Below are 974224 nucleotides of genomic sequence, written 5' to 3'. Positions count from 1 at the left end.
AAGCAGAGTGCTTCAGGCTGGGAAAGCTGGAAGTTTTCTCCTTTATAGACCAAAAATGTGAAAATGAGACTGACAGTCTTCTTAGGACTGGAGGTTTCGAACATAATTCTCCCTCAGGAGCCGGTGTTGCTGGGATTTACAGCTGCCTGTTCCCATTCTCCCGCAATGGGGGCAGACATGCCTATTTCCATTCAGCAGTGCCAGACACAAATCTCTCTGATCCCCAAACAGGCTCTCAGCAAGCAGAAATAGGAAGGTTTCTTGGTTTCCTGCAGCACATTTGCCCCAAAGCAACAGCTCAGTGAGATCCCTGGTGATGCCTCTGCTGAAGAATGGACAGAGATATCAGTAGAAAGGAAAACTCACATTTCTGGTCACCTCGGCCACCCATCAGGGCAGTCATCCCAGTCCAGCTCAGCTCTGCAGCTCCTTGTGATGCAGCCCATACCTGAGACATGTCCCTCGCAGCCAGCAGGGAAGAGACCTGTCCCACCAAAACCAGTCAGATCTGTCTCCAGGGGACCTGCTGCCTGTACAGGGCAAGGGAATGGGTAATTTGCAATCTGGTGAGCTGCCTGTGCTCCCGCATCATTAGCTTGGTGGGGCAGGGGCCAGGCGTTCCCCTGTGCTGCAGGTATCAGCTGCTTCCTCACTTGCACGGTCTAGCTGATTAACAAGTCCAATTAAACTGCCAGCCTTGCTTTCCCATTTGCATCTCCCTTTGAAGTTTGCTCCTTGTATTTGAGAGCTGGAAAAGGCCAGGTGTGTCTCAAAACCAGTCGATTTTTTTCTGACTGTGCTAGTTAGTCTGATAGAAGATGTTATATTTCCCTTAAATTCTGTTTTTGCCCAGGTGCCTGGATTGTCACAGCAATGAAAACCACTGCTACCTTCTTCCTTCATATGTGGGTAGTTTGCTTGTTGCGTTATTCACAGTTACCTCCCAGTTACTTGTTTGTCTTCTGCCCCCATGCACTGTGTCTCATTCACCCCATGGTTTCAGTGGAGTCCTTCAGAGCAGATGCTCTCCCTGAGCCGCACTGTGCGGACATGGGGGCAACAATTTTAACCTTCTTGGTTTAGAAAGACATGGAGTTAACTGATGTCATTCCCCTTCTCCCAATAGCCCCTGTCCCAGCAAGGCTGTCTGCAACAGAGCAGAACAACAGGGGTTTCCTATCACCCCACAAGGCACCACTTGAGTTCCGCACCTTCATAGCTGCTAGATCTGCCCTGACACGTTAGGAGGGAGACTCGATGGAGAGGCATAGCACCCGGACACCAGCCTGGGGGTTGAACAGTCTTTTCCATGATGTGGTTTGTCCCAATAAGTGCAGTGTGGTTGCAGTGTGGATGCTGTGGAGCTGGAGGTGATGCCTGCTCCAAGGGAGCTCTGCCTGCTGCTGTGCTGGCAACACATCATCAAAGCATCCCTGCACACTTAAAGTCATTCTAGGTGAAGCTTTGATCACAGACAGTTTGATACCAGACCCTACAGTCCTCCTGCCTTTTTCTGTATGGTTACAAAAATGTTTTTTAAAAATTGAGAGTCTTATTCCCACAGAGCTGGGGCTCAGGTCCTGCCTCACTCAATTCTAGCTTTGTAGGGACATTTTACCTTGCCCCAGATTTAACCTGCCAAACTCGTGGTCTCTTTAGGGAGGCCAAAAAAGCAGGCTAAGGACAGAATTTCTCATGCAGCCTTTGACAGAGTGATTGTCACTAAAAAATACACCTCACCAAACCATCCCACGTCTACATACATAGTTGACCCTGCTTTCCTCCATTCATGTGGGACTTTGAAAAGACAACTAGGAACACTTGAATCCCTGCCTCATACGATGCCTGGGTTACCAGGAGGTTGATGGACAGGAGGGAGAGGTTTTTGGGAAGATGGAGGACTCCTTCCCGCATTGTGGCAGCTCTCGTGGAATCACGTCCCCCCACTCTCATCGATATGCAGGGAGAAGCGTGGTGCCAGCCTGGTGTGCTCAGGTTTGTGTATTACCTGAGCTTGGGGCAGATTCACAGCTGTTATGGTTGATCTCAGACACATAGTGTGAACTGTGGGGCTGTCATATGCAGGAACAGGAGTTGGACTCGATGATCCTTGTGGGTCCCTTCCAACTCAGAACATTCTATGATACTATGATCACACGTGCAATGTGAATATGAAGTCGCTTGTCCCATAGCAAGCTGCTTTTTCACAAGTGCTGGGAAAAGTATCACATGTGGAAACCTTAGAAGTCACTCCAGATCTACGCTCCTTCCCTCGTGACTGGCTCCAGGGCAATCAGCCCTTGCCTGTGTCCTGTTGATTTTCTACATGTACCAAGTCTAATTGCAGCCCCAGATGTCCCTATGGAGCAGACGCTTGCTGCGATAAGGCAGCAAGTGACACCAGCCCATGGTGTGCTGGTCCTGTGCTCATTGTGGTGCCACGCTGGGTGCAGGTAATGTTGGGAGCCAGTGGGGACACTGCTACATGTGCCACGGGGGACTGTGCCTGCCACTGGCCAGCTCTGCCCCAACACAGCATCAAGCATGACCTGCCAGTGTCTCGCAGGCCAGCCCTGAGTTTTACTTCTGTCGAGGGTTAAGATTGCGGGGTGACAATAAAACCCTGGCAGATGTATTGTTAACCCCCTCTCCCCCCCCACACTTCCCCCTCCCTCTCCCCCCTTTTCACTAAGGAGAGGCGATTGGGAGGAAAAGAAGCACAGAGTGAAGAGAGTTGGAAAAAATTAAAGATGTTTTACTAATGCTACTAATAAGAATAGAGAAAATAATACAAAATATACAAAACCAATCTTGAAAGTCTCAGCAACTGCAGAGCCGGCAACCAAAGTCCTGGATTAGACTCCGCAGCCAATAGGAGCTGGATTCAGTCTCTCACTAGGCCTCAGTTCGCAGGGACGACTAGCAAGGTCCTCTCCTAATGTCGGCCATAAGCAGAAGGGAAAAGGGCAAAAGGGGAAAAGCCACGAGATCCTCGTGATCTCCCACTTTTATATGAAGTATTCACGTGAATGGAATGTTATACACAGTTGGTCAGTTTCTTGCTCACTTGTTTCTCGTCGCCCCTCTCGCGAGATGTCCATCTGTGCTTATCAATAAGTTTGCATTCCATTGCTAGGTTTACCAAAACATGTGTCTGGTGCTCCAGGAAAATGCAGTTAATATGAAGGCTTTAGCTGACAGGCAAATTCACTAAAAGAGAAACTTGTTTTTAGCAAAACCAGGACAACTTCTCATTAAGGGCTCATCTAAAACCCATGGGAACAGATAGGGCTCTCCATGGTCCTCCTTAATCCAGAGCCATTCCTGAGCTAAGCTGGGGAAAAAAACACTTTCCAGCGATGCTCTGTCAGCAGTTCTCTGGAGGCTGTGTTGAGGCTCATGTTTTCCTCTGTCATCTCTCAGGTGTGGAGAAGCAAGGCGGGCAGGGGTAAGGGACATGTCTCGGACCACACTCAGTGGCACAGACACGAGCGAGAGCTGCGGAGCCCCAGCATGGTGTCAGCCCAACTTGATCCTTCCTAGACAGACCTGCAGAGCCCCTCTGGGCCACGTCCTTGTTCCCACACATGATCCCCCTCCAGTGCTGGCGAGGCATGCTGAGCTATGCCTGGGTTATATTTCTCCAGCCCAGGAGAGTGCACAAATGAAGTCTTTGCAGGCAGGTTCATCAACCTTTGTGGCTCACAGCCCAAACAAGCCCATATACTTTCCTGAAGGAAGAAGGGCAATTTTAGCATTTGGTTGGTTTTGTTTAGTTAGTTGGTTGATTGTGTTTTTAATGATGAAGGGCTTGTAGAAGCAAGACCCCCTGGCAAATTATGCTGAGATGATGCCTTATGCCCCAACCTCCTGGCACAGAACAAGGGCTCACTGTCTGCGGGGCTAGCCAGACCCCCACCTTGCTGAGTGTCTATCAGGCCATGTAATGAGCTGAATCAGCTCTTGCTAAGTCCACCAGGCTTCTACCAGCCTTTCCTGCACACTCAGTGACTGCCAGCACAGGCTTACCCTCCTTCCCCATCTGCCTCATCACCCAGGACACACTTTAGTACACACACTGAAGTAATATTTCTACTTGGGAAGGCTTAAATAAAGCTTCCGTGCATCACTCCTCAAATAGACAACAATACCAAAAGAAAAGAAAGACAAAAAAAAAAAACCCTAACAAACCCAGTTCTCTTACAGGACTGATCGTAAACATCTTACAGGGAAAAAAGGAGAACCTCTTCCAGGTCAGGACAGTTTTCTCCTGCCTCCTTCAGAAAGTGTGTGACAGGTGTCAACATGAATGCAGAGCCCAGCAGACCGGGTAAAAATCCAGCCCCTGCCTCTGCCTCCAGGAACCTTTTCCCAAATCCAAGCAGGGAGTGGTGGAAGGAACCCTTTCCTGCCAGAGGAGATGGTCCTGATGGAAAGATGGCCTTGAGGAAGGCAGGCTTGGCTTGGGATGATGCCTGCGGGTGGCTCATATTTGTTTGCAACAGGCAAGTTTTCCAAAATAAAAAGCAGAAGCAGGTCCCTGGGTAGAATCCAAACCTTTTGCCAGAAAGGTATCATTTTGGTGACGAATTTAGAGGAAACCATTCAATTTGGAGTTTAGATTCATACTTTATATTCTACTGTGATTCGCTCACAATATGTTATGTAATATATATCACACACCACATTTGCATGCTGAATTTTAATATAACAAAAATGCTGAGAAAGTGTCACTTCAATTTTCCAGAACAGCCCTGAGGAATGTTTGCTTGACCAGAAATTTACATTTTTCATTCCTATTTGGAACAACAACAACAAAGAGGTCAATATTTCCCACGAAATGTGACTCTGGGGCTCTGACCCGCTCTCCTAGACAGTCTGGGGAGAGCAACTTTAAAGGCAGAGCAGGCAAAATACTCTTGATGCTTTCTGTTCTCCATCCTGTCTCGCACCGTAACAGCCGATGCCTTCAAAAGAATCAGCTCCTCGAAGTCGCAGGAAGAGCGAAAACCCTGAAACAGACCCGTCGTGCCCCAAAACCATTCCTCTTCAGAGAGCACTCCCTCTGGGCAAATGAACTTCAAATAATTCCTCCCTCTCTCCCCCTCCAAAGAAGCCCTAATGACACCTTGTCCGTGAACTTAATGTGTTTTAAACTATCTCCATGCCTGGCCACATACTTGGAATGTCCCCTAAGGACTGCTAAAAAGTCACAAGCAGGAAAAAAAAGTCAAAAGCTTCAGTCTGGGTCCCTGTGTTCCCAGCCCATCAGAGGGGAGGGTTTACTGGCGCTTGGCATTACCTTTCGCAGACCTGGGCAAGGCTCCTGGTAGATGCAGCCGGGCACAAAAGCAGCTTTGGGACACCAGGCTGGGTTTGAACTTTTCACCATATTTTTTTTTTTCCCCCTTCACCATCTTGAGGGGGGATGATTTTTTTTTCTTTTTTGGTTTGAAAAAAGCCCTTCAGGAAATGATTTAGGAGCAGAGAGCATGGTCAGCTAATGGGCTGCAGCTGAGGCAATGCGGGGCTGCACTCCTGTCCCTGCAATGGCTTCCCGGCTCCCCGTGCACCGGGGCTCTCCTCTTGCACACGCGCGTGTGACTCCCCCCAACACGTGTTGCCCTCCCCAGAAAAGCAAGCCAGGCTTCCCACACGAGCAGTACAGCAGCAGCTTCTGCCGAGTGCCATCTGTCTGGGAAGCACCAAGACTTTTGGAATAACAGATTGCCCTGCAGTTGCACTCCCATCATCCATGCCTTGAATTATAGTCTTCATTTTCCTGCTGATTTAGAGAGGCAAACGGGACAGAGACGGCACAACACTCCAGAGTCCTGGTGGTGGAGATATTTTTTCTGTTCATCTTTTGGGGGCAAGAATTGTTCAGATACCCACTCCCAAGACACCACATTGCTCTGCCAGAGGCTCCCTCTGCCCGTTAGTTGCAAAAATGGCCCTGGTGCAGGTGATGGACAGAACACAGGGCAAAGGTATGTTGCCACTGCGAGGGTAACAGGGTAGGAGACACATAGTCAGGTCCCCATGGTCTCCACGATGCTTCAGCAGATGCAGGCATCTTCTTCAGGGAACAGAATATCTCTCCTGAATGTCTGCAGTAGTTTGACTCCAGCACACATGTAGACACCTAAATGTGTATGAAAACCAGTTGTACCTCACAGACGGCTTCTAGAAATTATTTCTTTTGAGCCTACCTAATAAAGAAAAGCCTGTGGTGAAGGGAAACCTATGTCATGTCTGGCCATTGCCCATCCTGGCATTTCCCACTTGGATCTCCCTAGATTTAGGCTCATCTTGGGTGAGAAGATGCGTAACTGCCCTTTGTCTTGGTAACAGCCAAGAAATTATGAGCCTGCTCTCAAAGATCAGTGCCACCACGGTGGATAAACCCCTTGGAAGCAAGCAACCCATAGGGTAGAGGAAAGCCTGGATGATGCAGAGACCACCTTCCCTAGTCAGCATCCTACAGTGCTCGGTGCTGTTACAGAGCCGCCCAAACCTCCCTGCAGGCCCCATCTCCCTGTCTCTCAGGCTTCCTGAGTTTACTGCAGACCTGGCCCTCCAGACAGAGATTTCTGCTTCAGCCACAATCATTCAGGTTCCTAATTAAAAACTGCAAAATTCTCAAGATTAAAGTGGGCAACCACACAAGCCTTAGGGTAATTTTACCATTCACTAAAAAAAAAAGCATAAAAATTATAAAATGTTCATGAGAAAAAAACAAACCAAATTCTTTTGTGTTTTAGAAAAGCCTTACCATTTCCCAGCTAGCTCAACCCAGATGCTGCAGGATCTGCAGAATGGGTCTGGGGCTGTCTCTGGGGCAGGTGACCTTCCCTGCCCAAAGCATGTGACTTCTGCCAGCAGGCAGTGAGTGCTGTAGGGCAGCATAGAGCAGAGCAAGGGCACACGCCTATTTGGGGAAGATGGGTGATGCTTCAGCAAGAGTTCAGCTTCTCTTTCCTGTTTTCCACTGCTCTGGAGGCTGTAGTCAATGCATGATGCCTTCTGAGACAGAGGCACTACTGGATGGTGGCTAAGGATCAGGCTCTGGGATTGCACTGGAATGTGGCGAAGGAGTGAGGGACCAGAAGGGAGCACCATGGTGCTGAGCTGGGGCCACCACAGCTGTGACCACCTGGGGAGCTCACATGGCACTTGCCCCTTGTGTGACTTCTGCTGTTTTCTTCTCTGCCTTCCCTGGTCTTTCCCACCAAACTGCATTAACATTGTCTCCCACTGGCTTGGCATGGGCATCTATGAGAAAGATGGGGGCAGCCCTTTGGCAAGGCCTGTTGTGATAGGACAAGGGGTGATGGTTTTAAACAAAAAGAGGGGAGGTTCAGGCTGGACATGAGGAAGAAACTTTTAACACTGAGGGTGGTGACACACTGGCCCAGGTTGCTTAGGGTGGTGGTCGATGTCCCATCCCTGGAGACATTCAAGGCCAGGCTGGATGGGGCCCTGAGCAACCTGATCTGGCTGAAGATGTCCCTGCTCATGGCAGGGAATGTTGGACTAGATGACATTTGGAGGTGCCTTCCAACCCAAACTATTCTATGATTTATTTTTTTACTTCCAATTTGCCATCAGGAAAGACTTCTTAAAGTTGCCCAATTTACTTCCCCCTGCCTCCATACAGACCTGTCCTAACCAGTGAAACACTGCTGTTGATGTGTATGACACCATGAGTGGAGAAGAGAGGCATAGACAGTCTTGTACCCAGACCCCATCTCCACTCAGCCATCCTTCCTTCCTGGGGGATCCAGCCAGGTTTCCACATGAAGGAATGGGAGTGCCACCCCTGTCCTCCCACACACGTGCTCCCTCCCCATGCTCAGCTCCTCAGCAGGTGCTCAGAGAGCTTCTCTGAGGCTGCACAGACAGCAATGGGGGAAAAAAAAAAAAAAGGTTAAAAAAAAAAAGTGTGTTTTTTTTTAATTTTAAAATTATGCTTTTAATTTTTTTTTTTTTGAAACTAAAAATACCCTCTCTTCTTAAAGTTTCCAAGCACGATGCCCTGAAGAAGCAAGAATGACAGATGCTGCCGAGTACAGATGTTTTGCTTTCCTTTTTTCAATTTTAATTAGTAATATTTTCCACAGCAAAACTCACAGATGGCTATTCATGTCCCTGCGACTGGGTCAGGCCAGGACCAGAATGACCTGTTAAGGGACATGGCCTAACCACCCTGCACGGTGGTTATATTTAATCAGGACTTTGTCACTGCCTTATTAACCTATTAGTTGCTATTGCCTCTCTGTTCACATCTAAACTGCCCTCATCCTCATTTCTGAGGCCTCCTGCTTCCTTTCATTACATGTTTTCTGGGCAGCCAGCTCCCCAGTGACTTCAGCAACCAAATTCCTGATCTGACCCTGTCGTATGGCTCTTCCCACATCCCTACATCCACCCTCTGGTGCACAACCATCCATGCCACGAGTATTTTTTTTTTGGTGGCTTCATAATTTCACATCAGCCCATTGCCTTTCACCCTTCAGGTGTCATGAGTTGTGCTCCTCTAACACAACTTTGCAACGTACAGCAAGGCAGCAAAAATTCAGAGATGGGCTCTGGACCACACATGATGAGATGTTACTACACGGATGGCTGGAGATAGCACTGGTGGGTGGATTTACCCACTTTTCTCTGGGCTTCGTGTGCCATGTCTGCCTTGCAGGCCAGTGGTGTCTCTGCCCTGCATGGATCTTGCTTCCCAGTGGGACTCTTTGCTCCCAGAAGCCCTGCTGGAAACCCACCTTCCTACAGCAAGCATCATGATTCCTGTTTCACTGCCTTCTTGCACACCCACATGTGTGCACTGACCCATGTGAAGGTCTCATTGCTCCCAGGGAGGAAAAAAAATGCAAGAACAACATAATCTTATTTCAAACTCTGTCCTGCTGGGAAGGTTTGTGCTAGCATCCTAGAGCGGTGATGAGTTTATAGAGACGCTGCTCCCCACGTGAAACCCGGCTGTGGGGAATGGAGAGACAGCAGGAAGAGAGGGCAGACTCTGCAGCATGTACTTATGTATATTATACAGCAGGTGTTAGGAATTTGTCTCACTACCCCATTAGCCTACTGGAAGAATTTTAAAAAGGCTTCTTTAAGTTTTCAAAGCACTTCCTTTGCTCTGATCAAGGCATTGCTGCACAGGAATAAAATCATGGAGCCTCTGTGAAATGTCAGCTTGGTGCACAGTGGCGATGAAAACTGCAAAGTGAGAGGCAGGAATTTTTAGGAAGGATCAGAGAGCAAATCTGCCGATGCCATTATGGTGAGAGATAGAGCTACATACACCTCTGCCTGAGGCGTGAGGTGCGGCTCTGTTCCTTGTCTTTCAGCAAGTTGAAGATGGAAAAGGTTTAGAAGCTGCTGGCAAAGATGAGCAGAGGGCTGTTTTTCAGGTGGGGAGCAGCTACCCAGGCTGGGGCTCTTCTGCGGCAGCAGGGTTGGTTGGAGGGGGAAGGAAGCAGCATGTGATTAACTGGGGATGGAAAGGGCATCTGAGCAGAGCACTGCTTCTGCATTGCTTGTGGATCCATGAGCAGGTCCCTGTAAAAAAGCAAACCCAGTTCCCTGGGACAGGTCACCTCTGCTCTGGCAGCTCATGTGCACGTGGAGACTTGTCTTCTCCTCCATCTTTGACGGAGATGTCAAGGTCCATTGGCAACCAAGCGTAGCCCAGAGCCCAGTGTTGGAGAAGCAATGGTCAGAAGAGGGGAAAGACTCACATGGTACTGGGAAAAGGAAAAAATAAAAATGTTTTGCCAATGGAGATGCTGAATAGCACAGTTTGAAAGAGCCCAGCGGTCCTGCAGCTCAGGAATGATGTATGCCTAATGAATGCTAACGAATCAGCCCTAATTGCTGAGTTCTGAATCTTTCTCTCTGAGGTGTGACATGCATTACAAGACATCAAAGCAGAGGACAAAAGACAACCCATTTTCTTGGCTTTGGGCATGGATGTTAGCCCTTAGTCTCCTCCCTGGGGCCACATGCTGGTTAACAAAGCTCATCCATCTTCTGAACCAGGCTGGCAAGAGGTCAAACCAAACAGAGTCATCAGCCATCAGAGCACACAGGCTTGGTTTCTACTGGCTGTCTGGGGAACCTTGAGCCGCTGTGGCTGAAATATAAGGGGGGGAATGTGATGTGCAGAAAGGGGAAGAGCATGAAAGACGTGCTGAAAAAATAACTGGCAGACAGACTGGGAAGGACTTGGCATGACCAGTGTGGCATCGACGGGACCATCCATCTCTCCCAGTTGGATATCCTGAGGTATCTCCACAGATATGTCAGGGAGAGCCAACTTGCAGGAGAGGCTGCCAGGTGAACTGGGTGAACCCGCGCTAACAGCAGCCCTGCTTAATGTCAGTAAATGGAGCTGAAATCCTTTGCCTTCCCTAGGCCATGGAGTTTCGTGTAATAGACCCCAAGTGCTCCAAAGCCCAGCCAGGTTTATGTTGCGGGGATATGGCTGTCTGCCTTTTATTGTGTTTTGCTCTGCTGTTCTATTATACTGCACAATAAAACGCCAGCTTCCTCCTCTCATTAGCCATTTGCTTGTGCTTGAAGCTCACTGAGCGTTTTCACGTGCCTGCACAGAGAGGTGTAATCTGCTCTTTGGGAGTCGCTCACCTCCCTGCAAACCCCAGGCGCACCACAAGCGTGGCCACAGCCTGTGTCTGTCTGTCTGTGTGTCTGTGTGTCCGTACATGCAGCTGCAGCAGCTTCACATAAAAACTGCTCTGAAAGTGCGTTCTGCAAGGCTGCAGGGTCAAGCGGGCAAAAACTGAGAAAAGGGGAATTCATGAATATCTGGGTAACTTTAATTTGTCCTCTTTATGCATCTACCTCCTGGATTAAGTGAGGTATGGGGACCTATAAACAACAGTAAATTTGAGTGCCATTAAAGACAGCACCATAATGCATAGGTGGAAAGGGACAGAAATAATGTGCCCCAGCAACAGCAAACCTAGTGGGTTTTTTTACTTTACTGCGTTAGGTATAGCTTTTCCCTCATATATTTGGGGTTTTTGTGGATTGATTTTTACTTTTAGCATTTTTATCATGTTTCTTAAACAAAAACATGGTTATATTGTGGGTGCAGCTGTCCAGCACCTTATGATGCCCCTTAGGTGGTGAGAGAAGAGCAGAGCTAACATGGGCTTTGGTCATCAGATGGCAAATCCAAGCAGGGTCTGTACAGACAGGAGGTTGTGCTGGCGGAAGAGATAGAACATCTGTTTCGCCTTTGCTTTCTTGTAGGGATGTGCAAGTAGAGAGGAGAAGAGAACCATCTTGGTGCAGGAGGTGGCTACCAGCACCCTACCCAAGTGTAGGCAGGGCTTGGCCTCTGCTGCATGGTCTCTAATCTGCAGGATGGAACAGGCCTGTGAGCTTCCAAACATCTCCTGCAACCTCAGAACATGAGCCAGCAGCCTCTGGCCCTCAGTGGAGACTGCAGCTGCCATTCTGTGTGCCCTGAAGATCTGCAAAACCTCCTGGCTTTGAAATGACCTGTCTTCAGCAAGGACCGATAGTTCCCTCTGCTGGGAAGATCGTGAAGAAATGCCTTTGAGCTCCTTTTCCCACCCGAGGAGGACACCAAAATCAGATGTCCCATTCCTGGAGCATCCTCCCCACAAGTATCTCCAGAAACAGCCTTCCCTAGCTGTCACTTCCCTCTCTCCTTGGTGTTCTGCAAGTTGTACAGATGGACAGACAATGCGCAGTTCCTGTCATTTAATCAGTTTATTTGGTGGTGCTCTTTTTTCTTAAGCCCTCTCCTGTGGTGAAAATGGGCTACTTCCAGGAAATTTCAGCTTTCCCTCCCCCCACCCCATGCCAGGTTCCTAGAGTCGAGTCTCTGCTCTCCTAGTTGCAGAGAAAATCTGGGCAATGTGTTCCTAAAATAGCGAAGAGCAAATGCTTCCCATTTTTTTAGATCTTGCAGTTCTTTTTTAAGCTGATCTACAGAATCTGATAACTAAGGGGTTTTAGAAGTTGAATTATATTAACAACCAAATAGAGCATCCTCTCCTTCATTTCTGGTTCTCAACAGGTAATTCTTCATTAGTCTGTGGCATGTGGCCATGCTTCTCAGTCTGATAAAATATTCTTTTCTGAGTCTTGTCATCCTGAAATTCCATTAATTTTATCTGGACTGACTGGTAAAATCATATGGGATGTTTCTCTTTCCTTTACCCAATAAATGAGGGACCAAGTTAAGAGCAGTGGGAGGAGAAAGAGGAAGAAAGGGTGTCCTGAGGAAGAAGGAGGAGGAAGAAAGTGTGTGCTGAGGAAGCAGAGGCTTTGTGTCTTCCAGGAGAAACAGTAGCAGGGCTGGGAAGAGGAAAGTATCTGAAGACATCCCTAAAAACCAGTTCAGGAACCAGGAGGGACATCGATGTTTTACCAACCTAAAGCAAGCCCTGTCCCACCTTCCCCTGCCTGATTCAGAGTGCAGAAACCCTGTGGCTGAATTAAGTTGTTGCTTCCATACTGTGGCTTGACTCAGTTACGAAGGTTGCAACGAGTAGCCTGTAGTTCTCCTGGCTCTGTGTGGCTCGTGCAAATGCAAAGTGATGCACCTGGGGAAAAAAACAAGATATGCACACAGCTGTACCCAATAGAGAACAAGCTATTATTCTCCTAAAGGTAGATTTTGGTGTGGACAGATTTACGAAAGCCTTCGACTCCTGTTCATTAGCAGTCAAAGAAGCAAACAGAAAGTTGTACCTTATTAGGAGAGAGATGGAGGAGATGGCTGTGCGATTGCATAGACCGCGGACAAGCTGCGTCTCAGATTCTGTGTGTGGCCTTGACCTCTGTCTCAGGCAAGACACAAAGCTGGAAACGGCAGAGGGAAAGGTGACAGGACTGATCAGAGGCGCAGAACAGCTCTGGACACAAAGTGACTAAATCGGTTAGGATTCTGCAGCAGAGAAAATAAAGCTGAATGGAGATGTTGGGAAAAACCTGACAGGTTAAAAGAAAGTAGCAAACGAAGTATTTCTCTTTGCTGCTGCTTACAATGCATGGGCAAAGAAGCACCCAGGGAATTCACCAGGCAATGGGCTTAAAATGAACACAAAAGGGTGCTTTTTATTTTTCTTCAATATGTGTTTAAATTGTGAAGTTTGTTGCCAGCAGATCTTCTAGACAACAACTGAACAACATTAGTGGGAAAAAAAAAATCCCATCGAGATCTATTAAGGGCAAAGATACCATTTTGAGCACTGCAGGATTGGAGAGGGGATGGCCATATGTGCTCTGTCTCTCACGCTTCTCTCCGAAGTTTTCACTAGTGGGAAGTGGTGGAGGGTATATTAGGAGGAGAAGAGTGGTTCTGGTCGTCACTGCATGTCCTCATGGTCTTTGGTAGAAGCTTGGGGTGGGCTGGGGACAGGTCACAGGCAGAAGCAGAGGTAAGATCCATTTAGGCTCCACTACCAAAAAGACTGGCAAGCAGTAAAAGTAACACAGATCCAGACTCACCCCTTTGACATTTCAGCTTGGCTTCTTAACAAGACGTGCCATCACTTTCAAATCTCTCTGTAGCCAACAGAGATAGAGGGTCTGTCAGAGGGCCTATGGTAAGGATGAGGGTCACCAGAAGGCTCTGACAGCAGCCAGCAGCATCCACCTCAAACAAATACCGTAGGAAAAGCATGCAGTGGTGTTCCCCCAACCCTCCTTGCTGCCAGCAGTCTGCTGCTCTGGGATGTCCTCAGCACCAAGCAGTTCTCTGTTCACCAGCTCCATCACTAGTTTTGTGACTGCGAAAGGTTACAATGCCATTAGCCAGTGACAGGCACATGCCCAGCTGCTTTGGTGAATCTCTGCCTGCTATGGATCTTAGGTGATTTGTTCCAGCTGAAAATCCAACTGGGCATGGAGTCAGGAGCAATGTGTTGCCTCATGTCCCGTTGCTCCACACGAACACCAAGCAAGGTGTTCTTCCCAGAGGGCTGCACCTCCCTGTCTAGTCCAGGTGACTGCTACAATTTCAGCCCACACACCTCATGGTGCTGAAGGTATGGATCAGTGCCCAGGAAGTCTCATACAGCAGCACAAGACCCACAACACCAGCCCAAGGTAGTGAAAACACTTCCAGTTTTTATTTTTGCTGAGAAATATAATTCTGGGAGCCCAGGAGAAAGCTCTAGTGTGCCAGATAAGCAGGGAATAGGCAGCCCTTGGCCAGAGGAACTTCCTGACTATGAAGCATCATCACTTTGCAACCTGAGAAACAAAAGAAATAAGAGAGTCCTCATGCCAAGTCCACACAAAGTGCCTGTGTCACAACCAGAACCTGATGCCTCCATCTGTGATTCTCAGCCTGCACAAAACCATTTGTGCTAAATACCATAGCCTCTTCATCAGAGGCAGCATTTGCATCTAGATGTGTTCAACCTATGTAGAGCGTGTTCATCCTCCTAAACCGAGCACAACACAGAGATCCAAGAGTCAAGGCAAACCCTAAACAGTAGGTCCATGTCACACAGTGGAGGACTCCAAAGCCTTGCTATCCCAGGTCTGGCACAGCTGGGTCTTGATAACCCAAGCAAACAAATCCTGACTTTTAGAAGGCTTGATTTGCTTGGAATGTGCCTAGACACAAGGAGCTTCACACTCTGTTGCTCAGCCTACACTGAGCTCACCAACCAGGCTGAAGTTTGCAAGTGCAGCTCTGTCAACGCAGACGTGGTCTTAAATTACATCAGCTGAAAGAGAGGGGAAGATGTGGGGAGATGTGGTTCCCCAGCACCCTGGAGAGAAGAGGCTCACCTACCCTCCCCAGTCTGGAGACCCCAGCCGTGGGCTGACTGCTTTCGAGCCCCCAGGATCACATGGACAGACCCAACAGCAAGCAATGCCACTAGCTGAAGAGAAAGCAAGGCCTGCGTCTCCCCCTCCCTGACCACATCCCCTGCAGTGTGATCAGACTCCATGGTTGGAGTCAGGAAAGCAGAGAGCACCCTGGGGCACCTGTGTTTGTACCAAGCAATGCCTGCACTGTGAAAGGCGATTATTAGGTTGTTTTCAGCTGTGGCGACAGCCTCGCCTCTCAGCTCTCACTTCTGCCTTCCCCATATTTCCAAGAGATAATGATCTCATCTCCTAGCTGTTGAAGATCGCTCCTTCTCCTCTCTTCCCCTCCCTGTCCCCCCTTCTCTGTTCATTATGGGATAGAAATGTTATCGACCAACAATCACTAGATGTCAAAAAACCTTATCGCAGAATCCAGCTGCCAACATAGCCTAAACGTGCTTAGGAAATGCCAGTAAATTACAGGAGAGAGAGAAAGTGAGTGAGGGAGGAAACATTAGGATGAGCAGTGAACTGCAATTAACTGCTCCACATTTGGAAGAAGCAGGAAATGTGTGGAGGAAAGCGGAGCTAAGGGGTCATTGATCTTGGTAATTGAGGGGAAACTAAGAAATTGATGGTTTAATGGGGTTCAGCTGTGAGGAGATTGTGTTTTGTGGGCCATACTGGGGCAGCGAGACCAATGCCTTTGGGCACAAAGATTAGGACTCATCCTAGTTAGGCTACAGCACTAGAGGTATGCCCAAGCCTTCCTTGGAAGCATCTTGCCTGTGTTGTTCAGCTTGACAACTCCCTGGAAAGAGCTTTTTATCTCATGGCCATGCCTAGACTGTGTTCTTGTCTTGGCACAGACCTGTTACCAACCTTCTTTCCAAACTGACTGGATATCAGGGCTTGGGTCTTGGCTTGTAAGCAAGGCAGATTGGGACCAGTCATCTCTAACAACATGTCCAAGAGTGACTCGGAGAGGGATCAAGCCAAACTTGTTCAGACTGAGTCTGATTCCATTTATACCATAATTCCTTCACACAACATCATGTGGCACAGCTGTCCCGCACTGCCCTGAGATTCACTGGGTGGCTGTTTAACAGCCTTGGGATTAGGATGTGAAAAATTCAATGAGGGGCTCCAAAAGTAACTGAGGGCTGCCTGTGCTTCTCCTACTGCCTGTCCCAAGAGCACAAGGGTTCAGCCCTGCAAAGCCCTGGCACAACCAGACCAGGGGTGGGAGCCAGCAGCTTAGAGGCACTGCCTCATTACAGCACAGTGTTCAAGGGATCCTGCCATGCTGTCTCCTGCTGTGGTAAGATGTGATTGCTCTCACCTCAGTGGCCCAAGATATTGGGTGGTCCCATGCAGTAGTGTTCAGTGATGAGTCCTGCTAAGAGAAGGATCACTTCTCTCTTTGAATGCAAATCTTTTCACAGAGATTGCATATAGTCTTCTCCTCTCCAAGCTGCCTGAAAGATTGGAATTAATGCCAAATATGTATGACCTGAGATCCCAAAGGTATCCCATGGATGAATCTTGTCTCTCCCTCTCTTCCTTCTTCTGAGGCAGGACCAAGCATCCCTGGATGAATCCTGAACTTTCATATTCTCTTTTTCCCATCCCCACTGCTCAATTGTTCCCCGTGCACTTGTCTTCAAATATTTTGATCCACAGGAGCAGACCTTCGATAATGCAAGCTGCCACAAAGATCTGGAGGCTATCCTATAGCCCCATCTACCCTCTCTCCCTTCATCTCCATCTCCATCATCTCCATCTCCTCCTCTATCTCCATCTCTCCTGTACTCATACATCTCTAAACTAAGCTTCTAGTCCCAGGGCCATTTCCATCCGTCAGGCTTCCCATGCATGCTCCACCTCCTGTAGTCCCTTCATTCCACCCTATCTCTGCTTTTCACTTTACATGCCAAATCCTCCTGATTTTCCATCCTGCACACACCCTCCTCATGCTGTGAAAGATGCTGCAGAGAACAGAACAGAGCTGGAATGGAAAACATGAAACACTACACAAACCCAGTGCCATGACCTGGCTGCTCCATGGGAACAGTCCAACCTTGGCTCTTATTCCATGGCAGAGACAAGATGTTTTAAGGCTGTTTGTACCCCTGAGAAAAAAACACCAACTAGTACACTTCCCAAGAACAACTACAGGTCCTCCGCTGTGACTTTCTTGTCATACTGTAGACATCAGGTTGCCATTTGGGAAATACAACATTGCCGTCCTGCAAGTGTGGATACCACTTACTCCATTAGAAAGATGTCCAGGTCAGTCTGCCCATTGCCTGATAGAATAAATAATCACTTGCAAAATTCACAGGCCTTTTAGAGATGTCAATGTCCACTAGTACAAGATCATTGCTTGTCATGGTGGCTCTGCTCAGTTCATGTTTTGCACAGCTGAGGAAGGCACCAAGAGGCACTGACCTGTGTTACTCCATATGCTTTCTGCCTTGCCTGCAGCTGCTGCCACAGCCGGGAGCTGCACAGCTTAGAGATGCTATGCCTCTAACTCTTCCCAAGGCTTTTCATGGCTGCAAAAACACAGTCAGGTCCAGGATTCCCTTTAAAACCTGCACAATCTAGGTAAAGATAGGACAGGTCAGTAATTTTCCCTAAATGGGCTAGAGGATGAGCAAAATTGCTCTTTTTTTCAGGGGGTCATTTCCCCACTCTTTACAATGAGACACTGTCATTTAAGAAATAGCTGATCACATTTATTTGTCCAGTGAGTGCATCCAAGAAAGATGCTCAGGGTTTGGAAAAAGATGCTCACCCTCCTCCTGGAGATGACATTTCAGTCTTTCTAATTAAGTTTGTGCCCCAGGCCAGCAGAATCTGGAAGATACAAATCTCATTTTTCCCTCTTTTGTATTGAATTGAATTTAATGTTTGTGTACGATCAGACCTTACAGCCCTGGATGTCTTGGTTCTAGCTTTCCATGGACACTCCTTAGAGCAGCATAGTTCTTTCCTCCCTGCTCCTTGGGGTCTCAGCTGCTGATAGCCCAGCTATGACATGTTCTCAGTGCAACCACCTCTCTCTGGGAATCATGAAGAGACTTAAGTCCTCTCAAGATGTTTCAGGCAGTGACACCCAGCAAAGGGAAGATGTTATAAGCACCATAGAAGATTGTCCTAGCCAGGGTGCCTAGCTAGGCAAAATGTCCCTTGTGGCTGTGACACCTGCACTGCTGTGTAAGGTTGGAGAGTAGTGACAGAAGACAAACTGAAACTCAAGAAATCAAAATCAGCCTCTCCTGAGACAGATTCTGTCTGCAAATGACCTGAAATAAGGCGAGTTTCTAGATACCAACTACTATTGTAAAGCTCTAAAACCCTGGAGAGAACACCATGTCCCACCATGAGAAAAGGTGAATCTTCAAAAACAACCATTGTGACACTACTTTCACAAGATTTCCAACAGTCCACTGAAAAAAATTATTTCACTGCATGTGGCTCTGATCCTCAGCGCTGGCAAATGCCATCATCCAGCTGACATGTGGATCATCGAGATCCTGCAAGGCTGTGCTGTTTTTTCTCTCTGTTCTCTGTCTGGACACAGCTGGAGCTATAGGCCTGCTCTTTCTTCTTCCTTACACACCTGTGAATGTCATGGAGCTAGTGGTGAGCCTAAAACGTCTTTGCTATAGAGCTGCAAAAAACAGAGGGGAAAATAATTTGTGGCAGCACTCCAGCAGTGGAAACTAGCTGTGCTCCCATGGAGACCTGCCATTGGATTGCGTTTGGTGTGCTGCATGAATGTGGGCAGTTTCAAGTGTAAAGAGGTTGGTGCTGTCCTTTCTCTGTGAGGAGAAGAAATTCAACACCCCGAATCTGGACAGCTTCATCCTTTTCTTCACTGTACCCTGGGGACTAAAGCCTGTGAATCTGCCTCCATCCACTTGAGGGACCAGCTGGGGCCCTTTCATTAACATTGCCCCGCGGAGTCAGAGAATCATATTATTATTTTGGTTGGAATAGACCTTCAAGATCATTGAGTCCAACCATTAACCTAACTCTGGCACTAAGCCCTAAGAACTTCAACTACGTGTTTTTTAAACACCTCCAGGGATGGTCACTCTACCACTTCCTTGGGAAGCCTTTTCCAATGCCTGGCAATCCTTTCCATCAAGAAATTTTCCTAATATCCAATCTAAACCTCCCCTGGCACAACTTGAGGCCATTTCTTCTCATCCTATCAATTATTACTTGGGAGAAGAGACCAACCCGCTCCATGCTACAACCTCCTTTCAGGTAGTTGCAGACAGTGATAAGGTCTCCCTTCAGCCTCCTTTTCTCCAGGATGAACAGCCCCAGTTCCCTCAGCTGCTCCTCATCACACTTGTGCCCCAAACCCCTCACCAGCTCCATTCTCTTCTCTGAACTCTCTCCAGCACCTCAATGTCTTTCCTGTAGTAAGGGGCCCAAAACTGAACACAGGATTCGAGGTGCAGCCTCACCAGTGCTGAGTACAGGGGGACGATCGCTGTCCTGGTCCTGCTGGCACCATTGCTGATACAAGCCAGGATGCTGTTGGCCTTTTTGGCCACCTGGTCTCATGTTCAGCCGTTGTCACCAACACTCCCAGGTTCTTTTCGCCCAGGCACTTTCCAACCACTCTTCCCTGAGCCTGTAGTGCTACCTGGGGTTGTTGTGACCCAACTGCTGGACCCAGCACTTGGCCTTGTTGAACCTCATGTGATTGGACGCAGCCCAACAATCCAACTGGTCTAGATCTCTCTATAGAGTCCTCCTACCCTCCAGCAGACCAACACTTCAACCCAACACTCCCATCTTCCCATCTGCACAGAAAGGCTTCATGAACACAACTTCTTTCAAACCCCATGAAGCTCCTGGTGTGTGATAGCTGAGCTTGAAACGCAGATGCTGCTTGGAAACTCCTCTCTCTGCTTTATCTCTCTGCTCCCTCTGCTCCTGTTTGACAGTGGAAGAGGCAGGGCATGGATCCCTGGGAACCTGCTGTCCGTTCCCTCTGCTCTCACCAAGCAGCTTCTGCTGCCCTGGGCAATTACAAAGGTGTCACTGTTCATTTGGATGGGTCTGCCATGCAACCAACTCACGTAGCTCTCGAGGGACTCAGAAGTCAAGACAATTTCAGAGGGAAAGCAGAAGCTTCCATGTGCAATTTTCTCACTCTTTCCCGTCTGCTTCACTGTAGTGATGGGAGGGTAGAAGGAGAAGGAGCACACAATGTGGCTGAAATACTTCAGACACAGAAGCTTCATTAACCGTGCTCAAGAGTTATTATTAAGATATTCCTGGTGCTCCAAGGCTGCTTTTAGTTGGCTGGAAGCTTTTAAGAGCAGAGCCACTGGATACGGGCCAAATTGTGTGACTGTGATGCTGTCCATGACTTCCATCAGGCTCCCTGGACTTTTTACCTCCAAGGTGTTCCAGTTGACCTGTAAAATCAATACACTGGGACTTCATATTTAACTGAGTGCTCGTCTTGCGCCAAGGCCTCCAAAACATAGATCTCTGCTAGGTATTTCTTGAAAAAGACAGCTGGGAGACAAGAATGAGGAAGGTGTGAACATCAGAAAAAGAAGGGAATAAGCTCATGCTGTTGAGTTCAAGTAACACACTCTCCCTTCTTGCTTCGAGAGCAATCATACACTAACAATGCATAGCCTGAACAATCCAATGAATGGCAGATGTTTTCGTGTGTTTCACAGCCATCATGATGTTTGGGCCATCTCCTGAGAGTGAGAGGTCCATCTGTCCTCTGATTCACTCCTATCCTGTGCAGGTACACATAAGACAGGGTCTTCAGCTGGTGTCCATTGCTGTTTCTATTCTGATGGCTGCTCTGCTTTGGATAAACCATTCGGTATTCATCAATATCCATCCTTCCTCCAAAGCTATCTGGACTTACCATAGAATCAAAGAAAAGTTTGGGTTGGAAGTGACCTTCAAAAGTCATCTAGTCCAACCCCCTGCAATGAGCAGGGACATCTTCCACTAGATCAGGTTGCTCAGAGCCCCATCCAGCCAGGCCTTGAATGTCTCCAGGGATGGGGCATCCACCACCTCTCTGGGCAACCTGGGCCAGTGTTTCACCACCCTCATGGTAAAAAATTTCTTCCTCATGTCTAGTCTGAATCTCCCCTCCTTTAGTTTAAAGCCATAACTCCTTGTTCTATTGCAACAGAACCTGCTGAAAAGTCTGTCCTAATATTTCTTATAGGCCGCTTTTAAGCACTGAAAGGCCACAATAAGGTCTCCCTGGACCCTTCTCTTCTCCAGGCTGAACAACCCCAACTTTCTCAGCCTGTCCTCATAGGAGAACTGTTCCAGCCCTCTGATCATCTTTGTGAATCTCCTCTGACTAATATCATGCTTGTATGGCTAGCAGGAGCCTGGTACTCCAATTTGTGACTCCAGCAAAAAAGGATATGTATTTATCTCCTTTACAAACCTGTAGTGACAGAGTGTGGATGGGGGAGAAGGCAGGTTTTGCCACCTTTTATGCTTAGAATCCGCTAGGCCTTCAAAACCCACTTGCTCTCTAAACTGATAAAGCTGCTGTGATCCCAGCTTAGCACAAACTGAGTCTGCTGTAGCCAAGAGTGCAGCTAGCAAGCAGCTGGGGAACATAACAGATAGCATCTCTGCAAAGACAACTTAAGGCAGCACAAGTATAGTGCCTACATGTGCCTGTTCTAATTTTGTATTCATTACTGCTGTTAAAGCAGTACCCAGATGAGACCAAGCCTTCTGAAAAACAAGGGATACTGCTTGCTCCAGGTCTCCATCTCCATCTGAGTGTCCAGACTTACAGTCTGCCTTGTGACAAAAGGTAATGAGGAGTAATAAGGCTGTGTTATAGAAGTGAGAGGGGCAGCTCAGCATGACCTCACGTGCCTTTGCTGAGGACATTTGAGAGTGAACTGTTTCAGAAGCCAGCCTGTGGGTTTGTGCCTCCACCCTGGTCCTTCCCCAGTGGAGAAAATCTCATTTCCCACTATTAATTGATGCACAGAGCCATTCAGCTCAATGAAATTACAGAGAAGAAAGGGGTTTGATTTTTTTTTATTAGCCATCTATTAGCATTTTTAATTTGCTACATGAGGTAAGTTTCAAAAGGTGCCAGAGAGCAGTTTAAGAAATTAGCTGTTCTTAGCATTTTCTCTTCTTTCTGCCTGACTTGGGTCTTCAAAGCCTTAATTAAAACTAGGGATTGCTTCCAATGTAAGACACTGCAGACAACACACGGCAAGGCAAGCAGGAGCCTTCCACAGAGCATCATGCTCCTCTGGGACATCTGATGGGAGTAGAGAGTATGAAAGAGCAGAGGGGAGATGGTCATCTCAGTCCTCCACAGGTTTAGGAGTCACATGGGCTGTGGAGTGTGACCACAACTCCAGGAGCTGCTGCGGGAAGAGCTGCTGGATCTAGGACTGGTTGAGAGAGGCAGGCAAGCATCTCAGCCTTGATGGGACACTGTTGAGGTCTCTCTCCCACTCTCTGACACCAGTGAGCAGATAGATCCATTTACTGGAGGAATTTTCCTATTCACCTGTCATTACCGGGAAAGGTTTTTTCCTGCTCCTGACCCTCCATTATATCTCTTGCTGTGAAGCAGCAGCATCACTGGACACTGTGGGGTGCCTGGAGGAACAAAAGGAGTTTGCACAGCTTTTCAGGCACACTATGTCATAATGTGGGAGAGAGTCTTGCTGTAGGTTGAGTCACTTAAGGACAAGAACTAGGTTAAAGCAAGAGCAAATACCAACTTGCAATGATTCATAAGTTGCTTGTTTTTTTTTTTTGTTTTTTTTTTTTTTTTTTAATGGGCATACTATCAAGGTTGTACATAAAGTTTAGGCTCCTCCTCGAGTGTTTCAGCTCCTCCTCAGCTTCCCTTCACATTCTAGTACGTAAAGTGGGACACCTTCTCCACCAACTCAGAATAGATTTTGTTTGTCTGGGCTAACCAATGCCTTCCTCTCCTTACTGCCCAGCCACACTGGGCGTCTCCAAACTTAAAGAGCTGCGAAGAGGCCACACTGCTGCCAACACATGTCCCAGTTGCAGCCTTGCTCTTATCACAGTATCACAGTATGTTTGGGATTGGAAGGGACCTCAAAAGATCTTCTAGTCCAATCCCCCTGCTGGAGCAGGAACGCCTAGGTGAGGTCACACAGAAACATGTCCAGGCGGGTTTTGAATGTCTCCAGAGAAGGAGACTCCACAACCTCCCTGGGCAGCCTGTTCCAATGCTCTGTCACCCTCACTGAGAAGAAGTTTCTTCTCAAATTTAAGTGGAACCTCTTGTGTTCCAGCTTGATCCCATTACCCCTTGTCCTATCATTGTTTGCCACCGAGAAGAGCCTGGCTCCATCCTCATGGCACTCACCCTTTATATATTTATAAACATTGATAAGGTCCCCCCTTAGTCTCCTCTCCTCCAAACTAAAGAGACCCAGCTCCCTCAGCCTTTCTTCATAAGGGAGGTGCTCCACTCCCTTAATCATCTTTGTTGCCCTACGCTGGACCCTCTCCAGCAGTTCCCTGTCCTTCTGGAACTGAGGGGTCCAGCACTGGACACAATATTCCAGATGTGGTCTCACCAGGGCGGAGTAGAGGGGAAGGAGGACCTCTCTCGATCTACTAACCACCCCCCTTCTAATACACCCCAGGATGCCATTGGCCTTCCTGGCCACAAGGCACAGTGCTGGCTCATGGTCATCCTGTTGTCCACCAGGACCCCCAGGTCTCTTTCCCCTACACTGCTCTCTAATACGTAATTTCCCAACCTATACTGGAACCTGGGGTTGTTCTTGCCCAGATGCAGGACTCTACACTTGCCCTTGTTAAATTTCATTAGGTTATTCCCTGCCCAACTCTCCAGCTTATCCTCTGGCATGTGATTAAAGACAGCAAGTACGTCTTCACCTGCTCACCATGGGCCTCAGCCCAGCACTACCATCTGTACCAAGGCAGAAAAAGGGTAGGAGGCTGGAGAAGAGAAGGGCATGTCCTCCTTGCAGCAGCAGCGAAGTGGCCAAGGGAGAAGTTTCAGGGAGCTGTAGCCCAGCTACAGAGTACAGCGACAGCTTTGCTCGATGCTTTTCTTGGGATTTATGTTAGAAAATAAACATGTATTTTGGAAGGCTGAGTGTGGAAGTAAATGTTGACTAAGCCAGGGACAGAAGAGAGACCACCTGCTTTCTGCAGCATAAGGCAGCCATGCACAAATGGGCTGCTGCCCTTTGAAGAGAGAAAGTGGTTGCCATGACCTTCCAGGAATGGCATATTTGGATCGCTTTGCTCCAGATGACTCCATCTGTTGAAATCCAAGGACAGAGCGTGGCTGTAGCTGCTCACAATGTGAATTTAAGGCTCTGGATGGAAGCTGTCCACAGCTGTCTGTTTGGCAATTGCTGTCTCAGCAAGCAATGTGAGCTGCGTCAAGGCCACTGAGGGCCACCACCCTTTAGGTGTGGCATCTTCAGCTGTAGCTGGAACAGCATCTTTAGATTTTCTGCAGTGAAATCCTCCAGGGTCAAGCTCTTCAGTTCTTGTCTTGTTCCTGTTACTGCTTCTCGACTACTACCATAGTGCAGGAACTTGACTAAGCAGTAGAGAGGGAATCCTTACTCCTTTCTCTCACTCTGTGGCTGGCAGGAGTCAGCAGTGACCATAGTAGATATGGCTGAAATTATGTGCTGAATCACACTGGGCTCTCCATCACCAAAGTTTTAAACTGAAAGAGGGTAGAAGACACAAGACTTCCTACAATGAGGGTTGTGAGACACTGGAACAGATTGCCCAGAGAAGTTGTGGATGACCCATCATTGGAAATGTTGAAAGTCAGGTTGGATGGGGCTTTGAGCAACCTGATCTAGTGAAAGGTGTCCTTGCCCATGGCAGAAGGGCTGAACTAGATGATCTTTGAAGGTCCCTCCAACCCAAATCATTCTATGATTCTATAAAGTGACCTGACTATTTCAGAATAACAGGTACATCTTCCAGTGTGGGCCAAAGGTTGTGCCTCTAGGCATCACAGTTCACAACTGTCTCCAGCTGGGGACTCCCCTTCTGTCTTGCTTCATAACACACTTTCATTCAGGCTTTTTCCTGCATCTGGGCATGGAATAACTGCACAGAGATGCCACTCTTACATGGGGTCTGCACAGGAACAGCCCTGAATCTTACCATCAAAAGGGGTCAATGACTTCTGGCTGGCTCCATGCCAGCATCACAAGAGGGCTGTAGCAGGAGAGATCCCCTCTGAGATATTGCCTTGCTCTGCCTACAGAACCAGGACAGCCTCTGCAGAGGCTGTGACTGGTGCTGTCATTAGGCATGAGGCAGCTTCTGCAGTGAGCAGGAGCTTTTGCGTCTCCTGCAGACCCCAGGAGCCATGCTGCGTGTAGATGGGTGCCATCTGTTCCTGTCTTCCCCACCGACTGTTCATCCCTCTCACATCCATAGGGCTCTTGTTAACACAGCTCTCTGCTGATCGAACCCTGCCATCGTGCTGGGCTCAGTTTTCCTTTTCCTCCTCCTTCTCCTCTGAGGAGTCTTCTGGGGGTTACTCCACCCCAGTTTAATTAACACTGGGGAGAAAGTGAAAACAGCCCTTAGCTGATCGTGGCAGGGGAAGAGGTGTAATAAACCCCAGGAGAGGAAGACTGACTGCAGAAATCAGAGTAGTAAAATCAGAAATCTCTGAAGCAAGGCTGGGCTCGGGCTCTGCAGCCAGTTAGTATTCAGCTGGAATGCCACACCGTTACAGACAAAGCATTAACATCAAAGCCGCTGGGTCAGCTGTTTTAGTTAAGTGATATATTTGGTATTATATTTTTATTGTATGGTTTTTACACCATGTTTTTGTTTTTATGTTTTCATGTTTGAGTTTTTGCAAGAATTTAGTGCTGCTGAAAAGCACTCTATGGACAGCCCTGGAAATTGAAGATTTTTGTCTATATCCAGAGAAGGCAGCGTGTTAGCAGCCTGCTGCCACCACGCTGGCTCTCTGCCTCAACCCCACTCACAGGCATCACCTTTAGAGATGAGGGAGCAGTACTGTTGGCACTGCCAGCAGAGAAGGACAAGGAGATCTATTTTTGAGGCCACAACCTAGGCTAAGACACTCTGAAGCCCAGTTTGCCAAAAGTCCTTATGCTCCTATACTCCACTGTTCCAGAGGGAGTCAGGCATGTTACTCTGGGATTTCAGGGTGTTGGGTCTCATGGATGCTTTCAGCCTCCGATCCAAACTCTCCTCTAATAGCAGGGTTCAGTAAATCCTATCCACTGCAGACAAGTGGAGACCTCAGTCCACCTTCTGTAAGACCAAAGTCTATGCAAGAAAAAGCTGAGATCACGCTTGGTTGGGTGATGGGACGGTGGCAGAGCAAAGTCCCCCATCACCTCTGGCATTGGTCAAGGATGCAGGGTGACACAAGTCACCGGTGCTGCTTAGTGGCTCTCCTCCCTCATTCCTCTCCTCCCCAGCACGTCGCTTTCCCCTCGCTCATGAAAAGCTGAATTGACAGGAGAGTGGAGGATTAACCTTTGCCACCCCTGTAGGCTGCTGCGTACAAATACTTCTCTCCAAAGCATCGAGTAATAAATGAGTCTTCATCTTTGTCAAACACCTTGGAGTCCATTTGCCATGTCTCCCCAAAGGCAGCACAGCAGGGCAAGGCAGTGTGTGAAATACAGGAGGACTATAAATCTCTTCAGCACTGTATGGGCATTTTACAGCTTGCAGTTTTCACTGAGAAGTGGCTGTAAATAATGGAGGGGGGAAATCTGCCACCTGTCTCCAGGAGAGGATTTATTTGGGTGTAAGTGCTATAGATCTTCATATGTATGCTGCTGCTGTAAATAAGCAAAGTTTAAGCAGTGACCGGGTTCTGTCTCTTTCTCTCCCCCGCACTCTTTCTCTGTTGTTTCACCTGTTTTTTCCCTCTGTTTCCCTGCTGTTACAGATTACAGCTTGCTCCTGAGGTGGGCATATGCCTGGAGAGTCACTTGAGGAGGGAGGAAGTGGGTTGCTGTGATTGAGTATACGTTTTGCTTTCACATTCAGCCCATGCAAAGGATTTGAGGGGAAGAGAAGCTGATAGTTAGGATTCAGGACCTGCTGCTACGTACTCTTCAAATGCTCCTTTGAGTTCTTACTTAGGGATTTTAATGATGCTGTTATTCTCGTGCAGAAGCATATGGTTTGCTCCAGCCTTTGCTGTGTTGCCGTACAGCCGGCCCCTGTTTCAAGTCACTGTGCTCAGGGAGCTGCTGAGACTATCTGGAGGGAAGTTAACTCTTTGAAGACCTCCACAGGCATCAAAGCTGCCAGCCCATGGAGCGTACTGGGGACACCCCTGGTTTGTGGCATGCATCCTGGCCACCATATCCAAAAGGCTGTGCAGAGGGCTGGCACTGTCAGGACACGCCAAGCTGGCTGAGAGGTAAGATATATCCCTCCAATCCAAGTTTCAAGGCAAGACCGGTCATGTGCAGTTTCACTTGTAGGGACAGGGAAAGACCTGAAGAAGTCATTGTTGATGGACATAGCGAAGCAGCCCTTGAGGGACCACAGGCACACCAGCAACCCACAATCCAGCTGGTTGTCCCCTGTAATCAAAGCCCAAGCAGAAGGTGACTGATTTCTTAGGCTACATTTGGGAGCAGAGAAGCAGATCTTTGACACATTTACAGACTGCCAAAGGCTGCCCTTGAGCTATGCATGCTGCATTGGAGAAGGAGCACAGCTCATGGGTTTAGCTAGTAGAAGGTGGTATCTGTTGCTGACAGTGTTGCAAGAAACACTCACCTTAAGCTACCAGCCACTGTCAATCCAGAATCATCTTCCTTCCATGACTGGCTCTACATATTCCTCCAGAAACTCCCTGAGCTCCTCTCAAGCTCTGGAAGAGGAAACACAGGTGAATGGCCAGAGCCTCCCAGGCAATCAGGGGCCCATCTGAACCATTTGCAGCTCTGGGCAAGCCAGAAAGAAACCAGGAATCATAACAGTAACAAAAGTAGTCACCTTACTGATATGGGGTGGGAGCAGATCCCTGTTCCCATCAGCTTGGCACTGCACACGTGTGCAATCAAAAGGCAGACCCAATTCAAAGTGGCTTATAGCAATTTCTGAAATGCAATATTAAGCATTGCCCTTCCCTTGCCCTTCAATATCTTTATAAATTCTACCCTCCCTTCCTGCCTGCACAGTGTCTTATAGAAATCAGAGGAGAAACAAAGAGCCAAGGACAACGAGACCCAGCGTCCCACAACAAAGAGCCCTGCGATTTCTTCAGGAGATCCCCATAGCACGATTAGCATCTCTTTACAGCAACATCATCTCTCCTTCTTTTGTGTCCCCAGAGGAAGATGAAATTGTCACCAAGTGCCAGAGAATGGAGCTTGATGAATACTGAATAGACACTCATCCCCAAACCTCATTGAACTTATCGCAGATGGGGACTGATGGGTGACCGCTCTTAATTAGTGTTTTCAGAAACAGCCTCAGCATGCTGGGTGAAGGCTCAGTTGAGAAGAGGAAGTATCACGGGAAATATCAGGGTTAGCATTAACGAGAAGGGACGAATGGCACTGTTTGAGGTGTGGACACAAGTCCTACCCCCAAGACACACATCCTACTCCCCTCTGCTCCCACAAACTCAAAGAAGAACTGGTCCCAGGGTGGTGGACATGGGTGATGGGACACAGCCCTGCCCCAAAACCACCACTCTGGCCTTCCACACCATGGGTTGCTCTAACCATTAGCTTGAGTGGGGAGCTGCGATTTCACCTTGTGCTTTGTTAGAGGCGAGGAACTTCTATTGACCTTTGGCTTCCTTATATTTCCTCTCCAATATCTCCATGAACCAGAAAACGCCTTTCGAGAGAAACAACAGAATTGCTATTGCAACTCTCAATAATGTGTTAAAGGAGGTTGATTTTATGAAATGCTGCTACTAAACTGAAATTTGCAGTCAATCTGTGGGCAGCTTGAACTCTGTCTTGTCCCTTCCCAGTGACTTCTCATATTGATGTTTTCTACAGTGACTCGTTGTCCTCTCTATAAGCATCTCTGAGCAACTGGAGTGAAAAGGCTCAATTAGAGAAGGGTTCCTCTATGGGTCCCCTGAAATTACAGTGGTTTAAATTGCTGCCCAGCAACCAGGAGCTAAATTACAGTGCTTCAGCACTCATGGCAATTGCTGTTTCTTCATTCACATGCCAGGAACTGATGGGTCCAAACAAAGAGAGCTTCACTCATAGAAGGAGAGCAGGACATGCGTAGGAGAGCCATGGACTACCTTGGTAACAGTTTCTAGTCCTCTCACCACAAAGAATGGCTGCTGGATCCTGATTACATCATGCTCAAAGTCTGTTAGAGATGAATTTGGACAGGTGCCCCTCTGGCCCCAAAGTGTCAGACAGTTTGATGGGGTTTGGGCATCTCTCATGTATGAGGAGATACAGCTTCAGGACTAGTTCAGGAGGATCATCTGGAGCCCCTCCATGAGGGTGATCCTCCTGACGGAACCAAGAAGAGTCAGCATCTCAAAGCTGTCTGTTGGTCCATCAGCTCACCAGTCAATACGGTTCCTGTCTGGTGTTCATGACCTCAGATTCATCCTCTGTATATGTCTGGAGCCTATAAATTTATCATATGTGTCTTATGCTTCTTGTGGGCTGGGACTTCCTTGTGCCAGGATGTTTCCTCAGTGTAAGTAGTTTTGGGAAAGAGGTGGAAAAGGGCGAAAATAGCAAGCGAAGCTTTAAAACTGCAGCTGTGTGAAGAACAATCAAACAAGCTAAGATAAAGATTTGGCAAACCAATAAACAAGGTGTAAGAAAGGTCTGCAAGATTGTGTGTGTGATCTGTTCCTTACAATGGAAGAATTAGCAGTCATCTGATGAAAACTGTAGGTGGCAGATTGGAAATAAAGTAGATATTTTTAAACAACACATCATTTGTCTGTGGAACTGCTTACACAGAACCAGAGGCTGGCTAAGTCTGGCAGGGACCTCTGAAGATCATCTTGTCCAACCTGTCTGCTCAAGCAGGACCACCTAGAACCTCTTGCCCAGGACTGTGCCCAGGCAGCTTTTGAATATCTCCAAAGGAGACGCCGCCACCTCTCTGGGAAACCTGTCTCAGTGCTCAGTCACCCCCACAGTAAAAACATGTTTCGTAATGTCCAGACAGAACCTCGTGTTTTGCTGTTTGTGCCCATTGCCTCTGATCTTGTCACCAGGCATCTCTGAAAAGAGCCTGGCTCTGTCCTTTTTATGCTCTCCCTTCAGGTGTATATGTACACTGATGAGATCCCCTCTCAGTCTTCTCCAGGCTGAACTGTCCCAGGTCTCTCAGCCTTTCCTCATAGGAGAGATAGATGCTCCAGTACTTCCATCATCCCCCTGTACCAAGCACTGGTGAGGCCGCACCTTGAACACTGTGTTCAGTTTTGGACCCCTCACTACAAGAAATTTCTTCATGGAAAGGGTTGTGAAGCAGTAGAACAGGCTGTCTGGAAGTGGTGGAGTCACCATCCCTGGAGGGGTTTAAAAGATGTACAGATGAGGTTCTTAGGGACATGGTTCAGTGCTAGAGTTAGGCTATGTTTGGACTCAACGATCTCGAGGGTTTCTTCTGAACAAAATGTTTCTGTGATTCTATGATCATCCTTGTGGTCCTTCATTGAACTCTTTCCAGTGTGTCCATGCCTCTCTTGTGCTGGAGAACACAGAACTGGGAACAGCAACCCAGATGTGGCCTCACCAGTGCTGAGCAGAAGGGCACGATCAGCTCCCTTGACCTGCTACCAATTCTTTGTCTAATTCAGCCCTGGATACTGTTGGCCTTCTTTGTGGCAGTGGCACATTGCTGGCTCATGTCTGTTCAGGTGTCCATCATCACCCCAAGGCCTCTTCTGCAAAGCTGCTTTCCAGCTGGGTGGTCCCGAACAGATATTGGTACAAGGGGTGGTTCATCTCCAAACTGCATGATATTGATAATGTGAAACATTTACACCAGTCCAAGAATAAATTATATGAAAGTTGTGTGGAGGTGGAATTATTGTGATATCTACAAGGATGCTAGCACTGGTTTGGGATGTCTGGGAGAGTTGTGTTCTCTTTTTGTCTTCCTTAGACTTTGCTGTTGGCCATGGTCCGGGCTATGAGGAACATCTCCACATCCCTGTACAGAAGCCACATCATACTCATAGCTGAGCTGGGCCACATCTTGGTGGGAACTAGCAAAAAATTAATGTGCTGGGGAAGGACAGCAGATAGGCTGCTGGTTTAGGACACGAATGAGAGTCCCTGATACGAGGGCTGTCAAAACACTGTTGAAGAGGTATTTCATACAGAAACAGCCCAATCCTTTGTATTAATACCATTGGGTAACCTGTGGTGGGGGTTACTCAATACTGGGTGCCTAATACTGGGTGACCCCTTTGTCACCTTGCACTGCCTAAAGATGCCTTGTCTCCATGCCTCCTTTGAGCCCACAGGCTGGTGGCATTTCAATAAGCCTTCATTTTTCAGCTGCTCCCATCTGGAAAGGACACCCCAGGCTGTCGCAGCACTGACAGGGAGGTGAGAGCTGGCTTTTCAACTTCTGTTTTCAACTCCTTCAGTCTTAAGAGTATCTTGAACAGTGCTCAGATAAATGTTTCCAGCAGAAGTTTATTTGCTTTTGCTCACAAAGCCATATTTATCTACAAAAAACAAGTCAAATCTCCCAAATGCTTGAAAATCAAGAACATGGGGCTGGCAGGGACTTCTAGACTTGCCAAATCCAATCCCTGCTGTTGCAGCAACACACCACAACGCCCTTTCGGAGCTGGAGTCTGTTCTCTCTTAAAAGCTATTTGGATTTCTGCCCCTGTGGCTCCTACTGGGTGTCTGCTCCAAACCTGCTTGCTCTAATGGTTTGAAGCCATTGACTAATATCCAGCCCAGTTTATTCATGGCCAGTTTATATCCATTTGTTCTCAAGCCAGCACTGTCCTTTGGCTGAAATAGCTCTCCTCCCTCCATGGTGCTTACTCTCCAGATGTATTTATAGAAAACCATCCCCAGCTTTTGTTAATATGCCACAATTTTTTCTGATCACCATTCTGAAGAGAATACAGTCTCCTGACATCTTCCCACAGTTTAACTCCTCTGGTCCTCATGCCACATTGCAATCTCACCTTCATCTTCCTCCCACTCTGGGTGGAAAGGAGCATGGAGTCTGCAAAAGACTGTGTTTTCCCTGGGAAATCGGATTTTGGTGTGGATTTTAGGAGAAATCCTATCCCCTTCCTGAGTCTTTACCCTCCTCCTGTGTTCTTGGGAGGAGCAACAGTGTCACAGCGAGCATCTCTTATAAAACCTTATACAAAAAGAGCTCCAAGATTAGCAGCAGCTTCCGGCAACAGCAACAGTATGAGAAGCAATGAAAGGGGAAACTGCAAATTATTTGAAAATATGCAAATCCACTCATTAAATAATTCACATGAATTGTCACACATGAAGGTGGAAAAAAAAAGCTTGGCAGCTGTGTATATTCTTTCTCCATCAAAGCCATGCTGTACCAGCAGCTGCCGTTCTCTTTCATCCTCAGATTTTTCTCTTTCTGCTCTCTATGTTTCAACCTTCCCTTTCTACTCTATCACCTGATACTGGGATTTCCATAGTGCTTATACCATCAGGCAACATCTTCCCCTCATTTCCCTCCTTTTTGTTCTGCAGCCTCCCTTAAATCATTTCCATCCTTGGTGGACCTTGTCTCAGGATCACCAGAAAATGAGTTTCCCACATAACTTAAGCAGGGAAAAGATAAAGACCCCGTGTCCTGAGGGTTATTTCTACAGGACTCAGCCCTCATTGGGTTAGGTGTCTGACAACTGCATCTGGACAAGGTTTGTTTCTGGTTGCAACTGAGGGGAAGACTCCCACAGGCTGCAGCTAAGGCTCAACCTGCATCCTACCTTATGGTGCCCCCAGCACTGTCAGGGCCGTGTCCTAATAGAAGTGCAGGGCAGGGAACTAAAAACAGATGCATGCTTTCCTCAATAAAAATAATTCCTTCTGAGAGATGGGGATGCAGGTCCTGAATCCCATCTTATGGGAGAGATGCTCAGGGAAAAGCGAAGCAAAAGAGCAGCAAGTATTGATTTGGGAAGCAAAGAGTTTAAGGAAAACAGAGGTATGAGAAGCCACTGAGCTCTCATTTCTTGGTGATGGACATTTGAAAGGGTTTCCCTGCAGACGCTCCACAGAAATGGATTTACCTATCTTCAAGTCACTAAGGTTTAGTCCAGTGATGGACCACTCAGAAGAAGATGCGCTTGGTTTAATGCATATGTTCATTTGCTTCAGTCAGAGGGTTCCCAAGTTTCACATCATTAGGGTGTGGGCAACTCCTCTCTAACAAGGCCAGTCTTTGTACCTTGATCACTCACCCTGATGGTTTCCTAATGGTAGCATATACATCCAGTCCCCACACAGATGATGGGATTCTGGCAGAACAGAAGCCTGGCCCAGAGCTGTTTTTCCATGCTATGAACAACCAACCAAACAAAAAAACTGTAAACAAGACGTCTATTCCAGATTGGAATAGAACAGGAATAATAATCCTTCAAGACTGGTTTGGCACAGTCAAAGGATTTCACTCCTGTCATTGCTCACTACCCTACTTTTGCCTCAAACATTTCTGTTACCCTGGGACTGCATTTCTAAGTGAGCACTGAAAGAAGTCAGAGACTCTTAGTTTTACAATTCCAAAAGGTATTGGGAACAATTGCTTGTAGAGTTGGGAAATCCATCACTCCCAACCATTTCCCAAGGCAAGTTTTGGTTTTAAGAAATCCGAATTTATCTATATTTTGGATGAGGCGAAAAATCATAAGATTTCCCAAACATCTCCAAGCCAAACCCCTTGTGCCAGAGGATTTCACGGTGCTGTTTCCTTGTCTTCTGGCAGTGAAAGGCAACCACAGATAATGAAATGGATAAGCAAAATAATAGACAGGTCTGGGATCAGATACCACTTGGCTAGGCCACTCTAAACACCCCAGATTTGTTTCTTATGAGTCCCTGTATAGCTGGGCTATACCTCTGCTGGCACCAGGCTCTGGCAATAGGTTATTTTCATACTCCAGTCACCAAGGCATTGATAACCTTATGGGGAACTGAGATAGATCTCTGTTTAGTACATCTTCCTTAATTCTCATCAGGTATTTTCCCATCTGCCCCTTTACCTGTCAGTTATGATGGCAGAGCCCATAGTGAAGAGACTCAGTCACTTTTCTTTCTGGTTTTTTTTTTGGTGCTGTTTATAATTTTTACTGAAAAAGCAAGACACGCTCCATAAATCAGCCTGCAAGTTACAGAGTCACGCTGCAGAGTATGCAGCAGGATGAGGCACCAGCTGCTCTTCGCAGATGATGAAGCTGTAAATATAATGCTGGTTTAAGGAGGCAGCCCGTAGGTTGTGACACCGCTTGCTGTCGCACACCCCCATCCTCCCCCCACTACCCGTGAGTATTTCACAAGAGGTTCTCCAAACTCTTTGACCAACCCCATCGGGATGGGCTGCCAGGTGTGCCAGCTGCAACCACAAAGCCGCTTTACCTGCCTGGGTGTGCAGGGGCTGGAAACACACTCAGACCTTCCCGAAGGTCACAGCACTCAAATATTGTGCCTGCGTTCATTCCATATGCAGCAGGGAGCAGGAACGGTCTCCGCTCCTCTTTCATAGGACCTTGAGTTGTTTGATGTGAGGCCACATGCAAATCACTGCCCAAGGATGTGTTTGTCATATAATTAATATCAGCTCCCACCCTGGAGCATGCTTCTGTCGACACAGAATAAATATTCCCATCAGGAGGAGGAGGGCTGGGGAGATCAGGACTCGAAGCTCATGGGTAGCTCTGTGCTGACCATCAAGGATTGCTTCCCTGGTGCTTCAAGGCAACCAGTGAGCTAGAACATTGCTCATTTATTTCCCCAAGAGTTTTTGGTTTAGGTTTTTGTTGTTGTTAATTATTTAACCCAATTTTCCCTTTGGGAGTAGCCTCTCCTTTCCCCAGGAGGTGATTGAAAGGCTGTTGTCCAGAGATTTCCAGCACACTTATGGATATGCAGGGGAGCGCACAGGCTCAGAGTAAGTCTGGCTTTGTACCCAAACCTGAGCACTGGTGTCTGGTGTTACAGCAAGAGAAAAATTTGTTGGGGCTTTTTTTTGCACTGGGGGGAGATAAATAGTTTATTCACTGGAAAATGTATGTGGGGAGAAGAGGTAATGAACTTTCAGATTAAACTTGGCAAGTGCTTCCAAGCTAAAGAGGTGATTTTTAATCACATTTTCTTGCACAGAATGCTGAATGTTGGGTTTCAGCAGAATTTCTAAATGAAATGTCTCCATTTTTTTTCAGAGATGCTTGTGTTTTTCAGCCTGATGACGTGCTGAACAGGCTTCACAAGGGAACTCAATAACTGGTTGAAACACTCTGGCAGAGCCTTCACTCACCGTTCCTCAGCTTTAGTACTTTCTGATCAGGAGAAACGCTGAATGAGCCAAAAACCCAGCAAGATTTGGCTCTGCCTAGCACATCTCCACCCTGAACCCAGAGCCATGGTCTGAGTGTGTTTCCAGCCAAAGGGACACACGATGACCCTGCAGGGATGAGATGGGCTGCGGACATGTGCATGCTGCTGCACTGGGTGCGGAGAGGATTTGCTCCATGGGGATGGTGGCTCCAGACAGAGCGGTGACCACCCTGTGCCCGGCTTCATCCCTCTTCCAAGACTTCAGTTGCAGTGACATTGTGAGGCTCTCAGGGACTGGTGTTTTCTGATGACAGTAAACACAGGATGTTTTGCTGGTGCTCAAAGAGAGGCTGCCAAGGTAGCACAAACAAAAAAGATTTCATAAAAAAAAACATCCCAAGCAAAAACACTAAAACAAAACAAAACAAAAAAACACCAAAAGAAAAATTATGCAAATGCTTCAGAGGGGATGAAAAATTAAGCATTCCAAACTAGCAAATAACTCAGTCTTCTCAGTCTCTTTTTTCTCTTCCCTTGCCTGCATGTGATCTGAAATTACATTTTACCACCTGCCTTGCTGAATTGTCCTTGTACATTTCCTGCCAAGTTTCTTCCTCTGAGGGGACCAGCTCCGTGGGCTGAGGAACACCATGCTCTCCTTGTCCAGTTTGCTCAGGGACAGGCATCAGCTTTAGCACTGCCTCTGTGCAGATGTTGATGGGTGGGCTGCTGTGTCTCCCCTCTCCATTTTGGAACATGCAGACCATTTTCAACCCACTTGACAGGAGAGAGGGAAGGTGAAGTGTAAGAAGCCTCTTGGATATTGGAATAGGAACCAGGTGGAGATGAGGAAATTCTGTTAATGTTCTGGCTGATAGAAAGGACCCATGATGTGGTGGTGGTGCTCACACCTTATGAGCCAGAGGAGAATCCACCCAGCTGGAGCTGCAAGCCTCTCTGCCTCCAGTGCAATGCAGGTACAGGAGGGTCACCCCACCGAAATGCAAGACCCCTGCCTGTATATGTATCATATACATAGCACTGACCTGGCAAAGGCTAGAGAGAAGGAAGTTCAACCACAAACTCCCATTTCGCGGAAGGGATATGGAGTCTCAGAGATAAGTTAAATGCCAAAAAGTAACATTCAGTGTTCCCTTTGCTTGCCCAGAGCAGTACAGGCAATTTTAGCATAAGCACCTCTGTCACAGGGTGGCTTTCACAGTGTGGACTGTCAGTGCCAGCAGGTAGGAGGATGCAGCTGTTTTGCTCTTGGCTGAGCTTTTTAAGCCCCTCACTTGCAGATGAACAGCCACTTCTGGCTCGGCCGCTACCTCCAGCAGCACCACACTGAGTTACCATAGCTCGGCTGGCACATGATATCTCAGTGAGTCAAAGCAACTTGCTTGAGGGGCTCACACTGATAAAATGGAGCAGCTAGTAGCAGAAACAAGAACACAACACCCCAGGATGCTCAACCAAAATGTTCACCCACACCTGTCTCTTAATAGTACTTGTGGCAATGGAAAAGAGAGCTTAAATTAGAGACCTTCAGCACCTCTTTGTGGTTCCCCATCACCTTCAGACTCACAGCATGAAACTCTGTTCTTTGCCATTAACGTCACTTTCCAGCCTCCCCATAGATCATTCAGCTGGTCTTTATCTCCTTGTACTCATTTGTCTCCATTCTTTGCACAGGAGACCTTGGGGATGCCAGGTTGCTGCTCTGCCCTGCACCGCTGGCTCCCACAGCTTGGCAACCCTGGTCTGCCATGGGAAGCCCACCCTGGGTTCCCCCTTTTCAGCCTCTGCCCCTGCAATAAGTTGCCTTTGCATAGCAACTGCTGTATTTAACTCCAGGAGGGTTTGTCTGTAAAGTCTGCCACAAATAGAATGCCCATTGTCGTACAACTGTCTTGCACAAAGTAGAGAAAAAAGGAAATTTATGCTTAAGTTTAGGAAGCAGTGCTCTCAGAGAGAGCTTGTTTTAGCTATTGAATCCTCTCCATAGGAAGGTGTCAGAAGATGTGCTACTTAAGTAATTTAAGGGCAGGCCAGACAGATCACAGTGGTTGTTCGGGACAGATGGTGGAAAAGATGGGAAAGCATCACCTTGTTTTGGAGCCACATGACAACTGCAGTCAGGGATCTGACAGAAAGCAAGCTGCCTGTATAGTTTTAAGTGTGGAAATATAGAAATATGCATGTGCTCCTATATTCAAGCTAGATCAGTTCCAGTTCATCCTCTGGCCTCAACCAGTTGTGCAAATGTGTCTGGGGAAATGGTGCAGAAAAGGGAGAAAGAGCCTCTGGAGACAGAGGAGATAGTGAAAGATGTGTTCACCCGTAGGGCTGATAAGAGAAGTGTTCATGAATGGCAGCCTGATTCACTTGGTGTACATCCTAGGGACTTTAGAGACTTCTTTGTACTTTGTTTTCTTAAAGCTGCTAGCGACTGGAGTCTTGTGAAAAATCTCAGCCTGTTTGTTTTATTTACAGCCCTTGTGATTTCATGGCTGAACTCGAAGATGCGAACCCGGCCAACTGAAAGGCCAGCAGACAAATCAATAGATCCAACACCTGCTTAAAGCCTCTTCATTTTGGGAGCTTTATCTCATTGTTTCCAAATGCGCAGGTCAGATTTACCAAAGGGCAGAGAGGAGTGTGGTGATGAGCAATGCCGAGGAGAGGTGGAGCAGGGGCTGCTGTGGGGCTACACAGATGCCAGCCCTGAGATGTCTGTGCTGCTGCTTTCAGGCTGATGCAGCAGTAATTAGCACCCAGCAGAGCTACCAGTCTCTAACAAACCTGCACCCAGGTTACAGCAGGGACATTTGCCTGCTGCTGGTCCTGTCCCAGGCTTTGTGCGATATGCTCTGTTCACCCTACCTGTAGCAGGTCTTGCCATTTCCTCAGCAAAGATGGGGTTCAGGGAAGAGTAAAAAGAGGAAAGGAGGAAGGATGGAGAAATCCCTCCTCATTGCATCCCCCTTTGATCACAAGCAAAGAGGTAACCCTTTAAATGCATCCTTGGTACCACCTTTGTGTCTACCTTAGCTGCAGAGGCTCAGTCTGGCTCCATGAAAAGGTTCACTAGCCTTTCCCTTTTTACACTGGCTTTCAGTCCTCTGTGCTGGTGTTCATGGGAGACCGGGCTTCTGAAAGTGTATATGGAGCCCAGCAACTAACCAGCCAGGCGAGGATGCAAGGGAACACTTACAGTTTGCAAGTTCTCCAGGTAAAGTGAGCTTCTGCATCTGTTTTATGTCAGCTCACACAGCCTCACAGGCTCCCCACAAAAGCATTACAGAGCCCTGCTTCACAGGCAGCCTTGTGAGCCAGAGGGGATAATGCAGTGGCTGAGGGCTGACTTAAATGCAACACTAAAGGGAATTCATGCCAGGGGCAGGTTCAGCTGCAGGATGCCTCAGGGGTGGAGCATTGCTTGCACACAGTGAGGCCAAGAGAACGCAGTGGCAGGGATTGTTCTGGAGCTGGAGGCTGTGTCCTTGCAGAACACACACCACAGAGCTAACCAGCTTTGTGCCATGGCAAGCTAGGGCAGGTTTCCTGCTTCCCAGTTGACCCTCCTGCACAATGCAATCAAGACTTCTGGGTTTTTTTTTGCTCTTGAATACATACAGACATGCCCTAAGTTGCTTACATTGCTAGGTAATCTAGCTAGCAACACTCTGCAGTAGCATGCAAAAGTGTAGTGATGCAGCAGTGACCGCAGCTTGTAGTTTTCAAACAGGGGGTCTGGGCTGTGTTAATGCCTCAGACTGGAGAAGAAACATGTTCTGCTACTGCAGCATCTCCCCAGACAGTGAATGTTTTATGGTGGCCACCAGTCTGCTGATTTCTGGCCCACAGACAGATCCAGCACCCTCCTGCAGGGACTGAGGCGGCTGCGTTAGCTCACACATCACAGCCGGTGGGATGCCTGCCCGGACGGCTCCTGCAGAAAGCTCAGTGGCACAGATATTGAGCAGACTCCTCACTGCGGTACACACACATCACGGGAGCAACATACCACGGCGCTGTCTGCCAAGCTGCCCATTCCCATTGTAGCCTAGATGCAAGTCTTCAGCCTTATTGTCCCAAGCTGGGGAAGGTAAAACATTGCACTGGCTTTGGCTGCGGTGATTAACAGGAAAGAAACCCCAGCGCGATGAATGAGAGGGATGGGAATGTTACAAGAGGCTTTGCCACGTAATTAAAACCAGAGCAGCAAAGATCAGAAATTGCAATGCTGCCTCCTGGTCTCAGCTGCTTCTGGTCTCCCCTATCTCAGCTTTAATTTTAACTAGCCTTCCAGCTCCAACACTCACTCCTCTGCTGTGCAAACACACTGCTGGTTTCTCTCCTCTCTAGCTGTACCGTCAGTCATTTCCACTCTTGATTACTTTCAGCCAAAGCCATGCAGGACCTGTGCTTGTGTAGGACAAGACTGGTCAACACCCTCAGACACATGGTGTGAACTGTGGGGTTGTCATATGCAGGGACAGGAGTTGGACTCAATGATTGGACAGGAGTTGGACTCAATGATCCTTGTGAGTCCATTCCAACTCAGGACATTCTATGATTCTATGATTCTAATTTTTCAAACCTCAGCAATGTGCACCACAAAACAGGGATGCAGAGGAAGGAAGGGAGGATGTTGCTATCCTGGGTGTGGGTGCCTTTGGGAGCAAGCAAAGCTGTGCAAGGCAGGTCTTCTTGCATCATGTGTGGTGGAGGACAAGAGGAAACATTGGAGAAGGGCATCCCAGAGTGGATGGGCTTTCTCCAGAGTCCTCCTGCAGCTGGTCTCCCCAGGCTCCATGTTGCTATTGAAGTCCTTAGCCTCTTTTCAAAGCTGTGTCTGGGGCTATCATCACTTTGGCCTGTTGAACCAGCTCCACAGGTGAAGTTAGTGGATACAGGTGAAGAGTTTATTCCAGCCAGGGAGTTGCAGAAAGCCCCTGGTGAGGCAGAGAATAAACTCACATCCCTCCCTGTGGTCCTTCCCTTATGGGAACAGCTACTGAGGACACTGGTGGGATTTGCAACACCTACCACTAGGTATTTTCTTTTTGAGGGTGCTTCTTGTCCTCCCTGTGTCAAGGACATGTTTCTGTCATTTCTCCCCAGAGCCTCTCTTGGTCTCCTCCTGGATCCCAGAGGAAGTGTCTCATTTCACCCCATGCAGACAGCTTTCCTTAACATGTTTCCCATTGCAAACTCCTTGGGGAACTAGCATAGGTAAGCTCACACTGCTTCATGCCACTTCACCAGCTGTTCTCCCAGGTTACACCAGCATATGGGTAGCGATCACTGAGTCATTTTGCCAGCCTGTTCCTGGGAAGCAAACGCATAGAGACAATTAATTATGAATTCAAGCCCCTAGGAAGGATTGTTTGGTGTTGTTTTTTATTTTCACAGCAGAATCCACCCACTTCTATCATTGTCAGCTTATTATGCAATGCTGCACATATGTAAAAATACAAATGCAGCTTTACATACAGGCATCAGAAGAATTCAAGACTATCAGAACAACCTTATTGAATCAGATCAAAGCCCAGATATCTCATCATACTCATAAAAGTGGATGTGTATAGAAGGCATAATATTGCAAGCAGATACGATGCTCCCCTTTTGCACTCTTCCCATGCTACAAATACTAGAGACTTAGAGGCTTGATCCTCAGTCGATCTCTGTTTCATGAGTTAATTTAATCTTCCCTTGGAGCAGGTAAACTTTTAGCAGCCACAGCATCCTCTGGCAAGGAGTTCCCCAGGTAAATAACCTAGACATAAGGAAGAAATTTTTTACAATGAGGATGGTGAAACACTGACACAGGTTGTCCAGGAAGGTGGTCGATGCCCCACACCTGTAGACATGGCCAGGCCAGGCTGGATGGAGCTCTGAGCAACCTGATCTAGTCAAAGATGTCCCTGCTCATTGAAGGGCATTGGACTAGATGAGCTTTGAAGGTGCCTTCCAGCCCAAACTATTCTACGATTGTATGATTCTGTGATTCTAAATGAAGACACATCACCTTTGATTTGTTTTGAATCTGTTCTGTGCCAGCTTCATTTAATACCCTGCAGTGCTTGAGTTGTAAGAGATCTGCAGGCAGAGCCCAGCTCCCAAGATTTTCTCTTACAGCCTCCTGCAAGGTTTGTCATTTCTGCTCTGTACAGAACCTAGCACTTTACAGACCTCAGGCCATTACCGTAACACAACCACCAAGCAAAATGTTCTGCCTTTGTTCCTGTTCACTGCAATAGACCCCATCTCTGCTGCTCATTGTTTTAAGACTCTTTTCTATTAATAGCAGAAACAGACATGCCATTTCAATAATTCTATTCAAATTAATGCCTTTCATTATACTCCAAACACAACATCAAAGGCTTAGATTGCACCCTGGCCCTTTGTGAGACAGAGAGAGTTCTGGTATAAAGATTTCCATCAGAATAGACTTTTGATGGGAGAAAGCTTTTTTATCCATCAGGAAAGATAAGTTTCTTAATGGGATTAGAGGCTTTGGTTCCTGAGGATGAGCGACTGCAGCATCCTAGGAGGTCCTTTCCAACGGCATATTTTGTCCCACAATCTACTGTGAAGGAAACATTTCACTGTTGGGCATATTTTATTTTTATTCTGTTCTGTTTGTGACAGTAAGTTCTCCTTTCCCAGGATTGTCAGGTTGGCTGGCATGCTATAGGGATTGTGCTGTGTCTTGGAAAGAGCTGGGATTGCGCATCTCCAATGGCTGGGAGAAGATAAACTGCAGAGACCACCACACCTGCAAGGATCCCTTTGCAGGCTTTGTCAGTCACCCTTCTCCACGAGCAGATGGAGCCAGTAAAGAAAGGTCAAGACCAAGCACAGTAGAGAGAATCTTCTCCTGGGGTGCAACAGGGCTGGGTCTAGGGCTATATTGGTCCCTTTTGCCTTCCAAGAACAGAAGCACTGGGGGATTTGGGTTCATAGTCATGGTCACTCCACCCCCTTGATTAGGTATGTAGAGGGAGGGGTGGCTTGGTAGCTGTGTACATATTTCCTTCTGAAGCACCTACGGCTGAGGAGACATTCACATCAGGCTCAGCTCTGGGAGCATCCAGGCACATAGCTGGTCCTGCAGAGAAGGCAAAATGTGCACAGTGAGCTCCTGGGAGCATGGCTAGGGATGGACCTTGTCCCTGTGCACCATCACACTGTAGTGCTCCATCACCAGCCAGGACTGGTCCCTGGGAATGTTGACACCTCCCTGGGTTTATGCCCCTATGTGCACATGTTTTTATTATGCCATTTAGTGCTAAATGTACTTGTAAGTCAAGGAAGAAACTACATCTCAGTTCACTGCAGGCTCACACATTCCTGGTATGTAGTAAATTCTGATTTTCCTACTTTGCTGTTTTCACTTCATCAGGAACCTTTGATTGGGTTACTCTTCCCCTTTTGGTCTATAAAGGCTCTTAATGAACCCTTATTAGTGAACTAAACAGAAACATTTACTCCTTAAAGGACTTCTTTATGCAATTGTAGCTAAGCAGAACCTGCTGAAATGCCTCTCTGCATGTTCCTAGTTAAAAACATCCAGTCTGTGTTCGAAGCAGCAAAGGGACCGTGTGATTACCCACTTGGACCTGTGGTAATGTGGAGGGCAGAGCTTCCCCTGGTTACCATCACCAGGAGATGTTGTCTCACGTCACGTAGCCAAATTCTACCTCATTTTGGATCCACATGGGGCTGCTTACAGTATCCCAGCCAGACCAGTATGTCAGCAGGGCTGAAAAAGAAACCACTGCTCCCTCCATTGTTCCTTCCATCCATTAATCAGCCTCACAGTGAAAAACGTGTGCTTTCCTTCTGAACTGAATTTTGCCGCCTGAATTGAATTCTAGCTGCTGGTTCTGGCTGATACCATCCTTTGCTAGATTAAAGAAGAAGTGTTTATTCCTCATGGAAGTATTTACACAATGTATTTGCCCCACCTCTCCATCTCTTTTTTGATCAGCTACCTTGAGTCAATCGCCTTCATGTAACAAGACTTTATGTATTCAGCCCTCCAGTCTTGCTGTTCTGAAGCCTTTTAAAAATGCATGTGGTGAGAGCACAACCAGGGTCCAGCCTTGTGCCGGGACCATCCTGGGAACCCCACTCACAACCATGGGTTTCAGCCTGCAGCCTCCTGCAGCTCTGCCATTAGCCAAGGAATTTTATAGAAAAAAATGCGCTTATTTGCCTTTTTTTTTTCCTTTTTTTCAGCCAGGGAACTATGCAACACCTTCACTAAAGCAGAGCTCACTAAAAGGCTAGTGAAATAATAGGAATCTTCTTTTAGTTTACATGGCCTTGAACATGGCCTTTACTACTAGATCCTGAAGAAACTGCCCTTTTTTTCTTCTCTTTTTCTTAATTTGAAAGGAAGCTGTTTCATGTCTGGTTTCTGGTCCATTTATTTAAATTTTTCTCCAGATGTCCTCCCATGGATCACCAAGAAACACTCAAGAAAACATGTAAGTGAAGTTTTGTCTTTTGAAGAACAGATATTAACCATGATGTCCGAATAGCAGATTATCTGCTATGTCGTTATCTCATACTGTGGTATGTGAGAAAGGCTTTGCGTCCAGTTTCATGGATGTAATGCAACAGTTTGTAGCCCTGGGAATCCAACTAAAGAATTCAACATAACAAACAGCAGTGAGGAGAGCAAAGATCCACCCCACTAATTTCTGCATCAGTCACATAATATTTGTGTGCACGAGAGAACATTCCCAGTATTGATGTTAAGATGACTGAGAAACACCCCATGAAGCCTCCCCCACCGACTGTTACCACTCTTTTCCCAGTGTGACTGTGTTTCTGCTTCCACCACTGGATTTTTATTTGCCTTTTTCCAATAGATCAAAATACCATTTATTTCCCTAGACCTTTTTTCAATGCCCAGACCCATCGGCCATGACCAAATTGCCTCTTAATCTTCCCTTGGATAAATAACATTGGCTTTAACATTGGTATTTCTCACCAGAAGACAACCTTTCCCAAAATCAAGTCATTATAGCCGCAATTTTCTCATCCTCTAATTAATTAAAGCTCTTTTTTGAAAGCAGAAACCCAGAACTGGACACAATATTAAGGAAGAAGATAGCAGCAATCTCCTATTTCCTGTCTACTGTCTTGCTGCTGAAAGATTCTGAGATATCATTCACTCTTTTCCTTATAGAAGTGAAAAGACAGCCCTCAGTGAACTGAATATCTATTATGAACCTTCAGTCATTTCAAGAGTGACTGCCTTCTGAGATATAGTTCCCTGCCTTCATTTTAAGGTTTGCTGGCCTGAATGTGAAATTCCTCAATAGAGCTTGCAGTAGAAGAGGTCTTATTAACAGGAGCAGCAGTGGTGCCCAAGGAAAGAACATCTCATTGTGAGAGATTAATGTTACATCCTGAATAAGGTGTAAGCCAGTTCTGAGCTGATGCAAATGGAAATGGCTAAATACTTCACGACGGACCTGTCCAACTGACACTCATTCTGGGTCTCAGAGCTGTCACTCAGGAAGATGACCTGGATACTGTGCATTCATTTACGCCAAAGCTGTGTGTTATTAGTGTCACTTGATAGTGTGAGATGAGAGGAAACTGTTGCTGGCTTTGCCCTTCATACGTTTATCTTGAATTGGTGGTTCCCAGACCCCTGAATTGATGGATCTCTCTCACATGTCAAGGTTTCTTATCATCAAACCTACAATTGAGAACATGGAGGGCAGGATTCATCTCCTCCCACTTTAGTCAGGTGTCTAGTCTAAAAGAACACTTTGGGCTTCTCTAAAATCAGTGGAGAAAAATAGTCATCTCCAGAGGTGAAGTGAGGCACTGATCAGACACAATTCCACAAGGATGAGATGAACTGCTCCTTAGCAGGGCCAGGCTTTCTTGGCGGGTTGTTAGACAACTACCGCAGCTCAGAGAAACAGCCTTTAGCTGCCTGAAGCTGAACAATGCATACTTCACCCTTCATATTAATCTGAGAAACCACTTGAACTGGTGTCCTGGACATTCTGGTTTGAATCATTCTAGCCCAGTTTAATGCAATCTTACTCCAGCCTGCAGTGTCTCCAGAAAATTAATGTTATGTCTGATCCACAGCACAAAGATCATGCTAAGCATCCATCTGCTTCTTTCTGAGTCTGTCAAGGAGACCTATGTCTGTGCTTTACCAGGCACCTGCCTCTGTGGTGTCTCAGGAGTTAAAGCAGATTCTGACCAGCAGCAGATGCTGCACCTCACTCTTGCTGTGATCAGCATCTGGCAGAGAGGAAAATGGCTTAAACTAGACTCTGGAAAAATTAATTGCTGAAATTTAAGTGACAGAATAATAATTATTATAATTGCAATAATTGCAATAATTGATAGTAACGATTCCTCTTAGCATGCCCTCAGGGAACTTGCACTGCAGGCCAGCTCTGCGAGGTGCTTTATAAACACACAACAAGGAGAGTTTCCTGGAAACGAGGGTACAAAAGCATGCCGAATTCCTGTTCTCACCCTTTGCATCATCTCTCAGCTACTGCTGGAGATGAGAAGGGGGAATAAGAGCACCTGTGGGCTGCCCAATTTGGGATTGTATAGAAATCTTACTTTCCTAACACAAGGTATAAAGCGCTAGGAAGTTGCAGACGTAGGGGAAATGAATGAAAGCCATGAGACCCATTTCAGGCAGTGGTCCTAGGGCACAGGCAGCTGTGGTTTGCCAGTATTGGGGTAGTCATCACAACAAAACCCAGCATGATGAAAGGAATTCAAAAACACAGGCTTCAGCGGGAGAAACACAGAAGGTGGTTGGTTTGGAAAAGCTTAGCTGGGGGATGCCATGACTGAGAAGTGGGAACCCTGTGCTCAGCTCTGCTGGTTAGGCTGAAAATTAGTTAATTTTCTTTGTGCAGTTGGAAAACTTTATTTTTCATAGCTAGCACAGTCATTATTTGGACTTAGCTTGAGAACAAGAGATAACACCCCAGCACAGAGTTAATGTTTTTAATTGCTCTGGTCTGAGAGCCAAGGACACTCTGAGCGCTCTGAGCACAGGTGTGAGGAAGTGAGGAAGGGAGGTATGGATGGGGCAGAGCTTGACTGACATCCAGACTGATCAATGACAGTGTTCTATCCATTAGAGTCATGGTTCAGATGTAAGGAGAATCAGGAGCTTCCTGTCTCTCCTATCTCTCTCTCTCTCTCTCTCTCTCTTTCTCTCTTTCTCTCTTTCTCTTCCTCTCTCTCTCTCTCTCTCTCTCTCCTATCTCTCTCCTATCTCTCTCCTATCTCCCTCTCTCTCTCTGTCTCTCTCTCTCGCCAGGGGAGTTTGGTTGGGATGTTTAGTTTGACCTTTTGCCATTTTGCAGAGGCCTGTGGGCTTTTCTGCATTTTCCTTCTTTGGAATCAGCTGTTCAGGATCAGGGACTGGGTTTGACTACTTAGTGTGGATGGAGTTTTGTGAAGAATTGCCTTGAGTATCTTTTATTTCTATTTTATAAATATATTTGCTAGTAATGTATTAGTATTTGGTTATTTTATTAAACTGTGTTTATATCAATACAAGTTTCTGCCTTCCCTTTTGATTCTCTCCCCTGTTATAGGGGGGAGGATGGGGTAAGTGAGTGGCTATCTTGGTGGTATTGCTAGCTCAGGTTAAACCCTGACATCAGCTCTGAGAGATGATGGGCAGGGAGGGATCAGCCTCAGGCGGCCTTTTCATAGTTGTGCAATGGGGAAAAGAACTGCGGGGAAAGGTGCTACAGGGTTCAGCGCTGCCTCTGCATTCCCAAAGGCCATCTGCAGAGGGCAAAGAGAAAGCACATCGTGGCAATTTTTCTTTTATACATATTTTCAACCTAAACAGAGGTTTCTGCTGTGCAGCTCTTAATGATACTGTCTTAGAAGCACAGTGGAGAAAGGGCCGTGGAAATTCAGGGAATTTAAGTCAGACAGTGCAATTACGGTAATTGGTTTTGACCTCTTGCAGGACCTGATCCGTGGAATTACAGTGGTCCCACATGGCACTCGTGACTGGGCACTGATGTGGGATGTGCACTTCAGAAAGCCATCCAGTCTTGACTTCAGGACCTCGAGTGATGGATAATCTTTTCCATTCTTGCAAATTGCTCCAGTGGTTAATTGCTCTGCCTATTAAAAAAAAAGAAGTTGCACCTTATTTCCACCTTTACTTTTTCCAGCTTCGGCTTCCAGCCATTGGACCTCATTTTGCTTGGTCTGCTCAATTAAAGAGCACTGTAATGTCAAATACCATTTTCCTGTGTAGATATCTACAGGTGAAATTACTTTTTACCCTTCATTCTGGCACGCTAAATAGAATAACTTCCTTCACACTCATTTCCATGTATTTTTTTTTCTCTAGGCCTCCCATCATTTTTACAGTTCTTTTGTTCTCTCATTCACTTTCTAAAGTCTTTCTAAAAGCTGAATACCATACTTAAAGATGATGTTCAAACAACGATCTTGCCAATGTCTTATACACCAAGAAATCACAATGTCTTGTTTCAGTTCTGGCTGCAACCCTGTCCTATGCAGACAAGCATAAAGAGCAGGTGGATTGCAAAATGATAATATATTTTTCCTTTTATTTTGAATTTAATTTATATCTGTTTTTAAAACTGTGATGTTGAAAAAGTATTTTTTTCTATTTGAAGGAGATTTAAAGTTGCCTAAAATTTCCCATACCAAAAACATGAACATAACAAACAAGGTTCTAAATACATGGGATCTTAAAAATAAAACAAAATCAGCAAATGAAAGATATAGAGAATGAGAATCTGAAAAAATGCAAAGACGTAATTTTTATGTTTTCAACACACTTTCCATACAGGAGATCAGGCTAATAATAGTGGGAACTTTCATCTAGGCTTCACAGTTTTGCCTTTATGATAAAATCCCTCCCTCTGTTAAAATGGAACCACCTTCAGTGGTCATTTGGGTCTTTGGTTTGACAGGATCTTGAGGGATCCAGCTCTGGGTGAGGCCCTTGGAGCATCCCAGCCCTAGAGAAATCTGCTCAGGTCTGAACACACAGCACATGGGGAAGAGCAAGAACATGGCAGACACAGAAAACTGCAATTCCTGAACCTACCAAAACCTGGGAAAGAGTTAATACAGCAAATAGGATAAAGGGCACTTCTGGACATAATTTACTTGGATTTTTCTAAGGGCTTTTTGATGGAGTCCCTCACAGGAGACTCTAAAGGAAAATAAATATCCACGGGGTAAGGGGCAGCATCCTGTTGTGGGTCAAAAGCTGCTCAAGCAACAGGATACAAAGGGTTGGAGTGAATGAATGGTCCTTTGAGCAGGGGGAGGTTAAATGGGAGGGACTTGAGGGACTAGCTTTGGGTGGGTGTGACTGAAAATATTTATTAATGGTTTGGAGAAGCAAGAGGACAGAGCAGGGGGTGAAATCTGTCCAGGTGGCATAAAACTATTTAGGGTTTTATTTGTTAACAGAAGAAGGAAAGAAACTGGTGAACGGCAGGAAGAAATATGAAGGATTGCAAGAAGCCCCAGAAAGATTTGATCAAACTGGTAGATGGAGCAGCAAGAGAGATAAATGCTAAACTGAGCAGCCATGGACGTCTGTCTGTGCTTCACATGGGTTCTGCAGGGATGGAATTGAACTAGCAGAGCCCTCTTAGGGGTGAACAAGCCTACTGCCACAGCACCCAGCAGAAGAAAGAGCTGGCAGCAACCAGCAGCTGCTAGAGCCAAGAAAAAGCAAATTAAAAGCAACCCCCCAAAATCTAATGTGCAAGCTGGGAGGTGAAGATCTCAACTCAGTTCCACGAATGAGACTCTCTCCTCATTCTGTCACCAGAGGTGGGAGGGGATAGAGGGAGTGAGACTCCTGGAGGCGTAAAAAAAAATTCCAGTTGTAAAAAATATCACTGCCATTTTGCACCCCTCACAAGGGTGTGAGGACCACACAGATGTTGTGTCTCTCATGCCACTGTAGGTGCAAGGAGAGCTTGCCAAAGAGCTTTGGGTTGAGGACAGTTCTGCCTCCAGCTTGTACAAGTTGTTGGCAAAGTGATCTGAGGCTGGGCTCCTAAAACCCTTACACATCTCAGAGCATGTGCTCTGGAGACAAAGGAGAGCTGTAACCCTTGTTTTGCTGGATGCCCAGAGATACCCGGTTATTTTTAGCAGTTTATTGTACAAAGGGCTTTGATAGAGCTGTGAAGACGACCACGCTGAGCATTGGTAATGCTCAGAACCTGAACCGCAGTCTTTTGGCCAGTGAGGAAGAAGATTGCAGAGTGATAAAATAATTACAAGGCCTAAAAGACTTGTCTTCAGGTGGTGTTATATGGTGTGTATACAGCTGTCTCCTGGCCATGGTGGGTTTCCTGGCCATGGCTTGTCTTCTGGAACTGTGGACATCTCCTGACCATGGTGTGTTCCTGGCTATGGTTTGCATGCTGGTCGTGGCACGTTGGCAGGCAACAGCCAAGGACCGAGAGCTGTCATTGCTGGGCTGGTGTTTGGCATGTCATATTGCTACGTGTTCTGTACTAATGCCAGGGGCCAGCCTGCTCTGTCAGCAAACTGGTAACACTTTGCTGAGATTAATTATTCCTGTGTTGACCGGAGGATATCCACAAAGCCTGGGTTCCCTTGACTGGGATGCACAGAGCAATAGTTTCGAAGCTTGCAACAGTGTGAAAACCAGGGCTTCACTGGTATTTTATACACAGCTAGGGCAAATTAAATAAAATAATTCTGAATTTATTTCCCTCACTCAACCTTTCTAAATTAAGTTTCTCAGTATTTAACATTTTGTGTTCTGCACTGGCTATGAAAGTAGACACATTTTTTTACGATGCCTGACTAGAAGGGAACGAGCATTTGCTTTTGAGTGTCCAAGGGTCTCTTGAGCACACAGTGCTTTTTCCCTAGTCTTCTGTAATCAGGCACGTTTTCTTCTGTTATGCATCATCCTTCAGATCTTGCAGTTATCTCAAATATGTATTGAGATAAAGCAGCAAAAATGTTCCTCATTGCCATCTAGGTTGAAGACATGCACTGCCCCATGGCCAGAGCCTGCTTTCCAATGAACACATCACAAACAGCAAAGAACAACCTCACCTTGGCCTTGAACGCTTCTCTCCATCCAACAGCATGACAACCAGGACTTGCTTCTTCAAAGGTGTTTCAAAGCCTGCTATTAGAGCTCCTCACAGCATGGCATCCCTCACCTCCAGACCCACTGGGATGTCATTCGCTCTTGTTGCTGAGTTTGCTTTGAAACGAAACCTCTTGATGCAGTGAGTCTCCAGCTGGCAAATGACTGCCTCTGAGCATCATGGAAACCATCTAATTCAAGTGCATGTGTGATTGCTATAGCATCTCAGCACTTGCTTGGTACTTATCCCTGCAATGCCCCTGCGAGGTAAACAAGTGCAACTGACCTCCTTTTATAGATGGGGAACTTAGGCCCCCTCAAAACCAAAGTGCTTTGCCCACAGGCATCAACAAAACTCCTGGCAAAGCAGGGACTTGAAATCAAACTTCATACTTTCTTACTTCTTGAACTCATATTCACCCAAGCTCTCCACAACATTTAAAGCATTTTAAATCTGCTGATAAAACAATATTCCAACTGTCTGATTGGAAAACATGTAAATAATCCCTGCGTTTTATTTCTCGCTGCTTTCGCTGTGACAAAGTCCAGCCAGGTTGGGGGATGAGAAACACTTTCACCCAGCCACAGCAGCAACGTGTTGGCAAGTCAGATTTAAGCAGTTAGTTTGCATCTCCAGCAATACACTTTCAACACTTTTCCTGCTGTGCTGCAGCTTCTTTAACAAGTTGTATGAGGCTTGTTCTTTATCCACAGAAAGCCTTCACAGTGTCCTCAGAAGAAATCATTTCTTCCATGACATCTAGCTGTCTGGAGTGGCCTTCCAGGTTTAGCTGCATGATGTGATAACTGAAAACAAGTAGAAACAAGATTATTTAAGCCATAGCACTCACTGTTCAGGTGTGCTGTCAGGGACTGGGGCTTTCCAAAAACCTTTCTCTCCCCAGTCTCCTGATTTCAAGACTGAGCAGAAATTCTGATTTTTATTTTTATTTTTTCTTGGACGTGACCTTTAACACCCAGGCTGGGTTCTTGCAGCCTCCCACATTGTACTGACCTTTTGGCCATGGCAGAGATGCTTTACAGCACTGACAGAAATTCTGAAATCTTACGGGCAGATGGGAACATTGGATCGGTTCTTCAAACCGGCAGTAAAACACGTACAACAGAGTTTCATCCAATTATGCCAGCACGGAGCCTAGGAACATGCGATCCTTGCAGCTGGTTGAAAAAATACTAATTACTTTTCAGAGGATATATATATTATATATCAAATACATATGCTAACATATGCAAATTTTCTTGTGTGCAAAAAATAAAGATGTAGGGGGGTTCAGGATGTTTTTGCTGTTAGTACATGTCAGTTTGGAGCATTAAGAAAAGGTACCTGAAATGAAAGGTGTCTTCTCTTTCACGATGAAATTCTTGAAAACACAATCTAGGATGTAATTCCTTAGGAAAATGCCTATTTTGCTTAAAAAAGAAAATGTGAACCAACTCCATCTGCTTTTCCACTCTGTGACCTTGAGGCAGCAGTTCATATTTTCTGGTGGAGGTTTCCAGCCTGTAGGGAGATGTCCAGGAGATCCCACCTGGACACCTTAAGGGTGCAAGGGGCTGGGTATCTATTGTATCTGTCAGTCCTGTGCAGATCTTTTGGGTCCTTGGAGGTGTCCCCAAGGGCACAAGAGGCCATCCCTTCCATATCAATTAGACATGTGTACACATTCTAGCAGAAAATGCAGAGCAGTTGGGGAACTGCATGCCACAGAGAGACTTGCTGATGGATGCCTCCATCCTTGGCTCACAAATAATCCGAAGACAGTCATTTTAATTCCTTTGACACCTTCTGCTCCGCACAAGTCATTCAGATGACAGTCTCTGCATGAGCCACATCAGCATTTATCTGGTCTCAGCCTACCGCTCCAAGGGAGCACATTTGTACAAAACCTGCTTTGTTTTCCTGGGCATCCAGGAGACAGGGTGCTGCAGCGTGCCACCTTCCCTTCCAAAACTGCTGCATGATGGAGCTCATGAGCAGCTGCAGATTCAAACACAGGCAGGGAAGCAGGCATCTCCAACATGCCCTACTCTTTGTGGTGCAGGTGGCTGTTTCATCTCCTTCCCTGAATGAGAAGCACCTAGTGGAGTCCTCACCTGCCTTAGCCATGTCTTTTTCCCCAAACTCTTGTAAGATGTGGGAGCCTCTGACCCTTTGTGGTGCCATCCCTTGACCTTAATGCAAATTGTTTGAGACTAAGGACAAAAATGGAAAGAAGCTGGGAACTGAGCCATGCTGTAAAGGTAAGTGACTTGCCAGGTTATTGCAGTTATATCTTGTCCTTTACACTGAGATGCCAATGTGTGCATAAGAGGGACACAGGAGAGGTGCTGGGAACAGGGTGGCCTGCCAACACCCTGGACAGAGGGCAAGAGAAAGTGTCATTCACCGTGGAGGACATGATAGGATGCCCAGAAGAAACGTGATCCATCTCCCAGACAGCGACCAGCCCCAGCAGGGATTGTGCCTCAGAAGTCTAATAAAGCACGTTGACGCAGTGCTGTATGGTTTCAGTTCTTGGCCCACTCATCAGAAACCAGGAGAAATGCCATGCTCACCATGCTAAGTTTACTCTGCGGTATGAAGCAGGATTTTTTTTTTTTTTTTGGCAGATTCTGCTGGTGGTGATCCATCAACCTGTCTTCATTATGAAAACCTATAGCATCATCTCAGGGGAGCAGCAGGTCAGTGCTCCTCAGCATAAATCTGTGGACACCTCTCCAAAGGCTGCAGTGGTATGTTGGCGTGTCCAGAAACGAGTCTGCTGAGCAACCAGTGCCCCTGGATGCCTGAATGAGAAGCCGGCGGCATTTTTGATGTAACTGAGGGGCTCAGCTCCATGCTTGGCACCATTTATGTCTCTTGACCTCAAGTCCAAAAAGCTGTGTGTCCCATGCACAAGGGTCACTCATTTCATTCTAACCTCCTCTCCCATTCAACTCAGCCAGATCTCCCCTGGACGTTCTCCCTGGCTGCACAGCTTTGGCACTTCTCATACTGATGCCACTGAGATTACTGGGATCTGATTTACAGCCAGTTATACTTGGGAGGGCCCTGGAGCAGGGGCGAGGTGTCCTCCAAAAATGTCCTCTACCAACTGCACACTGATGCAGCTCTTCATCCCCCAGGCAACCCAGTGAGATGTCTCCAGGGAGGATATACTTGCGATGTTTGCAAAGGGGCCAAGGTAATGGATGGACATGGTCATTTGCAGGAGCAGCAATGAGGCACATGACACCATTCAAACTCCTCTTGGCCTACCCCTAGCACCCAGCATGCCCCTTCACTTTCAGGACTGTTGGGATTTTTTGGGCGGGGGGGTAGTTTCTGGCTGCAGCTTAGATGTGCAACAATATGTTGGTGTAGGCTTTTTCCATCTCATGTTTTGTGAGTTTTAAATGCTTGGAGATGATTGTCTTCAGTGTTGCAGTGGTCATGTCTCAGGGAGTTCCACAGCCCACATGCTTCCCAAAACATGGGCTGCAGTGTGCATCACTGATTTTTTCCTAGGAAGTCTGGCCAGGAGCATGGCCACCTCAGACTGGCATGGACATGGTGGTTCCTCTCCTTGCAGATCACCAGTAACATCTCCACTAATGGGAAAAGTGAACATTAAATTATTTTTTTCCTGGCTCACAATGCTGTTGGATGACACTGTTTTTATATTCTACCATGCTGGGGCCCGTGGGTCACAGCCTACCCCAGCACAGAGAGGCTCAGAGCTGATGGCAGGGGTCAGCAGAGATGGAAGTGGTGTAAATGAAGTCATCAAAGATTAAGAAAGAGGAAAAGTAGGCACAATCAGGGCTGCAAGGGAAGGAAAGGTTATTTTAGCGGGTGGGTGGGAGGAGAGTGAAAGGAGAAGCAGGACAGACTCCACACTGAAGCACTAGAGCCCCTTTCCTCAGTACCCAGCTGCCACTTAGCTTCAGCCTCGCATGCTCACAGCTGAACAATTACCTCATATGCTGCTCCCATTTGGATTTACAGGGGTACGGCTTCCCCTCATTACTCCCTTTCACTCCTCTGATGCCCCTTGTCTATTAACCTTCTACCCTGCAATGCTCGGCTATGCCAGCCAGCAATATCTCACAAGAACCAATTTAAAACCCTTGTTGGGTCCTTTCCATGCTTCCCATGGTCACTTTCCCTCCCTGTAGGGGACAGAGATCTGGGCGAACTGGACTAAATCGTGCACTTCTCAACCATACCTAAGGAAGCTGCCCTTCTCTCTCTGTGCCTCAGCTTCCCCAGCAGCACAATGGCTGTGGCGCACCCTCACAGAGAGCTGGCAAAGCTGGCCTAACCAATCTTTGCAAATTGCTTTCTAATCCCCGGAGAGAACAGCAAAGTATGATTAATATGACTATTTATTTTGCAGGCATGCGGGAGGTAAAGGTGGAAGTGCTGAGACATATATTTGATTTGGCAAATTAACACATCATAAGACATAACCATAAAAAATGCACAGCCTCCTAAAATTGCTTCACTACCCCCCCCCATCCTTACTGTATGAGCTGTAATGAGAGAATAAGGTAAGAGGGCTGTCAAGCTAATCTTCCCTGTTATACTCCATGTAGTTGCAGGGATGGAAGTTGCAAAAATAACGTGTTTTGCATTCTTCAGGCCAAACCTCCCCATTAGTGAGCAAGGCTGCAGAGCCCCAGTGTTTCCAGGCGCTTGCTCCACGTAATGAGTGCCACTCGCTGTGGAGTGAACTGTTCTCCGATCCTCCACTTTCCGTGGGCAGATCACCCCATCCAACAGAGATGTACAGTGGGAGGGAGTCAGTGCAAGACATCAATTCCCTCCTGAGCAAGCCTAGTCCTCAAAGTTTTCCACCCCCCGGCATATGCATTGGGCTCAATCAGTTGCTCATGGAGATCCTGGGACACCTGCAGATTTGGGAGAATTCTTCTCTGCAGGGGTCTGATGCCCTCCTGCTTACCACTGTCATTTGGCAGAAAGCTGTTAAGAGGTTTCAATATTTGAGCCACTTGGCTGGTCATAGAAGTGGCCCTCAGAGGGGCAACTCCAGCTCAGCATTAAGACAAGCGTGTCCTCACATGCTGGCCAGGCAGCCGGGAGGTACCAGGGGTCAGTGGTCAGCAATGCTGGGGCAGGGCCCACCTCCCCAGAGCTGGACACTGGAAAAACAAGGCATTTAAGCCATAGCAAACCACCTCTGCCTCTTCTTCCCAGGAATGGAGACCAGGTTTTCCTTCAGCTCCCTGCCGCAGGGCAAGGCTGATCACAGGACATAAGAAGGTTATTTCTCTTCACAAATGAGGAGAAAAAACTGTGGTGAGAGACCATCATCAACACTTCCATGCTAGAATTGCAGCATGGGTGCCTAAAGAAGGGGGCATTGCCAAACACAGGGTGTTTGTCCAGCCTAATGTGACCATGCCTGAGACAGGCTGGCATCAGGTCTTTAGAGGCAGGAGGAGAATGCTGTAAGCTGGCAGGTGTGGTGACACCATGTCCTGATCTTAAGTTTTTAGTCTTAACACTAAGAAGATGGCTTATGCCCTGCATGACCAAGACTGACTTGGCTTTCTGGGCAAGACTTTAGCAAATATACATATCCTATCTAAAGCATCTCCTGCTTCCCACCTCGAGGTGGTCACCAGACAGCTGACCCTGGCAGTGAGGTCCTGGAGCAGGACAGAAGCCTGGCTGCAGTGGGCAAGGATGCATCTCTGGGCAAAGGGGTGAGCCTGCATAGGGCCAAACCTGACCAGTGGCTTCACACCATGGTTGTCACCATGCATGATATCCCTGCCCAGTTTCTCATGCATTTCAAGGCATGTTGCAGTTGTCCTTGGGCATTTGGAAGCTCAGCTGGCTCTCACACTTAACAGCTTCGCTTTTCACATCCACCTTGCAGCTAACAGCTGGTGAGAACTGCTTTCCGCCCCTGCCAATTTTCCAAGCCTGGTTAGGGCTGCATGAACAGTACTTTTCCTTAATGATAACAGACTATAGATTTGGAGTAAAATGTCAACTTAATTCTAAATCACTCGTTTTGCCATTCACAGGTTGCTGCAGCCCCACTAATAACCCTGACGCATTTCAGGGCAGAGCAGGATGCTTTTTCCCTCAGACACACTGTGCTCAAAGCTATCCTTCTAATGCTGGCAGGCAGGACTCAGCCACATATTCCTCCAAACCATGGGACCACACCGGTGCCCAAAGAGGCTGTGTGGCTTTGCCACTTATGCAGGATTTTGTAGTGAGAGGACTTCTCATCACCTGAGTGGGGCAATGAGGGACTTCATGTAGTGAATGCTGACTTTCTAACAGGAGATGTCCACAGCGGCTTCCCCGCCTGATCGATGGCATGGTCGGTGTTGCAGAGGATGAGGCTGGCTGGGATCTTGCCACCAGATCTAGATGCATTGATCTGAGAAGGTACAACTTTTTGTCCATCCAGACACACCAGACTGTGGCAATCCAAAAAACAGGGAGAGCTCCCATCCCTGTGCAAGCTGGGGACAGATTCTGGTGCATGCAAAAGGGAAACAGCATTAGGAAGAGTGAAATCTAGAGCCTATCTACAAATGCATGTGCTGCTGCCAATAAGAAGGGGAAGTATTTTGAATTCAGTTGAGGCTTTCTCTGGCTCAGGGTGACCTTTAGAGAGCCCACGTCCCAGTTTGCTGTTTCCAGCGGAGCTGGTATTGCAGTTGGCTCTCTGTTCTCATCATGATTTTCCTTTTCTTTTTCAGCTGAAATATTTATGCAGGTTTTTAGGGGTGTAGCTTTCATCACTCCAACCAAGAGGAAATGGTCACATCACAAAGCAGGCTACAGTATACGGCCCCGGGGATAGTATGGCCTTCGGTAACACTCCTTCCCATGGCCTTTCTCCTAGGAAACCTAAGAGCAGGAAGGTTTATGAAGCTGATCCCATCAGACCCCATAGAGAGACTTAGCCTAAACATCTGAAGGATGAGAGTTGCAGAGAAAAAGGAGAAGAGGGAGAGAGTTTGTCGCAACAGCTTGAAATAGGAGGGAAGATTAGGACAAGAATATAAAGGAAGTTGGAGAAATAACACCATCTCATTTACCACTCATGCATGCAATGTTTGTCATACTAAAGTAAAAACAGTGGGGAATGATTCCCCAAGGAGACCTCCTTATTTGACTGCATTAATGCAAGATAGACCCTTGTGTGCATACAGGCAGTAACAGAGACTCTCACATAGACACAGACACGCACACACAAAGGATTGCCTTGAGAATGGGAAGGGAACAAGGCAAGAAATCTTTAATCTACACTTGCAGAGCAATAACCAAGTGTGCCTACACCTCTAAGCTGCCCACAAACATGGACACTATCCATTTCGCTCCATCTTCCTCTTGTAAGAAAAGAGCGCTGGTAGGGAAGGGCTGCCTCACTACATATCCATATGGTAGCTTGAATTCAGCAGGGAAAGTACCTTTCATGGTGGTGGGAAGAGAAATCTCTTGCAGAACTGACCATCAGTTTGCCTGCCATCGTGGGAGAGCCCATAGGGATGCTATAGGCACACCAAGCCCCAGGATGCCAGAGCCACCCTCCTCTGAAATGCAGGGCTGAAAACCTGAGCAGGTAGAGTGGCTCCATCCCTCACTCAGCCAGCCGTGAAGCAGAACCCACAGCCTCCTGGAAACAAGCATTTCGCTGTACCATGGGTTTGGCTCTGAGCATCTTTTTTTTGCATCAGTCAATGCTCTGCTTTTCTGTGCCACCCCAAAATCCACTGTTTTACGCTAAACCTGCAGCTTTGTCTGCACTCCAGCTGGCTCAGCCTGTGGCTTTTCCAAGCTGCTGGCAATCCTGATCCATCTCACTCTCTGCGGAAAGCTGAGGAGAAGAACAAGGTGTTCTCCATTGCGTATGGTAATGGGACCCTACAAAACCCATTTGCCAAGGTCATCCCTGTACAGTTCCTAGTACAGAGTGGCTGAGATCAGTGCTGAGCCCTGCTGCCTATTTCACCTAATGCAAACACATAATTGCTGTCAACCTTGATGCTACAGTACTAGAAAATTATGTTTTAAACACAACTCTTTAAAAAGTAACAGAGACCAAGCAAACAGATGCCCTAAGAGCTTGACAAAAACTGAAATCCTCTTCTGGGAGAAATTAGCAAGCATTGCTGCTGGCTGGATCTAAGTTATTAAGGTCTCAGAGCAGGTAATCGTGAAGAAAAGAGATAAATAATCTTCAGAGAGAACAATAGCAGATCAGTTGTGACATAATCAGGAGACCAGTTTTTCAGGGCTGGGGAGAGGGGATGCCAAGGGCTTTCTCTCATTAATCAGAAATAAAAGCCAGAAATATGTGTCTATCTCTGCTCTACAGTGCTACTGCAATTGATTGTTAATTGTTCCCTTTGAAGATTATTTATCTCTTTCCCTAAGGATCATTCCCTCCTCCCTTCTCTGCTCCTTCTCATAGAAAAGAATGACCCTAATGTATCTTGAAAGGAGAATTTGCAGAGCAAGAGAAGCTTCACAGTGTCATTATGAGCTCCTAAGCTGCTGAATGGGGAAAGAAGTTACCCATTACAGTCACAGTTTTGTCTGTTTAGTGGGAAAGGGCAGATTGCAGCTTTAAGAGGGGCATCAGAGAGTTGATAGATGGGAAAATCAAGTTGTATTTTCTTCTCTCTGGCTCTCCGTGCTCTTGGGTTAGGCACCATGTGATGTATGAAGCAAGGTTTGGAGCCCTGAGAGCAGTAATCCGGTAATGCTGGTAACAGCAGGGGCCTGGCAAAGACCTCCCGAAACCTCTTGCTACTCAGCAAATTGAGCACAGTTGAGTCTAGGAGGGAGAGTGGAGTATCTGTATTTAAGGTTTATCTTATTTTTTAAAGACTTTATTTAGGAGTATTTATTTTTAGACCTTTATAGTATTCCAAAAATCTTATTTTGGCTGAAGTGCATTCTCAAAGATGCCAATCCAATAGCTAGAGATGTCAACCAGAAACTTTTGAACCCTGTTCAAACCCTTTGTCCAGCCAGCACTGGGAGCGGGAAGATGCCAGGGTTGAGATCGGTCATAACCAGTGCTTTTGGGAGGTAGCAAGAGATGTGTTCTACCTGGAAAGATAAATACCTGCCCATTAGCCTGGTCTCCACATGCTTGCTGCTGCATGGAGAAAGCAGGGTGACCGAGTGGCACACTGTGGTCCCCTGAGTCCCCTCTGGGATGATATTCACACCTGGACAAATGTGTGAGACATGGGACCAGACGGACAGGGAGGGTGAAGAATGCAGCTTGATGCTCCCCTTTCCTGCCTGGCTGGAGGGAGCAGGAGCAGCAGCTGCTCTGTCTGTTCTGGGTGAGGAGGGCTCAATTCCCCTGGCACAGCTCATTTCCCCACATGGGGCTGCCAAGTTGTTCCTCACTTGCTCTGCCTGTGACGTGCCCCGACATGCTGCAATGCACTGAGACACGATGTCTTACCCATTTATTTGTTTCCTCCTTTCTTTTATTTCTTTTTTTTGTTTGTTTGTTTTCTTGTCGTTTTTCTTTCTGGCAGGGTTTCTGTGTCTGGAATTGAGCATTTTTCCCCTTTCCTTTGCTAGACCGTGCTTGCTCATGCTGGCCAGTGGGGCTGGTGTGAGGACCAGCTGCAAATGAGTCTGTGGGGCAGAGCAGCACACTGCTGCCCTGGCAAGCAGCAGGGCCTCACATGCCACACAGCCAGTCCCAAGAGCAAGGGGTTTATTTCCCAGTGGGAAGGCTCAGCCTGATGGCTGGATGGCTGAAAATGTGCTATGAAACTCAGAAAACCGCACTGCAGGGGGGAATTAGCCTTGCGCACATCAGCCAACACTCGCCTTACCGTGAGCAAGTGAAAGGGAACAGCATCTGCCCCCATGGGACCCCAGTCTGTCATCAGAAGGACATGGGGAAGACAGCAGTGAGGAGAAGAAACATCCATATTTTTTTATCCAGGCTTGTTTCCTCTGTCTGTGAAATGGAGATCACCTGTCTGCCTGCTGAAGGGTTGGAAAGACAAGACCTATTAGTGGATGGAGGCACAGAGGTCTCGGACTAGAAGCAGCTAGAGAAGGGCAAAGGATGATAATTGTTATTACAGAAGAAATTCCCAACAGTGGAATCAGCATGTCTCCTTAGCATTTAAAAAATGAGCAGCCCAAAAAGCTCTGAGAGAAGGCAGCTGCAAGGACGGCCCTCCCCATTCCACCTGCTCCCAGCTGTGGATGACAGCTTTCCCCTGCCTCCAGCATCCACAGCCTTGGACAGATCTTCTGGGGAAAAAAAGAAATCTGTTCAGCTCTTGACATAAACACAACCTGTTGCCATGCTTTTGAAGAACTTAGTCCCCTGTTGGTGGCTAACTCGAGCCTGGAAAGTGTCCACACTCCAGTTCTCCCTCTCTGTGTGGTTACCAGCAGAAATGCTGTTTTGCAGGATGTGATGCTTTAGAAAAGGACCTTGATCCTTCACTCAAAGCTCAGAGCCCAGCTTGCTCAGAATGCAGTCACTGCAGCTGGAGAAGAATGCTAACCTGATTTTACCACTTGTTGTTTCCTGCCAAGATTTAAAAGAAGAGAAAACCCACTTAAAAATGCCTCTTCCACTTCTGTTTCTCAGCTTGAAATGGTCATTAATTTTCTTTCTACTTGCAAAAGACATTGTCCATCATTTTGAGGGGAAAAAAACCCTAACATTTTGAAACCCAAGCATGTGATGATAATGCACCCATTTTGATTAAATTCTTGATGGGAAAATTCAACAGGTCCTTAACCAGAGTTTTAATAAAAATCAAAAAGATGCAAAGTAGCCAACAGCACTCAGGGTGGGCAAGGGGGAATCAGCCTGGCGAAGACTCATTCCATCTCTTCCGCACCAAGAAGTGGTCTTTGGCTGTTGGCCAGTATCGAGCACTGCTCTTTCAATTTCATTTCCCACAACCTATAAATACATTAAAAATAAAATGAAGAACCTTGGTTTCATTCCAGTTCAGGAGAAGAAAAAAAAAAATGGGAAGAAAAAAAAAAAGAAAACAACAGACTTTTAACAAAATTATTTTCCCTGTAAAATACAACTACTATTTTCCAGGTTTTCTGACAGAGGATGTGTCAAGGTACTTGTGGCTTGATGAAAAGGCATGTCGACTTTCCCTCATGTCTGATTTGTGCAGAAATCTTCACTGTAAGATCACCCAAAATGTTCTGTACCAGCAAATATTTGTCTTCTGCACAGCAGTTAAAGGGATTCTTGCGTACTTCTCTGCACTGGGGTCATTCAAGTCCTGGTACAATAAATACTGCATCTAATGAGAGAGAGCAGCGCTTAATCTCCGGGTAAAGGCAGTCAAAATCCATTTGGCATGGTAAATCTAGAGAGGGAGGAGGATAACAAGCAGTGAGCAAACAAAAAGGAGCCCCAACAGCATGTGGATCCTGGAGAACAAAAGCAGGTGAGACATCAAAGAGCACTGTGAGGGAAGCACCAAAAACAACATGAAAATATACAAGGGCTTCTTAACTTGTGCTCCTGGCTCAGACTGAGTGATCTCCCACTGCCCGCGGGGGAACCAGAAGGGCAAGTTTTGCTCTGATATTTCTTTCCCGAGGTTAAAAGCATCCCCCTTCGCGTAACTGTTCCCCCAGAGCTGGTGGAGGTCACTCTGCATGGAGATACGAGCATTTGAACTGCACATAAACGTAATGCTGGAGGCTCCTGTTGGATCTGGGTGGCTGTGGGCACCCAAGCCCTCCTTCTTCAGGAGTATTTGTATTTTAAGGCATCGCTGGGATGATGCCTTAAAATACAAATGACTTGAGCCGGTGATTCTCTTACATGTCTATGTGTTACATTCACCCAACAGCCTCGCAGCAGCTGTGGAAGCTGGTGAGGGTGCTTCAGAAGTGCTTGGATGAGGATGATTAGTTTTGATCTCCCTTTAAACTTCATCAGGCTGAGCAACTAAATGAACAGAGGCAGAAAAGTGTTTGGCCTCTGCAGAACCAGGGAGACATGAGAACAGCAAGAGCCCTGATGAATGTGGAGGTACGGCACACCTTTGTCTGTGCAAGAGAGAGATCAATTGGGGAGGAGGCGTGGGGAAATGGCACCAAGCCATTAATCTCCATTTATGGTGGATGCATGGGAGCATGGGTTGGTGCTGCCCAGTTGCAGGACACATGCACAAAGCTCAGCTTTTGGCCACAAAAGCAGTTGCAGAGACCCTGATCCTAGCCAGTGCCATGCTGCTCCCTCTAACACTGCCAAGCTGCAAACCGGAGCCATGAACTCAGTGCTCTCCATTGACCACAGAGACAAGAGATGGGTTTTGTCACCGTCCTGTAACACACCTGCGACACTTCAGCTTTTACAATCTGCAGGGGAACCTGTGTTTTACACAACCTCCCTTATCCCTGGACACAGTGTCTGGCAGGTAGCAGATGTCCAGCTCACTTCTGTCACACAGGTTCCTCCAACAGACTCTTCCGTGTGGTACTGTGATTTTCTTCCTGGTGAGAAATCATCCCATACATGGAGCTCAGGTGGAGAAAAGTGACAGAAGCTGCCAAAGGGCAACAAAGGAAAAAAAGAGGCTGTCTCCATGCAGGTGCCCCTTGCACTACACTTAAAAGGGAAACAAAATCCCACATAAAAGAGAGGAAATAAATACAGCAAATATGTCCCTCCACTCTGCAGCTGTCACCTGGGAGTTTGCATAAAGTTTACAATAACCTTTAATTGCTAGAAACCTACAGTAAAGGAGCAAGGCGTTTATCTGGCAGCTCAGCTCTGCTCCTTGGGCAGTAAATGCTGCTGGGTCAAACACACAATGTGGAGCCAGGTCTGGGAGACACACTGTGCCTCTGCAGGAGCAAGGCCAAATGTTGCAAGGTGACCCTGGGGTGCTGATGCTCCCAAGTGCCTGGAAGTGTCCTGACAGATAGTGACAGGGAGAGCGAGACAAAATGAATGCAGCAATGCATGTCTGCAGTGATGGCAGGGTGTCTGTACCACAACGGCAACTGCTTTTTAAGGGGTTGAGGGATAAAATAGAGCTGTGATGATTTTATAGCTGAGGGTCAGTGGGGTCATTGAGGTGTGCACTTGTCCTATCTGTTTGTGGAGAAACCTGAGGCATGGACAGGGGACCCCCTACATCCACCAAGTATCCCATCTCAACCCCCACAGCCACTCTGGCCTCCAGCTGGGGGTCAGTCCCTGTGGAACAGAGTTAAGTAGCAACGCAGACCCTCAGCACACAGGGACATAGTAGACCTCATCAGGCTTTTGACTCTGCTCTTGGCATGTCACAACCCTTTGCAACTGTCCCATGGTGAGCTCTCCCATCAGGAGACTGACCCTCTCCCACCCAGGGGATGCCCTCAAGACTCCCAAGTGAACAGCAAAACCAGTCTGGTGGGATCTGTCCTTGTCAGTGTGGTGGCAGTGACACAGAGGGTCTCTGGAGAAGCTAGGGACACCCAGTACTCTCTGTGTTTGCTCAGGGCAGCTGAACATGAGCCAGCAGTGTGCCCAGGTGGCCAAAAAGGTCAACAGCATCCTGGCTTGTATCAGGAACAGTGTGGCCAGAAGGACCAGAGAAGTGATCATCCCCCTGTACTCAGCACTGGTGAGGCTGGACCTCGAATCCTGTGTTTAGTTTTGGGCCTCTCACTACAAGAAAGACATGGAGGTGCTGGAGAAAGTTCAGAGAAGGGAGAAAAGCTGGTGAAAGGTCTGGAATACAAGTGTGATGAGAAGCAGTTGAGGGAACTGGGGCTGTTTATCCTGGAGAAAAGGAGGCTGAGGGGAGACCTTATCACTGTCTGCAACTACCTGAAAGGAGGTTGTAGCGTGGAGGGCGTTGGTCTCTTCTCCCACTAACAAGTGATAGGATGAGAGGAAATTGCCTTAAGTTGTACCAGGGGCAGTTTAGATGACATATTAGGAAAAATTTCTTCACTGAAAGGGTTGTCAGGAATTGGAACAGACTACTCGGGGAAGTGGTGGAGTCATCATCCATGGAGGTGTTTGAAAGATGCATAAATGAGGTTCTTAGGGATGTGGTTTAGTGCCAGAATTAGGTTATGGTTGGACTCAATGATCTTGAGGGCCTCTTCCAACCAAAATCATTCTATGATTCTACCCTTCCATCAGGGACATGGCTGGGCAAAGTTGGCCATGGGGAGAGACCCCAGGCTGACCCAAGCCATATCACAAGACTCAAAATGGTATAGCCGCAGGCATCTGTTTATTCTCATTTCTCTTCCTGTAGTTACATGAAGGGCCCACTGCAAATTCTCCAAGATCTGCATACAAAAAACCAGCATCCATCTTAAAATGCTCACCTTTGTGAGAGAGATGGGATGGGATGGGATGGGATGGGATGGGATGGGATGGGATGGGATGGGATGGGATGGGATGGGATGGGATGGCATGGGATGGGATGGCATGGGATGGGAATGCCAGCCAGGTCTGAAGCTACCCAGAAGGTTGGGACAGAGGTGGGAAGGCAGCAGAGCCCTGGCAGCTATGTTAGACCACATCTTGCAGGGACGCCTTTGAAGAAGACGAGCCCTATGGATGGCTGTACTTACTTCTGACACAAGGGCTTTGATCACAGCTTGACAAAAAGACACCGTGGTTGTGCTGTTGCAAAGCAGAGCTGTAGGGAGAAAAAAAAAAATAAACAACATGACTCCCAAACCTCTCTCTTCAAGCAAATTGCCCCAGCATAAACTCTGACACCAGCCAGGCTGAGACTGCAACATCTTAGCACCCTGCAAGGGGTGGCTAGGGGGGAAATAAATTCCTCTTACAGTAAGGTGTGTGAGGCATAGCAGGATCACTTGGTCTTGAAATGCCTTGAAATTTCTTTTCACAGACTGCTCACTAAACTCATGCACCCAAGGCTTATTTGACTTGAATAAATCCTCTGGTGTGACTCCAGCCGGATTCTGCACCCTGGGCACTTTCCAGGTCATTAACTAACATCTGCATGACATGCTGTTTGTTTTCCCACCCTCTTGCAACAGTGAAAAGCCTGCTAAGGCAGGCTGTGTTTTGGTCGACTTTGTTTTGTTTTGAAGAGTGGAGCAGAAGGGTGCCAGGTCACTTTGTTTTTGCTGTGAGTTGCTGGCAGCCTCCCTGTTGGGATGCCCATGCTAGGGCAGCAGTCCCCGGAGAACAGCATGTGAGAGCTGTGGTTGTCACCCACAGGGCTACTCCATCAGCTCCAAGATACACCACAAAGCTGCATCCTCATCCATCCACATAGGTAGGCACTGCTTCACTCCAAAGGGCTTTGACGTCTCTACTGCTGCACCGCAAATGACATTTCTTTGTACAGTTTGAGAAAGCCACTTTCATGCCTCTCCCAGTTATTTGGGTCTTAGCTGAATCCTGGACCAAACTCCACCTGGTGACTCCAGTTACCAGGTGGCTGATTGCAGGGTACCAGCTTCCTATGGAACAGCTGGGCCTTGGTGAATGTTGGCACGTGTGCTTTCAGCCCAGCATGAACACATCGCAACGAGGTTTCATGCACGCTTCTGCCCACACAGACCAAGCTAACCTGTGTCACAGTCATCATGGCTCTGCTTGGAGTGGATATGGCAATGAGTTGGAGTTTGGCTCTGGTTGGAGCAGAGCTCCTATTCCCGTCCTTGCAGCCAAAAGCAAGCATCCAGGCTGCACGTCTGCAGACTGACAGCCCTCCCACCTGAGAGCTGTTTGCAACAGATACAGGCATTTTGGGTGCCCTGGCTGAGCTTGCTGCCTGTTCTCTCCTCTTCCTCACTGCGGGAGCTGCCCCTGACACATGGCATCTTGTTGCGTGCTCCCGACCTGTTTACATCACAACATGGCAGCATGGGTGTTGCATGTGAAGTAGCACCATCATCATCCTCCTCCCAACCTGCCTGGCAGGATGCGGAGCAAGGCAGAAGCCCAGGTGATAGCCTGGGGAACAGGCTGGGACTGAGGCACCATGGAGATAGTGATGGAGGTGACATATTCCAGGCTGGTTTGATTTTGAACCAAACCACCCAGCTCCTACCCCAACTCCAGAGGCATGTTTAGCATCTCCAGCTCTACACCCACCCTGCCTCTGCACCCAGTGGTACCTAAGTGAACTATACAAGAGCCACCTCACAGGTGCCTACCAGACCCTCCAACTAGCCACAAGAACCATGGCAAGTACTCAACACGGGCTTGTCTGGTGGAAACCTCAGAGAGCTCAGCAATCCCTGCAGTTCTCTCCTGCTTTGGTCCCCAGCTGGCATCTGCCCTGATTTGCACGCCCAAAAATTCACGGTACACTGATAACTCAATGTAAACAGAGAAATCCTGGTATGAAAGGTGACCCTGTGCTTATCGGGCATCTCTTTGGTGGTGTTTGTAATTACAGAAGCAAGCAAACCTGTAATCAATGCTGCCAAGAGCTCCCTGAAAGACCCCCACAGGTCCAGCATAGCCAACCCCTCCGTTGATGGAGCACAGAGGAGCAGAGAAGTGGCTCTTTCCTCCTATCCTCCTGATTCAATTAACATGTTTCTGATTTAGCAGGAAACAGTGCTGGGGAATATTCATGGCAGTCAGGTCTCTGTGTGCCTGGGAAGCCTTGCCATCAGTGCGGGACAAGCCCAGACATCTTCAGCTGTCTTTTGCTTTGAAAATTAATTCATCCGTGGTAGAAGGTGGGAAGCAGACCAAGTACAGATGGTTTGGTGTTGAAGTAGCAGGTACAACGTTGGCCTGAGATGCCTTTTTCTCTTCTGACCTGATGATGCCAAGCCGAGGGGCTGGAGGGGAGTGTTGGTCTGAGAATAATTTTGCATTAGATTCCTATATGCCCCCCAGCCTGCATTTTCCTACATCACACAAGTCCAGCTCCATTGGCATCAAAACATTTTGCTTCAGTCCAAATTTTCTGTTCTTTCTGATTTTGTTTGTTTGTTTGCTTAATTATTGCTCTGTGGAAAATTTCGAAATGGCAACTCTTTCATCCCTTTTGGGGAAAAACAAGCAGACACTAAAATGTTTGGATTCATTCCCCTTGGAGCAAAAATCCCACGTCTCAGTGGGAGAGGTCAGTGCCTTGATTTGGCTGAGGGAGGAGGGTGGCAGGGAATGGGGTCCTGCAATGATGTTGCTGGGCCTCTTGACAAAGGCGGAGAGGAGTCTTTCAATGCCCTGAGTATCTCATGCCCTTGTCCCTCATAGAACAGAGCCTTCAACTAGTCATCAGCTCCCACCACTGGCACTACAAGGCAATCGGGATGTTGGCTCCATGCAGGTCACTTGGAGAATGAGCCCCTTTTTCCAGACTGCTTCTCCAAGGCTCGGAATGATGTTCCTGCTTTCAGATGAAACTTTTCTCACATCTACCTTTTCCGTGTCCTCCTTTTGCTCTTGACTACACATGACTCCAAGTATGAAGACCTTCTCTTCCACCTCCATCCTTTCTGGGGTGCCATATCTCTTCTCTGTTTTCCTACCAGGGCTTTCTGCCCTTCCTTGCCCCCAGCATCTCCTTCATCGCACCGCTGCTGCTCAAGGTGGTGGTTGGGATGAAGCAGGGAGGGACAGGGGTGTCAAAGCACTATGCCTCTGGCAGTGCATTGTGTGGATTTTCTGTTCTGTCTTGCTCTCCATGTGTCTCCAATGAACAATGAAGGAACCACCAGTGCCCATTGCTGCTTGGTGTCAGGATTGGTGCAGTGCAGGATGAGTGCCCAGGTGCTGCTTGCAAACAAGAAAATGTGGCCACGGTCATGACTTCTTAAGGGAAATAGCACCATGACCCAACATCTCCACCAGACCTGCACTGCTGCCTTCAGTTCCCTCTAGCTTCAGTGGGTTTGCTTGGGTGCCTTGGGGTTCTCTTCCTCCAGACTTTCTCCATCCCTGGATGAGACTAGTAATTCTTCACCTTCTTCTGCCCCCCAGGGCCATTTTTTTACCCCCTCTTCTAATCAATGTCACTTAGGGCTGGCCCTGCTGTGGTTTCAGCACGCAGCTGCTGGCCTGTATCACTGTAACTAGCTGTCCCAGGACTCGGCAGCAGCTCCTTTGAGAAGACAAATCGGTCATTATGCATCCGAACAAATACATTTCATATTCCAAATGGAGAGATCTGTCAGCGGCTCCATTCCTCTGGGAAGCCATGAATGTCAAGTCATTTAAGAGCCCTTTCCTAATGATGCCCCTGGTGAGCAGCCGTGAAGACGTATAGCCCCAGAGCTCGGCAAGACTTTGCTGGAGACTATCAGGGTAGAGGGTAAGATTAGGAGGCATTAGCACAGCAGAATGGCTCGTTCCAGCACATCCTCTGGAGTCCTGCACAGCAGAAAAGGAACACAAGGCATGGGCTCAGATTAATGGCTTCTTCACAAGCTGGTTTTGCCTTCTGACAGAGGAGAAAAATGATTGCATGCACACACATACATACACACGCACACGAACGAGGAGAGATGGGCTGTTCTGCCTGACTTATACATTTTGTAATGGAAAGCCTTGCTAGAAGAAGGAGGAAAAGATGAACTAGGGCAATGGGAATGTGATCTGTCTCTGACCTGCTCTGGTGCTTATTGACTGCAGACCCTGCCTGCAGCACATCAAAGTTTGTCCTGGCACTAGTCCCTCTGTCACCCATATCTCCTGAAGGGCAGCTCTCTGCAGGGCTGGGGGAAGGTCACCAGGATTGGGAGACCCTTTCCCAGGTATGCAGGTTGCAAGAGCTGCCAGCATCCCCCTGGTAATACAGAGAGGGTTGGTGTGGGCTGGAAGCCAGCCCTTGCAGCCAAGACTGTATCCAGGGGAAGGAACCAGGGCTCACTGCTCCCTGACAAAGGGCATGGGGATACAGCAATGTCTCAAGCCTATCCATATGGCAAGTGCATTGCTTGGCTTTCTCCCACTGCCCACACAGGTAATCCAACTGGCAAATCAAACATTTCAGAATGAAAAGAGTCAGGATGTAACACTGCCCTGGACAGGCATGCCCTCTCATGCTCTTCTTTGCTATATTGGGTCCAAATTTGCGAGTGGTGTCAGCCACTGCAAACCAGAGCTTTTTGTCAAGTTGGAGTTTTCCAGGAAATACAGCCGTGCTGAGTGTTGCCGAGCAATTTGGAAACCTCTCCCATCAGATATGTGATGTTGCAAGCTCTTAAAAAATAGCAGTTGCATTTTGAACAAAACAAAAAGAAAAGATTCACACCACGTGAAGGTGACCAGAATCAAAACACCTGGCTGCAAGGAGCATGAGCAATTTTAATTAGCATTCCCTAATGCCCTGAACCTAAACACCTGCACTGATAACCACTGCCTGTATATGAAGCGTGGCTCTATCTTTCTCTAAATGTGTTTTCCAACCTGTGTGTTATCTCTTCAGATGGAGCCATTTGTATTAAGAGAAGAAAAATGCAAGTATCTAGAGGCCACCTTTAATAAAGTGTTTGATACAGTGCCTTGCAAAATTGTACCTGGCAAATGAATTCCAATTGGAGTGGATACAAGCTGAGACACCTGACGGAAAATTGGCTTAAGGTGTGTAAACACAGAGCCATGATAAACCACAGGGGACGGCGTGGGGAGAGAGGTGTCCAGAGATGCCACAGGGATCGATGTTAGAGCTGGTTTACCTTAACATCTTTATTAATGGCAGGGAGGGAGAAGTAAACAACACATTAATAACATCCCAAGATGATACTAAGCAGCACAACTCCCTAGACAGAGCTGAGAGAAGGAATTTGCAGAGCAAGGACTATCCCTGGAAAGCTGCTTGCTTTTTGTTATCAAGGTCAATGGATAAATTTTGGACCATGGGAGAAGGGCTATTGTGGGGGAAAGGGTCTAGAAGAGGAGCCCAGGCACAAAACATGAAATGAAAGCTGTGAGATACTGAAGGAAGGAAAGCTGGGAGCAAATCCTATGCCAAAGACCTCTGAGAGCCTCTGTTTTGCCCCATGAAGGGGCACTAGACGCTCATAAAAAGGGCTGTACAAATCAGCAACTATGCCTCCACAGCTGGATGCCCCCTTCCAGATGTCATGCTCCTCCAAGGAAGCCTCAGGCAAATGCTTAAAATTAGAGATGTTGTCTTTCCCAACTCCAGAGGTATTGCACCAGTGCTAAGGAACGCTGTGTCAGTAAGAGGGAGACATAAGTAAGCATGAAGTGATCAGTAAGATCACCGCTTTTGGAAACTGGTGATTGTTTGATACCAGCAATTGTCATTTTATTTCATTTATGTCATCTTTTGGAGGACGGCCCTGGCTGGTGAACACACATACACACGCACACTCAATGGCTCAGAAAGACTAATTTTCCACATCTCAAGGGAATTATCAGCAAAATGGATGGGGAGGAAGGTGAGGGCTAGTTGTTGAATGTTGAAGTGGAGATGGTGAAGCAAAGAGCTGCAAAAATGAATGTGGAACTGGAAGAAAAACAGCCTTGAAATGAGAGACTGAAAAATCTTGATCTGTTTAGCTCATCAAAAAGAAGATTGAGATTTAACTGACTGCAGTGTGTAAGTACCTTCCCAGGGAGAAAATACAAGATGCGAAAGGCTCTCAGTCACAAGGGGAAAGGAACAGAAGACCCAACAGCTGGAAATTAAGGTCAAATAAATTCCAGTAAGACTCAAGGCCCAGATTCGCAGCAGAAAATGTGACCAGACATTCAGTCAAAATCCCAGAGATGTGGTAACTTCTGGGACGTGGTAATTTCTTCACGTTTTTAAAGTAAGGGATGATTTTCTGTAAGATGCTCCGGTCAGATACATGTTGCTGGACACCATTCATTAGAAAACAGATGCAACTCTCTGCTCCACACAAGAGGGCTGTGCTGTAAAGGGGGTCGTGACAGATGACCTGTGGTTCTCTTCCAGAATTACTTGGCTGAAAGAGGATGTTTAAATACCTTATGCTGTATCTCATTCTTTTTCATTCCACAACTACTGGCATATCCACTGAGCAGCTTATTATATCCTCTTTGCAACCTTAATTCCAGATCTGCATTTTGTTTCTTTTGTCCTTTCTAGATACTGTGGAGTACTCGTTTTTGTCGTGTTTGCTATTTCAGTGTCTGCATTTATCCCACACTGCTGTCTGTCATTTCGAAGCACAGTCCGTCGCTCCCCACGCATTTTCCACACCAGTAGTTAAGATCTCTATAGGACAGCTCCTGTTTTATTCCCAGACCTGCAGGAGCCTGTTAAAGAAGGAAAGTTATGCTGTGCTCCGTTTTAGGAAAGCTTTATTCTTCTCTGTGCTTGCTAAATGTCTTTTCAGTTGTGAAGCTACCATCCTGCCTGACAGCACAGCCTCATCTTAAATTGAGACAACCTGATATCGGGTTCAGTGAAGGCAGCTCCTGAGAGATTCTTGCTGGTTCAACCTACATCTAAATGCACCTTGGCTTATAATTGCAAGAGGGGATTAGATGCTGTGGGAAGGCGAAGTAGTGGACGCTAGGGACTGGGACTCCGTGAGGAAGCCAAGGTGGAGCAGAAAGGCTGAAGGTGGTTTTTGCTGCTATTATTTAAGTTAACAACAAAGGTAAGACCAAGAGCATGGGTAGGCTTGACCTTGTCATTGCACTCCATGAGGGAGCTGACTGAATGCGCTTGCGCATGGGTCTTGTGCAAGGAGACATCTGGAGACAGGACCCATCTGGATCAGACCTCTCTCCTGAGGACAGTGTTAGTGTGACTTCCTGGACACTGTAAAGTTGCCAGAAACATGAAGGCACTTCAGAAACGGGCAGGAGTGATGAAAGGTCTGCAGGGAAAGGCCCTGAAGGAGGAGTAAAAGGGGTACTCGCCTGCATGCAAGAACTGGAGAGGAGAGACGAGGTTATTAAGGGTCCCCTCATGGTTTCATTGGGAGGAAGGGAATGAAATCGAGCAAGAAAAATTGCGTCTGAACATCAGGAAATGCTTTCCGTCACAGAGACGTATTACCCTGGGGAATTACCTCCTTAGGCATGGGGCAAGGACATGATTGCTCAAGACGTACACAGTGAATCTCCAAGCTCGAAGGGAAATGTGCTGCTGAGGAGTCAAAGTCTCACAGCTGTGCCAAACCAGGACTGTCCAGCACCTCTGTCACTCACCCACTGTGTTAGTGTCATTTGGAGGGTGCTGTGGGTGCTCTGTGCACCCCCAGAACCTCAAAGTGTCTGGTTCCACAGGCTAGGAGGGAGACAAAAACCCCTCATGATGTCCAATTTGAAGCTGCTGCATCCTCCTCCTATGGGTGGACCCCTGGATGCCTCTTGTTTTGCCTGCTCAGATACCAGTGATGAAGGAGATGAGCAAGAAGAAACTCCAGGGATTCTGGAGATCTTACACTGATATCCACACCAATGCCTCTGAATTGTGGTGGGTACAATGGATGGGAGGTCACAGCTAGCTGGTACACCTCCTTGGGTGTGAACCCACCTCCAGCAGTGGTCTCCAAGGTCTGGTGTGACCACCAGGACGCTCTGGGTTGCTCATCAGGTTTCTCCTGTGGAATATTGCCTGTAGGTCTTGCTGTCTTTCCTCTGCCTTCCCTCCCTCACCAACCCAGCCGCTTGGGCTTACTGTGACCAGGAGTGACTGTGTCCCTAGGGCAGACCACCCTTACCAAACAGGAGTCAGCAGTTCTTTTTCTCCGGTAGATATATCTGTTTCCCAAATAAGACTTTTTAGTGGCCTGTCTCTTAACTACCCTCCCCTCCTTTGCAGCTGCTCCTCTCTTCCCTGCTTCTTCCAGAGTTGTGTCGTTGCCATGGTTACCCCTTTATCTTCAAGAGATACATTTTCCCCCCCACCACAGTGAGGAGTGAAATTCCCGAGCGTCACTGTCCATCGAGAACAGCCTCCCTCTAAAGTGGCACTAATTGAGCATGAAATGCTATGCAGCTAAATTACACCATAATTTATTCGGCATTAAATGATTTAAGCAGTGGCTCAGGAGTGCTGGGAACGAGAATCACTCCCCTCTTCACCTTCTCACTCCGCTGCCAGCGCTGCAGACGGAGGTGGAGCTGGAGCATCTCATCCTCCGAAAAAGAGACCAGCCCAAACAGGGCAGCCACCGTTTCACAGTCTGATTATTTTGGGGAGAGACGACAGCTTGTTGGGCACCCACCAAGAAGCCTCTAATCACAACCTAAATGCTCCAAAAAGCACCAAGTTTCAACCAGGAACCCGCCTGAAAGCTGCAGTGTATGGGATGGCACCAGCACCCTGCTGGGAGCTCAGTGATTTTAGGCAGTCAGACTAAGGTTGAGGTGGGGCCGGAGGACTTACCTTCTTTGAAGAGTGAACTTTGGTGCAGACAGCTTGGCCAATTTGAAACTTGTTGCCAAATTATGTCACGTTGGCTATGTCTTCATTCTCAGACTACAGATCCTTCCCTCCAGCCTGACAAATGCCCTACAAGGCTGTAGAAGAACAGATCTCTTACTTTACTGCTTCTCTGTGGTAAGGAGATGCATGCTGTCCCTAAGAAAAGAGGATGTAACTTACTTCCCATTCTAAATTTCTTCAGCCAAATACCATTTTGAAGAAAAATCCAAAGGTTTCATATTGAAAATGCAAATCCAAGACATTCCAGCTCTTCTTTTTCAGTATCTTTTCAGACTGAAGCTATTTGGCCAAACTGATAAAAATATCAGAACTAACTCTATCAGTTCAAGGTGTATTTTTTGAAGGAAAAGAGTGAAAGTTTCACTCATTCAAAAAAATAAAGTCCCCTACTTCAATTCAGAATGGAGGTGATTCTGGCATTGTGCAAGAGACTCTGGGAGACATACGTTTTCCTAAATAAGGAAGGAAAAAGTACTGGCTTGATCAGAGGTACAGTGAAAATATGAGGACTACGGTTAATTGGGACTTCTTCAAACCATAATTGGAGACAAGGAGCAGCCACCCCGTAGAAGTGGAAGCAGGGCAGATTAGGACTCTTCAGTCTGTGTAATGTCTGTGGGATGATTAAGGAGGGGTAGGATAGGAGTCCAGCAAGCCTAAAATAGCTTGGAAAAGATGACTGGGGATAGACGCATTTCTGCCTTTTCTGAGTCAGCAGTGCATAAAACTAGAAGGAAGAAAGATCAAGAGAAGCAAAGGGATTTGGCTCTTCATATATGAAGGTTAACCTGTGTAACTTCTCTCCACAGGATGTTGTGGGTGGTAAAAGTTTATAAGCATTATAAAAAACACCTGGATTATTTTGCAGAGGGAGAATTCATGAAAAGCTGCTTAATCCTGGACCAGCGTTTCATTGTAAGCTCAAAGACAGTTCTCAGGAAGAATCATGATGCATTGATCCCGGTTTGATACACACCCTTGGGGACCTTGTCCTGCTAGGACAGATAATTTAGAGGGGTTTTTGATTTGACTCATTGTGGTCTTATGGTCCACTCTCAAATGATTCCCATCCAGTGGGAAGGGACTACGGAGTCCAATTTTCGTGGTGTTGCAGGCACTGAGACCATCCCAGACCTCCTCCCAAACTGTGCAACCTCCTTCCACTGGCATGATATTCCAGTGGAAAAGGTCGATTTATCCAAAGCAAAGTGTTTCATTTAGAAGTGTTGCCCTTGGGACAAATCTCATTTTGAGAAAAGAAGACCAAAAAAAAGAAAAAGAAAAAGAAAAAAAAAGATGAGCACTTTGATAAGGTTGAAACGCTTCATTTGGGTCTTTCTGGAGAACAGTGTTTCACGATTACTTCTTCCTCTGTTTCAAAAAGGGTAATGCATTGTAAAACCAAATGAAAAATGAAAAAGCAGAAACTGAAGCTAAACCATTTGAGTCATCCCCACATCTTTTCTTTTTCCCCTGCTGTTTTCCTTCAAGAAGACGGTTAAATCTTCCTGGCTTTTGTTCCATTCTGGAACGGAAAACCTCTTAAAATCACTGAACTTGCCTCAGCTTCTCACACAACCACTTCTCCGCTCTTTGGGATGACCTCTGTGGTGGGAAGCCAAGATATTGAATCAGGGTCACCTTCTGACTCTCCAGCTGCCCCAGATAATCCTCCTAGCCCACGCTGAGCTCTGCTAAAAGAGACAGAGAGCTGGTACAAAACTTGCCCATCCTTTACCAGGCAAAAAGAGAAAATGCTGGGTTCCACAGCTGCCAGTCGAATGCCTTCCACTGACATGAATTTCATAGATTTCATAGAAATTTCCCTGAAGACAAGGTTTTCCACGGGAGATGCAGTGGGCAATAGCACCTGTGCCAGCTCTGCATGCCCAGAAACAGCGCATGGACCAAGCAGGGAGCCCACAACACACGTGTTCACCCCAACAGGACAACGGCACCCACTAGGACCCACTCTCCATCACTCCTGGCTTGATCTCCAGACTTGTTTCTCCACCAACAGCCTGTGATTGATGGTGAAGCACTTTTCCAAGCCCCAGGTCAGACAGGTTGCCTCTGTGCTAGTGGCAGGAAAAGGACCACAATTTTTCTGCCACTTGGCTTTATGAACTGAAGGAAGGTGTTTGTTTGGTCTCCTCATCTTTTCAACAGCATTTGGGAGCCGTTCGAGGCAATGCTTTTCACACAGTCCTGCCTTGTTCCTGGAGGTGTTTCCCAGCATATAGAAGTTCACTTGCACCTCACCAGCAAGGCCACACTGCTGATTAACATGCAAAATCCCTGCCAGCAAATAAAAAATAACTTAGAGAAGCTAGAGTCAGAACTGGGCTTGAACAAACACAATATATTTTTTCTTCTTTTTTTTTTCTTTTTTTTTTTTTTTTTTTTTATGCTTTCTTTAATGATAGAGTTGAAAAATGTTTTTGCCCCAAAAGAAAAGCTTTGGGTGAACTTAAAAGGTGAAGAGCATTCTTCTGGCTCAAAGGAAGCCTCGTTTCCTTTTAGAGTTTCCCAATGTTTCCTAATGCAATCTCTGAAAGAAAAAAAAAATCAGTTTTCATGTGGAAAATGTCAAAATGCAACTTCAGTACCTGTAGAAGGGTCTATTTCTGACGGAAGCAGCATCTTCTCTCATGTGAATTAATTGCAAAAGTGACACAGCATTTCAAAATGTGCTACTCTCACCAAACTGCAGAAAGTTTCACCCAAAGTGTGTAATTTCCTTGCATTCCTGTGGCCACAGAGATGCCTTACAGGGGGTCATGGTGCTCCTATGAAAATGGAGAAAGAAGCACCGAGAGCTGCGAGTTGCAGTGCTTTGAGGCTTTTTTAAGCAAAATAACAATCTTTTGAGAGTGGAAGTCCAGCCCTGGCAGAACAGATGTTGTAACTTATCACATTTATGGTGGAAACTTGAGGGCCAAGAGGGAATTCAAAGAGCAAATAGTTAACAGCATAAACTCACATAATGAGAAATATATAACGTGTATCAGAAGACCGAAGGGAGTTGATTGGTCTGAGGGAGCAGCAGGGGGTAGAAAGGGGCAATTAAAGAGCAGGGGAAGGAAGAGGAGGCAAAGGAGGGCAGTGCTGAGGAGCCAAGTGATGCCTTTAAATTTACAGTGGTAAAAGTACAAAATCTCTCATTAAAATCAGCTGCTGTCCTGGAAGACCCCAGTGTAACACATGCTTTATCCATCATCTAGAAATGACACAACGAGCTGAGGGCAGGCTTACAGGGCACTGATCTCTGCTCTAATTAACTGCCCCAAACTTTGTTAACTCAGCGAGTGTGTTCTTGTGCCCTTCCACGACACCGAAAAAAAGCCAGAAGTCAGAGCTCTGAAGTGACACAGGTGTCCGGTCTGAGCTAATACTCCAGAAAACAGCCCAATGCCTGTGCTGCACAAGAGGATGGAGAGGAGAGGTGCAAACCCTTGCAAATTCTCCGTGTTGCCTTACTAACAGCTCACTGTGGCTAAACTGTCTCGAGCTTTGGCATGCCGGCTGCCTCTTTTTTCTCCCCCTTAAAAGCTTCTGTTGATGTGATGAATTGTTTGCCAGCTAAGTTATTACTTATCAGCTTGTTTGTTAGCCTCTTTATCAGCTGTGTGGTGCAAGGGCTTGTTTATGAGGCTGAAGTTGTGTGAGAGGCTGTGGATCGGACGGAGCTGTGCAGAAAAGGGCGGCTCCAGGAGGGTGTCGGAGTACGAAACTGCCTCTGGCAACCAAAATGCACAGTTTCCTAACCAAGGGAGCTGCTGGTTAAGCACCGGTACCATCCTGTCAGCCCCAGTCACGGGTTTGCTCAGATCTAGTGTTCTTTGCCTGTCAGTTTCTACAATAAGAGGAGAGTGCATTGTGGAGCTTTAATAAAGGCTGCTGCTCATAGCGCTGCTTGCTGAAGGCTTTCATCTTCACTCTAATTAATTCATGCTAATTTCCTTGCCAGTTGGATACATCAATTTGGAGTCTAAAATAGAATCCTAGTTTGTTTGAGGAGTTTAGCATGTTGCAATATATAGCTCTCCTATCAGAAAAAAAAAAAGAATTCAAAAGGGAAAGATCTGAACCGGGTCTTACGTATGTGAGGTGCAGTGCAGCATGGGTTGGAGAAACACCACGTGGCACTGGGGCCCCCCATCTGCCTCCCCTCTATAGGATCAGTCCCAAGCACTCAGGGACCCCAATGGAAACTCCCTCCAGTAACAACATCTTTCCACTCAGTGCTAATCTACCTTTACTTTTATCAACATGAAGATGGGAGACGATATGCTCCTTTACCCAAAGTCACTCCCGAGTTTCATGATTAATACAAACTGTATCAGAAGATGTCATTTCTTTGTGTTGGAATGTGGGGGGTTTGGAAGATCTCAGTTAAACAAGTTTTTGCCTAATCCAGCACAGGTCCTGGGGGGCTGGGGAAGGAGTACGGTAGGGATTGCCTTCAGCTTGCTGTCAGAGGCTTTTCTTCCCACCAGCACTACAACTCAGTTCCTGCTGTAGCTTATGGGATATGGGGTCACAGCTGAGAGGGCTGAAAAGGACATAGAGAGCCATCAGTCATCTTCCTCCCCAAATCTAGTCTTCCTCCAGCCCTTCCCGGCAGACATGTTATTCTTGAAGATTCCCCAAAATAGCAAGCCTACTTTTCTCCAGACAGTCAGCAAACACTTAATTCTTGTCACTCTGATTTACTTCTATCTTGCTCAAAATCCCCTTCCCGCAGTTTAAACCTGTTTCTTCTTTCCTGTCCAATGGCTATGGATCATTCCCACCCTCTCTGCAGACTCATGACTATTCTCCTGCCTCTATACAATCTGTTTTTGCTTGCAACGCCAAGCTCTCTTCTTCTCTCTACAGGTCATGTTGGAGTGACACAGGTAGACATTCAGACACAAACGTGATGAGAGAAGCAGACATCCAAGAGATATGCATGCACATGGGCTTGCACACCCACACGTGTGCTTCCAAGCGTGCACTCCATGTCCAGCCTTCTTCTCCATCAGCACCCTTTGCAAGCCACCAGCGCTCAAAGCAACACCAGTCTCTGAGCTGTCAGAGAAATAACCAGCTCTCCCAAAGTCCCCAGGTGCCATGGGCTGTGCAGCCCTTGTGGAAAATCCCCTTAGCATTCAAGAGGGGAAAAATGCCGTGAAGTCTCCCTGCTCCTTGCCTTCATATGTGGCTGGCTGACCAGCAGAGAGACAGCAAAGAGAAAGTCTGTGCATCCTCAGGCATGATAATGCATAGGGTAGGTGTCAGGGAACGGGAGAAAATTTTGTTAGAAATGTGACGTGCAAAGAGGTACTGCAAGTTCCAGCTGGTTTGAATTTTCTCTGTATTTATAAAAAATAAATTGATACTTTATTACCTAATCAAAGTAGCTACTCATGCATTTTTGCCTCCCCCTTCCTCCTTAAATTTAGCACGGGTGTGTCAGATGCTAATATAGAGCTTGCAAGAGAACAAGAGAGCCTTTCTGTAGGACTTTTTAAAGACGTCTTAGAGGATGTTTAATAAAGAGGCAGCATGGGGCGGTGTCTGGGTCAAAGGCTTGACAATCAGGATACTTGCATTCCTTCCTGGCTCTGGCACAGCTCCAGAGCAAACGCTCCATTGATCTGTGACTCAGTTTCCCTCTCTACAAAGCAAGATCCTAAGCCCACCCTTTCCTGTGCCTTGGCAAAGCACAAAGTGCTATCAGATAGCTGAAAATTGCCCCTGGTACCATCACTACTCCTGCATCCGCTGTCCTACCAACCACCACAACGTGTTCCCTGCAGCACTGACCACTGCTGCCCCAGCCCAAGGCTGGGACCAGGCTCTCTGGGCAGCTTGTGTTGTAGAAAACCTGTGCTTGAGGACCTACAGACGTTTTGGGCAGTACTGCACATAAACCCTAGGACTCTTTCTATGCAATTTGGGGCAGGGACAGAGACACAGGACTAGCTTTTCACACAGGTGAGCTGACACTGCACCATCTGCTTACAAGGCCAGGTCTACCCAAGATTTCAGCTAACTGGCAAAAAAAATATTTTAGCTTTATTGGTGTTGTCACTGTGAAAAAAAGGAAACGATTGTGTTTTTTACTTGCAGATTTCACTGGTGGCCAAGTACCACTGATGGAGGGGTAAAGAGTTGTGTTTTCTTTCCATGTGAGCAAGTATGGTAGAGAGTAAAATTTTTTCGCTTTTGGCAGACTTTTAAGCAGACAGTTCCTCACCCTATTTGGAGTAGCCACACATTTTAGGGAAAAGAAAACTTTGACAAAGTAGGATTTTTTTTTCCTAGCCAAAGTAATCATTTTGTCAAAAAAAAAAAAAGTTTGCAAAAAAGTACAGATAAACACTGTGTTTTGTCCGACTTCACATGTAAAACCAGCGTGAGAGGAGTCCCAGCACCAGGCATTTTTATTAACAGTTGTGTTCTCGGTACCACTTTCACAGGAGCAGATGGTGGCGTCAGCCCGGGACCAGAACCCTGAGTCACCAGCACGCACACTGTCCCACACACCCCCAACAAGCACAGCTGTGGACACAGTCTGGGCCAAACAAATGGCATTACCCAAAACACATTCTGGCAAATTATAATTTGGAGTTTATAATGAAAAAAAAAAAAAAAGAAAAAAGAGGATAACCCCTGCACAAAGGTAAAACTGCAGCAAATCCAAATGGAGCTTTGAGAAGAGCCATCATGTACCTTTGCAAGGAGGAGGAGGAGGGATTGGGAAGTGCCCTCAGTGGTCCCACTTTGGAGCAAAGTCCCATTCTGTAAAACAGAGCATGAAAGGGAAGTGTCCTTCAGCATACCTCTTCAACCACATACAGACCTGTTCCGGCCTCATGCGTTTCTCCCTTTGGCATGACTAGCTGATGTACTGGGTACCTCCTTGCCGCACACAGTGCTAGGTCCATGAGGACACATCCACCCCAGTGTTGTGCACAGGGCTACCACCAGCCTGCGCACACAGCTGTTCCAGCACAGAAACAGCCACAATCCGGCACAGGACTGCACTAATTGTGATGCATAATTAGGACAGAAACTCTGGACATCAGCTGGGCAGGAGGGAGTTGTCCTGCTTCAGAACACTTGTCTGGAAAAATTCTGATTTGCTTCCCTTGTCTTTGTATGCGTTATTTGATATAGGAGGACGTGCCAGGCAATGAAACAGGAGGGACTTTTTTTAAGCGTGCACCTTGGCATTATTACACTGATATCAGACTCCTGATCAGGAAGAAAACTCTTCCCGTGTTATATAGACAGGATCCTGCTAGACTTGCTGGCCAGGTCCTGGCCCAGACAGAAGACTGCAGCACCTCTTAATCCCCTGCCACAGCACAGCGTTCAGTCTGCTGGATACTCCACTGTCTGCAGAAATGCCTGTCAGCCAGGAAATTTGATGAAAAGGAGTAACTTATACAGCAGCCCGTGACGTTGCTCTGACAATGTTTCAGGATCTGCAAGGAGGTCAAAAGATACACCCCCAAGACAATACAAGTTGTCCTCATGGAATGCAGCAAGCTTAGGGGAAAGCTGACTTTCATATTCACAAAACTATGGAGGTCTTCATGTAGCCACCTATTTTCAGTCCTATTAAACACGTAGAATCAGGAGACACTGTCATGCCATTATACCTAAAGAAAGCCTAATGAGGACCATGCTCTTTGATTAAACTGCAGAAAACCTGTGCCTTAACTAGAGTTGTGTTCTGGTTGATGGACCTCATTCCCATCTGTGCCTTGAGTTTTCATGGCTCTGCCACGCAGACCAGAGATGTGTCTTGCTGGTGGGAAGGAGAGGACAGGAGACAGTCAGCAGGCACAGACAGACCCTTCCTTAAATAGACAGGAAAAGATCAGAGTCTGTATATTTAGCCAAACACCCCTTAATAATTCCAGGTTTCTTTCCCTATCTTGTCAGCTCATTAAGCACGTTGAACACTTTCCACACCCGAATGAGCTTTGCATTTCATCTCACGTCGAATTTGCTGTCTGGAGACATTTGTTTTGATTTCATTTATTCCAAAGTCCTGGTCTAAGCTACGGATGGGGATTTTTCCAGTAGGTGCCTGTGTGGCAGGGGAAGAGAAACTCAGTGACTCAGCTTCATACTAACAAGGAGAAATTAAAACCTAACGCAACTTCATGCAACCAAATGCAGTGAAACAGGCCCTTGATCTAATCAGTGCTTTCTAAAGGAATTAAATGCCAATCTATTTTAAAATGCATTTCACTGTCACTTAATGAGGGCAACGGGGAAAAATCAATTGGTCGTGTAATTTGGAGTTTCAATAATATAAACAATAAATGCTAATTAGGAACATTCTTATTAATGTCATAAAATTCTTGGACAGATTGTAGTCACGTAATTAAAGTTTGACGAAGCTGCTTGAAGAGTTTGACGCCTGACAGCAGTTGCTGGGGCATGGACAGGCAGTGGGATGAAGGGAGCCTGTGCTTGAGGCTCTATTGCTGTAGGGAGACGATGGGTTCTGGGATGGATGGAAAGCCCTGAAAAACAGAACCACCCCAGGGTAGCTCTGATCCTCCATAAATGTGCAAAGACAGGGGCATGGCATTGAGCATCCCTCATTTGTACAGACAGTGGTATCCAGAACTTATTCCACACCCCTTAGACTGTATGGCTGCCATTAACACAGGGTAGGAATCTTCTTTCCTGCCATGCATCTGAAAATTAGTGGTGTGAATGTGAGCTGTCACCCAGTTTTGGGGTCCAACAGCTGCTCCAAGTGCAGAGCCAACTCCTCCAAGGGTGGTGCGATGTCCTCTCAACAAACCAACATCTCTGATCTTGATGCACAAGAGTCATGAGCTCCAAGGAAGACAATTAACTTCTAGTGTCTAAATGGAGGTGAGGATATCTAGCACTGCTAAGGAATAACCGAATTCCTTCTGAAATCCCTGTGTAAAATGCCTCAAATAAATACAAACCTCTACACCAAAAAGGTGCACTCCTGTGGCAAAGCCCCTGTTGTAGCAGAAGAGGGATTGAGCTGATTTTCTCTCGACAGGTCTCAGCCCCTTGCCTGAAGGCATGGACATTTCTACATGAAGCATCAGAGGGCATGGCTCAGTTTGTGCGGCGGGAGAATAGCACAACCAGAACAGGATCCTCATGCAATTGACTTAGACAATGTCTGTACGTAGGTGTCTTAATCAAGGCGAGCAGTTCTCCAAAAATTCAGAGCTCTGACTCTCTCATCTCATCACGGAATTTTCTATAAACTATTATTTTCTAATGCTACTAGAACAGCAAAAATGAACAAAGTTTAAAAAAAAATACAGATGTTAGTATTTATTGTTTCAGAACTGTGAGCAAGAGATGTTCTTCCTACCCACTCCCCTAGTTTTGATGTTCCCTTGAAAATTGTGGTTTTCCAATTTGGGGGCATTAACATTAGTTTTTCTTGCATTATGCCCTCATATTATTACTCTTTCCCTCTTCCTACTTTTTGCTTCCACATGAAAGAAACGGGGATGAGGAAACTGAAAACATTTCAAGACCCACCGAACTGGGATTTACTTTATTAATGTGCACCACAAAGAATAAAAAAAAAAGTTGTAATATCTTTTGAAACCTTCCAGGCAATAATGTGTTGTTGAAAAGTTTGGATTTTTCTTCCACTGCCAAAATATTTTCTGTTCTCAGACGAGTCTCCCAATGCGATCACCGTTGCAGGTTCCCTCCTGACAGCAGGGACTTTTCTTCAGCCATCATCTAGCACAAGCAGTAATCAGCTGCTGCTGACACCTGCAGCACTGCGCCTGGCTCCCATGGGCCCAATCTGGCCCCCCTGAGGCTAAAAGGGCAGCTCTGATGGCAGGTGACCTGCTGCCCCAAAGTCAGACTTCTCCCTGCTAACCCGTTTGCATGCGCAATATATTTATTTAGCCATGCGGCTGGGTTTGCAGGACTCTGCTGCAAAAGAGCTATGGAGAGAGGTGGAAACTCATTCTGGGTTCAATTTGTCTTTTTGCTGTTGCCCCATAAAGTGGGAGGCAGCTGCGATTTCTGCATTTTCACCAGGAGCCATTCCTGTCCTGAGGCATCACTGCCTGTGATTAGTCCCCTCAAATTTCTCCCCTGCTATGGGAGCAAAGCACAACTGACCACCTGTGAGCAGACGGCACCTCTCTCTATAAATAAAATGTGTGACACCAGGCTTTTACCCCTGCCCCCATCTCAGCTCCCTGCCTTCAGGACTGAGTTAAGGGACCAAAGTGTGCAGGAATTGGTACCATGTGCTCACACCGCCTTCCCGGAGATTAGCCCCATATGGGGAGAGAGCCGCGTTCCCCTCCATTTGGGATGGGGTTTGATCTAAATGTATAGCAGGCATTCTTCGAATATATGTGACAGCCCAGGAGATAGACTTCAAACGTCACCAAAACTGGCCCCTTCTCATTGATCTTTGAAATATACAGCCTGGCTTATTATGTTGTAAATATACTTTTAATACACAGTGCTACAGTCTTAAAATATGTTCCTACCTGACTGTAGAGTCTACATTTCCTGACAACAGGTTTCTCTCACTGTATTTTAAATGTAAAGTGTATGGTCCCAGGCCAGTTCACTATTAAACCTCTGAATTGCCCCACAGATTTAGGGCTGGACACTGCATCATGGGCTGTAGGACAAGGGCATTAAGCTATGCAGTTCCCTGCCAACAGAAGACACTGAAAGTAGCAGCTCAGCAAGATCCAAAGTCTGGTTGATGGGCTTTTGGTCATGTCCAGCCTTATTTCTCCAGGTAATAAAGTACCAACAGTTCTCAAACTTAGGGATAAGAGATTTTAGGAAGGTCTTTGCTCTTCATGCTTTAGGAAATGGAGGTGGGTGGGGGGGTCATGGAACTGTAGGGCTTATCTGTCAACTACTATCTCATGATTTCCTCAAAAATGTCTGCTAATAACCACATAATCCCAGACTGCCCTCCAGTTTGAGCGGGTGTGAAATAGGGTCTGAAGGTTGGAAGGATCCAACTGACAGCCTGTGAGTAATGCATTGCTTAATCGTTTAATTTTCCCAGTCCAGTTATTGAAGTCAGTCAAGATTGTTGAGAACAGGCAGATGACAGATTTTTCTCCCAAATACTTTGAGATATTAGCGTTGTGATGCTGTTTGAGATTTGATTTTTGGTAACAAATTATTTCTTAAAAGAACATGTCGCAGAAAACAGGATGAGATCAAGCAATCGCTGGCAGCTTTGGTTTAAATTCAAATAACAAAAGGCAATAGCAACAGGTCTACAATTAAGATTTCTGAGGACAAATGTTATGATGTGAAGGGATCTCTGTGGTGTACTTCACTGAGTAGGGCAAGGCTTGGATTTAGTTACAATTACTTGCAAATGCCATGTAGAGTTTTCTTGTGTAGAAAGCAGGGTTCTCAGAGGAAAAGGCTCTGAGGTAGAAGGATAAATCCAGTCTCCAAATGGAAGTAGGGAATACATAGGAGATACATAAGAAATGAAAAAAAAAAAAAGCAAGATCAGCAGAACAACTCGCATTGCACAGGTCAGAAAGCAAGGCAGTAAGTTAAGCTTAAATTCTTGTGTGCTTTAAAAATTCCAGTGATGATGAAAAATTTGCTTTTCAGGTAAGTTTCCTGGAGTTTTGCTGCAAACCTGCTTGAATTAGCTGCCACACTCACCAGGACTTGAGGCAGACAGCGCAACAAATAGGGGCTACAATTTGATGTAGCTGAGATGGGCTCAACTTCTCAACTTCCTACCATCCTGCACTGAACGGATATATAATCCTATTGTCACATTAACAGAGTCATTTTGCAAGACATTTTTCCTGCATTTTGTTAGTAAGGGAAAATCAGAGTAGAAGAAAACACTGTGCAGCTGTTCGCATTTCTCTTGTGTTCTACCGCCCCTTGGAAATGAGCAAGCTCATGGAGCTGGCAATGTCTGGTGCTCAAACGCATCTCCCAGTCCTCAGGGGCAACATGACACTGGTTAAAAATAGTTCTTTATTGAAAAAGTGAGGTTCTTTCATTCACCTCATTTTTTTCCAGGTTTTGCAGCTGTTTTCTTCCCAGTATGCCCAGCTCCACGTAACCATTGCAGTGGGCCTGGGGCAAGAGCAGCATGCATTTTAAGCACCAGTAGACCTGTGATTTAGCAACCACTTGCCTTGGCCATGGGTGACCAGGAAAAGCCAAAGAGGAAGGTGGGAACCAGCCTTGGGATGTGAGGTTGGAGGAATCTTGGAGTCTTGCCAAGCTGTGCTTTCATTCTTTTCTGCATAAAGGTGAAGTTGAGAAAGCACTTTCTTTGCAATGATACATGAGATTCCCCAATGCAATTTGACTCTCAGAGCTGGATCCTTTCTAGAAGAAAAACAGCAAACGTGAATGTCTTCAGCATCCAAATCATGCAACCTGGCGAGACCGTGAGCGGAGATGCAGCTTTCTTCCACGTTTGATGTCACTCATCCACACATTCCTGTCCTTTATCCCAGTGACCAACCTAAATCAGCCCCAGGCTTGGCAGAAAATTCTGTACACAATGTTGTCTTGCAAGAAATAGACTAAACATTTCCCCCTCTCCCTAAAATCCCGGTATATCTCAGCTAAGTATGCTTAGAGGTGATCCTTCAATTGCTGTTTTTCTTGTGGATGATTTCTTCAGCCCACCCCCCCACCCCCGCCCCAGAAAACCTCAGTTTCTAAGGAAGCAAAATGCCAAGTAGCTTAGGAAAAGGGCTTTTCTAGCCTTGTTAGTTGCCAAGAAGAAAAATATGTTTTAAAAAGCCATAAAAGTGTAATTCTCCCCTACACACATTCCAATAAATCAAAGATAGCTAAAAGGATTTTCTTCAGTGAAAGAAAAATCATCATTTTTTGCCCTATACAAAGTGTGAAAGTTTTAGTCTGAACAGAGAATTTTTTCAGAGAATTATGTTCATATGAAACCAAAGGTTTAGAAAGAAAAGCTCAATGTAACCGAAGCACTGGCTTTTGCTATTATGAAAGCTATAATGTATGAAACACTACAGATCTATGGGAAATATATTCCTTTCCATGAGAGGAATTGTCAGAGCCCAATGTCTGTGAACCAAGATTGATTACACAGAAACTGTTTTTCCAGTTGACATTTATTTTGCAGAGATATTAATGAGGAAACAATTTCTTTTCCCCGTAGTTCAACCTGAGGTCATTCCCCAAGTCTGTTATCAGCCTAGACAGCTCGCCTGAATGTATCTAATACATGCATTTGAGACATGAACAATGATAGGTATATTCGGGGAATAACAGTGAACTAAGATTTCAACCTTATTTTAAACTGCTGTAATTGATTGAAAAAGTGTATCCCGGGCATTGACTTTATCAGCCTTTCCCTAATCTCTATGCAGTACCTGAAGAACCACTACACATCTGCACATGCACTGTCTATGCCTACAGCAACTCCTTTAATTGTTCTCAAGAATCAAGACTCGTATTAATAAGAAAGAAATATCTGGCAGATCTGATTGGGAAGAAGGTCACGAGCTTGGACAAGTGTACTCTACGCTGGGTTAAGAACTGGCTGGAGGGCCGGGCCCGGAGAGTGCTGGTGAATGGGGCTGCTTCCAGCTGGCGGCCAGTCACTAGTGGTGTTCCCCAGGGGTCAGTGTTGGGTCCAGTCCTGTTTAACATCTTTATTGATGATTTAGATGAGGGGATTGAGACCATCATCAGCAAATTTGCTGATGACACCAAGCTGGGAGGGAGTGTCGACCTGCTGGAAGGCAGGAGGGCTCTGCAGAGAGATCTGGATAGACTGGAAAAATGGGCTGATTCCAATGGGATGAAGTTCAATAAGGCCAAATGCCGGGTGCTGCACTTTGGTCACAACAACCCCCTGCAGCGCTACAGGCTGGGCGCAGAGTGGCTGGAGAGCAGTCAGACAGAAAGGGACCTGGGGGTGCTAATTGACAGGAAGCTCAATATGAGCCAACAGTGTGCCCAGGTGGCCAAGAAGGCCAACGGTATCCTGTCCTGTATCAAAAACAGCGTGGTTAGCAGGACAAGGGAAGTGATCCTTCCCCTGTACTCTGCATTGGTAAGGCCACACCTGGAGTATTGTGTTCAGTTCTGGGCCCCTCAGTTCAGGAAAGACATTGAAGTGCTGGAGCGGGTCCAGAGAAGAGCAACACGACTGGTGAAGGGACTTGAACATAAGACCTATGAGGAGAGGCTGAGGGAGCTGGGGTTGTTTAGTCTAGAGAAGAGGAGGCTTAGAGGTGACCTCATCACTGTCTATAACTACCTGAAGGGAAGTTATAGCCAGGTGGGGATTGGTCTCTTCTCCCAGGCAGTTAGCAATAGGACAAGGGGGCATGGGCTTAAACTCTGCCAGGGGAAATTTAGGCTGGATATTAGAAAGAAATTCTTTACAGAGAGAGTGGTCAGGCATTGGAATGGCCTGCTCAGGGAGGTAGTGGACTCGCCGTCCCTAGAGGTTTTTAAACTGAGATTGGACATGGCACTTAGTGCCATGATCTAGTAAATGGACTAGAGTTGGACCAAGGGTTGGACTCGATGATCTCTGAGGTCTTTTCCAACCCAGTCGATTCTGTGATTCTGTGTGATTCTGTGAGCATGAGTACCAACACTTTCGCTGCAGCTGCCTGTTTTGCAGGCAGCGTGAGCTCACCGTGCTGAGCTGGGCACCAGGACTTCTGTTGCAAAAGGTGTAAAGCACACACGACGGCTCCTTTAGACTGTCAGCAGATTTAACTTCAGTGGTGAAAGCATACTTTTTTCAAAGGCCTCCTCAGCCGTGGTAGGAAAGGCAAAATAGATTACTGTTAGCTGAAATTAGTCTGGTTGTACATTAATGAAATGGTGAGCTGCACACCAGAGTAGCTCAGGGGTGGCTGCCAGTCATATCTAGCTGTGTCTACAGTAGGAGGGATCATCAGGGCAGAGGTTGGGGATCTGGGTAACTCTGAGACCAGCCACAAATTTAATAATCTTATGTCCTGCAAAGTTTACTTGAGTTTTCGCTCCTCTTCCTCTATCATTTCAAGGCACCTGGGAGTTTATACTGGAAATGCACTCTTGTAACCCCTTAGATCTGAGTGTACCAGAAGCATCAGAAATTTATTTTTGTAGACAAACAGTGAGAAAGGTCATGTAGCATGACCTCACATCTGACACAGAGGGTAGGACTCATCCCACCTATTTTTGCCTGTGTCAGTGCAATGGTTCTGATCTACGACTGTAGCTGCTGTCTGTTCCTTTCACAGTTAGTGCAGAGAAACAGGTAGCTCCAGGGAACAAGGTAAATAATTCCTTTTTCATACAAGGGTGTTCAACAGAAAGGGTGAATTTGCATCAAAAGGTGTTCCACAAACAAGAGATATTCCAGATGACAAGTGCAAATTAGATGCTGAGTTTTCAGGTAGCTGCATCTGGTGGAGAAAAGTCACACATTAGTAGCTACTTGTTCTTGCAGCCCCCCAAGAGGGCTCTAGGAAAATGTGTCTGGCTTCCATGGCCAAAGCAGGATTTAGCTTCTGAGTCCTGGATGGTCTTTTTCTATCTTCAGTGTGTCCTGTGGTGACCACTCCCTGTGATGCAGCTATGAAGCAGTAGTTTGGAGTAAAGGAAGTAACCCAAACACCCAGAGCTGCATTTCCTCTGGTATCCCCTTTTCCCACAGATGAATTTTCAGGTAAGATGGCATTTATACCTCTACCCTGGTGAGGAATAACCAGCCACTGATGGGGAGAGCTGATGGGTCAGGAAGAAAATTCCCAAGGGATAAGTGTCCACAGTGTCCCAGTGCTGGGATTTCTTGCCCTGTGACTAACTCCTGTGAACTATCCTGGCAAACATGCTTCATGGTTAGAGGTGGAGAGTTTGGAGAGTTGTTGTAAGTAGCACCTGCTTTGAGGAGAGCTCTTGCTCTCTGCCATGAGTCCCCAGAGCAGCTGGAAGAGTGTGGTCATCTGGCAACTGGTGACAGATCCTGGTGGTTGGGATCTAGAAGAAAAGAGGTGGCCTGGGTTCCTCCACAGATGAACACCCATGTCTCTTAAATGGGAAGCGAAGAGAAGGAAAAAGCCCAGGATTGCCCTATTATGGGAAAAATGGAGGAGACGTATAAAACAATATCCCAGGGGAACCAAACAACGCCCATCTCTCTTCAGCCATAAGAAAGTATCTGGGGGCTGCTGTCCAGAAGACATGTGCTTGGAGGCAGGTTGTGGGGAGACCACAGAGTACCCAGGTCCCATCCAGGGTGCCCACAAGGCTTTCCTTGCTAGGAAGATAGGGTCAAAATCAGGAGTTGTTAATAGAGTTCAGACAGGGAGAGTTCAGGTCCAAAACATTCCAGAGAGAGGGGAGCTGATGTCTTGTGACAATCCCGTGATGCCTTGATTGCAGCCATTGCTTTGGGGGAAACGGGATGCAGAGCATTCTCTGCTGTCTGTACAGAGGAGGCTTGAGGACGTTCAGCTGCTTATTGCTGCTGCTAGGCTGGATGGATAAGCAGCAGCCTCCAGCCCCTAGAGAGGCTGAGCCAGCCCTAAATCCACTTCAAAGCAGAAAAGAACATTATGGCCTGTGCGTGAGGGTCTTAGCTTCTCACACTGCTCTTCCACTCTGGTTTTATGGTGTGAAGCACACAGCCCTTATGACAGCAGCTCAGCTGCATTTTTCTTGGCGAGCTCGTTCCCACCGGACATCATTCACACGCTCTTTGGAGTGGAAACGAAAGGGAGCGAGAAGTGGCCCCCTTGAAGTTCTGCTCAGCTGGGCTGCTCGTGTTCCTGAAAAACACATCTACCTTTTTATAACTCCCTGAGCTCGCATTTGGGGAGCCTGGCTGGCTGTTTTTGCACAGGGTGTGTGGAGGGGGTGTGTGTCCGCTTTTGATGATAGGAAAGGTGTGTTTGCAGTCTGCACTCCTGCAGGAGTATGGGGAAAGGAGAGGTGGGTGCAGGGGCTGCTTTATGATGTGCGTGCATGTGCTGGAAAGAGATGGAAAGCAGAGCTGCACAGAAGGAAGGAGGTCGACGAAGACAACACGTGAAGAGGAGGGTTATTCCAAAGCCAGATCCAGGGAGCACCCATTCTTGTCCCAGTCACCCTCGTTCTCTTCCAGCCAGTCCCACCACATGCAGCTTTTTCATGCAAGCAGGACTTTTCTTGCAGCACAGGACAGGACTGGGTGCTCACAGGGATGTGGCAGTGTCCATTCTCGCACGTAACGCACCTGTCTGTCTTCAGGAACTGGTGTTCTCCCTGCCCTGTGGGTGCACCCTGGAATATTGGTTGCAAATACTATTTGAGTGCAAATATTATTTGGTGCCAAATAATATTGTACTGAGAAATCAGACTCATGGTAATAATAAGTGTTAAACTATTCTATTATTATCCTATACTTTGGGCATCAATTGGTCATCAGGTTGATGCTTTATTCTAAGACATGTTCCAACCAGGCTGTCTCCCAGGCACCCAAGCCATGAACTCATCTATCCTCTCCTGTGGTGAGTGGTACTCTGGATTCTTGAAACTGGACAGGATGAAGCCTGGAGAAATGCTCCTGTAGGAAAACATCCTGCTCCAGTACTAGGACCACATGATGTAATACACCTTTGCCAGGCCTCTTTTCTATGATTCTAAGATGGTATCAATATCACCAGCAAATATTTGCCTTGCACTGAGGGGCTCAGGTGAGATGGATGCAAATGTCAACCCATTGCACTTCCCTGTTTGCATTTCAAGTTGACATCCCAGGGCAAAGCAATGTGGCTTCAGGGCTGCAACAGGGCAGCAGCACAGAGCAGAGCAATTCTGTGTCGTCTCAGAGTCCTTCTGCCCAGTAGCCCTCATATTCACATCCCTCCCTGCTGCAACCCTCCTAGTAATCTGATGAGCACAGAGATAATTTCCCTGCAACTGGAATGCGGCCACCTCTGGAGACAGCACAAAACAGCTGCTTCACCGCCTCAACCCGTTCCCCGCCATTGCTGAAGGGAGGCAGGGAGAGAAGATGCTGCATCCAAGTGGATTTCCAGGGAGAATTTATTGAGGCAGGATGCAATTATCCATCTGGAAGTTTTCCATGACAGAGACCAAGCCAGCAGTCTGTACTGAGACCCCATCACCCAGTCACCCCTTTTACTTCAACAAGGCTATTGGCATGAAAGTGGATGGCTGGGTTCTAATCCTTCCACCTTTATGATCATGTTCAAAGACAGCAATAAATAACTTGAAGCCTAGTGAGGTGTGCGGGAAAAGAGAACACAAACCATCCCACTTGCTTTTTGTGAAAGCTCCCTTTTGTGGAGAAAAGGATATCAAATCCATGTACAACATCAAATCTCTTTTACCTCCTTCTTTTCCAGCATTGATACCCTCCCCAGGCCCAAGGCCCCCTTCAGTTCACTGATCTACCATTTCCTGACAGAGATCCCACCAGTAGCAAGAATGTGGGAAACACAAGGTTGTGGGCTTGTGTATTGTAGTTTAATCAGCCTCTGCTCACCAGTCGAGAAAGTGGACACCAGTTTATCTTCCACATTCACAATGAGCCTGGGCATACTGCATATCCCTATACCACAACCCAGCCCCGAAGCCACCATGGTTTGATTTCTCTTCTACAGTTTGAGAACAGACTTAGACTAAACTGAAGCAAGACCTGATCTCCCCTGTGCCTTCTCACATGAAATGTGAACATAATTGGCCATAATCAAAAGAGATTTGCTCTGAGTTGCTAAGTGACCTGCTAAATCTGAATCACTGAGGTTGGAAGGGATCTCTGGAGATCACCTAGTCCAAACCTCAGGACCAAGGCAGGGTCAGCTAGAGCAGCACATCTCTGTATTGATGAATGAAATGTGAGAAACTGGAGTAAAGAAAATTATGTCCTGAATGGTCATTAATTAAAGGCAAAACATTTGACAGGGTAGTGATGTGGTGGTGCATTTGTCATTTTGAAGAAACATTGGGGAGGTAAAAGTCTGCATGGTCAAAACAGTTTTTTGCAACACCTCTTCAGAGCTAGGAGTTCTTTATTCTTCAAAATTAATTTGCAATCTAAGGCACTGAGCGAGCAAGAGGAGAATTTAAAAATACGAAATTGAAAACCTGAGTATTTCCTAAAATGTTGTAAAGGTCAGTACTAAATATTTACTTTGCTGCAAATCAATTTTTTCTAGGGTCATGATGTTGCTGCATTTATCAAGGTTTTGACATCTGCCCTCAGCTCAGACATGAGAGCAGGACAAAATCTCAAGGGTTTTCCCGAGACAAGGAAAATAGTTTGTATCCATTTGTATCTGAGCCTCTAAACCCCAGTTCCGGTGCCCACGTTTTAAAAAGAACATGGAAAATTTAAAAGAGAATAAAGAAGAGAGAAGAATAATTTAAGCAATGGACAAAGATGTCTTGGAATGAGAGATTTAAATCACCAAACCTATTCAGCAGATCAAAAATAAGATGAAGAGGTGACTGGATAATAGTGTCTAAGCTCTTTCAGAATAAGCTACGAGTACCAAAGAGATCTTTAATCTACCACTGAAAGCTACAAGAAAGCAGCTCTGTTGGAAGTTAAAACTAGGTGAATTAGTACAAGAAAGACAGTGATCTGTTAAATGCTGGTGAGGTGAAAGGTGGATCCTCCAGCCATGAGAGTCCCCATCACATGCCCAGGCAGATGTTTCCAGGATCATGTCAGGAGCAACAGGGTGCTTGTTTTGCAGAGGGCGCGCTGCATGGTGGAAGCCACTTGGATCCTAAATTTACCAGGCTTTGAGAGCCCTAATTAATGAACTGGGTGTCTGTAGATGTTGGGCAACTCAAATGGAGTAGGTAGTCATTCAAACAAGCTCCCCATATTCCTTCCTTGCTTTGCTTCAGCCTTCGCTTTTTTCAGCTCCTATTTGCACAACTGAATCACTGGCAAACCTGAAGCATGATAAAGGCTGACAACCTGCAAATGGGCTATGTGTATGAGGCAAGAGGGAACAATTCTTCAAAAAAGCATGTGTTTAGCATGGGGATTTTAGGCTGATTTCCTGAGAGAACAAAGCAGGGTCTGTTTGTCTGTCTTTCAAATGCTTTGGCTAATTTTATCCAAATTAGGCACAGGTATAAAGCCCTCTGTTGGATTCTTACAGGGTAAGTGGCAATAGGTGACTCCGTAAGGAGAAGGAGCGCATATTGCTGTCCCAGATGGGTGAGAAGTTGCTCCATGAACCACACCATAAGGCAGTGGAGAACCCTCACATGAAAGAACCACAGGGGACTTGGCACCGTGAGACCTGCATCCACAAACATGCTGGGGGTTTGATGGCTGCATGGCAACAAGACATTGCAGGCGCTTGCTATGATGTGTGATCAAGTCTAGAGTCTCTTCCGACGAGCAGTGTGAGCTGTTCTGTGGTGCAAACAATGCAAAGCACCCTCCAAAGATGTAAAAGCAAATCCCTCTGTCCTCCCTGTGCTAACCTTTGTTCTTTCCCGTTTCCAGAATCTGGCTTTCACCCATGCTGGTACAGTCGTGAAAGCCACGAAGCCAGTAGCTAGTGTGGGCAGAACGAATGCCTTCCTTGAGCTTGCACAGCATATGGGACAAGGCAGCCATGACCCTCATCAAACACATTTAGCATTAGGCACACACACCTAGGAAACACAAAATGAGAGCAGCACACCGTGATCCAAGAGATTTGTCTCTCCTTTGCTCTGCTGCTGATTTGTTGCACTGCGCTGAACAAAAGCTTTTCTTTCCCCCCTTGTGTCCTGTTTTCCTTACCTGTAAAACCAGGATAGTGGAATCAATGGTTCTTTTGCAAAAGAAGCTGGGGTTTAGGAATATTAAAAACACACAGTAAAAGACCTCGCTCTTGCAACACAGGTAATGGATTGTTACAGCATCTTTGGGCTTACACCGGAGACCCAGATTCCTACTCCTCCCAGAGGTCTTACTTAGAGAGTAAGGATGACATAAGGACTGCTCAGGTGAGCAGGATTAGGGGAATTGTTTCATGAGAGCAGGGAAAGAGGCAATTCACACCCTGCTATTTCAGTACATCCTTGCAGCACAGAGACTCCCACTTGCTCACATCTGAGACTCTTCTTGAAATGGAAGAGGTAGTTGATGAGGAACCAGGTAGCCTGCACACAGCTCTGAGCTGGCTTACCTACTCACAGAGAGAGACAGGAGCCAACTCAAGCTGTGCAGCACCTGCCTTAGTGGGAATCAGCAGGCAGAGGAGGTGATCAGGCAGCAGTGGTGTGGACAATGATGGGGATCCCGTCTCTGAGGGTTTCAGGTGCAGAAATTCAACTGGACTGAGGTACTTGCAGCCAGGCCCTCCATTACCTGCTTTGATGCACCTCTGCTACAAGCCAACCCAGAAAGCTGCTTCTTCAGCTGAGTTTGTCACTCTCCACAAGGATGTAGCCCTGCTAGGACCTGCTGCCCACGTGGATATGTTGTTTCCATTGCACTGGCAATTCTGCTCCCCATTTATCTGACTTCGTGAAGCCTCTACAGCTTAAGTGGGATAAATCTAAGCTAAAGCATCTCTCCAGTGCCTATCAGTAGATCATTAATCTGGCAGAGCATGGCACTTACTAATGAGGGAGCACAGGCAAGAAAGAGGAGTGCACACGGACAGAGTTACACAAACTCAGTCTGTCAGAGGACGTGTCTAATCAAACACACTTTAAAAACACAGTTCAGAGTGGTAACTGTGTTATTTTCCATGGGTTTCGCAGCAGGAACCTGGAGACACCATGGAAGATGTGTCTCAGGGCCATGCTGGTTCTTCTGCAGCTGTATGTCTCACTTCCCTCTGCAGGTACAGAGGACATGAGAGGCTTTACAACAGCAGCAAATAGTGCCCAGTGCTGAACTATTTGCAGCTGCCTGAAACCCATTACAATCAGTGGAATGCCTGGCACTGGCTAGTGTAGTCTTACTGCAATGGAGCTTTCTGACTCACCCCCTTTTGTCCTTTGATAAATCCCACCCTGCACACAGTGCTGCAGGAGAGTCTGCTCTTAGAGCATGGGGTGAGCACTGGCTCTGTCAGAAATAACTCTTTGCTTTTTAAGTATCAGATGTTTCATAGAATTATTTTTCTTTCCAGCTAGGCAATGTCCATTTAAGGCAGCTTAAATAAAACTTGACCTGACACTGACGCTGAGACCTGATGTCAGAGGGAGATTTAGCTCTTCAAATTACTGTTTAGAGGCAGAATGTTTTAAAAATAAGCTGAAATGCCCAACACAATTTTTCTGGTGGAGAAGATCAAATGTATCCAGAGGGATTTGATGCCATTCCTGTTTTCTGCTTTGACATCTCAACATCAGAACTTGGAAAGCTGGTTCCACCTGCGTTCTTTCCCTGTGAGTTTAGTGTAGACCTGTCTGTATACGTTTGCATGCATGAGCACACAGCATCCCAGGTCACACACACAGCCATTGCATGAATGCCCAACTTTGTTTGCATGAGTATCAAACAACATCTTCCTCTCACTTCATATTTGCATTCATGTTTGCTTGCTGCTTGCCTTGCTCATCAGTGCATGCACACACATTGCCTTGCCTAGGCATACATGGAGGGATTGTAGCACCGGTATTTACATATGAATTTGCAGCTAATGCATTTGTGGACAAGCCTGTGAACAAGTATTTCCCTGCTAGGGTATCTCTGAATAAGTGTTCACATGAGTATTCTTTTGCCAGCAAATTCTCAGATAAATCCTCATCAGTTCATATAAGTGCAAGTACTTGCTTTGGGATTTGCCTGCCAATATGTATCTGAAGATACACTTGCCTGAAAATTCATATCCACATGCAGCTCTGCATGCGAATGCAGGTTCAAAGAATCTAACCTCACGCTTTCCTTTTCTACCTATGCCTTTTCAGCCTGGATTCTGCGGCAATAAGCATTCACAAGAAAAGCAAGCAATGGGGGAGGCGAATGCCTTCAAAGAAAATCATGGCTCTTGTTCAGATGAATAGTGGAGGAGTCTTTTTTTTCTGATACTGTCCTTCCTGCTCTTGTGATATGCATATGACTCTATATGTTTCCATTTGAGGCCTGAGGAACTCTGCTAGTTCCCCCCCGCTGCCCACGAGCCAAAAAGACGATAAGGGAATATAATGAACACAAACAATGGTGGAGACTGAATTTGACTTTTTTTCTCCAGGGACAGGCAGGACTCACAGATGTAGGAATATTATTGAATTCCTTTGGATACATTTGATCTCTCAGCCAAAAAAAGTATGTGGGACATTTCCGCTTATTTTTAAAACATTCTGCCACAAAACAGTAATTCAATTAACGAAAGCTCCCACTGATGTCAGCCCTGAGCTTCAGCCTGGCCGAGCATTCCTCTCTGCTGTGAACACAAAAGCCACCTTAAAGGGGAGCAACCAATCTACATATGTTTGGAAAGGAAAAGCCTTCATGAAATCATTTATGATTTAAAATGAATGCATGTAATGAACAAAGTGTGTTGCTCATTAAACACACCCATATGCAAACAGGCTTTTGCCAGTGTGGTTGTGGCATTTCAGCCCAGCTTCAGGTGAGTCTGGAGCCACGAGCGATGTCTAAGCTCATGGTGAGGTACCGCACCATGCTCCTCTCCGATCAGCCTGCTTCCCTTCACTTGCTTCCCTCCTGGCAAAGAAAACAAGAGAGTCAACATCACTGCTCTGTGAAGTCAGCTTCATTTTCATGCATTAACTGAAGGCTCCAAATTCTCCAGGCCAGAGCTCGAAATGTTCGCTTTCCCTGGAATAACTCCCTCTCCCCTCCCCCTACTCCCGCCCCAAAACCCAAACAATTACCTTGCCATATGTTTTGTAAGAAGCAGTTTTCACAAAAACAACATCTTCTGTGAAATAGAACCTGACAGCTCTCTTTTAATGCAATGTTAAAAGTGAGGTTTTAATCTCATAAACCTCAGGAAAATCAGAAGTTGATCTTCCCCCAGAAGCTTTAACTCTGCCCCTTGTGCATATGCCCTCCAACAGGAGCGCTCACCAGATGAGCACGCAAAAATACTTTCCAACGAAGCACTACGTGTATAATTCTGATGCCTCTCAGGTTGCAGGGGAAAGTGCAATTTAAACACAAATCAAAATCAGACAATTAAGGTTACTTATAAAGTAATCTCAGAGACACATTATTCAACATCATTTGGGAATATGCAACAGCATCTGGAGATAAACTGAGACCGAGATGCTGTAGTGGCAATGTGTTTGAAATATCTAGGTAGATGGATTAGAAAGTAAATCAGGCCTCTAGGACACTTACTCATATTCAGCCAGGCTGAGAGCACTTGAAAGTTGTTTCTGTGTCACAGCTGTTGGGAGCCATCCATGAAATAGATTTCACGGATCTCTGTCCATCCTTGATGAGTGAATCTCTACATGGAAAAAAAAAGGCTGATCTTATCTAAAATACTTTTCCTGAGAGCACGAGACTGTACTGGATAAGCCTTCTCCTGCTCCGAAAGGTACCCCTTGCTCTGGGGTTGCTGGAGTTCACCATCTGGGTAGCAGGAGGGAAAGAAAATGGAGCTTCTCAGCCTGCACTGCTTGGTCTGGCTGAGATGACTCCCAGCATAAACAATGGATTTCCCCCTGTCCGCATACACACACATGTGGACACGCAGGGCAACCTCACCATGGCAGAGGAAAGGTCTCATGTCTCTGTGGTCACAAGCATGGTCTCTGCAGCCCCCTGCTCTGCCAGCACTGTGGTATGCTCAGCCAGGCTCAACCTGAGGGGATCAGTGGAAATGTGGAAATGCACAGTCAGATTTTCTAGGCAACAACACAGGTGGTGGAAGAGAGGGCTGGGACTTTAGCACTGACCCCTCTAATCCAGCATCCTTTCCCTCTAGCCCCCTTCCCTGGGAAAGTGTGCCTTGCCATGGGAAATTAGGAGTCTGCTCAGCTAGAGGAAAGCAGGTACAGACTTCCAGTGCTCTGCCATGTACAGGGGTGTACTGCCAGCCTGGGGGAATTTCAGAGTCTGAGTACACCTTGAGGGACTTTTGAGGGGTTACACAGGCTCATTACAGCTGTGCGAATAGAGGACAGAAGGACAAGAGGAGAAATAACAGGGAAGAACTTTTCTGGCTGTCTTACTAGGGACCCCAACGTCTCGTTCTTTCTGCAGGTTCAAGGCTCAGCTGCCCATCTGCTCTGCCATTCATGTGACCTGCAGGGCTGTGTGAGTGGCAGATCTGTGCACCCTTGTGTGCCACATCACGACGTCATGGTGAGGGACACCTGGGGAGAGGCACCTGGAGCTCTTCATGTTCAGTGACACCCCGGGACCCAAGGCTGCTGCTGTAAGCGACTTGTGGGAGACGCGTGTTTTTGTTGCGCCACTTTTCATTTCGTGCTGTGCCAGAGGGTGAGGACAGGAGCTCTGTTGAACTGGGAGCTGATTCCTAGTGTCACCCTGCCAGATAGCTCCCAGCCCTGTGGAAGGAGCACACAAATAGGTGGGTGGAAAACAAATAGGTGGGTGGGCAGAATTTACAGGTATGAGGTGCATGAGGTTCCTCAGCCTGCAAGTGTCAGCCCCCAGCATGAACAGGCCAGTCTCTGGACCTCCAGGAGGCTGCCAAGGGTTGCCCGACCACACCATGGAGCAGGAGTTTCTCCTCACCAAAGTGCTCGTCTCCTAGGGAAGGTTAGAAGGGATCGTGTGTCCGTCTTGAAATGTCCAGAAATCTTTGTGGTGGGCTTATCCTAATTGGGAGGGGTTTTATGGAGTCTTCCAGTGGGTACAGGAAGGTAAAGGAACAACAAAAAAAGGATCACAAAATTATCAGCTTTGAAGAGTGAGGTATTTCTGTGGCTGAGAAGAGGCTGGGAGTCCTTGGCTTAAGAAACAGGATGGAACAGCCATGCCGCCTGCTTTGCTGAAACCCAATCTCCCCCAGCTTCACATGTCCCCATTCTGAGGGCTCCTCTCCCTTTCCCCTTCTTTTTTTCATTTTTTAAATTTTTTTTCCTTCCTAAGGGAAGGAAAAAAAAAAAAAAAAAAAAAAAAAAAAAAGAAGAGAGGAAGGACAGAGCTGGTGCTGTTTTCCTGACGTGTTTCCCCCAGGGTCCTTGTTGCAGCATCAAATTTCCTTTGAAATGGCTATGTGGGAAATACAGTTTCTTGGGTCACTTCCCAAATGAAAAAGAAAAAAAAAAAGACAATAAAAATGAAATAGGAAAATAAAATTCAACATATGAAGAGCAGAAGCCAAATCACAGCAGCTCTCTATCCCATTTAATCCTTGGTCCTAGTGAGGAGACTAAAAGTGCTGTTGGGAAGAGTAATTTTGCATTAGCATGTTCCCTCTTCTAAATGTCTTCCTGGCCCCCTCCCTGGATTAGCCTTTTTGCCCTTTTTCCATTTAAATTCCACTAAGATTTGGGGCATCGTCTACTTGCAAGCTGAGCGTAGGAGCAGACGGCTGACTGGATACAGTTCCTGGAGTCTATTCCAGACCACCAAAGCAACCCAGAGAAGAGGACAAGCTCCTCTTTAAACACTTGTTTATGATTTGAAGGAAGACAAAGCTAATTATTATGGGAACAAAGATCAGCGTTTCTGTCCTGCCATCTGCCTCTGCTCCTAACCATCCCCTGGCTGTCATCCCTGCGTTGACACACCCCAGGAAAACCTGTGCACCATTGCTCAGCCCCGCATCCCACCCAGCTGCTTGCGCCCTGACTCCTCGGCAGCTGTGCTCAATGGTGCGGTGGGTGAACTCCTGAAAGCTGCAGCCTGGGATCTCCACAAAGACTTCGGCTGCCTGTAAACATCTCCTGAACTTCTCCCAGTGCCTGCTGATATGTGAGAAGCTTTTTGCCACCTGGCCTTCTTGGCAAGCAACAGAGAGTGTTTGTCCCGCTTTGATCTGCTGATCTGCTGTGCTCGGGTTTTGAACGGGAGGAGGCTGAAGTGCCTCAGACTGTCAGTTTCTGCCAAACCTGATACAAATAAAGCAAAGGATTGGGCTGGCTTGGGTCAACGCTCCAGATCTGTATGCATCCCTGCTTGAACTCTGCCGACAGGCCTGTAAAGTGTGCAAAGTCAGGGGCAAATAAAGCTTTTTCCTTCCCAGGTCATCCTTATATTTTCGACACAGAACCTGTATTTGGACTACTGCTGGTTAATACAACAAGAAGACATCAAAAAATATACCAGATGAACTATGCAGGACAGATTTCCTTGGGCTTTGTTCATATCACGCTCGAAAAATACATTTTCTTACTGATTACCCAGCCATGGAAATGTGCAAAACACCCAGCTTTTGTGAGAGTTCAAAGCTGATAGCTCTGCTAAGCCGGCTTTTCCATGCACACAGAAAGTCAGCTCCGCTTGCTGTGCCTCACAGTTTCTTTGAGTGACTTTGTCACATCTGGGAACCTCATGGCTACCCTGAAGCTTGATTTTCTGGTCCGACAGAGCCAGGGACCCCCCTGACCTTGTTCAATCTAGTGGTGGTTGTGTCAGAGTGAGTTTCCCAATCCTGATCCCAGATCACCTTGCGATCATGCAGTCTGATTTAATCAACAGGACATAACACACTCTGCTGTTTGGCATTTCTTCCTTGCAGTGCATCACCTCCGCATTTCACAAAAATCCCATCAGTACAGACACAGTTTGTCCAAAGGCGCTCGTTTTTTTGTAGATGCTGTTGGTGTTCTGGAAATAATTCGGTCACGTTGACCACATCTGTGTCAAGCAAGCTCAAGCGAACCTCTCCCCTCAACCTCTGAAAATACCTGGATGAAAGCTGCTTGGTACTTTAGTTCAGTTTTTTGCTATCTAAAGTGTCTGAATTTTGGAGCAAGCACCTCAGTTGAAATAACTTGCTGCTTTCTCCAGACTAGATTTCAATCCCCAGAGGAATACCTTAAAAAAAAGCCTAACAAAGAACTTCATTCACTCATATATCTCCCTCTGGTACCTCTGTCATGTTTGTTAAAAAAAGATGGCTATTTATGCCTTGTTGTTGACTGCATCAAATTGTGAAAAATAAATAATGATGAAAACCAAATGTCATATGTCTTTAATTAATGAACTGTTGAAAAGGACACAGAGTGCCAGGATGTTTGTGGAGTTGGGCTTAAATAGAACTTGCATCTTGGTGTGTATTTATGAAGGTGTTGACTAGAAGGTTTTGTCTATGTAGAACACATTTAATATTTAGCTACGCTGCTCAGCCTGTTCCCGTCGATGAGCTACATCAGTAATGTCTACATGGATGTATCAGGCTCAGTCCTGGCTGGCTGCAGGGACAGTGCTGGTCCTCTCTAGCTGGTGCTTGAGAAAACAGACGGTACATAAAACATGAAAAGTTCACTAAAGTGCAACTCCTTGGATACGTCATTTCCTCAGAGGCCATAACCATAAAACCAAAGCTTTTCTGCCATTGCTGGATGGGCTCCAAAAAAAGTTCATGAGCTTCACAGCACCTTTGGGTTCACCAGTTTTTACAGATATTTTACTGAGAACTTTTGCAAGAGTGATGTTTCTGATCATCCTTGGGGGGAAAAGCACATTTATGCAGACACAAGAAACCCAGCTGGCTGAACAGCTAAAAATACATTTGGCTTGGCATCTTTCCTTGTGCACCAAGACTTTGCATAAACCTTCATTCTTCAGAGTAATGCATGCAACTATGAAATCAGAGCTGCTCTTCTGTGTCACTGTGGGCCCCAAAATGAAATCCATCCCTGTATATGGTATTCTTGGAAGCTTGTGGGAATAAAATTATAGACCAGCAACCAGAAAGTTGCTTGTTATCAAAGTATTAATACCTTCTATCCATGGCATCATCATCTGGGAGGTACACAAGTTTCAGATCATTTGTTCAGAGACCATAAGAAACCTGCGTGTCCACACTCCATGGAAGCCACAAACCAGTGCTATATCCTTTAATTCTTGTTATTCTCCAGTTGCAGCTTCCTCCTGACATCTTGTCTGGGCTCTAAAAATGGCAAGTCCAATCAATAAGCCATCCTATAACAGTCAGTATCCTGACCCCAAAGGCAATATCAAAGAATGTGCCATTATTTTACTACTCTGTCATTTTGTCAATGTCAGCTTGAGTAATGGCTGCTATCTTGCATCAAATGCAGTCTACCCTGAAGTTCATTCACCATTAAGATCGTGTCTGCTGAGGAGAGTGCAAGCTCAGCTATGAAATCCCAGACCAAGAAGGACATTTGTTTTGTTGTTGATGTGGTACTGCACCAAGCTATACATCAGCTCTTGTGACATGCTCTTGGATGAAAAGCTGCCGTGACAAACTTTAGATACCCTCAGCCCATTCCCAAACCCTTTTTAATCATGATCGGGCATTTCCATTGGGTTTGATTAAGAATATAATGATGCGTGCACTCAGTCAGAAAAAAGGGTGCATCATAACACTGTCCTGTCGCTGGCAGTGGCCAGTAGCAGATGTTTACATGGAAAGTACAAAAACACGGCAAGGATTCAGTGATATTTCCCCTGAGTACTCTGCCAGTCTCCGGTTTCCACCACACAGACATCCCGAGGCAGGTAAGGTCGTGGTGCTTAGTAGCCAGCAGTAGCATACTCCTTCGTGAATTTGTCCAGTCAGCTTTTAAATTCACGTAAATCCTTATCATCCACAGAATCTTGAGGCAAAGAGTTGTTCAGCTTAATTATATGTTGTGAGAGGAATTGCTCCCTTCTGTTTGTTTTGAACAAGTGAAGCTTTTTGAATCTTCAGTGTGATTGACATGAGTCGGGTGCTATGGCTGGAACAAAATGGTTGTTGGAACAAAAATGTTCTACCTATGTGAAAAGCATGATTGCTTGGGAAGGAGTGCATTTGTGCTCCCGTCATTTATTTTCAAATGTCACAGGTCAACGTTCTGCATTATTACCAGTGGTGAAACTCAATTTGACGCATTATTGTGAGAACTATTTAAAATGTCGAAGGGGGATAGGCATATCTTACCTGTCTATCACACCAAGACGGAAAGCCAATTTGAATAAATTAACCATGACTTGAATCATCTATTTCAGACTCATTGACTACTGCTAAGCTGACTGGGTTTTATTCCTTCCATGTACTGAACTTTGCCTGTAACGATTTTAAGAGTGTGCCTGACAGTCACTACCTCCTTTATACACTAGTTATTTCACCTGCAATTTAATCTCCCATTTCCAGAGGTTTCTTATATTCCTTCAGCTTAAAGCCTGATAAAGCATCTTCTGGCACCCTTACAGACCTTAGAGAACATACAGAAATTACGAACAAACCAAACTGACTGTCATTAGTGAATAGTCCTCAGGCTCACAACCAAGGTAAAAGTCGCATTAGCTGTATGAAGTTTGAACTCACAGCAGATTTCACAAGAGCCAGGATTATGAACACCTAGGGTCATTTTGAATTATCCAACAAATTGGGTCAAGCAACCTTCAAGCAGGACTTAGATTAACAAAATCCATCTTGTGTTTCACGTGTTGCTAATGTAAAAGCTTTTCCCTACAGCTGCCTAGGCTGTCTCCTCTCCTTGCGATGACATTCAAACTTGTGGAGTTCCTGGTCACACAGATCTGAGTTCCAAATGAATCTTATGAAATGGATGTGTTCAGTCAACAGCAAATGTTATGTATCAGCAGAAGTGTCCTGAGAACCGCTATAAAATATCTATGACCCGGATAGGAGTGCCTTAGACTCAAGACTTATTTTAAGCCTGGAGGTCACTTAGAGGAAGGTGGGATAAGCAAGAAAACATGAGAATTTGCATGTCCAGTCATAATGTGTGGACATGTTCAGCCACATCCATCTTTACGAAGCATAAAAGCCCTTGGAGGGTACAGCAAAACACCTGCTTGGGTGCACCAGCTATCCAAGCGGTTCTGTTCCTTGGACTCTTGTCCATGACACCTAATAAAAACAATTTCTGTCTGAAAGATGTGTTCTGTGACTTCAGAAAACAATTTTGCAAAGCTGGGTGAATATACGATCTTAACTGAGCAGGGAAAAATGTATATACGTACATATATATATAGACATATGTATAGTACGTATGTGTATCAGGAGAGCTTTAATAGGGCTTTACAAGGGCCTAAAAGCAATGACTTCATAGGAAAGAAAAAGAAACGGACAATTTTGGCCAAACACACATTTCAGTTCAGCGTTGACATGGAGTTAGCAATTAGCCCTAGAATAGCTAAGTAAAACAAGGACATGAAATAGAAATGCAAATCAGTATAAATTTTAAGATAAGAAGTACAGAAAATGGAAAGGAAAAGATGAAAATGGCAAGGACAGATCCAAGTTATTGGACAGGAAAGAGCTTTCTAGGCTAATTAGGAAAAAGAGAAATGCCAGCGGTGTCATGGGCCAATCATGTGGAGACAGAAAAAATGTGAGTAATGATTTAGAGACGGCAGAAACGTTCAATAAATATGTTTGCTCCGAGTTTGGAAAGAAAGAAGAGGATGTGTTTATATCACACAATGATGTTGAAATACTTTCCACTCTACTAGCAAACAAGAAGGAAGTTAAGCAACTTTTTCTAGGGATAAACAGATTTTATACGAACAGGATCTGCAAACTTGCAGCCAAGAGTCTTCCTAGAACTGGCTGAGGAAATTTTTGACCTCTTGACATCAGTCTTGGATAACTCCTGGAGCACTAGGGAAATTCCAGAGGAGTCAGAGTGCTCTCATTATGTGCCAGTATTAGAAAAGAGAAAGTGGTCTAACCCAAGCAGCTCTTGGGTGGCAAGTCTGACGTTATCTCATCACAACAATGGAAAAACTAATATAGGAGTCAATCAATACAGAATTAACACTTAGGAACATAATTAGGGCCAGTTAACACAGACTAATAGAAAATAGGACTTGTCAAACACTTTTGATGAGATAAAGAGTTGGGATGATAAAGGTGACCACCCAGATATAATATATTTAGACTTTTATAAAGCTTTGACTTTGCAGCTCATGACAGTTTGATTAGAAAATTAGTGTGGTACAATGTCTGTGAAGCACTCCTTAAATGGATTAGGAACTGCTAAGCAATCTCCTAAAAAGTAGTAGTTTATGAGGCATCAAGGGCAGATGGGGGTGTTTCTGAGGAGACAAGGCCGGTAGGAGTTGTAAGGAAGTCTGGCATGACTGTGTCTTGTCATCCATAATCTGGGAGGAAAAACAAAATTGCTGTTAATGAAGCTATTGGTTGACACAAAGATCAGGCAGGTGGTCAGGACTTACAAGGACAGGACACCTATTCAGAGCTGAGGAACTGGGCCTGTCTTAGCAGAGAGTGTTCTCCTACAGGAAAAAGCAAAGTTGAGTATCTTGAGCCAGGCTCTGTAGGAAGTATTCACACTGTTAACGTTCTGCCTCTGGAAAGCAGAGAACAGAGAACTGGGGAAAATCTGAGAGTTAGTAATGGGCGACCAATTAGTCATCAACTCCCTCCTTTGGCATCAGATTTGTTGTGTGATATTTGGAGAGATAAACAAGATGAAAGGAATAATGAATAGAAGCAAGAATGGGCATAGGGAAGGTGTTTTAACTTCAGGAATGGTCAGTGTGATACTGCACACAAAAATAATCCCAGGGTGGAAGAGAGCAAATGCTCTTGTTTTAGGAGCTCTGGGCCAGGTATAGAAGGTAAGCTCTGAATGCCTCCTTTGGCACGTGGCTAGCTGAATTTCTCTCCAAGGGTGAGTGAAGCTGGAGTGCAAATTTTCTGAATTGCTGGCTGCAGTTCAATGGCATGAATTCTGTTTCCTTATTACTCGCTGAAGCAGGTGGTCTGAGTCTTGCCCTCACCCTCCTTAGATAACAAGATCATAAGGCATGCTGCACCAGCACATACACATCTTAGAGGGGATGATACGGCTGCTAGTAAAGATTTTCGGGAGCTGTTCAATACAATGAGAAAGGGACCAGTGGCAATAACTTGAAGTCAAATTCAAGTGTGGAAATACATCCAGATTTTTAATTCCAAATATGGTTAGAGAAAATACTGAATGGAAACATATAAGCTTCTGTCTTCTGATGTCCTCAGGTAACAGGATACCATCTCAGGGTATTTTAACCAAGCACAAGCTGTCAACATATACTCAGAATGAATATAAAAAATTAATTGTTCTTGAAAAAGAACTCTTTTAACACTATGCATTTCTGAGTCTGTTTGTGCAGCAGAAGATTCCTGGATTCTCATGATGGAGATCCAGCCAGCTCTTCAGTCCTTTTGCAGTGTCAGTTTTTCAGGTGACTGCATGTTTCAGCAAGTGAAAGAGGTTGCCTTCCTTCCCTTCCATGAGGGTGAACAGAGGGAAAAGAAAAAAGAAAAAAGAAAAAAGAAAAAAAAAGAAAAAAGAAAAAAGAAAAAAGAAAAAAGAAAAAAGAAAAAAGGAAAAAGGAAAAAGAAAAAAGAAAAAAGAAAAAAGAAAAAAGAAAAAAGAAAAAAGAAAAAAGAAAAAAGAAAAAAGAAAAAAGAAAAAAGAAAAAAGAAAAAAGAAAAAAGAAAAAAGAAAAAAAGAGAGAAGGCAGGACAAGTGGGAAGAGAGATTCAATTAATCAAAGAGCAGATTGTAAGTTTAAAATAAATTAAAAAAAAAAAAAAAGATCAGATGTGAGAATGAGCAACAGAGCAGTCAGTGTCCTTTTAGGTAGTCCGTGTTCAATTAGACCATATTCACTTGTGTTGTGTGTGGTGCAAGACACAGTTTACCATGTGTCTCACCTCCCCAGCTAAGAACTGTATCTTCCTTTTACAAAAGGGATGTAAAGTAAATAAATGTAAGATGCTCAGAGTTTGGGAAGTGCTTACAGTCTCACTGCTTCCCTTGAAGCTCTACTTCATAGTGATGTTTTGGCTGTTATTTTGTAGCCTATGTGTAATTTGCTGGTGGGTCTTGTTTTGGTCTTAAGGAGTTGTAAGTGTGCATTTCACTGATGAAGATCCACACCCAGAGTCCACAAAATGCAAGTTTTGTTGATAATGGCAAAACTGAACATACCAGAGAGTTTGAACTGCACTTTTGGGTCTTCATATGGAGATTCAGTCAGGGATGAAAAATACCTTTGGTGGTTATCAGTTACTTGGATTCAGGTGTCTGCATGCAGCCATACCTCGGAAATTTGAGCTCTGTGGGAACTACAGCTGAGTTCAGTTGCCTACCCATAGACATTTAGTGCCATCTAAGATATCGCAGGATGTCCAGGACAACCACGCAGGTCTCGCCAAGTCAGTGCAGGACCTATAGGATACCCTCCTTTCTGAGCCAGCAGGAAGCCTGAAGGGATCCCGCAGGTCCCAGATGGGTCTAGACTGCTATGAATCTGTAAACTGAGCCACAGCCAATACTGTAATTGTACAACTCAATCTAACTGGGCTACGATGGGAGCTTAAATCCCACAATAGATGTCATGCACCTAGCTTACATGCAGACACCCACACAGCAGACATTTACGTTCACTCAACTGAGAAGAGAGCAATTCAGCTGATCATATGTCAGTGTCTAAGTCAGGGTAGTCAAAATAGCTCTCTGGACACCCACAGGACCTTGGATACCCAGTTCCTCTGTATGTAAGAGACTTGGGCATCTCAAGTTGGAGTTTCACTTGCCCCTTATGTACTCACAGTTTATAGCCTCCCTGGATAACGCACTTCATGGACTGCTTATCTTTCACTTCACCTGCCTTGTTGCTGGCTCTTTATTCACATGTGCAAGCTACTGACCACACCAGTGACCACACCAGTCATCTCAAAGGCCTTCTGAAGCCAAGTATCGTTGCACCCACATTAGTATTCCCCAGGCAAACCCTCTCTCCTGCCCTGCAAGACCATCACCCCACCTCATGATGAAAGCCCACCACCATCCTTGTGACTGCGTGAGTGAAGAACTTGGGTGTGCAGAATGCTACTTTCTCACCAGGACATCGTGCCTCCCTGCTTGCTCAGACTGCTCCCTCCTGGCTCCTCAACTCTGGCCGATGTCCTTTTGTCACTGGGAATTCAACAGTCTGTACAGGGAGCCAAGAGGATGGAGTCAGTGCACGAGATTGTAGCACACAACAGGAATGAGGGAGAACAGCTGTCAGAGCCCGTCCATGCCACTTTCCTTTGTGATCCTGGGAAGGAGGCACTAAAGACTATTCCTTAAAGTTAAAATAAAAGGTGTGGGGGTGCCTGAAAGGATGAGCAACCATCAACAGAGATTCATCCCTCCCCAGCACAAGCCTTAAGTGCTTTATTTACCTCAGGTGCAGAGGCACAGGAGTCAGAGAGGTACTGTGCATCTTCAGGCTGGTACTGAGCATTTTAATGCATATGAACAGCACGCTGACTTCATTAAAGTGTTCGATTAACGCCAGAAAGGACCCACTCCAGCAGCTGCATTTATCACTAGGGCGACGGCATATTTAGAGAGAGTTATTTGGTAGGCCCTTAGCATAATCAGGATAGATGAACCTACCTTAGAGGAAAAGAACAAAGAAATAAAATTTAAAAAAAAAAAACAAAAAAACAAAAACAACAAAAAAAAAACCAAACCAAACCAAACCAAAACAAAACAAAAACAAAAAACAAAAAAAAGCAAAACAAAACAACAAAAAAACAAACAAAAAAAACCACAAACAAACAAAAAAAAAAACAAAACACAAGATGTAGCTTTTAATAGACCCATAACTACACTATGAATATGTATTGTGCCCATCCTTTGAGTGGGGACATGATAAGGTAACGAGCAGAAGCTGGACAAGGCAATGGGCAGGACCATTCAGTAATCATGCCCTTCTCCACAGGGTTATTGCTGTTGATGTCAGCAAGGGTGTCTGGCATGGTCTGGCTCTGCAGACCATCCTCAAAACAGTGACACATACTGCTTACTCCTAGGAAACCCACTGTCCTCCCTGCCCTCATGGGGGCAGTCAGCTTCAGCGCATGATTCAGACCCAGGAGAATGTGGATTCAGAGGTACCTCCCTAAGGTCATGCTGAGATCTAGCATGGTCCTGTTGTGGCCTCCTCAGCTAGGACCCCACAGGCAGATGCCATGATTCCAGGCACAAGCATCCCTACAGGGCTCAGTACCCTGGGTCTATCTTTCATCACACTTGGGTGAGAACAAAGACCCCATGTCCCATTCCTGAAGACGGCCAACAGCAGATACGTGGATGAGATTAGAAGAATAAGGCAATCATACTGTTCCAGTCACCAGCAATTTGTGAACCAGGGACATCCTGAGCCACTGATGATATATTGGCAGTTAATGATTCTCAACAGAACCATACTTCCACAAATTGGCTCCTTCCTTCTGTTTCATCCCCATTCTTCATGTCTCCCCAGGCTCATCACCACTCTCCAAAGCAATGAGTTTTCTTTTTTTACATTTATTTTTTATACCTTTGAGTTTTGAAACCTTCAAATTAACTGTCCTAAAAATAAGTGATTACTGAAAGGAGGCTTAGAGAAGGAGAGAAGGGGAGAAAGAAAGAGAAGGAAAGTTAGAGGTAAGAGGTTGCCCTTTGGGAACTGGAGAACTCAGTGCAGACGATCTGAGGACTAGCTTAACAGTTGAGACATTAGTGTATGCATTTGTGTGTGGTGACTTTACTGGGAATCAGGACAGTGGTGTTTTAACAAGGAAATCCCTAATAAAGGAGGAATGATGAGGACCATATTTACAAAAATGGTATTTAACAACTACTGTAGAGAAAGGGGGATGGAAGAATACTTCACTTGGAAAACAAACAAACAAACAAACATAAATCCTATATGGAAATTCTCATTAATCTCTGGAGGCTGTTAGGACAAATCAAGAGATGAAATCTGATCACTAAAGTGTGAAGCAGAGGGATTTTAGCCCATTTTAACAGCAAATCTCAGTGCAGCTCAAATACTGAAGCTTTCTGTCCGATGTTTCTGCATGTACATGCCACTATAACAAACAAAACCCCGCATAGGTCACTCTGCCTGTACACAGAAGCAAATGTGTAGATGAAAGCAAAGATCAATACTTTTTTATTTAGTTGCACTGCTAAAGATGTCAGTATCTTTAATTCTCTCTGTCTCATTCTCTAATATACATGACCTTTAACAAGCAGGACTTACAGTTTGACAGCAAGGACTATTGAAAAACGCGAGAAAATCCTAGCTGGATTAAATTTTTAGTCCATTTCATTTTCATCTGCTGCTTACAGCCAAGTTGTACGTGGATCTCAAACTAAAGATGGCAATTTGGGAGGCAATTTTCTTGAATTGCAGGTACAGCAGGATGTAGAGGAAAGTAATGGCAGGATCAGGCAGTTAGACATGGCATAAACATTTAAGTTGCCGGTTAGATTTAATAGATTTTCATTCATTCGCTTTCTCTCCCTCTCTCATTTTTTTTAAGAAATATCCATGAATCGAGGACAAAAAAATACAAACCAAACCAAACAAAAAAAATACAATAACAACAAAAAATCAACACCTTACTGGTAAAGGGCAAAATTATTGGCTTTGCAATTCCCAGTGGAGTTTGTTTTCTCCCATTGACAAAACATCTAATTGAAGCACCTGCTAGTGGGTGGGCAAGAGCTCCCAGAGATGCTGCAGCAAGGTCACCCTGCTTCCCACAGAGAAGGTGCAACCCATAGGTAAGTGATGCATCACTGATGTGGCTTTTCTGATCTGGCTGGTGTTTGTGAACCAGGGGCTTTTCTTGTTCTTCATACTCCAAAATAAAACAGTACAGGCAGCACTTCTTCATATTTAACCAGAATTTTGTGGATTCTGGATTCCTCTGCTGAGTATGCAGTATGAAAATGGGTCTTGCAAGCAACCATGAGTGTGCGTCCCTTGAAAATCACATCCATAACTCCTCATCGTGGCTTCTCAGATCCCTTACCCAGAGCAGGCAGGCAAAGGTTTCAGAATACCCACTGGATAATGGGGTATCACCCTCATGTGTGTTTGCTGACTGACTGGCAGCTTCGTCTTCAATGTTGGAGCATCCCAAGACCATGGGTGGCTACACCGTGCAGGTATCTGTAGATGGAGAAAGGCAGTGCCCCTCCATCTGCTGGAACATCCCAGACAGGATATCAAATGCACTGAGCTTGCCCTGGCCATGACAATGAATGGGGAATGAAATTCAGCAGTACTCAGAGCAGGTCTACAGGCTTGGGAACCAGCAGTGCACCCCATCAGTTGAGTTTTCATCCTGTACTGGGAGCAGAAAAGCACCCAGGTGCCACCGATTCAGGATTTCTCACAGGACATTTCTCTGCTCACTTCTACCAGTCATTTCTGCAAACCCCAACTGCCGTGAATGTGACTTGAATTCAAAACAGATGCAGTTGTCCAGAAACCTGGAATTTCAGATAAAGCCAATTATGTTCAAGGTGTGTGCGGTATTTCAGGAGACAGATGGACCTTTTGACAGCTGTCCAGAGGAAAGCGGTGAAAACAATGTAAGAAGAGATCAAAGACACTGGGGCTTTTTAGTCTTGAAAATAGAAGCCCAAGACATAAGCATAGCTTTTAAAATGTTCAAAAAGCTGTTTCAAATCAGAAAGGAATCCTCTACAGGCACTGGGGATGGGACAAGAAGTCCTGGCCTAGGAGGATGGTTCAGATTAGATGTTAGGAAACCTCTAACACTAGGAATAATGAAGTGCCAGGACAAGTTGTGTGGGGAAGAAGTAAAGTCTTCATTTCTTGAGGCATCTACAAAGAGGTTAAACACATACCTGTCTAGGAAGGAGACAATCCTGCCTCATGGCAAATAATGAACACTTGGTCTCTCCTAATTCTACCTCCTCTTGCCATATGATTTCTGCAACAGACTGAGAAAATGTACCTTGTTAAAAGAAGTGCCTGTGGCCAGGGAGTAGTATTATTATTGGTAGTCCTTTCCTTTGGATGATTTTGCCATAGGACTGACACATTTTGCAGAGGACTGGCTCCTTCCATCGGCTTACTTGGTCTGAACACCACTCCAAGAGCAGACACGGCACTGTGGCTTAGCTCATTGGCAGTAACTCCTGGACGCTTCAGGATCCTGATCGCTTGCAAATCACCTTGCTCCCATCTTGCACAAGGCACCAGCAACCTGTGATGGGTGTTATATCAGCAACAAGTGTGAGCAGAATCAGGTCTGTGAAGCACGCACAAAATCAGGTGTGTGTTTCCTTATGGAGGATGATTGATTAACCCAAAGCTGGGACATCACAGACACATGCCTGCCTGAGTCGCCTTTCCCCATTGCACACAGTAGGGACAGAAATCTTTGCGATGCAACTCTGGAGATGAGGTCAAGGGGTGCACTGGGTTATGGAGCCTCCAGCTGAGCCCCAAATGCTCTGGGTTGCATCCTGCACAGCAGGCAAATGTTGTCAATGCAGCCAGCACAAATACTGAAAGCCACACAGTGCTCTTTCAGAGACTGATAGGCTAGCAGACTGCTGGGTGCTTATACCGTTTATTCAGTGTTCTCCACTGCAGGCAGAGAGCAGCAGTATTTGGAAATTAGAGGGAAACTGGAGGAGGCATGAACAGCCCACAGGGAAACACAAGCAGTGCAGGGAAAGGGAGGTCGATTTGCTTGAGTGCAAAAACAGAGCATTACACATGCAAATACTATAATTTACCAAGGCAGCAGGCATACATGGGCAGGGTGCCTGTACACCCCGGGAATACACACAAACATACACACACAGTCACCCCAACCATAAAGAAACAGTCATTACACTTGTATACACAGATGCAGTGCCTGTGGGCTGACTCTGAACACACACAAGTTGTATTCACCATCACAGTTGGTATATTTGCAGGCAGACTGTGGCTGCACACACATACGCACACACTCTCATAAGCTGTATAGGCACATTCAATACATTGCAGACATACAATAAATAGACCATCACATTACACATGCAAGTACATACAAGCAAATGCACATATGCACTGTAACCATGTGTGTCCAATGGATGCACAAAACCTTCACTTTCCCTGTTTCAGATAGCACAGTCCCAGTGCATGGCATATTACTCTATTTGCGGACACCATTGTCGTGTACTCAAAGACATTTTCCACCTGCTCGACACTTGCTGGCCATCTCTGCAAGACCTTCACACACTACTGGCACCGAGAAACCTCTGCAGTGCTGGACAAAGGGAGCCCCAGTGATGTGTCCCGCTTGTCAAAATGTCATCCTGTGTGAGCCCAGCAAAATGCTCATGTGGATTTAGATTCTGCAGTTGGTGGCCTGCTATGGTAATATATTTCCTGTAGATTCAATAGCTTTTAAAAAATCCTAGCATGACATTCAGATAAAAGTTGCAGCTGAAGAGTCAGGAAATTCCCAGGTTAATGCTGCATGGGACAGCTTGAACTCTGCCTGCCTATGAATCCAATGCGAGAGGGCGAGCAGGATGGAAGTTGCCAAAGCTTTAACATTGCTGAGCAACTCGATTCCCTCCTGGGGCTCCTCGGCTCAGCTGGAAGGTTTTTTGTATTGACATGTGCACCATTTATTTTGGCTGCACAAACGCTGTCTCCAACAGCCCTGTGGATCCAGCTGCATCAGGAGAGGGACTGCACACACAGCCTTGTGTTCCAACTGGGTACCAGTGCCACAGCCTCTCCTGGCCATGCTGGGAGGGGACAGTTTGATGGATGGGGTCAGGCTGCCCCAGGGGTGCTGTAGAGGGGATGATTACTGCAAAATCAGATTTTATCCCCGCCGATGCAAGTCCTGCTTCATTAGCTGCACAACATCCAGCCTGCATGAGGCAGAACTGAATAGCAATTTGCCACCGCAGCTCCCCTTGGCTTCCAATCAGACCATTTACCTGGGGGCCAAAGCCTGCGTTTAAGTGGCTCACTTCAGAAACCCCTGCTCAAAATGCCCTGCTGAAGCATTTCCAACTCAGAAATCTCCACAACCTCCAGTCTCAGCAGCGAGGCCGAGAGCTGAATGAGTCACAAAGGCTCAATTTCCCTCCCGCACTCCTGGGGAATAACATTTGCTTATCGACCCCTACCTGGGGCTTTTCGAGGATTAGTCATTAATACAGCCTGGCTGGGGAAGAGATGCAGAGCTGGTGTAAGCCAGCCTGCTCCCTTGCTCTCAGGGAAGTTTGCTTTATGCTTTCACCATGTTTTGTTTGTTTGTTTTGTAATAGATTTGCTCTTTGCTGCGCTGTACAAGCACCAGGCACTGGCATTTTTCTTTCAAGAGGGAGCACCCAGACCCAGGTGTGACAGACTGTGTAGGGAAAAGGATTTGCCTTTGCTGCTTTGTCTTCTGCAGAGCAAGAGACTATGATTCCCTGGGGCTGCCTGTCAATCTGGTTTCTTTCACAGCTACTAAAGTCAATCACAAACATGTATGAGAAGTAAACCTGCCAAGACAGGAGAAAACCAATGAAAAACAATCAGTGTTTGCTGAAAGGGAGAAAAGCTGTGCAGCACAACATTAATTCCCACTTTCTAACATGGTGCCACAAGATACAGGAAGCTTTATGAAATATGGCCAAAGAATAATTATTCTTGAAAGGCTGGTATTTGGCAGACACGTCTCCTTTGCAAAATGTTCCCTTTGCTGGGACTCAGGTTAGGTCTGACATACAAGATTGGAGAATGATCAGCTGTACCATTAGTTACTGTCCTGGGAAGTAAAGACATGGAACGTTGCTCAAAAGGGAGGATACTAAAACAAGTTTCCCATTCTGTTTGGACTGGGATGAACACACCAGCACACACTAGTGCTCTCAGGGCTCAGACGGGCTGCAAGACGTCTCCTCCCTGACCAAGATACCCAAGGCACAGTTACCGAGGACACAGTTTGCCTTATATTTGCACTCACCTCTGTGTGCACCGTCGGTTTCAGTGGCCTAGTGGCTGCATGTCCCTCAGTGGAAACATCAGACGTAATGCCAAGGTTACACATTTACCCCAGAAGCATGCACTGAGTATTCTCAGTTGTGAGCCTCGGTAGGTCCCACCTAAGTTGTCTGGGGCTAGAAGGTTCCTTGGTGTGGCACTAAGCCATGCACAGCATCTGCCCTGTGCCACAGCTGACACCACCCATACTCCTGGAATATCCTGCTGCCTCATTATGCAGGTGATACAGTGCGTCCTTCTTTCAGAAGGGCATCGGAGATCTTGAGTGCCCTTGTATAGGCTGGGCTTTCACTTGAGGCCTTAAAACAAGCGGACATGATGATGAGGTTATGGTGAGGGGTGATCTCCAACCAGCGCTATCTAATGGGAAATTCCTTCTGCGCGTATGAAATCTGAGGAGCAATGCTGCACTCTGCATGCGGAACTAGCTTCCTAACAAAATCATCGTTATTCTAGCCCAAGCTGAAATCTTACTTGGGGTCAGCACTGCCTAAGGCTGGCCTGACTGTGAGCTCTTATTTTGCAGACATCGAGTTCCTGTACAGATCAGAGCTCCACTAGTAAACAGAGCCTCTGTTCCCTGTACCTTCTACTTGCTTTGGTACCTTTGCAGAAAGACCATTAAGCTATTGGAGATGAGCCAGCAATTCAGAGGCAAATCAAAGCCAACAGCCCCAGACTGCAGCCTTACCGTCTTCCAGCATAACAGGCTGCCTGCAGGCAAGTTGAAACAAATGCTGCTGCAGTGCCAATCTTTCAATACAGGTACAAAACAGACATCATGGTTCAATACAGCCGTATCGCACTCTGACATACAAATAACTGGTTTGCGACATGAAGGAACAAGCCTCAATAAATCTTCTGGAGAGAAAAATAAAGCTTATTTGGAGAAGGAAGCTGCTTCCAAGTTTCTGCACAACTTTGCAGGAAGGTGGGCTTGGCTCTGTGGGAAGGGAGGAACCATCAGATCAATTTGCATGGCTATCAACAGCAACAGGAGTGTGATGCGCCTGTCTACTGCTATTAAATAGTACAAGAGCTCAGAAGTGATGAGGCCGCTTAAATGTGTTCAGGTTGATCAAAGCTAAGTACATCCATGGAAGAAAAGGCAGAAACACCACGAGTTAGACTCAAATGCTGAATACACTTGGCTATCCTGGGGTGCACTAGAAGGGGGGTGGTTAGTAGGTCGAGAGAGGTCCTCTTTCCCCTCTACTCTGTCCTGGTGAGACCACATCTGGAATATTGTGTCCAGTTCCTGGCCCCTCAGTTCCAGAAAGACAGGGAACTGCTGGAGAGAGTCCAGCACAGCAGATGATGAGGGGAGTGGAGCATCTCCCTCCTGAGGAAAGGCTGAGGGAGCTGGGTCTCTTTGGCTTGGAGGAGACTGAGAGGTGACCTCGTTAATGTTTACAGATATATAAAGGGTGAGTGTCACGAGGATGGAGCCAGGCTCTTCTCGGTGACAACCAATGATAGGACAAGGGGTAATGGGTTCAAACCGGAACACAAGAGGTTCCGCTTAAATTTGAGAAGTAACTTCTTCTCAGTGAGGGTGACAGACACTGGAACAGGCTGCCCAGGGAGGTTGTGGAGTCTCCTTCTCTGGAGACATTCAAAACCCGCCTGGACGCTTTCCTGTGTAACCTCATCTGGGTGTTCCTGCTCCGGCAGGGGCATTGGACTGGATGATCTTTTGAGGTCCCTACCAATCCCTGACGTTCTGTGATTCTGTGATATTTTGCCAGTGAGGGTGAGCAGGTGCATCTCTGGGGGTAATCCAAGCCATTGCCTCCTCCTCTTCTGTTGGAGCACAATTGACAGCCACTGCTAGAGCTTACATTGCTTGGGATTGACCCTGGAGGAGCTTTGCAGAAGAAAGCTGCGGCTTTCCTCTGTGAGCTGCAATCCCATGCACAAGAGGCTACTCCTCAAGCAGTATCTGTTGGCTCTGCTAGCAGATGTATCCCAGGGCAGAGCATCTCATGGGCATGCATTAGAAAGAAGCACAATCTCACTGTTGTCTCATGGCTAAAGGGCACGTAGAGGACGCCACTGGCCTGGCAGATCCCTGATGCAAGGTTATTTCTTTCTCTGCTGTTTTCCTCCATGCTTTTTCTGTCTCACCTATATACTGTGGGAGTTGTGGAAGGCAAGAACTGTCAAAAATTGTGTATATCAACATCAGCCACAATGCAGGTTTGTATTTTAGTTGAGTGCTTTTGAGCCCACCAGTTTGTAATAAATAGATAAATAAATAAATAAATAAATAAATAAATGTTATTCACAATAAAACTCTACCATAACAGCAAGCTAAGCTTACAGGTGCGTATCTGAGCACTCCCAGCTGGCCTGATCAGTCCACATGCCAAGCACAAATAACTGAGACAGATAAGGAGCAGCCGCTGTGGAGCAGAGATTATATAGCCGACAGAGTACTCAGGAGACCTTTAACCTGCTGGAGAATCAGAGACTTCATGTTGTGTTTTACAGACATTGGTACCCAGGAAGGAAACCTGATGTGCTTAGAAGAGAAACCACAGTATCAAGAACAACACCAAAGCCTGCTGTGCCTAGAGCATTTACACTGCAACAGCAAACAGCCCAGAAGAGCTGGTTTCTGATGGAAAGCCACACTAGCAGTTGCTGGGGATGTCACAGATCCCAAAGATGGAATGTCATCCTCCTGAAAGATTTTGCTGCTCGAGCTGATGGGAGTCGATTTCCTAAACCCCCTTGAAGATGTGAGTGCATAGGTGTCCGGCCCTGGTATGGGCACAGCAGTCTCTTGGGAACATTGAAAGCTGCTTGTGAGAGCCCAGAGAAGAGTGCTGCATTTTGCCTCATGAGTCCAGCTCAGGACATGACTTAAATACTTGTCCTGCTCCTTCCTGCCATGTCCAAATTCTACCAGGGTATTACTTTCACAGCAGAGCTCTTCAAAGGGCAGGTTCGTCCAAGCTCAGCACTCATCTTTCCCAAAGCAGGAGCTGCCCTAATGCTTAATTGGTTCTGGGGATGACAGGTGAGGAAGGGTTTCTGAAGTGAGCTAACTTTTCTTGGGTCCGCATACCTGTCTCCCTTCCCATGGAGACTCTCAAGAGGCTGGTCAAGGTGACATGAAGCCGGACTGATGGCGAATGCTTTGTTAGCACCCCAGTACCTCTAAGGGACAATTTACACAGTCCTGATCACATTGCCATGCTCGGGGACCTGTCTGCTCACCCTATCATTGCTTCTACAGCCTTGGCTCCAGCACTGCCCTAATGAGCTGGAACAGTAGCTGCCATGCAAGGGCTGAGCAGATGCTTCTGTGTGGGCTTCTTCACCCATGTGGGAGCATTCATCTGCTCTGGGGAGTACGCTGGGTCAGTGGGCAGGTTGGCACAGGTTCACCTATCGTTGCAAGACTGTCAGTGGGGACAGACTGGGGCATTGAAGAGAGGTTTCAGCATTTTGAGGTGGCAGCTAAGCTACAGAGATGTTTTGTTTGCCTGAGACTGACAGGTCATTTGAGTCACACAGGTCATCCATCATTCTCCTGATATGGAGGTCAACTGCCAACTTCTTTGGTGGGTTATTTGTCCACCAAATACACATGCCTGTGGAAAGACAATTAGTCCAAATGGGCATCAACAGCTAAAGTTGGCACTGTGCCCCTTTCTTAATGCAAAGGACACTGGTCCCTGGATTTGCACTGGCTTCTATGACCATCCTGTGCATATGCTTGTCCTGCAGCAGCTGACATCAACCACCTGCCCTTGCACAGGGTGGGAGACAACTGACAGACAAAACTGCTCATCAACTAGGACCAAACAGTGCTCATGGATTGCATTTGGTTATCCCAGTTTTCCAGTGGGAGCAAAGAATCCCCTGAGGATGATCCCAGTCTGTGAAATCCAAGTAAAACCCTTTGGACAAGGCTGTTCCAGTGCAGAGTAAAGTTGTTTGCAGAGCCCACACACAATGCAGATCACACGGAATCACACAAAGAAAGTTGCAAAGCAGTGATACTGGTGGGGAATGATAAAGCTTTGCCGTCTTAGATGATAAACACCATCAGTGGCTGCTTAATAGGTAATGTGGGATTGGCACAGTCCCAGGGCAGATGTAACACGCCTGCGAGTATGTATATGTATGACTTCCCATAAATCCATGTCTGACACAAGGACCTCTGTGAACTGGGTTATAAATAATTAGCTGGACGTGTCTGTATTTCTTTTTGCAGCACCACTGCCACCAGGACAAAAGCTGAGGTCTCCTGCACACACAGTGTCTCAGATTGTGTGGCCCAAAGGGGCAGGTGATGGTTCAGGCAGTGTAACCCCTCACTGCAACCTCTCCAGACATCCTTAATGGGTCTGGCAGTTTGTGCTCAGCAGAGAAACCTACTCCACCCTATCTGAAGAAATCCCTAGAAGGTTAATGCAATATAACCCTTGGCAGCTTGTTCCTGGTATAAATGAGGTCTTATTTTGAGGAATTTATGATTAAAGTGATTCAAGAACAGTCATCTTTCCAAATATAAGATGAAGGTAGTCTCTGATTTATTTCTTATGATGCATTTGGTCATGTTCTGTTGTCTTTGCAAATCTGTATTTTTATTGCATTGACATGTTTCTCAGGTTTAGGTTACATTTCTAATAAATATCCAATGCCATGTTGATTTCCTGTATCGTATTTCATTAGTCTTAGAGAAGAATGGAGCACCATTTTTATAAAAAACAGCAGTCTTAAAAGGAGTTTCTAACATGGGCCTTGTCTGTGTTTAGCAAGTGATAGCCAGCTCTCTAACAGTGCTCTTATTGTTAAAAGTGGTACAACCTGCCTTTGCATGGACTTGGTTATCTCAGGATAAAGGTGCCTTATGCCTATATAACTATTTCCATGTGCGAAGAGGAATAACTCCAAAACTATAAATCAGGGCTTTTAGTGGTGTAGCTTTAACTGGTAAAAATCACACCACTAATGCAGCCATGGCTGGAATAGGGAGAGAAATCTTGGTCTAGAGAGCGAAATTCCTAGTGTGGAAGCCATGTCTGTAGGAAAAGAGTTTTAGGATCTCTGTCTGCAATCCTGCATCAATATTATACTGGAGCATACTGGTCTTCTTTGGTCATTGCAGTGAAATACGTGTGGAGAAGATATATTGCCCCAGGACTGGGTCATGGGGCAGCAAAGTAAAATGGACCCATTCACCCCCAGTTCTGGGGTGCCAGCATGCGCAGAGGAGAGCTCAGGACCAAGTTCCTCTTGTTTGGTTCAAGGTGAAGCTGCACGAAGCTGAATCCCAATGCATTTCCCACCCCACGTCCACTCCAGAAACCCTGCAAGATCTGAAGACTGCCTCTTGTGGCAAAACCCCCAAACAGAAGAGGAACCTTCCAGGGCTCATAAAAAGACCTCTGACATTGGAGGGACAATGCAGAGTATGACGGGAAAGAGGTGAAGGGAAATGGTGGTGGTTGCAGCCCCCACAGTGGAAAAATTCCCTGCAGAGTATCCTCAACTGGAGGCGTGAGCGTGGGTTTCTCACACTACTGTGCATCTCCACCATTGCACTACAATAAAGGACTGAAATCTTTATTATTCAAATATTCTCCCTGTGATAACCTACATTTTCCTCCATATTTTCGAAGATCCCTCTCATAGACATATCTCTTATTTCATTAACTCCATTGCTGGAGATGAAATCCCTTCTTCCTTAATTGCTCTGCTCCAACCATCCTTGTTACTCATCATAAAAGAGTTGGACGATAATCCTAATATCCTCCCTTTTTTGTCACTGTTGCTTAACAAGAAGAGTCTTGAAATCATTGCCCCTTATTTCCCAGACCTAGCTGGCCAATAGAAAATAATTAACTCCTATCTGTGCTGACGGAGTGGTGGCTGGTGTGTAGTCAGTTCCAGGTGGTTTGTTATTCCTGCTTTATCGCCTGCTGCAGAAGGGAGGCTGCAAGATTATTTAGCAAAGTTCTGCCTGAGTGTTTATCACTACAAGTTTGAAGAAACAGCGCTAGTGATGATTTCATTTTATTTTATTATTTTCTTAAATAAAGGGTATTGTTTAGTCTCAGTGATGCAAATGACAAATCTTCTTGGACTCATTTCATTTAACGAACAAGATTGTCTTTGTTGCAGTCTGTGCCACAGCAGATGATCACACAGAGACACCCAAGGGATGCAGAATGCTGGGACCTGCTTGGCGGCAGCATCAGAGCTGGAGCTGCGTGAGCTGCCTGCACAGCTCAGGTTGGGGAGAAGGCAAAAGGACACTTGGAATTTAACCAAGCTTGCAATCAACTGCTGCATGAAAGCAGCTTTGTCTGATCATCCCAAAGGTCCCCTTAGCTCAGCATCCAAAAGTAGCCAACAGCAGATGCCAAGAGAGGAGCAGGAGCATGAGCCAGCATAGCTAATCGATATTTCTCCCTGCCATATGACTTGCGTCTTGGGACATTCTGCCATAAATGTGGCTTCCATTTATGTTCCCAGAAGCTTTTTTGAACCGTTTAAGGACTTTAGCACCCACAACATCCTGCAACAAGGAGTCCACAACTGTGTTAGGTGCTTTTTTGAATCTGTCACCTGCTAATTTCACTCATTGCCCTCAGTACTTGTGTTGGAAAGGACAATGAACAACTCTTCCCTGTGCTCCCTCCCCTTGCCACTCAGGATTTATTATCTTACTTCCCTCCAGCTGTGACTGAAAAATAATGTTGCAAAATTTCAGCTGAGGTAAAAATGCATTAATCACTACCTTGATTAATTACTGAAGGATCATTTCCTCTCCATGATACATGGAAACCCCCAAACTTCTTGAAGCTGAAGTACACTCAAGGTGTTCAGTGTCACATTCATCATCTCCATGAACGTCACTGTTGACAGAGGCACATGTGGCTGCTCAGACATCGTCCTTGCAGTGCTTAAAGATGGATAGACAAACTTCTGTCTTGCTGGGCAGGGTGTGTTAGCAATCTGGCAGCAGTAAAATAACATCTCAGTTTTGAGAAGATGTCCCAATGGTGATCGTTTGGTTCCCTGTCCCATGGTGAGAGTCCCATCCCTGCTTCTTTATAGCATTGGCACTCCTGGCACCTCAGCTCTCACGGAGAACTGTGTTGCACACTAGAAACTGTCCTCAGACCTGTTGAAGAGGTCAGTTAGGGTTACGTTTGCTCCCACAGAAGACAAGACCACTTTGCAAAAAAAATCCAGCTTACAGTGGACCCTGCACATCCTCCCACCACCGAACACAGCATGGACTGTGATCCACAGCTCTCACATGCCTGTTTCCCCCTTCTGGGCACGGCTGAACAATCTCAGTATGGGAAGCTGTTGTCCATCCCACTCCACTACAGGGCAAGACAGAAGATTTCACTCACCAGGACTGTCAAAACTGAGACCATCCACTGACATAAAATTCACTCTGGTAGGGGGAGGAGGGTGATGATGGTAAAGCAGCTGTCAGCATGTTGCTTGAAGCCACAGAGAAAAAAATATGTCATGTCACAGGGACGATTCATCTTTTATCTCTGCTCTGACATCTTTACACAGCTTGTTTCTCCATCTCCCATAGTTTTCCAGCTTATCAGCTCCACTGCCTGGTGATCAGCCAAGTAGTGTTTAAGGAAGGGGAATGGAGACATGGTGCAACATGTAAGCAGCAGATCAGAAGGACACCTTTGGCCAGGAGCAGCTGACCTGGAGTAATTTCATTCCAGGCTCAGCTCAGAAGTGGATCTCCTCTACCCCATGCTGAGGTTACAGAGGGACCTTGGCTCTTCCTTTGTTTTGCCCTCTGGCTTCCAAGAAAACATAGACACTGATCATCAGGGCCTGTGAAGCACCAAAGCCAAGTCCTGGTGCAGCACTCAGGCTTCTTGTAGGCTTGTGAGATGCCTTTTGAAATATAAGGTCATGGGGTAATCTGAAGCTCGTAAAAGGTGACACAGGAGCTGTGTGGACTTTGATGGGACAAACGTCTCCTTTGTATTTATCTTGTCAGGTGCTGAACTCAGTGGAGCAGATCCTGGTGTCTCCTCTGGGCTGTGCTCCCTGTGTTTTCTCTATGCACAGCCACTGGGACTGATGCTGGTCATGCTGGTAAGAAGGAGGGAGAGGCTGAAGTGGTTTGGAAGGACTGCCTTGAAAGGCAAGGCCTGGCAAAGTTTACATTCACAAAAACACAGCGGGGAGCTTCAGGCTTCTGGTGAACTGTGCCCAACACTGTATGGGGCACGACCAGCAAAACCAGGCACAGCAGGGAGAGGAAATGAGTGAAGTCTTCAGAGATGGAGCCTGGCCAGTGCTAGTTTGATTTCCAAGAGGACAAGCAAGGAAAATATGAGAACTCCTCTTAGCTCAACCCCTAGAAAACAGACCACAACACTTTTGGGACAGAACCCCTTCCCTACTGGAGTAGCAGGGTCTTTCCTGCTGATTTCCAGCCCTGGGGTTCACAGGCTCGTGGCTGCTGGTGACCCATCAAGGTCTGCTCTGATGGCATACCCCAAAGGTGATGTCTGATTCTGCCAGATACAAGTTGGATGCAGCGAGCAGTCCGCTGTCCCTGGGGCCATTTGGAGATGCTCTGCCTCTCTGGCAGAGAGGAGAGAAGAGAAGAGCATTTCCAACTGGAGCCAAGAAAGCTAATGGATACAGTTCTTTTCCTAAGGCAGGCAAATTATTTCTGCTCCCAGCTGACCCCTCAACCACAAAAAACACCATAAAACAGCAAGAATGTGTAAAAAATAAACACAGGCACGCATCAGCCTTCCGGATTCCCGTCCCCTGAGCCAGAAGAGCTCTGGCCGCGGGCAGAAGGAATGTGGTGTTGCATTGGGAGCCATTGGGATGGGATCGGGGACAGGAACATTTTATAACTGGCCTCTGGACCCCGCTAAGGAGCAGAGGGAAAGAAGAAGAGTGTGAGTGATGACTACTTATACTGCAAAGGGGGGTAAATTTGAATCTCATCTGCGTGTTCTGCAAGGATTGGGATTTACAGTGTAAGCTGCTTGCTCTGCTCCTCCAAATCTTTCTGTCTTGGATCCTCTGGACAAAGTTGCATCAGGGCTGTCCTGACCAGTCAGGGGCTCTGCAGAGGAGGTGGAACATGTGGGGCAAGATTCATGATGCAGAGTCTCAAGGAGCTTTAGGGAAGCCTACAATAAATTGAAACAGCTTTTTGCTTCTCCCCATCACCTTGCAGCCTGGCAGAGCTGCAGAGAGAGGGAGACGGAGGCCAAATGGCTTGCCACCCTGCAAGAAGAGTCCGATGGGATGCCAGGGTCAGATTGTAGAAGTCTAATATAAGCTAAGAGACATTGCCATTCACACCAGATGAGACATCCTGCACTGAGACTGAAGACAAACAAAATTCATATCAAGAAATAGACACATAGTTGTTTAAGCTTACTGACAATGGGGCCTGGGATTTGTCATCCTCAGCAATGGACAATGATGGCCATTTTTGCTTTACGCAAAGGTTTTTCTTCATCAGATTGGGAGGAGGAGTTGACACATGGCTTTGACTTCCACTGGTACAAACCAATATGAATGTCAAACTAACCAACTTCAGTATGAGAAAGGGTTAAGTCTCCTTCGCTCTGCTCCCAGACTCCTAGAGAAATCCACCCCAGGAAACACACAGGGACCAAGATGACACAGGAACTGTCAGCATTTGCCCCCATGACACAGCATCTGCCCCCATTTAGTCTCCACCAACATCTGCAACTTGCTTGCTTCCCAAGGACGCATTTTAACATGGAGAACTGGAGCTGCTCAAATACAGAAAGTAATTTCACCCTGCAAACAGCATTGCTTCTATTTGAGAGGATGAGCATTGCAAGCTGCTTGTGCCAGGATCTCAGCCAGCAGCAGAGGGATATCTCCAGCAGAAGACCCCCACGGCTGCAGTAAGTGTCACTGTGTCCCTCCTGGTCTGGTGTGAGCTGCCTGGGCTCCTACCATTATAGAGAACTGACAAGCAGAGCTGCCAACTGTCTTCTGAGTATCTCAGCCTCACACTCTTACAGCCCGAGGACTAAATTGATCCTTCAATACCCAATTTTCGTATCCTGACAGTAAGTGTTTTTCTTAAAAAGCCATTTTAGGGAGAATGCTGTTGCTTGTGGATGATGGTGGTAAGGGACATCAGCAGCAACATGAAGGAAAACAAGTAGTTCTGAGAAATTCCCTGAAACAAGTAACCTATATTTTTTTCTCACCACTGCATTACTATTTGTAACTCTTTAATGCATTTATTTTTACAAAGATCAAAACCAGATAAACAAAAGCAACAGGTTCCTTTCAAAACCCAGTTCAGCTAGTAGCAATTAGGAATTAAACCCAGATGCAATGCAAATAAACATGGTGGTTTACTTGCTTTCCCTTTCCTGGGGCACAGCTCTCTCCAACAGCTGCAAGACGCAGACTCATCCCAGCAGCCAGGTCCCTTCTCAGGCTCCTACCCCTTCTGGGTACTACCAGATCCTCTGGCCAAGTGCAGCAGTAGTTGCAGTACCAGGGTGTATTTTGGTGCCTGTTCTGTCAGGCTGGCATCATGCCTACATTGTGCCCTCCTTCCCTCCTTTGCTGTTTGCAAGTCCTGAGTGAGCCCAGGTGGCTGTTCAGACTAGAAATGTCAGTTAGCAAATGCTGGTATAAAAGAGGTTATTTCCAATCCAAATGGGCTACTCCCATGGTGGTCAGCTTGTAGCAAGCTGTTCTGTGTGCTGTCATTCAATATCACTTTCCTCTTAAGCATTTAACTCCAAAACTCATATTGATTTAGACTGGAGTTTTCAAATCAGCTAAGGGTTTTAAAATCAGCTAGCCAGAGCTCTCACAAAGCTAAAGACTCTATGTCCCTGATCACCTACACTTGCTATGTGCAACGCCTTCTGAGAACATTTTGAAATGATTGGAACATTGCATTTCTTTGTTCAGAACGCAAAGTGCCAAAGGGTATGGGGCTGGCCACAGAATCCAAAGTACTCTGCATAAAATGCGCTCAGAGCAAGAAGCTAAACCCAGGTTCATGAAATGTACTTGGAAGGAGCTCAGAAGCCCAAATCCTAGTGCTAACAGAGCAGTTCTGAGTCAATTGCAAATAACAGGCTCTTACTGTCCAGCCGCAATGCAATTCCACTGAGCTTTGGCAGAGGGTAATTCTGGTGTCAGATATTTTCATGAGACCCTACTTGACATTTTGGCCGGAAATCCTGTGGCTTATTTTGATATTCCATGACACACCGCATTACCCGCATGGATTTCCTCCGTTGCTTTGATGGACGCTGTTACCCGCTCAGGCAGAAAGGAGAGTGTCTGGACAAGCCCTTCCCCCTGGTTCCCCTGACTAGCACACAAAGCATCAGGCTATTGAAAGTACATTGCTACATCCAAAATCCCCTGGGAGAAATAAGCACTGTTCTGGAGCCTGCATGGCTGTATCCTTCCAGACAGATGCATATGCAATTTCCCAAGGCAAGGCAGACATTGAATACAGTGCTTCTGATGATGCTTTTCCAGTGAGGGGAGACAGTTTTGCTCTGCTCTTTGGCACCACTTGACTTGCCACCATTTGGCTCAAGGTACCAGTGTTGCTGCAGGTTAACGTTGCACTGCCAGCCCAGGAAGTCTCAGGTGATGCCTCCTGCCTTGCTAGGGATTTCAGGCACCATCAGTGCAGCAAGGAAGCCTCTCTCCAGCAGTGGGTCCCCACAGGTGAGATGCAGTGGACAGCCTGACTGCCTCTCAGCTGGAGAAAGCATTCATGTGATGGGAGAGATCTCCCTGGAGGGCAGATCATGTCCAAGATGCAGCCCCTGTCCTGGGACCTGCCACACTTTGTCACCTGGCATGACACAAGGATGCAACATGTGAGTCAGAAAGAAACGGCTCTGCTTAGGAGCAGGAGGATGCTGAGGGAGATTCTTGAGTAAAAGATGAGCGTCGACCAAAAATCAAAAGGGATTTAGCTGAATGTCTAGATTCAAACCCTCTCTCCTTGTTATTGCCCCCTCTACCCTACACACCATGTGCTACCCACCAAATTTTACCCCTTGCATACACAACTCCATGTCCACCTAATCTACTCCATAAGAAGACTTGGGCCAAGTGAAGCTAAGATCACAGCAAAAGACGCACACAAGAGCCCAGGTCCTGCAGAAACAGCTGTTACCCTACTCCCCACACTGGGTAGGGTGAAGGAACAGCCCTCTTGATGTAGAGAGGTCACAGCTGACTGTCAATTTCAGCGCCAGCCACAGGCAGAGGAGATGGATGCATGAGCCAGGAGGGCACCAAATAAGCCTTGGACTTTGACAGCATCAGGGCTGCAGTTGTCCAGACAATTGCAGAGACATTTCCCAGTGGAGATTACAGTGAATCTCTTGGATTTATCACACGGGTATTGTTTTCAGTATGCTGGGGATGCTGAAGATATTCAGGAAGAGATACCTGAGATACATTCAAGGCATTGCTTTTCTGTGTACCTATGGAAAAGACTTTATAACCCAGAAGCATGCACATCATCTACCCACTCCTGCATCCCTTCCATAATCTTATGTGCTCTTTCATAATAGGCAGCTTCTTTGCCCTCTGGGCATAAGGCTGTTCCTCACGTGGTCTAAAACCATTTAAATGTCCCGATGACTGGTCCAGACCCATTTGTTTATGCACTGGGGCCTGAGAATCTCCAGAGAGAGAAGAGGCAGTGAAGGGAGGGAAAGCACGCGTTGTGCTCTGTGCTAATGTAATAAACCTTGGCAAATGAGTGAGGAAGGTGGACCAGGCAGCACCAGAGGCAGCACGGTGAGAGGCTGAGGGCAGAATCCCAGAGGCAAGTGACAGAGGATTTGTTGCCAGCGGTTGAATAGGGTAGCAGGGAGCAGACAGCCGCAAGGAGGCATGGAAAGACCAGACTGGGAGGCTGCCAAGGAAGAGAGAGAGTCGCATTAAATCTTATTTGTCTTTAAACAAAGTGTTCTAATTGCTAACAAAGGGATTTCAAGCAAATTGTAGTAAAACTGAGTTATTCTGATCAATTACACAGTCAAGCAAATTACAGAAGGAGTCTGAAATATTGCCAGATACAAAAGAGAGATGGAGAAAGAGGAGGAGAAGTTGCAGAGAGAGTGGGGGAGGCAGTAATTTAAGGGAGGAAAATTACTTGATGGCTTGATAAGGAGAATTATTAAGCATAAATTTGAGATGCAGGTTGCTAAATCTGAATACAAAATCAAGGGAAGAAATTGAAATTATCTTTTAAGGTTGGAGAAATCTGAGTGGGGGCAAAGAGAAAAAAAAATGCACAGGCAAGCATTAGAGACAGATGCTGTAGAGGTGTCTGTAAAGATCATTGCTAACCACAGCAAGCTGAAAGCAAGGCATGACCCAGAAAAGGATTGCTTTACAGTGAGGACACTGGACCAATGCTGAGCTGGCATCAAGCCATGTTCCTGCTACGGACCTCCTGCTTGACCCACAGCTTCTTCAAAGCACTTAGCAACGACGCAGTTTTGTTGCTGGAAGAGTCACAAAGGCCATGAACCCAACATGATCAGAGAGACACACCAAGGCTGACTCCTTACCCTTGTCACACCTTACCTGAAAACTGATGCTGACAGTTCTTCTGCTGTCTGTTTTGCAGATGTAAGCTGAAATCATTCCATTTGTTTCCGTACCACATTCAGAGCATCAGGCGGGGATGTTGTAGGGAATACAAGCCAAGCCAAACACCTGTCTTAAAGGAACAAGAGTGAAATCCCATTGCACCACACAACTCCATGGTTGGTGGCTCTGATTCAGGGACAATGTACCTTGGGATTAATGAAATAATTGGGCCCTGCCATGCTCAGTTCTTGAAGGTTCCCAGTCACCCTACCAGAGTCTTCATGGTGCTCATGAAACAGATGCTGAACTGCTGCAGTTTGCAGCCTGGCACATTTGGGCAAGTCACCTCCAACTTAATTTTTCTGTAATATGGGATGGGATCGCTCTGTATTGGCTCAGTCTTGCTTACCAAGCTGCTGCCTGCTCTATATGGTGTGCGTGGAGCAGGTAGCAGTGTGAGGGAGCATGTCCTCACTCTTTTGTAGGAGACGCACAAAGACAAGTTGCAGAGCCCAGGGTTGGAAAAGAAGCGCTTTCTGGCTCTCAGGCTCCAGCCTCCTGCTAGAGCTCAACTTAGCTCCACAGGTGGAATATCCAGTGCCTGCAGAGAGTTTCAGGATCACAAGGACGTGGTCCTTGTGTAGAGTACCTGCATAAAGCTGTTGTGAAGGTAGTCCAGAGGGGTCTAACCCAGAACTGCAGTACTCTTCAAGCCAATTACCACCCGCGGTTCATAACCCTGCAGCTGGCAAGGGTTAATGGATTATTGGCGTGAAAGGCTGCAAGATATGCTTTTAAAATAGGAAGAAGAGAAAGACCAGAGATTATTTTTAATGGTGTTTATTTGTCAGAGAACTCCAGAGCTTGTGGACTTCTGTCATGCTGGAAGTTCTGAGCCCAAAGAGGAGATAAGAGAAAGGATTAGAGTATTACTGTGGTGATGGAGTTCATGTGTGTTGTATTATTAATGTTTGTAAAGCACTTTGAAAATGAAAAGAACCATAAAAGCTCTAAGTGCTGTATTTAGTAGGAGCGGCAGAAGAGGAACTTAAGTCTGAAAGGACTCTTCTGAGTTATCCGTGCACAGAGAGCTTGCTTTTTTTGAGAGGATCCCGCAGTCAGATGCAGTCTGAAGTGGCAGATGAGTTGTTAAAAAGCCTGTAAAAGGAGGGCATAAGAAACCTGTGGGGTGCAAGGAAGGCTACTGTGTCATGCATCAAAAAAGAAGACACTTGGGATTTTGGCACAGGAAAAAGCCATCAGAACTGCCAGCCCATTTCTCCGAAGCTGGTACAGGAGTGTTCTCTGCAAAGCACATGATTTAGCTAACCTTTCCTCAAAAGACTCTTGGACAAGTGACTTCCCCTGCTCCATTTACAGAACTTCTGCAGTGTAGGCAAGATTCTGATCAGGGGAGGGTAAAGAAGGGAGCATTGGAGATTCTCCGGTAGATCCATCACTTCTGACTTGCACCACCCAAATTACGCAGTCTCAGGCTGTCAGTGAGCTACTCCCAGGGCTCAGAGTGAGGATTTTGGTTCCAGACATTTTATTTTTGATACAGATGCTTCAGCAAGGCAGTGAATCCCAAAGAGAGACAAGATAAAGCTCCTGCTCACGTCGCTACAATCCCCTGTCCAGAGCCCTCCTCCACCCATGCTGCTTGATGGACTACAGCCAAGAGCATTTTTTCCAATGAATCCACAAATAGATCTGCAGCATCCCCACAGACAACCCTGAGGAGCTTTCTGAGGCACCCTTGTCAAAGCAGAAAGACCTAATGGCCAGCTGAGACTGTGGACAGGACACATAACTGTGCCCCCCAATGACAAGCATGTTCTTGTTTCCCCATTCCTTGCCCCTCTCTCTTTGACGAAACAGGTTTGTGGTTTTGCACAGAACTTTCCTCACACACCAGTTCCTGTGTCATAGCTTTTCTTAATCCCAAGACTACACTTTTTAACCCAAACATTAAAAACCTATATTTGACCCACCAGCCAGATCTGTACAGCTGTTTCCTTGGTTCAGCCTGTGTTTGTAGTCATGCGTTGACCTTACCAATTTTACTTCCTTAAGGCATCATAGGCACATTCAGGCAGATGCCTGTCAGAGGTCCCAGCCTGCTGAGACCATCCAGGGCATCCCCCTTTTTCCCAGCTCCCTTAGCATGTCCCAGTAGCCAAAAGCAACTCAATAACTTTCCTGCCTCCTCAATACTTTACAAGCAGCTAGATCAGTTTCTGATAACGAGCAGGCTAGAGCCCCCCTGCTTACAATTACTGGAGCAGCTGGCTGTGCTGTTGCCTTAGAGTGGTAAGTCATAGTGATAAACGTGGATATTTCACCTTCTGCCCTTCCCTTCAGTATCTCAAATCCCGGTGCTGAGGCGCAGCCATACAGGTACTACTGCTTCCCCGACCTGCAATGTGACAGATGTTACATATACTCAAAACAACACCTGCACCCCACAAGAGCTCCTGTCTTGTATTTAGAGCCCACTGTCACTGCTAGATTTATGCCACTCAAATACTTGTCAGCTGTTATCCCACCTCCCCTGCACATCATTTAACTGAGCTTGACGTATGTAAGTGCTTTTAATCTTTCCTGATGAAGCAATTCCCCCCTCCCCAGGGCCTCTGATCATATTTGTAACTCTTCCTTGAGACAGCATCAGTTCGTCATTGCTGCTCTGATAACAGAGTGAGGAGCACGGCAGCCTGAGCACGCAGGCAGGGTGAGGGAGGAGGATCATTTCCCATTCTCATACTCAGCTCTCTCCTGTGCTGCCCCACCTAAGAGTGTTTGGCTGCTCTAAACCCCCTCTCTTCTTTGCTAGCCACTGGTCTTTTCCCAAAGTGGCTCACTGTTCCAGCTAAAAACCCCAGTCCTGGATTATTTTGCAATTTGCCTGAGCCCAAGAGAGATTTCATTTTCTCTCCTTCCTGTCTTTCTAGCACCTCTGGTGTCTCTTTTTATTATTACCCAATCTGCGTTGGCATTCACAATGCCTCCCAACTGAGGCAGGAGAATGTAATTAACAAGCTGTTTACCTCTCCTTCCAGATCATTAATAAATATGTTAAACAAAACTGCTACCTTGCCGAGTGATGCAAAAATCAGATGAGGCACGTACCTTGGTTTTCAACTTGGTACTGACTACAACCCTTGCTGATGCCAGTAAGACTCCAGCAGAGCAAACTCCCTTCCAGAACTGCAGCTGAACCGAACTTTGTTTCCCCTTAACCTGGTGTATGCTCATCTCTTCACATCTCCTGAACCCAGTGATGAGACACCAAAGCTGATGCCTGGAGGAGGTGTCATCAGCTGAGTCACCTCAGTGTGAGACGGGACCTGACACACTACAGAGCTAATTGCCCATTCGTGGAGTACCATTGTGACACTCCATCCACAGGACCTCAAATCACCACCAGTCCCTAGTACTGTTCTTGAACTATTTATGTCCCAAAGTTTATCATCACTAGTACAGGTGAGTATCTCCTTGGCAGTGAGCTGAGATACACATTTAGCACAGAAACAACCTCCTGCAGCAACCAGGAGTTCAAGGCAGACAGGTAAAAAAGAGAGTTCTTTGGTAAACTTAATTTTTTATCTGCCTTTAAATTTCTCTCTAACACTCACCTATGCCAGTAAAGGAGATTTTGGTAAGGCATAAATAAAGCTTTCTGTGGAGTTAAGACTCTTGCCTGAGGTCTGTAAGGATGGCAAGAAAAGCACATGCTTGGATTCACTATAGCTACTTCTCCCCCAAGGCATGAAACAGCCTGAAAAGCCCCTGAGGGTGCCTTCTAGTTCCCTGGTTACATGACGTCCACAAAACAGTCCTTCTAGGATCAGAGAAGAGAGCTGCCATCAGTGTCACTTGCTTTCATCCCAGCTGCATGACTTTGCATTTGCCTTTGCCTCCGCCTTCGCCATTGCCTCTCCTGCTGGAGGGACATCTCGGGGACTGGTCAGTGGGCCCCAAGGATGAAAACCCCCTGGTCTCTAGCCATGTTTCTTGGGGGCTGCCACCATAAGTTACAGACATATAATTAAATATAGTTACCACACTGATTTCTGCTTAACATAGTGCTTGCTTGGTGGAAGGTGACAACTGCTCAGTGACAGACTTGGATACCTGAACGTCGTTCAGAAGGAAAATAAACTATATGAGGATGCTCCAAGGGAGGTTATGCATCCTGCAGCAACCCATTTTGTGGTGTGTCCCGGCAGCCCACACGTCCCAAGCTGCTGTGGGGGTCTAAAGTGACATTATCTGCTTAGGCTGCATGTCCCTGGCCCATGACTGTCCAGTGAGAGGTGGGGGCAACTGTCTAGCACAGGTGACAGAATCATAGCAATCCTGGAAGACACAGACTGCCTCCTGCTGCTCTCTGCCACCGTGGAGGGTTCTCTGCAAAACGCTGCGACATCCACAAGGTGGCAAATACAGCTGAATGATGCTTTGTTAGCATCTTATTTTCCTTTCCATCTCTAAGAAGGGTGAGGATGGAGTGCAAGAAGACATAAACAAAGAGCAAAAGAAGGATCCAGGAAGGCTGAAAAGCCTCCAACCATCTCTACTTAAGCTACAATGTCAGCAGAGTTGACAAGTTCCTCCCTTGGATGGTTCTTGCTTATATAGTTGATTTTATTTTGCATTTGCTGTCAGCAGTGGCATGGATGTGGTTCAGGTTTGTGTCTTCTTCCCTCTGTCAGCAGAGCAGGGAGAAGGGCTGTCCTGACCTCTCTATACCCTCTGGAGTCACCTTGGGTGGGGAGATGGGTTTGCTTGTTTGTTTTCTTAATGGATAATTAACACCGCAGGCAGTAAGTGACCTGGGAAAGGAAAGAAAGTGTGCACACAGCTCAGCCTCCTAGATGGTCCCGGTGGGCAGTTTGCTGACCTTGCCAGATGGAGGGTCTTTCAGGTGACTTCTTGCCTTCTGGATGCTCAGCTTGCTGCTGGATGGTGCCCGATGAATGCCAGAGATGTGTCCCAGCATTTCCCCGCCACCCTTGTTTAAAGGCCAATTAGTGGGTGACGGTTTTGTTTTGCAGCCAGCAAGTTAGCCACCCCAGTGATTTAACAACTGCAATTTTCATTTACAGTTGACTTTGAACAGCCAGTTTTATACATGCACAGTGAAATAATGGTATAATCAACCTAGGAAAATCCATTAAAAGGGTGCGGATGTTCAAAATATGGAGAGCGCAATTAGGAAACCTCGTGAGTGAGGTTACTGCTAAGATCTAATTCCTTCTTACACGGCTCATCTCTACACAGATTTGAGATAGGAGCAATTTTCTCTCCAAGAGTCTCTCACTGAAAGTTTCACCAACTTTCTAAATTTTCCTTTTCTGAAGAAAAAAAAATCAAAACTGTGAATGGAAAATTAACAAAAAACTGTTCTGAGCTCATGGACATATTTGGAAACACCTCATGTTAACAATTTTGGAAACATAATATTTTAATAGGTTCAAAATGGCTTTAGTAATTTTGCACTTTTTCTTTTAACCTCCAAATAGTTCATTCTTCAAAATTAGGAGCCATTTTGAAACTTGTAATATTTTCTTTCTCTCTTGAAAAAGATCAAAAGCTTTCTCACAATTTTCAAACTGTTCTTTGCAGCCGTTTCTCATGTTAAGTAGTTTTTCAAGCTGGTCGTGCCCAGAAAAAATGAAACAAGCCGAACCAAAGCAAAACAAACCTTCTTACACAATTCTGCATTCCCTCCCACAAAAGTAATTAAAAAGACATTCTCAACCAGTTATCATAAACACTATTTAATCAGTTGTCCACAGACTGTTTGCTCCACAGGGCTGTTTGTACAGGATGGATAATATTCACTGAGTCAATAGCCAGTATTTCTTTTTATGGTCATCAGGTAGTTTTTTCAGGCTTCTCTTTTGGACCCTGTTCTTCCCTTAGATTAATATTTAAATTCATGAACTCAGCTTCTGCATGGCTCTCGAGTCCAGAGGGCTGTGGTCCTGCCTCGCTGGGGAGATAGAGATGCCACCCAGATTTCCAATATCATAGAATGGTTTGGTTTTGAAGGGACCTTGCAAGGTCACCTAGTCCAAACCTCCTGCCATGAGCAGGGACATCTTCACCCAGATGAGGTTGCTCAGAGCCCCATCCAGCCTGGCCTTGAATGTCTCCAGGGATGGGACACCCACCACCCGGAGAGGGAAACCTGTGTCAGTGTGTCACCATGCTCATTGTAAAACATTTCTTCCTCATGTCCAGACTGAATGTCCCCTCCTTTAGTTTAAAACCATCACCTCTTGTCCTATTGCAACAGGCCTTGCTAAATATTTTGTCCCCATCTTTCTTATAGGTTTCTTTTAATTACTGAAAGGCCACAATAAAGTCCTAACTCTCTCAGTTTGTTCTCACAGGAGAGGTGTTCCATCCCTCTAATTGTTCTTGTGCCACAAAAATTTTGGGGGCTAATTGCTGGCTCTTCGAAATACAACCTTTGGGGTACTTCTTCAGCTTATATAAATCAGTCCCATTGACATAAAGGGATTCCCGTTCACTCTGTCTCAGGGTAGTTACTACCTGAACCTTACCCCTGGCTCCTCTGGCAGAGCCCAGCGCCATGTCTTTCCTCACCCCTCAACACACCCCACAGGCAGGTACAACCCACAGGGGTTTCTCAGCTGCCGTGCAAGCCCTGACCACAGCCCTGGGTGCAGCATCACACACCGCTCACCTCATCCCACCCCACCACCAGACTCTGCTGCATCTCACCCCCATCCACCTTCTATTGGGACCTGCTGCAGCATCCCCCAGTGAGCTCCACAGCCATGATGTTCCCTTCCCCTCTGTGATGGTGTTAACAAATATATTCAACCACTCAGGGCCACAGTGACCTCAGGGCTCTCCACTATTAACCTTTCTGCCTGCTGAATTGGCCGTTTGCTTCTTCCCGTCCCTCCCTGTCTTATCTTGGTTTTAATCCATGCCTTGGCTTTTCCTCTCATCCTGTGGTTACCAAGTTTCCTTAATAGCCTCCTATGAGGGACTTTATCAAAAGCCTTTTGAAAGCTTAAATAAATTATAGGCATGGCTCTACCCCTCCCTGTTATCTTGTTAATCCTTCTGGAGGATTCCCAGGGAGGGTTAGAGAGGCAGAGCCCTGCCTGTCTACACAGGTGCATGGCCAGCTCTGCAGAAAGACACTGGGGCTCACCCAGGTGTCCCTCCTGGCCCACGAGGCCTTATTGAGATGATGGAGCATGTTCCTGTCCCACCTCAGGACAAAGAGCTACACCTGGGAACTCAAAAGCCACCCATCAATCCTCCTCACTGAAAAATATATCATGCTGCTTGGCAAATTTCAGAGTATTTTATGTGATTTCCCTTTTAATTTTGATTCATATTCATAACTATAACTTGACAAGTATTATACAGTGAAGGTATTACTAAGCAAAGGTCCTGTGTCATGTAGATATTGAAGGGGAACATTTCAACAATTTTTAAAGTATCTTTTTAGAAATAATTTTGAAGCAGAAGGAGTCCACATGGGGCGAATGCAAGTTTCTGGTTGAAGAGAACTTTCAGGAATCTGAAACATAATAATCTTCCCTCAGCTTCTTGGTGTGTTGCTGCTATTTGAGCTTCAGCTCAACACAAGTCACAGGTGAAGGGAACATCCCTGATACTAGAGGAGAACAGACAGTGAGCGATACTCTGAGGCAGTGACAACTACATGCTCCCAAGCTGGGGTACATTTGAGTGAGTCAGGTCCCCTTGTGTGGGCGGTAGGCAGATGGCAGGTCATTGCTATGTCCAACTTGAAGCTGGCCATCCCCAGCCTTGCCACCTCTTCCAGGTAGCCTCTTGGATGAGCCATGGTGAGAAACGCACCCACTCAACAAGTTTTGTCCCCACACTGTGCTTTTCCTGAAATTCAGTACCTTGTTTCAAAATGCCTCTTGCAGATGGATGACAGGTGCAGGCAGCTCCTGCAAGTCCCAGGCTCCCCTGGATATATATCCCTGTCTCTGCAGGAGGCTGCCTGCCCACTCGCTCATGTCTGCAAGGCTTTTGTAGAGGTCATGCATGGGGTATTTAGCACCCCAGGGAGCAGGATGCTCAGTCTCAGGCGTCTCCTCTTTTTACCTCTTGCTAGTTTCGGAGACATGCTCCGTCCTCCTAGATTTCTTTCCTTCTTCTTGTATGTCAAGCTGCATCTAAATCAGAGCAGCTCAATTACATTTTTGCTGAGATCTCCTGGGTAATTTGAGTGAGATTGGCTCAGCAGGAAGCAATATGCTGGCTTAGGCTCTGCCAGGCTGCTCAGACATCGCATGCCACCTCCACAGCCACATCAGGGCTCTGCAACTGCCCTTTGAGAGATCAGGAGAGCAAGAAAGAAAAGGTGTGATCACCTGCAAGAGTGTCAGGGGCCATGAAGTCCAGAAAATTCCCATTCAACACACCAGGACCTGACCTGATCTCCATCTTCTTTCGAACTGTCTCTCTACATCCACATTTTCTAGGAACTGTGTTGCGAAGTGAGGACACAACTACAAGCTTTTACACTGCAGTAAGTGTAGACAGCATAGATGTGCAAGACAAGAGGTCTACCTGGTGCTGGGTACCTCTACGGGGAAGGTTGTTCCCCCAGACGATTGTTGCAGGGTAGGTTCTCCATCAACCACATGTTGCCATGGGCAGGGTGACACTGATATCTACAGCTGATTTAGCAACTCATTGCTGGGCACAAGGCTAATGTCTCTCTCTATTTGCATACAGCTCTGTGTATCTTGATAGTTTGCTGTTAATAACAAACAATAAAAGGAGCTCTGCCATGTGTACGTACTTTCATGTCGCAGGTAGCCTGAGTATGAATGCCTAATGCCTGCCTGATTATTATTCACTTGGTATTCAGTAGTTTCAAAAAAAAAAAAAAGTCCTATAGTTAGAGAGTGAGATAGGACTGTTTAATTTCAGGCCATTATCTCCTGGTAATTGCTGGAAGAATTTCATTCTGTACCAGTGCAATGGAAAAAAATCAATCTTTTCCCCCTTTATGGAAAAAAAAAAAAAATAAAGCCTGTTTTTCTCCAAGGGGTTTGGGGCTTTCAGGCCACGGCTCGGAGCGAAAGCCATGGCTGCTTTATCAAATTCGCATTTCATTTCCAGCATGTACCCAAGCCACATGTAAATTATAATGAGAAAAGGGGAAAAAAACAAAGCGATAGAGCTCAAGAGATGGGAAGCGATAATGAAATCAAATGAACTCAGGGCCTTTGAAGACTAAAAGAGTCACAGACAGATATGTACACAGTGACAAAGACAGAGACAAGCAAGAGACACGCATGAGGAGACAGATGGAGTAGGAGGCAGATGGAGAGAGATTAAATTGGAGATTTGTACCCACAACATGTGCAAGGACACAACATGTGAGTGATCCTGGAGGGATCTCTGCTTTGTACAGACCCCTCAAACCACGTGCCTGGGGTGTGCAGCTTGCAGGAGTCTCCTGCTGTCGGTTTTCCCTGCATCTCCCAGTCCTGCCACGCTGCTTCGGACCTCCCAAGGGTGTGTGATGAAACATGGCAGCATCTTCTGTGTTGGAAAGGGAACCTCTCCCAATGTACAACATAGCACCTCCATCCTTCCCAGTGGAGCCAAGCCATGGAGCTCCGCACACTGGAAATGTGTGCCCACTGCATGAACTGGTTTAGGGGCCAGTCACCCTGCGGGAGAGGAAGGGGGAAAGGTCCCAGTAAATTCTGCTGCTTCCCAGTCACCTGCTTGAAGGGAAAAGTGTTCAGCCCTTCACTGAGGTCAAGACTGAGCCTGGAACATGAAAAACAACCAACCCCAGAGACCTCACCTGTCTGGCTGGGAATATGGACCTGGCATTGGGGAGTGGGAGCTGTTCTACGGCTGGGTGTGAGATAAACCTCAACAACTTTCCCCTTCTGGATGCTCAGATTTGTGTCACATCTTGTTAGCGAGAGCTCTGGCAAAGATTTCAGAGAGATCCAGGAAAAGGTTTGCTGCTCTGGCTGTCACTGATCAGCTTCTCCTCTAAATCCTGTGCTGTCTGGGGTGGCCAAGTTGCAAGCAGAGGGCTGAGCCCTGGGAAGCACCATTCTTCCAAGTCCATCTGGCCAGTGGTACATTAAAGTGCAGCTAAGACCCCACCACTATGAGCAAAATTTTGAGACCTTGCCACAGTAACTCCCACATAGTGATGGAGAGAACCCAACCCTTGCTGCATGTGAATTCTATCTGTACAACACAGGGACAGATTCTGTACCCCAGGAGAGTGAAGGCTGTCTGCCCTGGGTGCCTCGATCCAACAGGACCTGCAAGACACCATGAAGTCAGTTTTCTTGTGCATCAGAGAACATCGATTCATGGACAACCTCCTGGATCAGTTACACCAGCAGTGTATTGCTCTCATTCCTGGAAACCTGTGAGTTATTTCTAGGCGCAAAGGGAAGCAGAAGGAAAAAAGGAGAAGTCTGAGCCTTCAAACAGTCCCACTACTTAAACCAAAATATCTCAAGAATAGCCAGGCAAATGCCAGTGCAGTGACATCCAAGTCCCAGTGCTATGAGGAAGGTAATTTCCCAGCTACCTGTGAAAACAAGTGTGCTTGCCACAATAACTTCTGAATTACCCATGATGAACCACAACTCATCATAAATCGTTAAGCATTAGTATAGTCGTGGCTAATTGTTGTCTTTGTGACAACGGCAATGGCTACCAACAAGTGTCACTGGGCAAAGACTGGGGTTCTGGGAGAAGATGATACTCAAAACTCCTTCCAAAGATGCTACCTGGGGTACAAGGTGGGTGGCAGAGCCCTGCTGGAGGTCTGTGCTGGCCAGAACACCTGTTCCAGCTCCTCTCACAGAAAGCAGCAGCAGCATCACGTCAGCATTATAGAATGGGCTGAGATGCACATCACTGCTCAGGCTGCTGATCAGAGCCAGGCAGGGAGCAAGGCACAATGAGCTCTGCCTACCGGTGCAGGAGATCGTGATGCCAGCAACCACTCTTGCTGTCCTCACTGGGTGCTGCCTGGCCAAGGATCTTCATTACAGCAATGGGGGATTCCTTGGGGTTAGGGGCAGGTAAGAAACGTGCCCCTGGGAATGCTGGATGTGGTGTGGGTGTCTGGGAAGGTCAGTATGCCAGCTGCCAGGGGATGGAGAGCAGCACGTGGGCAGGAAGGTGGTCAGTCAGGCTGCATGTCCTGTCTGCTACAACAGGGATGAGCCAGAAAAGGGACATTTGTAGGTCCCAGCAAAACCCCAACCACACCAAGGGTGATGCCCTGCTGGAAGCCAGGAGTTTGTAACCTGAAGACTTCACACCCGTGCAAAACAAGTGCAAAATCTGCACTTTGCACTCTGGCATGAATGGCTTTGAGCCAGTGGGAAATGGTGTCTGTGGCAGTTTTCTGCAGTGTGCTGCCGAAATCCCAGGATGGGGCAGATTGTACCCTTCATCAGGCCTCTTGGTGCTCTGCGGACCCCGTGAGCTACAGGCTGGCACCAACAGGGTCTAAATTTGCACAAGGATAATTCGAAAATCCTTCAGAACTTGCTAAATTCTCTCTGCTCTAATGCAACAAATACAGGAAAAGCAGGATAAGGAAAAAAAAAAAAAAAAAAGGGAAGAAGAAGCCAGAGATTGATTCTTACCTCATATCATTAAAAAATAAATTGCTGTAGTGCTATAACATAAAGTAAGAATCAATCTTATTTTTTAACACCAGAAATAACCTAATGAAATACAAGATTGATTCTGAATATGGGCTTCTTGGTGGAGCCCCTGTGAGAATTGATTACAAAATTGAATGTCTCAGAGCTGATAAGATGAATTTGGAATAAATCTTACTTTTAACTACTCCCTTTTTATGCTCATAAAAAAAAAAAAAAAAAAGAAAAAAAAAAAAAAGAAAAAGAGAAAGATTGATTCCAATCAAAACTTCTTCTAGAAAGTGAGACAGTTTCGATTTGTCAAGGCAGTTTTTCAACAGAACAGCACTGAACTTCAGAGCCAATCTCACCCCTAGTTATGCGTTCCCCAGGGAGGAAAAATACGAGGCACAATATTTCTGATTTACAGCTCAAAATGAGACAGTAATGATCATAATAATCAGGACAAGAAGAAGGAGAGAGCCTCAAGTGGATGGCAGCTCTCTCAGCTGATGATGCCAAGGGAGGCAGTGGTTTGGAAAGCAAAGTTGGAGGAGCGGCTCCCCCTCCGCCGTGCTGCAGGGGACCTGCTGAGGACACCTCTCGCTTTGCAGACTCTGGGGTCTCACATAGGTCTAGTTATACTGCAAAAAAAGTCCACCTGGATTCTCACCAGCTTCCCAGGGCTGTGACTCCAGCCCTACCAGCATCTCCTGCCTGGCCCACGGTGCCAGCATCCCCTCAGAGCCTCCTGCCCTAGTGGGTAGGGAACAGCTTTGAGTTTCCATCCTCAGCTCGGTTATAGCCAGTTTAATCCCATCACACCACACTGTGCCCCAGGAAATGCTTGAATTCCCTACGGCTGACCTGCCAGCTCCTGAGGACGGAGGCTACACAGTCCCACCAAGCTCAGAGCATTGGGCTCTTCAGGCTTTGCTTCCAGGTTGGCTGTGATAATTTCCATACCCTCATTTCTAATTACACTTCATGCCTTTGCTCCCATGAGCAGCAGCACTGGTCTTATCAAAAAATGAGGCAAAGTGCTCATTCAGTCTTGGGGCCCTCTCTGTACTTTCTTTAATCTCTCCCTCTCCGTTGCTGCTTTGCAGGAGGCAGTTCCAGGGCTCTTTTTGGTTGGGTAGTTTCTTCTCATCTTCAGCTTATATTTATTCATGGCCCATTTGTGAATGTTTGTTCTAGTGCCAATATTTTATTTCAGCTTCAATCACTCTCCCTTCCACCTGGGCATCTCTGCAACGCAGTGGTTTTCTTCCATCTCTTCCATTGAGTGTTTCTACACCAGAGAGATCTTGTAAGGGATCTTTTTTCCCTCACTTTCTGGAAGAAACGTTATTCTAATACTCAGCTTGTGTCTGGTTTTGAGCTGATGAATAGAATTTAAAGACTATCCATCTTTTTTTCTCATTCCCTGTCTCCTTCCAATCCCTCAAAAAAAGAACATCATCCAAAGGACCTACTGCCCTGATAAGAATTATTTTTTTTTCAAAAAAACCTCATTTTAGGTGCACAGAGACTGCTCACACAAGCAGTCTGTGCCTGTCTCTCCCACAATTGCACAGCCAGGACCACTTGGACACGGCCTCGTCCCTGCAAAATGTGAATCTCAGACAACTCCCTCTCTCCTTCGCCTGCATCTCACACATTCCCAGTGAACGACTGTGACATCTCCCTCCTCCAGGACCCACATACCAGACCCATCTGGGTGGGGGATCTATGGTGAGTCGTGTTGCCTCTGACATATGGGGTCCTGGAGAGACAGAGGTCCTGGTGCTGCAGCTGGGGATGTACCACGTAGCAGGGCCGGGTGTTCAAAGGCTCCTGTGAGCAGACACACAGCCCCAGCTGTGCTGAGCATGGGGAATCCTTCCCTGTCACACACCCTAGCGTGACAGATGTGCTCCTGACGTCCTCAAGCGCTGTGACGCACGAGGAAGATGAGGGAGCTGCAGGCGCCCACTTGATGCTCACCCCAAACTCAGGAGAGCCTTTGCAGTGTTAGCATGGTCTGTGCAGTTCCTTGAGCCATGGTGCAGGTGGAAAGGGGGGTTTCACCCTCCCTTTCCCCTCCTTGGCAACCTAGCTGTGATTTCAAAGGGTCTCCAGGCTGAACTGGGCAGTGAGGACCCTCCTGGTTCCTGCAGCCAGTTGGTCTGTATGAAGAGCAATTTCATTCTCCTAACCCAGCAAAATCTGGTCTGCATTAAAAATAACAAAAACTCTGCCAAACCCACTGTGTTTAAATAATGTTAAATATCTGACTGAAAGCACTGAAGCAAATTCCAAGCTCTAATGAAGAAGGATTGTCTGGCATGGTAATAATAATAAACTCGGTGCACATATGTATGGATGCATGTATATATAGAAAGAGAATTTCATCTGAGGAGCTGCGAGCCCTGTAATTAGCTAGGTCATATGGCCACATCAGGAAGCGCAGCAGGTAAGTGCTCTTGATCTGTCGTTTTGAGCTCAGTAAAGGCAGGCACAGAGAAAACAGGTGGCCCACAGGAAAAGGGGAAAAGCAGGTTGCCTTCCACTCCATCCTTCCCCCTTCTGCAGCCCTGGGGTGGTTACTGGGCAAGGGCTCTGGTTTTCAGTGCCAGCTTTGTAGTGGAGCCAAGGAGACCTCCAGTAGCAAGATACTCCAAGGTCTGGTAGAGACATGATGTCCTGAGTCAAGAGGCTGTTTGCAGTTGTGAGACATACATGAGGTACTGAGATTTGCTGGTGTGGGTTAGAGGCCTTGATGTCAACCAGAAACAAAACGTGTATGTGAAGACATCGTGTCCATTAACCTCAGGAGAGGGCAGATAAGGAGGTGGCAGGAGACCATGTGGAGGGCCAACCCCACACAGGTCCCTAGGGCTGAGCATCCCAGCTCCCAGCCTTTGCAGTGAGGAGCCGTCCTTGTCCCACAGGGCATCTGTGAGATCGTCCTTCCAAGCTACAGTCTTGTTTGGCAACTTTTTCACTGACTCATGTGATAATGTTCCCAGCCCTCCTCAGGGAACTCTGTTCAGCAGTTTCTGTCATACTCCTACACTTCATTATGCTTGACAGATCCTCCTCTGCCTTCCTTTTCATGTCCTTCAGATACCTATGTGCTGATGAGAGAGGAAGGAAGGAAGAAAAGAGCATCTTCTAGTTCGTACCTGTGCAGGTAGTTGCATGGTGAGAGCTGGAACGGTGGTGCTGATGAACCACAAGCCATTGGATCATGTAAAGCTTATCAAGCATCCAGACAGCAGGATGAAGGGTGTGGGATGGGCACTGAAGTATCCAGGGATACTGGCTGGTGGGGGAACCCCTCACTCTGGGGCATTCATGTTCAGAGCAGTTCCTGAAGGTCAGCTGCAAGAAGTCAGACCCCAATTTGTCCCACATTGCACCTAGAGGTCTTCACAGCAGAGCCTGCCCTGGACCCACTGGCAGATAGCCGGTCAGCTTGTGGTCATGTATGTCTTGACCTCCCTGCCACAGTCCTTCCTCGCTTTTCTGAGCTGAGCTCACTTCACAGCCTCTGATCATACGAGGACTTCTACCAAGTGCAAATCTGGACAGATAACTGAGCAAGCAGAGAGGTATGTACTTGCAGTCACCTCAGTCTGCTCCCAAGGCCCCCATGGCCCTGTTAATCACCTGGGCTTGCCTACGCTGTGCAATTTGCATGGTAATTATATTTAACAAGAACAGCAATAAAGGAAATAGAAAGTGTAATGTTGTTATCAAGGCATAATTATTCCTCAACAATTCGGTGATTACAGTTTGCTATGGTTAGAACTAATTGTCACCAGCCCTCTTCGGTGTGACACACTCTCCCTCCTGAAGCATCAGCCCCATGATGTCTCCAGCCTCCAGCTCCTGGACCTATCCAGCCACAAAGAGGGTTTAGACACCCACATAAGATGTTTGAGGGCACCTTGACTTGTACCTCCCTGAGCAGGTCTGTAGAAACAAGCAGGGTGAGCACATCCTCCTAGCCTCTTTCCTTCTCTTCAGGGTCCCTGCCATAGGAATGGAGAGCTCAGGGCTGCACAGTGTGTTGGACACACTTGGGCAGAGCAGCAGGGGAGCCTGGGGAGAGGACGTGTCCCCTGAGGGCATCCCTACAGGAGGGATGCAGCTGGGCACTGAGTCATCTCAGCCTGGCGGTGGGAGGACAGAAGACAGCATTTCTCAGCATCTCCCTGGGAACCCCAGATGCCAAATCCTCAGCTCACCACCTGGAATAGTTACATTATGCTTCCCGCTGTGCAAGGCCTGGCTGGCTGAAATGTGAGGTACCTGCCTAGTTCTCTTTCTCAAGGCTTGGAGCGCATGTTGAGATTTCAGCCACTGGCAGTGGTCTGCCTTGTCCTACAGCCCACTTGCACCAGACAGCCTGGATGTCACCCCTGCACATGCATTTCACTCACAGCTGGCTCCAGGAAGAGCGTGTGAGGGAGGGCAGAGCTGTGGTGCAGAGCGAAAGATCTGTATTTCTAGTGCAAGACAAAGGCAGGGACGCACCTGTATAAAAGCCAGCCCTCTATGCAGCCCAATGCGCAGGCTTCTTGCATGGTAGACCCCTTCCCTAGACCCTGGGAAACCAGGAAAACACTGTCCCTGTCCTCCTCCAAGCTCAGGGAGAGGCCAGCAAGCCACCTGTCCTGGGGGATACAGGTAGACAAAGCCTGATGCTGAGACTCCCTCTGGGCTGCAGACTCTCTGACTGCTGGCTCTCCCTGCTGCCAGAGCACTGACTGTGCCATGAACAAAGCGACAGTGAGATGAAAACCCCCAAGAGCAGAAAGGCCAATGCTCAGTTGCTATTTTGCTGCTGTGCAGCACCATTCCCACCCCAACCACTGCCTGCAGGGACAGCAGCAGGTGAGCTGCTTGTGCTTCTTCTACTGAAAACAAGTGTGCCAGATCTCAGCCAAGGAGCTGTTGCAGCATGGGTGTCTGCATACAAACACCAAGTGCCTGCTTGCTCTAAGCCAGACATGCTACGGGAAGGGAGGGGAGAGGCTGTACAACTGCAGCTGGATCCTCACAAGCTAAGGAAGAACTCGACTCTTTCTTAGAGATTCCCAGGATGGTGTCTGCATGTTCCCTGTCTGTTTCTGGGAACATGTGGAGGGCAGCCTATTTTTCTCCAGCTCAGGGCATTAAATCCTGTTGTACTTCTGTATTAGCTCATTGCTTACAGTCCCAAGAGAGATGAGGAAGGCCTCTGGAGCTGGGGGTTTAACATCTCCTATGAATACGCAGAGACCTCATGTTCAGAGCTCTGAATCCAGCTCATCTTCTCAGCTCAAAACACTTGTAGCTTCTTTGAGGAAGTTGCAGAAATGCCTCAGTCCTCTGAAAACTAAAAAGGAGAAGACAAAAAGCAACTAGTCTGTGATGTACAGCTGCTTTGCTACCCTAACCGTCTGTGAAAACATCAGGCAAGGAATTCACTGGAGGCAGCATGCTTTGTAAATCACACAGCACAACAGTGTTTAACTGTTTGGTGCTGGCTAAACTGGATCATTCAAGAAGCAGGTAACGAAGGAAGGATATGGCTAGGGCTAGGGCTAGGGCTAGGGATAGGGACAGGGATAGGGATAGAGGTTGCTAGGTGCTATCTAGAAAGCACAAGAGTGAGGTGAAAGTGCTTCCAGGGAGAAGGTGTGGGAGGAGGTGATCTCAGGAGAGTCTGAGGTCCTATGAAAAAGTCATGGAAAAGTCATGTAGGAAACAGGCAGGTGGTATTGCCTCTCCTTCTCTCTCACTCACTCAAAATGCGTCTTCCAAAAACATCTGAGTGCCAGTCTACAGCCAATGATCAGCGCTCCATGGCAGATCCAAAGCAGATAGGCTCTGGTGGGAACAGATCCAGTTGCAACACTGAATCCACACCTGCGCAGGAGCCCACAGCAGACTTACACCCTCTGCCTGTGCTGGGACCCTCCAGACCCCATTTAGGACACCCTCCAGACCCCATTTAGAAGGCCCTGCATAAGGGAAGATCCTGCAGGGTCCTGTGCATTAGCAATGGTCTGGATCCTGTTCATGAAGCCTGAAGGGATCAGGCATTGGAGGGATCATGGTGCTGGAGCTCAGAATTGCCAGATATTCCAACCCAGTCCCCTTAAGTATGGCTCTCCTATGCAGCAGTGCACCCAGAAACAATCAGTGCTTGGTGGACTTCAGCTCAGCCTCAACTCTACCAAGTATCAACACTACCATGGCTCCAGCCAGCTGCTTCAGTAGAGGGGACGCAGCCTTAAAAAGATCAGGGGGGCCATGCTGGGTGGGACCAAACACCCATTTCACCAGTGTCACAGAAATCCTGTAAGATCAAAGCGAGTGTGTCATAATAAATCCATCCAGCTCACTCCCCACCCTACTTAGCCAGGAGCCATCCTGAGCTGCAGGTTGTTTCTGTGTATTTACTTACAGCCCCAAAGAGCTTCTCCTTCTTTGAATTTCTCTAGTCTCTACTTAAACCCATGCTAACTTTTATGATCCACATCATCATGCAGAAACCAGTTCCACAGATATGTCACACTTCACACCTTAATACCTGCTAGCAAACTCTTGTGTCCTCTGCTTCTCAAATTGCTTCCTGCCATCTTCCTGTACTTCTTCCACGTACTCTTCAGTCACCTCTTTTCTGACCCCTAAGCAAGAAAAATAACTCATGCATTCACCATGAGGGGACTATTCCACACCTTTGATCAGCCTTCATGAGTCTGCAACATCCCCTTGAGACGAAGGATCAGATCCACATGCGATACTGAAACGATGAATGAACAATGGGCCTCCACAGTGACTGCTCTTGAACTTGGAACTGAGCTCAGTGCACGCTCAGGAAGAGACCAGAGAGTGACCAGCAGGAAAGGGAACTGCAGATAGTTTCCAGTCAAAAACAAGACTTACTTCCATGGTGGGGCTCCTTGGAGATAGAAAAGCTTGGTGGGGGAACTGTCTTGGCATTGCAATATCTCTGTAACCTCTCCCTCTCTCTTCTGCTGGAGCACAGGAGATCCTGTATCACCCCTATCTGATAGGGATGCTGGGTTAACTTACCTGCTCCAACCCTGTCCTCTCTCAGTGGTTTGGTTTGGACTGGGGAAATTCAGGAACTGTCCAGATACGAAGGCATGACTCAGGAGCCACCCCTCCATCAATGCCCCTCTAACCCTCCTGCTGAAGCAGAACCACTTCGTTAATCATCTCCGTGGATTAGCACCGGTTTATGAGCTCCACAATGAAGCGTTTGGAATCATAAATTTCGTTTGCACCGCTTAGCCCAGGAGCATCGTTGGAGATTGGCAGACAGATGTAAAAGGAAACCTTTATAGAGAGTGAGGGGGATAACGAAGAGATTATCAGAACCAAGCCAGAAAATTAATAGACCACATCAAAATTAATTAATAGACTAAATTCAATTAATAGACTAAATCCTCGTTGAAAATGCGGTCACCTCAATCACTTATCATCTTTGCATACTGCTGCAAAGACAGTTAGGCTTCTTCAACAACCTGAGTTAAGAAAGTCCAGGCTGGAGTGGTGAGGGACAAAGATGAGGATTTTAAGGGTCAGAGCTATCCCTGAAAGGGGGAAGAAAGACTGGGGAGCCTAGGGTGAACCTGGCAGCAGATATGGGGAATTCTGAAGCAGTTTAGAAGATGATACCTTCTCTCTTCAGTGAAAACTATGACGCTAGAAACACGGTGAGTATTAAGAGCAGTAGTTGTCCTGCCGTTTGGCCTGTATCTGGATTAGATTTGTGTTAAGGATGGAATATGAGTCTGGCTAAGTATCACTTTCCACAAATATTTCGCTTTTTAAAAAAGCCCAAATGTGGAGTTTATCACATTCAGACCCAAATAAATCGCAGTGGATGTGAAGAGCAATAAAAAGTAACAAGAGAGCCAAATGAAGGGGCACTGGGGGTGGGCACTGCTGGTCATGGAGAGGGAAGCACAAGGTATGAATGGGGGGGGACTGGGGAGGTTGGGAAGGAGGGGACAGCCAGGACCAGCCCTGCCATTGTCCTGGGGGTGGCACCAGCTTGCTTCAAGTCCCCACTTTGTCCATGGCAGTCCTGCCAAGCTACACAGAGAGACCTGGGGTCGCTCTAGTTCCTCCTGGACCAGGCATTGACCGTGTATTTTGGAGATGGAGCAGGAGAGAAACACTACCCTGGAAAAAAATAGAATGTTGTCTCACCAGCAATAAGGGAAGTCCATAAACACCAGCTCAGGTGGAGACAGCTAGGCTGGAGACTTCTCTGTTTGGACACATGAATCCCATCCTCTCATCATCAGAGGAAAAGTGATCCAAACTGGCCTTGTAAGTGAAATCACAGATGGAGGAAGACTTGAAGACAGCATTTACTCAAAAGAGGGCTGGCACAGCGAGTACCAGTCAAACTCACTGCTTCCTCTGAAGGAGGGAACTTTGACCTCTTAAATGATTAGTTGCTGCAAATGAGATTGTGATTTTGAGAGTTTGCAGGTGTTTCCAACTACCTGATGAAGTGAAGGCTACCCTCTTTTCAGTAGCTGACGTGTCATTTTAGGATTCAAGGATCTCAAAGCTGCTCTTAAACTGGGTGGGAGAAGTCTTTTTCCAAAGTATAATAACAGGCCCCCTCGTGTCATCCAGTGTGTGACAACAAAATGACCACAGGCAGTACGATGTGAGGCCATGGCTGCGTCTTCCTGCACCCCATTCAGGAAGCAGCCCATGAGCATCAAGGTTTCCATGCGTGCATCCCTCTTCTTGATCTACCTGTTGCAGCACACCCTCAAGGCAACCAGCCCCAGGGCAGGTGACCTTATTTACAGGACCACGTGAAGTGAGTCTTTTAGACAGTTTACTGGACAAAAAATGCAGTTTTGAGACAACAGAAATTATTCATTAATTCACGTTGAGGGTGGCAAATAGTTTAGTCGGGGGTGAAGGGAAAGCCAGAAAAACCTCAAACAACTGAAATGAAAGTCACATTTACAAGGCTCAAATTTCTATTTCACAGTGACACTTTAAAACCCATTTGCCCAAATGTATTCAACAACAAACAGGAAAAAAAAAACAAAGCCCACAATGAGGAAATAGAAAGTTGTACTTCTTTTAATGTAAAATGAATTAATGAGTAATTAATCATAAAAAGCAGGCCTATGTTCCCTTGGCTGTGCTCAGAGAAAGATAGTCACTATCTCTGATTTACTCATGACTTGCCAGCAGCACATAAGACAGGAGGCTGTAGATGAACATGGCTTTAATTCCCCATCCTTGCTTGTGTATCCAGCACCGCAGGTTGTCTTTCCTTCCGTAGAACAGGAGGGGTGTGTGTGTAAATGGTGAGTCAGACCTGTGACCTCTGGACTAGCGACAGGCTGTCGATGGAGAGCAAAGCACCCGAGGAGCAGAGGCAACGCTCAGAAAAGCAGAATAAAAAGGTGGTTTTGCCCTGCTAGAAGACCCTGGCACATGTGTATGTCCCTGAACTTCACCTGTGCTTCCAAACAACTGCTTATGGAGATGTCACTGTCCCAGACAGCTCACACAGGTCCTAGGAGGTTACATTTTCAATGCACACCACTAAAAATCATCCCCAGAGCCCAGCTCCTCACCTTTCCCCAGGATGGATTTCTGCTGTGCTGCAGAACACCTGGTTTTCCTGCAGGAATTCGCTCCAGCTCCCTGGTTGGGACCCCCGTTCTTCTCCTCCATCAGACCATCTCAACGCCCCCAGCAGCTACTGCCGGGAGGAAATTCAGAGTTTGCTCCTGGGGAGAGTCCAGTGTTTCAAAACAGTCCTCATTCCAAAATGGAACAAAACAAAGGCAGAGTTTCCCCTGTGAACTGGAACTTAATCATTTCGAGTCACTCAACTCGGCGCAGTTGGATAAAATCAAAACGTTTTGTCCTGATTTTAATTACCCATTACTATTGAATTATTTTATATACATTACAGTGTGTTATGCACAAGCATTTTGATGTTTTGACCACTTCCTCCCTTTTTCTTTCTGTGAGAATGAAGTTTCCTCACAATCCATGCATTTTCACAAGCTGTTTTGCTTTCAACAGTTTGGCATTTTCAACACAAAGAAGAAAAAAATCTGTCTGAAAACCAGCTGCACTTGCAAATTTTGCGGGAGGAGCTTCATTCATTCAAAACGCGGTTTCCACTGGATCACTTTTCTTGGTTTTAGCTATTATGAGGTTGAAAATCCAGCCTTGCTTTGAAGCAATACCGTGGGGCTCCACATTAATTGCTTCCCCGTGATTTCAGATCAATTATAAAACCCTGCAAAGGAATTGTGTTTCTCTTCCAAGCCTCCCCTGCTGGTGGCTTGCCCATGGGTCTTGACAAGAGGTGATTTTCCTCCCCAGGTAACATTACAAATGTCAGGAGACAGAGCATCCTTCCTGATTTCCAGAGCATGAGTTTTGGGGGTGGTGGGGTGGGTTTGGATGATGCAGCCCAAGGTGCTGCCCTCCCTGCATCTCCTGAATTTCATCACACAGCCCCCAGCTTGGCCCCTTCTGCCCATTCTGATTAAAGGAGGTGACATGGCAGGTGCTGCATTTAAAACAAACAAAAAAAGGCATATCCCTTAGGATTTATCCTTGCAATTGTCTCCCTTACACTTCCTCAAGGGAAGATGCTCTTGTTGCTTCCCTCCCTTCACACGGCATTGACTGCGGAGGTTGAGATCCCTTACAACTCCACAAGATGTTTTTCATCCCAATATTATTTGTAGGGGTGGAGAGCATAAAATATGCCTTTATGGCAACCAAGAAAAAGGTATTATTTCCCAGGGAAAATTTTGTTTTGTTTAAAAATTTACATTGGAGGAGAACTAAATATAAAAATGCCTTATTTTTTAAATGGAACAAATAGATATTTTTAACAAACAGTGTTCTTTGAATGCCTGTCCCTCGTTTCTTTCTTTTTGATATTGAGGAAAAAAAATAAAATAAAATAAAATACATGATCTGGGAAAAGGGGGAAACGCCCTCCAAAAAAAAAAAAAAAGGAGAGACATGTTTCAACCAGCTGAGTTGTAAAAACCTCCTTCTAGCCAATAAAGTCAGCAGGTCTGTTGGGGGGCGGGCAGCAGAGGCGGTGGGAGAAGGTGGCTGGGTGTCCAGGGGCTTTCCAGGCTGGGCCGGAGATGGTTTTCGATGTGCAGTAGTTGCCTTCACCTCCGCACCAGCAATACTTGATGTATGGTTACGGCAGTGTTTGCTGTATTACTAATTTAGCACCTCATTCCCTTTGAGCACTGAACAAATTACTCTCATTGTTTATACATCGGTGTCACTCTTCACCTGCTAAAAGAACTTTATGGGTGGCAATTAATCCGCAGAAACTCTCTGTGAAGCTGATAGGCACCCACACAGCACTGCTCGGGGAAACTGAGGCACAGGATGGGTAAGGTGGGATGCCGAGGCTGCAGCAACAGCGCACTCTTCCACAACGGGCATCCCAAATTAGTGCCTCAATTTGAGGGTGACACGGTGCACCCACGAGGCTGACTGACCTTCGGGTGGTGGGACGGGGCTGGGGGAGGCAGGGACCGCGCTGTCGTGCGGCTCCGATTTCCGCAGCGACAACAGGGAACGGATTAAGCTTCCAGCTGGAGGGAATCGGCAGCGGGAGCTGGCAAAACCTTCAGAAACAAAGATCCTCTTTCTATGCAAATGTCCCTTAGAAATAAAACTCAGGGGGGGAAAGAGCAAAAGGCGGGAGGTGACGTCAGCGGCTTCGTCTCGGGTTTTTTTTTATTTCTTTGGGTTTTTTTTCCTCCCCCGTGTTTCCCGCGAGGCGTGAGCGGGTGGCTTAGGCAGATGTTTGCTGATCAGATATGCTGATGATCGTGCCCAGGGGGAGCGAAACTTGAAGCGATACAGTTTAACCCAAATGAAATAATAACACTTTCCAATTTCTTCCCCAGCTTTGGTTTCTAAAACAGCTAAAGGAATGTAGGAGATAATGATTAGAAACATCAAGAGGGTGAGCAACGGCTTTGGAGGCTTGTTCTGAAGAAAGCGGGGTTAGGCAGAGAATTTTTCGACCCATTAAAAATTAATAGACAGGAAACTCTCTGGTGGGGTTAATGAATAACAAGACTTTGAGATCCTCCACACAAAGGTAGCGTTACTCAGATGCCCAGGACCTGGAGAGTCCAAAGAGGAAGCAACTCTTGCCTTCTGCCAAAAAGCTTCTGAAAAGGGGGTGAGATGAAAAGGGCCCTGCTTACACCAATGCTAGCACCACCATCCCCCAGCAGGAACGGCCCTGTGAAGCTTATTACCAGGCAGTGATGAGGAGGATAGTGTCTTCAGCAGTGGATCCAGGGGGCTTTGTACCCTCAGACACCTCACCTGTGGCTCTGGGTGACACAGGGAAGGATGCTGCAAGACCCTCTGGAAGGGGACACTCTGTGGTTTGAGTCACACCCCAGGCAGTGAGCTGCAGTGATTTTTCTGACCACTTTTTGGGTGAGAGAGAATATGATAACAAGCCGTGCAATCCTCTCTCTCCCAGGACATGGAGCAGTTCCAAAGCCTCAGTGATTGTGAGGGGAAAGATGAAACATCACAGCGTGGAGGTCTCAAAGGCAACACATGGCCACATGAAGCCAAAATCCCTGCTCACAGGATAGGTTCGAGCTTAAAGCTGATGAGGGAACAGAAAGGCACGTGATTTTCAGTTCTGCATCCAAAATCCAAGGTTGCACTGGAGCCTCCAGACACCTAGGTTGCATGCAAGGAGGGTGTTACACACACCTGTGCAAGCATGTCTCTGCATTCATATATGAATGTGCATGCATATGCACAGGGGGCAGTGTGGGGACAGAGGGGTACCCACTAATCCATTGCCAGGCAACAGGTGGGGCAGGGGGAGGCTATGGGGCCGGGGGAAGGGGTGACACTTAAGCTAGTGGCAGGGGAAATGTGAGACGGGTTTGGTCTGGAAATAACACAGCTCCTGCCAAATTTACAGCCCTCCTGGGGCAGGCTGTAAGAGCAGGGGAAAGAAAGCTAGCAGCAGGCCTGGGGAATATCGCCAGGGCCTGGCTTTTTGAAGACATGTGCTCCCGTGTTACAAGTGTCAAGAGGGCATTGCATAAGCCTCTTTAATGAGCCCGAGGGGCATGGGCTGGGGGGGCCACCCCACCTCTCTGGGAAGCGCTGGAGGGAAATGCAGAGCCTGGGCAGACAAGGCCAAGGTGCACAGCAAGGGGCTCAGTGGGCCTCCCATCCCTCCTGGCTACCCCGCAAGAGTGAGAACAGCAGCCATCCAGCCTTGTTTTTCCCAAAAAATGGAGCTGAATAGCCCTTGCCTGGAGCTGAGGCTGTGGCAGGCAGGTGTCAATCTTACAACAAGTCATCAGGCTCACTGGCACCCAGGCCAGTGTCCCGGCCAGCCGTCCTCCCTGCCTTCAGCTACTGCATTCTGCAAGGGCCGTACCTTGGGACCTGACATCTCCAGCAACTGGTTTCATGATTTGGCTGCAAGATAGAGTAGGAGGAAAAGCAGGACTGAGAAAGGAGCAGTGAACTTGTCATTCAGCCACAATTACCTGCCGTAATGGCTGAGGGGAGGTAGGAAAATGATGTACCAAGGAAATTGCTTTGTGTAAAAATGATATGTTTCTTGCTCCTCACTTGCAGGAGCAAAACTCTGAATTTCAACCCCTTCCGAGGCACCATCTTGCAGGAGACACAGAAGCACCCATGTCTTGGGCCATTGCAGTATCTACCCATTCAGAGTATGTCTCCATGAAAAGTCTGTAAACCCTCTCCTGACTAACTCCTCGTGCCTGTGTGTTTTCAACTCCTCACTCGCAAACTGCTCTCAGATTGGAGGCAGAGTTGGTTCTTCAAGTCCCCCGAAGCCACAACTGCATGCCCTGGGCTGCAGCCACATGGGAGCTGCAGGACACCCATCCCAGGTCTGGGAGAGCACCCCATAGCCACCATCCTCCCACCTCTGGCCACAAGACCCACAAAGATACAGCAAGCTGGGAAACCGCACTGCTCTCCATCCTCTCAGAGCGGCATGCAAGCGAGCTCCATCTGCTCTGAACCACACTGCGTGATGCTCCCTTCTGCTGCAAGGAAACTCATTAAGCAGCAGCAGCGTGGGGCTAACGATCTGCAGATGAACACTTCCACCTCTGTCCACCAGAAGGCTGCGAGCCTGGGAAGTCAGGATGGCGGCACACTGCCTTTCCTGAAGAGGGTGTTGTGAGGATTAATTAGGAAATACTCACAATGTGCTTTGGAGCTGGAAAGTGCTAAATGTTATTAATCAGTGTCATAATTTACCTAGGAAAATTGCAGAAAATACAAGCGGGTGGTGAGTGGAAGGAAGAAATAAATCACCCCGTGGATTTGACGGGGACGGGGAGCACAGGAGGTTGGTAGAGGTCATCCTGACCCCACAACACTTACTGCTGACATTGACCGGGAGAACGAGGGGTCCATGCTTTTTGTATGCCAGGGTAAGTGGGCACACATCAATCCATCCTGCACAGTCACCTTGGGGACCCACTGAACTTGCTGTGCTGGTTGTCCCATACCCAGAGGTGATGGTCTCCGTTCCCTCTGGGCTCCCTTTGCTCTGGGGAGAGACCACAAAGCTGCTCAGCATCCTCTTTCCATCACAACACGGGGCTGCTCCAAGACAGCACCTCCCAGTACAGCCCCATCCACCCACAGCATCCCCCACCGCAGCAGGGCTGACCAGACAGACCAGATATCTTTGGTCTCTTCACAGACCTCAAAACCAGTGACTGAAAAAGGGACTGCGAAGTGTCGTGTCCTCTCCTCTGGACAGAAATCACTTGCTTCGAGAGGGTCTGCTCTGTCCCATTAGACCGGAGCTGGAGCAAAAGGAGACCTCTGCTCCCATCTACGGGGAACTGGGAGAAGTACGGCTGAGAGGGAGACCCTCCACTGCCCCCACAGACGTTCAGGGTCACCAGGAGCATGTTCCATGTCCCACGTCCCAGGAGAACAGTGCCAGCTGTGCAGGGCTGAATCATAGCTTCTTTTTTTGCCTGGCACCACAGTGTAACACCCGCATGAAGCCATCAGGCTAGGATTGAGACAGGAGACTGACTGGTCCAAATGGGCAGGAGTTTTAGAGAGTTAGGGGTGCAAAAACGGTCAGCAAGAGCATTTCAGGAGCAGAGCAGAAGGATTGAGCAGAAGCAGACAGCACCTGGCTCCCACACCTGGCCACATCTGGGCAAAGGTTTCCCTCTACAGCAGTCTGGAGAGATACAAAGGACCTTGTAAAATCATGCACCAGGTCATAGCTACACGTATGAGCCCTGCAAACACTCCTGCACACAAGCATACACCACCACATCAGCCACTTTTCACAGTCCTTTATGGAGAAGCAAAGTCAAATCTTCGCACAAAGGAAACTTATCCTTCCATTTTTCTGCCTAGGATATGTGTGGAAGAGGATTGCAAACTCCTCAGTTACCTCAAGTAAGTCACAATTATTTAAAGGCTGTCAAAATCCATGATTTTTTTCTAAAAACAGCCACTGTGAGGCTGATCCCCAGCAGCCCGTGGTGGCAGGACAGCTGTTGGGGGCAGTTTGCCTGGTCCTGCTCCCTGCCTGGTGTTTGGACACAGCCAATTCATCTCTGCACTAATTTGTGTGCACAAGACTGTGACTGGCTCTCCCCGAATGTCTGCACAGGTAAAACCCAAGGGCTGGATATTTGCAGAAAGCAAACACAGTAGAGGGCATAGCCCAGACCAAGCAAATTCATTCTTCTAGGCAAGCAAATATTCAGGCGACTTTTTTTTTCCACCTGTGTTTGCTCATTTCTATTTCAATGATTTAGATCACATGGGAGGTCAGACTAGCTCCACAGAAGATTTCCTTCTAGCCTGGGAAGGCTGCGTTTTCCTTCCTTATCTCTTTTTCCTTTCTCTCTCTTTTTCCTTTCTCTCTCTTCTCCTTCTCCTTCTCCCTCTCCCTCTCCCTCTCCCTCTCCTCTTTCTTCCCTGTTTTTCGCATTCTTTCTCTTCCTTGCCCTCTCTTCTCCTGTCTGTTCCAAGGTTTACAGGATGAGTTCCCTAGGGCCAGCTGGCACCTCAGCTCTGCCCCTTGCCCTTCTCCCTGCCTGCCCACATCTGTAGCTGCTTGCTCACCCCACCTGCCCCCAGGGCCTCACACGAAGCCATCTGAATTGGGAGTTAATTTGAATTTGAGCTGACAAACTCCAGGCATACCCCATCTGTGCAGGCAGGAAATGGCCAATGTGTTAACCTTCCAGCAGGGAGGGCAGGGCAGAGGGGAAATGCTTTTAACTTTCCCTCCATTTAGTTCAGCTCTTTTTTTAAAAAAAAAAAAAAAAAAAACAAAAAAAATAGGGTCAAATAAAATAACGCCCTGGGCTGACCTAGAGCTGAGGTGAAAATTCCCCACCAGCATCCAGAGGTGTTTGGGAAAGGGAGAAAAACCCTGTCTTGCTGCTGAGGATCAGGGGCTGAAGGCAAAGCTGCCAGGAGGGGAGCCCGGGCTCAGCAGGACCTGCACCACCGTGAATGCCATGGGCTCATTTCATGGAATCACAGAATCATTTTGGTTGGAAGAGACCTTCAGGATCATTGCGTCCAACCATTAACCTAACACTGTTGCTAAACCATGTCACTAAGAGCATCATCTACATGTCTTTTAAACACTCTCCAGGGATGGTGACTCCAGTACTTCCCTGGGCAGCCTGTTCCAATGCCTGACAACCCTTTCTGGGAAGAATTTTTCCCTGATGTCCAACCTAAACCTCCCCTGGTGCAACTCGAGGACATTTCCTCTCATCCTGTCACTTCTTACTTGGGAAAAGAGACTAACACCCTCCATGCTACAACCTCCTTTCAGGTAGTTGCAGACAGTGATAAGGTCTCCCCTCAGCCTCCTTTTCTCCAGGATGAACAGCCCCAGTTCCCTCAGCTGCTCCTCATCACACTTGTGCTCCACAAGTTTCACCACACCTTGTCCCCAGACAACCCTGTTTGTTTTCTTCCACCTCTACTGCAGCAGGAGAAGCTGCTGCCATGTCCCTTGGGAGAGCTTCCTGCTCCTCTCCTGTGCAAAGTCAGCCCAGTTTGCTCAAGCAGCCATTGTCCCTCTGAGCCTGCTCTTACCACTGCAGCAACACATCAAAAGTTTCTGTCCCTCAACAGGCAACAGCAGATCCTTGGATTTTTGGGCAGGGTGGAGGTGTCTAAAACCAGTTACGAAGCCAGGGAGCTGCCAGGGTCAATGCTCTGCAGTTTGCAAGAAGCTAGAGGTGCAGAGGGAACTCATGAAAGCGCTTGAGCATCTCTGAACAAAGAGGAAAAGCTTATAGGAGATCACCTGTTCACACTGTGAGGCCACAATAAGTGCCCTCCAGCTGGATTTTGTGGGTTGCCAAACCACAACCTTCCGTCACCGTAAACTTCACCAGGACTGGGAAGAAGCAGATTTTTTTCTTTGGTGGGAGATGCTGAGGGCTGGGTGGTGCAGAGGGTGTGAACCCCAACATTGTCTCTCCTCACCCAGCCTCACACAGACCCTTCTCAGTCTCTAACCCTCTTCAGCTTCTCAGTCCTGCCCCCCACTGCTTCTCTGACATTTCTCTCTCAAAGATCGCACTTCCAGGTGATGTTGATTTTTCTTTCTCTGCAACGGTGTTTTTAAGCACAAGCAAGGCTGCTGGAATAAAATTAGCATTATTTAACATTACCCAGCACCAAAGGCACTTGACAGATGCAGAAGAACAAAGGTTTGGGCTGGATGTTTGGAGAAAGCTTTTTAATATGTCCAACAGAGAAATGTGTGAAGAGACAAGTGGGAAGAGGCTGGTCTCTCCTTCCCTGAGGCACTACGTGGCCACAGCAGAGCTGTCCACATCTTCAGTCCCATATCTGTGCTGACCATTCCCTGGGGGACATTCACCAACCTTACCAAGAAAAGCAAATGGGTATTTCTTGTGTTGTCAGGAACTGTGGGTGAACTGTGGCTTGTACTGACAACATTACACCAGGATCTATCGTCCCATCCATTGCTGCACCACACAGCAGCCTGGAGCATCAGCAGCAGCATACAAACACCTCCATCTCCATGACAAAGCAGACACCACCAGTACCTCTGGGTTATTAGCTGCTGTTCCCAGTGATGAAGATGAGAGTAAGGGTGCAAAATACGATGGGAAGAGACTTAGGGGTAAAAGGGAGCGGTAGTCTGAGTATTTAGGATCAGATCCAATCCTCAGCCCAGAATTTACCCTGCCCCTATTGCCTTTTGCCCAGTTATTTTCCTCTCTGGCTGTTTCTCCCACCTGCTGGATATGAATGCGAACAGAGCCCTTGACGCTCCTGCTGTCACTAATGACTGTAACGAGGCTTCAGTCAGGTGCCATATTGCAAGAACCGCAGCTTGTCACCTTCCCCGTGGCTGCAGGCAATGTCAGGTTTTTCAGATGCTCTAATGGCAAACTGTCAAACAAACCCGTCCCCTTCGGAGACTCTCCGCTCAGCCTCATGTTTGCACATCCCCTTCCTAGCGAACACGTGGCACCGCCACGGATTTAGGAGCGGGATAAACAACATCTCTCTGAACCTGCTTCATTTGTGTGCTTGCTCTCCCGAGAACTTTAGTAATTGCATCCTTGCCTTTAAATACCACACTGCTCCTTTGGCATTTCACTGTTTAAATGTCTCCCGCTTGGAAGATGACATTGTCTGGAGGCGGATGGATCGGGGTGGTGCAGCACAGGAAAGCAATGGGCTGCTCTGCCTGTCTGACTTCTCCGGCTGTGCAGCCAGAGTTTGGGCTGGGAGGCTTTTGCTGCATGGCCGTAGAAAGGCGCACTCAGGCTTGGAGTGAGGATATCTCCCTTCCCCTGCCCTTGAAGCAATCCCTCCTGTACATTGCTGGTCATTGCGGATGCCTGGGCCGCATGTCTCTTCCCTAGAGAGGGGATAGGAAAGGGTAAGTCATGCTCTGATGATTGGAGCTGATGGCAAAAGCTGGAGCATTCCGTTAGAATCGGGTTGAGAGCTCAGCCGACAGCATCTCCAGGTCATACTCATGTTGTGGCCAGGTGAACAGCGGAGCTTCACAAGCCTCTGCGTCCACAAAGAGTGTTGGATCCATCCCACAGTGCCCTGACATGATCCCAAACATGCAACCTCCCCATTGTCTGTACATCCCCATGCGAACGGATCCAGGGTGTCTCATACCATACTGCAGCACACACTTGTCATGGCTCCAAGTCCACGGCGAAACATGTCAGTTCTTGCCTCCCAGGGTCCTGGATTTGGATGCCCTCATCCCTATGAACCTTAGAGCCACAAGAAGAATATTCTCAGGATTTTACACTTATGTGTTTTGTTTCCCATTTTGCAAACAAAGGGTGAGCTGAAATACTTTTGCAATTAGTATAACGTCAGTGACTGTGATTAGGAAATGTTCTTTCAGAGAAAGAGAGGCAGCAGGAAGAATGTCCTTCCTTATTATTTTGGGGAAAACTGTAATTATTACCCCTTTGGCCTGTCTACAAAAGGGATTAATAATGTCCAGCTTCACAGCTGTCAAAGCCCTGATTAATTGAGCTTGCTGTACTGAAACCTCATCTGTTTGTCTTGTTGTCGATGTGCAAATTGAAAACACAACACAATAAATCTTACCGGGCATCCTGTACCTCTCAGTTTAACAGCTGCCCCCTCCCACCTCTCTGTTTCCAAACTGCTTGGAAGGGTTGAGATGCTGCTTTGTAGAGGTGTTCAGCCTGGACCTGGGCAGTATCATCTCTGCCAGGGGCACGGCAGGGTTGAACTTCCTAGGGCTCTGCCAGGTCTGCAGCTTGGTGGGTGCTCATGCAATGCAGCACCTTGCCACCTCTCCCAAAGCAGAGACACACTGGGAGGACAAGCTGCAGGAACTAGGTTGCAACCGAAGTGTTTGCTTTTTTGGCAGGACTTGCTCCCACATCAGAGCCAGCCTGCCCTTGGGGGAGCATGTGTGTCCACCACCACCCCCAGGCATGGCTGCCTGCTCCTGTGCATGACAAGGGAAAGGATGTTTCAGGGCTTCAGGTGAATCACAGAATCACAAAATGGTTGGGATTGGAAGGGACCTCTGGAGATCATCCAGTCCAACCCACCTGCTAGAGCAGGTTCACCAGAGCAGATCACACAGGAACGTGTCCAGGTGTGTTTGAATGTCTCCAGAGAAGGAGACTCCACAGCCTCTCTGGGCAGCCTGTTTCAGGGCTCTGGCACCCTCAGAGTAAAGAAGTTTCTCCTCATATTCAGATGGAACCTCCTGTGCTTCAGTCTGTGCCTGTTACCCCTCATCTCTCTGGTCCCATCCTCTTCACACCCACCCTTCAGATATTTATAAATATTGATGAGATTCCCTCTCAGCTTCTCTTCTCCAGGCTGAACAGACCCAGATCTCTCAGTCTCTCTTCATAAGAAAGATGCTCCAGACCTTTAAGAATCTTTGTAGCCCACCACTGGACTCCCTCCAGTAATTCTTTGTCTTTCTCACACTGAGGAGCCCAGAACTGGACACAGAACTCCGAATGCAGCCTCATCAGGGCAGAGTAGAGGGGGAGGACAACCTCTCTCAACCTGCTGGTCACACATTTCCTAATGCACCCACAAAAGATGTCTTGCACAAACCTGTGGTTAGATTAACTTCAACTAATTTTTAGGCTATGATTCATCCATCCGAGAGGTGGGATGCACCTGAGCATCACTGGCTGCAGACCTGGGAGAAAGGCTGGGTCACACAGCCTTGGTCCCATCAGCCTGCAGGCTCCAGGCAGGAGTCCCAAGACATCCACGGCGGGTCCTGGCACAACCCACCTGAGCTAATGCAAAGCAGGGGCAGAGCAGCAGGTTGCAGATGGGCTTAGGAGCAACCCTGCTCAGTGTCGCACAGACTAGCTGCAGGAGGAGATCCCTGGCTGCAGCCTCAGTGCCAGCTGGTCTCCTTGCTTGGACTCTGGGCCATGGTTTTGGTTTAAAAGCAAGTCTTGCAATTTCAACCAGCACCCCTGAAAGGATGTGGGGTATTTTTGTCTGCAAAGCAGCATGCCTGCCCCTTGCTGCTGAATAAATAAATTACTGTGATGGTAAGGGAGATCGTTATTAATGAGTACATAAAGAGCCTGGGAACCCTCCAGGGGAAGATGCTGCAATGCACTGAGCACAAATCATAGGCATTTTTTTTCAGGGACATGATATTAAAGAGGAATTGAGTTATGTAGCAATATTGTCTCAGAGAGATAATCCACCGGGATCTGATGGACACCAGCAGGATCTGTCCTGGGATCTAAGTCCTGCCCAGAGGCAACCCCCGGACAGATTTAGATTTCCCTGTCCTCCACCTGGCATCCCTGCTGAATGATAACCCCAAGGCACAAGTTGTGCTAGGCAGGGTCTGACACTGTAAGGATGTGCCCCATCATTTCCCCAGGAAAGACATTCCTGAACCTCCCTGGAATGGGACGAGATCTTCCTGAAAACACACCTCAAAGCCTAAAGGCAGGTAAGAGACAATACTCTAATTAAATACCCATCCCCATGGCTTTAGCTGATGCTTACAGAATAAAAACAAGTAGAAAACTAGCAAGAAACCTGTGTTTACCATTTCTCATCCCATAATATGCAATGTTTTCTCAGAGTGCCTTTAGGAGACAAGCACTTGGGAGCCCAGAATGGATGAAAAGAAAGGCAGAACAAAGTGTTAGGCAAGAAATGCTGGAGAGGGGCAGGGAGTAAAGTGACACCCCACAGCCATCACATAGCACCCCGTGATGTTTACCCTAACTGGAGGAGAGGCTGTCCTCATATCCATCCTTAGACCGGCTGCTGTCAAGGGCACCAGGGCAGCTGGCAGTGGTGATATCTGCTGGTGAATGCAATTCATCTTCTACATCTCCCTTTCAGCAGGCACAGCAGGAGGGATGAGGTGGGATGGCCAGGTTGTTTGGTCTCCCTGCCCTCTGGAACTGTCTCTTGTTCCTTTACAGTTCCCTGGATAAGGTTTAGGCTTCCCTCACCTTGCTTCTGGTCTCCACGCAGGACCCTCCTGTGTCTTCCCCAAAGTAGGAATCACCAGCAAGAGGCTGAACCAGCTCCTCCAAATCATGTTTGCACCTTTGCATTCCCCCTCCACAAAGATTTTCATCCTTCCAGCAACCTGCACAGACTGGCTTAGCCCCAGAAAAGCCAGGACCCAGCTCCTGGCAGAACCAGTATTGCACTAGTGCTCACACTGCCTGCCCACCTGATGTCCACAGCCCTGGTCTCCAACTTCTCTTCATTTTGGTGGGGATGCTTGGCGCTTTTTCCCAGCAGTCTCATGACGAGCCTGGTGGAAGGGGGAATGCAGGCTGTCCTGGACCAGCTAATGCTTTTGGTGCTGGCTCAGGAGATGGAAAGCAGAGATCTTCCATCCACAGGCACCAGCAAGCTGGGAAAGATTGCAAGCACCAGGGAGGACAAGACTAGAATTTGAAACAATCTCAGCAAATTGGACAAATCGTTGGAAAAAATACAGGCTGCAATTCAGAAAGAAGAGAAGCAAGATATAGCCTGAGGCTGGAGTAACTAACCCCACAGACGGTGAGAGAGGCATTTACTCTGCAGGCAAAGAAGCCATGTGGCCTCCTGCACCTGCATAGCCTGACCATCGTGTGCTGAAGCCACCAGCTATGGAACAAATGTGCCTGGACCACCTCGGGGACAGTAGTTTGGCAGTCTGAGGGCTGCAGCAAGAAACTAGAGCATAGGCAGGACCTTGGAAGGAAGCCGCTCTTGCAAACAGGGAGGAAGGTGATTTCACAGTATCACAGAACGTTTGGGATTGGAAGGGACCTCAAAAGCTCATCCAGTCCAATCCCCCTGCTGGAGCAGGAACGCCTAGGTGAGGTCACACAGGAAGGTGTCCAGGCGGGTTTGAATGTCTCCAGAGAAGGAGACTCCACAACCTCCCTGGGCAGCCTGTTCAGTGCTCTGTCACCCTCACTGAGAAGTAGTTTTTTCTCAAATTTAAGTGGAACTTCTTGTGTTCCAGCTTGATCCCATTACCCCTTGTCCTATCATTGTTTGACACCGAGAAGAGCCTGGCTCCATCCTCATGGCACTTACCCTTTATATGTTTATAAACATTAATAACGTCCCGCCTTAGTCTCCTCTTCTCCAAACTAAAGAGTCCCAGCTCCCTCAGCCTTTCTTCATAAGGGAGGTGTTCCACTCCCTTAATCATCTTCGTTGCCCTACGCTGGACCCTCTCCAGCAGTTCCCTGTCCTTCTTGAACTGAGGGGCCCAGAACTGGACACAATATTCCAGATGTGGTCTCACCAGGGCGGAGTAGAGGGGAAGGAGGACATCTCTCGATCTACTAACCACCCCCCTTGTAATACACCCCAGGATGCCTTTGGTCTTCTGGGCCACAAGGGCACACTGCTGGCTCATGGTCATCCTGCTGTCCACCAGGACCCCCAGGTCCATTTCCCCTACACTGCTCTCTAATATGTAATTTCCCAACCTATACTGGAACCTGGGGTTGTTCCTGCCCAGATGCAGGACTCTACACTTTCCCTTGTTAAATTTCATCAGGTTATTCCCCGCCCAACTCTCCAGCCTGTCCAGATCCCTCTGGATGGCAGCACAGCCTTCTGGTGTGTCAGCCTCTCCTCCCAGCTTAGTGTCATCAGCAAACTTGCTGATAGTACACTCAATTCCCTCGTCCAAATCGTTAATGAATATATTGAATAATATTGGCCCCAGTACTGACCCCTGAGGCACTCCACTAGATACTGGCCTCCAACTAGACTCCGCACCATTGACTACCACTCTCTGGCTTCTCTCCTTAAGCCAGTTTGCAACCCACCTCACTACTCTATTGTCTAGACAACACCTCCTCAATTTAGCTGTGAGGATGCTGTGGGAGACTGTGTCAAAGGCTTTACTGAAGTCAAGGTAGACCACATCCACCGCTCTGCCATCATCCATCCACCTTGTTACGTTCACATAAAAGGCTATGAGGTTGGTCAAGCATGACTTACCCTTGGTAAAGCCATGCTGACTGCCCCTAATAGCCCTCTTATGCTTGATATGCCTTGAGATGGCACCAAGGATAAGCTGTTCCATTACTTTCCCAGGGACGGAGGTGAGGCTGACCAGTCTATAATTACCCGGGTCCTCCCTCCTGCCCTTTTTGAAGACTGGAGTGACATTTGCTTTCCTCCAATCCTCGGGCACCTCCCCCGTTTCCCAAGATTTGGCAAAGATGATGGAGAGCGGTCCAGCAATGATTTCAGCCAGCTCCCTCAGCACCCTCGGATGCATCCCATCTGGACCCATGGATTTTTGGATGTCGAGACAATTTAATTGCTCCCTAACCCAGTCCTCATCGACTAAAGCAAACTCGTCCATTGACCTGGCTTCATCCGGGGTCTCAGGGGTACAGGGCTCCCCAGGACAGCCTCCGGCAGAGTAGACAGAGACAAAGAAGGCATTCAGTAATTCTGCCTTCTCTGTATCTTCTGCCACCAGGGCACCCACCCCATTCATCAGTGGGCCTACATTGCCTCTGGTGTTAGTTTTATCTGCTATGTATTTGAAAAAGTTCTTTTTGCTGTCCTTGACCCCTCTCGCCAGCTGTAATTCTAAGGAGGCCTTGGCTATCCTAGCTGCCTTCCTACATCCTCTAACAGCAGCCTTATATTCTTCCCAAGTGGCCAGCCCCTGCTTCCATGACCTGTAAACTCTCCTCTTCTGCTTGAGCATACCCAACAGATCCCTATTCAACCACGCAGGCCTCCTGGCTCCCTTCCTTGACTTCCTACACGTGCTGCTTGTTCCCCATGCTGCGCGCATTGGTGTACAGGCATTTCAGGGAGCGAACAGAGCACACCAATTTCTACCTAGGGGCATAGGAGGCCACCCGGTCCTCATCAGTTTTAGAATGCTGCCCCACTGGGACAAGCCCAGCTACAACCCCATCCCCCTTCGAGCCTAGTTTAAAGCTCTCCAAATGAGCCCAGCTAATTCCTGCCCCAGCATCCTTTTGCCCCTGCGAGATAAACCTTTCCCGTGTGACACTGTCCGGACTGGTGTCTTATAAAACCAACCATTATCAAAAAATCCAAAGCGCTGCCTGTAGCACCAGTCTTGGAGCCAACCATATAGAGACTGAATTTTCCTATTCCATCCCACATGGTCCCTTGAAGATGGAAGGAGTGAAGAGAAGATCACTTGAGGCCCTGAGTCTTTCACCATCCTTCCCAAGACCTTGAAATCGTTCTTCATTCCCCTCAGACTACGGGAAGCAGCTTCCTCCCCATCTGTCTGGAAGACCAGCAGTGGGTAGTAGTCTGGTTGGGTGCACCAGTTTGGGGAGCTCTCTAGCGATATCCTTGATCTGGGCTCCAGGTAGACTACAAACTTCCCTAAGATGAGGGTCACCTCTGCATATTGGGCCCTCTGTTCCTTTCAGAAGGGAATTTACTATTACAATCACCCTTCCTGCTTTCTTATCAGAGGCAGTCATAAGTTGTGAAGTCAACCACCTCTTCCTTGTAGGCAGGCTTGGCACCACCTCCTCACCTACCTCTTCTTCAAGATCCAGGGCCTCAAACCTATTATGGAGGGGCACCTGGGGAGACAAAGCAGGCAGGGAGGGGGGCTGCCCATGACGCCGAACTGGAATACACTTCCAACCCTTGTCGTGTTTTAGGTCCCCTACCTCTGCCTGACAGCAACAAGGGCGGGGTCGTCTCAGGACTTCCGCCTCTGTCCGAGAGGGCAGGAGGTCCACCTCCTTTTGGGGGGTACCTCCCTGGGACCTTTCCCACTGGCCCGTCAGGGTGTTACTCCACCAGTCCATCTCCCTTTCGCACTCCCTGATGGTCCTCAGCGTCTCAACCTCCTCCTTAAGCTTCACAACCATGTCGAGCAGGTCTTGCACCTGCTCACACCTCACACAGGTGGAGTGCTGGCCTCCCTCCCCGGGCAGCAGCAGGCTCTGGCACTCCCTGCAGCCGGAGACCTGAACAGCCACCGTTCGGGACAGAACCTCCTCAGTCTGCGTTGCCACAGTCTGTTTCAGACAAGCTCTCCTCCTGGAGGCGACCATGGTCGTCAGCAGTCTGGGATGCTGGCAATAAGTTAGAGGGGCTGGCAAGCAACAAGTGCTCTCTGCACCCTGCTGCAGAAGCTACCACACCCGCTGCTGCAGCACAGTGCTGGTGGGACTCACCCGCTACACAAGCTGGTTGCTCCTCCCTACACCTGTTGGGCAGTGACTAGTCGCTGCCCTCCCAAAGGATTTTTCAAGGCAAGGGGAGGGGGTGTGGTCGCCGTCACCGTGGGAACGCCCCCCGCCTCTCTCGCAATGGCTGCCGGGCTGCGGGGATCGGGACTCGCCGGGAATCACGCTGTCCCTGTACGTTTCCCTCTGACCTTCCTAATCTCGGCTGAACCTCGTGGTCGGCTGAACCCCGCCGGCTCCGGCTCTCGCTGGGCTGGCTCCGATCAGCTGACTGAGATCCTGGGGGATTTGGGGCTCCTCTCTGTCCCTGGCACCTTTAAGGAAACTCCCCATCATGTGCTGTTTGTGCTGATCTACTGGGGAGCATATCACATTTAAGTCATTAGGTCTACTTTCCGTAGCTGAATAATTTTAATTTTCTAGTCAGTTACCTTTTAGGTCTCACTTTGTTTTTCCTTTGTGTCTTAATTGCCTTTTCCATGTATCAGTGCTCCCCGGCATTGTCTCGCCTCCCTGGTGTTCCCACTCTCCTTTCCCATTCCTATCCTCACCTGTCTCCCCCTGCCTAGCACCCCTGGGCTATTACAGCTGCCCCATAACCATTCTACTTCACCTCAGAAGTGGCTGTAACCAAATGAGATGTTGTAATGGGGAACTTAGTCTTTCCTGGCAGGAGTTGATAGTGCCTGTGCCCAGGATCAGGCCAGTATCAGGGCTTTTGTGCAGCTGAGCTACACCCCCCCATGTATTCAGGCTGAAGACCACTCATGTCAGGTCTCAGCATCTTGCCTCTGCCGTGGCAGCAATGGGCTTTGAGGACATCTTTTTGCAGTTCTCCATCCCTAGTCCTCCTCTCTTAGCAGCACTGTCATACCCCTGATGGGAGTGCAGGCATCCTGACACTGTTTCCTCTGCTTGCTGGTGGGAGAAGCAATGCCAAAATGGCATCAAAGCTGCTTTGTGCATCTAGGAACAGAAATAAGCCATTGTAAATTTATCTCCACTGCTGGAGAATACCTGTCTCATAGACGCATGACACTGTGGAAAACGGCATCTCGTGCACATGAGTGGGATAGTACGCAGCACATTAGACTGCCAGGATGTGTGTGAGGAGCTGGCTATGGTGTGTGCCTGTGCTTGGCATCAAATACCCCATCCCAGCCGGAGGAGAGCTGGGGGCTGAGAAGTCAAAGCACATTTAGTTCCCTTCTGGAGACAGGGAGTAGAGAGTGACTAGCTGCCCCTGCCAGGCTTGGGGAGGGCTCAGCACCACATTGCTTCCTCTTTCCCCTTCGGCTTGCCAGATTTGCCCATCCTGATCCCAGCTGGGGCTGCTGACACGGCACTCTGAAACCAGGGCTTGTACATGGTACTCACAGCAGTCCCTGCAACCTCTCCACCCCAAGAGCATTATATCATCCTTAGATCATGCCCAGGGCTCTGCCATAACAGGCAGGTTACACTGCACCCTGCACATCCTGCTCAGCCATCCCAGGGACAAGAGGAGCATCTTCAGGTTGGGACAGGAGTTACGGTTTCAATGCCTTGTGGTACACCCAGTCTTTTCCCATGCTAATTTCCCTGCCTTTAGGTCTATCTGTCGGAAACACAACAGGTCCTCATCTCTGCTCAAGGGCCCTGGGCATGGTCTGGTAGCACCAACTGAGGGGTGTGCAGGAGGCAGCTGGTTCATGAACTGAGTGACTTGTGCTGCCTGGGCAATGCGCTCTCTCCTTTTTCTTGAAGCATTCCTCACAGCACAGCTCAGGGTTTGGGTTTTTTCTTTTGTTTTTTTTTCTTTTTCTTTTTTTCTCTCCTTTTTTCTCTTTTTTTGCTGCAGCAGCACAAAGCAAAGAAGATCAAACTGTAAGTGCACACCATCCCAGAAAGCTGTCTGCTAGCAAACTGGGTGCACAGCTGACTGTGTCTCTGGTACACGGAATCAAAGCCAGAGGCTGATAAATAACATAGCATCAAGGTCAGGGGTCCCTTTGCTGGGAGAAAAACAGGGTACAAAAGGAAACACCAAGTATCAGATCACTCAGAAGCCCCATTTATGTTTCACCTGTTTTTAGGTCTCCCTTTCTTGCAGCACGTGTTTAATATTCTGCCGTCCCCGCTTCTGTACCTGTGGCCAGGAGCACAAGGGACAGGGGGCTGCAGGGAGACAGAAGTGCTGAAAGGTTTCAGCAGAGCTGAGAGGAGAGGGAATGAATCAGAGCTGCTGTAGGAGAGAGATGAGGTGCATTAGAAAAGCTGGTGAAGGAGATGGAGACATCAGCAATCCTTGGGGGCTGCTAGGGCTCGGGGGGGAGCACTGGTAACCCATGGCAGCAACCTGTTGACACTTCAATTGGTGTGTCAGAGCAGATAGGCTGGAGAAAGTTGATTGGAGTGTCTTTCAGAGGAAATCCTGTCCCCATAGTGCCAAATCAGCCACAGAAGGAGTCACAGCTGGATCCCTAGAGTCAGAGCCTGCCTCTCGGAGCTTACCCTCCCCAGGCAGGCTGGCCTGTACTCATTCACCAGGTCGGTTTTTTAGAGGAGGAGAGCAAAATCTACCATCTCTCTGTTAGTAAGTACACAGGGGGCTTATCTCTGTCTTGCACTTTGCTCCCATCCAGGTCTTTGGCAGCCTCACGTATGCAGCCTGCTGGACAAAATGAAACTTGGGTCTGCAGCAATTCTCATTGCAACTGTGAAAGTAGCACCCTGGGCCCCAGGAGACCTGGCTGTGTGCAGTGCTCAGGGTCTGCTGAGCCCTCCTGTTCTCCCAGGTGGGACATGTGGCAGCTGCTGATCCTGCTTGGCTTTGCTTTCCTTGCTAGTAAGGGACTGAGCAGTGATTTCTCACAGCAGCCCCAGAGTGGGCAGAGATGCTGTAGAGCAAACCACAGCCTGTGGACTGGACACATGAGCTCATTCGTGGGTCAGGGTGTGGGTGCAAAATGGGATGCAGAGTGGTACAGGCTGCATGGGCTGTGCTCGGATGGGAGGTTGTGATGGAGCAAGAGTGTCTGCGTGCACAGCAGCAGGTGTCTGTGGGACAGCGTTGGGGAGGATTATTGTGCCAAGGTAATGGCATACAGGATAGCATGCTTCTGCATGTGCTCTTCTGTTCGTTTGAAGAAATGTATGAAAGAGGTGATGCATGCGTGTGAGATGTCCAGCAAAACGTTCAAGCAACAGGTTCCATAGGCTGGAGATGTGTTTGGGTGCAAAGGGATGCTCTGGCAATGCACTCAGTCAGTAATGGCTATGTGACAGGGAATGTGGGTGACAGCTTTTGCATGCACATGTTGGTGTGGTAGATGGTGTACAAGGGTTTAGTCGGGTGCCTGTGCATGCCTCTGTATGCATGTGTGTGTGCAGCAGCTGTGCCTGTGCACCCTTCCAGCAACACATGGGGCTGACATCAGCCCCCACGGCCCTCTCTGGCAGGCAGAAATCATCACTGTTAAAATGCTGAATGAGACATCCTGTCTCATATTCCATAAAAGTAAGTGGCACGTTATATATCCCAGCACTGGCCTCATTTCTAAATCTCCATGAAAAAGAGACAGACAGACAGGAAAAAAGGCAAGGAAGAATGAAAAGACAAAGCCAACAAGGAAATGCAGACCTCTGAAGAGGACATGTCTCATCTGAACATGAGCACTTCAGATGCTGCTCGCAAGACCTGTTAAGCAGTGGGCATCTGAGTGCTTCAGCTTGTGTGAGAGCTGATTTGTATCATCTCCCATTGCAAGCTGGAGAGTAGGCTTTTCGCCCTGCAAGCCTGTTCATCTGCGGCTGGTAGGACAGAACAGATGTTAATGACTGGTCAGGGTTTATTTGCTCTGTAACCCCACACCAATCTCCTCTCCCCAGGCCAGCCAGGCAATTATCCTGATAAAAACTAGCTAAGCCCAAGACGCTGCTGGAAAGGCAGAGAAATAACACGCCTGCAGCCTGGGGCCCTGCACAGCTGAGCCCCAAGGGGGTGTCACCAAGCTGGTGGAGAACACAATGAATTATTCAGTATCCAGCCCCCAGGGCATAAGGTGAGGGCTGATGTCACACTGGAGGGCACAGAGATGCTTCAGTCCCCACAGTGCTTTGAAGGTATGGCCAGGAAGGCTGGCACAGCACCACAGCCAGGCTCTGAAGATGCAAACTGGGATGCAACTGGGACAGTGGGAGCACAGCCAGCCTCCTCAGTGGACCCCTAAGTCATATAGCCCAGCAGCACCCTGGATGCCAGGCAGTGTTAGTAGAGGGCTCCTAGGGAGTGAATTTACCTGCTTGGATACCCTCACAGGCCCCCAAATTGTCTGAGAGGAACCCATCTCCATACAGGACCCCTGCCCCAGCTATGCCCTGGGCAGGGATGGTGAGATGCCATATGCAGCATGCCATGTGTGACACAGGATGAGAGCAGATTGTTGTACCAGCCAGAGGCATGGTCAGGAGAGCTGAGATAGCAGTGCAAGGACATCAGCAAGGAGGAGGAGCAGTGGGGAGGACTTACCGAAGACAGAATGGTGTGCAGGGCTGTACCTGGGCTGCTGGGATCCCGGAGCAGAGCAGCAGGCATGGCTGCCCTCCATGCAGCAATGGGCACAATTAAGGGAAGGGGAAATTAAGGCTTCTGGGAAGATGGCTCGTCCAATCTATTTTAGCCACTGCTGATGGAGGTGAATCATGCTCTAGGCTGCTTTTTTCCCAAGGTGAGCATTCAGTCTCACACTGCCCTAACACCATGTTCCCATCCCACCCCACATAGTGGCACCACAGGGTCAGGGTGAGCAGAGGCACAAGGCGTCCTGACCAGCCTCCCTCCTTCTGCAGGACCAGATCCCCAGGCACTACCACAAACCCCGCAAAAATCTCTGCACACACCAGAGCCAGTCACATCCCTGACTGCACATCCCTGAAACTCATGCAGTCAGTGGTGTCATTTAAATATCCGGGGCAGGACAGCTTCTGATTGCTTTTATTATCAAGATAATCTGCCCCTCTGATTTCAAGAGACCTCCTGCAGGTTTATCCTAATATCACCAAAAGAAGAGTTTAATCCGTAGGCTGTATTGCTACTGTGGGATACGCTCAGCATTCTTGTATTCTACCGTCGTACACACACCCGCCTAAACGCTAATGTCACCCAGAAGCCAGCACGCACAGCGCATTGCAAAGAGGAAGGAGTCGGTGCAGAAAAGTCTACCTCTTGCTTTGCAGTGGATAATGAACCATTTGTGCAGCCTCCCAGTGACTTCATGGGTTTTTCTGCCACCAAGGAGCCAGTCCTTCTCCGATGGGAAAGGGTCAACTCCAAAGCAGCTCTATTTCCATATATAAATAGCTATTTGCTGGTTTATTGCTGTTTGTCCTTGGGATTCTGAACACAGGTCTCAGGGGAAGCAGGAGAGAGGTGATGTCTGGTGCTGGGGTTACCCTTTTCGCAAACATGGCTCAGACTTATAGTCTCAAAAACAAGCCATGCTGTTGGTTCAAAAGCCTCTTTTAAAGGTGTCTCAGTTTTTAAAGGGAATAAAGCCAAGGGGAAGCCCAGAGCGTGAATACTGAAGCCAGGCTCCCTATCCAGAATTCAATGAGAGAGATCATTTCTCACCGGGTTTCTGGGTGAACCCAAGGAATGCAAGTGGGAATGGAAATAACCTGCAAAAAAAGGAGGTGGGGATGGTTTTCTCTCCATCATAAGACACCCCTTAAAAACACCTGATATGTCAAAGGATGAGATCCCATGGGGGCACGGTCTAAGGATCAGAAAGAAGTGTCTGAGGGACAAAAATAGCAATAAGTGAGGGCCATTGTCCCACGAAGTCCAACTCAGAGGAGCCTGACGACCATTTTCAGAAGTGGGCTGAGCCCTTTAGAAACCAAAGCCCTTCATTTTCTCCCCTCAAAAAGCAGGTGTTTTCACAGGAAGGAGGCATTGATTTGTGGCCCACTTTAGCATGTCTTCATTCATCCACACTGCTCTTCTCCGGTTCGTCTGCAGGTGCCCTCAGCTCCAGTACCCAGTCCTGGACACAGCTCAAACAAAGCAGAACTGCAACTTTCCATGGCTTGCATCCAACATTAATGCAACCCAGGAGGTGAGCTACCCTTTTTGTTCAACCAGGGGTATCAAACTGGTTTTCACCGGAGACCGCATCAGCCTTCCAGTTGCTTTCAAAGGGCCGATGGTAATTTTAGGACTGCATAAGTGCTGGAGTAGTTACATTTATACAGTCCTAAAATTACCTTTGTCCCTTTGAAGGCAACTGTGAGGTTGATGTGGCCCCCGGTGAAAATGAGTTTGACATGCCTGTGCCAAACCATTCCATTATTGATTCATGCTAAGTTAGTGATCCATCTCAATGCCTTGATCCTTTCCTGGCATCCCACTGCCTGTCCAGCCTCTCCTGTCTACACATTCATGCATTTGTTTATCCCTCACAAATGTGGCAACGTGTGCTCTCAGTACTAAATTTCATCTGGCTGATTCCAGACACTCTCTCCCATCCATCCCCATCATTTTGAATTCTGAGACTGTCCTCTAAAGTTCTTGCAGCACCCTCATTAATACACATCCCTGGACTTATTTAGCAGATGCTGATATCAAAATGCATATGATTATTTCCAGTTAGCAAAGAAGTGTATCTCTTTAGCCAGCAGGAATGGGTTTTTTTAGAAATGCCTTGAAAAAACCTTCAATTGCTATCACTCGCACTGATAAAAATCCAGTGTAATAACTATTGACTCTACCACAGATACTTCAAATTTATTCTGGTAAATATCTAAGAGCAGAGTCAGGCCCATTCTTCTCATGCACTCAGCAGTCAGTCATAACATTGGTCTACGAAATGCCTGCAATAGATGCAGCTATTTTATCCTCTCTCTCCAACGAGGCGTAACTATTCTTGTGGTTTTTTTTCTTTTTCATTCCTGTCCAAGCTGTTTCCAGGAGAGCCCTCTGAAATGAAAAACAACAACAACAACAACAACAAAAAGGAGTATTAACAAAATATAAAAGAACCCAGAGGTTTGGAGATGTCACTTCGTAAATTACAATCAGCTTCTGCTCAGAAAAATGAGGCTGGTGAAAGAGCCGAGCTCAGTCTGGATGCACTCGATGAGATAACACACCCTCTAGGACATCTCTTGCTATGTTGCAGCAGCTTTTAAATGTATTTCTTTTAATACAGAGCTGTTCACGGCAAACACGCCAGCAGCTCTTGCACAATGACTGTCAGTTTTCAGTGCCGTGCCTTGAGCCCGCAGAACAGAAAGTTTTGCTAAAATAGTGGTAACTGAAGTCGGAGAGGAAGAGGGACCCACTGAGGAGCAGAACAGAGGGTTTGTGCTCAGGAGGAGTCCAGCTCAGCTCTGAGGTTTGCTGACACTGACCCTCTTTTGCCAGCGTTTGGGTGCCTGCCGAAGATCCAGCAGCCGCTCAGCCAGGAGCTGCTGCCCTCCCATGTAACAATGAACCTCCCTTTTCTAGAAAATAGTCCAGTCTTCCCCAAAGTCCAAGTGAGCTTTCAACGTTGATGACAAGGTTGCTGAACGTCTACTGCCTGTTGCTGGAAGGACTACTTTTTTACTTTGAAAACTGGCTCTGCCTAGCTTCATGTAGTGAACGCTGCTTATACCAGAAGAGACACCCTGCCCACCTGGTTCATGTCTTGAATTTATGAGGAATTCCCTTACCCCCCTCTTGCATCCTGTGAGTTTGGCCAAACCACAGGTAGGGACCAGTCCATCACACTTATCTCATAGGCTGGTTTTCCTGTAATTAGCAGCAGTAGAAAGGCTCTCACTGGGGGCAGCATTAATTAACCAGGTCGAGCGGGTTCAAGAAACAGCAGGCAGGAGCCAGGGAAACCAAGGGGAGCACATGCCCTGGGGCATGCGGTTGTGCGTGAGGGAGGCTGGAGCCTTTCTTGGCTGTCTGCGATGCTCTAGAGTATGGTTGGCACTGTCCAGGGAGCAGGACGTGTGACCCTCTTGCACTACACTGTCCCCAGCTCATACCCTCTGCCCATGTATAAGCAGATAATCAGTCCAGGGAGAGGAGGGCTGTCTCAGCTGAGCATCCCATGTAGTTCTGAAAGAAAATGAGGACAAGAAAAATGGAAAAGGAAAATCCATGTGGTAGTGGTGAAGTGTGGACATTACGACTGGAGCCGTGTCAGGCAAAGATCAGGGAAACTGGGTGAGCTGCCAAGTAGTGACCTGGAGTGCATCAGCACTCCCATCTTCACAGCACCAGCACAAGAGGATCCAGCTGAGAGTTGGTCCATGTGCCAGGCCAGCCAAGGAGCATTTATAATCACCTGTGCTTGAGGAAGGGAAAGGGAGGCAGGAAGGTCAGAGCTGCAGCTTTGCAAGGTGTCAGTGTCAAGCATCCTATTCCCATCGTGCCAAGTCACTCCCAGTGTAGACAAACCTATTCCAGATCCCGTTGCTCAGCCCCACACACCAGCCACCTCCCCTTATCCAATATTGGGGCAGGAGACCCACACTGTTCATCAGCCACAGGGATTTGCATGTTTCAGGGATGGAGAGAGATCCCTAAATCTGCAGGCTGGGACAGAAGGACACAAGCAGAGCTGTCACAACTTGCAGGGACAGGAACTGTATCCCCATAATCCTCTCCCATTTGCTGCACAGCCTTCCCCATCTCGCTTGCCTCCTTTTCTCCCTTTCTGACAGCGCCCAAGTGCAAGGGGGAGGGGGTCTCCCTCCAACACGCACTCCAGAGAGCTCTTTTCATTCTGCATTTAAAAGGGAAAGAAGAAAAGGCAGAGCGAACCTGTCTCGCACATAATCTGCTGCACAAATGCCAGCTCTCAGCGATCGATAGCAAACACTCCCGGAGGGCTGTTTTCATTTCATAATATTTATTGGGTTGCTTTATTGTCAGAATCATTACAGTTCAATGTACTGCATAGATTTTATGCCAGCTGCGCTTAGTTTGTCTTGTTTTTAGCACTCCACATGCCTTACATAGGGCCATGGTCACACCTGGGTTGGGAATGTTCCTCATGCAGGGTCGTCTGTGCAACATGGGGCAAACTACTACCTCTCTCTGGTTTCTGTTCCCCTCCACCCAAGGATAAATCATGGCTTGTCAAGCTAGCTGTAGGCTCGCAGGTCAAGACTGGTCTCTACATACACATCATCTCTCATAAATGAGTCCTGATCTTCGCTGACCCACTGGATGTAAAGCAATCAAAGCAACAGAGTCCAAAACATAAGGAAGCTGTGAAATGGGTGGTTGCATGGGAACTGTGGGGAAGGGAGTGATGGAGGAGGTGGCAATGCTGTTAGAGAAGGGATTACCAGCAGTGGCTGGGGTTAAACATAACCTCTCTTGTGGTCAGGAGACCTGACAAGAGAGGTTAGGATGGGAATTGGGCCAGGCTAGCCATTAAGTGAAGGAGCTTCCACACTCCATGTGATGCAGATGCTCTGCAGATACTGATGCAAACTCATGGCTTGACTACACGCTGATTGCCAATGTATAGACATGATCCAACCGAAGCAGTAAGATGGAAACACTCACAGGGTCTACTCCCTCCCCACCCTCCCTTGTTTCCCAAAGCTACCTGGAAATTAGGAAGTAAAGAGGAGACCAACAGGCTTCCCTGCATCCTCAGCCCTGCCACAGCAACAGCTGGGCATAGAATGTCCAGAGCTGGAAGGGACCCACAAGAGTCATCAAGTCTAACTCCTGTCCCTGCATATGACAACCCCATGGTTCACACTGTGTGTCTGAGGGTGTTGTCCAGTCTCTTCTTCAATACTGTCAGGCTTGGGGCCGTGACACCTCCCTGGGGAGCCTGTTCCAGTGCTCCACCACCTCCTGGGTGAAAGACCTTTCCCTAATGTCCAACCTAAATGCAGCACAGGCTCGACTCCACAGCAAGAGCCCTGCCTTCCCAGCAGCGGGCAAGCTGGTGTGCTCCACTCACAGAGAGGTACCCCACGGTATGAGGATATTCCCACAGAATCACAGAAAGATTTGGTTTGGAAGGGACCTCTGGAGATCACCCAGTCCAACCCACCTGCTAAAGCAGGTTCACCAGAGCAGATCACACAGGAAGGTGTCCAGGCGGGTTTGAATGTCTCCAGAGAAGGAGACTCCACAACCTCTCTGGGCAGCCTGTTCCAGGGCTCTGGCATCCTCAGAGTAAAGAACTTTTTCCTCATATTCAGATGGAACCTCCTGTGCTTCAGTCTGTGCCCATTGACCCTCATCCTGTCATTCAGCACCACTGAAAAGAGTCTGGTCCCATCCTTTTAACACCCACCCTTCAGATATTTAGAAGTATAAATAAGGCCCTTCTCAACCTTCTCATGTCCAGGCTGAACACATCCAGCTCTCTCGGCCTCTCCTCATAAGAGAGATGCTCCAGACTGCTCTTTGTAGTGCTCTGCTGAACTTCCTCCAGTAATTCTTTGTCCTTCTTAAGCTGGGGAGCCCAGAACTGCGCACAGAACTCCAGATGTGGCTGCACCAGGGCAGAGGGGGAGGACAACCTCCCACCACCTGCTGGTCACACTTTTCCTAATGCACCCCAGGATATCATTTGCCTTCTTGGCCACAAGGGTACATTCTTGGTTCATTATCAATCTGTTGTCCAGCTCATCACACTTCATGACCCCACACAGTAAAGAAATCCCTGACGCTAGAGGAGGAGAGCCCCTCAGCCATGACTGCCCAGGAAAAGGGCTGCATGCTTGCACACATCCAGTTCAGCTGCAAGCTAGGGTTGGTAGCCTTAAGAAAAGCCTTGGCAGAGGCTGCCCTCAAATCCAAGGTGGCCAGGGACAGCTCTGTGGCTTTTCCTCAGGACAAAGTCTCTCCTAGGCATTGTCTGAGGCTGGATCCAGGAGGGACGTTGGGAGAAACAGAGCAGGATGAGATGACAGGGCTTCCCCCAGGGTGGGAGCTGCAAAGAGAAGCAGCTGATTGCAAGGGACAACAGCATCCCTCCTGCAGCGAGTGTTTGATGCTCATGCTTTGCAATAACCCATAATTTGAGCTATAAAGGGAGCCCTAGCACTAACTTGCAGACGTTCAACAAACCCTGAGGGTAATCTGAGGTTCATCAGGGCCAGGAAAGGAGTACAGTGAAGAATCACCGCTGAGACGCCTGCCTCAGTGCCAGGCACACGGGGACCAGTGGTGACCCCAGGACACAGCTTCGGGCAGGTCCCATCCCCACTCTGGCCACCGCTGCCCGTTGTTAACTTCATGATTGCACATGTGTGTTGGGAGTTATTATGCTGGCGCATAAGCGTTTCGCTTGTGTCTCACTTTTTTCAATTACCGCCTGCATGCTGCCTTCCCAATTGCCTGGCGGGCCTTGGCTAACCTGCCTGCTGAGCATAATTTGTTTTTAATGCATGACTCTGGCAAATTTTCTCTCTCTTTCCTCTCCGCCCTTTTTTTCTTTTTTTATTAAACAAAATGATTATTTTTTTCCAGCTCACATTTATAATTAATTCCTAAACCGATGGTGTCTCAGAAGAGCAAGAGGGGCTGAACAAGGCATCCTCAGGGGGGCAGATACTTAGCACATACAATTAACTTTGTCTGCACACCCATCCCAGGAGACCAGTGGGACATCTAAGGATGAACTGCTCCAAGAATGTGTTCAGCCCTACCAGAGCAGGAATACCTACTGTGCCTGTATAAAACAGCTCAGCCCAGGGCTGCCAAATCTCTACAGGCAGAGCCAGTTGTCACAGCATCTCTGATGGGTTCCACTAAATACAGCCTCTCTTTTCCTTGCTTTCCCTGGAGTTTTGCATGCCCAGCAAGGTCTGGAGGCTGTTTCCTGTCATTCTTTCCATGGTTTAGCTGCTGCAGCAGGTCCCTGGCTCTATCTGTAAGGCTGGAACATGCTCTGGGGAGGTCACTGATGGCTGGAGACATAAGGGCTGCTCCCTCCACAACAGCAAGTCTAGGCACAAGGCAAAGCTTTTAGCCATGGGTGCTGCTGGCTCTGCTGAAGAAATCCTGCAAGGCTGAGGACAGCCACACTGGTAGTGACAACAGGGCTATGTCACCTCTCTGGGTGCACCTAGGCTTCCCAAGCCTCAGCTCAGAGGTCCAGAGGACGCCAGGGAATGTCAGCAAAAGACTGGCTAGGAACACATCCTGGGGTTTGTAACAAACTCACTAATTGCTGGCAGCAGCTCAGTTCCTCCAGGGGAAGGTGGTATTTATGACCCGTTGTGTTTATATTCTTTTTCATTGGTGGGTGGTAATTGCCATGACTTCCCTGTCCTGGAGGGGCCAAATTCTCATTCTGAAAACTACAGCTCTTCCTGGGGAAGGCAGGCGATGTGGCACGGCATCCCACCATGGCTGCACCAAGCAGGGTGGGGGCTGCCGTGGTACAGGCAGTCCCACACTCCCAAAACCCCCACTGATGCACACAAATGGGCTGCTACAGAGGAGCCCTTCGTGCCTTCAGCCCACCCAGCTAAGCAGGCAGAGATTGAGAGCCTTAATTCTTCACTGGAGACTGCCTTTAATCCCTCTGCACCCCACCTATGCCTCTGTCCTCACCAGGGGACCACAATGATAAAGATGCTCCGCTCGCAGCCAGGAGAGCTGTCTGAGCACTAGCAAGGCCAGCAGCTGATTTATGTGAAAATTACTATTCAAAGCCGCTGTTGTGCATGCTAGCCAGGACACAGCAGGACTATGCTGACCTCCCTCCTCATACCCACCAACATGCTTTTAAGATGGTGCGCAGCCAGGGACCCCTAAAATACCCTCACACAGCTTCCTAGAGGACCAAGGAAAAATAAAGTAAAATAAAATAAACCCACAACTTCCCTTTAAAAATCAAGTCAAGGAGGGAAACAGCTGTTCCTAATGACCCAATCCATCAAGCTAGCACTGGCCCTGTCACTTGCCTCCTAAAAGCTCCTGATCATCAGCGATTATCAAAGCTGGCCGTGTGCATTTTTATCAGGCACAATCAAAGCTGAGTGCAGGCGAAAGAGCCATAAAAGCCTGTGCTGAGCAATTGGTATGGAGCCCTGGCTGGAGGTCAGGCTGGGAGCTGGCTGTCCACAGGCTGGGTTCCTGCCCTTGCCAGCCTGCAAACAAACGGCTTGCTTTGGAGCTGAATGTAAAAAAGGAGAAATGTCACAGATGTCCATGGGACTTCATTGGCAAGAAACATAAAAAGGTCTTGGGAGATGGCCTTGGTCAGGCGGCTCCCCTGGCATGTGGGGGTATGTGACCTGCAGGATGGGATAAAATGCATCACAGGTGATGGGTCTGGCCCCACATCACACACACTAACAGGGTCAGGTGAGGCTCAGTATTTCCTTCTCATAACCCATCACGACACTGCAGGCAGCCCGCTTTTGCCTGGCCTGAACTGTAGCGTTTTGCTTCCAGTTGTTATTTTTCTGGTGAAAATGTTTTGGTTTTTCAGTCAGAAAGATTTTGCCGGAGAAATGTGAGGCCAGCTTCCAATCTAAACTTGCTGATGCTTTTCTTGAGGGTTAAAGCTGGGGGATGTGTGGAGAGATCCATGGGGTAGTCACTGAGAAACTACCCCACCCTCTTGATGGCTGTTGCTGCCAGTACAGTATGGGCTGGAAAACAGTCCATGAAACATGGTCTGTTTTGACCACTGGATTATTTGAGGCTAATGAGTTAATCTATTCCATACTCAAAACCTTGTCTGTAAAGCCAAGTTAATGCAAGAGATAATATTCACTTAGAAAAGGAGATAGGCAGCCATGGCTCAGTAAAAGGCCTGGCAAGTAGTGTGGTAGAATGATCATAATGCTGTCTGGGTATCTATTTAGTGCAAAGGCAAATAAGATCAGAGTAATTAGTGATTCATAAAGAGATGATTATCAGGCAATTAAATAAGTGGTTTAAGGCATGCTGGCTGAAATCAAGTCTATGTGGTAATGGTGAACTGTGAGCTGGGGTCAGTGGCTGCCCAGGAGCTGGGTGTCTGGTTGCAAAGATGAGACACACAGTTACTGCTTTGATGCACGATTTTGTATTTCTACTTTTAAACCCCAGCTTTGTGTGCCACGTTAGCCCCTCTTCTGCTGAAAGCCCAGGTTTGAAATGCAGACCTGTTCTGGTGCTGATGTGGAGCAGAGACCGTGGGGAAAATAATGGCAAAGATTTGCTTCACCTTACAGAGAGCTCTTTACATTTCAGGAGGTATTTGGTACAGCTCAAAGGTCTGATTTTCAGCATTTCATCTCATCTCGTTAGAGCTTTCAGTCTTTAACTGTCCTGTCATTTCAAGATTGCTCCACATCTGCTGCAGTGCTGAGTCCTGGGAGGAGACAGGCAGAGCTAAAATGGGCAGGTAGAAGAGAAATGCCAGCAGGATTCAAGCTTTACACACATTTCCACCACAGGGACATGCAATGCCATGTCAAATCAGAGCACCACAGGGTTGGCCCACAGCCTCCCCCTGCCCAGTGCTGGGATCTGGCCAAGCACCATCCTCCCTGCAAGGGGGGATTGAGAAAGTTGCCCAAGGTCATGGAAGGAGCCAGTGGGGAAACTAATTCAGCAATATTAGCTCATCCTTCCATTAGTGCATTGTGAATGTGTCTGGGAGGCTGCGAGTGCCCTAGAGCGAGGAAGTAGAGGGGTATCAGCAATGGGGTGAGGAGGTCGGCACATCACGCTCAGGGCTGTCACATCCTTTTCATGGTGCCAGGCTTTGGGCTGAGCCTGGTGGTGGGGACACAGAGTGCCTGCAGGGTCAGCAACGCCTGTAATTAGCACTTAATGCTTTTGACTCCCTGGGTTGGATTACTTCAGTGTGATTAACAGGACCCATAGGATACTCCTGCAGACACAACATCACCTGCTCCCTGCCCGCTCTGAACCACGGGTGCCAAAGCACGGCTGCCTCCACTTTGCTGTGCATTTGGGCATGTGTTGCTTGGTGGAGATCATCACACTGGAAGTGATCACAGGCAGCCAGCAACCCCACGCTCCTGCCCGGAGCTGAGCCCAGCACTGCCTAGCTGGGCATGGGGTAACTGCTCCTTTAAAATAGCTGATGAGAGCTCCTACCTCCTCCTTCTGGCAACTGATTCCTGTGCTACGCTGCCTGTATCATTGGAAAATGTCCCCTAATGTCTTAACTAAACCTTCCCTGCTGAGTGCCTGCAATTGTTTTTGTCTGTGCCTGGTGGAGGTGAGTTCTGCCTGTTCCAGTCCTCTTTGCAGCTCCCTTTTATGTGGCTGGAGACCGCTCCCATCTCCCCTCTGTCTCCCTCTCCTCTGGATTAAGTTTTTATTTTTGCAATCTTTTTTGCAAATTTTGTTCAAATCATGAAACCCCAAAGGAGCCTTCTGCAAGGTCCTGCTCCATGCACAGAGCCAGAGCAGGAAAAGTGACAGGAGGGAGCTGAGAGGACAACTGCCAGTGGGTGCCACTTCTCTGTCTCTGCAGGAGACGTTCCCAGCCCACTGGTGCAGAGCAGAGGGGACACCAGGACACTCGAGACTGGTGTCCGACTTCTGGCATCCTCTCCTTTGCAGTAAAATGCTCAGAGCTCAGCCGCTGATCCAGAGTCATCCTGAAATGTTACGACTGTCATTAACGTGATTAAAGCTCTAGCAAAATGAGATGAAACGGGATGAAATGCACAGACCTGGTCAGCATGCTGCACCAGGCACCTAGAGATATGTAAAGAGCTTTAAGCCTCTTCTGAAAGAAGTAAATCTTTTTCTTTCTCTCCACATAGCTCTATCCCCAGGAGGAAGTCGGAGTAGACTGAAATTTCAATCCTGTGTGCATTTACCTCCACTCAGAGCTTCCCAGAGCTGAGGAAACTGTGTCTACTTGGATAATGGCTGCATTTTTCAAGTTGGGTTCCTGTTTTTATCTGTGGAGATGGCTATCTCCTGTCTGAGGATATTAAAATCACAGCAGCACAATAATATCCCTGTGGGGGTCTCTAATGTACCGTGTCTGGCTCTCACCATTTCTCCTAGACCCATTTTGAGGGTGAAGGCTGTAAGTGCAGGTGAACATGGACGCCCATTCTCATAATTTGGCTCCAAGCTGTGGTCTCACTCCCATGTGTCACTTCAAACATCTCACGGGAAAATGTAGGTCAGTATTTTTCACCATGTTGTCCTGAAGATTTGGGAGATATGGGTGACTCATGATGTCTGCATCAAGAGACCAAGGTGATGGTCAGTGGGCTTTAATGCACCAGAGGCCTGTGCCTTTGCTGGATAATATGCTGGAAAATGTGTAGACATCCCCAAAACAAATTGGTTTGAAATGTGTTTTTTCAGGCTGTGTGGGAAATAAATTACTTGATCTGTTCAGGCTGGCTAACAACAGCGGCAGGATGCGGGACTTGAGCCACAAGCTTAGAGAGAAAAACCCTTGGAGGGAGCTTCCAGCAGATGTGGCTTTCCCAGGGGTATCCAGGCCCTGGCTATCCTGCTGTCCCATCTCCTCTGCCCGGCACCTCCTACACATGCTGCAATGCTGAAAATGGTGGAGACGTGAAACCAGCTCCAGCTGCAGAACAGCTGGGTACGGGCAGTGCCTGCAGCAGTGCAGGGGAGCATTTCCTCCCACAGGACGAGGAGGCTGTGCTGGGAAACATGCCTTGCCCCGTTGGTACCCACTGATGTGTTGTCAGACCACAGCCCCAGCTCAGCTACCCAAGGCCCTGTCCTGGTGCACACATCCACGTGAACACCCACAGACTCCAGACAGGGTCATCTGATGTGGCATTTGGCTTCAGACAAATCCCTCTGTTGGCATGAACTGGGTTAGTCCCAGCAGTGTCACGGATGGGACATGGCCTCTGATTTGGGCTGGTGAGACCACCAGAGAGGCAGACATCTGCCCCTGAGAGCTGTGATCTCCACCTGGTGTCCCCAGGCCACCCCAGAGGACATCTGGCTGGAGAGCCACAAACACAGACTTGGCCTGTGACAGAGATAACAACCCACAACCCCACATTCCTCTTCTCTCCCCATGCAGGGCAGTTTGGGGCAGACCCTCTCTAACACATTACAATCGATTTTCTGCTCCTTGAAACTGAGCTGGATTATTCCAAAGCCCATAGCTTAGTGGTGCATCCCCATAACAAAGGCTTTAATGATGCCCTGCTTAAGAGCTGACACTCTGAAAGTGGATGGCCAGAGTCTACACCTTTTGGTGCCAGGCTTTGCAATCTGACGAGCTGCCATTCCTAATTGCTAATTAATTAAGATTTGCATATACAATTTAAATCAGCTGGCTGCAGCCACTGGTGGGACCCAGAGAGCTGGCAAACCTTACTGACACACCACAAAAACATCTTGGTTCCTCTACTCTATCGAATATATTACAGAAGCACCGTGAGACACTTCAAATAAATAATAATTTTTAGGCACTCTGATTTATGTAAAAAAAATGAGATTTCAGGAATGTTTCCCATCTTGTGCAAAACAAAAATGTGAGATCTTTTATCTTCTTACAAGCTAGTACTTCCAGGTTGGAAGAAAGGCAACTGATGTAGATTGGTTTGATCATTTCAAGTAGTTTCATGCTAGTCTCAATTTATTTGTTTGTTTGTCTAAATTTACTCCAGTTTTGAGACAGGCCTATTTGGATTCATCTGCAGCTGTCTGGTTTGAAAATACCTTGGCAGACAGTCTCACTTTAATAGCCATTGTTGCTTTTGCCCCCAAAAATTTCTGAGCTGGGAAAGTTGGGGTTTTTTTTGTGACTGATTCTGTTCTGCAAATAGTTTTGGTTTTGCTGAAGCAGCATTCTGGGCAAACACAGCCTTTGAAACTCAAGATATGTGGCATGTAAGTGTAGTTCTGTCTGTGGATACAGGCATATTTTTATGTATTCGCTCAGTTATGTTTATTTTAGGCAAGAAAGTGAGGATTTAATATCAACTGGTTGCACAGAACAAGCTGGGAAGTTTCCATTTTGGATGCTACGGCCTGATGGTGCCGCTAAACATCCCACGCTGCTGTCGCTGTGGTTCAGCTTCTCCCCTGGTTCATAGTCATGGTGTGGGAGGTGCTGGAGCCCATGACCACCTCATTTTCCCAGAAGCATTCCACTGCTGGGGTCCCATCACCCAGCCCAAGTGTAGGCATGGCTGGCATGGGTCTCCTGGAGAACCAGCTCCTTAGCTAACCAGAAAAACAGCAAAACGGATGGAGGAAAGGAGCTGTGCTTGACATAGAGCAGCACCTGAGCAAACCCATCCGGAGATGTTCTTCACCCTGCTCTGGTGCATGGAAGGAAGATGGCCTGTGGATATAGAACAACATGTGTGTACCCTGGGTCCACCTCATGAGTCCACTCTGGGATGTCCATACTATCACACTGAGTCTCTCTGAGTTTATTGGGCTCCAGTGGCCCCTTGCCTTGTAGTTTCATGAAATTCAAGACTACATCCAGCTTGATTCCTTGGCCAACCATGCTTTTTCAGAGCTCAAATTTTTACCTTGTTAAGCAGGGAAAGCCCAGAGCTGACATGCACCTAAAAATGTGCTTTTGCCCAGGGACGTGGTTCCTGCAGCTGTGCAGAAGGTGCCCAATGACCAGCATAAGCCATGCCTGGGCTCGGTGAGCAACCTGGGAACAGCATGAGGGATTTACTTATCCAGCTGAGGATTTCAAAATCGCAACAGATTTAGAATATGCAACCCAGAGCTGAGACTGGGGTCTGTTCCACAACCTCCTCTTTAGGTTTGATGAGCTTGGGGCTTGTTGGCTGCTTGTCTTTGTTCATGTACTAGAGGACTGAATTAGCTAAATCTACTCAAAAACAGAGTCCTGGATGCTGGTGAGAAGAGACACAGGCTCAACACACATCTACTGGGAAAAAAAAAAAAAAAAGAAAAGAAAGAAAAGAGAAGAGAGAAGAGAGAAGAGAGAAGAGAGAAGAGAGAAGAAAAGAAAAGAGAAGAAAAGAAAAGAAAAGAGAAAAAAAGAAAAGAAGAGAAGAAAAGAGAAGAAAAGAGAAGAAAAGAGAAGAGAAGAGAAGAGAAGAGAAGAGAAGAGAAGAGAAGAGAAGAGAAGAGAAGAGAAGAAAAGAAAAGAAAAGAAAAGAAAAGAAAAGAAAAGAAAAGAAAAGAAAAGAAAAGAAAAGAAAAGAAAAGAAAAGAAAAGAAAAGAAAAGAAAAGAAAAGAAAAGAAAAGAAAAGAAAAGAAAAGAAAAGAAAAGAAAAGAAAAGAAAAGCCCCAGAACTGGTTGTAATGCACTTTAAGACTTTTACAATACTGAGATAGAAATTCATGTGGATACCAACCTTCTTCCAAAGGCCACTGTGGAGCTAGAGGTGACCTGAAGAAAGGAGAGAAGGACCATGGTACACAGACGAAACACAGAGGGATGGCCGGGGTTCTGTCTCATCAAGCCATACCAGGCTGCAGGCAGTTCTGGGGGGCAAGTGCAGCCCCTGGAGATACATGCAGAAGAGGTCTTCCTCCTCTGCGACACTCCACAGGCAGCTGCATTTCTGTGATGCCTCCAGCCTGCAAGGCCAAGAGACAAACACAACTCTGAACAAAAGAAAATCTTTATTTCAGCTCTATCCTGCTCCATTTCTAGCCTACAAAGTGAAAAAAATGCCTTTTTTCCTGGGAACTTTCTGACCGACTCCAGCTGCCTCCTCCGTTTGGCTGCAGCCAGCAGCAGACATAGAAATACCAGGTTTAATTAAAACAAGCTTTTATGTTCTGGTGCAAGCCTTATTTCCTCTACCTGGTGAGAAATGGCCCTCACCTCAATCAGCAATTGAAGTCTGAGATTGCTGCGCTGAGCAGAACGGCTGCCACTTTCTGTTAATTAAAGCTCAGCTCGGGGCTGTGCAGCCAGGCTGGCCAGAGAGCAGCTTCCAAAGTTCGTCTCCAGCCTCATACAAGCAGCAAAGGGATACAGACACTAATGGGATGCAGGAGAAAAACTACCAGCTTCCATTCTCTTCCGGTGATTTACAAAACAAGCTGAATAGTTTGTTTCGTTGTGGGTTTTTTGTGGGTTTTTGTTGTCGTTGTTTTGATTGGGGGTTTGTTTTGTTCTGGTTTTTGGTTTTTTTTTTTGTTTGTTTGTTTGTTTTTTCTAATAAGAGTGTTTTTGCAACTGTAGGGCAACTGTAGGACAACAAAGATGATGGAGGGAGTGGAGCATCTCCCTTATGAGGAAAGGCTGAGGGAGCTGGGGCTCTTGAGCTTGGAGGAGACTGAGGGGTGACCTCATTAATGTTTACAGGTATTTCAAGGATGAGTGTCATGAGGATGGAGCCAGGCTCTTCTCAGTGACAACCAATGATAGGACAAGGGGTAATGGGTATAAACTGGAACACAAGAGGTTCCACTTAAATATGAGAAGAAACTTCTTCACAGTGAGGGTGACAGACACTGAACAGGCTGCCCAGCAGAGTTGTGGAGTTTCCTTCTCTGCAGACATTCAAACCCACCTGAACGCCTTCCTGTGTAACCTCATCTGGGTGTTCCTGCTCCAGCAGGGGGATTGGACTGGATGAGCTTTCGAGGTCCCTTGCAATCTCTAACATTCTGTGATTCTGTGTTTGGAGAGCCTGTATGAAAGGGATGGCATCTCCAACTGCATACACTGACTTGGCATTATCAAGAGTTTTTGTCTTCTGCTGCTTCTCCATTCCCACCAGGACTTCTCCCGACCCCCATTTGTGCTCTCCCGCTGGATGCCAGAGAATTCTTCTCCCCATTGAAAGGCCTAGGAGGTGCTTATGCCCCAGATGGGCCATGAAGCTTCTGCTCTAGACACAGCGCTGCCCCCCAGGTATCTGGGAGCAGTATTTGTGTCAGCAGGGCATTTGCCAGTGTTTAGTGTGAGGAGAGGGAAGGAAGAGTTTCTCCTGGCTGGCAGACAGCTCCACCAGGCCAGCTCTAAGCAAGAGTTAAGGCTGAAATATTGCCATCAGTAAAAACAAATTTACAACAGTGGAATAAAGTTACCAAAAGACAAGAACAACACTGCATTGTTAAGACTCTGCTTAACAACAAAGATCACCCCTCATTGCATCAGCACCTCATTTAGCCTTTTTCTTCTGCTCACATTAAGCTGTAATCTCACTTTATTAATGTAAGACACAGTTTATTTCTATAAAATTATTGCGTCTCTTCTCCCCTCTCCAGCAGAAGGTGAAGGTGGAAAGAGTTTCCTCTGTGCTGTCCCAGATGAAAATGTTCTACTCCAGGGCCCAGGTATTTTCCAGGCCATGAGATGGCAGGAGAGTTGAGCCTGCCCATCCCAAAGGTCTATTGCACTCACCCTTACCAGACACCATCACCAAAGGGGCCCTGGCCCCTTCACTAGCATTTGTGATCAAGTGGTGGGGACAACTGAGAGCTTTAAAACATAACGTTTGGCTGCTAACAGGCACAGGGAGCTTTGGCTGGGGAGAGACAGGAATGCCCATGCAGGTAAGCCAGAAGGAATGTCTATCCCAGTGGTGGGCACCTGGATGGGCACCCACCTTGATGGATAATTCGGTCCCAAAGATACTCACTCTGAGCAGCTGTGAGAATTGACATGAGTGATGTTTTGGTGCCCAATTTGTCTTCTGACAAAGGCATGGCTTTCTGCCTGCTGGCATCAGGACCTCAGGGTTTCATTTCCAGTTTCCCACCCCAGAGCAGGAGAGGTCAGAGCAGAGGAGCCAGCGTCCGGCTCTGGGGCACACCAAATAACCTATGCCCAGGTGATAAGGACAGGCAGAGCTGCAGCCAGTGCCAGCCATGGGAATGATGTCTGAAGAGTCTTGTGGGGTGCTCCAGTGTCACCCTGAGAGCAGAGTTCTGTCTCCTGACACCCTCATCTCTTCTTACCATGGGCGTTCAGGCCATGCAAACTGCAGGAGAAGGGGTAAGGAGCTGTTTTACCAGAAATGTTTGCAACATGTGGGCTGTTGCTCCTCTCCAGCATGAGCAGAGAGCAGCTTTTATAGCAGCCAACGACAGACCCACCAGCAGGTTTGAATCAGCTGGAGTGTCCCGTAAATGAGGAGCCGGCAGGATCCCACACCACCCTCCTACCAGCTCTTCATAACTGTTCACCTCTTCCCTCCCAGCCATGGGCTTGGCAGCATCATCTCCTTTTGCTTCATCCCCCACTGCCCCATAGCTGTGGCCCTGCAAAGCTGCTGTCACGTAGCACGAACTACCCGCTTCAATCCTGCAAGGAACTGAGCTGCAATAAGATCCCCAGGCCATGCCACCCTCTCCTCGTGCCCTCAAAAGAGGTGAGGTGATAGTGCGGGGCTGAGGTTTCAGATGCTGCAGCATGGCCCCAAGGGAGCATAGTGATATGACCAGACCCGAGAAGCAGTCTCAGGGAAGGAAGGCTAAAAATGTATCTTGGGAAGAAAATGGGGTGGTCTGTCCACCGCAGCAGCCACTTGCATTGCTCGCCATTGTGTTTGGGGCATAAAGATCCTCTCCTATCACTGGAGTACAGCACAGAGCAGAGGGAGGGCTTGGCACCATTAGCAGCAGTTGTTAGCAGCCAGCTGCAAGGAACATGTCTTCATCCACAGGACCTTGCTTTAGTTGATGAGGACTGGGTTAGGGAGCAATTAAATTGTCTGGACATCCATAAATCCATGGGTCCAGATGGGATGCACCCGCGGGTGCTGAGGTTGCTGGCTGAAGTCATTGCTGGACCACTCTCCATCATCTTTGCCAAGTCTTGGGAAACGGGGGAGGTGCCCGAGGATTGGAGGAAAGCAAATGTCACTCCAGTCTTCAAAAAGGGCAGGAGGGAGGACCCGGGTAATTATAGACCGGTCAGCCTCACCTCTGTCCCTGGGAAAGTAATGGAACAGCTTATCCTTGGTGTCATCTCAAGGCATATCAAGGATAAGAGGGTTATTAGGGATAGTCAGCATGGCTTTACCAAGGGTAGGTCATGCTTGACCAACCTCATAGCCTTTTATGTGAACGTAACAAGGTGGATGGATGATGGCAGAGTGGTGGATGTGGTCTGCCTTGACTTCAGTAAAGCCTTTGACACAGTCTCCCACAGCATCCTCACAGCTAAGTTGAGGAGGTGTGGTCTAGACAATAGAGTAGTGAGGTGGGTTGCAAACTGGCTTAAGGAGAGAAGCCAGAGAGTGGTAGTCAATGGTGTGGAGTCTAGTTGGAGGCCAGTATCTAGTGGAGTGCCTCAGGGGTCAGTACTGGGGCCTATGTTATTCAATATATTCATTAACAATTTGGACGAGGGAATTGAGTGTACTATCAGCAAGTTTGCTGATGACACTAAGCTGGGAGGAGTGGCTGACACACCAGAAGGCTGTGCTGCCATCCAGCGGGACCTGGACAGGCTGGAGAGTTGGGCGGGGAATAACCTGATGAAATTTAACAAGGGAAAGTGTAGAGTCCTGCATCTGGGCAGGAACAACCCCAGGTTCCAGTATAGGTTGGGAAATTACATATTAGAGAGCAGTGTAGGGGAAAGGGACCTGGGGGTCCTGGTGGACAAGAGAATGACCATGAGCCAGCACTGTGCCCTTGTGGCCAGGAAGGCCAATGGCATCCTGGGGTGTATTAGAAGGGGGGTGGTTAGTAGATCGAGAGAGGTTCTCCTTCCCCCTCTACTCCGCCCTGGTGAGACCCCATCTGGAATATTGTGTCCAGTTCTGGGCCCCTCAGTTCAAGAAGGACAGGGAACTGCTGGAGAGGGTCCAGCGTAGGGCAACAAAGATGATGAAGGGAGTGGAGCACCTCCCTTATGAGGAAAGGCTGAAGGAGCTGGGTGGGGCTCTTTAGCTTGGAGAAGAGGAGACTGAGGGGTGACCTTATTAATGTCTATAAATATATAAAAGGTGAGTGCCATGAGGATGGAACCAGGCTCTTCTCGGTGTCAAACAATGATAGGACAAGGGGTAATGGGATCAAGCTGGAACACAAGAAGTTCCACTTAAATTTGAGAAAAAACTTCTTCTTAGTGAGGGTGACAGACACTGGAACAGGCTGCCCAGGGAGGTTGTGGAGTCTCCTTCTCTGGAGACATTCAAAACCCGCCTGGTCGCCTGTGCGACCTCACCTAGGCGTTCCTGCTCCAGCAGGGGGATTGGACTGGATGAGCTTTTGAGGTCCCTTCCAATCCCAAACATACTGTGATACTGTGATACCTTGCAGTGTGGAAGTATCGAGAAGATGCCTGCCTTGCCTTGCTCCAGGGATGGACCAACTCCCACATTTCAGATGGAAGAGGAGGTTTGGAGGTCACCGAGGAGGGTGGTGTCACCTCCACAGTTCTGGAGATGATCTGCTTGCAAGGTCATTTCACATCTTAAATCCCTTGCTCTAGTGGGACTCTGGATGGGCCAGAACATCCTGCATTTGTCTACCCTGCCCTCCTCTAGAAGTATGTGGAAATTTTAAAGGTTTCTGGCCTTTGTCACCGAAGAAGCTAGACGCCTTCAAGCTGGCTTTGGGAAGAGCAGGCAGGAGCAGTGCTTTGCAGCTGCAGAGAGGGAAAGGGTTTCAACAATGTCCTTTGCTATGTGTATGGGCAGGCAAGGAGCGCACAGCAGCCCTGTTACCACTACCCAGGTGCCTTGCCATTCCTTCAAGCCTCCATAACTCACCTTTGGGCTGAATTTGTTTCTAACAAGCCTGGCCTTACCATTAACTACTCATCTGTTCTTGCTGTGGTGGCCCTTAGCTTTCTAAGCCCATCGAAATCCATGCATATGTCCACGAAACACAGGATAATTCAGGGTACCTCCATGCTTCTCCACCTCTTCAGGGGTTAAGGGAAGCTTTTGTCTAGATAAAACAGAACTTTCTAAGCAGAACTTTTCCTACTGGATTTTTCCAAGGACAGCCCTGTCAGCTGCACGTGCACAACTCAATGACCTTAAAGGTGTTTTCCAATCAAAACAATTCTATGATTGTATCACGTTCCCTGCAGCACCAGAGCAGCTCTGCACTGCAGACTCTGCAGGGAGCCTCGAGCTGGCTCTTCCGCATCAAACTCCATCTGTGACAGGGAGAAGCTGCAGCAGCACCCAGATGCTGTGCTACCAACCCCTACAGCTGCAGGACCAACTAGAAAAAGCCAAGCCAGACACATCTGCAAGAGAGGCAGTTGCAGAGACACCTTCCAATCCCAAATACACCTGGGAGGTGTGTGCTTGCCCCTACGTTCTCACACAAGTCCTTGAAGGGCTTCTCTATCCCTAAATATTCCTCAGAGGTCCCCTTGCCAAACATAGGCCAAGTCTATCCTACTTAGTGAGCCGGAGCTGTTGTCAGAACTGACACCGCTCAAGATTTACTCCATCCTGCGTGGAAGGAAAGTCCAAACCCTCACATCTGAGTTAATGAAACAGTCTGAGGAGACAATAGTTCCTGGCGCTGCGAGAGCTTGCATTAGTGAGCTGGGGTTACGGAGAGCTCTGATCAATAAATATGTTGCCACAGCTTTTCGGAGCATCCATCACTTGTCAGGAAATGCATTTAGGCTAATACCTGCAGAGGGCATAAACCAGCCATAGGAATTAAAACCTGCCACATGCCAAATGGTAATGCACAATTTAATGATCACAGGATCTGATAAATAAGCAAAACTGTGAAATGAATAAATACACTCTGGCATCAACATCTGCAACTCAACCTGGCCACATTTAGAGTCTTGATATTAACCTGCAAGGAGCTCTTCTGGGCTCATCTGTTTGCAGTATGTGGGCAGCAAAGGCAGCAGCCTCCATCCCTTTCCTGGGAGAGCCCAAAAGACTTCCAGACCCAGCACCTCTTGTCACCTCAAGCACTGATATAGGTAGGAACATAGAAGGCTTATGTACAGGTCAAGGCAACGAGCTCTTCTCTACAGCCAAGCTGGGAAAAGCAAAACAGGGACAGCCTGAAACTACAACAAAGAAAATTTAGGCTGGACACAAGAAAACAGGAGAGTGAAGCATTGTTCCTGACTGACTGAGGTGATGAGTGAGGGGGATTTTAGGAGGAGGTTAGATGAAGGGCAGCTTAAAGATCCTGGGACCAGAATCCCCAGAGAGCCTCTCCAAGCCCTCTGCCTCTCCATCAGTTTCATCCTACGCTTCTCCCACCGCAATCAGCAGAGCCCAGAGCTCTCACTGCATTTCCTCTGAGCAGGTGGGAGCAGGCAGGAGGCAGGGAGCTAGCACTGAGTGAGAAATAACCCCTTAAGAGAGCTGAATGAGAGAGAGATGCTGCTGACAGCGTTGCTCCTGTTGCGCTCCAGCACCTACCCAGGGGATGGCTCAGCACAGAGGACGGAGGATAAGCAGCATGAAATTAAGAAAGGGAAATTTTCAGGTCCATAGCAAGAAAAAAGTATCCTGACAAGAAGATTTATGAGACTATAGAGAAGTTTCTCCTAAGGAAAGCCTGGGACATTTGAAACTAGATTAAACAGCGAATCCTGAGATGCAGACGGGGAACACATCTGCACTGCAGGAGAGCTGGACCAGAGGGAGCCAACTGAGGCACTGCCCATTGCTAATTTATTCCTGATATGTTGTCTTATCTATTCATGCTCTCCTGCCACATCCATCATCTGACTCTCTCTGGTCCTTGAGAACATGGAAGAGGGCCTCTGTGGCTAGCGTGGATCAGGGATCATTAAACACCCGTCTCTGCTGGCTTCACAACCAGCTAAATCTCCTTGGCAGCTTCAGGCAGCTCAGCCACAGCCCTGTGCTTCCCATGTCAAAGCACGGCAAGTGCTGCTAACCTCCATGAGACAGCCAGCAGCACTTTAGGCAGACCTATGACAACACATGCGAGGAGAAGAGCCGGAGGACAGCTGTTATTTAGGCAACACACACACTCCTAAACCACGATCAATAAAGGGCTGTAAAGATGAACAGCTACAGCAAGCACTCAGCCTTCACAGGGGCAAGAAGAACAGGACCATATACACTTTGGGATTGGGGTTGGGCACCTGTTCCTCAAAATCAGGCTGAAGGCACCACCTCACTTCACCTTGCTGAGTAGACACTGGTGGCTGTCACTCACCACGATCTGGACCACCTCCTTCTCCTGGGACTCTCCGTGTCAAGTCCTGACCTACAGCTGTTCTAGGCACAGTCTGGGGCTGGACATGGCCAGCACATGGACCTTTGCTCAGTGTGCCTCAGCTCTCTGCAGACCCAAAGCAAGCAGTTCACATCAAGGTCTCCACAGCCAACCTCTGCTTTGTGCTCAGTCAGGGAAACCCATGCACAAGAGATGGAGGAGGCTAATCCAAGCCTACAAGAGCTCAAATGCTTGAGCCAAGCTCTTCATGTAGGGAAAGTATGGGTTCAGCAGCTCATGCTCTTTACTGCTTGTGCTGCTCCGGATAACAGCTCACTGCTAGAGAGCTGAGACCCTGGGGGTGATTCAGGGACGCAGAAGGTCTCAAGTTTGGCTTTGCTGCCCACCCAAGAGCTGAAGCTATTCCCTGAGCAGCAGCCCAGGCCCAGCTGCAGTTCTGTCCCACATCCTTCACCTGTCCCTGCTTGGGCACCACTTGTCATATCACAGCACAGCAAGCCCATTCACGGGGCTGATCCAGCTGAAATGAACCTAGCATGAGCCACACCCCCCAAAATATGTTTTTGCAGACAGATCAGTGCCATTAGTTGGCTCACCATGCAGTCACAAGAGCAGCAGTGATGGAGGATGCAATGGAGTGGGATTGTGTTTGGCAGGAGGGCAGTCCATGACAATGCTTTCTCAGTTTATGCTGCTGTGTTTTTGCTTCCTACAGCTGGTGTCATCATAGTCTTTTAATGAATCTGTGTACCCTCACTGCCACTGCATGACACTCCATCATTAAAGATATCTAAGGAACACAAACCTGCTTATCCCAAAGAGCCCCTGAAAACATTTACTAAGGTAGAAAAGCACTGGAAGAAAAATCTTGAAACCCACCCATGACACGTCTCAGAGCTGGTCTGTGTTAGCCAGGCTCACCGTCCCTCTTTGGCCGCTTACTTGCCTTCCTTCAGGGAGCCCATGCCTCGTTTTGCAAACATCCTCCCCCTTTGCAATGGCACCTCCAATTCTCACAGCAGCTTCTCCCTGATTTGATTATATTACAAGCAGTTTTCTCTCTGATTAGCCCTCCAGTTACCTGGTGCAATCCCCAGGACAATCCTGTTGCAGAATTGCAGGTGGTTAACAGCTCTCCAGACTGACCTCTCTCAGTGCCACAGTCTACTTCATAACCTCCCTACCCAATCTGGGGGAGAAAGGGGGCAGAAACATACCTTGCTGATTGGCCATGTCATCAGGCTGAAAGCCACACTCAGATTTCCAGGACAGATAGGCACCTAAAGTTGATTTTTGACACCTGGGAGTGTCAGGCTACCCAAAGGAGCAGGATCTCTGCTTTCTGGCCTCCTCAGCATCACTCAACACTGGGAGAGCTGCAAAGGCTGCAGCCCCTCTGCACGTGTCTCTGCCAAGTCCCCTTCCAGAGTATGTCACTTACGTGGAATAAGTGTTTGGAAGCCTCTTCTGACACCATGTAATCAGGCAACGATATGTAAGATAGAGTTCTCATTCCTAGCTCCTGTGTCATGACAGGTGAAGAATTAGGAAAAATTATAACCCTGCACAGATTCAAATGAGAAAATTGCCCTCTGTCTCTCAGGACCCTCATCACTGCAAAGGCAGGAGTGCTGCCAGCCACGGTGTGTAACAGCAGAAAGGAGATGGTTCTGCAAACATCACCAACACAGCCCCCAGGCACATAGACCTGCCACACGATATAAGCTCAGGATTGAGCATGTGTGTGCTAAAAACATGTGGCACGGCCATCCCTGATGCACAGCAGTGGGGTGGGAAGGGGTCAGCCCCAGTTCCTGGCACAGTCTGTGGTGCACGAGAGGGCAGCGAAACATCCTACTGATGTGCCTCCCATCATGCCCTTGCCTCCAGAGGAGTGCTGCCCAGGTACACGTGTATGGTGGTGTGTGCACCCCTCTCACCATGCAACCCCAGTGTCCCAACAGCGAAGGAATGAACAAATCTAGAGATATTAATGTGTCTTGCACAAATGCAAAACAGATGTTCCAGCAAGGATCTGAAAAAAATACATAATTAAGAAATAGATAGAGAAATCCTGTTCCTTTTTACTTTGTTGTTTTTTTTCTTTTTTCCCTGGAAAGCACTGTCATGAGCCTGAAGGCCAGGCTAGTGGCTCCCTGCAATGTCTCAGCATGGGATGGGTGAGATATCCAGGATGCACCAAACCCCTTTTGGGATGAGTTATCCGAAAGTCGGACTCTTTCATTTGACATCTGCTGCAAGGGAAGCCAACCCAAGGAAAGGAGGAGCTCTTCTGCTTCACCATATGCAGTAATTCAGGATAATCGAGGGAAAAAAAGAAAAAAAAAAACAAACACACACAGAACAATCTCAAAACCCGAAGGAGCCGGGGAAGAGAGACCAACTTGCAAGAAGAAAAAGAATCAGCCATTCCTAAACACAGCATGCCGATGCAGCCAAACCAAACAGCAATGATTCATTGACCTGTCTTCACCCTTCATTTTTCCTATAATGAGCAAAGAAACCACAGAAATGTGGACCCAAAGACTCACTCCTCTCCCAAGGAACAGGGAGGAGGATGTATAAGCCTCTGATGCCCTTTGTTGGCTTTAACTGTGGTCCAGCTCCAGCGTGCTCCATCCAGTCCCACCACCAGTCTCCTTGCCCATCTCACCTCAATTAATCCATTGTCCTTGCTGCCCTGCTGGGCAAGGCTTGCTTTCCCCCACTGACTGCACTGGGAAGGTGGAAACAGGTATCGCAGCCAGATCTTTGGCAGGGCCATCTGGACAACAAATACATGTTCTCCCCAGCCAGCTCCACTCCTAGCTCAGCCTGCTGTCACCAAAGCCAGTGCTGGAACCATCTCTGTGCCAGGCTTGATCAATGTTGGCTTGGGAGCAGATGCACACCCCATTTGGACGTCCCAGCTGAGCACGGACCACTGGGCAGCACCCTTCATCTGAAAGCCAAAGAGACACAGCTGGGGCCCCCCAGAGAGAAAGGGAGCTGAAGACCACAGCTCAGCTGGCTTGTTGAACATGACAGAGAGCCCAAAAGCTGTGGGCAAGCTTATGTTCTGCAAACAGCTGCAAAAGCTCACAGTGATTCTTTCACCATCCCAAAGGTTCAGGAGCCCTTGTGCTTCCTGCCTGCAGTGCAGCCAGGGAAGGGGTTGTGCTTTTGATTTGTAAGTTGCACTGCTCCAAGCCCACTGGGCTAGGCTGAGCAGCTTGAAGAGGTGGCAGAGTACACCCTGAAAATCAGTGCTGATTCCCCTGCCAAACCTCCTCCTTAGCAATAGTACAAGACAACAGCTTCTAACATGGGAAAGGGGAGAGCAACAGCATCTTCATCCTCACCTCCTGGACCCCAGCATAGCCTTGAGTCCCCAGAAGAGCTTCCCAAGCCAGCATGGTGGCCATCTGTGTCCTGGGGCTTTCAGGAAAAGGGTGCCCCTAAAGGCTTTGGGATGTCACCCTCCTCATTTCACTACTGTGTGACAGAGCTTGCAAGGGCTGTCCACCACATTCCCTCACTGTAGCCTGCAGTGGAAGGACAATACAGCACCTGTTAAGCTGTCTGTGAGTCCATGCTCACTCACTGATTTGCTGTGGAACTTGAGGGGCTCAGAACCCTCCTTAAAGCCATGAGTTACTTCTCTCTTTCCCCCAGGGTGACTGGTAGCCCCTCAGGGCTTGCCAGTAGACGTGAAGTTCAGAGCCAACTCAAAGCCCAGGGAGTTCCAAGACACACATTCAATCCAGGGATGGGAAGGTTCATTTCCCACACAGTTTAATCCCAAGGGTGCATGTGTAGCCCACTAAATCCCAGCAGGGAGATCTCAGCAATGCGGCAGTAGAGAGCTTCTCTCCACAGAGACCTTGTGGGGGATATGACTATTACTGAGTGCATTATCAAGGCAGATTTAATCTAAGCCTCCATCCTTGCTCTGAATATCTGCGTCATTTCCCACATGGCAGCAGAGAGCTGGCCTTGCTACCTGGTCATTCAGCAGCCCAGGCCAGGCATTGCATGGGTCTCATGAGAACTGGTTCTGCCAACTGGATAATGATGTCCTTTCTTGTTCAAAGCAGCACTCTAGCCACTGTGACCCATTGGGGATATGAAAAAAAATTAAATCAGATGCAGCAGCTCAATAATACTTTGCCTTCAACTTCTGCAGAAAAGCAGCAGGGACCAGAGGGAACAGTAAGAAATGCAGGAGAGCTGAAATGGGGTATTCTTCCCGGTTATATTTCATTTTCACGCTGTCTCTGCAGCTTCTCATTCAAACCAGGGAGAACAAAGACAAATCGTTGAAGACAAGCTGCTTCACGAGAGTTTTCATTCCCATTTTGTGTCCCTTGGGGGTTCTTCCCACACTGCCCCAAAGCCTCATAGTGAATGGCTTGACGTTTGCAGAGGTTGCTCACCTCCTCCGAGTGGAAATACAACTGTTAGTTCAGCTTCTCGGGGGGCTGGTTATCTTGTTAGATTTGCAAGAGCATTTAACAGGTTGCTTAGCCGTGTGCCCTTGAAATATCTCAGGCAGCATCTTCCAAAAGTACTATCAGCATCATGCTGGGCTCGAGCTAATTATCTCCATCTCCTAGCAGGACAATTGGCTCAGTCTGGCACAGTGCTGACCCAGCCACACGGCTGCCTCCACAGGCACATCTGTGTCTGTCTGTCTCAAAGCCTGGGCAGACACCAACCACGCATTGCCCGCTTCCCTCCCCGGCTCAGTTCCTTGCTGTGCAAGGATGAGGGGGTGGCAAAACAACCGCTGCAGCGGTGGGCGCCTGGCCAGGCCAAGACTTCACCTCTCCTGGCACAGAGGCTGTAAAGCTGAGGCAGAGCCCTGCAACATCCCAAGTTTTCAAAGGCATTCTAGGTATCTCTTGGCCTTCCCCTCTGTCTAGAACAGCAGTAACATATCAGAATGTCCCTCAGAGCCTTGAGAGAGCTCACAGCTTCACTGTCCCACAGGCTCCCTCTTGCAAGCTCCCCATGGGTCACCACAAAAGTTTTCCTTCCCCTCTGCCTTCCTTTGGCCCCAGATTGGTGTTTTTCAGCCTCTTCTTAACACCACCCACCAGAGTACTTGCTTAGCCCTCATTAGGCCATTACTTGGTCTGCAAAGCCACTTGTACCTGACAAGGCTCAAGCAAATCCTGCCAGACTTCCTCATCCCTGCCATGCTGAGGGCCATGTCCCCCAGCACCTCCCCTGCACTGTGACTGCTCCCTGTCAAGCAGAGGAGAGGACAGGAGAGTGGTCTTGCCAAGCTGAGCATGAGCGTCCAGGAGAACCCCAAAATCATGGGGCCATCACCAAGCTGAGCCCTCCACTTTGTCTCCCCATAGGTTCAAGGCCAGCAGAGAGCAGCTGGGAAAAGGGAGAAGCTGGGAGATGCGATAACCATGTGGAATGTGGGCAGTCACCCTGGGAGCAGTAAACGTTACCGGTGCAAGCCACATGTCATTGCACCCTTGTTAGCAAGTTCCAGATCGTTGTGCCTCCTGTGTAATACATAACCACTGAACAAAGCCGCTGATGGCAAATTAGCCAAACATCAGTAAGCAGGGAATGTGGTCGTCACATTAATCCTGTTAACTGGTGGCTAATTATCTATTTGTGCCTCCCATGTGCTTATTGCAAGCTAACTGTTTCCCATAGCCTACCAGTACCATTTAAACTTTAGCAAGGATCCAGCCAGCAGATGGTTTTTTTCCAGTGCTTTTCACACTTCTGTACATACCCTCAGAGTTGCAATTGCAGTATTGGGGAGCTGGCTTTCCCCTTTTTTTGTTAACGGCACTAGAGGTTCAGAGATGAGCTTGCTGCATTCATCCCACGGCCCCTTCCCCCTCTCAGCTTCACCAGAGGTTTAGGGGATGCTGCCCGAGTCCTTCAGCATGATGGAGGAGCTGAGGGCAGAGCTAAGTGTCTCCAGGCTAGAAGGAGCCATCAAGCAGCCAGTGCGGGCAGTAAGGACCTTCTTGCCCAATGGGTCACAGGTAGCTGCGGTTACAGGGAAGGACCAAGCGTTTGAACTCCCTTCCCTGTGCAGAGCTGTTTGCTGAGGGTTTGGGTGCAGCCTGGGACACAGGGCTACTCACAGCAGAGAAAACAGCCATTTTCTGAGCCTGGGAGGTGGTAGAAGGTAAATCCTTGAGATACTTCACCCAGCTGCAAGTGCTGTGCCACTCACCAGGGGAAACAACACTGCAAACACTGCATTTAGACAGAGACATGCAACTTGCCTCTGGACCACTCCAAAATGCAGCTCCAGGCAATGTAGCTGGGTTCCACAAGAAGGACAATGCCCCTCAGCCTGCCTTTCATGCCACATCTTGTCCCCCCCACCACTTTGTAGTGCCCATTTTGTGTCAGGTGATTGAAGAACACTCCCGAGCCTCTACAGTTTGGAAGAGTTTTTTCCCCATCTGGACCAAGAGTCAGGGTCTCTTCAGAGTGTACAAATGGTGACATGCTGTAAGAAAGGAGTTCTGAGAGGAGAGACAGGAGGGGAAGGTCTCCTGAAAACATCCTTGAGCACCAGGGATAATGAAGTGGGCTTCCCGCCAGATTCTGCAGATGTTTAATTAATACTGTAAGACCCCTGCTCATCTGGCTGTTCCCAGTGCAAAAGGCTCCCCAACTTGACCTCGGCTTGGCTGTGCAACAGGAGAGGCAGACAGTGAGCTGATGGGCTTGGAGCTCTCGCTTCTGGCCTTTCTGCTCCTGCCTGATCTGGGTGCCCCTTGTCTCTGCAGTAGTGAGACATAAATCCAGACATGCAGATCCAAAGGGAGCCACAGCAAAGCTGGACTCAGTGCTCAGGAGTCTTGCATTCCTGTTCACCATGCGTGATTCGATTTCCAAAGGAACCTTGAGGACCAACAGAACGTAGGAAACATCCCCATAGAGCAAACCAATGCTAGGCTGCAGAACAGCCTTTCAAACCCTGCCAGCCATGGTGCAGCTTGCCATGAAAACATCTTCCCTTTGTGCTCTGAGTCTGCTAAAAGTGTAGGAGAACACATCGGTGTTGGGAGACAGCTCCTGGCACAGTATGGCTGGTTATGGGGGGCTGCCCAGAGCAGGCAAATAGGCTCAAGTGTTGCAAGCCAGTTGACAGAAAGAAAATTAAAAGAAGAGCCAACACATGTTTTCTCCTGAGGTCACTACCCATTTTTGCCAGTTGGAAAGCCATTTCTCTCCAAAATGACAGTAGAAATGGATCTCACAGATCCAGCTAGATAGCAATACCTCATCTTTCTGTGAATGGAAGAGGCATTGCAAGACAGGCAATGTTTCTGCTGTGCTCCTCTGCAGTGTGGGACCAGCCAACCCTCAGAGCTGTGGATTTGGAAAGGAGAGCAAGAGATCTCTCCTGGGCAAGGAGGAGGGGTGGGAGGTGGTGAGGACAACACTGCTGACAATTTACAACTTGAAGGACACCTCCCAGGCTCCCTTCCTACCATGGCTCCAAGGGCTCTTTGAAACAAAACTAGCATTTACAGAGCATTTCCCTGTGCGATGCTGAGATGGGGGTTTTGGCGCCAGAGAGGATTTTGCATGAAAAACTTGGTCCCTGAGCCTGCAGAAGGAGCCATAACACTTTGCTCTGTCCTCTGAACCAATGGTACCCAAAACCCATGTGTAACGTGACCGTCACATACATGCAGGTATGGCAAAAGCCCACCTTGCCAGTGTTTACTTGAGAAAAGGGAATGACATTGCAACAAGGACACTCATTAAAAAGAATCTAAACAAGATAAAGAGCCAAAGAGATGAAACGTGTGCAAGCAGCTTGGGCACTGTTTAAAGATGCCCTTTTGGAGGCTCAGCACAGGCACATTCTGCTTACAGAAAAAGGCATTTGAAAGGCCATCCAGGTTAAACAGCAGGGCAAGGGAGGAAAGAGGACAGTCTTAGCATATTGAAAGCTTGTCCAGCTGAGGAATTAAAAAAGACCATAGTGTCTGGCAGATTAAATGTAAATACACAATAAAACAGGTAGAGTATGAAGATTAATTTGCCATGGCCATAAAAATGTGCAGTCCTTCTTTCAGCCACAGCAGCAGCAGAGTCTGCAGGACCATGAGAAAATCAGAGGAGGACAAGACCACAGCAGGACGAAGCAGAGGACCGTTTTTATTTCAACACACGGTATCAGGTTTGGAAAGATTTCCACACTGAATGCTTTCTTATGGCCTGTCTCAAAACAAACATAAAGATAAGCAGCGAGAAGACCCTTAAAAGGAACTGAGACAGCAGCAGAAGATCAGGGACGTTTTCCCTCTGGTTAGAAATGGGTAAAAAGGCTGGGACACATGGCAGGTTCCTCAGTGGAGGGGCAGAACCCTGCAAGAAGGGAGCACGGGGACCTGCACTGCTTGGTCTGGCCATGAATGAGCCAGGGAAGGAGGCAGACACTGAGGTGACAGCATCCCATGTTTAGGGTGACCTGATTTTTAAGAGCTGCCAAAAAATGTGACAAAACTGCTCAGCAATGAAATGACAAATTAAATATGAGGTTAATGAACATAATGAAAATAAACTGTGTGGGACACTGACGAGCTTGTGAGCTGGGTGCTGCTGCTTCGTGTAATGGAGAGTAGCACAGAAGTGGTAATAGTTTTCAGGAAATGACAGCAAAACAGCAAATATCATCATGCTGCAGTGTAAATCTGCACCCCTTGGACAGTGTGTGTGTTTCTCCTATGCCAGCTCAGAAATAGAGACAATCCAAAGTCTGCAGCATCTTCTGCATGAGGAGGAATGGAGTCAGGTGCCTGGAAAAGACTGTGCAGGGCCAGAGAGAATAACAGTCCATAAAGGCATGGATAAGGCATGGAGAAAATAAATATACTCTTCACTGTCTCATAGTACAAGAAGGAGAGGTCAGCATGTGAACTTGTCATTGTCCAGCAAGCCCATTGACCATGGCAGGCTGCAATATTATTTGGGAGGGGAAGCAGGCTTAGCTGGGCATGTGCTAGGCATGGGCTACTGGAGGAGCTCAGGCTGTGAGTTTGTCTCCACTCCTAGCAGGATCTCTGGTCCATCTTGGCTCTGACATGTTCAAAATGAGTGCCAGTCAGCCTACAGCACTGTCTTTCCTTGCTTTGCAAGAATAACTGTATCCTGAAGATGATGGGCTGCAGAAGGTTGGAGCAGGACTGGTGACTCCAGCAGTCACATTCCTGCCTTCAGATCAAAGCGGACATCTCACTTCCCCAGGGCTCACAATCCTCCTGCTCGCCTAGGGCAAGCAGAGTGATAATATCCTGGAAACTAAGAATCCATCCCCTTCTTTGCAGGGATTTCATCCCACACTTCTCATGGGTGTCCAGCAGCCTCCATAAATCCCCCACTGGCTCCATCCCAGCCAAACTGGACACCCCCTCCCTCCCAGTATCAGCCCATGCCATCATTCAATGCACCACAACCAAGACCTGCTACAAGCACCTGGCAAGTGCCTCATTTTTTCCATCTCCCATTTGCGAGGCAGGAGACCCTTCAAGTTTTGGTGGTAACAAGCTCATCGTGACAAGATGGAACAAGATTGCTGGCTGGCGTGGCTAACCCAAACACTCAATTAAAATGAACGATGATGCAGCGACTCTCAGTCCCAAAGCTGTGCAGCTCACAGCAGCACATTTGGTGATGTCTGCAATTAAATTTGTGCCAGTTTTGCCTGGACAGTAATACCTGGATCAAAGGAACTTGTGAAAGAAATTAAATGTAGTAAGAGTAGTTTCCCTGTGCTGGCCTGTCATAAATACACACCACAAATATTAGCTTTTAGGCTTAAATTCCATCTCCTGAATGAGATATTATTTCAGCACATCCAAGCAGCCAGATGAGATTCTTCCTTTTGTACTTGGATGAATAAGGAGGATCTGGCACCTTGGATGCCTCTGATCCAACCTAGAGCTTTCTACTGCACCTCATCGGCTACGGTCCTTGTACTGCAGCCCTGATGTGAAGCAGTGGGAGGCTTCAGGTATTGATCAGGGAATGCAAAACCTTTACCAAAAAGTGCCCCACATCCTCACAAAGCAGCTAGGGCTTTGTTAGGACATCTGTGGTGCTGGACAAAGTGGAAAGAGTTGTTTGCAATGTGACCAGGCACAGCATTCACGCACTTTCCAGGGCAAAACATCATTCTCCAAAGGGTTCTCCTCTCTCAGATTAGGTGGTTGTAGAAAACCAGCAGCCACCCTTGAGATGCTGCTTCGCAGAGAAGCAGGATGCTGCTGATGGGCACTGTCTTGGGTCCAGGATGAGGCATTTCTGGAATATACCTACCTGCTTTTCAGGGCAGAGCGTCCTGGGGAAGCAGGAGTGAGAAGATGTTGCCTCCACCAGGCATCTCTCCAGACGTTGCAGCTCCTGACCTTGTTGAGCCCCATTGCTATCCTGCTGCTCAGGTTCAGCCCTGTGCATTGCTGAGCTCCTTCCTTAGCCTCAGCTTGGATACCCTGCGAGCAGATGCCAGTAGCTGTTACGATCTGTAGATAAATCATCTGTTTTAAGGAGAGCAGTAACAAACTGTAGCCCTAAGAAACCAGCTTTCCATATTGCTCAAGCTCCAGCTTTTTCACCAGGAGCCAAATCCAACTTTTGACACAGAGCAGAAATCACAGCTGGCAGAATCAGACCTTGACAGCAGCCCATGTCCACATCAGGTTTGCAGAAGGTTTCATCTGAACACAAGCTCTCGATCCCATGCTCCAAGGTCACTGGCAGGGCACAGAGCTATTCACCAGTTCCTTTGCAGCTGAAATGATAAAAAGGATCATGGCATGCCCCAACAGCCCATATGCTGCTGAAAAGCATCCTCCAAACCTGTCCCTGCACACGGGGTGCTGTGGGAGGCTGATCAACAGCTGCCAAGGTTGAGAGAAGGGCTAAGATTGAACAGGACTGCAGGATCCCACTGGGAAATGGTTTTGCCCAGGAAATCCATGAGACCAGCTGCCATGGGCCACTCTGGGTCTCTTTGAGGGTCAGCCATGGAGAGTGCTAGAAAATCACCATCACATCAGAAGCCGAGCCAAAGACACATGGGGAGGCTGCAGTGAAACTCAAGTGGCTTTTCAATCCAATTATCAGGGCAGCGGCAGGCGTGCGTTACAGGTAGACACAGCAGCAACCAGGAAGGAGAAATATTCCCAGAGCAGCACCACAGCAGGCAGGTTGCAAAAGCATCTGTTACTAATCTCATGAACAGCAAAGTGCCACAAAAAGGGAAAAGCCCTTTTCTCAAAACTTCAGGTTACCAGGTGCTGCCCAGGGTACAGAGGAGCTCCTCTCCCCGCCTCGGGGACCACTGCTTCGCTCCAGAAGCGAGAGCAGGATCCAACCCTGCAGCCCTTTTAATATCAAAAGGAACATCTGTTTCTTTGATTTCTTTTAAAAAAACAAGCCTCAGACAGCCTGAGTGGCTTCTTGAAGATTTGGATTTCATTCCCCTTTTTTACAAATGGTAATTTCAGGCTGATGAAAGGGGAGCAACGCAACACATTGCCTACATGAGCTGTCTACACAGCAGGAAAGTGGCCGATGTTCAGGAATGCAGGGTGCCGCTCCAAGACTCCCCCACCTACTGATGCCACGTCATTGCCCTGTGCCTCAGTTTCCCTCTGTGACAAGGGGTGCTTGTTTCTGAAAAAGCAGGATCAGGCAAGAAGGTGACTGGCTGTCACTTCTCCGTGCCCCTGCAGCTCTCCAGGGACATTTCACAAGGCAAAGCTTCTTTCTTGGCACTTCCTTAGCTGCAGGAAAAACCTCCGGCCTCACCCCTTGGCAGGGAGATTTCTCCCTTATCCTGCCCATCAAGTCTGGCAGCCAATTTTAGCAGAGACCGTGGTCATTGGGAACCAGAGGGTAGCCCAAAAATTCGCTTTGGCTACCCCACCACGCAGATATTGGTAACAGCCCTACATGGCAGACGCTGCCATCCCCATGTCCCCGTCCTGGTCCCACGAGTCACCCACCCTCTGCCACCAAAACCGAACATCAGAAATGCTGCAGCTTGTTTTCACGTCCTTGGGTTGGTTTGTTTTTCCACGGGCTATTTTTATTCTTGCCCTGATCCCAGTCATACTGGGGATTTAATGTTTCAGCCAAAGCAATAAGAAATAAAGAGCAAAGAAAGTGAATTGTGATCCAGAGCATTTCAATAAATTAAAAGGGAAAAAAAAATTAAAGAAGAAAAAAAAAAATACTTAGCCCGGCACTGAGGAAGCAAAGCAATCAGAGCAAAAGCTGTCAGCTTTGCCAGTTCCTGTTTGTTCGCAGATCAAATTCGCTGCCTGTCTCGTCCAAAAGTAACAACTCCTAAGTCTCCCTCATACTCCCAGTGGAGGTGTTTTCCATATTGGAAACAAATCTGCTTTGATACTCCTGATGCTGTTTTTCCCAAATTGCCCTCTATCAAGCCACCCCTCTTTCCCATTTTCACCACGCTGGGTACACAGGACAAGACTGGAGCCAAGGTGACCACGGGCAGTGCTGGCACCAGCCTGGGCTCACACTTGCCTAGCCAGTAAGCTCCTCTAAAGCCCAGGCTCCCTGCCACTGTGTGTCTCTCCTGCCAGTCCCCCCCGGCCTTGGGGAAAATCTGGCCCAAGCCAAAGCCCATTTGGCAACTGAGTTGAGGGCCATGCGTGTGGGAAGGGTCTTGGTGCTGGCTTCCAGCTAGCAAAGTCAGCTCAAACGTCCTTTGCCTACAGTACCCTGAAGCTCCAAGTCTCCAGAAAAAAAAAACTACCTCTCTCCTGCTGGAGTCTGGTTACCAGACAGGGGAAAGAAAAGAAAGAGAGAAGAAAGAGAGAAGAAGGAAGGAAGAAGTTTTGCAAGGAAAAGAATGGAGAAAATCCCTACAACCCATGCTGGCTGCAAATGCCCCCACTGCAGATTGACAATTAAATATCGGACTAATTGTTAGAGGACCCCTACAGCTGGAAATTTCTGATGATCCTGTCCTATCTGTGTTGCTGAATGTGCTGATCTCCATCCTGGGTGGCAAGTCTCAAAGTGTCCCTGCTGCAGCGCTGACTGCCATGTTCAGAGACATTGGTAAGTCATCAGTAGTGATGGTTGTATGGGATGGTCTTCTGAGTATAGGCAAAATATTTAAGAGATGTTTTCCACACACCTGAGGTATCAGTGGCACTGCAGTATGCACGTGCTGGGTGCTCAGATGGGACTGGGGCCAGCCAGATAGTAAGAACTGAGCAAGACAGCATTTTGCAGAGCCTCTGCTGGCCCAGCTGAACACACAACACCCAGAACCCTTGTGATGGAGACTTCCGTCACCACCAGACAGTAACCAGCTCTCCTGCCCAGTGGACTGATTTCCCCACATGAGTTTTATCCTATGCCAATAGGATCCAAGTAAATTATTTGTTGGGTTGTTTTTTCTCTGAGTATCTGTGCAATGTTTGAGAGACACAGCGCCAACAGGGCTTTTCTCCTGTACACACCTGTGGTCTCACACAGCCTCTCTGGCTGGTTGCCTTTTGCAAAGGCTGAACTTGTAACCCAGAGCCTTTTCCCTAATTTTCCTGGCCCATTGCAGACCCAACCTTGCTAACCCATTTCCTAGCCTAGTCCTTGTGGAAGCCTCAAATGCTTCCACAGCAATTGGATTTTGATCCAGTCTGACCAGGTGTGGTTTGCATTCAGTCTGGTTCCACCAGTGACATGTGGAGGTGTGGATAATCAACCCCCCCCACCATCCCCCAAGGTGTTTGCAGAGATGCATTTAGCCATGCGGAGGCTGAGGTCAAGAGTGTAATGAGAAGAAAATTAAATCATGAAACACTAATAATCATCAGCATCCCAATTAGCCAGCAGCAGTGGCAGCCAGCCACCAGGAGCTGGGAGAGGAGAGCCAGCATCCCCACAGAATCAGCGCCTCGTCTTTACCCACCCTTACCTGCCCACTGCTGAGGGCAGCTCTGAGGACACACAGGGGGACACTTTCCACTCCTCACTTGGCTCTGAGGTGGCATTTCATTGCCACAGTCGCTGGCTCAGAGCTGCAGATCTCCATCCTGTCCTGTCTGCTTGAGAGCTGCGCCCTCCTGATGAGTTACTAACGGCCAAGGGATGAGGAGGAAGCAGAGAAGTCAGCTTAATACAATTTGCCTTGTTATTATCTCTCAGCTTCTCTCCAGCAATTTGCTGGAACTTCTGTAAAACTACTTGCCGAACAAGCCCCTGCCCAAATAGGCCTCTGTGTCCACAAGACTCCATTTATAACTGAGATCCCATTTAGCAGATAAGCCAAGAGAATTCAAGCAGGATTTAAGCTAAGCAGTTATCTGTGACTGTCGGCCATGGTGTGCATCATGTTAGATTTACTGGGGACGTGGAAGGCAGAAGGACAGGAGAGCAACGAGCCTGCAGAGCAGCCGGCCAGAAACCTGAGGGTTGCAATCACTGCTGGCACAGACTCTGAGATATTCATGGCTCTGGGAAACTTTGGGAGCAGGCAAAGAACAGTGGGGAAACCCCTTTCCTTGGGACATGAGGAGCCTCCTGCACAACCCAGAATCCTGCAGGTATCAGCATCACTTGTCCTCTCCTCCTGGAGCTTTACACCACCATCCCAGGCATGTCTTGCTTGCAAGGGCGTCACTTGTCTTCCCAGATAGATATTACAGTCTAAGATGATACACTTAACAGGGTTGTGAAATCTGCCGTAAAGTTTACAGCCCTACATCAATATAATGCCCTGCAAAGTTAATACAGAGATACCTATTTTATAGCAAGGACAAATAAAAACATATGTCATTAGTACCTAGCATTATGACTTGCATTTCGGACTGCCAGATGCTGCAATGAAATGGGTGGAGAATATTAATATGTGTATATATAAAGCTACGCACATGTACATTCCCATATATATACCTACACAAAAACGAGAGACTATGGGATTTGTTCAGATATTCTGCAGTGTTCAGGGGGCTTTATTTCTGTGCCGCAGGAGAGATTGGCTGCAGATCCAGAGGCACTTCTCTGCTATTACACCATGTCAATTTTTCATCATCTCAGAGGCCCTTGTCATGGAAAAATGGATAACTTTAAATTGATCGAAGGTCAGAGTTAAACAACTGGACGTAAATGCAGCAAGGAGTAAAACGTGGAGAGGAAGCAGTCACTTCCTATGCAAAGCAATGGCATTGGGGTGGGTCATTCAGGACACTGGATTTGGGAACTCCTCTGGCCTCTCTGTGGAAGCTCCTAGAAAAGCTCCTAGAAAATATCTGGAGGCATTTCCACATCAAACTGGCAGTGAGACAAAGCACTGTGCCCCACAGCTGTGTCCGCACTGATGGCCATGGCGTGCAGCTGGGAGGTTGAGCATCCCCGGGATGAAATGGGGCTGCGAACCCAGCAGTGCTGAGCTGATCCCAGCCCTTGCAGTCCCAGCCCTTCACTTATACCCAGCTGGGCTGCAGACACATGCTGGCTTCAGCCGAGCACAGCCAGCACACATGTCCTCAGCTCCCCTCTGCTCCTTCTCTGGCCACCCTGGCTACTTGAAGATGAAGATTTTGGCAGCCATGCTCCTGATTTCTCCACTTCCAGCTCCACCATGTCCCTCTAGTTTCTTTGTTGTCCAGCTCAGCCATAGATCTTGTGTGGAGAAACAATGAGTTTTCACACAGTCTGTCCCAGCCTCCGCCCAGAGGCCAACAGCTGCCCCAGTAGCCACCTGGAAAGTGCTGGGTAAAAGCTATGGGGCTGTTTGTCACCCCCAGAGGGTGAACATGGACACCCCAGATTCCCAGTCCACCCATGCTCCTGTCTGCACATGTGAGCCCACAACATCACTCCCACCAGCTAAGCTTTCCAGTCTCCCAGCATCAGGTGCACTCCAAAGCTGAACCACCAGCTAGCAGAGGAGATTTCATCTATTAATAAATCCTCCTCTCCACTCATTCTCACCTCTTCTTCACCCCCTCGCTGTCTCCATCCATGTCCCCAGGTGCCGGGTCAGCAGTGAGGATGCACTAAGCCACCTCAGCTGCATCAGTGTCCCAGAGGGTTGCATCAATGTCTTGAAGAGAGACGTTTCAGCTGAAGCTCAACTCTCTCTTGCCCAGGGGTGGCAGCCCCAGGCGGGGACAAGCCAACCCACCCCACACAGCGAGGCCTCTGCCACCGTCTTCTTCCCTGGCAACCCCTGTGCCCCATGTCTAGTCTCCTTCTGCCTTGTCTCTCCCTGCCCTCTCCTTTCAGATACCATCACCTCAGCTTGGCCCTTCAAAACAAGCATTATTATAGATATTATCTTTTAGTCCTATTATGACATGCTGAGAGATGTGAAATAGAAGGTATTAAATACAATCAAAGAGTGGAATGACCGTGTCAACTAGACTTGCAGGAGTGATAAGAGGTTTTTGCCTGTTTTCCTTCCATATGACCATTTGGACATGGCACAGCCTGCAGAGCATGGGAGGGAAAATGAGCACAAAATGGTGTCAGCCCTGCCTGTGTCCAGCTCGGCAAACGCAAAAAGGTCTTACAATGGAATGAGCCACCACCAAAAGCCCAATCGATGGATAATGCCAACCTGCAGCCCAATAAAACATTTAAAATCCTCCGATAAGAAAAGGGCAGGAGGAATTAGTTATACATCACCACCACCTGCTGGGTACCACAGGAAGGATCACCAGACACAGCCATCCTGCCAGTCAGGGTCACCCCAAAAAATGTGCAGGAACCCCCAAAAAGCAGCTGTCTGCCTCTCCTGCAGGTATTGCAATGCAAGGAGAGTGGTGCCCCATCGGCAGCCTGCAAACATCAGGATTTTAAAAGCATGTGTGAAGCCAACCTTTTTTGTTACCACATCAATCCCTGGTAAAAAATAACAGACAGCTGGTGGAGGATGAGATTAATAAAGAGTTAAAGAAAGGTAAAATAATTAGGGTCCTGTTCATGGGGAATATGGAGAACAGGGTTTGTCAGAGCAGCTTGCTCTAATTTTTCGTGGAGATCATGAATTTGGTGCAGAGACACAATAGCGTTGCTGTAATGTACTTAGGCTCTTGTAAGCCATTTGATCTGCCCCTGCCTGACACTCTGATTAATAAACCAGAGTGACAACAAATTGACATGGCATATGAAATGCATGGAAAACCAGCAAATGAGGACATCCAAATGAGGAAACACCTCTGAGAGAGCATTTCCCAGAGTGTGCTCAGGTCCCATCCATCAAGTGTACACGCTGGACATGGACAAGAAGGATGCAGATTCCTGCGAGTGGGGACACCATGGGCAGCAGTGGCAGGGCAGGCAGCCTGGCCAGTGGCAGCAGCTCTGCAGAGCATCTGGATGCTTTCCTGGAGGATGTTCATCTCAACCTTTGGGCTGTTAGAGCTGAAAAGCTTATTGCAACCCTGGATACAAGGCAGGACGGCACCAGAGCAGAGGCAGAGTGTCCTTCTCCAGCCCGATTGACACTGCATTGCCAGGACCAGGCTTGGGGGATGTGTCACTATGACACCCTACCAGGAGGAGCACAGTGGATCACACCCAGCCGCCTCCATGCCCACTGCCCCATTGCAAGCCTAAATTCTCCCATCTCAGAGGATCTCAAGCAGTAATTAGAATCAGCTGCTGTTGAAGGTTTACACTAAGGCCCCAACCGTGGGCTGCCCTCCTTTCTCAGAGAGTTACACAGAGTGTGATGAAGGCATGATAAATGCTAAAGAGCTGATAAGGAGGAATTGGGGAATGCTGTGTTGAAGAAATGAGCTGCCCCATCTCACCTCCCTTCCTTTGCTGCCTCCTGAAGCCAAGCTCAGCCCATTGGCACCCTCAGCAAAGCAGCCACACCAGAGCCGTCCCCACTACCTCTGTCATTAGCCCCCATTTCCTGGCACTGAATTCACCACACCACCCCAAACATCCTTTCCAAACCACCAGAGAAATCCCAAAATCATGACCCCTCCCTCCACAGCTCCCATGGCCTCACCACTCCTGCCCTTTCCCTTGGGAACAGCCAGACACATCGGACAGAAATGCTTTTTCATCTAGAAAATGCCAGTTCATCAAAACACTTCCTAAGAAAAGGTCACTTTGGAGGAATTTCTCTTTCCAAAAACCTTCTGGGGGAAAAAATAGAAGACATGCAATGGTTTAACTATCCTGTTTCAACAGCTTTAAATGAAAAATAAATCTTTCCCCCCCCCCCGCCCAGAGGTGCCAAATGACTTTTCATTTGGAAATGGAAGATCGTTATCATCTTCAAAAAAAATCAAATAGAAAAGGGTGAAATCAAAAGAAAATCTCTGGAAAATGTTAAAGTGAAACACTTGACTGAGTCCAATGCAGCAAGCAGGAGCTGGGCTGCGCTCTGCCAGGCTCCCTGGGGTGGCTTTCATCCCAGCTCGGCGCCGGACAGGACGACTGAGTCTTGACAAGCATCCCGGGACACCAGAGACTATTCCCATGCCCCATCCCAGCACAGGTTTTGCAGGACAGACGGACATGGCCAAGCATCTTTCAACCCATGCACTTGCCAGGAGCAAAGACCCCACAACTCGTGACATGTCAGAGCAGCAGAGCTTCAGTGGCTGAAGGTGGTGACGGGGCCAAGGGAGTCTCTGGGGTAACGGGTCTCACCGAGGGTGCAGCAGGGATGCTGGGGTGGGAAGCAGGGGGCTGGTGTTTCTGTTCCAGCCTCCCAACACATGCTCAGAGCCCCCCGACATCATCCCCAGCCCCCAGCTGTTACAGTTTAGGCTGCGTGGGGAGCAGGAATGCCAGCAATCAGGCATCCAGAAGGGAATCCAGGCCTGGTTCAATATTGAAAGAAGAAGGGCTTTGAAAGAATACGCTCATTTTCCCGTTTTGTCCTTTGCCAAGAAAACTGGGGGGATGGAGGAAGGGGTGAAGGGGTGGGGAGAAGAGCGGAAAAAATGTCTTGGCTGGGCCCTCTGTGCCTTTTATCTCGTGGGCAGCCTGCCGAGACGGGGTCTTCCCCCCGCTGAGTCCGCTGGCAGATCAAATGAAAGGAGAGAAAAGTTATTACCCCCCACTGCCGCAGCCCCCTCCCCACAAGGAAAAGGAGAGGAGGAAAGAGCAAATGGCCTCACAATCCAAACAGTTCCAACCCCAGCTGGGGGGCACCCAGTCAGTCCCCAGCATCCATGGGGGGCCAGGAGATATCCCCCCTGACTGGCAAAGGGGACCTCAGAGAGATCCAGATGTGGTCAGTGGGGTGGCCCGTGTCCCCATGGAGGGGACAGCACTGCTCTACAGCCTTGAACCAATGGGGGAGGTCACCAGTGGCCGCACTGAGCATCTCCCCAGGGTCCCGCCATGCCCGTTCCTCCACTGTGCCAGACCTTTCAGAGCCAGATTCCAGCAAATAGCTTAATTAAACACTTTTATTCCAAGGACTCCCTCTGTGTGTTTGTGTATTTGTGGATTAGCAGTTAATACAGTAAGAAGCTTTACTGTAACTTAATTGATTTCTTTGCCTCTTTTTTTTTTTTCTGCCTTCGTTCTTCTGTGTTATTTTTCTCCTTCCTGCTCACTAGACTGTCCTCCCTCGTCACAGAGTTTCCCATGGGGACCCTCACCTTCACTGCCCAACAGTGCCAGAAAGGGTGTGATGGGGAGGAGATCACAGCAAGAACCTAGCTGAGGAGATCTGGGGGATCATTGATGCCAAAGGCACCTTTTTTTCAGGAGGGATGGGGTCATAGGGTACATGAGCATTGCCTGTGTCTGTTGTATGGGGGAGAAGAGATCCCTGAAACACACGGGGTGTTCACCTTGGTAGGCACATGGGGTGGGAACCTCCAGCCATCCCCATCCAAGGACACCTCAATTTCCTAAAGCAACAAGGACACAGGTCCCCAGAGGGAAACCCCAGCTCCAGCCTCGCCTGCAGACCCCTGAGGATTGCTTGGCAGGATCTGTGCAATCCCACCATCTTTTTTCTTTCCAGTGCAGTTCAACTTCCTCACATTATTATTAAGTTGTTACCAGCCTGTAGCATGTTGGTCCCGTGCACCAGGTGCCTAACTCAAAGGCTACAACTGCAGCAGATCTGTGAGGAATCAAGATCAAGGAAGACCGGACTTTGCTAGCCCACTGTTGGGTCTCCCCTAACCATTCTGAAAGCTCACAGTGCTCACAGCTTTGTGCTGTGCCTCACAAAACAGATAGACAGATAGATAGATAGACACATAGATACATACATACATATATACATACACACACACATACAAATAAATTAGGCTAGTAAACACGGTTGTTACCCAATCTAGGACCTGGGTGTTACTCTGGGCTTTCGAGGATGGGCTGCAGACCGGTGCTGCACTTTTCTTCCTCCTTTTCCTCTCCCTTTTCCTTTTCCTTTTCCTTCCCTTTTCCCTTTCCCTTTCCCTTTCCCTTTCCCTTCCCTTCCCTTCCCTTCCCTTCCCTTCCCTTCCCTTCCCTTCCCTTCCCTTCCCTTCCCTTCCCTTCCCTTCCCTCCCCTTCCCCTTCCCCTTTCCCTTTTCTTTTTCCATTTCCTTCCCCTTCCCCTTTCCCTTTCTTTTTTCCTTCCCCTTTCCCCTATTCCTGTCCACTTTTCCTTTTTTCATTTTCCTTTTCATATTTTCCTTTCCCTTTCCCTTCCTCTTTCATTTTCCCTTTCCCTTTCATTTTCCCTTTCTCTTTTTTCCCCTTTCCTTCTCATATTTTCCTTTTCCTTCCCCTTCCCCTTTTTTCCTTTCTCTTTCCATTTCCCCTTCCCTTGCCCTTTTCCTTTTTTCCCTTTCCTTTCCATATTTTCTCCTTTTCCTTTTTATTTTCTTTTTCCTTTTCTTTTTCCTTCCTGCCTGTTCCTTTCTGCTTTCCCTCCCTCTCTCTTCCCTCCCTGCCTATCGCCCCGTGTCCCTGCAGCGGGCAAGCGGACCTGGCCTCTCCCCTTCCCATCACCGGGCAGCAGGAGCTGAAGCCGTAATTAAACTTGGCTGGGAGGAATGCGAATCAAAAGGCTGTTAAAAAAGAAAAGAAACGAGGGTACCTGTGGGATTACGCGAGCCAGAAAAATGCAAAGCCGGCTTCCAGCCGCCCATAAAATAGATGCCGTCTCCTTTCCCATTGGCAGGGTTTGACTGAGCACAAAAAGGCTGGGAAGAGGATTTTTATGGGAGTTATTTATAGCCTGGATGAATAGCGGTGTGTCTGTCGGTGGGTTTCTGCCTCTCGGCATGGGCTGAGGTTGCGCTGAGCGAGGGGTGCCAGCCTCATCAGGTGCTGTGTGGTGTCACTGTGCTGGGTTTGGGATGGTACCGGTGAACCTGTAAACGTCCCTGGGCCCTGGCCAAACTTTCCTGCAGAGATGGAGGTGGCACCAGAAGACGAGAAAACAGGAGAAAAAAGGATGGGAAGGAGCAGTGAAGAGCAGCTGCTCACACCCCAGCAGCTTCACCTTTGGGGACAAGGAAAGGGCTGGCCCAGCCCAAGAGCCACCAGGTCAGGGCCACTCATGGGATATCCATTGTCCCCCCTCCTCAGCATCTTCAGTCCTGGCCTGGCTGCTTTTCCTCTCTTCCCTGGTTTGATAGAGGCATTTGAGAAGCCTTTCCTCCCATTTGCACCAGGAGCCAGTGCAAAGATTCATCCTTTTGTGAACAAAATAAGTTTAAAATAATCACCAAACTCCAAGCGAAGCTCAAAAGTTGGCACTTCAAGGAGCACGTTCATTAAATAAAGGAGGGGAGAAAAAGAAAAGGGAGAGAGGAGGGGGAAGAAAAAAAAAATATTACCTCGCTGAATTAATCAGGCTTCACTGTAATGTTCAGCCTCGGATTTTATTTCCTGTAATAAGCCCATTAATACGGGTGTCTATAGCAGGGGGCTTTTAGCAGCAGGCACCATTAGTGTAACGAGGAAGGGCTAATAGAGTTTTATTGGAATTTTTACTCCGACATCACAGCCTTTTAAAACAGCTGTCTCAATAGGCATTATTATTCTGATTAACATTTAGACAGCACAAATCATAGTGATGCCCTTGGTGTCCCGCAGGTTTTATCATAATCATTCCAAGTCCCTGATGTGTTGGCTAGTCCTCGGGGGGAGAAATTTTAGACCCCAGCAGAGACTGGGGGTCATTTCTTTTCTCTCATGCCAGTGTATCGAACACTTCTGAGGGGGCCTGCCGGGCCACGATGGAGAGGGGTCCTGCTGTCACTGAAGCACAGTGGAAGCAGTTGGAAACAGCCAGATGCTTTTTGAGCATCTCTGATCCCTGGGGCAATTTAAAAGTAGTGTGGGAAGGGTTAAAAAGCGAGCTGGCATCATGAGTATCCATACTGGCTTTGCCGTCACACTGTTTCTTGCCCATGTGAGAATTCAATTTTTAATTTTTAAAATTAAATTAAATCCTTTTTTTTTTTAATTGTGTGAAATAAATATTGCATGGGCAGTTTGAGTACACAGTGGTTTGCTGGGCAGCATTGTTTCAGGACATAATCCAGCCCCAGAGCTGGAAAGATTTTCCTCGTATTTGCAAGACCTAGGTGGGATGGGGCCAGGTCCAGGTCAGAGGAACCACCAGGGTGTCACAGCAGGGGTGCCACGCTGGTCCCTGTGAAGCCCAGGAGCATCTGCAGGGCTGGCACAAGGCGTCTGGGCTCTGTGTCACCAATCCTACTTGAGCCACGGGGAAAATGAGGCACCAGGAAAGGCAGCAACATGCCCACAGGGACAACACAAGCAGTCCAGGAGTCCTGCCCCCCAGCCCACAAACACCTAACTAGGAGGGAGCAGACAAGATGCCACGAGTTATAGGCAATTGCAAGCAAAATTGAAGAGGGATTGAATGCCCAAGCAAACAGGCTGCAAATGCACTTTTGGCTTTTCTCTGCCACGTTTTGTTTCGTGGGAGTTAATTATGAGGAGGTTTTATTGCAACCAAGTATGGCAGCACAGATGGGGAGCAGCAGCTGGCTGATCCCAGCTCTGGCCATACCCTGCAGGACTTCAGCCACCCTGGCTGCACAGAAGCAGGTGGTTTGGCTTCAACCTAGGCAAGGGAGCCTGAGGGCATGGGGCAGGCTGGAGACCTACTAATTACTTTCTCATTAGCATCTAATCAGAATCTCCCCACCTCCTCCACTCTCCCAAGGGTTTTGCCTCTGCCAGAAGTCACTTCATTCCCAGGAGAACACCTTGGGGTGTGACCTTCCACCCCAGATCCATCCTGGTGTTGTAATGTCTCCCTGCATCCAGGGCTTTCTTATGGACTCGTCAGCATCACTGAACATAAACATAATTAGCAATAATTTATAGCTTCCTTCTCTGCAACATCAGGACAAAGGGGGATTCCTCCTTCTCAGTGGCCACAGGGCAGGCACAGATGCTTGTGAGCTTTCACAGCTGGCTCAGGCAGCAGGGGTTGCCAGGCACAGCCAAGGTGCACAATTTTAGCCCTGCGAGGAGCAAACTGGATGTCACATCAGTCCTGGGTGCTGCAAGGGCTCCTGTCTTCTCCCAGCATCTCCCCCAATAGGGGATAACCTCCTTTTGTGGCCAAGCATGTCAACTACTCCCAGTTCAGACCACTCCCATACCCTTCCATCCACATTTGCTCCCCTCCCTCCCTGGCTCATTATGCTTGGGTGTGAATACAGAGATAATCTGGATCCTTCTGGGGTTCCCCTAACTCTAAACAGAAGCCTCTGATCCTGGGATGGGATCCCAGGATGGAAGAGAGGCTTAAAACCACATGCGATGTCAGGTCCCCATTGCTGAGAGCCAAGCTTCAAGGTGCTTTCTCAGCACTGGGTGTGCAGGAAATTCAGGGGGAGATGGGGGAATCTAGTGCTTAGTGACCACATGGATGCTGCAGTGTGATGGTAGTTAAGTACCTGCACATCTCCGATGATTAACAAATTAAATTCCAGCCTTGAGGCTGCTGTCCTAATGCCCATGCACAGCCCACAGCTCTCTGCTGCTAGCAAGTAGCATTCAGACATCCCGTTGTGTCCACCTGGGACTGACAGCTCTCCCAAGCACACCTCTTGGAGGGAGGTATCAGTGACCATCAGCAGAGGAAAAAAACACCAGCTGGCTGAGGCATGGGCAAGTCACCTCCAAAACTGTTTCCTGCTCGTCTTAGCCCTTTGGAAAATCCCTGTCAAGGCAGCTGCCGAGGCCAGGGGAGAGGCTCCAGGCCACTTTGGAAAGCTGGGTGCAGTTTGCTGCCCCAGAGGTTGCTCCCATGCTTCTGTGTGTCTATTGAAGTCAAGACCTAAATTGGTTTTGGGTTTAGTCTTTAATTCTCCTGGCGTAACAGAACTCCCTGCAGCAAGGAGCTTCTTGCTGCAGGGAACCAGGGTGTTTAGCATCTGCTTAAAATTGTTAATTGTTTTCACGTTAAGCGGCTGATGGTATCTTCCAGACAGAAACGTGAGGCATTTAGTGTTCTCTCCCTCTCTGTTTCCCTCCCTTCCCTCCTTCGCTCTCTCTTCCTCCCTGCCTTCCTTCATCCTTTCCCTTGCTTCCCTCTTTCTCCCTAAAAGTTTACTAATTTCTTCCTTCTTATGTTCCTATAAGACCCATTCAGCCACAGGTAGCAGCAGGCAAGGAGAAACTCAACAATAAGGGCAAAAACAACAGTAAAATTGGAACGAAATGACAGCCATAAACCCAGTACCAGGAGGGACAGTAAAACTGCAGTTTGGCAAGAGCCAGCAGGCCTGCACTAATACCTTTTTTTCTGATTAAAACACTCTGGTCACAGATTAACTTCCTTTGCTCAATATTTATTGTCTCACCTGCACTGGAAGGCAGGGAGGAGAGGAAGAAGAGGGCATAGGATTTGGGATTCGCAATCTGCAGCAGGTCTGCAGCTCCACAGCCTTTGGCAGCTGCTTAGGCCAGGGACATGTAATCAAAGGTGATGAACATGCCTCCAGCAGTTACCCTCCATCATCGCAGGCTTGTGCCAAAGGGTTTCCATGCACAGGGCAGCAACTCAGGGTAGCATCCCATGACTCACCCATGGCCACAGAGGGAGTCGGTGTCAGAACTGGGGATGCTCTGGGTCTCCCAAACACACAGTATGGGGCAACAACGGAGACAGGTACTGTTACACCCCAGGAGAGCACATCAATTTGCTTCAGTCGAAGCAAAGTCCCAGCAGCTCTGAGGAAACCATGTCCCATGGTAGCTCAACCTGTTTGCTTCAGCAGCACCAGAAAATGTGACGAAAATGACATTGTATCCGCAGCCCTTCTCCCTCCCCAGTTACCTCTACACCGCCACAGCCCCTGCTGGGCTTATCCCTTGTAGAGCACAGGACATGCTGGCCTGGCATAGAAGCACCATGGCCATTTCCTAATCCGTTACAGCCCTATTATCATGCCATAGAGGGACCAAACACCTCCATGGAACCTTGATGCATTTTCACAGAAATCACAGAATGTTGGGGATTGGAAGGGACCTCAAAAGATCATCCAGTCAATTTCCTCCACCGGAGCAGGAACACCCAGATGGTTACACAGGAGGGTGTCCAGGCGGGTTTGAATGTCTCCAGAGAAGGAGACTCCACAGCCTCCCTGGGCAGCCTGGTCCAGTGTCTGTCACCCTCAACGTGAAGAAGTTTCTTCTCATATTTAAGTGGAACCTCCTGTGTTCCAGTTTGTACCCATTACCCCTTGTCACCAAAAAGAGCCTGGCTCCATCCTCCTGATACTCAGCCTTTACATATTTATAAACATTAATGAGGCCACCCCTCAGTCTCCTCTTCTCCAAGCCAAAGAGCCCCAGCTCCCTCAGCCTTTTCTCATAAGGGAGATGCTCCACTCCATCATCTTTGTTGCCCTGCGCTGGACCCTCTCCAGCAGTTCCCTGTCCTTCTGGAACTGAAGGGCCCAGAACTGGACACAATATTCCAGGTGTGGTCTCACCAGGGCAGAGTAGAGGGGCAGGAGAACATCTCTGACCTACTAACCACCCCCCTTGTAATACACCCCAGGTACCATTGGCCTTCCTGGCCACAAGGGCACAGTGCTGGCTCATGGTCATCCTGCTGTCCACCTGGACCCCCAGGTCCGTTTCCCCTATACTGCTCTCTAATAGGTCATTCCCCAGTTTCTGCTGGAACTCAGGGTTATTCCTGCCCAGATGCAAGACTCTACACTTGCCCTTGTTATATTTCATTAACTTTCTCCCCACCCAACTCTCCAGCCTGTCCAGGTCTCCGGATGGCAGCATAGTCTTCTGGCATATCAGCCACTCCTCCCAGCTTTGTGTCATCAGCAAACTTGCTGACAGTGCACTCTACTCCCTCATCCAAGTTGTTGATGAATATATTGAATAGTACTGGTCCAAATACTGACCCTTCAGGGACTCCACTAGATCCAGGCCTCCAACTGGACTCTGCCCCATTGACCACAACTCTCTGGCTTCTTCCCTTCAGCCGGATCACAGTCCACCTCACTACCCGATCATCCAGTCCATGCTTCCACAGTTTAGCTGTGATGATGCTGTGGCAGACTATGTCAAATGCTTTACTGAAAACAAGGTAGACCACATCCACTGCTTTGCCATCGCCTAGCCACCTGGTTATGTCCTAATAAAAGGCTACAAGGTTGGTTAAGCGATGGTTGGTTTTAATGCATTAACTCCATGCTTGAGCTTCGCCTCAGCTCCCTTCACTCCCTCCATCACCTGCCCTGCTCATCCTTCCAGGGCAGCTCAGGGCAAGGATTGCAATGGATGTTTTTGCCTTGATGCTGGAGGACAGGGGCTCAGGACAAGGGTGACCGCATTGCAGGGACACTTTTCCTGGTGTGATCTGCAACAGCTCATCTGTGAAACTGAAATAGTATCAAGGCATATCCCTACAAGGTAGCCCAATGGGCCTCTGTTTCCCTTTGATGCTTCCAGGTTAGAACCAACAGACAGGTGTCCCCACAGCTCTTCCACTCCACCATCCCGCACCCAGGTAGATTTTTTTAATCTCCTCACCACAAAGCACCTTTTGATTACAACTGGACCGTAAGTGCCAAATATAAAAGGCTTTGGGGCTTTACAGAACAGCAGTGGTGGTTCCTATGAACTGCAATAACTTTGCATCTCCAGCAGCACCATTCGCACCAGCCGGACACCTCCCCATGCCAAAGGAAAGCCTCGTTGTTGCCCTCCAGCCTCTCATACCCCCCTCACCAAAGAAGAAAATACCAGGGCAAGAAGAGATGGCTCTGTTGTGAGGAAGACAGGGCCACACCATAGCCAGGGACCAGCTCTTACACCCAGCCACACTGCTCCTCCACCTGCTGCTGACTTACACCAAGAATGTTTCGGGCTTTTTTGGGCAGGAGAGGGGGGTGGAAATTTAATTTTTATTTTAAAAATTAATTTTCATGCTGTCTCTGAGCTATTTCAGCTGCAGCTGAACTCCAGCAGCCACTACCTGCTGGGGAGGCCATCCCAGCATGGGTACCAGCACTCCTCAGCACGCATTGCCTCCCCAGCCTACATCCTAAATCACAACACAACAAACAGGCTGTTCATTAGGTGTTGTGTAATTAAGCAATATGGATCCTGCCTCGATATTTACAATCTCACTTGCTCTGATTTATTAGAGAGAGAGTCTCATTTTTAAAGACGGCGATTGTAAAGTTTAATACCGCTTGACTTACTGCGAGTTTCATTTACGGCCCCGGGCCGAGGCGCTGCAGCCCAGGCTGGGAGCCGGCGGGCTATTAAATCAGAGCTAACTACGCGTGCAGGGAGATGACTAGCTTCGTTACAACTGGTTCAGCGGCTAATTACCCCAATCTGGTTTCCCACATTTAAGCCCATTCGTTGCCACTTTTCCAGGGCCCTGGGGAAGAGCGGCAAATTTCAGAGGTTAGTGCAAAGGCACTTGTTGCAATGAAAAGGGATGCAGGCTGCAATGGGGATGGCCACAGAGCCAAAATACACACAGCAGGAAAGAAATCAGTCTGCAAGAGGCCAGACTCTGAGCTGAGCACCCTCCATGCCACACAGGGGGATGCTGTGTGCAATGATGGCTCCAAGCTCAGGAGTCACCCCAAAATGCTCTTTCTCCTCTCCAAAAACCTTGGGTACCCAGGAAGCCCTTGCAGCCAGGTGGTGGGACAGCTCATGGGCTCTGCAATGTGGTGATCTGGGAGGAGGATGGGGCCAGCACCAGGAGGGTCACATCCAGCCCAGCTTCAAGCCTTACACTAGCCCTCCTCCCTGCCCCAGTCCCATAGGTAGGGATCCAGGAGCAACGCACGGACTAGACCCTCCCCACAAACTGTGGTCTTGGAGGTAGGAGGAAGCATTTCACTCCTCACAACATATTCTCAGCCCCCAGGAGCCCAGTCATAGACTTGACAAGGACAGGGGCCTTCTAAGGAGCTATGAGAATGGCTCTTTAGTGACAAACAAAAAAAAATATTTGTGCGAAAATGTGATGGCAAAGAGCACTCGGCTCCACGTGCTGGGCATCCTCATCAGCTGTGGGCATCACTGTCTGCGACTCTCTCCACAGACCCAGGGAAATGGGCTGCAGGGCGGGGAGAGCACAGAGCTGTTTGCAGCATCCCCCAGCTCAGCCCAGGAACCAGGCTGCTGCTGCCTCATGCCCTGGGTGGGCACAGGGAAGGGCAAATGGGGCAGCAGCACCATGAGCAGAGCTGGACTCCCTAGTAGCCCCCAGATTAACGATGAACCAGCCCCTCATCACATCCTGACAGCCCTGCATCACATCCCCAGTACCCACAGTGGGCAGGGTAAGGGCTGCAACCTGGCAGGCCCAGGCAGAAAGGAGGAAGAAGAGCAGTTGTGTGAGCCACAGCCAGGCATGCCCAGCCCGCAGCCTCCATGCAGCAAGTTTGTCAGGCCTCAGTCCTACCCCAAGAGCTGGATAAGCCTTGAGTGGCATCAACTTCTCCCTCCTTCCTGCTCCTCTCCAAGCCTGCAGCACTCAGAGACAGGCTCAGAGCTCCCCCCAGGGAGGAAGAGGAAGTAACGCAGAAATAAGAACAGCAGCAAGCAGCATGGGGCTGCCAGCACACCCCCTGCAGCCCCCGGTGCTATTCCTCACAGCAGCAGGGGTTCCCCACTAGAGCCCTCAAACCCGCCCCCCCTCAAGGCCAAGACCCACGAGGGGACAGGCAAAGATACTTCGATTCCAGGTTTTATTGGCCACGGAGGCTGTGCCACTCCCATTCCCACCGGTAAGACTGGACTGGTAATGAAGACAAGCCCTTTAGTGGAGAACACTATGGAGGCGGAAGACACAAACTGCAGTGGGGGAGGAGACGGAAGCAACAGCACCACCTGCATGAGGATGCCACAAGATTAGGACTGGGGTATGTGAACTGGCAAAACCAGTCCCCAAGTCAGGCCCAGCCGCAACAAGGCTCAGGAGAAGCTGGGAGACCAGAGGGCTCACAAGTGACATGAGGTCCCAGGCCTCAGCTTTCATCATCCCCACCTGACATCTCTCTCTGGCCTCACCAGGCAGAGCCAAGGGCTGGCTCCACTGCTCCCCATCATGACATCTCCTTGGCCCTCTGCTTGTAGTGCACATCAGGGAGGTTCCTCAGGCGCTCAGCTGCCTGCAGGACACAGAATAAGGGGCAGCCAGTGCCCAGTCCCAGGGACAGCCCCAGCATGGGACACCCTGGCTCCCCACCGTCCCCCTCCAGCTGTGCTCACCTGCTCCGGGGTGAGGTCCCGCTGTGCCTGGGCCAACATCTCATAGCCCACCATGAACTTGCGGATGGTGGCGGAGCGGAGCAGTGGTGGGTAGTAGTGAGCATGAAGCTGCCAGTGCCCACAGTCCTCCTCCAGGTAGGGGCCCGTGGGGGCTCCTGCCAGTGGTGCAGCCACTGCATGAGCCCCGCGGAAGGGACAGGGATGCAGCTGAGAGGGTCCAGGGGGTCTCCTGGCCACGCCACTCACCGTGCCAGCCCATGGAGTAGGGGAAGGAGACTTCAAAGAGGTTGTCATACTTGATGAGCAGTCTCTGCATGATGGAGGCCAGGCCTGCAGGGGAGTGCCAGGGAGTCACTGCCTGAGCTGGGCAGCCCTCGCCAAGGACAGGCAGCATGCCAGGCTTGAGAGGGTCACGCTCAACATCTCTGCCTGTGCGGACACCAGCGACAGACAGGAGGGATGCACTTCCCAGTTACCCCTGTCCCAACCCACGCAGACAGCCTGAGCAATGCAGCAGGAGAAGCCCCCATTCCTCAACAGCCAGTACCCTGGAAGTATGGGGAACCTTGTGCTTCATCACCCCCAAAAGGACACAAGTCCCCCCAACAGCCTGCACCTGGACACTCAGCTATTGTCCTAGTGCAACGAGGGTGACAGTCCACTCCCAAGCCAAGGCCACCAGCCCCATACCCCAAGGGGACACAGACCCTCCAGCACCAGCAAAGCTGCGACAGAGCTGCCTCTGAACAAGGGCCAAGCCCAAAGGATGTAGGATAGGGACTGATGGGGTGCGGAGCCACTCACTGTCCCTCTCGCCATCACGGAGGTCTTGGAGGCGGCACACGTGGCGGCGGGGCAGCAGCAGGGTCTGGTAGGGCCAGGTGGCCCAGTACGGCACCACGACCAGCCAGTCCGCGTTCTCCACCACCAGCCGCTCCTGTGGAACACAGCATTCAATGGGGACATGCGCAGCCCCAGTGCCCCAGGGATGGGTGCTCCCAGTGGCCCTGGCTCTTGGGAGTTAGCTGGGCCCACCCCAACATATACCCAGCTCCCGGGGAGGGGATATGGACAGCAGCCATGTCCTCACCTTCCGGTGAGCCTCCTGCTCGGCATACTCCAGTAGCATGGGCACACCATGCTGGCTCAGGTGCTGCCGCTGCGTCCGGTCCTCCAGGCATGCTTCATTCGGGAGGAAACTGCTGGCCCACACCTGGGAGGCACACAGGGGCATGGGGCTGGGTTACCCCTATCCCGCATTTGCAGGGGTGCCCCAGCAATGCTGCCCATCTGCAAGTCCATGCTGCCACCAGGTGGAGAGCGTGACATGTGACAGCCACAAGGGAGAGTCCCCTGGAGCAGAGATGACAGGACAGGCATGGAGGGGATCCTCTCTGGAGAAAGCTTTGGAACCAGGGCAGGGAGATTCCCATTCACATCTTCCGCCTGGGTTTGTTGTTGTAAGGTCACCCACGGGGACTCGCTGTTAAGTCCAGGTGGGACAGCCTCACCTGGCAGTGTGGGTGCGGGTTGGAGCAGCCCATCATCGCCCCCTTGTTCTCGAAGATCTGCAGAGAAAGAGGTGCAGCCAGCAGGTCCCAGACCCGTGGTCCCTCTGCGGGCTGCCATGGTGTCCTCAGCACACCAGGAAAGCATCCCGCAGGAAACCCGAGCCTTGCACCCACCTGGAAACACTCAAGAGGGACACAAGGTAGGGGTGGGAGACCCACACACAGTTGGAAGGGTCCCAAACCTGGGTGCTGCCAGAGCACCCAGCCACAGGCCCCCACCTCCACCTGAGCCCCCCAGGGCAGGGTGAGAAGGGCAGCCCCCACCAGCCACAGACCTGCACCCAGGGGTAGGAAGCACCCAGCTCAGCCATCAGCTCTGCCCATGCATCGATGACAGCCCGGATCTCTGGCAGGGACATGAGGGGCAGTGTCAAGTCTGACCAGGGGTGGAAGCACATCACCTTACTGTGAAGGAAACATACGTGTTTGGGGCTGCACGGCATCCATGGGGACCCCCAAGGCCCTGCCACATCACAGTGGAACAGGGATGAAATCCACAAAACAGAGCAGGTGTGCACAGAACAGGCAGCACAAGGAGGGGAGTGGACTCAGTTTGGCTTCATCCATGGGTCCAAGCCTACATCATGGCCCAGACGCCCCGGCAACATGGGGGTACTCACCACACACCCCGCGCTGCTGCCACTCGAAACAAGGGATGATCACTATCACCTGGGGAAGGACAGAGAGTGTGGAGGGACACGGCACTGCAGCAGCACCCATGCTTCTCCAGACCACCTTGCAGCCCCCCCAGGACATGAGCCTGGGGGTCTCTGGTAGCCTGCTCTCCTGCAAGAAGTTACCAGGCTCGGGAGCATCAGGCTGCAGCGCAGGGAAGTCATTCGGGAAGACAAAGGTGCCCTCATATTTGGGGTTCACCTGCCAGGGCAAGAAACAGGGTCAGAGAGGGACAGCAGGGGAAACCCCAGTGCCTGGGTCCTCGGTGGTACCTCGCCGTTGGCCCGGGTGGCCCCGGGGCAGAGGGGGTTGTTGGGGTCCCAGCGGGGCACATCCTCGGGTGGCGGCTTCTCCAGCTGCCCTTGCCAGGGGCGCTTCATGCGGTGGGCCGATACCAGCACCCAGTCATCCCGCAGCGGGTTGTACCGAGTGTGCTGGTGCTCTGTGCGGAGAGGAGTGCGGCATCAGGGAGACAGCGAGGCGGGGGGTAGGCCCCCCGCAGGCTGGGTACTCCCAACCCACCATACCCCCCCCTCGAGTAACCCTACAAGAGGGTCTGCACCTCACTTTCTGCCCCCCTCTGCTTCACCCCTTCCTCCCTGAACCAGCCCGGGGGGATTCCCAACTGCCACCCCCGTAGTCAGGGAGGGTCCCCGCCGCCCCCGCTTCCCGGGGCTCGGCTGGGCTCTGCCGGGTGTCCGGAACGAGGCAGCCCCGGCCGTACCGCTGGCGCGGAAGCTGCCGCTCTCCTCTTCTTCCTCGCCCGCCGGCGACGGCTCCATGCCGCGGCACTCCCGGAAGCCCCGGCGGCAGCGACGGCCCCGCCCCGCGGGACCGGTCCCTTCCAACCGGCCCCGGCTCCGCTCCGCTCCGCCCCGCCGCGCCGGCGCACGGGCAGCCCGCGGCCGGGCATGGCGTGGCCGAGGTGGGGGCGGTCCGGCCCCCCGTCCCGGCGGCGGTAGGGCGGAGCGGCGGCGGGCGGCATGGGGGCGGCGGGGCGGCGGGCGCTGCGGGCCGGGCTGGCGCTGGGAGCGCTGGCGCTGGTGCTGCAGGGGCTACGGGGCTGGCTGGCTTCCAAGCGGTACGAGTTCACCCCCGCCGAGATCGCCCAGCTCGCCCGGCACCACGCGGGTACGCGCTGCCCGTGGGGGGACGGGGCCCACCGGCCGCGGGGGGTGGAGGGGAGCGGGACCGAAAAGGGGTGGGGGACGGGGAGCGGGAAGCGGAACTAGGGACAGGGGGATGAGCGCAAGCGGCCTGGGCTGGGGAAGGGACCCGTACCGGGGACGTGGGATCGAGGAGGATCCGGTACAGGGGGGCCGGGATCGTGGCCGGAATGGGGTTGGGACTGGGGGAGCAGGACCGGTATCGGAAAGGGTTCAATACCAGGGAACAGGGACGGGGAGTGTGAAGGAGATGATGTGTGGGAATGGGACTGGAGCGAAGGAGGGATGGGGACTGGGACAGCAGCATCACCCAGCCCACTTGGATCTGAACCCGGGTTTAGGGCAGCTCTCCCACTGGTGGGACTGGGCCAGGTCGGGGGACCAAGCCCAAGGTGGGTCAGGAGCACAACCAACCACCCAGCTAGGGCTGGAGGGGAGGGCTGGCCCCATAGGGCACAGGATGTGCAGTCACAGCAGAGTGGCTGTATGTCACCAGGACAGGAGCACTGTCACACTGCTTGAGTCCTCCATATAGCCTAGCACCTGGGGTGGGCTGTAGGGCTGAAACACTCAGTGCTGTGAATCCTCCATCACCAACCAGGAAACAGTGGGGCCAGTTGACAGCCATGGGAGCTCAAGCCTGAAGAGAGGAGACATCTTCCCTAGGCAGATCTCTCCAAGGATGTGCTGGGACCCTGTGGCTGTGGAAGGGATTTGGGAGGGCCTGAGTAGGCTTTGTGCCATGCCAGGGACTCACGGTAACCCTGGATGCTGCAGGGCTAGACCATGAGCTGGCTTTCTCCAAGATCATTGTGGAGCTACGGAAGAAGCACCCAGGCCACATTCTGCCAGATGAGGACCTGCAGTGGGTGTTTGTGAACGCAGGCGGGTGGATGGGCTCCATGTGCCTCCTGCATGCCTCGCTCACCGAGTATGTGCTGCTCTTTGGAACAGCTGTTGACACTGGTGGCCACTCAGGTAAGCAGTGTGACAGGACTGGTGGGGTGGGGGTTTCTCTGAGCTCTTTCCACTCCACTTCTTTGTGTGTAGCTGCCCTGTCCATGGTGTGAGTGGGGCAGGAGCCCGCTGCTCCACTTCTTTAATGTGGTGCACAATGTTGAGAAACACCTTCCATGTGGGGAACAGTCCCCATGGTGTCCTGGAGCACCTGTGGGTTCCTGTGCATGCCATGTCATGTAGCCAGGACCCTCTGCATCCAGCTGGCAGGCAGTGGTGGGCATTGCATCTCTTTGTACTTCAGCAGGGAGCAAATGCCAAGCATGCTGGGAGTGATGTGGCTTAAGGACACCAAGTAGACTGTGCTGGTGAGGTATGGCCAGTCACACAGCCAGCCTGGGTACCAGACCTGGCTGCACTCCTCAGTGTGTTGAGGCCCAGGGGCTGGCATCCTTTTCCCCAGAGGGCTGTTCCATGACTCAGACCTGGCATCCCAAGCCATCCCCAGCAGGGACGCTCTGAGCCAGTGCTGTCTGTCCTCCCACAGGTCGTTACTGGGCAGATATCTCCGACACTGTCATCTCGGGGACCTTCCGGCAGTGGAAGGAGGGGACCACCAGAAGTGAGATCTACTACCCAGGTGAATGCAGTAGCCACAGCACCCTGTGGGCTGTGTCCACATCTTGGGCACAGCCACTCTGCAGGTTGGTCCTCCACTGTCACAGAGCCTCTTCCAGGCAGCTGGTAGAAGCCAAGAACTCAGGATGGGACAGTTTGTGTCCCTAGGGGCACATCCCAGCATTTCAAATGGTGCCACTAAGAGAAAAGTGAGCAAGACTGGGGAGGGTTTGGGGTGGTCAGTCCTGCAGGTCCTGATCCCACATGTCTCTTATTTGGGTGTGACATGGAGCAGCCACTGGGAGCTGTGCTGGTTCTGTGTGTTGACAGGGGACACCATCGTGCACCAGGCAGGAGAGGCCACGTCGGTGCAGTGGAGCGCAGGCACCTGGATGGTGGAATACGGCCGGGGCTTCATCCCCTCCACGCTGGCCTTTGCTCTGGCTGACACCCTCTTCAGCACTCAGGACTTCGTCACCCTCTTCTACACCCTGCGTGTCTACGCCAAGGGCCTGCTCCTGGAAGCCAATGCCTTCTTCAGCACGTGGGGCTGCTGAGCCTGGCTCACCACGACCCCCTGCTGAACACAGGTGGCTCCTCTCCTCCCAGCCTTCCTCCCCTCTCCTCCTTCTCCTCCCCGAGCTCAGGCTCCATCAGAGGCAGCAGGAGACCCCCTGTGCCTGCCCCAAATTGCTCTGTCCTTACCGATGGGCCAGCTGGGTGCCAGGATAGAGGGACCATGGTGGGCACAGCAACACAGACCTCTTTACTACCTGCCTCTCCCCCTTTTTGATTTGAGCTGTGTCGTGCTTTTCCATCCCTCAGGGCTGGAGTGGCCTTAGAGGGTACAAACACCTTTGTGTGCCCTCAGAATGCAGCAGGAAGGGGGCTGGAGCTGGCTGTCCTCAGGCTCTGCAAAATTCCTGCAGCTCCTGAGACAATGGGAGGAGGATGATGCCTTCAGGACAGGGTGCACAGGATGAGCTGGACTAGAGCACCCACTGTAAAGGTTGTATGAGAGGTTTCTCTTCTCTCTGGCGGGCTGCCGGGGCTGCGGACAGCACTGAGTCCAGCTGGCAGCAATTCCCGTGGCTCTGTCCCCGCTGACGTGGGTTGGCAGCACACAGTGTCCCCCTGGCACAGGGCTGGATCTGCGCAGGGACCCCCCGGCAGTGAGGGGATGCCCAGCCTCTGTGCTGGAGGTCTGTCTTGGTCCCCTGTATGTCGTCTGCCCCAGGGGACAGCTGGGGCTAGGAGAGAGTCCCACTCCCCATGGTCCTCCTCCCTGCAGTCCCTTCCCAAAGGGGAAAGCCACCGTCTGTCGCCTTAAACAAGAGCCCGTTCTGCGTGGCCTCTGGGCTATGCACATACCTGATGTCTGTCATGCCCAAACCTCTGTACTAGCTCAGGATGGGATCTCGCCCCTCAAAATGCTTCCCCAGGCTGTGAGACCCCTCTGGGGACAGCCAACCTACTCGGCTCATGACATGAGATCCTGGCCACTGGGGGAGCACTGCGGTTGCCTGACGAAGCCCAGCTGTGGACACTGCTTGCAGCTCTGTGGCCAGACCTATGCGAGCTCTCTGCTCTGTGGAGGGCTTTCACCTCTGTACTGTTGCCAAACTAACGTCTGTGTCCCTGGCCACCAGGCCTGTAGCATGTCAGTCCTACTCCCCAGACTGCCCCATCCTGCTGACTGGCAGCCCTGCACATGGGCTACTTCTTAATTTGCCACCTGAAAAGAGCTGCCCATAATAAAAATGTTCTTCCCACCAGATCGGGTCCCCGGGAGAGTCTTTGGAGCATGCTGAGCCCCTGTCACAAGGAACGGTGCTGGATCCATCCAGCTCCAAGCTCAACAGGGGTCCTGCTGGCACCTGGGGATATCTTGATGTCCCCAGGGAAGCTGGCATCATCCCACCCAGGGTCCTGGGAGCCAGGGCATGCAGTGCTGGGCAGAATCAGTCCCATCTCTGCTCTTGGGCATCAGTGAGAGATGGTGCTGTTACTCCTCTCCTCTGCAGTTGCTGGGGACCAAAGCCTGGTCTGGTGACAGGACCCTGCTTCCGTGGGGCACCCAAGAGTCTGTGGGGCTCCGTCCTTCTGGGGCATGGTGGCAATGCTGGGTGAGCAGCCCTGTGAGTAGATGGACCCGGGTGCAGTAGGGTTGTAGTCCTGAGAAATTTACACACACATGCACCTTCCAGTGTCGGAATGGCACAGGCAGGAAACATGAGGTATCTAGGCTGTGCGTGCATGTGTGTGTGTGCACATGCTGACAGACAGGTCGCATGCATGTGTGTGTATAGGTGCAAGCAGGAGGGTTTTGTGTGTGTGTGTCTTGGCAGGGCAGTTAGGCATGCATATGTGTGTGCATACATATATTAATAGGTGTAACAGTTTGCAGGTGTGTATAGGCAGAACAGGTAGGGGTTGCACACGTGATATAGGTAGAACAATTGGGCATCTGTCCATACAGTCAGAGCACTTGCACAGCTGTGAGTGCTGAGGCACGAATGGGTACAACATTTGTGTGGGTGCATATGTGCGGGCAGGAGTCATGTGCATCTGTGTGTGTATGTGCAGGTGAGAGGAGTGTGCATGCATGCGTGTGCACCCCGTCCAAGTGCACACGTGTGTACAGACCGGCAGGACAACCAGGTAGATGTGTGTGCACGCCTGTGCACAGGGCCAGACAGCGTGTATGCACAGTGGGCATGCTGTGTGTTTGTGTGTGTGTTCCTGTGGGCTATGGGGCTGCCCTGGCCCTGTGGTGTGCCCATTCCCTGCGATTTAGTAAGGCCCTATTGAGGAACACGAGCGATCCCATGCTGGCCCATGCAGGAAGGCGCTAACTCAGCAGCTCGTATCAATACTGCTCCACTTACAGCGAAGGCCGCGTAATGAAAATCCGATGGGCACGCTGGTGGGAGTAAATAAGTATGCCATTAAAATGAGAAAATCAAAGCTCTGGACAGGTCTTTTCTCTTGCCCATTGATTTCTTTTATTACGGAAATATTGCTGCTAAATAACATTAGTGTGAACAATCTCAGCAGTGTTTTCCGTAGTGCCCGTGTCAATAACTCCATCACGGGCGGGGGATCCCCCCAGCCTGGCCGCGGGGCCAGCAGCCCTGTCCAGGTTAAGGGCTTCTTCAAGGGCTGCACCTTGTTCACCAGCCCTGGACACTCTGGGATGTGCTTGGCCAAGAAACAGGGCAGCATGGGGTGGCTGAGGCAAGTACCACCATGATGGAGCTGGGTCGGGACCCAGGAGCCCTGGCTGCTTTTCTGCTGCGGGAGGGCTTGTCCCTACCCCAGCACTGAGCAGGGACAGTGCCAGGCATGGATGGGTCCCAAAAAGCAGTCCTTCACCTCAGAGCATTTTTTGCAGACTGTAACGGAGCAGGTAAGTGTCACCAGTGATCAGCAGATGAGAGATGGGGTCCTGGACATGGCATGTCCCACAGGCTCTTGCTGCCTCTTCCCCTTCCTCCCCACTCCTCCTCATCCATGCTTGTGTCCATGCTGATGTACCCAGCTGCCTGCAGCTTGCCATCATTTGGTTCATATGAAGAAACTGAGGCATGGGGTAGGAACTCATCTGCAATCGCACAGCTTCAGCACAGTCCCTATGCCAAAGCCAGGGTTCACGCTCAAGAGGCCTCTCTCCCTGCCAGCTGCCCACATGCAAGCACCCATCATCCTCCAAGGTGCCCACAGGTGGCAGGGACATCCTTAAGGGGCCAGAGGGTGTGACTAGGACACACAGCTGATATGCACCCTTTTGCACCCAGAGACTACATGAGACCCCAAGGCACCTCAAAAGGACACCAAACACATGTGGAGTGACCAGAGAAAGGCAAGGGCACTCCTCTACTGTGAGTCTGGCTCCGTCCCAGCCCCAGCTGAAGCTCTCACAAGTGGCAGCTCCCCAGAGCTGTCATCAGAACAAATGCACATCGCTGCCCACCAAACACCTTCCCTCTGCAGCTCGCTCTATCTTGCTGTCCCTCCGCATGCAGTGGGTATTGATCAGCCCGCAGAATCTATCTCCTGATTCCTCCTGCGGTATCTCTCTGTTCCAAGTATCTCTCAATCTCCTCCACTGTCTGCCGTGCCCGTCTATACCTCCAGTATCTATCTGTGCTGCCTCCACCGCAGCCGTCAATAGCTGTTTGTCTGGGGGATTTCTCGTTCTCTCCAGCTAGGAGCACCGCCAGACCCTGGTAGCGCAAAGATGCTGGGCAGGAGGGTAGAGGGGACACAGTCCTGCTTGCTGCCCCAGGAAGACCCTGCGCATGGATACACTTTGTGACACCTGTGCAGAGCCCCACAGCCATTGTTGTCACTGGAGGTTCTAAGTAGGAACTGAGCCATGCTGGTCCATCTGGGCCAGGTCCTGTGGTGGTCAAGCCCAGAGTGACAGGACATGCTGTACCCCATGCAGACCTCAGTGCTACCACTAGGCCGCCTGGCCACATCCCCCAAACCTGGGTGCCTCATTGACTGCAGTGCCCCATGCCTTCTGCCCTGAGGGAGAGGAGCTTCCCCAAATGCTCCTGCTGGGCCGCGAAGAAGTCCCATCATGTCACCCTCCCTACACTTGTCTCATTCCTCTGCTCCCTTCTCGCCCTGGTGCGCAGGGGATGAGGTACAACTCAGTGCAATGGGTGCCAGCACCCTGGGGTGCAGTACAACAGTACCAGGGGGGGAAGCTGGAGCTCTGTGTAATAGGGACCTATGGAACAAGCCCTGGGGGGTGGATGGTCCTGTGTGTCCCTCTGAAATAGGGCCAGGTTGTATCTTCCCAGGAGGAGCTCGGCAGGATTGTTGGCCAGACACCAACAGACTGATGCTCCCGGGTTGGGGGGAGGTGGGCGGGGAGGGCAGGGGGCGCTGGCAAGCACTGGGAGGTCCCTACTCCTGCCACGGTGGGATGGGTTGGGCCAGGGCGAGTTACAGCTGTCCAGCCCTGAAATGGGATGGCCGACAGCTGCTTTATCTCCTGTGCAAAGATAAACAGCGCCCGGGGGCCCTGCGGGGTCGGGAGCTGCCCTGTTCTCCCAGGGAAGGGGCTCATTTTTCCAGGAGAGCTTCTCCGGGGAGGATGCTGCACAGTGCTGGGTGTCACCAGGCTGCCAGGAGCTCAAGGAGCCCCAAGGGTCACCAGTGCTGTGGAAGGACAAGGGACAGTTTCTCCAGAGATGCCCATGGGGAACCTGGAGAGCTTTGGTGGCTTTTCCCCAAAAAGGGGTGCATACAGAGAAGGGGACAGAGGCTCAGCCCAGGCTGCAGAGCCTGAGAGCAAAGCCAGCTCCAGCTGCAGCCACAGCCAGTGGCTGTTTGCACAAATGGTCCAGGGAAAGGGCAGGATACAGCTCTTCTGGGCTCTGAAAGGCAGCTGCCTCTGGTCCCTGCAGCACCCAAAGCTTCTGTCACCCCGTATCACCAATACCTAGTGCAGCAGCATGAGGTCTCAGTGACAAGCTGCTGTGGCTGCGGGATGGGGCCAAAGCTACTGTCCCTTGTGCCCCAGTATTGGCGGGAGCGATGATGCTGCTCATCCTCCAGAGACCCATGCAAGTCCTGTAGTTGCCCCAGCCAAAAAGCTCAGGGAAGCACAGGCACCTCCTTTGCCTCCTGCCAAAGTTGACACCATAGAAAAAGGGGCCAGGAAAAAACTGACAGGCAGGCAGGTCAGGGTTGTGCGTGGGGACAGCATGGGAATGCTGCTGGTGGGTGAAGCCCTGAGCTTCCCCATGGAGGAAGCGAGGTGCTGTGGGTGCAGCAGTGGGACAGAGTGCTGCATGCTCAGCCCAGTACCTCAGTTCATCCTGTTGCAAGAGGGGACACAGTGCAAGCCAGCAGCACTGAGTCCCTCCATTGACAAAGGACATGCATGTCCTTATCCTGCTCATGCTGGGCTGGGGCTCTGGGAGCCTGTTTGGGGGTCCCCTTCATGGTCCCAGCATGTGGGCAAGTCTCAGGCTTCAGTTTGCAGTGTGCTGTGGCAATCTCTCAGCCCTTGCAGATGCAGGTGAGTGCTCAGCACCTGGAGCTCACCCGAAACGCCCCTTTCCCACCTGCAGATGAATTGACAGTGTGGGTATACACACTCACTTCCCCTAAACACATGTGTGTGCACATGCCTGCCTGTGAATACAGCCCATACCCCCACCTGTCCCAACGCAGATGGCACACACCTACAGGTGAGCACACAAAACATACACACTCAGCTCCTGGTGTATGCATATAAGCACTTATTGTTGTCCCAAACAACATACACACATTTGTGCTCACGCTGCAGACACTCAGACCCTCTGACAAAGCACACAGCTGTATATATACATGTCTATGCAAACGGCTTTGTGCAATGTATGCATATCCTCCACTCCCCCAGGGCGTTACACACACTTTGAATGCACACACACATACAGGGCATACCCCTGGTGGGTGTGCGAAGGCTGTCCCACACACACACATGCAATGCGCTCACCTCTCCCGGTGTGCACAGATGTATACGTGCTCAGATGCCCTGCACGCACACATGCGGTGCACGCTCAGCTCACCCAGTGCAGGGATCCAAGAACTGACTGCTCAAACGCACACACGCAATGCACTACCTTCGGCCAGTACACGCAGGTTATCTCTACATGCACAGCCCCTCTGTATATGTGTGCAATGAGTGTAGGAACCACTCGCACGGGTGCACAGACCCCTTGCACATCCCTCCTATGCACCCCCGTCTCCCAGCGCCCCCATGAATGTACTCGCTGCCCCCGGACACACACACTCGGCCCGCCCAGCCCTCTGCGCCCCCAGCCCCATCCCGTCCCCCGGCCCCGCTCAGGGCCGCCCCGGGCCGGCTCTCGGCGGGCCGGTCCCGGGGCGCTCCCCCGGGGCTGCCGCAAGCCCGGCCCTCCCCGTATGACTCCCTTGACGTGCGCTAGCAAATGGGAGCGGGGAGGGGTGTTGCTGCCTGTCTGCCACTTGTTGCAAAAAAAAAAAAAAAAAAAAAAAAAAGAAGAAAGAGAGAAAGAAAGAAAAGAGGGAAAAAATCCCACCCACCCTCATCTGCTGCGGAATAAAAGAAATATCGGCGGGCGCGGCGCCATGTGAGCGGCGGGCCGGGACCGGGCGGAGCAGCCGGCCGTGCCCCCCGGGACGGCGGGGCGAGCCCCGGGCGGCGCTCGGAGCCGACGGCATGGTGGAAAACCCCAGCCTGGCGGCCAAACCTGCCCTGGTGAGGGCCGGCGCGGCCGCATCGCGACGGGACGGAGCGGAGGGGCCCCGGTAGCGCGGGGGTGCACGGTGGGAGCGGGGTGGGAGCACCCCCGGTCGGACAGGGAGCGTGATGGGCGTCCCCGGCGGGAATGGGAGGAGGGTCCCGGGAGGACAAGGCGCCCGGTGGGACCGAGTGGGGCTCTCCGGCGGTTCCGGGACGGGGATCCCGGCGGGGGCGGGAGTGGAGGGCGCTTGATAGGAGACGGTTCTCGGTGGGACCGTCGGGGAGGAGGTCTCTAGTGGGACCAGGAGGGGGTCCCCGATAAGACGCCATCCCCGGTGGGACCGGGGCGGAGGTGTCCAAGCAGGACACGGGTCGCCAGAGGACCGAGGAGGGGAGCTTCTCTCAAGACAGCGACGGGGGTCCCGTGTCGGAACTGCCCCCGGTGGGAGCAGGGAGGGAGCATCGCGTAGTAGCGGGGATGAGGTCCCGGAGGGCCGGGTCTCCCGTGGGGCAGGGCGCCTGGCGGGAGTGGGGAAGGTGCCGGGTGGTCCCGGGTGCCGCCACCGGTGCGGCGGCAACTCCGCGCCCAACTTTTGGGCAGGGCCCCCGGGAGCAGGGGGAAGAGCGGGTGTGGTGGGGGGTGCTTCCTCCCTTCCCTCCTCCTCCGGCGGCGGCGCTGAGGCCGTGCCCTGTGCCCGTAGCCGGCTGCCCCGCCGCGGGGGCCGGGGGCTGCGGGGGGACTGCGCTTGGCGGCGGTGATGGAGAGCCTGCAGAGGCAGCAGGCGGCCCGCCTGGCCCGCGGGCCCGACGGCGCTCCCCGACGGCCCCCGGCCGAGCCCGGCCCCGACCCCGAGCCGCCGAACGCCGCTCCCCGCCGCCGCCCGGCCCCTAGCCCGCGGCCGCCGCCCGCCGCAGGGGAGGAGGAGGAGGAAGAGGAGGAAGAGGAAGACGAGGAGGAGGACGAGGAGGAGGAAGAAGGGGTGCCCCACGACCCGCCGCCCCCCCCGCACCACGAGTGGACATACGAGGAGCAGTTCAAGCAGGTAGGAAGGATTTGCCGCACCGGCACACTGGCACCAGCACTGGCTCCTCCAGGCAGGCATCCCCGGTGTCCCCCAATAGCTCTGAAACTCGGAGTTCAGCCCTCTCTGAATGGATGCTGCTTATGCTTTCCAATGCCCCCAGACCCTATCTGCATCCCACCTTAAGTGGGCAACACCACTGCTCCAGGCACCATCTCAGTCCCGTTCCAAGCTGCCATTGCCAGTACCCTCATTACCCCAGACATTATCGCCATGCCACCCTAAATGGGAACCCCCCAGCCCCCCTCCATTGGCCCCAAACTGCATCCCAGGCAAGTACAGTCAGTGCAAAACAGCGACCCTGTCCCAAAGCCCCATCCTGCCCTAAATGTGTATCTGCAAATGGTCCTCACTTGCCCCTGTCCCTGAGCCCTGTCGCACCCCAACAGGTACCCTCATGTGCTCCCCATCTCCCTGCCTCCAAGCCCTATCCTACTCTTGCTTCATGTCCTCCACTTCCCCCATGTTCTTTATGCCTGTCCCCAGGACCTGCAGCGTGACAGGGTGCCCAGGGTCCAGGCACCTCTTTGTGCCCACCATGAGCCACACGTGCTCCATCCCTGGTGCTTTCCATGATGGGCAAAATGGGGTGACCTCTGTCCATGGAAGTTTTGCAGAGGCAGAAAAGAGCAAGGGCTCCGGTGTGTGGTCACCCCAAGAAGCCAGCAGGCTGTGGAGCCGAGCTCCTTCATCTCTCCACGAGGGCCAGGGCATATTACGGCTCGTCAATGCTGCTCATTGATTTCCTACACTGGCTGGAGGGAGCAGCGCGTTGACCCCGTCACTTCACTCCTGACAGGCATAGGGGAGATCCCTGTGTCACAGAGATCTGGCACAGGGACGGGGCTCCAGGGCTTATATGTAGGCTGGAGGAAGGCCTCTGTGTATTTAATAATGTGCGCCAGTGCATGGATCCTGTCCCTGCTGGGTTGCACAAGTCCTGGTCCACATGTGGTGGGTGTTTCTTGGTGCACAGGTGTGAGTGTGGATATGAGTGCGAATTGCATGGTGCCAGGTCAGGTTTGCACTCCCAGTGTGTTCAGCTTCATCGCAGGGCAAGAGAGGGGTGATGTTGGTGGCTGTGTGGGTGACAGGGAGGACGCAACAAGGGGATGGAGCAAGCAGAGATGTCCCCACGCAGATGGCATGTGGCTTTTTGGGATGGCACTGCTTAGGGGACGGTAGGATGAGAGGATATACTGTCTCATCCACAGTGGCACAGGCAGGAGGTGATGAGGACAGCAGCAGGGACTCGACTTTCAGGTGCTGTGGGGCCATGCCTCTGCCTTTCTTGTTTTGAGACAGCACAGTGTGGTGTTATTCAGAGGGTCCAGGGCTCACCAGCCTGGGCATGCTCCTGTAGGGCAGCAGGTACGGATGCAGGTAGAGTGCAGGCAGCACGTGCTCCACAGCCATGCTCAGCGTGGCTGCCAGCACCCGATGCTGCCTGGAAAGCAACCTGGGGATGTTCAGGGTGGGTGCCCTGCATAGGCCGAATAGCTTGTCTGGGAAGTGTTACGTTACACCCTGCTGCGCAGAAAAAGGCTGACTGTCCGGTTCCCAGCGTCAGCTGGGAGGTAGGAAGCAGCTCCTCCCTCCCGGGCCTGGGTAGGCTTTACACAGAGAAAGCATCCCTGGCATTTCTTGTCCCTCAGACTCACGCCCTGCCCTGGCTGGGGCTGCCTGTGTTCTGCATGCAGGGCAAGAGCAAAGCCAGTAGCATGGTGGGAATACTGGGAATGGATGGCAGGGGACGTCGGTGTGAGGGGATAAATCCTGCCACCAGTTCCCAGGGCGAGAGCTGGCTCCTTGCTTGCTTGCTGTCTTTTTTCTCCAACCCTGATTGTAAAGGCAATGAGTCCCTACTCTGGAGACCCACATGTGTGTTTTCCACCTGGTAGCATGTCCCAGTCAGCCTAGGGGACAGGAGGATGTCCTTTATGTTCAGTGCCCCCAGCATGCACAGGGACAAGAGGACCCTTTGCCTCTGGGTTGCTCATAAGGGACGGGACAGGGAGAAGAGTAAGGAGTTACTGGGACCAACTCTTTGTGTGATGCTGCACTCTATAGGGTGGCAGTTTGGGGCAGGCTGCAGTGCTGGCTTGTATTGGGGACTGCAGGCTGGCTGTCACTTCTGTCCTTCCCCTGTGATCATCCAGGAGGGGACGTGCCCCTACATGGGAGGGGACATACCCCTGCTTGGGAGCGATAAGTCCCCCCTGCCCCTGGTCCCTCCCCAGGCTGCAGGGCTGTGCCTCGTTCAGCCTGGAAAACAGGTTTTCTGCTCTCGGCAGGGGCTGAGCGGGGAGGGTGGCCATGTTCCCGCTTTCGGAGGTTTCCTAGGGGATGGGCTGTGATCCTGTGAGGCATGGAAGGTGGCATGTGCCTGCTCGGAAGCTGTCTGGGAACTAGCAGTGGGGGTTGTGGAGTGAGGGAGGGACCCTGGGGGAGCTGGGGCTCTGTCTCTCGCCGGGACCCCCTTCTCAAAGCTGCCCCCATCCCAGTGCGGTACCACTGGCATCAGCCAGCATGGGTCATGGAGTCTCTGTCCTTGCTGTCATCCTCCAGGGTGGAAGGGACAGCTAAGTGAATGGAGACCCCCAAATCCAAGCTGGTTTGAGGAGGGTGAGCAAGGATCCACTCCCCAGGCTTTCCATAGCAAGGAGATAGCCTGGATGGGGGTGCTATGGCAGGGGGTTTGCCATGCAGCGCGGTGGTGCTAAAAATGGGAGTAGAGCTTGAGGCTGCAGTGGAGAAGCCCATTTGAGGGTTAACAGGTAAATGCTGCTTCGCCGCGGGAAGCATTTTGGGGAATCATCCCGTGTGTTTGCCCTGGTTATATATATTTCCTGAGGCGCCAGTTTGGGGGGGCTGGCGGGACCTTTGCTGTGATCTGGAAGGGCTGCTCTGATGTTACGAGTTTGTGAGACCCCCTCACCCCTGCCTCTTGCATCAGCCCCCGGCGCCAGCGTATGTACACTTGATAAGGACACATGGGTAGAGACCTGGGCAAAGGTCTGGGAGGTCTCCCGAACTCAGCACTGCAAGGGGGACCCAGCTCTGGCATGGGGGGCACCAAACAGGGTCTGACTATATGCTGCCCTTGAGCCCTCATTTCCCTGGGGATGGGGACATCACCAAGCTGTGATGCTGAAATGCTGCATCACTCATTTGACTTAGACGGCACAGGGAAGAGCCTGGTATTGCTGGTGCCAGCTTAGCCTCATTTTTTCAGTTTTCCCCCAGACAAGCCATGCATATATGTGGGGACAGGTGTCATCATTTCTTTCAGCTTATGGAAGAGCAGCACCAGGACATGGGGCTTGCTTCTCTATCCCCTGGCTCTTCCCAGAGGTGGCACCACAGGAAGGCTCTGGGAAGGAGGGACTCAAACACCTGGGTTTCGTCCCCAGCCTTCTGGCAGCAAAGTGTTTGCTGGCCCCACTGGCTTGTTCAGACCTGTTCAGCTGGGGTTGGGGTGATCAGGAACCCCCCAAAGCTTCTTCCTCCCAGCCCAGGAGCAGCTGAGGGAGGTGTCAGCCCCAGACAACCCTTGTGAAGCTCTCATGTGTCTGGTAGCATCAGTGGTTAATTGGGGGATGTCTGGCTTTGCTAGCAGCTGTTTGTCATCATCCTCAGCCACCCTCAGCATGGCTGTTCCTCCTCCAGCCATGGTGCTGCTCCTGCCCTGTCTGTCCCTGCTGCCAGCCATTGCTTCTTGCACCTGCCTGCCCTTTCTATGCATCTGGGGGGGGCTCGCTGGGCATGAATGCATGCGCTGGCATCTCAAAGTCTGGAGGAAAGTGCTTCAGGTTGGCTGCAGCCCTCCTTGTGCCATGGATCTGCACCACATGCCTCGGAGTTATCCCAAAATGGGGCAGAAGGGACTGTGATGCTTGCCCTCCTGCCTGCACCACCACAGCTTTCTCCTGCTGTCTTGTCACTGTGTGCCAGGGGGTGGGGGTGGCTCAGGAGGGAACCCTAGTTAGGATGAGGTGATCTCCCTGCCCCAGCTCCCCCCACCTCCTGCACATCTTTAACCCAGGTGCAGCAACAACAGCCGCAGGGCTCGCAGGGCTAAATTAGAGGGTCTCTGGTTACACTGTAGGAAGGGGGTGGGGGTGGCAGAATGGATGGATGTGGTGTTTGCTCCAGGCGTGCCTGCTTGTAAGCTTCTGAAAGGCAAACCTGCAGGCAGAGCTCTGCCCTAGGGCTGGGACCACCTGCAGCGGAGAGGTGGCAGTGGCAAGGGTCGTCATGCTAATCTCCAACAGCAGCAGCTCCGGCATGAGTTTGGGGGCACAGGGCAGGAGCGAGGAGCTGCTGGGGTACATCTGGGAGTGTTCTGCTTATGTGCGTGCATGTAGACCAACGTGAGTGTATGGATCCATATAGATGTCCATGTAAGCATAGGCGTGTGCCAGTGTGTATCTCAACCCATGTGAGTGCTGATGGGTGTGTGTGTACCCATATTGGTGTTCACATGTGTGGGTATCCCTGGAAGACCCCGTGTGTGTGTATGGATCCGCCTAAGTGCCCAAATGTGTGTGTGTACCCCTGGGAGTGCTGGTAGGTGTATATGGACTTCTACAAATGCACAGGTGTGTGTGGATGTGGCCACATTGTGTATGGACCTGTATGTGTGTACAAGACCATGTGTGTGCCCACATGTGTCTGAACACATCCATGTGTATCTATAGGGATGCATGTAGTGTCCCAGTGTGCATGGGCACTCCTGCACATGCATGAACCAGTGTCTCCACATGCAGAACCATGTGGACCCACGGGTGTTTGAGGCAGGACTTGGGGGCTGAGCCCCACTCCACGACCACCCTTGTGCCACTTGTCCAAGGCCACACTGCTGAGCAGTCCTGGTGGGTGCCAGCCCCCTGCTCCCAGCCCTGCTGCAGTCTGAGAGATGCTGAGAGCCTTGGTGGCTGATGTGACACCATCTCCTGACCGGATAATCCCAAGGGCTTGGGATCAGGGACTCCAAAGAGGAGGTGTAAAAACTAATCAAATATGTGAGAATAAAGGTACTGCAGGTGGGAGAGGAGTGCCAGCAGGAGCGCCATCCCAGAATTAGATGTGAGCAGGGAGTTTGGGGGTGGAGGGGGGATATAACCCCTTGGTGAGTTGGGTCTCCTTGCTAATCTACTCACTGGGTTAACAGTGGAGGTAAATCCCCTGTGCAGGCAGCAGGGTGGGCAGACCTGTGGTGGGGAGAGGGAATCTGGTCCCACAGGCTGCCCATGGGGGTTTGCAGCTGCATAGGGTGTGGGAGTGAGCTCAAGTGTGCTTGGGGGTCAATGTGCACCAGGGACAGTGTGTATAGGTGGTGTGTGAGCATGCACCAGGGTGAGAATGTGTAGGGAAATGTATGAGCATGCACAAGAGGGGTGTGTGTGCAGAGAAAGTGTGCACAAAGGCAATGCATAGGGGATGTCTGAGCATGCACAGCAGGTGTGTATGTGTGCACAGGGAGAGTATACAGGGGATGTTTGAGTGTGCACAGAATGTGTGTGCAAAAGGAGAGTGGGCATAGGGGGTGTGTGAGTGTGTAAAGGTGATGGATGAATGTGCACAGGGAGCGTGTGTGCACAGGACCAGTGTGTAGCAGACGCATGAGCATGCATGGAGGGGCTGTGTCTGCAGAGGGAAAGCATGTATAGGGGCTGTGAGCATGCACAAGGGGGCTGTTTGCACCAGGAGAACGTGCCTGGGGGTTAGTGTGCATAAGGAGAGCACGCACACAACGTGTGTATGTGCAGAGCAAGCCAGGGGCTGTGTCAGTGTGCAGGTAGGGGTGCACTGGGTGTGAGAGCATGCACAGAGTGTGCTGGGTTCTGTACATGGCAGCTGTGGACACCTGTCACCTGTGGCACAGACCACACACCCAGGATGCCCATGTTGGTGAGGCTGCTTTCCCCTGCTGCAGGCTGCAGTTTGAGGCTGCTTTGTCCTGGATCTGGTGATGGGGTGGGATCGAGCACCAGCCCCAGATGCCCTTTCTGCTCGGGCAAGCAGCTCTTCTGGCAGCAGCAGCAGGGGACGGGGTCTCCAGCGTGGGAGGTGCCACCAGCCCTTCCTGCCCCATTGTCCCTTCAAAGCAGCCAGAGGAAGGGGATGGGGCTAGTGGTGCACAAGGTGGTCACTGAGCACCCAACACTCATCCCAGGCATTTGCACAGCCCCCCAGGTGTGCACCCCTATACTCGCCTCTTCCTATGTGTGTGTGCACGAGCAAACCCCCGGTGTGCAAGCACATACCTCTTGTGCGCACCTAGGCACGTATAGTGGGTGTACGCCTGCATGTCCCTCGGGGGACACCTGGGGTGGTTCTGAGACTGGAGGGGGGTACCCTGGCTCTTGCAACCCCGGGAGGGATGGAGGAGGAGGCAACATGGAGAGGGAGTCAGGGATGGAAAGGAAGGCAAGGATAGAGGGGGAGGTGGCAGCATGGCAAGTGCCGGAGGGTCAGGGAGGTTAACCTGAACAAATCCCCTCATTGACTCCCTGCCTGTTCAGCCATGAACAAGTAACAAGGGGCCGGGCGTGGGGGCGCGCACTCGCTGTGAGCTGGGACCACCCCTCGTGCCACAGCCCCCAGACAGACGGATATAGGATGGTGGGATGGGGCTGTGAACAGTGCCTGTGGTGGCCTCCGGACATGTGGCTTCAGCCCTCTGGTGAGCCATGCTGGCGCCCCGTGCCTCAGTTTCCCTTCCTGCAAAACCCATTGAGGAGGCAGCTGGGAACTGTGTGAGACCCACCCTTTCAGCCCAAGAGCTGGGCTATGGGCAGGGGGCTGCTGTCCCAAGGCCAGCGCTGCCAGCAAACAGTCCCTCACCTTGCGCAAAGCCAGGTTAATGTTTGCAGCAGGCAGCTCTCCTGGGAGTGACGGCGCCCGCCACAGAGTGGAGGGGGGCATTTTAATGACCTGCCGGATCTGCCGCATTATCAGCGCTGATTAAACCTGCTGCTCTATAAAGCACCGTTAAATATTAAGCATGATGAAAGGTGTTGAGGGGGGAGCTGCAGTGCTGAGAGAGGGCTCTGAATGGGGGTGTCCAGCTGCAACAGTGGGGTACCGCCGAGGCTGCAAATGTTGAGGCAAGGGAGAACCCCAGCACCCATGGGGGCTTTAGGGTCAGGGGAGCAGCACCCCCCTAAGAGCTGGCAGTGCTTTTGAATGTAGCTGGCGTTCGGGCAAAGCCATCACGTAACCATTAACTTATTAATGGCTGGCAGTGGAGGCGAGCAGTGGCTCACAAGGTCAGGGGGTGGTTTGTGCCCAGCGGGGAGTGAGATGACCCCAACCTCCAGTAAGGGGGACGGGGAGGGGACCCATGAGCCCTCAGCTCCTTTACATTGTGGCCCGTGGCTGGGGAAGCACTGGGGGGCTCTGGCCATGGCCACTTTTGGGGTCCTTGCACCCACGGGTGCATGGTGCTGTGCATCGACCTGGAATAGCCATTTCCTGTGGTTGCAAGCCTGCAGGGTAAACTGAGGCACCAATGGCTTTCCCATCCTGCCATCCCATCAGGACACTGGGGCAGGGGGAGATGGTGTCCAGGTACCTGACCTTGCAGTGTCTCCCTGGGGAAGGAGCTCAGAGGTGCCAGTGATGTTCTAGAGAGGTGCAGGAACCCCAAAATAGCCAGGCAGCGGTTGACCTCCCACGGCATGCAGCTGCACCTCGGGAAGCTTGGGGGATGCACAGGGACGAGCCTTGCCTGAGCTCCCTGCGTGCACAGCAGCCAGATGGAAAAATTAGCAGTGTGGCTAATCAATGTGGTGCATATTAAGCGGCTCAGGGTTGGCGGGGGGGATGCGAGGTGGGGGGGAGCCGAGCAGGATCCGGGATCGATGTGACTTGTATTAAGTGGATTAAATCCTGGTTGCTGATCTGAGCCCTGGCTGCCAGCAGGAGGTGGCAGCTGAGCAGGGGCAGCGGGGGGTCCTGCTGCGATCACTTCCCTTGGCAGCAGCTCCTCGGGGGGTGTGTGGGGGAGCTGGCTGGGGCAGAGCAGCCTGGAGATACCTGAGGGGTGGCTTAGCACATCACCACAACCTTCCTCTGTCTAGGGGACCTGCTGGTCATTGGGGTGCTGGGGACCCCAGCTCCAGCCCTGTGAGCCCCCCAGCATCTCCCAGATTACTGAGAGGTGCTAACAATGTTATTTAACCACATTGGAGAGTCAGGGGGAGGCACAAGGTCTGTTTGGGTGCCTTTAATAAACCATGTTTGACCTGTTGACCTTTAACCTGCCCAACAAGCCCCGTTATCCCCATCCCTTAAGGAATAAAGATGTCGTCATGGCAATGGGATAATGGGAGGGAGCGGGGTCCTTGGAGCTGCACCCAGGGTGGGGTGGAGATGAGGAAACCCTGTTCTGGACCTCTATCAGCACCCAAGCGGCAGTGCCGGGTGGAGGTGGGGCAGTGCTGGAGGTGCTCTGGCTTTTGGGGGGGTGAAGCACCATGGATGGGATCCCCAAGGTTGGCAGAGCAGAGCTGCGCTGTGCATTGGCAGAATATTGATCCCGAGGCTTGACAGTTTAATACTTCTGTTTATAGAGGAATATAGTTACATCGATGGCGTTAAATGAGTTACTAATTATATCAATACAAACACGATTAAAAGGGTCCTTGCTCATAGGTCACTGCAAGCAGGAGCCGCTGCTCATGTTGCACAACTGCCCCTGGGCAAGGCCTGCCCGGCTGCTCAGAGGTGCACGGTGGGGAGATGCTCTGGGGTGGTGCGTGCCCCTGCGGGGTGGGGTTGTCCGTCTGCGGGGTGTGCTTGTCTGGGGTTGTGCACACCTGTCTAGAGTTGTGTGTGTAGTGTGAATCTGTGTGTGCCTGTCTGGGGTTGTGTTTTCCAGTCTGGGATTGTGCTTGTCTGTGTCAGGTTGTCCATGCATGTATAGGGCTGTGTATGGGCTTGTGCATCCCCGTTTGGGGTTGTAAGTGCTTGTCTGAGGTTTTGTGTGCACATACAGGGTTGGGCGTGAGCATATGGAGTTGTGCATGTCCATCTGGGGTTGTGCATGCACATCTGGGGTGCATGCCCATGCAGGGCTGTGCACGTATGTGTGGGGCTGTGCCCACTCACGCGGAGTTGTGTGCACCCATAGGAGTCTGTGCATGCTATCTGACCCAGAGTTGTGTCTGCTTGTAGGAGGCTGTGCACATCCAGACGCACTTGTATGTGCCTGTGTAGGGATTTGTGCCTGTGTGGGTGGTGTGTGCATGTACAGGACTATGCACACTTGTATGATGTTCTGTGCACCCTCACAAGGTTGTGCATACTGATGCAGGGCTGTGCATGCTTGTGGAGGGTTGCACATGCCTGTGCAATATTGTGTGTGTCCCTGGGGACATGTGTGTGCGTGTAGAGGGTTGTGCACACATTTGTATGGAGTTGTGTGTGCACATTCTTGTGGGGTTGTGTGTACCTGCGCAAGGTTGTGCACACTCATGTGGGCTTGTGTGAGCCCATACAGGGTTATACATGCCTGGGTTGAGCTGTGTGTGCTTGTGTGAGCTTGTGCACACCCATGTGGGGTTGTGTCAACCTGTGTGGAGTTCTGCATACCCACCTGAGGTGCGCATGTCCCCACAGGGCTTGTGTATGACCTCGGCAGGCTGTGATCTGTCACTTAGTCCCTAAACAAGGCGGGAGGGGACCATGGTGCCCCCCCTGCAAGAACCCTGGTTAGGGAATGGAGCTGGCTCCTTTCTCAGGGCTGGGAGTGTCTAGGGGTCCCTCCATAACTGGAGGCTGTAACAGGCCACTACCCATGGCATGCCTGTGAACCTGCGGTGCCTGGATCCCATTTCCAGCCTTGTCTGGGACCCAACCTGCCCTCATCAGCAAGAGTCCCCCAAACCCACCTCTTCTCCATCCTGAGCATCCCCAAATCTCATAGGATGCTTTGTGCATCCTCTGTTACTTGGTTCCACCCTTGCCTCCACTTAAAAGCTGACCTTTGCTCCCTGTTTGATGTAATGTGTTTTTGCATCTTGGGGCCCCACAGATAAAAGGTTAGAGGTTAATAAATGGTGAAAAAATAGATCCCAGCGCTTGGAGGCTGCACCTGTTTCAGAGACTGGAGGCAGTGGTGGCATGTGCCTGGTGGGATCCTGCCTGCTGTGGTGGGAGGAGAAACATGAGGGGTCCCCAAGGACCTGATGGAGATATGGGTGCAGAAGCCCACCCACTGGGTTGACCCCTGGCGATGCGGTGGCTTTGCCCTGCTGTGGGATGGGTAGTGGTTGCCTCCTTCGGGGGGGATTTGCTCCTTCTTTGATAAGCCAGGAGATCCAGGGGCTGGAAATGTGCTTTGTGTGGAGCAGTTTGGGTCAGAGCCCTCTTGCAGACGGGGACAGGCAGGGAAATGCAGGCAAATCCTATTGTACACAGCCATCCCAGGGCAAAAATCAAAGCAGTCCCTTGGAGCTCTGCTCTGAGCCTGACCTTGGTACTGTAATCAATGTCTTGAGGTGCTCCTGGGAAAGTACAGGTGATGGGAATGAGTGGGGCAGGGTGGAGGGGAGGGACAAGGTGCTGGCACCAAAGGATTGGGACACCTGAGCACCCTGCTTGCAAGGATGACGTGGGCAAGTGGCATCCAGAGGACAAGGAAGGGGCAGGGGTGGAGCACTGTGGAGTGGATCAGAGCCCTGGGTGCAGTGAGAGACAGGCAGCGGCACCCATAGAGTAGGTTAGGGATAGGCAGTTAGCACCCATCTGTTAGACAAGGGACAGGCAGCTGGCACCCATGTCTTAGGTGGGGGACTGTGTTAGATTTGTCCATCTGGTGATGGAGACTGTGGGGTGTCTGTAGGAGCACCCCTGCATCACTGTGTGTCCCCATGTGCCCCCATCCCTGCATCCCCACATCTCCATGTCCCCCAAGTCCCTGCATCCCCACATCCCTACATTCCCATGTCCCCACATCCTGCATCCCCATATCCCTGTATTCATGTGTCCACATCACATCCCTGCATCCCCCCATCTCCATGTCCCCCCAGTGTGACACCTCCCCACAACCCAGCTCCCTTTATCTGCTCGGTGAATGATGTGCTGTGTGGAGGGGGGACGCTCCCTTTCTATTGGTTTTTAACGGCCTTTTCCAGCACAATTGTTTTTTAAACGACTCTATTTTGTGCCTGACTTTGTTTTCCAGCTTGCATTTCTTTGTATATGTTTTGGAAATCCATTCTGGACTGCTGAGTTTTGTTTCTTTTCAATGGCTTTAAATTCTTACCAGGCTCGCTGGGAGGAATTGGTGTCTATAGCGCCTTCGATTGGTGCTAATTTTTCCTTCATGTGCTCTGACTTTTACTGCTGGGCCATCGATCTGACGGGCTCCAATTTGTCATGGTCACCCAGGCGCTGTGCTGGAATCAGGCAAGCCCTGGCTTTCGCACGGAGTTGGCGCTTCGTGTCCCTGGTGTAGGGGCAGCGCTTGCCGCCCTGGTGCTTTCTGTCAGCTCAGCCTGGGGGATTGTGTCTGTGTGTCCAGAGATACATCCATCCAACACACATAAGTATCTGCAGAGCCGTATGTGTGCATCAGTGCAACCACATGCACACTCACTGGCTTGCACACGTGTCAGTGCTGCCACAAACTTACTGGGAGAGATGAGCACCAATGTCAGCATGCACACAGCACCGCACTCACCATTTTGTGCTTGTGCACTTGCACACAGTGCACGCACATCTGGCTTTGCACACACGCACTCACTGTGGTAAGTCCTTGTGCCATGCAGGGACATGGCGCTGCTGTGTTCACACCCCGGTCCCCGTGTGCAGCTGAGGAAGATGGACTTGGAGTCCACCTGCGCATCCAGGGAAGATGGCTTTGGGGTCACCATGCTCAGCTGGGGGAAGAGGGTTTGGGAGCATGTCCCTTTGCGGAGACGCCTCAAGCTGTCCTCTGCCATTGATTAGTCCTCAACTTGTGGTGACACAGCTTGAGCCATGCTTATCAGGTCATCAATAGCCCTGCCAACCCAGCCAAGTAGGGCAGCCCTGTCACTTGCAGCTCCCTTGCCAGCAATCAGCACTGTGGTCCTGCCAGCTCGTCCTGCCCTAGGACAGCACCAGCATCTCCGCTGTGCAGGTGGATGTGTGTCCCTGCAGAAGAGGATGTGGATCCCACGCTGGCATCTGCTGAACACCAGCAGTGCGCAGTGCTGGAGGCTGCTGAGCCAGACCAGAGCTGAGTATCTCAGTCCCAGGGCCCAGCCTGGGATCCCAGGATTTGCTGCTGCACCATGTGTATAGTCATCATCTTCCTGTTTTGAAACACTGTCATCCCTCTATTTAGAGAGGCAAGGGGCAGGGGAACACGGGGCACAGATGCAGCATCTCTGCAGCAAGGGTGAAAAATAGTCAGTGGTGTGTGGGGAGCCCACTCCAGGCCGTATGCCCAGATAGATCCCGGTACTGCCAGCACGGAGGGTGCACCAAGGGATTCTGTCCATGGCGCAGGGAGATCCTCTCATTGCCAGCAGAGCAGGCAGGTAGGGCAGGGGTGATGCCGGGCTGTGGCACGGGCATGGTCCTGCCCCCAGCGCTGCCCTCTCTGCCTCACGCACCCACATGTGCCGGTAGCACTGACCCCACTCTCTTCTGCCCCCAGCTCTATGAACTGGACGAGGACCCGAAACGGAAGGAGTTCCTGGATGACCTCTTCAGCTTCATGCAGAAGAGAGGTAAAGGTGGGTGGCTTGGGTGGGCATCACTGGTACCCCTGCCTCAGCTGCCGGGGGGGCTCATGACACAGTCCACTCAGGCTAAGAGGTGCTATGGGTCTCTGCAAGCCCCCTAAGAAGGTCCTGCTGTGCCTCCCACCCCCATCTCCTACACATGCACAGGCACATGTGTAAACTCACACCCATTTGCCCCCGTTGCCTCAAGCTAACCCCCCTCAAGGGGTGCCTGCTGGCTGGAGCGGCTCGCCTTGGCTCCCCCAAGCTGGGGCTGGTGGTGATGCCAGTTGTTGATGCCCGTTAGTGACGCCCTTTAGCCATGCCCAGCAGGGATGCCCACTGTCAATGCCCCATGGGAAGTGGAGACAACCATTGGCAACACCCGTTAATGATGCCCATTAGCAGTGCCTGTTGGCAGGAACATACAGTTGTGCCTGGTGGGGATGCCCTTGGCAGTGCCCATTAGCAATGCCCATTATGACTCCCCTTTTGCAGTGCCCGGTGAGGATGCTCATTACCAATACCTCTTAACGATGCCCATGATGCTGCAGGAGGGGGGGGTCAGCAGTCTGGGCAGCACTGGGCACCCAGGGGTTAAGGGCTCTCCAGCCGGCCCAGCCGCATCGGAAATCTTTGCAATCGGCATGGGGGGCCAAGCTGGCTCCTGGGGACTCAATAAATGCTTTAACCTTCGCCCTCCCTGGCCGGGCCTGCGACAATTAAAAGTTGGCGAGCGCGGGCGTGTGGCCGGCTGTATTAATTAGAGCCTTTTGCTGGTGTGTGGATTAATGAACATGCCGCTCAATAGCCAGTAAACCCCAGGCAGAGGTTAATGCTGAGCTAATTAACACGGAAAGGCTGAGGGGGGTGCAGGAGCAGTGGGGCTGGCTGTGCGTGGGGCGAGGGTGGGCAGAAAGGGGCATTTGCCCCCCAGGCTTATGCCCGTGTGAAGGGTAGTGGGGGTACCCACTCACTTGTGGGGCAGCAGTGGTTGACTTTTGGGTCAGGCTGAGACACCATGAACTCATTTCACTCAAGGTTGCGCTACAGGGCACTGGCATCGCTGTGGGGCTCACACCGGAGCCTGGCTAGAGTTGTGTTGGGGGGCTGGGTACCACATCATGGGTGCCCCCTGGTCCCCTGGGCCCTGGTGTGGGGCTGTGGGGAGTGAGTGGGAGCATCAGTGCTGCCTTGGCCCCCCAGCATCCGTCAGCTGCAAGATTCATGGGCTGTTCCACGGCTTCATTATCTCTCTCTCCAGAGCTAATTAACTCCCTCGCCATTGGGGCCAGGGCTAATTAAGCAAGTGCCTGGTGGTGCAGGGAGGAGGGAGGGAGCTTCCTTGTGCATGCTGCTCCTCACCTCTCCGTGTCCAGCCATCCTGCTCCTGTCCCCTCCAACATGCACCTCCTCTGAACTGGTAGCATCTGCCCGGGGAAGGCAGGCGGGTGTGCGGGCTCGAGTGTGCGGGTATGGGCGTGCAGCTGCGGGTGTGCTTGCGCTTGTTGGAGGAGTGGGGGATTTTGAAGTTGGGTAGCAAAGAGAAAGTAGACAGAGGGGCCGTGGGACAGTGACAGCATCCTAGGGGTCATTGGAAGCTTGCTGAGAATCAGCACCCATGAGCCAGTGTGAGTGCTGCTGCGGCACCCAGGGGTGTACAGACAGGGGCTGTGACCCCCGGGCTGTGTCCCTGAGGTGGCAGTGGGCTAGAGAGGATTGATGTTTCTGAAGTGAGCCCTAATGAAAGGGGCCTTGTGTCCCCCACTGTCTGTCGGGGCATTTGTCAGTGAGGTGGAAAATCAGCAGGGCTGAAATATGGGATGGGGACAGCCCTGCTAGGAGGGACATCAGGGACGCCGTGGCAGGGACACACAGGTCCAGTGGCAGGTGGACGTGAACACTGGAGGGGGTCTGGAGGAGCAGGGGTGAGATGGGGGTGACGGCGTCACCCCCATCAGATATGGGGTGCAGACAGTGAGGCACCTCATCCCTGTGCTCCAGCCTCCGTGGCACTCCCGAAAGTGGTGAGCTGGATTGTAGGGGGGACTAATGATGCTTTTGCTCCCTGGGGGGTTTTACAGGGCCCCAGTTCCCCCACCAAGAGAAGGGCCTGCTGATAACATGGGGCCATTAATCAATCAAGGAGCTAATTGCAGCACCACAATGGCTGCATCACCTCCCTGGGCTTTTGTGCTGCTCATCCCAGCCGGGGCTGGGGCCATCACTCTGCAGGGACGCAGACAGGTCTCTTTGTCAGTGGGACGGGCACCAGCCGCCCGCCCCATGCAGCCCTGAGATTAATGATGAGCCTCTTTCATTAACTGACACGGCTGGGGAGGGGGGAAGGAAAAATAAAATAAGTCCGTGGGCCATCAATCAAGGGCTGAGATCCTGCAAACTCATTATCATGTTGGGGTGATAGGAAGCCCTCGATTTGGCCCCCCTTGAGGTGTTGGGGCCAGTGCCAGCAGCCCCCAGGCAGGGCTGATGAGGGGCTGCTGGTGGAAATCAAGTCGATATCTCTGCCTTTTTCCCAGGAGGATAAACTTCTCTCCCCCTTCCTGACTGAGCAAACAACACACACACACACAAAAAAGTTAAATTAACTCAGTAAAGGAATAAAAAGAGCTCATTTTTCAGGCTTATGTGAAGAAGCCGAGCCAATATCGGGGCCATAAATTAGGAATGCTGGAGGATGGCGGTGAGTGACGGCTTTGTTTGAGGGGAGAAGCACAGCCGTGACAGCCTCCTGCAGCCAAATAGATGGCTTTCCAATACTGCCTGCACCCCACTGCCCCGCAGGAGGAATAAATACAGGGTGGGATGGGGCGGGATGGGTTCGGATGCTTTTCCCTTCTCTGCCCTGCTGTGGCCCACAGCCGCTGCCCAGACCATTGCCCTGAGACATTGTGTGGCAGAGCAGGACTGTGGGAGCTATCAGGAGGTGCTGGAAAAGTAGGGAGGGGGTTATAACCAAAGTGTGTGGCTGTGGGGACCATGCTGGTCCATGCTGGGCTCACAGAGTCCTGATGGCTCCATGTCACTTCACCTCATGGCCTCAGTGGGGTGATGATGCTAAGGGACCAGGGGTCAGGGTCTCTGCTGAGGGCATTTGAGGGTATTTGGGGTCAGGTCTCTTGAGGAGGGGCACTGAAGGCCTTTAAGCAGTCAGGGGCTGCTGGAGGGATCCGTGGGGTGAGGTGTCTGTGAGGGGGACTCATAGGGATATCCCTCTTTATGGGGCTCTGAGGGGGATTTTTAAGAGAGAGAATGTCTCCATTGGGAGGTTATAGGGTGAGTCCATCCAAAAGGGTTACGGAGAAAGTTCCACTTCAGAGAGGGTTACAGGGTGAGTCCTTTTTATAAAGTTTAGGGTGGGTCTCTTTATGGGTCTCTGAAAGGGACTTACAGAGAGATTCCTTCTAGGATGCTCTGACAGATTTAGGAGGAAGATGCTCTATAGGGAGCTCTAAGAGTTTTGAGGCAAAGACACTCTATTAAGGGGCTCAGGAGGAGGCCCTTTGCCCATCCCACTGTGTCCTCACATCCCAGCTGGCAGCATACCCATCCCCACCAACAGTTCCATCAATGGGGACCCTGTGCCAGCATGCTGGGGTCTGCCTCACTCACAGGCATGATGGAGGTTGTACCTGCACCATGGGTGCTCACCTGGGCACAGAGATGCATCTCCCCTTTTGGGGGCAGCTGGTACCTCCAGTGGCCATGGGGGCAAGCTGCGTCCCCAGGGAGTGAGGGTCCTTGTGGGCTTACCCTGTGCTCTTTTTCTCTCCTTGGAAGGGACACCCGTGAACCGCATCCCCATCATGGCCAAGCAAGTGCTGGACCTGTACACGCTCTACCGGCTGGTGACGGACAAGGGTGGCCTGGTCGAAGTCATCAACAAGAAGATCTGGCGGGAGATCACCAAAGGCCTCAACCTACCTACCTCCATCACCAGCGCTGCCTTCACCCTCCGCACGCAGTGAGTGTCCAGCCTTGGCGGCGGGCGGGGGGTGTCCACCCTGGGTGCCCCAAAGTGGGATGGAGGGATCTGACCCTTCCCAGGTGCCATCCCTACCCCAGTCCCTCTCAGTACAGGGCTGCCTGGGAGGCACATGGTGCTGGGACTCATCCCGATTCTCTCCCCGTGCAGATACATGAAGTACCTGTATCCCTACGAATGTGAGAAGCGAGCGCTCAGCTCTCCCGGGGAGCTCCAAGCTGCCATCGACAGCAACCGGCGGGAGGGACGGAGGCAGACTTTCGGCACAGCACTCTTCAACTACTCGCCGGCTGGCACCCCAACACTGCTGGGCTCCCCCAAAATGCCGCTGCCGGCTCTTAGCATTTCCACGCACAGCTGCAGCCAGCTCAGCCAAGTGCACACTATTAAGAAAGGTGGGTGAGGACCACATCTGCCCTGCAGCGGGAATTTCTCCCCAGGGATGGACACCACTGCGACAGCAGGGATGTTCCTTGTCTGCTTTGCCCTTTTTACTTGGGGAAAACAGGAACAATTTTATTTTAGTCCCCTTCTGGGATTGAGAAATTTCTCCTGGCTTTGGAGAAGGATCATGCCCAGATGCTGGGGGTGGTGGCCTATCCTGTTAGTGAGACGAAGGTGGCACCAGCTGGGGGTGGTGACATGGGGTGGTGATAGGGGGACCCGCTGAGCTCTCCCGGTCATTGCAGAGGACGGCGTGCTGGCGGCAGCGGTGCCAGGGCGCATCGCTATCCCAGTGGGACTGGCTGGCCACCACCTGGCCGCAGCTCAAGCAGCAGCCGCCTCGCAGGCAGCAGTGCTGGAGCAGCTACGGGAAAAGCTGGAGACAGGGGAGCCCCCGGAGAAGAAGGTGGCCCTGACGGTGGAGGAGCAGCAGCGGCTGGTGCAACACGCACTGCAGCACAACCTGCTGGCTGTGGCGTCCCAGTTTCCCATGAATGTCAAGATCTCCAACCGAGGTAGTGAAATGCAACACCTCATATTGGGTCACCCCAACCCCCGGCACCCCAGGAGAGAGCAGCAGCAGCTGGAGACTAGCAGGGATGCCTGGAGAGGCTGGAGCCCCTCAGCTCTCTCTTGGGCAGGTTCTTGTTTCTGTTTCTCTTCATGCTGATATCGGTATTTCCTTTCCCCAGATGACAGACAGGAGACCGCATTGAACCTGTCCACCAACGGCATTAGCAGTATCAACATGTCAATAGAAATAAATGGAGTTGTCTACACAGGTAAATAGAAGGGCCGCTTGGCCTGTGTAATTGCGGCCAGGAAATCCAATAACTTATAGCCACTGCCTGGCCAGCAAGTCCTTCCTTCAATCTGATGTCTTTACTATAAAATCCATTGTAATGAAGTGGCGGGGCCTGGGGAATGGGGGCAAGAGGAGGAGGGGGTCAGTGAGGATGGAAATTGGGCCCCAGCAGAGGCTAGCAGTGACAGTCCAAAGTGGGGGATGGATGAATGGATGGATGGATGGACAGATGGACTTGGGCTGAAAAGTGCTAAAGGGCACCTAAGGTTATGCCCCACGACAGAGCTCTCCTGCAGGTAGAGCTTGGATTTGGGGTCACCCCAATGCTGGTGTGCCCAGAGAGTCTCTGGCTGGCTGTGGGGTTGCCTGTTTGCAGAGCGTGGTGTTGGAGGCAGGGAAAATGTTGGGGTGTTTTGCTGGAGGAGAGGCTTCCAGGGTGCTGATGTGCACCTACCTGGCCAAGCAGTTGATCTTGTGCCTCACTGAGATACCCCCAATTAAAACTTATAGTTTTTCCTTCAGGACTTAAATATATAATGAACTGGAAATGGCGGGCTAATCAGCAGCCAACCAAATGGTCCCAGGCCACCACAGGGGCAGGCAGCTGGGCTAGGGGAGGCACCAAAGGTGATGTGGGGGGCTGGAGCCCCCAAAGGTGCTGGTCCCAGACTTCCCAGCCTGGGTGCCAGGCCCCATCTGGGGGCCAGGTGAGCAGAGCCCCGGCCTTAGGTTTGCCCTAACCCCTTTGCTCTCGCTCCCCAGGTGTCCTGTTTGCCCGCCGGCCCCCGGCCCCGCTGGCACCTGGTGGAGGGAGCACCCAGAGCCGCCCGAACCCTGTGCCGGCCCCGAATCCGCTGCTCCCAGCCCCGTCGCACAGCCACACTCCCACCAGCACGTCGCCGTAGGGGAGATGTCCCCCCACCCTGAAAGCAGATGCAGATATCCAGGACCTGGGGGCCTGAGCTGAGGAACCCAGCTGGGCCATCAGGCGCGATGGGGGACCCAAAGGTGCCCCGTGCTGCAGTACTGAGTTGTGTCTGCAAGGCTGTGAGCACCTATGTGGCCCCATTTTTCCCTTATCCCCACATGTGAGACCCTTTCCCTCCAAATATTGCCCCTCACACACCGTTCTTCCCAGGTGCTGCCCCCAGGTGCCCCCCCCATACAGCTCCTGCCTGCCCTGCTGCCTGGTGCGCCCCGGGCCCCGCATGCTGTGTCCCCTACACACTGCAGCCCCTATACACACCTTGATGCACGCACTGTCACCCCTATACCCACCTCAGTGCATGCACTGCAGCCCCTATACACACCTCAATGCACACAGTGTGTCGAACACATTGCCACACTCAACGCACACACTGCATCTCTTACATACTGTCTCCCCTATACACATCTCTGTGCACACTGCATTCCTTATAGAAACTCTCAATGCATATGCTGCATCCCCCATACACTGCATTCCCTATGTACATCCCTAGTGCAAACACTGCAGTCCCTATACACTGCAGCCCCTATAAAACTGTAGCCCTTATACACTGCATCCCCTCTATACTGCACCCCCTACCCACTGCAGACACCCCTACACCACCCTCCCACGCTGCTTGGACTCGCTGCCACCACCCTGAGACACCCTCAGGGTCCTGAGTGCCCTCTGGCCACCCCAGGGTGGTGGCACCTCAACCCCCCAGGTCCTCAGCTCTGGGGGTCACCCTGGGGGGCAAATACTGGGGATATTAGTGGGACTGGTGGGGGTGAGATGTGATGGGTTAAGTGGGGGTGGAGCTTATTGGGGTGGAACTTGTGTACTGGGAGGTGTTTGTTGGTGGGGGCCAGGGCAGGGAAGCCCAGCAGTGCCCCCACCACCAAAGACAGCCTGGATGCCGGGGTCCCCGGGCGGAGGGCAAGGAGATGGAGGACACCGCGCCAGGCACTCCAAACTACCTCGTTGGGGCCGGGTGGGCACCTTCCCCACCCGCTCGCACCCCTGGGTGCCAAAATAGGCGAGCGTGGGGCAACACTCACCTCTACCTCAGCGCGGGGGGGGCGGGGATCGGTACTGCCGGGCTCCCCCCCCGCACTCCCACCACAGCTGTGCCACTCTGTGTATCTATTAAAGGCAACAAACTGCGGAACCAAACCAATGTAAAGGGTGGTATGCATGACATGGTGATACCCGCCAAGCTCCAGTGCCCAACCTGAGGAGAGTTTGGGGATACAGGACAACCCCATAGCCCATGACACCCTGGGGTAGCTGCCTTAGTGCCTGAGGTTTCACAGCCCACCTCACCTTTGCCTCCAGCACAGAATTGCCTCAGTTTGTGGAGGCTCTGGTTTGCAAACAGGTGCCCTGTACCCACCAGAGCCCTCAAGCATGGGCTGGATCAGGCTGGGCACCAACTCCAGCTGTGCCAGCCAGGTCCTGGGGATGGTTGGCCCCCCAGGCTGCCCAGTAGCAGCTCACTCGTGGGTGGAGACCCCATTAGGCTGCCTGTGCCAGCCAAGGGGCACAGCAAAGGCCATGGCCATGGGTCTGTGAGGTTGCATCAGGTGAGATGCAAGCAGTGCTGGGCCAGCCTAGCACCTGGGCAGCTCCCACAGAGGCCACAGGTGACCCAGCTGGAAGCTGGAATGGAGACATGGACATGCATATGGGTGCCCATGGGTGCTCATGTGGGTGCACATGGGAAAGCATGGAGATGCACAGGGCTCTAAATCGCCACACAGGCACAGATCACCTGTGCTCCCTTGCAGAAACTCAGTGACATGCGCTAGTGTATGCATGCTCACACACAGTCACACTCGCACATACGTGTGCAAACGTGCATGATCACACGTGCACGCGTGTGCAGCCACGCACACACAAGAAAAGGCACAGGGGGCTCCCATGGGAACGGACACCCCTGCCAGCCGCAGCCATGAGGACAGGCCCACCCCTGCCACCCAAGGGGACAGAACCTTTTGTTTCAGGGGTCACCTCCGGGGACACCCCGACCCCCGGGCCCAGCCGGGCAGCTCGGGCGCTGTCCAGGGTGCTGCAGCCCGACCGACAGCCCCGGACCCGGCATCGGGGGGCATAGGGGACATGTTTGGGCATGTGGGGGGCATGGAGGGGACACGGGACCCCTTCAGAGGACCCTAGGGCTGCTCCAGGCCTGTTCGGCCAAAGGGGCCGTGTAGGTGGGTATGAGGGCGAGGAGTGTGTGAACGTGAGGTGTGGGGGTGTGTGCACAAGGGTGCAGTGGGGATCTGTGTGTGTGTGTCTGTGTGTGTGTGTCTGTGTGGCCCCACATGGCCCCGAGGTGTTAGTTCTGGGGTCGGGGTGCCAGGGCTGTGAGACAGCCAAGCCTTGGTGCAGAACTGCCACGGCACCAGCACAGCCTGACAAGCAGAGCCAGAGTAGGATCAGTGCAGCTTTAATTGGGGTCTTGTGCTCACTGTCACTGACTGGCAGAGCCGGTCACAGCTCAGTGAGCACCAGGGCCGCAGGGAGCCGGGAGGGCACACGCAGGCCCCCGTCCCCAGCTGTTACGCAGCTCAGGAGGTGATGTGTGTTGCCATGCTCCCTGGGGGGCTCGGGGACACAGCTGCTGTCACCTGAGTAACCAGCCATGATCGATGCCCACTTCTCGCATCCTGCAGGGACTGTAATTGAGCGAGAGGAAGGAGATGGAGGATGTGAGGATGATCTAGCCTAGCGAGATGAGAGCTGGATCCAGCCTCAGTGCGAGGCTGGAGGCAGGTGGCCACGACATCAGTGTGCCACCACAAACTCCAAGGACGGGGATGAGATTGAAGACCTCCTCTCAGCCCCAAGGAGCAGGGGACAGATTCACTGTGCTCTGTGCTGGGCTGCACACAGAGAGTCCTGTGGCTTCAGCCCTGCTCCAAGGCTTGTGAGTTGGATGAGACCCTAAAAGGTGGATGTCCTCCAACTCTAAAGCCCCACCAGGGGCCTAAGTCCCAGAACTGCCTGAATTTCTCACCTTGAGGAGGGTTGTTTTATCTGTGACTCTCTAGCATGGGGATTTGTGTATCTGTAGGCACTGGCCATCCAACTGGGCACAAGCCATGGTAGACCCGGTGCCCTCTAAACACAAAGCAGCATTATGTACACAGCTCCTGGCCCCTGCTGCAGCCCCCAGCCAATTCTACTAATGAAGCCATTTCTAATTGTTGCCTTTGTAGAACAAAGCACAGCACTTTCTCTCTGAAGATGCCTCTTCCACAGCTCAGCTATCGATCCTTGGGAAAAAAGGCAGAGCACACAGGGCCGCATCCTGCTCCTCCTGCCTGAGTGCTCTGCACGGCTTCTTCAGAGAGATTTGGGGGGCCACAGGGATTTCTGGGGCCCTGGGCCACACCATAGCTCCCTCCCACAGTCTGGCAGCCCCATAGGGGAGAGGGACCTGGGGATCCAGGTGGACAGCAGGATGACCATGAGCCAGCACTGTGCCCTTGTGGCCAAGAGGGCCAATGGCATCCTGGGGTGTATTAGAAGGGGGTGGTTAGTAGGTCAGAAAGGTCCTCCTTCCTCTCTACTCTGCCCTGGTGAGACCACATCTGGAATATTGTGTCCAGTTCTGGGCCCTTCAGTTCCAGAAGGACAGGGAACTGCTGGAGAGAGTCCAGCGCAGGGCAACAAAGATGATGAATGGAGTGGAGCATCTCCCTTATGAGGAAAGACTGAGGGAGGTGGGTCTCTTTAGCTTGGGGAAGAGGAGACTGAGGGGTGACTCATTTGTGTTTATAAATATACAAAGTGCGAGTGTCACGAGGATGGAGACAGGCTCTTCTGGGTGACAAACAATGGTAGGGGTAATGGGTTTAAGCTGGAACATAAGAGGTTCCACTTAAACTTGAGAAGAAACTTCTTCACAGTGAGGGTGACAGACACTGGACCAGGCTGCCCAGGGAGATTGTGGAATCTCCTACTCTGGAGACATTCAAAACCCACCTGGACACCTTCCTGTGTAACCTCATCTGGGTGTTCCTGCTCCAGCAGGGGGATTTGACTGGATGATCTTTCGAGGTCCCTTCCAAACCCTAGCATTCTATGACTCTATGATACAGCTCCCTGCAGGAAGACATCTAGAAGGCCAAAGCTTTTTCAGGCCACAAAGGGTTTTTCCCTTGGCAAGGGGCACTGGGAGGGTCCCCATAGCTCTCATTGCCAGACACACTAATGAAGTACTCACTTCAGATTATTTTGGCCTAATACCCTAGCCTGGGACCCTAATCAGGTTCCTCTGGTGCCTGGGTCACGGCAATGCAACAGCCAGCCGTGTGCTCACAGCCCAAGAGGAACAGGGACTGTCCTCCCACTTGGGGCAGCCCTGGCACTGCCGAGGTTACATGGGCATGACAGACCAGCGGCAGGCTGAGCCTTGGGCTGCAGGGAACATCACAAGGTGCTTTCAAGGATCTTGAACTTCTCCTTCTGCAGTTTGGAAAGCCTCTGGGCTTCATGGTAGGTGTTGCTATCATCGGCTTATTCAGGGAAGGGCAATGAATCTGGTGAAAGCTCTAGAGAACAAGTCTAATGAGGAGCAGCTGAGGGAACTGGGGCTGTTTAGCCTGGAGAAAAGGAGGCTGAGGGGAGACCTAATCGCTGTCTGCAACTACCTGAAAGGAGGTTGTAGCATGGAGGGGTTTGGTCTCATCTCCCCAGTAACAAGTGATAGGATGAGAGGAAATGGCCTCAAGATGCACCAGGAGTGATTCAGATTGGATATTAGTTTTTTTCTCGTGGAAAGGGTTGTCAGGCCTTGGAACAGCCTGCCCAGGGAGGTGGTTGAGCCGCCACCCCTAGAGGTGTTTAAAAGGTGCGTAGAGGAGGTTCTTAGGTTTAGTGTCAGTGGTTTAGTGGTATAGTGTCAGTGTTAGCAGGCGGACTCGGTCTTAAAGGTCTCTTCCAACCAAACTGATTCTGTGACTCGACTGTGAATCCATCTTGTCCCCTGAAGGTATCCACGTTACTGCGAGCGCAGCGGCAGGCGGCGGTGGGGCTGCGGTTGGCGGCTGCATCCATCGGCATCTCACTTTTCAGCGAGCCTCAGTGCAGCGGTCAATAAGAGGAAGGTGAACCCAGGCAGGCCGAGGCCTGGGGGAAAGCCTGCGGCAGCCTCCTGGATTTCAAAGGCCCCGCATCCACGCAGCCCATGGATCGCTATATCAATTTCTTTTAATACATCTGAGCGTTTCTTTCCTGGAGGACCGCGCCAGAATAGAAGCAGCGATCGACAGCCCCGGGGCGGCGAGAGGGCTGCATGCCTCCGTCTGCAGTGCAAATCACCATCGACCGGCCGCAGCGCCCCTTCTTCGCCTCTGCCGGGGGCTCCGCGCCTCCCGCCCCGCTCCCCGGGAGCCGCCTCCCCGCTTCCCACCCTCCCGGCTCCCTCGCCCCGGCCCGCTCCGTCTCCATGGCAACGGCGCCTCCTAGCAATGTGCCGCCATGGCAACGGGGAGGGGAGAGCCGGAAGTGGCGTGAGACTCGTTCCGGCCGGCGGCGAGATGGCGGCGGGGGCGGCGGAGCTGCAGCGGCTGCAGTGGCGGCTGGAGGAGCTGGAGCAGCGCGTCGGTGGCGGCGACGGGGCCGGAAAGGTGCTGGGGGGGTTCCGCAGCCAGCAGGGGACGGCTCTGTCCGCCCTGGGGTCCGGCTCGGCCACACCCCGGGGCCAGGCGCAGGCCCGGCGGGCGTTGACAGGCCCGCCCTTTTCCTCTGTGCCTCTGCAGGTCGCGGACGAGCTGGTGAAGGTGCAGGTGGCGCTGAGCAATATTGCCGGCAAGAAGGAGAGGATCAAAATTCTATTTAAGAAAAGTGAGCGGTTGCGGGGACCCGGGGGTGCTGGGGAATCTCAAAACCCCTGTGTGGCGTTTTGCTCATGTGAACAAAATTCCCTTCTCCCTCTCCTCCTGTGAGGCCTTTTAATTTTGGGCCTTTGCATATTTGTTACAGAAATACGCAGCTGAATGACGTGTCTTTCTGCTCAGGATTCTCCCACTCAGCTGATCGGGAGGGGCTGCAACCTGTTATTTGCTTGGTGTCTGCCTGTATCTGTGCAGTGATCTGCTCTGCCTGAGCAGCAGCCCTTGGAGTTTGTTGTAGTGCGAGCTCCTGAAATGATTTCTTGCATGGCACAACAGAGCAGCAATACTCTGTGTGCACAGTGGGAACAATAAGGATCACACGCAGCCACTGATGGATGGATCTTGGGAGCCACCTCTGAACTTGAGGATATTTGGAGCAGGCACCGGAGTGGTGCCTTGTCCCGCAAAGCTGCCTCTTGGCCAAGTTTTGCTGCCTGGTGGCACAGAAGGAGGAGGCCATGTAGGGAGGGTCGTTGTTGGTCTAAGGCTGCAGTGGCTGTTCAATCTAAAAGTGCAAACAGTGTCTATGTAGATGATTTTAAGGACAGGGACAGAGGGCTGTTGGCTGGTTTTATTTCAAGGGCAGGAAGATGCAGGCTTCACTCACCTTTAATACGATTATATAAATAAAAAACAAGTGTTGCGAGTGGCTGTGATGAAGCAGTTATCTGTCTTGGACCATTTGTCAGTTCTTGGTCACAGTGCTCCAGAGTTACGTATTTTCAAGTGCTATAGAACTTAACCTGAAAAAAAATATGACTCTAAGTGGGCAGTGTTTACAAAGTAACCTGATACACGGCATGGAGGGAAATTGCACTTGTAAACACAATAATGTCTGTCCTACTTTTTGTCTCCAAACCTGCTTTTCACTCTAGTTGAAGATGTAATAAAGTACCTGGACCCTCAGTACATTGATAGGATGGCTGTTCCAGATGCCATGAAGCTGCAATTCATCTTGGCAGGTGTGGTATGAAATTAGGGGAGACAGTTGTTTTGGTTTTTTTTTTTAGCACTGCAAAAATTGTCCTTTACATAAGCTGGATTGGGATGGATTTATTTTCTGTAGTTGTAAAGATCTGGCAAGGCACGGTCCTTAAAGCTCTCAGAGAGATGGTTGGTACAAGGATGTCTGTCACCCTTAGTGCTTCTTTGTGCACATCCAAGCTGCAGTTTTGTCCATTCTTATCCTTATAGTATTTATGAGTTTAACCCTGAATTAATAAAAGGTTGAAAAAAAAAAAAACGGAGCTAGAACAGTGTTCCCTAGGCTGTGACAAAAATGAAAGACCTTTGGATGCATTTTAAACGCGTTCTAGCCTTGTCCTCTTTGCCTTAAAAAGTTTTGTTTGGCCTTGTTTTCATGTAGTCTGTGAATAAAACTTGGGGGAGATTCTCCTGCCTTAACTTGGTGTGAACCAGAATTCTGGGGTAAACAACATGAAAGTCTAAATAAAATCATAAACAAGCCCCTTTCTGTGTAGCTAGATCAGCTGGAAAAGTTACTTCGCCGGTATTCATGAAAAGGCAAAGCAGTGTCCTGCATTTACTGATGTTGCTTCTTGTCCCTCCCCAACCAGAGGAGCAGGTTATTCCTTCCCGAGCAGCCCTTCTGGAGCAGGTGAAGAACCTCCAGCCCATCTTGGACAGCACCAGTATCCAAGGTATGCATGTTCTTCTGCAACTTTGAGCTGCAAATGCTACTCCAAAACTGTTGCCTGTCCTGTTTTCCTTTTTCTTCCTGAGCCTCAGACTAGAGGAGAGGACATCTAAGCACACAACCTGGTCTGAGTGAAATAGGTATAAACAAAGTATGTCTGCTCCTCCCTCAAGCTGCTCTAACATCCCATGCAATGTCAAGGAGGTGACAGAGTAGGACAGAAAGCAGGTGAGAAACAGCAGCTTGAAGAGAAGGTGGAGACCAGCAGGCCACTCCTGCCCACAAGTGATTTTATGTGCAGAATATCCCTGCTCCTGGCACCAGTGGCGATGTCTTTTTAATTGCTCGCTCTAACGTTCATCCCGGTAGTTTACTCTGTAGTTCTTACTGCAGGCGTTCCCTAATGTCGAGGGTTAAGATTGCGGGGTGACAATAAAACCCTGGCAGATGTATTGTTAACCCCCTCTCCCCCTCCCACACTTCCCCCTCCCTCTCCCCCCTTTTTCACTAAGGAGAGGCGATTGGGAGGAAGAGAAGCACAGAGTGAAGAGAGTTGGAAAAAATTAAAGATGTTTTACTAATGCTACTAATAAGAATAGAGAAAATAATACAAAATATACAAAACCAATCTTGAAAGTCTCAGCAACTGCAGAGCCGGCACCTGAAGTCCTGGATTAGACTCTGCAGCCAATCGGAGCTGGATTCAGTCTCTCACTAGGCCTCAGTTTGCAGGGACGACTAGCAAGGTCCTCTCCTAATGTCGGCCATAAGCAGAAGGGAAAAGGGAAAAGCACCACACGAGATCCTCGTGATCTCCCACTTTTATATGAAGTATTCACGTGAATGGAATGTTATACACAGTTGGTCAGTTTCTTGGTCTCTTGTTTCTCGTCGCCCCTCTCGCGAGATGTCCATCTGTACTTATCAATAACTTTGCATTCCATTTCTAGGTTTACCAAAACATGTGTCTGGTGCTCCAGGAAAATGCAGCTAATATGAAGGCTTTAGCTGACAGGCAAATTCACTAAAAGAGAAACATGTTTTTAGCAAAACCAGGACATTCCACCCCTTATAATATGCCATTCACTGAATGCTTAAACCTTATCAATACAATCTATCAATACAATCTAATTAATCACTACAACTATATATATACACATATGTACATATATACACAGGAGTAATTAATCAGTGGACCATCCTTTAAAAAGTTAATTAAGTTCATTTTGTCACGACAGTCTCCCAGGGCAGGAAAAATGGTACAAGTGCATCTCACGACCATCATTTGTGTGACATCAACTTCGAAGAAGTTGTCAGGTGCCACTCGAAGAAGCTAGCTCTGGTTTCATCATCACTGTTTTGATCTGAAAAACACTTATTAAACACTGTTAGCATGGCAATTCACATCATGCAGTTCAGTATTGAATATTTTCACCTAAACTCAAATCCCCTTGAGGTACACACCGAACTTCTCCATTCTTAAGCATCACCCACCAGGTGCTGCCAGGTCCCTGGGCAAAAACAATCCCACGAATGGGCTTGCCTTTGCCTGAGGCAGGAGTAACCTAGACTGCCTTTCCTAACATGTTTTTCATGTGTACTACAGGGACTTTATCTCCTTCTGCAGTCCATAGAATTCCTGATTGGGCAGGCCCGGCTCGATTGGTTGATCCCCTGGTGTTGACCAACCAAGTGGCTTTTGCTAAATGTGAATCCCAGTTTTTAAAGGTTCCACCACCAAGTGCCTTTAGTGTAGTTTTTAGCAAACCATTGTACCTTTCAATTTTCCCAGAGGCTGGTGCATGATATGGAATATGATATACCCACTCAATACCACGTTCTTTGGCCCAATTGTCTGTAAGACTGTTTTTGAAATGAGTACCATTGTCTGATTCAATTCTTTCTGGTGTACCGTGTCGCCAAAGGACTTGCTTTTCAAGGCCCAAGATAGTATTTCGGGCTGTAGCATGAGGTACGGCATATGTTTCCAGCCATCCAGTGGTTGCTTCCACCATTGTAAGTACATAACACTTACCTTGACGTGTTTGTGGAAGTGTAATATAATCAATTTGCCAAGCTTCTCCATACTTATACTTTGAGCATCGCCCCCCATACCATACAGGCTTTAACCGTTTCGCTCGTTTGATTTTGGCGCAAGTCTCACATTCATGAATAACCTGTGAAATAGTGTCCATAGTTAAATCCACCCCTCGATCGCGAGCCCATTTATATGTTGCATCTCTACCTTGATGCCCTGAAGCATCATGAGCCCACCGAGCTAGGAAAAGTTCACCTTTATGTTGCCAGTCCAAGCCCACCTCAGCTACTTTAATCTTAGCAGCTTGATCCGCTTGTTGGTTGTTTAGATGTTCCTCAGTGGCTCGACTTTTAGGCACATGAGCATCTACATGCCGAACTTTCACAGGCAGGCTCTCTAGCCGAGCAGCAATGTCTTGCCACAGTGTGGCAGCCCAAATGGGTTTACCTCTGTGCTGCCAGTTGCTTTTCTTCCATTGCTGTAGCCACCCCCACAAGGCATTTGCTACCATCCATGAGTCAGTGTAGAGATAAAGTATTGGCCACTTCTCTCGTTCAGCAATGTCCAAAGCCAGCTGGATGGCTTTCACTTCTGCAAATTGACTAGATTCACCTTGTCCTTCAGTGGCTTCTGTAACTTGTCGTGTGGGACTCCACACAGCAGCTTTCCACCTTCGATGTTTTCCTACAAGACGACAGGATCCATCTGTGAACAGTGCATACTGCTTATCAGTCTCTGAAAGAGTATTATACGGTGGTGCTTCTTCAGCACGTTTTACTTCCTCATCTGGAGACATCCCAAAGTCTTTGCTTTCTGGCCAGTCTGTAATCACTTCTAAGATCCCTGGGCAATTGGGACTTCCAGTTCGAGCTCGTTGTGTGATCAATGCAATCCATTTACTCCACGTAACTTCGGTTGCATGATGTGTAGAGGGAACCGTCCCTTTGAACATCCAGCTCAGCACCGGCAGTCGAGGTGCCAGGAGGAGCTGTGCTTCAGTACCGATCACTTCTGACGCAGCTCGAACTCCTTCATATGCTGCTAGTATCTCTTTTTCAGTTGGAGTATAGTTGGCCTCAGATCCTTTGTATCCTCGACTCCAAAAACCTAAGGGTCGACCTCGGGTTTCTCCTGGTGCTTTCTGCCAGAGGCTCCAGGTAAGTCCATTATCTCCAGCTGCGGTGTAGAGCACATTTTTAACATCTAGTCCAGTCCGAACTGGTCCAAGGGCCACTGCATGAGTTATCTCATGCTTAATTTGTTCAAAGGCTTGTCGTTGTTCAGGGCCCCACTCAAACTGGTTCTTTTTACGAGTCACTCGATAGAGAGGGCTCACAATCTGGCTGTAGTCAGGAACATGCATTCTCCAAAAACCTACAACGCCCAAGAAAGTCTGTGTCTCCTTTTTATTAGTAGGTGGAGACACTGCTGCAACTTTGTTGATCACATCCATTGGGATCTGACTACGACCATCTTGTCATTTTATTCCTAAAAACTGTATCTCTTGTGCAGGTCCCTTGACCTTGCTTCGTTTTATGGCAAAACAAGCATCCAAAAGAATCTGAATTATTCTCTCACCTTTCTCGAAGACTTCTTTCGCTGTGTCACCCCATACGATGACGTCATCAATATACTGCAAGTGTTCTGGAGCTTTACCTTGCTCCAGCGTGGTCTGGATCAGTCCATGGCAGATGGTAGGACTGTGTTTCCACCCCTGGGGCAAGCGATTCCACGTGTACTGGATGCCTCTCCAGGTGAAAGCAAACTGCGGCCTGCACTCTGCTGCTACAGGAATAGAGAAAAACACATTAGCAATGTCAGTTGTAGCATACCACTTAGCTGCCTTTGACTCCAGTTCAAATTGCAGTTCTAGCATGTCAGGCACAGCAGCACTCAGTGGTGGTGTAACTTCATTCAGGCCACAATAGCCTACAGTTAATCTCCACTCGTCACTAGACTTACGCACTGGCCAGATTGGGCTGTTAAAAGGTGAGCGAGTCTTACTCATCACACCCTGGCTTTCCAATTGACAGATCAACTTCTGGATTGGAATCAAAGAGTCTCGGTTGGTGCGATATTGCCAGCGATGCACTGTCGTGGTAGCAATTGGCACCTGCTGATCGTCAACCCTCAGCAGCCCTACAACAGAAGGGTCATCTGAAAGACCAGGCACATCAGACAGCTGTTCAGTTTTCTCAGTGTCCACAGCTGCTATACCAAATGCCCACCTATACCCTTTTGGGTCCTTAAAATACCCTCTCCTGAGGTAGTCTATGCCAAGGATGCACGGAGCATCTGGACCAGTCACAGTGGGATGCTTTTGCCAGTTTTTTCCAGTTAGGCTCATTTCAGCCTCTACAACAGTCAGTTCCTGGGATCCCCTAGTCACTCCAACAATATTGATAGATTGCGTTCCTTTATAATTAGAAGGAATTATTGTGCACTGAGCACCAGTGTCCACTAAAGCTTTGTACTCCTGGGGGTGTGTTGTACCAGACCATCGTATTTGTACGGTCCAGTAAACTCTGTTTATCCCTTTCCTCCACCTGGTTGGAGGCAGGGCACCTCTAATTTCTGGTTTGCACAGTCTTTGGGTGTGAATTAGAGGTTCCTTCGAGAGCATCAGAATCTCTGCTGCTCCTTTTGTAAACTGGAGCAGCCACCTTCCTAGGAGTTTTTCCTTTTATCTCACGTACTCGTTCTTGAAGTTCTGAGGTAGGCCTTCCATGCCACTTATTCATGTTTTCTCCCTGCTCATGTAGGAAGAACCACAGTGAACCTCTTTTTGTGGGCTGCCTCTGTCCTCTCTCTCGAGATTGGAAACGCCTTTTCCTAATAGCTGAAACATAGGTTTGTGCAGGTCATGAATGGTATGTGTCTTCTCTGAGTTCTTTGATTTCTTGCAATAGCTTTTCAAACCGGTCATCAGATTTTTCACACAGTTTCTCTACAGCAGAGACACAAGCCCGTAGAGAACCAGCAAGGCTGTCCTCAAAGTTCCGGAGCTGCTCAATCACTTCATTAATCTCTTGTAGACCTCTAGCTGACCAGACTATTCCTGCCAATGATTTAGCATATGCAGGGGGTGCACTTTGTACAAATCTGTGCCACAGAGATCGTGTACAATTGATTCTATCTGGGTCTGTCCCCTCTTGGCTGTCTGGTCCAAAATAGATGATCTCTCGCACAGCTAATTCTCTCAGGAACTGAATACCTCTCTCCATAGTATTCCATTTCCCTAACTTGGATATACAATCTTCCTTGTAGGGGAATCTTAGTTTCGTAGCTGCCAGGAGTCGGGTCCAGAGAGTAGTGGCGTTAGACTCTCTTGAAATTGCCCTATCAATGGTGGAATCTCTTGACAGAGATCCCAGCTGCCTGGCTTCTGGTTTCTGCCCCATTGTCCCAGCATCGGAGCAGCCAGGTTAAAATATTCTCGCCTTCACGACGACTAAAGTCTTTTCTCAGATCTCTCAGCTCACCTGGAGAAAAGGACCAAGTGGTGGTCACTTCGTCTCCTCCCTGTCCTGATGGTGCCCCTTGGGTTGATGTTGGCCCTGTGCCATCATCTGCTGCACGGGTAGTCTTTCTAGTGACTTTCTTACAACCGGCAACTGATGCTGATATGGGTTCATCATCATTTGATTTATTTCCAGAGTCTGAATGACTGTCACAGTGGTTACAGCAGCAGTGCCCAGTGTGTGAAGAAGGGGGGGCTGCCTTGTTAGCCTTTGAGGCTGGAGAAGTAATGTTATCTGCAGCGACCTTGGCAGAGGAACTCTGCGGAGGAGCTGTGGCTTCAGCCTGCGAAGCCGCCGTTGGGGGGGCAGTGGCTGCAGCGGCAGCCTTTGCTGTTTTGCTCTTTCTCGAGCAGCTCGGAGTGCTTTTTGCTAAAGCTTCCGAAGACGCACCGCAAATCTCAGGACAACAAAGAGACGCAAAAATCCTGTTGAATGCCATTTCTCTTAACAGAAGCACAAACTGACACACATTCAGCAAACCAGATAACACCATCACAGTTCTATCAAAACTACAAGGTTATTCAAAATTCTCTAAAACATTTGCGAACTGTCCTAGCAAAAAACCGAAAGTATTGTTAGTCAGCCTTTCTAAAGATTCGCCCGACCAATTAGCAAACACAGAGCCGTACTGCTCTTTAATCGCTCCTGGAGGCTTTTCAAGGTAAAGCAGAAGCGAGTAGAAATTCATTAGCAGCTGCAGTATAATGAAATAAACCAGTGACAAACCACACAGCATCAACATGACCATTGTCCAGTTCCTTGTTGTTATATAATGAATACTTCGATTTAAAAAGAAAGCCCAACACAGATATGGAATCAGTGAGCACAGTGTAGAAAATAACTGATACAACTTATGCCATAACATCTTTAAATCAGTGTAATTCACTTTGCCTTAATACAACTAAATAATATCCAAAGCAAACGGACGCGCGAGTATCACTACTCTGAGTTGGCACCGTGCCAAGAAAACGGAAAGGTACGTCAGAGCGGTAGAAAAGCCAAAAATCTTCAAATTTACCCCTTTCTCGTGCCCCACGTTGGGTGCCAATTATCTGTCGAGGGTTAAGATTGCGGGGTGACAATAAAACCCTGGCAGATGTATTGTTAGCCCCCTCTCCCCCTCCCACACTTCCCCCTCCCTCTCCCCCCTTTTTCACTAAGGAGAGGCGATTGGGAGGAAGAGAAGCACAGAGTGAAGAGAGTTGGAAAAAATTAAAGATGTTTTACTAATGCTACTAATAAGAATAGAGAAAATAATACAAAATATACAAAACCAATCTTGAAAGTCTCAGCAACTGCAGAGCCGGCACCTGAAGTCCTGGATTAGACTCCGCAGCCAATCGGAGCTGGATTCAGTCTCTCACTAGGCCTCAGTTTGCAGGGACGACTAGCAAGGTCCTCTCCTAATGTCGGCCATAAGCAGAAGGGAAAAGGGAAAAGCACCACACGAGATCCTCATGATCTCCCACTTTTATATGAAGTGTTCACGTGAATGGAATGTTATACACAGTTGGTCAGTTTCTTGGTCTCTTGTTTCTCGTCGCCCCTCTCGCGAGATGTCCATCTGTGCTTATCAATAAGTTTGCATTCCTTTGCTAGGTTTACCAAAACATGTGTCTGGTGCTCCAGGAAAATGCAGTTAATATGAAGGCTTTAGCTGACAGGCAAATTCACTAAAAGAGAAACTTGTTTTTAGCAAAACCAGGACACCTAACTCATACCATCCAGAAGCAGTTAGCAAATAAACTGGGTATTTAATGTACAGGGTAGCTCAGGGGTTTGTGTGGTGTAAAAGGTGTGTTTGTGGTGTGTGGTGCTTGCTTTCAGTGAGTGAAGTTCTGCAGTGATGTGCTTATGCAGAAGGAATGGTCTTTATTTTGCAATCTAATGTCATGTGATGAAAAACAAACAAAATGGATTTCTGTTCTCTGCTTTCAGCGGTTCCTGACCATGCAGCCAAACTACAGCGACTCTCTCAAATCCACATACAGCAGCAGGTAGCGTGAATGTTCTTGACAGTCTTCACTAGCAGGGAGAAAGAACCATTTGTTAGTGGCTGTACTGACAACTCAGCTTGAGTTGCTCATTTATAGCAGGTTTTTTTTCAATCGCGGGATATTTGTACTGCAGTCTTAGAGAAATTTAAGCACTTTGGGGGATGTAGCCAGGATTTTTGACAATTGAGTCTGAGTTGCAAAAGTGTTTTGTGTACCATGACGCTGCTCAAAACAGAGATTTGAGTAACACTTAATAAATGGCAGTGGGTTTAACCAGCTGGCATTCCCCCTCTCACTGGGACGCTGAGGTAAAGCATTGCATGCTTCCAGTGTTCCAGTCTCTGGAAGGCTGTTGATACTGTCACCTTGTCACTTCACCCTTTCCTTCCTCATTTGAGCGCTCCTGGAGCCGGTGATGAGTGAGCTGGACAGCACCTACTGCCCCCTTTCAGCATTTTGATGTGTTTCCGTTCTGGAGCAAGCAAAGCATGGATGCTGATTGAGAACAGGCAGGCACTAGTGCAAGCTCGGGGGCTTTGGTGCATCATGCACTTGGGCATTGGTAACCTTTCTCTTGGCTGTTGAAACACTGCAGTGAGTGGCCCCAGCCAGAACCTGAGCTCTATCTCAACACTGGCCTTGGATGAGTTTCCCCCTGTGCTGTCAGGGACTGGGATGACACGTGTCTTTCAGATGATGTATTGCTTGCTCACTGATGCTTTCCTCTTCACAGGAACAGCGTCAAGATCTCACCAATGGTGTCAAGAAGCTCCTTGAAGACTACAACAAAATGGTATCCTTTGAGCCTTGGGCCTGACACAGCTGAATTTGTCCCTGGGCTGCCTTACCCCATCAGATATTGTTGGAAGCCTGCAGTCCCCAGCCTCAGGGTTTAGTGGCCATTGTGCTTTCTGACATGGTGACACCTGTGTCACTGTCTTACTCCTGTCAGGAGCAGAGCCAAAGGATTGTTTGAGTCCATGCAGGCTTTCTACAGCTTGGTGTCCCAGGCCTCTTCCTCTCCCAAGGAACTGGGATGGTAATGGTGCTGTCGGGCTGCCAAGGTGCTCTGACCTTGCTTTCTTCCCTGCAGTTTCTGTGTCTCTTTCCTTAAGAGTCACATCCAGACCCTGCTTCTCTCCAAGCAGTTTATCCAGTGGAATGAAATACTGACACAGCTGGAAGCAGCCAAGGAAGCCAAACCTGCGGCAGAGTAATGGAGGGGACTCTGCTGGCCTTGGGTCTCTCTGGAGAGGCCGCAGAATGGCGCACACCCCCTTGTCTCCACATCTACCCACTCAGCATGAGCATGCTGCAAGTGACATTGCAGGCTCTCGGGAAGCACCCTGGCTCTGTGGCTGAGCTGTCCTGGCCTTGAATTGAAGCCACACTACTCCTTTAATATGCCACTGATTGCAAATCTTGCACTTCCCTGAAATATATTTTGGTTTGTAACATATTTAAAACCCCCTTTCCGCTCTTTCTGTGAACGGTAGTAAAGTCCTGAAGTGGTAACTGGCTTGTCTCTTCCTCACCTGGGTGCAGCTGTGGCACAGACTGTTCCTCCCTGTGTGGTTTTCCCCAGGCAGTGAATTCTGGAGTCCTCATGGCAGCCTGCAGGAGTTTGTCCAAGGCTGGATGAAACCGCTGGCAGTGAAAGGTAAATCCTGTCCAGTCCCACAGCCTTCCTCAGGCTGTGGCACATGGTCTTATGGCTCTTCCTGTTCACTTGAGCTGCCTGCACCAGCAGAATCCAGCCTGACGAGGCTTTTCCACCAGGCTGTTCTCCCATCCCTGTGCTGGGAGGAGGCAGCAGCTCTTGCCTTTATCTCACCCACCCCCCTGGGTGGCTGCTGCAAGCCAGAGCCCATGGCCATCCCTTTCCCCTCCAGAGAGGGCTGTGAGCTGTGCCGTGCCTCCTCTGGCAATATCCCAGAGTTTCTCCTGGCACAACGGTCTTTCTGAGTTTGAAGTCCCAAACCCTCCTGCTTGGTGAGATACGGACCAGCTCTGTATGGGTTGGGACCCTGGAGGAACGGGGCAGGATCCCAGGAGGGAAACGCAGAGGAGCCTGGCTGTTCCCATAGTGGCCCCTGGTCAGCAAGCTCACCCCTGGGCACACGGCAGTGGGGCTGCCAGCCTGCAGAGAGCCCCTGGCTCCTTGTGGGTGCCTGGGAGCGCGGCTGGGACTGGGCAGGGACTTGACGTTACAGAATCACAGAATGTTTGGGGTTGGAAGGGGTCTCTGGAGATCATCCAGTCCAACCCACCTGCTAAAGCAGGTTCACCAGAGCAGATCACACAGGAATGTGTTCTGGTGGGTTTGAATGTCTCCAGAGGAGGAGACTCCACAGCCTCTCTGGGCAGCCTGTTCAGGGCTCTGGCACCCTCAAAGCAAAGAAGTTTCTCCTCACACTCAGATGGAACCTCCTGTGCTTCAGTCTGTGCCCGTTGTCCCTCATCCTATTGTTGAGCGCCAGTGTCTGGTCCCATCCTCTTGACACCCACTGTTCAGATTGATAGGCATTGAAAAGATCCCCTCTCAGCTTCTCTTCTCCAGGCTGAACAGACCCAGCTCTCTCAGTTTCTCCTCATAAGAAAGATGCTCCAGACCCTTAGTCACCTTTGTAGCCCACTGCTGGGAGTTTTCTTGTCCTTAAACTAGAGAGCCCAGAACTGGACACAGAACTCCAGATGTGGCCTCATCAGGGCAGAGTAGAGGGGGAGGACAACCTCCCTCCACCAGCTGGTCACACTCTTCCTAGTGCCCGCTCCCCCCGGTCGGACATTCTGTGATCCCGAGACAGCCGGGAGCACCGCGAGGCTGCTTCAGGAACGACATGTGCACACGGAGACGCCCGGGGCAGGAGGGAGCTGGGGGATGCTCGCTTTGGGAACACGGGGTGGCTGTGACGGGGGCTGGGGCGGGCAGAGGCGGCAGGGCTGTCACTCGGACCGGGGCGGGCAGAGGCGGCAGGGCTGTCACTCAGACCGGGGCGGGCAGAGGCGGCAGGGCTGTCACTCGGACCGGGGCGGGCAGGAGTGACTGGACTGTCACTCAGACCGGGGGGCGGGCAGAGGCGGCAGGGCTGTCACTCAGACCGGGGTGGGCAGGAGGGGCTGGGCTGTCACTCAGACCGGGGGGCGGGCAGAGGCGGCAGGGCTGTCACTCGGACCGGGGCGGGCAGGAGGCACTGGGCTGTCACTCGGACCGGGGCGGGCAGGAGGCACTGGGCTGTCACTCGGACCGCGGGGGGAAGGGGGCACTGGGCTGTCACTCAGACCGGGGGGGGCAGGAGGCACTGGGCTGTCACTCAGACCGGGGTGGGCAGGAGGCACTGGGCTGTCACTCAGACCGGGATGGGCAGGAGGCACTGGGCTGTCACTCGGACCGGGGGGGGCAGGAGGCACTGGGCTGTCACTCGGACCGGGGTGGGCAGGAGGCACTGGGCTGTCACTCAGACCGGGGCGGGCAGGAGGCACTGGGCTGTCACTCGGACCGGGGGGGGCAGGAGGCACTGGGCTGTCACTCAGACCGGGGTGGGCAGGAGGCACTGGGCTGTCACTCAGACCGGGGTGGGCAGGAGGCACTGGGCTGTCACTCAGACCGGGGGGGGCAGGAGGCACTGGGCTGTCACTCGGACCGGGGCGGGCAGGAGGCACTGGGCTGTCACTCAGTCCCCGCAGCTGCCGCCGCACACGACGCGGGAAATTTCGCTGCTGGCGGCGGGTTCGCCGCTCTGACGTCATGGCCACACGGAGCCCCACCCACCGCTCGTCCTCCGCTTCCGCGCGCCCCTTCCGGCCGCCATCTTGCCGTGAGCGGACGCTGAGGAGGCGGTAGGTGAGAGTCGCTCCCGCACCCCCATCCCGCTACAGCGAGGCCCGGCCGCCCCGCAGGCACATACAGTGCAGCCCGGCCCCCTCTCGGGACTCTGTATGGGCATCTGGCCTCTCCGTGGGACCCTGTAGTGCAGCCCGGGCTCTCCACCGGCCCTCATAGCGCGGCCCCTCCGCCCGCCTCGTTCCCCCAGCAGCGGCCTGGGCTCCCCTGTGGGAGCCATCCGGCTTCCCCGCGACCCGATAACCTCATCTGGGTGTTCCTGCTCCGGCGGGGGGATTAGACTGGATGATCTTTCGAGGTCCCTTCCAGTCGCTGATATTCTGTGATTCTGTGGTAGCCGGACCTTGTTCTGCCCCCCCGCGCGTTCCGTTCCCTGCGGCACCAGCCTCGTCTGCCCCCCATCCCCGCAGCAGTGGCTTCTCCGAGCCCGCTCACCCGTCCCCGCCCCGCAGCAGTGCCTGGGCTTTCCGAGCCCGGACAGCGGGCAGCTCTGCCTTCCCCGCCATGCTCTGGCTGCTCGCATCACCTGTCGCAGCCTTGTCCACAGCCCCTATAGCAGAGCCTGCTGCTGCTCTGCCCCGGCGGAGCCCGTGCTGGGAGCCACGGCCTCGGGGGACAGACAGACAGACAGAGAGGGGCATTGACCTGCCCTGTCTGCACAGTGGATGGGGTACAAGGTGCTGGCTCTGGGTGAAACAGGGCTCACGAGTCTACAGGGCTATAGTGCTACATTCGTGGGTACCTTGGGTTTTCTGTGTAGGAGAGTGGGGTATCCTATGCAGACTAGGCAGGCGTCGGTAAGGAAGGTGATGTAGAGGAACCTTGTCTTGGCAGAGAGGGAAGCTCCAAAACTGAACCTGTCTTTGTTTACTTTCCCTCAGAGAGCTACTTTTTCATTCATCATGTGACTTTCTGTTGTCCTGCTTCTTCCTGGTCCTGTGTCCCCTGCCTGTAACGCCTGACTTGCTGTCTTCCCTGCGACCTGCTTTGTTTCATCAAGTCTCCAGTCCCTGGCCTTACAGCTGCAGAGCCCCACGAGCCTGTGTCTGCAACATACCTGAGCTGCTGCAGGTGAGCTGTGCCTGGATTCATCGTGTGCATGGTCTGATGTGTCTCACGGGGTGCAGCTGTGGTCAGTATCCCCCTGTCTTCTGTTCCTGATAACCTCAGCTTACCCATTTGTTCTCTGTTTTCACCTGTATTTCCTACTTCGTCCTGGTTAGGCCCACAGCACCAGCTGTCTTCATTTCACCACGTGCCTGTTGGGGCCCAGGCTACACAGTGGCGGTGTTCATGCTGTAGGTATGTGCTGAGGAACACTGGGGTACAAGTGACTCCTCAGCATGAGCAGTGCATTCGTGCTGGTCTTTTGGGGTGTGTTTTTTTCAGGATCCCCAACTCTGATAGCTCAGAGTGCCCTTTAGAGGAAAGGTTGCATCTAGTTGGAGTGAGAGTTTCTTTGTGTAGCCGTTTTAGTGGGCGTTTCTATTAATGGATCTGTTTCCTTTCAACACTGCAGAATGGAGAACTATAAGAAGACCAAAATTGTGGAGAAACCTTGCCCTCTTCCTTTTACTGACCTGCCCTCCGATATTATTGAAATGAAGGTGAAGGATGGGAGCAAAATCAGAAATCTGATGAGCTATGCCATCAGCAAGATGGAGCTGGACTCAGTGAGGCAGATCCTTTTCACTGGCTCGGGCAAGGCCGTCAGCAAGACCATTACCTGTGTGGAAATCATGAAACGAAGGCTCAAAGAGCTGCACCAGATCACCAAAGTACTCTTCAAACAGATCGAAGAGATCTGGGAACCCATTGTTCCTGAGGCAGGCCTCGATGCCTTGACAGTGAAGAGAAACATTCCTGCCATATGTGTCCTGCTCAGCAAGGACGCCCTCGATCCCCAGGAGCCGGGATACCAGGCTCCAGGCTCCTTTGATACCTTTTGGATCGAGACGCTCAAAGCGGACTCCCAGGGCCAGGTGAAGAGGAAGCAGGGTGGAGGCAGGGGAGCTGGCAGCGTGGGAAAGCACGCTCGTCCCGCTGGAGGAGCGCCCGGGGAGTCCTGCGCCGAGTCCTGAGACACCCACTCTGTGTTTGGCTGTAGTTTGGGATGGTTATGGCAACAAGCCAGCTGCTGTGGCTGGAAAGCTGCTGCTGAACACGGAGGCTTGCGGAGTGGTTAGGGGAGGGCAGGAGAAGTTAACTGTTTCAAAATGGATGTGATTGTAGCTGTCTTAAACTGAGTTTTGACAAGTTCTCTTGTCAAAGGCTGCCAGACTGTGCTCCTTAGCTTGTGGTTCAGAGGAGACAGGAGTCGTCTCTGCTTGAGCAAGGACCGTTGGTGTCTTGTCGCTGAGCCCCGTGGAACGGCTGCTTGCTGCAGGGTTTTGGCTGCTCGCAGCAGTGGCCACATACGCCAGGTGCCCACTGCTGTGGCAGGTGGAGGTGGCTCTTGCCACGATACAGAGGACAGATGAGACCCGATGGGGATTCCCCTGGCTGCTGCCTGCATCGCTGGAGCTCCTCAGTGCGGGCAGTGGGGCACGGGGCTGGGTCGGCAACTTCTGTGCCTGAAAGTCTGTGTGCTGCTGAGCCTGTCGGGCAGTTTGAATGTAGGACTGCCGGGACACAACTCCATCTGCGATTGTGTGCGTGTCGCACCCTTTCCGTCCTCCTTTTGCCTGGGTGGAGCTGACGGTTCCATCTCTCTGCCAAAGTGGCATGAGTTGACTCATGTCATAACCAGCCTGAAATCTTGTTGCTGTGTGAGTGCTCTGGGGTGGTGGTAATGGTAAGCTTTCTTTCCCCTTTCTGCGCCTTTATAATGCACAAAATAGGTTTAAAATAAAGTTTTACTTTTCATGTAACATGAAATTTGTCATGTCTTCCTCCTCCCACTGGAGGTCACCCTGTGAGCGTGGCTGTGGCTGCCGGCTGCAACTTTGCTCTTTCAGCTCTCCCAGAGGTCACGGGGACGCGTGAGATTTTTCCTCTCACGACTGTAAATGCACCCTGATGTGGGGGGAAGCTTTTCTTCCTGCCTTGGCCATTCACCTTTAATATACAAGAAAGGTGTAGGTTGGTTTTGTGTATGTTTTTTTTTTTTGGGGGGGAAGCATTTTGGTATTCTTTCTTTTTTCTTTTAAACCCGCTAGAACTGAAGTGTCAAAAATACTTTGACCCGAACTCTGCTGAGTGAGGCACAGAACAGAGCATCTTTTTTTTTTCTTTTTGCATAAGTTTCCTTTCTGTAGCAGCGCTGGTTGGTAACGCTGGGCAGGAAGGAAGTTCTGTTCCCTGTGCCAGACTGAGCTCTCCTCAGAACAGCGCTGGCTCACACCGTGTCCTGAGCGCTGCCTGTCCTTCCTGCTCTTCTGGGTCGCTGTCCGTGTTGGTGAGCTCCAGCTGGGCCTGATGCTCTGCTTTTGTCCGGTTGACAGAAAACGAGCATTTGGAGAATGGGTTTTACCTAAATTGGGGGAGCAGGGGAGAGGGGGCACAAGTCTTCACCCTCTCACACAGCATGCGGGCGTTTGCCTCACAACAGCACGAGCTGGGACAGTGCCAAATTTATGCTCCTCATCGTCCCCTTCTGGAGGTCCTGTTGCGCTCTGCACAGCTGTTGTCACCACAGCTTATGAGGTGCTCAGGGAAATGGCCAGAGCTCTCTGCTCCGACAGCGCAGGTGAAACCTGGGAACAGGGCAGGGTTAAGCTGATGTATCTTGGTGCTATTTCCAGCTGCTGCTCCCTTGCAATGAAGGAGGAGACTGCTTCTCTTGACTAATTAACGGATTAGCCATAAATGCCAAGGAAAGATGTTTGAGTGTCTGATCAGACAGCTTCTGACATTGCAGCAACCGATGTGTTTGTTTACTGTAAAAACACCCTCAGAGCAGGGAGACAGATCCTCAAACAGCCTGTATGATCCTCCCTCGTGTCAGTGGCATGTTTGACACCTCATCAAAGCTGCAAAATGATTTTTATTCTGCTGTTCGGAAGTTACCTCGGCTGACTGCGGCGGATCTCCCTTCTGGGTGCTGCAGCCCCGGCTGCACTGGAGCTTTCCTTCCCCAGGGCTGGAGAGGGAGCAGCTGCCCACCGTACCAGGCCCAGCCGTGGCTTTTCAGAGCAGCTGCAGGTGCTGGGCCCTGGGTGTCTCCACGAGCCTGCACAGCTGTGGGGAGAGTCCTGTGTGCCCCCCAGCCACCTCCCCTGCATGCCCCGTCTGTCCTTCCCCAGGAGCATCCCTCCTTTCCCACACCAGAGCACCTCCAGCTCCAGCCCCATACGTAGGCTGGCGGTCGTGGCTCAGCAGGCGTGTGCTGCCCCGTGCCTCAGTTTCCCCCTGGACAGGATGAGGAGAAGCCAGCTGTGCCTATGAGGCTTCTGCTGCCCAGATTCCCAGGGCACTGAATGTCCCTAAATGACCTGTCCCCCGCACCTCCATGGACTGGGGTGCTGCCTGTGCCCACCCCCTGCCTGCCTGCAGCCCTGTGTCCAGGCAGGGATCCCAGCCCAGCCCTGGCTGCTCCGTCTTCAGCATCACCTGCCCCTGCGTGCAGGGTGCCGGGTGAGTGTGTGTGCGCAGGCCAGGCGGCAGCAGGTGGTTTCGGTCAGGACAAGGCAGCAGGAGTACCCGGATGGGCAGGGCAGGCAGGTGCGGCGTGGGGAAGGCAGCACGGGCAGGGCAGACAGAGCAGGGCAGGCAGAACACGGACAAGGCAACGCGGGCAGGACAAGACTGCACAGGAGGGCAGGCACAGCACCGTGGGCAGGACAGGCAGGGTAGCGGAGGGTGAGCGGGACGGCAGGGCGGAGCGACTGCACGGGCAGGGCAGGGAGCGGGGACGGGGCAGGGGGGGCAGGGACAGGGCAGTACAGGCGGCGGGGATGAGACAGGGCGGTACCGGCAGTGGGGATAGAGCAGTACAGGCAGCCGGGACAGGGCAGTATAGACAGGGAAAGGGCAGGAGGGGCAGAGCTGTACGGACAGAGCTGTACGGACACGCAGCACGCTCCGACTCCGGGCCGGCAGAGCGCGCGCTGCCCGGCGCCGCTCCCCGCCCCTCACGTGGGCGCCGTCCGAGGAGGCGGGTCCTGAGCCGCGGGCTCGCCCAATGGCGCGAGAGCGATGGGGGGCGGCCACCAATGACGGGGCGGGGCGCCGGCAGGGCCCGCCCTCCGGTGCCGGCGGGAGGGAGCGGGCAGCGCGCGGGGCTGCAGCGCCTGCTGCGCGGCCGGAGGCGGCGGGACCGCGCCTGGGTCCGCACCGGCACCGGGCACCGCTCCGCACCGCGACCCCGCACCGGGGCCCGGCGCCGGCACAGCGCTCTGCGCCTGGACACCGCGCCGGGACCCCGCTCCGCACAGGGCCCCGGCTCCGGCAGCGCTGCCCGCCCGCCGGCGGGGTCCCGGCGGTCCTCGGAGCGGTGGTAGGTAGGTAAGGCCGGAGCCCCGCGACGGGCGGGCGGGTTCGGCGGGACCTGTTGCTGCTGCCCGGTGCGCCGCTGCGGGCCGGGGGCTCCGTGAGTGTCCCGTTCCTCGGCGGGGCGGGGGCTACAGGCACCGGGGACCCCCATCATCGGAGCTCAGCCTGACCCGGGTGAAATGCACAAGGGGGGATGCCCTGGCCCCTCACCTGCTGCCCGTCCAGCTGCTCGCCCCGTTTTGCGGTGCGGGACCTCACGGAGGAGTCCAGCCGGCAGGAAAAGCAGGAGGAACGCAAAGAGCTGGGCTAAGTCTGCCAGAAATCACCTCGGGAATGCCCCCGGCAGGGCGGTTTGGTCCGGGATGGAGCAATGGGTCTCCCACCGGGGACACCTCCAGCTTGGTGGCCCTTGCAGGAGCCGGGGGGGACAGCTGGGGTGTGGGGCATTGGAAAGGTCCTCCCAAACAGCGGCTGACTTGGGAGCTGCTGAAGCCTCCAGATCCCATCAGAGCCCTTTGGGTCGCTGCCCAGTGGTGTCCCCACAGCCCTTCCTGGGGGGCTCGAGCAGACAGTCTACTTGTGCTGGTGGTGACCATGACTTTCTCCCTTCCAGGTGCAGGAGGGAGGAGAAAGGACCCCGTGTCCCCACCGACCTGCCAGAGGAGGGGAGGCTGAGGAAGACCTCTGTTCAACCCTTCCCAGCGGTGCAGCAAAGCCAGGACAGTTGCGAGTGGCCAAACAGTGACAGGGTGACGCCGTCCTGCTGCCTGCCTGGCCCCAGCTCCATTCCATCACCGGCACCACCGCCATCCCTTCTGTCCCCTGCCAATGCCAGCAGGTGGAGGCTGCACGCTCGATCGCTGCACTGGTATCCCATGTGTGGGGCTGAGCTGTGGGCTCTACCTTTCCCTGTGGGACAGCGGCCATGGGGGCTGCTCTCTCCACCGGAGCAGTTGTAGCAATTTCTTTTAACTGTGTTATCGTGTTGCTCATCCTCATCCTCTTCCTCATCCTTTGCAAGGCCTGCAGGACCCCCTCATGCCCCAGGAAGAGCCCAGCTTCTGATGTGGATGAGGCAAGGAATGAAGAAAAGTACCTGCTGCAGCCCTGAGCTGCCTGGGGACTTGGGTAACCGGCTGTGCTGAAGACACCACACCAGCCTGGATGCCTGTGCTGGGACTGGGGTGCTGGATGGGGCAGGATGAGAGTAAAGGGGATGTCAAGCTGCTCTCAGGGGCCACGGTGTGGGGCATAGCCTGTTGCCTGCATGGTTTTGGTGTGTGAAGTCCCTGTGGATGCCCACAGTGACCATGGGGATGGAGCAAGAGTGGCTGGGGATGCGCTACGGGGACAATCCTGCCTGTTCCAGTGGCCAGCGAGTGTAGCAGGCGCCCTGCCCTCAAGCACACCCCGTGTTCATGGCCCGGGCCAGTGGTCACCGTGTCGCAGACCTGAGCAGGGCTGGTCAGGGGCTCACAGCAGGGCTGGCACAGGCGCCTGTCCCCGAGCAGGCCCCACCAGCAGAGCAGGTTCGGGTGTCTTTGGGGATGGCCCTGGGGTGCTGTGTAGCCACAGCCTCCGAAGGGCATTTGGCACCCGTCTGCTCTGGCAGGCAGTTTAACGAGCCATGAGAGGGTCTGCATGGTCTGTCTGTTTGTCCCGGGTCTGTCTGTTAGTCCCCTCCAGCGTTAGCACTAACACTGCCAGGCAAATGGCTGCGTGTCTGTGCCTCCCCTCCTGCCTGCTCCCAGCTGAGGTCAGCCGGTGGGATTTGACCTGCCTGCAGGCAGCAGCAGATGTACCCCCATTGGCATCCGCATCCCTGTCTAGAGCAGACTGGGACGGCTTTTTGCTGCGGAGGTGGGAGACACAGGGAGAGATGAGGGTGCCGGGCCAAACAGCACTGAAGGGTCTTCCAGCCCCGATGCTCCCCAGGGACCACAGTGGCTCTGTGGGGAGGGATGCTGGTAGTCTGGCTTGTCTCCAAGCCCGGCAGCTGCCTGCACCTGCCCTGCCTGCAGGGCTGTGGGTTCCAGAAGGCTCTGCCCTGCCCGCCCCAGAGCTGAGCAATAGCCAAGGTCCCTGCTGGCACAGCCGCTGCAATATGGGGATAGAGGGGTGGGCTGTGCTGGGATCCACACGGTCCCTGTGTGGGCTTGGTCAGGCTGGGCAGAGCCTGCGGTTCCTCCCCCTGTCAGGTATAGCTAACGCATCCCTTTGCAGCCGTGTTTTTACTAGACTAATAAACTGATTGTAGGACCCAGGTGGCGTCTCTGAGCTCTGCCCTGGCAAATTTGGGGGAGGCGGTGTGTCCTGCCCATCCTGCAGGGCTGAGCAGCACCTGTACCAGGGCTGGTGGCCAATGTCCCTGCAGGACTGCGGGCAGTTTGCTGGGTGATGGTGACAAGAAAGGGCTCATGTCTACATCCATCTGTGGCTTTTAAATGCTGAGTGAGGAACGTGGCTGGGTATTTCATGCCTGCAGCATGTCCGTCAGCAGGGAGCACACCCCAGCCCCGGTGCTAGAGGCACCAGAGAGTTTCCACGCCATGTCCTTAGGTTGCAGGGATTCTTGCAGGGGACGCAGGCCAGTGGAGCAGATGGAGGAACCCTGCCACCACCCCTGCCTGGTGGAACCAGTGCCTCTGGTCCCCAGTCCCAACAGCTATGTACAAGGCTCCAGCGGTGACAGCCCGTCCCTGCTCATCAGCATGCGGTGAGGCCACCACAGCGCCTGCTGCCACCGCAGCCACCTAGCAGCTAATCCCTCTGCCGCAAAGCACTGGAGCGACAGGGAGACTCTGCAAACCCCGGCGCCCAGTCGTTACCGCAGCTTCCAGCTGGGCAGAGGCGGCTGAGCCCCCCTGGGGAGAGGGGAGCTGTGAGCATCCCGAAACTGGTGGCTGGCAGCTGCTGAGGTACCCTGTTTGCAGTGATGGCATGTTCCTCTGCCACAGAGGAGCGGCCGTGGGGGGGACAGGCCAGGACCCCAGCCACTCTCTGGCTTAGGCTGCCACCCCAAAATCCAGGGGGCTGTGCACAGCTGACCCCACAACTGGCTGTGGGGCTGCAGCTCAGCACTCGTTCTCTCTGGCCACCACTCATGGTGGGACTGGCTGCCATGAGCTGCAGCCCTGAGGTTCCATAGGGGAACCAGCCCTCAGCTGCCCTCCATGGGGCTCTCACCCAGTGCGAGCCCGGCCAAGGGTGGGGAGAGCTGAGGGCTGTGCAGCTCTGGAGGACCGAATGCGGTGAGGTCTGACCCCAGAGATGGCTGCATGCCGCGGCTCTCACAGCACCCCTGTTTATTCGTCTGGGCACGGAGATGAAGTGTTCCCGCTATGCAAAGAGCAGGCAGCCCAGGTCCCGCGGCTTGCCTGCCAAGCAGCCAGCCATCAAAGCCGGGCTTGTTTGGCAGGTGACTCCCAGCAGAGCCATCATTCTCCCCACTCACTCCTCTGTTGTGTTCTCTGGCTCTCTCACCAGTTTAAGCAGCTTGTCCAGCTTCGGAATTTCCACCTCCGGACCCTTCTTAACCTCCTGGCCTTTCTTCTCCTGCAAAGACAGCAAGCAGGGCAGAGCTGTGAGCAGGAGGATGGTGTGGATGGGGAGGGGTCTGTGCAGGGAAGGATTCTGGTCTGCTGTGTCCCAGCTCACAGCCCTTGCTGGGGGCTGATCCACAGGGGATCTCTGTCCCTGTATTTCAAACCCAAGGTGCCAGGAGATGTGTAAAAGCCCCCAGGGTCTGAGGAAGGGCAGTAAGCAAAGGTTTCAAAGGTTTAGGTGGGGATGAGAATGGATCTGTTGATCCACAGTGACACAGACCACATTCTGTCTTTCTCCTCCCAGCTCTGCTCAGCCCTGTGGGACCTGACTGTCCTCTAACCCCCCCAGGTTTTCCCCCAGACACTGGGGACGTGCCAAGGCACGCAAAACTCCCAAAGCAGTCACAGTAATGCAGATGTCCAAACCTTCCCAAAACAGTCCTACCACACACGTTCCATGCCAGTGCTCCTGGGAAAAAGCAGCCCCAGGAGCAGGGATTGTCCCTTTTGCACCCAAATTTGTTTTCCCAGGGGAGCAGGTGGGTGCTGAGAGCCCCTAACCCAAGGGAACGAGTCCCAGGTGGGCTGTTATCCTGTCACTGAGCCTCCCTTGCCCCTGGGCACACCACAAACCTGTCCCTGTGCCTCACCGTGTGCTGCAGTGCCAGCCCGGACACGTGCCCCAGCATTGGTGGTGAGGACAAGCCTGTCCCACAGTCCCCAGCACCCGTCCCAGCCCTCCCAGGGGCTCGCTCCCCAGGTGCTAGAGCAAACCGCCACCATCTTGGCAGAAATCACATAGCATGAGGGAAATAAGCCTGTTCAGTTCAGTCCTCACTTTCTTGGGAGCAGCAGGAGCTTTCAGGGCTGGTGGAGGACAATGTTCCTGCTAAGCACACCAGTGCCACTCATTGCTTTGGGCAGAGCGTGTTCCCAGGCTGTGGGCTACAGCATCAGCATGTTGCTCTCAGTGCAGTGTGAAGTCTTTGGGAAAGTGGTGTCGGGGTTTTGGCTCTCCAGATGCATACGCAGCTGTAGCAGAGGAATTTTCCAACATGCATTCAGCACAACCAGGCCTCCTGCAGCTGATCGTCTACCCCATGGGGTTCCTCCAAAGCAGCATTCACCCGGTCACCTCATCCCTTTGCTCCATGCTGCCTTCTGTTCACAGCCTTCCACTTCACCAGCCTGCTGGCTCTTGTGATGCCGCTAGATTTGGGGAGGGTCCCTGCTCTGGGCCTGGGAAGCTCCTTTGTGCTCAGCGTGCCCCTGAGCATCCCATGAAGCAGATGCTGATCATGTCATGGGCAAGCAGGAGGGCCGGTATCCAGTGTGACAGGCAGGCTTGGGAGAGGTGACAGTGCGTCCCCAACACAAGTGCCACAGCAAGGGGGAACATCACCAGCTGGGCTTGGAGGCAGCACAAGAAAACTACTGTGCCAGCTCTTCTCAGCACCCCCAAAGCACGGTCTGTGCATGGAGATGCCCTCGGGAGACCAAGCGAGCAGCACACAGCGCCAGAGCAAGGAGGCCACTTGCTTTTTTCTCTGCCAGCCTAGAAAAGATCCATTATCCTCCTGCTGAATCAACTCTTCTAATGGCCCCGGGGTGCAGCAATTACAAACACGCACCTTCAGCACTCAAAAGAAATGCCAGGGCACCAGAAAGATAAAGTTGTAGGGCTGCAGGGATGTCACTACATTTCTCTAGCAAATGTGGGCATCACTGAAGGTGAAATGAGTCCCCTGGGGATCCCCGGTCTGCCTCCTTGTTCCAGGCCAGCACAACCCTGACAGAGCAGAGGTTTCCTTGGCTGCCAGAGGGCACGGCTGGGAGGAATGAGGACATGTGGAAACCCCGCTTCTTCCAAGAATACAGCCCTGCTCCTTGCCTGAGAAATGCGATGAGCCATGGTTGTTTTTATTTGCAGAGTCCATCAGTTGCATGCCAGGACGGTGCTGGTTTGTATTAACACCACTAAGTGAGCAATACCGTTGGTAGCCCTGGTCTGGGTGAGCACTGAAAAGGATGTTTGTACTAATGGCCCACGTCACAGCAGAGCATTGCTCTGAGCAAGAGTGTTGGGATAAACACAGCTGCTTGGGGTATTTCAGGACTTAGCTATTTCTGCAGAAAAGCTGCTTTGCTGTCTGACAGCATTCAAAACACTCCCTTCGGCACCCTGTGTCACACACAGCACCACACACAGGTCCTTGGGACAGGCTGAAGAGGCAACTGCTTTGCTCAGATGGGAAAAGGAGATGCTGAAGCCACCATTAAGCAACATACCTCCAACTCAAGCCCTTTGCTCTCCCCACTGGTAGGGTTAGGGAGGGTCTCTGACTGATGCCTTCCAGGTAGTAATGCCCGGTCTGTGGGAACAGTGCTGAAGTCACCAGCCACAGACAAGGCTCAGCTCCTACTCAGCAAGCTGTCCCTAAAACCTTGACTTTCACACTGGCTTGCCTCCTTTGGTGCTTCTGAGCAAGCTGCAACAAAGCCACACGTAAGCTTGTAATGAGCCGTAACCGAACCAGAGCCCTAATTTAACGCCACATAACCAGGCAAGCAGGATGACACAGGGAAGCAAAATTATAATGTCCTTTCAGGGGCACTGGAACGGAAAGTTTCCCTTTATTCCTCCATCTGCCTTTCCCCAGGCGGCTCTGCAGGCTGGCTGGCGGCACCACCACAGCACCACGGCGTTCGCTTGGATGCACATGGCAGCTTCCTACAAATCCAGGGGCTTCACCTGCACCAGGCCTCCGAGGAGCAGCCCTTCTCAGAGCACAGCTGTTGCATTTCCCGGACTGTGTGCGATGCGAGGAAGCGTCACCTCAGTGTGCCAATGGGCCCCCCTCCTGTCGAATGCAGTGGCCAGGTGTGGAAAGGGCACTCACAGGGCTCTGACACCCTCTGGGTAGATAAGCCCATCCTCTGCCTGCATCCTGGCTTACAACACATCCATGGGGCTCATTGGGAGCTGAGAGGGAGCTGTGGCAGAGCACCCCCCCACAGAGCTGACAGATGCAGAGCTGAGTTTACATGGGAGATCTGTCCCTGAGGAGCCCATCGAATGAGTACTAGAGCCACTCACAGGAGCATTTGCATTGATTTTATTGTCAACAGTTCCCAGCAGGAGAGCAAAATGCTCTTGGCTGAAACAGTGATGAGAGACGTGTCAGGAAAGCTCATGGCAGGGGCAGAAAAGGCTCTGCAAGGGAACGGACTCTGGCCTGCGGATGGGGCATGACCCCTGGGAGGTGGGATGGACTGCCTACATGTCCCCATGCTGCTGTGTTCACGGCCAAGTCCTCCATTGCCCTCACACTCCCTTTGCCTTAACCCAAACTCTGCTCTGGCTCTCCAGGCAGGGAAACTGAGGCACGGGGCTCCTGGCCCTGTCAGCAGTGTGGGCACAACTGCTGCCGGACCCTTGATGGTCGCCTCAGCCCCAAAGGTGAGTACTGACACTGGGAGGGAAGCAGCAGGAGGATGACTGAGGTGGAGCCCCAGGGGTGAGGGCAGAGCAAGGACAAGGATTTGGATGAGGACAAGGACTGGCTATTTGAAGACCCCAGATCCCCCACCCTGGAAGCCCCAGCCCCAGCTCTCCCTGCACTGGCACAAAATCAACTCTACATCCAGGGTATGGGACTCATTTAAACTGGATTCCCTGTGTCTTGGCTGATGCTTCCATTCCCTCACTGAACAGTAAACTGCCGAGTTAATAAAACTTTCCCATAAAATCCATTATGCCGGCACTTTTCAGTATCTTTTTTTTCTTTTTTTTTTCCCCATTGGTGGAATAATCATAAAACATCTGCTGCAAGGTTTCAATTAAACAAAGCAAAACATGTTTATGTTAAGATGTTTATGTCTTAAAGTAGCAAAGAACTCAACTATGCTGGCAGAAACATAGAAAAGTCCCTGTAACTGGCCTGGGAGCAGAGGGGACCCTTCCCCTGCTGAGCCCTGGTGGCGGCACAGACCCGGCTCTGCCCTGCTGCCATCGTGACACTGCCAGTGCCGGTCCCTGCCGTTCCCGGCAGGACGGGGTTCCTGGGCACAGCTGTGCTGGGACAGGATCTGGCCACTTCATGAAGCAACTCAGTGACTTAGAACACCAGCTTTCCATGCAAAAGGGGTTTAAGCTTTTACAGATTGATTTTGAAGGGGGTGAGAAGCTCCCAGAAGCCACCAATGGGACTGCCCAATGCTCCCATCCTTACGGGATGGGGCATACAGCCTGCTAGGACTTCTGAAGTATGTTCCTTCTAGAGAAGACTTTTTCTTGTTCCTTCTGCCTTGCTCAGGGGTAGGCCAAGGTGATATCTTCAGGGTAAGGGCTCCTCTATTAGCAATATGCCAGTGACAAGTCCAGCAAAGTTAATGAATGAGAGCAAAGAATAAACATCCCTGAAGCATTTCTGTTGGGAAGACCAAGGAAACCCAAGCTCCTTCATGAACACAGTAAAATTTTCATCACTGGTTCCCCAGGCCACCAACCAAACATGCATCAACAGGGGTGTGTTACGACCTGGAGCCCTGAAGCCTTCCAAAACCTACTCCATCATGGTTCTATTGCAACCTGATGCTGTTATACAGTGGGTAAAGCTGGAGTTATGCTGAGCTGGGGATGGTGTCTGTGCCAGAACCACTTTCGGGCTCTCAAGAAGCCCATTTGCACACAGCAGCAATGTGCTTATCAACCACGGAGACCCTCGAGTCACACTCACAGCCTGATTTGACAGCATTGCTCCTGGCCCGCAGAAGGATTAGCTGACAGACTGGAGATAAGGATTTAGGCTTATTTTGCAACTGTTTGGAAATAAATGACGCAGGAAATGTTCTGCTTGCAGGGAATGAAACCAGCAGAAAAGCCCAGGGGGATGACTGGATTGTTCAGGCATCAGCAACGACACAGGATCATTTGCCTCAAAGATGCTCATCCCTCCAGCTTCCGCTAAAACCTGTGTTGTTCAGGGCAAGCACCTCTCCTTGCTCCAGCTCACATATTTGACTCAGAGATCTCCGCCAGCATCTGCACCAGGCCATGTGCCAAGGCAGACAGGTCTCATGGCCACAAGTGACCTGCCCTTGCTGGCCAGAAGTCCTCGGTGAAGCCCCTGGAACCAGCCAAGACACAACACCGGGATCAGCCTGTGGCTCAGCAGCGCACATCGGCTAATAAAGGCACAGGAGCAAGGGTCAGCAGTATCTGACTGGCAGGAGGTGCGAACAAAATTGGATGAGAGCTGGAAGGGGTTGTGAATATCACTGAGAATAAACCAGAGGGAACTGGGTGACAACCAAGGGACAACCAGGGGATGAGGGCAACAAGGGTCACCTGTATCTAAAAGGTGAGTACCTGCCTGCATCATGCCACACGTCTGGCTGGCCTACAAACACCCATGGGAGAGGGGAGAGACTGTATGATGGAAAGGACAGGCTCTGCAGCAGCACAGAGCTAACAGCAAGGCTCAGCCCTCATCCACGGCCATAAGGGAGAACAGCCGTCACCACAGCTCTGTGTCTGCTCTGCCAGAGGCCAGCTGGGACCCCACACCCCTGCACACCCTCCTTGAAAGTGTTCTCCGGACAAGACATGCACACAGGAGAGGCCAAACCCCTCCCCGTGGGTTCTGGCAGCCTCCGGCAAAGCCATGGAAGAGTTTGGCTTTTGCGCAGATCGGTGCCGCGGTGCGATATTTACTGACCCGCAGCAAGGAGCTCAGGGAATACCGAGCAGTGAGCCTCCGAAGCACGTCGTGGCAAGTTGTGCTAACAGGATTTAATGAGGCATCGCCAGTGCCCTGGGAAAGCACTCTGTGTCCTGATCCGGCTGAACGCCCTGGCTGAGCACAGGAGCTGCTGAACCGCACAGCCCGTCTCACAGCGACCGCAGTGCCGAGCACGGACCCACCGGCCCTGCGGATGAGGAGGGTGCTGGTGGGCACCGAGGGGTGCAAGGTGGGCAAGACCAAGTTCACCTAAGGGCTAAGAAAGGCTTAGCACCAGGCCTTTCTGTTTGGGCTGCCAACAAAGCAATTTGGCTTCCAACCAACCTGAACGTTCCCTGTTCTTGCTAACTCCAGAGCCACGAGCTACGTCTCTGACACACCACTAATTTAGACACCTAAATATAGCCATACAAAGACCACATTTAGCAGCCATGCATGAAAACTTCAGTGACCAAGGCCAAGCTGAGGGCAGAGAGGGCCCATCGCAGTCCCCACAGCTAATCTGAACTGGGAATTACAATGACTTAACTCTTTGTGAATTTACCCCAGTACCAGCCACAGAAACCCACCAAAGCCATTGAAAACAGTTGGTCTTCTGCATTTTCTGGGTTCAAAACAGGGATGTGGTTATATCCTCAGTTCACTTATCACCAAAAAATATCTTTAAAGTGAAGGATTAAAATTTATCCTTAGTTATCCAGATACATTATGGTCTGAAATGGTCCCAATGAGCAAATAGCCCTAACTTAGCCCTGAACAGATGCTGTGATTGGGAAGTACCAGCAACAGGTTCTCTGCTCCTTCAGGAGGTCACACTGCAATCTGGCTGCACTCTGACTGTGGGTATTGTATGTGTGTGTGTGAGGTGGAGAACAGCTTTGCCTTTAGGCATGGTTACCCTCCATCACTGAGACAAGCCAACAGCAGCCAGCTCAACGGAGCAGCCTAGTGAGATTCTAAACTCCTCACAAGGTGCATGGAAAAGATTTTCAGTCATATCAGTTCACCAATTTAGTGCTAAGCACTGAGAATAACCATTTTGTGCTCAGCAAGCAAGATAATTACCCTCCCCTGACCCTCAGAGGTCTCTAAAAGGGCTGGAGTGGAGTAAAAAGCCAAAAAGCTTTTGCCTCCAGCCACAACACATTCTGGAGTGTGGGTTTCATTTACATGGCAGCATCACCTGGAGCAGGGCTAGGAGGGGTTAGTCCACTAGTCAGCCCCAGTTTACAGTGGGAGCAGCTACTTTTAAATTGCTTCTGACAGATGCTTGTCCAGCACTTGACCCAGACCCTGGGGTGCCTGGCACAACATGCCATGAGCAGTGGATTGTCACACTCTACTCCCATCACCTGTGTGGCTATTTCTTTTGAAAATCCCCTGGGATGGTGCTGCCAACCAATCCTCTGGTGATGGCTGCCAGCAAATCCCTCTCACACCTGCCAGAACAGAATCACAGAATCATAGAATGTGAGGGATTGGAAGGGACCTCGAAAGCTCATCCAGTCCAATCCCCCTACCGGAGCAGGAACACCCAGATGAGGTTACACAGGAAGGTGTCCAGGCGGGTTTTGAATGTCTCCAGAGAAGGAGACTCCACAACCTCCCTGGGCAGCCTGTTCCAGTGTCTGTCACCCTCACTGAGAAGAAGTTTCTTCTCAAATTTAAGTGGAACCTCCTGTGTTCCAGTTTGTACCCATTACCCCTTGTCCTATCATTGGTTGTCACCGAGAAGAGCCTGGCTCCATCCTCATGACACTCACTCTTTACATATTTATAAACATGAATGAGTCACCTTTCAGTCTCCTCTTCTCCAGGCTAAAGAGCCCCAGCTCCCTCAGCCTTTCCTCATAAGGGAGATGTTTCACTCCCTTCACCATCTTCGTTGCTCTGCGCTGGACTCTCTCCCTGTCCTTTTGGAACTGAGGGCCCAGAACTGGACACAATATTCCAGGTGTGGTCTCACCAGGGCAGAGTAGAGGGGGAGGAGAACCTCTCTTGACCTACTAACCACCCCCTTCCAATACACCCCAGGTGCCATTGGCCTTCCTGGCCACAAGGGCACAGTGCTGGCTCATGGTCATCCTGCTGTCCACCAGGACCCCCAGGTCCCTTTCCCCTACGCTGCTCTCTAACAGGTCGTTCCCCAACTTATACTGGCACCCAGGGTTGTTCCTACCCAGATACAAGACTCTACACTTGCCCTTGTTATATTTCATTAAATTTTTCCCCGCCCAACTCTCCAGAACCCTTTGCCTGAGTCTTTTCCTGCTGTCTCATAACCTCAGAGTGCCACTTTCATTACCCTGCCAGCCCAGGACCTCTTGAGGGGTGCACATCTCTGTGCATGCCCCTGCTTCCAGCCTCTTGGCTGGACGTGTTTGTTGTCCTTGCTGCTCTCCTATTCCTCATGTCTTTCAAGCCTGATACCCCAAATCGGAGCTGAGGCCTTTGCACTGCTAACTGGTGCAATGGGATCAGCTTGTGTCCTGCTCACCCTTCTCTTTTCCTGTTCACCCTGATCTTTTTCTGTTCATCTCCCTGGTCGATTATTCCCACCTTCTTTCCCTCTTCTCCCATTTTCCCTCCATCCTCACAAAGAGTATCCTGTTTACTTCAGGCTGTGTCTCCCATCTGCCACAAATTAAACGACTTGCACAGCTTCTCTCCACCTGCTGCACAGGAAACGGCCAGGCAAATGATGAATGCTGTACGAACACTCCCAGGCCTGGAAACCAGATACGCTATTAGTCTGGACTGTGTGGGACGTCACACTAAATCGCATCAGCTAAGACTCACGCTGCAGCATGTAAATCAGGGCTTAAATGGGGTCAGCGAGAAGGTGGATGTAGCATGGGAAATCCTGCAGCAAGAGATACTGCTCTTCCCCAGATCCCACCCCACTACAGCTGAGAAATCCCATTCTGCTCCAGAGACAGACAAGGCTCAGCTGCACCCCACCGCTGTGCCCCTTTGCTGTAGGATCTCCTGGTCAGCAGCTTTCCTGGTGTAAATCCCTTCTGGAGACAGGCCTGGCACAGTGCTGCTTGGTGGAGGTTGCTCATCGCTGCCTGTTGAGGCATCTCGTGCCTCTGAGCCTGCGCAGCCTGCAGTGATGATGGGGTTGTGTTAGTGTTGTCCATAGTGACCAAACAGCACTGGCCTGCTCCTAAGTGTCTAAATAAGAACTGTACAGGGAAAAAGAGGAGTCAGCCTGGCCTGACTGCAAATGCAGGACCCAAGTACTGTGTATCAGCCAGAAGCAGACAGGATAGAGCAACACAGAAGACAGGCAGCGATGTGCCGGGAGGCTGCTCAGGGAATGCCGCCTGGGGCACAGGCGTGGGCATTTCACTTCCTTCTGAGAGACACTTCCAGTGGTGAGCAGGTCTGCCCTGACCTGATCAACGATTGCTCTGCAGGAGGCAACTCGGGGCAGACCTGGATATCGGCTCCCTGGCATGCACTGATGGGGATGGCGACAGAGCTGGAGTTGGGGATGCTCCAGAATACCCAAACTTCACTTGCACCAGTGACCTGTCCCTGCCCGTGTCTCACTCTGGCCCTGCCACCCAGAACCATGGAATATCCCTGTTCCTGTCTGCAGGTAAAGATGAGGTGCACCCTGCCTAAATGCAGATCTACAGCCTGTGTTGGGGTACGCTGTACAGGCAAGACACAATCATTTTAATGATGATGCAGTCCTAAGATGCTGATCTGGCTTCAACCCAAGTCTTTGTACTAAGCTCCTTGACATCCTATTTAGAAAAGCATTATTAAAATCTAATTGCTTCATGCATACATTGCTGTTTTAGTTATAACAGAAGCAGAAGAGAGATGAGACCAGTAACCAGTCTCTCTGATGCTAATAGATGTCTGAAGAAGGAACTGGCCAAGGGAAAAACCAATTAAACATCATCCATGGAAAACAGAGGAGTATATTCCTAGTGATTGTCCATGCTTACAACAGCACAGTCACAGTGTGGCCAGGGTTGGCCTCCCTAAACTGCACTTTTATTTGAGTCACTGACCAGGATGCTACACCTGAATTAATTTTACATGTTTGCTGCTGTGCCCCTGTTGTATCAAAATATAATTACTTCAGTGCCATAGACATGTTAAACCCATCTGCTCAGCTGGCTGCTGAAACTAATGGAGCTTCTTTGCAATAGAGAATTGCAAAATAATGGCAGGCTGTGAAGAAAACAATGTAGAAGTCATTAAGGTCCTTAAGGAAAGCACTTCCCAAGGCAAAACCAGGACAATTGCTCAGCAAGTCTCACCAGTACCAAAGACAGAACAAGGTTAACCAGCAGCTGACAGCTTCAGCGAGACTGTGGCCAAGCTGGCAGCAGCATCTATCTGGCAATTAATTGCCAGACTCAAGGACTAGAAGTATCTTATTAGCAGAGGTTGTCTGAAGCTGTTGCACATCACTAAGCGGACAGATCTGATACATTAAAAGAAAAACAGCAGTACAAAGCTTGTCACCTTACTGAGGTTGAAAGCCTCAACACAACAGCAAATGTGGCCTGATCCTCACCCCACTCTTTGTGTTGCTGGAGCTGGAACAGAGGGGAACGGCTGGGGCAATGCTGTTAGGCAAGCAGCTTTTGTCCTGGAGGGACCTTAGAGGAGATATCTGTCTCCTTGGTGGAGATGGTAGAGATCCTGCCACACCTGGATACCAGTTCTGGCTGCAGATTACCCCAGCATGGTCAGATCATCATCTCAGGAGAGGTCACTTCTTCCCGGGCTCTCCTGCTTCTGTTCTGATCAGATCCCATGCATGGATCCTCCTGGTATCCTCCTGGTGTGAGGAGCTCCCTGACACCTAGATATGTTGTTAGGTTGCAGATCTGGGAGCAAGCAATAAAGACTGAACAGAAATGTGGTGATGTTTTTGAGAGTCCTCAATATGCTAAACAAAATTGTTTTTCTCCAGCAGCATGGAGGACATGCCTAAACCAACCTAGAGGAATGGTGGAAGCCATTGCTTTGTAGAAACAACAGCAATCTCAATGGAATGAGGCAGCATACTTCATCCACTTATATCACAGTATCACACAGTATCACAGTATGTTTGGGATTGGAAGGGACCTCAAAAGCTCATCCAGTCCAATCCCCCTGCTGGAGCAGGAACGCCCAGGTGAGGTCACACAGGAACATGTCCAGGCGGGTTTTGAATGTCTCCAGAGAAGGAGACTCCACAACCTCCCTGGGCAGCCTGTTCCAGTGCTCTGTCACCCTCACTGAGAAGAAGTTTTTCCTCAAATTTAAGTGGAACCTCTTGTGTTCCAGCTTGATCCCATTACCCCTTGTCCTATCATTGTTTGCCACCGGGAAGAACCTGGCTCCATCCTCATGGCACTCACCCTTTATATATTTATAAACATTAATAAGGTTCCCCCTTAGTCTCCTCTTCTCCAAGCCAAAGATACCCAGCTCCCTCAGCCTTTTCTCATACGGGAGGTGCTCCACTCCCTTCATCATCTTCATTGCGCTACGCTGGACCCTCTCCAGCAGTTCCCTGTCCTTCTTGAACTGAGGGACCCAGAACTGGACACAATATTCCAGATGGGGTCTCACCAGGGTGGAGTAGAGGGGAAGGAGGACCTCTCTCGATCTACTAACCACCCCCCTTGTAATACACCCCAGGATGCCATTGGCCTTCCTGGCCACAAGGGCACAGTGCTGGCTCATGGTCATTCTCTTGTCCATCAGGACCCCCAGGTCCCTTTCCCCTACACTGCTCTCTAATATGTAATTTCCCAACCTATACTGGAACCTGGGGTTGTTCCTGCCCAGATGCAGGACTCTACACTTTCCCTTGTTAAATTTCATCAGGTTATTCCCCACCCAACACTCCAGCCTGTCCAGGTCCCACTGGATGGCAGCACAGCCTTCTGATGTGTCCCCCACTCCTCCCAGCTTAGTGTCATCAGCAAACTTGCTGATAGTACACTCAATTCCCTCATCCAAATCGTTAATGAATATATTGAATAATATCGGCCCCAGTACTGACCCCTGAGGCACTCCACTAGATACTGGCCTCCAACTAGATTCCGCACCATTGACTACCACTCTCTGGCTTCTCTCCTTAAGCCAGTTTGCAACCCACCTCACTACTCTATTGTCTAGACCACACCTCCTCAACTTAGCTGTGAGGATGCTGTGGGAGACTGTGTCAAAGGCTTTACTGAAGTCAAGGTAGACCACATCCACCGCTCTGCCATCGTCCATCCACCTTGTTACATTCTCATAAAAGGCTATGAGGTTGGTCAAGCATGACTTACCCTTGGTAAAGCCATGCTGACTGCCCCTAATAACCCTCTTATCCTTGATATGCCTTGAGATGGCACCAAGGATAAGCTGTTCCATTACTTTCCCAGGGACAGAGGTGAGGCTGACCGGTTTATAATCACCCGGGTCCTCCTTCTTGCCCTTTTTGATGACTGGAGTGACATTTGCTTTCCTCCAGTCCTCGGGCACCTCCTCCGTTTCCCAAGACTTGGCAAAGATGATGGAGAGCGGTCCAGCAATGACTTCAGCCAGCTCCCTCAGCACCCACGGATGCATCCCATCTGGACCCATGGATTTATGGATGTCCAGACTATTTAATTGCTCCCTAACCCAGTCCTCATCGACTAAAGCAAACTCCTCTATTGACCTGGCTTCATCCGGGGTCTCAGGGGTACAGGGCTCCCCAGGACAGCCTCCGGCAGAGTAGACAGAGACAAAGAAGGCATTCAGTAATTCTGCCTTCTCTGTATCTTCTGCCACCAGGGCACCCACCCCACTCATCAGTGGGCCTACATTGCCCACTGCTTCTCCTGCAAAACAGTTAACCATGTGGATGCTATGTGTAAAAGTGCTATGAGATGCAGCCACCACAAATGGCAAGACATGGTGGTTTCTCCAGGCACTTTGCTGATCGTGCTTTTCCCCCTCACTGCAGGGGAGTGCTCAGCATCATTTGAGAGCAAAGTGAGACGCAGCACAGCAGGGGATGAGCCCACTGCGCTGCTGCATGCCCGGCACTGCGCAAGTGCCTTGGCATCAAGAACAGTCCTGAAAATAGATGTTTTCACAGCTGGCAAACAAGCAGAAAACAAAAGAAAGACAGAAAGGGGCCACTTGTGCTCAGAAAATTAAATCCAAATTTAATTCCAGTAATTATACTTTCATTAACACTCTATTTGCCATAAAGATGCATAAAATTTCTAAGTGAGAGCTGCAATTGATCTGAAGGTGAGAGGAAGGTAATTCGGAAAATAGTGCCAGCCTCTCCCTAGCCTGTAAAATGCTTAAGAAGCCTGGATCATTGTGAATGGTTATTGTTCGTAATTTAACTTCCCCAGCAACCATCTGTAAATGAGCCAGAAACCCAGTGAGAGCAGCAGAGAACCTGTAACAGAGCTGATTTATTCCAGCAGCCCCTGATTTAACCACAGACAAATGCAATGTTTCCTGTGTGACCATCTGGGGCTTGGATGCTATTGTGGTGAACACGAGTCAAACTTTCACTTCACTCCCTGCTGGAATCACACCACGTTGCAGGCATGGTATTACCAACCATGTTGGGCTCATTAACATAATTCTGAGTCCTTGGACTGCAGGAACTTGGTCTGGGCTTTGCACTGAAGCAGGATTGAGCACAGCTGAGGTCAGCCCTGGCAGATGTTTTGGTTACTTTGCGAAGGTCTTCACTGAATTGACCTTCTTGACTTCAGTCCATCTCTCCAGTGTTTTCAAGTCATGTGGAGAACTGACGCTAAGTCTTCTAAAGTCCTTGTGACCCTTCATGCCCCCAGGGCTTCTCAAGAATTTATAAGTGGACTCTGTGCTAGATCATCCAAGGCATGAATGGGAAATTTGAAATGCCAGTGAGGACACCAACCAACACCCTCAAAATAAATCTGCAGACTGTTCAGAGATTTCATTCCAGCTATCCCACTGATAACCAGTTCTTTTGGGGTGATTTTTTCAGCCTGTTACTCTTCCCACTTCTGGCATAACCTTTGCAATCTCCTGTCTTAGTTCAGCCATACACTTGTCATGTGGATTGGCATCAGAAGTCTGAAGAAAGGTGACTATACAACCACAGAGCAAGTTCCCTTAGGAGACACAGGTAAAGCCAAGGATGGCTACAGAGGCTGAGGGTGAGAACCACACTCAACCCCTGTGTAATGCTATAGTATAAGAGTATAAGAGTCAGTCTAATAAGAAGCCTAAGTGTCCAATATTTCCTGCCGTACAATGGGTAAAGCTTCAGCAGGTTTTGTCCAGAAGGCTGCAACACGGGCAGGCAGCTCCAGCCCAGAATGTGCTAATTAAGAAACACTAGGTAAGCGTTAATGAAAGAAGCATTCGGAGGTGGAAGGAAGCAGAGGGTGAGCCCCTCTCACCTCCTGTCCCCAGTGCGATGTGTTGCCACATCCTCAGTCACTGGAAGAAAAAGAAAGGAGCTTTCTGGGGAGGAAATAAATAAGATAAGGAGAAGATGGCTATGCTGGCTCAGTGCTTCTGTTCTCTGCCCCTGGTGATCAAAAACAGACTGTAAAAAGTCTTAATTTCAGCTAATGGATAGGTGAGTTCCAGTTTCACCTATGGAAAGAGAGGCAGAAGGTAGTTTAAGGGCTGAACTTAGATGTTGATAAACCAGACTCAGTCCAGCAGAGACTACCAGGATTGTTGAGGCCTGGAGGATTTGCACTGAGGAGACACTAAGTGTTGCTGGGCTTGTTCAGCCTGGAGGAGAGATGTTTTGGGTGACCTAACAGGAGCGCACCACCACCCAAGAGGAGGATATCTAGAAGACAGAGACAGGCTCTTTACAGGGGTGCACACCAGGTGAACAAGGCACAACAACCATAACCTGAAATAGGGAAAGGTTCAACATGACATAAGGAAGTTTTTCTCCACAGTGAGTCAGCCAGTAGAACAGGGCTCCAGAGAAGCTGTGGGATCTCCAGCCCTGGAGTTTTTCAAGAGAAGCCTCAGCCCTGAGCAACTTTGTCTGATCTCAGGTCTGTTCCTGCTTTGAGCTTGAGGTTGGTTTAGACACCTCCCAACATCCCTTCCAGCCTGAATGTGCTTGTGGCTCTGCAATCCCAGGATGTTCTTCCTGTGTAGTGAAAGATGAGTTTTGCATCTCTACACTATTCTGTTGTTGTGCTCTTGTTGCAGACAGCATTTCTAAGTAAACGTTCTCTTAACCATACATCGCTCATAGTGTTGGGAGCATGTAGAGCAATCCAGCCCTCAGTGGGGCAATTCGCATCCCCTGGGGAATGCTGGCACATTGCACTGTAAAATGTGACAAACTCCTCACCAGTCTCCTCCCAAGGTATCTAAAGGTCGATGATGCTGTACAGACTAGTTTAAATGTGCATATTAGAAGAGTAAAGAGCCGAAGAAGGTCACCCAGTGACAAATTATGACCAGGAAGCACTGTAGAAAACACATGGAAAGGCAGACAGCTAGAGGACCAAGGAGGAAGCTGGACTCAGATTCTTTGAGATCTGAAACCACACAGATCAGAAAGTGAGGACTGTTTTCCTGTGGGAAAACTCCAACCTGGAGTAAAAGGAGACCTTATGTGCTTTCCAGGCATGTGGGACAGGGATATAGTTTCCCACTAGGATAATCTCAGTGGCAGAAAAAGGGATAATGTTGATTTTATGTCAGCCCATGCTCACAGTTATCATAACACGTTATTGTCTCTGAGTGCCTACAGTTTGATTGTTTAACACGAGCTAATAAATAGGCCACACTCAAGAGAATTGAAGAGTTCAGAAGTCTGTTAGTCTCTTCATACGCAGCTACCTGATCTGCTCCAGGCTGTGATTACCTCTTATAAAGATGTGACTTTCCATCTATTATGCTGCCCATCAATCCCCAGTCATTTCAAGATCAAAAGCAGAAGTAGATTTAATAGATTTTAAGCCCAGAAGTAACTGTTATGCTTCACACAGCCTCAATCAGTAAACTCGTCACACCAATGACTCCTCTTGGAGCTAAAGCACATCTTCAGTAAAAGACAAGGAGTTTCAACCTGAAGGATTTTAAAGGATATAGACAAGTTAGTGCCGTGCTAAATATGTGTGCTCTAGTCCTTGTTTGAATTTGGTCAGCTGCCAAATCCCATTATATCTCTTTCTGCTAATTTAAAGAGGCTTCCACTGTTGCAAATCCTTTCCCATGCAGGTGCTTCTAGGCTCAAAGCAAGCTATGGTTTAATTTGTTGGTGAGGTCCTAAAAAGCTCCTTGAAATTCTGTTTCCCAGACCTTAGATAAACCCTCTCACTCTTTCCAGACTTAGTTTGCATTTTTTGCTAATCAATCAATCAATCAATCAATCACCTCCACTGAAGTGTCAGCCCTGGATGTGTGCAATGCAGACTGTGATGGATTTATTAATGTCGCTCCCAAACGGTTGGCCCTGGTTTTGCTTCTGATCTGAATTACTCCAGCGAAGAAGCCAGACTCTGTGTTTGGCTTGATGTTTCACTGTCATGCTGGGACTTCACGCTTTCCTTTACAACCTTCAAGCCTCGTTCAGCACTTCAGTTTCAAGATGCAACCCCAGAGCTCTGAGTACAGTTTGCATGGGATTTATACCCATCCTTTGTCACCTTGCCTCTAGCTGTGCTCTGAAGAGCTGAAGCAACTGAGTCCTGTAGCCTGGCCTCTGAGACCATCTTGCTGCTAGTGCTATTTACCAAGCAGCAGCACTCTGATGTCACACTGACAGCACTACCAACAGGAGCGGGGTCACGAAAAACCCTGGTGAACCTTGCCAGACTCATCTGTAGTGGGCAGAGACCCCTGCCTACAGTTACCTTTAAAGATCATAGAATCATGGAATGGTTTGGGTAGAGCAGGACCTTTAAAGATCATCTAGTCCATGCCCCTGCCATGAGCAGGGACATCTTCACCCAGATCAGGTTGCTCAGAGCCCCATACAGCCTGGCCTGGGTTGCCTCCAGGGATGGGGCATCCACCACCTCTCTCGGCAACCTGGGCCAGTGTGTCACCTTTAAAGATCTGCTGGTCCCAGCTCCCTTTAGCTGAATTCATGCTGGTTTTGTGTGGTGCTTTTTCTTTTAAACATGGTGTTTATTTTTAAGAAAAAGTCTATGCTGAACTATTATTCCAGGATATAAATAATATCTTGCAACAGGTTTATCACAGGCCGGAGTCAAGCATCATTTATGAAGCAAGGCTTAAAGCCCACGGAGCTAGCAGTGAGCACACAGGCAGTGTGGTGGTGTTTAAGAGGTCTCACATTCACAGACAAGCAATTCTTTCTGAAGCAGGGGAAACTGTCCAATGTTTGAGTTTCCTGTAACTCCAAATCTCTCTCCTTCGCTGGTGCTTTAGGCTGAGAAGCCCTATGAGGCTGTGCTGAGTGAGACTGCACCTCCACAGCCAGCCACGGCAGTGGATGAGCAGAGGTTTCTCAGGCTGGGCTTCCCTTTTCCTTCTGCAGCCTGAGCTTCCCAGCCCCCACATTGCAGGAGCCATTTGGGCTGCAGTGTTTTTATAGCACAGCTTTTATTCTTGAGCAAGCAGTTGTAATTGAAACCAAATCCATCAGCCTTTTGCTCTGCTCTATTACAAACTCTAACTGTGCAGCAAAGCCTGCTGCTTTTTTTTTTTTTTTTTTAATGACATGAAAGACACTAAATTATTAACTTCCTGCACTCCCACTGGATCCCCTTTGGTTGCCCAGGCCAGGTAAAACAAGAGCCTTTGGGTTCCTTTTTCTGGCTTAGCTGGTTCCTTCAGTGCAGATTAAAGCAGGAGTCCTAGTTCTGGAGGGGGATAAGCTCCTCCTGTCTCACAGCATCATTTGCAAAACCAGCTTCTGGTCTGGCTGAGCAAGGCACAGGTTAGCATGTACCCAGACAGCACAGGTTGGCAGGCAGACACAATGTCTTTTATTAGCTCAACTAATATATATTTGGAGAATAAAAGACAAGCTTTAGGGCACATGTGCTTTTCTTTCCAGGTATATTTGTTTGCCTAATAAAAGGTGTTATCTGTGCTCATATGCTTTGGCTTCCTTATGGTGTTTTAGACCATCCTGGCCACAATAGCCCCAGCCCCTCGGGAAGGCAGCTGTTTTCACTTCAGCTCAACCTTAATGCCTTAATCTGAAGCATTTATCTTGGGGAATTTAAAAGGATAACAGGGATGAGAAAGCTGAAAAAAGGTAAATGTAATACCTATCCTAAAAAAAGAGAACCACAGACCCTTCAGTTTGACCTCACTTTTCAGATGATGAGTGGAACAAGCCAACAACCTGTAAGTGTCTGCAAGGAGACGCATCACAACTAGCACAGATTTGTACCAAAGAAGTCACACTGAACCAATATGATTTCTTTTTGCAAGAAGATAATACACCTTGTGGACAGGAATGACACCGAAGTCATTAATCTCGACCTCAGGAAGACTTTGCCATTGCCTGCCTTGATATTCTGATACCCAAGTGAGGCAAAAGATCTATATAAAGATGGTAGAAGCTGATAAGACCCAGGTGAGTAGCTGCACCCAGAGCTATTGGTACAGAGTTGTGTGCAACACTCATGGCTCCTTGGTCAGGAGGGGATCTGATCAGCATTTCTGTTAGAGCTTAGACACTGGGACAGATGGGAAGGCTGTAGGTGTCCAGGAAGGCAGGACTGGAATTAGAAATTACTTTCCTGGACCAGAGATGTGACCTGGAAAACCTGTATGTGATTTAACAGGGACAAATGCAAGATATCGCAAGTGAGCAGGGACAATTCTCCCACACAAATACAGGATTGTGGGGAGTGAGCATTCTGCCATCGTGGCTGGGATTAGAGGGATAATCACCTGGATGGGACCTGGCACTCCTGTGCTGCTGTGAGTCACAAAATCATAAAACAGTTTGGGTTGGAAGGAACCTTCAAATGTCATCTAGTCCAACTCCCTTGCCATGAGCAGGGACATCTGCACCCAGATCAGGTTGCTCAGACCCCCGTCCAGCCTGGCCTGGGATGTTTCCAGGGATGGGGCATCCACCACCTCTTTGGGTAAGATGTGCCAGTATTTTACTGCCCTCCTCGTAAAAAAATTCTTGTTCATGTCTAGCCTGAATCTCCCCTCCTTTAGTTTAAAACCACCACCCCTTGTCCTGTTGCAACAGACCCTGTAAAAAGTCTGTCCCCATCCCTCTTACACACTCCTTTTAAGTACTGAAAGGTCACAATAAGGTCTCCCTGGAGCCTTCTCTTCTCCAGGCTGAACAACCCCAACTCTCTCAGCCTTCCCTCCCAGGAGACATGTTCTAGCTGTCTGATCAATCAACACTGGAACAGTCAGCTGTCCCACCAGAGAGAAATGGGAGCATCATGGCCAGGTATGTGAAAAGATCCCTCTGCGCTGGGGAGGGCAGTGGGAGACCTGCACCCTCAGGACACCATGCAGCAAGGGCACAGCTTATGGGATGTGGTCTGGGGGACAATGAAAAGGAGATTTCAGCACAACACTGCCCAGGCAGGACAGGTCTCTGCGCTGATGACCCTGTGGGACATGAGGAGCTCAGATATCCCCTGGATTTGGAGCAGTGGGATCACAGGCAGCTCCCTGGTGGGACATGGAGGTAGGGGAGAGCAGGGGATGTTTGCCCTACGATGGCCTCAAACCGTTGGCGTCTGGCATCCCATCTCACAGAAACAGTCGGTGAATTGGAGCATAACAGTTTCCCTCCAGGAGAACCTCGGAGCTGCTTTGATCGCAGCCGACACTGCATCTCCCACAGCCAGCAGGACTGTAAGGCATCCCCTCTTCCCCTCTGCTTCACAGGACTCTTCCTTTTCTCCATGGGATAAAAATAATCCTTTTGCGTCAGCTCCATCACTGTGAGCAGCGAGAGATTTGATTCACTGGTGATTCCTTCCCTCCTCTCATTTAAACAATTCCCCATTGAGCCCATTAAATTAATATGAGCAAGGGCCATTTACTTGGCCTGCCTGCCAGTGCAGGTGTCTCCCTTTCTTTTCTTTTGGAGAAGGCTGGGGAGTGGCACGGGCGTGAGTTGAGGTGAAGCTTGGCAAGGGCTGGGAGCAGCACAAGGGTTTCAATCAGGGTGTGCAGGGGCACAGAGGTCTGTATATCAATGCATCCAGCATCAGAAAACACACAGGCGAAAACTGCAAGTTTTTACAAGCGATGCACTTGGAATGTGTTCTTACCAAGGCACAGCCACACTGTCCCGGGCAGGGAGCTGCCCTCTGTGTCTCCGCTGGCAGCCTCAGCCCTTTCCAAACCAGGCCGGCTGTTTGGGGAAGGCTGTGTCAGGCTCTGGCAGCAGCTCAGGAGGAGTTACACGGATGTGCCAGATCTCAAGCTGTTCCTCTGGCTCTTGTAGCCACAGCCCTTCCTACTCCATGTCATGCCAAATTTCCTGCCCTTGTCACTGCAGCAAGACACCACTGGGCTCTGCAACAGGGGACACTGCTCCAGAACACCCTGAAAATGCCCAGGGACAATGCATGTAATGCCACCAGCAGGGAAAACCTGAAGAGGTTGGAAAAGATTAAAAGCCCATCTTCTCCAAACTGTGGGACATTGACAGGTTCAGCAGGGCAATGCAAAATCATGACAAGGATGGGCCTTGCAAATGAAGGTCCAATTCGCCAGCCCTGCTGAGTGAGTCCTTAGGTGCCCAATATACTGCACAGCCATGAGCTGGAGAGAACTAATTACTTTTTTCCATGTAAATTGCATGACCAGCACAAATGGAGGTCAAACCAATCCCTGGGAGGTATAGAACCAACAGGGAGCTGCTCACCTGCAACCCAGGGTTTTACATGCTTTGCTGGCTAGGACACCCACAGGATGCCTGCTCCTGCCTGCTTGTGCCATGATCCACCTCCTCGTCCTTTCATTTATACCACTGTCGCCTCTTCCCTCTGCCCCAGACCAGGACCTGCACTCTCACCTTCCCCTTCTCACCCCCCCGTCTGCCAGGATGGACAGCTGAGGGGCACAGGGCCACGATGGGATTGCTGGGCTGAAGTTGTAAGAACTCACGCATCCACTGCTGTGTCTGCTGGTTGTAAGCAAGCATCTCTGAGTACTTTGTTCCACTTTATAATTTTCACCAGTTCTGCAGGGAGCTGGCTGCCCCAGCTTGAAATTTTGGGCTTGACAGCCTGTGACACCCAACTGTCCTCCTGTGATGGACAATGCAGGGAGGCAGGAGATCCTGCCAGATGCTGGGCTCTGGTGGGATGAACTTGTCTATCGGCACAACCCAATATCAGCTCCTCTCCTGAGGTATGACCGTATTAGATGTATCTAAAAGGATGCAGCCAGAGGGACACGTGGAGAAGAGAGGCTGTAGAGGAGCAGATCCGTGCTGTCTACAGACACCTCTTGGCTGCTGTGTCTCCCAGGGAGATGCATGTCCTCATCCCATTTCAACACGGACAGGAGATACATCTCATCCAAGAATATGCCAGGTCCAGGACCAGGGCTGGGTGTCCCAGACTTCAGCCACCGCTTGACACTGCATCCTCATGACAAGTTGTCACCTTGCCCTTCAAATGCACCCTGCGGCTCAGGGGCTGAGCTAACAAGCTTTCCTCCCCCACACCCTGCAGCAGAGCCACCGCTCGGGAAGAGCCGCACTCCTGAGAGCTGCTTGGGGCTGTCTGGCAAAAAAACAGCTCACCCTCAGGTGACCCGGAGGATAAGCGTCCACGTTGTCTCCATCAGCAGGCAGCTGTAATCAGTTATGGCAGGGGGTTGAGCACCGAGTAGCGTCTGCAGGAGAGGCTGCTTGCTGGCAGACCCGCTCTCGCACCCAACCATTGCTGGGGGAATGAGAGTCTCCCAAAAAGTCTCCCTCGCTGGCTCTGCCGAGGGCACGCTTTGAAAACAGCCTGTTCCCCCGGAGGTCCCTCTGCCTTTGTACCGGGGCTGTTATTCAGGCAAAGAACTGATGATTTCTCAGGATCCTCCAATTTTCTGGAGGGGATTTAAGTCATGTGCATTGAAATGAATCCACAGAGGACAGCTAAAGAAAGAAACGAGGAGGGAAGGCGAGCCAAGCAGCCTGCGAGGCTGGGCAGTGCCTCTCTTGCCATAACGCTGTGCAGTGCCCGCTCCTCTGCCACCACGGCTTTCTGCCAAAGAGCTGGAGAAAGCAGGGGCTCAGCTCAAAGAGGAGCTGTGCAAACCCTGACGGGCATATTCAGGCAATCACAGATCTAACCAAAATGCAAGACTTTTGAAGATGTGAAGCAGGGCTCCTTCGCATGCATTTCCCAGGACAGGCAACAATGCAGAGCCCAGGCTTTGGGGAGCTCTAGGATGGGGGGCACAACCTATTAACAAAGAAGAGCATGCAAACCCTGTGGTCAAAACAGTTATTGTAGGAGAATAACTGTGACAGCGGGCAGAAATACAAGGGAAGGAGTAAAATAAGACCCACTGAAAATCATTTTGCTTGGCCAAATTCAGATTTCAGCTATACTTGAATACCCAGAGAACAACAAATCCAATGGACACACGCCAGATTTATGTCTAGAGAGGGGCATTTATCTCAGTGATTTGACTATTATTGATCACAAAAACAAATCCTCCTGGCATTTTTCTCCAAACCTCTAGTATTGCAAAACAGAGTGGTCTTGTGTCACTTTCAAACACGGGAAACTCTTCTTATTACACAGATCTTCAAAGAGGAAGCTAGAAAGTCAAAGCCAGTGCTGACTTTGTCAGTGTCCCACTGACAGCACATCACAGGATGAGAATTGCACTTTAGAAATAATTTATAAGTACTATTGAATTTTCTTAAAATGGGACCTTTCTTTTTGCTCCACTTGCCAGTGTTTCCATTTCGTGTACTACACAGACTTCATCCCCACCACTGAGAATTGACTTCAGCTTAAAATAACTTGTAAAGATGCTGATGTTCTCTCCACCAACTGCCAAACAGGCCAGCCGCAGAAAGTTACATTACACAACAAAAACGAAGTTGAAGACAAGTGGCTAGGAACAGCAAAAAGAAGAAAAACCCCAGGTCTTTGACCTTGGGGTTCAGTGATCCCACAGTTACACAGAGCTCTCTTCTCCCTCTACACACTCTGACGCAAACCATAACTTATTTTATCGAAAATGAAGAAAACAAGAGAAGATTCAAGCCCTTTAGATCTAGTGCTGGCTTGTTTGGATTAGCTCTCCAAAATGCTAATGTTTATGGTCACCACATCTCTTTTTGGGATCCAGAAATCTTTGTACCTGTGGTGTGACACTCTAGAACATCTGGATTTGTGCCATAGAGCCACTGTCCTGTGCAGAGTGAATATGTCCAGAGTCTCCAGATAAATATCCAAATATCTTGCCCAAGAAAGATCGGAGACTGCTGCCAAGTAGACCATTTCTTTTCCCAATAAATAGATTTCCACGACTGAACAGAGTCACCTCATCTTATCCCAGACTACGTTAGATTGGGAAATATCCTGATGTAAGAGATTGGAGGAATCCTGCCAGTGGGTCTGACAGTATGGTGGCAGGGCAGAAAAGTGCAGAGAGGAACGAACAGGCAGAAGGGGCCGGGACGCCTACTTTTGTCAGTGCACGCTGGTGTTCCCTTCAGTAGATGTTGATTTACAGTTACGAGTCACAGATCTGCACAGCAAAATGGCCACAGGACACAAGCGATGTTGCTCATGCACTGGCAAGCTGCACACAAGGAGAACATCCTCTTGCTGGCCTCGGTGTGTGCTAGGGCCATCCCTGACAGCAGGGATGTCACAGCAACCACCTCCAGCCCTTCCTGCTCCAAAGCAGGCTCAGAGCCACCTGTCCCTACAGATTTGTCTCTACCCTACTCTTCTTGAAGGCCTCCAGCACTGCGTTTCCTTCCTGTACCAAGGAGCCAATACCGGTGCATATGTCCTTACACAGCCCACGCAAGCAACACAGAAAGCTGCAAACGGGCAGAAATAGGCTTTCACAAGTCCCTGGATCTGCCTCACGGTGTTCAGCTTTTCCCCTAACAGTACAGAAAGCAGCTATCTGTGACCAGCCTAAATAACACAGGAGGGACTGAAAGGAAATCAAAAAGCATTCGGAAATCTCAGAGGAAGCAAAGCCATCAAGCTGCAGGTCAGTTTTTATGAGACCCAAGCTTATTTGTGTGTGCTTCCTTATCAGGGGGCCAAGCTGCATCTGGAGGAAGCAGTCCTGATGTAGGCAAGGCTCAGCAGTGCTCGACACCAAACTCCTCCAGCACTGCTTGTGTGCTGTGATTTTGGGTCACTGCGCAATTAGCCAGCCCTGAAGAGACACAAGGAAATTGGCCACTGCCTGAACAGTGTAGAAGTGACTGCAGGAATCTCAACGAGAGAGAAGCATTTGCATGAAAACTGAGGCACTAGGAATTACACCACTAGGAAAGCAAGACTTGAGCCATTTGGAGACGCGAGGCGAGTGCTTCTCTCTCAGCACAATATCACATGAGAGTTGTTGAAATAGAAAGTCTGGGGACAAAATGTACTTCCCTCAGTGCTAAATCACTCACCAGTCCAGGACTGATGTGACCTTGGAGAGTATCTAATCTATAGCTTTCTGCTGTAAATACAGTCCTACATGTAGATGGACTGTACCTCATGGGACAGAAGGACAGAGTTCAAGTTCATCTTCCCGTGCTTGTTGGTTCATCTCTCTAAGTTCCTGAAATACCTCCCAGAGCTACAGGAAAACACTAAGAACAGAAACAATCTTCTGGTCCTTAACTCTTTTACGTTCTTCCCTGCCACTCTTGGTCACAACAATGCAAGGTTACAAAGCAGTGGGGCTCAGGGTCAAGCATCCCAGCGTACACTCACACAGCTTAGTGCCAGCTCTGGACCTGAGCTGCATCCCACTGAGGCAGGGTATGGGGACAAAACTGGGGTCCCTTGCTAAGAAAGCACTTTGTGCAGTGTATGCTGCTGGAAAGCATGAGAAGGAAGCAAGCTCAAGCCCCAGGAAACAGTGAAGGAGGCAGTGCTGGGGATAGGCTGAAGAAGAGATTACAGCCACTCTCTTACCATCTCCCTAACACTTTGCACACTTCCATCAATCTTCCCCAAATCTCCTTTCCTCCTTCACCTCCTTAAAACCCCACCATCCTCCAACTTTTTGTCACAGTCCCCCAAATCCTGACCAATCCCTCCCAGACCTTGCCATCAGCTAGTCAAAGAGCCAAAGTGCTTCGGGCAGCAAAACTCAATGGTCCTGCCTTGGGTCGAGCATCCTTGGGCTGGATCTGTCCAAGGACAAAATCATCAGGGCTGCAAAAGGGCAAGGGGGCATAGGGAGACCAGAAGTGACACTGGCTGGTGTGACAAGGCACAGAGAGGGCAGAGCAGCTGCCCAGACTGTGTACATGGATAGGAAGGCTCAGAGATACCCCATGCCCCTCGCTTGATCCCACACCACAATCTGCTGATGGGCACCCAGCGCTGGACTCACAGGTGTGTGCCTGCAGCTCCTGACGCACACACAGCCATGCCACTGCACCCTGGGGTGGGAGAGCACCTGTGTTCCCCTTCCCATCCCACTCATGCCCAGCTAGACGCTGTCAGCTATGATATACTGCCTGAGAAATAACACAATGATCTCCGAGGGACAGAGAAGGAGGTGACTTGCGTGTGAGGAAACCAGTAGCAGGAACAGAGACTGAGATAATCACCTTAGATAATATAAGATAAATAGCCAAGACAAGCATCAGGTCAAGAAGCTGGCTGCCTCTCTGGCTGTCAGCCTGGGTACTGGACAAGAAATTTGCCTTAGCCCCAGCAAATGCTGTATGGTAACCTTTCTTTGACCTGCCTTCTTCTGTTCTCTCATTCTGCTGTGGTCTCACATTTCTAAAAACTCCTCTGTTTTTTTTTTACTATATCCTGCTTGCTTTTGGCATTGACAGGGGTTGTGCCAGGCTATTTTAATAGTTTTTTTAAAAACAAACCAAAGCCCATGAGCAACTACATTCTTCTGACTGTGATGACAAAATGCTTTAATTTCTTCCAGCCCTCAAATGAAACCCGAAAGGCTTACTAATTAAACAGCTCTGCCCCAAACTGATTCTTCTTACAGCAACGCTTCCCTCGGGTGAACTCAACCACCAAGGTCGTTACAAATTAGGAACAATACTTTATTAGCTAAACAATTCCTGCCTGACAACCGCTGCAATATTTAAGGAGCGCTTGGAGTCCAAAAGTGGCTTGGACGACAGCAGAGAGACACTTGTTCCTACCACCGTACCTTAAAATACTGCAAGCATTTCTGCATCACCTCTGAGCTCTGAGCAGAGGGACCCAAACTAGTTTAATGAGGTTTCTCTGCACAGGACAATATCTGCTGGTCACACACTTTCTGCCCAGCAGGGCTGGGTGCTCAGAATGGCCAATGCAGGACTGTGCTGGTGGTAGTTGGACTGTAAGTCTTTGGAAAGCTGTGCTATCTGCCTCATGGTTGCTCTTCCCACAAAGCTGTGGTTCAGCTGTCTTTGCCCCCCAAACCTCCGTGCTCCCTGCACTCTTGGGACTGGTGCACATTAGTTGGGTAGTGTGCTCCCAGAGGACTCCCAGGGCTCCAAGAGAACTCAAACAATCTAGAGACAACAGCAATAGGCAGAGAAAACCTCTACCAGGATCACATCTCATGGAAATAAATACAGCTCACTGCCTTGGGGGAAGGGGATGTCTCTGTCCCACCCCAGAGACTTCAGGCTGTGGGGCAAGAGAGGGCTCCAGGACCCAAATCACCAGGGCAAAGACATGAGGACGCTGGACACAGGGATCTCTGTACCCTCTGTGCACACAGATGGGTCCTTGACACAAGTGACTGATGGGTGCCAGAGCCCCTGTCCCAGCTTCCTCTCAAGAACAAATGCACCTTCTCCTGTGTGCCACCAAATGATTTAGGAAGCTGAAACTCACAGGGAGTTTTAGGCATTTTTTAAAAATTTTGTTGTGTGTCTTGGTGAAAGTAACTTCTGAAAACACCACCTGCGTGCTTTCAAGAAGTTCCCCTCTTGGCATACTTTGTTCCGCCAAGTGTTCATAAATGAGGCTGTGCTAATACCGCTGACAGCAAAACCCAGAGCATTAAATAACACTTCTTAAAGATCCCAAACTGTTTAACAAACATTAATTAATTAAGCTGCAGATCAACTCTGTGAATTATTTAAAGAGCTCTTGGACCTCCCTTCCTCGCTCAAGGACACAAAGACAGGAATGAACCAAAATCTGACGCAAACCCAGGAGTCCTTACCCTCCCTATTTCCACTTATCCACCACACCAGCTTTAACTAACAGGCAAACCAGAATAAATTCAGATCTGCTGAAATCCCATTGGGATGAAGTTAGCTCAGTCTCTTTTGGTGAGCCTTGTCTTGGAAAACCCAGCAGCAGCCAAAGAATCCACAGAACATAGAGCAGACAGCACCACATCTCTTTTTAGGGGAAGAAAGAGGGTGTGAAATGACATATGGCTATTAAGATCTCTTTCAAAAAGAGGTGATCGGTCTGCTAGTCAGAGCTGTCAAAAACATCTGTTCCAGCTGTGCAAGATGCTAGTGAAGAAGCTTCACAGGCAAATCCCTGTGACGCCGATGTGAAACAAAGGGATAGTGGGACCTGGATGAGCCCCTGGCTGCCCTGTCCTATTGGCACCCTGAGTTCTGCCAGACCCCAGCAAAAGGCACCTTCCCATCTCCAAAGGAGTTGGTGGAAACAAGACCAGGCAGCTGACCTCACAGATTCTGGGGTTGGTGTGAAGGCCTCAATGTCCAAGTCTGGAAGAGTCTGAGGGAAAACCTCATCACGGTTATAGCTTCCTCATAAGGGGAGGAAGAGGGACCCATGCTGATCTCTCTGGTGATCAATGACAGAACCCAAAGGAACGGCAGGAAGATGTGCCAGGGGGTGTTCAGGTTGGACATTAGGAAAAGATTCTTCACCCAGAGGGTGCTGGACACTGGAACAGGCTCCCCAGGGAGGTGTCACAGCCCCAAGCCTGACAGTGTTCAAGAAGAGACTGGACAACGTTCTCAGACACATGGTGTGAACTGTGGGGTTGTCCTGTGCAGGGACAGGAGTTGGACTTGATGATCCTTGTGGGTCCCTTCCAGCTCAGGACATTCTGTGATTCTATGATTCTCCAGAAGCATCGGCCATGGCTTCTCCTCCTTGGTGTTGGGCAGGTTTCCCTACTGGGCTTTTTGGGGATCAAGTGCTGGAGAGACCAGACTGGGCTACCCAGGTTCTGAGCCAGGCACACACAGGTTTGCCAGGTCTGCCAGGAGGCAGCTGGGATGCCAGGACTCCTTTGCACAGTTTTGGACACTCTCCACTTAAAAAACCTCTAGATATTCTGCAACTGTTAACTTAGCTCTGGGATCTCCCAGAAAACAGGGAGAAGTGAAGTCACTTTACAGAGGAAAGCTGGCTGCAGTGAGTAAAGGCTTAAAGAGCACACCAGAGGAGCTCATCAGAGGAGCCAGGATCAATACTCTGGAAGTACATTTGACTCCTCACAGTGAGATGACACTCTTGCAAACATGGCTGGAGGCTTGCTGCTAGTTAAGGACACGAAAGCTGGTGCTGGCACAGCAAGGAGGTGGATGAGACAATGCAGTAGGTGTCACTGCCTGTTCTGCCGGGGCTTGACTGCTCTCTGTTAAAACACCCTCTCACAGCTGCTAAACCTCCTCACCACAGGGGCCCAGATACCAGCATTTGGTGCAGCAGATGCCACATCAGTCGCGAAAGATGGGCTCAGTGGCACAGAAATACTACTGAGCTGGCTGGGCCAGGTCTACCACTTTGTCACCACAATGTATGTCATCCATTTTAAATTTTCATCACTTTCAGAGAAGAATTGGACGTAGCCAGAGGACCTGCACACATCACCAGCCACACCTGAACATCTCTCCTTCTTCCCTACATGTGCGGAAAACATTTAGTTCAGTATTTAGTGTCCCTTCAAACCTCACCAAGCAAGCAGAAGACAGATAGCTTAATAACATCAGAGCAGCCGAGTCCATTTCCATCCCATTTATATGTTGACGTGGATATGGTACCTATTGGCTTAAGGTCAGCAATAAGTGATGGAGCCACTTCTGAACTCACAGTTTAAACTGCTTTGTCAACAATATGCAATTTGCCTCTGAAGAAAGCTGGCAAAGGGAGATTGTGACATTCATACCTGCACGGAGGGCTAATGCTGGCCATCAGGAATGGAAGGAGACATTTTAATTCATTCTGACACACAGCACAGTATTGCTTGGTGCTGCTCATCCCACAGCTGGGGTGCGGAGGAGAGCAGCTGCGTTTATGCGTGTGTGACCCATCTCCACTGCTGAACCATTCTGCAACCAGGGTCCATGGGAGACAGGGCGCTTGCCAATGCCCAGGAAGGACCCATAAAGCAATCAGGAAACTTGTCCTGAGCCAAGCTCATGACAGCCCTGAGAGCTTGGATGGCCTTGGGCTAGGTTTCAACAGAAATAGGAAAGTGTGAAGCATACGAGACATTCTCCTCCACAGCTCCCACACCCAGCCCCAAACAGACTGCCATGTTACTGTGTTTTCTATGTCCTCTCAGCACAGGGAAGATTCACATTTCAGTGGTGTCCGGTTGAAGGAACTTTTTAAAAATCACAGAATCATTTTGGTTGGAAGAGACCCTTAAGATCATTGAGTCCAACCATAACTTAAATCCAGCACTAAACCATGTCCCTAGATTACCCAGAAGACTCTAGAGAGACATCAGGGTGATTAGTTCCTGGTCAGAGACCCTGCCTAATATAGTGAGTTAGCAGAGTATATATAACCCTTGGGAGTATATAAATAAAAAATTACAATCTCAAGAGATTGCTTTCTTAGATCAGTTCTAAAAACTCTGAAACTGAAAAAGCTCCACTAAACAAGAGACGACTGGGAATGAGAATTACATGGTCTCAGAAAGGATCCTGCATTTACAGACATTCAGCTCATAGCTGGATGAAGCCCAGAAACTGTAGTAAAGGATCCATGTGGGAGAGGTCACCATCCTTCACAACTGGCCCTCTTGGCTGGGTGGGAAAAGCGGCTTCACCAGCTCACAGAGGTACATGCATCTCTTTGCTTGTTCTTGAGAAAAGGATCCCATGTCTCCCCACAAATTAAAGACAGTGCTTGCTCACTTACAGAAGAGATGACACGGTGGTCAAGGGACAGGCTCTGATGATCCAAGGCAGCAAGAAGTTGGGATGCATGGGTTCTGTGTTAGGACTTGGGAAGGAGCTGGGAACTCCTTTACTTGGTTTCAAGGAGTTTTGCAAATAAAACCCAAAGCTCAGGAAAGATGTGAGCTTTGGGAAACAAATGAACCTCTGCAGGGCTTCTGGGCTTGTCTGGACCATGGTGAGAAAGTGCCCACAGACAGCAAACCCCCATCCGACCAGTCCCCTCTCCTGTCTAGGAGCAAACTGAGCCTTCTTACTCATACAGGAACAGAGACAGGGATCCAACATCCCTAACATTCTACCCAAAAGGCTTGACATAATCTAAAACACTTTGCTAGAGAGAGCAGCTACACCAATGTCATTGCACAGAAGGAGAGGGGACAGTGATAAGGCACGGAGAGACCTGCTGTGGTGAAGTACCTCCACTATGGGAATGCAGGTTGTCCTTACCTTGGGCATCTTGCGCAGGTTGGGAGAGAGCTTCAAGGTGACAACAAAGCCTCGTTCACCTCCAATGACGACAACAGGGTAGACAGGGTTAAACTGGATATGGGTTATTTTACTTTTCATCTTGTTCATCACTAGCTGGGTGCAAAGAGCTTCATACTTATTAACGTTCAGATCAAACACATGGGCCTGGAGAAAAAGAATAATACAAAGAACACAAAAGGGGTTAATCAGGCAGGAACATCCCTCAGCAGCAGCAGAACAGCTGAGGAAATCAGAGAGAAAAGGTCCCACAGAAGGGCAGCCTCATCACACAATTCCCATCTGCAGTCAGGCCTTCGCCCTCTTTTAAGCAACCAGTGTTCAGAAACTGCCTTCTGCTTTTGAGGGACTGTCCCCATCCTGCAGGTGCTCATGGGGTGAGGACAAGTTTCCTCCTGTGGGTGCAAGCTCCTTCCAAAACCCTTGGCAAGGTTCCAGCTGGTCCGGACTGGAGAAGGCTCAGTGCCAGCATTACCAAAACCGCAGGTCATAGCCTCCATTCTCAGCACTGCAAGTAACAAGACAACCATGTGCTAAGTCAGAGTCTAACACAAACTGACACACAAACTGGGGAATGCTGTCAGAAATACTTATTACCCCTTATTACAATATTTCCAGCTTAATAATAATGCTAAAGACTCAAACCAGTAATTGATAGGGAAGTGATGGGAACACGAGCAGTATGATTAAGGGTGTACCCTGGGGAAAAGCCAGGGAAGCACAGACAAATGTGCAGCACAGGACAGCTTGGTGCTGGCAGCCCACTCCAGCTCAGCTGCTTCGCATGCTATGCCTGCATCCTTCTCCCTCAGCACTGAGAGAAGTGCCAGGGAGAGACTGGCTGAATGGGAAAGGTGAGGATGGAGAGAGACAGATCCAGGGCTCCGCTCAGGCGGGATTCCTGCTGGCACTGATCCAGCAGTGACACAGGCCTGCCACATCACCAGCTGCACAATGATGCACGTTTTGTCATGACCCCAGAGGGAACAGTGGTAGTTACTTGAAAGAATGTGTTAACTTAACATTATCTCCCCATAATTGCAATTAGCTCCCATCATTGCTACAGCCTGCAAAGGCTAATAAAACATGACGTCCTTCTCTTCCCCAGCACTGAAGCGAGCAGTCTCCAGCATGCTGGACTCCCATCTTGAATCCACCGTAGAGACTTGCAGCCTCATGTTTATTTTCCCTTTTCTGTCTTCAGAAAAGCTAAGGAAGGGAATATTTTATGCTAACAAGTACAGTGGGAATACAGGGAAAATTAGGACTGAACTACTTGTACATCTCCTGCCAGCTGTGTCTTGTTTACTAGCACTTAGGAGAGAGATGAGACCATTTATTTCAACATTGTGCCATGCTCACAATTTGAATCTAGGAATTATCTGAAATCTGAGAGTGTTATCCTATGAAAGCTTATTCCAAACAGCATGGAAGGTTTTGTATCAGTTCAGTACATCTACTTTCCCACCATACTCCTATGAGTTGGTGAATTTTATCTGAACCCATGTATAGCAAAGAGCTGAGCAATGTAAAAGCACACATCCCAGGCAGTCCTGTGAGCTGTTCTGCCCTCAGAGGACTCAACATCTAGCAATTTGTGATGTCCTTGGTCTGGGCAGGAGAACCATACAAAGGTTTTACAGACGCAGAAACAAGATGAAGAAGATTCCCTCTGTAGTGAAGAAAAATAAGCCTTTTCCAGATAAGAAAGAGCTTGGAAAGTGGACAGGGTTCTCGATCTTATTTTGAAGAAATCCACAACAGTTTATAATTCAAGAAGGGAATCCAAAGCATCCGTCAAATGTGAGGATCTGCACTTCGGATACACATTCCCCAGTCAGCAGAAGCATAGGTGGAAAAAAATATTTCATTTTTATCTTCTCAAAATATCAGATGCCAGCATTAAATTCTGAATCAAGACCTGACACTTGAAGTCCCACAGTACAGTCAAAGTAACCTCAATTTCCTACCTCTAGGCATAAATAAAGGTGGCTGGCCTGGCTTGTACTTTATGCCTACCATCCTACTATCTCCGAAAAGGATCAAGCTCTCTTTTAAGCATATGAACCCCCCCATTACCCAAGGTCTAATTGCTTGCCATCACAGAATACATTTTCATTCATTTAAGGGCACGATTCAGCCCTCCCCCTCATGGCACAACCTCAGTTCTTAATAACTTAAAAGCCTGGGAAATGCTCATTTCCTGAGCAGCATCAACTAATCTAGAAAAACAAAAACAACACCAAAACAAAGTAAAACATGGAATTAGAGGCCAGTTTTCTTTTCAGCAGCCAGGTCTGCACTGCTGTTCTATAAGGCTGTCAATGTATCACACCTGCGTGCCCTACCAGGACTGCAGTGGGGAATAATGGCACTTCTGAAGGCTCAGTGTCGGAGTGCTGAGCAATGCAAATTACTCTGGGTGAGCTTGTTTTTCAAAAATGCCACTGACAGCCCAGACAAGCACAATGCCTGGGACGAGAACGCGAAACCATCAGCAATGTGGAGAAGGTCAAAAGCAAACAAGTTTATGAATGTTCCTACTATAAAGCTCCTCTTTTATGAGCTTCTAAACAAATGGGCTTGTTTTCCTTTGCCAAGGGAATCATGGAAAAGAACAAACTATTTCAGTTCTTCAGCGGGAAACATCAGCCTCGTATCAGCTGTCTGACGCTCCAGATGGAGGGGTGGGCCACGAACATTAGGAAAGACTTCAGGCACTTTAATTTAGAGGCTTACAGGCACTCTCAGGAGAGAGGGAAATGGGGCCAGAACAACACTGTTACTGGTATTTTGACAGTAAACTAAAAGGGGCTCAGGGCTTCCCACAACACTTAACAATGCTGTAAAGCAGCAGAGCCACATGTGACTGGCACCATCTGCAGATCTACCTGAGGCTTGGGGCAGGGTTTTCTGCCCAAAGAACGGGAAACTGAAAAGCTGCAGCTCTCCCTTGAGGTTCCTCATCCTGTGAGCTGTCCTGCTGGCTCAGGTCCCAAGATTAAGGATTATGGAGTAAAATCCATCTGAATCTCCCAGAGACTCACTAACAGCGCACAGCTTCTCTCCATCCACTGTCCTCGTGGCCCCTGTCCCTCCAGATTACAGACCACTGCTTCCAAGCAAAGAAGCCTCTCAGGTCTTGCAGGATGAGCCCTCTCTGTGTATGACCCAGAGAAGTCCAACCATGACCCACAGAAGTGCCACCGAACCCCACATGTGACTCAGGTATAAGACTCACAGGGAGACAAGATGACCAGAGCCAGAGCCGCATCCAAATCCTCTCCATGGAGATCGGGTGCATCCAGAGGGCACCCTTCTTCTCAGGGCAGGCAGCACCCAGATGACAGCTGCCAACCAGACACGGTCAGGCAGCTGGTCCAAACTGGCATTTTTGATATTTGTGTAACTTTCCACATGTGGCAGACAAGCATGTTCACTGACATACAACGTGTCACAACGTCCTGGGCTCCTACAGCTCACAGGGCAGACTTGCTTCCACCCATGTGGCCCCCAATGGCTCACTCAGTACCAGGGCATCACCCAGACTTTTATCTCCAGCAACACAGCAAGGTGGAGATGCTGGTCAGAATGTGACACTTGATGGTTTAACAAATCCATCGGAAAGACAGTACCTTGCTCAGGGTCCCTAAAGCAGAAAGTGTGACTTTGATGGGAAGACAGCATAAAGTAACGTGGCAGCATAGTGCCCTGTGCTGGGACACCACCTTGAGTTTTAATGGCATTGAGAACTGTGTAGGTACAAAAAGCACGTCAAAGCAGTATCCTTGTCAGAATTTACAAACCAGTGAGGGTGCTTCTGTGAACTGCCCCATCTTTCCTGCCCAGCTCTGCACATCACTTCTCATGCTGCCTTAGGCTGATCCCAGCATTTCCCTCCCTGCAGGTGCTGAGACCTGGGGCCACCACACTCACTCACCCACACTTATTCAGGAGCAGTTTAGAAACTGCATGGTGGAGGTTTCAAACCTCTGATTCTCAGCCCTCAAAAAGTGTTTCCACTGTGGCGCATGTGCCCAGAGAGGGACGTGGAGCCTCTTGGCAATAAACTGGCTTTTATCAGATACCTTCTGCAAATCCTGTAGAAGCAAACCAGAGACCTGCAAGGTCTGCAGTCCTGTTGCTCACAGATCATGGCACACACCTTCATTCTCTCTGCTAATAAGCATTCAGATAATGGGAAAGGGTATTTCACTTCTTTTGTTACCGAGTCCTTAGTAACAATGTGTAGCCGCTGTCTCAGAGGGACATAAAGAAGACTCCAAGAACAAGAAACCTGGGGAGAGGCACAGTGAGAGAGGTAAAACAAATCTGAAAAGTCTGAAAGTACAAGAACTCTTCTTCACTTCCCCAAGCTTAGCTGCAGATCCCCAGGGAGAATAAAGCACTAGGCAGTAACCAATGACTCCAAGAGCTATTTTATTTATGCTCCCTGTAAACCTGCATGCCCATCCCAAGGAAGTGCAGGAGGACACGTACCACCCTCCAAGCTGTTGAGCTAATCAGTTCATTGCAGCATGGGGATTCATGAGCTGGCATCAACAACATCAAAAGAAACCTGGACTCACAGGACCAAAGTGATGGACAGTCTGTTGGTAGATATGCCAGGCAGATGTTCAAAGAGAATTTTTTCTAGATAGGAAAACAGTAACTGGGTAAGTCCGTAGCAGCTGAAGAGGAGCACTGAACGAAGTAGATGCCTAGCTATGTCTGAGATGGGATCAGGTGAATCTTATAGTGTCTATCTGATGCTTCTGATGCTTTTTATTCAATAAGTACATTTTAAAATTACCATCAGGGTAACAACAGAGCCTCCATGCTTGACCTACAGGTAATAACGAATCTAATTCTGTTGTGTTACAGTTGCAGAAAATATTTGACATAAATGAGCTGCTTTGATGCCTGACTCTCAAACAGAGAAGAAATCAAGTTCACTTGCACCCAGACCAACAGCTCCTCTCTATATGAATCACACAAATATATTCCACCTCCCAAAATCCAGCGGTTCTCCACTGAGGCTTTGCATGGCTGCTCTATAAGCATGGCACAATGCACATCTAAGGCTATTACCGTAGCTCCAGTGTCAAAATTTGTATGGAGTTTTGAACATCTCACTTCTCCCCACCCACTCTGTAAACTGAACTTACAGTCTGAAAGTCATTCCAGGTTCTCAGCTGCTCTGAGGTGACTTGACTCCCTCTGTCCTCACACTCTGCTGTCACCCCGTGCCCTGCAGCACAGCAGCCGGGCAAGCCGGGGAGGGAGATGCCAGGGGATCTGCAGGAGAGCTGGAGCCTCCAAGAAGCACCACCTGAAAGCAAACAACCTCTCCGCCAGCAAAACAAACTACTGGACTCTGGTGGCCCACGAAGAAGGGAGCTGAAGAGCTACTTAGACCTATCCTGCCTTTATTGCATTCCTTGAACACACACTGGGTCTGCAGTGGCTGCAGCCTTTGCTGTCCTTTTGTTCCAGGCTTACAAGCTTTCCCCAGAGGTCTGGGCAATGCTAGCATGCTCAAAAACAACCTGACAGCAACAAGAACCGAGGCTGGGAGGAAATACATATGTGTGTAAGAACAAGGCAGATGTACCTGGTAACTTGGCAACAAAGAATAAAATCAGTGCAAGAGCAAAAGGTGAGGGATAATTAAATATGATGTTGCCCTTTACCAGTTGACATCTCTTTCACTGCTTGACTTTCACTGTCATTGTGATGGATTTCCCTAATTTTCTTGACTGAATCATGATACTTCATCCATTTGCAAACTCCATAGATGATTTGTTTCAGACTCGCAGGTAATACATTTAACAAGGGGGCAGGCCAGTCCCAGCCCCTGTCTAGCACCAAGGCAGCTGCTGGAGCATCCTAATGGCACTGGGCGGGCAGGGTAGATCGAGCTTGCATCAAAGCCAAACTGCCATGTGGTGGAGGACTTACTTGCATAATAACCATACTCCTACTGCAGCCAGAACAGCCTTCGATAGTTAATTTTTTCTAGGAGGACAATTTTGAGTTACAAATAAGGGTTGTAAGACAGTCCTTGGTCCCTCTGACGCCTGGGGCAGTCAGAGGCTTGGCAGAAAGAAAGGAGACTCGACTCAGAAAACATTTGTTTCCACCTTGTTTCTAAGAGGATGACACAGGAATGCTGGTCCTTGGTTGCCCAGACACCAGCACCAGACAGACCCACAAACACAAGGACTTTCACACCACCTTTATGCTAGTGGCCAAGGACTGACCCCAGCTCTGCTGCAGGTATCTTTGGAGGTAGCTTTGAGCTCAGGAAGATAAGCAGGCATCCATTAAAGCTGCTCTTTGGGCTGTGCTGGGTGAGCTTTGCCAGCCAGGAGCTGGCTGCACATCCTGGGGTACAGGAGAGGGCCAAGCACATCCCTCTGTCCTGCAGCATGCCAGTCTGCTGCTCCAGTGTGCGTGGCATGGCAGGGAACAGAAGGTCTTTGTCTCCTGGCTTAACTGCAGGAGCTGCTTCCCTGTAGGGCTGTATCTCTCAGCTTTTCCTCCATTGGTGAGAACTGGGTCACTCCTAATTTGTCATGGTAAGAAACCAGCATCAGCCTCAGCTGATTTGACTCAGTTCCTACAAGTAAGTACAAAATCGAAACCTCAGCAGGCAGAAGAGCTGCTATTCATTCAGACAGGCTGTGAGGACCATATGATGTCTTCTGAACACCCTTTCACATTGTTTTACAAGAAGGGGCTTGTTTATCCCAGCTAACTTCCCTCTCAGTCACCACCTCTGCCAGCCTGGCTCCACTCTGAGAGGCTCAGTGATTAGGATAATCTCCTTCAGGTCTCAGTCATGCACACTTCTGAATGCTTTTATCTGGTGCTAAATAGGTGATACATCCTACCCCTAAGCTGGCTGCGCTTCAGTTTGGTCTAACATGATTCTGTCATGTTGCCCACGACTATTTTTCCCCACACACTCTTCAATATTAATAGCATGCTTTGAAAAAGTCTCCTTGCGCTCTTCACTAAATTTAGTGTTACTTTCCAAATCACTTCTGAAACGTGAAAGTCAAACAGATAAACTAATCTGTGCTGAACTTATGCAATAGCTAAGCTGAAGACAGCAGCTGGCACCTCTGTGCTACACTGCAATCCCTTCTGCAGCAGTGGAGATGACCCTTCCATAGACACCAGCATCCAAAGTCCAGCATGAGCCCCATTTGTGCTCGTCAAGTGACTCTCCCTTGCATCTCCCTGGGTTCAATTTGGCAGCACAGTGTTAGCAAGAGCATGGCAGCGCAGGCACCAGCGCCAGCCTCCTTTGCAGTCCTGCTGCTTCTCCAATTACCGCTCATTTCATTTTGCACATTTGGTTTGTGTCTTTATTGAATTTCATCTCCCTGATTGCAAATTGCTGCTGAGGTTGTCAAGCTCATTCACAATTTCGCTTCTGTCACCAAAACACTTGTAAGTCCTGTTCCCTTGGTCCCATCACAGTGACTGCTGGGTTTCAGTGCCAGTCCCAGTCCCTGCAGCATCCCCAGCTGTACTGCACACAGTGAGTTCCATCATGCCACATCCACCTTCTCACCTGCCTTGTAGTTTTATTACAGGCTTTTGCCAACTGCATTCCCAAAGTCACCCTGTAAACATGTATTACATCTTCTTCCTCTGATCTACCAGGCCAGTTACTTTCAAGAACAGCATTAGATCAGTTTTATGCAATATGATCTTACTAAAGCCTTAGTAGTCTGGCTGTTCCTTGATCTACCAATGCTTACAAATAGACCATTCAATGATTTGATCTTTCTGAACAGCATATTTAGTTTGCCCAGTCTCTCCTGCACTGTCACGCTCCTGAACACTGGGCAGAGTCTTTCCTGCAGTCCTCTGACACTTCCCCACCCTGCCATCCCATTCCACATACCTAGAGAAGAACAGGGAGACTTTTTCAGACAGTTCCTTGTGTGTCCCAGCACAAATCTCCCAAGGCTGTGCTACATGAATACAGCCCAGCTGCGCCAGTCCCGCTGTGCTCTCTTTACTGTGACTCACAGCCCAGTCCCTGATTTCAAGCTGAAACTATGTCCTGATAGACTGGGACCAAGCTCCATCTCTTCACATGCCAATTGTCCCCACTTCTAAATTGAAACCTGAGTGAGGGGCCATTCTCAGCGCTGGCCAATAGCATGGAGCAGAGAGGCACCTAGGAGTAGCTTTCTAAACTCTGTCAGATACTCCTGATGGGTTGTGCCCCAGTAGGTTTTTATGCGAAGTCTAACAGGTCAGACAACAAAATCTTTGGAGATGCTGCCCAAGTAGTTTTTTCACTCACATACTCCACACAAGCAGAAAAAAGCAAACTTGGTTCATGTGTGGCTGAATGAACTAGTTAATCTCAGCAGGTGGGTTTTGTAAAAATGTTTTATTCCATAACCTGAAAGAGCAACAGCTTCAGTATTGAAAAACTGGCCTGAAAGCATCTGTGTACAAAACAAACCTTGCAAAGACAATGACAAAAAGGGTTTAAATTTATCAGTTTGACTTTGCACTGAAGCCAACCACCGTGCTGACTCACGTCAGCATGTCACCTGCAATTCAGCAGCTAAGGGATGTGAGTGAGCAGTCACATCCTGATGCTGCACACCTTGAGGCTTGGAGCCCACGAAAGCACCCTGTGATGGGATGTGAGCTGCAGCAGGACAGAGGTGAGGGCTCAGACCCTGCAGGGACAAACCAAAGTCTTCAGGGCTGGTTTTATTCCCTAAAAGCAACTTCCTAGAGGAGAGCAATGCCAGTGCACAGAGAACCTGGTGGGTGGGTGAAAAGAAGGGAGGAGAGTCGGACTGGCACAAAGTGGAGGTAGAATTAATTCGAGGGACTCTGCCCATCTACCTCCTTGAGCTTTGACATGCCACCAGCCCTTGTTTTGAAGCAGACGTAAGTCTGCCCAGCAGTCCACATCAGTCTCAAAGATTCAGCAGGGAATAAGAGTGAGCCTTTTAGGTTTTGTGGCAGAAGAAAATTAATAGTTTTACCAGAAAAGAACCACTTATTCTGTGAATGCAATTTCAAAGCCATTTTAAGAAAGCCCCTGCCCACTTCAGCCTACTCAAAGGTCCTTCTGGGTGACAGCAAAGGGATCTGCACTCATTTCCTGTTTTCACAGCTCAGTAACTGCCATGGCCATGGTGCAGAGAACCAAGAGATGCCTTATCCCAGCCCTGCAGAGCTAGTGGTGGCCCCATAAGGTAGGGACAAACCCCATGGGCTACTGCAGAAGGGAAAGAGGAAGAACTCTGATGTGTCAGGTACATCTGTAGCTATGAGGCATTCACAGTTCTGACTCCCCTCGGCAAAAGCATCGACTGATGCCAGGAGGTCTGCTGGCATCCCTGATTTGTGCCCTACAAGATGAGCCAGGATTAGGTCCAAAATACTCAGTGAAATATTCACAAACCTGAAAGGCATGGCAAGCCTCTTATCCGCAAAATTTTTCACGCTTTTAAAGACAGATATTGGGTTTTGCTGCCACTCAATGTTACAAGGGCAGGAAATTACTCTATGAACACACACACATGCCAGTACTAAACAAGTGTTTCTCTCCTAGCTGGGAAAGGATGAGTATCAAGAGCATGGACTTTTCTTCAGCACCTTGTCCTGTAAGTGAGATACAGGAGGAACCCGGTCTTCAAGTCTGCTCATACAAAACTATTGTTCAGTAAAATATGTGTATATAAGCAGGAAAGGGCACATCCACTTCCTGAGCTGCACAAAGCATTACGTAATTTCCTGAAGGTTTGGGTCATTCCAAGTATTTCACATCTTAAAAGGTCAACAGCTTCAGTAATGGGGAAAAGCCCTAGAGCATTTGTCTGAGTGGCTTTCTCTGCAGAGTGCACACTTGGATGGCATTGAGGCTATCAATATTTACTAAAAATGGCTATAACATCACCTTGCTCATGCTGCATTAGTCATGAAGGATACAAACCACAAAAACATGAGAGTAAATGTACTTGCACTTAGCACATGATCCCAAGCCTTTTGTAAAACCCCCGTGATCCTCCTCCTCACCCACAGAGAGTTAGAAGGTAATTTGGGTTGGAAGAGACCCCCAGAAGTCTCTGCTCCAACATCCTGCCCATGGCAGTGTTAGCTCTGAGGTCAGATGCAGTTGCTCAGGGCTCTGCCCAATTTGGCCTTGAAACCCCACATGGACAGATATGGCACAACTTCTCTGGACAAGCTGTTCCATTACTTGGCAGCCTTCCCAGCGAAAGTTTTTCCTTATATCCAATCCAAACATCTCATTTAAACTCATTTCAGCTGTTGTGTCTCATCATCCCTTCATGCAGTGCTGTGAAGAGCTTAGTTGCAACTTCTCGATGGCCTCCTTGTAGGCACAGGCAGGATGCTGCTGCCTTCCTTTTCCAGGCTGAACAAACCCAGCTTGACCATGCCATTACAGCCATCGCATGGGACAGCTATGGCCCACAGCCTGGGGACACTTGTGACATGGCTGTCTGGCTTTTTTAATAGGTGTGACACTTCATGCATTAATTCACCATGAGAAAGCATCCATATGGTTGGAGTGAGCTGGACATGGAGGTTTGCAGCATTGCCCTTGTACAGCATGACCTGGCAGTACCATTTCCTTAAGGAAAGCAAGTAAAAGAAGACCAAGAAGGAAATTTCAGGTATCTGATTCCTGCTTTTACATGTTTCAATATTTTTTTTTCTGTTTTATGCATAAGTTTGTGGTGGGCTTAAATCAAACTCCCAAAGGCAAATCCTGCTGAATGCCACAGGGACTGAATTCCACCCCTTTCTGTTTCTCTGCCTTCTGTCTTTATGATAAACTGACCAACAGGCCCAGATCTCCTGAAGCCTAAATGTAGGAGTCCAGGCATCCAAATCCATCTCCATATTTTTTTAATTTCCAAAGCAGGTCTCTCATCCCAGTTATCTTTTCTTCTTCACAGCTTTTACCATTTACAACCTAAACTAAACTATGTGTTCTCTAACCTAATCTTATTTCAGTGCTAATCACATCAGTATCTGCACCGAGGTCCTTGTAGGAGATGGCCTGAAGAGATCACAGAGTTTCTGCCAGCCAACTGAGCTGCAGGAGTCATGTTTAGAAATAAGAAATCTCTCCACCTGTCTGCTTTATGAACCACTGTGGAGTCTTCAAGGAACATAAGTGCCATCTGAAATGCAATCACAGAGCAAAACTGCAGCGGACTTAGCACAGTGATTGAAACCAAAGCTGAATGCTCTATAGCAACCTTTCTGAGCAGTGCACAGAGACTAGTTTCCATGAAATCAGGTGGCTGTCCAGTCCTTTTAAAATCAGGCCACTTATTTAGGTACTTAGTTATAGAATTGGGAGTTATTTTCCAGGTGGTGTTGGCACGGATGTCCACGTCTCAGTGACCATTTTATTTAATTTCAATTTTCATTGCAAATCACACGTACTCATTCTGAAATAAAATGGTGATCAGGCAGAGCAAGAGACTAAGGAAATTACCCAGAACATGATAAAGAGCAATAGTAGCAGTTAGTATTCACTGCACCAGCAGCAGAACATGCACATTCAAGTTATTTATGAAGAGGTGGTTCTGTCTAAAGCAGATTCCCAGCTGCCAACACACACTTTTTATCATAATGCCCCTGATATTTACAGCTTTTCTTAAATCTCCACCTCCTGGATTTATGGGCATTAAGAGATTTTTAGATTCTAAAATACCCTGATTTCCAAGCCAGTCTTAGGAGACAGGGGACTGACACACACATTTTGGACACAGAGCATCAGCTTGAATAAGGAAATGTGTTCTTCCAAAATATGCCAGGTATCCCTTTAAGACTGCAATTAGGGCCCAATTTTAAAATCACCTCCAGGTAACCTTCAAGTTTTGCAGCCATAATTATGTGCGGATGCAAAGCTAGATGCTGTTTATGAACAGAAGGCCTTTAATGTTTTATTTTCTGGCTGCATATCCTGTATTTTTTTGTATCCTGTTAATGTAGATTTTTTTTCCCAGCACTAATGGACACTGCCCTTTGCAAGGTGCTGAGCTATTCCCAAGAAGTGCGCTCTAATACAAAGTGGAAGATGTCCAGGAACAAAAAGGCTGTAAACAACTATTTATTCCACTTCCATTGCAGATCTAGAAGGTTCTGTTTAAAATAGAAACTTAACCATGTCTCGGATGCACCCTGTTGAAACCAGCAAGATAAGTGGCTAATGCAGAGGCCTGGGATTTCTACCAGCATCAGTTCTTGCCAGCCTGCTACAATGGAAAGGCAGCTCTTGCCTGGACCTTCCCTGCTATGAAGCCCAATTCTGGGCTGCTGCTGGCTGATGGCCACTCTGCTCACAGTCTGGGATTAAAAGCATAAAGCAAAATTAGATCCTTCTAGATTAGGACCTAATTAGGATTACTGAATTAGATTCAAGGTAGGATAGCCAAGGTGAGATACCCTGCGTGCAGTGCTACCAAGTCAGACCTGAACTCCAGGCCCACGGATGCTGCAGCTGATGTGGCTCTGCAACAACACAACACGAGTCACTGCAGCAGTGGCTAGGACGAGTTAGGGGTGCAACAGAAAGACCCCAGTGCACAAACTCTTGCCAAGTCTGTATGAGCTTCCCTACAGCAGGTAAAGTTCTGACAAAGAACTTGGCCCAAGTATGTAGCACAAATCCTAGAGATGAGCTCTTACTACAGAAACGTGTCCACGTGAATAAGAAATCCAAGTATGCCCAGTGTTTACCCTCCCTCTGCTCATGCTGCCCAGACTGCCTGCAGACATCTCCATCTCCATCATCTCCATCTCCATCTCCATCTCCATCTCCATCTCCATCTCCATCTCCATCATCTCCATTTCCATCTCCATGGTTAGGCCCCAGGATACAGTTGGGGTAACCACAGTTCCCTGTACTGCTCACCCCTGCACTCGATCAAAGCTCTGAACATCAGCAGGACCCTTGCTGGGTTTGAGGGAGCATGCAATTTCACTTGTGGAAAACAAATCAGAGGATGTGTAACACTGAATGCATTAATTTCATTCATGCAAGTCCTTCATCTGATATATGGGAAGAGACAGACAGATCTATGAACAAGGGACTCAATCCTGACCCTGCCCGCAAGGGAAAAGCACCAACACTGTTCTCTGCTGTGGCATCCTGAGCTTTCCAGGGAGTCCAGGTGTCACAGTGAAAAGATTTCTATTGCTTAGCTTGGGAGAGACAAACTCACAGCCTGAGCTGTGAAATGAATTTTTCGCTATAACATAAAGGTTAAACTGCAATAAAGTTGCCAAGGCATCAATTCAATGATAGAGATATATAAAGGCCATCTTTTTGCTAGGGTAATTTGGCCAAACTGCAGAGACTTTCCAATTTATACCAGCAAAACGTACAGCCCATGATGACAGAGCAATGTGGTCTTAGAGTACAAAACTAGTGTTGATGGATAGCTATGTGCTCTGGCTACTTGCCAAGCCCAAATTAACCATCTGAGCTACTAGAATGGATGGCCAGGGGCAAAAATACAAATGTCATTATTTCAATATTAGGACTGGTCTAAGTACTTCATTACCAAATCATTACTCTTGGAGACAGCCTCATACAGTGGTAATATTTTGATTTTATTTAATCGGAATAAAGTTCTATTGGTTGACCCTGGGCATATTACTATAATTGATTTTTTAAAATCAATATAAGTATAGAAACACTTTATTCTATTGCTTCTCTATACCTTGGAGGTTCAGAACCAATGCCCTGGTGTCAGCTTGTGCTAGGAGTGCTCTGATATGGAGTGTCATCTCTCCATCTCCAGGTTAATAAGGTGATTTCACATAGTTAAGTGTTTTTATCCTGGCATGTGCAAGCTGCACACCTGCACACTGATGTTGTCAATGCAAGAACAAGCAGGGACCTGCATGCATGTGCAACACCTTCCCTAATACAGCAGGAGTAGTGTGAGCAATTCATGCCCAGGTGTACATGTGCCGAGGGCAGGAAAGCACAGGGAAAAGCAGCCTGTTGTCTGAACCTTGCTTTTCTGTCTGAGTGCTGGAATAAGAGGAGAAAAGTAGGACTACAGGGAGGTTTGGCTTGCTTATGCTAGAGGCTGGGGGGGCCTAGGCCCCCAAGAAGCACCCGTGCTTAGAGCAGAAGGCCCACAAGCATTTCTGATGGGTTTATCAAGGCTGCAGTGAATTGTGCAGCTGATTCTCAGCCTTTGCTAAGAGGCCTCTGCTTTGTGATTTAACATCAGCTGTTTGCATGATTGGGCTGCAACTGAGCGATTTCTGGCCTTGTTGCTCGTAGGGGTGCGGTGGACCTTAGGGGGAGAAAGAGTAAGAAATGCTGCTGCCCAGGTTTCCTCATTTCTGTCCCTTGTAATCAGACTGAGCAAAAAGGAATTAGTAGTTATTGGGCCTTGAGCTACCAAAATGACCCTGTCATGCTGAGGCAAGCAGCTCAGGCAAGCTGCAGCCAACTCAGTCCGTCACTGTGGTGTATTCCTGCTCGCGGGGCATCAGCAGCTCCCTGACATGTCTGCCCATCCCCATGCTCAACCCTAATCTCCCCTGACTTTCTCTCAGTTCGAATCAGAGCAGCACTGCTCCCAGCCTCTCACCTTGCCATCAGTGGTGACTGCAGCAAAGACCGTGGAGGAGTAAGGAGACCATGCAACGTCCCCTACCGCAGAATTCAGGTCAAAGACAAACATGGGAGTCCTGTAAAAGAAGACCATGGAGAAGAAGTAATTTAAACACATGCTGCTCTGAAAAGTGAACCATTGAGCTACAAACACTTCGGTGATGTGGCCTGTGTTGTTCCAGGCCAGATGCAGAAGTGGGAGATGGGGCATTTCTTTATGTCAGATACCAGCCAGGATGTGAGCCAAAGACAAAACAAAGCTGAGCGTCAACCCAAAGGGGCTGGGTTGGTCCTGTTGCAATGAGAAGGACGGCAGCACGTTTCTTTCTTTCTGAAAGCATTCTGAAAGCTTCCCCCCAACACACACACAGAGTGAGATAGTGTCTCTCTGGTTAACAATCATGCGGGAAAATGTGATTTTCCCTTTCTGGACTTCTGACAACATTAAATATTAGAGCAGTATTGGCAACAGGAAATTTTTGCCTCTGAGTGATTTACAACAAAATCAATTTCCTGATTGAAACCAGACTTTCCTCAAACACTAACCCTGAACTTCATTATGTATTTTTAAAGGGGTTTTTTGTTTGTTTGTTTGTTTGGGTTTTTTTTGCCTCTCTGGATCTCCGAAGGTGTCTGGCTCCTGAGGCCATAAGCCAGTCCTTGACATCTTTGACATTTCTCTATAGCATTGCTCCAGAATAACCCTGCCACAGCAGGTCCTGCCTGAAGAACGCCAGGTCCCAAGTGAAGCAGCCAGGCTCCATGCTGGGCTGCACTGCTTGGCAGGTTCCTAGGGCAGCTGATGTTAAATCTTATACCTCATGTCTGGGGACTACAAATCTGAGCTGTCAGCCCCAAAAACAGAGATAAAACAGCAGTTATCAATATCAACACCTAAGATGGATACTGAGATCGAGTCATGAGCAGAGCCGATGTGTGAAGCTGGCATTTCAGGCTGGATGTCCCTGCCCACGCCAGGACCCAGCAGGACCTACTTGATGGTGTGATCCCAGATCTTGACTGTCCAGTCAGAGCTGCAGGAAATGAAGACTTTCGAGTGGTAGGGATTCCAGCTGACTGAGTCCACGGCCATATTATGGGCTTCGAACACATCCAGAAACTGGCTTGAATAGCATTTTGAACACTGCAATGGAAAGAACTAGTCAGTAATCAGAGCTAGACCTTCTTCTGAAGCTCATATTCCTACAGAAAGACGCCTCTGAATACTTGTGTGGCCTCCAAGGCTCTTCTGGGCTGGCTGGGAAGAGGTGGCTGGTACCCAGAGGTGCTATAGAAACTAAACAATTTAGCACATGCTGATTTGCTTCACTTCCAGGCAACACCAAGCTCCCCTCTGCAATACACAGAGGTAGGAATTGAAGTTGTCTGGTTGGATTCACAGTCACAGTCGGGCCCCAGAGCCCATTCTTCGTGGCAGAAGCTCCTGCCATGCCTCTGTAAAAGGCTCTTGGGAAAGGCAGAGGAAGCTCAGAAGCACAGAGCAACATGTATGCTTGAAGTGTCATAGTTAAAAACTCCAGCAGCGGTGCTTTCAGCACAAGCATGACCTGTCAGAACCTTTGGCTCTAAGGATTTTAGCAACATACCAAAAGCCCCTTCTATGTCATCACCCTGAGACAGCCTGCTCTGAGATCCGGCCTCAACTAGAGCTCTGCAGCTCTTGTGCCACTCGTCACTTCCCGGAGGGGTGTGAGGACCCCAAGAGGTTGGCCAGCACTCAGGCATGTCCCCGACAGGTAGGTGGGTGACCCCGTACCCAGCCAACAGCAGCCTGTGAACTGGGCAAACCCTGCATATGCTTGCAAGGGTCAGGCCAGCAGCACCACAGCTGCTGGTACTACCGAGTGGCAAAAGGGCAAGTGTAGAGTCTTGCATCTGGGCAGGAACAACCCCAGGTGCCAGTATAAGTTGGGGAATGACCTATTAGAGAGCAGTGTAGGGGAAAGGGACCTGGGGGTCCTGGTGGACAATAGGATTACCATGAGCCAGCACTGTGCCCTTGTGGCCAGGAAGGCCAATGGTACCTGGGGTGGATTAGAAGGGGGGTGGTCAGTAGGTGGAGAGAGGTTCTCCTTCCCCTCTACTCTGCCCTGGTGAGAGCACATCTGGAATATTGTGTCCAGTTCTGGCATCTCAGTTCCAGAAGGACAGGGAACTGCTGGACAGAGTCCAGCACAGAGCAACAAAGATGATGAAGGGAGTGAAACATCTCCCTTATGAGGAAAGGCTGAGGGAGCTGGGGCTCTTGAGCTTGGAGAAGAGGAGACTGAGGGGTGACCTCATTAATGTTTATAAATATGTAAAGGGTGAGTGTCACGAGGATGGAGCCAGGCTCTTCTCTGTGACAACCAATGATAGGACAAGAGGCAATGGGTACAAACTGGAACACAGGAAGTTCCACTTAAATATGAGAAGAAACTTCTTCTCAGTGAGGGTGAACAGGCTGCACAGGGAGGTTGTGGAGCCTCCTTCTCTGGAGACATCCAAAACCCACCTGGACACATTCCTATGTAACCTCAACTAGGTGTTCCTGCTCCAGTGGAGGGTTTGGACTGGATGATCTTTTGAGGTCCCTTCCAATCCCTAACATTCTGTGATTCTGTGAAAATATAGGATGTCTGCAAGAGCCTTGGGAATGTCAGTTTGTGTGTGAGGTCAAGAATTGGGGGATAAATCACTATCTGCTTGTCTGCACAGGCAGAATGTGGAACTTGATCCAGATCCTGTCAGTTCTGTGTACACAGAAAAAACGAGGTTATTCTCCTCAAACCTCCTCCCCTCCAAGGAGGCTTGGAGACTTCCTTCATTAGCAACAAGGACCTCATCTCACAAGTAATGTCCTCTTGGTTATGTTCTCATGCACAAGCTGTATCCACACAGCCGGCTGGGGTTAGTTTCAGAATTTCCTGTTGGTCTGCCTCAGTACTCACTACAAGGACTTTTCAGCACCTTTCATTACTCCCTAATGAATGCAGCAACACATCATCTACCTAAGCAGCAGGATCGCTGAAGTGTTACGTTACTTTAATTCTTGCAAACTAAAGCTCTAACTAATCATGAGGCTTAACTGTTTATTATACACGATGCTCACTGTGTGGGTATTCAGAGCTGTTTTATTTCAAATGCCCTTGTGCATTGGTGCAGGTACCAGATGGAGGGTGCTAAACTATTCACACAGCAGCAGCTCCTGCATCCCTGGGAGGTTTGCTGTGGTAGGAAATGGAAATGACAAAGTGGCTGATGTCCATCTGAGATTTACTGCGAGTGTCTATAGCTTGCTAATAGTTTGATGCATAGTCTGTCTCTGCATCACAGTCTTGTGTGTAATTATGGTACTGAAATCTCCTTTCATGGCATGTTTCATAACTTTACTTCATAATTCTTAATGTTCAGCCATCAGGAAAATTGGTACTTGGCCTGTTTTGAAAGTCACTTTGCTGGGAACAGACAGAATGGGTCACAAGTAATTAACAGAAGTGAGAAGCTGCTTTATCCATCTGTCCTTTCAAGTTTGTGGATTGAAGGTCCCTAATACCTGAGGACTTTGATGAGTGAGACACTAACCAGAATTTTCTGCATCCAACAGAAACATAATGCTCAGTGCTCTTTTCTTAAAGCCTTCTTAGGGCTGAGCCCTTGATCAGTGCAGCAATCTGGGCACTGGTACAGGGGGCCCACCATGCTCTAGGACTTGCTGATCCACAGCACTGGCTTTGCAGTATGAAAGTCTGGCCCAGAGCTGATGCGCAGGCTCTGACAGGAAAGGGTTCTGCTGTTTTCCTATTAAATTAGCAGCAAAAAGAATAGGGCAGATGCCCAGTTGTGTCCCTTGTGAGAAATGAACCTTGCATAGCTGCTTTAGCCTAAAGCCATACATCGTGTTCTGGCAGTGCCTGCTAGCCCCACACCACATTCACTCCAACCTTTGATATTGTCTCTGATGTGTGAGACAAGGGTTGTATTCTTCCCAAGATGCATTTTGGAAAACCACCATAGACTTGAGAAAAAAACTCAGAAAGAAGTATGACTTTAAACGAAGAAAAGAGTTTCTGAGCTAGCTAGGACTGCTGGCAAAGTCTTCCCCTACTATTCACTTTAAATACCCTACAGTTATTAGACACATGTCAGGATGAAAACAAAACCACTGGAAAATGTGATGCCTAAGTCCTTACAAGACAGCTTTGAAGACAATGAGTGGATTTGAAGAGCAGGCATTTGTGCAGCCTGTCTGATCTTCTAGAGCACTGCTCCAATTTGCTGAGAGTGTTTTTCTGCCATTTAAACAGTAGTAGATGTGTGTGAATAGTAAATGGTATTTTTATGGCGGGACAGCAAAGCAAGAATGTGTCTATGGCAATACAGGAAACGAATACAAAGGTGACTGATGACACAGCTACAAAACATAGGGAGGAATACCAGGAGGAAAGGAGAACTGCAAGGACAAAATCTTGTGAATAATTTTCATTAACAGCACTTCTGTTTATGTTAGGCATTTGCCTGACACAAAGCTCCTCTGCATCCATGGTGAATGGATGGCTATTGGTGTCATCATAATGTAGAGGGTTTCTTTAATTCACTAACAGAAACACTGAGACCCTAGCCAATATAGAAATTCCCCAAAATAATATTTTTCAAAGGAGGTTTGTGTCTGGCAACAGAAAGAATACTACCTAACACTGGTACAGGCAGATCAAGGCATTCAGCTGCTCTTCAGATACCACTGGCACAAACATGCCCTGTGTTGTGGACAGCTGTTACCAGCAGCACCAGACGGTCTCCTTGGGTTTTTTGCTCAGTGCCTTCTTGTAGAGATCTGTAACAGAAATGCTAACATGTGTGGAAAGGCTTGTGATTGGAAACAGAGGAATGTGAATGCACTGGGAGAAACAACAGGAAATGGTAAAAGAAAGAACTTGTGTTAACTGATGGCAAACGCAGTAAGTCAAGTGACAAGATAACCCAACAGAATAGAAGCCCCAAAGATAAGGTGGTGAGGACATGAGGAATAGAACTCAAGACATAAAATATCCAGACAAGGAAAACAACTTTGCCTAAGACAAAGCAAGACTAGACACTGAGGTAAATGATCTCTCCATTTCTACAGGGTCACTGGAAGTCGTGGCCTGTCCAGAAACCAGTTTGTCATCATCACTTAAGAAAAAAACGAGAGATGTGGTAAGGACTCGACAGCCAGCATCCTTTGTCCTCGGTATAACCACAAGAAATCCTGTCCTGACCACACAGATAAAAATGTCTTGGTGCTTCGTATGAGAAAATGAGTGAAATTAGCTTTGTTTAAAATTAGAATCACCTTTTCCTTCTATACAGTCTTGCACTGAGTTTTATTATACTCATTTGCTACGCCCTCAAGCAAACTGCCTATTAGGTTAGTGCAAAAGGAATCACCAACTTTGTATTGTTGAAATTTGCCGTTTGATATTGGAATAGATCCTTAAATAAATGTGGTTATGTTATACATAATTTTAATGTGCTTTTCTCACTTTATGCCTTTTTTTTGCTAATTACTTATTACTTGCTGTTTATTTTATGTTTATTTTAGGCTATGGAAACAATGTTAGACAAAAAGCAAATTGGAGCAATTTTCTTCTTTGAGTTCAAAATGGGTGGTAAGGCAGCAGAGACAGCTTGCCACACCAACAAGGCATTTGGCCCAGGAACTGTCAATGAACGTACAGTCTAGTGGTGGTCCGAGAAGCTTCACAAAGCAGACGAGAGCTATGAAGATGAGGAGCGGAGCAGCAGCCATTGGAAGTTGACAATGACCCATGGAAAGCACTCAAAGCTGATGCTTTTACAACTATACAAGCAGTTCCCAAAGAACTCAACGTTGACCATTCCACGGTTGTTTGGCATTTGAAGTAATTTGGAAAGGTGAAAAAGCTCAGTAAGTGGATGCCTCATGAGCTGATCAAAAATAAAAAAAAGTCGTCGTTTTGCTGTGTCACCTTCTCTTAGTCTATGCAACAACAACAAACCATTTATTGATTGGATTGTGACATGATGAATAGCGGATTTTATACAACAAGTGGTGACAACCGGGTCAGTGGGTGGACTGAGAAGAACCTCCAAGGCAATTCCCAAAGCCAAACTTGCACCAAAAAAGTCCACGGTCACCAGTGGTCTGCTGCCGGTCTGACCCACTACAGCTTTCTGAATCCCGGTGAAACCATTCCATCAGAGAAGGATGCTCAGCAAATCCATGAGATGCGCCAAATACTGCAGCACCTGCAGCCGGCATCGGCCAACAGAAAGGGCCCAATTCTTCTCCACGACAGCACCTGAACACACATCGCACAACCAGCACTTCAAAAGTAGAACAAACTGGGCTACGAAGTTTTGCCTCATCTGCCATATTCACCTGACCTCTCTCCAACTGAGTACCACTTCTTCAAGGATCTCAACTTTTTGCAGGGAAAACACTTCTACAGCCAGGAAGATGCACAAAATGCTTTCCAAGAGTTCATCAAATCCCCAAAACATGAATTTTTATGCTACAAGAATAAGAAACCTTATTTTTGGCAAAAATGTGTTGATTGTAATGTTTCCTATAAAGACAAGAGTTTCCTATAGAGAGAAGAGTTCATCAAATCCCCCAAACATGGAATTCTATGCTACAAGAATAAGAAACCTTATTTTTGGCAAAAATGTGTTGATTGTAATGTTTCCTATAAAGACATGTTTGAGCCTAGGTATAACAATCTGAAATCCACTGTCCAAAACCTTATTACTTTTGCACCAATCTAATAAAACTGAAAAAAACTCCCTTATCTTACATGAGTACGTTCAAATCTCAACACAATTTCTCTATTGAAGCCCTGTGTAGTAAGAAGTAATACTGACCAAAGAGTTGAAGCCACAATAATGTTTCAACATTACATACTTTTGGTACCAATGCTGAACAATATCTCAGAGACCATACTTTTTGATATCAATGCTGAACAATTCCTAAACACCAAATAAGACATGTAAAGAGGTAGTGTTGCATTACAGAACCATATTAATGCAGAAACAGTTTGTCCTCTAAGGAAAAGGGCATCAGATAGGTCTGTGCATAATTAGGATAATGATTTCTTGGCTTCAGAAATACTCTTAACTAAGCCATTTAAAAAACCCCACCTTAATTGTTCTGCAGCTAAAGAATTAACATATTATCGTGCTATTTGTGGGCATGCCTGGTCTCTGGGAAAAAAAAACGAAAAAAAACAAACAAAAAAACAAAATACAAACAAAAACAAACCCCCACCTATATGAAATTAGATTTTTAATTTATGTAATAAATAATCTAAAATTCAGTCCATGTAGGAATCCCCGATTCCTACAGCATGTAAGGAGTCTGTCCCTCTCAATCTGCAGTGGCAAGGACAAGTGAAGCACAGAGACCTGAGCAGTTCGACTGCTGCTCAGCACAGCCACAGGACCTGAGATCTGCACAAATGGCTGCAGGACCATCACTGTCCCCAGCATCTGAGCAGAGCAGGCAGTCCACAGGTAGCTCCAGTGATGGGTTCAAACATGCAGTGTTTCAACAAAGAGTGTGATGAAGGTGTGTGGTAGGGAAATGTCTAGAGCAGCAGGTGATCCCACAACTCTTGAAACTGCTTGTAGCAAACTCTTGGGGGATGCTAAGGGTGCAAGTACTCTTCCCCCTGGTTTTGTGGGTACTATGGAGGCCTGCTCCTGATAGACATCAGATTTCTCTTCCCTGTGTTAGACCATACAGTGTGATGGAAGATTGGCTTTTCCTGCCCATGGGAACACCTGAGTTTTATAGGTCAGTGTTGCACAATGTGCGAGTGGTGCCACTTTTCACTAAGGCTCACCAATGCAGGACTGTTTTGTTGCTTATCAGTAACCCTGAAATCAGCCTTAGCATCAATGAAAGAGAAGATCCCACATAACAGTATCTCTCTCTGTCCACCCAAGAAGTGGTTAAAATGTCTGTGTGTCTTCGTGGCTGGGATCAATTCTGATGTTAAAACCCCATGCTAGTTCTAGTTTCACTGAAGATCATCCAAGGCAGGAACACCTACAGCTTTGTCCATGCAAGTGGTGCCAAATTCTGTTCCTGTTCAGTCCTCCTGTGTGAAGGATTTCCTTTGCTGTGTATGCAGCCAGGTCACCAGATCTAACATTTCTCCTGAAGAGTAATTGATGGTCCCCACCTGTCTCTGACATCCACGGTCATACTCATTGGCACCCATCACTCACCTAAGTACAGAGGAAGCTAAAAGCTGTTTCCTTGCTGCCTTTTGATCAGGACTAGACACAGCAGTACCCAAACAATTTGGAGTACAATACCCAGGGTACCAACTCCCTCAGGTGACCAGCCAATTAAGAACATCTGTCCATGACCGAAGAGATGCTTTGGATCCTGAAAACATCAACAAAAAGCCATTGCACCTACCTCACTACCCATCACCCATCAGCCCAGCCCACCCAGGTCTCTCACCTCCCTTGTGCATATCTTTTCCAACACAAGTGAGAGCTACTCAGTATTACGCCCCTAAATACTGCCTGGCAGAAGGAGACATTTCAATAAGCATCATCCCTCTGGAAGGGATGCATATTTGTTGAGCCTGTCTTGCCTAAATGATTGATATTAATTTCAGAATATGTTTTCCTTTGGGTTCTTCTTCTCTGTTTTGTGCAGGACACGGGGAAGCAGCTTACAGCATCCTCTAGGGATGGCTGGCTAAATCTGATCTGCATGTCTGCCTGCTGCTGATGGTCCTCAGCCCACACTGAAGAGCTGTGGCTCCAATATTAACAGAACCCCAAAGCCAGCTCACATGAATGCTGTGCAAACAAAAGTTACGTGAGTAAGCAGCTAGTGGCTTTATTTTCAAGGCTAAATACAGCAGAGCTAAAAACTTCCTATTTTTAGCTTTATTTCTTAGGAAAACACAACATCTATGTCCTGCTGTCTGCTTGTCTCTCCTCCCAAACAACTTTTGACCTCACTAGCAATTTCAGCCAAATCTGACTGCATGCAAGACTTGGCAATATTACAGTCTTACACATTCTATAAAAAGGGACGGTTGTACAGTGCAAACATCTGGGCAGTGCCCCCACCCCAGGAAGGGCAAGGAAAATTTGGCTGCTGCCCTCCCCACAGGGGCAGGGCTGGCTGACCACAATGTCGGGCTGCAGGAGGACACTGGAGGGGAGATGGTCAGCACTGTCTGAAGAAATCAAGTGTTATAGCATGGAGGTGGGATCACTGAGCTGCGGGACAGTTTGAGGGTGATCAGAGGGAGGAAGGATTAGGGTAGTTAGTGAGGAACTGGAGATAGGAGGGCAAGAAGAAAGTGGGACTGTGGAATGGATCTAGGATCTGATTGTGGAAGGGAAGGGCTGTGGGACACCAATCCATAGGAAATGAGACTTCATTAGCATCACTGCTTACAGGATGACAGGTCTGAAAACGAAAAGAGATGAGATTTTTCCTGCCATTTCCCCATACCCATAAGGACAGAGGATCAATGCCTTTTAACATCTGCTCTGATCAAAGTTAGTGCCTCACTTGCACAGCTGCAATCTGCAAAGCATTCTGGGACACAGTTTGCATGAAAAACGTTTCTGCAAAATAAGGTCTTAATTGGGTCTGTGCAGAGAGCTCCCCACAACCCTCTGTAGCTCTGTACTGGTCTCAGGCTCACCACAGGGATCCAAGGGCAGCACCAGGCTCTGAAGTTGTGCTTTGTTGCTGTCTGAGCAAACAGTTAAGATGATGAACCTGAAAGACAAGCACAGGTCAGGGAATATAAAACAAGGGACAAAGAAACCATTCTTACCTTATAGATCTTTCCCTCTTCAGTACCAACGAGAAACAAATAGTCTATCTTTTTGTGAAAATCAAACGATGTCCCGCAGCCTGTTAGCAGAAGAAAGGTCTATCAGACAGAAAATAGGTTCGTCTGGCCAGCACACGCTCCCTGCCTATGGTACATACACACTGCCAGCATTTTCAAAAGTGATTTATTAGACAGAAGCTCCCCCCAAAATCAGAGCCACCCCTTCTGCAAGCACTTTCCAATCTGTGCCTGTCCCCAAGACCTGTAATTTGAAAAGCCAACAAAGAGGTGGGGAAAAAGGGAATTAGAAGAACTAGAAGGGAACTGGAAGAACAGATTGGCACAGGATTCACTTCAGTAAGAATTTAAAATGCCTGGTGCAAATGTCAGAGTTGTGAGGACCAGGCCTACGTTCTATTGGGGAAGAACAGATTTTTTCTGTTTATTTAGTACGCACAAAAATACAGTTTCTCACACATAAAAGGGCCCAGAGAGGAAACACCACATCATAATTCCATGTGCCCTTTCCATCTTTAGCTCAGAAGCCATTTAGCAGGCTCACTTCAGTAAAGTCAATAGAAAAGGATGTGATTTGGGGAAAAAATATATCTTCTGCCAGGCATAGAGGGTCCTCTTGACTTCAAAAGCTCTGAACTGTGCAATATCGTGACCTGTGTTTAAAATGGGTGTCAACTACAAGGGAATGCAACCCTTTGACTTTTCTTGGCTTCTGCTCCTGAGGCAGATGCAACATCATCCAAGAAAGCCAACTCACATGGTGGCAAAAGAGAAGTTCAGCAGGATCCTCGAGCAGAAGAAGGGATGTCTGCTGAGTGTCAGAGCAACCTGGAGCTGTTGACCAGCAGGGACACCCACAGCAATCGTCAGAGGAGAAACAGGAACAAGCAGACAAGGCTCAGAAGCGCATAGTTACAGAGAAATTTCTGCAAAGGCTGCTGTCTTAAACGTTATGTCTTAAACGTTAACAAAATGTAGCCCTCAAAGGAATTGTTAAGGTCGTTTCAACCCTGCAATACTGTCTGCATTTTTAACATTTAGATAGATTATTAAATATTCAAGACAAGACTTTGAAAATCCATTTCCCAGCAACACTAACAAATAATCCCAAAGCCTCTGGGAGTTCCGCAGTGTACTGCGGTAGCTGGTCTCTTGCAACCTCAGTGGCAACGCAAACCTCACCAACAAATTCTTCAGCAGTTATTAGCCTAGAAACACAGCGATCCTTAAATGCAGAGCAAATGCCTTCTCCAAACACATGCCAAAGCTTCACAGCCAAAAGCAGGTGCAGTAGGATGATTAGGGGATTCCTCAAGGCTCTGTGTGTAGTCCAGAACCTCCAGAGCTGACTCATCCCATCCTGTCTCAGAAACAGGATGGTCAGGCTGAGGGGATTTGGCCTAGAATGACTGTACTCTCTCTACCTTGTACAGAGGGAGCCTAACACAGTAGCTCAGAATAGATGTGTTTTTAGAGGGATGAGGCACATCCCATCACTGGCTGGATAAACTCTGCACCCAGGAGAGGGCAAAGGTTGCTTTTAATCTTGATTTGGACGGTCCAGATCAGTGTCTGGCAGAAAGAACAAACCTGACTTAGTTTTGACAAATACAGGTAATGCCTGTGCCTTGTCCGTGTTGGGATATCCCAGTAAACCAGATGTTTTTTGAATTAATGTTCACCTTTGTCTGCAAGTAAACACAAGATGTAACCAGCAAACCTTGACATAATTACTGGCCCTTGCTCCAGACAGATTTTGCCCTACTACATGATGAAAGCAAGGACATGTAACCTTTCTTTAGCTCCTTTCCATCTCAACACCCCACCACCAATTTAGTTCCCCAGAATGACTGATTAGAGGCTTTATGTCAGTAATTAATCAGCATGGCAAGGACTTGGGCTCCTACCAAGCGTTTGCAGCTGCAGCCCCTCTGGCCCCTGCATCGCCGTTCCCTCCACTGACAGCTTGATGATATCTGTATGAACCAGCTCATTCTGCAGGCAGAGGAGATTCCATATGAATAACAGGCTTTACAGCAACAATACAGAGACATTCAGTACTCTGAAATGGCAAATTTTATGGAGGAATTTTAAAAAGCTGTCCAAAAGTTTCTTAATGTTTCATGCTTGCAGTTGGCAACATGCTAATATGCTGTTTTACTTAAAACCTCCAGGAAACCAGTGCTTTGGTTCACTGGTACTGAGAGCCACTGGTACAGCACTCAGGGACATGCAACTGACCTGGAAAGCTCTGGGTTTTGGGGTCAACATTTTCGAGTCGAAGCAGACACTGTCAGCTTAAATTATTGTGTTCAGTGAAATCACTCTGCGTGGTTTAAAATGGGAATTGTGTATTATCATGGAGCTAACTAAAACCCACGCTGAGGGACAGTAACCTACCACCTTGCCAGTCTTTGCTTCTTGTTAGATTAACTTCCTGTTATCCCCAGAGCAGCCTCAGTTCCCAATACTCAGCACCTCATGGGCTCTGAGATTCAAGTAACAGCAACAACAACTAGCATGCAGCTATCCCAAAGGGAAAGTGCCCAGTGTTGCTGTTATCAGCAGAGCTCTAAAGAACTCTCATTGCAGGCCATGACACTGATGTGTGAGGTGCTGTATGAACATAGGGCCAAAAGGCTGTGTCCCAAAGAGCTAACAGTTGAGGTGAGAGAAAGAAGACAGAAGAAAATAGACACAATGTGGGTGAGTATGAGGAAAAGAAGAGAGGGTGAAGATCCATTCTTAGACTAGCTTTGGGAATTAAAATACGACAGCAGAATGGAGTTGGCTGTGAATATAAGAATACCCTGGGGCTGATAAAAAGAACAAAGAACTAAAGATTAAATTAGTGAGCAGTGTGGGCTGAGGACTGGATGTTTTCACGAATCTGCAGATTTCCCACTGGAGCACCATGAGAACAAAACATAACATCCTAGCTCAGTGAATCAAGCTTTAGTTGGAGCTTCTCTAAGCCCAGGGCAGGACTCAGGTGGAAAAAGAGATTTTGACTGGCAAAGTCAGTCCCAGGAACTGCATGTTAGGGAGAAGTCCTTGTGAGCATCTGTTCAGCACTGCAATTCAGAGAGGACTGAATTCTGTAAGGTATTTATTGTATTTGGGGCAGGACAAATTTACAGAAGGTTCAAGAAAGGTCAAAACCCATAAAATAACATACTTCTTTCTCACTAACTTGTATTGCCACACACCCACGTGCCCTAGCCTATTGAAGGGAGTAACTGTTCTCGGAGAGAGCAGTAAGAAGCAAAGCAGACTCCTGCAGCCTGCAGAGTCCTACCTTCTTTTAGTGACTCTTCTTGCAGCATGTGGGTTACATCAAGTCAGATTCAGTAGGTAAAATCCTAATGAAAGGGCCATATAGGCTGCTGTATGTATGCAAGAATTGGAAAGAACAGCGTCCAGAGCATCCAGGAAAGGAGCATATTCCACATGCCACTTGCTGCTCATCCAAATGAGAGTGCTGGTGGGCTGCTGGGAGTGCAGGCAGGACACGCTGAGCAGCCTCTTGCCTCTGCTCAAGCTTCCCGGTTTGCCTGCTTTCCAGAGAGCATCTGCCATGTCCAAGGCATGGCTGGTGGCCACACGAGTCTGGTCTGAGGAGCAGCTTTGGAGCTGCCTGCAGCTGATTATGTTAATATACCCAATGTGTCTAACAGAGGTCAGATGCATGATCCGAGCAGGACTAGAGACGTTCACAGTTACTCTCTGTTCTGGCAGAAAGGCAAACTGCATGAGACCTCTTCTCTAAGCACACACCTTTCTGCAGCCTTTCTCTGAAGACTCCTGGCACCTCCACCTGGTCGAGGCCCCTGCAGACAATTCCTGCAGCCTCTTGCCTTCACAAAGGGTCTTACTGGTGCAGACTTACCAGCTGTGCCACTTTCATTTTGTACCCCACTTCACAGTCTGGAAAATGCATCAGTTCCTGGGGTTGTTTGTCACCAGAGTCACTCACATATTCCTCTGGGTAAACAGATTGTTGACAGCTTGGCCTTCCAGGAATACTGAGCAATAATATGTTACTTCTGCCTAACAATTGATAGGCACTTCATAAGCATTAGTGAATTAGGCCTTGCAGCTGTCTGTTTCCCTTTGGTTGTTATTAGCCCCAAGTGACGAAGGAGGACCAGAGCTGTTCAGTAATTTAGCTCTAGGTCACATAGGTAGGGTGAGCTACAGTTACTAATTTAGCCTGCAATTGCTGAGGATCAGCATGAGAAGCAGTGCCAGGCTTGTATCCCACCTGATTCCTCGATGTGGCTCTGAGAGCACCCCTTTTGATAGGCAACATGTGAACCCAAGGTGGAACAGTAGACTCATCCAGCTGCAGAAGTCCTGCATCCTACCTCACTGTTTTACACCTTCATGATGACCCAAAACCAAGACAATATGACAGCCTAAGCACACACAGCTCACCTGCTGTCTCATGAAGTTTGTACAAAGAGATTGTGTCCAATGCTAACAGAGATAACTGCTACGACCAGGACAGATTAATTGTCCCTAGCTGACATTTGACAACTCTTCTATCCAAATTTTGAATGTGACTTGTCAAATATCCAGCTGGAAGTAAGAATGAATTTATTCACTTTTTGCTCTCAGCTTTGGAAGTGTCAAACAGCTATCAGTGTTTGAGGAAGCTTTACTTCTGGATAGTCCTGTCAAAAAGATTAACAAAGCTCTTTTTCATTTATTCCCTATTTGCACTATGGATTTGAAGAATAGAAGACCTCTGGAGTCTCTTCAATTTTATTCTAAATAAAACCCAGAGACAGCTCTTTTGTAAAAGTGGAATTCTAGCAGATTGTCAGTTTCTCCTTGCTGGGTACAAAACCACAAATCGTAACAAAATGCCTTTTTTCATTCTGTGTCTTGCTTTCCCTGTCGAATCTCTGTCTGAAAAAACAAACCAGACAGCACCTAGAACTTTTTCCACCCCTGCCTGTTGTGTACATAACAGTTCTGGAAATTTCAGAGGTAACTTTGCCTCAAAAAAATCTTAAAACAGTGCTTTTCACATGATTGTGGCCAAGTTTATAGAAGTGTAAGGAATAAATAAAAATTACATTGTGCTAAGCAGATGCGAGTCTTAGAAATCACACCAAGAATATTTAAGTAGGTAAACCTACATACTCATGGGATAGAAAAAACCCAACTTATACCATAGGAACATAGAATCATAGAATCATTTTGGTTGGAAGAGACCCTCAAGATCATCGAGTACACTGTCACTAAGTCATGTCTCCCAGAACACAGTTAAGCACGAGATGAATCACAGAAATGTTGCAAAAGACCCTCTATCTGGTGAGTTGCCATCAGAGTCCATCTGCAGATTCTTAGGTTGCGCCAATTGTGGCATTTATTGGAAATGAGAGGCTTAACCTAGTGTTTCTTGCCTCCTGATGGGAGTTGGCTGAGCACACCTGGCTCAGCTAATAGGTGTAACCTGTCAGGTCACCTTAACTGGACGTGTGTAGCTGTAGGTGTGTATTACCCACTTTGACATAAATCTTTAGGGCATTTCTATATGGCGGATAAAACAGGAGCTGAGTGCTGGGACAATGTTAGCCTGTCCCTGTCTGGGGAGCTCTGAGAGGTCTTTTAGGAGAAGGACTTAGGACATACTTGCAGGAGGGATTTTTGTATCTAAAGCTGCAACCTGGAGGAATTTAGAAAGAAGAACTTAATAATCAATGCCATCTGCATGTGTCTACCATGTTTATGAGAAGAAGCTCCCACTCCTGAAGAGAATATGAGACTAAGATTTACATATAATGTTAGACATGAATCCCTGCCCACAGCAGCAAGATGTAAAATTTTCAGAATGGAAAAGCCTTGAGTATTTTGGTATAACAGGTTGAAAAAATGAGCACCCTAGGATGTCAAGAAGTTTGTTTGCTTGCTGGGGAATAACAGGACAGCTATTTCAAACTCATATTTAAGGCAATTAAATTATTTTTTAAGTAAAAGATTTCAAAATCTTCAAAATGTAAAATCGAACAGCTAACAGAAAATACAGGTATTGAGATTCAGAGGAATAAATCTAGGGGTCATTTAGAGACACTCAGTGTGAAGTTTCTATCAATGCACATACTCCAATAGAAAAAGTGATCAAAGGCCAGGCATGTAAACAAGTTAACAGAGCTTGTCTTGTGTGTGAGGTGGCCATGTCATGGCAGGGGGAAACCCTCTACCTGTCTGATTGCATGTTGCCATCCCAATGAAAATGTGAGCTTAGTCTGCGCTACTTTGGCCACAAAAGGAGAAATCTGCACCTTCCCTCTCCCATTTTGAATTGCAGTTTGTAGGGGACCATTCTGGGAGTGAGAGTCTTGAAGCTGGCAAAGAAAGAAGATCATTCTGCTCTGGCTTTGGGTAACTCTCCTGTGACAAGGAAAGTTTCAGAGTAAGCACCAGTCTTGAATCCCTGCAGCTGCAAAGCAGGAAAATTATCTCTCATATCTCCATGGGGTGCTGCAGGTGCAGTCAGGATGAAGGTTAAGTCCTGAGCTGAGTAGGCTGGTTCTGCTCATTTCAAAGTTTAACATGGAGCCCCAGACCCAGCTGTGACTGCACCTGTAATGTTTTGCTACCACTTCTTTTCAAACCTGGCTCATTATAAATAAAAATAAAACCAACGCATGATGAATTTTGGAGGCAATTAGTTATAATTTGACTGGGAAAAGGAATTGCCACTCACTGTTTACCTTAACTAAAGTCCATGAAACAATCCGCCCATCCGAGGAGACGGAGAAGAAGTTCAAATTGTTGTCCATGTCATCCTTCTGCCATTTGACCTTAAAACAAGAAGACAGTCCCAGTCAGCACAGGGCACTCAGCATTAGCAGGACAGAGTCCTATGCACTCAGCAGGTTCTTCTGAAATCCATCCTAAAGAGCAGCTGTTTTCCACCCCAGAGGCCTGATGCTGGTGCACAGGATGTATGAACACAGTCCCACAGGCAGTTTCAGAAGTTCCCCCAGCACTTCCATCATTCACTTTCCTGCAGGGATGCTCCAGAGAGGAGTCAAAGCGCCACACATGGGGACTCTGCACCCACCCATGGCCACGTCCCCGAGCAGTGACAGGGGCTTTGCCATCAAGGATGGGCCTTGCGAGGTGTCTGAGATGCACAGCGCTCTGGACTACAGCAGAACACCATCCCAGAGAACTCTGAGACATCTCCAAACAACACCTGCAGTGCGGCAGAAAGGTCCCAAAGACACTGTACATCACTGCACATCACAGTACATCACTGACCCTGCACAAACTAGCCCTTTCCCATTTGGATAATTACTCCAAGTACCATGCCATATGGCCACCCTTCAGACAGACAACCTCAAATTATTAATAGTTTTCTGTGCCTATGTGGGGTGCAGAAGAGCCCTTGCAGGCAACGTGTGACATGGGTCCTTGGGGCACTTCTGTTTCAAGGAGATGAAAACGTCTCCATTAAAATTGAAATCCTCCCTACACCTCCAGAGTATCTGTCTGCCTGGTAAGGAGATTTGCCTTTTGACTGTGACAGCTCAGCAGGAGAGATGAGAACTCAGATAAATGGCTTACAGTTTAGAAGAGACGTTTTAGTTAGACCAAAAGCATTAAGAATGCTCGATTTTCAGATCTGGGAATTCAATCAGACTGAAGGGAAAAGGATGACTTGTCACTGGGCCCGTCAGCACACACTCCTGTGGGCATCTCTCAGTTCAGGATGGGGACAAACACTTCAGCAGGTTCTGCTGAGGTTTTCAAAGGTATATCTGTTCTTGTCCAAGAAGTGCAGCACATACATTTCCCTAAACATCACCCTGTAAACATGACAAATGGGCATGATTATCCTAGAGCATTCCAAATGCTATATCTGTGACCAGCTATTTATCTGGTACCTATTCCGGAAAACAAGCAGCATTCTCAATACTTTAATTACACAGATTGGGTATTCTGATGATACTTCCTTGAGAAAAAACTGTGTTAATTCTGCTTTGTAAAATTTTTTATACTGTGAAGTTCTGTGCAGCATGAAAATTCAGCAAGAGACTCATCAAAGAGTAATTAATCTTCTGGTGAACAGGTTTCCCACCTAGAACACACTATTCTGAGGAAAGAAAAACAAAACGTAAAAGGAATCCCCCTAAGAATACATCAAAATGTCCACAAGATGCAACTGAAAAGTTTCAAGTGATATATACTTTTGAACATCCTTGCACAGGAGAAAGTGTAAGTCTCTAAGTGGAACCACTTCTGCTATCTGGTATTAAAGGAATGGCATAATTCAATATGGCCCAGAATAAAATGGCTAACAATAAAAAGACAGGTTCAACGGCTCATGTGGAGAACAGTGATTTCCAAGGCTGGATATCATGCACGAAATGTGCTGGGCATATCTATTCCTGGAACATCTCCCTGGGATCATGAGCTGCTGCTGACAATGATGGTCACCAGCAGCTGCTGCAGATGAAGGGGCTGGTGTAATGAGGAGTTTTAATTCAAAAAGAGAAACAAAGAGTTCAAGGGAACAGGTTACAAACACATGCCAAACTAATCTCGTACTGGGCACAGAAAAAGGGTCATGTTTCAAATCAGAGTTTTTTAAAATGCCACCCTAAAAGTCTCTGACAATGAGGTGCTTTTATTTGCATGTCAAACACAGCTCTCCTCTAACTCATGTTCTTCCTCTTCAGTCTGTTTTCCCAAATACTTGGGAAAAACAGTCACACTTCCCAACTGATTTTGCTTGAGACAGGGGAAGCTATTTCTCAAGACAATATCTCCTATGAAAACCCTGTGCAAAGGTTTTGCCATTTAAACCTGGGAGCAGTTAGCACAAGTGGCTCAGATATCCTCTACTGGGACAGAACCACATTGCACAAAAAGGGGCTTTCCAGTATCTGAAACCCACAGCCTGAACCCAGCAATGCCCTGAGCTACACGTGGAAGGGAAATTCAGGTGACACATTCCTGTGCTGCACTCAGCGTAGGTCTGAGCCATCCTGAAGTCTAAAGCCACCATCCAGGTTACCCACACAATGCACATACTTGGATTGGAGCTGGTCCAGACCCTCTTTGACTGAAAAGTCCCAGCTTGACCCCTATCAGAGTATATGTCCTAGTGAGTTCTACTCCAGCTGTCAGGTACAGCTGAGTTCCCAGCTGAGTTCCCAGCGCTACTCTTGCCAAGTACAGTGCAGACAATTTGCATCCAAGCTAGAGCCAAATGACAGCCCAGCACACCAGTGGAAAATGCATGGATGAAGGCTGACCAGCTGGAGTCCACCTCAATCACCCTGTGCAGATGCAGCTCCAGAGTCCTCAAGTCTACACTAACACAACATGCTGCAGAAACCTCCTCTGGAGGTGACCAACAACTTTGGTGCTACCATGAGCTCATGAGTTTGTTTGCTCAAGCCAATTCATTTCAGCATTCCCTGAGCGATTTTCCCCAGGGTTTACTCATTCCAAATACCCCTTCCTTGATGGAGATCTATTCAAGTGTTCTACTATTGGTACTCAGGTGTCACAACTACTTTTCTTCATCTGTTACACAGACAGGTGCAGTCATCAGCCCCAGAAACAAGTAGGTTGATTTACTTGGGGTACTCTTGCTCCTACATTGAAAGCAGTTAACAGTACCTGAGTTAGGTACATATTGTAGAGAGCTTGAACACAGACACTCAAAGGCATCAAGATCTGCCCTCAGATGACTATCAGCAGCTCTCAGTGACATTAGCTTGAATTTCAGAAAACAGAAATTGGTACTTAATATTTTCCATTTCCCTTCAACACCTCTGACCCCTTAATAGTATTTGTGATCTTTTTTCTCCTGATTTCTAAATCCCATGAACTCTTATTACAGCAATTAGCCTTCGTGATACTGCAATCAAATTGGTCATCTGCTCAGAACTGGCCTTTTCTCTGCTCCCAAAGGTCTGTGAATGTGGCACAACCCCCTGTCATTAGCAGTATCCGTGCTGTGTGGAGTGGGGCATTTGACAAGAGAGCCAGGCACTTGTGTGCGTAGGGATAAGAAGTTAATTCTTTCCTCAGGCGTGTGACAGTCAACACAGGATTTTGGCTGCATGAGACAATTTACAGCAAAAGTTCAATTATGATACAGTAAGACTAAAGAACCACATGGGAAAGGAAAGTGTGAGTAAACAGCAGAAAGGAGCAAGTAAACACAGAGCAGCAAGTCATTTGCTGTGCCTGACCATGATTGGACCTGCAATAAAATCAAGGATCCGCTGCTATTTTTTCAGTGTGATCTTTAACCTGACTATTTTTGCAGTGCAAAATAGCGTGCTATAGTCATTGCTGCTAGAACAGCCTACCAATTTTTAATTTTCATTTCTTAAAGCCCGTTCATTTATAAAGAAGTTGAGATTGATCAAACCCCTATTTTTTTCATAGAAAAATAAAGATTAAAGCCTGCATATTCACTGCTATGTACAACAGACTAGCAGGGCAACAGTCCGTTTATTCCTAGCAGGGGAATACTATCATCTTTGTCTATGGCAGCTGGTAATGGCTCCTGTCCAGCAGGAGATTAGACCATTTATCCAATCTAATTTGAAAATTCCCCTGTTTCTGATGTCATTCCTACAAAAGAAATAATGCTTGATCAGTTTTCATGGCACAGAGGCTGTTAGTCACTCGCACTGACAAAATACAACTGCTCAAAATCACCCTGGCCGTGAGGCTGACTCGAGCGCTTTGCAAGCAGCCACAGGCAGGATCTGCCTTTCTTGTGACACCTCCTATTGCAAACACAAATCTCTCCGAGTGGCCCCTGGCTTGCCAAAGCTCAGCTGCGGGGTGCCACATGCAACACATGTACATTGACTGCCAAGCAATTCGTTCCTTTCCTAATAACTGCCCTCCAAGGAGCCCTTTGACAGCACTGGAGTACCATGGCCCTGCTATGTGAAATGAGAGGGTTCTGCTCATTCAATACCTGAAACTAAAAAAGAATAAAGACTGACACAGGTAGTGAAGAGGAAAGACAAAGGCATTATCAAATCCCCAGGCCATCCCTACAGGAACCGGCCAAGTAAGACATGCTCAGATCACTCCAGCAAGCAAACAGTTCCCTGTGCTGCAGAGGAAAGTTCCTGCCAATACAACCCAGGGACAAACGCTGTCCAGTACCAGTCTGGCAATCAGTACAGTCCTAAGCAAATCCATCATGGCAATGCAGGGTTTGGAGTGACATGAAGTGGGTACCTGTTCTGCTCAGGGGCAGGATCAGACATGCTCCTACCACTGGTGACAATTCATCTAGGCTGTTCTCACATGCCTCCAACAACAGGAACTCAACAGCCTCCCTGTAGATACGTCAGTGCTTAATTGACCTTATACAGGAGATCTCCTTTACCGCAAGTCAACCTAGTTACTCCTTGCCATCTCCCCAATGGACACAGAGAACAATGGCTGATTCCCCATTTTATAACAGTCTTCAAATGAGCATGAAAAGCCTGCTGTGTCACTGCTCCTCTCTGTTCCTAGCCAAACAAAACCAGCTGCTTCAGCTGTTGCTTCCAGGTCTTGCTCTCCAAGCCCTTACCGTTCTTCTTCTTCCCCTTCAGCCTTTCTCTCCAGCTGCGAACACATGGTACAGGGCCACCCCTAGGCACTACCAGACAGGAGTTACAACCTCCGCTATCTTATATTCCTGCTAATAAATCAGAATTACACATATCTTTGTGCAACACTATTGCATTGCTGACCCTTGGCAGTGAACTATGATACTCTCCTCTTCTGGCATCCTGCTGTCTCACCAGTTATCCCCTGTTTCCTACCTGTGCACTTAATTTCCCCTTTCTAAACATAGTACCTGCTGTTGCCTTTATTGAATTTCATCACATTGATTTGGGGCCTTTCTTCCAATTTATCAAGATCATTTTCAACATAATCATGTCCTGCAAAGTGCCTTGTCTTCCCAAGGGGGCTTCCCTATTCTGTAATTGCAGTTGTTAATGAAAGTATTGATCAAAAGACCAGGACTGACAGCTGGAGGGTCTCGCTTGAAGCATCTTCAGATTTGAACAGCAAACTCTGTATAACTGCTCTTTGAGCACACGGCATGAGCCATTTGAGCAGCCTCTTTACAGTGATTTTATTTAATTCATATTTCTCTGCTTTGTTTATGAGAATGCCACCATGTGAGCCTGGATCAAAAGCTTTAGTCAAGTCAAGACAGATAGAGGTGATAACCTTGACTGCCTCTCCCTTCTTCATGAGGCCCATTTCTCTGAAACAAAAGAAAGAAAATAAATTATACTAGCTTGACAATTTATTCTGGACAAATCCATGTCGGCTTCTCTGAATCACCTTATTATCTAGACATTTACAAATGGTTTTGCCATTTGTTCCAGTGTTTTTCCAGTCATCGAAATTGGTCTGGCTGGTCACTAATTCCCTGAGTTCAATCCTACTATTTTCCTCCAGATCTTTTTTTCACTTCTTTTGGCCTTTGAGGCCCTTCTCCCTTTCCATGGCCATGTTTGTTATACAGGACAGACTGCAGCCTGACACACTGCTGTGCTATCACCCCCACTTTGCAAGTCCCCGTGGCTGGCTGAGGATGCCTCTAGCCTGAGGAAATTATCCAGACACTGGTCTCTGGGCTGTGGTACCCTGTCCATGCCCCTGTCCCTCCTGCATGCAACAACAGTCCCTTTGAGGAAAGCACCTGATTTGTGAACATTAATGAGGTCACCCCTCAGTCTCCTCTTCTGCAAGCTAAAGAGCCCCAGCTCCCTCAGCCTTTCCTCATACGGGAGATGCTCCACTCCCTTCATCATCTTTGTTGCCCTGCACTGGACTCTCTCCAGCAGTTCCCTGTCCTTCTGGAACTGAGGGGCCCAGAACTGGACACAATATTCCAGATGTGGTCTCACCAGGGCAGAGTAGAGGGGCAGGAGAACCTCTCTCAACCTACTGACCACCCCCTTCTAATCCACCCAGGTACCATTGGCCTTCCTGGACACAAGGGCACAGTGCTGGCTCATGGTCATCCTGTTGTCCACCAGGACCCCCAGGTCCCTTTCCCCTGCACTGCTCTCTAATAGGTCATTCCCCAACTTATACTGGAGCCTGGGGTTGTTCCTGCCCAGATGCAGGACTCTACACTTTCCCTTGTTAAATTTCATTAGGTTATTCCCCACCCAACTCTCCAGCCTGTCCAGGTCCCACTGGATGGCAGCACAGCCTTCTGGCGTGTCAGCCACTCCTCCCAGCTTAGTGTCATCAGCAAACTTGCTGATAATACACTCTATTCCCTCCCTTATGAGGAAAGGCTGAGGGAGCTGGGGCTCTTTAGCTTGGAGGAGACTGAGGTGTGACCTCATTAATGTTTATAGATGTATAAAGGGTGAGTGTCACAAGGATGGAGCCAGGCTCTTCTCAGTGACAACCAATGGTAGGACGAGGGATAATGGGTTCAAACTGGAACACAAGAGGTTCCACTTAAATTTGAGAAGAAACTTCTTCTCAGTGAGGGTAACAGAACACTAGAACAGAATGCCCAGGGAGGTTGTGGAGTCTCCTTCTCTGGAGACATTCAAAACCCACCCGGACATGTTCCTGTGTAACCTCATCTGGGTGTTCCTGCTCCGGTGGGGGGATTGGATTGGATGAGCTTTTCAGGTCCTTTCCAATCCCTGACATTCTGTGATTCTCTGAACTTCTTTTGTCAGACATTGCCTCTACAGTATCACAGAAAAGTGTTTTGGGATTGGTAAGAGCAGACTTTATCTGTATCACTGTTCCAGTCTGTTGATGCCAAAGGTATGTGGATATGTGTGAGTCCATTTGCAACAGCAGAGTGATGCCTCTCTTCATCAATACCCCTGCCTCTGAGTCAAGTTACTCAAGAAGATCTGATGATGTGTTAGGGAAGTTCCTTTTCCCATGGTTTCCTGTGGCAGAGACTCAGGCACCAATTCCAGAAATTCTTCTTAAATAATTTATTCACAAGGTGCAGCATAGAGCAGCTTAAGCTGATGCCTCCTGAAGAGGGACCCTCAGTGGAAAAAACCTTGGACAATTATAGCCCCACAACTGAAGCCCCCACTCCCCGCACATCACTCTGGGCCACTTGCAAAATTATAGTCTTAATTCTCCCCATTCTTCATTGGATCTCTTTATTTTCATCAGACAGGCTGTCAATCAAAGCCCTGACCTTCAGTTGCTTTTTTTTTCATCTGCAGCTGGAGAAAAATAAGTTCTTGGCAAGCCAAAACATTATTCTGTTTTGTCTTTTGTTAGACTCTGTTCTGTTCCTTATCTCCAGGGACGCAGCTCCCCTTATCTTCTAGCTTGAAGACTTCGAGGCCTTTTTTTACTTACCAAAGCAAAAAGTTCAAAGGTTCACAGCTTGCAGAAGTTATGCTAGGCAAACTTACTTATGCTAAGTCAATTTTATGTAAGTAGTTTCTAACCAAGTTCTATAAGAAGCAGTATAATAATAGCAATAATTCAATAAACTAAGGCAGTCTATTCCCTAACATGCTGTAAATGGGCTTGCACATAAACCTCTTGCCTCTGCTTAAAATACAGAATGGATGTAGCCTAACAACTCTCTAAAATGCTTGCTAATGATCTGAAATAGCTCTGGCCAGTTCTTTAAGTACTCCAGCGTATGTTTAAGCCGATCTTGCTGATGAGCAAGAACCTGTCTCATCGGAATATTCCTTAGCATGCCCTTTCCCTATTCTGACCTGTGCTTTCATCCTCTTGTCATATTAATCATACTAAGCAGCCAGTCTCAGACACTTATTGTAAGATTTAACAATACGACATCAAATGTTTCATCCTTCTCCATACCACTCAGTATTAGTTGAAAGCTTACTTCAGTAATGAGCCTATATTCTTCATTCCTTTGACTTCTGACATACTTCCCAAATATTTTTCCCTTCTCTTTTATAACCCGGGATAATCATAGCTCATTTTGCACTTTCACTTTGTCTGTGTAAAATTGTCTTTGTGCTTTTCTGTAATACTCAGCTTTAGACACATATCTTTGTTTCTGTGCTTCAAGAGGGTCTTTGTAATTCACTGCCAAGCTGTAGATGCAGCTATACGGGCCCCTCTCAGAACTTGCCATTCTGCCCAGCCCAGTAGCTCAGGGAGGTAACACATCTGGCTCCACAGCTGAACAGGGCCACAGTCTCTTGCAGGAGCCCAGATGTGCATCACGGGAGCACAAGCGCTTCCCAGCCATGCTGGGCTCTCCCCATCACCCTGTTTTCCCCATACCCTGGGTGCACAGGGCTATGGAGGGAGATTCAGACACCTCTCCTTACACTCAGAGTAGCTGAAGACCTTTACTCAAGGCTTCCCACTGGCAAACATCTGCTCCTTGAGCAAGCATGCAAACACAGTGAGGGAATCAGCCCTCAGATTGCTCCAACTGCCTGTCCTGGTGGCAAAGCGCAGACATAAACCCACTGTCAAGCCCATATTTCCCTAATGTCTTTATGCACAAACCTGGACCAAAGCAAAGCACTAGCAAAGCTCTGGGGCTCTCTCAAGGTAGAAGAGCTGAACACATGCTGTGATTTAGCAAGGGCACAAGCTCTCAGGGATGCAGTTTGGCTGCATCCATCACACGGTATAGAGGATACTTTTCCTGTTTCACTGCTATCCTGTTTTTTCATCTGCCTCAGCATCATGCTGAGCGCTCACACTGAAGTGTTGATCTATGATAAGTCACTCCATAGATCATATCATCTGGCGCCAGGCTGGTCTCTCCTGTGCTCTGGTGTGAATATTCTCCTGGACTCCCCTACAGCAGTCTCTGATTTGAGCTAAGAAGCAGTTCTCATTTCTTCCCTCTGTCACCTCCTAATGTGTTTCTTGTTGGTTCCTGCCAGTGACTTTCGGTAAAAAAGCATCCAGAAACATCAAGTCATTACCAGTAAATAAGAAATCTTCCACATTCTCCTCCTGTCAATGATAAATTGCCATTTTTTTTTGTTTATTCCTCTCCCTGTGTAATTTTGCCTCTGCTGTTTGTCCAAGGGATCCACTGCAGTGAAGTCTCCTAGGACAGTCCACTGGCTTTCTGTTTTGCTGTAGCAAATAGTTTATCCCTCCTTGACTGAGACAAAGTAGTGTTTCTATGACAAAGTCCCAAAATGCCTTCCATCGAGCCCATTGCCAGCTATTCCTCATTTGCTGCTTATCATGCACAATGGAGAACATGTAAAGAGGAAGGATGCTCTCCTGCAAGAGTCACAAGAGACCCCCTCAAATTACTAGAAAGCACAGGGTAGTTCATTCACATGCAAAGTAACTCCAGTGTCTGTCTTCATGCAGCCAGAGAGGCAGAGAGGCAGAGGGCAGTGTCTGGAGTCCCCAGTGCTAACTTGGACAACAGCTCAAGTTGTCCTGTGCAGAGGTGGGAAGAAGGCAGACGTGAAGTTTCATTCCTCACCATGGTTAGCTGGGATAAATGCAAAGAGTGAGCTAAATCCAGACAACTGACTTTGACCAGAGGTAACAATGAAGATTTTAAAGAGCTGTGATAACTGAGTACAGGCTGCTTACTCCAAGATTTAGGTCAAGGCAGCACAATCAGCCTCTTTAGCTAAGTCTATACTTGGGGCAGAAGGAGCTCGTGGGTCTTGATCGAACCTCGGCCAGATGATACCACTGTGGCAGGAGAAGATTTGGCTATGCCATAGGTGTGTGTGGGTCTGGGCTTCCTTACCAAGATAAACCTGGTCAGGCAGGAAGGAGCCATGGTAAGACCCAGCTGGTCCTCCCATGAGGTAGACCAGAGCTATGGGGTGGCCAGCGTGCCCATCTTGGAGCCAGGATGGCGAGGTACAGCATACAGTGCTTCTCATGTGAGCATACATGCTCAGCAAAAAAGATTGCGGGGTTGTATCAGAGCTTTTTGTCATTCCCGAGTGGGAAGTAGACAGCATTTCTGCTGTGGAACATCTAGCAAGAATGAAAGATCCCTGACAAAGTAAAAGTTTAGGTCAACGTTACCACAGAAGACATTAGCCCTTGATTTCTCAGAAGCCCTTTGAAAGCCCAGTCCCTGTCCTCATCTACTTTCCTGACCTCTAAACATGGTGCTGGTAAAATAACAGTGGTTGGATGAATCCAGCCAAAACTAAAAAGGAACAGCCATCCTGGAGGAGAGTCAGGCCTGTGGTAAGGGGAGAGCTGGGCTGCCACTGTCGGACTCGAGAGTCTTTGCACATCCAGAAACTTCATGTAGAAAAGCAACCCTCACAGGCTGGGGGACACTAACAATTTCCTGCCACTGCCTGAGACACCCACATGGAGAAAAAGTTTGAGACTCTTTTGAGGGGAATGTGACTTTTTGGGCCAGGAGGCCTGTGCTTGCCTGAAGCCAAAATCAGGTATCCCAGAGAGGTTCATCTGAGCCTGTTTCTTAGACCGCATTTACTGTTTACAAAGAAGAAGGCAGATCCTACAATGAAACACAGATAAGGCAGAAGTATTAAGGCCTTCCTTGTTTCAGTGCCATAGAGAAAGATAAATAGTAACAAGATATTTAACAAAATTAACTTTAAGGAACACAGGCCAGAATGATGAGATAAGAACAGATATATCCAACTCTGCAAGGCCTGATGAAATTCAACCTGGGGTGCTTAAAGGAGCAGCTGAAGCAATCTCCGAATCATTAGCAATTATCTATGAAAACTACAAGACAGGAGAGGTCCTGGAGGGTGGGAACAGGACAAAAATGCCCCCAGGGAACCCAAACCAAAACGTGTCTTGAAGGACAGGTTAAAGGACTGTGGACCAGTCAGCCTAATGCTGAACTTTGAGAGCTGGAACAAAGTATTAAGTCATCCTTACAGATGTAGATGATAAGAAGATAAAGAACAGCGAATATGGGCCTGTCAAGGAAAGATCTTGTCAAACAAAATTCATTTCCTTCCTTAGCAATGGGTCTAAAGGATTAGAGAGAAGGAGCAGATGTGAATTACCTTTAATTTTGCCAGGCTTTTGGCATACCCCTGTGATCTCTTCAGAAGGAAGTTAAGAAAATAAAGTCTAGATGGAATTACTATGAACTGGATGAGTGACTGAAAAACAAATTTACAAGAGTTATAATCACTGATTTCCTGACCACTCGGGAGAACATCTCTAGATGGTTCCCACGAGGGACTGTCCAGGGTCCAGTTCTATTCAATATTTTCATTAGTATGTCGCACAGTGGATTGCGAAATTCACAGAATATTTGCAGATGACACCATTTAAAGACAGAGGATTCTGTTAGGATCAGGACTCAAAGTTATCTTGACAAACTGGAGACATGGTCTGAAAGCAATAAGGTGAAATGTGATAAAGGCAAGTGCAGAGGGACACAGACAGGAGGAGGAAAGCAAATAAATAAGCAGAAATTCGGGGATTTCTGGCTGGGTGGCAGTAGTGCAGAAAAGGACCAGTGGCTGGTGCAGGAATCAGCAAAGTGATACTGCCAGGGAGGTGGGGGAACTACAGAAACCCTTTCCATCTACATTAAGAGATGAGTATCATGTAAGACATAGTAAGTATCGACTCCAGTCCTCCAGTGCCGGTGAAAACAGCTAGGCTGCTCAGTCTCAGTTTGAAGAAAGCACTTCAGGAATGATATCACAACATCTGTGACAGCACGATGGGAAGAAGAGCACACTGTCAAGACCTCTGCCAGTTCTCATTTCTATGATTCATGAAGCATTCCCCAGTTCCAGAAAGGAAAGTTCAGTCTGATTTCAAATTCAATCTCCCCTCTCATGAGTTTACTGCATGTCACGTTCAACCACACTGGGACTGCTTCATTCACTGCAATAAATGAGACTGCTTTGTAGAGCAGACAAGTCTTTTAAGTGTGAGTAAAAGCTGATGAAGAGATATAAATAAAAATTACTTTGATTTACACATATATATATATATATATAAACTTTAAAATAAATTCATTGAAAAGTGTTCCTATCTGGGTTTTCTTTTAAATGCAAATGTTTCAGCTATGACAGTAATCTATAGATAAAGGAACTGCCAAGCAAAGGAAGGTTCTCAGTGCTATTCTGTCCTTTGTAGAAAAATTTGTTGACATTTACTGTAAAACCATGCAACAAGACAGAATGGACCAGCTCAGTGTGCTTACAAAGCAAACTCGCCCCCATAACAGAAGCCATGAAAGAGACAATGTCTGCAAGGACTAACTCTTCCTAAAGGTGAGCCAGTAATATTTAAATCCTTGGCTGTCCTGTTTGCATTAGACAGGAAATGGTTTAGACAGCTGATGAATGTCAAAGTGTTCAAAGATCCCAATGTCTTCCAGTCAGTTTGGGTTTCCTCCATCTCTCTTACATGTTTAATGAGTAAGCCTGACCTAAGGTACTCCCTGCCATCCTACCTGAAGCAGAAGTAGGGATTTACTCAGATATCTCCCAGCGTTACCTACTGTCTTTTTGTGTAATATAGCTTTCCCAATAATAAACATGCCAGTTAGGAGCATCAGGGTGGCTGATCAGCTTGGTAACAGTAAATAGGTACTGAAACAAAGGCAGCCACTTCATCTACAAAGATGTTAGGCAGCATCCAAGGCAGCCAGCTTGGCAGGACCACGTCAGGCCAAGCAAGGATCCAGGAGCAAGAACTCTTCAGTCTGCTGCTATGATAAGCAAAAGCATCTCAAAACACCCTGGAACAGAAGACACAGCACAGCAATGCCTGGGTGCTCCTGGAGCAGCCCCCGACTGTCAGTCACCTGCCTCATGAACTGATGGCTTTGTTCATAGATACCAGCAATGACTTATCAGGTGGAAGACGGTTATTCCTGCCACAGGCAACAGTAGGAACCTCCCATCTGAAAATTTTACAAATACCTTCTCTCATTCTAGCGGCATATGGCTATTTGCAAGCTTTACAACAAGCCTTCTCAGGGTTTTCTCCTCCAAAGCCCTTAAAAACTTTCTGATAGTCAAGGGCAGAGAGTTATTAACAGATTGCACACCAGTAACAAGGACACACTTTAAAATAAACTACCATGTCGTATTCGGTCCCATAAACACTCCTCTTCTGAAAATCACTTCTACAGTTAGATCAAGTGCTCCACCTTGACGGCATCTTCATGGGTCTCACAGCCCAAGATACCAACTCTTGAACACCAATGAACTCAAGGGCTCAAAATCAAGAGACAGAAGCAAAGATGCCCACAACATCAGTGCATTCACTCATCACCCATGAATTTGGGGTGCAGAAAAAGAGCAGCAAAATCTCTCCTACCAAAGAGCACATTTGGTGATACTGAGAGGAACTCAGAACCAAGCTGAGCAGAGAGCACAGCTATGTGACTGCCACTGATGCAGGGCAAAAGCCCAGCCTGGGGCCTGAGCATCACTCATGCTTCAGAGACTCAGATTTATCTAGAGGAAACAGAGCTCAGTTAAAAATAGCACTGGATAAGGCTGGCCCTACTTTCAGTTTGTTTTCTTTCTGCTAGGAATCGAATGCTCTGCTTTGTGCAGCACTTCACCAGGAATCTACTTGCCTATTCCCCTCACAGCACTTCCCACTGAACTTATTAGGCTGGCATGTTAACTGCCGAGGAGTGAGGAGCCAGATATTAGACTCTCACCTGTTTGTCCTGTCAGTAGTCCTGTTCCCATGTCAGACACAGCACGAAGCTGAGAGATAGGTGCCAGAGGCCAGCTAAGCTTAGATGTATTTAACCAACCGCAATTCACAGCTCTTGGTTTCAATTCTGACCACTCATCGAGCAAGATTTCCAATTTACAGACAAAATATGAAGTTCCCGCCTTCATGCACAGGGAAAGCAGACACACACGGCAAGCAGGCTTGCATCCAAATCCCCACGCTGCCTGATGCTGCTAAATCAGAAACAGCATCTGTAATGTGACTGAGTGAAGGTTTCCATCATCACAGGACCAAGTGGGCTTGCAGCAGGGACTGGGAGAGCCCGCCCACCGGTGCTGGGGGTCCTGGATACGCACTGAGCTGTGGCAGCTCACTGTGGCACCAGGGTCATAGAAGGGTGGGCGCTGTGGCCAGCCCTGTCCCCACATCCCCTGTATATCTGACAGACCTTGCTTGTACCTTCCCTGCCCAGCTTGCCTCTGTCTCTGCTCTTATCACTCTTATCTCTACTTCATCGTCTCCAGAGAGGCACTCTTGTTTCACAGGCTATGTCAGTGTCAATAAGATGCATCCAGTCCATACACTTTCTACACCTATTTTGAAGATCCAGCAATCAGCAGTCACATTTCACACGCCTGCAAAGAAATACATTTTTTCCCACTAAGATCCAACATAGTTTCCTGATTCCTATTAAACATTTAGTTAACTTTTTTGACTGTTATATGGCAATAGAACAGGATGCAAAGATCCAAGCAACGAAACAATAGCGTCACAACTTCTCTGCCCTTTTAAACCTCAGGCTAACATTTTCCAACACCTCAAGGCCTTCAGGGACTCTTACATTTTATAAGTGAAGTTTTCTCCACAAAGTAGCACCAGTACAACTAACGGACAAATCAAATTGCTTATACTTTGCTTGCAGATACCAAAAAAGAAATAAACAACCTGAAAATGCACAATAAGATGGTTTGGATCTTAAGTAAGAGGAAGAGCAGGGAGAATAACAACACAGCACTAGAGGAGAATCTATTTAGCAAGCAGCAATGAGAGCAGGAGACTCAGTAAGAGCAGTAAGCTCAGCATCTGTATGAAGTACAGAGGGAAAAGCAGCATCAAAGCAGAAGAAGCTCCTTTTCAGACAAAACTTACAAGGTCTGCAAGGGATGCTTTGCAAGAGAATTTCTAACCCACAAAAATCCATACCCAAGGCACAATTTAAAAATAACCAGCCACAGAAACTGAACCTCCAGAAGGTACAGTCCAATACCATCTGAAAACATTGAAGTAAAAAGATCAGGGATTTTGTTCATTATTGTCAAAGATACTTAGGAAGAAGCATTTGGACACTTACCTTGCCTAACGTTGAAGTGGCTCAAAAAGTGTCCAAAAGGTTTTGAAAAAGGTACAAACACGCTGTGTAAGATTTTATCCAGCATTTCTGCCACAGCAGCGTCTCGCGCTTTCCACCACCTCCACCATGCCTAAATGAGCCCACAGTACCCGGATGGACTTTGGTGGCTCGGGAGAGCCTTTCCAAAAAACAGCAGAACCTCACTGTGTGAGAGACAAGATTTTTTCCAGCAGGGCTGTGACTCTGCAGTGATCTCTCGCAGTGACTAAGAACAACCAGAAAGCTGCTGATCTTGACCCCGGTTTCTAGAGCAAGCACATGCTAAACCTTCCCAAGCGCAGCCCTTCCTGCCCACTCTTCCCTCCAAGAGAGGACAAGGAAGCAAACACATGACAGATGTTTGTTGGTCACTAAATGCCTCACGGTGCTGTAGTGTGGAGTATCGTGTCTGGTCCTCAGCACAGCTGCTGCTGCAACAGCCTGTTAGTGGACACAGAGCTCGGTGCAGGGAGCAGGACTGCAGCGGAGGACTGCTCCAACAAGGAAGCCTTTGACAGATTGAGGTATCTGGACACCAAAGGCACCCTGGCTGGCCCATGGATGCTCTTCCCACTCTTCTGTGTTTCTATGCATGCACTGAGTGACTGAAGCGACCTCTCTGGTGAGGACACAGTGGCCTTCTTTATTCTTGGGACATCAGAGGTTAATTGCCCTGCTTACACTGGGCCAGGGAGGCAAGGCAGAGCTGGTAGCAAGAGGAAAGTAGGAGAAATCTGGGGATGGAGAAGAAGGTCCCTGGTAGACATCGCACTGACCCAGTATGAGAGATGGAGATGGTTTGTGTTACCATAGAGATTTTGTGCTAAATGACCTTTACCATCAGGTTTCTGGTCTATTATCCCTTCAGGTTACATTCTCCCACTTGCCAGCTGATGGTCCTCATCCCCATCTTGGGTTCAGCTTCCTCGGTTTCAGGCCTCTGTTGTTCTCCTTTCTTCTCCAAATTTCTGTTTTCTCAGGAATTATTCCCTAACAGTATCCTTGCAGAGTCGAATGAGCTTTTTCCACTGAACTACCCCTAGCAAACACCTATTTTGTGACCCTTAGCAATGAAGGCAACAGGAAGGGTCTTGAGCCTGTTCTGAGACAGCTGATCTTTATTCTGACCTTGATAGCAACCTTCTGTCTTTTCTTTTTCTTTATTTCCTTTGCATCAAACCCTTTGTTTGCCTGAAGCCAAAGGAATAAAATATTATGTGAAGCAGTAACATCTCAGAGGCAATGCAAGCTGCAAAATCTGTTTGTCTGACTGCAGATGACAGATTTAGGAGACTGGCCGTCATCAGAAATGAAACAATGTGCTGGTGTGACAGTGGATGATGAACAAAATGCTTTTTCTTCTCCTAAGTGCAGTGAATACAATCGGCTTCCTGGAAAGGCCATTTTTTGTGGAGCTGTGCCCAGCAGAGTGGGGTGGAAAAGAGCAGGTCATGCTGACCTTAAAGTGATTCCATAACTGAACTCATTTAGTCCCATCAGCAAAACAAGATCACAGTGTAGACTTATTGAAGGACTTAGATTTGAACATAGAAAGAAGAGATGGAGAAGGGACCACACAATTACGGGAGAGACTCCAGCAAGCAAGTCTCAGGTGTGATTTATCTGGTTTACATTTGAGATGAGACTTCCACAAGCCCTACTGGGAAACTATTTGGCAAGCTGAGATTCCTTCTAGTTTCCTTTGCCAGTTTGCAGACTATTACTGTCCTGCCTTGTCTTTTTTGTCCTAACCCTGAGCGTTACATTTAACCTGAATGGCATTTAGTGAAGAATTAGCTAGCAGTGGCCAGCCCTTTTTCCTCCCATGCATTAATATAAGGCAGAAAATAATTATTTGAGGATGCCATCTGAAGCTCCATGGTATCAGCTCCTCGGGGAGGCCAGATCAGCTTCAGTAAACTAACAATGAACCAAGTTGCTTTTCAAACCAGTGATCTCTCCATAGCAATTCCAAACCATGCTGTGCACAGGGGCAAGCCTGCCACAGCTGAGATTTGCTCTAAGCACAGCCAAACGAAATGTTCCTTTTGCAGATCCTAGGGTCAAAACTCTGCAGTGGGAATTTAGTCAGTAAATCTGATGGTAAGTAACTACAAAAATATATATTTCCAAAAGGTTTGCAGCAGCATTGGCTCTGTACTAGTCCCAGCAACAAGCAGAAATAAAATTCTTTTGGTTTGATGTGAAAGTGAGCTAGAAGCAGACAGTGGAAACAAATCTGTTGAATAAGATGTGTTTTAGGAGGGAGATTGAACAGCAGAAACAAACACTGACACAGCAGATAGGTTCAGTTATCGATCCCTGTCTCTGAACTGCCCCAGCTTCCAAATACTTCAGATCCAAAATATTTACTATATCCCAGTGGTGAAAGGTAATAAATAAATAAAAAAAAACGCACTCTTCCCTGCTGTAAATAAACTCTAATCATCATATTTTTAAAAAATGAGAGAGAAAGTAAGAAAAAAGCTGAAAGGCTGGCAAAGGGAGGAGCTCTATGCTGAGAGACCCTTCCCAACAGCACTTCCCTTCTCCACAGAGCAGACTGGTCTTGTGGGCGCTGGGTACCAAGGTCTAGTCAACTTTCCCCACTTTGGCCACCCTCATTAACACCCAGAGCCAAGCCCTGGGACTGAGCCACTGGCTCAAACAGACACCATGCCCAGGGACTTGCTTTCTAGCAGTGTTTGCTGCTGGAGATGATGGGAGTGTGAGGATTTTGCTGATTATCAGCAGCATTATTTTGATTAAAGTGGGGTTTAGCTTAACGCCATGTAGGCTTTCACCTAGCAGAATATGACAGGTTTGACACAGTTTCCCAGGAGCTGACTCCTTTTAAGTTGGTATTTGCAGCCAAAGGCTGAATTCACTGACCTGGCAGACCATTTCTAGTCCTGCGTTCCTGTAGTACTTGGGGTTTTGGTGATTGTATTAGCCACATCACACTGCACTAATATACATTCACATGTCCGTGTAGGTGTTTATTCATTTCTGGCTTTGGCTCTCAAGCAATTGATAGAAAATAATTAAAAATGCATAATTTAAAACAAGCCAGAATTTTCCATAATTTACAGTGCAGTAGGACTCAAAATACAGAACATAATTGCCAAATCTATAAGAAGCCATTGCTATGCTCTTTAAAAATATGAGGAGCAGTATCAGGCAGACAACCTCATTCTTAGGTAACAGAATTATAAATTTTATATTATTTTATTTTGCTCTTAATAATGGGTTATGTTACATCAGCTTTGTTTTACGCAAACTTTCTGAGATATTACTAAGTCACTGAAGATGAAATGGCACAATAAAAGAGCTGTCAGCCTGCTTTACTCACTTCTCATTTTGCTTCCATTGTGAAAGGGCTGTATTGTTTCAAAAGGAAGGAGCCAGGCAGTCCAGAGAACAAAGGCTCCTAATTGTTCAGAAGAACTTTGCTACTTTTCTAATTGGTCTTCAAAGTCACGGGCTAGCAGACTCTATAGAAGCGAGGGCTGCACAGGACAGTCTGACAAAGACCAGGCTTCAGACTGGTTGAGGTGCTGCTGGGGGAGAATAGAGCATCTTTGAACTAAATCTGAGAAAGAAGGGATAACTTACTAGAACTATTTAATGCCGAATGAGGAATAAGAATTCAGTGTCTCAACCTAACAGTCCTCCATGTCCCTTTTCCTCCCACCCAATGGAGAGAAATAGTTTTCTAAGCCTTTTGGCTGATACAGACAAATGCCTACAGTAAAGATATTTCCAGCAATTCCCAATTGCTCACTAGTTTTGCAGCAAATCAAAAACTGTAAAGTTTACTAAAAATATTGGTACTTCATTGCAGAAGAAAACTAAGAATAATGATTTCCAGCAGTCAGCCTTTGGAAATCAAACAAGCAGGAACTGGAGGCTATTCATACCTACATCTATCCATATTTATGAGGTAGTTTCTCTCATTTTCAGAGCTACCTCCTTAGAGTGTGTGATGATTTTTTTCGCCTCTGAGCCACGCTGCTGCCAAGTGGTACACATAAATCTACCTCTGAAAACACCGTACAGATGGCTTCTACTGCCGAATGTACCTGCTTCTGGTCTGTAGCAATGAGGCCACTAAAAACATCCCTTAAGCGCACTCTGTCCTTCTCAGTATCATTGGGGATTCTGGCATCTGCAGCATGCAGTAGCGACTGCTGACCTCCCATAGCATGCCACAGCAAGGCCATGAACATCTGCACACAGAAGTTACTATTTTGTCAGGCTATTTCACTAGAAGTTTAAACGACAGTGGGAGAAGCTGCCTCTGTGTGTGTGTGTGTGCCTGGCACACCGTATTATGATAACAACCCATGGCTGGGTAACATGTTAACTTGTAAAAAGAGCTAAAGATGTCTGCTAGAGGAAAAGCTTTGGACAGACAAGCAAATACAAAATTCAGGTCTTCTCTGAAATGTTACATTTGCATAACCTCTCTGTTTACAGCAAGCACCAGTCTTGCTCTTGGCATATTCCACATTCATCTGCAGTCCCATCAGGATCCCTTGATTTCTTGGACTTTTATTGGAAGATGCAACAAGAAGGAGCCATCGCTGGGGGACAATCCATGCATGGCTTGTGCCAAAGTACAAGGAACGCTGGCAGCGTGCCTAGAGGTACGAATGCGTCAGGCAGCCTACATCAGGTGACAGCAACAGTTAACGGCTGCAATACCTGTAGCCCTGGATAGCAAAAAATACTCACCCCTGCACCTCTATAGGCTCATACAGACCATGTTGAAATACGCGCCGTCACACTTTCACTGCTATAAATGAGATAAGAAGTGCATGTACCTTCCAGTGCACCAATCTTAATTCAGATTACACATACACATAACTATAAAGTTAGCTGGATGTAGCAACATATTCACCCCAGTCCTTCACAATGTCATCCATCCAGTGACTCTTTGTCACAGATACTGGAGTGGTATTACTTTAAGAGCATTGCTTGCATATCACAGTTCCTAACTCACCAGAACACTTCAAGGTCAAACACAAGGTAGTGTGTCTTGAATCCCAGTGGCAGACATTCCACAGGCAGCTGCCCCTGGGCTTATTGTGCCCAACAAAGCTCTCTTTTAGGGCTGATATATGTGTTTTACACACTGCTCATCACTTGTTGTCCTGTGATTTTGTATTCAGAATGTAAATAGCATTGCAGGCTGATGTATACAGAGCAGATCAGTTCCTCCCCAAACAGAAGCAATTTATAATAATGAAAACTAAGGAGAAATAATTGTTTATAGGGAACTTCTGCTGACATGTTTAGTTTCTGTTGAGGACCAAGGATTCATGTAATTGCTTCACCTTTCTGCATATTTCAAAATTAGCTTGAAATACAACTTAACAATCAATCGCTAACACATGTATTAAACCAGCACCTTTCCCCATACAGCACTTTTCCTGCTTTTCCCAAACTCAGCCCAATTAAAAGTGCAGTTAGAGGAGAGAAAAAGCACCCTTACCTGCCACACTGGCTCCGTGTGCTTTCCTGACTTGGCATTACTCTTGTAGCTGGGCTGGGAGGTTGCCTTCTTCAGGTTGTAGATGGCCACATTGCCGTCATAGAAGCCCACTGCCACGAGGTAGGGGTAGTCATTGTGGAAGTCCAGGCACATGATGCCACTCTCAGTCCTGAAGATATACTCTGGGAAGGAGGGGTTCTTCATGGTGTAGAGCAGGAGCATGCCTTTGCCTTGCTTCATGAAGTTATCTAAATAAGGAGATGATTTGCTGTTAAATCAGTTTTCAAGATCCTCTTGTCTTGAGACATACAATCTGGCAGCACTCACGTATGTCTAAAAACAACCGCAAGGCAAAGTCTTGTGGGAAGGACATCAGTCATGGGACCAAATGGTTATGTTGATGTGACTACGTCTGTACATCCTCCATTGATACATCATCTCCAGGATATGGGGACAATGTGCTTATGCAGATAAACTACATGAGCCTTGGAGGAAAGAAGAATCTTGTGGACACTTCTTTCTCTGGACTCAGGTGTCACTAACATTGCAGACATGCAGGGAGACAACAAAGAATAGAGGCATTTCAGTTTCTGTATTGGCAACATTTGATATTACAGCCTCCATTGTTTCTTCAAAGAAAAGCATTTCATTGAAATATCTGTAAAGCACCATATCCACTGCCATTATACATAACTGTACAATGCAAAAGTCACTACAGCTTTATTTTCTGCTTATGTCCAACACATCTACTTATTTGGCACAGAGGCTCTTTTTTTGCCAAGGTTTTCCTCTTTTTTTTTTTTCTATTTACTTTCACCTTTTCTTTGTGCTGCCTGAAATTAGCTCTCCCTATTCTCAATAGGACTTTTTTTTTAATGTCCTGACTGTCTTTGCAATTCTCAGGTTTCTGCTCATCTAAAAAAACATTTCCAAATTCTTTTAAAGAGGAAGAAAATCTGTTGATGCAGATAAGCTCTCCAGAAGCAAAGAAGGAGCTTTCCTAATCTATGAAAACAATGTTCTCTCTGAGACTATCCTAACCATCTCTCCCAGTGCTTTTTCTGACTGTCAAATGCCCTCAGGCACACAGTATATAGGAAACAAATTTACTCATTTATCCACTCTATGTCCTGTTTCCAGAACAGTCACCTCCTTTTAAAAGTGCTTCCTACCCTTCCTAACATTTTGAACAGCCTGTAGGAAAAGGACTTGGTAAATGTGTACCCCAGTGATAACACTAACTTCACAGAACTCTCCTGGGCAGCAAGCTGATCCCAAATCATTACGCAGGTACAGACGTTGCTTACCTCAAATTTATCAGGGCCACATAGAGAACATCCAAATAACCAGTAAAGAAACTCTCACATCAACAAAACTATTACTGCTGCTTTCTATTTGGATTGTGGAAATATTCTGTTTTCACAGGTCTCTCTCTACACTGGGGCCAGGCAGGGAAAATGGCTTCTTTATTTTACAGAAAGGTGAGATTCCAATACTGGCATTACTTTAAACAATTAATATTTTCACCGTATGTTTTTTTGGAAGACGGGGAAGCTTACTCCTAGAATTCTGGCTGAAAATGAAGTGAACTAGCTTTGTCCGTCAGAGATTTGCCCGGTCCTTTGAATTCACAGAATTGTCTTTGTTCTTAGCCAAGTAATGTCATTGAATTGAGGTCCAGCCATGACAAGAATGAATCTCTCCTCAGCAGCAGAAACAGTTGGGGAAGCTGCAGAGATGACCTACCAGGAATGACTCACAGCAGAATGGACTGTGAAGTCAAATCTTTTAGATAGCCTTTGAACTCAACCTGTTGCGTGCTCTTATTACTCCTGGAGTGTGATGACCAGCCAGTATTTCCGAAAAGTCTGCAGTGCACATTCATTTTCTATCTGTCAGAAAGCTGTTCCCCACACCTCTTGCAGAGAGGAGACACCTGTTCAGAGGGTGATTCAGCCACCGAAGATTTGAACAGGGTTTTGGAGGTGCTTCTCTCTCCACTGGTCTGGCCATATTACAGCCACATTCCTCAATCAGGGATGATGGAGAAGGCCTCTATTGGATAAAATAACTGTGTAGCTTCAGCAAGTCCACCTGGAGGCCAGCCTGGCAGGGGTAAAGCAAGGTCTTGGGAAGAAGCTCTGGCAGGGCAATACACGGGATTCAGTTTGCATATTAACGCATCCAAACACAGGTCTACGTGTGGCTGACTGTCTGTGCACTCAGAGTTTAATCAGCAGAGATCAGTAGAGATCAATCAATCCACTTCACTGAGTGTAGAAAACTCACCTTAAAGAATATCCTTATATTAGGTCTGCTGATTTACTTTTGCTCCACTGACTGTAATGGCCAGCCCTCCACTGACTGTTAAACCCATTTTAATCTGAGAGCTGAAGCCTACTCATCGCCTCCTTTATGTTATGAAATATCACAGACATAGGTTAAATCACAGATGTGTGAATAGTGCATGTAAGTCTGGATAATACGATTGCTAAAGTACAGCCTATTTCTGATGAAAGGCAAAGTGATGAGAATAATCCACAATTAACACTGAAGCATGGCACATAAATCCCAGTAAAACAATAGCCTTCTGAGAGCAGGCACATAAATTAATTGCAACGAAAGATGAATTCTCACCCAGACTACTAAACCGTAACATACCAAGATGTTTTTTAATAAATGAAAAAAAAGGGCATATTTCATTAGTGATATTCAATGTTCCAGAATGACAAGGATAGAGCAGACCCACAGCAGCATATCTATCTGTGTTAAGCTTTGAAGCATGGCCTTTTCAAGAGAAAGAATTGCGGTTTTCAGTAAAAATTAGCAGAGCACTGCCGTGTGCCCCAAATCCTGTGCAGTCTGTCCCTCAGGATGCAGGGAGCTTACTGGAACAAGGTCAGAAGACCACAGAGCACGTAGCAAAGCAGAGGGTGCAGACCCGAGAGCTGAGAACTGGAGATGAAAGCAGCAGCTTCAGACCTGAGACAGCTGCTCTTCACCCAATGGGTGCACCAGCCTGCACCGAAGAGCAGAGAGTATCTGCCCCACACAGACCCACAAAAGTGCAAACTGGCTCTTCTTCTGAGATACAAGGGCTGGAGATACTAGAGACATCAGTCTGTTATTCTGACAATCAGTGCCATCAGGAATTATTCTTCTAGTTTACAGGAGGACACAGAGCAGCACAGCAAGAAGAGGAGAGTGAACTTGCTGTAATGAGAAAGAGCATCCTCGGTGTTTCACAGAGTGGAGGTTAAATTTCAGACCCTGACATGTAATAAGTGTATGTGGGAAAAGAAGTTTTGCTAATGAAAGATGCAAATAGCATGATTACTGGTCTTCACCTGGAGAACTGAACCTGTAAGCATCACATGCAATCAGAAATAGCTTTCAAACCAACTGTTATCGCAGTCTAAAATATTCACCTGCATCTGTGTTTAAAGCTGAACAGATTCAACCCAAACCCTTTTCAGAAAAATACTAATTTAGTGACCACAAAGTACCTCAGAATGTCATTGTGGTGTCACCAAATAGTTCATGCAAAACAAAAATCTGAAAAGCATCTAAATCTTTGTTTTGATGCTTTACTAAGTGTCTGTTTTACCAGATTTTTCATTTATAATTTCCCTAGCTAAATTTAAAAGAATCAGCAAATGTTCAATATCAGATCAAAATATTTTGTTTCCTGGACAGATATTTTTTATTTGCATCCTTCTCTTTTGGTTCACTAAAAACCCCATGAGACATGCATGGTTTTCTCTCATTTCCTCCAAAATGCTTAGTGGCTGAACCAGAAAGCTTAACACAACACTACCCTCAAGTTAAAAACTACCATGCTTGGGTTAAATCCTGCATTCACATAGTAAATCTCAGTGTGGGGACTCTCCATAGTGACGAGTCAAACTACATGTTTTTACTACAACAGAAGCCAGTGCTTTCTTATGTGATAAACTGACAAATTACCTTCTCTTAGGAGGATTTAAAACCCAAAACACTGTAGCCTTATATCTTAGATCCTGTGATACATGGCTTTCTATAAATCAAGTCTGCCAGCTCTCTCACTGATACGGTTTGAACCAAGAAATTGCTGTGCTAAAAGAAACCACGGCTGCTTAAAATTGGTCCTTTCTCCTCCAAAAGACCATCTAAAAAAAGAAGCAAGATGGAGAAGCACAATTGTGAGCAGCTGCTTGTTTCTGAGCATCACAGCTGCACAAGCACATCTACTCTCCTTGCCTAGATATGCCCATGATTTGACAAGCTTACTGGCTGGGGCTCTATCCTTTAGGCTTGAAATTCTGAGAAGCCAAGGGAAGGGGATGGCTGTGCTTTACACTCAGTTAGGCGATCTCCTCTGGGGAGAAGAGATCTGTTTCAAAGACAAAAATTTTGGTAACCAAAGAAATGGCTCAGCTGTTCACTTGCCTTTCAGATATTTAAAGCATAGAGTATAAAAAAGGTTATCTGCAGGCCAGCAAATTTATCCAAGCAAATTATTATCATTACACACGTCTACAAAACCTCGAGCACAGCTGAAGAATTTGCCGGTGCTACAGCCTGCATGGCATAGACAGATCACAGAATCATAGAATCAAATTATAGAATGGTTTGGGTTTGAAGGGACTTTAAAGATCATCTAGTTCAAACCCCTCTGCTATGGGCAGGGACACCTTTCACTAGACCAGGTTGCTCAGAGCCCCATCCAGCCTGGCCTTGGATGTCTTCAGGGATGGGGCATCAACCACCTCTCTGGGCAGCTGTGCCAAGGCCTCCCCACCCTCATAGGGAAAAATTTCTTCCTTACATCTAATATAAATCTACCCTCTTTAGTTTAAAGCCATTACCTTTTTTCCTGTCACTACAAGCATTCGTAAGAAGTCCCTCTCTAGCTTTCTTGTAGGTCCCCTGTAGGTATTTCAAGGTGTCCTCCAAGCCTTCTCTTCTCCATGCTGAACAACCCCAACTCTCTCAGCCTGTCCTCACAGCAGAGCTGTTCCAGCCCTCTGATCATTTCTGTGGCTCCTCTGGCCCCTCTCCAACAGGTCCATGTGTGTCCTGTGCTGAGGGCTCCAGAGCTGGACACAGGACTCCAGGTGGGGTCTCACCAGAGCAAGCAGAGGGGCAGAATCACCTCCCTCCACCTGTTGGACACGCTGCTTGTGATGCAGCCCAAGATACAATTGGCTTCTGGGCTGCAAGTGCACATTGCCAGCTCATGTTGAGTTTCTTGTCAATGAACACCCCCACATCTCCTCAGGGCTGCTCTCAGCAGATGACTGAGCCAGTCACAAATTAATGAATCCACAACATTTTTTTTTCCTATCAGTGAGCAAAACCTGTGCAGCATGGCACTGAGCACAGACTCATCTAACCCGCCGAGAAACATGCCGGGTGAGCTTGTGCTGCTTCAGCAAGACTCTCTCCTGGCTTATTTAAATAGCTCTGCCAACTTCACACTTTGCCGCTGTGGCAGAATGGGTGTGCAATAGGAGAGGAAATGGCTGGCACTTTGAGATTCACTGTATGCCAATAGCCCAGAAAAAATCAGGAAAGAATACTTCTTTCCAAGGAGCTCAAGGTTTGGGCAATGTGCTGAATGTGTTTGCAAAGGCTCTGGAGGAGTACAAATAACAACTGGAAGTTTTACAGCACTTCAGGGTGCTTTAAGCCTGTATCTGCAGCACTCCTTGTTACAGCCAAGGGAATGAGAAAGGGCAGTGGAGGGGACTGCCAAAGACACTACAGCTATCTGAAAGAACAGGGAGCAGACCTGGGACTTCACAGGGCTCTGCTGAAGGCAGCCCCACCCCAGGATCCCTGCGACATTTAAACTGAGATCTCTGATGCCCATTCTGTTCCTACTCCTTAAAATGCCCAGAAGTACTTGAGTATACTTGCTGTGTTGATACACGCCCTGACCACTTACGGATCTGGCTGTGAAGCACACTGTGGGCAGGGAAAAGACTAACCCTGCACTTTCAAAACAGTCCCTTCCCAGAAAAGAAAGTGTTTTGAGAATTCATTGCCTTGTAGCTCAAGGCCAGAAAGCCTGGCATCTTCTGTTTCACAGCTCACAAATGTTACTGGTATACCCTGGTTTGAGCCTGATAACTTGTTTTTGGCTAGTACACGCATACTTCATCTGAAGATCTGAAGAGACAGAGAAGCCACTGTTTCATTTTGCAGTTTGTTTCAAGGTATAATTGCTTTGAGTGATTGAAAAGCTGCACATAATTCCTTATTTGACTTCCCACTGATAATTCTTACTATGCTATCTTGAACGGATTAAGGACTTCTTTCATATCTGCTGCTTTCTCTTCATTAGGGCACTTTAGAACTGACCACTAGTCACATTTCAGCATATTTTTTATAAAGTTCACAGCCTGAAGTAGAAAATCCTGTTTATTTTCACCAGCCCTGCTCAGCTAAAAGCCGTGAGACAACAAGAGCTTTGCCACACCAGTCAAAGGTGCTGCCTTCACAGCTGCAAACAGCCCCTTCTCGGCAGACACGGGGAAGAGCAGAATATTAAAAAATTTTCCACAGATATGTGGAGAACATCACATGGGCTTGTAATAGGGCCAAAAAACCCACCCCTTGCAGTCCAAATTTCAACTGGATATTGTCCTTTCTCCACCTTTAGAGCACCTTCTCCAACTCTCAAATCAATGCGGCGCTCTTTACTGAACTATCTACAGTTTTTCTGCATGTCTTGAAAAACGTTGGCTCCAGAAACAAATATAATATTCCAGTATCAGTCTCACTAATGCTTAAATCATATCTCTGCTTCCACTCAGGACTCCGTGTTTGCAAGCCAGGATCTTGTTCACCCTCCTTGCCAAGATATCACACTGGGAACTCAAATCTATTGCTTGTCCATAAAAGCTTTTTTTCCCCCCTTTTTAATAGAGTTGCTGCCTTCCAAAACATAGCACTCCTCCTTGTTTAGAGAGGTATAATGTTATATTTGGCTGCATTAAAATGCATTTGGTTTGAATAATTCCAGCTCACTACAAGATTAATCGCTCTGTATGACAGCCCTGTTCTCAGCATGATTTACAACTCCACCTGCCTTTTCATCAGTCACACATTTCATCTGCTGTGAGTTTATATTTCCATCCAGAGGACCAACGAAAACAATGCCTTGCTCCAGGGCCGCTGCAGATCCCAAAGCACCCCCTCCAAGATACTGTTGCAGATGATAACTCTGCTGGCATTTATTTTCTGATATTTGTCAGTGGAATCTGAAGCCCCTTGTTGAGACCACCTGCGCTGGGCTGAACTCAGCAAGCCCAGGGAAATACATGCTCTCTGGTTAGCACCATTAACATGGCAAGATCTGCAGGGTTAGGGTTAGGGTTTAGGGTTAGGGTTAGGGTTTTAGGGTTAGGGTTTTAGGGTTAGGGTTTTAGGGTTAGGGTTATTAGGGTTAGGGTTAGCAGGGTTAGCACCATTAACATGGTTAGCACCATTAACATGGCAATATCTTCAGGCTCTGAGCAAGCCCGTCAGTGCAGTAGAGGGAAATCATAGATCATTTTGGTTTATGCTGATTCAGATGTTTGAACGTCAAATTTAACATCCCGCTTGACGCCTTTCACCAGCTGCTGGACTTACGTCTGGTATTCCTGATGCAGTTAATGTTATTAGCTGGGGCTCTGTTTAGGAAGCACAGAACTTGCAGTTTGATACGAGATAGAAGAGGGAAAGGAAAAAAAAAAAAAAGGACAAAAAACCCACCAGAATTTCTAAGTCTTTTGGATGTTTTAGAAAAGACAAAATTGACAGATGACGAGGCTCGCTATAATTTATAAATGTCCGGAGGCTGTGTCACAGTCCTAGTAGCTGCTGCGAGTCCTGCATATGTCAGAGGCAAGACACACACCTCAGAAACATGGATAGATACAAACAGCCGTTAAGAAAATGAGCTGTCAGGTATGTTTGCATCTCACTGTAAAATTCAGCCTGGCAAAGTAATACAAGAGAGACCACAGTCAACTGGGCCAACAAAAACAAGAGATTTAGGAAACGCCTGGAACAATGAACTGTTTATCATTGCATGTGAGAGCAAAGGCTCAGAAGCAGATAAAAATAGGGGAGAACAGGATGAGAAGACGTAGCTCCTTCCTGAAAACAGCAGGAGGATCTGGCTTGCAGCTCAGCTCTCCCCTGGTTCACATAAGGTGAGCACTGAAAAAAAGAGAAGGAATATGTGCCTGGGCTGAGATTGCAACACTGTAGGTAAAACCAGAGTTTCCTCATTCCGATCAGACAAGGTTTTGCATTATAGGTCTAGCAGGCACTACAATTAATTTTTTAAATTTTCTTCTTTAAATAAGATAATCATAAGGTCTTAGTTTTACAGTGTAAATAGTAATTGTGCAATGGCCCATATGTTATGAACACTTACACCCTGAAGATAGTCAAGGAAATGAGAAAAAAGTCTGTATCTTTCCCTTGTACTATAAAGGTACAAGACTGGCAACAGGGAGATTTGTAATCCAGACCCTGCTGTGCCAAGACCAGCTAATGTGGTCTTAGTCGATATTTTTCACAAGACTTCCAAGGATACACATCACAAATGAAGCAGGAAAGGAGTGACTAATAGGGGCTATAAAAGTTCCATATATCAATAATATCAAAAGCAGCACTCCTGTTGTTTTCAGGAATGCATTTATGGTTGACCTGCAGCTAGACGGACCAACAATTTCACACAGCTCGCTCCTATAGCACCTCAGAAACCAGGGAACGGAGGGCACTTCCCAGCTCCAAAACCCAGGAGAAAACGCTTATCTCCACAGAGAACTCGAGCTGGGAAGCTGTACAAGTGCTAATCCTACCATTACACATTGGCAGTTGGCACAAGCAGCTGAACTCTTGCTTCTGCCTCCCTTGTTTTGGTCAGCTTAACCTGCAATCTTGATAGCGTTTCACTATTTAGTACCCAAGGCTCTATTTCCTCTCTCCCTGTTCTAAAAAACTGGCATGCCTGTTAACATTTGCAACCAACTAAATATTTAAGAGTGCCATCATGTGGCCAAGTGGGGGGCTTCCAGGAGGCACACATTCAGAAATCCCCAGCATCATGCAACAAATGGATATCTATAAATGTGCTGCCTTTGGATAATCACACCAGCCTGCTGTTACTGCAAACAAGCCAGGCTGCCAGCATCTCAGTATTCCTGACCTGAAGAGCTCTGAAGGGGAGGCACACACTCCAGGAGACACTTATGTATTCCATAATTAAACAACAGAAATGTTAGAGCTTTATGATGGTGCTGTGGCCTCTTGAAAGCTGACAGCTCCCTGATGAGAGATGGACATGTACAGCCCAGACCATGGAGGAGGCGATTAGAAATGATACTGCAGCTCAGATAACTTTTTGAAGGCGTTTGGCAGAAGACACAGATTTGATTGAGGAGCGAAGATGAAGCAGAGTTATACACACAGGTCAACCTGCAGTCAATTTTGCACAGGAATGTAGTTCAAGAAACAATGAATATTAAGAGGAGCCATTACAATTCAGACACCTGCATCTACCCCTTTTTCAGCAGTGGTTAACATAAAACACTAGGGAAGTGTCTAAAAACAGGGCATAAAAACAGGGATATTTTTTTCTATAATACTGTCTAGGCCCCTGCTAATATGTGGTTAAGCATCTCCCAGGTCTCTATCAGTCCTTTTCCCATTCCCCTGTGCAGACAGCTACCGACCATTAAATCTGGACAGTATCTTTCAGCATTCCTCTTTGTACAAGGCTGGAATACACACCAGATATTCAGTTCTTCTGACAGTAATATTGTTTGTTTGGTTTTGTTTGGGTTAGTTTGTTGGTTTGGTTTGGTTTGGTTTGGTTTGGTTTGGTTTGGTTTTAGCACATGAAATACTGTGCATCTCAAGCAGATATGTGAAACACATGACTGGTGGTTTGTATACGTGGGTTTTAAGAGCTACTAAAAGTAGATTTCAGAGAAAAACTGTATAGCTTTCTAAAAAAACATGAATGAAAACAAAAGTAACTTTTAAATTTATTAGTCTCAAATAAAGCTAGTTTGCAGTATTTATGGTAATAAAGCAATAGCTTTCAATCCTTTTATCGGACAACAAAGGCAGGAGAAAAAAAAAAGGCAGTTATTGCAAGAGGAGAGAGGATCCTTCAGAGTGAAATTTCGAAAGAGTGACTGGCTGTTACAAGGGAATGGAACTGGTCCAAAAGGCTCACATAAAGCACCAAGTATCTATGCAAACCACGGAGCAATTTGGCTCGCGCTTATGTATGATGGATAAAGGATGAAAAGGAAAGAAAAGAGTCACAGAATAGCTGTAGTTGGAAGGCACTTCTGGAGACTATCTAATCCAATTCCCCCTGCTTAAAGTGGTGTCAGCTAGAGCATGGTGCCCAGGACTGTGTTGAGTGAGGTTTTTAATATCTCCAAGGAGATACCTCCAGAGCCTCTCTAGCCTGTGGAGACACTGTTCCATTGCTCAACCACCCTCACAGTAAAGAAGTTCTATTTTATGTTTAAAGGGACTTTATCTCAGTTCATGTTCATTGTCTTTCTCCTTTGATTTGATACCACTGAGAAGAGTCAGTCTCTGTTTCTGTTATGCCCTCTCACCAGGTATTTAGACACACATGAAAAAACTTCCATCCTTCTCTAGTGACATCCACCTTCATAAACTCCCATCTCTGAGAAGCCTACCACTACGTAAACCAAACCAAACTACAAGTCTGGCCAACACCACTGATTCACTGTGGGAATTAGAGGGGAGTTTAGCTCCCCATTATCTCCTGTTCCTACAGGCCAGGCTGCTGCTGGTCAGTCTAGTTTCCCTCCAGCATCTCTGCAGTAGAAGAAGCAGCCTGGGACTGCACAGCTTTGTGCTGTATGAGCATCACTCTCCTGCCCTTTGTGAACCAAGGTGGGGAAGACTGCACACGGGCACTTCCTCTGTACATGAAGGGACTGCATCTGGCCCTGGGCAAGATAAAGTTGAACTGCCTGGGGAACTGGTCACAGAAAAACACTCAAAGACTTCAAAGAGAAAATGCCATGTTACAATGTGAAAAACAGTGTTTTGCCTGGGTGATCCTGTTCTTCTGAGCACAGCCTTACAGCTTGGACACACACAGAGCACCAAGGGCGCCCAGGAAGCCTGAGCTGAACATCTCCAACCTTCAAAATCCTTGGTACCCACAGTCTGGCATCCACAGTATCAGCATATTGAGAACCTACTGTGTTGGATTCTCTTTTAAGAACTCAACAAATAATAAAAAAGCTGATACAACTGTCCCTCTGTGGAGGTCTCCTGTGCACTGCTGGAAACCACTTCATCAGGCACCCTTTGATGGGAGGAGGTGGAGAATGCAAATGAATCCCAGTCAGCTCTCTTATATCTGGAGGAACCTGATCAGAATAACTCAGGGCTGAAGGAGCTGGCAATAGCTCTTGGAACAACAACTGCTGCCTTTCTTTTATAGCAGGTGAGACACTTCCCAACAGCAGTCACTTGCTAAGATTTAGCAATGATCTAAATCCAGTGTGATAACGTTGAAAAATCAAGGATGCCTAGATCACCCAGTCCTACACACAGAGTAAACCTCAAGTTCTCATTCTCCTTATCTTATAGCCAGGAAAACAGAAGTGTAGAGGAGTTGCTGAAGACACAACTCAAAGCTAGTTACATGATTCACCATTTAGATTCCACACTGATTCAAAGATTTAAGCATCCCTGTAATTTTTTCCTGCCTTCTCTAGTTCACTTCATCCCACATACCCTAAAACTCACTTTTATTCTCTTTTATGTATATTACAGAAAAGTTATACCCTTGACAACAAAATGTGCAGCACTCAGAATAATTTTTAAAAACCCCAAGCCAAACTACACAAAAAACCCCAAAAAACAACAAACAAACAAAAAAACCCACCACGGAACATGCAGATTTTTTTAACTATTCTGGTGTTAGAAGTTTCTAAAAACTGAAAACTTGGTCTGCATTTATTCTTCAATGGCCAGAAATTTTAATGTGTTCCTGATGGAATCTTAACTTGAAGTGTCCTATACTACGAGTCAGTGGAGGTTAACATCCAGATATCCCTGGGTATATTTGGACAGTTTGGCAGCACAGCAAATATTACCAAGCATGAAGCGGAGAATTGAAAACTATAATTGAGTTCCCCACATAGGGATTGGCAGAGAAAAATGTTATACTGAAGAATCTGTGGTTTTGTTTTGCAGCAGCAAAGACCCAGAGGTAAGCTAAGAAGAGTTTTTACTTCAAGTTTCAACTCTAATGAAAACAGTATATTAGATAGATTTCCTTCAGGTTTTTACCGATCCACTCTTTTGAAAAATGGTGCTCACTCATCTCCAGAACAAAAGACAGAAAAGTATTTGAAGCAAAAGTCTTTAATGGGGCCTTATACAATTTCTTTGTACCATTCTGCCCCAGGAATACTGATAAGCTATCTAACTTCAGGAGCTTACAAAGTAACTTACCTATTGCTAGAACTAATGATGGAATGAGCCCAACGCAGATTTACAAATTCTAAAGCCAAAGGAGATCGTTGTGATGAATAAATCCTGTATTTGTCCCTGTGCTTAATTATTTCTACCATTAAAAATTCAATTTATTTCCAGCTTTCGAAGATCCCCGAATTCTACTTCCAGTTACTAGATTGTCCTAGATGAAAAGTAAGATGAAAGAGTTCTGTTCCGTAAGATATCTACTTCCTTTCCCTTCAAGTAATTGACAGGCAGTAATCAAATCACTGCTTAAACTTCTCCTTAATAAGCTAAGTTGAGCTGTTTAAGTATTTCACTGTAAGGCAGAGTTTCCAAACATAAGTCATACTGTGCCTCATCTCTGAACCTTTTCCAATTTTAATATCCATTTTGAAGACTGAACTGTTAATAGCCAGATACAACATTCCAGGAAAGGTCTCACCAGCATCATACACAGAAGTAGCACTTCCAACCTCATATATACTTCCATATATACTTCCAACTTCTAGTATACAGCATCCCATCTCAGACCCCCTAAGATACACGTCTGCAACTGCTCTTCCCGATTTAGATAGAAGTCTTCTTTCTCAGAGTATATATCAAGATAGCAGAATATTTTCAAGTCCAGTTTCATGACTGACACAAAACAATCTGATTGTGGGCTGCGGCTAAAAATGCTGATCTCTCTTTCCCTCTGCTGTTCTTCCTTCCCTCCTTTGTGTTCTAGCTGCAGTGACCCTGTGCTTGCTGATATGGCTAAAAAAACCCAAACATTTAAAATGGCATGGTCAACTTATGGTAGTGATGGTGATATTGCATGCATATAACTCTCAATCTATGTAACTAGCCATTCTTAAATTAAATCTAAGGAGGACTAGGTCTCAAAGCTGCCCAGTGACCCAGCTCTCTGACTGGATAATAGCCAGCAAAGACAGACAGCTGACTTAGCAACCTACCTGCTCTTTGCGTGAGCAAGGGTTGGTTGGGACAAGTTAGGGGCTCTCCAATACAGAATGATGGTGTGATGGCACTAATTGGGAGAAGCAGCACTCTGGGTTTAATAACCACTATGTAAAAAATGCCTCTAGAGTCACTGCTCATCTATAGGAATTGCTGGAATAGACCTTTACATTTCTGGGACTGCCCCACGGGATCTGAGATGAATGCAACTCTGGGTACATGTTGCTTTCTGTGAGTCCCTTGGTTTGACTTTTTCATCAATAAGAATGGAAGCAGCATTGCCTGATCTCATTTGGTAGGACATGGACAATCAAGGCAGAAAGGACCTCAGACACCACAGCAATGGATACCTTTTAAGTAACTAAAACAGGCAGCCCAGTCACTGTGGAAGAGCCCCCACATCACATCTACTGGCTTTGCAGTCAGGCTAAACAACAAATGGATAAATGCAGCACGGGGCTGGAGGGCAAGGGCAGCTAGAAACTAGTTCTGCTGGGAGAACTGCAATACAGGTTATACAACCCATAAGTATTTCTACTTTAACCCTTCCTGCAAGCCATGCTTGGCCTGGAGGAGTGTCACATCTTCTCAATAGTTTGTTAGTTCTTTATGTTCCATAACAGCTTGATGGCATAGGTGGAGTAGAAAGGGCTTCAAATGAATAGTAGAAAGCTGACCTGTGGTATTTGGAGCAGGGGTATAGAGAGAAGACAGCAAGGAAGGTGAGCTCCTGTGCTCCTGAGCACCGCTTCACAGTCTGTAGTTATCTGGTAGATTCACCCACTAGCGTTGCTTCAGACAAATGAATAAAACCAGCTGATGAATGAAAGCAACATGTAGCAACAGGCTACAGTGCTTGGCAGGAGTATTGCTGTTTTCATTTCTGTGCTTTCATATCAGTTCTTCCTCCACAAAGCATCTAATCAGCAGATGCTGTACAGCAGAAAATTAATGGTTTCCTTCAGAGAGCTGCCTCATGATGCCAGAGACCACAGCGAGATTGTTTGTAAATATTTGATTAGAGAAAGCAAGTAAAACTGGCATGAAAACATGTAAGAATTAACGCTGTGCCACTATCCAACAGCGATATTTATAGTACAGAGGTGATGCCAGCCAACACTAACACATATGGTACTACGCCAAACACCTTCACGGAGATTCTGCCCATACAAAGCCAGCATTCCCACAGATCCAATCTGTAAACAGCTGATTGTCAGGAGCTGATATAGCTTCCAGGGGATACATTGGGTGTCCTGTTCTGCTCTGTTTCTGCACAGAATGCAAGAGGGAAGGTGCAGGAGCATCCTCAGAGCCTTTGTGCATGCCCTCAGTCCTCTCCTCGATTGGCTCGGGGTGGGAATGAGCCCCGTTAGCACTTAGTGGCCTTCAAAAATCTCCCAACCAGGAGCAAAATACCCAACTGGTCATTAACCCAACATGTTTTTCTGGGAATGTTTTCATGCAACTGAACTCTATCCTGGGGTTGTGTTCCCCTGCAGGCCCCTCTGTCCAGAGAGAGGGATATAGGTAGGAAACAGTCTGTGATGAGCTGCAAGACTCTCTGCATGCACATCTGCATAATAAAAGGTCCCTGCTGCCACAAGGCAGCACGGCCACAGGAAAGGAGATTCTCCTCCAGGAGGCACATGTCCTTGCTCACCCACCTGGCCGAAGTTGGAAATCCCACATCTGATTTCCAGTCCAACCTCTTGTTCTTTTACCTCCGAATTTCAGATTTGGAGATGTACAAACCCTCTTGCAAAGGGAGTCAGGTGCACGCTTACAGGTTTTTTCTCCAGCAAGTGAGCCTGACAATGACAGGCTGCTTAAGAAGAGACAGTGTCCTCATCCTCTTGAGCTTTAATATACTGGTCTTTGAAGTGTCATACATCTGTGAGAAGCCATTAGGCAGAATTAAGTCTGTTCTGATATAGAGAAACTGTTCCTAGAGTCCCATCCCAGCATGATTTTATGTCATTCTTTAAGTTCATACCTTGACTTTTGTATAAAACCAACACTGCAAAAGCCAAAAATTAACATAAAAGTGGTGTACTAACGTACAGTTCCTTCCAATAAACAAGGAAAAACCTTATGTTGCAATGCAGAAGGCAGACATTATGAAATACCTTCCCCCTGAAAACAGTGAGCTGATTCTGATCTTGTTTATGTGAACAGAAATTAGATATAACTCCATGTCCACACACACTGGTAAACCTAGGCATGAAATCAGAATACAAGCTAGCAGTATTTTAGACATTTTAGATATTGCCTGTTTGCCCTCTCCTAGCCAAAGCAGAAAATACCAGTAAGGTGCGGTAATCATCCCGAATGACAGAAAGCTTTCACTGCTCAGTTATCTCAGCCATTACATGTGGTTTTCAGGATTCCTGCTCTGCAGCTGTTGGCCCAAGCTGACAATTTGTTTTTCTACTTTAGCTGAAAGTCACATTCCCTCCTTCCTTTTATCTAATTGTTCAGTTATGTAAATATATGTGTTAAGTAAAAAAAAAATGTGCTTTATCGATAGTGTAAATGGCACCCAGTGAGGCTTAGAAAAAAATGGGCAATTCAGGAAATAAGAGAATTCAAATTGGGAAAACAATAGCTTGTTAAAATGTTAATCAGTTGGTGGTCAATGTAGAACATGGCCCCAGCTGACTGTCATTTGTAAATTAATTTAGATTTCCTTTAGGTGGCACCTACCTTGAAAGTCCAGCTGAAGTAATTTATACGCTGTAGCAGAACTAAAGAAACAGCATTACAGTCTTAGTATTCAGTCTGAGACCACATACTGTCAGCTGTAATACCATATGCAAGAAATGGCAAGAATTTGTTTCAAAGAAGAAAAGGAAACTGCAATTTTCAGAGCATGCTGTGAAGTCTGGAAGGATTAGAAGCTGTCAGAGACACTGCGGTACAAGAGGGAAGAAGCTAAGCTCAGATGCTTTTAAAGTATGGGAGATCCCAGTGGGGCTTGGGGTTTGATTGGAAATCTTGAAAATCTTTTTGCAAATCTGAAAATGCAGTTCAAACTTTCCTTTGGAAAACTTAATTCATTCTTCTCAGTGGGAATCTAAATTTGAAACATACTGTTAAAAAAGAAATCATAAATAGTTCAGCCACAACAGCAATCTAATAATTATGGATAAACTCAGGTGCTTTAAATGAAGAAAATGAACAGCAAGAAGCATCAAACTAGCAAGGCTGGAACAGACCCATGACTCACCAGTTATTTCCTATTGTATTCCAAGAAGCTGTGACCTGGTCTCAAAAGACGTGTGAAATGGCAAAAGTTGCAAGCCGTTAGATCTGCACAGCCATGGACCCATTGCGATCACACCCAGATCACAGAAGTCCATTTACTTGGGAACTACTGCCTCTACCACCACGAGGGGACACTGCTTAGAGAGCTGTGCAAGTCATCCTATGGACAGGAGCCACAACAGGGCCGGCATTTCCTTCAAGTTTATCAGGAGTGCTACAATAGCAGGAAGGTTTATTTTCCAAGCCTCAGCTTCATTATTTAAACACAAGTTCTGCTTCTGCTTTGTTTCAGAACAAAACATAGCTAGCCCTCATGGTAATAATGGAAAATTTTAAAACACCAAACATATTCCACCCTGAAAGCACAGGAGGCAAATAAAATGAAGTCAAGTCTTATCATTTGTAATAAGCTCATGATTTTGAGAGCCTGCCTTGCAATCTCTGAATGATCAGATTGGGCAATACGATAACACCCTCAGGGAAAAATCTCCTAAATACCCGAGAAATTTTCCCAGTTCCTTGAAACATGAACTCCCAATGCTTATTAGTATTACCTTTTCTGCTTCTAGTTCTTCCTGTTTTGACAGTTTCACATGTCAACTAGCTTTCTGCTGAAGACATCATAAGTCCTCATGTTGCATCCAAAACAATTTAAAATACATTCCTTTTATCATAGACAAAGACATATATATTCCAACATCCTGTCTCCATAAATTCTGTCCCACAGGCTGCTTTACTAACCTGTCTTATTTTGCTTTAAGGACATCAAAATAAACAACTATTAGTTATATTAACTAATTAACTTGTTATGCTACTACATACAAATAGAGAGATACTGTGCCTATAGTGGTTTGTAACAAAATTTATTTACACACATGGCCTTGCCTTTAAGGGTGACCATGGTATGCAGTATACCAAGTGGCAGATCAAGTCAGAGAAAGAAGTTACACACAGGAAATTCTCATGCTTTATGCTATGTGTCTTTGTTGATAGCTTCCTGCACTATGTGAGTCCGTGGTTTAGCTGATTCATACTGCTCATGCTGATTCATACAGCAGTGCTGTATAACTTAAATTCTCTGAATAGATTCTCCTACAGTGCCGAGCATTTTGGTGTGGGAGTAACACAGTTCAGAAATAAGGCAATAGAAGTGGGAGCGGGGTTGACGATTAGCCCATCTGGCTAGCGTGGTGTTGACAGTCACACCACTGCTAGTAATATCTATACAGAAGGTCTAATCACAAATTCTGCAGACTTCACATATAGTCATTTATCTTTTCCCCATTTGAGTTAGAGGAGACAGATAATTTCACTTCAGTGCACAGACACAAAAGTTTTGTCACAATATAAAGTAATCTAACACAAACAAACCCATCGGAGCAGCATGTTTGAAGGCACTTAAGCCTTACAGCTGAAAGACATCAAAATTTATTTCAAGCTGGTATATCCAGTACATCTCAGTCACACAGCAACATGCTCACTAAGAATTCCTGCAGCACCTTCCACATTACAATATAGAAACAATTATGTTTTCAAAACCCGCCTGGATGCCTTCCTGCATAACACCATCTAAGTGTTCCTGCTCTGGCAGGGGGATTGGACTAGATGATCTTTTGAGGTCCCTTCCAATTCCTAACGTTCTATGATTCTATAGCAACACTCTTACAAACAAAATCCCCCTCTTTTTCTCCCAGGAAGCTGCTTGCCAAATTAGACTCCACACAGGGATTCACCATTAAAGTGCCTTCTTAGCTTGAAAAACCCTGAATGCAACTGAAAAATGCAGATCACCTGATAATTTCTAACCCTGCTGCAGTTAACTTTAAAAAAAATCACAACAGAATTCTGTACAAATGATTTGTATGATTATCGAGTTTTTCAACAGTAACACTTCACTACAGAGATTGCATTCCTATAATCCTGAAAGACTAACAATGGCTCTATCTTCTTACAAAGGACTTTAAAACTTTTGAGCTTTAATAGTACTGAGCTGATTAACCACAGTAAACTACACATTAGCCAATAAATAAAATTTATGGAGTCAATGGCATTCCTTATCTGAGTGGCTGATTTCACAACCACGTTTGCATCTGAGAAACAGAGGAAATTGAAAGAGCTCTCAGGTCACTGGATCCAGAATTTTTCCTGGCAGGCGAACAAAGCAAATCCATAGCATACCAAACTCTCCCATAAACTAGTATATGTGGCTGCACTAGCCTTAAATAGCTCTTATGGCTCCTTGGCATTATCAGTACTGATATGCTTATGGAGCACTATGGAGGCTAAACAAATCAAATTCAATCACAGACTCACAGAATGGTTGTGGTTGGGAGGGACCTCTGGAGATCATCCAGTCCAACCCACCTGCTAAAAGCAGGTTCACCAGAGCAGATCACACAGGAATGTGTCCAGGCGGGTTTGAATGTTTCTGGAGAAGGAGACTTCACAGCCTCTCTGGGCAGCCTGTTCCAGGGCTCTGGCAACATAAAGTAAAGAAGTTTCTCCTCATACTCAGATGAAACCTCCCATGTTTAAGTCCATGCCCGTTGCCCCTCATCCTCTCGCTGGGCACCACTGAAAGCAGTCTAGTCCCATCCTCTTGACACCCACCCTTCAGATATTTATAAACACTGGTGAGATCCCCACTCAGTCTTCTCCAGGCTGAACAGACCCAGTTCTCTCAGTCTCTCATAAGAAAGATGCTCCAGACCCTTAATCATCATTGTAGCCCACCACTGGACTCCCTGTAGTAGTTCTTGTCCTTCTTAAACTGGAGAGCCCAGAACTGGATGCGGAACTCCAGATGTGGCCTCACCAGGGCAGAGTAGAAGGGGAGGACAACCTCCCTCAATCTGCTGGTCACACTTTTCTTAATGCACCCCAGGTACCATTGGCTTTCTTGGCCACAAGGGCACATTGCTGGCTCATGGTCAATCTACTGTCCACTAGAATTCCCAAGTCCTTCTCTGCAGTGCTACTTTCCAGCAAGTCCACCCCTAACCTGTATTGGTGCCTGGGGTTATTCCTCCCCAGGTGCAGGGCTCTACACTTGCCCTTGTTGAACTTCATCAGGTTCTTCTCTGCCCAGTCCTCCAGCCTGTCCAGGTCTCACTGGATGGCAGAACAGCATTCTGGTTGTCAGCCCTTCCAGTTTCGTATCATTAGCAAACTTGCTGAGGGTGCAATCAGTCTCTTTATCCAGGTTGAACAGGACTGGACCTAATACTGACCCCTGAGGAACCCCACTAACCACAGGTCTCCAACCAGACTTCGCAATTCATTTAGTCTTCCCATGCATGGAGGCTCTGAAATTCCTCTGAATGAAGTGCCAGATAAATCTGATTTATTGTCAGGTAAAATAACTTTACAAAAGTCCCATTCTTCGTGAATCTGCCCATATTAGTGAATCTCATCCTTGAATCCCTAATGCAAAATCAAGACCAGATCTTCTGTCTTGCTCCTGTTATCTCTCAGACAGAACACAAAGCACTCAGATTAGGAAATTTGCTTTGACGCCCCTATCAAGATTTTAGCAATGAAAAATAAAGCAAGCAGAATAAAACCAAGTCCTTTAAAGTACAAGTTAATATGGAAAAATAATTACATTTCTGGTATAAGTAAATACATTACAGCTAAGGAATGTTGGCTGGTGTTTTATCCAGATTTTACTTCGCTATTTATGTACATAAACTTTGTGTTATCAGAGGAACAGAATATGTGCTGGGGTTGGTTGCTGGGATCACTGGCTGCTCCCTAAGAGATGGGACCTGATACCCAAGCATGATAACACAGTAGAGGGGCTTCAACAACCAGGGCTTGTCCCACTGCTCTTGAGGAATAAGGCTGTTGAGGGTGATCAGGGCCACCAGAGCCTGTTACTACCCCAAAGGCCCTGACAATACTTTCACTACTTAGACTAGAGTGTGAGAAGTAGACTTGATTCCAGGAGTCTTGCTAAGGAAAAGTGAAGCTATGATGGTAACATAAACTTAGGTTTTGGAGGGAACAGGAAATGCAAAACTAAACAGCGTTCATCTTATAGAACATGGACATAAGAGCATCTGTATTCCAGAAAATGAGTCTTAAATAGAACATAAAATGATCAGAGGGCTGGAACAGCTCTGCTGGGAGGACAGGCTGAGAGACTTGGAGAAGAGAAGGCTCCGGGGACACCTTGTTGTGGGGACAGACTTTTTAGCAGGGCCTGTTGCAATAGGACAAGGTATGATGGTTTTAAACTAAAGGAGAGGAGATTCAGGCTGGACATGAGGAAGAAATGTTTTACACTGAGGGTGGTGACACACTGGCCCAGGTTGCCCAGAGAGTTGGTTGATGATCCCTGGAGACATCCCAGGCCAGGCTGGATGGGGCCCTGAGCAACCTGATCTGGGTGAAGATGTCCCTGCTCATGGCAGGGGGGCCGAACTAGATGACCTTTCAAGGTTCCTTCCAACCCAAACTACTCTATGATTCTATGCTACTTTTAGGAGAGAGCGTGTAGAACTGTTTCGACTGTCTTCAATATAGGCTGATAATTTTATCTCGGTGAGTCAAGGGGTCTCTCAGTACAGACAGGTGAAAAGTCTTTTAGCAGATTTTCATTATGAGACCATCACCTTCACATCAATGACAAAGAGACCTAACCTATCTCTATTTGGCTTCTGTTGTGCAAATGCTAAAAATAGAATTGCCACAGTAACTTAAATGTAGCTGTTTCCAGGGACAAAGCTAAGAAAGGGAAGGTGTCAGATTGGCTTTATCAAACAGGTAAGACTCTATGGCACACAAAAGTTTAGTCTCCTGTGGATAAAAATGCACTAAATAAACTAACTGGGCTAGACAGAGAGGTAAGTGGCTGGAAGTTAATGGCCTGCAATGCACCAGAGACACAACTGGATGACTGAGCAGTTCCTTTGATCCCCAGGTTTGGTAAAATCTGTTAATTCATTGTTTTCCCCAAACACATCAACAGAGCTCTTTACTTTTTCATGCTTAGCAAAATACTCAAGCAGAAGATGATGTTATGAGTTGATTTAAAATTAAATTAATTCAAAGGTTAAGGCTATGAAAAATTAGGCAAATTACAGAATTTAAATTACAAATCAGTTATTAAGTCACCAACTGAAATTAATCTTTCATATGATTCACTTAATGTATTATACTTATTATATTTACTAACAGAGTTGACAATATAATAGGTACTGTCAATTTCATACTCCCAGAGCCTATATGTGTGGTAAGAGATATTTAGTATTTGGAAAACAGATTTTAAAGTCTTGTAATTTTCAGTGTAATTACGTCTAATTGAGTGCAATTAGTTATCTCAATAAACCAGATATATGATGGCTTAAATTTCTAATGCTAGTACCACTAGGGAGGTTTTTCAAAGACTGTGAGACCATGGAGGAAGACACAGACGTTTTGCAAACAAACTTTAAAGCATCCAACAAGAGGTGATGCCATCAGCAATCTCTAAAAAGGTTAGAAGAGTGATTAAATAGACTCGTGAAGAATGTAAGCTATAAAGAACATAAGATTTTTCTACATTAAATCTTATTTAAATTGAAAAAAAATCATGGCTGCAACAGAGCAAAACTTAGAGACAAATATCACACCTTTACAATTTCCACATTTTAAAATTTCTGGAGGTTAAGAATTTACTACATGCCAAAATTAATTGTTCTCAATTACCCATCTGCTATTAGAAAGCCACACTTCATTGGGCCTGAATTCATGCACTTCCAGCTTTTCTTTGATCTTGTTACATCATTTGTCTGGCAGATTAAAGATCCTTTTGTTACATGATCTGCTTTCCCAATACAGGGAGTTAACAGACCACAAAACAACTACCTAATAAGCTTTTCTTTGACAAGCTGAACAAACAAAATTCCTTCAATTTGTTTCCCAGGTCGGTCGTCCTGTTCTTAGATCATTCTTTCATTCTTTTTTGAACCCTTCCCAGTTTATCACCCTTCTCCTTGGCACGTCACCAGTGGTGAGTATGCCTTTCCAGGGTGGTCATTCCAGCACTAAATAAGAAAGGCTCTTTAAACCTTTCAGTTCCTCTGCAAACCCCCATCTCTACAGACCCAAAGATCTCTGATGCAATAAAGTATTGGAGTTTCATCACAAGCTTTTTTTTTCTTTCAAATCATTGCTCCTCAAGATGGGGTCCCCCACTGTATGGTTGCATGGCTTGAATTTCTCTGAACATACATTTGGACACTGTAAGGCAGAGTCATGCCTTGTTCTGTCCTCAGAGGGATCTAAATCACTCTTTGGTCTCATTTTTCCATTTCTTAGCAGCTCCTAGATATTTATCTCATCAAAACATTTTATCCACAGTGGTTTTCAGTTTATTTGTTCTTCATGGATGGAAACAGCAATTAGCATTAGGCCTAGTTAGTAATGACTTTTGATATGCTTGCCTCAGAGGCATCTGACCACTACATTTTATTTCCTGCCTGTTTTTTTCCCCAGCTGCATCTTTTAATTAATAGAATGGAGAAATGGAAAACTCCTTATAGCTATTAAAAATCACATAGCACAAACAGCATTCAAGAGCAGGCCCATCTCTTCCAGAGTCTTTCTTTTTGATAGTGGGGTTATTCAGTGTCCATGCAAACATTCTTCAACAATTCACAAATAAGACTTACATATTATCTTTTTAATTTTTTTCTCTATGCTTATTCTGTTGATGCTTGTTTTCTGTATGTCATATTCCTTGCACAGAATCACAGAATGTCAGGAATTTGAAGGGACCTCAAAAGCTCATCCAGTCCAATCCCCCCACCGGAGCAGGAACACCCAGATGAGGTTACACAGGAAGGTGTCCAGGTGGGTTTGAAAGTCTGCAGAGTAGGAGACTTCACAACCTCCCTGGGCAGCCTGTTCAGTGTCTGTCACCCTCACCATGAAGAAGTTTCTTCTCAAATTTAAGTGGAACCTCTTGTGTTCCAGTTTGAACCCATTACCCCTTGTCCTATCATTGGCTGTCACCGAGAAGAGCCTGGCTCCATCCTCCTGACACTCACCCTTTATATATCTGTATACATTAATGAGGTCACCCCTCAGCCTCCCCTTCTATAAGCTAAAGAGACCCAGCTCCCTCAGCCTTTCCTCATAAGGGAGATGCTCCACTTCCTTTGCAACTTTGCATATTACTTAGTGGGGCTTCAGTCTGCCTGATTTAACAGATATAATAATTAAAATCAACAGCAACTAAGTAAATATTATGTTTTAATTCTGTGATTGTATCTTTTTTTCCTCAACATAAATTTACTACTGATAGTTAGATATCATTAACTATTGTATCAACTAACATTAATAACTGGCAAAACCAACATTTGCAAAAGGTGACAGTCTTTCAGCTTACAGTACAAATAACCAAAATGTCTATAAACACTACACTCACAGCTGAAAGGAAGTATTCAGGCACCATGTTGTCACAACACAGTTCTCAAAACTGTTACCAAAAAGTCAGAATGAACCCTCTGGATCTTCCACCATTGAAGAAGTATTTAATTTTATCAATTTCACATCAGTGCTGGGCATGTGGCTCTGAACCGGCACAGAGGCATTTTCCAAAGCTGGGATCTGTTATAGCATTTTAGTATTTTATACAAAGGTAGGCCAAATAGCAAATTGAATCAAGACTGTAATATGAACTTCTCTTTGAGGTGTGTGGGACACATGAATCTGTACCAGACTTTTGTGGTATTGCTCTGCTCCCAGAATTATTCTAAGCCTGTTCTGGGAACTTGATTTAAATATATAAACATCTCCAAAGCCACCTGGAAGAGACTTTCTGTAAGTTCGTTCAGAGACTTCAATTTGTTAGGTAGTATTCAATGCACTTACTGCTTTTACTTAAAGCTCTCCAGTCATTTGTCAGAAAATACCCAATTTAATAGCAGATTGTTACATAAATCCAGTCCAGACTAATTCCCACATGCTGCATCACAGCCTTTAAGTATACCACTGCAGAGAAGAAGATTACCCACAAAACCCCATCTTGTACAGATTCTAACACTGACTCTCCTTAAACACATATAATATACTGTTAAATCAGAGTTTTCAGGCTTTTAGGGTTCTCCTTCTCGAACACACACTTCTGTCCTTGTCTGCCTACCATCATTTCTATTTTCTATGACTTTCTAACATATTTCTGAGTTTCAGAGAGCTAGGATCCATAGCCTCTAATTTCCATAATTTGGCTGAGATCTCATAGAAAACTTGAAGGATTTATCTACATTTCAAGATCAGATAAAGCATTATAGTTTCTAACAAGCAGTTAATATGAATTAATGATCACAGACCTTATCTGTATGCAGTGAGATTCTTTCAGCATGGGAACCACAGTCCTGCTGAATTGTTTTCCCTATTACTTAGATCCCCAGACCTATGGAGAGGGTAAATGTCTTGTCAAAGCTGCCATCCCTCTTGTCAGGATGACTGATGAAATAACTGTGCTAACAAGAATATATCTGTGTATTCATTTGGCATTCAGTTAAGTACGTAATAATATTTGATTTAAAAACTTATATGACATGGAATTAGCAGAGCACACACTAGCTGGATTAAAAACTGACTCACTGCCAGATCCTAAAGTAGAGCTGTAAACAGAAAGAGAAATAAACAGAGATGGTTTCTAGGGCAGATTCCCAGGCATCAGTTCTTAGTCCAGCACCAGTTAATACTTCTCATTTGATTAAACAATGATATAAAATGTCTGCTGAGAGAGCCTGAAGAAGATATGACAGTGGGTAGTGTGTATAAAAGAGAACAGGTGAGTATGCCTGGTTATGGCATTTGCACTCAAGAAGAAAGCGGCTAGATTGGAGAAAGGTTAGGCAAAGTCCACTGAAATAACACAGCAGATGGAAAACATATCTTGAGTACAGCCTGATGAGTTCAGCCTAAAGAAGAGAAAAATGAGATGTGTCTTCTTCAATGCATATGGGCACTTACACCACTTTGGGAGAAGGGACTTCCTGGAAAGGCTTTTTAAGCTTGCTGCCAAGAGAATAATGAGTTCCAATGGCTGAAAATGTAAGACAAATTCAACCTTGAAATGAAATACCATTTACCACAGGGCAGACCAATTCAAAGTTAGAACAGTACAGCAAGGGAGATGAAAGACTCACCATCAGATGGAGTTTGGCAACAAAACTGAGCATCCTTCTAAAACATAAGCTCTGACCCAACTTTTAAGAAAAATCCTTCAGCCAGCACATGAAGGCAGAATGGGATCAAGCCCTGTTGTCCATTACTTTCTTTCTTAACTCCAAGAAGAATACTACCCTCCCCACACTCAGAACATCTACAGGTTTGCCTTAGGAGAGTTATGATCACAGCTACTGCTTCAATGCTTTGATTGCTCTTCTGTCAGGATCAGGAATAAATGTTATCCTGATAGATAACTCAGCTTCAAGATTTGCACCTTCTGCAAGTTTACCTTAATCAACTGTCCATAGCTGAAAAGAAGGCACTTGGGAGTACAGGGCACAATTCTGTAGTGGTATAATAAGTCCCTTCTCAGGTGTGGCACAAGCATCTTTCTTGCATGCTCAGGATCAGTATCTGTCCCAACTCAGGTTGCCGAGAGTTTAATGTTTCAATGTCTCTTTACAGCATCATGAGGTAAGAACAACCTTCTGAAAGTGTCAGAGCACAGGGTGCCTAATAAATTTCCTTCCCTTGGAAGAATCTACATATGGGGTACTTTGGCGTCTCCTGTCAGAAGAGGGCTTGCAGGCCCTGATCCTGATAGGAGATTTCAACCACCTGGACAACTGCTGGAAAAGCAGCACAGCGAACTGCAAGCAGTCCAGGAAACTACTGGAGTGTGTTGAAGTAACTTCCTAGTACAGGTGATGGAGAGCCCAACGAGAGGAGAGGAACTGCCAGATCTCTTATTCACTAGTGCCGAAGAACTTACTGGAGGGTCAGCAGCAGACGATCTAGTCATGCCGCCCAGTTCACAGAGTTCAAAAGGCAGAGGAAGTACTGACCACCATAGGAGATCAGGTTTGAGACCATATAAGGAACCTGAATGTGCAGAAGTCTGTGGGACCTGATGAGATGCATCCAAGGGTCCGGAGGGAACTGGCAGATGAAGTTGCTAAGCCACTATCTATCATATTTGAAAAGTTGTGGCAGGCTGGTGAAGTTCCCAGTGACTAGAAAAGGAAAAACATAACCTCAATTTTTAAAAAGGGATAAAAGAAAGACCTAGGGAACTACAGGCTGGTGAGTCTCACTTCTGAGCAAATCCTTCCAGAAACTACAGGCTGAGGAACATAGCAACACCGAGGTGATTTGTGACAGCAAACATGGCTTCACTAAGGGCAAATCGTGCCTGACAAATATGGTGGCCTTGCATGATGGGGCTACAGCATTGGTTGATAAGGAAAGAGCAACTGATGTCATCTATCCAGACTGTGCAGAAGCATTTGATGCTTCCCTGCACAACTTCCTTGTCACTAAAACATAGAGACATGTAACTGATGGATGGACAACTTGGTGGATAAGGAATTGGCTGGATGGTCACACTCCACGCTGCGGTCAACTACTCGATAACCAGGTAGAGACCAGTGATGAGTGGTGCTCCTCAGGGGTCCTTATTGGGACCAGTATCTCTGTCAAAGACATGGACAGTGGGATTGAGTGCATCCTCAGCAAGTCTGTAGATGACACCAAGCTGAGTGGTGTGCTTGATAATCTAAAAGGAAGGGATGCCATCCAGAGGGACTTCAATAGGTTGGAGAGGCGGGCTCATGCAAACCTCACGAAGTTCCACAAGACCGAGTGAAAGATCCTGCACCTGGTTTGGAGGAATCCCAAACATGGGTACAGGCTTGGTGATGAATGGGTTGAGAGCAGCCCTGATGAGGACCTGTGGGTACTGACAGACAGAAAACTGAATATGAGCTGGCAACGTGCAGTTGCAGCCCAGAAGGCAAATTGTATCTTGGGCTGCGTCAAAAGAAATGTGGCTAGCAGATTAAGGGAGGTGATTCTGCCCCTCTACTCCGCTCTGGTGAGATCCCACCTGTAGTACTGCATCCAGCTCTGGGATTTTGAGAGGGGAAGGTTCAGATTGGATATTAGGAAACATTTCTTCATAGAAAGGGTTGTCGGGCACTGGAATAGGATGCCCAGGGAAGTAGTGGAGTCACCATCCCTGGAGGTGTTTAAAAGACATGTAGATGAGGCTCTTAGGGACATGCTTTAGTGGTAGAGTTAGATTATGGTTGGACTCAATGTTCTTAAGGGTCTCTTCCAATCAAAATGATTCTATGATTCTATAAGAAAGACATGGAACTGCTCAAGCAGATCCAGAGGAGGGCATGGAGATGAACAAGGGGCTGGAGCACCTCCCACATAAGGACAGGCTGAGACAGTTGGAGTTGTTGAACCTGGAGAAAAAAATGCTCCAGGGGGACCTTATAGCAGCCTTTCAATTACTGAAGAGGGCCTACAGAGAAGATGGGGAGAGACTCTTTATCAGATATTGTAGTGATAGGATGAGGGGTAATGATTTTAAACTGAAAGAGGGTAGATTTAGATTAGATATCAGGAAGAAATTATTTACTATGAGGGTGGTGAGGCACTGAAACAGGCTGCCCAGAGAATTTGTGCATGTCTCCTTCCTGGAAGTGTTCAAGGCCAGGTTGGATGGGGCTTTGAGCAACATGGTCTAGTGGAAGGTGTTCCCTGCCCAGAGCAGGGGGGTTGGAACTAGATGTTCCTTGAGGTTCCTTCTAACACAAATAATTCTATGATTCTACGATTCCTTACTTATACCTCTGAAATTCATATTTGGTAGAGAAATACTTTGCTATAGAACAAAGTATTTGACCTAGAAGAAGTCTTTGCAGCTTGGAACAGGCTGTGTATGTTCCTAAGTGCTGTGTAAGACAGACCTGATCTTAATTTTCGTTAAACCTTTGAAGCAGTGGATTGGGAATTCTCTACTAATCATTTTTTTCCACTATTTGCTTTCTAGACAGAGGGGTCCCAGGCTTCTTGCATAATAAGCGGGAGAGGAAAATGGCAAACCTCAAACCATACTCTCAGTCCCTGTAGGATGACTTTTCACCACTATAAGTGAGCTACATTTGTTACTAGTAATTTTCTTTAGTCTAACCTCTGTTTTAAATGCCTTATCCTGCAAATACTCATCACCAATTAGCATTTGTAGCAATGAATCCTCCTTTCAGCCCTCTGTGCAGGATCAGATCCTGGCCAAGAAGCTGTTTGCAAGGTAAGAGAAGCACATGCCTTGACCATGACAATCTTATTTGACATTCCTATTGCCATCTTGTCTTCACTAGCCTTCCTGAAGGGAATGTTTCTCAGCGTCACTGAGGAGCTAGCTCCTGCAGGAGCTATACTGATCCTTTAGTGCTAAGTGCTCATGGAGCACTGAGGATTAACAGATTCAGTTGACCTCAATAGTGGTGGAATTTCTGAGGGGTGAGACCCTCAGCAGAGAAAGCAATGCCTACAAAGCACAGAGGTGAGTAGGAAGCTGCAGAACCTTGCTGCTAAAGCCACTTGGCTCATTTTCTCCTTCCCTTGTTCCCTCTGAATCACCCTGAGCATGTCTCATTCAGGAATACCCTTATTGCAGTAACCATCCGCCACTCTCAACTAGTGGAGGGCAGTAAATAAAAGACTGTTCATGTTCATTACAGAGGGCATTTGAGAAACGGGAAAATACAAGACTGTCCAGTAAGTTATACCCAGTCTTCTTGTGCTTATCTGTTGCTACATTGCAGGAGAGTCCAACAAGATCTGTCCTGTGGTCTCAATGTTCAACCATGACTCCTCAGCACCAGGGAGCCTCAGGACATCTTTTAAATACCAGCTCATCTCTGTGAAAGCTCTGGCCCAGATTTTACACCAATTTAGTTCAGTCACAGAGTCATAACAACTGTTACTTTGGTCGCAGACACACCAGTAAAAGGACCATGTACTAGTGTTGCCCATGTTGATCTTACACACGAAAGCTAGAGCAGTATAGGCATCTTTGCATGGTCTATTTCTGTCTACATGGTTCCCCATTTCAGACTGATCACTGTGAAGAACTGAGTAGATACCTCAGTCAGATAAGTCAGATCTCCAGCACTTTGGGTGTGAGTCCGTACTCCTCACACATCCTTGTGACCGGCAAGTTACATCCACTGAGTGCAAAGAAACAGTAGGATAAAATACATTTGCCATACAAGTACTGCTTTTCCCTACTCAACTCATGTGCTGACACATGGACCTGCACATAAAAAGCCATCTCTGAAAGCTGTCGGAGGCAAATTTGCTTCTGGAACGTGAACTGAGGTGATTGCTAAGACCTGGGTTTGTATTCATAGTGCTCCCATCAGCAAGGCAGAATACAAGCCCAGCACCCATCACGGCCTCTCTGAACACTGCACTGCAAGCTGTCAGTCTAGACAGGAACCTAGCAAGCTCATTTATGCTAAAACAAACCCAGAAAAATAGCTCCTCCTGATGGGAATAAAAATTAATGCCAGCCAAGGAGCATAGATCTTGGATTGCAAATTACCATGACAATATTTCCTTGTTCAGAAGAGATTGTTTCATGCCAAAGAAACGCCATTAGCATCACAAACCCCATCCAAATAAATCAGTGGTGAAAACTCCAGAAATGGGATACAAAAGAAAGGGAGAGGCTAGGGCCCTTTTTGTAAAGAACTCACCACGCTGAAGTGAAATGCACTCACAGTAAACAAGGGACCTTTTGTTTCAAAAAGTATACTTTGGGCAGTGGGACAAACGTATTACTTGTGTCTTGGCAGTGCTCCCAAATGCATGCTGCACAAAAGACTGGTGATGTAACTATGGCCACCGCAGACCCAAAGATCTGTGTTCCGCTCCTGGCTCTATCCCAGCCCTTGTGTGACTCCAGGATTAGCTGCTCTAGCCCAGATTCATCTCTCCTCTCTTTAGGGATCTAAGAGACAAGCATCTATGCTGAGTGCTGTGCCTAGGCTCACTCTAGAGTCCATGGGGAGAGACCACCCCTTCCACAGGGCTATTTGGCTCCTCTCTTGGCCACTGCAAAATGGGATGAGAATTTTCCTGGATCTTTTGCCCACATAGATGGCAAGTCACTGACTTAGGGTCTGCCTTCCTCTGCATCTGTGTATTGCCCTTGGCAAAACAGACCCTGGCAGAACTAATACTAAGCACAAATACTTCTGCACAAGCCAGAAAGCACACATCAGAGTCTTGCTGAGTATAAGAAGTTAGAACAACTGTCTGAATCGGCTAAGTAGGGAGGTTACCACCCTTGATCTCGCATCTCTCCTGCGGCACTGGGGTGGCAGGGTAGTGGGAAGGCACTGCCCAATCCCTACACTCTCAGAGCACAGGGGATGTGAGCACAATAAGAATTTACTGTGCTGTACAAGGCAAGGAATATCCTGAGCACTTCTCATCATGCTTTATTTTGCAAAGGCTGATCCTAATCTGCTCTTTAGAATAGCTGCTGCCTGCTGAACTAAAGAGATTGTCAGGCCAATTTAAGCTCCTTGGCAAACTAACAGGAACATTTCCAGGGCTCAGATGGAGTGAACTTCAAGAGAAAAATGTCATTTTAAGAGCAAAAGGAAATGTGTCAATATTGCAAGCAGAATGTAATCCTTGGTAGCATAAATGAAGACAATCCATCTGGTTTCATTGTCGGAGCACAGAGAAACACATAAGAATAACTATTTGGAATCACAGCAAAGGTCCCTGTAGCCAAATATCATATCCAAAAAAGTACTGAGTTGCAACTACTTAAATACTCTAAGAACCTCCACAAAGAAAGGTCTGTCCCATTGTATGCACAAAATGATTCCAGCAACTCACAATTACGAACTTGTTGAATCAGAAGGTTTGTCCCTCCAACAGGAAACTGATCATCCATGAACTTATCTAACATCTTTTGAATTCACATGTATCTCTGTCCTCCAGATCACAAAGGAAGGAAGAAAAGTTCCACAATTTCTTTATGTATCATATTATACTGTTTTAAATTTATCTTAGTCCTGCTACTCGATAATTTCATAAGGTCTTCCTCATGCTTTGTTATGTGCAATAATGAGCATTGGACCCCTTTTCACTTTTCCCATGACACTCAGGACTCTACAGATCACACCATGTCCCTCCACCTTGTCTGTTGTAGAAGCCAAAGTTTGTTTATTCTCTCTGATCAAAAGTCATCATATATATTTCTGTTCATCCTTGCTGCCCTGTTCTGGAACTTTTCCAATCCTTGCTTAGCCTAAGACATTCCTCTTCAGAGTTCACAGCCGGAACTGCGCACAGTAACCAAGACATCAGTTTATCATGAATATTGCTTTGTTTTCTTTTTAGTTTTCTATTGTTTTTACTGCTGCTTTACACGTAGTTTTCTACTTTGTTTCCACTGTATCAGAAGTATTGTTTTCTTTTTCTTTAATAGTAATTGTCATCAATTTTTATTTTGCCTTTTTGACTATTGCTGAGCACTATGATGTGTTTGACAAGAAACACATACTTGAATGACTTCAAGATCACTTTCCTGATAACAGTGATTTCCTTGGAGCCCACTGCTTAGCATTTTATCGCCACACTACATTTTCTCAACAATTAATCTGATTAGTCATTTTATCAAAGCTCAGGGCCCTCAGCATCCATTCAAAACAAAATGGTTCCCTTAAAATAAATACCAAATAACCTGCCTTTGCAGTTCAGAATATTCAACATCAGATTCTATCTTTTCAGCACAAAGAACACTACCAAAATATTCACCTGTAATTTGCAAGCACATACAGATTAACTGGAAGGGCTGGTGGGCAAAGATGTAGCTACTGGCAAGGTCCTCTCTTTGGCTCCTCCAGTCTCTGTCCTCCACAAAGAATTCCTACAGTTGAGGTATTTAGGGCAAAAATTTTAGTGCCTAATCATGCTATCTGCAATTCTCAGCCACTGGTTACCTGTAGCACCATGACTGATCCTTATTTCAAGCCTGATGGAAAATTTAGTGCCCTACAGGGGAGTCAGATTTACTAAATAAATAAAATATTAATACTCAGAGAAGAAGGACACCTCTCCTGCTATAGACAGTGGGGAGACTGACTGAATGAAAACACCTAGTCCTTCCCACAAACCTAACGACTGTAGTCTGACTGTTCTGTTTGTCCTCTTCTTGCAGGACGGAGAAGGCTCTGCTGCCTTTGCAATACTGTCATTTTCTCAGCCCCTCTCTGCTTTGTGTCAAAGTTAATGGTAAGATCTGGGGGGACGTCTTCACAAGGAGCAGACGCCCTGGAGATAGGCAGGTGGGGTACTGCTGTGATCTTCACAAGCTCTGAGTAAAAGCCAGAGGAGACTTAAAATAGTTTGGGAATGCAGTCATTCATCTGTATTCCCTTGTTAATTAACAACAACCATCTGATGTAAAGCTGAGGCTTGAAGGTCACTATCACTACATGAAAATGCCAGCAATGTGACTTCAGAGCAACTGCTAACAGCGGAGAGGAGTAGAGTCGTGGTAAGTCCTAGAAGCACATTCTGGGGATCTAAAAAATTTAGTGAGTAGTCTGCTGAGAAAATAACATTGAGGAGCCAACACTACCTGGGCAAGAAAGACCCCAGGAACACTTGTCTCACAACTGATCTCCTCCCTTTGGGTATTTCCCTAGGAAGCAGTGGTCCCTGAGGAGAACTACTCGAATGCAGTGCCCTGTGACAGTCAGTACTGCAGGTAGAGCTAGAAAGTAGAAGAGTGAGAAATCATGGAAGAGAGACTGTTTATTCATGGTTGCATTACTATCCGTCTACACAGGAGTAAAGGGGGAAATGTGAAGACAGGAATTCAGAATACAGCAGTAAGTGTGTCTGTAAGCAGCAAGGGATGCTGAGCAGTAGGAAATGCAAGGTTGTTGATATAGATTCCCACATTGCTAAAAAAAATAAATAGACATATTTGTAAACTGAGCAGGTAGATGGAATGCACACAGCAAAACAACAACAAAAAAGGGAGAAAATATCAGATTGTTAGTTTTCCATTTCTTGAACACGACAGCAGTAGTATTGCATAAAGATTAATATGGACTAACACAGCAACCCCTAAACCTTATGTTCATTGTTACTCAAATTATCCCATGTCCAATCCCAGACCCTATAGCAGGGAAAGTGCCTTTTCACAATATCCTGACCTAATGTGTCCTAATAGAGAGCTTATCCTCTGAAACACCCCTGGAAGGTGTCTCCTAACAAGAAAGCAATGAGTTTACACTTAGAGAAGTATCTCTTCATTAGCTTCTGGCAAAATATAACACATGCGGTCTTTCAGCAATTAGAAGGGCAGGAATGAAGAAATCGGAGCCCACCAAGTAAGATTAAAAGGATTAAGTGGTGCTTTAGAGGCAAGTCCTTCACAAAAGGGAGAGTCAGCACTGTCATAAGCCAAAAACCCTGGTTAATGGTGCATATGCATTTCTGAATGTTTGTGTCATGGAATATAAAAGCCTAATCCCTATCATGAGTTAAATCTCAATTTACTGCCTTTAAATTAGGTGACTCCTTTCCATGAGATGCAATCCATGCCCCAGAGTACTATATTATTTTACCTCAGTGCACTTGTTTAATACGCTAAATCTCTCAATGATTCTTTTGCATTTGTTACTTACAAGAGCCATACCCCACTGCAAACAGGTCCTTGTACTTTGGATTCCTGTAATGAGAAAATATACATAATAAGGCATTTATTATTAATTGTATAGTTCCACAGAAATGCACAGTGTTTCACACATTAACGTCAGAGTCCATTCTCACAGGACGGCATGCAGTCTGAGGGCTTGACCCTTTGAACACATGCACTAGTAAAGTTTGTGCATGAACAATTCTTCCAGATGCAAGATGCATACAAAATACTACATCAGAAGACCCCAGAAGCAGATGAAAAGTATAAAAAGGCCACAGATAGACATGATGTCAATCTCCAGTACTTCTCAACCATTTCATAATAAGGGAAAGTTTACTTTTTAAAAGGAGGTCTTTGAGGAAAGGAAAAAGGCAGAAATGCTCTGCTTTCCATCTTTCAGGGGAAAGAAAACAGGAGCTTCTAAACCACAACAGAATAATATTCAATAAATCTAGTTTCCCTACCTGTTATTAAATAATGGGAGATGCTTTAAGAGACACTTATCAGTTCACAAATTCATGATCATTCCCACAGACCAGGAAAAGAAATCTCCTTCTGACCCACTTGGTTGGTATATTTGTTGAGGTATCCTGACCATGAGCAATTAGCCATCAAGTATGTTTTCTAAAATCCCTTTATTTGGAAAACATCTACCTTCCTCACAACTTCTGCTGTGTGTGGACTGACCCTGTAGGGCTTTCATGAGACAAAGGTCAGTGCTGTTGCTGTCCCTGAGCTCACAGAGCACAACCAGTGGATAACTATTCTGTGAAACGAATGTATGTGAAATTTTTCTAATGAGTGTTTTCTGTCACTTGCTATTCTGAATTGATAAAATAAAACCACTTCTTTTTTCATTTCTCCTTTTTCACTTGAAAATATAACTAGGCATCCTAATGCTCTTGCTCTAACCACTGAATGCACCATCACTGTTAACAATGTGAAAAGAAAAATTAAATTAGAAAAGCTTATCACATAAGGCAATTTGGGATCATTCTTTCAATTTCAGGGCCATCTTTCTGTTATTATTTCCAGAAGACAAGAATAACAGCAGCAAAAACTACCTATATCAGATGCTTTTGCTCCCCAATTTTACATCTAATTCTACTGTTATTTTGTAATTTTTGCACAACTGCATTCTTGATACTCTATTAAAACATCATTACTGCGGTGGCTTGAAAGGACAGAGCAATCCTGCTCTGTCTCTCCATAGATCCTCTTTGGCAAGACACAGATGTGTTCACATTGCCCCACAAATGAATGAGGGGAGGAGCACACAGGAGCACAGGGCAGGAGCTGACCATGCATGTCCCATGCTCAGTGCATGAACTAAGCCAGTTTGGGAAGGATCGAGCATGTTAAAAAGTAGAAGGACTCATTCCGTTTGATGGTGAGTGTTTTTTCCATGGCAATAACATTGCAGAAAAAGAGAGTTGACTTCAAAGTATGAGTGGTCATTTCGGACCGAGCAGGAATAAATATGCAAACATGGACTGCAGGGGAAATACCTACTAAACTGAACTGTGCAAGACCCCGGTATACAAGTAGCACTGCAGTCTGGGCAGCAATTGAATATGTACCGTGCATGAAGGTCTCTTGTCTGGTATCAGTGCCTCTGCATCTTATAGTCTGTGGCAATATCTGTCTGGGACATGCAATGTTTGCCTTTCAACGTTCTGGTACTTTAATGCTCCTGTGTTGATACTTGTCAAAAAAATAGTCACTATCCCTTCTCCTCCTCTGGGCTTTTCAGAATTGATTCCTACAGTATATTGTCCAAAGATATGATATGTCTAATGCAGCTTTCCCAAGAAACAACTCTTCCTTGCTCCGCTAACTGCACTTACTTCAGCCTAGCGCTGCACAGAGCCCGCTGTGCCTTCACCTTTTGCTGAATGGCACAAACTTGCCACATTCAGCTTTACACAAGGTGCTTTGCATCCAGAAGCACCACATATGTCTAGGTGCTGCCAAAGCATCTGATTGTTATTACTCAAAACAGTGTTCCCAGAGAAACCAGCTCCGCCTTGTAAGGTGCCATGACATTCAATTCCACTCCCTCGCCAAGAGTAAGTTTGCAATGATGAGCCTTACCAGGAGATGGCAGTAACTGCAAGTCTACGGGTTTTTTCATACTGGAACTTCCAGAGTGGGAGGAGGGTTCCTTTCTGGTCTCTGAATTCATCCGAGTCATCCTCAAAATATTTAAAATCTAAAACAAAAAAAAAAAAAATCAAGGACAAGATTCCGGTGAATAAACCTAAAATAAATCAGCATAGTCCAGTACCAGAGAAGCTTTAAAAAACACTGTTATCCTCACAGCCTCTGCACAACTCAACTGTTAGTATAAAAACTGTCTCAGTCCTTAAGCCTCAACTCAAAACCAGTACCTAAGTCCAGTAAATGCATTTTACCGAGCACCAAGTCCTCACACAAAAAAAGCCGATGGTCTAAAAGCAGACAAAGAATGAACAAGGTAGCACAGGCTCCGGGTGAGAAGTGACCTCAGGTCACTCCCGGATCTAGATGCAGCCTTTCAGGAGGGAGCTGAGCAGAGATAGCAAAACCCTTGCAAAATAACATCGAGGCTGAGTATGTCAGCATGGCTGGGACCTGTATGCCAGCAAAATGCTGCTCGGCACTGGCTGCTGTCACCAGCACCTGCATCCAGGAGAGAAGTACCTGCTGAGGGACCTAAGTGCTGCAGGGAGGGCAATGCTGACCATGCTGCTGTCTCCAGCCCACGCAGGGCAGGGCTGATGTGACATGCACTTTGCATGCTCACAGTCCGCTGTACTGTTTGCCTGTGTGAGCCAGCAGGTTCCTAGCCCTGGTCATTTCAGCTCTGTTTCTCTAACATTCAGCATTTAAGATACTAGCATGCCATAAGCTAACAAACCAGTTGCTCATGTAAAGGCACTAGCTGTGCCCTAATCTTCCACTGTTTACCTCTGCCTTGACATCTTTTGCTGAAATCCCTGTTTGCTTCCTTTACCACAAGCCAGCTTCCCCAAAGGAGCTGTTGCAATCCTTGCTACAGCTGTGGCCACTCATCTCTAGGAGTTCTGGCTTGAGTCAGAAGCATCTCCCAGCAGGGTCATACCTTGTGCAATGCCATCAAATGTGTTCTGATTCACCATCCGCTCCACTATTTTAGCAGCCTTTGAGATCTTGTTCATTTCATCACTCTGTTGAAAAGAAAAAAAAATTTGAAAAGAAAATGTATTTCTTGTCTATCTACAAGTCCTTCAGACTGTATGTTGTAAGAGCAAGATAAGGACTCAGCAAAACAAGTTGATTCAATGTGAATCACGCTAAGCCATTTTTTACAGAAACGAGTCTCCTTATATACGTAACTATATTCTAATCACGCGTCCACGCTCCAAGCATGGATTCATCAAATGAGTATCGTGGGCTGTCCGTGCTCTGGAGTCTCACTGACGATACGTCCGATGATTCACGCCAGGACCCCGGTGATTGTGGAACGCCCCTCTTTCTCACAGCAGACTCTGCTCTCAGCTCCCAGAAGCAGCCTTGAGATTCCTTTGAGCCAGACTAATTCATCAACAAAGTCTTTATTTACCAAAACCCCCTCCACAGTATGTCACTGAAAAACTTGAGTCCTTTGATCTTGAATACAGAAGAATCTGAAGCTTCTAACACCAGCACCTAATGATAAGGGCACTTGAGTTAAGGCAATGACTTTATGATAAGTTTAGCAAGATGCCATTCCCAGCTGAGCTGCAATAATTTCAGTGTTTGTTCCTGATTCAGCTCCATTGGAAGGTGCTTTTCTCTGAATGCAGTTAGTCTTGTCTTCCTCAGCTCATTCAAGCCACCTCATGATGAGATGTGCTAAAAGCACACATGTAGTCCCACCCCTATCTCACTTGATAACAGTTCATCAGCTTCAGTAATGATATCATACATGCTTGATCAAGCACGAGCATTCTCTCATCCATGCCTGGTGAGCTTTAAGACCTCACCTGTTAAGTAAAGCTCACAGGATTTAGAAATCCTCCAGTCAAACACTAGGTAATTCCAAACTGATGCATTCACAGATCCATAAGCTCATACAATATACAGCCAACGTGCAAAGGGCAGTTTGCTGTCCAGCTCTTGTGGAAATTGTTTTGATACTGTCGAAAAACCCGTCGTCCTGGCCAGGGAACACTACAAGTGGACGAGCCCGCATATGTGAAGGTATGGTGATATACCTACAGGTATGCAAGTATTGGAAATCTTTTAGGGAGTGGTATCTTGCAAGACCAGCAGTCTCTAGGTAACTGTATCAGTAATATCATGTAAGGCTAAGATTGCCTAGTAAATTACGCCAGAAGTGGCAAACTTGGGTATGGATATAGCAAAAATGTGACCAATGGGGAAAAAGTAATTAGGGGCAGGCTGTTGATATAGAAGGAGACAAGGGTGGAGAAAGGGAAAAATCCAGGTGGATGGAAGAAGCAGCAGCATGGACAAATGGAGAAAAGAGAGCACAACAGGGGCTGTTTGATTGCCAGCAGGTGGCTGGTTGTTATGTTTGTCTGACACAGCCTTGTGCCTGATCACCACAGTCTTATAACCATCTTCTTACTAAACTCTCTTCCTAACTATTCTTTGTGTGAATGTGCTCTCTATTCTCTGTATCTGTATGGGTGGTCACCTGCAAAATCCAGATTGGATTAACCACCAAGGAGGACGAGAAGCATGGGTGCCAGCAACTGGAAGGAGAGAGCTTAGAAGTCCCCAGGCTGTGCTGGACCATGAAGATGATGCCAGCACAGCTCTGTGCAATGATGTGACAATGTCATGATGTATGCAAAGTGCTCCAAGAGCACGCTGCTCCATGGACCTGAATCCTCATCTACGACCGCTGCCCCAAATCCCCATCAGTATTCCAAAGTCTTTCATCTTCAAACCCCTGCTAGGGACTGGTGGCTGCCAGCACAGCATGATTTCCCCCACAGTGATGACACTGAAAAGAAACTTGTCATCCTTGACACAGCTCAGAGAGTACCTTGAACATGAAAAGAAAAAGTTAAATGACTTGCCAACACTACACTGGGCAGTCACAGCCAGAACCAAGAACATGACTTCAGATTTTGTGCATCCCAGCTCTCTGCTCCTTTCTTGGGGTCTGCACAGATTCAAGGGGAACTGAGAGTCTTGCTTCAAAGAGCATGAAACCCAAAGCACTATATAAAAAAAAGACAGGACAAAGGAGAAAAACAAAGCAATTCTATAATTTGCAACACTTTTTATAAACCCATAGCTCACCTGCACCTCCAGTAATGCATTCAGTCAGCTTCTCCCATCTCAGAAAGGGTAAAATAGAATTCAGAACTAAGGTCTGAGAAGGGCAACAAGGATGGTCCAAGTCTGGAATAGCTTCTGTACTGGGAAAAACTGGGTAGTCTGAGATTTGCCAGCTGGGAGAATAGATGGTTTGGGACAATATGAGAGAGTTCTATGAAATCCCAAATGGCCCAGGGAAGATGGACAGAGACTGACTGTTCACAGTCTCCTCTCAAAAAGTAGGGGTGTCAAGTGAAGGTAGTGGAAGTCAAGTTCAAAATGAGCAAAAGGAGGTGACTTTTACAGAGGGATGACACATCTGTACACTTTCTTGCCAAAAAGGTGTTGCAGACGCAATAATTTTACGTGGTTTCAAGGAAGACTGAGCAAGTACCTCCATCTATGTGCAAAAGCACAGCAAGCTTAGGAAACGGGTGAAAACAGTTGAAGGTTGAAAGAATACTTGGGACTGGAATATACTCTTGCTGTGCTCTTATCCTTCCTTACACATTCACTTGTGGTTAGAGCCTTGATGCAAATCAGTGTGGCCATTGTCCTGTTCTTCAGGCTTTCCCTTGATCTGTGGGAGGACTTCTTGAGACCAGCACAGAGCATCTACTGTCATGTTCAGAATTTAAGAAGGTGCAAGAAAATATGTTTTTAAACTTTAACATTGTATGATATTCCCTAGATGTTGTGAATTCATAAGTATTAAGAGAAATCGAAGAGGGGGGAAAGAGGATCCTTGAAACACCTCAGGTAGAAAACATTACTCTCAATTGCTGGGATTTCTCTCTTAGCTTTAAGTTGCCATTATTGCTTCTGCCACAATAAGACCTGTCTTTCTCTAAAATACTTCTTAAAAAAAACCACAACAATTCACCTTTGCTAACACTTGTCCAGCAATAATGGGATCATGACTATAAAAACATCATTGGTGCCACCAGCACATTGCTCTGAATAAGCTTAATCAACACTATTGTGTTGAAAGGGTTACAATTTGATTTAGAAAAAAGAGAAAAGCAATGAACGCTTTTCTCTCCAGCATTGTAAAAGTCAGAGTTATGAGGTATAAAGAACAGATCCCCTGCAGTCCTGCTGGTTCGCCAGGTGTGTGAGCAGAGGTGTCTTCCATTTACCTAGCTGGCATGCAAAAATCTCTCTTCCATTTTAACTGGCACTTGTTTCTGGAAGGAGCTGGGGAAGAATGGCAGTGTTGTAACCTACAGACAGGAGCAGGATCGTGGTTCTGATTCTCTTACACACCCAAGGAAACTTGCACTGCGAGCATTCTGAATCTCCAGCCTCAGGCGTCATTCTGGACTGTAGCTCAGAAGACAAACATCACTTTCTGTGTTCTCCAAGATGAATGATAAATCCTGACTCACCTGTTTTTTTTGGCAGTGGAAAGCAAGATTTCTTAAAAAAAAAACCCAAAAAACTGTAAACACAGAAACAATGTATCATTCAATGGATTTTATTTTTTCCTGCAAAGCAGGAAACCTCCAGATTAATTGAAAAATGTTTAAGCCAGCTTTCCTGTTAGGCAGCTATGCTGTTAGCAATGTAGCCATGAATAACCACATTTTTGACATTAAATGGGATCAGAGTAAGTTATTTTCTCATTGGATCCTGTCCTATTTCAGATTTGATTATTCTGTATGTTACCAAAACCTTCAGTGGAAGTCACATGCCTAATTTATCCCTTTTTTTAGAGATCTGTTTGAAACTCTTTTTGTTGTTGTTGTTGTTGTAGGCCAACTCTGGGCTTGCTAGCCAAATGTAATGAGAACTCACCTGCCCACAAATTTGTTTCACTTATTTCTGTGCATAAATTATTTCTACAACAGCAATAATGTTAACTGAATCATATGTAAGATGGATAATGAACTTGTATTTTGAAAATAAATGTCGTGGTCTTGCTCTACTATTCATTAGCAATAATTATTTCACATTTGCCTCTCAGCAGCTGGCCAGTTGCAATGTGTGACTCCAGAAAACTAAGGAATGAAAAGAGGTTTCTGCTGATGTGTAACTGCATATGCACAAGACAAAACCCACCATAAAACCAGTGCAGTAACTACTCGTACCTCTGACAATACATATACTGGGACTAGAACTCCAGGCTTGCAAAGTAAAAAGCACAGTGCAGGGTTGCTGTCACCTGTTGCCTGGCCAACACCTCCGTCCACAGCAAACACCCACTGCAAATCCCATGTAACATCCGCCAGGTTGAACCCTGTCAAGTAGTTATTCATTTCCAGAATTGTACTCATATGATCATTTTCACTGTTTGCTTTTAATTCCGATACGCTGTAAACAGCAGATTGAAGACAAGGGAGTTGGCAACAACTCATCCACTCCTTGGGATGACCAGGAAGAAGCGAAAAATAATGTGAAGGTTAGCTGAATTTGGATTTCAGCTGTTATTCCAAAAATAGCTGGTGGTCATCCAAGAGCTTTTAAATGATAATTATGGCCCTGTGGACTGGGCTATCTCACCATGTCTAATGCTACAGTGGGATAGACAAGTCAGACAGGATCTCACATGATTCAGGAATGCACATTTCTCTGTTAAATACAAATTTTGTTTGGATTTTTTAAGAAACTGTTCAACAACTTCTGCTTCAGACTAGATTAGAAACTGTTCCAGTGCAATAAGTTCCAGTTTTAACATATTCCTAACTGTTTCACATCCTTCTGTATTTCTATCAACACTATCCTCTGCTTTAGTAATTCTTCTTCTATGTTATCTGCTTCAGATTCCCTCTCTACCTTCGCATTACCAGATAAATATGCCCCATTATTTTCAGTCACTTCTTGTATTCAGGCTTTCCGTTTCTCATATTAATTTACATATTATGCAGGTCTGCAATCTATCATCTCTGAGATGGGGTGATCAAAAGAATATAACCCCATACTACTCCAGATAAGGTACCACCCCACCTTACATAACAGAAATAATATTTCTTTGCTATCCCTCACACAATGTATTCCAGCAATGTACTTGAATTCTCATAGCCACATCACAACTCACCAACAGATACACTCATGTTTCTCCATCATTCCAAACTGTAAGCCCTCACTTTATCATTTTTTTTTTTAAATACTCCAAAATGCAGTCTTCCTCTCCACTGGTCCCTCCCAATCTGTACTAATAACAGCTTTTCTGGTTTATCTTATCATTTCCCAAAGGCACTATAGCAATCTCTTTACAGAATTTCAGCTAGATTAACTTTACTATACTTTTCTTGTTAAAGGGAATCACAGCTTTTTTCTTATCAAAGAAAGAGAGATGAGATTCTTTTGACACAGCCTACCTTCGGTAAACATGTGCTATTTTATTCAATTTCATATTTACTCCCAAATTCTCTATTCTTTCTATCTATGTTAATTCTATTGCCTCATATAGTGTTAAGCGTCAGACTAACGGAACTATTTTTACCCCTTTTACATATAACATACCCTTGTTATACTCCAGTTACATAGTTCCACCCCTCTTTTGATAGATTCATTAAAAATCCCTAACAGCAGACTTGTGATTTCATGCCTTCTCATCTCAGCTTGAGAGAAGCTGCTTTTATCTACTTAACTGCATCCTGCTCTTTGCATTTTGCTTCTACCTGAGACACTGTCATTTCTACACTCGTGCAACAACATGAGGGTCATACTGGATCAAACCAAGAGTATCCCTGGGCCACAATCCTCCCTGTAACCAGAGCCATAAGCAAATGGCTCAGGAACAGTAAGAACAGGACAAGCAGATACAACACTTCTGCCTAGTTCTCTTCGCTTCCAATTATTTTCAGCTCAGAAAATTTCATATCATTCCTCTTTGGTATTCTGTGTTCTCCACGTTCTGTTTGTTGCCTTTATTGAAAACTGAGGAAAAGTTTCAAATGCTATATCACAGCTCTTGGGTGTAGCACATCCTCTTCTCTCTAGATCCATTTGAGCTATGGACATATGGGGAGGTTTCCAAGAGTCTCTCATCACAGTCTCAAGTCAAACACTTTCTGTCATTCAGAAAGTATTTTTATTCACTCATATTCTTCTTTATATCATTCTCACCCTTCCTGCTGCTGGAATCTCTGGTTATCTCCATTTCTTTTTCTGCTGGCTGGCTCTCTCTTCTGCTTTGCCAAACAATATCTTCCTTGCTTCTTCTCCTCATTCTTGAGTGCAGTGCATGGCTTCATTCTACTCTTTTTCCCCTAGTGAGGAGCTTCTACTCCACTGTCAAGGCTCCTCTCCTCTCCTCTCCTCTCCTCTCCTCTCCTCTCCTCTCCTCTCCTCTCCTCTCCTCTCCTCTCCTCTCCTCTCCTCTCCTCTCCTCTCCTCTCTTCTCCTCTCTCCTCTCTCCTCTCTCCTCTCTCCTCTCTCCTCTCTCCTCTCTCCTCTCTCCTCTCTCCTCTCTCCTCTCTCCTCTCTCCTCTCTCCTCTCTCCTCTCTCCTCTCTCCTCTCTCCTCCCCTCCTCCATTTGCTTTCTACCCCCCAGCAGCCAGAGGTTGGCAGTTATCACCATCTTTTTCTTCCTAGTCCCTAGCCTGATGGAAACAATGGTGGAAATCAATCACTGCTTCTAGACATTGCATCCTTGATGCGGATCAGCCTGCTTGATATTCCACAGTTCCCCTTCAGCAATGATCAAAGGCAGTGTATCCTCAGAAAGTGTTTAGCAGGGAAAGCTCTGTTTCAATTACCATGTGCAGTCCGAAGTTTGTAACATGTGAGTTGGAAGCTTCACAAAACCCACTTCTTTTGCTGACTTGAGACAAAAAGTACAGAGTCCGATGCCATCAACCTTTAATTTCCATAGACCTACATATGACCAGATGTACTGCCTGTTGTAAGCCTGATTTTAGCCTTGGGTTACTTCAAGCTGCATTTTTCCAATTAATGACTGGAAAATTCAGCAAGGTTTTAATACACTTAAGCTGGTCCACCAGCCACACAGACGGTCTCAATCTGTGACACTGGCTCTCCATAAAGAAGTTTTCCCTTCTCCTTTTTCAGTGTATTTACTTTCTGGCTTCCCTACAAGCTTCCTGGAAGGTGCTAAGAGTGAAAAGCACCAAAGAGAGGGATCATGGGTGCCTGGAGTGCAATTTCCCGTGGCTGTCAATGGAACACGCAGCAGGTCTTTTCCAATATGGTTTTATTGGTAGAATTTTTATGTAGCTTTCATTATCAGCTTTCAGCAGTCCACCCTTTAAGCCCATAATTGTACTGCTAACTTCAGGCTTAATTCTCAAAAACATACTCAGGTGAAAGATTCAGTAGTTTTCTAAAGAATTATTGATTTCAATGGTACAATTCACAGTAAGAAGCCTGTCAGGATGCGTTCCTGGTCTGTTAACTACTATAAGGCATTTGATGGCACAGCTAAACCAGCCATACCCCCTACAGTTGGATCAGCTATGAAAATGCTAAACCTAATTTCAGAATTCAGCTTATATTACACAAATATATCTTAGTTATGTTGATATATCTACACCTATTCTAGCCAAGCTAAGAATTTACTTTCATGTTTCTGCATTACGGTTCTGAGTGCATTTTGCTGCAGTCACTACAGAAATTATTTCAGTTTGCCTTCTAAATAGTTTACCTTAGACTAGGGGAGAAAGAACAACCCACAGTTCTGTATAGATCAAACTCTCATAAACCGTAACAGAAGTGTCCTGTACCTGTTGAAAACATTCTGAAACATGAAGAAAATCTTTCAGGGTTGCATGTATCCTATTCTCAGTGCTTGAAGTGTGATCATATTCTTATGATGGGGATATTGTCACCCTAGGGGAAAAGACTCTGGCATCCCTGCAAAGCACTCCTGTCAGGGATTGGCTCAAGGAGCATGGACATGAGTCCACCAAGCAACTGTACGAGCAGAGCCCATTTTAGTTGACATAAGTAGGCCTTAGTTAGCTTGTCTATTAGGCCGTGGGAAAGGGGGAATGGAAAAGTACTAACTAAGGCAAGGTCAGGATATCCTTGAAGAGATAAGAGTCAGAAGAATGCGGGATGCGCATAGCTAGCTAAACCCAAGTAGGTGGAGCAAGTAAATGTAACCTTTTAGTGCTTTGCCTATTGGATAGAGACAACTATGCATAATTATGGTATTTGGTATAAATGCACGCTATCTCGGGCAATAAAGTTGAATCATGCTTTATCACTCACATTGAGTCGGCCTGCATGTTTTCCTCAGCTGTGTACTCGCACACTCCTAGGCTACACCTGACAGAGCAGCCTGGATTAGGAGTCAGTATCATCCTCACAGCAAGATCACAACACTTGCCTGGAGCTTGGCAGGAGCTGTGGTACCTGCTACTCTGGGAGGCTGCTTCAGCAGTCTCACCATTCACTCTCCTACTCCATAGGACTCAGAGCAGATGGCCTCCTGTTCGGGTGATCACCTCACCAACACCAAGGTATCACCATGCTGTGTAAATACTGACCGTGGCACAGCACCTCAAACGCTGGAGAGAGACACCTACACCATTTTCCAACTGAATGAATAAATGAGGTATCAGAGATCGCCCTACAAATTAGGTCAAGGCTCCCAGAATCAGTATTCAATTTTAAGTATATAGGCTTTAATTTCAATTAATTAACTTCTTTATAAATTATATATTAAATACCATCTATATGCATATAGCTAGAAAATATACAAATTATAATTTTATAACATTATCATTAACAAAATAAAAAATAGTGAAATGTATTTCACTACAGTGCTTTAGTAACATTTTGAAAGAATCCTAAATTTCTTTACCTTTCTGAATTGGAAGATTGTATCTAAAACCACTGCATCACTTAGAATTCTTCAAAAAGTCACACAGTGTTTCTATTTCTTTCATTGTTTTATCCCTCACATGATAATTAAAAATGAGACACAAACATGATAATACGCAGAAAAGAAAGCCATAAATCTCACCTGGAAATCAGGTTTGAAGACAAGATTATGGCTTCACACTGTTTTGTATTCCCATAAAATACAGCAAAATGGAAATCCTGTTTTGGAAATACAGTTCCTAGCGCAAATTAATTCTGGCATTTCTTAGGGTTGCTACTTGCCAACAGAAACAACTAGGTACACGGCCAGCATGACTTGCTAAATTTCACCTGACTTGCCTTACGGTTGCATCCCACTCCGAGCAGGCTTCTTCCAGTGTTATGAAACATACCTGTGAGTCTAGGGAGATTAACTTCCTTCCCTTCTTCTTTGTCTTCTTCTCTTCTTTCTTTGCTACCTGGGCTTTTGGCTTTTCTTTCTCTTTTGACTCTTCCCTTTTCCGAAGCTCCTCTACATAGGCATCATGGATCACCCACTAAGAGACAGACAGAGGCAGGATTTATTAGGACCTTGTTACACTCCAGAAAACAGCCATCTATACCATCACAAAAATGTGATAGTCCTCACAACAGTAACATTGCCACTGGAATTCACTGAAGACAGCTGGCTTCTTGCACAAAAAGCTAAGGATTGAAGCCCAGGATTTGTAAAGCTCGATGGTGCATGTCTTACTTTTTAAGAACACATTACATTCATAACAATATCTTTCCCCAACACTCTTCTTGGTGCTTTGACTGTATGTTTTTGTAGGACTTTCTGTTTGGCCAATTTACCAGTGTTTAATAGGCAGCATGCATTAAACATCTGCTTTGTGACATTTCTTGTGTGCTGTTGGAAAATTAAATTGTAGCTGCATAACACAATTTAAATCTTGGACTCCAGCTCTGCAGCATATGATCAAATGGAAACTGAGATCAGTTTTACATCTTCTGCTATGCCACATGCCAGGAACATCCTACTTGAGTAGAACCAAAAGAAGCAATTTTTCTACTAATTCACTAGTATTGGAGTACTAGTGTCATATCTGAAGCAGGTACACTACTTTCAAAACAAAACAAAAGGAAATCTAATTCTGACATATCATCTTAGGAGAAGGAGTGTGATTCAAACACAAAATATAGAATATTGGAATAAAGAAAGGTGGCAGAAACCTTTAGTAAAAAAACCCTGCATTGTGCTGTAAATTTGCAGGCAGAAATGAGGTGGGAAGATGTTCCAAACATCAGGGAATGGACAAAGAAGATGTGATGAGAAGAGTAAGAGAAGGAGCAGAACACAAAGCTTTGGAAGAGGAAATTATGAGCATAAGGAAGAACAAGAAGGAAAAAAAGGTGAGGAAAAAAATTATGTTAAAATATTATTTTATAACCACTCAAATTTTCAACAGAACAAAAGAAAACAAGGGAAAAACCATTCTTCCCAGTTTTCAAACACTTAATGCAAAATGTTAGCAACAACCTGATTATTTTAAATAGCTCTGTTCTCTCTAATTCCAGTTGTCTCATTGTCAGAAAAAAATGAGAGGGAAGTCCAGCTGAAGGAAGGGAAGGAAGATCACAGGCCAGTTACTGATTTCAAGTTCAGGAACAGACTGGGTTACAGTTTTCATCTTGACAGAAATACCTTCACTCTGTTTCCTATCAGTTTCCTATAACAGCATTTCCAAAGTTGCTGCCATTACCTTACTCTTTCTTCTGGATGTTCCTGTGGTACACTGGTAATAACACTTTTTTTTTAATACCAGCTTGGTACACTGGTTTGAAGCAATACTTGCATCAAACACAAATACATTTTGTAAATATCTGAGGATTAATCCGCAGATTTGGCTAGATTGCCTTTCCAATGAAAGCTATAACATATTTCAAGTGCGAAGTGTCATGCAGAATATTTTCCTTTTACATTTTTAAGAGATGGAGAAAATACTGTATAAGAGTTGTGGAAAATTTCATAATGAATAAACAGGCACATTCCCACTAGATAAAACAGATCTTAGTCTATTGCAAACAGGTTTAAAGCAGGCCTTCCACATTCCTTGTGCTGTACTTCTCACTGGGTTCAGCTTCAGGCTTTAGAAAACTGCTTTCATATACAACTGTCAAGTGACAGATCAATTAAAAGCAGATAAAGACATTTGACCTTAGAAACATAAACCATTAGCAAGTTAATCCAGTAAGGCAGAAAAAAGGGCCACCCTAGTTTGCTCTCAGATTTAAACCAGAGATCAAAGCCACAGTATGGGAGTTCATTCCACTGCAAGGAATGCAAACATAGGGATTTGGGTTTTTTCCTTTCTCTCATTTCATTTTCCTGAATTTACTCTAAAAATAACTTGGAAAATAAAAAGAATATACCTGGTTAATATCGTCTGATAAAGTTTTACAAGGTGTAGGTTCCGACTGACATGCTCTATCCTGAATAAATAAAAAGCATAAAAACATGTAATCTTTGCATTGAAACTCTCTGCAGTGACATAGTCCAGCTGTGAAAACAGCCTTCTCATAGCCAGTAGTTAGAATAATATTGATCTAAGATTAATTCAACATTCAAACGACTCCCAGAACACTGCACAAATATTATTGGTGATCATGCAACTACAAATAGATTTTCTTCCGGACAAAAAGAAGGTTCACAAGACCTTCTGATTTTTTTTCCCAGCATACTTAAAATATTTAATTTCAGTATTTCATTTTGAAGGACTTGAAATTGTTTGTTTCACCTCTATCATTTGAAACATTTTGCTACTGGTTATGGTATCAGTTACGACATTCTACCAAATTTGAAAAGTTTTTACTTATATATTAAAAACCTACATGGGTACAGCAGTCAAAACAAAAGAGTTGAACAGAATGATAACCTATAAACAATTCATTTGATGTTACTGAAATGTTTTTATTACCCGCACATCAACATTCTGAAATAAATGAATATATTTGTGTGAAACTTTCATTTCATTTCATGGAATTTTCTTTGAAAAAACTGTTGTGTCAGGACATTTTTAAGAAGCTGCCTGTAGCATTTCACTAACCTCTGAAATGAAGCAATCTCAGAGGTGGAAGCTGCACAGATTGTGCAGTACACAGCAGCACTTCACAGCTATTTAAGGTCTATAATTCTGTCCAAGGGCAGAATCACACAGAAGCACACAAGCCACTCTCAGTAAAATCAATGGGAAGAAAATATGCAGATCTAGCAACAGAGAAATAACAAATTCCATGGCCTCCGCAGGGATTTTTGAAAGATGCAGAATCTTAGCTCAGACTGCAGTGAGCATCCCACTCTTGGATAAATTCCGCTGAGATCCTCCATCCTTACTAGTGGGCAGAGATTTCCTTTTAGGAAATATTCTTAAATCTCTCCGAGCTCATCAGACGTAAAGGCATTGCATTTTAGGTGCAATAGCTTCAAGAAGGCAGGCAGGCTCTCTGGGGAAGCTGTGTATACTCTAGATTCCAGGGCAGCAAGGAAAACAAGACAATTTTCTTTCTGAAACTTGTACCTCCAATTCAGAAAGCTCTTTTCTGAGCACTCAACTGGGGGCCAGCATCACCGGTACTGCTCAGTCAGGAGGCCCTGTGAAGACACCCTCATTGGGAATTACTGAAGGCCTGTGCTTAACACAAGCATCAATACCTTTATCCTTTTGACACAGGTGCACGTATAACCCTGCTCCATAGGTAAGAATTGAAGTACAAGACCATAAAGAAACTCTCTGCCAAAAGGAAATTGAACTCATGGAGTCCAAGCTCCCAGCTACAACCCTAACCATTGCTCTATACTTTTTTGGATGAGAAAATAGACATTAAAAATGTTATATCCAACTAGACGTTTAATGATTTACAGTAGCACCAAAACTTCTTATAGGCTGTCCAAGAGTCCATGAGGCAAGAATTTTTCTGTCGGCATTTTCATGACACCAAGTGCTTTACCACAGTAAAACACAGGTTTTTGTTTTTGTTTTCTCCCAATAGTATCTACAGAGATAGCAAGAAATAACACAAACATAGATGATCCACATGCCCTCCCAAAGACAAGAACCTCCACATCACCAAAGGAAATGGCAGCATACCCGCACAGGGTATCTGGGTGTCCACGAAGGTCTATCAATGAAGTTGAACTGGTTTGCAAGCTTTCGCTCCTTCACTGCTGGGGGAGGAGGCTCTTCAGCATCTGCTGCCTCAGCTGCTTCTGCTGTTCCTGACTCCTCTGCCTCTCCCTCTCCTGCAGCCTGCAAGAAAATTAAGCAGTGACTCCACCCTGAAAGAAACACACACCTTTTCCTTCTCCAGAAGCACTTCTTAGACTGGTCTGTTTCTGCTGCCCAGTGAAGGAGATTGTAATTGAAGGTTCAATATTAAAGATGGGAATAAGGAGAGTTCTAGCAAACAGAGCAAGGAGATTCTGGATCATTATCTATACAGGAATACAGAAAAACAAGAATTGAAGTTACTTTAAAACAAAGCCCAACATGAGTGAGACAAAATAGGACGACTACCAGACCAGAAGACTGTGCCAGAGTCCCTCTACCCAGTGTTTTTATTTCTTTGTTAGACAGTGGGCTTTATGTGAAACTAGTTTCAACTTGATCCCAAGGCCTGACACTGTGTGGATAAGAACTTCTCATGGCATATTCCTTTCCTGATCAGCCAATTGCCTTTAAATCTGGCTGCTCCTCATTTCAGGCAGTTACGTCTGTTGCTTTTATCCATCCAAATTTTGTTTTTCACCAACTTCTCTTTCAGGGATGGACATGCTGTCCAGGAAGACTCCAGATCTCAGCAAATTACACTCTATCTTGATAAAGACAGACCTGGTGTGTAGGGACCTGTCATCTCCCTACACAGCTTCGCCAGCCCAAAAAACAGCAGGAGGACCCCAGCTGTTCAGTAGAATGTGCAGGGTCTCACCTACAGCAGGGACATCTCAGGTATAAAAGAATCAATCACAGAAGCTTCTCAATAAGCCCATTTTATAAGAAAGTAATTTCAAATCTAATATTAAAAAGAAAATGGACAGCTTTCAGCTGACTATGGAGAATTACCTGAGTATCTTCTGTTCTTTCTTCATCTTTAATCGCTGCTTCTTCAGGTGCAGTAGCAGAAGTCTCAACAGGAGCCTTTTCTGATGATACAAAGGATAAGTGAATAAGTCCAGGATAATAGGACATATTATCCCATATTCTGCAGACCCTTCTGTCTTCTAAAGCATTAATATACAGAGGCATCCTTTTTCTAATGCCATCTCATTAGACAACACAGTAACCAATCCCCAAATTGGAGAGTTATTGTTTCCTCAAAGCCACAAAAGGAGACAATGTTATTACTAGAATGAAACTGCAGTAGCTCTAGCTGGGCTGGAATGAAAAATCTAATTTCAACTCAAATACAACTTCTGAAATCCACTTCTGAACTGAGTAGCTTTGTTTCTGGGTATCCCTTCAGCTCTGGAACTTTCTGCCCTTCAAAAATGGCTGCAATTATGTACAACCCATGAATCAGAGAATCATTGAATCATAGAATCATTTTGGTTGGAAAAGGCCTTTAAGATCATCGAGTCCAGTCATTAACCTAATGCTGCCAAGTCCACTGCTAAACCGTGTCCCTAAGAGCCTCATCTACGTGTCTTTTAAACACCTCCAGGGATGGTGACTCAACCACTTCCCTGGGCAACCTGTTCCAATGTGTGATAACCTCTTCTGCGAAGAAATGTTTCCTAATATCCAATCTAAACTTCCCCTGGCATGATTTGAGGCCATTTCCTCTCATCCTATCACTTGCTACCTGGGAAAACAGCCCAACCCCCTCCATGCTACAACCTCCTTTCAGGTAGTTGCAGACAGTGATAAGGTCTCCCCTCAGCCTCCTTTTCTCCAGGATGAACAGCCCCAGTTCCCTCAGCTGCTCCTCATCACACTTGTGCTCCAGATCCCTCAACAGCTTTGTTGCCCTTCTCTGAACTCTCTCCAGCACCTCAATGTCTTTCTTGTAGTGAGAGGTCCAACACTGAATGCAGGATTTGAGGTGTGGCCTCACCAGTGCCCAGTACAGAGGAACGATCACTGCCCTGGGCCTGCTGGCCACACTAGTTCTCACAGAATCATAGAATCACAGAATGTCCTGATTTGGAAGGGACCCACAAGGCTCATCGGGTCCAACTCCTGTCCCTGCATATGACAGCCCCACAGTTCACACCATGTGTCTGAGGGTGCTGTCCAGTCTCTTCTTGAACACTGTCAGGCTTGGGGCTGTGACACCTCCCTGCTGTACCTACAGAAGAGCCTGTTCCAGTGTCCACCACCCTCTGGGTGAAGAACCTTTTCCAAATAGCTCTGAAAATTTCAGTGTTAGTGTTCACATGGCTCAAAAAGCATGCACCATTTTCTACACTGTGGCAAACATCTGGCTGATTTTTTTTTCTGGTTTTGTTTCAAAATAGGAGCTGTTCAGCTCTACGTTGATGAAGTGTGATCATTCCCTCATGTTGAAAAAGTGGTACCAGTGCCTACCTGAAAATTATCTTAGTTTCAGATAATATACCTACCTGCTGCAGTAGTTAGTTTGAGACTCTGCCGTCTGCCTTCATCTGAATCTTTGGGTATCAGATTTCCATTCAAAGAGAAGTGAATGGCCATTTGATCCACATGGCTTATTGGCTTGTACAGTCCATCCTACAAAGAGGAAAAAAACCCAACAAAATCAGTGTGAAAAAAAATATTTTAAACCAGAAATACTGTGTAGCCAAAACTGCTAAAGCTAAGACGATCCATAGTGATAAATATATGGTAGTTATTGGCATATTTACACTGAATTTCTTCCAGCAGGTATTTATATATCAGGATACTGAGAGCCACAAATTAGAAATACAAATAAAAGAAACAAGAACATGAAACTCCTAGTTCTCCACAACCACCACAGCAAGTGAGTTTAAATACAGTTCTAGTGTACCTCTGCTACACAGCACTCCCTAAGGGATTCTCACATCTTCTTGTGCTGAGATGTCTGAATGAGTTGCAGTACCTACAGAAGAGCAGCACCATATGCAGAGAGCAGCTCTGATCTGGAGACAGTATAGGCTCCTAGAAATGTGTCCAGGTTATAAGCACTTTAGTAATTCAGATATTTGATGCTAGCTTGATTGGCACTTGCTTGTGGACCACAATACAGTGCAGGCATGCACCTAGGCTCAAACCGTGCATTAAGATTTTGAGCTGCACTTCAAGGCAATCAGAAGCCACTGCAGACCACAGAGGCTTCAATGGTTTCTCCTTAAAAATATGACTGCTTTCTGTACCAATCACAGTACAGCATCAAGCCCATTTCAGTCACTGTGGAGGATTTGAAGATACGGATCACTCATCGCCTGTTTCTGTCCCATAAACAGGGAAAACAACAACTCCAAAGAGAAGAGAAAGTGACCTTATTTGCTTCCACAAGACTGACTTCCTTTCTCTGGTGATCTCATGTAATGGTTGGTCAAACTAGTTGCAGTAGCACAGAGATGAGGCAGGCTCAGGAATTTTTCACCTGGTTGTCCGTTCCCTATCTAAGGTTGGGGACAATCCAATGCCAGAGCCAGAGAAGCTGTCCTCATGTCCTTTCTTTCAGGGGGTGTAACCCTTCCAAGGGAGGAGTGGGAGGCAAAGCCATCATCCCACTCTCCCCCTGCAGCAGCCTGTGTTACTACCTGTATGTGCAAGGAGGAGAATGCTGCTCCAGGGAAAGGCAGCGTATGCTCTGCACTCAGAAATGTGAAGGTGTGACTCTTGGATGTTCCCTAGCAGTCTTTGATGCACCCTCCCCTGCTCACTCCTACACATCACGAACAGAGCTCCTGTCAGTGATTTCACAAAGCACATTTCTGAGCTCTCTTATAATTCAAACAACAATCTTGATGTGAGGATACTGAGGCATAACTATCTTACAGACTGAGTAAGGATTGCCTTTTGTCCTCTAACCACCACAGAATAGAAGAAGTTACTTCCTGAAACTAGCAGCACTAATTATATGTTCACTGCAAGATCTTGATGAGTAATTGTTATATCCTACTTCTGAATAAATATGACAACGATTTTAGACTTGTACTCTCTGCAAAAACCCTTAAGGAACCATTGGCAGTAAATATGTAAAAAGATGAAGTCACATTAAAAGGAAATTTATCTGGTTAAGATGAAGTCACATTAAAAGGAAACTTACCTGGTTATAAATAAAAGGAAAACACTATGCCAGTTAATTGCAAAAAATCCCATCCTGGTTCTACAGGTCATGCCACACTTACTTTAAAGCTGTATCTGATGATATTCTGGGGAGCCTGGGGATTATTAGCTGTCAGGACACGTGTGATTTCCTCTTTCAATTCCTTTGGAATGGAAACAAAATAGTATCATAATAAAACTCCACTGTTATTGCGATGTACAGCATACAAAAATTTATACTCAGTTCTATTCAGTTTGCTCCAGATACTTTGTGTGCCGCTGATGCCTCCACAACAACAACCCATGGAGCCAAGCTAGCTCAGGGTGGAACAGTCATCTCACTTCCAACCATAGTATTTCAATGGTCTTACTTGAATTCTTTGGCTAATATGTTAATTCTTGTCTAAGCTATGGTAGCACTTGAAAAATGCTAGCTGCATTCTATGGGACAAGAAAGACAATCTGTGTCTTGAAGCATATACTGTCCAAAACATGAGTACACAATAAGCTCAGTAGCAGTGCTTCCAGGATCGTCCACTGAGAACAAAAACCAGCACTGGTGTCAACTGTTTTCACTACCTGAGTGAGGGGAAGTATGTACATCTTCCCTTTGAGAGCTACTTGGAGAACAGGGAGTAATGCTAAAGCTTTATGTGGCAATGAGAAAAGAGACAACTGCAGCTGGAAGAGTGACCAACTACAGTACTACTGAACCCAAGCCCAGAAGAAATGGCCATAAAACTGCAGGACACCTCTCTGTCCTGTGTATCACACACAGGCACCTGAGAAGCTCAGGGTTGACTTTGGTGTCCTCTCCAGCACCATTCAACTCCATGCAATTACACTTCCTTAAGCTCAGAACTGTGTTTCAAAGCATATTCTCCCCATTTTCCTGCTGGAAGCCATTTCAGTTTGTACTGCAGATACTGTACATTAGTAAGTACTGGAGTCTTACTCCAGAATCAGAACAGGCAAGAGGTAGGCTTCAGGTTATGGAGTTTTTTACACATTCCATGACAACTACAGGCACTGTTTTACTCACAGCTTCAGTCAGCTCTAGTTGATCTGGGGGCTTGACTAAAATATTTCCTGCTTCATCTACAACTTCTACCGCTTCAGTGGAGACATCTTCATCCTAGTACAGGAACGGCAAGTCCATTAGCGAACCCAGACTGTGATTGTTTTGCTCCCTCCCAAAGCAGTACTTCTCCAGGCATAGAGCAAGGAGGTAAAAACAGCATCTCCCAATCCATCTGTGCTTTGAGCAGAACAGATAACCTCAAATGGCACGCCCAAATCTGAAGACTTTTGAATGGCTACTCTTGCCAGCAAGAGCTCAGTGGGCTGGAGAAGCTGCTGTCTGAAGATAATTCCTGGCCTGTAACAAAACTGGAGTAACTCTGATAACAAAACTCAAGTAACTCCACTTCAATTTCCCTTTAAAAGTTGGCACTTCTGAATCTTTTGACCACTTAACACCCAAATGACCCACACTTTAGGATTACTCAAAGGGCACAAGTCAAGGACCTGCAATTACTTCTGAAGTGTTATTCTATAAGCTACACTTGGAAATCAGTTCAAAGCTGCAGGGGAGCAGCTCCTGGAGGCATGTGAACTATTTTCTTCCAAAGGCCAGCAGACTGCATTGGGCAAACACAGAGAGCTGCCCTCCTTGGGTTGGGTTTGGGTTTATGTCACTATATGATATCGTTAACAGGAAAAGGAACCTGTGTAGGGATGAATTTCAATTAATAGTTATTACAGACAAAGCGCCAGAACACAAAGTTTCTGATTAAAGCATTTAACTGCTTTGGGAAAAATATCTCCCTCAGTTTGAAATGCATAATGGGTTGATTTAAAATACATCAGTCATTCTTTTAAATACAGTTGTCTCAGGTCATCTAAACTTTACAGCCCTATGGAGCTGCCGATGAGTCCAGGGTGTAAGTGGAGGCTGGTTGCAGGTAGAGACTGGACCCAGCAAGCCCTCGCTATCTGCAGAGCACCACAAAGGTAAAGAGCACAATTCTGTGTAAAAACGTGCAGTGGCTGAAAGTAACAGAGAATTCTGCGTATGCCAGGTACCCAGAGAAAGTCACAGGCTGCAGCCTTTTCTTCTTTCCTCAAGGGAGCCGAAATGAGGCAAGTTGTAAGGACGGTCAGGTGCTCTGATACACAAGAGACTGTGACGGCAGAACAGCTGTCTGTGGTTTAACACTCCTGCTTGTAGGACATTTATCATAAAGAGTGTGACGCCAGTTAGTTCAGTGCTGTTTTCCCTAGTGAAGCAGATTAAAAGTGTTGGGGGTTTAACATTTTTATTTATGGTTTTCATTTAAAGGTAAATAACTTCCCATTTTTAAAGGGTCAAAAGAGGGACATTTAACAAGACTGTGATTTGTCCTAAGAAAGTGAAAAACTGTTTATAACCATGCCCGTTTACAGGCAGGTAAATTATCCTTTTTCTATCTGTGCCAATGGAGCTAAATGAGAGGAAGGTGAATTAAATAAGGATGTTGTGAACACTTATTTGCCCAACAGTAAAAACATTATCATGAGGTTAACAGTCAAAAAGTTAATAGTTTTCTCTAATGCTCGTACCTCTATGTTAACTAAGTGAATATGGGCTACCTTTTGAATTTTCTAAACCACGCAGGCAGTTTTCTCACAGTCAATGTCAGCCTATGTTTTGGAATTTACATCCCAAGTGTTTTGGTTTCAAATTTTCATTTTGCAGTTTACCTATATTGGGCTTTTGTTTCAGCTGCCATTTTTATTCTGACTTGTGAGTGTAACTCCCTTCTCAGTGGAAATCTAGAGAAACCTCTTACTGATAAATCAACTGGAATGTTACCAATTCCATAAAACATGCTGTTGTTCAGACTGAATCCAGTTTGCATCTCATACATACAGAAGAGAACAATATTTTTTAAGATTCATGGAAATGTGGATCTTACCCGTCTTTTATACGCAGGTTTAGCAGGCTTTGGTGGTACTGGCTTTCCTCCTGAAGGTCCACTTTGGCCCTGAAGCAAGAACATATCCAATGTAAACCTTTAAAGCACCTTGTTTCCTAATTTAACCAAACCAGAATAAAAGTTCATTGTATGTATTAATGTTTGCTGCATGGTATGTTTCAAATGCCAAATATATCAGTATTTTGTCTATAAATAATGTGCATGAAAGGTTGTCACTTTCATAATGGTGGTTGAGTTCTCCATCCCTGGCGGTGTTTAAAAGATGTGTAGATGCGGAGCTTAGGACCATGGTTCAGTGGTGGACTTGGCAGTGTTAGGTTAAGGGCTGGACTCAATGCTCCTAAGGGTCTCTTCCAACCTAAATGATTCTGTGATTCAGTAATTCTAATTGAAGATGGTAGTTTATCAGCATGAAGAAACACTATGCCCTATCTTTGTTATTGCCTATCTGAGATTCATACCTACAAAGCCACAAGTGCTAAAAAAACAAAAACCAGTGATGAACAGCTGGGAATTTAACCATTGCCAACCTTCCCAAGCACATTACAGCACACAATTTTTTTATTACGAGCTTTAAGGAAAACAGTGAAATAGTTGTTTACAGGGAGCCTTATAGGGCATTTCTAAGGGAGATTACCCAGAGTTTAAGGAATAACAGACTGGCACCAGTGACATAGCTTTATGGAAATTTTACCGAAAGTGGAAAGAAAACGAAGAGGATCCTTTGAGAAGATGCTGAGGGACAGAGAGGACCAAGAACCCAAAAGACACAGTGAGATCTGATAAAGCAAACAAAGGAAATGTTAGAAACTTTGGCAAGAGCAGTTTCAGGGTGTACCCCAGAAAACATCGAATGGCATGAATGACAAAAGCAGAGTAGTTACTTGGGAAAAGTGTTTGACTTTGTGACAGGAAAGAAGGAGATACTAGAGGAGAAGAGAGAAGGAAAACAAAAGGGTGGTGGAGAAAACTCCCATGGGTTTATTGATTTTCTTTAGAAGAACACTGGGGTGCACCTTCCAGCTCAGATCAAAGGTCCACTGAGCTAAGTATTTCTCTCCATCAGTATTCACAAGAAAATATCTGTGGAGCTTTCTCCAAGGTGCCCTCTCAGCTTCCCACAGGCACTTGAATCAGGAATGCTATCCTTTTTATTTCATATCAGTGGATCTTTTTCCCCACAAAGTTATGCTGTCATTCTGGAATCCATGAGCATTTTTAGCATGCACAACTTCCGCTGCAAGGACTCCCATGGCACAACTACATGGAAATGCCAAGTACCACCACTTCCTTTTTAAGTCTGCCACTTACAACCTTCATCTCGTTTTACTGAAAAACCCAGCTTTATGAAATTATCTGTTGTTTATCCCCCTTTCCCTGTCTCTTATGAACACACTAAGGAACACAAGTCTCTACAGAGATTCCTAGACTTCTTATGATTCCCCTTCATTATAAAAATTAAATATTCACTTCTACAATCTGCTTCCTATGAATCAGACAATTAAGTAGACATAACAACGTTGATCCAGTATCCCTGATTCTGGTTTCTAAAGCTCCGCTACTTGTTAAAACTTTACAATAAAAATGCAGAAAATAAATCTTTTCAGAGGAGAACAAACTGTAGCAGAGATGTGATGCTGCAGCTTTCAGTGTTGTTTCCCTTTGTAAAGCTAAACTATCTAAAATTGCTGCTACTAACAAGGCGTCAGGGATTATTTTTATTCCAGAAGATACATACTAAAAGTGATGAAAAATGAGCAGACCGATGCATTTCCACGCTTAGAAAATGTGCCTCACTTTGAAATACAAATAGTTATGACTCAGGTGGGAAAAATAAAGAGTTATGACATTTCCTTTGTAATCCCACAGTGAGCTGGTAGCAGAGCAGAGAGCGCAGGAGCCCCAGTGTCACAACCACTGCTCAGATCCCTGGATTACACAGCTGGCCTGTCTCCCCACTGTGATGGCTTGGCAATGGGCAACAGAGCATACTGTCCTACAAGGACCATGCTACATGTGAATTAGATGTGATTTAAGCAACAAAATTTAAAGCACATTTTCAGAGCTGAATTTTGTTCAGATCCAAATCAAAATCAAACTCTTAAACATGAAACTAAGCATACTTACTACTATGCTTTGTAAATGAGTCTATAAAAGCATTTATTCAGCAGCAAAAGCATTTACAAGACAATCTGAGAGTAATTGGTTTTGGCAGTTGCACACATTTCAATTAACATAATCTGAAGAGCCACCTGTGAATAAATATCTGCAACTGTATTAAAATCCCAAAGTGACACTGAAAAACAGCTACAGCTGGAGTGCACTGGAAGGAAGCAGCACAAACCCTGCCCTGATCCCCACACCATAAATGGTTTGCAGGGTAGAGTGTGAGCAATTTTCTAATCAACCAGGGGCCCATGGCTAATTTACTTTATATCTTTGTCTTTGTACAGTACCAGTATGGTTTCATGACTGTAACTTAATGATAGAGTACAGGCCTCGTATGATAGAGAGAGCCTGAGGAGACCCAGGATGTGGCATAGAAGAGTACAGGTGATGACAAGAGATGGGGCACAAGTTTGACATTGGAGGCCTCACAGCTGTAAGTATCTCACCACTGGTCAGTCAGAGAAATGCAGACCTGCAGACGGGGTAACTGGAAAAAGCTGCATTTAAGGGTAACAAACCAAACAAAATAACAGCATCTAGCACACTTAGAAAGCATCACATACGGTAAGATCAGGTATAATATGGAACATCAAGACCAATGAAGAAAGAGAAAGATGTGAAAGTGTGTTAGCTAATGTATAAAAGAAATTCCAAGCGAGTCCTAGAGTGAAGAAGAAACCATCAACATAGACACATTATCCTTCCCAAAGAAACCCAGATGGTGACGACTCGCCATAACATCCACACCAACACCACCAATGACAGCAAAATGAAACCATCAACCTTGGGAGCCAGAGAACCAGAGTAAGGGTGAGCACAATACCAGAAAAGGGGGAGTAACTGGCAAGTTGCATGCAACAATTTCAACTGCCTTTTTTTTTTTTGCACAGTAGTACGTATTTTCTGTAATAATTAATCTGGACTGATGACAATACTTAGACTAAAATATCAGTCACACTAACATTACATTCTTTTATATATATACACATATATATATCAGGTGTGCCTCCTCTTTGCCTGTAAACAGTATTTTGAATGTAACAAAGTTTGCAGACTATTTAAAAAACAGAACCAGGCTCTGAAAGTCTCAACTTTGATTCCCATGCATGTCTTTACCCTTTATCAAATGGTAACAGAGAGAACTACATCCAGTTTATGACTGGGAGAGGGTGCTCAAGAGAGGGGCCTCATTGCATCAGCCGATGGGATTTACCACCCTCCTCTGTTTGGCTCATTCCCATGTTACTGCCTGACCCAGCTCTCTGACTGTGGCACCTTGTGTCAGGGCTCCCTGGGAACTAAACATAGTTTAGTTACAGCAGGGAACAAGAACATGATTGGCAGGACAGTTAGAAAATCGCACTTATTACCTCTGGTATTTTGAAGTCAAAGAACTCCATCCGCCCCCTCCAACCTGAACAATTATTCCTTGGGGCTGCTTGGCTGTCACACAGATCCTTGGCCAAGAGCTGCACAGCACAGGCACTGCTACCAAAAGGGGCAAGACGGGAGACAGCATGTGCTGACCGGTGTAGGCCCTGTGCTTTCTTCCCTATGTGCTCCACAAAGACAGGACAGCCATACCTGGAGCAGGGGAATGCAGGTTTGTCTGGCAGTGGTAGCAGGGTTGAGGAAGGTGTTGGTCTTTAGGTCAAAACTCTTGTCTCCTGCCTAGGCAAACCATCCCTCACAGCACAGAGACCTACTTCAACAATAACAGAAGCTGAATATCCTATTTGTTGGACATTCAGGACCCTCACCAGTGAAGGTGAAGGCTGCAACTCTACTTGACTCGACACTCTACAGAAGTCAGTATGAGAAACAGAAGGCAGCCTTTGGGATGTAAGTGTCGTTCCTGCAGGGATGTGCTACAGCAGCCTGTGCTAGCAAAGTGCCTGAGGTGACAGAAAGTTAATCTAATCCCAAAGGTGACACAAACACGAAGAGATGAGAACCTAGTATTTTGGCAACACTCTGCAAAACTATTAGATCTGTTTAAAACTATTGCAAGAAGCAAGGTGGGGAGCAAACATGGGTCATTCGAGAATATTAAACCTTTTAAATCGCCTCCTAATTCAGATAATAGCACAGAGTCTATTGCTGCATCAATTGTTGAATAGTCAGTCCTGACATTTCTTTTTATTGTTGTATCTGTGTTTTGCCTTTTTGCTATTTCTTCTGCAAGCTCCTGCTCACTGTAAGTCTTTCCAAAGCCAGCATACTGTCTTTCTTCATACCTTTCCCTAAAAATTCTCTCTGCCACATTATCTGTGAAGAATCCTCAACAGCACCCAGGTAGTGATTGTCCTGCTACCACAGCTAAGAATCATGGCCATTGCTTCCTCATTGTTTTTACTGTATCAAAGTGTTATCCATAAATTATTACATTATTTAAGATGTAACCACTTTGCTCCAACAGCTATTTCTTTGTTCCACATCACACAGTGTTTGTACAACAGGGATGAGGTCACAAATGCATCCACAATACAAATAAAAAACGAACTATAACTATGAATCAACGTAATGATCATACATTTGCTAGCAAGATGCTCACAACAACAACTGGTGTTCATACACATCTCTAAAATTCAAGCATTTTTTTGCTGTAACATAACCAGCTACAGAAAAATAGAAAAATTACCAGACTATTATTAGCATCTCAAAGAGAAGCATTCAGAAGTTCGAAAATGCAAGAACTAAGGTTGCTGGGGCAACCTTCAATTCATCCCATTCGGCATAGGCTTTAAGATACACAGCTTAATTCCATAATGACACACTTCGTTTTCTGTAGGTTCCTGCCTCACTTAAGCTCTCCCAGGCTTACAAGCACGGACAGAGTCTGACAGTAAGTTGTTCCTAGTGTTTTGGTCTATGTTGTTCAGCACCTACAGTATTTGTTTTAGTGTATAGCCTGAGACACCCAGTAAAGAACATTTCCATCTAAGCAGCTGCATTTTTTTGGAATTCCTGATAAAGTGAACACGGTCTTGCTATAGAAAGAATCAACATTCTTCCTCAGTCTTCCAAATAAATGGTGCTACTACCTCTGCCTTTAATAATAATTAACAAGAAGAGAAGTGTGAATAATTAAGAAGAATTTATGTTAGGAAAAAAAGACACATTGTTGCTAGGGAACTAAGAAATGGGTAGGAGGCATTAAAAAGTTATAAGGAGTTTCTAACCTCCAGGTCACCATCATAACTTTGATCACCCTGGGGGGTGCTTCACTGCTACAGCAAAAAATAGCAGAGTGAGGACTTAGGCATGCTAAACATGTTTTACTCTGGTGACCATCTTACATTAAATAAATAAATGAACAGGTTATTGTAGTTCCCACAGTGAAAAGACACTAGAAGCCTGTAGTAATCATAATAAATTAAAGATATAGAAAACCCAAGTGAATGTTCTTTTCTGAACATTTCTTCTAGGATGTGTTTACAATAACAGTACCTATAAATTCCTCCCTGGGCCAGACATCGGCTACGCTACAAGATAAACTGACTATTGACTGCTGCAAAGATACAGCAATCCAACAGGATGATACACATGAAGAGAGGAAATAGCTGAAAAGTGAGTCTTCAAATGGCATTTAATTTTCCTTTCCCTTGTCACAGCTCCCTCTAATGCAGACAAGCCATCAGGAGATGCAAACAGCTGCAAAATCAAGTCCTTCAGCAGAAAGTTTTCCTGTTGCTGACCTATCCAACAAGCATTTCTAATTGTATTTTCAGGTAGGATGTTTGGGTTGTCTCCAAATGAAACTCCTCCAAATATTTTTTTAGTTATAAAACAGGAAATTTAAAGTAAGTAGAAACTACAATCTACTTTCCAAAGGGCATTGCTGTAAATGAAAAAGGCACTACCAGGCTGGTATTTAAGAAGAGCTATCCTATTTTTGCATCTCGGAAAGAGGTAGTGGGAGAGCAAGCATCAAAGACATGCAAAGTGTGGTGGAAGTTTTGCCCTCAACACCTTAGTAATGTGTTTTCAGCTTGGCCTGACATGAGGAAAATAAAGAATCATTCTCAACCATCAGTTCAAGCCTTGTCCTTTTTGCTTACTCTATCCACAGTTGTTACTGCTCGCTCTTTTTGTTGGCGATGTGAGAGCCGCTAATTGCTGACCTGAGACTCATTAACTGAATTTATACAAAATAGACAGGACTATCAGTACCTGCTCTCTTGACTGAACAGCAAAAGCACTGAAGCTTTTTCCATGTCCTAGAACAATCATGTCTGGTTCTTTTTTAACAGCTATATTCTATAGCCATACTGCTCAACTATTTCATCCTTCACCGCAGAAAACCTCTGACTTGTCAGTGGCAATGCTGATGGTAAATAAATCATCTTGGTGTCCTAGGAAGCAGAGATGTACTCTCAAGAGCAAGTGTTCATTTAAGAACCGGGCTAAATCTGAATTTGTGACCACAGAAATCCTTCCAGATAAGATGTGTCCATCCCTTAGGTTCAAATCCAAGGCTTGCCTTGATTGATCAAGTAGGAGATGCAATTATGCTACCACATGTGCAGTGCTGCCATCTAGTATGTGGTTCCTCACTATAGCCTTTGCTGGGTGATACATCTTCCTCTACTGTCAGATCAAACTAGCTCACTGCAAGGTGAGGAGACAGACAGACCACTACCCAATAACTTCTTGAGTATTGCGAAATTTCTCCCTGTGCTTAAATCACAAGGTGGGCTGAGCAGATGTGAATTTGCAGATCTGGATTTGCAGATCCAGCCTAAAATACCAAGAAACTCAGAGGCAGGGATGATGCAGTTTGATTACTCTGCAAAGCTGAACTGTCATTTCTTATTAAGCAAATTTTCCAAGGGCTGAAAATCGATTACATGTTAATGAAACACTCATCAGGGCAATGACAAAGCCAGACTATATATTTTTAAGATAATTAAAGAGATATTCCTGCAGCCTTTCTGCTCCCCATGATAGCTGTCACCACAAGATTACAAGGCTGAGCAATCACAGAACACTCCTGCTAAGTTTACTTCATCTTCCTGAGCAGAGACATTATCATCGCCACTTCCCCTGGAGCACAGCACAGAGGTTAGACATGTAATCCGAAAAAAAGGAGAACACAGCTGCTAGTAGGATTCTAAGGGGAAGAGGGAGACCCACTATAAGACCTAAGCTTGACATTTCTGTAAAACTATTTAATAATTCCATGCTAGATTTTTATTCTTTTTTTGAATATTATCAGTCTCCATGGTAAACCACCACTCTGCAGAAGCAGGAGAGAAGCACAGCATGGAAACAAAGCCAAAGGAAGCAAAGTGACTGTTAGACTGCCCCACAGCAAACATCCATTTACACACACTAGGGATACTAATTTAAGAGCTTTTTGCCAATATATTTTATAACCTTTTTTTTGAGAGATACTAAACAGTGTTTATTTTCTGTTCCATGAATGGTTTAATGCAGGCTTAAGAGCCAGTAAGCACCTTAGAAGCCTTTACTGGCACAAAAAATTAAAAGGTGTCTGACTGTTGACAGTGTTTTGGGAGGGAGTCTCTGTTTCTGTTTGACAACTTGCTCAGCAGCAAGGAAGCTGCCTACCTGCCAGCGGGTGCAACACCACAAGTCAAGTGTAACGAGAAAATCCTCACTGTCCAAATTCAGGTGCTTTCTTAACACTGCATAAGTGACCTGTTGCTGACAGTGGGGTTGACCCTAAGTGGTAAGACCAGCCAGTCTGGTTTTGCACGCTGTAAACTCAAGTAAGTGTATGCAATGTCAGTTAATAAACCACAACCAAATCTTGCTTCTCCTTGGGGTGGGTTCAGCCACACGGGTACACAGCAGCACAGGGTCATCTCCACTGCTCACACACTGCTTTTCCTTGAGCTACAAAGCAAAGACATGCAAATCTGGAACAAACAGCTCCAACAGCATACCTGATAACCATGTTTAAAATAACAATCTCAAAATTGTTGGCCAGTTGCTGCTATCACCCATTCTCATGCATTAGACTGACCCCAGGCTAATGGGGTGCTGTTCCCTGCCCTATCCACAACTTTCTGCATGTTACACAGGTCAGTGCTCTTCAAGAATATCCTGCTACAGAGTGTCCTGCCTGCCATACTCAAGACCCCCTTTTCAGTGAGGCTGAGAATCTAATTGTTCTGTTCCCTTCAGTCTGATACAGGGATGTTGGCTTATGCCTTTCCATAATTCTACATCATCCCAAAATGCAGTGCAGCTCCACTGTGCCTGACATATTTCAGACCTGAAATGAAGGATGTAATTGAAGTACAGAGCATATGTAAGTATTATTATTTACAAAGCTGTGCTGGGAACACAAAGATCCAGACACGTACAAGAGCCTAGAAAGGCTTCTAATTAAGGCTCAGATCAAGCCAAATGATTCATCTGGAAGGCCACAGCATTCACCTCTGATGGCCAACCGGCTTTTGACATATTTTCACTCAGGGATACGGAAGATTTCTTTCAAGTTAAAAGAAAAAGGACATCAGGTGGCTGGAGATTGAAGTCATCCAGATGAAGGAAAAAAGACTGAAACAAAGCAAGAAACTTATGTCCAGAAGAGAAGGCAGATATAAGACATGGACAAAAGAAGGGCAGGCAACCACAACCTGTAGGGGAAAAGGAGAAGAAATGAAGAAGAATTGATCACAAAGCACTTGAAGAACACACAGCCATGAAAGCAGAGGATGGGCTGGAACTGACATGCAACAAAAGAGAAGGACCTAGTTCAGGTAACTATCTTGGCTTTGAGAACAATCTCAGGAAGAAAATTTTCACAGTGAGAGTGGCCAGTAATGCAAAACCTAGGAGGCAGAGCAGAACAAAGCAATGCATAAGGAAGAGAGGAAAGAAAGGCACAGGGACAGGTGAAAAGAGGATATTGCTAGAGGAGAATTTGCAGTGAAAGGAACGAGGATGGAAAATCTACAGAAATTATGCGTAGCAGAAAAAGCAGCCTCATCAGCAAGAAGCAGGCTTGTTTCCTGCCCTTCTGCAAACACTGGCAGAGATGAGGGATGTGTGAGGGAGACGTGCAGGAGCTCACCTGCTCATTCTCAAAGGTGGCGTTCTTGTCAAGAACTGGGATCTAAACCTTGACTCACCAGTTTATTTTACAGTGGCCATCAGGGCTCAGTAAATACCAAACCCCAGGCCCTGATTGGGCAGTGAGTAGTGCAAAGGCACAGCTGTCCACTCTCGGCCATCCACTGAGATGTGAGCAATATTGTCAGGAAGGGAAAATGAGGCAAAAGCCTTTGGACTCCAGAGTCAGCTAGTCAACCACACAACTCCTCAACTGCAAGAATATTCTGGTAGATAAAAGGACATGAAGCTGCAATCAGATTTATCAAGCTCAAAGCAAATATAGGAAAGGCAATACAGAACAAGTTAAAATTATTATCTCTTAAGTTATTGTAATGAAAGTTATCTGAAAAGCAAAAAAACCCACCGAAAACTAAGAGTTTATACAGTTTGTGATGTTTGAAGCACTTTAAAATAAAATGAATGCCTTTACAGCACACTAATTACGTCTTTTCAAATAACATGTGAATCAAAGCCTCTCTGTTTCAGAATATTTGAGATAACGGCTACTGAAAATGATTGAAAATATTTATGTGGAAATTCTAAAAATAAAAGAAACCGAAATTCAGAGCAAACATTTCATCCTAGATCTAGTGAGCATCTTTATTATTGGTAATGGGCTTTACAACTTTCGCATAAACGTCTTCATTACCTAGGACTGGATGTAATTTTTTGTTCTGAATTTGCACCCCTTACAAGCTTCAGAAAGCCCTTTGTAACCTGATAATTACTAGCTTTTTTTTAGTAGAAGGATCAGAAATGTCACAGTGATCCTTTCTCTTACTCTTCTCTACTCTAAAGCCCACAAGCCCTCCTACAATGTGTGCAAAACCACTCAGATGGCTTCCACAGACATCATGGACCTTGGGGAAATATTTCAGTATTTCTAGATTTCAGGCTCCAGCCCCTGGTTGCAGGAGCAAGGAGATCTGATGTGGCTCTCCAGAGACAGCTCGCACCTTGCAGGGTTTATTAGCTCCAGCTTCAGGAGTTGCATAGTGCGAGCCTGTACAGCTCTAGTGTGGATAAACCACAGTCCGGAGGAATCACCTGTGGGTAACCAGAGGGGGATGAGATGATCAGCAAGGGTTGCTGTTCCCTTCTTGAAAGAGCTTCTGCTGTCTAGACCTCCTCACAGACCACAGAGGATTGTCCAGGGATCTCAGCTACTGTTTCACAGCTCTGAACTGTCATGAGTCCCTCTTTTTCTTCTTTCCACCTTCCTTCACCAGTTATGAATTTCTGGTATGTGCTCTGGACTGAGGAAGCAGGCTGCTTGTTCTTGGTCACTTCTGAGCCACCTATGCTAACGCTATTCCCCCAGTCCCAAAGATCAAATGCATTGGGATTGACCTAAACCTGTTTTGAAAAAGGTTTTACAGGTCAGCTTCTGCTTTTAAATCAAGCATTTTGATACTCCAGAAGCAGATGAGATCCCAGAATGAACCCTTTCTCCTGCAAGGGGATGTACCCAGACTTGTCCATGCAGAGCCCGCAGGTCTCACAGATACACATCCACCCACACTGCGGCTCCCAGATCAGGGTTGGGGCCACGCAGGTAGTGAGTGAACTCACTTCATTGTCTGAACTGAGAGAAGACCAGAAAGTAAAACAAAAATTAAGTTATAGAAGTTACACCTAGGTATAATTGAAATATTTTTAAAACCTTTTTAAAAACAGAGATTTCAACCTGTCTGTTCCTGTGTTCCTGAAAGATTCTCTGGCAGACTGGGGACATTTCATGTGCATTAAAACCTGCCCTGGAAGGTAAGTATCATATGCTGTAAGGGATGAAATGGCATGATGTAACATCTGAGAACCTTTATAGTCCCACAGAGCTGCAAAAAAACCACAGTGAAACAGTGTGGGGGTGCTGCAGCTTTGGGACACACTCACTTGCCAGAACAGGGTGGCAATGCACAGAGGTGTCACGGAACACAGAGTGTCACTGGGTGTCCCCACACTGTAGCGTGGGGACAGCGTGATGCAACGTGATGACACCACGCAGAAAGTGGTGCCAAGGGGGCTTGTGCTGCATCCCACCGTCCCACCCAGCCCGGCGGGGTTATAGCTCTGTGAGTCACCTGGAGGGAAATTATCTGGGCTATGCATGTGATGCCATATGCGGTGGCGCTGGGAATGTCACCGTGGGCCCGGTGTCACACCAGTGACACCGTGGCACCCACTCCGAGCAGGAGCTGAGGGTGGCGGAGCCAGAACCGGGACACAGCGCGGCGTCTCCTCGTGTCAACTGCCGCCTCCCGCTGCATGAGGCACTGCGGTGACACCTTCGGGGTGACGTCACTGCACCGGTGTTGACGTCACCGTGGCGATGTCAGACAGGAGCGCGGAGCTGCCCTGCTGCGACGCCCGCCCGGGACAGGCCCTTACCTGCCGCTGCTTGTCGCCCGCTTTGGCCGGCATAGCGCTGCCGCAGCGGCTCGCCGCCAGCGGCCGCTTCTCGCCACAGACCGTGCCGGCCAACAGCCTCCCGGAAGTTGACAGTGGCAACCATGGCAACGCGCCGGAAGTGGGGCGAAGCCATCTGGCCGCAGAACGCCGCCGGCCCCGGTCATTCCCACCCCCCCACACGCCACCCCCGAGAAGTGCTCTCGCTCCCCCCGAGGGAGGGAATGGTACGCCCCAGGGGCGGCGGGCGGGGACGCGAGGAACGGAGCATCCGGGCCCCGGGATTACTGACAGCAAGCCCCGCCCCGCTTCATGAATATGCAAACGAGGGGCGGGGCGGTGTCGGCCGGACCCGGAAGCGGCGCGGCTGAGTCACCCCGGCGGCAGCGGCGGCGGTGATGAGGCAGCAGCCGCGGCGGGCGGCCGTGTCGTCGTCCTTCGGTGCCTGACAAGCCTCCTGGCGCCCGCCCTTCTCCCCTCCCGTTCCGCATCGCCTCGCCTCGCCTCGCCTCGCCTCGCCTGCCGCGCCCCAGCCCCGCCGCCACCATGATGGAGGAGATAGACCGGTTCCAGGTGCCCGCCGTGCGCGCCGAGATGCAGCCGCTGGTGAGGGGCGGGCGGGCGGGGCCGCGCTGTCCCCGGGAACCGCCGCCTCACCGGGGCTGAAGGAAGGATGGGAGGGGAGGGCGCGGGTGTTGGTGCTGCGGGGGCGGCGGCGCTGAGGGCAGCCCGCGCGCCGCGACCGTTATGTAACGGCCGTTCCCTCCGCGCCGCCGCCATCCCCGCCGCGCCCGGGGCCGTGCCCGACGGCGGCTGCTGTGTCATCTCGGGACGGCCCCGGTCACGACTGCCCGTCCTCCCCGCCTCCCTCCCCCGTCCACCTCGATCTGCCCCGGCATCTGCTCGGGCGCCGCCGGTAACAACGGCAGAAGCCGCCGGTGGGGAGGGCGCGGACGGGCGGCAGCGGCTCCGCTCCTTCCTCGCTGGGAACGGCGCTTGTGCAGAAGGCGGCGGCCCGAAGCATCCCGGGTGTTTCCCGCCGCCTCGGCCGGTGGGCTCTAGCGCCGGGCACGGGAGAGCCCCGGGGGCGGGTGGGGAGCGGCGGTGGGAGCGGGGAGCCCGGCCGGGGAAGGACGGGCAGCTGGAGGCGCCGAGGACTGGTGGGGTTTTAGCTGACTTTCTCAAAATAACGTGAGATCTGGGGGAAAGAATGAAGCGGTGTTTGTGCGCAGCCCGGTCCGGTGCTCCCCAGGGGCGGGGGTGCGAGATGTATGTGTCTGTTGTGAAGCTGCGAGGCGTTTCTGAGGTTGGTTTTATAGCCGTTGTTGTCAGAGCAAAGCTGCTGTTAGATGCTTATTGTGTGGAAAGTCCAGGTGTTTTGCAAAGAAACATCTCTGCCAAATTAGTTTTGCTCACATAAAATTCTTTATATAAAACCCAGCAATCTGTGAGGTTTTCATTTACCGCTCTCCCCCCTTCACCATGTCAGGGCATGTGTTTTTCACATCAAGATTTTTTTTTTTTCACTTCATAAACACAATTACACTCAATTAACAAGCTCTGAAGAGGTTGACATAATCATTACGCTACTACATGGAACCCTGGAGAATCTGTGCAGAACAGAAAGTCTGCAGGTTTGTGGGTCTTTGCCGATGTGTAAGTGTGCAGGTAGAGCGGTCCTGGGCATTGGTAACTTATGAAATCACACTTATGAAGAAAGGCCAGGCTGGCCAGCAGCCATGGGAGGTGCTAGACCATCACCAAGTAGTCCAAGACTTCTTAGGAGCATGTAACTGCTTTGCTTTGATGCTACAGGCTTGCTGGTGTGGTGTCGAGCCCCAGCTGCATGCTGCAGAAGACTAGGTCCATTTCTATTGTCCATGTGGGAGAGGTTCCCTTGTGTGTTCCTCTCCTGTTGTCCTCGCTCTCCCCTTGAAGCTGTGTTACATGCAACCTGGGACCTGTTGAAATACAGTTTACCTTGGGATTAAAGTGAAAGCTGGATAACGGGCTGACTCACTCAAGATGTTGATTCCCTTTGGCAGCTGCAGTAAGTAAATTCCATCTCACCATCTGATGGTGTGAGATGAGGATATGAAATGTTTGTAGAGGTGGACAGAACTTTAATGGAATACTTGCACAAATCCTTTTTTCAGCAGGTGGGGACGGGTTATTGGCAGGTTCATGTTAGCACTGAAAGTACTACTGAGATTTCCAGTATATCAAACTGTATGTTATCTAGAGTTTATGTGCCAGTCCCTGGGTTCTTCTTGTAGCCAGTGTTTGTAAAAAGCTGGAGAACAAAATAATTGTCTTGTGAACAGAAGGATTCTCTGCAAATGTCTACATAGACTCACATTACCCCTCAGTGACAAGAAAAACACTTTCCTTATGGTGGAAGTGTTGAGATATTACGAAAATATTTTTATCTTGTTTTTTTGTTGTTTGGCTTTTTTAGCCTCTAAGTTTTGTCGTGGGGCAGAAAACTGTCCATACAAGCTGATGTGGACTTGTTGCATGCCTTACTTGTGTTTGTCTTTATCAAGCAGAGGCAGCAGATGTGGCAAGGCTGGCCTCCTTTATTAATGTTGTTGAGGGCAGTGGGCATACTAGTAAGATTAGCGAATTTGGAAAAGCTGTTGGCAGACAGAAAATACTCCGAAGTACTTTTTAGAAACCCGATGATAATAGTGGAGGAATGGAATTGGCACAGGTATGCTTGCATGGACATGGAGTGAGCAGAACCCAGAGGTTGTCCAGTCCAACCCTCCTGTCTCAGGACCGTAAATTTTGCAGCAGTGATAATAAGCTTAGGAAGCAGGTTTCCTTCCCTTCATCAGCAGCTAAGAATTTGGGTATTTTCACAAAGGGCTTTAACAGTTGCATTAAAATAATACTCAGAACCTGTTCAGATGTTTTTTAATTAATGGATCTCATAGTGAAACCTTGTGTATGTGCAGAGTTGTTGCTGTGACTGGGTGTGTAGGACTCTCCTTGTGCCTGGCAATGCTGGCGTCAGGCTCAGAAGTGAGACAGAACAAGACTGGTACAGCATTTCCAGTGGCTTCCTCTGCCTTGTAGCTCCTGATCTGTACTGTGTAAATGGGGCCTGGGAGCTTGCAAGAACCCTTGCAGTTCAGAAGCCAGCAGGGGTTTATCATACTAGTTTGTTTGAGTGGCACAGTTCTGCCTAATACTGCTGCTTTGTTCTGTTAGTGTTACCATTTGTCCCTTCTCTCTCCTACCCATCCTATACTTTAAATTACAGAATAACCTTAGCATCTCAGGACTTCTAATTTCTTCCTCCCAGTGTAAAAGCTTTCAGTTTTACGTGGTCTCAGGGGGAGATAGGACTGACAGTCTTTTCCACATCCGAAGGCCTGAGGTAGAGGTTTGTTTTCCAGGTGGGACCTAAGAGCCATTGTGAACTGCCACTGAAGCTGTTAACAAAAAAAATGTTGTGAAACATGATCCCCTGCTGAAAGCAAATAGAGAAGGGAAGGTCCCTTGCACGATGTGAAGTGCATGCACTATAAGAAATGCTTTTTCATCCTGTTGAGGCTGGAGGGTGTCATAGGAGAGCACTGTTCCCTCCTGAGTCTGGCCAGTATCTGGCAATGTGAGCAGGGTCCTGAAGTGAGGTTTATGAAGTTAGCCTGTGCTCAAAAATCCTTAAAACCTTTGTGTTGTGGACCAGCATGAATGCTTCTGAATGTCTTGTTCATCTACACAGATAAAGTGTCATAGCTTTTGATGTCTTCATGCTGAACAGGGTAACTGCTGGTGATCTGCGTAGAAACCATCTGACACGCAGACCTGCTGATCTGCTAATGTTCAAAATTAGGAGATAGGTATGGCTGTTAAATGCTAAAAGGAAGCCATTTTTAGAAAGTAGTCTGAAGCCTTTCTGAGCCCCTTAGCCTCCAAACCTGCCACTGATTCTGGCACTATTGATCAGCTGTCTGCCAGAGATGAGAGCACACCAATGTTTGGCGTCCGCTGAGTGTACATCCTGACAATGACCTGTGTTGTATTTACTGAGCTGAAACAGAGAACCTGACATATCCATGACTCAACTGTGTCTGGTGAGGGAACCTTCTGTCTTTGCCAGCGTTGTCCAGCCAAGGGCTGTCTTGGTGTCTCATTGCAAGGCTAAAGGCAGCACCTAACCAGTACAGACTGGAGCTGTGGGGAGTACTTATTGCTCTGACAAGGCCTTCCAGGGCTGGTTGCTGCAAGTTTCACTCTGCTAATAACAAGTCAGATAAGAGTTGTGCTGCAGAGCCAAGAACATTTGGTCTGCAGGCTGCACTTAAGCCAGCTCTGCCATGTGTCATCTCCTACCCTTTGCATAGAATGCAGTGATGTAAAGTTAAGAAGGTGAGTGATCATTTCCTCCTCTCTCCAGCCTGTTTGGATAAGCGTTGCTGAGTCAAGTAAGTTGTCTGGACTCTACTCAACCTCTACAAACATGTTATGAGAACTGCTGTGTTCTGATACACAGACCAAAGGAAGGGTTCAGCACAGGACTGAATCTGAGGGAGTTGCTGTAGGCAGGTGCATACGATTGCATAAAGACCCTAGGTCTGTATACAAACTACACCCTGGTTAAATGCTGGCAGGTTATAGGGTGGCATGAGGCTCAGTGTTTCACATGTTTGTGAGACACGTTACTCTGCATATTTTGGTATTGTGACACAATGCTGTACATGTTTATCGTGGAAGGGAAGAAAGGCTGCTAACTGACGTTTGGTCACATTCAGGTAGCACCTTTCCATGAGAATGGGATCATCCGTTCTGATTCTCATTTCCTATCTTGTATTCCGGTGGCTCTTGGCTTCTGTCTCAAAAATGCCTGCCTCTTCAAATCAATACAAATTAACTTACAAGGGGTTTTGTTTGTTCCTAATGCTTAGTATCATGTCTTTCCTATCAACATGATGCAAGCTGACTTGTGGGAGCTCTGTTCTGTTTAGTTTCTATTTAATTTCTGATTTGGCTTGTCATGATCTTTCTGCACTCACAGAAAGGGCTCTCTTCTTTAGCTGCTGGGTGGTGTGTTAGTTTCAGATAAAGTCAATTCCCAGCATTGCAGGAATGCATGGTGTGATGAAGCCTGAAATTCACAATTTCTGGAACACTCATAGCTGGTAGATAACTATATTGGCTGATGGGGTTGGTATTTGATGTATTAACTTCCAACCAAGCAGTTTTTCCCAGTCTGTTGTTGGTCGTACGTTGTTGTAATGATTTGTGTTAGTTTGTTTTCTCTAAGTTTTTTTTGTCAGAAAGGTTTCCTGACATACAATTCTCACTACAAATGTAAATATTAAAGGGAGAGAGAGAGATGAAGAGATACTTGCACAGTGAGGACGCTGCATGGAAAAATAATTAAAATACTTTTTGAAACAGGATTGAGGAAGCCTGTAATCATATGTAGACCCATCTTTTCTTCAGTATTGGAGCCTCGCTACATGCTATCTCTGTGATTTACAAGTCTGTATTTTGTGTTGTTAGTTAAATTCTTTCAAAATCCTTAGTATTTTTGTTAAAAAGAAATGTACTGAGCATGATGCAGTAGGGTTGTATCTTGAATTCTGCTGGCACATGAAACCCTCCTGAGCATGTATCTCTAGCATACACAACTCACTGACCGGTGTATGATGGCAAACTGACAGATGACGGTGCTGGATCACACACTGCTGCCCGCTGATGCAGGCAGCTTCTATTCATAGCACAAAAACTGAAGTAAAGTAGAAGTGCTCTTGCCCACATGCCACCAGTACGACTTTTCCTAAGAAAAGGCATCTGTCAAAGTGCAGGAGCTTCAGAGGAGCTTTGCCATGAACTCCTGAGGCTTTGTTTTGCTTTCTGAAAGCGGCAGCTGGAATGCAGTATTTCAGTTTCCCAGTTCTCAGCTCGTGTGAAAAATAGGAGCTCTTCCCAGAGAAATTGGGGTGGTGGTTCGTATATCTCGTTATAAAGCATGGTGGCCTGGCTGGTTCTACGCGGATGTTTGCCAGGCTGTTGGGACCTCAGGCTGGTAGCTCTAGTTGTGGTGACAGCCAGCCTGGGGATTTTGCTCAGCCATGCTGTTGGCTTTTTAGCTGAAATGCCAAATCTGCACTAGTCCTGGAGGTGTAAAATTTCTAGAAACTGTGAAGATACAGAGGATGCATTTCTGTACAGCTTTTTTTTTTAACATTAGAGGAACAGAAAAGAAAAAAATAGGTTATTTACTGGATACTTAGTTTTAAAAAAATGAGCTATGATTTTAGTCAGCAGACAGCATGAATGCTCAGCATGCGTATGAAATGTGCATTCTTTATTTTTGGAAAATATCGACTTTCTCATCCCGGGCAAGATGTGCTGTTTGTTAAGATCTCTTTGTTTTGTTTACATCCCTAAAATGGGGAAAAAAATGAAAATAGGAAAACAAAATTAACTAAGAAGGAAAAAGAAAGGTTATACCTGTAGGGCTTAGTAATAGTACATTAATAGAACATTAGGTCTCTAGTGAAGATACACAAGAAACTCATCTTTCTAGAAGGAAAAGCTTCTAAAATGAAAATGTCATCCCTATGTATATTCATTATAATGTAGCCTAGGGGTTACACAGCTATATGTTTTGTAAATGCCTACAGTACAGGAGATTTGTAATGTTGCAGTACTATGGGTTCTGAAATAGAACTGTTTCAAGTACTGCTGCTTTTAGTTACACAGCCTGCTTTGATGTGCTGTGGGGTCATCTGTAGCACTAGTCTAAATATTACCTCCCTGAATACTTCAGTTCATTGGGGTTCTGTCCTGTCCGCTCCCTGTCCTCCCTCAGGTCTTTGGTGCAGAGATACAGGAGCATTTTTATTACAACCGCAGGCCAGGCTGAAGCTCCAGCAGTGACCCAGCACAGGCTCCCGAATGGTGATGGTGAGGGATGCGGCTCCTGCAGCTAGAGGATGACCTGTGAGGACATGGGAGGACATTCTGGTTGGGACTCTCTCTGCAGGCACAAAGTTTCTTATTCTTCTTTGTACAAGTTCTGATTATGGTTTTTCTGTCAGTCATGTTCGAAGTATTTATTGAGTGAAGAAAGGTGTGTAAAAAGGGGCACTGAACCTTGTGAAGAATTAAGCCTGCACCTCTTGGGATTCTTCCATGACTCCCAGGAGCCTGTCATATGTAGCTTCATATTTATATATACTCAGACACCAATTTCTGCTACTGATCTAGCTGTATTCTCTCTCTGCCAGTAGGTAGTGACAGGTCAATAAGTTGGACAAGATGAGCAAAATGCCAGGGTGAGAGAGGAGAATAACACATGCCTTTAATTCCATGAGCCTTCGTTCAAAGAGAACCCTTACCAATGGGGCTGTAAGGCATAGGTCGCCTCTCTGGAGTTACATCTTTGCTATGAAATTGAAGGCAGAACTTGATGAGAAAAGAGGAAGAGACTCCATCACTGGTTTGATCTGTGGGACAGGGGTTTAAGGGGGGAGCTGGCTAATAATGGCAGGACTGGGAGTCAGTCAGTCACGATGGTGTGCCTTGCTTTTTCCAGACGTTTTAGCACCTTGGTTGGAGTAGCTGGCTTTTGGATTCTGTGCAGTTCAATTATCCGTCACTTTCTCGCCTGTAGAAAGCAAATATGTCAGTTCCAACTCAAATCCTACGTAGTCAGTCTTTGACTGTCATTCTTCTTTCTGAGGTTTAAAGAGTAATCTTGTGCAAGGGATTGGGGTCCATTTTGTAGTATGCAGTAGAAAGCAAGCATTTTCTTCTCTGGTTTGATTCTGAGGATAGTGAGTTGGAGTGAGTGAAACTGTAGGTGGAAATTTTCTTCAGTTTTGAAGAGCACCTGTTGGGGAATCTGCTCAGCTTTTGGACACATCTGTCACTGTTTCACAGGACAGCAAGGTTTATCACTTTGGGGAAACTTCTTTGGGAAGAAATGCTCTCTTAAATACATGCAGACTGTGCTGGCTGTATCAAAACTGTGTTTAATAAGCGAGTTGCGAAGTTGTCTTAGTTATGGACTGTGAAAAGTTTGTTGTTTACAATAGTAAAGCTGAAGGTAGCACACACTTGTGTGCTGCCTCTCCTGATGAGAAGAGTGTTAGCTCTGTAGCGATGGATAAGACCTTATGTCCTACATAGGAGGGAAAAGGGAGGGTATTATTTGTTATGTCTTAAAAAGCTATTCCAGCTGTACTGGCAAGCTAATGAAGATGGAGCCTCTGCCCGTGAACAGGTTACTTTGCTAGGACGTATTTAAATTTTTCCTGAGCTTAGTAAATTCTACTGCATAGCTGTGGCTTAGTTACAGCTGTTGGCAAGTTGTCTGTCCGGAGTTAGTGGAGAAAGCAGTCAACAAAGGTTAGTATAGGTCAAGCCATCAAATAACTAGCCACCAAACAACTCCTGTAGCCCAGCACCACCTGCTTGCGGGAGCACACTGCTCAGGCCCCGTGTGCAGTGCTGAAGCAGGTAGAGCTAGTCTCATCATTGGTCTGCAATCTCTTTCCCCACGTGATTCCCAAACCTTGCTTTCAGAACAGACTTTGGTAGAGCTCTTCTGTTGGACTGTTTCTTTCTGTGTTCAGGACCATGAGACATGAATCCATCCTCCTTGGGTGTGGTACAGTGTTTTTCCGCATGTTTGTCTGACACTGTTTTTCCTCAAATTCCTTTCAGTGTCCTTCCTGAACTAAGATCCATTAATATGAGCAGCTGACCTTCTGGGTTCTGCAGCAGCCTAATAAATCCTGTAGACAGTCTCTTTTCCTAAGAAGCCAAGCACAGCAGCAGTCTTCGTAGTTTCTCCCTGTCTTGAGTGTTTTACTGATTGCATGAGAATGTAGGTTAGTAATTGACTACACTTGTACTCAAACTGTTTATTTAGGTTATGTCTTCTTTCGGGTTTTTGTTTGTATGTGGCCTCTGGTGAAAACAAATCTTGGTTCATGTCTCAATGTTAGAGATGCTGATGCTGCTAATTAGTTTCTTCCCCTTCAAGTGTATTTGGGATGTAGTAGTGTCTGTTCACTAAGTTTGCCACAGGCATTGGAAGAGCCTTTGAGCTGAGGTGAGTTAGCCTGGTTGGTGGTAGCCTCTCCTGCTTCTTGTTTTCAAAAAGATCTCTAACAGTTGGCCAGTAGAAGGCCTTTTTTCCCAGTGGACCAGGTATACTTAGCTTCCTTAAATTCAGTTATTTTTGTGTCTTCATTAACTCTTCATTTCACTCCTACACACAGTTGTGTAAGGTAACTTGAGATTTCTGTGTTTGTGTGTGCATGTCTGCGATCATGTTCTTAGATTTAGGGTACTGTGGCTTCCTTTCTTCCCTGAAAGTGAGAAGGTACTGCAGTCCTTCCAGAAAGGCACACTGGCAGTGCAATGCAGTATTTAAAAGGACTTGTTGGTTAGACCCATGTTTGTTAAATCAGAAGGGATTAATTTATGCTTGCCTAAGCTCTTTTGTTAATATTTTTTAAGTCATGCCACCAGACAGTGAACTGTGTTGGTTTGGCTCTTTGGTTGATGTACCAGCAGTACAGCAGACTAATGAGGGAGAGGATAAGGGAAGCAGGTGAGACTTCCCGTGGTTTAAGCCAAGCTAGTTCTAGGAGAGCAACTTCTTGGAGCATGTCAGAGCATTCAGGTCTATATCTGTTAGAGATGAGGAGGTAAGGAGATTCAAATCCAGTCTTGATCAGCCTCCCCAGTTCTACTGAAGTGCTAGTTGAGTTTCTGACTTGAATGATTATTGCTGTCTTGCTCTGAAGTGTTGTGAGATGTTCTTTAGGGTCACCATATCTTAAAAAATAAAAAAAATCATGGAGAGAGGTACCAGATTCAGTAAACCTAGTCTGATCCTTGAAGTGTTCTTGATATTGAGAAACTGTTAAACAAACCAGTTGTGCAGGAACATGGTGGTGGTGCTCATTTATTCAGAGAATGTTTGAATCCCATTGAAGTAGAGTATTTCCTTAAGTCAATTACTAATGTTTGTGGCCACAGTTAGGAAACTCTGGGTAGAAAGGATTTCACCTGTAGTGGTTAATGCAGTAGAGGAATTTACTTTAAAAGTCATGGAGCTTTTCCTCATTGGTAGTGACTTGACATTGGGGCTTAACCTTTGACCACAAAACAAGTTTTAGATTCAGATTAGTTGTTGCAAGTAGCTTGAGGTGTTGTAAAAGACAGATTTCAAAATTTCTGCAGTCTGCAGAACCTGAACATCCAAGGAGCTGTCTGAGCAGACTGACCTGAGAAAATAGAGGGAGAGATGTCTGCATTGCGTGGGGTGCATGTTGTTAATTGAAGAGAGAAAACAAATAAGAGTGTTCCTAGCCAGAGATGGCATTGTAAAGCTTTTGTCTGGCAGAATCTTGTGACTGATGCTTCTAAAAAACAATGTGCTGCTTTGTAAGAAAGTGTGATTTATTCAGATTTTTTTTTTTTTTCTTCCCAACCACATGCATGTGATGCAAATGGAAAATACATTGTCTCTCATGACCAGAGCAGATGTGCCAGTTGAACACCACCAAGATTTTGAGCTTCTGCAGGCACCACTCCGTCAGTTGAGGTATGGAAAAGGGGTGATCTCACTGGCGAAACAAAACTAGTAAAGGTTCACCCTTACAAGCCTGGCTTTTGTAGCTTGGAGCAGAGAGTCTCAGGTCTATGGAACAATGTCCAGTGCTCCTGTGTCCATACAGGGACCAGCCTGGTTGGCACAGCCTTCCCTCTGCAGCAGCACCTCCAGTTCCACACATCTGTGGGACAGCTTTGTTCCAGTCACAAAATAGATTTAACGTAATTACAGCCTGAGCCGTTAAAATGCTGTAGTGTCTTTTTAGTTGTAGCATCGAGCACTAATGATTGCAAATGTGGATTTATTTTGAAAGCACAAGGAAATGCACAATACCTGAACCTTGGTTCTCGTAGCAGCTGGCTGTAGAATATACATGGACTAAGACAAAGCTGTGCATGATTTCCTTTGAGACAAGCTGGTGGGGTACGTGAACAGAATGGGGATGAAAATGTTTAACAGGGCTTTTGCAGGATCCGTGTGATATGGAAGCAGCAGGAAAAGCTTTTTTTCTAAGCTTAGAATTCTTAAACTTAAAAGAATTTTGCAATAAAATTGTAGTGTAGTCCAGAGAAAGACTTAACTGTTCCTCTTTTCCCCCACCAACGTCTTTCAGGTCTGTGGGTCTGTCTAGATCTCTATAATCTTAGTTTGCCTTTGTATAGAGGGAAAAAAAAAAAGTGAATAGCAATCCTGAGAATAGTTGTAGGAACAGCATGTTCACAGGCTTTGAAGATGGAGGTCACCTGGCCCACTGGAGCATGTAAAAGCTGCACTTCACATGGGGTTGTTGGCAGTTGATAAGCTTAGGAGAAACTGCTAGCTAGTGATTAAATTTTTGTAAATCTGTACATGTCACAAGTTGGATTTAGATCCCAGTTTTGATCACCGCACCAGGATTAAGGGGAATGGGTATGCTAAAGGCCTTAGAGGAAGTCCAACTCTTCTTCAAAATGTGTTGTAACACATCTGTACAGAGATTTAACGGGCAGGCATTGCCACTTCAGGATGCTAATACAAAACCTGAAGATCTAGTCTAAAATTCTGCAAAGCACTTGTGATTCCTCTGCTGCTCCAATGGAGGAAAAAGTCATCTTGCTTTTAGTCTTCATCTGTTCCAGCTTTTAGTGTTCATCTGTCTGAGCCAAACCCTTCAGTGCATGTTCTTTGGACAGCATGTCCCAATTGTGAAAATAACTGAGATGATCCGTGCTATACACGCAAGAATTACTACATAGAGATTATCTGGTTATGAGAATGCTTCGTTTGCATTATGTAGCTATAAAGAATTTGTAATCCGTGCTTTCTTCAGCAAAAAGTTTCTTCTTTCTGCAGTGGGAAATGTCAGATATGAGCTTTTGTTAACACTAAGGTTCTGTATTTCAAAAGATTCATCTCTGAATTTGGGGGTAAATTTCTTTGAGACCAACTCAGAAAAAAAAAAAAGTTTGTCCCATGAGGTTAATTGGTTTATTAAATCTAGAGGTGCTTCTGTATTGACTTTGAGGTGTGAAGTTGGCAGTGCTTGCCTCTTGGTTTGTGGCAGTAGACTGTGCTCAGTTTGACAACTGGAGATGCGTGAATTAGGTGCACACTTAACGTCTTATCAGTGCCTGGGACCCTTGTTCAGTTTGACTATGAGATGGAGCAAGGATGTGTGTGTGTGTGTTACCAAGACACCAGGTCTCTTTTCAACTCTGATCTGGAAACTGGTAGCCCATGATACAGACTCTAACAGTGCCAAAATTGCTCCTTGCTTGTCTAAACAATTAGCCCTTGAAGCAGTAGTTGGTACTATGTGCTTTTATAGGGGTGCTGAATTGGGGACCTGGTGACTAATATCCTAGCACCTGGTTGGAGAAGTACAAGGTGCTTCTGCAACTGTAAGAGGTGTATGTGATGCTGTTTTATTTAATTTCCTCATCTATTTGTGATTCTGTGTTATGACCAAGAAGTTTCGCTTTTTCTTGCTAAGCCATGGCAGTTTGGCAGTGGCTTTGGTGCTGACTGACCACTGACAATGCTGTAAAAAGTAGAAAAATGCAATGTTAAGTCTTTAGGCTTCTCAGTTTCTAAGCACACATCTGGCTGTGATGTTATTCTAGTGTTGCAGTTTCACTTGATTACACAAGGTCCTGACAACTCTTGTGAATCTTAATTCGTTTGGGGATCAAAACCTTCATTTTGGTTTCTGAATTTTCTTTTTTGGAAGATTAGAATTACAGGAATATGTTGTATGCTTTTTTAATAGATACTTAGGAATTCAAGAAGTGTTGATGCATTTTTGTTGTCCCTTTCCAGGCCCGTGGATTTTTGGTTTGAGAGATTTTTCAGATGGCTACTGAGGTCTGTCTTGCTTTGTTAATTAGTAACAGGGAGAAAGCTCGATGCTTTTACAACAGGTATCTTGCATTGGTATGGCGGTTGGTAGATTATTGCAGAAGAACCTGCCGAGGCAGTCCTATGAAATACCACTCCAAGCTTGACCTTCTGAAGTGTATTAGACTCTTGCTGAGATTTTATTCCCTTGATATTGCAGACTTGTTCTTTTGGCTTAGCGAGGCTAAAGAACTTGTTCTTATTAGTATGAAGCTGTACTTCAGCCTGTGATCTTAATAGATAAACATGACAAATCCTTTAGCTTTTCAAGGTTGAAGTCAATTCATCCTTTTTATTATGCAAAGATAGAAGTGCTCTTCCTTGGTCATTACCGGGGCATGGGACTTAATTTTGTTGATTACCAATAATTATTAAAAAAACCCTTCATCTTAACTGGTAAATCATACAAAATTCAACAGCCATTGCTTCCAAATGAGTGTTTTAGTAATTGCAGTAGTCCTCATTCTGCCTTTTCTTTTGGAATAACTACCACAATGTGTCCAAATAGTAGGTTTTGGATGGACATATACCTGCTCTTCAAAGACAAGGCTGCTTCCCTCACAGGTTGTAGTGCTACACATTCTGTATTGCAGTGAATAGTGAGTGCCTTCATGGATCTCTCACTGCCACCAGAATCCTCTCAACTTTGATAATAATGTTACACATGTGGAAATGTCATGCTCCACTCAGTGTGCTGATAGCCATGTCAATTGCCATTTTGCTGAGTCAGAGTTTTCAAAAGCTGGCTGTTGTCTTTCCTTGAGTTTCCAGGTACATTTTGCTGTACTTGTCAGCGTGACCTTCAGTTAATAGCTCAAGTGCCCACACACAGCCAAAACCTATTGTAAGTAAACACTGTTGGGATTTGAGTTTCACTCTGGATCAACTGGTGCAAGCAGCTCTTGGATGGTGAGCGCTCTAAACCAGAGCTGCATGGTTAGTTTTCTGTAAGGTCCTGCAAATATGTGATCTGTACATCTGCCACCATTTGAAAGAGGTGATTGCACTGTGGTCACTTTGGGTACGGGTGGGATGTGCGATCCCCTCCACAAGGCAAGAGGCACCTAACAGATATGGTTAATATGGGGTAAAAACTATTAACCCTCTCCTAAATGGTGTCAGCTGTTCAGGTTACAGACTTGCTAAAGGCTAGTGCGATCAGATGGATGTCTTCAGAAGTTATTTTAAAACTATTTACTTTTGTATTGCAGAAACTTTTTTTAAATCTGGAAATATCAAATCTTAGAGAAATTGTTGCTGAATTTTACCAGTTTATTTAGCAGTTCTGTCTTTGCTGTTTCCACTTGCTAGGATTTACAGATGTCTTGATGGTTCCTCTACAGTAGGATGGAGAAAAGGCTAATAAACCACTGGGGTTTATTAAAAATTTTTGTACTGCTTGCTGAAGTGTAGTAAGTGGTTCTGTAAATCTGTTCAATCTGGCATAGCACCTGGAAGGAAAACTACCAACCACGTGCAGTGAATGTCTCACACTAATTACTGTTCCCTGACTAGGTTTGCTGCTCTGAAGCTCACCTGGGTTTGTACCAGGAAGGAGCAGAAACTTCATTTATGGCAGAGAGATGTGTTGAGCAATGAGTGTACGTCAAAAAGCTTTAAAATGAAAGCAAAGGTGTCTTCTGGGTTGAAAGGGTTGATCCCTGAGATCTCAGCACCAATGATGGGGGGAGAGAGAGCACAACACCTTAATGTTACCCCATGGTGTGCCTCCAGGTTGCTGATGCTCTGTTGTTGCTTTTCTCTGCTGCAGGTGTTGGGCTGTTTTCAGACCTGGCTGAAATGCAGCATGGTTTTCAGTTTCACAAAGATTGTGGACACTTGATAAAGGCTGTGTGTCTCCCAATGTACAGAAAACATATATCAGTCTCCTTACATAACCTTTAAAAACCCAAATGAAACAAAAAAAAATGAAGCCACTTGGAAGGGCTACATGCTTGAGGACATTGTACCTCTGAGTCAGTAGGTGGGAAGCATTTTACTTGTTACTGAGACTGGTCTCTGTCTTGCATTGCTAGATCATCCTCTCAAAGAGCTTAAAAAATGGAGTAACCAGAGGGGCCATCAGTGTGACTGATGCCTCAGGGATAGACTAGCTATTGGAAATCTCCCTTAAAACTGTAAAGGAGGACACTACAGACCAACTAGTGGCAGATTTTTGCAGGGCCATAAGTAGGATGGCATGTGCTTCAGGCCAGACTGAGGAACTGAAAGGAGGTGTAAGGGGAGAGTGGATTGGAAGGAGGATGCAGGTACAGTCCTGGAAGAAGACTGCTGCTGCAGTAAGTGGTGAGTGTCGTATGAGGAAAGGTTTAACACATTTGAGTTTGTAAGATACGAAGTACCAGTGTCATCCAAGTCCTAAGTCCTTTTTTTTAGCCTTTAAAAAGAAGCATAGAAAAGTGATGGCACCATCAGTGTTGTGCTGATGCATATTTTCCTTTAGCAATACACTAGTGGAAGTAAATCAGTCATTTCAGCCATACTTTCTGAAAGGAGAAAATTAGTATCATCATGCAGAGTTAACTCCAGTAATGGCAATTGGACACTTCATGAAAATGGACAACTTTGAGATTTGAGTGGGAAGTGCTGGTTCAATGTAACAACTCTGTATACCAGCTTCTTTTGCTGAAATGGACCAAAGGTAATAGCTGCTTACGTCTGTTCCGCAGGAGCTCTGTAAAAATGATGGCTCAAAATCAGATTTTATTTTGAAGTTGAGTGCCATGGTTCTTAACAGATTGCTATGATGGTGTAAATGCTGCTGCACAATTAAAATTAATCTGTGTCAGTATCAGTCTTATTGTCTTACCTTGTCATAGTTGCAGCTCCAGACACAATTGCACATCATTAGTAGGCAGAATCCGTATGTAAATGAAACATGCTGCAGTTGGATGCTGGAGACTGCAACACCTCCAAGGGCTCTAATCAAATTTGGTGAACTCTGTGGGAAAGTTACTGTGTGAATGCAAGGTAACATACTCTGCCAGTCTCTAAGTATTTGCCCTTGCAGGGACTTGTACCAGCTGTACAGAGCTGTGTTTATGAACCATCAAGGCTAGTTTGCTTTGCTGTTGCAAGCCATGATGCGTTGGTGCTTTCACCAACTATCCTAGCTTTGGTGTCATTTTACGTTATTCTGAAGAACCCTTTTGCTTTTATTGCTTTGTTTTGTTAATAGAGTTCTCTTCTATCTGGTTTTGATACAATTCTACCACTAGTTATTGTGATTTGCTGTTAATGGAAGTTTTTCTTTGAGTTCTTGTCTCTGGTTCTCCTCCCCTCTGCCCCTAAAGTCAAACTGAGAAATAAGAAAGAAAAGAGAAACTTTTACCTTTTTTTTTTTTCCCCCCCCATATCTCAGTAGGTTTATGGAATGAGCAGCATCTTTCCTTGAAATGTGCATTATCACCAAATTGATATGAAGGAATTATAGAGATTCTTACAGCTGCCAGTGGAGGGAAGATTAATCTTACATGTTCCCTTGGGTTGTTGAAGCCCAGTAACTTTACCTGGTAAGAAAGTTGTTCCCTTGATTAGTTCTACTTGAGATGCTGAGCATCAGTCCAGTTTACACTCAGTCTTGGGTACTGGGTGCTGGCTTTGGTACTGCACGAAGATTTCATTGGCCACTAGATGTTTCCCTTCCAGCAGTAACTGTAGGTGCGTAAAATAGTAGAGCTATAAATGTCAGTGCAAGTATCTGAAATGATTGCATGACATTGCTGTGGTAAAACAGAAAGGTTTCATAGGACATTGGCTAGCAGTAATAGCACTTACACTTTTCACTTTAAGGAAAAGCAAGTTGTATACTTAGAGTGCAATGGCCAGTCTTCAGTGACATCCTCAGCATGTGGCTAAGCTCTGTTTACACTGATGTGTAAACTTAGCTGCCTTGCCCCTGATGTGGCATTGCTGCATGGTTCTGTCACTTGTTCCACAGCAAGTTGCATGGTCACAGTCTTGAACGTTACAGCAAAGATGAGTTGGTGGCCATATGTGCCAGGAAAGGTCACAGGACAACAGCCAGCCCTGGTGTCAGGATGTGCCTCCTGCTGCAACTATTGAGCAATTCTTGTGCTAAAGCTTTTGAAAACAAATCTGGGATGCTGGGTTAAAAGTTGCTAGTAAATCACCTAGCAGGGTTTCTTTCTCATCTACAGAGGAGTTGTTCTTTGAAGTCTGTATCTCTTTTTCATAGCTGAGAGGAGGGTTTCTACAGATCTAGCAATGTTTGTGGTGCTGGTCAGACCTTTCCTCGCTGGAACCCAACTGCAGGGTTTGTGAGGGCCAAGCAGGAGCAAGAAGAAAAGCCAGAGTTGTTTGGAGTGCTTTCTTTAAAAGCTTTTCCTAGCTTTCACAGAACGCATCAATGGCTTAATATGACAGATTCTATTCTTAATGCAAACAGCTCCTTCTGGAGTCCTAATGTTATTTAGAAAAAGGGCAAGGGAAATAGCAGCTTTCACAGCTTGGTATGTAGATTGGAGGAATTGAGCTATATTATGGGGGTCAGTGAACAGGAATATGGACTGTTTCACGGTGGCTCTGTTGCAGGCTTGCCATCTGGCTAATTACCCAGTGGGTGGAAGGAGGTGTGTGTGGCGGTTCCTTTGCTACCTGCCGTCTTCTGAAAATTTTGGGTAAGCTGCAGTAGTATTTCAGGGCTTGCAAGGTAAAACCTTCCTGTAAACTGTTGTTTTGCTGTTTTGGTATAGCAGGGACACAGCTGTACAAAGAAATGAAAAGATTGTGGGCCACCCCAAAAGCACACGTATAGGACTTGGTATATAGGCAATGTGTGTCTGATCTATGGCCACTAGCTAAAATTATCATACCTGCTTGTGTCATCTGCTATAAACCCTTTGCCTACATTGCTGTCTGCAGCTGGCAAATTGTTTTCCATCTATCTGGCCTTGTCCTGAAGAAAGATTCTTCTCTGGTTAAGGTAAAAATTGCACCCAAGCTCCATCCCCTGTGGTCTGCTGAACGGAGGAGTTCTAAAAACGAAACAAAATCTTCTCCAAATTGTTTGAATCTATCCTATCTGTGAACTTGTCTCTGCTAAAGAGCTATTGAAAAAGGGATGAACTTGGAAAACTGGTGGTGGAGGATTTCAGGTCTAACAAATATGATTAGAAGGTGGGTACACAGAAACCTCCTGATGAGACAAAAACAGTAAAATTTTCTGGTCAGTGGAAGAGACTTTGTTTCCCAAATTTCCAGGAAAGAGGCTCATGGTCAGGATGAAGTGATATGCCCCATTATTGTGAAAACTTGTGAAAACATTGTCATGTTGATATATTGGTAAAGACCTGCTGTAGCCCTCTTTGGTGGGACACTGGGCTTCTGTGGCCCCTTTTGCCTCTCAAAAGAGCTGTAGGTAAGAAACTAGGTAGTGACTTCTGCTTTCCAGAAGAAGAGTTGGCATACAGTAGAAACGTCAAATGTAAAGTCTTTTCTCTAGAATATATGATCGTGCTTGGTAAGGTTTAAATTTTCCATATGCAGTGTTGATTATCAACCTGATGATTTTGTGATTCTCTACCCTGTTTCCCTGAAAATAAGACAGGGTCTTATGTTAAATTTTGCTCCAAAACGGATTACTTTTTTACATGTGTAGCTGCCTGGACACTATTTAAATTGACTTTTTTAGTGAACTGTAACTAGGGCTTATCTTTGGAGTAGGGCTTATATTTTGAGCATCCTCAAAAATCCTGAGAAAATCATGCTAGGTCTTATTTTCAGGGTAGGTCTTATTTTGGGGGAAACAGGGTACTGCTGTATTTTTACATATTCTCATATATAACAAGCTTTGGATGTTGGAAAAATAGCTCCTGAATCAGATAGTTGTACTTAAATATCAGCTCTGTGTCCTGACAAAAGCTCTCATTGGATGTGCACTCAGTTAATATTGATTAAAATTGCAGTCTCAGTTAGGTAGTCTGGTGATGCTGCCCTTGTGTTGCTATAGGCAACGAACACCTTGTAAACTTACTGAATATTAGACTTATATTTAATGTTTCCATCATCTTTGTGGTAGAATCAAGGTTTCTTTCCATAGATGAAGAGAGCTTTGACAGCGCTGTGAATACACAGAAGCAATGCTAACAAAATCAGGGATTTAGATGTCTGTTCTCAATCGATTTTTAGTGTGTTTCCACTGTGGAACAGGTTTTCTGTTTGAGTCTGTCTTGTCCCTGACCACCCAGGAAGCAAAACACATTGGAACCACACAATGCTCTCTAAGGTTAAAAAAATTAATTTTGAGTTTATACTTCAGCAGTGCCTCTGAGATCCTGGCAGGTCTCCCTTTGGAGGTACTGGCCACCTTTCTGAGAAACCAACAGGGCAGGTGAGAGTGAAACGAAACTAAATTAATAGACTGTTCATATCAGCTTTCTTTTGGAGCTCAACTACTTGTGGCTCTCCTGGAAGTGGTGGTAATTCTCCAATGAAAACAATACAAAATAAAACTAATCCTACACTGGCAATGAAACTGTGCAGGGAACCTTAAGGCTCCTGAGTGCTGGACACTTGTGTTCCACAAACTAATGTGATCTTGCAGCATTAATTTTTGCCCTCATACCCGCTGGTTGTTATCACTGAAGTTGGATGGTTGTCACCAGCAATTGTAGGCTGAAAACATCCTTTTTGGGTATGAGCATGACATCCACATGCCCTGTGCTCTTGGAATAGCCACCACTACTCTTGTTGCTAGAGACAGGATGTTACAAGCTGGCATAATACAGGACCTACCATTCTGATGTGGTTTCACAAGAAGTAAATGAATATGCCTTTACCAGAAATAAAAAATATCTCTATAACAATTTTTGTGCCTTACAACCTAATGATTTGGCTGTGTATTTCAGCTAAGTGCTGTGGGATATAACTAATCTCTTTCATTATGAGTAATGTATCATTTTCTTCTAATGGATTTCTTAAGTCTTTTTAATGGAAAGAACCTCCTGTCCAGTAAGGGGTGGGATATTATGTAGGCAGCCCTTATCTTGGTGATGGCTGTTAAAACCGCATGGGAAAATGTATGGGTATGCAGTATTGCTGTCCGTTTACAGTAACATCTGAGGGTACATCTCTGCTGTAACCACATCAACAGCTACAGCATAATGGAGAGATGCCTGAATTAATGTTAAGCTAAGTGTCGCTGTCCACGTATCCCAGCATGGAGCCCAGCTAGACTGCAAGGTCTGTCCCAAAAGGTGGGTAATTTATCCTGCAGTGAGCTTTATGCTTTTCTGGTGAAAATATACCTCAGGTAACTTGCTGAAAGCTAAGTGGAGTTTTGTTTCATCTGCACTGCAGTAACTTAGGTAGTAGGGAGTCCTTCAGAGCACTGATATTTTATTTTGGGTTTTTTTTATCCACATGGAAGAGGTTTGCCTCTAAGATATGCAAGACTGCCTAAGAGTCATGCAGAGGTTGTATTGCCTCTTGGTTACGTGTCTTCACTTACTAGAATATTCAAGCTGCTTCCATTGAGGCTACTTGTAGAGAGTGTGTCTGGAGGGAGATTTTTTTGATGTTCACTTATTTTACTTTAGTTCTGTTGGTCCTAAAGTGTGTTTTTTCTAAGTAACTCTGCAGGGGTGGCAATGTGGAAAGCTGGGTACGAGTGTCTTGTCTTAAAAAAATAAGGGAGTAAACTTGCTTTCTCTTAACAGTCTCTTGCTGAACTACACTGCAATTAAATTGCCAGTCAATCTCTAAGCTCTACAGAATATTGTGTGGAGTTGCATGTCTGTCTGGTTTGTGCAAGGCAATGGGTGCAGTCTCTAGAGCTTTTGCAGAGGAACAGGATTGCCAGCAATCCTGCTGTGTTCCCTCCTAAAAAGCTGTCAGGAACGTGTTCTTGGGAGGAAGATTTCTTTTGCATCCTGCAGCTGTTGGAAAAGTGTTTCAGAGCAGGGCAAGCTGTCTGGATTGGCCTCTGATGTTGCTTCTGTTCTTGCTTGAAAGAATTTTTGCTCAGTAAACCTTTTTCAGATAGTTTTGATGATTTCTGTAGGTGACTTCTGTGCTGCTGTGGTGTGCTAGGCTCCGGAGGCAGCTGGAAACCAGTGAAGACCTATGCCATGCTCCTGTGAAAGCCATCAGATAAGAGTTTTAAATTACCTGTATGCCTTGGCTGTGCCTATAGCATAAGTAAATGGATGTGCAAACAAAGACTTTCGTGAAGAGGCCTCCAGATGATTTTGGAGGGCAATGCTTAAAGGAGCAACTACACAGGACTATTTTTTTATAGTAACTATTTGTTTCAGACAGTCTCATCAAATTTACTAAATATGTGAGCTAAAATAGAAGCTTCTGCTAGACCATTGCTGGGTCAGTGTGTTGTGTGGAAAAACATGATGTAAGAAGTTAGTGCCAATCAATTGTAATAATATTGCCGTGCCTTGTTCTGGCATCGAGCTGCTGCGCAGGGTTTTGTCTCTCAAGGGCAAGGAGCCCCAAAGGACTGAACCAGCACATTATCTCCTGAACAATCTGTAAGGCGCTCAGGGCTCTGGACAGGCTCCTTGCCACAGCCCTTTTATTGGCAAACATCCATACAATTGTGCTCAGCAGAGATTTGAGGTTTTCCTGTGCCAGGAGCTGTTTTGGTTGACATTTTTTCTTGATTAAGATGTCAGTATTTTGCATGACACAGTTCTGCGAATCGGCTTGTTTGCTTTCCAAGGTATTACTAAACACACCTTTATTAATCAGTCTTCCTTGCTGCCAGCCATCATGATGCTGTCCCCCCATGTTTCTTAAGACTGCTATTGGGTCAGATCCTACTTTACATACTGTGGCACAGCCAAGTGTGTTTGTGTGCAATTGCAGCTTGGTGTGAGAGCCACTGGGCTTTGTCTGTTCTTGCAAGAGCAGATGATGCAGCTGAGGAAACATGGCTTGTAGTTTCCCAGCAGAAGTTTGTGAGGAGTTTTCTGTGTGACAAGGTGTAGCTGTTGGCAAGGGGGTGTCAGCAGGCACCCACACACAGGACATGGGACCACCTGAGACGTGACACAGGCTGTTGCCCCTATGACAAACTGTAGCAGAGCAGAAGAAAAGAGCTCCTGGAGAACTTAAAAGCAACAACCCATCCATCAGTCCCACACACAGAAGGGGAAGGCACAGGCTTGTTGGGTGTGCAGCGAGATGTGATTTCTACTGTAAAGGCAGCAATTAAGCTGTAATTAGGGAGCGATAGGGCTGAAAACCCTGAAGAATGAAGAAATGCCAGAGGTCAAGTGATGCCAGTGACCTCCAACAAGGCTTCTGATGGGAAGGCATAGCCCTTGGAAGTCACATTTTTTCCAAGTTCAGAATTTCCAGTATTGTGCCTTGGTAGGCACAAACTTGTCACCAAAACCTGGTAGGGTGGGGAGAGTTCTTCCAGGGAATATTAAATATAGCACTTTGTTATATGCCTTTACAGTGTTGGTGTAAGAATCAATGTGTCAGAGAGCAAAAGCCATTACAGCATAAAAACTGCCTTTAGGTTTGATCAACGCCCAGCTGTTTTGGCTGCCATATTTTGAATGGCACTTTTCATAATTCTTGTTAATGGATTAATGGGGAAATAAGTCAGTTAATCACTTAAGGCATTGATAACTGTGGGTTTGGGATACCTGCTTATTTTGCAGTGCACTTCTCAACACCTGCTCGTCAACAGAACAGACTTCAAAGGTGGAGACAGTTGTTTTTCCTACAAATACTGAAGGCTTCACGCTGCTTTTATCACTTCTGTAAATAAACGATACTGCTTTCTGCTCTAGAAGAGAGCAGCATCTAGTTAGGTATATATGTGTGTTGGGTACCAATCTGAAGAAGACACTTTTCCGCACCCTGGAGACAAGTAGTGAGACTTCAGAGATGTCTAGTTAGTTGTCAGCCTGGTCTCTGATACTCTTCATCTTTCCTTCCTTCAAGCAAACACTTATGCAAGTCCTGCGTTAAAGAGACAGTTAAGCAGAGGAACACTCTTACAGCCAAGTTTAAAGAAAGTTTCTTGGAATATTATTACAAAATTATGGAATGTAGTGGTTACTACATGGACTTTTAAAGTTTCAGCTGCTTTCCTGAAAGTCACAGACTCCAAGAGAGGTAAAGCTTTGAGCAGCTGTAAATATCTGTGGCAAGGACCAGGTGGCAGGAGAGTAAATGGGGATGTAATAACACATAATGAAAAGATAGAAAGAGACAGAGGGAGATGCTTGGGAGTGCAGTGGAAGGGATATCATGAAGAGACATGCAGAAACTCTGCTTTGCTGGAAAAATTTGGGTTATGATAATATTGCTCATTGTTATAATCTCAACCTTGTGGTTGTGAATTGGTAACAGGTAATCATATGGAACTTGCCAGGCATTTCACTGGCTAATGTAATTGAATTTGATTTTTAAATATGTAATCAATTATTTTAAAGATTTAAGATAAATATTTATTTCAGAGTCAACCTGTGTGAAAGACGTGTGCTACTGTGTAGATAAAACATTCAGAAGAACACATGATACCAACACTTCACAGTCAAACTAGCAAACTGGAAAAGTCGCTATCTGAATGCTTGGTGCCTAGGTTTGATGTGCAAAGCCCCAGCTTCTTTGGGAATTGTCTCTTTGGGGACATGAAAAAGATTTTCAGGTTATTGAGCTAAACTAGCTGAATAATAATTTCATAGTTGAGAAATCAATTGGGAATGGAAAAATGGAGGAAAGCTGACTTTTCCTCAAGCTGTCAAAGAGGTCTGAGGCAGAGACCTGTTTGTTCTGAAATCTTGTTGGACATGTGGTCAGAAATTCGATCAGTTTTGCAACACATTGATTCAAAATGTGCGTTTATAATCTTAAATGTGCAGTGCTTTTAAGACTTTTCATTGCTTTTTAGAAGCTGGATTTGTGCACTTGACCTCCAATTTATATTAAAATGTAGTTTCAGCGAAAGAGATTTGGGGAGAGATAAATCAGACTAATTTATAATGAGATCATAGACTAGATAAACATAATGATGGGTGATGACTTTTGTATGCAGACTGTTACCAGTAGCAAAAATAGTAACTATGATGAAAGACTAGATTTAGTGTCAAATTGAAAGTTAATGTTATCTGAAAATTGGAAACCAGTCATCAGAGTAAAAACTAGTGTGTAAATGAGAGTTAGTCAATGACTTAAATTTATGTCCCATGCTTACTGATTTTATTTTTAAGTCACTGATATTAATAAGGGCATAAATCGCTTAAACTCATCCTGCTATCCTTATCTTGCAATTCAAGGCAATGCAAACAACCAGTACTGCAAAGGATATACTGCCAGAAGCAAAGATGTGTTGTCCCTTGTGAGTTCTGCCTACCAGGTCATTCTAACCTGGTGAAGCCACCTGTTCCTTAACGCTCTTGTGATTCGTACAGCACAGCCGGATCTCTAATGTTTTGTGAAAGTTTATGGAGCCTTATTTCAACATGTTCAGTTGTTTGAGTTTCTGTTGCTCTCATTAATAAATGTGTATTTGCACTACTTGCTGTTTCGTAAAGCTTATTGCTAGAGACTCAACTGTTCTAATACAGTTGTGCTTTCTCTCGCCATAGAAGGATGTCTTCTCATGAAATGCTGCAAAATGGAGAATAAACCTTCCTTCTAGAAATAGCTGCCTATGAAGTAACAGTCATTATATTGTACAGTGTCTTTATTCAGTAGCTTTGGTCCTAATCTGGATGTGTGAAGTTCATCAGTCCCATTTTACTGCAGTGCTGGGGTAATACAATGGATTTTCTGGGGAGTATGGGGCTTGAAAGTCCTCCTGTTAGCATCACCATAAACACAACACAGCGCACCAAGTGAGACTGAGGGAGAGGGCCACAGTCCTGCACAGGGCAGGCATGTTCCTTCAGGAACCATCTCACGTCTCTCTGGCTCTTAGTGGGTCAACAAATTTTTACCACCAACACTTGCATGATTCAAAGGCTGGTTTGTGTGGGAAGGTGAGATCTTGCTGGGTTTTGTTCTCTGTGAGACTGAGAAACTTTGAAGTGGGTGGGGTACAGAGCAAATGAGGAAAATAAACTTGGCATAAAGATCTGGAACCCTAAACTGGAAAGGATGACTTTGGGTTCCCAAAGTTTCAACTGAAGTGTGGTCCTGACTTGTGGCAGTGTTTTTCTTCCGCGTTTGCTGGCTGGGTTAGCTCTCACCTGGCTTGGTAGCAAGATGCTGTTTTTTATAAGAGCAGCTCAGTCCAGAACTGGATCATCACGTAACATCATCACGTCGCTTCACACATTATCACTTGTGATGGAGGTGTTGCAGGCTAAATCATGCAGTCTCCAGCACTACCAATTGTCCATTTGAAAGATTATGATTGCAAGTCCTTAAACGCGTTCAACCTGCCACTTGTGGATGAGGGAAAGGATCCTGCCACGGGTTCAACTGCACGCTGCTTACCAGGAAAATGTTCCTAGAGAACCTAAGCAGGGTGTGTTTGATCTGGGCCATTGAGATTTGCTAACTGAATTCTGCAATGATATTTTTAGAATTGGTTTCCAAATGTGGAGCCATGCTCTAATTCCTATGCGACACTGGAACACATGTTGTCTGACTCTTACAAATGCCTGAATGGATTTGGAGGAAGCATGTCTGTGTCTAACGAGTCTAACTAGAAATCAAAAATTTGTGTTTTTATGGTTTTGGGTAAGTAGAAAAGGACTTTACATATAGGCTGTGTCTTGATGTATGCAAGATTGAGGGGGATGAGGGAGAGAAGAAAGCTGACCCCGGGAAACCTCTCACTAATTTCCTCCAGTTTTTGAGACATATGCATGAAAGCCCACTGTGTTTCAGTCTTTAAATATTGTTCAAATCTCTAGAGGTAAATGCTATCATGAATTTCATAATCTTGGTTAAAAATGCAGGTGAATGCCCAGAATGCCATTAGTTTGCCCCACTTCTTAGCTGTGTGAGTGCTTCTCTGAAGCACCTCTGTGGCACACAGGAGAATGACAGCGTATTTTCGGCAGCGCATGGAAACACGATGGTGCATCATGAGATAATTATCGACATGCAGACCCTGCCTCCATAACACAGTTTGGTTGCAGAAGGACAGGAGGCATATGTGATGGTGAGTCTGTCCAGTTTCTCCGACATATGTTTTTGTTGGCTGATACAAGCGGTTTTAAAGCTCTTTTCCGAAGATAATTAGAATGCCGTATTTCAGGTTCACTGAAAAACAGCAGTAGTATAGAAGAGACCTAAACAAGTGCCCGCTGTGGGAAGGACAGACAGAATTCAGGCAGGCAGGGATCTGTGTGGCAGCACATGCAAACTGGGTCATGCACTCCTGGCTCTTGCCTGGTTCAAGTGGTGTTTTCTGCTTCATGACAGTGGTGATCTAGGGGGGATATTGGATATTGCAGCGAGTTGGGGAGAGGTTGGTTAAAGAGCAAAATAAATCTTTATGTAACAAAGAGTCATTAGTCTTCCTGGTCAAGGAACAGTCCGTTACATTTTTAGAAGGAAATCAGAAGGGCTGATTTTTTTTTTTTTTTAGAGAAAAAGAACTCTTGCTATGTATCAGTGTACTCTAACGACCGGTAGACTAACAACTTGTAAGGTACAAAGTGTGATAATGAAGGGTGAATTTTGACCACATTGTAAGCACAGCAGCTGGGGTCAGGACTGTGTGGGATGATTCAGAAAGACCCCTATGAGCATCATGTTTTGTTAACTTTCATCTTGGTTTTGGGGCTGTAAGCTTATACCTTCCACCCTATGCTTTGGCTTCCTTGTTCCTGGATCTCTGATGGATCTCCTATTGTCCCCAGTAGCCCAATGTTCCTCTGTATATTGGTTGGAAGTTTTTTTTCTTTTAAATTATAGATTGCGATTTCCTGCAGGCAGAAGATGAAAAAAAAGAAAAAGGCAGTCTAAGCAACAGATTAAATTGCTCTGTGAAAGCCTTAGTTACAACAATGCTGTTTTTTCCCTCTCCCACACAGACTTAGATAGAATTGAAGATGTGTTTAGGAGAGAAACCATTCTGGAGAAATCTGCAGTAGTGATTCAGCCCCTTTAAATGAATTAGCTGTCTATCACATCATAACAAAGTACAGCCACTCAAGTCCCACTGTGCTCTGTTTTCATTAGCAGAATTTCTTTTGCTTGTATGGATTCATATCAAAATCTGAGTCAAAAACTCATTTTTTCTGCATCTCCGATGTTCTGGGGCAAAGTGCAGTGACGATGCCCTTGCACAACGCCATCTGTCACCCAGCGTTGCATGTCCCGCGGAGAGCGGTGCCTTGGCAGCCTTGTTTTGGGAGCAGCCCCTGCTCCGGCCCCTCGCCTGGCACTCTCAGGGACGGGTGCCACCGGCAGCCTACCAGCCAGAGTCACTGCAAACCATCTGCTTTTCACAGCGGTGCTGGGTAGTGATCTCGGCACACTTCACGCCCCGGGAGGTTTGTGCAAACACATTCTCACATGGTGGATAACAAAGAAGTCCTAAATGTTTCCAGCCTGCAGAGTGGCTGTGAAAGCCATAGCCAAAGCAGGGACAGGTCAGATGCAGGTGGCCAGTGGAGATGGTAGTGCTGCGAACTAAAAGGAGTCGCTCCACCACACGTCACTGACAGATTGAGCCCTGGGACGCTGAGCTTTTCTTGCTCAGTCGCTTCTGCAGGGAAGGCAGCTCACTGTGCTGTGCTTGTCACCGTGAAGACAAGCTGTTCTCTCCGCACAGCGCAGGGCATCTCTCCCAGCCCTCTCCTGACTAGCACTGGGCTGCAGCTCTAGCCATGGTTTCGCTGTCCACTAATTGCATGTTTCATTCAATCAGGGAAGGAAGAGTCTTGGTAGATGTGGCTTTTCTCCCATTATCTTAGATTTCAGAGCTGCTCTCTGTAAGGCTGCAGTGCAGGATAGGCTCATCTTTTTCTATTCAGATGGATCTACAAAATGTAAGTCGTCATGATCTGTAAACCCTAATCCTCCTAGGGTCCTTCTTGGTGGCTCTGTGTACCCAGAGCAGGGTAGCATCCTCTGAGCTGGCTGAGGATGGTGAGAAAGCATGGGAGACTGCTGGAGAGAGTCCAGTGCAGAGCCACAAAGATGATTAAGAGAGTGGAACATCTTCTGTCTGAGGAAAGGCTGAGGGAGCTGGGTCTCTTTAGCTTGGAGGAGACTGAGGGGTGATCTCATTGATGTTTATAAATATTTAAAGGGTGAATGTCAGGAGGATGGAGCCAGGCTCTTCTTGGTGACAACCGATGATAGGACAAGGGGTAATGGGTACAAACTGGAACACAGGAGGTTCCACTTAAATTTGAGAAGAAACTTCTTCATGGTGAGGGTAACAGACACTGGCCCAGGCTGCCCAGGGAGGTTGTGGAGTCTCCTTCTCTGCAGACATTCAAACCCGCCTGGACACCTTCCTGTGTAACGTCATCTGGGGGTCCCTGCTCCAGTGGGGGGATGGGACTGGATGATCTTTTGAGATCCCTTCCAATCACTGACATTCTGTGATTCTGTGAAAGGAAAGGGAGATGGGACGCACTGCTTGAGGACAACAAAGCAGATTAATTCTCCCAGAAAACACTTAAACACTATTCTCTGAGATTGCACACCTGTCTGACCTTCAAAAAAGGGTGCAAGCTTCAGGAAACCTGGACACAGATTTTCCATGAGGCAGACAACTATAGTAGGTAGAGTAGCACAGCTGTTTTGGAGCTCATACAGGCTTCAAGAAACATAGCTATGTCCCTGTTATCTCAGACCTGGGACAAAAGGCTGGGGGAGAGGCACTGCAGCCCCATTTAGTCATTACCTGCAGGAAATAAAATATCTGTGTTGGATCTTCTCTTGCTGGAAAGAAGCATTATGTCTTTGAAACGATGTTTTTTGGGTCATGAACAAGAGAGATATTTCCGTTGTGTTTTCCCTCTTCCTTTTTTTCATCTGTCTTTTTCAATAACTGACAGCTGCTAATCAAGCTGTTCCAAAATCAGCAGAGTAAAACACAGCTGGTGCAGTTAAGTTTTACTGCTCACAATCTCTTTCTCCACCCTAACAGAACTAGGCAGAAATATGTTCTCACTGTGGTGCTGGTGGGCAGAGCTGCACAAGTTCTGTCTGCAGGAGAAGGACAGCATTGCATCGCATCGCCTGATGTGCGGATGCAGAAGGGTCAGGGCTTCACTACTTTCACATGGAAAATTTGCTTTTCCAGCAGGTGTGGTCATCTGACTGCTAGGTACCAGGGTTAACCCTATGAAAGGAATTGGCAAATTGACTAGTCAATTTTTTTTAAAATCTAATTGCCCTTGCATTTTGATAATCACTTGGAGCCAGTGACCCTTAAATGACACAAGGCCTTCAAATCACTGTCCTGGACAATAAACACCTTGATGATAGTTTCCAAAAGCAATGATAAACTACTGCTTCAAAAGCTCTTTTAATTATTAAAGCCTTGAGATGAATATACCTTCAGCAGGTTAGATGCTTCCTTCTGACTTTTGCTATATGGGAGCTGACACAAATATGAAAGAAAAAGGAGTCAAATGTATAACAGTAAATCTGCTGGCTGCCTTCTAAACTGGTGACTCCCGTGTGGTGTTTCAGGCTGTTTTCTGATTGGCAAGCTGAGCATGCTGGTCCTAAAAATGTTAATAAGCCTTTTGTAAATGAGTTTTAACTTGTTAATTAAGAATTTCTAGCTCTGGTTATGACCTGCAGGGAAATGTTTAATTGGCTGTTTTCCCTAGCTGGTTAAATGTCTTCTTGCTAGAAAAGAAGATGACAGTATGCTTATGAGGATTCGAATTCCTCAGACCTAGTGTAAGCCAGGATTCCTGTTTGAATGAAACGAGCTACAGATATTTTCACAGGTGACCTCTGCAAGGCAGGTCTCCACTGCGAGCACTCTCTTGCCCGCCTCGTTTTGCTCTTCCCTCAGAGATGGATGTGGCAGGAACATACTCTTCCCTGATGGAGCATGGGCACAGGTTTCCTGTAGAGGTGGCGTCTCCATCCCTGGGGATGTTCAAAAGCTGTCTGGTCCTGATCCTGAGCAGGGGTTTTAGGTGGCTTTGCTTGAGCAGTGGTGTTGGGCCAGATGACCTCCAGAGGTCCCTGCCAACTTCAGCCAGACTGTGGTTCTTCCCAGCCAGAAAAAGGTGGAGGGAGGCTATGCACCCTCAGAGCAGCCGCCAGCCTGTGTTTGGAAGAGGGATGGCCAGCGCTTGGAAGGTGATTCTTGATACTCTCAAATGCGATGAGGATGACTAGAGACTGGACCGAGGCCCATGTTTTGGTTCCACATACGTTGCCAAATGGGATTGCCTACATGTAACCTAGACTTGCTTTCCAGCATCTAAACAATGTTACCCACTATCTGCTAGAAAGTCCATTGAATTACTGGATGCTGTGCTAAATTCCACTTGTTTACTTGTATATAATTTCCCATAAAACTTTGGTTAGTTAGCTTAGACAAACTGTAGACTCATTCAGTGCATCTCACAGTTTCCCTTCTGCAGAAACGCAGCCACTGCTGGGGACAGCAGTACACATTGGGTGTGCGGGATGAAGAAAGGAGGTCCTGCGTGGGCAGATCGTTGCCATCTCAGTTGGCTGGACTCCTCAAGTGGAGAACACTTCCATACCTTGCACAGACATGCTTTCTGCAGTATGGAAGAAGACCTGAAGAATATTTGTATAACAGTAGTTTAAAACCTTTGTCCAATTACATTTTCAAGACAGTGATTCTTCACTGCGCTGCAGCTTCCTTTTTAAGTGCTTGGTTGTGGCTGAGAACAGTCCAAAGCTTGAATTCGTATTTCAGCAGATTGCAGTCAAAATCTGGAAATCAAAGTCATGTCTGTGTACAGCCGTTATTGAGTTTAATGAGAACTGTACATCTGCAACAAATGGAACCCAACTTGTCTTCACCTAATCGCCCATTAAATCCTCCACTGCTAAAATAATCTCAGAAAATTTGAGGTGAATCCCTGGTTGAAAGTACCTGTCTTGTGGCAGTGGCCACATGGAAATGCCTTTTGTAGCACAGCTATGAAGGGTGAAGAAACCCTCTTTCTCTATTCCCATATAAAACTCTTCAGAGAGTTTCATTTGACAGAGCAGCCAAGTGATGGTTTCCACTGTTGCAAACCGCTGCACTGATTCAGACGCATTGAGATGATCAGACAGTGTGAAGAAGTGGGTAGAAAATGGCTGAGGATTGTGTGTGCAAGAAAATCTTCAAAGAAAGTGCTTTTGGAAGAGTGAACAATATTCTGCGTATTAATGTAGATTGGAATTTCCTGCTAGCTGAGAATAATGCAAAGGTCACTCACCAGCTGCAAGCAGACAGCGTGTGGTTGATTCTAAAACTAGTTAATCCCTAGCATTTCTGTTTCTCTTCCCTGCATTTCTTGTTCTTTACCTTAGGCCAGGGAATCTTATTAAAGATACCGCAGGCTTGGAAAAAAATTCATATTTTCTTCTTTTTTTTCCTCTTCTCTGCAGATGTCTGTAAACTAGTGCAGTTGAGATACCTAGGTGTCCAATGCCTGTCATTTTGGCTAGGGTATTATTAGGGCCCTAAAACACTTTGCATAGGCTCAGTGACATGATTTTAACTCTCAAACAGCTTTCCCCATCATCTGGAGTCTGCTAGCACAACCGTGCTGTTGGCGAACATTTTACACTGACTTTTTTGTAAGTCTTCTCTTTTATTTCTTGGGCTCAGAGATAAGCTCTGGGAGAACTTGAATAATGGCCTCAGAAAACTCTCCATTTCTTTTTGCTGATGAGCCGGGAGCTGCTGGCACGATGATGCAGCACCATGGCCAGACTGGAGGTGGGAGAATTGTCGGAGCCTCAGATGGAGAGGAAAACAGCGCTGCAGGCATAAAACTGCCCCTGTGTTAGGTGACAGGCAAGCCAGTGCTAACTCCTGAAGAAAATAACTCTAGCAGGCACCTGTTCTTGCTTTAGGGGATCTTGCAGAAAGGTTTAACCTGACTGCTGTACAAAATAAACTGCTTCAGATCAGAAACACCTATCTTGGGCCATGTGGCTGATCCTTTGCCGCAGAGGTGATTTGTGTGGCAGAGAGGTGGTGTTCTTGAGAAAGACTGGGGCCAGCTGGTAACGCAGGAGGAGCTTGTCACATTCAGCGGAGTTTAAACACTGAGAACCAACTGTGCTGTCTGGATATAATAAACCAAATCCTTCTCTTTGCAAAATTTACTGGGGAGATGCTAGTTAGTGTGATACACATTGCAGGTAATGAATGTATGACCACTCAGTCGCTGTTCTGTGTGTGAGTACTGCATACCTAAGCCTAAGGGGAGATGTAGGCACCTCGGTTCTGTAGGGGGATCTGGCTGCCCTGCACACGCTACTGGTACCTGCTGTGGGTAGAGCTCTGCTGAACCATATGTGAACACAGCAAGGCATGTGGGACATAATTTCATCATGCAGACAGTCATATTACACAAAGAGAGTATTTTATGATAGATATAAGTCTTATTTTTTAAAACCCTTGTGGCTAGGATCTGGAATGCCCTGTACTGCAGGAGGGGAGCTCACAGCACCGTTCTGTGCAAAAGCCCCATGCATCTTTGCTTTTTCTGCAGCCTGCCCATCCACTGCAGCCTGCTGAGTGGGACATGCAGTGTTATGTCTGAAAGCTGCTCGGATCCCTGTGTTAGTGTTGAAATGTGTGAGAATTTTAATCTCTTGTTGAACGTTCCTAATCAACAGAGTTACAGAATTTATCAAATCGTCTAATTCCTAGCTTGCCTCCTTAGGCTAGAGCTAATGTTTCCTCAGGTTGCAAAGTCAGAATTTTCCTTTCTTCTCTGTAATAAATGTAAATAAAGTTTTATGATTCAGGATTTCTCACTTTCAGGTGTAAGAGCCAAGATAACTGACTCCTGTCATCTCTTCAATATTCTGCATGTATAAACAGGTGCCCTGGATAGGCCTCCTAGTAGGAATTGTATACAATACAAATGCAAAGATATATTTTAAACGTTGATTGTATAGAAGCATTTGTGTTCTAATATAGTGGAAGAAGACAACTACATATTAGATGTTACATTCTCTTCTCTCTCGTAATTTTGTTTTGACAGTGATGGGAGTGCTTAACACGGTGGTGGGGCCTGCAGAAGCATGCTGTTGCACTAATGCAAAACTCAAGCAATGCCATTAAAATAAAAGGGTTTTCTTCAGGTTTCTTTGGTGGACTGCGAGCAGAGCATGGTCTGCAATCTTGTGTTGCATCTTAAGCATGCAAATCTCTGTTCTGATGAAAGCTACGAAATAGAAGAGCTATCCGTCAGCCATGCGTCGTGGGCTGGACAGGACAGCATCAGTTATCGGTACAGCTTGTAGCGATGCAGCAGGAACATTTGACAGCCACACAGAACTCCTCAGAAGAGGCGGTGTCCGACCTTGTATTTATGTCCATCTCTGCTTTCCTTTTTTAGTAGATTCCTGACCTCCTTTTTGTGACTGTTTGCGGAGTATTTGTGACACGTGGCCTTAAGGAGGGTTTATCTGTATCACCCATGTCATTCAGGATGCTTGTGGCAGCATCCATAGTGGGCTAACAGGGAAACAGGGAGAGAGAGAGTCTTTAAAAGAGTTGATATATGGTGCTGGCTTGAATTTTCTGGAATGGTGATCATAGCCTTATACATTTTAAAGAAAAAATAACTTGTATTGATACGGGGTGGAAATTACAACAATCAGAAATGCTGGCAGCTCAGCGCTGCTCCTTAGTGTCCAGTTTAGGGGCAACAGTAGAAAAGGGTTATGTCTTTAATAAAGTTAAGGAAAATTCATATTTTCATTCAACCACCTATTTATGATGCTTCTGCTAATCTGAGAACAACTGAATGCAGGCCTTTTAAATTCAAGCTTCTGTTTGGCGTGTCTTCCTTTTCGTGGTTTTTGTAGTCCTCAGGGTGGCAAATGAGCCAGAGAACGGATGTGATGGTAGAAAACCTTTCACGTTTCAACTGCCAGCTCCACTTCAGCAAAGACAATACCCAAGAGTCATTACAATGCAATTGATATTTGGACAGAAGACCATGGATTTTCACAAAGACCAAATTCTGCCATACCAGTGCCCGTATAAAAACGATTAATGAGACATACCTTGTACTAATCTCACTGTTGATCTCACCGAACTGGCTGCAAAGGAAAGCAGTGTTGGCCATCCCCCAGGAGGGTGAGTGTGCTTTTCCCTTACTGGCAATAGATCTGTTTTCACATGTTAACGTGTAATAGGGAGGGACTTCATGGCCCTTCGAAACGGCCTGCCTTGCCCCCTGCAGTGCAGTCACTTTTCCTAGGAGAGGATGGTTGCTGCCAGCAGCACCGAAGGGTCTGGAGTGTTAAACTGTGGCTGTGGAGTGGCTGGTGGAGCATCCTCCACCGTTCCAGTGGGTAGTAGCTGCCAGGTTGCACTGGGATGGTGGCTACCAGTGCACAGCATTGGCGTGTGCCTCTGAAATCTACTGATAAATCTATTCACATCACCTGTGTGTGGAAATGGGGACAGATTTCTGTTGTCACCTTGTGTTTAATGGGCCTCATGGGAATCAAATGCAGAGACTCATCGTCTGTCACCACTCCTATGGGAAAACACTTTGCTTATGAACTCCCAGATACTCTGCTGTCTCAGTTTTATCCAGACCCCTGTGTTGTTTCTCTTTTTCGTGTTTTTTATTGTGTCTGTGAATCACTCTGCTGCTTCTCATAATTTATGTTTACAACACACTGAAGGGTATAATAGGGAACTTATAAACATGATAGGGAGAAGCCACCTGAAATAGCAAGTGTTTGCAATCATAAAGTTACCTTTCTGAGCTGCCTTTCTGAGCTATTTGGTTCTTTATTATACCTTGAACAACCTGAAAATGTACTTGGCTACAATTAGGCTTCTGGATAGAATAGGAGAATTATAAATGAGAACCATGCAGTGGAAAATTACACTATTAGGCTGGAGCAGTCACCCTGATCTTCACAGTTTACAGTGCTGCACATCCTACACGTCCAGGAATATTCTGTGAGTCCATAAAGTTGAGAGGACAGTCTCTTAAAAGCAGAACAGTCTATTTTTTTAAAAAAAATTAAAGTCATTATTACATTCTTGGGTGTTTGTTATTTTTTAACATTCCCAGGATTTTCCACATAAATCCGGTTTAAATAGTAGTTTACCTTTGCCTTACCAAGATCTATTAGGCAACGTTTCTGAAAGGGCTATATTTAATTAGTTTCAGATTTTGCTACCTGCAAGGAAGAAAAAAATACATATGTAGATTTATATACAGGGAAGAATAATAGTAATTGTAATTTAGAGTTTGGGTGTTCCACAGTTGTGCTTGGATTATTAATCCCTTTCCTTATGCAGAGTTGTATCCTGATGGTCCAGGTTTGCTGCTTTATAAAAATGCTTTGCTGACTGCACTAATTAAAGGCTGTGGTGCACACCTTCAGCCATCACTGATTGATCTCATGGAGAAACGAGAGCAGCAGTGTCACAGCTGGCACGGGAAGAAAAGAGCTAAAGCTGCACAGGAGCAGGTAGGCGTTGGGACCACGAGCATCTAGGTTCAACAGAGCAGCGAGCAATTCAGGGCACTCGCTGTCTAAAGCTGTCACGTCCTGGCTCCTGGAAAGAAGTCATCGAGATGGCTGAGATTGACGTCTGGAGCCAGCAGTCTGAACACAGCCCCTTCTTCATCTGCTCTCTGTGCCACAAGCCAAGGGCATTTCAGATGCTGTCAGAGACAGTTTGACTAGGGTCTCCAGTAACTACATTAGCCGGCTTGGGCAGAGGACATTAAAACTGACATCTTGTCCTCCTACAGGATTTGAATAGGTGCCAGTTTGCATAAGACTTGCCCCAGTCATTAAAATAAACAGAAACAGGAGAGGAGCTTTCACTTCACTAAAAGGAAGAGCTCCAGATAAGTGTTTCTTTTGCTGGGGAAGAGGTTGGAGATTCTTCTGCTTCGTTTCTCTAACTTCCACCTCTGTTTGTAGGTAGTATCTGGGTCTTCAATTCTGAATGTATCTGTAGCTTACTTGGGAGTTGTACTTAGCAGACAGAGATCAATACCTTAATACGGTTCTCAAATTATCTGTTACAGGATATCATAGGGGTTAAATGAAATTCCTTGGGTTATAAGGTGTAGAAGACCACTGTTGTATTTTGGGTTGAAGTGATGTGCTTTCCTGTTTTCTCCTGAGAAAGAAAAAGAGTTTGCCAGTGGCGTCTCCCTTCTTTTTTGTTTTTTGTTTTTTTTAATGCGGTACAAAGAAACAGAGTCTCTTTAACTATCTTTGGAAACACACATTTCTTTTTGATTTGTACTTTCTTTTTAATTCGTGGAGAACAGCTGTGGAATTGTTACTCCCACAACATAAGTGAATCTCTTAACAGATGGATCTCACACTGACTGGGACAAAAGCAGCTTCTCCATGCTGGTGTGGCTTGTTTGTTTTTCTTAAATCCTGATATCTTGAGAGGGCTCGACTAAGTCTTTACTGTTTTCATTGCAGTGTAGGTATAGTGTCACTCCAGTAATTCTGCCTTGAAGTCTTGACTCTCTCCCCTCTAAAATGTTTATTTTAAAACAAGGGAACAAAAGTAGTGACACTTTTCTTAAATTTCAGCTGTGGTGCAGCATGTTCAGCTTGAGCGATCTGAATGGAAATGTGAAGTTCCTACAGCTGGAAATGGTTTACAAGGTTCTGCAGTTATGTTAAGGACACTCAGTTTGAAGCTTGAAACTTCCTTCTCTCAATTGCCTCAACTGAGGAAAGTTTATTTAAAAAAAAAAAGAAAAAAAATATTTTGGACCGTGTAGTAGTTTGCATATAAAATACCAGGCTTGCTCAGGTAACATTTAATCTTCTGTTTCTGAAGCAGGGGTGAGTCTTCACATTGCAGGGATGCGTGGATGCTTACTCACCTCACAAACTTGAACAGATGTACGAGTCTCGTGCTATAGAGAGTCTATTTTTTTCACCTGCAGTGTGTTTGTGTATGTGTTTTGAGTATGACACGAGATGCACAAACACCCTCCCTTGGCTGTGCCAGCAGAATTTGTGAATCTGTGTAGACCAGCTGCGGTGGCTTCATGGAGCTGGGTCCTGCCTTTGAGGACCAGCTGATGCAGTCGCAGCCCCAGCAGTAAGCACTGGGCTGGATCATTGGGCTGAGGCCAGTTGTATGAGGTTCAACAAGGCCAAGTGCCAGCTCCCGCACTTGGGTCACAACAACCCCAGGCAGCGCTACAGGCTCGGGGAAGAATGGCTGGAAAGTGCCTGGTGGAAAAGGACCTGGGGGTGCTGGTGACAGTGGCTGAACTTGAGACAACAGTGTGCCCCGGTGGCCAAAAATGGCCAACAGCATCCTGGTTTGTGTCAGGAATAGTGTTTGTCCCCCTGTACTCAGCACTGGTGAGGCTGCGCCTCGAATTCTGTGTTCAGTTTTGGGCCCGTTATCATAAGAGGGGCATTGAAATACTAGAGAGAGTGCAGAGGTGGTGACAAAGCTGTTGAGGGGTCTGGAGCGCAAGTGTGATGAGGAGCAGATGAGGGAACTGGGGCTGTTCATCCTGGAGAAAAGGAGGCTGAGGGGAGACCTTATCACTGTCTGCAACTACCTGAAAGGAGGTTGTAGCATAGAGGGGGTTGGTCTCTTCTCCCAAGTAGCAAGTGGTAAGACAAGAGGAACTGACCTCAAGATGTACCAGGGGAGGTTTAGATTGGATATTGGGAAAAAAATCTTCATGGAAAGGGTTGTCAGGCATTGGAACAGGCTGCCCAGAGAAGTGCCAGAGTTGCCATCCCTGGAGGTGTTTAAAAGGCGTTTAGACAAGATTCTTAGGGACATGGTTTAGTGCTAGAGTTAGGTTAGGTTGTGGTTGGACTCGATGATCCTGAGGGTCTTTTCCAACTGAAATGATTCTATGATTCTATTCTGTGATTCTATGTGTGTGATCCCGGCCGCACTCCATCCCTCCAGCGACTGCAGCAACTGCTCAGGATCCCAGGCTGGTGAGCACCCCAGCATTGAGGAGACCATCAAATGTAGAGGCAGCCTATGCTGGAAGAAGAGGCATTCCCCTCCCATCTTTCAAGGAAAAAAGCAGCGTGCCAGCCCAGGCTGCCAGCTGAGCTGTGCTGTTGTAAGTGGTGGAAGAAAGACAAAAACATGCTGCGAGCAAATGCCACAGTTTGTGTGTGAATGACTTGTCAGCCTGGCAGCTGGTTGCTGTTGAAGGGGGAATGCATCGCATTTGTACTAAGAGGCTGATCTGGATAGCTGAGGTCTTGATTCAAGTCGTTGTCACGGGCTGTTCTGCGTTCACCTGCCTCTATTAGTTCATGCTCTCTATGGGGATGTGACTGGAAAATTATTTTCCAAACTCTTCCTTTTTATTGATCATCTGCAGGTCGAAGTCTCAAGGAGTCACACTGACAGGAGGAGGAGGAGGCCTTCTTTCCAGGGGCTCAGTAAGAAACACCATTAGCCCATTGTTAGTGGGCTGGATTCTTCTCCCATAAGAAAACACCTTCACTGTGATAATTACATCCTGTAAACTATATTAATGGTGTGAGACCTAAGCTACTTATGGAGGCTTTTGGGAAATGATGTTCTTCAGGAGAAGCCATACAATAAACCTGTTAGTAGGAAGTAGAGACAGTAAGGAGTTAAATTGAAGAGTGTGAGAGGAATCCAACTTCACCATCCCTGTTCTCCTTGCAGCTGCGCTTTTGTAAGATACATCTTGGCTCTGTATGAACCACAATACTAGCTCCTGTTCTATTTGGTGTACTTTCATTTCTGGATCTAAAATGTGGCATGTTAATGCAATTGGATACCCACCAGCGCAATAGAAATGTGGAAACATTACTGAAATGTTAATGCAGGATGAGCAGGACTGTCTGAGTTCAAGGTGCTGGGCACGGTTGTAAATGAAAATATGTTTGGCATGGCTCCTGTATAATTAGGATGCCACACATTGTCGCTTTGTGCATGGGTCACCATCAGCACCTCAGGATTATTATGGGCATGATGACAGGAGGCAGCTACCTCCATGATTTGCTTGATGTAAAAGCTGGACCTGAGAACTAGCATCTCAAACTGGAGTTGAGCCATACAGATTGTTTTGGAAACTTCAAAAGCAGTCACAAATTCCCAGAACCCTGCCCCATTACAGCTGGGGGAGTAGTTTTATCTGAAAAGCCCTTGGAGCAGTTGGATTAAATGGCCCTAAACTGTACTGTTTGTGAATTTAATATCCATTTCTGCTCAAAGCAATTCTGCAGGGATTTTACATAGTGTAAGAGCAGAACAATTTAATTTTGCTATGTTGGAGTCTGCTGGCTCTCCTGCAGACAGGAAATAGTTCACAGCTTCTTGATAACTCTGAAATGACTGAGGTGGGAAATTCAAGTGAATTACATTTCCCTGTGTAAGCACAGATTTATATTCAGTGTGGACTATTGCTCTGCTTCAAATGTTTGCAAATACTGCGGAAGTGGAAGCATAAAAAACAGATAGAGGCAGGGTAGATGTGCACCCACTATCCTGTGGTTAAACATAACTCAGTCTTAGCGTCACTCTTCATATATGATATTGATCCTACTGGGTGTGCAAACTAGGCAAAACAGAGATTACAATTAAATCGTTAATCTCTCTGGCACAGATTAACCACTTGAGTTGTTTCTGTTGTTTTCTGGCCGTGACCCTGTTTCAGTGACCCTGTTCTGTTGGGCTCAGGCCACCTCTATGTGCTGTTTCGGGTTCTCCCCACATCTCACCCCTCACTTAAAAGCTGTGGTTCTGCAGGCACTTAGAACGAGCTTTTGCGATGATGTCCAGTTTCTAGATATGATAGATGATTCTTTAGATAGAAAAGAACGCTTTGCGGATAACCTGGGTGCAAGATGGATTTTTACTTCAAGAATTGTAGAGACAGAGAGCAGTTTAAATTGAAATTGTAACCAGTTTAAATTGAAAGCCTCCAAGTTCTGTCAGGTTAGAGCACAGGTCACAGGTTGGGTAGAGGCTGGCTGCTTCACGGGAGGTGAGATGTCCCACCTAGGAATTATTATCTCAACAGGAGACCCTCTTCAAGACTAATGAGCTCCCATTAGTGAGTGAAAATAAAAGGTCTGGGAATAAGGAGTGGAAGAAGGTAAGAGCAAAAGAAGGCACGTGAAAGAGCAAAAAACCCTAAAATAATGTACTGAGGTAGCTGCATTTAGCTTACAGGCTAATCATTATGATTTGTGTTGTTGGTACATCATATGTTTATTCATCTTAATGGTCTCAGACTGCTGCCTCTATTGAAGGTCATTACAACACACTTAGGTATCTTGTGTTTGTACAACACAAGCACCAGCTTAGATAGATGTCTATGCAGTAAAGTATGCTGAAGATATGCCCAGGGGTTAAGCTGTATGTAAATGAGCTTTTGAAAACACAAATTTCAGCTAAAGCATCAGAAGCTCTGAGCTGCGGCACTGGGGGCAGGGACCTAATGAGACTTCTTTAATACAGCTCTAACGCGCACATTAGGTAGTGGTTGGAAAGACAGTCAATCTTTCAAGGTTTAAGCAGCTCTTTTGGAAAGTGCCTTCAATTAACAGCTAATGACAGCCTTTCTTTGGAGATTCTCTCTTTATTTTTTTACCCAGATGATGAGAATCATCACCCAGACAGACTTCAATTTATTTACCGTTTTTTGTTTCATTGGGGGCATCTGGATATTTGAGCCAGTAACGTTCCTGATTTGTGCCTCCCTAAGTCAAGTGTTGAGTTCAACTTCAATCTGTCACTGCTCTGAAAATTTACATTTCAGATAGCTTTTTCTAGCAGCACAGATGTTGCAAACCTTAAATTAATGCAAAAAGCTGCTTCTACCTACAGAAGATGGAACTAATATGTAAGGAAAACAGTATCTCTTTCCTATACCTGTCTTCTTAATGATAATGGCATTTAAAATATCTAAAAAGGGCTGTTTCAGCTAAATATCTTATGTCCACAGGTATTTATAAAGGGGATAAAGAGTTGAAAGTGTTTATATGCCTGCCCTGCAGTGTTAATTGAAAGCTGTGAAGACGAAGAGGTAGAACCAGGCTTAAGGGACCTTTCTTACAGAAACTTTATGTGAACCGTGTCTCCTGTATCTGAATGTATTGCCTAAGCCATCGCTATTAAGCTAAAAGGGTTCACTGGTAATGAGAGGCCTTCTTAATGCTTTTAATGCTTCGTTATTAATCTGTAGGCAACTTACAAATGAAATTGCAACCCTTGCATAAGATCCCATTTTTACGTTTTGTTGACTCTTCTCTAGTCTCCTCCACTTTTCTATACATGCTGTGTACAGCAGAAGAAACAGACGCAAATGTGGGCCTGGCCTCCAAACTTAAAACTGAGAAGGTACTTTAGGGGGAAAGTTGTGCATTTTTTAAATGTGCTTTTTAAAATTGTATTCTGCTCTTCCCCTTGTAATTGCAAGTTCCTTTTATGAGAAAGAAATTGTCAGATGTGACAGATTGGTAGAGAGGCGACCATTTACATCGATCAGGGATGTAGGATGTAACTGAAACATTGAGGAGCTCTGTCTGAATTGCAGTGGTTTGGATAATAAGGCGAAAGGATTAAGTTCCTTAGAAAATAACTGAGCAAAGAGCATGAAGCCATTCACAAGGCGATTCTGGAAAAACATTTTGTTGAAGAAAGAAGATTATAAGATGAAGAAACAAACCTGTATACTGAGATCAATCTTACAAATGTCTGGGGAATGGTCTGGCCTGTGAGACTTGTGATTTGTTTATGTAATTTTCTGCTTAATATAAAATGCTTGCAGGAAGGGAGCACTTTTCAGTACTGTAATATAGCCCTGGAGCTGCAGCTCCTGACCACTTTTTTTCCCCTGCCGTGTCGTTTGAAGTGTGATATTGGTACCTGCTGCTTTCTGGTGTGTGCTATCAAACGTATTCAGCAGAAATGCACTTATGAAGATGCTCTTGTTCTAGGGGACAGAACCCTGGAGGAGGACCCAGCTCTCCTGCTCTTGTGTTGAGCAGCTTCACCTCTCTGGATCTCAGTTTTCCCAAATATAAAACAGGGGAAGATGACTCAGACCTCTCCTGCAAAAACACTTTGGAAGATGAAAAGGAGGGGAGAAAAGCTGAGACACAGGAAAAGGAGCATACCATCACTGTGTATTGTGGTGACAGTGACAAAAAGGCAGACAAAAGCTCAGGGAAATTAGTATGCAGACAAAAAATTGTTAAGCCATTCTAGATCAGTAGTACATTGCCTGGGACATGGTGTATGTTTCTGATCATCCATCCTAAAAAGTGTATTGTGGAATCAGGAAGATTTTGGAGGTCTAAACAAAAAAGAAAGAAACAAGAAAAACATTGAGATTGTTTCTTACTGAAGAAGGAAACAGTAGGAGGCATGCTAGGAGGAGAAAATAATCAGGGAGGTAGAAAAAAGAAATAAGGGGCTAGTAGATACCTGAACTCCTACTCCAAAACACAAGACATTAACAACTTGATGGGACTGAAAGACACTGATCCCAAGACTGCGTTAGTGGGGAGAGGCTGGGATGCGAATCCATTCCCACAGTTTATGGACCAGATGGCACAAGGTGATTGTTAATGGATAAGGAGGATCTACAACAAAGTAAACATAAACAGTATGAGAAGGAATATACCTTCTTCTTTTTTTGTACCTCTGGCAGCCTTCCAGTTACTGGGGCTTGAAAGAGAACTTTCCCGAGCACCAGGTCATCCTGAAAAATATCTTTTACCTCATTTGGGGTGAATGAGCACAGGCCTTTGGTAAGGCCAAGGTAAAGATCAGGGCCACTGCTGTGGTTTGTTTTGATAGTTCCCTTGCTCTAAATTCACTGAGTGCTTCCACTCTCCCAGCTCTCTGTGTAGAACATCTGTACGGACAGCGGGGTGACACTGGCACAGAAACTGGCAGGGTTGCAAACAGGGTTGCAGGACACCAGAACTTCAGAGGGAAGGACAGGTCTACCGGGCACAGACGTGGCAGAGCCATGTGCACACAAGGTGAAGAAAGGCATAAAACCAAAATTCTCCTGATGGCCAAGTCATATATTTTTTGAGCTGTTCCATGGCATTTGGGATGACATAGTGTTTGAGCACTCACAAATCCCATGTTCATCTGTGCAGCCCTCCTGATAGGTGAGGGGAGAGATTAGAAAGCCTTGACAGATCCCCCTAGTTCTTTCAAGATCCCTTCCCTATCTCTCATGATCTTGTGGCTCAGCAGATAAGGGCTTGAGACAGAGACCAGGCTAGAAATCATTTGGCACTTTCAGTGCAATATACATGTCCCCTGATATTTTTCCCCCCTTCTGATTCATATCTTTCATCTACTCAAAACACAGCTTCTGCTGACTTTGGTAGCATATGTAAGCACTCAGCATATCACACACCAGATCCAGGAGCCCAGCAAAGGAGGGAAACCCTTACTAGTGACCCTTTGTGGGAAATCTGGTTTTAGAGAGTTGGCACATCTCAAGTAAGAGCATAAAGGTCTCAGTTCTCTAGTACAGCCCCGTGTTGTATAACTGGAAGATCATCTTTCCCCCTGTGCACTCTGCTTCCCTGTTCCCTACATGACTTGCAACTTTTGCAAGGAATCACGTACTCGGGCTTCTGTTCCTTCGTTGTGCAACCCTGATTGATCTCTGGCGTAGGTCCATGCTGGCTCCTGAATTACCGAGGGAAAGGGTTTACATGAGCACGTCATCAAAGACTCTTTTGTAGCACATAGGTTGCAGGGGCTCAAGTTAGGCTGCAGTAGCTGTGTTTTAGAGCTTGGCAAACCAGCCTTGCTGGTTTTATCTAATGTCAGTTCCCTGCAGTCATAACAGAGGAAAATGGACTATAAAGAACCTTCAGCATAGCTCTGGGCTGTCTGAACACACAGCTCCATGCCACAGAGCCAGTTAGGTTCCTAAATCCCTTCATTGCTAGAAGGCTTCACTCAAAGATACCTTGGAACCCACTGGGGAAGTGACAGAAACATTGTTGTCCTTCATGTGCACATGCCCTGGCAGAGCAAGGAGGTACATCACACCACAGATATCTGTCACCTGTGTCCTCTAGTGCCTTTAGTCCTGACCATCTTTCACTGTTCCTATCCTGTCTGTTCTTTGTCTTCGTGGTCCTTTTCTTCTAGGAACATCATTCAGCCATTCCTATTTCCCCTCCAGTCTGTTTCCCCCATCCCCTTTCTCCGGTCAGTTCTAGTCCTCCAGGCAGACCCTGCCTTCCATCCCTTTCCAGTCCCCTGCCTTCATCAGCCTCAGACTGCAGATGCTGAGAGGGATATCACTTAGAGAGGAGGGCTCAGGGTGACAAAATGTGTTCCCAGCACCTCACCCCTGCAGGGGAAAAAAGAAAACACAACAAAAACCACAGCATTTATATATATATATTTCAAATCAAGCTGAGAGAAATGTCCTGAGTACAAAATTTCACCGCAAGGAATAGACATTTGGCACATTAAAACAAACTGTCAAAGTGCAAAGATTTGGGCAGTGATGCAAAGGAGGCAAGCCCCTGCGTGGCTCACAGCTGTCTGCCTTCCAGCACGGCCTTTGAGGAGCCCAACGCGGGGCTTAGGAGCTACTCCACATCTCCAGAGCAGAGAGAGCAGCAGCCTGGAGGGAGCTGAATAAAGAGTGAGAGCCGGCATGTGTGCCCGAGCCTGTCCTGGGGAGCACTGATGCCACGATCACCCTTTCCTTTCCTTTTTCCTTTTTCCTTTTTCCTTTTTCCTTTTTCCTTTTTCCTTTTTCCTTTTTCCTTTTTCCTTTTTCCTTTTTCCTTTTTCCTTTTTCCTTTTTCCTTTTTCCTTTTTCCTTTTCCCTTTTCCCTTTTCCCTTTTCCCTTTTCCCTTTTCCCTTTTCCCTTTTCCCTTTTCCCTTTTCCCTTTTCCCTTTTCCCTTTTCCCTTTTCCCTTTTCCCTTTTCCCTTTTCCCTTTTCCCTTTTCCCTTTTCCCTTTTCCCTTTTCCCTTTTTCCTTTTCCCTTTTCCCTTTCCTTTTCCCTTTCCTTTTCCCTTTCCTTCTTTTTTCCTTTCCCAGCTCAACCAGGGATCTGGTTTGGCTTTTTGTGTGTGCGATGGGCCTCCTTGACCTCCATTTCCCACCATGTGCGGTGTTTCCTCCCGTGCTCCACAATCTGCTGCAGCTCCTCAAAGGGGGCCGCGGACAGATGGCTTGATTTTGGCTGATGAAGGGGCTGCCTTCAAAGGAGAAGCCGTCTGGCCTGATATCTCTTTCTGATGCTGTCAACAGGAGGCCGAGGAGACAAGCTGGAGATGGATGGAGACCAGCTACATTGCAGGGAACACGGAGTAGAAACAAATTCTCCTTTAAAAATGCTCAGTAGTGTCTATTTGCCTTTATTTCAAACAGTTCTTGCCAAACCCAGCTTACCTCAGTATTTAAGTTGCGCTCTGGTCTTTGCTCAGCCTGCTGTGCTATGTGGGAAAAAACAGTGCTAAATATCTTCAGACACTCTCGAGGGACAGCCAGGAATGCAGCTGGCATTTTGTGTGGTGCTGACTTTTAAGCTCAACAAGGTGAAATGCTATCCAGGCTTGTCAGTTCCCATCCGCAGGGTTTGGCAGTACCAGAGCTGTTGGACACCTCGCCGGGCGCATAGCGCATGAACCACAGCCCTGCAGGAACCCAGGGAGTCAGGAGGGGGTTTAGAATATAGGGGAGACGATAAAAGCAGCCACTTCTGGGAATAAAAGTAGGTTTTTCTTCAGGATCAGGAGAGGAGGAAGTATATCTGCCTTTTGGACATAGAATACTTTATTAGCCACTTCTATAAAAATCAGTGATTTCCCTTTAAGTCGGTTCTTGTGTCTTTGTCTCAGCTTTCCTGATTAGTCACATAATGAGGATATTTCTAATACAAACGTGTCAGGGGATATGGGAGCCAAACAGCTCTTTATCAGAGGAGAATCTGTATCCCCCTGGATGCTAATTAGACACGGAGACGCAGACGTGGGGGGCGGGGGGGAGGCAAGCTCTTATTTTAGAAGCTGAAGTGATTTGTGCTCTCGCGATTTCTCGCGCAGGGCTGGAAGGCAGTGCCAAGGAAGAGAGTGACTTGAGATCTCCCTCGGCTTTTGCATCCCCACCCCTCAGATGTGTTTGCTGTGCTGCCGCTCCTGCTGCTGTTTGCAGGGTTATTTCTGCCATAAGCTCGGTTATACAGAAACCTTCTCCTTATAAATATGGAAATCTGTTGATTGAGCGCTCCATCCCTTGGGACAAGTTGAAAGCATTGTGCTGAAGAGTAAAGGGCTGCAGAGCAGTTGGCTTGGCAGCTTTGTTTTCTCTACTAGTGGAGGGAAGCCATTAAGGTTTTAATGCTGGGATCCACCTTTGTAGGACAGGCAAGTGAGGTCTCAGGCTGTGCTTGGGGCAACGTGCTGAAGACGTTGAAATGGTGCCCACACCACGCATGGCGAGGTGAGGACAGGAGCAGTCTGCTGCCCGCTGCCGCCCTCTCAAAGCCATTAAGTGTTAGCCACCAAGATCCTGGCTGAACCCATTGGTCTGGATTGCAGGGTCAGGAGGCAGCACTGAGTGGGTATGAAAGCGTGGGCTGTGACAGAGTCCCCTGCTCTGCCCAGGGTAAGCTGGTGTCCACCCCTGAGATCCCCACCTGTATGCAGTGTGGCACATGTTTGGTACATAAGCTTTGGGCATCTGCTCCTCTCTTGAGTTGTGTTAGAAGAGTCCGTGTTTTTACATTTGTAAAAGAGCTTGAATGTCACTGGGCATCTGTTATTATTCCTGAGAATACCAAGAATACCAAGCAGAATCACAACCCTGGACTTGAGTAAGGCCAACTGTGGCCTTTTCAAGCAGTTGCTAAGGGAAATCCCATGGGCAAGGGTACTTGAAGGTAAAGGGGCCCAAGACAGCTGTTGAGCATTCAGGGACTGCTTCTACCAAGCTCAAGATCAGAGCATCCTGGCACATAGGAAGTCAGGGAATGGGGCCAGGAGACCTGCGTGGTTAAACAGGAAACTGCTGGGCAAGCTCAAGTGGAAAAGGAGAGTCTACAGATCGTGGAAGGAGTGGCTGTTGTCAAAGGATGTAGGGAGGCCACTAGGAAAGCTAAGGCCTCCTTAGAATTAAACCTGGCAAGAGGAGTCAAGGACAACAGAAAGAGCTTCTTCAAATACATGGCACATAAAACTAACACTAGAGGCAGTGTAGGCCCACTGATGAACGAGATGGGTGCCCTGGTGACAGAAGACATAGAGAAGGCAGAGTTACTGTACGCCTTCTTTGTCTCTGTCTGCTCTGCCGGAGGCTGTCCTGAGGAGCCCTGTACCGCTGAGGCCCCAGAGGAAGGCAGGACAATGGAGGAGTTTGCCTTGGTTGATGAGGACTGGGTTAGGGAGCAGTTAAGCAATCTGGACATCCATAACTCCATGGGTCCAGATGGGATGCACCTGCGGGTGCTGAGGGAGCTGGCTGAGGCCATTGCTGGACCACTCTCCATCATCTTTGATAAGTTTTGGGAAATGGGAGAGGTGCCTGAGGACTGGAGGAAAGCAAATGTAACTCCAGTCTTCAAAAAGGGCAAGAAGGAGGGCCCGGGTAACTATAGACCGGTCAGTTTCACCTCCATCCCTGGGAAGGTGATGAACGACTTATCCTTGGTGCCATCTCAAGGCATATAAAGGATAAGAGGTTCAATAAGGGGAGTGAACATGGCTTCACCAAGGGGAAGTCATGCTTGACCAATCTCATAGACTTTTAAGAGGACATAACCAGGTGTCTAGATGTTGGCAGAGTGATGGATGTGGTCCACTTTGATTTCAGTAAAGCATTTGACACAGTCTCCCACAGCATCCTCGCAGCTAAACTGAGGAAGCGTGGACTGGATGATCGGGTAGTGAGGTGGACTGGGAACTGGCTGAAGGAAAGAAGCCAGAGAGTCACGGCCAATGGGGCAGAGTCCAGTTGGAGGCCTGGATCTAGTGGAGTGCCTCAAGGGTCAGTATTTGGACCAGTACTATTCAATGTATTCATCAGCAACTTGGATGAGGGAATAGAGTGCGCTGTCAGCAAGTTTGCTGATGACACCAAGCTGGGAGGAGTGGCTGACACGCCAGAAGGCTGTGCTGCCATCCAGAGACCTGGACAGGCTGGAGAGTTGGGTGGGGAGAAATTTAATGAAATATAACAAGGGAAAGTGAAGAGTCTTGCGTCTGGGTAGGAACAGCCCCAGGTTCCAGCAGAAGTTGGGGAATGACCTATTAGAGAGCAGTGTAGGGGAAAGGGACCTGGGGGTCCTGGTAGACAGCAGGATGAGCATGAGCCAGCACTGTGCTCTTGTGGCCAGGAAGGCCAATGGTACCTGGGGTGTATTAGAAGGGGGATGGTTAGTAGGTCAAGAGAGGTTCTCCTTTCCCTCTATGCTGCGCTGGTGAGAGCACATCTGGAATATTGTGTCCAGTTGTGGCCCCTCAGTTCCAGAAGGACAGGGAACTGCTGGAGAGTCCAGTGCAGGGCAACAAAGATGATGAAGGGAGTGGAGCATCTCCCTTGTGAGGAAAGGCTAGGGGAGCTGGGGCTCTTTAACTTGGAGGAGACTGAGGGGTGACCTCATTAATGTTCATAAATATGTAAAGGGTGAGTGTCAGGAGGATGGAGCCAGGCTCTTCTCGGTGACAACCAATGATAGGATGAGGGGCAATTGGGTACAAACTGGAACACAGGAGGTTCCACTTAAATTTGAGAAGAAACTTCTTCTCACTGAGGGTACCAGAGCCTGGAACAGGCTGCCCAGCAGGGTTGTGGAGTCTCCTTCTCTGCAGACATTCAAACCCAACTGGACACCTTCCTGTGTAACCTCATCTGGGTGTTCCTGCTCCGGCAGGGGGATTGGACTGGATGAGCTTTTGAGGTCCCTTCCAATCCCTAACAATTTGTGATTCTGTGAGAAGTCTCTTGAAACCTCCATCCCAGAGTGGCCCCTACTCTGCTTCTTCAGGGCTTTGTTTGGATCCTGCCTACAGACTGTCTCCTTTCCTTGGTTTTCTCAGCATTTCTGCTTCCTGGGGTCAGCTGTATTCTTGGACAAATACACGGGTATTTGCTCTTCCCTCATCATCCTGACTGCATTTGCCACACACCATTCCCACATCTTCAGCTTCCCTAGAAAACAAAGTGCTGAATTTCCATGCTGGTAACTTTAACACTTTTCTGATCCAGGTTTGGCTGAGTACCTAAAGGGAAATGCAATGATTCCCAGCTGAAGGCACTTACAAGATCCATCTATGCCCTTGGTTGTGTGTGCAGGCCGAGTAAAGTGCAGATGCACAAACTCAGCTGGTACGGACAGCAAACACCCTGCCCAGGGTGCCTTGGGTTGAATGCAATAGACCTGGCAAATGTGAAGTAGGTGTGCGATGGAGAGGGCATCCTGTGGTTTCAACGTTAATCCAGAGGCTGAAAATAAATGTTCTGCAGTCTGCACTCATCCTCATTTTCATTCCAGAAATGTCTGACATTAAGCTGACCCACATTGTCCATTGTGCGGGTCTCATTGTTGACTTGAGACCCTGATCAGTCAGAGAGCCTGTGGAGCTGGACACCCCTGTCCTCTGGGAGAGCGTGGATTTACTACATGAAGGAGAAAGCCAGGGTGAAGAGTGATTGTTGGAGAAAAAGAGAACAGGAGAAGCAATAAAACAGCTCAGAAAAGGGTCTGAGGGATTGCATTAAATGTTCTAGGGTTGTTCCAGGAGCAAAAAGCAAGACCTCATCTTACATGTATAGGAGCTGAACATGTGAAAATCAGCTGCCTTTCTTAAAAAAAGATCTTAACTGCTAACTGGAAAAGAACAAGTGGCCCCAGAGGTATGCTGGTAATAACTGTGACATTGGACCACTCATTGGAGCCCTTGGTCTGTTGAAAGGTATGGATGTAGAGCTGTCACAGCTTTTCCTGCTATTGTTCTTATAGCTAGAGGCTCTGAAAGCTTAGCAACATATTTGTCACGCTGAGTCCACTCCATGGCCTATGAAAGTGATTATCCAATCTCCAGGACATTGGAGAGAACTTAGATCACTGGAACAGGACTCTTCTACTGTCATTTGTATTGTGCCAGGCCTTTTTTTTTGTCAGAATCTGTCATTTCTGCTGTATCTGCCAAAATCAACCAATATTTTTAGTGTTTCCTTCAGGCAAGCTTTAGTCTCATCTTTCTTGTACAGCTGGAACAGCTTCACTGCGTGCAGAGAGGATCTGTAAACCATCCTGTATACGCCTGCAACCATGGCATTTCAGCAGCAGTGGCACCACTTGTCTTGTACTTTCTTAGCCAGGTTGTCTGGGTGTTCGGGTTGTCCAAGGGAAGGAAGCACAATTCCTCTCCACCACACAGGAGAGTCTCTGGTTATCTTCATTTCAGGTGGAAAACTCAACCCTGTCTTTCAAAATACACTTTTCCTCTTTGTGAGGCTCCTTTAAAGCCTTGAAGGAGTAAAGATGGGACACACCTTTGAAAAAAGCTTTCAAGACTAACCAGTTCAGTCAGTACAAGGTCCTGCTGTGATTCCTTATGGGCAGCACCAGGGCTGTGCAGAGCATTGCCATTTTCTGTAGGATTTGGCTATGGCGTGAAGCCAAGATCCCAGGCTCCTGTTCCTGCCTCCATCTTCCAAACACACCGTGACCTTGGCTCTGACACATTCCTCAATTTTTAATCATTTTGTAGGTATCTTCCCTCATTATTTGGGGTTTAAAGAGCAGTTACAACGTTGTTTGGGGGTTTTTGAGATCCTGGTTTGTCCAGATGCCAGTTGCTAAACTGCTTGTTAGGTACCAAGAAATTGGTGATGCTTTATTGCCTTAAACACTCATGTGTCTCACGTTGCACCTCAGGGCTGTGTAATCAGAGGTACCAAAGGAAAGGTGTATTGTCTACATGTATATATCCTTTACAAGGAATGAAATGGTTTGGTATTGAAGCATCCTGAAAACATACCCCAGTTAATAGCTGCTTTTAAATAGTTATTGCATGCCAGCTGCTTGGCAGGCGCTGCAGGCAGTGGGGAGTGCAGTGTGGCATTTCTCTAATTTGCAATGTTAACGATCCAATTTAAATCACATAAAGTTAGCACAAGACACCAAACCTATAAATGCATGTGATAATAGTGATGGCTTATGTGCTCGATGTGAGCCTGGAGGGAAAGACAGTGTTAAATATAGTCTATCATGATTGAAAAGACCGGGGCCTGCTTGTGCTGCTGGTTTCTCGAAGGAGAATCTAACAGAAAACATGTAATTACTCCCATTTTTCTTCCTTGTCCCTCAGTTGTTTTCCCAGAGTATTTGGTCTACTTACAGAATTGGTGCTTCCTCTGTTACCGTAGGCTCCCAGTATTAGTCACACATCATCTGAAAAAAAAAGAGACTTTCTTCCCTGTGCTGCAAATGTCAGATTTGATTAGGAAAACAGACATCTGAAGTGGTTTGTTCCGTTTCCACAGCTTCATGCCTTTCTGTTTGCTGCATTTTGTTCATCCCGGATGTGGCAGCCGGGCAGACCCTTGGTGGCCGAGGCTCCAAGGGCACATTTCGGCACAAGCACTGTGGCACGCACAGACTGGCACTGCGAAACAAAGCCAAGATCTGAACTCCTCATTACCTGCCGGGGAGCTGAGCTGCCCTGACTGCAAGTGTACACAGTAAAAAGTCATTTTGGTGATGTTCTGGCTCAATTTAATTAATAAGATGTGAGGTTTTAATAGTGGAGAAATATTAGCACCTTTGGCTTTTCAACTGCTGAAAAAAATGGCTTCAAATACCAGTTTGTCTTGCAGTTATAAATGAATCAGGTTCAAAATCTGGATCTTCTAGTGGATATTGCAGGCCTAATTTGTTAGTGTTAAATAAGATCTGTTCAGCAGTTTCTCAGAAGAGACAAAACAACAGTGTTGTGCCCGGTGCATTGGCAGAGCTAGTAGAAAGTCAATAAGCAGTTGTTGTTTACTGCTTTGTTGAAACTGAGTCAGTAGCGATCAGAATGTACTTCAGTGCATCAGTGGCTGTGTCACCAAAATGCCATTTATTTTGTCTTTGGTATGGGGTGGTGATGCTGAGATGAATGGTTCCCAGAATGACAGAGCCACAGAATGGCTGGGGTTGGAAGGGACCTCTGGAATCACAGAATCACAGAATGTGAGGGATTGGAAGGGACCTCAAAAGCTCATCCAGTCCAATCCCCCTGCCGGAGCAGGAACACCCGGATGAGGTTACACAGGAAGGTGTCCAGGTGGGTTTGAATGTCTGCAGAGAAGGAGACTCCACAACCTCCCTGGGCAGCCTGGTCCAGTGTCTGTCACCCTCACTGAGAAGTTTCTTCTCAAGTTTAAGTGGAACCTCTTATGTTCCAGCTTAAATGCATTACCCCTTGTCCTACCATTGTTTGTCACTGAGAAGAGCCTGGCTCCATCCTCGTGACACTCGCTCTTTGTATATTTGTAAACATTAATGAGGTCACCCCTCAGTCTCCTCTTCTCCAAGCTAAAGAGCCCCAGCTCCTTCAGCCTTTCCTCAAGGGAGATGCTCCACTCCCTTAATGATCTTTGTTGCCCTGCGCTGGACTCTCTCCAGCAGTTCCCTGTCCTTCTGGACCTGAGGGCCCAGAACTGGACACAATATTCCAGATGTGGGCTCACCAGGGCAGAGCAGAGGGGAAGGAGAACCTCTGTGACCTACTAACCACCCCTCTTCTAATACACCCCAGGTACCATTGGCCTTCCTGGCCAATGAGATCATCTAGGTTAGTGCTCTGGATCCAGCAGCCTGCACATGTTGATGAAAAGCAACAATCACGTTTTTCTAGGAGCCTTCTGCTCTGGTCACCCTGTGATTCTGGAGTTCCTTCAGCTTCAGACTCAGAAAAAAGATTGTTTTCTTCAGCTTGCCCAGAGACAAGTTGAAGGCCAGCCATGGTCTGTGGCAGTGGATGGGGAGTTAGGAGAACCTCTTGTTCCTGGCATAAACTGGTGTTCTGTCTTAATGAGTCTGGCTGAGAAGCAGGCTCCTCTTAAGACCTAAGAAGATCAGGGATCTTATCGGCTTGCACCAAATCCAGATCAAGTGGCCCCAAAACCAGATCAGCTCTGTTGACTTTCTGTGTGACGAATCTGTTTCTAACCCAGGCTTAAAATCTTACAGCAAGAGCAACTCTACAGCTTCATCAGGCAAATGTACAGCTCCTTACCCTTACCTCTACAGTTTTCTCTGGTATTTCTTTGCAACCCTGTTGCAATTTAAGGTAATAGTTTCTTATTCTGGTGGTCAGAAATATGAAAAAAAAAAAACCTACTCCCTTTTTCTCAGTGGCAGCCCTTTCTGTATCTGAAAACAGCTATTGTGTCCCTCAGTCTTCCTCCTTCTCCTCTGAACAACCTCATTCTTCCAGTGTTCCCAGATGGTTGTAGCTTCCAGCTTTTATGTATAGGACTGCTGAGGGGATTACATCTTCTTTCAAATAATGGGCTCCAAAACTGTATGTTTAAGCTGAAGCCTGAGGAATGCGGGGGACAGCATGAGAGAGTCTTTTGTGGGGCTTACAGGTTCCATTCCTGCCTTGCCTCCCTCTGTGATGCTTTACTTTCTCTTGCTGAACATGCCATTACTGACCACTGTTCATCTATACGGTGGATTTGGCTTGATCCACTATAAATCTAACAGCCTTGGGGCATCTCCTTTTATGCTGTTTCTTACTTAGGCAGACTACACATCTTGGTGGGGTTTTTTAAGCACTTTAGGTTCACAAATATTTCTTGTCTATATTGTAGTGATACATAGTGGATGCAGAGGTCTGTTGTCCAAAACGCTGTGAGATTGTGCTTTTACATGCCCACCTGTGCACATCAGAGTGCCCTCCCCAGAAGCCTGATGCCTTTCTCAGGGTAACCTAGTGTGGTACACCTTGAGGCAGAGAATCTGCCAATGGCATAGGATTTTCTGTTCCCAAGGCATAAATATTTATTATCAGGAGCAATGTTCTAGCCCTGAGAGTCTGGGATGACAGCATGACAATGATAGAAACTTCTTGGTGATTCCAATGTACCCCCTGTATTCAAGGGTGCATGAAGGTTCTCACTTGTTTTTCTGCTCACTAAGTCAGTCTCTCATGCGTAGAACATCTATCGGTTTTTCCAAACTCAATGTTTGATGTGGTAAAGAAGCAGAGCACTTGGGCTTGTCCCTTCTTGTTAGCATTTGTTTGCAGTGTGTGATCCACATGGGCAGCTTCAGAAAGCAGGAGTCTGCCGAGCTGCAGGTGCTCGCTGTAGGCTGCCACACACGTGTGGGCACCCAGACTTCCAGCATCTTTAAGTTGGACAGAAGACAGCAAACACATCATTGGTTGGTACTGGACAGAGACAGAGGTAGCTGGATGATACTTCTGAGCAATCAGCTCCTACTGATTCGGCTGATGACGACCAGACCAGAGCCTCTGAACTATGGGGAGAAGTGGTGGGTAAAGCCATGTACATTGGATCTTTCCTTGAGATTAGAGGTGAAGGGCAATAATGCCCCTCTGCTTTTATCAAAAAGCAAGAGCTGCTTTCACGATGATAGAATTTCCCACACACAGCAGATTATGGCTGCAAAAATGACTGGTTTTTAGAATCGGGAAGGGTGGGCAGAAAGACATCTCGGTTTCCAGATACGTTTTTAAGGGGCAGCTGAAGGCTGCAAAAACTGTGTGTGCCCATTCCCTTCGACATTCACTGGGGTCCCAGAGGATTTGCAGGGTGGAAAGCAGAGACTTGTTAAGCTTGTGGGATGTCAGACATATTGACCGTAAAGGAACTTAGAGGAAGTTGCATTTTCCAAGGCGTGACAAGGATGTGTTTGTGCCCAGCACCCGGCTCAGGGTGTAACTGCACAGTTTGCTGGCTGTTTGGGGATATTTTTCCCCTGTAGTCAGTGTGGGAGGTAGACAATACAAGTAAAAAGGCTATAGACCTGGTGCAATAGCAGGTGTTGTTTTTCTTGCTAAGTGCTGCAAAAGGAAAGGAGTGATTTAAAACAAGAGGAAGAATAAGAACCCTGCTGAGCATGCTATCTTCCTCAAACCTCCGATTTCAGTTTAAAGTGCTTTCTTCTTCTCTCTGTGCCTCTGTATACTGAGGAATCACAGCACTCCTGCTCCATGAGGGTTCACTGAAACCACTTTCTGTTGTTCAGAAATGGCACATGGTACACACAGTGTAGGACGTGGCTGTACCTACCAGGAGGGCAGTTTTCAAGGTCCATTGTGTCAAGCTCATGGAAACAAACAAACTATTAAGGAACCACCCCACCATTTGAATGCTGTGATTGTGCATCCCCAAGTAAGCTGTGAGTGTGTGGGGAGAATACTTCAATTAAAGTCTGGCCTCATACAAATTTTCATGCAGTGTCCCGATTGAATGTGTATTTTCCCTAGGAGTGAAGTCATAAGGAGGCTTCAGGAATAAAAAAATCCCTTAGGTGTATTAAATTCCGATAACCTTTTAGAGCCCCTGCAGCTACATTTCGGCACTTGGCTTTTGATTTGGAGTGTTTTGTTCCCCTCAGCGAGCAGAGAGAAATCACATCATCTGGCCTGGGACCGGTCACACCATGTAGCTGAGATTTTGACATCAGGGCCAGAGCTGCATGCATCAGTTTAGGAAGGCTTGTAAAAAAGGACAGAATCACCAAGTGGATTCCAGTAGCAAAAGCTCGTGGTGAGTCTCAGTGTGTTCGTAGGCATTCACAAGCAAAAGGCTGATTAGTCAAGTAAATGTTTCTCTGGGTAGATGAGCTATAGAGAGAGAAATGCACCTGTTCAGCATGCACAGAAGCAAAACATGTTCATGCAAGAGGCAGCTCCAGCCTATCTGCCATGGGAATGCTGTTATTGTCACAGACAGAGTTGTTACTATGGAGTCCTGTGCATTGCTGCAGGATGTATATGAAGTGATGGGTGGGAAATATGACAGTGGCTTGGCACTCCCAGGCCAGGGGTAGGTAGACACTGCCTTTGGCCCAGCTCAGTTTTGCTATGCATCCATTTCCCTCTCTGGAGGGCAGAGGGGTGGCCTGTGACACAGCGGTGGTTGCCCAGGCTCTGCTGATGCTTCGTCATCCCTCTGTGCAAGTCACGGGTTTTTCTTGTGGCTGTGACATGTTCCCCTGCAGGTCTGCTCTAGAGGCGCCATGCTGCTGGAGCTGAAACGTGCCAATACAAACCGTGGAGCTGAATTCCTGGTGTTATTATAGACTCTGCTGCTGTGTCCTTTATCGTTCCCACCTCCAGTGTCAGCGGCAAGGGTGCAGTCTCCACCAGTTCCCAGGCCTCCTCTGTAGGCAGTGGGGAGAGGGAGGCCCACCTCCCAGGATAGATTTGTCTAAGACAGGGTGGAAGTAGTCACTCTTTGAAAGTCATCTTTGTTTTCTCTGGATGTCTAGGAAGCCTTTTTTGCTTGTTTGGCCTAGAGCAGAGCTTTGACATTGTTCCAGCTGAGTCCTCTGGTCCAGGACCAGAGTCTGAATCCTCAAAGGTACCTCAGAACATTTTTCCCTTCCCTCTGTTTGTGCGAATGGACATCTCACGTCACCAGCAGGTTATCCACAAGGAAAAGCTGCTGTCAGCACATCAGCTTCTGAGAAAAATAGGGTCTGGTTTTGAGTTAAAGAGTTTAAAATTAAAGAGTGTGAACCTGAGCTAGTCCAGGTCGCCGGGCCTCTGCTCTGCCATGTGAAGTTCTGGCTCACACATCTCTAGGAGAAAAGGAGGCTGAGGGGAGACCATATCAGTCTCTACAACTGCTGCCTTTCTATTTGCAATCTCCTCTAACCTTTTTAACCCATCATTAAACTACTGCATTAGAGGAAAAGCACAGCAGTGACTGCATTAGAGGAAAGCAGAGGAAATTGCATATGGTTCAGCATTATCTATTTAATGTCATTGATGCAAGCTCTTATAAGCAACCATCCATTTTAAGTCCTGTCAGAGTCTACTGGATTGCGCAAAGGAGCTGAATTTTGATAGAACATTATAACCCTACATGTGTTACTCAACCAGTTTCTATGAAGATAGACCCTAATTCAAGAATCATATTTTATCTCATAAGCAGAGTGTATCAAAAAGAGCCAATGTGCACTACAGAGAGAAGGCAGACACTGGCGAGCAAGGGACAGTGGCTCACCAGGTGATTTTTTTACTGAGATCAAAGCGTGATGGTACCTTGCTTTGAAACTCAGTGGCTCTGCCTTGCATACAGGTGTCAGTGCCAAATGATGAGTTGCATTTTTATACGAAATTATGTACAAAATACAAACTCCAGAAACTGATAGATGAACAGTATCAATTCACTGGTTTGGAATGGTATTTTCTGGTATTTAGTTTCTGATGCTTAGTTCCATTTCTTACAAAGTGATGGGTTCTTCAGATACTGGACGTAATGTTTGGTGTTTGTTCTCCATGTGCAGTTCTACCTATTATAAATCCGAATTTACATACATATGTATATGCATGTTTAATTTAGTTTCTAGCTCTGGATGGGAAGAAGTGAACACTTTTGAAAACCGATTTTAATTTTTACTGTGGTGCTAAATTGAAGTAGTTCCAACAGGTTTGAAGTTTGCTGTGAAAGACAGCAAAAGTAGTGAGAGCATTGTCTGAATGGGTAGTGTTTCTGTCTCTGAGTCCCTTGATGCACTGTTCCATAGAGAACAACACTACCTGGATTAGATTGTCTGCAAGTAGGCATGATGGACCAGACTTTGTGTTTGGGGACCTTTGATTTTTGGGGACATTTCACTGATGGTGAAAGGTGCTGTGCTGACAGATACTGAAATGAAATCTTTCCAGTTAGCCGCAAAATATATTCAGTATCGGAACTTTAGGCTTTTCCATTCCTCTCCCGAGAGGGACTGCAGATTGAATTCTCCCACTCATTCGGTCCTGATTTGTTCTGAGCTGGACTTTCACACAGACCTGGTCACGAGCTTTTTAGTTTTAATCATGAGGTTGACTGGTCCACTTGGAACTTGGCTTAAACTGTAAATGCGTTTCATACAACACCCCGAAGAGTCATCACATGAAAATGGTTTGGGACTACTGCCAAACCAGGCTGAATTTGAACTGGTGACCTACCGTCCACATTATATTCCTAATATCATCCATCATATAAGTCTGATGTTGAAATCTGGTGTTTCCAGAGATACTTTTAGCATACTAAATATGTTTCCAAAGCTCTGTGCTTTGTCCCTGGGTTTCGGCCATTCAGAACGCTGGCATGTTCTCCGCTTCCTCTGAATGCGGGAGGGGATGGACTCGCCTAACAGTCAGTTAGAGAACAGACTGCATAAACTTTAGCTAAACTGTTCTGTTTTGTTTCTTTTGTTTCTTAACAGGATCCAACAGCTGCATCTATTTCTGACAGAGACTGTGATACAAGAGAGGGAGAGACTGTAGCCATGAACTATAAGCCGTCCCCACTTCAAGTGAAATTAGGTGAGTCTTTGCTGTTGGAGAGTGAAAAGGCTGAATCCAAGGTCTGAAATACGGTGATGTGCTTGTGGGATCGTCTGCAGATCTCCATGCATGTGGCTGAACATGCCAGCTTGGCTCGAACAACTGACAGAGCAGTTTTGTCTGTGATTCTGCTGCTCAGGGCACTGACCTACAGCCATGTAAGGACCCTGTATTTTGGGCTTTTGTAGAGGAAGGAAGCTATGCCTTGAAAGGGAGGCATAGCTTTTTACACCTACAGATTTGTATCAAGCTAAGATGAAAGCTTGGCCAGATAAAGAATGAAGATAATATAGAGGGACTGTAAAAAGAAGAGATGACAGCATCACTGCAAACAAAAGGGAAAGGATCAGAGACTTGGGCCGTTACCAGGAAAAGACAGAGCTGGGTTAGTGTGAGATGGAAGGCTTGTAGGTTTGTAAAGGTTCACACACAAATAGTTGTGCTATTTCTGAACAATGTTTTTTTAAGTTCTGGAAGCAGAATCATCCAGTTAGCACAATACACTGCTTCCTTGCAAGGCTGATGCTGCAAGAGGACAGCAACCCACACATGGATGTCCTGCCTCCAAAACCTGAGCTGCTGTTGTGCCAAAAAAGCTCAAGAACGTGATGAAGGACAGGTCAAAGCAACACTGTGCGTTTTGCTCAGAGGAAAGATGAAAAATGGGAGTTTAAGTCTGTTTCCCAATAGGAGCAGGAAGCAGTCCCCTGGTTGTCCTTCACATCAGAACAAATGACATGGGCAGGATGCTGCTAGAGATGGTTGAAGGTGCTATGTTGGGGAAAGCTCTGAAAGAAGTGAGTGCCCAGATGTACAGTGGAATAGCTCTAGCCCCTACCAAATGAGTGACAGGGAAGGTCAGCAGACAGCTAAGGTTTGTAGAAGATTTGGGACAGTTTGGGTATTGGTGTTTGATTACAAAGAGATGTTTTTGATAGGTGGGTTTTACCCAAGGACCTACAGTGCTGCTGCAAACACTAATGTTGGCTTCCGTTATAAGAGGAGCCTGAAAGAAACACCAGGCAGAGTCTGAGGAGTGCTCGTGAAGTCTCAAAGCTCTACCCGAGTACATAATAAACTGGATAATCAGATAAATCCGGTCATAGCAATGCAGAAAGGAATGTCACAGAGTAGACTCAGGGACAGCAAAGGAAAAGAAAGTAGTTGAATAGACAAGGTCTCGCTGAAAGAGTGACTAGGAAGGTTAAGACAGAAAGTTGGATGTGCAAACACAGCAAGATTATGCAGCAGAGTGGAGGACCTTGAGCTACTGATCAGGATATGAGCAAGTGCATTGGGACAGTAAATTTGTCCTGCAGTCACAGCCATGAATACTCTAAATTAGTGGCTGCTTTTGAGGAAAAGGCAGGGAGCAGCAGTGTGCGTTAGTGACAGCACATCTCACAGTTTGGTAAACGATTATCACTGCCAGCATGCCATATGCCTCCAGGATCCTTTTTCACTGCCAAGAGTGTTCTGTAATGTTATTAGAGAGATAATTACTACTGCAGTAGTTGTTTCGGATAATTTAACATCAGGAATCAGGTTGGAGAGCCATTGATACTATTATTGGTAAGTCTCAGATATTTTTGGTTTTCTAGGCTATAGAGACTCACTAACGTGACAGGAAATGATGCTATTTCAGACTTGGCTTTGGTAAGCCATGAGGACATTATAGGAGATTTGATCATAGGAAATAGATTTGGATTCAGGAATAACAGGTTCAATTCCTGCAAATTGAATTAAAAGGTAATTTGAGGTAGATCTGTAACAAACCTCAGGTTTATAAACTTAATGCTTAAGCAAAGCCAGTAGATTGAGAAGCCCAGGAACTCAGAACACATCAGGTAGGGCTTAAGGAGAATGTATCAGAAGAAGGGACATTACTGATGGAGTTGTCCAACAGTAATTTCATTTATTTTTTCATTAATGGCTTTGACACAAAAAGCCAGGCAGGAGTCAGCAAAGATAGTTTAGTCATAGCATATTTGGGAGACATGAGTACAACAAAGCAACAAAGACTGGGAAATCCCGTGGAGAAAAGATATGGAAACTGAAATTATAGAAATGAAAAAAATATTACAGGAGAAACTCCATCTGCTGTAAACTAAAATTTAGTGAGGTGATTGAGGAAAAGGAAGCCTATTACATCAATTGATTGCAGGGTTATTAAAATGGACTAATACATTAAAATACACCGTAACCACACTTTGCAAAGTTCACCAGCTTTTTTCCAAGGATCAGGTACAAGAGAATGATTAGTTTTTCTGCCAGAAGTTCTGCTTTTCTGCACAGGGAAAATTTTATATCATTTAACCACTGCTGAAGGCTGCTATCGACCAGTAAAGAGGCAAGGGAAGGTATTGGAACAGTCTGAACAGATTTGCAGTAGATAGAGGTGTGTCATTGCCAGGACCTGCTTTCCAGATAGCGCTACTGCCTGGTGAATACTCAGCACTGACCACAAAATGCTTATGAGGGTAATAGTGGGTGAAACCTACCTGCTTAGGAGGAATTATCTTACGAGGCTGATGAGCATCTTTCTGCCTTGTCTCCAGAGAGGACGTCTGAATTCCTCTCGCTCTGCCTGTGGAAACAACGTGCCTCTGTAGTTAGGTGAACAGGCATCTCGTGGCATTTGGATAGACTCTTTACTCTCAGCCATACCCAGATGAGCTGTAGGTTACCTGGAGCAAAACGAGACTAACTGTGTTGTCTGTAGCCAGTGTAACATGCCTTTAACCCACATCAGCTCCTGCTGCTGTTATTCTTAAAATCTGCCCAGCCTTTACAATTTTCAAGCAGTTTCATGGCTCACATCTCCCAGCTCTGGCCCCTCTGCATCCAAGTAGATTTTTTGCTCTTCTGCATTAAATTTGTCAGGATTTGGATTGTTTCTTTAATCGCTTTAAGGCTAGATAAAGCTAAGGTAGGACATAAATGTTTAATAGCTTAACTGGCAGAGCCATTGTTGGGGATGGTAGTGAGTAGGATTTTAATCCTATTGCAGGTTTACCATAAGGATAGTGGCATTTTTCACTGTTAAGTCAGAATCAATTGTTCAAATGTCAAATGCTCTGATAGAAGGCTGATAAATGTCACTTCTCACTCTGTGAAGATTCATGTATAAATCTATCATATGCGCCTGCTGGAAGCTTGGTCCAAGTGAGCTCAATTAAATACCAACCCAGCATGAATACAACTTCTGCTTCCAGAGCCTGCAGTGATTGAAGCCTGACAGAAACAGCACGATGTGCTGCACGCACTGAACACAGATTTATCCCAGCGCTCGAATGGTCTTTTCCTTCATTATTTCTCCCCGTCTGAATTAATACATTTGGCCACATGTTTGCTTGGGGGGGGTCAGGTAGATAAAAGAAAAACTTCACAGGTGGCTTATATTTCTGGTGACTTCCTAAAGTTTATGCCTGGTTTATAAGTGGAACAGAAAAATTTAGCTTGGTGCTGAGGCCATGTCAAAAGAGAGGAGAACCTCACACCAAGGGCAAACAACATATCCCAGTTCGTGTAGTTAATCTTCTTAAACCCGTATTGATATTATATCCGTATTAATTATGTATTTCTTACTTTTCTAACACTCCCACTTTGTCTTTCTGTCAGGAGTTGCAAGGCTCAGCCGTGCTTTCTGGCAAATCACTTGATAAGGAGGCTCCTGACAGCACTGTGGGGGGCTGGGTGTCCATTAGTGCTTAGGAGATGTCTACAGCACATCCTTATTAGGAGGCATATCCAGATGGAGCACATACCACAAGCCTTTTGAAAACAGAAAAGAGTTGTGTTAAGGAGAGAGGGAGGAAGAGAATAATCCCCAAGTGTAAGTCTCAGGGGCTCCATATCCACTGGAAAGCAACAGATCCTCATGGGACCCCCAGGAGACGAGATATTATTTTAATGAAGCTTATGCCATCTGTTTTTCTGGTTTGCATTTTTAATTTCCCTTCTCTGCACTGAAATCCCCATCCAGACAGTCTGTGTGTCTTACCTAGCAGTCCACGACGTGACAAGTTTGTGTTGAAACAGAACAGGCAACGTGGCAATTGGTTGAAGTGCTACAGGACAGGCTGCAGTGGTGATAAGGGACTGTGGCAATGGCATCTTTGTCGGTACATCCACCACATCAGGAGCTTGGCAATAGATCTACCACGTCCCCATCTGCACATGAACGTATAGGAGAGAAGCAGACAGACAGAGAGACTCATAGCAGCCTTCATCCCCCTGAGATACGTGTTGTCTTAGATGTAAGCAGCTCCTCTCCTTGGACTAGACAGAGACTAAGGCACTATTTTGGAAGGACTACTCAGTGGGGTGGCCAAAAATATGTGAAAAATGAGTGTCTAAGCTAGGCAGACTGGATCCCACCGTCAGAATGAGTGAGCTACATGCAGGTGAGGTCGCCTGCCGTATGACCAAGCCTACATCATATTGATGCAGGCTTGAGAGTGTTTATGGCTTTTATTTTAGACTTCCTTTGCGAAGCTTCTTGTAAAAAATGACCTGAATTGCAAATGTAGCGGGTGATTTTCCTGCTTTCATAGCTACTGTTTTGTTCCCCTCCCAGGTTAGGTCTCATGCTGGTATTTATCTTAGTACCAAAAAGCACAGCAGCTGGTACTAGTCAGCCCCATAAGGACAAGCAATTGTCACAGAATTGCCTTTGGTGTAAGCTGCTCTAGCTCAAGTATAAGCTTGGGCTTATACTCACCAGCCTAACCAGAAACTCCCTTGCTTCAAGAGGCAGGAACCTGTCCGAACACTAACAGAGCAGAACTATTTCATAAATTAATAAGAGACTAACACTTCCCTCCTGCCAGCTGCAGTTGTAGGATATTGGTTTTTTGCCTAGGAGACACAGTGCAGATCACCCTTGGAGCAGATCTGGCACAGCCCAGCTACTGCTGGTAAGAAAATTCTGCGCACAGGGAGCCTGTTCCTATTGCTAGGGTGAGCATAAAAGCCTCTGGAGTCGCCACAGCCTGGCTGTTTGTCTTTCTCTGTGACAAGAAGGAGAGGAGAGCAAGTGAATGTCCGTACTGGGGCCCGAGCCAAGCAGGTGGAGGAGCGTGAGGGTGAAGGAAGTCTTGGTAGAAAAAGGTGTTCTCTGACAAATAACCATAGTGCTCCAAGGAGAGATCTCAAATGAGACCACCGAAGGGAATGGGTCTGATCCCATCCTGTTGCTCCGCTCCATCACTGTGTTCCTCCATGTACAAACATCCTGAGATTTTACTTGGTGACAGCACTGGAGTTCATATCTCTGGCTTCCACAGACATTAGCTGGGCATGGGGATTTGGTGTCGGGACACCAGTTAGGTACATCCACTTACAAACACTGAATTATTTCACTTGTGCTATTAGATTAATTCCTGCTTGTTAACAAACAAGATTCTCAAAAACCTCAAGCAAGTAACTGGAATAATTGCTCAGAGCAAGCAATTCTGGTAGGGTAAAATAGCAACAGAAACCCCAGGGCAAGGAAATACAGTGTTTTGTTCCCTAGGGTCCCTGACTTGGACAAAACTGAGGATGTAATTTACGGCCAGGACGCATCTTGGTGGAGACTGGAGTGAACAGAGGAGATAATCCATTTGGGGACATAGGCTGATGATTCATCTGTGGTTTTAGCTCCTGCCTTCCAGCCTGCTGCTTCACATTCATGGCAGATACTGAATTGCTGTATGATCAGGGTGGAGCAGTACTGGGAATATCAGTCAATGAGCTGAGAACTGCGAAGCCCTCAGGGTTCAACATAACAAAATTGGTGCATTTCTGGTTGAAATTTTACAGATGGTCTCTGATCTCAGTAAAAGACACATTGCCTTTATATCCCCGTGTTGGTCCTGAAACTGATATTCCAATTTGTGTAGCGATTTAACCCCCCTCTCCTAGGGTGAAGTGTGGATTCACAGCTTGTTTTAATGCAGCTGCATGGCAGAGCTGCGGAGCGCGCAGCGGAGCGTCCTATCCTGGTGCTGTTCACAAGGATGCCTTGCTCAGGGATGCCTTTCCAGGGCTGCTCTTGCCACAGGTCACAATGAAAAGCTGGTGCTGGGAGATGCAGTCCCAAACAGAGCAGGCAGCAAGCATCTTGCTTAGGCTGAATGTCTCAGTAGCTGCCTCCATCCGTGGCTCCTTTTCTGTCATCTCTTCCCAAGTCTGCTTCACAGCTTGTGACTTCTAACCTTTTCATACAGAAAATAGAATAATAAGGGGAGATTGTAGTAGACTGGACAAATCAATGCCATTAGTGTATCCTTTTGTCAGTACCTCAAGTACTGTGCTGTTCTCAGTTGCTCTTCTGTAACAAGGCAATTAATGCTAATTAGGTACAGCAGCTGTTGTTTCTGGGAAGAAGCTCTGTAGGTAAATTGGGAAAGCATTTTATAAAAAAGCTGTAACTCTTAAGCTAGGTCCCCAGGTTCCAACCCTATTGACAAGACGGCAGATTTCCATATCCATAACTGTTTGCATGGCGACCTCAAGTGACATCATTGCCTTAAGTGCACAAAGCCGTTTTCCTCCCGTGGGAGCACCCATTTCCTTCAACACAGTCTCTACTTCGTACGGGAGGAATGAGTAGTGCGGAAGCCAGAGTGCAGCAGCAATGTAGCGCTGCTATTGATTTTCTTCATGAAGATAGAAGTGCAGCCCACCCCTCGGAGGTCTCCTGAGGCTTGGAAGGAATTTATTTAAACATTATTTCATGTGTTAGTGCTCTTTCCATTTATAAGAGAAATTGCATACACAGATTTATTGTAGCATCCTTCCTGTAGGATATTTCCAGGCTCTTTTTGGAGGGGATGAGAGAGTGAGCAGCTGCATCATGTTAAGGGCAGTAAGGCTGCCTGCAGACAGAGCAGCGAGGATGAGGGCAGAAAAACAGTCGTGACAGGCATATTACTGAAGATTAGTTAGAGCAGAAACAGAGGGGCAGGAGGGGTGTTTTGAGACACTGTAGCTGACACAGGCTCGGGTGAACAGTAAAGCCATTAAAAGAAACTGGAACAGAGCAGTTCACTGGAGTTCAGCAGGGAGCTCTGGGCAGGAGGGAGTGTGAGCTGAGACAGAGGGTAGGGAGGTACCAGTCAGCACATCCCAGGAGCAAAGCATGAGCACATGAAGCAGGACAGGGCATGATGCTCACTAGATGAGCCTAGTCTTTCTGTCACTGAAATTTGCTTGATTTATTGTGCCACCCCATGAGGGCTTTACTGGCCTTCCCAGCCCTTCACCATCATACAGGCACCTCTCCCATGGCAAGTTACTGGGTACCCACGCACCTTGCAGACCCACAGACACACACCCACCCTCATGTTGTACACACCACTCTTGGCTAATATGCCTTCCAATAAAAAGTCGTGAGGGAGGAAGCTATAAGATAGCTGAATCTTTTTTTTTTAATTACCTGACCATCCTTCAGCCATTCCAAATTTTTGCAGTATCTACAGGTCTGATAGTCTAGGAAAGAGAGCTAAGCCTGAAAATCTGTGTCTATGCAAATTATTTTACTTTGTAATGAGAATAAGCCAAAGCATCTGGAGTCTGGGGGTTTTATGCTTGAAGCGGGGGACCAGAGCTGCAAATTGCAGGTTCTCTTATTTGCCCTGACCCACCATAATCTGTCACCACAAACAGGAGAAGCAGCTCGGAAGGTTGTGAGGCAAAGCAAATTAAGCAAATTATTGAGATTCACTGGTAGAAGGAAGGAAGTATTCAGTAGTGGAAGTAGTGATAAGAATAAAAACTACCTGGCCTAGCAAAGCTTGAGCCCAGCAGGCAGCATCACAGCAGTGATGAGCTGGTGGTCTGCTCACAGGTTTTGTTACACAGCATGTATTACTCTTATCACTGTTTTTTATGAAGTACGTAGAGAACTGGCTTAAAACAGAGTGATGTCCCCAAAGGTGATTTTACACCTTGTTCCTGACATTAAAAAGACGAACACCAGCTGAGTTGACTGGGCTGCCTGCTCAGGTATTGGCATCTTTGACAAAATTAACACCAAAAATGGCAATAATACTGTTTGCTGACTTCTTGGAGCCTGTGTCCTTAAATATAGGTTCCACCTGATCCCCTGGCCTACCACAAGGAACTGCTGGAGAGAGTCCAGTGCAGAGCCATGAAGATGATGAAGGGAGTGGAGCATCTCCCTTATGAGGAAAGGCTGAGGGAGCTGGGGCTCTTTAGCTTGGAGGAGACTGAGGGGTGACCTCATTAATGTTTACAAATATATAAAGGGTGAATGTCATGAGGATGGAGCCAGGCTCTTCTTGGTGACAACCAATGATAAGACAAGGAATAGTGAGTGCAAACTGGAAGACAAGAGGTTCCACTTAAATTTGAGAAGAAACTTCTTCTCAGTGAGGGTGACAGACACTGGAACAGGCTGCACAGGGGGGTTGTGGAGTCTCCTTCTCTGCAGACATTCAAACCCGCCTGGACATGTTCCTGTGTAACCTCATCTGGGTGTTCCTGCTCCGGCAGGGGGATTGGACTGGATGAGCTTTTGAGGTCCCTTCCAATCCCTCACATTCTGTGATTCTGTGATTTCCCCAATTCTGAATTATCCAGGTGTTACTATTTCTGTAATTCCTTCTGATGTCTCCATAGGTAGATGAGTTTCCATGAGACACTCAAGGGAAGCAAGGAGAGCCCACTGTAATTAATATTAACTGTCTCTGGAACAGACCACAGCATCCATAGACAATATTGGGTGATGCTTTTTTTTTTCATGTGTTTAATTTCACAGAATCACAGAATCAACCGGGTTGGAAAAGCCCTCAGAGATCATCAAGTCCAACCCTTGGTCCAACTCTAGTCCGTTTACTAGATCATGGCACTAAGTGCCATGTCCAGTCTCAGTTTAAAAACCTCCAGGGACGGCGAGTCCACCACCTCCCTGGGCAGCCATTCCAATGCCTGACCACTCTCTCTGTAAAGAATTTCTTTCTAATATCCAGCCTAAATTTCCCCTGGCAGAGTTTAAGCCCATGCCCCCTTGTTGCTAACTGCCTGGGAGAAGAGACCAATCCCCACCTGGCTATAATTTCCCTTCAGGTAGTTATAGAGGGTGATGAGGTCACCTCTAAGCCTCCTCTTCTCCAGACTAAACAAGCCCAGCTCCCTCAGCCTCTCCCCATAGGTCTTATGTTCAAGTCCCTTAAACTGTACCTGACAGTCAACTGAATTTGTTCAGCAATATGGTTTCCCCCTTTGTCTTCTCTGTGCTGCACATTCAGCTCTTAATCAGGAAGGATTACTGTCTGCTTATTGAGGGTTGGGTCTAAAATGCTCTGTCAGCAGATCAAGGCTCTATTAAGTAGAAATTATACACACTTCTCAAAGGAAAGGAATTTGTGCTGATAGGAAGTTCACTGTAGTTTTTGGTTGGTTGGTTGTTTTTTTAACTGTTAGGCACAGAGGATGCTCACAGCACCTTGAAGACTTCTTGTTGCTTTTCTGAGATCATAAAGGATCCTTTGGAGACTCACAGCTCATCAAAATACACAAACCTTGGTGTGCCACAGCAGGAGAGCAGAACAGATGAGGACGTCACCGATATCGTGCTCTTGTCAGTAGCAGGGTACTTGTTAGGTGAGGGTACCATGGTGGTCCTGGATGCAGACCTTGGCTGAGCATGAACAGAGGAACTTCTCTGAACCTGGGGACAGTCTTGTCTCGGCAGAAGTGTTACACCCAGCCATGCACAGCAGAGCCCTGGTGCGCCAGGCACAGCAAGTGCCTCAGCTAAAGCACCACAGGCATGGCCAAGCTCTCTGTGTGTCACTTAGGGAGATCTACCACATGGAATAGTGGAGAAGAGGTAGGATAGGAGCACAATTTTTGCCTAGTTAGCAGCAGTCTTGGCTTCATCGTGCCCATCAGTTTTGGTTTAGAGGTCTGGGGAGGAGCAATTCCCAAAATCAGGGGGCAGCACAGAAGAAACCGTGGAAGCTTTTTCTGTGGTTCTTCATGAAGGGAGGGCTGATTGAAGGAGGTCATGGGGCAATATGGTCCTGTGCTGGGTACACGCAAAAGAGGCTGTTGTCTAGGTTAGCAGACTGGTAGAAGGAACTCTACTGCAACTTCTGCTATTCTCAACATCTCAGCTTGGGGTCAGAGGTGCCACCAGCCTCTTACAACAGCCAGCACCACAGATTTACGGAGAAGTTTTAGGAACAGGAATTAAGCTGCAGGGGAGAGGGTGGGACTAGTTGTTCAAAGAGGCTTCTGGGTCTTGCAAGTCCTGGCTGGGACTAAGAGGGAGCTTTGCTGGCAGTAACAAGGCAGTGGCCTCTCGGGGAAGGACCACGGGCGGTACCAGACACAGCCTTTGGGCTCTGCTGTGCGCACAAATCCTTCTTCCACCTCTCCTCCTTTTCTTCCAACCCTCAGGCTTTTGGCACAGCTCTTTCCTTGTTCCGCTTGGCAGTCATTCTCTATAAAGCATGTCTCACTGAAGGAAAATAAAGCCGTTTTTATAGATGTCACATATTTACCGAGATAAGATTTTATTTAAGAAGCTGTAAAGTCACAGCAATAATTGGACAGTCTGATCCCGTTTCTCCAGTTGTTAAACACAGCTATCATTCAAAAAGCTATAATTACTGCGTGAATCATGGCTCGGTAGCTTGTGCTAAGGGTAGGCATTTATTGCATCGTTCATGATAATGAGACACTGTAGTCTGGTGCTGTGCAAAACAGCTGTAGTCCCCTTTTTGAAGCTTCTTCCAGAAAGAAAACCAGGAGTTGTTCATCAGATTTGAAAACATTTGAGCATTCCTCTTTCTTTATTAACCTATAGGGAAAGCATACTGCATAGACAACATTTGTGTCCTTTCTCCACATCCAGTTACAAGGGGAGAGGCGGGGTAACAAGTATGTTCTTGGCAGATAGATCCACCTCTTCATATACTTGCTCAAAGAATGATCTCCAGCTTCTCCTGCGTACCCACTGCAGTTTGTTTGTCTCTGCCTCCAGCCCAAGTGCAGCATGAACAGCAGAGTCCTGTTCTCCGCACTCTGCTTTGCAAACTGCCCCTCTCCCAGGCATCCTGCCGCTTCCAATTTCAGTGAAATCATCCGTCCTCACTCTTCAAGACTGCAGACCTGAGCCATTGCCTCTCACTGACTCCTGCCTTCCTCTTCGTGTCCTTTTCACCTGTGAACTCTGCCCAAATATTTTTCTCTTTCTTTTCTTATCTCTCTGCCTTTTTTTTTCCTCACTCACCACTCACCTTGAGAAGAGCTTGAACTGATTCAGCCTAAGCCTCTCTGAATGGGGAACTGTTTCAGCTCTCTGTCCTGTAAAGTATCTCTGTTTGTAGCACAATAAAATAAATCCTCTACACTCTTTTAAGGTAATTCTATTGTAAACCCCAAACCATCCTGTTATGTTTGTTATAACTTTGATTTTTTTCTACCTTCTGGTCTAAATGCAACATAATTCCCACTTTTTCCAAACAACAACTACATACATTCTCTTTTGGTCACTGCTATGAAATTGGTGCAATCAAGTCAGCAAGTGTTGATGTCTCTTGGAGGAACGATGCAGTTCTTCTGTCTAGCTCAGTAGTTTGAAGCTCACGTGCTTAAAAGTGCTTTCTGCTGTGGGTAGACGGTGAGCTCGCTATGAGAAGAAGGTTTAATCACACCAAGTGTTTCTAAGCTGCTGACAGCCCCTTCACTACAACAGAGCTCCCAGGTAACACCAGCCACTCCATGCCAGAAAACAGCCCCTGTCTGTCCCCACCACTGCCCAGCCTGAGAGTAAGGGCAGATGTTCAAAAGATAAAGATTTGCTATGATTTGTTTTAAATACCGGTTGTAGGGCTAGGAATTAGAGAGAAGAAAAAAATAGTACAAGTGAGACAATTGTACGTTGTATAAGTTAATCTGAGAAACTGTGTTTGACATACTAAATCACACTGTGCTAAAAATATGTCTTGAACAAGGCTAGCATATTTAATATTTAAAGTGGTGCTGTCAGGCATGGGTAGTTTGAGTCCAGAACAGAGGCTGTGTTTAAACTAAGATTTTTGGGTTTTGCTTGCAATTTTAAAGAGAAGACAAATATCTTGGGCTTAAAGTCCCTAATAAACACTTGCACTTTTTTTTTTTTCTGTAAGTTCACTTAAAGAATATATCATTAGTTGTTCCAAAATTCACAAATTCATGTCTAATTTACAGGGTAGTTTTGGCTATGAAAAGTTTGGGAGGCTCGAATCACAGAATAGCTTTGCCTTTTTTAGCTACAGAGTTCAAGCCAGAACGTGGAAGGCTCAAGTTCAATTCCTTTTCCAGCCTGAATGCTTTAACCACCAAGCTGAAATGTGGCTCTGATCTGTGGGGCAGGGCATAAAGCAAAAATATGAAAGCAAAACTTTGATATAGGTTTTTCTGTGCAGGAAGGTGTTGTATATGTTTTTCATAGCAGAAGAGCTACAATACATGTTTTTCATAGCAGAAGAGCTACAATACATGATAGTCCTAGAACCTGACCTAGAACCAGTTTGTAATCTCCTCTGGTTCAGGACAGGGCAGAGAGAGAAAGGGGAAGGAGTGGGAGTAAAGAGGGAATAAACAGTGCCAGCTGTCTGAATTTACCAGGTAATGACCATCAGATGGGATTTAGCCAGGATAACCTGGAGGGTTGTAAAACAGATGGAAAGACTTCATGGGAAATGTTCTCTGTGCTAGTGAGGAATGTTATCAACATGGCTGTGTTGACAGTAAATTGCCTGTAGCATCTAGTGGGTATTCATTCCCAACCTGTTTCTTTTCTCACCTTAATCACCTTAAGGAAATCCTTTTTCACCATGAGAACAGTCCAGCACTGGAAAACTTGTCCCAGGGAGGTTGAGTCATCTCTGTCCTTGAAGGTTTTGAAAACCTGACTGAATAAACCACTGAGCATCCCAGTCTAATCCTATAGCTGATCCTGCATTGAGCAGGACATTGGGCTAGAAAGCTCCTGAGGTCACTTCCAACTTGAAGTGTCTTGTGATCCTGTTCCTAGTTAGGACTCCAGTGGTATTTTTTTAGATGTGATGTACTTTCTACTTGCTGCTGAAAAAGTAGTCTTACTGTGTAAGTCCTACCTAGTTATTCTCTTGGGTTCGCAACACAAATATGGTAGGATTTGCGGAGGAACACTTAGGTAACCTGCATGCACTGGCACAAAGCAGTCCTCTTCAATAAACACCAGTATGTCCACTGGTGAACAAGAGAAACCCAGTTGCTACTTGATTTTCACGCTGTTGCAAATGTTCTTATTTTAAAATTTTAATTATTTCTCTCTGTTCTTTCTCTTGAATTCACCAAACCTCCTCAGTTGTACCGTGATTGAATTTAAGAACGTGTTAAAACTAATTTTCTCCTTTGCTTCTATCTCTTACTGACTCCAGTGCACAGATAGGGAAATTTGTTCTTTTACAGGTGTCTTTCCTGACTTGAACTTTATCCATGGCTCTCAGTGCTGAGTGATCTTTTAACATCAGCAAGCAGCTGATTTTTTGTACCCACTCTGTCCTAGCAAAACAAGGGCATCCACGGAGTGTAGCGGTGGAATATTATAAAGCAGAAGCAAATTTAAGGTGTTTGTGCCCATGTTCGTGTGACATGTGGCACAGGAGCAGCTGCTAACATGGCTGTACAACACCTCCATTTCATAGACCACTTTAAGCTCTTCTTGACATTGGTGATGTCTCAAGCAGCCATTGGAAAAGACAACTTAAATGTTAGATTGGCAGAGGAATATTTTTTCTGCTGTGATTTGTACCGTGAGGGGACTTTGCAGGAAAAGATGATGACCCGGAGGGTGGCTGTCACACACGGATCCTACCTGCTGCACGCCACTAATAATTGTAAGAAAGAACAGAGTCCAAAAAAGTGAGTTAATCCTCCCATCTCATGTTTCTTTTCCCCATTTTAATCCCATGCATTTTTTCTGTACGGCAGAGGAATGGATTTTAAGCAGAGAAGGTTCAAATCCATCCTGGAGAATAAGGTCTACTATTTTAGTAGTTTGAAGAACACCGTTTTGATCTTCTTATGAGGAATGTAGGGCAGGAGTGGAGGTAGTGGGCAGATGCTCAAGACTGTCAAAGGTGTGGAGCTTGCCTTGGGAAAAAATGAATGCTGGTCTGGAGCAAACTTCTGTAGCCCAGAAGAAATAAATTCTCTTTCATGGTCTTGGCGTGTGGAACAAAGAGACGCTTATGAAAAGCTGCTTGTTACATCTAACAAGGTTGCAGAACAATGCTAAAACTTTTCAAAAGACAACAAAAAAAGCAACTTGTCAAACCTCATAGACCAGCTCTATAATCCAGAGGCAGAGTCACAGAATTGTGAAAAATTAAGCAGAGAGTATTTGGGATTCTCAAAATGAAGATTCATGAGTACATTTCTTCCAGTCCTTCACTTGAACAAATTATTTACTCTTGCTTCCTGAGTACTCATCATGTATTTAGTGCTCAAGATGACCCTTGATGGTGGTTAACAAACAGAGTTGTTGAAAGGATGAGTAGTCTGAGCTGTGGTCTGGAGGAAATGGGGTTATGTTTGGTGGAAAGAAAAGGTAATTAGTGGTATGTCATCATTTGTAAATGGCCACCACTGTAAAACCTGTTCTTTGGGACAGTCCTTGAAAGCCTCTGGGGTTTGCTACATATGGATCACTCTGCCATCCCAGCAGTGTTGAAGTTAGCCAAGTGACTTCAAGTGGTGGACGTGGTCCTCAGAGATTTCCAGAGGGAGAGTGCCCTGTGGGCACCGCCTGCCCACGCGCTGACTTGCTTTGGTCCTTTGGCCCAACAATGTTTTGAGATGTTTGTAGGTACCAATACCCTGTATGAGACGGCATTTTAGGGAGATAATTTAGCTGGCAGATTCTAGTTGCAAATGGTGGCTTCAGTTGGAGACTGTCAGATGTACCTTATAACCACAAACCTTCTCAGGGTGATACCTTGCCAGGTCCCTATCACCTTCCACCGTCATCAGTAGATGTTGATTGACCTTCTTGAGGTCTGTGCAGATGAACAGATTATGGAGCTAATGCTGCATCCCAGGCATGATTTTTCACAAGGTCGACCAAAGTAAACAGAGTTCATTTAACAATGAAAGTAAAGTAAGAAAATCATATGTTCACTGTCCCATCCAGCAAGGTCTTTCCCTTGTGCAAAATGTGGTGGTAGGTTTAACCCCCCAGTTTACCTCCCTATGTTACTGGAATTTGCACCAGCACAGAAACAGCAGAGGTGCTTTGTTGGGGTTCTCATTTATTCCAGTTTGCTGCCTTTAAGCATGAAATTGTTGCAGTTCACAGAAGCAGCAGCTTTCTGCGTCTGGTTTCTGGTACCATCCTCTCCAGAGAGATGTAGAAGAGCAATGGCTGTCCTTACCTTTCACAGCAGACACTGCGGCAGAGGTGAGGCCGTCAGAGCTGCTCCGACAGCTTTGTCACGGCATGGTGGGATGAGGACATGCAGCTCACTCTCCCTTATGTGTTACGGGCCCCTGGAGACTTGGCAGGAAGAAACCTCATTCCTGTCATTGGGCTGAGCCAGTGTGATTTAGGGTGCCCAGGGAACAGATGCAGGGGATATAAAATTGCCATCTTAAGTTGTTTTTCTATCTCTCCTCACTTTTTATCCCTGTGGTTAAAATGTTCCCACTCATTAACGTTGCAGAATAACACCGCTACCAGCATAAATCATCTTCCCTTGTTTTCCTTCAGTCTATGACAGATATCGCAGCAAAGGACCCAAACCACACTGGGGTAAGCCTGGAGCCTCTGCAAAGATACGCTGCCCTCAGTATCACTAAGCTGGGGGGAAAGAGGGACTCTAGGTCTTGCCAAAGCATGCCCCAGCACTTACAGGGCCCAGACCTGACTACCATGCTGAGCGAATTGCTCCCCTTGACATTCGGCAATATTTGCAAAGAGTTGCTACCTTCCCCGGGGTTCTCAAGTCAAGATGCATCATCTTGATTGGATGGCTTTGCTGGGTTTTGTATTTGATGATCCGAAAATGATGATTCTTCTGTCGTTCCCACAATACACATGCTGCCCGAGGAGAGACTCAGTTCAAGACAGCTCAGCACACCCCAGTGCCCACATATTTTGGCTTAAGTGCCAGCCCTGGAAAGGACAAGGCTGACAGTCCCTGAGCTTCCTCTGCATCTCTGCTGGTGCTGACCTGGATAGAAGTTAAAGGGTTTTTATTCCCTGAAGCTTGGCGTTGCCCTTCCGTTCACCTCGCAAGTGCAGCTGTGAGCAGCCGCAAAGACCTGTTGAAAGCAGAGAGTATTGTCTGCCACCCTTTTTGCTCCGCTGACAGCTTTTCCCAGCCTTTTCAAGCGCTGCATGTGCCAGCTTCGGTGGGGTAGAGAGACAGTCAGGAAATCTGAGTGCTAAAGCTATTTCTCTTTGGGTCTTGGTGAAAGCCAGGCTCTTTCCAGCATATTGTGTGTGAGAGAGCGTGTGTGTGTATGTGTTTGTGTACACACACCACAGCTCCTTCTTTCCTCAGAGGAATTGGTACCTGGTTCCCATTCCCCATCTCCTGCAGACGCCCCAGCCTGTGCATTCAGAGAGAGTTTCTGATGTTGCTTTGCATTGAAGTTGTCTTCAGGACAGATAATTCCATCACCCTTATTTTCTGTCCCTGGGGTAATTCGAGATGCAGTATGATTTAAAAGTTGCTGGTGCTTGTATGGAGAGAAATAATGAGGCAGATAAGATGACAGTTGATACTACTAGCACTGCATGCAGTTAGTTGGCAATGGAAATCTGTGCTCTTGATTCAAAACAGACGATTAACAGGAAAATTAGCTTATTTACAAAACACGTAGCAAAAAGAAAAAAGAAGAGCAAGCGTGTATGTTTGTAAAGGCTCTGTGAAATCCCACTTTGCCTTAAGATAAGCCCCAATGCTCTTTGTTCCTTGCACATCCTGCTTGCCCAGTCCATTGGCAGATGTGTGGTACCCAGCCAGCATCCCCCCTCTGCTGGCTCCTCTCCCCTTCACCTCTGCCCAGCAGCACCACCTGGCTGAAGGACAGGCAGGTTATCTCTTACGAAGTGCTTTGAGAGGAACTGGAATTATCACAGACTCTGTTGAAGGTTTTGTCAGGGGAAAAAACCTGACCCTCCTCACTCCACATTTTCATCACTAAATTCAACCTGCTTTTTCTGTGCTGTATACAAGTTAAAGCCTGTTGTAAATATTAATTTTTGCAAGATAACTCAAATTGAAGTTGGAACCAAGAGGAACTGTACATCACTGAAACACCTACCGTTTAGCCACCTGTACTCCTTATGCACAGTCTGTAGTTCCTCAGGAACTACATATCTTCTATACACACTCACTAGTTCCTTAGTGCTATTGCAATAAAGCCTTGCTTTCCTCTCATCTCGCCTCCAGCTCCAGTCAGGCAGCCAAGCATGCAACTATTAATATACAACAATAAACTGTATGTTTGTATAGAGTTGGTGATTTTACCTCTAAAATGTGTATGTGCCAAGCAAAGCTGAACCATGCATGCACTGTGGCCCACCACAAGCCTGGCCCAGGCATACGAGTGGCACAGAAATTGTGTTGATTTTCCTCATCTCCTCGTGGGATTTTTTCCTCCTTTCAGTGCATACAGCTGGCCAACAAGGAAGGAGATAAAAATGTTGATCTGACAGAATTTCTGCTTCACTGGGTCATTTAGGAGAGTTGGGTCAGATAGGGGGGACTCGGCAGCTGCAGCGTTGCCAGTGATCTCATTTATGGGTAAGGTGTCGAGAGGAGGGAGCCCTGCTGATGTTTGTGGAGGTGGGCTGATTTGCCAGTCAGTGTTGTCTCATCAGGCCTTTAGCTGCAGCAAGACGAAAAAGCCTGAGTCTTTGCGGGAAAGGTAGTAATGTGTGGAGCAAGGCACAGCCTCTGACACTCAGAATCTAGGTTATACCTGCTTCTCCTTCCCCCAGACTTACTTCTACAGTGCCCCTCAAGGCATTGTTAAACCTTGCTCAGGCCAGCAGCGCTTTAGCACCCGTTCTCTCTCCATCTGGGCTGCCTGTGTCCCAGCAGTGAGTAGCGCTGGGCGGGCAGTGACAGCTCGTGTTAGCAAACCATGTCTGATCATCGCACTGTCCTGACAAAGGGTAGTAATGATGTAACATACATCAGCATTAAACTGCTAACCCATGTTTCATTGGCATCGGAGTTGTATATTAAGAACTGCCATTACCTTAACCTGTATATTACTGCTGTTTTCTGCATGAGTCGGGCTTTCCATGCGTCCCTTTGAGCTCTCCCTGCCACCAGAACTGCTGGTCCTTTGACAGAGGCTTCAGCTCAGGAGTGTGTATGTCTGATTTCCAGCTGCGGGGCTCTGTGGTTTGGGGTGATATCTCTCATCCACCAGCACTGCTTCCCCTCCTGCAGCACTCAAAGCAGACCCCAGCCAACAACCTGGGGCCCAGAAAGCCCCTTTCATCATGTTTTTCAAGCCCCTTTCTCTGTGCTTTCAGCAGGGACATAGGCTTTCTCTGGCCGGCCCTCTTTCCCTCTGCCATTTGAGGCACAGATGTGTTTTTACATCAGACTCTTCGAGAGGTGGAAGGAAAAAGCGGCTGCCAAACCCTCAACCCTGCACCCTGGAAGGAGGAGAACATTGAGAAACATAAAATATCTGGCAGTTGTAACCCACCATCCACGTGCCTCCACCATCCCTTACTGCCTGGTGCTGCCAGATAGCAGCTCTGCCTGAGAAAGGAGACAGGGGGTCCCTTGAGGATGGGAAGAGGATTAATCATTTATGATAGTTTGGGATTAATCCCTGAACCCAGTTCTGATTTCTCTGCCAAAGCAGGGCCCGAGCTGGAGGAGGAAGGTGGCGGCATTCTTCCTCTTCTGGCGAGGCACCCTGCAAGAACCAACCGCGGCACCCCCTGAGCCTCATCCTTCAGAGCATGTGGCAAAGGACAAAGCCAGAGACGAAGCCAAGAGCTTTCTCTAAGCTCTGTGCAAAGAGAAAGAGGAAAAGAGTTTCCGCTCCTCCCTGGGGTGGTCCACCCGAATCCAGATGAGAGCAGCAGTGGATATCAAAATGACAGGCTAGGCTCTTTGAAACAGTACTGGCGAGGTCTGCAGCTGCCCTAGATAAACCTTGCCTGCCGCTTTCTGCATCGTCTGGAGAGACATCAGAGGAGACGAGCTGGAGTCTTTCAGCTGCACCAGGTGTAACAGCAACTGGGCTGCAATGTCCCGCTGTCCCCAGGGGCCACCGTGCCCCGGTGATCTGGCAGCACCCCCAGGTGCCACCCAAACAGCTTTTGCGGGTACTTCTGCTACAGGAGAGAGGAGTATGGGGGTATGCCGCACACAATGGCTCAGACGGAGGTCCCTGACCCTGCTCCAAGAGGAAATGTATCAGATAAGGGCCCAGTATCCATCTGAAACAGAATTCCTGCCAACCTAATTAATGAAAGCTTAACCAGCAGATTAGTTAATCATAAACTTATTAAATAACTAATTGAGCTCTAAGGCTCTTTGTCTAATTTCCAGACAATGGCAGCCTCGCTGGAGGGGGAGATCAGGTCAGTAATCCTGCCAGGGAGCAGATTTGCTGTGTGGGGCGGCTCTGCGGACGAGGCGCTGTGGATCCAGGTACCCGGGGCTGGGGCTGATGAACCAAATAGCAGCACCCTGGGCTGTACACATCCTGTTCTCCCGTAGAGATTCACAGAAAACAGGCAACTCATCTAGGGAATAATGCTCTCCTGGCGAGCAGGGTATTTGGAGGGCAACATGATAAGTTAGTAACGCTCTTTCTTTCCCTTTTCCAGGGAATAGAATGATGGGTATCAAATTCTAAAGCAGGGATTTCTCAAAGCATGATGGGGTGAGGAGTATCCATCCATTCAGCCTGTTAACCAGCCTGGTTGCATTTCTCCATCTGCTTTCATTTTATTAGATTAAAAATTTTGTTTTAAATGCAAAGGGTTGTAGAAACCCAGTGTAGCAGATAATAAAATAGAATGGATCCAATATGTGACATTTTGCTGCTGAGTCAAAGCCAGAAACAGGGTTGGGACTGTCAGCTGCAGGAAAAGCCCCAGGCAGGGTGCTGGAGCTCACACGCTGCCCGCAGCATTAGCGCTTCTGTCCCTATTTGTTTTGGCTACTAGGTGAGAACTCACCAAGTCATTCCAAGCAGCGGTATCTGCCAGCCAGTGAAAGCTTTCCCAATTGCAACATGTTAAAAATAAATTAGGCCTGTGGTTTATATGGGCCATAAAAATCTGCTCCCTGCCATGGACCAGTCATTTAGTGTGTATTTTAGACTTGTGCAAGCATGGGAATTTGATGAAGTGTGTATGCAGTTGAAGCCTACTTATATCAGACTCTGCCCAAGTGGTTTTTATAAAAATATGGGCTATATGTTGATCTCACATGTAACCAAAGGCTGTGAGTATTCAGCCAAACTGGTTTGTACTGTAACTCTCCTAAATGTGCATCACACTTACTGCATGCATCAGTGACCTTAATGCATCTTTACAGACCATCAGGACCCATAATAAATGTGATATGGGCACTAATAGCAACTCTGTTTATCTGGCAGACTATGCCTTTAGCATTAGTGATGCTTTACATGAAGTGAGTTATTTAAGTGAAAAGAGTTAAATTGCACTTAAAAGCCTCCATTTTTTTTGTCTGCTGCAACATACAGCAGGGTCAAGCAAATGTTCAGTTAAGTAGAAATGTTGAGGGGGCATTTGCAGAAGTTCTGGTGAAATAACTTATTTCTCTCTGCCCCTTTAAAATATGTTAAAGGATAAAGTAGCTCAGTTTTATGGATTAAATTTTTTAGAGCTCAGTTTGTAAACCGAAACTTTTTAGCTGGGCTTGTCAGGATGGAAATACTTCTCCAGATACCTAGTTTTGTTTTTCTCTTAGGAAAAAAATATTTTAAAAGTACATGAAAATACTAAATAAATCCCTTTCTGAAGGTAAATGTGAAAGATACAGAAAAATACATTTAAATAAAACTGATGCTGTTCATATATTCCAGTTTTTACAATGATGAATGAAATCTTTATATGCAGCATTTTGCAGCCATTACAAATCGAAGTTTCAGTCCTTAAAAATTAAGTGAGAAAAGCATGGGCTGAATCACAATAAAATGCCCTTTTGAGCAGGGAACTACGACAACGCGTGCCTTTGAAATCAGCACAGAGGGATGTTCAAAGATGAACAGAGATGAATTGCTGCCTGCTGCTCCATCGTCACAACCTGTTTCAATAAAATGGCTGCAGAGAGAGCTCGGGCAGAGGACTGGGAGCTGCCAGCCCCGGTTCTCTGCTGCTCTACTGCCACAGATGCTCTACGCGGCTTTGAAGTAAACCAGCTAAATAGTTTCTCCCAGCACTAAAATACAGCTGACTGTTTTACAAAGATGATTTGCGGTTATGTCGTGCCATGAAGAGGTAAAACACTCTGTGTTCAGAATAGTAATTTTTTTTCACTGAAGTGTACAGCTGTAAGATTTTCTTTGCTGGATGGCTACTTGCACTGGATGCCCTGCTCTGCTAGGTGTCAAAGCCCAATAGTGGATATAAATAGAGATGACGTTCCTTCCTATAATCACATGAAGGTCAGAAAAATGAGCTTTGTGGCTGGCAAATTGTGTCTAGGGGATGGGGACATGGTGCTGGAATGTAAAGCTACTTTTGGAGATGCTTGTGGTGTAAGTAGAGGATGCCTTTCATCAAGATCAGAGCCCTCATTTACCTGTGCTAAGGTATTACCATTCCTCTGTGCTGAGGAATAGTGTCACACTTGACTTCTGAAGGAAAACACAAACAGTAGCATCGGGCAGACCACCAGAAATCTCTCTGTCACTTGTGCAGCCAGTGTCACCCAGAACGAGCCCTGCACTGCCCTGCACACAATGCCCTGCACACACTGCTTGTTGCAGCAGCTCCTGTTCGAGAAGTTAAGTTAGGAGCTGCATCCTTGGATAAGCGATGCAAACATCGCCTTTGTACTGCCTAGGGCGTTTACCAGTTCCTTGTTTGGTCAAGCCTTCCTGGGAGCTGGAGGGAGCTTAAAACCACTCAAAGCCCATCCGTGTTTGTGCCAGCTCTCAGCCTTGCCAAAGGGGCAGAGCAGCCGCCAGTTCAGCAGAACATAAAGGAAATGCAGCTATTCGGGTGCTTAAAGCCTGGTCCAAGAGGGACCTTGGAAAACAGATTTATAGGCCTGCTCTTGCTAGCCAGTTCTCACAATTAGATGTAGTTCGCTAATTTCCCCAAGTTTTGCTGGGTCAGCAAAAATAACGTTATTCAGCTGAAAATACTATGTCTTGCACGGCTTGCCCAAGTTGGTAGTTGGATGACTTACCTGTTTGACCCTTGTTTATCTGAACAGTCTTTTCTGAAGCTGGGTGAAACAATCCTTATTCAGGTGGCCTGTCCTGAATAATCAACACTGATGCCCAGCACATGTCAGCTTGAAACCGTAATCCCTGTATTCAGAGCAGGGGGCTGGCTGCAGACAGATCCTTTTTGTTTCTGCTACCTCCGTTCAGTAAAAATTGCTTTTATTTTGCCTTTCTCCCAATTCAGGGAGCCACAACCGTCAGCTGTGCTAATGCCGCCTGCATGCTCACTTACGCTCTCCAAATCTCCCCAGGGAGCTCAGTCCTCTCTGGCATCAGCATGGTCCTGCACACAGCATTCTATACCTCCCTTTCTATACAGCCTGCAGGCAAAGCCCCAGTTAATGTTCATACCTTGAAATCTCTCCAAGTGACACAGTCCTCAATGACAAATACTCCTGCCAGAGGTGAAAGGTATTGAGGGTTTCAGTGGTAACTAGATGCATGCTAATGTCCCCGAGCTAAGTGATGCACGTGAGTTGAAATCAGGACTTGGGCTTGAAGTAGAAGTTGTGGCCAGTGCTTCTTTCTTTCTCCCTCTCTTTGCTTACAACTCTGTTGATCATTCAGCAGGATCTGAACAGAGAGATTAATTTTATTGACTATGTAATTTAAATTCTTGGCTTGCTTGAGAGGTAGAATTCATCGGGGAATCACTGCAATCCTCAGCTGCTGAATGGCTCAGCTGGCAGTGGGGTACAGAGAAGCAAGTACGTCCCAAAACCTCATCTCATAGATCTTGAAAATGGAAAAATACAGCTCTGTCACACCAGATTAATTTCTCTTTGTCTTCCCACTGCAGCAGATCCCATGGTCCCACACCGCACTGTCCCCATAGCAGGAAGCTCCATATTCTCCTAGTCAGGCAGGTTCACAAGCAATTGAATTAGTGAGGTGCAGTCAGCAGCTTCAGCAAGGAGTCCAGAGCCATCGGCATCTGCGTGCTCCCGACACACAGTGCAAAGGAAGCAAATCAGCCTTGTCTGTCACTTGGCATTTACGCCAAACAGGCTGCCCCAAATGCAGGGGATGCATGTAGTCAGGCACAGTGGCACTGAGAAGCAATGACATCGCAGGGCAACAAAGATGATTAAGAAAGGAAGGGTGAGATGTGATGTGGTGGTTGGCAGGTCCAGATGGAAGGCTGTCCCACATGCTATTCAGAGCAGTACAGTGGTATCAGCAGGATCCTCGACCCCCTCCTCAAATACACACACGAATGCACACACATACCTCTCCACGTGTTCCCTTTCTGACTGAATGTCCAGTGTTAGCTGAAGTGTAACTGGTGGAAAGCCAAATTCCAGCCAAATTCCCTAGTGTGTCACATTGGTGGCACAGCTATCTGTGTCCTCTGAGCTCTCCACTGAAACAGAAGCTAATCCTGCTTGGCTTCACTCAAGCCTAGAGCCAGGTAGATTACCCAACACCACAACCCTGCTAATGATCAGACAGGATCTCCAGGCTCCTAATTAAGCATACGTCTTAATATCAAAGGCACATGGAGGCTGCTCCGTGCCCTCCCAGTCTCCTCTGCTCAATCCTGCTTCTTCAAGGAAGTCTGTGTCTGGAAAATTAGTGAAAAGCCCGCAGGAACCTGGATTTGCTTGACACTATCCCTCCCCCAGCTGCACCAGCCCTGCTGCTATTGCTAATGGTCACCTGTTGTCTCCACAGGCCATCACACCTGTACTCGGTGTGCTCAGTCACCCATAAACGCTTCATGGGAAGGAGGGTAACAAACCTCCAGTGCAAGTATTTCTCTAGGTACAATGGTAAAAAGTACAGCAGCCAAGTGAAACGAAAGCTAAATGACTTATTTTAAATACTTGCAAATGCCCTGTAAAGAGCACAGTTGAAGCTCTGCTGTTAGACTGCTCTTACACTGCCAGTAATTAGTGATTATTCTGAAGTAGCTGGAGAGCAGCCTTGTTTCTTTCTGGCTTCCCCATCTCCAAGTCTCTGTCCTTCACCTTGTACCTCTGCCGTATTAGCTTTTCATTGATCATCCAACAGCAAACTTACCAGACATGAAATAACCAGTGGCTGGAAATCACAGCCTTCTCTTTTTTTATCATTTGTTCTTGTACATCTCGTTTTCTCTATATTTGACAGGAGTGCTTGCTAACCCTTCCTCATTCTTCTGGTGCCCAAGAATTGCCCAGAATTAGACAGTTTTGTAGGGCCAGCATCGATTTTCCACCAAGCTGCATTGCCTTCCTGTAAGTTCATTGCACATGCTGGAACTCTGCAGGCAGCACAGGCAGTTCTGGGAGCCTTTTCATAGCCAGCCACAGAGGCTGCCAGGTGCTGATGACAAGCCAGGCGTGTGTGCTGCCGCGCTGCCATCCAGAGACCTGGACAGGCTGGAGAGTTGGGCAGGGAAAAACTTACTGAAATATAACAAGGGTAAATGTAGAGTCTTACATCTGGGCAGGAACAACCCCAGGTTCCAGAATAAGTTGGGGAATGACTTGTGAGAGAGCAGTGTAGGGGAAAGGGACCTGGAGGTCCTGGTGGACAACAGGATGACCATGAGCCAGCACTGGGCCCTTGTGGCCAGGAAGGCCCATGGCATCCTGGGGTGGATTAGAAGGGGTGTGGTTAGTAGGTGGAGAGAGGTTCTCCTGCCCCTCTCTACTCTGCCCTGGTGAGACCACATCTGCAATATTGTGTCCAGTTCTGGCCCCTCAGTTCCAGAAGGACAGGGAACTGCTGGAGAGGGTCCAGCGTAGGGCAACAAAGATGATTAAGCAAGTGGAGCATCTCCCGTATGAGAAAAGGCTGAGGGAGCTGGGGCTCTTTAGCTTGGAGGAGACTGAGGGGTGACATCATTAATGTTTATCAATATTTAAAGGATGAGTGTCAGGAGGATGGAGCCAGGCTCTTCTCGGTGACAACCAATGATAGGACAAGGGGCAATGGGTGCAAACTGTAACACAAAAGGCTCCACTTAAATAAGAAGAAACTTCTTCATGGTGAGGTTGACAGACACTGGAACAGGCTGCCCAGGGAGATCGTGGAGTCTCCTTCTCTGCAGACATTCCAACCTGCCTGGACACCTTCCTGTGTAACCTCATCTGTTGTTCCTGCTCCAGTGGGGGGATTGAACTGGATGAGATTTCGAGGTCCCTTCCAATTTCTGACATTCTGTGAAGCCAAGCAGTAGCCTTGATGCCGGGTGAGACATGTCGAAACACAGATCTCATCTGAGTCCAATGGGCAATACTTGACTACCATATCGAAGAGTCTGGAATGACTCAGAAGGAAAGAGCATCTTAGTTTTTCATTCCCTGAGAACTGCCTGGGTTCATAGTTCTCAGGTTTCTCAGAAAGGTTAGCACAGTTGGGTCAGTGAAGGGTTGTGGTTTGGGGATTCATGCTCACCATCAGCCAATATGGGGCAGACTTTAAAGAAAAATGCCATTTACTTATTGAGGCTAGATTGTTCCTTCTCTCAACATCTTTTTACTGTGCTGGTTTATGTGTTTGATTGCAACTTCTATGAGAACAGCTTTAGTTTGTGAAATTGCAGGATTTTGTTAAAATGTTGGACACTAAAAGTAAAATCTTCAGAAGTGCCTAAGTCAGTCACATTTCTATAAGAGCATAGCTACTTAGAGTTTGGGGCCCTGGCCTTCAGAGAAACATCTGGGGGACAAAACCAAGAAAGCTGGAAGCTGGAAAAGAGCTCACTACCTAGAAATGGGATTCACAAAATCCATCTGCTATGCCATGAGGAAGCACTGAGCAGAAAATGGGCAGTGAAAACCTCCTTCCTTCATTCTGGTGGACCTGATGATTGGTGTGTGAGACTGGAATTTATAACCCAGGATTACTTCAGAAGATAGGCACCCAAACAGCTCCTTTGGATGATGGTGGTAATAGCTGTAGTTCATACTTGTAAAGCTCACGTAGTGCATTTCCTTGCCTCAAAGACTCGTGTAACTTATACAAATCTCCACCACCTTCCAGAAGCTTGTCCTAACACACTGGGGTGGGGTGGACTTCCCATTCCCCCTGCTAGCCATTGTGTTTTGGCCACCAGGGTCTCATAGCATCTAAGAGGGGGATGAACTGTGAGTTCATGCTTAAGAAATTTGCCTGGGGACACCAGGATGTGTGTTCCTAGCGCGCTTGCATTGCTTTGGGAAGGTTCTTTCCAAGCCACTAAATAAGTGAAAGAAGGGATTAAATCAAAAATCTTGTATCATTCAGACCCACACATTGCAATAGTATTCAGTAATAGCATAAAAATAGTCATGGAGAGACCTACTGGAGGAAAAAGACACTTGGCGAGGGGCCAGATTAATCAGCTGAGCGAGTTATCTGAGCTGGAGAGTAGCATTTAGTGCTTGTACTGAGAAATCAATGGCAAGCAGGGAGCTGTGGTCCGTTTAAAAGGCTCAGGCAGACCTTAGCTGTCTTGAGAGAAAATGAGACGTGTAACTTTGTTTGAGTCAGGTGCCTTTTGTGAATTATGCAGCCTCTTAAAGCATTGGCAGCTTGTGTCAGCACTGTGGGTTTGTGGTCGGCACTGGAGCTTCTGGTGTAGACGGGTGGAAGTTGGTTTGTATTTAGGGTTGTAAATATTTGCCTCTATAAAACCCCACTGTGCCTGAATAGCAAAATTCACATGGCCTGCAAAATACCAGCCTTTTGTTCTGGAGACAGACAACCAATGCAAGTTTCAGTCCTGAGAAATTACTGTGATTTAAGGTTTTGACTTGGATCCTTTATCAGTCTCATTGGTGCTCATGCCAGGGAGAATTATTAATCCTATCCCTTTCCTGCCAAGTTCAATGAACATTTATTCACCTCTGCTGTCAGCAGGAGCAGAGCTGGGCATGGTTTGGGTGAGTATGTTCTCTTCTCTGCAGGTTCCTCAGCCACTCTCATCATCATGATCTCTAGGCATCTCTGCTGCTTATTTGCTTGTTTGTCCAGGCAGCCCTGGACAGGCTGGAGAGTTGGGCAGGGAAAAATTTAATGAAATATAACAAGGGCAAGTGTCGAGTCTTGCATCTGGGCAGGAACAACCTCAGGCTCCAGTATAAGTTGAGGAATGACCTATTAGAGAGCAGTGTAGGGGAAAGGGACCTGGGGTCCTGGTGGACAGCAGGATGACCATGAGCCAGCACTGTGCCCTTGTGGCCAGGAAGGCCAATGGCATCCTGGGGTGGATTAGAAGGGGGGTGGTTAGTAGGTCGAGAGAGGTTCTCCTTCCCCTCTACTCTGCCCTGGTGAGACCACATCTGGAATATTGTGTCCAGTTCTGGGCCCCTCAGTTCCAGAAGGACAGGGAACTGCTGGAGAGAGTCCAGCGCAGGGCAACAAAGATGATGAACAGAGTGGAGCATCTCCCGTATGAGGAAAGACTGAGGGAGCTGGGGCTCTTTAGTTTGGAGGAGACTGACGGGTGACTTAATTAATGTTTACAGATATATTAAGGGTGAGTGTCAGGAGGATGGAGCCAGGCTCTTCTCGGTGACAACTGATGGTAGGACAAGGGGTAATGGGTACAAACTGGAACACAGGAGGTTCCACTTAAATTTGAGAAGAAACTTCTTCACGGTGAGGGTGGCAGAGCCTGGCCCAGGCTGCCCAGGGAGGTTGTGGAGTCTCCTTCTCTGCAGACATTCAAACCCGCCTGGACACCTTCCTGTGTAACCTCATCTGGGTGTTCCTGCTCCATGGGGGGATTGGACTGGATGAGCTTTTGAGGTCCCTTCCAATCCCTCACATTCTGTGATTCTGTGTGATTCTGTGATGTGTCCACCTGCTCTTACCTGTGTGGAAAGGACAGATTTGGCTCACTGTGCACGCCCTGGTAGGCACACCGCCTTCCCACCACAAGTAGGAAAAGGTGCTTTTCTCTCCAAGGGGAATAAAATCTGCAAGAGGAAAATAATTATACCAGTACATTTCACACTGCAGGGGAAGCAGAAGCAAAACAAATTCACTATTCACGTTCCCCAGCCAGACGCCTGGTAAATCCCTGTTATTCAAGCATGGCAGAAAAATAGTTCCCAACATTTTCTCACACTCTGGAGAACATTTTTAACTAGACCCTTTCCTTCCTTACTGGCCTCATACTCAGCTTTTCCCTACAAGCCTTGCCTGGCATTGCACAATGAGACTGGGGCAGTTAGCTCAACTTTTGCAGCTGCTTGGGAAGTCAACCCAAATGATTTCCCAAAACAAACAAGGAAGGCATTTGAATCAGAAAGCTGAGTATCAGTTTATACAATAATCATCACACATGGGCTCCAGTCCCTGCTGGAGACAGCGGTGTATTGATACAGCACAGACATTGCATACCTGCAGAAGGCTTAGATTTTGTACTTGAATTCTAGTTATGGTTCTGTGGTGAGAAGTTATTAAGATAAATAGTCCCTCCTAAATGATGAGCCAGTTTAAATCCTCTCTTGCACTGAATACATTAAGAAAGCTTGATGTGCTGTCCACATTGTAAAGTTGATTTCAGCAGTGAATAGAACATGCTCTGAAAATCTAAGCAAACAATGTGCTGTTTAAAAATACAGCTGCAAAATGTTTCACTTTTTTTTTTTTTTTTTTTTTAATAAAGAAAGCAAGCTCCCAAGAATTGATGTGAGATGAAAGAGAAAGACACGTGGGGGACATCACAGGTTTCCAGGAGGAGAGACAGTTTCTGCTGTAGGCTGTGTTAGTCTGGTGCATTGCCATCTAGGGAAACAGTAATAACTCATGCCTGGTCTCAAGCTAGGCTGGACTAACACTAAATTATGATGCTGCTTTGATCCAAACACTTTTCTAGCCCCATTGGTCTTCTCAGCTGCAGCCTCAGTAGGAGGAGTAAAGGCAGAAGGACAAACCCCCTTGCCCAGCAGAGTCCTAGGGTCCATGCAGCAGCCAGGTGCAGACAAGAGACAATGTCTCTGCCCCTTCTTTGCCCCAGCTGGGTTTCTGTCCAGAGACTCTGTGACCATCTTAGTGTGGCATTGTCAACAAGCTGCTGTGAGGCAAGGTACGTTAATTTTAGCCCCTGGTGATCTTGTAGGCAGTGGGAAGCAGCTCATCTGGCCTTTGCACAGCCGGGAGAAGAGAAGCTGAGAGGGGATCTTATCAATGCTGATCAATATCTCAAGGGTGCGTGTCAAGAGGATGGGACCAGACCCTTTTCAGTTGTGCTCAACAACAGGATGATGGGCAATGGGCACAGACCGAAATGCAGGAGGTTCCATCTGACTATGAGGAGAAACTTTTTCACTTTGAGGGTGACAGAACCCTGGAACAGGCTGACCAGGGAGGCTGTGGAGTCTCCTTCTCTGGAGACATTCAAACCCACCTGGACACCTTCCTGTGTGATCTGCTCTGGTGAACCTGCTTTAGCAGGTGGGTTGGACTGAGTGATCTCCAGAGGTCCCTTCCAACCCCAATCATTCTGTGATTCTGTGAAATGAAGAGCTCATGTCCTTTGCTATTAGTTCTGCTATGCTGTTTGCCGCTACTGTATCTGTGTTTCTCTAGCTGTGTGGTGGCCTGACAGGGTGTTGCTCTGATTTTGCTTTTCCCCTTTGTATCCCATATGCAGAGAAGCAGAGGGAGCTGGCTCGGAAGGGCTCCCTGAAGAACGGCAACATGGGAAGCCCAGTTAATCAGCAGCCCAAGAAGAACAACGTGATGGCACGAACAAGGTAAAGGACTGACAAAGCACTCAGCTGTGCTCTAAGCTTCAATCTCCAATGGCCTTAAGCTGGACAAGGATGATGTTCATTGCCATTCGCCTACTGCCAAACACTCTGCAAGAGCAGTGATGCCCTTCTTGGAGCTGGCAGGCCCAAACGCTCTGCTGTGTCACATCTCATTCCTTGGGGAGATGCAGGGACAGCTGAGCCCAGGACCTGTGGCAATGCAGCCTGCAGGAGGCAGAGGCAGCCCAGCCTGGTTTAAATCAGGGGTTTGATATGGCTGCCTTGCAGATTATGGGTAGCCTCATGTAACACATAATCCTGCCAGTGGGAGAGGTACGAGATGTTTCATGTAACACAAACTGGTTTAGAGCTTAGTTCTGCCTTGGCTGCTTTTATCTCAGTCGTTCCCCTGCTCATTTTTGATGATGACCCCTTCCCTGTACTGATTGACTTAATGAGGGCTTGTAAATAATCCATCTCTGTGTGCTTTGCTTTACACCTCCTCCACACTTCTAACAGCATGGTCATTCTTTGCTTGGGCTGATTTGGCACATCTCTGTATGACAGTATCAGATGGTGCTAGAAACCACTGTAAACAAAGACATTGCTAGCTGAATATTTTCTTTTAGGGTATTTCTTTTTTTTTTCCATGCAAGGTTCAGCATACCAGTGTATTATTTACCTGCATTCAAGAGGCAGGAACCCCACTGAGCCCACGGGGTTGCACACTTTGCATGCTACTAGAAAGGTGGCAGTTTTTAGTGGAGGACCTAACTTGAGTGACAGGAGGATCAGCGTAAATGCTGGGTGTTTACTGATGAGTGAGAAAGTTGCATGGATTACCATAAATTAAGCAGAACAGGAGCTGCTAGTCAGAGCCTCTCTGTATGCAACACATCCTACAGATGAGGTTCCTTGTTCACATTAATTCCCAAAAACCAAAATAGTAGTCACAACTCATGCCAGGACTTATTCAATTTTTATTTGTGAGACCCTGTGATGTCGGTAGAAAACGCTGCATTGCTCCCTGCCCTGTGTTTGGTTGCTGAGACCATATGAAGGAGTCAAGCCCTTTGTGGCGGCAGGAGTTTCATCAAATGCTCTCGGCTGGGTATTCCATGCCCACTGTTCCTCCTTGTATTCCAAACACAAGCTAGAAAGACTTGGCTTCTTTTGGCAACAGGCTGCATGCTAGCTTCCCAAGGGGAGTGGTAACAGAGTTGCTGCATGAGAGATACAGAAACACTGAAATTAGCAGAGGAAGATGGTAGGGGAGAGATGAGGTAAGTGCATGTGCCTACCTGTAAAATTAGTGACTTCTGCTCAATGAGGTGGTTGTTTCTGAACTGCCAATGGCAAGAAGAGTGATTTGAGCATGGAAGAGCAGAGCAGTGACACCTATTGACAAAAGCTTTTGAACAGCCAGCTCAGTTTTATTCCATTTGTGACACCCAAGCACCGCTTAGAGGGCACACACACCCCTTCACAGCCAAGCAAAGCCTGCTGTCAGCAGACTTGCTTTTCTGAGTTACTTTTCACACAGTTTTTGGAAGCATCCCTTGGGATCTGCAAAACAGAGGTTTGCAGCCTTTGCTTTAGTAGCAGATGTAGCCAAGCTCTGTTGTTCCCATATGGCTGGGAGGTGCCTGGCACAGGGTGTTGCTGGCCCAAGTCCCTTCATCCTCCAGCTCCCTTGGCATTCTGAGAACCGAGCTACACCATGAGCACAGCCCTGGTAATACCTCAGAATGGTCTGGTATGTCTTGCTGCAGACAGGGGAACCGCAGGAAGACAGGAATGCCACAAGCTTGTTCAAGCTGCTTCTTTTCATGATATGAGGGTTGCAGTATAATGGGAGATACTCCAGTGAGATACGCTGCAGAACGTCCAGGTTATGGTTTAAGTCTAAACTCTTGGATTGCTCTGGTTTCCCTAGAAGGAGAATAAGCTAAAGCCATTTCCCCCTTTTTAACAGTTCTGCAGTTCTCATCAGATATATTTTGCTTCTATTCCGGAAAGCTACATTGCCTGTCCTAGTCTCTACTCCACCTCCCACTCCTTCTCCAAGGCTTCCTGTTCTTCTGTATTATCTGAACAAATTTCTGACATCCAGCCTCTAGTACCAGGTTGCATTCACCATTCTGTCGTCTCCTGGGGCAGGGGCACAGCCAGCGTTAGAGGTGAAAGGACCTTGGATCCATAACATGCTCGGTCTCTCTCAGAGCAAATAAAATGTGAGTAAGGTTGGGGTGATGCTGGCAGACTTGCCATGAGCACAAGCAGAGCCCACAACACCGTCTGCACCATTTGAGCACAGCCAGGTGTTGCAGTCCACTCTGAGGACAGCCTAAACTCAGATTCGTGTCACAACATATTTCATGTTATGTGGGCAAAAACACCAAGACAAGAAGCTCGTACTAGGACAGCTGTGGATGAATGCAGATGTGACTGCTGCCCGGCTTTGTTCCAAAGACAGTGACAAACAAAAATAAGGACAGTTAGAATGAGAGGGAAAGACTTATTAAACAGCACCACACAGGGTTCTTCTCCTAGGTCCCCTGACAGTGCTTTGTTCACTCATGATATAGTAACAACCTTCAATGAGTATATATGGAGCAGTGACTTGAAAACTGGAGAGCGAGTCTGGAAGTCAGTGCTTCTAACATCTGTATGGGCCAGCTGCTGCTGCCAGGTCACAGCTTCAGCTCCAGGCATCTTCACTTCTCAGCTTCTTTCCTACATGTTTTAGAAGCAGAAGGACTGTCCCAGCGCTATGAGAAGGGGTACGCAATTTTGCAAATGGATCCAATTTTCTCCAGTCTCCTGGTGCAGCAGGTTGGAAATTCTGCATCAGTTTTTAAATTAATTTCTTTAATCTTGCGTTTCAGTGGACACAGTAAGAAAATACAACTAGTCATGAACCTGTGTATCTGCTTTGTGATGATGTTTGATACATTTTACTCTCCCTGAGCCTGTCCATCTTCAGTGCCTGGCAGGCCTTTGTCTTGCGAAAATTGTAATGGCTTCATGAAATTTTCTGAGCAGAAGCAGAAAAACATCTCAGGTAGATAGAGAACAGTTTGAGCGTGGATGAGAAGGATTATCATATTTAGATTTATATTTCCCAAACTCCTAGTGAAGGATCATTGTGCATTGTGTGTTGTTAAAGACAAGTTCTTCATTTGGGAGAAAACCTGAGTTAACCCACTGAACGAGGAGATTTTCATCACTCTCATGGTTCCCACCTGCTGAACATAAAACCTTATTCCATTTGCTTCATTTGGTTGATCTTATTTTAAATATGAACCAAAGTCTTTGTGCAGTTTTGTGGATTAAAGAACGCTGTTGTGAACTACCATTCTATTAACGTATTTTCCTTTATCCTAGAAGCTCTGAAGCCTGTATTGCATTTCACAAACTCTGTCAGGCAATTAAAGGTGCAAAGTCATCATCAGCCTTTGTAACACTTCTGATGAAGCGAAAGTCATTATAAAATAATGGAATTTTAAAAGTGCTAGTCTGACTGGGCTCTTATGCTGCATCCACCAGCTCATATTTCTCATATTACTAAATTTAGGACTGAGACTTCAAAAGCGTTGAGTTGGGGGAAGACGGTCTGGCGAGGGACTCAAGCAGAAGAACCACATAAGGACCTGATTTCCAGTAGCAGAATAGTAGGAGCACTGAGCCTCTGCCTTCCCCTAGCTGCCTTCTCCTGTTTACCGATTTCCAGTGTCATGTACTCACGGCCAGGGAAAAAAGGCAAGACAAAAGTGACCATCTGATATGACAAGCAGTGCTAGCCAAACAGGTTCACCAGAATGAAGCATGGGGTGTCCCAACTGTTTTTTCTTCCAGGGAGGAGTGTGTTTCCAGGGCATGTCCAATGATCCCTGTGAAACTGCTGTAAGCTACCCAGAGACACAGCTTGCCTCCTCTGAAGTGCACCTATTTAAATGTCTTCACCGAAAAGGGAGGACTTGCAAGGAAGTGAAACGGGGAAAGTCTAACTACTGTATTGCTTTGGCCTAGACTGTGTGTGGTACTGAGCTCTACTGTGTGGTTAACAGACAACGTTTGATTATTTCAGGCTCGTCGTTCCCAATAAGGGCTATTCGTCGTTAGACCAGAGTCCAGACGAAAAGCCACTGGTAGCCCTGGATACGGACAGGTATGCAAAATTATAATAAGATATATGTTGTGGTACAAGTGAGTTTTCATGCCAGAGTGCAGCACTGAGCTGACTCAGAACACTCACACTCCTCCTTGCCGTGTCCTTCAGCATATGCCATGACTGCTTTGTGTGTGTAAACAAGTAGGAAGAGATGTGAGTAAAGAGCACTTGGATGAAAAGGTCTGAGGGTCACAGATGAAAGTTGCTCTCCAGACTCCCTTGATGTAACTTCTCTGTGCCTAAAGTACAGCTTCTTGGCATGAGAAAGATAGGCCTAACCAGGGAACACTCTAACCATTTCCTTCTTTGCTGTGTCTTGTCCTTCCCTGCAGTGATGATGACTTTGATATGTCCAGATATTCTTCCTCGGGATACTCATCAGCTGAGGTGAGTTATACTCGTTCCTGCCATCCCTCCCATGAGTGCTGATAGTAGAATGGCCAGAAACAGCTTAGAGTGGCCTTGTGCTGCCAAAAAGGGCTATACAAGGAATTTACCAGTGGTGTTAGACGCTGTGAGCCTGAAAAGGGCCATGGCAGAATCCATGTCATGTTTCTTTCTTGCCCGGTGATCCAGTTAGCTCCATCCCCACACTTGCCGTGGCACATACACAGATCTGCCCGTCGGCTGTTTTCACAGCTACCTTTTGCTTCACTCAAAATTTTTCTAGCTCTGCTCAGTCCTTCAATGTTAGCCCATGAGGTGCCAAAGCATCCACTTGTCTGTCACACCAGCTCAGCAACCGTATGCTTGCCAAGGACACAAATAAAGGGTCTGAGGGTGTCCTGTGTTTTCCAGTTCTTAACGGGGTCAGGGTTACCAAGTGCATGTTTACTTGGAGCAGGCAGAAAGTCCAGAGAGGACCTGCAGATATGAACTCTTGCCCTTTTAAAGAGAAAAGGCAGGAAGCTCAGGCTTGTTAATTGTTTCTGAATATATTCCCAAGATCTCTCCTGAATTAGTTCTACACACAAGCTGCTGGAAACTCTTTCTCCTTGTATCCCTTTCCTGAGCAAAATACCTCTGAAATACAGAGAAATGGCCAAGAGCAGGGACCAGATGAAACCATCTGGGCCACCTCTGGGCCATGATGAAGTATTGTTCACCCTAGTTAGATAGCCTTGAATCTGAGATTACAAAAAACCAAGAGGCTTTACCACCTTTCAGCCGCCCTAGACGGAGAGGAGGGACTGCCCAGCTGCCCGTGGTTTATTATCATTATTATTGCATTACTGTAAATGAGGGCTTATCTTCATGGAAAGGTTATTCCAGAAGAAAACAGTGTTTTCAACTTGTTACTCTGGAATATCTCACTCTAGATATTCTTATTCTCAAAGAAACTGGAACAACAGAAGGCAGCCCTCACCTGTGGTCAAAAACTGGGACCCTTTCATTGGTGGGGCAGCTGCTAGTGATGGGCAAATGTATTCCAGAATAAGGGATCTCCTTCATCTTCCGACCGTCAGAAGGAAGAAGTGTCATGTGTTTGACTGTTTGTCTCTTTGTCTGTAGCAGATCAACCAAGACTTGAACATCCAGCTGCTCAAGGATGGGTACCGGTTAGATGAGATCCCAGATGATGAGGACCTTGACCTAATCCCCCCTAAATCAGTCAACCCTACCTGCATGTGTTGCCAAGCCACCTCCTCCACCGCCTGTCACATCCAGTAGTGAGGCCGGCAGGCTGTGATCAGTGCTTTCCACTATAACTGTAAAACTTAACAGCCATTGCTTCCTCCTATGGTAGGACGTGCACCTCTTTGTGTTCATGGAGCCAGGAGAAACCAAAAAATTCATTTTATGATTGGTTGATAAGTTATTTTAAACTATGGTTAAACAAAAGAGAAGTTGCTCTAAGTGCCAGGCAGTGCCTGGCAGAACTGTCTGGTCTGGAGAGCGAATTGCAGAGAGGTACAGAGATACCTCCTTGGTTTGTGTAGGCACTGGGGATGTTTTTTAAGGTGCCTGTTCCACCAAAACCAATCCATCTGCAAGACCAGGCGTGAGTCTGAGGTGTCAGGGGGTTTTACCAGTGAGAGGAGGTCAGTTCTTAATTTATTCACTAAACCTGTTTCATTTGCATAACCAAAATGATACTGTAACTGGGGCACAGGAATGGGAATGGAGCAGGGCATCCTTTCTTTTGGCAAGGTTAGCCAGGACTAGCCACAATTCATTCACTTGCAAAGAGGACAGACAGGTAGCATTTCACTGTGAGTCAGTACTAGCTAGAGCTGTTGCATCACGTATCCAGTGCAATCCACCCTTAGCTCCACATTAAGTTATCACCAAACATATCAGATTTGGTCTGCAATCCATCTACGCTCTCCAGGGATTCAGTCCTTTACTGAGAGTACCATATTCCGAGTTCAGTCCAGTCATGTATATTGACTTCAGCCTATACTTTATTCCTGTGAGACCCATCTCCTTCCAACAACCTCAGACTTTGTTCAACTGAGAAAAAAATGAATCCTGCACAAGACAGGACTACAGCTGTGCAGTCTGAAGGCCAGTGCTGGAAAAGCTAGTTGAAGAGAGCATGTTTTCACAGTGCTTGACTGTTGATATTCTCTTGACACTGTATCTCTTGGTGCCTGTGGGAGAGATTTGTTAATCCTCAAGGCATCTGTGTGGTGGTGTCAGACTTTAGGGGAGTTTTCAGCAACAGCAGGATCATAAACAGCTTCAGCTAAAATAAAAACATCATGAGAGGAAACTACTGTTCATCCCATCTCTGCCCACTTGTGAGCCAGGCGTGGCCTGTGTTAGAGCTGTCCCATGTCAGGAGCAATTGTGTCTGTTTCATGCTGGAATAGTCAGGAAACTTGGTGTTACATTAGGTTGCTGGACTGAATTTCCAATTCACCAGAAGATTCTTTTCAACGCAGAATCTTTTCTGGAATTAGGAAACATGGCCTCTCCGTGGCCAGTCTTACACTGCTGGCTTCTGTATACGCAGGATTCAGGTCACGGGCTTGCATTTTTCTTGAAATCTTTTGCCACAGGCAGTACTGTGTTTCCCTGCCCTGCCAAGAAGGACCACCTGCCTTGTGCAATCACTTGCTTTATAGCTCAGGAAGGGAGAAGACAAGGGTAATTCTGAGCTTCCCCTCAGAATTCCTGAATCACAAAACAGAGCCTGAGCTTCACCCCGACAGACTGATCCCCCACTTGAAATCTTCATGAGGTGAGATAAGTCTTTAAGATGTCCACTTCGTGACTGGGAGATGATTTGTTTAACATCTTGGGGTTTCACTCTGTGCAGTTTTGAACTGCATGATACCATCCACAACATGAGCAAAAGAGCAAGCACACAATATTCCTGGGCTTTATTACTCACTGGCTGGTGTGGGCACCTGTTAAAGCTGTGTTTGCCCCCTCCCTAAAACAGGGTGCTGCTACCATGGCTCCAGACCAGAGAAACAGGACTGAGCGGTGCTGCGTATTGAGCATCCCTGCCTGCTCATGAAGCTGTTCTGGTTAACTTGCCAGCTCCTCTAGGAAGAGTGTTCCTTAACTCAATTCCTCTCCCTTTCTCACCACCTGGTAGTGCTAAGGGGAAATATGTCCAAAATGTTCCTAAAGAAGCACAAAGCACCAGGTCTCCAATTCTTCGCTTCTCCTTTCATGTGCCTGCTTTTCTCTCCAGCGCTATCTCAGGTTGAGGTTAGCAAGTTGGCTGGAGGTGGAGGAAGGATGCTAACAATGCTGTGTAGAGAGAAAAGATAAAAGAGAAAAAAAACATTCCTTAAGGATCCTTTTTTTTAATGGGGATTGTAGTCAAAACCTGACAGAAACACCATGGTCACACCAAATCCTATAGGACATGAGCAAATCTCTTTAAATCTTTACTCTTCTAGAGAGGGAATTTGTTCAGCATTGGTACCATGCAATGTCTTCATCACGTTTATCCTCAGCCTCTGTGCCTTCCAGCCAGGCTGCACACGCTCAGCCTTTCCCACAGCCCTTGCTCAGGAGCTCGGAGTGTCTCAGTGTGCCTGCTAGAGCAACGAGGCTTCTGGTTACGTGGTCAGCCATGGAGGTCCCACACGTCCCCATGATGCTGCCAGCATGTTCGGTCTAAGACGGAATGAGGCTTGCTGACTCTTAATCTCTCAGGGTTAACGCCTCCTTCTGAACAACAGACCTTGCCCAACAACCACTGTCCCATGGCACCCTGACCAAGTCCTTTTATTGCCCTTGTTGCTGTTTTTTGCCTGCCACATTGAAGCATTCCTCAACCCTACAACTGCCCTCAGCCCTCTGCATTGTGCGATGTGCATCTGCTTCTTGCACAGCCTCTGAAGAGGGAGGGAGATTAATTTAAATGTTACACTCAGTGCTTCCTCCAAATACGGGCCGAAGCACAATCCAAGTGTTTTTCCTGCGCACAGAAGGAGCTGGTTGCACAAATAGCTCCTTTGGCATGACAGTACAGGACCATAAAATGGCAATTTTTTGGCTTCTCCTCTCTATGCTTTGTGTTCATATATTTTATTAGGGGGATAAAGTAGAAAGGGTGGGGGAAAGTAGTTACCTGTGTAGGGTCATTATCAGGAAGGCTGAATGGATTAAGGCAATTCACATGTGGCTATCGTAGAAACTTTAACACTTAACCCTTCTGAACTGCAGCCCCTTAAACAGGTGATGACCATAGGGCATGTTTGTTGGCTCATTATGGAATATAGTGGACAGCCCATCGGTATGTATGAACCGCAGACTGGGCTGGCTCTCCCTGTCTGGTTTTGTGTTCAGACCTTTGCTTCAGCCAGGTTTTCCTTATGCCCTTGTTGGGGGTTATGCTGTGGTGACTTCCCAGGAAGATGTATAGATACGTGACCATTCTGGTGCTGCTCTCCTTTGACCAGTTTCTGCCACCACGTCCTGGAGAAGGCAAAAGCAAAGGGAACAGATGCTGACTCTCTGTTGCAGCATTATAAATCCCTTAAATCTGCAGAGCTGCTGGGCACTCTCCTAAATGCACATTGCATGCAAGAAAGTAAAGTGTTCCTCCAGTCTTTGCACCAAACCAGATGGTCTTCTCAGGCCCCATTTTCAGTTCAGAGTTATACAGGATGCCAAGAGGAAGAGCACCATGGAGTATGAATGGCTGCATCACTATCCACCTAAATTATCATGCAAACAGGATTTAAGTATATTGTTGCTGGTGCCTCCACAATGGAATTTGCATTTGATGCCTCCTAAAGTCAGACTGGGTTTTTGTTAGGATTTTGTGTAATTTTAGTCACCAAGTCACCTGAGTTTAATCAAGCCCTTTCCTTTTATCACATGTTAATTTCACCCTTTAATGTGAGCTGGCTTTGAACTCCAGGGTCTGAGCACTCAACTCTGTCTCTCCAGTCTGCAGACTTCCCATTTCCAGATGTCTGTGTGAGGAGGAGCATCCTCCTAGTGTTGAGAAAGGTCTTTAGATAGCATCGTCTAGTCTGCTTTTCTGGTGGTTATATAACAATAAGCTTTGGCTGAAAGAAGGCTGATGTCCAGGCAACCATCCCGAAGGCCCATTTGATGTCTTACTGGACATATCTTGAAGCCAACCCTTGGAAGAACTGCTAGATCATATCTGACATTGCTGTGTGTCTACCCCCAAATGTACACTTGGCTGTTGGGTCTGTTATGGTGTTCTGGCTATCTTACCTGCACATACCTTGCCACTGCAAAAGCAGGTGGCCAAGCCTGCTGCATGGACTTCAAAAGGGACTTCAAGTCACTTCCCCATGGACAGGATGGACTCAGCTGCTTTTGGTTTGTCTCTCTAGCTCCTTTCCCAGAGGAGGCACCCGCTCTGCTCAGCTGTGTGCTGGCTGACACATTGGTCTGCAATCCTGAGCAGAATCCTTTCCCCTCCGTGCAGAGTCTGTCCTCGGGCTGGTTTGGAAGCTACACAACAGCACGCAGGGGGCTTGAAAAGTACAGCGCCCTGTCTATGACTCAAGAGAAACATGAAGATGCTTTTGAAGAAAGGAAGAACCCAGCTGGGCACCAGATGGAACAACAGAAAAAGGAAAACAAGCAGAAACTAGAAAGGTTGCCAAGTGCTGTTTTGGCCTAGGGCAGATCCCAGTTGTCCGAGTTAATCTGCCCCAGTGCAATGCTGATACCAGCAGGGAGCAAAGCTCGCTTTCCGATGCTCACACCAGAAACACTGTGTCCCTGAGCTGGCAGCTCAGCCAGCTACTACTGCAGAGAGTCTGCTGCGCTGTTAGAGCACAGAAATGAGGTCTGGCGTCCCTTGCTGCTGTTGGCACCCTGTACATATTTGATGTAACCCCAGCCAAGTCACATCCCCTCTCGATGCCCGTTCCCTTCTGCAGCACAGGGGAGAAACCTGCTTTCCCAAGGTGCTACCAACACCCTGCACAGATGTTGCCAGCAGTGTGGTGGGCACTGTTGATAGGGTAGCTCTGCAAGCAAGATGCAAAAAGCATGCTATAGAGATTATATGCATATTTTCAAAGTACTACTCTGTTTTCCCTCTGCTTACCAGCTTCTGATGTTGCCTGCATGAGCCAGAAGGCTGCAGGATGGAGGTTAGTAGAGAGATTAAACAACTTTGGGGGAAAATGTTTGGTGCGGATGTTTCCCGGTTATTTGGCAGCTGACTCTCACACAGCTGGCTTCTCAATCTGCGTACTGCCGCAGGGAATGTGTAGGAAGATCTGGTGGCCCAACAGCACCATTCCCTGCTAGAGAGTTAAGGAACTTAGGAGTGCGACTGAAACAGCGAGTGCTGATGGGAAAGAAAAGACCACTGAAGGGGTCATTTGGGATATTTCCCTGACAGTTATGTATTCTTAGCATCCACTTAATGATTTGAGGGTATAAACTGGCACTTTTGCTTAGGCGCTTCCTTTGCTTTTCCATTCTCCATTCAAGTGCACACAGATTATGGCCACTCTTGCCTAGAATAAAGTAGACCTTCTCACCTGGCTGCACGTGCCACCGTGAGTATACCCTGGCTTTGAATTCTACTAGTCTTCAGACCTGACTCCTCACATCACCCTCCTATTTCTACTTGTCACATCTCAAACATCTGCACAGATGGGCAGTGCCGTGTGGCAAGCCTGCTGGACTGGGTTGTACCTAAGGAGAAGGCATGGGAAGTTCTTCATCTTAATGTGTTCTTCACCTCTAGGAGAACATTGCGTCCCTGTCACTTCCTTTCAAAGCTTTTCTGTGAGAGGCATTGCTCCAAACCTTGAACCACATCTCGTCAGACAAGCCCGCAACACAAGCTCTGAAGCAGAAGGGCTAGCAATTTAGTGTAGAGGTAGAGGTTGTGACCTGGGATTACCTACAGAAGATCAATGTGGGTTTCTCACAAAGGCTGCTGTCCCTATTTTAACTCTCTGTATTATGCAGCTGAGCTGCTGCAGCTGCTGCATTGCTACCAGAAAATTACAGCTACATCCCCTCCTTTGCCTCCCTTGGCACTGGTGGCAATGCCAGGATCACAGCAGCTAAGTGCTGCCAGGCTGAGCACTGCTCTGACAGCTTGCTGGGGCAGCAAAGGCTGGGGACTAGTGGAGATCCCATGGAGCAGAGCACCGTGGCCCACGTGGCCGTGTCACAGAGCAGCGCAGACACTGGCAGGACGGGTTGCAGCTTCCCCTGGCCCCTGTGGCGAGCAGCTCTTCCATTGCTTCCCAGACACACGTGCCACTGGTGGTGGCTCCAAGTCTTTCTGTTTCTGTAAAAAGCTGCACCAGCAAAAGATGGATTTGTTTCTGGAAGGAGCACATCTTGCTGGTTGTGACTGGTCCGTGGAGCCATTTCCACAGTAACAAATAGTGATAGAGGTGGTGGGATTGCATTGGTGAGTGGAAGGTACAAAAGAAGCCTCATTAGAATGTGACCGTCTCAGACGTCTCACTGGAAACAAGCACAGTAGGCACCAGGAAAAGAAAAGGCCACTGAAAGGCCATGCTGAGATAAGTCATCTTACCTGCTGAGATGTTTTCCCTCACAGAGCAGCATTTCTCCTGTCATTGCCCATCCAGTTGCTCCAGGTGAGCTCACTGGGAGGCCCCACTCTCCTTCTAGATTGCCTTCTTGCTTCTGCACCCCAAAAAAAAGCTGTGACTCCTTTTGCTACTCACCTCCCTTGAGCCTGCGTGACTTGGGAGACCCAAAGTTTATTTATTGGGACATGTAATACAGACACATCAGGAGAGCTGGAAAACTTGGACAAGCTCGCTTCGCAACAGCCCTTCTGAGTTTTAGCACTTTCCCCTCCACTCCCAGCTCACAGATTTCTTTGCTCAGTTCTTTTGCATGGAAAAGCTGCAGTAGCAGCTGAGTTCAGCTTGTAGCTGCTTCTGTCCTGAGACAAACCCAGGCCAAACATCAGACCAGCAGGAGATGCAACAATGGTGGCAGGTGAGCCAGAGAGCAGCTGGGTTTTCTCTTCCCCCACCTGAAGGCTGTGGGGCTGAGGGTTCACCAGACTGGTGTAAAACCTTGGTGTGAGCCAGCAAGCCGAGCCTAGGCCACCTTCACCCTGCTGGGCTCCCCTCTTGGGACCCAAGCAGCAGGTCCCAGGTCTGACAGCCCATTGCTCCCAGTGGGGGCTGGAGACCTGCAGTAGCGGTGCTGGTGGGATGTCTGCGCTGGGGCAGGGCACCGTCAGACACACTGGTAGGGATGTAGTTCTGCAGGGAGAAAGGTTCTTGTAGAGGATGAAGTCTTTGCAAGGGAGAAAAGTCAGAAGGTTGGGGAGGGTCCCCCCCCTTTTTTGCACATTTTTAACCATTTTTGCTCCTTCCACAAATACTATTTAACTTTAATAAGAAGGAAATGAGCCACCATTAATAGCTTTCTGAAGGGTCTGAAAGCATGTGCCACTTGCATGCTGAGCTGGTTGTGCCACACGTGCGGCTTCCAGACCTCATACATCCTGTAGCTGAATCACCCTGAGCACTGTCCAGAGACTGGGGTGGGAGAGTCAGTGCTGACCATCGTATCCGACACCCACGGCTTCTCAGACTGAAGAAGAATCAGACCAGGAAGGGGGAAAAGCAGCAGCGATGATAGAATAGCTAGTTGTCACAGGTAAACTTCGGTATCCATGTCCAGTGGTTAGTCCTAGAACCGCAAGCCTTGTTATATCGCACAAGTCCTCCTGCCGCTCCTCTTTTCTCAAAGCAGCCATCGTCTTTCCTCGCCCCCACCCCATGCACTGGTGATGAGCATCAGAGGCAGTTGCACCAAAGTGACTCAGCCCAGTTCATCATCCACTCTCCCACCTGAACCCAAGGCAATCCAGACAGTTGTTGCCCATCACAGGTCTTCATTGTTAGTATTTCCACTTGGGTTTCTTTCCTTGTGTACCATAGCTTCCTCCATGTGCACTCTAGCAGGGTAGTACAGGAGGCTCCAGCCATGTCCCAAGAAGCTTCTTTGCCCCCGGCAGCACCTTGCAGACACGCACCTTACTGGGAACGTGCTGGGTCAATGCTGGTGAGACGTGGCGCTGCCGATCTTGCATAGGTGGCAGCTGATGGGGATCCACGGGGAAAAGCTGGCAGAAAGTGGCTGCTGTCCCTTTTATTTTTGGAGGGAGAGGGGGATATTTTTGGCATTATGATAATTGTCCACCTTCCAGTGGCCAAGTTCTGGGCTGCATTAATAATTGGGGATAATTTGCTATCCGGGCAGGTAAGGAGCTTTGCACTGACCTTAATAGCAAACGCCATGGCTGTACCCAGAGCCTGGATACAGGCTGGGTTTGCCCCATCTTGGAAAGTGCTTTCAGCTGGCTCCAGATAGACATTTCTGGCAGGCAGGGAAACAGCACTCCTCCGAGTCCAGATCAAATCTGCCCTTCCATTTCGTGTCCTCAGCTTGGAAAAAACCTCAACCCAAGAAAATGCTTCCCAGGTCTCCTTCCCCCATGCGGTGCCTGACGCCCCAGGGAAGGGCGTGATGGGAGGCATTTGGGAGTCACCAAAAGCGAGATCCTTTTTGGATGTATTTAATGGAAATTTATTTCAGGAGGAGAGACCTCCCGACCTTTGCGTTAATCTCAAGAGCAGGAGATGAGTTTCTGGCTGTCCTTGCATATAGTGAAACATAGCTGAAACAGCCAAATGCAAAGTAGAATTAAATGTAGGGTTTGACCTGAATAACCTTTTAATTAGGAACATAAATTTGTTGTAGCTTGACCTTAGTCCATGTTAGGAACCTGCTAATCATTTGACATGCAGAGTGTATTAATGCTGCACTTAACTTGGCCATTGGTTTTATTACCTGGTTTGGGGAGTTTTTTCACTCCCAAAGCATCAGTCTACATGTCGTATGGGTTTTCTTTTCTTTCTTTTCCCGTTCAGAACATGTAGCACACTGTCGTACTTCTGTTCCCGTCTGCGTAGAGTATTGCCTTAAACAGATCAGTTGTGTCGTGGTTTGTTTTGGGTTTTCTTTTTTCTACCATCAGTTTTATGCATTAATTTATTTTATAAATGTGCGTTTTTTTGGAAAAAAAAAAAAAAAACACGAAACGTGTGTAATATTTTTTTGTTAACATTTCCATTGCAGTATTTATCATTGTTACTGGTTGTGTGTAGTGTAACAAAATTAATGATATTAAAAAGCATACGTATGAAAACCAGCCTGACGGCCTTTCTCATTGGAGCGAACCGGGTTGAGAGGGTACGAACTGCAGCGCCTCTTTGGAGCCTCCGCAGATGCTGGAGGTACCAGCCCCCACGCCGTGGTCAGTGCCATCCCACCTGGGCCCAGCAGAAGCTGGTGTGGAGCTGTGCTGTGTGGCACAGGACAACCAGCATTTGGGACGGTTTTTCCCCGAGGCGGTAGGAAGATGCAGAGGCTTGACCCAGCCCCTGCAGCTCGGCTGTGCCTTTCCTCCTGACAGCAACATAAGCAGAAAGAACTGCTGCATCTCTACAGCACCGATGGGTGAAATAACCTTTTATCCAGCCTTGCAGCTCTGTCTGCCCCTTGAAGCCATTGGCACAAGAGCCTTGCACTCATTTTAGAATCCAACACCAGCAGCTGGAAACACCAGAGACTGCAGGGACAGGAGACAGCTGTGATGGGGAGGGGGGGCCACTGTCTCACTCTGGCAGCCAGCCCAGCACAGGATGAATCCCCTCCAAGTGAGGTTTGGACTTCACCTCTCTGCCAGAGCAGTGCTCCCCACATCTGTGCCATGGGGTGCTCTGAGGCCACTGGGAATTAAGGGGAGTCAGGGGGAGCATCACTGACAGCCTCATGTCCATCCTTCCATCCCACCTCTCGGGGGGACAGGGCTGATGGAGAGCCTAAGCCTGGCTCAACAGAGACCAGCAGGGTGTGAGAATCAATGGCAGCTTTTTTCTTCATTTCATTACATTACATTTGTCTGAAAGGGTTTGGGTGCGCCAGGCTGCCAAACCACACTGTCCCCCAGAGCACACAGAGCAGTACTCAGCAGCCCTTCAGGGGGGTGCGTTGGCAGTCCCCCTGCCACCATGGACATGGTTCTCCACCAGCCATCCCCAAAAACGCGGCAGCAGAGGGTCCGGAACCAGGAGCAGGGCAGAGCTCTGAGCTGGCACTGTGTGACAAGCCAGGCCAGAGCGGGTTTCTGGAGGGGCAGCGATTTCTGCTCGACTCAGCTCGGGGAAGAACACACAGTCCCTGCAAATCTCCCCCTGACATAACCCAGCTGCACTGAGATGGGTGAGGATCACTCACTCTGACTGCAGAGCCCATCACTCAGGACAGAAGAGCAAACAAGCCACACGGGGTCACTTAAATCCAGATCTTTAATTTAAAAGTGGAGACAGAGCAGGTGATAGTTCCCCTGGTCACCCTGGCAGATTGGGACAGTGGTGCCCGGTGCTCTGCCCTGGATGGTGGCTGTGCTAATGCAATGCTGTGTGCACGCAGCTGGGTAGCTGCAGGGTTTCCAAGGGGCTGGAAAAGCCACAATCACTGCTCCTGCACCTCCCAAAATAGAATTATCTTGATTAGGACCAGCTGAAACTGTTTCCTGCCATTGTTAAAGTAATTGCCGTCAGGAGAGGAAGAAGCCCAGGGCCAGGACAAAGCCAGGAGGGTGTATCCCATAGAAGGATGCAGGCAGCAATTGCTGTGCCCTAGGTTACAACCAGGGTGTAGCTATAGAATGGACAACAAGCCACCAGTTCCCTCTGCTCCCACACTGTGACATCACTGACAACATAAGCAATACCCTGGGCTGACAGAGCAGGAGCACCTGACCCGTTCCATTTCCTGGGTAGGCTGCAAGCCCCCAGCCCCATACAGTGCTCATCCAGTGGGGCATCCCCAGGACCCTCTGGGACTCCAAGCACTCCTGTCCCAGCAAGCAGACTGCTGCACCATGTTCCTCTTCGCCGAAAAGCACAGGACACCAATCAGCACTTACACCGACTCCTACCGCCCACCATGCACTATGAAGAAGGCCATCCACGAACGGGCTCCACTGAAGTTCGAGACAGATAATGAGTTTCTGACACAGGTAAATGCTGTGGGAAAAGGAAAACTCAGTTTCTAGCCCTACCCAGCTGTGGATGCTCGGTGCCAGGCAGGGGGGTGGCACAGTGACCCATGGGGTGCATCACTACATGTGTGTAATGAGGGGAGGTGTGCACCCTCACCCTCGTTAGGAAAGTGTTTGACACCCCGTGACTTCTGCTCACTGGCTTCTTGTCCCCTGGAGCTGCATCCTGTGGTGGCTTTGGGCTCATGGGACAGGCACTCACTGGCACAAGCTCTCACAGATCAGTCCTGTCCATTAATAGGTTTCAGAGAGCTCAGGGGGCAGGATCTGCTGAGGAAGGGAACACTGAGGCCCAGTGTTGCTGTGTGACATGGTGGTGGTGGAGGGCAGATTGGGTGACTCTGAAAGCTGGTCCAACACACAACCCCCAGACTTAGTTCCAACTGGGTGACCTTCCATGCCGGAGGACTGAGAAAAGGGATTGGGGCAGATCTGAGCATGGAAAACTCCTTCCCAGCCCGGTCATGGAGAAGGAAGTACCCCTGAGCCATGTCCTCACTGCGCGGGGTGTCTGTGGGACATGCAGCTTTCCTCACGCAGGCTAAGTAGCGTGCAGGCTCCGATGCAAAGCACACTACAAACTGGCTCATCTCTTGCAGCCTCGTTAGCATGTGCATTATAATGAGGGAGCCAGCAGAGGGCACGGAGAGGGATGTCACCACTCTGCAGGGGCAGAAATGGCTCATGCAGCCAGGGAACCTGTCTGCCCTACAAGACCCCAGCCCTCTTGGGTTCTGCCAGCTGTAGGACATGGGTTTGTTCCTGTAACTCCCTTCCCAACCTCTGCTGGCCCCACACCTGGCAGTCCTAGTGTGCACTCACCCCATCTCCCTCTATGGAAGGTGCCCAGATGCCTATGGACACCCTGTGTGCACGGGGACAGGAGCCAGTCATGCCTAGCCAGCCCCCCTGCCCTGCTTGGGGGTGAGTGGGAAGCTTTTTGGGGATCGCAGCGCTACTATGACCCCCATGCCCACCCACTGTGAAGGGAGGCTTGGTGCTTCAATCTCCAGCTGCATCTCCAGCATTAGACCTTGCCTGGTAATCAGCTTCACCGTGTGCCCCAGCGCCTGCTCTGCAGGTGATGCCACGTGGCCTGGATGTCTCTCCCCACTCTGTCTGCAGGGATTAACAGTTCCCCCGGTCCAAAAACGGGAAAACCAAGGTCCGCCGGAGGAGGTGATTAGGGCGATAATGCAGGACTGCTACAGGAACACCATGGAGCCCGCTGCCTACTGGCCTGGGAAGTACTGGCTGTCCAGGTCCGAAGGTACTGCCAAGGTCCCAACTGTCCCCCTGTGTCACCTGGACTGTGTCCCCATGGGGTTGGGGGACTGAGGGTACTGACAACAGCCCTGTTCCTCCCCCGTTTTGCGTCCTGTATCCCACCAACCCAGTGGCGAAAGGACCCTCCCTCGGTATCTACGCTTGTGGCTTTGCCATAGCCACCCAACCCCATCCCCCACCAAGACTGTCCCTGTCCCAGGGATGGTTGCAGGTTCCCAGGTTTCTCTCCCCCAGTGGCTCCTAAATATCCCCTGGTGGTAGGTTCTGCCTCGGGGACACCCTCCCAGCACTCCATAGTCCCCAGGGACCAAGGCTGTGTGGGCAGGGCTGAGTGACCAACAAGCTGGAAGTGGTGGGTGTCACCTCCACCACAAATCCTTAACAAGAACCCTGGGAGAAATCCCTCTGACATGCCCTCTGGTCCTGTGGCATAGCATTTTGGGAAGAGGGGGAACAATTGGTGCTATCTGGCTGTCGTCCCATGTCCCCAACACCACAAAAAAACAGCCATGCTGTTTCTTTTGCATTGCAGAGAAGTACAACCCAGTTTTTGTCAATGAGGATAAATACATCACCTGGAGAACAGGTCCCTACAACAGCGCAACCTGGAATAAGCACTCCACTTACCTCCCACTCCTGCCCAAGGTAGAGTCCAAACTCCCTGCACTCCCTCTGCCCCCCAACTGGAGCTGCCCCAGGTGCCACCAGCACCTTGGGCTCTGCAGCAAAATGGTGGCAATCCTCCAAGAGCTGTCATCGCCCCTTGCAGGAGACAAGGATGGAGACCTACCTGCGCAGCATACCTGTGCCATACCCCCCAAAACCTGCCTGCCTCAGTCAAATTGGTAACTACCCTCTCCCTGGCCCTGTTCCTCCAGCTGCAGCCACACTGATGGCCATCTGGGTGATGGGCTGGTTGTTCCTCCTCACCATTACCCTCACCCTTCCTCTGCTTTCAGAGAGGGATATGGTCGCCGACATGCTGCGCAGGCTGTCACGGCAAACGCCGCCGTCCGTGCAGCCTGTGTACACTGTGTCAGGGAGGGGACCCTTCCAGGGCTACTACAGCCCCTGCTCTGGGCGCCACTACTGCCTGCGAGGGATGGACTACTACATTGATGGGGCCGCTGCCATCAGAAGGCATCTCAACGCAATAGGAGAGAGGGCTGTAAGGTTGAGATGTGATGGGATGGTGTGGGATGGCTTGCTGTGGGTTGGGATGGGTTGCCATGGGTTGGGCTTGAAATGACCCATCCCCCTTGTCCTTGAAGCCAGCACTCACCATACCTTTTCTCTCCCTTGCAGGACTATCCGGTGCTGCAATTACAGCCCGAGCGGAATGTCCTGTGCATCTACACATCGCCCCCATCTATACTCCTCCCCGTACACCAACCCTAGGTGCACACAAGTTCTATGGGGGAGCGCTCTAAGCTGGTTGCCCTGAGGGAAAAGGCTATTGTTTTTCCGTAATGCTAGTCAGCCCCTAGCTCTCTTTTAATTATGGTTTCATGCAAAATTGCTCAGAGGGTTATTCTGGGGATGACAATGCAGACTGCAGACCCTGAGGGGTAGCAGGTCCCACCACGTTGCCCACACAAGCAGCAGTGCAGCTGCTGCACCTCCATCTCACAGGCAAAGTGGATGTGACTAGGGAGGACAGGACACAGTTGCTAGCATGTTGTTGCTACCTGCAGAGAAGCAGTTGCCAAATTTCCTCCCAGGACATGCTGTTCTGTGCTTGGTCTCATCCAGCTGTCCTTGGGACTGCAGAGCACCTGAAATCCTGCTGGCACCCCTGAGCCCAGCTGCATGTAGCTTAGCATCTCCCAGATTTTCCGGCCTCATTAGTGCTTCTTGTGCTGCTCTTTTATTTTCTGTTATTATTGTTTGCTCTTCTTATCCAAGAACCTGTTCCCTGGTCACGCTGTTTGTTATGCAGCAATCAGCCCTGTCCTTCACCTGCTGCAGGTCCAGCAGCACCTTTTAATCCCCACAAGTTTACCTTTAGGATGTCTCCATTGCCGAGGCAGCTTTTTTCAGCCCTGGGAAAGCAGCATGGGGAGAAGGGAGACTGTTCAATCAGCTTAGTCATCACTCTGCTACTGCATCAACCTCCCATGGGCCAAAATTAGGTGCCAGGCTTTGCAGAAAATGTGTGATTGGCTTAGAATTCCTGAGCCCTGAAACTAAATGAGAACAAACAGGGAATGCTGGGTTCCTCATAGAAGTTCCTGTGCCCGAGCCTTGGTGAGATGTTTGTCAAAGTCTTCTCCACTGAGAAACGGGCAGATTTTCCTGGACTGGTATGACTCTGTGAATTAAGGTTTTAAGAAAATGACAGTGAAAGGGAGAGTAAGTGTTTGCAGGGTGGAAGACCTGCTGGAAGCAGCTTATGAGGTGGCAATGTCAGGGTACTTCAGCTCTTCTGCCCAGGCTTTGCTTTGTCAAGACACACGCCAGAGCAGATAGGGATGGCTGCGTGGCTGCTACTCACCCCTAAGCCATGCTTCCAGCCAAACCCAGGTTTTCTGCTCTTCTTCCTTGACAAAGCTTCATGGCTGATCACTTTATCTGCTCTCCTAGGTGGGACTCAAGCCACTTCAGTATGACAGGAGGAGTCCAGAGAGGCAGCTTCACGATCCACCCTGAATTTAGCTCAGAGGCTTACTATGACCTGTGATGCTGTTGGAGAACAAAGATGGACCTTCATTAAAATTGACTTGGGTAACAATTTCTCTCAGACCCTTTCCTCCAGGTTGGGGAAGTTCCTTGGGAGTGGGCAGAAGCTTTTGGGCTTACAGGTTTGGTGGGTGTTTTATTAATCCTCAGGGGCTGGTACCCCGTCACCACCAGCAAGCTGGAGAAAGCGTGCAAGGAAAAGCTCTCAGAGCATAGTAACACAGCCAGAAATAGAAGCAGTTGTTGATACTCGTGTTTGTCGGCTTCGCACTGGGGCTGCTTAGGACGTGCTTCCTTTTGCCAAGTTATCCAGAGGAACTGCCATCCATCTGGGATGCCGAGCACAGACATGGGCTAAATAAGGAGGGGCATTTGAAAGCACTGGATAATTAGTGTAAGCATGAGATGCTCTTCTCTGACTGAGATATGGGAGCACAGCGGCAGCGGGGAACACTACCCAGCAATTTCCACATGTGCTGCAGATCTTAAACGCACAGAGCTGTGGTCCTTGGGGCAATGATGCTCCAGCACAAAGCCAGCCGGGGCTCCATGTCCCCACGGGGCAGCACCACTGCCACACCATGCCCAACCCAAGCAACACCCCAACCCCGGCCTGGGGCAGGGAAAACCCCATGAAAACCCCATCTGCCGGCGGCTAGATGAGCCAGAGCATCCCAGCACCGCCAGTGCCAAACCCCAAGTGCCCCCAGCACAGCTCTAGGGGTACCTCCATGCCCAAGTGTCCCCGGGCAGCGGCTCCAGCCCCTGCAGCGGCCCCACCGCCACCCACCGGGGTTTGTGCTGCGGCGGGCGGGGGCGAGCGGGGACGAGCTGTAGCACATCTCCCTGCGGGGAGAGGCGGGCCGGGGGGGCCGGGCTGGAGCTGCAGGCGAGGGGGGGCCGGGGCGGGGCTGGAGCGGGGGCCGGGGCGGGGCGGCGGGGAGCGCCCAACCCCGGAACCGCTGCGGGCAGCCGGGTGCGGTCGGTCCCCGTCCGCGGTGCCCCCGCCGCGGTGCCGCACGGAGTCCAGCCATGGCCCGGCGCTGCCGGTAAGTTTGCGGACTCCCGGGGCTGCCCGCCGGAGAAGGATGCAGCAGCCCACGGGGCAGATTCTGGGTGTGCATCCCCGGCATGGGGGGGATGACCGGGTCGGGGGTGCGGGCGCTGGAGACGGGTCTGGGGGTGCCCCGTTCCGCAGACCCCAGGCTGCAGCCGGCAGCGGGGGCAGACAGCTGCCTGCGTGCTCGGGGAAGGGCCCGCGGGGAGCGGGGTGTCCGTGCAAACCTGCACCCTGACCTTGGGGTGCGAGTGTTTCGTGCTCCGCCGTGTTGGGGTCGCGCAAGTTTTTCTTGTGACGGGCAGGGGTTCTTGCCGCCCGGAGAAGATTAAGGGAGCCGGAAGACACGTCCCCGGATCCCCTTGCAAAGTGCGGCTTTCACTTATGCCACTTAACAGGTGTTTTGACAGTGAAAACTTCAGCAGATGGATTTACACAGCCGGCTGTTCAACATGCAGGGTCGGGTTTGAAGTGGTTTCTGGGACAGCCCCTCTGTCAGAAAGTGCCGCCAGCAGCGACGAGCAGCCGAAGCTGTTTGAGAAAACACAAATCCTTCTTTCCCTTTTTCTCTTTTCCTCTTGAGAAACTCGTGATGCCCAAAGGGCAAGTGCCCAGCACAGCAAACACCTGCAGCCCGATGGGGAATGAGGGTCAGGGGGTTGTGTCTGTGTGGCCACATGCAGAAGAGCTGCCAGGCAGCACTTAAAGGGATTGATGATTACGTTTGGCCTGAGGCTGTCCAGCATCATGGTCTGTTGGATACAGATGGAAACCTGGGGTCCTGAGTCTCCAGCCCACCTCCATGAGCCACCCACAGCTCTCTGGAGCTGCTAGCACCTGGAGTTTCATGGTGACTCTATGGCTGGAAAATCGCAGGGACCGTGCCAGAGGGATGTGCTTGGGTTTCCATTTCTTTCCCATATCGCATTGTAGTACTCGGGTGTTGGGGTTGGTCTCGTGTTTCAGTCTGCCTCCGCATCCGAAATACTGAGCACTCCCAAAGCGCTGAATCAGCTCTTTTAGAGAGGATTTGGGGTGAGATAGGGCACTGGGTCTCACTGTGGGGCAGTTTGTCTTGCAGGACAGAGATGAGCAGGAGTGAGATGAATGCCCATGGGAGCACCAGGGAGAGAGGCTGTTGGAGTGACAGAGTGGTAGATGAAGCACATCTTGTACCAGTAGGAACCGGGTTGGGCAACCAAAAGACAGCAGCAAAGACACCAAAATCTTTATAGCTGTGTATCTTCTGCGGCACACATGGCAAACGAAATAAGCTACTAGCGGACATGCCAGGGTTCCATACACTACTGTGTTAGCCCCATGTGCCACGACCCTGCCTGGTGCTGGCTCCTTTGGTGGGATTGATGAAGTTATTGCAGTTATCACTCTTGTTTCTTTCTTTTTTTTTTTTTTTTTTGGTCAAAGATTTCTATCTTCCTGGCATGCTGGCACGTGGAACTGCTTGTATTTGGTGGTTTGCTTTCACTGTGGTTGGGCATGAGCTGACTGATTTTAAGGGATGACTCTGAGAAACACTGACCTCACAGGTGCCAAGGCTCAGGGTTACCCCATGGACCACAGCTTTGGGGCTTTGGCTCCCTCAGGGGCTGTAGGACACAGGTGGACACAGGGATGTCCCCAAAGGGAGAGCACCGCAGCTTTCTCTCCCATGTATTTGATGCACTTTGATACAAATGGACCAAGAGAGCTCACTTTGTTTTCAAGTCTCTGCAAATCTTTGTGGCTTGGACAAATTCGGGTGCTGTGATGTGCCTCCAGGCAGGGGAAGGAGAGAGCCCTCAGCCGTGGTTTAGTCATGAGCCAGCAGCACCACCAGCATTGTTACAGTGAGAACCCAGCTTATTAAAACTTCATCTTGCTAATTAGCACAGGGCGAAGAACAAAGATGATGTTGTAAAGGGGGAATTGTAAGGGGTGTTAAATATTAAGTCATCTGCTGCCAGAATTGACTCGCAGCGGCTTTTTTGTACTTGTGGTCAGACACTGAATGGGGTGTCTAAATGGGTTTGGAATATCACTTGACACTGATGGCTTTAAAGGATATAACTTGGCTGCAAAGTGCCAGTTCCTACAATATAGGTGAAAGTATTTAAGGCTGGGCAGAGCTAATGCTGCAGCTTCAAAGCTCCTGTCTGAGCTTGCAGATGGAGCGAGGTGCTGGCAGTGTGTCTGTGCTTTGCAGATGAGCTCTGTATTCATGGGCCCGCCCCCTGGAATTGGGGTTTATCCTTTGGGTGCCCAGTGCTGTTTAATCCTGGCTTACAAACCAGCTGGCAGCAGCAGGGCTGCTTGTTTCCTTTTGCTCAAGGAGCCTCGTTACTCTGCCGAATTATGGTTCTGCTTAAAACCACAAGATTTGTGGAGGTGAAAAAAAAAGATACAAACTCTGGTTTGTTTTATATTTTGCTTTCTGCTTCTGGAGAGTCTGTGAATGCAGGAGCGTGTGAGCCTTTGCTGGACCATCCCGCTTACCTGGCAGGGAGGTGAGATGCCAGCCCGAATCCTGCGCCTTCAGGACCTGAGGCTTGGTGAAACTCGTCCCCTTTGTGCCGCTGTGATGTCTGCAGCATCTGCCTTCTGGCCGGGCCCTGCTGCCTCGGCACACCCCGGCCGGAGGGCTGGCGGCTCACACGTCTGTCACGGTGCCTGAGAAAACACGCCAGTGACGTGCTGGGTCCCTCCTCCTGCCCGCGGACACATGCTGCCCGGGGCACAGCCAGCTCGTAGCCCCGAATCACCCCCGTGTGATGGAGAGGATGGAGTTCCTGGGGTTGCGGAGATGTAGCGGTGCTTATTTTTTGTGTGCTTAAAAAGCCATCTGTGGTGGAGCCAGGCGGCAGGCAGGGATCCCCAGGAGGTGATGGACGGGTAAGTACCAGCACTGTGCCCCCAGTGGGATGAACCGCATCCTGGCCAGGGCTGTCTGTATCCAACACCCGGGTGCTGTGGGGAATTTGCTGCCGTGTCCACCACGGGGACAGCAGCCCCAGCAGCAAGCGGCTGTTGCTTTGCAGGAGGTGCAGAGATCCCCCCCATGCAGTCTTTCCCCAACCCCCTCAGGCGAGGCAGTATGTCAGTCCCTGCTGTGACCGCAGTGGGGACAGTGGAGGTGGGGGACCTCCAGGAAGGAGGCACTGTGTCACCCCTGCCTGACCCTGTCCTGCTGCCCTGGCTCAGGGTCTGGGGCTCTGTACCGCACACATTATCCCCAGGGGTGGCTAGTGCCCCATGGGGATAAAGCCAGGGCCCCGGGTGGTATTAGGGGGATGCTTGTGGGTGGCTCCGCAGGGCTGGGGGAGGAATTGGTGCCTCTGATCTACAGGGTGTGGGGAGGCTGGTGCATGTGAGGAGCACCTGAGCCCTGTGCCAGCACTGACTCCTGGTGCCCCTGCCTGTCCCACACGCTCACATCAGCACCAAGGAGCTGGAATGGTGTTTTCACCATTTATGACTCTGAAAAGTTCCACAGAGAACTCCAGTACTGCTGCAGACCTCTCCAAGGAAAATTAACCCCCAGGAAGGGTTTTCTTATCTCTTATGTCAGGTTTACAAAGTCCCTTTTGTAGTGCTGGTCCACCCTGGGGGTGCAGAACAGTGCCAGGGCAGAGCACATGGAGGCTTTTTTGCAGAGAAGTAATTTCACCCTTAATTTACCATCGTAATGCCCTGATATTTTATGGGGTTGGAAATGCCTCCTGGTGGAATCTGCGGTGTTTCCTTAGTTCAACTCCTGCCAAGATGTTTGGGGAGGCAGCAGATGCACCTTGCACTGGAGGGGAAGGTTCCTGGTATCCCCATGTGGGAAATGGGTGCATGTCCCCAACACAAGCTTGGCCCCCATTGCAATTCAGACTGGACTCTGCCAGGGTGATAGGGACCACCTAAATGTTATTGACCCTCTTTAAAGGAATGCCCTAATTGCAAAGTCACTGGGGTTAGTGGTGCTGTGGGTCTCGCAGCCCGTGGTTAGCAGCAGTGTTGGTAAAAATAGAAGCGGCCAAAAAATGGATTTTTATTTTTGGTCTGTAAAGTGTGTCCTGCTCAGATGTTTAGCTTTCATCTTGAGTTGAGGCAAGATGACTCGCAGCTTCTACAGAACGGGAAAAAAAAGCTTTGTTTTGGGTCAGCTGGGAAGCTCCAGCACAGCAAGCTGCAAACATGCTGTTTGGCTTTGACAGCCTCTCTTCCTGTTTTCTTTTCTTTCTTTTTTTTTTTTTTTTTGAGGAGTTAAGGGTCACCACAATGTCATCTTGGATCCAAATGACAAGTTTGCATTTAAAAAAAGAGTCAAAGCAGGCTTTGCATGAGCAGGCACCTCTGCAGGCTGTGACTTGCAATGAGAAGTGGCACTTGTCTCTGGGGAGCTTGGGAGACTTACCTCTCATCTGGGATGAGGCCAAATCACCAGCTGAAGAACAGTACGTGTCGCTAACAAGGCAAAAAAAGAGAGGGGCCAATGGGCACAGAGTGAGGTCCTGTTTTCAGAGACCTCCCTGGCCTGTTGGTGCTCTGGGCGATGCCTGCAAACACCCTTCTCAGCATCCTTGCTGGAGTGGTACCCAAGCAGATGATGTCCATCAGCCCAGGGCAGCCACAGGGATTTGATCCTGGCCCATACAGAGTGACCAGGCAGGATTAAATCTGCCAGCTGGGACACTCAGCTTGCACATCCCTCTGAGGCAGATCAGCATACAAGGGCCACAAGAGGCTGCACAACCTTTCTTTAAGAACACATTACTGGCAGCAGCAGTGACAGCTCCTTCATGTATGTCATGAGCTCCAGCCCATGGTGGGGAAAAGAAGCAGCCTAAAAATAGAGTGTCTTTGAAATAGTTCATAAATAATAAATGGGCCTCCTGAAAGGGAAGTGAAAATCCAGAAACTTCCCGAAGCCTTGGGAGCTGCTGTGTTGCTCTCAGTTTTAGGTGGAGGTAGCCAGTCCTGCTGCAGCAGGATGAGCCATTTCTCAGGCTTAAAACACTAACTGAGAGCTGGGAAAGAGAGCACCATTTATTTCTTTTTTTTTTTTTTTTTTTCATAAAATGTGAAAACTTTCTAGAAATATTTTCCCAAATAATTTGAACGTCCTGCATTTTATTTTGTCCCCCCTTGTGCTTTGCAGTCCCCAGATAAGGCATGCATGAGACAGAGGCGTGCCTCTGGTAGGGGTAGGTATTTGCACTTCCCTCTCTGGCATCCCAAAAATCCCCAGTGCCAAGAGAGAGGGAGCTCGTTTGGGCTCAGCGTACCCATCTGTATTTCCAGAAGTGTCCTGCCACTTGTGGCTTTGCTCCGCTGCGCTGGTTTTGGCTAAGACCCTTCTGCAAACCTTCCTCCCCCGCAAGCCCGGTACTGTCCTGTGCTGTGTCTTGTTCACCCTGAAACCGAGGAGGGGTTGATAGAGGGGATGAGCGTTTATCCCACGCACAGCAACTTGCCACCACTGTGTCCTCTTTGCCTTCATTGCCCCATTTGCTGGGCTCAGCCAGCCTCACATCACGCGTGCTGGTGGCTGAAGGTCCCGTTCCTGGGGTGCAGGAACCAGCTCTGGGTAACACAGTCGGGGTTTTTGGAGTCACCCTTGTCCCGTGCCGGAGCTCCCCGCCAATGAGCGAGGGCTCTCTGGGACTTGGCCATGGGACAAGTCGTTTAGCTAAACCCGTTCAGGCTAATCGCTTCCTAATGCTGCCATAATCCCATTTAAAGCAACTGGCAGCCTAGAAAGTTACCGGCTCCCAGGGGAAGGTTGAAATGACTCGGCCAGCAATGAAAAGGTTCCTCCAGCTGCAATGTCTGACAACAATACATGCTTCAAGATGAATATAAAACGCTGTTTTGTTGAGCCCATGCCCAGGTGTTGCTCTGGGCTTATACCTGGGCATCGCCATAGTGGAGTAGCAAGGTTTAGATGATGCTCAGACGCCCCTTTCTGCTTTGCTCATCCTTTTTGGGAGGAAGATTTGTCCAAGGTGCAGAGGACGATGTACTCCGGCTTGTCACACCTGCAGCAGAGAGAGGGTTCAGTATTTCCTTTTGGATCTTCTTCTTCCTTTTTTTTTTTTTAAAAAAAAAAAAAAAAAATAAATAAATAAACCAGCCACATTAGAGAGAGTCCCTGCAAGAGCTTTGTTTGTGCCTGAAAAGAGTTTGGTCTTTGGTTGTTGTGGGTTTTTTTGTTTTGTTTTGTTTTGTTTTCCTCCAGTTTGCCCAGAGCCCGCAGGCTTGCAGCACCAGGGCTTGGGGAGGATGTGATGTGCCCATGTTCGCTGGCGCTAGGCAGGTACCAGCCAGCTGGTCTGCAGCTCCTCTCCTTCCCCTGCTCCTCCTGCAGCCGAGTTTGTTTCTCTCTTTCCTGTGTCCTTACTTTACTTTTCCCCTCTGGATTCCCGACGCTGTGCTTGGCTGAGCCCAGCCAGCCTGTGGCCAAGGAAAAGCCTTTAAGCTCTTGGCACATCCCACATCCCCGGGGCCTCGCAGGGAGGAATGGGCTGGAGCTGCAGCACAGCCAGGAGCTGTGGGGGATGGAGGAAGAGCCCTTTGGAGGTCCTGCACTGCTCACTCCTAACAAAATTAGCTTTTCTTGCACCTGGAGCTGTTGCAGGGGTCTGCATGCATGGCAGGAGCTAGCTGCTCTCCGCCCACTCAGGTCTGCTGGCATGGTACCTCCCACAGCCATGCTTTGCTGCACAACACACCCCCTACATGCCCCCCAAAACCAGCCATGAGACAAGGTACCCCAGGCCCATTTGGCCATCCAGGGGCTGCAGAGAAACTGTGATTTACCCACCTTCTCTGCAAAGTACCGCACAGCTGGAGTTGCTGGGGCATGTTGGGGACAGCGAGGGGATGGTGCTGCAGATAAGTTAAATCTGCCAGGGAGGCACTTTGAGTAGAATTAGGAGCGGCTGCCTGTAATTCATTATGTGGTGTCTTTTGTCACTCTTAATTAGCCATGTCCCACTGTCAGTGGACTTGATCCAGCCCCTGCTCATCCTCCTGCTACCTTCTCCCGGTCGCTGCTTCTGCCTCACTGGAAGCCTTACCCAACAACAACAACAACAAATATGGCCTGCTTTGGTCCTTATTGCCCTGGGGTTGTTCTCTCTGGGCGCTCAGGCCGTTCTCTGCACCAGTGGCCTGCCCAGGGTAATCGGAGACGGTGTCTGGTACGGGGTGTACAGCACCTGGCACGTCGCAGCCCAGCAGCTGGGGGCTGGGGCAACTGCTGGGTTTGAGCCAGCGAATGGATGGCAAGGCATCCCTTGATTCAGAAGTTCTCCTGACACTATTTATATCCTCCTCTTTTTCAGAGACGGACAGGTGCTCTGGGACTCAGTGGAGGTGGGAACTCCCCTATCAGTTTTTTTCTCCTGAGAGGCCCAGACTTGCCACAAAGAAATCTTCCTTCCCACTCCTCTGCAAAAAGCTCTAGAGAAAACAGAGCACCATGTACACCTTCCTGCCCGAGAACTTCACGCCGGTGAAGCAGAAGCCCGCCAAGGAGCTGAGGCCCATGCTCGGGGCCATCTTGCTGGGCCTCGTCCTGTTCATCGCCGCGGTGGTGGCCTGGTGCTACTACACGGTGTCCCTGCGGAAGGCGGAGCGGCTCAAGACGGAGCTGATGGACCTGCGGGCGGACGGCTTTGTCATCAGGAACCAGCATGGGGAGGTGGTTTTCCGTCTGGCCTTCCGCTCGGGCAGCCTCGACCTGGAGTCGTGCTCCAAGGAGGGCGAGATTTTGAGCTGCACGCGGTCGGGCCGGGGGCCGCTCAACTTCTTCATCCAGACGGTGAAGCCCAAGGACACGGTGATGTGCTACCGCGTGCGCTGGGAGGAGCTGGCGGCCGGCCCGGCGGTGGAGCACACCATGTTCTGGGAGGACGCCCACTGGTACGGGGGCTCGGAGATGAGCACCCAGCACTGGCCCATCCGCCTGGCCGGCTACCAGGAGCCCGTGCCCTACGTGACGAGCGACGTCTACTCCTTCCGCGACAGCTTCGGCGGCATCCTGGAGCGCTACTGGCTCTCCTCCAAGGCGGCGGCCATCAAGATCAACGACTCCGTGCCCTTCCACCTGGGCTTCAACGCCACCGAGCGCACCCTCTTCTTCCAGGCCCGCTACAAGGACTCGCCCTACAAGCCGCCGCCGGGGCAGCAGCCCTTCCCCGAGCTCAGCTACCGCGTCTGCGTGGGCTCCGACGTCACCTCCATCCACAAGTACATGGTGCGCCGGTACTTCAACAAGCCCTCCAAGATCCCTGCCGAGAATGCCTTCCGATACCCCATCTGGTCCACCTGGGCCCTCTACAAGAACGATATCGACCAGGATAAACTGTTGCGTTTTGCTGAAAAGATCAAGAAGTACCGTTTTAACTGCAGCCACATTGAAATTGATGACACATACACACAAGCCTATGGGGACTTTGATTTTGACCCTGTCAAGTTCCCCAATGTAACAGAGATGTTTGCAAAACTGAGGGAGGATGGCTTTAAGGTCACCCTATGGACTCACCCTTTCATAAACTACAACTCCTCCAATTTTGGGGTGGGGATTGAGCGTCAGCTGTTCATCAAGGAGCCGTCGGGGCGGCTGCCGGCCATGGTGGAGTGGTGGAACGGCATCGGGGCCATCCTGGACTTCACCAACCCAGCAGCCCGGGACTGGTTCCAGAGCCACCTGCGCCAGCTCCGACACAAGTATGGCATTTCGTCCTTCAAGTTCGACGCAGGCGAGACCAGCTACCTGCCCAAGCAGTTCAGCACCTTCCGCCCGCTCTCGGACCCCAGCATCTGGTCGCGGCGCTACACGGAGATGGCCATCCCCTTCTACGAGCTGGCCGAGGTGCGGGTGGGCTACCAGTCACAGAACATCTCCTGCTTCTTCCGCATTATTGACCGCGACTCTGTCTGGGGCTACGAGCTCGGCCTCAAGTCCCTCATCCCCACGGTGCTCACCATCAGCATGCTGGGGTACCCCTTCATATCTGCTGACATGATTGGGGGGAATTTTTTCCCCAATAAGACAGATGGGGCAGTGGAAATCCCTGACCGAGAGCTGTACATTCGGTGGCTGGAGCTCTCAGCCTTCATGCCCTCCATGCAGTTCTCCATCCCACCCTGGCTCTACGACAAGGAGGTGGTGGAGATTGCACAGAAGTTCACAGAGCTCCACGAGTCACTGGTGGCCCCGCTGCTGCTGGAGCTGGCTGGGGAGGTCACCGACACTGGGGACCCCATCATCCGTCCCATCTGGTGGATCTCACCCCGTGACGAGGCCACTCACAGGATCGACTCCCAGTTCCTCATTGGTGACACCCTCATGGTGGCCCCTGTCCTGGAGATGGGCAAGCAGGAGCGTGACGTCTACCTGCCAGCGGGCAAGTGGCGCAGCTACAAGGGGGAGTTGTTTGAGAAGACCCCGGTGCTGCTCACAGACTATCCTGTCGACCTGGATGAAGTTGCCTATTTCCTCTGGGTTTCCTAACAGGATCCTTCATCAGTTTTGGGATAACTATGCCTTACCTAGGACTTTGTAACAAATAATAATTTTAATTGCACATTTTGTTTGACAATGGGGATAAGGATTGGAATTAAATAGACTTAACTGTCCTTGGGGTAATCTTTTTTTATTTGGAGGCAAGCTGAGCTTTTTTTCAATTTGGGGCAGGTAGGAGACTCCAGTTGGGTTACCATGGGCAGAATTTTCCGTGTATAGGTCAGGAAGTAGTTGTCAGTCTGTCTGCAGACGCAAGGTAAACCAAATACTTTTTTGGTTCCCAAGGATCTGAAGAGGTGGAGGTTGGTTAATGCCAGTGGGAGCATTTCTGGTCTCGTGGGAGTGTCCAGCGCTGGGCTTGGGGGTATGTGAAGTGGGAGGGTTGCTACAGCACAGCCTGCCTTATGTTTTATAAGATGAAAAAATATTTAAAAGGCTTTTTTTAAGAGCAGAAAACAAATTAGAGATACATATATATATATATATATATACACATATATTTTTCCCTACTTTGATCTAGTTGGCACTGGACTAATACTTGCCCCATCCTCCCGCTTTCCTGGGTACCAGGCAGGCCAGGTTACTTGAATTATGTCCAGGTATTTTAACTGTATGGGATGCATCTCACTTGCTGTGGCAGCTGCATCCCACATCCTCACCCATTTAACACCCACTGCAAGGCACTTGCCTGTGTGTTTTGCCTTGGGTGTCAACATTGCCTTTCCTAGAGCAGAGCTGTCCATACCAGCATGCATCATTAGTCTTTTTAAAGGACTTACGGCCCCGCTTCTTTACATGATTATCCTGCCAATATCATCCTTTTTGGTTTTTAAGGACAGTTGAGCTTTCAGGTCTGTTGCCAGCAGAAGGACTGCGTGGAGCAAAGTGGTTCTCACAAATTACGTGCAGCTCTTCCCTGGGAACAGAAGGTTCCCATGAGTGGCACGCGTTTTGGATTGACAGTGACGTTTGCTGCTAGCCGGCTTGTTAGTGGGTGGAAAACACAAGCTTTTGCACTGATGGGTTTGTGCCAGCGGGTGTTCTCACCGCACCCGCGGAAATGTTCTCATCTACCATAAGATTAAGCTAATATCAATCTCCATCTCAGGTTGCAGTTAGAGGTGATGATTTTGTTGAGGGTTTTTGTGAAGCAGCCCTCCTCTCTCCCCAGGAGGGCACATTTGGTGGCATGATCCTGTGCCCCAAGTCCCCAGCAGCCATAATGGAGATGCAGAAATGTCTCCCAGCTTTGTAATTTAGTTTTGTGCAGGAAGATGCATTTACAGAGAGCCGTGGGCAATCTGTGCTCTGAGAAAGAGCAAACAAGACTGAAGCCTGGCAGCCCTCCACCCCAGGGCAGGACCTTCTCGGCTGTGCCCTGGTTGGGAGTGCATTTCAGCCCCTGAATTTTTAATGACCTCTGCAGAGTTGAACTGCATTGGCTGGGAAGGTTTGGGGCACCCTGCCCAGGTGACAGTGAACCAAGGAGAGTTCAGCATCTGCAGGGTTTCTCGTGGGATTTTGTCTGAGCACGGGTCTGGTATGAGCCTGTCACCTGGAGAGATGGAGCTGTGTTTTGGGTAGGGTTGGGTACCAGTGGAGATCATTCTCAAAGCCCATCCGCTGCATTGCAGAGGAGGCAGAAAAGGAGATGTGCTAAACCTGGGGTTTGTGATGGGATCCAGAGTGAAAATTTAGGTTTGAGGCAAATTCAGAAGTGCTTTCATAGTTAAGAAGTGAGTAAGTCCAGTTTGATGGACTCTTTGAAGCGTCCCTTGTGGTCTGAATCTGCCCTGCATAATTTGGTGTTTCAGGCTCAAAATGCAATACAAGGGAGCCCTATAGGTCCCTGCCCAGCAGGAGAACAAGTGTGTCCCAAAGTCTGTTTCTTGTGGCTTGTAGATAAAAAGGACTCAGGTTTGTTCCCCGCCATCAGTACAAACAGCAGTTGTGTTACAAGTTACAGACACCTTCTGGCAAAGAGGTAATCCTGAAGCCCTAGTGTCAGTCATCAGGACACTGACAGGATTTGGCCTTTTGACTAGAAGGTGGAGGTGAATGATAGAATAGTTTGGGTTGGAAGGAACCTTCAAAGGTCATCTAGTGCAAACCTCTTGGGTCTGATCACAGCCTGCAAGGAGGACAGGGTGCAGAGGGGGCCTTCTCCAGTGCTAGAAATCCATAAAGGCTCTGTGGGGCTCCACCTCTCCACTCTCAGCCTTTGCTTGTGAAATATGTGTCCTCCCTTAGCATGGGGGTCATTGGGTGGAGAAGATGCTGCTGCACAGCTCAGCCACCAGTGAAGATGAGGGAACATGGGCACAGGACTTCATGGGAAGGGTTCCAGAGTGATTGCGTCTTCTCTGCTGTGCCACTCGCCACATTCCTCACTAGTAAGGGGTGAGGCTACATGAAGAGAAGCCCAGCATTCCCATTACTATTCCATTATTATGAAAATGGAGCAGCCAGATGAGTGCCTTCCGTCCCCTTGTAGTGGTTTCAGGCACTGTAAGGAAGGTCACAGAGGAAATACCCTGTTAGATACACCGTCCTTCTTTCCCTCCCCTCGAAAGAAAGGATTTTATTATCAAAGTTTTAATTTTCTTTTTATTTAACTAAATAAATGGGTAAGATTATAGAGTGCCCTTATTTTTATAAATGCTATAGCTGTGGCATAAGTTGTTGTGGCTAGTCAGTGCTCAAGCTAGGAGAAAGATAAAGCTGTTGGGAGGACATAAGGGGTGATGCTGAATGATGGGTAGGCATCAAAAACAGGGTTTAGTTTGACTCAGCCAAGGAAAAGCCCCGAAAGAGGTTTTGTGTTTTGGTTCAGCCTTCAGCACCCCAGCCCATGGCTGATAATGGCTGAGCAGCAGTTCAACATGATGCCCATGTGATTGAATTTTGAAGCTTGCACTGTCATGTACTGGGTTTTCTGGATGCTTGTGTTTGCGCATGTTGTCCTGTGTCAGACTGTAATGCTGGTGGGTTTGTTTTAACCACTTTTCTAATTATTAATTGTTATGAAAACGAAACTGTAACATGAATCACCTTGATTGATATAAAACTTTGGAAAACAAAAAGAAGTTTGACTATGTCCATCTGTACCAAGTATGTGGGGCCAGTGGTTTGGGCAGATTTGGGGCTTTTTACATCCAGACTTCAGCAAAATCAAAGATGAGACTGTGGCTTATTTAAAGCTTGCAGCTTTGATGTATGTCTTAAAAAGAGGAGCTGGCAGCCCCTCTGCTCTTCTGTTTGCAGTGGTGCCAGATGGGGATGTGGACATGAACCATTGGTGTGGGTCACGGATCGCCCTGCCTTGGGTCCCACCAGTCAAAGGAATAGCCATGTCTCAGGGCTGGCCTGGAAAATATCATGTCCAGGCAAACCCTAATGCTGCGTCCACCCCCAGGGACCAGACCATCTGCACCCGTATTCCTGATGACATCCACCCAAAAAGTGACCATTGACACTGACTGGGGAGGGCTTGCTGGTCCACACTGCTCTCAGAGGACATGCACTTCGGGACTGCTTGCAGGTGCTGAAGAAGAGGAGCTTGCTCTTGGCTTCCAGTGGGCACTCCAGACCGTCCATCTTGGCCCTGACCGTCACTAATGCTCCCGGGAACGCCCTTTCTAGATGGGAGAGATGGCTGGGAGGGTACAGAGTAACATTTGTGGCTGTGGGAGTGACAGAAATGGAGTGTGTGAAACTTGTTTGGGACCCTGCTTTGCCCCATGCCACCCCCTCTTCCCCACACGGTGTCTTTCCTGCCCTTTCAATCTGTTACTGTACGAACCACAGCCTGCCTTGGCACCACTAGCACTGACCAACACATGCAGCTTGGCTTGAGGGATGAGAAGGACTTCAATTTGCTCCTTTTGCAATAAATTATACATTTTCCCAACGCTTTGCCTTCTCGCTTGGGTGCAAACATCATCCTTACACTCAGCTAATGTTCAACAGGGGGTGGGGTGAAGCTGGTGCTGATTGGAGACCTGCAGGCAGATTGGCAGTTTGCAACACCTGAAGTCTTGCAGCAAATCCTCAGTAACACAGGAGTCCTCCCTGGAATAAGGTGGGTTTGGTTCTTGGTTTCGGTTTGCATCCTCCCAAAAGCAGGTGCTGTGTGCAGGGAGGGTGCGTGAGGCTCACTGGGGATGTGGGGATAGTGAGCAGGGTCTGCTCTGTGCTGGTTCCCAGCTTGGTGGGAGTACTTGGAAACACGTCCGTGGCTGTGTATGACACAGGGAGGAGTCTTAATGCCGAAGTCCAAACCCCAGTGGGGCTACAGCAAAAGCCCAATTTGTTTCAAAGCAGATTTCAGCGAGGTACCTGTGGGCCACAACAGCTGACCCACATGATCCCAGCTGGGAGTGTGTCCATCCCTACCCAGAATCACAGCTTTTATTCAAAGTAAGAAAAAAAGCCAGCAATTTTTGGGAAAGACTGTGGTGAAAGTATAAGCTGACAGCAGCAGCAGAGTCCCTTTGGGCACATGGCCAGGCTGGCAGCATGAGGAGGAAAACAACCTTCTCAATCACTACTCATCCCAAGCTGGGCAGGAGCTGCCAGCCTGCGGGTACCTTACACCAAGAGAGCCATAAAAATGGTCTGGGCTGACGCAAAATCCCAGAGGCCAATTAGAGAAAAGCAGTGATTTTAATCTATTTTATTATTATTATTTGCCAGTGGGGCTGGGTGCTTTTTAGCTTGGTGATCATGAAAGATTAAGGGTAATAAACCCTCCCCAAAAAAACAAACAAACAGGCAGCCTGAGATTAATGATGGTCTGGGGGATAGTTCCATGTTGCCAGCAGCTCCAGCAGACAGCTCTTCGTCAGCACAGGGAGCACAGGAAAAACAATCTAACTGAACCTAACTGAAGCTTAGCAAGGCAAACAAGATGTCCCTCCGGCAGCACACAGCCCCGGCATGGCAGGACGATGTGGAGAGGTGGACACGGTGCCACTTGCTCACAGCATCCCTCCAACACTGGCGCCCTGTCGCTCCTCACCAGCTGTGCAGCAAGGAAAAGCACTGGGGAAAAGATCAGGAAAGGATGGGGTTCTGGGCGAGACACCTTTGCAGACAAATGGGACCTGGCAGCTTGTACCATCCCCAGAGTTTGCAGAAAGTCTCGGTGATGCTTTCTCTTTCCCCCGGCCTGTGATGCAGGCAAGAAGAAGACCCATGTGTTTGTGTATAGGGCACACGGATTATAGGGGCAGATGTTCCATACAAGGGGTTGAAGCCTGGCTCCCCCTCCTCTGCCCAGCACTGTGGGCATCATCTCCTGGAGTGGGAGAAAGCCCATGGTAAGGACCCAGAGATGGTCTGTTAGCACTGAACACTGCTGCCACACTGAGCATTGCTTTCCCTTCCACATCCCTAGATTAAAGTAGGGGGTTTTGCTCCCCCTCACCACACCAGCGATAGCATTACCACAGCTCGAGCTGCTTTTGGGGCCATCTAGAAGATGTTCTGGCTGAGAAACAGTGGCACTGCTCTTGTGCCACTGTGACCATGCAGGGTCTTTGTGGCATAATGGACTTGCTGGTGGGTGGTAGAGCTCTGAGCTGATTTTGCAGCTGTTTCACCAGAACACCAAACGAGATTTGCAGTGAATGCGATGTTCTCCAGCCCCTGTTTACATTTTATAGGGAACTGCTCTTGGGCAAACCCCTACAGAAAAGCGCTTTTTCCTGCTTTGGGGCTATGCACAGCCTTATTTCCCAGGTGCCTACTAGCAGCGTGCTGGGGTCAGCAAACTGGTTTGTTATTAATAATTATCTGAACTCTCTCAGGAGTATGATAGCTGAGTCCTCTCCTGGGACCTGATGGACTGCACCCCTTGGCTCTAAATGTGGTCCCAAAACACACACGGATCCTATGAGGTCCTAACCCATGTGTGACTTGGTGCTAGGTTTTAATCTTGATTGCCTTGAGATTTCACCATGCTTGACTGAATGCACACCACAGACCTAGTTCTCTATAATTTTTTTCAATAAAATGGGGAAAACAGTCGCAACAGCATTAGAAAGTGCTATAGCTTCTTTCTGCTTGCTCAGAGAGCTCGGGCTATGAGAAATGCAAACTCCCCTTACTGCTGCATCACCACCCACCCGATATGCAGGCTGAAAATTTGATGCATTCCTCTTCAGGATAATCACAGACTGCTTTTTGTAAAGAAAAAGGAACTATGCTGCAACTGCCTCCTTCACTAAGTAAACCAAATTATAGATATCTCAAGGAATCAGCTGTGAAACTGAGTAACAAAGGAGTCCTTGTAATTTCCTTTATAAACCACAAGTGTGCATGGCATTTCTTGCTGGGATAAGATCATGAGCAGAGACAGTGTTTCTGTATGTTGTATTTGTCATATGCAATAACAAAGACTGTCATACAATATATTTTAATAATTAAGTTATTCTACAGCACTTGCCAAACAAAACAGAGGTCACAGTGTTTTCTTTGAATTTTATGCTGAAGTATTTCTAATTTAAAAACTATTAAAATTCCCAAGTCATAAAAGTGCATGGCTCATTCAGCCCCGAGACCATTGTGTAGCTCATGGAGGATCCTATTAGGAAACCCAAAGGAAATAGGCGACTTCATCCAGGTCGACAGGATAGTCTGTGAGCAGCACCGGGGTCTTCTCAAACAACTCCCCCTTGTAGCTGCGCCACTTGCCCGCTGGCAGGTAGACATCACGCTCCTGCTTGCCCATCTCCAGGACAGGGGCCACCATGAGGGTGTCACCAATGAGGAACTGGGAGTCGATCCTGTGAGTGGCCTCGTCACGGGGTGAGATCCACCAGATGGGACGGATGATGGGGTCCCCAGTGTCGGTGACCTCCCCAGCCAGCTCCAGCAGCAGCGGGGCCACCAGTGTCTCATGGAGCTCTGTGAACTTCTGTGCAATCTCCACCACCTCCTTGTCGTAGAGCCAGGGTGGGATGGAGAACTGCATGGAGGGCATGAAGGCCGAGAGCTCCAGCCACCGAATGTACAGCTCTCGGTCAGGGATTTCCACTGCCCCATCTGTCTTGTTGGGGAGGAAGTTTCCTCCAATCATATCTGGCAGTACAAATGGGTACCCCAGCATGCTGATGGTGAGCACCGTGGGGATGAGGGACTTGAGGCCGAGCTCGTAGCCCCAGACAGAGTCGCGGTCAATGATGCGGAAGAAGCAGGAGATGTTCTGCGACTGGTAGCCCACCCGCACCTCGGCCAGCTCGTAGAAGGGGATGGCCATCTCCGTGTAGCGCCGCGACCAGATGCTGGGGTCCGAGAGCGGGCGGAAGGTGCTGAACTGCTTGGGCAGGTAGCTGGTCTCGCCTGCGTCAAACTTGAAGGACGAAATGCCATACTTGTGTCGGAGCTGGCGCAGGTGGCTCTGGAACCAGTCCCGGGCTGCTGGGTTGGTGAAGTCCAGGACGGCCCCGATGCCGTTCCACCACTCCATCATGGCCGGCAGCCGCCCTGACGGCTCCTTGATGAACAGCTGATTCTCAATCCCCACCCCAAAATTGGAGGAATCTCTGTGTATGAAGGGATGAATCCACAGGGTGACCTTAAAGCCATCCTCCCTCAGTTTTGCAAACATCTCTGTTACATTGGGGAACTTGACAGGGTCAAAGTCAAAGTCCCCATAGGCTTGTGTGTACATGTCATCAATTTCAATGTGGCTGCAGTTAAAATGGTATTTCTTTATGTTTCTTGCAAAATGCATAACTTTATCCTGGTCAATGTCTTTTTTGTAGAGGGCCCAGGTGGACCAGATGGGGTATCGGAAGGCGTTCTCGGCAGGGATCTTGGAGGGCTTGTTGAAGTACCGGCGCACCATGTACTTGTGGATGGAGGTGACGTCGGAGCCCACGCAGACGCGGTAGCTGAGCTCGGGGAAGGGCTGCTGCCCCGGCGGCGGCTTGTAGGGCGAGTCCTTGTAGCGGGCCTGGAAGAAGAGGGTGCGCTCGGTGGCGTTGAAGCCCAGGTGGAAGGGCACGGAGTCGTTGATCTTGATGGCCGCCGCCTTGGAGGAGAGCCAGTAGCGCTCCAGGATGCCGCCGAAGCTGTCGCGGAAGGAGTAGACGTCGCTCGTCACGTAGGGCACGGGCTCCTGGTAGCCGGCCAGGCGGATGGGCCAGTGCTGGGTGCTCATCTCCGAGCCCCCGTACCAGTGGGCGTCCTCCCAGAACATGGTGTGCTCCACCGCCGGGCCGGCCGCCAGCTCCTCCCAGCGCACGCGGTAGCACATCACCGTGTCCTTGGGCTTCACCGTCTGGATGAAGAAGTTGAGCGGCCCCCGGCCCGACCGCGTGCAGCTCAAAATCTCGCCCTCCTTGGAGCACGACTCCAGGTCGAGGCTGCCCGAGCGGAAGGCCAGACGGAAAACCACCTCCCCGTGCTGGTTCCTGATGACAAAGCCGTCCGCCCGCAGGTCCATCAGCTCCGTCTTGAGCCGCTCCGCCTTCCGCAGGGACACCGTGTAGTAGCACCAGGCCACCACCGCGGCGATGAACAGGACGAGGCCCAGCAAGATGGCCCCGAGCACGGGCCTCAGCTCCTTGGCGGGCTTCTGCTTCACTGGCGTGATGTTTTCAGGCAAATGTGTTTCTTTGGCATCTCTCTTTCGAGCCTTTCCATGTTTTCCCACGCGCTGGGTAACCTGTCTGTCCATGACTCCTTTGCAGCCTCAAGCCCTGTCTAGAATCTCTGCTGCGGAATTTTTTTTATCTCCAACTGATGGATAGAAACTCCAAGATGCTGCACGAAGATATTCACAGCCTTCTTTCCAAAGCCCAGCCGCTCACACCTGCAGTGTTATTTCATGAACAGTAAACACCAAGAAAACCAACTAAATCTTGCTAACAGCCGTAGCTCCTCTCCTCCCGTTTGCAGCCCGGCAGCGCCCGTGGCCCTGCAGCTCTGGCTCGCTTTGCTCTGTGCGGCAGCCTGTTCACTGGCAGCTGGGCTGAGCTTTTTTGGAGCGGGGCTGTGCCAGGATTCCCATGACCCTATCCTGGCTGCAGCCTCGCTGCGTCCTGCAGAGTGAGGGCGAAGGGATTAAAGTCAGGCCAGAGCATGGACAAGAATGGGGCCAGGGAAAGGGGCTGGTACCTGAGCATACAAGCAAGATACCAGACGGCAACCTGTTTTTATGTTAATTATATGCCCTGCCAGATTTCCCCAACTGTCACAACTTCTCTGCATCAAATGCAGGCAGAGAAATGCTGCACTGAAGTGTCCAACCTCTGCCTGCTGTTCCCCACCACCTCCCGGACACGTAGCTGGCAAGCAATGTTTTATCTCTCTGCACTTTGCTCCTTCCTTGAGCTGCAGGAGGACATGGGGATGCAGGGATGTTGGGATGCACGTAATTTCTGGCCAGCACCGTGCTGCTCTGGGGGTGCTGGGTAGAGCCCTTTGGCTGCCTGTCCTGCTGCCTGTGCAGGAGAAAACACTCCAGTACAGGCTCTCTTGTCCTGTCAGGGGAAAAAGAGGATGTTTCCCTACATTCTCTTGTCAGTTTTTTTATCCTAATTCAGCTTCTGTAAATTCCAGGCTTATGTCAGGCAAGGTGCTACAGTGTGCTGGGGCTGGAAGATATTTAGATACAGAGTGTGTTAAAATGAAGTTGTTGAAAGAACAGGACTATATTAAAACCTTGTTTTGCTGAGAAATGTACAAGAAAACAACATGCATTCCAGGTGCATCAAGCATCACAAAGCCAGCTGGTGCAGTGCAGCTCACAGTATCTGAAAGAACATCCATTGCCAACAAAAGCAACAGGGGGGGAAACTGAGGCAGGTGGCTGGGGAGCAGCACGCTCCATGCAGTGGGGCTATTGGCTTCTCTGGCCCCATCTTGGGACCTGTGTGATCTGACAGAATGAAAACTTGCAGGAGAGGCCTGTATAGAGAGGAGGAAAAAGAGCCAAGTTGCTCACACAAACCGTGCCCAGCGATACATGCCAGACGTATTTACCCACACCGCCATTACCTCAGTATCTAAGTATATAAAGATGATAAGCTGCCCAGGGAGCTGTTAAAAATACCAGAGGTCACCAAATTTGGGATCGATCGCAGCAATCTCCCAACCGCCTGAATGGGCCGCACAGTCACTTCTTGTAATGAGCTCTCAGGGCTGAGCGAGGCTTTGCCGTGAAAAAGAGCCAAAGTGGATAAAGCCCTTCCCAGGTGAGCCCTGTCTGGGATAAGGGGTGAGAGAAGGAAGGTCTCTGCTGCACCAAAGAGATGGTGGTCTGGGAGAGGGACAGCTTTGGGGGCCAGGTTGGGTTACCCGCGTTCTCTGGCACTCTGCCAGCCCCGAAGTGCTCAGACCTGGCAGCCTCCCTGCTGCTGGCGCAGCTCCTCACACGGCTTTGCGGCTCCAGCTGGGGAGGCTTCCAGCAAACCCTAGTGTTTTTGCAAAACAACTTCTTTGCTTTGAAGATGTTTTTATGTGCTGGGTCAGCCCTTGCTTGCCGTCCTCGGAGCTTTCCTCCTCTTCTTCCTTCCTCTTTTTGCTCTCCCAGCCAGACTGAAGACAGAACTTGCCTTCAGGATGAGCCCCAGCATTTTCCAGGGTGAAAAAACAAGGAACAGAAAGGGAGATGGAAACAACTTTTTCAGGACTACTTGGGGTTTGTTTGTTTGTTTCTTGTTTATGATGTTTGTTTGTTTGTGCTGGTAGTGGTTCTTTTTAATATGTTGTTGATTAATTAAAAAATAAAAATCAGGACACCAGGGTTCCAAAATCCCCACAAGAATAAATGATGTAGGGGAAGTTTCACAGCTTTCTATGCAGTGATTTCTCCCCCAAGCAATCACTTTAGATCCCTTGGTTTGCCCCGGCGGGCAGAAGATCAGTGGCAGAAAGACAGTATACAAGGGAGTTAGGGCTCCAGGGCCAAGTTGTCCTGTTTCCAAGGCCTTTTGGTTTTTCCTCCCTCTTATGATGTGGAGGGTTGCTGTGTTGGTACCCCAGTCCTGCCCCTCACAGAGGAGAGGTACCACCTGGGAGATGTGGGCAGTAGGTGGGAAGAGCAGGTGCTGGCACATCTGGAGGCAGAGCAAGATAAAATTGGGATTCCTGGTATAGAACCCACTAAGGTAAGGTAAGACTCTGAAGCTGCAAACACCTGCCCTTCAAGGCTTATGTTGCATGAAAAAGTTAAACATTCACTGCCCAGGGTCAATGAGGAGTCTTTCCAAGGGGTGCCATGGGTGATCCAATACCCAAATCCAGCCTTTTCCTTGGTCTGTCTGTGGGGTTATGGCATCACAGTGTCTCCTCCCCATGAATATTCAGCCAGTGCTTGCAAAGCCTTTCTGCCCCAGCAAATACTTAACACATACAAAGTGCAACCACTTCCAACCACCCCAAAAGCCAGATGCCCCAGAGATGCAGGCACAATTGTATTTTATTTTGGCTGGTTTTTCACATGCTGATCTGCTATGGGTCTGGCCCCATCAGTTCCCTAGCCCTTCCTCCAAAAGGAGACAGGATTCCTAACCCCTAGGATCTAAGCAGCCCTTAGCATGCACAGATTAAACATTGATGTACCCAACACTGTGACATGCAGAAAATGAGCAGGGACTTTAGACCCTCTTAGAGGTAAACGGGAGCTTAGCAAGGGTTTCAAGTGATGAAACTTATGTCAGCCTGCTCAAAGGGCAGCTACACACCTAAACCCCTTTGTACACCAACCTCAGAGCCTCCTCCAGACCAGGTCTGTCCCCAGCGACCTCTCTGATCTCTTGGCACATGTGACACAAAGTTTGTCAGGCCTCAGTCCAGGTCCAAGCTATGTGACATCTGAATCGTCAGACTTTTGCCTTTCCAACGCATTTACCTGCCTGCTGGTGCACGGAGATCTTCACTCATCAAATAACACATCAGGAAACAATTCTGTCTTTGAACAAAGGGATAGTTTTCTATATTAAGATTCCTTTTATAACAGGCTATCAAACACTTAGGAGTCACTATCAGGCACTTGTAGGGAGAGTATATGACATGTTCTAGCAGAAAGCGCCATAGATAGCTATAAGTCATGGTCATAAACAAACTATTGCCCTGTCAAACTCTGCAAGAATCGATTAATCATTTACCTTTTAAACCGTTTCAAATGGGACCTTTTTAATGGAAAACACACCCAAAGAAGAAAGCAATTACAAGTAGTTCTCATTTCCCATAGCAGCCTGGCACACACAGGTGTTGTATGGGGGCTTTATAGCTAAAGGGGCCCAGGGGAGCTTTGCCCACCTCTTTTTTATTGTGTGTAGATATGATGTGAGAAAAGAGCTATCTGCTGTCACTTCAGCCAAGGAGGGGGAGCGAGGGAGAGCCAGGGTTATCGCATGAGCTGCCACAGATTAGCCACAAAGCCAACAAGGCTTAATGGAAGGGGGAAGTGTCTGGGCGACACATGCAGAGGGTGAGGTGACATTGCCAAGGACACTCTGCAGTCTGTGTGATGCAGGTGGGGGCACCAACGTCCCTGCCAGAAGCACCCAGTGCTTAGGGAGCACCTGGAACAACCTGAGAGGGACGTAGACACAGTGGAGTAGGGACGTAGACACTATGGGGTGCTGCAAGACCTGCTCCTCCTGGAAAAAACTCAAAGTTTGGTTGTGACCCAAACATGGAGTATATTAACCACAGCACTCACCCCTTGCCCCAGCTCTGGGCTTTGAGCAAGTCTTGGTAGCGCAGCGAGGGCAACGGTGACAGCTGGCCTCACCGCCTTGACCCTTGGCCTGTGCAGATCTCTCCTTGGGCTGAAACAGCAGTTTGGTTCATATTAACCCCATATCAGCAGTAGAGTCCAACCTGCCGGAGGCTTGTAGCTGTATCTTGCAGAGATACACCAACAGTGGGGAGAGACCTGCACCAGCTCACACCCACCAAACTGCACTGAGCAGGCAGCCACACTGATTTGGGGGTCTCTGCACCGCTCACCATGTCTCCTGGTGCCTCGAGGGTTTTTTGCTCATCTTGGCATGGAGCTGGCTGCATGGATTCTGCTGGCTTGTGCCTGTACAAAGTGCTGCTGCAATGCTGGTAACCCCGTGCAAGCCTGACAGTCCTATAAACCCTCTGGAGATATGTAAATCCAGGTCTAAAGCAGAATTATTACCTGGAGTTTCTCCTTACCCAGAGGATCCCAGTCCCTCACTATTGGTAATAAAGTGGAGTTTACTGCACAGGTCTTCCAGTGCTAATTGCTGTAGGGGCAGTGGAAAGTCCTACTCCTGTCCTTGTATATGAACAAGTTCTTCCTTCCTAAGCTGGCAGAAGAAAAACATGCAAAATATTTTTTTTCCCCCACTTCAGGGCTCTCTCTAGCTCCCGAGCCTGCACACAGTATCCATGTGCTGCTCCCAGCTGCAAGTAGTGGCCACAGCATGCTGAGAGCCGCTCTGCCTGCATCCTTGGGAAGGAGCTCCATCTGCTGAGCCAATGCCCCAGGCTGAAGACCAGGGAGTACTTCCAGGCTTGTGTCAGGGCTGCAGAGTCACCACTCATCAGACATACCCTGGGCATCACCAAGCCCGTCAGGCCCTTCTGCGACAGCATCAGGGCTTGTGAGGAGCTCTGGAGAGTTTTTGAGGTGCCTTCCCCTGATGAAGAAGCAAATGGAGCAGAAAGTGATAAGCAAAGCACAGATGAGGGGGAAAAAAGGTTATTGTGTGCCACAGCTGCAATCATGTGAGCAGGCTGGGGAATGGCAGAAATATAGGAAAAGATGGGAGGGAAAGGGTGCTCTCATCGCAGGCTGTTCTGCATGAAGTTGGTGAGCTGGGCTTATTATGCCAGCTGAAGGAGTAAGCCAGAAGGGACCTGGGTCCGAGCTGGGCTTTCTCCCACTTAGATCCAGGCTCTTATGGAGGCAAAGCTTGCCAAGAGAACCCTTGGGAGCTGCTTGCAACAGCAGTGAGATAAAGAGGCTCAATATCTTGAAGGCTTTCCCCTAGGAGGTGAACCAGTCTCAACTGCTATTTTCTTGTGAGAATGAACTAGAGACTTGCCATGAGTTCCAGGCAGGTCCTTGAGGGATGCTTCAATCTCAAGGTTAAGGCAACTGCCTACCAGGGTGAGGGTCCTGGGCACTTGTATCTCATACCTGTCCTTGTGGGACTTCTTGAAAGCACTGATGCACCCACAGAGGGAGACAAGGCTCCCGAGCAGGCTGAGGGCGACTGCTCTGGGCTCCCCACAGTCTCAGTCTGCTGCTCACATGGGAGCAGGGCTGTGAGGACCACATCTAACCCAGGCGTCTCTGGAGATGCTGCTTTGTGCCAGACCAGCACTACTTCCCAGCCATAGGGGATTTTTGGTAGGTAAAAAATCTCTTTTTCCTTTTTCATCCCTTCTTGAAAATACAAGATTTTTACTGATGCCAGCTGCTTCTCCATGATCAAAAGCTTCACTGAAGAGACAATCTCATGGTGGCCAGATCCCTCCTTCAGCTTGCCTTGGCACTTACCCAGCTTTGATCAGGGCAATGAAAGCCCATCTTCAAAGTGGATGTGGATGGAGGAATGAAACATGGCTAGTGGTAGCCGGCAGCCAGAAGGATGTGATAGGGTGTTACCACTGAAACTCAGCCTGGCCATAAGCGAGAAAGGCTTCAGAAATTACACACCCCCATGGCTGAAGCTGATCCCTTCACAAGCACTTTGAAGAAGGCACCCAGACTAGACAGAAACACCTGCAAAAGGCCAGAGAGCTAGAAAGAAAGCTAATAAGCATTTGCACCCCTGCTTGAAGGAGGTTACCCAGGGAGAGAGGAAGATTTCATCCCTAAAATGCTGAACAACAAGAGAACCCCTCAGAGCCCCAGCCCTCCTCACTGCAGGGACCTGATGTGAGTTTTGCCATCCCTGTCCTGGGGTGACACTGGGGGTACAGGATTGAGCTCAGATTTTAAGCCACTTGCTGATGTCCTGTGGCTTGCTTGCTCCAATGCTGGTGTGAAAGCCTGATGGATGGCTGTGCTATGCCTGAGCATCCCATGGGTTTTACGCTAGTGAAATATTTGCCTCTGCTTACTCTCCTGATGCTGTGCATCAGAAAGCTGTGCCTGTCCCACACCAGACAGAGCTGTATTTGGCTGTCTGGTGAGTGATCCCTGTGTTTGAAGACATGGTGGGTAATACTATGTCCCCATCAGGAGATGAAGTTTCGCTTCATCATAACTTCATTCTGATTAAATTCACCATGATCTGCAAAATGATGAGAAAAAGCAATGCACTCCTCAAACTGATGATGGAGCCAAGAACAAGGCTCCAAGGGACTTGGGTCAGCAAGGACTAACTGACATGGAAATTACATGACCAAGAGCCAGCAATTACAGGACTACTCTGCTCCACTTGGGAGAGATCACAGCTGGAAAGTAGCTTGTTCTTGCCCAGAGGCAAGCTGGGAAAAGCTGTGGAGGCAATTTGGAGAAAGCACCCTTACATACGGGGCTACCCAGAGATCTGGATTCAGAGCCTGAACAAATCCCTTAGTTTCTGTAGGTGATAAATCTGACCCTGGTGAAGGTGATGCCTATGTTATCAATGCTTATAAATAACTGAAGGGTGGGTGTCAAGAGGACGGGACCAGACTCCTTTCAGTGGTGCCCAACAACAGAATGAGGGGCAACGGGCACAGACTGAAACGCAGGAGGTTCCATCTGAATATGAGGAGAAACTTCTTTGCTTTGAGGGTGCCAGAGCCCTGGAACAGGCTGCCCAGAGAGGCTGTGGAGTCTCCTCCTCTGGAGACATTCAAACCCACCAGAACACATTCCTGTGTGATCTGCTCTGGTGAACCTGCTTTAGCAGGTGGGTTGGACTGGATGATCTCCAGAGGCCCCTTCCAACCACAACCATTCTGTGATAAGCAAGCCAATGCACTGCGGAGGAATAGGTTCTAAGGCTACAAAGTGATTTTATTTGCAAATGCTTTCTTGCATGTATAAGAAATAAGGCAAAATTGGTGTCCTGAAACCCTAAAAATCTCAATGGCTGACATTCAACTGATTCATTTTGGTCTGTGTTGACATGTTAATTTTAGACTGACCACTCTTCTTCAGGGCTTAAAAATGGCATCTGTTTCTGGGTTAGGCTTTCCTCAGTCTGGTGCAAGTGGGGGATTCAGTGGCAGCCTGAACATCCCGTATCTCATTAAGGGATTGCCAAAGCTGGGGCAGGGGGAGTGGGGTTGGGGTGGGCATGGGATTAAAAATTGCATTTGGTTATGGTGTTAAGATGTATCTCTGGATGGAGCAGATCTCCAGATGGAGCAAACCTCCAGTCCGGTACCCCAGGACAGGGTGTTGGGCAGCAAGGAGGGCTGGGTTCTGTTCTGTGGCATCCCTTGTCGCCATCAATGCCAGATGGAGGTGACGGCACTAGAGCCGGGGACAGCTGAGCAGAGATGCTTCAGGACATCACACTGGAAGACGAGTACCAGCACATGACCTCTAGAAGAAAAGTTGGCGCTTTTCTTTCTTTCATTCCTTTCATTAGGGCAAGGAATGGAACACGGCTTAATAGCAGATGGGAGAGATTATTTGAAGCAAGAAGATACCTTTAAAAACTTGGAAGCGCACTTTGGAGAAGAAAACACCTGGATTTCCCACAGGCTTTGCACAGAGTTTTATAGGCCCCAGCAAGAACAGAGGAGGTCCAGATTAAGAGGGAATATCCTGTCAAGGTTAAATATCTGCAGAAAGAAAGGAAGCGGTGGGAATGAAGATGAGATCATTTTCCCCAGGGAGGTGACAGGGGCTTGTTCAGGGCACAAATCTGAGCTGTCCGTCTTGCAGAGGCAGGAGATCTGCTCAACACTCTGGGACTGGGAAATCCTGAGCTGCAAATGGCAGGAAAAGGTAGGGCACACACCTAACTATTTTCTTAGTTTTCCCTTGGCATCCTTTGTGGATCCCTGCTGGATTCAGACCTGGGGGTAGACCTATGGCCTGACCCTCTATGATCTTCCCAACACTGAAATTACAGCAAAGAGCCTTGACAGCCCACCTGGCCAGAGGACACCTTCCTGGCACATACAGGGAAAGGCCTTCTGGGTGGTAAAAGGCAACAGTAATCCTGTGGATTGGGAGAAATCTGGGATTCAGGAACTCAGAGAGCACCTTCATGGCTTTGAGCAGATCACAGCCTCTCCACGCCTCAGTTTCCTTTATGTGAAATGGATGGAAGGGCCAGGAGGAGAAAACCAGGAGATGTACCAGCTCCCAGGGTCAGAGTAATAGCAGGATCCACTGTAGAAAAGCACAGTGACCTTTTCACCATCCAACAGGGAGACGCACCCACCGCAAGCTCTTCCCTCTCCTCCTCCTCCTGTGGGAGGGACACACTCGCTCAGAGAATGTGGTGGAGAGCATTTGCGTTTTCGACCCCAGCCGTGTGGAGAAGAGTTTAACATCTGTGCTTTTTAAATTAAAAATGCCTGGTATTTAGTGCAAATTGACACGTTCCCATGGGGAAAAGAAACCAGTAATAAACCAAATAAACCAGTTCTGTGGTGTTTTTCCTGAGCGCAGTGCTATGGCCAGGCAGGAGCAAACTCCCCAGGCCAAGAACTTACCCCAGACTTCCCTTTTAATTTGCTGTAGGATAACCATTGCCATATCCACATCCATCTGGGAAGAAGGTGGTCTGGTTAGAAGCCAGATTCCTTCTCTGAGAGGGAGAAAGCTGGTAGCCACCATCCCAGCCTGGGCACAGAGGGAACTACACCCTTGCAAGGCTCTGACCTGAGCTCATGCCCCTGCGCCAAATGACACTGCACTGTTCTAATTTGACAGCCTGGCTGCTAAATGAAGCAAGTCCCAGCACTCCCAGTGACTCCTCTTCTCATGGGCAGAGCTGGGGGATGTGGCATTGGTGCCATCCAGGACTGGTCCCCAAAAGTAAAAGTGAAGCCACCACTTCTGTGTGTTTTTATGCAAAAGGATTAACGATACATCCAGGTGAGAATGGCCCCAAGGAGCAGGTGAGATAGAAAACCGCAGAGAGGGTGTAGCTGAACAGAAGCATCTCACCAGGAAAATTGTAACTCTGGCTTCCCCTGCTGTTCTTTCACTTGACAGCCTTTCCTGCTGCTGTCCCTCGGGGAGGAATGTGTGGTTTCCCACCTGTGCAGAGCCCAACCTGATGCATAAAAAGCCAAACGCCCTGAGCAACCCTCAGGGTGAGCAGCAGGGCAGACCCAGAGCAAGACCCTGCTACCTGGCCAGGATCTCAGCTCCCACTTCCATCACCCTCCACCTCCACCACCCCCCACAGATGCTTTGCAAGATTTTATCTCCTCCATGGCCTATAGTGGTCCTTAAACTCATTCTCCCTGAAGAGAAAATGACCCTGTGACAGCACAGTCAAGAGCAGGGTTTCAGCAAACACATCCCACGCCCCTCTGGGCACTCCTGCCGAACTTTGCCTTTTCTTGCCAGGCCAGCCCTGCATCCTCCTCCGCTCCGCAGCCCGTCATCCTGCTTAGCATTCCGTGCTCATTGCTGGGAGCAACCCTGGCTGCTAAGGAGCCGAGCTCGGCGGCTGCGAGCATCTCGGTCCAGTGTTCCCCCATCCTGGCTCGTCATCTGATTTCTCCTAAGGGATAACTGCTGAGTGGGACCGCGTCTCCAAGCTGATGCTTTGCTGATAAGGCAGCTGCCAAGTCTCCAGAACTAAGACAAAAGAGTTTTTCTCTTCCCAGCAGGTTTTTCTGCTGTGGATGTCAGAGGAAGAGGGAAAAGCGAGCTGCCAGGCACTCCTCACAGGCAAGAGGCTTCAGGGGCTCCTTCCACACCACTGTTCTGTCAGACCATGGAGCTTTTCAGGCTGAGCCTAGGCTGTATTTGCCTCCTTCCTTGGCTTGAAGGTAAGTTTCTCCTCCTTTGGGGTAGCTGGAAAGCAGGAAGCAAACAGCCTCACATATTTTAACCCACTTTCCTTCTGAAGTGTTTTTTGGGCTGCAAAGCTCTGAACCCACCAGCAGCAAAACCAGTGCCCTGGAGGCACATTTCAAGGCTGCATTTAAAATGGGATCAAATGCAGGGGTACAGGAGAGTGAAGGACAGGCTGGCAGGGTGCTGGGATGGCTTGGCCAGGGACACTGTGGCATCATGCTGGCCGCTTTTATAAAGTGCTTTTAAACTGCTAAGAGAAGCGGATAAATAAACCCTTTCGGGAGTGAGACAGCGATGCCCTGAGCACTGTGTTTGCTCCCTGCCCCAGCAGCAGTGGGTGGGCTCAGAGCATGCTGGCAGAATGGGAGAAGGTGGTGGGAAAGGGAGCAGGACCTTGTTGCATTAGTTCTGCTCCTGTGGCAGTTGGCTGGGAGTGGGATGTGCTGGGGAGATGCAGAGTTTGCATCATTCATCACTGGGGAGCAAACTTGGTAAAGGCTCATGTTAACATTCACCTGCTTGCTGAGGTTGGTCAAATCCTGTATCCTGCCTGTACACAGGGGGATTTTGAATCCAAGTAGCCTTGTTTTTGACATGCATGGGTAGATGAGGAAAGCTAAAGCCCTGCCAAGCATCATCCTGCAGAGCTGGAGCAGTGCTATCCAGGAACAGTTACCTGGGAGCGGTGCTACCCACGGTCTCACCCACCCCATCATGGGTGGTGGGCAGCATATATTTTCTTTAAAAAAGGGCGAAGCCCCTGAACTAATAAGTAATTCACTTTTTATTATTCCTGAGGTGCTAGGCTGAAAGAGACTAATTGAAATAAAGCCCTGAAGCTGCAAGGAGGATAGCCCTGCAGTTTTGCAGGTTACCTGCTCAGAGCTTTTCAAGCTTCCTAGGCCATAGAACTACAACTGGTCAGGCTGCACAGCTGGTGTGCTTATTCCTTAAAGATGAACCTCAAACTCGCAGCTCTGACCATAATGCCTTTTGCTTTCAAATACCTTTTCCACAGCCTCTAAATGTGTGTTTGTGGGGCTGCTTTGAGCAGCTAGCCCTCAGTTTGCTCTGCAGCCAGGTCGAAGGAGAGGTTTGTGCTCCTACAGATTTGACTTTTGCTCCATCTACTGCTTTTTTTTGCACCCCAAATCCTGCCAAATAGACGAAATCCAGTGAATTGAATCTCTCTTTTTTCAAAGCTTCAGGCTGTGGTTATGTTGCTGTGCTAGTGCGGGGTGAAGATATATGTGCATCTTTCAAAATTTAGAGGGGATGTGGTTAGCAGCTGGAGGTGACAACGTGGTGGGATGCCAAGAGAGCAGAACAACCTTCAGGGTCTTCCTCTTTTGCTCTAATACAGATCTTGTCTGGTGTTAGGAGAAAGTGGTTCTTTACTTCCAACACAAAACAGGAGCCCTATGGTTATGCTTTATTAGTGAATTAGGGAGGATTACAGGACGTTTCCACAGAACATTTCTTTTCCTTTCCAGTTAAATGCTCTTGGTGCAATCGCATGACCAGCTATTGCATTTCAGCCTGCCCACTAACAAAAGCACAACTGTTTTTCAAGAAAGATATTTATCTTCCCAACACCTGGCAATGCCCAAAGCAAGATCAAAGAGCGGACAGCAAACATGTTCTTGCTTGGGGCTGATCTCTCCCTGCAGCAGTGTCTCTGCATCCCATCCTGCCTGGGGCTGCTGAGCTCCAAGGCTGCCCACAGGACAGAGGTGCTTGCTCCCAACAGACCTTAGAGGGTTCAGTTTCCTGCTGGAAACTGGAAATCCTGGAATTGCCTAAGCTGTTTCTGACAGTGGTTTCTTTGGAAAGTCCCTGCAAGCAGGGAGGGACCTGAAGTTTTCTCTTAACAAGTCAAGCCTGACATAACAGAGTGAGGTGTGATGGGTAGTGGGGAGCTGGGAACCGTCAGGATCTGTGCATGTACAAGCACAAAGAAAACTGCTGAAAAAATATTGCATTTAACATTAACTCTTGATTCTCATGCTCTGAGCATAAGGGCGGTCATGGCTCTGCTTCGCAGACTCGTCTGATCCCATATCCTGGGGACTGCTCTCCTACCTCCCAAACCCATGTACAGTGTTGGCTGCTCCATGACCCCTCGCACCCCACTCACCTATGGTATCCCTTAGCATCTCGCATTGAAAAGGCAGAGAGGCCAAACTTATCTGATACTTCTCCTCCCCCATATGCTTCTCCAGCCTCCAACTATTATCTGCTCAGGGGATTTCCTGGCCCTGCTGTGTTTAACTGTTCAGTGGCTATCAGATCTCCTCCCTTGGCTCGCGCAGGCCCTTCCTGGCAGCAAGGATGCACAACTGCTGGGTGCAGAGCCACCACTGCACACCGAGAGCCTTCCCTTGGTGCCCCATGTCCCATGTGGGATCAGTCCTTGACCACTCAGCCCCTGCCCACCTTCTCCAGACCTCTCTGGATTTTATAGACCTCCATCATATTCCCCAAGGGACTGTTTTTTGCCACGTGCATCAGCTTTGTGTTGACTTCAACATCCTCTGCTTAATACCATTTATCCATCTGCTTTTCCATGCCAAAACCTTATTTCTTTTTCTGTGGCTGCTCTGCTCTCTCAGAGACCTTTGCTGAGATACTTGGTCAAAAGTGGACCTTGCAGTAATGTGGAAAGCTATGAAGCCTTGCTGGTTAACCAAAAGCAGGATACTCTTAAGAAAACAGCAACGGTTGGGAAAAACACAGCTCAGTGTTGTTGCCAGAAGCAACAGCTGGGAACTGCTCAGGAGAGACATGTTACTGGAAAATAATCTGAGTGCAGACCAAGAAGTATTTGCAATCAGGTACTTGCACTGACAAGCCATTTGCCAGCTAATTACTGGCAGTTACCAGTAAGTTTTGTTGACTTCTCTATAAAAATCATACATCTTGATAAGAGCTGATCAGCTGCCCGAAGTGATGGAAATTGTGCTCCCATAAAACCAGAGCTCCCAGTTGCCAGGTAGCTGCTCACCCAGCTCCTGTTCTGCCTGCTCTGCTTGGACTCATGGGCAGAAGCCCGTTTGTCCTCCAACAGGGGCTCACCATGCTCCATCTAGCTTCGTCCTCTCTACAGGTAGATTGGCCACATCTACTGGCCTGTCATGGACATTTGTGTCTCCAAACTTTACACCCACATAAGCTCAGTTGTACACTGAAGAAGGACCAGGGCAAAATAAAACTAATGTTGGTTCCAGTCAACAGCCTGGTTTGCAAAAAAATACCTAATCTGGTCTTGGGGTATAAATTCAGGCAAAGCAGACAACAGGGTGCTAATCTCACAATTTTCCTGTGTACATCTTGATTTCCTGCCTTTGCCCAAACATATCTGGTTCATTATGCTCGCGTGTCTTCCAGATGTATTTAATCTTCTCATCCCATGGCCCTGGTCTGGTTTGTTGCACGAGCAGCAGAGAGGGGCTTGTTGCCTTGGATGGAGGGAGATCTTTTCATGAGAAGGATCTATTGCTGGGCTGCATTCAAGATTGCTCCTGCTCACTTAATCAGGGCGTTCTTTGTCCATAGGTGATAGCATCTCAAGCTGCTTGCTTCAGTTGGATTCAATGTAATGTTCCTGCAAGTGATCTTAAAGGGCAATGTCTTGCACTGAGTTCCATCTGCATGGGCAACTCTCCTGCCTTAAATATGAGCATCCCTCTGCTGCTGTTGCATCTTCTCATTTCTATCTGGTCCTGACCCTCTGCAGGAGGTGGAAACAGCGTGCTGGCGCCCAGGGGAGCTCTGAGACAGCTTCCCCTCCATCATGGCACAATATGATAATTTCAGGCCACCACAGCAAACTGCTCCTGCTGCTATGGCCAGTCACATGAAAATCTCTTCTGCCTTCATCAAATATCTTTCTATACCGCCTGGTTTTGTAGATGTGCCACAAAAGCCTCACTGTACATTTGGTCATGAATTTGAATCCTGGTAGGGGATCTGGATAGAAGAGGGTGGTAGCTCTGCATTACCAGCGTGAGGCCCAGCAGTGAGGGCAGGAGAGCTTGTATGCTGTGCTTCTCTGAAGGGAGAAGGTCCCATAATCAGTACCGGGGTGGGGAGTGGTGTTGACCCCATCACCACAGTGTATGAGCAGCTAAGGATAGATTTCCCTACCTCCTCTGGTTAATTTTTCCTCTTTTGGGCCATGGCAATTTCTGGTAGGAGCCTGAATCCCCCATGGCTGTCTTTAGAGACAGGCAGAGACCAAATTGCTGGCAAGGCAGCTTGAGAGGATGGGAGTCTTCCAAGCCTTCTTCCCACCTGATGCCCCTTTAACTGCAGCAATAGTCCAATGAGAGGACTCTACATCCTGGGAGAGCTGATATTCAGGGGGAGTTGTGCAAGCAGGCAAACATATATAGTGTGTATGAGAACGAAGTGCATCAGTCTCCATTGGTGCATGCTCTGTAGAGGAGATATGATCACCTGCAGCAGCAAACAGTGGAGGCAGATTAACCTGAGCAGCAAACTCACTTGTCTCACCGTAGCTCAGGCAATGGCACTGCTGGCTCCAAGGTGTATAAGCCATTGCACGTGTACCCCAGGTGCTCTGCTCATTTTAGGTGGAAGCAGCAGAGACAGCTTGGAGACATGTCTCCAAGACACTGTTGCCATGGCCTGGGTGACTCAGGATGAGCTGCTGTCATATGGTGGTACCTAAGAACAGCCACATTTGGGAGCTCTCCTGGGCCATGGGATGTCCTTCATGAAGCAGTTCCTATGAGAGGTGCCATGACTGCTGCAGATGGACATGTGCTTTCGAGGACAGGTAGAGGGAGGAAAAGGTAAGTTCCTGACTGTGACTCAGTGGTTGTCTTCCCCCTACAGAACACACTTATTTGGCAAGAGAAATTGAGCTAATTAAAGGATTTTTCAAAGAGTTAGAAACCCACTGGGGAGGGCAAAAGAGGACAAAGCCAATACTGATGACCCTGGGTAACATAAAGTGTTTTGGGAACATGTGCTTGCTCATCTCTCACTTACCCCTTCCCTCCACAGAGCCTTTAAATGGACCAACCCATTCCCAAATAATTTGCATCAAGCCATCACAGGCGCTGCTTAGAAATGGCAGAAAATTTCCCAGCCATTACTGGTAACCAAAGCTTTCCTGGTGGCATTACCTTAATTAGGAACATTGCACGGTTTTTGTTCCCAGTCTTACAAGGAACAGCATGTCCCAAGGGTGGCCATGCTGCAGAGACACAGGGGACTATATTTGCTTGCATTTCTTTCTTGTAACCGGAGTGGCAGTATCATAGGACAAACAAGCTGGCATCAAGTGCCTTTGCTAGAAACTGTTTATTTTGTTCCTAAAAATACGAAGAGGCCAAAATGTTCAAGCATGAGCAGCTCAAAGCAGGCTCTGCGAGTAAGGCTGGCATTTTCCAGAGACACTGAGTCCAATCCCCAAGGAGTACACTGGATGCTCTGCTTGCTCCAGGTTAACATTCCCCAAATGTTAGGCAAGTCATTTGGCCCCCTGAGTAAAGATTCTTGCTGCCTGATGTGTATCCCAAAGTAAATATTCTCCAGCTTTATTTGTGGGTCTGCCCCTCATGACTGCATGGGGCATGTGCAATGGTTGTCGTCAGTTACCTGTATCTGACTGTATGGTGCTCACTTAGATTGCAACATCTCAACCTCAGAAAAGCAATAATTCATGGGTAGTGGATGGTGAACCTGTATGACAGACACAGATTCACATCTTGGTTGGCAAGGACCCTGTGCAACATCACAAGGAAACCCCTGCTGTTGACAGCCAGCCTTACAGAGAGCTCAGCATCACTGTCAGTAGGGAAGACGCGTGGACCACAGTTCAGAGGAGACGGATTATGGTCCCAGCATTTGCTGCCGCCCTCCCGCGTAATGTTGAACCAAGCAAAGTTTAGCTAGACCTCTGTTCCCAAGCTGTAAAAAGGTGGTTATATGTTAGGACTTGAGGTATGGTATGAAGAAAAAGACCTATTAATAACTCGGTGGTATATGCTACTGAGGAGCTACACAAATCTGACATGAAAGCACTTCAGATGCAGTTCTGAGGTTCCTCATCTCACATGTATTCCCGTGGCAGATGGGCTGCCCTGGACCTTCAGTGGTGTGAGTCTCTGCTGACCGAGACCTGCATAAAGCCAAAATAGCTGGTAGAAAGGGGCAGCTGAAAAGTGCAAAAGGCTGGTATTACAGGTAACACGGGGATACGTGATACTTACTGCTAATGTGCAGGCAACAGTGCGATTCTTTAGAAGGTAATGTGTACCATCAGAGAATGTACACAGAACAAAACACAAATCTGCTGGCTGGGTTGAACAGCAACGCTCTTCAAAATGTAATTAAAAAAATGAAACTTTCAAATGGATAGTCTTTGCCAAGCAAGCAAAAGAAAAAACGGCAGAGATTCTGGCTTGTTTAGTAATAAAACCCATGATAAAACATATGAGAAAAAGATTTAGAAGAGTAATCTAGAAAGAGCATAAAAAAACTACCTACACAAATTTTCAAACACATGTGAAGTAGGAACTTGGTGGGGGTAAGGAGGACGATAAATAACTGGTGTAAATATATGAAGGGCAACCAAAGCAGGGCAGTGTAGAAAGGCTGAATGGATTATTGGTTCTGGTTCTCACTTCAGACATGGACAGGGAGGTCCTCAAATATCAGTCACTCTCTGCAGTTTGATGTGCTACCGAACAAAACTGCCAACAGAGGAAGTTTTAGGAGAAAAAAAAATAAAAAATAAAAATACTCTGTGGCAAATGACCAGCCCGGCCCAGATGGCATTCACACTGAGTTACAGGAAACTAAAGATTACAGTTTTTAAACTTGTACAGAGTATGTAAACTCTTACTTAAAGCAACCCCAGCACCAAAGGACTGTGTTACAGCAATGACATTCCTCTTAAGAGGGATCCTTGCACAGCCTGGGGAAACACAGGTCACCAGGTTTGATTTCAGCATTAGGCAAGTCAGTAGAAACAAAGAAGAGAATTTGTAGACAGGACAGATAAAGATCAGAAAAATCAATGCAACTTTTGTAGTGGGAATGTCTGACACCTGTGATGGCATCAACAGTGCATAGATGTGGTGAGCTGATCTAGACTTTATGCTTGCGCTTGCAAAAGGCTTTTGATAAGGTTCTTCCACCAAGGCCTTTAATCATAGAATTATAGAACAGTTTGGGTTGGAAGGGACCTTCCAAGCTCACCTAGTCCAACCCCACTGCAATGAGCAGGGACATCTTCAACTAGGTCAGGTTGCTCAGAGCCCCATCTAGCCTGGCCTGGGATGTCTCCAGGGATGGGGCATCGACCACATCTCTGGGCAACCTGGGCCAGTGTGTCACTACCCACAGGGCAGAAAATAAACTCCATTCTCATGGAGTAAGAGAGAGATTTAGCCCACAGACTGGAACAAAGAGGTGGAATGAGCTGACAATGATGGCAGCAGAGTGAAGGTATCAGCAGATGCCAACAAAGATCAAAAAGGATGAATGATGAAATAATTAAGTTTGCTGATGGCACAAAATTATTTAGAGTAATCAAAACTGAAGTTGACTGCATGGAGCTGCAGAAGGAGCTCATGATACTGATCAACCAACAACATGGTTTTTGAACTTCAGATTTGAAAAATACAATCTAGTGTACACAGACAAAACCATTTTAACCATCAATATTCAGTCTAAACTAGTTCATACACTTTAGGAAGGAGCCATCGGTGTCCTTGCTGTCTTCAGTGAGCTCTGTCTGATTCATACCCTCCTTCCCTACTAGCAAATACTAATGCCAAGTGCTGGAGAGAAGATACTTGCCTCAGCAGATATTTTATCTGACCCAGCATACTTCTCATGTTGTCCTGTTATACTTTTATGCAGCTCTCAAATCATTACTTTGGATATTAGTTTCTACAAATTAAGAGGAAGCAAAGAGGTGAGAATCCTGGATTCCAGGTCCTAGAAAAAAAAATACAGCGAGGGGAGTGTATTCATTCACTTTGGATTTTCTAAAGATTATGGGAGGTTATATATAAGACATTTATTCTGCCTTGGGAAACTGGCAGAAACTCAAGCCCAACGTGCATTAAACATCTTCCCTCCACCAAGCTCTCAACAAGGGGTAAAGAGCACAGGACTCATGAGCTGTCTGCACATCGCCAAAAATCTTAATTTCTGTTTAGGCACATGGGATTGCCAGGAATTGCCTGGATCGGTGGGTATCACAGGTCCATGAAACTCAATATCCCAGCACGGACACACCATCCTCATCTCGGAGATGTAGTTTCTCCCCAGGCATTCAGGCTGAGTTGTTTCTAATTTAGCAACCTCAAGGCACTATTAATCTAGCAGACCCTCAGAATTTCCTGAGACAAAGCCTAAGAGCTCTTTAAAGCTATTGTTCATACCCTTGGTATTGTGTACTGGCTTCTGTTTACACTGTCATTAGTTTTTTCAAGTACTGAGCCAAATACTTGCTACCAGGGAAAAGTATTGTTCTTTGCTTTGGGAGGGAACTCTGCAGAAATAGTTGTTCTTGTCTAACACCACTTTTCAGTCTCCTCTTACTCTTTATCCTCAATACTGTATGTTGATGAGGCTTTTATAACTCTGACTCCTATGGAAAAGAGGAAAAGAAGTCATCGTGAAAGTTGGGAGTTACCATGTGTTAATTGTAATTGAAATATTTCTGAGAATGTGCAGAAATTTGAAACTTTTACTTCTATCCCTTTATTTTAGGCATAAAATACGCTGCAGAAGGTACATTCACATCAGTGACAGACGGTTTAGCACTTAACATTTTTCTCAGGATGTTCACAGGCCACACCTGATGATTTTGTACTGAAAACAGGGGCATTTGTCCAGCTAACGAGATAATATCCATCCCAAGTTATCGCAGATGTTGGGACCCATTGCTATTAAAAGCAACAAGCAATTACAGAAATTGATCCAAATTGTGTGTCTGTTGTGTGGCGGCTGTATAACATCTCTCTCTTACAAAGGGATCTTTAAAAAAGTTAACCTTCATGCCTTGGGAGCACAGACTAATGTCAGGTGTACTAAATCCAACTTTATTTCAATATTTACATATCATCCATGTACTTCCAGACTTCTGAGGGGTATGGTTTTAACCCAGCAGTGCTGTAATATTACCAGAAGCCACTTAATGGAAAAAGTAGCCCGAAGTGGCCTAACTGGCCCCAGGTGAACAGCACCTGGGGAATTAAGGGGTTTCAAACAAACAAACCCCAACAAAAACAAAAACAAACAAACAAACCAAACCGAAACAAAAAAAAAAAACCAAAACCGAAACCACTCAATTATTTTGGAGGGAGGGAAGGATAAGTACTTTCTTAAAGCTATAACCAGGTGAAATATTAAATTAAATATATACAGGCAGATATTTTGGAACAGTACAACTTTTAAAGGGTGATGAGTTTTTTCCTATTAATTACATGGGTTACTTATATCATAGTTATTTTTCTCTAGTATTGCTCCCGGCTATTTGCACACCCTGTATTTTAAAGAAATGTCATGCCGGGGAATTAGGAAGCTGGGGGAGCTGTCCATGTAGGCAAGTCAATAGAGGAAAGGACTGGTGGGTCAAGTCTCCCCTTCCCTGGGTTGTTCACATTGTCTGGCACTCGGAAGACACGTTTGCCTCATCCATGTACATCACTAAACCCTGCTCTGATTGTACCGCAGTAGCAGAGGGACAAGGCTTCCTCATAAGGAACACCCGCCTGGAAAAGTGCATTCGTGTCTCCCACCATGAGACCAATGGCATCAGCCTGACTGACTGCAAGGCACAGTCCCCACAGCAGAAGTGGAGCTGGGACCCCACCACCAAGACCATCATCAGCCTCCAAACGAAGCAGTGCTTGTCGGCCCACAGGACGCGGGAGTATGCCCTGGTCAAACTGGAGCCCTGCGGGGACTGGGAACGCCAAGCGTGGTCCTGCAGCAAGAAGGGACACTTGACTCTGCAGAGCTTGGGCTTCTACCTCAGCACCAAGGAAGGAGGCCACAAGGTGTTTGTCTCAAGGGAGAAAGACAAATTAAGCAGGTGGAAGACTTTAGAAGATGAAACCATCTGTGCTGCTGCCCAGACAGCAGCTCCGAGGCCCAGCAAAACAACGCAGCAAGCTGTAGACACACATGTGTGGATCTATGAAAGTAAGATGAGGTAGATTTAGCATCAGATAACATCTAACCTTACATACCATCCAAACCACCTAATATCAGACTTGCAACCATCATTCTAACTCATCACAGTATCACAGTATCACAGTATGTTTGGGATTGGAAGGGATCTCAAAAGATCATCTGGTCCAATCCCCCTGCTGGAGCAGGAACGCCTAGGTGAGGTCACACAGAAACATGTCCAGGCAGGTTTTGAATGTCTCCGGCGAAGGAGACTCCACAACCTCCCTGGGCAGCCTGTTCCAGTGTTCTGTCTGGAGAGACACTGAATGGCTCCAATTCAGCCCAACTACTGTTTTCCAGCAGTTGCTGTTCAGTGTTTTCCAAAAAGCATTTAACACCTTACAGGATCAGGTCTCTAAACCACAGCAGCATTTCTGATGACAGGCAACAGTCAAGTATTTTGGAAAGTTCATCTGAATCAATGCCCAGAGCTAAGAATAGTTGAAATGGCTTGAGCCTCCCAAGTCCAAAACAACCAAGGACGTCCCATAAAGTTAGGAGCTTAAGACTTTGAAGGGGCTTTTGGTACTTTGTACTTTGGGATGTCATTTTTGGTAACAAAAACATTGGAGGCAGCTGAAAACCTCTTTTAGACTTGTATAAATTATTGATAAACAGCTATATATGAAATGAGAAATTTTTACTTCCGTTCCTAAGCAACACGTTACAGTTATCTCCTTCTAGAGCCCAACAGCACAACTATCACTAAAGAAACCATGGTTTTAACCTTCATCCCATGCTGTCATCATCCCCAAAAGTGAACCTCACTCCTGCTGAGGTAACCATAAAGAGACTAGTGAGCACAGCACATAAGGGGAGGTAGTTAAAGTGCTGCCCTCCCTTTGCATTAAGAAAACCCAGAACGTGACATCAAAAATTATTTTTAAGAAATGGTTTATATTATCAGTGTTATGTCCTTGGCCTCTCCTAAAAATAACCTAATTTCTGTCTTCTTGAGTGTTCACTATACTCTGCCTAGACTGGACACAAAAAGGGCAGAAAGCCTGGTCCTGTCATAGTTTTAGGTGTTGGACACCAGGCTAACAGGCATCAGGCATGGTCATTGCACCAAGATGTGACTGTCATAACTTGTCAGATGGCCACTGAAGCCCACTGCTGACCATGGATAATTCATGGTCCAGCCTGTTCCCCTCTGCTTTATGCAAAGGAATGTGGTTTCAGGACTTTTCTTGTGAAGTTGTGTGCAGAACTGAGACCTGAAAATCACAGTAAACTCATTCCCTCATCCTCCCCCTTCTTCCACTCCAGGGACCAGAAAAGAGCTAGTGTTCATAATGGCTTTTCTGTGTTTGTCCACTCTGTAGGTGATGAGGTTCCCAGCCTTCCACAGGGAAAATTACTTCCCTTACACAAGACTATTCCTTACCTTAAGTCTAGATGGCCCCAGTGAGATTTTCAGCTTTGCAGAAATGAGTAATGAGAACGTGATGACTCTGGTTGGTATAAGCCAATGGATTATGAATATAACCTTTTGACACAAAGGGGCTATATCTAATTTGAAATAAAAAGAGATACAATAGCTTTTTTGGCTGTCATGTGCAGATAAGATGGCCTTTTTACCAAGGTTTTTAATTAGCCAAGTAGATGGTTAACATGCAATTATCACAGTAGTCACAAGTATTAGTGTTTGTTTAACACAAAGGTAAATATAGCAAACACAAATTAGATACCATAATAACATAGTTAAATATAGGCTAGGAAATGCATGGAACATCTAATATATGGGAAAAAGGCATGTGAAAAGGGCATTTGCATTCCCCAAGGCAATGTTCCTGGCAGCGCAGGGCTGCCTTGGAGCCAGGCTCCCCAAATAAGGCTGGAGGGTAAACATAGAGCAGGCTTTGAATCAGATTGTGCCAGTTAGTGTGTCTTGTGCAAACTGATAACATTCCTCTCAGTCCCATGGTTCAGAGTGTACTGGAGGGAACCTCTGACTACTCAGCAACAACATCAAAGTCCTGTGTGTTTGTTTAGACATTTCTTATCCAAGTTTCAGTTGACTACGAACAGACAGCTTTTACTTCGGCAGGTTATTTGCTCAATAAATTACACCTGCATACCCACGGGTTCTGGTTCCACAGGAAGGGATGGGGTTGGGAGAAGCAGTGGGGAGTCCTGCAGACATGGATTTCTTGATCTTGCCACATGTATCAGTGCAGGAGAGGGATGACTATCGCTGCCAAAAGATTTCCCACAACCTCCCATCTAGTAGTAGTTGCCACCTCACACATCCTACTTGTGCAATAAGACTGGCAAATCAAAGGATGTTGTCGAGCCTTGCAAGAGGTATGGACTATTTACCACCCTTTCGATCCCATTTCTTCATCTGCTGTGTTGGTAGAATCTGTGATGCTTCCAGTTGCCTCTTCCTCACACCTCACTTTTAACAGCTGGTGTTGCACTCATACTTTTTAGAGCAATGACCTTATTCACCACCAGAAGACAAGCTTTGCTTTGGCTGCAGATTCAATCTTGAGTGATTAATTTCATCTTTGAAATCTGTGAGAACTGAAGGCCCCCAACACACAGGAGGAGGTGATCTCTATTGCACCATGTCCTATGTGTCTTGCGGGGTAGAGGACTAACACAGCAGGGCTGAGTTCCCTTCCCTAGCTGGGCACTGAGTGTATCCTGGTTTCTCTACAGAAAATACATTATAATCACACATATCTTTGCTTTATTTCCTTCCAAGCTAAAACCATCGATTCATCAAAGATCGATGCTGTGGACAGAGAATCTTCTGTGAGCCTGAGTGACCCACCTTTGGCTACCAAATTCAACAGCACTGTGTCTCCATCAAAGACCAAGCAGGCATACCTCCCAGCAAACGAGGGTGAGCGCTTTTCTTTTCGAATGCCGGAAAGAAAGTGTGGGTGGTGTCTAGGGATCACCTGAGTATTTTCAGTGGTGGTAAGTACCTGAGTACTTCCAAAGAACTTCCGTGTGTACCACTGAGTGGTTTGAGGCTTTGCTCTTGCACAACATTTAGAGATGTTTGCCTTGGCAAGTGGTTCGGTGATACAGTCATAGCCTTAACCTGGAGGGACAGCTATCAGATGCTCTAGGAGTAAAAAATGTCTGTCACTGAGGAACGAGAAAGTTTCCTTTCCCCTTTCAGCTCCATACAAAAGGGACTTGTGGTTACAGTGCAGCCCCAGGAGGAAGTTGGAGCTTCCTCTGGTCCAACAGTGGAAGCTGCTAACCTTGGTTTCTCTGCTTCTTCCCCCAGATGTGTCCCACAATCACTCTAAAAAGCACCATGGAAATCGAGGGAAAAATGCTGGGGCCAGGCTTGCAGGTAGGTCCAGTGAACAGCCAGAGGAGGAAGAGACCAGGTGGATGAAGGTTCACCAGTGCCCCTGACATTCTCATCAATAGAGAGCTACATCCCCCTGGGTACAACTGAGGATGCTCAGCAGGGAACAAGGTCATCAATTTAGCTGTCAGAAAATCTCCTTTCAAAGATTAAACAAATCTCCACAGGTCTGGAGTACAAAAGTGGAGTAAAAATATGCAAATGCTTTGTCCCAACTCACCAGGAAAAACAGATACCCACTAGCAATGGTGCCTTCCCCCAGCCTTTCTGATTTCATATCAGAGAGCTGCAGAGAAGCACAAACAGTTATTGTCTTCCTAGCAAGAAAGAAAACCTTATTGTGGTCATTTTCAATAGAGGGATGCTGTGCAGTGTAAAGCACTTGTACGATGTTGATCTCATGGACAAAGCACTTTTCCTGTTACCTGCTAGCCTCCAAGGACATTACAGGTGTTTTTTTGTGACAATCAGGGCTATTGCATAAGAAAGGAGATGGGTACAGCAAATGCATGATTGTTTTCTATTATATCCTTTCAGGAACCAACTGGAAAACAGCCATGCTGGTCCTCAGCCCCTTGGCATTCATACTGGGATTAATAATACTGACACTCAATGTCCATTACAACAAGTAAGTGAGATACAGGTTCATTCAGTTTGCCGCTTCCCTATCTAGTGTTTCAAAACAAAACTCTTGATCTCAGCACCCTTCCCTATGCCACACCTGATGTGTCTGGCTCTGAGCAGATGGGTCTGCCCACCCATGATGTCATCCTTGATGAGTTCTCCTCTCTGACACCCTGTTTCTCCCTCCCACTCACTGTCCCATCAAAACGCAGCTGCTAATGTTGGCTCCTCCTCTCCCACACACCTCACACCATCCCTGAAGGCTTAGGGAATGTGGTTGCTGAACCACCTGATGTGGAAAAGCAACCAAGTGACAGCCAGATGCAGTTGTGTTACCCCCTTCTCTCTTCTCCTAGGAAGAAGAAAATCCTCTCTGCCCTGAACAGCTCCCCAGCCAGCAACAGCAGAGCTGACTTACGGGAGCCGTCTCCCTTGCGAAGAGGTCCCCAGCTGTACCATCCACCATCTCGCTCTCCTTCCTTGAGGCATGGAGAGATCCTCATTGAGTGGAAAGATGGGACTGTCACTCCTCTTTTCGATAATGCCAATTATCAAATGGACTAGCTCTGATAAAACAGAGCTGCTGTTCTATCCTGTGTCACATTTCCCACCAGGAAGAGTGCCACCGTAGCCAATCTCCTCCCTAGCTTTGCTGTTTTGACAGGGAGTTGTAAGCATTGTTTGTTGGTTTTTTGTTTTTGTTTTAATGCTCAAGAACAACCTCCTTGCACAGGACGTGGTTGAAGCAAGCGGAGCAGATTGTTTGGTTTGTATAGGCACACACTGCTTAGCTCTTTCAGAGCTGATGTAACCCGTAACAAACCCCAGATTTAGCTAAATGAAGCCGAGACTCTCATCAGATGCAACTGTTCATTGCCCTGAAATTCTAGAGTTACTAAGTATATGAGAAAGTAAATTCTTGGAGACAAGGTGTAAGGTGAAAAACAGAAGTCTTCATAGTTCTTAAATCCGTTTAAAGATAAAACTAGCTGCCAACAGAGAAGGCTGTCAGTTACTTTGTCAATGCAAGAACATAACTAATAAGCACTGCCTTCAGGACTCAGAAGACGAGAGAGTCTCCTCCAGATATCTGCCAAAGTACTACTCCCACTGAGTGATCAATTAAGTAACAGCAAGTCATTTTTCTAACTTAAAACTTATCACTCCATCGTCCTCACAGCATCACTGCAAGAGTCCTGCTGAGAGAGTTTGCATCTCTCAAGTTTTCCATATTTAGAATGTATTAGACCTTATTATAACACATATCCTGGTTTTTTATGTAGAATCACAACTGTGGTCATATTTGTTGGGGATATTGCATTATGCAGCCTTTTTATACTGCTTCAGCCTCCTATTTCCTATAGGCATATGGAAGAGTCAGTGAACAGATACACTGCTCCCATCTAGAGCAGTAACACAGTTTTTTTTCTAGAGAGGTGTAAGGCACAGTTATCAGCCTTTACACTTCTTGATTAAGCATAATTACCTGTGACTGTCACACTGAATCCTCATCTTTTCTCAGTGAAACTTGCAATGTCTTAGTGCTTTCCTAATATTCATGAATTTATGCTTGCTTGCTCTCTGATCTTGTGATGATGTGAACCATAATCATGACTATAAATCAGGAATTCTTTGGAGCAAGAACTACTAACACTAGGAAACTACAAGTAGAAGCTGCATCAGTATAATTGCTCAGCGGGGCAAGGGAAACTATACCCTAACCTGTCCCTTACTCAGATTTAAACAACACTGTTCACTATTAAGTTGTTGTGCTATTTCAGCGGAGCTTGCACTTCTCTAGGGTTTGATTTTATTTAAACTAAGGCAGAAGTAAGGTCTCTAGAGAATTTACAGTATATGTTGGGTTTTGTTTGTTTTTTAATTTTTCTTTTAAAACATAGACCCACAGCCTGGTATAAACTCAACTGCCACAGGATATTATTACAACCAAGAACTTAGTTGGTCTCAAGAAAGAAAATACAAACTTTATTGGCTTGCGACATAAAAATTGCACAGGTCAGAGAGAAATGTCTTCCCCAGGCACATTATTCCAGAATTATTTACTGGAGGATTTCCCACATGCTCCTTGGAAAAACAGTTTATTACTAGACAGGGGCAGAGAAAGAAGTCACTCTTCACTAGTGAGCAGTGAATGCAGAGTCAGAATCAAATCTTGACTTTCCAACGTTTTCCCTTCTAAAAATACCCAAAGACTTTTGGGTCAAGTTTGCATACGCATAATTTTGCGCCAAAAAAAAAGTGGAGATACTTTTTGTACATAATCAAAATGCACATGCAGTGCCTCACCAGTTATCACAGTTCCACCACAATTAAGACGCCTGTCTTTGAAATTCTGTCCAAGGAGCACACCACCTTACAGTGCATAGCACTTGTTACCCTCCAAAACCTCAACACACTTTGGAAACATGATGTATGCTATGTTAATGAAATGCAAATACTTACTTGGAGTTCAGCTAATGTTGTGCTTCTCAAAGCAGTAAGTGCTTGTTCATTACTGCTGAATGGGCAGAACAGATGACTTGCTAATGACTCTCTGTAATTCATACTTATTATCTTACTAATCTTGCTCATAACCACAAGGCACTAACACAGTTGTTTACATAGCACTGATTAAATGGTAGCTCAAACAATAATGAAAAAAATAAGACTGTGAAGCAGCACAGGCTTTTAGCTATTTTTTCCCCCTCTCTTCTACTGGTTATCTTTTAGTTATTTCTCACTGTTTTACTAGATGCTGGAGACCAAATTTTCCAAGGTATGGACAGAAGAGCAGCAGGTTTAAGTCTCCATAACGAGAGGCTTTAAAAAGCACATTAGTCAAATGTCCACCAGGAAACACTCCAAAATAGCTGATTCTGCCTTGATGCCTGGACCAGGTGACAGTGGGTGACACTTTCCACCCCCTGCTTCTAAAGCCAGCTGAGAAACACTCAAGAGTAGTCGCACCACCTGTGTGATGTTCACTCTGCCATCACCTGAATGCAATGCTTGTAAACAATGTTAACAATCAAAATAAAACCTGACTGTAAAGTGGAGAAGCACTGAAATTGTTTATAGGACTATATGTTATACATGTATACATTAAAAGCCTCCTTATGGTGCATCCATTTTTGTGTGTGTATGCATATACACAGAAAAAGGATGCACTGTAACAGGGCTTTTACACATCACTCTACAGAAAGATACCAGTGATGAACAAACTACCACTGTCATAGTGGTACTAACATTACCGGTGTATGCCGCACCAAAGGACAAGTGCGCAGAACTGGAGAGTAAAACAATACTAAACTGCCACCCAGGTTTCTCAGCCCAGTTACGCTGCACCTCTGGTATTGCAGGTTTTCTCCAGGGCTGATGTAATGCTGATGACCCTTGGTTCACTCCTGCAGCAAGGAGGAAGGCCAGGTAGAAGCAGAGACGTACACTTATTTGCCTCAGAAGGTCCAAGTGTCTAGGCAGCAATGCTAGAGAAGATGTAAGGAAGGGACTTGTTCTCCTTCAAAATTTCCTCAAATTCAGAAAACCTCATTCCTTATAAAAAAAATGTAATAATGCCTTCATGCTTTTTTGCTATTTATGTGCCAAAACATCCAAAAGACTACGAACCATTACAGAATCACAGAATGGTTGTGGTTGGAAGGGACCTCTGGAGATCATCCAGTCCAACCCATCTGCTAAAGCAGGTTCACCAGAGCAGATCACACAGGAATGTGTCCAGGTGGGTTTGAATGTCTCCAGAGAAGGAGACTCCACAACCTCTCTGGGCAGCCTGTTCCAGGGCTCTGGCACCCTCAGAGTAAAGAAGTTTCTCCTCATATTCAGATGGAACCTCCTGTGCTTCAGTCTGTGCCCATTGCCCCTCATCCTATTGCTGGGCACCACCGAAAAGAGCCTGGTTTAATCCCTTGAGATATTTGTAAACATTGATGAGATCTCCCCTCAGCTTCTCTTCTCCAGGCTGAACAGACCCAGCTCTCTCAGCTGTTCCTCATAAGAAAGGCACTCTAGGCCCCCCACCATCTTCGTAGTTCGCTGCTGGACTCCCTCCAGTAGTTCTTTGCTGTTCTTGAACTGGGGAGCCCAGAACCACACACAGAACTCCAGATGTGGCCTCACCAGGGCAGAGTAGAGGGGGAGGACAACCTCCCTCGACCTGCTGGTCACACTTTTCTTAATGCACCCCAGCTACCATTTGCCTTCTTGGCCACAAGGGCACATTGCTGGCTCATGGTCAACCTGTTGTTGCATTACTAACTGAATATGTGTAACCAGAGTGCTAACAATCTCAGGTCCCAGCAACAATGACAAAAGAGAGGTCCACAGGAACGCTGACAGAGATGAGCACATTTGTACCACCACAGGCAGCTGCAATCATCCAGCACAAGCACCTACAGCACAGCTCTGGCAGCACATGTGCCCTGCTGCCCACACACTGGTGCAGGCTGCAGCCACACAGGTGCTATCAGCTGGACACAAGATTGCTCATTAGCTGAGATAATTCTGTGCAAAAAATACTGTATTAGGCAGATACATCTCCCTTTCCTAACCCTCTGAATAATGTATGTCTGAGGTGTTTGTTAAAGAGAAAAGAAGACAATAAAGTGGCTAAAGAACTTCGAGATCACCATTTAAATACTGTACATCAACCATTTACTAAGACTCTTCGGATGGCAAATGTTTTCATAGTGATGCATTAGATATGTACATACATTCATGATACAAAAAAACATGACCTGAAATGATTTGAACAGTTATGACAGCATATCAGTGGAAGAGATGGGAACAGAATTATTGCTTCCCCATTTGAAATGCAAGGTGTAACTTCTGCAGTAAACACTGTTACTAAAAATCTCCATCTGCTCATTTTCTCATCTCTAGTTCTACATCAGCAAGTCAAGAAATATCAAGTGCTTGATTTTTCAAAAGGACCTCTGGTTGTTCAGCACTTTGATTAAAAACAAAGGAGAAAAGAAACGGGACAGAGAAGTCTTTGTTAGCTCTGGGTTTCAATTCAGACATCTCTGGCTCACAGTTCAATTGGACCACACTTTTTTTGCACTGGCTAGGGGAGAAAAAGCACAGCTCTTTAAAAGCTCCAAGTATCTTCACTGAATTTGTACAGATTCAAAAAAGAAATCAACATTTCTACAGCAATATAGTTCTTCCCCTGGATTTAAAAAACAAAAAAACAAAAACAAAAAAACAAAAGCTGGCCATGTTTCTTAAAGTTTCCATCACAAAAGTATTTCACTCTTTGGAGCAGAGAAACTGATGCACTTCCTTCAGTGTCGCTTGCATGTCCTCATATTCTGCAAATTTGCAAGCATCCTCTAGCTTCAGCCATTGGAAAGCTTGGTGCTCCTCCGAGAGCTTGATTTCTGCGTTACAGTCTTTCATTTCTGCCAGCCAGTAAATGACGGTCTTGGGTTTGCCATGGACAGGATAGTGCAGTTCTTTCTTGTACCCCTCTATGAGGGTGAGCTGGCTGGCCTCAAGACCAGCCTCTTCCTGTGTTTCCCGGAACGCTGTCTGCAGGTCATCCTCTCCTGGATCCACATGGCCTGTCGAGAAGGCGAAAAAGTTAAGTCTCTGAGAAGGAAACTCAGATTTTGTTCATTCAGTTGACGACTAGGAAACATAGGGAGACAGATGACAGTACACTGTAGCTGATAACCAAAAGGAAACTGGAGAAGAGATTGCTTTTCCAACTCTTATATCTTGGTTTGTCTTTTGTTGCTTTTAGGATCGTCTTTTCTCCCACGTCTTCTGAAACTCCCAGTGGCCTCTCAGCACTGGACATCTTTTCTTCCCAGTCCTCCTCTGGAGCACCCCACGCCTGTAACGTTCCACCTTAGACCATACCAAGGACTGAGTGCCTCAAGAATGCTTTTCCTTTAGCCAGTCAGAGAGGACATGGCTCATCTGCCTTAGTCCTCTCTCAACCCTTACCTTCCACGGAAGCTTAAGGCTCAATTCTGCAAAATGCTTACTCATGCTGACAGCCCAGAAATGATGAGACCAGGCACCGACAAATGCCATTTAAAAGGTTGGTCTCAACTAGGCACTTGGGGTATTTTTATTTCTCATATTCCTCTCTGAAACGCAGCAAGCCTAAAAGCCAGTCCTTTCACCAGCTGCATAATCCTTCTAGGACACATCATTTATTTTACATTGCTCAGAATGAGAGGTGCCATTACAAACAATGGATAAATATAACACATCCCCAGATGTTTGTATTTTGTTGAGAAATGTCAGATTTGGTTTTCTCATGGAAGCTCCAGACCAGAACATAAATAGAACAAGCCGAGTAAGATCTCAGAAAAGCAACATAGCAGAAGTTGGGAAGCTTCAAGAGGAAAAAAGTTAAGCTTTATTTTGCCCCTAGTGTCACTCTATTTTCTATGCAGCTGGCTGCAAATAGCCATGATTTCATCACAGAGATTAATCTTTCCTCCGAGCATAGGTACCAAAAGCCACCCTTTAGTACGAGAACTGGGATATACGGGAAGCTCATTTTTGCTTTCCCAACAGGCCTCGCTCCTTTTATATGCACATCAGAAGCTTAATGAGTAGAGGGGTGATTCTGCCCCTCTGCTCTGCTCTGGTGAGACCCCACCTGGAGTCCTGTGTCCAGCTCTGGAGCCCTCAGCACAGGACAGACATGGACCTGCTGGAGAGGGGCCAGAGGAGCCACAGGAATGATCTGAGAGCTGGAACCTGATCTAGTTGAAGATATCCATGTTCACTGCAGGGGGGTTGGACTACATGGCTTTTAAAGGTCTATTCTATAATATTGTGATTTTGAGTGCAAGAGATGTACGTCTACAAGTCATTTCACTCCCTCCTGAAATGCCAACAAGTAATTTTAATTGCTTGTCCAGAATTACTGTCTTCCCAGTAAACCTTTCCACATGGGTCCCTGCTCTCACAACTAATCATGTCCCAGCACATGTTTTTTAGCTTTCCAGTAGGCTGCAAACTCTGCTCCCTTAGGCTTTTGGTGAAGTGGGCAAGGGGGAGGTTTGGAAAGTTTTGTTCTTTCCCTTAATAGGAGAGTGTAGTTGATATTGTTACAAGCTTTTTTTCCTATTTGAGAATTCTTGTTTACAAACTGCTCCTGCACTATACTTTAAAAGCACTGCATTTTACAAAACAAGAAGTAAAAACTAGAAGGAGGAAATCTCAGAGGATTAAAAAAAAAAAAAGTATGTAAGAAGATCTACAAGAAACTTGAAGAATTTATGTGTTGCGCTTTTCCCACTAAGGATCTAAGTAACTTTTCCCTGCAGTTATATACCACCAAACACCATGTGTCTTTACAAAGAAGGTGTTACTATAACATACACCTTTCGGCGTCAGGCTTGTCTTCTCCTTTGGGATCACACTGATGAATGAGGACGGCTTCGGTGAAGATGGCTGTCCCTCTTATCTCTGCTGCATTAGGTATGTGCATCAACCATTTCCTGAACTTAAATAAACTCCTGCATCTCCTAAGAAAGGTGTTCTAAAGTAAATCATCACCAATTTCAGTTTGCCTTCTAATGTTGTGCTGCAAACTGTGACCCTTCTGATTACATGTGGGTCAAACAACCATGCGCTGGCAACAGTGGCACCTGGCAGAGGGTCAGACCTGGGCAAGAAGGTAACACCTTCTCTGGCTACCTAATTTCAGCTGGCTGCTCCATGTCTGCCAGAATCATCAGAGATCCAAGGAGCAAGACTGCGTGACTCACACCCAAACCCAGTTGTGCCCAATAGCTTATACAGCCACAACTTGCAGAGAATTTCAGCCCCACTCTGCTGCTCATAAGCAGCTACTGTCAACTGATTAACTGCCCCCCAAATCTGACCTTAGAATCATTCAGCCAAAGTTCAGTCTGTAATCTCACTCACTCCCGACACAAATGACATTTGAGTGTGTTCTCATGACAAACGTCACCTTTGGGTGGGGTCCAGTGATGGGTCCCGTAGGATGTCTGCAGGAGGAGGTACTCGATACCGTCAGTGACCTTAGACTGCAGCCTCCTGTAGATGATCAGGCCACATGCTCTCACAGCCATGCCCCTCTGTTCACTGCACCGAGAGCTGTGGAAGCGCACAGGGGATCAAATAGAAACAACATACACATCAAACAGACCAGTCGTACGTAGCCAGGGAAAAAAATCTCACAGTGTCTTAAAAGTCATCTGCCTCTTTGCATTTACTACACAATTAAACTGCATCTTATTATCTTTGAATTGTAAAAAAAAATGAGTTCTTCCCTTTAAAGATAGGAAACAGGAGCCTATATAAGGCCTTTAAAAAAAAGTTACCAAGATGCATGAAATATGACCTGCATGACACTGTTGCTGATACATTAGAAACCATAGGGAGGAAAAACAATGACGTATCAGAAGGAAAGTCACCAGTGAACACTACGAAGCTGTTCCACTGCGAAAATCCACAGGCTCTGTGCAAAGATAATACCTCAACATTACCAGAAGCGGCATGAGGAAATAATTGCCCAAGACAGATCTCTTGCAGCAAATAACTCCTCAAGATGCCAGTGGCAGCGCTGAGAAATTGAATGGCAAAGTACAGGCTCTCTGTGGTCTGGGTGAGACTTCAAACTGTTCTACAAAACTAACAGTTTATTGGCATATACATTAAGCACGAATTTGATGTAAACAGAAAGGAACACACAGAATCACAGAATGTTAGGGATTGGAAGGGACCTCAAAAGATCATCTAGTCCAAGTGCATTATATACCTCAAGTGAGGTATATTGTAATCAATAAGCTACACAGCCAGGACAACAACTCCTACACAGAAAAAAAGAAGACATAAATATGAAAAATCCATTTCAAAAATCCAGCAGTTTTCAGTTCCACGCAGAGCTTTGCATTTTGGCAGAACTGCACGTTTCAGCAAGTAATACATTTACACAACACTGTTTGTCCCTGGCACGCCCAGCGAGGCACCACGACACCTGCAGTTTCCCAGCTGGGCACCAGCAGCGCAGAGCCGCTCTTCGCCAAGGCGCTGGTGGAGCCCCAGGGTGGTTCACCCCCCTTTAGCCCCCCGGTTTCTGACCAGCCCCGCCAAACACAACCCACACCGCGCAGCTCCGGGCAGCGCAGGCGCCGAGCGGCGGAGAGCCAGCACCCCCTCCCGTGCGACCCGGGAAACGCCGGCAGGACAAACCTTTCCGAGCGCCGCCAAGCAAGCGGCCCCGCTGCCAGGCCCCGGGAGGCCCGCTCCGCGCTGCTAGGCCGCTCCCAGCGGGGAGGGCCCCCCGGCAGGGGCTGGGCCAGCGAGACCGGGTCTGGCGGCCCAGAGCAGAGCCCCTCTGGCCGCTGCCTTGGCAACGCGAGGCTCCAAGCCCGCCGGGACACCGGGGGAACCGGACACAAACACCCAAGGCCGCGGCCACCATCGACCCCCGCCCTCACCTTCACTTCCGGTCCGCGGTGTAGGCGTGGCGTGGCAGAAGACTGATGGCAAGCTCAACCAATCACAGAGGCATAAGCGCCGGCGGTAGCTCCTGCCTTCTCGTTCCATCCTCGCCCCCCAGTCCCGCCTTTCTCTAGGCTCCGCCCCTCCGGCCGAGAAGATCTCGGATTGGCTTATCTCCGCCTGGTCACACCCCATCCGCTCTTCTCCCTCGTCCTATTCGCCAGCTGTGGGGGTGCGCGGCTGCGCGCGAGTGTTTGAAGCGGGAAAAGCGTTGTTGCTATGGAGACGCGGCCTAATCGCCTCTGGCGGGCGGCGCCGCGGCCGGTAAGTGGCTGCGGGGGCCGCGGGGGGAGGCCGCGGCAGGTGGTGGGTGAGGGGAGCCGGGTGGAGGTGCAGGGAACGGCCGCGCCACGGGAGCGGGGGAGTTCCCCGGGGGCCATTATCACCTTCCCCGGGGGCCATCACCTTCCCCGGGCGCTGGGGCAGCGCCGCGGCTTCCCTGAGCCCCATCCCACTGAGGGGCCCGAGCTGCCTGCTGGGCCGCCCGCTCCTTCGGGCCCTGAGGTGTGCGGGGAAAAAGCGGGCGGGAGCAGCGCTGCCCGGGTGTGCGGCCCCTGCGGCCGGAGGGGGAAGCTGTGAAGTTGCTCAGCCTGGGACTGAATTAACTGAGGGAAGCTGTAAAGCCCTATGGGGCTAAACTCAGTAACTATGCCCCCCCACTCAGTCACACTGTGTAATTCCAGACGCACAGCAGTTTGTTTTGATACAATTATAAAACAAATACTGAAAGCCATTTGGTAAATGTTGCTGGCAAGAGGCGTTCAGGCACAATTTTCAAATAATCAGTATCCCAATATAACTCGTGGGTTATCTTCTCAGCGTGCGGCTGAACATTAGACACTTCCCGTTTCCATGCAGCTGTTGTTTTAAGCAGTTGTTGGGGATCAGCTGTAGGACGGAGTCTCTTCTTCTGAGGTCACCAGACTATACTTAGTATGAAGGGATGATTATAAAAAACAGCAGTCTCTTGTCAATTGAAAAATACTTTATCAGAAAACAAAATAAACCCCCAGAGTTTAGTTATTTTTACATCTGTTTCAAAGAGCAATGAAATGAATTGTAGCTTTGGTAAACCAACTCAGTATTAGCTATGTCAAAGGCAAAGGAAGTGGGAGTGTTGATGACCTGCATCGTGGTCCAACTGGAAAAGCCTTGTCGGTTGACATTAAAAGTATTCCCTCCTCTCCAATTACTTTTACTGTGCAGAAACTAGAAGTGGTTATCTATTGCTAGTATTTGGCTTTGTTCCTCATATCCTGAAAACCAGCTTGTTCCAATAAGCAACAGAACGTTCAATACCACGTTGTGTATATGTTTGCATAGTGTAATCCTGTGATGTCACAAAGGGACCTGCAGCAACATCAGTTTTGTAGATGCCTACCTACTGCATGAAACTAAAATGATGAACCTGTTTTGCAGTACAGATTATGTCTTCCTGTGGAGCCTGTGTTTATAAAACTGCAACTGCACCCTGAACCTGTTCTTCACAGGAATACCCTAGTTTCCAAGGAATGGGGTCAGAATAATTAAAGGTAAAATATTATGTGTGTTGCTCCGTAAAAGCAAATTAGCCGTTAATTTCTGGAGGGCTAAATCAGATTTGGCTTTGGATCACAGATTAGAAAGGGCTTAACATTCAGATGAATGAGAAATAAAGACAGATGGCTGGTGATGAGAGTGAATAAGTTTCCCTTTTCTGTGTCAGGTAATTGCCAGACCGGCTTTGTTATGGTGTTCTGCTTCTGTACCTCAAAACCCAGCAAACGCTTTGGCACAGACAGAGCCTGTACTGAAGCCTTGTTTGGGGTAACGTGGTTACCAGGAGTGAATGCAATACTCTGCTATAGCTGTGGTCAGGAAAGGAAACGTACCTACCTGCTGCATGCGTTTACAAATCTTATAAGTTCTTAACTTTTGTTTTGATGAAGTAAATCAAAATTATTTAAGTAACACAAAGTGATAGGCAGGAAAACAAGGTGCTGTTTAGGTTTTGTATGCTGATTAACAATTACTACATTTATTGACTGCCCTTGAAAATTGTTCCTAATCAAACTGTTTAATCATCAAACCAGAGTTTGTGATTCAGAATTATTATCTCTAGATTATTTGCAGGATTAAATGTATAGCTGCGTTAGTTTGCATTTGTAGGAGTGCCATATAAGGTTTTTTCACTTTACCACGACTTAATTTTCCTAGTTTAAAATATAGATATAGTGATGCTTGTCATGGTGGTGACACTCAGGGCTGCCAGTGGAGGTCAGGTAAAATTGTCAGGTAAATATGAATGAAATACAGTGGGATAAGAGGGCATGTGAGTGTTATTCAAGGAAACAGTGCACTGAGAACTTTAATATATCAGAGGTTAATAAGGATCAAGATATAGTGGTCTAAGGCTGCTTTATTCTTAAAATAGTCTATGTAGGGATTTTATGTGATTTATTCAATGCACAGTGCTTCACGCTTGCTGAGTATCTCTGAAGGCCAGCCTTTTCTCTACTTTGAAAACTGCATTGAGAATTAAAACATCTATGTGCAAGGTAATTAATAACTGAAAGCATTTTAAAATGGAGGATCAGCTGCTAGAGAATAATATTGTGGTCAGCTAATTTCCTTCAGAATACATAAAATGTAACCGCTCATTTCTACAATTTACACCTGACTTGTCTTTTTTCCCCAGCTTTATGACTTTCAAAAAAACCCTTTATCACTGAGACAGAGGAGTTCTCTGATGATGAGCTGTTATCTTACTCTGTGCTTTGAGTTGGTCCCTTTAAGTAAAATTCTAATGCTTTTTTACAATAAGTATCTATACATTACCAGCATCTGTCAGAGGAAAAGCAGGTCCCTTGTGTGAGAGGGAAGTCAGAATTTTGGTGAAGCTGAATCTTCTGTCAGCTAAAGTGAGAAGGACAACCATTGAACAGTGTAACAGAGGTTGAGTGAAAAGTTGTTCTTAGGCCTGAGACTATCTCACCTTATAACTAGGTGCTCATGGAGAATTATACCTTCATACTGACCCACTTCTTTCTCAAAATATATATCTGACTGTTTAAGAAGTAATAGACTTTTATCTCAATCCTCTTTTCAGTGAAGCCACCTATAACTTTGCAGGGAACAAGACCTGGGCTTTAGTATGAAACTGTCACACTGAAGAATGTGATATTTTTCTGGCCCAGGGACACAGTGTTGTAACAAATGAACAAACAAAACTAGATCCTGACAGTAGCTGAGGGAATGTGGGCTGTTATTTATTGTAAAAAGACTAAAAGTCTTCTCTTTTTTTACCAGAAGATGGCATTACAATTAACAGTTTAGGATTCTTGAAAACCTACCAATACTGCCCTTATTTCTTTACAAAGCCAATTTATTTTGAAGAATTATGTATCTGTTTTAGAAGCAGTGTCTTCAGACACAAAGAACTCTACAGTGTTGGACAAATTAAAGTATTATTCTAGTTAGAAGAAATGTGCTTCTTTCTTGTAGAGCATCGCCAATTAAAAGGACAGAAGGGTTTCACTGACAAGTTCAATTTTGCCTGAACCAGACCAAATCTTTTAGAGAGTTGTCTACTCTTGAGTTTTAAAGATATCAGAGACGCTGACAATTGCTTAACTTTTTCCACAGTGAATTAAATTGTTACTCCTTTATTAGTCAATCTTCAGTTCTGATACATTGTGAAATTGCTGCTCCATGTGTGGAGAGACACTGGAGTTACGTCCTGAAACCACTTAGATCCAGTAAGATTTATTATATCTGGGTAAGCAGAAGCGGTTAATTACTTCCCCACGCCAGCTCTCATTAAGAAGCCATTTAGTTGCTTTCACATGTCACAGAGCCTTAGCCAGTAAGCCATGCAGAGCTGCTTACGTCTCAGTACTAACCTTCTCATAGTTCTGCACACCTGTACACTTGGACTTTCTGTATTTTGAGAACTTTAGTCCCTTGTAACCCCAGATAATGGAAAACTATCTGTAGAGTAATTTCTAGCTATTTAAATATATTTTGTTTAATTTTTAATTAGAACTTTGACCTTAAAATTCTTAGTTCTCTCCCCTTGTCTGCTGCTCTTGTTTCTGGAAGTGTGTCTATTATTATTTTTTTTTTCATTTTTATGCTTTCTTTCTCCTGTGTTCAACATTATAATTCAAACAGCAGTTAACACTGAGTTCTTGCACTGGTCTTTGGCCACTCTGTATTTAAATTAAGCATATATAAAGATGTAGGTGTAATCTAACAAACAGTGAGAATAAATAACATAAATTTGCTGGATTGTTTTAATCTTTAACAGATTCTCAGTACTTTGAGACTGGTATCTCAGCTCTGTCTTCTAGCTGCTCATTTCATCAAACAGAAGTTCTCCACGGCAGTGGATACAGACAGTTACACAGGAACTGTACTGGTTTTATATTTTAATCCACCTTTTGTAAAATAGGCATTTTATCAAATCGTAACCTTCTTTAAATGAAGTCTGTAGTTCCTGTGGAATTTTATCTGTTAGAGAAGTTGGCAAATCATGAATTCCTGTGAAAACTCTCGTATATGTGTCATAGTTAGCCTCTCTGATCTTTGGGTTTGCTGTCATCTCTATTAATTTTGATTTCCCCCTCCCAGTATCTAGTAATAACAGCAGTGGCTCTGGTGTTACTTTGATTCACAACTACATTACATACACATTGAATAAGTTAGCCAACATACCAATGTTTTTGTCTTTAAGCTTTTTACTGCTGAATCTTGTAGTTTTGTTATGGCTAATTACTGTCTACAGCTTAGACTCTAGTTTCTACATAATTTTAGACGTCCTCTGCTGGACCCTTTGGTCTCTGTAATATCTTATACAATCAGCACTGAAATCTTTATAGTTTTTTAATTATGATTACAACATAATGTCTTAATTAATTTTAATTATATGGAATCAAATTTGGGGGTGATATTTGGTGAACTTATTTTCTTACATAATGTTGTTGTAGAGATGCTTGAAAATCCTCTCAAAGTACTAACGCTGAGTTACAGGGGGAGGAACTTAGTCTTAAATAACTTGATTTTGTGGAATGTTATTATCATCTCCAAACCTGAGTAGGAGCTGTATTTGCTAAGGTCCTAGACCGAACAAAGATATAAGAAAGCACTGGGCAACAGATACTTGAAGTGCTATCATTTTTCCATTTTATGGAACAAGTAAAAATATCTGCAGATATTAATCCATCTGGATACAGACAGCTGCACAATGCATTGCCAGGGAGACATGAATGAAGGAGTTGAGGGTTTTTTGGCATACCTTTCAGTGATGCATGTTGCTTTTTCGGGTTTCCCAAGAATGCAAGTATGGCGTTCCAGTAGCATATATAGAGAAATTCTGTGTTTCAGATTTCACAGAATGGTTTGGCTGTTCTGTCAAGGATATCTAGAAGTGCTCACAAGATTAATGACATACAAGAGAAAGTTACACAGCAAAAATACAACTTTGTTGTAGTTCACCCATAAGATGAAAGGCCTTAACTATTCAGTTCGAGGTGAGGACAAATGCAATTTCTTCTCCTTTGGTTGGTTAACCAGGGATAGCTGAACCATGTTAGACCACATGCCCTGATATTAAACTGAGGGTCTAAAATTAGTCATTTTACATTCTGTAGCTTGAGGACAGGGTTTCAGTAGCTGTGGCATTCATCGAGTAGACATCAGGCGTGTAGGAACTGCAGCAGTAAGTAACACTGCATTGTGCATTTCTTACACATTGTTGCATATTGTCTATGGTTTTAAAATATAGTTTCATAGATGGATACTTGTTTCATGTTTGGACTATTGCTATATTCTGTAGTGTTTGGCAGTCTAGCGTATTGTAAACTTGGAATTTAACAAGCTTCTATCCTAACTGCAGATAATAGCATCTGGAAATGTGTAGTTTCTTCATTAGTAACTTTGTCAGATGTGATGTTTCATACAATTCTAATATTTATTTCGTTTCATATCTTGTAGACTTGAGCTTGAAGATGGCATCATGCCTTTATGAATGCCTTTGTGAGGCAGAACTTGAAAAATACTATCCTCATTTCGCTGCCTTTGGTCTTCAGAAGATTGATGAGCTTGCCAAAGTTTCCATGAAAGATTATACCAAACTAGGGGTCCATGACATGAATGACCGCAAACGACTCTTTCAGCTCATTAGAATAATCAAAATTATGCAAGAAGATGATGTTGCATGTTTAAGCAAGCAAGATTTTCAACCAAGTGACCTTTTCATTCAGCCTCAGGTGACCAGATCAGGTCCCCGTAGGCAGCTGCGTTTTGAGTCCTTCTTTGAAGAAAATGATTCAACAGTTAAAGACTCCGAATCTCAGTCATGTGGTTCATCTGATTTCAGTGCCAATGAAGAAAAGAACAGTGGAGGGGAAATGTTGGGACATATTCAACCACATGATTCAGAGCTGATCAGATTAACTAAACGAGATCTAAATACTCCTGCAACATGCACAAGAAAGGACTTGAGCTGTCCAACAGTTTCTGATGATATTGCTTCTCTCCTGGGGGATTCTGAAGCTCCCATCATACAAAGAATAACTCATATTTCAGGGTATAATTATGGACTACCTCGTTCCTGTGCCAGGTAATAATCCATCACTTCTATTTTACTATATTTCAAGTTAGTAATAATTAATTATTTCTTCATTATGGAAGAGAATCTTCCTCATCACCTCCAAATAAGTAATCCTACCACTACAGAACAATGCAAGATCTTATAAACGAGAGAGATATTAATAAGCATTTGTGACTCTCCAAGTCTGGTAGAAGTAATCAGCTGAATTTCACCAGCCAGTGCTCACTACGGTTGTCTAAGAATAGTTATTATTGTCTTTCAGGCTTTGTTCTCTTGGTGTTTTGGCCAATCTTTCCTTTTGTTTCCATGAGACTATCTTACAAAACATTTTTTTTTCAAAAATATGGCACCATCTGTTGATAAGTTTGTCAAGTTCTTCCCACTACAAAGGATAAGTGCTATGATGGCCATATCTGTTTATAAAGAAATTTCTGAACTAGAGCTTTAAAAAAGAAACAGAATTAATATAACTGGGATGGGATATGGACGCAGTGGTGAGAGGGATGCCTTGCAGCTGCTCCCCAATCACATGATCTGTAACTTTTGTACTTTTCCCGGTGTTTGGTAACGGAGGGGCTATGGTTATCCTCAACCACTGGTAAATCTACCCTGGCAACATTTCTAAAGCACAAAATATTTTTTTCCCTATTTAGCAGGCAGGGCACGTACTCCTCTGCACAGATACTACCAGCATCTAGCTTGTTGCCATGCAGTCATGGCAATTTTGTTTTAAAGTGCTGTGAAGAGAGGTAGCTGCATGAGGCTGGGCCTTGGTCTGGAAAGGCTGTGGTGAAAGATTTGACATGTGGAAGGGTCCATGGGAGTTCCAACTCCCTTGAGCATGCATGAAGTGCAGAGGGACAGATGCTGTTGCCGCTATGGAAATGTACTAAAGTGACAGTAGTAAGAATACTTCACTTGTGAAATGAAAGACCAACGTTTATAACTCCCCTTTGCTGGATAAAAAAATCATCACTTTCCAGGTAAGTAAGCTAACCTCCTGCATTTATTGGCATCTTAGTGCATTCTCTATCTCCGTGAGAAGCTGAGCCAAGGTGTGACTAAAAGAGCAGGATTCATAGTGCTGGAAAGTAAAAAATGATAAAATATAACCTAATGGCTTAGCTAGAGAAGTTTAAGATTTTTATTCCTGTGGTAGAGCCATTTTCTCCATTGTTCTCACCTTCTTCCCTTGTTCTTCACTTCTTTTTCTAAGCACATTCTCTGTGCCTGGCATTAGTTCGTCCTGTGGGCTTTCTGCATCCTCCTCCTGACATATTCGAGTTTCTCTGGCTCCTGTTTTGACTGCACAGTAGGTGTTGTGCATTCCAGGTTTGGGCCAGTCTGCTGATATTTGGGTTTGTGATTCCTGTTTTGCAAGCACTTAACTCCTTCACTGAATCCATCCATTCATATGTCACCTTGTGATTTGACCACTGCAAAAGCTAATCTAGTCTCATCTATGAGAAATGCTGGAAAACAGTGTCATGATTTCAAGTGGCAGAAAGAAAAAGAGCTCTCTTAATATGTTTAAATATATTTTGCACTTGCCCAGAGCAAATGGCTTAATTCCAACAGTAGCAGTGCATAGTGATTCTTCTGACCTATTGTCTAATTGAGTTTCTAATGGACTGTGTAGAGATTTTTGTTGTGTGGTTTTTTTTTTCAGTAATAAAAAATACACCTTCTATTTTAAAAAGGTTAACAGAAACTCTAAACTTCAAGTTAGGCATGTAGAATCAAAATGCATTCTTTTCTCTTACAGAATATATTCAATGGGCCTCTCTGCTAGAAAGAATTTCTGCCTTTTCTCTCATAAACTGTGTCCAAGTCTTCAGTTTTCCCTTTCTCCAAGTCTTGCAGTCATTCTTTCCTCCTTCAGGCTCTTAGAACACAACAGGAGCTTTCTGTAGGTCACCAGTTCCAGCCTCTGAGAAGAGAATTAGAATTCAGAGCCTCTGATCATTTGTTGGACAACATTTGGTGCCTAGTGATATCCATAAGCTCGCAGTAGCTTATGAAGCATCTTATTTCAAGTATCATTGCCTTTCTTTTCAGAGGAAAGAATTTTCCATCTAAATGCAGGACCAGTACTAAAATTAAAGGGACTCCTGTTACAAGTAAAGATTACTCATGTGTAGTCTTTGAAGATCACTTCTTAAGATTTATATCTGCATGTCATATGCTTCTGGGGAATCATGCAGCACAACAGCAATGACACTACAAGCTTGTACTTGTAATGAGAGATTGAGTAACTTGTGGGTTTAGTTTTGTTTTACTAGGCAACTAGTATATGTTAGTTTTCAGTTGCTACATTAAGAGATTTTGGAAGAGCACTTGGATAGCATAGCAGAAACACTACTTTTAATCATGTCAAAGCTTGATTAATGTTTTTTTTTTCCCTCACAAATTGACATTCAAATCCAGGCTGAAAATCATTACTCATTTGGCCAAACACAGTTTTAAAAAGGGAAAGGCAGGATGAATACATTTTGGTTGAATTCAAGCATATTCTGTATGCTGCATCACAGAATGCTTTACACAGCACTTTAGTCAATGAAACATGAAATGACCTCATGTTTCTGAGGTATTTAGAAGGGAACTGAAGTAGGCTTGCCAAAACAACCGAGCACAACTTTGCCACTTGGCTGAAACCACATAGTCTTTTATGATAATAGAAAGAAATTGGTTACTAGACCAAGGGGGAAACAATGATGAGATAAATATTTCCAGTTTCCTTTGAGCTGAACAGGAGCATGGTGACACTGTCTTGTTAGCCACTTTGAATCATTTACATGTAACCTGTTTGACAGCCTATAATAGGAGGAATTAAAATCTGGAGACTTTATCATGGCCTTTCAGTACATAAAAGGGGCCTATAAGAAAGATGGGGACAGACTTCTTGGCAGGGCCTATAGCAATAGGACAAGGGATGATGGTTTTAAACGGAAAGAGGGCAGATTCAGACTAGATACAAAGAAGATATTTTCTACCATGAATGTGGTGAAATGCTGGTCCAGGTTGCCCAGAGAGGTGGTTGATGTCCCACCCCTGGAGACATCCCAGGCCAGGCTGGATGGGGCTCTGAGCAACCTGATCTAGTTGCAGATGTCCCTGCTCATTGCAGAGGGGTTGGACTAGAGGACCTTTGACGGTCCCTTCCAACCCAAACTATTCTGTGATTCTGTGAAAGTCGGTATAAGAGGAAAAACAACTAAGTATTATATGCTCTCCTTTTCAAGATCTGTTCATCCTTTTATCTGTATGTAATTAGGTGATTAATCATGACTGTGAATAATTTCAGCAAGATTAAATTTTACTAAGTTAACTTGCATATTATGCCACCTTCAATCACATGTTTGTGGACAACAGAAAGTATGCCGGTCCAGCAACAAGTGCACAAAAGTCCTGAGTCTATCTATGAAAAAAACAGCAAAAACCTCACCATATAACAATGAGAGGTGAGGTGGAGGTTTTTTTAATAAGCCATTAAAGACAGAAACATTTCTCTGATAAAGCTAATGAACTAAGTCACATTTATGCATATTCTAGATTCTGTAGTAACTTGATTCTAAAATGCAAAACGACACTGTTGTTGCAGACCCAGTACTTCTGAGAAAGACACTCCCTGGACAGAGAGCGAAAAAATCAGAGTATGTGTCCGAAAACGTCCTCTAGGCCTGAGAGAGGAGCGACGTGGAGAGGTTAATATCATCACAGTGAAAGATAAAGAAACCCTACTTCTTCATGAGAAGAAAGAGGCAGTTGATCTTACCCAATATATTTTACAGGTAACATGCTCCAGGTGAATGTTGTGTTTATAGGCCAGTCACTTGCATGGTGGGATAAAACGAATTGTACTTTGAGTTTCAATAAAGGAAAACAGAAAAGGGCTGTTGGCATTTCTTGCACTGAAATAGGTGGTAGGTTCTTCTGTGAGCTTTGCATAAGTATATTTGAATTACTTCTGACTTACACCAGCCTGTGGCAGAAAACCTGTGCCCAGGATGTTAAGCCTCAAAAGCACGTCTCTTGCAGCTTTCTTTGCATGTGGCAAAATATTAATAAAACCCTCTGCTACAGGCCATTGCTGCAGGAGCATCGCTTGCTGCAGAGTCTCCTGATAGCTTTCCAGGGTGCTTCAGTGAGGAGTTCCTTTTTTGCTATTCCAGCACTGTAGGACTGTTTCAAAGAATCGCATAGACCCTCATCCCCTCCCTTCTTTTGTTCTTAAATGCTTTTGAAAATTAAGTTCCCTTTTGGTCTTTGTTTCTTAATCCCAAATACCTTGTGCTGTCATAGTTCAAATTCTCATTTTTGACTGACAGCACCAGGAAGAGAACTGATTTCTAGAGAGCAGCAAGCCATTCTCGCTCTACTGGGTGTTATTTTTACAGTCTGGGTCATAGGAACAACTGTTCAGGGTATCTAGTGAAAATTCAGTTCAGCTCTCTCAGGCCCAGTTAATGTACCACCTTTTATGGTGCAACATGTGCAGCAGTTCCACCCTACTCCCTCCATCTTATGACCTATATTGGGCATTTATGCAGTGCTTATCGCTTTAGTATCTCAGTAGTGAAATAACCAGCAATTAATTTTGCTATGTCAGTACAGACAAAAGAAATTTTGCTGACAGTTAATACAGTCCAAAGAAAAGTATGCCGTGGCAAAGGCTGTGTCTGTTCTATAGGACTCAGGAGACCTTCTCTGCTTCCAAGTCTGGCTACTCACCCTCCTTCCACTTCTAGTTCCTATGGAAAGCACAGCAAGGGGTACAGAGCAGCTGGGAGTCGGTGGGGCACATTCCAGCTCCGCGGCCAGGGAACCCAAACTGCAGGCCCATCACAGAGCACTTCTGTCCTCTGAGCTCAGTGTAGCTGCTGAGACTCCCAGGTTTAATCTGCCTGTGCACTAATGTGGTTGGTTTGTGCATCGCTGAAATGATTCAGTCCTAGAGACTGAATGTACACTGCAGTGACTTTATTAGAGGGGTGTCAAACTCGTTTTCACGAGTGGACACGTCAGCCTCGTGGTTGCATTCAAGGGGCTGAATGTAATGCAGTAACTACACTATGTCGTTACATTTATACAGTCCTAAAATTATGTTTAGCCCTTTGAAGTCAACTGCAAGGCTGACGTGGCCACTGGTGAAAATGAGTTTGACTCCCCTGTGTAAGAGTATAATGTTCGATACCAGTCCGTGGAGGCTCTTTTGAAAATGGGATTTTTGTGACTGTCCGTATAAACACTATTCTTACCCTAGAAGGAGCCCATAACGACTTCTGTCGCAGTGTTTCCACAGACCCTGCTGCTTTGGGTCAGATCTGGAGTGTGGGAAGTTTTGGGTTTTCCTGCCCCTTCTGAGATAATACAATCCACCTTTGCTTAGGAATCGTTTATGTCTTCTCTGGCACAAAAAGTTTTAAAGTCTGCTGAACATAATAACAACTGAGGACTAATTTTAATCGAGTCAAGAGTTGACTCTGAGTTCACTTTACTGCTACAGTGTTACGGTACATCTGTAGGCTGACTCATTTCAGGAATAGATGAGGGTTTTCTCTGATTAGCATATTAGAGTTTTTATTTTATTTTTTCTTGTCAGAAGGCTGTGGCATGTTCTGTTTCAGAATGATGAGAAATTAAGGCATCTTTCCTTCCTTTTTTTCCCCCTACCCACAGTCTCTTGATTAGTTGTAATGATGTGTTGCTGCATATGTCATGCTGCATGCTAAATGTTCTAGATCACTTTGTACCTGATCCAAAGCTATAGGAAGTCACTGGAAAGACTTTGTTATTTAAATTTGCCTTTGAATGGGCATGAAGAGGAAGTGAAACACATTCATTTTCATTTAAAAATCATGTTTATTTTTCAGCATGTTTTTTATTTTGATGAAGTCTTTGGGGAGTCATGTACCAATCAGGATGTGTATATGAAGACAGCTCATCCTCTCATTCAGCATATTTTTAACGGGTAGGGCATCAGTGCTTACATTTGTTATTTTTTGCCTTCTTGTTTACCATTTTCATAAATTGTTTTCATTTTCTTTTTATGCTTTTCATGTTTTGAAAAATGTGTTCATTTCACCTTTGCCACATACCTTCCCTCTCTTAGAATGTCTTTGGTTGCAATTTTGACAAAATAAATCAGGGAAAACTTTCTTCACAATTGGTGGGAAATGTAAATCACAGAAAAAGTTAAAATCGAACCTCAGATGCAATAAAGAGACACCATGGCTAGCCTGGAATGAAGAAAATGTGTATCAGGTTTTCTGAAGTCTCTTCTCCACTTGAGCAAAAGCTTCTATGTGCAGTAGCACACTCATCTGTAGAGGAATAATATTACCCCTTTAATGAGACTGCTGTAAGACATTTTTGCATGTATTTGTACAGTTCACAGGGCAATAGAAATTAATAGTCTTGTAATTTATTTTTATTTTATTGATTTATATTTGCTTAGATGTTTAATCATAGTTGCATACTTCCTGATTAATGGGAAATTGATGATGGCTTACATGAGTGGTCTTATTTTCACTCTAAGTAACAAGTTGGAATATAATTGCATTTTTGAAGGAATAGATTACATATCCATGATGAAAATGAGCAAAATGGAGCATTCTGTTACTGAAAATCTGCAAGTATGATCAGCAGAGACAGAAAGTATCTTGCTCTTGAAAAATGGAAAGCGAAAAAGGAGAATGAGGCTTGTAGCTTGCCTACATGATCACTAAAAGCACAGGTCACATTACAGCTAATCCCGTAATGACACTAAATGAGATGCCGCTGTTTTTTCTCAGCTTTTTCCAACTTTTCTGTCCCGCCTGCTTCATTCCCTTCACTGGCATTGGTCTAATCTGACACCACAGCAGGGTAATTCTGCAATCTAAACTGGCAAGAAAATGTTCCCACATCCCTACATTTTACCCATTCCTCTGCCAGGGTACTGAGATGGCTAAAATGTCTTTTTTTTTTTTTTTTTTTTAAGGTAGGGGAGAATAAATAATTTGTTCTGTAGTTATTTTTGTCTGATTTGGTTCCTTGAATCTGTTCACATATTACTTGTGGGTTCAGTGCTTGTTTAAAAACAAGAATGGGGAAAGGAAAAGCAGGCACCCAGTAACCTCAATTTACATGGGCTTGAGGGGCAGTGGAGCCATATCCTGAGACCTCCTTGACATTTTATGTGCATTGCTGTTATAGTGTTAAGGTGATATGATGACAAAGCAGGAGCAATCTGGAACAAGCCCAGACTGTGATTTCAGTGGCTGGAGTGAGCGAACCAAACAGCTCTGCCACTGAATGGGGATGATCCTCTTCTTTACCCCCCACTAGACACATTCCCATAGGTTATGTGAAGCCAGTTTGGCCATATTTTGTGATTCTCTGTGGGGTACTTCAATTCACTGAAACAGCAGAAAATTAGCTTGCAAAACAGTCAAAATCTTTGTGTTGTTTTAGTGCAGTCGAGTCAAACATCAGAGCCAGCGCAGGAAGGGACGGGTCAGCAGGGCAGGTCACACAGCTGGGAGCAGAGGAAGGGAAGAGCCAGACCTTCCCCTGGGCAACAACATCCCTTCAGACGGACTCGGCTGCCTGCAGGACTGCAGCCTCACTCAATAAATTATAGTGCTGGGGTGTTAATTTCCATCACAAACAATGTGTTAGAACCTGACTTGTGGCTGTTTTGCATCTCATGTCACAATAATTTTTCTCAGTGAATTCATAATCAGTAGGATTCCCATTCATAATTCCATGATACTTCTGCAGCATCTAAACAGCTGGAAGAATAATTGTGAACTCTGAGTTTCCTTAAATGCATTTTCGGCATCTGGAAGAAAGGAAGATAGCCAGTATTCTGTGACATGCCAGATCTCCATAGGACACGCTTGGGAATCACTGTTAAGTGTTTTGCAGTTTCCCAGATAGGATAGCAAACCAAACCTCATTGCTAAGAGGCCATTATAGATAGATATTGACATTGCAGAACCTTTTTTAATAGATATTAATAAATCAGATGTGACACTAGAAGTTATCTTCACAGAGGCAATGCAACCTGCTTTGCGTATGGGCAGACTGGTGCTGGGAAGACGTACACTATGATAGGTACTCACCGGAACCCAGGACTCTACGCCTTGGCTGCCAAGGACATCTTTGGACACCTAGAAGCATCACAGTCAAGGAAAGATCTCCATGTTTTGATCAGTTTTTATGAGATCTACTGTGGACAGCTCTATGACCTGCTAAATGGAAGGAAAAGGTATTTAAATAAAAATACAATTTACTATAAACCTATGGTTATGAATCAGTTGGTTACTGTTTATAAATCAGTTAGTGTTCCATGCAATTACTTTTAACATATTATCATTTATAGTAAATATTACATATTTAATTAGGGTTGTTCCCAGAAGCTACTTGGAGAGGAAGGCAAAATCTGACACTAAGTGCTGATAGGCACTACTGGTTTTTTACTATTTTAGGGGGAGAAGTAAGTAAGGATAAGGACTTATGGTTGAGATATGAGCTCGTGCTGTTTTACTTATACTATAATAATATATTAGCAGAATATCCATAGGTAGAGGAAGAACCTTCTTGTCACCAGAATTTCTTACGCCAACTGTTGTGGAGTCCCTGTCTTTCCCTGCTCAAACATAACCCCTGGGTGCCCCTCCTGTGTGCCAGTGGGGCTTTGGCTCTTGCCAGTCAAGTCTGTGGGGATCCCGTTGATCTCCCACTTGTCATGCTTCACACTGTGGAGTCTGCTCACCTCCTCCCTGAGTGCCTTTCCCTGGCAGCCCAGTGGCCCGGCTGCAGCGAGCCTCCGCAAGTGATGCTGCCATCACCCTCAGCAGCAGCACCTCGGCCCCAGAGCCGTTCAGGTGGATGTGTAATCCTACAGAAGCTCCAGCCAGAATGGCAATCGGGACAACTCAGTAGATACTTGATATAAAAAAATAATCACTGTGGTCTGAAATCTCTAAATAAAATAACAGTCAGTTAAGATCTCTGCAGCAAAATCTTTTTGGAGTGATTTTGAAGGAATATGACGTGTCAGCTGGAGGCCTTTATCAGCCTCGAGAACACTATCCTTAGAGCACGCTGGAGGGCTCAAGAGGGACGCGTTTTGCCCATGGAAAGGAGCATCTCTTTACAAAAGAAGCACCGATTTCAGGGCATGTGTGTTCCCTTTCTCTAAAACAATTTTAAGGAGCAGGTACTGGAACCTGCCGTGTAAAGACCCAATTTACTATGGAAAAAAGAGTCTCCTTGTATTTTATGCTGTTTTATTTTCTGCTGTTTTACATGTCATGGAAGGGGAAGATTAAACTTTATCCTGTGTGTAGAATGTCTGTATTCTTCCTGTATACTGCAATGCTTCTGTGTGATTCATAGCAGAGGTGCTCTGAAATCGTACATTACGGCTATGGGAGCTGCTTTAAAATCCTGTGCAAAAATCCTGAGAACATGAACAGAGCATAACTTACAGTCTGACCTTGCTAGGGAAGTTAAATGCAGTTAACTGCAGAGAGGCAGTTTAAAGAGAGACAAGAACTCTAAAACGTAAACATGGTATTTTACTTCCCTGCTTTATTATGTACCCTAACAATCAGAAATGCATTGCTAATGTCTCCTTAACAGTGAAATGTCAGAGGTACACATTATAAATAAAATACCTCTTCAGCTCTGAAAATAAACTAATTATAGTGGTACCTCTCTCCAGTCGGCAGCCCTGGTTGCTTTTTGACAGTGTCATAGCACTGAAATATGTTTTCATTGCTGCTGTTTAAAACTTCAGCAATCTCCTTTCTGCACTCTTTCAGGCTTTTTGCGAGAGAAGATGGCAAGCATATTGTTCAAATAGTTGGACTGCGGGAGGTTCAGGTGGACTCTGTAGATCTGCTGTTGGAGGTAACCTCTATGTTTGCAATTACTTTTTGTCTTCTACAGCCCAATTTGCTAATTTGTGAGATGTGTCATTTGCAGAGGTTATTATTTGTTGTGTAGTACATTTGTGTTCCTGTTTAAGGTTCTGAAATGGGCAACTCCAGCAGAGCACTGAGGAGCACTATTAAAGTGCCTTTATTCAGTAAGCTTCTTGGGTCACTGTGACTTCTGTTAGCAACATGCAAGCTGTTGATTTACAGCTGTCGCTTCTGCTGCCACTCCTTGTGGAAAGATCTTTGCCAAGAAATAGGCTTCTGTCACTATTCCAGAAATTAAATAGTGTCCCAGCAAGGAACCCTGGAAGCTGGCTAAGTATTTTCTCCCCTTGTGATTTCTGTGGATTCTACGAACTTAAATTTTCTAGATTAAAGGTACTTTGATGTGGGACAAAATATCTAAATTTGAAATTTAATAGAATTAGAAAATACTTAAGATTGAGATATTGATCTGAATTAGGATTAAGACATGGCTTACATAATGTGGGTGATAACAGCTAAGTAAAATCAGGACCTTTAAATGGTAGCTGACATTCAGCAGAAGCCAAAACTTCAGTTTTCCTTCCCTGCCTGGCTGAGTCCTAAAAGGGCACTGGCAAATTTTCTGCGTTGTCCCACAGCAAGCAACCTGGTTAAATCTGCTCTCTATTTAGCCTGATTTTGCATAGTTTAATTCCTTTTCTCAGTAAGGAAGTGTAAATTATAAGTGCCTGATAGTGTAATTGACTCGTTAGAATTGGCATGGTGTTACCCACTTATATTCCATTTAATTTTCTTCTTCATCTTCCATTAACTCCAAGCTTCGGGACATGCTGGTTATGCTTCTGCAAATTAGACTGTAAATTTGCTATAGGGTGGATTAACACATTCCCCTGTGTTATCACATTCCACACAGAGAAGAGCTATGAAATAACTATATTCTTACAGGTATCTCAGAAAAAAAAATAATTTGAAATTGTCCACAGGCCCTTTTGAACACAGAAATGTCACTGACTTGACTCAGAGCTTCTGAATAGTCTGAAACAGACATATGGGAAGAGTCTTCAATGCATTCCTAGTTATTCACTATTCATTGATGTTGGCTTTGGTTCAGAACTTATCTGCATTTAGCACTAATACAATGTTTGGGAGCTGCAGCAGGTGGTTAGGTTGCTGGTGGAGAACTGGCCACTAAAATGCATGAATAATGCCCATCTGTCAACTGATAATGCATTGATTTTGCTAAAAGTATTTTAATCTGTTCTTATAACCAGAAACAAAATTAATTACTGTTTTATGGGTGCTCTGCTGCAGTTGCTGCTAGACTTTCTGTGACAGTCCTTAAAAGTTTGCAAAAGAGAATCATCCAGATTTGTATCTTGAAGGAGCCTTTGTCCTTCTGCCCTTCCTCTCTTCTTTGTTTTCTTATTTTATTGTTGCATTGAGTATAATTGATCTTTTAATTTTGTTTCTTACTCTGGCATAATTTATTTGTATTATGGAAACGGAGAAAGGATTTGGAACTTTGTATTTTTTGTGTTACTTTCTGGGTAACAGTACCCATCTGTCACATGAGAAAATGAAATTATAGGACACAAGAAACAGTCAGTCCTATGAGTCTCTTAGGTTATGTCTGCAGTCTAACCTGCTTTCATTTCTGCCATACTTTTGTTTTTAATTTTATAGTTTGGATATTTTGCAAAGCTGAATGAATGTGTGATGCAACAACTAATTACCTGCAGCATGCTCTCTAAGCTCCATAGGGTCACTGCAAGCAAGTCCATATACAAAGTTCTGAAAGAAGCACTGGAAGGGATCCAGTCTAACTTAACAGCTGCCTTGCACCAGATTTTAAGGCTGTAATGGACTATTCCTCCTAAAGTTACCTGATCTTAGGAGAACAAGATTGTGTTCTTATTTATAATTTGCTTAGATTTTTTTCCCCCTTGTATTGCAGGTGATTTTGAAGGGGGGGAAAGAACGTAGCACAGGAGCTACAGGAGTTAACTCGGATTCCTCTCGATCTCATGCTATCATCCAAATCCAAATTAAAGATGCAGCCAACAGGACATTTGGAAGGTAAAACTAGAAGTGAGAGTGCTCACTGCTGATGAGGAAGTCGAGCCCAGGACATCCAGGAGGCAAAGAAAGAGGAGGTGTTGAGTTAGTGGGCAGTGTTGAGTTAGTGAGTTATATCAGAAGAAAGGGTTTAAAGGGACTTTGAGAAGTTTCACAGTCCTTTCTGTGTTCCCAGAGAGAGCGCTTAAGCCACATCTGTGAGACCTTTGTCAAACTTGTTTGTAAAAACGTCCAGTGAAGGAGTTTGGCAATCAAATCCATCCCTTCATCTTCAGCATTGGAAAGCTGCTTCTGTCTGGTGTTCATCTGGCTAAAGGTAGATGTCTGCAATGGGCACATCCACATATGAGCTCGCCACCTTTGAAGTCAGTAGAAAGAAATAGTTGCCTCTATGGTCCAATTTATGCCATTCTGCAGAGCCACCTACATTAGGTCAGGCAGACTGGCCCCTCAAAGCACCTCTGTCCTCTAATTGCCTACAAAGGGAGCCCGGGATGACTAGCTCAGGTGGAGATGATTCCATCAGAGATGTTTGCCTTTGGCCAGAGGAATCATAGTACGTCACCAAAACCTCCACGATAATTTGAGAGTGTGGCTGTGATGCTATCTGCAGCAGACAATAAGAGCAGTTTACTTGCTCTTGTAGCAGCCATTTTATGTATTTGAAGACTGTAATTGTGCCTCTTATCAGTCACCTTTTCTCCAGACTAAACAACCCCAAGAAATAGGTCTGAGGAAAGAGGTCTAAGCACCTATATAACTGCTGAGCGTCAGAAAAACCATACTAACACACCCTTCCAGCAACTACCACACAGTCTTGCTTTCCAGAATCTTATTTTAAATACAAGGCAAAATGGAAGAGCCACAAATAGTGGAGAGAGGAAAAGGCAGAACAGGCAGGCTTAGAAATAGAAATGCATGTGGTTATGTAGGTGTGGCACGTGTGCCATTTTTTGTTACTGAAAGCGAAGTGGAGCTGGAGTGCGGAAAGGATCCCTAGATAGGCCTGTAATAGAATTCAGTGCCGTTCCAGAAAAAGAAGGGCAAAGACAAAGATGCAGTGCATCACTCAGTACAGCAGCTGGCACGCAGAGCTAGGGAACATGAGAGGAGTAATGGAGGTTTGTGGAAGAAAGGGAAAAGGAACACTGAAAGCTCATTGTATTAATTAATTACACTGGAAATTTCTGTTCATATTGCCCTGAATTCCCATCTGACAGGGCTGTTGTCTCTTTTACCTGGAAGGAGAATCAAGAAACTTAGGATTTCTTAAACTGTGTTCTTAAGAAACTACAAGCGCAGGGATTATCTTGAGAGATGAATGTGTTACACTTTAAACAGCTTATCCATTAAAATGTGCAGCACTCTCATCACATGCGATTGTACTTTCTATTATGATTCTGTTAGTGTCAGTATGATCTGACAATGTTCCTGCTACCATGCTTATTTGTTGCCTCAGATATTCCCAGTGGTTATTTCTCTTTGTTCAACGGTAGTTATTTCTAACCATTCTTCTGTTGTCATGTATTGCAGCCCTTTGGTTTGAAAACAAAAAAAAATCCCACCAGATAAATGTAACTTTGTCTTTTCTAGGATATCATTCATTGACTTGGCTGGCAGTGAAAGGGCAGCTGATGCCAGAGACTCAGATCGACAAACAAAAATGGAAGGAGCGGAAATCAACCAAAGTCTTTTAGCAGTAAGATACTAACTAGCATGTTTGAGGAAGGTTTTGTATTCAGTTATTAGCATGTGTTTTAGGATAAAAATGAATGACCAAATAACATATGTATATCTTTTGGAGGGGAAAAAACATCCGAAGTATGAAGCGTGTCCAGTTTAATTTGTCTTTTGCCTGAAAGACATTTTAAGAGGGAAGTAACCTTGTAATAAAAACAAAGTCTTTTTAATCCATTCTTACAGCCACCCAGGTAAACACAGCATGGAGAATGTTAGGTATAGTATAATGAGCGTCCCTTATTTTATATAGAAAGATTTGTCTCTTTTATTTCTAGAGAATATTGGCTTGGGATTGCCTGTTTTGTTTCATAAAAGCACATCTGTTCCTGCTGCTTGTTTTCACCACTTGAACTCAGACTTCTCTTTCAAATCAGGAGTAAAGGACTTTAATAGAATAGCATAGCATAGAAATAGCATAGAAACTAGCAGTTCATGTGTGGGGAGAAAGGAACAGGAAGAAATGCACTCTTAATGCAAATTCTAGGTGTACACAGTTATGTAAAGAGGGACAAGGAGCACAGAAATGCCACCTAAGATAAAGCAGAAGTGCCTGTACGTATAAACTGTCCAGAAGGCTTTGCACCACCTTTAATTCAAATGAACAAAGCTCACTGATGACTGAGGGCTTCTCTGAGTGAGGCTGAAGGTGAAATGCAATCAGTGAGTACGAGTCAACAGTGCTGAAGTTAATGCACACAACTGTACCTCTTAGTGCGCTGTGAATAGGAGGTGGCTTGCTCTGCTTAGAGAATGTAGAATGTTCTTTTGCACAGAGGCTTTCCCGCCATGGAACATGGGCGTTCCTACTGGGAGACAGCATGTAAAGTGAAATGTTTCTCTACTTCATGCTTTCCTGAGTACTTGCTGGTGAGTAACTGAGTGGCATGGGGAGTCAGGACCTGAATAGAAAGTTTAACTGAGAAGTGAGGCTTAATGTAAGCTCATGAAACTCTTTTAAGAGGAACTTTATATCAGAGTGTCTGTATTTTTGTTATTGTGTGAAGCCTGGTAAATACCTAGGTAGTCTACAAGTAGTGACAACTGACTATAAAAGGCATCTTTAGGTAAGTCCACATGATCTGCAGCCTGTAAAACCTACTGCCCTCAGTGATCATAATGCTCTCTTCAGGTCTTAAAACACATGAAGTCTGAAGCTTGCTGCTGGTTGGAATATTCACGTTGTTTTCAAATAAAAGATATTCAGATACTGCAATTATAAGAAGCAGAATAGAAAATTAGAACAGTTTGATCTGTTGTTAGAAGTGTGTTTTTTTTTTTTTAATAAAATGCAGTAAAAGTGGGAAATAAGTGTCATTTTAAGTGGGTGTATGTTGAAGGTAGAAAGACTTTAAATGGAGAAAGGCTGCTTCACGGTAGTATCACCATGGCAATACTGTAACCTGCTTGTTTTTCCTTCAATATTTGCTCTAAATGACTTGTCTTATGGCTTTACAGCCTATTTCTGCCAGTTTTAGGGAGCATCCAGGCTTGACATGGAGTGCCATACTATTGTGCTTATTCCAGTGGAAACATGGCAAAAAAAGTGCACATCTTTGAGTTTGAACTTGACATCTTTTTCCAAGGCTGGCAGTAAATCAAGGGACGTCTCTTCAAGACTACAGACTACTTCTGTTGATGGTTATTAACAGGAAGAAGATTGGATGCATTTTGTGAAAGCCATAGGTGTAGCCAACTGCTCATGTTCTGTTAGTTTTAATGGGAGTTCTGTAGCTCTATATCCATCCCTCGTTTGTCTGTTGCTTCTTTCTCAGTGTTTTGTGTATAGTTCTTAGCCTGTCCGAGGTCACAGTGACGTTTGTTTAGACAGACAGGCTGTATCTACACCACCTTCTGAGCATGGGCTCAAACCTGAGCTCAAATCCAGCTCCCCCCACAGCTAATTAGTGCTGGTCCATGCTCTCCCCTTTGGCAGGGTTTGGTGCGTTGCATTGGTGTGAGTGGAAATGGCTTAAGAGCAGCTGCCTTCTAACACAGTTCAGTTCCTTGCCAGTATGTGATTCACATGTTTCTCCCCCTCTGTTTCTTTTCCTTTGGTAGCTAAAGGAATGCATCCGGGCATTGGATCAGGAGCATGCACATACTCCTTTCCGGCAAAGCAAATTAACTCAGGTAAAATGAGCAGAAAAACAACAGTAGAGACTTCCCTGATGAGGACGACCGAAAAAAAAAAAAAGGCTTAATTCAATAACCGCTATTAGACTCTTGAAGAAAACAGAAATGCATAACTTTTGAAAACATTAAAGAATTAAAGATAATCACAGAATTAAGGCCAGCTGCCAGTTCTACCAGTCAGTCCTGGAGCTGGCATGGTAAAAACCAAATAAACCTAAACCCGAACTAAACGCCCAAACGCCACCTTCCAGACTCATTCTGTTACCACCTATCTCCAACCACTCTGCACACTTTGTGCAGTAACAGTCCTGGGAGTGTTCATCAACATTGCTTCACTCTAGCTGTAACATATGCTTTATTCCTCAAAATACGTGGGCACCTTTGTGGCATTTGGTGCAAGCGCTTTTTCAAAGCTCTGATTAACACTCGTAGTAATTTTAAATTGTAAACAAACAATTGCAAGACAAATTGAGACAAGAGGACTGCATGTTAAAAAATAAAAGAGACAGTAACTGTGTGTCACTGGACTCATGTTAAACTGCTTCTGTACACATCGTTAATTTATAGGAAAGGTAACTTAGCCTAACTTTTCATGAGTTCCAAGCTGATTAAATCACTTTCCCCCATATTTTGTATAAAATAAGAGCAAACGCGTGTTTAAAAATAAATACATGAGTTGCTAAGAATCTTGTTTTTACCTTTCCACCCCAGGTGCTTAAGGATTCCTTCATTGGCAATTCCAAGACATGTATGATAGCCAATGTATCACCCAGCCACACAGCTACAGAGCATACCCTGAACACTTTACGATATGCTGACAGGTAGGTGATGAAACTTGGTCTTGCCAAGGTGAAAAACACAAAGAAAAATGGTAATGTATGATGTTTGTAGTTAAGTTTTATTTTGGTTGCATTGGAAATGTTGATTTAGGCAAGAAATGCAATTTTTACAATGCAAATAAAAACCTTGCCAGTTCCAACTCTTATTTTTGGTTTTGAGATTCTCTGGATCTTATAAACCCTTTCTGACGACAGGTGTTAGTGATGAATGCCCACTTCAGTGATGATGCTCCCTGTAACTGCAGGATTACTAACCTCAGCAATCAAAAGGTTTTAGTTTCGATTTGTAGTTCTGTCTAGGATGTGTGCAAGTCCTTCACCCTCCATCCTACACAGGAAGAGGTAAATTACAGACTGCAATGCTGGGGCTAAGAGGATGAGATGCTTAAGGGGAACAGGAGTAAAGGAAACCGCTGAGGGCACAGGGTGATACCAGTTAAGCAGCTCTTCACAGTGATGGGTCTGATTCAGGAGCACTGTAACCCTGTACAAATATCACCTGGCCTAAGTAGCTCCACTGCAACTCCAAAACACCCAGTTTCTGTCCTGTGGGACTCTATGATGTGCTGTGCAGGGTAGCAGCTTGTGTTGAGCTGGCACTGCACCATGCTGCATTGTAGAGTGTGGAAATGCAACCGCCTTGCACTGAAACAGAGGCCATCTTCACTCATTTGACCTGTTATGCACTGTTCAAGGAAGCACTTCAAAACAGTGCTGTGGACCTTTCCAGAAGTTCAGGGATTTTGGCAGAGGTGCTTCGATGTCTGGGTGGATCACTGACAATTAAAACAGAAATCATTACATAGAATTCAGTGTTTAGCCTCAATATGTGTGAAAGCATTTGTTTTTTTCTGAAGACACTGCTATTTATCTGAAAGCATGACATCTCCTAAAGCCAGCCTCATTTACAGGGTCAAAGAGCTGAAGAAAGGGATTAAATGTTCAACCCCTGTGACAAAGCGGCGCCGTACGGCTGGAAATGTATCTCCAAAATGTGTCCAAAACTCTCACTCTTTGCCACCTGGGGAAAAGAGCTCTCCAAAGAAAGTGAAGCCAGGCCTCCAGCATCCCTCAAGCGCTACAAAAACAAAGGCATGTCCTGCAGCACTTCAGCCACCCAGTGTCTCTTTTAGCTCTACCCACAGGGGAATCAACAAAGGACATTCCTACAAAGGAAACGCCAGCTCACCCTGGTTTCACCACACCAGCCCAGTGAAGGGAGTCCTATGGGTAGCACATCCCCTGAAGAAGAAAGCCGATGATCTGTCCACCCAGTCTGAAAAGAACCCCACCACAAAGGATTTAACAATAAAAAATGCTGCCACTGCAGAAACAAAGGAGAGTGGCCAGAGAGACAAGCATATGCAAGACAGACCACCTGTCCAGTGCCTGAAAGTCCAGACAGTGCAACCTGTACAGAAACAGCTTGTTTCTAGAGATGATACATCCTTTGGAGATGGAAATCTGCCTTCCAATGGCAGACAGGAATGGGGAAATGTGTTTGCTAAACAATGTGTTGAAACCTGGACAAATGTGCCTCCATTTCAAAAGGAAAGGGAAGAGCATTTACGTCTTTATCACCAGCAGTTTCAGCAGCCACCTATTCTACAGCAGAAACTGAACTATCAACCTCTTGAGAGGTTTTTAACAGAATACAAACCGCAGGAGATTCAAGTGAAGCCAGAGCTGAGCGTTACTCCCACAGAACTACAGAGCAAGGAGGGGATGCAGCTGGAAGATCTGGACGACAGTGATTTCAGTGAAGATTCTTTCTCACCTGTCTGTAGTCAGAGTGTGAAAAGCAGAAACACCAACAAGTGCAGTCAACACTCGTTTTTCCTTCATCAAAGAGAAATAGAGACAGAGGAAGAGCAAAAAGGCCAAAAGCGACAGGATTTATTTTTTAAATATGCAGTACCCATGCAAGAACATGAACTAGATGACAGCTGGGATTATAGTGAGGGCAGTCCAAAGAGAGAGGAGTCTATTAAAAATTCAGGCTGCAGCAAAACTCCATCAGAATGGAGCTATGACTTAACTACTGAGCCCTCTCCAAGCAATACTGCAGAAAAACCTTACTGCCTGCAAGAAGATCCTGCTTGTAACTGGAAAAATGGCAAAGATTTCCTAGCTGATAACAAACAGTACAAATCCAAACACAGATCTCTTGTTTACTCCAGTGAAGCCACCTTGACTCCAGAAAAGGATGCTCCAAACACATATGTTTCTCCTGTACTGAAATCAGGAATGTCGGATTGCAAAGAGGTCGACCTCCAGCACAAAGAAAAGGAACAATCCCCTTTGGACAGACAGGCTGCTCTTGCAGGAGACAAAAAACTGAAAGTTCAAAAAGATGGATTTAACCATTGTGGATCTTCCAGTTGTTCACCAGAATTCACTCCTGAGCTGACGGCCCCTCTCCCAGTGTCAGTCCTTGACTACGAGGAAACAACTGATACAGAGAAAGTGTCTTCTAACCCAGAGAAGTCCCCTCCTGTGAAGCAGATGTTGGACAGGAACGTACACGGCTGCCAGAACAGGTTTGAGGACGAGGGCTGGCAGTGTACGAGGAGCAGAGCTCTGACGGACAGCATGCTGGACCTGGGGGAGCAAACGCGTCGTGGTGGACGGCACTGCGCCCGGCTGCATTCCCCACAGTCAGGGGACAAGTGGCTGTCACCCACCTGCTGTGGTGTGAAGCCATGCTGCTGCCTTCTGGGCCCAGGCCCATCAAAGCAAGGAGCCGCTCACCGTTTATTTGTTGGACGTGACCTGATGGAAACATCTGCAGCTGAATCCACGGGCTCCAGGGGAGAGAGAGAGGGTGGTTTGTTTCTCAGTAACCCAATGTGCAAAGAATACTCAGCTGGCAGACAGTGTGATGCTGACGTTAAAAACAGTACTGGTAATTCAGGAAAATCTAACTCAAATCAAGGACCTAGTCTTGAGCCCACGGCTCAGGAAATAAATGCTGATATACCTGAAAAGAGCTATTTTCCAGGTGTACCATGCTTTGTCAGTGTGGGAAATATGGATGATGCAGTCCCATCCCCCTCTCAAGAAAGCAGCCTGCTGTCACAGCCCAAGTCAGGACCGAGAAATGAGGACTTCAGTTATTCTGATGACCCAGCCAAGTCATCGTTAAGCAATGAAGAAATAGCATTGCTAAAAAACAAGTTAATGCAGAGTACTTTTACACAAGAGACTTTTGCTGTACATTCAGGATCTGTAACCAAAGATAATAAGCTATTAGCAAATGCAAAGAGCCTCTCGGGCATGTCGAACGGCAGCTCTCCAAGTGCTACATCAGAGGTGGGAAAATGGCAGAGGGAAGCCCTCGAAAAGGCACAGTAAGTCTTGCTCGTCACTGGAGTTTGTCATGAAGCTCGGAAATTCTAGACATATATATATATATATCATATATAATTTAAAAACGTCCAGGAAATCAACCTGTGAAATAATAATAAGATTAATGATAATTTATTGAAATTATAAATATATGATTGCCTGTTATATAGTTATATTTTTAAATCTTACAGGAAGCCAATTATTCTATTAGAGCTTCCTATGATAATGCTAGAGGAATTAAAATTATAATACAAACTGCAGTTCTCAGTAGCTAATTGGCTTCCTATAAGCTGTAAAGTACCTAAAACATACCAACACCTCCCACCAAGAAGCAGGTGGCAGCTGTTCCATCCCTATGGAGAGAAAAACAGAGTGGCTGGGCAGTTGCTGAAGATGCAGATGTGAAGCTCCAAAGCACTATGAGCTGCCCCTGTAAGCTCCCAAGGACGGGTCTGCATTCACACGACTGAAAATACGTTGTTGTTCAGAGAAACTTGCTCAGAGGAATGAACACCAGCACTGCCTTCCCGCTCCACCTGTTTTTCACTGAAATGACTTGCAGCCTCACAGCTGTAAGCCATTTCACCATATAATCAGACAATTCTTTTGGTCCTATGAACAGATTTCTCTATGGTAAAAAGCAGTCTTGTGCCCCAGTGCTGCCTATGCTAATGAGAGGCTGTGGTAGCTCCTCTCTGAGCAATCCTCAGTCACCAAGGTCACCTTTAACCCTGAACCAGTGCTGTCCAGTGCACTTCAAGAAGCACCGGTGTGCACTTTCTGAATGCCAGGGACCACAGAACAGCAAGGGTTCCTCTGGGGTATTCCTCCTTCTTAAAGGTTTATTGGGGCCAACAGTAATTATAGGTAGCCCTGTAACCTGTGTAACCTGTGGTATATTTAATGTTAATCAGACAGGCTGTAATTTGGGCCCATCAGCAGCAGCTGGATGAAATGGCATCCTTGTGCTTCAAGGAAGAGTGCTTGATAAACCAGATGTCAGCAATGGTAAGTGTTTGAGATAATGATTTCGGCGCCCATTCAACCCGCATAAATTAATCTTTGAGATTATTAACTTGAGTTAGTGACGTGACATTCCTCGTCAGTTGTTCCTCTCATTCTCTGATGTCTCCCCGAGTCCTTGGAAAGGTGGCTCATTTTCAGTACGTGTTGTGTCTTTGCCAGTCTCCACAGTACCAGGTCCTTGGGGGAGGAGGAGACTGATAGGCCAACTCTGAACCACTTGTCCCTGATAAGACAGCTTTCTCCTATCTTCCCTGACTGTACCAAACAGGTCACCTTTCTGTGTGACATTTTTGTCCTTATAGGCTGGAGCAAGTAAGTCAATACCCCAGAAAACAGCACACCCCTAAAGCATGACCCTGGGATGTTGCACCGCAGATGTGACAGCCCCTGGCCCCACTCACTCCAGTGCTCTGACCACCATGACTTGCACCCTCACAGGCTCTTGACTTTTGTCACTCAAATATTTCTTAGCTCATCCTTGTCTCAGGTGACATAGCATAGGCTGGACCTAAAGTCTGGCACCTGTATGGCCCCACTGCTAGCCAGGCAGTCCCAGTTCTCTGGTTCTCCCTCATCCAGTTAAGTGCTTGTCACCGCCGTGTGCCAAATCTGAGCACTCACCCAGAGAGAACCTCCTGCCTTCCCAGTTCCTTCATCTTATCAATAAAGCCAAGCTCCATTGCTGCATTCAATTATCAAACCATTTCAGCTCCTACCACAGTTTGGATCTGAAGCAGCACTACAGGGACTCTTGCCTCAGGGATTTCAGGAAGGAGCCACCATGTGTATTTGCTGTGATTTCAGCTGCGTGTGATGTGTTACCAGTTAACATACACAAGTTCACAAAACAGCACAAATGCAATGAACTCTCTTCATTTTGTGGCAGAAAATGCCATGATACAAAGCAATCTTTTTTGTTTTGGTTTGGTTTTTTTAATCAGCCTTTTGAGGTTGTTCTTCCTGAGCCTGTTGGCAATTGGACACCAGCTCCCCCATTTATTTGCCCCCTGCAGCAAGCAATCATTTTCTGGCTAGCAGAATTACTACATGCTTGCCCGGCCTCCTGGCAGTGTGTGGATAACTTACATCTTGCAGTATTATGTCACAGCATGACCTTTCTTTGGGCAATCATATTCACTTGAACTTCCCATACCAGTTTCTCTCCCTCCACTTTCACATGGTTGCAACTTCTCCAGCCATGAAACTCTGGCTGCAGGAGAGACTCCTGCCAAAACCGGCCACATACTGAACTAAGCACTATTTAAATGCTTAAGAAAAATATGCATGGCAGCTGGGCTGGTCTTCTTTGCAGTCCTGATGTCCTGTGCAAGCGCACAAGATAGCTGGAGTCCTGCCAAATAAGCTTTTGAATGAATGATTTTCATGTGGTAGCAGTTGAAGCCCCAGGCCCTGAGGATGTTGACACCTCCCTGTAGACACCGACCTGTGAACAGACGCACCAAACTCTGCTCTCAGCTGGAGAGCAGAGCAAGCCTGAGTTCTCCTTTATTAATACAAGCCTTACTTAAAAATAACTGTCTCCATTTCAGTTTTCATCACAGTTTCATATCACTTTTTAGCCCTGTGGCAGGTTGCTATGGAAGGCAGAGTTCCCCTCAGCCCAGGCTATACATACTGCTGATATTCCTCATGTCAGATCTGTGGTCATGAAGGCAGGGAAGCTGTATGAGGAATGCGTAAAGTCACTTGGTTTGTTCAGCCTGGAGGAGGCTGAGGGGAGACCCCATCATGCCTACAGCTTCCTCACAAAGGGAGGAGGAAGGGGGGGGTGATCTCTTCTCTCTGGTACCAATGACAGAACCCAAGGGAACAGCAGAAAGATGTACCAGGAGAGCTTCAGGTTGGACATCAGGAAAAGGTTCTTCACCCAGAGGGTGCTGGACACTGAACAGGCTCCCCAGGGAGGTGTCACAGCCCCAAGCCAGACAGTGTTCAAGCAGAGACTGGACAACACCCTCAGACACATGGTGTGAACTGTGGGGTTGTCATGTGCGGGGACAGGAGTTGGACTCGATGATCCTTGTGGGTCCCCTCCAGCTCAGGACACTCCATGATTCTATGCAGGCACTGAACTGGCCCTGTGACCTCATGTGAAATAATTCTGTCTGCCTGCCAAGAACAGGCTATTACGGCTGATCAATGAGTGGCCCAGCTCACCATTCATTTTTGTGACTGCTAGATCCAACACAAGAGGTGTCAGGAACAGAGTTCACTGCATTATAAAACTGCACGTCAGGTGACTAGTCCCTACACCAAACCTTTGTAAAGCTAAAACTGGTGTAGAAGGGTGAGAACAGGTGCGTTATACATTTTTACTTTTAAACCATTGTATTAGCTGCAATTTCACCAACACGTTAAACTACTGGAGTAAGTTAACCTCGGTATGTGGATGCATTGACCTCTGAGGGTCAGGACTTTAATAAGGAAACACTGATTTAATCTACTACATTGCAGAATAAAAAACTGCTCAAGTGTGTAATGCTGATTTTCTCCAAGCTGCTGCTCCTTTTGCTCCCTAAACTTTCCTTCTGCTTTCCTCACCAGGATTTTCAGAGTTTTGTGACCAAGCTGGATGAAGTTTTGGTACTGAAGTCAAAGTGTATCCAAACAGCACGAGCCCATCTCCAGCCCTACTTAGCCTCTCCTGGCACTGACATGTCCCCGCAAACATCTCCACCTGTTTAGACCTTCTTTGCTTGCACATGCACAAAACCAGCCACAGAAACAGCCAGTGTTTCACCACACTTGGTGCTGCAGAGTGTGGGTGGGTAGGGGATAGCTTTTGGTTTGCTGTTTGTGATTAGTGTGTACCTTAGATAAAGATGGAGAGAATTCTGAGTAAATGAGAAATGACTACTTGGCACCACCAGATTTTGTATTTCCTTAATACCAATAAGCCACACTCTTACGAATAACAATTCAGCAGCCTTTAAGTACCTCATCAAGGAGCAGCCAGGCCTGTCCACAGTATGCATAGCAGCTTCTCACATGTTAAAGTCACTTCTGTGTTGCGAAAAAAATTAAGGAGAATTAAAAAAACACTTTGAAGCCAGACACAGCTCAAACGCTACATGGAAAAGCATTTGCAAAGAGAAGCCAGAAAAGACAGAGGTGCCGCTGTTTGAGAAGCACACCAACGTAACTACACTGTAAGTAACCACAGGCCAAGGCAGTGCAAGAAGTGCAGCTGCTTCCAGAAGAAGGAAGGTTGTTGTCACATTTGTTCTTTGTTGGGACGAACACTCCAGAGCTCCCGAAAGAGGTGGCTTAAGTCATGGCTGATGAGTGGTTTAGAAGGGACTTTGGTTTATCCAATGTGTTAACGAGCATGTGGTTTTTGTACTGCTGCCAACAGCTTACCTGCCGCAAACCATGTCTGATCTCTGTGCTGTGGCACAGCTGTGGAGTGCTCATCATTCAGGCTGACAGAATTGATTTTATGTGTCAAAAGAGGGTCTTTCTAGAGGCAGCAGGATTTCAGAAGCTGCAGACAGTGCTGTTAAGTGAGGTGTTATTTTAATCAAGAACTACAGCGTGGACAGCTGGAGCGCAGCAAATGTGCTGGTGCTGCATGCATCACCTCTGAACCACAAAGCAAGTCCACTTGCTGAGGCCACAAGTGACCTTGAAACATGCTCAGCTGACAACACTCTGCGTGAGTGCTCCCTCCCCAAAATTAGGGCTGTCGCAGCACATTCATCCGTCTCAATGTCTCCTCAGTAATGCCCCAGCAGCTCAATCAAAGCCTGCTCAGTAGCCAGAAATGCCAAGGGTAAGGCAACGCTGCTGCCTGACCAGCTGTGAATTTTACTGCCTGCTCCTACAGCCACCCCATGGAGCCCGGGTTTGGCTGAGTAGCGATGCAGGAATCGCCCTTACACTCAGTTATCTGAGTTGCATATTTGGTACAAACACTCCCAGCATGGCCCTGGGGAACAGAAGAAGAAGGGGAGGACTCCTAACAGAAGAAAGAAGTTCTACACCAGTGCCCTGACTTTTGCTTTTTCATGTGTTTGGTTTTTTGGTTTGGTGTTGGTTGTTTGTCTGTTTTTAAGCACTGGTTAGTTTCTGTCTTGCAATTGGGACGGGATTAGCCCCTCCAGGGCCTGAGTTCATGGCTCTCAAAATGGTTCTTGTGCCCAGGTTACAGCAGAATCCTTCTTCACGCACAGGAAGGCGGCTTCCAGGAGCAAGACTCTTAGTGTCAGCAGTAGTACGGCATTTGTGCACAGCACAGAGCAGGGGTGCTCCACAGCCACCGGAAAGCTCTGAAGCAGTGGGACAATCACTGTCTTGTTAAAACCACGGAGAGAGGACAGGCATTAAACTGAGCTCCCGTTAAGGCAAGCAACTCTTAGAAAGCCTCTCTCCATCTCTTGGGGCCAGGGAGAGCTTTCCTGTGCCCGAGGGGACAAGAACACAAGGCAGTGGGGTAGTCCTTGTACTTTCTGAAAGGATAAAGCTCTGATAATCTTTTTTAAACCGGATCCATGAGCCAATCCCCAAGACTATACTTTGTTATGAGATTTTATGATCAGTCTCAGAATCTTATTTTCTTTTCTGAATGGGGGACTTGGTGAAATGAAAAAAAGTAGCCCTGGCTGTGAAAATCCACCCATCCTTGGCAATAACAGGATTACAGATACGCTTGAAGTGCTGCATGGCCAAGAGATAACAAATCTAGGCACCCAGTGTGCAGTGGAAACGAACCAACACTGTTGTCAAAAGCGGCCATGTTTTTCTCTCCACTATTAAGGTTGTTACCTAGATGCTGCTTTAATTCTTGCATGAAAATGTGCTAAATGAGCATTTAAAAATTGTCATCCCCTTCCTGCTGTTTGACAGTGCACTGACACCTGATATGAATGGTTTTCATTTCAACTTCAGAAACGTATGTGAAATTGTCATTACAACAATTGTCATTACAGAAGATTAAGAGACTGGCCACGTACAATCAACTAAATACAGAACTAAAATGAGCTCACTTCTGTATTCAGGTGCAACGAAGACTGTTGATGCTCATGGCAAATGCTTGATATTTTATTTAAGTAATTAACATTATTTAAAATAAAATTCAATTTACTACAGAACTCATGTAGAATTTGTTTTAAAGTAAACATGATGAGAACAGCTGCTGCTCCTGAACTATGAGGAGGCAGCTCAGGGGGTCTGTGGCTCAAAGCACAACTGCCAGTTTTGGCTCTGTCTCTACACTTCTCCACCAAGACATCTAGACCTCAGTATCTGGCAGCAGCAATTAGATAAACCAGGGACATAAATCAATTCTGATCTGAGAACCTAAGGGAAAGCCCTACGGTCTCAAGTGCAACCAGGGACACAGAGCCCAGCCTGGCACCAGCAGGACCTCACCACATCCAGGCTGAGCTTTGTAATGTGACACGAGAATGACAGCACCAGCGTAACCAGCAACACACAGCGCCTAGACCAACATTCAAATCTCATCATGTTGTGTCCCATTTCTTCAGAAGTGCCTCTCCGCTAAGCCACCAGCTAATCCCCGTAAGAAGCTGCCCCAGAAACACGTTCCCAGCCTTCAGCCATCCAGTGATGTAAACCCAGAAACCTCACCGCCAACACCAGTTGGGAAGACACAGACAGGTACATCTCTTTGGAAGGAGAACACTAGCTTCAGAAGTGTCACTTCTGATCTTCATGTCTCTGCTCTCACCATTACAACCGACTCCACAAGCAGAGTGGTTACTGTGGTGGGGTTAAGAGCCAGCCCCACAGGGGGATTGTGAAAAAACTGAACACACATTAACAGAAACAGATGATTTTATTTAGAGGTTTGGTCGAAACAGCTGTTTCTTTGCTAGCAAGATTTCTTACCCCTTCAGGACTGTCTAGTACCAGACAGGGACTTGTTTGGGTATTAATTCTGAGAAAACAGAAACAAGCGACAACTGAATGCTCCCAGCAGTGGCAGTAAAGCAGATCTGAATTTTGTTTTCCCACTCTCCTGATTAATCAGGAATGTCATTTTCTTGTTTCCAACTGTCACATTTCTCACCTGGGAAGGAAAGCTGGGCAACTGCTTTACCCGCATGTACAGAGTAAACAGCTGCTGAATCTTCTCCTTTGACAATTTTTAATTTCAGCCCCACCACCAGGAGCTGGTGAAGCTCAGTGGTACAAGATAAGATGCACAGCAATCTGCCCAGGTCCTACTCATCATCCATCTCCACATCTGCTAGATACTTGCCAGCTACATCTCTCCTCAACATCATTTTAAGTAAAGGTATGTAATTAATATAGTTGAGCACCTCACAGAGAATTCCAGGAGTTAACACTGAACCCAAGATGTTTTGGTCATATAAAGCTAACAACATAATGGAGACAAACGCCATCTCCTTTAGGGTGCTGATGAGCTAAAACCTACTGAGAAACCTAAACAGAAGCAACAAGCTGAGCCATTTCCCCTCCCAATGTCAAATGCTCCCAGCTCCATCCTCTAACACAAGTTTGGATCACTAGGCTTGGTTTTTGCAATGAAGTGGAAATAAGCTACACAAAAAAAGCAGCACGTTCCAGCACTGCAGCTGCCTGCCCAGAGACCTCTGGGTCTTCTGCCCAACAGAGACTGTTCATGCGTGCCTACGGGATGGGCAGGATCCAGCACGTTCTTCATCCACTGAAGTCCAAGAGCATGAGAGATGGGAATCATGACACTGGGAATTATATTTGAGAGTTTTATTAGTTGCTCTTTTGCAGAATCAAAATATTTAGCAAATTGCTTTAAAGATTCCCCCAAACTGCTGATACTTTATGTATTTAGAACTTGAACAATGTACAACGTAATACTTCAAAATATCAAAAACAACCCCAAACCTGATTTCTAATACTAGATGTTATTATGTAATTCTATAGCAGTGTGAGAAATTGAACTAATGCAGTGAGTATATTTGTTTTAAAGAAAGTGCTTGAAAGAAACCTCCTGCATCACACTGAGTATTATTTAAAACATAAAAGATAATTGACTACCTAGCAGGGCATTGTCTTAAATATCCTACAAGCCTGGGGGATTAAGAACACCAAGCCCCAGCTCTCTGCTGTCAGGTTCAAGAACCAAGAGAAGTTGCAGGTCCAGGTAGAGTTCACAGCTTACCTGTTTCAAGAGAACTTATACACCGCTCAGCATTGGACACTCACGTCAGGCAGAAGTGTTTGATGCATGGGTAAAAAAACCCAAAAATATCCCCACAAAAGGAACAGCTTCTCTCTTTATGTATAGCGACAGTTTCTGAACCAGTGTTTTACTAAGTTACAGACTAACTTTCAACCAAAAAAATAAAACTCCATTGCACTAAAGGTCAAATTGAACCAGTTAATCTGGACTGTGACACAGTCAAGTAATTCAGTACAAGCAGACACCAAGAAAGCAGCTTCAAAGAACCAAAGCATCCTAGTTTCAGAACCAACTTAGTATTCTCCTGTCCAACTCCAGTGCAAGAGTGAGAGGGGGAACACCACTCCCACCTCGACCTATGTACAATTCCAGTAGAGGCTGGGCAGTCTAAACTCTCCGTGGCCAAGCTGGAAAAAGGAAACTTAGGAAAGGACACTTTAAAAATTTAATTTAAGAAAGAAAGTTGGCTCTCAGCGGAAAGAGCAATGCTGGAGTGATGCACGCAGGCAGGCTTGCTCAGTCACTCTCCCATGTATGTGAAAAGCTGGACTCCTTCCTGCCGAGAGCGAGTCACACTGGATGTGGAGGTGGCGGGGCTGGTCCTGCTCTGTTGCACACTGCGAATTCCGGAATGAATTTTCAGCTGGCTCCTGCACGGGCCATTAGATCTTCCAAAGCGTTGTGTCGGTCATTCTTATGTACTAATAAGACATCCTTAATGTCTTTTAGTTCAAACCCCATTTCTTTGAATTGACTCATTAGTTGAAGAAGTTCTGTGATCTGAAAGACACAGACAGTCCATTATTTGCAAGAGAACAGAGGATCAGTGCTTGGTGGAGGTTCAGCACAGAGCCAGCGTTCCACAACTGGGCACCCCACGGTGGGGATTCCTCCTCCACAAGTACAGCCCATTCCAGTTGTGTTTGTAGAAAGTCCACTCCCAGCAGAGACAGCAGCGCTCTGGGTGCTGTAGCTCACGGAGCCCCAGCTCCAGTCCCCTGTTTTTGCAGACTTGCATTTCCAAAACCATCTTCAGCAAGCGTGCCAAAGCGCAGTCTGTGGGAGTGCCTCTCCCAGTAGGAAATCTATCAGCCTGACTCACTTTGGGCTCCAAAAAATGCTGATTAATGATACCCTGCTCCCCATCCAGCAGCCCCTGGTGCAACTGAATGTTTTTAAAATTACTTTGACTTCAGGAACAGTGCAATAGCCCTTGCTATCAATTGGCCTTTTAGATCTAGAGAAAACTTGGGGGATTAGCACAAACCCTATTGGACACCCTCTGTATTATACTGCCAACATCAGCCATGAGTCCTCCCTGAGCTTTGAAATAATAAAGTGACAAGGAGTGAATCAGCTGATGAGACTTTTATGAATGCTCTGCCATTTCCAGTGCCTCCACTACACAGGAAAGAAAAACCCCAGGGCAGGTTGACATGGGCAATTGGGAAAACAGACATTTCTAATTTTGGGGTTAAGAAAGTAGCATATGTGTTTCCTTAACTTGGTCACTTCTTCCATTTTACGCTGTTTTTCCTCTGTTTGCAAGCTCATCACAAAGTCCAAGAAAGGCAGGAACGCACATATATCTTGGTCTGTACCTCTGAAAATTTCATGTAATAACTTAGGACACAACAGGTTGGCAGACTTCAACAGATCCTGCTGTCCTCTGCCCTGGCTACCTGCTCTTGCCTCTGTACCTTTGGTGCTGGTACAGCAGCCAGACAATGAAGCTGGGCCAAAAAACATTTTCCAGCTTCTAAAGCTAGCACTAACCCGATTTGCTGAGCAGCCAGGCAGATGCATTTGCACAAGGGAGGAAATTCACAGCCATGGCAGGCTGGCAGGGTCGGAAAGATAATTTGCTGCTTCTGAAGTTAACTGTCTCTGTACCAAACACTTCACTCACAAGAGAACTCTAGGTTAAAAACATCCAAGCAGACTAAGTAGGGTCTTTAAGAAATCCCGTCCCCATAAAAATGCATGCAAGTGAGAGTAATAAAACAATCGGAAGAATTCTAATGCTTTAACATATTTGCTTCATCACCCAACAAAAGGATGTCCTTCAGCAGTCAGTTTGGAAACAAGGCAGCATTATCACAAAAGCCAGAACTACACCAGCCAGAGGAACTGCTGCTGGAATTCCCCATCCTAGAGCACTCTCTATTCCTTAACATATTGAGCCCTCACCTTCTCCTCTGGACACTGGTGCATTTCCAAAGCTGCTTCAACAAGAAGTGGATCAAAGCCCTTCTCACAAAGCTGTCCATGTGCAAACAGGTAATCCAAAACCTGTGGGGAATGAAAAAAAGAAGCCAAGTTTGTGGAGTGGTATTTGCAGCACACGGTTGAATACCATGGCTGTACTTGCAGAAGAGCTGAGCATGACTCCACCCCAGCCTTCACCAGGGACTGAGCTAAAGTCCTTCCTAGTAGAGTTGAGATGCTCTGTGTAAGAACTTGTTCAGCAAAAGCAAACGAGCCCTTCTGTCCTCGTGTGCTCTCCCACCAGCTCTGAATGTCACCTTCCATTCTAGTCAAAACAGACTGAGAAGCATATCTTTAGCCTTCCACGTCTGATCACTGAGAAGAAGGCAGAAGTTTAACTGCTTTTTATACTACAAGTTTTTAAAATGAAACTGTAGGTCCAGCAGTCGAGACTTGTCAGCTTTTGGCTTCCTCTCAGACTGCCGCAAGAGCTGATGCAATCTGAAAGCAGTCAGCCTTTTAAGGTCAACTCAGCATACTGGTGAGTGAGCTGCAAATCTCAGCTCATATGCCCAGAAACTGCTGCCAAATTTCTTATCCATCCTCAGCTCTGAGAGGCATGGGGAAAGGTCAGGTAATGCTAGGAAAACGAAAGAATGCAGGCTGCACATACAGCGGGATTTAAGACTGTCCTCCTAGGAGATGTTTTTTCCATTTGATACTACAGTCCACTCCAGCACACAGCTTAAACTGCTGCCAGTGCACAGGCAGCAGGTGAGCAGAGCAGCTCCACAAGCATGGTCCCACCAGGCGATGCTCTGCGCAGCACAGAGCCTGCGTAAGGTCAGCATGGAAAGTCTGGCCACGCTTGCCCTGCTCTAAAATGTTTGTTTGAAGCGGATCCAAGACCCAGAGCCATGCGTCACCCTGCAGCGCTTTATGCTCTGTGACCTGGTTTTCACAAGCGTTTGAGGCAACACATAAGGCAGGAAACACCACGACCAGCACGCACAAAAGAAAGTCGGTCAGCGGTGCCTTGCGAGAGCCTTTCAGGGCTGTTGTAAGCCTGCAGGGAACAACCACTCCACAGGGAGAGACGTCAGCATTGCAGCCCCTGGTGCTCAGAACAAGGGAAGTTGGCTGCTTTTTTGGCACATGGCATGGTGTAGGGCCACACTAAACTTCCTTTGGATGGTTCTGTGGCTCCTGGGAAGACCCAGTGCCACCCGCCCAAGCGTCACTGCAGCTGCAGCCCAGCACCCACATGACTGAAGCTGCCTCATCAAAATGAGGTGCAGACACTTTTCTTCAGTTTTGGGAGCCTTCACTGCCAGGTGGCAACTTCTCCAGCAGTTAATATCACAGCTGCTACAGGCTGCAGCTCCCTGTTGAAACAAAAGTAATCCCCCCTACACATTTCACAAACTCAAGGTTGTTTCTCAGCAGAAATCAGCATGCAGACAAGGGCTTCCTCCCCGTTGCGCAAGGTCTTACCTGGTCTATGTTCTGTCCCTTCTTCTTCATGGCTTTCAGGACGTTCTCAGGCGAGTAACCCATGTTGACGACTGTCTCTACGCACTGCCTCTCACTAGCAGAGAGGACCTGCTGTAGCTCAGGAGCAGGGCCACTCGACCACTTTGTGCAGCTGGTGTTATTGGGCACTTTAGACACTGGGAAATTTTGGTGCATTACCTAAAGTGGAAAATGTAGAGGCTGAGGTGACGGTCATCTTCTGCATCCCCACATCCTGTTTCTGGCTAGTGCAGGGCTAGGACACCCCATGTAATTAATCCCAGGGGCTTCCCAGACTGCCCTTGGGAAGTCACAGTTAGGATGAAACAGAGCAGTGCAAATAGTCTGACTCCCGCCATAATCTTGTCACCCACAAAACGACAATCAACAATGCGGGTTCTTCACAATATACCCTCTCCTGCTGGTGGCACCAAACCCTTTCAATACCCAAGCTTTGCAACAGTGAAAATCGTTATGATATAGCCAAACCCTGCACCTCAGAGGAAGCATGGAGATGGCAACACGAGTTTACTCGTCACCCATGATTCTACGTTCAAAGGAATGCTATTTCTGAGAGATTTTCAGAAACACAATCCAGTGCAAGCACACAGGTATTTGGGAACTTACCACAGGGATTTCTGTTTCCTTGTAGTCTGGGTGTACCTGTTGGACAACACACAAATAAGACAACTATAAACATTATGCAATAGTGACTACAATTTGCTACAGCTGGGAGAGAAGGGTTTTATGGGACAAATCTGGGAATAAGTCTACCATACTAGGGAGACTCCTGGTCTGATTAGGCTTCCCCATGTGAGGTGCAGACATGATGCAGTTACATAGAGTCACAGAACAGACATCAAAAGGATCATGCCTCCTCTCAGCACTCTACAAACAGTACACTAAGAAAGATGTGTCTTCTGTTAATAACTGTAAGCTTGTTTATTCCTTCCCTGTAGCAGCTACATGTTCATACAGCTCAATGTAGCCTACTGGCTCCTGTTCAGCTCTTGACCCAGCGCTACAGGCCTGAAGGACAGTGACAATTTTGAAGTCATTGCCTAGAGACTTCTCTTGACTTTTTGACCATGAGAAGGAATAAGAGAAACCTATACTACATATACTGCTAAGGCTGGGTAACATTCCCTGCTGTACACCTGCTCCATTCCTGCAGAACCAACCACTGCTTCATTCAGCCTCATCCATGATAACTGCAGTGCAGGGGTAGAACTTTGCCCCACCAAATCTGCACATTACAGTTCATTCATTTAAAAGCCTTCCTGAATTTTAAACAGAATGAGAAAAGACTGCAAAAAAAAAAAATCAATGTGGAGCAAGAGCCTCGGTTTTTCCACATTTCTTAATAGTTATTATGCCAACACCGATTGCTTGAAAGCCTGTCCACTTCTTTCAGGAAGGCTTTCTTTGGACCCAAACTAAAGAATAAAAAACTGCCTGTAGAAAATAAATTCTGAGAAGATCTATAAGGATTTTAACAAATTCCGGATATTTGCAAATAACCCCCAAGCCTCCACCAAGGAGGTTTTGTTCTGCATTTCTGCCCATTTTCACCTACAAGGTAAGAATTTCTCTTCTACAAGACAAAGCCTGAGAATCACATTCAGTCTGATTGACTGGTTTACCCAAGAACTTCTAATGGTGGCAGAGGGGTTCAAGGTGCTTCACACACACCCTCTCCAGGCACTTTTGCCAGAGCAAAAAGCACTAAAACGTGGGACACAGTGAAATGTGGATCTGGAGTAGCGCTGAAATAAGCTGGTTATCAAATTAAGGATGGTGAACCTTAATTAAGGTGGATGGAAAACCACAACTGCTTCTGACACCACAGACTTGTCATTTCTCCATCTGCCAATGCTGCAAAAAGCAAACCAGTGAGCTTAAAAAAAATACTCAGAGGAGAAGGGACCACTGAGGACAGAATTAGTGCAGCCTCAAAGAAATCACAAGTTTATTTCCATCCAAAATGCCTACATCCAATTCACTGGTGAAGCATAAACTCCAGTGGTAACTACACAACCAAAGTTGAAATGTCTAGTCTTTTGAGAAAAAATAAATTACATATATATGTATATATATATATAATCCTTGTGGAATACACTGGGACATAAAATTATCCTGAGGCTTCCTAAAAAGAGCAGGCTGACTCCTGTGTAACCTTGCAGAAAAGGGACACACACATGATCCTTCTGCTCCCAGCCGCAGGGATGACCATGACTTTGTGCTATCGTTTTCGTACTCTGAGGATTTCTGTTACATTATTTTAAATGCTTCTGTTGCCTTTACTTCAATTTCTTGCAGCTCAGCTGTCATTTCCCAGCCACTGGGACCATAATGTGGAAACAAGAAATAAGTATAGTTTGCAGTCTTGGAATTTAAACAGAAACAACTAGTTCTGTCAGCAAACATGTTGCTTGCTTTGCTACTTCCAAAGCAAAACCAGTTTCAAATGAAGGTCTCTATTAGTTCTCCTAATAAATCAATTTTTCTTAATCAGTTTCTATTTTCCCTATAGCATTCTCGAGAATCATAAGAATCATTTAGGTTGGAAAAGACCTTTAAGATCGAGCTCAACCATTAACCCAAGATGCCCAGTCCACCACTAAACCATGTCCCTATGAGTCTCATCTACGCATCTTCTAAACACCTCCAGGGATGGTGACTCCATCACTGCCCTGGGCAGCCTGTTCCAATGCCTGACAACACTTTTCATGAAGAATTTTTTCCTAATATCCAATCTAAACCTGCCCTGGTGCAACTTGTGGCCATTTCCTCTTGTGCTGTCACTTCCTACTTGGGAGGAGAGACCAACCCCACTCCATGCTACAGCCTCCTTTCAGACAGTTGCAGACAGCGGTAAGGCCCCTCAGCCTCCTTTTCTCCAGGATGAACAGGCAGGAAGAAAATAAAATTAAAAAAAAAACCAACATTTTTTTCACTGCAGGTCAACTGCAAGCATTTTTTTATTTTCTGAATGGCACAGCACGTGTGGTTTTTAACTTGTTATTGCTTCTATTCCTTGAAAAGCCTGAATTTCCCATTATTTCCAACAAATAAATAAACAAGCTGAGGAACAAATCTAGAAGAGATTTAACTCAAAAACTAATAGCACTTCAGAACGTGTTATCTCTCAGTTGGCTAAGACAGAATGCAGGACCTACAAAGAACATATCGCATACACTTAGCTCAAAGGTGTGCAACTATGAATAATTAGAGCTGAAAACCTGACAGATCACCAGAATAGGTCTAAAAATATCATCAGATTTTGTGGAAACCTGCAAAGTAGTAATCTGAGGTTCAGAAATGCCAGCATGAAGACCTGTTGGACTGATCAATTTGCCGTGCAAATTGAGAGAACCTACACATTACTCCCATTAAATAATACTAAAACCAAATCTACAGGATTTGCCTCTGCATCTCCCCAGCAACCCCAGTTCCAACCCACTACATGCTTACCGTAGTCGCTGTGCTTTGAGATGACGATTCTTCTGTACAAACTGTTGACACAGCCAGAGAAGGCAGCCTGGATGAAGAGGGTAATGTCGATGTCTCCATGCCACTGTCCTCATTTAGAGCGGAAAAATCAACCATATGGTGTCCGTTCAGTTCACTAGCTTTACTCTGAGCACAGGTCTGCAAAGAGCTGAGCAAAGTGCCATTGCGGAGACAGGTAGTGCTGTGGAAAGTGCTCGTGAGCTTTGATGATTTTTGATCATTCTCATCGGAGTCAAGTTTAGGAAAGGACAGGGATTTTATATTGCTCACTGAAGTGATAGGGGACAGGGACACTTTGGAAGACAAGGACATCTTTTCACAGCTTCCCAACTGCGGTAAAGTGATAAAGCCATTGGGTTTGTGAAGGGGCTTGAAGTCCAACGTGGCCCTTTCTATGGATGCCAGAACTTCCTCATCTTGCAACACAGACTCAGACCCTCCTTTGGGCAAAGTATTATCTAACAGCTGGGCAACGATTGGCCCAGTAGTACCAACATGAATTTCAAGAATATTTTTTAACTCCTCCTTATCATTAATAGTTTTTAATTCCAGTTTGTCAAATGGGTCTTCTTCACATTCAAAATCAGCTGGGTTGAAGTCTGCTTTTGGACAAGGTGGACTAAGAACCTTTTGCTTCACAGCGCTGCTGTTGGCCGGTGTGGGAGTAAGGATATTATTGTGCTGCAGGCTAGCAAGGATGGGGTTAATAGGAGGAGGCATGGCCTCAGGGCAAGGTCCATCTGAGAACCCCATTTTGCTGCTGTCCTCTGGAACTGCCTTTGAGGTCCCTAGCGCTTCTTCTGCCTTGCGTTCAGCTTCTCTCTGGGCAGCTTGAATTTTTTTGATATCTTCAGCCCACGCGACTGTTTTATTTTCCAGTGAGAAGTCATACTGACCAAGGGTGGGAGTGAAAGGAAAGAAGAAAAAGAGTACAAGTTATAAGGATCATACCTGCTACTTCTAAGAGCAACATAAGTAACACAGAATAAGCGCTACATGAATAATCATGGACAGGCATCATTTTTTTTTTCCAGGCATCTCTTGTAAACTACAGACTGGCAAAGATAGAAGATACCAGTAGTTCATTTTGCCTCTGGCAGAAAAACCTGTCTATAGTTTGGATTAGAATGTCATATTTTGCCTCCTTCCTACATTTAGTTTTGCTTTAGAACTACTGATGATCCCAAGATCAGCGTCACAGCCCTCCCACCCTCTCCCCTCAGGACAACAGATGCAGCAACAGAAGTCTGATGCACTAGTAAACGGACATTCATAGGCAGATCTGCCACCATGGAACTACCCCTGTCCACAAGTTGCACAAGTCATTCAAGACTATGGCAGTGTATTTTTTGCATCTAAAGACCAACACAGTATGATTTTATTCCCCCTAGAAGACTCCTAAGGGACTTGATATTAGAGTTTTACACCCACTGGCTTAAGAGGTATTGACATTCTTAGACCAGTGCCAATGGCTCTCTGGTCAAAGGGGATATACTAGCTACACTGATGATGACAACTACCTGCAGTAGCAGATCTTCCTGGAGTTACTGGCACAACAGGATCCCACAGGCTTTTCTCATTTAGCATCAGCTCCTTCAGGGTCAGGTTAGCACAGGAGGGCATTTGTAAACTACTCCCTACCAGTGGCTTGGTTGAGAGGACAAAATTGTGGACTAAACCTATGTAAAGCTTTAATGTCTTCCAAAGAATGAGCAGCCTCAAGTGCTCTTTAAGTAACCACAAAATGTTCAGACAACACAGCCTACAAGCTAAACCCAGGTGTAACCTACCTGTGACTCACAAGAAGTCAAAAGATATCCTTGATAGGATAGTGGCACATAACCAAACAGGAGTGCTCTTTGCTATGGGACTGCCAGGTCATACTAATTCCCAGCTCTAAAGAGCAACAAGCCAGCAAGACTTGCTAGGCCTCTACTAGGCCCTTCTAGGACCTGCTATGTGTTGTACCACATCCTATCCTACAGCAGTGTTAGGGAATAAACCAGCTTAGCTTACCGAGTTATTTGGTATACTGCTTCTTATAGAACTTCTTTAGAAACTGCTTATATAGAATTCACTTAGCATAATTAAGTTTGCCTAGCATAACTTCTGCAAGCTGTGAACTTCTAAACTTTCTGCTTCGTTAAGTAAACAAGGGCCTCAGAGTCTTCAAGCTAAAAGATAAGGGGAGCTGCGTCCCTGGAGATAGGTAAAGGAACAGAACAGAGTCTAACAAAAGACAAAAGAGAAGAATGTTTTGTTTACTGCCAAGAACTTATCTTCTCCAAGGGAAAAATAGCAACCGACAGTCAGGGCTTTGATTTCTGACCCTATCTGATGAAAACAAAGAAATCCAATGAAGAATGGGAAGACTCCAGACTCTAATTTTGCAACTGGCCCAGAATGATGTGTGTGTGGGAGACTGGGATTGTGGAGGTATAATTGCCTAAGATTATCTTTATTCAAGGTCCCTCTTCAGGAGGCACCAGCTTGAGACGGTCTATGCTGTACCTGGAGAATGAATCGTTTATTTTAGAAGAATTTCTGGAATCCATGCCTGAGTCTCTGTTGCAGGAAACCTAAGGATAAGAACGTTCCCTAACAAGCAGGATCCAGTGACATCCTGGAGAAATGTTGTCTCAACTGTGTAAGTTTCCCCCTCCCTTAGCTCTGAGACTCCAGAGGTGTGACACACAGTTTACCAACAAGGTGACTTTGCTGGCAGAAGCGTTGGGCACAACCCACTACACATTGCTCGCTATCTGAGCAGAGCTATCATAGTTCTGTGTGTCTGCGTGCATATGGCCATCTATGGCCCAAACTGACCCAAGCCATGTATTTTTTAATAACAAAAAATGGGGAGTATTTATATAGAAATGAAAGGCTTGGGTCAAGTTTGCTTCCCTACACCTCCCCTCGCCCTCGCCCCCCCCCCCCTTTTTTTTTTTAAAGAACTATCACTACAACTGTAGGATTAAAAAAAAAAGACAACAAATTGCACTGCAAGATGTATAGTCCACCCAGTCACATCATGTTATGCAAGGCAGGCACGCTATATTTGAGCCTCAACTTGGCAGGAAAACGGAGACACAGCACAATGAAGCCAGCAACAGGATGCTGAGTCTCCTTTAGCTCTCCCATACCAGTTTCACTGAGTAGAAATATGTGTATTGAGGCCATAAGGTAACAGTTTAATGGCTATAATGAAAAAATCCATTACGCGGGGTGGGGGGGAAGGCATAAACATTTACAGCAACACCTGAAGGGAAAACAATCATCAGTCTGGACTGATCAAGGAAAATCGGATCCAAATGAGAAAATACAGTTCAGTTATATTTCCTGTATCACAACGTGAATTTGTAGATTAGATTTTCAACAGTTATGCTAAAGCAACCAATTTTATGCTACCAAGAGTTTACGGTAACAGAGGCATACTCCTCAAAGACACCGAAGTCATCTGTACAAAGCTGTAACCTGTCTGTCCTACAGCTGGAAAAGAATTCCCACTCAGAACCACACAGAAAGCGGGAACTGGAAATCTATTTCTTCATCACACTATTGTGAGAACCCGTAAAATACAGTCATAGAAACATCTGTTACCCTCAAACGAGATCCTTCAAGAACGCCAGAGCACGGGTGTATCAGTTCATAGCATTGTTCTTTAAAAGGCTACTTAAATTTGGTCAGGGTAGCATTTAGACCTGTAACTACTACGCAGAAATGCTGTGCTTTTTTGAAATAGATACACTAAAAGAAATCATAGAAACACAGAATACCAGGTTGGAAGAGACCAGAAGGATTATCTAGTCCAACCTTTCTTGGCAAAAGCACAGTCTAGACAAGATGGCCCAGCAACCTGTACAGCTGAATCTTAAAAGTGTCCAATGTTGGGGAATCCACCACTTCCCGATGGCTGATTGTTCTCATAGCATAAAATTTCCCTCTTGTGTCCAATCGGAGTCTCCCCAGGAGTAGCTTGTACACATTACTCCTCGTCCTTTCCATGTGACTCCTTGTAAAAGGAGAGTCTCCATCTTCTTTGTAGCCACCCTTTAAATACTGGAACATGGTGCTGAGATCCCCCCTAAGCCTTCTATTCTCAACACTGAACAAGCCCAGTTCTCCCAGCCTTTCCTCACACTGCAGCTTCCCAGTCCTTTGATCATCTCTGTGTCCCTTCTCTGAACCCTCTCCAGCCTGTCCACATCTTTTTGTACAGCAGGTACCAAAACTGAACACAGTATTCCAGGTGTCGCCTGACAAGCACTGAGTAAAGCGAGATAATGACTTTTTTGCCTCAGCTGGTGACGCCCTTGTTGATGCAACCCAGCATCATGCTGCCTGCCTTTGCCACAGCAGCTTACTGGTCACTCATACTGAGCTTCTTGCCCACCAGGACCCCAAGATCCCTTTCCACGGAGCTGCTCCCCAGCCAGACAGATCCCAGCCACTGCTGCACTCCTGGATAATGTTTTCTGAAGTGCAAGACCGTACGCTTGCTATCAGGCTTTTAAAAGCAATAAGAAGTAGAAGCCTTTTTCCCTAGCCTATCATAAACTTTCTCTAGATTTTAACAGATCATCTGCAACTACTGCCTGGCATACAAAATGACAACACAGGATCAACAAAACTAACGTATGAATGTGTGTTCAAGCTGTGACTACTCACAATTTACAGCACCACATGCTCAGGGAAGAGAGCAGAAAGATAAAACATGTCACTTACCTGGGCTTCTCTGACGAGCTGAGAAGAATCAGGTAGGCAGAAACCAATGGGTAATCCAACCTTTGCTGGGGTTCTGAATTTGTCTCCTATCTTAAAGGGGACATCATCAAGATAACTGAAAGGCCCTAAGAACAAAACCAGAAATTTTATTGAAAAAAATCTTACAAGTTTAATGCATTCAATCAAGATCCACATTTCTGTATTTGGGGGCTATTTTATCTCTGCTGCCCCAACTACATCAGGTGACTCAATATGAAGGAAGATCCTTGATCAGAAACATAATGAGTATGTTTGGACTTCACTGTCTCAGTTTCTTTTTGGTGGTTTTTTTTTTGTTTGTTGGTTGGTTTGGCGTTTGGTTGGTTGGTGTTCTGGTTTTGGTCTTTTTTTGGTGTTTTGGGAGTTTTTATTTTTCGGGGTTTTTTTTTTGTTTGTTTTTGGGGGAGAGAGCATTTAATGTCCTAGGCCATGGCTGTTACAAAACCCAAACAAACAAACACCACAAACCACAAAATAACAATCCAACAATTGAACAGATTTTGAAGTTACTATACCCAACATCTTGGCTTGCCTGGTGACAAGACTATGCCTACACAACTGGAAGCTGAAGCTCTCATGAACACTGTATTCTGTCACGTCTCTATAAAAAGATCCATCACTTTTTGTCATATTCAAAACAGGCTTTTAAATGAGCACCTAAAACAAATAAAATGCAGGCTCTGGCATACAAGTAGGAAGTAACATTTGGACAGAAGTGATCCAAAGGCAAAGCGGCACAAAGCTAGACACTCCACTTTAACCAAAACACAGTGAAATAGCTCAAGACTATCTGGCATAACAACTCTGATTTTTGAAACAAGCAATCTAACCTAATCAGCTGTCTGACTTCTTATTACTCCAATGAGAGACTTGAGACTTATTTCATGGTCCTCCATATCTATCACTGACATGTATCATTTTAAAAGCGGTTTAGGACTAAACTTTTTCTTCAGGCATCCTGCAAACTCATGAGGCAGAATCACCTGGAGTTCAACTACATTCAAGAAGCCAGACTAGAAGTTTGGTTTCCTTGAAGTGCTGCAAAGAAGTATTAGGAAACCCACAACACAAATCACACTCAGTCTCCCAATTAACTGAAAGGCGTCTCTTGGATCATTGCTCTAAACTTCTGGAATTACAGGCAAAGTTTCTGGCTGTGTGTAACAAGCTAAAGTGTTCCTCTAGCACTTATTTGTAATTTCTCTTTGACGGTTGCAGATCCAAAAAGACATCAGTGGTGATATCAAAGATGGTGTTCAGCGACTGACTTCTTGCTCAGTGAGCTGTAACTTGCCATTTTTATCTGACCCATTTTCATACTCAGATGACAGTTTAAGTACTGTTTGTGTTCCTTCACTGTTGACTCATCTACAACAAAGCAGTCACAGGCTCCACAAGGATGAGCTGCTTTCAAAAACAGGAACATCCTATTAATTTGGAGTTAAATGTTGATGTGCTGTCATCAGTTGAGCTCTCATACTATGCACTGCACTGGCTGGTCCCAGAGTCCTGTTAGGACACGGATGGTATTTCCTCCAGCTTTGAAACCATCAGGCTCAATAACTTACATCCCATCTGCACCACCAGGATGAAAAAGTGCTCCAGGCAGAATACAGTTGCATTTTCACTGATCCTTCCTGAGAAATACACATTCAAGCATTACACAGCACAGCATCCAGATGGCACCTCACTGGTCAACACCACCAGTATGTGCAACACAGCATCCAAATTGTATTTGAGCTGGCAGTTTGAGAACCTGCATGTGTCAAAGTGTTTGCTTATGCAGAAATAGCAACTGTGGTGCTGAGAGTGGTAAATCATGGCCAGGTCAGAGACAGATCTCCCAACTGCTGCTACTATGGCCTGCTTGGTCCCTCTGGCACAAGTCCTACTCTACGCGGGATGATCCAAGCGAAGCAGGATCACCTCTCTGCACAGATCTCACAGCTCAAATTGCTCAGTGTCCAAATACTTTTTAGACCTATTGACACAGTAATTGACAAACACCTCCTCTTGCACAGCCTTCTCGTTTGTCTGAAATAGGTACTAGACAAAGAGGATACAAGCACCCATTGTGGTATTTACACAGCAACACTCTTTGTTCTGGTGCAGTGAAAAAACCTACACACATCAAGACTAGATGGGCTGCAGTGACAGCTGCCAGTTTAACCTCAGCACCTAGACTAAGGATAAAAAACATCTAGTTTCTATCCAGTATACTATTTTTTTTTTTTAATAACAACCACTGCTATAACCTCATATTGAATATAACTCTGCTACAAAACCCACAAGCACATGCTAAGAAACATACCACGTGTTCTATGACATTTGATGGTAACAAAACTCATTCTGAACCAAAACGCTAATGCAACATATTCACTTTGTTCCAGCCCAAGAACATTACGAGTCTAGTGAAGTTACAACATTATCAATAAAGCCAACAATCCTTTTCCTTTTGTACACAGATGACCCTTCTGCCTGAACACGCTAATGGGTAAGGGAGTAAATTCTTTTATACAGCAAATTCTAAAGTGATACACAAAACCCACATATTGAAAGTATTATGCAAGCCACTGTTTCAACAGTCACATGTTCAAGTGAAGCAATTAAGAGGTTTTTTGAACTGTTATTTAATATGGCTGTTAGCCACTTCATCCTTTTAGCAGTTAAAAGCATACTGAGAAAGTTCTGAGAATAGCCCTGACAAAAGTGTACCTGTCGGTTTGATCTGTGACACCACATAACATATGATATTCCTGGCCCAATAAATTACTATAAGAGTAAGATTTCTCTCCACTGTAGTCTAATGTGGAAACCACTGACCAACTCACAAAAGTGTCCTTCAGTTTGGTAGCAAAATGGAAGTATTTCAGGTAAAATCAGTTACTGGTTATGAACAGGGGAGAGTTTTGAAACCAAGCAGTACTTAGTTTTTGTGGTAACGCAAACCACGCTTACGTAATTTTCAGAAATTGGAGTAAAAAGCTTTCAAGTTGTATAGTGACAGTGACTAAACAATAGCAATATTAATGTACTGTACTTTGTGTGAGCAATTAAATAGTCTGGACATCCATAAATCCATGGGTCCAGATGGGATGCATCCGCGGGTGCTGAGGGAGCTGGCTGAAGTCATTGCTGGACCGCTCTCCATCATCTTTGCCAAGTCTTGGGAAACGGGAGAGGTGCCGGAGGACTGGAGGAAAGCAAATGTCACTCCAGTCTTCAAAAAGGGCAAGAAGGAGGACCCGGGTAATTACAGACCGGTCAGCCTCACCTCTGTCCCTGGGAAAGTAATGGAACAGCTTATCCTTGGTGTCATCTCAAGGCATATCAAGGATAAGAGGGTTATTAGGGGCAGTCAGCATGGCTTTACCAAGGGTAAGTCATACTTGACCAACCTCATAGCCTTTTATGTGAACGTAACAAGGTGGATGGATGATGGCAGAGCGGTGGATGTGGTCTACCTTGACTTCAGTAAAGCCTTTGACACAGTCTCCCACAGCATCCTCACAGCTAAGTTGAGGAGGTGTGGTCTAGACAATAGAGTAGTGAGGTGGGTTGCAAACTGGCTTAAGGAGAGAAGCCAGAGAGCGGTAGTCAATGGTGCGGAGTCTAGTTGGAGGCCAGTATCTAGTGGAGTGCCTCAGGGGTCAGTACTGAGGCCAGTATTATTCAATATATTCATTAATGATTTGGACGAGGGAATTGAGTGTACTATCAGCAAGTTTGCTGATGACACTAAGCTGGGAGGAGTGGCTGACACGCCAGAAGGTGGTGCTGCCATCCAGAGACCTGGACAGGCTGGAGAGTTGGGCGTGGAATAACCTGATGAAATTTAACAAGGGAAAGTGTAGAGTCCTGCATCTGGGCAGGAACAACCCCAGGTTCAAGTATAGGTTGAGAAATTACATATTAGAGAGCAGTGTAGGGGAAATGGACCTGGGGGTCCTGGTGGACAGCAGGATGACCATGAGCCAGCACTGTGCCCTTGTGGCCAGGAAGGCCAATGGCATCCTGGGCTGTATTTGAAGTGGGGTGGTTAGTAGATCGAGAGAGGTTCTCCTCCCCCTCTACTCTGCCCTGGTGAGACCACATCTGGATTATTGTGTCCAGTTCTGGGCCCCTCAGTTCCAGAAGGACAGGGAACTGCTGGAGAGGGTCCAGTGTAGGGCAACGAAGATGATTAAGGGAGTGGAGCATCTCCCTTATGAAGAAAGGCTGAGGGAGCTGGGGCTCTTTGGCTTGGAGAAGAGGAGACTGAGGGGGGACCTTATTAATGTTTATAAATATATAAAGGGTGAGTGCCATGAGGATGGAGCCAGGCTCTTCTCGGTGGCAAACAATGATAGGACAAGGGGTAATGGGATCAAGCTGAACACAAGAGGTTCCACTTAAATTTGAGAAAAAACTTCTTCTCAGTGAGGGTGACAGACACTGGAACAGGCTGCCCAGGGAGGTAGTGGAGTCTCCTTCTCTGGAGACATTCAAAACCCGCCTGGACATGTTCCTGTGCGACCTCACCTGGGCGTTCCTGCTCCAGCAGGGGGATTGGACTAGATGATCTTTTGAGGTCCCTTCCAATCCCAAACATACTGTGATACTGTGATCCTTTTTGTGCAACAGATAAGAGCTGCATTTCTAGATTCCACTAATCACTAGAACTTACACTTGAACTTCCAATTATTTAAATGACAAGAAAGCATTTGAAGTTACATGCTTAGGCACAGTTCCTTCAAGACAAGAAATTGGTTCCTTTATCTCCATCCATACCTTATGTTCCCCTCTTCATCTCCATCTGAAGATGGTCCTGAGCAACCTGCTCTAGGTGGCTCTGCTGGAGCAGAGGCTTTGGACATGATGATGTCCAGAGGTCCCTCCCAATCTGAGCCATTCTGTGATTCAACAACAGTCCTCTGACCTCCAATAAGCAGGTCAACAATAAGTACAAGAGATGCATCAACTATGTTAACCAATTTAATCAGCCTGCCAGAGACAGAGTTCAAGGCAGCTGTTGGGCTAGATGCTTTACGGTAAGCCAAAATTCACTTGGTGGGATTAATTCTTAAGAACCCTGGTGAATAATGGCACAATTGCCCTACTAATTTCTTAAGACATAATAAGCCAAGGAAGTTGCTCCACTACCCCTTAGAAACAGTACTGTGACATTGACACTGCTATCATTAGGAACAGAGGGTACACAAAAGAGTAGACAAGTTAACTAGCCAGCTTACAGCACCATTTCTTTTGATCCTGTTATTTTGAAGCCAGAAGCACATTCCACCACACAATACTATTTTGAGAAATATTTAAGACAGGTTGAACTCTGAGTAGTGTCCTTACTAGTCTGGTTCAGGGAGCAGAAGGGAGAAACAAAAACAGACTCAAAAGACAAGCAGTTCATAGTGTTCATAGACACCACTCACAGACATGAAAGAACTGGTGAAGGGCTGGCAGCTATCTGTTGTGATAAAGAAATTGTCTTGCAACAGGATCACTGGGCCACAGCAAGGGAGACCATGCAAAAATTAAGTTTTGATAGGCCATTTTTATTAATCTCTAACCATGTATTTAAGCAAGACATTTCTTATTCTGTAGTTCAGCTTTATACTTGAAAGGCTGAATAAAAAGCTCAAGGACAAACTGAATTCCCCAGGACCCTCTCATCTGAATGATTACCCAGGAAGATCAAGGCTGAGTTGCTAAAAGCAAAAGTTTCTATTTCATGAAAAAACATGTTAGAAATTTCATATGAATCTCTTAATACTGTCTTGAACGATTACTGATTTTAAGAAGCTACATTCCATAAAAAAAAACCTTGAACTTTAATATTCCACAGAAACATTAATCCTCCCAAATTACACCCCATTTTCTGAAACATAAGCACATATACAGGCAAATGCTTTTTACAATACCAATCACCTGTATGACACTACTCATCTCAAATGTAGAAGAAAATATTCTCTTCTTTACTTGCCTAACCAAAATGTTAACCAAAAACAAGATTAGTGATTAGTCCAATTCAGGAAAAAAAAAAATCACTGTTGAAAAAAAAAAAAAGAATGGCTCAATGATACATTAAAAACTTTACTTTCAATCAGACTTCTCACTTGACTTCCACAGAAAGGAGCTATAGACACAGTGTTTGCTGCAGCAAACATGAGATCAGTATCACAAGTGCAGTTCAGCTTTGATTTCAAAGGCAGAGATGGAGGAAGAAGAAGGTGTTATTCTGCCATGAAAGAGGGGGAACAGTAACAGCCTGAATTTCAGTTTAACCAGAGAACAGGCACAGCATCAGCAGGCAACTATGCAAGAAGGAAACCACGGCACTTCATTCTTAACAAAAAAGTTTCTGTGGACTCTCTGCACTGGGACATCAGTGAGCAGCAATGATAGGATTCATTCTGTTCAAAAGACAAGGATGCCAAATTTCACTTACCATGAGAGTCGGATCCCAACTTCTTAGAAGCCATTTAGAACCTGAAAAACATTTTAAAACACATTTAACAACTTTGTATGTGTAGCACAGCATAAGTCTATGAAATTCTACATTCTTGCCTCTAGATTATGGGATACGTTGCAGACAATTGCTGTTTATCATGTTACCAAGATAGATAAGCAAACTTATTTTACAGCACTGAGAAATGACTGAGCAGACAAGTAACTTAGCACAGAGTCTGACAATCTAAATGGCAATATGAAGACGAAAAAAAACGAAAACAAAACCACAAAAACCAGCCTAGAAGCAGCCAGGTTGCTCAGGAAAGCAGAGAGTTCCAGATCACAGCACTCACAGGCAGCTCCATCCCTGCCTCATGGAGCACACCCTGCTTCCTGCAGTATTAAGAATAGACCTTCCTACTGGAAATCCCACGCTGATCCTCTTCAGTTTAATCCCTGCTGCTCTAAAAAGGGATACTATGATACTTACTATGCAGTCAGCCAACATGGCAGTTGTCTAGACACACTGGGTAATGCACAGATAACAATACAAGTACACAATAAATGGTACCATTAGGAAGGTATGTTCGGATAAACACTCAAGAAAAAAAATGCTAACAATAGTCCTCATCCACTGCTCACAGAATTTTGCTAACTACTTACAAAATTTGGATGTAAGATGTACATGGCTGTTAAACACACAAGTGCCTAGCCAGCTTTTAACACAGAGGAGCCTTGTCCTAAGAAAGAGTTGTTTAAGGTAGAACTAGCTGTCTCATTAGTTGTCAGCAAAAACCCTGTTGCAGGATGCTTATGGTGTGTTCAATAACATCACTGGTTCTTTTCCTAGATTAGAAGTACATCACAAGATCTTTCTCAAGACACAACAGCATAATTCTTCGAATAACTGAATTTGTAAATCCTCCTTCGACATTATGCATAACAAAGAATGAGAGTTGCCTTTGTTTCTGAAGTCCTCCGGCTCATGGCCTGAAATGCCCAACAGCAGTCCTTCACAAACATGAAGTTATCCAGTACACCCCCACCAGCACCAGTGTCGAAAGCACAGCTTGGAGCACATCTGACATTCACACGCACCGTTCCCCAGTTGAGATCTTTCCATTGCAGATTCCAACTGCAAACACTACCTTAAAGGTAAGGTGAGGTGAGGATTACACAGACAGCTTAGCTATTCCTTCTGGCAGCTGCTAACATGACTGGGGTCAGGAACAGCCAGTTTCAGGTACTTTAGGAAAGTATCTTTTTCTGTGCAAATGTCCATTTCAACATTACATTGAAATCAATAGGCGAACAAACTCTATTGGCTAACAGGAATTCAACACACAGCTAAAGCTGGAGCTGAGGGAAGAACACTACCCGGGTACAACTAGACTTCAGGACACACAGTGAGCAGATTCCGGGCTACAAGGAAATGAGTCACGCTGGGCCATTCCAGGTATACCTTCTCCATAAAACCCATGTGTCATACTGCTCAACGTTTGGCAGGTTCTTCTCAGTGCATCTCACTCAACACTGGTATTACGTTCAAAACCACTCCACTAAGACAGAGAACTGGTTTTGGCACTAGCTGGCAACTGCTTCTCAGAAGCGAACACAACATTGCAGCTCCAAAGATGGCCTAAAGAGCAGGTAAAACAGTGCCAAACCTGCCATCTAAGGAAGGCTGTCCAGGGCAAAGCCAGAAGACCGCCCAGTACAGTTGCACATCAACTTTTAGAGTGGAATAGGCTTTACTGGTTCCACCACCACAGAGGAGAAGACTAGACTGCAGACTACAGCATATCACACAGGTTACACCTTTCAGACCCAGACCACAGCTGCTACATTGCTAGTTCTTCTGTATGAGAGTAGCAATTAAGATGACCACTTGATTTGTTATTATTGAAAAGGCCAGGCCATGTGTGAAATCATACAGCCTTCGCATACCTCACCAGTCCTCTGTATGTCACTGGAGACTGTGAGGCACCGCCTGCAAACACGTACTACGGCTGCCTATCATCCACTACCATTACAGCAAAGCTGCGCTAGGGACAAGGCCTCTGCACACTTCCTTTAATTTCTCAGAGTTCCTTTTTCTTCTAGTTACTACCTCAGACTGAAAAGCAAGTACTACATTTTGTAAGAATTTTAAAATTTCTAATGGGAGGAAATAACCTCTTCACTTTGGCAGCTCGACCAACAAGGAAGACTTCTTTCAATACAGCACCAGTTCCCCACAGGCAATACAGATTATGCTGTCTATCTCATTTACCAGAAACAGCTTCCTCCAGACTGTACCTACATCAAGGGCAAAGACAATTCAAAATATACCATTTTTAGAATGGTAATTTATACTCCCTCCCCAGTTGTGAGGACACACTAAGTTTACCATCTCACACACCTATCACAGGTAACTGAACACTAAATTGTGGTGACATAATTAGTTTACTCCAGGGACATTAGTAGCAATGTGTATGAATCCCACAGAACCAAAGACGTGCATGTTTAACATCCAGGGAGTTTTGCAGTGGCATATCAATCTGGAGTTGCATAAAGCCTTGGATGTGTCAAAATTCCTCTTGCGATTTAACCCCAGATAGCAATCAAAACCACTAAAGCTGCTCGCCCACCTCCCCCGCACCTCCATCCCCAAATAGAAGAGAGAATCAAATGGGAAAGGAGAAACTAATGGACTGAGATAAAAACAGTTTAATAAAATAACAAAATAATAGCAATTTACTATTAATTATATCTATATGTACACACTTATAATAATATGTAAGTGATACTCCATGCAGTTCCTCATGAGCCACCTGTGCTGCCCAGCCAGTCCTGGGAAGAGAGAGATCACCCTGGTCCCAAGCAGCCAGTGCTGGGGAGAGAGTGAAAAGGCCAAAAAGGCAGAAAGGCCCAGTGGCCAACTGCAAAATGGTAGAACAGCAAAAGGCCAAACTAAAAGAACTCCTGAACAGAAATCACCAAGAATGGAGACGAACAGGAACACATCTGATGAGCCAGAAAACCCTACTCCTGTTAAATACAAAGCAGGACATCAATGGCACGGAATATTCTCATTGATCAGTCTGTCTGTCAGTCAGAATCTGCCCCATCCATACCCCCCATTCCTTGCTGCCTCACACCTGCAGACAGAAGTCCCAGAAAGACATTGGCTCCCACACAACAGCTAAGATATATATAAGTTCTTACATTCTCTTCATTCCAACTCAAAAATACTGGAAGGTTATTGAAGAAAAACATTAATTCTATCCTAGGGTGTCATCTTCTTGTTCTCAAACTAAATCCAAACAACAACTATGCTAGCTATGAAAAACAAGAGTGCCTAACTGCATGAAGAAAATTAATTCTATTTCAGTTAAATCAGCAGAATACCCCACATAAGCAGAAAGCATCTTGCTTTTGTTGGTGATCCTGTAGTAAAATCCTAGTAGAGACCAGGCACCTGCATTAACTTCAGGGTGCAGTGGGAAAAATGATTCCTCTGCTTTATGTGACACCTTCTTTTAACTACAGAAGCTAAGGCACATCAATAGCAAGCAAACAGCACTTCCAGAGGAACAGTCACAGTTTAGATTCAGGTAACATTTGACTTTTTATCACACTAGCTTTTACTTATGCACAATGACCACGCACTTATTAACATACCATTACTGCAGAAGGCACTGTCAGCAAACAGAATTGTTATGCACTGCATACTGCATAACACTAGAACAGGCTGCCAGCCACATTTCATTGCCTCCTTTCCAAAGAGGGTCTTCTGACTAATAAGATTTGATAGACTATTCAGGGACCATCGTTACAAGCATCTTGCTGTTGCTCTGTCCTCATGGTTGGGAAAAACAATATTTGCAGCCATTTAGCAGGTTACTGATGTTGCTTCTGGGCCTGAAGTGTATTTGCTTAGTCAAAGCCCTTATACAGCACAGTAAAGATCTGCTTACCTTTGTTACCGGTCTGCTAGAAATTTAAAGGATTTTCTCCCAAAGCCTTACTCCAAACCATCTAATAGATGATTGCAGCCCTATCTCTGTTGCCTTTGATCTCCAGACTCCAGAACGGGATGCTTCAGCATCAATGGAAACAGCAGATAGGGCACAAATTTTGGTCTGATGCTTTACTGTACATCTTAAATTGACAAAGAAAATACTCTACTGCATGTGAAGTTTTTCAACACCTCTCCTCAGCTAGGGAAACAATTTACTTACATAATATTACAAGGTTTTCTTATAGCCACCTACAAGCTCTCTTGTACAAATGTAGACCTCCTTAGCCACATTCCCTCATTCTTGGTTCTGGCTAACCCTCTGAAGATCACAGCTGCAAGTGCTTCGAAGTCAGAAGCAACTAGAATGTTAGCAGCCACTGACACAATCTGATGTGAGCTCTTCCCTTCCTGTCTATTATGTTCATTTTACACTTAGTAACAATACGGCAACGTTCTTAAAACCAGCCCAAGAGGAACACAGCAGAGTAGAGCCCAGGACCAGGAGAGACAACTTCAGAGGGATGACAGAAGGGGATGGGGGGACAAGAAAAGAATCACAACAACAAGACACAAAACAAACCCAGCAAAAACACACACACAAAAACCAAAAGCTGGAGAGGCTTGAAGGGACAGCATAGAGATGACCAACCCAGTCCACCTGGCATGTCACCATTTAAACCTGAATGACTACTTAGCTGTGCTGCCAGACAAGGAGAATGCAGAGAAGTATGACTTGGTGCATTCAAGCAATTCCAGAGGGACGGTCTCATCAACAGACCAGAAAAAACAATTATTACCAAGAGTGACTCATGGGGAGCTGCCGGGAAGTTGTGGTAGTTTTTAATTATTATTTCCATGTTCCTTCTATTGGTGTTTTCCCTGAAGTTTATATCTATGTGCCATTTCTTTTGAAAGAGCTCTGACTGGTCAAGTTGGAAACATCCTACCATTAGTGGTACCTGGAACAGCTTTCTCAGTGATATCTCAAGCCAATTTAACTATTTCTCAAGAACTGGTCTCTTCTTGCTATAGCCCTCATTTTGTGGTGCAAGTATGTCTAGATTCCAGACCACATGAATTCTATGAAGTAATTTCCATCTAAGATTCAGATAAATGAGAAATGTACTTTTTATGGGTCAGAGGAAACCAAAATGCCTTGAGTTATCAACCACAATCAATTCAGCACATCTGTGATTTTTCAGAGAATAAAGACCTGATCTTGCAACTTCCATTTTGCCCGCTAATACACATTGCGTAGTCTAAGGATCCAGAACCAAGGATGCATCCATTCATCCTCGAAACTACAAAAGAAGCTTCAGAAAGAAAAGATCACTTTTTTGCTGCCTATATTACATCCATGAACTACCACCAATTTTACACAGAGAAACAGTGAAAAGCCATTTCTTTCAAGTGATTGACTTCTAATGCGTCACAGGTTTCCAGATTTAGACAGTGGTTTAAATTTTTACTCTAACTACTTTTTTCAGTGCAAGTGAAAGGCTATAACCAACATCAGGATTCTGCGTATAGCCTCATACAACAAAAATAGAATCAGACAGTGCCTGTTGCTAAGATAAAACAGAGGTTAAGATTCTCATATCAAAGCTTTCCACCTATGCAAGTGTTCAATCATTGCTACGCAACTGAAATCTCTTACGTCAACTGACAGTAAATCTGACCACAGAAGTTTGCCACAGCTACAAACCAGATTTTTTTTTTCACTTACTGTAGTCTCCAAACAGATGACATCACCCCAAAAACTGCAGCAAATGCTTCTACTTTGTACCTCTAACAGACCTGTGAACAACGAGGTGTCAGCTGCATGGAGGTATTTCCCTTTCATTAAGCATAAACACATTGAGCCACTGATAACAGCTCTTTGGATAATGACACTGTAAAACTAGATTTGACATGTTGCAACTATGCGCAACAATAAATAAATAAAAAAAAAAAGAAAAAGCATCACTTTCACTAGTCTTAACAGAAAAATAAAGTTTTAAGTATATCCACAGTAATTCTTTAAGTGCTACTGCAATCAGGAGATAAGGTATACTAAGATTCTTGGTCTATTTTAAAATCAATAGGAATAAACCACACACTTTTTGAAGCAAATACAGGTGTGGAGTTTCCATTCAGTTTTCAATGGGCACTGCTTAAATCAAATCTAACAACACGTCTTCATCTCATGGGATATAAGTACAAGTGGTCACCCTAAATTAAATCAAAAGCAGAGTAAGGATAACACTGACAACGGGGGTAGAGGGAGGATGGGATGAGATATCTCCATTGCATACACCCTCCATGGATCGACAATCCAAGCAACTGTGACGAGAGATCCAAATTTTTAAGGACAGCTCATAGCATCAAACCAATTCAGTATGTTATTTCCGATGATTGAGGGGCAGAGGGACACAAACCAATAATCCAGCACTTTTAAAAACATTTCCAGGATACATGAGTGCGAAGAATAGGGAGCAAAGAGCCCCTGTGTGCAGATCACATTACTGGATTAAATGACAATGCTCTTTAGCAATGGCAGTAACATCCATTGTAGGGCTGCACATGCAGATGTTGGGTAGCAAGTTCCTAGTGGAAAAAAATGATTCTTCAATCAGTTGCTTCAGTTTGTTGCTTAGTGTGAAACAGTGGGAAACTAGACGTTCTGCTTCAGCATACATCAATTGACGGGAAGTTAAAGCAGAAGACAGCTCTTCCACAGGCTCTCGGAGCACCACAGCACCTCTCACGCTGTTGTTCTGTATGGATTCACCTGTAGTTATGCAGCTATCTTCATGTTGGATGCCACTTTGTTCATTAAAGACACCACGCTTGTTAAAAGCATATACTATTTGAGCTGGTTAAGGATTTAAGGCTCTTAACTGACAATGGACAGCTCTACTTCTCCTTTAAGATCCCAACTGTGTATTTGGAACGTAAGGTAATTTGCCATGCATTTCACCCAGAAATAAGGGAAAACCCTACAATGGCTGAGGAAACACATAACACTAATGCACTAGTTTTAAAATCACTGAATCCCATACTAGCCATACAAGCTTCCAAGGAAGTTGAAGTTTATATACCACATGAGCCTCTAGAACTACAAGTTTCACAGGCAACAGCATATGAAAACTAAAAATTACGGACAGCCCTGTGGTTGAGGCAAATCAGTGCAAGCTCTTCCTTTGGCCAGAGACTGACACGTCAAGCAAGAGCATAGAGGATGTACATATCCCAAATTCACATTTAACTGTTGCAGCAAATGAGTGACTTTTTTTAAAAATGGACTCTTTCCAAAAAAGGAATCCTGTCACAAGACAAAACCATCTATAACCAACATCTAAGGCTGGTCTGACTTCCAGTCTCAGCAGACAAGGGGATAGCCCAACTTCTGTCAACTTCAAGAACAGATGTGGATTATAGAGTGTAGTTCCTATTAGTGATTGTTACCTAAGTTATTTAGAGATCACCTAAACAGAAAAGCAGAGGGAAAAAAACACATGGGTTTATCTTTATTTTGCCTCTCGACATCAGCTTCACTAATTTAGAAGCTACAAGATGACCAATAAAAGGGTGGTAAACTAGAAACAGAAGGACCATCTTCCCCTCCTTGAGCTACAACAGAATCAAGACAGATATTTGCATGATAAACCATAGCAGAAAATATAAATATGCTGTCCAACTCCTACATTCTAGGAAAAAAGTGAGAAAATATGATCCAGCGCTTGTACTACCAATGAGGGCTACCATAATCTCAAAATGCAGAAACGAAACAAGTCTCAAATTTGATGAGCAGAGCAACTGCTTTTAACTACTATTTTTCTATATATATGAAGTTTGAATAGCAAATACTTACCACTTCTGAGAGCTTAAAATAGCCAGACGGAAAACATCTAGCAACTACTGACAATTTTTGCTACTTCAACTTAATTAGCACAAGACTTCATGCCACTACAAACAAGGCAAATCTTCTAAAAGCAACCTTAGTACTAGCCAGAGACAGGTATGTGCATTAATTTTTCTGTTTCTATTTTCTATTTCTATTTCCAATATTTCAATACAACCCTTCTCACTGGTAGCTAGAGAAAGTTGCTATTAATAGTTTCAACAACAAAATAGACCACTTGTTCTCTTCTTTTGGTAAAGATGTATGAAAAAACAGCAGAATATCCTGCACATTTAAAAATATATGTCTGGAAACCAGAGCAGCATAAGCTAATCAAAATGTTGCTCTATTTGTTGCTGTGATACTTTAACATATAACAAGCTAACTCTGAAGTACTTGAATATTATTAATACTTCAGACTTGCCCCAGTTATGAATGAGGAGAGACAAACATTCCCAAAATGCTGCCAACATACAAGTTGAACAGCTTTTGCTATTAATCAGAACATTTCCTTTTTAATCCAAAAATAACAGAATCTGTTCTGGTTCAAGCTATTTATTTTTACAGTCTTTGACCAAGAGAGGTGGACAAGTAGCTGGCATATTGTAAGTTCGACTCCTGGTGACCATACCAGGACATACTCCCAACACCATCACAAGAACTCTAATTATTTTCTTGCAGAAAGCAATTTGTATTCTTTTGATAAATATTAATTAACTCAAATTTAAGTAATTTTTAAACACACTACAGCAATTAAATTACTCTACTTAAAAAACCCATTCCAAACAAAGCTATACAACTGTCACCTTTTCCCTGCTAAAGCTCAGAAGAGAAACAATACTATTTATTGATATTTATGATTTTGGTCAGAAATATGGTGAAACACAAGTGCTTATGGAATTATTTTTAAAATGGAGACAGAAAACATCCAGCAAGAAATCACGTTGTACAAAAATTTTTAAATGGAAAATAAAATCTGCCAGCAGGTCAAACACCGCTTGCCATTTCCTATATTTAAACTCAGCCAAGATACGTGTCTACCGCACCGTACAAGGATAATGGGACCACTGTTAGACTACTATAGATTAATCATTTTTTCCTCTTATACTAGGGTCACATTCGCTACCCACTCTCACCACAGACTTAACATTTTCCCAGAAAAACTCAGTATGGTACTGACAAAATACAGCTTGTTAAATTAACTATTCCACCTACAAACAACTCTGCCTGCCCTGCAGCAAGCAGGCTAAAACCTTCAACTCAGCATGGGAGCCACTGCTTCAAATCTCGATTGCACCCTCGGTCCAAGCAGTTTAAATACACATAAGGCCACCAGCAGCCTTCTCCCACTCCCTACAAGATCTATCCCATAATGTGGTTAAAACTGCTAAACTTCTCCAGTACTTTGACATCCATTTCTCTCAACGAAAGGAACCACATTCTGAGAAGGCAAGTTCCCTGCAGATTCACTTAATTTAGAAGTCACCAATCACAGAATGGTTTGGGTTTGAAAGGACCTTAAAGATCATCTATTTCCAATCCCCTGCAATAGGCAGGGACACTTTCCACTAGACCAGGTTGCTCAGAGCCCCGTTCAACCTGGCCTGGAACACTTCCAGGGACGGGGCATGAACAGCTTCCCTGGGCAGCTTGTTCAGTGTCCTCCACCCTCATGGGGAAGAATTTCTTCCTCATATCTGATCTACCCTCTTTCAGTTCTATCTCTCAGTGTTGCCTGTTTTTCAGGAAACACTCCTATTCACCACAGGTTGCTCTTTCACCAAATATGCACTTTGAGATACATGAAAGCAGAAGTTCTAAAAGCTTCCTGCTACCGAAGCATCTGAGAGCTGATCACAGCATACCTGGAAAAGTGTGTTTTCTGCAAAGGAACAACATCAAACTCTCACCATTTCAAGCATTCCTGATTTTCAAAACATACCTCATAAGCTTGGTTTGCCTTTATTTTGACAGCGCTAGTGTAAGAAATGTGAATTCCATCTTAGATGCTACAGTTGTGACATTTTTCACACACTTGACTATGGGTTTTTTTTATACATATTCTGCCACCCACTAACACGCCACTGGTACATCTTCAGCTTTTGATAGTATCGCATTTCATCCTTAATTCATGTGTCCCTCATACTAAGCCTCTAGGTATCTATCTTTATCCAACCATTCCTATCAAGGATGAGACTAGAAAATAACCACATCTCTGAAAAATCCCATGTTTTGCCGCACTGAAGGACAAAACTTACATACAAGGAAAAACAACTCATCACTGTCCAAGGTGAACACTCACATCAGCCATTTTCATATGTTCACTGAACTGACGTCTCCGTAGGGACATACCCATTCCCAGACTAATTGAACAGAACAAAGGAATCAAACTGAAATATAAAAAAAGTGAACCAAGCTAATAAAAACGTCATCCCATTGCAATAATGCCCAAATAAGCAGCAATATTGTTTTATCCCCATATAAAGTACCAGTTAAACCTGTTCTCATGTTTTCCCACCCAGTCCAAACAGGACTTAATGACTGCATTACAAAGATGACCTAGATGGGAAATACTATCAGTAGTCAACAGTGAATTAAATCCTACTACCAGAAGTCATATTTTAAATTAGCAAGACCAACTTGTTTTAATTAAACACGGAACCAGTGCAAAACAGAGCAGGAAGAGCAGAAAACAGTCTTAAAGGCAATACTTACACCTTAACTATTTACTGAAAAGGCTTGTTAACTTTAGAGAAGACCAGACCTGGTAGCAAAGAAACAGAAGTCATCACTACTGGCTATCAAAACCAAAACAAAATGAAACACAAGAAAAACAAACAACAACAAACCACCAATCAAACAAAACAAAACCCAAAAATTTGGACATGTGAAAACAGCAGTAGACACCTGACTAGGCTCAGCAAAACAGTGGTACCCACACCAAGTACACTTCTCGATTTGAATTCATCTGGAACACAGGAAGTTGTCTTGAGCAAACTTATCTAGTGTAAAAAAAAGTAGAAACCAACCTTTGTGCAGAGAAGTCAAACTGAGGTTGCCCTTTGCTACAGTGGATGTATTACAAAAATAGAATACCATATGTAAAAGAGCTGCTTGCTGTGTTGTGTACTAGAAAACTCCAGTGCCCTACACCACCTGAAGGCAGCACACTCCAGTCCTGAGCAGAAACATCTTCCTTGCAATCTTCTGAGTTTTGGTTCTGAAACAGTAAAAGCCACTCTATTTAGGACTGATTAAGTGGAAATACAGGTCAGTTAGGTGGAAACATAGTCCAACAATGGACTGAAAAGTTCAGGAATGGAAGCCACAAGCAACAGGGAAAAAAGTCAGTACATTGTTAGGTGAGGTTGTGTCTATGTGTGCAGCTCCCACAGCTGAGGTTACTAGACACGCAAACACACAGGCCATCCTCACCATCGGAGAAGGAAATTAGAGCAACTACCCCATCCCTCAGATGTAACTTTCAAGGATGCTCCAGTTGCTGCATTCACCTTTACATACTGCTTCAAGAAACCTTTCGGTATCACAAGCATCATTCCTCCCTCCATCCTATGCAGTGGTCACTAGCTACATTCAGGCAAGATACTCAGTAGATCCTTGAGCATCATAAAATAACCTCCACACCAGCTTATCTTAATTCCAGTTGTCTCCATATAAAATGAGTTTCAAAATCTATGTTTAACCACTCAAACAAACCCACAAAACCAAACACACACACACAAAAAAAAACCCCAACAAACAAACAAACAAAAAAAAAAAAAAACACAAAACTGAAAATGTCTGCTTTCTCTCTGTGTAAGACAACTCAATTTGCCATCCCAGCACTGCAGTCCTACAATTGTAGTTAATGTTTGGAGCAGATGAATTTAAGGACTAGTAGACAATGGAAGTCTGCAATTCACTACATACACAGAAAGATCTTTCTGTCAGGAACATAGAGAGCAAAGTCCAGAAACTCACAAGGTACTGGGTGATCGGACATGTGACAGACATGTGCACAATTACAAGCCTCCCAATGATAAAAGCATATGAAGACTGAACTAGAGCTGCATGCTCAAATGGAATGGAAAATGTGAAAGAAACCATAGCCATAAAAAGACACCACTTTCAGATGCAATACAGAAGGTGACAGCATATGCCAGGAATTGAGCACCCTTATAGACACACTCTTCATTCATTACCATTCCCCTAAGCAGAAAGTAATTTTGCAAAATACCCCTTACACTATCAGAATCACCTAGTTCTTTCATAAGACTTCAAAAGAAAGCTGTCAAGGCACTCAACCAGCAGTAAAACTATCCCTCTTCTGCAGGTGTGAGGAACAGGGCACGAAACTGAAGCAGTTTGCCCACAGTCATCCAGCTCAGCCAGTAATAAAGCCAAAACAGAACTTGTATTTCTTGAATCTCAAATCCACAGCTACCCCAGGAACGTCACTACCCTCTCTCAAGTTTGGACCAATATATTTTTTTTTCCTCTATCAAATCACTCTTATTCCACTTTCCATCTAATTATAAAAACCTTAAGGATATTCTTCTGAACTGAAAATACAAAATTTGATTTAGTCCAAGCTTTATTTCTAAGTTACTACTTAAATGAATTTTAAGTCTGCTATTTTGTTCTATACCATATATCCAGTCTCGATCAGTGGTATAACCCTTCTCCTGCATATAAGAAACTTCTGTAGCAGCTATAGTAATGAATGCAACTCCTGAAACATTTAATGAATAACTAAACAGAAACAGATTCTATGTGCAGAAGCAGCTTTCAGAGATGCACTAGCTTCATTTCCTCTGGACGTTTTGACAGATCTGACTCAGCTTCAGCAATCTAGCCTTACTTCTATTTTATAACTAGACAACAGCAGGTTGCTGGATGAGATTGCCCCATGACTACCCAGCAGCCATATCCACCGCTCTTCCGCTCCAAACGTCTAACAGACTGGCAACAATACGGGACCGCAAACAGTATAGGGATCTGTCTCACTGGACTACCACTGCTGTGGCAAAGCAGCAAGATATGTTTTTTAAAGAAGCAAAGCAGAAGCGGTAGAGGTTGACCATTCCTCAACTGAGATGTCAGATTTTCTTCTGAAACCTGAAAAATCAGATGCCGTCCACCTCTTTTATAATCCATATATTTGCTTAAATCCAGCTTACTTTAGCAAATCAAACCACTGCTGCCTAACGACAGAACAGGAGCATCACATTTACATTCCTGTAGTAACATCAAATTACGGGAGAACTACGTCTTGAAGAAGGTTTGTAGTAAAATGGATACACAACTTCTCTCTTTCCCTTCAAGGTGGGAGAGAAGACCTTTACATTATTCAGCAGAATCAATTTATTCACAGTACGGCTAGATCCCTGCACTAAATACTGGTGTATTTCAAGAGTTCACCGCTTTAGGAGAGGGGAGAGAACAGAACTCCCTGCAAGTACAGGGAGAGGGCAGAACTTCTTCATGAGCCCAGTATCACAACACATACAGAACACCCAGTAAAGAAGCTCAGGTATGAAAAGGATGACATTTTTATGTCACACAAACAGATGTGATAGCCATTCTGTCAATAAAATTTGTATTTCTAGAGTCCATCACCAGCTCCAAAAGCAGCTGAGACCACCTAGCCATTCAGGCCACACTAAAATTCTTCATCTTTGTCTACCTTCATTCACCTTGCATCTCATAATATACCTGTGGATTCTTTAAGCCATATTTATTAGGCTTTTCCAGCTGAAAATCTTCATGTAGAAGACATAACAGAACATAACAGTATCACACTTATGTCCACACTGGAATTTGTTAGCTCTCCATTTGCATACAAATCCAGAAAAATTCAACAGTGTTAGTTAAAAGCAACAATCTCTTCACTGTCTTTGCTTGCATTTTCCTTGCAAATAAATTACATTACTAAGCACAGGCATTCAGTGGTTGAGGAGTACTTTATAACCTTTTCAGCAGCTACTGAAAGATTTCCAGGTAAGTCAAGAAAAATCATGTACCAAACTCGCTTATACAAACAAGAAAGAAACCTGTAACTGCAGGCATTTTGAAAACTGCTCCTTGCTAAGACACTAATCAGAATCAGAATCTAGCAATTGTTCTTCCACAGAGAGTTCACTGGCTTAAAGGAATTGAATTTGTGCAAGGATGAGCTTCCTTACCAGCTGTGGGAATCCCAAAATGTGTCTCCCCTGCAAATGAAAGTCTGACAGTTCTTCAGATTAAAAGAGTTACACAAATAATTTGGCTGATTATAGCTTGACAAAAGATTTTTCTTACCCAAGTATTTGCTTTAAGTTATTCCTCAGAATAGTATCTGGAAGATACTTCAAGCAGTTACATGCTCAGGTGGAAAAGTAATTGACAGTACAGAGCCCTACCAGCCAATAACAGCTTGATTAGGTTCACAAGGAGCTCATAAACCTCAGAGGCATATAATAGAGAAACAGGTTCCCCCAATTCTTTATGGTTCATGAGCACCCAAAGTGCAAAGTTACTTTTTACTACTACTACTTTTCCATTCATTTTTGTTTGCGAAACTCCAACTCAGACTTAATTTAGGGGGATACATTCACTTACTCATCGCCCCTCTTCCTAATAAAGAACATAGAAGTACTTTCTGAAAAGCACAATAACCCGCTTTTTGTACTATTACGAATACAGCAAGCAAAATGAAACTCAATCGTTCAGGTTTTTTTCTACCAAGATATCAAACAGACTGGCAACAACTGCTTGTGGTGACCTAATACTTATTTAAAAGATTAAGAACACGTTCTTTGCTCAGAAGGTATACAGCATAAAGCTTTTCTACCCATTTTTGCCACAGATAATTTTATTCCAGATGATTGTGATTTTATTCCTATAAACTCCCCTTCCTACTAGATATGTCTCCGATATTTCTATTTCATATTATTATACATTACTGCGCAAGGATACCACATGACAGTATTAGTCATTAGGGTGGAACCCAGTGAGGTTTTCTTGTATCAGAAAAGGAAATACATATGCTTTAACAATTACTTTGCAGAGTGCTTACAAACAAGGAGTCCAGCTTTATTCTAGAGTTCAGAACTGATGTGGCAAATCAAGCTGAACACATACGCACCTATCTATGTCTACATTAGGCACAGTGCTAACATTTGACATAGCACAACTGGTAACACACATACTCTTAGAAATCCAACCTCACAAACTCAGGGAATAAACCTCACCAGTCATTTCAGCCACAGCTTCACCTTCTGCTAACCTAGAGATGTCTAGTGGTGCAAGCAAACATGTACATTATATGAAAGATTTAATTTAAGACCTTTCATAATCTAGCAGACAGTCATCATGAATGCTGATCTCCAGCAACATAGACCAGAATAACTAGGAGCTCACAACTCTATTACTTGTTTCCATTATACTATCAATAGCTTAGTCATTTTAGTATATCCATATTCAGACCATCTTCCAGCTGAAGAACTGTCTGCTTTTCAGATAGGACTCATGTTCTGATTTCCCCAATTAGGATGTTACTCTGGTGTAAGAGTTTCCAACACAAAGTGCGGCTGAGAAAATACAAGCTCAGAATTCCCATTTGAACTTGGTCAGTTAGCTAGAAACTGTAATGCTACTAACACAACATGGTATTTTGAACTAATCTACTTTCCCTTCTAGAAAATAAGATTTAAACCTAAGTCAGAGCCATGATATATTTCAGTGTTTCAAGTACATTGCAAGCTTAAAAGATTCTGAAAAGACCTGGTAGCCTTCAAAGAGGGAAAAACAAAACAAAAACAAAACAACAAAAAAAACCAAATAAAACAACTACAAACAAACAAACAAAAACCACCAACGACAAACCACAACACAGACAACCAAGTCTGGACATACAAGCTGTTCTTCCAACCTTTCCCAGCCTCAAGAAAGACAGTGCTTCCTAACATCTACAAAAACGCCATACCAAAATTACCATACAAGAAGGACATGGAATAAATTTGATCATTCAGGAGAGGGAAAAATCCAAATGCTCAGTTCCTCTTAGATATCTCAATACAAGACACTACACTGACTGCAAAAGGTCATCAGGGACACAGAACATGAGCTTATTAAAACCAAGTCAGAGGGCCGAAGCATTAAGCAATGCACTTGCATACCAGAGAGGATTACCTACCTAAGCAGTTAACACAGAAAAACCATGAGCGATCAACTGTAGAGTGGTACACGCTGCAAGATCAATCGCATTGCCTTCGTACTTATAAGGGCAAGCACACACAATACAGGGAAGAGAAATCAACCTATGATGCAGTCTAGAAGACCTACTTTTTCAAACAAGAGAGCTATTTATAATTTTTAAACAACCTTTCTTTCCATTTTCTTCAAACACGAGTTTTCCAAAACATCTTCCAGAGCTTTTCAATTACAGCTCTGTTAGACCTTTGCACTAACATTGACAGTAATGCCTTTAGGTGGAGATCCTTGTAAAATGACAGCAAAATCTCTGGAGTTTATGACTGAAAAGACCAGGTGTGATTACATTAGAAACAAAATGCCAGATAAGGCTGCATAAGAGTTCTGTCTAACAAGTAAAACTAAATTTCTCACAGATCAATTTATCAAAACATTAAATCCAGCACCAACTGTAAAATACAAGAACACACTGATGTCAAAAACTTACATTACAGAGACTAAACATTGACAACAATGTTGAATGTCCTGAATTATCAATCCCTAAAGTTTGTGAGAGCAACAAAAAACCCATAAGCTTACACATCAAAAAGGAGGGGCAGTAAAGTGATGTTTTCTGTGGCATTACAGCACTTTGCCACCAGCACCAGCCAAAACAGCTCTGGCTGCCAGTGTGATCAAGTCAGATGAGGTGGCCTGCTGAGCTGGCCCAGAAACAGGACTCTTAGTTTGCTAGTTAGAGATTTTTGTCTCAGGATAATAAGTGCTGGGCACTGCAAAACACCATGTGAACAATGGAGATGGAGCTCTTGCACGTGTTTTTTTGATATTTTTTCAAATTAAGACTTTTCTATCCACTAACATATACTATAAAGCAAGTCTCCCAGCTGATCGATATATTCTCTACACTGATCAGTATATTCTCAAAATATTCTGAAAACAGAAGTTCAACTATCATTTATCCATTCACATATCTCACACCTGAGATTTTTTTGCTTTTTACCCTTTGAAGCTTCAGGTAACAGTTTCAGCTTTCACTTGACTTACACAGTGTCTGATCTTGGTAGAAGCAACTTCCTCCCCAGACCCTTTGCTCCACAGTGCACTCACAGAGGAAAAAAAGAACTATCAGGCTTGCAGGCCAGACATAGGTGGTGAGACAGGAAAAGTGCAATCACTTTCAGTTTTGTTTCTCAAACCACAAGCTTGCAAAAACTAAAATTAAAGACTACATTTTTTCTCTCCTCCATCCTTAGAATTGAAGTTTTGCCTGAAAGGCTTGAGTCACCCAATTACAATGGCGATCTAAAGAATTGCTGCCACTTTGGAAACACAGCTTTGCACATACAGAAAACTGAAGTCATTAAGTATCAGTACTGCCATGGCACTGCAATCTAACACCATCCTGCACATGCAAAATTGCCATTCTCTGAGGATGACAGAAGAAGCAAGGGCAGGAAGAGGTCTATTTGCAGTACCATCTCTTCCTCCTTTTCCTGAGCTCACTAGGTCACAGCTGGAGTAAGATTCCCCCAGCCAAGCTCCCAGGAAAGCCTCTAAACCCCATAACAGGCTGTGAGATGCAGCATGCCATCTATCAGCAGCACAGCCACTGAAATTACATCACCAGGCACAACTCAGTTGCTCCTTCATTCGCCAATACTCTCTTGTCATTTGGGAATATCCACTTCAAAGTGCTCAAATTTGACATTAATACATGCTGGCAGCTATATCAGTTGTGCAGCCAAGTGCCAGAGTCTACCCGCTTATCTCTGTTCTAATGAGACAGCAAAAATGTCACAAGAGTTCTGTAAGACTACTTTATTTACTTGTTTGGAATTTTCAAGTTATGTGAGGAATAAAAATACTTGATAAGGTGATTACTCATTTCCATCTATTGTGATCTCTTTTAGTAATTAAAAAATACAGCAATCCTAATTTTCCGTTTAAAATGATAGATTTCGAGCTATCAAAACTCAGGAAGACAGTTCTTGAATCATACTAAATAGCTTCATAAAAATGTTAAATGTTTTACATCTAGTAAGCACTGAGCAAACAGAACACAAGGCATTATCGGGAAGTTAAAAACTACAAAACTAAAGTTCTTATATCAGTCTCTAAATCCACGGCATGTCTGCATCTCAAACACTGACAAAGATATGATCCTCTTCCCCACTGAAAAGCAGAATAGCTAACTGGAAAAGATCCAGAAACAGACATTAGGCACAAACAGAGATGTGGAGGGCTACAACCCATTAAGTAAACATTATTTTGGTTCTTCAGCTCACAAAGATTTAACACAGTAGAAATCTAAAGTCACGAGCAGCATAGGGGAGATGAGTAGTATAGTTTTAACAACATAAGAGCCAGAAATCAACAAATTACCCGAAGGCGAGCTTGACAAAAAACACACACGCATCCTCCCAAACAAAAACGGACATCTCGGTTCTCCACAGATTTAGTTACTGTGGGAAGGAACTTCCTCCCAAATATCATGGACATTAACTGTTCACTCAGCTTTCAACAGCAATTAGCTCTTAGAAGGCATATTCATCAAGGGTTATTAAGCAGAAAGGTATTCCCTTGACTCAGGCGGGCCCCAAACCAGCAGGAAAGCAGGAGAGGGCAGGGAAAGCAGTGTCACTGCCCCCGGGTCCAGCCCAGGACAAAGCACCAGGACCCTGACCCTGAGCCGGCCCTGTGGGCTCTCACCTCCATTAAAAGGCCCCTTCCAGAGCGGCACCGAGAGGCCGCGCAGCCGGAGCGACGCCACACGCCGCGGCAGCGCCCCAGCCCGCTCCCCTCCGGGGCCGGGACAGCGGCCCCCGGGCCGCCTGCCCCACCCCGAGAGACCAACGGCCCCGCTGCCGCTCCTTCGCATCTGCTGAATCACAGTCAGGGCGCAGACGATCCCTCACCCCGGACCAGGAGAAGCGGCGCCGAAGTCTGGGCCCGGCGGAGGGCGCAGGGAGCGGCCAGCTGCGTCCCCCCCTGCCCAGGCCCCGCTACCGGGGGAACCAGCACACTCAGCCCTGCCCCTTCCCGACCCGATCGTTACCTGCGCGGCGCCTGGCGGCCCCCAGCTGGCGGCTCTGGCTGTCCCTGCGGTCGCTGCCCACCGCCTGCCCCTACGAAATCCGCGCCGCGTCGCCACCTCCAGACCCGCGGCCGGGCGACGCCATCTTGTCTACCTGCCCTCTGCCTCACCGCCCCGGCGACGCGATGGCGTCACGCCGCGGTGACGTCACCTCAGCGATGAGAGGGGCGGGGCTAGGTCTGAGCCACGCCCTTATCCGCCGGAGGCGGGGCGGACGGGCGGGAGGCGGTGGACGGGCGGGTCCCTGTGGCAGCCGCGGGTGTGTCCGCAGGGCTGCTCGGCACCTCCTGCCTCGCACAGCCACGGCATCCTCCGGGGGCTGCACGGAGGCGCTGCCATTCGCACCTGGAGCACCGTGTGTGATGTAAAGGTGCTAGAGAGTGTACAGAAAAGAGCTGTGAAGTTGGTGAAGGGTTTGGAGAGAAAGCAGTATGAGGGGCGGCTGAAGTCACTTGGTTCGTTCAGCCTGGAGAAGAGGAGACTCAGGGGAGACCTCACCACTGTTACAGCTTCCTCACAAGGAGAGGAGGGGTAGGGACTGATCTCTTCTCTTTGGTGACCAGTGACAGAACCCGAGGGAATGTCAGGAAGATGTGTCAGGGGAGGTTCAGGTTGGATATTATGGAAAGGTTCTTCAGCCAGAGGGTGGTGGACACTGGAACAGGCTCCCCAGGGAGGTGCCACAGCCCCAAGCCTGACAGTGTTCAAGCAGAGACTGGACAATGCCCTCAGACGCATGGTGTGAACTGTGGGGTTGTCCTGTGCAGGGACAGGAGTTGGACTCGATGAGTCTTGTGGGTCCCTTTCAACTCTTGACATTCTGTGATTTCACCCCATGTGCCTCTTCCCTCAGAAGCCTTGACCTCCTCAACGCCCGTCCTGCTCCCCTTTTTGGGGGACCTGCCCGCCACGGCGCATCAGGTCACAGTGCTCAGCCCCTCGTACACCTTTGGCCAGGGGTCTTCAGCCTTCTGAGTGTGTCTTGGTCAAAATGAAGGGGTTTTGTCCAAAACACAGGTGACAGTTGTGTGTGCGAGGAGGATGTGGAGAGGGGTAAATTGTGGTAAATCATGGCTGAAAACAGCTGAACAAGAACTATCTCTTGGGCTTTTTATCCTCGGAGGAAGCTGGGCAGCCTGTGGGGTTCTTTTACAGTACTTTGGTTTGTTGTTTGTTTTTTTTGGTTTTATTTTTCAGTTTGGCTTTTCACAACACCCCTTTCTTTGAAGTTTGTTAGATGAAAGCACACACACACACAAAAAAAAACTTAAAAGAAATGTGTTATTTATCAGGAAAACACGTTTACCAATTTAACGTGACTTGAGGTGCCAAAGAGTTTCAATCAGTCACGAGCTGCCTGTTCTTGGAGTCTGCAAGTCAGATATTTCTGTCCTTCTCCTCATCCTCCTTTTCTCTGCAATGTCACTTGCAAAACAACAATAATCTGGTTTAGGTTATTCTAATTTTTGCCTCCCTAAGCATAGGAAAAATTGAACATATGAGCTACGTGGACATAAGGAAAAGCATACACCCACTCACAATAGTTTTAAAGCGGCATAATTAAATAAAATTATTCTATACGCCCTTTCATCCAGCTCTAATAAGAGAGTTTCCTCATGGAATGGGGCATCCCAATGTGCAACCAAACCGCCCCCCTGTGCACCGAAGCCCCGTGCCCACTCAGAGGAGTCGGCGACAAAGCGACGCTTCTTGTCGGCCAAACGGCTTCTCCCCTCTCGGCATCGCCCGCCGAGCCTCGGTTGATCTAAAATAAAGAATAAAGAAAATGAAGAAGGAAACGCTCCAGCCGCTGGCGGGTCCGGCGGGGTGCGGAGAGGGCTCCGCCCCGCCAGGGGGCTCCGCCCCGCCCTAACGGGAGCCCCGTTGCCTTGGCAACCGCGAACGGGGCGGTGCAGCTCGCCACCCTGCCCCCTTCAGTTGCTAGGAAACGAGGCTCTGGGGCGGGGCTGGGGGGCGGCCGCAAAGGAGCGACGTCGTAAAAAAATAAAAAAAAAGAAAAAAAAAAAAGAGTCCCGGGGAAAATGTCGTGAAGCGCGGCCGGCGGGGCCTGCGGCGGACAGTGACCGGGACCGGCGCCCCGCTCTTATATGCCCCGTCCCCTGGCGGCCGGTTCCCACTCCTGCTCCATGTGGGGCCTGGGCCGGGCTCACGGCCTCTCCTCCTCCTCCTCCTCTTCCTCCTCCTTCTGCTACTATGGCCCGGAAAACAGTTAGCAGGAAGCGGAAAGCGGCGGCCGCCGCCGCCGCGGCGGGGCCCGGGGGACCCCAGGGGGAGCAGGTAGGGTGAGGGGGGCGGGGGGAGGTCGGGGACAGCCCTTGTCCCGGGAGCGGGGGTAATTCCCGGTTTCTGGGTGTAATCCTGGCCAGGTGTGTCGTGTCCAGGTGCCGGGCCGGGGCGGAGGGCGGGGGATGTGCCCGGGAAAGGTGTTGGGGCGGGGGGTGGGAGCAGTCCCGTCCCCGGGGCGATACAGCGGCCGTTCCCCCGCTCGCTGCCCCACAGGGTCTCCTGGTACGTGCCTCCGCCGCCCCCACCGGGCGCTGCTCCCGTTGGGTTCAGCCGTTCGGGCCGTAACCGCCGGGTCCCGCCGCCCCGCCGGGCTGCGCGATGCTGCGGGGCGACCCCCGGCCGGGCCGGAGGAGGCCGATGAGCAGCGCGGTCGGTATCGGGCGGACCCCGCCGTGTCCCCCCCAGCCTTCGGGCTGCCCTCTGCTTTGTGAAGTGCTTCTCGGGTTCCTCTCGGTTCTATAGGCGTCCCGAGGGTGCCGAATCTCTCCGAGCTGTTTTTAACGCTGTTGCTTCTTTACTTAATACACATGATTAATTTTATGTTGTTGAAGGCTTTATTAGCATTCCCGAGTTATTCATTGTGTACGATATCCTGTAGGTAGTTTGGAAGACTTTGATATTTTGCTGAGAGTATCTCTGAACTCTGAAAGGTCGTGTCTTATATTTGTTCTAGCTGCTCTATCTAATTTCCATGGGTTTTTTTTCTCCACAGTATGGGTGGGATCACTCAATTCACAAAAGGAAAAGACTCGCCCCAGTAAAAAGGTCTCTGGTGTACTACCTGAAAGGTAGAGAGGTCCGGATGCAGAATGAGTCCAGCTATCACCACCTGTTACACGGATATGCAGCCCAGCAGCTTCCCAGCCTCCTGAAGGAGAGAGAATTCCACCTCGGAACCCTCAATAAAGTGTTTGCCTCCCAGTGGCTGAACCACCGACAAGTGGTGTGTGGGACAAAATGCAACACAGTAAGTGCCACCTCTCTATTTCTCTTCCCTCTGTTAATTATTCCGCCCCCACCCCAAATGGCGCTTACCGTAATCAAAGTATGTAGAATGCCAAGGAAAATATTAGGACGTAATTAGGAGCAGAGCCAGAATCACGCATAATTAATTTTGAATGAAGGTGATGGTTAATGATGACCCGTTCTCATCTGAAACTGATGGCTGTGAACCCGAACACGAGGCACAGGTTCTGCCTGACCTGCGCAGAGCGCTTCACATCTGTGTGTGGGATGGGGAGCAGCAGTGGGGCTGCGTGTTCCTCCTTGTCCTGCAAATGGAAAGTTAATGAACGTCACTGGCTTTGCGAAGTGGTTGTTGTCGTGGTTGGCAGAAGCTGCTAGTAAGACTCATTTTCGTTATGAAGGGTCTTAAACGGTTTGGTTTTATGTGTGGTTCCATGCTGATCATTTTGAAAAGCTGCCACAAAACTGAAGGCTGTGGTTGAACTCCAGATATTTGTCAGAGTAGCTAGAAATGTTCCAAGCTTAAAAAATTAATTTCAGACCTTCAGGATTATTTGTTGCTTGCTCACTTAGTGATTTTTTTTCACTCTAAGTCTGCCTTCAGTGTTCAAATAATTTCTCTTGTGTATGTAACTTTATATGCTTCAGCAAAAACTGAAACTTCTTTAGACTTTTAATATTCCCCTATAATATTTCAAATCCAAAACATCACTTTAAAATAACATCTTATGTGATTAACAAATGCAGGAGTTCATACTACTTAGGAAACATTCGAACTGTCGGAGTTAGTAGCCCAATTTCATTAGCTGAGGTTGCAGTTTCATGTACAAAGTTCTGATTGAGTTAGTGCCAAATCCCGCATTTGTTCTTTCCAAGTTGCTTAGTGCCATAGAAATAAGTCAGGCATTGTGAGGAATGTATAGGTCAAGCTGCTCATAAACCTCAAAGTATATCAGTTGCTGTGGTTGTTTCTTTGCCTCGTGATTTTTTTTTTTGCACAGAAGCCATGCTCGGTGGTCTGACTCGCAAGGGACAGTGGTATTTTTTTCTTCATTTCAGATATTCTGTTGTTAAGCATAGTTACACAGCAGGAGGCTTTCCTGCGGTAGCTCTTAAGAAGCAAGGCCTACTTGTATAATCTAAACAGTCTCTTAACAGTATCACAGTATGTTTGGGATTGGAAGGGACCTCAAAAGCTCATCCAGTCCAGTCCCCCTGCTGGAGCAGGAACACCCAGATGAGGTTACACAGGAAGGTGTCCAAGTGGGTTTGAATGTCTCCAGAGAAGGAGACTCCACAACCTCCCTGGGCAGCCTGTTCAGTGTCTGTCACCCTCACTGAGAAGAAGTTTCTTCTCAAATTTAAGCGGAACCTCTTGTGTTCAGCTTGATCCCATTACCCCTTGTCCTATCATTGTTTGCCACCGAGAAGAGCCTGGCTCCATCCTCATGGCACTCACCCTTTATATATTTATAAACATTGATAAGGTCCCCCCTTAGTCTCCTCTTCTCTCCTCTTCTTCTTAGTCTCCTCTTCTCCAAACTCTTAACAGGAATAAGCCTAAAATAGGATCTCTCTGCCTTCTTTCTCCACTTGTGTTCATCGTTTCAGCCAGTCAGCAGCCAGCGCTGTGCATGGAACAGTTTACAGGAGACAAACTCCTGCTGAAACACAAGCTCTTGAAAATCTTGCTTACTCTAGCAAGATCACTGCGTGTTTTATAGAGCTGGGATGATTTTGCTGTGTTCTGTAGCTTCTGTAGTTCCAGCACTGCTGCAGTGAAGATAAATGGACGAGTGCGTTGTTAACGCAACCTTGCAGAAAATTGTTTGGGACCAAACAATCATGGAACTGAAGAGGGATTCAACCATATTGTTGTTCCCACTGCATACACAGTGTGTGCTTCCACAGCTAGACCTAATGTGGACCTTGTCTTTTACTAAGCAAAATGTAACGATTACGGAAAAAGTAATTGTGAAAAACTGTGTATGAGTTAAGAATACTGTAATAGCTTTAGTTTGGTTGCTCTGTGTTCACATTTGAACAAGTAGAGTGTTGGATTCTACACTCTAATTATAAGATTTTCTCTCTCATCTCCTGAGTAAGCAACCTAACAAAGGAGAATTTCTTTGCTGATTCTCATATGCTCAATATGTGGCATTTAAGTTGGGAGTAAATCTAAAACAGCGTGGTTGATTTCAATGGGGTTTGCTGCATTGGAGTTGCACATAATTGAAGTTAATACAACAGAGAATATAAGCCATAGCACTCATTTTAATCAAAGCTTGAATGTCACACTGAGAGCTTTTAGCATTTAATTTATAAATTGCCCTTGGCTATGCCATGCCAGAGGATTCACTGTTTTTAATAAGTAAACAAAAATACACTCCTGTCATTGAGAAGTAAGTTTGCTTTTAGTCACTTGACAGTACTAGTCACTATAAACACTTAATAGAATATGGAGCTCTCTGTTAACTGCTCATTTTTTATGAGGGTTATAACTTGTTTAATTATTTGGAGTAACTTTTTATCCTTCAAAATATCCGTGGGTATGGTTGTGTATGTGAAATAACTTTATTGTTCTCCAGTGGATCCAGGTGCTCCCAGTTGGTCAGCTGTGAATCAAATATTTGAGTTTCTTAAAGGTGCATGCCTTTTCAGACAGATTTCAAATTATGTAACCTATATAAACATTCAGGTGTCTGAAAATTCAAAGACCATCACCAGGTCTTTACTGAGGCAGGATTCTTGTTTGCAAGAACCTCCTAGACTGGAACGGGCTACTTAATGATTTTCAGATTCAAATGAATGAGCAGGAAAACCTCTGAGAGGTGCAGATGTTTGGGGTGTGTCACCTCGGCATCTAAATTGCCAAAGGCTGATGCTGAGAGATCTCAGAAGAAGATACTGTCTGTAATCAGTGCCTTCTGTTCAAACTTCCCAGAGAAACTTCGAGACTTACGTAGGAGACAAGGTTACGGCAAAGAAAATCGGTGGACAGGAGATGGCTGAAGTTTGGTGTGGTGTGGCTGTTTTTTCATTTGTTTGGTCTTGTTTTGTTTTATTTTTTTTACTGTTTTCAGGAAATGGCAAAGACTTCTTTTTCTTCCCTTGGTTCTGTGTATGTGTTCACGATGTAGTTCTTTTGCTGATTTTGAAGTTAAGGATGAAAAAATACAAAAGCTGTAAATCATTCCCTAAATACAAGGACTGTATTAGTTTCCAGTTCCTTGAGACTATAATTGCCTCAAATATTTTTTTGCCTTTATTTTTTTTTCCTGGGCAGGCCTGATGGATGTATTTGCATTTATAAACTTCCTTACTGAATGCTCCTTTCTGGTTTCTCAGGTGGCTCTTCCAAGGCATGAAAGGGTTGCTTTCTGAATGCTAGCTGATACCTTTCCTTTCTCTGGTAGCTTCATCTGTTGCTTTGGATGCCCTGCTGTAAATCACCAGCTCTTTTTTCCTCTCAGATACTTCTAATTTGTTCAAGAGGTCCCATGTCTGTTCTGTACATCTCGTACAAGTATAACCTAGTCTTGTAGACCTGGGATTGTTGTGGTGAGAATACAATGCACAGTTACTCCTCCATCCAGGAATATGGACTCTATGGGTAAAATCATTTCCACTTGCTTTGCACATTCATGTGTCTTCTGGCTTTGCATCAAGAAGACTGCTCATTTCTGATCCCATGGAGGGAATGAGAAGTCATGCTCCTACAGTTTGTAACTCAAAGTCCACTGAACGGTGAGCGAAACTCAGTGTAAATAAACCTCTGATGCCTGTACCTGGCACTTGCATTCGCCCCTTTTATCAGTGGCTTGTGAGTAAATACCCAGGTGTTCTTTTTTATCTCAGGATTATTTGGTTTTCAGTCAACTGCATGCGATACCCGTGTCTGCCTTCGGAGCCTGGTGCTTTCTGTGCCAGGTATGGTGTGCGTGGCAGAGATGCCCTTTAGCAGCTGAAGTCTCTCACTTCTCCATCCATTGCCATCTGTTGACACGTGTAAGCTGTCTACCACCCTCTTGACATCAAACATAGAGGGCATGACACACATAAAACCTGACAAATGTGATTTTGGCAGTGAACAATTTCAATGACATCAAAGTGTGTGCCTGTTAGCTAGTAGAGCTTCAGGTTCATAGCAAAGTGGGGTATCTGATTGCATGGTCTTTGGAAATGTGAATTCAGAGTGAGTCAACTTGCTGGCTGCTTCTACTGCTACTTACTTCTTAGATGAATTCTTTATATTCTGGATTATTCCTCTTCGTGCTCTTTCAAGGATATTTAAGGCCGTTACCCTCTTGCGTCACCTGTACTGTGCAACCTGTGAGTAGGTTTTGTACCACGATTAGTGCATGTTGGTGCATGGCCGATGTACTTGCCCAGCCACTCTCCATGATATCTGAGAAGTCGTGGCCATCAGCTGAAGTCCCTGGTGACTGGAAAAAGGGAAACGTCACACCCATTTTTAAAAAGGGTAGAAAGAAAGACCTTGGAAACTACCAACCTGTCAGCCTCACTTCTGCACCTGGGAAGATCATGGAACAGATCCTTCTAGAACCTTTGCTGAGGCTCATGGAGGACAGGGAAGAGATTTGAGACAGCCAGCACAGCTTCACTGAAGGAAAATCCTGCCTGACCAACCAAATGGCCTTCTATGATGTAGCGACTACATCGGTGGACAAAAGACAGGGCTATGGATGTCATCTATCTGGACTTTTGTAAAACCTTTGACATGGTCCCCCACAACATCCTTCTCTCTAAAATGGAGAGATATGGATTTGATGGGTGGACTGTTCAGTGGATGAGAAGCTGGTTGGATGGTCGCACCCAGAGAGTAGTGGTCAATAGCACAATGTCTGGATGGACACTGGTAACAAGTGGTGTCCATAAGGGTCCATATTGAGAACAGTACTGTTTAATATCTTCATCAGTGACATAGACAGTGAGATCGAGTGCACTCTCAGCAAAGTCTGCAGGTGACACCCAGCTGAGTGGTGCAGGTGACATGCCTGAGGGACAAGATGCCATCCAGGGGGACCTGGACAAGCTTGAGAAGTGGGTCCCTGTGAACTTCATGAGGTTCAACAAGGCCAGATGCAAGGTCCTGCACCTGGGTCATGGCAACCTCTGGTGTTAATACAGACTGGGGCATGAAGGGGTTGAGAGCAGCCCTGCTGAGAAGGACTTGGGGGTGCTGGTGGAGGAAAGATTGGACATGAGCCGGCAATGTGTGCTCACGGCGCAGAAGCCAGTTGTATCTTGGGCTGCATCAGAAGGAGCATGTCCAGCAGGTGGAGAGAGGTGATTCTACCCTTCTGCTCTGGTGAGACCCCACCTGGAGTCCTGTGTCCAGCTCTGGAGCCCTCAGCACAGGACAGACATGGACCTGTTGGAGAGGGGCCAGAGGAGCCACAGAAATGATCAGAGGGCTGGAACAGCTCTGCTGTGAGGACAGGATGAGAGAGTTGGGGTTGTTCAGCATGGAGAAGAGAAGCTCCAGAGACACCTTACTGTGGCCTTTCAGTACATAAAGGGGTTCTATAAGAAAGATGGGGCCAGACTTTTTAGCAGGGCCTGTTGCACTAGGGGAAGGGCTGATGGTTTTAAACTCAAGGAGGGGAGATTCAGGTTAGACATGCGGAAGACATATTTTACAAAGAGGGTGGTGAAACACTGGCCCAGGTTGCCCAGGGAGGTGTTTGATGCCCTGTCCGTGGAGACATCCCAGGCCAGGCTGGATGGGGCTCTGAGCAACGTGATCTAGTTGCAGATGTCCCTGCTCATTGCAGGGGGGTTGGACTAGACAAGCTTTGAAGTTCTATTTCAACCCAAACTATTCTGTGATTCTGTGTTCAAATCTACACGGAAAAGGAGTGTACCAGTTTGATAGCTTAGTCTTTAAAGAGTCCATGTTTCTTTGGGGTTTGCCATATATTAGTTAATCTGTATTGCCATAGAACGGAAGAACCTTATGCCAGGCGTTTTATGAACATAGAAAGAGGGATGTTTACAATCTGAATAAAAGACAAGACTGAGAACTGGGAAAAATCAAACATTGTTACCCAGTGACCAGCAATACTGTTTGTGTAATGACACTGTAACCATTGTCTTGCCTTTGTTTTGTTAGCAAAACCCCCAAATTTGTAGGAGAGCAACTATGTCATTTTCCAGCTTGGCTGAGAGTGAGATTTTTATGACCAGCTTCAGCTGATCTGGAGTTGTGCTGTTCCAGAATGGGATGTTCCCACCTGCTCGTTCTTGCTGGCACTGATGTGCCCGTGGCTGGGGAGTCAGCTGGATCAACTTGCTGCTTTGTGTTCGGATGGGTTTTCCTGTAGGGTCAGTTTTCACCTAATGCAGAGATGTTATCCAGCTTATGTTGCAGCTACCTGAGGTCTAGTAGCTGTCACAAGGGTGATGAGACTGGGTGGGTGAGGAAGAATCACATGGATTCTCAAAGGTTGGCTTAAGCCAATTGTGAAACTTAACCACAATCAGTTCTCTCTCTTAGTGGCTCTGTTTTTAGCAAGGCAATGTGTTTGTCTTGGGTTTCTTTCAAACATTAGTGTGAATGACAAGATGTGCCTGTGATGTTTTGAGAGCGGTATGTGAAGAGCTGGAGAGCAGTGCATACCGTGAGCCCTTCTTCCTCTGTGAAGAGTAAGCACTCTCATGCAAGTTTCAAATCTGCATCCATCCTGCTTGTGTAATAAAAACGTGTAGTTCAGAGTAGCACGTTTTGCTTTTGTTCCAATTGATTTGCACAATCAGCTAAAAGATCAGGCTGCCTGTCCATCTGCTCTGTGTGCAGGGGTGGCAGCAGAGGACACCAGGGAGTCTATATGCTGTCTGGAAATGGCATTTCGTAGGCCCGTGTTTTAGTCTTACTGTATAAAGTCAGTGCTTTCCATTAAAAATGCGTGGAAAGGGGTCGTACATTTAATGAATTGATACCTTTGGTTATTTATTTTTTTTCCCCGTAAGCTGTTGTCTCCAAAAGACAGATCAAGAAGTGGAAGCAGACATGACAGAAGAGCCTGCCAAACCGTTCTGCTGTCAGTATTGTATATAAGAGAAGAGCAGATTTTTGCAGCTCAGGCTCTGGTCCTCAGATACTCGATTCCCTGCCACAGCATTAACTTTTGGCAAGTTGATTAATTAAGTTTCCTAGTCAATGAAGTGAAGCAGTTTTTTTTATTAATTTGATCATAAGCAGTTCTAAAAGGGGACAGCCACATAGAAATTGTATGGGAGCCATTTGCGAAGATTACTTTTCACCACTTCTGCAAACCAAAATAAAAATAAGCATACAGCAGGTAATCTCATGGGGTGTGAAAAGTAAGGCCAGATCATAATAATTCATGGCTATGACAACTATAGTACCCAGCCATGGCTGTTTGCCTTGATCCTTGGGAGATAGCACTGTTGTATGCTGTACCTCTGAATTGCTTTAAAAATAAGAGTGAAGATGAATTTCTTGCTGTCATGTCATCCAGCCTATTTCCTTGTTAGTACAAGGTTGTCCTGCAGAGAACGTGACAGCTGAGTTTTTCACAGATGAAGTGTGGTCCTCGGCCTTCTGGCGGGTGGCACAAGCAATCCTGGCTTACTAAATTTGGCATGTTAAGTTATTTGGCACGCTAATGGCTGACGTGTACATTTTACTAGCAGGAAGAACTAAATTATGTGTAAAGCTTAAAAACAAGGGACAAATATGCACTGTCTGGAGGTTGGTGGGGGTTTACTGCATCCAGGAGAAGTTTTTGTGGATGATTTTTAGCTTCTATATGATGAGTAGCTGGGAAAGAAGTTCTATTCCTGCTTGAGATAAAGGAAAAAAAAAAAAAGTATAGTTCAGCTATGGGGGCTTGGGAAAGAGTCTTAGAGGCCAGGCTGCTTTGGGGTTATTTGCAGATGTATTGAAGGTACCAGTTTGGTTGGAAGAAGTAGGCCAATTTCTGGTTTTTTTTCTTTGAATTCATCATTTTATACTGTGGTTTTGTCTCTACTTTATTAAAAGCAGTTGGATATTTTGTACTTTGTTTACTGTAGTGTCTTTAAAACTCTTAAAACAGTATTTAAATTTTCTGCATTATTAGCTGGGTGCCTATCTTGCTTCTTAACATTTCTCCCTTTTTCAGATTTAGAAGTGTCTGACTACTGTTTGGCTTCTCTTGGCTTCTGTTCTCTGTATTTACAGGGAAAATTTCTTGGCAATCAGTGGTGCAGTGTGAGCATCTGGCTTCCTGCCCTGCCCCAGGTGATGCAAGAGTCCTAGCATACGCAGACAGTGCTTGCTTATTTTATTCTAGGGTAGGGATGGTTGTTTTTAAACTACCCACAGTGTGCCAAGTTCTTTACCAAGCAAGGGGAGAAGTTGCTGCTTAAAACTGTACAGCTGAAACTACAAATCCTGTCCCTTAACCGAGTGAATTTTCTTGCCCGAAAGGCAGTTGCTGTTCTGTTTGAGGTAATACTGTGCAACCAGAGGAGATGTGAGGAAATGACAAAGCAATTCGAGGGCTAAGGGTAGATTAGAGTGGGGTACAGCAGGTGAAAGCACTGCAAAAAAAAGCCATCTTGTTGCTGCTTCTGAGAAAATCTTAGTTTTGAAACTTGTTATAGGAGAATGACGTCGAGGTTGAAGATCAAGGGCAGAAATGTGCGGGTCTGATGCTTCAGCACTGTGTGTGTCAAAGTTCTTTACCTTTTCAGCCCGCTTAGGTTGGAGTTTACCTAAAGGAATTTTGCATTAGAGTGATCTTTATTAACCTTGTATCAAGCAGGGATGTATGATAGTGTTGTCAGACTGGAGAATGGGAAAGGTTTTTAATTTCAGTCCTCATACCTGTTGAGATGCTCTTTGAAGTGTGAGTCTCTTACAGCTGAAGCCCAATTTTCCTGAGTCTGTGGACATCCTGAGCTGTGGATGTGTTTTCCTAATTAGCACTTCTGTTGCCAGCTTTAGGACTTGCAGATGACACATGCAGGCCTTAATCTTAGCTACTTAAATGCTGATTCTGTGTTTTGTTTGTTTGTTTTTCAGTAGTTGGGGGAGGGATAGGGAAGGGAATGGTGTTTCTGCTGGAAGGAAGAAGGGGAAGGACAAGAGAGGATGAGAGGAGAAGGAATTACTGGTACTGATCCTATAGTGCAAGTGTTAATTTTCAGGGATGCGGTTAGGGCAGAGGCACTGCTGTGTGCATCGTGCTCTTACCAGCTGTCTCAGACATTGAACTGCATTCTAAATTTTGGGAGAAGTGAGGAGTGCCTCCCTCCTGCCCAGCTGCACTTCAGCTGTTGCCTGACCCCACACCTGTGTGCAGAGCAAAGAACTAAGCAGGAGAATTTAGTCCCTGTGGGAATAGTCATCTGTGCAAGACTGCTGCCTACCGAGGAATAGCCATTGTGGGTTGAAGGTGATGCAGAATTGTAGACACAACACAAGTGTAGTTCTAGACGCAACACAGAAATAGCAATGAACAAATTTCTGCTCTCTCTGCAGAGTGAGTATACCATGCTGTACCATAGTTTATCAGGTTTTGATTTGACATTAATATCTGCTAGTTCGGTACATCAAGAATAATGTGCAGCTACACTTTCTTGGTCTGTGAGCAACTTGTACGTGTAACTTCTCCCTGAGAACGTCTAGCTTTCTCTTCCTGACAAAGGATTTCAGAACAATTTATTTTAGGTGTGCATTTTTAAAATAACAATGGGTTTTCTTTTCTATTGCTGTTGCCTTCTCCATCTTCAGTTTACTTCCAGAGGCTTTGTTTATAGAAGGGACAGACTTAGGGAGGGGCATGGAATGGAATTTAGTTATAATCCTAGGCTGTGATTCTGCATCACGTAGTGCCAAGTCAGCTTCAGAGCCTCCGTTTCCTTGTGTCACACCTGCCCCCTCACAAGCCTTGTCCCACCGGTTGTACCTACTTGACTGTGGGTGCAGCTGCCCCCCGGACACACAGGGAATGATCTGGCGCAAGAGCCTCTCAAATGAAAGTGCACTTTGGCAGACCATGTAAAACTTTATTCTGTTTTAGGCTGTAATGCTACGGTTGCATGTTTGAATTGGCGCATCTTTGTGTGTAATGTCTGTTTGAAGAGTTATAAGGCTTTAAAACTGAGTTTTCTGCCAAGGGGACAGTGATATAGAGGTCCAACTTCCAGTCTTTATGCATGATGAGGTAGGTAGCTAGATACCCTTTTAGATGTTCGGGCTGACAGTACTATAGTTAGTATTCTTTGAGTATCGCCAGAAAAACAACTCCAATTATATAAATGTATGAAGTGTCAGTTTGCCAAAGCAAAAAATTCATGGTAAGGTTGTTATCTGGGAGGTAAGAGATTTGTGCTGAGCCTCTTGGGCCTTCCTGGCTGTTTTGAGTCTCTCTCTCACTGCTGTGCAGGGAAACTGGAAACAATACTTTTTAAAATCATGGTATAGAACAGAGAAGGAGTTTTAGATTTAAGGGGTTTGTTAAATGGGGAACCTCCCATGACTAATTTATCTCCTCTCTCTTCCATTAGAGTGAAAACCAAATGGGATGATCGAAATAAAACCCACTAATTAAGTTAGTTTACTTGTTTTAAGAAGAGATTTATGCATTTTCAGCCATACTTGCAGCATTTGTGGATTCCAAGTTGAAAAGAATGACAAATCAAAATAGGGAGGATAATTTACCATCTTGTTTTTCTTATCCGTTTGATGATGACTTGCATCTCTTCTTTTTTTTCCTCAGTTGTTTGTAGTAGATGTCCAGACTGGTCAAATTACCAAGATTCCTATTCTGAAAGATCGTGAACCTGGCATGGTGAACCAGCAGGGATGTGGCATTCATGCCATTGAGCTCAACCCCTCGAGGACCCTCCTGGCCACAGGTGGAGACAACCCCAACAGCCTTGCAATTTATCGTCTGCCTACACTCGATCCTGTCTGTGTGGGAGATGTAAGTCAGAGTATTTGGGAAAAGTTCGTTACTACCTTGAAGTGCACAATGTCAGAGCAAGGTTAAGATTTGGGAGTCTTATAGTGGAGAGAGAATTTCTAAAAGCTTGAAAACATCCTTCCTTAGGTTGTCTTTTTTGATGAGGTACCTGAAACAAGAGAGAGTACCTAAACATATGAGACAGTTCTCAGGGTTCTGAGTCACATTTCTTCTTCCTCACCTACATTCAGGTCTACTTCAGATAACTTCTAAGTACTGAATATGTAACAAAATCCTAAATGTTGAAGTCTAATTGTGGTGGTGACCTCTGAAACTGATTTAAGTGAAGAAGCTCTTGTGAGGAACTGAAAATATGATACAAGTTCTTAAAATTTTCCCCTTCTCCAGTGCAGCTTATGTATGCATTATTCCAGAGGTGGAACTCGGCTTTAAGGATTAGTTCTAACCCAGTGGTTTATGGCAGTTTGATACACTCTGGAACTGCTTATATTTCTGAAGAATCATGAGCCCTTTTCAAAATAGCCAGTCTTAAAAAGAAAAGAACGATTACATTAGCATAGTGGTGTCCCATAAGCATTTCTCTCTCATTTCTCCTTTTTGATCAGGACTTCACATAGATGTTAACTAGAACAGCAGAGGTCAGGTCAGAGTTTCTGCAGCAGCAGATAACCAGCTGCAGAAAGGCACTACTCTGAATATTTGTATGGCTTGCTGTTCATTTGTGTGCTGCTGTGACTCTGCAGCTTTTCATACATAACTAGAGCTTTATAGTATTTTTCCCTTTAGGTTTCTCACCTGCTAAAGAAAAGATTATTGAAGTAATCGTCTTGAAAAATTAATCTGTAGGTCGTATATTGTAAACACAAGACTTTGGTTACTACTTATAGTAGGGATGTGCATTTGGGGAAATAAGTAGCTACTTTACAGAAGGAATGTTGCTTTCAAAATGGAAAATCTAAGTCCCTAGAATTGCTTTCTGTTTGTCCTTGGACAGAGACCTGTTTTTTCATCACTTAATTGCTCTCTATTCATTATACAAATCAAAATTTTTGAAAAGTTAAAATTAGTATTAGATACTTAAACTTCTCCAGCTTGATACTGGAATCTTATCTGCATGTTTTTGATGCAGGTCTGTCCTCTGAGTTTGTACTAAAAATCAGAATGAAGAATACTTACCTGCTTTGGGACCACTCTAGAGTATAATGACACAGAAAACTGTCTTTTTTTTTCTTTTAGGATGGACATAAGGACTGGATATTTTCAATTGCTTGGATCAGTGATACTATGGCTGTTTCTGGTAAAATAATTTATTTCTCTGTATTTTTTTTCCCCTCTTCAGAAATTTAAACTGATGTACCATACTTGACAGGTCTTAGGGAAAACCCTTTATCAGGACATTTGAAACTACTTGGAACTACTTTGACTATTTGAACCCTTTTTGGTCTTAATACAGTGCTTCAGTTTGTTTTATTTGTGTGTTCCTGGTCTAGATTTTATTTTTCTAGTATCACAGGGAATTTTACTGTTTCCCGTAGGTGTTGCCATGAGAGGTTGTCTGAACACAAAGAGTAACAGGAAGGGTTTCCACACTAGAATAATAATTTCAAGAGGGGTGTTGGTTATCAGATGGTAACTTTGGAATGGAGCAAAACAATATCAGTTCCCTGAAATGCTATGACAGGCTAATTAATGAATCCTCTGTTTTGTCAAGCTATTAGTACACGTGTGTGTGGATATATACTATGGCAGTAAATACAGAAGGCTGTAATAGGAAAGGTCAGTTCTTGACTTTTTAGTAACCAGTTGAACAATCAGTCAACTTCATAAAGTATTACTTACTTGGGTGAAGGCAGCAATACTGATATGCTCTTGCATTCATTTAGTGGTTTACTGTCTGTGCTGACAGAGTGTAGTATTCTGTACAAGGAGGTATCCAACTGCAGGTGACAGAAGGTTGTAAGAGTCTCATATAAAACTCAAATACTTGAATTGTTAGTTCAGTAAGATTCTTATTTTCAGAAAATAAAAAGCTAATCCAGGAATCTTATTTTCAATTTAATATCAAAATTGATTCTTCCAAGTCTCCAACCCAGATATCTGCATTGAAAGCCACTGTCAGCTGGTAAGCTTGAACAGCAGAGGGATTACAGATGTCCAAGGGAAAGATAAGGACCCAGTGGAACAGAGAGGCACAGAATGTGAGACTGAACTGTTTCGCTCTCGGTGTTTTATCCTTGCTCAAGGGTGGAGGTGTGAGTAGAAGACCGCTGTGCTCTCTGTTGTTTGAGGCTTACAGCAGGATGTAGGTTCTGGTCTCCAGACCTGAGACATCAGGGAAGACTCATTGAAAGCAATTTGCAAGTCTGATTGCTAAACCGAGTTCTTCAGAACTTCACTGGTGACCCTAATCAGGAGAAAACAAAGACAACTAACTTCTGATATTGATTAATCTTACAGATTTCCATTACATCTGTAAGTGCGGAGCAGAAATATTTGAACTCCAAACATGGAGGTTATAGCAAATATCATTGCCTGAAATAAAAAACGAAATACATTTTTGGTGACTTTCTTGGGGCAAGCTAAATGCCACAGAAAGGAGAAAGGGCATTTAGTCGTATGGCAGATCACACCAATCATGTAGCCTGGGGTCTGAGATTTGGCAGTGTACTTTTTCCCTGCCATCAGAACTGTTGAGTGCAGTACAAAGAGAACCAGAGACTCAATTACTCCTTTTGCTTGTGTTAACTTCAACAAGAACAAGGCCTGTAGAACCTTCAGCAGTGTATTTCAGTATTCCCGAAGTATAAAATTAAACTCTTGACTAAACTGCCAGAGCTCAAGGAGAATGTGTCATTCTACTGAGTTGTACTGGCTGGAGAAAAAGCTTTCCATGGCAAAAGCTTCAGATGGCATGAATAATAATTGCCAGGATGGCATGAGCCTAGGCAACAAATTATGTTCTCCTTGGCTTCAGGGCTATCCAGTTGAACAACATATGTTGACTTTGTCCCCTGCCAGGGCTATTAAAAGGGACAGCTTCCTCCTAAACTATGTCAAGATGTTTTAGAAATTCTACTGCTGAGTGTTCAGCTTCCATAACAAACAAGATTAGGTGCCATTAAAAACCATCAGCTCATAAATTGAATGGCAGGATGTTGCATCACGTGCTGCCTGTTGCTGTGCAAGTGCCTTTATGAAGCTCCTGTTGTATTTGGCTGTAGTAGGCGATAGTGGCAAATGACCGAATCAGTCTGTGAGGGGACAAAGCCATCTCTGCTGTGCTGGACCACCTGTATTGCAACAAGATGCTTTCCTCAGCTCTCTGCCTTTGTAGCTTATTCCCTTTGATGCACAAAAGCCTGTAAATGTAATAGTCTGATGTAGGTATCTTGTTTTTTTCCAGCATCTTCAATACATGAAATATTTCTTATGCATTCCCTGTGAGAGGAGGAGGGATGTGTTTTTCACATTGTGTAGGGAAGAAACTGAAGTACACGTGAAATTTGTCAGAGCTGACTTAGATGGAAGCGAATTGCCTAAACACCAGAAGGGATAGGAATAGGGCCTTGGATCAACCTGTGTTCATCTACAAACCAAAGACATTTAACTTTTTCATCCAGTATTGTTAGTCTTATTGACTCATATTTTTGAATAATATCTTCAGATTGAGTAGAAAACTGAGCTCTTGGTTGTTCAGCCCCAGTTCCTGTGTTACATTCTTTAAACAAAAGGTTGTATGGGCTTAAGAAAAATAATTTTAAAATAGATTTGACAGAAATTGGCACAAACTGTGGTTTGAAATTGTTGATTCTGTTCACAAATGTGTTTGTACATATCCATAAGCATACTGGCAGAAATCAAAGGAACTCCAATTGGCATAAACTCAGCTGAGTTTTCTTGGAGGTTTTTATGTTGGCTTAACAGACTGTCAGTCTCAGCCTTGGTAAGCCAGGCTGAATGTAGGCTTTTCAGTCACTTCTGAGTTTACGTGTAAATCTCTAATGGTGATTGTTGTACAGTTGTCGAGGGTTAAGATTGCGGGGTGACAATAAAACCCTGGCAGATGTATTGTTAACCCCCTCTCCCCCCACACTTCCCCCTTTTTGCCCCTCCCTCTCCCCCCTTCCCACAGGCGATCAGGAGGGAAAGAAGGACAGAGAGTTGGAAAAATTAAAGAAGTTTTACTAATGCTACTAATAAGAATAGAGAAAATAATACAAAATATACAAAACCAATCTTGAAAGTCTCAGCAACTGCAGAGCCAGCAACCAAAGTCCTGGATTAGTCTCTGCAGCCAATCGGAGCTGGATTCAGTCGGTCACTAGGCCTCAGTTTGCAGGGACGACTAGCAAGGTCCTCTCCTAATGTCGGCCATAAGGAAAAAGGGACGAGATCCTCGTGATCTCCCACTTTATATGAAGTACTTACGTGAATGGAATGTTATACACAGTTGGTCAGTTTCTTGGTCACTGGTTCCTCGTTGCCCCTCTCGCGAGATGTCCATCCATGTTTATCAATAACTTTGCATTCCATTGCTAGGTTTACCAAAACATGTGTCTGGTGCTCCAGGAAAATGCAGTTAATATGAAGGCTTTAGCTGACAGGCAAATTCACTGAAAGAGAAACTTGTTTTTAACAAAACCAGGACATTCCACCCCTTATAATATGCCATTCACTGAATACTTTAAACCTTATCAATACAATCTATCAATACAATCTAATTAATCACTACTACTATATATATATATATATATATATATACATATGTACATATATACACAGGAGTAATTAATCAGTGGACCATCCTTTAATAAGTCCATCAAGTTCATTTTGTCACAACAGTCTCCCAGGGCAGGAAAAATGGTACAAGTGCATCTCATGACCACTGTTTGTGGGTTAAAGTCATCAACTTCGAAGAAGTTGTCAGGCGCCACTTGAAGAAGCTAGCTCTGGTTTCATCATCACTGTTTTGATCTGAAAAACACTTATTAAACACTGTTAGCATGGCAATTCACATCATGCAGTTCAGTATCGAATATTTTCACCTAAACTCAAATCCCCTTGAGGTACACACCGAACTTCTCCATCCTTGAGCATCACCCACCAGGTGCTGCCAGGTCCCTGGGCAAAAACAGTCCCACGAATGGGCTTGCCTTTGCCTGAGGCAGGAGTAACCCAGACTGCCTTTCCTAACATGTTTTTCATGTGTACTACAGGGACTTTATCTCCTTCTGCAGTCCGTAGAATTCCTGATTGGGCAGGCCCGGCTCAATTGGTTGATCCCCTGGTGTTGACCAACCAAGTGGCTTTTGCTAAATGTGAATCCCAGTTTTTAAAGGTTTCACCACCAAGTGCCTTTAGTGTAGTTTTTAGCAAACCATTGTACCTTTCAATTTTCCCAGAGGCTGGTGCATGATATGGAATATGATATACCCACTCAATGCCATGTTCTTTGGCCCAATTGTCTATAATACTGTTTTTGAAATGAGTACCGTTGTCTGATTCAATTCTTTCTGGTGTACCATGTCGCCAAAGGACTTACTTTTCAAGGCCCAAGATAGTATTTCGGGCTGTAGCATGAGGTACAGCATATGTTTCCAACCATCCAGTGGTTGCTTCCACCATTGTAAGTACATAACGCTTACCTTGATGTGTTTGTGGAAGTGTAATGTAATCAATTTGCCAAGCTTCTCCATACTTATACTTTAACCATCGCCCCCCCATACCATACAGGCTTTAACCGTTTCGCTTGTTTGATTTCAGCGCAAGTTTCACATTCATGAATAACCTGTGAAATAGTGTCCATAGTTAAATCCACCCCTCGATCGCGAGCCCATTTATATGTTGCATCTCTACCTTGATGCCCTGAAGCATCATGGGCCCACCGAGCTAGGAAGAGTTCACCTTTATGTTGCCAGTCCAAGTCCACCTCAGCTACTTTAATCTTAGCAGCTTGATCCGCTTGTTGGTTGTTTAGATGTTCCTCAGTGGCTCGACTTTTAGGCACATGAGCATCTCCATGACGAACTTTCACAGGCAGGCTCTCTAGCCGAGCAGCAATGTCTTGCCACAGTGTGGCAGCCCAAATGGGTTTACCTCTGTGCTGCCAGTTGCTTTTCTTCCATTGCTGTAGCCACCCCCACAAGGCATTTGCTACCATCCATGAGTCAGTGTAGAGATAAAGTATTGGCCACTTCTCTCGTTCAGCAATGTCCAAAGCCAGCTGGATGGCTTTCACTTCTGCAAATTGACTAGATTCACCTTGTCCTTCAGTGGCTTCTGTAACTTGTCGTGTGGGACTCCACACAGCAGCTTTCCACCTTTGATGTTTTCCTACAAGACGACAGGATCCATCTGTGAACAGTGCATACTGCTTATCAGTCTCTGAAAGTGTATTATACGGTGGTGCTTCTTCAGCACGTTTTACTTCCTCCTCATCTGGAGACATCCCAAAGTCTCTGCTTTCTGGCCAGTCTGTAATCACTTCTAAGATCCCTGGGCGATTGGGACTTCCAGTTCGAGCTCGTTGTGTGATCAATGCAATCCATTTACTCCACGTAACTTCGGTTGCATGATGTGTAGAGGGAACCGTCCCTTTGAACATCCAGCTCAGCACCGGCAGTCGAGGTGCCAGGAGGAGCTGTGCTTCAGTACCGATCACTTCTGAAGCAGCTCGAACTCCTTCGTATGCTGCTAGTATCTCTTTTTCAGTTGGAGTATAGTTGGCCTCAGATCCTTTGTATCCTCGACTCCAAAAACCTAAGGGTCGACCTCGGGTTTCTCCTGGTGCTTTCTGCCAGAGGCTCCAGGTAAGTCCATTATCTCCAGCTGCGGTGTAGAGCACATTTTTAACATCTAGTCCAGTCCGAACTGGTCCAAGGGCCACTGCATGAGTTATCTCATGCTTAATTTGTTCAAAGGCTTGTCGTTGTTCAGGGCCCCACTCAAACTGGTTCTTTTTACGAGTCACTCGATAGAGAGGGCTCACAATCTGGCTGTAGTCAGGAACATGCATTCTCCAAAAACCTACAACGCCCAAGAAAGTCTGTGTCTCCTTTTTATTAGTAGGTGGAGACATTGCTGCAATTTTGTTGATCACATCCATTGGGATCTGACTACGACCATCTTGCCATTTTATTCCTAAAAACTGGATCTCTCGTGCAGGTCCCTTGACCTTGCTTCGTTTTGTGGCAAAACCAGCATCCAAAAGAATCTGAATTATTCTGTCACCTTTCTCGAAGACTTCTTTCGCTGTGTCACCCCATACGATGACGTCATCAATATATTGCAAGTGTTCTGGAGCTTTACCTTGCTCCAGCGTGGTCTGGATCAGTCCATGGCAGATGGCAGGACTGTGTTTCCACCCCTGGGGCAAGCGATTCCACGTGTACTGGATGCCTCTCCAGGTGAAAGCAAACTGCGGCCTGCACTCTGCTGCTACAGGAATAGAGAAAAACACATTAGCAATGTCAGGTTTAGCATACCACTTAGCTGCCTTTGACTCCAGTTCAAATTGCAGTTCTAGCATGTCAGGCACAGCAGCACTCAATGGTGGTGTAACTTCATTCAGGCCACGATAGCCTACAGTTAATCTCCACTCGTCACTAGACTTACGCACTGGCCAGATTGGGCTGTTAAAAGGTGAGCGAGTCTTACTCATCACACCCTGGCTTTCCAATTGACGGATCAACTTCTGGATTGGAATCAAAGAGTCTCGGTTGGTGCGATATTGCCAGCGATGCACTGTCGTGGTAGCAATTGGCACCTGCTGATCGTCAACCCTCAGCAGTCCTACAACAGAAGGGTCATCTGAAAGACCAGGCACATCAGACAGCTGTTCAGTTTTCTCAGTGTCCACAGCTGCTATACCAAATGCCCACCTATACCCTTTTGGGTCCTTAAAATACCCTCTCCTGAGGTAGTCTATGCCAAGGATGCACGGAGCATCTGGACCAGTCACAATGGGATGCTTTTGCCAGTTTTTTCCAGTTAGGCTCATTTCAGCCTCTACAACAGTCAGTTCCTGGGATCCCCCAGTCACTCCAACAATATTGATAGATTGCGTTCCTTTATAACTAGAAGGAATTATTGTGCACTGAGCACCAGTGTCCACTAAAGCTTTGTACTCCTGGGGGTGTGTTGTACCAGACCATCGTATTTGTACAGTCCAGTAAATTCTGTTATCCCTTTCCTCCACCTGGTTGTAGGCAGGGCACCTCTAATTTCTGGTTTGCACAGTCTTTGGGTGTGAATTAGAGGTTCCTTCAAGAGCATCAGAATCTCTTCTGCTCCTTTTGTAAACTGGAGCAGCCACCTTCCTAGGAGTTTTTCCTTTTATCTCACGTACTCGTTCTTGAAGTTCTGAGGTAGGTCTTCCATGCCACTTATTCATGTTTTCTCCCTGCTCATGTAGGAAGAACCACAGTGAACCTCTTTTTGTGGGCTGCCTCTGTCCTCTCTCTCGAGATTGGAAACGCCTTTTCCTAATAGCTGAAACATAGGTTTGTGCAGGTCATGAATGGTATGTGTCTTCTCTGAGTTCTTTGATTTCTTGCAACAGCTTTTCAAACCGGTCATCAGATTTTTCACACAGTTTCTCTACAGCAGAGACACAAGCCCGTAGAGAACCAGCAAGGCTGCCCTCAAAGTTCCGGAGCTGCTCAATCACTTCATTAATCTCTTGTAGACCTCTAGCTGACCAGACCATTCCTGCCAATGACTTAGCATATGCAGGGGGTGCACTTTGTACAAATCTGTGCCACAGAGATCGTGTACAATTGATTCTATCTGGGTCTGTCCCCTCTTGGTTGTCTGGTCCAAAACAGATGATCTCTTGCACAGCTGATTCTCTCAGGAACTGAATACCTCTCCCCATAGTATTCCATTTCCCTAACTTGGATATACAGTCTTCCTTGTAAGGAAATCTTACTTTCATAGCTGCCAGGAGTCGGGTCCAGAGAGTAGTGGCGTTAGACTCTCTTGAAATTGCCCTATCAATGGTGGAATCTCTTGACAGAGATCCCAGCTGCCTGGCTTCACCACCTTCCAATTCAATTGTTTCTGCCCCATTGTCCCAGCATCGGAGCAAACAGGTTAAAATATTCTCGCCTTCACGACGACTAAAGTCTTTTCACAGATCTCTCAGCTTACCTGGAGAAAAGGACCAAGTGGTGGTCACTTCGTCTCCTCCCTGTCCTGATGATGCACCTTGGGTTGATGTTGGCCCTGTGCCATCATATGCTGCACGGGTAGTCTTTCTAGTGACTTTCTTACAACCGGCAACTGATGCTGATATGGGTTCACCATCATTTGATTCATTTCCAGAGTCGGAATGACTGTCACAGTGATTACTGTGGTTACAGCAGCAACAGTGCCCAGTGTGTGAAGAAGGGGGGGCTGCCTTGTTAGCCTTTGAGGCTGGAGAAGTAATGTTATCTGCAGCGACCTTGGCAGAGGAACTCTGCGGAGGAGCTGTGGCTTCAGCCTGCGAAGCCGCCGTTGGGGGGGCAGTGGCTGCAGCGGCAGCCTTTGCTGTTTTGCTCTTTCTCGAGCGGCTCAGAGTGCTTTTTGCTAAAGCTTCCGAAGACGCACCGCAAATCTCACAGAATCACAGAATCAACTGGGTTGGAAAAGACCTCAGAGATCATCGAGTCCAACCCTTGGTCCAACTCTAGTCCGTTTACTAGATCATGGCACTAAGTGCCATGTCCAGTCTCAGTTTAAAAACCTCTAGGGACGGCGAGTCCACCACCTCCCTGGGCAGCCATTCCAATGCCTGACCACTCTCTCTGTAAAGAATTTCTTTCTAATATCCAGCCTAAATTTCCCCTGGCAGAGTTTAAGCCCATGCCCCCTTGTCCTATTGCTAACTGCCTGGGAGAAGAGACCAATCCCCACCTGGCTAGAACTGCCCTTCAGGTAGTTATAGACAGTGATGAGGTCACCTCTAAGCCTCCTCTTCTCCAGACTAAACAACCCCAGCTCCCTCAGCCTCTCCTCATAGGTCTTATGTTCAAGTCCCTTCACCAGTCGTGTTGCTCTTCTCTGGACCCGCTCCAGCACTTCAATGTCTTTCCTGAACTGAGGGGCCCAGAACTGAACACAATACTCCAGGTGTGGCCTCCCCAATGCAGAGTACAGGGGAAGGATCACTTCCCTTGTCCTGCTGACCACGCTGTTTTTGATACAGGACAGGATACCGTTGGCCTTCTTGGCCACCTGGGCACACTGTTGGCTCATGTTGAGCTTCCTGTCAGTTAGCACCCCCAGGTCCCTTTCTGTCTGACTGCTCTCCAGCCACTCTGCGCCCAGCCTGTAGCACTGCAGGGGGTTGTTGTGACCAAAGTGCAGCACCCGGCACTTGGCCTTATTGAACTTCATCCCATTGGAATCAGCCCATTTTTCCAGTCTATCCAGATCCCTCTGCAGAGCCCTCCTCCCTTCCAGCAGGTCGACACTCCCTCCCAGCTTGGTGTCATCAGCAAATTTGCTGATGATGGTCTCAATCCCCTCATCTAAATCATCAATACAGATGTTAAACAGGACTGGACCCAACACTGACCCCTGGGGAACACCACTAGTGACTGGCCGCCAGCTGGATGCAGCCCCATTCACCAGCACTCTCTGGGCCCGGCCCTCCAGCCAGTTCTTAACCCAGCGTAGAGTACACTTGTCCAAGCCATGGGCTACCAGCTTTTGCAAGAGTATGTTATGGGAGACAGTGTCAAAGGCCTTGCTGAAGTCCAGATAGACCACATCCGCAGCTTTCCCCTCATCCACCAGGTGAGTCACCTGATCATAAAAGGAGATCAGGTTGGTCAGACAGGACCTGCCCCTCCTAAACCCATGCTGGCTGGGTCTGATTGCTTCTCCATCCTGAAGGTGCTGTGTGATTCCATTCAGGATGATCTGCTCCATAACCCTGCCAGGCACCGAGGTCAGGCCGACAGGCCTGTAGTTGCCAGGGTCAGCTCTGCAGCCCTTTTTGTGGACTGGGGTAACATTGACCAATTTCCAATCATATGGGACCTCCCCAGTGAGCCAGGACTGTTGGAAGATGATGGAGAGCGGCTTGGCAAGTTCTTCTGCTAGTTCCCTCATCACCCTAGGATGGATCTCATCTGGTCCCATAGACTTGTGAGGATCTCAGGACAACAAAGAGACGCAAACCTCCTGTTGAACGCCATTTCTCTTAACAGAAGCACAAACTGACACACATTCAGCAAACCAGATAACGCCATCACAGTTCTATCAAAACTCCAAGGATATTCAAAGTTCTCTAAAACATTTGCGAACTGTCCTAGCGAAAAAATGTAAGTATTGTTAGTCAGCCTTTCTAAAGATTCCCTCGACCAATTAGCAAACACAGAGCTGTACTGCTCTTTAATCGCTCCTGGAGGCTTTTCAAGGTAAAGCAGAAGCGAGTAGAAATTCATTAGCAGCTGCAGTATAATGAAATAAACCAGTGACAAACCACACAGCATCATCATGATCATTGTCCAGTTCTTGTTGTTATATAATGAATACTTCGATTTAAGAAGAAAGCCCAACACAGATATGGAATCAGTGAGCACAGTGTAGAAGATAACTGATACAACTTATGCCATAACATCTTTAAATCAGTGTAATTCACTTTGCCTTAATACAACTAAATAATATCCAAAACAGAGGTGCGAGTATCACAACTCTATGAGTTGGCACCATGCCAAGAAAACTGAAAGGTACGTCAGAGCGGTAGAAAAGCCAAAAATCTTCAAATTTACCCCTTTCTGGAGCCCCACGTTGGGCGCCAATTATCTGTCGAGGGTTAAGATTGCGGGGTGACAATAAAACCCTGGCAGATGTATTGTTAACCCCCTCTCCCCCCCACTTCCCCTTTTTTGCCCTTCCCTCTCCCCCCTTCCCACAGGCGACCAGGAGGGAAAGAAGGACAGAGAGAAGAGAGTTGGAAAAATTACAGATGTTTTACTAATGCTACTAATAAGAATAGAGAAAATAATACAAAATATACAAAACCAATCTTGAAAGTCTCAGCAACTGCAGAGCCAGCAACCGAAGTCCTGGACTGGACTCTGCAGCCAATCGGAGCTGGATTCAGTCTCTCACTAGGCCTCAGTTTGCAGGGCCGACTCGCAAGGTCCTCTCCTAATGTCGGCCATAAGGAAAAAGGGAAAAGGGATGAGATCCTCGTGATCTCCCACTTTTATATGAAGTATTCACGTGAATGGAATGTTATACACAGTTGGTCAGTTTCTTGGTCACTGGTTCCTCGTCGCCCCTCTCGCGAGATGTCCATCTGTGCTTATCAATAACTTTGCATTCCATTGCTAGGTTTACCAAAACATGTGTCTGGTGCTCCAGGAAAATGCAGTTAATATGAAAGCTTTAGCTGACAGGCAAATTCACTGAAAGAGAAACTTGTTTTTAACAAAACCAGGACAACAGTATTGTGGTTTTTGATGCATCCCAATCAGTTTGAAAACAGATGAGCTGATCTGGCTGCTTAGAAACTGTGTAGACAAACCAGTCGACAGTGAGTTCACAATGTTAAGAACTTTACAGCTCAGTAAAATCATGTTTTAATAACAATTAATATACAGGCACCACCAATGTGTTCAGCTAGATTACATTAATAGTATCCTTTATTTCTTTCAGACCTTGTTGTTTATTCCTTTTTTTAAAAAGGGGATTTATGTATATGTGAAATGGGCTATTAATTTATGGACTGTTTATTCAGGTTCCCGGGATGGTTCGATGGGTCTCTGGGAAGTTACAGAGGATGTGTTGTCCAAAAGTGACGCCAGGCATAATCTCTCTCAAGTTCCTGTCTATGCCCACATAACACACAGGGCTCTGAAGGATATCCCCAAGGAGAACACCAATCCAGACAACTGCAAAGTCCGAGCACTGGCTTTCAACAACAAGAACAAGGTGAATAAGATAAGCAAGGCAGTTGAGAAGTCCTAAAACTGTGCATGTTATTAGAAGAAGAAAGAAGTAATACAAGTCAAATATACTGGAGAAGAAACTTAATATATTTCCCTGATCCTTTTTCATCTTTCCTATATGAGATTGTTGTCTTTATCTGCTATGTTTGCTTCTTCACTAAGTGAATGGAGAAGTCCAGTAGGAAAAAAGAATCATGTTTTCAGAAGGACATGTTTCCCTGTGAGTTTGATTTTAGACTTGTACCCTAAGGCAGAGGTGACAGGGGGTGTTTACAAGAAGCACATAAAGCACCAAAATGCCTCTAGCAGCTTGAATACCACTCTTGAGAGCTCTTGCTGCTTTCCTTCTTCCCCTTTCACGATGACCAGCCAACATTCAGGCAGTTCCTGTTTTGATGGCCGAGTGGATACTGGATTGCTCAGCAAGCGTCGTGACTGACATGGGGGAGCAGGCACCGGAGCTTGCTTTGGTGTTCTTGTGTTGGCTTTTGACAAACAGTAAATGTTAACCTCTGCATGCTGATCTCTTGTTATTACTAGTGAGAGTAGCAGTTAATCCTCCGCTACTTTTCTTTCTGCCCTCAAAGAACACAGAGGGTCTGAAGCGATGGTGGGTGTGCTCTCAGAAGCACAGTGGTCCTCTGGGTTTTGTTTTTCACTATAGTTGTTAATTACTCCTCAGTGTTGGAGGCTTTTCAGTAGGGTAGTGCCTGGGAAGAAATGTTTGCTTCAGGGTCAGAATCAGTGTGGTGGCTGCTAAAGAAAATTGCCTTTGAAAGTAATTTTTAATTATTTGTTGTTTTATTAATTCTTACTCTACCTGGCACCCTTGTGCTCTATTGCATTCTATCAGGATCAGTATAAAACTAAAATTTATCATGGTAAGCATGCACAGGATTATGGATGAGTTCAATCCAGAGGATGCAGCCTGCATAGTAGAGAATGTGAGTTTGAGTTTGTAAGGACATATGTAATACTGAAACTAACTCTCTTGATTGGTTGGTTTTTAACAGGAGCTGGGAGCTGTGTCCCTAGATGGGTATTTTCATCTTTGGAAAGCAGAGCACACACTATCAAAGGTACTTTTCTGTTTGTTGGTGCTAAGTTTCAAAAGTTACCTAGCAGTTAAGGCGGTTCACTATTCTTAATCTCCTTTAATTGCTTGAAGAAAGAGCAGTGATACTTGTAGAAGACTTAAAAGCTTTATGTAGAACGAAACATCCTACAAATTAGAACTTGAGGAGAGAAACTCACCCCTCCCCTTATATTGCAGGGTGGGAATGCTCTCAACTTTCTGCAGTTCTGGGTTAGCTGAAGTGAACCATTGCATAGAGTGCAATGGATACTTGATTAGCAGTGTTCATAAAGGAAGTTGCACTTATTTAAGTGTAATTGCAGATCAAATGTAGACATATCTTTGCTAGTATATGAGGTAAGATTTTTCAGCTGAGAGCTGATGTCTGTGTACAGCTGATGAAGAAATAGCAGCTTAGAAAGATGTAAAACAATTCACCAAACTGCCCATTTTCTTTGGCATAATACTTGGCTTCAGCCTTTATCATCTCAATTTGGTTCAGATAAGGCATCCCATCTTCTGCAGGTTATTTCCTCTGTGCCAGGTTATTGCTTTTCTCTAAAAGTTCTGGTTTTGTGGTAAACTTATTTTTTAGCTGTTTCAGGGTTTTTTTTACACTGCAACTTCCTTGAACATAACTTACAGTATTGTTCTATTAGTATCTTGCTCCTTTCTCATAACGGGTTGATTGTTATTTTCTTCTGTTTCCAGTTGCTTTCCACAAAGTTGCCATACTGCAGGGAGAACGTGTGTTTGGCTTATGGTCAGGAGTGGTCAGTGTACGCAGTAGGATCACAGGCACACGTCTCCTTTCTGGATCCCAGGCAGCCTTCCCACAATGTGAAATCCGTCTGTTCCAAAGAACGAGGCAGTGGTAAGAAACTTGTCAAAGGGTTCTTCAAGTGGTTTGCTTGCAGAGGTAGCTATTAAGACTGCAGTAAGATAAGCTTTTAATGAATAGGAAAGACATTTTGTGTGGTAGACAAAATCATTGGTAGTATATGTAGGTTTTGCTTTTATGACAGTATTCCTTGAGCAACCAGCAAACCGAACTTGAAAGCAACTCTGAAATAGGATAGGAAACCTTAGTGCTTTTACAATCAAGTAAGTTAAACACCATCCAAATACTACTGAACTTTTAAAAATGAACTGAAGTTTACTGAACTTTTAACTTCTTTTAACTTCTAATTCACCTTAAAGAAAAACTAGTCTTCGTTCCACTGTTAATGCTGTCTGTTCTTGCCTTTTTCTCTGGGAACAGAAAAAAGCTTGTTGTCTGCTCTGTGCTGGTATATTGGGAGTCCATCCTGTCAGTGAATGCTTGTTCCGTAATTTTAAAGCCATGAGTGAGACTCTTAATTTTCAATGTATATTTATTTGATTTAAATATACAAAAGCTCCACTCTTTTTTTAGAAGAAGTTTGCAGGTTGAGTGCTGTTTTCCTTTCATGATGTAGATGCAGTGTGTCCAATTGAATCTTACACCAGGACCAAGCGTGAGGGTTTGCAGGGTACATGGTTCCATGAGCTTCTTCCCATACCCTTTATTTTCAAGCATGAGAAGGCACTGTGCTGTGTTGCCCATTTTAAACCATATCAATCCCAGACTAATAAATTGCAGTCCTATTTAGCTTGGCTCTAGGCATCCATCTCTTCTTTAGGTAACTTATCAAAAGGGAATGCATGTAGGCAAGGATTAGGAAAGTTTTATTTATGTGGTTACTGAAGTTTGAGTGGTGCTATCTAGATAAATGTCAGGGTGTGCTTCCTTCAGATATGGGAGAAGTTTCTATAATATAAGAAAAGGTGCTTTACCAGCTCATGGTGTCACCTGAACAACTTATCAGCAACGGCCCTTGTCCTGCCCCACTGTTGGTGAGGACTCTGTGGAGGTCCTGAAACTGTCACCTTTCAGTATTGTAGGGAAGTGTCCTGGGTTCTCCTGGGATGCAGTTAATTTTCATAGGAAGCTGAGAGGAGGCACAGCCAGCACAGCTGACCCAAACTAGCCAAAGGGATATTCTGTACCATATGACATCACACTCAGCATATAAAGTGGAGAAGGTGGCCAGGGGAGGGGATCGCTGCTCAGAAGGGGGCTAGACATCAGTTTTCCAGGAGGTGAGTGACTGCATTGTGTATCACTCACTTTGTATTTTCTTTTATTGTTGTTATTGTTACTGCTTATCTCTCCAACAAGCTGCAGCAGTACTTTCACTAAATCTACTCCAGGAATTTTAACACTCACCCTTTGGCGCCTTGCACTCTCCCAAGGTCCCAGGTGAACCACCTGTTGCCAACAGGCTCTGAAGGTGGTGGCCATGGATCCCATCTGGGGTGCCAAACTCTTAGGTGAGTTCCTTTTCCCAAGGTTTCCTGCAACAGAGACTCAGGCATGGATTCCACAAGCTCTTCTAAAACAAATAATTGATTCACAAAGTACAGCATAGAGCAGCTTGAGCTTGGTGCTTCCCAAAGAGGAACCCTCAGCAGAAAAAAAGTTGAACAATTGTACCCCCCCCAATCCAAGTCCCCACCTCTTGCATGTCACTCTGGACCAACTGCAAAATTGGAGTCTGAGGTCTCCCTGTTCTTCATTGTATCTCTTCATTTTTGTGAGTTGGGCCATCAGTCAAAGCCCTGACTTTTAGTTGCTGTTTTGCACCTACAGCTGTAGAAAATAAGTTATTGGCAATAGCCAAAAAGAGTCTTCTGTTAGACACAGTTCTGTTCCTTATCTCCAGGGGTGCAGCTCCCCTTATCTTCTAGCTTGAAGACTCTGAGGCCCTTTTTACTTAACAAAGCAGAAAGTTCAAAGGTTCACAGCTTGCAGAAGTTATGCTAGGCAAACCAATGCTGAGCAATTTCAATACAAACAGTTTCTAAACAAGTTCCCTAAGAAGCAGAATACCCAATAATTCAGTAAACTAAGGCAGTCTATTCCCTAACGTTTTGCTGTCCTGTTAAACTTTTTTTATCTCAACCCACGAGTTTTCCTTTATTTCTTTCCCCAATTCTCACCATCCCACTGGGGCAGGAGGAGGAGCGAGTGGCATCGTGGTACTTAGTTGCTGGCTGGGGCTAAACCACAACAGGAAGCAACACCAAGACACTGGAGTGTGGTGCCAAGTGGGGGCTGAAATCTTCTTCCTTGAGTATGTGATCGTCCCTGTTGGGGGATGATCGATGTGTAGGTGGCATCTCTGGGGCATCTCCACTTCATGTCTGGAGAAAGCCTGTGTTCAGTGCTGTTTTCTGTTCTGCACACTTGGCAGATGCAGATCTTTTTTGCCATCATCATAGAGGCACTTAATAACATTAATTCAGAAATAGTGAGTTTTTCAATTTTCTGTTGATCTCACTGGGATGTGGACTGAGGCAGCACCTCTAGAAAGTGGGCGGTTTATTGATTTGCAGACTAAAATCTGTGTTGATTTTAAGTGCTTTGAAGCGTTACCTGAATGTGCTTTCAGCTTCCAAATGCGCCTGCTGAATGTGGCAAGTCCACATTAACTTCAGGTCATTAGTGTTGTATACAAAACCAGTTGAGAGAAACATTCTTGCTTAGTAAGACTCGAACCGGGGCTGCTTTTCACCTCGTGTCACCCTGTCTGCTATACCTGAGACAGTAGCTGATGCTTTTTAGTGCATCTTGTAAGTGTTGCTCTTCTTAGCAGCTGCACGGGGATGTGCAGGCCATGGACTCCAGTCTTTGCTCTGCGTGAACATCTGCTTTCCTCTCAGCTGGCGCACAGTGCAATGTTGTGTGCCCATGACTTGCATCCCGAAGGCAGCAATGTTAATGTAGTGGACAGAGCTTGCACAGCACAGAATCTGCTTCCACTCCTTGTGTAGGACACGCTGCTGCATCTTTCCTTCTGGGATCTGTGGAGCCTCCTCGCCTCTCAGGAGTGAGACTCAATTGCTGACCCAAGTGGTCCAGGTCCACGGGTGGCAGAGTGCTGGGTATGTTGGAGAGTTTACTGTGATCAGTTCTATGCACAGGTCATACTGTTAGTTTGATGGGATTGATTAATCTGAGGTACTTCAGGCCCTTAGGAACCCATTGAAGTGCTGTCCTTGAAAGCGTGTTCTAAACGTCCTCTTAGTAGTGTGTACATCACAGATTGCTTCAGTTAATTTTTTTGATTAGAGAAAGATCCACAGCCATTCTGCATTTTACAGTTTTTTATTAATAAATTGCATTGAAAAGTATATGCCCCCTGCTTTCATACTCCATCACCCGTTTCCGTTAAATAAGTGTTCTGCTGGGTTGCTTGTCAAGAGTACTTTTGGAGCAAAAAATAAGAAGAGGTCCCCTCATGTGCCTTCCTTCTCGTGACTGCTCTTGCTGATTGCAGAGAGCTTAAAGCTTTCTGCATGTATTTGCCAGACCCAGGCCCTTGGTGGTGACGGAGATGTCTCCAGCTTGCTCAGATGCATTTGCAGTTGTCTGAATTAAAGTGGAGATTCTTACACAGATCTGGTAAATCTGCTTCAGCAGGTGTGAGACTTGGGACAGTGTTTTCTCACCTGTTAACGCCTGCGGCCAAGGCATCACCTCGCATCTGGGGCACCACAGTGTGGCCTTGCCTGTTCAAAGTGCGTGTCACAGGCACTGCTGGCGGTGGATGTCACGTCAGGTCGTGGAGGCGGAAGGATAAGGATGTGTTTCTGTACAAAGGGGAAGTGGAAGCTCCCTGGGTGCATCCACACCTCTCTGATGTCGCTGTTGTGTTTCCTGCTGGGTGTTTTCTAGTATAAGCTTCGTGATGTTCAGTCCCACTTGGTACAGTGACAGCAGTTGCCATGTGGATGTAGCTGTCGTAACTCACTCTTTTCCACTCCTGCAGGAAGGAAAAGCTTAGATGTGGTGGGGTTTAAGCTCAGTAGAAGAGTTGTCTGCAGTAAAGTGCTTACACAGAACAAACCTTTTGCACAACAAATAGAGATGAGATGACAGGACATCATACAAATTGTGAGTTCCTACATGCAGAATCTCCTCAAGACTATTTTTAATGGATCGTTGTTTAGCTGAGGCTTTAAATTTAGATTTTATGAAAGCAAAATATACTCCTATTACCCAATTTAATGGCATAACTGAATTGTGCTAGAACGTTTTGTTTGGACTGGAAACTTGTAGCTTCCCATGTGCTGGTCTCACATGGTATTGCTTAGGTTGTAGGATTCCTAGTTTATTTTCATTGCTAGGTGAAGTGTGGAAAGTGCCAGGTACGAAGAACATGTTCTTGTGTGGTGACATTTGAGTGCAGATAGATTGAAAATTATTTAAGAGCCTGATCTATCTTAGCAGTAAAATGCTGAGTGATTATTATGGTTATATTTTCTTAGAGCTCACTTCTCACAGGGACAGTAACTTTTCTCACGTGGTCACTTATCGCAGTTTGGCGGGTAGCTGGATATGGGGTGAGCTCATGGAGGGAACCAATGTGACGTTCGTTGCTGCCATGCACTCACTCATGGTGCGTTCACATAGAGGCTTGTGGCAGACAGAACAAAGCGGCTCTTGATCCTAAATGGCTTATGATCTTTGCTTATCTGGCAGAGCTGAGGCCTGCTGAGAATGGAGCTTCTCACTGTGCACCATCAGTAGTGTAGCTGGTGGCCTCAGAGGAGCGGGAAGTAGCGTATGTAATTGAAGCTGCTGTCTCAGTAGTACCCATGCGATTTATCTGCATTGCTGCATAGCAGTGGGGAAACTTATGTGTTGTGGAGAATACATTAGGTAGTTCCTCTTAAAGAAAATCTTAGACATCAAGCAGCAGCACTGCAGAGCCAGAGCATCCATCTTCCTTACTGCATTGTGTGTCCCTTCTCTGTTCGACAGGTATTCGGTCGGTGAGCTTCTACGAGCACATCATCACAGTGGGGACGGGGCAAGGTTCCTTGTTGTTTTACGACATCAGAGCCCAGAGGTTCCTGGATGAAAAGCCCCCACGTGCCTGCTATGGGCAGAAGCAGAAGTTAGGAGGAAGTGAAATACTGAAGCTGACTACTGGGAAAGGCTGGCTGGTGAGTAGCTTGTACCTGTAGGAGACTCTTCACACAGGAGTGCCATAGGGCTCAAACCCGTTCGTTTTGTAGTAATGGGAACTATAGTTTGAGGTGTATCCAAGTAAAAACAGTGATCATGTAGCCAATAACTGTAATAATGAAAAGCAAGAAGTGCTGCAGAATTGCTTTCTGCAAAAACTTTATGAAAGGGTATTGAATAGTTGGTTGCTTGAGTGTAAGGCATACTGACTGTTGTTCTTATGCACTGATTGATAAATGAACTAGATTATATATCTTCATATTTTTTACATGTAGTCTAACTCATAGTTTTCAGAACCTCAAACACAAAATACATAGTCTTCCTTTAAAACTGTGCTACTCTGACATGGTGCTCGAAGTAAGATTTAATTTAATTGTGAACAGTTTTAGAAACTGTGGCTTCCTGAGCTAATGCCAGGACAAGCACTGGAGTTCCATTTCCTGTGTGTTATCATAAGACAGTTAATGGCTTTGTCTGACTTTCCTACATTATGTTTTGTATCGTGATGTAACTTGAAAAACTAATGAAACTTGACATCTTTCCCCCTCCCATGTTTGGCCCAAATGTCCTCAGAAAAAGCTTTAGGACAATGCTGATATCTTCAGGTTGATCTGTCTGAAGCTTCAGGGAGCATTAGCAGAGAAGATCCCTTTTTAGGCTCTGGAAGTTACCTTCTGCTGTTGTGAAACAAGGTTTTGGGTTTGTTTGGCAGCAGTAACAATTTCAACTTTCCTTTAACAGAATCATGATGAAACCTGGAGGAATTATTTTTCTGACATAAATTTCTTCCCGAATGCTGTTTACACCCACTGCTACGACTCGTCTGGAACAAAACTCTTTGTGGCAGGAGGACCCCTTCCATCAGGACTTCATGGGAATTACGCTGGTCTCTGGAGCTAATGATAACTCTTTATAAATGGTGATCTCTGCACAGATTTCCACTTTTCTTTTTCCTTTTTTGTAACAGCAAAATTGTGTAATGCCATTGATTTCTGATTTAAATGCAAGGGGTTTTTTTGCAGTTTTCTGTTGGTCTCCAACATTTTTGTACATCTTTTTGAACCAGTTTTTTGCTTTAACCTCCTTGATCCTCTATATGAAGGGTTTTTGAAATACCTTTTTATTGTACTTACTCCAAATGACTCTTCCCCCACATTTAGGCTATTTTGGCCATGTGCCCCCTCCCCTACTTTGCTGTGAGGTGGGATTCCTTTCTTATAGAGTAGTTGCTCCTGGGCTTTCTGTGAAAGCCATGGGGCTGTGTGTGTGCAGGTACTTTGTGTCAGTTACATTGCCTGGAGTGAGGACTACTTGTAATTAAAAAATATTAAAAATATTTATAAGAGATAAACTACTACTTTATCTGCAGAGCCTGGCCCTGGCCTGGGTTGATGTTATTTTTTAAAAGTACAAGTCTAATGACACAGTTTATACATAGATTAATATGGTCATTTTAAGCTGTACTCATTGGAGCCCAGGGGTTGATTCCCCAGGGGTATTGCCCATCAAGCCCAAACTGCAGCAGTGCGGGATGTGTCTAAAGTGCATTTGTATTTGAACTGTAGTTTTCAGCAATGCCAGGACCTAAATATGTCTTCTGTTCCTTCTCTGCCTGTCCCAGGTGTCAGCTTGCACAACTGGACTTTGCATAGGCTGTTTTTCGGGGTGGCTGTTGCAGGGTGACATTGCATTTGAGGCCTGCAGAGGTGCTGAGAGGAAATAGGGGTTAGGGACACGAGTGTGCTTGTCATTCAAAAGAAAATCATCTGTTTTCCAGATGGGCCAAGGTTCCTGTGTATGCTGCTGCGGTAGCTCACGGGTTCTTCATAAACTGCCTAAAACCCAGGACCTTCTTTGTGCCAGGCTAAAATGCAGGACTCCAGGGTACCTTCTGGCATGCACCAAAATCTGGGCTTGTTACTGCTGCCTCTGTCCTCTGCTGGGATTAATGCCTTTCCCTGCTCCTGTCACCTGTGGAGCAGGGTGTGCCTGCATCTCACTGCTTTGGTGCCACACAGGCAGTTGGCCAAAGCTGAGGAGAAGGACGAGACTGGGGCATGTTCTGTTCTGGGGTCTGTGCTGGAGATCACAGCCAGCACTGCGGAGCAGCTCTAGTCCCTCACACAGTTCCTGCTCTGCGTGTGTCCTTGCAGCCCCTCTCATCCTGGACTCAGTATCTTCATCAGTAACACCGAGCAGCGAGGCTCAGGCTTGAGTTCCCGTTGGTAGCAGAGACTTGGATGGAAATCCTGCAAGGAATGCAGCTCCCTCTGCTAGTTATAAACCGTGGGTTAGCAAAGGAGCTCCAAAATTTTAGAGTTGTAAATTGTTTTTTAAAGGTGTTGTAATGGTGCCCGTGTTGTTCTGTGGTGGCAACATACTGCTTTGGTCATTCTAGGGGTTTTGAGAAGTGGAAGTATAAAGAAAAAAACTAGGTGAAGTACGGCAGGCTGTGTATTTCTAGGATGACTCCTGCAGCCACTGCGTAAGATCACTCTGTCACAGGGAACATGTTCAGCTTAGTTCTTTTTAATACAGGCTTGGTTTGAGGTGCTGCTTCTTTTTTTAAAGAAACTAGACACTTGAGTCTACTCGTGTATCGTCCAATTCTGCTGAAACAACAGTTGCTAGTTAGACACTTCGCATCACCAGTGCCAAAGGAGGGCTCCTCGTCTGGAAATCCTAGCCCTGAGGTTGAGCTATTAATTGAAGCATATTCCATGTCTGGGTGAGGGGGCAGAAAAGGTATTTTTATGGACCGAGCTTCAGCCTCCAAACACAGAGGCTGATTTTTCTGCAGTCTGTAGGTTACTGAAGATGTCACCTTGGCACCCCTGGCAAGGGTGTCCCTCTCCCGATTCTTGTCTCCTGGAGCACCACAGCGTGTGGTCCTAAAGCCTGGTAGTGTGAGCCCCCTCTTCTTCCCTTATTTTCTGTATGGGAAGCTTTAGAGAGCTTTCAGAAGAATCTGGACAACGATGTAAAATGCCTCAAGTCTCATGTGCTTCCATCAGTTCTGCTTTCAGGGTGCCCTTTTGCAGAGACAATTTCTCTTGGGGAGGGCGCCATCCTTGTTGCTCTATGAAAAGCCCTGCAAAAAAAGGGGAACAAACTAGATAGCGCTGCAAGCACGCAAACAAATTCAGCCAGAGAGAGTTTAATTTCTAGCTTATTCCAGTGGTTTTAAATACTTGTAGGGATACAGATGTTAAGTTTCAGAATATTCTGTGGTTGGTCATACGTCAGTTTGGTCCAGTCAGTGTTAGAAATTGAGGCAGAGAAAGGTCACGATATTCCAACTGTCCAAATATAAGACATAGGAGAAATAAGAGGAGAAGCTATGTTTTCTGACTTGACTTTGTTGCCCTGCTGGGCTAGACACCAGAATTGAAATCCAGCATCAGGGTGAGAAAAGCAGGGGTAGGAATGACTGTACAGCAGGGAATTTCTGGGCTGTAGGGGTGAACTGGGTGCACCCTGTTGTTCAAATAAGAGATACAACCCCATTGTGGATGGAATTGGGTCTGGTGACTACGCTTCTGTAGCTTGAACAGCTCACTGTGCTCTGCTGAGACCCGGTGACAGGGATGTTTTCAGACCATTTTCTCTTTTCCCATGTTTCTTAATGATTTCTCTCCCTTGCTCTTTCCTGCCCTCCTGAATGTTCTGTTTGGGTTTATCCCCTCCACCCCAAATCATCCCAGTCTTTACTGGAGCACTATTGAACTTGGAGAGGTGACCTCTGTCAAGCAGAAATGGGCTGTCTGGCATTTTGTCAAGCCATGCTCGAGACCTTCAATTTGCTTTATTTTAAAACTGGGTAGACCTTTGAGACTGGCTCAGGCTGTGGAACTGGGCAGTTGTCCTTGCACGTATTTGACTGATAGGGGATTACACAGTAACAGTCTGTTCCTGGGGACAATAGACTGTTTTATCTCACGTTGGGCACTTGAAGGGGAGAGAAGAACTTCAGTCATAACAGACCTTGAGGCTTTTCTTGCTGTTACTGACATTTCAGGTTTGTGGGATCTCTCGGTGAGTGTAAGAGGCAGTTAATGTTACTGCCCAGCTCTTTTCAGCAGACTGCCATGTTAATTTGGGTATCTTTAGTTATTACATTTTCTGTATTCGTAATCAAACTAGTGACTTAATTATGGGTTTGGTAATACACAGCTTGTTAATTACTGGGTAGCAGCCCCTCAGTAACAACTGGGTATTATGGGATGGACATTGCTAAGGAAGCAGAAGCTTCTTTGCAATGTTAGCTTGAGCACAGCAGTGAGGGTGGTGCTCACCCTCTTCACCAAACACCTTATTCCTGGTAATTCCTCCAGTTTTCTCCCTTGTACGGTCAAGTCAGACAGTGAGAATTGCTGGTGCACTCCTCGTGCTGTAAACTGAGTCCGTTTGTTTGGTTCCCTCCTCAGTGCTGTTGGTGTTAGTCCAGGGTGAGTAAATTACCAAAGAATAGTTAATAGGTGTTTGTTCCTAGTCTCAGTTGTTAATTTTCCACATAGATTCATTTTTGAGATTAATTGCAAGAGTCCCCAGTGATCTTACTGGACTTAGTCTGTCCACAAAGGTTATGTTCATGTTGTGGGTGACTCTTGTGACTCCCTTTATTGAGGGGGACTCCTGAACTTCGTTATGGGGATATATTTACTGCCTCCGTTTCAAGTCCTTGGCAGCTTTTTGTATCTTAAGGATTAAGATACTTATGTATCACTTGTTCTTCTCCAGAATTTCATCCTCTTCCTTCAGCCAAGCATTTGCTTTGTATATATTTTGCAGCTGCAGAGTTAACAGATTAAAGTTATGATCCAGCTATGCGGAGTGGTGGTTTGGTGTCTTAATTTCTGCTGAGAGGCACTTACTGACATGTGAACTGGTGCCCCTCACCTGGTGCAGGTGTGAAATAAAGCAGGCTTGCCTAGGCCCTTCACGGAGGTCACCTGTTTTGTTTGTTTGCAAGAAACCAAGAACAGACGGGCTGTGAATTACTGCATCTGGGCAAAGCAGCAGCATCTTCCAAGCAGCCAGGTGGGAGCTCTGAGGTCTGTTTGTGGTGGTCTGATACCCTTATTTTCCATAAACCCACGTTTCCAAGGTGTCTGAGAGGTTCATAATTAGCTTCTGCCTCAGTTGCTGCTGTGACTAATAGCAGTAGTCTGAGCTGGGGTGCAGCTCATTCCTAGGAGCGCGGTTGCGGAGCTGCGTGCGATGCAGGCAGCGCTGATCCTGTCACCAGCCCGTGCTGGCCCTGGGCTCCCACACTGGCCAGGCACATGCTCTCCAGCTTAAAGCCAAGCTAAAATCCCCGTGCGCACCACCGGCCACGCCACAGCCACAGCCCATGGTGCGACCTCAACTCAAAATGCATTTCTGAGTGTTGCAGTGCCTTCAGTAACTTTAAAGTCTCTGAAGCACAGACAGCAGGAGTTTGTCCAGGTTGCAGACAAGGGGAAGTGGAAAGAAGACAGCACATCTTGTCTGAACGAACCTCTCCCTTGCCTCTGCAAGCGGGCACTTTGGGGTGCGGTGAGGGTGGGCAGAGAGGCACAAGAGAAAAGGTGAAAGCCCAACGGTGTTTGGTATTGCTCTCAGGACTCCGGAGGAATTTAAAAACATAGAGGGGAGAGCTCCTGATTGCTCAGGAGGTACTTGTGAAAGGGCTTAATCAGAAATGTTTTCAGAGAGATCAAGTAGATATCCCTGTCATTCTTGTTTCTCCATGCTAATTTTCAAGGATTTAAATTAGGAAGTACCTTTTTGCTTGTGATGCTGTGTTTCTTCATCATAACCATGTGGTATTTGGCTAATCAAAAGAACGCTCTTGACAGAAAGGAATCTTCACAGCTAAAAATTGGGTGCCGTTTTCTAACAGCCTTTCCCGCTAGCACCCTGGTGGGAGCTGGACGCTCTGAGAAGCGCACGCAGATCTAAAACAGGGTGCCAGGGCTGGGAAAAACATGGGCTGCCTCACCATTTCTGTACACAAAAAAACACCAAGTAAAACACTTGATTGTGTACAAATTCTGGTCATTAGAGTGAAACCGAGAGGGTATGTAAAAACTTTGCAACATAGTGTGATATCTCTGTAGTCCTAGATTTTAATTCTTTGACCTAAGAACAAAAATCTGGGAGTCAATACATTGTTTTCTTAGGAACTGCTTTTCTAGATGCCCTTATTAAAAGGGAAAATTCAGGTGCTGAATCTTAAAATCTCATTAAACTTGTACTTTTTATTTGCCCGTTCACCTGGTCTCCTTTCCTTTTCAAGGCCTCCCACAGTCTCAGGGTATATAAATCACTATGACTCATCCAAATAATACTGAAATGGACCAACCAGAGGTTAATGTGCCTTCCTCTTCTGGTACCTTGATCTTTGTAAAGTTATCTCAAACTCGTCACTGTCTTAGGGCTGGGTACATCCATTGTCTTTTTCTAAGATGTACGTGTTGAAGTTGCAACAGGTTTGTACCATTACTTGTGACCTGTTCCATTTGTTTTAGGATGTGGTGTAGACACAAATCAATGCACTGGTTTGTCTTGGGATCAGTCTTACCTGTGACATTTATCCGTGCTCGCCTGTATCTTAATGTGTACACAAATGCTGGATCTTCCCCATTGCCTATGATGTACTTGTATATGATGCACAAACTACACAAGGTGTTTGAAAATGTGCAGTGATCACAACTTGTTACCTGAGGGTAGGATGTCCTACAGTTAACTGTGTGTAATGTTGTCGTTTGGGTGGGTTTTTTTCTTCTATTTTTATTTTTTTTAAATTTTGTTTTATTTTGTTCCCCCCACCCCCTTTTTTTTTTTCCTTTCTTTCTCCCCAAATATATTTTATAAGATCCAAAGCCTTGAGGGGGAGAAAAAATATCAGGACTTGCTGATACTTACCGGCTTTTGTTCTAGATCCAAGGTCTGATGTTTGTTAACAACTCTTGCAATTCCACACATTTAACAGAGCCATTCTCAGCTTGCTGTTTCTGTCGTGAGCTGTGTCAGAAACAGCACTGGATCCTGACCCGGTCACAGGAGCTGTCAAGTGAAGCAGTAACAGCTCTCTTCAAATATTACAGTGCACATTTTTAACTATAAGGTAAAACTGTTCAAATTTATTGATGCAGCTTGCAAATGGAACAGTGGGAGATGGCAGACAGTATGCAAAACCAGCCTGTCTGCATGTGCAGCTTGGTTATCAGAGTTACCTTCTGAATTGTTTCTCCTCTCTGAAAAGTTTTCATTTTTTTCAATACAAAGGCTTTACATGTTTGGCTTAATTTTCTGAATTGGCAAAGGATACTTTTGTTCTTAAAGTGACATCTGGAATTCGGGCTGAGTTGCCATCTCCTATGCAGGCAATAGAGGATGGTGTGACAAATACAAGATGTCCCTTTGCAGATGGAAGGATCATAAGAGCACGGAAACAGGAATGCTTCTTCACTTGCTGTGGCCTTCAAAGGGCGCGCTTATCCATAATTACCTGAAGTACAGTACTGCATTCTGTTGATCCATGAGGCTATCTTTGTTTTTAGAACCAGCACAATTAGTTAGCAGTGTATTGATATTAATACATGATCAAGGAGCTCCCATGTATGTATACTTCCTGTGCTAACTGTTCTCCCTGTACCCCACTGCAGACTCAGTCTGATCTTTTGAGTTCTTGCTAACTTCGGAGTTTCTTCAAATTCAGTGAGGTTCTGTTTTTATCACAGTCACTTTTCAGACCAGAACAGATCAGCTTAACTTTGTTTTGTAATCTTTAGCACCTTCCTCTTCTCCCATTTCTTCCTAGTTCACCTTTAATAATCAGTTCAAAGTTGCTTACCTAGTCTGAAAAATATTGAGTCATAATAAAAAGAAAACCTGTAGCCCACTCTGTGCTTTTACCATGAACTCCATTGGCTGTCTGGCTGCCTGGGAACTGGAGTCTCCACTCGTGCAGTCTACAGAAGCTGAAATTCTCTCGCATCCGCCTTGGGCAGCGGATGTCAGCAGATCAGGAAGGTTTTGAGGCTGAGTACGACCAGCGTACGTTAGAGCTGCCACCAGCCACCTCCACGTGCTGTGGAGCCGAAGGGCCTCGTCTGCAGCTCCCTCCACCTGGCTGGTTGTCGAGCCAACACGAGCTGTGTGCGCAGGGGTGTAACAGGACAGCTGGGATTTGCAGCTTCAGTGGCTGAAAAGGTCTGGATAAGTAACTTCAAATGGGTTCTGTGGCTCTTGTTCAGAATGTTGTGTCTCCATTCCTAGCTTCTCGTCCCAGCTTCACCCCCTTTCCGCCACCCCCTGCTCCTCAGGACTCCAGTGAGTTCCCTGTTTTCTCACAGCTTAGTACTTCACGTACCAGTTCTGCAAAGCCAGGGCCACCTGTTAAAGCCCCACTGCAGTCTAAGACTTGTACGCTTGCTTAGGCAGTAACCTGCTGAACTGGGGCCTTGCAGATGGGCTCTCTATTCGTTTGGCTCAGCCCTGGGTATCTCTGGTGTCCCCCTTCCAGTCTGAAGGGCTTTGCTCCAAACTCATTTGTGCCCCATGAAGGAGCTGATTCATGTATTGCTGGCTGTTTCAGTTGGGTGGCTTTTATTTTTCTCGTTTATTCTGGGATTCACTACATATGTATGAAGTCCTACTGACCTGCTCTGCTCTCCTGAATGTGGTACAGGGGCCCACCCTGTGAGGCATCAGCTTTATTTGTCTACTTCCAAAATGCACAGAAACAAGGATCTCTTATGCAAACAAGTTTTAGGGAGGAAAAGCAGCTGCACACAAGTGGGAAGGTATCTCTGGGTCAAATAAGTGAGGGAACAACTTAAGAATTTTAAATATAAGAACAGTAACAGTTTCTTGGCTTTTAAAAAAAAAATGCATTGTAAACTGGGGGTTTATATTCAACAATGCAAAATGTGCCTCTCAACTATAATGCAAAAGTCAGTCTCTGTTTGCAATGGAAGTAGTTTAACTGAAGACTGATTTAACCTGTTTCTCGCTCTTACATGTAATCATCCACACAAGTCCTCGCTGGTCGTTCCCAAGCACTGTACAGCACTATCCTTATTTAAAAGCAAAGTGGGGATCACATTGAGCAGTAGAACCTGCTGAGCTTCCTTGGTTTGAGAGAGACACTGGAGAGAAGAGTCCATGTTCCATGTGTTTTAAATACACCTTCAAATGAATGCAGCTATTCTCTCAGATGAGCCACTTCCTACCTTTCCCTCCATTTAGACGGGAACCTCGGCAATACGTGATCCAGTTGACATGCTGGCAGGTGGAACGTGGGCTTTTTGAAATTCGAGGATTAAGATTTCTCTTGTGAAAGAACGCGGTGTGGGTGCAAGAATTTGGATCCCAGATTTCAGCCCTTCTGCCAGCTTGCTAAATGCAATCAAGTACTCTGGACTCCTCTGCAGAAGACTGTGGTAGAAGAGCTGTGAAGCTGTAGGCTGGAACTGATCATTTTGGGTCGTCTGTGTGTTGCTCGACTACATAGACAATGGACAATGTAACAGTGATTTTTACAGATTGCTTTTCATGTGTCAGTCACAAAAAAACAAAACTCTTAATTTGCCATTTGGACAAAAACTGTTAATAGATCAAATTAGGAGCCTACATTTCCATCTTGCATTAACCGGGTTACTGTTTTCACATGCCAGAAAGATGTTGCTCTTTGAAAAAGCATGTCAGTGTATGTGGCAATGACCCATGCACTTTTTAAATACCTAGATCTGTGCGTTCTCACCTCAGTATCGTTAACCATGCTGTAGTCTGACAAATGGATCTTTTACTACTGCCCTGTTACATAGATAATTGTAATTAACTGCAGTTTGGTTTTTTTCCACTACTTGAAGTTGTGTGATCTGAAAACTGGTGAACAAAAAGTATTTGTGCATCTTACTATGGGTATCTCTAAATAAAATGTATTTGATAGTGTGTTGGCTTGGCTGATGGTTTCCTTTATTTGCTAATCATCTCACTGCAAGTAAACCCAGAGCACTTTGAGAGCAAGTGGGCATGGCTTTCCCTTGTAACAGTCCAGCCTCTGCGTTGACATGACTTATTCAAGGGAAATAAAGTGAACTGTTGTTTTCCCTTCACCAGTGAGTGGATTCATACCCCAAGGGCAGGTTCTCAGCTTATTCCTGTTTTTCACAGCTTTAACATCAGTCCTGTCCTCTGTACGGCTGCAGTAACACTCCTTGTTCATATATGAAATGTATCTAGTGGCAGAGTTGGGACTGTTACACTCTTCATGTCTCCTTCCTGTTTTGGTACCTCAGGAAGACCTTGCATACCAAAACTGCATCTGTAGCACTAGATCTACTGTATTGTTGCACAGGACAGTGAGTCCTGTGTCCAGCTGTCCTATTTCCCTGCCTAAAAGTGGGAAGGTTATTTTTGGGAGAGGAAGAATGTCCTCAAGTGATCTCAGCTTTATGCTGGAGGCTAAAACTGTGCCTAAAAGCAGCTCCTGCATCCCCATCTTTATACTTGGCCTCACTCTAAGGTGCTATTTTCCATGGTCACGGACAAACTGCAGTTTTGTATGCAAGCTATGGGAGACTATGTTTGCTGCTGCACCATCTCTGCTCCCTGTAGTACTGCAGCAGGTGTTACCAATGCTCGTGGATGCAAACAGAAGAACAGAGTTTAAAAGGTATGTGAATACTACACAGTCATCCTATTGAGCCTTATACCAAAACTGTTTGAGAGCTAAGAGATGGAAAAAAAGAAACTTTGGCCCGGAGACATGCAGGAGATGATGGGTTAGATGTGTGGTGAGATGAAGCTAGAAGGTGTTGGTACCAGTACGAGCTGTGGCTCTTGGCTTGCCTCCTGTCACAGCTGTGTATTCGGATGAGTTTGTGCCAGCCCCTCAGTGCAGAAGCTGAACCGCTTGTGAGCTGTGCTCTGGTCACACTGCTGCTCCTTCTTAAAAGAGAACAGGTCCCTTACCACACTGTTGCTTTTGTTTCTGCCCCCAAGCCTCATAAGAACATGAGAGAAGGGTGAATGGATGGTTACTTTAAGCTGTATAAAGGGCTTTGGCAATGAGGTTTACTGGCTGCCCAGCTGCATCAGATACTCCGTGGAGCACTGCATCCAGATGGTGTGGGACCTGTCAGCTGACGTGCAGGACCAAAAAGCACCAGGGATTGCTGAGGACCTCAGGAGGTACCAAGACAGTCGATAACTATTGAGTTCCTCCTAGATGCGTGCCCAGCTTAAATCTCAGCAATAAAGAGCCCATTAACTATAACTCTAGCCTTCACCTGTTTTGTCCCATCCTCTGTCTTGCAGGTCCCCTTGCTTTCCCATTCACTGTGCAGATGAAGCAGTTTGCTCCCTTCTGTGGAGCAGCTCACCTCTTTTTTGGAAGGGGTTTTTAACTTTCATGGCCGTGGTCTTCACTGAGACTGAACAGTCCAGGTTCCCTCAGCGCTTTCTCACCGGCTGTGCCTGGCATGTGCGTGTGTGGCCACCACCATTTCTGGTTGTGAAACCAAGACAAGATCTATCGCACTGCTTGGCCTGGAGCCTGCAGCAGGTCTGCGCTGCTGTTGGCCGTGCTTTTACTGTACACTACAAACACGGTGGCACTGCACGTTATCCCTTTCAACACTCAATCTGCCGCCTGCCTGCTTCCAGCTCCCAGCCCAGCTGCTGCAGCTTTGCTTGGCTGTCATCACTTTCCCTCTTATCCATATTTTGTTTCTGGTTTTGGTGACTCGGGATCTCAGCTCTTGCCAGCTGGTGGCACCTCTGCTGCAGAACCAGGAAGCCGAATCACGACAGCACCGTGGGAATGGTTTCATACTGGTTCTGTTCGTTCCTCCCAGCCATGGCTATACTTACCCTGTCTGCGTCTGAATAGAGGATTGCAGTAGTCTTTTGCAGTGCAAGGTCCAGTAAATGGGTTTATAAATGAAGAGGTGCCAGGAACGCAGTGCTTGGACTGTTCTTTGGGCACGGGCAGCCGATTTTGTCAGAGCTTGAAACTGAGGAAGTTCACAGTATCACAGTATCACAATATGTTTGGGATTGGAAGGGACCTCAAAAGATCATCTAGTCCAATCCCCCTGCTGGAGCAGGAACGCCTAGGTGAGGTCGCACAGGAACATGTCCAGGCAGGTTTTGAATTCACAGTGTATTAGAAAACAAGAACCCCTGTACTTTGTCTCCCAGCTTTCTCAGTTCCCCCCCAAGCCACCTCATCTGGAACAGCAAATGTCAGGGCGGCTTCAGCCCCCTGCAAGGCTCAAGGGACAATGCGGCCAGCATGGCGTACGGGAGCTACTGATCAGCTGCTCCGAAGTACTGCCCTGCACGGTGGGTTTTACCTTTCCCTGTTAATTAAGGTGTATCACGAGACGTGAGAGGTAGAAGCCACAGGCTGCAAGTGCAGAGCTGCAGTCAGAAGGTCAGCTAGAGAGCTGCTAGCACTGCTTGTGCCAAAGACATAAACGGAGTGTAGGTCATGTTCCAGGGATACTGCCGTCTCAGCAGAAAGGTTTGCAGCCACTGTCATTGGTGCCTGTGGTTTTTTCCCATGTTGTCAAAAGCCTCTCTGTTCCAGGGGTTTCCTCTCTCCACAGACGCACTGCAGTGTCTGGTGTGTGTTGATCGTTAAGGGCACAGACTCCTCTACAATAGAAATTTCACAGATTCTACATGACTGGAAAAGATGTGACTAGATTTAAGGTTGCCTTTGAGGAGACACAGACTAGTACTGTTGTGGAAAAACTCTTGCCAATATAGCCACTGAATTCCGGGTAAGTATTCACCCAGGGAACAATACTGGACAGTTTCTCCATGGATAAGAGCCCTAGAAGAGGTCTTGGAGCCAAGAGGTTGAGAAATGGTTGGTCAGCACTAACCGAAACACCTGGGAATGCACAATCCATAATCCATTCCTCATTTACCATGGCAGCAGCTTTATTCTTACTGCTAGGGGCTGCTGGACACCACCCAGCAGCTGGGCCACCGAGGATGCCAGGAGAGAGCTATTAAACTCTAATGACTTCTGATCTTGCTCTCTGATAAAACCGTTTCATGGAGACTTTCTTCTCATAAAGGAAAAAAAATTCTGAGTGTAATGATGACTTGCCATGTGAATTTCTAGGAGCAGCTCTTTCCTGTTAATCACAGAAAGCCGACTTTAGCTTTTTACCTGTATAAACAGGCTTTGATTCAAAAACAAAAACAGCCAACCCTGTTATCTTGATGCATATACAACAGGCTGCTGCTGTTGTACTTGGAATACATTATGTTTTGGGGAAAGCTTTTAGTCATGTACTCTGGGCTGCTCCATTCCGCTTAGGAGAAAGGAAACATCCACAGCTTGAACATTCTGCACAGGGCAATAGGAAGTGACTACAGGGAAAGTTAGGCTCATGTGACATGGATTTCTTTGTCACCTTTCTCAGTTTATGAACATACTCTTGGAATAAGAAATGGTCAGAGAGGCCAAGTCGTTCCCCTGAATGCTGGGTTCCTGTACTCTCTCAATGACAGAATAGCTCAGGTTAGAATGGACCTTTGGAGATCACCAAGTCCAACCCCTTGCACAAAGCACAGTCAGCTAGGGCAAGCTGCCCAGGACCGTGGGGTTAGGAAAGCCAAGGCACAGCTGGAGCTGAACTCGGCCAGGGATGCAAATAATAACAAGAAGGGCTTCTACAGGTATGTCAACCAGAAAAGGAAGGTCAAAGGAAGTGTGCCGCCCCCAGCCCCAAGGAGCAAGACTGGCAAACTGGGAACAACAGATGAGGAGAAGGCTGAGGCATTCAACAACTCCTTTGACTCAGTCTTCACTGGCAAGCTCTCCTTCCACACCCCTCCACTGGATGAACTGCAAGATGGCGACTGGGGGAGCAAAGTCCTTCCCACTGTAAGAGAAAATCAGGTTCGTGACCACTTGAAGAACCTGAACATACATGAATCTATGGGACCTGACAAATATATCGCAGAGTTCTGAGGGAACTGGCTGATGTACTCGCCAAGCCACTCTCCATGATATCTGAGAAGTCATGGCCATCAGGTGAAGTCCCTGGTGACTGGAAAAAGGGAAACATAACACCCATTTTTAAAAAGGGTAGAAAGGACCCTGGGGACTACCGACCTGTCAGCCTCACCTCTGCACCTGGGAAGATCGTGGAACAGATCCTTCTAGAACCTCCACTAAGAAGGCACATGGAGGATAGGGAGGAGATTTGAAACAATCAGCACAGCTTCACCAAAGGAAAATCCTGCCTGACCAACCAAATGGCCTTCTACAATGGAGTGACTATATCAGTGGATGAAGGAAGGGCTACAGATGTTTCCTACCTGGACTTATGGAAGGTCTTTGACATGGTCCCCAGGGAGACCTTATTGCAGCCTTTCGGTACTTAAAAGGAGTCTATAAGAAACATGGGGACAGACTTTTTAATAGGACAAGGGGTGATGGTTTTAAACTAATGGAGGGGAGATTCAGGTTAGACATGAGGAAAAAACTTTTTACAGTGAGGTTGCTGAAACACTTGCACCTGTTGCCCAGAGAGGTGGTGGATGCCCCATCCCTAGAGACATCCCAGGCCAGGCTACACAGGGCTCTGAGCAACCTGATCTAGTTGTCCCTGCTCATGCCAGGGCGGTTGGACTGGATGAGCTTTGAAGGTCCATTCCAACCCAAACTGTTCTATGATTTTGTGATTCTATATCCAGTCAGGTTTTGAGTATCTCCAACTAGAGAGACCCCACAACCTCTCTGGGCAACCTGTTCCAGTGTTTGACCATTCTCACAGTAAAAAAAGTTTTACGCTTAAACGGAATTTTGTTTTTCAATTTGAGTGTTTTCACTAGCCACTACTGAGAAGTCTAGCTTTGTCTTCTTTAGTGACTCCCATCAGATAAGGGACTGATAAGATCCCCTGAGCCTTATCTTCTTCAAGCTAAACAATCCCAGCTCTCTCAGCCTGTACCTGTATGTCAGGTGCTTCTGTCCTTAACCATCTCTGTCACACTTCTCTGGACTCCCTCTATTATGTCCACATCTCTCTTCTGTCATAGAGACTAGAAGTGGACACAGCACTCCAGATGTGTCTCACCAGTGCTGAACTGGTGAAAGGAGGGGAAGAATCACCTGCCTTGATCTCCTGGGAGCACTCTTGCTAATGTAGCCCAGGATGGTGGTCTTTGCTACAAGGGAACATGGCTGGCTGGTGTTCCACTTGCCCACCAGGACTTCCAGGTCCTTCTCTGCTAAGCTGCTTTCCAGATGATTGGCCTGAGCCCACACTGGCTTATGTGGTTATTCCTTCACAGGCGCATCACTTTGCATTTTCATTTGTTGAACTGCATGAGATTCCTGTTGGGCCATTTTTCCAGCCTGTTGAGGTCCCTCTGAATGGCACCACAACCATCTTGTGTATCAGCTGTTCTTCCTGGTTTTGTGCCACCTGTGAACTTTCTGGGGAAGCACTCTGCCCCACTGCCCAAGTCATTGATGGAGATATTCAACATCACTGGCTCCAGGGCCAAACCCCAGAGGACACCATCAGTGACTGGTCCCCAGCTATACTTTGTGCCAGTGATCACAACCCCTTGAACTCAGCAGTTCAGCGAGTCTTCAGTCCACCTCACTGTCCATATACCTAGTCTGTACATCATCAGTTTGTCTCTGAGGCTGTTTTAGGAAAGACTCCTGAAAACTTCACTAAAGTCAAAACCAATGACATGTCCTTCTCTCCCAGGCAGTCATTTCATCACTCAAGATGGTGCTGGTCAGACAGGACTTCCCTGGTGTACATCCATGGTGATGACTCCAAATCACATTCTTGTCTTCAGTACATTTGGAAATGGCTTTCAGTAGTTTGCTCTATGACCTTCACAGGGACAGAGAGGAAGCCGACCAGCCTGCACCTCCCCAAGGTCTCTCAGGCTCACTGATTTGTTCCTGCCATTGCCAGTTGCTGCATCTACGAATGGCCATTTTATAACTTAAAGCAGATGACTGACATTTAACCAGAGTTGGCGTATATCCTCGGGCATGCTATTGAAAACATTCTCCTAAAATATATTACAGGATAAAAGCACTTGTAATTTATCCTAAGATGAAATTTGGGGGAAAACAGCAAATGCTGCAACATCCAGCTTCCACTTTACAAGACTATTAGTTTATTACAAAATAATTAAAGGAACATTAACATTATCTAAGGGGAAGGAGGGCTGAGATTCCACTAGGCCCTAACAGTGCACAAGGATGTCGACGTGGCCCAGCAACCGAATTACCTTTGCATTTACAGGACCCTGCAGCTGAGCTAATCAGCCATCCCACAATGAACTAGCTCTGCATGTAAACAACTGGTGTTTCTGGCTGATAAACTTTGAGTTGCCCATAACAAATAAACAAATTCCTCTACATTTATTCTGGTATAAGATGGTACAAGCTATACCAGCATAAGGATTTTTTTGCTTCCAAGAACTTCCAACCTCCTAAAGGACAATTCCTGGCAATCATATTGGCTCACTTGTAGACAGTTTTAGAAGCATGAACGGATGATTGTAATAGTAGGAGTGTTCCAAAAATACTTGATTCTTGTTCCATGAAGCAGGATGCTCTAGTAGTGTCACAGTGGGACTAAAAAAGTAGCTGTCTGTTAGCTTACAGACTTGACTAAGGACAAAGTAACATCTGACAGGCAGAAATGGTTTTCTGTCACCAGCCCTGAGGTGTTTAGACCCAAGAGTTCATAGAAGCATAGAACAGTTTGAGTCAGAAGGGACGTGTGGGATGGAAGGGACCTCTAACCATCATGTAGTACACCCCCCTCCCCCAGGTTAAGATCTGGCAAGGGAAACTTCTGGCTTCATGTAGATAATTTTAATCTTCAGAAATTTTAAGAAGCTGGAAGCATGCCACTGTTTGAACAGGGCACAGAGGGGTGACCAGATACCTGAGGACTACTTTCCTTGGTGTCACAGGCAAAATAATGGAAAACTGGTAAGGGACTTGATTAATAGAGAATTCAAGGCTAGATAGACAGTTATTACCAGGCAACAGGTTGTCTGAAAAATAAGTCTGTTTAACAAAAGCCTATTTAATCCTTAGAGATTGTCTGGCTGATAAAGTTAACAGTCAGCATGTCACAGAATTAAATTGGGGAGTATGACAGAACAAACTCAGCCCTCACCATTAGCAGAGCACATGCTGCACAGATTAACAACTGCCAACATGCTCCCCGAAGCAGGTGTTTACAGCAAGGTTCTATAGGATCAGTATCATGGCTCAGATGTGTTGAACTATCTCAGCAATAAGGAAATAAGTACAAAGTCACTGCAGAAGATGTTTTGTGAAAAAGGCTGGAGGAATAAAAATGGGTGGTAGTACAGAGCAATTTCAGATTCTGGTCACATGAAAATGTATCATCTTTTTCATACAGACAAATTATAGGGTGAGAAAACTTGGATCAAGGGCTGCAGGGGGCACCTGCAGAAGAGGGTCTGTCTCCAGGCACTCACCAACACCCAAGGATGATCAAGCAGTCCAACATGAATTTCCAGGATGATGCTGAGACATGAGAGACTAATGCCACCTGTGGATGTCAGGAATTTGAATAGCCTGGGCTGTTATGACGTCTAGACACAATGAGATCATTACCTTTCTGCCTTCAATGCCCTCAATCAATGAATGGCATCTATACCAGAAGGGCTTGCTTCCACAACTGAGATGGCAACCCTTTCAAGTACAAATGTTGCTGAAGCCTTGCTTCTGCATGCATATTAACACAATCTAATGCATTGGATCTCATTTCTAGACAGCATCATTAGGAGTTTCACCCCAAGTCTAAATGCAGCATAACATCACTCGAGACAAGCCCACTTTGCACCCAAGATTTTCAATTGTTCCACTCTAAGTAGAGGGAATTCCTAATTCCCTGTGGTCTCAAATGAAACCTGAAAGTCAAGCTTGGTTTCTTCATGTGGAGTCTCTCCCTTAGAGAGTCTGAGTACAACTGGATTACATGACGTCTCTGAGGCTACTGGAGTCTATTTTGGAGAAAGGTAGTGCTGTTGATGCAGGTGTCATGGGTTAAGGGTGTAAGAACTGTTTGCACACCAGAGCAGTTATTTTTATTAGACCAAGTGGTATAACTGGGGTAAAAAACAGGCGCAAACTAAATATAAACTTCAAGTTAAATTGTGAAGAATGGCTCAGAACTTCAGCTCAGTTGCATTGACTGTCTGATGAGTCTGCGGGGCAAGGGTTGGCAGTCTGGAAAGAGAGTATTAGAAAGAGGAGGGAAGATACATAGATACACTGCAGCCCAAGCCTATGAAGGACAGATGAGTTTTGTTTCATGTCTGTAACGCACAAGTAGAGCAGACAGGAACAGGGTGATACTCTTAACACAAGTGGTTCCCCCTGGCTCCCAAATGTGACTGGTAAGTAGAATGCCCAAGCACCAGAATGGTGGTTTCCAGCCTGTGGTACATGCACTAGAAGCTATTTAAGAAATCTGCAGTAGGTGACTGAGAAAAGCAAGCCTGAAATAAGCTCACACATACAGTCTGGTGGGATTTGTACCTGCACTGGATTATTCTTCAGTAGCTGAAAAAACGAAAAGGTTGCAAATCCTTATAGCAGAAGATAAAAGGTCCTGATTCAGGCAGCAGGTAAATTTGCCTGCCAGGCCTGGTCAAACTGCTGTGTCTAGTGCAGGGTCTCCTCTCCAAGCCTGACGTACTGCGTATCTGCAGTGAGGGTCTGTGTCTCCGAGCTTCCATCAGCTTATTCCTCTAGCCCTCCCCTGGAAGCTTTGGCAGTGAAATATGCCATTTTCTCATTTATATTTGCTCCATGTACAACAGAGAGGAGTCTACAACGCTTTTGCTATGGTATCCTTGTTGAATTTTCTCCTATTCCAAACGCTCCTGGGCTCGATTCTGTGTGATATTCACAAACATGTTCCAGCTGGCACCACACCATCTGACTACAGCATCCCAAGAGCTCTCAGCCTTTGTTGCATGCTGCACATCAAATACCCATCTTGATTAGCAAAGGATTGCCAAGTCATGATGAAAGAATGCTAATACTACTAATTAAATTTGCACAGATTATGGAGCCCCAGACATGTTTGTCACAAAGCTTGTGAAACTTTGTTTAGAGCTATAATTAATTCCCTCCCCTCAAAAGTAATGAAGCAAAATATCAACAGCTGCCTCAAGAAAATCAACACTACCTGAGCACTGTTTGGTCTGAATTTCCATTTATCCCTAAAGTACCTTCTATCTTATCAGGAAAAGATGCGAATAGTGACGTCTTGCTGCTTCTGAGCAGGAGGAACTGTCATAGCTCTGGCCCATCTATATAATAAATACCAAGGTCAGTCCAGGACACAGGACACTCAAATCTGTCTGCTAGGCAGAAGCATGAACAACACTGATTAATTTTCAGGTATGCTTAGGGTAAAATGAGATCTGATGCGCAAACAGCAGTAAAGGAAATAAGACCACAGAAAAGGTCAAAAGCCACGGGGCTTTATCACCAGGGGCTGAACAGTCTCCTACCTGATGCTCCCATCACCTTCACAAACTCTGCCCACGCAGGAGAGTGCCAAGCAGGGACCAATTTCCACATAGGCTAAGCAAGCCCTGCCTTAAACTGCCAGACCTTAAGAAGAAGGGAGAACAGATGGCACAACTGCTACATTTTGGGCAGCTAGAGGTGCTGTACGGAATGGGAGAAATGTGTAGCAGGAAAAAGTTCTTTTTTTTTAATTTTCTCCTGGCTCACAATCTGAAACTTCTTGTCTTGGGGAGTCAACCAACTTTCTTTTCCTGCCATTTGTACTGTCACTATTCAGTCTGCATTGCCATAAGCTGCACTAAGTGCTCTGATATACCTGTGCTGTTCCATCCCCTTGCCATTTTATTAGTCCCCAACATACTCTCCTCATCCTTTTCCTCCTGTAGTGCAGGTCTCCTTTGTCCTGGGATGCCTCCTGTCACTCTGTTACCTCCCTGCGTCCAGCCTGCCAAAAGACTGCAACACTTAAATTAATGTAAGTGCAGAATTTGTTCAAATTTCCTGAGCGCTCAGGCAATGGTCTCAACAACTGTGAAGAGAGAAGGTGAAGGAGCCTTTTGATTCACTGGTCATGGATTGTTTAATAATGACACAAGTGAGCTCTAGAAAGCCCTGAAATTGTGTCACCTCAGCTTGAACATTGTCTGGGACTGAGGCACCAAAGGTAACGAACCTGGCAACCTGAACAGTGGCATAAACCACTCATCATCCGTCCTGCCAAAACCCTGCAGGGCAAAAAATAAAAGTCACATTAAAATAAGAAAGTCTAAAAATCCACCAGAGCTGGATCCACGATCCTTCGGTCAGCGAGACTGGCACCGGAGCCGCGATTCCGAACGGTCCCTCTGTTCCGAAACCATCCGCCCGGGCCCAGGGCTCTCCCGCGGGCGCTGGGCCTCATCCTCCCACGGCCACACGGAGCACTGAGGCGCCGTCACCCGGCCCCGCTGAAGCCCTCCCCGGTCGGGTTCCGTTAACCTCCCACGGAGTGAGCCCTGGAGCTGCTGTGCCCCACGCCCGGGCCTCCCGCGGCGACGAGCGGCACTTGGGCCCCACAGCCCCCGCGGCCCGTCACGGAGCCGCGGCCATGGGCGGGGCCAACCGCCGCTTTCCGCCGCGCGCGCCCGGGCGGGGAGGCGGAGCCCCGGTCACGTGGGCGGGAGGGGCCGGCTTGCCCCGCCGTGCTCACGTGTTGCCGGGGAGGCGGAAGGGCCGGTGGGTGGGCGCGCGCTGTCGGTGTGTGAGGGGTGCGGCGCGCGGGAGGCGGGTGCGGGTTTTGGGCGGCGGGGGGGAGGAGGCGAGCGCGCGGCGCCGCGTCGCGTCACGTCACGTGGCGGGGGAGCGGCTTCGCGCGCGCGTGGAGGAGCGGGGGGAGGGAGCAGGAGGGAGGGAGCGAGGCGCGCGGCGGTCACGTGACGCTGGTGGGCGCCGCTGCTGCTTTGTGAGCACATTGGGCAGGTACGGCGCGGGGGGCCGGGGCCGCGCGCTCCTGCGGGGCGGGGCGGGGTGAGGTGAGGTGTTGGGGGGGCACCTGGGGCGTGCGGGGGGCGCGAGCCCCCCCCTCACAGCACGGCCCGCGTGCGGCCGTGGGGGGCTGGTGGGCCCGCGCGGCCGGGGGAGGCCCCGCGCCCCGCTCGTGCCCAACGGCCCGCGGCGACCGTTGGTCCCTCAGCGGCCCGAGGCCGCGGAACAGGCCCCTCGCCCCCCCTCCCCAGGACATGGCACCGGGGCGACGGGCCCATCCCGTGGCCGGTTCCCCGTCCCGGTGAGAGCTTTTGTCCGGTGCGGGTGTGTGTCCTTCCCCGTCGGGCCTGCCGCCCCTTCCCAGACCGGAGGGGTTGGGGGGTGGCGGCGTGAGGGGAGGCAGCTCTGCCCTACTTTTCCTGGCGGCTGCCTGGGGGAAGCTTCGCCCTGCCCTATATTGCGGCCCCCTTCCCCTCCGCAGGGGCGCGGGTGGGGGCCGCTGAGCAGGCCGCGGCTGTAAGCAGCTCCCGCCTTGCTCCAGTCCAGGCTTGTGTGGGGAGGGGGAGACGACCCGACCCCCGGTGGCTGCCGGGAGAGGTGGGTTGGCTTTCAGCCGTTTTCCGTTCTGGAGAGGGGGTCCTGCTCCACATCCTCCTCGTTTCTCATCTCCTTGCAGCTGGAGGTTTCTCTCCTGACGGGTTCGTGCTTCTCCTGGCTGTGTGGGTGGGGGGTGTGAGGGAAGGGGGTGCAGCTGGACCCCCTAGAGGAAAAGCGGGGCTGGTGGAGGGGGGCGTGCCTTTGAGCCCCTTCCGAGATTATCGAGTCAGGCCAAAGAAGGGCTGGCAGCACAGGGAGGAAACAAGTGGGTGAATAACTATTGATTTGTGCCTTGTGCAGGGCTTTTCTTCCATGTTGTCTTTCCCCATCTCCTTGCCGGGTGCTCCCTCGCTGGTGGGGTGGGGTAGGGCAGCGGTGTCATGGTCACAGCTACAGAATTCACTGACAATAACATCTTAGCAGTAACAGCAGGTTACTTGAGGACATGGTGATGAATGAACCATTTTCTCTGCTAACCTCTACCTAGTCTTTCTTCACTTCTGATTATGTGTGCTGGCTGAGAATTGGAAGTCATGGCAGGGCTTTGCAATTGGGCTGTCTTATGTTTCATTTAAAAACAGAAAAAAAAGCTCTTCTGTGTTTGGTGTTGTTGCTGAAGAAATTACAGCAGGACAGCGAACTGGTAGAAACCCTTCTGTGAGAAACTGGATGTAGAAAGGGAGCTGGTGCACCTCTGAGCCTGATGGCAAGAATCTGAACTCTGTGATGTGAAATAGATTTTAAAATATGTGTTGAAATGTGCACAGTGCTGTTGAATACCACCTGGGAGTCGCTCAGGGTGAACCTTGTTTGAAGCTTCTCTCTTGTAGGTGTGTTAACATCAGGAGCATGGATGTGCAGAGCTCTCTTGGTTGTGTTCAAAGGAACACACAGTTTTGTGGAACAGAAACGTTGGGTTTGGTGTAGAGCTGCGTAACGGGAAGCTCATGAGGGCCAGCCCACTTCATCTCCAGCTACCAAGCACCAGTTGGTCCCTAGTGATCTCAGTTGGAGTTGGAACTCGATGATCCTTAAGGTCCCTTTCAACCCAAACCCAAGTAAATGCTGAACACTTGTAATACAGCAGCAGATCAAGGCTATAGCCTCTGGGGCTATGGTGGCTGGTGAAATGGAGGGGCCGTCCTGACATGAGAGCAGCTGTTTTTTTCAAGAAGAGAAATTGGAGCTGGATGTGTCTGAAGGGAAGGGAGGGGGAGGATGAGCAGGCCTGGAGGAGCAGTGCTTGCCATTGAAACAGAGCCCTTCACAACAAACAGCAGGCTTTGCTTTTTTAATATTTACCAGGCCTTCTGAGCAGTTCCCTTGGTTATGTCACGTTCTCTGGTGGAATCTGGGTTTGGATTCCTACCTGACTGACTCAGTATTTATACCTGGGCCTGATCTCTCTGTGGTGGTTTGACCTAACTTGTTTAAAGAATTTATTTTTAACCTTATACTAGGTAACTTGAAAGCAAGCAAGGCTAGATCACTTTGCAGCATTAATGATGTTTGGGACTCCTGGATGGTTACATGGAGAAACTGGATTAACTGGTGTAAACCAATTTTGATACATAGACTGGAAAATGATCCAGGTTTTGTGTTTATAACCTCGACAGTGTTGGTAACTTAAAGTGGGGATGGAGGAGCAGGAATGGGGCAAGCTCTATTCTGCTTTGGTCTAGTTGCAGTCTTATCAGTGTATTGATTAAAAAAAAAAAAAAGAGTTTAAATACATTAAAAATAAAGTCAGGGAAATTCAGACATTTAGGCTCTTTCACTTGCATCTTTTTGGCTGCTCTTCAAAAAGATTCCTAGTGTCAAAGGATTTGACCATTTGACCAAGGACTTTGGAGTTACAGCCTCACCACTAAAATCTAAGGAAGCTAAAGGAAAACCCAACAAAAAACCTTGTCTGTTGCCAGAAGCTGTTGTTTTATTTTTTTCAGTCCTTCCAATTTTTAAGCTACCATTTTAGAACTTAGAAGCAGATTTTTTGTATTTTATATTTCTTCCATGGACTTTCATTTAATGTGTTGCTTTCCTCGTAGAATGCTGTTTTTTGGTGTATTTGTTGCTGGTGTCTCTTTAGTGATATTGGTCATAGCGGAAGAGTATGCTGATTAATAGTGCTTGAAAAATATATCATAGACTGTTAATACTCTGTTAATAATTAGTATTGATAGTATTACTACCAATAGTAATGTTTACTTCAAATGTCAGTAATTCCCAGTACCAATACTCAGATAGGTTCTTTATAAAAGAACAGGGGTGCAAATGTTATTTTTTATTAATCTTCTTATTTATCTTTGTCTCTTATTTGATTAAAGCACATGAGTGGGACTCCAAAGACCTGTGTTCTGCGCTCTGGTTTGCAACAGCCTTGTATGACCTCGGTAAAAGAGAAGCCAAGTGACTTGTCCCCTTTATAAGATGACAGATTAAATAACTCAGTGTTGTATTTGTATACTTCAGATCTGTTGAATGGAAGGTGCTAGAGGAAATGCAAGTAATACCCACTTCAGTGTTGCTATTCTGCTGGAGCTTTTTATTGATTTTTATTTTTTTCCTCGTACAATTTGCTCATTTTTAGCCCATTTCATCCTCTTTACTTTTCAGAGAAGACCTAGTTTGGACTTGTACTGTTTCTCGTATGACTTCCCTAAACAGGTTACTTTTGTTAAAGTGAGAGCTGGGATGAAAGGTTGTGAAGTAGCTCCTTTGCAATTACTTAAGGTTCATATTTTACAGAAGTCGTACAGAGGGCTTCTCCTTTTTGCTCTAACATAAAAGTGCACGCTGCTTGATCCTGGCCGTCTAAACTGGCAGTTTGTTGAAACTCCCTGCCCACCTGTGGCTCCTGCAAACCATTTCACAGGTGTGGTACCTTCAGCCCTTTCCCCTCCACTTCTTTTCAAAGCTGCGAAGAGTAAACAGTGACTGGAGACAGATTAGAGCTGGTGCAGTCTGATGCCTAAGATCTTGTGGCTTGCTGAGCTTGCTTTTACAGCATCATAATTATTTTGCTGAGCATATTGTTTTATTTATGTTCTCTCTAAATTGTAAAACTTGTGAGATACGTTATGGGAGCAACTTTGTGCAGTTCTCTTGCATTAAATTGTTTCTACTCTCAGTTCTCTTGAATTTTTTTTTCTTGTTTTTGTGGGTTTGTTGTTGTTGTCCAGCTGTCTTTGTGAAAGCTGCAAGATACTGTGGCTTCTTTTGAAGTTCAAACTTGTCAAGCTTTTTTCTATTCTCTCCTCAGCTTCTTAAATCAGTCTTCCGACAGCTGAGCTTGGGGGAGTCCTTGACCTGGCTGTATGTAGTGTTTTGCATGAAAAACAATGAAACATTTTCCATATTGAGAGAGCTTTGATCTTTCTTGAGACTTAAGGTTTGCCCATAGTAGTACTCCTATGGTGAACTTTATGGTTTCGTTCTTTTGCTTTATCATGTAGGAAGCACAGTTTATTCCAGACCTGCAGAAGATGCTGTTTCAATAGAATTTGTGTTACAGAATCGTTTAGTATTTGAATCCAAAATTAAATGAAGAAAACACGGATTCTTTCTTAACCTCCAGATTTGAATCATCAGGTGGCACTTTTTTTTAAGCTGGTTTAATGGGAGGAAAAATAGCCTTGTGTTTGAAGTTGTAAAATTTGAATGCAGTCACTATGATTATATTCCTAAATATTTTTAATGGTTAGCTGTAGAAAAAAGAAGGCTTTCTGCAGTTTTACTCTGTGTGGTGTAGATTTAATCTAGAACATTTCAGTTGTTTTTTGTATGACTAAAATACTGTTCCTGGAAGTAGGACGATGCTTTCCAGACCATATTGAGATTGCTTTTCAGCAAAAACCTTTTTTTTTTTCCCCCTACTGTATTTGTTTTGTTAAGTGGTTTGAGGATCGTGGATATAATAATATAGAATGAAGCATATGGCTTCCCAAAGTTTTTTGTTTCCTCTTTCTGTTTGGTTTTAAATGTCGACTGAATCGTGGGTATTTTATGGTAAACACTTGACCATTATCTCGTATTATCATGTTGTCCATGGTTCGCTGTATTTGAAGGCTGTTGCTCTTGATTTTATTTTGTTTTGTTTTATTTTCTTTCTGCATTTACATTCTTCCTTGATTTTCAACATGCTTGTCATTGTCCTAGATGCAGTTTTAGCAACATGAATCTGAAAGGAATTCCTGTGCCAAACCCAGCTCTGTTGTCAGGCTGTACATAATATATTGTACTTGAGAAGTTCTGGTCCTTGCTTTTGATGGGCTTTTCACCAAGGGACAGATGTCTTCTGTTACTGGGCTTTTATTTCATCTTTCAGTCACGCGTTCTTCAGATCACTGACTTGTGATCCATTTTGAGACTGACATAAGAGGGACCTAAGTTACTGATGTTAACTTTGGGTGACTAAGTGTGATGGGGTGGGAGCAGTATGGCACTTCCCAGTCTTGTGCTTCACTTTCTTTTATTAGCCATTTAATGAACTTAAGTGTTTTGAACATGGGGTAAATGCCAAGGGATAGCTGTCTGAAATTCAGTTTAGAGAAAGACTGAAAATAATGTTGTGAGCTTGGTGAAGGCAAGTTAATGATAATGCAAAATTTTTTTAGTGTTTGAGAAACCTTTATGGCTTCTGACACAGGTCCTCAACCCATTGGGTTTCTTTGCTACTTCTTGATGACCAGATAGCAGCCATACCCAGGAACTTTTCTTATAAAGAGATCCTTATTATTTTTCTTGAATAGTTCTTTGTTATGACTGAAAGTATAAAATTCCTTGCAACCTTGTACCTGTATTCCAGTTTTCATTGTTTACCATTTTATCTCTTGACAGAGCAGCATATGTTGCTGGATTTCAAGTCCCACCGACTTTTACCCTAACTGATTTACTTAAGGATAGACACTTGATTTTCTTTATGTGACCGAGCAGAAATGCTAAAGCTTATGGCTTGTCTCTAATAGCTTTTCTGTTATAGGGCTTCCTTCCCCTTTGATTTCACTTAATCACAGACTGGCTGAGGCTGGCAAGGGACCTCTGGTGGTCATCTTGTCTCCCCCCTGTTCAAACAGGACCACCTAGAATGGGTTGACAAGGACCGTGTCTAAACATCTTTTGAGTAACTCCAAGGATGGAGACTCCACCACCTCACTAGAAAACGTGTGCCAGTGCTTGGTCACCTTCATAGTAAAAAAGCTGTAACTGATGTTCAGATGGAGCCTTCTGTGTTTCAGTTTTTGCCCATTACCTCTGGTCCTCTCACTGGGCACCATGTAAAGAGCTGGACTTTCTCTGTGCACCTTTCCTTCAGGTATTTATATACATTGATGAGACATAGTCCTCAAAGCTTTCCTCTTCTCCAGGTTAAACTACTTGACGCAGTCAGATCTGAAGTCCTTCAGGCAGACTCAAGGCTGTATGTTCTTACATGCTTTTGAGAAGAAGGTGGATTAAGGATTGAATGTAGTAGGGGTGTTGTTAACAGCAATTCATGACTCTTAATAGGTGGAGAGGTGGGTGGGTTTGGGATGTGTGTTTAGAGAAAGTCCTGTGAAAATGCCATAAGATGCATATTGCAAATCCAAATTATTTCTGTGCTTGTAAATGAAGAGTAATTAACTGTCTCGGCTCCAGCTGAACTGAAGACTCTAATTCAGCAGTTCTGCGAGGGAAGAAACAGGTCCAACATTTGATTGTCTGACAGGGATGAAGTTGCCCTGTATATGTTCTGTCTAGGAATTGTGTGGATTGTAAATGATGGTTTAATGTACGTGCAGCATTTAGGAGAGGTTCAGCTGAGTTCTTGTTGTACTTCTGCATATTGAGCAGTTCATTTTATGAAGCGATGTGCATCAAAATTATTTTTAAAGTACTCTTTAATGAGAGTAAAGTCAAAACTTTGCAGAATTACACAAGTCCTGATAAATTAGAAATGAACTGGATCGGCCTATTTTTCCTGTTTTTGCAAATCCAGTCTCCTGCCCCTTAATCCCCTGGACCCCCACAACTGTAGACAAAGGTTAGAATAAAATTAGGTGGTTAAAGTTACTTCATAGTTAGCGATATTGCATCTGTGAAGTGCTGGACCAGCTCTTTTAGTACAGTCCTCCGAAATGAAACATTGGTGAGATTTAGTTTCTGCTAGGAAACCTACCTCAAATATTTATATGACGTATCTCCCTTGCTGATTCTGTTGATTGCTGGGGAGTGCTTTTGAGTGCTTCAGTCATTGGAGAGAGGCAAGCTAAAATGTACAACTTTTATATTTCTTCCCAATAAACAAATCCATTAAAATAGCTGATCAACAGAAGGCATCCTAAATGTTTCTCTAGTTATGAAATGACCTATTTGTTACAAAATATGCTAAAACATAGGGCAAGAAAACATAGAACCATCTTTTTTCAGTTGATTTTAATATCTAAAAAATGACCATAAAAATGTATTGAATGATACATCTTAACCTCACAGGACAGAACAAGCAGGTTTGGAGCACTGAGTCAGACTGTGGTAGCTAAAACCTTTTTCACTTAGCAAAAAACACTTTGCTGTTTGAGATTGGAGCTGAATGTAGGAGAGAACAAGTGAAAAGAGTTCAGTGACTGGAGTCAGCATAATTTTCCTCACCAGGACTTTGTTAAGGAATGGTGAGTGGTCAGGAATTTGGTTTATGGTTGTAGGTCTCCTTTATCCTGATTGAAAAGCTGTCATGCAACTCTTCTTCCCCTTGCAGGGTATTGGAGAAAAGTTAGGATCAGTTGTTAACATGTCCTTTTGATGTTATGTTTTCTGTTTGACTCAAAAGACCGGTCCTGATGCAGTGTGGAGAGTGAAAGAATGAGTTACCTGTGGAGGAGCAGGAGGAGGATGTGGCTTTCAGGTAGTTACAAGACAGGTTTGGGATGGGGGAAAGAGGGGGAAAGAGTTTGCTATTCTTGATCACTGATACCATGTGTTGCTACTTTGATTTGTTTGTCAAATAAATCATCCAGGGTCTGGCACATAGCAGCAGAAATCAAGTAGTTAATGCTAGGGAACCTTAGGTGTGTCTTTCTAGACAAACAAACAAAATTCCTGCTTTGAAGAACTGCACTGAAAGTGAGTAATGAATCAACACCAGGAATGACGAGTCCTGGTGGAATACTCGGGATGGAGGAAGAGGTCTCTGGTCCCTGCATCACTTTTGGATGTTAGATCTGTGTGGTGAGTTAGCTGATGCTGTGACTGTGTTTCAGACTTTGGTGTTAAGTGTGTAGTGGCTGGGGTTTCAGTAATGCAAGCTGGAAAGTTGCAAGATTGTTTTGTATCTTCTCCTAGTATTCCTATAAATGGGTTTTTGTTCTGTGTTTACGGGTACGTGTAGTGCAGCATTGATGAATTGCCTTTTTTTCCCTGTGAGTTTATATATGAACAGACATGCTTTGAAATACCACAGTTGTGTTGTGTTTTTTTTTTTTTTTTTTAAGATAATCTGTGGTTTTTTTTAGGGGAGAAATGTTGGAAGAGGATAAGCTATCTCTTCTGGCACTCTGATGGTGGAGAAAGTTAACTCTGTTTAGAGATTCTTTTAGTGCTATTGAATAAAATGAGACTGTTACCTTCTCTTATATTTCTTGAAAAATCTTGGCTTCAGACTTCACAGTTTCTTTGCCAGATAAAGCAACCCACATAAGCATAGCTTAAACACTGTACTAAACTTCGCTAAAATCTATATCTATTTTATTATAGTTAAAGCCTGAAGGCATTCAGCTGAAGACAACATGCAAGAGACTGAAAATAGACCTTTACACTGGGTTTGTTTGTCCATATGTATGTCTCGGTATTGTGACTCAATCGTATTTTATACTAGTATGGTATTTGTGGCTAGAGAGGTGTGGAGCTCTGCTTTCTTGAAATCTTAAAGACCTGCTTGGAAGAAGTGGTACACTTAGCTCTTCCAGGACTTGTTGTGAATTAGCCTGCCAAGCAGATCAGTTTCTGGGATGTATCAAAGCTTGTTGAAGTACTGACTTACAGTATTTAGCCTCCACCCTTCTCTTTCAGAAGCTGTATGTGTTTTTAAAATGACCCAAATTTCTAATTAAAAGCAAAAAAGAAAAAGTGGAAAGATGCCCTCAATTCACTTTTCCCAAAACTTTACAAAATTAAGGTTTTTATTAAGCTTTAGACAGGCTAAAAAAGAAAAGCTCCCCGAAAGCTAATCTTAAAGAAGATATAGTGAATGTTTTCCAATTGTATTTAAGTCCGAAACATCACAGCACCAAGAGTCTCAAGGTTAACCAAAGCGTTATCATGTGTTTTTTGAACTTCAGCTTTCAAGTCTGTTACAGCAATTTGGTATCTAATTAAAGCTCTGGAATAGTTTGGCCAAAGAAATACTGGTTTACAGTATGAGAATTATAGGCTGACATCAGTGTACTTCTAACTCTTAAACAGCAATATGCATTCAGTCATGTTAAAATCTCTACTGACAGGCAAATTCCAGAAAAACATTTATTTTTAGTTGCCTCTGAACATTAAAGTACAGCCTTTTGTGGATTCACATTTGTATGTAAGGTTGACTTCTTTTTTTTTTTTTTTGACCAGGTTTAATCCTATTTTTTCTTCTCACTTATTGTGTTCCTTGGTCTCTTTGTTTTATTCCTTTTAAAAATCTGATAGGAATTGTAATAAGTCACTTGAACGAAGTTTTTTGTTCTCCAGTATACTTGTATATTAGAGTATACATTGAAATCTAACCAATCATCTCTCACACGGAAGACCTTACTCTTAGTGCTTTGCGTTCTGGAAACTTTCTGGGTTTTATTCACTGTGTATATAACATATGAAAACTTGGAATAGTTTTAAGGGAAGTTATGTCTCTGGCTTTGGAAATGACGTAATCTGTTTAAACACACTTCTTCCTTCCCTTTCTTCTTTCCCTAGTAAAAAAAAAATATCTGAAAAGAGCACAAAATGTTTTTCTTGGATGTATGTGTAACTCTTCAAATAGACTGTCATGAATAAGTGGAAGTAAAAATCCTGCCCGTTAAAGTTGCTGTTCTCAGCAGTTGCATGTGTACTTGGTAATGTTTAAATGTAGTGTATTGAGAGCTGTTTTATCCCATTCTGTTGGTCTCTTGCATTTGATCCTGCCAAGCAATTCCTGTTATGTAGTTGTGATCTCACAGTAATTTCATGACAACAGATCTCAAAAACTCAGACTTCGTGGTGAGGTTCTTTTGGGATATGAAAACTAAGGTCACACTAGCACCTGCCTTAAGAGTTTTAAGAGCACAGAAACAGGGTTAGTGAATATTGTTTTTCAAATTTTAGCCATGGGAAGATGGAGGGACGGAAACGATGGTACCTACTTAGATGACACTTATTTTTTCAATAAGAACACCCTAAACCCCTTCAGGGTCCTAAAGGTAAGAGACTGAGCAGCCTTTTAGCAGTTTACTTTCTGCTGATTACACCTTTGGGTGCCCTCTGAACTGTATATGTGTCTTAGACTTTTTTGCTGTTATCAAAGGAGGCATGCAGAACAACAACTTGCATTTTTCTGTTTAGGTTTTTTATTTTCACCTTATTCTAGTGATTCAGGTTCTTACTAGTTTTCAAAAAGCTGTGTTTTGGACAGTGTACTTATTCAACTTGAAAAACAATCTTCGTGTCCTAAAGTGAGAACACATTTAAGGCATCATACTGTTCTGCATTTTAAACTTTCCTACCATTGGTTTCTCAATTTATTTACAGTATCATCTTTGCTTTCACAGCAAGTGTGCTTATCAGTCCCCTGTTGTGCTAGAATTTTTAAATAACATTCTGTAAACAATTGAAAAATTATTATTGTGATTAAAAAGCTGTTATTTAAGTTTGTAATACCATTTTTTTAATTTGTAATATTTTATATTGGTTATCTCTTGTTCATCTGTTGCTTATGTAGATACAGCTAGCTGTGTAGATACAGCAGTTTGTTTGCTTGGAGAAAATTGCTGTTCACAACACATCTTCTGCTGAAATAGTTTAAGATTGTCATCACCAAACCATTTGTTCAGTCAAGTTTTTATAGGTGCAGTATCGTCTCTAAAGCTGATAACCTCTAATATTTTAATGCTGCTGCTAGAGTTTAATACCATAGTTAGCAAAATGTGTATTCCAGACTCAGTTTCAGAATTCACATATGTACTGAGGGTGAGGTGCTGCAATTAATATAAATAAGTTGGTTTAGAAACTCAGGACTTGAAGAGTGCAAATCACTTTTCTTTCAAAAGTGAAAAACTTCATCTTGCAGCAGAGTGCTTCCTAGACTGGTGGTAAAATAGGCAGATGACCAATATAATCTTGAGGTGTTTTAGAAAGCAGATTTCTGCTTGGGCATTTTAATATTGCCTTGCACTGTATATAAACCTGGCATACCTCTGTGGAATCAGGGGCTTTTAGGTTAACACAGGCTGTTAGGTTAATAATGAATAACCCAGCAGAATACAAAAATACATTTGAAAGGAAATGTGAGCTTTAAGAAAATAAGTGAATAAATTTATGTGAAAAGGAATTTCTTAGTGGTCTGTCAATAGGAAGTTTTGAAGAAAAACTTTTGATGTTTATTCGGATTTTGCAGACTTAAAAAAAATAATTCTTTGTACTTTTCTTCTATTTTATTATAAGCTAGTCTGGCTTGGAAAGAAATGGCAGAGTGAAATCTTCCTACCAGGATCAGAAAATGCGTGGCAGCTGAAGAACATTTAAATCAGTCCAGACTTGCAGAAAATTGTACAGATGGGGGACTGCAACAGTGACTGTGGTTATTAGAAAAAACCTATGGTTGGTTCCCCCATCCTTATGTTGAAGAGAAAATAAATACTCAATTAAGAGCAATAGAACTTTGGACAATTTGACATCATATGTGAGCAGCTTGTCTCTTTGGTGTCTTCAAAAAGGTTGAGAAACTAACTTAGAAGTGGGAGATGAATTTTATTTTGCCTTTTTAATATTAAACACACGAGAACAGTCTGTATGACTTTGTTCCTCCTTTTAGAGTTGGGTTCTGTGTAGAGGATACTTTATGTACCTGGTCCTTTCTAGCATGTTGCACGTTGTAAAGATTGTTCATCTTTCATTTCTCTGGACAGTATGTTATTGTTTTGTTGCAAATCAGGTAGACCTGACCTCATGTAGACCTTTAGGATGGTAGAACAAGTGTAAATGATTTTACATGAGACATCAAATAGGGAAGTTGTGATCATGAGGAAAATAATGCTCAAAATCGAGTGGAAAAGTTTGGGGTAAACCCAAATTTTCTTACTGAAGCAGATCAAGATGAGAATTAGTATTAAAAAAAAACAATAAAACCAACCTTGTTTAAAGCTAGACAAAATGCTAACCGTGGTCATGACTGTATAAAGAACAATGCAGAGGTGGCAGAGAAATAAAAATTATCTTTTATGGCTTTCAGTTTTCAGTGCTGTTTCTGTGGCTGCTCATCTCTGAGCATCTCACAGTAAGTTTGAAAAAGGACTCAGCTTCCTGCAGTGTGTGCTGGTTTGACTGAAAATGGGTTAATTTTCTTCATGCAGTTAGAAACCTTTATTTTTCATAGCTAGCATGGTCATTATTTTGACTTAGTTTGAGAACAAGGGATAGCACCCCATCACAGAGTTAATGTTTTAATTGCTCTGGTCTGAGAGCCAAGGACACTCTGGATGCTCTGACCACAGGTGTGAGGCAGTGAGGAAGGGTGGCATGGATGGGGCAGAGCTTGACTGACATCCAGACTGATTAATGAGAGTATTCCATCCCATTAGTTTCATGCTTCAGATTTAAGGAGAGTTGGGATGTTCCAGTTCTGCTCTTCTGCTCTCTCTCACTCTTGCTGGCTCTTGGATGCAGCCAGGGGAGTTCGGTGCAGGACGTTTAGTTTGGCCTTCTGCCATTTTGCAGAGGCCTCTGGGCTTTTCTGCTTTTTTCCTTTTTTCTCTCTTCGGGATCAGCTGTTCAGGACCAGGGACTGAGACTGGCGGTTCAGTTGTGGATGGAGTTAGTCTGGAATTGCCTTGAGTATCTTTTATTTCTATTTTGTATTTATGTTTACTAGTAGTGTATTAGTATTTTGTTATTTTATTAAACTGTGTTTATCTCGATCCAAGGTTCTCCCTTCCCTTTTGATTCTCTCCACTACTGGGGGCCTTGGGGAGGGGGTGAGTGAGCAGCTATCAAGTTTTATTTCTAGCTTGAGTTAAACCATGACACTGTGTTTCACTTGGGAAAGCTAAATGGACTGAAATGACTGTGGGTTTTCATCAAGATTTTGTGCACAGTAAAAGCATAAGATTGTGAAGGAGGGAAATCTTTAGTACTGCCTTAGAAACTATTGTTTCTTCTTTCTGGAACTTTATATTCAGGGTTGTGTATGTATCTGCAAAAAAAATAGTGGTTTTTTTTTTTTTTTGTGGATTTTCCTCATGCTTAATATGAACCTTGAGAAGTGTTGTCATCTGGGGGAAAATTATAGGAAGATGTTCTGGAATATCTTGCTTTATTTAAGAGAGGTCTTTTTCAGCAAGTCTGCTGGTTTTCTGTGGTTTTCTGAATATCTGAGTGTATCACAAGCAGTGTGATCTGTGATCTTCTCTCAGCATCTAGTTCAAGAAGTAGGGCTCTGTACAGGTGCGGGAGTGATATATGAGCTCTTTGGTGTTGCTACCAAAACTCTGATGCTAGAATCAAAACTCTGATATGATAAGATTTTTAGCACACTTTTTAGATATGGCCTTACTGATTATTCAGTGTGTTTGCTTTTATATTCACTTGTGGCTTGTAAGTTAGCCATTGCTTTTTGTTGTGAGTGTGGTAATGGGATTGAGTGTTTCAAGTCTGTACTAATCTTCCGCTCCAAAACTTTTTTTAATGGTGGTACTTTCTACATTGCTCTTAATTGTCAATTCTAGTATGAATTAACTAGGTACCCTTTTGTTTTAATGCAGTTAAGTGTGTTTCCGCTGGTGGGAGAACATCACAAATGTCTCTGCTCTTGCTTGGCTATTTTTAGTGCTGTTGCTTGTATCTGTTTCTATTCAAAGTATTTCTTTGGAAGCTGTTCCAGGAGAGTGGGGTTCGGTGACGTGGGGGGGAGCAGGAGCTGGAGGGGGCAGGGAGAGCACAAGTACCAAGCATGTTTGTCCCTATGTCAAGTGCTGCTTCCCATGTGCCACCTTGTTTACAAAAACCCCACTGAAATCAAATTACCCTTCAGGGGTATTGTCCTGGCTGTGTGGCTCTCAGCTTGGGTTAGCTATTTCTTTCTGCCATTTGGAGTACCTGGGTTTCAACTTGAATCTGCTTCTGTTTAGTTGTGGGATGTCACTTAAGAGCGAATAGCTGAAATATGCATTTCTACAGTTTTATAGCCAAAGCTGACAGTTCCCAGTATGCTCCTGTTACAATTCAGCATAATTTTTTGTTTTGGTACTGGTTTAATCTAGATTAGGTTTCCTAATAAGTTGATTAAATTTTTGTTCTTGTTGTTATTTAATAGCTTTTTTTTTTTGGCTGTTGCATGAATTACTCATTTTGTGGGTACAGCTGGCTGTTGACTGTAATGGTAATGATGGACAGGGGTGTGCTCCACTGAGAGATTTGTTGTGTGTGTCTTCCTGTACTGTTGAAAAACTGCAAGCCTGAAGTGTCCAATGTATGCTTGTAGCTTGTGTTGTATGTACTGACTTAGCCCAAGCTTAAAACAGTTTTGAAAGTGTCCTGCTGACATTATCACTAGAGGTGTGGGGAATAGTGGTTTCGAGAAAAGTTGGTAACAGTTAATACAGGAAGGTCATGTGTCCTGTGTAGTGTTAGTGGTGTACTTCAGTCTTATCTGAGATGCTTTGGCTACTTAATTTTTTTTCCCTTGTAGTACTGATAGCTTAACCACAGTGTGACTTGGGTTCCTATGCCCTTCCATGAATTCTTTGCAGAGAACATCTTTAACTTGTTTAGTTTTTAGTCTGCAGCTGTTTCCCCACCTGTTACGTATGTGTATATATATGTGTGTGTCCCCACCCTGAGCTCACCTGGGTTTCTAGCTGATAGACTGGAAGGCTGTGCAAACTATTACAGTCTGTGGAGGCTTTGCTTTGTGATTGTTTTGATGGAGGTAGCCATCTGAAGAACTTCCAGTCATCTAGCCCTGCCTTCTGGGACAAGTCTGTCTGAATTTCCTCCTTTACGCCTTGGAGGGACTGCTGTGGTTTCAGTGAGCTGGCAGAGGAAGTAAGCCTTCCCCAGGTGGGGCTTTTGATAGGGAAAGGGTGGATGTTTAGGTGTATTATTCCTGTGAAAGTGAAACTCAAAAGATGACCAGAAAAAGCATTGAATATTTAGTTCTATATACAGAATCATTAAAGATTGCTTCTGGCAGCTAAATTGCTTTAGGGTAGTTTGAGTCTCTAGTTTAATGCCCAAAACTGAATGTAGACAGATACTTCTGTGGCTGGGGAAAAGGATTGTATTGTAGATTACCAAAGGCTATGTTAGTCAGGTTGTCCTAATGTTCATTGATTATAGCTGCCTCTTGTTTGGATAGAAACACATCCAAATTTTTTTAAGTGTATTCTTCACAGCAAGTTGCGCAGTCCTAACGGTTATCCCAGAGGCTGCGCATTAAGGAAAGTTCCTTAGTAAAGTTGATACTAGTCTCTGCTTTCCCACTGGTCATCAAAAGAATATGTACACCATAAGACAGTGCTGTAGTCAAGGTCACTCTACTGGCAGAGTCCCTTCCTGGGAGATTTTTATTTTTTAAAAGACCTACAAGGCATTTTTAATGTTTTTTTCATCGTTGTTGCATGCAGAGGTCCTGACCAGGATCAAGTCTTCCTGTACTGGATCCCAGGAAAACAAAATGTGAAACGTCACATTTTATCCATGTTATAATGGTGTATGGCTACTGAAATGCAAGTTCCCCCTTTCCTCATGAACTTGATCCATATCACTCCTGTCAGATAAGCAGTTGTATAGCCACATAGTTTTCCACTGGATGATCTTATTCAGCTGACTCACTGTTTTGTTTTAGAAGGTTTAGTTTGCTCGTGGGTCAGCACGCTCAACCCACTCCTTTTGCAGCTGCAGGATTGTTAGTCTGATTGAAGGGAAGCAGCAATATTATGTGGTTAAGGAGTAGGGAAGCAGGAATGTAATTTCTGGTGACAGCTTGCAGTTGCATTGTATTAGATGTGAGCTGAAACTTGATTTTAGTGGAATAAACTGTTAGGGTTCTACATGCACTATGTATTGAACTTGAAGTGAATATACAACCAAGTTCCAAACAGGAGCTCAAGTTCCAGTCATGTTTTTTTGTCCCAAACTTTGCTTAGCCATCCTGTACTTTTGTGTGACTTCAGGAAGGCCATGTTAGTTCTGGCTGCAAGAGGGTAATGATTTTCAACCCAGAGAAACCTGCTAGTTCAGTTTTTTCCTCAACTTCAATAAATCTTTTTATTTATGAAGTACTAGTTAATGTTTTTTACAAACCTCATAGTTCATGCAGTTTATAATTCAATCTGAATTTGTTGCAGGGAGTGATTAGGCTGTAGTTCTGCTCGCTGCTGCTTTGTTGAAAGTTGTAGACACTGTAGTGCCCTTTTGTTGGATGCTACTCGGGAAACCTTAGGAGGGAAAACACTGAGTGCTTTACCTTTTTTATTTTTCTCCGTTGATTTTTTTTTTTTTTCCATCTTGTTGGGGGGATGTACACAGAAAAACAGATATGATGAAGATATTTGTAAAACTGATGGTTCTTCACCACTGAACATAGCAGTGATTGAATAAACAGCAAATATACTGTGTATTGATTTGGCTAGAAAATAAGAGCAGAGGACTTGGAAATGGAGGTGTTCCTTTCTTCCTGTAGCAAGAGGAAGTAGAGTGTGTTCATGGCTGTGCGAGCACCAGGAACCACATCTGAGCCATTGTGGTCTCTCTGCTTCCTAACCCAAGATACTGAGTCAGTTGGGAGTTCAGGACAGCATGCAGTGTCATCTGTGGTAAGAATACATTATCCCTTTTACTTTCGTAGCTTTTAGAGAGGATTTGCATAAGAAAAGCTTTTTCTATGACAGAGTGTAAGAAATCAGGTCCTTCCATCAAAGATGACAGGAACATGTATTTAATTTTTCCTTCAGGTCTTAGAATATCTGCACAGGTCAGAGCTTTTCTTAAAATATTCCTCAGCAGAGAAGTGTACTTCAAAAGGGAACTCATAGGATCCTCATGATCACTGCTTCTTAAAGAGGATTCCTATTTTCTATATGTTATATTTCTATGTGGACCAGTGCACGTTTTTTTCCTGTCTGGCTGATGATGGCAACACCAGTGGTCTGGTCTGCATTATGGTGTAGTAGGGGTCTTTAGTTCTGATAGTCCTGAGAATGGTGCTTAGATACAAAATAGCATGCAGTTACTCAAACTGGATCTCTGTTACTTAAAGTTTCATTACAGTCAATACAAGGTGCTGGTAACTAGTGTTGCAGGTCCTTGCGAACATGGGGCTTTTAAAGTGTTAGGACAGTGAGCAGGAGTTTATTCTGTTTGCATACAGAAGTCCAAGTGGTTGTTGTCTAAAATGGCATTCTTGGAGGAAGGTAGCAAAAGATCAAAATAGTGACTTTGTAGATACAGATGTCTGAAACATAAAGTTAATTCTTCTGCATCTTCTAGAACATTCACTGGCTTTCGATTGTCCAGAACCACTCAGGAGTGTTGTGTTCTGAGAGCAGCAGAGCTGGCTGGATTTTGCTAGCCACATTTTTAGCAGTGTAAGTTTTGCCTTGGTTGTGTGAAAGATAAAGCCCTAGGTGGAAGTCAGCCTTCTCTGATTTCAGTGCAATTGTCCTTTTTTTTCCCCCCTTTTTTTTTTTTTTTTTTTTTTTTTTTTTAAATACTAGGGAAAGTTGAATTTTGGGGAATTCAGATTCCACCTTCAGAAGTTTCTGTATGAATAAGGGCACTTGTTTCTGCTTAAGTTTAAATATTTATAAAGAAATGATAAGAGCAAGTCTGCTGGATATTTATGGGGTGTAGCTGGCTGATTTTGATTAAAGCTAGGATAATCACTAGTATATACTAAAATGTAAAACACATCTGTTAGCAGAGACACTGGGGTAGTAGCCAATATAGGTATTGTGAGATTAGAATATTTTTCTAAATAACACTAATGATATTATGTAACTTCCATGACTGAAACCTGCTCTGCTAGAGGAGAACATGCACTATTGAGTCCCCCTTCCGTATCATGAGGGGCGTTTGAGAACATGCTTTTGAGAGGGGCTCTGGAGAGGTGACCGCCTTTTGCCTAATTCTGGTCTTTTGAAGAGGAACACTTCTTTCTCTTCCATAACAATGCTGTCTTTTCTTTCATTTATAAGATTTATTTGTATATGTTGCTTTATCTTCCTTTGTATAACATTTGCTTAGGAATACTAATTCTTGAAGTTTGGTGGTTTTTTTCTGGTAATGAGAAACTTCTGATTTTTGTAGATTGGGATATGTTCTTAGCTAAGTATAGATTGACTTGGCAAAATATAATAATAATTTAAACTAGCATTTCAGTGGGTTTGAAGGACGGTGGGTAAGAGTATTCACTTGTTAATTCAATATGCTTTTCTAACACAAATGGAAGTGTGTATGTTAGTTTATATCTTTGTGGCTAATTCCAGAAATCCTCTTTTCTTGGTAAAACATGAGAGTATATAGATAGTACAATTTCTCTCTGCTGTGATATTCTGCCAGTGATGCAGGTCTACACGTGGCCATCCTGTTTACTATAGGAGACCATAAGATGAGACATGAATCCTCCCAGGATCCATAAGCTCAGGTTCATTGTTGTTGGCTTGGAGCAATACAGACATTGAGTAATCAGCACTGCTCCCATGGAACATCTGACTCTTGAAAACTCTTTTCCCTTTTTAAGCAGTAGTAAAGGTGGTGAGATTCTTTAGAAAACAGCACTTGAGGGAAATGCATTCCATCTGTGCTTTGCGGACATATTTTTTTTCCTCTGCTCTTTTTTTCTCATGGTCCTGTGAAGTCTAGACTCATTGTACATGTACAGTAGTCCTGCAATCGTGAGGCAGTGTCCTGCAGCCTTTTCCCAGCCCTCTCGTTGTGAGAAATCCTTGACTGAGTTGCTTTGTGATTAGGGTATAAAAAAACAACCATGCTTTTAAGGTGTGTTCTTTATCACAGCACATTGTCTGCAGAGTCAAGAAAATAACTTTATTGAGACTGCCTTGGGAAAAGAATTGAAACTATCAATATTTTGTCCAGGTGAATATTAAACTTCAGAAGGATTCTTGAAAGTCAGATGGTATTGCAGTGTGTGGTCTGTCCCTGGAAGTTCTGCAATAGATTTGCTGTGTCTTCTGGGGCTTACCACCCTGCCAAGTCAAATAGTATTCTGTATACATCCAGCTTTTATGACTTCTATGAGCGTGGAAGAACTAGATTTCTTGCAAAGAGAAGTTGAACAAAAGATCAAAGAAAGTGTTATGATAGCTTTAAAAACCTGGTTTTTGTGTTGATATGCATTCAATTACTCTTTGATTCTTTGCCTTCCTCTTCTTCTTCTAAAATCCAAAGCAAAAACCCAACTAAATGTGAATAAGGCTTACGGGAATGGAGACTTTGGGAGAGGGTGGGATTTGGTCTCTTTAGGAAAGAGACTAATACTTAAGTACTGCTTTTGGAAACTAGATAATTGTTGCCATCCCATCAGCAGTCTGTTGATGACTTATTATACAACACTGTATCTCCTGTTGTAGTGTAAGTCCTTGGGCTAAACTTACTGTACAGACAGAAACACTAAAACAAACAAAACATTGAGATTTGGGATGATTTTCCTCTTAAATGCCTCTGTTTTCCGTTTTTAAGTCTAGTTATTTGCTTTGTGAATAAGTGTTGAAATTTGAATTCCTTAGTGGTTGACAAGCTAAACATACGTGAGCAGAACAATTTTCTTAACTACTGGCTCAAAGGGATTTTTTGGTTTTATGGTTGGTGGTTTTTCTGTTTGTTTGTTTTTAAAGTAGAAGACAATCTTCCTTTGGAGGTACTAGATTACATCAGTGAAAAAAGGTTTACAGCAGTCTTGTGCTTCTTTTTTATTATCATGAAAGAAAGTATGACCAACTTCTTTATGCGACAGTTTTGGGAAGTCCAGTCTCTTTCTTTAAAGCTTTCTTCTTCTCTTTTCTAGCGCTCTGGTGGTCTGTTTCATTTAATGGGTATATTTTTCTTCAAAATACAGCTGTTTTGGCTGCTTACTAGGGTTGCAGTGTGTCTACAAGGTCACATATTAATTGCTGGTGAGGGACTTCTGCATTGACCCAGAACCTGACATGGAAACTGAAACACCTGCTTGTCTGAATAATTTTTTTAATCTTTGTTCAATAGATTTTAATTAAGAGTTGTCTTTCTCCCAGTCTCAAATCTTTTTTCCTCATTTGATCTGCAGTTAAAATTAAGTTCATCAGCTTGTGGTATCCTACTCATTGCTATGACAACAGCCTGCCAAGCAGACTTTAATATGAGGAATTGGAGAGAATAAGAAGCTGCTTTGTGAGCAAGGAAATGTTCTTGTTCAGCCTCATCTTATTAATTAATAATATCCCACTTAATGCTCAAATTTGTACTCGTCGTGGTAATTTGAAGGCAGTGGGTATCTGCCTTGCTTTGCCTGTTGTTTCGGTACTCTGAGGAGCAGGTGTGCTAGGGTGTGAAGCCTCAGCCCGATGTGGTGAAGACATGCCGGTGCCAGGGAGGGGGCACGTTTTCCTGGTCAGTGTGCTGTCGGCTGCTCCTCCTGCATGCTGTGGCGGGGCTGGATACTGCCTGTTGATGGTGGAAGCCAACTGAAGGCGGATAAAATAAGTTCATATTGAAAACTCCCTTTGTTTGGAGCTGCCACTTGTGCTTCTAAGAAGACTACTTCGTGTCTGAAAGGGATTATAATGTGTCTGTGCTGGCTTGACGGGAAATTTTAAATTGAGGTGTGTTTCCACACTTGTCTCAAGCAAGTGCAAGTCCATACTGCTGCCAGGAAGAGACTCTCAGCTTTGCTAGTTTTCTGCTTTGGACCTGTTGCCAAATTGTGCTGCTCATGGGCTGCATGGTCAGCAAGATGAGGATCTTCTTTGAAGATCCTGTCATACTGTTAAGGTCGTTTGGCTCTGTTCCCACTTGAAGGCTGGTCTTGCTGTGCTGCTTCATTCCTGGGCAATGTTTCAAATGTTTTTTGTGCCTGCCTTTTTCCTTAAAGTATCTTTTAATCCTGACAAACAAATATGGCTTAAGCAGCTGTGGCACAGAGATGCTGTAGAATACGAGTTAGGAGAGGGAGAAGAAACACAGTCCTCTTCAGGTACCATAGGTTGCCTGGCCATCAGAAGTGTAGGCTATAGTTCGGCGTATGCTTTACAAACAAACTGAAAACTCTGTTTTAACGTGTGTGTACAGCTGTCATGTCCAAAATGTGGATCACAATATTTTGAGTAGATTTAATGAAATTAAAATAACAGTGAAAGGTATGTCACATTTTCTGGGTACTAGAATCTGTGTAAACATGCTGTTAATTCAGAAATGGTGAACAAATTCAGACCAAATGGAATTAAAATTTCTCAACATATCTTAAATCACAGTAGGCTAATTTTAGACAGTCTTATTTGAAATTTTTAGCTCATCTTTCAGAGATGTTATTGATCTCTGTCCTGTTCTCTGTTCAGGGCTTTTTTTCATTGCTCATTATGCTAGGTTCAGATTGTGATGAGCTGACCGATTCACAGAATCACAGAATGGTTGGGATTGGAGGGGACCTCTGGAGATCATCTAGTCTAACCCACCTGCTAAAGCAGGTTCACCAGAGCAGATTGCATGTGTCCAGGTGGGTTTGAATGTCTCCAGAGAAGGAGACTCCACAGCCTCTCTGGGCAGCCTGTTCCAGGGCTCCGGCACACTCAGAGTAGTTTCTCCTCATATTCAGATGGAACCTTCTATGCTTCAGTCTGATTCCCAAAGGTCCTTATTAGTGTATGTAGATTTAAGTTAGCTTTTAGATGTTGGCAGTCCAGTCAGCAATGCTTATAAAGCAGATTTTAAGAGAAAGAGCAAAAGTAATTTCTACTGTGAACTCCACTTGAAGACTGCCCATAGCACATTTAAAATATCAGTGGACAGCCTTGACCACATAGTCAGCAATAAGTATTAAACTTGTTGTTTAGAGTTTCTCCACATCTACTTAATATTTTGCTTTCCATAGAACATGTTATCACGAGCTTGAATAACCTCTGTTCTGACTGTATCTGGTTTTTAGGGTGCCAAGTGCAGAACTCTGAAGGCCTGTGTGTTCTGGGGCTTGGAAGACAATAAAGTTTAGACTTCATTAAGAGTCTGGGAGACAGATTGGCTGGGGTGAATGTATTCATAAACATGGAGAAACACAGTGTTCCAGTTCAGCTCATCTGTAGTTGGTTCCTGGTAAAGGCAGGCTTTTTCTTGTTAAATATGTAAGGCTTCATAGAAATACACTTTCTCCTCAGACTTTATTGAATGCTTTAACTAGCACATAAAGAAATTCAATGTCAGGTTCAATTTTGGCCAAGAAAAATGTGTTTCTAATGTCTTCTAAAGAAGTGATTTAGATTATAATGGAGTTAATTGTTTTTTTGATTCTAGATGAGGCTCCTGAGCATCTTGAATCGATGTTTAAACTGAATCTCTCATTGCAACTTTAAATTGTTGAGTACCCATTACTTGTGAGTGCTAGTGAGCAGTTAGGTATTGAACACATCCTTGTTCATGCAGTCACAGCAGTTTACTCAGTTTTCATTTGAGCATTATTGTGCATTGGGCTTCATGCCGGCCAGTTTGCACCAAAGCTGCCGCCCTGCCAAGTTGCGTGCTGAGGCATGTTCATACATTGGGGGTGTGATAAAAGCTCTTTGCTGATTATTTGCACATCTGTTTCTGCCCAGGGGCACTACTTGTAAGTTGTCCTTACTTCTTTAAATTTGCAGTTTTACTTCCCAGTGTCCTAGGGACAGAAACCGGGTAGTTGACTATTACTGTTCTGGCCAGTTGAGAGATCAGTTTCCAGTTATGCTAGATACTATAAACTGCACTCATCAATTAGCCTTTTGTTAGATGCTGTACAAACAGGGGGAATAATTAATTTTGTGTTTGAAGGTAATTTTAATGCTGAAGGATGAAGGAGAATGAAAGCTGACTTCTACAAATGGGATTGCACTGATGTATATGTGGGGTTTGGGTTTTAAGTTTTGTTGTCGTACAACAAAGGTATGTTTAAAGCAGGGTAAGAGATAGTTTTGTTAATCACGTCTGCAAGTATGAGGGTAAAAAAAAAACAACCCACTGGTTACAGAGGCTGAATTTAGAGGCAAGGATCATAATTTCTCTTACAAATGAGAGGTGAGGAGTGGGCATTGGCCCGAACCTCCATCTATGTGCAGGAAAGCAGTCTGATAATAGGGAAGAGAGGAACTGCCTAGTTTGTGACTTTTGTGTTAGCATTCTGAATGGTTATGAAAGTGGTTATATTCCAGGGATCAAAACAAGACAGCAGGTATTAAGAATTTTGAGTGATACAGCTGGAGCTGAAGTTTCAGCAGAGTAGCAGATAGAAAAGTCTGTATGTTAAATAACTGGGAAAAGCTGTGAGATTTAGATCTTTTCTGGGAGTACAGATCTAGACAGATCCAAATCAGCTGACAAAAATGCTTTTTATCTGCTGCATTTCTCCCCTTACTGTAAAGGCTGCAATAAATCCAATAGTAGTGTGTTAAAGCTGCTTTTTCAGGATTCTCTGTACAGAGTTTGTGGTAAAGGCAGGAAGAGTTTGAGCTACTGCACTTATATAGGTATCGAAATCAGTACCCTGCCTTAACTCACGCTCTTTTTATTTTTTTCCCTTTCAGATTTTCTATTTTGTACATACATTGTTTTGTATATACTGTATATGATGACTTCGGTGGGCAGTGAACGTACCCGGGGCACTCGGGACAAAACGCAAATTTCAACCACACAGCCAACACAACCACAGAAACAAGTAGTACAGGTATGTGATACTATATAATCTTTGTCAGGTTGAAAGTGTGTGTGTAGTGATATGCATTTCTTCCCTAAGTCAGTAAAAACTGAGAAAAGACTGGAGTAAAAATCATGGTGTGTTTTGAAAGAGTATATTTGATATCTCGCTTTAATTGTTCAGTAATCCAGCACAGCATTAAGTTGTTCCTGTATTCTTGTCTCTAAAAGAGCTTTGTTTTCTTCAGCAACATTCCCCATCAGTGAGGAATTCTATGCCTGTGTCAGAATTTCTGTCCTGTGACCTCAGTGTCCTCAGATCTCAGCTCTTCCATATGCCAGCTTCATGATGCTAGAAGATTTCTGGTTGGTAGGGGGATTTGGGTGGGTGGGAAAAAGCTTCCATTAGATGTATGCTGTGTTCTACAGCATGATTCAGTGTATCTACAAATCACAAAATCTTAAACTTCTTGTGCAGTGTCTTCACAAAATGAAATGACTGTTTGTCCGCTAGTGGACTAAAATTACTTTGAGTATCTGTGGGATTGAAATTAAGCTCTTACCCCATTGTCTTAATTCTCAGCAGCAGAGTAGTTGTGTGCTTGTCTGGGTTGCAGAGAGTGCAAAGTGTCTCTGCTCCTGGCAACTCATTGTTCTCTTGTCAGACACTTCTCAAAATTGGACTCAAGTCAAGAATTGCTTCAGTTCTCTGGTGGCCGAGAGTGCATCAATCTAAAGGTGTTTCTGTGCAAAGTCATGTCTGTTTTCTAGACTGATCTTTAACATGGGGAGGCACCTGCTCTGTTTTGTACAGTATTAATTACGTGAGCAAAAGCCCTTTTCATCTTCTTGTGTTACAGCATTTGTGTACTGGTGATTCATGCTAATGTGTGGATTTAGAAAGGGACTTTCAACAGGCGAAGTTGTTAGTTTTTGTTTTATAACAAGTAAGGCTGCAGGAATATAGTGAGCAGTTTGACAGAAGTGGTGGTTTCCCCTTTTTTGACTCTGGTAAGACAGCAGTAGAGTACTGTGCCCAGTTTTGGGTTCCCTGGCACAAGACAGACATTGCTAGGTGACATCAAGTCCAGTGAAGAGCTGTGAATATAGCTGAGAGGCTGGAGCACAGGTTCAGTGGGGGATGGCTTAGGGAACTGGATGTCTTCAGCCCCAAGGAGGCAAGGCAAGGTCATATCTCCTGTTTGTGTACCTTATGATAGGGTATAGAAAAAGTGAAGCCAGACCTTTCCCAGACAGAGAATGGTACAAGATGGAACTTGTGGAAATTCCAGCTGTTTGAAGGTTAAAAAAAAAAAAAAAAAGTTTACAATAACAAGATCATAGATTAGAGAAGTTGTGGGATCTCTGTCTGCCGCCAAGCTGTTCCTGCAATGTCACATGCTCTCAGTGGGAGGTCGCACTGATTATCAGTCGAGGACCTTTCCAACCTATGTGATTGGTTTTAAGCACTAAGTTTTACAGACCTTTTTCTGCACTTCATCTACTGATTCTGCTTCTTGCATAATGGATACTGTTTTGGTCAATTTTGTGGAAAAGATGGTTATTTAATATACAGCAATTATGTGCACCGTATTTTTTGTTGTTCAGATATCAGATGACTCTTCATGCTTAGTCAGACTTTACAGATGAACAGACATGTGTGGGATTTACTGTTTAATAACCACTGATTCATTTTTCTGAATGTAGAATAATGTTGGCTTTCCGAAATGGAGATTTCATTGTCATAATACCACAATAATCGTTATTTAAGTTATTTAAGAAATTACATCACAGTTCTTTTGCATTGCTTGTGGATAGTAAATGTACCATTTTGTTGTAAGATCTGGTCCTGTTACTGTAAATTAATTTTGTATTTTGCATACTTCTGTTTTCTGATAGTTTGAAGTTGTTGGTTAATAATTTCCTTCACTCTTTTATGTTGCAAATATGTCTTGTAAAACTGAGTAAAGTTTTAGCTTCTACTGTTTTCCTAGTTGCAACTAAAACCTGATTATACTCTTTTATAGGATTCTACAGTCTTACTTGTAACAATAGTGCCTTAAAAATAAACTACTTGCTGGGAAAAAAACAAAAGTTTTTGTGACAATGATTTGTTGTTTGTAAACACATCATGTGGGTTTTAATTTTTTTTCTTCTGAGTCTTCAGTTGAATCTGAATGTAATCTACTGGCATAAATACCAGCAATGTTGCACCTACTTGTGTTTCTAAGCTCTCTGCTTACACAGGAAAACTGAAGATACTGTCACACATTTGATAGCGTTATAAAATTGGTATATTTTTGTCTTTGAACGTGGACTTGAAAAAAGAAATGGTTTATGGAAAAAACGAATTCTAATGGGTTCCTGGTTTTGGTCAAATACACCATTGTGTCTCTACAAAAATTGCATTGTCTGAATGCTGTAAATCTGGATATCTTTAAAGGAGATCTCTTCACTAGCTTAAAAGTTGCAGCGGGCCTGAGAAGGCTGAATTCAGGATGAGAAGATGAATCAACAAGGCTGAATTCCTGAGACCAGCAGACCTTTTGTTTCTGCTCTCTGCTGAGCTCTCAGCAGACGCCAAGAGCGAGCTCCTTTGCACAGAGCACCACACAGGCTTTTGTGGAGGGTGGCACCAGGGCCAGCATGAGGAATTCCAGAGCAGGCTCTCCTCTGTGTTATTGACTGACCTATGAAGCTGTCAGCATGACACTTTGAAAACGTGAATTAGCGCAGAGTACTTAACTCCATTACACATGCTAATTGTCTTGGAACATCGGCTCTGAGTACAGCAAATGTTGTTTCCTTCAAGGAACTGGGACAGCTGCAGTAACTTCTCAGAAAAGAAGCAGCTGGTGGTGTACAGTGGAGTAATTTTTAGACTCATCTCAGCATTTACACTTGGTGACCTCCCTGTGTTTGTGGTAAGCTCCAAAAGCAAAGCAGTTCGAAGCTGATTAAGTCTGAACTCCTGAGGCACAGAATTTCATGTGGGTATTCTGTGAAATGAGATTTTGAAAGGTGAGATTTGGACAGCTGCCCGGGACAAATCCTTTCTGTCAAGAATTTCAGTGGATGAGCTGATCCCCTTCTCAATGAAGAAGTCTTCCGCAACACATCAACTCACATTTTGGTGCTGGCTCTCTTTAGTATCTGCCCTCTGTAGCATGAGATGGAAACCTCTTTTGTTTGAGCAAAGATCGGATTAGGTGCAGGATCATCTAGCACAGTGTTATCTTTGGTATTTTCATGGGATTATGGTTGAAGCACACTGCAAATGCTGCGCTGCTAGCAGTGTCCTGTATGATGGGACATCAGTGTTCTTGAGTTGCATTCTCTCTGCGGCAGCAATGGCCTATTTGGATTTATAGCACATTACTGCATCCGTCAATTTTAGTCTCGAAGCTTTTGGAGAAGTTGCCAAAGTGGATTTGTGGTCCAGAAATGTTAGGGAAGCACCAAATATTTCATCAATAGCAAGATCCTTTAACGATTTTCAAAGACCAGTATTTGCTTATAAAGAAAATAAGTGCAGCTGTTCATGGACAAAATCTTGAGGCATGACTCAATCTCTTTTTAAGTGCTGATAAAACTACGGTCAGGTTGTTGTTGAGAGAGTCGTGGAAGGTGATGTGAGCAGGAATCATCAGAGATGTGGTTAATTTAGAAATACCGTTGCCAGTTTGTTACAATAAAACTAACTCTGGAATGGTAGATACTAAATAAAAGTACAAGTAATTATATAAAAATGTAGGCTTCTGTGGTATATTTTATTACGTGGTTGTCTTTGTGTGGTGACTTTTAACTGTGTTTCGAACATATTAGAACATATTGAAATTGCTTCTGTCCCAGCTAACTTTTTAATTATAAAATGGGCATAGAGAAGATATTAATCCCTTTCCCATAGCACCTCTGTGCTTGTTGTGTGTGTTCTTTTTGAGGATATGGAGAGGAAAAATATAGTGACACTAGGAGACACTTTAAAAAATATATTGTTACCTCGTGTACTTTATTGGATGTTTGCATTTTTCAGGCAACAGCAGAACAGATTCGCCTTGCTCAGATGATCTACGATAAGAACGACGCAGATTTTGAAGATAAAGTGAAACAAGTATGTTTCTTATGGTACAGAGTTTTTATGCCCTGCAATAAGGTGCTCCAAAGCTGGTTTGCATTTTGGAGCTAGAGCATCTGTTTCTGATTTAGATGAGACCTTTTTCAGAAGGATGTAAGTTTAACTAGAAAAACTTGCTCTTATTGTGCTGTGAAGTCTGTTTACAAGAAATTTTGTGGTAGTATAGCTCTGACTGTATAGTTACACCGGTGTATTTTCCTTTGCAGACAAGTCTTTAAGCCAAAACTCATCTGTGCTGATGTGTCTTCCAGACTCTATCTTTCTAGTATTGTCCTGATGCTTAATGATGGTCAGAATACAGAGTGCATTCAGCTTGTCCACATGTACACGCACATGCGAAAAATATGTCACCCGTGTAAACTGAATGCGCTAATATCTTGGCTGTTTTCAGAAAAAGTAAAAATCTAATAGCTTAAAGATGAATTGAAGTGTTATTAAAAAAAAGTATTCTGACCTCCCACATCTTTGTATGCATTAAAATGGTAGAATTGTGAAAATAAAAACATCATTTGCCCAACCATGCTGAGTTTTGCGTGTAGATGCTTGAGCTTCCATTAAGTTATAGCTGAGATAATTAATTTGAGCAATATTGAGAATCCAGGTCCTTGTTCTGCTGTAGGTATCGGTGATTTGAACACATCACAACTCACAAAGAACCTAGGAGTATCCCCAGAAGGAGAGAACAATTAGCGTGAATGTGTTAATGCAGTGGAGGAGCAGATTTCTTTTCCTTTGTAAAACCTCCTCTGAAACATTATTGTTTTTTCTTATTCTTCATGTAAACTTGTTCTGCTGCTGTGCCAGAAACGTAGTCTTGTACTTCCTGAAGCCCAAGGAACCCTCATCAATAGTGCCTGTAGCTCTGCTGGTGGGAAGGATAAGAACTAACTTCTGCATAAGAAATCTGCAATATTTTACACTGCGCATATATATTTCTAGCGCATGTAGAGCAAGTTGCAGGACGTCCCATGGCAAACTGATTATTTCTGTCCCACACTCTGCACAGCAGGTCCACAGAACCTGCAGCCATTGCTTGTGCCTTTTATGTGCCCTTGTGCTGAAATGGACTGATGGAACTGACCTGACTGAAAAATAACTTTTTTTCTTAGTCTGCATGTTTTTTCAGGTGGATATGTTCTCTGTCATGGCTTACCTTGTGTTCCCACCCAGTGGGATAAAGAGGCGGGTATTTGGTGGGGAGGGAGAGAGAATGATACTGGAGCTATCCTGGTCTTTCACATCTTTACCCTCGTATATCTCTGGTGACAGCTTCTGCTCCAAGCATAAAGTTAAAAGGAAAAAATAAGTGCAATGGTGTTTTCTTGATTACCATTTAATTTGTGTTTCATTCTGTGTCATGTCTGAATGCCAAGCAGATCTGTAAAATGCAGTTAGCCTCTATATAGGAGTTTAATTTGCTCTGACATAGTAGCTATGCACTTTCTTGGAATCTATGGTGGTGCTAACTCTTATTTCCTTATGATGATAATTTAGATTTTTTAACATGTCTGACTTTTACTGCTAGCTTATGGAAGTGACGGGGAAAAACCAGGATGAGTGCATAGTGGCACTACATGATTGTAACGGGGATGTGAACAGAGCAATCAACATACTGCTGGAAGGAAGTTCAGACACGGTAAGGCTTTAGTTTCATGTTAAACCACTCTTTTTGTTTGCTGCGCCTTTCTACTTCTAAGAAGTGATTGGGAAAGTCATATTTTGGAAGCTTTTCATTTCCGTGTCTCTATTCAAATTCGTTTAAAGGAAATGTAGATTGGGGCAGCTTCTTTATTGCTTGCATGCCTCAGAGTGAGCCAAACCTTGAAAATCTTGTGGGTGTTCAGCTAGTCTCTTGCCGAGTCCTCTGGTTTTCATTTACTTGCAGCAGTACTGAAGCTGAACTCAGTGCTTTGTCAGACACTGGCCTGTTTTTTGCCTCAACGTTTGTAGTTACTCTCCACAGCCCTGAGACTGTTTGTACAAAGAGAAACCTTTATAAAACTGAAGGGCAGGCAGGTATTTAAAGTTTTGCAACTTCCGTAAATGTGCATTGGCTGTATTGAAGCTGGAGGAGGTTTCCACATCTAAAAGTTGCATTGACAGCTCTGCTAATGGCAGAAGAGGATAATCCAAGTAGTTGCTCCTTTCATTGTGTCGCTTATTTGCGTGACTTTGAAAAACAGAGGAGACTAAACAATGTGTATATAACAATAATGTTGTTTATAGCGTTGCATGGGACATTTTTTTATCTCAAGAGATATGAGGAAGATATGTCTTGCTGTGGTTGAAGTTTTTGCTGGAGAGACTTGTTACAGTTTATCTGATGCAGTAAACTAGATTCCATCTCATCTAAATAGGGAAAGAAACCTGGACTTCCTTTCTTAATGCTGAACATTCAGTATTTCCTGTGATTTGTCAGGATGTGTACGCTGGCTTATTGTCAATGAGGAAGCTCACCCCACACACACCCTAAATCTAGGACACACGCTTTCTTTTCTATCTGCTTTTCACTTATAAGAGTTGAGGTATTCTAAAACGCAAGTATATAATACTGAGTGAGTTGGTAAGTTGGGAGTAGGAAGAGAGCATCTCAATTAAATCTGTCTTGGTAATGTACTGGTTTTGTGTTTTCTTGTATTTGCCATTTTCTAGTCGATAATCGTTTTCTGGTTGATAGAGAATGTTAAATGCTTTCTTATTTTAGCAAATTGTTATAAGTGATCATGACATGGAAGAAACTTTTTGAACTCATTTGTCAATTAGATGCAACATATCCATATGTTCTGCTCTTTTGACAAGTCCCTCTGAACCCACTGGCCTCTGTAGATGAAATGCAACTCAAACAACTACAGACAACTTAAAGGGCTCAAGTAAGTAGGAGTATTAATTGAAGGTTGTGAGGAAATGTATTCTTTATGGAAGTTTGTGGGCCTCCAGTTTGAAGGGTTTGCTTTAAGGCCAGTATACTCCAGAACAGTTTAAACATGGACTTGAAATTGGAAGCGGAGGTGCTACTAATTCTGAATGCAGATTACCAAATATCTTTTTCTATTTTCTCTTTGCTTTCGTGCTGTATAAGTCTTTTTTACCTCATTTGGAAGAAGATGTGTCTATCCAGTTTGAGAAATTAGAAGAGCAAGGACTGATAGCTAGAATGTCTATTTGTAATTTATTTGGTACTCTGTCAGTTTTGTCTTTTTGTTGTTGTCATTAATGCTGCGGTCTTTAAGGCTTTATGCTGTGTGACTTGGTCTTGTGAAGACTTTTTACTTGCAGTATTTGTTGCAGTCTAGCTTTGGTTAGGCGGAGGCTTGTGGGTGAGAGTAGAGAAGGGCATATGTTTTTTTGCCCAAGACTTCCATTCATTTAACTTCTTACGGGCGTAAGATCCGTTTTATACCCAACCATATTTTACTTCCTAAACCTTTGAAGACAGAACAAAGAGGACCTTTCAGATTTTTCTTCTGTCTAAGGCCAGCAAGAAGGCTTCTGTTACGTATTTTTGGAGGTCAGCTGGCATTTGGGTTGCCTCAGACATCCTTAGCTGAAATTGTGATCAGTTAGCTCCTTTACAACAACAGACAGCTTCAGTAGCCTATGATGGATTCCCATGTCCAGGGGTATCACCATCCTTTACCTTAAAAGGCATGCCCAAATTCTCAAGGCTTTCCTGAAATTATATTGTGAGAAAGCATGAATCTGGTGCTTTTGTAGTCATCCTTTTACTGACCCTTCCTAAGTCATGTAAAACCTTGCTAAGGGGAGGCTGCTTCCTTTTAAGCTTTCCTTTAAGCTTAAGGATCATCCAGTTTGGGGTATTTCTTTAAATGGTCAAAGATCTTTTGGGTCCGTGCCCATCAGTGAAATAGTAGTGCATTCTGAACTATATAGACTTGGTTCTTCAGTTGTCAAAGCAAGTTTTTTTTTTCTCCTGTGAAGTGATTCTAGAGCTCTAGCAGTGTTTTAGCATGTAATGCAGTTACACAGGCTACAGCAGGTGAAGCTGTATGATAGTTACTGTAGGAAACAGTTTTCTGTTGCACAGAAAACATGGTGTGGCCCAAACACGTATTTTTATACTTCAAATATGTGCTGTCTGCTCTTCACCCAAGTTGGCTTATGGTGGTGTAGTTTATACTGAGGATTAAATTGAATGGAATAGGCTACCTTAGCTTACTGAATTATTTGGTATACCGCTTCTCATAGAACTTGTTTAGAAACTGCTCATATAGAGTTCACTTAGCATAAGTAAATTTGTTTAGCGTAACTTCTGCAAGCTGTGAACTTCTGAACTCTCTGCTTCATTAAGTAAAAAAGGCCTCAGAGTCTTTATGCTAGAAGATAAGGGGAGCTCTGTCCTTGGAGGTAAGTAAAGAAAGAACAGAGTCTAACAAAAAATGACAACAGAAGAATGTTTTGACTATTGCCAAGAACTTGTTTTCTCCAGCTGCAGATGGCACCAGGTTGAGCTGCTGTATGCTGTATCTTGAGAATAAATTATTTGTTTTAGAAGAATTTGTGGAATCCTTGCCTGAGTCTTCCCAAGCAGATATCAGCCTGCTTTCTCACCCGACATGTCAAAAAATGAGAGTAACCATTCTCTCAAAGGACACACTGGAACATTGAGTTTATATACATAAAATGCTTTGCTACCTGCTTTCTCAATAGCATTAGCTTTTTCAGTTCTAGGTAGCTTTGACTAGTTGATCATTGCCTGCCTCTTGAGGGCTGCTCATTCTCTGTAGTCTGAATTTGTGAGGAGATAGGATAGGACCTTAAATTACTGATAGCTGACCTTTTTTGTGCCTGTCAGAGGTCATGGCTTTAGTGTTTCACAGTTGATGACACTTTATTTGCTTATGCAAATTTCCTGATTAAAACCTTACCTAGACTATAAGCTGATAGAGATGGGGACACATATGTAAACGTATCTGCCATCTTAATGGTTTGCAAATAATACCTTTCTTTTTTGCTTTGCAACTATGGCTCAATAGACTAACCGTGCAATTGCATAATATATGAGGTGCTGTCCTATTCTTAGCAAGTGGTTTAGTCATTTTATTTTCAACTCCTACAGATACTTCTGTGAATCTGATATGATCCCTGAATTTATTTTAAAGATGCAGTTTAATATGAAAGCTAATGTCTGGACCTTGGTCCCTTGTCTTGTTTAGACATATTTTTTTCTGTATTTTGTTGTATGTGATGAACTGTATCTGTTAAGAATGGATGGTCTGGCTTATCATGGCCCCTGTTTCCCTGGTTGTCGTTCTGCCATTCTGTCTGTTGGTGCTTGAGCTCTAGTATTTCTGGATAATGTTTTTTCTTTTTCTCTTTCCCCTTAGGCCACATACTTATTTTCATCAGTCACCTGTTCAATGATGCTTATATATTTTTTTTTTTGTTTCCTTGGGAGAAAAAGATAGCTCTGTGATTGTTTCCTTGCTAGATTTATCAAGGCAGTTGAGAAGGAAACTTTTGCTTACTTCCCACGTTTTGTGTTGTGGTTGTGTCTAGGCTTTTTCAAACTAGTGAAAATCCACTATAGCCAGAAATATTTGGGATGCTCACATTTCATAAGACAAACAACTTCTAAAACATGTTTGTTTCTCATCACTTCCCCAAAATACAGCCTGTGTTTCCATTTTGTATCAATGTAGTTTGCAGGTGTTACATATGTGATATTATGCAAATATCTGGTTTTTTACTGTGGAGAGGTGTGACATGGAAGTGTGCACTGAGAGCTGTCTTTTCCTTTTTGACTTTTGTATCTAATTCTATTCTACCCAAATAGACTTCCTGGGAGACGGTAGGGGGAAAGAAGAAAAACCTTGGAAAGGAAAGTTCAGAGAACAAAGAGAACAGAGAAAAACGAGGGGACAGAGAAGTGAGTCGTGGACGGGGAAGTTCCAACAGACGGGGAAGAGGAGGCAGCCGTGGCCGAGAGTGTACGTATGGGGGTTAATTTTTGAAGATTCAGACACTTTCTTGTACCTCAAACTGGCTGAGTTAAGAGCGAATGCTTGATGGAGTGAAGTCTATCTGAACTATAGCTCAGCACTGAAGGGCTGACAGCTTGTTTGTGTGACAGGTATGCTTCATCTGTCTACATGACTTGGTTTTGGGATGGTCTGTGCTTGTTCAGAGACGCTGATTTTAATTTAAATTTCTGTCCTCTTTTGATTTAATTGATCTTGTACAAACTGCAGTTCTTTCACATAAAGTTTTGTCAATTGAGTCTAAGACTACTTGAGAGCAAGTATGCTGCTGCACAGCTGGCATGCTCTTTTGTTTCTTTCAATGAAAAAATGATCCAACTTTGATTCCCTCTCCTGTTGAGAGTCAGAGAACCTGAAGATGTTGTCATCCTCTTGTAAGGGGAACAAAAAGACTGGGATCGTTATTAGTTTCTAGCATATATTACTCACGTAAACCAATCAGAGGTGAGTTTCTACAACATGGAAAATTCTTTGTGAGTTAAAACATTTACAAATTTGCTACAGTTTCTGCAGGTGCAATAATACATTGTACAAAAGCAAATTGATGTTTCCAAGTTAGGTGGCATCATGTTAGATACATGTTGCTTTTTTTTCCAAGTTTGATCAGCAGTATTGAAGCTGTGAGGGCCATACACAACACAGCTGAGGAGAGAAACTGAAAGGAAAAAAATATGTTTGGCTCTTAACTTAAAAGGAGAAAAAATATTTACTGTATTAGTCAACTCTTCTAATTAATTATTGGAATATATTCAGATATTGTGCCTATGAAGACATTGTTAATCTTTGTAGAATACAACAACATCTAGATATGAAAAAATAGTAATAAAACTTGCAGCTGTGCTTAGAATTAATTTAAATCAGATCCATCCACATAGAAATGAGGGGCAAATTTTTTTTTTTTTACAGACCCAGATCCTGCTTGTCTCCTTTTATAAACTGGAATTTAAGATTTTTCAGATGGCTACCAAAGCTTGATATTATCTTCCCAGCTTTATGTCCAAGTGTTGATGATTTTATTGCTGCCATTAGAAGTTGTGCAGTACAATATCTCAGCAATGTTTTAAGTGGCCAGTCAATTTTTGTTCTTATTGTGTTTCTTTTTTTTTTTTTCAAGGAGCAAAACATCTTTCAGATTACCTCCTCAGGAGTTTTCTGCTTGCAGTGTTTTTCTAATGCCTCACCTTCACCCACTCATCATCCCTCTGATTTGAATACAGAGGAGGGTTCTTTTAAGTTTCCCTGGTTGTACAGGGATTTGGTCTGGGTGTACAGGAGAAGAGTTGGTGTTGGTAGTTAATCCTTTTCCTTTCACTGCTGCCACTCAGCATGTTATCAAGGAAGCAAAGTATGAGGCAGCTATATTTCTAGCTCATTAAAGAGGTTAGGCCATTATTAATAGTGTAGGCTGAAAAATGCTGTGCTGCCTATTTTTTTTTTTTTTTCTTTTGAGAAAACAGAAGTGTTTCTGCTGAGGAACATTTCCCTAAAAGGGATATTTTGCTTCCCAATTGTCCTGTGCAAAGTAAACATATCTTGCATGTAGCTAGGCCCACAAAGAAGAGGACTGACTGAGATTTGTTGACTGGCTTACTCTAAAATCTTACATTTTATCTTGGAGTTCAGGTTAAGCAGATGGCTATATTGTCTCATGTATGAGTCTCTAAAGCTTCTCTTAAGCTGTCCTCTTTCCACAGTTAGAGCTGAAGAGAATGGAGTGGACAACAATCAAGGAAACAGGCCTTCAGACCGTGGGAAACGTGGCCGTGGGAGAGGTGAGATGGTGACATTGGTGTGGGAATAGCACTGATTTCATGTCTCCCATTTATTTCTTTAAACACTTCATTTTAAGCATTTGTTGGTTATGCTTCAATTCCATAAGCACTTCAGCCACCTTTAATTTAGGTACCTCCCCCCTCCCTTACCCCTTGGCATGTCTTGGTCTCAGAACTTAAAAGAATTGACACAAATCGCCTTCATGGTCATGTCCTGTGTAACAGGCTGTTGTGTTTTGGCTGTGGAGAGCCATTTTCCCAGATGGACTCAAGCTGGCCTCCTGTGAGTGGGAGTACACTGGGCTCCTCAGGACATACCTTGGCAGCAGGAGAGTACAAGATTCCATATGCAGGGCTCTCAGGGAGAGATTGGATGTGTACTTGTGCTGTTTCTTTGGGGTGGATCCAGTTGTCAGGATTGCCTTCTGTTTTCTGTTCCAAATCAGGAGAAACACAAGCCACCTTAGAGGCTTCCTGATTAGAGAAGGAATTTAGCATGGAAGAGTTGATGAGGAGAATTGTGGAAGAAGAATACTGCAGAATCTTAGGTACAGGTCTGATCCTATCCTGTAGAAGAGATCGGAAAGATGTTGATAAGGGATTCCATGTGGAATCTGGGGATGTTTAGTTGGTTTAGATTTTCACAGGTTGGAGTGGAAAGAGGCTTCTTTTGTTATAACAGGAGGAATGAAGATGAGTAACCAAGGTACAGCACAGATTGCGTGGGGAAGTGGATATTAAATGAGTTAAACTGATGAACTGCACAGCAGAGCTGATGTACTTAATAAGTAAGGTCTGACTCACAAAAAAATTCTGCCTTCAAAAGACTCTCTTCTTTTTGGAATATCCAGTAATGAGGCATTCGAAGATGGGCACATCCAACTTCATTGTCTCCAGATCTGCATCGTGAAGGAGTGGAAAGATGCAGAGAAATGTATCTTCCAAAAGGCTGTGAGAATGACTTGTTTGTGCCTGTGAATCAGCAAATATCAAATGGTGTGTGCAGAGACGTAGCTTTGCAGGGGAGGGTGTAGTATAGTTCACAACTCTAATTTTTGTTTTGTTAGCACTGTTAATAGATGAAATGTAAGTCTTTTGATATTTGTTTTATAAAATGATCCTTTACATTCAAATTATAAAGATTTTTTTTTTTTTAAATTGTTGGATGAAACTTAGAGGTTAATTTCAAATGCAGTCTCTTTTTTTTTTCTTTGTAACCTTATGAACAATACTGCTTTTGTTGTCAATACTGTAGCTCTCTAGATTAATATCATATGTCTCAAGCTGAAGTACTTAATCATCAGATCAAAGTGACATAATAGATTGAAGAAATATGAACAACTTCAACCAATTTCTGTTCACTGGCTTAGTGTACGTAATATTATGGTATCTCTTTACCAAACATTTTAGATTGTACATTCATGTGAGTCAAGTATCTTAATTAAGTGTTCTCATCTGTCTGAAATAGGCCTATTTTAAGGACTTCAGAATCATTATATTACACATGTGTATTCTGTGGAAGGAAATACCTAATTTAGTTTTATAATGCAAGTTCTTGATATCTTCAGGGAGTTGTATAAAACTGTGTAATTTACTTCTCAGTATTTCAGGGATGCATGACCTTCTTTCTTAGGGTATCAGTAGAAATAATAAAAAAAAAAGAGCTTCCTGCCATTTCATTCAGTAGTCTTAATAGGGTAGGCGGTATAAAGCATACAGGCATCGCTGGTTGCTGGTGTGCCAATCAGGGATTTGAAGTAGATATACATTCCTGACTGATTAACAGAAAGCAAAAAAGCATCACAGGATGTGTTTCAGGACACAGCCTAGCTGAAGTTGCTCTGCCCTTGTTCTTTGCTTGCTGAACTGTGGTGTAAACTTTGACTTGGAAAGGATTCAAGGAAGTTATTTTTTTTAAGATGGCCTTCCCATCAGTCTTTTGAGAATTGAATTTCTTGAATGAGTTTAATTTTCATGTGAAAAATACTGCAATGGTGATGGATGGTGATTTCATCGAAGTGATCATATTTGTGTGCCAGTATTGCAAAGATTTTTAACTGTTTGGAATGGTATCTCCTGAAGGTATTGTGGAGGAAGATGGTTATGTCTTTAGGATTGTCAGCTCTTGAAACATTTCCTTGTTTGTTTTAATCAGCTGCATTGTTATATACAAACTGACAACTTTACAGTCACCTTTCTTTTTTTTTTTTTTAATTAATGCTGCTGTTTGAACTGTTCTCACATGTTCAGTTTTGAAGTGCAGGTCTGGTTCTCCCACTGTCCTCCACCCTGTGTTGAAAAGGATGTGGTTGAGCTAGAAAAGCCTGGGAGGTACTGAGAAGACTGCATTTATGAGGTGTGAGGAACAAGCAGTTATGGAGGTGGTTCTTCATACATGTAGTTAACCACACAGAAGGACTTGAGAATTTAATCTTAGAAAAGAGCAATGCCAAAAAAAGGAAAGAACACTTAGGGTTTTGGTGTGTGTAAATTATCTTTGGAGCCACAAATAGTTGAAGTTTAGGAGACGGTCTAGAGAAACTGCACTCTGGTTATGGTTCTTGTACTCGTCCCTAGATTATCTAATTGACCATAGCCGATAATGGGATAGCAGGTAGATGAACTTTTGGATTTGATTGAGTGTAGAGATTGTTATAGATTCATATGTAGCAAAGTGAAAATGGATTTGTCGCTTTTACTGCAGTTGCTCTGTTCTGTTCGTCTTCATTCTTCCAGGGCAATGTGAGCGTGCCATAAATGTGGATGCTGACAGCAAAACAGAAAAATGAAAAGGAAAAACATGTTTTAATTTTGGACCTAAACAGCATGGCAAGGAGCCTTTCAAGCTCATTTTTCTGCTGGCTGTATAAGAAAGCGAAGTAGCTTACGTTTTTGTGAATATCTGACTATAGCCTAGCTTATATTCTTTATATATATATATTTTGAACATTTTTAGTAAGAAGTATGCTATCCTTGAAAAAAATGAGTTTCTGTAATCAGAATTTTATGTCTAAACTTTTTTATTGTTTTAAAAGCTTAGCACAGTTGACATAATATATGTATATATTTATCTTCTTTGGCAGAATTAGTAAGGATGTTGATTTTTCTAAAACATGAATGTAGAACAGACTTTCTGGAGGTCACAATCTGAAGTCTGTGTAGTTTTGCTTTACCTGATTCTGCATTGGTTAAGAAGCTGTGTGTGTAGTGTAATTTTTTTTTCTTAGATTAACCAGAACTTACCTCTAACATAAGTTACTTTCTTTCTTTTAAACACAACTTTAGAATTGAAAGTTTTCCAGACAGGCTTCTAAAAATGGTCACATGCAGTATATAAAACTGATGCAATGCTTCTAGCTTAATGATTATCAATAAGACAAAAGTGATTTGAATTATTAAATATGACTTCCATGTTTGTTTTGGTAGTGTGGGATGCCTAGAATACAAACATGCTATACTTAGGCTCTTTATCTCTTCTTAAGGCTTAAACCTCTGTCACCTCAGCATCTGCTGGGAGGGTGTCTGGCTCTGCATTTCCAGAGCAGAGACCAGGGCTGTTCAGCCACCATGTAGTCAGAGATAAGCACAAAATCTAGGGTGTTGCCTACCCTTCAAGTCTGCATTTCCTTTTACTTTCAGCTCTTCTTAACCTTTCCTTTAGGTCTTTCTTAACCTTGAGTTGTCTTCATCTAATTTAAACTTGTCAGTGTGAAAATCTGAGTTTTGAAACAAAGCACCGGTGTTGCGGTGGAAGGATTTAGATCTGCAAAGCTCAGCAAACTGGATTTTCTACAGAACAGGCTATTAAGTTAATGGTCTGGGCTGATCCGAGCTGTGGTGCTACACACTTTTGTCATGCTCCCTTGTAGTGTGTGTTAGTTTTGGGGGGAAGAAGCATTGTGAATCAGATGAACAATTCTTTCCATGCATGGACGGTACCAGAGTGAAGACTTGATCGTGTGATTATGAGTGTTTTGAACTCCCAATGCATTTTAGTGGAAACAGAAAATCCCACCATGTGCCTGAGTGCAGGTGTTGACTTCTCCAGAGTTCATTCCAGGAGAGGAAAATGTTAATTGAAGAAGTGATGACTAATGTGAACCTAGTCAACTGAGGTGGACATGCTAGAGAGCAGAAAAAAACCTCAGCAGTACACAGTTGAAACATGTTAAAAGAAACAAGAACACATTTTAAATGTTTCATCATTTAAAAGTATGTTGGATAAGGGGTAGTAGCACGAGTGTTGATCAGAATCGACTTCAAATGTAGTTCCCCAGTCCTGGTTTCCTGGAACAGAAATCAGTAAGTAATGCTGCCTTGATACTATAGGCTGTTGTTTGTAGATCCAAGTATAAAGTAATGTGAAGAAATGTGAAAGTAATGTGAAGTTTTATATGAGGCTGGGCATTTTGTTCTTTGTCTGATGTCCATCATTTCCTTTTGTGTTCCACATACTGACTGATTGGAAGAAAATATATTCCTTTAGACTCACTAGAAGATTTAATGAGCTGCTGCCAAGTCACTTGTTCGCTTTTTGTGGGTAGTTAAAAATGTTGATAGAGGAGTTGCTGATTGTGGATTACTACAGGAAACTTTTTTTTTTAGTCATTGACCATTGTGATCTAAACCATATAAACACATCTTTTTAGAGGAGTGTTAAAGCTATACTTTTTACATTACAGGCATGAGCTGGCTTTAGTGCTGGGAGGAATTGGTCCTCTCTGCTGGTGTCTTTGAACTGTATCAGAAGATTGTTCTAACTTTAACCAAGCCAAAGTAAAAAAAAAACAAAGGGGAGCATGCAGCATGGTAGCTGGGGGCAGCAGATGTTTTTGGTGGCTTAAGCTAGTGTAAAGGTTATTAGTTTTTTGGCATTTAACAAGCAGGAAACTGGTTTGGAGAGCTGATCCAACAATGAACTAATAATATTTTTATTTCTGAAGGTGGTTTTGTTCTCGCTCACTGGTACGTGCAGGAAAGAGAAGCCAGATTGTGGTCACTGGTGAGGAAGACCTTGGCTGTAGTAGTTCTGATTTAAATGGGTTTGAGTTACTGTGGGATTGCATGCTCAGAATTTGGTTCCGCACTGTGAATTGCAGTGTGAATCCCCATTTGTTAACTGACCTTTTAGGCACTGTTAAAAAGCATCAGAAGTTTGCAAATATGGGCATTCATAGTTTCTTCATGATTAACTTATTTGTGTTTGAAGTCTGTGCCTTCTAATTGTTTTAATGCCATATTTTAATTTTGGCAGCTGAGAAAAGTAACTTCCTTATCATGAGAGTTTAAGAATATATTAATGATCTGGTTGTGTCAAAGACAGACCTTCCCACTGGCATTTTGTATTGATGACCAGGGTATATGAGATTTTGTGTCTGACTTGAAGTGGTCTTTCAGTCGTGACTGTTCACTGTCTCCTATTTTGAATTAGTTCTTTGTAAGTATCTTTTCTAGCTTTGAATTTAGTGCTTTCTGTAACCTCACTGGTTTGGTACTTCCCTTTTGTCTTCACTAGAATGTTTTTTTGTTGCATTTGTTTAAACCTAATTGCAGTATAGACAGCATAGACACAGCTTTATGAAGTTAAGGGAATCCATGTGAAATTCAAGTTTAGGATTAACTTTCAAAGTGATCTGGTATAAAAAATGCCTTGCTGGCTAGTAGTCTAAGACTATGTGTGGAACTTTGGGAACAACATGATTTTTTTCTAGTGGTTTCTAAAAATGTTAGAGGTTCTTGTTGCTGTTTTTAGCCAGTGGTTTATTGTGTCCGTGGTGGTACAGCATCTTGCATATGCCTTGCTTGCTAAAACTTCACCTTCTGTTCATTATGCTAAGGTTATTCTTTCAGACTTTTGCACTTGGGAGGCTGGGGAGACTTACCTCCTCTTCTGAAATCTATTTGTGCTTTCGTGCCAGGTATTCCGACTAATCTCTCTGTACCTGATGTCTGCCTCACTTGTAGCTGAGCTTGTTAAAAAGCTGTTGATGTCTCTTCTGTGCATGGGGTTTAATGCTGTATTGATAGCTGTAGCAAATAAATTTATTATATAAATGGCACCTACAGTGTTCCCAAGTAAACTTGTTTGGCTGGCTCTGCTCTTTAAAAAAATAATTTACTGGGTGGAAAGATAATCCGGAGTGCACTGACTTCTGTGCAGCTGAGAACTGTGACCTTGTTACGCTGTGGATCAGCCTCCCTGGTGGGGGAGTTTAGGTGGGCAAAGGGTTGAAGAGCAGTGGAATAGGTATCCTGAGCAAGGAAGTTCAGAGGCCAAGCTACATTTGGTTGTGTACAGTGTCTGGGGCACCGTTGTTATGGCAAAGAGCACAGCTTCACACTTGGGCTTGGTGAAGAGGGATGGCGATGGCTGGGTTGCAGCTGTTGTAACTTCTTTTCTAACCTCTATCTGTTCTCTCTACAACCAAAAAGAGAGTAAAGAGGGGAAAATGTAGAGGTTGCAGGCCTGGCGTAGTGTTAGACTTCAGTTCTGTGTTCTTGTCCCACCAAAATTCTGTGTGTTGCTGGATGGGAATCCTTCCTCTGCAGGTTTCCGTGGTTCCTCTGTAGATAGCAGTTTTCGTCTTGTATAGGATATGAGTAAACTCTGTCATCAAAATGTGTGTAAAACTATCCTAATATTTTGATGCTTTGAAGAAGTCCTTGAAAATGTAGGTAGTAGACATTTTAGAGGTTCAGAAATGTCTTTTAAAACTTGGACAGTGAACTAGGGCAAGGGGAGTAAGGGGTTGTCATTAAAATAGGGGCAAGTCATTAAAATAGGAACTTCCTAATCTGGTTTTACCATATCCTGGAGGTACTACTCTTACTGAATTTAGGTGGTCTCCTGAAAATAAGTGATAATTTTGATCCAAATTTGAACAGTCTATCATGGGTAATTCTGATTTTCGGTCAACTTATATTGTTGATATTGGATTGTATGTTCTGGTCTGATGAACTTGTAGGTGCTCGGTGACTTACCATTACCACAGATTTTTGTCTTCAAAATAAAAATTGGTATGTTCTCAGGCTGCAGCTCTGGACCTCCCCCTGTTCTTGTAAGACAAAATAATATTTGTAGTCTTTTTCAACAAAACACCTAACAAACTGGAAAAGACTCAGATATTGAGGTTCTACAAAAGGGAAAAAAAAACTGTGTGGAAATGTGCTGCTGTACTAAGTAGTACAGAAATTTTCACTCCTTTTTGACAGTATTCAATATGCAAAAATAAAGCCATTCATTGTTATCAGGAAGCTTGTAAACTGAGACTGGTAACCAAAATTGGAGGCAACAAATATTTGTTGTTGTTGAAGTAGAAATGAATATGCTTGTGGTTTTATAACAAGGAGGTTGTTTGGGTCATATGAATTGGGTGATTTTCATGTTGGTAACTACGATTAAGGGGGAGGCAGAAGGAATGTGTGGTCGCAGGTTGCCAAATGCACGGGAGGGTAGAGGTGGACATGTGGGCTGAGTCAGAGAAGGAGACAACTGTAGTATTAAAACCTCACAAACAAGGAGTGACAGGGAATCTTTTGAGAGATCCGGGTGTACAGGGAGGCTGGGATTCTAGAGCCTCCTAGGCGAGAGTGAGAAAACAAAGACAATTTTGAACAACATCTAATGATTTGGCAATAGCAGTCTCATGTGCCATGGGTCTTTAGGTAAGTCCTTTTCTTGGCATTTGGTTCTACTTTGCTAGATACAGAAAAGAGTACAAAGAATTCACTGGTAGCAAGTGGTGTCCATATTGAGACCAGTACTGTTTAATATCTTAATCAGTGACATAGACAGTGAGATCGAGTGCACTCTCAGCAAAGTCTGCAGATGACGCCCGGCTGAGTGGTGCAGGTGACACGCCTGAGGGACAAAATGCCATCCAGGGGGACCTGGACAAGCTTGAGAAGTGGGTCCCTGTGAACCTCATGAGGTTCAACAAGGCCAAGTACAAGGTCCTGCACCTAGGTTGGGGAAACCCCCAGTATCAATACAGATGGGAGGATGAAAGGATTGAGAGCAGCCTTGCAGAGATGGACTTGGGGGTGCTGGTGGATGGAATATGGGATGTAAGCCATCAGTGTGCGCTTGCAGCCCAGAAGGTCAGTTTTATCTCAGGCTGCATCAAAAGCAGTGTGTCCAGCAGGTGGAAGGAGGTGATTCTGCCCCTCTGCTCTGCTCTGGTGAGACCCCACCTGGAGTCCTGTGTCCAGCTCTGGAGCCCTCAGCACAGGACAGACATGGACCTGCTGGAGAGGGGCCCGAGGAGTCACAGAAATGATCAGAGGGCTGGAACAGCTCTGCTGTGAGGACAGGCTGAGAGAGCTGGGGTTGTTCAGCCTGGAGAAGAGAAGGCTCCAGGGAGACCTTATTGTGGCTGTTCAGTAATTAAAGGGTGCTTCTAACAAAGGTAGGTACAGACTTTTTAGCAGGGCCTGTTGCAATAGGACAAGTGGTGGTGGTTTTAAAGTAGAGGAGAGATTCAGGCATGGGGAAGATGAGGGTGGTGATACACTGGCCCAAGTTGCCCAGAATGGTGGTGGATGCCCCATCCCTGTAGACATCCCAGGCCAGGCTGGATGGGGCTCTGAGCAACCTGATGTAGTTGAAGATGTCCCTGCTGATTGCAGGACAGGTTGGACTAGATGACATTTGGAGGTCCTTTCCAACCCAAACTATTCAGTTTTTTTGAATTGCAAATCCTGTTAAAACAAAGTCTTAGGTGAACTGTGGCTTGCTTTCCTGTGTTAGGGAAACAAATTCTCCTGTGATAAAATATGGGAAGTAAGTAATATTTAACTATGGTAGTTTTCTTCTTCAACCATAGCATTTTCTAATGTGACAGACTAGAGATTGGTGGCTCCTCTGCTGTTGCTGTTAAATGGTGTTTTCTCTCCTAGGGTTTGGACGTGGCAGAGGGAGAGGAGCGGGGAGGTTTTCAGCCCAAGGCATGGGGTAAGAAAAATGCAGAGCACAGATTTTGGCAAGGATCAAACTCAGTGGCAATATTAACTGACAATATTAATATTGCCACTGGATGTATTAATATTGCTGTATGTTTGATAAACCAATATGGATTCAAAAATTCACAGATCTGTTAGATGATTAATGGATTATTTTTGTCTTAAAGCAGTGTTTCTAACTAGACACACCTGTACAAACCTAATGCAAGTTACCTCAGTATCTCAAACTTAGAGAACCCATTTGTACCTCTGAGTAGCAGCCACATAGTGCTTAGGAGACTGAAAGTTCTGTGTGGTGCCTATATTCCTAGGTCAATTTACAAATAGATTTGGTTTGGTGGAATGTAGAACATCCAAGTTCTATATAAAACCAGAAAGACTAGCGATTATAAACTTTGTTTTGTTTTTGAGGTTTCATGCTTTAGGTGTTTGGAAATACATGGACCCTAAAACAGAATCAAAAGAAGTTACTAAGCAGCTCTAAATTTGTTCTCAGTTTTGTTGGAATAACTTGCTTTGTAGGTGTAGCTTCTACTACTTTCACTCAGTGTTAGCGTTTCATGACATTTCATGTAATATCAGTGATGTCATGATGAACAGAAGGCTCATTTTACTTCTCTGGTAATCCTTCTTGTTCATAGTTCTAGATGATGAACTGGAAAGAACGTTATTTTCAGTAGTTCATTTTGACCTTTTAGCTGCATCTGTGTGTTTTGGCTTTGGTGTCAGGAGTGTATTCTGAAACAGTCTTTCTGATTTTCCGACTCCTGTCCTGTGCAGGTCTGGTGCTCTGAAATGATAACATAGTGGTTTCTCATCAGTCAGCCCCCTGCTGAGAAACTGTCAGCTGAGAGAGGCTTATAGTTGTGCATATAAAGTGATGCTTTATGAGAGTGGGAGGAGTAGGTATGCTGTTTACTGCTTTTTCAGGAATTGTTGTTTTGGTTCAGATTCTCTACAGTAATTTTTTTTTAGTCTACTCTCTTTTTTTCTCCTTCTCTTTTCTCCCTTTTTTATCTATATCTGCTGCTAGAGGAAAAATTTCTTTTGAAACCAAAAATATCAAGATAAAGTATGTGGAAATCGAGATGTTAAATCTAATACAACTTCAGCTAAAAATGATGACACTTGTGTTCATTGAATGACCCATGTGTTCTCTTCCATTTTTTAACTTTTAAAACTCTAGGACATTTAACCCTGCAGAATATACGGAGTCTTCTGCCACTGATGGCTTTGGGACAAAGTCAGAGATTTGGGAGGCTGGTCAGAATGATGCAGATGATGGAACTGGTAAGATGCTTCAAGAAGTGGAAGGATTGGAATGAAGACCTGTAGCGAATTGCAATTAAAATAACTGTTCTATTAGTTTTCCCTTATCTTCTGAAAATGTGAATGTATCTCACCTGAGACTGATATTAGCTCGTTTTTATAGCTTAACTGCTACTAATGTGCAGAGCACATGCTGTAGCCTGAGTGACTCTCTGGTTAGAATGAAGGGAAGGCAATTTGCAATATTTTTGTTTTAGTATTAAAAATCCCTTGAGAGACAAAGGGATTTGAAGAGTTATTGGAACAACCTTGTATGCGAAGAACTGTTTATGTATCTCGAAGTACTGCTTAAGAGCTCACTTAATGCACTTAAAGAGTTTAAGTCCTACTAAAAGTGAGTGGTCCACAGACATTGGGCAGTAGGATGTGACTGTCTAAGAGAAGAAAAAGAAGGGAAGAACTGTTTACAAATATTACTCCACTCAGTGACGCTGGAATGGCTTTGGAAACTCCAACAGTGCAACACAGCAACGAATGTAAAGATGTGAGTCTCTGGGGCGGAGCAGAGTTCCAAGGTCTGCCACCTTTGAATAGAAAAAAATATTAACTAAAGCACGAGCAGGCACTTGAATGGAAGCCAGAAGAGTCGTCTGGCTGTCTGAAGATAGGGGAAGCTGTGTGTTCCTGGATGAAGTTTCAAGTGTGAAGTGTGCACTCCTGGCCAAAGGCAAGAGACTGATGTATCTTGAAAAATAACTACTTAACAGTGGTGTTGTGGTGATTCAGGAATGAAGAAGGTGACCGTCTTGTCTGTGACTGGGAAAATAGGATACCTTGCTTGTTCCCATATTATGTGGCAGGAGATGAAGATAAAGAAAACTCTGTGTCAGAATGGAGAAATTAATGTACATTATTGTCTGTATTTGGAAACCACTGAGTGGCAGGAGAGAGATTATTTTTTTTCAGCTCCAGCAAAGGGTAACTCTTCTGATATCTTCATTGCTGAAGCCTACTCAGGTGACTTTTTTCATCCACCCCTGTGTTGAATGTGGAAGGAAAAGACTGATGTTGGAGTCTAGGCCATGCTCCATTGAGCTCTGCTCTGATCTCCTTGAAATGCAGCTTTCTAAGTGTCATACAAGCCATTTTCCACTTAAACAGAGAAGGCAATAACAGGCTTAGAGTTTAGGAGAGCTCATTAGGCAGCTCTCTTGTCCCTCTGAGTGCCTTCTAGTCCAGTGTGGGAGAGTGGCACTGAGTATATTAATGGTTATTGAAAAACTTTTTTTGCCCAATAAGGCATCCTTCCAAGGAATTGCTTTTGAAATGACTTGGTGCCATACTGCAAACAGAAATGCACCTTTTACTTTTGTTTGTGTTAAATTTTCAAATAAATGTCAGCTAATGAGTTAGAAGGACACCAAATGACTTGAAAATTCCCGTAGGAATACTGGTACTGTTGTGTGCTGTATGGTAGCAGAAGGCAGGGTACGTTGTCTCAAGTCCTGCAGAAGCAATAAGGTTAACTGATTAAAGAAAGAAGGTGTACAAGAATGGCATAAGGGGACTGTACCAGAAGTAGAAAATTCACTGCTTAATTTTTAATGAAGGCAACTGTAAGGCTATGGCTTATGAACAATTTTGATTTGTGCTCCACTCCCAAGTGATATCCAATGTTTTGTGACCCTCCCTGCTAACTCTAGCTAGCCTTCATGTGCCTCCTCTGTGGCAACCTCTGTTCCTTCTTGCAGGAAGAATGTGACCTGCTTGTATGTGACTGGGAAAATGGGATGCCTTCTTCCCATATTGTGGGAAGTCTTCAGAAATGGAAGAATTCTGTCTAGGAATAGGAGTAGCTTGGTGTGGCTAAACAGGTCCCTGTATGAGTACCAGTGTGTCTACGTGGGAGGTTTGCTGCTGAGCAAGCAGACTGATGGAAATTCAAAGTGTACTCTTCGATGTGTGGAACTTCTTTTTGGATGCCAAGCGCATTCATGCCGTTAGGCTGTGTACACATCACTGGAAACTGCACTCCACTAACGCAGCTTACGGCATGTATGTGAAAGTGGGGTAGCATGGTATGGAGAAAAGGGCTTGAGAAGGCATTTAGGAATTTTCCCTGGCCTTGTCAGATTAATGGTTCTTAGGGCTATAAATGAGTGTCAGTGTGGGGAGTTCCTGCAAAATAATTTGACTGGTGGGAATTGAAGGTAAACTAGTTAAGAGTAAATGTTCTTCTTGTGTGCTAAGTACCTTTTTCCTGCTAGTCTTTATTTTCAGTGCAAATGGAAAAGGCACTGTAACTGACAAAACAAAACTATCTCTCTATATATGACTATAGGAAGAGTGTTTTATTTTACAGTGTTTCTTCTTTAGCCAAGTTATAGGAATGTCAGAAATAAATCCCTGAGCCAAAATGAAGAGATCTCATTAAAAGAGTAAGCTTTGGAAGGGAATAATTCAGTTTTGTCTAAGTGGGAAGTATGTTCAACCTTGTGATGCATCTTGAGGGCTGTCACTGGAGGATGCAGCTTGTGTGATAGTTTTAAAGCAGGAGAGAGTGCTGGAAGGGAAAGTTAAAGCAGGGGTAGAGGTGAGGAGTGGCAGACAAGGTGTGGGGCTGGAAGCAGGTTGTACAAAGTTGAGCTGTTGATTTGGCTTGTTGATCACAAATATTGGCTTTGAGTCTTTTTTCTTTTTTTTTTCCCTCCGTAATTTACAGTCTTATTATGTTAGTTCCAAATCAACAGTCCTGGTAATAAGTTAGTAATGTGTAGTTAGTAAAGATGTGAGTGAGGGGGATGTGTATGTATGGAAATCCATAAAGCCTGAAGTTGGTTAGTGAAGGATGTCAGATAAGTATACGCAGAAGAAGGGCAGGGTGGAAATCCCTCTCTTTATTCCTCATTACCCAGTCCCATTTTGTTTTTCATCTGAAAAGAAGGAAGACAAAATTAGGTCATACTAGGTACTTGGAAAATAAGTGTCTTTCATCTGCATTTACATTAAAAGGAGATAACTGGGCAACTAATTGGAGAAACAAAATGAGTTTTGTGTATCAAAATGTTTTCTGAAGATGTCATGCAAACATAAACTCTCTATGGAGTTCTGAGTATTTACTAAGTATTTCCTCTTTAGCAGTACTGAGAAAGGATCAGTGTCAACATCGTCAATTAAAAAGAAATACACAATTTGTTTCCCAAATGTGGTTGCCCCCATACGTGGTCTGAAAGTGCTCTAGAACCCTTTGTCCTGAATTGTTGCAGATGCCAGAGGGAGTAGCCTGAATGAAAGGTGTTCCTTGGTGCAATGTGTAAACCTGTAGAAAAGTTAGCTGGTTCCTTGGAAGGAAAATTTGGTGTGGTTGGTTGAAATAAAAAGAGGGTGAAGAGTGAATCTTGAACGGTTCATAACATTTAAAAGAAATTGTATTCCAGATAATGCAGCATGGGTTTTCCTCCATACGGATTCTCAGAGAAGTAATGTATAACTGAAAGGCAAAGAGAAAGGACAGCTGAGAGGAAACAAAATGACGAATCCGTATCCAAAAGGGAAGAAACTTGAACAGTGTGATTGATGTTTTCTTACAGGCCATGATGAGTGTTCAGTCCGTTATTTTTTTGTAAGGTACAAGGCAGCAGGATAGCCTGAATGACAAATCACAGCAGTTTTTATAGATTATGTTGGATGTGGTCACTTCTCATCATAGGTTATAAAAATTATACTGTGTTCTGGTAATTTACCGATACCTCTACTTAGATAGAGTTTCATAAATTTCACAGGAAAAACTTGCTTTGTTACGTTGGATGTGAGCAGCCTTGAATGACTCTGAAACTGAAGAATGGCAAGAAAGAAAATAATGAATTGTAGTATAACTGTCAAGTGGAAAGCAGGGAACTTTGTAGCTTGGAAGTTAAAAGGAAGTTTTGTTTTTTTTTAAGACTCCTGTAAAAGAAGGAACATTTTAATGGAAACCCTCAGGTCATTATAGAACATGAATGTAATCCAAAAGGAAAAGATAAGTTTGAGATGGACCAAAATGAAATTATTTTGGGTGTAATATCTACGGCTGATTATTCAAAAAAGGAAAAAAAAAAAGTCAAGTAATGTGAAAGGAAGTAAAGAATTGGAGGAAAGTAAGTGAAGACTTATGAAAAACATCTATTATACTTCTTATTTGCTGTAACTTTCTAAAACTGAACTTGTTACAACAGGAAACAGGAGTCACAGATAGCCATCTAGGTTAAGTTACTGTGACTAGAATCCTTGAAAACACAAAGCATAATTTCACTGGAAAAGAGAACTGTTAAATTATGATGAGGCATCAAGAGTTGGACTTGATTTGTCTGACTTCTGTGTTTGTTCTAGCAGACTCTAGCTCTGTTGTTCGAGTTCTGTTACCAACAGGAGGTTTGTCTTCTACAGAAGACATACTCTGACTGGTAGGAGATAAATGTAAGCAGGGCAAATAGCAGAATATGTTTCTTTAAATGAGAAATGTCAGAGGAAGGGATCCTGTGCTGGTTAGGAAAAGGGAAAGCAAATCGACAGTTTCTCTGAACACTGCTGATCATTGGGCTTTTCCTCCTTTCCAAAATTTCTGTGGAAATGTGTGGATTAGTCTAGAAATTTGAGGCACTGTAGCAATCTTGCTGTGCTTGGATATGATTATTAGTTACTTTTCAAGTGCATCGATGTTATGCAGCATGTAGTAGAAACCATATGGTTAGGCTCTCTGTTAAGATGTGAGCATGAGATGTTTGAGGCAATTCTGTATTGCTTCACAGAGCCAACACAATGCAGATGTTACCTTGCTCAGGACCAGCAAAATAGTTTCAGATTCCAAGGTATAAACCCCTTCTCTTCTCCTCACTGTGTGTATATCTTTGTGGTAGGCTTGGTCACCTCATGGGATTAGTGCCATTCAGATGTTGCTTTGTAAAGATGTACGAAATAATGCATCGATGTAGTGATAGTATTAGTATGAACAGGATTTGATGCTGTCTTTAGGAGGCTTGTTTCTGGGTGTATGTGTCTCAGGGGTTCATGGTTAAGTAAAAGGAAACAATTTAAGCGGTATTTCTTTTGGTTTTGTACTTGATCGTATCACTTGAAGATAGCAGGAATTTAATGGTGATGTCTTCTTCATTCTTGGTTGTGTAGTTTAAATGAAAGCTCTGATTGTTGCTGGGATAAACATCCCTATGGTTACGCTGGTGGGCAAAGCCTTCAGGCCCTTTATTGGTCTTGCATGTCTTATGTAAGGGGTTGGGTTTTTGCATTTGTAGGATCATTTCCTGTAGTTTCCCATCACTGCATGCAGTGTTTGGCAAATAAACTGTGCCACTAGTTTTGGGAGAAGTGTTTTGCAGCTAGAGTGGAAGCTTACTGACTCTTCTGCTGCCATTATATGGATTATATATGTTTTAAAATAATATTGCTCTATCATGGAATGGATTTGGATTGTTCTGTCCTGAGGAGAGAATTAACAGGTTGGAAAGGAGCCTCAAGAGGTATACCTTAGGCTTTCAGTTTGGGTATATTGAAAGTAGGATTATGGATATCACAGCAGGTGGTGTGGTTGTGTTTTGTTCAGGCTCTGCGTGAGTTTGTGCATGAAATTGGGAGATCCCGTGGAAGGGTTGAGTAATCTCTCACTGTTGTTGGGGACATAGCAGGGTGTTCTTCCAACGTTTGGTATTAATTACTGGTTGTAGACATGCATTCATGCAAATTATGTCTGGCACCATAGTGAGTAAGAATTCCTGAACTCAGAGATTAAAGGAGAGGAAAAACCCTCCGAAAACTTTTTATCTGGAGACCAATTTTACAGGGCTTCCCATGTTTCCAACCACCATCTCCTCACTTTGTGTTCCAGTAATAATAAAACCAGGATTGCTTGTAAAGCAGAAGGGTTGAAGTATGACATTGTACTTTTAGCTTGTAATGATTTTCTTTCCTTCCCAAAATTACAATAGGAGCATGGAAAAATTCAATAGAAGAGTGGACAGCAGAAGACTGGAATGAAGATGTAAGTGTACCTTGTTGGATTGACTGATTGATTATTTACCCTTTTCAGAGTTTGTGTTATCTTTGAAAACTGAATGTTCTAAATAGTACTTTGGTGTATGCATGCAGTGATATTTCTTACTGTGTTTCTTGCTGTAATTTTTGTTTAAAAATATATACGTATTTAGAGAAGCTAGATATTTAGATATATTTTTTAAATAAAATTGAATCAAGAATCATGAATTTATTTTGCTGGATGGACAATACATAGATGGTAAATTTTTAAGTTCTATCCCCAAATAAATGTTAATGCATTATAGTTTTCCACTGCTCAGTGCTGATGGGTGTTAACTGCACACTTCCCTTAATACTGTGTTAGGCATTTAAAACCATATTATCACTATACTTTTATGTAATCAAGTGCTGAACTTACTGTCAGCTTTAGACTCATTTGATGTTTTTTGTTTGAAATCTTTATAATTGTTCCACTTCATGTTCATAATACTAAAAAAAGAGCAAGTAGTATGCTGAAGTGAGCGCTTACTTGCTTCATTCCTGCTGTTTCATCTTGATGGGTTGTCTACTCCTACAACAGTTTTCGTTCTTGTTCTTTATGAGACAAGATGTCTTCATGTCAGCAACATATTTGGCATTTCTGATCATCACAAGTGAAAATTGCATTTGCGATTTCGCATTTTCAGCTAGTGTTAAAGCTTAAGCAGTTCAGAAAACAAGAGGTAGCAAGACATGTGGAAAGGATTACTTAGCTTTTAAGAAACTTTTCATCTGTGATAGGAACACCCATTATTTCAAGTTTATTTTCTGTAGAGATTGTCTCAGAAGTCATCCCTTTTGCCTCCTCATGTAGGGTGACATGTCAGTTTTATCCCTAGAAATGTGTGAATGTGTCATGTAACAGATATGAAATCTCTGTCCTTACCTAATGAGAGGGCTGTGTCTTTTGAGAAAACGAGAAGAAACTCTAAAATTGACAGGTTTTCTCTATTGGTTGCTGTCCTCAAAAGCCAGCATCATGTTTAAAACCTGTCCTCTGTTTCTGCAGTACATGCGAGAAATGGATTAAGAGCTAAGGATACCAAAAATTTCTAGCCTAGTTTCTCACCTTTTTTTGATGCTTGTACAATGAAGTGTCTCTAGTAGCAGAAAGGTATTGAGCTATGCTGACTAAAGATAGATTTTCTTTTTTTTAAAATTAATTATTAAACCTGCATAATTTGCACAGGGATTTTGAATGAGCAGCAGATGAAATCTCCAGCCTGTTGTTAATTTTTATTAATGTTAGAGTGCTGGGGAAGTCCCTGTAACCTAGGAGAAAGTTCTTCACGTGCTGATGTTCAGAAAGAGTGAAAGAAAGGGCGAGCTGCAGATACATTAGTGCAAAACATGCCTAGGAGAAAAATATGCGAAAAATGGCATCATCTGATCTAAAAAAAAAAGAATAGAGAAGTAAAAATACAGCTTGTGCCACTCAGTGTAGTTTTATGTAAATAAGTCCACCTCAAATACACCTGATCTTGGTCTTTAAGTAAATCACAGTTATCTGTGAAGATACAGTATGTCCTTGTAAGAGAGTTTATCTGCATCTTTAGTTTTAAAAATTATTAAATGCTATCACAAAACACATTAAGTGGGTTAAAATCTCCCTGGCACACTTTGGCAAATAAAGCTTTTGCAGGAGGACCCTTACTAAATGTGGACCTTTCTAGGAAGGATAGAAAGGAGTTCAGTCCTAGGCCAGATGTCTTTATCAATGACATGGAAGTAAAAATAAAACCACTGTTGAATAGAACGTGTGGGAAATCCAAAAATTGTTGGAACGGCAATTAAAAGTAAGCCAGTCATGCAGAGAAATCTGGACCTCTGCTAGACTTGACCTGCTCGAATGCGTAATGCTTTAATACAGCCAATACCCATTTGTTTTGTGGGAATGAAGGAACACCTCCAGAACAACGGCCTGTTTTCTAGAAAGCAACAGCTGAAAAATGTTCAGGATTTTAGTAGATGATGAAAAAAGAACGGCTGAGTATGATCTCCTAAAGCATTGATGCTGTGGCCAAAAAGAAACCAAAAGGAAGGTATTGTAGTCATTTGCCTGTAGGTACTCTTCCCTGTGTCTTAATTGTTCTTGATTTATATTTCTGTATGTGAACTCTCCTGAACTTGATTCTAAAGTACTGCATCCCATTATTCATTGCTTTTACAAAACAAAAGTTGTGGAAAATAGCTGAAAATTATTTACTGATAGGAGAGGTGCTTGAGAGTAACATTTTTAGTTTACTGAGTCTGAAAAGGTTACTTTATTAGCATGTAATGGGCTCTGGTTTTAGCCTAGCAGAAAAAGGTATAATATGAAGCTATGGCTAGGAAATAGAGCCCTGCATTTAAATGTATAATAAACAAACAATTCTAACAGTGTTACTAATGATTAAAAGAGCCAAGGAAGCCGATGTATTTGCTGTCTGCATATAAAGACCAGGTGTTGTTCTGAAGAATATTTTTCTTTGAATGTGATGTTTTCTGTTCAAATACTAGTTATGAGTAGGTGAGCGAAATTTAGTGTTGCTTGACCTGAGACAGATTAGAATTTTGTGGTGTAGTAGTCCTGTGCTGGAAACTGGATGAAGGCATTTTCTGTACAATGTTGGTAGTCTTAGTTTTTATTTGAAACAACAGCAACACTTTAGAAAACGGAAAAGAATTTTAGTGGGAGTGTTTCCTTTACCAAGATGCGGCATAAGAACTTATTTTAATTTCTTTAACTTCAGTACATCATATCAAAACAGTAACAAGGTTTTGTTATTTCTGATTTGTGGATGTTGAGTTTTTATGAGGATGCTGGAGTATATTATATTTTCCTGCTATCCTCACTTGTCAGTTGGCCATAGAAGCTGGTGGATATTTGTTAAATATATTGTTTGTTTGGTGATTGGAGAACGATTTTTATCGCAGGAACAGGAGCTGAAAAGCACAGGCATTTCACTGCAGATGGAGAAAATACTCTTGTGAGGCCAGCATTTGCAAATGGTTCATGACTGTTGATACAGTTATGAGAAAATGCCAGAGCCTTTGTGAAAGATTTGTGAGTGTAGTGTACTGTGAGCGTAAATAACTTTGTTAGGAGCCAATAGTACTAATTCTAAGAAATACTAAATACATCCGCGTAGCAGAACTTTTCAGCTGCTGCTGCTGCGTGGAGTATGGGTTTTGACGAATGCTGTAGTCGCAGCAGATCTCTGAATTAAGTGCCTGATTGGAGATTATGGCAGTGCCTTTGCCACAGGGTGTACTGTAAAATTCAATGTAGCCGAGCTCGTAGCTGGAGAGCTGTGTTTTGCATGCTGGTTCACTTGAAGAGAGCATTTCCTATATGTCAAGCATGCCTTTGTGTTGTCACATATATCCTCAGTCTCTTCGATTTGCTTAGTTTTCAGGATTCGTCAGTGGCCACAGTTTGTCTTATCCTGGGTTATGTGAGTGTAAAATGGTTGACATGACAAAGAATTTAATATTTAAACAAGGAATGGCAGACCATATACAGCTGCCTGTGCTATTAGCTGACCTCCTCGTGCCACATAATGCAGGAGTCTCATAACAATACAAAAAGTACAGTATACTTTGTTCTAAAATAACATGTACAGTGGGGAAAGGGCTGAACAATAGTGAGACAGCCTTTTTAATGGGAAATGTGCTTGAACTGAATCTCTTTGTTTTGGTCTGTGCATAGAGTTGTGGGCTGGCAGCACAGTGCACGGGACAGAGTTGTGTTCTGGGAAGACAGGATTAAAATATGTTTTATTGGCAGCAAGGGAAGGAGATCGAGGGAGGAGCTGTGATGGTACTCATTTTTTTCATTACACAGTGTGTTGCACATGAGTGGTGCTGGGAGAATACATGAAACATTTGAACTTTGCCTCTGGGTGATGACTGCTCCCAGTCAGCTCTTGTGTGTCCTGCCTTAGTCAACAGTATTTCACCGGATAATCCGAATCAGATGACCATTTGCAAAGATATATATATATGTTTTCAGTAGACCTACCATGGGACAGCAGATGAAATTGGCTTCTGTCCATGATGTCCTTTAAGCTGGGCTGCTAGCAATCTGTGCAATTAAAAATGCATAATTTCTTGTAAGAGCTATATTCAAATGTCACATTCTACAGGGATTCTTTGTGTTTGAATAAGTCAGTTATTCTTTAGTCTAAATACAAAGTTACACCGAAGTAGCTAAGGGTGATTTTGTGCAAATTTGATCTAAAATATAGCCATTATGTGTGCTTATCTTAGTCTTGTTAAACCTAACCTGTACTGGCTTAAGACCTATTCTGGTTTGCAAGTATTTATGTCAGTAGAAATGAATTAGCCCTAGAAAGCTGTAACTATTTAACTACTATTTTCTTTAAAAAAAGAAAAGCTATTAAAACCAAACCAACCAAACAAAAAAGCCCCAAACGAGCAAACCAGCAAACAACAACTCCCTTACTGAAAAAAACCACCCTCTATTCCCCAAAAGCCCCAACCAACGAGCTCCCCTTCCCCAGCTACCTGTGCAAGTATCTATTGTAACAGCGTGGTGAAAGCAGGACAGTTTTCTGCTGTGGATGGTCTGACAAGTTACACTATTATAACCAATTACTGGACTGTCCCTTTAATATTGTTTTTGAACTCATGCTTACAGAGCAATCAGTTTAAGATGTTATTGCTGCCCCTAGCAGAAATGCCACGAAGGAACCACGAATGCTGGTTCTCTGTATATACGTGAGTGCAAACCTGCCTCCACTGCTGATGTGAGCTGGAATGTAAAACACAGGGATACATGAAATGAGCGGGAATGGTGACATGTGTTAGACTGCTGCAACAAGATTTATCAGAGCTGCTCTATGGAGTCCTAAATTATGTCTGCACAAGGTATCTTTACACTGTCACGTTAATTACTTTCTACTGGTATATTTTTCAGTTAAACTATTGTTCAGACTGATGTAGTGGTATTGTGTGTGTTCGGTGGCTCAAGTTTCCTAACACTTTAGGTAAATTGGTACTTGATTCTGTGAAGACTTCGCTGAACTTTGATGTGTTTTTGTCTCTTAAGCAGAGCTGCAGCATAACTGGGTGTAATGGTAAATTGACTTCTATCTTGAAAGGGCCTGACCGTGATGGATTTTCTGCAGATGTCACAGCAGTGAAGTGTGAGCGTCTGTATGATTAAAATACCTTTGTCCCCCCCCCCCCCCTTTCTCCTTTTCAGCTTTCTGAAACAAAAGTCTTCACTGCATCCTCTGTTCCAGCTGAGAATCATGTGACTCCTGGGCAAAGGTAAGCTCTTCTTCCATGTTTTTCCTGTACCTTAACAACCTTCTGCTTTGTGAAGCAATGTTAGCTTGCACATATGAAATTTGGAGTAAAACACAGGGCAGCCCTGGTCAGAGATTGATCAAGCTAATACCAAAATTGTGAAAGCCTTCCTTGTAAATCCTTGATTTTGTGGGTTCCTGTGTTACCTGTTGACTACAGAAGTGAAGCCAAACTTACCAAATCCACAAGCCTAATACTGAGCAGGCCCTGTCTTGTGCATGAACTGCTTATAGGCAGGGACAAAAGTGGGCAGGAAGAAAGGCTTTCTGCTGTTGAAAAGGAAGCTTTGGCTTTGCTGTCCAGAAGATGGAAAACCTGCCCAGTAGATGCAGAAAACTGTTCAGAACGTAGTGCTTTCACAAATGTGTTAACAGAAAAGCTTGCATTGGCACAAAAGTGAATTTCCTGGTAAGCATCACAATTACTTGCCTTCACTAATGGTGTAGACTTCAGATAGAGAACTAAAATATTGCAGTTTCTGTCTTCCTTTGCTTGCTTTTGTCTTCACCAAATACCTGGGCGATGATGTTGTGGAATCAGTTGTCTGCATTAGCCTCAGGTCCCAGGAAAGCTGATTAACTTTGTCTGATTAAGACTTTGGTAGCTGGATAGCATGAGATCTGAAACCTAGGTGGCCTAGTGGTCCAAAACATCCTGAAACAGCTGTACTGCTGTACTCCAGACAGCAGCAAGGTTTTAATTATAACATGTATGTGATCTGGAGGAAACATAGTGTCAGTTGGTCTACAGTTTATATTCCTTTCCTTCTTAAAATTGGTACGCTCAGATGTTTGTTGTTCTGATGCAAATATTCTTCTAGTGGATGTCACTCAAATTATGTTAGAAAACATCCTAGTTCATCAGCTTACATTCTGATGTTTTGTTTTTTGAGTTCTGGGTTGTTGTAGTGTGGTGTGCTTTTGTGGCATGTGTTTTGTTTTTTGTTTTAATTTATTTATTTTGTTTGGTTTGGTTGGGGGCTTTTGTGTATGATTTTTGTGTGTGTGTTTTGAGTTTGTTTTTTGTTTGTTTGTTTGTTTGTTTTTACTTGCAATAAGAAAGGTTTCAGCATTAAGAAATCTGTGTTACCAGAAGTGCTGGAAGCAGCTCTTCAGCCCAAGCCTGCAGTTCATTTAGGATAAACTTAGATCAGGATTTTTGGAGTAGATTCCCTTTATTATCTAAATGCTTTGCTTTTCCTTGGATAAACCTGTGCTGAACACGTGGTAGAGGTTAGTAAGCCATGCTAAATGTAAGACATGTCATGTTTCTCATCCTGCTCAGGTATGTTTGGTACAGTAATTCTGATTATGTGCCTACTATCTGAGAAATTTAGCTTTTATCTCAGCTGTTCTTGTGACTTCCTTGTCATCACATATTCACTCAGTTGCTGTATGTGTTACTTTGTTCTTTACTGTCCTCATACCCACTCTATAAGGAGGTAGAACTTTGATCCCTTGCTCTTTTTAAAGGGATAGCATGATATACAGAGAATGTGGATTATTAATATATATAAAGACCTTATAGGCAGGATTCTCTTAAACATTTTGTGTCTTCATGACTTGTCTCTGGTTACTCAGTTATATTAATCATATAGGTTATTTATGTGATACGTGATGTTATAAATTTGATAATGTTTGAAGAGAGTGCAAAGATAATTTGTATTCTAACTGTGGTGGAAGGTTTCAGCTAGCAGAATATTACTTTCTGGCAAAAACCTCTATTCTGCCTCTTTTTGTATGGCAGACAAGCAATATGTGAAAAGACTGTTAATCAGTAAAAATCCTATTGCCAGTGTGGCAGCTTTACTATTAGTGCTTTCTTTCACCTCAGCCTAATCATCATGTTTATTCTGGTCAAACTTTGCATTTTCTTACAGCATTGATTTGGTAACGCTGCTTCAGAAGCCTGTGCCTTCTATCCAAGAGACAGAAGGCAACTCATTTGAGGTTTCCCAGCAGCAGACCTTCGGCCAAGCCCTAGTCTTCACAAATTCTCAGCACAGCACACAGATGGCGTCAGGAACCGGAAGCTCCAGTGCTGTAAACTCTTATTCTCCTCAAAGTCTGGTAAAATGATCTTATGCTTTCTAAATATTCTTCATGAGTAAAGATTTCAGGTTATACAGCTTTCCCAATATGGGTAATTTCATTAGATCTTTCAATATTTATAAAATTCAGGTAGCGAGTCTTGAAGGAATGGAATTAAGAATTCCATTCCTTCAAGACTCGCTACCTGAATTTAATAATCTATGTGTGTGAACGGAAGGAATGGAATTCAGAATTCCATTCCTTCCGTTCACACACACACACACACACACACACACACACAAAATTAGGGTTTTTTGCCTGGTTTTGCTAAGTAGTTGTTTTTCACTTACATGAATTACTTGTATTAATTTCTCAGTAGAGGCCAGATGTGTTTTACTGCATGCTGATTTAGGATGAAATGACTTGTTTATAGTGAAAAGTTCTGTGCCAGAAAACTATGATGTGCTATTTCCAAGCACATATCTGACTGCTTTTTTGTGGAAGGCTGCCTATTTCTGAGTCAGTTGTGAGGGCTTGAAATTGGGTACTTAAATTTATTCTCTGAAAATCAGTTCAAGTATTAGTAAATATATGCTACTATGAGATGCATGGATTCAAGTAAATCAACATTGTTGCAGTCACAGGGGTGGAAGTTGTATTGGTGGTAATGGGAGAGGATCTGACCATATGCCACAAGTAACTGAGTTTTTTATTCGTCATTTGTTGGTAATCTAGTGGTGAAGAGGTTTTAGATGCTGCTGGATAGCAGCTGTAGGCATTGACCATATGGTGATATTCAAATTATTTGTTAAATGCTTAACTCCACTCCTCCCTCTCTTTTTCGTCTTTTGGTAGTCTGCAGTTCTGTGTTCTGGCTTTGGAGAAATCGGATCCTCTAAATTGGCAAACTCTACTGGATCACAAATCTTGGACCAGTTGAAATCTCCAGCATTGGGTCAGTTTACCTCCCAACAAAACAACAGCAGTTCTGCCACCACTACTACAACTACCACATCTTCCTGGGATCTAAAACCACCCATTACTCAGTCCTCAGTTCTTAGTCAGTTTGGTAAGTGGTTTGACGTAGCTTCCTCTCTCTCTCTCTCTCTGTAAGATTTCTTAATGCCAGTGACTGTTTAAAATGACCTTAATGAAAGACTTTTTCTAAAAAATGTAATCCTAATAATAGAATTGGTTACAACATTGTAAGAATTACACATACTTGCTGGTAATAGACTTTATGAGTAAATCACAGACTAAGTTTTGATACGTTTAAGCCTTTCCATAAATGTCATTGCATCTTTAGAAGCTGTTGAGCCTTCATGTAATGACATCTTTGATTTAATGTACTTGGATATATAAGTGGAAATTTGATGTGACTTCGTTTCTCAACAAATCCTGGAAAATACTTATTTTCCTTGTGACTGTGCTGCTTCTAGTGGAGTATAAGGTTGTACAATATCTTATTTTTTTTCCCCAAACTTCTCTCTTTTAACCATTACATGTCATTTCTTCATAATGTGCATCATGTCTCGGTGTTATTTCCCCAGTGTGCTGACAATTTTGCAGGTTACCCATTTTGTCCATTCATAATTGTATGGATATTTTATTTAATTGAGTAAAATTAGTAGAAACAGTGAAAATGACACAAGCTTGTTTTTTTCAGTGTAATTCCTCGCAGTATTCTTCCTGTGAATCTATCTCTTGTGTATAGGTATGTTTTCAGATAGATAAGCAGCCAGTTTGGTAGCAGTTACAATCTTTTACACACAGCAATTCTGAACAAATATTTATGTACAGACAACACCAAATTGGGTGGGAGTGTTGATCTGCTGGAGGGCAGGAAGGCTCTACAGGGGGATCTAGACCAACTGGATCATTGGGCTGAGGCCAATTGTATGAGGTTCAACAAGGCCAAGTGCCAGATCCCGCACTTGGGTCACAACAACCCCAGGCAGCGCTACAGGCTCGGGGAAGAGTGGCTGGAAAGCGCCTGGAGGAAAAAGACCTGGGGGTGCTGGTGACAGCAGCTGAACATGAGCCAGCAGTGTGCACAGGTGGCCAGAAAGGCCAACAGCGTCCTGACTAGTATCAGGAATAGTGTGGCCAGCAGGACTAGGGAAGTGATTATACCACTGTACTGGGCACTGGTGAGGCTGCACCTCGAATCCTGTGTTCAGTTTTGGGCTCCTCACTACAAGAAAGACATTGAGGTGTTGGAGAGAGTTCAGAGAAGAGAACGGAGCTGGTGAGGGGTCTGGAGCACAACTCTGAGGAGCAGATGAGGGAACTGGGGCTGTTCATCCTGGAGAAAAGGAGGCTGAGGGGAGACCTTATCACTGACTGCAACTACCTGAAAGGAGGTTGTAGCATAGAGGCGGTTGGTCTCTTGTCCTAAGTAGCAAGCGATAGAATGAGAGAAAATGGCCTCCAGTTGCACCAGAGCAGGTTTAGATTGGATATTAGCCAAAAAATTCTTCATGGAAAGGGTTGTCAGGCATTGGAACAGGCTGCCCAGGGAAGCGGTTGAATCACCATCCCTGAAGGTGTTTAAAAGACGCATAGATGAGGCTCTTAGGGACATGGTTTAGTGCTAGAGTTAAGTTATGGTTGGACTCGATGATCTTGAGGGTCTCTTCCAACCAAAATGATTTTATGATTGTGTGGTTCAGTGATTTAAATTGCTTTCTAATACACTTCACAAACTAAATAAAACAACTTTCACATTGCAAATGCTGTGGATCTCTAACAGTTGTTGAGTGGTACTCTGAGCCACTGCCTGGCTTTCAGCATCTGAAAAGTGTGAAAGGGGAGAAATTGGGGAAAAAAAACCTGTCAGTGTGCAGTGTCTCTTGACTTCCAGCTAGATTGACACAGTAGATTACTTCCCATTTCTCTTTGAAATCTTCTCCTTTTTAGGGACAGGAAATCCAAAGTCATAATACCTCTAAATTTCAACTCCAGACCCCTTGGTAGTAATCATGTTTTATCAGCACAGTTAATTGCAGTGAAGCCTTTGCAGCATTTGATTAAAATAATCCATAACAGTTTTTGGAGACTAATGCGTGGTAATATTATGTGACTGTATAGATAAGTTTGTGCTCACAGTTTTGAAGAAAGCTAAATAATGTGAGCCCACATCTGTTTATTTAGAGAATATAAAATGTTGGCCTTATTTTTGCAGTGGTGACATTCAATGTGAAACTTATGTCTGAGAGAGACTTGCACATTATAAAATCGTAGCTGTTGAGTATGTCGATTCACCCAGATTCTTTCATAAATTGTAGAAGTGTGAAGAACAGAGTTTAATGCTTTAATTCTGATGTTTCTTTTTTCCCAACGCTGACCAGACTTTAAATCCCAGCCTGAACCATCCCCAGTTCTGAGCCAGCTGACCCAACGACAGCAGCAACAAATGCAGGCAGTTCCTGTTCCTCCTCCTGGGCTGGAGTCCTTCTCCTCCCAGGTAAAACTCCGAGAGACATCACCAGTAGACACCTCTACAGCTGCCAGCAAAATGTTACAGCTCCCGGCTGTCTCTGTGGATAACCATGCAGTGACTGCCCATCAAACACAGCAGAAACAGATAAAACCACCGAAACGGAGGATAGCTCCAGCGTCCAAGGTGGGTAATTGAGTGGTGACTTGTACTAAGCATATGTAAAAACGTACAAAAGCTTGTATTAGAACTAGTGTGGCCAGCAGGACCAGGGCAGTGATCGTCCCCCTGTACTCAGCACTGGTGAGACCACACCTTGAACCCTGTGTTCAGTTTTGGGCCCCTCACTACAAGAAAGACATTGAGGTGCTGGAGAGAGTTCAGAGAAGGGAATAGACATGGTAAAGGGTCTGGAGCACAAGTCTGATGAGGAGCAGCTGAGGGAACTGGGGCTGTTCAGCCTGGAGAAAAGGAGGCTGAGGGGAGACCTTATCACTGTCTGCAACTACCTGAAAGGAGGGTGTAGCATGGAGGGGGTTGGTCTCTTCTCTCAGGTAACAAGTAATAGGACAAGAGGAAATGGTCTTAAGTTGCACCAGGGAATGTTTAAACTGGATATTAGGAAACATTTCTTCACAGAAAGGGTTGTCAGGCATTGGAACAGACTGCCCAGGGAAGTGGTGGAGTCACCATCCCTGGAGGAGTTTAGAAGACATATAGATGTGGCACTTAAAGTCATCGGTGAGAGGTGGGCTTTTCAGTGTTAGGTAGATGGTTGGACTCAATGATCTTGAAAGTCATTTGCAGCCTAAATGATTCTATAACTTTATTCTGTATGTGACCTACTAGGGAGAAGAAGATAATAGACTATGGTCTATTTGTTGTTTATAAAGCAGGAAATTCTAAGCTGGATAGATTTTAGGTGCAAAATCCAGTGATGTCTTTTCCAAGCACATATCTCATTGCTTTGTGTGGAAAATGACTGTTGCTGAGTGATTTTGGATTGACTTGGTAGCCACAAAATGAACGTTGCCTGAAGGGGAATGGACACTTTGATACTGTAGAATAGTATGGCTTACTCTTTCAGCTGCAGATCAGGGCACAGAATCGATTAATTTAAGTTGACAAGAATGTGGTTAATTTGTAGGATGTAAAGTGAGGGATTGTCACAGATATAGCTAGCAGTGAAGGTTGAGGCAGTAACTGAAGAAGCCTGTAGTTAAGGAAGGAGTGGGTGACAGTTACTGATGTCTTTAATGCAGGTAGTGTGTGCAAAGGAATTATGTTTTTTTTTCCTCTTTTAAGATTCCTGCATCTGCAGTGGAGATGCCTGGATCAGCAGATGTGACAGGGTTAAATGTTCAGTTTGGAGCTCTGGAGTTTGGATCAGAGCCTGCACTCCCAGAGTTTGGATCAACTTCAAGCAGTGAGAGTAACAGCCAGGCGACCAACAATAGCTTGTACTCAAAATCTGTAAAGTATGTGTGAGTTCCCCTTGTGCATTCTTCCATGTCTTCTTTAGAGGGTCAGGTTTGTGCCAAAAGCATCAAGGCACAGTTATCATGTAATGAGAGGGGAAAATGGGATGACTTGTAAGGCAAAATGTTTTCTGTGGATGGCAAATTAAAGGAGAAAAAATCTCCATGAATGGGTCAATGTGAGGCTGGAAATTACTTGAATGAGAATAACCTTATAATAACCTACCCTTTATAGAATTGCTTTTTCCGGTTTAATTGTCCTGATTTTCAAATTTGTTGGAGGGTTTTCTCTTCACAGCCTGATTTTTTTCTACTTTTGATCTAGTAGAGACAACCTTTGTACCATATATGTGTGTCAGTAGGTTGGCACCAGATCACAGATCTGATGAGCCCATGGGATGAGAAAAGAAGCCAGGCTTTCACTATGCAGAAGCTCATACTGAGATGCTAAAATAATCACTGATAAGTGCTAATGTACAAGTAACCCACTTGTTTTCTTTCTTATTCATTCAAAAATTGGCTTCAGTAAAAAGCTTCCTGAAGTTAATTCGGAAATACTAGTAAAAATGAATTCTCACATTCATTTTTAGTTCTACAAATTATTTAAGCTGTTTTGAAGGTAAAACGCTCCTGCATGTTTTAATGTATTTTTTTCTTTTTGCATAGCCTGTTGTATTAGACTGCTAGAGTGACATTAGAATTCTATTGTAAAAAGAGAATGGTTGTTTTTTCATCATATACCAGACTCTATGGATCTAGTTGTTTAAAAAAATGTGAGATTGTGATCATTAATTTATCCTTTGAGAAGGTGGAAATAACGTGACTGAAAAGTTGTGGTTGGGCTGGCAGGAGGAAGGTGAATGGTGCTTAGTGCAGCTGATGGTTTTGAAGCAGCGATTACTGGGGACAAAAGCAAAATTAGGTATATATAGATATACAAAAATATCTTTATATAAAGATATATGGATATTTGTGATAACTGTATAGGAGCTGATGTTTTCATGAAGGTGTTCGAGATGTCATTTATGAAGGTGATAAGTAGTTTTTACTCTTTTCCAGTGATCCTTTGAATACCTCTTTGCCAATATCCAGTACAGTACAGGAGTCCACCTATACAACCTCTGTCATCACCTCTTCTAGTCTGACCTGCTCATCCCAGAGCACTAGCCCAGTAACAACAACTTCCTCCTATGAGCAGACTTCTGTGCATAGTAGGATAGCGTACCAAAGCTCCATGGCTCCGTCTGAATCAACCCCTGTTGCAGTTACGGTGAGTGAATTTCAGAAATAAGACTTTGAAAAGGATGAAATATTCTTATTGATGTTAGACTTGTGTTACCCTGCTATATTAATACTTTCAACTAAAGTATCTCCTGCTGATGGGTGTAGATAGTATGGGCAGCGTATTGGATTCTGTATGTTCAGGATACCTGGCACTTGAGAGAACTACTATGTGGTTTTGTTAAACACAGTAAAAGGTTTAATTTTCTGCCTTTTTTTGTCTTTCCGTTTAGAATGAATACAGAATTTTGCATGAAACATGTTCAATGTGTTATTCAGTCTGAAAATTTATTGTACCTCTAAGATTCATTCATTTCTCCTTTGTTTGCAGAATGGGCACAGTGGTGTTAGAACACAGGCAACTCTTGACAGTAAGTTTACAAAGTCTGGTTGTGCACAGGACTTTCTGATCTTTCCTTACTATTACACTTGCTGTGTGTGCACCTGTAGCAGTGACATCTGGTTTAAGGTTTTGTATTGTTCCCCTGACTAATTTATGACTGACCTATTTGAGTTTGTTTAGTGTTTGCATAGGATAAACTGCTTGCCTCTTGGCTAAAACTGAAGTATGAAAGCAGACCTATTATATCTGCAATTCTAAGCGGTCTTAGAATTAGAGAGGCTGCTTTGTAGCTGCTTTTTCTTTTTAATTTATCTGCCAAGTATAAAATAATTTTTTAAAAAGTCAAAATTTAATATTGCATTTCTTGCTAGTTTTCCCAGTTCTCAGTAGAGAAGCTGCAAGTAGCATTTAGCCCTAGTGAAGCAGTCACGTTTGACTGTTAGCTCTCACTGGGTCTAGAGCCATTTGTGCCCTGTCACCCGGCCGTGGGGAGTGACAGTGAGTAACCTGCTCCCTCTTCCGGGTAGTTCACTGCTTTGCAGTGGATTAAGAATAACAGTACTGGCTCTGATAAAGACATTACTGTTATCCTCATCTTGGCCAGTTTCTGATGTCGTATTTTACTTGTAGTACCCCTATAGCTCTCTTCCTGGAGTTAAAGTAATTAAATCTCTGCTGACCTTTTGTGCTGCTCTGGAAATTTTCAAGGACAGCAGGGTGAATGAAAATCTCTTGGAATTCCAGTACTTTGGTGTTAGGTCTATTTTCCTCTTAAACATCTCTTCAGTTAGGAAATTATTGGGGCAGCATTTTTTTAAGTCTCTGAGTAGAAAGAAATTGGAGTATTGAAACCTGTAAACAGTTCTTTTGTTAGTGCCAAGTTCAATTTAAAAGAGCAGGAGAAGTGTATATGCCCTATAAGTTACCTCTTAAAAGATTGTTTTATATAAAGACAGTTTTTCAAGTGGAAGACTTCCTTACTCTGGGGTACAGAGCTAGTAAGCAATTTATGAAATTCACTACAAGGTTTGTCTTTTTGCCATGGAAAACCAAGATCTGAGAATTCCTAATATTTCTGTACTTATACTGTAACAGGTTTGTTAGTTCCTTTTTCTATGCCACCTTTCTTTTGACAACACTCATTTGTTTTTTGAATCCCAAGCACATGAATTGGAATGAGTTTTCTTCCACGTATCTATTTTGTGCATCTATGTAATGGTTTGGGTTTGAAGGGACTTTAAAAGCTCATCTAGTCCAACCCCCCTGCAATGGGCAGGGACATCTTCAACTAGATCAGGTTGCTCAGAGCCCCTTCCAGCCTGGCCTGGGATGTCCTCAGGGATGGGCCATCAACCACCTCTCTGGGCAACCTGGGCCAGTGTGTCACCACCCTTATGGTAAAAAATTTCTTTTCCATGCCTAGTCTGAATCTCCCATCTTTTAGTTTAAAATCATCACCACTTGTCCTGTCGTAACAGGCCCTGCTAAAAAGTCTATTCCCATCTTTCTTACAGGCCCCTTTTAAGCACTGAGTCATCACAATAATGTCTCCCTGGAGCCTTCTCTTCCCCAGTCTGAACACCCCAGCTCTCTCATCCTGTCCTCACAGCAGAGCTGTTCCAGCCCTTGGATCATTTCTGTGGCTCCTCTGGCCCCTCTCCAGCAGGTCCATGTCTGTCCTGTGCTGAGGGCTCCAGAGCTGGACACAGGACTCCAGGTGGGGTCTCACCAGAGCAGAGCAGAGGGGCAGAATCACCTCCCTCCACCTGCTGGACACGCTGCTTTTGATGCAGTCCAGAATGTTATTTGGCTGGGTTGCAAGTGCACGTTGCTGCCTCATGTCCAACCTTTCATCCACCAGGACCCCCATGTCCTCCCGCACAGGGCTGCTCTCAATCCCTCATCCCCCGGCCTGTATTGATACTGGGAGTTGTCCTGACCCAGGTGCAGGACCTTGCACTTGGCCTTCTTGAATGTCCAAACTACTTAGAAATTCTCGTGTAACTTTTGAATGTACTGACCTTTTCCCTTCTGTATGTGCTGATCATAATCTTTTTTGTTCATCTTTCATCTTGGCTGTTGTTGAGCTTTAATATCCAGATCTCATGCTTCCTAAATCCTTAGTTCAAAGCATGGCTGGTGTTATAATTCTGACTGTCCTACTTGTCTCTTGGTTTTCTTTCTCTTGTGCACTCTGTTCGGGCATCTTGTAAGGAGTCTTAATGAATATAGTGATTTTGTCCTTTGTATTGAGGATATCTGCTTCTAGAAGGGAAACCTGCTTTAAATGTATTAAGAGTTCTAAGTTCTTTTTACTTATTTGAATCTTGCCAGGAGGTACCAGGTGATACAGTTGCTGCCTTTGTAACTATGTTTCTGTTTGTCACTTTAATTTCCTTCCCTGTTGTTAGTTACCCTAATTGCCAAGGCCAAGACAACTTGATTTCTGTCTGTATAGCACCCAGTCCAGCAAGCTTACTTGGGTCATTTAGTGAGGAAGCCAAATTAATAATGAACCAAATACAAAATAACCAGTAACAAACTAGGATGAGTAGCTTCCAAGTGTATATCTGACTTCTGTTTGGTGACCATTCCAAAACTGTCTTAACGTGCATTGCAAGTTAGTGATGATCCACTGGGTAGTGGCTCTGGTGTTGTGAGGGAGCATGGCCCAGCAGAAGGCAGGGCCTTCACTTTGTTTCTGAGTCTTATTGGTGGGTGAATGCCTCTAATTCTTTATATTATCGTTGCAGGACAAGACGTAAGTGTAGGAACAGCTGGGTATTATGCTGGGCAGTAGAGTTGTTGAGTCTTAATACAGTTTAGTAATCCTTTGGAAAGGCACATCTGTGGTAAATGTTTTACTCCTAGTAGCCTAAAAAGTAATATTAAAGCTAAACACTTTTTGTTATCTATATCAAACAAAGGAAGTCAATATTTGACCACTCTTTAGCCATTAAAAGTGCTTAATGCTGTGCTCAATTGTGGACTTTTATTGTAGCTTCTTTTATTCTGCTGCATTACACATTTGACTAGGTACTCCAAACTGATAAGCTCTATGTGCCCTTGTACTCCACTAATGTCAGTCTTGATCACCAAAGGTGCCATGTAGGTTAGAATGAAGAAGCAGAGCTGTAGGTAGATTTGTACAGTGCATTTAAAAGTGCTAATGACTTTTGTTTGCATAACCAAATGCAAGGAGTTTTCAAATTACTATTAACTTGTGATTGAAAGCTAGTAATCCAGATAGTGGGAGGTGAAGTGTGGAAGAATGTAGCTTGCTATGTGTGTAGCAGTGAAAATTTTAAATCTCTTGTAGGTGACAAGCTTAAAGTGAAGAAATGATCATTTTCTTGCTGTTTGAATTTTCCTTAATAGCTAGATTGCTTGATACTGTTACTGGTTCTTAATGGTCAGGCTTTTGTAAACTGAGGGAAGAGTACTATTGGATTACTGAATCCAGTCTGGGCTGTCAGGTATGCTGGAATTTGTCTATGAATGCCTCTTCTTAATTTGTTGCAGCTACTTCGTCAGTTCCAGCGCCTAAGACAGAGCCTTCTCCCTCACTACCTTCTGTTGGTTCTCTGCCTAGCGTGATATCCACCACTGCTTCACTTTTGCCTTCAGCATCGCAGCACGCACCAACGTTGCCCAGCTTGCCTCAGTCCAGTGATTTGGCCAGCAGCTCACTTTCCCAGTTAAGCAGGTACAGTAGGAGTTGTGATAAAGTGAAAGGAGTTCAATTCTGGGGAAAGGGCAAACATAAGTGTGATTGTGTATGGGACTGTCAGACACTGGTGTTCCCTTTTCTGATATTAACTAGAATTAGGAGAGACATTCAGAAGAGAACAGGATGGTTTTGGTTGCAAAGTATGAGCTCTGGGCTGCCTGTTGATGACAGAGTAGCTGCTGCCCTTGAGTTTTCATCGTATATAAACAACTTTTTCAACTTTTGCCTCAGTTATATCAGCTAAATTGATTCCCCCAATTTGTTTTTACTACTTTGGCCCTAGTGCCTGCTGTTTGTTCATTGTCATATGTTTGAAATAATTCCTTAACTGTTTACTTCCTGGCTAATTCTGAAATATTGTAGTTTCATTTAGATTTGTATTTCTTAAAATTAAAAACCAGAAATAATTCCACAAGGGAAGTGTGTGTTTTTTCTTTTTCTAAGACATTTCTTTGAGATGCTTTGAAATATCAGATTGGTGACAGTGTGGTGAAGTCTGGTGAAGTTCCCAGTGACTGTAAAAGGGGAAACATAACTCCCATTGTTAAAAAAAGGAAAATGAAGACCTGGGAAACTACAGGTTGGTGAGTCTCACCTCTGTGCCCAACAAGATTGTGGAGCAAATCCTCCTGGAAACTATGCGCCAAGGCACACGGACAGCAAGGAGGTGATTGGTGACAGCCAGCATGGCTTCACTAGGGGCAAATAGTGCCTGACAGACTTGGTGGCCTTCTGTGATGGGGTTTCAGCAGTGGTGCATAAGGGAAGAGCAACTGATGTCATCTACCTGGATTGTCCCATGTGACATCCTTCTCTCTGAGTTGGAGAGACATGGATTCAGTGGATGGACCACTTAGTAGATAAGGAACTGGCTGGATGGTTGCACTCAAAGAGCTGTGGAAAACAGATTAATGTCCAAATGGAGATGAGTGACAAGTAGGATTCTTCAGGAGTTGATATTGGGAGTAGTGCTGTTTAACGTCTTTGTCAGTGACATGGACAGTGGGACTGAGTGACCCTCGGCAAGTTTGCCAATAACACCAAGCCATGTGGTGTGGTCAGCGTGCTGCAGGGAAGGTGTGCCACCAGATGGACCATGACAGGCTGGAGAGATGTGCCTATGTTGAACTCATGGAGTTCAAAACACCAAGTTCAAGGTCCTGCACATAGGTCAGGGCAATCCCAAGAACAAATACAGGCTGGGTGGAAAATGGATTGAAAGCAGCCCTGAGAAGGAGGGCTTGGGAGTGTTGGTTGACAAGAAACTCAACATGACCCAGGCAATGCGCACTGGCAGCCCAGAAAAGCAACCATATCCTGAACTGCAACAAAAGACACATGACTAGCTGGTAGAGGGAGGTGATTCTGCCTCTCTACTCCACTTCTGTGAGACCTCACCTGGAGTACTGCGTCCAGCTCTGGGGCCACCAACATAAGGTCAGGAACCCGTTGGAGCACCTCTTCTATAAGGGAAGGCTGAGAGTTAGGGTTGTTCAAGCTGGACGAGACTCTGGGGAGACCTTAAAGCAGCATTCTAGTACCTACAGGGGACCTACAAGAAAGACAGAGAGGGACTTCTTACAAGGGCGTGTAGTGATAGGACAAGGGATAATGGATTTAAACTGAAATAGGGTAATTAGATATAAGGAAGATATTCTTCACCGTGACGGTGGGGAGGCACTGGAACAGCTACCCAGGGAAGCTGTTGATGTCTCGTCCCTGTGAGTGTTCCAGGTCAGGTTGGACAGGACTCTGAGCAACCTGGTCTAGTGGTCCCGTGTCAGGGAGGTTGGAAGTAGATGATCTTTGAAGTCCCTTCCAAACCAAACCGTTCCATGATTGTATGGTGTTCTGGCATTGCACTCAGCACAGCTTAGCTCATCTGCACCATCTGTCTGACATCTGTCAGTGCCTGTTATTAGAGCTTCATCCTTAGGCAGGTGACATCCTGAGGCTATACTGGTTGAGTTGTGGCTTTAATACCTTTTTATTGTATTTGCTTATATAAGCAACTAATCATGGCTGATTCTTCTAAAACACTAGTGTTTTCATTGGAGTAAAGTGGTAAAGATGTCAAATACTAACAATTATTCCATTCACGTTAGAAACATAATCCCCACAGTTGTTGAAAAGCTGTGTACATTGGCAGAAATTTTAGTTGGAGGGTGGATGCTTTTGGGCAGATACCAAGTGTTATGAAAAGATGATACCTGCAGCATATAATTTAGCCTGCAGCTTTCTTATCAAAACTGCTGTGTTTTCTTGTAACGATTCCCATAGAGAATACGAAAGTATTTATTATATTCTCTTGCTTCTGATTTCACATGAAGTGATGCTCTTCGAGCACCAAACAATACCTATTTTTTATGGCTTTGTTTTGTTTGCCTTCAGTTTCCATTCTCTTTATTCTGTGCCGTACTGTAAGTTACAATCTTGACCTCTGTCCTGGTTTCAGCTGGGACAGAGTTATTTTATTTTTCTTCCTAGTAGCTGGTACAGTGCTGTGTTTTGGATTTAGGATAAAAATGTTGGTAACAAATGTTTTAGCTCTTGCTAAGCAGTGTTTACCTTAAACTAAGGACTTTTCATGGGGCCACCCATGCTGCCCTGCCAGAGAGGGAGAGGGGGCACAGCCAGGGCGGCTGACCCATACTGGCCAAAGGGTGTCCCATACGATATGATGTCATGCTCAGTATTTAAACTTGAGAGAAGCACTACGGGCTGGGCATCAGTCAGTGTGTGGTGAGCAGTTGCATCATGCATCACTTGTTCTGTATATTTTATTATCATTATTATTATTTAAACTGTCTTTACCTGAATATTTTTTTTTCCTGATTCTCTCCCCCATCCCCTTGCAGGGATGGGGGAATAGTGAACAGCTGTGTGGTGTTTGGCTGCCTGCTTGGTTAAAACACAACAAATTCAAATGTAAGGTGTATGTTGTCCGTGTAAATATTTAAGAACCATTTTCAGTCACCTTTCAGGGAGACACTGAAAAATCGTTGGATTACACATGAATGCCATGCTGCTGTTACTGCCAAAAGTTCACAGGCCTGGTCAGCCAGGGAAAAACATGGTGCTATGGCAGAGCTGCCTGTTAAAATGAAGTTATTCGCAGGTGCTTTTCAGCAAAGGATTCTTTATTGACATATTTTACAGTGTATCTATAAAAGTGAACTGATAGTTCTGATTTAACTTTTCAGAGAGGAAATGGCTTGTGGTGGGGTGTAGTGGTATGAACCACTCTTGATTAGTATTATGGCTAATTTTGAGGCTTTCACAGGTGATTGTCATTTGCTGGGTGTTTTTTTGAGCCTTGTCTTTTGAGAGTGTGTTGGGGCTTTTGGCAGAGTTATGGGGCAAATACCCTTCAATTCTAATGCGCTGAGCCAGTGTTATACAGGTTAAAATGTGACAAATGACATAGTGAGTCAAACCAAAGCGCTGCTTCACCAAATTAATATGTGTGCCCTGTGCCATGCAGCAGCAGTTGCTCAGAGAAAGAATGACAAACAGGCCATCTGTTGTGTGAACCTTCCTCTGGTTTTGAACTTTGTAAGTCTTGGAGTCATTGCTACATAATTCCTGAAGCAACTACTGTTGGCTTTTTTTTTTTTAAAGTATGATAAATTGATAAATACTAATTAATGATGTTTTAGATGTTTATTCTTAGTAATAGTTGTCTCCGTACTTCAGTTTTTTTCATTAAAAGGTAGTAGGATATCAGTTAAAGGCAAAAATGCCTGTAGAGTTGTGTGTATGTACACACATGTATATATGCATGGAGGTGTGTATGTGTGTGTATATACACATAGACCCTACAGAATTTTTTTACTTAGACACACAGAGCAGGATACCAGTTATAAGTATATACACAAACCTACAATTTTTATTCCTTGCCTAATATCCAACTATCTGCTCATTGTTTGTATATATGTATTTATTTATATACATAAATATATATTAAAAATAGTTCTAGGAGAAATTAATCTTATTCTTTGCAATTTCTTTCTAGCTCCCTTTCCAATCATCAAAGCAGCCTCTCCCCTGCCTCAGTGTTGTCTTCAAGCACATCACATGCAGTAAGTCCTATTTGTATTTCAACAGATGTTTGGCATATAGTCAGTTTATCTGATGATTCAAACCCTGTCTTAAAGTTCATTGTGTGAAGTACATGAAGAACCAAAAGGAGAGTCTTATCTGAGGGAAGAAGGGCTACCAGCCCTCTAGTGGTAAACAAGCCTTTACCACTCGTGATTCGTACTAGATCAGGGAGTGGTTGTTACAGAGGCTTGCCAGTCACACAACTGCAAAGGAAATTTTCATGCCAGCAGTGGGGGATGGAATAAAGAAATAATTTATTGAAACAAATTTGTTATTAAAAGAAAACAACAGCAAAGAACACAACACAAAAACAAACAGAAAAAACGCAACAAAAAAATCCCCACAACAAAAGAACACAACTTTAGAAGTGCCTCTGAAACTGCTCCAAAATATGGACTGTTAGCTTTCTCCACTGGATAGGTTAGCTGGCAAAATGTGGGGGATGGAATGATACATGTCTTGACAAAACCCTCATGACAGTTGATTTTAGAGTTCACCATGTGGCATTGTTGTCACCTGAGTATTTAATGCATTTGAGATAACAGGGCAAATGGTAGTGAACACAGCGCTCTAGATGAGGTTGCACAAACGGAAGTCAGAGAGACACTGTTTTTTTCTGTGGTGGACTATTTCTGTACAATCCCAGCTGGGCTGTGCAGATACCTTGCTGCTTTTCTTTATGCCTGTATTTTGGTTTGTAATGCTCCATTGCTACTGAATATGTAAGTTAAAAATTCACACCGAATGTCCTTCTTTTTTGTTGTTAGAGTTGTTTTGACTTCTGTGTGGTGTTGATGCTTTATTGCAAGTGTGATTGGTTTACAGCTGAGGCATGGTGGTGTGCTGGATTCAAACCCGGAACTCCTTTATCCTCATGTGTTCCTGTAGAACATCTTGTTTGCGTTTCAGTTTGCCACATTGACGTTGTTGTGGGGCATTGCAGTTTAACTCTTTAAATGTGCATTGAGGAAATCACGATAGCAGTGTCCTGAAATAGTGGAAGAATACAGGAGTTTATTTAACGTAGCAAGTATTAGCTTTAGGAGTATACAAGCAGAGGGCATGAAATAATACAGTGGAGTGACATTTGAGTTACTGTCGTATAATTTTATGATGATCTAGTGGTTTGAATTTAGCTCTCATGTAGTAATTTTCTTTGAATACTTAAAAACCACAATTGTGCAACTTAGTTGCTTTCTTGGTACGCAGGTCATGCATATTCTTTTCTTTTGCATGCGCTGCTGTAACTTAAAAGATTATGGTGTTGGTTTTTTCTTTTTTTTTGTTTTTTTTTTTTTTTTTCCCCAGCATCTTTCACTGTGGTTTATTTGCTATGTGATCCTCATTCTTTTTGTCTCCTTTCTAGCACACTAGTGTTGAGAACACAACTTCGCTCCAGCCCTCGACAACCTTTTCAACTGCTTCAACTTCAGCCACTAGCACCACCTCTTCGGTTGTCAGCATGGCAAGCAGTATGAACACTACAAACAGCCTTGGCCTGAGCGTTACCAGTGTGTCTATACCAGCTGCCACCACGCGGGCAGCTCCCTTAGTGTCTTCAGGTTCGCAATATTAACAGATCACGTGAATAGAGAGAGGACTTCACTCAGCAGGGCTGTCAGTTGAGCATCTCACCAGCCATAACTACGCTAAGAAATCCACGCTTTTGATTAGCATTTTCAGCGTGATTTATTTGCTGGTGCATAAAATAAAGTTGTCTGGTTTTGTGTATTTGCAACACTTGTTAGAGTATTATGTGGCATTTATATAGCACATTCCATCCCCGAAGAGTTTTATAAATAGACACTCGAGCAGTTCTGACTTCAGAAGTTCTGAGCTAGGAAATTTGCCCAGTTTGTATTCCAGGTTGTGATCAGCTCTTGGCTGTGCGTTCCCATTGGCTTTGAATTCAGTCTGCTCTGTGACTTGAATTTGTGTGACAGTATCAAAATATACTGCAGTGTCCTCATTATTGTATGCCACATCCCTAGTGCCAGATCTACAGAAAGGAAAGAAGTATCTGATGTCTGGGTCATTCCACAGCAAATAGCACTTCAGAAAAAGGGTCCACAAAGAGAAACAGTGGGGAGGCTTCTTGCACTGAAGTGGAAGCAATTCTAAATTCTCTCTTGCTTCTCTAATCACCCTGAACTGCTTAAAGGAAATCCTATGGAGAGAAGTGAATGATTTAAATATTAAGATTGAACTTACTTATAGAGGATGTCTCATTTGTCATTTCCATACCTTGTAAATGAAATGTCTGATGACTGGCCAAAGTGCGTTTGTTTTTTTGTTTTACTCTTCTACTTCCTAGCACTGCTTTATGGAGGCAACTGAAACTGTTGCAATGTTCTCTCTGCTCTTCCCAGCTGCAGTAAGTCGCCCCAATAAAGTATGCTGGTGATGTTTGGTGCTTTCCAGTCTATTGCTGATGTTAAGGGAGAATGTGTTTGACAGAGCAGAACGTGAGAGAATTTCCTCTCTTAGATTGAGAACAATGCCTAAATTTTGCCTTCAGGAGAGGTCTGAGAAAAGGAGAAGTTTCTGTAATTTTTGGACAAAGTAAATGACAAAATCAGGCTATTCCCTGATGGGACTGTTTTCAGTCTTAAGTAGCCTGAGTTTTCCTTTCCTTGAGGCATGGTTAAACTCTTCAGATTATTTTGAGCATTTTCATCGACCAGCACAAAATTCTTCTGCGTAGTTCTGCTCTTTACAAGCTATGGCAGCACAGTCGTCAGGGCTTGTGAGCTATCTTGTCTCAATGCTGAAGCCTTTTCTAAGGGCTTGTTAAAGTGTCTGTATTTTGATTCTACAGGCAAAGCTCCCCCAAACCTGCCCCAAGGTGTGCCACCCTTGTTGCATAACCAGTATATTGTGGGACCTGGAGGACTTCTGCCTGCCTACCCAGTAAGCAATTTAATTGTTCCTCTCCTTGATTGCATAACCCTTGGTACAATTGTGTACCAGCCCTGCTGCCAAGGCATTTTTGTTGGCATGTGTTGCACCTAGAATTCTTGTACCAAATGCTGAAGAATATGTGAAATATTCAGCGGAGGTTTACTGTTGATAATAAACTATCAGGTGTTAGGCCCTTTGACTAAAATTAGACCCATGCAGGTTTGTGTTGCGGGAATAGATTTACTATAGTGATGGCTGAAATGTGCCATGTGTCCTGTCTGTCATACTTCGAAAGTCTGCACTTAGCTTTGTGATGTCTGTCCAAGATCGACATACGTTTGATTATCTGTTTTTTGAATCAGAAACTTTATTCTAATAATCTTTCTGTGTCATACGGAATGTGAGGGGATACCATGGATTGCTTTGTGGTCTAATCATTAAATCTTATATCCTGCTGTTATCAGAAGTAATGATTGAAGCAAAGAAGGCTGTTCTCTTACTCCCAAATCTAAATGCCCTAAAGATGTTTCACAAGTTGATGAATGATGCATCTGTGAAAATGATGTTGAAGATGGGACAGTCAAACTCTCCTCAGAGGACTGCTGTCACCAAGAAACAGTGTCAGAGTGACAAGCCATTTTAAGCTTAGCTCTACTTGCCTTTAAGTGCTCTAGCGTGCCATGATGGCACAGTGCGATGTATAGCCGTACACCTTTAAAACAGACTGTCAGACTGTATTAATAGACTCAAATTGTTGGGCATCAGAGAAAAGTGTTATAATTATGTTGTATTTTAATCTGTCTTTAAGCAGATTTATGGTTATGATGATCTCCAGATGCTTCAATCCAGGCTGCCAATGGTAAGTAAATAGCTTAGTTTATTTAATTTTAAACAAGTTATTTTTGTTGTTGATCATTTATAAAAAACAAATTGTTTCATTTGATGGTGATTAAGAACTTGTCCTTATGTTCTATATTCTGGGTTTTTTAAGTATCGAAAATCAGTGTGTTTAGTGGTATAAACTGATATAGAACAACTGTTGCATTGCGCACTTGTCCATCTGCATATTCTGGAAAGAGAAGCAAGTGTACTCTCTGCTTTTGAGTGGAGAAATTTTATATTGTTGTAATAACAGAATGGTATCATGTCAAACCTAGTTGAAATCTGAGCGTGAATGTTTTCTTTTACCAAGAGGTGGGGTTAAACAGGAGGTACACAAAGTGGCAGCCAGGAGGTGCACTGAACATGTTTTGAAGGTGATCACAGGTGGAGATCTTTGTGTATGCATCATGGCAACAAATGCAGGACAGGTGCAAGAGGGAGAGTGCATGAAGTTTTCTTCCTTACTTAGATCCAGAATGTAAATGGTGTGTGAGAAGCTGAGGTCCCATACAGATTCACAAAGACATGCTTAGTCTAGATTGCAGAAAGGTAAATAGTTTTGTTTTCAGAAAACCAGGATAAGGATCTTGGACTGAAGGATTGGTAGCATGGAACTGAGAGAAGTCACAGGATTAAGTGATGCTGTGGACCTGTAGGGGCAGAAAAGGAGCAATGAGCAGTAATCTGGAAAGGGAGTATCACTGTATGAATGCCATAGTTAAAGCTCAGTACCAGGTCTTCCATTTGGAGTCTGGAGACAATCGGAGTCAGATAGTCCAAGGTGAGTACAGGGGTGTCCCAGACAAAACTCTGTCCAGCTGCGCATCCTGATAAAAAAAAAAACCAATGTTGAGTGCATTAATGAAGAATTTAACTACCTGATGAAAGCATGATTCTTGGAAGAATGGTTGGCTGAGATGAATGGGATTATTTTCAGAACAGCAAAACAATGAAGTATTTGCAGTTCTGGGACCAGGAGAGACATGGTGTGGTGGGTTGACCCTGGCTGAATGCTTGGTGCCCACCAGCCTGCTCTTTGACTCCCCCTCCTCAGCTGGGCAAGAGAGAATTAAAAATATAACAAAAGTCTGGTGCCTGAAATAAGGACAGGGAGAGATCATTTGCCAGTTAACTGTCATGGGCGAAACAGACTTGAGTGGGGAAAATACATGTATTACCAATCAAATCAGAGTAGGATAATGAGAAATAAACCCAAATATTAGAAAGTGTTTCCTCCCATCCCTTCCTTGTTCGCAGGCTCAGTTTCACTCTTGGTTTTCTCTGACTTCTCCCTCTGAGCAGCACAGACTGGCGAGGTGTGGGAATTGCGGTCAGTTCATCAAACATCTCTGCTGCTCCTTGTTCATCACCCGCTTCTCCTGCTCCAGCGTGGGGTCCCTCCCACAGGAGACAGTCATCCACTAACTTATCTAACATGGGTCCTTCCCACGGGCTGCCATTCTTTATGAACTGCCACAGTGTGCGCTCTTTCCATGGGGCACAGCCCTTCAGGAACAGACTGCTCCAGCCTGGCTCCCCCGTGGGGTCACAGACTCCTTCAGGCACATCCACCTGCTCAGGCTGCAGGTGGATATCTGATCCACCATGGACCTCCATGGTGGCAGGGGCACAGACGGCCTCACCATGGTCTGCACCGTGGGCTGCCAGGGAATCTCTGCTCTGGCACTTAGAGCACCTCTTCCTCTTTTTCTTCACTGACCTTGGTGTCTGCAGGGCTGTTTTTCTCACATTCTCATACCTCTATCCTGCTGTAATTGCTCTTGCATGCCTTTTTTTCCCGCTCCTTAAATATGTTATCACAGAGGTGCTGCCACTGTCACTTCTCCTTAGCCAGTGGTGAGTCCATCTCTTGGAGCTGTGTGGCATTTGCTCTGTTGGACATAAGGGAAGCTTCTAGCACCTTATGGGAGAAGCAGCCCCTGTAGCCCCCTCACTGCGAAAACCTTTCCATACAAACGCGGTACCCGTGGTTACACTGGCAGGAGTCAAATACTTTTTTGGAAGTGCTGTTGAACTTCTGTCACACTACACTTCTGAACTGTTCGCTCAAATTTCCATTTCCCTGTGGGAACAAGTGCTTTTTCATGTAGCTGTACCACAGGGCCAGCCCGGGGCTGGAGCAGGGCATGCCTCTAGGAAATGAGGTTGGGTTCTGAGAGGCCAGGAGATTACAATTCTTGATGTTGTTTAGCAGGTAGTGACAGCAAATATAGAGAAAAAAATAAATGGGTGATACCTAATCAAAAATAAATAAAGCAAATGGACAAAAATATTTCTTAAACTGACCACTAAGTCCAAGAGTAAAGATGAAAAAGAGAAAATATAATGATTCATACCTTCTCTGTGTTGCCCTAGGATACATGGTACTAAAGGGTGTTTTCAGACACAGTACAGGAATTGTCATAAAGGTGGCCTGAAGTGGCAGGAATAGTTAAACGCAGAGAGATTGAAGCAATCTCTGCAATGCCTTTCCTACATGACAGAACCCTGGCAGAGCTTTTCCCAAGAGTTTGAGGCAATAGCTTCCTTGAGAAGGTGCCAAAGAGGAGAGTGGGCAGGGGATGTGCAGAGCCCTGTTTGGAACGGGGTTGGGGTAGGTGTTGAGTGTAGGCGGCTTCCCCTCACCCCGAAGGCTCGTTGCTGTGCTCCTGAGACGACAGACACCAACAAGCTTTTTGCACCTGGGTTTTATTACGTGTTGAATAAATAGGTGAATAAATAGATAAAAGCATTGTCCAAATAAATAGAGGAAGGTGTATAAATAGGGGAGCGGTGAGTGGAGGCTGGGGGTGCAGGGCCGTTGTGGCAGCAGCTCTTGCCGTGGGTCAGGGAAGGCGTGAGGATGGAGGTGGGTTGGGGCGGTGTGCGGCAGTGGTCCAGCGGTGGCGAGGGCTGTCTGCATGGGGCCCTGCGGGTTGTTGGAGGTGGCTGTTCTAATTGGGGGTGGTGCTGGTGAGGTTGTGGAGGTGCTGGAAGCAGTCGTGAGCTTGGAGGCGGACGTGGTCCCAGGCGCAGGCGCTGTGATTGTGGGTGCGGAGGAAGTCCTGGATGTCGCCGAAGTATTTGTCGATGGTGAGCAGCAGGTTGCGGGGTCCTTGTGTTCGGAAGAGCATCCTGTTGGGTGTCAGGCACTGCTGGAGCTGCTGGCTGTGGTGGTGGAGGCTGTTGAGGAGGTGTTCCCGTGCCTGGTTGTGCCAGTGTTGGGGGATGCTGTTGCTGCTGAGGATTTGCAAGAGGTGCTGGAGGATGGTGAGGGCGGCGGCGGGTTGTTGGGAGCGGGGGGTGTTGAGGAGGGTGTCGGGGAAGGAGGGCGCGTGCTGGTGGTGGCAGGGCTGTGTGGGGCTGGGAGCCATGGCCCGGAGGAGCTGGAGGCTGTCCCAGGGGAAGGTGGCGTGGCGGGGCCGCAGGTGGTGGCAGGCGGTGGCGGCGGCGAGAGCCGTGAGGAGGAGCAGGAGCGCCGGGGCGCCGTGCGGCAGGCGGGGCCGTGGGGTGTGTGGCGCAGCCATGGTGGGGCTGTGGGTGCTGCTGGGTGGTGCTGGGCAGGAGCCCGGTCAGGCTGGCTGGTGGTGCGGGTGGGCGCTGTGCTTGGGCTGCTGCTGGCTCGCTGGCTTTATGTGGTGCCGCGGTTTCCCTTCCTGGCTTTCTGAGTGCGGCGAGTTTCCGGCCGTGGTTTCCAGCGGTGGCTGGTGGCCGTGGTGGTCTTGGGGAAGTGCGTTGGTGGGGTGTCCGTGTGCGGGGCGGGCGGTGTTGGTGCTTTGCTGCTGGTGTGTTGGGGGCAGGTTGGCTGCAGTGGTGGTTGAGCGGGGGACTCGAAAGCGCTGGGGTCGTGGTGACACATAGTGATGTGTTTGTGGTTTTTCCTTTTCCTCTCGTGAGCACTTGTGCCTGTTGTGTTTCACTGAATTTCCCTTTCTTTCTTAGTCTCTTTTCCTTGTGTAATACTCCACTTATTTTTGTGGGTTTTTTTAGTTTCTATATCCTTTTTTTTCCTTTGAATTACATCATTACTGTTCACATTCTGGGGTTATAGGAGATGTGTCTCAGGAATCTCAGGAGCTCTCTCTGTCCAGATGTCCTTTGAGGAGGTGGCTGTGGGTCTGGGCACTTGAGCACTGAATTTTTTTTGCTGAAGCTTCTGCAATGTATTCACTTTCCTTTCCTCAGTTTGAACTTCATTGTGTTCACGGAATCACAGAGTGTGAGGGATTGGAAGGGACCTCAAAAGCTCATCCAGTCCAATCCCCCTGCCGGAGCAGGAACACCCAGATGAGGTTACACAGGAAGTTGTCCAGGCGGGTTTGAATGTCTGCAGAGTAGGAGACTGCACAACCCTGCTGGGCAGCCTGTTCCAATATCTGTCACCCTCACTGAGAAGAAGTTTCTTCTCAAAGTTCAGTGGAACCTCCTGTGTTCCAGGTTGTCCCCATTATTCCGTGTCCTATCATTGGTCGTCACCGAGAAGAGCCTGGCTCCATCGTCGTGACACTCACCCTTTATATACCTGTAAATATTAATGAGGTCACCCCTCAGTGTCCTGTTTTCCAAGCTAAAGAGACCCAGCTCCCTCAGCCTTTCCTCAGGAGGGAGATGCTCCACTCTGTTCATCCTCTTTGTTGCCCTGCGCTGGACTCTGTCCAGCAGTTCCCTGTCCTTCTGGAACTGAGGGGCCCAGAACTGGACACAATATTCCAGATGTGGTCTTAGCAGGGCAGAGTAGATGGGAAGGAGAACCTCTCTGACCTACTAACCACCCCCTTCAAACACAGCCCAGGATGCCATTGGCCTTCCTGGCCACAAGGGCACAGTGCTGGCTCATGGTCATCCTGCTGTCCACCAGGACCCCCAGGTCCTTTTCCCCTACACTGCTCTCTAATGGATCGTTCCCCAACTTCTGCTGGAACCTGGGGTTGTTTCTGCCCAGATGCAAGACTCTTCACTTTCCCGTGTTGTATTTCATTAAATTTCTCCCCACCCAACTCTCCAGCCTGTCCAGGTCTCTGGATGGCAGCACAGCCTTCTGGCGTGTCAGCCACTCCTCCCAGCTTGGTGTCATCAGCAAACTTGCTGATAGTGCACTCTATCCCCTCGTCTAAATCATTGATGAATATGTTGAATAATATAGCCCCCAGTGCTGACCCTTGAGGCACTCCACTAGATCCAGCCCTCCAGCTAGACTCCACCTCATTGATCACGGCTCTCGGGCTTCTTCTCTTCCGCCAGTTTGCGGTCCACGTCACTACCCAGTCATCGAGACCGCACTCCCTCAGTTTAGCGGTGAGGCTGCTGTGGCCGAGTGTGTCAAATGCATTACTCAAGTCAAGGTAGACCACGTCCACCGCTCTGCCATCATCCATCCATCTTGTTATGTCTTCATAAAAGTCAATGAGGTTGGTCAAGCATGACTTCCCTTTGGTGAAGCCATGTTGACTGCCCCTGATGACCCTCTTATCCCTGATTTGCCTTGGGATGGCACCGAGGATAAGTTGTTCCATCACCTTCCCAGGGATGGCGATGAGGCTGACTGGTCTAGTTAGCCAGGTCCTCCTTCTTTCCCTTTTTGAAGACTGGCGTGACATTTGCTTTCCTCCAGTCCTCAGGCACCTCTCCCGTCTCCCAAGACTTGGCAAAGATGATGGGGAGTGGTTCAGCAACGACCTCAGCCAGCTCCCTCAGCACCCGCGGGTGCATCCCATCCGGACCCACGGATTTATGGATGTCCAGCTTGCTTCTTTGCTCCCTAACCCAGTCCCCATCAACCATGGCAAACTCCTCCATTGTCCTGCCTTCCTGTGGGGCCTCAGGGGTACGGGGCTCCTCAGGCCAGCCTCCGGCAGAGCAGACAGAGACAAAGAAGGCGTTCAGGAACTCTGCCTTCTCTGTGTCTTCTGTCAGCAGGGCACCCAGCTCATTCATCAGTGGCCCTACATTGCCTCCTGTTAGTTTTATCTGCCCTGTATCTGAAGAAAGAGAAGAGACAGAGATAAGAGTTTTTTTCCTAAGCTTTGCTAAGCTGTCGCTTACTGAAGAGTGAAAGAGATGCACCCAGAAGTTCTTTATATATGGGGATTTCTCTGTTTTCCTTTTGAGAAGTTTTCATGACCACTGTCACCTTATGCTGCACAGGGGAAGAAGTCCTCTGCCGAAAGTGCAATTATTGCACTTGTTAGTGTTTGCGGGGTGTTACACCTTCTGTTACACTACTGCAACTTCTCTGTTTCCCTCTCTGTTTAATTCTGTTTGTTGGTGAGGTTTGGTTTGTTTGGTTTTTAATTGCTGTACGTGCATCATGCGTTTCCATTGGTTTACCTATTTTTTTTCCATGGTCTACTTCATCTTGGAGATCACCAAACCAATGTGTTGCTTAGGGCAGGTGGTGTCAGAGGAGGTTGCTCCGGGCCTTGTCCAGTGATGCTTTTGGATATATCTCCAGCAACGGACATCGCACAACCTCCCTGGTCCCTCCTGTGGGGTTGTTTTGCCTTCATGGTAGAGAGAGTAATAATGTTTTATTCTTTCATGTTGGAAGTCCTTGTGTTCCAGCTCGTGTCAGTACCTCTCCTCCTCTGTGTTTGTACGTAAGGAGGGTTTCCTTTCTTGAGCCACCTCAGATAAAGCAGATCCAGTGAGGGTATTTCTGGCTGGAGGGAACATCCGGAGGACTGTAGTACAACCTGGGAGCTGCATCTGGAGGGGTTGTGCTGTTTACCTGAATGTATCTGGTGCTGCTTGTTTTCTCGCTCTCCAGCTACATGGGAATTCCCCGTGTGTGTTTGCACGGAGCAGTGTCCTTGCGGTGACGTGGTGGTGAAGATGGTGTGACCGAGCCTGGAGAACAAGCTGTGTGAGGTGTGTTGGAGAAGCCCAGAGCTGCTGAACTTGTGTGTTGTCTTGCTCAGGCTACCTGGGGAGGGCAAAGCACCCGCAGCAGGTGTTTTAAGGGTGGTGTTTGGAGGGCGAAGGAGCAGCTGGTGCTGGTGGTGCGTGGGTAGTTTTCTTCATGGGGCGTGCTGTGCTGGTGTGTGCTGATTGGTTTGGACCATGTTGGGTATTGGTGTTTGGGGGGTGTTTCTTGTTGTTTTCTAAGGATGTGTTGGGATGGAGGAGGCTCGGGACAACGTGCTCTGTGTAATGAGGCAGGTTCCCATGGGCGCTGGTGTGCGAGCACAGGCAGGAGTGTCCTGTTCCAGTTGTGGTGGTTGTAGGAGAGCAGTGAGCAGTCCTGGGCTTCTGCTGTGTTTTTTAGGGCTTGTTGGACTTTTTCGGGATGTTTGATAACGCTGGGGTGGTGTTTCTTGTCCAAACGTGCACAGGCCTTGATGTGTCCCCTTCTTGCCTATTTGAGGTGCACCCCTTGTCCATAGCACCTCACTGGGCCCAATATCACTGTTGACTGCAGGGTGAAAATAAACTGTGGCAGATGCTCTCTGTTAACCCCCCACCCTCCGCGCTAAGGAAAGGGAATAGGAGGAAAAGGGAGAGAGACTTGCAAGGTGGAAAAAGTTAAAAACGCTTTACTAACGCTACTAATCAATAGAGAAAATAATAAGGAATACACAAATCCAATCTTGAATTTCCTGGGCTAGTGCAGGGTTGGTGCAGCAGCTGCAGGGCAGGCACCCGGCAGTCCTGGGCTGGACTCTGCAGTAAAGCTGAACTGGATTTGGGATGCAGGGTCTGGAGCCAGGCCTCAAGTCGCAGGCACGACAGGGAGGGTCCTGTTCCGATGCCGACCAAGGTGGAAGAGAGTGAGACCCTCATGATCTCCCACTTTTATAGGGTGTATGACGTATATGGGATGGAATACTTTGTTGGTCAGTTTTAGTCACCTGTTCTGTTCACCCCTCCTTGCAAATATGACCCTGTCACTTACGGGACGTGGAAAATAGATCAGCAACGTTGGCTGCCATAGCACCAAGTCTAAACCTGGGACTCTTCTGCATCCCGTTGTTACCGTTATCAGCTCCAGAGCAAACAGCATCTTGAAGAACATGCGTCCAAATTGGGAAGAGTGCGGTTCCTTAGAAGAACTTAGCTGAGAGGAAAATTCCGTAAAAGAGCAAGTGGTCTTGTTTTTAACAAAACCAGGACTCCCAAGCAGTGCTGTGGTATTGCCGAATGGCTGTTTGTGATGGGTGGTGGTTTGGGGGGTGGGTTTCACGTGTTGGCAGTGGGAGAGGGCTGGGAAGAGAGAGGGTGGGTGGTGGGCGAGGAGGAGCGCGCAGGGCAGGCATCCTGTGTCCTGGGTGAGCGTGTGCTCCACGGGTCCAGCATCAGCGGGAGATGCCTGTGTGCTTGGAGGCCCATGGTGGGTGCCCAACAGTGTCCTGCTGTCCGGAGCCTTTAGTGGGCCGGGGTGCAGGAGGGAGGCTCGTCCCTGCCAGCCTGCAGAGACCTTTTCTTTGCTTGTCAGGTACATGCACGATGACGATCTTTTTCTTCTTTTGCTTATGGAAAAAGGTCTTTATTTTCCACAAGTGAATAAATAAATATGTATATAAATGATATTGATACATAAATCAATAATCAGGAAAATAAATTAAAATAAATAAATAAATAAATAAATAGAGCTCCGTGACAGATAGTGGTTGGCGTGACACTCCAATAATCAGGAAAACAGATAGATAGATAAACAGACAGACAGACAGATAGATAGAGCTCTGTGATAAATAGTAGTTGGCATGAGAGTCCCGGAGTGTCCACAGGGCCCTTCCCCTCCGTCAGGAGAGGTCGCAGTCCAGACGGGCTCCATAACGCCGTGGGTGATAAGTACCACCCATATCCCCATCGCCCGGCGGCTCTCCATGAGTGTGCGGCACAGCAGGTTCCTCCTCCTTCCGTTCCAGCAGAGGTGGGTGTGCGGCTGCGCTGCAGCCTGGACCCGCCTGTGCTCACTCCCTTGTGGCCGTCGGCTCCTGTCTGGGAGCGGTGCTGAGCGATCCCAGCCCGGGCTGCTGCGGCCTCTGCTCCGTCTGCAGCCGCTGGTGTTGGCTGGGAATGGGTGTTGGGCGCAGGCGGGTTTGGTGGAGGGCAGGAGCGCTTTGGCTCTTCACCTGCCCTAGGAGTTGGTCCATGTATTGGAAGCAGATGTGAGCTTGGAGGCGGACGTGGTCCCAGGCGCAGGCGCTGTGATTGTGGGTGCGGAGGAAGTCCTGGATGTCCCCGAAGTATTTGTGGATGGTGAGCAGCAGGTTGCGGGGTCCTTGTGTTCGGAAGAGCATCCTGTTGGGTGTCAGGCACTGCTGGAGCTGCTGGCTGTGGTGGTGGAGGCTGTTGAGGAGGTGTTCCCGTGCCTGGTTGTGCCAATGTTGGGGGATGCTGTTGCTGCTGAGGATTTGCAAGAGGTGCTGGAGGATGGTGAGGGCGGCGGCGGGTTGTTGGGAGCGGGGGGTGTTGAGGAGGGTGTCGGGGAAGGAGGGCGCGTGCTGGTGGTGGCAGGGCTGTGTGGGGCTGGGAGCCATGGCCCGGAGGAGCTGGAGGCTGTCCCAGGGGAAGGTGGCGTGGCGGGGCCGCAGGTGGTGGCAGGCGGTGGCGGCGGCGAGAGCCGTGAGGAGGAGCAGGAGCGCCGGGGCGCCGTGCGGCAGGCGGGGCCGTGGGGTGTGTGGCGCAGCCATGGTGGGGCTGTGGGTGCTGCTGGGTGGTGCTGGGCAGGAGCCCGGTCAGGCTGGCTGGTGGTGCGGGTGGGCGCTGTGCTTGGGCTGCTGCTGTGTCCATGGCTTTATGTGGTGCCATGGCTTTCCTTTCATCATCTCAGCAGAATTTCCCGACTTCCATTTTCAGTTTCGCTTTCTGTTTACTTTCTCCTCACCGCATTGGTTGTTCTTGTCACAGTGTGAGCGGGTTGGCCCTGCCCTAGGGAAGAGGAGCTGTTTTTTTCCCAGGGCTGCTGTCGGGGTGCGGGGGGAGCCTGGCCCCGCTGCTGCTGTGGGTCGGCGGGGGATGTGAAAGTGCGGCTGAGCCTCTTGTGTCAGCTGTGCTGGGGATGCACTTCAGGGTTTCCTTTCCATCTGTTTTGGCAGTTGTGTTTCTTGGTTTTTATTTTCTAGAGTCTCTTCCTACCAACATGTAGTTTTCCTTTTCCATCCTCCGATGCTCTTTGCATAAATGAGCTAATGCACGTTTTCCTTATATTTCTCATTGACTAATATTTTCATGGGGTTTGTTTTTTTCTCTATATAGCATTTCAGCTTTGGTGTTGGAAGAATGTTTCCGACATTCTGCAAATATCCCGCAGAATATTTTTAAGTTGTACTCGCTGAGGTGTTTGTGTCCCTTCCTGAGCAAGGATCTTGTGGTGGTGCTGGTGTAAGAGGGGCTGCCGTGAGCTTTGCGAAAGGTTTTGGAGCAGGGGAAAGGTGTGTGGTGTTGTCGGGCTGGGAGCCCTGGTCTTGTCAGGCAGCGTTGTGTTGGTGGGTGCTGTGCTTGGGGTGCTGGCACGTACAGGAAGATGTGACGTCCCTGGGTGCTGTCACTGCAGGAGGTAGCTGACCTTGGAGGTCCATGGCTGCACTTTGTGTGTGTTGCCGTGGAGCAGTTTGTGCCACAAGGTGTTTTCAAGCGGTGTCAAGGAGAGAGCAGCTGAGGGCGGTGAAACCTGGCGGGATGAATCCTGTGAGTGGTGTGCCGTGGTGGACGGGTACAGCTATTGAGAAGGGACAGGCCGGGTAGGAGCTGGCGCTGTGTGTACCGGAGGGGCTGGAGTGCATGGAGCGATTGGCAATGGCAAAGTTGGGACCCTCTGGGTAAGGAATAAGGGTCATGAAGTGAGTCCGCTGTAGGGCACCCAACCAGGATGGTGACACTGATCAGTTATCCTTTAATGAGCTAAGCGAAGCCTCCAGGTCATCTGCCCTTGTCCTTATGGGGCCTTCAAGTTGCCAGATGTCAACTGAGGCTATCACACAGCTGGCACCAACAGGTCCGGAAGATTCCTGAAGCATCTGGACGATAGCGTCTTGTTCTAGGTAGTCAGGGAATTGACTGGGAAATGTGCCCTCTTAGATGTTATTCTCAGTAACAGAGAAGCTTTTGTAGGAGAAGTGGCAACTGGTGGCGCCCTTGGCCACAGCAGCCATAAAGCGGTCAGGTTGAACATCTTGGCTGATGGGAGGAAAACTGCCACCAAGACCTCAGCTCTAGATATGAGGAGAGCAGAATTTGGGCTGCTCAGACAGCTACTGAGTAGGATTTCTTGGGAAGCAGCTTTTGAAGGTGTTGGGGTCTGTCAGTGTTGGTCAGTTTTGAAGTACCACCTGCTAAAAGTACAAGAGCAGGCAATTCCCAAATGCCAAGAAATGTAGCAGGCGAGGCACAAAGGCAACTTGTTTGAGCAGGGATCTTCATCTTGAAATAGGATGCGAGAAGGAATTCTATGGTCAGTGGAAGGAAGGTCAGGCGTCATGGGAGCACTGGAGAGACGTTTCTCGGCCCTGTAGGGAGGAAATTTGCATGGCCAGAGCCCAGTTAGAATTGGAGCCGGCCAGTACTGTGAAGGACAATCAAAAGGGCTTTTTAAGATATGTTAATGGCAAAAGGCAAACTAGAAATAACATTGTCCCATTACTCAATGAGCATGGTCACCTTATTAGTTCATTGCTTTCTTTGCCTTGGAATTCAACACCAAAGATGGACTTGGGGGCGCCCGCAGCCCTGGCTTAGAGAACCATGGCTGCGTGAAGAATAAACTTCCAACGCATCTGGAACTGGTACAGGATTTCCTGCTGCAGCTGGATGCCTGTAAGGCAGGGTGGCCTGATGTGATTTTCTAGTGTTCCTGGGAATCTGGAGAGGTCTCAGTTGACTGGAAGCTGGCATACGTTGACCCAATCCAGAAGAATGGCAACAGGGATGACCCTGACAGCTACAGGCCGGTCAACCTCATTTCTGTTCCTGGCAAAATCATGGAGAAGAATGTTCTGGGAGTTACTGAAAAACATCTGAATGACAACGCAGTCGTTGGTCAGAGGCAGCACAGGTTCTTGAGTTGAACGTCCTGTTTAACAAACTCAGTATTTTCTGTGACAAGGTTCCCCACCTAGCTGACGGAGGGAAGCCTGTCAGTGTGATCTTTCTGGATTTCAGTGAAGCCTTTGCTGCTGCCTCTCACAGTATCCTCCTGGACAAGATGTCCAGCACCAGCTGGATGAACACACAATGCAGAGGGTGAGCAGTTGGCTGACAGGCCGGGCTCAAAGGGTTCTACTAAATGGAGTTATGTTGGGCTGGCGACGGGTGGCAAGTGGGTTCCCCTGGGATCCGTCTTAGGGCCACGCTCTTCAATGCCTTAATAAATGACTTAGACTCAGGACTTGAGGGATTGCTTAGTACATTTGCTGATGACACAAAATTGGTGGGAGCTGTTGATGCTCTTGATGGCAGAGGCCCTGCAGAGGGATCTGGATGAACTGTAGACCTGGGCAATCACCAACCACATTAAGTTCGAAAGGGTCAAGTGCTGGATTTTGCACCTGGCACACGGCAACTCTGGCTGTACATACAGAATGTGGGGCGGAGGGGGGATCTGGGGTTTCTGGTTGTCGACAAGTTGAACATGAGCCAACAGGGTGTCCTGTCAGCCAGGACGGCTACTGTGTCCTGGGTTCATCCAGCACAGCATTGCCAGCCGGGCAGGGAGGTGGTTGTCCCGCTCTGCTCTGCACTGGTGTGGCCTCACCTGGAGCACCGTGTGCAGGGCTGGGCAGCACAGGATAGAAAAGGTATAAAGGCACTGGAGGGTGTCCAGAAGAGGCTACGAAGTTGGTGAAAGGTTTGGAGAGGAAGCCGTATGAGGAGCGGCTGAGGTCGCTGGGTTTGTTCAGCCTGGAGGACACTGAGGAGAGACCTCCTGGCGGTTACAGCTTCCTCACGAGGGGAGGAGGTGGGGCAGGCACCAAAGTCTTCTTTTTAGAGAAGAGACGGAACCCAATGACAGAACCTGAGGGAACGGCAGAAAGATCTGCCTCGGGATGTTCAGGTTGAACATTAGGAAAAGGTTCTTCAGCCAGAGGGTGGTGGACACTGGAACAGACTCCCCAGGGAGGTGTCACAGCCCCAAGCCTGACAGTGTTCAAGCAGAGACTGGACAATGCCCTCAGACGCATGGTGTGAACTGTGGGGTTGTCCTGTGCAGGGACAGGAGTTGGACTCTGTGATCCTTGTGGGTCCCTTTCAACTCTTGACATTCTGTGATTCTCTGAAAAAGCCTCCTTGGAGAGGTGTCAAAGAGGAGAGTGGACAGGGGATGTGCAGAGCCCTGTTTGGAGCGGATTTGGGGTAGGTGTTGAGTGTAGGCGGTTTCCCCTCACCCCGAAGGCTCGTTGCTGTGCTCCTGAGACGACAGACACCAACAAGCTTTTTGCACCAGGTTTTTATTACGTGTTGAATAAATAGGTGAATAAATAGATAAAAGCATTGTCCAAATAAATAGAGGAAGGTGTATAAATAGGGGAGCGGTGAGTGGAGGCTGGGGGTGCAGGGCCGTTGTGGCAGCAGCTCTTGCCGTGGGTCAGGGAAGGCGTGAGGATGGAGGTGGGTTGGGGCGGTGTGCGGCAGTGGTCCAGCGGTGGCGAGGGCTGTCTGCGTGGGGCCCTGCGGGTTGTTGGAGGTGGCTGTTCTAATTGGGGGTGGTGCTGGTGAGGTTGTGGAGGTGCTGGAAGCAGTCGTGAGCTTGGAGGCGGACGTGGTCCCAGGCGCAGGCGCTGTGGTTGTGGTTGCGGAGGAAGTCCTGGATGTCGCCGAAGTATTTGTCGATGGTGAGCAGCAGGTTGCGGGGTCCTTGTGTTCGGAAGAGCATCCTGTTGGGCGTCAGGCACTGCTGGAGCTGCTGGCTGTGGTGGTGGAGGCTGTTGAGGAGGTGTTCCCGTGCCTGGTTGTGCCAGTGTTGGGGGATGCTGTTGCTGCTGAGGATTTGCAAGAGGTGCTGGAGGATGGTGAGGGCGGCGGCGGGTTGTTGGGAGCGGGGGGTGTTGAGGAGGGTGTCGGGGAAGGAGGGCGCGTGCTGGTGGTGGCAGGGCTGTGTGGGGCTGGGAGCCATGGCCCGGAGGAGCTGGAGGCTGTCCCAGGGGAAGGTGGCGTGGCGGGGCCGCAGGTGGTGGCAGGCGGTGGCGGCGGCGAGAGCCGTGAGGAGGAGCAGGAGCGCCGGGGCGCCGTGCGGCAGGCGGGGCCGTGGGGTGTGTGGCGCAGCCATGGTGGGGCTGTGGGTGCTGCTGGGTGGTGCTGGGCAGGAGCCCGGTCAGGCTGGCTGGTGGTGCGGGTGGGCGCTGTGCTTGGGCTGCTGCTGGCTCGCTGGCTTTATGTGGTGCCGCGGTTTCCCTTCCTGGCTTTCTGAGTGCGGCGAGTTTCCGGCCGTGGTTTCCAGCGGTGGCTGGTGGCCGTGGTGGTCTTGGGGAAGTGCGTTGGTGGGGTGTCCGTGTGCGGGGCGGGCGGTGTTGGTGCTTTGCTGCTGGTGTGTTGGGGGCAGGTTGGCTGCAGTGGTGGTTGAGCGGGGGACTCGAAAGCGCTGGGGTCGTGGTGACACGTAGTGATGTGTTTGTGGTTTTTCCTTTTCCTCTCGTGAGCACTTGTGCCTGTTGTGTTTCACTGAATTTCCCTTTCTTTCTTAGTCTCTTTTCCTTGTGTAATACTCCGCTTATTTTTGTGGGTTTTTTTAGTTTCTATATCTTTTTTTTTCCTTTGAATTACATCATTACTGTTCGCATTCTGGGGTTATAGGAGATGTGTCTCAGGAATCTCAGGAGCTCTCTCTGTCCAGATGTCCTTTGAGGAGGTGGCTGTGGGTCTGGGCACTTGAGCACTGAATGTTTTTTGCTGAAGCTTCTGCAATGTATTCACTTTCCTTTCCTCAGTTTGAACTTCATTGTGTTCACAGAATCACAGAGTGTGAGGGATTGGAAGGGACCTCAAAAGCTCATCCAGTCCAATCCCCCTGCCGGAGCAGGAACACCCAGATGAGGTTACACAGGAAGGTGTCCAGGCGGGTTGGAATGTCTGCAGAGTAGGAGACTGCACAACCCTGCTGGGCAGCCTGTTCCAATATCTGTCACCCTCACTGAGAAGAAGTTTCTTCTCAAAGTTCAGTGGAACCTCCTGTGTTCCAGGTTGTCCCCATTATTCCTTGTCCTATCATTGGTCGTCACCGAGAAGAGCCTGGCTCCATCGTCGTGACACTCACCCTTTATATACCTGTAAATATTAATGAGGTCACCCCTCAGTGTCCTGTTTTCCAAGCTAAAGAGACCCAGCTCCCTCAGCCTTTCCTCAGGAGGGAGATGCTCCACTCTGTTCATCCTCTTTGTTGCCCTGCGCTGGACTCTGTCCAGCAGTTCCCTGTCCTTCTGGAACTGAGGGGCCCAGAACTGGACACAATATTCCAGATGTGGTCTTAGCAGGGCAGAGTAGATGGGAAGGAGAACCTCTCTGACCTACTAACCACCCCCTTCAAATACAGCCCAGGATGCCATTGGCCTTCCTGGCCACAAGAGCACAGTGCTGGCTCATGGTCATCCTGCTGTCCACCAGGACCCCCAGGTCCTTTTCCCCTACACTGCTCTCTAATGGATCGTTCCCCAACTTCTGCTGGAACCTGGGGTTGTTTCTGCCCAGATGCAAGACTCTTCACTTTCTCGTGTTGCATTTCATTAAATTTCTCCCCACCCAACTCTCCAGCCTGTCCAGGTCTCTGGATGGCAGCACAGCCTTCTGGCGTGTCAGCCACTCCTCCCAGCTTGGTGTCATCAGCAAACTTGCTGATAGTGCACTCTATCCCCTCGTCTAAATCATTGATGAATATGTTGAATAATATAGCCCCCAGTGCTGACCCTTGAGGCACTCCACTAGATCCAGCCCTCCAGCTAGACTCCACCTCATTGATCACGACTCTCGGGCTTCTTCTCTTCAGCCAGTTTGCGGTCCACATCACTACCCAGTCATCGAGACCGCACTCCCTCAGTTTAGCGGTGAGGCTGCTGTGGCCGAGTGTGTCAAATGCATTACTCAAGTCAAGGTAGACCACGTCCACCGCTCTGCCATCATCCATCCATCTTGTTATGTCTTCATAAGAGTCAATGAGGTTGGTCAAGCATGACTTCCCTTTGGTGAAGCCATGTTGACTGCCCCCTGATGACCCTCTTATCCCTGATTTGCCTTGGGATGGCACCGAGGATAAGTTGTCCCATCACCTTCCCAGGGATGGCGATGAGGCTGACTGATCTAGTTAGCCAGGTCCTTCTTCTTTCCCTTTTTGAAGACTGGCGTGACATTTGCTTTCCTCCAGTCCTCAGGCACCTCTCCCGTCTCCCAAGACTTGGCAAAGATGATGGGGAGTGGTTCAGCAACGACCTCAGCCAGCTCCCTCAGCACCCGCGGGTGCATCCCATCCGGACCCACGGATTTATGCATGTCCAGCTTGCTTCTTTGCTCCCTAACCCAGTCCCCATCAACCATGGCAAACTCCTCCATTGTCCTGCCTTCCTGTGGGGCCTCAGGGGTACGGGGCTCCTCAGGCCAGCCTCCAGCAGAGCAGACAGAGACAAAGAAGGCGTTCAGGAACTCTGCCTTCTCTGTGTCTTCTGTCAGCAGGGCACCCAGCTCATTCATCAGTGGCCCTACATTGCCTCCTGTTAGTTTTATCTGCCCTGTATCTGAAGAAAGAGAAGAGACAGAGATAAGAGTTTTTTTCCTAAGCTTTGCTAAGCTGTCGCTTACTGAAGAGTGAAAGAGATGCACCCAGAAGTTCTTTATATATGGGGATTTCTCTGTTTTCCTTTTGAGAAGTTTTCATGACCACTGTCACCTTATGCTGCACAGGGGAAGAAGTCCTCTGCCGAAAGTGCAATTATTGCACTTGTTAGTGTTTGCGGGGTGTTACACCTTCTGTTACACTACTGCAACTTCTCTGTTTCCCTCTCTGTTTAATTCTGTTTGTTGGTGAGGTTTGGTTTGTTTGGTTTTTAATTGCTGTACGTGCATCATGCGTTTCCATTGGTTTACCTATTTTTTTTCCATGGTCTACTTCATCTTGGAGATCACCAAACCAATGTGTTGCTTAGGGCAGGTGGTGTCAGAGGAGGTTGCTCCGGGCCTTGTCCAGTGATGCTTTTGGATATATCTCCAGCAACGGACATCGCACAACCTCCCTGATCCCTCCTGTGGGGTTGTTTTGCCTTCATGGTAGAGAGAGTAATAATGTTTTATTCTTTCATGTTGGAAGTCCTTGTGTTCCAGCTCGTGTTAGTACCTCTCCTCCTCTGTGTTTGTACGTGAGGAGGGTTTCCTTTCTTGAGCCACCTCAGATAAAGCAGATCCAGCGAGGGTATTTCTGGCTGGAAGGAACATCCGGAGGACTGTAATACAACCTGGGAGCTGCATCTGGAGGGGTTGTGCTGTTTACCTGAATGTATCTGGTGCTGCTTGTTTTCTCGCTCTCCAGCTACATGGGAATTCCCCGTGTGTGTTTGCACGGAGCAGTGTCCTTGCGGTGACGTGGTGGTGAAGATGGTGTGACCGAGCCTGGAGAACAAGCTGTGTGAGGTGTGTTGGAGAAGCCCAGAGCTGCTGAACTTGTGTGTTGTCTTGCTCAGGCTACCTGGGGAGGGCAAAGCACCCGCAGCAGGTGTTTTAAGGGTGGTGTTTGGAGGGCGAAGGAGCAGCTGGTGCTGGTGGTGAGTGGGTAGTTTTCTTCATGGGGCATGCTGTGCTGGTGTGTGCTGGTTGGTTTGGACCATGTTTGGTATTGGTGTTTGGGGGTGTTTCTTGTTGTTTTCTAAGGATGTGTTGGGATGGAGAAGGCTCGGGACAACGTGCTCTGTGTAATGAGGCAGGTTCCCATGGGCGCTGGTGTGAGAGCACAGGCAGGAGTGTCCTGTTCCAGTTGTGGTGGTTGTAGGAGAGCAGTGAGCAGTCCTGGGCTTCTGCTGTGTTTTTTAGGGCTTGTTGGACTTTTTCGGGATGTTTGATAACGCTGGGGTGGTGTTTCTTGTCCAAACGTGCACAGGCCTTGATGTGTCCCCTTCTTGCCTATTTGAGGTGCGCCCCTTGTCCAGAGCACCTCACTGGGCCCAATGTCACTGTTGACTGCAGGGTGAAAATAAACTGTGGCAGATGCTCTCTGTTAACCCCCCACCCTCCGCGCTAAGGAAAGGGAATAGGAGGAAAAGGGAGAGAGACTTGCAAGGTGGAAAAAGTTAAAAACGCTTTACTAACGCTACTAATCAATAGAGAAAATAATAAGGAATACACAAATCCAATCTTGAATTTCCTGGGCTAGTGCAGGGTTGGTGCAGCAGCTGCAGGGCAGGCACCCGGCAGTCCTGGGCTGGACTCTGCAGTAAAGCTGAACTGGATTTGGGATGCAGGGTCTGGAGCCAGGCCTCAAGTCGCAGGCACGACAGGGAGGGTCCTGTTCCGATGCCGACCAAGGTGGAAGAGGGTGAGACCCTCATGATCTCCCACTTTTATAGGGTGTATGACGTATATGGGATGGAATACTTTGTTGGTCAGTTTTAGTCACCTGTTCTGTTCACCCCTCCTTGCAAATATGACCCTGTCACTTACGGGACGTGGAAAATAGATCAGCAACGTTGGCTGCCATAGCACCAAGTCTAAACCTGAGACTCTTCTGCATCCCGTTGTTACCGTTATCAGCTCCAGAGCAAACAGCATCTTGAAGAACATGCGTCCAAATTGGGAAGAGTGCGGTTCCTTAGAAGAACTTAGCTGAGAGGAAAATTCCGTAAAAGAGCAAGTGGTCTTGTTTTTAACAAAACCAGGACTCCCAAGCAGTGCTGTGGTATTGCCGAATGGCTGTTTGTGATGGGTGGTGGTTTGGGGGGTGGGTTTCACGTGTTGGCAGTGGGAGAGGGCTGGGAAGAGAGAGGGTGGGTGGTGGGCGAGGAGGAGCGCGCAGGGCAGGCATCCTGTGTCCTGGGTGAGCGTGTGCTCCACGGGTCCAGCATCAGCGGGAGATGCCTGTGTGCTTGGAGGCCCATGGTGGGTGCCCAACAGTGTCCTGCTGTCCGGAGCCTTTAGTGGGCCGGGGTGCAGGAGGGAGGCTCGTCCCTGCCAGCCTGCAGAGACCTTTTCTTTGCTTGTCAGGTACATGCACGATGACGATCTTTTTCTTCTTTTGCTTATGGAAAAAGGTCTTTATTTTCCACAAGTGAATAAATAAATATGTATATAAATGATATTGATACATAAATCAATAATCAGGAAAATAAATTAAAATAAATAAATAAATAAATAGAGCTCTGTGACAGATAGTGGTTGGCGTGACACTCCAATAATCAGGAAAACAGATAGATAGATAAACAGACAGACAGACAGATAGGTAGAGCTCTGTGATAAATAGTAATTGGCGTGAGAGTCCCAGAGTGTCCACAGGGCCCTTCCCCTCCGTCAGGAGAGGTCGCAGTCCAGACGGGCTCCATAACGCCGTGGGTGATAAGTACCACCCATATCCCCATCGCCCGGCGGCTCTCCATGAGTGTGCGGCACAGCAGGTTCCTCCTCCTTCCGTTCCAGCAGAGGTGGGTGTGCGGCTGCGCTGCAGCCTGGACCCGCCTGTGCTCACTCCCTTGTGGCCGTCGGCTCCTGTCTGGGAGCGGTGCTGAGCGATCCCAGCCCGGGCTGCTGCGGCCTCTGCTCCGTCTGCAGCCGCTGGTGTTGGCTGGGAATGGGTGTTGGGCGCAGGCGGGTTTGGTGGAGGGCAGGAGCGCTTTGGCTCTTCACCTGCCCTAGGAGTTGGTCCATGTATTGGAAGCAGATGTGAGCTTGGAGGCGGACGTGGTCCCAGGCGCAGGCGCTGTGATTGTGGGTGCGGAGGAAGTCCTGGATGTCCCCGAAGTATTTGTGGATGGTGAGCAGCAGGTTGCGGGGTCCCTGTGTTCGGAAGAGCATCCTGTTGGGTGTCAGGCACTGCTGGAGCTGCTGGCTGTGGTGGTGGAGGCTGTTGAGGAGGTGTTCCCGTGCCTGGTTGTGCCAATGTTGGGGGATGCTGTTGCTGCTGAGGATTTGCAAGAGGTGCTGGAGGATGGTGAGGGCGGCGGCGGGTTGTTGGGAGCGGGGGGTGTTGAGGAGGGTGTCGGGGAAGGAGGGCGCGTGCTGGTGGTGGCAGGGCTGTGTGGGGCTGGGAGCCATGGCCCGGAGGAGCTGGAGGCTGTCCCAGGGGAAGGTGGCGTGGCGGGGCCGCAGGTGGTGGCAGGCGGTGGCGGCGGCGAGAGCCGTGAGGAGGAGCAGGAGCGCCGGGGCGCCGTGCGGCAGGCGGGGCCGTGGGGTGTGTGGCGCAGCCATGGTGGGGCTGTGGGTGCTGCTGGGTGGTGCTGGGCAGGAGCCCGGTCAGGCTGGCTGGTGGTGCGGGTGGGCGCTGTGCTTGGGCTGCTGCTGTGTCCATGGCTTTATGTGGTGCCATGGCTTTCCTTTCATCATCTAAGCAGAATTTCCCGACTTCCATTTTCAGTTTCGCTTTCTGTTTACTTTCTCCTCACCGCATTGGTTGTTCTTGTCACAGTGTGAGCGGGTTGGCCCTGCCCTAGGGAAGAGGAGCTGTTTTTTTCCCAGGGCTGCTGTCGGGGTGCGGGGGGAGCCTGGCCCCGCTGCTGCTGTGGGTCGGCGGGGGATGTGAAAGTGCGGCTGAGCCTCTTGTGTCAGCTGTGCTGGGGATGCACTTCAGGGTTTCCTTTCCATCTGTTTTGGCAGTTGTGTTTCTTGGTTTTTATTTTCTAGAGTCTCTTCCTACCAACATGTAGTTTTCCTTTTCCATCCTCCGATGCTCTTTGCATAAATGAGCTAATGCACGTTTTCCTTATATTTCTCATTGACTAATATTTTCATGGGGTTTGTTTTTTTCTCTATATAGCATTTCAGCTTTGGTGTTGGAAGAATGTTTCCGACATTCTGCAAATATCCCGCAGAATATTTTTAAGTTGTACTCGCTGAGGTGTTTGTGTCCCTTCCTGAGCAAGGATCTTGTGGTGGTGCTGGTGTAAGAGGGGCTGCCGTGAGCTTTGCGAAAGGTTTTGGAGCAGGGGAAAGGTGTGTGGTGTTGTCGGGCTGGGAGCCCTGGTCTTGTCAGGCAGCGTTGTGTTGGTGGGTGCTGTGCTTGGGGTGCTGGCACGTACAGGAAGATGTGACGTCCCTGGGTGCTGTCACTGCAGGAGGTATCTGACCTTGGAGGTCCATGGCTGCACTTTGTGTGTGTTGCCGTGGAGCAGTTTGTGCCACAAGGTGTTTTCAAGCGGCGTCAAGGAGAGAGCAGCTGAGGGCGGTGAAACCTGGCGGGATGAATCCTGTGAGTGGTGTGCCGTGGTGGACGGGTACAGCTATTGAGTAGGGACAGGCCGGGTAGGAGCTGGCGCTGGCGCTGTGTGTACCGGAGGGGCTGGAGTGCGTGGAGCGATTGGCAATGGCAAAGTTGGGACCCTCTGGGTAAGGAATAAGGGTCATGAAGTGAGTCCGCTGTAGGGCACCCAACCAGGATGGTGACACTGATCAGTTATCCTTTAATGAGCTAAGCGAAGCCTCCAGGTCATCTGCCCTTGTCCTTATGGGGCCTTCAAGTTGCCAGATGTCAACTGAGGCTATCACACAGCTGGCACCAACAGGTCCAGAAGATTCCTGAAGCATCTGGACGATAGCGTCTTGTTCTAGGTAGTCAGGGAATCGACTGGGAAATGTGCCCTCTTAGATGTTATTCTCAGTAACAGAGAAGCTTTTGTAGGAGAAGTGGCAACTGGTGGCACCCTTGGCCACAGCAGCCATAAAGCGGTCAGGTTGAACATCTTGGCTGATGGGAGGAAAACTGCCACCAAGACCTCAGCTCTAGATATGAGGAGAGCAGAATTTAGGCTGCTCAGACAGCTACTGAGTAGGATTTCTTGGGAAGCAGCTTTTGAAGGTGTTGGGGTCTGTCAGTGTTGGTCAGTTTTGAAGTACCACCTGCTAAAAGTACAAGAGCAGGCAATTCCCAAATGCCAAGAAATGTAGCAGGCGAGGCACAAAGGCAACTTGTTTGAGCAGGGATCTTCAGCTTGAAATAGGATGCGAGAAGGAATTCTATGGTCAGTGGAAGGAAGGTCAGGCGTCATGGGAGCACTGGAGAGATGTTTCTCGGCCCTGTAGGGAGGAAATTTGCATGGCCAGAGCCCAGTTAGAATTGGAGCCGGCCAGTACTGTGAAGGACAATCAAAAGGGCTTTTTAAGATATGTTAATGGCAAAAGGCAAACTAGAAATAACATTGTCCCATTACTCAATGAGCATGGTCACCTTATTAGTTCATTGCTTTCTTTGCCTTGGAATTCAACACCAAAGATGGACTTGGGGGCGCCCGCAGCCCTGGCTTAGAGAACCATGGCTGCGTGAAGAATAAACTTCCAGCGCATCTGGAACTTGTACAGGATTTCCTGCTGCAGCTGGATGCCTGTAAGGCAGGGTGGCCTGATGTGATTTTCCAGTGTTCCTGGGAATCTGGAGAGGTCTCAGTTGACTGGAAGCTGGCATACGTTGACCCAATCCAGAAGAATGGCAACAGGGATGACTCTGTTAGCTACAGGCCGGTCAGCCTCATTTCTGTTCCTGGCAAAATCATGGAGAAGAATGTTCTGGGAGTTACTGAAAAACATCTGAATGACAACGCAGTCGTTGGTCAGAGGCAGCACAGGTTCTTGAGTTGAACGTCCTGTTTAACAAACTCATTATTTTCTGTGACAAGGTTCCCCACCTAGCTGACGGAGGGAAGCCTGTCAGTGTGATCTTTCTGGATTTCAGTGAAGCCTTTGCTGCTGCCTCTCACAGTATCCTCCTGGACAAGATGTCCAGCACCAGCTGGATGAACACACAATGCAGAGGGTGAGCAGTTGGCTGACAGGCCGGGCTCAAAGGGTTCTACTAAATGGAGTTATGTTGGGCTGGCGACGGGTGGCAAGTGTGTTCCCCTCGGATCCGTCTTAGGGCCACGCTCTTCAATGCCTTAATAAATGACTTAGACTCAGGACTTGAGGGATTGCTTAGTACATTAGTACATTGCTTAGCACCAAACTCTTCTTTTTAGAGAAGAGACAGATCCCAATGACAAAACCTGAGGGAACGGCAGGAAGATCTGCCTCGGGATGTTTAGGTTGAACATTAGGAAAAGGTTCTTCAGCCAGAGGGTGGTGGACACTGGAACAGACTCCCCAGGGAGGTGTCACAGCCCCAAGCCTGACAGTGTTCAAGCAGAGACTGGACAATGCCCTCAGACGCATGGTGTGAACTGTGGGGTTGTCCTGTGCAAGGACAGGAGTTGGACTCTGTGATCCTTGTGGGTCCCTTTCAACTCTTGACATTCTGTGATTCTCTGAAAAAGCCTCCTTGGAGAGGTGTCAAAGAGGAGAGTGGACAGGGGATGTGCAGAGCCCTGTTTGGAGCGGATTTGGGGTAGGTGTTGAGTGTAGGCGGCTTCCCCTCACCCCGAAGGCTCGTTGCTGTGCTCCTGAGACGACAGACACCAACAAGCTTTTTGCACCAGGTTTTTATTACGTGTTGAATAAATAGGTGAATAAATAGATAAAAGCATTGTCCAAATAAATAGAGGAAGGTGTATGAATAGGGGAGCGGTGAGTGGAGGCTGGGGGTGCAGGGCCGTTGTGGCAGCAGCTCTTGCCGTGGGTCAGGGAAGGCGTGAGGATGGAGGTGGGTTGGGGCGGTGTGCGGCAGTGGTCCAGCGGTGGCGAGGGCTGTCTGCGTGGGGCCCTGCGGGTTGTTGGAGGTGGCTGTTCTAATTGGGGGTGGTGCTGGTGAGGTTGTGGAGGTGCTGGAAGCAGTCGTGAGCTTGGAGGCGGACGTGGTCCCAGGCGCAGGCGCTGTGGTTGTGGGTGCGGAGGAAGTCCTGGATGTCGCCGAAGTATTTGTCGATGGTGAGCAGCAGGTTGCGGGGTCCTTGTGTTCGGAAGAGCATCCTGTTGGGTGTCAGGCACTGCTGGAGCTGCTGGCTGTGGTGGTGGAGGCTGTTGAGGAGGTGTTCCCGTGCCTGGTTGTGCCAGTGTTGGGGGATGCTGTTGCTGCTGAGGATTTGCAAGAGGTGCTGGAGGATGGTGAGGGCGGCGGCGGGTTGTTGGGAGCGGGGGGTGTTGAGGAGGGTGTCGGGGAAGGAGGGCGCGTGCTGGTGGTGGCAGGGCTGTGTGGGGCTGGGAGCCATGGCCCGGAGGAGCTGGAGGCTGTCCCAGGGGAAGGTGGCGTGGCGGGGCCGCAGGTGGTGGCAGGCGGTGGCGGCGGCGAGAGCCGTGAGGAGGAGCAGGAGCGCCGGGGCGCCGTGCGGCAGGCGGGGCCGTGGGGTGTGTGGCGCAGCCATGGTGGGGCTGTGGGTGCTGCTGGGTGGTGCTGGGCAGGAGCCCGGTCAGGCTGGCTGGTGGTGCGGGTGGGCGCTGTGCTTGGGCTGCTGCTGGCTCGCTGGCTTTATGTGGTGCCGCGGTTTCCCTTCCTGGCTTTCTGAGTGCGGCGAGTTTCCGGCCGTGGTTTCCAGCGGTGGCTGGTGGCCGTGGTGGTCTTGGGGAAGTGCGTTGGTGGGGTGTCCGTGTGCGGGGCGGGCGGTGTTGGTGCTTTGCTGCTGGTGTGTTGGGGGCAGGTTGGCTGCAGTGGTGGTTGAGCGGGGGACTCGAAAGCGCTGGGGTCGTGGTGACACGTAGTGATGTGTTTGTGGTTTTTCCTTTTCCTCTCGTGAGCACTTGTGCCTGTTGTGTTTCACTGAATTTCCCTTTCTTTCTTAGTCTCTTTTCCTTGTGTAATACTCCACTTATTTTTGTGGGTTTTTTTAGTTTCTATATCCTGTTTTTTCCTTTGAATTACATCATTACTGTTCACATTCTGGGGTTATAGGAGATGTGTCTCAGGAATCTCAGGAGCTCTCTCTGTCCAGATGTCCTTTGAGGAGGTGGCTGTGGGTCTGGGCACTTGAGCACTGAATGTTTTTTGCTGAAGCTTCTGCAATGTATTCACTTTCCTTTCCTCAGTTTGAACTTCATTGTGTTCACAGAATCACAGAGTGTGAGGGATTGGAAGGGACCTCAAAAGCTCATCCAGTCCAATCCCCCTGCCGGAGCAGGAACACCCAGATGAGGTTACACAGGAAGTTGTCCAGGCGGGCTTGAATATCTGCAGAGTAGGAGACTGCACAACCCTGCTGGGCAGCCTGTTCCAATATCTGTCACCCTCACTGAGAAGAAGTTTCTTCTCAAAGTTCAGTGGAACCTCCTGTGTTCCAGTTTGTCCCCATTATTCCTTGTCCTATCATTGGTCGTCACCGAGAAGAGCCTGGCTCCATCGTCGTGACACTCACCCTTTATATACCTGTAAATATTAATGAGGTCACCCCTCAGTGTCCTGTTTTCCAAGCTAAAGAGACCCAGCTCCCTCAGCCTTTCCTCAGGAGGGAGATGCTCCACTCTGTTCATCCTCTTTGTTGCCCTGCGCTGGACTCTGTCCAGCAGTTCCCTGTCCTTCTGGAACTGAGGGGCCCAGAACTGGACACAATATTCCAGATGTGGTCTTAGCAGGGCAGAGTAGATGGGAAGGAGAACCTCTCTGACCTACTAACCACCCCCTTCAAATACAGCCCAGGTTGCCATTGGCCTTCCTGGCCACAAGAGCACAGTGCTGGCTCATGGTCATCCTGCTGTCCACCAGGACCCCCAGGTCCTTTTCCCCTACACTGCTCTCTAATGGATCGTTCCCCAACTTCTGCTGGAACCTGGGGTTGTTTCTGCCCAGATGCAAGACTCTTCACTTTCCCGTGTTGCATTTCATTAAATTTCTCCCCACCCAACTCTCCAGCCTGTCCAGGTCTCTGGATGGCAGCACAGCCTTCTGGCGTGTCAGCCACTCCTCCCAGCTTGGTGTCATCAGCAAACTTGCTGATAGTGCACTCTATCCCCTCGTCTAAATCATTGATGAATATGTTGAATAATATAGCCCCCAGTGCTGACCCTTGAGGCACTCCACTAGATCCAGCCCTCCAGCTAGACTCCATCTCATTGATCACGACTCTCGGGCTTCTTCTCTTCAGCCAGTTTGAGGTCCACGTCACTACCCAGCCATCGAGACCGCACTCCCTCAGTTTAGCGGTGAGGCTGCTGTGGCCGAGTGTGTCAAATGCATTACTCAAGTCAAGGTAGACCACGTCCACCGCTCTGCCATCATCCATCTATCTTGTTATGTCTTCATAAGAGTCAATGAGGTTGGTCAAGCATGACTTCCCTTTGGTGAAGCCATGTTGACTGCCCCCTGATGACCCTCTTATCCCTGATTTGCCTTGGGATGGCACTGAGGATAAGTTGTTCCATCACCTTCCCAGGGATGGCGATGAGGCTGACTGGTCTAGTTAGCCAGGTCCTCCTTCTTTCCCTTTTTGAAGACTGGCATGACATTTGCTTTCCTCCAGTCCTCAGGCACCTCTCCCGTCTCCCAAGACTTGGCAAAGATGATGGGGAGTGGTTCAGCAATGACCTCAGCCAGCTCCCTCAGCACCCGCGGGTGCATCCCATCCGGACCCACGGATTTATGCATGTCCAGCTTGCTTCTTTGCTCCCTAACCCAGTCCCCATCAACCATGGCAAACTCCTCCATTGTCCTGCCTTCCTGTGGGGCCTCAGGGGTACGGGGCTCCTCAGGCCAGCCTCCAGCAGAGCAGACAGAGACAAAGAAGGCGTTCAGGAACTCTGCCTTCTCTGTGTCTTCTGTCAGCAGGGCACCCAGCTCATTCATCAGTGGCCCTACATTGCCTCCTGTTAGTTTTATCTGCCCTGTATCTGAAGAAAGAGAAGAGACAGAGATAAGAGTTTTTTTCCTAAGCTTTGCTAAGCTGTCGCTTACTGAAGAGTGAAAGAGATGCACCCAGAAGTTCTTTATATATGGGGATTTCTCTGTTTTCCTTTTGAGAAGTTTTCATGACCACTGTCACCTTATGCTGCACAGGGGAAGAAGTCCTCTGCCGAAAGTGCAATTATTGCACTTGTTAGTGTTTGCGGGGTGTTACACCTTCTGTTACACTACTGCAACTTCTCTGTTTCCCTCTCTGTTTAATTCTGTTTGTTGGTGAGGTTTGGTTTGTTTGGTTTTTAATTGCTGTACGTGCATCATGCGTTTCCATTGGTTTACCTATTTTTTTCCCATGCTCTATTTCATCTTGGAGATCACCAAACCAATGTGTTGCTTAGGGCAGGTGGTGTCAGAGGAGGTTTCTCCGGGCCTTGTCCAGGGATGCTTTTGGATATATCTCCAGCAACGGACATCGCACAACCTCCCTGGTCCCTCCTGTGGGGTTGTTTTGCCTTCATGGTAGAGAGAGTAATAATGTTTTATTCTTTCATGTTGGAAGTCCTTGTGTTCCAGCTCGTGTTAGTACCTCTCCTCCTCTGTGTTTGTACGTGAGGAGGGTTTCCTTTCTTGAGCCACCTCAGATAAAGCAGATCCAGCGAGGGTATTTCTGGCTGGAAGGAACATCCGGAGGACTGTAGTACAACCTGGGAGCTGCATCTGGAGGGGTTGTGCTGTTTACCTGAATGTATCTGGTGCTGCTTGTTTTCTCGCTCTCCAGCTACATGGGAATTCCCCGTGTGTGTTTGCACGGAGCAGTGTCCTTGCGGTGACGTGGTGGTGAAGATGGTGTGACCGAGCCTGGAGAACAAGCTGTGTGAGGTGTGTTGGAGAAGCCCAGAGCTGCTGAACTTGTGTGTTGTCTTGCTCAGGCTACCTGGGGAGGGCAAAGCACCCGCAGCAGGTGTTTTAAGGGTGGTGTTTGGAGGGCGAAGGAGCAGCTGGTGCTGGTGGTGCGTGGGTAGTTTTCTTCATGGGGCATGCTGTGCTGGTGTGTGCTGGTTGGTTTGGACCATGTTGGGTATTGGTGTTTGGGGGTGTTTCTTGTTGTTTTCTAAGGATGTGTTGGGATGGAGAAGGCTCGGGACAACGTGCTCTGTGTAATGAGGCAGGTTCCCATGGGCGCTGGTGTGCGAGCACAGGCAGGAGTGTCCTGTTCCAGTTGTGGTGGTTGTAGGAGAGCAGTGAGCAGTCCTGGGCTTCTGCTGTGTTTTTTAGGGCTTGTTGGACTTTTTCGGGATGTTTGATAACGCTGGGGTGGTGTTTCTTGTCCAAACGTGCACAGGCCTTGATGTGTCCCCTTCTTGCCTATTTGAGGTGCACCCCTTGTCCATAGCACCTCACTGGGCCCAATATCACTGTTGACTGCAGGGTGAAAATAAACTGTGGCAGATGCTCTCTGTTAACCCCCCACCCTCCGCGCAAAGGAAAGGGAATAGGAGGAAAAGGGAGAGAGACTTGCAAGGTGGAAAAAGTTAAAAACGCTTTACTAACGCTACTAATCAATAGAGAAAATAATAAGGAATACACAAATCCAATCTTGAATTTCCTGGGCTAGTGCAGGGTTGGTGCAGCAGCTGCAGGGCAGGCACCCGGCAGTCCTGGGCTGGACTCTGCAGTAAAGCTGAACTGGATTTGGGATGCAGGGTCTGGAGCCAGGCCTCAAGTCGCAGGCACGACAGGGAGGGTCCTGTTCCGATGCCGACCAAGGTGGAAGAGAGTGAGACCCTCATGATCTCCCACTTTTATAGGGTGTATGACGTATATGGGATGGAATACTTTGTTGGTCAGTTTTAGTCACCTGTTCTGTTCACCCCTCCTTGCAAATATGACCCTGTCACTTACGGGACGTGGAAAATAGATCAGCAACGTTGGCTGCCATAGCACCAAGTCTAAACCTGAGACTCTTCTGCATCCCGTTGTTACCGTTATCAGCTCCAGAGCAAACAGCATCTTGAAGAACATGCGTCCAAATTGGGAAGAGTGCGGTTCCTTAGAAGAACTTAGCTGAGAGGAAAATTCCGTAAAAGAGCAAGTGGTCTTGTTTTTAACAAAACCAGGACTCCCAAGCAGTGCTGTGGTATTGCCGAATGGCTGTTTGTGATGGGTGGTGGTTTGGGGGGTGGGTTTCACGTGTTGGCAGTGGGAGAGGGCTGGGAAGAGAGAGGGTGGGTGGTGGGCGAGGAGGAGCGCGCAGGGCAGGCATCCTGTGTCCTGGGTGAGCGTGTGCTCCACGGGTCCAGCATCAGCGGGAGATGCCTGTGTGCTTGGAGGCCCATGGTGGGTGCCCAACAGTGTCCTGCTGTCCGGAGCCTTTGGTGGGTCAGGAGGCTTCAGTGGGCCGGGGTGCAGGAGGGAGGCTCGTCCCTGCCAGCCTGCAGAGACCTTTTCTTTGCTTGTCAGGTACATGCACGATGACGATCTTTTTCTTCTTTTGCTTATGGAAAAAGGTCTTTATTTTCCACAAGTGAATAAATAAATATGTATATAAATGATATTGATACATAAATCAATAATCAGGAAAATAAATTAAAATAAATAAATAAATAAATAGAGCTCTGTGACAGATAGTGGTTGGCGTGACACTCCAATAATCAGGAAAACAGATAGATAGATAAACAGACAGACAGACAGATAGATAGAGCTCTGTGATAAATAGTAGTTGGCATGAGAGTCCCGGAGTGTCCACAGGGCCCTTCCCCTCCGTCAGGAGAGGTCGCAGTCCAGACGGGCTCCATAACGCCGTGGGTGATAAGTACCACCCATATCCCCATCGCCCGGCGGCTCTCCATGAGTGTGCGGCACAGCAGGTTCCTCCTCCTTCCGTTCCAGCAGAGGTGGGTGTGCGGCTGCGCTGCAGCCTGGACCCGCCTGTGCTCACTCCCTTGTGGCCGTCGGCTCCTGTCTGGGAGCGGTGCTGAGCGATCCCAGCCCGGGCTGCTGCGGCCTCTGCTCCGTCTGCAGCCGCTGTTGTTGGCTGGGAATGGGTGTTGGGCGCAGGCGGGTTTGGTGGAGGGCAGGAGCGCTTTGGCTCTTCACCTGCCCTAGGAGTTGGTCCATGTATTGGAAGCAGATGTGAGCTTGGAGGCGGACGTGGTCCCAGGCGCAGGCGCTGTGATTGTGGGTGCGGAGGAAGTCCTGGATGTCCCCGAAGTATTTGTGGATGGTGAGCAGCAGGTTGCGGGGTCCTTGTGTTCGGAAGAGCATCCTGTTGGGTGTCAGGCACTGCTGGAGCTGCTGGCTGTGGTGGTGGAGGCTGTTGAGGAGGTGTTCCCGTGCCTGGTTGTGCCAATGTTGGGGGATGCTGTTGCTGCTGAGGATTTGCAAGAGGTGCTGGAGGATGGTGAGGGCGGCGGCGGGTTGTTGGGAGCGGGGGGTGTTGAGGAGGGTGTCGGGGAAGGAGGGCGCGTGCTGGTGGTGGCAGGGCTGTGTGGGGCTGGGAGCCATGGCCCGGAGGAGCTGGAGGCTGTCCCAGGGGAAGGTGGCGTGGCGGGGCCGCAGGTGGTGGCAGGCGGTGGCGGCGGCGAGAGCCGTGAGGAGGAGCAGGAGCGCCGGGGCGCCGTGCGGCAGGCGGGGCCGTGGGGTGTGTGGCGCAGCCATGGTGGGGCTGTGGGTGCTGCTGGGTGGTGCTGGGCAGGAGCCCGGTCAGGCTGGCTGGTGGTGCGGGTGGGCGCTGTGCTTGGGCTGCTGCTGTGTCCATGGCTTTATGTGGTGCCATGGCTTTCCTTTCATCATCTAAGCAGAATTTCCCGACTTCCATTTTCAGTTTCGCTTTCTGTTTACTTTCTCCTCACCGCATTGGTTGTTCTTGTCACAGTGTGAGCGGGTTGGCCCTGCCCTAGGGAAGAGGAGCTGTTTTTTTCCCAGGGCTGCTGTCGGGGTGCGGGGGGAGCCTGGCCCCGCTGCTGCTGTGGGTCGGCGGGGGATGTGAAAGTGCGGCTGAGCCTCTTGTGTCAGCTGTGCTGGGGATGCACTTCAGGGTTTCCTTTCCATCTGTTTTGGCAGTTGTGTTTCTTGGTTTTTATTTTCTAGAGTCTCTTCCTACCAACATGTAGTTTTCCTTTTCCATCCTCCGATGCTCTTTGCATAAATGAGCTAATGCACGTTTTCCTTATATTTCTCATTGACTAATATTTTCATGGGGTTTGTTTTTTTCTCTTTATAGCATTTCAGCTTTGGTGTTGGAAGAATGTTTCCGACATTCTGCAAATATCCCGCAGAATATTTTTAAGTTGTACTCGCTGAGGTGTTTGTGTCCCTTCCTGAGCAAGGATCTTGTGGTGGTGCTGGTGTAAGAGGGGCTGCCGTGAGCTTTGCGAAAGGTTTTGGAGCAGGGGAAAGGTGTGTGGTGTTGTCGGGCTGGGAGCCCTGGTCTTGTCAGGCAGCGTTGTGTTGGTGGGTGCTGTGCTTGGGGTGCTGGCACGTACAGGAAGATGTGACGTCCCTGGGTGCTGTCACTGCAGGAGGTAGCTGACCTTGGAGGTCCATGGCTGCACTTTGTGTGTGTTGCCGTGGAGCAGTTTGTGCCACAAGGTGTTTTCAAGCGGCGTCAAGGAGAGAGCAGCTGAGGGCGGTGAAACCTGGCGGGATGAATCCTGTGAGTGGTGTGCCGTGGTGGACGGGTACAGCTATTGAGTAGGGACAGGCCGGGTAGGAGCTGGCGCTGGCGCTGTGTGTACCGGAGGGGCTGGAGTGCGTGGAGCGATTGGCAATGGCAAAGTTGGGACCCTCTGGGTAAGGAATAAGGGTCATGAAGTGAGTCCGCTGTAGGGCACCCAACCAGGATGGTGACACTGATCAGTTATCCTTTAATGAGCTAAGCGAAGCCTCCAGGTCATCTGCCCTTGTCCTTATGGGGCCTTCAAGTTGCCAGATGTCAACTGAGGCTATCACACAGCTGGCACCAACAGGTCCAGAAGATTCCTGAAGCATCTGGACGATAGCGTCTTGTTCTAGGTAGTCAGGGAATCGACTGGGAAATGTGCCCTCTTAGATGTTATTCTCAGTAACAGAGAAGCTTTTGTAGGAGAAGTGGCAACTGGTGGCACCCTTGGCCACAGCAGCCATAAAGCGGTCAGGTTGAACATCTTGGCTGATGGGAGGAAAACTGCCACCAAGACCTCAGCTCTAGATATGAGGAGAGCAGAATTTAGGCTGCTCAGACAGCTACTGAGTAGGATTTCTTGGGAAGCAGCTTTTGAAGGTGTTGGGGTCTGTCAGTGTTGGTCAGTTTTGAAGTACCACCTGCTAAAAGTACAAGAGCAGGCAATTCCCAAATGCCAAGAAATGTAGCAGGCGAGGCACAAAGGCAACTTGTTTGAGCAGGGATCTTCAGCTTGAAATAGGATGCGAGAAGGAATTCTATGGTCAGTGGAAGGAAGGTCAGGCGTCATGGGAGCACTGGAGAGATGTTTCTCGGCCCTGTAGGGAGGAAATTTGCATGGCCAGAGCCCAGTTAGAATTGGAGCCGGCCAGTACTGTGAAGGACAATCAAAAGGGCTTTTTAAGATATGTTAATGGCAAAAGGCAAACTAGAAATAACATTGTCCCATTACTCAATGAGCATGGTCACCTTATTAGTTCATTGCTTTCTTTGCCTTGGAATTCAACACCAAAGATGGACTTGGGGGCGCCCGCAGCCCTGGCTTAGAGAACCATGGCTGCGTGAAGAATAAACTTCCAGCGCATCTGGAACTGGTACAGGATTTCCTGCTGCAGCTGGATGCCTGTAAGGCAGGGTGGCCTGATGTGATTTTCCAGTGTTCCTGGGAATCTGGAGAGGTCTCAGTTGACTGGAAGCTGGCATACGTTGACCCAATCCAGAAGAATGGCAACAGGGATGACTCTGTTAGCTACAGGCCGGTCAGCCTCATTTCTGTTCCTGGCAAAATCATGGAGAAGAATGTTCTGGGAGTTACTGAAAAACATCTGAATGACAACGCAGTCGTTGGTCAGAGGCAGCACAGGTTCTTGAGTTGAACGTCCTGTTTAACAAACTCAATATTTTCTGTGACAAGGTTCCCCACCTAGCTGACGGAGGGAAGCCTGTCAGTGTGATCTTTCTGGATTTCAGTGAAGCCTTTGCTGCTGCCTCTCACAGTATCCTCCTGGACAAGATGTCCAGCACCAGCTGGATGAACACACAATGCAGAGGGTGAGCAGTTGGCTGACAGGCCGGGCTCAAAGGGTTCTACTAAATGGAGTTATGTTGGGCTGGCGACGGGTGGCAAGTGGGTTCCCCTGGGATCCGTCTTAGGGCCACGCTCTTCAATGCCTTAATAAATGACTTAGACTCAGGACTTGAGGGATTGCTTAGTACATTTGCTGATGACACAAAATTGGTGGGAGCTGTTGATGCTCTTGATGGCAGAGGCCCTGCAGAGGGATCTGGATGAACTGTAGACCTGGGCAATCACCAACCACATTAAGTTCGAAAGGGTCAAGTGCTGGATTTTGCACCTGGCACACGGCAACTCTGGCTGTACATACAGAATGTGGGGAGAGCCGCCTGAAAGCAGCTCTTCAGAGAGGGATCTGGGGGTTCTGGTTGTCGACAAGTTGAACATGAGCCAACAGGGTGTCCTGGCAGCCAGGACGGCTACTGTGTCCTGGGTTCATCCAGCACAGCATTGCCAGCCAGGCAGGGAGGTGGTTGTCCCGCTCTGCTCTGCACTGGTGTGGCCTCACCTGGAGCACCGTGTGCAGGGCTGGGCAGCACAGGATAGAAAAGGTATAAAGGCACTGGAGGGTGTCCAGAAGAGGCTACGAAGTTGGTGAAGGGTTTGGAGAGGAAGCCGTATGAGGAGCGGCTGAGGTCGCTGGGTTTGTTCAGCCTGGAGGACACTGAGGAGAGACCTCCTGGCGGTTACAGCTTCCTCACGAGGGGAGGAGGTGGGGCAGGCACCAAACTCTTCTTTTTAGAGAAGAGACAGAACCCAGTGACAGAACCTGAGGGAACGGCAGGAAGATCTGCCTCGGGATGTTTAGGTTGAACATTAGGAAAAGGTTCTTCAGCCAGAGGGTGGTGGACACTGGAACAGACTCCCCAGGGAGGTGTCACAGCCCCAAGCCTGACAGTGTTCAAGCAGAGACTGGACAATGCCCTCAGACGCATGGTGTGAACTGTGGGGTTGTCCTGTGCAGGGACAGGAGTTGGACTTGATGATCCTTGTGGGTCCCTTTCAACTCTTGACATTCTGTGATTCTCTGAAAAAGCCTCCTTGGAGAGGTGTCAAAGAGGAGTGTGGACAGGGGATGTGCAGAGCCCTGTTTGGAACGGGGTTGGGGTAGGTGTTGAGTGTAGGCGGCTTCCCCTCACCCCGAAGGCTCGTTGCTGTGCTCCTGAGACGACAGACACCAACAAGCTTTTTGCACCTGGGTTTTATTACGTGTTGAATAAATAGGTGAATAAATAGATAAAAGCATTGTCCAAATAAATAGAGGAAGGTGTATAAATAGGGGAGCGGTGAGTGGAGGCTGGGGGTGCAGGGCCGTTGTGGCAGCAGCTCTTGCCGTGGGTCAGGGAAGGCGTGAGGATGGAGGTGGGTTGGGGCGGTGTGCGGCAGTGGTCCAGCGGTGGCGAGGGCTGTCTGCGTGGGGCCCTGCGGGTTGTTGGAGGTGGCTGTTCTAATTGGGGGTGGTGCTGGTGAGGTTGTGGAGGTGCTGGAAGCAGTCGTGAGCTTGGAGGCGGACGTGGTCCCAGGCGCAGGCGCTGTGGTTGTGGGTGCGGAGGAAGTCCTGGATGTCCCCGAAGTATTTGTCGATGGTGAGCAGCAGGTTGCGGGGTCCTTGTGTTCGGAAGAGCATCCTGTTGGGTGTCAGGCACTGCTGGAGCTGCTGGCTGTGGTGGTGGAGGCTGTTGAGGAGGTGTTCCCGTGCCTGGTTGTGCCAGTGTTGGGGGATGCTGTTGCTGCTGAGGATTTGCAAGAGGTGCTGGAGGATGGTGAGGGCGGCGGCGGGTTGTTGGGAGCGGGGGGTGTTGAGGAGGGTGTCGGGGAAGGAGGGCGCGTGCTGGTGGTGGCAGGGCTGTGTGGGGCTGGGAGCCATGGCCCGGAGGAGCTGGAGGCTGTCCCAGGGGAAGGTGGCGTGGCGGGGCCGCAGGTGGTGGCAGGCGGTGGCGGCGGCGAGAGCCGTGAGGAGGAGCAGGAGCGCCGGGGTGCCGTGCGGCAGGCGGGGCCGTGGGGTGTGTGGCGCAGCCATGGTGGGGCTGTGGGTGCTGCTGGGTGGTGCTGGGCAGGAGCCCGGTCAGGCTGGCTGGTGGTGCGGGTGGGCGCTGTGCTTGGGCTGCTGCTGGCTCGCTGGCTTTATGTGGTGCCGCGGTTTCCCTTCCTGGCTTTCTGAGTGCGGCGAGTTTCCGGCCGTGGTTTCCAGCGGTGGCTGGTGGCCGTGGTGGTCTTGGGGAAGTGCGTTGGTGGGGTGTCCGTGTGCGGGGCGGGCGGTGTTGGTGCTTTGCTGCTGGTGTGTTGGGGGCAGGTTGGCTGCAGTGGTGGTTGAGCGGGGGACTCGAAAGCGCTGGGGTCGTGGTGACACGTAGTGATGTGTTTGTGGTTTTTCCTTTTCCTCTCGTGAGCACTTGTGCCTGTTGTGTTTCACTGAATTTCCCTTTCTTTCTTAGTCTCTTTTCCTTGTGTAATACTCCACTTAGTTTTGTGGGTTTTTTTAGTTTCTATATCCTTTTTTTTCCTTTGAATTACATCATTACTGTTCACATTCTGGGGTTATAGGAGATGTGTCTCAGGAATCTCAGGAGCTCTCTCTGTCCAGATGTCCTTTGAGGAGGTGGCTGTGGGTCTGGGCACTTGAGCACTGAATGTTTTTTGCTGAAGCTTCTGCAATGTATTCACTTTCCTTTCCTCAGTTTGAACTTCATTGTGTTCACAGAATCACAGAGTGTGAGGGATTGGAAGGGACCTCAAAAGCTCATCCAGTCCAATCCCCCTGCCGGAGCAGGAACACCCAGATGAGGTTACACAGGAAGGTGTCCAGGCGGGTTTGAATGTCTGCAGAGTAGGAGACTGCACAACCCTGCTGGGCAGCCTGTTCCAATATCTGTCACCCTCACTGAGAAGAAGTTTCTTCTCAAAGTTCAGTGGAACCTCCTGTGTTCCAGGTTGTCCCCATTATTCCTTGTCCTATCATTGGTCGTCACCGAGAAGAGCCTGGCTCCATCGTCGTGACACTCACCCTTTATATACCTGTAAATATTAATGAGGTCACCCCTCAGTGTCCTGTTTTCCAAGCTAAAGAGACCCAGCTCCCTCAGCCTTTCCTCAGGAGGGAGATGCTCCACTCTGTTCATCATCTTTGTTGCCCTGTGCTGGACTCTGTCCAGCAGTTCCCTGTCCTTCTGGAACTGAGGGGCCCAGAACTGGACACAATATTCCAGATGTGGTCTTAGCAGGGCAGAGTAGATGGGAAGGAGAACCTCTCTGACCTACTAACCACCCCCTTCAAATACAGCCCAGGATGCCATTGGCCTTCCTGGCCACAAGGGCACAGTGCTGGCTCATGGTCATCCTGCTGTCCACCAGGACCCCCAGGTCCTTTTCCCCTACACTGCTCTCTAATGGATCATTCCCCAACTTCTGCTGGAACCTGGGGTTGTTTCTGCCCAGATGCAAGACTCTTCACTTTCTCGTGTTGCATTTCATTAAATTTCTCCCCACCCAACTCTCCAGCCTGTCCAGGTCTCTGGATGGCAGCACAGCCTTCTGGCGTGTCAGCCACTCCTCCCAGCTTGGTGTCATCAGCAAACTTGCTGATAGTGCACTCTATCCCCTCGTCTAAATCATTGATGAATATGTTGAATAATATAGCCCCCAGTGCTGACCCTTGAGGCACTCCACTAGATCCAGCCCTCCAGCTAGACTCCATCTCATTGATCACGGCTCTCGGGATTCTTCTCTTCAGCCAGTTTGCGGTCCACGTCACTACCCAGTCATCGAGACCGCACTCCCTCAGTTTAGCGGTGAGGCTGCTGTGGCCGAGTGTGTCAAATGCATTACTCAAGTCAAGGTAGACCACGTCCACCGCTCTGCCATCATCCATCCATCTTGTTATGTCTTCATAAAAGTCAATGAGGTTGGTCAAGCATGACTTCCCTTTGGTGAAGCCATGTTGACTGCCCCCTGATGACCCTCTTATCCCTGATTTGCCTTGGGATGGCACCGAGGATAAGTTGTTCCATCACCTTCCCAGGGATGGCGATGAGGCTGACTGGTCTAGTTAGCCAGGTCCTCCTTCTTTCCCTTTTTGAAGACTGGCATGACATTTGCTTTCCTCCAGTCCTCAGGCACCTCTCCCGTCTCCCAAGACTTGGCAGAGATGATGGGGAGTGGTTCAGCAACGACCTCAGCCAGCCCCCTCAGCACCCACGGGTGCATCCCATCCGGACCCACGGATTTATGCATGTCCAGCTTGCTTCTTTGCTCCCTAACCCAGTCCCCATCAACCATGGCAAACTCCTCCATTGTCCTGCCTTCCTGTGGGGCCTCAGGGGTACGGGGCTCCTCAGGCCAGCCTCCGGCAGAGCAGACAGAGACAAAGAAGGCGTTCAGGAACTCTGCCTTCTCTGTGTCTTCTGTCAGCAGGGCACCCAGCTCATTCATCAGTGGCCCTACATTGCCTCCTGTTAGTTTTATCTGCCCTGTATCTGAAGAAAGAGAAGAGACAGAGAGAAGAGTTTTTTTCCTAAGCTTTGCTAAGCTGTCGCTTACTGAAGAGTGAAAGAGATGCACCCAGAAGTTCTTTATATATGGGGATTTCTCTGTTTTCCTTTTGAGAAGTTTTCATGACCACTGTCACCTTATGCTGCACAGGGGAAGAAGTCCTCTGCCGAAAGTGCAATTATTGCACTTGTTAGTGTTTGCGGGGTTTTACGCCTTCTGTTACACTACTGCAACTTCTCCGTTTCCCTCTCTGTTTAATTCTGTTTGTTGGTGAGGTTTGGTTTGTTTGGTTTTTAATTGCTGTACGTGCATCATGCGTTTCCATTGGTTTACCTATTTTTTTTCCATGCTCTATTTCATCTTGGAGATCACCAAACCAATGTGTTGCTTAGGGCAGGTGGTGTCAGAGGAGGTTGCTCCGGGCCTTGTCCAGTGATGCTTTTGGATATATCTCCAGCAACGGACATCGCACAACCTCCCTGGTCCCTCCTGTGGGGTTGTTTTGCCTTCATGGTAGAGAGAGTAATAATGTTTTATTCTTTCATGTTGGAAGTCCTTGTGTTCCAGCTCGTGTCAGTACCTCTCCTCCTCTGTGTTTGTACGTGAGGAGGGTTTCCTTTCTTGAGCCACCTCAGATAAAGCAGATCCAGCGAGGGTATTTCTGGCTGGAAGGAACATCCGGAGGACTGTAATACAACCTGGGAGCTGCATCTGGAGGGGTTGTGCTGTTTACCTGAATGTATCTGGTGCTGCTTGTTTTCTCGCTCTCCAGCTACATGGGAATTCCCCGTGTGTGTTTGCACGGAGCAGTGTCCTTGCGGTGACGTGGTGGTGAAGATGGTGTGACCGAGCCTGGAGAACAAGCTGTGTGAGGTGTGTTGGAGAAGCCCAGAGCTGCTGAACTTGTGTGTTGTCTTGCTCAGGCTACCTGGGGAGGGCAAAGCACCCGCAGCAGGTGTTTTAAGGGTGGTGTTTGGAGGGCGAAGGAGCAGCTGGTGCTGGTGGTGCGTGGGTAGTTTTCTTCATGGGGCATGCTGTGCTGGTGTGTGCTGGTTGGTTTGGACCATGTTGGGTATTGGTGTTTGGGGGTGTTTCTTGTTGTTTTCTAAGGATGTGTTGGGATGGAGAAGGCTCGGGACAACGTGCTCTGTGTAATGTGGCAGGTTCCCATGGGCGCTGGTGTGAGAGCACAGGCAGGAGTGTCCTGTTCCAGTTGTGGTGGTTGTAGGAGAGCAGTGAGCAGTCCTGGGCTTCTGCTGTGTTTTTTAGGGCTTGTTGGACTTTTTCGGGATGTTTGATAACGCTGGGGTGGTGTTTCTTGTCCAAACGTGCACAGGCCTTGATGTGTCCCCTTCTTGCCTATTTGAGGTGCGCCCCTTGTCCATAGCACCTCACTGGGCCCAATGTCACTGTTGACTGCAGGGTGAAAATAAACTGTGGCAGATGCTCTCTGTTAACCCCCCACCCTCCGCGCTAAGGAAAGGGAATAGGAGGAAAAGGGAGAGAGACTTGCAAGGTGGAAAAAGTTAAAAACGCTTTACTAACGCTACTAATCAATAGAGAAAATAATAAGGAATACACAAATCCAATCTTGAATTTCCTGGGCTAGTGCAGGGTTGGTGCAGCAGCTGCAGGGCAGGCACCCGGCAGTCCTGGGCTGGACTCTGCAGTAAAGCTGAACTGGATTTGGGATGCAGGGTCTGGAGCCAGGCCTCAAGTCGCAGGCACGACAGGGAGGGTCCTGTTCCGATGCCGACCAAGGTGGAAGAGAGTGAGACCCTCATGATCTCCCACTTTTATAGGGTGTATGACGTATATGGGATGGAATACTTTGTTGGTCAGTTTTAGTCACCTGTTCTGTTCACCCCTCCTTGCAAATATGACCCTGTCACTTACGGGACGTGGAAAATAGATCAGCAACGTTGGCTGCCATAGCACCAAGTCTAAACCTGAGACTCTTCTGCATCCCGTTGTTACCGTTATCAGCTCCAGAGCAAACAGCATCTTGAAGAACATGCGTCCAAATTGGGAAGAGTGCGGTTCCTTAGAAGAACTTAGCTGAGAGGAAAATTCCGTAAAAGAGCAAGTGGTCTTGTTTTTAACAAAACCAGGACTCCCAAGCAGTGCTGTGGTATTGCCGAATGGCTGTTTGTGATGGGTGGTGGTTTGGGGGGTGGGTTTCACGTGTTGGCAGTGGGAGAGGGCTGGGAAGAGAGAGGGTGGGTGGTGGGCGAGGAGGAGCGCGCAGGGCAGGCATCCTGTGTCCTGGGTGAGCGTGTGCTCCACGGGTCCAGCATCAGCGGGAGATGCCTGTGTGCTTGGAGGCCCATGGTGGGTGCCCAACAGTGTCCTGCTGTCCGGAGCCTTTGGTGGGCCGGGGTGCAGGAGGGAGGCTCGTCCCTGCCAGCCTGCAGAGACCTTTTCTTTGCTTGTCAGGTACATGCACGATGACGATCTTTTTCTTCTTTTGCTTATGGAAAAAGGTCTTTATTTTCCACAAGTGATTAAATAAATATGTATATAAATGATATTGATACATAAATCAATAATCAGGAAAATAAATTAAAATAAATAAATAAATAAATAGAGCTCTGTGACAGATAGTGGTTGGCGTGACACTCCAATAATCAGGAAAACAGATAGATAGATAAACAGACAGACAGACAGATAGATAGAGCTCTGTGATAAATAGTAGTTGGCATGAGAGTCCCGGAGTGTCCACAGGGCCCTTCCCCTCCGTCAGGAGAGGTCGCAGTCCAGACGGGCTCCATAATGCCGTGGGTGATAAGTACCACCCATATCCCCATCGCCCGGCGGCTCTCCATGAGTGTGCGGCACAGCAGGTTCCTCCTCCTTCCGTTCCAGCAGAGGTGGGTGTGCGGCTGCGCTGCAGCCTGGACCCGCCTGTGCTCACTCCCTTGTGGCCGTCGGCTCCTGTCTGGGAGCGGTGCTGAGCGATCCCAGCCCGGGCTGCTGCGGCCTCTGCTCCGTCTGCAGCCGCTGGTGTTGGCTGGGAATGGGTGTTGGGCGCAGACGGGTTTGGTGGAGGGCAGGAGCGCTTTGGCTCTTCACCTGCCCTAGGAGTTGGTCCATGTATTGGAAGCAGATGTGAGCTTGGAGGCGGACGTGGTCCCAGGCGCAGGCGCTGTGATTGTGGGTGCGGAGGAAGTCCTGGATGTCCCCGAAGTATTTGTGGATGGTGAGCAGCAGGTTGCGGGGTCCTTGTGTTCGGAAGAGCATCCTGTTGGGTGTCAGGCACTGCTGGAGCTGCTGGCTGTGGTGGTGGAGGCTGTTGAGGAGGTGTTCCCGTGCCTGGTTGTGCCAGTGTTGGGGGATGCTGTTGCTGCTGAGGATTTGCAAGAGGTGCTGGAGGATGGTGAGGGCGGCGGCGGGTTGTTGGGAGCGGGGGGTGTTGAGGAGGGTGTCGGGGAAGGAGGGCGCGTGCTGGTGGTGGCAGGGCTGTGTGGGGCTGGGAGCCATGGCCCGGAGGAGCTGGAGGCTGTCCCAGGGGAAGGTGGCGTGGCGGGGCCGCAGGTGGTGGCAGGCGGTGGCGGCGGCGAGAGCCGTGAGGAGGAGCAGGAGCGCCGGGGCGCCGTGCGGCAGGCGGGGCCGTGGGGTGTGTGGCGCAGCCATGGTGGGGCTGTGGGTGCTGCTGGGTGGTGCTGGGCAGGAGCCCGGTCAGGCTGGCTGGTGGTGCGGGTGGGCGCTGTGCTTGGGCTGCTGCTGTGTCCATGGCTTTATGTGGTGCCATGGCTTTCCTTTCATCATCTAAGCAGAATTTCCCGACTTCCATTTTCAGTTTCGCTTTCTGTTTACTTTCTCCTCACCGCATTGGTTGTTCTTGTCACAGTGTGAGCGGGTTGGCCCTGCCCTAGGGAAGAGGAGCTGTTTTTTTCCCAGGGCTGCTGTCGGGGTGCGGGGGGAGCCTGGCCCCGCTGCTGCTGTGGTTCGGCGGGGGATGTGAAAGTGCGGCTGAGCCTCTTGTGTCAGCTGTGCTGGGGATGCACTTCAGGGTTTCCTTTCCATCTGTTTTGGCAGTTGTGTTTCTTGGTTTTTATTTTCTAGAGTCTCTTCCTACCAACATGTAGTTTTCCTTTTCCATCCTCCGATGCTCTTTGCATAAATGAGCTAATGCACGTTTTCCTTATATTTCTCATTGACTAATATTTTCATGGGGTTTGTTTTTTTCTCTATATAGCATTTCAGCTTTGGTGTTGGAAGAATGTTTCCGACATTCTGCAAATATCCCGCAGAATATTTTTAAGTTGTACTCGCTGAGGTGTTTGTGTCCCTTCCTGAGCAAGGATCTTGTGGTGGTGCTGGTGTAAGAGGGGCTGCCGTGAGCTTTGCGAAAGGTTGTGGAGCAGGGGAAAGGTGTGTGGTGTTGTCGGGCTGGGAGCCCTGGTCTTGTCAGGCAGCGTTGTGTTGGTGGGTGCTGTGCTTGGGGTGCTGGCACGTACAGGAAGATGTGACGTCCCTGGGTGCTGTCACTGCAGGAGGTAGCTGACCTTGGAGGTCCGTGGCTGCACTTTGTGTGTGTTGCCGTGGAGCAGTTTGTGCCACAAGGTGTTTTCAAGCGGCGTCAAGGAGAGAGCAGCTGAGGGCGGTGAAACCTGGCGGGATGAATCCTGTGAGTGGTGTGCCGTGGTGGACGGGTACAGCTATTGAGTAGGGACAGGCCGGGTAGGAGCTGGCGCTGGCGCTGTGTGTACCGGAGGGGCTGGAGTGCATGGAGCGATTGGCAATGGCAAAGTTGGGACCCTCTGGGTAAGGAATAAGGGTCATGAAGTGAGTCCGCTGTAGGGCACCCAACCAGGATGGTGACACTGATCAGTTATCCTTTAATGAGCTAAGCGAAGCCTCCAGGTCATCTGCCCTTGTCCTTATGGGGCCTTCAAGTTGCCAGATGTCAACTGAGGCTATCACACAGCTGGCACCAACAGGTCCAGAAGATTCCTGAAGCATCTGGACGATAGCGTCTTGTTCTAGGTAGTCAGGGAATCGACTGGGAAATGTGCCCTCTTAGATGTTATTCTCAGTAACAGAGAAGCTTTTGTAGGAGAAGTGGCAACTGGTGGCGCCCTTGGCCACAGCAGCCATAAAGCGGTCAGGTTGAACATCTTGGCTGATGGGAGGAAAACTGCCACCAAGACCTCAGCTCTAGATATGAGGAGAGCAGAATTTAGGCTGCTCAGACAGCTACTGAGTAGGATTTCTTGGGAAGCAGCTTTTGAAGGTGTTGGGGTCTGTCAGTGTTGGTCAGTTTTGAAGTACCACCTGCTAAAAGTACAAGAGCAGGCAATTCCCAAATGCCAAGAAATGTAGCAGGCGAGGCACAAAGGCAACTTGTTTGAGCAGGGATCTTCAGCTTGAAATAGGATGCGAGAAGGAATTCTATGGTCAGTGGAAGGAAGGTCAGGCGTCATGGGAGCACTGGAGAGATGTTTCTCGGCCCTGTAGGGAGGAAATTTGCATGGCCAGAGCCCAGTTAGAATTGGAGCCGGCCAGTACTGTGAAGGACAATCAAAAGGGCTTTTTAAGATATGTTAATGGCAAAAGGCAAACTAGAAATAACATTGTCCCATTACTCAATGAGCATGGTCACCTTATTAGTTCATTGCTTTCTTTGCCTTGGAATTCAACACCAAAGATGGACTTGGGGGCGCCCGCAGCCCTGGCTTAGAGAACCATGGCTGCGTGAAGAATAAACTTCCAGCGCATCTGGAACTGGTACAGGATTTCCTGCTGCAGCTGGATGCCTGTAAGGCAGGGTGGCCTGATGTGATTTTCCAGTGTTCCTGGGAATCTGGAGAGGTCTCAGTTGACTGGAAGCTGGCATACGTTGACCCAATCCAGAAGAATGGCAACAGGGATGACTCTGTTAGCTACAGGCCGGTCAGCCTCATTTCTGTTCCTGGCAAAATCATGGAGAAGAATGTTCTGGGAGTTACTGAAAAACATCTGAATGACAACGCAGTCGTTGGTCAGAGGCAGCACAGGTTCTTGAGTTGAACGTCCTGTTTAACAAACTCAATATTTTCTGTGACAAGGTTCCCCACCTAGCTGACGGAGGGAAGCCTGTCAGTGTGATCTTTCTGGATTTCAGTGAAGCCTTTGCTGCTGCCTCTCACAGTATCCTCCTGGACAAGATGTCCAGCACCAGCTGGATGAACACACAATGCAGAGGGTGAGCAGTTGGCTGACAGGCCGGGCTCAAAGGGTTCTACTAAATGGAGTTATGTTGGGCTGGCGACGGGTGGCAAGTGTGTTCCCCTCGGATCCGTCTTAGGGCCACGCTCTTCAATGCCTTAATAAATGACTTAGACTCAGGACTTGAGGGATTGCTTAGTACATTTGCTGATGACACAAAATTGGTGGGAGCTGTTGATGCTCTTGATGGCAGAGGCCCTGCAGAGGGATCTGGATGAACTGTAGACCTGGGCAATCACCAACCACATTAAGTTCGAAAGGGTCAAGTGCTGGATTTTGCACCTGGCACACGGCAACTCTGGCTGTACATACAGAATGTGGGGAGAGCCGCCTGAAAGCAGCTCTTCAGAGAGGGATCTGGGGGTTCTGGTTGTCGACAAGTTGAACATGAGCCAACAGGGTGTCCTGGCAGCCGGGACGGCTACTGTGTCCTGGGTTCATCCAGCATTCATTGCCAGCCAGGCAGGGAGGTGGTTGTCCCGCTCTGCTCTGCACTGGTGTGGCCTCACCTGGAGCACCGTGTGCAGGGCTGGGCAGCACAGGATAGAAAAGGTATAAAGGCACTGGAGGGTGTCCAGAAGAGGCTACAAAGTTGGTGAAGGGTTTGGAGAGGAAGCCGTATGAGGAGCGGCTGAGGTCGCTGGGTTTGTTCAGCCTGGAGGACACTGAGGAGAGACCTCCTGGCGGTTACAGCTTCCTCACGAGGGGAGGAGGTGGGGCAGGCACCAAACTCTTCTTTTTAGAGAAGAGACAGAACCCAGTGACAAAACCTGAGGGAACGGCAGGAAGATCTGCCTCGGGATGTTTAGGTTGAACATTAGGAAAAGGTTCTTCAGCCAGAGGGTGGTGGACACTGGAACAGACTCCCCAGGGAGGTGTCACAGCCCCAAGCCTGACAGTGTTCAAGCAGAGACTGGACAATGCCCTCAGACGCATGGTGTGAACTGTGGGGTTGTCCTGTGCAGGGACAGGAGTTGGACTTGATGATCCTTGTGGGTCCCTTTCAACTCTTGACATTCTGTGATTCTCTGAAAAAGCCTCCTTGGAGAGGTGTCAAAGAGGAGTGTGGACAGGGGATGTGCAGAGCCCTGTTTGGAGCGGATTTGGGGTAGGTGTTGAGTGTAGGCGGCTTCCCCTCACCCCGAAGGCTCGTTGCTGTGCTCCTGAGACGACAGACACCAACAAGCTTTTTGCACCTGGGTTTTATTACGTGTTGAATAAATAGGTGAATAAATAGATAAAAGCATTGTCCAAATAAATAGAGGAAGGTGTATAAATAGGGGAGCGGTGAGTGGAGGCTGGGGGTGCAGGGCCGTTGTGGCATCAGCTCTTGCCGTGGGTCAGGGAAGGCGTGAGGATGGAGGTGGGTTGGGGCGGTGTGCGGCAGTGGTCCAGCGGTGGCGAGGGCTGTCTGCGTGGGGCCCTGCGGGTTGTTGGAGGTGGCTGTTCTAATTGGGGGTGGTGCTGGTGAGGTTGTGGAGGTGCTGGAAGCAGTCGTGAGCTTGGAGGCGGACGTGGTCCCAGGCGCAGGCGCTGTGGTTGTGGGTGCGGAGGAAGTCCTGGATGTCGCCGAAGTATTTGTCGATGGTGAGCAGCAGGTTGCGGGGTCCTTGCGTTCGGAAGAGCATCCTGTTGGGCGTCAGGCACTGCTGGAGCTGCTGGCTGTGGTGGTGGAGGCTGTTGAGGAGGTGTTCCCGTGCCTGGTTGTGCCAGTGTTGGGGGATGCTGTTGCTGCTGAGGATTTGCAAGAGGTGCTGGAGGATGGTGAGGGCGGCGGCGGGTTGTTGGGAGCGAGGGGTGTTGAGGAGCGTGTCGGGGAAGGAGGGCGCGTGCTGGTGGTGGCAGGGCTGTGTGGGGCTGGGAGCCATGGCCTGGAGGAGCTGGAGGCTGTCCCAGGGGAAGGTGGCGTGGCGGGGCCGCAGGTGGTGGCAGGCGGTGGCGGCGGCGAGAGCCGTGAGGAGGAGCAGGAGCGCCGGGGCGCCGTGCGGCAGGCGGGGCCGTGGGGTGTGTGGCGCAGCCATGGTGGGGCTGTGGGTGCTGCTGGGTGGTGCTGGGCAGGAGCCCGGTCAGGCTGGCTGGTGGTGCGGGTGGGCGCTGTGCTTGGGCTGCTGCTGGCTCGCTGGCTTTATGTGGTGCCGCGGTTTCCCTTCCTGGCTTTCTGAGTGCGGCGAGTTTCCGGCCGTGGTTTCCAGCGGTGGCTGGTGGCCGTGGTGGTCTTGGGGAAGTGCGTTGGTGGGGTGTCCGTGTGCGGGGCGGGCGGTGTTGGTGCTTTGCTGCTGGTGTGTTGGGGGCAGGTTGGCTGCAGTGGTGGTTGAGCGGGGGACTCGAAAGCGCTGGGGTCGTGGTGACACGTAGTGATGTGTTTGTGGTTTTTCCTTTTCCTCTCGTGAGCACTTGTGCCTGTTGTGTTTCACTGAATTTCCCTTTCTTTCTTAGTCTCTTTTCCTTGTGTAATACTCCACTTATTTTTGTGGGTTTTTTTAGTTTCTATATCCTTTTTTTTCCTTTGAATTACATCATTACTGTTCACATTCTGGGGTTATAGGAGATGTGTCTCAGGAATCTCAGGAGCTCTCTCTGTCCAGATGTCCTTTGAGGAGGTGGCTGTGAGTCTGGGCACTTGAGCACTGAATTTTTTTTTGCTGAAGCTTCTGCAATGTATTCACTTTCCTTTCCTCAGTTTGAACTTCATTGTGTTCACAGAATCACAGAGTGTGAGGGATTGGAAGGGACCTCAAAAGCTCATCCAGTCCAATCCCCCTGCCGGAGCAGGAACACCCAGATGAGGTTACACAGGAAGGTGTCCAGGCGGGCTTGAATGTCTGCAGAGTAGGAGACTGCACAACCCTGCTGGGCAGCCTGTTCCAATATCTGTCACCCTCACTGAGAAGAAGTTTCTTCTCAAAGTTCAGTGGAACCTCCTGTGTTCCAGTTTGTCCCCATTATTCCTTGTCCTATCATTGGTCGTCACCGAGAAGAGCCTGGCTCCATCGTCGTGACACTCACCCTTTATATACCTGTAAATATTAATGAGGTCACCCCTCAGTGTCCTGTTTTCCAAGCTAAAGAGACCCAGCTCCCTCAGCCTTTCCTCAGGAGGGAGATGCTCCACTCTGTTCATCCTCTTTGTTGCCCTGCGCTGGACTCTGTCCAGCAGTTCCCTGTCCTTCTGGAACTGAGGGGCCCAGAACTGGACACAATATTCCAGATGTGGTCTTAGCAGGGCAGAGTAGATGGGAAGGAGAACCTCTCTGACCTACTAACCACCCCCTTCAAATACAGCCCAGGTTGCCATTGGCCTTCCTGGCCACAAGGGCACAGTGCTGGCTCATGGTCATCCTGCTGTCCACCAGTACCCCCAGGTCCTTTTCCCTTACACTGCTCTCTAATGGATCGTTCCCCAACTTCTGCTGGAACCTGGGGTTGTTTCTGCCCAGATGCAAGACTCTTCACTTTCTCGTGTTGCATTTCATTAAATTTCTCCCCACCCAACTCTCCATCCTGTCCAGGTCTCTGGATGGCAGCACAGCCTTCTGGCGTGTCAGCCACTCCTCCCAGCTTGGTGTCATCAGCAAACTTGCTGATAGTGCACTCTATCCCCTCGTCTAAATCATTGATGAATATGTTGAATAATATAGCCCCCAGTGCTGACCCTTGAGGCACTCCACTAGATCCAGCCCTCCAGCTAGACTCCATCTCATTGATCACGGCTCTCGGGCTTCTTCTCTTCAGCCAGTTTGCGGTCCACGTCACTACCCAGTCATCGAGACCGCACTCCCTCAGTTTAGCGGTGAGGCTGCTGTGGCCGAGTGTGTCAAATGCATTACTCAAGTCAAGGTAGACCACGTCCACCGCTCTGCCATCATCCATCCATCTTGTTATGTCTTCATAAAAGTCAATGAGGTTGGTCAAGCATGACTTCCCTTTGGTGAAGCCATGTTGACTGCCCCCTGATGACCCTCTTATCCCTGATTTGCCTTGGGATGGCACCGAGGATAAGTTGTTCCATCACCTTCCCAGGGATGGCGATGAGGCTGACTGGTCTAGTTAGCCAGGTCCTCCTTCTTTCCCTTTTTGAAGACTGGCGTGACATTTGCTTTCCTCCAGTCCTCAGGCACCTCTCCCGTCTCCCAAGACTTGGCAGAGATGATGGGGAGTGGTTCAGCAACGACCTCAGCCAGCTCCCTCAGCACCCGCGGGTGCATCCCATGCGGACCCACGGATTTATGCATGTCCAGCTTGCTTCTTTGCTCCCTAACCCAGTCCCCATCAACCATGGCAAACTCCTCCATTGTCCTGCCTTCCTGTGGGGCCTCAGGGGTACGGGGCTCCTCAGGCCAGCCTCCCGCAGAGCAGACAGAGACAAAGAAGGCGTTCAGGAACTCTGCCTTCTCTGTGTCTTCTGTCAGCAGGGCACCCAGCTCATTCATCATTGGCCCTACATTGCCTCCTGTTAGTTTTATCTGCCCTGTATCTGAAGAAAGAGAAGAGACAGAGATAAGAGTTTTTTTCCTAAGCTTTGCTAAGCTGTCGCTTACTGAAGAGTGAAAGAGATGCACCCAGAAGTTCTTTATATATGGGGATTTCTCTGTTTTCCTTTTGAGAAGTTTTCATGACCACTGTCACCTTATGCTGCACAGGGGAAGAAGTCCTCTGCCGAAAGTGCAATTATTGCACTTGTTAGTGTTTGCGGGGTGTTACACCTTCTGTTACACTACTGCAACTTCTCCGTTTCCCTCTCCTTTTAATTCTGTTTGTTGGTGAGGTTTGGTTTGTTTGGTTTTTAATTGCTGTACGTGCATCATGCGTTTCCATTGGTTTACCTATTTTTTTTCCATGCTCTATTTCATCTTGGAGATCACCAAACCAATGTGTTGCTTAGGGCAGGTGGTGTCAGAGGAGGTTGCTCCGGGCCTTGTCCAGTGATGCTTTTGGATATATCTCCAGCAACGGACATCGCACAACCTCCCTGGTCCCTCCTGTGGGGTTGTTTTGCCTTCATGGTAGAGAGAGTAATAATGTTTTATTCTTTCATGTTGGAAGTCCTTGTGTTCCAGCTCGTGTCAGTACCTCTCCTCCTCTGTGTTTGTACGTGAGGAGGGTTTCCTTTCTTGAGCCACCTCAGATAAAGCAGATCCAGTGAGGGTATTTCTGGCTGGAGGGAACATCCGGAGGACTGTAATACAACCTGGGAGCTGCATCTGGAGGGGTTGTGCTGTTTACCTGAATGTATCTGGTGCTGCTTGTTTTCTCGCTCTCCAGCTACATGGGAATTCCCCGTGTGTGTTTGCACGGAGCAGTGTCCTTGCGGTGACGTGGTGGTGAAGATGGTGTGACCGAGCCTGGAGAACAAGCTGTGTGAGGTGTGTTGGAGAAGCCCAGAGCTGCTGAACTTGTGTGTTGTCTTGCTCAGGCTACCTGGGGAGGGCAAAGCACCCGCAGCAGGTGTTTTAAGGGTGGTGTTTGGAGGGCGAAGGAGCAGCTGGTGCTGGTGGTGCGTGGGTAGTTTTCTTCATGGGGCGTGCTGTGCTGGTGTGTGCTGATTGGTTTGGACCATGTTGGGTATTGGTGTTTGGGGGGTGTTTCTTGTTGTTTTCTAAGGATGTGTTGGGATGGAGAAGGCTCGGGACAACGTGCTCTGTGTAATGAGGCAGGTTCCCATGGGCGCTGGTGTGCGAGCACAGGCAGGAGTGTCCTGTTCCAGTTGTGGTGGTTGTAGGAGAGCAGTGAGCAGTCCTGGGCTTCTGCTGTGTTTTTTAGTGCTTGTTGGACTTTTTCGGGATGTTTAATAACGCTGGGGTGGTGTTTCTTGTCCAAACGTGCACAGGCCTTGATGTGTCCCCTTCTTGCCTATTTGAGGTGCACCCCTTGTCCATAGCACCTCACTGGGCCCAATGTCACTGTTGACTGCAGGGTGAAAATAAACTGTGGCAGATGCTCTCTGTTAACCCCCCACCCTCCGCGCTAAGGAAAGGGAATAGGAGGAAAAGGGAGAGAGACTTGCAAGGTGGAAAAAGTTAAAAACGCTTTACTAACGCTACTAATCAATAGAGAAAATAATAAGTAATACACAAATCCAATCTTGAATTTCCTGGGCTAGTGCAGGGTTGGTGCAGCAGCTGCAGGGCAGGCACCCGGCAGTCCTGGGCTGGACTCTGCAGTAAAGCTGAACTGGATTTGGGATGCAGGGTCTGGAGCCAGGCCTCAAGTCGCAGGCACGACAGGGAGGGTCCTGTTCCGATGCCGACCAAGGTGGAAGAGAGTGAGACCCTCATGATCTCCCACTTTTATAGGGTGTATGACGTATATGGGATGGAATACTTTGTTGGTCAGTTTTAGTCACCTGTTCTGTTCACCCCTCCTTGCAAATATGACCCTGTCACTTACGGGACGTGGAAAATAGATCAGCAACGTTGGCTGCCATAGCACCAAGTCTAAACCTGAGACTCTTCTGCATCCCGTTGTTACCGTTATCAGCTCCAGAGCAAACAGCATCTTGAAGAACATGCGTCCAAATTGGGAAGAGTGCGGTTCCTTAGAAGAACTTAGCTGAGAGGAAAATTCCGTAAAAGAGCAAGTGGTCTTGTTTTTAACAAAACCAGGACTCCCAAGCAGTGCTGTGGTATTGCCGAATGGCTGTTTGTGATGGGTGGTGGTTTGGGGGGTGGGTTTCACGTGTTGGCAGTGGGAGAGGGCTGGGAAGAGAGAGGGTGGGTGGTGGGCGAGGAGGAGCGCGCAGGGCAGGCATCCTGTGTCCTGGGTGAGCGTGTGCTCCACGGGTCCAGCATCAGCGGGAGATGCCTGTGTGCTTGGAGGCCCATGGTGGGTGCCCAACAGTGTCCTGCTGTCCGGAGCCTTTGGTGGGTCAGGAGGCTTCAGTGGGCCGGGGTGCAGGAGGGAGGCTCATCCCTGCCAGCCTGCAGAGACCTTGTCTTTGCTTGTCAGGTACATGCACGATGACAATCTTTTTCTTCTTTTGCTTATGGAAAAAGGTCTTTATTTTCCACAAGTGAATAAATAAATATGTACATAAATGATATTGATACGTAAATCAATAATCAGGAAAATAAATTAAAATAAATAAATAAATAAATAAATAAATAGAGCTCCGTGACAGATAGTGGTTGGCGTGACACTCCAATAATCAGGAAAATAGATAGATAGATAAACAGACAGACAGACAGATAGATAGAGCTCTGTGATAAATAGTAATTGGCATGAGAGTCCCGGAGTGTCCACAGGGCCCTTCCCCTCCGTCAGGAGAGGTCGCAGTCCAGACGGGCTCCATAACGCCGTGGGTGATAAGTACCACCCATATCCCCATCGCCCGGCGGCTCTCCATGAGTGTGCGGCACAGCAGGTTCCTCCTCCTTCCGTTCCAGCAGAGGTGGGTGTGCGGCTGCGCTGCAGCCTGGACCCGCCTGTGCTCACTCCCTTGTGGCCGTCGGCTCCTGTCTGGGAGCGGTGCTGAGCGATCCCAGCCCGGGCCGCTGCGGCCGCTGCTCCGTCTGCAGCCGCTGGTGTTGGCTGGGAATGGGTGTTGGGCGCAGGCGGGTTTGGTGGAGGGCAGGAGTGCTTTGGCTCTTCACCTGCCCTAGGAGTTGGTCCATGTGTTGGAAGCAGATGTGAGCTTGGAGGCGGACGTGGTCCCAGGCGCAGGCGCTGTGGTTGTGGGTGCGGAGGAAGTCCTGGATGTCCCCGAAGTATTTGTGGATGGTGAGCAGCAGGTTGCGGGGTCCTTGTGTTCGGAAGAGCATCCTGTTGGGTGTCAGGCACTGCTGGAGCTGCTGGCTGTGGTGGTGGAGGCTGTTGAGGAGGTGTTCCTGTGCCTGGTTGTGCCAGTGTTGGGGGATGCTGTTGCTGCTGAGGATTTGCAAGAGGTGCTGGAGGATGGTGAGGGCGGCGGCGGGTTGTTGGGAGCGGGGGGTGTTGAGGAGGGTGTCGGGGAAGGAGGGCGCGTGCTGGTGGTGGCAGGGCTGTGTGGGGCTGGGAGCCATGGCCCGGAGGAGCTGGAGGCTGTCCCAGGGGAAGGTGGCGTGGCGGGGCCGCAGGTGGTGGCAGGCGGTGGCGGCGGCGAGAGCCGTGAGGAGGAGCAGGAGCGCCGGGGCGCCGTGCGGCAGGCGGGGCCGTGGGGTGTGTGGCGCAGCCATGGTGGGGCTGTGGGTGCTGCTGGGTGGTGCTGGGCAGGAGCCCGGTCAGGCTGGCTGGTGGTGCGGGTGGGCGCTGTGCTTGGGCTGCTGCTGTGTCCATGGCTTTATGTGGTGCCATGGCTTTCCTTTCATCATCTAAGCAGAATTTCCCGACTTCCATTTTCAGTTTCGCTTTCTGTTTACTTTCTCCTCACCGCATTGGTTGTTCTTGTCACAGTGTGAGCGGGTTGGCCCTGCCCTAGGGAAGAGGAGCTGTTTTTTTCCCAGGGCTGCTGTCGGGGTGCGGGGGGAGCCTGGCCCCGCTGCTGCTGTGGGTCGGCGGGGGATGTGAAAGTGCGGCTGAGCCTCTTGTGTCAGCTGTGCTGGGGATGCACTTCAGGGTTTCCTTTCCATCTGTTTTGGCAGTTGTGTTTCTTGGTTTTTATTTTCTAGAGTCTCTTCCTACCAACATGTAGTTTTCCTTTTCCATCCTCCGATGCTCTTTGCATAAATGAGCTAATGCACATTTTCCTTATATTTCTCATTGACTAATATTTTCATGGGGTTTGGTTTTTTCTCTATATAGCATTTCAGCTTTGGTGTTGGAAGAATGTTTCCGACATTCTGCAAATATCCCGCAGAATATTTTTAAGTTGTACTCGCTGAGGTGTTTGTGTCCCTTCCTGAGCAAGGATCTTGTGGTGGTGCTGGTGTAAGAGGGGCTGCCGTGAGCTTTGCGAAAGGTTTTGGAGCAGGGGAAAGGTGTGTGGTGTTGTCGGGCTGGGAGCCCTGGTCTTGTCAGGCAGCGTTGTGTTGGTGGGTGCTGTGCTTGGGGTGCTGGCACGTACAGGAAGATGTGACGTCCCTGGGTGCTGTCACTGCAGGAGGTAGCTGACCTTGGAGGTCCATGGCTGCACTTTGTGTGTGTTGCCGTGGAGCAGTTGGTGCCACAAGGTGTTTTCAAGCGGCGTCAAGGAGAGAGCAGCTGAGGGCGGTGAAACCTGGCGGGATGAATCCTGTGAGTGGTGTGCCGTGGTGGACGGGTACAGCTATTGAGTAGGGACAGGCCGGGTAGGAGCTGGCGCTGGCGCTGTGTGTACCGGAGGGGCTGGAGTGCATGGAGCGATTGGCAATGGCAAAGTTGGGACCCTCTGGGTAAGGAATAAGGGTCATGAAGTGAGTCCGCTGTAGGGCACCCAACCAGGATGGTGACACTGATCAGTTATCCTTTAATGAGCTAAGCGAAGCCTCCAGGTCATCTGCCCTTGTCCTTATGGGGCCTTCAAGTTGCCAGATGTCAACTGAGGCTATCACACAGCTGGCACCAACAGGTCCGGAAGATTCCTGAAGCATCTGGACGATAGCGTCTTGTTCTAGGTAGTCAGGGAATTGACTGGGAAATGTGCCCTCTTAGATGTTATTCTCAGTAACAGAGAAGCTTTTGTAGGAGAAGTGGCAACTGGTGGCGCCCTTGGCCACAGCAGCCATAAAGCGGTCAGGTTGAACATCTTGGCTGATGGGAGGAAAACTGCCACCAAGACCTCAGCTCTAGATATGAGGAGAGCAGAATTTGGGCTGCTCAGACAGCTACTGAGTAGGATTTCTTGGGAAGCAGCTTTTGAAGGTGTTGGGGTCTGTCAGTGTTGGTCAGTTTTGAAGTACCACCTGCTAAAAGTACAAGAGCAGGCAATTCCCAAATGCCAAGAAATGTAGCAGGCGAGGCACAAAGGCAACTTGTTTGAGCAGGGATCTTCATCTTGAAATAGGATGCGAGAAGGAATTCTATGGTCAGTGGAAGGAAGGTCAGGCGTCATGGGAGCACTGGAGAGACGTTTCTCGGCCCTGTAGGGAGGAAATTTGCATGGCCAGAGCCCAGTTAGAATTGGAGCCGGCCAGTACTGTGAAGGACAATCAAAAGGGCTTTTTAAGATATGTTAATGGCAAAAGGCAAACTAGAAATAACATTGTCCCATTACTCAATGAGCATGGTCACCTTATTAGTTCATTGCTTTCTTTGCCTTGGAATTCAACACCAAAGATGGACTTGGGGGCGCCCGCAGCCCTGGCTTAGAGAACCATGGCTGCGTGAAGAATAAACTTCCAGCGCATCTGGAACTTGTACAGGATTTCCTGCTGCAGCTGGATGCCTGTAAGGCAGGGTGGCCTGATGTGATTTTCCAGTGTTCCTGGGAATCTGGAGAGGTCTCAGTTGACTGGAAGCTGGCATACGTTGACCCAATCCAGAAGAATGGCAACAGGGATGACTCTGTTAGCTACAGGGCGGTCAGCCTCATTTCTGTTCCTGGCAAAATCGTGGAGAAGAATGTTCTGGGAGTTACTGAAAAACATCTGAATGACAACGCAGTCGTTGGTCAGAGGCAGCACAGGTTCTTGAGTTGAACGTCCTGTTTAACAAACTCAGTATTTTCTGTGACAAGGTTCCCCACCTAGCTGACGGAGGGAAGCCTGTCAGTGTGATCTTTCTGGATTTCAGTGAAGCCTTTGCTGCTGCCTCTCACAGTATCCTCCTGGACAAGATGTCCAGCACCAGCTGGATGAACACACAATGCAGAGGGTGAGCAGTTGGCTGACAGGCCGGGCTCAAAGGGTTCTACTAAATGGAGTTATGTCGGGCTGGCGACCGGTGGCAAGTGTGTTCCCCTCGGATCCGTCTTAGGGCCACGCTCTTCAATGCCTTAATAAATGACTTAGACTCAGGACTTGAGGGATTGCTTAGTACATTAGTACATTGCTTAGCACCAAACTCTTCTTTTTAGAGAAGAGACAGATCCCAATGACAAAACCTGAGGGAACGGCAGGAAGATCTGCCTCGGGATGTTTAGGTTGAACATTAGGAAAAGGTTCTTCAGCCAGAGGGTGGTGGACACTGGAACAGACTCCCCAGGGAGGTGTCACAGCCCCAAGCCTGACAGTGTTCAAGCAGAGACTGGACAATGCCCTCAGACGCATGGTGTGAACTGTGGGGTTGTCCTGTGCAGGGACAGGAGTTGGACTTGATGATCCTTGTGGGTCCCTTTCAACTCTTGACATTCTGTGATTCTCTGAAAAAGCCTCCTTGGAGAGGTGTCAAAGAGGAGAGTGGACAGGGGATGTGCAGAGCCCTGTTTGGAGCGGATTTGGGGTAGGTGTTGAGTGTAGGCGGCTTCCCCTCACCCCGAAGGCTCGTTGCTGTGCTCCTGAGACGACAGACACCAACAAGCTTTTTGCACCAGGTTTTTATTACGTGTTGAATAAATAGGTGAATAAATAGATAAAAGCATTGTCCAAATAAATAGAGGAAGGTGTATGAATAGGGGAGCGGTGAGTGGAGGCTGGGGGTGCAGGGCCGTTGTGGCAGCAGCTCTTGCCGTGGGTCAGGGAAGGCGTGAGGATGGAGGTGGGTTGGGGCGGTGTGCGGCAGTGGTCCAGCGGTGGCGAGGGCTGTCTGCGTGGGGCCCTGCGGGTTGTTGGAGGTGGCTGTTCTAATTGGGGGTGGTGCTGGTGAGGTTGTGGAGGTGCTGGAAGCAGTCGTGAGCTTGGAGGCGGACGTGGTCCCAGGCGCAGGCGCTGTGGTTGTGGGTGCGGAGGAAGTCCTGGATGTCGCCGAAGTATTTGTCGATGGTGAGCAGCAGGTTGCGGGGTCCTTGCGTTCGGAAGAGCATCCTGTTGGGCGTCAGGCACTGCTGGAGCTGCTGGCTGTGGTGGTGGAGGCTGTTGAGGAGGTGTTCCCGTGCCTGGTTGTGCCAGTGTTGGGGGATGCTGTTGCTGCTGAGGATTTGCAAGAGGTGCTGGAGGATGGTGAGGGCGGCGGCGGGTTGTTGGGAGCGGGGGGTGTTGAGGAGGGTGTCGGGGAAGGAGGGCGCGTGCTGGTGGTGGCAGGGCTGTGTGGGGCTGGGAGCCATGGCCCGGAGGAGCTGGAGGCTGTCCCAGGGGAAGGTGGCGTGGCGGGGCCGCAGGTGGTGGCAGGCGGTGGCGGCGGCGAGAGCCGTGAGGAGGAGCAGGAGCGCCGGGGCGCCGTGCGGCAGGCGGGGCCGTGGGGTGTGTGGCGCAGCCATGGTGGGGCTGTGGGTGCTGCTGGGTGGTGCTGGGCAGGAGCCCGGTCAGGCTGGCTGGTGGTGCGGGTGGGCGCTGTGCTTGGGCTGCTGCTGGCTCGCTGTCTTTATGTGGTGCCGCGGTTTCCCTTCCTGGCTTTCTGAGTGCGGCGAGTTTCCGGCCGTGGTTTCCAGCGGTGGCTGGTGGCCGTGGTGGTCTTGGGGAAGTGCGTTGGTGGGGTGTCCGTGTGCGGGGCGGGCGGTGTTGGTGCTTTGCTGCTGGTGTGTTGGGGGCAGGTTGGCTGCAGTGGTGGTTGAGCGGGGGACTCGAAAGCGCTGGGGTCGTGGTGACACGTAGTGATGTGTTTGTGGTTTTTCCTTTTCCTCTCGTGAGCACTTGTGCCTGTTGTGTTTCACTGAATTTCCCTTTCTTTCTTAGTCTCTTTTCCTTGTGTAATACTCCACTTATTTTTGTGGGTTTTTTTAGTTTCTATATCCTTTTTTTTCCTTTGAATTACATCATTACTGTTCACATTCTGGGGTTATAGGAGATGTGTCTCAGGAATCTCAGGAGCTCTCTCTGTCCAGATGTCCTTTGAGGAGGTGGCTGTGAGTCTGGGCACTTGAGCACTGAATTTTTTTTTGCTGAAGCTTCTGCAATGTATTCACTTTCCTTTCCTCAGTTTGAACTTCATTGTGTTCACAGAATCACAGAGTGTGAGGGATTGGAAGGGACCTCAAAAGCTCATCCTGTCCAATCCCCCTGCCGGAGCAGGAACACCCAGATGAGGTTACACAGGAAGGTGTCCAGGCGGGCTTGAATGTCTGCAGAGTAGGAGACTGCACAACCCTGCTGGGCAGCCTGTTCCAATATCTGTCACCCTCACTGAGAAGAAGTTTCTTCTCAAAGTTCAGTGGAACCTCCTGTGTTCCAGTTTGTCCCCATTATTCCTTGTCCTATCATTGGTCGTCACCGAGAAGAGCCTGGCTCCATCGTCGTGACACTCACCCTTTATATACCTGTAAATATTAATGAGGTCACCCCTCAGTGTCCTGTTTTCCAAGCTAAAGAGACCCAGCTCCCTCAGCCTTTCCTCAGGAGGGAGATGCTCCACTCTGTTCATCCTCTTTGTTGCCCTGCGCTGGACTCTGTCCAGCAGTTCCCTGTCCTTCTGGAACTGAGGGGCCCAGAACTGGACACAATATTCCAGATGTGGTCTTAGCAGGGCAGAGTAGATGGGAAGGAGAACCTCTCTGACCTACTAACCACCCCCTTCAAATACAGCCCAGGTTGCCATTGGCCTTCCTGGCCACAAGGGCACAGTGCTGGCTCATGGTCATCCTGCTGTCCACCAGTACCCCCAGGTCCTTTTCCCTTACACTGCTCTCTAATGGATCGTTCCCCAACTTCTGCTGGAACCTGGGGTTGTTTCTGCCCAGATGCAAGACTCTTCACTTTCTCGTGTTGCATTTCATTAAATTTCTCCCCACCCAACTCTCCATCCTGTCCAGGTCTCTGGATGGCAGCACAGCCTTCTGGCGTGTCAGCCACTCCTCCCAGCTTGGTGTCATCAGCAAACTTGCTGATAGTGCACTCTATCCCCTCGTCTAAATCATTGATGAATATGTTGAATAATATAGCCCCCAGTGCTGACCCTTGAGGCACTCCACTAGATCCAGCCCTCCAGCTAGACTCCATCTCATTGATCACGGCTCTCGGGCTTCTTCTCTTCAGCCAGTTTGCGGTCCACGTCACTACCCAGTCATCGAGACCGCACTCCCTCAGTTTAGCGGTGAGGCTGCTGTGGCCGAGTGTGTCAAATGCATTACTCAAGTCAAGGTAGACCACGTCCACCACTCTGCCATCATCCATCCATCTTGTTATGTCTTCATAAAAGTCAATGAGGTTGGTCAAGCATGACTTCCCTTTGGTGAAGCCATGTTGACTGCCCCCTGATGACCCTCTTATCCCTGATTTGCCTTGGGATGGCACCGAGGATAAGTTGTTCCATCACCTTCCCAGGGATGGCGATGAGGCTGACTGGTCTAGTTAGCCAGGTCCTCCTTCTTTCCCTTTTTGAAGACTGGCGTGACATTTGCTTTCCTCCAGTCCTCAGGCACCTCTCCCGTCTCCCAAGACTTGGCAGAGATGATGGGGAGTGGTTCAGCAACGACCTCAGCCAGCTCCCTCAGCACCCGCGGGTGCATCCCATGCGGACCCACGGATTTATGCATGTCCAGCTTGCTTCTTTGCTCCCTAACCCAGTCCCCATCAACCATGGCAAACTCCTCCATTGTCCTGCCTTCCTGTGGGGCCTCAGGGGTACGGGGCTCCTCAGGCCAGCCTCCCGCAGAGCAGACAGAGACAAAGAAGGCGTTCAGGAACTCTGCCTTCTCTGTGTCTTCTGTCAGCAGGGCACCCAGCTCATTCATCATTGGCCCTACATTGCCTCCTGTTAGTTTTATCTGCCCTGTATCTGAAGAAAGAGAAGAGACAGAGATAAGAGTTTTTTTCCTAAGCTTTGCTAAGCTGTCGCTTACTGAAGAGTGAAAGAGATGCACCCAGAAGTTCTTTATATATGGGGATTTCTCTGTTTTCCTTTTGAGAAGTTTTCATGACCACTGTCACCTTATGCTGCACAGGGGAAGAAGTCCTCTGCCGAAAGTGCAATTATTGCACTTGTTAGTGTTTGCGGGGTGTTACACCTTCTGTTACACTACTGCAACTTCTCCGTTTCCCTCTCTTTTTAATTCTGTTTGTTGGTGAGGTTTGGTTTGTTTGGTTTTTAATTGCTGTACGTGCATCATGCGTTTCCATTGGTTTACCTATTTTTTTCCCATGGTCTATTTCATCTTGGAGATCACCAAACCAATGTGTTGCTTAGGGCAGGTGGTGTCAGAGGAGGTTGCTCCGGGCCTTGTCCAGTGATGCTTTTGGATATATCTCCAGCAACGGACATCGCACAACCTCCCTGGTCCCTCCTGTGGGGTTGTTTTGCCTTCATGGTAGAGAGAGTAATAATGTTTTATTCTTTCATGTTGGAAGTCCTTGTGTTCCAGCTCGTGTCAGTACCTCTCCTCCTCTGTGTTTGTACGTGAGGAGGGTTTCCTTTCTTGAGCCACCTCAGATAAAGCAGATCCAGTGAGGGTATTTCTGGCTGGAGGGAACATCCGGAGGACTGTAGTACAACCTGGGAGCTGCATCTGGAGGGGTTGTGCTGTTTACCTGAATGTATCTGGTGCTGCTTGTTTTCTCGCTCTCCAGCTACATGGGAATTCCCCGTGTGTGTTTGCACGGAGCAGTGTCCTTGCGGTGACGTGGTGGTGAAGATGGTGTGACCGAGCCTGGAGAACAAGCTGTGTGAGGTGTGTTGGAGAAGCCCAGAGCTGCTGAACTTGTGTGTTGTCTTGCTCAGGCTACCTGGGGAGGGCAAAGCACCCGCAGCAGGTGTTTTAAGGGTGGTGTTTGGAGGGCGAAGGAGCAGCTGGTGCTGGTGGTGCGTGGGTAGTTTTCTTCATGGGGCGTGCTGTGCTGGTGTGTGCTGATTGGTTTGGACCATGTTGGGTATTGGTGTTTGGGGGGTGTTTCTTGTTGTTTTCTAAGGATGTGTTGGGATGGAGAAGGCTCGGGACAACGTGCTCTGTGTAATGAGGCAGGTTCCCATGGGCGCTGGTGTGCGAGCACAGGCAGGAGTGTCCTGTTCCAGTTGTGGTGGTTGTAGGAGAGCAGTGAGCAGTCCTGGGCTTCTGCTGTGTTTTTTAGGGCTTGTTGGACTTTTTCGGGATGTTTAATAACGCTGGGGTGGTGTTTCTTGTCCAAACGTGCACAGGCCTTGATGTGTCCCCTTCTTGCCTATTTGAGGTGCACCCCTTGTCCATAGCACCTCACTGGGCCCAATGTCACTGTTGACTGCAGGGTGAAAATAAACTGTGGCAGATGCTCTCTGTTAACCCCCCACCCTCCGCGCTAAGGAAAGGGAATAGGAGGAAAAGGGAGAGAGACTTGCAAGGTGGAAAAAGTTAAAAACGCTTTACTAACGCTACTAATCAATAGAGAAAATAATAAGGAATACACAAATCCAATCTTGAATTTCCTGGGCTAGTGCAGGGTTGGTGCAGCAGCTGCAGGGCAGGCACCCGGCAGTCCTGGGCTGGACTCTGCAGTAAAGCTGAACTGGATTTGGGATGCAGGGTCTGGAGCCAGGCCTCAAGTCGCAGGCACGACAGGGAGGGTCCTGTTCCGATGCCCACCAAGGTGGAAGAGAGTGAGACCCTCATGATCTCCCACTTTTATAGGGTGTATGACGTATATGGGATGGAATACTTTGTTGGTCAGTTTTAGTCACCTGTTCTGTTCACCCCTCCTTGCAAATATGACCCTGTCACTTACGGGACGTGGAAAATAGATCAGCAACGTTGGCTGCCATAGCACCAAGTCTAAACCTGAGACTCTTCTGCATCCCGTTGTTACCGTTATCAGCTCCAGAGCAAACAGCATCTTGAAGAACATGCGTCCAAATTGGGAAGAGTGCGGTTCCTTAGAAGAACTTAGCTGAGAGGAAAATTCCGTAAAAGAGCAAGTGGTCTTGTTTTTAACAAAACCAGGACTCCCAAGCAGTGCTGTGGTATTGCCGAATGGCTGTTTGTGATGGGTGGTGGTTTGGGGGGTGGGTTTCACGTGTTGGCAGTGGGAGAGGGCTGGGAAGAGAGAGGGTGGGTGGTGGGCGAGGAGGAGCGCGCAGGGCAGGCATCCTGTGTCCTGGGTGAGCGTGTGCTCCACGGGTCCAGCATCAGCGGGAGATGCCTGTGTGCTTGGAGGCCCATGGTGGGTGCCCAACAGTGTCCTGCTGTCCGGAGCCTTTAGTGGGCCGGGGTGCAGGAGGGAGGCTCGTCCCTGCCAGCCTGCAGAGACCTTTTCTTTGCTCGTCAGGTACATGCACGATGACGATCTTTTTCTTCTTTTGCTTATGGAAAAAGGTCTTTATTTTCCACAAGTGAATAAATAAATATGTATATAAATGATATTGATACATAAATCAATAATCAGGAAAATAAATTAAAATAAATAAATAAATAAATAGAGCTCTGTGACAGATAGTGGTTGGCGTGACACTCCAATAATCAGGAAAACAGATAGATAGATAAACAGACAGACAGACAGATAGATAGAGCTCTGTGATAAATAGTAGTTGGCATGAGAGTCCCGGAGTGTCCACAGGGCCCTTCCTCTCCGTCAGGAGAGGTCGCAGTCCAGACGGGCTCCATAACGCCGTGGGTGATAAGTACCACCCATATCCCCATCGCCCGGCGGCTCTCCATGAGTGTGCGGCACAGCAGGTTCCTCCTCCTTCCGTTCCAGCAGAGGTGGGTGTGCGGCTGCGCTGCAGCCTGGACCCGCCTGTGCTCACTCCCTTGTGGCCGTCGGCTCCTGTCTGGGAGCGGTGCTGAGCGATCCCAGCCCGGGCTGCTGCGGCCTCTGCTCCGTCTGCAGCCGCTGTTGTTGGCTGGGAATGGGTGTTGGGCGCAGGCGGGTTTGGTGGAGGGCAGGAGCGCTTTGGCTCTTCACCTGCCCTAGGAGTTGGTCCATGTATTGGAAGCAGATGTGAGCTTGGAGGCGGACGTGGTCCCAGGCGCAGGCGCTGTGATTGTGGGTGCGGAGGAAGTCCTGGATGTCCCCGAAGTATTTGTGGATGGTGAGCAGCAGGTTGCGGGGTCCTTGTGTTCGGAAGAGCATCCTGTTGGGTGTCAGGCACTGCTGGAGCTGCTGGCTGTGGTGGTGGAGGCTGTTGAGGAGGTGTTCCCGTGCCTGGTTGTGCCAATGTTGGGGGATGCTGTTGCTGCTGAGGATTTGCAAGAGGTGCTGGAGGATGGTGAGGGCGGCGGCGGGTTGTTGGGAGCGGGGGGTGTTGAGGAGGGTGTCGGGGAAGGAGGGCGCGTGCTGGTGGTGGCAGGGCTGTGTGGGGCTGGGAGCCATGGCCCGGAGGAGCTGGAGGCTGTCCCAGGGGAAGGTGGCGTGGCGGGGCCGCAGGTGGTGGCAGGCGGTGGCGGCGGCGAGAGCCGTGAGGAGGAGCAGGAGCGCCGGGGCGCCGTGCGGCAGGCGGGGCCGTGGGGTGTGTGGCGCAGCCATGGTGGGGCTGTGGGTGCTGCTGGGTGGTGCTGGGCAGGAGCCCGGTCAGGCTGGCTGGTGGTGCGGGTGGGCGCTGTGCTTGGGCTGCTGCTGTGTCCATGGCTTTATGTGGTGCCATGGCTTTCCTTTCATCATCTAAGCAGAATTTCCCGACTTCCATTTTCAGTTTCGCTTTCTGTTTACTTTCTCCTCACCGCATTGGTTGTTCTTGTCACAGTGTGAGCGGGTTGGCCCTGCCCTAGGGAAGAGGATCTGTTTTTTTCCCAGGGCTGCTGTCGGGGTGCGGGGGGAGCCTGGCCCCGCTGCTGCTGTGGGTCGGCGGGGGATGTGAAAGTGCGGCTGAGCCTCTTGTGTCAGCTGTGCTGGGGATGCACTTCAGGGTTTCCTTTCCATCTGTTTTGGCAGTTGTGTTTCTTGGTTTTTATTTTCTAGAGTCTCTTCCTACCAACATGTAGTTTTCCTTTTCCATCCTCCGATGCTCTTTGCATAAATGAGCTAATGCACGTTTTCCTTATATTTCTCATTGACTAATATTTTCATGGGGTTTGTTTTTTTCTCTATATAGCATTTCAGCTTTGGTGTTGGAAGAATGTTTCCGACATTCTGCAAATATCCCGCAGAATATTTTTAAGTTGTACTCGCTGAGGTGTTTGTGTCCCTTCCTGAGCAAGGATCTTGTGGTGGTGCTGGTGTAAGAGGGGCTGCCGTGAGCTTTGCGAAAGGTTTTGGAGCAGGGGAAAGGTGTGTGGTGTTGTCGGGCTGGGAGCCCTGGTCTTGTCAGGCAGCGTTGTGTTGGTGGGTGCTGTGCTTGGGGTGCTGGCACGTACAGGAAGATGTGACGTCCCTGGGTGCTGTCACTGCAGGAGGTAGCTGACCTTGGAGGTCCATGGCTGCACTTTGTGTGTGTTGCCGTGGAGCAGTTGGTGCCACAAGGTGTTTTCAAGCGGCGTCAAGGAGAGAGCAGCTGAGGGCGGTGAAACCTGGCGGGATGAATCCTGTGAGTGGTGTGCCGTGGTGGACGGGTACAGCTATTGAGTAGGGACAGGCCGGGTAGGAGCTGGCGCTGGCGCTGTGTGTACCGGAGGGGCTGGAGTGCATGGAGCGATTGGCAATGGCAAAGTTGGGACCCTCTGGGTAAGGAATAAGGGTCATGAAGTGAGTCCGCTGTAGGGCACCCAACCAGGATGGTGACACTGATCAGTTATCCTTTAATGAGCTAAGCGAAGCCTCCAGGTCATCTGCCCTTGTCCTTATGGGGCCTTCAAGTTGCCAGATGTCAACTGAGGCTATCACACAGCTGGCACCAACAGGTCCAGAAGATTCCTGAAGCATCTGGACGATAGCGTCTTGTTCTAGGTAGTCAGGGAATCGACTGGGAAATGTGCCCTCTTAGATGTTATTCTCAGTAACAGAGAAGCTTTTGTAGGAGAAGTGGCAACTGGTGGCGCCCTTGGCCACAGCAGCCATAAAGCGGTCAGGTTGAACATCTTGGCTGATGGGAGGAAAACTGCCACCAAGACCTCAGCTCTAGATATGAGGAGAGCAGAATTTAGGCTGCTCAGACAGCTACTGAGTAGGATTTCTTGGGAAGCAGCTTTTGAAGGTGTTGGGGTCTGTCAGTGTTGGTCAGTTTTGAAGTACCACCTGCTAAAAGTACAAGAGCAGGCAATTCCCAAATGCCAAGAAATGTAGCAGGCGAGGCACAAAGGCAACTTGTTTGAGCAGGGATCTTCAGCTTGAAATAGGATGCGAGAAGGAATTCTATGGTCAGTGGAAGGAAGGTCAGGCGTCATGGGAGCACTGGAGAGATGTTTCTCGGCCCTGTAGGGAGGAAATTTGCATGGCCAGAGCCCAGTTAGAATTGGAGCCGGCCAGTACTGTGAAGGACAATCAAAAGGGCTTTTTAAGATATGTTAATGGCAAAAGGCAAACTAGAAATAACATTGTCCCATTACTCAATGAGCATGGTCACCTTATTAGTTCATTGCTTTCTTTGCCTTGGAATTCAACACCAAAGATGGACTTGGGGGCGCCCGCAGCCCTGGGTTAGAGAACCATGGCTGCGTGAAGAATAAACTTCCAGCGCATCTGGAACTGGTACAGGATTTCCTGCTGCAGCTGGATGCCTGTAAGGCAGGGTGGCCTGATGTGATTTTCCAGTGTTCCTGGGAATCTGGAGAGGTCTCAGTTGACTGGAAGCTGGCATACGTTGACCCAATCCAGAAGAATGGCAACAGGGATGACTCTGTTAGCTACAGGCCGGTCAGCCTCATTTCTGTTCCTGGCAAAATCATGGAGAAGAATGTTCTGGGAGTTACTGAAAAACATCTGAATGACAACGCAGTCGTTGGTCAGAGACAGCACAGGTTCTTGAGTTGAACGTCCTGTTTAACAAACTCAGTATTTTCTGTGACAAGGTTCCCCACCTAGCTGACGGAGGGAAGCCTGTCAGTGTGATCTTTCTGGATTTCAGTGAAGCCTTTGCTGCTGCCTCTCACAGTATCCTCCTGGACAAGATGTCCAGCACCAGCTGGATGAACACACAATGCAGAGGGTGAGCAGTTGGCTGACAGGCCGGGCTCAAAGGGTTCTACTAAATGGAGTTATGTTGGGCTGGCGACCGGTGGCAAGTGTGTTCCCCTGGGATCCGTCGTGAGCTTGGAGGCGGACGTGGTCCCAGGCGCAGGCGCTGTGGTTGTGGTTGCGGAGGAAGTCCTGGATGTCGCCGAAGTATTTGTCGATGGTGAGCAGCAGGTTGCGGGGTCCTTGTGTTCGGAAGAGCATCCTGTTGGGTGTCAGGCACTGCTGGAGCTGCTGGCTGTGGTGGTGGAGGCTGTTGAGGAGGTGTTCCCGCGCCTGGTTGTGCCAGTGTTGGGGGATGCTGTTGCTGCTGAGGATTTGCAAGAGGTGCTGGAGGATGGTGAGGGCGGCGGCGGGTTGTTGGGAGCGGGGGGTGTTGAGGAGGGTGTCGGGGAAGGAGGGCGCGTGCTGGTGGTGGCAGGGCTGTGTGGGGCTGGGAGCCATGGCCCGGAGGAGCTGGAGGCTGTCCCAGGGGAAGGTGGCGTGGCGGGGCCGCAGGTGGTGGCAGGCGGTGGCGGCGGCGAGAGCCGTGAGGAGGAGCAGGAGCGCCGGGGCGCCGTGCGGCAGGCGGGGCCGTGGGGTGTGTGGCGCAGCCATGGTGGGGCTGTGGGTGCTGCTGGGTGGTGCTGGGCAGGAGCCCGGTCAGGCTGGCTGGTGGTGCGGGTGGGCGCTGTGCTTGGGCTGCTGCTGGCTCGCTGGCTTTATGTGGTGCCGCGGTTTCCCTTCCTGGCTTTCTGAGTGCGGCGAGTTTCCGGCCGTGGTTTCCAGCGGTGGCTGGTGGCCGTGGTGGTCTTGGGGAAGTGCGTTGGTGGGGTGTCCGTGTGCGGGGCGGGCGGTGTTGGTGCTTTGCTGCTGGTGTGTTGGGGGCAGGTTGGCTGCAGTGGTGGTTGAGCGGGGGACTCGAAAGCGCTGGGGTCGTGGTGACACGTAGTGATGTGTTTGTGGTTTTTCCTTTTCCTCTCGTGAGCACTTGTGCCTGTTGTGTTTCACTGAATTTCCCTTTCTTTCTTAGTCTCTTTTCCTTGTGTAATACTCCACTTAGTTTTGTGGGTTTTTTTAGTTTCTATATCCTTTTTTTTCCTTTGAATTACATCATTACTGTTCACATTCTGGGGTTATAGGAGATGTGTCTCAGGAATCTCAGGAGCTCTCTCTGTCCAGATGTCCTTTGAGGAGGTGGCTGTGGGTCTGGGCACTTGAGCACTGAATTTTTTTTGCTGAAGCTTCTGCAATGTATTCACTTTCCTTTCCTCAGTTTGAACTTCATTGTGTTCACGGAATCACAGAGTGTGAGGGATTGGAAGGGACCTCAAAAGCTCATCCAGTCCAATCCCCCTGCCGGAGCAGGAACACCCAGATGAGGTTACACAGGAAGGTGTCCACGCGGGTTTGAATGTCTGCAGAGTAGGAGACTGCACAACCCTGCTGGGCAGCCTGTTCCAATATCTGTCACCCTCACTGAGAAGAAGTTTCTTCTCAAAGTTCAGTGGAACCTCCTGTGTTCCAGGTTGTCCCCATTATTCCTTGTCCTATCATTGGTCGTCACCGAGAAGAGCCTGGCTCCATCGTCGTGACACTCACCCTTTATATACCTGTAAATATTAATGAGGTCACCCCTCAGTGTCCTGTTTTCCAAGCTAAAGAGACCCAGCTCCCTCAGCCTTTCCTCAGGAGGGAGATGCTCCACTCTGTTCATCATCTTTGTTGCCCTGCGCTGGACTCTGTCCAGCAGTTCCCTGTCCTTCTGGAACTGAGGGGCCCAGAACTGGACACAATATTCCAGATGTGGTCTTAGCAGGGCAGAGTAGATGGGAAGGAGAACCTCTCTGACCTACTAACCACCCCCTTCAAACACAGCCCAGGATGCCATTGGCCTTCCTGGCCACAAGGGCACAGTGCTGGCTCATGGTCATCCTGCTGTCCACCAGGACCCCCAGGTCCTTTTCCCCTACACTGCTCTCTAAGGATCGTTCCCCAACTTCTGCTGGAACCTGGGGTTGTTTCTGCCCAGATGCAAGACTCTTCACTTTCTCGTGTTGCATTTCATTAAATTTCTCCCCACCCAACTCTCCAGCCTGTCCAGGTCTCTGGATGGCAGCACAGCCTTCTGGCGTGTCAGCCACTCCTCCCAGCTTGGTGTCATCAGCAAACTTGCTGATAGTGCACTCTATCCCCTCGTCTAAATCATTGATGAATATGTTGAATAATATAGCCCCCAGTGCTGACCCTTGAGGCACTCCACTAGATCCAGCCCTCCAGCTAGACTCCACCTCATTGATCACGGCTCTCGGGCTTCTTCTCTTCAGCCAGTTTGCGGTCCACGTCACTACCCAGTCATCGAGACCGCACTCCCTCAGTTTAGCGGTGAGGCTGCTGTGGCCGAGTGTGTCAAATGCATTACTCAAGTCAAGGTAGACCACGTCCACCGCTCTGCCATCATCCATCCATCTTGTTATGTCTTCATAAAAGTCAATGAGGTTGGTCAAGCATGACTTCCCTTTGGTGAAGCCATGTTGACTGCCCCCTGATGACCCTCTTATCCCTGATTTGCCTTGGGATGGCACCGAGGATAAGTTGTTCCATCACCTTCCCAGGGATGGCGATGAGGCTGACTGGTCTAGTTAGCCAGGTCCTCCTTCTTTCCCTTTTTGAAGACTGGCGTGACATTTGCTTTCCTCCAGTCCTCAGGCACCTCTCCCGTCTCCCAAGACTTGGCAAAGATGATGGGGAGTGGTTCAGCAACGACCTCAGCCAGCTCCCTCAGCACCCGCGGGTGCATCCCATCCGGACCCACGGATTTATGCATGTCCAGCTTGCTTCTTTTCTCCCTAACCCAGTCCCCATCAACCATGGCAAACTCCTCCATTGTCCTGCCTTCCTGTGGGGCCTCAGGGGTACGGGGCTCCTCAGGCCAGCCTCCGGCAGAGCAGACAGAGACAAAGAAGGCGTTCAGGAACTCTGCCTTCTCTGTGTCTTCTGTCAGCAGGGCACCCAGCTCATTCATCAGTGGCCCTACATTGCCTCCTGTTAGTTTTATCTGCCCTGTATCTGAAGAAAGAGAAGAGACAGAGATAAGAGTTTTTTTCCTAAGCTTTGCTAAGCTGTCGCTTACTGAAGAGTGAAAGAGATGCACCCAGAAGTTCTTTATATATGGGGATTTCTCTGTTTTCCTTTTGAGAAGTTTTCATGACCACTGTCACCTTATGCTGCACAGGGGAAGAAGTCCTCTGCCGAAAGTGCAATTATTGCAATTGTTAGTGTTTGCGGGGTGTTACACCTTCTGTTACACTACTGCAACTTCTCTGTTTCCCTCTCTGTTTAATTCTGTTTGTTGGTGAGGTTTGGTTTGTTTGGTTTTTAATTGCTGTACGTGCATCATGCGTTTCCATTGGTTTACCTATTTTTTTCCCATGCTCTATTTCATCTTGGAGATCACCAAACCAATGTGTTGCTTAGGGCAGGTGGTGTCAGAGGAGGTTGCTCCGGGCCTTGTCCAGGGATGCTTTTGGATATATCTCCAGCAACGGACATCGCACAACCTCCCTGGTCCCTCCTGTGGGGTTGTTTTGCCTTCATGGTAGAGAGAGTAATAATGTTTTATTCTTTCATGTTGGAAGTCCTTGTGTTCCAGCTCGTGTTAGTACCTCTCCTCCTCTGTGTTTGTACGTGAGGAGGGTTTCCTTTCTTGAGCCACCTCAGATAAAGCAGATCCAGTGAGGGTATTTCTGGCTGGAGGGAACATCCGGAGGACTGTAGTACAACCTGGGAGCTGCATCTGGAGGGGTTGTGCTGTTTACCTGAATGTATCTGGTGCTGCTTGTTTTCTCGCTCTCCAGCTACATGGGAATTCCCCCTGTGTGTTTGCACGGAGCAGTGTCCTTGCGGTGACGTGGTGGTGAAGATGGTGTGACCGAGCCTGGAGAACAAGCTGTGTGAGGTGTGTTGGAGAAGCCCAGAGCTGCTGAACTTGTGTGTTGTCTTGCTCAGGCTACCTGGGGAGGGCAAAGCACCCGCAGCAGGTGTTTTAAGGGTGGTGTTTGGAGGGCGAAGGAGCAGCTGGTGCTGGTGGTGCGTGGGTAGTTTTCTTCATGGGGCGTGCTGTGCTGGTGTGTGCTGGTTCGTTTGGACCATGTTGGGTATTGGTGTTTGGGGGGTGTTTCTTGTTGTTTTCTAAGGATGTGTTGGGATGGAGAAGGCTCGGGACAACGTGCTCTGTGTAATGAGGCAGGTTCCCATGGGCGCTGGTGTGCGAGCACAGGCAGGAGTGTCCTGTTCCAGTTGTGGTGGTTGTAGGAGAGCAGTGAGCAGTCCTGGGCTTCTGCTGTGTTTTTTAGGGCTTGTTGGACTTTTTCGGGATGTTTAATAACGCTGGGGTGGTGTTTCTTGTCCAAACGTGCACAGGCCTTGATGTGTCCCCTTCTTGCCTATTTGAGGTGCACCCCTTGTACAGAGCACCTCACTGGGCCCAATGTCACTGTTGACTGCAGGGTGAAAATAAACTGTGGCAGATGCTCTCTGTTAACCCCCCACCCTCCGCGCTAAGGAAAGGGAATAGGAGGAAAAGGGAGAGAGACTTGCAAGGTGGAAAAAGTTAAAAACGCTTTACTAACGCTACTAATCAATAGAGAAAATAATAAGGAATACACAAATCCAATCTTGAATTTCCTGGGCTAGTGCAGGGTTGGTGCAGCAGCTGCAGGGCAGGCACCCGGCAGTCCTGGGCTGGACTCTGCAGTAAAGCTGAACTGGATTTGGGATGCAGGGTCTGGAGCCAGGCCTCAAGTCGCAGGCACGACAGGGAGGGTCCTGTTCCGATGCCGACCAAGGTGGAAGAGAGTGAGACCCTCATGATCTCCCACTTTTATAGGGTGTATGACGTATATGGGATGGAATACTTTGTTGGTCAGTTTTAGTCACCTGTTCTGTTCACCCCTCCTTGCAAATATGACCCTGTCACTTACGGGACGTGGAAAATAGATCAGCAACGTTGGCTGCCATAGCACCAAGTCTAAACCTGAGACTCTTCTGCATCCCGTTGTTACCGTTATCAGCTCCAGAGCAAACAGCATCTTGAAGAACATGCGTCCAAATTGGGAAGAGTGCGGTTCCTTAGAAGAACTTAGCTGAGAGGAAAATTCCGTAAAAGAGCAAGTGGTCTTGTTTTTAACAAAACCAGGACTCCCAAGCAGTGCTGTGGTATTGCCGAATGGCTGTTTGTGATGGGTGGTGGTTTGGGGGGTGGGTTTCACGTGTTGGCAGTGGGAGAGGGCTGGGAAGAGAGAGGGTGGGTGGTGGGCGAGGAGGAGCGCGCAGGGCAGGCATCCTGTGTCCTGGGTGAGCGTGTGCTCCACGGGTCCAGCATCAGCGGGAGATGCCTGTGTGCTTGGAGGCCCATGGTGGGTGCCCAACAGTGTTTTGCTGTCCGGAGCCTTCAGTGGGCCGGGGTGCAGGAGGGAGGCTCGTCCCTGCCAGCCTGCAGAGACCTTTTCTTTGCTTGTCAGGTACATGCACGATGACGATCTTTTTCTTCTTTTGCTTATGGAAAAAGGTCTTTATTTTCCACAAGTGAATAAATAAATATGTATATAAATGATATTGATACATAAATCAATAATCAGGAAAATAAATTAAAATAAATAAATAAATAAATAGAGCTCTGTGACAAATAGTGGTTGGCGTGACACTCCAATAATCAGGAAAACAGATAGATAGATAAACAGACAGACAGACAGATAGATAGAGCTCTGTGATAAATAGTAGTTGGCATGAGAGTCCCGGAGTGTCCACAGGGCCCTTCCCCTCCATCAGGAGAGGTCGCAGTCCAGACGGGCTCCATAACGCCGTGGGTGATAAGTACCACCCATATCCCCATCGCCCGGCGGCTCTCCATGAGTGTGCGGCACAGCAGGTTCCTCCTCCTTCCGTTCCAGCAGAGGTGGGTGTGCGGCTGCGCTGCAGCCTGGACCCGCCTGTGCTCACTCCCTTGTGGCCGTCGGCTCCTGTCTGGGAGCGGTGCTGAGCGATCCCAGCCCGGGCTGCTGTGGCCTCTGCTCCGTCTGCAGCCGCTGTTGTTGGCTGGGAATGGGTGTTGGGCGCAGGCGGGTTTGGTGGAGGGCAGGAGCGCTTTGGCTCTTCACCTGCCCTAGGAGTTGGTCCATGTATTGGAAGCAGATGTGAGCTTGGAGGCGGACGTGGTCCCAGGCGCAGGCGCTGTGGTTGTGGGTGCGGAGGAAGTCCTGGATGTCCCCGAAGTATTTGTGGATGGTGAGCAGCAGGTTGCGGGGTCCTTGTGTTCGGAAGAGCATCCTGTTGGGTGTCAGGCACTGCTGGAGCTGCTGGCTGTGGTGGTGGAGGCTGTTGAGGAGGTGTTCCCGTGCCTGGTTGTGCCAATGTTGGGGGATGCTGTTGCTGCTGAGGATTTGCAAGAGGTGCTGGAGGATGGTGAGGGCGGCGGCGGGTTGTTGGGAGCGGGGGGTGTTGAGGAGGGTGTCGGGGAAGGAGGGCGCGTGCTGGTGGTGGCAGGGCTGTGTGGGGCTGGGAGCCATGGCCCGGAGGAGCTGGAGGCTGTCCCAGGGGAAGGTGGCGTGGCGGGGCCGCAGGTGGTGGCAGGCGGTGGCGGCGGCGAGAGCCGTGAGGAGGAGCAGGAGCGCCGGGGCGCCGTGCGGCAGGCGGGGCCGTGGGGTGTGTGGCGCAGCCATGGTGGGGCTGTGGGTGCTGCTGGGTGGTGCTGGGCAGGAGCCCGGTCAGGCTGGCTGGTGGTGCGGGTGGGCGCTGTGCTTGGGCTGCTGCTGTGTCCATGGCTTTATGTGGTGCCATGGCTTTCCTTTCATCATCTAAGCAGAATTTCCCGACTTCCATTTTCAGTTTCGCTTTCTGTTTACTTTCTCCTCACCGCATTGGTTGTTCTTGTCACAGTGTGAGCGGGTTGGCCCTGCCCTAGGGAAGAGGATCTGTTTTTTTCCCAGGGCTGCTGTCGGGGTGCGGGGGGAGCCTGGCCCCGCTGCTGCTGTGGGTCGGCGGGGGATGTGAAAGTGCGGCTGAGCCTCTTGTGTCAGCTGTGCTGGGGATGCACTTCAGGGTTTCCTTTCCATCTGTTTTGGCAGTTGTGTTTCTTGGTTTTTATTTTCTAGAGTCTCTTCCTACCAACATGTAGTTTTCCTTTTCCATCCTCCGATGCTCTTTGCATAAATGAGCTAATGCACGTTTTCCTTATATTTCTCATTGACTAATATTTTCATGGGGTTTGTTTTTTTCTCTATATAGCATTTCAGCTTTGGTGTTGGAAGAATGTTTCCGACATTCTGCAAATATCCCGCAGAATATTTTTAAGTTGTACTCGCTGAGGTGTTTGTGTCCCTTCCTGAGCAAGGATCTTGTGGTGGTGCTGGTGTAAGAGGGGCTGCCGTGAGCTTTGCGAAAGGTTTTGGAGCAGGGGAAAGGTGTGTGGTGTTGTCGGGCTGGGAGCCCTGGTCTTGTCAGGCAGCGTTGTGTTGGTGGGTGCTGTGCTTGGGGTGCTGGCACGTACAGGAAGATGTGACGTCCCTGGGTGCTGTCACTGCAGGAGGTAGCTGACCTTGGAGGTCCATGGCTGCACTTTGTGTGTGTTGCCGTGGAGCAGTTGGTGCCACAAGGTGTTTTCAAGCGGCGTCAAGGAGAGAGCAGCTGAGGGCGGTGAAACCTGGCGGGATGAATCCTGTGAGTGGTGTGCCGTGGTGGACGGGTACAGCTATTGAGTAGGGACAGGCCGGGTAGGAGCTGGCGCTGGCGCTGTGTGTACCGGAGGGGCTGGAGTGCATGGAGCGATTGGCAATGGCAAAGTTGGGACCCTCTGGGTAAGGAATAAGGGTCATGAAGTGAGTCCGCTGTAGGGCACCCAACCAGGATGGTGACACTGATCAGTTATCCTTTAATGAGCTAAGCGAAGCCTCCAGGTCATCTGCCCTTGTCCTTATGGGGCCTTCAAGTTGCCAGATGTCAACTGAGGCTATCACACAGCTGGCACCAACAGGTCCAGAAGATTCCTGAAGCATCTGGACGATAGCGTCTTGTTCTAGGTAGTCAGGGAATCGACTGGGAAATGTGCCCTCTTAGATGTTATTCTCAGTAACAGAGAAGCTTTTGTAGGAGAAGTGGCAACTGGTGGCGCCCTTGGCCACAGCAGCCATAAAGCGGTCAGGTTGAACATCTTGGCTGATGGGAGGAAAACTGCCACCAAGACCTCAGCTCTAGATATGAGGAGAGCAGAATTTAGGCTGCTCAGACAGCTACTGAGTAGGATTTCTTGGGAAGCAGCTTTTGAAGGTGTTGGGGTCTGTCAGTGTTGGTCAGTTTTGAAGTACCACCTGCTAAAAGTACAAGAGCAGGCAATTCCCAAATGCCAAGAAATGTAGCAGGCGAGGCACAAAGGCAACTTGTTTGAGCAGGGATCTTCAGCTTGAAATAGGATGCGAGAAGGAATTCTGTGGTCAGTGGAAGGAAGGTCAGGCGTCATGGGAGCACTGGAGAGATGTTTCTCGGCCCTGTAGGGAGGAAATTTGCATGGCCAGAGCCCAATTAGAATTGGAGCCGGCCAGTACTGTGAAGGACAATCAAAAGGGCTTTTTATGATATGTTAATGGCAAAAGGCAAACTAGAAATAACATTGTCCCATTACTCAATGAGCATGGTCACCTTATTAGTTCATTGCTTTCTTTGCCTTGGAATTCAACACCAAAGATGGACTTGGGGGCGCCCGCAGCCCTGGCTTAGAGAACCATGGCTGCGTGAAGAATAAACTTCCAGCGCATCTGGAACTGGTACAGGATTTCCTGCTGCAGCTGGATGCCTGTAAGGCAGGGTGGCCTGATGTGATTTTCTAGTGTTCCTGGGAATCTGGAGAGGTCTCAGTTGACTGGAAGCTGGCATACGTTGACCCAATCCAGAAGAATGGCAACAGGGATGACTCTGTTAGCTACAGGCCGGTCAGCCTCATTTCTGTTCCTGGCAAAATCATGGAGAAGAATGTTCTGGGAGTTACTGAAAAACATCTGAATGACAACGCAGTCGTTGGTCAGAGGCAGCACAGGTTCTTGAGTTGAACGTCCTGTTTAACAAACTCAGTATTTTCTGTGACAAGGTTCCCCACCTAGCTGACGGAGGGAAGCCTGTCAGTGTGATCTTTCTGGATTTCAGTGAAGCCTTTGCTGCTGCCTCTCACAGTATCCTCCTGGACAAGATGTCCAGCACCAGCTGGATGAACACACAATGCAGAGGGTGAGCAGTTGGCTGACAGGCCGGGCTCAAAGGGTTCTACTAAATGGAGTTATGTCGGGCTGGCGACCGGTGGCAAGTGTGTTCCCCTGGGATCCGTCTTAGGGCCACGCTCTTCAATGCCTTAATAAATGACTTAGACTCAGGACTTGAGGGATTGCTTAGTACATTAGTACATTGCTTAGCACCAAACTCTTCTTTTTAGAGAAGAGACAGATCCCAATGACAAAACCTGAGGGAACGGCAGGAAGATCTGCCTCGGGATGTTTAGGTTGAACATTAGGAAAAGGTTCTTCAGCCAGAGGGTGGTGGACACTGGAACAGACTCCCCAGGGAGGTGTCACAGCCCCAAGCCTGACAGTGTTCAAGCAGAGACTGGACAATGCCCTCAGACGCATGGTGTGAACTGTGGGGTTGTCCTGTGCAGGGACAGGAGTTGGTCTTGATGATCCTTGTGGGTCCCTTTCAACTCTTGACATTCTGTGATTCTCTGAAAAAGCCTCCTTGGAGAGGTGTCAAAGAGGAGAGTGGACAGGGGATGTGCAGAGCCCTGTTTGGAGCGGATTTGGGGTAGGTGTTGAGTGTAGGCGGCTTCCCCTCACCCCGAAGGCTCGTTGCTGTGCTCCTGAGACGACAGACACCAACAAGCTTTTTGCACCAGGTTTTTATTACGTGTTGAATAAATAGGTGAATAAATAGATAAAAGCATTGTCGAAATAAATAGAGGAAGGTGTATGAATAGGGGAGCGGTGAGTGGAGGCTGGGGGTGCAGGGCCGTTGTGGCAGCAGCTCTTGCCGTGGGTCAGGGAAGGCGTGAGGATGGAGGTGGGTTGGGGCGGTGTGCGGCAGTGGTCCAGCGGTGGCGAGGGCTGTCTGCGTGGGGCCCTGCGGGTTGTTGGAGGTGGCTGTTCTAATTGGGGGTGGTGCTGGTGAGGTTGTGGAGGTGCTGGAAGCAGTCGTGAGCTTGGAGGCGGACGTGGTCCCAGGCGCAGGCGCTGTGGTTGTGGGTGCGGAGGAAGTCCTGGATGTCGCCGAAGTATTTGTCGATGGTGAGCAGCAGGTTGCGGGGTCCTTGTGTTCGGAAGAGCATCCTGTTGGGTGTCAGGCACTGCTGGAGCTGCTGGCTGTGGTGGTGGAGGCTGTTGAGGAGGTGTTCCCGTGCCTGGTTGTGCCAGTGTTGGGGGATGCTGTTGCTGCTGAGGATTTGCAAGAGGTGCTGGAGGATGGTGAGGGCGGCGGCGGGTTGTTGGTAGCGGGGGGTGTTGAGGAGGGTGTCGGGGAAGGAGGGCGCGTGCTGGTGGTGGCAGGGCTGTGTGGGGCTGGGAGCCATGGCCCGGAGGAGCTGGAGGCTGTCCCAGGGGAAGGTGGCGTGGCGGGGCCGCAGGTGGTGGCAGGCGGTGGCGGCGGCGAGAGCCGTGAGGAGGAGCAGGAGCGCCGGGGCGCTGTGCGGCAGGCGGGGCCGTGGGGTGTGTGGCGCAGCCATGGTGGGGCTGTGGGTGCTGCTGGGTGGTGCTGGGCAGGAGCCCGGTCAGGCTGGCTGGTGGTGCGGGTGGGCGCTGTGCTTGGGCTGCTGCTGGCTCGCTGGCTTTATGTGGTGCCGCGGTTTCCCTTCCTGGCTTTCTGAGTGCGGCGAGTTTCCGGCCGTGGTTTCCAGCGGTGGCTGGTGGCCGTGGTGGTCTTGGGGAAGTGCGTTGGTGGGGTGTCCGTGTGCGGGGCGGGCGGTGTTGGTGCTTTGCTGCTGGTGTGTTGGGGGCAGGTTGGCTGCAGTGGTGGTTGAGCGGGGGACTCGAAAGCGCTGGGGTCGTGGTGACACGTAGTGATGTGTTTGTGGTTTTTCCTTTTCCTCTCGTGAGCACTTGTGCCTGTTGTGTTTCACTGAATTTCCCTTTCTTTCTTAGTCTCTTTTCCTTGTGTAATACTCCACTTAGTTTTGTGGGTTTTTTTAGTTTCTATATCTTTTTTTTTCCTTTGAATTACATCATTACTGTTCACGTTCTGGGGTTATAGGAGATGTGTCTCAGGAATCTCAGGAGCTCTCTCTGTCCAGATGTCCTTTGAGGAGGTGGCTGTGGGTCTGGGCACTTGAGCACTGAATGTTTTTTGCTGAAGCTTCTGCAATGTATTCACTTTCCTTTCCTCAGTTTGAACTTCATTGTGTTCACAGAATCACAGAGTGTGAGGGATTGGAAGGGACCTCAAAAGCTCATCCAGTCCAATCCCCCTGCCGGAGCAGGAACACCCAGATGAGGTTACACAGGAAGGTGTCCACGCGGGTTTGAATGTCTGCAGAGTAGGAGACTGCACAACCCTGCTGGGCAGCCTGTTCCAATATCTGTCACCCTCACTGAGAAGAAGTTTCTTCTCAAAGTTCAGTGGAACCTCCTGTGTTCCAGTTTGTCCCCATTATTCCTTGTCCTATCATTGGTCGTCACCGAGAAGAGCCTGGCTCCATCGTCGTGACACTCACCCTTTATATACCTGTAAATATTAATGAGGTCACCCCTCAGTGTCCTCTTTTCCAAGCTAAAGAGACCCAGCTCCCTCAGCCTTTCCTCAGGAGGGAGATGCTCCACTCTGTTCATCCTCTTTGTTGCCCTGCGCTGGACTCTGTCCAGCAGTTCCCTGTCCTTCTGGAACTGAGGGGCCCAGAACTGGACACAATATTCCAGATGTGGTCTTAGCAGGGCAGAGTAGATGGGAAGGAGAACCTCTCTGACCTACTAACCACCCCCTTCAAACACAGCCCAGGATGCCATTGGCCTTCCTGGCCACAAGGGCACAGTGCTGGCTCATGGTCATCCTGCTGTCCACCAGGACCCCCAGGTCCTTTTCCCCTACACTGCTCTCTAATGGATCGTTCCCCAACTTCTGCTGGAACCTGGGGTTGTTTCTGCCCAGATGCAAGACTCTTCACTTTCTCGTGTTGCATTTCATTAAATTTCTCCCCACCCAACTCTCCAGCCTGTCCAGGTCTCTGGATGGCAGCACAGCCTTCTGGCGTGTCAGCCACTCCTCCCAGCTTGGTGTCATCAGCAAACTTGCTGATAGTGCACTCTATCCCCTCGTCTAAATCATTGATGAATATGTTGAATAATATAGCCCCCAGTGCTGACCCTTGAGGCACTCCACTAGATCCAGCCCTCCAGCTAGACTCCATCTCATTGATCACGACTCTCGGGCTTCTTCTCTTCAGCCAGTTTGCGGTCCACGTCACTACCCAGTCATCGAGACCGCACTCCCTCAGTTTAGCGGTGAGGCTGCTGTGGCCGAGTGTGTCAAATGCATTACTCAAGTCAAGGTAGACCACGTCCACCGCTCTGCCATCATCCATCCATCTTGTTATGTCTTCATAAGAGTCAATGAGGTTGGTCAAGCATGACTTCCCTTTGGTGAAGCCATGTTGACTGCCCCTGATGACCCTCTTATCCCTGATTTGCCTTGGGATGGCACCGAGGATAAGTTGTTCCATCACCTTCCCAGGGATGGCGATGAGGCTGACTGGTCTAGTTAGCCAGGTCCTCCTTCTTTCCCTTTTTGAAGACTGGCGTGACATTTGCTTTCCTCCAGTCCTCAGGCACCTCTCCCGTCTCCCAAGACTTGGCAAAGGTGATGGGGAGTGGTTCAGCAACGACCTCAGCCAGCTCCCTCAGCACCCGCGGGTGCATCCCATCCGGACCCACGGATTTATGGATGTCCAGCTTGCTTCTTTGCTCCCTAACCCAGTCCCCATCAACCATGGCAAACTCCTCCATTGTCCTGCCTTCCTGTGGGGCCTCAGGGGTACGGGGCTCCTCAGGCCAGCCTCCGGCAGAGCAGACAGAGACAAAGAAGGCGTTCAGGAACTCTGCCTTCTCTGTGTCTTCTGTCAGCAGGGCACCCAGCTCATTCATCAGTGGCCCTACATTGCCTCCTGTTAGTTTTATCTGCCCTGTATCTGAAGAAAGAGAAGAGACAGAGATAAGAGTTTTTTTCCTAAGCTTTGCTAAGCTGTCGCTTACTGAAGAGTGAAAGAGATGCACCCAGAAGTTCTTTATATATGGGGATTTCTCTGTTTTCCTTTTGAGAAGTTTTCATGACCACTGTCACCTTATGCTGCACAGGGGAAGAAGTCCTCTGCCGAAAGTGCAATTATTGCACTTGTTAGTGTTTGCGGGGTGTTACACCTTCTGTTACACTACTGCAACTTCTCTGTTTCCCTCTCTGTTTAATTCTGTTTGTTGGTGAGGTTTGGTTTGTTTGGTTTTTAATTGCTGTACGTGCATCATGCGTTTCCATTGGTTTACCTATTTTTTTCCCATGCTCTATTTCATCTTGGAGATCACCAAACCAATGTGTTGCTTAGGGCAGGTGGTGTCAGAGGAGGTTGCTCCGGGCCTTGTCCAGTGATGCTTTTGGATATATCTCCAGCAACGGACATCGCACAACCTCCCTGATCCCTCCTGTGGGGTTGTTTTGCCTTCATGGTAGAGAGAGTAATAATGTTTTATTCTTTCATGTTGGAAGTCCTTGTGTTCCAGCTCGTGTCAGTACCTCTCCTCCTCTGTGTTTGTACGTGAGGAGGGTTTCCTTTCTTGAGCCACCTCAGATAAAGCAGATCCAGTGAGGGTATTTCTGGCTGGAGGGAACATCCGGAGGACTGTAATACAACCTGGGAGCTGCATCTGGAGGGGTTGTGCTGTTTACCTGAATGTATCTGGTGCTGCTTGTTTTCTCGCTCTCCAGCTACATGGGAATTCCCCGTGTGTGTTTGCACGGAGCAGTGTCCTTGCGGTGACGTGGTGGTGAAGATGGTGTGACCGAGCCTGGAGAACAAGCTGTGTGAGGTGTGTTGGAGAAGCCCAGAGCTGCTGAACTTGTGTGTTGTCTTGCTCAGGCTACCTGGGGAGGGCAAAGCACCCGCAGCAGGTGTTTTAAGGGTGGTGTTTGGAGGGCGAAGGAGCAGCTGGTGCTGGTGGTGCGTGGGTAGTTTTCTTCATGGGGCATGCTGTGCTGGTGTGTGCTGATTGGTTTGGACCATGTTGGGTATTGGTGTTTGGGGGGTGTTTCTTGTTGTTTTCTAAGGATGTGTTGGGATGGAGAAGGCTCGGGACAACGTGCTCTGTGTAATGAGGCAGGTTACCATGGGCGCTGGTGTGCGAGCACAGGCAGGAGTGTCCTGTTCCAGTTGTGGTGGTTGTAGGAGAGCAGTGAGCAGTCCTGGGCTTCTGCTGTGTTTTTTAGGGCTTGTTGGACTTTTTCGGGATGTTTAATAACGCTGGGGTGGTGTTTCTTGTCCAAACGTGCACAGGCCTTGATGTGTCCCCTTCTTGCTTATTTGAGGTGCACCCCTTGTCCATAGCACCTCACTGGGCCCAATGTCACTGTTGACTGCAGGGTGAAAATAAACTGTGGCAGATGCTCTCTGTTAACCCCCCACCCTCCGCGCTAAGGAAAGGGAATAGGAGGAAAAGGGAGAGAGACTTGCAAGGTGGAAAAAGTTAAAAACGCTTTACTAACGCTACTAATCAATAGAGAAAATAATAAGGAATACACAAATCCAATCTTGAATTTCCTGGGCTAGTGCAGGGTTGGTGCAGCAGCTGCAGGGCAGGCACCTGGCAGTCCTGGGCTGGACTCTGCAGTAAAGCTGAACTGGATTTGGGATGCAGGGTCTGGAGCCAGGCCTCAAGTCGCAGGCACGACAGGGAGGGTCCTGTTCCGATGCCGACCAAGGTGGAAGAGAGTGAGACCCTCATGATCTCCCACTTTTATAGGGTGTATGACGTATATGGGATGGAATACTTTGTTGGTCAGTTTTAGTCACCTGTTCTGTTCACCCCTCCTTGCAAATATGACCCTGTCACTTACGGGACGTGGAAAATAGATCAGCAACGTTGGCTGCCATAGCACCAAGTCTAAACCTGGGACTCTTCTGCATCCCGTTGTTACCGTTATCAGCTCCAGAGCAAACAGCATCTTGAAGAACATGCCTCCAAATTGGGAAGAGTGCGGTTCCTTAGAAGAACTTAGCTGAGAGGAAAATTCCGTAAAAGAGCAAGTGGTCTTGTTTTTAACAAAACCAGGACTCCCAAGCAGTGCTGTGGTATTGCCGAATGGCTGTTTGTGATGGGTGGTGGTTTGGGGGGTGGGTTTCACGTGTTGGCAGTGGGAGAGGGCTGGGAAGAGAGAGGGTGGGTGGTGGGCGAGGAGGAGCGCGCAGGGCAGGCATCCTGTGTCCTGGGTGAGCGTGTGCTCCACGGGTCCAGCATCAGCGGGAGATGCCTGTGTGCTTGGAGGCCCATGGTGGGTGCCCAACAGTGTCCTGCTGTCCGGAGCCTTTAGTGGGCCGGGGTGCAGGAGGGAGGCTCGTCCCTGCCAGCCTGCAGAGACCTTTTCTTTGCTTGTCAGGTACATGCACGATGACGATCTTTTTCTTCTTTTGCTTATGGAAAAAGGTCTTTATTTTCCACAAGTGAATAAATAAATATGTATATAAATGATATTGATACATAAATCAATAATCAGGAAAATAAATTAAAATAAATAAATAAATAAATAGAGCTCTGTGACAGATAGGGGTTGGCGTGACACTCCAATAATCAGGAAAACAGATAGATAGATAAACAGACAGACAGACAGATAGATAGAGCTCTGTGATAAATAGTAGTTGGCATGAGAGTCCCGGAGTGTCCACAGGGCCCTTCCCCTCCGTCAGGAGAGGTTGCAGTCCAGACGGGCTCCATAACGCCGTGGGTGATAAGTACCACCCATATCCCCATCGCCCGGCGGCTCTCCATGAGTGTGCGGCACAGCAGGTTCGTCCTCCTTCCGTTCCAGCAGAGGTGGGTGTGCGGCTGCGCTGCAGCCTGGACCCGCCTGTGCTCACTCCCTTGTGGCCGTCGGCTCCTGTCTGGGAGCGGTGCTGAGCGATCCCAGCCCGGGCTGCTGCGGCCTCTGCTCCGTCTGCAGCCGCTGGTGTTGGCTGGGAATGGGTGTTGGGCGCAGGCGGGTTTGGTGGAGGGCAGGAGCGCTTTGGCTCTTCACCTGCCCTAGGAGTTGGTCCATGTATTGGAAGCAGATGTGAGCTTGGAGGCGGACGTGGTCCCAGGCGCAGGCGCTGTGATTGTGGGTGCGGAGGAAGTCCTGGATGTCCCCGAAGTATTTGTGGATGGTGAGCAGCAGGTTGCGGGGTCCTTGTGTTCGGAAGAGCATCCTGTTGGGTGTCAGGCACTGCTGGAGCTGCTGGCTGTGGTGGTGGAGGCTGTTGAGGAGGTGTTCCCGTGCCTGGTTGTGCCAGTGTTGGGGGATGCTGTTGCTGCTGAGGATTTGCAAGAGGTGCTGGAGGATGGTGAGGGCGGCGGCGGGTTGTTGGGAGCGGGGGGTGTTGAGGAGGGTGTTGGGGAAGGAGGGCGCGTGCTGGTGGTGGCAGGGCTGTGTGGGGCTGGGAGCCATGGCCCGGAGGAGCTGGAGGCTGTCCCAGGGGAAGGTGGCGTGGCGGGGCCGCAGGTGGTGGCAGGCGGTGGCGGCGGCGAGAGCCGTGAGGAGGAGCAGGAGCGCCGGGGCGCCGTGCGGCAGGCGGGGCCGTGGGGTGTGTGGCGCAGCCATGGTGGGGCTGTGGGTGCTGCTGGGTGGTGCTGGGCAGGAGCCCGGTCAGGCTGGCTGGTGGTGCGGGTGGGCGCTGTGCTTGGGCTGCTGCTGTGTCCATGGCTTTATGTGGTGCCATGGCTTTCCTTTCATCATCTAAGCAGAATTTCCCGACTTCCATTTTCAGTTTCGCTTTCTGTTTACTTTCTCCTCACCGCATTGGTTGTTCTTGTCACAGTGTGAGCGGGTTGGCCCTGCCCTAGGGAAGAGGATCTGTTTTTTTCCCAGGGCTGCTGTCGGGGTGCGGGGGGAGCCTGGCCCCGCTGCTGCTGTGGGTCGGCGGGGGATGTGAAAGTGCGGCTGAGCCTCTTGTGTCAGCTGTGCTGGGGATGCACTTCAGGGTTTCCTTTCCATCTGTTTTGGCAGTTGTGTTTCTTGGTTTTTATTTTCTAGAGTCTCTTCCTACCAACATGTAGTTTTCCTTTTCCATCCTCCGATGCTCTTTGCATAAATGAGCTAATGCACGTTTTCCTTATATTTCTCATTGACTAATATTTTCATGGGGTTTGTTTTTTTCTCTATATAGCATTTCAGCTTTGGTGTTGGAAGAATGTTTCCGACATTCTGCAAATATCCCGCAGAATATTTTTAAGTTGTACTCGCTGAGGTGTTTGTGTCCCTTCCTGAGCAAGGATCTTGTGGTGGTGCTGGTGTAAGAGGGGCTGCCGTGAGCTTTGCGAAAGGTTTTGGAGCAGGGGAAAGGTGTGTGGTGTTGTCGGGCTGGGAGCCCTGGTCTTGTCAGGCAGCGTTGTGTTGGTGGGTGCTGTGCTTGGGGTGCTGGCACGTACAGGAAGATGTGACGTCCCTGGGTGCTGTCACTGCAGGAGGTAGCTGACCTTGGAGGTCCATGGCTGCACTTTGTGTGTGTTGCCGTGGAGCAGTTGGTGCCACAAGGTGTTTTCAAGCGGCGTCAAGGAGAGAGCAGCTGAGGGCGGTGAAACCTGGCGGGATGAATCCTGTGAGTGGTGTGCCGTGGTGGACGGGTACAGCTATTGAGTAGGGACAGGCCGGGTAGGAGCTGGCGCTGGCGCTGTGTGTACCGGAGGGGCTGGAGTGCATGGAGCGATTGGCAATGGCAAAGTTGGGACCCTCTGGGTAAGGAATAAGGGTCATGAAGTGAGTCCGCTGTAGGGCACCCAACCAGGATGGTGACACTGATCAGTTATCCTTTAATGAGCTAAGCGAAGCCTCCAGGTCATCTGCCCTTGTCCTTATGGGGCCTTCAAGTTGCCAGATGTCAACTGAGGCTATCACACAGCTGGCACCAACAGGTCCAGAAGATTCCTGAAGCATCTGGACGATAGCGTCTTGTTCTAGGTAGTCAGGGAATCGACTGGGAAATGTGCCCTCTTAGATGTTATTCTCAGTAACAGAGAAGCTTTTGTAGGAGAAGTGGCAACTGGTGGCGCCCTTGGCCACAGCAGCCATAAAGCGGTCAGGTTGAACATCTTGTCTGATGGGAGGAAAACTGCCACCAAGACCTCAGCTCTAGATATGAGGAGAGTAGAATTTAGGCTGCTCAGACAGCTACTGAGTAGGATTTCTTGGGAAGCAGCTTTTGAAGGTGTTGGGGTCTGTCAGTGTTGGTCAGTTTTGAAGTACCACCTGCTAAAAGTACAAGAGCAGGCAATTCCCAAATGCCAAGAAATGTAGCAGGCGAGGCACAAAGGCAACTTGTTTGAGCAGGGATCTTCAGCTTGAAATAGGATGCGAGAAGGAATTCTATGGTCAGTGGAAGGAAGGTCAGGCGTCATGGGAGCACTGGAGAGATGTTTCTCGGCCCTGTAGGGAGGAAATTTGCATGGCCAGAGCCCAGTTAGAATTGGAGCCGGCCAGTACTGTGAAGGACAATCAAAAGGGCTTTTTAAGATATGTTAATGGCAAAAGGCAAACTAGAAATAACATTGTCCCATTACTCAATGAGCATGGTCACCTTATTAGTTCATTGCTTTCTTTGCCTTGGAATTCAACACCAAAGATGGACTTGGGGGCGCCCGCAGCCCTGGGTTAGAGAACCATGGCTGCGTGAAGAATAAACTTCCAGCGCATCTGGAACTGGTACAGGATTTCCTGCTGCAGCTGGATGCCTGTAAGGCAGGGTGGCCTGATGTGATTTTCCAGTGTTCCTGGGAATCTGGAGAGGTCTCAGTTGACTGGAAGCTGGCATACGTTGACCCAATCCAGAAGAATGGCAACAGGGATGACCCTGACAGCTACGGGCCGGTCAGCCTCATTTCTGTTCCTGGCAAAATCATGGAGAAGAATGTTCTGGGAGTTACTGAAAAACATCTGAATGACAACGCAGTCGTTGGTCAGAGGCAGCACAGGTTCTTGAGTTGAACGTCCTGTTTAACAAACTCAGTATTTTCTGTGACAAGGTTCCCCACCTAGCTGACGGAGGGAAGCCTGTCAGTGTGATCTTTCTGGATTTCAGTGAAGCCTTTGCTGCTGCCTCTCACAGTATCCTCCTGGACAAGATGTCCAGCACCAGCTGGATGAACACACAATGCAGAGGGTGAGCAGTTGGCTGACAGGCCGGGCTCAAAGGGTTCTACTAAATGGAGTTATGTTGGGCTGGCGACGGGTGGCAAGTGTGTTCCCCTGGGATCCGTCTTAGGGCCACGCTCTTCAATGCCTTAATAAATGACTTAGACTCAGGACTTGAGGGATTGCTTAGTACATTTGCTGATGACACAAAATTGGTGGGAGCTGTTGATGCTCTTGATGGCAGAGGCCCTGCAGAGGGATCTGGATGAACTGTAGACCTGGGCAATCACCAACCACATTAAGTTCGAAAGGGTCAAGTGCTGGATTTTGCACCTGGCACACGGCAACTCTGGCTGTACATACAGAATGTGGGGCGAGCCGCCTGAAAGCAGCTCTTCAGAGAGGGATCTGGGGGTTCTGGTTGTCGACAAGTTGAACATGAGCCAACAGGGTGTCCTGGCAGCCAGGACGGCTACTGTGTCCTGGGTTCATCCAGCATTCATTGCCAGCCAGGCAGGGAGTTGGTTGTCCCGCTCTGCTCTGCACTGGTGTGGCCTCACCTGGAGCACCGTGTGCAGGGCTGGGCAGCACAGGATAGAAAAGGTATAAAGGCACTGGAGGGTGTCCAGAAGAGGCTACGAAGTTGGTGAAGGGTTTGGAGAGGAAGCCGTATGAGGAGCGGCTGAGGTCGCTGGGTTTGTTCAGCCTGGAGGACACTGAGGAGAGACCTCCTGGCGGTTACAGCTTCCTCACGAGGGGAGGAGGTGGGGCAGGCACCAAACTCTTCTTTTTAGAGAAGAGACAGAACCCAGTGACAGAGCCTGAGGGAACGGCAGGAAGATCTGCCTCGGGATGTTTAGGTTGAACATTAGGAAAAGGTTCTTCAGCCAGAGGGTGGTGGACACTGGAACAGACTCCCCAGGGAGGTGTCACAGCCCCAAGCCTGACAGTGTTCAAGCAGAGACTGGACAATGCCCTCAGACGCATGGTGTGAACTGTGGGGTTGTCCTGTGCAGGGACAGGAGTTGGACTCTGTGATCCTTGTGGGTCCCTTTCAACTCTTGACATTCTGTGATTCTCTGAAAAAGCCTCCTTGGAGAGGTGTCAAAGAGGAGTGTGGACAGGGGATGTGCAGAGCCCTGTTTGGAACGGGGTTGGGGTAGGTGTTGAGTGTAGGCGGCTTCCCCTCACCCCGAAGGCTCGTTGCTGTGCTCCTGAGACGACAGACACCAACAAGCTTTTTGCACCTGGGTTTTATTACGTGGTGAATAAATAGATAAAAGCATTGTCCAAATAAATAGAGGAAGGTGTATAAATAGGGGAGCGGTGAGTGGAGGCTGGGGGTGCAGGGCCGTTGTGGCAGCAGCTCTTGCCGTGGGTCAGGGAAGGCGTGAGGATGGAGGTGGGTTGGGGCGGTGTGCGGCAGTGGTCCAGCGGTGGCGAGGGCTGTCTGCGTGGGGCCCTGCGGGTTGTTGGAGGTGGCTGTTCTAATTGGGGGTGGTGCTGGTGAGGTTGTGGAGGTGCTGGAAGCAGTCGTGAGCTTGGAGGCGGACGTGGTCCCAGGCGCAGGCGCTGTGGTTGTGGTTGCGGAGGAAGTCCTGGATGTCGCCGAAGTATTTGTCGATGGTGAGCAGCAGGTTGCGGGGTCCTTGCGTTCGGAAGAGCATCCTGTTGGGCGTCAGGCACTGCTGGAGCTGCTGGCTGTGGTGGTGGAGGCTGTTGAGGAGGTGTTCCCGTGCCTGGTTGTGCCAGTGTTGGGGGATGCTGTTGCTGCTGAGGATTTGCAAGAGGTGCTGGAGGATGGTGAGGGCGGCGGCGGGTTGTTGGGAGCGGGGGGTGTTGAGGAGGGTGTCAGGGAAGGAGGGCGCGTGCTGGTGGTGGCAGGGCTGTGTGGGGCTGGGAGCCATGGCCCGGAGGAGCTGGAGGCTGTCCCAGGGGAAGGTGGCGTGGCGGGGCCGCAGGTGGTGGCAGGCGGTGGCGGCGGCGAGAGCCGTGAGGAGGAGCAGGAGCGCCGGGGCGCCGTGCGGCAGGCGGGGCCGTGGGGTGTGTGGCGCAGCCATGGTGGGGCTGTGGGTGCTGCTGGGTGGTGCTGGGCAGGAGCCCGGTCAGGCTGGCTGGTGGTGCGGGTGGGCGCTGTGCTTGGGCTGCTGCTGGCTCGCTGGCTTTATGTGGTGCCGCGGTTTCCCTTCCTGGCTTTCTGAGTGCGGCGAGTTTCCGGCCGTGGTTTCCAGCGGTGGCTGGTGGCCGTGGTGGTCTTGGGGAAGTGCGTTGGTGGGGTGTCCGTGTGCGGGGCGGGCGGTGTTGGTGCTTTGCTGCTGGTGTGTTGGGGGCAGGTTGGCTGCAGTGGTGGTTGAGCGGGGGACTCGAAAGCGCTGGGGTCGTGGTGACACGTAGTGATGTGTTTGTGGTTTTTCCTTTTCCTCTCGTGAGCACTTGTGCCTGTTGTGTTTCACTGAATTTCCCTTTCTTTCTTAGTCTCTTTTCCTTGTGTAATACTCCACTTATTTTTGTGGGTTTTTTTAGTTTCTATATCCTTTTTTTTCCTTTGAATTACATCATTACTGTTCACATTCTGGGGTTATAGGAGATGTGTCTCAGGAATCTCAGGAGCTCTCTCTGTCCAGATGTCCTTTGAGGAGGTGGCTGTGGGTCTGGGCACTTGAGCACTGAATGTTTTTTGCTGAAGCTTCTGCAATGTATTCACTTTCCTTTCCTCAGTTTGAACTTTATTGTGTTCACCGAATCACAGAGTGTGAGGGATTGGAAGGGACCTCAAAAGCTCATCCAGTCCAATCCCCCTGCCGGAGCAGGAACACCCAGATGAGGTTACACAGGAAGGTGTCCAGGCGGGTTTGAATGTCTGCAGAGTAGGAGACTGCACAACCCTGCTGGGCAGCCTGTTCCAATATCTGTCACCCTCACTGAGAAGAAGTTTCTTCTCAAAGTTCAGTGGAACCTCCTGTGTTCCAGGTTGTCCCCATTATTCCTTGTCCTATCATTGGTCGTCACCGAGAAGAGCCTGGCTCCATCGTCGTGACACTCACCCTTTATATACCTGTAAATATTAATGAGGTCACCCCTCAGTGTCCTCTTTTCCAAGCTAAAGAGACCCAGCTCCCTCAGCCTTTCCTCAGGAGGGAGATGCTCCACTCTGTTCATCCTCTTTGTTGCCCTGTGCTGGACTCTGTCCAGCAGTTCCCTGTCCTTCTGGAACTGAGGGGCCCAGAACTGGACACAATATTCCAGATGTGGTCTTAGCAGGGCAGAGTAGATGGGAAGGAGAACCTCTCTGACCTACTAACCACCCCCTTCAAATACAGCCCAGGATGCCATTGGCCTTCCTGGCCACAAGGGCACAGTGCTGGCTCATGGTCATCCTGCTGTCCACCAGGACCCCCAGGTCCTTTTCCCCTAGACTGCTCTCTAATGGATCGTTCCCCAACTTCTGCTGGAACCTGGGGTTGTTTCTGCCCAGATGCAAGACTCTTCACTTTCTCGTGTTGCATTTCATTAAATTTCTCCCCACCCAACTCTCCAGCCTGTCCAGGTCTCTGGATGGCAGCACAGCCTTCTGGCGTGTCAGCCACTCCTCCCAGCTTGGTGTCATCAGCAAACTTGCTGATAGTGCACTCTATCCCCTCGTCTAAATCATTGATGAATATGTTGAATAATATAGCCCCCAGTGCTGACCCTTGAGGCACTCCACTAGATCCAGCCCTCCAGCTAGACTCCACCTCATTGATCACGGCTCTCGGGCTTCTTCTCTTCAGCCAGTTTGCGGTCCACGTCACTACCCAGTCATCGAGACCGCACTCCCTCAGTTTAGCGGTGAGGCTGCTGTGGCCGAGTGTGTCAAATGCATTACTCAAGTCAAGGTAGACCACGTCCACCGCTCTGCCATCATCCATCCATCTTGTTATGTCTTCATAAGAGTCAATGAGGTTGGTCAAGCATGACTTCCCTTTGGTGAAGCCATGTTGACTGCCCCCTGATGACCCTCTTATCCCTGATTTGCCTTGGGATGGCACCGAGGATAAGTTGTTCCATCACCTTCCCAGGGATGGCGATGAGGCTGACTGGTCTAGTTAGCCAGGTCCTCCTTCTTTCCCTTTTTGAAGACTGGCGTGACATTTGCTTTCCTCCAGTCCTCAGGCACCTCTCCCGTCTCCCAAGACTTGGCAAAGATGATGGGGAGTGGTTCAGCAACGACCTCAGCCAGCTCCCTCAGCACCCGCGGGTGCATCCCATCCGGACCCACGGATTTATGCATGTCCAGCTTGCTTCTTTGCTCCCTAACCCAGTCCCCATCAACCATGGCAAACTCCTCCATTGTCCTGCCTTCCTGTGGGGCCTCAGGGGTACGGGGCTGCTCAGGCCAGCCTCCGGCAGAGCAGACAGAGACAAAGAAGGCGTTCAGGAACTCTGCCTTCTCTGTGTCTTCTGTCAGCAGGGCACCCAGCTCATTCATCAGTGGCCCTACATTGCCTCCTGTTAGTTTTATCTGCCCTGTATCTGAAGAAAGAGAAGAGACAGAGATAAGAGTTTTTTTCCTAAGCTTTGCTAAGCTGTCGCTTACTGAAGAGTGAAAGAGATGCACCCAGAAGTTCTTTATATATGGGGATTTCTCTGTTTTCCTTTTGAGAAGTTTTCATGACCACTGTCACCTTATGCTGCACAGGGGAAGAAGTCCTCTGCCGAAAGTGCAATTATTGCACTTGTTAGTGTTTGCGGGGTGTTACACCTTCTGTTACACTACTGCAACTTCTCCGTTTCCCTCTCTTTTTAATTCTGTTTGTTGGTGAGGTTTGGTTTGTTTGGTTTTTAATTGCTGTACGTGCATCATGCGTTTCCATTGGTTTACCTATTTTTTTCCCATGCTCTATTTCATCTTGGAGATCACCAAACCAATGTGTTGCTTAGGGCAGGTGGTGTCAGAGGAGGTTGCTCCGGGCCTTGTCCAGTGATGCTTTTGGATATATCTCCAGCAACGGACATCGCACAACCTCCCTGGTCCCTCCTGTGGGGTTGTTTTGCCTTCATGGTAGAGAGAGTAATAATGTTTTATTCTTTCATGTTGGAAGTCCTTGTGTTCCAGCTCGTGTCAGTACCTCTCCTCCTCTGTGTTTGTACGTGAGGAGGGTTTCCTTTCTTGAGCCACCTCAGATAAAGCAGATCCAGTGAGGGTATTTCTGGCTGGAGGGAACATCCGGAGGACTGTAGTACAACCTGGGAGCTGCATCTGGAGGGGTTGTGCTGTTTACCTGAATGTATCTGGTGCTGCTTGTTTTCTCGCTCTCCAGCTACATGGGAATTCCCCGTGTGTGTTTGCACGGAGCAGTGTCCTTGCGGTGACGTGGTGGTGAAGATGGTGTGACCGAGCCTGGAGAACAAGCTGTGTGAGGTGTGTTGGAGAAGCCCAGAGCTGCTGAACTTGTGTGTTGTCTTGCTCAGGCTACCTGGGGAGGGCAAAGCACCCGCAGCAGGTGTTTTAAGGGTGGTGTTTGGAGGGCGAAGGAGCAGCTGGTGCTGGTGGTGCGTGGGTAGTTTTCTTCATGGGGCGTGCTGTGCTGGTGTGTGCTGATTGGTTTGGACCATGTTGGGTATTGGTGTTTGGGGGGTGTTTCTTGTTGTTTTCTAAGGATGTGTTGGGATGGAGAAGGCTCGGGACAACGTGCTCTGTGTAATGAGGCAGGTTCCCATGGGCGCTGGTGTGCGAGCACAGGCAGGAGTGTCCTGTTCCGGTTGTGGTGGTTGTAGGAGAGCAGTGAGCAGTCCTGGGCTTCTGCTGTGTTTTTTAGGGCTTGTTGGACTTTTTCGGGATGTTTAATAACGCTGGGGTGGTGTTTCTTGTCCAAACGTGCACAGGCCTTGATGTGTCCCCTTCTTGCCTATTTGAGGTGCACCCCTTGTCCATAGCACCTCACTGGGCCCAATGTCACTGTTGACTGCAGGGTGAAAATAAACTGTGGCAGATGCTCTCTGTTAACCCCCCACCCTCCGCGCTAAGGAAAGGGAATAGGAGGAAAAGGGAGAGAGACTTGCAAGGTGGAAAAAGTTAAAAACGCTTTACTAACGCTACTAATCAATAGAGAAAATAATAAGGAATACACAAATCCAATCTTGAATTTCCTGGGCTAGTGCAGGGTTGGTGCAGCAGCTGCAGGGCAGGCACCCGGCAGTCCTGGGCTGGACTCTGCAGTAAAGCTGAACTGGATTTGGGATGCAGGGTCTGGAGCCAGGCCTCAAGTCGCAGGCACGACAGGGAGGGTCCTGTTCCGATGCCGACCAAGGTGGAAGAGAGTGAGACCCTCATGATCTCCCACTTTTATAGGGTGTATGACGTATATGGGATGGAATACTTTGTTGGTCAGTTTTAGTCACCTGTTCTGTTCACCCCTCCTTGCAAATATGACCCTGTCACTTACGGGACGTGGAAAATAGATCAGCAACGTTGGCTGCCATAGCACCAAGTCTAAACCTGGGACTCTTCTGCATCCCGTTGTTACCGTTATCAGCTCCAGAGCAAACAGCATCTTGAAGAACATGCGTCCAAATTGGGAAGAGTGCGGTTCCTTAGAAGAACTTAGCTGAGAGGAAAATTCCGTAAAAGAGCAAGTGGTCTTGTTTTTAACAAAACCAGGACTCCCAAGCAGTGCTGTGGTATTGCCGAATGGCTGTTTGTGATGGGTGGTGGTTTGGGGGGTGGGTTTCACGTGTTGGCAGTGGGAGAGGGCTGGGAAGAGAGAGGGTGGGTGGTGGGCGAGGAGGAGCGCGCAGGGCAGGCATCCTGTGTCCTGGGTGAGCGTGTGCTCCACGGGTCCAGCATCAGCGGGAGATGCCTGTGTGCTTGGAGGCCCATGGTGGGTGCCCAACAGTGTCCTGCTGTCCGGAGCCTTTAGTGGGCCAGGGTGCAGGAGGGAGGCTCGTCCCTGCCAGCCTGCAGAGACCTTTTCTTTGCTTGTCAGGTACATGCACGATGACGATCTTTTTCTTCTTTTGCTTATGGAAAAAGGTCTTTATTTTCCACAAGTGAATAAATAAATATGTATATAAATGATATTGATACATAAATCAATAATCAGGAAAATAAATTAAAATAAATAAATAAATAAATAGAGCTCTGTGACAGATAGTGGTTGGCGTGACACTCCAATAATCAGGAAAACAGATAGATAGATAAACAGACAGACAGACAGATAGATAGAGCTCTGTGATAAATAGTAGTTGGCATGAGAGTCCCGGAGTGTCCACAGGGCCCTTCCCCTCCGTCAGGAGAGGTCGCAGTCCAGACGGGCTCCATAACGCCGTGGGTGATAAGTACCACCCATATCCCCATCGCCCGGCGGCTCTCCATGAGTGTGCGGCACAGCAGGTTCCTCCTCCTTCCGTTCCAGCAGAGGTGGGTGTGCGGCTGCGCTGCAGCCTGGACCCGCCTGTGCTCACTCCCTTGTGGCCGTCGGCTCCTGTCTGGGAGCGGTGCTGAGCGATCCCAGCCCGGGCTGCTGCGGCCTCTGCTCCGTCTGCAGCCGCTGGTGTTGGCTGGGAATGGGTGTTGGGCGCAGGCGGGTTTGGTGGAGGGCAGGAGCGCTTTGGCTCTTCACCTGCCCTAGGAGTTGGTCCATGTATTGGAAGCAGATGTGAGCTTGGAGGCGGACGTGGTCCCAGGCGCAGGCGCTGTGGTTGTGGTTGCGGAGGAAGTCCTGGATGTCCCCGAAGTATTTGTGGATGGTGAGCAGCAGGTTGCGGGGTCCTTGTGTTCGGAAGAGCATCCTGTTGGGTGTCAGGCACTGCTGGAGCTGCTGGCTGTGGTGGTGGAGGCTGTTGAGGAGGTGTTCCCGTGCCTGGTTGTGCCAGTGTTGGGGGATGCTGTTGCTGCTGAGGATTTGCAAGAGGTGCTGGAGGATGGTGAGGGCGGCGGCGGGTTGTTGGGAGCGGGGGGTGTTGAGGAGGGTGTCGGGGAAGGAGGGCGCGTGCTGGTGGTGGCAGGGCTGTGTGGGGCTGGGAGCCATGGCCCGGAGGAGCTGGAGGCTGTCCCAGGGGAAGGTGGCGTGGCGGGGCCGCAGGTGGTGGCAGGCGGTGGCGGCGGCGAGAGCCGTGAGGAGGAGCAGGAGCGCCGGGGCGCCGTGCGGCAGGCGGGGCCGTGGGGTGTGTGGCGCAGCCATGGTGGGGCTGTGGGTGCTGCTGGGTGGTGCTGGGCAGGAGCCCGGTCAGGCTGGCTGGTGGTGCGGGTGGGCGCTGTGCTTGGGCTGCTGCTGTGTCCATGGCTTTATGTGGTGCCATGGCTTTCCTTTCATCATCTAAGCAGAATTTCCCGACTTCCATTTTCAGTTTCGCTTTCTGTTTACTTTCTCCTCACCGCATTGGTTGTTCTTGTCACAGTGTGAGCGGGTTGGCCCTGCCCTAGGGAAGAGGAGCTGTTTTTTTCCCAGGGCTGCTGTCGGGGTGCGGGGGGAGCCTGGCCCCGCTGCTGCTGTGGGTCGGCGGGGGATGTGAAAGTGCGGCTGAGCCTCTTGTGTCAGCTGTGCTGGGGATGCACTTCAGGGTTTCCTTTCCATCTGTTTTGGCAGCTGTGTTTCTTGGTTTTTGTTTTCTAGAGTCTCTTCCTACCAACATGTAGTTTTCCTTTTCCATCCTCCGATGCTCTTTGCATAAATGAGCTAATGCACGTTTTCCTTATATTTCTCATTGACTAATATTTTCATGGGGTTTGTTTTTTTCTCTTTATAGCATTTCAGCTTTGGTGTTGGAAGAATGTTTCCGACATTCTGCAAATATCCCGCAGAATATTTTTAAGTTGTACTCGCTGAGGTGTTTGTGTCCCTTCCTGAGCAAGGATCTTGTGGTGGTGCTGGTGTAAGAGGGGCTGCCGTGAGCTTTGCGAAAGGTTTTGGAGCAGGGGAAAGGTGTGTGGTGTTGTCGGGCTGGGAGCCCTGGTCTTGTCAGGCAGCGTTGTGTTGGTGGGTGCTGTGCTTGGGGTGCTGGCACGTACAGGAAGATGTGACGTCCCTGGGTGCTGTCACTGCAGGAGGTAGCTGACCTTGGAGGTCCATGGCTGCACTTTGTGTGTGTTGCCGTGGAGCAGTTGGTGCCACAAGGTGTTTTCAAGCGGCGTCAAGGAGAGAGCAGCTGAGGGCAGTGAAACCTGGCGGGATGAATCCTGTGAGTGGTGTGCCGTGGTGGACGGGTACAGCTATTGAGTAGGGACAGGCCGGGTAGGAGCTGGCGCTGTCGCTGTGTGTACCGGAGGGGCTGGAGTGCATGGAGCGATTGGCAATGGCAATGTTGGGACCCTCTGGGTAAGGAATAAGGGTCATGAAGTGAGTCCGCTGTAGGGCACCCAACCAGGATGGTGACACTGATCAGTTATCCTTTAATGAGCTAAGCGAAGTCTCTGAGTCCTTATGGGGCCTTCAAGTTGCCAGATGTCAACTGAGGCTATCACACAGCTGGCACCAACAGGTCCAGAAAGCTTCTGGACAGGTACTTACTTACTTACTTACTGTAGGTACTAAGAGAACCGCTGGGAAATGTGACCTCCTAGATTTAATTCTCACTACGAGAGAGTGTCTTGTGAGAAAAGTGGCAACTGGTGGCACTCTTGGCCACAATGACCACAAAGCAGTGTAGGTTTAATATCTTGGCTAATGGGAGGAAGACTGCCAGCAAGACATATTTTTATGGTGTGTATTTGTTTTTTTTTCTGTTTCTCTTTAATATTTGCAGCTTTACTGCTGTAAGAAATTTTCCTCTTTTTGCAAATATCTTGCATAATATTTTTGTGTTTGTCTGCCATGCCCCCTGAGTTATTTTTTCCCAGTGTGGCATTGTTTATAAATAAATGCATAAGGACTGTAAGCAATTTTTCATCAACAGTTCATGCAATGAGTGTGCTTTTTAGGTTTTGTGGTTTTGTCATTGGTTTTTGAATTTGTTGTAGTCATCAGTCAAGGTTAGGTGTTTGGGAGGCAGGAGTGCATGGGAATATTTGTCTTGGAGGTGCCCGCCCACTTACATCTAGAAAGTGAAAGTGGGCAGAGTCTCAAGTGCAGTCGTCACTGCTTCCTGGGAAGCTTCCAGCAGCCGGAGCCACCGCTGGCTGCTGATACCACAGCGCAGGGGGTTTCCCTGGGGCTTGGGAGGGAGTTCTTTTTTTAATTAAGCTTAATTCATGTGTATGGTGATGCTGTAAAACTCACTGTGTTACTGTGATGCTTTTTAATTAAAAAAATACATGTTATTGTGTGTATTACATTTGGAAACTGTATATTTTCACTTAGCCTGTTGCAGGCTGCCTGTGTAGAGGAGGCCTTACAAATGCCTTAGCTGGTGTGTGCAGTACCTAGGAAGCTGCTTGATGGAGCTTAAATCTATTACATCAGATCATGTATAGTTTTTCAGTCTTTTCCATTCCCACTTTTTGAGTGTATTCCTGATATTTCAGTTTTGACATTCTCCTGCATGCCTTCCGTAGTTCAGGAAATAGCCATGTTATCTGGAGATCACAGTAGTGCCTCTTCTGATGTTTTCCTATGGATTGGCATGAAATGCAAAGATAACTGGCTCGCACTCATATATTCTAATAATGTCTTGGTCTGAATGTGTGTGTGCATAGGGATATGCGCTGCTGATGTGGTTTTCTTCTGCAGTGGGGATAATTGCATTTCTTATGCCCTGTTTGCAGCCAGGTTTGATTGTATTTTGTCCAGTTTATATAGGGAATAATGCTAGTGTGTTGGTTCCAGTTCATATCCACAAAATCTTGTTCAGATCTCTTCTTCAAATCTGCTTTTTGTGGTGTTTTTGTTGGAAGGAGGTGGGAGCACTACTTTTGAGTGACTTACTAAGATTTTAATGTGAATTTGGTTGTGTTTTGTTAAGTGATTAATACCAGAGTCGACAGGGTGGAATTACCTGGGAAGGAAAGGATGGTGAAATATGCCACCGTTTCAAGTTACAGAAAGCACCTGCAGTACTAAATCTTTCCTGGATTATTTCATGTTTGGTGATGGAGGGCTTGGGTGTAGGAAACGGGAGGGTGATGCACAGAAATGCGTCAAGGGGGCAGTGCCATCAACTCAGAGAAAGAATTTGGGGTGCTGGGGGATTTGCAGAGATGGGTATGAGCGAGGATGTTTTCCTGCTGCTGGAGAATGTTTGGAAATGGATACGTTTGTGGTTAAAGCACTAACTCCTGATGGATTGGAGGTGGTGAGGAATAAAGGGTAAGAATTTTGAGGAAAAATGCTTAGTAGAGTACCAGCCCCACATGTGGTGTTCAACCAGAGAGGGAAGGACAAAATGCTGAAGGCAAAACGCTGCTTTGGTTTTGCTGGCATGAGGACTGTCTTACCTTCCTGTAGAGGTCTTAGAAGAGTTATCTGAGGTAGCGGTCTCCACGCTTTTTGTTTACAACCCCCATCACTAAAAAAGTTTGTGAGCACTTGCCCCAATGTATTTTTATTTCTAAATTATATACGTACGCTACTGTACTAATATAAGACATATAAAATAAATTTAGAACAGCATGAGAGGAAGGTTAAACAGACACTTAATTTTTAATTAAAAAAAAAAAAAAAATATTTTTTAATGATACGGAAACCATTTACTTCACACATTCCAATGTATTGTCTTGCACACTCCACTTTGGAGACTACTGATCTGAGGTCTCCTGTAATGTGGTTTAAATAAATTTTCCAGTCATCGGGTAACAACTTTTATTTATGTTTTTAATATATTTTTGCTATTTTCCTAGCAGATGTTTCCACTTTTAGAAAACAGGACATGTTATAGGGATTAAACCTTTAGACTACATCCCCTTTGCAGTTAGGTCTAGGTCTTTGCCCTTTGATGGTTTGCAAAGTCTTGCTGGAAGATGACAGCTCAGAGCTGAAGACTGGGAGGGGAAAGCATCTAGTTCGTTGTCTATAACTTAGCATTAAGAGGTGAAGTATTTGTATATAATATTAAAAATGTCCATAAAGTAGGTTTATTTTGAAGTTGAGGATCCAGGTAAACCTTCAGCTCTGCTGTACGTGATAAGTTCAGCTTCTGATCAGGCTTCCTTTAATTCTTTCTTTTGATATTTTCTTATGTGTATAACACAGGGTTTGTAAGAGCTGTCCAGCTCTGTGACAGTTTCAACTATTAAAAAATGGTATTTTATCTTTCCAAGGATTACTACGGAATTACATTCCCTGCTCCTGCAACCTTGACAGGCAGAGATGGGAGCCTTGCTAACAACCCATACTCAGGTGAGTGCTATTTAAACATAAGGGCAGAGAGATGAGCTGGTTTCTAAATGCAGGTTATCCTGCTGTTGCTGAAATAGCAGTTATTTTTTGCCTTCTGTAAGCAGTTAAATCCATCAGTCCAAACTAGTCAAACAAAAGCGAGCAATTCCCTCTCAACCCTGGCATTAATGTTTCTTCATGGTTTTGGTCAATAGTTCATATGTGACTTCTTTGGGTAGCCTTTGAGAATAAGTGCCAAATTGTTAAAAATGTAAATGGCCATGTCATCTAGTGCCCTTCCCAAGCACATACAGGTGCTTGGAAAATATTCAATACCTTAATCATTCTTCTTAAAATTCAGCTGGCTGGCTTTCCTTTTTTTTTGGCACTGGAACAGACTCCCCTCAGCAGCTCCTCATTCTTTTTTACTGCTGTTTTAGCACTTGTGCATTCCCTGTGGGAGCTGCATCTAGCAGTATGTCCCTCATGGTTCCCAAATCTAATGGACTTCATTCCCAGAAGCGTGTGGTCTAAGAAGCCCTTATTCATTCCTGCTCTTGCTTTTCAGCGTGCAAAAATGACATTAATGCCACCCAGGATTTTCAGCCAATGGTTTTCTTCCACTGCCATTGATTATAGCCTAAAGCTGTAGGCAGAGGTGTTGTAATTCCTATAATGATGGTGCTAAGTGTTGTCATACTTCTTGGTAACCAGCATAAAGGAATACTGGTTGGGAATGTAATAGATGTGATTGATATATATCACCCCCCTGAAAAATAGGTGAACAAGCTGCTCTGTAGGCTGCTGGAAAATGCAAGTGTTTGTGAGTTTTCTGCTTCGTAACCACTTCTCTTGGGAGGCTGCTTTTGGGTTAATAACAGAATTTCCCTTCTTCAATAAGGTGGCCCACGATGCAAGCCTTGCTTTCCCGGCCTTCAGCTACTGTCTCCAGAACTTTGGTGGTGTGAGGAACCAGACATCTAACCAGTCATGCTTGACAAACTGACATTGACAAAAATACGCCCATCACTGCCTGTAAATCCTAACTTGCTTGCAGCCCATGAAGCTTAGCTAATCAGTTTAACCTCCCGGAAAGTCACACTTTAACAAAACAGCCATTTGCTCTTTATGCTATTTACCATACTTCTGCTTTAAGCATGTTTTATTTCAATCATCTGATAGTAATGAATCTGCTCAGACCATGTGAAGACAGGTAAGCATTGGCATCTCCATTTTGTCAATGGATTAGCCATGGAATGGAGTTCTGTGCCACAAACAGGCAATGGCCCCGTGGCCATCAGGAGCAGAGACCAGGAGAGCGCTTCCCATGAACAAATGCAGGCTTTCTAGTGTAGGATGTGCTCTCTTCTGTAGCTGTCTGCTTGTATTTAGAGGATTTGAATCCACTTTTGGAGTGGCTTTGATAGCTTTTCTGATCAGTTCTTTCTTTCACAGGTGATGTAACAAAATTTGGCCGTGGGGATTCTGCCTCTCCTGCTCCTGCTACCACGCTCGCCCAGCCACAGCAGAACCAGACACAGACTCACCATACAACTCAACAGCCCTTCCTCAACCCCACTCTGCCCCCGGGGTACAGCTACACTGGGTTACCTTATTATGCTGGTGTGCCTGGCGTACCCAGCGCATTCCAGTATGGGCCAACCATGTTTGTAAGTGTGAAAGCCTAAACTGTAACCCTCCCTTCATGCCTCTGGTTTTGGTCTGTCCAGCACAAACCTTCTTACATCATGCAGTCACAATGTGGTTTGGGTTGGAGGGGACCTTCAAAGATCATCTAGTCCAACTACCTTGCCATGAGCAGGGTCATCTTTCACTAAATCAGGCTGCTTAAAGCCCTGTCCAGCCTGGCCTTGAACACTTCTAATGATGGGGCACCCACAACTTTTCTGGGGAATCTGTTCCAGTGTTTTGCCACTCTTGTAAAAAATCTCTTCCTAATGTCCAAACTAAATGTACCTTTCTTCAGTTTAAAACTGTGGCTCTGTTCTATCACTATAGGGCCTGGTAAAAAGTTTTTCTCCATTTTCTTTTAAGCCCCTTTTAAGTACTGAAAGATCACAATAAGATCTTTCTGGAGCCTTCTCTTCCCCAGGTTGAACAACTGTAGCTCTCTCAGCCTGTCCTCACAGCAGAGCTGTTCCAGCCCTCTGATCATTTCTGTGACTCCTCTGGCCCCTCTCCAACAGGTCCATGTCTGTCCTGTGCTGAGGGCTCCAGAGCTGGATGCAGTACTCCAGGTGGGGTCTCACCGGAATGGACTAGTGTCATAATCCCCTGTCTGCAAGGGATCTCCAAAAACATGCAAGCAGGAGAAAATAGCTGCAGTCCCTTCCCCAAGGAAATGGGAAATGTAAAAGGCCGGAGCTCCTGGGCTGCTGCACAGGTTACTGTGAACAGCAGACAGCTGCAGCTCATGGAATCCCTGTTCTGAAAGCCCTTACCGGACTCCCTGGAGAGTCAAGGGGAGACCCAAAGTGGAGTCAGCAAGCTTATAGTGCCTGGGAAATCCTTTTGAGGGTGGAGGAAACCCCATTAAGTCAGAGACCAGGGCTGGTAGTCTCAGGAGGAAGGAAGTTATTTGGGAAGAGGTGATACTCCAATGAGTCTGTTTTAGGGCCCTGTAGGACAGTGTTTTGTGAAACAGCCTCAGGCAGAAGTTAGCATTTCATTTTATTCTGGAGGGAGAGCAGTATGGCTGCTCCTTGAGTTTGTTAGTAAGAATTTTCCATTTAGAGTCAGTGTATGAAAGAAATACGCAGCCTGTTCTGAGACAAGGTTGCACTGCAGTCAGAGGGGTGGCTGTAGCAGAAAACCTGAGCCTTGTATGAAGCCACTGCAGCAGGTTACTGCTGGAAGCAGGAGTGCCATGTCCCGTGCCATCCCAGTGCTCCCAGCTCCAGAGGTGCCGTCCCCACTAGATGGCAGATGGAGCTTGTGTTTTTCGTGCTGTTCCCCGTTTGGAGTGCCTTTTGTTCCTTTCCTTTGTCCAGGTACCTCCAGCATCTGCTAAACAGCATGGAGTCAACCTGAACACCGCCTCGACTCCTTTCCAGCAGGCGAGTGGTTACGGGCAGCACGGCTATGGGGCAGGTATGCTTACTGCTGTGCTTTTCACGTGAGCATCTGCAGAGCTGCTTGCACACTGTAACACCTTGTCTTGTACCACACCGGCAGGCTATGATGACTTAACGCAGGGAACGGCAGCTGGAGATTACAGCAAAGGAGGCTACAGTGGGTCATCTCAAGCACAAAACAAATCTGCTGGCACTGGACCTGGGAAAGGTAACACATGAGACTCGAAGGTGCTCTTGAGTGGGCTTTAGTAGGGTGAACTCCCAGTATTGCCAGTGCTGTGCAGCCGACACAGCAGCCAGCTCTGAACGGGGTCAAGATCCAAGCTGTTTCTCCATCTCCCGTGTATAAAATGCTTTTTTAAAGGCTAAAATATTCCTTGTAAACCTCATGGCTGAACTTTGCCTCAGGATTTGTTTGGCTGATGCGCAGCTTTGCCCACAGTTATACATGGGAGAAATGGTGAGTTTATTCATGTGCCGAAGTTTTCTTTCATGAAGAATAGCGGTTGTGCAGCAGTGCCATATTTTTGAAGCCTAAGCAGTTGTATGCTGCTGCTGAAACGGCCCTCTGCCAAATGATGACTAGATTTTGAGTTTCTTGGTAGGCACCTGGAATATCCATGTGTTAGGAGCGAGCAGGGCAGTTCACACACCTCTGAGCTGTTGTTTCAGCTACTGTCTGTCCACCCCGTAACTCATCACGTTGTTTCATGCCTGGAGATGTTTCCTTTGTGACTGTAAAGGCTGAAGAATTTATACAGCTTATATGAAAGCTTTATTCTGCATACGCTGGTTAGATCTGAACTGCTTAGCACTAACTAGTTCATCCTTGGGCTTAAGCAAATTTGTTGTGCATTTCAAACTCCACCTGGACCGTCTTCAGCCAAGAGCCTGTATGAGGCTGTATGTATGCTGTCCTCTGTGGAGGAGTGATCCAAAAAGAAGCAGTGTCCTAGCAAGGGCACAACCTCAGAGCAGTGCACACCTTCCAAGTCCAGTCCTCTGATTCACTAGCCGAAGGAACCACTGGTTTTATGCTGATCCAAGTTAAATGATTAGAGCCAGTCTTTATAAGACTGAACAAGTGACTGGTTTGAGAGTCACCTAGCTGGTGAGTGTTTGAGACTCTTGCGGCACCAGCTGGTCCAGGTGGAAGCCAGGCTGAATCAGTGACGTTAATTCTCTCAGGGCAGAGGAACATTGCAGACCTCACCCTTCTGCTAATGGACAAGGGCTCAAATGTGTAGCAGATGCTGAATCTCATTGCTCAGCTCGCTACTGCAAAGCTCTTGAATGCTGCAGTAGAGCCAAATGTGTCCCTAATCCTAGGGTAAAGCTGTTTTTTTGTGAGCTTAAATTAGTGTTTGGTGCAGCCAGCTGCTGCCTGGTCAAGTGCATTTGAATCCAGGTGGTAACAGCTGGGTCATGGATGCAGCTGAATTTATCCCAGTGGGCTGTTTACCCACTTTGCAGCAGAAGCAAGGAACCGAGCCCCTTCCTCTGTTCCCATGTGGGGTGCTGTGGGTCTGAGAGTGCCGAGAACCCCCTGGGGCTGGCCAGCAGCGGGGCTTCTGCTGCAGCAGCTGCCAACGAAGGTGCATCCACTGAAGCTGCTGGCGGTGCTGGGAGCAAAGCCCAAGGCTCACGCTGGGTGGTGGTTGATTTTCTCATTGTTGGTGGCTTTTTTGTTTTCCAGGTGTTTCTGTGACCTCAAGTAACACAGGTGTGCCTGATATCAGTGGCTCAGTCTATAACAAGACTCAGGTGAGCAGCACTGGACCCTCCTCTCCCTCATGGCCTTGAGGCAGATGGCCCCACCTGTTCCCTGGTCCATGGGCCGATTGGAGTGGAGTCTCCCCTTCTGTCCCACCGCTCTGCCCTGTCAGCTCCCCGCGGCAGCTGCTGGCACAGGCACAGCACTCTACACTGCCCGTGTGTGCAAATGAATGCGATGGCGCTAATGTTTTTAGTCCAAATAGCCCCCAGAGCAGGTGAGTCAGGAGGCCGTTCACTATTCACCAGACACCAGTCAGTAGTGCTCACCCCTAACACTTGAGTGTCCCTGTCCCACGCTCTGCTGTGGCTGTTGTTCAGCGTGCAGCTTCTCAGGGAAAGCAGAAAGCGCTTTGACAAGCTGTGGTGGGCTGTGGGCTTATGTCCAGCCTTGTTTTCCCATCCTTGCACCCTCAGTCAGGAGAAGTGGTGTCTGGCTATTGTCTGTGCTTACAGGCAGGAAGCCAGCTCTCAGCTACACGTTCAGTGTTAGCGGTCAGGCTTTGGTCAGGGCAAGGAAAATCTTACTGCAAGTTCTTCTTGCTTTTTTGTTGGGCTGCCTTGGGTAGGTCAAGTAATTCCAGGCAGTGTGTGAAGGACTGAGTTCAGGCAGCTGCTGCCGTCCCATGTCCTGTTGAGTAAAAAAAGGGTCAGGGTAAAAATGAACCCAATAACTGTGGAAATAAAATTAAATGTCAGAGGCATTAATGCAGAAATATGGATAAGAACAGGAGCTGAAACTTATTTGCTGAAGTGCTCGCAGGTATTGGATGTGACTTGTCTTGCTCACCGGTTGGCGAAAGGTTCAGGTGATGTGTGTTTGGGCCACTCTTGTTCTCGTTTGGTCACAGTGGGGCTTCTCACACCAGTCTCTGACGCTGTCCCCCTCGCCTCCCGTGCAGACGTTTGACAAGCAGGGATTCCACGCTGGCACGCCGCCTCCTTTCAGCCTGCCCTCTGCTCTCGGATCGACTGGGCCCCTGAACCCTGGTGCTGCCCCAGGTTATGCTCCAGCCCCGTTCCTCCATATCCTGCCCGCACATCAGCAGCCTCATTCCCAGATGCTGCACCACCATCTTCAGCAAGATGGGCAGGTGAGTTGTCCCCTTCCACTTGTACAGCATGCCTGAGGGCAGATTGCTCCTTTGCTCCTTGGGAAAGGGCCTTGACAATCACTGCGGGCTGACAGACTCGATGCCATGGACCAGCTTGGGGCAGGAACCTCATGAAGTTCAGAAAGGTGAAGCTGCAGAGTCTGGCCCCTGCCAGGAACAACCCCCTGCACCAGTATTTGCTGGTGGCCAAAGCAGCTTGGCAGTAAAGGCCCTGGGCATCCTGGTGGACACCAAGTTGACCGTGAGGCCGCAATGTGTCCTTGCCACAAAGAAGGGCAGTGATGTCCTGGGCTGCATTAAGCACAGTATTGCTGGCAGGGCAAGGGAGCTGCTCGGCACTGGTGAAGCCACATCTGGAGTCCTGTGTGCAGTGCTGGGCTGCCCAGTAACAGGACAGGCATGGGTGTACTGGAGAGTGCAACAAAGGGCCACAAGGGTGATGACGGGAATGAATCATCTCTCATTTGAGGAAAGGCTGAAAGAGATGGGACTGCTCAGCCAGGAGAAGAGCAGGCTCAGGGGGATCTTGCCAGTGTGAGGGTGTGAAGTGGAGGAGATGGGCTCATTTTGGCAGTGCCCAGTGCCAAGACAGAGGCAATGGGCACAGGCTGAAGCACAGGAGGTTCATCAGGAAAACACTTTTTTACCAGGATGGTGACCCAGCACTGGCACAGGTGGCCCAGGGAGGTTGTGGCATCCATGTCCTTGGAGCTGCCTGGACATGGTCCTGGGCAACTGGCTCTAGGTGACCCTGCTTTAGCAGAGGGGTTGGACAAGGTGCCTCAAGAGGTCCCTGCCAGTCTCAGCCAGACCTTGCAGGTCGCACGTTGGCTCTGATTCAGTTTCACTAGCCCTTGCATTTCCTCCCTCGAAGAAGTGTTCTGCCTTAGTCCAGAAATAGGAAATGACTTCTCCCTCTCAGTGTGTGACATCCTTGGCATGTGCACGACCTCCATTCACCTTGAGAGACCTCCTTGGCTGTCCCCAGTCCTGCTCCGCTCCTTCCTTGTGCGTCAGCCTGTCTCGGGTGGGGGGCAGTGGGATGGTGCATCCCTGCACTCCAGTTTGTGTTCTCTGTGGCCATTGGTTCTGGATCACAAGGCACAGAGATGTTACAGAGCAGAAACACACCTGTTCTGGGGGAGCATCGCTGCCTTGGTGGGTGGCAGCTCATCTGCTGGGAGTGGTGGTGCTCATGTCTCCTTTTCTGATTTCTAGGGTGGATCTGGCCAACGCAACCAACCCAGCACCATGCAGCAAAAGTCTCAGGCTACCAAAACCGCCTATGGCACTTCTCCATACTGGACAAACTAAATCTGAATCTGGGGAGGGGGGAGAGATTGAAAGGAGAGGAGGAGAAGGAGAGAAAAAAAAAAAAAAATAAAAAGATAATAAAAGAGAAAAAGAATAAAGCTGTAGCCCATTCCTGGAATTATTAGGAGAAGTAACAACTGCTCAGCCAAACGTCTGTGCGGGGAGAACTGCAGCCAGTCAGCCATCCTCTGTGTGACTCACCCGCTTCCTCTTTGAGTTGCTGTTGTATGTAATATATTTATGTATGTATTTGTAAATGTAATAGAGCCTAAATGTGGGTTTATGCATCTTGCAGCCTGTTTTATTTTCTTTGTAGGAAAACTAATTATTCATTTCACATCTGAACCAGGGCATCCTTCCTTGTTTTTTTGAGCTCTATGGGCTTTATACCTTTGTCAAACTGCGCCTTCTTTTGGAGCCAGAGCCCATGTATTTAATGCAGTTCTAAATTCAGGCAAATAAGGAGGCCTGGTCCACCCCCTTGAAAAAAGAATCAAGATGTCCTCTGTTTTGATTTCTGCCTCCAGCCCCCAGTATAGCTGTTACTTTAAAGGGCTGTGGGCCTTCCCCTTTCTTTTGTTTCCCCCTCACTTTTGCTGTGGAAGATGAGCACTCCTGGGCAGTTTGGTCACTGTGGCCATGAGCTACAGCCTCACCTTTTCAATTTTTGAATAATCAATAATAAAGACAGGGTTTTCTTTTCTGTTCGTGGTGTTTTTTTTTTTTTTTTTCTTTTTTTTTTTTTTTTTTGTTTCTCTACCACGAGACTTCGGATGGCTCCTTGTGTCCTGGAACCTCCTTTCCATCATTAGAAGCAAAAACTGTGTAGCGGTTTCTTAAATAAAAGTATAAGCTGTGTCTTGTACCTCTTTCTGCCCTGAGCCGCCCTGCGCAGGAAAGCCAGAGCTGCTGGATGGAAACTTCACCTGTCCCTCCCCACTTTTTTAAAACAAAGACCCTGGAGCCAACTCCTGGCTGTCCTTGTCCTGCACCAGTGCAGTGAATGTTCTAGGAGTCTCATTTCTTTCTAGCCCTTCCTCCACCTAATAAAAATCTGAACATACCGCTGGTGTTTGTCTGCATTTTCGAAGGCTCCAGGAGCACCTTTGCTTTTCCTACTTCCCTCTGCTCCTGCGGCAGCTCGGCCGGGGTGAGAGCGGCACACGGGAACACGCACAGGGAGCCGCACGCTGCCCGTGTCCAGCATCACCACGTGGCACTGTGCCCGCGTCCCTGCGGAGCGGCTGCCTAACCTGGCTCAGTGCTGGGGCTCCCAAGGGACAGGTCCTGAGCATCCTGGGCCCTCACGGCGGCCGAGGTGGGTAAATGTGAAGCCCTATGTGTCTGCACAACAGGTGAGGTCTTTTTTTTTTTTGCACTTCTTAGTTCTGTTTCAAGACCCACACAAAAAAAAATACCATGAGAGCCATTTTTCTTTCTCACAGTCACACTGGGAGCAGCTGTGAGCCCCAGCTGCCCTGGAACAAGTCTGTGTGTCAGCTCCCCCTGCCTCCCAGCAGCACAGCGTGACCTGCACTGGCCTTCCTCTGCCCCAGATCGAGTTCTGCTGCTGCCTGAACCCCAGCAGCTGCTGCAAGCCCCTGGCAGCTGCTGTCCCACTGCCTGAATGTCAAGGATGGCAGAAGTGTTTCTGTAGGCTGGGGACTTGCTGCCACTTTGCACAAGGGCAGCACCAGCAGCTGAGCCTGCAGGGCTCATGGCACCTTGTTTACTCACACAGCTGCCGCTGCACAGATTTTCTTTGGAAAAATCTCCCCCGAAGGGATCCACACACACTTTGTTTCTTGATTGTAGAAATCCACTGTTTCCCCACAGGGTTAGGGCGGCCCTTGCTTGTGTGTCAGGGTCCAGAAGCAGCTGGAGGCGGCAAAAGGCAAGAGCAGGAGTTGGTGCCGGGGCACGGCTGCCCCCGAGCCGTGGGTTTGCTGCGGAGCAGCGAGGAGGCTCCAGCACAAGCCCTTCAGCCAGCGCTGCCCCCAGCCGCACAGCTGCCCTCAGCGGCTGTGGGTGTCACTTCCACAGGTCCTCTCCAGTACCGTCCTCCTCCCCAGCACCAGAGGCAGCGCCAGCACCTTCACCACGGGCAGCACGGTGGAGGAGTTGTGTGCAGCCTCCTCTCCAAGCGAGAACAAACAGGTTCTTTACCCATTTCCTTGTGCTGTTGGTTCCAGCTGGGGTCTTCTGCAGCAATTCCCTCTCTAATTCCCCTTTGCACAGGCTGAGGGCAGAGATGAGGCTGTTTGGCTGCACTTTGCCATCAAGAGAAAGGAGAAGCAAACAGCAACAACAGAAACCCACCTGTGCAAGTGGCAGCAGGGTCTACCCAGTGTATGAGCGTTTGTCCTGCTTCTGGTACCACAGCTTCTGCTGGGTGAAGTAGCTTCGGGCACCTTGGTGCTGCAGGAGCCAGAAGCAGCCCTGGTGCCAGTCCCATCCCTGCACACAGCACTGAAATGCCACTGATGCTCCTGCGGTGAAGCAGAAGCGCTCAGGCCCCCAACACCTTTGACTCAGCAGCTGCTGCCCTGCGAATGATGCCAAGTGCAGCAAACGCAGCTCCTGCACACTTGTCCTGCTAAATGGAGCTTGACAGCACCAGCAAGGCACCGCGTAAAACAAACCTGCCCTGTCTTGAGCTTGCAGGGACCATCATGGGACAGGCAGAGGTGGTGGTGATGACCCCACTTCCTCTGCCAGGGTCCTGCGTGAGGTCTCATGTCCCACTGCCTTGTCTGGCCATTTTGGGATCCTGCCCCCCCAGGGACCAGCCAACAGCACCCATATTCCCCTACAGCCACACAAGACCAGGGGACACCCACCTGCTGGGCCCCCCTTTCTGACTTAGGAAGACTAAATACAGGGTGTTTCAAAAAGATGGCCCTAACATCTTACAGTCGCACAAAAATTGACAGTTTAATGAATTATGAAGTTTTAGTAGTCTTTTTATATATGCTCCGTGTTCCCTCCACCTGCTGCATATGCATATGCTGCATTCATGGGCAGTTCGTGGTTGCAGATACAGTGACTTCTAACTATGTCCATCGTTTTTGAAACACACTGTGTAACAGCAGAGCCTGCAGCTTTTCTCAAAGTCCTTTTCTGAATCAGTTCATTCTTTAGTCTTGGGTTCAGGCAACTGTCAAACAGCAGCTTTATCTTTCAATAGTCTAATAGATACTTACATATAGGCACTGATATGGGAGCAGCACTGAAGTTGTGAACAGCTGTTACTCAAAGCTTTAAATAACCCATGCGCACAAACCAGCTCCATTAACAGGGAAGTAACATACAGGGCTATTTTCATTTCACATTTTTATTAGTAGACAGATGTGCAGAAAAGACAAAAATATAACTACTGAAGGGGAAGACAAACACAAAAATGCACCAGTTAATTATTTCTGGTAAATTATACTGAAAGAAAAAAAAAAAAAAGGAAAAGGAAAACATCTGGGATTTCAGCTAAGAAAACTACTAAGAAATCTAGTGTACCCTGCTGGTTTCAGAATGGTTGAAAACTGCATTTGAAGGGGCCTGTAGTTGCAAATGTAAACAGTAATATTGGCTGAGACAGGGGGGTAAGAAAAAGACAGAATATGTGGAGCAGGTAAACATTTTTCTGCAATCAGTTAAAAAAAAATGTTCATACTTCAGTTTGTATCTCAAGAAAGGAAACCAGCAAGTCAACAAGCGATGACACTGCACAGGACAGCGGGGCAGAGAAATTAGTCTGGTTAATGTAGGAGCTCTCAAAATAGGTTGCCTTTTGTCTTTAAAACAACAAAAAAACAACAAACCAAACCAAACCAAAAGTGACAGAAGACCCATGGTAATCCATCTTACAACACCAAGCTGGAAAATACAAGTCACTGGAGAGTATACAGTGGAGATGGTCAAAAGTACAAGGGAAATCCCGAAAGACGCAGTATCCTCATTTCAAACCAAGTCGGCACAGCCGGTGGTACCACAGTCTGTTCCTCCCAAAAACAGCCCCCGAAAGCCAGAGGTCAGTGTCCCCATCCTGGAACAGCCCCCAGACCAGCCCCATGGTGTCAGGGCCCATTTGCCAATGCTGTCTCTGCCCTGGCAGGGCTAGGGGTCACCCCAAAAAGCACTAGGGGCCCAGTCAGTCCCTGGTGAGGAGGAGGCGATGCAGCCTGTGTGGGGACACATCAGGAGGGGCTGAGCTGTGTCCCCATGTCACTCACAAGCCAGGGGCAGCGTCACAAGGGCACTGGGGATGAGCCCTCACCTGTGTGACCCACCGCCAGCACACCCTGGGGGGAAACGAGCAGGGACTGTCCCTGCGGCAGCAAAGCGCTGTCACGCAACATTTTGAAGACACATCTGCAGTGCTCAGAGCCCCACCAGCCTTCCTCCCCTCCCGCTGGCTGCCTTGCCCTCCTCTCCCTCCAGAGAGAGCTTGTTCCTGCTCCCACTGGGGACACAACCCCAGGGCTGATCACAGAACCAAGTTTCCTCCCAACAAAACACCCCTGGAGGCACCACAGCTGGAGACGTACCATTGAAAAGCCTGAGATACAACGAGGGGAGGCACAAACAAACACCTGCAGCTCTTCTCAGGGCAGCTGTGGGGCCAGGGGACAGCACAGGAGGGCAGGGCTGCCTGCTCACCGAGGGACCACACGGGACATGAACTGGGGCCACTGCCCTGAGGCTGAACGAGCAGAGCGGGTGCCCGCGCAAGGACGGAGGCTCAGCAGAGACAAGCATGCAGGATCCCCTTTGCCCACGAGGGAGGGCCCCAAGCTCTGCCAAGGGCTCCCAAAAAAAACACATGCAGGAGGCCAAGCTGGGTGCACCCGCTGAAGCAAGCTGCTGAATAAATAGCCCGTCAGACCCGCACTAGGCGCCGGCCCGCGAGCACCACGCACCAGCAGAGCCGCGCACACCGGCCCCATGGCCCCGCTGGGCAGGGCTGAGGGTACCAGCGCTCGCCAACAGACAGGAGGTCAGGCCAGCGCTGGGGCTGCGGGACGCGGGCGCTGCCAGCGAGCAGGGCAGGGGCTGCCGCGCTCGCCCTCTGCCAAAATGAGTTTGGGACAAACGCTGGCACAGGGGAGGCACGCCTGTCCTCCTCCCGCTGGAGGGGGCAGCAGCTCCCAGCAGCGTGGCTAAACTGACCTTCCTCAGCCCCAATCTAGTCTGAAAAAACAATTAAAAAAATAGCAACCCAGGGCTCAGTTGTACAGACGTGAAGTGTTAAGTGTTTATTTTAGGGTTCATATCACAAGCCTTTTTCAGAGACAAAGCTGATTGTGCCCTCCAGGGCTCCAGGGACCAGAGCTATTTTCTAACTTGAGTAGGCTGAAAAGGAATACTGTACCTTTCAGTAACATCCCACCAAGCTCAACACACAGTAGCTTCACACTCTCCGCCCCACACCTTATAAAGGAAAAGCCACCACCACAAGGCTAAACGAATGTACACACGCTATTATTGTAAATGGAGCAGCTAAACCTTGGCAATTTGCTTTGTGTGGATTTTTTTTCTTCCCAGTAAATGCAGCGCTTGAACTCCCAAAAACTCAGCTTCCAATGGGTTTGTTCCAGCTTTAAATACATTAAACATCTCAATGCAAGACTGTATTTAATTCAAGAATCTAAACGCGAGCAAACCTGTTTCGCTGTGAGCGTTTCATAGAGAAGTGAAAAGGGGAGTTTTTCTTTTTTAAAAAGAAATCATGATACAGTGATGAAAGGGTTAAGAATGCAAGAATTCAGACATTCTGTGGAGGGTCTCTAAGAGGTCCATAAAAAAGGAGCAAACAGATCCATACAACAGGAGACAGCAGGAGACAAAAAGTTTTTTTTGATCCCCCCCCACACTTTTTTGCTGGACTGCTGCTAGGTTACCGCTGCTCCCTTCTAGCCTGAGTCGGCAGGGCAGTACAGGGGTATAGAGGGAGCAGGTCACGACTCCTCGTTGCCAGAATCATCGTCGTCGTAACAGTCGGCGTCCTCCTCCTCCTCATCTTCGTCATCAATGTCGTCATCGTACAAGTCGTCATAAAGCAAATCTGAACTGTTGTCATTGGAAGGCACTTTAGTTTTGATGCAGTACTCTGCCAGCGTAGTGGGGACCTTCACGCCATCCTTCTCTGCCTCGGCTTTGGTAGCCAAAACCTGTTTCCTGCGGGGAGGACACACAGACGTGAGCAGGGTGAGTGCTGGGTCAGCGCCCGCTGCCCCCAGCCCCAGCGCTCCGAGCCGGGACACCTGATGCTCGGCTCAAGCGCCACAAGCAGCGCTACAGCAGATTTAATTCCCGCAGCCCCAGGTTTGGGAGCGCGCCAAGGGTGTTTGCGGCACGCACGCTCTCAGCAACATATGAAATCAGTTACTCTACAGCGCTGCGGTGTGAGAGCGCAGCCAGAGCTCAGAGCAGATTCCACCACGTTTGCTACAGAACGGACGGTCAGCGGTTCCTAAGATAACTTTGACTCCACCACTGACGACTCCACCCCCGTGCTCAAAACCGTGGCTCGCACACACACGTGGCAGCGCTGAGATGCCACTGGAGGGTCAGAGCACAGACCAGGGTTTCCCATGGCCAGGACGGGCTCTGGGCTGTGAAGCGCTGCAGCCGCTGCCGCCTCCCGGCAGCGACAGGAGCAGAGCCGGGCCCTTCGCCCCGGCCCGCTCAGACTCGTCCTCTGTTTACGGAGCACATCCAGCTCCAGCTGAGCCAAGGGAGCTGGAGGGGACTGAGAGAACCTCCCAGCCAGGCTGCCCGCACAGACCGACCGCCCTGCAAAGCTCCTCCTGGGGGTACGACCTGCCCGCCCGGCTCGCGGAGCCCGTGCAGATGTGGCCCATGACCAGCCCAGCGACAGCGGCCCCATGGGCTGCCCGTCCCCGGCTCAAGTTCACATCATCTCCCTCCAGCGCCTGGTGAGCCAAAGGACAGGCTTAGACTGAACCGTGCTTCCAGCTGATCAAACCCAGCTCTGCAAGCACTCGCCAGATCCCACTAACCTTCCCGCAAATTGGAGGGACAAGATTATGATTCATGAGTGCACTGAGCGCAGAATTAGTGGGATGCAGTCAGTTTGAATCACATCCCAAGCAATGCAGGCAGCACTCAAAGGCAAGCGGGGACTTCAAATGGGATTTTACTAGCAGCCAATAGGTTTTGCAGAGCATCATGCCAGATAAGTCAAAAAAAAAAGAACAATTTGAAGAGCTATCAGCCTAGTTCTGCTCCAGAAGTCTGCACTGCTTCTGTGTGCTGAAAAACCTAGAGGGACCAGAAGCATGAACTTGGAATACAACGGTAAAACTCATTTCCGAAGAAGCGACCACAGCGAGAAGCTGGTTACAGCAAATTCTGCAAGCAGCCTGTTTTATAGGATTCAAAGTGGGAGGCTGGCAGCACAGCATCCCACATGGCACAGCTTACCTTATGATTTCAGCATACTCCTTGTCTTTTCCTTTACTGTCCCTCCATTTCCTGAACATGACGGACGCATCCACATTGGCAGGAGAGAATGTGTTGGGCTCATTAAGCAAAGAGATTACACTCAGTAAGATAGTCCTGAAAAAGGTAACCACAAGAGCAGAGTCAACGCTAATGTGTTCACAGACTCTGGGTGCTGATGACTTCTTTACGTCATGCATCAGTAACCTGTTTAAAGTCAAAACTTAAGCTAAGGATAATAGTTGAAGTGAGAGCAGGTGTTTATGAACTTCAGACCCTGGCCACCGGCGCAGGGAAGGTGACACTAAATGAACCTCAAGGACCTAACCTCTGACTACAGATCATTGCTTCTGTGCACATGCTTGTAGAGGGGTGGCAGCTAAACCTCAGATCAGGCAAAACTCAGCTTATCCACATTACCCATGGACGGTGTGGGACTGGAAACCTGCTTGGTGAGCCTATTACTTGTGATATATTGGAGTTCTGTGTCCAGTTCTGGGCTCCACAGTTTTAGAAGGATAAGGATTACTGGAAGGAGTCCAGCAGTGGGCTACAAAGATGCTGAGGGGTCTGGAGCATCTTTCTTATGAGGAGAAAGAGAGAGCTGGGTCTGTTCAGTCTGGAGAAGAGAAGCTGAGAGGGGATCTCATCAACATTTATAAATATCTGAAGGGTGGGTGTCAAGAGGATGGGACCAGACTCTTTTCAGTGGTGCCCAACAACAGGATGAGGGACAACGGGCACAGACTGAAGCACAGGAGGTTCCATCTGACTATAAGGAGAAACTTCTTTATTTTGAGATGCCAGAGCCCTGGACCAGGTTGCCCAGAGAGGCTGTGGAATCTCCTTCTCTGGAGACATTCAAACCCACCTGGACACCTTCCTGTGTAACCTCATCTGGGTGTTCCTGCTCCGGCAGGGGGATTGGACTGGATGAGCTTTTGAGGTCCCTTCCAATCCCTGACATTCTGGGATTCTGTGACATCACCTGCCTTCACAAGATACTGATGCACTGAGATCGTGGAATATGGCAATCAGTTCTGGCCCATGCACCTCTGAGACAGAGTGAGGTGAGACAGGGAGAAAAGCAACTAAAATGGTCAAAAAATCCCCAACTTTAAGTCTTGGCATCACTTCCTCATCAATCTTTAGGGTTTCATATAATGAAATACTCAAAATGTGTGCACAGTAAGTAATTAATGCCCCAAACAGTTTCCTAACTGTGAGCTGGGGCTTGTCACCAACTCCTAGCCATGTGAGCAGAAGGACAGGTGATAACTTAGCAATAAATACTACTTTAAGCTATGTATGCTTTTTTCCCCCTTTTTAAAAATCTGAACTAGAACTTTGAGAGGCTGCTTCATACCCACTTGCACTTGGTACAGATAGACTGGATAACATTTACCTTAAGCTCAGAAAGTCCGATTACCAACCCGTCATGACTTCACGCAGCTAAGACTCATCATTTCTCTTGAGCCTTTTTAACCTTGAAGTAGCGTGGTCCAGGAGGAACATTATTTTCTATAATTTGCTGACTGCTACAGTTCCCAGTCTCCTGCTGTGTTAGCTTTGGTTCAGCACTTTGCAGACTGTGTGTGTATGTGTGTGTGTGTTTTACAATCCCATTCCAAGGGCCAAGAAACCAATAAATCCTCCCCTTTCTAGATCTCTGCTTTGACAAAGGCTCTTTTCAAATTAGTTTCATGCAGCCAAGTTAAATGAAAGCTTAGTCAAACTATCCAACCACTCTTCTCAAATCACTGCACTCCCTCAGGTGTGCTGTCTATCTGGGTTTAATCAATAAGTAACTAAGATTTCAAGTTGTGGAACCAACATCTAATAAATCACTCTGAAAATGAACACCATTCTCATACAAATGCATTGGAAGATTAGCAAGAAGTGCAAACACACTCAAGCGACTGCAGCAGGGATATAAAAAACCCCCACATATATCACACTGATTGTCTTCTGGCCTTGTGCGCTTGACAAGCATTAGGCTGGTGAAAAATCAGTTGTAGTTTTTGCATTGTTGAAATTTGCTGTTTGATATTGAAATACGTTCTTAAAGGTTTTAATGGGCTTTTCTTGCTTTATTTTTTTTTTTGATACTGATTTATTACCTGCCGTTTATTTTATTTTAGACTATGGAAATGTTAGACAGAAAGCAAATTTGAGCTCTTATTCAAGTTTAAAATGTGTGGTATAGCAGCAGAGAACTTGCAACACCAAGAAGGCATTTGGTCCAGGAACCACTAACGGACATACAGTCCAGTGGGGTTCAAGGAGCTTCACAAAGGAGCCAAGAGCCATGAAGATGAGGAGCGTAGTGGTGGCCAAAGTTGACGACAACCAATGGAGAGCACTCAAAGCTGATCCTCTTACAACTATATGAGAAGTTCCCAAAGAACTCAACATCAACCATTCCACAGTTGTTCAGCATTTGAAGCAAGCTGTAAAGGTGGAAAAGCTCAATAAGTGGGTACCTCGTGAGGTGACCAAAAATTTAAAAAAAAAAGCCACCATTTTTAAGTGTCACCTTCTCTAATTCTACACAACAACTACAAACCATTTCTCGATTGGATTGTGACATGCAATGAAAAGCAGATTTTACACGACAAGTGGTGACAACTGGCTCAGTGGGTGGACTAAGAAGAACCTCCAAGGCAATTCCCAAAGCCAAACTTGCACCAAAAAAGTCCACGGTTACCAGTGGTCTGCTGCCGGTCTGACCCACTACAGCTTTCTGAATCCCGGTGAAACCATTCCATCCGAGAAGGATGCTCAGCAAATTCACGAGATGCAGCAAAAACTGCAGCACCTATAGCCAGCATCAGTCAACAGAAAGGGCCTGATTCTTCATGACAGCAGCCGAACACACAACACACAACCAGCAGTTCAAAAGGGGAACAAACTCTGCTACTAAGCTTTGTCTTATCTGCCATATTCACCCGACCTCTCTCCAACTGAGTACCACTTCTTCAAGGACCTCGACAACTTTTTGAAGGGAAAATCCAGCAGGATGCAAAAATGCTTTCCAAGAGTTCAAATCCCAAAGCATGGATTTTTATGCTACAGGAATGAACAAACTTATTTCTCAATGGCTAAAATGTGCTGATTGTAACTGTTCCTATTTTGATTAAAGATGTTTGAGTCTAGTTATAATATTTAGAATTCCTAGTTCAAAACCACAATTACTTTTGCATTGACTTATAGAGCCTTTTGTGTTTAGATAACACAGGCCTGTTAGAGACTCAAAGGCACCTTATTGAACATGCCCAAGATTCCTGCTTTGTTGTGAAAAAGATCAAAGCACAGTGGAGAACTATGCCTGCTTGAATCCTTGAAATACAGGTAAAAACAGCAGGTTTGGTCATCTTCTAGCAAGGACTGAGCCCTGCAGTGCCATGTTCCCACTTGTGTGCCTCTGCCTGGGTGCATTTCTGGGGATCCCTCAGTTATCAAGGCAACAAAAATAAATTTACACTTTGCATTTCATCCCCGTTTTGTGGTTGTTCCTGCAACCTGCCTGTGTCAGCTCACACATATACTAAAAATCTAGAGACAATTATTTTAACTTTAGTCTGATTCATTATCCAAATAAAAAGTCAGAACAGGAAGTATCTTACTTTAAGGTTTTTCCACTACATCACTCACTACTCCAGCTGCACAGGTCACTGAGCTGCTACTTGATTTGAGCTTTATCAATTCTTTACTGGCAATGTCTTGCAATGAATATTAAATTCAGATGGTGTTTAACAAAAGTGGACAGGTTAGCCTTGAATGCCTCTGGTACTCAGCAATCCTTCATTATTTTGGCAGGAAAAAACACACCTGGCTAACTGCCCAAGATACCATGATGCAGGACAGGAGACAGACAAATACTGGAAGGCAAACAGTAGGTAGGATGATGACTATCTGAATGGGCCTGAATACTCAAAAATGCTCTTTTCCACTAGTGGTAACTTGGAGGAATTTGAAAAATGCAGGTGTAGGATAACAGACTGGGAAATGATAATCTGAGACAATTTGGTTCAAGAGCATGAACCCCTGTGAACAGAAGTCTTCACATTGCTATCCCAGCATCAAGACACACAGCACTCCAGTATCTTTAGAGAGCTTGATAAGTCTGGTTCCCACCCAGCTGAAGCCCTAAAGCCCATAGAGTCTTAAATTCCATTCCCAACCTCTCCCAGCACAGGCCTTAGTCTTAGAGATAGACAACAGGCCTTTGAGGTCACCGCTGTGCATCATGGATTCACACTGTTACCTGACGTTTTGGGTAGGGTTCCACCTCTCGGATGGCAGCTCTCCACTTTGTGGGTCATCTACAGGTGGGTGAAGAATTGAAATACATACATCTCCATTCTGCAAGAGAGAAACAAAAGCTAAGGATAGAGGTAGAGGGCTCACAACAACTCCACCACTCTGGTTATGTCTGAGCAGTTTAACCTTGTTGATATGAACACCTCAAGTTCCAGTAAAAATATGCAAGAAATAAAACTCTTCTTAATTCTTCCTGAATCTATAGTACGTATACATTCAAAAGTTTCCCTTGCTATTAATAAACAGAGTTAGTCTGCAAATTGGGACAAAACAATCTCAAGTCAAGTTTAAAGAATGTAGCAAAGTAAGCAAAAATAGTAATGAAGTCACATAAAACTAAATTGGTCTCCAGACAGCAAGTGCTGTCACAGTACCAGAACTAAGCTTTAGTCACAGGAGACCCAAAGTAGGGTTAAATTCTTTTTTTTGTTCCCAGTGGTAGCACAGTTAACTACAGGAATTTCTAAATTGAAAGGTTTAGTACTCTCTGCTAGCTCAGGTATCAAAATAATGCTTCTCCCAGGCCACAGGTTGAACAGATGGTGTGGGGCAGGTTTACACTGCTCCCCCAGGACACAGCTGTTTGAAATATAAAAGCAGGAGATACTCTCTGAAGGACTCACCGAAAATCCCTTCCAGCATGCAAAAGGAAGAATATTTTGGAAGCATATGGAAGCCATACAGCCACGTAATCCTCAATCTGTGTTTCACTCACTAGTGTTATAGCCTGAATACAGATTTAAAGCTCCATAATGCCTACCATTTATAAACGCTTTAAGAAGCCTGTAAAACCAGTTCTCCACCAGCAACAGCAGGTTGACACGATTGCTTTGTGGGAGTCCTGCAGCAGTTATTCACCACAGCTGATATTCACTCTTGGAGTCAATTCCAGGAGCTCGTGGGGTCCCAGTCCCTTACTGCAGGAAGGGGTGAAGGTGCAGACGGAACCCAAGGCCACCCAGCAGATGTTGTGTCCCCAGGCTCCCCTACCCCTCACAGCCAGCTCCTGGGATGACTTGCAAGACCCCAGGGGCAGCCATGGATCAAAGCTATAGACAGCACCAGCTCACCTGAGGGGCCTCCCAAACATTTCAATTCACCTTGATTAACCATGACATCTGTTTTATAGTCAAACAAGATCATACTTCAACACTGGAGGCTTGTGATCAGTAGCCAGATTTCAGTGGCTTGCCAGCCCTCCCAGGTATGCTGATCTAGCAAGCCCCCATTATTCTGAAGCAGGTTTTTAATCAAGAACACAACTACACAGAGCAACATAGCACCTGGAGCTGCTGAATACCCAAGCACCCACTTACATTGCTGCAACAGTTTGCCACAACAGAGCAGTTTCATCTTTAGGCATCCAACAGGTTTGTGCAATCTAGAAATATTTTTTAATATCCTACTATGGTAAAGTTAACCTAGCCAGTGTTAGTTTATGTTCCAGCCTTTCCAGCCTGTTCTGGCTTTATTAAAAGTCTCCATGAGTTTACCCAGTTTATTCTTTAACAATCTCCAGGGAAAACACAGCACTAGTGGCCAGGAGAAAGCATCATAGCACTTGGGGGAAGTTCCTCAAGCAATCAGGTCAGCAGCATGTGGACTAGCAGATATTTGGCAATATAAAACTACAGAGGGAAACAAGAAGTTTCCCTCTTCCAGCAACCAGTGTTACATATATGGAAAATCACGTAGGGCAGCACTGCCTTACAGAATCTGGAAGGGTAAATGTGTCATGGGACCCAGTGAGTTCAGCACAAGGTTTTAGGGACCAGTGTAGCCAAGGAGAGCCTTTCCTTAGATACATTTTTGAAAGAAATAAACAAGTTAGATGGAGTATTTATCTGCCAATGGGAAATAACCTATACTTCCATCTGCAGCGATAACAGTTATGTCATAAAAACAAAGCACAAACAAATGTAGTTTCACCAAAATTTAACTAGATGACCCAAGTAAACTGGAGATGGGGAAAACACTCAAGTCACATTGCACAGAACTGGAATATCAGCCCCAGCCTCTCCATCTAGTCCCATCAGACGACTCTGTAAATCGCTACTTTCTTTCATCATCTTTGCACTTTTTTTTCTCCTCCTGACAAACCCTCAAACCTCAAGCTCTTTGCTGATTTATTCTCAGTTTCAGCTGGAGTTATCCCACTGCCTCATCTTCATTGCTTAAATGTTGTTTCCAAAACAGCCTGCAAGCTGCTTCAGATTCCCTCGGCTCCAAGAAACATCGCTACGAACACAAAGCTGAGAGCTGGAGCGTTTGAACAGCAACCCCAAAATACACCAGTCAAGCTTTGGGTTAGTTTCTTCAGTTGTCTCTAGAGCAAATTTTTCATCTTTCCCACCAGGACTGGGAGAGGTCCTTTCCAAGACTCATTTTGTACATACCATTTTAGTAACCGTTTCCCACTCACCTCCTGCATGAGAAATTCTGGATTCAGAATGAACAGCCTCAGTACAGATCTGCAATAATCTGCAGGTCTCAAAGTTGTCTTTATTTATAGATCAAACTCCCATATAAGTGGAATAGAGGCTTAAAGAGAAACACCATCCTTGGCTACATGCAAGATTCTGCACTGAGTCCAAAACTTAAGTCAGAAGTCTGCCAGATGACTCAATTCAGATGTTCCTGGGCTTAAGGCAATCCTCCTGAGCACCCAGTAATTAAAGCTGGTTACTATCCTGTTCTGCACTGAAGTTTGGAGAGGCTTTTTAGCCATTTATTATTAAGCCATGAGCAGAGTCTTCACCATGACATTTGAAGCACACTTACTCTAGGCTGTACATTTCAGCAGCAAAAATTTCTTAGAAAAGGGCCTTCCAAGGCATCAGCTGAAGCAATTATTTGTTCACAGCAAGGACAAGACTGTTTTAAAGTGGAGCCAAAGGAAGCGTGCAAACCTCTCACAGGAAGACCTGTGATAAGGCAGCAGAGCTACATCAACAGGAACATTTTGAAAGTTCGTTAGCTCCTCAAAGTACTCAACCAGTACTCCCAGCAGGCTGATACTTCTCTAGGATATCCAAAAGTTTAGCAGGATTTGACTGGTCTCCACTAAAAGTCAAGCTTTGAGCCAAACCAGGCCTTTGGCCTTTAAATACAGCTCTATGAAACTTGGTAATTTTGAACCAATCGCTCCTATATAAAACCATTCCCATTCTGGACCTGCTACGTCATTGTACCAGGGTCCAATTACAGACTCGACAGACACAGCATTACCCTCTGAACATGACCCACACACACACTGAACTAAGGGCCACTTCAAACTGGGAAATCAGTCAGAGCACCCCAAATCCAGAGTCATTCATTTGTAGGCCAGCTGCTGCAGAAGACTTGTTTTCCCTTAATTTTCCTCTCAGCACACCATTTGGTAGGATAAACTCAAATTAAAATGTACTTGAACTGCGTACAAACAACTCAAGCTCAACTATCACAGCAGAGTAAGACCTCACTCACCAACCTTCATCTAAGAATCTCTAAAATCCCCCAAAATCACCAATGCTCATGGCTTTGTGCCCACTGCACTCGCAGGTATGAGAATGACCCCATCCCTGCCTACAAGAACAGCATTTCCTACAACATGTAGATTTAGCTGGTCGGCCACAAAACTGGCATTTAACACCAACAGCTAACCACTTAAGTTATGGCTAGAGACACTATCTTGGTACCTTAGTTTAAGGAAGTAGAAAGACTTCTCACATGCCTGAGGAAAATATTTTTTAAAAAAAGCTTACCTCATAAATGTTGGGGTGCCACATTTTGGTCAGGAATCTGAAGGTAGGTGGTGAATATGGATAGTCAATAGGAAACTTAATGTGAGCCTGGAAAAAAGCAAAGTATTTCAGCTATGAAACAGAACAAAAAAGATCAAAAAGCAACCATTACAGCTAAAAACTGGAAAAAAAATCCATCAAGGCTATTAAGTTGTTCATTTTTTATCCCAGTGTCCATCTGGCCCCACAGTAGAACTCTACACAGTTTACTAAGAGCAAAACACCAAGTGAAAAAGAAAAAAAAGAAAATCGAAACACCAGGACAGACATGGGCTGGTAATGCTCAAAAAACAAGCCGAAATGCATCTACCATATCCTAATTCAGGAAGCACTAACCAACAACTGTTGTTAAACAGTAGATTTGAAAAGCTTCAACTCAAGATACTACCTTCTGGGTTCAGAAGCAGGCTAAAAATGTTTGCTAAGGTGATTAGACCTGTTTTACATTTGACAGCGCAAGTATTTGAACGTACTCTTTCTGTGCAGAAAAGAACACTTGTTAGGAACTTCCTGTACTGAGGCCCAAGGTTTTACCTTTCCTGTGTGAGAGTTAAGCTGGTCCATCTACCCGTGTTCCTAACAACATTTCTTGCCACCACAAGCATTTCCCAAGTCAGAATACCATCTGTGTCTGTTTAATGAGTCAGTGCAACTTGATGAACCAAATATTGATGAGGAATGACAGCAAACATCACCTTCCAGTGCTTCTGAGGTCAGCAACCGGCTGCACGGCAAGACTCTCAGAGCTGAGTCGGTTGTGGGAAGACTACGGAGATCACAGCACTGGATATTAACCTCTCTGTGCTGTCCCACTGGATATTAACCTCTCTGTGCTGTCCTGCCATTCACAGCAGCCAGAAAAACCAGACAGCAGGAAAAAGGCTGAATCTGGACTCCCCTCCCCTCTGAAGGGGAACTCATGTGCTGCTTGCTGCACTGAGGAGCACAGACCTTTCCCCGGCACTGCTCAACCCACTGAGGAAGTCCCACCACCAGCCTAGCATGGGACCTCCAGAGAACCATCTCCTGGCCCTGCACCACAGCTGGGCTCACAGGCAACTGAGAATGCCAGAGAGATACCGAAAGAAAGATGTACACAGTGAGAGCAGGATCCCAGGCCACCCTCTTCCACTTGAGCATCTAGCCATGCGACTTGGACACAGGCTGCTGACCTTGTTCAATGGGACAAGCTATGGGAAGTTTCATTTGCAGAAACAGATGCAACCAAAAACTGGATTACTGAGCGATTAAGTACCTAGCTACAGTTTTACTCACAGATCAGCATATGCCTTTGCCTCGCAGCCCAGATTTTATGGGGCCAGAGTGCCAGGCAACCAAAGAAAAATAAAGGTTTTCTGTTCACCTTTATGAGATGAATTCAGCAGCTCACATGGCTTTACATTCCATACATGCCTGCTCATGAAACTGACTGTGAGTGTGGATGTTACGGCAGCACCAAGCCTGGCATGCTCACAAAAGATTTATCTGCTTAAACAATCCCAGCCCACAGCTTAAGGTCAGTTACAAGAATGGCATTGCTCCAAGAGCAAGTGGATGCCTCTTGTCTCCACGCCACCACAGAAGAGAGCGGCTGCTGCAGTGAGGAGATGGCTGGCTCTGCAATGTGCTGCCCTGCACTGGTAACACAGCAGGGATTCACCCAGGGCAGAGCAGGTTCACCGCAGCTCAAGTGCTTCCATCCCAGAGCTGCAGACTCCTCCGGGCCACTGCAGTTTTCCCAAGAAAGCCCATTCTTGTGCTTACATGTACTTTCGTGAAATCCATGACAAAACAGCCCAGGGACTGAGATTAAAAATGCAAGAGACAACAAAAACTCAGGGTTGAGCTACCTACAAGATTTCTTGGCAGAATCAACGTGTCTTCTACACAGGTATAGTTTCTATGCAAGCAAAAAAAAAAGGCATACTGCTCCTAGTGTACCGGCATTACCGTGTTTATATCCCACATACGTGCTCAAGGAGCTGATGGCGCAGGTCTCATTTCCCTCAGTAAAAACCCTCTGCTCTCAAATTGCCTAACCCTGAGGATTTTGTCCCAAGACCAGTGCAAAGGCTGCAGCAGTTATAGTCTCCATATGTGATGCAGACTCGTGCAGAAGCTATAGATCATGGAAGACTGCTTCAGACTTCTACATCCTGGTTTGCAGCCTCAGCTCTTTGACAGAAAAGGGCTATCTGCCTGCCCAAAATAACAATCACTACAGAATTAAATAAAGCTAGTGTTTTGCCACATGAAGGATGCTTCTTGTGCTCTGGCACCAGAGAATGCAAGTGGAGAGAAATTAGAGAAATCTTTTCTTCTCACGTGGAGGCAGCCAAGACCCATGTTTGCCTGTAATCAGTCACGTGTTTAAAGAGTCACATCATTGTTGGTAAGCCATTTCTAAGCAGCCTGTACATGTTTAGCACATTGAGATGTTAGACTGGAGCATACAGCAAGTGAAGTTTCTCTACACACCCAATTTCAGAGCCACCAAACCAGGAAAGCCCGCATTACAGGATGGGATTTTTTCCCAACCCCAAAAGAAGCATCATTTTCAGGTCCCTATGTTGAGATCATCCAGAATTTGAAAGCGAAACCAAACACTTTTCCAGAGGCATTACAAACAAGTCTCAAAGAATTACTCCACATCTCTTCTGTAACAGAAATCATGGGAAATTACATAAACACACTCTGCTCTCACTGAATGCTATTTAAGTGTGTAGCTGGCAGCAAAACAGTACAACATCTGCTCCTTCACCTTTCCTTCTCTGGAGGGAAGGTAGGGAAAGAGGAAGAACAATTCACAGGTCAAAAGAGAAACAGATTTAATGAAATAATAGTAAAAGGAAAGTGATACAAAGCAAACTCTTAGAATCACAGAATCATAGAGTCATTCTGGTTGGAAAAGACCCTTAAGATCAAGTCCAACCACAACCTAACTCTAGCACTAAACCATGTTCCTAAGAGCCTAATCTATGCACCTTTTAAACACCTCCAGGGATGGTGACTCCATCACTGCCCTGGGCAGCCTGTTCCAATGCCTGACAATGCTTTTCATTAAGAATTTTTCCCTAATATCCAATCTAAACCTGCCCTGGTACAACTTGAGGCCATTTCCTCTCATCCCATAACTTAGCTACTTGGGAGAAGAGACCAACCCCCTCCATGCTACAACCTCCTTTCAGGTAGTTGCAGACAGTGAGAAGGTCTCCCCTCAGCCTCCTTTTCTCCAGGATGAACAAACAGCCCCAGTCCCCAAAGCTGTTCGTCAGACTATTCCTGACACAAGCCAGGATGCTGTTGGCCTTTTTGGCCACCCGGGCGCACTGCTGGCTTATGTTCAGGTGCTATCAATGAACACCCTGAGATCCTTTTCCACAGGGCAGCTTCCCAGCCACTAGAACACACACTTGCAATAATCAACTCCAGCAGATGGACACTGCTGTTCTCCATACCTTTACTGTGCTCGCAGTGAGGCACATGGAAGGTTCTGGAACCAGGACCTGGGAGCAGGAACAGGAGCAGGACCCCCTTGGAGAATGTGGCCATTAAGGAAAGAGGCTGTTCCCAGCTGTTCCCTGCTGTTCCCAGCAGTTCTATACTTCAGTATAGAACGTGACATTCATGGTATGGAAGAAACTTCTTCTCAGTGAGGGTGACAGACACTGGACCAGGCTGCCCAGCAGGGTTGTGGAGTCTCCTTCTCTGGAGACATTCAAACCCGCCTGGACACCTTCCTGTGTAACCTCATCTGGGTGTTCCTGCTCTGGCAAAAGGATTGGACTGGATGAGCTTTTGAGATCCCTTCCAATGCCTGACATTCTGTGAATACTTCTGTTGGCCATCTCATGTCAGCTATCCTGGATCTGCTTCTCCTCCACTTACTCACAATCCACAAAAAACTGAGGGACAACCTTGGCTTCTCTGTCAACAAGTATCAATACCAGCGAGTTCTTGCATTCTTCCATGCCAAGTCTCAATGTAGTAGAGTTACTGCAATCCCATGTATCTCACGGTATTACATTTTTCTTGAACTACATTCAAAACAAAGGACCATGCTAACTATGAACAAGAATATTAACAAACCTCATAGAAAACCAACTATGTTCAGCCAAAACAGCACAGAGCGGTTGTGCGAACCATGAATTCCCAAGATAAGCTGCAAGATTGCTTGCAAAGATGCAGTGACAGGCATGATTACAGGACCTTTTTTCCCACTAAAAGCCCAATTCTAAAAATTGAGACAAAAGGCCAAATTAGACAAACTTATTTTTTAAACAGAGCTCCCAGAAAGGTTTTCTCCCTACAGTTTCACTGATGTAAGGCAAGTCGGCTATCTGAGCTTATCACTGCTAAGGTCAGCCAGGCACTGCTAAGTACCAAAGAGCGGCAGAGTTTTAAGGCAGCTTGTTGTTAGCTCAGTTACAGCCCAACTAGTTTAGGAGGATAAAAGATGCAGCTCAGTCCCTCACCTTCAAGTACTCAACTGTTACTGCATTCACCATGGGCTTGATACCACTAGCTGAGCTTAAACTAAAATAATCCTATTCCAGTGTCCTGACATTAGCCTCTTTGACACCACTGAACAAACTCAGTAGCCAGGAAAGCTGAAAAGGCAGCAAACCACTTCCCCTCTTCCCTAATTTATAACTAGTCATATTTGTAGTCCCTAGAAAAAGAATAAACTCCTCTGATGCTACACTGAAAACACCAGCCTGGCAGAAGATTCAGTCCTTTACAGGCATTTACAGCTACTGCACAAGAACTTCAACCTCTAAGTTACACCATGACACATTTTAAGAATACTGCTACCAGTGTGGTTAATTTATTTCCTATTTTACTCTTGTTCCCTGGCACCCTCATCGGTCACTGCACTTCAGGTTTGTTGTTTTTCTTCTCTTTGGATAAGACAAAGCCATAGTGAAATCCATGCATGACAGAAAAATAAAGTCTCCCCAGATACCATGTTATTTGACTGAAAATACAAACATAATGCTTCTACCAATCACTGGATTAAGTCCTGATTCAGTCACTATGAATAACTACTACAGTGACTTTGTTTCTGGAGATCTTGCCATGCACTTTACACATATATTAATATCATCTCATTCTCAGTAAGGAGCACTAACAGACAAGACTCTCATAGCTGCAGCTGTCTAGAAATTCAGTATTTATTCCAGCCTAGCTGTATATGACACTTCTGTAGTCTGACACTGATTTATTCTACTCTTCTGAACTGACAAACACTAGATCACTGATCTTCAGGCAGCAAGGGTAGGAATGATTAATCCATCCTATCTGCCCACTGCAGAGAGGCAATGAGAAGAAGAGCACACTTCTTCTGGAAAGCCACCAGCATCATCTGTGACTCTGATCACAACTGACCTGATCTGGGGACATCAGGAGCACCAGCACCTTTTACAGTGACTAACAGAACAATACAAATACCTAATGTAGTGTTTCCGGAACTGTCAGTTTGTGATATTTTAAAATGAAAATTATCTCAATGCTAAAAAATACAGCACCAGTGAAATTAAGCATCCTTTGAAAATACTGTTTAAGTTCAGATGCAAAGGAAACATTTGATTTTTGTTTAAGTATTATGTGCTCTTCTGTAACTATCTGCTACAGACAAGCCCCTACAGATTTTTGTGTGCAGGAGCCACCAAGGTCTCCTACAGGTCACCCTCCCTGTTGCAGTAAGAGGTCTAGCACACCTGCAGATATGGCACAGGGCGTCCCCATTTCTCTTTGTAACAGGCATAACCAGGCTCCTTGCTGTGCACATCAGCACTTCCCATAGCTGCACACCTAAGGAATGCCTCCTGCCAGCATGCTAACTGCATTTAACACAGAGGGAAGCCACCAAGCAGAGAACTACAGATGACTACTGGGTTAAGTGTTTGTATCCAATCCCACAAAATGCCCTTTACTGCTGCTAGCGCACCAAGCATTTATACAATTCATCTAATGGATTCTCCTCTTCCACATTAAGCCTGGATTAGTACATGCAGAATTAAATACTATGTGCCAGAAAATGTTCAGTAATGGTCAGATATACTAGCAACATGTTTCTCACATCAATGAGGTTTAAAGCACCTTGATTTTGTCCAGCTTCAGAACCCACACAGCATCGTTAAGGCTAGCCAGCTGTGTTGTCAACTATCTGACAGGGTAAAAAGCTGCTATTTCAGCTCCAGATATGATGACTTAGGACCCAAGTCATCTCTTGCAGCAAAGCTGGGCACTAGGCTTGGTAATTTAGTCCCAGTTCTGGGCTCATTTCCCAGCCGTACTGTATCAATGCTTACTGATATTCATTGTGCTTTTAGAGAACAAGGACCACATCTATGATCCAAATTAGAAGATGAGTGACCAGGTAAATTAATTCATGTGAGTCCTGAAAGCTCCCTTGCTGCTGTGATGGCCATGGAACACTAACAGCAGCAAACCCCTTATGCTCTGAATCACCTGCAGTGTTTCAGAAGGAATTTAAAATCACAAAGTGAGTGAACTAGATCTCATAAAAAGGACATTAAGCTTCTAAATGAGAAAGAAAATAGAGCCATAAGTCAGTAGGGCAAAGATAACTCAAGAAGTGAGGTTCACTTACAAAATCAGAGACTGGCTTGACAGGCAAGAGCCCATTCCCCTTTCACACTAAATCACATCTTATATACACTTGCTAATCTAGTTATCTGAGGCATTACTAAAAGCTCTCATTTCCAATGGAATACTCCTCTGGTATAAACAGGTTTTCTTTTAACAAAATTTATTTTAACAGTAAATTGCTTATAAATACTTCACTGTCCATGTAACTATGTTCATAAAACTAGACTGTTGCCAAGTCACCTAACCTGGACCAAAGCAACAAGCCTACAATACAATGGCCAAAGTTACAATTACATCCTTGAAAAATGGGCTTTGACGCACATATTGGTCTTTTTGCTCCTTAGACCTGAAGTCACAACTAACAACAAACATGAAACCGGGGTTGAGCTGAATGATAAGCAGGAATTCATTACAGCCCTGTTAAAGTGGTTTGCATCCAAGCTCCTGCAGTCTTGTACATTCACATTCCTGTTGCCTGGGCCACCTCTCAGGGGATCTCAGTAAATAAAACCGCTTTGAACAATGCCATTAGGACAAGCAGTGCCTGGAAACTAAACCATTTTCTTATAACATTACTCAAAAAAAACAAAAGGGTGTATATTTTTTTCAATACTGTCTCCCTTTGATAACCTAGATGATCAGTCAGGAGGTTCTTGCCTTTATGATGATCACTCTTCAGGTTGGTTGCTGTGTTTAGCATCTCAAGCAGCTCAGCGGTTCAAGATATTTCTCTCTTGCAGTGGGTTTTACAGCAGGGACAGTCCACAGTACTGCCCAGCTAACTGTGCCATTCAGTCTGAACTGTGCACAACTGCTCTGGCTCTGGCTCGAAACTCAGTCTCAGTGCTCCTGATCCAGGGAGCATCCAGCTCCGGACAGGGCAGCTGTTACTGCTCTCGTGTGTGGAGGTTGCTGGGGACAGGCTGGAAGCTGAGCAAGAAGATTCCTTGGCCAGAGGCCACCTGCACACTCCTGGGGCTGTTCCCTTTACCCATCACACATCCCGCCAGCATGGGGCCAGGTGCCCATCTCCAGCTGTGCACAGGTCAGTACTACAGTGCCCATGGTCTGAGGGGAATTTCCTGCCTCAGCTCCATGTCCCAGGCTGACAATGGCAAAGCAAGAGCATTTCCAGACAGGGCTGGACTTCTGAACTCCTTGGTATAAACGCTTAAGACACACCTGTGCTGGTTTTACAATTTTTTTCCCAAAACTGCTAGTCAGTGCCCTCAAAGCTCAGGCAAAGGAGCAGACCACAGGACCACTCACCTCTATCAGGCTAAGAACCACCAGGTCTACTTCCAATACTTCTACTGTCACTTTGATTTTATATGATGCTACAGCAAACACCATATTTGCAGCAACTGCAGGTGTAGCATCCAGCTAGAGATACTGAGTTGGAAACAGTGTCATCCTGAGCCAAAGTATTTCTCCTATAACCTGTCCATTTTCACTCCACTTCTGCATTTTTCTGCCACCTCACCACAGAAAAGGCAACTACCAGGAGCTATATAAGACCTAACACCAAACAGAACTACTCAGTCCTCCTCTGTATGGCGAGCTGCCAGCCCAACAGCTTTTGAGTTTCAACCACAGCAGCTGAGCACTAAAGCAATTTCAGATTCCCTTGTGAGAAAGCTGACACCATAGTGAGGTTTCTGTATTTTCCCAGGAATTTCCATGCTGGAATATTACTAGATTCTGCCCCCTATTCAAACTTAATTCCAGGATCAGGCCTGATTTTGAGAAAAAAAAAAAGATTGAATGTATTAGAGATTGTGACAGGCCAGATGTGAGGAAATTCCTGCCACCACTGAAGGCCTCACAAGATTGTGCTCATGAGTCTAAAGCCTTCTAGTTGCCTGCAGACTGTACATGAATTGTATGGCTTGAAATCAGGCTCACTGGGTTTGTGTAATACAGAGAGGCTAGTCTGTGTGACGATTTTCCAGGCAGAAACAGATTACTCAAGTTTTTAATTTATATCTGTCCAAACACACCAACTTCACCATTTGGACAAAATAAGAAGAATAACTCCAAATAAGTGAAACTCCAGTGTGTAATAGTGTGTAATACTTGCCAAAGGAGACTTGGCAATACTACAACTTAAGTTTATTCCAAATCATACATCTCCTCTGGAGAGGCTGTAACTTGAAATAGTCCTACTGCAGGTATATCTGAGGATGCTGCTGCCTGAACTGGTAAAGCCCTAACACTAGTGCAGCTATTCTAGAAACAGTTTGTGACCACTTCAGAACAAAATTGTCCAACTCTTTCCATTTGCAAAAACGATAAAGAGTTTTGCTGGAACAGTGGCGGGAATATTCAAGGCTGCTTATTCAAAGTATCATGCTACATTACTGGCATCTCCAGCAGCATGTGTGGAAGTGACATGTGTACTGGGTTGATATTCTGGGCACCTGCCTCTGCCTGCCAGGCCTCAGGGTCGAGTAGATTGTCTCTTATTAAGAACTGCATTAGCCTATGACATCCTCAGTATCCTGTTCAATCTCATGTTTTGAACTTTCATGACCTCATTCACTTTCTTGAAGCAGATTTACATGCAGGCACATCTAGAATGGTTGATGTGTGAGAATACGGTATACTTCAGACTTGTCTGCTCATCTCTCCAGTTTATGTTGCTCAAATTCAAGTTATCACAACCAAAGCACGTCCCGGTTTTGCAGCATTTTGCACCAATCTTGACAGAGTTTCTGTGAACTCACCTATTCATTCCCTTGTTTGCATACTCACCAAGACACATCAGGTTGCTTCATTGTTTGGTGAAGCAAGCCGCAGAGTCTGCAACCACTGAGTAAAAAGATGTCCAAGCTAGCTTGATATACAAACACCCTTTCCCTCAGCCTGTTTTAACTATTTTTAGACAGCTCTTTAAAACAAGCACCATTCATGAGTCAGTGAATGACTAATTGCCTTGATTCTCTTCATATACAAGCTGGGCTGGATGCAAGAGGAAAGCTCTCCCCAAGGGACAGCCAGTCACATTTCTGCTAAAAACACTGGGCAGGTCTCGATGCAGTCACCACTTTCATAAGCAGCAAGGGGAAAGGAATATTTATAGCACTGTAAGTGTAAAAGCATAGCACTGTGCTGCAGTGTTACACAACTTCGCCTTTCCCAGCACGGCAGGCAGCAGTTCTTCTAACAAGATTTCTCAAGCTGGTGTACCAGAGTTTATATCAATGTGGAGTATAGCTCTCTAGAAACTAAATGGCAACTCCGAGGAACTGCAGTCACAATCTAATCTATGCTGGCTGCCACACAGAAGCCAACTAAGCACTTAGACAGCCCTGCTACTTATTTTTCATCTACTGCATTACTGATCATGAACTCTCCTGTCTGGAGCTGGTCACAGGCACTAAATCTAGGCAGACACAGGCAACACTTACTCAGCAGTTCTAGGCAAGTCTGCATCACTTGCAAAGAGCTAAATACAGCAGCACTGTCTCCTAGTGTGGAGACACAGCATGATATTAGTCTAGATTTATAATACCATACTGCTACAATGCATTATGCTTTGCCCCAGTGTTTAAGTCTATAATCCCGGCAGACCTGTGCAAGCTGCCCCCCTGCCCAGCACCTCCAGCTCCCAGCAGGAACCAGCGCTCTGTCTGCAGGTGTTTGCCAGGGAGAAGCCGGAGTTTGAGACACAAAAGCGTATTTTCACATTATTGCATAATGATGCACCTGTCAGCTCCATTACCATTGGCTGTTTCAAACAGATCAAGTTCAAAGTTTAAGCTAAAATAGGTGCATTAGCTGATACATACCCATCCTTGCTACTCAGGCTATTGTTTCTACAGTAACAGGTTTTTGGGTGGTTTTTGCTAGTGAGAGGCCAAATTCAAGAAGCATTCAGCCTTCTGTCATTCTCTACCTCTTTTCAACCCTGCCTTGTGCTTTAGATGATTTGGAGCTCACAGCATTACAATCAGTGTAGCTCTACTCATAACCAGCAACAACATGGTTGCCAGTAAACTGCACTGCAAGGAATTAAAAAAAGATTAATCCTAACTCAGTTTTCGCTTTCCAAAAACAAGACAAACTCCCTCAAATTCTCCAATATCACTGAAGTGCTAAAAATGTCAGTTTGAGCTTTGGCCAGCCCAGTTCAAGTGATACATTTAATTAATGCAATGACTTCAAAACGTAGACACTAAGTCAAACACCAAAACACAGAGGCAGGTCACTGAGGCCTGCAGAGTATTAAGCTGCTGCTCTGCTCCTCACACAACAATGAACTCAAGTCTGGGTTTTGGGGACAACAGCAGCAGCCATCAGCCCAAATCCGCTACAGTACCAGCTCTTACACTACATGTCTGCTTACAAAAAAGCCAGATCAGACAGCACTGCTCTGTAGTCACAAGGACAAGACACTCAACGGCATTGGCCTCCAGTGGCTCCAAAGTGCTACTGTTGTTTGAACCACGAACACCATGAAGTCATCCCCTTGCTAGAACAACCTTGCTTCATTTAAAAAGCTAATTACACATGGCTAGGCAAGAACCATCTACAAAACGGTTGTTCATTATGATCATTAATACACAGATGCTTAGAGAGACATCCTTCTGGACAGATGGATATACAAGGGAAAGTACAACACTTAAGTGAAAGCTCACAGTGATATTTCTACCTGTGTTCCAATTAGTTGTGATGTCAGTGACTAATATGACATCTAGATAAAGCCAGAATCATCACTTTGCTTAAATATCTCCTGAAAAAGCCAGCAAAAGAACACAAAGCAGGCTGATTAATCTGCAGTGCAGTATAGATATTTCAGGTACCCTTTACACTTCTGATAAAACCAGAACCAGTGCAATCAACATTTGGTACATGAACAAACACCCTTGAAATTCAAGCTTATATCTCATTAATGGTAACAATTCACATGAAATGTGAAGGCATACAGAGTAAGAGCAGTGTTAGGAAGAACCACTTCAGAATACTGCAGGTCAAAAGGATTGCAAGGTCAAGACAGACATTTAATAATGAGACAGAGGTAAGATGAGAATACAGCCAAGAGATCTGATCACCCAGACAGAGAAAGCTGGATCTTATAGGAAAGTCAGAGGAAACTTGTACAATTGTGTGACTAAAAGCAACCCTTAAATAGCTCTAACACTGCAGTATTGCCTATCAGTACCAAGAAAGGAACCAGGGGGAGAAATTAAAACTTGTTTAATCTTTCTTCCTGTATTTAAGCTTGTCAGATATTATTCTTGATTTGAAGGGGCATACCTGACTTAGCTTTAGAAGAAATTTGTATGACGGATAAGCAAGCACCCATAAACAGCATAGCACGAGGAAAAGACAAAATCTGTGACGAATCAAGTCTGCTTTTAGTGAAAACTGTGCAGTGTGGATGAAGAAAAACTTCCAAACAACAGTGGGGGTGAAAGAAAGAACAAACCAAACAGTAGCCTAAGCTGAGCAACAAGATAAACTGCGGCAGCAGGTTGACACTAAGATAATCTTGCAAGAGGTGCCGCATTCATGGTTATGGAGATTTGTAGGAACAGGTGATACTTCAAGGAAAAAAAGCAGCAGAGAACTTGAAGACAGAGCAAGTTTTCTGCTGTGAGACCACTGCCTACTTAGACCCTTCTGGTGAATTCTGAGCAACTTATTTTCTAGCTTTGCCTTTCCTTTAAGGCTTTGAAGTTCAAGAACACTAGCTGAATGCCAGAGAAACAGATAATACAAAATAACCTTCCAGCACCTTTTTATCCTGAAGCCTCCACAGAAACAAGCCCTGTTGCTTTCCTGCAAAGACTCATCTAAAGGCTCCTCCACATTCTAAATGACAGGATCATCACATGTAAGTATCTGTGACTACAGAAGTCATTGATGTTTAATCTCCAAAAATGCATATTGGGTGCCCAACAGCTCCACCATACTGCCACACTCAAAAACTGTAGCATCCACACGGTCAGTCTGGGAACTGGATTATCTCTTACTTCATTCAGAGAAAAATTATACTCACACATCTGCAAAAACCTAAGCACTGAGCACAGGACTTGCTTGTATATTGAATAAGGTAAAGCTACCAAAGCCCAGGAGCAGCACAGAACAGAAACTTGATCTATATCTGTATGCTAGGCACAATACTATTATGACATTATATCCTGTCTTATAAGATTAATTCTTGAAAACAGTCTTCATGTTGTTGGGCTGTTTGATCAGAGCTTGTATCTCAGACATACCGCACCTGATAGAATTTGATAGGGTGCAGGCATCTTACAATGCCATAATAACCAGTTTGCAACAAAAGTTCACAGTGTTTTGAGAATCCAAGAGTATGTACAACTGCCTCAGAAATACATGGAAGTGTCTGAACCCTAAAATAAATTGTGTTGACAATTACAGCTGGTATAAAATACATTGATGTTAAAACTATTTAACCACACTTACAATTACAAATATTTTCATGGGGTTTTTTTCTAGTTATAAACAACCAACACTACAGTCTTCTATTCAACCTTGCTTTCAAGTTCATCAGTAGTTAATGATGAGTATTTCAAATTGATGACTCAGGTTCAACTATACCACAAGATGACGACCTTTTGATTTAAAAGTTAATTCACTGCTTGTAAAGAGTGAACTGTCAGATTCATACATCTACATGCTACGTAAAGCATGGGCTGCATCCTGACACAAACACATCCAAAGCATGACTTGGAGGAACCTCTAGTGGTGATAAAGTAGATGTGATTATGAATTAAAAGATGCTCAGGTATAAGCTAACAGCCTTGCTGGCATTCACACTAGTGCACAGATGCTTTACTCCTTGCCAGGTCACCAGCAATCAGCATCTGAAAGCCACACACACTTCAAACTAAGTTATGTGATTTAAATAGTGCCCTACCTCTAAGTTTTACCTCGCCTTGATTCAATAAGGGAACAAACCAGCTTGCTTCTTGTCCTCCTCTGCTTGTAAATAACATTTAGTATATAAACTGAGTAAATGATTTTGAAAGTTTCCTAGAACATGGAGCAGTGTCCATACCTGATATTTACACAAAGTTACATACTGACACAGGTAGAACACTATTTTAAAATATGTTACATCTACACACACAGAAGGTAACAATGTTTAAGAACCACACTGCGGAAACACAGCAATTTTAGACATCAGAGCAGTATATTCCACAGGTACCAAGACTGGAGAATGCTTTGCTGTTGCAAAAATGACTTTTCTAGAACTTGAATTTGACAGTGTAAACTGGAAGCAGTCATGTTTGCGCTCCATCTGAAAAGCCCAAGAACAGGTATCATTAACTACAGAGTTTCTCCAGTCCTGAGACCTATTGCAGCCACACTGATGTGGCTCATATAAACTGGAAAGGGAGTTTCACTCGTTCAGCAAGACCTGAAACATCACACTAACTGATAGTCATTAATACTGATATAATGCTTTCTTCAGCTTAGCACAAAAGAAAAGCACCCAAAAAACAGATTTGGTCACTTCCCTACATCCACTCCCATATCATTTTCGTTCCCATAAGAGACTATGCAGAACTGCAGGACCAAAAGGCCCATCTGGCATCAGGCCTTCACAAAACAGCCAACTTTTGTTGGTAGTTAGAAGATTCAGACACTGAAAAAGTTAGTGTTGTTTTAGCACTCTGCAACAACAACTGCAGACTAGACACTGTCAAAGTACTTCAAAGGGTTTTTAGCAGCTGAAAGATTTGTCTGACAACTATAGGTCTCTGTCTTTCTTATGACTCCATCTAGTATGCAGAGTAAAATTCCCCCAAAATCATTAGCAGAATTGATGTTTTGTTGTTTTTTTTTTCCAAATACTACCAAAAGTCATACAGCTGTTTGCAAACTTAAAAGCCATTTACACATGATGGGTACATTTACAGTAATTGCCACTCACCAGGGTTTGCTTTAGAAGACCTGGAAATAATGGAATAAAAAGGATAGCCCTCAAGGCATTCTCTGCCTAATAACTAATATATAAAAAATTAAGCATCATCATATATTATTTAAATTATAAATATAATAAACACTGCTGCTGTGTTAGATCTCTAGATAAAAACTGATCTGCAAATTGGCTGGAAGTCCAATGCAATTTCTTTCCGTGCTATGTAGCTTACAAAGTTATACATTCACCTGGTTACAATTATATTCCTGCATGAAATTAATTTCCTAAAAAAGAATAAAAATAATGACCCCAGAGGTCTCCTGATGCTGCTGTGGAGAAAGCATGCAATGATGTGCATTGAAGAGCTCTGCATGCCTTGGCAGGTTTTGGGGGAGATCACAGTATTAACTGGGATGGGAGAACACTGCAAGGTGAGCGACAGGAGTCAAATGTCTTCCTCTCACTGCTTTATGCTGCTCTTCTCTTGGTTGTGTTTCTGTACAGCGGCAGCTACATGCTGGAAATTCTAGTCTAAGAAAAGCCTTATGCTATGCATGTTTCCAGTTTTAAAAGTATCTAGCCACACCAGGGGCAACAATGGCACATAACTTGAGATGGTTTTGTGAGTTGTTACACAACCCGTCACATTGCAAAGAGTTTCAATTAACACATGCAAGTACCTGCACTGCAAGGGTGCTGGTGTGGGGGACAACGGCGGGAACTGATTCCAAGCACTTCCCCAGGAAAAGTCCCCTCTGTTCCCATTCTTGGACATTCAGCATTATTCACTAGAACCACTGCCCAGTCCCTCCTACCCTACCTTGTCCCAGTTTTTATAGCCGCAAAGGAAAAGCGCTTTCAGCTGAGAGAAATGGTCTCCATCAGAGGCTGCAACAGCAGTAACCTTCCCCAGCACCAAAGGCAGTTGGGGAAGTTGAGTACCAGACCCAAGAGCCTCCCTTGCTGCACCAGAAGGGTTATATGGTCGTCACACACCAGTACAACTCACCTCCACATCCCTCCAACCCTGAACTGGCTCTGCAAAACAAATATCATGCACCTTTTAGGAACAGACCTATCAACGCCTGTGAAGTATACCAAGTCAGGATTTTGGGTGAGCAGCATAAGCTACACAAACAGCCAGCGACCCTGGCCATGCCACCACACTCATTTTCTGCATCAGGCACATGAACAGCTCAACCAAGCAGCACAACTGTCTCTAAAGACCTCTGTATATCTGACCCTTAAAATTACTCCCGCCTGCTCAGCATTGCACTGGTTTATATCCAATACTGCTGGTTATGGTGCAATACAGAATACCCTGCAGACATTCAAAACCACTCAGTCTTTAACCATCCTACTGGAAACAGAAGTTCACATCATGCTACTCAAAGCTTAAAGCCAACCAGCTTGCTTTTTTTTCAATGCCAAACACCTCACAATGAACAACTATCAGCCTCTGAAGGACAAAGTGGTTTAACAAAATAGAAGCATCTTTTCCTATTTATCAAACCCATAGACAAATAACATTGTTAGCATTCACTTTAATATTCACATAAGAACTGCCATCTTGAACTTAAAGAAAATCCTCACACTGGTACTACAAACAGACAAATTTATTGGAAGTAGAAATTAAAACTGCAATCACCTGCTTTAAAAACACAAGCTTTAGTGCACCTGAACACACCCAGGCATCATGCTTATATTTTAATATGAACATCTCCTTACTACAAAGATGCTTTGAGTAACAGAGGAGCTCTCCTCCCCTGCATAGCAATAGCTAAGCAATTACACAACGATAAGAGAATCCCTTTTAACTCCCACTTTGCACCCACCCATTAGTACAGTCATGAATACCTACTCTAACAGGGCTGCCTTCAGAGCTTTTTAGAAAGCTTTGTTGTCACCTTCGGCATCAATTAGGTCAGAAGAATTTGGTGCTTTCTGAAACCTGCTGGAGAGCAAGACAGTTCAGTCACCACTCGTGAATTCGGGGGGTGGGAAATCAAAGCCATTACCACCCCAGGAAGTAGCAGAAGCCACATACAGTATTATCTAGGACATCAATTATGAATGCTTTTCTTTCAAGTCAGATTTAGAATCAGAGGAAGGGAAAACACATTTCTCAACAAGGATTTCCCTCACAAACAGGGCACCTTCAGCTACTGATTTCTTGATGCTCAAGTCTCCTCATCTCTTAGACATACTGCTGCTGACGTATTTTAAAGTGTATTAACTTCAGTCCGCTATCAATATCAGCAACATTAAATATATGCATGCAAAGCACACTAGGTTTTAGCAGCAGGATAAGGATCTGTCTCCGAAACAGTCTGCAATTCAAGGCACTCACCACAGTTCCAAATTAGCATGCTTTGAAGTTTGAAAAAGTTGTCCCCTCCACCCCTGAATTACAACCACAAATGGCAAGAGATTTCCTACAAATTCCTGTTGCAGAAAGTATGCAAGTTTGTTGTGAAGGTTACTGCTCCGTGTTCACTACATGAAAAGAGAAGCTCTAAAAAAAGAACACTTTTCTTCAAGGGACTTTATGATATTTCCAACATTTGAAGTGCTCAGGTTGAAACCTGCTAACTTCCAGCATCTGTACTAGACAGCACAGAACTCTTCTGGTTATAAAAAAGTAAATATCAGAATGCTCAACAAGATATCTTCTGTCTCATTTTAAGACAGATAACATTTACACTAATATGCAGCATTGTCAGGACTCTTTAACCTTCTTAACAGGATACTTGAGACCTACACAGGCATATGACCTGCATCTACCACCGAAAGCAGAGAGAAGGATGAAGATGCCTGCAGCTTCACATGCTGCAAAATAAATTACATCAAATTGATTCTGCTAATCCCTTCCAAATACTGTACACTTCAAACAAACCAACAACGTAAGTTGATGAGACAGTGACAACCCAGTCAATGAGTCCAAGAGCAAAAGGGGAGCAACATCTAATCCATTTGTGGCTTCTGCTTTGGTATCCCAGCAAACTAGCTGCAGCTGCTTGGTTCAAGTTGTGTACTATGGCAAAAATGTCTGTAATCCAGCTCTGATAACCAGCACTTCTACAACCGCTGAGCAGTGCTTATAAAGCAGAGCAGCAGCTCCTCCATAGAATCTGGAGCATGGACTGCACATGCAGAAGCACGGTATGTCTAGGGACCCAGGGCACTCCCATCTCAGAAATGCTTTCCCTGGGTCAGACACTACATGAGATCTGCAGAGACATCAGCATAAAACCCAGCTCACTTGCACAGAGCAGCCTAATGAAGAGAGTGTGCAACATCAGGGTAGCCCAAGCTAGATGGTCACTTGGTTCCCTTCCTTGGAATCAACCCCAGCAACCTCTTGGTCACCTCACTCAAGAAAACTTCCCTAATTTCATTAAACACATTTTGCCCTTCCTCAAAACAAAAGCAAAAAGTATTATCTGGAAGGTGTTCTACCTGGTAGTATTCAGTTTGTAATTTTAATGTCCTAACATTTAATGTCTCCTCCAAGTAAGCTGCTAGGCCCTTATTTTCCAGAATAGTCTAAAAATCCGAATTTATTTCAGTTACTATGTGTACCTTTTTAGTCTGCCACTTCATAGCCTTTAAGCATTTCTCTGTCCTTTTAGAAAAGATACAGAGAGAACACCAGACCAACTACCCACACTCCAGAAGTCAGCATTTAGACTCCTGGACTCTTCTCAGAGGATGTTTTCAGAAAGCTGTATTTAGTCCAGTATTACTATCTAATGTGCTATGCAGTTCAGGCATTGCTTATCTAACTATTGTAATGCAAAACAAAAAAAGGCTGTGGGGGACATTAAGATCTACAAGGTTAACTGATAAATTGGGTTAATTATATTCCTGCTAACATGAAAGATGAGGAGTAGTAAGCTGCACTGTGGTATTCTCAACCAAAACACTCTACAGAAGCCCCAGGTGAGCCCCCGGTGTCCATCTCTGGGGACAGGCTGCCACTTTACACATTCCTTTCAGCAGCTCATCTACACATGCTGCTAGCTGTTCACACAAATGCCTGTGCTCATTTACAAGGTGCCAAACCAAATTTAAAGCCTTTCTTTTGTTGCCCTGTTCCTTCTGATCAAAATACACAATGCAAGTTCAGCTGCCTGAAGTATTTTTTCTTAAAACCTACCAGGCAGTATTAGGGACAAAAAAGTGGACAGAGCAGACAGAAGAGATTGTGCTTTGGTGCATAAATCAGTATTTGGAAGGACAACAAATTAAAATATGACAGTTTGATTCAAATATCAACTGTTTGGACATAACCTCACATTAGTGCCAAAACCAGATCTGAAGATTCTTTCAGCTGATTTTCCATGCAGTCAACTTTACTGTGCTGTAGCACAAAGAGCCTGTCAACAGAAATTGTTACAGTGAGCTCATTAAAGCACTGAGGAAGCTTGGTGTGCTAGACAGTGAGCACAGGTAGAGAATAGCTTTAAAAAGAGATTAAAGATGTAGCTTGGACTTCTCAGGCGAGGAGAGAGATTTAAATTCCAACAAGGTATTGCAAACAGGAAGCAGCACTCTTAGAAACTTTATTATTACAGATGTCCAGGAGGAATGACGGTACAAAGTCTCCACACCACTATCTGATAAATTTGTATCGAACTACCTCCAAAATATCTCTAGAAACCTGAACTTGTGTCTGTATTTTTCACATTAATGAGGATGTCCTCCTACTCCAGCTATCTTTGAAGAACATCATGTTATCTCCTCAGTATCAAGCTTGCTCACTACCAAGATGCCTCCTCTCCACAACAGACATTCGAGGCAGCAGCTACAACAATGCTCACATGTACAGGTCCGCTTGTGCACAAACAGCTGCAGAGTACCAGCTGCTATGGGAAAGGGCAAAGCACTGGAAACTCAATGGCAAACGGTCCACGGCCTTGTTTAGATTTACAGCCTTTAAAAAAATGAGGACTAGCAGGTACTGTAAGAGCAGCTAACCAGTTAAACACACAGCAGGACAGCTCAGGGCTCCCATTGAGCGTGTTGTCACACTAGGGCACAAGCAGCAATCAGAATTACTATGTCAAACAGGTTATTAAGAACCAGATGAATAATGACAGTGTGGGCAGCATTGTCATTTGAACCCCTCAAAACTAAACACGCATAAACTGTTGTTTCCTACTTCTTACACTCAATTATAGGTCTGTTAAATCCTTGGTATTATAGCTTAATAAATACCTTAGCATCCAAACACAGTAAGCCCTAAGCAAGAAGAGTAAACCAGCATTAAGTCACAGCGGAGGTTCCTCCTCCCGCCCATCCTGGCCCCATAGTCAGAAAGTCTCTCGTTTCTAACTTAAAAGGTTTATTTTGGAATAAGTGACCTCTTAGACTCTTATTTCTCAAGTTAAGTGTCAACCGTTTAGGCAGGACATACTTAAGCAGCCACTTTGTTCTTTCTGGGACTGCGTATGCAGGGAAATATCCCAACCAGGAGCTTTCAGCTACTACTGAAATCCTGCACAAACATCTGTTATTTTTCCTAGCAGAAAACTCACGAAAGGATAATTTTGTACACTGTCAGTTGGGTTTAAGTGTTAATAATTTGCTGATAATCTGAAAAGTGCATACATACATGTAGTCTATCAGTACTTTTCTACTCTAGGACTAAAGAAACATAGTCAGGGTTTTCCTTCCTTTTCCATGCTGCTACTGGAGCAATATCTTGGCAGCTGTAGAACAGGGGAACGGCAGCAGAGAAAAATTAAAGCAAGTTAAATTAGCAAGCTAGTTGCTTTTTTAGTGATAAAGATAGCCAAGCCAGCAATTTTTGACCAGACCTAGTGATCACCTGATCTACTATGTAGATTTTAAAACTACAGCTTCAGCAGCACATGTACCTCTACAGAGCATGTCATTAACATCCCATGTTTAACTTTTTGGGAGAGCAGAAGCAACAAGCACTCACCAGAGAACAGCCTAGTTACAGCTGAAAAATCACCTGCAGCCACCCTTCAGAGTATGCTGATCCTTTGAGAGAGCTCTCATTTCTTAGATTTGCACACCAAAAGCTGTACAGTAACTATCATTTTTGAAGCTTATTAGTAGCCACAAACCCCATACTGCATTTGTGGGCTGGGTTAGCTTTGCAGGTTTAATGGCACCTAGCAAGTCACAGCCTCATTGTACTGGACATTACACAAGCAGTTACACTACTGTCCTGGTTTTATTAAAAAACAAGTTTCTCTTTCAGTGAATTTGCCTATCAGCAAAAGCTTTCATATTAGCTGCATTTTCCTGGAGAACCAGATACATGTTTTGGTAAATACAGCAATAGAATGTGAAGTTATTGATAAGCATGGATGGACATCTTGTGAGAGGGGCAACGAGAAACAGGTGACCAAGAAACTGACCAACTGTGTATTACATACCATTCATATGAATACTTCATATAAAAGTGGGAGATCACGAGGATCTCGGGCCTTTCCCTCTTTGCCCTTCTTTGTCCCCTCTGCTTATGGCCGACATTAGGAGAGGACCTTGCTAGTCATCCCTGCAAACTGAGGCCTAGTGAGAGACTGAATCCAGCTCCGGTTGGCTTCAGAGTCCAATCCAGGACTTTGGGTGCCAGCTCCACTGTTGCTGAGACTTTCAAGATTGGTTTTGTATATTTTGTATTATTTTCTCTATTCTTATTAGTAGCATTAGTAAAACATTGTTAATTTTTCCAACTCTCTTCTCTCTGTCCTTCTTTCCCTCCCGGTTACCCGTCCTGAGTGGGAAGAGGGGAGAGGGAAGAGCAAAAGGGGGAGAAGGAGCGGAGAGGAGGTTAACAACACATTTGCCAGGGTTTTATTGTCACCCCACAATTTAAACCCTTGACAATTATCTTGCCCTTAAAATATGCCAACAGCACTGATTGACACTGCAAAAGAATACAAGTTTCAAAATATGCTCTTCTACACTTGTTAGGCAGAGATCAGTCTCATTTGAGTACTGGATTATTTGCTGCTCTAGTCTGCAATACTTTCAATTTGCCTCTTCCCAACAGGGCATCAGTCTAAATAAGTATAAATGTATTAAAGCAGAAAAAGGAGAATCAGATTCTGAAACTAACACTGGACCCCTAGCTACGAAGTCAGATCCAGGTGCTTTAAAAAAAACAGGCAACACAAAACACACACTAGAAACCTTTGAGTCACTTTGGGCTTTGTAGCCCAAAGTACTTTCTCCTGCTGGTAAAATGGATGTCATGCTAGAAGCAAATATACTGACAGCTCTTCTGCAGACACAATAAATTTTATGGCTTCAAACTATTTCAAAACAAGTATCTGGAAGACACCCGCATAATTCTATTGTTGAGTGTTGTTCAGATAAGTCTTTTCAAGATAGGAAGCCTGCAGAGATACAAAGGTTGAACACAGCTGCTGTTTACAGCCTGTATTAGCAACAAGTGGGACAGCATTTCAGGCTCAACACTCCTCATCTTCCTCAGAACAAAAAAATCAAGGAGTTTAATGCTGAGGAAACAACCTCAGGAGTATCCAAGCAATGACACAAGCTCCTTCGTGTTTCCTGCAATGCTGCCTAACCTTTCAGGATATTATGTCTGTGGACATCAGATTTCATATTTCACATATGGCCATTTTACTGGCAGCAGCCATCAGAATTAAAACGCTGTCATTCTCCTACCAGCAGGGGGAAAAAAATTCTCAGCAAATCCAAAGCCAGGGTAACCCATCCTGTGCACTAAGACGTGTGCTGCAGGGCTTCCATCCACTGTACAACCACTTCTGCACTGGGCATTGCAGCCCATGTTGTAGGGGTTTTATATGCTTCTGCTCTAATCTCCAAAATAAACATACAAGGCAGCAAACCTGATTACATCTAAGGTAACACAGAGCTCATTTGCTTTTTTACTGTAAACAGTTAGCTTTAAACACAGCTAGTGCAATATCAGATTAATGATCATGGAGTCTGAATCACTAGTTCATTATTCTTACAGTTCAGTAGTTTAACACAAAAAGCCCCAACAGCAAGATTTTTTATTTGCAAATTAAACACCGACTGATCTGACATTCTTGTACATGTTATCATAGGACACTGAAGTTGCTTCCAGTGTGGAATAATGTCTTTATAATCACAGTTTCATCCAAGAGACAACTGACTAGAGAAAACTAATGAGAAAATTTCACTGGAAAAAAACCAAACTAGGAATATGCAAAAAGTCAGTGACAAAGTGCAAGGGTGGATTTTAAAGTAATCTCCCTGTTAACATGGAAAGATTTTCTCCCATGAATATATGACAATGCACTGAGCACAGAACAGGAACTGGCTGAGGCTGCTTTCTTACCCCATGTGTAACACAAGTGTCCTCTAAAAACATAAGAGCAGAAGTTTAAACAGGAAAAAAAAGGATCCTGCACTCTCCAGAAGAGATTAATTAATAGCTGCTTACAAGCACCATATCCTTTGATTTTCTAGACAGGAGTGACACAAAAAGCATTGCATGGGGGAGCATGACAACTCTGGGGCTTGCAAAGTGCATCTCAGGATACAGTGCTGACCTAGGGACCCACCCTGGGAAATGCCAGGTCTAAACCCTGGGTTCTCCACATGTTCCTTCCTTCTCAGTAGTGCTTGGTGACCTGCCCAACTGAAGTGACAAGGAAGGAAATGCCTTGACATGTCCTGAACACTGAGCTCTAAGTTTAATACTGAACTCAAGGTTACATGCAGGTATGTGTATGAGACTGACTCAGAGCCTGAAATCCTGTACATGACCACTTTTACAGTTCAGATGATTGTCCTATTTTCCTAAAAAAAAAAAAAAAAAAAAAAAAGGCTAAATTAGGACACCTTATTTAGTCAGCTGGCACTGGGGCATTTGGCCCAAAGGCACGATAACTTGTATCCTCCACCTTCTGGGTGGATGCCCTATCCTAAATGGCATTAAGCACAACTCTCTTCAGATTTCCTCTTGGCATCGGGTCACTGCCCAGACAGGAATGCAAAAGCACCGGCCAGAAAACAAAAGGAGCCTGACTGCTCAGAGGACAGAGCTTGGAAAAAGCTGACAGGATTATAAATATTTCACACTGGAAAGTGAGCTGATAAACAGGAGCAATCCCTCGCTCCAGCTGAGCACCTTGGGCTACCAGAGACACTTTTGCTCCCTGCTCGCTGGGTTTTGGCCCCTACCCCTCTATGCCCCAGGAGGGAAACATTTCAACAAGGGGAAGGAAGGATTCCTCAGTGTAAACTCACAGCCTGATGACTACCTTACACCCCACAAAAACATGATATGGGCTTAGTCTCTTCAAGATGAAGAGGGAACGGAATACAGCTCCAAACAGGAAGCCAAGGCTGACCAGCTCTTTTGATTGAGAGCCGCACATTAAACTTCTCACTCAAGCCAAAGCCCTGAGGAGGGCACAGTCATCCCCAGACAAGAAATATCAGAGCCCCTCCAAGTCCCACTACAAAGCTGGGAACTTAAAATAAGTGGGGTGGCCCTTAATACCATTTTTTTGTACTGGAGTTGTTGACACTTCAGGCACCTCTGCACAATTTTAGTTCTTTACCCTACTTACCGCAGATTGCTCTAAAACTGTGATAGAGTTACAAGGCAAGATCATATGGGATAAAAATATTGCAACAAAAGCATAGCAGGGATTATTTAAGAAGCCTGTACTATTCTTTAAGTAGAACTTTGACCTTGAACAACCAAACTCACCTAGAACAAATATATCTGAGGAAGGAAGAACTAGGAATAAAACAACAAAATCAAAGTGAAGGCCTCTCCAGCACCCTAGCAAAGCTAAACAGACATCCAAAATGTGTGAACAACTACCATTCCTCCTGTATTATAGCCACTGGTAAGGAGAGCATAGTTATACTGAAAGTAGCAGAGTGAGATTAAGCAACACAACTCACAAATTTGCACAAAAAGGGACACAGATGCTTTGTTTTCTTTGTGAATGTGAAGCTTCCTACAAAACACTCCATACTTTGGGAAGGCACTATCAAGCACTCTTAAAAGCCTGCCATGTCAAGTGGGAACACAAACACAAGAGCTTTGAAGATACACTCAAGAAAAGATCCAAGCTCAGGACTGACAGGAGTTCCCATTCACTCTTCAGCAGTGTACGTATTACCAACATAAAAGTGTAACAGGTCAGCACACACAACATTTCAAAGGTTTGATCAAGAGTTAAACAATACAAGAGCCACCTATATTTTGCTAATTATTGCTAAGGAACATTAAGACCAGTTTGTCAGGAATTCGAAAGGCATTAGGCATTATATGGGTAATAAGAACATCCACAGTTACATTAGCTAGGATGAAACAGTTTATAAAAGGATTAAAGGAACACCAAGCCTTGTGGCATGAGTCAGACACTATACCACAGATAAACTGTTCTTTCTGATTGTTTAGCTTAGCATAGAGCAGCAGAAACCATGTCCATTGTTGAAACAACTGTTAGCTAAATCACACCAAGGATCAGCCTACAAAAAACCAAAATCAAACTAGATTTCACTTGCTCAGGTCCAAGCTTCTCTAGTGAGCTTGTTCAACTGCATATTACATTTATCTCCGAATAGAAGGAACTCAGACCAGACTTTGGCTGATTTATATTCACAAACACTTGCAACATAATAAACTGGAATGGAGACATTAAGTCACAGAAGTTGATGTGACTCACCCTCAAAATCAGATCACAAGGAAACACTCTGACAATCACAATGAAACACTTCAGTAAGCAATTCTGATTTCAGTAACCAGCTACATGAGGCTAGAGAAAAAAAACAAAGGTCTCTAACAACAGGTTTCCCTTGTCCTGTCCCAAAACAGATCAACTGGAGAACTGAGATCCTCCTTCAATCAGAAGAAGGTTTGTGACTGGCAGTAGGACAATTCACCTCTTTTAGAAAGTTTAACCACTCTGACCTCATACCTCTGACTCCAAGCTTTTGGTCCAGTGCAAGTCTGGCAGAATAATTAAAGATGTGCAGAAACCAAATATTTTTAGCAGTCTGCCTTCTTTGCATCTACAAAGAACAGCTTAATTTGCCATTAGCCCCATGAAATGGCAAAGGGATTCAGACAAAGGAGCTGTAATTAAAGTTATCTCCAGCTGAAGTGTCAGCTACCATATGCTCTCTTCAGAAAACCCAGACTCCTCATGTGCCTAGTCTATAAAGCTCCCTATATTGAGCTTAATTCTGACAAGAGGGTGCTTTCAATTGTACCAAGCATTTTTGCAACTTTTAGCTGTTAATATAGTGAAAATAGATAAGGTAAAACAAAATAGCAGATGCAAACAGCAGAGCAGTCCGCTCTAAGCACGGAATTCAGAGTTTACATCAGGAGATCCAAGTTTCATCCCATACTCTCTCACTTTTTAAATTAAATATTCTTCGTGCATGGTAGAAAATATTTGGGAAATGTACCACTCTACTTCCAGCGGTAATTCGTGAACCTTAATCTCTTGATCGGTGTCAAAAGAAGTTTCAGAGGGCTTAAGAAGTCTGAAGCCCTGTATCTATGATTAGGACTTACAGTGTGAGAACACCTTGAAGGGTCAGAGGGAGATGTGAGACAGGTTAAAAGCTTATAAGCCAGAGGTGGGGGGAAAGCCTAAATAAGTATTTTTGCCATTGCTCCTTCAGCAAAAGCTACACATGAATAAAACACCCCACCATAACTATCTGCATTACAGCAGGGACCACATTTTTTTTTACTTTAACATTTTAGTACTGCAGAAGCTGATGTCACTTGCTAAGGAAAATTTTCCTCTATTTGGCAAGGCTTCAGCAGTCAAATCAACTATTAATTGTAACACTGGCTTACATTACTAGTAGAAAAAGTTAAGAGATTTTGCCTATGCTAAAAATGTGGCTAAGCAGAAATAGCTGGTCAAATGATTGAAGCTTTGAATGAAATAAATTGGATGCCAAACTGGATCTGCATCATGGAAACATCAAATCTGCCTAGTAACCAGACCATCACGAGTATAGTCAGGTAGCTTTCAAACATGCAGGTTAAAAAAAAATAAAAATATATATATACGTATGTATATATATATATATATATATATATATATATATATATATATATATATATAGTGTGTGTGTGACTGTTGCTGTAGCTGTGGGGTAGGATTTTTTCCTGGAAAAAAGGAAAAAAATCCGATAGGAAATTGATCCTGCCACCAGTTTTCAGCACTTACTGTCCTTTGCAGCAAGAAGTAGCTTATGAGTTTAATGCCCATTTGGACCAAGGTTTTGACTACAACTTTTCAGAAGTTACTACACAAAGAGCAGCTCAGAAATCAGCTATAAGATGAGAGGCAGGAAGAGCACACTCAGTGTTCTGTAACTTCTCTGAGCACCTAGTGTTCTGCTTAAGATTCAGAGCCTGCAGAAATACCTGCCATAGCTGGCAGCTACAAATAAGCTTGTGGCAGCAGGAAACAATTGGTTCAATTCCTCATTTTACTCATTCAGGCTTTCTCTGGGTTGTTTGGTTTTCATTTTTTTTTCTTTTTGGTGCCAACATGAAAGAGAGTAAAGCACTCCATAGGGAAATTCAAATATTAAAACTTACCAGTTTTACCTAAAGAACCACAAAACAGCACACGCAATCACGATTAGCAAAACACACATGGCAAGATGTCTCATTTCTCACCACAATTGGCACTACAAAGACCCAAACGAATCCACAACACAGCTGCAGCTTCTACAGTTGAGTCCGATGAGGAATACAATCCTCCTGCTTCTGTCTGCTTGCCTGCAGGATTTACTTTGCATTGGGTTTTGCTGCAATATTAGTATGACTACATTGAACAGTGGGGCTGCAAAATGAAGCGCTCCAGTGGGAGCTGAACTCACACCACATTCATCAGCCTCTTTCTTGGGACTGGATATACCCTGGGAGGTCAGTGTTTCTCCCCAAGGATCTTGCTCCATGCAGCAAGAGGGTGGCCAGACACACTGCCATTGCAGAAGAACCAGCAGGGCTGCATCACTTGAGGATCCCAACTCTGAAAACAACAACTTTTCATTGTAGTTGAATCAGTTTCCTGTATAAACCTCAAACTGCTCACCATTCCTGGTTCTTCTGTCAACCCTTCACCATTTCTCCATCTTAATATTTGCTAGCTATTTTCCTAGAGATATTTAAAGTGACTGCAGTTGCCAAGACAACTGATTCATCAACACCAACACCTCAGCTCCTCTATCTCAGGCTTCCCTTCCATTCACCATGACTTCTAGGAAATCAGCTTCCAGAAACAGTCATTTTGATATCTGGCTTTTTCTTCATTTTTTTTTTTTTAAAAAAAAAGCTTTTAGTGGCCTTTGAGATCTTCTGTCCTAATGATCCTTTCATAGGACCAGATTTGTTTTAATAATACCCTCAGAAGTGAGGTTTCCTGTAAAGTTGGAAGAAGTCTGACAGCTTGAATTCCGGGGCACTGAGGTGAAGAGGAAGATGTGATCAGAGGTATACATCCAAACCAGGTTTAGGCACGTCTGTGCTGTCGCTTTCAGTAACTCACAGAAGTCTCCCTCTATTTTGTTTTCTGTTACCAAGGGAAGCAGAGTGACTCAGTATTTCTTACACTACATATCAAACTCAGCTAGGCCTTCAAATGCACAGCCCAAAACATGTTGTCTTAAAAAAAAAATCACAGAACTTCCACAAAGAAATTAATAATTGTATAATTCCGACAACTACATGCATGTTTTAACTAAGTGAGGCTTAAGCTGATAGAGTGTCCTGCCGTGGCAACCACAAAACCTGGTGGCCAATTCAGCTGAGCTCTGCAAGCAGCAAAGTCCTGAGGAGATACAATTCAGTTCCTAGGAGCTCCCCAACAGTAAAAGAAGGCAAATAACATCCTGCATTGCACTCCTCTCCCCCCAGAGTCCCCCCTATGTTAGACCCAAAAAACAAGGCATCACAACCTGAGCTTCGATCAGAATTTGCATCTTATAAAATGTGAGTTAAGCCAAAAGAAACAGTTAATTCAGGTTTGGTTAAATTCTACCACCAAAACTACCACCATCTTTGAACTGTCAGTGTTTGAAGACATTCAAGAGCAGCTTCTCAAGCTTATGTCTTCATGGCCCTCACTGCTGTGGCTTACAGATTTACAGCTGCAACTGTACCAGCTTTGCATCCATCAGCATGGATACTGGTAGCGGTCTAACCATGGCAACGTGGGATTAAGCACAGGCTGCAAAACCAACTCATAAGCTGGGTCAGTTCACAACTGCTGTTGAGTATCATGTTGTCGCTACCAGGCCACTACTGTGCTTGAGGCGGGTCAAATGTGCCATTGCTGCAATGCAGACATACTTAAACACTGTAAAATAATCTCAACAGTTTAGTACTGTGAACCTTGGTTGTTTGCCATGGTTGACACAGTGTCACTGGAGAAAGCTCAGAGTATTCTTTTCACTGTATCTACTAATATAAAGTTAAAAAACTAGAGCAGGAAAAGACTTTATATTCTGCCTGAAACTCAAACTCTACATGGCAACCACATCAAGTTGTGACCAAACATTTTTTTTTAGCAAATAAGCATTACACAATATCATTCATCAATGCCTTCATAATTAAATCAAAGAAGCCTTTGCCAGTTAGAAACACCAGCTTCCCTTAAAAAAGGAAAAGTACCTGCAGGTCAGTTGTGCTGTAGTTTTCTATTTAAAGTGCTTGCTAAGTGTAGAATTTGGCTTTCTGCCCACGTGTTTTAAGCTCAGTGTTGTGGCATAGCCTGGGTAATTGCACTTTGGGTGACAAGCACAAGAGAACTCAGAGGCATGTCGGTAATACACTTTAAACCTTGTCTGAACTTACTAGAGCCCAGCTTTGCCCCGCAAACGCACTGGCTCCAGAAGGGCCATTCCAGGCTGGTTTCCTTGGCCATGCTATGGAGCTGCGAGCCTTGTCACACTTCCACAATTGACATCAAATCCCACATGCCCGTTTTGCTAGGCTGAGTGGCTTTATTTTGAACCTAATCTTTAAAGCACAGGAGAGAAGACCTGTGGCGGCTGTAGTAGAAGAACACAGGAGCTGGAGCAATTAAGACAGTACAAGAAAGAGATCCCAGAGGTCAGGGGTAAAAAAGCTGGGTAGCTCCAAAAATCAGTGCAGATCCCTCTGACACTTCAAACAGGCAGCCAAGGCATAGCTTTGCCTCATCCAACGAAATGTTTGCCCAAGTTCTCCCCAATACACTCTTTCTGAGAATTATTTGTGAAGCCTGCATAGCATCCATTTCTCCCAGCAAGCCTGTGTACCCAGGCCTTGACTTTATGGCTTTTTCTTCAACACCAGGAATGTCCTTCTCTGTGGGTTGTCTGAATTTAGAGTTGATGAGTTAGTTTTCTGTATTTGGAGTTAATAGGCTAGTTTGTTGTGTGAATAAAGTTAAGTGTTGCGGTAGTTGTGAGGCGACTTGGAGGCGGGGAGCTTGTGGTCGGTGGGGGTGCCTGCGCCCTGGAGCCCTGGAGCGGGGGACAGCTTGTGACTACGAGATAACGATCTTGTTACCATGCGAACACTGCCTGACTAAGATTCCCGCCTTAGCTAGCTTAATGTCTGTTAAAGTGATTAGCCAATCAGCATGAAACATGTGTGCCTTAGACTATATAAATGTATGTTTGCCATACAATAAAGCGGACACCTTGCTTGCATCAAGTTGCGTCCCCGTCTCTCAGTCGCGGCAAATTGGTGACCCCGACGTGATCGTCAGCGACGAAACCGCCGAGGATTGAAAAACCGCCTACCTGGTGGCATGTCGCGAGTCCCGCAGAACGTGGAATGAGCTGCTGAAAGGAAGCAGGATAAGCCGGCCGGCCAAACAATCCCTCCGTCTGGAACGAGAGGTGAGCTGCGGGAAACTAGCAAAATGGGGAATCAGGAGTCTTCCCCTGAGAGAGACGTTTATGAGCCTATGAAAGCTCTACTTAAGAAGCATGGCAAAAAGACTCTTTCGGAACAAGATCTTAAGTTAATCCTTAAATGGGTGCAGGTTAAGATCCCCGCGGTGACTGCTTCTTCTATTTTTACGCGTGAACTTTGGGACGATGTGGGGGTAAAGTTATGGGACGCAGCTACCTCAGGAGATGAGGAAGCGCAGTATATGCTCCCCAGTTGGAGAAAAATCTTTGAAACCATAAAGGCACAAGAGCAAAATCAGCGAGGCTCCGAGGAGGGAGCTCAGTCACCTCCCCCCTGCCCTTCTAAAATCGCTGGTGGGGCGGAACCCTCTGCGCCACCGTTAGCTTGTGCTGCTGGATATCCCCCGGAGGGTGATCCCTTTGACCCGGGTCCGATTGACCCTGAAAAGGAACCTGATCTTTTTCCCCCTGATCCTCATGAGGTTTGGGGAAAGATTAAGCGCCAAGCGATAAACGAGGGGGAGTTGGAAATAGCCAGAACTATAGTAGCCCCCGTTATATACCAAGGACGGGGGAGGGCTCAAGCTCAGTGGGAAGCTCTTTCTTTTTCGGTAATTAAGGAGTTGCGCCGTACAGTTACCGAGCATGGGTTGTCTTCCCCTTATTTTGCAAGCCTTTTATCTTCTGTATTCGATACATATGTCATGACCCCACATGATTTAAAATCTCTCGCGCGATTGTTATTAACCCCAACACAATATACAATGTGGGAGTCTCAATGGAGAACGGGATTGCAGACAGTTTTGCTGGGTTATGCAGGACATGCTAATGCCGCCTTAGCTGCATTGACTATAGAGCACCTCACAGGAACAGGGCAGTTTTCGGATCCCGTGGCCCAAGCTAGGGACATTCCTCGGGAGGCTTTGGAAGCAGGCAGAGAAGAAGCGAAAAGGGCCTTGTTGAGAGTTCCTGACTCTGGCAGACCCCAAAAAGCATTCACTAGTATCACTCAGGAACCCCGTGAGCCATATATGCAGTTTATGGATAGATTAAAACAAGCCTTAGAGCGGCAAGTTGATAACGTACAGGCTCGGGAGATTTTACTCCTTAAACTGGCTGTGGAAAACGCTAACGCCGATTGTAAAAAGCTCTTGAAGTCTCTCCCAAATCAAAACCCTACCTTAATTGAAATGGTGGAAGCCTGTAATAGAATTGGCACTATGGATCATAAATATGAGGCCATGGCTGCTGTTTTTGCGGCCATGCACAGCCCGATGGGCGCCGACCCACAGCGAAACTGCTATGGGTGTGGAAAACCGGGACACCTTAAAAAAGATTGCTTTAGTGCCAATGCTGAGAAACGACCCCAAATACCTGGAGTTTGTCCTAAGTGCCAAAAAGGGCGCCACTATGCTAACCAGTGTCGATCTAAATACGACTCTCAAGGGCGCCCCATACAGGGAAACCGATCGCAGAGCGCGGGACCGCGGCGCGCACAGACACAAGTTCCGCGACCGGCGCCCCCACAAACGCCGGGGGGGGAAACAGGAGTGTTTCCAGTCTCCGCCCAGCAACAGCAGGGAGCACCGGCCTGGACCTGGCAACCGCTCACACAGTAACACTACTTGACTCCTCTGTTCACTTACTGCCTACCAAAGTTGCAGGTCCTTTGCCCCCCCGAACGCAAGCTTTATTATTAGGAAGATCGTCCACCACTCTGTCAGGACTTTTTGTATTGCCCGGAGTAATCGATCCTGACAGTAATTCAGAAATTAAAATTATGGCCTGGACCCCGTTTCCTCCTTGTACAGTGCCAGAGGGAAGTCGTATTGCTCAATTGATACTGATCCCTAAGGAAGACTATGTCCCAATCCCTGACCAAATGCTCCCGCAGAGACAGGGAAGCTTTGGATCTACGGGAGAACCGCTAATTTTATGGGTTCAAGCCATCTCACAAAAACGTCCTATATGTCAATGCACCCTCATTCGCAGAGGTCAGCAAGTTATGTTAAGTGGAATTATTGATACAGGTGCAGATGTTACCGTTATTTCTCAAGCGAAGTGGCCTTCTAGGTGGCCTTTAGCTGATATCTCTCAGACATTAGCAGGAATTGGGGGGTGTGGAGCTAGCCGCCAAAGCGCAGAAATAATACAAGTTCAAAATTCAGAAGGACAAGTTGCCTCAGTCAAACCGTTTATCTTACCAGTACCTATGGTCTTGTGGGGGCGTGATGTGTTATCCCAGTGGGGGATGTCTATCCAGACACATTTTTAGGTGGGGCCATTGAGGGGCGTGAAACCCTAAAGTTAACTTGGAAAACAGATACTCCTATTTGGATTGATCAATGGTCCCTGTCGCTGGAAAAACTTCACGCCCTCCAAGAAATAGTTAATGAACAACTATCTATGGGACATATTGTACCCTCTACGAGTCCTTGGAACTCGCCTATTTTTGTTATTAAAAAACTGACTGGCAAGTGGCGCTTGCTCCATGACCTCAGAAAAATTAATGACGCTATGGAAGACATGGGGGCCCTGCAACCTGGGCTTCCGTCACCCGCCATGATCCCTAGAGATTGGCATTTAACCATCATAGACCTCAAAGATTGTTTTTTCAACATTCCATTGCATCCAGACGATGCCCCTAAATTTGCCTTTTCTGTACCAAGCGTCAACATGCAAGCTCCTTTGCAAAGATACCAGTGGGTTGTGCTACCACAGGGAATGAAAAATAGCCCTACAATATGCCAATGGTATGTAGCAAAAATACTTAGTCCTGTCAGAACTGTAGTACCTGCTGCATTGTTATATCATTATATGGATGACATTCTAGTGGCAGCACAGCACCATGAAGTCATGGAGGAAGCTGTAGCCCTTGTCGTGGCTGCTGTAAAATCAGCAGACCTCTGTATTGCACCAGAAAAAATTCAAAAAATACCACCTTGGAAATACTTAGGATGGCGTATAAGGGCTCAGACTATTGCTCCGCAACCTTTACAAATACAGGCGAATGTAAAGAATTTACATGACGTGCAAAAACTGCTGGGTACAATCAATTGGGTCAGACCATTGTTAGGAATCACTAATGCGGATCTTCGTCCCTTATTCGAAATGCTTAAAGGAAGCTCGGACTTAAACGCTCCGCGAACTCTCAGTCCTGAAGCCATAACTTCCTTGCATAAAGCTGCGGCAGCGATTACCTCCAGACAAGCGCATCGATGGGAACCAGAATTGCCTTTTCAATTAATCATCCTTAACCCTGCTAGACAGCCTCATGCACTTATTTTCCAATGGGATTGCCAGAAAACGGACCCTTTACTGATCATTGAATGGATTTTTTTACCTAACCAAGCCACAAAGACGATTTCTACCCAACATGAGATGTTTGCATCTTTAATCATCAGGGCTCGACAGCGATTACTTACCCTGGCAGGCACGGACTTCGCCCTCATATGTATGCCGGTAAGAAGTGTTTACTTGCAATGGTTACAACAACAATCAGATGCACTAGGCATAGCTCTAACTGGCTATGCAGGCCAACTCACTTCTCATCCGCCTTCTCACAAATTGTTAAGCATCGATTTCCACCTTTTACCTATTCCAAAGCGGAGTGACCAGCCTTTACAAGCCCTCACTGTATTCACAGATGGGTCTGGCAAATCTCACAAGTCTGTTATCCTTTGGTGGGATGATCATCAAGAACAGTGGAACTCAGATGTAGAGACTGTACAGGGTTCTCCTCAAATAGTAGAATTGTCTGCAGTTGTTCGAGTATTTCGAAAATGGTCTGCCCCTCTCAATATAATCACTGATTCTGCTTATGTTGCAGGAATTGTTAGCCGAGCAGAAGCTTCTGTGCTACGAGATGTTTCTCATACGGCACTGTTTAATTTGTTACAAGAACTCATCTTTCTGTTAAATTCCCGTCTTCACCCTTATTTTATTATGCATGTTCGATCTCACACTTCTCTACCTGGTTTTATTGCAGAAGGGAACCGACAAGCGGATTTGCTTACGCTACCGGTGCAGGTGTTACCAGATCGATTAGCGCAAGCTAGACTCAGCCACTCCTTTTTTCATCAAAATGCTGCAGGCCTTAAGCGTCAATTTGACCTCACTATACAACAAGCCCATAATATCATTGCGGTGTGTCCTGATTGTCAAAGGCACTCTTTCCCTTCTATAGCAGAAGGAGTCAACCCCAGAGGGCTACAGAGCCTTCAACTCTGGCAAACAGATGTCACTCATTTTGCTGAATTTGGTCGCTTAAAGTTTGTTCATTGCTCTATTGATACATTTTCAGGAATGTTATTTGCTTCCTGTCATATAGGAGAAAAAGCACGTGATGTGCAAAAACATCTAATGCGCGCTTTTGCTACTTTAGGGGTACCCTCTCAAATTAAAACTGACAATGGCCCCGCATATGTATCTAAAACCTTAACTACCTTTTTTGCCTCTTGGGGTATATCACACATTACAGGTATCCCTCATTCTCCTACGGGACAAGCTTTGATAGAACGATCTCACCAAACCTTAAAACGCCTGTTATTAAAACAAAAAGGGGGAATAGGGGCTGCTACGCCAGAGGAGCGAATACAGAAAGCCTTGTATGTTTTTAATTTTTTGAATTGTTCCCTATTAGACAGCAATCCTCCAGTAGTTCGTCATTTTAGCACAAACACCTTTTTTGAACCCAAGATTAAGCCGCCAGTATTGATCCGGGACACCGAAACAGGTAAGATAATGGGACCCTATCCCCTTGTCACGTGGGGTAGAGGCTATGCTTGTGTTTCCACAGAAAGAGGTCCCCGCTGGATCCCAGCTAAAAATGTGAGACCTTTTCGAGAGACACTGCAGCAGCCTCCTGAAGACATTCCTGGTCCTGATCCTGCGACTGACATAGAAGACACTACCGATCAATAATTGAATGAACTCTGTTCCAGAGGTTAACAAATGGGAGCTTAAGTGTCCCCAATGTGAAAAATGTAATCCGTGGATTTGTAGAATTTGTGCTAATTGTGGAAAATCACAGTGGCTAAATCGCCATACAGTAGGACGCTGGTGTGATAACTGCCTAACAATTGAGTGGAATACAGTTCAGGTGTTATTGATAACAGGTAGAGAGACAGAATATTCTCCCCGGTATGATTATTATTCTGACGATTGGGGGAAAATTGTAGCACAAAGGTCTGTGGACATTTTATATTCTAAGATTGAATGCGCCAAAGACATTCAAATGAGCATTATTAATAGTAATCCCATGTGTGTTACAATGCTTCCAAAATCAATAACTGCTTCAATGAACAAGATTTTCCTCGTGCAGCAAGGAGCGGACCAAGATCAGAAAGAAATTACGAAAACCCCCAGTACGGAGCTGTTAGTAAGATGTCCTCGAGTTGGTCGTTTGCCGACCTTGGGAGGGTCAGTTAATTAAAACAAAAAGGGGGAGATGTGGGTTGTCTGAATTTAGAGTTGATGAGTTAGTTTTCTGTATTTGGAGTTAATAGGCTAGTTTGTTGTGTGAATAAAGTTAAGTGTTGCGGTAGTTGTGAGGCGACTTGGAGGCGGGGAGCTTGTGGTCGGTGGGGGTGCCTGCGCCCTGGAGCCCTGGAGCGGGGGACAGCTTGTGACTACGAGATAACGATCTTGTTACCATGCGAACACTGCCTGACTAAGATTCCCGCCTTAGCTAGCTTAATGTCTGTTAAAGTGATTAGCCAATCAGCATGAAACATGTGTGCCTTAGACTATATAAATGTATGTTTGCCATACAATAAAGCGGACACCTTGCTTGCATCAAGTTGCGTCCCCGTCTCTCAGTCGCGGCACTTCTCCTCCCCCAGGTTAAGTTACACAACCCCAGCTTTATTTTTTGCTCTTTGAGAATTGCTGCAGCTGCCTCACAGATAAAGTCTGTGCAGAGGAGTGTGACTTGTCAGTACATCAGGATCTGTGCTAGGAAACTGCTCAGGTTTTTATTTTTAAAAATCAAGAATAAGCAGAAGATCTTATTGCAAAAATCTCTTTGCTTTTGTGCTTAAGCAGCCTGAAAGCTATTCACTTGACAATTTCTTCAGAAATTCCAAATTTAAATACTATACTTGTAAACATACAAGTTGAATTTGTTTTGGAAGAAAGCTTTCCCATGAGCTATTTATAAAAGGCAAACCACTTTCTACCTACAGATTTAGTCAAATATGCTATTATAACATATTAGCATTTTTATGTAAAATGGGTATTTATCCAGGATCATGAATATGAACCCATTACAGATAGAAGACTTTTAGTCTCTGTCCTGTTCACTAAATTATACTGCCTCTTACTGTTGTCAAAGAACATTTTGGCCTTACCTTGCACTCACAGCTGTACAAAGCCCCCATACTTCTACATGAGTCCCAATCATAGCCCTGTGCCCTTCAGACAAGCACCTCTCACAGTCACCAACAGATCTAAACAATGCTTTGCATTGGCTTTCTCATCCTATTTGTGTAGCATCCACAGACTATTCTCGACAAGTGCCGCGCTTCACCCACACAAAGGCCCTAACAGATGATGAATTCTGGATTGTGCGTCCCTTTCACCAAGTCTAACACCAGATCCTAACAATCCACATTCACAATAAACGTGACACAGCAATATTTAATAGCTTTACGAAACAAAGCTCAACAAAAAACATACCAAAGAAAGCTTCTTGGTTGCTACCTAGTAGAAGGCATTATCTGGTTGACCATACAAGCATCTAGTAACAGACACAAACCTTTCTTGGAAGGAAGAAGCTGGTTTCCCATAATTCTCTTATTTCAAGTTGACATCATCTAGTTATTAATCTGCAAGTTAAGATCCAAATTCAACACACCAACAAAGCATTAGTAGTAGGCTTTAGGCTCAGCCTAAATTTTGTCATCCTCATTTTTTCCTCATTACTACACATGCACAAGTTATGTATCACACAGCAGTCTAACAACACTAAAGTCCCTTCCAAGCAGAGAGACTCTCCTTTTCACTGTCATCATCCTGTTCTGCCATAACACACCACCTTCATAATTTTAGTTCTAATAGAAATATTTATGATAGATTTTAGATTACAACAATGCAAAAAAAATGCTATTCATACAGCATTTATTCCAGGAAACATACTGTATCTATTCTTCTTTCTGGAGTACAGAAGTCACTGCTCTATACTTAACAAGAGAAGGGAAGAAAAACTGCAAAATTATATGCCCAGCTATGAACTAATGCATGCTGAACAAAACTGCTAGGAGATCACAAATAAATTGATGCATAAAAGAGTTAAAGATACAGAACTTATGCATGCCCCCAAGACCTCAAGAGTTTCTTTCCATCCACTAAGCTCCATTCCAGAGCTCTGCTAGATTTGCCAAAGTATAACTCACAGCCTCCCCCTAGCATCACCAGCAAGCTTACTTTTGTTTTAATAGCAGAAACTAGCCATCTTCAAAGTGTTGGTTAGGAGGAGGCAAGTCAAAAATACTTCACTGATCTCTTGGAGACAGGTGAAAGTCATCCACATGCTCAGCAAAGCTGATAGCTGCAGAGGGAGAGATGAAACAGAACAAGGATGAGACACCAGGAGCTCTAATCAGGTCACACACAGTGACCTTATGTCAGCCCTCAGTCATGCCCTAAAGTACAGTCAGTCCAGTATGGAAAGAAAAGGAAGAGACTCCCAAAATAGGACTGGATCCCCAGGGACCCCAACATCGGTAAAGAGGCCTGGTAGCATCACAATGACAGGTCTTTTGTGGCCAAGCATACTAGAGCAATCCTCCATTCCTCTGCTGTCGCACAGGGCTGACCCCACAGTACGTGTCATTAACTACCCAGACAGAAGTCAAGATCTCAGGTATGGTGCACGGGCTGAAAATTGCTGAAGACATCCCCATGTGACATTTCATTGCACCCCTGTGAGTCAGGGGAACAGGCAATATCATGCTTTCGGATGGTTACTCACTACCGTTACCCCAACCTGACCTGGTCCACCACTCCACAACACACCTGCCACTCCCAGCACAAAGACCCCCAGACAAGGTGGGCAACACATTCCTACAGACAGCCTAGCTGTGATCTCCATGGACATTACCATCAAGCAGTATCACTTTTCACAGCTTTTATTCATTGCCAGCATGTTACTCCATTGTCTCCTGCAGGCAAAATACAGTCCCTACTGCTATGGATGAAGAGCCCAAGCATAAGCATATCACTCACACCAGAGATATGAACCAAAGTGAACAACAAAATACTGAGTAGGTACGGGATAAGCCTGCAAATTGGATAAACATTAACAATGGTTTGTCCAAGCTGAACATTAAGCACACTGCTTCCAATACGCAAAGTCAGCATCACCTCTAGCAGCACTAGAAGCCAGACATTCCATAACATCCAGAAGAAAGTGGCTGAGACCAGCAGCCTTCTTACCCCATCCCTCCTTAGTAGCTGCCAACACAACTACAATCTCATTCCAACTGGAGAAGAGCCATGGATGACATGGGTTCAAGACCACGAACATGGCTATTATTGCCATTTAAAACGTCATCTCCAGAGTGACGTGCCATAATGACCCTGTTGAGGCTGGTCTTTAGCTCCTAATGAGCCTGCCCATAATCCGACAGTCAAAACAAACTTCACTGTTAATGAACTTTCAAAAATAAAGCCCACCAATTCTGGAATGTAAAAATGTTCACAGCCTCACTGAAGTCTACCCCATCTATCCAGCTTCTCTCAGTAGTGCCCCTATTGCTGTATTTCAGGCCAAAGGCAGACAAGCTTGTTCCACACAGATGAAAGACTGCTAGCAGCAGGAAAAAAAAATTAAAATCAGTTAAATTTCACAGAAAGCATATTAGTAAAATTTTGAAGCACATAAGCTTTCAGGCTTCTGGCAGACACTGAGAAATGGAAACCATTCCATATGTTGGTCTCAAAACCTTATTTTTATCTGCTCCAATGGAGATCACACAGCAATATAAAATGCCTAGCTTCATTTAAAATGCCTTTTTTTCAAAAAAAAAGTTAAAACAGGTCCTCTGTAGAGAATTATTTAAATATGACTGAGGTTGTCTCAAGAATCAAGCCACTTGACACAGAATTACACAAGAGAAGTTACCATTACCCACTGAATTAGAACACTAACTTTTCAACAAGACTTGAGCCTCGATGCCTTCTGTTGCTTAGCATTTAAAGTAATGTGGTCACAGCAAAAAGAAAGTTATGCAGAGATCCCACTAACATGGCAGTGTTACTAAGAACAAACAAGGCCTTTTCTTTCCCCCTTGACCAAAAAGGGCCACACACCTTCATCTGAAATATTTGGGTATGGGTATTCTGTTACCACATGAATCACAAACTAGAAGGGATTTAGATAATAGCTACAACACACTTAAAAGGTACAGAAGAGATGTTAGCCTCTCAAGTTATATCGCTTAATGCACCACTGAAAGGCATTCTGCTGCTAAGTGTGGGTACGGTTACCGTTCTGCAAGAGAAGTCATCGGGAGCACCGAGATGAAATTCAGGTTTTTTCAATGCATTATAAACACTCTATTCTTTTAATAAAGGTTAGTGCTTTTTGAGACACTTATTCTAGCAAGATAAGCAAACACTTGCACACCAGTGTAGTTTACATCCATGAACTAGAGGCTTATACAAGCAGACTTTACATGCAAGAACAAATGCGTCTTCAAAAAATGTATTTTAAGTCAAAGCTACTCCATTGCATGCCTTTGAGTTGACAAGGCCAAAGAGGGTGCTGCAAAGAGAATATTATTTCAGCCTTTGCCTATGTATGACAGCAAAAGTCTTCTAGCTGCAGAGGTGTCTAAGTAACTTAAAAAAAAGACTTTTTGCACAATGGACGAGTGTCTATTGCGTAAGAATTGACCAAAGCGGCACAAGTGGCTAAACGCTGGTCCTTACAGTGTTCCAGTACTCTAACAAAAGGTTTTGCATCTTAATCCCTCCAAATATTTTGCTACAATGAACACTAAGATACTTTAATTACTTCAACCGGGATACATGTCTTAACCTGGGGAAGAGTCACATCTATTGCCAACATGTCCCTACTGCTATCAACTTGAGTTTCATCTCTCAACCAAAAGCCCTTTACCTGAATGTCTGAATTACTCGTAGAACTTTAAGATAACAAAATAGACCAATAAGTACACAGCATGTCATTCTTTAGTACTAAAACTTTCAGTAAGACAACTTCAGTAAGACAACCTGCCTGCCAGCCTTCCCTGTTAATCACAAATACCATGGTATCTGAAAGTGTCACCCACTTAAAACAGCCCTTTTACATTCCCCTTGCTCTCCAGGGAATAGCCTCAATTAAAAAAACAAACATACAAAAACAGAAGAAAAAACCCAAAACAAAAACAAACAACAAGGAAATCCTGAGGTCACATTTCCTCAAGTCAAGTAAGATTCAAAAATATCCTACATGTACCACAATTCAGCAGGTTTTTCATTTTATTTTCCTATTAGTAAATCACTTTGGGCAAATATTTTTGCATTTTAAATATTTCAGAAAACATGAAGATGGGCAATCAACCAGTTTGGCTCATCTTGGCTACTAGTGCTTCAGGGCAGGGTACACATTGCCCAATTTATGACTATTAAACTAGCTTTGTGAGACGAAACATTCTCAGTAAGTCACTACCACAAACGTTTACTAAGGTTAACTGTAATTCCTTTAACTCATAATGCCACATGAAACACTAAGGTTTTAAAAATGAAGTACCAAGTTAATTTTGTTCATGTGCACATATGTATGCACATATTTGGTCACACGCAGCCCAAATTATAAGAGGAGCTGTATATTATGAGTCACATAACCTCTCGTCCATCTACACTGTAATCTACCTGTAACTCACCTCAACTCATCCAAGTTTAACTCAGTTACACTTAAGTCCAACATAAAATCTCCACCATTTAGTCTACACTATTTATTGCTATGAATACCTGATGATGGCAATAACCTACATAGCCAAACTGCATATGAAAGATCAGAGATAACATTTTGCAAGCATTTTTTTCTAGTGTTTCCTACCCTCTATTTTATATGCAAAATAAGTATCATGCAGTAGACCTAAAGCGCTATCAAAGAGAAGACACCTAGTATGAATATATGACTATGTAAACTAGCAGTCAGCATAAATATGATTTCAGAAACAGAAAGGTAAAAACATGTTTGAGCTTTTGAGAAATTACAGAGGTGGTCCCATACTTGGACACTGGCATAACATCATTGCAATACTGGACATCTTAAGGACTTCCACCAAAAGAAAAAAAGAATACCTGTCTGACACTATAGAGTCAAAAACTTCCACTAATTCCTATAATACAAACCAGATTGAGAACTATCTACATGCTTTTAGTTACTATCTCTTCAACAGATGAGCAAGGAAGTTCAAGAGTCGCAGTTCTTTGCATTGCTATCCAAGGAAAAGATTCATGTTGGATTCTACCTTATCCAGGGATCACTCTGTGCAAACTCATGGAAATAAAGACAAACAATGGAAAAAATTACGCAAACTGACCAGTGCTCAATCTTTCCAAATGGAATGCTTTCCATTTTTATTCTAATAAATGCTACAGCTCTCCTCCTGCCATACAACAGGACCTAATTGCATGTGATCTTGCCTTTGCAGGCAGTATCAGAACTGGAAATTACTTTTTGTACTTCTTAGTATATGCAATAACCCTGCATGGATCAGAGGAGCCCTGAGGAAAGGACTAGGGGCTGGCTACCACCATAATTACCTTGCCCACTGCCACCTGAGGATAGACTGCTGTCCAAAACAAGCTACAGGCTGGGTGAGTTGTCTGGACAGTTTTGAGGGACCCACAGAGACAGCCATCAAAAAAATCACATGTAGCGTGAGGGTGAATCAGGTATCCCCCAGACCTGAGAGTTCAAGATCATAACTGTGCTTGTGATCGGAGAATCAACATCAGAAGAAGCCGCTTGCCTCCCTGCCTGCAGACAGCTTAGGGGCTCTTTGGCTTTGAGATAACCTGCTCTGAGGAGGAGCTCTTCAGAGCCGGAGCAAGCAACTCCAGGCTCTATTCACCCACAGTTCCGTATCCCTTGGCTGCATCAAACCTCTGCTCATTAGCACCAACGATACCTAAAGGCAATAAAAAACAGAAGATTAAGTCCAATGAGAGAAGAGCTCTGTAGCACCCTGCAACACAGAGGCCTGCAGAAGGCAGCTTTTGTGCTGAGAACACCAGACATTTTTTTCCTTGGCACCAAGGAATATTTTTGTGGAGCTGAATGTTCTACCAGTTACATAAGTGCTTAAGGAACTCCTATTTGCTTAATTTTAAGCTTTCTGGGAAGTGGCCTACAATACCAAATTTTTAAACATGGTGCTCACTCTTGCCATCAGTTACCTGTAAGTAAGTTTCATATTGATTTCCTGCTCTGAAAAAGAATTATTCCTACATATTGCAAATTGCTTTGAAATCAAATCACTTGGAAGCAGCTGAGATCCAACAACACAAAACTCTAAACAGCACACAGCTAATGAGTTACAAAAAGCAAGGAAAAATGCCTTGACAAGTATTTAGCCCCCACATTACTTGAGAAAACTAAGCATAACGCTTGGGGTTTTTTTCCCCCCCTCCAACTTATGTGTCAAGACTTGCTCCTTCAAGTAGCAAAAATACCTTATGAAATAAGTTACCTTAAGAACTATCAAGTAGCAACTCTAACAACACAGTTTTTATTGTCTCCTTTCATCTTAAGTGTATTCATTTTCATCTACCCAGCCTAAATCACCTCTGAAGGAGCTTTTAACATTGACTCTTGCTCTACATTAAACCTGTTTCTTGACACAGCATACGTGGTCAAACCGTGCTTCTGGGCAGTGCTACATGTTTAATAATGAAGCTTGCATTTTTATAATTTTTCACTTGCACCCTCCCTGAAAGGTTGGCTCCAAGCACAAGAATACCATTCAACTATAAAAATGAGAAGAATTTCCTTTTTTAGTGACAACCAAAGGCTGTGATTCTAAAGTGTAATTGCACCCAACACGCAGAGCTTTGACTAAGTCATCAGGAAATACTTTCTAGTAGTTCTGCAAGAATGCCAAAAACATTGCTTGATCAAAACACTGGGCAGAGGTTTATCAACCTCCAGACCCTCAAAGCCCAAGCACCAAGGTAAGACACTGGATTTCAAGGAAGACAGAGACCAACCAGTGGTCAACTGAGATGGTGAAAGTTTCACCATACACAACCCTCAGCCACTGAAATCTACCCCAACTGGAATATATCATCACCAGATTACAGCTTAATAACTTTTGTTGTGGTGGTCCCCATTCAAGTATCAATTGTCAAAATTAAAAGTGAAGAAGTTCTCCTGCCAAGTAGCAAAGAACCCTCTCATCTGAACAAAAGATGCCTACAGCATAAAGGTGGCATCGAAGAACTGCTGACATGTGGTTCTGCAGCCTACAGCACAACCGGGCTCTCTACTGCTCAGGCACTGCCTGGAAAGTTGCAAAAACACATTCCCACAACTTCCAGAGCAACTCAGAACTACCACATAGCCCAGCGGAGCCTGATCTAAAGACCTGTCCTATCACACTGTGTCCTTCCTGGGTGACCTAAAAAAGAAGCAACAGGTACTGTCTATGACCTGGATATGAAGCATTTCATTCTGATAAAAATCTTCCCTTTGTCACTCGAAAAAGCTCAATAACTGAATCAGCTGCAAGCAAATCAACATCTTAGACACAGAAGGTTTACCCACTTTTCATCCTTAAACTCAGAATGAGGCGGGGACCAAAAATCAAGTGCACCTACTGTGATCACATGCATGTAGCCCAACACAACTGATTCTTCCAGAAACATCAGTCTGGCTTCTTCTTGCTGATAGCAGCTGAGGGACAGACATTTGCTCTTATTACTGGACCTCTTTGGAGGACTTAACATCCTGACCCTGAGCTGGTTTTGCCTTTCCAGCAAGAAGTGACAGGTAACCAGTGCATGGAATAGCGCAACTCCATCCTTAAGGGTGGTAATCTGGAACTTCGTCAAAGAGTTGCCCAAAACATGACATAGCTGTTCAGTATGCCCAGGAATAAAGGCAAAAGGCTGATACAACCTCCACTGCACGTTCAGCTGACTGCACAAGGGGATCCTGCGGTTCAGGACTGCTCCTGTCCAGCTTGCTGACACAAGCTGCTCTTCACACGGTGGCTTCTGAGGTTTGCTGTCCTTTCCATCCAGCTGGGAGGTCCTAAACCATGAACCACTATAGCAGATCTCAGCATGCTATATTAGTTGATAAAAAGTGCTTAGAGGCTGTGCTTGAATTTTTAAGAAGTCCTTGACTTCATTATAGCCAGGACCAAGGTATCAATAACCTACCATTCAAACAAACAGTCAGAGGGACTTGTTTTCTGCTTCAGTTTATCAAGTGTTAGAATTACAGGATTAGCAACTGAAACCAGAATCTGTTAAAATGTTCAAGCAGGTTTTAACAGCAGTAGCTCCTGTCAAGGAGGTACATTTCAGTTTATTCAGCCAGTCCGACAGCCCAGAGAGAAAGGTCACATTTCTCCAAGAATAAACAAGGTGTGAAAAGCTGATGTTACCAGCTCCAAGAGCTCCATGAGCACAAACCAAGCATTTGCATTCCCAATCAACCATCACTAACTCTTTATTGAGGTCACATTAAACACAGATTTTCCTAAAATGATTTATACTTGATCTTAACTAGAAGCTTTTGTACTTTCCATCCAGTTCCTACCCTCAAACCACACCTCAAGTGGAAGAAAACTCCCAAACTCTGATCCTCACAAAGTTTAAGAAAGTTACATTCCACAACTGCACATTTATAGTCCTGCTTACCTCATCTTAGGAAACTAAAAATACAAAACAAGATGAAGCTAGACATTTCAGCAAGCCAAGAAATCTGAAAAATAAATCAGATGCTGATCTGAATGAGTGCTCACCTTGCATATACTATGAAAATATCATAGAAGTCACCCCACCAAACAAAGTTCAGGGTATTAATCTTATCTCTAAATGATTTAGTGAGCCAAGCCTAACACACGCACAGGCTTCAGTGGCTCAGAAGTTTGGATGCATAAGCAAAGATCATATGCTGCCAAAACAAAAACCCTCACAGAGGAAATGACATACAGACTCCAGCCACATTGCTTGAAGGAAAGCCCTCTGTTGTAGAAGGGTGAAGGCTCCATGAGACCTTAGTCTCCCACTCTCAAAACACATATCACAGCATCAGTCAGAAGAGTTCAGAAGAAAGGCACAACAGCCCAAGGACATCAAATACCAAAAAAGATGGCACATCCATAAGAGTGATGTAAGGCAACCGGCCATCTTGTCTAAATCTGCACTTGTTAACGCACAACCCCAGATTATTTTACAGGCTGCTTCAGCTTCTTTCCAGGAACAACTACAAACATACAGTCCAGAGAGCTCCCCAACCAAACAAAAATGTTTTGATCCATTGTGATTTCTTCGAAAAAAATGCATGAGTAATATAAGTGCAGGAAGAGGATGCCAAACCATTTGGATGTAAAAATGACCCAGTTACCAACCCAAGACTAGAGTGACTTCCTGAATAAGTAATAATGGAGGTGAGTCTAAGAATATACCTATCACACCTACATGAGTAAGCCAGCCAACTCATTACAAAAGGCAAGCCTTGTGCCAAAGCCTTCCCTTCCTCCAAAACAATGAGGCCAAACTGTATGTGAATCAAATTATTATTCTCCAAGCTACAGGTTATTTTGTCTTTTGTGGAACAAAGATCTTAAACCTTGACCCTGAGAGGCCGACAGGCACTGAAGATCCATGTTAGCCATACAAAGACATGATCCAAGAATTTTTTTCAGTTTGACAGGAGCCAAAAGGCATGAAATGGGGGATCAAGAAGCTGCTACTAAAATGGTTAACTCCTGGGAGAAGGAAGCTGATGAGGGCAATATTTTGCCAGAGACCAAGCAGATACACCCAATGCAATGTATCTTCTGCAGGCACCAAGGTTTTTAATTGCTGCTTTTAGGAACAGCATGCAATTCCTCCTCCAGTTGTTTCGAAAATTTAAGTCTGCTCCCTTCAGTTCCTTCCTGGGATGGCAGTGCCAGATTTCTTGCTTACTGCATTTACACGAGGGGAAATAACAACCACAAAAGTTTTTCTGGATTAACAGGAAGGCTGAGAGGGGAATTGACAGCATTTATCTACCTTGAGCAATTAAGTGCTACTGCAGCCCTTCAAAAGCTGCCCTCCAGAAAGTGTGGAGAGGAAGAAAAGGATAAAAGGGGTGGAAAAAAAAAAATAAAATGTAGACAGTCCTGAAGCACCATGAAGTTCTGAGGAAAACACAGCCTTTTTCCTGAATTAGTCGTTTTGCACAAGATACCCCTGCACGATGAGTGAAGCCATCGAGGGATGCTTGGTAAGCCCCTTCCTTAAAAATACAGAGTGCACAGGCCAGAGCCAAGCGGGCAGCGTGGGGTGCAAGGGGAGAACCCGCACCCTGCCGTGAGGCACCTGCCTTTTTGGGGGATTAGACCAGGAAAACAACAGCGGCCCGGCGCGGGCCCCTCTCCCCCGGCCGCCCCCAGGCCCAGGGGAGCTCCTGCAGGCCCCGGCCCGCCCGGCCCCCGCCGCCGGCAGCTGGAGGGGAAGGGCAGCACCTCCGGGCGCCGAACCTCCGCGTTCCCTCCCCGCTCCCGCGGGGGACGCGAGGGTCTGAGCGCGGCCCCGGGCCCGCCGCCCCACCGGGGGCCCTCCGAGCCCGACAAAGAGGCCCGGTCCGCGGCCAAGGGGGGCGGCGCAGGCCCCGGCGGCGTCTCCTCAGGACCACCGCGGCGGCGGGAGGCCCGGCCCGCCCGCAAGGCCGTACCTTGAAGTACCCGCCCTCGTAGAGGGTGTTGGGGGGCCCGAAGATTGCCACCTCCCAGTTGTAGAGGTCGGACTCGTCCACCAGGGTGATGCGGAAGCCCTCGACCGGCTCCTCCTGCAGCGACTTCAGCTCCAGCATCAGCGCCTTCTGCGAGCTGCTCATCTGCTGCTGGGCCATGGCGCGGCGCGGCCCCCGCCGCCGCCACCGCCCCGCGCTCCCGCCGCCGCTCCCGCTGCCGCCGCTCCCGCTGCCTCCGCCGCCGCCGCCGCGCTGCCCGCGGGCCCCCGCCCCTCCCCGCGCTCACGGCCGCCGCCGCCGCCGCCACTTCCTTTTGTGACGGCGCCCGCTCAGCGGCTGACCTCAGCGCGCCGGCCACGCCCCGCCGCACGGCGAGCCACGCCCCGCCGCACCGCAAGCCACGCCCCGTGTGATGCGCTTAAAGGGGCAGCGCTCCCCCACCGCAGCGGTGTGGGCGGGTGGCTTGGGAGCCGTGTGCTCCGCCGCGGGTCGGGGGTCGCATCTGCCCACCGGTGAACTCCCCTTCAGGAAGGCTCGGCCACACGGCGGCTGGCGGGGGACGGGACGGGACGGAGGGGGCGGTGCCGCCGCGCGGGTGTCGCGCGTGGGTACGGAGCGGCACGGCCGGGTCGTGCTGCTGAGCAAACAGACACTCACGGGCAAAGAAAACCCCAACAAACAGACGCTTTTCTTCAAGGGATGGTTTTTGAGGAGCAACACTGCATGACCCAGGGTCCCCTAAAAATCCTGCAGCAAGCCCCAAGCTGCAGTAGGAGAGGAACAGGCAGCTTTCCCCCTCCCATGGGTGTCACTTTCACGTGGCTTCACGGGTGTGTGAGGTGCTACAGGCAGAAGAGGCAGTTTTCATCCTTCCTTCTCTTCCCTGGCGTGGGTAAGGGAGAAAAACATTTGCAGAGGTGGTGAGATACACCAACCCATGAATGTGAGCAAGTGCCTATTCCTTAGCAAGTCTTCCATGAACAGTATAAATTTCATTCATTATAAAAATAAATAAAGAAAATTAACAAAGCGACTATCCAGGAGGAGGACAGAGCACAGCACAACCCAGATAGTGCAAATCTGCATTTTGCTTCTGGAAATGTTGATGCATGCACCTGCCCTTCAGCACACAGGACCACCCAGCTGCGTGAGAAACAACCAGGATGGATGTAGTTGCAAACTGGGCATTTTATCTCAGCCAGAAGAGGAGGAATAATGAGGATGCACTGCCCTGACAGAATATCTGAGGTGTATTCCTTGATAAAAGAGTTGATTCTAACAGGTATCATTTAAATAACTAATGAGATATGATGAGTTCTAAATCAATTGCAATATCCCCCCAAAATGTCAGAGCTATTTGAAGGAAATCTCTCTTGCCTGTGGACTTGAAGTCAAAAATAGGGAATTAATAAAAGTGAAAATCATGTAATGCCTCAATATAAATCTGTAGCATTGCATTACATTGAGGCCAGGGATTAAATGGAAAAAGACCCTCAGATTATGCTGTATAAAGAGGGATTGAGGAGTGTTCACTTTAGGGATTAATTAAATGAACAAAGTGATCAAAGACAGCAAGAACAGGAGAGTCAATAGGGACTGTCCAGAAAGGAGGAACCAATAACGGGGAATACTTATTTCATTAGACTATCTCAGGATATTACTTCATGCAAAAACATGTTGATGCTCAGAGAGGCAGCACGTTTATTTGGACAGTAACAAGGGTACTGGAGTTACCACGTAGAAAGGAATGAGATTCATTGGATACCTCATGTTTGAGATATCTTAACCCAGTTCTGCTTGGCATTTCTTTCATCCTTATGCACATGGCAGGGCTTATTCTACCTCACAGAGGCCTCAACCCCATGGACAAACAGGTTGGATGATGTGCCCCATCACCCCTACACCCTTATGTAGCTTTAACCCTCTCCCTTGCCCCCATTACCTCTCGCTGCTTTCCCATCCTGATGACAGCACCAGAGGCACCCGCGACTATTAGACCTGTGTCCTGCCTTTTCCAGAGACATGGACTTTCTCGAAGGCATGGGACTGACAGCGAGGACTCCCTGTGTTGGTGGGAGCTGGGGCAGCCTGTGCTGCAGATGGACCTTGAAGTCTCTGCTTGGTACTAGGCAGCCACAGCTCCTTCTCCAGACTCACGCCCAGGGAGGAGAGCAGGAGGCAGATGGTTTAGTCTGAGCACAAGTTGTTAGCAGGACTAATTTGCTGTTGGCTCGGCAGCGGTCATGACATCCTCCTGCTCATGCCTACAACTGCTCCACCTGTTCTTCTCCTGCCTTTTGGGCTCTCCCCAAGGAGGTCCCTATCACCTGCTCCATGGATGATCCAGAACCAGCAGTGGTACCCAGTCCAGGGCTTGCAACAGCCTCCAGGCTGTACTTGGTTGGACTTGATAACCTTAAAAGTTTTTTCCAGCCTAAATGATTCTATGATTCTAAATACTCCAGCTTGACATGTCAGGGGCACAAGCCCTTGCATAATCCCAGCTCACCCAGGAAACTGTCCCTGTGGAGACTGGCACAGATTTTCTCGTGAGCTGGGATTAGCTCTCATTCACCGCCACAGGGGTAATCTGGAGGAACATCCCTCGTCCATCCCTGGTTTGCCCGAAGTGTGTGTTCCTGTACACACAAGCACAGGTCATCTGGTGACACTTATATCTTACCACCCTGAAGTGAGCTCAGATTTGCAGAAAGCTTCTTAATTCTGCTCTCACATCCTCAGGCTGGGGGCTGGAGGGCTGGATCACAAATGCTTGCATGGCCAAAATGCTGTTTGTTGGAGGAGTTCCTTGGTGGCCAGGCTGTACCATGTACCATGGGCATGTTTTCTGGTGGGAATTGAGACCTGTGTTCTTATTTATGTCTTGGGCTGACAGCTGTAATGTTTCATCAATACTGGATCAAGTTGACTGGCAGGACATGTGGGCAGAAGCCACGCTCTGACTTTGGTGCCAGGCTTCCTGGGTGGCAGGTGCTTTCATCACCGTTGCGTTTGGCCAACCATCTCAGTACTGCAACATCTGGGCCACATCTGAGATGGTTCCAGACATGATGCTCTCAGCAATGCTTCCTCTGGGAGAGAGAAAGTGCTTCACCTCTGCCTGCCACATCCCACCCAGCCCTACGACACAGTCAGCAATGAGTCTTTGGCTTCATCTTTCTTCTTCCCAGTCCCAACAACTTGATCCTAGCTGCCCATGCTTCATTATTGCTCTCTGCTCTGCAAAGCAAATCAGCCCCATTCATACCTCCATCCCCACCTCCCAAGCACCGAGGTTTAATGTCATGGCCAACAGGATCCCAAGGATCCAGTCCCACTGCCCACTTCCAACTGCCTCTCCTATGCCTCATTTTCATTGCTAATGAGTCTAATAACTCATCCAGCCTGGAGGGATGCACTGTGACCTTCCTCATCAATGCCAGCTGGCAAGGATCTGACTGCTCTGCTCCACTCTGTTAAGGTGGCCGCCCAGCTCACCAGTGAAACATGGCATGGCGCAGGCTTTAATGAAAAAGTTGGATTGATTCAGTGTGCAGGAGATGAGCCCCTTTGGGATTGTGCTGCCCCTATTTCTATG

General features: G+C 46.7%; 36 protein-coding genes, 2 long non-coding RNA genes and 2 other non-coding genes across 113 annotated transcripts; 16 read left to right on the top strand and 24 right to left on the bottom strand.

Annotated features, from left to right (window-relative positions):
- Positions 1–223735: 223735 nt before the first annotated feature.
- Positions 223736–227452, bottom strand: GALT (galactose-1-phosphate uridylyltransferase). Of its 2 annotated transcripts, none has more exons than XR_010469199.1 (12): positions 227243–227452; positions 226791–226960; positions 226644–226719; positions 226464–226512; positions 226119–226248; positions 225784–225840; positions 225363–225485; positions 225077–225209; positions 224519–224602; positions 224273–224427; positions 224049–224172; positions 223736–223891 (listed from the first exon to the last, which is right to left on the bottom strand). XR_010469199.1 is itself a non-coding variant. In XM_065047072.1 (12 exons), the coding sequence occupies exons 1-11, from the start codon at positions 227298–227300 to the stop codon at positions 224107–224109; spliced, it is 1101 nt and encodes a 366-aa protein (XP_064903144.1). In that variant the 5' UTR covers positions 227301–227401; the 3' UTR covers positions 223736–223891; positions 224072–224106. The 2 variants fall into 2 exon arrangements, 1 of the variants encoding a protein (XP_064903144.1); XM_065047072.1 differs by having other exon boundaries at positions 224072–224172; positions 227243–227401.
- A 49-nt stretch (positions 227453–227501) lies between these two features.
- Positions 227502–231034, top strand: SIGMAR1 (sigma non-opioid intracellular receptor 1). Its single transcript, XM_065047073.1, has 4 exons — positions 227502–227649; positions 228462–228662; positions 229189–229281; positions 229590–231034. The coding sequence occupies exons 1-4, from the start codon at positions 227502–227504 to the stop codon at positions 229814–229816; spliced, it is 669 nt and encodes a 222-aa protein (XP_064903145.1). The 3' UTR covers positions 229817–231034.
- A 5253-nt stretch (positions 231035–236287) lies between these two features.
- On the top strand, positions 236288–257686 carry ARID3C (AT-rich interaction domain 3C). Of its 2 annotated transcripts, none has more exons than XM_065047070.1 (8): positions 236288–236505; positions 237192–237533; positions 250228–250306; positions 254096–254279; positions 254451–254695; positions 254990–255259; positions 255437–255526; positions 256312–257686. In XM_065047070.1, the coding sequence occupies exons 1-8, from the start codon at positions 236467–236469 to the stop codon at positions 256452–256454; spliced, it is 1392 nt and encodes a 463-aa protein (XP_064903142.1). In that variant the 5' UTR covers positions 236288–236466; the 3' UTR covers positions 256455–257686. The 2 variants fall into 2 exon arrangements, with proteins under 2 accessions (XP_064903142.1, XP_064903143.1); XM_065047071.1 differs by having other exon boundaries at positions 236291–236505; positions 250228–250300.
- Positions 257687–261976: 4290 nt separating this feature from the next.
- On the top strand, positions 261977–273144 carry DCTN3 (dynactin subunit 3). 2 transcript variants are annotated; one of them, XM_065047068.1, is made up of 7 exons: positions 261978–262149; positions 262282–262366; positions 263292–263378; positions 263994–264077; positions 271571–271629; positions 272363–272422; positions 272757–273144. In XM_065047068.1, the coding sequence occupies exons 1-7, from the start codon at positions 261991–261993 to the stop codon at positions 272844–272846; spliced, it is 624 nt and encodes a 207-aa protein (XP_064903140.1). In that variant the 5' UTR covers positions 261978–261990; the 3' UTR covers positions 272847–273144. The 2 variants fall into 2 exon arrangements, with proteins under 2 accessions (XP_064903141.1, XP_064903140.1); XM_065047069.1 differs by lacking the exons at positions 271571–271629; positions 272363–272422; positions 272757–273144 and adding an exon at positions 265312–265477 and having other exon boundaries at positions 261977–262149.
- A 2079-nt stretch (positions 273145–275223) lies between these two features.
- On the top strand, positions 275224–278343 carry RPP25L (ribonuclease P/MRP subunit p25 like). Of its 7 annotated transcripts, XM_021294995.2 has the most exons (4): positions 275316–275473; positions 276355–276544; positions 276697–276775; positions 276993–278343. In XM_021294995.2, the coding sequence occupies exon 4, from the start codon at positions 276994–276996 to the stop codon at positions 277552–277554; it is 561 nt and encodes a 186-aa protein (XP_021150670.1). In that variant the 5' UTR covers positions 275316–275473; positions 276355–276544; positions 276697–276775; position 276993; the 3' UTR covers positions 277555–278343. The 7 variants fall into 7 exon arrangements, with proteins under 7 accessions (XP_021150667.1, XP_021150670.1, XP_021150668.1 ...); XM_021294993.2 differs by lacking the exon at positions 276697–276775 and having other exon boundaries at positions 275317–275473; XM_005507783.3 differs by lacking the exon at positions 276697–276775 and having other exon boundaries at positions 275412–275469; positions 276474–276544.
- Positions 278344–281831: 3488 nt separating this feature from the next.
- Positions 281832–283169, top strand: ENHO (energy homeostasis associated). The gene has a single exon (XM_005507786.3). The coding sequence runs from the start codon at positions 281832–281834 to the stop codon at positions 282015–282017; it is 186 nt and encodes a 61-aa protein (XP_005507843.1). The 3' UTR covers positions 282018–283169.
- Positions 283170–284194: 1025 nt separating this feature from the next.
- DNAI1 (dynein axonemal intermediate chain 1) lies at positions 284195–436587 on the bottom strand. The gene is made up of 20 exons (XM_065047044.1): positions 436389–436587; positions 424722–424790; positions 422807–422899; positions 421848–421928; positions 420114–420240; positions 418615–418694; positions 417643–417801; positions 415928–415987; positions 413908–414051; positions 404531–404615; positions 403522–403639; positions 401414–401457; positions 366996–367243; positions 346188–346277; positions 341370–341457; positions 339445–339524; positions 330604–330752; positions 329586–329685; positions 314902–315087; positions 284195–284461 (listed from the first exon to the last, which is right to left on the bottom strand). The coding sequence occupies exons 1-20, from the start codon at positions 436419–436421 to the stop codon at positions 284357–284359; spliced, it is 2139 nt and encodes a 712-aa protein (XP_064903116.1). The 5' UTR covers positions 436422–436587; the 3' UTR covers positions 284195–284356.
- On the top strand, positions 325437–336417 carry LOC110362840 (uncharacterized). The gene is made up of 2 exons (XR_002420494.2): positions 325437–325631; positions 335190–336417. It is a non-coding gene; the product is annotated as an uncharacterized LOC110362840 (long non-coding RNA).
- A 129-nt stretch (positions 436588–436716) lies between the features above and the next one.
- FAM219A (family with sequence similarity 219 member A) lies at positions 436717–539974 on the top strand. Of its 4 annotated transcripts, none has more exons than XM_065047064.1 (6): positions 436717–437012; positions 494925–495024; positions 525074–525176; positions 529264–529344; positions 529680–529734; positions 530863–539974. In XM_065047064.1, the coding sequence occupies exons 1-6, from the start codon at positions 436953–436955 to the stop codon at positions 531016–531018; spliced, it is 555 nt and encodes a 184-aa protein (XP_064903136.1). In that variant the 5' UTR covers positions 436717–436952; the 3' UTR covers positions 531019–539974. The 4 variants fall into 4 exon arrangements, with proteins under 4 accessions (XP_064903136.1, XP_064903138.1, XP_064903137.1 ...); XM_065047066.1 differs by having other exon boundaries at positions 436718–436979; XM_065047065.1 differs by having other exon boundaries at positions 436723–436979; positions 530860–539974.
- A 137-nt stretch (positions 539975–540111) lies between these two features.
- SPMIP6 (sperm microtubule inner protein 6) lies at positions 540112–545967 on the top strand. Of its 2 annotated transcripts, none has more exons than XM_021294997.2 (7): positions 540112–541852; positions 543020–543164; positions 543714–543826; positions 543951–544026; positions 544141–544349; positions 544487–544579; positions 545765–545967. In XM_021294997.2, exons 1-6 carry the CDS (start codon positions 541715–541717, stop codon positions 544577–544579), a joined length of 774 nt encoding a protein of 257 aa, XP_021150672.1. In that variant the 5' UTR covers positions 540112–541714; the 3' UTR covers positions 545765–545967. The 2 variants fall into 2 exon arrangements, with proteins under 2 accessions (XP_021150672.1, XP_013224209.1); XM_013368755.3 differs by having other exon boundaries at positions 544141–544354.
- A 791-nt stretch (positions 545968–546758) lies between these two features.
- On the top strand, positions 546759–559520 carry MYORG (myogenesis regulating glycosidase (putative)). 2 transcript variants are annotated; one of them, XM_065047046.1, is made up of 2 exons: positions 546759–546909; positions 554249–559520. In XM_065047046.1, exon 2 carries the CDS (start codon positions 554386–554388, stop codon positions 556420–556422), a length of 2037 nt encoding a protein of 678 aa, XP_064903118.1. In that variant the 5' UTR covers positions 546759–546909; positions 554249–554385; the 3' UTR covers positions 556423–559520. The 2 variants fall into 2 exon arrangements, with proteins under 2 accessions (XP_064903118.1, XP_021150661.2); XM_021294986.2 differs by lacking the exon at positions 546759–546909 and adding an exon at positions 549332–549806.
- A 3316-nt stretch (positions 559521–562836) lies between these two features.
- LOC102090055 (myogenesis-regulating glycosidase) lies at positions 562837–599119 on the bottom strand. Of its 2 annotated transcripts, none has more exons than XM_065047045.1 (2): positions 599000–599119; positions 562837–565255 (listed from the first exon to the last, which is right to left on the bottom strand). In XM_065047045.1, exon 2 carries the CDS (start codon positions 565118–565120, stop codon positions 563024–563026), a length of 2097 nt encoding a protein of 698 aa, XP_064903117.1. In that variant the 5' UTR covers positions 565121–565255; positions 599000–599119; the 3' UTR covers positions 562837–563023. The 2 variants fall into 2 exon arrangements, with proteins under 2 accessions (XP_064903117.1, XP_005507846.2); XM_005507789.3 differs by lacking the exon at positions 599000–599119 and adding an exon at positions 597508–597644.
- Positions 574902–594776, top strand: LOC102090224 (uncharacterized). Of its 2 annotated transcripts, none has more exons than XM_021294975.2 (6): positions 574902–575334; positions 585089–585556; positions 588300–588440; positions 588837–588905; positions 589461–589551; positions 589904–594776. In XM_021294975.2, exons 1-6 carry the CDS (start codon positions 575280–575282, stop codon positions 590109–590111), a joined length of 1032 nt encoding a protein of 343 aa, XP_021150650.2. In that variant the 5' UTR covers positions 574902–575279; the 3' UTR covers positions 590112–594776. The 2 variants fall into 2 exon arrangements, with proteins under 2 accessions (XP_021150650.2, XP_005507847.2); XM_005507790.3 differs by having other exon boundaries at positions 574903–575334; positions 585086–585556.
- Positions 594202–597647, bottom strand: NUDT2 (nudix hydrolase 2). The gene is made up of 2 exons (XM_021294976.2): positions 597508–597647; positions 594202–595129 (listed from the first exon to the last, which is right to left on the bottom strand). The coding sequence occupies exons 1-2, from the start codon at positions 597626–597628 to the stop codon at positions 594816–594818; spliced, it is 435 nt and encodes a 144-aa protein (XP_021150651.2). The 5' UTR covers positions 597629–597647; the 3' UTR covers positions 594202–594815.
- A 46-nt stretch (positions 599120–599165) lies between the features above and the next one.
- On the top strand, positions 599166–629618 carry KIF24 (kinesin family member 24). 7 transcript variants are annotated; one of them, XM_021294969.2, is made up of 14 exons: positions 599197–599327; positions 600483–600595; positions 605037–605664; positions 609257–609446; positions 611529–611626; positions 613694–613909; positions 615471–615558; positions 617527–617648; positions 619242–619347; positions 621447–621518; positions 622233–622342; positions 623272–625710; positions 626623–626716; positions 629300–629618. In XM_021294969.2, exons 3-14 carry the CDS (start codon positions 605051–605053, stop codon positions 629438–629440), a joined length of 4290 nt encoding a protein of 1429 aa, XP_021150644.2. In that variant the 5' UTR covers positions 599197–599327; positions 600483–600595; positions 605037–605050; the 3' UTR covers positions 629441–629618. The 7 variants fall into 7 exon arrangements, with proteins under 7 accessions (XP_005507850.2, XP_021150644.2, XP_064903061.1 ...); XM_005507793.3 differs by lacking the exon at positions 600483–600595 and having other exon boundaries at positions 599166–599327; XM_065046989.1 differs by lacking the exon at positions 623272–625710.
- Positions 629619–633451: 3833 nt separating this feature from the next.
- UBAP1 (ubiquitin associated protein 1) lies at positions 633452–671682 on the bottom strand. The gene is made up of 8 exons (XM_065047047.1): positions 671478–671682; positions 652339–652379; positions 645861–645985; positions 641097–642026; positions 638250–638285; positions 637605–637802; positions 636093–636194; positions 633452–634682 (listed from the first exon to the last, which is right to left on the bottom strand). The coding sequence occupies exons 2-8, from the start codon at positions 652370–652372 to the stop codon at positions 634542–634544; spliced, it is 1566 nt and encodes a 521-aa protein (XP_064903119.1). The 5' UTR covers positions 652373–652379; positions 671478–671682; the 3' UTR covers positions 633452–634541.
- Positions 671683–673521: 1839 nt separating this feature from the next.
- On the top strand, positions 673522–715769 carry DCAF12 (DDB1 and CUL4 associated factor 12). 2 transcript variants are annotated; one of them, XM_065047048.1, is made up of 9 exons: positions 673522–673814; positions 674536–674790; positions 685544–685750; positions 686987–687047; positions 698487–698680; positions 699711–699776; positions 700484–700646; positions 705621–705805; positions 706569–715769. In XM_065047048.1, exons 1-9 carry the CDS (start codon positions 673731–673733, stop codon positions 706725–706727), a joined length of 1374 nt encoding a protein of 457 aa, XP_064903120.1. In that variant the 5' UTR covers positions 673522–673730; the 3' UTR covers positions 706728–715769. The 2 variants fall into 2 exon arrangements, with proteins under 2 accessions (XP_064903120.1, XP_064903121.1); XM_065047049.1 differs by lacking the exon at positions 673522–673814 and adding an exon at positions 674127–674192.
- Positions 715770–726516: 10747 nt separating this feature from the next.
- Positions 726517–908790, top strand: UBAP2 (ubiquitin associated protein 2). 50 transcript variants are annotated; one of them, XM_065047004.1, is made up of 29 exons: positions 726517–726621; positions 750429–750568; positions 754571–754648; positions 756198–756308; positions 760467–760620; positions 762366–762443; positions 771342–771396; positions 772591–772694; positions 778652–778704; positions 783946–784013; positions 785932–786121; positions 786938–787151; positions 789433–789707; positions 790827–790999; positions 792059–792269; positions 792612–792651; positions 796146–796329; positions 800369–800435; positions 801824–802019; positions 803276–803367; positions 804167–804217; positions 900373–900451; positions 901886–902100; positions 902638–902688; positions 903442–903541; positions 903626–903733; positions 905222–905289; positions 906201–906392; positions 907632–908790. In XM_065047004.1, exons 2-29 carry the CDS (start codon positions 750470–750472, stop codon positions 907725–907727), a joined length of 3402 nt encoding a protein of 1133 aa, XP_064903076.1. In that variant the 5' UTR covers positions 726517–726621; positions 750429–750469; the 3' UTR covers positions 907728–908790. The 50 variants fall into 50 exon arrangements, with proteins under 50 accessions (XP_064903076.1, XP_064903072.1, XP_064903068.1 ...); XM_065047000.1 differs by having other exon boundaries at positions 906150–906392; XM_065046996.1 differs by having other exon boundaries at positions 790827–791005; positions 906150–906392.
- Positions 786528–786612, top strand: LOC135577471 (small nucleolar RNA SNORD121A). Its single transcript, XR_010469284.1, has one exon. It is a non-coding gene; the product is annotated as a small nucleolar RNA SNORD121A (small nucleolar RNA).
- Positions 790444–790525, top strand: LOC135577470 (small nucleolar RNA SNORD121A). Its single transcript, XR_010469283.1, has one exon. It is a non-coding gene; the product is annotated as a small nucleolar RNA SNORD121A (small nucleolar RNA).
- On the bottom strand, positions 807195–807767 carry LOC135577412 (interferon-like). Its single transcript, XM_065047062.1, has one exon. It carries the CDS (start codon positions 807765–807767, stop codon positions 807195–807197), a length of 573 nt encoding a protein of 190 aa, XP_064903134.1.
- LOC135577347 (uncharacterized) lies at positions 809443–813872 on the bottom strand. Its single transcript, XM_065046625.1, is given in 5 exon segments — positions 809443–809497; positions 809831–810218; positions 812132–812239; positions 813154–813292; positions 813294–813872. Coding segments are annotated over 5 exon segments (1269 nt in total).
- Positions 817871–818443, bottom strand: LOC135577411 (interferon-like). The gene has a single exon (XM_065047061.1). The coding sequence runs from the start codon at positions 818441–818443 to the stop codon at positions 817871–817873; it is 573 nt and encodes a 190-aa protein (XP_064903133.1).
- LOC135577346 (uncharacterized) lies at positions 820465–824544 on the bottom strand. The gene is given in 4 exon segments (XM_065046624.1): positions 820465–820895; positions 822808–822915; positions 823826–823964; positions 823966–824544. Coding segments are annotated over 4 exon segments (1257 nt in total).
- Positions 828006–828578, bottom strand: LOC135577406 (interferon-like). Its single transcript, XM_065047056.1, has one exon. It carries the CDS (start codon positions 828576–828578, stop codon positions 828006–828008), a length of 573 nt encoding a protein of 190 aa, XP_064903128.1.
- Positions 830254–834697, bottom strand: LOC135577345 (uncharacterized). Its single transcript, XM_065046623.1, is given in 5 exon segments — positions 830254–830308; positions 830694–831030; positions 832943–833050; positions 833979–834117; positions 834119–834697. Coding segments are annotated over 5 exon segments (1218 nt in total).
- LOC135577408 (interferon-like) lies at positions 838724–839296 on the bottom strand. The gene has a single exon (XM_065047058.1). It carries the CDS (start codon positions 839294–839296, stop codon positions 838724–838726), a length of 573 nt encoding a protein of 190 aa, XP_064903130.1.
- LOC135577344 (uncharacterized) lies at positions 840972–845397 on the bottom strand. Its single transcript, XM_065046621.1, is given in 5 exon segments — positions 840972–841026; positions 841472–841748; positions 843661–843768; positions 844679–844817; positions 844819–845397. Coding segments are annotated over 5 exon segments (1158 nt in total).
- On the bottom strand, positions 849423–849995 carry LOC135577409 (interferon-like). Its single transcript, XM_065047059.1, has one exon. The coding sequence runs from the start codon at positions 849993–849995 to the stop codon at positions 849423–849425; it is 573 nt and encodes a 190-aa protein (XP_064903131.1).
- On the bottom strand, positions 851672–856124 carry LOC135577343 (uncharacterized). Its single transcript, XM_065046620.1, is given in 5 exon segments — positions 851672–851726; positions 852061–852448; positions 854362–854469; positions 855406–855550; positions 855552–856124. Coding segments are annotated over 5 exon segments (1269 nt in total).
- On the bottom strand, positions 859586–860158 carry LOC135577410 (interferon-like). Its single transcript, XM_065047060.1, has one exon. The coding sequence runs from the start codon at positions 860156–860158 to the stop codon at positions 859586–859588; it is 573 nt and encodes a 190-aa protein (XP_064903132.1).
- Positions 861835–866261, bottom strand: LOC135577342 (uncharacterized). Its single transcript, XM_065046619.1, is given in 5 exon segments — positions 861835–861889; positions 862224–862611; positions 864525–864632; positions 865543–865681; positions 865683–866261. Coding segments are annotated over 5 exon segments (1269 nt in total).
- LOC135577341 (interferon-like) lies at positions 868842–869438 on the bottom strand. The gene has a single exon (XM_065046618.1). It carries the CDS (start codon positions 869436–869438, stop codon positions 868842–868844), a length of 597 nt encoding a protein of 198 aa, XP_064902690.1.
- LOC135577404 (interferon-like) lies at positions 874727–875539 on the bottom strand. Its single transcript, XM_065047051.1, has one exon. The coding sequence runs from the start codon at positions 875537–875539 to the stop codon at positions 874817–874819; it is 723 nt and encodes a 240-aa protein (XP_064903123.1). The 3' UTR covers positions 874727–874816.
- Positions 879001–879699, bottom strand: LOC135577405 (interferon-like). Its single transcript, XM_065047055.1, has one exon. The coding sequence runs from the start codon at positions 879571–879573 to the stop codon at positions 879001–879003; it is 573 nt and encodes a 190-aa protein (XP_064903127.1). The 5' UTR covers positions 879574–879699.
- LOC135577340 (uncharacterized) lies at positions 881249–885674 on the bottom strand. Its single transcript, XM_065046617.1, is given in 4 exon segments — positions 881249–881303; positions 881637–882024; positions 884956–885094; positions 885096–885674. Coding segments are annotated over 4 exon segments (1161 nt in total).
- LOC135577407 (interferon-like) lies at positions 889688–890260 on the bottom strand. The gene has a single exon (XM_065047057.1). The coding sequence runs from the start codon at positions 890258–890260 to the stop codon at positions 889688–889690; it is 573 nt and encodes a 190-aa protein (XP_064903129.1).
- Positions 891936–896362, bottom strand: LOC102097132 (uncharacterized). The gene is given in 5 exon segments (XM_065045248.1): positions 891936–891990; positions 892325–892712; positions 894626–894733; positions 895644–895782; positions 895784–896362. Coding segments are annotated over 5 exon segments (1269 nt in total).
- A 4160-nt stretch (positions 908791–912950) lies between the features above and the next one.
- Positions 912951–970965, bottom strand: UBE2R2 (ubiquitin conjugating enzyme E2 R2). Its single transcript, XM_065047052.1, has 5 exons — positions 970609–970965; positions 923252–923338; positions 919453–919550; positions 915168–915302; positions 912951–913898 (listed from the first exon to the last, which is right to left on the bottom strand). The coding sequence occupies exons 1-5, from the start codon at positions 970783–970785 to the stop codon at positions 913679–913681; spliced, it is 717 nt and encodes a 238-aa protein (XP_064903124.1). The 5' UTR covers positions 970786–970965; the 3' UTR covers positions 912951–913678.
- On the top strand, positions 953144–959499 carry LOC135577413 (uncharacterized). Of its 2 annotated transcripts, none has more exons than XR_010469196.1 (2): positions 953144–957161; positions 958498–959499. It is a non-coding gene; the product is annotated as an uncharacterized LOC135577413 (long non-coding RNA). The 2 variants fall into 2 exon arrangements; XR_010469197.1 differs by having other exon boundaries at positions 958475–959499.
- Positions 970966–974224: the final 3259 nt, after the last annotated feature.

Source organism: Columba livia, chromosome Z (genome assembly GCF_036013475.1).
Source record: "Columba livia isolate bColLiv1 breed racing homer chromosome Z, bColLiv1.pat.W.v2, whole genome shotgun sequence".
In the NCBI taxonomy this organism is placed as follows: domain Eukaryota; kingdom Metazoa; phylum Chordata; class Aves; order Columbiformes; family Columbidae; genus Columba; species Columba livia.
The sequence above is the reverse complement of the archived record's forward strand: the minus strand, read 5'-3'. Positions and strand labels throughout refer to the sequence as shown.

What these genes read in the sequence shown, in the direction of transcription:
- ENHO (XM_005507786.3), top strand. Translation starts at nt 281,832, where the DNA reads ATGGGGGCTGCTCTCTCCACCGGAGCAGTTGTAGCAATTTCTTTTAAC.
- LOC102090055 (XM_065047045.1), bottom strand. Translation starts at nt 565,120, where the DNA reads ATGGACAGACAGGTTACCCAGCGCGTGGGAAAACATGGAAAGGCTCGA.
- LOC102090224 (XM_005507790.3), top strand. Translation starts at nt 575,280, where the DNA reads ATGGAGCTTTTCAGGCTGAGCCTAGGCTGTATTTGCCTCCTTCCTTGG. An exon ending in ACATGTGTGGATCTATGAAA is followed by an intron (nt 585,557 to 588,299) that starts GTAAGATGAGGT and finishes TTTCCTTCCAAG; the next exon opens with CTAAAACCATCGATTCATCA. An exon ending in ATACCTCCCAGCAAACGAGG is followed by an intron (nt 588,441 to 588,836) that starts GTGAGCGCTTTT and finishes TTCTTCCCCCAG; the next exon opens with ATGTGTCCCACAATCACTCT.
- LOC135577341 (XM_065046618.1), bottom strand. Translation starts at nt 869,438, where the DNA reads ATGGCTGCGCCACACACCCCACGGCCCCGCCTGCCGCACGGCGCCCCG.
- SPMIP6 (XM_013368755.3), top strand. Translation starts at nt 541,715, where the DNA reads ATGTTCCTCTTCGCCGAAAAGCACAGGACACCAATCAGCACTTACACC. An exon ending in ATAATGAGTTTCTGACACAG is followed by an intron (nt 541,853 to 543,019) that starts GTAAATGCTGTG and finishes CTCTGTCTGCAG; the next exon opens with GGATTAACAGTTCCCCCGGT. An exon ending in TGCCTGCCTCAGTCAAATTG is followed by an intron (nt 544,027 to 544,140) that starts GTAACTACCCTC and finishes CTCTGCTTTCAG; the next exon opens with AGAGGGATATGGTCGCCGAC.
- MYORG (XM_065047046.1), top strand. Translation starts at nt 554,386, where the DNA reads ATGTACACCTTCCTGCCCGAGAACTTCACGCCGGTGAAGCAGAAGCCC.
- LOC135577412 (XM_065047062.1), bottom strand. Translation starts at nt 807,767, where the DNA reads ATGGCTGCGCCACACACCCCACGGCCCCGCCTGCCGCACGGCGCCCCG.
- GALT (XM_065047072.1), bottom strand. Translation starts at nt 227,300, where the DNA reads ATGGAGCCGTCGCCGGCGGGCGAGGAAGAAGAGGAGAGCGGCAGCTTC. An exon ending in CTACTCCATGGGCTGGCACG is followed by an intron (nt 224,428 to 224,518) that starts GTGAGTGGCGTG and finishes CACCACTGGCAG; the next exon opens with GAGCCCCCACGGGCCCCTAC. An exon ending in GGGACCTCACCCCGGAGCAG is followed by an intron (nt 224,173 to 224,272) that starts GTGAGCACAGCT and finishes TGTGTCCTGCAG; the next exon opens with GCAGCTGAGCGCCTGAGGAA.
- ARID3C (XM_065047070.1), top strand. Translation starts at nt 236,467, where the DNA reads ATGGTGGAAAACCCCAGCCTGGCGGCCAAACCTGCCCTG. An exon ending in GCCTTCACCCTCCGCACGCA is followed by an intron (nt 254,280 to 254,450) that starts GTGAGTGTCCAG and finishes CTCCCCGTGCAG; the next exon opens with ATACATGAAGTACCTGTATC. An exon ending in TGTCAAGATCTCCAACCGAG is followed by an intron (nt 255,260 to 255,436) that starts GTAGTGAAATGC and finishes TCCTTTCCCCAG; the next exon opens with ATGACAGACAGGAGACCGCA.
- KIF24 (XM_005507793.3), top strand. Translation starts at nt 605,051, where the DNA reads ATGGCATCATGCCTTTATGAATGCCTTTGTGAGGCAGAACTTGAAAAA. An exon ending in GCCAACAGGACATTTGGAAG is followed by an intron (nt 617,649 to 619,241) that starts GTAAAACTAGAA and finishes TGTCTTTTCTAG; the next exon opens with GATATCATTCATTGACTTGG. An exon ending in TCAACCAAAGTCTTTTAGCA is followed by an intron (nt 619,348 to 621,446) that starts GTAAGATACTAA and finishes TTCCTTTGGTAG; the next exon opens with CTAAAGGAATGCATCCGGGC.
- LOC135577409 (XM_065047059.1), bottom strand. Translation starts at nt 849,995, where the DNA reads ATGGCTGCGCCACACACCCCACGGCCCCGCCTGCCGCACGGCGCCCCG.
- LOC135577410 (XM_065047060.1), bottom strand. Translation starts at nt 860,158, where the DNA reads ATGGCTGCGCCACACACCCCACGGCCCCGCCTGCCGCACGGCGCCCCG.
- UBAP1 (XM_065047047.1), bottom strand. Translation starts at nt 652,372, where the DNA reads ATGGCTTCTAAGAAGTTGGGATCCGACTCTCATG. An exon ending in GTTGGGATCCGACTCTCATG is followed by an intron (nt 645,986 to 652,338) that starts GTAAGTGAAATT and finishes TTTTGTTCTTAG; the next exon opens with GGCCTTTCAGTTATCTTGAT. An exon ending in AGGAAACAGAAATCCCTGTG is followed by an intron (nt 637,803 to 638,249) that starts GTAAGTTCCCAA and finishes TTTCCACTTTAG; the next exon opens with GTAATGCACCAAAATTTCCC.
- LOC135577406 (XM_065047056.1), bottom strand. Translation starts at nt 828,578, where the DNA reads ATGGCTGCGCCACACACCCCACGGCCCCGCCTGCCGCACGGCGCCCCG.
- LOC135577407 (XM_065047057.1), bottom strand. Translation starts at nt 890,260, where the DNA reads ATGGCTGCGCCACACACCCCACGGCCCCGCCTGCCGCACGGCGCCCCG.
- RPP25L (XM_021294992.2), top strand. Translation starts at nt 275,378, where the DNA reads ATGGCCACACGGAGCCCCACCCACCGCTCGTCCTCCGCTTCCGCGCGC. An exon ending in GAGCGGACGCTGAGGAGGCG is followed by an intron (nt 275,470 to 276,992) that starts GTAGGTGAGAGT and finishes TCAACACTGCAG; the next exon opens with AATGGAGAACTATAAGAAGA.
- FAM219A (XM_065047063.1), top strand. Translation starts at nt 436,953, where the DNA reads ATGATGGAGGAGATAGACCGGTTCCAGGTGCCCGCCGTGCGCGCCGAG. An exon ending in CCCACTTCAAGTGAAATTAG is followed by an intron (nt 495,025 to 525,073) that starts GTGAGTCTTTGC and finishes TCCCATATGCAG; the next exon opens with AGAAGCAGAGGGAGCTGGCT. An exon ending in CGGGATACTCATCAGCTGAG is followed by an intron (nt 529,735 to 530,859) that starts GTGAGTTATACT and finishes CTTTGTCTGTAG; the next exon opens with CAGATCAACCAAGACTTGAA.
- SIGMAR1 (XM_065047073.1), top strand. Translation starts at nt 227,502, where the DNA reads ATGGGGGCGGCGGGGCGGCGGGCGCTGCGGGCCGGGCTGGCGCTGGGA. An exon ending in GCTCGCCCGGCACCACGCGG is followed by an intron (nt 227,650 to 228,461) that starts GTACGCGCTGCC and finishes TGGATGCTGCAG; the next exon opens with GGCTAGACCATGAGCTGGCT. An exon ending in AAGTGAGATCTACTACCCAG is followed by an intron (nt 229,282 to 229,589) that starts GTGAATGCAGTA and finishes GTGTGTTGACAG; the next exon opens with GGGACACCATCGTGCACCAG.
- LOC135577405 (XM_065047055.1), bottom strand. Translation starts at nt 879,573, where the DNA reads ATGGCTGCGCCACACACCCCACGGCCCCGCCTGCCGCACAGCGCCCCG.
- DCTN3 (XM_065047068.1), top strand. Translation starts at nt 261,991, where the DNA reads ATGTGCCGCCATGGCAACGGGGAGGGGAGAGCCGGAAGTGGCGTGAGA. An exon ending in CAAAATTCTATTTAAGAAAA is followed by an intron (nt 262,367 to 263,291) that starts GTGAGCGGTTGC and finishes TTTTCACTCTAG; the next exon opens with TTGAAGATGTAATAAAGTAC. An exon ending in GGACAGCACCAGTATCCAAG is followed by an intron (nt 264,078 to 271,570) that starts GTATGCATGTTC and finishes CTCTGCTTTCAG; the next exon opens with CGGTTCCTGACCATGCAGCC.
- LOC135577404 (XM_065047051.1), bottom strand. Translation starts at nt 875,539, where the DNA reads ATGGCTGCGCCACACACCCCACGGCCCCGCCTGCCGCACGGCGCCCCG.
- UBAP2 (XM_065046996.1), top strand. Translation starts at nt 750,470, where the DNA reads ATGATGACTTCGGTGGGCAGTGAACGTACCCGGGGCACTCGGGACAAA. An exon ending in CAGAAGACTGGAATGAAGAT is followed by an intron (nt 778,705 to 783,945) that starts GTAAGTGTACCT and finishes TCTCCTTTTCAG; the next exon opens with CTTTCTGAAACAAAAGTCTT. An exon ending in TGCTAACAACCCATACTCAG is followed by an intron (nt 900,452 to 901,885) that starts GTGAGTGCTATT and finishes TTTCTTTCACAG; the next exon opens with GTGATGTAACAAAATTTGGC.
- DCAF12 (XM_065047048.1), top strand. Translation starts at nt 673,731, where the DNA reads ATGGCCCGGAAAACAGTTAGCAGGAAGCGGAAAGCGGCGGCCGCCGCC. An exon ending in GGGGACCCCAGGGGGAGCAG is followed by an intron (nt 673,815 to 674,535) that starts GTAGGGTGAGGG and finishes TTTTCTCCACAG; the next exon opens with TATGGGTGGGATCACTCAAT. An exon ending in TGATACTATGGCTGTTTCTG is followed by an intron (nt 687,048 to 698,486) that starts GTAAAATAATTT and finishes CTGTTTATTCAG; the next exon opens with GTTCCCGGGATGGTTCGATG.
- LOC135577408 (XM_065047058.1), bottom strand. Translation starts at nt 839,296, where the DNA reads ATGGCTGCGCCACACACCCCACGGCCCCGCCTGCCGCACGGCACCCCG.
- NUDT2 (XM_021294976.2), bottom strand. Translation starts at nt 597,628, where the DNA reads ATGGCTGTGAGAGCATGTGGCCTGATCATCTACAGGAGGCTGCAGTCT. An exon ending in TCACTGGACCCCACCCAAAG is followed by an intron (nt 595,130 to 597,507) that starts GTGACGTTTGTC and finishes CCTTCTCGACAG; the next exon opens with GCCATGTGGATCCAGGAGAG.
- LOC135577411 (XM_065047061.1), bottom strand. Translation starts at nt 818,443, where the DNA reads ATGGCTGCGCCACACACCCCACGGCCCCGCCTGCCGCACGGCGCCCCG.
- UBE2R2 (XM_065047052.1), bottom strand. Translation starts at nt 970,785, where the DNA reads ATGGCCCAGCAGCAGATGAGCAGCTCGCAGAAGGCGCTGATGCTGGAG. An exon ending in ACGAGGGCGGGTACTTCAAG is followed by an intron (nt 923,339 to 970,608) that starts GTACGGCCTTGC and finishes GCTTTTTTCCAG; the next exon opens with GCTCACATTAAGTTTCCTAT. An exon ending in GGCACCCCAACATTTATGAG is followed by an intron (nt 919,551 to 923,251) that starts GTAAGCTTTTTT and finishes TCTCTCTTGCAG; the next exon opens with AATGGAGATGTATGTATTTC.
- DNAI1 (XM_065047044.1), bottom strand. Translation starts at nt 436,421, where the DNA reads ATGCCGGCCAAAGCGGGCGACAAGCAGCGGCAG. An exon ending in TAATCTCCCTAGACTCACAG is followed by an intron (nt 404,616 to 413,907) that starts GTATGTTTCATA and finishes TCTTTTCAACAG; the next exon opens with AGTGATGAAATGAACAAGAT. An exon ending in ACACGGAGCCAGTGTGGCAG is followed by an intron (nt 346,278 to 366,995) that starts GTAAGGGTGCTT and finishes TCTTGTTTTAAG; the next exon opens with GTCAAATGGCAGAAGGATGA.